Source organism: Pseudophryne corroboree, chromosome 4, assembly GCF_028390025.1.
Source record: "Pseudophryne corroboree isolate aPseCor3 chromosome 4, aPseCor3.hap2, whole genome shotgun sequence".
NCBI lineage: Eukaryota > Metazoa > Chordata > Amphibia > Anura > Myobatrachidae > Pseudophryne > Pseudophryne corroboree.
The window spans coordinates 557,930,740-559,084,172 of NC_086447.1; the positions used below are offsets into that span (position 1 = coordinate 557,930,740).

A 1,153,433-nucleotide genomic window follows, 5' to 3' on the forward strand; every position below is an offset into this window, starting at 1 on the left:
ATGATTGACACGGAGACGGGACAGAACCTCCTTTACCCAAAAACGATGTTCCTCTAAATTGTTGGCAAAAATGAGGATATCATCTAGATAGACCACGACATGACGGTATAGAATGTCTCTGAAGATCTCATTGACGAAATGCTGGAAGACAGCTGGAGCATTGCTCAATCCGAAGGGCATGACGAGGTACTCATAATGTCCGTCACGGGTGTTAAATGCGGTCTTCCACTCGTCACCCTCACGGATCCGGATGAGATTGTATGCACCTCTCAAGTCCAGCTTTGTAAAGATGGTAGCTCCGCTAACTCTGTCAAAGAGCTCAGTAATCAGGGGTAAAGGATAGCGGTTCTTGATGGTAATGTCGTTCAAACCTCTGTAGTCGATGCACGGCCGCAGACCACCATCTTTCTTTTTTACAAAAAAGAAGCCTGCGCCGGCTGGAGAAGAAGAAGGTCGAATGAACCCCTTTGCTAGGTTCTCTTTAATGTATTCCTCCATAGAATGCGTCTCGGGCAGAGACAACGGATAAGTTCGGCCTCGAGGTGGAACCTTCCCTGGAACGAGATCAATCGGGCAGTCCCATTCTCTATGAGGAGGAAGGATATCAGCAGAAGCTTTACTGAACACATCCGTAAAATCTTGATATGGAGGAGGTGGAACATCACACGACCTGGGGGAGGAAGAACAGACAGGCAACACTTTAAACAAACATGTCTCAGCACAGGAGGAACCCCATGCCAGGATTTGCGTAGTCGTCCAATCAATTGTAGGATTGTGAAGACGGAGCCATGGAAGGCCCAGGACCACAGGATGTGTGGCTCTTGGAATCACTAAAAGTGAAATAAGTTCGGAATGAAGAACTCCCACTCTCAGACGAACTGGTAGAGTCCTTAGAGCAATAACTGTATCAAAAATTTTACTGCCATCCACGGCAGTTAAGGAAAAGGAGGAAGGAAGTCTCTCGGTGGGTAGGGACCACCGTTTAACATAGGCTTCGGTAATAAAGTTCCCAGCTGCTCCGGAATCCAGGAGGGCAATGACGTTCTGATAACGTTGAGCAACTTGAAGCGAGACTGGGAGAATACAATCTTGAGGAGATGGAGAGGAGATCATTACTCCTAGCCGGCCCTCTCCTTGGCGAGCTAGGATTTGGAGTTTCCCGGACGTTTGGGACAGGCATTAATAGCGTGAGACGGAGCTGCACAATACAGACAGAGAGACTCAGAGAGACGTCTTCGGCGCTCAGCAGGAGTTAAACGGGAACGGCCAATTTGCATGGGTTCATCTTTAGTTGGTGACAGTTGGCGAGGAGGAGGAGCAGAAGATTTTGGAGCAGATGATCTTCCACGCTCAGTTGCTCTCTCTCTGAAACGTAAGTCAACTTTTGTACAAAGTGAGATTAGCTCATCTAACTTGGAGGGTAAGTCTCTGGTAGCTAACTCATCTTTAATACGCTCGGATAAACCATGCCAGAATGCAGCATACAGGGCCTCGTCGTTCCATGCCAGTTCAGATGCCAGGATCTGGAACTGTATAAGATATTGTCCTACAGTATGTGATCCCTGGCGTAAACGGAGAATCTCAGATGAAGCTGAAGTTACCCGGCCTGGCTCGTCGAAGATGCGCCTGAATGTTGACACGAATGCAGTGTAAGAAGATAGCAGGGTGTCGGACCTCTCCCATAACGGTGATGCCCAGTCAAGGGCTGAGCCACTGAGAAGTGAGATGATGTAGGCAATTTTTGTACGGTCACTGGGAAAATTGCCAGGTTGTAGCTCAAACTGAATCTCACACTGGTTGAGAAATCCCCTGCAGAATCTTGGAGATCCGTCAAATTTTGCTGGCGTTGGAAGATGAAGACGTGGAGCAGAAACGGGTAAGGTGGGTGGGGTTATAGTTGGAGTCACTGTGGTTGACGCCCCAGATGCTCCTGATCCACGGAGAGTTTTCTGAATCCCATCCAGCCGAGTAGAGAGATCCTGGAGACAGCGGATGATGTGGCCCTGTGCAGCCTCCTGATGTTCAAGTCGGGCTGCCAGTTCTTGCATCGGCCTGGCCGCTTGATCCTGGTCTCCGGCTGGATTCATTTGGTCAGTGCTTACTGTCACAACTGAGGGCCTGAGCTGACGGAAGGCAGCCTCAGTTGTAGGGGCTGAGATGTACCGGAACCTGGGAGGTTGTATCAGACCCCTGGACATGTAAGTAACATGAAGAGAAACCGCCCGAAGGCGTGACCACGACAACTTGAGTAAAAGTCAATGATATTTATTTATGACAAACTCCATGCATCACAGTAGCAGTAAAAAGTAACATAAAAATCAGCAGAGAAATAATAATACAGTTCCTGGGTACTACAGGGTGGCAGGGGCCACAGAGCTCTGGTGGTATGAGACAGTTCTTATTATCTGCAAGTTGGAAAGTCCTTACCAGGCTCAACTGTAGCAATGAGGAAAGCCCAGGGTCGTACCAGCTGGTGTTCCAGGGAAAGCTGGACTGCTGTAGATAAAATGCTGCTGTGGGTACTGGTTAGAACCAGACAGGTGTTGGCACGGAGTGGATACTGGCTGGAACCAGTTAAATAATAAATAAAGCTTGAGAGCGATGCAATGTAGATGAAATGTAGAATTTGAGAGCGGAGAAATAATAATACCGGTGGAGAGTGGTAAACTGCAGAAAGGACACCGGCCCTTTAAGAGAAGCTGTACACTGCTGGAAGCTGAGCTGGAAGCAGGTGATGTTGTAGCTGGAAACAGGTGAGTCCAGAATGGATCGGAGAGTCAGGCTACACCGCAGATGGAATGCTGGTGCGGGTCTCTATAGCAGAAGTCTGGAGACAGGAGCTGGAACCTGGAAGACATTCACAGAAGAGAGACAAACTGGAACTAGGTTTGACAACCAAAGCACTGACGCCTTCCTTGCTCAGGCACAACCTATTTATACCTGCAGCAAGGAAGGCATTGGCTAGACAATTATGCAAATTAATAAAACTTGACAACGGATTGGTAGGAATGATCAGCTGACAGAATCCAAGATGGCTGCGCCCATGCAGACACTTGGAGGGAAGTTTGGATTGTAATCCATGTGGTCTGGAAAACAGTAATGGCGGCGCCGGCCACCGGAGACAGGAGACGCCAGGCTGACAGATGCACATCCGACCACGCGGACACAGCGGAGGCCGCGGCTGACGTAATCGCCACTCTGAATGCAGAAGCTCAGGGACGGCGGCGGAGGCCGCGGGAGACGCCATGCCAGATGTAAGGCGTTACTGTGACTGCGTCCAGAGAGACAGGAGAGGATGCGGGAATGTGCACATCAGGGTAACAGATGGGATCCGGTCCTGGAGCGCTGAGCCAGCCTTAGGAGGCATCTGATAGGTAAGAAATGGCGTCCAGATACCCGGATCGTGACACATCACACCTGGCAATCAAAGACAGTATTTATTCTTAGCTGCTGCAGTACATCATTAGCAGATTATACTGTCTGCAGATCCAAACTTGTAACTGTAACAAATACAATACCTATTAGGGGTAATTTTACATAACATTTGTGTTTTGGCCAAGATTAAACTTGGCTGGTTAAGAACGTACAAGAAAAAAAAAATTACAGTAATTTACTAATCTTCCATATTTGCTGGATTCATGTTTTCCGACAGTAGTAGGTAAGTATATATACATGTGTATATGTATGTGAGTTTGCAAGGGTGATTTCTTAAAGTTATACAGACTACTGTGTGTGTCCTGTCTTTATAGTAATAATTGTTTTACTATTGGAACTACAGGTACAACTTTAATTCCCCGCATACTGGTAATTGTGGTTCTCCAAGTACCAGCATAAAGAGGTGGCTTGCTGGGACATGTAATTCTACAAGTAAAACACATTATTCATTCTGTTTTTTACACTCAAATGCTATAATCTCGGCATCCACAGTCCACGGATGCCAGGGATAACCCTGGCCCTTGGTGCCCTGAAGGGCGCGACTCCATTACTGGGGGGATCACCACTCCCCCCAGGGAACCATGGCAAGAGCTGACTAGTTGGGGGGGGTTAATGTTATGGCTACAGGGACCAGTAAAAATGTGTCCCCGGCTGTAGCATTATCTCCTTGAGTAGTGGAGCCACTGCTGGTTTACAAAATACGGGGCATCAGCAAGTCCTTTCCCCCTGGTATTTCTGAAGCCATGACTGGTCCAAGAGTCTGGTGCTGGTTCTTTAAATACAGAACCAGGACCGGCGAGCCCGCAGCTGGTTACGCTTAGGAGTGGAAACCCCACACAGTAGTTTTTTTTTTTAATTTTTAACACTTTCTTATGCTTTTTACACAGAAAAGCACTGCACAGATCTCACTGATCCGTGCAGACTTCTCCAAACACACTGCTCAAGAGACGTCAATTTGAAAAGTGCGTTTTGAGCTGATTCACGCTTGTGTTTGCAGAAACGAATTATTGGTAAATGTACGTGTTGTAGTGGTGCCTTTCTACTGTGTTTTTCATGTCTATTCGAACAAACATTGCCATGTTTTATGTTTAGTAATATTACCAAGATGGAATTATGGTCATGATTACCAACTTGAATGGACACCGTGCTTAGTAAATTTACCACTTTGGGGTATATTTACTAAGAGTCGTGTTTCTGCGGATTTCAGTCGAAATTGAACTTGAATGACATCAGCCATGCAAAATTGCAACTTTTTGAATTTGTAATCGGTAATTTACTAAGCTACCGTGTTTCTCAAATTCGTATTTTCCAATGTCGATGACATACGTATTGTCGGGCAGTGTTTTACGGGAGTGATTAGTAAAATACTGCTGGACATAACACAGTGGAGCCCAGCCAAATCAGTGAGGTCAGTGCAGGGCTTCATTGTGTACAGTACTGAAAGTGTTAAAAGTAAAAAAAAAATGTGTGTGGTCCACCTCCTAAACATAACCAGCCTCTGGCTCTTTGAGATGGCCCTGTTTGTTTAAATACCGGGGGGAAATTGAACAGGGGTTCCCCAGTATTTAGCCAACCAGCACTGGGCTCTTGGGCTGGTCCTGGTTCCAAAAATATGGGGGACAAAAGACGTAGGGGTCCCCCGTATTTTTAAAACCAGCACTGGGCTCCACTAGCCAGAGAGATAATGCCACAGCTGGGGGACACTTTTATAATGGTCCTTGTGGCCATGGCATTACCCCCCCCAACTAGTCACCCCTGGCTGGGGTTCCCTGGGGGAGTGGGGACCCCTTAAATCAAGAGCCAGGAGTGTAGCCCAAGGCTGTCCCACCCATCCCTGGGCGGTGGATGGGGGGCTGATAGCCTTTTTGAGTGTAAAAGAAAATATATTGTCTTTTGTTGTGGAACTACAAGTCCCAGCAAGAGACCCATAAGTACCATAAGTACCAGCATGCAGGGAAATAATGGGCCTGCTGGTACCTGTAGTTCTACAACAAAAGAAATACCCAAATAAAAACAATACACACACACCGTGACAGTAAAACTTTAATAAACATACATGCACACTTACACACTCATACATACTTACCTACATCCCACACTGCCATTCACCTCCACTTCTCCATGTAGAATCCAATAGGATTACCTGTAATAAAAAAATATACTTACAAGCAATTCAGTGATGATCTGTCCTCTTCGTTCCTGAAGTAATCCACATGTTTAAAAACAAATAGAGTGCAAGTCCCGGTCCAACAAACTAAAGGGGTTCCATGTTTACACATGGAACCCCTTTCCCCAAATGCCAGGACCCCCCGTGACTCCTGTCACTAGAGGACCTGGCAGCCAATCAGGGAGTGCTACTGTCAATCAGGCGGAGCGCACTGGCTAGAATGGAGCATTGCGGCGCTCCCTTCTAGCCTATGATGGGAAAATTGCGGTCTGCGGCTAACTGCAAAGTTTATTGGGGTCACCAAATAATGAGTAACCATAAATCTTTAAGGACCTAGCGCCAGTGGCACTCCCCTCTTTTTGTTTGTTTATACGTTGAAAGGGTATTGGTGTTTTTCAACTAATTTAGGGGTGTATCAAGGCAGCTTTGGTCCTTTTCTCTGCACAATTCTGATATTGTACCACTACAGTTATTATCTTTAATCTGGGTGACAAGGTACTGGCACTCGTGCCTACTACTGAAAGTAAACTGTATGCCCAATGGCAAGGCCCTTATGAGATCATAGAAGCGGTAGGACCTGTGAATTATAAGGTATGGCAGGAGGGTAGAAGGAAAAAGGTACAAGTCTACCATATGAACTTGTTGGAGCCTTGAAAAGAAAGTGCCAGTCAGCCCTCTTTAGTGGTCTTGAAAACCCCAGAATGTCAGGTGCCCATTGAACTCACCTTGAGTCCTGGCCAGAAACAAGAAGTGGTAAACTCAGTAGCACAGTACCAGGATGTGCTCTCTGCCCTCCCGGAGAAAACCCAAATCATACAGCATGATATTGTTACTTCACCCGAGGTGGTGATAAAACAAAGGCCATATCTTATACCTAAGGCCAAAAGGGCAGCAGTAACATGGGAAGTGGAAGAGATGCTGTGTCTGGAGGTCATAGAGGAGTCAAATAGTAAATGGAATTTTAGTGCTCAAGCCTTAGGAGCTTTGACATTCTGTAATAATTTCAGAAGGTGAAATGAAGTTTGTCGGTTTGATTCCTATCCTATGCCTCGGGTTGACAAACTGTATCTCACCATGCTAGATTTAACAAAGGGGTACTGGCAAATTCCTCTGATGGAAGCTGCTAAAGCAAAGACAGCCTTTTCTACCTCAGCAAGTCTATTCCAGTATAAAGGGTTTGCATGGCGCCCCTGCAACTTTCCAGAGAGCTATGAATAAATTGCTTCAGCCACACAGGGAATACGCAACAGCGTATTTAGATGGCAATTTAATTTTTAGCTCTGACTGGTTGCACCTTCCAAAGGTGGAGGCAGTTTTATAGTCTCTACGGGGACACAGGGTTCACAGCAAACCAAAGTCTGCCATCGGAATGGCACAAAATGTAAGTCACAGCTCAGGGCATTCCTTGGTCTGGTGGGCTATTATTATAGGTTCCTACGTGTTTTTGCCACTAGTGCGGCACCCTTAACTGAATATCTGAGGAAACAGCATGGTCTAGGTCTGCAGTGACTGTTTGGCAGGATTTAAGGCAACCTTTGTGCAAGCTCCTGATTTCAGAAAGCAGTTTGTGTTGCAGATTGATGCCTCCGGCACAGGGTTAGGGGCAGTCCTTTACCAAGAGGTAGAAGTGGAAGAAAAACCCATCCCCTACCTTAGCAGGAAATTGCTGCCCAGAGAACACAAGTACTCAACTGTAGAGCAGGAGTGCTTGGCGATTAAATGGATAGTACAGTCACTGAGATACAATTTGTTGGGGCGCGACCACAGACCATGCACCCTTACAGTGGATACATACAAACAAGGAGGTGAATGCTCGTGTGACTCGCTGGTTTCTGGTCTTACAGCCATTCAAATTAGAGGTGCAGTATCATCCAGGGAAACAGCACCTCAATGTAGATGACCTTGGTAGAAAGTTTATGGGTCCTGATCCTCTTAGCAACCCTGTGGTGAAGCTAGAGGAGGAGGAGGAAGGTGAAGATGGGGATCTGTGGAAGCTAGTTGAGGGGTGTGTTCCCATATGGGTGGCACAGATAGATGTAGGCGAGGTGGAAAGCTCACCTGGAAAACTCTTAGCTTCACCAGGGTGGTTGAAGCTATGGGGGGAGGAATGTGGCAGAAACAGCACAGATCTGACATGGATTTAGAATTGCAGCATTGTGGCTAATGAGAATCCAGGTCAGGTGTTACTGTTCATGGTTGAGAAGCAGTGAATTACAGGAACCTGTGATACCACTTTCAAACAGAAATGTCTGAAAGTCCCGGCAATTACCCGGCATTTCAGTGCCAGGTCATTTTGCCCGGACCTGCCTGACCCCACTTTCACACAGACATGCAAATTACCGGGTCGAGAATTTCGACCCAGTAATTTGCAGATCAACATGGGTATTTTGTCTGTGTGAAAGGGTCAACCTGTGTCATAATTCCCATGTCTCCGACACTGGTAGATTCCAGGGTTGAAGTCCCGGGAATTACAACCCGGGTCGACCCTTTCACACAGAAAAAGGACCTGTGTGTCTCATGCAATTACCGGGTGGAACTGCTTCACCCGGTAATTTTATTTTCTGTCTGAAAGAGGTACAGTATAAGAGTGTGTTAAAAGGGTTCCAGACACAAGTGAACAATGCTTCTGGTGATGACTCACATCCAGAAGGGGGTGCAGGGACGTAAGGGCCACTGTACCTGTACTAAGGTGAATATGTATTGCTATGAACTTGTACTGATGGGATCCTATTCTGCTATGCACCTGTACTGATGTAAACCTGCACTACTATGCTGAAAGATCCCCCTGCTGTTCTGCCTAACAAAAAATAAAGAAACTTGTGAAGTTTATCTATGTGATTCGTGTCACAAGTCTTAACAAAAATAACTAAAAAAAAAACTATTTTACTGTGATAGCCCTGAGATATTGGATGTTACTTTGTGCTAAAATAGCAAGAGAGTACTAAAAAAAACATAGTTTGCTTATACTGAGTAAAGGACTGAGCATTCCGATATCTATCTATCTATCTATCTATCTATCTATCTATCTATCTATCTATCTATCTATCTATCTATCTATCTATCCATCCATCCAGTGGTGGGATTCAGCCGGTTCGCACCGGTTCTTCAGAACCGATACCTAAAGTTAGGTATGGTTCTTAGAACCGGTTGCTAATTGCGTGGGTGCTCCCGGGCCCGAGCACCCATGGACCGCGAGGAGCACCCATGGAATCCGCCGCTGCCCCATTAGTGCTAGCCGCCGCTGCCTCCGCAGTAGATGAGACACGCTGGGGGCTGCGGAAGTGCTTCTGTACCATAGCAATGTAAAAAAAAACAACCAAAAATGGCCGCCGCCAAGGAGGAGACAGATGCTAGAGGTCACATTTGACCTCTAGCACCTGTCTCCTCGGCGGCGGGCATTTTAAGAGGGTGTTTTTTTTACACTGCTGTGACTGCTATGGTACAGAAGCGCTTCCGCAGCCCCCAGCGCATCTCAATTTACTGCGGGGGCTGCGGGGGCTAGCAGTAACCACTGAAGTCCGCACCCACCCTTCTCAACTTTACTTGGGCAGCGGCCAGGAGATACCTGGCAACACGCAGGAAACCCCTGACAACGCACAGGAGACCCCTAGCAACGCGCATGAAACCCCTGGCAACGCACCTGAGACCCCTAGCAACATGCATGAATCCCCTGGCAACGCACAGGAGACCCCAGGCAATGTAAGTGGCATTATTGTGTGTGGGCATAAAATGGTGTCAGGACCATAACTGTGTGTATCATAATATGTAATTGGCATTACAGTGTGTGGCATAACGCATAATGGGTGTTATTTGAGTATTAAATGCATGAATTATTAAACTACCTTTAAGTATACTTAAAATGGTCATTAGGACATAGAACCGGTTGTTAATTTATTTGAATCCCACCACTGTATCCATCTATCTATCTATCTATCTATCTATCTATCTATCTATCTATCTATCTATCTATCTATCTATCTGCACGTTACTGGTAAAAGGATTCTATCTTACAGTTAAATGAGTATGCATATGTAAGGGCAGCACTTAGAGTCTAAGGAGTATATTTACTAAGGTCCCGATTTCATTTGAGTTGGATTTTTTTTTCTAAGTGTGAACTCGGGAATTTACTAAACACAAATCTCGGCAGTGTTGGGGCTATTCGTATTGAGATACACTGCTGACCACACAAATACAAATGAATAGACCATCAGTCAAACATGGCTGTTATTTTATACAACTCGGGAATTTACAAAGAATTTGTATCCTCAATCACTGCGACAACAGCCAAACACTGCTGGGAAAGCATAGAATTCGTAAAAAATATGGAGCTTCCAATAGACCTACTTTTTGCTAGCGTGTTTGGATAGTCATGCACGGATCAGCGAGATCCGTGCATGCTTATCTGTGTAAAAGGGTCTGAAAGAGTTAAAATCCCCCCCAAAATTGCGTGGGGTCCCCCCTCCTAAGCATAACCAGGCTTGGGCTCTTTGATACGGTGCTGGCTGTTTAAATACCGGGGAAAAATTGACTGGGGTTCCCCAGTATTACACAACCAGCACCAGGCTCTTGGGGCGGCCCTGGTTCAAAAAATCTGGGGGACAACAGACGTAGGGGTCCCCCGTATTTTTAAAACCGGCACCGGGCTCCACTAGCCAGAGAGATAATGCCACAGCTGGGGGACACTTTTAGAAGGGGTATATAAGGACAATTTAGATACAGATCTTCATCCACTCTTGAAAAAGCTCTACAGAGGACCGAAACGCTTTGTTTGGATGGAGGAGCTGTATATGGAAGGACATTGGTGACTATATGCTGAAAAAACCTATTGCGGTGGTGCTGGGCTATTCAGCCTTGGACCGCACTTGCTAACTTTACAGCTAGCCCACCGCAAAACTGGGATATGGTGAGAGACTTCCTTACTTTGATTTTGAGCACTGGTCACTTTTTCATGGATATTTGTGAATCCACCATGCATGTATCCATGTCATCACTATGTATGTTTGTTTAGTGAATTCTTGTTGTGTATCATTTAATGTAATAAATTGAATCACTTTGTGTTTACCATTGCATTGTGGATATTTATCCCATTTAACCCTATTTAACCCTGTGTTTAAGACCACCAAATAATGGGTAACCATATATCTTTAAGGACCTAGCGCCAGTGGCACTCCCCTCTTTTTGTTTGTTTTTACCCAATTAAAGATCCAATTGACAGCAGTAATGTCATAACTGCATTTTTGACGCTGTTGAGCCCTTTCTATATATTCGTTTAGAAGTGGCACAATTTGCCTTAGACGGCCATACAATTAGGATACAAACTGAATTATATTAGGCTTTTGGGACGATTGCTAAACCCCATAGAGGCTTGGGGTACCTCTCAAACCGCAACATTGGATAAGGTAGGAGGTGGTCCCAATCTCGCTTCTCCTGTGTGTAGTGTCCTTTATTGAGGCACAATGCTCAGGTCACAGACGTGTGATTTGTAAACACAAGGTAAGTAAATGGTTTAGCTGAAAATACATGGACTATAATTAGCATACATATGAATATGTTGGTCTAGCCTCATTGATTCAAGGTGTGGTTCTATAAGTCCATGCTGGAGTACAGTTTATAAATAAAGTAAAATGTGTGCTGTCGGGACGTAACTCCCAGAGGTACAGTGGGATCCAAGTGCGACCGCTGCTCTTGTAACAGAGCTCTGTAGTGCACTCGATGCTGCAGAGTTAATTTGCTCTGTCCCAGGAGCCATGCTAACACCTGCAATAGGGGACAGGATGGCTTCCCGTCTGGCACCGCTCAGCCTGTGCTACAGCAAGCAACTGTGCACCCACTGATGCTCCTGGACTGTGAGATGGGACCCGCTGGTAAACGCTGATTCTGCATGCTGCAGATGGCTGAATCACATGAGTCATTGCACACAGCACAGCTGGAGTCCTGCCACTTCACAGTGGGCTCAGGTCTCTGTAGACCAGTCGAGAAGCGCTATCTATATAATTATGTAAGTCAAGTGTGTTTATACACATACACACCATATTTGCTTTTGTTTTTTAAGGGGGGGGGGGGGGCACCAAACTCCAACTTGCCTCTGGGCGACTGGGATGAACTTACGCCCCTGTGCGCTGTTAATGTCCACTCAAATATGTGCCAGAAGTCTTAATTAGTGTAAAAGCTCCTCAGGACTCTTCTGGGGTGTCTTGTTCTGAGAGGTCAGTGTCCCGACCTGCCAGGTACAATAACTTGCCTAGTTCTGATGCTGAGTAGTTTGTCTCACCTTTAGGCTAGTGTCAGAGTGTGAGCCTTTACTTGCCACAGTTCCATGCCACTGTCCCCGACTGTTCCGATCTTTGCTGGCCGGCTTCCCAGAACAAGACACCAGAGAAGAGTTCTGAGGTACTTTTACTACACTAAGGGCCTAATTCAGTTCTGATCGCAGCAGCAAATTTGTTAGCTAATGGGCAAAACCATGTGGGTAATTCCAAGTTGATCGCAGCAGGAATTTTGTTAGCAGTTGGGCAAAACCATGTGCACTGTAGGGGAAGCAGATTTAACATGTGCAGAGAGAGTTAGATTTGGGTATGGTGTGTTCAATCTGCAATCTAATCTGCAGTGTAAAAATAAAGCAGCCAGTATTTACCCTGCACAGAAATAAAATAACCCACCCAAATCTAACTCTTTCTGCATGTTATATCTGCCTCCCCTGCAGTGCACATGGTTTTGCCCAACTGCTAACAAAAATCCTGCTGCGATCAACTTGGAATTACCCCCCATGTGCACTGCAAGTGGGGCAGCTATAACAGGTGCAGAGAGAGTTAGATTTCCAGTAATTTCCAGTCAATCTTGACCACCTCACAGCTCACAATATTGGCCAAAGACTGCAGCGAGCTGGCTGATTACTAAGCGACAGAGCAGTGGCACAAACACACAGCAGTTTTAAAGCACATCTATGAAACATTGCCACACAGCAGTGGCAAAAAAAGAAAAGTGGTGCAAGATGGAATTGTCCTTGGGAACCCCCTCTATGATGGATATTAAACATCCCAAGCACTTCAGTGACAGGGACTGACACTTTTGTGGCTGAAGTGCATGTATTGTTTGGGCCCCCCAAAAAAGTTTGTTGGAAGGACTACCTCTGATCACTTATGAGGAGGTTGATGATGAAGTTGTTAATTACATTATGATTTTGTACAATACATTTCATGAATTCGCCGAAATTGAAGTAACATGGAGAAGATGCCTAGAAGGCTAACGACCCAACCTGTACTAACTTTGGCCTCACAAATGGAGCAGATGCCTTCACAAACATTATCAGGATTTGGGTAAAAATAATCCCACACCCAAGAGGTGACTTTTTGGTATTATGTCCAAGCATCACAATAGCTTTCTTTTTATCACCTGCAAGAACTGCAGCCACAGGTGGCTGACTTACAGAAATAACATCGTCAACATCCTTAGTGTCAGATAGTAGTACACACATATCCCCCTCATCCTGTTCCACTTACACACACAAACCCTCAATTTCTATTATGCCCTCATCTTCACCATCTTTACTTGTACTGCTCCCCACAGATGGTGCAGAAATGGTGGAAGGAGGTGAAAGAGGCTTCTCTATGAGGACAGTGTGAGAAATGTCAGACTCACACATGGCTGACGTGGATGCCCCTAAAGCTTCCTCAGGAATGTGTGACGGTTCTGAATGCAGTTTGTTCCACTGTTTTAAAACCGTAGAATCAGATTTTTCATTCTCAGATTCTCCGAATAGACGATGTTCAATGTAGATGTCACAACGAGGGATATGAAAATAAAGAGCATAGAGACCAATGTGTAGTATTTCACACAGAAATTTGTTTCAATCCCAAATTTTCTTAAGATCAATACAGATGAATGGCTATTTAAATAAGGAGCGTACCCCAAAACTCACAAAGGAGAGTGGCGTACAGGACACATCAAGGTATCTTTTAAAATCTGTGAATTTTCAAATATAGCGTACCCAGACTCACACTTGATGATGTGGAATGAATCCTATAAAGGTATCTTTTGATTCGTCTTCCTTTTTCTTAACCGTGGATCATTGAGTGGATCTCAAATTACCTCAATTTGATATGGAAAAAGAACAAAAGGAAGACCAATGTGTAGTATGTATAGTAACCACGTTTTGTTTAAACTATATCCTCGTAGTAAAAGGTAATATTGCAAACACACCAGACAATCCTTCCAAAAATAAAAATGGAATTCTTCAAAAGATAGCGTACCCCAACTTACACTTGAAAATGTAAGATGAATCCTATAAAGGTATCTTTTAGTGAGTCTGCTCCCCCATATATAGGAAATGGCACATAGTAAAGCAGATATCTTTATGAAGATATGGTGATTACAGATATGGAGCGTACCCCAACTCACGCTGTGTGATATAAGGTGAATCCCATAAAGGTATCTTTTTAAACAGCCTCTCCTCCCGATGTGAATGAAACCAGCACACGTGATAGAAGGAAATAGAAAGGTATCTTTACAGATATATGATGATCTCCATATAAAGCGTACCCTGACTCACGTATATAAGTGAGGTGATGTTCCCATAAAGGTATCTTTATGTCATATATCCCAAATTTCACGTCCACACCACGATTTTTCTTAAAAGACTGGTTTTAATTCGGCTATATAAAACTTTCCACCAACTCCGCCGCGGAGTGTACAGAAATACAAAAAAATAAATAAAAAGTATTTTTTAGCCCCAAAACGAGACTAATTGCCAATTTAAAAAATTTAAGACATAAAAGATCAAAATTTCATCCAAGTTAAAAAAGGATAATTACTCACACTCCCAGATGTGTATTCAATCAACGCGTTTCGGTCATAACAACCTTTATCAAGATGAACTGGAGTGTACTGGGGTGAGATATTTATGGGACAAGTATCCAATCATAGTTCACAGGAAATGACATCAATCAATTAATTGTTAAGAAGACAAGCAATATACAAATCATAGTTTGCTATTATTCAGCATGAACAACTAACATAATAAAACAGAAGGCTGGCTTCATTGACATGTTTTTCTTCACATATACCTAAGAATGCATAAACAAATAAAGTCCGGTTCCATTGCGTCAGAGTCCGGTGGCCGGAAGTTTCGGTCACTCAAAGGAAGCCGGGAAATGTAGTTTTCTTAGTGTCCATTATTGTGGTTCGGGCGCTCGGTATGCGCGGCTAGCCGGGAGATGTAGTTTCATACATCTTAATTTTGTAGTTCTACGTGAATCCCGGAAGTGACGGGTCACAGCTTTTCCGGAAGTGACGGGTCATGTGGTCGGTCATACCGAGGCCTCAACAATAGGATTATGGGAAATGTAGTTTGCTACGAATAAACACAGCGCTGTTAATTCAAACTATCAAAATTGATATGGAGCATGTAAAATGAATGAATATGTATATAATCAAACTTAGACAGTATAGTTTTTGCTATTTTTGACACAGAAATGTTTCATATACAGGCAAAATTATTTTCTCCATTATTTATGTCTAGAATAAATTTCAATAAAACTGACAGGCTTCCAAGGGCTATAAAAACCACTTTAATTCGAAATCACTGTTAAGGCCATACGGGTCTAGAGTGTTGTAGTTGTAAATACAACTCATTTCAGTTTTAGCCAGAGCGCATGCTATATTTTTATTTCTTAATGACGCTATAACATGTTTAATACCGAAAAAACCTGTGATCCCAGAAACCGAACAGTTGTGCACATTCTTAAAATGTAAGGACAAAGAATGTGTAACAAGACCTTTTTTTATATTTCGGATGTGCTCTCCTATTCTGATTTTGAGGGCACGAGATGTTCTACCAATGTAAAATAAATTGCATTTACATCCGATGGCATATACCACATTTTTTGTGTCACAGGTTATAAACTCTTTGATATCAATAACAATATTATTGATAGTAATGCTTGTAATTTTACTGGTACCCTGGCTCTTGATGTTCTTACAGCCGGTGCAACCTCCACATCTAAAAAAACCTTTTGACAAGGTTTTTGCTGTAGACAAAGAAGTGGGAAGTGCACTGGTAACTAATTTGTTTTTCAAATTAGGGGCTTTCCGGTAAATATGAACCGGTTTTTCTGGTATAAGTGAACCTATTATGGGATCCTTTTTTATAAGATTCCAATGTTTTTTAAACACATGTTCTATGGATCTGTATTGAGAGTTGAATTCTGTAATGAAAGCCCAATCATATTTATCGTTTTTCACAACTGGTTGGGTTCTATTTGCTAAAAGATCTTTCCTATCTATCCTATTGGTCTTTTCCGTGGCCTCTTCGATTTTTTCTTTACTATATCCACAAGTCTTAAATTTTTGAACTAGTTCTTGAGCTTGATACTGGAAAGACACTTCACTGCTACAATTTCTCTTGAGTCTTTTTAATTGACTCACAGGGATAGAATTAAGCCAATTCTCATGGTAGCAGCTCGTCGCTGCGATATATGTGCCACAATCAGTGGGTTTGGCAAAAGTCTTTGTATGGATTTGTTGGTCTTCGATGTAGACTGTGATGTCTAAAAAATTAATGGTTTTTTGACTCATTTCAAAAGTGAGTTTGATGTTTCTATCATTTGAATTGAGGGATGTGCAAAACTCCCTTAATATAGTCTCATCCCCTCTCCATACAAAGAAAATATCATCTATATAGCGTGTGTAGGACACCAAGTTCCCCCCGAGTACATTGCTGGACCAGATGGCTTTGGTCTCCCACAACCCCATAAAGAGGTTCGCGTAACTCGGGGCGAACTTGGTGCCCATGGCAGTGCCCGTTCTCTGTATAAAGAACTGATCCTTAAAAAGAAAAAAATTATTATTCAAAATAAAATGTATGCCCTCTAGGACCAGGTCTTTCACATTTCCAGATAATGTAGACTGATTTAAAAAGAAGGAGACAGCTTCCAAACCCTGTTTATGATCTATAATAGTATAGAGTGAGCCTACGTCGGCCGTTACAAGCCAATCCCCTTCCCTCCACTCGATGGCTTCTAATGTGGTAAGGAAAGCTCAAGAACTAGTTCAAAAATTTAAGACTTGTGGATATAGTAAAGAAAAAATCGAAGAGGCCACGGAAAAGACCAATAGGATAGATAGGAAAGATCTTTTAGCAAATAGAACCCAACCAGTTGTGAAAAACGATAAATATGATTGGGCTTTTATTACAGAATTCAACTCTCAATACAGATCCATAGAACATGTGTTTAAAAAACATTGGAATCTTATAAAAAAAGGATCCCATAATAGGTTCACTTATACCAGAAAAACCGGTTCATATTTACCGGAAAGCCCCTAATTTGAAAAACAAATTAGTTACCAGTGCACTTCCCACTTCTTTGTCTACAGCAAAAACCTTGTCAAAAGGTTTTTTTAGATGTGGAGGTTGCACCGGCTGTAAGAACATCAAGAGCCAGGGTACCAGTAAAATTACAAGCATTACTATCAATAATATTGTTATTGATATCAAAGAGTTTATAACCTGTGACACAAAAAATGTGGTATATGCCATCGGATGTAAATGCAATTTATTTTACATTGGTAGAACATCTCGTGCCCTCAAAATCAGAATAGGAGAGCACATCCGAAATATAAAAAAAGGTCTTGTTACACATTCTTTGTCCTTACATTTTAAGAATGTGCACAACTGTTCGGTTTCTGGGATCACAGGTTTTTTTGGTATTAAACATGTTATAGCGTCATTAAGAAACAAAAATATAGCATGCGCTCTGGCTAAAACTGAAATGAGTTGTATTTACAACTACAACACTCTAGACCCGTATGGTCTTAACAGTGATTTCGAATTAAAGTGGTTTTTATAGCCCTTGGAAGCCTGTCAGTTTTATTGAAATTTATTCTAGACATAAATAATGGAGAAAATAATTTTGCCTGTATATGAAACATTTCTGTGTCAAAAATAGCAAAAACTATACTGTCTAAGTTTGATTATATACATATTCATTCATTTTACATGCTCCATATCCATTTTGATAGTTTGAATTAACAGCGCTGTGTTTATTCGTAGCAAACTACATTTCCCATAATCCTATTGTTGAGGCCTCGGTATGACCGACCACATGACCCGTCACTTCCGGAAAAGCTGTGACCCGTCACTTCCGGGATTCACGTAGAACTACAAAATTAAGATGTATGAAACTACATCTCCCGGCTAGCCGCGCATACCGAGCGCCCGAACCACAATAATGGACACTAAGAAAACTACATTTCCCGTCTTCCTTTGAGTGACCGGAACTTCCGGCCACCGGACTCTGACTCAATGGAACCGGACTTTATTTGTTTATGCATTCTTAGGTATATGTGAAGAAAAACATGTCAATGAAGCCAGCCTTCTGTTTTATTATGTTAGTTGTTCATGCTGAATAATAGCAAACTATGATTTGTATATTGCTTGTCTTCTTAACAATTAATTGATTGATGTCATTTCCTGTGAACTATGATTGGATACTTGTCCCATAAATATCTCACCCCAGTACACTCCAGTTCATCTTGATAAAGGTTGTTATGACCGAAACGCGTTGATTGAATACACATCTGGGAGTGTGAGTAATTATCCTTTTTTAACTTGGATGAAATTTTGATCTTTTATGTCTTAAATTTTTTAAATTGGCAATTAGTCTCGTTTTGGGGCTAAAAAAATACTTTTTATTTATTTTTTTGTATTTCTGTACACTCCGCGGCGGAGTTGGTGGAAAGTTTTATATAGCCGAATTAAAACCAGTCTTTTAAGAAAAATCGTGGTGTGGACGTGAAATTTGGGATATATGACATAAAGATACCTTTATGGGAACATCACCTCACTTATATACGTGAGTCAGGGTACGCTTTATATGGAGATCATCATATATCTGTAAAGATACCTTTCTATTTCCTTCTATCACGTGTGCTGGTTTCATTCACATCGGGAGGAGAGGCTGTTTAAAAAGATACCTTTATGGGATTCACCTTATATCACACAGCGTGAGTTGGGGTACGCTCCATATCTGTAATCACCATATCTTCATAAAGATATCTGCTTTACTATGTGCCATTTCCTATATATGGGGGAGCAGACTCACTAAAAGATACCTTTATAGGATTCATCTTACATTTTCAAGTGTAAGTTGGGGTACGCTATCTTTTGAAGAATTCCATTTTTATTTTTGGAAGGATTGTCTGGTGTGTTTGCAATATTACCTTTTACTACGAGGATATAGTTTAAACAAAACGTGGTTACTATACATACTACACATTGGTCTTCCTTTTGTTCTTTTTCCATATCAAATTGAGGTAATTTGAGATCCACTCAATGATCCACGGTTAAGAAAAAGGAAGACGAATCAAAAGATACCTTTATAGGATTCATTCCACATCATCAAGTGCTCTTTATTTTCATATCCCTCGTTGTGACATCTACATTGAACATCGTCTATTCGGAGAATCTGAGAATGAAAAATCTGATTCTACGGTTTTAAAACAGGGACGTACATATTTTATTCTTTCCTGTTTTTTTGCTTTGTTATATGCTCTTGCGCTATATGCACTAGGAAGGTTTATATTCTTTGTTTCAATTGTGTATGTGAAATGTGGTGACATTTATTTTAAATCTTCAAGTGCAACAGCAGCATTGCGCCATTTGGGTACACTATCCTTCTTCCATTTTTCGATAAATAGTTTGTTCCACTGCCTGTGTTTTTTATGTTTTTACACCTCTTCTAGACGGTGTGTGAAAAGTTCTTGTTTCATGATGAGATGCAGAAGAATATGCGTTACGGACAGCTGCAGAACCACCACTTAAAGGCCAAGTCTGAGTCTTTCCTTGCCACTTTCATATTTCTCTGCAGATAACATTCATTTTGATGTTCTTTTCTTTAATACTGTAAAATGAAATTGCGTCTTTGATTTTACATGCCCTGACTTAAGTCCTCCATGCCCTTGGTCATCGGCCTTAGTAGATGACGTTGATGGACTTGTATTGTCATGACTTGTGGCAGCACCTGCAGCACTAGTATGTGCTTCCTGCTCTCCTCTCAATTGTCCGTCCTCCATATCTATCAACAAACACAAACCAAGTGTGGTACAGCACACACCACAATTTGTTCAAAAAATGTACCACCTACAGTGTCACACAATATGTGTATGAGTCAGAAAAAGTAATCTAGCACTGCGGTTTAATTGCACCTCCAGTGTCACAAATTCAATGCAAGTATGATTTTACAGTGCGGTCTGACCGCACTGTAAAATAGTATACAGGTTGAGTATTCCTTATTCAAAATTCAAAATCACACATTTTTGGTTCCCTTACTGAGATAATGACACAAATATATATATATATATATATATATATATATATATATAAACACTCACTTTTTCCACAGTTGAAAAAAGAATTAGACCAGCACTCACGTTTAGTTGGTGAAAAAAAAGGGGTTTTATTCCTGATAAGCCATCTGGATGCAACCCACTGCTACAGTTCGCCCGACAGCCGTTTCAACGCTCAATGGTCTTCATCAGGGGCAGCTGTCACCCTGTCCGGAGTTGCCTTAAATAGCAGAGAGGGCGCCAGAATGTCTGAACGGGACGACCGGAAACAGCGCGTCATAGCTGCTTTCCGATTCGCTCTTTCCCGCACGTGGGTTGTGTTGCTGTGGTACACAAACCCGGCTCTCTCCTTAGCAACCCGCTCCGGCAGCGCGACAATCATGTAGTGCAGGCTGATCTGTATTTTAAGTGCAGCAGCAGACAGGTAAAGTTGCTGCTGTCTATGATCCCAGTCACAGGCACATATGCAGAGTGCTTAACCCCACAGTGTGCCGGCAGCATGGAAACACTGACAGCTCGAATACATATAAATCATGAAACAAAAGTGACATATAAAACAAGTGAACCAAACAGTGACATCATGCACAGCAATGGTATCATACCACTCAGGGATTATTAATATCTAAATACAGCACACCACCACATTGGTGTAATATAGTCATGGCTAAAGGCATCATGGATCTAAGGTATCCAACAGGTGCAACGTAAAAGGCCAATGCGAATGCCATATAATATCAGGGATAGAACGGGGATACTGATTCATCACCTATAGGACACTCATGTCCCTTAGTACAATACCCAGTATTCCCATGCCGTCTCCAAGCATGGTACTGACCGGGCCCAACACTGCTTAATTGCCAAGATCAGACGGGATTGGATGGTTTCCAGTGTGGTATGATTGTATCAGACAGATGTGTCCATATATAAGTACTTCCCGTAGTGCCAGTATCTTCACCCGTATCTCAGCCAAATCACATCATAATCCTGTGTAATGGTGTACAAGACCAACCACCATTAGTGATGCCAACAACCAAGCCATAGGGAGAACTGGAGAAACATACACCGACTCCTTTGATACAACACCTAGTATTCCCACCTTGTCTCCAAACGTGGTACTAGCTAGGCCCATCACTGCTTAATTGCCAAGATCAGACGGGATCGGATGGGATCCAGTGTGGTATGGTAGTATCAATCTCCACGGTGTGCCGAAATGGTGAGATGTAAAGCATGCCCAATATGCAATTAACAGGAGCCCAATAGGCCCTGTAGGTGAAAGACATATGTTGCTCAAAAAGACAAAACAGTAGAGCATTGGCAGGTGACATATATGAAACATATCAATTATGGCAAGACATAAACATGACACACGGCGGTGTCTAAGAAAAATAAACCAAAAAGTTAGACTCTGTATGTTGTTATACAGTATCAAAGGAAGCATCCCAAACGAAATTCCTCATTAAGCCCATTAGGGGCCAATGTTTGTAATCTATCAATCCATTGGTGTTCTCTTTGTAGTAGGATTTTATTGCGATCACCACCCCTTTGAAGTGGTGGGATTTGGTCCAAGATACAACACTTGAGTTGATTGATAGTGTGTTTTGCCTCCATAAAATGTCTTGCCACAGGTAAGTTTGAAAAGTCACTTGAAGTTCCACCCTGGGTAATGCTCTTTTTAATTGTTGAACGATGCTGGCTTAGACGTTCCTTTAGCATCCTGCTGGTCTTTCCAACATATAGCAAATTGCATGGACATTTCAGCACATAGACTACAAATTTACTGTTGCAGTCAAGTCTCTGTTTGATGGTATAAGTCTTCTTATCCTGAGGGTTAATAAACCGATTGCCAAGTAGCAGGAATGAACAGTTTGGACAACCCGTACATTTGTGAACCCCTGTTTTAGTGGTCAACCAGTGTGAGGATGTACTCTTTTTTCTCTTGGAGAAATCTGTTACAACAAGCAAATCTTTCAGATTGGGTCCTCGTTTGTATGCGAATCGAGGTGGTTGCGGGATGGCTTTTGATAAACCTGGATCCGTGCCAATAACGTGCCAATGTTCCTGAATCTTGTTGCGGATGAATCGAGAAGCAGTAGTATACATGCTGACAAAGTTGAACCTGTCATTGTCTTTATTGGAAGAGGCGTCTTTATTAGATAGGAGTTCCTTTCTCTTTATTTGGCCAATTTTTGTGAGTGCCAAATCAATCTCCTCCTTAGAATATCCACGATCAAGGAAACGTTGACTCATTGACTGTAGAGCAGATGGTATTGCTAAAGGGTCAGAGGTGATACGTATCACCCTTAGAAGCTGCGAGAACGGTAATCCTCTTTTGAGCGGTGCCGGGTGAAAACTCGTTGAGAGCAGAAGTGTATTCCTATCAGAAGGTTTACAGTGGATCCGAGTGGTCAATGTATTGTTGGACAGAAGAACGGACACGTCCAAAAAATTTATTTCTGTTTTGCTAAACGTGAGGCTGAATCTAATGGTGCCTGGAAGTGAGTTTAGATGGTCAATGAAAGTCAGAAGTGTCTTCTCTCCCCCGTGCCAAATAAAAAATAGATCATCAATATATCGGACATATGTTGACAAAAATCGGCCAAAAAGGGGGTGACCTGTGATGTGTTCTTGTTCGTATGTTGACATGAAAATGTTGGCATAAGCTGGGGCCATGTTAGACCCCATAGCGGTGCCCTGTTTTTGTAAGAAAAAACAGTTCTCAAACAAAAAATAATTTTTGTTCAAAATTAGGTCAATCAATAACACCATATATTCTGATGGAGGTCCAAAATACACATCACTTTCTGTTATTAGTCGTCTGCATGATTCGATGCCAAGTGCATGAGGAATGTTTGTGTATAGACTCGAAACATCGAGTGTAACCAACAATGCATCATCAGGGACATGCTTGGTACATTCCAATTTCCTTAAGAAGTCAGTTGTGTCCTCAATGTAACTGGCTGCACTTTTTGCAAGTGGTTGTAGATAAAAATCTACAAGCTGTGAAAGCGGTTGACATAGAGATCCACGTACCGAAATGATCGGCCGCCCCGGGGGCTGTGTTAGTGATTTATGTATTTTGGGTAGCGTGTAAAGGATTGGGGTTTTGGGGTGAGACGTAGTCAGAAAGTCAGCAGTAGTCTGATTGATGTACCTGTTATTTACTCCCAAATTGATTATCGAATCAATTTCCTTTTTATATGTCCATGTGGGGTCATAAGTGAGTTTTTGATAACAGGTTGGATTAGACAATTGCCCATAAGCCTCTTGTACATAATAGTCATAATCAAGCAGGACTATGCCTCCACCCTTATCTGCAGACCTGATGACCAGGTGATTGTCATTCTGTAAAGATTTGATGGCAGCTCTTTCTCCCTTGGTTATGTTGGAATAGCTAGGCTTTTGTTCCTTGATATAAGGCATCGTGTCCCTTTTAAGTACCCTTAAAAAGGTATGAATTGAGGGATTTAAGGTCGGTGGGTCGAACTGACTGGGTTTCTTCAAAGGACAATGAGGTGTAGCAGATGTCACCATTGTGGTAGAGTATGGGCTTGGAGAATTGGAGTAATAGTCTTTAAGGCGTAGTTGTCTTCCCAGTTTGTAGAGGTCAACCTGCCAGTGGAAGCTATCCTGTCCAACAGTTGGAACAAAGGTTAATCCCTTATTCAGGACAGAGAGTTCATCATCCGTCAGTACATGTTGGGATAAATTAAAGACCACTGATGTCTGTGCTTTGTTCTCCATTGTTATTTTTTTACTCTTCCTTTTTCTCCCACCTCTGCGGGTGGGTAAAGCGGGTTTTTTGGAGCCCTCCTATTGCGTTCAGATCTTGAAAGGTAAGTGGTCCCTTGTGCAGATGTTGATGGTGCATCAGAATCACTTGCTGACGTCTGAGATCTGCTATCAATGTCCGTGAAGGGTGTGGTAGGTCTTCGTCCTCCACGTCTTTGTTGGGGTCTGTATTTACGTAGCTCACTGCGTGAGACCCAGGGATATACCCTATTCTCCTTATAGTCCAGTTTGACTTGTTTGTACTTATTTTTCTTAAATTTTAGCAAGTCACCACGAAATTTATCAATGTCCTTATTTAATTTAGTAAAAAGGTCACAGTCAGGAGACTGGATCGTCCTAAATAATTCAGAAGCCTCTAGTTCTGAAATATCTCTTCTGATTTCTGTTAGATCTAAACCTGCCTGCTCGATTACAAGCAGCATTAGGTCATGGGAACATTTGTTCAAAATATTGCACCACTTTGTGCAAAAGTCATTATTGTGTCTCCCCAGTGTGGGTTGATTATGCAATCTAAACCCTCTGGGGATGAGGGATTCTTTGTAATATTGGGAGAGAGTTAGGCCATGCAGATGTAGCTCAACTTCTCTCTTTTTTAATCTAAGTAAATCATATATGAACTCCTCTGGACTGTCTTTATCGAATGCCAGGGATTCGGTATTGTCAAAGAGGATCCGTTCCGCATCTGTTTTATCAAATTGAAGAACAGAGCCTAGATCTTTGTTGACACTGGTAGACATTTATATATGCAGGGGTATATTGAGTGATATGCAAAAAAGAAAAGAATATGAAAAAATTAAAAAAAAATGGCAACCATATGTTACCGTGTGCAACTGAAAAAAATAAAGATCATTATATTCCTGAAGAAAAAAATGATGATGTTCCAATTTAGAAGAATTGTGATTGGTTAATCTCTGCTGTAGAGATTATGATCACACAGACTGGTGCAGGTCAAAAAAGGATTGATACAAAATATAACAAAGTGACAGCACTCTATGTCCTATATCAAAAATTGCTGGTGCAGGGTCCTGGTAATTAATATAAACACTCACTTTTTCCACAGTTGAAAAAAGAATTAGACCAGCACTCACGTTTAGTTGGTGAAAAAAAAGGGGTTTTATTCCCGATAAGCCATCTGGATGCAACCCACTGCTACAGTTCGCCCGACAGCCGTTTCAACGCTCAATGGTCTTCATCAGGGGCAGCTGTCACCCTGTCCGGAGTTGCCTTAAATAGCAGAGAGGGCGCCAGAATGTCTGAACGGGACGACCGGAAACAGCGCGTCATAGCTGCTTTCCGATTCGCTCTTTCCCGCACGTGGGTTGTGTTGCTGTGGTACACAAACCCGGCTCTCTCCTTAGCAACCCGCTCCGGCAGCGCGACAATCATGTAGTGCAGGCTGATCTGTATTTTAAGTGCAGCGGCAGACAGGTAAAGTTGCTGCTGTCTATGATCCCAGTCACAGGCACATATGCAGAGTGCTTAACCCCACAGTGTGCCGGCAGCATGGAAACACTGACAGCTCGAATACATATAAATCATGAAACAAAAGTGACATATAAAACAAGTGAACCAAACAGTGACATCATGCACAGCAATGGTATCATATATGGCATTCGCATTGGCCTTTTACGTTGCACCTGTTGGATACCTTAGATCCATGATGCCTTTAGCCATGACTATATTACACCAATGTGGTGGTGTGCTGTATTTAGATATTAATAATCCCTGAGTGGTATGATACCATTGCTGTGCATGATGTCACTGTTTGGTTCACTTGTTTTATATGTCACTTTTGTTTCATGATTTATATGTATTCGAGCTGTCAGTGTTTCCATGCTGCCGGCACACTGTGGGGTTAAGCACTCTGCATATGTGCCTGTCACTGGGATCATAGACAGCAGCAACTTTACCTGTCTGCCGCTGCACTTAAAATACAGATCAGCCTGCACTACATGATTGTCGCGCTGCCGGAGCGGGTTGCTAAGGAGAGAGCCGGGTTTGTGTACCACAGCAACACAACCCACGTGCGGGAAAGAGCGAATCGGAAAGCAGCTATGACGCGCTGTTTCCGGTCGTCCCGTTCAGACATTCTGGCGCCCTCTCTGCTATTTAAGGCAACTCCGGACAGGGTGACAGCTGCCCCTGATGAAGACCATTGAGCGTTGAAACGGCTGTCGGGCGAACTGTAGCAGTGGGTTGCATCCAGATGGCTTATCAGGAATAAAACCCCTTTTTTTTTCACCAACTAAACGTGAGTGCTGGTCTAATTCTTTTTTCAACTGTGGAAAAAGTGAGTGTTTATATTAATTACCAGGACCCTGCACCAGCAATTTTTGATATAGGACATAGAGTGCTGTCACTTTGTTATATTATATATATATATATATATATATATATATAACTATATATACACATAATATATAATATATATGTCATTCTCTCAGTAGGGGACACAAAACTGTGGGATTTTGAATTCTGGATGTCAGACTTGGTTTTGTCTGTGTCCCCGGAGGGGGCGCTAGTGGGTCAGTGGAGGTAGGAGGGAGAAAGTGAGGAGGCTGGATTAAGTTTCTGCGCATGGGCGCAATGAGGTTTATTAAACAGAAAGTTCACAAAGGCAGCAGAAATAAACAATAAGGAATGCAATGTCAATAGTGCAGCGTGAAAGCTGAAAGTCTATGGCAACAGAAATATGATAATGGATGAATGATAATCGATGAATGACAACTGATGAATAATGACTGATGAATAGTAACTGATGATAATCTGGTATGGGAACCAGAGCAGTTTAAAACATGGAGCCAGCAAAGATGGTAACATACAGCAAACCTGGTAGCAGAGGCAGGAGACTGACAACGTTCACAGTGCAGGTGATGAGGCACAAGCAGCAAGCAAGCTGCATCACAGGTGAGGAGATGGAATGCACCTGGAGTGAGTCTCTACTGCTAGGCTGAAGCACACTGGGTTGGTGATTTGTGTGAAGCCTGTAAACAGAAGCAGGTGTTGCTGAGGCTTGTAGTTCCACGGAGCTGTAGAGGATAACCAGGAGCACAAAGTCACAGGTAGGTAACCAGGAACACGGAGGTATAGGTAGGTAACCAGGAACACGGAGGAACAGGTACCAGATCCAGACACATGGGTCGCAGGAGTGACACAAAGTTCAGGATAACCACAGGCTCACCCTGCAGCTCCTGATATACCCCCTGGTGTGCAGGCATTGGTTGGAGTGGGAAAAGGAGGTGCGGCCAAGCACCGGATTGGCCGCCGTACTCTGACCGATGGAAACTGTCATGGCGGCGCCCATGCCGCGGCCCGGCGGGAACGCGGCGTGCTCACACACCCGCTGTCACAGGAGCGTTCCTAGGCCCAGGATGACGTCTGGCGGCAGAGGTGCGGATGACAGCAGAACGTAGGAACCCCGGACGGAGTCCGCACCGACGGACAGATGTCACTGTGGTGAGTCGATTCCTGACAGTACCCCCTCCTTTATGGGTGGGCACTGAACACCCACGTGGCTTGGAAGGATGAGTGCTGTGGAAGACACGGACCAACCTTGGAGCATGGACATCTGACGAATTCACCCAACTTCTCTCCTCCGGACCATAACCGGACCAGTCGATAAGATATTGTAGACGACCGTACCGGCAACGGGAATCCAGAATCTTCTCTATCTCGAACTCCACGCCCCGCTGAGTTCGAACTTTGGGGCCGACTGGAAGAGCTCTTTGGAAGCGATTCAGGACTAATGGTCTGAGGAGAGAGACATGAAAGGCATTAGGTATTCGTAGAGAAGGTGGTAACTTAAGCTTGTAGGCCACCTTGTCACCAGGTTTCAGGCTAGGAACTGCACGTCTTTTGCGGTCAGCAAAGAATTTATACCGGCTGGAGGCCTTCTTGAGGGAAGCATGAATCTTCCTCCAGGTTGAAGAAAACTGACTCAGGACAGCAGTGGCAGCAGGAACATCAATGTGAGGGAGTTCTTGGAAATCTGGAACACGAGGATGTTGTCCATATACAGCAAAGAACGGAGTTGTCTCAGTAGCGGTGTGGTAGCGGAAGTTGTGGGCAAATTCGGCCCACGGGAGCAGATCCAACCAGTCATCTTGAGAAGATGAAACATAAAGTCTTAAAAAGGTTTCCAATTCCTGGTTTACCCTCTCTGTCTGCCCATTCGTCTGAGGGTGGTAAGCTGACGAGAACTTCAGTTTAACTTGCATGGCAGAACAGAGGGCTCTCCAAAACCTCGCTACAAACTGAACACCTCGGTCGGATATTATTTCCGAGGGTAGTCCATGTAGACGGAAAATCTCCCGTAGGAAGATTTGGGCGAGTTTTGGGGCAGAAGGGAGACCCTGGAGAGGAACGAAATGGGCCATTTTGGTAAATCTATCCACCACAACCCAGATGGTATTATATCCTTGAGAAGGGGGCAGGTCGGAGATAAAATCCATGGACAGATGAGACCAGGGGCGACTGGGAACAGATAATGGTTGTAACTGACCTGCTGGAGACTGACGAGGAGTCTTGTGCTGTGCACACTTAGGACAGGATGCCACGAAATCTTTGATGTCAGCTTTCATCTTCGGCCACCAGTACGTCTCAGAGAGGAACTTGAAGGTTTTCAGGACACCAGGATGTCCAGTGAACTTGGACTGATGAGCCCAAGACAACAACTTGGGACGGAGTTCTGGGGAAACAAAAGTCTTACCAGGAGGAGGAGCAGGAGAAACTTGAGATGCGGCAAATACCACTGGACTCAGGATGGAATGCGGAACTGAGTCAGACGTTTCCTCTTCGGACTCCATAGATCGGGATAAGGCGTCAGCTTTAATATTCTGAGAACCTGGGCGGAAATGAAGCTTAAAGTTAAAACGAGAGAAAAACATAGCCCACCAGGACTGGCGAGGATTAAGGCACTTTAAATAAAGCAGATTCTTATGATCCGTATAGATGTTGAACGGATATTTGGCCCCTTCCAGGAGATACCTCCATTCCTCAAGGGCCAGCTTGATCGCTAGTAGTTCTTGATCTCCAATGGAATAGTTAGCTTCAGCAGGGAGGAATTTACGAGAATAGAATCCACAAGGGTGAATCTTCCCATCAGTTCCCTTCTGGGAGAGAACAGCTCCAACTCCTACTGTAGAGGCATCCACCTCCAACTCGAACGGCTTGTTTACATCTGGTTGAGACAGAACTGGAGCAGACATAAAGGCCAGCTTGATCTTTTGGAATGCCGCTAAAGCTTCTTCTGACCAGTTGGAATGATCTGCCCCTTTCCGAGTTAAGTTGGTAATAGGAGCGATGAGAGTTGAGAATCCTCGGATAAACTTCCTATAGTAATTGGCAAATCCCAGGAATCGCTGAATAGACTTGAGAGAATTTGGAATGGACCAATTGGCAATGGCTTCCAACTTTGTCGGGTCCATCTGGAGATCCGATCCGGAAATTATATACCCCAGGAAGGGTATAGAGGAAACTTCAAAGGTGCACTTGGATAGTTTACCGTAGAGCCGGTTCTCACGAAGACGTCGGAGGACTTCACGGACTTGTAGAAGATGAGAGGAGAGGTCTTGGGAGAAGATGAGGATATCATCCAGATAAACTACAAGATATTTGTACAGAACGTCACGGAAGATTTCGTTCACAAAGTGCTGGAACACTGCTGGGGCATTACTTAACCCGAATGGCATTACCAGCTACTCGTAATGACCATCTCGAGTGTTAAAAGCTGTCTTCCATTCGTCACCACTCCGGATTCTGATGAGGTTGTAGGCACCGCGGAGATCTAACTTAGTGAAGATGCGGGCTCCCTTAACTCTGTCAAACAATTCGGTGATGAGTGGTAATGGATAGCTATTTTTGATGGTAATGTCATTGAGACCCCGGTAGTCGATGCATGGACGTAATCCTCCATCCTTTTTTTTAACAAAGAAGAAGCCCGCACCAGCGGGTGAAGATGAGGGACGGATAAATCCTTTCTGTAAGTTCTCCCTGATGTAGTTGCTCATCGCTTCAGTTTCAGGAACGGACAACGGATAGGTACGCCCCCTAGGTGGTTTCTTGCCGGGAATGAGGTCAATGGGGCAATCCCACTCTCTAAGGGGCGGCAGAACGTCAGCGGCTTTTTCACTGAAGACGTCAGAGAAATCTTGGTAAGCCGCAGGAAGACTTGACTGGGTTTTAACTTCAGTAGACTTGATAGGACAAACTTGGGCTAAACAGGACTGGCGGCAATGTGAACCCCAGGAAGTAAGTTGTAACGTAGACCAATCAATCTGTGGATTATGTAGTTGGAGCCAGGGCATACCCAAAACGACCTCTTGGGTTGCCTGAGGAATAACTAAGAACTTTATTAATTCTGAGTGCAGGAACCCAACTCCCAGATGTCACGATCCGGGTATCTGGACGCCATTTCTTACCCATCAGATGCCTCCTAAGGCTGGCTCAGCGCTCCAGGACCGGATCCCATCTGTCATCCTGATGTTTACATTCCTGTATCCTCTCCTGTCACTCTGAGACGCTGTCACAGTAAACGCCATATTACACCTGGCATGGCGTATCCCGCGGCCTCCGCCGCCGTCCCTGAGCTTCTGCATGCAGAGTGTCTGAGTGGCGATTACGTCAGCCGCGGCCTCCGCTGTGTCCGCGTGGTTGGATGTGCACCTGTCAGCCTGGCGCCTCCTGTCTCCGGTGGCCGGCGCCGCCATTACTGTTTTCATTACCACATGGATTACAAACTAAACTTCCCTCCAAGTGTCTGCATGGGCGCAGCCATCTTGGATTCTGTCAGCTGATCATTTCCACCAATCTGTTCTCAGTATTGATAATCTGCATAATTGCCTAGCCAATCCCTTCCTTGCTGCGGGTATAAGTATGTTGTACCTGAGCAAGGAAGGCGTCAGTGCTTTGGTTGTCAAACCTAGTTCCTGTTTGTCTCTCTCCTGTGATTGTCTTCCAGGTTCCAGCTCCTGTCTCAAGACTTCCACCATAGAGACCCGCACCAGCATTCCACCTGCGGTGTAGCCTGACTCTCCGATCCATTGTGGATTCATCTGTTTCCAGCTACAACATTACCTGCTTCCAGCCCAGCTTCCAGCAGAGTACAGCTTCTCTTAAAGGGCCGGTGTCCTTTCTACAGTTTACCACTCTCCACCGGTATTATTATTTCTCCGCTCTCAAACTCTACATTTCATCTATATTGCATCGCTCTCAAGCTTTATTTATTATTTAACTGGTTCCAGCCAGTATCCACTCCGTGCCAACATCTGTCTGGTTCCAACCAGAACCCACAGCAGCTATTTTATTTACAGCAGTCCAGCTTTCCCTGGAACACCAGCTGGTACGATCCTGGGCTTTCTTCATTGCTACAGTCGGGCCTGGTAAGGACTTTCCAACTCGCAGATAATAAGAACTGTCTCATACTACCAGAGCTCTGTGGCCCCTGCCACCCTGTAGTACCCAGTGTCACAACTGAGGGCCTGAGCTGACGGAAGGCAGCCTCAGTTGTAGGGGCTGAGATGTACCGGAACCTGGGAGGTTGTATCAGACCCCTGGACATGTAAGTAACATGAAGAGAAACCGCCCGAAGGCGTGACCACGACAACTTGAGTAAAAGTCAATGATATTTATTTATGACAAACTCCATGCATCACAGTAGCAGTAAAAAGAAACATAAAAATCAGCAGAGAAATAATAATACAGTTCCTGGGTACTACAGGGTGGCAGGGGCCACAGAGCTCTGGTGGTATGAGACAGTTCTTATTATCAGCAAGTTGGAAAGTCCTTACCAGGCTCAACTGTAGCAATGAGGGAAGCCCAGGGTCGTACCAGCTGGTGTTCCAGGGAAAGCTGGACTGCTGTAGATAAAATGCTGCTGTGGGTACTGGTTAGAACCAGACAGGTGTTGGCACGGAGTGGATACTGGCTGGAACCAGTTAAATAATAAATAAAGCTTGAGAGCGATGCAATATAGATGAAATGTAGAATTTGAGAGCGGATAAATAATAATACCGGTGGAGAGTGGTAAACTGCAGAAAGGACACCGGCCCTTTAAGAGAAGCTGTACACTGCTGGAAGCTGAGCTGGAAGCAGGTGATGTTGTAGCTGGAAACAGGTGAGTCCAGAATGGATCGGAGAGTCAGGCTACACCGCAGATGGAATGCTGGTGCGGGTCTCTATAGCAGAAGTCTGGAGACAGGAGCTGGAACCTGGAAGACATTCACAGAAGAGAGACAAACTGGAACTAGGTTTGACAACCAAAGCACTGACGCCTTCCTTGCTCAGGCACAACCTATTTATACCTGCAGCAAGGAAGGCATTGGCTAGGCAATTATGCAAATTAATAATACTGACAACGGATTGGTAGGAAAGATCAGCTGACAGAATCCAAGATGGCTGCGCCCATGCAGACACTTGGAGGGAAGTTTGGATTGTAATCCATGTGGTCTGGAAAACAGTAATGGCGGCGCCGGCCACCGGAAACAGGAGACGCCAGGCTGACAGATGCACATCCGACCACGCGGACACAGCGGAGGCCGCGGCTGACGTAATCGCCACTCTGAATGCAGAAGCTCAGGGACGGCGGCGGAGGCCGCGGGAGACGCCATGCCAGATGTATAAGGCGTTACTGTGACTGCGTCCAGAGAGACAGGAGAGGATGCGGGAATGTGCACATCAGGATAACAGATGGGATCCGGTCCTGGAGCGCTGAGCCAGCCTTAGGAGGCATCTGATAGGTAAGAAATGGCGTCCAGATACCCGGATCGTGACAGCACCCCCCCCTTTAGGAGTGGCCCCAGGACACTTCTTTGGCTTTTGAGGAAACTTGGAATGGAATCTCCGGACCAAGGCAGGAGCATGGACATCAGAAGCATTGGTCCATGAACGTTCCTCAAGGCCATAACCCTTCCAGTCAATAAGATACTGAAGTTGACCGTAACGGTGACGTGAGTCCAGGATCTTGGCTACTTCATACTCAACGCCTCGTTGAGTTTGGACTTTCGGAGTTGGAGGAAGTGAGGAATGAAACCGATTCAAGATTAGCGGTTTCAACAGGGAAACATGGAATGTCCTGGGTATTTTTAAGAAGGGAGGCAACTGGAGTCTGTAAGCAACAGGATTGATGACTTGATCAATTTTAAAAGGACCGATGTAGCGAGGTGCAAACTTCATACTGGGAACTCTTAACCTCAAATTCTTCGTGGATAACCATACCCGATCACCCACCTTGAGAGCAGGAACTGCTCGACGCTTCTTATCCGCAAACTTCTTGTACCTGAACGATGCCTTGAGCAGAGCTGATCGTACGCTCTTCCAGATATTGGCAAACTGATGCAAGGTGATATCCACTGCGGGAACAGAAGTTGCTGGAAGCGGTTGGAACTCAGGGACTTTAGGGTGGAATCCAAAGTTGGTGAAGAATGGTGTTGAAGAAGATGAAGAATGATACTGGTTGTTATGACAGAACTCGGCCCAGGGAAGTAATTGAACCCAGTCATCTTGAGAGGAGGACACATAGATGCGGAGGAAGGACTCCAAGTCCTGATTCACCCTCTCAGTTTGACCATTGGTCTGAGGATGGTAAGCCGTGGAAAACTTTAGCTTGACTTGGAGGACTTGACATAAACTTCGCCAGAATTTGGCTGTGAATTGAACTCCTCGATCTGAGATAATTTCTTCTGGAAGACCGTGGAGTCGAAATATCTCTTGTATGAATACTTGAGCCAACTTGGAAGCTGACGGAAGACCGGTAAGAGGAATGAAGTGTGCCATCTTGGTGAACCGGTCAACTACCACCCAGATGGTATTAAACTTGTTGCACATGGGCAAATCTGTAATAAAATCCATCGACAAATGGGTCCATGGTCGACGGGGAACAGATAGTGGAACCAGTTGCCCCGCAGGCGACTGGCGGGATACTTTATGTTGAGCACACTTTGGGCAAGATGCAATAAACTCCAAAACGTCCTTTTTCAGAGTTGGCCACCAATAGGACCTAGAGATAAACTCCAGGGTTTTTTGGATACCTGTATGTCCGGCAAAGCGGGAAGCATGGGCCCAATGCATGAGCTTCTTCCTTAGTGTCGGCTTCACAAAACTTTTCCCTGATGGGGGCGTAGAGTCCATCCCTACCGTGGAGAATGCCAACGGATTTATAATAGGATGCTTGTCTGTAGACTCTGACTCATTTTCTTGCTCCCATGAGCGGGAAAGGGCATCGGCCTTGCGATTCTGAGAGCCCGGACAGAACTGGAGTTTAAAGTCGAACCTGGAAAAGAAAAGTGCCCATCTGGCCTGACGAGGGTTGAGACATTGTGCGCCTTTCAGATATAGAAGGTTCTTGTGGTCTGTAAGGATGGTGATTGAATGAGAAGCTCCCTCCAACAGATATCTCCACTCCTCTAGAGCGAGCTTGATGGCTAGCAACTCCTGGTCGCCAATGGCATAGTTGCGCTCCGCTGGGGAGAACTTCCGTGAGAAGAAACTGCAAGGATGTAAATGGCCATCTTTAGCCCTCTGAGATAACACCGCTCCTACTCCAACGGAGGAGGCATCCACCTCTAAGATGAAAGGAGAGTCGATGTCAGGCTGTTTCAGGACAGGCGCAGAGATGAACCTCTGTTTTAAAAGATGAAAAGCTTGCATGGCTTCTTTAGACCACTTGGACGGGTTAGCACCCTTCTTGGTGAAAGCAGTAATAGGCGCCACAATGGTGGAAAAGTCTCGTATAAACTTTCGGTAATAATTGGCGAACCCTAAGAACCTCTGGACCCCTTTGAGGGTTAAGGGTACCGGCCAATTCTGGATTGCTTGTAGTTTCTCAGGATCCATCTCTAGTCCGGAACCGGACACAATGTACCCTAGAAACGGAATGGACTTGACTTCAAAGACGCATTTCTCTAATTTGCAATAGAGATGATTGACACGGAGACGGGACAGAACCTCCTTTACCCAAAAACGATGTTCCTCTAAATTGTTGGCAAAAATGAGGATATCATCTAGATAGACCACGACATGACGGTATAGAATGTCTCTGAAAATCTCATTGACGAAATGCTGGAAGACAGCTGGAGCATTGCTCAATCCGAAGGGCATGACGAGTTACTCATAATGTCCGTCACGGGTGTTAAATGCGGTCTTCCACTCGTCACCCTCACGGATCCGGATGAGATTGTATGCACCTCTCAAGTCCAGCTTTGTAAAGATGGTAGCTCCGCTAACTCTGTCAAAGAGCTCAGTAATCAGGGGTAAAGGATAGCGGTTCTTGATGGTAATGTCGTTCAAACCTCTGTAGTCGATGCACGGCCGCAGACCACCATCTTTCTTTTTTACAAAAAAGAAGCCTGCGCCGGCTGGAGAAGAAGAAGGTCGAATGAACCCCTTTGCTAGGTTCTCTTTAATGTATTCCTCCATAGAATGCGTCTCAGGCAGAGACAACAGATAAGTTCGGCCTCGAGGTGGAACCTTCCCTGGAACGAGATCAATCGGGCAGTCCCATTCTCTATGAGGAGGAAGGATATCAGCAGAAGCTTTACTGAACACATCCGTGAAATCTTGATATGGAGGAGGTGGAACATCAGACGACCTGGGGGAGGAAGAACAGACAGGCAACACTTTAAACAAACATGTCTCAGCACAGGAGGGACCCCATGCCAGAATTTGCGTAGTCGTCCAATCAATTGTAGGATTATGAAGACGGAGCCATGGAAGGCCCAGGACCACAGGATGTGTGGCTCTTGGAATCACTAAAAGTGAAATAAGTTCGGAATGAAGAACTCCCAATCTCAGACGAACTGGTAGAGTCCTTAGAGCAATAACTGTATCAAAAATTTTACTGCCATCCACGGCAGTTAAGGAAAAGGAGGAAGGAAGTCTCTCGGTGGGTAGGGACCACCGTTTAACATAGGCTTCGGTAATAAAGTTCCCAGCTGCTCCGGAATCAAGGAGGGCAATGACGTTCTGATAACGTTGAGCAACTTGAAGCGAGACTGGGAGATTACAATCTTGAGGAGATGGAGAGGAGATCATTACTCCTAGCCGGCCCTCTCCTTGGCGAGCTAGGATTTGGAGTTTCCCGGACGTTTGGGACAAGCATTAATAGTGTGAGACTGAGCTGCACAATACAGACAGAGAGACTCAGAGAGACGTCTTCGGCGCTCAGCAGGAGTTAAACGGGAACGCCCAACTTGCATGGGTTCATCTTTAGTTGGTGACAGTTGGCGAGGAGGAGGAGCAGAAGATTTTGGAGCAGATGATCTTCCACGCTCAGTTGCTCTCTCTCTGAAACGTAAGTCAACTTTCGTACAAAGTGAGATTAGCTCATCTAACTTGGAGGGTAAGTCTCTGGTAGCTAACTCATCTTTAATACGCTCGGATAAACCATGCCAGAATGCAGCATACAGGGCCTCGTCGTTCCATGCCAGTTAAGATGCCAGAATCTGGAACTGTATAAGATATTGTCCTACAGTACGTGATCCCTGGCGTAAACGGAGAATCTCAGACGAAGCTGAAGTTACCCGGCCTGGCTCGTCGAAGATGCGCCTGAATGTTGACACGAATGCAGTGTAAGAAGATAGCAGGGTGTCGGACCTCTCCCATAACGGTGATGCCCCGTCGAGGGCTGAGCCACTGAGAAGAGAGATGATGTAGGCAATTTTTGTACGGTCACTGGGAAAATTGCCAGGTTGTAGCTCAAACTGAATCTCACACTGGTTGAGAAATCCCCTGCAGAATCTTGGAGATCCGTCAAATTTTGCTGGCGTTGGAAGATGAAGACGTGGAGCAGAAACGGGTAAGGTGGGTGGGGTTATAGTTGGAGTCACTGTGGTTGACGCCCCAGATGCGCCTGATCCACGGAGAGTTGTCTGAATCCCATCCAGCCGAGTAGAGAAATCCTGGAGACAGCGGATGATGTGGCCCTGTGCAGCCTCCTGATGTTCAAGTCGGGCTGCCAGTTCTTGCATCGGCCTGGCCGCTTGATCCTGGTCTCCGGCTGGATTCATTAGGTCAGTGCTTACTGTCACAACTGAGGGCCTGAGCTGACGGAAGGCAGCCTCAGTTGTAGGGGCTGAGATGTACCGGAACCTGGGAGGTTGTATCAGACCCCTGGACATGTAAGTAACATGAAGAGAAACCGCCCGAAGGCGTGACCACGACAACTTGAGTAAAAGTCAATGATATTTATTTATGACAAACTCCATGCATCACAGTAGCAGTAAAAAGAAACATAAAAATCAGCAGAGAAATAATAATACAGTTCCTGGGTACTACAGGGTGGCAGGGGCCACAGAGCTCTGGTGGTATGAGACAGTTCTTATTATCAGCAAGTTGGAAAGTCCTTACCAGGCTCAACTGTAGCAATGAGGGAAGCCCAGGGTCGTACCAGCTGGTGTTCCAGGGAAAGCTGGACTGCTGTAGATAAAATGCTGCTGTGGGTACTGGTTAGAACCAGACAGGTGTTGGCACGGAGTGGATACTGGCTGGAACCAGTTAAATAATAAATAAAGCTTGAGAGCGATGCAATATAGATGAAATGTAGAATTTGAGAGCGGAGAAATAATAATACCGGTGGAGAGTGGTAAACTGCAGAAAGGACACCAGCCCTTTAAGAGAAGCTGTACTCTGCTGGAAGCTGAGCTGGAAGCAGGTGATGTTGTAGCTGGAAACAGGTGAGTCCAGAATGGATCGGAGAGTCAGGCTACACCGCAGATGGAATGCTGGTGCGGGTCTCTATAGCAGAAGTCTGGAGACAGGAGCTGGAACCTGGAAGACATTCACAGAAGAGAGACAAACTGGAACTAGGTTTGACAACCAAAGCACTGACGCCTTCCTTGCTCAGGCACAACCTATTTATACCTGCAGCAAGGAAGGCATTGGCTAGGCAATTATGCAAATTAATAATACTGACAACGGATTGGTAGGAAAGATCAGCTGACAGAATCCAAGATGGCTGCGCCCATGCAGACACTTGGAGGGAAGTTTGGATTGTAATCCATGTGGTCTGGAAAACAGTAATGGCGGCGCCGGCCACCGGAAACAGGAGACGCCAGGCTGACAGATGCACATCCGACCACGCGGACACAGCGGAGGCCGCGGCTGACGTAATCGCCACTCTGAATGCAGAAGCTCAGGGACGGCGGCGGAGGCCGCGGGAGACGCCATGCCAGATGTATAAGGCGTTACTGTGACTGCGTCCAGAGAGACAGGAGAGGATGCGGGAATGTGCACATCAGGATAACAGATGGGATCCGGTCCTGGAGCGCTGAGCCAGCCTTAGGAGGCATCTGATAGGTAAGAAATGGCGTCCAGATACCCGGATCGTGACACCCAGGAACTGTATTATTTCTCTGCTGATTTTATGTTTCTTTTACTGCTACTGTGATGCATGGAGTTTGTCATAAATAAACATCATTGACTTTTATTCAAGTTGTCGTGGTCACGCCTTCGGGCGGTTATTCTTCATGTTACTTACATGTCCAGGGGTCTGATACAACCTCCCAGGTTCCGGTACATCTCAGCCCCTACAACTGAGGCTGCCTCCCGTCAGCTCAGGCCCTCAGTTGTGACAGTAAGCACTGACCTAATGCATACCTCCCAACTGTCCCGATTTTCGCGGGACAGTCCCGTTTTTTGGGGACTGTCCCACTGTCCCACCCGCGGGTCGCAGTGTCCCGCGGTGGGGGGGGACAGTTGGGAGGCTCTGGCTCTCGCTGCCCTGCTTAGCAGAGCAGCGGTGAATAGACGCTGTGCGCATGCGCACAGCGTCTTTTCAGTGCAGACAGGGGGAGAGGAGGCATGCCAGCGGCTCACGGAGCGCTGGGCATGCCCCCTCAGTGACGAAATCGGGGGGCGTGACTCGCGATTGCGGGTCCTCCCGTGAAGGCACGCCCCTTTTCCATAGGCCACGCCCCTTTTTCTGGAGCCGTGGATCAGGCGCGTCTGGTGCGTCAACCACAGTGACTCCAGCTATAAACCCTCCCACCTTACCCATTTCTGCTCCACGTCTTCATCTTCCAACGCCAGCAAAATTTGACGGATCTCCAAGATTCTGCAGGGGATTTCTCAACCAGTGTGAGATTCAGTTTGAGCTACAACCTGGCAATTTTCCCAGTGACCGTACAAAAATTGCCTACATTATTTCTCTTCTCAGTGGCTCAGCCCTTGATTGGGCATCACCGTTATGGGAGAGGTCCGACACCCTGCTATCTTCTTACACTGCATTCGTCTCAACATTCAGGCGCATCTTCGACGAGCCAGGCCGGGTAACCTCAGCTTCATCCGAGATTCTCCGTTTACGCCAGGGGTCACGTACTGTAGGACAATATCTGATACAGTTCCAGATCCTGGCATCCGAACTGGCATGGAACGACGAGGCCCTGTATGCTGCATTCTGGCATGGCTTATCTGAGCGTATTAAAGATGAGTTAGCTACCAGAGACTTACCCTCTAAGTTAGATGAGCTAATCTCACTCTGCACGAAAGTTGATTTACGTTTCAGAGAGAGAGCAACTGAGCGTGGAAGATCATCTGCTCCAAAATCTTCTGCTCCTCCTCGCCAACTGTCACCAACTAAAGATGAGCCCATGCAAATTGGCCGTTCCCGTTTAACTCCTGCTGAGCGCCGAAGACGTCTCTCCGAGTCTCTCTGTCTTTATTGTGCAGCTCCGTCTCACACCATTAATGCCTGTCCCAAACGTCCGGGAAACTCCAAATCCTAGCTCGCCAAGGAGAGGGCCGGCTAGGAGTAATGATCTCCTCTCCATCTCCTCAAGATTGTAATCTCCCAGTCTCGCTTCAAGTTGCTCAACGTTATCGGAACGTCATTGCCCTCCTTGATTCCGGAGCAGCTGGGAACTTTATTACCGAAGCCTATGTTAAACGGTGGTCCCTACCCACCGACAGACTTCCTTCGTCCATTTCTTTAACTACCGTGGATGGCAGCAAAATTTTTGATGCAGTTATTTCTTTAAGGACTCTACCAGTTCGTCTGAGAGTGGGAGTTCTTCATTATGAACTTATTTCTTTTTTAGTGATTCCAAGAGCCACACATCCTGTGGTCCTGGGCCTTCCATGGCTCCGTCTTCACAATCCTACAATTGATTGGACGACTACGCAAATCCTGGCATGGGGTTCCTCCTGTGCTGAGACATGTTTGTTTAAAGTATTGCCTGTCTGTTCTTCCTCCCCCAGGTCGTCTGATGTTCCACCTCCTCCATATCAAGATTTCACGGATGTGTTCAGTAAAGCTTCTGCTGATATCCTTCCTCCTCATAGAGAATGGGACTGCCCGATTGATCTCATTCCAGGGAAGGTTCCACCTCGAGGCCGAACTTATCCGTTGTCTCTACCTGAGACGCATTCTATGGAGGAATACATTAAAGAGAACCTAGCAAAGGGGTTCATTCGACCTTCTTCTTCTCCAGCCGGCGCAGGCTTCTTTTTTGTAAAAAAGAAAGATGGTGGTCTGCGGCCGTGCATCGACTACAGAGGTTTGAACGACATTACCATCAAGAACCGTTATCCTTTACCCCTGATTACTGAGCTCTTTGACAGAGTTAGCGGAGCTACCATCTTTACAAAGCTGGACTTGAGAGGTGCATACAATCTCATCCGGATCCGTGAGGGTGACGAGTGGAAGACCGCCTTTAACACCCGTGACGGACATTATGAGTACCTCGTCATGCCCTTCGGATTGAGCAATGCTCCAGCTGTCTTCCAGCATTTTGTCAATGAGATCTTCAGAGACATTCTATACCGTCATGTCGTGGTCTATCTAGACGATATCCTCATTTTTGCCAACGATTTAGAGGAACATCGTTTTTGGGTTAAAGAGGTTCTGTCCCGTCTCCGTGTCAATCATCTCTATTGCAAATTAGAGAAATGCGTCTTTGAAGTCAAGTCCATTCTGTTTCTAGGGTACATTGTGTCCAGTTCCGGACTAGAGATGGATCCTGAGAAACTACAAGCAATCCAAAATTGGCCGGTACCCTTAACCCTCAAAGGGGTCCAGAGGTTCTTAGGGTTCGCCAACTATTACCGAAAGTTTATACGAGACTTTTCCACCATTGTGGCGCCTATTACTGCTTTCACTAAGAAGGGTGCTAACCCGTCCAAGTGGTCTGAAGAAGCCATGCAAGCATTTCATCTTTTAAAACAAAGGTTCATCTCTGCGCCTGTTCTGAAACAGCCTGACATCGACTCTCCTTTCATCTTAGAGGTGGATGCCTCCTCCGTTGGAGTAGGAGCGGTGTTATCTCAGAGGGCTAAAGATGGCCATTTACACCCTTGCAGTTTCTTCTCCCGGAAGTTCTCCCCAGCTGAGCGCAACTATGCCATTGGCGACCAGGAGTTGCTAGCCATCAAGCTCGCTCTAGAAGAGTGGAGGTATCTGTTGGAGGGAGCTTCTCATTCAATCACCATACTTACAGACCACAAGAACCTTTTATATCTGAAAGGCGCACCATGTCTCAACCCTCGTCAGGCCAGATGGGCACTTTTCTTTTCCAGGTTCGACTTTAAACTCCAGTTCTGTCCGGGCTCTCAGAATCGCAAGGCCGATGCCCTTTCCCGCTCATGGGAGCAAGAAAATGAGTCAGAGTCTTCAGACAAGCATCCTATTATAAATCCGTTGGCATTCTCCACGGTAGGGATGGACTCTACGCCCCCATCAGGGAAAAGTTTTGTGAAACCGATGCTAAGGAAGAAGCTCAGGCATTGGGCCCATGCTTCCCGTTTTGCCGGACATACAGGTATCCAAAAAACCCTGGAGTTTATCTCTAGGTCCTATTGGTGACCAACTCTGAAAAAGGACGTCTTGGAGTTTATTGCATCTTGCCCAAAGTGTGCTCAACATAAGGTATCCCGCCAGTCGCCTGCGGGGCAACTGGTTCCACTATCTGTTCCCCGTCGACCTTGGACCCATTTGTCGATGGATTTTATTACAGATTTACCCATGTGCAACAAGTTCAATACCATCTGGGTGGTAGTTGACCGGTTCACCAAGATGGCACACTTCATTCCTCTCACCGGTCTTCCGTCAGCTTCCAAGTTGGCTCAAGTATTCATACAAGAGATCTTCCGACTCCACGGTCTTCCTGAAGAAATTATCTCAGATCGAGGAGTTCAATTCACAGCCAAATTCTGGCGAAGTTTATGTCAAGTCCTCCAAGTCAAGCTAAAGTTTTCCACGGCTTACCATCCTCAGACCAATGGTCAAACCGAGAGGGTGAATCAGGACTTGGAGGCCTTCCTCCGCATCTATGTGTCCTCCTCTCAAGATGACTGGGTTCAATTACTTCCCTGGGCCGAGTTCTGTCATAACAACCAGTATCATTCTTCATCTGCTTCAACACCATTCTTTACTAACTTTGGATTCCACCCTAAAGTCCCTGAGTTCCAACCGCTTCCAGCAACTTCTGTTCCCGCAGTGGATATCACCTTGCATCAGTTTGCCAATATCTGGAAGAGCGTACGATCAGCTCTGCTCAAGGCATCGTTCAGGTACAAGAAGTTTGCGGATAAGAAGCGTCGAGCAGTTCCTGCTCTCAAGGTGGGTGATCGGGTATGGTTATCCACGAAGAATTTGTGGTTAAGAGTTCCCAGTATCAAGTTTGCACCTCGCTATATCGGTCCTTTCAAGATTGAACAAGTCATCAATCCTGTTGCTTACAGACTCCAGTTGCCTCCCTTCTTAAAAATACCCAGGACATTCCATGTTTCCCTGTTGAAACCGCTGATCTTGAATCGGTTTCATTCCTCACTTCCTCCAACTCCGAAAGTCCAAACTCAACGAGGCGTTGAGTATGAAGTGGCCAAGATCCTGGACTCACGTCACCGTTACGGTCAACTACAATATCTTATTGACTGGAAGGGTTATGGCCCTGAGGAACGTTCATGGACCAATGCTTCTGATGTCCATGCTCCTGCCTTGGTCCGGAGATTCCATTCCAAGTTTCCTCAAAAGCCAAAGAAGTGTCCTGGGGCCACTCCTAAAGGGGGGGGTGCTGTCACGATCCGGGTATCTGGACGCCATTTCTTACCCATCAGATGCCTCCTAAGGCTGGCTCAGCGCTCCAGGACCGGATCCCATCTGTCGTCCTGATGTTTACATTCCTGTATCCTCTCCTGTCACTCTGAGACGCTGTCACAGTAAACGCCATATTACACCTGGCATGGCGTATCCCGCGGCCTCCGCCGCCGTCCCTGAGCTTCTGCATGCAGAGTGTCTGAGTGGCGATTACGTCAGCCGCGGCCTCCGCTGTGTCCGCGTGGTTGGATGTGCACCTGTCAGCCTGGCGCCTCCTGTCTCCGGTGGCCGGCACCGCCATTACTGTTTTCATTACCACATGGATTACAAACTAAACTTCCCTCCAAGTGTCTGCATGGGCACAGCCATCTTGGATTCTGTCAGCTGATCATTTCCACCAATCTGTTCTCAGTATTGATAATCTGCATAATTGCCTAGCCAATCCCTTCCTTGCTGCGGGTATAAGTATGTTGTACCTGAGCAAGGAAGGCGTCAGTGCTTTGGTTGTCAAACCTAGTTCCTGTTTGTCTCTCTCCTGTGATTGTCTTCCAGGTTCCAGCTCCTGTCTCAAGACTTCCACCATAGAGACCCGCACCAGCATTCCACCTGCGGTGTAGCCTGACTCTCCGATCCATTGTGGATTCATCTGTTTCCAGCTACAACATTACCTGCTTCCAGCCCAGCTTCCAGCAGAGTACAGCTTCTCTTAAAGGGCCGGTGTCCTTTCTACAGTTTACCACTCTCCACCGGTATTATTATTTCTCCGCTCTCAAACTCTACATTTCATTCATATTGCATCGCTCTCAAGCTTCATTTATTATTTAACTGGTTCCAGCCAGTATCCACTCCGTGCCAACATCTGTCTGGTTCCAACCAGAACCCACAGCAGCTATTTTATTTACAGCAGTCCAGCTTTCCCTGGAACACCAGCTGGTACGATCCTGGGCTTTCTTCATTGCTACAGTCGGGCCTGGTAAGGACTTTCCAACTCGCAGATAATAAGAACTGTCTCATACTACCAGAGCTCTGTGGCCCCTGCCACCCTGTAGTACCCAGGAACTGTATTATTTCTCTGCTGATTTTATGTTTCTTTTACTGCTACTGTGATGCATGGAGTTTGTCATAAATAAACATCATTGACTTTTATTCAAGTTGTCGTGGTCACGCCTTCGGGCGGTTATTCTTCATGTTACTTACATGTCCAGGGGTCTGATACAACCTCCCAGGTTCCGGTACATCTCAGCCCCTACAACTGAGGCTGCCTCCCGTCAGCTCAGGCCCTCAGTTGTGACACCAGAACTACTGGTACGGTTTGGTGAGAGATATTCCCCTTGGAGATTCGGCTACCATCTACAGCGGTAATGTAGACTGGGTATGAGAGTTCACAGACAGGCAAACAAAACTTATCTACCGCAGCTTGAGTGATGAAGTTTCCTGCGGCTCCACAGTCCACTAACGCAGATGCAGATTGAAGACCAACCGAAGTTTCTAAAGTCACGGGAAGGATAAGGTCTTGATTTGAAGGAGCTTGTCTAGAAGATCCCAACTTGACTCCTCCTTTACAAGTCAGGATCTGGCGTTTCCCGAACGCACTGTACAAGAATTAATCTGGTGACCTGCAGCCGCACAATAAAGACACAGTCTCTCACGAAGTCTTCTTGACCGCTCCTCAGGAGTTAGGCGGGACCTATTTATTTGCATAGGCTCATCAGAAGGTGGAGGCTGAAATTGTACAGAAGGTACCATTCTTGACCTGCGCGGCTCACTACGAGCACGTTCACTGTTGCGTTCGCGAATGCGAGAGTCCAACTTGATGCACAGGGAAATTAAATCAGACAATTGCTCAGGGAGATCGCGGGTTGCCAGTTCATCCTTGATCCGATCTGAAAGTCCATGCCAGAAGGCTGCTACCAGGGCTTGATTGTTCCACTGAATCTCTGCGGCTAACGTCTGGAACTGGATGACATACTGTCCCATACTACGGGTACCTTGACGAAGTTGAATAAGATCTGCAGAGGCTGACGTTGCACGACCCGGCTCGTCAAAGATTCGTTTGAAGGTTGACACAAATTCGGCGTAGTTGTTCATCAGAGGATCAGCACGTTCCCACAGAGGAGACACCCAACTCAAGGCAGAACCAGAGAGCAGTGAGATGATGTAGGCAACCTTGGATCTTGGCGTGGGGAAATTGTGTGATAATAATTCGAACTGGATTTCACATTGGTTAAGAAACCCGCGACATAACTTTGGGCTGCCATCATACTTGCTAGGCAGGTGCAAGCGTGACACTGGAGCTGATGCAGCCGGCATAGAAGAACTCACAACACTTGCAGGCGCTGGAGTAACTGGAACTGAAGTAGCAAGTACACTAGGCAGGGTTTGCTGTAGTGTATCAATCCGGGAGGACATCCCTTGCAGGAACTGAAACATCTGCTGCTGCACAGCCTCTTGACCATCCAAGCGGGAGACCAGATTTTGTAAGGCCTCTGACCCCACACTCCGACCACCGTCCGAGTCCATCGATCCTGAACTTACTGTCAGACTTGGTTTTGTCTGTGTCCCCGGAGGGGGCGCTAGTGGGTCAGTGGAGGTAGGAGGGAGAAAGTGAGGAGGCTGGATTAAGTTTCTGCGCATGGGCGCAATGAGGTTTATTAAACAGAAAGTTCACAAAGGCAGCAGAAATAAACAATAAGGAATGCAATGTCAATAGTGCAGCGTGAAAGCTGAAAGTCTATGGCAACAGAAATATGATAATGGATGAATGATAATCGATGAATGACAACTGATGAATAATGACTGATGAATAGTAACTGATGATAATCTGGTATGGGAACCAGAGCAGTTTAAAACATGGAGCCAGCAAAGATGGTAACATACAGCAAACCTGGTAGCAGAGGCAGGAGACTGACAATGTTCACAGTGCAGGTGATGAGGCACAAGCAGCAAGCAAGCTGCATCACAGGTGAGGAGATGGAATGCACCTGGAGTGAGTCTCTACTGCTAGGCTGAAGCACACTGGGTTGGTGATTTGTGTGAAGCCTGTGAACAGAAGCAGGTGTTGCTGAGGCTTGTAGTTCCATGGAGCTGTAGAGGATAACCAGGAGCACAAAGTCACAGGTAGGTAACCAGGAACACGGAGGTATAGGTAGGTAACCAGGAACACGGAGGAACAGGTACCAGATCCAGACACATGGGTCGCAGGAGTGACACAAAGTTCAGGATAACCACAGGCTCACCCTGCAGCTCCTGATATACCCCCTGGTGTGCAGGCATTGGTTGGAGTAGGAAAAGGAGGTGCGGCCAAGCACCGGATTGGCCGCCGTACTCTGACCGATGGAAACTGTCATGGCGGCGCCCATGCCGCGGCCCGGCGGGAACGCGGCGTGCTCACACACCCGCTGTCACAGGAGCGTTCCTAGGCCCAGGATGACGTCTGGCGGCAGAGGTGCGGATGACAGCAGAACTTAGGAACCCCGGACGGAGTCCGCACCGACGGACAGATGTCACTGTGGTGAGTCGATTCCTGACACTGGATAAGGGATACTCAACCTGTAGTACATTGGGGTTTAGCACCAAAAAAAAATAATCTTTTTTAAATGATATATTTAGCTATAACTGGTGCAGAACACCCCTAGATTGGCACAGGACCCCTTTATGTACAACAAAGCATGGACTACCTACAGTGTCCCTCATAATACTTGTATGATTATAGTACACTGTATGATTATACAGCAGCACCTTTATGGTAGGAGAGAGTACCCCTGGAGAACACAGTTATCCCTTTAGCAGCCCCAGCCCCTTGATGGAGGAAACTGGACAACAGAGCACCCCTGGATGGACACTGCACGGAAATGTCCATGCAATACAAGGTCCGCAGCCAGAGTAAAATGGCGCGATTACCAGAGGCCTTATATAAAATCCAAAACCCACAAGAAACTGACAGCGGGAGGATGATGTTTTGCCTCAATTTGGGTTCCTTGTCAGGCAGGAAAACCAGAGCCAGACTCTGATCTCGGGTCGCAATGTTCCGGTGGGTCCAGTTCTTGGAGAACCGGACCCACTCATCTCTAGTAATTCTATCCACCTTTTACAGACAACACAGGTCTTTTATTAATTTAGACACAAAAGGGGTACCTTGGTCCATCATGATCTCTTCTGGTATTCCCAGATGGGTATACAGCGTCAACAACTCCCAGACAGTAGTGTTAGATTTCATGTTACGTAGTGGTATGGCTTCTGGGTACCAGGTAGCATAGTCCACCACCTCCAATATACAGTGATTTGCTCAAAAGGCACGAAAATGATAGACAGGGAAACCAAGGGCATCCTAATTCTGGCCGGGTTGCAGTCTTTTGGCACACTGGGCATACCTGACAATATTTTTGTACTGCATCCTCAATGCCGGCCAGAAGAACCATATCTAGATATGCTGGAGAGCTTTCTCCCCCCCTAAATGGCCACCCCATAAATGCGTATATTTCTGGGGAACCAACAACTGGTCTACCCTTTTACCTTGAAAATAAGTTACACGTACAACAAATCATTTTTCACCACAAAGTGGTAAGGCAGACCTCTACCACATTTTTAAAAGCATTTACCTCTACCACATTTTTAAAAGCATTGGAAAAGATGCCATTGTTCTGTTGATCTTGCCCAAAGTCCTGCAAAGACACACTTTCACCAATGAGGGACCAATGTGTCGTAATCTCACTTTCCCCCCTGTTGCTCACTGGCAAAAGATGGTTTTATAGTCATACAACCTTGGCCCACCAGTAGATCTTGGCCTCTGGGACAGCTCAGCCTCTCTCTACCTGCCAATGTCATGCCAGGTAACCTCCTCCTGTAACAGGTGGAGGTCCCAGCCCAGGATTAGCGGATGCTACTGCAGCTACCATTTTTACTAGTTGTTTTTTAATCACCACTGGCAAGTGCACTTGTGGGTCTTCTTTTATATCACCATGTACACAGCAGCTTTGCTGGGGGTAAAACCTGGTCAGACCCAGGAGGAACCAGGTTAGCAGATATGAGGGACAAATCACTGCCAGTATCAACCAAGGCCCAGACATCCCGGCTTTCAACCTATACCATCAGACGAATCAGGGTGGTTTCAGCTGGAGAAATACTACCAGCCGCCATGCTGACTACAGGTGGTGATGGTTTTCCTGCGTTGCAATCCACCATCTCACCCTGCTTTGGGCAGTCCCGCTGTACAGGACTGGGCTCACTGCACTCAAAACATATTGCTGGAGTCGAGTTGTTTGGTTTAACAATGGAGACCTGGGTTCTGGGCTTAGGTACTGGTTGTAACCCTTGCTTGGCTTTTTCAGTTTTTGAAAAATATATGTAACGAAGAGCTCTAAATTTTCTATTATTATATAGAATATATATATATATATACAGTTCTTGTTACTAACAGCCCGCAGAGTGCGTGGGAAAAATCCTTTTGTTTTTCTTGTCTAGAATTAACCCCCTTCTGCAGCACCTGAGGAGTGTTACCAGTTTGATTAGAGCAGTTTGCCATTATATATTGCTTTTTCAGTTCTCCCAGGGTCAGATACCTCTCAATCATCACTGCTAAATCCTCAAATGTCTGGGGGTCAGCCTGCAGGGCCCAGTGTTGTACACCATGGTCTAATACCCGCACAGCCTGCTCTAGAACCACCACTTCCACTACCCGCTGAGCAGAGTTTTTATCCATCTGTAGCCAAGCTTTGCTCAGTCTGGCCAATTTTGCTAGTTGGACCCTTGGAGGTTCATGTCTGGAGGTTAAGATGGGGTTAGCTGCCACTCATGAATTACTTAGGATTTGATGGGGCCTGTCACCCCAATCCTTCCTAGTATGGCCTCCTTTAAGGGGATGCAATCAATTTGCTGGCTGTCGGGAACCTGGCGGTCAGGATACAGACACCGGAATCCCGACAGGAGTCAATACCGACAGCCAGAATCCTGGCACGCAGGAACAATTCTCCCCCGCAAGAGGACTTGTACCGCTCGCCCCACTACCGGCATACTAGTGGGCGGGATGCTGCTGTCCGGATCGTGACAGCCGGAATCCTGCCCGCCGGGAAATAGTATGTATTCCCCTTCAAGAAAGAATAGGAGATGACCTCAAACACCTTTTAAGCAATGCCTTTTTTGCCGGGCCCACAGCCAGGAAGTGGAGAGCCGCACAGCATCTCTGTGCACTCATGATGCCCATCATGACCAATGAAGCCGGGGAAGTAATGGGCCCTACACACTATGCGATCCGCCGTCGAGCTGCTCGACGGCAGATATGGCCGACGGGCGACCCGGTGGCGGGGGGGCAGTGACGGGGGGAGTGAAGTTTCTTCACTCCCCCCATCACCTTGCTCCATAGCAGTGCATGCAAATATGGACGAGATCGTCCATATTGGCCTGCATGCACAAGAGACGGGGCACCAACGATGAACGAGCACGGGGCTGCACATCGTTCATCGCTGGTGCCTCCACACTGAAAGATAAGAATGGTATCTCGTTCATTAATGAACGAGATCGTTCATATCTTTCAGTAATATCGCCCAGTGTGTAGGGCCTATAAGGCGTAATCAATCTCACCAATGCCCGGGTGCAGGGTCGGACTGGCCTATAGGGAAAAACCCTGGTGGGCCCCACTGCCTTGGGTCCCTCCTCCTCTTCTAGGGACTAGATTCCAGACTCTGCACTTGAATTATACATTATACATAGGTTACATTATACTGCACAGACCTATGGTATTTTTTCTAAAGTGCATTGCTGTTATTAATCTGGTACATTGTCATGCATGCACTAGTAGTATTTACTATATATATTTATCAAGGGGCCGTGACCATGCTCTCTTTAATGGGTAGCCAAACCTCTGTAGCGGATAGCCACACCCCTAAGCATGGGCCCCTACCACTGCATTGCCCGGTGGGTCTTTCATGCCCCAGTCCAACATTGCCCGGGTCTCCTGCTACCTGTCCCGTACACTACAACTACCTGGTGTCCACACAGCAAGCGTCTCTTCCATGCCTCATGACCCACCTCTAGACTCCCTTTGTCCCAGGTCCCGTGCTGCTGCTGAGCGACCTGGTAGATGTGAGGAGAAAGATTGCCACAGTGTGAGTGAATGACCACAGCGCAGCAGGGACCAGAGACTGAGAAAGGAAACTGCAGCCGCCACCAGGTAGTCGCAGTCTCTGGGTAGTGGGTCTCCTAAGATTGATAAAAGAGCAAAGGGAAGGCAACGCCAGACAGCTTCTACTTTGAGAGAAGGGAGTCCACCTTCTCACACAGACCAGAAAGGAATCAACAGCGCATTGCTCCCAACTCATCAGCCAGGCCACCTTCAGTTCCTGGAAGCACCCAGTACCAGCGTTTGACGTGATCAAAGGAGTAAGTAATCATGTTCATCTAAGTGCTGCATGTAGAGTGTTGGGGACTTGGTAGGTGCTCTATAACTAGCCAGCATTTAAATTCTTGGACTGAACAATTGGTTTTAGAATGAAGTGTTAAGGGATGTCCCCATATAATACCCACTAAGCATTTCCAACCTTCACCTGAAACTACCATTACTACAGTACTTGGTGCCAGGGCCGTAACTAGTAGTGTGCCAGTGGTGCCTGGCACACAGTGTATATGCAGTGTGGGCACAGGACCACCGGCAAAACCCACTCGGCCGTGCCGCTGCTGCACTGTGGGTCCGCCCAGCCACCCACCCCTGTGTAGCTCAGCACTGAGCTACACTACCTGGCTACCTCTTTTCATATAGGTAGCCAGGCAGCGCTGCAGCTCGTCCGCCCCACTCCCGGCTCCCCCTCCCCCCTGCATCTTCTGGGAGAGATGACTTTCCCAGGCTTCCCCCAGCCCACCCACAGTGCCCTACGCTGTGAAGAGCCACAGCATTAGGATGGGAAGGAGAAGAAACAGAGACAGTCGGGTGGTTGATGCTGGAGCCATGGCCCTCATTCCGAGTCGTTCGCTCGGTAATTTTCATCGCATCGCAGTGAAATTCCGCTTAGTACGCATGCGCAATAATCGCACTGCGACTGCGCCAAGTAATTTTACAATGAAGATAGTATTTTTACTCACGGCTTTTTCTTCGCTCCGGCGATCGTAGTGTGATTGACAGGAAATGGGTGTTACTGAGCGGAAACACGGCGTTTTAGGGGCGTGTGGATAAAAACGCTACCGTTTCCGGAAAAAACGCAGGAGTGGCCGGAGAAACGGGGGAGTGTCTGGGCGAACGCTGGGTGTGTTTATGACGTCAAACCAGGAACGACAAGCACTGAACTGATCGCAGATACCGAGTAAGTCTGAAGCTACTCTGAAACTGCTAAGTAGTTTGTAATCGCAATATTGCGAATACATCGGTCGCAATTTTAAGAAGCTAAGATACACTCCCAGTAGGCGTAGGCTTAGCGTGAGCAACTCCGCTAAATTCGCCTTGCGAGCGATCAACTCGGAATGAGGGCCCATATACGTAAGTATAACACACACACTCTCACTCTCTCTCTCTCCCTCCCTCCCCGGCTTTGTAAAAGGAGGCTCTGGACCCTATTCAGGTTGGATCGCAACTGCAAAAAATATGATAATGATGTGGGCGCATGCGCAGGGCCCGTCCTCCACATGTGCCTGCATTCACTGCAAAATGTCTCTGCCTGTCAGGAGATGGAGCTTTGCAGAATTAGCAATCCTTACTGAATAGGGTCCTCTGTCTAGAGTAAGGAGTAAAAGTGGACCTGGAGTAATGTGTAAAAGGGGACTCAACCTGGTGTAATGAGTAAAAGGGGGCTCTGTCTGGCGTAATATGTAAAAGGGGGCTCTGTCTGGCGTAATATGTAAAAGGGGGCTCTGTCTGGCGTAATGTATAAAAGGGGGCTCTGGCGTAATGTGTAAAAAGGTACTCTAGGACTCTACCTGGTGTAATGAGTAAAAGGCGGCTCTGTCTGGCGTAATATGTAAAAGGGGGCTCTGTCTAGCATAATATTGATAAGGAGTTCTGCTGTGTGGAGTAATGTGAATAATGGAGACTTCTGTGCGGCGTAATATGAACTGGTAGGATTTTGTGACCACACCCCCTCCCTGGTAAATTCCTGGTTCGAAGTCCTGGGAATTTCAACCTGAGTTGACCCTTTCACCCAGAAAAAGGACCCAAGTTTTTCAGCAAACTACATGGTAGAACTTCTTCACCATGGAATTTGCCTTTCTGTCCGAAAAGGGTATTATTAGGCTATTACCAGGATCCTGTGATCTTTTCTGCAGCATTTAACATCAAATACGGTATCTGGAGATAACACAATCAAGGACACATATAGGGGGTCATTCCGAGTTGTTCGCTCGTTGCCGATTTTCGGTATGCTGCGATTTGTTGCAAAATGCGCATGCGCAAAGTACGCAGGGTGCATGCGCTTAGTTATTTAACTAAAAACTTAGTAGATTTGCTGTGGATTCTGCGGCGCATTTCAGTCGCTCTGCTGATCGGTGAATGATTGACAGGAAAGGGGCGTTTCTGGGTGGTAACTGAGCGTTTTCCGGGAGTGTGCTAAAAAATGCAGGCGTGCCAGGGAAAAAAGCGTGAGTGTCTGAAGAAACGGGGGAGTGGCTGACCGAACGCAGGGCGTGTTTGTGACGTCAAACCAGGAACTAAACGGACTGAGCTGATCGCAATCTGTGAGTAGGTCTGGAGCTACTCAGAAACTGCAAAGAATTATTTAGTAGCAGTTCTGCTAATCTTTCGTTCGCAATTCTGCTAAACTAAGATACACTCCCAGAGGGCGGCGGCCTAGCGTGTGCAATGCTGCTAAAAGCAGCTAGCGAGTGAACAACTCGGAATTAGGGCCATAATCCGGCTGAGCCTACACTCTGTCAGACCATTATCTGCAGTCTGCATTGTTTGTTCTTGTTAAAATGGTGGAGTCCTTGGTCTATTTCCTTGTCTTATGTACTCCTACACCTGACCTCTACCTAATTCCTTTTGCTCAGCTGTAGCATGTATTATTGTTTAGACTTTTAAGTTCAATTTGTTCCTAAATTATTTCAGCACTGTGCTCACTGTGACCCTCATTCCGAGTTGATCGCTCACTAGCTATGTTTTCCAGCCGTGCAAACGCTATGCCGCCGCCCACTGGGGAGTGTATTTTAGCTTAGCAGAAGTGCAAACGCATGTGCAGCCGAGCTCTGCAAAAACAGTTTGTGCAGTTTCTGAGTAGCTCTGGACCTACTCAGCGCTTGCGATCACTTCATCCTATTCGTGTCCGGATTTGACGTCATACACCCGCCCAGCGAACGCCCAGCCACGCCTGCGTTTATCCAGACACACCTGCGTTTTTGCAAACACTCCCTGAAAACGGTCAGTTGACACCCAGAAACGACCCCTTCCTGTCAATCTTCTAGCGGTCATCAGTGCGAATGAAAACTTTGCTAGAACCTGTGCTAAACATCAACGGGCTTTGTACCCGGCCATCGCGCGTGCGCATTGCGGGGCATGCGCATGCGCAGAAATGCCATTTTTTAGCCTGATCGCTGCGCTGCAAACAACGGCAGCTAGCGATCAACTCGGAATGACCCCCAATGTTTGCACCATGCACCATATCTTGCACTAACTACTTAGAGATGTGCGGCTGGCACTTTTCATGCTTTGTGTTTTGGTTTTGGTTCTGGTTCCATGCTTGTGTTTTGGATCTGGATTGGTTTTGCCAAAACCAGCCTTTCGAGTTTTGGTTTTGGTTTTGGATCTGGATGATTTAAAAAAAAAAACATAAAAACAGCTAAAATCACAGAATTTGGGGGTAATTTTGATCCTACGGTATTAGTAACCTCAATAACATTAATTTCCACTCATTACCAGTCTATTCTAAACACCTCACAATATTGTTTTTAGGCCAAAAGGTTGCACCGAGGTGGCTGTATGACGAAGCTAAGCAACACAAGTGTGCGGCACAAACACCTGGCCCATCTAGGAGTGGCACTGCAGTGTCAGACAGGATGGTATATTTAAAAACTAGGCCCCAAACAGCACATCATGAAAAAAGAGGTGCAATGAGGTAGCTGTATGACTAAGGTAAGCGACACAAGTGTGCCGCACAAACACCTGGCCCATCTAGGAGTGGCACTGTAGTTGCAGATAGGATGGCACCTAAAAAACTAGGCCCCAAACAGCACATCATGCAAAGAAGTAAAAGAGGTGCAAGGAGGTAGCTGTATGACTAAGCTAAGCAACACAAGTGTGCGGCACAAACACCTGACCCATCTAGGAGTGGCACTGCAGTTGCAGACAGGATGGCACTTAAAAAAACTAGGCCACCAACAGCACATGATGCAAAGAAGAAAAAGAGGTGCAATGAGGTAGCTGTATGACTAAGCTAAGCGACACAAGTGTGCGGCACAAACAACAAGGGACATGCTGGAATTTGCCCAGATGTAATACACACAATATTGGTGGCACAGGAGAGCGTACCGCTAAACCACACACACACACACACACACACACACACACACACACACACACACACACACGGCCTAGCCTGCAAAATTAATTTGGATAATAATAACCCTTTTATTTGGAGCTATTATAATAATATGCAGCACTGGCAAGCGTACCCCTACACCACACAGGGCAAACCCTGTAAAAATTATTTGGATAATAATATAAGTAATGTATATAACCCAGTTATTTGGAGTAAATAATATACAGCACAGGACACCACCACTGGACTTATGGCAGCACAAGACACCACCACTGGACTGATGCAGCACAAGACAGCACCACTGGACTTATATGACAGTACCCCTGGACCAGTGGCGTAACTACTGCCCCCGCAGCCCTCGCGGTGGCTTGGGGGCGAGGGGCTGCGGGGGCGCCACTGATTTACAGCAGACTGACATGCGGACGAGCGTCCGCATGTCAGTCTGCAGTCTCCTTCCCTCCGCCGCTTTTTGGAGGGACACATAGGGCACAGCGCGCCTCCCTGTGTCCCTCCTGCTGCATCATTTCCGGCGGCCGCGGGTCTAATAGGGGAAAGTGCCGTCCGTGAGCTCTAATTGGCTCACGAACCGGCACTTCCCCCTATTAGACCCGCGGCCGCCTGAGATGATGCAGCAGGAGGGACACAGGAGAGGTGAGCTGTGCCCCCCGTGTCCCTCCAAAAAGCGGGGGGGGGGGGGGGGAATATCTGGCACTCGGGCATATATGGCACTGGGGGGAATATCTGGCACTGGGGCATATATGGCACTGGGGGGGAATATCTGGCACTGGGGGCATATATGGTACTGGGGGGGGAATATCTGGCACTGGGGGGAATATCTGGCACTGGGGCATATATGGCACTGGGGGGAATATCTGGCACTGGGGCATATATGGCACTGGGGGGAATATCTGGCACTGGGGGCATATATGGCACTGGGGGGAATATCTGGCACTGGGGGCAATATCTGGCACTGGGGCATATATGGCACTGGGGGGAATATCTGGCACTGGGGGCATATATGGCACGGGGGGGAATATCTGGCACTGGGGGCATATATGGCACTGGGGGGGAATATCTGGCACTGGGGGGAATATCTGGCACTGGGGGGAATATCTGGCACTGGGGGCATATATGGCACTGGGGGGGGAATATCTGGCACTGGGGGGAATATCTGGCACTGGGGGGAATATCTGGCACTGGGGGCATATATGGCACTGGGGGGGAATATCTGGCACTGGGGGGAATATCTGGCACTGGGGGCAATATCTGGCACTGGGGCATATATGGCACTGGGGGAATATCTGGCACTGGGGGCATATATGGCACTGGGGGGGAATATCTGGCACTGGGGGCATATATGGCACGGGGGGGAATATCTGGCACTGGGGGCATATATGGCACTGGGGGGGAATATCTGGCACTGGGGGCATATGTGGCACTGGGGGCATATTTGGCACTGGGGGGGAATATATGGCACTGTGGGCATATGTGGCACTGGGGGGGAATATCTGGCACTGGGGGCATATATGGCACTGGGGGGGAATATCTGGCACTGGGGGCATATATGGCACTGGGGGAATATCTGGCACTGGGGGCATATATGGCACTGGGGGCATATATGGCACTGGGGGCATATGTGGCACTGGGGGGGAATATCTGGCACTGGGGGCATATGTGGCACTGGGGGGGTATATGTGTACCTGGCACATGGGGGGGGGCTATATTTGGCACTGGGGCATATGAGTACCTGGCACCGTGGGGAAATATCTGGCACTGGGGACATATGTGGCACTGGGAGCACAGCCCTAGCAACAAGGACTACCTCCTAGCAACGAGCATGACACCCAGTGCATGAAACACCTGGCAACGAGCATGACACCCAGTGCATGAAACACCTGGCAACGAGCATGACACCCAGTGCATGAAACCCCTGGCAACGAGCATGACACCCTGAGCATGAAAACCCCTGGCACCGTGCATGGAACCAAGAGCATGAAACCCCTGGCAACGAGCATGACACCCAGTGCATAAAACCCCTGACAACGAGCAGGTAATTGAAAAGTAATTAGAAGCCTTATTGTAGGACTTAATGTGTAATGGGCATTACGGTGTGTGGCATAACGTATCACGGACATTGCGGTGTGTGTCATAATGTGTCACAGGCATTACGGTGTATGGTATACTATATCGCGGGCATTGTGATATGTGGTATAATGTCTCAGGGTCATTGCAGTGTGTGGCATAATGTATCACGGACATTGCGGTGTGTGTCATAATGTGTCACAGACATTGTATGTGCTATAATGTATCAGGGGCATTGCAGTGTGTAGCATAACGGGCATTGCGATTCCTGTCATAATGTGTCACAGGCATTACGGTGTGTGGCATAATGTGTCACAGGCATTACGTTGTGTGGCATAATGTGTCGGGGGCATTACAGTGTGTGCATATTGTGTCATGTGCATTATTGTGTGCGGCATAATGTCTAAGGGCCATTGCAGTATGTGGCATAATGTATACTGGGCATTACTATAAGGAGGAAAAATGACAAATAATGTAAGGGGCATGAATCAGGATTATTTTTCTTTCCTGTGGTGGCCAACGTATGGGCGTGCAGGTTGCAAAACTGGGGTATAAGGTAGTCTTTTCCTGCAATGCCACGCCCCTTTATGCGAAACCACGCCCATTCCAATGAAACCACGCCCATTTTTTATCCCTTTCTTTCTTCCAATTATGGAGCATGAAGGGGGGGGGGGGGCGCCGAAGAATTTTTTGGCTTGGGGGAGAAAAATTTCTAGTTACGCCACTGCCCTGGACTTATACGGCAGTACCCCTGGAGTTGTACGGCAGTGTCAGACAGGATGGCACTTTAAAAAACTAGTCCCCAAACAGCACATGATGCAAAGAAGAAAAAGAGGTGCAAGATGGAATTGTCCTTGGGCCCTCCCACCCACCCTTATGTTGTAAAACAGGACATGCACACTTTGACAAACCAATCATTTCAGCGACAGGGTCTGCCACACGACTGTGGCTGAAATGACTGGTTTGTTTGGGCCCTCACAAAAAAAAAAGGAATCATTCCCTCCTTGCACAAACCGGCTCTACAGAGGCAAGATGTTGACCTCATCCTCTGATTCCTCACCCCGTTCAGTGTGTACATCTTCCTCCTCACAGAGTATTAATTCAGTCTTCCTGGAGGAATTTATAATTCATTTTGATGAACATCATCTTCTCCACATTTTGTGGAAGTAACCTTCTATGCCGATCGCTGACAAGGTTACCGTCTGCACTAAACACTGTTTCGGAGTACACACTGGAGAGGGGGGGGGGGGGGCAACTTAGGTAAAATAAAGCCAGTCTGTGCAAGGGCATCCAAATTGCCTCTTTTTCCTGCCAGTATACATACGGACTGTCTGACATGCCTACTTGGATGCTGTCACTCATATAATTGTCCACCATTCTTTCAATGGTGACAGAATCATATGCAGTGAAAGTAGACATGTCATTAATTGTTGGCAGGTCCTTCAGTCCGGATCAGATGTCAGCACTCGCTCCTGGCGGCCCTACATCACAGCCAGCGGGTGGGCTAGGAAATTTTATCCTTTTCCTCGCAGCCCCAGTTGTGGGAGAAAATGAAGGAGGAGCTGTTGACGGGTCATGTTACGCTTGAGTTAACAATTTTCTCACCAGCAGGTCTTTGAACCTCCGCAGACTTGTGTCTGCCGGCAAGAGAGATACAACGTAGGCTTTAAACCAGGGGTGTCAAACTCAAATTCATCGGGGGCCGCATCAGCAGTTTGGTCCCCATCAAAGGGCCGGTTGTATCTGTAGGTCTATCCAAAATTTACCGCTCCACCTGCCTTATATGTGCCCAGCCATCTGCCCCCTTTTAAAGTGCCCAGCCATGTGCCCCCTTTTATAGTGCCCAGCCATGTGCCCCCTTTTATAGTGCACAGGTCCCCATTTTACACATTGCGGCAGGCACAGGTCCCCATTTTACACATTGCGGCAGGCACAGGTCCCCATTTTACACATAGCGGCAGGTACAGGTCCCCATTTTACACATTGTGGCAGGCACAGGTCCCCATTTTACACATAGCGGCAGGTACAGGTCCCCATTTTACACATTGTGGCAGGCACAGGTCCCCATTTTACACATTGTGGCAGGCACAGGTCCCCATTTTACACATAGCGGCAGGTACAGGTCCCCATTTTACACATTGTGGCAGGCACAGGTCCCCATTTTACACATTGTGGCAGGCACAGGTCCCCATTTTACACATTGTGGCAGGCACAGGTCCCCATTTTACACATAGCGGCAGGTACAGGTCCCCATTTTACACGTTGTGGCAGGCACAGGTCCCCATTTTACACATTGTGGCAGGCACAGGTCCCCATTTTACACATTGTGGCAGGCACAGGTCCCAATTTTACACATAGCGGCAGGTACAGGTCCCCATTTTACACATTGTGGCAGGCACAGGTCCCCATTTTACACATTGTGGCAGGCACAGGTCCCCATTTTACACATTGTGGCAGGCACAGGTCCCCATTTTACACATAGCGGCAGGTACAGGTCCCCATTTTACACATTGTGGCAGGCACAGGTCCCCATTTTACACATTGTGGCAGGCACAGGTCCCCATTTTACACATTGTGGCAGGCACAGGTCCCCATTTTACACATTGTGGCAGGCACAGGTCCCCATTTTACACATTGCGGCAGGTGGTGGAAGGAGGGAGAGAGAGAGAAAGAGAGGAAGGGAGAGGGGCTGACTTACATTTGAAGCGGTTCTCGCCGCTCTTCAGCCGCCTCTCCCTCCTCGTCTGCGCGGCTCCCTTCTCCCTCCTCCGACGGGGTTTCGTTGAATGACGCGTTTGCGCCGTGACGTCACGACGCAATCGCGTCATTCCGCGAAACCCCGCCCCCCCCCCGAGCTGGGCACTCGGGAGAAGGGGGTTTCATGGCGGCGGCACCGCGGGCCATCAGACGAGGTCTGGCGGGCCGGATTTGGCCCGCAGGCCTTGTCTTTGACACCCCTGCTTTAAACCTAGCATCGAGCACGGTGGCCAAAATGTAGTGCTCTGATTTCAACAGATTGACCACCCTTGAATCCTGGCAAAGCGAATGAAGGGCTCCATCCGCAAGTTCCACATACTTTGCAGAATCGCTCCGTCTTAACTCCTCCTTCAATTTCTCCAGCTGCTTCTGCTAAAGCCTGATGAGGGGAATGACCTGACTCAAGCTGGCATTCTGAACTGACTTCACGTGTGGCAAGTTCGAAGGGTTGGCGGACCTTGCACAAGACGGAAATCATTCTCCACTGCACTTGAGTCAGGTGCATTAACCCTCCTTTGCCTATATCGTAGGTGGATGTATAGGCATGAATGGCTTTTTGCTGCTCCACCATCCTGTGAAGTATATAGAGTGTTGAACTCTACCTCTTTACCACCTTCAGCTGATGGCAGGGCAGGTTCAGGAGTGTTTGCTGGCGCTCCTGTCTTCGGCACGTGGTGGCTGAATGTTGAAAGTGGCCTGCAATTTTTCAGGCCACCGACAGCATCTCCTGCACGCCCCTGTCATTTTTCAAAGAATTCTGCACCACCAAATTAATTATATGTGCAAAACATGGGACGTGCTGGAATTTGCCCAGATGTAATGCACGCACAATATTGATGGCGTTGTTCGATATCACAAATCCCCAGGAGAGTCTAAGTGGGGTTAGCCATTGTGCGATGATGTCCCTCAGTTTCCGTAAGAGGTTGTCAATGGTGTGCTTCTTACGGAAAGCGGTTATACATAGCGTAGCTTGCCTAGGAACGAGTTTGTCATTTGTGAGATGCTGCTACTGGTGCCGCTGCTGTTGTTGCTGCGGGAGGCAATACATCTACCCAGTGGGCTGTCACAGTCATATTGTCCTTAGTTTGCCCTGTTCCACTTGTCCACATGTCCGTGGTTAAGTGGACAGTGGGTACAACTGCATTTTTCAGGACACTGAGGACACTTTTTCAGACGTCTCTTTACATTCTCGGTATTGCCTGCCTAATGAAGTGGAATCTAGATGGGATTTGGTATCAGGGACACACCACCTCCATCAGTTCTCTAAGTCCCACTAATGGCGGATACCGGACGCATGTCTAACACCAACATAGCTGTCAAGGCCTCAGTTATTTGCTTTGCAACAGGATGATTGCTGTCATATTTCATTTTCGTCGCAGAGGACTGTTGGACAGTCAATTGCTTACTTGAAGTAGTACAAGTGGTCTTCCGACTTCCCCTCTGGGATGACAATCGACTCCCAGCAGCAACAACGGCAGCAACAGCAGCAGTAGACCTACCACTCAAGGATCCTCTGGATGAATCCCGGTTAGGAGAGGACTCCTCAGTCTTGCCAGTGACATGGCCTGCAGGGACGTTCCTGACTGAGGAGGAAGTTGACGTTGAGGGAGTTGGTGGTGTGGCTTGCAGGAGCTTGGGTACAAGATGAAGAAGGGATTTAGGTGTCAGTGAACTGCTTACGCTCTTACCCAAAATTTCAGAACTTGACAATGACTTCTGATGAATGCGCAGCACGTGACGTATAAGGGAGGATGTTCCTAGATGGTCAACTTCCTTACCTCTACTTATTACTGATTGACAGAGGCAACACACAGCTTGACACCTATTGTCCGGATTTGTGAAGAAATAATTCCACACCGAAGAGGTGGCTTTTTTGGTATTTTGCCCAAGCATCACAATGGGCTTATTCATCCCACGGACAACTGTCTCCCCCGGTGCCTTATTTAAACAAACCACATCACCATCAGAATCCCCATCGTCAACTTCCTCCTCAGCGTCAGCAACACCAATATCCTCATCCTGGTGTACTTCAACAGTGACATATTCAATTTGAATATCAGCAACTGGACTGTGGATGCTACTTCCAGCACTTGCAGAGGGCATGCAAATGGTGGAAGGAGCCACCTCTTCCTGTCCAGTGTTGGGAAGGTCAGGCATCGCAACCGCTGACACACTTCGACTCTCCTTGGGGATTTGTGATACCATCTTAGAACGCACAGTTCTTTGCTGTGCTTTTGCCAGCTTAACTCTTATCATTTTTCTAGCACAGCACCCCATTTGGAAACAACTGCTTTATATTGTTATCTGGTCATATAAAGGGGGGAATTCAATTGGGCGCAAGGTTTTCACTGCAAAAAAACCAAGTGCCCATCGCACCCAATTTTGGATTACTGCATGTATTCGCACTCCGATGCATGCAGTAATTAATTTTAAAAAAGTGGTCGCTGGGTTTTCAGCTTTGAAAGTCCTGCGGCACGAAAATAATAATGAAAAATAAATTATACTTACCGGTCTGATCAGTGTCGGACTGGGGCATGAAGGACCCACCGAGGAATGCAGTGGTAGGATTGGTTCTAAATCGGAGTGGGAGAAGGGACCTTCTGACATTACTAGGGGAGGAGACATGTCACCAGGGGGAGGAGCTACGGCCAAACAGGGTGCCCGAAAAGTACTCTCGCGGGCTCGCTTCACTCGCCACGCTTCGGGCTCGGTGTCTCGCTCCGCTTCGCTCACCACCGGGTTACTAAAGGTAATAGTTGGTGGCATGAATAGTAGAGGAACTATCCCGCTGGCCTAGCTCCTCCCCCTTGTGTCGTGGCTCCTCTCCTGACGTAAAAGGTCCCTTAGGCCACTTGGATTTAGCATCTACCGCAGTGGTAGTGGCCCATATTTAGGGATGTGGTCAGTCTCCTGAGGGGGTGTGGCCAGCCTATACATTAGTGAGTGCATGGGTTGGGCCCCTTGACAAATATATAAATACTGCTAGTGCATGCATGATAAATATTGGCAATGCACTGTACAGAATACATCATAGTCCTGTGCAGGATAAGGTCACATATGTATAATGTATAATTCAAGAGCACAGTCTGGAATCTGATCACTAGAGGAGGCAGTGGTGCCCGCCGACGATTTCCCCTGTACCCCTGTGGGCCAGTCCACCCCTGGGTCTGATGGTCTCTGCAGCTCCTTGTGGTCTCCCCTCCATCTTTGACCTGAGAAGGGGCTGCTGAGAGGTAAGTGGCTGCTGAGAGGTGAGGCGGCTACTGAGAGATGTAGTTCTCCATGGTGCTGCCTCCCGGGGGGAATTCACACACACAATGGGGGTCACACACATAAACATTCACTCACACATACTTACACACACTCACAGACACTTACACATACTCACCGCTACTGCAGGAGACCGGCTCCAGATGATGGAGGAAAAAAAGCACCACTTTAGGTGAGTAAGTACTATTGTGCCTAATTTGATTAGTTTGCTAATTGGAAATTTCCAAATGCATAATTAGTCCTTGTAGGGGGGAGTGTTCCACAAGTGTGTCAGTACGTGTTAGGAAAAATTAGACTTGCTCTGAAGGGGTGCGTGAAAAAAGATGTGTTTCATTTTCTTTCCTCTAATTGAATAGGAAAATCCATTGGCTGCTTGGTTTTTAAATTTCCCGCTTTTATTTTAATCCCCATAAACATGATGTTTCTTAAGGACCATTACTACCAAATAGGGAACATGCAAAGATGATGATGATCCACCAAATCACCAACACCAAAAAGAAGACTATGTACAGCATCTTGTGTGCCCGAACAGCATAAACTTACCGGTCTGGGCATGTAGCATGTCACTCTGTCACTCACAGTTGGGCAGTTAAAGGTTAATACTTTTTAGGGGAGGAATGTTGTTGTTGGCATGGTTTGAGTTGATTGGTTGTTGTGAAATTAGGGGTGGGACAATCGGTGATATAGGAGTGCGTCTAGAAGTTTCTTTCTCTTTCCAGTAATTTCGTTGAAGGTGGGTTTGGTTAGTTAGGGTAGTATTGTTGGGTGTCGTACGGTATGCCGGCGCTCGGGCTCCCGACGCCCAGCATACCGGCGCCGGGAGCCCGACCGCCGGCATACCGACAGCGTGGCGAGCGCAAAGGAGCCCCTTGCGGGCACGATGGCGCGCTACGCACGCCACACTATTTTATTCTCCCTCTAGGGGGGTCGTGGACCCCCACGAGGGAGAATAGCTGTCGGTATGCCGGGTGTCGGGATTCCGGCGCCGGTATACTGTGCGCGGGGATACCGACATTCGGCATACAGAAGACAACCCGTATTGTTGTGTCGGCTTGAGGGTGGCCAGTTCAGAATGGTTAGTTAAGTTTAATTTATGATATTTATCTTTGTGATTGTTTTTTGGCTAGATAGGTGGTTATGCGTGGATAGTGGAGTGAGCTATGGGCATCACCGGACCAGGTGGGCCCATATGCTATTTTGTGTGTTTTAACTGTGGCTCGTGGGGCAGGTTGCCCAATTTTTTATCCCCGTAGAGGTCGAGTGCTTAGCTCTGCCCTTACGAGTCGTGTCATGGTCAGGGGTAGTGGCAGGAGGTCAATCCCTGGTCATGTAGAGGCAGATGGCCTGTGTTTGTTTGGACTTTGCATGGTGAAGGATAGTGGCTGAAGGACAATCCTTGACCATCAGGACAGGTGGCCTTTCGATTTATATTTTGTATTTATATATTTTGTCATTTTATATTTTGTATTTTTATATTTTTATTTTACTTCGATTTTTGCATTTTAACCGTTCTTCTCCCCACCACCTTATACCCCTTTAAGACTGACAAATATTTCCCGGGTTATTGCACATGAACGCGCATCAACCCGGGAATTTGCTCAGTGTAAAAGTGTCCTGAAAGAATATCCCAGGTTGAGCGTCCCGGCATTTCATCCCAGGTCTCGACCTGGGTTGAATCTGGAATCGACCCGGTATGCGGTGCAGTATAAATGGGGCCTACCCGGTATTCAGTACATGGGACTGTTAAAAGGCCTCTCATTGGAGCTTTCTTGGGCTCAGAAAAGATGATGTCATCATCTAGAGCCTGGGAAAGCGGAGGAGAAGCCCTGTGTTACGTTCGCAGTGCTCGGTACTCAGGTTGGACAAGCCCCAAGCACTGGAATGCAAGCTGCAGTATTAATGGAGCTCGGCAGCACCCCCAAGGAACCCTAACTGCGTTGTCTCACCCTCGTTGTCAGCCTACGTCTGCTTGACTATGGTTTCTTGGGCCCACGGCAGCCGCGTTTGAAGGGCGGATTATGTCTACCCAACTCTGATGCCCCCCGGTCTTAGTTGGAGACAAGGCGTAGACTGAGATGGGGCGATGACAAGGGGAACCTCTAACTAAAGAAGGAAATACCCAGTTAGGGGTGCTACAGAACTTAAATAAAGTATGTGCGGCGCAGCCGCCAAGACAAAAACTACAACTCAGGCAGTGCTGTCCACACGCCGACACAACACCATTGTGTACCGGCGAGGACAGCATATGCAGAACCCTCTGCAGATAAATCCAAAGTAAAATAACAAGTAGCTACGGCCTAGGCCGACGGACGCGGCAAAGCTGCTTCTCACGAAACTGGTACAAATAATGGTAAACGGACAGGAACCCCCAAAGTAGCTGACACAGGCTCTCAGGACCGGAGGACAGGCAGAGTTCCAATGACAGACCAGTGGACACCAAGGAACAGGATACGGGATCAGGATCAGGAACAGACAAAGTCACTGGACTTCTGGACAGGAACGCTTCAAGGCAGTAAGCAGCTAGACAGAAGCTATCACCGGCATCTGTGTCAGGCACTGAGGGAGAATATAACAGGGAATTCCTCCAATAACAGCAGAGACCCAATTAAATGATAATGTCGTGCAGCTGCTCTGCTGCACGACCCGGAGCTGACAGGTGATTGATAAATTACATGGCAACGGGGAACGCGGTCCGCTTGTGGCGTCTCCGTTACTATGGACCCAGCGGCTTCAGCGTGCACGGCATCCTGGTGTTGCCAGGGACCCGGCGGCTAAGCGCGCACGGCGTCCTGGTGTTGCTAGGTGCCGTGCGGGGAACAGGGAGACCTTTGCCCAGCAATGGTCGGGCGCCGGCGAGAGCCGCCATGCCTAACAGTACCCTTCCCCTTGAGGAGGGGTTAAAGAACCCCTAGATCCGGGTTTAGGAGGAAATTCCTGAAAGAACAACCTCTTAAGTCTAGGGGCATGTAAATCCTTGTCCAGGACCCAAGACCTTTCCTCTGGGCCGTACCCTTTTCCGAGAAAACTTGGAATCTAAGACTTCTCCACTAGGAACTCTTGTTGACCCTGAACATCCACCGGAGGTCTACCCTGGAAAGTCTTTTGAGGAAATCTCCTGGAAACAACATATGGCTTCAAAAGAGAACAATGAAAAGTGTTGCCGATTTTAAGTGACTTAGGCAACTGTAGCCGGAAAGCCACTGGATTGACTTTTTTGACAATAATGAATGGTCCAATAAATCTGGGCCCCAATCTAGCCGAAGGTTGTCGGAGCTTGATGTTGCAGGTTGACAACCACACCTTATCTCCTACCTTAAAGGTGCATGGGCGTCGGAACCTATACAAAAAATGTTTCCCCCTAAAGACGGATTTCCCCCTAAAGACGGATTTCTTAAGAGCAAGGTGTACCTTCTTCCAAATATTTCTGAGACGGGCAGTCAAAGCCAGAGAAGAAGTTGGATAATGAGGGAAAAAAGAATTGGCTCTTGGGTGAAAACCCAGAACTGAAAAGAACGGAGACACCTTGGTAGCTGAATGGTAAGAATTATTGTAAGCAAATTCGGCCAGAGGAAGATAATCTGACCAGTCGTTCTGAAGTTTGGCAGTATAAAGACGTAAATATTGTTTTAGTGATTGAAACGTTCTGTCTGCCCGTTAGACTGTGGATGGATGGTATCCAGAGGTTAAGGAGAGTTTCATGTTTAATGAAGCACAAACTGCGGTCCTCGGTCAGAGACAATATCCACGGGTAATCCATGAAGCCTAAAAACATGACGGAGAAACAGGACTGCCAAAACTTGAGCAGACGGTAATCGGGGTAAGGCAGTGAAATGAGCCATCTTGCTAAAACGGTCCACGACCACCCAAATGACCTGAAACCCAGAGGAGAGAGGAAGATCTACCACAAAATCCATAGAAATGTGTGACCATGGCCTAAGTGGAATTGCAAGAGGCATGAGCTGCCCGATAGGCAAAGATCGGGACACTTTGTGCTTAGCACAATTTTGACAAGACAGAACAAATTCCTTAACATCCTTAGAAAGATTAGGCCACCACACAGAACGAGAGATCAATTCCTAGGTTTTAGTGACACCAGGATGACCAGCAACCTTATGATCATGAAACTCCGCAAGGACACTGCTTCTCAGAAACTCGGGAACAAAGAGACGACCAACAGGCGTATTACTGGGAGCCTGCTGCTGAACCTGGGTAAGCTGTGTGAATAAATCCTGTGTGAGGCCAGCCTGGATGACAGATGTTGGAATAATGAGGGTTGCGGAGGAATGGTTCTGGTGAGCAGGAAGAAAACAGTGGGACAGGGCGTCGGCTTTGGTGTTTTTAGAACCGGGTCTGTAGGTGATGATGAACTTGAACCGTGTAAAGAATAATGCCCAACGCGCCTGTCGAGAATTAAGCCGCTTTGCAGATTCAATGTACTGTAAATTTTTGTGATCAGTAAACACCGTAATGGTATGCTTTGCTCCTTCAAGCCAGTGTCTCCATTCCTCAAAGGCCCATTTGACTGCAAGCAATTCCCGATTACCAACATCATAGTTGGATTCAGCAGATGAGAATTTTCTGGACATGAAGGCACAAGGGTGTAACTCCCGAGACTCGGGGTCCTCTTGAGAAAGGATATCTCCCACTCCAACCTCTGAGGCATCCACCTCGACGATAAAAGGAAGGTCTGGGTTGGGGTGTCTGATTACCGGAGTCGAAGCAAAGGCTTGTTTCAGAGGCCGGAAGGCAAATTCGGCTTGAGGCGACCAATTAGTAGGATCAGCTCCTTTTTTAATGCCACAATAGGAGCGACCAAATCAGCGAAGGCATGAATGAAACGTCTATAATAATTTGCGAACCCCAAAAATCTCTGGATAGCCTTTAAGTTGGTGGGTTGTACCCAATTTAAGACAGCCTGAAGTTTCTTTGGTTCCATGAAAAACCCCTTTTGAGATATAATATATCCTAAAAAGGACACCTCTGTGATGTGGAAATCACACTTCTCCAATTTAGCGTACAAATGGTTCTCCCGTAACCTTTGAAGCACTTGCCGCACCTGGACAACATGCTGTTCAAGAGACTCTGAGTAAATTAAAATATCATCCAAATAAACGACCACCAAGTTTCCTAGAAAGTCACGGAGGACATCGTTTATTAAATCCTGGAACACCGCAGGAGCGTTGGACAGACCGAACGGCATTACAAGATATTCATAATGTCCGGACTGCGTACTAAAGGCTGTCTTCCACTCATCCCCAGATCTTATTCGGATGAGATTATATGCTCCTCTGAGGTCAATCTTAAAAAAATAACCGCGGTGCGGAGCTGCTCAAATAAAACCGAAATTAACGGTAAGGGGTAGGTGTTCTTAATGGATATTTTATTCAAGGCCCGGTAATCTATGCACGGCCTTAAAGATCCGTCTTTCTTCTCAACAAAGAAAAATCCAGCACTTAATGGAGATTTCGAGGGCCTAATAAAACCTTTTTTCAGGCTTTCCTGTACATAATCATCCATGGCCTTTGTCTCGGGACCGGATAAAGCATAAAGTCTCCCTTTAGGCAGAGTGGCACCGGGAAGGAGATCAATAGAGCAGTCATAAGACCGATGGGGTGGCAGGATGCCAGCATTACCTTTAGAAAAAACATCAGCAAAATCTTGATATACCGAAGGTAATAGCTCCGGAGTGGCGATAGCGACCCGGACCGGACGAGAAATACATCCCTTGGCACAATAAGAACCCCACTGAGAAATCTCCCCAGACTGCCAATCAATGGTTGGATTATGGAGGACGAGCCAGGGGTGACCTAATACCACTGGCACGGCCGGACAACGAGTAAGCAGGTACTCAATTTTTTCAGAATGTAATTGTTAATTGTACTGGTGGGGTCCGATTGGTGATTACCCCGTTGGAAAGTGGACCACCATCTAACCCGTGCAAAGTAATTGGTCTATCAAGTTGAAGCTGCGGAACTCCCAGAGCCTGAGCCTAAGCCAGATCCATAAAATTCCCATCAGCTCCACTATCAATAAAGGCTGACACAAAAGAACTGAGGTTTCCCGAAGAAATTTCAACAGGTACTAGCAAGGAATCGTGTGAGGAGACTAACTGCAGACCAAAGTGAACCCCCTCACTATTCACTTGGTCAGAGCGTTTCCCTGTTTATTCGGGCAACTGCGTGCAACATGTCCCTTGCCACTACAATATAAACAGAGTCCTAACTTTAGCCTTCTAGCTCTCTCTTCTGGAGACAATCGAGAAAGACCCACTTGCATAGGCTCCTCGACGTCCTCAGGGAGAGCATACACACATGGGCCAGACCTGAAACTAGCCCCTCTTTCAGCCCTCCGCTCTCGGAGACGGCGATCTATCTTGATAGCGAGCTCCATGAGCTTATCTAAAGTCTCCGGAGCTGGATACTGAAGGAGACTATCCTTGATTACTTCAGACAGACTGAGGCGAAACTGACTGCGCAGGGCAGGATCATTCCAGCCACAGTCGTTCGACCAACGGCGAAATTCTGTACAATATGTCTCTGTGGGATTTTCTCCCTGTTTAAGTGCACGTAAGTGGCTCTCAGCCGACGCTTCCCTATCTGGGTCATCATACAAAAGGCCTAATGACTTAAAGAAGGCTTCCACTGTTTGCATGGCTGCATCATCGGATTTTAACCCAAAAGCCCAGGTTTGTGGATCGCCTTGGAGCAAAGACATAACAATGCCCACCCGCTGAGACTCTGTACCTGAGGACCGGGGTCTTAAACGAAAGTAAAGTTTACAAGCTTCCTTAAAATTAAAGAAATCTTTTCAGTTACCCGAAAAACGGTCTGGAAGGTGCATTTTTGGATCAGGAATCATACCCGGGGAGGCTCGTAAAAGATCTTCCTGCGACCTAACCCTAAGGGTAAGATCCTGCATCATCTGAGTGAGTTCCTGAGTCTGATTGGCCAAAAGCTGACTGGGATTCTGTCCTAATACTGTTGGATTCATGAGGACAGAATTTCAAGGCAACCCTGGTTAGAATATCAGAATTTTTTTTTTTGTGTGGCCGGTGATAATGTTACGTTTGCAATGCTTGGTACTCAGGGTGGACAAGCCCCAAGCACTGGAACGTAAGCTGCAGTATAAATGGAGCTCGGCAGCACCCCCAAGGAACCCTAACTGCGTTGTCTCAACCTCATTGTCAGCCTACACCTGCGTGACTATGGTTTCTTGGGCCCACGGCAGCCGCGTTTGAAGGGCGGATTATGTCTGCCCAACTCCGATGCCCCCCGGTCTTAGTTGGAGACAAGGCGTAGACTGAGACGGGGCGATGACAAGGGGAACCTCTAACTAAAGAAGGAAGTACCCAGTTAGGGGTGCTACAGAACTTAAATAAAGTATGTGCGGCGCAGCCGCCAAGACAAAAACTACAACTCAGGCAGTGCTGTCCACACGCCGACACAACACCGTTGTGTACCGGCAAGGACAGCATATGCAGAACCCTCTGCAGATAAATCCAAAGTAAAATAACAAGTAGCTACGGCTTAGGCCGACGGACGCGGCAAAGCCGCTACTTACGAAACCGGTACAAATACTGGCAAACGGACAGGAACCCCCAAAGTAGTTGACACAGGCTCTCAGGACTGGAGGACAGGCAGAGTTCCAATGACAGACCAGTGGACACCAAGGAACAGGATACGGGATCAGGATCAGGAACAGACAAAGCCACTGGACTTCTGGACAGGAACGCTTCAAGGCAGGAAGCAGCTAGGCAGAAGCTATCACCGGCATCTGTGTCAGGCACTGAGGAAGAATATAACAGGGAATTCCTCCAATAACAGCAGAGACTCAATTAAATGATAATGTTGTGCAGCTGCTCTGCTGCACGACCCGGAGCTGACAGGTGATTGATAAATTACATGGCAACGGGGAACGCGGTCCGCTTGTGGCGTCCCCGTTGCTATGGACCCAGCGGTTTCAGCGCGCACGGCGTCCTGGAGTTGCCAGGGACCCGGCGGCTAAGCGCGCACGGCGTCCTGGCGTTGCTAGGTGCCGTGCGGGGAACAGGGAGGCCCAGCAACGGTTGGGTGCCGGCGAGAGCTGCCGCACCTAACACCCTGAAAGCGGAGGAGACAGGCAATATTGCAACTTGGACAGACCAGGAGATCAGAGAGCTGTTCAGCATAAGGGGGAGGCGAAAATAAAGAGACAGATAACAGGCACAGTGAAGGATGCTATTGTTTATAAGAACATTGCAAAGCTGCTTGAAGCCTGAGGAATTATCCGTACACAACAGCAAGATGTTAATAAAATGAAGAATCTGAAAAAGCAGTTCTCCCTTTGCTTGCCTATTGTGACCTCATCTATGTGAGTCAGAAAAATTAAAATTTCTAATGACATGCATATATATTTGCAGGGATTTCCCAGGATCAGTGTAAACGGGACTGTCCCAGGTCGATCCCAGGTCTAAGTGCAGTGTGAAAGCAGTGGCGTGCGGTGAGGTCAGTGGCTGGTGAGGCACTACAGCCATAATGTCCGCCAAATCCTGTCGATGACCCCTACCGCCGCCGAGCCAATGCCTACTACTGCCCCTGAGCCGATGCCCGCTGCCACCACCAATGGCTTACAAACTCGCCCACCATCAACTGACCCAGCCCTCCGCCACTAATTTGCATCTCAGTCTGATGACGCCAATGCCCGCTGCCTGCCTGCTCATCATACTTGTGATATATTGTACTTTTTTATAGAAAAAAAAATAAAATTAGTGTTTGGGACTGGGAAGGGAGTGGGAGGAGGACATGAATGCAATTTTGCTGTCCAGGGCTTCCATTAACTTAATGGAAAAGGGTCTGAATGATTTAAAAAATGGGGGAAAAAATGCGTGAGGTCCCCCCTCCTAAGTATAACCAGCCTCGGGCTCTTTGAGCCGGTCCTGGTTGTTTAAATACAGGGGATAAAATTGGACAGGGGTTCCCCGTATTTAGACAACCAGCACCGGGCTCAGTCCGGTCCTGGTTCCAAAAACATGGGGGACAAAAGATGTAGGGGTCCCCCATATTTTTAAAACCAGCACCGGGCTCCACTAGCCAGGGACATAATGCCACAGCCGGGGGACACATTCATGTAGGTCCTTGCGGCCATGGCATTACCCCCACAACTAGTCACCCCTGGCCGGGGTTCCCTGAAGGAGTGGGGACCCCTTAAATCAAGAGGTACCCCCCCTCCAGGCACCCAAGGGCCAGAGGTGAAGCCCGAGGCTGTCCCCAGCACCCCTGGGCGGTGGGTGCCGGGCTGATAGCCATAAGTGTGTAAAACAAAGGAATATGTTTTGTTGTTGTGGAACTACAAGGCCCAGCAAGCCTCCCCCGCTTGCTGGTACTTGGAGAACCTCAAGTACCAGCATGCAGGGAAATAACGGGCCCGCTGGTACCTGTAGTTCTACAACAACAAAAATACCCAAATAAAAACACAACACACACACCGTGAAAGTAAAAATTTATTAACACACACTTACACACTCACACATACTTACCTACATCCCACGCCGGTCATGTCCACTTGTCCAGTAGAATCCAATAGGGGTATCTGTAAAATGAGAGAGAGATTACTTACCTACATCCCACGCCGATCACGTCCACTTGTCCATGTAGAATCCATTAGGGGTACCTGTAAAAATGAAAATTATACTTACAAACTTTATTCTAATCCAGAGGAGGGGAGAGAGAGAGAGAGAGAGAGGGGGGTGAGAGGGGGGGAGTGAGAGGGGAGAGAGAGAGAGACTGGAGGGGAGAAAGAGACAGGGGAGGGGAGAGAGAGCGAGAGGGGGAGGGAGAAGGGGGGAGAAGGGGGATTGATTCTGCAAAGGACAGAGAGCCGACGGAGCATCTGGCATAGAGGTGCAACAGAGGTGAAGTGTCGAGAGAGGAAAGTGATCACAATTTAAAAAAAAACAAAACATTTTCAGGCAGAAATGCTAGTTTCATGTTCTCCGCGGCTCTGTCTGTGGTTCCTATTAATAATTTCTAGGCTACTAATGAACTGGTAATGAGCTGGGCTGCAGGGAGCTATACGGGAGAGGATAGGTCTCACCTGCCTTACACATGTAGTGTGTATCCCTACACAGTGCAAGATTAAGATCCTCATGGGCCTGGAGTTAAATTTCTGCAAGACCTATTACATACTTCCCGACTGTCCTGGCAGGGAGGGCATAGAGAGACGCAGGGCGGCATTGACAGCATAGAGAGACGTGGGGCCGTAGGGAGGGTATATAGACACGGGGCGGTAGGGAGGGCAGAGAGACGTGGGGCAGTAGGTAGGGCAGATAGACGCGGCGCGGTATTGAGGGCATAGAGACGCGGGGCGGCAAAGAGGGCATAGAGACGCGGGGCGGCAAAGAGGGCATAGAGACGCGAGGCGGTAAAGAGGGCATACAGACGCAGGGTGGTAGGGAAGGTATACAGACGCAGGGTGGTAGGGAAGGTATAGAGACGCAGGGCGGTAGGGAAGGCATAGAGACGCAGGGCGGTAGGGAGGGCATAGAGATGCAGGGTGGTAGGGAGGGCATAGAGACACAGGGTGGTAGGGAGGGCATAGAGACGCAGGGTGGTAGGGAGGGCATAGAGACGCAGGGTGGTAGGGAGGGCATAGAGACGCAGGGTGGTAGGGAGGGCATAGAGACGCAGGGTGGTAGGGAAGGCATAGAGACGCAGGGCGGTAGGGAGCGCATAGAGACGCAGGGCGGTAGGGAGGGCATAGAGACGCAGGGTGGTAGGGAGGGCATAGAGACGCAGGGTGGTAGGGAGGGTATAGAGACGCAGGGCGGTAGGGAAGGCATAGAGACGCAGGGCGGTAGGTAGGGCATAGAGACGCAGGGTGGTAGGGAGGGCATAGAGACGCAGGGTGGTAGGGAAGGCATAGAGACGCAGGGCGGTAGGGAGCGCATAGAGACGCAGGGCGGTAGGGAGGGCATAGAGACGCAGGGTGGTAGGGAGGGCATAGAGACGCAGGGTGGTAGGGAGGGTAAATTTCTGCAAGACCTATTACATACTTCCCGACTGTCCTGGCAGGGAGGGCATAGAGAGACGCAGGGCGGCATTGACAGCATAGAGAGACGTGGGGCCGTAGGGAGGGTATATAGACACGGGGCGGTAGGGAGGGCAGAGAGACGTGGGGCAGTAGGTAGGGCAGATAGACGCGGCGCGGTATTGAGGGCATAGAGACGCGGGGCGGCAAAGAGGGCATAGAGACGCGGGGCGGCAAAGAGGGCATAGAGACGCGAGGCGGTAAAGAGGGCATACAGACGCAGGGTGGTAGGGAAGGTATACAGACGCAGGGTGGTAGGGAAGGTATAGAGACGCAGGGCGGTAGGGAAGGCATAGAGACGCAGGGCGGTAGGGAGGGCATAGAGATGCAGGGTGGTAGGGAGGGCATAGAGACACAGGGTGGTAGGGAGGGCATAGAGACGCAGGGTGGTAGGGAGGGCATAGAGACGCAGGGTGGTAGGGAGGGCATAGAGACGCAGGGTGGTAGGGAGGGCATAGAGACGCAGGGTGGTAGGGAAGGCATAGAGACGCAGGGCGGTAGGGAGCGCATAGAGACGCAGGGCGGTAGGGAGGGCATAGAGACGCAGGGTGGTAGGGAGGGCATAGAGACGCAGGGTGGTAGGGAGGGTATAGAGACGCAGGGCGGTAGGGAAGGCATAGAGACGCAGGGCGGTAGGTAGGGCATAGAGACGCAGGGCGGTAGGGAAGGCATAGAGACGCAGGGCGGTAGGGAGGGCATAGAGACGCAGGGCGGTAGGTAGGGCATAGAGACGCAGGGCGGTAGGGAAGGCATAGAGACGCAGGGCGGTAGGGAGGGCATAGAGACGCAGGATGGTAGGGAGGGCATAGAGACGCAGGGTGGTAGGGAAGGCATAGAGACGCAGGGTGGTAGGGAGGGCATAGAGACGCAGGGTGGTAGGGAGGGCATAGAGACGCAGGGTGGTAGGGAAGGCATAGAGACGCAGGGTGGTAGGGAGGGCATAGAGACGCGCGGCGGTAAAGAGGGCATAGAGACGCGCGGCGGTAAAGAGGGCATAGAGACGCGGGACGGTAGGGAGGGCATAGAGACGCGGGACGGTAGGGAGGGCATAGAGACGCGGAATGGTAGGGAGGGCATAGAGACGCGGAACGGTAGGGAGGGCATAGAGATGTGGGACGGTAGGGAGGGCATAGAGATGCGGGACGGTAGGGAGGGCATAGAGATGCGGGACGGTAGGGAGGGCATAGAGACGTGGGACGGTAGAGAGGGCATAGAGATGTAGGGCGGTAGGGAGAGCATAGATATAAGGGGTGGTAGGGAGGGCATAGAGAGATGTTGGGCGATAGGGAGGGCATAGGGAGAAGCAACAGTAAAGCACTCACCTGTAATCAGTGGCGTAACTACTGCCCCCGCAGCCCTCGCGGTGGCTTGGGGGCGAGGGGCTGCGGGGGCGCCACTGATTTACAGCAGACTGACATGCGGACGCTCAGTCTGCAGTCTCCTTCCCTCCGCCGCTTTTTGGAGGGACACAGAGGGCACAGCGCGCCTCCCTGTGTCCCTCCTGCTGCATCATCTCCGGCGGCCGCGGGTCTAATAGGGGAAAGTGCCGTCCGTGAGCTCTAATTGGCTCACGAACCGGCACTTCCCCCTATTAGACCCGCGGCCGCCGGAGATGATGCAGCAGGAGGGACACAGGAGAGGTGAGCTGTGCCCCCCGTGTCCCTCCAAAAAGCGGGGGGGGGGGGGGGATATCTGGCACTGGGGCATATATGGCACTGGGGGGAATATCTGGCACTGGGGCATATATGGCACTGGGGGGGAATATCTGGCACTGGGGGCATATATGGCACTGGGGGGGGGAATATCTGGCACTGGGGGGAATATCTGGCACTGGGGCATATATGGCACTGGGGGGAATATCTGGCACTGGGGCATATATGGCACTGGGGGGGAATATCTGGCACTGGGGGCATATATGGCACTGGGGGGGGGAATATCTGGCACTGGGGGCAATATCTGGCACTGGGGCATATATGGCACTGGGGGGAATATCTGGCACTGGGGGCATATATGGCACTGGGGGGGAATATCTGGCACTGGGGGCATATATGGGACGGGGGGAATATCTGGCACTGGGGGCATATATGGCACTGGGGGGGAATATCTGGCACTGGGGGCATATGTGGCACTGGGGGCATATTTGGCACTGGGGGGGATTATATGGCACTGTGGGCATATGTGGCACTGGGGGGCATATGTGGCACTGGGGGGGAATATCTGGCACTGGGGGCATATATGGCACTGGGGGGGAATATCTGGCACTGGGGGCATATATGGCACGGGGGGAATATCTGGCACTGGGGGCATATATGGCACTGGGGGCATATCTGGCACTGGGGGCATATGTGGCACTGGGGGGGAATATCTGGCACTGGGGGCATATGTGGCACTGGGGGGGTATATGTGTACCTGGCACATGGGGGGGCTATATTTGGCACTGGGGCATATGAGTACCTGGCACCGTGGGGAAATATCTGGCACTGGGGACATATGTGGCACTGGGAGCACAGCCCTAGCAACAAGGACTACCTCCTAGCAACGAGCATGACACCCAGTGCATGAAACACCTGGCAACGAGCATGACACCCAGTGCATGAAACACCTGGCAACGAGCATGACACCCAGTGCATGAAACCCCTGGCAACGAGCATGACACCCTGAGCATGAAAACCCCTGGCACCGTGCATGGAACCAAGAGCATGAAACCCCTGGCAACGAGCATGACACCCAGTGCATGAAACCCCTGACAACGAGCAGGTAATTGAAAAGTAATTAGAAGCCTTACTGTAGGACTTAATGTGTAATGGGCATTACGGTGTGTGGCATAACGTATCACGGACATTGCGGTGTGTGTCATAATGTGTCACAGGCATTACGGTGTATGGTATACTATATCGCGGGCATTGTGATATGTGGTATAATGTCTCAGGGTCATTGCAGTGTGTGGCATAATGTATCACGGACATTGCGGTGTGTGTCATAATGTGTCACAGACATTGTATGTGCTATAATGTATCAGGGGCATTGCAGTGTGTAGCATAATGTATAACGGGCATTGCGATTCCTGTCATAATGTGTCACAGGCATTACGGTGTGTGGCATAATGTGTCACAGGCATTACGTTGTGTGGCATAATGTGTCGGGGGCATTACAGTGTGTGCATATTGTGTCATGTGCATTATTGTGTGCGGCATAATGTCTAAGGGCCATTGCAGTATGTGGCATAATGTATACTGGGCATTACTATAAGGAGGAAAAATGACAAATAATGGCCCTCATTCCGAGTTGATCGGTCGCAAGGCGAATTTAGCAGAGTCACACACGCTAAGCCGCCGCCTACTGGGAGTGTATCTTAGCATCTTAAAATTGCGACCGATGTATTCGCAATATTGCGCTCACAAACTAATTAGCAGTTTTAGAGTAGCTCCAGACTTACTCTGCCTGTGCGATCAGTTCAGTGCTTGTCGTTCCTGGTTTGACGTCACAAACACACCCAGCGTTCGCCCAACCACTCCCCCGTTTCTCCGGCCACTCCTGCGTTTTTTCCGGAAACGGTAGCGTTTTCAGCCACACGCCCATAAAACGCCGTGTTTCCGCCCAGTAACACCCATTTCCTGTCAATCACATTACGATCGCCGGAGCGAGGAAAAAGCCGTGAGTAAAAATACTATCTTCATAGCAAAGATACTTGGCGCAGTCGCAGTGCGAATATTGCGCATGCGCACTATGCAGAATTTCACTGCGATGCGATGAAAAATACAGAGCGAACGACTCGGAATGAGGGCCTATGTAAGGGGCATGAATCAGGATTATTTTTCTTTCCTGTGGTGGCCAACGTATGGGCGTGCAGGTTGCAAAACTGGGGTATAAGGTAGTCTTTTCCTGCAATGTCACGCCCCTTTATGCGAAACCACGCCCATTCCAACGAAACCACGCCCATTTTTTATCCCTTTCTTTCTCCCAATTATGGAGCATGAAGGGGGGGGGGGGGCACCGAAGAATTTTTTGGCTTGGGGGAGAAAAATTTCTAGTTACGCCACTGCCTGTAATATCTGTGCGGCGTCCAAACATCACCTCCCCGCAGCGGCACCCGCTCTGCCCGTTCCTTCTCCATCACTTTGGTCAGGTACTGGGATGAGGAGTCCAGGGATCTGGGCGCGCCGGTGGCGGTGGCAGTGACATCACACGTGGGGGAGAAGGCGCCGGGTCCCAGTGAGTATGCGGCGCAGGGAGGGCTATGAAAGCCTTCCGCTGCGCTGCTATCACAAACTGGCCGCGGCGCAGCAGTAGTTGTTACACTGCCGCCGCGGACGGAGAGCGGGGGTGTTAATGCCGGACGGGCAGGGGGCACTGACAGCGGGGCCTAGGAGACAGAGACGCGGGGACAGATCGTGTCAGACACACACACTGACTCGTCCACTTACCAGACGCTGGCTGCTCCAGACGCTTCCATTCTGTGCAGGTCGTTTAGATGTTCCCCCGTACAGCACTGGCAGTGACAGCCGGATATAGTCACTGTCAGTGCTGCCCAATCACAATGCCCCTGCTGTTCTGCGGCACTTACATAGGTGCCGCTTGCATTACTATTTTCAATGGGCTTTTACAGCCCTTTACATGACCCCGCCCCCTGCTTCCGCCCACTTACAGTGCACAGCGGGAGGCACTGTTCTCGGTGCCGCACATGGCGCACAAAAGCTTTTACAAAGCAATTTTACTTGTAAAAACATTAACATGATATAAAAAAGATACTTATGACACACAATATGTGCCATAACTATCTTCTTTGTATTCTTTTAATCAGGAATGACAGGGGAGGCACTGCCTCCCCTGCCTCCCCTGACTGCACGTCCCTGTGTGAAAGAGTACATTCCCGGGTTGTGTCCCGGGATGCGTCCAGAAACACATTCCCAGGTGTGAACCGACTCTGCCAGTCTGAAAGGGGTATACGTTAGAAGAGGGACTTTTTATATTAGTAATACCCCTTTTACACTCGCACACCCGGGTCACTCCCGGGATGCTTCCAGGGATGCGTCCCAGGATGCATTCCCGAGACTGACCCCTTTCACACTGCACTAAGACCTGGGATCGACCCGGGACAGCCCCATTTACACTGATCCCGGGATATCCCTGCAAATGCATATGTATGTCATTAGAAATGGCCTTTTTCGAGGGGGCGTGGCCTAGACGCAGAGGACAGCAGACGTAAATCACATGGGCTCCTGCTGTTAAAAATTTTAAAAGCATATTTCAAAACCCTTTCCTGCTCCTATTGCCAAATAGGGAGAACCCCAGCCCCTGCTAGCACTGCTAGAGTACCCCTGCCAGAACCGCGGAATCGGGGAGCACCTTTTGGAGCTCCCGCGGATTGCGGCCTGCAGGCACCTCTCGGACCGGGACCTCAATTTCCGCATCAGCCCGGAAGGCTTTCCGGGACCGAAGTGACGTTGCCGCGGATTCCCCCACTGCATCTGAGGGACGGGACGGACGCTGGAGACTACCTGAGGCAGACACTGAGGAGCTGCGGCTGTGCTCGGGACCCGGCCGATCAGAGCCGTCGGCGGGGAGCCGGAACTGTGCGGCGCTCGGCGGCCGTGCGAGAGGAAGACCTCGCTCCAGGCTTGGAGCTTAGGCCCGCGCCCCGCTGAGGAGAAGGACCTGACACTACCAGGTGAGCTCCAGCGCTGTAGTGCGGCCGCGACGGTGCTCCCCGGCGGCCTGCACACCCATACACCCCTCTCACTGAACTGCCTATACCGTCCCTCCTGCACGCTCCTACCTGCTCTTGTGGTCTTGGGAAGCCCCCTCAGCTGCTGTGGTCTGTGCTCCGGCGGCCACCACTTCCTCACTGCTACCTGGCCCTGGAGGTGCCCTGGTCACCGGCTGGACCGTGGCCGGGCCTCACCTTGCGGGTGTGCTCCTAATATTGGCCCTGGAGAGGGATGTACATGCCAAGAACCACACTATATCCTCAGCACCCATCATCCCTGCTTGTCTGACCCCCTCTGGTGGTGGATAGGTCTTATTGCATGAAGTTGTGTGTACTCCATTAAAATTTCCACCTGCTCCTGCCTGTCTCTTCATACCATACAGGACCCTTACAGTGTCGTGGCTCTCTGACACTGTCTCACACACGGCTTTCTATTGACGCTCTCATGACTCCCCCCTGAACCTGCTGTTCCACTCCCCCTGGTCCTGAGCCGAACGACTGGAGCTCCCTTTCTACCTTCCATCTTGCCGACTACCCCTATTTCCACCCTCTCAAGATTCTTAGAGGTGGCAACAACTCCACACATAGTAAAATCACCGGCTCTGAATATCCCAGGACCATCGGAGAACGGGAGTCATAGCTGGCCGGGTCTCAAATTCACCCTGTGTAGCCCCTCCGTGATGTCCGTGTGAAACACCTTCCTCTCTCTGCAAGGCATTGGGCTCTACCCCACCCCTCTCACAGTTTTTTCTATACATCTACACATTGCCGCTCTGAAATATAGTGGTCATGTCTAACAGAAACCGTAAAGCTCCTCCTGGAGACTCATCGTCATTCTTTGGCCCTAAAAGGGGCAAAAATGTGAACCAACACCGGGCTTCGCCTGGGACTCTGCAGGATACGGGATCCTCCCCGTCCAGATCTGACTCGGCTCTCACTGTTGACTCTGACCCCTATGATTCCTTAGTACAGAGGATTGCGACCACATTCAGAGTTGAACTACGTGCGGTCATTCAGGAACTTAAAACGGAAATATCCTCCCTGGGATTTCGTACTGACGCTTTAGAACGTAAGACTGATGATATCTGCAACTATCAAGATGTGGTTACTCAGGAAGTCTCGGAACTGCGGTCGGAAGTTGACCTCATGCGCGAACAAGTCGAGGACCTGGAGAATCGCTCGCGCAGAACAATTTGCAAATACGCAACGTACCAGAGTCGATAGATACACCTGCACTGCCGGAGTATCTCCTGGGCCTCTTTCAACAACTACTCCTGGACCTCTCAGAAGATCAATTTCTGCTGGATAGAGCACATAGAGCTCTCCGTACAAAACCTCCCCCGGACCAACCCCCGAGAGATATTGTCCTCCGCATGTACTTCTTTCACATCAAAACTAAAGTGCTCAACGCCTGCCGAGGCACTCCTGCTATCCCGTATCAGGGATCAAACCTCCTCATCTTCCAAGATCTGGCCCCCTCCACGCTCAAAAAACGAAGGGAAATGTTGCCCGTCACTAAGGCCCTACGCAATCGCCAGATCCTATATAGATGGGGATTTCCGTTTGCTCTTCAGTTCACCTTCAACAGTCGGAATTATTCTGTGAAGAACCCTGACGATGGCTTGTCGGCCCTGCGACGACTGGGGCTCTTCTCGACTTCTCCTCCTGCACCATCCTCAGATTCCCCCGAGAACCCGAAGTCGAGACAGCCCCCACATGCTGATTGGCCGACCGTCCGCTGAACACACTACTCGACCTCAAGACTCTCAGGTTTTTGTTACATGGACTTACAGAATATCTTTTTCTAATTTAAGGTTATAGAGATGTTGTTTGTTCTCTTGTTTATGCTGCAATTGTGCCTAGTGCCCGTTCTTCCTGCGCAGCGGCATGCGGCTCCCCTTATGCACCCTCACACCCTGCCTCCCCGTCTCACTACCTCACTGATTTTGTTATATTACCATATGAAAATCCCCGGGATCGCCCCATGCCGCTGCTCGGCGATGCTATGATTGTCTTTATTGATGATAATTATCTATCTCTATTACCTGTTATACATTTATATCCTTTCATATTCGTCTGTTATACTGTGATAATTTAATCTGACACATTAGGGTATAGTTTGTTCCTTTGCTAGGATCATTCCGTCACTGGAATGGATCCTCCCTAGTTGGAGTACACTCAGACCCTATTTACAAGTTACTGGGGTATCCCCCCCCCCCCCTCTTTTTGCCTTGCAGACCACCCTTCCCCCATGCCCACGTTAACGATCCACGTTATCCTGTTGTTCTGGTTGGTGGACAGTTGGTATGCCTCTGTTCTCCTCCCGGCCTCGCCCCCACAACACCAGGTCCCCCTCCTGTGCGGATGGAGCCCTATAGTGGTGTTGTACGTCGTGTCCTTCAGACTGCGACCTTTTCTGGATACTCGGTTGGCCGCATGGCCTCCATTCCCCTTGTTTTTTGCCCCTAATTTCTCCCGTCCTATTTATACCCCCCCTATGCAGCTTTGTACTACACTGTAGGCGGTCAGACCTCCCTCGAGCAGAGTTTCGCCCTGGAACCCCCCATGACTCTTAACATTGTATCACTGAATGTCAACGGACTCAACTCCCCCCCAAAAGCGTACTATGGCCATCCAATTCTTTAAAAAACAGAAAGCGGACATAATTCTTTTACAGGAGACACACTTTAAAACTGAACACCCCTCCTTGGCCTCGAGGGCCTACCCTCAGGCCTTCTACTCCACAACCCCCCAAAAGCGTAAAGGTACTGCGATCCTGCTTCATGCCTTACTTCATTACACTATTGAGAGCTCTTTCTCGGATCCCAAAGGTCGCTTCAATATTGTTGTCCTACAGCTTGGGGGCTCCTTTTTAACTATAGCCTCGATCTATTCCCCTAATATGGAGCAGGGTGCCTTCCACAACGATTTCCGTTCCCAACTCGATACATTATCAAAGGGACGGGTGATAATTGGTGGAGACTTTAATGCCGTGCCAGATCTAGTGTGGGACCGTACTCAATCTCGTACCCCTAGCCCATCGACAGTTAGGCAATCCAGACGATTAGCTGACTACATAACGTCCTCGGGATATTACGACGCCTGGAGGGTACTATCCCCGTGTGAACGAACGTACACTCATTACTCTATTCCCCATGACCTTCACTCTAGACTTGACCTTTTTCTAGTAGACTCTTCCACTGTACAAGGCCTGATCAAGGCCTCGGTCTCCCCTGTGGTGTGGTCAGATCATTTAGCGGTTTCCTTGACTGTTGATTCCTCCCCTACACCCCCCACAACTTTCCGTTGGAGATTGAACTCTGCTCTCCTTCTGAAAAAGGATTATATCGTCCAGACTACTGAAGTCCTGAAGGAATTCTTCTCCCTGAATGCCACGGCCGAAATATCTCCCGCAGTAGTTTGGGAAGCACATAAAGCTACCATCCGGGGGCATTTTATTTCTTTAACTAAAGCCCAAAAATTAAAGGATCGCCGGGCGGATGCGGATCTTGAGAACCAAATCAAAGAACTAACGACCCGACACCAACAGACGCCCAGACGCTCTATATATAGTAAACTCCTGGCTCTTAAAGGCCAATTATACCAAATATTATCAGCCAAAGCCGCTAAGACCATGCGATGGTTACAACATAAGTTCTACTCCAAGGGTGACAAAGCTGACTCCCTCTTAGCCTCCCGCTTGCGCGCTCGCAAACAGAGGAATAGAATCCTCTCACTGAAAGACCAACACCACAAGCTGACTTATGACCCTCAGCAAATAGCCCACTGTTTCAAGGAATATTACCAATCCCTGTATAACCTACCCACTCTAGATGATCCCGTTAGTCTGCAAGAGCGCATAGACAACTTCCTCTCTTCCTGCCCCCTCCCGATACTCTCTAAACAACAGATGGACTTACTCAATGCAGAGATATCTGCGGAAGAGGTTGATATCACAATCAAGTCATTGAGAAATGCCTCAGCTCCGGGTCCGGATGGACTACCAGCTTTATATTATAAGAAGTTTAATGGTACGCTGACCCCGGCCCTGACAGTATTGTTCAATGCGATTCTAGCTGGTACACCCTTCGATAGTTCCACTACTAGAGCGGAAATAGTTGTCATACCTAAACCTGGACGCGACCCCACGGACTGTAGTAGCTATCGCCCAATATCACTGCTAAATTCAGATCTGAAATTATTTGCGAAAATACTTGCTAACCAGCTTGCGGGGATGATCACTTCCCTGGTTCACCCGGACCAGGTCGGTTTTATCCCCGGCAGACAGGCCTTTGACAACATTAGAAGAGCGATCGATACCCTGCACTTCGCTGACTCTTCTGGAGTCCCCTCCCTGGTGATGGGGTTGGACGCTGAAAAAGCGTTCGACCGCATATCGTGGGTATATATGGACTGCACCCTCCGACGCTTTGGTCTTTCGGGCGGTTTCCTCACGGGCATTGAATCCCTCTACGCTTCCCCATCAGCTTGTGTCCTAGTGAACGGCCTATTATCCCCTCCATTCTCGATTGCGAATGGCACGAGACAGGGCTGTCCTTTGTCACCCTTAATTTTCGCGCTAATGATGGAGCCTCTGGCGTTGAAAATCCGCAGCTGCCCGGATATCTCGGGGATCACAGTAGGCTCTTCTCAGTTCAAGATCTCTTTATATGCGGATGATATTTTGCTCACTCTCTCGAACCCGCATATCTCTCTCCCAAACCTTTTCAAAGTTATACGGGAGTTTGGTGTTATTTCCAATTTCAAAGTCAACACTTTGACAATGCCTATTCTATACCTTGTATAAAACACGCTAAAAGGTTAAAGAACACAGTACGCAATTGGCGTATGGAATACCGTAGGAGTACGCACGTAGCGTAACGAACGCTTAGCCGTGGATGAGACGCACGAGCGGCACGTTCGCTCACGGCATAGAGCGTAAAGGCAAGTACGCTATAGGCTGCCGACTAACGTAATGATACGCTATCAGCGTAGCGGACGCTCGAGACCACGAGGAGATCACAAGCGGCGCTGACGCTCACAGAGTTAAACCTTTTTAACTATACCATATACAATGTACTTATACTGTAAACCCTTGTGCAGTGATAAGGTGTAAATGCAACACAGTGTAACCTTGTTAGTTTAAAAGCTGTATGAGCGTATGTGACGCTCTGAGAACCCCTTAGCAATATAATAAACACTCAAATACCGGTCTAAGGGTCTAACGCCTTTTAAGGAAATGAATGAACGTTCAATTGCAAAAGAATAATACAATACAAGTTATACACTACCAAGATAACATAAAATACCTAACCGAATCACTACACATAAAATACAATAAAGATACAATTACATTTAAGGGGGAAGGAGAGAGAGAATAGCTTATAACATTAAAATAAGAGACAATATGGTTGCAGAGAACTTACGCACCAGGGGAAACAATCGCAAGCGCCTTTTCTGGATATCCAGCTCCCGATTATCAGCAATGAGAACCGTTGAAGAGAGTAGAGAGCTGGCCCAGATCGGCTTGTCCTTTTATACACTACACACAATACAGTACAATGGTCCCTACATTCTTATTGTTCATTGGACACAGGAATTCGTCTTCGCATTATAACAAAAGGTCATAGGTTGGTTCATACAGGTGGGCTGTGACTATTTCAAACTGCTCAGGTGGGAGGGAAACTGGGTTTCCCGCCGCATGGGTAATAAAGTGCAAATATAGTAAATGTCCATAAACTTCTTATGTCCATAACTATACGCACGAGCGATTAATCCGCTTCAAACCAACACCGGAATATTGCTAATTATATTCTCTTCCGATGGATACTAAACACCACTGTGTAACCCCTGTCTGACCCTTCGTATCAAACAAAGAGGGATCTCTTTGTCCCCGAACATACTACATTAACTAAACTTTCAGATTCTATCAAAGGGACCATAATCTACAAAATACATTATATGAATAAAATATGTTACGATTGAGTCGCCCGCTAGACGAACATAAACTCTACCGTAAATGCGCATACCACGCAGCTGCGGGTGCACGCAACTGAGAGTATGCGCACGCACGGGAGGGCTCATGCACACGCAGCAGGCACTCGCATGAGGTGCATATATGGCAGTGTGTAGCGTGTTATTTTTCTGACTTTGACAGTCCACCCTTTGGCAGTCACCAATAACTGCCACTTCCTAAAACAGTTCAAAAAGAGAAAAATATATGTCATGTATAATACATTTCTATGATTGGGTAGGGGAGGAGAGGAGAAGGTAGGAAAAGGGTATGACCTAGTGAGATAGCAGAAGCATGTGTGTATGAATCCATGTTTGGAGGGTCATGTATCATCGCGCCATACGTGTTTTAAATCAAGCTTCGAGGTATTGCGAAGTATACATTTGAATTTCTTCTTATCCCGTGGTACGGGTCTGTGGATGGGCTGTCAAACTTTACCGAGCTCTTTTCGGCTTTTGGTTGCAACAAAATGGGGGAGCACATTTTAGTTGATGATACATGAATGGGGGAATATGTGAGTGCTGATATCTGTGCCTATATTCCCTATCGACTATGTGTGTTATTACCTGAAGGTTGTAGAGATGAAGATAAAGAACAATTATGGTAAATGCAGTGATAAACTATGTGAGTTTAATATACATTTGCCGATTGAGGTCTTGTCTTGTGTCTTGTCTTGTCGCGTCTCGATGTACATGTTGACTGTAGTCTCCCGATGCTTTTGCTATAGACGGTGTGCAAAAAGCTTTTTCAATGTCCATAGACTTACAAAAAGTGTTGGGCTAGCGTAAAATTAAAGGTACTAGGGATATGGGGGGTCTATGGCATAGTCCATCAGTTTTCTGTGTAAAAGGTTGTCAAATTCTTCTTCCAAGCGGATGTCTTTGTACCTTGGAGGAAAACAAAGGAGAAACGGGTGAAAGAAACGGACCGTGGAATCACATTTTCATCACAACATTGTCTCTATCGTTGGGTCATAAACCAAATCAGTCGTTGTTATTACAGTATCTTCACTTCTTAAACTCATCACTCGGGCGCTACGTTTACACTTTGTTAAAACCCGAACGCATCTAAATATCAGACCGACCAATATGATGACACCCAGAATACACAAAAGAAATTTCCCTACATCCATGATAATACCTTGGGTCCATTCTCCTAAACCAGAGAACCAATTTCGCGGGTTCAACCATGACACCCAACTGGTCAGCTCATTACCCACAGCGGCAAGGGTGAGGTTGTGTTTCCTTCGGAACTCCCATTTTAATTGCAAAATGTCATCCATCTTTTTGTCTATGACCTCGACCGGGTCCTCTGTGCTGTTTGTAATATATGTGCAGCACTTTATTCCATACTGAGTCGCTAGGGTAACACAATACCCACCCGTCACAGCTGTGAGATAATTGAGAATCATCCTATGCTGAACCAGTTCTGTTTTATAAGCTTGGAGCTCCCTTCCGGTATACCTGAATGTGTCATCATACATTTCAGTGATATTGTCTAATAAATTTGCAAGCGCAGATATGTATTTATAATTTATCACTCCTCTGGCGGTACGAGTGATATCTAACGCGATTAGGAATTGAATCCCGGTGGATTCATTGATCAGGTCAGAGGCCGGATGCTCTGTTCTTTCTATTAGGTGCCGTTTAACGATGTGTTCGTAATGAGTGTGAGTATAAGGAGCTTGGGCACTGCGGTGAATATCCTTCATTTTAGTGTGGGATACGGTCATTACCTCAGGCAGTACCTTTCCAATATAACATAACCCTTCTGAGTTTGGGGCAAGCCACTTATACGCCTTCCTCCCGCATATGAAATATGCATCATCGGGGAGAACATATGGGACGGAGTAGGACATTACCATATTACACATTTTCCATATGAAATCTCCTAACCCTAATTCTCCCATCTGTTTAGTACACGTATCAGTTTGTACGATATGTGCACAGTATCCTGGTGATACCTCTCCAACTCTCATGGTCCTACTTCCTAGGGTATACCTATATCGGAAATATTTTCCACTACCGGCTATGTGGCGTATAAGTTCTGTATCTGTAGGCATTCTATCTGCTCTGTATGAAAAGGTCATGGTTTGGTTATTCCATGACACTTCCCAATTTCCCGGCTTTCGGGGATTGGAAATGTTAAAACATACTAGGGATCTATCCACATGATATTGGTGGAGCTTCAAACTAGGAGGACTGGAGATATTAAACCTCCTGTCCACCGGCCTCCCACCACTTAGCTCAAGTACCTCCCCTATAGTTAAAGGGAAGGGCACTAATCCTGATTTGCTATGGCCTTGAGGTACTTGAGAGCATACCCAACAATCTGTCTGATTTAACACTTTACCCACTAAGGAGTGATAGTCACTCAATGGATGCCGGTCCATGTGGATATTAAAACTGGATTGGCATTTCTTGATACACCCATCCTCAACTACACTGTCACAGAGTCTACAGATACAGTTCTCTTCAGCTAACAATCCTCACAATTTCTTCTATTGTCAATGCTACCAGATCGTTTTCTGATACTCGCCTTTACTCTGTGATTATGTTGTTCTTGGAAATCTACGCCTCCATCTCTGTCATCAGAACCCATTCCAGAACCTCTCTCGACCTCCATGGTACTCTCGCCGGAACAGACTGCTCTGGTCAACATCATGGTCAACAGGAAAATCCGGATCACAGTCTCTTGGGGCAAGTCCATCTTATAGGAGGAAATGGAGAAGAATGAGAAGGGGGAAAGAAACAATTGAGGGAGATGGGATGGGAAGTGGAGAAAAACAATAAAAGGGAACAGGGAATCGACAACTGCCTCCGATCTTATTATTCTCAATGCTCAGGTGCCGTTTCAGTCCTCCTGAAACAGACACTCCAGTGATACAACTTCCTCTACCGTCTGTTCCTTATCACGGGACCTCTCTGGATCAGCAACCTTCTTACAATGGGACGAATGAACCCAAGTCTCTCTCTCGGCAACCTTCAATGCTGTCGTGCTAATCAATAAGACTTGGTATGGTCCTTTTCCCATCTGTCAATAAGGCAACCTGAGCGTAGAAAATTCCGTATCATTACATAATCCCCAGGTTCAATGTCATGACAATTACTATCTGGCAGATCAGGAATCACTAACTTCATATTATCATTCTGATTCCTTAGCTGTTTACTCATCTTAACCAAATACTTTACAGTCACTTCATTGTTACACTTCAAATCATCCTGAGGGTTAATCATGACATGCGGTTGTCGACCAAACAGAATTTCAAAAGGGGACAGATTAAGAGGGGATCTGGGAGTGGTTCTGATGCTGTATAATACACTGGGCAAAGCTTCTGGCCATGTCAATCCTGTTTCTGCCATAACTTTGCTCAATTTATTTTTAATAGTGCTGTTCACTCTTTCTACCTTCGCACTCGCCTGGGGGCGGTACGGAGTGTGCAGCTTACTATCAATTCCCATCAACTTACACATTCCTTGGAAGACATCACCTGTAAAATGGGTACCCCTATCACTTTCAATTATTCTAGGGATACCATATCTACACACAAATTCCTGTACAATTTTCTTAGCAGTAAACATTGCGGTATTTGTGGCCGCAGGAAATGCTTCGACCCAATTTGAAAACACATCTATACAAACTAGTACATACTTCAAATTTCGACAAGGGGGTAATTATATAAAATCAATTTGTATTACCTGAAAAGGGCCGCCTGTAGGTGGGATATGAGATGGTTCTATTGGTATTGCCTTTCCGATATTCTTCCTCAAGCAGGTTAGGCATGACATTGCTCTCTTTCCCGCATGGGAAGAAAATCCTGGGGCGCACCAATATGCTCTTACCAACTTGCACATCCCTTCCTTGCCTAGATGAGTCAGCCCATGTGCTGCTTCAGCCAAACTTGGAAGGTATACTCTGGGTGCCACTGGTTTACCCTGTCCATCTGTCCAGAGTCCTGAGGACTCCTGGCCATATCCCTTTGCCCTCCAAACTGCCTTTTCCTGTGTGGAACACAAATTTTGCATTTCACACAATTTCTGTGTGTTGACGGTATTAAATACCATCAGTTGTGTGGTGTCTGTCTGTCTGGGTGTACCAGCTGCTAACTTAGCAGCTTCGTCTGCTCGGCTGTTACCAAGTGATACTGGGTCTTGACTATATGTATGTGCTTTACACTTGATAACAGCCACTCTGTCGGGTTCCTGTATCGCTGTTAGAAGCCTTTTGATGTGAGCTGCATGCGCTACCGGTGTACCAGCTGCCGTCATGAAATTTCTGAGGCGCCATAGGGCTCCGAAATCATGGACTACCCCGAAGGCGTATCTAGAATCGGTATAGATATTGGCTGACTTGCCCTTAGCCAATTCACATGCTCTGGTCAGGGCAACCAGTTCAGCAACCTGGGCTGAGTGAGGTGGGCCTAGCAGTTCTGCTTCTATGGTGCCTTGGTCATCTACGACTGCGTATCCAGTACACAAGTCTCCCGAGTCCGTCTGTCTGTGACAACTACCATCAGTGTAGAAAGTAAGATCTACATCTTCCAGTGGGTTGTCACTGATGTCAGGCCTTGCCGTGAAATTTTGGGTCAAATATTCCATACAATCATGCATGTCATCTCCTGTATTAAATCCTCCTTCCCCATCACTCTCATCCTCCACCCTTTGTGCCTGTCCAGGCACACCTGGGAGATACGTTGCAGGATTTAATGCATTGCATCTCTTTATGGTGATGTTTACGGGGGCCATTAATGCCAATTCCCATCTTGTAAACCGCGCTGATGAGACGTGCCTGGTTTGGGCAGAATTCAGCAAGGCTGACACTGCATGCGGTGTATGGATTGTGAGGTTGTGTCCTAGCACTACATCTTCGCTTTTTGTAACTAGCAATGCTATCGCTGCAACACTTCGCAAGCATGTGGGGAGGGATCGCGCTACCGTATCTAGCTGAGCGCTGTAGTATGCTACCGGCCTGCTGGCATCACCGTGCTTTTGGGTTAGGACGCCTGCCGCGCAACCAGCACTTTCTGTTCCGTACAGCTCAAAGGGTTTCCCATAGTCTGGCATACCTAATGCTGGTGCCTGCGTTAGGCACTGTTCAAGTCTCTCAAATGCCATCTCGGATTCGTCTGTATGCGAAATCCGATCAGGTTTGTTTGATGAGACCATCTCCTGCAAAGGTAATGCTAGAATGGAAAAACCTGGGATCCAGTTACGGCAATACCCACACATTCCTAGAAACGTTCTGATCTGTTGCTGGGTTTGTGGCAGAGTCATGTCTTGAATTGCTTGAATTCTATCAGCGGTCAGGTGTCTCAGTCCTTGTGTCAGACAGTGTCCCAAATATTTTACTTTAGTCTGGCATAATTGCAACTTGTCTTTGGAAACCTTGTGTCCTGTGTCTGAAAGGTGAAACAGGAGCTGTTTCGTATCTTTCAGGGACGCTTCCAGTGAATCTGAACATAGTAGTAAATCATCCACATATTGGATCAATACTGATCCACTCTCTGGTTGGAAAGACTGTAAACAATCATGCAAAGCCTGTGAAAATATACTTGGGCTGTCTATGAAACCTTGTGGTAATCGAGTCCATGTGTATTGGACTCCTCTGTATGTGAATGCAAACAAATATTGGCTGTCAGGGTGTAGAGGTACCGAGAAGAAGGCGGAGCAAAGGTCAATAACAGTGAAAAATTTCGCAGTGGGAGGGATTTGCATAAGGATGACAGCTGGATTTGGCACTACGGGGAACTGACTCTCAACTATTTTGTTAATCCCCCTTAGATCCTGCACTAGCCTGTAACCCCTCCCCCCACTCTTTTTCACAGGGAAGATGGGACTATTGGCAGTGCTGGATGTTCTTACCAGAATGCCCTGTTGTAGCAAGCGCTCTATTACGGGGTATACTCCTAACTCCACCTCTGGCTTCAGAGTGTATTGTGGGATTTTTGGAGCTATCCTACCATCTTTTACTTGCACAACTACTGGAGCTACGTTTGCCATTAATCCAGTGTCTTGTCCATCTTTAGTCCAAAGTGACTCTGGTATTTGAGATGTCATTTCTTCTACCTGGGATGAACTCCTATTTATCATAACGGTCTGTGACATTAATTTTGATGGGGAGTCTAGCATGTCTCGTACTTCCTGAGCGTGATTCTCAGGTATGTCTAAGAATACACCTTCAGGAGTACAATAAATGACGCACCCCATTTTACACAATAAATCTCTTCCCAGAAGATTAGTCGGTGCCGATGCAGCCAGCAAAAAGGAATGCTTGGTATGCAAGGGCCCTATTGTAATCTCTGCTGGTTTGCTAACAGGGTAGTGCTGTACTACTCCCGTTACTCCCATGGCTGGAATGGTTTTACCAGTGGTTCTCATGCCCACTGTCGAATTTATCACTGATTTGGCCGCCCCCGTATCTACAAGGAAATTTAATGATTTACCAGCTACATCAGTTGTGATCTCGGGTTCACTTCCAAGACTTGCAATCAATTTCACTGGCTGTAGATTACAGGTGTTGCCACACCCCTATTGGGTATGGTGACCTCCCTGAATCGCGCTGGCAGCAATTACTTGTGGTGGGGGTAGATGGGAACTATCAGAGATTTGCCAGTCTCTTCTTGGGGGATACCTTTTTGTTTCCCCTGCATGTGGCTCATAACTCCGCCTTTTCGGTCCTTGATCCCAATGTCTTGTGTCAGGTCGGTGTCTAGGGGATTGATATGAATTTTGTATTTGTCTTGCTTTACAATCACGTGCTATGTGTCCCTCTCTGTGGCAACAATAACATTTTATACCTGTTGACTTACCCACAGGGGTCACAGTTCTGGGCTGAGGTGGCCGGGTAGTGAGGGCCTGTATGCTTACAGCCATTAACTTATCACTCTGTGACTCCCTGTGTCTGATGATATTCCGATCATGCCCAGCAGCAGCCTCTCCCAATGCATCCACCGACATACCTCTCCAATCAGGCCTAGTGGTTTGTATTCTATTCCTTAAAACCTCTTTTAGACCGTCCATCAATACTGAAACAGCTACTTCCCTGTGGTGTACATTTGTTTTAATGTCATCTATACCAGTGTACCTAGCCATATCCTGCAGAGCCCGGTGAAAATACTCTGATGTGGATTCACCTTCTTTTTGTTTTATTGTAAAGATTTTATTCCACTTTACAACTGCAGGAAAATATACTCCTAACTGTAAGTTGATTCTCTTTACATTATCCTGATTATACTCATCTGTTAGTGGTACTTCCTCATCTAACTTGCAATCAGCGATAAACTTTAACGGATCAACACTGGGGGGTAAACATGCCCTCAAAACTGTCCTCCAATCTTTGTTATTTGGCTCTGCAGAATTTCCTAGCTCTCTAATATACTTTTGACATGCAGCTAAGTCTTTTCTAGGATCAGGGAATTCAGACATCATTGACCTTAATTCCGTTCGGGAAAAGGGACAGTGCATGGCGATGTTTCTGATAGGGGTTGCCCCTGAAGTATCAGTCTTCCTATTTGGCACTGCTATTACCCTAACGGGACTAAGTCTAATAACATCTGTCTGTGTAGATTCTACAATACTTGGTGAAATGGTTTCAGCGTAGTGCATGGTGCCGTACTTACCAGTCGATACGACCTCACCTGTCCCTCCGCTAGGGGCCTTTGATGCTAATCTTACGGGTTGAGTCGTGCCTACTGCTGTTTCTGATATGGTGGCTGCTAGGGAGAGTGCTGATATTGTTGTGGGCTCATCCTCTTGGTCACAATCCTGGGGAAAGTTCAAAACAGGGTACAACTTGCACGGATTAGTGTTAGCATTAATTACTTTGGTTACATTATCCTTAACTTCTACACATTTAACATGACCCTGAGTGCCATTCTCTGCAACCAATTTCTCTCCAGGTATGTATGGTGGTGGGGGAGCAGTGGCTATCAGTTTCCTGATAGGGTTAGATCCAGTGGCTTGCGCCAACCCCCTTTGTATTTCACCTTCCTGTTGCCACAATGTTAAATAATCATAATGTCTAATACGCCTTTTTGAAGACTTAATTAGACAAACTCTTCTCCTTAAATTCTGTAACACTTCTGGGTTAAAACTACCTACCCGGGGAAACTTTTCCCCGTCATGCACAGTCATCCTTTCCCATTCATTGCACAACATTTCTGTGTGATGACCATATTTCTCACACATGATATACCTTGCCGACCCGATTGGTCGGTTTACCAAATCAACCTGAACCTGGGTTGATCGCCCCTTACCTGAACAACTGGCCCCCATCTCTGCAGGCGTTGCTTTCACTACCTCTGACTTCCAATCAGGGTCTCCGGCAACCCTTACAAAAACCAAGATGCTCGGGGTAAAGCTGCGGAGGGGGGTTTGCAACGAGGTCCGCCCACTTAACTCCGCCCACGCTGGCCAATACGGCGACCAAAGTTCCCAGAGGTTCCGTACCCAACCTAGGGCACCTAAGTACGTCTACTTGCTCGGGCGTGTGGGAGTGTCTTACCCTCCCCAGCAAGTATCAGTCGCTGGAATGTCCCTGAGTGATCAGGCTACTTCCCTTAAAATAAAAAAAATTACACAAATCACGTTAACAATGTGCAAGTAGCGTTCTTTTGAATTCAAGACACACTAATGCACACAATCACATGCGGTACAATCGTATCTGCACACAAGCAACTAATCTTATGTGCGGAACGATCAGTGGAATCGAAAATTTCGGCTGCGAATTCCTTCAGCAATGAGCTTCTTTGGCCTATATGGGTCTAGCACCAACCCTCTTCGGTTGTGCTTCTCTACTTCTAGTCTGCTGTACCTGAACCTCCTGTACTGTGACCTCCTGGTCTGTGACCTCCTGGTCTGTGACCTCCTGTTCTGTTATGTACAGCAGACTCTACTGCTCATAAATGTGTCGAGTCTAACAAGGGACGCCTCCCAAGCCACCCCACGATATCACTCTCGCTGGTGTATCTCTTTCTACTGGCCTATGGTTCCCACTTCCGTAATAAAAGAGAAATCTTATATATACACACACTCTTACCACATGTACACTTTAATTTTTATTTCAGCGCAGAAATCCTTTCATTCGGTATTAGCTTGACCCAGAAGAATTGCAACAGAGAAAGTCTTTTCCTTTTAACTTTTAAACTTTTGGATTTGAGATAGATTTGTGTTATTTTCGCGTTATTTCCTTATCGCTTACTAAACAATACTATCGTGCGGTTTGTATCATGTGGGCGTATCCGTACGCTCCGTTGCGTAATACACGCTCCGTGCGTCGACCCTTGCTGCGTACGCCCTGCCCTGGTAAGGACACGTGTACACAGACCAAGTACGTCCACAGTTACACACTACACGTTTATCAATGTGAATGATCTTTAACAGTAATCCTTCACTGACCACCACTCAAATCTCCCTTGTAGTCTAGGCGAGATTGTGTGTGTGCCTTTTACAATTATTCCCTTAAATATTACTTTTAACTATTAATAACAACAAATGTCTCAACACGTTATCACTAATGTGTGGCAATCAGGAGAATGAAATACGGACAAATACTACTAACCCAGGAATACAGGTATGTGTATTTATGCGTGCGTTCGCAAAACAGAAACTAAACAGGTTTTAAAAGACAATAACGTACTGTTCCTACCTTTCGGTTCTGGATTCCTTCAGCACTCCTTACTAAGCGAAGCAGACGCTTATCTGGTCAGCACTACGAGGAATATTACCTCCCGCCTTTTGCTGATCGATAATGTCTGCTGAAATTACCTAGTGCAGATATGTGAAGAGCGGGCGAGTCCCCAATTGACAATGCCTATTCTATACCTTGTATAAAACACGCTAAAAGGTTAAAGAACACAGTACGCAATTGGCGTATGGAATACCGTAGTGTCAAAGTCAGAAAAATGTCTCTATGCACGTTGCCATATTTGCACCGCACACTGGTCCGCGCTGCGCATGCGTACGCTCTCCCGTGAAGGCGCATACCCGCGATAGCGTGCACTCGCAGGCGCGGTATGCGTATTTACGGTAGAGTTTATGTAGTCGTAGCGTGCGACTCATTCGTTACAAATGTTCACAATTAATGTAGTTTATAGATCATGGTCCCTTTGATAGATTCTGAAAGTTTGGTTAAAATAGAAGGTCCCTGTTTAAAGGAATCCCTCTTTGCATCGTACGAAGGGTCTAACAGGAATCATACAGCAGTGTTTGGTACCCATCGGAAGAGTATTTAATTAGCAATATTCCGGTGTTGGTTTGGAGCGTATTAATCGCTCGTGCGAATAGTTATGGACATAAGAAGTTTATGTCCATTTCTATTATTTACTCATACTCAGGTATGCGGCGGGAAACCTAGTTTCCCACCCACCTGAGCTGTTGGAAATCGTCACAGCCCACCTGTATGAATCACCCTATGACCTTTTGTTATGATGCAGGGCCGAATTCCTTCGGCCAATGGACAATGGGATTGTAGGGACTATGAGATTGCATTGTGTGTGGGGCATAAATAGGCAGGCCGACCATATCCAACTTCTCTCTCTCATCAACGGTTATCTGCTGATAGCCGGGAGCTGGATATCGAGGCGCATGCGATCATACCCTTTGTGCGTAAGTTTTCTCTCCGTAATCATTGTCTTACTGTGAGCCAATTTCTCTCATCTCTCTCCGTCTCTCTCTCTCTCTCCTCTTTTCTCTTATATCTCTCATAGTATTATAGTATTGTATTGTATTGCATTTAGGTCAGTGTAGTATTGTCTTTTTGTATTTATTGTTTAGTTCTGTGGTTAGGAAGTCTTTGTTATATTGGAGTGTATCATTTGTACTGTTATCCCCTTTTTACAAGTATATTAGATATAATACAGTTAATAGGCTTCGGACCCTAAACCAGTATCTGTGTATTTTCTATAGTATTAAGTGTTCACTTGAGCGTCGGTGACGCTCAAGCAGCTTTGTAGTTAGTCAGGTTACACAAGGTTGCACATACACCCTGTATTCACATTAAGGTATTCTGTGTATTTCATTGGTATAAGGTTTAGACATAAAGGTATAGCATTGTGAGCGTCTGCGCCGCTGGTGACCTCCTCGTGGTCTCGAGCGTAAGCTACGCCATAGCGAATCATTACTCTAGTCATAGCCAATAACGTGTCCTGTGATCACTGGGCCGTGAGCGAACGTGACGCTTGAGCGTCTCGTCTACGGCTGAGCGATCGTTACGCAACTAGCGTACCATTACGGTACTTCTTAAGCAAACAGCGTACAGTGTTCTTAGACTTCATAAAGGGTTGTTTATACGACAAAGGAATTTAGCATTGTCAATTGGGGACTCGTCCTATCCTTCTCATATCTGCACTAGGTAGATCAGCAGACATTATCCCCCCAGCAAAGGGTGGGAGGTTGTCTCCCAGTGCTGACGGGATAAGCGTCTGCTTCGCTTAGATAAAGAGTGCTGAAGGAATCCGGGAACCGGAAGTAAGAACAAAACGCTTGTGTCTTTTAAAACTGTTTTAGTTCTCTTCTGTCTTGCGTATACACGCACGCATACATTTATCTGCATTTCTTTTTCAATTTCGTATATCACTATTCCTGTTTGCCAATTTTTATAGTTGATAGAAAGTGCAAAAAAAGAGATTTGCTGTTATTTCATAGTAAAGGTAATAGTTAAAGTATAGAACAACACACGATTTGTCTAGGAGACAAGGCAGTCAGTGTGGATTGCGGTAGATGATCAGGGATCATTTACATTGATAAAAGTATATATTGTGTTACGGTGGATCTTTGCATTGCGTACACGTGTCGCTAACAAAGACTAGCGTACGCAATCCAAAAGGCAGACGCACGCAGCGTTCATTACGCAACGTAGCGTCCGGTTACGCCCACGTAGCTCAAGTCACGAAAAGTTGAATTAGCGCAAAGCGATAATTAGCGCAAAGCGATAAGTAACGCACAGCGGTAGATAACGCGAAGCGGTAAATAACGCAAATCTATTTTTTGGAAAAAAAATCTGAAATTTAGTTTAACGGATCCTGCTCCTAATTGGTAACACTGTTGGACTGAAGACAATTTCTGCGCAGAAATAGATATAGAAACAAAAGTGTACATGTGTTGAGTGAGTGTGTTTTTATACATAAGTTTATACAACTTTAAGGTGGAACCAAAAGGAAAGTCGGGTACTCGTCAAGGGACATACGTGTAAGTGACATATACGGTGGCTAGGGAGGCATCCCTGGTTAAATAATATTTGAGCATTAGAGTATAGCGGACCATAAGGTAACAAGACCAGGAGGTCATAAGGTAACAAGACCAGGAGGTCATAAGGTAACAAGACCAGGAGGTCACAAGGTACTAAAAGGTCCGCTATAAAGGTACAAGAGGCACAACGCCTGGGGTGTTGGTGCAGAACCCATATAGGCCATAAGCTCATGCTGAAGGAATCGCGGCCGGAAACATCGATTCCATTAAATCTCTCAGTACATAACAGGTAGTGCTTATGTACTGAACGATTGGACCGCACGTAATTGTGTGCAGTAGTTAGTAATCTGACCTAATACCATTAGAGTAAAGTGGTCACAAACGCTATTTGTACATTCTGACGTGATTTGTGTAATTTTTTATTTTTAAAGGGAAGTTCGCTGGTCACTCAGGAACTATCTAACAACCCCACCTTTACTGGAAAGAGTAAGTGTCCTGCGGGTAACCCTCATATGTTCCAGTAAACAGAAGGTTTTTGGTAGGGCCCTGTATCGAGTACGCCAGCACCACGTCGGTGTGATCAGGTCGTATTGGTCGAGGTGGGCGAGTGAGTGGGGTACTCGGTAAACCGCCACCGCCGGCCTACTGTGGAGTAATTTGGTTGTCTGTAAAGGCTTGCTGAAAACCTTGATACAGAAATCCAAGGAGGACTAAGCAACACCTGCAGACTATGGGGGCCAGTTGCTCAGGTAGGGGGCGATCAACCTTGGTTCAGGTTGATTCTGTGAACCGACCAGTTGGGTCGGCACGATATGTAATGTGTGAAAAATATGGAAGTCACACCGAATCTTTATGTGATGAATGGGAAAGAATGACAGTACAAGACAGGGACAAATTCCCAAGAATAGGTAGCTTTAGTCCAGAAGTGTTACAAAATTTAAGGAGGAGGATATGTCTCGTAAAATCAACAAAGAGACGAATTCAACATCATGATTATTTACAGTTATGGCACCAGGAAGGTGAGATACAGAGAGGTTTGGCTCTGGCGGCAGGATCTGGGGCAGTCAGGAAGCTGATAGCCACAGCTCCTCCTCCACCATACATTGCAGGAGAGAAGTTGATTGCGGAGAGAAACGCACTGGGTTGTAAAACACAAACTCTTAGTAACCCTGTAAATGTTAATGATGTTAACCAAATAACTCATGCAAGTATTAACCCGTGCAAGATGTACCCTGTTTTGAACCTTCCTCAGGAGTGTGATCAAGAAGAAGATTCGGCAACAATTTCAGCTCTCTCTCTTGCAGCCACCATAGCAGAGACCACAGTAGGCACAGCGACACCCACGAGATTAGTGAAAGCCCCTAGCGGAGGGATAGGTGAGGTCGTGTCAACGGGTAAGTACGGCACCATGCACTACACTGAAACAATTGTACCACAACAAGCAGTAGAATCTACACAGGAAGAGGCTGTTAGAATTGCTCCTGTAAGGGTAATAGCAGTTCCCAATGGAAAAACAGATGTGTCTGGAGCCACTCCCATAAGGAACATTGCCATGTACACTCCATTTTCCAGAATGGAATTAAGAACAATAGTGTCCGAATTTCCTGACCCCAGAAAGGACTTAGTTGCTAGCCAAAAATACATCAGGGATCTAGGTAACACTGTAGAACCCAACAACAAGGATTGGCAGATACTGCTAAGAGCTTGTTTACCTTCCAATGTCGACGCAACTCAATTTTTAGCTGACTGTGCATTGGATAAAGATGTACCGCTTACAGACGTGTACAACAAGGATAATGTAAAAAGGATAAATTTACAGCTAAAGGAGTATTTCCCAGCCGTTGTTAAATGGAATAAAATATTTTCCATTAAGCAAAAGGAGTCCGAAACGGCAACAGAATATTTTCACCGGGCACTATTAGAAATGGCAAAGTACACTGGTATAGAAGACATTAAGACCAACCCAAACCATCGAGAAGTAGCAGTATCTGTACTGATGGATGGTTTGAAAGAAACATTAAAAGCTAGGGTACAGACCACGCAACCATGCTGGCGAGGTCTGTCAGTGTCCACATTGAGAGAGGCTGCTATTGATCACGACAGAAATATCACTAGGCACAGGGAGTCGCAAAGTGATAAGTTGATGTCAGTAAGTATACAGGCGCTGACCACAAGGCAGCCTGCGTATGTACCACCGAATCCTGTGGGTAAGGCAAGTGTAATAACATGTTTTTCTTGTAACAGACCGGGACACTTTGCACGAGAATGTAGAACAAAGAATGTACAAAGATCTTTTCAACCCCCTAGACAACAACACAACACACGACATTGGGAGCAGGGTCCACAGAGGCGGAGTTTTGAGCCACATACAGGGGAAACAAAAAGAAACCCCCCGAACAGAGATTGGCATGCCTCTGGTAGTTCCCAGCTAACTCCCTCACAAGTAGTTGCTGCCAGCAGGATTCAGGGAGGTCAGCATACCCAATAGGGGTGTGGCCATACCTGTAATCTGCACCCAGTTAAGTTGATTGCTAGTCTTGGAAGCGAACCAGAGATTGCAATCAATGTAGCTGGTAAAACTTTAAACTTTCTTGTAGACACAGGGGCGGCCAAGTCAGTGATAAATTCGACAGTGGGCATGAGAACCACTGGTAGGACAGTTCCAGCCATGGGAGTAACAGGAGTAGTCCAGCACTACCCTGTTAGCAAACCAGCCGAGATTACAATAGGGCCTTTGCATACCAAGCATTCCTTTTTGCTGGCTGCATCGGCACCAACTAATCTCCTGGGAAGAGACTTACTATGTAAAATGGGTTGCGTCATTTATTGTACTCCTGAAGGTGTATTCTTGGACATCCCTGAGAATCACGCTCAGGAAGTACGAGACATGTTAGACTCCCCATCAAAATTAATGTCACATTCCATTATGACAAATAGGAACCCATCCCAAGTAGAAGAGATGACATCTCAGATACCAGAGTCACTTTGGACAAAAGATGGACAGGACACTGGATTAATGGCAAACGTAGCTCCAGTAGTTGTACAGGTAAAAGATGGTAGGATAGCTCCAAAAATCCCACAGTATCCTCTGAAGCCAGAGGTGGAGTTAGGAGTTTTCCCAGTAATAGAGCGCTTGCTACAACAGGGCATTCTAGTAAGAACGTCCAGCACAGCAAATAGTCCCATCTTCCCTGTTAAAAAGAGTGGGGGGAGGGGTTACAGGCTAGTGCAGGATCTAAGGGGGATTAACAAAATAGTTGAGAGTCAGTTCCCCGTAGTGCCTAATCCAGCTGTCATCCTAATGCAAATTCCTCCCACTGCCAAATTTTTCACTGTTATTGACCTCTGCTCCGCATTCTTTTCGGTACCTCTGCACCCTGACAGCCAATATTTGTTTGCATTCACATACAGAGGAGTCCAATACACGTGGACTCGGTTACCCCAAGGTTTCATAGATAGTCCAAGTATATTTTCTCAAGCTTTGCATGATTGTTTACAGTCTTTCCAACCGGAGAGTGGATCAGTGTTGATACAGTACGTGGATGATCTACTACTGTGTTCTGATTCATTGGAGGCATCCCTGAAGGATACGAAACAGCTCCTGTTTCATCTTTCAGACACAGGTCACAAGGTTTCCAAAGACAAGTTGCAATTATGCCAAACTAAGGTAAAATATTTGGGACACTGTCTAACACAAGGACTGAGACACCTGACCGCTGATAGAATCCAAGCCATTAGAGACATGACACTGCCACAAACCCAGCAACAGATCAGGACGTTTTTAGGAATGTGTGGGTATTGCCGTAATTGGATCCCAGGGTTTTCCATATTGGCGCTACCTTTGCAGGAAATGGTCTCCTCAAACAAACCTGATCGGATTTCGCATACAGACGAATCCGAAACAGCATTTGAGAGACTCAAACAGTGTCTAACGCAGGCACCAGCACTAGGTATGCCAGACTATGGGAAACCCTTTGAACTATACGGAACAGAAAGTGCTGGGTGCGCAGCAGGTGTACTAACACAAAAACACGGTGACGCCAGCAGGCCAATTGCATACTACAGTGCCCAGCTAGACACGGTAGCGCGATCCCTCCCCACATGCTTGCGTAGCGTTGCGGCGATAGCATTGCTAGTGACGAAAAGCGAAGATGTCGTGCTAGGCCACAACCTCACAATCCATACACCGCATGCGGTATCTGCCTTATTGAATTCTGCCCAAACCAGACACGTCTCATCAGCAAGGTTTACAAGATGGGAATTGGCATTAATGGCCCCAGTAAACATCACCATAAGGAGATGCAGTGCATTAAACCCTGCAACATTTCTCCCAGGTGTGCCTGGTCAGACACAAAGGGTGGAAGGTGAGAGTGATGGGGAAGGAGGATTTAATGCAAAGGAAGATACACATGATTGTATGGAATATTTGACCCAAAATTTTACCGCAAGGCCTGACATCAGTGACAACCCACTGGAAGATGCAGAACTCACGTTCTACACGGACGGTAGTTGTCATAGACAGTCAGACTCGGGAGACTTGTGTACTGGATACGCAGTCGTAGATGACCAAGGCACCATAGAAGCGGAACCGCTAGGCCCACCTCACTCAGCCCAGGTTGCTGAACTGGTCGCCCTAACCAGAGCATGTGAATTGGCTAAGGGTAAGTCAGCCAATATCTACACCGATTCTAGATACGCCTTCGGGGTAGTACATGATTTCGGAGCGCTATGGCGGCTCAGAAATTTCATGACGGCGGCTGGTACACCGATAGCGCATGCAGCTTATATAAAAAGGCTTCTAACAGCGATACAGGAACCCGACAGAGTGGCTGTTATCAAATGTAAAGCACATACATATAGCCAAGACCCAGTATCCCTTGGTAACAGCCGAGCAGACGAAGCCGCAAAGCTTGCAGCTGCTACCCCCATACAGACAGACACCACACAACTGATGGTATTTAATACCATCAACACACAGAAGTTGTGTGAGATGCAGAATTTGTGTTCCACACAGGAAAGAGCAGTCTGGAGGGCAAAGGGATATGGCCAGGAGTCCTCAGGGCTCTGGACGGATGGACATGGTAAACCAGTGGCCCCCAGGGCATACCTTCCATGTCTGGCTGAAGCAGCTCACGGGCTGACTCATCTAGGCAGGGAAGGGATGTGCAAATTGGTAAGAGCATACTGGTGCGCCCCAGGATTCTCCTCTCATGCGAGTAAAAGAGCAATGTCATGCCTTACCTGTCTGAGAAAGAATATTGGAAAAGCAATACCTACAGAACCATCCCATATCCCACCTGCCGGCGGCCCTTTCCAGGTAATACAAATTGACTTCATTCAATTACCCCCATGTCGAAATTTGAAATATGTACTTGTTTGTATAGATGTTTTCTCGAATTGGGTCGAAGCTTTTCCAGCAGCTACAAATACCGCTATGTTTACAGCTAAGAAAATTGTGCAGGAATTTGTATGTAGATATGGTATCCCTAGAATCATTGAAAGTGATAGGGGTACCCATTTTACAGGTGATGTCTTTCAAGGAATGTGTAAGTTGATGGGAATTGATAGTAAGCTGCACACTCCGTACCGTCCACAGGCGAGTGCGAAGGTCGAAAGAGTGAACAGCACTATTAAAAATAAATTGAGTAAAGTAATGACAGAGACAGGATTGACGTGGCCAGAAGCTTTACCCATTGTTTTGTATAGCATCAGAACCACTCCCAGGTCCCCACTTAATCTGTCTCCTTTTGAAATCTTGTTTGGTCGACAACCGCATGTCATGATTAACCCTCAGGATGATTTGAAATGTAACAATGAAGTAACTGTAAAGTACTTGATTAACATGAGTAAGCAGTTGAGGAGTCAAAATGATAATCTGAAGTTGGTGATTCCTGATTTACCAGGTAGTAATTGTCATGACATTGAACCTGGGGATTATGTAATGATACGAAATTTTCTACGCTCAGGTTGTCTTATTGATAGATGGGAAGGACCATACCAGGTCTTATTGACTAGCACCACAGCATTGAAGGTTGCTGAGAGAGAGACTTGGGTCCATTCATCCCACTGCAAAAAGGTTGCCGATCCAGAGAAGTCCCGTGATAAGGAACAGACGGTAGAGGTTGTATCACTGGAGTGTCTGTTCCAGGAGGACTGAGGCGGCACCTGAGCCTTGAAGACCGAAAGCAGTTGTCGACTCCCTTCTCCCTTTTATTGTTTTTCTCCACTTCCCAGCCCCTCTCCCTTAAAATTTCTTTTTCCCCCTTCTCATTCTTCTCTATTTCCTCCTCAAAGATGGACTTGCCCCAAGAGACTGTGATCCGGATTTTGATGTTAACCATGATGTTGACCAGAGCAGTCTGTTCCGGCGAGAGTACCATAGAGGTCGAAAGAGGTTCTGGAATGGGTTCCGATTATGATGATGGAGGCGTAGTTTTCCAAGATCAACCAAACCAACAAGCAAAGGCGAGTATCAGAAAACGATCCGATAGAAGAAATTGTGATGGATTGTTAGCTGAAGAAAATTGTATCTGTAGGCTCTGTGATAATCTGGTTGAAGATGGGTGCATAAAGAAATGCCAATCCAGTTTTAATATCCATATGGACCGGCATCCATTGAGTGACTATCACTCCTTAGTGGGTAACGTGGTAAACCAAACAGATTGTTGGGTATGCTCTCAAGTACCTCAGGGTCACAGCAAATCAGGGCTAGTACCATTTCCTTTAACGTTAGGGGAGGTACTTGAGCTAAGTGGTGGGAGACCGGTGGACCGGAGGTTTAACATCTCCAGCCCTCCTAGTTTGAAGCTCCACCAATACCATGTGGATAGGTCCCTCATATGTTTTAACATCTCCAATCCCAGAAAACCGGGAAATTGGGAAGTGTCATGGAGCAACCTTACCATGACCTTTTCACACAGAGCAGATAGAATGCCTACAGATACAGAGCTCGTACGCCATATAGCCAGTAGAGGTAAATCTTTTCGGTATCGATATACCTTAGGAAATAGGATTACTAGAGTTGGAGAGGTATCACCAGGATACTGTGCACATATCGTACAAACCGATACGTGTGTTAAGCAGATGGAAGAATTAGGGTCAGGAGATTTCACCTGGAAGGTTTGTAACATGGTCATGTCCTTCTCCGTCCCTTATGTTCTCCCCGATGATGCATATTTCATATGCGGGAGAAAGGCGTACAAGTGGCTTGCCCCAAACTCTGAAGGATTGTGTTATATTGGAAAAGTATTGCCTGAAGTGATGACTGTTACACATGACAAAATGAAGGACATACACCGTGGTGCCCAAGCTCCTTATACTCACACTCATTACGAGCACCGAGTTAAAAGACAGCTGTCAGAAAGGTTAGAGCAGGCCTGGCCAACCTGTGGCTCTCCAGATGTTGTGAAACTACACATCCCAGCATGCCCTGTCACAGTTATAGCTTTCCCTAATAGCAAAACTGTGGCAAAGCATGATGGGACTTGTAGTTTTGCAACAGCTGGAGAGCCACAGGTTGGCCAGGCCTGGGTTAGAGCATTCGGCCTCTGATCTTATCCATGAATCCACCGGGATTCAGGTTCTGGTAGCGTTAGATTTCACTCGTACCGCTCGAGGAGTGATGAATTATAGATACATTTCCGCACTCGCCAATTTGTTAGATAATATCACTGAAATGTATGATGACACGTTTAGATACACTGGAAGAGAACTTCAAGCCTACAAAACAGAACTAGTTCAGCATAGGATGGTTCTTAATTATCTTACAGCAGTAACAGGCGGATATTGTGTTACATTGGCAACACAGTACGGCATAAAGTGTTGCACGTATATCACAAATAGCACCGAGGATCCGGTAGAGGTCATAGACCAAAAGATGGACGATATTCTCCAATTGAAGTGGGAATTTCGTCGAAAACACAATCTCACCCTTGCTGCTGTAGGTAATGAGCTGACTGGTTGGGTGTCATGGTTGAACCCGCGAAATTGGTTCTCCGGTTTAGGAGACTGGGCTCAAGGAGTCATAATGGATGTTGGAAAGTTTCTACTATGTATCTTGGGTGTCATTATATCGATTGGATTGATATTTAGATGCGGGCAGGCTTTAATGAGGTGCAAACAAAGTACAAAAGTGATGAGCTTGAGGAGCGAGGAAACTGTAATTAACCTGGATTTGATTTATGACCCAATGATAGAAACCAGGATGTGATGAAAATGCGATTATACGGTCCGTTTCTTTCACCTGTTTTTCTGCTTTTCTCCAAGATACAAAGACCCCCTTGGACGAGGAAGTTGACGAGACGCTATACAGACAACAGACAAGCACCAAAGATGAAGTTTTGACAACCTATGATATGGACACTTGATGAACTTTGCCATGGATCCCCAGTTTCCCTAGTATTTTTAAACTCACGCTAGCCCAACATTTTTTGTAAATCTGATGGCTCAGACAAAGCTATTTGCTCATGCCCAAGGAGCAATACAGCGCAAAGAAGACGACTCTCAACAGATACCGAACACAACTTCGACGACAGATGTACATTTCCCTGACATAGAATATCATTGCATTTTCCATAAGTGTTCTTTATCTTCATCTCTACAACCCTCAGGTAACGACACACATAGTCGATAGGGAATACAGGCACAGATATCAGCAACCACATACCTCCCCCATTCATGTATCATCAACTAAAATGTGCATCCCCATTTTGTTACAACCATAGCCGAAATAAGCTCGGTAGAGTTTGACAGCCCATCCACAGACCCTTAGTACAGGATAAGAAGGAATTCAAATGTATACTTCGCAATACCTCGAAGCTTGATTTACCACACGTACGGCACGATGATACATGACCCTCCAAACATGGACTCATACACACATGCTTCTACTTTCTCACTAGGTCATACCCTTTTCACACCTACTCCTCTCTTCTTCCTTACCCCACCATGGAAATCAATTAACCCCTGACTTACATTTTTCTCCTTAAATATTTTAGAAGGTGGCAGTTATTATTGACTGCCAAAGGGTGGACTGTCAAAGTCAGAAAAATGTCTCTATGCACGTTGCCATATTTGCACCGCACACTGGTCCACGCTGCGCATGCGTACGCTCTCCCGTGAAGGCGCATACCCGCGATAGCGTGCACTCGCAGGCGCGGTATGCGTATTTACGGTAGAGTTTATGTAGTCGTAGCGTGCGACTCATTCGTTACAAATGTTCACAATTAATGTAGTTTATAGATCATGGTCCCTTTGATAGATTCTGAAAGTTTGGTTAAAATAGAAGGTCCCTGTTTAAAGGAATCCCTCTTTGCATCGTACGAAGGGTCTAACAGGAATCATACAGCAGTGTTTGGTACCCATCGGAAGAGTATTTAATTAGCAATATTCCGGTGTTGGTTTGGAGCGTATTAATCGCTCGTGCGAATAGTTATGGACATAAGAAGTTTATGTCCATTTCTATTATTTACTCATACTCAGGTATGCGGCGGGAAACCTAGTTTCCCACCCACCTGAGCTGTTGGAAATCGTCACAGCCCACCTGTATGAATCACCCTATGACCTTTTGTTATGATGCAGGGCCGAATTCCTTCGGCCAATGGACAATGGGATTGTAGGGACTATGAGATTGCATTGTGTGTGGGGCATAAATAGGCAGGCCGACCATATCCAACTTCTCTCTCTCATCAACGGTTATCTGCTGATAGCCGGGAGCTGGATATCGAGGCGCATGCGATCATACCCTTTGTGCGTAAGTTTTCTCTCCGTAATCATTGTCTTACTGTGAGCCAATTTCTCTCATCTCTCTCCGTCTCTCTCTCTCTCTCCTCTTTTCTCTTATATCTCTCATAGTATTATAGTATTGTATTGTATTGCATTTAGGTCAGTGTAGTATTGTCTTTTTGTATTTATTGTTTAGTTCTGTGGTTAGGAAGTCTTTGTTATATTGGAGTGTATCATTTGTACTGTTATCCCCTTTTTACAAGTATATTAGATATAATACAGTTAATAGGCTTCGGACCCTAAACCAGTATCTGTGTATTTTCTATAGTATTAAGTGTTCACTTGAGCGTCGGTGACGCTCAAGCAGCTTTGTAGTTAGTCAGGTTACACAAGGTTGCACATACACCCTGTATTCACATTAAGGTATTCTGTGTATTTCATTGGTATAAGGTTTAGACATAAAGGTATAGCATTGTGAGCGTCTGCGCCGCTGGTGACCTCCTCGTGGTCTCGAGCGTAAGCTACGCCATAGCGAATCATTACTCTAGTCATAGCCAATAACGTGTCCTGTGATCACTGGGCCGTGAGCGAACGTGACGCTTGAGCGTCTCGTCTACGGCTGAGCGATCGTTACGCAACTAGCGTACCATTACAGTACTTCTTAAGCAAACAGCGTACAGTGTTCTTAGACTTCATAAAGGGTTGTTTATACGACAAAGGAATTTAGCATTGTCAGTAGGAGTACGCACGTAGCGTAACGAACGCTTAGCCGTGGATGAGACGCACGAGCGGCACGTTCGCTCACGGCTTAGAGCGTAAAGGCAAGCACGCTATAGGCTGCCGACTAACGTAATGATACGCTATCAGCGTAGCGGACGCTCGAGACCACGAGGAGATCACAAGCGGCGCTGACGCTCACAGAGTTAAACCTTTTTAACTATACCATATACAATGTACTTATACTGTAAACCCTTGTGCAGTGATAAGGTGTAAATGCAACACAGTGTAACCTTGTTAGTTTAAAAGCTGTATGAGCGTATGTGACGCTCTGAGAACCCCTTAGCAATATAATAAACACTCAAATACCGGTCTAAGGGTCTAACGCCTTTTAAGGAAATGAATGAACGTTCAATTGCAAAAGAATAATACAATACAAGTTATACACTACCAAGATAACATAAAATACCTAACCGAATCACTACACATAAAATACAATAAAGATACAATTACATTTAAGGGGGAAGGAGAGAGAGAATAGCTTATAACATTAAAATAAGAGACAATATGGTTGCAGAGAACTTACGCACCAGGGGTAACAATCGCAAGCGCCTTTTCTGGATATCCAGCTCCCGATTATCAGCAATGAGAACCGTTGAAGAGAGTAGAGAGCTGGCCCAGATCGGCTTGTCCTTTTATACACTACACACAATACAGTACAATGGTCCCTACATTCTTATTGTTCATTGGACACAGGAATTCGTCTTCGCATTATAGCAAAAGGTCATAGGTTGGTTCATACAGGTGGGCTGTGACTATTTCAAACTGCTCAGGTGGGAGGGAAACTGGGTTTCCCGCCGCATGGGTAATAAAGTGCAAATATAGTAAATGTCCATAAACTTCTTATGTCCATAACTATACGCACGAGCGATTAATCCGCTTCAAACCAACACCGGAATATTGCTAATTATATTCTCTTCCGATGGATACTAAACACCACTGTGTAACCCCTGTCTGACCCTTCGTATCAAACAAAGAGGGATCTCTTTGTCCCCGAACATACTACATTAACTAAACTTTCAGATTCTATCAAAGGGACCATAATCTACAAAATACATTATATGAATAAAATATGTTACGATTGAGTCGCCCGCTAGACGAACATAAACTCTACCGTAAATGCGCATACCGCGCGCCTGCGGGTGCACGCAACTGAGAGTATGCGCACGCACGGGAGGGCTCATGCACACGCAGCAGGCACTCGCATGAGGTGCATATATGGCAGTGTGTAGCGTGTTATTTTTCTGACTTTGACAACTTCTCAGACAGAGGTATTAGACTTTCACCTACAAACCCCGCTGAAAGCCTCCCTATGTAACAATTTCAAATTTGACTGGAAAAAATCCCGCCTGAAATACCTGGGCGTATTTCTCACCAGACAATATTCCCAACTATATGCAGCTAACTACCCTGGGTTGATTCATAGTGTTACTGGTGATCTCCAGAGATGGTCTGGTCAGTTCATTTCTTGGTCTGGCCGAGCCAACGCTCTGAAAATGAATATCTTACCTCGCCTCTTGTATCTCTTTCAGGCACTCACGGTACGGATTCCCTCACAAGTGTTCTTAGACTTGCAGAAGAAATTCTCACACTTTCTATGGTCAGGCAAAAGGCCTCGGGTTAGATTCAAAACGCTCTATAACAGGGCCAGGGAGGGTGGACTTGGAGTGCCCAACATTAAATTATATTATTATGCGGCCCATCTATCACAGGCCGTTCTCTGGCACTCGCACATATCCTCTCGTAGATGGGTTCAATTGGAATCCGAACTTGTTCGTTTGCGCTCCGTCTCCACCCTTCTATGGATCCCTCGATCTCACAGACCCCCTGAATATACTAATTTCCCATCTATAACATTCACCATCTCGCTATGGGATAGGCTCACTAAGATCTTTGCTCTATTATCCTCCCCTCCCGCTCTTGCTCCCCTCTGGGACAACCCACTGTTCGTCGAAGGACGGACCTCACAGGCCTTCCAGCACTGGTCGGCTCACGATCTCCTGTTTATCAACAATATTGCACTGTCACGCTCTTTTCCAGCCTTCTCAGATTTACAGAATCGATATGGACTCCCTCCGCAATGCTTCTTCCAATACCTGCAATTACGTAGCTTTCACATAGCATTTCTCCAATCACACAGCTCTTTGTCCCGATCCCCTCTGGAATCATTATGCTTCCTTCGTTCTCCCTCTAAGGGCCTACTGTCATTGATATATCGCCTCATGCTCACGCATAACCTACCCACATTGGCCCCTCATGAAATAGCTTGGGAAGCTGACTTGCAGGAGCACATAGAGACAGACACCTGGGAGCAGATTAAACAGAATCTGGTTTCCTCTGCGACCTCTATTAGACACAGAGAGAACTCGTTTAAACTATATGTCCGTTGGTACCTGGTTCCGACGCGACTGAGTAGAATATTCCCTTCCGCATCGGATAGATGTTGGAGGGGCTGCGGATCAGAGGGTACCCTGCTCCATATATTTTGGGATTGTCCCGGGATAACATCACTCTGGAAGGTCATTCGGAGACTGATTTTGCGAATCACTGGAGTGAACATGCCCTCTTCCCCGTCCTTCTTCCTTTTCCCGAGACCCATTCCCGGAACACCGAAATCTTCACAAAAGCTCATCTGGCACATCACGACCGCACTGAGATGTAAAATCGCTTTCCACTGGAAATCGCACACGATTCCATCCATTGCGGCTGTGATTGCTGCTGTCTGGGATACTTACCATATGGAGTTTCTCTCCAGTGTGATCGAGAGCAATGCAGTCACCTTTACTGATATTTGGTCCCCATGGCTGGCGTACTACAAATGCCCCCCTCCGTTGACATACGGTTTTTGATATACCTACTTATCTGATATCATATGTTTACATTGCTGCACCCCATTCCCTCTCCCTTCCCTCCCATTTTTCCTTCTGTCTTCCCCTTCCCCCATCCTCCTGTACATTGTCAATTGTACTTTGGTAAAATTTTCAATAAACAGTACTTACAAAAAAAAAAGAAATGGCCTTTTTCTGGCTCACATAGATGAGGTCACAGTAGTCAACAAAGGGAGGGGTGGTGCCTGCTCACACCATTGCTGCAGTCATGGCCGACGGAGTACCAGTGTGTATGCCTGAGCTCATGATTCTTTCTGCTTTGCAGATGTTTCATACAGCCAGTGACAGCATGATGCAGCTGGTCACACTGTGTAGTATACTGCACATATATTTTATGAGGGTGTAGTATGGGTGACCGGCGGTCTCCTGACCACCGGTCACCTTACCGACGCCGGGATCCCGGCAGCATACCAACGCCGGGATCCCGGCGGGGAGGGGCGAATGCAGCAAGCCCCTTGCGGGCTCGGTGGCGACCTGCGGTCGCCACGGGTTCTATTCCCACTCTATGGGTGTCGTGGACACCCACGAGTGGAAATAGTCCCTGTTGGTCGGCATGGCGACCATCGGGATAGTGAGCCGTTGGGCTCACGGAGGAGGTCATGTGACTGTCGGTCAGCCGACCGGCGGTCACATGACTACCACCCATTTTATGAGGAGGAGGAGGGCGCAATTTATGGTGGATAGGGCTGCTAGTCGCCGCCAATATTTGCGCAGGAGGAGAGCCCTCATATCATCCAGGATGAGTACCATCCTGAGCGTGAGTATGGGGCCTAACCGCTCATTTTGGTCCAGAGATCGCCGGCACGGAGAAGCCTTTATGAGGACCGTGGAAGCTTACCAGGATGAGGAGTGGATGGCTAACTTCCGTGTGTCTCGTGCAACCTTTAACTACATCCTGGAATTACTTACCCCAGCACTTGACATGCAGACCACCAGGCTTAGGAGACCCATCGAGGCACGCAGGAGGCTAGCTATTGCATTGTGGTGGTATGCTACCCCAGGAGAGTACCGCTCAGTCTCATGCTTGTTCGGTGTTGCGATCTCCACCTGCTGTGTCATAGTCCACCAGGTGACTAAAGCAATTGTATCTACCTTATACAAGCGCTTCATATCTCTACCACAAGGACAGCGCTTACAGGATACCATCAAAGGATTTGTGAAGCGAGGCTATCCGCAGTGTGGAAGAGCGATTGATGGGACACACATCCCCATTATTGCCCCACGTGACAACCATGCTGACTATTTTAATAGGAAGGGCTGGCACTCCATCATATTACAGGCTGTTGTGGACCACAAATATTGGTAAGTGTTTATTTTTGGGGTGGTGGGATGAGTTGCATGTGTGAGTTTTACATTCTAACTTTTTTAAATTTTACTGTTCTTTAGTTTCCTAGATATGTTTATTGGCTGGCCAGGCCGATCTCATGACTCCCGAGTTCTTGCCAATTCTGACCTGTACAACATCGTAGAGGAGAAGCAGGGAGGCTGGCTGTACCCCAAAGAGTGTGCAAAGATTGTGAATGGGGTGGAGATCCCTGTCCACATCATCGGGGATGCTGCATACCCTTTACGCCCCTGGATTATGAAAGGCTACACCCAACAGGTCCAGTTAACTCCAGAGCAACAAACCTATAATCACACCCTGAGTTCAGCAAGGATGGTGGTTGAGAACGCCTTTGGCAGGTTAAAAGGAAGATGGCGTTGTTTGATGAAGCGCAATGATGTGGACCTAAAGAATATGCCCAATGTAGTAGCTGCGTGCTGTATACTGCACAACATATGTGAACTGAAAAATGAGGTATTCCTTCCTGAGTGGACTGTGCTGGACCCTGAGGTTATGAACCCACATGTGGAAGGTGCTTTGTTTGGGACTGCCTCAAACTCCGCTGCAGAACAAATACGCCACACTATTACGTCCAACCTTGCAGCACTGGTACAATAGTGTTTAAGAATCAGCACAACATGTTTGGTGAATTACATTTTTTTTATTTTGTATTCCACCTTTGATCTTTGGTTTCAATATTTATGATTTAAAAAAAAAACACATTGCCAGCAACTGTGTATATATGGAGAAACAATGTAGAAAACACTGAAAACATGGTCTACTGTTACGCACAAGTGGGAATGTTATGCATAGATTTGCAATCAAGTTTTGATTGGCATAAAAAAAAAACACTGGTAGGCTTGTAGATACAACACCACAGTGTCCCTGCAGTATATTATTACTGTGTAAAAAATAAATAAAAAGTGCTTTAATGTAGACACTATACAAAACAGAACATAGAAAAAAAATTAAAGAATGCACAAACAGTTGTGCATAAACACTGACCACACTGTGGTTATTTAACAACAAATAACAACAATAAGAAATTCACTGTGTTTCACGGCAAATTGCGCAATACAGTAAACTGTGCTTTGCGCGCTAGATGGTGCAGTATTTGGGGCATAGTATGGGCCAGGATTAAATGATGAAAAACCCTGCTCAGGGTATTGTGAGTTGTGGTGTTGGATTGGTGCTCTTGAGGTATTGCTCATACGCTCATAGAACGCCATGTTCATTTGGTGCAATTCCCTGTGCCGGTCATACTGCTCTCTACTCATGCGTTCCTGCATTGTCATGACTTGGGAAAGAAATGCATCATGCATTTGGCGTTCTGCCTCTAGAAACCTGTCGAGCCTTGCATCCTCCTGTGCGGACATTGTAGCGTCCATCTCTCGGAGTTGGTCGACAAGGACATTTGACATGGCTTTAGCCACTTGCTCCGCTCTGCTCAGTTTCTTCCTTCTAGGCGGTACAGTGTAAACTGTGAAGAGAAGAAATACAAAATGAGCGTATATAAAAATAGCAGCGTTAGCAAACATGTGTTTGTGGCATTAATCCACCTACACACTAGCTACTCTGCAACATTGAACTATTTATAAAAATGCAAAGCCCCCCTGGGTGGGGGCAGAAATTGCAAAGCGTGCCACCGTGCCAGCAGCGTGATGAGCGCAGTGATCCTGCAAGGGGCTCATTTGCGCTCGCCACGCTGCTGCCACACTGGCCACTCATACTACACACATAACCGGATGATTAACAATTGTGGATTTGTGCTATGAGTGTTTATTTCTAAACATGTACTTACTGTTTTTCTGTAAAAGTTGGGGTGACGGTGACGGCACTTTGTACAGTCCCACTGTCACTGGTCTGAGCATCCACGACGTCTTCAATGGTTGCAGTTATGCTGTCGTCGTTTCTGGATGTGTTTATGGACGGCTGGGAGGATGTGTCGCTGTCCTCAGGTGTGTCGTCAATTAACAGCAGTGATGACGGACAGACGTCACTGCTTGTGTGCTGGAGTGCCTTCTGTAGCTGTGTACTGTGAACTGGAAGACAGACTCACCGGACTGCATATAGCTGTGTTTCCAAAGATATTGGCGCAGATGTCATAGTACTGCCAGTCGATACGGCCAACACCGCTCTTTTTCCTGTTGTTGTCATGCACCTTCAGGAACTGCTTTTTAAGAGTTTTCATTTTGTTTAACACTTGCTGCTGTGTGCGGATGATTCCTCTGGCTTCCAGCATCTTGGAGATGTTTTTATAAATCACTGCATCTTTAACTGTGCCTGTGATCTGCCTCATTATTTCCTCCTCTCCCCTAATGCTCAGCAACTCTCTAACCTCCTGGTCTGTCCAGGTCGCCATGCTGCCTTCCTCATACGCATCCAGGACGCTCCCCAGGGCTCTGGAAGATGACATCATCTTTTCTGAGCCCATGAAAGCTCCAATCGGAGGCCTTTTAACAGTCCCGGGTAGTGAATCCCGGGACAGGCCCTTTCACACTACCCAGCTTCTCGGGACGGTCCCGGATTCAACCCTGGTCGAGACCTTGGTTGAAATCCCGGGATGCTCGACCCGGGAAATTGTCCCTGTACCCTTTCACACTGACAAAAAACCCGGGATGATGCGCGTTCACGTGCAATATCCCGGGATTTTCATGCGAGTGTAAAAGGGGTATTAGAGATCAAATAGGCCTTCTTCATAAATAAAAAGCTGACCCCTTTCATGCCATAATTTGGTTGTCAGTGTCTTTATTTACTTAGATAAGTGAGTATGAGTGGTGTGCGAATGCATCTGACTGTGTAAGGTTTATATAAACTCTTGAAGCACTTACTGTACTTACCCTTATGACAAGAGCATTCAACATGTGGCCCTCCAGCTGCTGTATAGTTCCACAGCATACACCGATTGTTATGAACCACAAGCAGTGGTTCATTCCTGTTCATGTATTTTATGTTATAGTTCTCTTGTTTGCTGCCGGTGGTGAGTCTGTGTAATTGGAGCCTGTTTCCATGTGTTTAGCCTTACCTGTCTGTTAATTGCACCTGTCAGTTGTGAAGCAGGGCAGCTGCACAACATAATTAATTAGGTTCTCTGCAGCTATTGGAGGGCTGCCTGTTATATTCTGTCTCAGTGCATTACACAGACGCCGGTGATAGTTTCTGTCTAGCTGCTTCCAGCTTTGAAGCATTCTGATCCAGTGTCTGATCCAGTGTCTTGCCTTGAAGCGTTCCTGTCCTGAAGTCCAGTGGCTTTGTCTGTTCCTGATCCCGTATCCTGTTCCTTGGTGTCCACTGCTCAGTCATTGGAACTCTGCCTGTCCTCCGGTCCTGAGAGCCTGTGTCAGCTACATTGGTAGTTGCTGTCCGTTTGCCAGTACTTGTACCGGTTTTGTGAGTAGCGGCTTTGCCGCGTCCGTCGGCCAAGGCCGCTGTATTCTTTAGTTATACTAGTTACTGGTGTTTTGCAGGGGGTTCTGCATATGCTGTCACCGCCGGTACACAACAGTATTGTGTCGGCATGTGGACAGCATTTCCTTTGTTGTTGTTTATCCTGGCGGCTGTGCCGCATATACGTTTAGTTTTAGGTTTCTTTGTAGCCCCTAGCTCTCAGTTTGGTTTAGTTAGAGGTCCCCTTGTTATCATCCCGTCTCGGTTTACGCCTTGTCTCACATTAAGACCTGGGGGCATCGGTGTTGGGCAGACCTAATCTGCCCTTCAAACGCGGCTGCCATAGGCCCAAGAAACCACAGTCTCACAGGCGTAAACTGACCACGTGGGTGAAACAACGGAGTTAGGCTGCCAGGGGCTATTACTACACCTTGCCTTTATTTCAGCGTCACGTTCTGGTGCTTTGGACTCAGTACGCACCACCTCTTTCGTTCTGAGCACTAAGAACATAACATTATCACCGGCCATACACCAAAAAAGAAACAAAGCTAAATAGTAGTTTTTTCTTTTTTGGCCCAGTCCAGTCCTGTCTAGTTTAAAAATCCAGTCCAGTCTTGTCTAGTCTAGTCTAGTCTTGTCTAGTTTGAAATCCTCCCATGTCAACTATGCAAGCCCTGCAGGCATCTCTCTCAGCCCTGAACTCTGCTTTCAGTGCTTTAAAACCTGAGCAGCTGGAAGTTTTGCAGCAATCCTTAAAGCAACTGCAAAACCTTCTGACCAAAATTTTGCTTATCTTGCCAGAAGTTGTTGAGAGTACATCTATCTCTAAAGAGACTCTTGCTCACAATATGGTGACAAGATAATCCTCAGGTTCGGTTGGAGAGAAAAGGTTTAAAAGTTTTCTGCGGCCCAGGCTCTCTGAAGAGGAGCGTCTGCGTCGCAGAAACTTAAATTTATGCCTATATTGTGGGGGTTTAGGCCACTATCTGCAGACCTGTGAGTTGCGCAAGCCAAAGGGTGGCGACAAGTCCTGCCCTCTGGCCAAGTTGAGTCAGGATTCAAGACCTACTCCTGTCTCTACTGTGGCAGAGGTACTTGTCACAAAACCCACACTAAAAAGCACTCTGTCCTATAATTGGGGCCCTTGGGCTAGGGCGCCCCATTATAGATTCAGGAACCAAAGGAGAATATTTCTCTCCTCTCTTGACTTTCCTGTTGAATCAGAGTTGCAAACCCCGGTAGTGGAAGCCCAGTGTCCTGAAGTGGTGCCCGGGGTCCCGGAGCGGTGCCCGGGGTCCCGGAGCAGTGCCTGGTGCCTGGGGTCCCGGAGCGGTGCCCGGGATCCCGGAGCGGTGCCAGATGCTCCGGGTCATAGAGGGACATCAAATATAATAGCTCAGTTGTCAATACCAGAAGGGGTCTCAGAAGCTGTTACCCCAGGTAGGGACTTGAAAAGCGCAACCCCAGAAAGGGTATCTAAAACCATAGTTCTAGAAGGGAACTTGAGAAGCAAAACCCCAGAAGGGATCTTTGAAGTAATATCCCCAAGTGGGGTCTCGAGAGACACAGCCCCAGAGAAGGGTCTGGAGGTCGCTTCCCCAGGAAAGGACTCAAGAGGCATAGCTTTAGTGGAGGTTCTGAAGGTTATAGCTTCAACAAAAGTCCCGGAGGTCATAATCCTGGGAGAAGTCTCGATAATTATCGACTCAGAGAGGGATGCCGACGGTCCGATCCCAGAGAGGGAGGCCAACGGTCCAGTTCCAGAGAGGGAGGCCGTCGGTCCGGTCCCAGAGAGGGAGGCTGACGGTCCGGTCCCAGTAAAAGAATCCGAGGTGCTGGCCCCAGAGGGGGTTCCGAGGGCCACTGCCCCAGAGGGGGTTCCAAGGGCCACTGCCCCAGAGGGGGTTCCGATGGTCACTGCCCCAAAGAGGGTCCCAAAGGCCACAGCCTCGAGTAAGGTCAATAGTGACCTGGTCCTAGCAATGCACTCCAGTCAGTCAGATGGAAAGGAAGCAGATCCTGACTCTGTTGATATCTCAACTTCTATAGTCTTTGATGGGGACTTAGTTCAATTTCTGGCGCTTTACAAACACTATTACATCATTATGTTGTCTAGACCATTTCTGGGCATCACTTCAGAGAACCTTGTGCTCTATCTGATATACTCCTTTAGAGGGGAGCCTTTTGAGTGGGCGTCCAACTTAATGAAAACTGAAGATCCCATTCTTCAGGATCCCCCGGCATTCAGTGATGCAGTTAAGAGATATGGTTCCAAAGAAATTGGTTCAGGTTCCTCTAGGTCACCTGTCTTATCTGCTGAGAGTCCACCGTATACTGTAAACTCGGCACAAAAGTCTCAGCCTATTGTTTTGACTGCAGGATGTGCTTTTCTGTCTTCTTCTAGTAGTAGTACTTTGCCGGAAAGTTCTGCTCCCAAAGTTAAGAACACCAATCTCTGGATTGAACCCAGCCTTGATGGAAGGTACCATCAGTTCAGACAATGTTTGGGGAATTACCTTGGTCAGACCTCAAGAACTTTGTAAAAAAAAGAAGAAGAAGAAAAATAAATAATTGCTAACTCTTGCCTTGTGTGAAAAAAAAATGTCCTTGTCTTGTGTCCAGTGGCCACCGTCAAGGGGGGGGGGGGGGGGGGGGCACTGTTACAAGCTGTTGCCACTGCTTGTTTCTGTTTCTGGTCATTGTCTGTTTGTGCCAGTGTCAGGTTTTTTAGTGTATCCGTTGTTTTGGAAAACCTGAATTTTGGGGTCCGTTGACCCCTCCTCAGGGGGGGGGGGGTATTGTTATGAGCCACAGCAGTGGCTCATTCCTGTTTTGCATCTTGGTTATGTATTTTATGTTTTACTTCTGTTTCTGTTCCCCGTGGGTGTCATGGGGTGTCCGGTGTCCACCCTTAAGGAGAGGGTACTGTTATGAACCACAAGCAGTGGTTCATTCCTGTTCATGTATTTTATGTTATAGTTCTCTTGCAGGCCAGGATTTCCCTTTGCTCTGGTTTAGAAGACTCTTGTTTGCTGCTGGTGGTGAGTCTGTGTAATTGCAGCCTGTTTCCATGTGTTTAGCCTCACCTGTCTGTTAATTGCACCTGTCAGTTGTGCAATAGGGCAGCTGCACAACATAATTAATTAGGTTCTCTGCAGCTATTGGAGGGCTGCCTGTTATATTCTGTCTCAGTGCATTACACAGACGCTGGTGATAGTTTCTGTCTAGCTGCTTCCAGCCTTGAAGCATTCTGATCCAGTGTCTGATCCAGTGTCTGATCCAGTGTCTTGCCTTGAAGCGTTCCTGTCCTGAAGTCCAGTTCTTCAAATTATCAGAGTCTTAACCACCGCTCTCAAGTTCTTCAAATCATTAGTGTCCTTTAACCACCGCTCTCAAGTTCTTCAGTCACCAGTATCTTTTACCGTCACTCACAAGTACTTCCTGGACATTTCTCCATACACTCCTTCTCTGTTATGTGACATTCTGTTGCTCTCTTCCTGCAATAAAGTCCTTTAATATTTTCACCAAGCTTTTCTGTCAGAGTCCTGTATGAGGAAGACCTATATCAAGCCATCCCTGTTCCGACCCACCTGTGGTTCCTCTCCCCTACCATCGGGAGAACCCCCGAGTTCACAACACCCCCAACCTAGGTCAGTGACAAAGGGGACCTCTAACTAAACTAAACTGAGAGCTAGGGGCTACAAAGAGACCTAAAACTAAACATATATGCAGCACAGCCGCCAAGATAAACAGTGGTGGTTAAAGACACTGATGATTTGAAGAACTTGAGAGCGGTGGTTAAAGACACTGATGATTTGAAGAGCTTGAGAGCGGTGGTTAAGACTCTGATAATTTGAAGAACTTGAGAGCGGTGGTTAAAGACACTGATGATTTGAAGAACTTGAGAGCGGTGGTTAAAGACACTGATGATTTGAAGAACTTGAGAGCGGTGGTTAAAGACACTGATGATTTGAAGAACTTGAGAGCGAGGGTTAAAGGCACTGGAGACTTGTATACCTTGAGAGCGAGGGTTAAAGACACTGAGGACTTGTATAACTTGAGACCGAGGTTACAGACCGTCTGTTCCTGATTGTGATCCCATATCCTGTTCCTTGGTGTCCACTGCTCAGTCGTTGGAACTCTGCCTGTCCTTCGGTCCTGAGAGCCTGTGTCAGCTACATTGGGGGTTCCTGTCCGTTTGCCAGTATTTGTACCGGTTTCGTGAGTAGCGGCTTTTCCATGTCCGTTGGCCAAGGCCGCTGTATTATTTAGTTATATTAGTTACTGGTGTTTTGCAGAGGGTTCTGCATATGCTGTCACCGCCGGTACACGACAGTATTGTGTCGGTGTGTGGACAGCATTTCCTTTGTTGTTTATCCTGGCGGCTGTGCCGCATATATGTTTAGTTTTAGGTCTCTTTTTAGCCCCTAGCTCTCAGTTTAGTTTAGTTAGAGGTCCCCTTTGTCACTGACCTAGGTTGGGGGTGTTGTGAACTCGGGGGTTCTCCCGATGGTAGGGGAGAGGAACCACAGGTGGGTCGAAACAGGGATGGCTTGATATAGGTCTTCCTCATACAGGACTCTGACAGAAAAGCTTGGTGAAAATATTAAAGGACTTTATTGCAGGAAGAGAGCAACAGAATGTCACATAACAGAGAAGGAGTGTATGGAGAAATGTCCAGGAAGTACTTGTGAGTGACGGTAAAAGATACTGGTGACTGAAGAACTTGAGAGCGGTGGTTAAAGGACACTAATGATTTGAAGAACTTGAGAGCGGTGGTTAAGACTCTGATAATTTGAAGAACTTGAGAGCGGTGGTTAAAGACACTGATGATTTGAAGAACTTGAGAGCGGTGGTTAAAGACACTGATGATTTGAAGAGCTTGAGAGCGGTGGTTAAGACTCTGATAATTTGAAGAACTTGAGAGCGGTGGTTAAAGACACTGATGATTTGAAGAACTTGAGAGCGGTGGTTAAAGACACTGATGATTTGAAGAACTTGAGAGCAGTGGTTAAAGACACTGATGATTTGAAGAACTTGAGAGCGAGGGTTAAAGGCACTGGAGACTTGTATACCTTGAGAGCGAGGGTTAAAGACACTGAGGACTTGTATAACTTGAGACCGAGGTTTAACCTGCAGCCCACGCTGACTGCAAGAAGCACTGGTGTCTAGAGCGCAGTGGAACCCAGCAGCGGCTGGGAACGCTGGAAGCTGTGCAACAACTGACACCTGGAAATGCCGGAGACACTGGGGTATGCTGCAGAGAGATCCGCCAAGAACAGAAGCACTGGCATCCACTTCAGGGGAAAAGACGATACTCAGGCGCTGAGGCGCTGCCCGGCATCTGCCTTTGAATCTCCCGCCTCCGCTGGATTGGCGGAACAGACTGATGATGTCACCTGCTCCCCGCCCATGTGATGCCGGGTGTCATGGCGGCGCCCCTTCCCCCGGAGAACAGCCGGGAGCCTCCATGTCAGCCATATCAGGAGGAGCACACTCACCAACTGGGTCCGCATGAGGGGCGAAATTTCACCCATCCAAGCGTGGAATTGCATTAACGATGCCATTCTCCACCTCCAACACAGTGCAAAATTATGAAAACTGCAAGCACTGTAACGCAATCCACATGAGAACATGGAACAGTTGGACACTCCCTCCCCATTAATAGCCAGCACAACCCCAATGTTGTTGTACCAGAACACATTGCCTGGTTCTCCAAACACACACCCTTAACTTCAGGGCCACCATTAAAGGAAAAAGCTGAAGACGCAAATTCCACTCCAAAGCCCTCACTCACCCAGTCTCCAGGCCCAGGAACCGAAAGCAGTCTCCCTTAGAAAAATACGGGGCCAAAGCTGAGGATCCATCAATGTCCACAAAAAACTGGAGAGACAGATGTGAAACTTGCTGGAAAACCCAGATTTGTATCATTTTAACTGTTAAAAACAAAGGATATCCCAAAAGAAGGTACCGACGAATCTCCCTAGCCAGCCAAATGAAATTAAGGGACCACTGCACTTCAACAAAGGATATCTCAAAAGAAGGTACCAACGAATCTCCCTAGCCAGCCAAATGAAATTAAGGGACCACTGCACTTCAGCCATTACCCTGTGAATCCTCCTACCAAACACCATACGCATGGGAAGTACCTGAGAGGCAATATTAAAACAAACCCAGTAACCTAAACCCGATGTCAAACAAAAAACAACACCATCACTCAACCAGGCAACATTATACATGTCACGGCTGCTAGTCGTGTGTCCCGGGGTAATCCCTATTTTTTATCCGTCCGACCGCTTGTGTGTGCTCAAAGGGCTCAGACGCTCCAGCAGCGTGCTGCCCACATGGCCGCGGGAGTGTTCTTGGTGATGGCTGGGGCTGTGGAGCGTTGTGCGTGTGACTGTGGTGGGGCTAGGGCTTCCCGCATGGCACTATCCCCACCCCGGCAACAAAGGCAACACCATCTTGGTTGTTGTCAGCTGACCAGACAATGTCCAATCCTGCTCAGCCTTTGAGTCAGCTGACACATCCAGTGATTCTTGAAGTACACAGGGGTGTAAAGCTTTTTGCCTCTGTGTGCAGGTTGCCAGTTCCATATGTCACACCGATCAGTGTGTGAGCCTTGTAGTTGCACTCCTCAGTGTTCACAGGTTATACCTTAGAACCTGCAGTCCTTAGTACCTCTCCAGTCTGGCACCAGTTCAGTATTACCAGGGTCATCATTCCAGTTCCAGCCGATAAGCACTCCAGTCTGTTTCCAGTTCAGTATTACCATTACTAGTGGAATCATTCTGGTTCCAGCCCGCCCAGCACTCCTGTCCAGGTCCAGTCCAGTCTGGCACCAGCTCTGTACTACCAGTGTCATCATTCCGGTTCCGGTCCGGTACCAGTTCTGTACTACCAGTGTCTTAATTCTGGTTCCAGACTGGTCAGCACTCCAGTTTGGTTGAGGCCAATATTGCCAAATGTCATTATTCCAGTTCTAGACCAGTCAGCGCACCAATTCTGTTCTCAGTTTGTCAGCTATCCAAGTCCAAGCCAAATCCATAGTTGTCTCCAGACTTCTTCAACAGTTCAGTCAGTATCAATAGTCCTAGCCCAGGAGGACTAGTAAAGGGCAGCGATCGGCTTACTGGGTGCAGTAAACCCAAACCCCCTTGCGGGGTTCCCTGGAGAAGACCACCGGTGGGATAAGACTCCATGCCCCTGCTCTGTGTCTAGCCAACAACCTGGCACTAGTTCTGATAATTCTCTCAACTCTCCTCTGTACTCAAGTCATCCTCATATCCTATCAGTAGGACTTACAGATGTAGCCACGCTCATCGTGGCTACATCTTACCACGTGCACATCTGGGGTGCGCACACATATTACACGTGCCATATTCGCATATATGGTACCGGCAAATGCCGCAGCACGGCTAGGCGCCTGTGCCAAGAGTGCTAGTTTAGTGCAGATGTAGCCACGATGAGCGTGGCTACATCTGTATATCAGGCCACCAAGCTTCCAACACAGCACTACTTCAAGTATTAAGTATCAGTACCGCTGCCACAGGTTCGGAGATATCGAAATACCAAACTCAGACAATACGCCGGTCAGCCACACTGAACCCTCAAAGAATAGATCTCGAAACTAAATATGTGATAACGCAGACTGTGATTTTGTAACCTAAAACCAATAAACCTAAAGGCTAGATGGATGGAGCGGCAAGAGCGAAAAACTGATTCAACATCTATTTTTCCCATCAGGGCTCCGTAGGCAAAGGAAAGCTCCACGTCATAAAGCAGGACTATCCTTCTCAAAGCAAGGCGGTTATGGTATATGCATAGGATGTCCCCCAGTGCCACACATGTGATGGGCACAGGCCTGCAGGAGCACAATGGGCCTGATTCAGATGTGGTTAAGGGTGCTATCACTGCTGCTTACATGTAAGCAGCAATGATGACACTAATATGGTGATGCAGGAGGAAGCATCATGACTCCAGTATGCAATACTGATCCGAGCAAAATCCTAGAATGTAGTATGGGATCTTCTACGACACTAACAGCCATCTGTGTGACCCATGAAGTCATGCAAGCCAACTACCGCATCTACTATGAAGAGACCAGGAAATCTCAGACCTCAGATGGAGATCCTGGCCTCATCCCTTCCTAACAACGGGAGCGATACAAATCCATTTTGGGAAACGGAGGCTGCACATGCTCGGTATGGGTAGGACAAGGTTCCGAACATCAGTACTTTACAGGGGTAGATAACACAATGTACGGTGATGTAGATCTTCATCTTCCTGCCATACTCAGGAGATCCAAAACAGGAACGGCCTCGGGATGCACTCTCTCTGGCACACAGGACAGCTGGGATTTGTGTCCGTCCACTGGTAGATGCAGCTTGTATGATATTTGTGGCTGCAGATCACACACGATTGTGTTGCTTCATCCTCTGTAGTATGGTAAGATGGGAATCCGCTGATCTCTACCTCCATGACAGGGAGATTCTGGCTGCTGATCTCTGTCACCGTGGCTGGAAGATTATGTCCGCTGATCTCTACCTCTATTGGTGGGAAGTCCTGCCCGCCGATCTCCATCATGATAGCTGGGAGATTCTGCATACTGATCTCTACCAGCATAGTCGGAAGATTCCGCGTGCTGAGCTCTACCACTATGGCTGGGAGATTCTGCCCATTCTCTGCTGGTTGATGAAAGGTGAGATGAAGATGACCAGAGAGATGATCTGGGCGTGGTCTGTCTGTCGTATCGGGAGCAGGAAGGGGAGAACGGCTTCTGTCTCTGTCCTCCCTTTGAGGTCTCTGTGCATGAGCAGATGTTTCTCTTGATTGATGTTCGTAAGTTTCCTGCCGAGTTCTTCTTTCTCCTCTTCGTTTGGATCGCAGCCTCTCCTCAAATATGGTCTCTGAAGAATCATCTGAAAAGATATACCTTATATTACCCATAATAATTAACTATAGATAGCATGAACATATAAATTGTCGCTCACTAAGTTGAGTTACAGCAATAACATTTTGGTATATCATTGATAGTGTTATATTGTATGTAAATGTCTCTCTTAGAATAACAGGGTTATTTCATTTATTGCACTTATTTATTTTGGGGGGTCATTCAGATTTGATCGCTGCTATACGTTTTTGCACAGCGGGTGATCAGATCCGAACTGCGTATGCGGGTCTGGGACTCCAGGTCGACAACAAAAAGGTCGACACACCTTAGGTCGACGCCAATTGGTCGACACACCTTAGGTCGACATGGACAAAATGTCGACATGGACAAAAGGTCGACATGGAAAAAGGTCGACATGAGTTTTTTTTTTTTTGTGTCGTTTTCTTCGTAGAGTGACCGGGAACCCCAATTAGTGCACCGCGTCCCCTCGCATGGCTCGCTTCGCTCGCCATGCTTCGGGCATGGTGCCTTCGCTCCGCTCCGCTTCGCTCGGCACAGATTACCATTCCAATCGTAGTCCACGTGGATCGTTAAGTATGAAAAGGTTCCAAAAAAGAAAAAAATTGTGAAAAACTCATGTCGACCTTTTTCCATGTCGACCTTGTTCCTGTCAACATTTTGTCCATGTCGACCTTTTGTCCATGGCAACCTAAGGTGTGTCGACCAATTGGCATTGACCTAAGGTGTGTCGACCTTTTTGTTGTCGACCTGGAGTCCGGATACCGCGTATGCACCGCACTGTGCCGGCATGTTGCACGGCTGCAACGAGCATCGGCACCCTGTGACGGGATAGTGCAAAGAATCCATTAGCAAGGGCATTCGCAAGGAGATTGACAGGAAGAGGCCGTTTGTGGTTGGCAACTGATCGTTTACAGGGAGTGTCCGGGAAAACGTAGGAGGAATCAAGCATTTTCAGGGAGGGTGTCTGACGTCAACTCTGGCCCTGATCAGCTTGCTCTCCTCGCACTGGAAGAGTAAGTCCAGGGCTGCGCAGAGACTGCACAAAATCAGTTTGTGCAGCTCTGCTACACATGTGATCGCACACCTGCACAACGAAAAAACACTCCCCCTGTAGGCGGGGACTATCTGATCGCAGGACTGCAAAAATCGATGTCCAGATCTGAATGACTCCCTTTATTTGATTGATTTTGATGTGTTGGAACCCTGGCTTAGATCATACAATGACTTGGTGAACATGTACTGTATATTGTGAGTTTTGAGACACAATGCTTTTTTGTGCTTCGTTGAGCTGCTGGACCCAGATCTCAGCTTTCAAGGCCGTGTCCATAACTGGTCAGCTGCGCACTGACCTCAGCTGTCAGAATAAATAATTACCCCGTCACCTTTCCAGTGCACTTTGGAACACAACACCTGGTAGTAACTAACTCGTACCCGTCCATGTAGGGCTGCCATCAGAAATTGTGGGGCACAGTTCTGACAAATTAGACAGTTCCCCCCTCACCCCGCTACCTTATCTCTACACAAAAACATTTTAGTCAAACATTATCAAACCTTTTATCTGCTCCTATATGGATGGAAATAAGCACACAAAGACAAACAACTCAACTTATGCCAATGATCTTACTGCTTGTAAGCCCCTAACAGATCTATTCCCACCGTAGATGACTGGCTGACATAAGCAGACTTAATCTACTGTAGGTGACCCATATATGAAGGAAACTACAAATCCCAGCAGTGCCTATACCTTTACCTTGGACACTAACTTTAATGAAAACGCATAAAAAAGCACAAATATAGCTGACCTTAGTGCTGGGGAATATATGTGTAATAAATAGGTAGTAAGCAAGCGACCCTCAGTTTCCATTGTATTATGTTATTGGCAGAAATGCAAAGAACAGTCATTGTATTCCACTATAGTGTATGTTGTTTGTCAGGAGCCTCTAGTTCTTTATGGGAATAGAGAAAGATACCTTTCTGGGCACCAGCTTTAATATATACCTATAAGTGGAGTAATATATGGGTATGAAGGATGGCTTGACGTGTAAGACAAATTCTTATCTATGCTCATAAAGAACTAGGGGTTCCTGATGAACAGTACGTACTATGGGCCTCATTCAGGTTGGATCGCAGTGTGCAATCCAACCGCAAAAAATACGAAAAAGATACGGACACTTGCGTAGCGCCTGTCCTGCGCATGTGCCTGCATTTTCTGTAGGGTGGTGCAGAAAATGCGATCGCCCCTTCCTGTCAATCAGGCAGAGGCGGTCGCGTAGTGGGGTGGGGGGCAGCAACGCTCCATTCCCAGGGTGGAGATGGGGCACTGTGGGAGTGGTGACCGGGAAATGGGTCCGGTGACGGGGAAATGGTGGGTGTGACGGGAGCGTGATTGTGGCTGCTGCATTATGTCGCACACAGCCACCGTGATTGGAAACATGGCAGCGGACCTCCTGCGGGCGATATGCAATTTCTGTTTGTTGAAGGGGGGAGGCGGTGGTCAGCATGCTGGGCAGCCTTGCACTGTGATGGGCGGCCCCCAGCATGCATTCAGAAGGCTTGCAAATTCTGCTTTGATAGCAAATTCTGCTAATTAGCAGAATTTGCAATCCTTACTGAATTAGGCCCTATATATTTATTAACACATATATATTCCCCAGCACAAAGGACAACTATATATTTGCTTTATACTAGATTTGTAGGCTTTTTCGGGTTCATTTTAATAGCTGATCTAACAGCAGGCGTAAGAGTTTGTATAAGCACAGGGTGTTGGTCACATTTACATCATAATGCAAACACCATTTAAACTAGAGATGAGCGGGTTCGGTTTCTCTGAAACCGAACCCGCACGAACTTCATGTTTTTTTCACGGGTCCGAGCAGACTCGGATCCTCCCGCCTTGCTCGGTTAACCCGAGCGCGCCCGAACGTCATCATGACGCTGTCGGATTCTCGCGAGACTCGGATTCTATATAAGGAGCCGCGCGTCGCCGCCATTTTCACACGTGCATTGAGATTGATAGGGAGAGGACGTGGCTGGCGTCCTCTCCATTAGAAATTAGATTAGAAGAGAGAGAGAGATTGTGCAGAGTCAGACAGAGTTTACCACAGTGACCAGTGCAGTTGTTGTTAGTTAACTTTTATTTATTTTAATATAATATATCCGTTCTCTGCTATATCCGTTCTCTGCCTGAAAAAAAACGATACACAGCAGCAGCCAGTCACACAGTGTGACTCAGTCTGTGTGCACTCAGCTCAGCCCAGTGTGCTGCACATCAATGTATAAAAGGCAAAGCTTATAATAATTGTGGGGGAGACTGGGGAGCACTGCAGGTTGTTATAGCAGGAGCCCCCAGGAGTACATAATATTATATTAATTTAAAATTAAACAGTGCACACTTTTGCTGCAGGAGTGCCACTGCCAGTGTGACTAGTGGTGACCAGTGCCTGACCACCAGTAGTATATTGTTGTATGTATTGTATACTATCTCTTTATCAACCAGTCTATATTAGCAGCAGACACAGTACAGTGCGGTAGTTCACGGCTGTGGCTACCTCTGTGTCGGCAGTCGGAACTCGGCAGGCAGTCCGTCCATCCATAATTGTATTACAATATATACCACCTAACCGTGGTATTTTTTTTTCTTTCTTTATACCGTCGTCATAGTGTCATACTAGTTGTTACGAGTATACTACTATCTCTTTATCAACCAGTGTACAGTGCGGTAGTTCACGGCTGTGGCTACCTCTGTGTCGGCAGTCGGCAGGCAGTCCGTCCATCCATAATTGTATTATTATTATAATATATACCACCTAACCGTGTTTTTTTTTTCATTCTTTATACCGTCATAGTGTCATACTAGTTGTTACGAGTATACTACTATCTCTTTATCAACCAGTGTACAGTGCGGTAGTTCACGGCTGTGGCTACCTCTGTGTCGGCAGTCGGCAGGCAGTCCGTCCATCCATAATTGTATTATTATTATAATATATACCACCTAACCGTGGTTTTTTTTTCATTCTTTATACCGTCGTCATAGTGTCATACTAGTTGTTACGAGTATACTACTATCTCTTTATCAACCAGTGTACAGTGCGGTAGTTCACGGCTGTGGCTACCTCTGTGTCGGCAGTCGGCAGGCAGTCCGTCCATCCATAATTGTATTATTATTATAATATATACCACCTAACCGTGGTTTTTTTTTCATTCTTTATACCGTCGTCATAGTGTCATACTAGTTGTTACGAGTATACTACTATCTCTTTATCAACCAGTGTACAGTGCGGTAGTTCACGGCTGTGGCTACCTCTGTGTCGGCAGTCGGCAGGCAGTCCGTCCATCCATAATTGTATTATTATTATAATATATACCACCTAACCGTGGTTTTTTTTTCATTCTTTATACCGTCGTCATAGTGTCATACTAGTTGTTACGAGTATACTACTATCTCTTTATCAACCAGTGTACAGTGCGGTAGTTCACGGCTGTGGCTACCTCTGTGTCGGCAGTCGGCAGGCAGTCCGTCCATCCATAATTGTATTATTATTATAATATATACCACCTAACTGTGGTATTTTTTTTTCTTTCTTTATACCGTCGTCATAGTGTCATACTAGTTGTTACGAGTATACTACTATCTCTTTATCAACCAGTGTACAGTGCGGTAGTTCACGGCTGTGGCTACCTCTGTGTCGGCAGTCGGCAGGCAGTCCGTCCATCCATAATTGTATTATTATTATAATATATACCACCTAACTGTGGTATTTTTTTTTCTTTCTTTATACCGTCGTCATAGTGTCATACTAGTTGTTACGAGTATACTACTATCTCTTTATCAACCAGTGTACAGTGCGGTAGTTCACGGCTGTGGCTACCTCTGTGTCGGCAGTCGGCAGGCAGTCCGTCCATCCATAATTGTATTATTATTATAATATATACCACCTAACCGTGGTTTTTTTTTCATTCTTTATACCGTCGTCATAGTGTCATACTAGTTGTTACGAGTATACTACTATCTCTTTATCAACCAGTGTACAGTGCGGTAGTTCACGGCTGTGGCTACCTCTGTGTCGGCAGTCGGCAGGCAGTCCGTCCATCCATAATTGTATTATTATTATAATATATACCACCTAACCGTGGTTTTTTTATACCACCTAACCGTGGCAGTCCGTCCATAATTGTATACTAGTATCCAATCCATCCATCTCCATTGTTTACCTGAGGTGCCTTTTAGTTCTGCCTATAAAATATGGAGAACAAAAAAGTTGAGGTTCCAAAATTAGGGAAAGATCAAGATCCACTTCCACCTCGTGCTGAAGCTGCTGCCACTAGTCATGGCCGAGACGATGAAATGCCAGCAACGTCGTCTGCCAAGGCCGATGCCCAATGTCATAGTACAGAGCATGTCAAATCCAAAACACCAAATATCAGAAAAAAAAGGACTCCAAAACCTAAAATAAAATTGTCGGAGGAGAAGCGTAAACTTGCCAATATGCCATTTACCACACGGAGTGGCAAGGAACGGCTGAGGCCCTGGCCTATGTTCATGGCTAGTGGTTCAGCTTCACATGAGGATGGAAGCACTCAGCCTCTCGCTAGAAAACTGAAAAGACTCAAGCTGGCAAAAGCACCGCAAAGAACTGTGCGTTCTTTGAAATCCCAAATCCACAAGGAGAGTCCAATTGTGTCGTTTGCGATGCCTGACCTTCCCAACACTGGACGTGAAGAGCATGCGCCTTCCACTATTTGCATGCCCCCTGCAAGTGCTGGAAGGAGCACCCGCAGTCCAGTTCCTGATAGTCAGATTGAAGATGTCAGTGTTGAAGTACACCAGGATGAGGAGGATATGGGTGTTGCTGGCGCTGGGGAGGAAATTGACCAGGAGGATTCTGATGGTGAGGTGGTTTGTTTAAGTCAGGCACCCGGGGAGACACCTGTTGTCCGTGGGAGGAATATGGCCGTTGACATGCCAGGTGAAAATACCAAAAAAATCAGCTCTTCGGTGTGGAGGTATTTCACCAGAAATGCGGACAACAGGTGTCAAGCCGTGTGTTCCCTTTGTCAAGCTGTAATAAGTAGGGGTAAGGACGTTAACCACCTCGGAACATCCTCCCTTATACGTCACCTGCAGCGCATTCATAATAAGTCAGTGACAAGTTCAAAAACTTTGGGTGACAGCGGAAGCAGTCCACTGACCAGTAAATCCCTTCCTCTTGTAACCAAGCTCACGCAAACCACCCCACCAACTCCCTCAGTGTCAATTTCCTCCTTCCCCAGGAATGCCAATAGTCCTGCAGGCCATGTCACTGGCAAGTCTGACGAGTCCTCTCCTGCCTGGGATTCCTCCGATGCATCCTTGCGTGTAACGCCTACTGCTGCTGGCGCTGCTGTTGTTGCCGCTGGGAGTCGATGGTCATCCCAGAGGGGAAGTCGTAAGCCCACTTGTACTACTTCCAGTAAGCAATTGACTGTTCAACAGTCCTTTGCGAGGAAGATGAAATATCACAGCAGTCATCCTACTGCAAAGCGGATAACTGAGTCCTTGACAACTATGTTGGTGTTAGACGTGCGTCCGGTATCCGCCGTTAGTTCACAGGGAACTAGACAATTTATTGAGGCAGTGTGCCCCCGTTACCAAATACCATCTAGGTTCCACTTCTCTAGGCAGGCGATACCGAGAATGTACACGGACGTCAGAAAAAGACTCACCAGTGTCCTAAAAAATGCAGTTGTACCCAATGTCCACTTAACCACGGACATGTGGACAAGTGGAGCAGGGCAGGGTCAGGACTATATGACTGTGACAGCCCACTGGGTAGATGTATGGACTCCCGCCGCAAGAACAGCAGCGGCGGCACCAGTAGCAGCATCTCGCAAACGCCAACTCTTTCCTAGGCAGGCTACGCTTTGTATCACCGCTTTCCAGAATACGCACACAGCTGAAAACCTCTTACGGCAACTGAGGAAGATCATCGCGGAATGGCTTACCCCAATTGGACTCTCCTGTGGATTTGTGGCATCGGACAACGCCAGCAATATTGTGTGTGCATTAAATATGGGCAAATTCCAGCACGTCCCATGTTTTGCACATACCTTGAATTTGGTGGTGCAGAATTTTTTAAAAAACGACAGGGGCGTGCAAGAGATGCTGTCGGTGGCCAGAAAAATTGCGGGACACTTTCGGCGTACAGGCACCACGTACAGAAGACTGGAGCACCACCAAAAACTACTGAACCTGCCCTGCCATCATCTGAAGCAAGAAGTGGTAACGAGGTGGAATTCAACCCTCTATATGCTTCAGAGGTTGGAGGAGCAGCAAAAGGCCATTCAAGCCTATACAATTGAGCACGATATAGGAGATGGAATGCACCTGTCTCAAGTGCAGTGGAGAATGATTTCAACGTTGTGCAAGGTTCTGATGCCCTTTGAACTTGCCACACGTGAAGTCAGTTCAGACACTGCCAGCCTGAGTCAGGTCATTCCCCTCATCAGGCTTTTGCAGAAGAAGCTGGAGGCATTGAAGAAGGAGCTAACACGGAGCGATTCCGCTAGGCATGTGGGACTTGTGGATGCAGCCCTTAATTCGCTTAACAAGGATTCACGGGTGGTCAATCTGTTGAAATCAGAGCACTACATTTTGGCCACCGTGCTCGATCCTAGATTTAAAGCCTACCTTGGATCTCTCTTTCCGGCAGACACAGGTCTGCTGGGGTTGAAAGACCTGCTGGTGACAAAATTGTCAAGTCAAGCGGAACGCGACCTGTCAACATCTCCTCCTTCACATTCTCCCGCAACTGGGGGTGCGAGGAAAAGGCTCAGAATTCCGAGCCCACCCGCTGGCGGTGATGCAGGGCAGTCTGGAGCGACTGCTGATGCTGACATCTGGTCCGGACTGAAGGACCTGACAACGATTACGGACATGTCGTCTACTGTCACTGCATATGATTCTCTCAACATTGATAGAATGGTGGAGGATTATATGAGTGACCGCATACAAGTAGGCACGTCACACAGTCCGTACTTATACTGGCAGGAAAAAGAGGCAATTTGGAGGCCCTTGCACAAACTGGCTTTATTCTACCTAAGTTGCCCTCCCACAAGTGTGTACTCCGAAAGAGTGTTTAGTGCCGCCGCTCACCTTGTCAGCAATCGGCGTACGAGGTTACATCCAGAAAATGTGGAGAAGATGATGTTCATTAAAATGAATTATAATCAATTCCTCCGCGGAGACATTGACCAGCAGCAATTGCCTCCACAAAGTACACAGGGAGCTGAGATGGTGGATTCCAGTGGGGACGAATTGATAATCTGTGAGGAGGGGGATGTACACGGTGATATATCGGAGGGTGAAGATGAGGTGGACATCTTGCCTCTGTAGAGCCAGTTTGTGCAAGGAGAGATTAATTGCTTCTTTTTTGGGGGGGGTCCAAACCAACCCGTCATATCAGTCACAGTCGTGTGGCAGACCCTGTCACTGAAATGATGGGTTGGTTAAAGTGTGCATGTCCTGTTTTGTTTATACAACATAAGGGTGGGTGGGAGGGCCCAAGGATAATTCCATCTTGCACCTCTTTTTTCTTTTCTTTTTCTTTGCATCATGTGCTGATTGGGGAGGGTTTTTTGGAAGGGACATCCTGCGTGACACTGCAGTGCCACTCCTAGATGGGCCCGGTGTTTGTGTCGGCCACTAGGGTCGCTAATCTTACTCACACAGCTACCTCATTGCGCCTCTTTTTTTCTTTGCGTCATGTGCTGTTTGGGGAGGGTTTTTTGGAAGGGACATCCTGCGTGACACTGCAGTGCCACTCCTAGATGGGCCCGGTGTTTGTGTCGGCCACTAGGGTCGCTTATCTTTCTCACACAGCTACCTCATTGCGCCTCTTTTTTTCTTTGCGTCATGTGCTGTTTGGGGAGGGTTTTTTGGAAGGGACATCCTGCGTGACACTGCAGTGCCACTCCTAGATGGGCCCGGTGTTTGTGTCGGCCACTAGGGTCGCTTATCTTTCTCACACAGTCAGCTACCTCATTGCGCCTCTTTTTTTCTTTGCGTCATGTGCTGTTTGGGGAGGGTTTTTTGGAAGGGACATCCTGCGTGACACTGCAGTGCCACTCCTAGATGGGCCCGGTGTTTGTGTCGGCCACTAGGGTCGCTTATCTTTCTCACACAGTCAGCTACCTCATTGCGCCTCTTTTTTTCTTTGCGTCATGTGCTGTTTGGGGAGGGTTTTTTGGAAGGGATATCCTGCGTGACACTGCAGTGCCACTCCTAGATGGGCCCGGTGTTTGTGTCGGCCACTAGGGTCGCTAATCTTACTCACACAGCTACCTCATTGCGCCTCTTTTTTTCTTTGCGTCATGTGCTGTTTGGGGAGGGTTTTTTGGAAGGGACATCCTGCGTGACACTGCAGTGCCACTCCTAGATGGGCCCGGTGTTTGTGTCGGCCACTAGGGTCGCTTATCTTACTCACACAGCGACCTCGGTGCAAATTTTAGGACTAAAAATAATATTGTGAGGTGTGATGTGTTCAGAATAGGCTGAAAATGAGTGTAAATTATGTTTTTTGAGGTTAATAATACTTTGGGATCAAAATTACCCCCAAATTCTATGATTTAAGCTGTTTTTTAGGGTTTTTTGAAAAAAACACCCGAATCCAAAACACACCCGAATCCGACAAAAAAAATTCGGTGAGGTTTTGCCAAAACGCGGTCGAACCCAAAACACGGCCGCGGAACCGAACCCAAAACCAAAACACAAAACCCGAAAAATTTCCGGCGCTCATCTCTAATTTAAACATGATTTTAAGCAGTTTGGTCAGCACTATGGAACTATGGCCCTCATTCCGAGTTGATCGCTCGCAAGGCGATTTTAGCAGAGTTGCTCACGCTAAGCCGCCGCCTACTGGGAGTGTATCTTAGCATCTTAAAATTGCGAACGATGTATTCGCAATATTGCGATTACAAACTACTTAGCAGTTTCAGAGTAGCTCCACACTTACTCGGCATCTGCGATCAGTTCAGTGCTTGTCGTTCCTGGTTTGACGTCACAAACACACCCAGCGTTCGCCCAGACACTCCCCCGTTTCCCCGGCCACTCCTGCGTTTTTTCCGGAAACGGTAGCGTTTTTTCCCGCACGCCCATAAAACGGCCTGTTTCCGCCCAGTAACACCCATTTCCTGTCAATCACACTACGATCGCCGGAGCGATGAAAAAGCCGTGAGTAAAAATACTATCTCCATTGTAAAATTACTTGGCGCAGTCGCAGTGCGAATATTGCGCATGCGTACTAAGCGGAATTTCACTGCGATGCGATGAAAAATACCGAGCGAACGACTCGGAATGAGGGCCCATGTCAGCCAGTGATTCACGCCAAGGTGCTCGGATGTAATTGGACCTGGTCGCTAGTTTGTGTTGCCTGAAGTGTGAGAATATTCATAACCACAGTTTATACCCGACATGTCTAGAAGGTCAGATTTGGGTAATTGTACGTAATGTACTTCTCAGAAAAGAAAGAGGTTGAAAAACAATCTTTTAGTAACTGGCAATACAGACGCTTCAGATGCAGCTTTATTGCATTGCCTTCTTATTACTCAGTGGGTCACTTATCTACTACAGATGCTATTCAGGCCTTCTGCAAAGCATTAGAACGTGGCCCCGGTACAGCACTGCTTTGGTATTGCTCATGGAGAAAACTTTATCACCCTGGTAGATCAAGCAGCTCTGGCAAGTTGACAAATGCATATAAGCACCTTAACCAGAGATGACAACTTTTCTGAACACATACAGATGGAGCCACGCTCACTGAGCTTGGCTGCATCACAGGCGGGGGCACTCGGCGTGCCTAGGTGCGCCTGCGCCACAGCACTCCGCTGAACGTACAGAGGTGGTAATTCAGACCTGATCGTAGCAGCAAATTTGTTAGCAATTGGGCAAAAACATGTGCAATGCCGATGGGGTAAATATAGAGATGAGCGGGTTCGGTTTTACTCGGATTTACTCGGTTCTCAAAACGGCATCTTATTGGCTCACGGGTGTCACGTGTTTTGGATAGCCAATAGAAAAAATCCGGATAAAACCGAACTGGCGTTAATTCTGGCGTTAAATCCGAACCCGCTCATCTCTAGGTAAATATAACATGTGCAGAGAGAGTTAGATTTGGGTGCAAACATAAGTTAGGGCCTATACAAATGGAGCCATGCTAATTGTGGCTCAGTCTGCGACTGGGAGCACCTGGCGAGGCGGACCGCCGGCAACGAATGGGATGTACGTTCATCGTAGATGTGCACAATTCAAAGTGAATGGGAGTGTCTCTGGGCGTAATTCAGAACTGATCGCAGCAGGAACTTTGTTAGCAGTTGGGCAAAACCATGTGCACTGCAGGGGAGGCAGATATAACATGTGCAGAGAGAGTTAGATTTGGGTGGGTTATTTTGTTTCTGTGCAGGGTAAATACTGGCTGCTTTATTTTTACACTGCAATTTAGATTTCAGTTTGAACACGCCACACCCAAATCTAAAGGGGGGTACACACGGAGAGATCTGTGTTTAAAATCTAAGCAATCTGACTATATTGCTTAGATTTTAAGCACGCGTCTGTCGTGTGTATGCCCCCCAGTGATATCGCCAGTGCTAGATTGAACCTGCATGCAGGCTCAATCTAGTGGGTCACTCACTTCAGTGTTGTGTGAAGTGAGCGGCCCCCCATAATCCCCCCACCTCGCTCAGCACATTGCGCTGTGCTGAGCGGGGGGAGAGATGTCTACTGAGCAGTCTGTGTTAAGAAGATCGCTCAGCACACATCTCTCCCGTCGTACTGGCCTTAACTCTCTCTGCACATGTTATATCTGCACCCCCTGCTGTGCACATGGGGGATAATTCTGAGTTGTTTGCAGCAGGAACTTTGTTAGCAGTTGGGCAAAACCATGTGCACTGCAGGGGAGGCAGCTATAACATGTGCAGAGAGAGTTAGATTTGGGTGGGTTATTTTGTTTCTGTGCAGGGTAAATACTGGCTGCTTTATTTTTACACTGCAATTTAGATTGCAGATTGAACACACCCCACCCAAATCAAACTCTCTCTGCACATGTTATATCTGCCCCCCCTGCAGTGCACATGGTTTTGCCCAACTGCAATTAATAAAAATTGGTAAGACTGTACATCTAAGATTGTCACATTAAAACACAATGAAAGATAATAGAAACTGTATATAATTTTGTCTGTCAAAGTAAATCTGAAGATTCCCTAATCTGCACCCCTATAGGGGGTAATTCTGAGTTGATCGCAGCAGCAAGTTTGTTAGCAATTGGGCAAAACCATGTGCACTGCAGGGGAGGCAGATATAACATGTGCAGAGAGAGTTAGATCTGGGTGGGTTATTTTGTTTCTGTGCAGGGTAAATACTGGCTGCTTTATCTGTACACTGCAATTTAGATTGCAAATTGAACACACCACACCCAAATCTAACTCTCTCTGCACATGTTATATCTGTCTCCCCTGCAGTGGACATGGTTTTGCCCAACTGCTAACAAAATTCCTGCTGCAATCAACTTGGAATTACCCCCAAAGTTCCTGCTGCGATCAACTCAGAATTACCCCCATAGGCCCTCATTCCGAGTTGTTCGCTTGCAAGCTGCTTTTAGCAGCATTGCACACGCTAAGCCGCCGCCTACTGGGAGTGAATCTTAGCTTAGCAAAATTGCGAACGAAGTATTTGCAATATTGCGAAAAGATTTTTATGTGCAGTTTCTGAGTAGCTCGAGACTTACTCTTCCAGTGCGATCAGTTCAGTGCTTGTCGTTCCTGGTTTGACGTCACAAACACACCCAGCGTTCGCCCAGACACTCCCCCGTTTCTTCAGCCACTCCCGCGTTTTTCCCAGAAACGGCAGCGTTTGTTCATACACTCCCATAAAACGGCCTGTTTCCGCCCAGAAACACCCACTTCCTGTCAATCACACTACGATCAGCAGAACGAAGAAAAAACCTTGTAATGCCGTGAGTAAAATACCAAACTTCTTAGCAAATTTACTTGGCGCAGTGCGAACATTGCGCATGCGCAGTTTGCGGAAAATCGCTGCGATGCGATGAAAAAGAACGAGCGAACAACTTGGAATGACCCCCATAGTACAGATCTGGGGCCTAATTCTGAGTTGATCGCAGCATCAAATTTGTTAGCAGGTGGACAAAACCATGTGCACTGCAGGAGGGGCAGATATAACATGTGCAGAGAGAGTTAGATTTGGCTGTGGCGTGTTCAAACTGAAATCTAAATTGCAGTGTAAAAATAAAGCAGCCAGTATTTATCCTGCACAGAAACAAAATAACCCGCCCAAATATAACTCTCTCTGCAAGTGTTATATCTGCCCCCCCCCCCCCCCCCCCCCTGCAGTGCACATGGTTTTGCCCAATTGCTAACAAACTTGCTGCTGCGATCAACTCAGAATTACCCCCCTGGTTCAGTCATTTGCAGATCATTTTCAGCAAATACAAATCTGCAGACTCTGGAAAGAATCATCATTTTGCTAGAAGCTGTCTGCAAATCGGCTGATCCCCACACTATGTAGATTTTGTTTACTCACTCATCTGCAAAATGCTAAAGTGTTCCAGTTCATTGCTGATGTATGGGGTCCACATCTCCAAATGCCACCCGCATGCCACACAGGGTAAGGTGACATGGGGGGAGATTTATCAGTGCTTGGAGAGAGATAAAGTACCAGCCAATCAGCTGCGAACTGTCAGTTGTTTGAAAAATGACAGGAGCTGTTTGGTTGGTACTTTTTCTTCATCAATTTTATCTCTCTCCAAAGTCTTAGTACATAGACCTCTTTGGGGCCTATCTATCATGAGTTATAGCTATTTAAAAACCATTGCATATAATAATGGTGCCCCAGCCAATCAGCTCCCAACTGTCATTTTTCAAACATATGACAGGAGCCGATTGGCTGGAGCACCATTTATCATATACAATGAGTTTTAATATCTAAAACTGGTTGATAAATGGGACCCTTTATCTCTCTCCAAGTGTTAGTACAGAGACCTTTTTATCTGTTCCCAAGCTTTCATGAATCTCTGCCAGAGTATAAGGTAGGACATATAATTGATGTGCAGCTAACTCCAACTGCCGCCCGCATGCCACACAGGGTGAGAGGACATAGGGGGAGATTTATCACAGCTTGTAGAAAGATAAAGTGGGGAGAGATAAAGTACCAGCCAGTCAGCTCCTGTCATTTTTAATGACGGTTAGAAGCTGATCGTTTGGTACTTCATCTCTCTCCAAACTGATTACTATCCCCCGTACACTGCGCCAAATATCTCACTTACCAGGATCTCTGTGGCGGCTCCTCCATCGCCTCTGGTCCTCGAGGAGCCATGTTAATTCTCTCCGGCTCATCTCCGATGTCAAAAATAAAAACAGAAATAAAAAGAAAAGTCCAGGAAAGCACAGATTTTATGGTGCTCTGAACAATAGGATACTGCAGATAATATGCTGGAAGTAATACACTAGTTGCCGAAACAGACTAGCGCGCCCTTCCAGAGGCCAGACTCTAGCATCAGCCACAAAAGCTTCAACTGAAGAAATGTCACTGATGCTAATGTGCGCTGGGGAGTTATAGTATGGCAAAATGGCCGACCTACAGTCAGGCAGCCATATTTCTTGCTGGCATGGGCAGCTACTGAGTATATGTATTCCCATGAATTGTGCCGACTATTGCTGCTGATTAATTTACACAATATTTCTACAAACATTACAATAAATCCCGCCCACTACCCCATAAGCACCTCCCCCTGTGAGGCCGCAGATTGGGACTGTTTGTGTGCAATAGTGACAGTTGACCGGTATGTCTCATGGTAAAGTCTCATCTCTGTCCCATTGCTATCACAGCTCTATCCTAAATCATTACTCATCAGTCTGCAACATACTAATCCATAGGCTCCAATTAATACTCTATTGGAGCCTACTGCATATTATTTTTTTATCTGAAATTTGCAACTTAAGGTAATTGATGTTAAAATGTGCACTAATGAGGAAAATCGGGTCGTGCATTAGATCAATGACAAGCAGGAAATAATTTTTATAACGTCGGAAATTATAATTGTGGCAACAATGAGAGTAGTATTAGCATTTTCACGTATTTCTAATTAAAAGAAAAACATCAAAATATGTTCTGGTCTTAGGGGGTCATTCTGACCCGTTCGCTCGCTGTTTTTTGTCGCAGCCGAGCGAACGGGTCCCTATTGCGCATGCACCGGCACTGTAGTGCACCGGTGCCGTAGTACACACGCCAGACACATGCCAGACGGTGCCGTAGTGCACACGCCAGACGGCCGAAGGCCGTAGCAGGGCTGCGATCGCCTCTGCCTGATTGACAGGCATAGGCGGACGTTGGGCGAGGGGGAAGGGCTGCGTTTGGCCGCCGTTTCGTGGGAGCGGTCCGGCCAACACAGGCGTGGCTGGACCGAACGGGGGGCGGGCCGCAGTGGCTGCGTGACATCACACGCAGCCGCTGCCGGCCAGAGAGCGATGAGTAGCTCCCGGCCAGCACGCTAAAGCTGCACTGGTCGGGAGCTACTCTTGAAGTGCAAAGGCGGCGATGCCTTTGCACTTTTGCGGGGGGGGGGGGGCGACTAGCCCTGTGCTGGGCATCCCCCTGCATGTCAGTGTGAATGATCGTAGCTGTACTAAATTTAGCACAGCTACGATCAACTCGGTATGACCCCGTAAGTTGTTATTTTTTGTCTTTGCTTGGTGGGAGAGACTTCATGAAGTCAGCAAGTGTTTATGCTGCTGAGATTTGCACATCTGCTTTTTATGCACCTGTTTTGCTTGTTTAAAATGCACTTTATTGACGTGTGACTGAAGAACCATTAGTGGTGGATTGTCTGTATTTTTATTACATATACTTTGAAATAGGTATCAAATTCCTTTCTATTTTATCATGGTTTATTTATCATTATAATGTCTCGGTCCTAAACGTGACTGTATATACCCTACAATGGGGCTATTCAAAAGCGAAGTATTAAATTATAGTATGGGTGAAAAATAAAATGTGGAAAAAGGAAAAATTTCAATAAAGATTAAGGGGTATATGCAATTACCGGCGAATCGCTGCAATTTTTCACCCGTTTTTTAATTCGACACAATTCGACCTTCGAATTCCGGCAAGTGGGTGCCGGAATTCAACATATTCAATAAAAAACGGATTCGACAGTCCCGCTGTCGAAAAACGGCCGATTTGACGGATTTTGATTATATTTTTAAAAAAACGGGAAAAAACGGTAAAAAAACCGAAAAAAATTGCGTGGGGTCCCCCCTCCAAAGCATAACCAGCCTCGGGCTCTTCGAGCCGGTCCTGGTTCTAAAAATCTGGGGGAAAAACTGACAGGGGATCCCCCATATTTTTAAAACCAGCACCGGGCTCTGCGCCTGGTGCTGGTGCAAAAAATATGGGGAACAAAAAGAGTAGGGGTCCCCCGTATTTTTTACACCAGCATCGGGCTCCACTAGCTGGACAGATAATGCCACAGCCGGGTCACTTTTATACAGCGCCCTGCGGCCTTGGCATTAAATATCCAACTAGTCACCCCTGGCCGGGGTACCCTGGGGGAGTGGGTACCCCTTCAATCAAGGGGTCCCCCCCCAGCCACCCAAGGGCCAGGGGTGAAGCCCGAGGCTGTCCCCCCCATCCAAGGGCTGCGGATGGGGGGCTGATAGCCTTGAGAAAATTGAAAGAATATTGTTTTTTCCAGTAGTACTACAAGTCCCAGCAAGCCCCCCCCCCCGCAAGCTGGTACTTGGAGAACCACAAGTACCAGCATGCGGGAGAAAAATGGGCCCGCTGGTACCTGTAGTTCTACTGAAAAAAAAATACCCAAATAAAAACAGGACACGCACACCGTGAGAGTAAAACTTTATTTCACACATGTCGACACACACTTTCCTATGTTCACACGCCGACCTCTGTCCACTTCTCCAAGTAGAATCCACGGTGTACCTGTGAATAAAATTATACTCTCCTGATCCAGTGTCCTGTGGTCTTTTATTATAATCCTCGTACTTGGCAAAACAACAAAACGGCAACCCGGACCAAACGGACTGAAAGGGGTCCCATGTTTACACATGGGACCCCTTTCCCCGAATGCAGAGACCCCCCCCTTGACTGCTGTCACAGAAAGGTCTCTTCAGCCAATCAGCGAGCACAACATCCTGGCACTCTGCTGATTGGCTATGCGCGTCTGAGCTGTCAGACAGCGCATCGCAAAGCCTCTCCATTATATTCAATGGTGGGAACTTTGCGGTCAGCGGTGAGGTCACCCGCGGTCAGCGGCTGACCGCGGGTAACCCCACCGCTGACCGCAAAGTTCCCACCATTGAAACTAATGGAGGGAGCTGTGCGATGCGCTGTCTGACAGCTCAGACGCGCATACAGCCAATCAGGAGAGTGCCACGACGTTGCGCTCGCTGATTGGCTGAAGGGACCTTTCTGTGACAGCAGTCACGGGGGGGTCTCTGCATTCGTGGAAAGGGGTCCCATGTAACATGGGACCCCTTTCAGTCCGTTTGGTCCGGATTGCCGTTTTGTTGTTTTGCCAAGTACGTGGATTATAATAAAAGACCACAGGACACTGGATCAGGTGAGTATAATTTTATTCACAGGTTCACAGCATTTTTTTTCGGTGTCATTTTCGCCATCAAAGCACGTGGTATCCGAATTGGTGTACCATGTTCTTTTGATTTATCCTTTTCCAGTTATATCAAACAATAGTAATTTCAATGAGCAATATATATAGCCAGTGCGTGTTATCATACCTCCCAACTTTCTTCTGTTGTAAAGAGGGAAACACGCGCAGCGAAGCTGCACGCGCTCCCGAAAAGGGGGCATGGTCTATGAAAAGGGGGCATGGCTTCGCGGGAGGACCCGCGATCACGAGCCACGCCCCTGTTTTCGTCACTGAGGGGACATGCCCAGTGCTCCGTGAGCTGCCTGCATAACCCCTCTCCTCCTGTCTCCCCTGAATAGACGCTGTGCAGAGCGTCTATTCACCGCTGCTCTGCTAAGCAGAGCAGCGAGTGCAGGAGCCTCCCAACTGCCCCCCCACCGCGGGACACTGCTACTCGCTGGTGGGACAGCAGGTCAGTCTCCCAAAAATGGGACTGTCCCGCGAAAATCGGGACAGTTGGGAGGTATGGTGTTATTACTGTGATATAATGTTACTTCTCTCTGGGTCTTGTGGATATAGTTACAATGATTCACTTTATAAATATCCACCGCATACTTTGTCCTTTCGACGTCAGAGGTTGCCTGCTTTTGGATAAGATACTGTACATCACTTGTGCGTCACATTATTAAATGGTTACCAAACGCGGTCCTCAAGACAACAGTCCAGGTTTTAGGGATATCACAGCTTGTGCACAGATAGTATAAATAAACTGCTTGAGGTACTAATTAAGTCACCTGTGCATAAGCATGAATATCCTTAAAACCTGGACTGTTGGGGTGCATTGAGAACCGCATTTGGGAACAATTGCATTAGACAGATGAACTAGGGTTATGTACTACGGAGACCAAATTAACAATATTCTGATTATTGATATTCTCTATACAGATCTATACCAATGTGTTTTATCTTTACATCTGATGTCACACCGGTGTCCGCTCTTTTGTTTGTTCACAGTTCAGCTGGATTGGACAGTGGTTCCAGCCCAGAAAAGGGACCATTGGAGCCATGGATCTTGGTGGGGCATCTACCCAAATCACTTTTGAGACTTCGGACAAGAGTGACAATGCAGAGAATAAGCTGAACTTGCGGCTGTGCGGTCAATCCTACCAGGTGTACACACACAGCCTCCTCTGCTATGGGAGGGATTAGGTGCTGAAGCGGGTCCCGTCCAAAGTAGTGAACTTATAGAAAGTGATAACAGCCAGGTCCAATACAATGCAGTTGGGTGAATTGGGGTGTGATACCTGCTAATGTGTGATGCAGGCATGGCTAGGTTTGCAATACAAGAGGGTCTGATTTAGCCCCATGCAGGAAGTATAAGGGGAATAATGCATTACTTGTCATTAGCAGTTCCCTGCCAGTGCCACCACTAATGCTGGGTACACACTGGCAGATATATTGGTCAATCAATTAATCGGTCAATACATCTTTTGCTGATCTGCAGGTGTGTACAAGCAATATGTCTGTGAAAGACGTCTTTCACAGATATATTGCATCTGCTGTGCAACAGAGCAGAGTGCCAATTTATCTGCAGATCTATTGCTGCATCTTTCTGTGTGTATGAACAACCCCCATCTGCATATATAGCTGCAGATCGACTGAACAGCTGATATATCTGCCAGTGTGTACCCAGCTTTATGGTACTTATGAAATCGCACCTGAGCTGCCAAAGTGGTTATCATGCGATCATGCAATAGATCGCATGGTAATCACGTGATCGGCACATCACTGCCGAGTGGGAGCGGCCTCTGGACGCTCCCGGCGTGTCCCCATCGCACATCGTAGTGCGATATATCACATGTGGTTTTAAAACCACATGCGATCGCACTGCGATGCGAGAAATATTAAGTGCAGCACATACTATCTTGAAACGCGACATTCGAGCGGCGTGCCCGCGCATCGCGTCTCAAGGTACCTAAAATGTGCATACAATCCCTCGATTTCTCTCACAGATGAGGTCGAAATCGAAGGATAGCACTGATTATCTCATATGTGTATGGGCGCCATTAGTCTATTTAGATTGTATAGACAGTTTTATATTATTTTGTTATAAGATGAAGCTCAGTCCCGCTGTTCCTGAATCTTCTCACCACCCCAAGGAGCAGATCCAGGGGATAACCCTCCCACTGCACACGTGAGAACAGTGTCATATCTCCCAACTTTCAAGTATCAGCAAACGGGACCCCATGAACGGCGGAGCAGCGTCTGCCGCCAAAAGGGGGCGTGGCTACATAAAATGGACGTGGCTTCGTATAAAGTGGGCATGGCCTCGTGGCAATGCTGCAATCGCGAGCCACGGCCCCGTTCTCGTTACTATGGGGGCATGGCCAGAGCTCAGTGAGCTGCTGGCATGCCCCCAGTATCTCTGACTCCGTGAATAGATGCTGTGTGCGCATGCGCACAGTGTCTATTCACCCTGCACTGCAGCGAGTGCAGGAGCCTCCCAACTGTCCCCCCCCCCCCTCCCCCACCGCGGGATACTGCTGCCCACGGGTGGGACAACGGGACAGTCCCAAAAAAAACGTGACTGTCTCGCGAAAATCGGGACAGTTGGGAGGTATGCAGTATGTAAGCCAGGAATAGTGTGCAGTCAGTGTTTTTCACAAACTCTGCACATGAAATTACAAATATTCTCCCATGCAAAAGCAAGAAGCCTCCAATTTAATTGATTTCAGTTTTGCAGGGTTGCAGTTTCTCCCTGCAAAAAAACAGGAAAAAAGAATTGAGAGACAGAAATGCAGAACTTAAAACCTGGAACTACAGCGCCATCTTGTGGTAGAATAAAGTTTCAACGTGTTATAACTTTATTTTAATTTTATATATATATATATATATATATATATATATATATATATATGTGTAGAAAGGAATGACACAGCGCCACTTGTGAGGTAGGTTCTCAGTAAAACATGAAAAATAAAATTGCTAAAAAACACACGTAACCTTGTTAAAAGGTGTCTGCCAGCCCTTAAGAATGCAATCCTGGTACAGTACTGCTGGGAAAAGTATAAAAATGGGGGGATAAGGGTACCGGCGACTTGTGTTGTTTAAAATGCAATAGTTAAAAATAGATTTAAAAGCCAAAAAATATATAATAATACAAACGAGCTTTAATATCACATAAAAGCGGATCACAACATAAAACGTACTTCAAAATATTGATAAAAGCATATAAACATTAAAGGTCTTTGTAAAAGGTAAGGAATTCTGACTTAGCTTTTAAAAATAGGCAAGGGAGTCATTACAGGGAGCCCAACGCGTTTCGTCACAACTGACTTCTTCAAAGGGTAAGGACAGAATGAAATAACATGCCTATTTATACCCCTGGTGGACTGGCTCAGGGTTGGTGATGTCATAATTGATCATGTGATGTAATAAAAAATGTGTAACATACAGAACATCAAGGACACTTAGTTGAGACATAGCCTAAGGCTAGAGAGTACACCATAGGGATGTATGCATAAAAAACGAGTGGTTTTGAGACTGAAATAACAAAAGGAAGGTCCAAAACTGTAAAAATGTACTGATTTGCGGCACTTCCGCCACACTTCCGGTGACGGAGGTAACGCGTCACGTGTCTCCGGGTATTTCCGCCCCACTTCCGGTTTCATTAGTGCGCATGCGCCGGCGGCGCTATTCGTTCACTGCGCATGTGCCCGCAGTCTCTCCAGTTAGTATTAGTCTATCTCCAGGTTTCCATGCTGTATATGTCCCTCTTATTAAGTGCTGCGGCGGCCATTTCAGTCTCAAAACCACTCGTTTTTTAGGCATGGTATAAATAGGCATGTTATTTCATTCTGTCCTTACCCTTTGAAGAAGTCAGTTGTGACAAAACGCGTTGGGCTCCCTGTAGTGACTCCCTTGCCTATTTTTAAAAGCTAAGTCAGAATTCCTTACCTTTTACAAAGACCTTTTATGTTTATATGCTTTTATCAATATTTTGAAGTACGTTTTATGTTGTGATCCGCTTTTATGTGATATTAAAGCTCGTTTGTATTATTATATATTTTTTGGCTTTTAAATCTATTTTTAACTATTGCATTTTAAACAACACAAGTCGCCGGTACCCTTATCCCCCCATTTTATATATATATATATATATATATATATATATATATATATATATATTATGACTTATTATATGCCAGGATATAGGACACAGGAAGAGTTCAGTCAGCTCCTAACTGCCATGTTACAGGCTTTTCTAGAAATTGACAGTTTCAAGCTGATTGGTTGGTACTTTATCTCTCTCCAAGATGTGATAAATCTCCCCCACAGTCTGGTAACCATAAAACGTTTTGAACATTTTTATTTTTTTACAATAACTAAAGTGCAGACTCCTGTTACTAATGTATTAATTATATGGGCTTTATTTTACTTACAGGAACAGTCCTACTCTGTGACCAGCCATTGACATTTGGAGACATTTATGAGAGCCCCTGCACTTCTAGCGAGAGACCTGCGAACTATGACTCTTCCCTGACCATCACTATGACTGGCAGCGGAGACAGTGAGCAGTGTCAGAAACATGTGCATAGCCTCTTCCATTTCTTCGATTGCCTGTTCTTCTCCTGTTCCTTTGATAACATTTTCCAGCCCCAAGTGTCTGAGAAATTCATTGTAAGTCCAGATTGAAAATCTATTTTTTACATCATTGGCAGTAATGTGGATTGTGCAGCAGCAGTGAGGTCCGGAGGAAGGTAGTTCCATCACTGCCGGCAACCACTGACCTATTGGAGCAAGTGTGGTGAAGTTTAAACCTGGCCTCACAGTACATGCGCAGATGCCTGCAAGGGTTGGGTATAAAGACCATAGACTGCATTGCTAGGCACCCTTCATGAAACATTGCTGGGCAATCTGATGATGCATTGTTCCTATTGTGCATAGTGGTTATAAAGAATATGGAGCAATGGATGGGGTGTGGGTGTGAGTCGGTGAAACAGTCTGAATCCCGGGGCATTGAGGCTTCTGATTGGTCCTCTCACTCTGCAAATTGTTCATCACTTGAGATGTTAGTGCAGTCTTAAACCACATTTAGGAGCATTGACAAAATGTGTAAATACAATGTATCTGGGTTTAAACTATTCTGTTATCACAAATCACTATGGGGAAGCTGGCAAAAATGTGAACGATAACGCAATATCAATCTGCATTGCATGTAATTACTGCAGTCTGCTAGTGTACACTGGCCTTTCAATTAACTGTGTGGCATGTGTTGCCCCCTAGTGGTATAAACAACCTATTTAGATAGCGGTGTACTAAGAAAATGGGGGAATGAGGTCCGCCCTGGGTGCCACTGTGGGTGCTACCCAGGGAGTCCCCAAACAGGGTAGGGCCTCATCTGGCAATTTGGCACCTGTTCCCGATAGGGGGCTACCCCTGTTATGTCCCTTTAGTCACAAGTGGAGTTGCATGTGTGCGCAGTGCAAAAACACTTTTATATATATATATATATATATATATATATATATGATAGATACTGATAGTGTAGGAGCTTCCGCAGTATTGGAAATGTATCCAAGACGGACAAAGCAACACCAGATATATCCAAGGCTAATTGAGAAGAATAAAGAAAGAAATCTTTTGAGTTTATGTCCGAAAGACTGATAAACGAAATAATAACCATTTTCAAGGCTGTCCTAGTTGCCACTTCTAACATTGTATGACAATCGATGTATTCAAGACATACATGGTGTATTCTGATTGGCTAAAATGTATTGGCAAGCATAAACCCTTTGTGTTCAAGCTATAAATAATAAAGCCATGACGGCCCCCGAGCGGGTCACTTATGATTTGCTTCGGTTACGCATAAATTTGTGTCATCTTATCATTCATTGACCTCCAACCGGTTGCTAAAGGGGAACAGCATTCTGACTGATGACTGAAGAGAGTTCATAATCAGACCTGAATAGGTTAATATACCCTATCAATTGGGTGCTCGTCCGGGATATTCCAGCATCTCCTCCACTGGCAATAAATCCTCTGATCTTTCAGGAACCGCTGATAACAAAAAAAAAAACCGGTAAGTGAGATTTATTGTGTAGATTTCTACCTGCTCACTTGAACTCAGCGCTTCCTGTGTAAATCAAGGGGAGAGTCCAGTCGGGAAGGTCAGAGGATATCTTAAAGAGCCCAGCGTCAGTCAGAAGAAATTTTTTTTTAAGGTACCATACATGTATGTTATATTGTTGAATTGTGTTATATTGTTGAATTGTGTTATATTGTTGAATTGTGGGTAAATAATTTCAGATAATTTGTCACAAGTGCACAGGGGGAATTAATCAAGTATGCAGAAAACTTTTAAATTGTGCAAGTACTAATGCATGTTTATTAAGAAAATAGAGCCGTTTTATAAAGGTGGCGCATGGCCAAGATATGTTCTAATGCTGATAACCAGTTTGAATTGATAAATAACCAAAGAGGAGTATGCAAATCTTGTACCTGTGTTGTTGTGTTAAGAAAATGCAAAGGGTCTGTAGCACCAAGATTGCTGGCAATTACAAGCACTGAAGTCTCATTTGGTTATGTGGAAAATGATGATGAATTTTATTGTACAAAAGGTTGTCATTTTAAAAAGAGAATTGTTGGAACATTACATTAAGAATGATTGATTTAACATCATAACCTATTGGCCCAGGAACCACATAATCCCAGGTCTAAGACCCATTTGCCCATACAGCCTCAAACAGCTGCCGCACACACAGATAACAGACGTAGCAGTGAGAGGGCATCCAGAAGACAGAAAAACCAGATATAAAAGATGGTCAAGAATCTGTCAGATATAATACTTATTGTTACCCTTTGCTTTGAGATCCTTGCACTGTTGCATGTACTCTGTTGATATGCTTTTGGAAAGGTGGGGGGAGTTGGCTGTCTGTGAAACACTGAAACCAGAGCCAGCAACTAGATTCTCCTACACACACTGACAGGTATTTCTCACATCTAAGCAGTCCCCGGTGTTAGCTGTTACTTTCTGAAAAGAAACAAGCTTTAAACTAAATGGTAGACCCGATAGCAAGGAGACTCAGGTATGATTGCCCAAGGTGCACAGGGCACATAATTTTCCAAACACAAGGGGAACATATTCCAAGAATAGTGGGAAGTTTACTGAGAACAACAGGGATACTGATACAAGCAGGAGTCTATATAGGCAGGGGGATAGACCCTTGGAGTAACTTAACAATAATATTAGGGACGCATCTCAGTGATCCAGAAGAAATAATCTATTATGCAGGTCTCACTTGGGGAGCAGTACTAATAGATTTTCCACAAAAGCAGGGAGGAAGGGGCAACACTACAACCCCAGTCATTTGTCCACAGACGGATTTAAGGAGCTCTTTAGGTACAAGGATAGAAGAGATTCTTCAGAGTCAGCGTCTCACAAGGAGATTTTAAGTCCCTCATAAGGAGTTACTAAAATACCACATCAGGAGGGGTTCAAACCCGTGGATATTGTTAATAACAAGGAGGGAAGCAAAGCTTTAAAAGGAGATTTTAAGTCCATCATAAGGAGTTACTAAAATACCACATCAGGAGGGGTTCCGCGCATGTTCACCCAGGCATGGGAGCGCGGTCTGTAAAGATGTCAGGGCCCGACAAACCCGTAGATATTGTTAGTAACAGGGAGGGGAGGAAAGCTTTGAAAGGAATAAGTAAAATTTTTAAAAGAGCAGGTTTTCCGTCAGAAGGGACACCAGACTTAGAGAAATGGGAAAAATTTGCCTCCTGTAACAAGAGTTGGATAATTAAGCATAATTGTAGAGATCAAGCATCCATCTGGATCACTGTAGCACAAGAAAGAGAAAATAAAAAAATAAGAAAAGCCAAAGAAAAGAATGCCATACCGAAAGTAACAGTTCACGTTGTCCAGGAACAAAGCAAGCGGAAAAACAGAAGCCCAACACAAGGGGCCACCGAAAGAAATTCAAAAGAAGGAACCAAGCAAGATAACAGAAAATGTTATTTCTGCAAGCGAGAAGGACATTTTAAAAAGAATTGCAAGAAATACAAAGAATGGTGTGAAAACCAGCAAGAAAAACCTACAGCATGAAGAAGTGGCTTCCCGAGGTACCTCCCTGCCAGAACACCATCTGAACAAGAAAATGATCAAGTGACCCTTGTACTGCCAACAGGTCACCAATATCAATGCATTATAGATTCGGGAGCAAGCCGAACAATTTTAAAGCAGCAAGAGGTACCAAGTGAAATAATGACCACTGAGACCTAGTCCAGCAACAGCACCTCCACACTATACCCCACCCCTATACCCAGACATGCATGCACACCAAGGTACCCCTAGTATGAACAGAATGCAATTACCTACAAGCTCACTAACAGTGAAATTAAACAGATACGAGCAAGGAAAAGAGTGACGAATAATCAGCCCTATCTTAGAAGGATCTGTGGTTGAAAATCCGAATGATTTACCTGAGTTATGTGTACAGAGTATGCCCCAGTGTCCTGATACTTTATCACAAGAAACCCCAACAAGACCAACCAAAGAAACTAGCCACCTAATGCTTCCCTCATGTTTAAACGAGTGGTAGACACCTGCAATCAAGCTGAGTCCAGTAAACAATTGTCCACAATCAGGAACTATAGGCGAAAGGGTGCAAATCAGGTGAAGAGGAGAAGCAAGGGGTCAAGACACAGCCTCTACAGCTTTTCATGCCCAGGTGCATAATGTACAGAATAAACTGACATATTTTCCAGAAAGATTGTGTCCGGTATGTCAGTTTTGCGTTCCAGAAGGATATGAACATTGCCCAAATTGTGGAAACTGGATTTCACACCATGAACCACCATGCCAAGATATCTCTGCGACTAGAAATACTGAAAGACGGTCATCATTGCCTGTTTCTCTGTATCCAGCACAAGTACAGGGAATACGCAACCCAGATAATGCAGCCAGGACGAACGAACCATACATTGTACAGAGCCAACACCACAAACCATGGTATGGCAATGACCTCGCAAATATAGTTGCAGAGTCCCCAGATCCTAGAAAAGAAAAAAAAAAAAAACCCAACAGCAGTTTATGCCTATATGGAAAGAATTCAAACCATATGGACACCGGCATGGGTCGACTACCACCAGTTGTGTGAGGCTATACTAAGACCAGCAACTGCCCAAACAGTAAGCACCATGTTAAAAGCAGATGCAGTAGATGATTGCCCAGCCATAACGGACGTTCCGACAGAGAAAAATAGAACAACGTTTGAAAGTGGAAAGATGTACATGACAAGACTTAAGAGATGGTGTCATGCACAGACACTCAGGGCACCAGCAGCCCCAGACTTAAACAGGAAAAGACTGAGTCCATCAGAACTTACTATGATAAAGTCACTATTAGGACACACAAGATGATAGAATATGAAAGTGTGCAACTCCTGTGTCGGCAACAGTGTACTCAGTCACCACTGGCAGTTCGATAAAAGTGACTTTACCCACAGGAGACCCAAGGGTTTCAAGAGCTGTTTTTATGCACAACCAGATTCCTTTACGTTTACTTACAGATCAAGCCATTGCAACGACTGGATTGGGAGGTTAAGCCCTACCCCTGCAAGAAAGCAAAGATGTAACCTGAAATACAAGCTGCTATACAAGACTATCTCTCACTGGAAAAGTAAGACAAAGAGGAACAACAACTCCCAGCATAAACATCATTATGTTAAACACCAGCCTGGGTGGACTTGGACTAAGAAAATGACATGCCAGCAGCAGTGAGAAAGAATATGCAAGTGAAGAAAGGACAAAGTATGAAGAATAATGAATGAATCATAAAGAGAGGTGATTGGAAAAAGAAAAGTTGAGAAACAATATGAAGGTTGCATGAAAGTTTGGAGACTAAAGGAAGTCTGCTTTAAGAAGGACAAAGAAAGACATCTGACAAGTGGTCAGTACTACCTGGCAAGATTACAGAGATAATGCCATGATTTAAAGCAACAGAAGCTCCGGGGTTTAAAGCAAATAATAAGGAACAAGACAGAAAAAGTTCCAGAAAACAAATGAATGATGCTTCTTCTGCCAATATGAAGTACAAGCTTCTTCAGGTACTCCCCAGTGAACATAATGTCTCCAGAAGAAACAGCAGAAGGTATGATTACAGTCACCTTGCCCACTGGAGAAATACGTTTGTGCCTAATGAATACTGGAGCCGGCACACGCAGAAGACAGCAGAGGGAGATACCACAAGAACTGGTGATATCAGAAATTCTTAAAGGGACAGGAGATGAAAGAAATACAGTCACCAATACCAGCCCAATTCTTGACCTTGGAGTACATGTCCAGTGACTTTGCTGAAGCACAATGTACTAAAGCTTATCCAAGGAGAATACAGTACACACCAGCAAAAGTTTAACTTTCCAGCAACTTATCAAAGGAAAGAACAAAAAGCCATCTAGAAGCAAGTTAAAACAGAAGTTCAGTATTGGCTCATTCCCGCAGTACCAGTTGTAGAAGAAAGTAAGCAATACTACTGGACCGGAATAGCCCTGTGGAGGGGCTATATCACCAAGTGATATATCCACAAAACACACAGCTAAATACAGGATGTGAATGAACTGCTGATTGCCACCACTACTAAAAGAAGCACCAAGAAGGGGCAGTGTCCTTAGTGAAGTTTCTGAAAGACCAAGACTGCAGAGCCTCAGAAGGAGAAATTGCAGCTAGTCAAGCAAGAGTTAATCTTCCTAGGACACTCAAGGTACCAGACATCTAACAAAAGTGAAAAGGAAAAGATTCAGACTGCAAGCTAAGATGCCAACTAGTGTCAAGCAAGTCAGATGATCATTCCTGGGCCTAGTAGGACACTACAGAACATGGATACCTCTAGCACCAGTCTACATGCAAGCATTGTATGACAACACTGAAAGGGAGGAGGGTCCGCATCCTACATACAGCAACAGATGAATTAGGCTATTGAACAGTTGGAAACAGCAGTTGCCTCATCTCAAGCCCTAGAACTACCTGACTATTAAAGAAGGAGGCCATACATAGAAGTCCTTATGCAAAATCATGGACTGAGGTGAAGACCAGTGGCCTACAACTTAAGCAAGCTTGACAGCGGTAATCAAAGAGCACCTACCGGCATCAGAGCAGTGATAGCAGCAACAGGCCTAGAAGAGTATAAGAGCACAGACACAGTGATGAATCAGAAGTCCTAGAAGAGGACAAGAGCACAGGCATAGTGCTGAATCATGAACTTATCATCCAGGGTCCACATGCAGGTACAGAGAAGCTTCAACAAGCAAGAACCAAACACCTGTCAGTGGCAAGGCTGACCATGTATGAAGTAGCACTGCCAAAATGCGACAAGTAACCATCAGAAGATGTATTACCCTCAACGCAGCAACCCTTTTCCAACATTAATCAATAAAGGTGTTGAATCTCAAGATTCAAAAGGAGGGAAAATCAGATTATCTACTGATGAATGGGAAAGCCAGAAGTTTTTAATATTCACTCACGAAGGTAAACAATATGGTGGGACACAATTACCCCAAGGGGGAGCCACTAGTCCATCAGATTTCTCAGAGGCAATGGCATTAATCCTGCAGAAATGGAGACCACACTTTACAGACACCCAGTTAGTTCAATATGTCGATGATCTGCTTATTGCTGCACAGACAGAAGAGAAGTGCAAAAAAAGGAAACAGTATCACTACTCATCTTTTTGGCAGAAGAAGATTGCAGAGTGTCAAAAGACAAGCTTCAGCTAGTACAGAAAAAAGTTGTCTTCTTAGGACACTGCATATCTCAAGGAACAAGGCATCTTACTGATAAAAGAACAAAAGCAATAACTCAAAAAAAAAAAAACCCCAAGAACATTAAAAGAAATCAGAGCTTTCCTGGGCCTTATTGGTTATTGCAGAGAATGGATACCCTCAGCCTCATTACTGATGCGACCCCTATATGAATTAATAAAAAAGGAGGCGTCAGCAGAAAACAGGGACACCATTGAAGAAGCAGTAAGACAACTAAAGCAAACCATAATAACAGCCCCAGCATTGGGATTGCCTGATTACACTGTGTATACAAGTACCTCACGCTGTAACAGAAATATTAAGTCAAGAAAATAGCAAGCATCTTTCTGCAGCCAGACTTACCAAATATGAAGTAATTGCCTAGCCTTCATGGAATTAGAGACTTTACCTCTTCCTAAATGTCCAAGATACACCACTGGACAATCCAGACATGAACCTGTTCGTCGATGGATCAAGATATTATGATAATGGATCCCCAAAGACAGGATATGCAGTAACAACTGAAACTGAAGTCATAGACTCTGGAGCATTGCTACCAAGAATGACAGCACAAGAAGCAGAACTCATAGCAATGACCAAAGCCTGCATACATGCTGAAAACATGACAGCTAACATCTAGTCCCAAGATTACGCTGTTATATGGAAAAGTAGGGACTTCAAAAGTGCAAACGGAAAACCCATCAAACATGCCAGTTTGATTATGGAACTCTTCAGAGCATTGGAACTACCTAAAAGAATTGGAATAATCAAGGTACAAGCACATACTAAGAGCCAAACCATGGAAGCTAAAGGAAATGCATTTGCAGATGCAGAAGCCAAGAGAATTGCCTTACAATCAAAAGAACTTGAGCAAGTCTTAGTAGCTCAAGACGTGAAGCAAATGCCTAGTGAATAGGAGCTGATCAAAATTCAACAACAAGCATCACAAGGAGAAAAGGAGAAATGGAGACGATTGGGGGCAGAAGAAGATGAACATGGACTTTGGAAGTCAAGAGAATTGAAGTACTGTCTACCAGCAGCTCTATTTCCACCTATGTTACAAGTAGCTCATGGACAAGTGCACCATTCAAAGGAAGCCATGGTGAATAGAGTACAAGAGCATTGGATAGCTCCAGGCTTCAATAAAGCTGCAACAAACTTTGTAGCAGGATGCTGGATCTGTGGAATCAGCAATCCAGGACAAAGAACCAAGACACCTCTAGGAACTATACCCAAAGCCTCTTACCCATTTGAAAGACTACAAATTGACTATATACAGTGGCGACGAAGCAGTCCATATGAATATGTACTAGTAGCAACGGACATGTTTAGTCACTGGGCCGAAGCCTGGCCAGTAAGCAAAGCCACAGCAAAAACCACTGCAAAGAAACTGATAGCAGAAGTAGTATGTAGATTTGGGATACCTGAGGTTATAGAATCAGATAGAGGTACACATTTCACGGGAGAAGTCATGCAGCATATAATGAAAGATTTGGGGGTACAGCAGGCCTTCCATGTGCCTTACCAGCCCCAGGCGAGTGGGAGGGGGGACATCTGAACTTTGACCTTAAGCTAAAACTACAGAAAATGACAGAAACCAAAAGAACTTGTCCAGAATGCCTACCTATAGTCTTGTTTAATATTAGGACCACACCCATGAAACCTAGTAAACTGACTCCATATGAAATATTGTTTGGGTCAGCTCTAAGAACAGGTTGTTATTATCCACAACAATTACAACATAATCATGGTGATTTTTACAGGTTATGTACAGGAGGTCTGTAAAACATTGACTAACCTCCATTGCCGAGTGTTTTCTTCCATTCCAGACCCAGAAGGATCAGCTACGCATAAGCTAAATCCAGGAGATTGGGTCTATTTAAAGAGACATGTGAGAAAGACCTTTGAACCAAGATATGATGGTCCATATCAAGTGCTGCTAACCATGTCTACCTTAAATTAAGGTGAAAGGTCGTGATCAGGCCTAGATAGTATAGGTAGAATAGGGAGAAAAAGTGGAATCAAAAAGAGGGGAAATGATAGTGTAGGAGCTTCCGAAGTATAGTATATATATATATTGATTCACGTTTTTCGCATTTATTAAGATATTTACTGTTAATCACAAAATGAGTTGATATATCCTTAAGAAAAATGTGCAGAGCTGGTCAGAATACTATATTTGCTGAATAATCTTGTTTTAAGGCATGACTTGTACAAGACAAATGCAACATTAAATGTATTGGAAATGTATCCAAGACGGACAAAGCAACACCAGATATATCCAAGGCTAATTGAGAAGAATAAAGAAAGAAATCTTTTGAGTTTATGTCCGAAAGACTGATAAACGAAATAATAACCATTTTCAAGGCTGTCCTAGTTGCCACTTCTAACATTGTATGACAATCGATGTATTCAAGACATACATGGTGTATTCTGATTGGCTAAAATGTATTGGCAAGCATAAACCCTTTGTGTTCAAGCTATAAATAATAAAGCCATGACGGCCCCCGAGCGGGTCACTTATGATTTGCTTCGGTTACGCATAAATTTGTGTCATCTTATCATTCATTGACCTCCAACCGGTTGCTAAAGGGGAACAGCATTCTGACTGATGACTGAAGAGAGTTCATAATCAGACCTGAATAGGTTAATATACCCTATCAATACACTTGAAATTTCCTAGCGTTCATTCTTATCAGCCCCCTGGTTCTTTATTCCAGTCTTTGAGCACATACCTTCCAGTTTCTTTTTAATGTATTATAGCTTTTACTTCCTGTACGGTAAATCGATACTGTTGGGAATTAGCGTTTACTGGAAATGTCTTGTGCCACATTTACCGTATGCTTAATAGTAATTCCCCCATGCAAACCGCTACAAGCCACAGCCCAGCTCAGCCTGCTGTTGCCATGACAATACTCTAGTGCAGGCTTCGGGCCTGTATAGTGATTGCAACATAACAAAAGAATATAGCTCTATATTTTCCTCTGTATGGGGACACAAAAGGTACATGAATGGCTACTGCTTGTTTTTTCAGGCTTTCACAGCTTTTTATTACACCATAGACTTCCTAAAATCAGTGATGAAGATGCCAGTGGAACCCCTGGAGGATCTCCGTACAGCCACCGATGCCATATGCTCCTCCGCTTACACGGATGTGAGTCACGGTATAAGCGGAATTACTTAGTGATTTCTGTGTAATGTCGTTACATGTCGGCTTAGTCAACACGACTTATAGGAGGACGGGGGGGTGTTCCAATTCTGACGCAATACCTGTTCTTTCAGATTATCATTTCAAAGAAAAAAAAAATTCTCTTTTTTTTTTTTTTTTTTTGCTGAATGAGGGCCATAGATTCTTATTTAAGGAGCAGAGAGATGACCGAGACTAATGGATACTTGGAAAAGGAAGGTGTGTGTGTGTGTGTGTGCGCACGCGCGCGCGCAGGGACATCACTAGCGCTGTGCAGAGTGCTGCATCCACAGCACAATTGGCGGAGAGTTCACATCCATAGGCATGCGCGCGGGGTCACCACCTTGTCTGGCCTTAGTACTCTGTACAGGCAGTGCACATGCGCCGTCACACTTGCTCCTCCGGCCGGCTTACTGGTCATGCGCGAGATCTCGTTAATATCGCGAGATCTCACAAGGAGCCGGCAGCTGCTGCAGCCAGAAACAGAGCTGTCCCTGGCTGTAGTGTATGGGCAACGACATCTGCAGCTGTCAAAATCAATAGCTGTAGGTGTCAAAATGCTCAGCGATGCCAACCGTTTATACATTGCCCTAATGCCCATGTCACTGAGCCCGCACCTCCAGAGAAATACATGGGGAGAAGCGGTATCAGTGTATATAACGTGCGCTGATACCACTTCTCTCCTATAATGATGGATCATACGTGTACCCCTATGTGTATAAGCAGCACAACTACTGGGGGCATTATGTATGAGCTGCACTACTACTGGGGGGAATTATGTGTATAAACAGAACTACTACTGGGGACATTATGTATAAGTGGTGCCACTACTGGGGGCATTATGTTTAAGCTGCACTACTACTGGGGGGCATTATGTGTATAAACAGAACTACTACTGGGGACATTATGTATAAGTGGTGCCACTACTGGGGGCATTATGTATAAGCTGCACTACTACTGGGGGGCATTATGTGTATAAACAGAACTACTACTGGGGACATTATGTATAAGTGGTGCCACTACTGGGGGCATTATGTGGATAAGCAGCACTAGTATGTGCAATGTAATGTGAATGAGATTGTGCTACTATGTAGCAACATTTTTGTGTACTGTGTGGCCACGCCACTTTCTTGTGAGCCCAAACCCTTTTTTTCGGCGCGTGAAGTCCCTTTGTAAAGTATGGGAGGGCGCAAATTTATAGCTTGCAGGGGGGTGCCGAACACCCTAGCACCGGCCCTGATGTCAAATACCATTGTGTCTCAAACCATTTTTGGGGGGCTGTCTCAAACTGACACTGACATGCAGGGAGTTTTTTCCCTGATCTGCATCTGATGTTGGGTGTGTGTACACAGTAGTGGAAGCTGCGATTACTCTGGTAGGCATCTCAATACATTTCTAGGCAGAAGCTGCATTAGCAAAAATTTCACACAGACACTGCGTATGTGATTGTAGCTGCAAATCCATTAGTACACATCTCTCTGCATCACGCCACTGTTAGGTTAGAGCAATATAATTGTAAAATAACAGTAGTCAGTTGCTAATTTTAGGAATTGTACTATTGGTAGCAATGGAGTTTTTTGCAAAGGAAACATGCCTATTAAAAAACATTTTTTATCTTCCTTTCGTGCTAAATAAGTATTTCTTTTAAATACCTCATCCTCACCTGGCTGCACATCACTGGTCTGTAGCAGAGTAATTACTATTATAGTCAGCCAGCGGGTTACATCTCCCTGCGTGCGGGCACAGACCCTCCTGGCCACCGCTCCACCTTACTCCCAGCAAGGTGCCTCTCGTGGTCGCTAGCAAGGAGCAGTGCCGGCCAGTCCCATGGAGCTGGGAGATCCTGAGCAGTGTAGAATAGGACGGTGAGGGGGCTGCAGCCCTGTAGCCGCTGCCAGTGGTTGAAGTGGGCTGTTATACAACGGTATGGCATAACGGCACTTCGCCACTACTCTGAATTTTTATTTATTTATTTTTCATGAATAACAGTGTGCAGACTCGAGTCTGCACACTGTAGAGGCAGCAGCGCTGAGCAGCAGGAGGAGGGGGAATGAGCAGCAGGAGGAGGGTGGAGTGGCCAGCCTTCCGGCCTAGTGTTCCTGCCGGCGCCACTGGAGCCCACTGGGCACCCATCTGTGGTGCGCCCGGTTTACATTGCCGCCGCTGGAGCCCGCAAGGTCCCCGCCAGGTGCCCACGTGAGGTGCTCCCGCTTCCCACACCTGGCGTCGCTGGAGCCGAAGCACGACACAGCGGCCTCCTGTCTCCTCCTCCACCCCGGCCATGTCTCTGCGGTGAGTGCTGCCTTTATCTGGGGGAGGATGTGGGCATAGTGGGTGGTGAGTGCACAGATCTGGGAGCAGTAGCACATCCACACCAGTCCTACATAATGTGTGTAAGGGGCCCTACCGTGGCCCGTGGCGTAATGTAAGGTGCTCTACCGTGGCATAATGTATGTATGTGTCTGTACCTGGAGTAATGAGTAAATTTGGCTGTACCTGGCATAATGTGTGTATGGGGCTGTACCTGGCATAATAAGTATATTTGGCTGCACCCAGGGCTTAAAGTGGTCCTGGAGAAGTGGTGGAATTTATTTACTCTGCCACTGCTCCGCCTTCCCCCCCCCCTCTCCTTCCTTACATTATTTCCCTGCTTACCATACTTTATAAAGGGACATTGATCTCACAAAAAAGCAGTGAGGTCACATACAGTAATAGTACCCCAAATTCAAATGACACCACACAGTATCACAATCTTATTCACAATACACCGCATGTAGTGCCCCTGATCCATATTACACCACATAGTAATGCCCCTTATTCAGGTTACGTCACTCAATAGTGCCCTTTATTCACATTGCATTATACAATGGTACCCTCTATACATGTTATACTACATACAGGTGAGCTTTAAGAGAGGTGGAGGCTCGTGTGACTGTGCAGCCTCCTCCTTTCAGGCCCCCTTTCTCTGCTGGCAGTGCTGAGAGTCTGAGCACTAGAGGGTTCAGACTCTACTGCGCATGCCCATATCTCCGGGAAAATGGCGCAGCGGTCATGTTCCCAGTGATTTCTCTACTGTGTATGTGCAGAACTATGTGAAAATGTCCGATGCGCCATGTTCACATTGATTTAACAGCATTGCTGACATCAGCACGTGACTCCGAAGGGGTGAGTATTCAAAAAGATGGGTGCAGCTGCACCCATTATAGATAAGCCAGTGGCCACACAGTAGTGCCACTTATACACATAATGCCCACAGAAGTGCCGTTTATACACAAAATGCCCACAGTAGTAGTGACGCTTATATACAGAATGCTCTCAATAGTAGTGCCCCTTACACATAATGCCCAAAATAGTAGTGCCACTTACACATAATGACCACAGCAGTGCTGCTTATACACATAATGCCCACAGTTTTTCCCCTTATACACATCTCTGCCTCTGTCACTCCAACAGCTTACTGCCTCTGTCCCTTTCAGCAGCTCCATGCCCTGTATCCCTCTAGCAGCTTTCCAACCTCTTTTGTCCCTCCAGACCCATCTCATCTTGGTTTCAAGATGCACAGAGCCTGCTCCTCTTCATGCCTCCTGTTCACTTCAGCAGCAGTAACAGAATGACACCACATATGCTGTGCTGGAAAAGGAAGCCACTGGGACCTTTTGAGGGGATGAATGCTGTCCAACAGACACAGCGTGTGTGAGTATAAGGAGCGGTGGGCTGTAAATGGAGGAGGACCATGGAACCACCAGAACCTGAGGAAGGGGGAGGTGGCTGCAGCTGATCAGTAACACTAGCGCCGCCTGCATCATCTACTGATATAGGTGATGGGGCAGGTTTTTTTTGGGGGGAATTACTGTGCAAAGCAAAAGAGGTGGTGGAACTAGTTCCCCCTACCATTACAGGTGGTGGAACTCAGTTCCACCTCCTTCCCCCCCATTTTAACCCCTGGCTGTACCTGGCGTAATGTTTGTAAGGGGCTGTACCTGGCATAATGTGTGTACGAGGCCGTACCTGGCGTAATGACTATATTTGGCTGTACCTGGCGTACTGTGTGGGTGGTCTTCAGTATGCCGGCGGTCGGGCTCCCGGCGACCAGCATACCGGCGTCGGGAGCCAGACAGCCGGCATACCGACACTTATTCTCCCTCGTGGGGGTCCACGACCCCCCTGGAGGGAGAATAAAATAGTGCCCGTAGCGTGGCGAGCGCAGCGAGCCCGCAAGGGGCTCATTTGCGCTCGCCACACTGTCGGTAAGCCGGCGGCCGGCCTCCCGGCGCCGGTATGCTGGTCGCCGGGAGGCCGGCCGCCGGCAGATCGTAGTGAACCTGTACTGTGTGTATGAGGCTGTACTTGGCGTAATGTGTATGGGGCTGTTCCTCGCGTAATGTGTGTAAGGGGCTGTACCTGGTGTAATGTCTATATTTGGCTGTACCTGGCATAATATGTGTAAGCGGCCTTTGGCATATTGTGAATTTTGGCTCATTCTGTGAGAATTTTGGCGCATTCCGTGTGGCATAATGTGTTAGGGACACCAGTATTAGATAGTATAAGGGGTCCTACTAATGCGGTGCATAATGTGTATAAGGGGTATACGGTGAGGTAGACTACACTGAAGGACAAGCCCCTTTTGAGTGGCCATGCCCCTTTTCCGGAGCAAACGAAAGGCACACGCATTATTAAACCATTCACATTTCCATACCCCCATTTCAAAATGTACACTTCGACCACTGGCCGCTGCCCAGTCTGGGGCCGGAGGGAGGTGCTGGGAATGACAGGTGTGTGACCGTGCGGTGCGGAAAAGGGGGCCAGCCATTGCTCCAGCCCCTGTCCTCTCCCAGTCCCTCTCTTGGCAGTATATACTGTATAAAGAAGCTGGCTTTCTGGAATCTGCAGCTCATATTTGCAAAACAGCGATGGTAGAAACAATCGATGGTATGGCATAACATACTGTAGCTTATACCATCGATAATTCATCTTATTTACCCAGATATGGCAACCATCGATGGGAACACACCGATGGCCATCCCTACAGCAACGACTGAGACCCCGCCCTCGACCGTGACAGCAGGATGCAGGATGACAGCGAGGCTTGGGGTGTAATAATGTTCCCGGCGTGCCCCGCTCCCTGTGTGCCGAGTATGGGACGTCTGCCTGTCCAGCTTCGCTCCACACGTCACTTCCCCCAGCTGCACACACCATACGCAGGGTGCTTCTTCCATAGACCGCTGCAGGTGCTGCTGCCGCCAGTGGAGGTGTATCAGTGGTTATGCCCTGGGTGAGGCAGCGTGGGCTATGGCATTAGCTGGCGGTGTAACCCGGGCACTCCGCCTCCCTGCCAGGCACGGCTATGCTGTGAAGTTCTCTCCTTACACGCCAACCCGCCTGGCATGTGCAGCCTCCCAAAATTATGGCATATCAGGTGAAGGAGCCTCTCTGTTCTGCCCTGTGCCCTCGCCAGCCAGGCGCACAGATCACAGTACACTGGTCGCTGCTGTTGTATTACATACTGTATAGTGTATGCACGGATGTTGTCACACTTCAGTGTGGGAGAGAATTGCTGGAGGCAGCTTGTAGAGACTATGGAGAACATCCTCCTACTAATGTCCACATTGCAATAGAACTGTAAAACACACTGCATTTAAGACAAATAAATCATACATTAAAATGAATCAAAGTCTGGAAGCAAATAGTGTCTACAACTGGTTTAATATAAATGATGGCTTAATTAACTATAGTTCTGTATTTTTATGGTCTGCAATAATAGAAGAGTAGAAATTTTTCTTGTTTAACTACCCATATTTTTAACTTATTTGAGTTGCTCTATTGGTAGATTATGCTCTGGTTCCCAACCTCTGTCCTCAAGCTACCCCAACAGTTAAGGTTTTAGGGATATTCCTGCTGGTGCACAGATGGTATAATGAAACTGACTGAGGTTCTTATTAAGTCACCTATGCCTAAGCAAGGATATACTTAAAGCCTGGACTGTTGGGGTGCCTTGAGGACTGCATTTGGGAACCACTGAATTAGACGTTTAAGAAAAGACGTTTAATCTTTGCATTCATTTTCTTTGCTCTCCCAACTCCCATTATTCCAAACTCCACATCTCAGGTTCCTGTTCATGGTTTCCATATATATTAGTGTATACTGAGGAGATCTTCAAAACTTGCTGTTAGAGGTCCCTGAGGACTGGAGTTGGGAAACACTGAGTTAGATTATAAATTTGTGACATGGCCTTTTATATCTTTACACGGGTTAGTTTACAGCTTCTACATTATTATGTGGAATTAGTCATTGCAAATCACTGTTGTTTTATATAACCCTGTCTCACAATGCTTCAGATTGAAAGGGCAGTGTTCTTGGATGATTTAGAACTTCAGTGTTTTCCACCAGGTTCAGAGGTTCATATTTGGCAGGTGAATGGTGTCTGCTGTGTTGTACAGCGGTTCTCAATGCTAACCCTCAAATACCTCCAACAGGTAATGTTTTAAGGATTTCGGTCTGTGGAAGCAGGTGGGATACCTACTGAGCTAGCAAAAATTCTTGCATTTGCAGGATTAAAGAAATCCACAAAACATGACCTGTTGGTGGTACTTGAGGGCTGGAGTTTAGAACAGCTATTATACACTTATAGGCCCTACACACTGGCCGATTTTTAGAAAGATATGAACGATCTCGTTCATAAATGAACGAGAACTCGTTCATATCTTTCAGTGTGGAGACTCCAGCGATGAACGATGCGCGGCCCCGCGCTCGTTCATCGCTGGTCTCCCGTCGGCTGTGCATGCAGGCCAATATGGACGATCTCGTCCATATTTGCCTGCACTTCAATGCAGCCGCGTGACGGGGGGAGTGAAGAAACTTCACTCCCCCCGTCACTGCCCCCCCGCCGCCGGGTCGCTCGTCGGCTGTATCCGCCATCGGGCAGCTCGGCGGCGGGTCGGCCAGTGAATAGGGCACCTTAACGTCATATGGTCATTAAATCCATTTCAAATCCTGCAATATTTTGGGCTTTAAACTATGTTCTGAAATGTTCACGTTAGGGTAGGACCACACATAGCAACTAAGTGGGCGCAAGGAGACTGCATGTGGGCGCCCACACATGAGCGGCAGTTCCGCCACCGCCGGTTCCGAGGATGACAGGACTCTAAACACAGTGCGGCACTGAAATCCTGTGTGTCACTGGCCGGATCTGAACACTATCTGTGTGCACACAAACCTCCCCTGGACCCGCTTGGCCGCTATATGTGGCCTAAGCGTTACACTTTCTTAGCTTAGAGCTGCCCAGTGTATCATTCACACTCTATTTATTAGCAACTTGTAATTGATACTACTGTAATGCAGTATTTCACAAACAAAATGATCATTTTAACAGCATATATCAAAGATTGACTGCATACTATTAACATCTGTCTTTATTATTTTAAATATGTATGTATGAGAGTTTTGACCAAGTTCTTAAATCTAGTATCAACAGTGGGCATTCCACACACCATTCTTGATCAGATACTCTTTTGGGCTGTGCCCCTCACTTTCTGTTCTCCAGTTCTGCCTTTGGGAATATTTTAATTAGCTGTTGAAGTGATCCTCAGGTCCCAAATCACTGCAGGTAGGAAGAGCTGCCACTGTTGGCCAAGCCTCTGTTGACTGACCACACCCATATACATGAACCCCTACCACTGCATTCCCCTGGTGGGCACTTTATGCACCAGTACGACATTGTGCGAGAGATCTGGTTTTATTGTCCGTTTTACACATACCTATTAACAGAGATGTATGATTGAGACTTTTTTCTTTTATTTTCAGCCCACGTACTGCATGTAGGAACAAATGAAATACCAATGTAAACATAGCAAACTTCAGTAACAATCAGTAACCCCCTTTTGCAACTATTAAACTGCATCACCTGCTTCCTTTAGAAATACGAGTTGTGGGCCTTGGATACATCATTGTTATAACAGTTCTCCTTTAAGTGTTTTTTTTTTTTTTTTTTTTAACTACAGGTACTTGTTTAAAACTTGTCTGAAATAATGATGTTGTGTTCTGAATAGGTCATACTCTACTAACCAGACCTATGGTTTGGACCATTAGTGACAAAATTAAACTTTTGAATAGGTACTCCACTATCCCCCACATTGTCATTGTCTTTGCCTACCACATTGGAGGTGCTGACTCATTTGGAATACTTATCCAATTATTTTTGATAACATCAAATTATAGTACGGGTCTGCAGGTGATTGCTAAATGTGAAAGGAAACCTTGCTATTATGTATCCTCTATTGTTCCCTATACCACCTCGGCGGATGACAAATTGTATTTAACATTTGGTACCACTGGTGGTATCCCAATGCCAATATGATTCTAAACTATATGATATCTTTAAGGTAATGGCACCTAGTACATAAATAACAATTATTTGATACTAACATGATAATATGTTTATCTTTGTTACAGTTCAAATACTTTTTGTTTGCTTTGTTTTCATAGGTTGTGGAACTATATTTGTCCTGGAACAAAATGATGTTGGACTTGTTTGTTCTAAAAGGTACTATTTTTTCTTACATTATCATGGTCATTATAATTTTACACAGGTATAACGTTTGTGTACCCAAAATGTGTATGGTTCATTAAGTCAACAGTAAAAAGGTCGACAGTGTCTAGGTTGATCCGAAAAGGTTGATTTTCATAAGGTCGACATGAAAATGGTTGACACATGAAAAGGTTGACACGAGTTTTTTTATGTTTTGGGGGTGTCAGTTTTTAACTTTTAGCACATGGACCCCCAATTAATGTACCGCGTCCCCTCGCATGGCTCATAGAAACATAAGGGTAAATTTACTAAGATGGGATGCTGCCCATAGCAACCAATCAGATTCTACGTCTCATTTATCTAGCACCTTCTAGAAAATAATACCTGGAATCTGAATAAATTTACCCCATAGAATTTGACGGCAGATAAGAACCACTCGGCCCATCTAGTCTGCCCCCTTTTTAACCATATTGTTACCTCAAACCCTATTTGATCCTTAATTTTTTGTAAGGAAATCATTGTCTTTCACAAGCATGTTTAAATTGCTCCTCTGCTGAGAGGCTATTCCAATTGCCCACTACTCTTTCTGTGAAGTAATTTTTCCTCAAGTTTTCCTGAATCTACTTCCGTCCAATTTCAGTGTATATCCTCATGTTCTTTTACTTCTTTTCCTTTGAAAAATGTCTCCCTCTTGTACCTTGTTAAATCCTAGGATATATTTGAAAGTGTCTATCATGTCCCCCTTTCCCTTCTCTGCTCTAAACCATACATCTTAAGATCTTTTAGTATTTTCTGGTAAGTTTTGTGATGTAGGCCGTACACCATTTAGTTGCCCTTCTTTTTCTGTAATGTATTAATATCCTTCTGAAGATATGGCTTCCAGAATTGAATACAGTATTCTAGATTAGGAATTCTAGGCATTATTACTTTTCTTTCTGCTGCTGATTACTCTCCATATGCAACCAAACATCTGACTTGCCTTTCTCATTTCTTTTTTAGATTGCTTTCTTGCCTTTAAGTCACCTTAAATAGTGACTCCTAGATCCCTGTCGTCCTCTAGTTTCCAGTGTAGTGCCATTAATATTATATTTAGCCCTTTGGATTTTTGAGAACCAAGTACACTATTTTGCATTTTTTGGCATTAAACTATAATTGCCACTCTTTTGACCATTCTTCTAGTCTACCTAGATCATCAGTCTTTTGTTATAACCTTCCTGGTGTGTCTGCCCTGTTGCATACTTTTGTGTCATCTGCATAAAGTCGCACTTTCCCTTCAGTACCATTTGCAATGTCACCAATAAAGATATTAAAAATAACTGATCCAAATACAGATCCCTGGGGTACTCCCTCCTGTGAATGCACTCCATTTACTACAACTCTCTGTTTTCTATCCTGCAACCAAGATCTTATCAATTCAACCACCATAGTATCCAATCCCATGCTTTCAAGTTTATTTTAAAGTCTGCAATGTGGGAAAGTGTAGAAAGCTTTGACCTCTACATAAACTATGTCTACAGCCCCCCTTTATCTATTTCTTTAGTCAGCCAGTCAAAAACAGTCAATAAGATTTGTTTGACATGATCTCCCCCCAGTAAATAAATGCTGTTTGGGATCATGTAAAATGCTGCATAAGAGGTAGTTTACAACTTTTTCTTTTGAGAGTGTTTACATAATATTCCCTGCTACTGATGTAATGCTCACTGGTCGGTATTTGCTTGCCTCTTCCTTGCTTCCACTTTTGTGCTGTGGTGCTACGTTTGCTATTTTCCAGTTTTCCGTAATTACTCCTGTATTGACTGATTGAATAATTTTATAAATGGCGCTACCAGCACCATTAACAGAATTATTCAATCAGTCACTAGCTACAGAGGACACAGTTCGCTTGCCATGCTTCGGGCATGTTACCGTTCCCAGTCATAATCCAAGTCAATGGTAAAGTTTGAAAAATATACGTTATGGTAAGAACTTACCGTTGATAACGGTATTTCTCCTAAGTCCACAGGATAACAATGGGATATGATGGAGCGACAGCGGATTGGCACCAAACGATCACAAGCTTTCAGTCCTCCCAGGATGCAACGGGCTCGTCCATATATCCCCACCCACTGGCTCAGGCAAATCAGTTGTATTCCAAAGCATTTAGGCAGAAGCATCATGTAGAGCCCTAATTAGGCGAGAAGAACACACATGCACACCCTTCCGTACAAGAAGGAAGAGGTTTAGTGAGTAGAAAGATCCTCAAATCAGGTGCGTCAGGGTGGGATCCCTGTGGAACCTGTGGACTTAGGAGAAATACTGTTATCAATGGTAAGTTCTTACCATATTGTATATTTCTCTGACGTCCTAGTGGATGCTGGGAACTCCGTAAGGACCATGGGGAATAGACGGGCTCCGCAGGAGACTGGGCACTCTAAAAGAAAGATTAGGTACTATCTGGTGTGCACTGGCTCCTCCCACTATGACCCTCCTCCAGACCTCAGTTAGATTTCTGTGCCCGGCCGAGCTGGATGCACACTAGGGGCTCATCTGAGCTCCTAGAAAAAAAGTTTATTTTAGGTTTTTTATTTTACAGTGAGACCTGCTGGCAACAGGCTCACTGCATCGAGGGACTAAGGGGAGAAGAAGCGAACCTACCTGCTTGCAGCTAGCTTGGGCTTCTTAGGCTACTGGACACCATTAGCTCCAGAGGGATCGACCTCATGGAACTGGCCTTGGTGTTCGTTCCCGGAGCCGCGCCGCCGTCCCCCTTACAGAGCCAGAAGCAAGAAGAGGTCCGGAAAATCGGCGGCAGAAGACTTCGGTCTTCACCAAGGTAGCGCACAGCACTGCAGCTGTGCGCCATTGCTCCTCATGCACACTTCACACTCCGGTCACTGAGGGTGCAGGGCGCTGGGGGGGGGCGCCCTGAGGGCAATATATGACACCTTGGCTGGCAAATCTACATCATATATAGTCCTAGAGGCTATATAGATGTAAAATTACCCCTGCCAGTATTCCAGAAAAAGCGGGAGAAAGTCAGTTGAAAAAGGGGCGGGGCTTCTCCCTCAGCACACTGGAGCCATTTTCTCTTCACAGTGCAGCTGGAAGACAGCTCCCCAGGCTCTCCCCTGTAGTTTTCAGGCTCAAAGGGTTAAAAAGAGAGGGGGGGGGCCCCACAAAATTTAGGCGCAATATTGTATATACAAGCAGCTATTGGGAAAAATTCACTCAATATAGTGTTAATCCCAAAATTATATAGCGCTCTGGTGTGTGGTGGCATACTCTCTCTCTGTCTCCCCAAAGGGCTGTGTGGGGTCCTGTCCTCAGTCAGAACATTCCCTGTGTGTGTGTGCGGTGTGTCGGTACGGCTGTGTCGACACGTTTGATGAGGAGGCTTATGTGATGGCAGAGCAGATGCCGATAAATGTGATGTCGCCCCCTGTGGGGCCGACACCAGAGTGGATGGATAGGTGAAAGGTATAAACCGACAGTGTCAACTCCTTACATAAAAGGCTGGATGACGTAACAGCTATGGGACAGCCGGCTTCTCAGCCCGCGCCTGCCCAGACGTCTCAAAGGCCATCAGGGGCTCAAAAACGCCCGCTCCCTCAGATGGCAGACACAGATGTCGACACGGAGTCTGACTCCAGTGTCGACGAGGTTGAGACATATACACAATCCACTAGGAACATCCGTTACATGATCCCAGCAATAAAAAATGTGTTACACATTTCTGACATTAACCCAAGTACCACTAAAAAAGGGTTTTATGTTTGGGGAGAAAAAGCAGGCAGTGTTTTGTTCCCCCATCAAATGAGTGAATGAAGTGTGAAAAAGCGTGGGTTCCCCCGATAAGAAACTGGTAATTTCTAAAAAGTTACTGATGGCGTATCCTTTCCCGCCAGAGGATAAGTTACGCTGGGAGATATCCCCTAGGGTGGATAAGGCGCTCACACGTTTGTCAAAAAAGGTGGCACTGCCGTCTTAGGATACGGCCACTTTGAAGGTACCTGCTGATAAAAAGCAGGAGGCTATCCTGAAGTCTGTATTTACACACTCAGGTACTAGACTGAGACCTGCAGATAGTGCTGCTGCAGCGTGGTGTGTAACCCTGTCAAACAGGGATACTATTTTGCGAACATAAGACGTCGTCTTATATATGAGGGATGCACAGAGGGATATTTTGCCGGCTGGCATCCAGAATTAATGCAATGTCCATTCTGTCAGGAGGGTATTAGAGACCCGACACTGGACAGGTGATGCTGACTTTAAAAGGCACATAGAGCCTTATAAGGGTGAGGAATTGTTTGGGGATGGTCTCTGGGACCTCGTATCCACAGCAACAGCTGGAGAAAAAAATAATATTTTTTTTTTACCTCAGGTTTCCTCACAGCCTAAGAAAGCACTGTATTATCAGGTACAGTCCTTTCGGCTTCAGAAAAGCAAGCGGGTCAAAGGCGCTTCCTTTCTGCACAGAGACGAGGGAAGAGGGAAAAAGCTGCACCAGTCAGCCAGTTCCCAGAATCAAAATTCTTCTCCCGCTTCCTCTGAGTCCACCGCATGACGCGGGGGCTCCACAGGCGTAGCCAGGTACGGTGGGGGGCCGCCTCAAAAATTTCAGCGATCAGTGGGCTCGCTCACAGGTGGATCCCTGGATCCTTCAAGTAGTATCTCAGGGGTACAAGCTGGAATTCGAGGCGTCTCCCCCCCGCCGTTTCCTCAAATCTGCCTTGCCGACAACTCCCTCAGGCAGGGAGGCTGTGCTAGAGGCAATTCACAAGCTGTATTCCCAGCAGGTGATAGTCAAGGTGCCCCTACTTCAACAAGGAAGGGGTTACTATTCCACACTGTTTGTGGTACCGAAACCGGACGGTTCGGTGAGACCCATTTTAAATTTGAAATCCTTGAACACATACATAAAAAAATTCAAGTTCAAGATGGAATCGCTCAGGGCGGTTATTGCAAGCCTGGAGGAGGGGGATTACATGGTATCCCTGGACATCAAGGATGCTTACCTACATGTCCCCATTTACCATCCTCACCAGGAGTACCTCAGATTTGTGGTACAGGATTGCCATTACCAATTCCAAACACTGCCGTTTGGACTGTCCACGGTACCAAGGGTCTTTACCAAGGTAATGGCAGAAATGATGATACTCCTTCGAAAAAAGGGAGTTTTAATTATCCCGTACTTGGACGATCTCCTTATAAAGGCGAGGTCCAAGGAGCAGTTGTTGGTCGGAGTAGCACTATCTCGGGAAGTGCTACAACAACACGGATGGATTCTATACATTCCAAAGTCACAGCTGGTTCCTACCACACGCCTACTGTTCCTGGGGATGGTTCTGGACACAGACCAGAAATAAGTGTTTCTCCCGGAGGAGAAAGCCAAGGAGCTGTCATCTCTAGTCAGAGACCTCCTGAAGCCAAAACAGTTATCGGTGCATCATTGCACACGAGTCCTGGGAAAAATGGTAGCTTCTTACGAAGCAAAATTCCATTCGGCAGGTTCCATGCAAGAACCTTTCAGTGGGACCTCTTGGACAAGTGGTCGGGATCGCATCTTCAGATGCATCGGCTGATACCCTGGTCCTTGGAGACAGGGTTATCTCTACTGTGGTGGCTGCAGAGTGCTCATCTTCAAGAGGGACGCAGATTCGGCATACAGGACTGGGTCCTGGTAACCACGGATGCCAGCCTTCGAGGCTGGGGGGCAGTCACACAGGGAAGAAATTTCCAAGGACTTTGGTCAAGTCAGGAGTCGTCCCTACACATAAATATTCTGGAACTGAGGGCCATTTACAATGCCCTAAGTCTGGCAAGGCATCTGCTTCAAAACCAGCCGGTACTGATCCAATCAGACAACATCACGGCAGTCGCCCATGTAAACCGACAGGGCGGCACAAGAAGCAGGATGGCGATGGCAGAAGCCACAAGGATTCTCCGATGGGCGGAAAATCACGTCTTAGCACTGTCAGCAGTGTTCATTCCGGGAGTGGACAACTGGGAAGCAGACTTGCTCAGCAGACACGACCTACACCCGGGAGAGTGGGGACTTCATCCAGAAGTCTTCCAACTGTTGGTAAACCGTTGGGAAAGGCCACAGGTGGACATGATGGCGTCCCACCTAAACAAAAAACTAGATATTGCGCCAGGTCAAGGGACCCTCAGGCAATAGCTGTGGACGCTCTAGTGACACCGTGGGTGTACCAGTCGGTTTATGTATTCCCTCCTCTGCCTCTCATACCAAAGGTACTGAGAATAATAAGAAAACGAGGAGTAAGAACGATACTCGTGGTTCCGGATGGGCCAAGAAGAGCTTGGTACCCAGAACTTCAAGAAATGATATCAGAGGACCCATGGCCTCTACCGCTCAGACAGGATCTGCTACAGCAGGGGCCCTGTCTGTTCCAAGACTTACCGTGGCTGCGTTTGACGGCATGGCGGTTGAATTCCGGATCCTAAAGGAAAAGGGCATTCCGGAAGAAGTCATTCCTACGCTGATAAAAGCCAGGAAACAAGTAACCGCAAACCATTATCACCGTATTTGGCGAAAATATGTTGCGTGGTGTGAGGCCAGGAAGGCCCCAACAGAGGAATTTCAGCTGGGTCGTTTTTATGCACTTCCTACAGTCAGGGGTGACTATGGGCCTAAAATTGGGTTCCATTAAGGTCCAGATTTCTGCTCTGTCGATTTTCTTCCAGAAAGAACTGGCTTCACTGCCTGGAGTTCAGACATTTGTAAAGGGAGTGCTACATATTCAGCCCCTTTTTTGTGCCTTCTGTGGCACCTTGGGATCTCAACGTGGTGTTGAGTTTCTTAAAATCACATTGGTTTGAGCCACTTAAAACTGTGGATTTGAAATATCTCACGTGGAAAGTGGTCATGTTATTGGCCTTGGCTTCGGCCAGGCGTGTGTCAGAATTGGCGGCTTTGTCATGTAAAAGCCCTTATCTGATTTTCCATATGGATAGGGCAGAATTGAGGACTCGTCCCCAGTTTCTCCCTAAGGTGGTATCAGCTTTTCACTTGAACCAACCTATTGTAGTGCCTGCGGCTACTAGGGACTTGGAAGATTCCAAGTTACTGGACGTAGTCAGGGCCTTAAAAATTTATATTTCCAGGACGGCTGGAGTCAGGAAAACTGACTCGCTTTTTATCCTGTAGGCACCCAACAAAATAGGTGCTCCTGCTTCTAAGCAGAATATTGCTAGCTGAATTTGTAGCACAATTCAGCTGGAGCATTCTGCGGCTGGATTGCCGCATCCTAAATCAGTAAAAGCCCATTCCACGAGGAAAGTGGGCTCATCTTGGGCTGCTGCCCGAGGGGTCTCGGCTTTACAATTTTGCCGAGCTGCAACTTGGTCAGGGGCAAACACGTTTGCTAAATTCTACAAAATTGATACCCTGGCTGAGAAGGACCTTGAGTTCTCTCATTCGGTGCTGCAGAGTCATCCGCACTCTCCCGCCCGTTTGGGAGCTTTGGTGTAATCCCCATGGTCCTTACGGAGTTCCCAGCATCCACTAGGACGTCAGAGAAAATAAGATTTTACTCACCGGTAAATCTATTTCTCGTAGTCCGTAGTGGATGCTGGGCGCCCATCCCAAGTGCGGATTGTCTGCAATACATGTATGTAGTTATTGCCTAACTAAGGGTTATTGTTGAGCCATCTGTTGAGAGGCTCAGTTATATTTCATACTGTTAACTGGGTGTAGTATCACGAGTTATACGGTGTGATTGGTGTGGCTGGTAGGAGTCTTACCCGGGATTCAAAATCCTTCCTTATTGTGTCAGCTCTTCCGGGCACAGTATCCTAACTGAGGTCTGGAGGAGGGTCATAGTGGGAGGAGCCAGTGCACACCAGATAGTACCTAATCTTTCTTTTAGAGTGCCCAGTCTCCTGCGGAGCCCGTCTATTCCCCATGGTCCTTACGGAGTTCCCAGCATCCACTACGGACTACGAGAAATAGATTTACCGGTGAGTAAAATCTTATTTTCTCATACGTCTTAGAGGATGCTGGGGACTCCAAAAGGACCATGGGGTATAGACGGGATCTGCAGGAGACATGGGGACTTTAAGACTTTAAAAGGGGTGTGAACTGGCTCCTCCCTCTATGCCCCTCCTCCAGACTCCGGTTAGATTCTGTGCCCAGAGAGACTGGTCACACACTGAGGAGCTCTCCTGAGTTTCTCGGAAAAGACTTTATGTTAGGTTTATTATTTTCAGGGAGCACTGCTGGCAACAGGCTCCCTGCTTCGTGGGACTGAGGGGAGATAAGCCTTCCTACTTCTGTGAGTTTAAAGGCTCTGCTTCTTAGGCTACTGGACACCATTAGCTCCAGAGGGTCTGATCACTTGGTATAGCCTAGCTGCTCGTTCCCGGAGCCGCGCCGTCGTCCCCCTCACAAAGCCAGAAGAATGAGGCCGGGTGAGTAAAAGAAGTACAGAAGACTTCAGTAAAGACGTCAGAAGACTTCAGTCTCAGAGGTACCGCGCAGCGGTCGCGCTGCGCGCCATTGCTCCCACACACAAGCGGCACTACAAGGGTGCAGGGCGCGGGGGCGCGCCCTGGGCAGCAATAAATCCTCAATATTAAGCCTGGCATAAGAGGTATACAGTGCATAGGCACTGTATACAGACCCCCGCCAGTATAAATAGCTAGAAAATAGTGGGCTGAAGCGCGCCATTGAGGGGGCATGGCTTCGCCTCATAGCTCTAACCAGCGCCATTTTCTTCTCGGAAATGCTGGCCCTGCCAAATAACACTGCTGAACAAGATCACAGTGAAAAAAAGGGGGGGGGGCACAGTGGTTTAGTGCAATACATGTTAAAAAACCACAATATGTAATGAGCAAAAGAGCTGGAGAGCGTTTTCTGTGTTTCCCTGACACAAAATAGTCAGTGTAATGTCGGTGGGTGGTTGGTACATGTGTGTCGGCATGTAGGAGGCTGAGTACTCTGCCACACACGGCTATGGGAATGTCTCAGTCGGCACCGCCGTCTCCTGATGGTACTTGGTTCATGTAAATGTGTGTCAACATGTCAGTAAATGTATGTTTTTTCCAAGGAAAAAACTATATGTGGGAGACACAGACGTGTGTGGGTGATCCTGTCGGCACCAACAAATCTGACTGGGTAAAAACGTTGACATGGTAATGTGAAGCATTTCAATACCTGTATGTATGTGTATATATATATACATACATACATACACACACACACACACACACACACACACACACACACGTATGGTACGTTTGCATAGATCTGTGGCTAGATCACAGACGTGGTAAGGGTAATACTAATATTAATATATATAGATTTCCCTCAGACCCTTCGGGGTCGCATAAATGTTATTTTGCCCAGTTACTACTCCCTGGTATCGACACGGATACTATTTCTTATGTCGACCATAAAGTTTCCTGATTAGATCCACAATATCAGCATTCAGTACATGTTTCATACACATTAAGAACGTATTAACGTCACTAGGGACCCTGCTGTTCCGGACAAAAATATATATACTGTATGAGATATATATATTTATAGATATATGTGTGTATATGAGTATTTAAATGTGCATAATTATGTTTAAATTCATAATGAATGCTGAAGTAAAGTTGTTCCTTTTCATGTGCTGGTCGCTCTGTTGAAAAAACTCTAGGTCAGCCGTGACAAGATGGTTCAAATCCTCACGAGGAGGCCAAGTGTTTATTCTTTTCCCGCCGTGGGTAGAATAAAGTGAGAGTCAACCCCTGTCTTGCACGGGGCCCTGTCACAGTGGATCGTATACAGGAAGCTAAGTGATATTTTCATTATATACGTTGATTATACTTACATGACATGCGCATGGGGGACTATTTGTATTCAGAAATTATCGGTTACCTTGTCGTCCGATATAATTACCCTGGGGAGAGATGGGATACTCCTTAAGTTGGGTCATATCTAGAACATTGTAGTATACTACCGTGCGACTACAAGGAATATGGAACTCTTGGGTTTGCGAGCCAAGTCCATGGCGGTCTCGGCTAGGAGGGCGTTGTGGATTAACCAAAGGGATGCTAATGCTGACTCCGAGAAGGAGTGGAGCCCGTTCCCTATGAAGGTGAAGCCTGGTTTGGTGATGACTTGGTTAAATATGCTCGCAGCAGGTGCCACTGGTAGGTCTACCTTCTTGCCCTAGGTTCCCTCACTACGGCTGGTGACGCATTATTGTAGGATGCAGTCATTTCGACTGAATAGATAAGGATTCCCCTTTCTTTGCAGGTAAAGGAAGGTAAAAAGAGGAAGGAGGTCAGCTGCCTTTTTTCAACAGGAGCAGAAATCATCCTATGTTTTCTGCCACGTCCACCGCAGGACGGTGAGTCTATCTTGCGGGAACCCACACCGGTGGGACCACGTCTAAAACTGTTCAGTCAGCCCTGGAAAGGACATGGACTAGTGAGTTGAGGATAGAGTCCCTGGTGGGACATACGGGAGTTTTCTCTGACGTCCTAGTGGATGCTGGGACTTCCGTAAGGACCATGGGGGAATAGCGGCTCCGCAGGAGACTGGGCACAAAAGTAAAAGCTTTAGACTAGCTGGTGTGCACTGGCTCCTCCCCCTATGACCCTTCTCCAAGCCTCAGTTAGATTTTTGTGCCCGAACGAGAAGGGTGCATCCTAGGTGGCTCTCCTGAGCTGCTTAGAAGTAAAAGTTTAAATAGGTTTTTTATTTTCAGTGAGTCCTGCTGGCAACAGGCTCACTGCATCGTGGGACTAAGGGGAGAAGAAGCGAACTCACCTGCGTGCAGAGTGGATTGGGCTTCTTGGCTACTGGACATTAGCTCCAGAGGGACGATCACAGGTTCAGCCTGGATGGGTCCCGGAGCCGCGCCGCCGGCCCCCTTACAGAGCCAGAAGAGCGAAGAGGTCCGGAGAAATCGGCGGCAGAAGACGTTCCTGTCTTCAAATAAGGTAGCGCACAGCACTGCAGCTGTGCGCCATTGCTCTCAGCACACTTCACACTCCGGTCACTGAGGGTGCAGGGCGCTGGGGGGGAGCGCCCTGAGACGCAATAAAACACTGTAAAAACCTTATATGGCAAAAGAAATGCATCACATATAGCTCCTGGGCTATATGGATGCATTTAACCCCTGCCAGTTTTCCTGAAAAAAGCGGGAGAAAAGGCCGCCGTGAAGGGGGCGGAGCCTTTCTCCTCAGCACACAAGCGCCATTTTCTTTCACAGCTCCGCTGGAAGGACGGCTCCCTGACTCTCCCCTGCAGTCCTGCACTACAGAAACAGGGTAAAACAGAGAGGGGGGGCACTATTGGCAGCTAATATATAAATACAGCAGCTATAACAGGGAGTAACACTTATATAAGGTTATCCCTGTATATATATAGCGCTCTGGTGTGTGCTGGCAAACTCTCCCTCTGTCTCCCCAAAGGGCTAGTGGGCTCCTGTCCTCTATCAGAGCATTCCCTGTGTGTGTGCTGGGTGTCGGTACGATTGTGTCGACATGTATGAGGAGGAAAATGATGTGGAAGCAGAGCAATTGCCTGTGTTAGTGATGTCACCCCCTAGGGAGTCGACACCTGACTGGATGGTCGTATTTAAAGAATTACGTGACAATGTCAGCACTTTGCAAAAAACTGTTGACGACATGAGACAGCCGGCAAATCAGTTAGTGCCTGTTCAGGCGTCTCAGACACCGTCAGGGGCGCTAAAACGCCCGTTACCTCAGATGGTCGACACAGACCCAGACACGGATACTGAATCCAGTGTCGACGGTGAGGAGACAAACGTAATGTCCAGTAGGGCCACACGTTACATGATCACGGCAATGAAGGAGGCATTGAACATTTCTGACACTACAAGTACCACAAAAAAGGGTATTATGTGGGGTGTGAAAAAACTACCAGTAGTTTTTCCTGAATCAGAGGAATTAAATGAGGTGTGTGATAAAGCGTGGGTTTCCCCCGATAAAAAACTGCTGATTTCTAACAAATTATTGGCACTATACCCTTTCCCGCCAGAGGTTAGGGCACGTTGGGAAACACCCCCTAGGGTAGATAAGGCGCTCACACGCTTATCAAAACAAGTGGCGTTACCGTCTCCTGATACGGCCGCCCTTAAGGAACCAGCTGATAGAAGGCTGGAAAATATCCTAAAAGGTATATACACACATACTGGTGTTATACTGCGACCAGCAATCGCCTCAGCCTGGATGTGCAGTGCTGGAGTGGCTTGGTCGGATTCCCTGACTGAAAATATTGATACCCTGGATAGGGACAGTATTTTATTAACTATAGAGCATTTAAAGGATGCATTACTATATATGCGAGATGCACAGAGGGATATTTGCACCCTGGCATCAAGAGTGAGTGCGATGTCCATTTCTGCCAGAAGGGCGTTATGGACGCGACAGTGGTCAGGTGATGCAGATTCCAAACGACATATGGAAGTATTGCCGTATAAAGGGGAGGAGTTATTTGGGGTCGGTCTATCAGACCTGGTGGCCACGGCAACGGCTGGAAAGTCCACCTTTTTACCCCAGGTCACCTCTCAGCAGAAAAAGACACCGTCTTTTCAAACTCAGTCCTTTCGTTCCTATAAGAACAAGCGGGCAAAAGGCCACTCATTTCTGCCCCGGGGCAGAGGAAGGGGAAAAAGACTGCACCAGGCAGCCTCTTCCCAGGAGCAGAAGCCCTCCCCCGCTTCTGCCAAGTCTTCAGCATGACGCTGGGGCTTTACAAGCGGACTCAGGCACGGTGGGGGCCCGTCTCAAAAATTTCAACGCGCAGTGGGCTCACTCGCAAGTGGACCCCTGGATCCTGCAGGTAGTATCACAGGGGTACAAATTGGAATTCGAGACGTCTCCCCCTCGCCGATTCCTGAAGTCTGCTCTTCCAACGTCTCCCTCCGACAGGGAGGCAGTATTGGAAGCTATTCACAAGCTGTATTCCCAGCAGGTGATAATCAAGGTACCCCTCCTACAACAGGGAAAGGGGTATTATTCCACGCTGTTTGTGGTACCGAAGCCGGACGGCTCGGTGAGACCAATTTTAAATCTAAAATCCTTGAACACTTACATAAAAAGGTTCAAATTCAAGATGGAATCACTCAGAGCAGTGATAGCGAATATGGTATCTCTGGACATCAAAGATGCTTATCTCCATGTCCCAATCTTCCCTTCTCACCAGGGGTACCTCAGGTTTGTGGTTCAAAACTGTCATTATCAGTTTCAGACGCTGCCGTTTGGATTGTCCACGGCACCCCGGGTCTTTACCAAGGTAATGGCCGAAATGATGATTCTTCTTCGAAGAAAAGGCGTCTTAATTATCCCTTACTTGGACGATCTCCTGATAAGGGCAAGATCCAGGAAACAGTTAGAGGTCGGAGTAGCACTGTCTCAGGTAGTGCTCCGTCAGCACGGGTGGATTCTAAATATCCCAAAATCACAGCTGATTCCAACAACACGTCTACTGTTCCTGGGGATGATTCTGGACACAGTCCAGAAAAAGGTGTTTCTCCCGGAGGAGAAGGCCAGGGAGTTATCCGAGCTAGTCAGGAACCTCCTAAAACCAGGCCAAGTGTCAGTGCATCAATGCACGAGAGTCCTGGGAAAATGGTGGCTTCTTACGAAGCAATTCCATTCGGAAGATTCCATGCAAGAACTTTTCAGTGGGATCTGCTGGACAAATGGTCCGGATCGCATCTTCAGATGCATCAGCGGATAACCCTATCTCCAAGGACAAGGGTGTCTCTCCTGTGGTGGTTACAGAGTGCTCATCTTCTAGAGGGCCGCAGATTCGGCATTCAGGATTGGATGCTGGTGACCACGGATGCCAGTCTGAGAGGCTGAGGAGCAGTCACACAGGGAAGAAATTTCCAGGGCTTGTGGTCAAGCATGGAAACGTCTCTTCACATAAATATTCTGGAACTAAGGGCCATTTACAATGCCCTAAGTCAAGCAAGGCCTCTGCTTCAGGGTCAGTCGGTATTGATCCAATCGGACAACATCACGGCAGTCGCCCACGTCAACAGACAGGGCGGCACAAGAAGCAGGAGGGCAATGGCAGAAGCTGCAAGGATTCTCCGCTGGGCGGAAAATCATGTGGTGGCACTGTCAGCAGTGTTCATTCCGGGAGTGGACAACTGGGAAGCAGACTTCCTCAGCAGACACGACCTCCACCCGGGGGAGTGGGGACTTCACCCAGAAGTCTTCCACATGATTGTGAACCGTTGGGAAAAACCAAAGGTGGACATGATGGCGTCCCGTCTCAACAAAAAACTGGACAGATATTGGGCCAGGTCAAGGGACCCTCAGGCAATAGCGGTGGACGCTCTGGTAACACCGTGGGTGTACCAGTCGGTGTATGTGTTCCCTCCTCTGCCTCTCATACCCAAAGTACTGAGAATCATAAGAAGGAGAGGAGTAAGAACTATACTCGTGGCTCCGGATTGGCCAAGAAGAACTTGGTACCCGGAACTGCAAGAGATGCTCACGGAGGACCCGTGGCCTCTACCTCTAAGAAAGGACCTGCTCCAGCAGGGACCTTGTCTGTTCCAAGACTTACCGCGGCTGCGTTTGACGGCATGGCGGTTGAACGCCGGATCCTGATGGAAAGAACTGGCTTCAGTGCCTGAAGTTCAGACGTTTGTCAAGGGGGTACTGCATATACAGCCTCCTTTTGTGCCACCAGTGGCACCTTGGGATCTCAATGTAGTTTTAGGGTTCCTAAAATCACATTGGTTTGAACCACTCACCACTGTGGAATTAAGATATCTCACATGGAAGGTGGTCATGCTGTTAGCTCTGGCGTCAGCCAGGCGTGTCTCAGAATTGGCGGCTTTGTCATATAAAAGCCCTTACCTAATTTTTCTTTCAGACAGGGCAGAATTGAGGACTCGTCCTCAATTTCTCCCTAAGGTGGTTTCAGCGTTTCACATGAACCAACCTATTGTGGTGCCTGCGGCTACTAGGGACTTGGAGGACTCCAAGTTGTTGGACGTAGTCAGGGCCCTGAAAATATATGTTTCCAGGACGGCTGGAGTCAGAAAATCTGACTCGCTGTTTATCCTGTATGCACCCAACAAGCTGGGTGCTCCTGCTTCTAAGCAGACGATTGCTCGTTGGATTTGTAGTACAATTCAGCTTGCACATTCTGTGGCAGGACTGCCACAGCCAAAATCTGTTAAAGCCCATTCCACAAGGAAAGTGGGCTCATCTTGGGCGGCTGCCCGAGGGGTCTCGGCTTTACAACTTTGCCGAGCAGCTACTTGGTCAGGGGCAAACACGTTTGAAAAATTTTACAAATTCGATACCCTGGCTGAGGAGGACCTGGAGTTCTCTCATTCGGTGCTGCAGAGTCATCCGCACTCTCCCGCCCGTTTGGGAGCTTTGGTATAATCCCCATGGTCCTTACGGAAGTCCCAGCATCCACTAGGACGTCAGAGAAAATAAGAATTTACTTACCGATAATTCTATTTCTCGTAGTCCGTAGTGGATGCTGGGCGCCCATCCCAAGTGCGGATTGTCTGCAATACTTGTATATAGTTATTGTTACAAAAAAAAAATCGGGTTGTTTATTGTTGTGAGCCATCTTTTCAGAGGCTCCTACGTTTATCATACTGTTAACTGGGTTCAGATCACAGGTTGTACGGTGTGATTGGTGTGGCTGGTATGAGTCTTACCCGGGATTCAAAATCCTTCCTTATTATGTACGCTCGTCCGGGCACAGTATCCTAACTGAGGCTTGGAGGAGGGTCATAGGGGGAGGAGCCAATGCACACCAGCTAGTCTAAAGCTTTTACTTTTGTGCCCAGTCTCCTGCGGAGCCGCTATTCCCCCATGGTCCTTACGGAAGTCCCAGCATCCATTACGGACTACGAGAAATAGAATTATCGGTAAGTAAATTCTTATTTTTTCCAGACGTTTCCCCTCACTGATTTTTTAAAATAGACCTTACCGATTCTCCTTTGGACAGGGAGGTGGTATGTGGCGCATTACAAGAGTTGTGTCAGGATCAGGTCTTTGTCCTGCTGTCCCGGTCACATTAAAAAAAAAAAAGTGAAGAAGCTATTTTTCAAGCTTTTTCGTGCTTCCGAGGCCGGACGGCTCGGTCAGACAAAATCATATGCCTGAAATCTAAAATTTCCTTCTTAAAATCCATGAGTGATTCTCTCATGACAGGTTTCCCTACTCTGAACAAGGAGAAAGGAGGTCTAATTGCGGTTTCTGTCGCATTAGACTTTCCTGAGGTTTGTGATTCAGGATTGTCGTTTCCAATTCACCAGAGTGATGACGGTATGATAGGCTTCCTCCGAGAGTAAGGAGACAGAAGTATTCTGTACTGGATCTCTCTCCGGATTACGGAGAGTTCAAGAAGCCAGTTGGTGAAAAACGTTGTTTTCCCCCTGGCAGTTCTTCGACAGCAGAACTTGCCGGAATCCCTGTTGGTGCCAACGACGCGGTGGTCGACTTGGAAAATATTATTTGCTTCCAAAAAGCAAAAACAAAAAAAAACCTCTGAGGTTTGAGTCTGGTCGGACCTGCAACAGGGTCAATCCAAATACATTCAGTTATTGGAAAAGAGGGTTGCGGCCTTCGAGGCCATTCAGTGGGCAGCTTGCATACCAGAGTGTTAGCGGGACCTGTTGAACAAGTGGTCCGGTTCCCACTTGAGATATTCCTGGTTTCTCTGACGTCCTAGTGGATGCTGGGACTCCGTAAGGACCATGGGGAATAGCGGCTCCGCAGGAGACAGGGCACAAAATAAAAGCTTAAGGATCAGGTGGTGTGCACTGGCTCCTCCCCCTATGACCCTCCTCCAAGCCTCAGTTAGATTTTTGTGCCCGGCCGAGAAGGGTGCAATCTAGGTGGCTCTCCTGAGCTGCTTAGAATAAAAGTTTAGTTTAGGTTTTTTTATTTTCAGTGAGTCCTGCTGGCAACAGGCTCACTGCATCGTGGGACTAAGGGGAGAAGAAACGGACTCACCTGAGTGCAGAGTGGATCGGGTTTCTTAGGCTACTGGACATTAGCTCCAGAGGGACGATCACAGGTTCAGCCTGGATGGGTCACCGGAGCCGCGCCGCCGTGCCCCTTACAGAGCCAGAAGAGACGAAGAGGTCCGGTGAAATCGGCGGCAGAAGACATCCTGTCTTCAGACTAAGGTAGCGCACAGCACCGCAGCTGTGCGCCATTGCTCTCAGCACACTTCACACTCCGGTCACTGAGGGTGCAGGGCGCTGGGGGGGAGCGCCCTGAGACGCAATATAACAGTATATACCTTAGGTGGCAAAAAGAATACATCACATATAGCTCCTGGGGCTATATGGATGTATTTTAACCCCTGCCATTTTTACACAAAAAAGCGGGAGATAAGGACGTCGTGAAGGGGCGGAGCCTATCTCCTCAGCACACAAGCGCCATTTTCCCTCACAGCTCCGCTGGAAGGACGGCTCCCTGACTCTCCCCTGCAGTCCTGCTTCAGAATCAGGGTAAAAAAGAGAAGGGGGGGCATTTTTGGCAGCAAATAACGATAATAACAGCAGCTATAAGGGAATAACACTTATATAAGGTTATCCCTGTATATATATATATATATAGCGCTGGGTGTGTGCTGGCAGACTCTCCCTCTGTCTCTCCAAAGGGCTAAGTGGGGTCCTGTCCTCTATCAGAGCATTCCCGGTGTGTGTGCTGTGTGTCGGTACGCGTGTGTCGACATGTATGAGGAGGAAAATGATGTGGAGGCGGAGCAGTTGCCTGTGTTGGTGATGTCACCCCCTAGGGAGTCGACACCTGACTGGATGATTGTATTTAAACAATTAAGTGATAATGTCAGCAATTTGCAAAAAACTGTTGACGACATGAGACAGCCGACAAATCAAATAGTGCCTGTCCAGGCGTCTCAGACACCGTCAGGGGCGCTAAAACGCCCGTTACCTCAGTGGGTCGACACAGACCCTGACACAGATACTGAGTCTAGTGTCGACGGTGACGAGACAAACGTAATGTCCAGTAGGGCCACACGTTACATGATCACGGCAATGAAAGAGGCATTGAACCTTTCTGACACTACAAGTACCACAAAGAAGGGTATTATGTGGGGTGTGAAAAAACTACCAATAGTTTTTCCTGAGTCAGAGGAAATAAATGAGGTGTGTGATAAAGCGTGGGTTCCCCCGATAAAAAACAGCTAATTTCTAAAAAATTATTAGCATTATATCCCTTCCCGCCAGAGGTTAGGGCGCGTTGGGAAACACCTCCTAGGGTAGATAAGGCGCTCACACGTTTATCTAAACAAGTAGCGTTACCGTCTCCTGATACGGCCACCCTCAAAGAACCAGCTGATAGAAGGCTGGAAAATATCCTAAAAAGTATATACACACATACTGGTGTTATACTGCGACCAGCAATCGCCTCAGCCTGGATGTGCAGTGCTGGAGTCGCATGGTCGGATTCCCTGACTGAGAATATTGATACCCTGGATAGGGACAATATTTTGTTAACTATAGAACATTTAAAGGATGCATTACTATATATGCGTGATGCACAGAGGGATATTTGCACCCTGGCATCAAGAGTAAGTGCTATGTCCATCTCTGCCAGAAGAGCGTTATGGACGCGACAGTGGTCAGGGGATGCGGATTCCAAACGGCACATGGAAGTATTGCCGTATAAAGGGGAGGAGTTATTTGGGGCTGGTCTATCGGACCTGGTGGCCACGGCAACGGCTGGAAAATCCACCTTTTTACCCCAGGTCACTTCACATCAGCAGAAAAAGACACCGTCTTTTCAAACTCAGTCCTTTCGTTCCCATAAGTACAAGCGAGCAAAAGGCCACTCCTTTCTGCCCCGGGGCAGAGGAAGAGGAAAAAGACTGCACCATGCAGCCGCTTCCCAGGAGCAGAAGCCCTCCCCTGCTTCTGCCAAGTCTTCAGCATGACGCTGGGGCTTTACAAGCAGACTCAGATATGGTGGGGGCCCGTCTCAAGAATTTCAACGCGCAGTGGGCTCACTCGCAAGTGGATCCCTGGATTCTACAGGTAGTATCGCAGGGGTACAAACTGGAATTCGAGGCGTTTCCCCCTCGTCGGTTCCTGAAGTCTGCTTTACCAAAGTCTCCCTCCGACAGGGAGGCAGTTTTGGAAGCCATTCACAAGCTGTATTCCCAGCAGGTGATAATCAAGGTACCCCTCCTGCAACAAGGAAAGGGGTATTATTCCACGCTGTTTGTGGTACCGAAGCCGGACGGCTCGGTGAGACCAATTTTAAATCTGAAATCCTTGAACACTTACATAAAAAGGTTCAAATTCAAGATGGAGTCACTCAGAGCAGTGATAGCGAACCTGGAGGGGACTATATGGTGTCTCTGGACATCAAAGATGCTTATCTCCACGTCCCAATATACCCTTCTCACCAAGGGTACCTCAGGTTTGTAGTACAAAACTGTCATTATCAGTTTCAGACGCTGCCGTTTGGATTGTCCACGGCACCTCGGGTCTTTACCAAGGTAATGGCCGAAATGATGATTCTTCTACGAAGAAAAGGCATTTTAATTATCCCTTACTTGGACGATCTCCTGATAAGGGCAAGATCCAGGGAACAGTTAGAAGTCGGAGTAGCACTATCTCAAGTAGTGTTACGTCAGCACGGGTGGATTCTAAATATTCCAAAATCGCAGCTGATTCCAACGACACGTCTACTGTTCCTAGGAATGATTCTGGACACAGTCCAGAAGAAGGTGTTTCTCCCGGAGGAGAAGGCCAGGGAGTTATCCGAGCTAGTCAGGAACCTCCTAAAACCAGGCCAGGTCTCAGTGCATCAGTGCACGAGGGTCCTGGGAAAAATGGTGGCTTCTTACGAAGCGATTCCATTCGGAAGATTCCATGCAAGAACGTTTCAGTGGGATCTACTGGACAAATGGTCCGGATCGCATCTGCAGATGCATCAGCGGATAACCCTGTCGCCAAGGACAAGGGTGTCTCTCCTGTGGTGGCTGCAGAGTGCTCATCTACTAGAGGGCCGCAGATTTGGCATTCAGGATTGGATCCTGGTAACCACGGATGCCAGCCTGAGAGGCTGGGGAGCAGTCACACAGGGAAGGAATTTCCAGGGCTTGTGGTCAAGCATGGAAACATCTCTTCATATAAACATTCTGGAACTAAGGGCCATTTACAATGCCCTAAGTCAAGCAAAACCTCTGCTTCAGGGTCAGGCGGTGTTGATCCAATCGGACAACATCACGTCAGTCGCCCACGTAAACAGACAGGGCGGCACGAGAAGCAGGAGGGCAATGGCAGAAGCTGCAAGGATTCTTCGCTGGGCGGAAAATCATGTGATAGCACTGTCAGCAGTGTTCATTCCGGGAGTGGACAACTGGGAAGCAGACTTCCTCAGCAGACACGACCTTCACCCGGGAGAGTGGGGACTTCACCCAGAAGTCTTCCACCTGATTGTAAACCGTTGGGAAAAACCAAAGGTGGATATGATGGCGTCACGTCTAAACAAAAAACTGGACAGATATTGCGCCAGGTCAAGGGACCCTCAGGCAATAGCAGTGGACGCTCTGGTAACGCCGTGGGTGTACCAGTCAGTGTATGTGTTCCCTCCTCTGCCTCTCATACCAAAAGTACTGAGAATCATAAGAAGGAGAGGAGTAAGAACTATACTCGTGGTTCCGGATTGGCCAAGAAGGACTTGGTACCCGGAACTTCAAGAGATGCTCACGGACGAACCGTGGCCTCTACCTCTAAGAAAGGACCTGCTACTGCAGGGGCCTTGTCTGTTCCAAGACTTACCGCGGCTGCGTTTGACGGCATGGCGGTTGAACGCCGGATCCTGAGGGAAAAAGGCATTCCAGAAGAAGTCATCCCTACTCTGGTCAGAGCCAGGAAGGACGTAACCGCAAAACATTATCACCGCATTTGGCGTAAATATGTTGCGTGGTGTGAGGCCAAGAAGGCCCCTACAGAGGAATTTCAACTGGGTCGTTTCCTTCATTTCCTGCAAACAGGACTGTCTATGGGCCTAAAATTAGGGTCCATTAAGGTTCAAATTTCGGCCCTGTCGATTTTCTTCCAGAAAGAACTGGCTTCAGTACCTGAAGTTCAGACATTTGTAAAAGGGGTGCTGCACATACAGCCTCCTTTCGTGCCTCCAGTGGCACCTTGGGATCTCAATGTGGTGTTGAGTTTTCTAAAGTCACATTGGTTTGAACCACTTTCCACTGTGGACTTAAAATATCTCACATGGAAGGTATCGATGCTGTTAGCCTTGGCTTCAGCCAGGCGTGTGTCAGAATTAGCGGCTTTATCATATAAAAGCCCTTACTTAATTTTTCATTCTGACAGGGCGGAATTGAGGACTCGTCCTCAATTTCTACCTAAGGTGGTTTCTGCATTTCACATGAACCAACCTATTGTGGTACCTGCGGCTACCAGGGACTTAGAGGACTCTAAGTTGCTTGACGTTGTCAGGGCCTTGAAAATATATGTTTCCAGGACGGCTGGAGTCAGAAAATCTGACTCGCTGTTTATCCTGTATGCACCCAACAAGCTGGGTGCTCCTGCTTCTAAGCAGACGATTGCTCGTTGGATTTGTAGTACAATTCAGCTTGCACATTCTGTGGCAGGATTGCCACAGCCAAAATCAGTAAAAGCCCATTCCACAAGGAAAGTGGGCTCATCTTGGGCGGCTGCCCGAGGGGTCTCGGCTTTACAACTTTGCCGAGCAGCTACTTGGTCAGGGGCAAACACGTTTGCTAAATTCTACAAATTTGATACCCTGGCTGAGGAGGACCTGGAGTTCTCTCATTCGGTGCTGCAGAGTCATCCGCACTCTCCCGCCCGTTTGGGAGCTTTGGTATAATCCCCATGGTCCTTACGGAGTCCCAGCATCCACTAGGACGTCAGAGAAAATAAGATTTTACTTACCGATAAATCTATTTATCGTAGTCCGTAGTGGATGCTGGGCGCCCATCCCTAGTGCGGATTGTCTGCAATACTTGTATATAGTTATTGTTACAAAAATTCGGGTTATTATTGTTGTGAGCCATCTTTTCAGAGGCTCCTTTGCGTTTATCATACTGTTAACTGGGTTCAGATCACAAGTTGTACGGTGTGATTGGTGTGGCTGGTATGAGTCTTACCCGGGATTCAATATCCTTCCTTATTATGTACGCTCGTCCGGGCACAGTATCCTAACTGAGGCTTGGAGGAGGGTCATAGGGGGAGGAGCCAGTGCACACCACCTGATCCTTAAGCTTTTATTTTGTGCCCTGTCTCCTGCGGAGCCGCTATTCCCCATGGTCCTTACGGAGTCCCAGCATCCACTACGGACTACGAGAAATAGATTTATCGGTAAGTAAAATCTTATTTTCAAGACCAGAATATCACTCCTGTGGTAGCGGCGCAATTCGCACCGAGGACAAGTGTCAAGTTAGGATACTTGTCACCACATTAACGGCCGTTTATAGCGGTTTTCTACAAACAAAAACCGGAGAAGAAATGGCAGAAGCCAGAAAGATTTGCCGCTGTGCGACGAAAACAATTACGTGCTCTGTCAGCAATGTTCGTTCTGTGAGTGGACAACTGGGAAGCAGACTTCCTCGGCGGACACGTTCTCCATCCAGGAGAGTGGAATCTTCATCAAGCGGTTTTCACAGAAGTGACAAGTTTGGAGAATTCCACAAATAGACAAGATGGCGTCTCGCCTCGACAAGAAACTTCAGAGATATTGGTCCAGGTCGAGGGTCCCTCAAGCAATAGCAGTGGACGCCCTAGTGACACCGTGGGTGTTTTTGTCGGTCTAGGTGTTCCCTCCACTTCCACTCTTTCCAAAAGATGCTAAAAGATCATAAGAAGAACAAAGGTTCAGGTGATCCTCATTCTTCCAGACTAGTCAAGGAGTGCTGGTATCCGGATCTTCAGGAATTACTCATAGGAGATCCCTGTTTTTCTCTTACGTCGTAGAGGATGCTGGGGACTCCAAAAGGACCATGGGGTATAGATGGGATCCGCAGGAGCTTGGGCACACTGAAAAGACTTAAACTGGGTGTGAACTGGCTCCTCCCTCTATGCCCCTCCTCCAGACCCTAGTTAGACTTTGTGCCCAGGACTGACTGGACACTCACTAGGGGAGCTCTCCTGAGTTTCTCTAGAAAAGACTTTTGTTAGGTTTTTTATTTTCAGGGAGACCTGCTGGCTACAGGCTCCCTGCATCGTGGGACTGAGGGGAGAGAAGCAGACCTACTTCTACTTAGTTAAGGGCTCTGCTTCTCGGCTACTGGACACCATTAGCTCCAGAGGGTTCGATCACTTGGTGCGCCTAGCTGCTTGTTCCCGGAGCCGCGCTGTCAATCCCCTCACAAAAGCCAGAAGAAAGAAGTCGGGTGAGTATGAGAAGATCAGAAGACTTTGACAATGCTAAATTCCTATGTCGTATAAACAACCCTTATGAAGCTAAGAACACTGTACGCTGTTTACTTAAGAAATACCGTAATGGTACGCTATTTGCGTAACGATCGCTCAGCCGTAGGCGAGACGCTCAAGCGTCACGTTCGCTCACGGCCCAGCGATCACAGGACACGTTATTGGTTATGTCTAGGGGAAAGATTCGCTATGGCGTAGCATACACTCGAGACCACGAGGAGGTCACCAGCGATGCAGACGCTCACAACACTATACCTTGATATTAAACCTTATACCGACGAAACACACAGAATACCTTTAATGTGAGTACAGGGTGTAAATGCAACTTTGTGTAGCCTGACTACCTACAAAGCTATTTGAGCGTCACCGACGCTCAAGTGAACACTTAACACTATAGTAAATACACAGATACTGTTTTTAGGGTTCCAAAGCCTATTATCTGTATTATATCTAGTATACTTGTAAAAGAGTAACACAGTACAAATGATACACTACAATATAACAAAGACTTCCTAACCAAACACCTAACTAAGGGATAAACTACAATACTATCCTGGCCTAACACAATACAATACAATACTATAAAGTTTAGTCTAGGGGAGTTACGAGAGAGAAGAGAAAATAGAGAGAGAGAAATAGACACAGAGGGAGAGAGAGGAATTGGCTCACAGAAAGACAATGATTACGGAGAGAACTTACGCACAAAGGGTATGATCGCCTGCGCCTCGATATCCAGCTCCCGATTATCAGCAGATAACCGTTGATGAGAGAGTGAGAGCTGGATGTGGTCGGCCTGCCTATTTATGCCCCACACACAATGCAATCTCCTGGTCCTACAATCCTTCAGTTTATTGGACACAGGAATTCGGCCCTGTACTGTAACCAAAGGTCATAGGTTGATTCATACAGGTGGGCTGTGCTGAGTTTAAACGGCTCAGGTGGGTGGGAAACTGGGTTTCCCGCCGCATACCTGAGTATGGGTAAATAATAGAAATGGACATAAACTTCTTATGTTCATAACTATTCGCACGAGCGATTAATACGCTCCAAACCAACACCGGAATATTGCTAATTAAATACTCTTCCGATGGGTACCAAATACTGCTGTATGACTCCTGTTAGACCCTTCGTACAATACAAAGAGGGATTCCTCCGCTCAGGGACATTCTATCTAAACCAAACTTACAGAAACTATTGAGGGGAACATGATCTATAAACGACATTAATTGTGAACTTTTGTAACGAATGAGTCGCACGCTACGATCACATAAACTCTACCGTAAATGCGCATACTGCGCGTGCGAGTGCACGCTATTGCGGGTATGCGCTTCCACGGGAGAGCGTACGCATGCGCAGCACGGACCAGTGTGCGGTGCAAATATGGCAGTGTGCATTGAGACATTTTTCTGACTTCGACAGTCCACCCTTTGGCAGTCAATAATAACTGCCACAAAATATTTAAGGAGAAAAATGTAAGTCAGGGGTTAATTGATTTCCATGGTGGGGAAAGGAGGAAGAATGGAGTAGGTGTGAAGAGAGTATGACCTAGTGAGAAAGCAGGAGCATGTGTGTATGAGTCCATGTTTGGGGGGGTCATGTATCATCGTGCCGTACGTGTGGTAAATCAAGCTTCGAGGTATTGCGAAGTATACATTTGAATTCCTTCTTATCCTGTGGTACAGGTCTGTGGATGGGCTGTCAAACTCTACCGAGCTCATTTCGGCTGTGGTTGTAACACAATGGGGATGCACATTTTAGTTGATGATACATGAATTGGGGGGGTATGTGGTTGCTGCTATCTGTGCCTGTATTCCCTATCGACTATGTGTGTTATTACCTGAGGGTTGCAGAGATGAAGATAAAGAACACTTACGAAAAATGCAATGATATTCTATGTCAGGTTAATGTACGTTCGTCGATTGAGGTCTTGATTGGTGTCGTTTGATTGCAGTCTTCTTCTTTGTGCTTTTGCTCATAAATCGTGAGTAAAGCAAACAACGTCCATGGATTTACAAAAAATGTTGGGCTAGCGTGATTTTAAAGTTCCTAGGGAAACTGGGGTACCCATGGCATTGTCCATAAAATCTTGTATATCAGGTCGTCTGCTCTTCTTCTTTCCATCTTTCCGTTGTCGGCCCCTTGGCTCATCAGGTCCTTCGTCTACGTGGGTCTTTGTACCTCGGAGGAAAACATAGAAATGGGTGAAAGACGGACCGTATACTCATTACATCATTACGTCATGGTTTCTAGCATTGGGTCATAAATCAAATCCAGGTTAATTACAGTTTCCTCACTCCTCAAGCTCATCACTTTCGTACTTTGTTTACACCTCATCAAAGCCTGCCCGCATCTAAATATCAATCCAATAGATATAACAACACCTAAGATACACAGGAGAAACTTTCCAACATCCATTATGACTCCTTGAGCCCACTCTCCCAAACCGGAGAACCAATTTCGCGGGTTCAACCATGACACCCAACCAGTCAGCTCATTACCTACAGCAGCAAGGGTGAGATTGTGTTTCCGACGAAATTCCCACTTTAATTGCAGAATATCGTCCATCTTTTGGTCTATGACCTCTACCGGATCCTCGGTGTTATTTGTGATATACGTGCAACACTTTATACCGTACTGTGTTGCCAATGTAACACAATATCCGCCTGTTACTGCTGTAAGGTAATTAAGAACCATCCTATGCTGAACTAGTTCTGTTTTGTAAGCTTGAAGTTCTCTTCCAGTGTATCTAAACGTGTCATCATACATTTCAGTGATATTATCTAACAAATTGGCGAGTGCGGAAATGTATTTATAATTCATCACTCCTCGAGCGGTACGAGTGAAATCTAACGCTACCAGAACCTGAATCCCGGTGGATTCATGGATAAGATCAGAGGCCGGATGCTCTAACCTTTCTGACAGTTGTCTTTTAACAAGGTACTCGTAGTGAGTGTGAGTATAAGGAGCTTGGGCACCACGGTGTATGTCCTTCATTTTGTCATGTGTTACAGTCATCACTTCAGGCAATACTTTTCCAATATAACACAATCCTTCAGAGTTTGGGGCAAGCCACTTGTACGCCTTTCTCCCGCATATGAAATATGCATCATCGGGGAGAACATAAGGGACGGAGAAGGACATGACCATGTTACAAACCTTCCAGGTGAAATCTCCTGACCCTAATTCTTCCATCTGTCTAATACATGTATCGGTTTGTACGATATGTGCACAGTATCCTGGTGATACCTCTCCAACTTTAGTAATTCTATTTCCTAAGGTATACCTATACCGGAAAGATTTTCCTCTACTGGCTATGTGGCGTACAAGCTCTGTATCTGTAGGCATTCTATCTGCTCTGTGTGAAAAGGTCATGGTAAGGTTGCTCCATGACACTTCCCAATTTCCCGGTTTTCTGGGATTGGAGATGTTAAAACATAAGAGGGACCTATCCACATGGTATTGGTGGAGCTTCAAACTAGGAGGGCTGGAGATGTTAAACCTCCGGTCCACCGGTCTCCCACCACTTAGCTCAAGTACTTCCCCTAACGTTAAAGGAAATGGTACTAGCCCTGATTTGCTGTGACCCTGAGGTACTTGAGAGCATACCCAACAATCTGTTTGGTTCAACACGTTACCCACTAGAGAGTGATAGTCACTCAATGGATGCCGGTCCATATGGATATTAAAACTAGATTGGCATTTCTTTATGCATCCATCTTCAACCAGATTATCACAGAGCCTACAGATACAATTTTCCTCAGCTAACAATCCATCACAATTTCTTCTATCGGATCGTTTTCTGATACTCGCCTTTGCTTGTTGGATTGGTTGATCTTGGAAAACTACGCCTCCATCATCATAATCGGAACCCATTCCAGAACCTCTCTCGACCTCTATGGTACTCTCGCCGGAACAGACTGCTCTGGTCAACATCATGGTTAACATCAAAATCCGGATCACAGTCTCTTTGGGCAAGTCCATCTTTGAGGAGGAAATGGAGAAGAATGAGAAAGGGGAAAAAGAAATATCAAGGGAGAAGGGATGGGAAGTGGAGAAAAACAATAAAAGGGAGAAGGGAGTCGACAACTGCTTTCGATCTTCAAGGCTCAGGTGCCGCCTCAGTCCTCCTGGAACAGACACTCCAGTGATACAACCTCTACCGTCTGTTCCTTATCACGGGACTTCTCTGGGTCAGCAACCTTCTTGCAGTGGGATGAATGGACCCAAGTCTCTCTCTCAGCAACCTTCAATGCTGTGGTGCTAGTCAATAAGACCTGGTATGGTCCTTCCCATCTATCAATAAGACAACCTGAGCGTAGAAAATTTCGTATCATTACATAATCCCCAGGTTCAATGTCATGACAATTACTATCTGGTAAATCAGGAATCACCAACTTCAGATTATCATTTTGACTCCTCAACTGCTTACTCATGTTAATCAAGTACTTTACAGTTACTTCATTGTTACATTTCAAATCATCCTGAGGGTTAATCATGACATGCGGTTGTCGACCAAACAGAATTTCAAAAGGAGACAGATTAAGAGGGGACCTGGGAGTGGTTCTGATGCTATACAAAACAATGGGTAAAGCTTCTGGCCACGTCAATCCTGTCTCTGCCATTACTTTACTCAATTTATTTTTAATAGTGCTGTTCACTCTTTCGACCTTCGCACTCGCCTGTGGATGGTACGGAGTGTGCAGCTTGCTATCAATTCCCATCAACTTACACATTCCTTGAAAGACATCACCTGTAAAATGGGTACCCCTATCACTTTCAATGATTCTAGGGATACCATATCTACATACAAATTCCTGCACAATTTTCTTAGCTGTAAACATAGCGGTATTTGTAGCTGCTGGAAAAGCTTCGACCCAATTCGAGAAAACATCTATACAGACAAGTACATACTTTAAGTTTCTACATGGGGGCAATTGGATGAAGTCAATTTGTATTACTTGGAAAGGGCCGCCGGCAGGTGGGATATGGGAGGGTTCTGTAGGTATTGCCTTTCCAATATTCTTTCTCAGACAGGTAAGGCATGACATTGCTCTTTTACCAGCATGAGAGGAGAATCCTGGGGCGCACCAGTATGCTCTTACCAATTTGCACATCCCCTCCTTGCCTAGATGAGTCAGCCCGTGAGCTGCTTCAGCCAGACATGGAAGGTATGCCCTGGGGGCCACTGGTTTACCATGTCCATCCGTCCAGAGCCCTGAGGGCTCCTGGCCATATCCCTTTGCCTTCCAGACTGCTCTCTCTTGAGTGGAACACAAATTCTGCATCTCACACAACTTCTGTGTGTTGATGGTATTAAATACCATCAACTGTGTGGTGTCTGTCCGTATGGGGGTAGCAGCTGCAAGCTTTGCAGCTTCGTCTGCTCGGCTGTTACCAAGGGATACTGGGTCTTGGCTATACGTATGCGCTCAGCTAGATACGGTAGCGCGGTCCCTCCCCACATGCTTGCGTAGCGTTGCGGCGATAGCATTGCTAGTGACGAAAAGCGAAGATGTCGTGCTAGGCCACAACCTCACAATCCATACACCACATGCAGTATCTGCCTTATTAAATTCTGCCCAAACCAGACATGTCTCATCAGCAAGGTTTACGAGATGGGAATTGGCATTAATGGCCCCAGTAAACATCACCATAAGGAGATGCAGCGCATTAAACCCTGCAACATTTCTCCCAGGTGTGCCTGGACAGGCACAAAGGGTGGGAGGTGAGAGGGATGGGGAAGGAGGATTTAATGCAAAGGAAGATGCACATGATTGTATGGAATATTTGACCCAAAATTTTACCGCAAGGCCTGACATCAGTGACAATCCACTAGAAGATGCAGAACTCACGTTCTACACGGACGGTAGTTGTCACAGACAGTCAGACTCGGGAGACTTGTGTACTGGATACGCAGTCGTAGATGACCAAGACACCATAGAAGCGGAACCGCTAGGCCCACCTCACTCAGCCCAGGTTGCTGAACTGGTCGCCCTAACCAGAGCATGTGAATTGGCTAAGGGTAAGTCTGCCAATATCTACACCGATTCTAGATACGCGTTCGGGGTAGTCCATGATTTCGGAGCCCTATGGCGGCTCAGAAATTTCATGACGGCAGCTGGCACACCGATAGCGCATGCAGCGTATATAAAAAGGCTTCTAACAGCGATACAAGAACCCGACAGAGTGGCTGTTATCAAATGTAAAGCACATACGTATAGCCAAGACCCAGTATCCCTTGGTAACAGCCGAGCAGACGAAGCTGCAAAGCTTGCAGCTGCTACCCCCATACGGACAGACACCACACAGTTGATGGTATTTAATACCATCAACACACAGAAGTTGTGTGAGATGCAGAATTTGTGTTCCACTCAAGAGAGAGCAGTCTGGAAGGCAAAGGGATATGGCCAGGAGCCCTCAGGGCTCTGGACGGATGGACATGGTAAACCAGTGGCCCCCAGGGCATACCTTCCATGTCTGGCTGAAGCAGCTCACGGGCTGACTCATCTAGGCAAGGAGGGGATGTGCAAATTGGTAAGAGCATACTGGTGCGCCCCAGGATTCTCCTCTCATGCTGGTAAAAGAGCAATGTCATGCCTTACCTGTCTGAGAAAGAATATTGGAAAGGCAATACCTACAGAACCCTCCCATATCCCACCTGCCGGCGGCCCTTTCCAAGTAATACAAATTGACTTCATCCAATTGCCCCCATGTAGAAACTTAAAGTATGTACTTGTCTGTATAGATGTTTTCTCGAATTGGGTCGAAGCTTTTCCAGCAGCTACAAATACCGCTATGTTTACAGCTAAGAAAATTGTGCAGGAATTTGTATGTAGATATGGTATCCCTAGAATCATTGAAAGTGATAGGGGTACCCATTTTACAGGTGATGTCTTTCAAGGAATGTGTAAGTTGATGGGAATTGATAGCAAGCTGCACACTCCGTACCATCCACAGGCGAGTGCGAAGGTCGAAAGAGTGAACAGCACTATTAAAAATAAATTGAGTAAAGTAATGGCAGAGACAGGATTGACGTGGCCAGAAGCTTTACCCATTGTTTTGTATAGCATCAGAACCACTCCCAGGTCCCCTCTTAATCTGTCTCCTTTTGAAATTCTGTTTGGTCGACAACCGCATATCATTTTGACTCCTCAACTGCTTACTCATGTTAATCAAGTACTTTACAGTTACTTCATTGTTACATTTCAAATCATCCTGAGGGTTAATCATGACATGCGGTTGTCGACCAAACAGAATTTCAAAAGGAGACAGATTAAGAGGGGACCTGGGAGTGGTTCTGATGCTATACAAAACAATGGGTAAAGCTTCTGGCCACGTCAATCCTGTCTCTGCCATTACTTTACTCAATTTATTTTTAATAGTGCTGTTCACTCTTTCGACCTTCGCACTCGCCTGTGGATGGTACGGAGTGTGCAGCTTGCTATCAATTCCCATCAACTTACACATTCCTTGAAAGACATCACCTGTAAAATGGGTACCCCTATCACTTTCAATGATTCTAGGGATACCATATCTACATACAAATTCCTGCACAATTTTCTTAGCTGTAAACATAGCGGTATTTGTAGCTGCTGGAAAAGCTTCGACCCAATTCGAGAAAACATCTATACAGACAAGTACATACTTTAAGTTTCTACATGGGGGCAATTGGATGAAGTCAATTTGTATTACTTGGAAAGGGCCGCCGGCAGGTGGGATATGGGAGGGTTCTGTAGGTATTGCCTTTCCAATATTCTTTCTCAGACAGGTAAGGCATGACATTGCTCTTTTACCAGCATGAGAGGAGAATCCTGGGGCGCACCAGTATGCTCTTACCAATTTGCACATCCCCTCCTTGCCTAGATGAGTCAGCCCGTGAGCTGCTTCAGCCAGACATGGAAGGTATGCCCTGGGGGCCACTGGTTTACCATGTCCATCCGTCCAGAGCCCTGAGGGCTCCTGGCCATATCCCTTTGCCTTCCAGACTGCTCTCTCTTGAGTGGAACACAAATTCTGCATCTCACACAACTTCTGTGTGTTGATGGTATTAAATACCATCAACTGTGTGGTGTCTGTCCGTATGGGGGTAGCAGCTGCAAGCTTTGCAGCTTCGTCTGCTCGGCTGTTACCAAGGGATACTGGGTCTTGGCTATACGTATGTGCTTTACATTTGATAACAGCCACTCTGTCGGGTTCTTGTATCGCTGTTAGAAGCCTTTTTATATACGCTGCATGCGCTATCGGTGTGCCAGCTGCCGTCATGAAATTTCTGAGCCGCCATAGGGCTCCGAAATCATGGACTACCCCGAACGCGTATCTAGAATCGGTGTAGATATTGGCAGACTTACCCTTAGCCAATTCACATGCTCTGGTTAGGGCGACCAGTTCAGCAACCTGGGCTGAGTGAGGTGGGCCTAGCGGTTCCGCTTCTATGGTGTCTTGGTCATCTACGACTGCGTATCCAGTACACAAGTCTCCCGAGTCTGACTGTCTGTGACAACTACCGTCCGTGTAGAACGTGAGTTCTGCATCTTCTAGTGGATTGTCACTGATGTCAGGCCTTGCGGTAAAATTTTGGGTCAAATATTCCATACAATCATGTGCATCTTCCTTTGCATTAAATCCTCCTTCCCCATCCCTCTCACCTCCCACCCTTTGTGCCTGTCCAGGCACACCTGGGAGAAATGTTGCAGGGTTTAATGCGCTGCATCTCCTTATGGTGATGTTTACTGGGGCCATTAATGCCAATTCCCATCTCGTAAACCTTGCTGATGAGACATGTCTGGTTTGGGCAGAATTTAATAAGGCAGATACTGCATGTGGTGTATGGATTGTGAGGTTGTGGCCTAGCACGACATCTTCGCTTTTCGTCACTAGCAATGCTATCGCCGCAACGCTACGCAAGCATGTGGGGAGGGACCGCGCTACCGTATCTAGCTGAGCGCTGTAGTATGCAACTGGCCTGCTGGCGTCACCGTGTTTTTGTGTTAGTACACCTGCTGCGCACCCAGCACTTTCTGTTCCGTATAGTTCAAAGGGTTTCCCATAGTCTGGCATACCTAGTGCAGGTGCCTGTGTTAGACACTGTTTGAGTCTCTCAAATGCCGTTTCAGATTCGTCTGTATGCGAAATCCGATCAGGTTTGTTTGAGGAGACCATTTCCTGCAGAGGTAGTGCCAATATGGAAAACCCTGGGATCCAATTACGGCAATACCCACACATTCCTAAAAACGTTCTGATCTGTTGCTGGGTTTGTGGTAGTGTCATGTCTCTAATGGCTTGGATTCTATCCGCGGTCAGGTGTCTCAGTCCTTGTGTTAGACAGTGTCCCAAGTATTTTACCTTAGCTTGGCATAATTGCAACTTGTCTTTGGAGACCTTGTGACCTGTGTCTGAAAGATGAAACAGGAGCTGTTTCGTATCTTTCAGGGATGCCTCCAATGAATCAGAACACAGTAGTAGATCATCCACATACTGTATCAACACTGATCCACTTTCCGGTTGGAAAGACTGTAAACAATCATGCAAAGCCTGAGAAAATATACTTGGACTATCTATGAAACCTTGGGGTAATCGAGTCCACGTGTATTGGACTCCTCTGTATGTGAATGCAAACAAATATTGACTGTCAGGGTGCAGAGGTACCGAAAAGAAAGCGGAGCAGAGGTCAATAACAGTGAAAAATTTGGCAGTGGGAGGAATTTGCATTAGGATGACAGCTGGATTAGGCACTACGGGGAACTGACTCTCGACTATTTTGTTAATCCCCCTTAGATCCTGCACTAGCCTGTAACCCCTCCCCCCACTCTTTTTAACAGGGAAGATGGGACTATTTGCTGTGCTGGACGTTCTTACTAGAATGCCCTGTTGTAGCAAGCGCTCTATTACGGGAAAAACTCCTAACTCCACCTCTGGCTTCAGAGGATACTGTGGGATTTTTGGAGCTATCCTACCATCTTTTACTTGCACTACTACTGGAGCTACGTTTGCCATTAATCCAGTGTCTTGTCCATCTTTTGTCCAAAGTGAATCTGGTATCTGAGATGTCATCTCTTCTACCTGGGATGGATTCCTATTTGTCATAATGGAATGTGACATTAATTTTGATGGGGAGTCTAACATATCTCGTACTTCTTGAGCGTGATTCTCAGGTATGTCCAAGAATACACCTTCAGGAGTACAATAAATGACGCAACCCATTTTACATAGTAAGTCTCTTCCCAGGAGATTGGTCGGTGCCGATGCAGCCAGCAAAAAGGAATGCTTGGTGTGCAGAGGCCCTATTGTAATCTCGGCTGGTTTGCTAACAGGGTAGTGCTGGACTACTCCTGTTACTCCTATGGCTGGAACTGTCCTACCAGTGGTTCTCATGCCCACTGTCGAATTTATCACTGACTTGGCCGCCCCTGTGTCTACAAGAAAGTTTAAAGTTTTACCAGCCACATTGATTGCAATCTCTGGTTCGCTTCCAAGACTGGCAATCAATTTAACTGGTTGCAGATTACAGGTATGGCCACACCCCTATTGGGTATGCTGACCGCCCTGAATCCCATTGGCAGCAACTACTTGTGCGGGGGTTAGCTGGGAACTACCAGAGGCATGCTAATCTCTGTTTGGGGGATATCTTTTTGTTTCCCCTGTATGTGGCTCAAAACTCCGCCTCTGTGGACCCTGCTCCCAATGTCGTGTGTGGTGTTGTTGTCTAGGGGGTTGAAAAGATCTTTGTACATTTCTTACTCTACAGTCTCGTGCAAAATGTCCTGGTTTGTTACAAGAAAAACATGTTATCATACTTGCCTTATCCACAGGATTCGGTGGTACATACGCAGGCTGCCTTGTGGTCAGCGCCTGTATACTTACGGACATCAACTTATCACTTTGCGACTCCCTGTGCCTAGTGATGTTTTTGTCGTGATCAACAGCAGCCTCTCTCAAAGTGGACACTGACAGACCTCGCCAGCATGGCTGCGTGGTCTGTACCCTAGCCTTTAATGTTTCTTTCAAACCATCCATCAGTACAGATACTGCTACTTCTCGATGGTTTGGGTTGGTCTTTATGTCTTCTATACCAGTGTATTTTGCCATTTCTGATAATGCCCGGTGGAAATATTCTGCTGCCGTTTCAGACTCCTTTTGTTTAATGGAGAATAGTTTATTCCATTTAGCAACGGCTGGGAAATATTCTTTTAGCTGCAAATTTATCCTTTTTACATTATCCTGGTCGTACACATCTGTAAGTGGTACATCTTTATCTAATAGACAATCAGCTAAGAATTTAACTGAGTCGACACTGGGAGGTAAGCAAGCTCTTAACACTATCTGCCAATCCTTATTATTGGGCTCTAAAGTGTTTCCTAAATCCCTGATGTATTTTTGGCTTGCCACTAAATCCTTTCTGGGGTCTGGGAATTCAGACACTATGGTCCTCAATTCCATTCTAGTTAACGGGCAATACATGGCAATGTTCCTGACGGGTGTGACTCCTGATGCATCTGTTTTCCCATTGGGAACTACTATCACCTTTACAGGAGCAATTCTAACAACTTCATTCTGTGTAGATTCTACAACTTGTGGTACAATTGTTTCAGTGTAATGCATGGTGCCGTACTTACCCGCTGACACGACCTCACCTATCCCTCCGCTAGGGGCCTTCACTAATCTCGTGGGTGGTGCTGTGCCTACTGTGGTCTCTGCTATGGTGGCCGCTAGAGAGAGCGCTGAAATCGTTGCCGAATCGTCTTCTTGTTCACACTCCTGAGGAAGGTTCAAAACAGGGTACAACTTGCACGGGTTAATACTTGCATGAGTTATTTGGTTAACATCATTAACATTTACATTGTTACTAAGAGTTTGTGTTTTACAACCCAGTGCGTTTCTCTCCGCAATCAACTTCTCTCCTGCAATATATGGTGGAGGAGGAGCTGTGGCAATCAACTTCCTGACTGCCCCAGATCCTGCCGCCAGAGCCAAACCTCTCTGTATCTCACCTTCCTGGTGCCATAACTGTAAGTAATCATGATGCTGAATTCGTCTCTTTGATGATTTTACGAGACATATCCTCCTCCTTAAATTTTGTAACACTTCCGGACTGAAGCTACCTATTCTTGGGAACTTGTCCCTGTCTTGTACAGTCATTCTCTCCCATTCATCACATAAAGATTCGGTGTGAATTCCATATTTTTCACACATTACATATCGTGCCGACCCAACTGGTCGGTTCACAGAATCAACCTGAACCAGGGTTGATCGCCCCCTACCTGAGCAACTGGCCCCCATCGTCTGTAGGTGTTGCTTAGTCCTCCTTGGATTTTCTGTATCAAGGTTTTCAGCAAGCCTTTACAGACAACCAAATTACTCCGCAGTAGGCCGGCGGTGGCGGTTTACCGAGTACCCCACTCACTCGCCCACCTCGACCAATACGACCTGATCACACCGACGTGGTGCTGGCGTACTCGATACAGGGCCCCTATGGAACCTTCAGTTTACTGGAACATATGAGGGATACCCGCAGGACACTTACTCTTTCCAGTAAACGTTGGGGTTGTTAGATAGTTCCTGAGTGACCAGCGAACTTCCCTTCCAAAAATAAAAAATTACACAAATCACGTCAGAATGTACAAATAGCGTTTATGACCTTCGTACACAAATAGTACCGGTCAGGTTTACTAATGCACACAATTACGTGCGGTACAATCGTTCAGCACATAAGCAACTAATCTTATGTGCGGAGCGACCAGTGGAATCGAAAATTTCGGCTGCGAATTCCTTCAGCCAGAGCTTAATGGCCTATATGGGTTCTGCACCAACACCCCAGGCGTTGTGCCACTGGACTTTTATAGCGGACCTTTTTACCTTATGACCTCCTGGTCTTGTTCCTTATGACCTCCTGGTCTTGTTACCTTATGACCTCCTGGTCTTGTTACCTTATGGTCCGCTATACTCTAATGCTCAAATATTATTTAACCAGAGATGCCTCCCTGGCCACCGTATATGTCACTTACACGTATGTTCCTTAACGAGTACCCGACTTTCCTTTTGGTTCCACCTTAAAGTTATATAAACTTTTGTATACAAAACACACTCACTCAACACATGTACACTTTTGTTTCTATATCTATTTCTGCGCAGAAATTGTCTTCAGGCCAAGAGTGTTACCAATTAGGAGCAGGATCTGTTAAACTAAATTTCAGATTTTCCAAAAATAGATTTGCGTTATTTACCGCGTCGCGTTATCTACCGCTGTGCGTTACTTATCGCCTTTGCGCCACTTATCGCTTTTGCGCTACTTATCGCTTTTGCGCTAATTCAACTTTATCACAACTTGAGCTACGTGGGCGTAACCAGACGCTACGTTGCGTAATGTACGCTGCGTGCGTCTGCCTTTCGGATTGCGTACGCTAGTCTTTGTTAGCGACACGTGTACGCAATGCAAAGGATCCACCGTAACACAATATATATTTTATCAATGTAGATGATCCCTGATCATCTACCGCAATCCACACTGCACACTGGCTGCCTCGTCTCTCGGACAAGCCGTGTGTTGTTCTATTCTTTAACTATTACCTCTATTTATTAAATAACAGCAAATCTCCTTTTAGCACTTTCTATCAACTATAAAATTTGGCAAACAGGAATAGTGATATACGAAAAATGGAACAGAAATGCAGATATATGCGTGCGTACTCAAGACAAAAGACAAATAAACAGTTTTTTAAAAGACAAGCGTTTTGTTCTTACTTCCGGTTACCGGATTCCTTCAGCACTCTTTACCTAAGTGAAGCAGACGCTTATCCCGTCAGCAACTGCGAGACAACCTCCCACCCTTTTGCTGGGGGATAATGTCTGCTGATCTACCTAGTGCAGATGTGAAAAGGATCGGACGAGTCCCCAATTGACAATGCTAAATTCCTATGTCGTATAAACAACCCTTATGAAGCTAAGAACACTGTACGCTGTTTACTTAAGAAATACCGTAATGGTACGCTATTTGCGTAACGATCGCTCAGCCGTAGGCGAGACGCTCAAGCGTCACGTTCGCTCACGGCCCAGCGATCACAGGACACGTTATTGGTTATGTCTAGGGGAAAGATTCGCTATGGCGTAGCATACACTCGAGACCACGAGGAGGTCACCAGCGATGCAGACGCTCACAACACTATACCTTGATATTAAACCTTATACCGACGAAACACACAGAATACCTTTAATGTGAGTACAGGGTGTAAATGCAACTTTGTGTAGCCTGACTACCTACAAAGCTATTTGAGCGTCACCGACGCTCAAGTGAACACTTAACACTATAGTAAATACACAGATACTGTTTTTAGGGTTCCAAAGCCTATTATCTGTATTATATCTAGTATACTTGTAAAAGAGTAACACAGTACAAATGATACACTACAATATAACAAAGACTTCCTAACCAAACACCTAACTAAGGGATAAACTACAATACTATCCTGGCCTAACACAATACAATACAATACTATAAAGTTTAGTCTAGGGGAGTTACGAGAGAGAAGAGAAAATAGAGAGAGAGAAATAGACACAGAGGGAGAGAGAGGAATTGGCTCACAGAAAGACAATGATTACGGAGAGAACTTACGCACAAAGGGTATGATCGCCTGCGCCTCGATATCCAGCTCCCGATTATCAGCAGATAACCGTTGATGAGAGAGTGAGAGCTGGATGTGGTCGGCCTGCCTATTTATGCCCCACACACAATGCAATCTCCTGGTCCTACAATCCTTCAGTTTATTGGACACAGGAATTCGGCCCTGTACTGTAACCAAAGGTCATAGGTTGATTCATACAGGTGGGCTGTGCTGAGTTTAAACGGCTCAGGTGGGTGGGAAACTGGGTTTCCCGCCGCATACCTGAGTATGGGTAAATAATAGAAATGGACATAAACTTCTTATGTTCATAACTATTCGCACGAGCGATTAATACGCTCCAAACCAACACCGGAATATTGCTAATTAAATACTCTTCCGATGGGTACCAAATACTGCTGTATGACTCCTGTTAGACCCTTCGTACAATACAAAGAGGGATTCCTCCGCTCAGGGACATTCTATCTAAACCAAACTTACAGAAACTATTGAGGGGAACATGATCTATAAACGACATTAATTGTGAACTTTTGTAACGAATGAGTCGCACGCTACGATCACATAAACTCTACCGTAAATGCGCATACTGCGCGTGCGAGTGCACGCTATTGCGGGTATGCGCTTCCACGGGAGAGCGTACGCATGCGCAGCACGGACCAGTGTGCGGTGCAAATATGGCAGTGTGCATTGAGACATTTTTCTGACTTCGACAACTTCAGGACGGCAGAAGACTTCAGTAACCAGGTACAGCGCAGCGGTAACTCTGCGCTCCATGCTCCCACACACTTTAACCAACGGCACTCACAGGGTGCAGGGCGCTGGGGGGGGCGCCCTGGGCAGCATGTTACTGAGGTTCGGGGACCGGCAGAAGGCTTTTCGGTGCCTCGGCACCGTTTCTCAAACCCCCGCCGGCATCTTTTCATTTTCACATTTGGCGGGCCGGGAAGGGGCGGAGCTTCACATCTCCTCTCACAAGTAACGGGGAGCTAATCGGGAGGGGGGGGGGCGCAGTGTGGTGCATTTTATTATTACTTAAGCAGTGCTGGGTACATATATCTTTTGACGGGATATATGGGCGCTGGGGTGTGAGCTGGCATTCTCCCTCTGTGTCCTCTATCTGGGCTTCATGGTGGGCCTGTCACCTAGATGAGACGTTCTGTATGTATCTGTGTGTCGGCACTACGTGTCGGCATGTCTGAGGCTGAATGTTATTCACCAGAGGAGGTTATTGGGGGAGCGGATGCGGGGCTAGATTTGGGCCTGTCGGCGCAGCCGACACCTGATTTACTCGCATTGTTAAGTACGATAAATACAAATGTAGCTTCTTTATCAAAGAGGTTAGATAAGTCTGAGTCACAGACACAGGTGTGGAAAAAGTCCATGGAAGAGGCTTTGTCTCAGGTGCAGACCCCATCGGGGTTGCAAAAGCGGCCATTTACTCAAGTGGTAGATACTGATACCGACACGGACTCTGATTCCGAGGTCGATTTCACTGAGGCTGCTTTACATCCACGTTTAGTTAAGAGTATTCAGTACATGATTGTGGCTATAAAAGATGTTTTACACATTTCTGATGAACCTGCGGTACAGGAAACAAGGATTTGCTTGTTCAAGGGAAAAAAACCCGAGGTGAAGTTTCCCCCCTCTCATGAAATGAATACTCTTTGTGAAAAGGCTTGGGAGTCGCCGGACAAGAGGTGGCAGATTCCCAAGAGGATTTACATGGCGTATCCTTTCCCCTCTGATGACAGGGAAAAATGGGAGGCGTCTCCAAATGTTGACAAGGCTCTATCTCGTTTATCTAAGAAAGTGGCGCTTCCGTCTCCTGACACGGCAGCTCTTAAAGATCCGGCGGATCGCAAGCTGGAGACGTCTCTGAAGTCCATTTTCGCTAATTAGGGTGCATTGCTCAGACCTGCTGTGGCATCAGTATGGGTGAGTAGTGCTATTACTAAATGGGCTGAGAATTTAGCTAATGATATGGATACCCTTGACAAAGATAATGTTCTTTTGACTCTTGGTTATATCAAGGACGCTGCAGATTACCTGAAGGATGCGGCGAGGGATATTTGTCTCTTGGGATCAAGAGTCAATGCCATGTCGATATCGGCCATCAGGGCGTTGTGGATCCATCAATGGAATGCTGATGCTGACTCCAAGAGAGCTATGGAAGCTTTACCCTTCAAAGGTACTGTCTTGTTTGGGGACGGCTTGGCTGACCTGGTCTCTACCACTACTGCGGGTAAGTCCTCTTTTCTTCCTTATGTTCCCACACAACAGAAAAAGGCACCACATCAGCAGATGCAGTCCTTTCCCACAATAAATACAGGCGTGGAAAAGGTTCGTCCTTCCTCGCTTCAAAAGGTAGAGGAAGGGAAAGGAAGCCGCCTGCAGTGTCAGGCGCCCAGGACCAAAAGTCCTCCCCTGCCTCTACCAAGTCCACCGCATGACGCTGGGGCTTCCCTGGGGGAGTCCGGACCGGTGGGGGGCCGTCTGCGAATATTCAGTCAGATCTGGATTCAATCAGACCTGGATCCTTGGGTCCTAGAGATTGTGTCTCAGGGATACAAGCTGGAGTTTCGGGAGATGCCCCCTCACCGGTTCTTCATTTCGGCCTTACCAGTGGCTCTTCCGGACAGGGAGGTGGTGCTGGCAGCGATACAAAAATTGTGTGTACAAAGGGTCATTGTTCCCGTTCCCTCGTCCCAACGGGGGGATGGGTTCTACTCGAGCCTCTTTGTTGTGTTGAAACCGGACGGTTCGGTCAGACCAATTCTGAATCTAAAATCCCTCAATCCATACTTGAAAGTTTTCAAGTTCAGGATGGAATCTCTTCGAGCTGTAATTGCCAGCCTGGAAGGGGGGGATTTTATGGCGTCAGTCGACATAAAGGATGCCTATTTACACGTCCCGATATATCCTTCGCATCAGGCCTTCCTCAGGTTTGCGATACAGGATTCTCATTACCAATTTCAGACGTTGCCGTTTGGGCTTTCCACAGCTCCGAGGATTTTCACCAAAGTCATGGCGGAAATTATGGTTCTCCTTCGCAAACAAGGGGTTACAATTATCCTGTACTTGGACGATCTCCTGATAAAGGCGAGGTCCAAGGAACGGTTGCTGAGAAGTGTAAATTTGTCGCTGTCGGTTCTGCGACAGCACGGTTGGGTACTCAATTTGCCAAAATCTCAGTTGATTCCGACCACTCGGCTGCCTTTTCTGGGCATGATTCTGGACACGGATTTACAGAGAGTATTTCTTCCAGAAGAAAAAGCTCTGGAACTGCAGACGATGATCAGGGAACTACTGAGACCGACGAGTGTGTCAATCCATCACTGTACTCGGGTTCTGGGGAAAATGGTTGCGGCGTATGAAGCCATTCCATTTGGCAGGTTTCATGCCCGGGTGTTTCAGTGGGACTTGCTGAGCAAATGGTTCGGGTCTCACCTGCACATGCACCGGAAGATAAGTCTATCTCCCAGAGCCAGAATTTCTCTCCTGTGGTGGCTACAAAGTTCTCACCTCCTAGGGGGACGCCGATTCGGTATCCAGGATTGGGTACTTCTGACAACAGATGCAAGTCTCCGGGGCTGGGGCGCAGTCACCCAAGGAAGAAACTTCCAGGGGAAATGGTCGCTCCAGGAAGCTTGTCTCCACATAAATGTTCTCGAGTTAAGAGCCATTTACAACGGCCTGCTACAAGCAAGAAGCCTTCTTCAGGGTCGACCTGTCCTGGTACAGTCAGACAACATCACAGCGGTGGCACATATAAACCGTCAAGGCGGAACAAGGAGCAGAGCGGCAATGGCGGAGGCCACAAGAATCCTTCGCTGGGCGGAACAACACGTGAGCGCCCTCTCAGCAGTTTTCCTACTGGGAGTGGACAACTGAGAAGCAGATTTCCTCAGCCGACACGATCTCCATCCGGGAGAGTGTGCTCTTCACCAAGAGGTATTTGCAGAGGTGACAAAACGTTGGGGAATTCCGTTGATCGACATGATGGCGTCTCGTCTCAACAAGAAGCTCCCGAGATATTGTTCCAGGTTAACGGACCCCCAAGCAAGTGCAGTGGACGCCCTGGTGTCTCCGTGGGTGTTCCAGTCGGTGTATGTGTTCCCTCCACTTCCTCTCATTCCAAAGGTACTGGGGATCATTCGACGAGCAAGGGTTCAGGCGATTCTCGTCGTTCCAGATTGGCCAAGAAGGGCCAGGTACCCGGATCTTCAGGAATTATTGGTGGAAGATCCTTGGCCGCTTCCTCTAAGAGAGGACCTGTTGTTACAGGGTCCATGCGTGTTTCCAGACTTACCGCAGCTGCGTTTGACGGCATGGAGGTTGAGCGCCAGATCTTCGCTCGTAAGGGTATTCCCAGGGAGGTCATTCCCACTTTCATTAAGGCTAGGAAGGAGGTTACGGCGAAACATTATCACCATATTTGGAGAAAGTATGTTTCCTGGTGTGAGTCTAAAATGGCTCCTGCGGAAGAATTTCACTTGGGTCGCTTTCTCCACTTTTTGCAGGCGGGAGTAGATGCAGGCCTGAAATTAGGCTCCATCAAAGTGCAGATTTCGGCTTTGTATATTTTCTTTCAAAGAGAATTAGCTGTCCTCCCAGAGGTTCAGACTTTTGTGAAAGGAGTAATGCATATCAATCCTCCGTTTGTGCCTCCTGTAGCTCCATGGGATCTAGATGTGGTCTTACGGTTTCTCATGTCTTCCTGGTTTGAACCTTTGCGTAAGGTTGAGTTGAAATTTCTCACTTGGAAGGTAGTTATGCTGTTGGCGCTGGCGTCTGCCAGGCGAGTGTCAGAGTTGGCGGCCTTATCCCATAAGAGCCCGTACTTGATTTTTCATTCGGATAGGACGGAATTGATGACTCGTCAAAATTTCTGCCGAAGGTGGTTTCTTCATTTCACATTAACCAACCTATTGTGGTCCCGGTGGCTACGGAGGCTGTGGCGATTCCAAAATCTCTGGATGTTTTGAGAGCTTTGAAGATCTACGTCACTAGGACAGCTGTTGCCAGAAAAACTGAGGCGCGGTTTGTCCTGTATGCTTCCAACAAGATTGGTCATCCTGCTTCAAAACAGACTATTGCACGCTGGATTTGTAGTGTGATTCAGCAGGCTCATTCTTCGGCCGGGCTACCAGTGCCGAAGTCAGTAAAAGCCCATTCTACCAGGAAAGTGTGCTCATCTTGGGCGGCTGCCCGAGGCGTCTCGGCGTTACAGCTTTGCCGAGCAGCTACTTGGTCGGGTTCAAACACTTTTGCTAAGTTCTATAAGTATGATACCCTGGCTGATGAGGACCTTGCGTTTGCTCAGTCGGTGCTGCAGAGTCGTCCGCACTCTCCCGCCCGTTCTGGAGCTTTGGTATAAACCCCATGGTCCTTTTGGAGTCCCCAACATCCTCTAGGACGTAAGAGAAAATAGGATTTTGGTACCTACCGGTAAATCCTTTTCTCCTAGTCCAGGCCTGGCCAACCTGTGGCTCTCCAGATGTTGTGAAACTACACATCCCAGCATGCCCTGCCACAGTTTTAGCCTTCCCTAATAGCAAAACTGTAGCAAAGCATGATGGGACTTGCAGTTTTACAACAGCTGGAGAGCCACAGGTTGGCCAGGCCTGTCCTAGTCCGTAGAGGATGCTGGGCGCCCATCCCAGGGCGGACTGTTACTTGCAGTGTTTTCTTGCTGGTAAAATTAGTTTATACACGGGTTGTGTATTTCTTGTTTTCAGCTTGTTGCTGTTGTTACTTCATACTGTTATCTGGTTTACAGTTGCTCCGGTTGTACGGTATGTTTGTGGTGTGGATTGGTATGTTTGTAGCCCTTAGTTTAAACAAAAATCCTTTCCTCGAAATGTCCGTCTCTCCTGGGCACAGTTCCTATAACTGGGGTCTGGAGGAGGGGCATAGAGGGAGGAGCCAGTTCACACCCAGTTTAAGTCCTTTCAGTGTGCCCAAGCTCCTGCGGATCCCGTCTTTACCCCATGTTCCTTTTGGAGTCCCCTGCATCCTCTACGGACTAGGAGAAAAGGATTTACCGGTAGGTACCAAAATCCTATTTTTTCCTCTACGAGAGGATCTGTTAAGGCAGGGGCCATGTGTGTTCCAAGACTTACCGTGATTTCCATTGACAGCTTGGAGGTGGATTGCCGGATCCCAACCCGAAGGGTTATTCCCAGTGAAGTCATCCCTACTCTTCTTCAGGCAGAACAGAAGTAACGTTAAAACATTACCGCCATTTTTGGAGAAAGCATGCGTCTTGGTGTGAATCCAAGAAAGTTCCTACGGAAGAATTCCAGTTGGGTCGTTTTCTCCGTTCTTTTCTTACAAGATCGTGTGGATACGGGTCTTAAGTTGGGCTCGATTAGGGTTCAGTTTTCAGCCTTATCGGGTTTCTTCCAAAAACAATTGGCCTCCTTTCCAGAGGTTCAAATTTTCGTAGGAGTGTTACACATCCACCCTCCCTTGTGCCCTGTGGCACCATGGGATCTTAACGTGGGGTTGCAGTTTCTGCAATCTCATTGGTTGAACTTTTTCAATAAGGTTGAGTGGAAATTCCGTACTTGTAAAGTGGTCATGCGGTTGGCTTTGGCATCCGCAAGAAGGGTGTCTGAATTAGCGGTTTTGTCCACAAGAGCCCTGTTTGATCTTCCATGAAGATAGAGCAGAGTTGGGAACTCGTCAGCATTGTCTGCCAAAAGCAGTTTCAGCGTTTCACATGAACCAATCCTATTGTGGTGCCGGTGGCTACCGACGCCTAGGCGACGTCGAATTATCTCGATGTGGTCTAAGTTTTGAAAATCTATGTTGCCAGAATGGCTCAGATTAGGAAAACAGACGCTCTGTTTATCCTGTATGCTCCCAACAAGATTGGGGTTCCTGCTTCCAAGCAGACTATTGCACGCTGGATCTGTGATACGTTTCAGCAGGCTCATTCTACGGCTGGATTGCCGTTACCGAAACCGGTGAAGGCCCATTCTACCAGAAAGGTGGGCGCGTTATGGGCGGCTGCCCGAGGGGTTTTGGTATTACTGTTTCTCTAACGTCCTAAGTGGATGCTGGGGACTCCGTAAGGACCATGGGGAATAGCGGCTCCGCAGGAGACTGGGCACATCTAAAGAAAGCTTTAGGACTATCTGGTGTGCACTTGCTCCTCCCCCTATGACCCTCCTCCAAGCCTCAGTTAGATCTTTGTGCCCGAACGAGAAGGGTGCACACTAGGGGCTCTCCTGAGCTTCTTAGTGAAAGTTTTAGTTTAGGTTTTTTATTTTCAGTGAGACCTGCTGGCAACAGGCTCACTGCATCGAGGGACTAAGGGGAGAAGAAGCGAACTCACCTGCGTGCAGAGTGGATTGGGCTTCTTAGGCTACTGGACATTAGCTCCAGAGGGACGATCACATGCCCAGCCTGGATGGGTCCCAGAGCCGCGCCGCCGGCCCCCTTACAGAGCCAGAAGGCAGAAGAGGTCCGGAAAATCGGCGGCAGAAGACGTCCTGTCTTCAACAAGGTAGCGCACAGCACTGCAGCTGTGCGCCATTGCTCTCAGCACACTTCACACTCCGGTCACTGAGGGTGCAGGGCGCTGGGGGGGGGGGCGCCCTGAGACGCAATAAAAAACACCTTGGATGGCAAAAAATGCATCACATATAGCGCCTGGGCTATATGGATGCATTTAACCCCTGCCAGAATACATAGAAAAACGGGAGATAGGCTCCGCCCCCTTATCGGCGGCCTTATCTCCTCAGCACACTGGCGCCATTTTCCCTCACAGCTCCGTTGGAGGGAAGCTCCCTGTCTCTCCCCTGCAGTCACTACACTACAGAAAGGGTTAAAAAAGAGAGGGGGGGCACTAATTACGCGCAGTATTAAAGATACAGCAGCTATAAGGGGAAAAACACTTATATAAGGTTATCCCTGTATATATATAGCGCTCTGGTGTGTGCTGGCAAACTCTCCCTCTGTCTCCCCAAAGGGCTAGTGGGGTCCTGTCCTCTATCAGAGCATTCCCTGTGTGTGTGCTGTATGTCGGTACGTTTGTGTCGACATGTATGAGGAGAAAAATGATGTGGAGACGGAGCAGATTGCCTGTAATAGTGATGTCACCCCCTAGGGGGTCGACACCTGAGTGGATGAACTGTTGGAAGGAATTACGTGACAGTGTCAGCTCTGTATAAAAGACAGTGGTTGACATGAGACAGCCGGCTACTCAGCTTGGGCCTGTCCAGACGTCTCATAGGCCGTCAGGGGCTCTAAAGCGCCCGTTACCTCAGATGGCAGATATAGACGCCGACACGGATACTGACTCCAGTGTCGACGGTGAAGAGACAAATGTGACTTCCAGTAGGGCCACACGTTACATGATTGAGGCAATGAAAAATATTTTACACATTTCTGATAATACGAGTACCACCAAAAAGGGGTATTATGTTCGGTGAGGAAAAACTACCTGTAGTTTTCCTGAATCTGAGAAATGAAATGAGGTGTGTGATGATGCGTGGTTTTCCCCCGATAACAACTGATAATTTTTAAAATGTTATTGGCATTATATCCTTTCCCGCCAGAGGTTAGGGTGCGTTGGGAAACACCCCCTAGGGTGGATAAAGCGCTCACACGCTTGTAAGGGCTCTACCCTCTCCTGAGATGGCCGCCCTTAAGGATCCTGCTGATAGAAAGCAGGAGGGTATCCTAAAATGTATTTACACACATACTGGTGTTATACTGCGACCAGCAATCGCCTCAGCCTGGATGTGCAGTGCTGGGTTGGCGTGGTCGGATTCCCTGACTAAAAATATTGATACCCTAGATAGGGACAGTATATTTTTGCCTATAGAGCATTTAAAAGATGCATTTCTATATATGCGTGATGCACAGCGGAATATTTGCCGACTGGCATCAAGTCTAAGTGCGTTGTCCATTTCTACCAGTAGAAGGTTATGGACACGTCAGTGGTCAGGTGATGCGTATTCCAAACGGCATTTGGAAGTATTGCCTTATTAAAGGGAGGAGTTATTTGGGGTCGGTCTTTCAGACCTGGTGGCCACGGCAACAGCTGGGAAATCCACGTTTGTACCCCAGGTCGCCTCTCAACATGAGAAGACGCCGTATTATCAGGCGCAGTCTTTTCGTGGACAAGCGGGCAAAAGGTTCCTCATTTCTGCCCCGTGACAGAGGGAGAGGAAAAAGGCTGCAGAAATCAGCCAGTTCCCAGGAACAGAAACCCTCTCCCGCCTCTGCCAAGCCCTCAGTATGACGCTGGGGCTTTACAAGCAGAATCAGGCACGGTGGGGGGCCCGTCTCAATGAATTTCAGCGCGCAGTGGGCTCACTCGCAAGTAGACCCCTGGATCCTTCAGGTGATATCTCAGGTGTACAAATTAGAATTCGAGACGTCTCCCCCTCGCCGTTTCCTAAAGTCGGCTTTACCGATGTCTCCTTCTGACAGGGAGACAGTTTTGGAAGCCATTCACAAGCTGTATTCCCAGCAGGTGATAATCAAGGTACCCCTCCTGCAACAGGGAACGGGGTATTATTCCACACTGTTGTGGTACCGAAGCCGGACGGCTCAGTGAGACCGATTCTAAATCTAAAATCTTTGAACACTTACATACAGAGGTTCAAATTCAAGATTGAGTCACTCAGAGTAGTGATTGCGAACCTGGAAGAAGGGGACTACATGATGTCTCGGGACATCAAGGATGCTTACCTTCATGTCAAAATTTACCCTTCTCATCAAGGGTACCTCAGGTTTATGGTACAGAACTGTCACTATCAGTTCAGACGCTGCCGTATGGATGGTCCACGGCACCCCGGGTCTTTACCAAGGTAATGGCCGAAATGATGATATTCCTTCGAAGGAAGGGAATTTTAGTTATCCCTTACTTGGACGATTCCCTGATAAGGGTAAGATCCAGGGAACAGTTGGAGGTCGGTGTAGCACTATCTCAGGTAGTGTTGCGGCAGCACGATTGGATTCTCAATATTCCAAAATCGCAGCTGGTTCCGACGACTTGTCTTCTGTTCCTAGGGATGATCCTGGTCACAGTCCAGAAAAAGGTGTTTCTCCCGGAGGAGAAAGCCAGGGAGTTATCCGAGCTAGTCAGGAACCTCCTAAAACCGAGCCAAGTCTCAGTGCATCAATGCACAAGGGTTCTGGGTAAAATGGTGGCTTCCTACGAAGCAATCCCATTCGGCAGATTCCACGCAAGAACTTTCCAGTGGGACCTGCTGGACAAATGGTCCGGGTCGCATCTTCAGATGCATCAGCGGATAACCCTGTCACCAAGGACAAGGGTGTCCCTCCTGTGGTGGTTGCAGAGTGCTCATCTTCTAGAGGGCCGCAGATTCGGCATTCAGGACTGGGTCCTGGTGACCACGGATGCCAGCCTGCGAGGCTGGTGAGCAGTCACACAGGGAAGGAATATCCAGGGCTTATGGTCAAGCCTGGAGACATCACTTCACATAAATATCCTGAAGCTAAGGGCCATTTACAATGCTCTAAGCTTAGCAAGACCTCTGCTTCAAGGTCAGCCGGTGTTGATCCAGTCGGACAACATCACGGCAGTCACCCACGTAAACAGACAGGGTGGCACAAGAAGCAGGAGGGCAATGGCAGAAGCTGCAAGGATTCTTCGCTGGGCGGAAAATCATGTGATAGCACTGTCAGCAGTATTCATTCCGGGAGTGGACAACTGGGAAGCAGACTTCCTCAGCACGACCTCCACCCGGGAGAGTGGGGACTTCACCCAGAAGTCTTCCACATGATTATAAACCGTTGGGAAAAACTCGACAGGTATTGCGCCAGGTCAAGGGACCCTCAGGCAATAGCTGTAGACGCTCTGGTAACACCGTGGGTGTACCAGTCAGTGTATGTGTTCCCTCCTCTGCCTCTCATACCCAAGGTACTGAGATTGATAAGATGGAGAGGAGTAAGCACTATATTCGTGGCTCCGGATTGGCCAAGAAGGACTTGGTAACCGGAACTTCAAGAGATGCTCACGGAGGATCCGTGGCCTCTACCTCTAAGAAGGGACCTGCTCCAGCAAGGACCCTGTCTGTTCCAAGACTTACCGCGGCTGCGTTTGAAGGCATGGCGGTTGAACGGCGGATCCTGAAGGAAAAAAGGCATTCCGGATGAAGTCATCCCTATCCTGATCAAAGCCAGGAAGGATGTAACCGCAAAACATTATCACCGCATTTGGCGAAAATATGTTGCGTGGTGCGAGGCCAGTAAGGCCCGACGGAGGAAATTCAACTGGGTCGATTCCTACATTTCCTGCAAACAGGAGTGTCTATGGGCCTGAAATTGGGGTCCATTAAGGTTCAAATTTCGGCCCTGTCAATTTTCTTCCAAAAAGAACTAGCTTCAGTCCCTGAAGTTCAGACGTTTGTAAAAGGGGTACTGCATATACAGCCTCCTTTTGTGCCTCCAGTGGCACTTTGGGATCTCAATGTAGTTTTTGGGTTCCAAAAGTCACATTGGTTTGAACCACTTAAATCTGTGGAGTTAAAATATCTCACATGGAAAGTGGTCATGCTGTTGGCCCTGGCCTGGGCCAGGCGCGTGTCAGAATTGGCGGCTTTATCCTGTAAAAGCCCTTATCTGATTTTCCATTCGGACAGGGCGGAATTGAGGACTCGTCCTCAGTTTCTCCCTAAGGTGGTTTCAGCGTTTCACCTGAACCAACCTATTGTGGTGCCTGCGGCTACTAGGGACTTGGAGGACTCCAAGTTGCTAGAAGTTGTCAGGGCCCTGAAAATATATGTTTCCAGGACGGCTGGAGTCAGGAAAACTGACTCGCTGTTTATCCTGTATGCACCCAACAAGCTGGGTGCTCCTGCTTCTAAGCAGACTATTGCTCGTTGGATTTGTAGTACAATTCAGCTTGCACATTCTGTGGCAGGCCTGCCACAGCCAAAAATCTGTAAATGCCCACTCCACAAGGAAGGTGGGCTCATCTTGGGCGGCTGCCCGAGGGGTCTCGGCTTTACAACTTTGCCGAGCAGCTACTTGGTCAGGAGCAAATACGTTTGTAAAATTCTACAAAATTGATACCCTGGCTGAGGAGGACCTGGAGTTCTCTCATTTGGTGCTGCAGAGTCATCCGCACTCTCCCGCCCGTTTGGGAGCTTTGGTATAATCCCCATGGTCCTTACGGAGTCCCCAGCATCCACTTAGGACGTTAGAGAAAATAAGAATTTACTTACCGATAATTCTATTTCTCGTAGTCCGTAGTGGATGCTGGGCGCCCATCCCAAGTGCGGATTGTCTGCAATACTGGTACATAGTTATTGTTACCAAAAAATCGGGTTATTGCTGTAGTGAGCCATCTTTTCTAGAGGCTCCTCTGTTATCATGCTGTTATCTGGGTTCAGGTTACAAGTTGTACGGTGTGATTGGTGTGGCTGGTATGAGTCTTACCCGGGATTCAAGATCCTTCCTTATTGTGTACGCTCGTCCGGGCACAGTATCCTAACTGAGGCTTGGAGGAGGGTCATAGGGGGAGGAGCCAGTGCACACCAGATAGTCCTAAAGCTTTCTTTAGATGTGCCCAGTCTCCTGCGGAGCCGCTATTCCCCATGGTCCTTACGGAGTCCCCAGCATCCACTACGGACTACGAGAAATAGAATTATCGGTAAGTAAATTCTTATTTTTGCCAAGCAGCTACTGGGTCGGGTTCAAAAACCTTTGAGAGGGTTATAAGTTTGATACCCTGGCTGATGACCTCATGTTTGGTCAATTGGTGCTGCAGAGTCATCCGCACTCTCCCGCCCGTTCTGGAGCTTTGGTATAAACCCCATGGTCCTTTTGGAGTCCCCAGCATCCTCTAGGACGTAGGATTTTAATACCTACCGGTAAATCCTTTTCTCTTAGTCCGTAGAGGATGCTGGGCGCCCGTCCCAGTGCATACTGTACCTGCAGTTATTAAGTTTGGTTACACACATGCTGTGTTACTTTTCCGTCAGCCTGTGGCTGACGTTATTCATGCCGTGGCATGCGTTATGCTGTTATTGATTGTGTTTACACACAGGTTGTGTTACGTTTTCTGACAGCATATTGCTGCATATTGTTCATGCCGTCAGCTGGTGTTCTGTTGAATGCCACGGTCTGCAGCATGCTAGAGGTGTGAGCTGGTTTGACGCTCACCGGGTTTAAATGATAAATTCTTTCCTCGAAATGTCCGTCTCCCTGGGCACAGTTCTATAACTGGAGTCTGGAGGAGGGGCATAGAGGGAGGAGCCAGTTCACACCCCTTTTAAAGTCTTAAAGTGCCCATGTCTCCTGCGGATCCCGTCTATACCCTATGGTCCTTTTGGAATCCCCAGCATCCTCTACGGACTAAGAGAAAAGGATTTACCGGTAGGTATTAAAATCCTATTTTCTCCGGCAGGGTCCACAGGTTATCCACAGGATAACAGTGGGATTTTCCAAAGCAATTTTAGTGGTGGGGACGCTCCTGATTAGACAAGAGAACCTTTTGCCCGAATTCAGTGTCATGAGAGGCAAAAGTATCCAAGGAATAATGTCTAATGAATGTGTTAATGGAAGACCATGTGGCTACCTTACATATCTGTTCTGCTGAAGCACCATTTTGTGCCGCCAATGAAGGACCTACCTTACGAGTAGAGTGAGCAGAGACATTATCCGGAACGGGGAGATCAGCTCGAGAATATGCTTCTGAAATCGTCATTCGAAGCCATCTTGCCAGCGTCTGTTTTGTAGCAGGCCATCCTGTCTTGTGAAATCTGTAGAGAATGAAGAGAGAATCTGTCTTTCTGATGGCACTGGTACGATCCACGTAGATCCTTAATGCCCGGACCTCATCCAGCGACGCATCTCCAGCAGAAAGTCCCGATACCTGAAAAGCTGGGACTACAATTTCTTCATTAAGGTGGAATTTAGACACCACCTTCGGAAGATACCCAGATCTAGTTCTCAGAACTGCTTTATCTGGATAAAAAAAATTAGAAAAGGAGAACGACAAGACAGCGCTCCTAAATCTGATACTCTTCCAGCTGATGCCATAGTGAGTAGAAAAAGAACTTTAGCTGTCAACCATTTAAGATCCACTTTATTAAGCGGTTCAAATGGAGCAACTTGAAGGGTTTCAGAAATAAATTTAAGTCCCAAGGCACTGTAGGAGGATCAAAGGAAGGTTGAATGCGCAGCATTCCCTGGAAGAAAGTACGCACATCCTGTAAATTGGCAATTTTCTTTTGGAACCATACAGTCAATGCTGATACTTGTACTCTCAAGGAAGCCACCTTTAAACCTTTATCCATTCCCGCCTGAAGGAAATCTAAGACCTTGGAAACTTGGAAAGATTTCGGGTCCATATTTCTTTCACTGCACCAATGAATATAGGCCTGCCATATTCGGTGATAAATGCGAGCTGAGGAGGGTTTCCTTGCTCTGAGCATTGTTTGAACTACCTGTTGTGAGAATCCTCTTGACTTCAGGATAGAGGTTTAAAGAGCCACGCCGTCAACGATAGTCGATCCAGATGCCTATGGTAACAAGGACCCTGCATTAGTAGATCTGGACATTGAGGGAGCAGAAGTGGAGCATCCATCGACATTCTCTGCAGATCTGTGTATCAATGCCTTCTGGGCCAAGCCGGAGCTATTAGAATCACGGCACCCTTTGCTTCTTTTATTTCTCTAACGTCCTAGTGGATGCTGGGGACTCCGTAAGGACCATGGGGAATAGACGGGCTCCGCAGGAGACAGGGCACTTTAAGAAAGAATTAGGAATACTGGTGTGCACTGGCTCCTCCCTCTATGCCCCTCTTCCAGACCTCAGTTAGAATCTGTGCCCGGACAGAGCTGGGTGCACTTTAGTGAGCTCTCCTGAGCTTGCTAATAAGAAAGTATTTTGTTAGGATTTTTTATTTTCAGAGAGATCTGCTGGCAACAGACTCTCTGCTACGTGGGACTGAGGGGAGAGAAGCAGACCTACTAACTGCGGATAGGTCATGCTTCTTAGGCTACTGGACACCATTAGCTCCAGAGGGATCGAACACAGGAACGCACCCTTGGTCGTCCGATCCCGGAGCCGCGCCGCCGTCCCCCTCGCAGAGCCAGAAGCCGGCGTGAGAAGCAAGAAGACTTCGAAAGCGGCGGCAGAAGACTCCAGTCTTCATATGAGGTAGCGCACAGCACTGCAGCTGTGCGCCATTGCTCCCACATTAAACCCGCACACTCCGGTCACTGTAGGGTGCAGGGCGCAGGGGGGGGGGGGGGGCGCCCTGGGCAGCAATTAAGTACCTCTTGGCATAAAAGAGCATATATACAGTTGGGCACTGTATATATGCATGAACCCCCGTCATTATTTTACACAAAATCGCGGGACAGAAGCCCGCCGCTGAGGGGGCGGGGCTTCTTCCTCAGCACTCACCAGCGCCATTTTCTCTCCACAGCTCCGCTGAGAGGACGCTCCCCAGGCTCTCCCCTGCAGAATCACGGTAGAAAGAGGGTAAAAAGAGAGGGGGGGCACATAAATTTAGCGCAAAATCACTATATACAGCAGCTACTGGGTAAACACTAAGTTACTGTGTAATTCCTGGGTCATATAGCGCTGGGGTATGTGCTGGCATACTCTCTCTCTGTCTCTCCAAAAGGCCTTGTGGGGGTTCTGTCCTCAAATAGAGCATCCCCTGTGTGTGTGGTGTGTCGGTACGCTTGTGTCGACATGTTTGACGAGGAAGGCTATGTGGAAGCATAGCAGGTGCAGATGAATGTGGTGTCTCCGCCGACGGCGCCGACACCTGATTGGATGGATATGTGGAAGGTGTTAAATGATAATGTAAACTCCTTGCATAAAAGGTTGGATAAAGCTGAAGCCTTGGGACAGTCAGGGTCTCAACCCATGCCTGATCCTACAGCGCAGAGGCCGTCAGGGTCTCAGAAGCACCCACTATCCCAAATTGTTGACACAGATATCGACACGGATTCTGACTCCAGTGTTGATGGCGATGATGCAAAGTTGCAGCCTAAAATGGCTAAAGCCATCCGCTACATGATTATAGCAATGAAGGATGTATTGCACATCTCAGAGGAAAACCCTGTCCCTGACAAGAGGGTTTATATGTTTGGGGAAAAAAGGCAAGAGGTGACTTTTCCCCCTTCACATGAGTTAAATGAGTTATGTAAAAAAGCTTGGGATTCTCCTGATAGGAAAATGCAGATTTCCAAACGGTTACTTATGGCGTATCCTTTCCTGCCAACGGACAGGTTACGCTGGGAATCCTCCCCTAGGGTAGACAAAGCTTTGACACGCTTATCTAAGAAGGTAGCCCTGCCGTCACAGGATACGGCCACCCTAAAAGATCCTGCGGATAGAAAGCAGGAAGGTATCCTGAAGTCCGTTTATACACATTCAGGTACCCTACTAAGGCCGGCAATTGCGTTGGCCTGGATGTGTAGTGCTGTAGCAGCATGGACAGATACTCTGTCTGAGGAACTTGATACCTTGGACAAGGATACTATATTACTGACCCTGGGGCATATAAAAGACGCTGTCCTACATATGAGGGATGCCCATATATAGAGACATTTGCCTACTGGGCTCTAGAATAAATGCAATGTCAATTTCTGCCAGAAGGGTCCTGTGGACTCGGCAATGGACAGGTGATGCCGACTCAAAAAAGCACATGGAGGTTTTACCTTATAAGGGTGAGGAATTGTTTGGGGACGGTCTCTCGGACCTAGTTTCCACAGCTACGGCTGGGAAGTCAAATTTTTTGCCATATATTCCCTCACAACCTAAGAAAGCACCGTATTACCAAATGCAGTCCTTTCGATCACAAAGAGGCAAGAAAGTCCGAGGTGCGTCTTTTTTTGCCAGAGGCAGGGGTAGAGGAAAGAAGCTGCACAATACAGCTAGTTCCCAGGAACAGAAGTCCTCCCTGGCTTCCACTAAATCCACGCATGACGCTGGGGCTCCACAGGTGGAGCCAGGAGCGGTGGGGGCGCGTCTCCGAAATTTCAGCCACCAGTGGGTTCGCTCACGGGTGGATCCCTGGGCTATACAGATTGTGTCTCAGGGATACAAGCTGGAATTCGAAGTGATGCCCCCTCACCGTTACCTCAAATCGGCCCTGCCAGCTTCCCCCATAGAAAGGGAAGTAGTGTTAGCGGCAATTCACAAATTATATCTCCAGCAGGTGGTGGTAAAGGTTCCCCTCCCTCAACAGGGAAGGGGTTACTATTCCACAATGTTTGTGGTTCCGAAACCGGACGGTTCGGTCAGACCCATATTGAATTTAAAATCCCTGAACATATACCTGAAAAGGTTCAAGTTCAAGATGGAATCGCTCAGAGCGGTCATCGCAAGCCTGGAAGGGGGGGATTTTATGGTGTCTCTGGACATAAAGGATGCTTACCTTCATGTCCCCATTTATCCACCTCATCAGGAGTACCTCAGATTTGTGGTACAGGATTGTCATTACCAATTCCAGACGTTGCCGTTTGGTCTCTCCACGGCACCGAGAATATTTACCAAGGTAATGGCGGAAATGATGGTGCTCCTGCGACGGCAAGGAGTCACAATTATCCCATACTTGGACGATCTCCTCATAAAGGCGAGGTCCAGAGAGCAGTTGCTGATCAGCGTGGCACGCTCTCGGGAAGTTACAACAGCATGGCTGGATTCTAAATATTCCAAAGTTGCAGTTGATTCCTACGACTCGTCTGCCCTTCCTGGGCATGATTCTGGACACAGGCCAGAAGAGGGTTTATCTCCCGATGGAGAAGGCTCAGGAGCTCATGACACTGGTCAGAGACCTATTAAAACCAAAACAGGTGTCAGTGCATCACTGCACGCGAGTCCTGGAAAAGATGGTGGCATCATACGATGCCTTTCCCTTCGGCAGGTTCCATGCGAGGACCTTTCAATGGGATCTGTTGGACAAGTGGTCCGGATCACATCTACAAATGCATCGGCTGATCACCCTGTCCCCCAGGGCCAGGGTGTCTCTCCTGTGGTTGCTGCAGAGTGCTCACCTTCTCGAGGGCCGCAGATTCGGCATTCAGGACTGGGTCCTGGTGACCACGGATGCAAGCCTCCGAGGGTGGGGGCAGTCACACAGGGAAGAAATTTCCAAGGTCTATGGTCAAGTCAGAAGACTTAAAAAAAGAGGGGAAAAACGCGCTGATGCCGGGATTTATGTGTTTAAGCTGCCCTGAGCAAAAAGATAATTAAATGGATACTAACAGATGTGTTAGGAACAAGGCGCTATTGACAATGTGTAATGTGTTTTGCAACAATTAAATGTTGCAATACTGTAGTGCAATACCTGTAAAAAAAAAGGATTAGTAAATGTTTACAGCCCTTTTTTGGTTATTTCCGGTCCTGCCGGATTTTTGTGCTGCCGGCTCTTTGTCCCGCTAGTGTCTCTGTGCGGGATGGTCCAAAACCCTGTCTCTCCCTATACTACCCACCTTATGCTCAGCAGTGGTGGGACGGGATCTTGACTCCGGGCGGCTGGGTATTTCTTCTCCACAGACGCTGCTTGCTTCAGCCGCGTCTCCTGTGTGCCGTACTGTACTGCTGCGGCCGCTCGGGATCCCGGCTTGTAAGACGGACGGGTGGATGTGTTTCTTCTGTGCGCTCTGTATAGATCATCTAGCGGGACAAAGAGCTGGCAGCACAAAAATCCGGCAGGACCGAAAATAACCAAAAAAGGGCTGTAAACAATTACTAATCCTTTTTTTTTACAGGTATTGCACTACAGTATTGCAACATTTAATTGTTGCAAAACACATTACACATTGTCAATAGAGCCTTGTTCCTAACACATCTGTTAGTATCCATTTAAGTCAGGAGACTTGCCTTCACATCAACATCCTGGAACTAAGGGCCATATACAACGCCCTACGTCAAGCGGAGACCCTGCTTCGCGACCGATCGGTGCTGATTCAGTCAGACAACATCACCGCAGTGGCTCATGTAAACTACCAAGGCGGCACTAGGAGCAGGGTGGCGATGGCGGAAGCCACCAGAATTCTTCACTGGGCGGAGAATCACGTAAGAGCACTGTCAGCAGTGTTCATTCCGGGAGTGGACAACTGGGAAGCAGACTTCCTCAGCAGGCACGACCTCCACCCGGGAGAGTGGGGACTTCATCTAGAAGTCTTCACGCAGATTTCAAGTCGGTGGGAACTGCCACAAGTAGACATGTTGGCATCCCGCCTCAACAAAAAGCTACAAATGTATTGCGCCAGGTCAAGAGACCCTCAGGCGATAGCTGTGGACGCACTAGTGACACCGTGGGTGTTCCAGTCGGTCTATGTATTTCCTCCTCTTCCTTTCATTCCCAAGGTGCTGAGAATCATAAGAAAAAGAGGAGTGAGAACAATACTCATTGTTCCGGATTGGCCAAGAAGGACTTGGTATCCAGAGCTGCAAGAAATGCTCACAGAGGACCCATGGCCTCTGCCTCTAAGACAGGACTTGTTGCAACAGGGGCCCTGTCTGTTCCAAGACTTACCGCGGCTGCGTTTGACGGCTTGGCGGTTGAACGCCGGATCCTAGCAGAAAAAGGCATTCCGGATGAGGTTATTCCTACGCTGATAAAGGCTAGGAAGGACGTGACGGCTAAACATTATCACCGTATATGGCGAAAATATGTTGCTTGGTGTGAGGCCAGGAATGCCCCTACGGAGGAATTCCAGCTGGGCCGTTTCCTTCACTTCCTACAGTCGGGAGTGACTTTGGGCCTAAAATTGGGTTCCATTAAGGTTCAGATTTCGGCCCTATCCATTTTCTTTCAAAAAGAACTGGCTTCTCTTCCTGAAGTTCAGACGTTTGTAAAGGGAGTGCTGCATATTCAGCCCCCTTTTGTGCCTCCAGTGGCACCTTGGGATCTTAACGTGGTGTTGAGTTTCCTGAAGTCACACTGGTTTGAGCCACTTAAAACCGTGGAGTTAAAATTTCTCACGTGGAAGGTGGTCATGCTATTAGCCTTGGCTTCAACTAGGCGTGTGTCAGAATTAGCGGCTTTGTCACATAAAAGCCCCTATCTGGTTTTCCATATGGACAGGGCAGAATTGCGGACCCGTCCGCATTTTCTGCCTAAAGTGGTGTCATCTTTTCATATGAACCAACCTATTGTGGTGCCTGTGGCTACTCGTGACTTGGAGGATTCTGAGTTACTAGGTGTGGTCAAGGCTTTAAAGGTTTATGTAGCCAGAACGGCTAGAGTCAGGAAAACTGAGTCGCTGTTTATCCTGTATGCACCCAACAAGCTGGGTGCTCCTGCTTCAAAGCAAACTATTGCCCGCTGGATCTGTAACACGATTCAGCAGGCTCATTCTGCGGCTGGATTGCCGCTGCCAAAATCAGTAAAAGCCCATTCCACAAGGAAGGTGGGCTCTTCTTGGGCGGCTGCCCGAGGGGTCTCGGCATTACAGCTTTGCCGAGCAGCTACTTGGTCGGGTTCAAACACTTTTGCAAAGTTCTATAAGTTTGATACCCTGGCCGAGGAGGACCTTGTGTTTGCTCATTCGGTGCTGCAGAGTCATCCGCACTCTCCCGCCCGTTTGGGAGCTTTGGTATAATCCCCATGGTCCTTACGGAGTCCCCAGCATCCACTAGGACGTTAGAGAAAATAAGAATTTACTCACCGGTAATTCTATTTCTCGTAGTCCGTAGTGGATGCTGGGCACCCGTCCCAAGTGCGGACTTTCTGCAATACTTGTATATAGTTATTGCTTAATAAAGGGTTATTGTTATGAGCCATCCGTTAAGTGATGCTCAGTTGTTGTTCATACTGTTAACTGGGTAAGGTTATCACGGGTTGTACGGTGTGATTGGTGTGGCTGGTATGAGTCTTACCCTGGATTCCAAAATCCTTTCCTTGTAATGTCAGCTCTTCCGGGCACAGTTTCCCTAACTGAGGTCTGGAGGAGGCGCATAGAGGGAGGAGCCAGTGCACACCAGATAGTACCTAATCTTTCTTTAGAGTGCCCAGTCTCCTGCGGAGCCCGTCTATTCCCCATGGTCCTTACGGAGTCCCCAGCATCCACTACGGACTACGAGAAATAGAATTACCGGTGAGTAAATTCTTATTTCTCTGACGTCCTAAGTGGATGCTGGGGACTCCATCAGGACCATGGGGATTAGCGGCTCCGCAGGAGACAGGGCACAAAAGTAAAAGCTTTAGGATCAGGTGGTGTGCACTGGCTCCTCCCCCTATGACCCTCCTCCAAGCCTCAGTTAGATTTTTGTGCCCGGCCGAGAAGGGTGCAATCTAGGTGGCTCTCCTAAAGAGCTGCTTAGAGTAAAAGTTTGTTAGGTTTTTTATTTTCAGTGAGTCCTGCTGGCAACAGGCTCACTGCTACGAGGGACTTAGGGGAGAGAAGTGAACTCACCTGCGTGCAGGATGGATTGGCTTCTTAGGCTACTGGACACCATTAGCTCCAGAGGGAGTCGGAACACAGGTCTCACCCTGGGGTTCGTCCCGGAGCCGCGCCGCCGACCCCCCTTGCAGATGCCGAAAAGTGAAGGTCCAGAAACGGCGGCAGAAGACTCTTCAGTCTTCATAAGGTAGCGCACAGCACTGCAGCTGTGCGCCATTGTTGTCAGCACACTTCATAGCAGCGGTCACTGAGGGTGCAGGGCGCTGGGGGGGGGGCGCCCTGGGCAGCAATGATAGTACCTTATTCTGGCTAAAAATACATCACATATAGCCCCTGGGGGCTACATGGATGTATTTAACCCCTGCCAGGTCTCAGAAAAACGGGAGAAGAAGCCCGCCGAAAAGGGGGCGGGGCCTATTCTCATCAGCACACAGCGCCATTTTCCCTCACAGAAATGCTGGTGGGAAGGCTCCCAGGCTCTCCCCTGCACTGCACTACAGAAACAGGGTTAAAACAGAGAGGGGGGGCACTTATTTGGCGATATGTATATATATATTAAAATGCTATAAGGGAAAAACACTTATATAAAGGTTGTCCCTGTATAATTATAGCGTTTTTGGTGTGTGCTGGCAAACTCTCCCTCTGTCTCCCCAAAGGGCTAGTGGGGTCCTGTCCTCTATCAGAGCATTCCCTGTGTGTGTGCTGTGTGTCGGTACGTGTGTGTCGACATGTATGAGGACGATGTTGGTGAGGAGGCGGAGCAATTGCCTGAAATGGTGATGTCACTCTCTAGGGAGTCGACACCGGAATGGATGGCTTATTTAAGGAATTACGTGATAATGTCAACACGCTGCAAGGTCGGTTGACGACATGAGACGGCCGGCAAACAAATTAGTACCTGTCCAGGCGTCTCAAACACCGTCAGGGGCTGTAAAACGCTCATTTACCTCAGTCGGTCGACACAGACACAGACACTGACACTGACACTGACTCCAGTGTCGACGGTGAAGAAACAAACGTATTTTCCTTTAGGGCCACACGTTACATGTTAAGGGCAATGAAGGAGGTGTTACATATTTCTGATACTACAAGTACCACAAGAAGGGTATTATGTGGGGTGTGAAAAAACTACCTGTAGTTTTTCCTGAATCAGATAAATTAAATGAAGTGTGTGATGATGCGTGGGTTTCCCCCGATAAAAAATTATTGGCGGTATACCCTTTCCCGCCAGAAGTTAGGGCGCGTTGGGAAACACCCTTTAGGGTGGATAAGGCGCTCACACGCTTATCAAAACAAGTGGCGGTACCGTCTCCAGATAGGGCCGCCCTCAAGGAGCCAGCTGAGAGGCTGGAAAATATCCTAAAAAGGTATATAAACACATACTGGTGTTATACTGCGACCAGCGATCGCCTCAGCCTGGATGTGCAGCGCTGGGGTGGCTTGGTCGGATTCCCTGACTGAAAATATTGATACCCTTGACAGGGACAGTATTTTATTGACTATAGAGCATTTAAAGGATGCATTTCTATATATGCGAGATGCACAGAGGGATATTTGCACTCTGGCATCAAGAGTAAGTGCGATGTCCATATCTGCCAGAAGATGTTTATGGACACGACAGTGGTCAGGTGATGCAGATTCCAAACGGCACATGGAAGTATTGCCGTATAAAGGGGAGGAGTTATTTGGGGTCGGTCCATCGGACCTGGTGGCCTCGGCAACAGCTGGAAAATCCACCTTTTTTACCCCAAATCACATCTCAGCAGAAAAAGACACCATCTTTTCAGCCTCAGTCCTTTCGTCCCCATAAGGGCAAGCGGGCAAAAGGCCAAAAGGCCAGTCATATCTGCCCAGTGATAGAGGAAAGGGAAGAAGACTGCAGCAGGCAGCCCATTCCCAGGAACAGAAGCCCTCCACAGCTTCTGCCAAGTCCTCAGCATGACGCTGGGGCCGTACAAGCGGACTCAAGTGCGGTGGGGGGTCGTCTCAAGAGTTTCAGCGCATAGTGGGCTCACTCGCAAGTGGACCCCTTGATCCTACAAGTAGTATCCCAGGGGTACAGACTGGAGATTCGAGACGTCTCCCCCTCGCAGGCTCCTGATGTCTGCTTTACCAACGTCTTCCTCCGACAGGGAGGCAGTATTGGAAACAATTCACAAGCTGTATTCCCAGCAGGTGATAATCAAAGTACCCCTCCTACAACAAGGAAAGGGGTATTATTCCACACTATATTGTGGTACTGAAGCCAGATGGCTCGGTGAGACCTATTCTAATGGGAAATCTTTGAACACTTACATACAAAGGTTCAAATCAAGATGGAGTCACTCAGAGCAGTGATAGCGAACCAGGAAGAAGGGGACTATATGGTGTCCCTGGACATCAAGGATGCTTACCTCCATGTCCCAAATTGCCCTTCTCACCAAGGGTACCTCAGGTTCGTGGTACGGAACTGTCACTATCAGTTTCAGACGCTGCCGTTTGGATTGTCCACGGCACCCCGGGTCTTTACCGAAGTAATGGCCGAAATGATGATTCTTCTTCAAAGAAAAGGCGTCTTAATTATCCCTTACTTGGACGATCTCCTGATAAGGGCAAGGTCCAGAGAACAGTTGGAAGTCGGAGTAGCACTATCTCAAGTAGTTCTACGACAGCACGGGTGGATTCTAAATATCCAAAATCGCAGCCGTTTCCGACGACACGTCTGCTGTTCCTAGGGATGGTTCTGGACACAGTCCAGAAAAAGGTGTTTCTCCCGGAGGAGAAAGCCAGGGAGTTATCCGAGCTAGTCAGGAACCTCCTAAAACCAGGAAAAGTGTCAGTGCATCATTGCACAAGAGTCCTGGGAAAAATGGTGGCTTATTACGAAGCGATTCCATTCGGCAGATTCCACGCAAGAACTTTTCAGTGGGATCTGCTGGACAAATGGTCCGGATCGCATTTTCAGATGCATCAGCGGATAACCCTATCTCCAAGGACAAGGGTGTCTCTCCTGTGGTGGTTACAGAGTGCTCATCTTCTAGAGGGCCGCAGATTCGGCATTCAGGATTGGATGCTGGTGACCACGAAGGCCAGCCTGAGAGGCTGGGGAGCAGTCACACAGGGAAAAAATTTCCAGGGAGTGTGATCAAGTCTGGAGATTTTTCTCCACATAAATATACTGGAGCTAAGGGCAATTTACAATGCTCTAAGCTTAGCAAGACCTCTGCTTCAAGGTCAGCCGGTATTGATCCAGTGGGACAACATCACGGCAGTCGCCCACGTAAACAGACAGGGCGGCACAAGAAGCAGGAGGGCAATGGCAGAAACTGCAAGGATTTTTCGCTGGGCGGAAAATCATGTGATAGCACTGTCAGCAGTGTTCATTCCGGGAGTGGACAACTGGGAAGCAGACTTCTTCAGCAGGCACAACCTCCACCCGGGAGAGTGGGGACTTCATCGGGAAGTCTTCCACATGATTGTGAACCGTTGGAAACCAAAGGTGGACATGATGGCGTCCCGCCTGAACAAAAAACTGGACAAGTATTGCGCCAGGTCAAAAGACCCTCAGGCAATAGCTGTGGACGTTCTGGTAACACCGTGGGTGTACCAGTCGGTGTATGTCTTCCCTCCTCTGCTTCTCATACCCAAGGTATTGAGAATTATAAGACGTAGAGGAGTAAGAACTATACTCGTGGCTCTGGATTGGCCAAGAAGGACTTGGTACCCGGAACTTCAAGAGATGCTCACAGAGGACTCATGGCCTCTGCCGCTAAGAAGGGACTTGCTTCAGCAAGTACCATGTCTGTTCCAAGACTTACCGCGGCTGCGTTTGACGGCATGGCGGTTGAACGCCGGATCCTAAGGGAAAAAGGCATTCCGGAAGAGGTCATTCCTACCCTGGTCAAAGCCAGGAAGGAGGTGACCGCACAACATTATCACCACATGTGGCGAAAATATGTTGCGTGGTGTGAGGCCAGGAAGGCCCCATGAAGAAATTTCAACTCGGTCGTTTCCTGCATTTCCTGCAAACAGGAGTGTCTATGGGCCTCAAATTGGGGTCCATTAAGGTTCAAATTTCGGCCCTGTCGATTTTCTTCCAGAAAGAATTGGCTTCAGTTCCTGAAGTCCAGAAGTTTGTCAAGGGAGTACTGCATATACAACCCCCTTTTGTGCCTCCAGTGGCACTGTGGGATCTCAACGTAGTTCTGGGATTCCTAAAATCACATTGGTTTAAACCGCTCAAATCTGTGGATTTGAAATATCTCACAGGGAAAGTGACCATGCTATTGGCCCTGGCCTCGGCCAGGCGAGTGTCAGAATTGGCGGCGTTTGTCTCAAAAAAGCCCATATCTGATTGTCCATTCGGACAGGGCAGAGCTGCGGACTCATCCCCAGTTTCTCCCTAAGGTGGTGTCAGTGTTTCACCCGAACCAGCTTATTGTGGTACCTGCGGCTACTAGGGACTTGGAGGACTCCAAGTTGCTAGATGTTGTCAGGGCCCTGAAAATATAGTTTCCAGGACGGCTGGAGTCAGGAAAACTGACTTGCTGTTATCCTGTATGCACCCAACAAACTGGGTGCTCTTGCTTCTAAGCAGACGATTGCTAGTTGGATGTGTAGTACAATTCAGCTTGCCACAGCCTGCCACAGCCAAAATATGTAAATGCCCATTCCACAAGGAAGGTGGGCTCATCTTGGGCGGCTGCCCGAGGGGTCTCGGCTTTACAACTTTGCCGAGCTGATACTTGGTCAGGGGCACACCCTGACTGAGGAGGACCTGGAGTTCTCTCATTCGGTGCTGCAGAGTCATCCGCACTCTCCCGCCCGTTTGGGAGCTTTGGTATAATCCCCATGGTCCTGACGGAGTCCCCAGCATCCACTTAGGACGTCAGAGAAAATAAGAATTTACTTACCGATAATTCTATTTCTCGTAGTCCGTAGTGGATGCTGGGCGCCCATCCCAAGTGCGGATTGTCTGCAATACTTGTACATAGTTATTGTTACAAAAATCGGGTTATTATTGTTGTGAGCTATCTTTTCAGATGCTCCGCTGTTATCATGCTGTTAACTGGGTTCAGATCACAGGTTGTACAGTGTGATTGGTGTGGCTGGTATGAGTCTTACCCGGGATTCAAAATCCTTCCTTATTGTGTACGCTCGTCCGGGCACAGTATCCTAACTGAGGCTTGGAGGAGGGTCACAGGGGGAGGAGCCAGTGCACACCACCTGATCCTAAAGCTTTTACTTTTGTGCCCTGTCTCCTGCGGAGCCGCTAATCCCCATGGTCCTGACGGAGTCCCCAGCATCCACTACGGACTACGAGAAATAGAATTATCGGTAAGTAAATTCTTATTTTTTTTTAGTTCCTTTGCTGATACAATGTGGATATAATTGTTAGTTTACCTGCAGGGTCCATTGCCACTTTGGTAGATACATGGCAACATATCTTTTCTACTGTACAATCAAAATAAAGAGTTATAGAACATCACATGAAATGTCGGGCTATTCAATTTAAGTCTGTTTATTTTGGGGAAAAATGCCTAGTTATCGGGGCAATGGCACATGGGATCAAGGATAAATATCTGGATCCATGTGTTGTCGCTGGTTCCAAGGGCTACTTATTGGGGATTATGCTTCGTGTGCCTATAGGATGTAAATCTCTTATTAGCCTATCTGCAGTTTGCTGTGGGCATTTTAATTGTTTTCTTTTTGTATAGTTACAATGCAGCTTTTTATAATGCACATATGAGTGTGTAAGGGTCAATTTTGCAGCTGTGTAGTGGATTTCCACTTCCCTGGGTGGTTCCTAGTTTTCTAAAAGCTTGACAATGCTCTGCTGCTTCTTAACACTCCCATGAGGTGTCAATCTCTCAAAAGTTGTTTTCTCTCCTCAGTAGCATAATTCTTAAGAACCGTACACACTGGCCGATATATCGCGGTTCTGTCGGCCAGTGTGTACGGGCGATATGTCTGTGAACTCCGTTGTTCACAGACATATTGCTTCGGCCCCGCAGCACAGCCGACGGCCAATATATATACTGATATATTGTTGCATCGTTGTGTGTGTACGGGCGGTCGGCCGCCCGCCCGTACACATGCCGCGACAGCTGGCGGTGATTGACAGCTGAACTGGGCGGGCGTGTGTACTCGCCCGCCCAGTTCATGACGTCAGTCCTCAACGGATCAGGCAGCCCAATCCGTCCATAGATATATCTGCCTATCAATTGATCGGCAGATATATCTATCAGTATGTACCCACCATTAGGGTGGGATGTACTATGCATCGCATCTGTAATACGATACATCCCTTCACTTATCGGATACATACCAGCGCTAATATGGCCGGTATATACCTAGGAATGCGATGAAAATTGTAAAAGACAGTTCTGATAAGAGTTGTCCTTTACAATAGAAGGACTGCCGGATTTGTGACTCGTGAGTCCTTCATATGCACAGAAAGATGTGCGTCAAAGCGGGGGGTGCTGGGATGTACATTCATTTTTACATCCTGGTATAGAACTTCTTATGTAAGTTATGTAATTGATTCTTACTTTTTGTATCCTTTTGGCTTAGCTTTGATTGGAGCGATGCCCTGTTTGATGTAACATGGAGCGAGATCAACGAGAATGTATTGGTAACGTCCAGTGGAGATGGGTCGCTGCAATTGTGGGACATAACAAAACCACAGGGACCTCTACTTGTATTGAAAGAGCACACCCAAGAGGTAGGATGCAGGTCTATATGTTCTCACAGTGACTGTAGTATTTATGCAAATGCTGTTTGGTAAATATAGGTATTCAGAACTGGGAACTGTCTCAGCTTGACTTTGCTGTTAATCATACAGGCATTATGGTTTTATGAAAGATGCTGCACAGAAGGCGCTGTAGCCTTTAACAACTAGGCGCAAAATACCTAGTTAGAAACTGATTGATTAGTGTTACAGAACCTTTTTTTGTGATATTTCCTGTGTTACCAAATTTAATAAATGGCCTACAAAGTATTCTGGCCAAATTGTTATCTACAGTTGCAAACCGTGTTGACTATCAAGTAATTCTACACTAGTGCAGTACGGATGGTGTAATGCCTAGCATTATTGCCTCAGCACACTGAGGTCATCGGTCCGATTACCACCATGGTCCTAACTGTGTGCAGTTTGTATTTCTCCTGCAGGGTCCACAGGGTATCCACAGGATACATTGGGATATGGTAGAGGGACAGCGGATCTGCACCAAACGGTCAAAGCTTTCTGGCCTCCCAGCATGCAGCGGGCCCGTCCATATATCCCCGCCTGCTGTTTCGGCGGGCGTCTGTGTCGGATAAAACTAGCAGGTCCAGCAGAAGTTAGCAGGCTGTGGCCGGAGCACGGGGAAAAGGTATGGTATCGGTTCCGCTTAGAGGGGGAACGCGGACACAGCTGCACTGTTTTGGGAGAAGACTACCAAACAGTCGCTGATGCGGCTGCCACTGAGCGTGCACCAGCACTAGGCCTTAGGGATCATAGGCTCCAGGGGGGGTAGTGTGAGGCTGCGATACCTAGGGTTGATGTCAGCAGTGAGGAGTCAGACGCTCCCCTGGTCGCCCCTCCCCCCTGGTTCATGACAAGTATCCTCCGAGTCTCCCGCCATTAACTGTTTTCCTGCTTCCGTCCGAGACACTGTGTACTAAGGGGACCCAGTTGCAGCATAGGCGGCTGTGTGACTGGTGCGTCAGTGTTCACTTGGACTTCTGTGTTCACTATATGTTCATGGAACGGCAGTGTACACTAATAGCGTCTGGATCCACTCAGCGTTCGCAAACGTACTGATCGGTCCTGGAAGCGAGGTGAGTCTCCCTGTATCCCACTCTGAGTACGGGTTATATAGCACTAAGGGGGTAATGAGTTGATCGCAGCAGGAACTTTGTTATCAGTTGGGCAAAACCATGTGCACTGCAGGGGAGGCAGATATAACATGTGCAGAGAGAGTTAGATTTGGGTGTGGTGTGTTCAATCTGCAATCTAAATTGCAGTGTAAAAATAAAGCAGTCAGTATTTACCCTGCACAGAAACAAAATAGCCCACCCAAATCTAACTCTCTCTGCACGTTATATATGCCTCCCCTGCAGTGCACATGGTTTTGCCCAACTGCTAACAAAGTTCCTACTGCGATCAACTCAGAATTACCCCCTAAGTCTCTACCTTTTGAGTACGAATAGTTGGATAAGTGTATAATGCATGTGAGTCTGATAATATTACTGTGGTTTCTTTCGCAATGCATCTGAATATGGTTAAAATGCAGTAATATGTTTCTCCTACATACTTGAAACTATCTGTAGTTGATTATGTGCTCATATTGCTTATTATACTAATGTATATCCTGTGACTGATAGTGTGATTGCTGACTTTGCTATAAATTCTGTCAGTTTTCTCTGTCTATTTCGATCCTCAATGCTGGTGCTAAGCAGGGTAGGGTTGGATTGTATGTCACTTTAACACATTTTAAAGGGATTACCGTTGCAAATTGTGTAGTACACTGTGAAAGTGTCTGATTATTTATCATTTCTAAGAGCGGCAAGGGTGAGGAAAATACACTCACAGCAGCACCAACAGTCATATCATGCAGAGCTGGGTTAACCTCTCAGGATCTGGTTCAGGATGGTTTGTGTGCAAAGTGTTTTAGCTTTCACCAAGTTTTCTTGAAAAAATCAAGGCAGGTGCAGGTTGATCCCCAATGGGCTATGTTTGCACAGACATTATCCAGTATAGCTGAGCGGATAATTCCAACTTCTGTACCAGGGATAGGTTACACTACTAACCCATATGTGGAGCATTCCACCTGCGGTTGCAGTAGCCTCTGCAGGCGATGCAGTAGCCTCTCTACAGAAGCAGGCTGAAAAGCCAGTGGTCAGTAAATCACATAGACACGGAACAACATCTTCACAGTCTACACGTTTCAGATGAGGATTCATCAGAGAAGGAAGATTCATTACACTCTGGTTCTGCGTAAGAAGATGAGGAGGAAGATCTCAGCTCAGTGGACATATCTGAGTTGATTAATGCAATGAAAGCCATTCTATCCTTAAAAGAATCAGCAGAGCCTGTGTTAAAATCCAAGGCACCTGTATTTAAACGTCCCAAAACAGTTAAGACTGAGATTCCTGAATCAGAACAGCTGACGGAAATTATGGAAGAGGCTTTGGGCTATGCCCAGTAAGAAGTTCAGAATTCCTAGGAAGTGCAATTCCAGTTATCCTCTTCCGGCTGGGGACTGTTAAAGAGGGAGGTATCCCCTAAAGTAGATATGCATGTAAGTCGATTAGTGCGAAAATCTACATTATCTCTGCCTTCAACATCATTAAATGATGTCACGGATAGGGGAGTAGATGGTTTGCTAAAAACAATTTTTTCCCTGTCTGGGGCAATCATTAGACCAGCCATGGCTTCAGCCTGGAAGGCTAAAGCAGTGGCTGCTTGGGCAGATGCATTGAAAGGGGAAACTTCAATGAGCATAAATCCCATATTGCACATATCAAACAGGTTGCAATATTCTCGTAAGAAGCAGCATTGGATATGGGTACTATTGCCTCTCAAGCATCAGCTTCAGCGTAGCCGCTCGCAGAGCAGTTTGGCTACGCACTTGGACAGCTGATTCAGAATCCAGGAAGGTTTTGGAGTCTTTACTTTTAATGGAGATGTTCTCTTTGGTAAAGAATTAACCAGTATTATGGAGTCAGAAGCAGACTCCAAGAAAGTAAAGTTTCCTTCCACTTAAAATTTTTAGCCTAAAATCCCAGCTTTCTCTGACGTCCTAAGTGGATGCTGGGGACTCCGTCAGGACCATGGGGAATAGCGGCTCCGCAGGAGACAGGGCACAAAAGTAAAAGCTTTAGGATCAGGTGGTGTGCACTGGCTCCTCCCCCTATGACCCTCCTCCAAGCCTCAGTTAGATCTTTGTGCCCGGCCGAGAAGGGTGCAATCTAGGTGGCTCTCCTAAAGAGCTGCTTAGAGTAAAAGTTTTGTTAGGTTTTTTTATTTTCAGTGAGTCCTGCTGGCAACAGGCTCACTGCATCGAGGGACTTAGGGGAGAAGAAGTGAACTCACCTGCGTGCAGGATGGATTGGCTTCTTAGGCTACTGGACACTAGCTCCAGAGGGACGATCACAGGTACAGCCTGGATGGGTCACCGGAGCCGCGCCGCCGACCCCCTTGCAGATGCTGAAGAGAGAAGAGGTCCAGAAATCGGCGGCTGAAGACTTCCCAGTCTTCTTAAGGTAGCGCACAGCACTGCAGCTGTGCGCCATTGCTCTCAGCACACTTCACACCAACGGTCACTGAGGGTGCAGGGCGCTGGGGGGGGCGCCCTGAGCAGCAATGAAAGTACCTATGCTGGCTAAAAATACATCACATATAGCCCCTGGGGCTATATGGATGTATTTAACCCCTGCCAGGTTGTCAGAAAAACGGGAGAAGAAGCCCGCCGAAAAGGGGGCGGGGCCTATTCTCCTCAGCACACAGCGCCATTTTCCCTCACAGAACTGCTGGTGGGAAGGCTCCCAGGCTCTCCCCTGCACTGCACTACAGAAACAGGGTTAAAACAGAGAGGGGGGGGGGCATTTTTGTGGCGATATTATTACATATTAAGATGCTATAAGGGAAAACACTTATATAAGGTTGTCCCTGTAAAATTATAGCGTTTTGGTGTGTGCTGGCAAACTCTCCCTCTGTCTCCCCAAAGGGCTAGTGGGGTCCTGTCCTCTATCAGAGCATTCCCTGTGTGTGTGCTGTGTGTCGGTACGTGTGTGTCGACATGTATGAGGACGATGTTGGTGAGGAGGCGGAGCAATTGCCTGTAATGGTGATGTCACTCTCTAGGGAGTCGACACTGGAATGGATGGCTTATTTAGGGAATTACGTGATAATGTCAACAAGCTGCAAGGTCGGTTGACGACATGAGACGGCCGGCAAACCAATTAGTACCTGTCCAGGCGTCTCAAACACCGTCAGGGGCTTTAAAACGCCCATTACCTCAGTCGGTCGACACAGACACAGACACGGACACTGACTCCAGTGTCGACGGTGAAGAAACAAACGTATTTTCCATTAGGGCCACACGTTACATGTTAAGGGCAATGAAGGAGGTGTTACATATTTCTGATACTACAAGTACCACAAAAAAAGGTATTATGTGGGGTGTGAAAAAACTACCTGTAGTTTTTCCTGAATCAGATAAATTAAATGAAGTGTGAGATGATGCGTGGGTCTCCCCCGATAGAAAATTAAAGGCGCTCACACGCTTATCAAAACAAGTGGCGTTACCGTCTCCAGATACGGCCGCCCTCAAGGAGCCAGCTAATAGGAGGCTGGAAAATATCCTAAAAAGTATATACACACATACTGGTGTTATACTGCGACCAGCGATCGCCTCAGCCTGGATGTGCAGCGCTGGGGTGGCTTGGTCGGATTCCCTGACTGAAAATATTGATACCCTTGACAGGGACAGTATTTTATTGACTATAGAGCATTTAAAGGATGCATTTCTATATATGCGAGATGCACAGAGGGATATTTGCACTCTGGCATCAAGAGTAAGTGCGATGTCCATGTCTGCCAGAAGATGTTTATGGACACGACAGTGGTCAGGTGATGCAGATTCCAAACGGCAGTATTGCCGTATAAAGGGGAGGAGTTATTTGGGGTCGGTCCATCGGACCTGGTGGCCACGGCAACAGCTGGAAAATCCACCTTTTTACCCCAAGTCACATCTCAGCAGAAAAAGACACCGTCTTTTCAGCCTCAGTCCTTTCGTCCCCATAAGGGCAAGCGGGCAAAAGGCCAGTCATATCTGCCCAGGGGTAGAGGAACGGAAGAAGACTGCAGCAGGCAGCCCCTTCCCAGGAACAGAAGCCCTCCACCGCTTCTGCCAAGTCCTCAGCATGACGCTGGGGCCGTACAAGCGGACTCAGGTGCGGTGGGGGGGGGTCGTCTCAAGAGTTTCAGCGCGCAGTGGGCTCACTCGCAAGTGGACCCCTGGATCCTACAAGTAGTATCCCAGGGGGTACAGATTGGAAATTCGAGACGTCTCACCCTCGCAGGTTCCTGAAATCTGCTTTACCAACGTCTCCCTCCGACAGGGAGGCAGTATTGGAAACAATTCACAAGCTGTATTCCCAGCAGGTGATAATCAAAGTACCCCTCCTACAACAAGGAAAGGGGTATTATTCCACACTATTTGTGGTACTGAAGCCAGACGGCTCGGTGAGATTTATTCTAAATCTGAAATCTTTGAACACTTACATACAAAGGTTCAAATCAAGATGGAGTCACTCAGAGCAGTGATAGCGAACCAGGAAGAAGGGGACTATATGGTGTCCCTGGACATCAAGGATGCTTACTCCATGTCCCAAATTGCCCTTCTCACCAAGGGTACCTCAGGTTCGTGGTACAGAACTGTCACTATCAGTTTCAGACGCTGCCGTTTGGATTGTCCATGGCACCCCGGGTCTTTACAAAGGTAATGGCCGAAATGATGATTCTTCTTCAAAGAAAAGGCGTCTTAATTATCCCTTACTTGGACGATCTCCTGATAAGGGCAAGGTCCAGAGAACAGTTGGAGGTCGGAGTAGCACTATCTCAAGTAGTTCTACGACAGCACGGGTGGATTCTAAATATTCCAAAATCGCAGCTGATTCCGACGACACGTCTGCTGTTACTAGGGATGATTCTGGACACAGTCCAGAAAAAGGTGTTTCTCCCGGAGGAGAAAGCCTGGGAGTTACCCGAGCTAGTTAGGAACCTCCTAGAACCAGGCCAAGTGTCAGTGCATCAATGCACAAGAGTCCTGGGAAAAATGGTGGCTTCTTACGAATCGATTCCATTCGGCAGATTTCACGAAAGAATTTTTCAGTGGGATCTGCTGGACGAATGGTCCGGATCGCATCTTCAGATGCATCAGCGGATAATCCTGTCTCCAAGGACAAGGGTGTCTCTTCTGTGGTGGCTGCAGAGTGCTCATCTACTAGAGGGCAGCAGATTCGGCATTCAGGACTGGGTCCTGGTGACCACGGATGCCAGCCTGAGAGGCTGGGGAGCAGTCACACAGGGAAGAAATTTCCAAGGAGTGTGGTCAAGTCTGGAGACTTCTCTCCACATAAATATACTGGAGCTAAGGGCAATTTACAATGCTCTGAGCCTAGGAAGACCTCTGCTTCAAAGTCAACCGGTGCTGATCCAGTCGGACAACATCACGGCAGTCGCCCACGTAAACAGACAGGGCGACACAAGAAGCAGGAGGGCAATGGCAGAAGCTGCAAGGATTCTTCGCTGGGCGGAAAATCATGTGATAGCACTGTCAGCAGTGTTCATTCCGGGAGTGGACAACTGGGAAGCAGACTTCCTCAGCAGGCACGACCTCCACCCGGGAGAGTGGGGACTTCACACGGAAGTCTTCCACATGATTGTGAACCATTGGGAAAAACCAAAGGTGGACATGATGGCGTCCCGCCTGAACAAAAAACTGGACAGGTATTGCACCAGGTCAAGAGACCCTCAGGCAATAGCTGTGGACGTTCTGGTAACACCGTGGGTGTACCAGTCGGTGTATGTGTTCCCTCCTCTGCTTCTCATACCTAAGGTACTGAGAATTATAAGACGTAGAGGAGTAAGAACTATACTCGTGGCTCCGGATTGGCCAAGAAGGACTTGGTACCCGGAACTTCAAGAGATGCTCACAGAGGACTCATGGCCTCTGCCGCTAAGAAGGGACTTGCTTCAGCAAGTACCATGTCTGTTCCAAGACTTACCGCGGCTGCGTTTGACGGCATGGCGGTTGAACGCCGGATCCTAAGGGAAAAAGGCATTCCGGAAGAGGTCACTCCTACCCTGGTCAAAGCCAGGAAGGAGGTGACCGCACAACATTATCACCACATGTGGCGAAAATATGTTGCGTGGTGTGAGGCCAGGAAGGCCCCACGAAGAAATTTCAACTCGGTCGATTCCTGCATTTCCTGCAAACAGGAGTGTCTATGGGCCTCAAATTGGGATCCATTAAGGTTCAAATTTCGGCCCTGTCGATTTTCTTCCAAAAAGAATTGGCTTCAGTTCCTGAAGTCCAGAAGTTTGTCAAGGGAGTACTGCATATACAACCCCCTTTTGTGGCACTGTGGGATCTCAACGTAGTTCTGGGATTCCTCAAATCACATTGGTTTAAACCGCTCAAATCTGTGGATTTGAAATATCTCACATGGAAAGTGACCATGATGTTGGCCCTGGCCTCGGCCAGGCGAGTGTCAGAATTGGCGGCTTTGTCTCACAAAAGCCCATATCTGATTGTCCATTCGGACAGGGCAGAGCTGCGGACTCGTCCCCAGTTTCTCCCTAAGGTGGTGTCAGCGTTTCACCTGAACCAGCTTATTGTGGTACCTGCGGCTACTAGGGACTTGGAGGACTCCAAGTTGCTAGATGTTGTCAGGGCCCTGAAAATATAGGTTTCCAGGACGGCTGGAGTCAGGAAAACTGACTTGCTGTTATCCTGTATGCACCCAACAAACTGGGTGCTCTTGCTTCTAAGCAGACGATTGCTAGTTGGATGTGTAGTACAATTCAGCTTGCACATTCTGTGGCAGGCCTGCCACAGCCAAAATATGTAAATGCCCATTCCACAAGGAAGGTGGGCTCATCTTGGGCGGCTGCCCGAGGGGTCTCGGCTTTACAACTTTGCCGAGCTGCTACTTGGTCAGGGGCACACCCTGGCTGAGGAGGACCTGGAGTTCTCTCACTCGGTGCTGCAGAGTCATCCGCACTCTCCCGCCCGTTTGGGAGCTTTGGTATAATCCCCATGGTCCTGACGGAGTCCCCAGCATCCACTTAGGACGTCAGAGAAAATAAGAATTTACTTACCGATAATTCTATTTCTCGTAGTCCGTAGTGGATGCTGGGCGCCCATCCCAAGTGCGGATTGTCTGCAATATTTGTACATAGTTATTGTTACAAAAATCGGGTTATTATTGTTGTGAGCCATCTTTTCAGAGGCTCCGCTGTTATCATGCTGTTAACTGGGTTCAGATCACAGGTTGTACAGTGTGATTGGTGTGGCTGGTATGAGTCTTACCCGGGATTCAAAATCCTTCCTTATTGTGTACGCTCGTCCGGGCACAGTATCCTAACTGAGGCTTGGAGGAGGGTCATAGGGGTAGGAGCCAGTGCACACCACCTGATCCTAAAGCTTTTACTTTTGTGCCCTGTCTCCTGCGGAGCCGCTATTCCCCATGGTCCTGACGGAGTCCCCAGCATCCACTACGGACTACGAGAAATAGAATTATCGGTAAGTAAATTCTTATTTTTTGGCCTTTTCAGTCTCAAGGAAAAGCAAAACGAAAGGGTGATGGCAAACAGTCCCAATACAACAGGTCTGGTAAGACTAAAAAGCATTGGGCTATCAGAGGACCGCTTCTAAAACAGAAGATAAGCCATCAGCATGATGGTGCGGGCCTCCACCTGGGAGACCCCAGGATGGGAGGCTGACTTCTTCATTTTGCACAGATCTGGCAGCAGTCTACCAAGGATGCCTGGGTGCAAGAAGTGGCATCTCACGGTTATGCGTTTGCTTTCAGGAAAACCGGTCCTCAAAGGTTTTTTTTTATACCAGCCCATCTTTGGTAGAGACGAGGGCCAGGGCTTTGCAAGAGGCAGTTCAGAAATTGCTTCAGTCAGGAGTAATCATTCCGGTTCCTCCTGCACAATGAGGACAGGGTTTCTACTCCAACCTGTTTCTAGTCCAGAAGCCAAATGGGTCGTTCCGGTCCATAATCTGAAAATACTGAACAAGTACATTCGGGTACCTCGTTTTTATTTGGAGACTTTACGTTCCATCATTTTGGCCATGGAGCCAGGGGATTTTATGGTGTTTCTTGATATCCAGGATGCTTACCTACATGTTCCTGTAGCCCTGTCCCATCAGCGCTATCTCAGGTTCGCTATCCTCCAACAGCATTTTCAGTTTACGGCTCTACCATTCGGATTGGCCACAGCTCCCAGAGTATTCACCAAAATTATGGTGATAATGGCAGCTTATCTCCACCAGCAGGGGATAAGAATTTTTCCATACCTCGACGATCTTTTAATCCTGGCACAGTCACAGGAATTGCTTCTGTGTCATCTGCAGCAGACAATAGAGTTTCTGCAGAAGCACAGATGGCTCATAAATTGGGCAAAAAAGTCTCTGGTTCCGTCACAACGGATGACTCACTTGGGGGCTGTATTGGATTTGAGCCTTCAGAGAGTAACCTTACCTCTGAACAAAATAGCCAGTTAAGGATTCAGAAGATTCTACACAGTCGGAAAGTATCCATTCACGCAGCAATGCGTGTGATGGCGTTGATGGTGTCAACATTCGACATGGTAGAGTATGCTAAGTTCCATTCAAGGCCTGTGCAGCATCTGATCCTTACCAAATGGAATGGTTATCATCAAACGATAAATACACAGACTATGGTCCTTACTCAGAAAGTAAGGAGGTCATTAGCCTGGTGGCTACAGACAGCCTATCTAGACAAAGGGAGACCATTTTGGATATCAGATTGGAAATTCTGACAACGGATGCCAGTTTTCAGGGCTCGGGAGCAGTGTCAGGAAGAAATTGCTTCCAGGGGCAGTGGACCAAGGAAGAGAGTTGCCTGCCAATAAATATATTGGAACTCCGAGCCATATACATGGCGTTGAATCAGGCAAAGGACATTCTTCAATGGAAACCAGTCCAGATCCGCTCGGACAGTGCAATGACAGTAGTGTACTTCAACAATCAGGGAGGAACTCGCAGCCGGAAAGCAATGAAAGAAGTAAGTCATACGTTAGTGTGGGCAAAACGTTATCTTCCAGCCTTGTCCGCAGTGTTCGTTCCAGGAGTCCTAAACTGGGAAGCAGATTTCCTCAGTCGGCACACCATTCATGCAAACAAATGGGCTCTACACCCGGAAGTCTTCTAGATCCTGGTCGACAGATGGGGGTTGCCAGAGAGAGATCTAATGGCATCTCATCAGAACCACAAGGTGCCCGCATACCGATCAACAACAAAGGATCCCAAAGTGATCTTTGTGGATGCCCTATCAGTGAGATGGGACTTGCATCTGGCCTAAGTGTTTCCTCCCATCGTCCTGTTACCCAGGGTTGTGAGAAAGGTGAAACAAGGAAAAAGTACCGTGATACTAATAGCTCTGGCTTGGCCCAGAAGACATTGGTACACAGATCTGCAGAGGATGTCGATGGATGCTACATTCCTACTACCTCAACGTCCAGATCTACTGATTCGAGATACTTGTCATCACAAACATCTGGATCGACTGTCTTTGACGGCATGGCTCTTGAGACCTCCATCCTGAAGTCAAGAGGATTCTCACAACAGGTAATTCAAACAATGCTTAAAGCAAGGAAACCCTCCTCAGCTCGCATTTATCACAGAATATGGCAAGACTATATTCAATGGTGCAGTGAATGGAGATTTGACCCCAGGTCTTTCAGATATTCCTGAATCCTAGCATTCCTTCAGTCAGGAATGGATAAAGGTTTAAGGGTGGCTTCCTTGAGAGTGCAAGTGTCAGCACTAACTGTATGGTTCCAAAAGAAAATTGCCAACATACAGGATGTGCGTACTTTTTTCCAGGGAATGCTACGCATTCAACCTCCTTTTTGTTCCTCCTACAGTGCCTTTGGACCTAAGTTTAGTTATAAAGGCCCTTCAAGTTGCCCCATTTGAACCACTTAAAAGAGTGGATTTTAAATGGTTGACAGCTAAAGTTGTCTTTCTACTGGCCATGGCTTCAGCTGGAAGAGTGTCAGATTTAGGGGCATTGTTATGTCGTCCTCCATTTCTGATTTTTTAGATAGAGCAGTTCTCAGACCTAAATCTGGGTATCTTTCTAAGGTGGAGTCTAAATTCCACCTTAACAAAGAATTTGTAGTCCCGGCTTTCCAAGGGCCGGACCTTTTTGCCGGAGATACATCGTTGGACGTAGTCCGTACCTTAATTATCTATGTAGAGCGTACCAGTGCTATCAGAAAGACAGATTTTATCATTGTTGTCTACGGATTTCACAAGAGAGGATGGCCTGCTGATAAGCAGACACTGGCGAGGTGGCTTCGGATGACGATTTCAGAAGCATATTCTCAAGCTGATCTCCCAGTTTCGGATAATGTCTCTGCTCACTCTACTAGTAAAGTAGGTCAGTCATGGGCAGCACAATGTGGTGCTTCAGCAGAACAGATATGTAAGGCAGCCACATGGTCTTCCATTAACACATTCATTAGACATTATGCCGTGGATACCTTTGCCTCTCAGGACGCTAAATTCGGGCAAATGATTCTCCAGTCCAATCAGGAGCGTCCCCACCACTAAATTCCTTTGGGACATCCCAATGTATCCTGTGGATACCCTGTGGACACTGCAGGAGAAATATACGTTATGGTAAGAACTTACCGTTGATAACAGTATTTCTCCTAAGTCCACAGGTTCCACAGGGATCCCACCCTGACGCACCTGATTTGAGGATCCTTTTACTCACTAACCTCTTCCCTCTTGTACGGAAAGGTGCACATGTGTGTTCTTCTCGCCTGATTAGGGCTCTACATGATGCTCCTGCCTTGAGCTTTGGAAAACAACGGATTTGCCTGAGCCAGGAGGCGGGGATATATGGACGGGCCTGCTGCATGCTGAAAGGCCAGAAAGCTTTGACCATTTGGTGCAGATCCGCTGTCGCTCCATCATATCCCAATGTATCATGTGGAACCTGTGGACTTAGGAGAAATACTGTTATCAACGGTAAGTTCTTACCATATAGTATATATTCTCCCCGTGCTTGCGTGAGCTTCCTCTGGGTACTCCGGTTTCCTCCCACAATCCAAAAATATACTGGTAGGTTAATAGGATCCCAACAAAAATTAACCGTGGCATGAATGTGTGTGTGAGATTGTAAGCTCCACTGGGGCAGTGACTGATGTGAACGGCCAAATATTCTCTGTAAAGTGTTGCGGAATATGTGTGCGCTATATAAATAACTGGTAATAAATAAATAATAGTTCCATCCTTTCTCCTGTGAGAATCCATGATGCTGGAGGAGTAATCTTAGACTTCTGGATTCCAAAGTTCCTGCTAGTTGGGAAGAGTACTTGTGGATATGTTCTTTAAGTGTTTACGTTTAGATAAAACCATTCTGTTGTGCACTGAAACTTGTTTCTGTCATTGCACTGGTTGTTAAAGTATTTGTAATCAAATATGCTGTGGCCTAGTCTCCTGATCAACATCCTTACATTATCCTTTTCTATAGTTACATACCTACATAGAGGCAGTGTGACAAATAGACCTTATTTATTATCATCCCATTATTTAATATTTGAATCTACATTTGTTTAGAAAACTAAACAGCAAGCGGTGCGGACTACAAAGTAATCGATAATATTCATGAAAGTTATATTTGTTGTCTACCCAAAACGCCAATTTATTAGGAATTTACCTGCAAGTAGCAGAAAGTAAGAAGTGCTATGTGGCTTTGACCTATTGCAGATTCAGAGATCTCCTTTAGGTCTGTGCTGCTAAATTAAGAGTCCTCTTGGTCAGGTCCACAAACCTACCTACATTCAGAGTGTAGATACCCATTTGTTCCTTTTGCAGTATTTATGGGATCCTGATGACTTTTTAACCACTCAGATGCGACCATGCCTGCAAGGGGTTTATCTGACCTGGTCACACATTATGCGACCAGTCAGATAAACTGCTGCTGTCTCCCTGCACTCTCCCGTACTGCTGATCACTGCTGATCGGTCAGCGCGGCAGAACCCCCCCCCCACCCCCTCCAGCGGCTGCAGGCAATACCCCCCCAAGCCCCCTCTGTGTACCTGGAGGCTGTACCGGCTTTCAAAATGAAAGGCAGCTATGGTTGTGACTTTCCTGACTGATGTCTCGATGTTTGAAAAAAAAATAAAAAAAAAATATATATATATTTTTCTTTTTTTAACTAAAATCATTTTGGATAGGGTTATATTCATGTTCTTCACCTAATTCACTCATAAAAAAACTTGACAATTTCTGAGCATTTTTTGAGGATAATAATCATCAGTTAAGTGGTTAATAGAGCTGCACCTTGGAAAAACTAAAAAGAGGAAAGGGAACCCTTGAAGTGCAGCTATACTGTAGGAGGGTGTCAAGGCCTGATTCAGATCCCAAAGGATCTGCTGCCCATGTCGCAAAGTGCTGATGTTCGGTACTTTGCGCATGTGCATTACAGGACCTGCATAATCAGTAGCAGATTGGCTGTCTTATAGTCTGCAGCCCTCTAGTGGCGGGGAGGGGGCGGCAATGGCCCCTGTTTCTCAAACGTTTTTGGTAGAGGTGTGTAATTCGGATTTGGCTAGGTTTTTTCCTGACGAAATTTGTTATTTGGCAAGTATGGAAAAGATTATCGCATATCTTAATAATAGATACTTTAGATTCCTACAGATTTGGGACCTGTGGTATCATTTCCAATATCCCCAACATAGGGCCTAATCCTACCCGGGTAGCTTGCTGGGTTGAACACGTGTTCAACCCGGTAAGCTGTGTAGTGTGAACGGAAGCCGTCTCGATGCGACACGGCTCCCATTTACAGTGTATGGAAGAGATCATGTGATCTCCCAGCGTCGCCCCTGCCGCGTCACTAGCAGCGTCACCAACCCGCAGTATGCCGGGTTGGTGAGCGCTGTGGGAAAGGGGGCTGTAGCACAGGTCGCAGCCGTGTCAGGCTCCCAGCTGCGACCCGTGCTACAGGTGGAAAAAGGGTATTACTGTATGGGTCCTGGGAGCAGCAGAATGTATTTGGGCTACTTCTGTAACACCGAAACCTGTCAGGTTCTGCATTTCTGATGATGCTTAGTGTGGGCATATTCTAATTCTGTGTTGCCAGGCTTGCATGCAATGCTGCTAGCTTGTTATGCACCACAAGTAATGAAGACCTAAGTATTGTTATATTTAACTTGTTATTGAGGAAATATAAGATTCAAGCTGTGGCAAAATATAGTACATAGTATAAACCATCATAATATATTCAGAAAGCTTAATTACAGTAATTACCGTGACTACTACTGTATGTGTAGAACTGCATCTGGATATGGCACATACACATAAAAGTAACTCTTGTAGCACATTTTAAAATAGCACAGCAGAGGGAATCGCTTAGAACTACCTGTCTTCATGACAAGGAATAGCTTCTCAAAGTGTATAGAAAATTGCTGCTTTAATGATAATAATTAAGGACTGTAAAATATGATGTGTCTTTTGTATTGCACTTCCTGCAAAGATGTTAAAGTCTGCAACCCCTTTGCTGTTGCATAAAATATTTGCTTTCTGGTACATTTCCTCACATTGTGTTTTTGTTTTAACGTGTGATGTCCAATAGTATGAACAAGGATAAGGACAAGCCCTGTACTGCTAAATGGGTTGTTTAACAGGCACAGGCGTACAGCTGCAAACTATGTGATGAATAACCCTGGATTGTTTTTTAAATGAGTTATGTACACTGATTTTAACAATAAAAGAAAAAATGGGACACAATGTGCAAATAATAGGTTAAAACCAGTGGTGGATTTTACTGCAGCCCCTCCAGTTAAATCCGCCACCCTTAGGGACTGACTAACAGTGACTTCCCATTGGAAGTGATCACTACTAATCACAGCCAAACAGGCAGTCCCAGGGGGAGATGTTTACTCCAGCCTGGACTCCCATGTGAAGCCACTCCACTGCTATACTGTCACCCCTGTTTGGCTTCTTTATGCAGGTCAGGGACTGCTACCGTGAGATCAGCTAGCCCCCCCACCCAGACAGGTAAGCTACTGCCGCTGTTAAAACTCATTTGGATGTGAAAGGGTTAATCCGTTTACACCCTGTACAATAATCGAATCGTACAGCCAATTTCCCACTGTTTAGCTCAAGAATCCGAGAGAGTGTATGCAGCACCCCTTTCCGGCAATCGTTCAGATGGGCTTCTTTTGATTTTGGCAGCATGCACGACATTTGCCGAAATGATCAGCTGGTTTCCATAGTAGTAAATCAGCTGTATCCCTATGATCGCTCACTAGTTTTTAAACCATCAGATTACAGTTACTGAGGCATATACAGTATCAAGGTTTAATTATATAAAAATTGGTGCCATTGCACTTTTGTACTCTGAGTTCGAGAGTCAGCAGCGGGATTTCCTGTCTCCGGAAATTATGTTGCCAAAACAAGCTCAACACTTTCCTCAAATCTTATCTTGACCAACTTGATTCTCTGGTGAAAAGCATTACAGTCTTGTGGGGAAATCTCGGTTGGACTCAAGATCCTACACTTGATAATTCCAGTAATTCCCCTCGCTTCTCTAATGCTAGGTACCGTCAAACTAGGCAGGTTTTTCATGATCATCAGCTGGCTGTCTCTTGGAGGATCCCACATCCTACAGGTCATGACTACTCATTCTATTCTCACTCACACAAAGTTTATAAGTACATTGACTATTTGTTTTTCAGTAATTGATACCTCTCTCTGACTGACACCACTGTTGGATCTATTACTTGGTTGGATCATGCCCCAGTCTAGCTGACTTTATCCCTACTGCACCCCTTTCCTGGACAGTGGTCTTGATGTCTCAATGAGTCCCTCCTGCATGACACTTACTGCAAGTCAGAAATTGACTCGGTTCTCGATGATTATCTAGCTTATAATGATACTACTAACATCTCCCAGCTAACACTTTGGGAAGCTCATAATGTGTCCTTAGAGGCAAATTTATTCAATTAGGCTAAATTAAAAAGCGGAGTTCTGCATGAATTTCGGCATTTCTCCAGCGGATTAGACTGCTTAATATCTCCCATAAATATTCCCTTTCTGGTGAAACATACCTTTAATTGTTAGAAGCGTGCACAGCGCTTAACCAACAGCTCTACGACAAAATTAATATCATTCTGGAAATGTAGGTATCGATTTTACCAATGGGGGAACAAACCAGTCAAACTTCTAGCTCGACTTTTACCCGTACAGAGAGTGTCAGGTTTTACAATTCAGTTATACCATATTTACAGACCTCTAAAATTGCTTCCTGCTTTAAATACTCTTTATAACCTGGTGGTTTCATTTCCTTGGCCACCTCCCTACAACCCCTATCCTCTCTGCTGCTGACAGGTACTCTCTAGAACTACCGTTTATTCTGCAAGTGGTTGAACTGGCCATCTCTTCTTCCGCCTCAGGCAAGAGCCCCCGCCCAGTTGGCCTTTTAATAGCCTACTATGAAACCTTTAAGGATAAACTGGCACCTATGCTTCCCAGTGCAGTCACCGCTGTTTCTGCAGACACAATTCTCTAACCAATCTTTAGAGGTCCACATCTCATTCATCCCTAAATCGGGTAAGGAATTCTCTTTGTGCCCGAGCTACAGACCCATCTCACGCCTTTTTGTTGACCCTAACCCTAATGATACACCAAGCTGATGGCTAATAGGCTTAACGCGCCCTCCTTCCCACAACTGATCCAAAGTGACCAGGTGGGTTTTGTCAGAGGTTGAGAAGCTTGTGACAACACGACCAAAGTACGTCATTTGATTCATCTGGCATCTCAGGTCAATGTGCCCACCATTATTCTGTCAACTAACGCTGAAAAAGTATTTGACAGGATAAGTTGGACTTTTATGTGATCTGTGCTCGGTCATGTGGGATTGGGTACCCTCACTCTTCAAAGGATCTTGGCACTTTAGGCAGCCGCATCAGCTAGGGTTCGAGTCAACGGCATATTGTCAGACTCTTATCAACAGTGGTACTCGACAGAGGTGCACTGTATGTCCACTCATTTTTGTTTGCTGCATAGAGGCCTTGGTGAAAGCAATCAGGGCTAACCCGCTGATGTCTGGTATTTAAGTTGGTGGGATTGAACACAGACGGGCATTATTTGCTGCTGATGTTTGCCTTGTAGTCATATAGCTAATAAATAAATTTATTAACACTGCATTATGAAATCACAGAGTTTTTACCTCCGGTTTGTCACTTCCGGTAATCGGGGGATTTAAACCCCCCCTGTGCCACTCCATCTTGAAAAAGACACCCTTCAAGTGTTGAGACATGTTGGAGGAGTGAGAGGGGAAAGAGTCACCACCTGCCAGTGAAACACACAAAGCTCCCAGCGTTAACGCATACCCGGGTTCCATCTGCATTTCTGCACTGTCTGTGATTTACCATCGGATTTATCTGGTACGGAGGCAATCTTTTCCCTTAGTTATATAATGTATGTAATAAATTTGTTTTTAATGCTACACCATGAGGAGTTTTATTTTGTTTTAATCCTATGGTCATATGTGAGGATATAACAAAGAAACCTTGATGAGTCTACTAACCGTCTTTTTAAAGTATGCATCTAATATTTTCTCACACTGAGGTGTTGGGTATTACTAATGGTGGAACCCAAATTGTTATGGAAAGAAAAGAAGACTCTTGTTTGGGGGCACTCTTAATTGTATTATACCTGTACAGGAAAATACTGTTGTCAATAAAATATAACTTTTATTATTACATTAAAATATCTGGGATTGTGTGTAATTTTTTTGATAAATACCATAAACATTAAAAACAGAAAATGCAGCAGTGAAATCATGCCCTGCAATTTAGTTGGGTATAAAGTTATTCCCAAAGTGGGTTTTTTAAAGGCTATGAGAGCCCAATAATACTGATGTCCACACGCCTTTTGTCATTAGGACCTATACTGGTACTAAAGTGTATTGTTCAATCTAAAAATCCTAAAAAGGGCACTGATTAGTGCTGGACAAAAAATATCATTAATACCAATATCTAGAGCAGTGTTTCCCAACCGCGGTCCTCAAGGCACACTAACAGTCCTGGTTTTAGTGATATCCAGGCTTGAACACAGGTGACTTAATTAGTACCTCAGTTATTTTGATTTAACCACCTGTGCTGAAGCCTGGATATCACTAAAACCTGCACTGTTGGTGTGCCTTGAGGACCGCGGTTGGGAATGCCTGATCTAGAGTATCAAAAATAAACACAGCATTGACTATTATGGTTTCCTCCTTCCCCATTAATTAATAGCTCTTAGACCGGCCATCGATCTATATTGTGCAAAAACCGATAATAAGCAGCCCAATCTCTATAGCAGTCACACGTATGGAGATTTTTAAATCATAGGGTAAGCTGTAATAAGGCAATTTATTCAAGGTTAAAGTTGTATAAGTGTGTTTCAACTATTTTACACATGAAGAGTCCTGTATTAGGTTGCAACCGCAAACTAGGAGAAAGGACACATTATGGTATTACTACTGACATTAAACATTGTAACAAATTAATTAATTAATATTATTGTTAATATAGCAGTCAGCAGATTAACCCAGATGTCCACAATTTAGCTGATAGAAATGTTACAACTCGATTTGTGTACTCAGTACAATGTTGCAAGCTTATACTGAGGCCACACATCAATTGCAAAGTATTGTGTTGCAACAACAGGCTAGGGAAAGAACAAAATACACTGTGCTCTATATCGAAGGATACAATGTGCCTTTGTTGTTGCAAAAACCGGTATAAATATTCAATCACATCTATGGGAGGCAAGCTTCTCATACCAGAAAACCACAGTGTAACAATTTAGCCTCCTCATCTGAGTCATGTGTAATCTAGACATTCATAATCACAGTAGGGCATGTGGAATAAGGCAATTGGACTATCTAATCTAATTGTTTTGATTTTTTCTTTTGTTGATTTTTCTTCTGTCTCTTTTCTCCTGCTAAAACTAATCCACAAATTTGGCTAAAGATTTGGCTAGAACACCTTGTTTCTCTCTCTCTCTCTCTCTCTCTCTCTCTCTCTCTCTCTCTCTCTCTCTTTCTCCCTCTTCTTTTTCCTCCTCCTCTCCATTATCTGACTGTCTATGAATCACCGCCTCTTCCTACGTTTAGCCCTATTTGTCTATAGGTGTGTGTGTGCATGCCCATGTACATGCTTGTATGCATGTGCATGTATAAACACAGGGAGAGGTTTATAGGTATGTGTATATATGCATATATATGTATATGTATGGGTGTGTATATAAAAGATTTTTTCACACATTCTTTTACAAAAAAAATTCTTTACACCCTTTTTACATCTTCTTCTTTTTACCTTTTTAAACCTCTTCTCTTCTTTTTACCATACTTAATAGAAAGAATAACAAAAAATATATGAAAAATTGAAAATAATAAAAATAATAAAAATAAAAATATTTCACTTTAATATCTTCTCGATCCTAATATTTCCCATTTTTCCAAAAAATTGTATATATATATATATATATATATATATACACAATCCCTTTGTGAATAAACTAATTAAATCACACGTTGTCTTTATTGGTTTCTTACAGGTAGTCCACTCATAATTGTAATTTATATTATATGGTCGGTCACCTGGGGCTTAATAATCATATCGTTGTATTATATTATATATTAATGATATGGCCATGAATAGCTGTTGAATGTATCAACTAAAATAATGTAATTAGCCAGTAAATAGTGTGGCACACAGGGACTGATTGATAATAGATGCACATGTGCATATGTTTATATGGTATTGTTTCTCTTTCGGGACATAGTAATTTTGCAGGTGTGGCCTTTGATTCTTAAAAGGCCTTTTTAGGTTTTCTAGTGGCTTACGTATCTGTCAATCTAATTCCTTTATGATTACTGACCATTAAGGGTTTGCTATATATAGCTAGTGATAGTGGTGTGCTGTGGACGCTGCAGGTGATAGGATGTGAACAAGCTTACGGGTGAAACGCGTTATCCAATCCAATCCACAGCTGAAACAGAGCTGATGCCGCTGCTAGTGGGAGGCTTGTGAGCCCACACGCCCGTGATACGGGTTTTTTCTATTTTCCTGACATAGGCACCAAATCTATTCAGCCCGCTCTCATTCCTGCATTGCGCTGCGGCTCCCTGCAATGTCCCCTGACACCAGGTAGCCGTAAGCGCTCTAACCGGAACAGTAGAAGGGCACTTTCCTTTCTTCCCAATCAGTGGATTACCCGGCCACTCTCTCATCCTCCATCCGCTGATTGCCATAGGCGCAGGTAAATCAAGATGGAGTGACAGCAGAAGTTGCAGGAAATAATTCACTGGTTTTCTTTTTCTCTCGTGTTATGTCAATTCTAAATTATGGTGAACCTTCAACACATATACATATGTCTTATTGTGAATATACAGGTTGACCACATATAGTATGGCTTAAATAGTTTAAACTGTCATATTTATTTATTCAATGTGTGTTTCTCTGTGATTACGTGCATTTGAGGAAGCGCAATTATTACACTGTGTCTATCTGGTATGAGGAAGCTTGCCTCCCGTAAATGTGATTAATGACTTACACAGGCTCAACCATCTAGTATGGATTAGATAGTCCAATTGCCTTATTCCACATGCCCTACTGTGATTATGAATGTCTAGATTACACATGACTCAGCTGAGGAGGCTAAATTGTTACACTGTGGTTTTCTGGTATGAGAAGCTTGCCTCCCGTAGATGTGATTGAATATTTATACCGGTTTTTGCAACAACAAAGGCACATTGTATCCTTCTATATAGAGCACAGTGTATTTTGTTCTTTCCCTAGCCTGTTGTTGCAACACAATACTTTGCAATTGATGTGTGGCCTCAGTATAAGCTCGCAACATTGTACTGAGTACACAAATCAAGTTGTAACATTTCTATCAGCTAAATTGTGGACATCTGGGTTAATCTGCTGACTGCTATATTAACAATAATATTAATTAATTTGTTACAATGTTTAATGTCAGTAGTAATACCATAATGTGTCCTTTCCCTAGTTTGCGGTTGCAACCTAATACAGGACTCTTCATGTGTAAAATAGTTGAAACACACTTATACAACTTTAACCTTGAATAAATTGGCTTTTCTCTGACGTCCTAAGTGGATGCTGGGACTCCGTAAGGACCATGGGGGATAGCGGCTCCGCAGGAGACTGGGCACAACTAAAAGAAAGCTTTTGGTCTAACTGGTGTGCACTGGCTCCTCCCTCTGTGACCCTCCTCCAGACTTCAGTTAGAATCTTGTGCCTGGCTGAGCTGGATGCACACTAGGGGCTCTCCTGAGCTCCTAGAAAAGAAAGTACATTTTAGGTTTTTTATTTTCAGTGAGATCTGCTGGCAACAGACTCACTGCTACGAGGGACTAAGGGGAGAAGAAGCGAACCTACCTGCTTGCAGCTAGCTTGGGCTTCTTAGGCTACTGGACACCATTAGCTCCAGAGGGATCGAACACAGGACCCGACCTCGATCGTCCGGTCCCGGAGCCGCGCCGCCGTCCCCCTTACAGAGCCAGAAGCATGAAGATGGTCCGGAAAATCGGCGGCAGAAGACTTCGGTCTTCAACAAGGTAGCGCACAGCACTGCAGCTGTGCGCCATTGCTCCTCATGCACACCTCACACTCCGGTCACTGATGGGTGCAGGGCGCTGGGGGGGGGGGGGGGGGGGCCTGAGCAGCAATATTAATACCTTGGCTGGCAAAAAAAATCACAATATATAGTCCCAGAGGCTATATATGTGATAAATACCCCTGCCAGAATCCATTAAAAAAGCGGGAGAAAAGTCTGCCGAAAAAGGGGCGGGGCTATCTCCCTCAGCACACTGGCGCCATTTTTCCCTCACAGCTCCGCTGGAAGGATCGCTCCCTGGCTCTCCCCTGCAGTTTCAAGCTACAAAAGGGTAAAAAAGAGAGGGGGGGGCACTAAATTTAGGCGCAGCAATATATATATATGAGCAGCTATAAGGGAAAACACTCAGTTATAGTGTTAATCCCTGTGTTATATAGCGCTCTGGTGTGTGCTGGCATTCTCTCTCTCTGTCTCCCCAAAGGGCTTTGTGGGGTCCTGTCCTCTGTCAGAGCATTCCCGGTGTGTGTGCGGTGTGTCGGTACGGCTGTGTCGACATGTTTGATGAGGAGGCTTATGTGGAGGCGGAGCTGATGCCTATAAATATGATGTCACCCCCTGCGGGGCCGACACCTGAGTGGATGGTTATGTGGAAGGAATTACGTGACAGTGTCGACTCTTTACATAAAAGGTTTGACGACATACCAAATATGGGACAGCCGGCTTCTCAGCCTGTGCCTGCCCAGGCGTCTCAAAAGCCATCAGGAGCTCTAAAACGCCCGCTACCTCAGATGGCAGACACAGATGTCGACACGGATACTGACTCCAGTGTCGACGACGATGAGACTAATGTAACTTCCAATAGGGCCACACGTTACATGATTGAGGCTATGAAAAATGTGTTGCACATTTCTGATGTTACCCCAGGTACCACAAAAAAGGGTATTATGTTTGGAGAGAAAAAACTACCAGTAGTTTTTCCTCCATCTGAGGAGTTAAATGAAGTGTGTGAAGAAGCGTGGGCTTCCCCCGATAAGAAACTGGTAATTTCTAAAAGGTTACTAATGACGTACCCTTTCCCGCCAGAGGATAGGTCACGTTGGGAAACATCCCCTAGGGTGGATAAAGCGCTCATACGCTTGTCAAAGAAGGTGGCACTACCGTCTCCGGATACGGCCGCCCTAAAGGAGCCTGCTGATAGAAAGCAGGAGGCTATACTGAAGTCTGTATATACACACACAGGTATTATACTGAGACCAGCTATTGCTTCAGCATGGATGTGCAGTGCTGCAGCTGCGTGGTCAGATTCCCTGTCGGAAAATATTGATACCCTAGACAGGGACACTATATTGCTAACCGTAGAGCATATTAAAGACGCAGTCTTATACATGAGAGATGCACAGAGGGATATTTGCCGGCTGGCATCTAAAATAAGTGCAATGTCCATTTCTGCCAGGAGAGGGTTATGGACTTCTCAGTGGACAGGTGATGCAGATTCTAAAAGGCACATGGGAGTTTTGCCTTTTAAGGGTGAGGAGTTGTTCGGGAATGGTCTCTCGGACCTCGTTTCCACAGCAAAAGCTGGGAAGTCTGCATTTTTACCCCATGTTCCCTCACAGCCAAAGAAAGCACCGTATTATCAGGTACAGTCCTTTCGGCCCCATAAGGGCAAGCGGGTTAAAGGCGCGTCCTTTCTGCCCAGAGGCAGAGGTAGAGGGAAAAAGCTGCAGCATACAGCCAGTTCCCAGGAGCAAAAGTCCTCCCCCGCTTCCTCCAAGTCCACCGCATGACGCTGGGGCTCCACAGGCGGAGCCAGGTACGGTGGGGGCCCGTCTCAAAAACTTCAGCAATCAGTGGGCTCGCTCACGGGTGGATCCCCTGGATCCTTCAAGTAGTATCTCAGGGGTACAAGCTGGAATTCGAGACGTCTCCCCCCCGCCGTTTCCTCAAATCTGCCTTGCCAACAACTCCCTCAGGCAGGGAGGCAGTGCTAGAGGCAATTCACAAGCTGTATTCCCAGCAGGTGATAGTCAAGGTGCCCCTACTTCAACAAGGACGGGGTTACTATTCCACAATGTTTGTGGTACCGAAACCGGACGGTTCGGTGAGACCCATTTTAAATTTGAAATCCTTGAACACATATATAAAAAATTCAAGTTCAAGATGGAATCGCTCAGGGCGGTTATTGCAAGCCTGGACGAGGGGGATTACATGGTATCACTGGACATCAAGGATGCTTACCTGCATGTCCCCATTTACCATCCTCACCAGGAGTACCTCCGATTTGTGCTACAGGATTGTCATTACCAATTCCATACGTTGCCGTTTGGTCTATCCACGGCTCCGAGGGTCTTTACCAAGGTAATGGCCGAAATGATGATACTCCTTCGAAAGAAGGGAGTTTTAATTATCTCGTACTTGGACGATCTCCTGATAAAGGCGAGGTCCAGGGAGCAGTTGTTGGTCGGGGTAGCACTATCTCGGGAGGTGCTACAACAGCACGGCTGGATTCTAAATATTCCAAAGTCACAGCTGGTCCCTACGACACGTCTACTGTTCCTGGGGATGTTTCTGGACACAGAACAGAAAAAAGTGTCATCTCTAGTCAGAGGCCTCCTAAAACCAAAACAGGTGTCGGTGCATCACTGCACGCGGATCCTGGGAAAGATGGTAGCTTCCTACGAAGCAATTCCATTCGGCAGGTTCCATGCAAGAACCTTTCAGTGGGGCCTGTTGGACAAGTGGTCCGGATCGCATCTTCAGATGCATCGGCTGATAACCCTGTCTCCAAGGACCAGGGTGTCTCTGCTGTGGTGGCTGCAAAGTGCTCATCTTCAAGAGGGCCGCAGATTCGGCATACAGGACTGGGTCCTGGTGACCACGGATGCCAGCCTTCGAGGCTGGGGGGCAGTCACACAGGGAAGAAACTTCCAAGGACTATGGTCAAGTCAGGAGACTTCCCTACACATAACTATTCTGGAACTGAGGGACATTTTCAATGCCCTAAGTCAGGCAAAACCCCTGCTTCAAACCAGCCGGTACTGATCCAGTCAGACAACATCACGGCAGTCGCCCATGTAAACCGACAGGGCGGCACGAGAAGCAGGACGGCGATGGCAGAAGCCACAAGGATTCTCAGATGGGCGGAAAATCACGTGTTAGCACTGTCAGCAGTGTTTATTCCGGGAGTGGACAACTGAGAAGCAGACTTCCTCAGCAGGCACGACCTCCACCCGAGAGAGTGGGGACTTCATCCAGAAGTCTTCCAGCTGATTGTAAACCGTTGGGAAAGGCCACAGGTGGACATGATGGCGTCCCGCCTAAACAAAAAGCTAGAAAGATATTGCGCCAGGTCAAGAGACCCTCAGGCGATAGCTGTGGACGCTCTAGTGACACCGTGGGTGTACCGGTCGGTTTATGTGTTCCCTCCTCTTCCTCTCATACCAAAGGTACTGAGGATAATAAGGAGAAGAGGAGTAAGAACTATACTCATTGTTCCGGATTGGCCAAGAAGAGCTTGGTACCCGGAACTTCAAGAAATGATCTCAGAGGACCCATGGCCTCTGCCGCTCAGACAGGACCTGCTGCAGCAGGGGCCCTGTCTGTTCCAAGACTTACCGCGGCTGCGTTTGACGGCATGGCGGTTGAACACTGGATCCTGAAGGAAAAGGGTATTCCGGAGGAAGTCATTCCTACGCTGATTAAAGCTAGGAAAGAAGTGACTGCAAACCATTATCACCGCATTTGGCGAAAATATGTTGCGTGGTGTGAGGCCAGGAAGGCCCCAACGGAGGAATTTCAGCTGGGCCGTTTTCTGCACTTCCTACAGTCAGGGGTGACTATGGGCCTCAAATTGGGTTCCATTAAGGTCCAGATTTCGGCTCTATCGATTTTCTTCCAGAGAGAACTGGCTTCACTACCTGAAGTTCAGACTTTTGTTAAAGGAGTGCTGCATATTCAGCCCTCTTTTGTGCCTCCAGTGGCACCTTGGGATCTCAACGTGGTGTTGGATTTCCTAAAGTCACATTGGTTTGAGCCACTTAAAACCGTGGAATTGAAATATCTCACGTGGAAAGTGGTCATGTTGTTGGCCTAGGCTTCGGCCAGGCGTGTATCAGAATTGGCGGCTTTGTCATGTAAAAGCCCTTATCTGATTTTCCATATGGATAGGGCAGAATTGAGGACTCATCCCCAATTTCTCCCTAAGGTGGTATCAGCCTTTCATCTGAACCAACCTATCGTGGTGCCTGCGGCTACTAAAGACTTGGAGGCTTCCAAGTTGTTGGACGTAGTCAGGGCTCTGAAAATTTATGTTTCCAGGACAGCTGGAGTCAGAAAGACTGACTCGCTATTTATCCTGTATGCGCCCCACAAGTTGGGTGCACCTGCTTCAAAGCAGACTATTGCTCGCTGGATCTGTAGTACGATTCAGCTTGCACATTCTGCGGCTGGACTGCCGCATCCTAAATCAGTGAAAGCCCATTCCACGAGGAAGGTGGGCTCTTCTTGGGCGGCTGCCCGAGGGGTCTCGGCTCTACAACTTTGCCGAGCAGCTACTTGGTCGGGGTCAAACACATTTGCTAAATTCTACAAGTTTGACACCCTGGCTGAGGAGGACCTAGAGCAGGCATTTTCAACCAGTGTGCCGTGGCACACTAGTGTGCCGCGACCAGTTGCAAGGTGTGCCGCGGAGCCAGAGCAGCTTCCTGCACCTTCAGAGTGAACTGTTGGCCCAGGCTCTTCTTAAAGGATCAGTTGTGCTCCGGCCGTGACCTATGCCTTGAAGACGCAGTGGTGTGATATCATAGGTCACGGCTGCCGCGTCTCACCACCCAGCCAGCCCACCCGCCTGCAATATGCATCTTCCAGTTCCTGCCTGCATACACAGCTTTCTTTGCACACCCACATCCACACATACCCGACCACCCGCTGCTCAGTATTCGCAGAACTCCACTATGAATAACCCCCGCCACTGAGGGACAGGGAGGAGGACAGCTGACCGGTAGGGGCTAATATTTGTTATGTTATTTCTCCTGTGGGGTGCAATAGGATTTATGTGGGGAGAATAAGGATTTATGGATTTATGTGGGGAGCAATGTGATTGATTTATGTGGGGAGCATTAGGATTTATGTAGGGAGCAACATGATTTATGTGGGGTGCAATGTGATTGTTTTTTCTGTGTAGGCCAATGTATGTGTGGATTTTTTTTACTGATGGTGTGCCTTGGCGATTTTAAAATATTGTTTGGTGTGCCGCGAGTAAAAAAAGGTTGAAAATCACTGACCTAGAGTGTGCCCATTCGGTGCTGCAGAGTCATCCGCACTCTCCCGCCCGTTTGGGAGCTTTGGTATAATCCCCATGGTCCTTACGGAGTCCCAGCATCCACTTAGGACGTCAGAGAAAATAAGAATTTACTCACCGGTAATTCTATTTCTCGTAGTCCGTAGTGGATGCTGGGCGCCCATCCCAAGTGCGGATTGTCTGCAATACTTGTATATAGTTATTGTTTAACTAAAGGGTTATTGTTGAGCCATCTGTTGAGAGGCTCAGTTGTTGTCATACTGTTAACTGGGTATTGTATCACGAGTTATACAGTGTGATTGGTGTGGCTGGTATGAGTCTTACCCGGGATTCAAAATCCTTCCTTATTGTGTCAGCTCTTCCGGGCACAGTATCCTAACTGAAGTCTGGAGGAGGGTCATAGAGGGAGGAGCCAGTGCACACCAGTTAGACCAAAAGCTTTCTTTTAGTTGTGCCCAGTCTCCTGCGGAGCCGCTATCCCCCATGGTCCTTACGGAGTCCCAGCATCCACTACGGACTACGAGAAATAGAATTACCGGTGAGTAAATTCTTATTATTACAGCTTACCCTATGATTTAAAAATCTCCATACGTTTGACTGCTCTAGAGATTGGGCTGCTTATTATCGGTTTTTGCACAATATAGATCGATGGCCGGTCTAAGAGCTATTAATTAATGGGGAAGGAGGAAACTATAATAGTCAATGCTGTGTTTATTTTTGATACTCTAGATATTGGTATTAATGATATTTTTTGTCCAGCACTAATCAGTGCCCTTTTTAGGATTTTTAGATTGAACAATACACTTTAGTACCAGTATAGGTCCTAATGACAAAAGTCGTGTGGACATCAGTATTATTTGGCTCTCATAGCCTATAAAATACCCACTTTGGGAATAACTTTATACCCAACTAAATTGCAGGGCATGATTTCACTGCTGCATTTTCTGTTTTTAATGTTTATGGTATTTATCCAAAAAATTACACACAATCCCAGATATATTAATGTAATAATAAAAGTTATATCTTATTGACAACAGTATTTTCCTGTACAGGTATAATACAATTAAGAGTGCCCCCAAACAAGAGTCTTTTTTTCTTTCCATAACAATTTGTGCTGTTTCTGACTCTGGGGAGCACCGCCAACCAATGAATTAATTAAAAGATTTTCTCTATTCTTTTTTTCAAATAATATGGTAGTCGGTTATTTTTTAATTTAAATCAGTCTCCTGTTGAAACTTCCCTCCTCTCTTAGGAGGATTTCTTTAGAGACGGGAGCGATCTAGTGCGGTTTGTCTCGCCATTTTCTATCCTAATGGTGGAACCCTAAAGATGCCTTGATAGGAGGTTACCATGCTTAGTTGATGTAAGCATAAAAGTAAGCAGCTTCTATCATTCATCACGTTGTGTGTCTGAAATTGGCTCAGCTGAATTACCTTATACCTGTGTGATGCTCCATGCTTAGTTGATGTAAGCATAAAAGTAAGCAGCTTCTATCATTCATCACATTGTGTGTCTGAAATTGGCTCAGCTGAATTACCTTATACCTGTGTGATGCTACAAATAACGTGTTAAATTATCACAGGCCTGATTTTTGTACTGTTTGTTTCTTTTTTTATGACCTTTCCTGAGGATCCACGGTGGTTTTGTGTACTGTGTAAAGGAAAGGGAATTTTTTTTTTATATTACAACTGGAACAAGTTTAGCGCAATTTGCATCACCTCTTCTTACTACTATATGTTCCCTGAATCAAGTTACTGTTGACTTGTCGTACACTGCTGCCTTTCTGGGTGCGCATGTGTTTTTGGTTATTTTCGTAGTTATATAGGATTTGCTGATGAGTTGTTAGCCTCATCTCCTACCCTGTTACCTCACTGCCACACTTAATGCCAGAATTTGAAAAGTTTGGGAAACGGTCAAATTTTAAGATCATCAATTTCTCAGTCTAGGGCCATTAATATTTCCTCCCATCCTTCCACAGTATCGAGTCTCCAACATGCCTTTCCATTCACCTGGCACCCCTCCCATATTATTTATCTAGGAATTAAACTAACTAGAACACTGTTGTTATTATTCCACACAAGTTTCACTCCCCTTGAATCTACTATTTGCTCAGACTATAATAATTGACATCTAAAAAAGCATTCCTCTCTAGGTGAACTAAGTGTGGTGCAGATGAATATACTCCTCAGGCTTCTTTATGTCCTCCAGGACTTGCTGATAGCTGTGCTCAAATCCTGCTTCCGTTCACTCTCCCTTCTGATTTGGCAGTTTATCTGGTCAAGGGAAAAGCCTAGGATTAGATGTGAAATATTGCCATGCCCAAACAGATGGGTCGTCTTCAATTGCCGGACATTAAAATATATCACCGCGCCATTGTTCTTAACAGAGTTCTTGACTAGACTAGAAATCTTGATACAGGTTGAGTATCCCTTATCCAAAATGCTTGGGACCAGAGGTATTTTGGATATGGGATTTTTCTGTATTTTGGAATAATTGCATACCATAATGAGATATCATGGCGATGGGACCTAAGTTTAGGCACAGAATGCATTTATGTTACATATACACCTTATACACACAGCCTGAAGGCAATTTTAGCAATTATTTGTAATAAATTTGTGCATTAAACAAAGTGTGTGTACATTGAACCATCAGAAAACAAAGATTTCACTATCTCAGTCTCACTCAAAAAATTCTGTATTTAGGAATATTCCGTATTTCGGAATATTTGGATATGGGATACTCAACCTGTATAAAGCAGTGGGTTGCTTTAGATGGTTTCCACATGAAACAACACCCTGAAATAGTGCCATGACTGCCCCCTCTCCCCAGATTTTCTCCTTTCCATTCCATGGTTTCCCCTATGCTTTCTCTTTGGAAAGTTCTGAGACGTTCCCCTTTCATATCCTGTGTTTTTCCACTTTTTTAGTTGGACTCTAGAGTTGGCCAGTTCGTGACTTCTTTCGACATTATACAATTCTCAGAGATTCAAGATGAAAGGGATAGCCCCCATTAAGGTTTTTGGAAGTTCTTGCAAGTTTGACACTTTCTGACTACAGCTTATAGGGCGTCTCTTGCTTGGAGGGATCTTACCTCCTTCGAGAGACTGTGTCTTATCCCAAACACCTTCCCATGAGTTCTGTGTACTCTATAAACTGCTATAAATTAACAAAGCTACTTCCATTCCAGCTTATGCCAGGGCCTTGGAAAAATACCTGGGCCTCTCTCTGTCTTTTCGGGAATGGAAGAATATCTTCCTTTAAACCTATTCTAGTTCTGTTTGTATTAACGTGAAGGAAACACAATATAAGATTCCAATGCAATTGTACAGACACTTTTCACTGCTCCATTTCATGTTTTCCTGCACTTCTGGCTCATGTTGGAGCTGTTCCTCTGTCATGTTTGAGTTTATTGCCCTCACCTTTCCAACTTCTGGGCGGACATAATAACTATTTCATAGCAAATTTTAAGAACTAATTTGTGCCTACAGACGCAGCATTTTGCTCCTTAGCCATTCTCCTTTGATGTTGAAGTACATGAAGCCGCTGCTTTGCCACTTTTATCTCCACTTTAACTGCTGCGCTCAGTTATCCCGGTACTTCGAAGCTCCCCCAAGCCTCACACGCGCAAAGACTGGTTCTTCAAAATTGATTATTTCATGTCAATGGAAGACATCCCAGTATCCTCAGCAGATTAACCTTCTAACCTCACTAGCACCTGGTTCCCTTGGTTGGAGTATAACTCCTCTCCTGAATACTGTATAAGACCTACATGACAGCGATACCCACTGGACCCGTAACCGGAGTTCCTGGGTCTCTGGAATTTATCACTTCCTTCCTGCTGTATTTTATGATCTGCAGATTATCTACTATTTGCAACTGATCCTCCCCCCTCCCCCCATCCTGTTTCCTAAAATATCTGTCTCTCACCTTTCCTGCTCCCCTCTTGTTTTTCTCTTTTTCCTATTTAGTTTTTTTTTCTAAAGGGCCATACCTCGCAACTTATATGCAAACTACCTTGCTGAACTGTTCGTCCATTTTAGATTGACCTTTGTATAGTATTTATACGCTGGTTATGGTGTGACCTGTCTGCAATGTTTTGTATTCATTTGGATTTTTCAATAAAAATAGAATAAAAAAAAAATCTTATTTATAATAAATTAATATGGAATGACAGAATCAAAAATGAGGTACAAAAAAACTTTTTACAATTTAAAATGCATCAAAATACAACCGCAGTGTAAAGGGGCCCATACATCAGCAAACACAATTTATTGTTTCGCATAGCCTGTGATTTATTTCCCAGATATATTGTTACCTCAATCCGTCATATTACAGATATATTTCAGAGATTTGCAGATAATTTTCAGTTAAACAGATCTGCCATTCTTGAAAGACTCATCAGTTTGCTAGAAACAGTCTGCAGATCTGCTGATTGTTACCCATACACTAGTAATCTACAGCCCCAATGTATCTGTGAAATTAAACATGTTGAAAAACCTGATATGACAATCCTAATCGATTTGTGGCCGAAATCTGTGATCTGTGAACCCCATACATTGCAGATTTATTGACACAATCATCTGTCAGATTGTCCCAATTTATCACACGTGTATGGGCCCCTTAAGTTGATTTGGAAAGCTGAGAATATTCTGTTTTCTTAAATAATTTTTGATCAGGCTTCTCAAACTCAAGGGCAGCCTTGTAGAGAGACAAAGTGGAGAAAGATACTGTACCAACCAATCAGCTCCCAATTGTCATTTTTCAAACATAGCCTGTAACTGTGGCTGGTACGTTAGCTCTGCCCGCTTTATTTCTCTCGAAGGCTTAGTGCATCTGCCCCCCAATGAGACTTTCATCCATCTCCCAACCTTTAAACTTGCTCTTAAACTTGTATCCACAATTTATTTGATAGGACCAGCATTTCCTGAACTTTTCCTTTGTTCTGCAGACATTTTTCTTTTGACTGGGAGTCGTCATTGTTGGCCCAGCATCAGGAAATGTGGAATGTAGTCATTTGTTGTTTGGACAGTGTTTTTGTGTGTGTAAATTCAGTTCAGGTAGCAGCAGCCGCCACCATCCCTTGCTCTTATCACTGACCTTAGTATTTTCAACAGAGTTCAGTTTGTTCTTTCGCAGACTCCATTGGTATTGTTTCCACTGTCCGTGCTTCACACCGTTCCTGAAATATTTCATTTTGAAATGGTTTTCACTCATCACTCAACACCTTACATGGGCATCAACACAATTGTATAAATGTCTTAAGAAATTCTCATCTGTAATTTATTCACTGAGATTTTTAATTGTAAGGCCATTAGGTATTTGATGTAGTAGTCCATGATCGTTAGGGTATAATAATAGTAATGACCGAATCCTTCATCCTATTTGAGATGGTCTATTTTGCCAACTCTAAATGCTGACTGGTGTGGATCGGAACAGTGTGTAGCGGAGGCTCTCTACTTGTCCGTTTTACAGTATGTGGCTTACACTTTTCACACCATTGAGCTCTCTGTTTTTCCAGTGGTATCTGGGCTTTCTTGAGCCCAATGTGTCCTGATTGGTCATGTTATGCTGTAAAGATTTCTGATCCTTTTTCCTTTAAGATTGTAATCTATTCTTCCCTTCATGTGTATCTGTTTGCACACCCCTTCAGAACATTAATTTATTTTTTTTACACCATTCCTTCTGGTAAATAGAAATAATCCTTGGAGCAGAAAGTATTGAATAATGATGGTATCAATGGAAATGTAATGAAAATTGTAAAATACTGGAGCAATGATGTGTAATGTACTGTGATCATTGATATGACACCACTGTAGCTAATAATAATGTTCTAAAACAATTTAAAGATAAAGCTAATATATTTTGCATATTATAAAATATTAGGTTACAATAAATATATATTAAATGTTGACAAACAATCGTGACACCATTCCTAATATGAAAGTTCTTAAGGTGCCTACGCACAGAACAAGATTTAAACAATTTGGCTGTTTTCGACTAATCTGGAAAAACAAATCATTTAAAAAGTGCCGTGTGTATGCAACTGCTTATGCCGGCTCCGTCGCTGCTGATGTTGCATTGTATGCACATCGTCCTGTGTGTACCCACCTTTACAGGGATACGTCAGTCTCAATAGAACACTGTGGCCCCCAGCAGATTGTTTAGGAATCAACCCAGCCAGTAACAGTCTGTGTGGGGCAGCTACATTGCTTGTGATTCTGACAATGGGGGTCATTCAGACCTGATCGCACGCTAGGTTTTTTCGCTGTGCTGTGATCAGGTCAGAACTGTGCATGCGTATGCACCGCAATGCGCAGGCGCGTCGTACAAGTACAAAGCGGATCGTTGCCCAGCGATTGATTGTACGAAGAATCCATTCGCACAGCCGATCGCAAGGAGATTGACAGGAAGAGGGCATTTGTGGGTGTCAACTGACCGTTTTCTGGGAGTGTCCAAGCATTTGCAGGGCGGGTGTCTGACGTCAATTCCGGCACCGGACAGGCTGAAGCGATCGCAACGGCTGAGAAAGTTCTGGGCTACTCAGAAACTGCACAAAACTTCTTGATGAATGGAGTTCGGTATTCCAAACTTGTTTTCATTTCTCTAAGCATTTCTAATGCTGATATGTTTTATAAACTTTTGCATAGATTGTATTTGACCCCTGTCACACGTCATAAACTATGGCCCTCCATGGCTAATCGTTGTTGGCGAAACTGCGCGGATATTTACCATGAGTTTTTGGCCTGTCCAATTTTAATACTGCTTCGGAATTCTGTGTTTCTCTGACGTCCTAGTAGATGCTGGGACTTCCGTAAGGACCATGGGGAATGGCGGCTCCGCAGGAGACTGGGCACAAAAGTAAAAGCTTTAGACTAGCTGGTGTGCACTGGCTCCTCCCCCTATGACCCTCCTCCAAGCCTCAGTTAGATTTTTGTGCCCGAACGAGAAGGGTGCATGCTAGGTGGCTCTCCTGAGCTGCTTAGAAGTAAAAGTTTAAATAGGTTTTTTATTTTCAGTGAGTACTGCTGGCAGCAGGCTCACTGCATCGTGGGACTAAGGGGAGAAGAAGCGAACTCACCTGCGTGCAGAGTGGATTGGGCTTCTTGGCTACTGGACATTAGCTCCAGAGGGACGATCACAGGTTCAGCCTGGATGGGTCCCGGAGCCGCGCCGCCGGCCCCCTTACAGAGCCAGAAGAGCGAAGAGGTCCGGAGAAAGCGGCGGCAGAAGACGTTCCTGTCTTCAAATAAGGTAGCGCACAGCACTGCAGCTGTGCGCCATTGCTCTCAGCACACTTCACACTCCGGTCACTGAGGGTGCAGGGCGCTGGGGGGGAGCGCCCTGAGACGCAATAAAACACTATAAAAACCTTATATGGCTAAAGAAATGCATCACATATAGCTCCTAGGCTATATGGATGCATTTAACCCCTGCCAGTTTTCCTGAAAAAAGCGGGAGAAAAGGCCGCCGAGAAGGGGGCAGAGCCTATCTCCTCAGCACACAAGCGCCATTTTCCCTCACAGCTCCGCTGGAAGGACGGCTCCCTGACTCTCCCCTGCAGTCCTGCTACAAGAATCAGGGTAAAACAAGAGAGGGGGGGCACTATTGGCAGCTAATATATATAATACAGCAGCTATAACAGGGAGTAACACTTATATAAGGTTATCCCTGCATATATATAGCGCTCTGGTGTGTGCTGGCAAACTCTCCCTCTGTCTCCCCAAAGGGCTAGTGGGGTCCTGTCCTCTATCAGAGCATTCCCTGTGTGTGTGCTGGGTGTCGGTACGATTGTGTCGACATGTATGAGGAGGAAAATGATGTGGAAGCAGAGCAATTGCCTGTGTTAGTGATGTCACCCCCTAGGGAGTCGACACCTGACTGGATGGTCGTATTTAAAGAATTACGTGACAATGTCAGCACTTTGCAAAAAACTGTTGACGACATGAGACAGCCGGCAAATCAGTTAGTGCCTGTTCAGGCGTCTCAGACACCGTCAGGGGCGCTAAAATGCCCGTTACCTCAGATGGTCGACACAGACCCAGACACTGATACTGAATCCAGTGTCGACGGTGAGGAGACAAACGTAATGTCCAGTAGGGCCACACGTTACATGATCACGGCAATGAAGGAGGCATTGAACATTTCTGACACTACAAGTACCACAAAAAAGGGTATTATGTGGGGTGTGAAAAAACTACCAGTAGTTTTTCCTGAATCAGAGGAATTAAATGAGGTGTGTGATAAAGCGTGGGTTTTCCCCATAAAAAACTGCTGATTTCTAACAAATTATTGGCACTATACCCTTTCCCGCCAGAGGTTAGGGCACGTTGGGAAACACCCCCTAGGGTAGATAAGGCGCTCACACGCTTATCAAAACAAGTGGCGTTACCGTCTCCTGATACGGCCGCCCTCAAGGAACCAGCTGATAGAAGGCTGGAAAATATCCTAAAAGGTATATACACACATACTGGTGTTATACTGCGACCAGCAATCGCCTCAGCCTGGATGTGCAGCGCTGGAGTGGCTTGGTCGGATTCCCTGACTGAAAATATTGATACCCTGGATAGGGACAGTATTTTATTAACTATAGAGCATTTAAAGGATGCATTACTATATATGCGTGATGCACAGAGGGATATTTGCACCCTGGCATCAAGAGTGAGTGCGATGTCCATTTCTGCCAGAAGGGCGTTATGGACGCGACAGTGGTCAGGTGATGCAGATTCCAAACGACATATGGAAGTATTGCCGTATAAAGGGGAGGAGTTATTTGGGGTCGGTCTATCAGACCTGGTGGCCACGGCAACGGCTGGAAAGTCCACCTTTTTACCCCAGGTCACCTCTCAGCAGAAAAAGACACCGTCTTTTCAAACTCAGTCCTTTCGTTCCTATAAGAACAAGCGAGCAAAGGGCCACTCATTTCTGCCCCGGGGCAGAGGAAGAGGAAAAAGACTGCACCAGGCAGCCTCTTCCCAGGAGCAGAAGCCCTCCCCCGCTTCTGCCAAGTCTTCAGCATGACGCTGGGGCTTTACAAGCGGACTCAGGCACGGTGGGGGCCCGTCTCAAAAATTTCAACGCGCAGTGGGCTCACTCGCAAGTGGACCCCTGGATCCTGCAGGTAGTATCACAGGGGTACAAATTGGAATTCGAGACGTCTCCCCCTCGCCTATTCCTGAAGTCTGCTCTTCCAACGTCTCCCTCCGACAGGGAGGCAGTATTGGAAGCTATTCACAAGCTGTATTCCCAGCAGGTGATAATCAAGGTACCCCTCCTACAACAGGGAAAGGGGTATTATTCCACGCTGTTTGTGGTACCGAAGACGGACGGCTCGGTGAGACCAATTTTAAATCTGAAATCCTTGAACACTTACATAAAAAGGTTCAAATTCAAGATGGAATCACTCAGAGCAGTGATAGCGAACCTGGAAGAAGGGGACTATATGGTATCTCTGGACATCAAAGATGCTTATCTCCATGTCCCAATCTTCCCTTCTCACCAGGGGTACCTCAGGTTTGTGGTTCAAAACTGTCATTATCAGTTTCAGACGCTGCCGTTTGGATTGTCCACGGCACCCCGGGTCTTTACCAAGGTAATGGCCGAAATGATGATTCTTCTTCGAAGAGAAGGCGTCTTAATTATCCCTTACTTGGACGATCTCCTGATAAGGGCAAGATCCAGGGAACAGTTAGAGTTCGGAGTAGCACTGTCTCAGGTAGTGCTACGTCAGCACGGGTGGATTCTAAATATCCCAAAATCACAGCTGATTCCAACAACACGTCTACTGTTCCTGGGGATGATTCTGGACACAGTCCAGAAAAAGGTGTTTCTCCCGGAGGAGAAGGCCAGGGAGTTATCCGAGCTAGTCAGGAACCTCCTAAAACCAGGCCAAGTGTCAGTGCATCAATGCACGAGAGTCCTGGGAAAAATGGTGGCTTCTTACGAAGCAATTCCATTTGGAAGATTCCATGCAAGAACTTTTCAGTGGGATCTGCTGGACAAATGGTCCGGATTGCATCTTCAGATGCATCAGCGGATAACCCTATCTCCAAGGACAAGGGTGTCTCTCCTGTGGTGGTTACAGAGTGCTCATCTTCTAGAGGGCCGCAGATTCGGCATTCAGGATTGGATGCTGGTGACCACGGATGCCAGTCTGAGAGGCTGGGGAGCAGTCACACAGGGAAGAAATTTCCAGGGCTTGTGGTCAAGCATGGAAACGTCTCTTCACATAAATATCCTGGAATTAAGGGCCATTTACAATGCCCTAAGTCAAGCAAGGCCTCTGCTTCAGGGTCAGTCGGTATTGATCCAATCGGACAACATCACGGCAGTCGCCCACGTCAACAGACAGGGCGGCACAAGAAGCAGGAGGGCAATGGCAGAAGCTGCAAGGATTCTCCGCTGGGCGGAAAATCATGTGGTAGCACTGTCAGCAGTGTTCATTCCGGGAGTGGACAACTGGGAAGCAGACTTCCTCAGCAGACACGACCTCCACCCGGGGGAGTGGGTACTTCACCCAGAAGTCTTCCAAATGATTGTAAACCGTTGGGAAAAACCAAAGGTGGACATGATGGCGTCCCGTCTCAAGAGAGGAGTAAGAACTATACTCGTGGCTCCGGATTGGCCAAGAAGAACTTGGTACCCGGAACTGCAAGAGATGCTCACGGAGGACCCGTGGCATCTACCTCTCAGAAAGGACCTGCTCCAGCAGGGACCTTGTCTGTTTCAAGACTTACCGCGGCTGCTTTTGACGGCATGGAGGTTGAACGCCGGATCCTGAAGGAAAAAGGCATTCCAGATGAAGTCATCCCTACCCTGGTCAAGGCCAGAAAGGATGTAACCGCAAAACATTATCACCGCATTTGGCGGAAATATGTTGCGTGGTGTGAGGCCAAGAAGGCCCCTACAGAGGAATTTCAACTGGGTCGTTTCCTGCATTTCCTGCAAACAGGACTGTCTATGGGCCTAAAATTAGGGTCCATTAAGGTTCAAATTTCGGCCCTGTCAATCTTCTTCCAAAAAGAACTGGCTTCAGTGCCTGAAGTTCAGACGTTTGTCAAAGGGGTACTGCATATACAGCCTCCTTTTGTGCCTCCAGTGGCACCTTGGGATCTCAATGTAGTGTTGAGTCTCCTAAAATCACATTGGTTTGAACCACTCACCACTGTGGAATTGAAATATCTCACATGGAAAGTGGTCATGCTGTTAGCCCTGGCTTCAGCCAGGCGTGTCTCTGAATTGGCGGCTTTATCCTATAAAAGCCCTTACCTAATTTTTCATTCAGACAGGGCAGAACTGAGGACTCGCCCTCAATTTCTCCCTAAGGTGGTTTCAGCGTTTCACATGAACCAGCCTATTGTGGTACCTGCGGCGACTAGGGACTTGGAGGACTCCAAGTTGCTGGACGTAGTCAGGGCCCTGAAAATATATGTTTCCAGGACGGCTGGAGTCAGAAAATCTGACTCGCTGTTTATCCTGTATGCACCCAACAAGCTGGGTGCTCCTGCTTCTAAGCAGACGATTGCTCGTTGGATTTGTAGTACAATTCAGCTTGCACATTCTGTGGCAGGCCTGCCACAGCCAAAATCTGTAAAAGCCCATTCCACAAGGAAAGTGGGCTCATCTTTGGCGGCTGCCCGAGGGGTCTCGGCTTTACAACTTTGCCGAGCTACTTGGTCAGGGGCAAACACGTTTGCTAAATTTTACAAATTCGATACCCTGGCTGAGGAGGACCTGGAGTTCTCTCATTCGGTGCTGCAGAGTCATCCGCACTCTCCCGCCCGTTTGGGAGCTTTGGTATAATCCCCATGGTCCTTACGGAAGTCCCAGCATCCACTAGGACGTCAGAGAAAATAAGAATTTACTTACCGATAATTCTATTTCTCGTAGTCCGTAGTGGATGCTGGGCGCCCATCCCAAGTGCGGATTGTCTGCAATACTTGTATATAGTTATTGTTACAAAAAAATCGGGTTGTTTATTGTTGTGAGCCATCTTTTCAGAGGCTCCTACGTTTATCATACTGTTAACTGGGTTCAGATCACAGGTTGTACGGTGTGATTGGTGTGGCTGGTATGAGTCTTACCCGGGATTCAAAATCCTTCCTTATTATGTACGCTCGTCCGGGCACAGTATCCTAACTGAGGCTTGGAGGAGGGTCATAGGGGGAGGAGCCAGTGCACACCAGCTAGTCTAAAGCTTTTACTTTTGTGCCCAGTCTCCTGCGGAGCCGCTATTCCCCATGGTCCTTACGGAAGTCCCAGCATCCACTACGGACTACGAGAAATAGAATTATCGGTAAGTAAATTCTTATTTTTCCTCAGAGCCACTGGGATTAGAGCACTGTTTCATGTATCCAAGCAACAGAAAAGGAAAATGTACTCTACTTGTGGTACTCGGCCTACTTAATAATAATGAGCTAAAACATAACATTTATTAGTAAATAAAATAAAAATAAAAAACCATAACATCAGAATAAAAGCAAAAAAGGGGATCTTTGAGACAAAGCAAAATAATAGGGACAGAAATGTCCATATATACCTGGGAGATATTTAACTGCTGTGCCAGGTACAGCAGTTAAATATATCCTATATACAGTAATAGCCCAGATCTGTGACTCTGTGCCTCGCCGTAACGCTGGGTGGAGTCACAGATCTGGGCGGAGTCACAGATCGAGGAGAGGAGGACGTCCTGCCTGCGATTCCCCGGCACACTCCTCCTGGCTCCTGCATACGGCTGGTACTGGGGTGAGGAGTGTCACTCTCGGCCGCCAGGGCCCCTCACTCCACGTGGATGCTGGCATGATGGAAGCAGCACGAGCCGCCAGAGCGGTTTACAGCCCATATCTGCTGCTGCGCCCCGCCACCTGCCCCTCCCCCAGGCGCCCAGGCGGGCGGCTCTGCTCAGGGAGCCAGTGGGGCGCAAAACTGTCAGTGCCGGTAGGTGAGGGTGAGGAGGCGGGGTCTCCGTGCGGCCTATGCTGGAGTCTCTGTTACCCTATTTGTCTCCATCCAGCCCACACACCCACCTGCCGCCATTGCACCTGCGCAGCACATCAGGGGGGAGAGGGACTGAGAGAGGAGGGGGCTGCAGCACAGACCCCATGCACCATGCACCCAGCCACATGTAACAGGCTCCCGCGTCCTATGTTGGGATGGGAGCTGATGACATAACTGCACTTACCACACAATGACAAATCCAAAAACAAACCAAATATAAAATGTACAGGTGCAGCTCACTCCCACTTGGCTAAATGTATTGCTGGGCAAAACAGTCCCGTCACACACCCGCCCCTCCCTCATCCACAGCACCCCCGCACCTCCCCCACCTGCAGCTCTCCCGAATCCACTCCCCCATCTAAGGTACCCCCGCACCAGCCCCTCCCCCAGCCATGGCGCCTCCAGACCACCTACCCCACCTACCGCACCCACCCCTCCTCCACCCGCAGCACCTATGGACCAAATCTCCTATCGGTGACACCCACACACCTGCCACTCCCCCACCCGCGTCAACCCCACCGCTCCCCCACCCGCCCCCCTATTCAACTCACTGCACCCCAGCACCCGCACCTTCCCTACCCGCAGCGCCACCGAAACCCATCCCCCATCTACTACACCCCCGCCTCTCCCTCACCCGCAGCGCCTCCGGAACTCATCCACAGCCCCCACTTCCCTGCCCCTCCACCAGCCGCACCACCTCCCCAACCCCTCCCCCATCCGCAGTACCCACCCCTCCCCCACCCGCCCTCCCTCACCCACAGCAGCTCCAGACCCCCGCCTCCATCCACACCCCACCCGCAGCCACTCATCCCTCCCCCATCCACTGCATCTACAGACCCCTTCCGCGGCACCCCGCAACTACCCCTCCCCCACCTGCAACACCTCTGGAACCCCTCACTCAACCGCACTCCCCCCTTGCACCCGCACCTCCCCCAAACGCACCCAAAAAAAATAAAAAAATGTAAAGGTGCTGCATAGACAGGCCAGCCTATGGAGCTCACTTCCACGTGGCTAAATGTATTGCTGGGCAAAACAGTCCCGTCTTACACCCGCCCCTCCCCCACCTGCAGCTCTCCCAGACCCCCTCCCCTACCTGCAGCTCCCCCAGACCCCCTCCCCCAGCCGTGGCACCTCCAGACCCCCTACCCCACCCGCCGCACCCACCCCTCCACCACCCTCACCGCCTCTGGACCCCATCCCCCATCGCAGACACCCCCGCACCTGCCACTCCCCCACCCGCGTCAACCCCTCCCCCACCCGCGACACCTCCCAAGCCCCTATTCCACTCGCGGCACCCCAGCACCCGCACCTTCCCCACCCGCAGCGCCACCGGAACCCATCCACCACAGCACCTCCACCTCACCCACCCGTGACACCCCCGCCCCTCACCCACCTGCAGCACCTCCCCCACCCTCCTTCATCTGTGGCCCCCCACACCCGCCCCTCACCCACCAGCAACATCTACAGACCCCCTCCCCCATCCGCCCCACCTGCAGTCTCTCTGGACCCCCTCCACCATCCGCACCCCCACTTCTTCCCACCTGCAGTACCTCTGGACCCCCTCCAACATCCACAGGCCACCTCTCCACCACACGCAGCACCTTGGACACCATCCGCAGCCGCTACCAGTGAGTCCCTGAATCGGGGGTGATCAGCGGCACGGAGAGGCACCTCCACCTCACTGCACCCATCCCCTTTTCAAGACCCCCCACCCCCCCCACGCTGAACTTACACCTACATTCTGTACATAGTGCCCTGCAGCCGCTGTTCACGCCGTCGCAAGGGGCTACGCCCCCTTCACCATCGGATGCCCTTTTGTCGCGCAATATTTAACCACTAACACAACTAGGAATACTGGTAATACTCCATATAATACAAACACTGAATGGCAGAAAGGCGTGCAGGGGTTAAGGGGGCATAGCCCCTTGCGACGGTGTAAAGAGCACCCGTAGGGCGCTATGAATCACCTAGTATACATATAAAAATGGAAGTGTGTGTGTATGTATGTTCCAGCATAACTCTGGAATGCTTGGAGTAATTTACACCAAACTTGGAACACATATGACTTACAATCTGGAAACAAACACTGTGGGGGTCAGATACCCCTAGCACCCCTAGGGGTGGGGGCGGGTAGGGGGTGACATATAAAAATCCATACTTTTTGGCATAACTCTGGAATGCCTGGAGCAATTTACACCAAACTTGGTACACATATGACTTACAATATGGGAAAAAAATATTGTGCGGATAAGAAACCCCTAGCACTCTTAGGGGTGAGGGTTGGAAGGGGGTAACATATAAAAATACATAGTTTTCAGCATAACTCTGGAATGGCTGGAGCAATTTACACAGGGGTAGAGGCACTCACGTGTAAGGGCACAGGCACCCACAGACACACACATGGGTAGGGGCAGAGGCACCCACAGGTAAGGTTAGAGGCACACACTGGTAGGGGCAGAGGCACACACGGGTAGGGACAGAGGCACCCACAGGTAAGGAGAGAGGTGCCCATTGATAGGGGCAGAGGCACACACAGGTAGGGGCAGAGGCACCCACAGGTAAGGATAGAGGCACACACGGGTAGGGGCAGAGGCATACATGGGAGAGGGCAGGGGCATACTTTAGTGTCGCATCTAAGCAAGGAGACCTAGAACCCTTTGACATAGAGTCAGCCTGCAAACCTAACATATTTAACATACAGCGGGCGGAGCTTAGCCCATCATCCCAGCATTTACAGCACTGAGCAGGGCAGCGTCCAAGGCAGGACGGGGCAGAGAAGGAGGCGGATTATTTTCCTCAGCACCAGCATTTTGACAACATCAATCCAGGGAAGCCTAGAGGTGCGGCCTGACAAAGATTGGCATTATTCTTTAAATTCCGTAGTGATGCACGGTTTTTCAGCTAGTAAAGTCATAAAAATCAATTAACCGCTGAGTGAATTTGTAATGACTAAATATCAATGTCAGTGCAACCTGATCATAATGGAAATACGTATATGCGTTTACATAAATACACTATACACCAGCGATGGCCAACCCGCGGCTCTCAAGCCGCATGTGGCTCTTTCTATATCCGCATGCTGCTCGTAAGCTCCCACGGTGCCTCCCGCTGCCCTAGTCTGCAGTGCCCCGCGCCAGCCCGTGAGCCAATCAGAGCTCGCGGACCGGCAGCCAATCAGGAGTCTCAGCTGCCGGTCCACGAACTCTGACTCACAGATCGGCGCTTAATTAGAGAGAATCAACGCCGCCGGAGAGTGGAGACTGAGGGGCAGGAGAGGCGCACGCTGCGCTCTCCTCCCCTCACATGCAGCAGACTGAGCAGAGTATCAGCGCAGCGGTGAGCAGCACTTGGGGGAGCGCAGTGTGGGGACATGTGCAGTCTGGGGCATATCTGGCACTGGGGGCATATCTGGCACTGGGGGGATGTGTTTCAGGCACTGGGGGCATATCTGGCACTGGGGGGACGTGTTTCTGGCACTAGGGGCATATCTGGCACTGGGGAGACGTGTATCTGGCACTGGGGGCATATCTGGCACTGGGGAGACGTGTAGCTGACAGTGGGGGCATATTTGGCACTGGTGGGACATGTGTATCTTACACTGGGGGCTGGCACTGGGGAGATGTGTATCTGGCAGTGGGGGCATATCTGGCACTGTGGGGGCATATATTTATCTGGCACTGTGGAGGAATATATGTATCTGGCAATGTGGGGACATATATGTATCTGGCACTGTGGGGGCATATATGTATCTGGCACTGTGGGGGCATATATTTATCTGGCACTGTGGAGGAATATATGTATCTGGCAATGTGGGGACATATATGTATCTGGCACTGTGGGGGCATATATGTATCTGGCACTGTGGAGGCATATATGTATCTGGCACTGTGGGGGGCATATATGTATTTGGCACTGTGGAGGCACCCATTTTTGGGTGTTTTTATATGTATGTGGCACTGTACAGGGGCTTTATTTGTATGTGGCACTGTACAACATGACTAAAAATGGGGTTATGATACAAGGGCATACTCCTACAAACGTCAAACCGAAAGGTGTGCGCATAAAAATGGTGTGTGACTTATGACAACTTTGGCGCACGCATGATATGGGTCTTACCCTTGACTACAGATCTTTTCTGGATCTTTGCCACTGACTGGTTGGCCACCCCTGCTATATAGACTAATTCTGACTGTATCAGTGTAATAGCAATATAATAATATAAGAAGTAAGTGCATGTATTGTACATATATAAACAATCTTATTGTAGCACATCCACGTATTAAATATATAAACTGTTCAGGTACAAGATAGAAGTCTACCAAACAGGTATATACTTTAGTATATATAAGTGAGCAGTGAAAAATAATGGTAAAATAATGAGGAGAAACTTCTATTAAGTAAACGCAGGCATCACCTAGTGTTTGAATAAATAGCAAAATTGGTGCAGACCAAATTAATGAAAAAACATATTCAATGAAAAAAGAGTAATGGTCAGGTAAGTAAGTATAATCCTTGATAATATTTCGCAATTTTCATTCAAAAAATTTTATAGGAAAGAAAATAGGTTGTCTCTATACGATATGGTGAAGGTGACTGCTGACGTGTACCTGTGGTAGTGATTGATAACACAGCCCAACACGTGTTTTGGTGCAGAGGATTTTTGACCTGATTTTATGTATATTTAGTGTGCTGATTTCAAATATAACATTCATTTTCGCATGTCAGCTCTAATTTTTGAGATATAAACATCGTCTGATTTGTTACCCTATTTCATATTAGGCCTATGATTCACATAATAAAACAAAATGTTATAAAACATAGTCTAAAAATATTTTCTAGAATATTTTAGTGACATCAATAAAACATACTAACATTACAGTAACACTATAGTGACTCGACACTTTTTCTACAAAATAATAAAATGAAACCATAAATGAAAAGAAAATGAGTTTTGGAAGCTTCTTTTGTGGGACCTTTGTAAATTCCAGCTGTATTCTGCCATCATATGTATATCCCATCTTTCCTGGTAGTGATCTTCCATTGTTTTAGTGTCCTGGTGAAATCTTTCACCTTGCTGTTCGCTCAACTACCCAAATTTTCTGGGAAACTGTCCAAGTGACTGTGTACGTAATGAACTTTTATGCTCATATTACGTTCAAGGTCTCTGAAATTAATGAGCATGTTGTTTACTAGGTCAGCATAGTTTTGAGCTTTGTGGTTGCCCAGAAAGTTCCTGACAACCAGGACGAATGACGGAAGGTCGCCCAGATGACGATGTGCCGCTGCCTTGGCATGCGCAAAAAGTATATCTGATAGAGAAAAACTGTTTTTGTATTTGGAATTAGCACACCCAATATAACCAAAAGCAATACAGGTTGAGTATCCCTTATCCAAAATGCTTGGGACCAGAGGTATTTTGGATATCGGATTTTTCCGCATTTTGGAATAATAGCATGCCATAATGAGATATCATGGTGATGGGACCTAAATCTAAGCACAGAATGCATTTATGTTTCATATACACCTTATACAGAGAGCCTAAAGGTCATTTTAACCAATATTTTTTATAACTTTGTACATTAAACAAAGTGTGTGTACATTCACATAATTCATTTATGTTTCATATACACCTTATACACACAGCTTGAAGGTCATTTAATACAATATTTTTAATAACTTTGTGTATTAAACAAAGTTTGTGTACATTGAGTCATCAAAAAACAAGGTTTCACTATCTCACTCAAAAAAGTCCGTATTTCGGAATATTCCGTATTTCGGAATATTTGGATATGGGATACTCAACCTGTACTAACATTCCAGGCACCAAACAAATATTTTTGTTGGGCAGTGTAATTAAGCAGGCCATCTGTCAATACAAGGGGGTGTGGAAAAAAGAAAGTGACATCTGCTTTTGAGCCATCATTAAGAGTGGACCTGTTACAAATGGCGCAGATCCACAGCAGTAATAGCATATTCAATGAGAGTGCCAGCAACACACAGAAATAGATTAGGACAGTGGTAAGAGATAATGCGCAGGGGGTGCTACTTCCCACTCTGTATGGTAGGACCAGAGTGAACAGCAGGTGAGCCCATCTCTGTACATTTCTCAATACCAGAAGTAAGTCTAGGCGTGAATGCCAAAGCCTACTACTACCTCCAGTGTCCCTTGATGTCCGGTAGACAGTGCAGAAGACATGGGGAGAGTTTTGGCTAACTAGGAATCCCCTGAAACCGAAACATACCTGACTGAAAAAGTAGTAAGTTCTGCGCTAACGCTGCTACCAGTGGAGTCACGGGTGCACCTGGGTGACTCGATTCATGTCCAAGATATGCACGTTTCACCAGGTGGGTTTTTCAATTTGTCACCGCAGACTGTACTACTTTTTCAGTCAGGTATTTTTTTTTTATTACCGGCATTGTACAGGTGGCGTGGCTACGATGACTCAATTCAGCGTGAGTGATGTCATCAGCCCCCCGCCTCCAGAGTGTCCACTTTCACAGACTGCTATAGAAGGATGCAGAAAAGTGTGGGGTAATTTGGGCAGTAGAGGGTGGCTTTGGGAGATTTACCCACTTTCCCGGGGAAGGGGGGGGGGGGGACTGAGAGAGCCACCTGATTTTCAGGAGCCTCCCAGCCATTCCGGTATAGTGGGCAAGTATGTTACAATATATGGGGCAGACATATCTTCTCATTATCTGCATACACCGTACAATATTTTATAAAATAGTTAGTTGTAAAATGATACCGTTTAGCTGTTATTTATTAATGCATTCAATACACTTAACTGTTAGCTGCAAAAATGACTACTGAAATGAGAACCGAAGCATACCTTCTGAATCTGACTGTCAGAACTAAGTTTAAATTCATTTAATTTGTGTGCTGTTTCCGTAAGATGTTAAGATACCAAAATGCTGCCTATTTATCTCACATAGTGGCAGAAGCATAGATGTTGGATAGATTGTGAGCGTGAAATGATTTAGGTGCGTAACTGTGTCTTTTTTTACAGAAAATCTGAGCCCTGTTTTGTTTTTTAGTGTCAGAAGGGTAGACCGGGACAATCTAGAGAAGTCCTGTCTAGTGTCAGGATTTGACCTGTTCGAATCCAGGGTATTTGTTTGTGAGGAGCAGAAACCACCGGGCTATAGATGAAGCTGGTGTAGGGATAGTCAAGCACAACGCTACTCACTGGAGCAAACTCTGGGATAACTTGGGAAATACATTAACAGGACAAATGTCTACAACACTGGAAACCTGACTGGAGCCTGGTGATGAGATATTCGGGCTGGAACCGGTGATGCCACTGCAGTGGGCAGGAACCGGCGATTTCTCTGGTCAGATTGGAACTGGTGATGTCTCTGGCCGGACTGGTATCGGTATTGTCTCTAGATGCTGGGCTGGTTCCAGATAAGACTCATGGTGCCAGGCCGGGACCGGCTATGGTGTACCTGGAGCAATGCAACAGATACTGGACTGGAATCGACTTGGATGAAGGGGGATTAAGTCCGACTGCCCTGGCTCAGTTAATCCTATTAAAGGGATAGATGAGCAGGGCTCCATCTGTATACTTGCTGAAGGGTTCAGTATGATTTGCTGATGGATGGGATGTCGGCTGTCAGTATACTGACTGTGGCATCCTGTCTATCAGAATCCTGACAGACCCCCATTAAGCCCCCTAACCCTCACCTTTTCCCTACCCTAGCCCTCCCCGGTGGTGCCTAACCCTCCCTTCCCCACTGCCTAAACCTAACCCTCCCAGCTAGATGTCTAACTCTAACCTTCCCTGATAAGTGATTAACCATCCCTCCCCGGTACCTAACCCTAACCTTCCCATCCCTAAGCCCTAACTCCCCTTCTGATGGCTTAACCTAACCCCCCCACACGGTGGGACGCGATTGCGTCCCTCTAAAGGAAGGGTTGGGATTCTGATCATCGGTATTTAGATGCCAGGTTCCCGAGTCCTGTCTGTATTTCGATGCCAGTGTTCCTGCTGCAGACGGGATTCCGGCATTGGTATTTAGAGCGCCAAGTTCCCGTCTGATGGTATGCTGACTGCATCCCTTGCTGAGTAATGTGACTGCTGACAGAAGACTTGGATTAACATACCTGGACTCAGGATCTCTGTAGCAGATTGGGAAATGCACTCCACCAGCCACTGGCTAGAAAGTCTGTGATAATACTGTGCATTGAGGTACCTGCAGGCTGGAACACAGATGAACTCACTGGATATAATCAGCCTGAAAGGAGGCTCAGCAATCAGAGACTCAGGCTTTTGCTGATTTATGGGAGCTGAGCACAGGTTCTCAAACTCTGTCCTCAGACCCCACATAGTGCATATTTTCCAGGTCTCCTCTGATAAAGTCAGTTATTACCTAAAAACATTAAGCTATATTCTATTATGGACTAGGGGGGTCATTCCGAGTTGTTCGCTCGCAAGTGAATTTTAGCAGATTTGCTCATGCTAAGTCGCCGCCTACTGGGAGTGAATCTTAGCATCTTAAAATTGCGAACGATGTATCGCAATATTGCGATTACACACCTCGTAGCAGTTTCTGAGTAGCTTCAGACTTACTCGGCATCTGCGATCATTTCACTGCTTGTCGTTCCTGGTTTGACGTCACAAACACACCCAGCGTTCGCCCAGACACTCCCCCGTTTCTCCGGCTACTCCTGCGTTGTTTCCGGAAACGGTAGCGTTTTTTCCCACACGCCCATAAAACGGCCTGTTTCCGCCCAGTAACACCCATTTCCTGTCAATCACATTACGATCGCCAGAACGATGAAAATGCCGTGAGTAAAATTCCTAAGTGCATAGCAAATTTACTTGGCGCAGTCGCAGTGCGGACATTGCGCATGCGCATTAAGCGGAAAATCGCTGCGATGCGAAGATTTTTACCGAGCGAACAACTCGGAATGACCCCCTAAGTACGCTATTGGCGCACTGTGTACCGTAAGGGTACGCACCTAGCGTAGCGGACGCTAGGCCGTGGGCGCGACGCACGAGCGACACGCACACTCACAGAATGTTACACAGTAACCCTTAGTAACAACACACCTTAAGGGTACGCTTTACACTTTAAACCTTGTAGCAAGAGAAAGGAAAGGATCTGTCTTAGGTGCACAAAATTTAAAATGTAACTTTTAATTATCGCCGTTAAGAATTTTGGATTATAGCGTATTCTACTGAGTAGCTAGTATGCGAAATATTAAAACCACAAATAACAAATATGTGAAAGCATGACAACACTGTGAATTACAGAAAGAAAAAGTATAAATAAAGATTTAAAAATGAGCGTCTGTTTGGTGTCTGTTCTATTATATCCCTGTTTTTATATATATCAGCAATGTTACATATTTGTGTCACACATAAGTATATTTATGTTCAGATGGTGACTTCAATGCTTAGAAGAGTATTACTAAGATTTCAATATTTGAATAAATGCTTCTGGCACTGTGCCCAGATTTTGTATATATCAACAATGTTGCGTGTTTGTATTACACATGGATATATTTATGTTCAAATGGTAGCTTCAATGCCTAGAAGAATGTTTCTAACACTTCAATATTTAGATGGATATTTCTGGCACAGAGCCCGGATTTAATGACTGAAACATATGTTGCAATCTTTGACAATTGTACTGAGTTGATCCTGTATTCGTTAGTTTGTTACTAGTCACTCAAACTTGCAAGATCAATCGCACATATATTTAATGTGCTGTCGTTCTCATTGATTTAAGGACGTTATAAACACATATTGCATCCTATAGTTGTAGTATTGAATCCACATACATATTTCATTGATGTATAAATCTCCGTGTAATAGTATGATATCTCCTTTCAGAAATAGTCAGATTCTCAATCGTTTTGTTTAATGATATATTATTCCACTGTTAGTTCACCTCTCACTCATAGTGTCAGGTGTCTATCTTGTATATATGGATCATCTATTCGTATCCCCCTTCAGATTTTATATGACATCACACCACCTCTCACTTATAGTGTCAGGTGCATTACATATCAGGGAATAATCCCGTATTATCTCTTATATATGAAATTATATGCTGGTTCGCCTCTCACTTATAGTGTCAGGCGTGCTATATATAGGAGGGAGTGATCCTGTAGTATCCTTAATTAAATGCCGGTACACCTCTCACTCGTGGTGTCAGGTGTTATATTCTATCTGAATTTGGATATTAATGGATATCACACTATGTGTCACTAGAGATTTGTTCTGATGGTAATACACCAGATTATTAATCCCAAAAAGGGGTGAAACATAGGAGGGGCGAGTTTGGATATAATACGTGGATGGGGCTTAGTTGTATATAACAAATGTGTAGCGATTTTATACAGGAAAATTTTTTTAATATAATGAATGTTAGATTGCAATCAAGTATGCAGTAGGTAATCTGTAGCTGTATTCTGTCAATTACTGTGATCTATTGTAGTTTGATCACTTCATTGACTTTACACCCCTGTATACGGTTCAGAATCAAGTATGCAGTCGGCGCTCTGTGCTTAGGCTAGTTACTGTGATCTATAATCTGATTGTTTTATTCTTCACCCAATTTAGATGCGGTGAAATAATCATATAGTCCCCTACTGAGTGCCCCTTGCGTGTGCAGATCCCTTGAGCAGAATATTGTTTGTTATCAATATATATTAATTTCTGACAATTCTTTTAGGGCGAGTCTGCACCTCAGTAACGGCCAGTATCAGTATCTACAGACGATATCCACTGTATTAAGACTAATGTATTACTTTACTTCACACTCCGCATGTAAATTGCTTGTCACAGCCCACATACGCTATGTATTCTTACTCACACGAGAGTGGGTATGATATCAGTTTATTAACAGTGTTTATAACGATAGTCAGAAAACTGTCCGTCACTCTAATGTGCGCACATGATCACAGTATTACACTTGCATATATATGAGTTCTTCTAAGCATCACTGTTACGCTAGTACTGGTATAATGTTTAGCATTCCACACGTGGGGTGCCTATAAGTACTCGTATCTTTTACTATCTAGATCCCGTAGTCTAAGTCGCTCGGGATTCACAGACCTAGCAATAAATTTTCTTATATTAGATACATTGCCTAATCTTTATACATTTCTTGGTAATTATATATTTTTTAAACAGGAGAAACAGACACGTAGCCTGACGAAGCTATTGTGAAACGTACGTAGGACCCGAGCGTCCTACGTGTCTGTTTCTCCTGTTTAAAAAATATATAATTACCAAGAAATGTATAAAGATTAGGCAATGTATCTAATATAAGAAAATTTATTGCTAGGTCTGTGAATCCCGAGCGACTTAGACTACGGGATCTAGATAGTAAAAGATACGAGTACTTATAGGCACCCCACGTGTGGAATGCTAAACATTATACCAGTACTAGCGTAACAGTGATGCTTAGAAGAACTCATATATATGCAAGTGTAATACTGTGATCATGTGCGCACATTAGAGTGACGGACAGTTTTCTGACTATTGTTATAAACACTGTTAATAAACTGATATCATACCCACTCTCGTGTGAGTAAGAATACATAGCGTATGTGGGCTGTGACAAGCAATTTACATGCGGAGTGTGAAGTAAAGTAATACATTAGTCTTAATACAGTGGATATCGTCTGTAGATACTGATACTGGCCGTTACTGAGGTGCAGACTCGCCCTAAAAGAATTGTCAGAAATTAATATATATTGATAACAAACAATATTCTGCTCAAGGGATCTGCACACGCAAGGGGCACTCAGTAGGGGACTATATGATTATTTCACCGCATCTAAATTGGGTGAAGAATAAAACAATCAGATCATAGATCACAGTAACTAGCCTAAGCACAGAGCGCTGACTGCATACTTGATTCTGAACCGTATACAGGGGTGTAAAGTCAATGAAGTGATCAAACTACAATAGATCACAGTAATTGACAGAATACAGCTACAGATTACCTACTGCATACTTGATTGCAATCTAACATTCATTATATTAAAAAAATTTTCCTGTATAAAATCGCTACACATTTGTTATATACAACTAAGCCCCATCCACGTATTATATCCAAACTCGCCCCTCCTATGTTTCACCCCTTTTTGGGATTAATAATCTGGTGTATTACCATCAGAACAAATCTCTAGTGACACATAGTGTGATATCCATTAATATCCAAATTCAGATAGAATATAACACCTGACACCACGAGTGAGAGGTGTACCGGCATTTAATTAAGGATACTACAGGATCACTCCCTCCTATATATAGCACGCCTGACACTATAAGTGAGAGGCGAACCAGCATATAATTTCATATATAAGAGATAATACGGGATTATTCCCTGATATGTAATGCACCTGACACTATAAGTGAGAGGTGGTGTGATGTCATATAAAATCTGAAGGGGGATACGAATAGATGATCCATATATACAAGATAGACACCTGACACTATGAGTGAGAGGTGAACTAACAGTGGAATAATATATCATTAAACAAAACGATTGAGAATCTGACTATTTCTGAAAGGAGATATCATACTATTACACGGAGATTTATACATCAATGAAATATGTATGTGGATTCAATACTACAACTATAGGATGCAATATGTGTTTATAACGTCCTTAAATCAATGAGAACGACAGCACATTAAATATATGTGCGATTGATCTTGCAAGTTTGAGTGACTAGTAACAAACTAACGAATACAGGATCAACTCAGTACAATTGTCAAAGATTGCAACATATGTTTCAGTCATTAAATCCGGGCTCTGTGCCAGAAATATCCATCTAAATATTGAAGTGTTAGAAACATTCTTCTAGGCATTGAAGCTACCATTTGAACATAAATATATCCATGTGTAATACAAACACGCAACATTGTTGATATATACAAAATCTGGGCACAGTGCCAGAAGCATTTATTCAAATATTGAAATCTTAGTAATACTCTTCTAAGCATTGAAGTCACCATCTGAACATAAATATACTTATGTGTGACACAAATATGTAACATTGCTGATATATATAAAAACAGGGATATAATAGAACAGACACCAAACAGACGCTCATTTTTAAATCTTTATTTATACTTTTTCTTTCTGTAATACACAGTGTTGTCATGCTTTCACATATTTGTTATTTGTGGTTTTAATATTTTGCATACTAGCTACTCAGTAGAATACGCTATAATCCAAAATTCTTAACGGCGATAATTAAAAGTTACATTTTAAATTTTGTGCACCTAAGACAGATCCTTTCCTTTCTCTTGCTACATACCTACAACATGATCTGTGGTAGCACCCCCTCTAAACATGAATAACTAATAAAACATATGAATTAGGGGCCTTTTCTGTAAACTCTTATCCTGTGCAACTGACCTTACCTCTCCCCTTTCCCTCCAATCCCTTATCCCAAAATTTTTCCCCCTTTTCTGTAACCACTTTAAACCTTGGCAATGAAGTACTATAACGATGTAATGCTTGTTAACCTTGATAATATGAGAAGCTGTTTGAGCGATTGAGACGCTCAGAAAACCCTTTACAGTAACTAGTGAAACACAATACCTGGTTAGGATACAAAAACCACTTAGGCTCTAACACCCAGTGGATAATTCTATTTGAGTAAAAAGGGGAAAAACAGTACAGCTTATACACTACAAAACTAACAAAAATCTAAACAGAATAACGAGAAATAATATGAACAATAGCGAACGATCGCAAACACAAGAAAACAGAATGTGTACACAATGAGAACAAATGGCAAACAGGATAACAAAATGGCTACAGAGAACTTACACAAGTGGGAATGATTCGCAGGCGCGTCCTGAATCAAGCCCTCAGCCTTCAATATGAAAACCTTGCAGAGAGAGTGAGTGACTGGACAGGCAATGGTGGTCTTTATATACACAACATACAGTAACAATACAATGGTCCCTATAATCTCATGGTTCATTGGACACAGGAATGTGTCTCCGCATTATAACAAAAGGTCATAGGTGGGTTCGAACAGGTGGGCTGTGCCTTTCTCCAACTGCTCAGGTGGGAGGTATCCTTAGGATTCCCGCCGCATGGGTAATGAACAGCAAATACAGTAAATATCTATAAACTACTTTTGTACATAACTATGCGCAGGAGCGAGCAATCTCTTCCTAACCAACACCGAAATGTTACCAATAAAATACTCTACAGCTGGATACTAAACACCACCGTTCTACCTTTATCTGACCCTTCCTATCATGCAAAGAGGAATTTCCCTGTTCAAGAACCGTTTACACTAAACATACTTTCTAACATTGTTAAGGGGAATATTCACTATAAAACACACTATGTGGGTAAAATATGTTATGATCGAGTCGCCCGCTAGACGCTCACAAACTCTGCTGTAAATGCGCATACACCGCGCGTGATCGCCAGAGCGATCTTACGCAAATTACGGATATGTGCACACACGGCAGGGCGCATGCACGTGCAGCGGGCATGTGCATGAGCGGTTAGTACAAGGCATATGTATCTGGATATTTTTCGACTTTGACACCTCACAGAATCACAAGATAAATAATTAGTTTGACCGGTGGATCTTTTAAAATGGATCAGTGAGTAATAAATACACCTGTGCACCTGCTAGGTGACCTGGAAAACATGAACTGTTTGGGGTCCTAAGGACAGAGTTTGAGAACCACTGGTCTAGAGGCTTTATGCACAGCAGATTACTGAAGTCAGGGAACAATGGCTTAAGTCAGTGTAGAAATGCAGAGTTAAAGCCAGAAACAGCAGAATAGCTTACTGCAAGTGAGAGCTTGGGAAGCAGGTTAATACTCAAGGATGAGACTTGTTGCTCTGGTCCTGAATGAATGACCACAGATGGCTTAGATAGGAGTTGCTGGTGTCAGCTGAGGTAAGGAGCACTGTCAGGGAAATATCATAATGTCTCCTGTGAGCTGACCTCAGAGTTGTGTATTGTCAAAAGTATGAATTACTTGTGGCTGGGGACCCTGACATGACGACGTAAAAGGTGGTTGCAGTTCTTCATGAAAAGCATGTGTTCAAAGCAGATATTGCCAAGCTCTGAACATTGATGTCTGCTAAGCCCAATTAGTTTGTTATGTAAACAGGGGGGCTCTGTAAACAGACCACGGACGTTTGACAAATGTCCCTGCCTGAAAGGAATGTCCAGAAATCCTATACGATGAAAAGTCTTTGCTGGTGGCAGCGTTGATTCGCACGGCACTGGTGCAGCTTTCGGATTGGTGTATCTGGAAAGTGGGGCGGCCGGGGCCTGTGGCAAGTGGTGGGATAGATAAATAACTATTTACAAGAACTTGAGTGAATGGAAGTAATTCCACTTCACCAGAGTTATAACTCGGACTTACAAAAGACAATAGTTAGAAATGATATACCGTTAACGCAGTCTCTGTTACCATATCCCTGTTTTGGAGATATGGGATTTGAACAAGTCACGTATCATAGTGGGACCATTGCGCAGACAGACCCCAAGCATATTCCTGAATAGTCAGTCAGGTGTTATTACATTAATTATCTATCAGATTTTCAGATATGATCACATTTATTTATTGATATATATGTGTTATGTGACACGTTTTAAGGCATATTGAATAAAATTAAATTTTTTAAGACAATCATACATTGCTAACTAAGTTACCGCTTCGAATAAGAGTGCTCCCCACCTGGGTCGTCTTTTCTTCTTTTCAGTACACTTTGTAATACTTACCCTTGTAAACCCGAAGATATTTCTTAAATATAATAAAAAATATAATTTTAGTTCTTACTGCTATGTTCTTGACCCCAAGTCAAGCGAACTCCATGTTACCTATTTTTTTCATGAGATACTGAGATTTGTGGTTATAGGTAAAGCTAAAGACGCCTGCAACGCCTGTAATATGTTGAAATGTCTTTGCTGGTGTTGATTCGCACAGCACTGGTGCAACTCTCGGATTGTTGTATCAGGAGAGTGGGGCGGCCGGGGTCCGTGACCAGCACTATAACTGGAGGAATGCCGTCAGCTGACATGGTCCAACATGGCGGTGAAAGTGCATCTATTCTCAAACAAGGAAAAGCAGGAAATCCTGACTTGCAGTATAGGTAGCAGAGGTAAGTCACAAGACAAGTTACTTAGGTCATGAATTATTGTTATTTTCTCTGACGTCCTAAGTGGATGCTGGGACTCCGTAAGGACCATGGGGATTAGCGGCTCCGCAGGAGACTGGGCACAAATAAAGAAAGCTTTAGGACTACCTGGTGTGCACTGGCTCCTCCCACTAAGACCCTCCTCCAGACCTCAGTTAGATTCTTGTGCCCGGCTGAGCTGGATGCACACTAGGGGCTCTCCTCAGCTCCTAGAAAGAAAGTATATTTTAGGTTTTTTATTTTACAGTGAGATCTGCTGGCAACAGACTCACTGCAGCGAGGGACTAAGGGGAGAAGAAGCGAACCTACCTAACTGGTGGTAGCTTGGGCTTCTTAGGCTACTGGACACCATTAGCTCCAGAGGGATCGACCGCATGGAACCGGCCATTGATGTTCGGTCCCGGAGCCGCGCCGCCGGCCCCCTTACAGAGCCAGAAGCAAGAAGTGTTCCGGAAAATCGGCGGCAGAAGACTTCAGTCTTCACCAAGGTAGCGCACAGCACTGCAGCTGTGCGCCATTGCTCCTCATGCACACCTCACACTCCGGTCACTGATGGGTGCAGGGCGCTGGGGGGGGGGCGCCCTGAGCAGCAATATAAACACCTTGCCTGGCAAAATCATCACAATATATAGCCCCAGAGGCTATATATGTGATAAATACCCCTGCCAGAATCCATAAAAAAGCGGGAGAAAAGTCCGCAAAAAAGGGGCGGAGCTATCTCCCTCAGCACACTGGTGCCATTTTCTCTTCACAGTGCAGCTAGAAGACAGCTCCCCAGGCTCTCCCCTGTAGTTTTCAGGCTCAAAAGGTTAAAAAGAGAGGGGGGGCACTAAATTTAGGCGCAATATTGTTTATACAAGCAGCTATTGGGGGAAAAATCACTCAGTTATAGTGTTAATCCCTGCATTATATAGCGCTCTGGTGTGTGCTGGCATACTCTCTCTCTGTCTCCCCAAAGGACTTTGTGGGGTCCTGTCCTCAGTCAGAGCATTCCCTGTGTGTGTGCTGTGTGTCGGTACGGCTGTGTCGACATGTTGGATGAGGAAGGTTACGTGGAGGTGGAGCAGAGGCCGATAAATGGGATGTCGCCCCCTGTGGGGCAGACACCAGAGTGGATGGATAGGTGGAAGGTATTAACCGACAATGTCAACTCCTTACATAGAAGGCTGGATGACGTAAAACAGCTCTGGGACAGCCGGCTTCTCAGCCCGCGCCTGCCCAGGCGTCTCAAAGGCCATCAGGGGCTCAAAAAAGCGCCCATTACCTCAGATGGCAGACACAGATGTCGACACGGAGTCTGACTCCAGTGTCGACGAGGTTGAGACATATACACAATCCACTAGGAACATCCGTTACATGATCTCGGCAATGAAAAATGTGTTACGCATTTCTGACATGAACCCAAGTACCACATAAAAGGGGTTTTATTTTTGGGGAGAAAAAGCAGCCAGTGTTTTGTTCCCCCATCAGATGAATGAATGAAGTGTGTAAAGTAGCGTGGGTTCCCCCGATAAGAAACTGGTAATTTCTAAAAAGTTACTGATGGCGTACCCTTTCCCGCCAGAGGATAGGTCACGTTGGGAGATATCCCTTAGGGTGGATAAGGCGCTCACACGTTTGTCAAAAAAGGTGGCACTGCCGTCTTAGGATACGGCCACCTTGAAGGAGCCTGCTGATAAAAAGCAGGAGGCTATCCTGAAGTCTGTATATACACACTCAGGTTATATACTGAGACCTGCAATTGCCTCAGCATAAATAGTGCTGCTGCAGCGTGGTCTGATACCCAGTCAGATAATATTAATACTCTAAGACAGGGAAAATAGTTTGCTAACATAGAGCATATTAAAGACGTCGTCTTAGATATAAAGGATGCACAGAGGGATATTTGCCGGCTGGCATCCAGAATTAATGCAATGTCCATTCTGCCAGGAGGGTATTAGAAACCTGACAGTGGACAGGTGATGCTGCCTATAAAAGGCACATGGAGATTCTGCCTTATAAGGGTGAGGAATTGTTTGGGGATGGTCTCTGGGACCTCGTATCCACAGCAACAGCTGGGGAGAAAATTTTTTACCTCCGGTTTCTCACAGCCTAAGAAAGCACTGTATTTTCAGGTACAGTCCTTTCGGCTTCAGAAAAGCAAGCGGGTCAAAGGCGCTTCCTTTCTGCACAGAGACAAGGGAAGAAGGAAAAAGCTGCACCAGCAGCCAGTTCCCAGGATCAAAAATCTTCCCCCGCTTCCTCTGAGTCCACCGCATGACGTTGGGGCTCCACAGCTGGAGACATACGTGCGGTAGGGGCGCGTCTCGGGAACTTCAGGGACCAGTGGGCTTGCCCACAGGTGGATCCCTAGGTTCTGCAAATAGTATCACAGGGATACAGGCTGGAGTTCGAGGCGACTCCCCCTCGCCGTTACCTCACATCAGCCTTGCCTGCTGCCCTCGGAGAAAGGTAGTACTGGCGGCAATTCACAAGCTGTACTTCCAGCAGGTGAAATCAAGGTACCCCTCCTTCAAAAAGGCCGGGGTTACTATACCAAAATGTTGTGGTACCGAAACCAGACGGTTCGTGAGACCCATTCTAAAATTGAAAGCCTTGAACACTTACATACGAAGGTTCAAGTTCAAAATGGAATCGCTCAGGGCGATTATTGCAAGCCTGGAGAATTTCATGGTATCACTGGACATCAAGGATGCTTACCTGCATGTCCCTATTTACCCTCTTCACCAGGAGTACCTCAAAATTGTGGTACAGGATTGTCATTACCAATTCCAGACGTTGCCGTTGGTCTATCCCCGGCACCGAGGTATTTACCAAGGTAATGGCCGAAATAATTATCCCGTACTTGGACGATCCAGGGAGCAGTTGTTCGGTGGAGTAGCACTATCTCGGGAAGTGCTACAACAGCACGGCTGGATTCTGAATATTCCAAAGTCGCAGCTGGTTCCTACGACGCGTCTACTGTTCCTGGGTATGGTTCTGGACACAGAACAGGATAAAAAGGGTTTCTCCCGGAGGAGAAGTCCAAGGAGTTGTCGTCTCTAGACAGAGACCTCCTAATACGTATACAGGTGTCGGTGCATCAATGCACGGGAGCCCTGGGAAGGATGGTAGCTTCTTACGAAGAAATTCCATTCGCCAGGTCCCATGCAAGGATTTTCCAGTGGGATCTGTTGGACAAGTGGTCCGGGTCGCATCTTCAGATGCATCGGCGGATAACCCTGTCTCCAAGGGCCAGGGTGTCGCTGTTGTGGTGGCTGCAGAGTGCTCATCTTCTAGGGGGCCGCAGATTCGGCATACAGGACTGGGTCCTGGTGACCACGGATGCCAGCCTTCGAGGCTGGGGGGCAGTCACACAGGGAAGAAACTTCCAAGGCTATGGAAAAGTCAGGAGACTTCCCTACACATAAATATTCTGGAACTAAGGGCCATTTACAATGCCCTAAGTCATGCTAGACCCCTGCTTCAACACCGGCCGGTGCTGATCCAGTCAGACAACATCACGGCGGTCGCTCATGTAATCCGACAGGGCGGCACAAGAAGCAGGATGGCGATGGCAGAAGCCACAAGGATTCTCCGATGGGCGGAAAATCATGTGTTAGCACTGTCAGCAGTGTTCATTCCTGGAGTGGACAACTGAGAAGCAGACTTTCTCAGAAGACACGACCTCCACCCGGGAGAGTGGGGACTTCATCCAGAAGTTTTCCAAATGATTGTACACCATTGGGAAAGGCCACAGGTGGACATGATGGCGTCCCGCCTCAACAAAAAGCTACAAAGATATTGCGCCAGGTCAAGGGACCCTCAGGCGATAGCTGTGGACGCTCTGGTAACACGGTGGGTGTACCAGTCGGTGTATGTGTTCCCTTCTCTGCCTCTCTTACCCAGGGTAATGAGAATAATAAGAAGTAGAGGAGTAAGAACTATACTCATTGTTCCGGGTTGGCCAAGAAGAGCTTGGTAACCAGAACTCCAAGAAATGATCTCAGAGGACCCATGTCCTCTGCCGCTCAGACAGGACCTGCTGCAGCAGGGGGCCTGTCTGTTCCAAGACGAACCGCGGCTGCGTTTGACGGCATGGCGGTTGAACGCCGGATCCTGAAGGAAAAGGGCATTCCGGAGGAAGTTATCCCTACGCTATTTAAAGCTAGGAAAGAAGTGAACGCAAACCATTATCACCGCATATGGTGGAAATATGTTGCGTGCTGTGAGGCCAGGAAGGCCCCAAAGGAGAAATTTCAGCTAGGTCGATTTCTGCACTTCCTACAGTCAGAGGTGACTATGGGCCTAAAATTGGGTTCCATGAAGGTCCAGATTTCGGCTCTATCGATTTTCTTCCAAAATAGAACTGGCTTCACTGCCTGAAGTTCGGACTTTTGTTAAGGGAGTGCTGCATAGTCAGCCCCCGTTTGTGCCTCAAGTGGCACCGTGGGATCTCAACGTGGTGTTGGATTTCCTGAAGTCGCATTGGGTTGAGCCACTTAAATCCGTGGAGCTACAATACCTCACGTGGAAAGTGGTCATGCTGTGGGCCGTGGCGTCGGCCAGGTGTGTATCAGAATTGGCGGCTTTGTCATACAAAAGCCCTTATCTGTATTTTATATGGATAAGGCGGAATTGAGGACTCGTTCCCAATTCCTTCCTAAGGTGGTATCAGTTTTTCATGTTAACCAACCTATTGTGGTGCCTGCGGCTACTTGGGACTTGGAGGATTCCAAGTTACTGGACGTAGTCAGGGCCCTGAAAAGTATATGTTTCCAGGACGGCTGGAGTCAGGAAAACTGACTCGCTATTTATCCTGTATGCACCCAACAAGCTGGGTGCTCCTGCTTCTAAGCAGACTATTGCTCGCTGGATCTGTAGCACGATTCAACTTGCACATGCTGCGGCTGGACTGCCGCACCCTAAATCTGTAAAAGCCCATTCCACGTGGAAAGTGGGCTCTTCTTGGGCGGCTGCCCGAGGGGTCTCGGCTTTACGACTTTGCCGAGCTGTTACTTGGTCGGGTTCAAACATTTTTGCAACAGTCTACAAGTTTGATACCCTGGTTGAGGAGGACCTAGAGGTTGCTCATTCGGTGCTGCAGAGTCATCCGCACTCTCCCGCCCGTTTGGGAGCTTTGGTATAATCCCCATGGTCCTTACGGAGTCCCAGCATCCACTTAGGACGTCAGAGAAAATAAGATTTTACTCACCGGTAAATCTATTTCTCGTAGTCCGTAGTGGATGCTGGGCGCCCATCCCAAGTGCGGATTGTCTGCAATACTTGTTTATAGTTATTGCCTAACTAAAGGGTTATTGTTGAGCCATCTGTTGAGAGGCTCAGTTATATTTCATACTGTAAACTGGGTATAGTATCACGAGTTATACGGTGTGATTGGTGTGGCTGGTATGAGTCTTACCCGGGATTCAAAATCCTTCCTATTTGTGTCAGCTCTTCCGGGCACAGTATCCTAACTGAGGTCTGGAGGAGGGTCTTAGTGGGAGGAGCCAGTGCACACCAGGTAGTCCTAAAGCTTTCTTTAGTTGTGCCCAGTCTCCTGCGGAGCCGCTATTCCCCATGGTCCTTACGGAGTCCCAGCATCCACTACGGACTACAAGAAATAGATTTACCGGTGAGTAAAATCTTATTATTATTATTATTAGCCTTTATTTATATGGCGCCACAAGGGTTTCGCAGCGCCCAATTACAGAGTACATAAATAATCAAACAGGAAAACAGCAACTTACAGTTGATGACAGTATAGGACAAGTACAGGGTAAATAAACAAAGTTACATCAGCAGATGACACTGGAATAAGTATCAGGTGGCAGAAAACTGTTGGATGTGGTACAGTTGAAGATTGTTAAAGTAAGACAAAGGATAAGCAAATGAGGAAAGAGGGCCCTGCTCGTGAGAGCTTACAATCTAAAGGGGAGGGGTAGACAGACAGGGGTGACACAGATGGGGTACATAGAGAATGTGGAACAGAGGCTTAGGATGAGATTTGGCTGGGTTTGGTGAAGAAGTGGGTCTTGAGAGCCCGTTTGAAGTTTTGTAGAGAGGTGGAGAGTCTGAGGGGGAGAGGTAGGGAATTCCAGAGAAGTGGAGGAGCACGTGAAAAATCTTGGAGGTAGGAGTGGGAGGAAGTAATCCGTAGGCAGGAGAGTCATTGTGCATTAGCAGAGCGAAGAGGACGGGTGGGAGTGTAAAGGGAGATAAGGTCAGAGATGTAGGTGGGAGAGGAGTGGGTGAGGGCTTTGTAAGCGAGTGTGAGAAGCTTGAAATGGATTCTAAAAGGAAAGGGCAGCCAGTGAAGGTCTAGTAGGAGAGGAGGGGTAGACGTAGTGCGTTTGCTGAGGAAAATGAGCTGGGTAGCAGCATTGAGGATAGATTGGAGTGGAGAGAGGTGTTTGTCAGGAATGCCATTCAGGAGGAGATTACAGTAGTCCAGTCTGGAGATAACCAGTGAGTGAATAAGAGTCTTAGTAGCATCCTGGGTCAGAAAGGGTCTGATCCTGGAAATATTTTTTAGATGAAAACGACAGGTTTGTGAGAGGTGCTGAATGTGTGGTTTGAAGGAGAGGGAGGAGTCAAGGATTACTCCAAGACAGCGCACTTGGGGGCTAGAGGAGATAGTAGTGCCATCAATAGATAATGAGATTGTAGGAGGTGAGGTTATGCGGGAGGGAGGGAAGATGATCAGCTCGGTCTTAGACATGTTAAGTTTAAGAAAGCGCTGGGACATCCAGGAAGAGGTAGCAGAGAGACAGTTGGAGATTCGAGTGAGGAGAGCAGGGGAGAGGTCTGGAGAGGAAAGATAGATTTGGGTGTCATCAGCATAGAGATGATATTGGAAGCCAAAATAACTAATGAGCTTACCTAGTGAGGATGTATAGAGCGAGAAGAGGACCAAGGACAGAACCTTGGGGTACACCTACAGTTAGTGGAAGTGAAGCGGAGATGGAATCATGAGAGGAGACAGAGAATGAACGGTCAGAGAGGTAGGAAGACAGCCAAGAAAGGGCAATGTCACGCAGACCAATGGAGTGAAGGATTTGCAGTAGGAGAGGATGGTCTACAGTGTCAAAAGTAGCAGAGAGATCAAGTAGAATAAGTATAGAGTAGTGTCCCTTAGATTTAGCAGCATGGAGGTCATTGCATACTTTTGTAAGGGCAGTTTCAGTGGAATGGAGAGGGCGGAAGCCAGACTGGAATGGGTCAAGTAGTGAGTGTGAGGAAAGAAAGGAAATAAGGCGGTTGTAGACAATACGCTCAAGGAGTTTGGAGGCAAAAGGGAGGAGAGAGATGGTTCGGTAGTTGGAGAGAGTGTTTGGATCAAGGGTAGATTTCTTAAGAATAGGAGAGATGAGTGCCTGCTTGAAGGCAGAGGGGACAGTGCCTGATGAGAGGGAAAGATTGAGAAGGTGGGAAAGATGGGAACAAGCAGAAGAAGAGAGGTAGCGGAGGAGGCGGGAGGGGATAGGGTCAAGTGGGGAGGTGGTGAGGGGACAGGAATGAATGAGGGCCATGACTTCCTCTCCAGATGCATGGGAGAAAGATGTCAGAGTTGGTGGGAGGGGTGGGGAGGGGTGGTAAGGGATGGGAGAAAGCTGGTTACTGATGGTATGGTGTGATGTGATGTCCTTACGTATGGAGTCAATTTTGGATGTGAAGTAAGTGGCAAAGTCAAGAGCAGAGAGTGAGGAAGGGAGACGAGGTGGAGGTGGGCAGAGGAGTGAGTTGAGAGTGGCAAAGAGGCGCCGGGGGTTGGAAGACTGGGAGGAGATGAGGTTCTTGAAGTATGACTGTTTAGCAAGAGAAAGGGCAGCACTGAAGGATGAGAGCATGATTTCCTCCAGTGACACTCAGCAGTACGTGAGCATTTTTGCAGATATCTGGTGCATTTGGTGTGCCAGGGTTGAGGTGTTAATTTGCGAGGGTGAATAGTGGTTGGTGGAGCAACAGAGTCAAGAGCAGAAGTGAGGGATGCATTGTATATGGAAGTGGCTTGTTCAGGGCATGAGAGAGAGAGAATAGGAGAGAGAAGTGAGTCAAACAGGGAGGAAAGGAATGTGGTGTCAATAGCCTCAATGTTACGCTTAGTGATGGTAGCCTTAGGAGGTAGAGATGGGGAAGTTGAGAGAGATAGGTTAAAGGAAAGCAGGTGGTGGTCAGAGAGGGGAAATGGGGAATTGGAAAAATCAGAAATATCACAGTGGTGAGTGAAGACCAGATCCAGTGAGCTCCCATTCACATGGGAGGGTGAGGAGGTCCACTGGGAGAGACCAAGTGAAGAGTTGAGGTTAAGGAGTTTAGAGGCAGGGGATTGTATGGGGATGTCAATAGGGATGTTAAAATCGCCTAGGATAATGGAGGGAATGTTAGAAGAGAGAAAGTGAGGAAGCCATGAAGCAAAGTTGTCGATGAATTTGGAAGCAGCGCCAGGGGGGCGTTAAATGACAGCTACTCTAAGATGGACTGGTTGGAAGAGGCGAATAGTATGGACCTCAAATGTAGAGAATGTAAGGGATGGTTCTGGTGGTATGAGTTGGTAGGAGTAACTAGAAGGTAAAAGGACCCCAACACCACCCCCATGGAGACCCCCAGGTCGGGGTGTGTGTGTGAATGCGAGGCCTCCAGCAGAGAGAGCAGCAGGAGAGGTAGTGTCAGATGGCGTAATCCAAGTTTCAGTAATGGCTAGTAGGTGTAGGGAGTTGGAAATGAAAAGGTCATGAGTGGGGACCAGTTTGTTACAAACAGATCTGGCATTCCAGAGGGCACAGGATAGGGGGTATGAGTTTGTGGGAGAGATGTGAATGAGATTATCAGGGTTGCTGTAGCGATGAGGAGAGATTAACTTTGAGGGCTGGGATGATGAGAGAGTAGTGATGGTGCGGGTGCCTGAGCTAGGAGGGGAAACTGCAGGAGGTGGGCAGGGACGGAGGTCAGTGTGATGTGGATGGAGGTGACAGGGAAGGGAGGGATGGAGCAGGGCTGAGTTGTGGGGTAGCAGGACCATGGGGTAGACGTGAGTGAAAGTGGGGTAACAGGAAAGGAGGGGGAAGAATACAGAGAGATGGGAGGGAGGAGGAGTTGTAGGAGACTAGGGGGGGGGAGATTAAAGACACATGATTAGGTAGACACTGAGTGATGTGGGGAGTATAAGAAAGCCTTGACATACTGTTTAGTAGGTAAATAGGTTGTGGGAAAGTGGAAGTATGAGTGGAGGCTGTAAGGGATTCAGAGCCGAAGAATTGCAGAAATGCAGGTGAGAAAAGCAGTATCGGCTCAATGGGCGTTGATTTAGTATGAAATGAATCAGAAGCGTAGATAAAGTGGGTGTTGAAATGTATTTGGACCGTACGAAATGAAAAGAATTATGAGGTTTGAGAAGCAATGGTAATTCTGTACGATTTGAAGTGTTTGTAGGTAAGATTGCATTGGTGCAGCTGTGCATTAAAAACAAAATTACAATAATACAGATACAAGCATTTGTTGGTGAAATGGATGGTTTATGAAATGTCCAAGTAAGGTAGTTCCGTGCTATTTAATCAGATGCAACAATCAGGAGGTGAGTGATCTGAAGAGTAAGTGACTCACATTTGTTATTAGTTCCTCTGTTTTCTTTGTTTTGTTAGATTGTTGTGCTTCTGTATTCCTTCTTTTTCACTTAGATTGAACGCTGATGTAACGCTGCTGTTATGTGTCAATTTTATCACGCTTTGATAAAAATGCACGCTTCGAGAGTAAATGCACAGCCAAACAGCTTTGCACAGCCTACACCATTGGACTTAAGTAGAGGACGAAGGATCAAGACATCCAGTAGGAGACAATGTACTAAACTTTTGAGAGACCTCCTTCTCACTAGGCTCCCATCATCCCTCATTTTTAGTATATTGCTTAGGAGATGAATCAGCTGTCTGCCAGTGAAACTTAGAGATTCTTTCCCTGTAAATTTCGATTTTAAAGTGGGACACTAATGGTGGTAGCCACTATGACCGACTGCTATAGATGACTTAGCTTATAAGAAATCCCTATTAAGTGTTTGGTAGACTTTCATACACTTAACAAGTGACTTTCAGTAATTGGCCTATTCTATATTATTGACACAATCTGTGTTTGCTTTTCCCAAGGATTTGGGAAGGCTTATTTTCATAATTATGCTGAACTTGCCTAGTCTTTGCTTATTCTTGGAGATGCCTTTGTTATCCTGATGTCATAGGAAGAGAGAAGACAAAGTACTGAACAGTCAGCAAGAAATCGGCTGATGCATACTGTACTGTAAAGTAAAATGCACATAACTTACTGAAATGCCCTAACCCCCAACACTAACCCAACCCTAACCCCGAACTTCTCCCTAACTATATCCCCATTCAACTAATAGTTTCACTCAAACCAGTAAACCAACCCTACCTAATACACTGCTAAAACTCTAATCCACGCTCTCATTATCTCCCGCATTAATTATTGCAATAGTCTCCTAACTGGTCTTCCCAAAACAAGACTCTCACCACTACAATCCATTCTGAATGCAGCGGCGAGGCTAATGTTCCTCGCTAGACGTTCATGGTCTGCAGATCCACTCTGTCAGTCCCTCCATTGGTTACCTGTATTCTACCGTATTCAATATAAAATACTTTTACTCACACACAAGGCCATTAACCAAACTGCACCAACGTGCATCACTTCGCTTATCTCAAAATATCTCCCAACCCGACCTCTTTGCTCTTCACAAGACCGGCGTCTCTCATCCACACTCATTACTCGCTCCCACTCACGATTGCAGGACTTTCATCGGGCTGCACCCACTCTGTAGAATGCCCTACCACGCACAGTAAGACTCTCCTCTAGTCTCCAAACCTTCAAGCGTTCCCTGAAAACTCACCTCTTTAGGCAAGCGTATCAAATTCCAGAACCGCCCACATAACTTTCATAAACTTTCCTACCACTCTCCCATCCACTCTGCACAGTCCACACATATCCACACGTCTTCTCATTCTTCACTTTCCCTTCCTCTCGACCCCGGTTCATCATTGCTGTATGACCATATCATACAACCCACCAAGAACCTTTACAATCTGGCGGAAAACTATGTAATAGATAGCACCTTTCCTTGTGTATACATGCCTATTTCCCTATAGATTGTAAGCTTGCGAGCTTGCCTACCTCTATGACTGTTTGTTATTACCCAGTTTTGTTATATCATTGTTATTTCCAATTGTAAAGTGCAACGGAATTTGCTGCGCTATATAAGAAACTGTAAATAAACCCTGATACCAACCCTAATACCCTATTCCTAGTACCCTAACCCAGTCCCCTAACTAACCCTAGTAACCGAACCCAAATTACTAAACCAACCCTAATACCCTATCCCAAATACCCTAAAACCTAACCCAAACTCGTAAACTAACCCTAAAGGGCAGACTCGATGGGCCATATGGTTCTTATCTGCCGTCAAATTCAGTGTTTCTATGTAATCCGTTTTTGCGGTACTGTATTATCTGGAAATGCACTCAGGTGCACATTGTGCAAGGCTGTTAGCATGTCATGCACTTAATTAAAGCTCCCCTTAGTCTAGTTCTCAGTGCAATAAACAATGATAACCTCTCTACGTTGTGTGTAAGATGTATCCTATGTTATGTGTCTTAAGCTTGTTGTATTTCCTGCTGCTTAATTTTCACAGCTGTGTTAATTGTCATGCTTGGATAGATTTTTAAGCTAACCTCTTATTAGTTACTGAATTCCTGGTTGTCAGGAGGGCAGAACATTTGTTCTTAAATTAAGAAATGTAGTACATGATTTACCTTAGGGATTGCTTACATATAAGGTGTTGGTCACAGTCTTAAAGCCACTTGTAAATCTTCATGTAGCTGAGCTTTTAGCTGCAAACAGTGGTGAATGACAGAAACAATTCATTTTAAATGGAGGATTGTTACGTCACAGCTGAGACAGCAAAGCATCATTTCGCATCATAAGATGTATCCAGACTCCTAGGGGTGTACTCAGTTTGCCCTCTGAGACTGCAAACAAAACACAGTGAGTCCGGGGCTACCGTAAATGCTGCGTCTGCTCAAACTTACTTGTGGGGCGAGCCGACTCACACTTAATTGAATCGACCTCTCAGGTCTGGAGGCTCTTCATATCTCATAGTTAAGGCGAAGAGTAGACTGAATTAACGTGAATTAGTGTTGACTCAATACTTTGCTAATGTAGTTATCTTTTTGTTTGATTACTCAGTTATTTTTGTACTTTTTTGTAAATTTAAAAATTCATTGGTAAGTGCCAAAGCGCTTTTTCCCTGTGAGATTTTAGGGTCACTTCCATAGCACACAACGGTCACAATCTAGAAACTCCAGTTCTGTTCTACTTCATGGACATTACCTTCATTGTTTCATTACCCTTGTGGAATAAGCTTGAATGTTTTATGCAGCCATTTGCAAATTCCCTTCCCAAGCTTTATTAGCTATGTATTGCAGTGCTGCACAGACTGCTGATAATGACACATCCTTTCTTCTGCTGGGAGAAAGTGTTTTCTTTTATGAAAGTTTTTTTTTTATGGTAATCCTTCTCTGCAATGGGAAGACATGAATTTTAATAGCCAAAGCAATTAGAAGAAGCAACTGAAAAAAAACCTGTCCTTAGATCAGCTTTAGGTGTTTTTCTATTAACTCCTCTTTCTCTTAAACTTCCTCACAAGAATCATGTTGTATGGACGTTTGGAAGCCAGTTCATTTGCGAGAGGTTAAAACAAGAATAGGCTAAAGTTAGACCTAGCATTTATCTTAGTAATTTCTTTTTTTTATGATCTGAATCGTTATGGATTAAATAAAAATTAGTACTTTATTTCTTGGCTAATATTTTTTAATTTGTTGTCTTGTAAATGGAGTGCAGAACCTCACTAGTATCTCTTTATTTCTTGGCTAATATTTTTTAATTTGTTGTCTTGTAAATGGAGTGCAAAACCTCACTAGTATCTCTTTATTTCTTGGCTAATATTTTTTAATTTGTTGTCTTGTAAATGGAGTGCAGAACCTCACTAGTATCTCAAGTATTCAGGTGTCCCATAGGTTTCATAGGATCCGGTCTTTAGGTCGACAGTAAGTAGGTCGATAATGTTTTGGTCGACCACTATTGGTCGACATTAAGTAGGTCAACAGGGTTTCTAGGTCGACATGACTTTTTCACATTATTTTTCTTTGTTTGAACTGTTTCGTACTTTACGATCCATGTGGACTACAATTGGGAACGGTAACCTGTTCCGAGCGCAGCAAGGCAACTTGGCCGAAGCATGGCGAGCGAAGCGAGACGGTGCACTAATTGGGGTTCCCGGTCACTGTATGGAGAACACAACACCCAAAAAAATAAAAAACTCATGTCGACCTTTTGACCTGTCAACCTAGGGCATGTCGACCTAGCATCCCTGTCGACCTACTTACTGTCGACCTTACATACCACACCCGGTTTCATCGTTCTTCAATATGCAGACCTGAGATATGAGACCCATACATCTATGAAGTGATTCCCCAATTCTGATCCGCTGATCGGAAATCCGGTTTATCACGGAATCTGCAAAATACTACATGTTAAAAATTCCTGACTTGCCTATTCCGATCATTTTGTGTGCCGTAATTGGTGGACTGAGATTGCCTATCGTGGTGGATATTGCCGATCTCAAACTCTGGCATAGGCAGAACAGGGACTTGCCCAATTGATGCTTATGTATGGGCACTGTTAGTCAAGGGACCTTCTTTTTCTATGGTCTTTCGCTTCTCATTTCTTGGTCATCTGGTTTTGTGTTATTATTACTCAAGAGTAACATAACAATGAATACAGTCTTCTTAAGAAAAGTACATTTTAGTGTTATGTTATTATTCTTTAGAAAGTATCATTTTATTTTCGCTATATTTTATTGCCAACTAAAAAATAGTTTAATGGATAAAATATGCCATGGCTTTGCAAGTAAGCCAAAACATGTAGTTTTTTCTTCTCCATTATGGGCGATTCCGATGGCGAGATGTATTATTGCATACCTGTGGGGACAGTGTGGTGCTGGGGCTTCTGCACATGGGCGGCGTTGTGCCTATGATGAGCGGTGAGATAAATGGCTTGAGAGGCACTGGCTTTTACCAGAGCCAGATTTACAGAAATATTATGAACCCGAGTACACTGGGATATGACAGGAGAGGCTCAGCTTCACCTGACTGCACGTCACCGGCATGCATTGCAGCCATTGCCGGGGAGGGTTCTGGGGGAACCCTTTGCTTGCTAATTAGGGTGTAGTCACAATACCAACCACTACATCCCGAACCCTGAAAATCCCGACAGTCGACATGCTGACTACCAGAGACTATTCCCACTCGTGGGTGCCCATGACACCCATAGAGTGGGATTAGAACCTGTGGCGAGCAAGGGGCTTTGCTGCGCTCACCGGCATTCTGCGGCTGGGATCCCGGTGTTAGAATGCTAACCGCCGGGATCCCAGCCGCTTGTGATACGGCTGCAAACCGGTTACAATGGGATACAACAGGCTTTTTACGGAAGTTGGTGAATCGTCAGTCACATCCCCCGTAGAAACCTATGGTGGTTGTGGCTGCTGGTGGGAATGGGGGGATCATAGCAAGTATTGGAGATACCTGCTGCGGTCCCTTTGTGATACATTTAGAGGATTCTAAATATTTGCGGTTTACCCCCCAAAGTGGGAGTTATGAAGGATTAAGCCACAAATATTCAGTGACAAATGGGCCCATTTGTCCCTTAGTCTGTTCACTGGTAATATTTCACTCACATTTATTTCTGTCTCAGGTGTACAGTGTAGACTGGAGTCCGACAAGAGGAGAACAACTGCTGGTGTCTGGATCTTGGGATCGTACTGCTAAACTAGTAAGTGAAAGGTGATAACACTGTGCTCGGTCTGCAGACACATTTCTGTTTGTTCTAACTGTGCTTTGTGCTATCGTCTTTGTCCTCAGATAATGTAATAAGCATACTTCTTACTTCTTGACCCATATGATTTATATTTAACTACATTCCCAAGTTTACTTGCAGTTGTGTCTTGTTTTTAAGCTGCTTTACAGCCGTCATACATTTTAACATTTGGGCAATTTCTAAAAGTAAAACATGCAAAAACAATTTGCCATGATCTGCATTTGCTTAATTGATCTGTATTTCTGAAATATTGAATTACTGCCTTAGAAGTAAGCTCTTGGGCAGTGCCCCCTTCGCTTGCATTATCCTTACCACTAGTGCTTCTCCTTCTCCCCTTCAGTGACTTTTACACTGCTCGTATCGTTGACAGCCAGTGGCGGCTCCAGAGGTGAGACTGCAGCACAATCCAAAATTCAAATAGGGGAGCCACACCAACTACCAGGGAGTCCTGGCCGATGATGTTTGGCAGCGTTTGGAGAGGCAGTTGGTGTGGCTTCCCTATTTGAATTTTGGATTGTGCTGCAGCCCGACCTCTGGAGCCGCCACTGTTGACAGCTGTTGTGCCTTCCCCTGCATCTCACCTGCAATGGTACACCATTTGGTTTTTACATTAACTCTTGTACGGCACTGCATACACCTTGTGGTTCCTAAGAAATAAACTATATTTCTCTAACGTCCTAGTGGATGCTGGGGACTCCGTAAGGACCATGGGGAATAGACGGGCTCCGCAGGAGACATGGGCACTTTAAGAAAGAATTTAGATTCTGGTGTGCTCTGGCTCCTCCCTCTATGTCCCTCCTCCAGACCTCAGTTTGAATCTGTGCCCGGACGAGCTGGGTGCTGTTTAGTGAGCTCTCCTGAGCTTGCTATAAGAAAGTATTTTGTTAGGTTTTTTTATTTTCAGGGAGCTCTGCTGGCAACAGACTCCCTGCATCGTGGGACTGAGGGGAGAGAAGCAGCCCTACTCTCTGCAGATAGGTCCTGCTTCTTAGGCTACTGGACACCATTAGCTCCAGAGGGATCGTACACAGGATCTCACCCTCGTCGTCCGATCCCGGAGCCGCGCCGCCGTCCCCCTCGCAGAGCCGGAAGACAGAAGCCGGGTGAAAGAAGCAAGAAGACTTCGAAATCGGCGGCAGAAGACTCCAGTCTTCACTGAGGTAGCGCACAACACTGCAGCTGTGCACCATTGCTCCCACACTACACCCACATACTCCGGTCACTGTAAGGGTGCAGGGCGCAGGGGGGGGCGCCCTGGGCAGCAATTAGAGACCTGTTTGGCAAAAGTTTGCATATATACAGTTGGGCACTGTATATATGTATGAGCCCCCGCCAAAAATTGTACATGAAAGCGGGACAGAAGCCCGCCGTCGAGGGGGCGGGGCTTCTTCCTCAGCACTCACCAGCGCCATTTTTTCTCCACAGCTCCGCTGAGAGGAAGCTCCCCAGCCTCTCCCCTGCAGTTACACGGTAGAAGAGGGTAAAAAGAGAGGGGGGGCACATAATTAGGCGCAAAAATCAATATAAACAGCAGCTACTGGGTTAACATTAAGTTACTGTGTTATTCCTGGGTTAATAGCGCTGGGGTGTGTGCTGGCATACTCTCTCTCTGTCTCTCCAAAGGGCCTTATGGGGGAATTGTCTTCAGATGAGCATTCCCTGAGTGTGTGGTGTGTCGGTACGTGTGTGTCGACATCTCTGAGGTAAAAGGCTCCCCTAAGGAGGAGATGGAGCAAATATGTGTGTGAGAGGGTGTCTCCGTCGACCACGCCGACACCTGTTTGGATATGTGTAATTAAGTGCTAAGGTGAATTTATTGCACAAAAGATTAGAGAACAGACAGGGAATCTACCCATGTCGGTCCCTATGTCGCAGAGACCTTCAGAGTCTCTCAATGATCACTATCCAAAATAATAGACACTGATATCGACACGGAGTCTGACTCCAGTGTCGACTACGATAATGCAAAGTTACAGCCAAAATGGCAGAAAAGTATTCAATATATGATTATTGTAATAAAAGATGATTTGCATATCACTGATGACTCATCTGTCCCTGACACAAGAGTACACATGTTTAAGGGGAAGAAAGCTGAGGTAAATTTCCCTCCTCTCATGATGAAAAAGAGCGGGAATCTCCAGACAAGAGACTGCAGTTTCCCACAAAAAATTCTCAGGGAGTATCCTTTCCCCACTAGGGCCAGGATACGATGGGAATCTTCCCCTAGGGTGTCACGTTTGCCCAAAAGGTAGCCCTGACGTAACAGCTATTCTCAGGGATCCTGCAGATAGCGTGCACATTCTGGTACACTACTCAGACCGGCGATTGTGTCGGCATGGGTTTATAGCGCTGTGGCAGCGTGGACAGGTACCTTATCAGCAGAGATTGAGACCCTAGTATGTATATATATATATATATATATATATATATATATATATGTATATATAGAACCTCCTGTGTAAAGCACACTGTTGAAAGCAGCCTATCCACATAGAGACCAGCACACCAATTAGATGCAAAAATATTTTAGTGAAGAAATTCAAACAGTTCATCAATAAAATTCAAAATAGCAGCAGTTGGTGAAAAATATTGTAGATAAATAGCCAAGGTGCCCGTCATCAATATTGGCTATTTAAGCAGCAACTATGTGGCTTATTGTTGTGGAGCCCTTGAGGAAGGTGGTTATACACCGAAACAGCTGTCGGGCTTATCGCTACAGGACAATGCATCCATGAGCTGACCAGATAAGTTCCTTGGTTTGAAGCTGCTATCATGTATTTATCTACAATATTTTTCACCAACTGCTGCTATTTTGAATTTTATTGATGAACTGTTTGAATTTCTTCACTAAAATATTTTTGCATCTAATTGGTGTGCTGGTCTCTATGTGGATAGGCTGCTTTCAACAGTGTGCTTTACACAGGAGGTTTTATGTTTGCAATATGAGATTGCAGCACCTGACTTTTACAAGGAAATGAGTGCGGTTTCTTCCACTGACATTTATGTATATATAGAGATATATATATTAAAGATGCTGTCTTAAGAGATATATATATATAAAACATGCCCAAAGAGACATGAGTCTACTGGGTCCTAGAGTCAAAGCTATGTCGATTTCTGCTTGACGTGTCCTGTAGAATATGCAATGGACAGATGATGCCGACTTAAGAGGCATATGGAAGGCTGAGGATTATGTGGAGAAGGGTTCTCGGACCTGGTCTCCACAGCTATAGCTAATAATTCTGATATTTTGCCTTATATTCCTGCACAGCCTAGGAAAGCACAACATTATCAAATGCAGCCTTTCGAACAAAGAAACAAGAAAGTCCGAGGTGCGTCCTTTCTTGCCAGAGGCGGGGGCAGAGGAAAGAAGCTGCACAAAACAGCTAGTTCCCAGGAACAGAAGTCCTCCCTGGCCTCTACAAAATCCACCACATGTCGCTGGGGCTCCACAGGCGGAGCTAGGCCCGGTGGGGGCACACCTTCGTAAGTTCAGCCACAAGTGGGTTCACTCCCTGTTAGATCCCTGGGCAATAGATATTGTGTCTCAGGGATATAAGCTGGACTTTGAGGAGATGCCCCCTCACCGACGGCCCTGCCGGCTTCCCCCCACGAGAGGGAAACAGTGTTAACTGCAATTCACAAATTGTATCTTCAACAGGTGGTGGTCAAGGTTCCCCTCCTTCAACAAGGAGGGGGTTATTATTCGACCATGTTGTAGTCCCGAAACCAGACGGTTCGGTCAGACCCATATTGAATTTAAAATCCCTGAACATATACCTGAAAAGGTTCAAGTTCAAGATGGAATCGCTAAGAGCGGTCATTGCAAGCCTGAAAGGGGGAGATTTTATGGTGACTCTGGACATAAAGGATGCATACCTTCAAGTCCCCATTTATCCACCTCATCAGGCGTACCTCAGAATTGCGGTACGGGATTGTCATTACCAATTTCAGACGTTGCCGTTTGGTCTCTCCACGGCCCCGAGAATATTCACCAAGGTAATGGCGGAAATGATGGTGCTCCTGTGGAAGCAAGGTGTCACTATTATCACGTACTTGGACGATCTCCTCATAAAAGCGAGATCAAGAGAGCAGTTGCTGAACAGCGTATCATTTTCTCTGGAAGTGTAACGGCAACACGGCTGGATTCTATATATTCCAAAGTCGCAGTTGGTTCCTACAGCTCATCTGCCTCTCCTAGGCATGATCCTAGACACAGACCAGAAAAGGGTTTATCTCCCGATAGAGAGAGCTCAGGAGCTCATGACACTGGTCAGGAATCTATTAAAACCAAAACAGGTGTCAGTGCATCACTGCACTCGAGTCCTGGGAAGGATGGTGACATCATACGAGGCCATTCCCTTCGGCAGGTTCCATGCGAGGACCTTCCAATGGGACTTACTGGACAAGTGGTTCGGATCACATCTTCAGATGCATCGGTTAATCACCCTATCCCCCAGGGCCAGGGTGTCTCTCCTGTGGTGGCTGCAGAGTGCTCACCTTCTCGAAGGTCGCAGATTCGGCATTCAGGACTGGGTCCTGGTGACCACGGATGCAAGCCTCCGAGGGTGGGGGGCAGTCACACAGGGAAGAAATTTCCAAGGGCTGTGGTCAAGTCAGGAGACTTGCCTTCACATCAACATCCTGGAACTAAGGGCCATATACAACGCCCTACATCAAGCGGAGTCCCTGCTTCGCGACCAACCGGTTCTGATTCAGTCAGACAACATCACCGCAGTGGCTCATGTAGACCGCCAAGGCGGCACAAGGAGCAGGGTGGCGATGGTAGAAGCCACCAGAATTCTTTGCTGGGCGGAGAATCACGTAAGCACACTGTCAGCAGTGTTCATTCCGGGAGTGGACAACTGGGAAGCAGACTTCCTCAGCAGGCACGACCTCCACCCGGGAGAGTGGGGACTTCATCAAGAAGTCTTCGCGCAGATTGCAAGTCGGTGGGAACTGCCACAGGTGGACATGATGGCATCCCGCCTCAACAAAAAGCTGCAGAGATATTGCGCCAGGTCAAGAGACCCTCAGGCGATAGCTGTGGACGCACTGGTGACACCGTGGGTGTTCCAGTCGGTCTATGTATTTCCTCCTCTTCCTCTCATACCCAAGGTGCTGAGAATCATAAGGAAAAGAGGAGTGAGAACAATACTCATTGTTCCGGATTGGCCAAGAAGGACTTGGTATCCAGATCTGCAAGAAATGCTCACAGAGGACCCGTGGCCTCTGCCTCTAGGACAGGACTTGTGCAACAAGGGCCCTGTCTGTTCCAAGACTTACCGCGGCTGCGTTTGATGGCATGGCGGTTGAACGCCGGATCCTAGCAGAAAAAGGCATTCCGGATGAGGTCATTCCTATGCTGATGGAGGCTAGGAAGGATGTGATGGCTCAACATTATCACCGTATATGGCGAAAATATGTGGTTTGGTGTGAGGCCAGGCATGCCCCTACGGAGGAATTCCAGCTGGGCCGTTTCCTTCACTTCCTACAGTCGGGAGTGACTTTGGGCCTTAAAATTGGGTTCCATTAAGGTTCAGATTTCGGCCTTATCCATTTTCTTTCAAAAAGAACTGGCTTCTCTGCCTGAAGTTCAGACGTTTGTAAAGGGAGTGCTGCATATTCAGCCCCCTTTTGTGCCTCCAGTGGCACCTTGGGATCTTAACGTGGTGTTGAGTTTCCTGAAATCACACTGGTTTGAACCACTGAAAACGGTGGAAGTAAAATATCTCACGTGAAAGGTGGTCATGCTATTAGCCTTGGCTTCGGCTAGGCGTGTGTCAGAATTGGCGGCTTGGTCACATAAAAGCCCTTATCTGGGTTTCCATGCGGATAGAGCAGAATTGCGGACCCGCCCACAATTTCTGCCGAAAGTGGTTTCATCCTTTCATATAAACCAACCTATTGTGGTGCCTGGGGCTACTACTGACTTGGAGGATTCCGAGTCACTGGATGTAGTCGTGGCTTTGAAGGTTTATGTAGCCAGAACGGCTAAGGTCAGGAAAACAGAGTCTTTGTTTATTCTGTATGCTTCCAACAAGCTTGGGGCGCCTGCTTCAAAGCAAACTATTGCTCGCTGGATCTGTAACATGTTTCAGCAGGCTCATTCTGCGGCTGGGTTGCCGCTGCCTAAATCAGTTAAGGCCCATTCCACAAGGAAGGTGGGCTCTTCTTGGGCGGCTGCCCGAGGGGTATCGGCATTACAGTTTTGCCGAGCGGCTACTTGGTCAGGTTCAAATACCTTTGCAAAGTTCTACAAGTTTGATACCCTGGCTAAGGAGGACCTTGTGTTTGCTCATTCGGTGCTGCAGAGTCATCCGCACTCTCCCGCCCGTTTGGGAGCTTTGGTATAATCCCCATGGTCCTTACGGAGTCCCCAGCATCCACTAGGACGTTAGAGAAAATAAGATTTTACTTACGGTAAATCTATTTCTCGTAGTCCGTAGTGGATGCTGGGCGCCCGTCCCAAGTACAGACTTCTTCTGCAATGCTTGTATATAGTTATTGCTTAAATAAGGGTTATGTTATAGTTGCATCAGAGTTTATCTGATGCTCTGTGATTGTTCATACTGTTAACTGGGTAAAGTTATCACAAGTTATACGGTGTGATTGGTGTGGCTGGTATGAGTCTTACCCTGGATTCCCAAAATCCTTTCCTTGTACTGTCAGCTCTTCCGGGCACAGTTTCTCTAACTGAGGTCTGGAGGAGGGACATAGAGGGAGGAGCCAGAGCACACCAGAATCTAAATTCTTTCTTAAAGTGCCCATGTCTCCTGCGGAGCCCGTCTATTCCCCATGGTCCTTAAGGAGTCCCCAGCATCCACTACGGACTACGAGAAATAGATTTACCAGTAAGTAAAATCTTATTTTTATCTTTTTATGTACTGTAACTGCTGTCATGTATCTGTCAGAGAATGGATATGCAGGTAGCTTCCCATACACTTTTCTCATACACATACTATATGTACTGAGGAGAGTGTAGTCATTGAATCCAGGTTAGAACAGTAAAGAGGGCTACACTCGGAGAGATCCGTTCTTAAAATCCAAGCAGTCAGACTAGGTTGCTTAGATTTTAAGCACGGATCTCTCGTGTGTATGCCCCACAGCGATAGTGCTATCGCCGGTGCTAGGTTGTTCTAGTGCTATCGCCGGTGCTAGGTTGTTCTGCATGAACCCGCTGGGTGAAATGAGCTCCCCCCCATTGCTCAGCACACAACGCGCTGTGCTGTGTGGTCACTGATAGATCGCTCAGCACACATCTCTGGACGTGTGTACTGGCCTTAACTGAATTGATTGCACAGGCCAAGTAGTCAGGAATCACACAGTTCACAGGGTGAAATGCAAGGTAAAACACTGACGCTAATGACATTGAATAGTTCTCATTGACATTATCATCTGCAGCTGCGTGAGACTCAGACAATCCCAGGGTAATAGGCTCCTGTGTGCATACCCTTTTTTGCATGATGCTATGATCATGACATTGCGGTCACAAATTTGTGCTTGTGAAGCTAGTCAGGGCTCTTCTGCCAGGATATCTTCCTTCCCTTACAGCTGCCTTGGGGATTTCATGTACAATTATTTTCCCAAAGGATATACCAGAACCAGTTTGTTTATGTTGGCTCCACCATGCAAGCATATGTAAATATAGTGCGATGCTTCGTATGACAGACATTGATTATTCGACGGGGCCGGAGTCCAGCCCCCCCGATATAGTCAATGTTGGGTTGCTTGCACCGTCTATTTTTCCTTGCGATGCTGGTCCCGCGGGACCGCACATCAGCATCGCAAGCTGTTTACACAAAGCGCAATATGCACTATCTTTCCTTACGATTTTGACCATATAGTCAAAATCATAAGGAAAGTTAAGTGCATATTGCACTGTGTGTATGCATCTTAAGTCTTAACAGGCGCATTAATACATTAATAACATGATTTGTACTTGCCCTTGAGATTCAAGTATCTCTGGTGCACACAAATTTAGTTTACCTAAGCTTGAATGTATCATTTCTCACCTTGATAACACACAGAAGTGGAATTTATAACCTTTCAAGGCTGCTGTAGGGCATGTAATTCCTTTGCATTAAAGACCTTTTCCCTGGACACTCATGAAGAATCTCTTCTACTTTTACTACAGTATTATTCATTTTAAATCCAGAACAGGTGTATTCTGATCATTATTTAGTCAGCATTGTGCATGTAGCCTAAGGGGGATTATTTATTAACATTATTTTTACTAAAATAATATGAAAAGGGGTGTTTTCACACCCTTTTCACATTATTTTAGTATCACCTGAATGTATTAAAGGGCATTTGGAGCAGTTTTCAAGAAAAACTGCTCCAAACCCTTTCATTGTAATTTTTTAGTAACCCAGATCGCATTCCCCATACTTATAATGGGAAATGCGATTTGGCCGAATTTACTAAAAAAAAAAAAAGTGAAAAAATACCGCAGTGTGCCATGTGAGAATCTTGCCAGCTCAGGCTGGTGAGATCACAGGGCAGCACTGCGATGTACACCCTTTGCCCAGCTTTCTCTGCCCGCTGGCAGAGAAATCTGTGCGGAGACTGGGCTCCAGTGATCAGCTATGTTTGTCCGATGGATACACAAGCTGATCACAGTGTAAAAAACAAAACAAGACATACTTACCAGTCCAGAGAGCCGGTGTCCACTGCTTCAGGAGGCTGCTGGGCGCCAGGTCCCCCATATGCTGCGCTGTGACTCCCAGTGCAGTAAAGTGACGCTACCGCTTTGCAGCGTCATTTACAGCACCGGGGGTCACAGTACAGAAGAAGGACCTGGTGCCCGGCAGCCTCCTGAAACAGCGGACACCGGCTCCTGGACTGGTAAGTATAAAATCCGTGGTGGGTTTGTGGTACTCTGTCCCTGCATGCGATAGTTGATACATCCATGCAAGGTAATCAATTATCGCAGTGTGTGTTTGGTCCAGTTTATCACCTGTCATCCACATAATCAAATGCGGATGGTGATAAATAGACCTCTTAGTGAGCCTTTTGTTCACGGGGACATTGTGCCAGAAAACCTGAAAAACCTATAATCTTGTTGTTTTTCTTTTAGTGGGATCCTTCCATTGGAAAATCACTGTGCACCTTTATAGGTCATGAAAACATTATTTACAACACTGTCTGGTCACCTCATATACCAGGCTGCTTTGCCTCTGTCTCAGGTAACAGATTATAGTTTTGGATTATATTAATATTATATTAAATATGTGTTTTTGAGGGGTTTTTCTCTGACGTCCTAAGTGGATGCTGGGACTCCGTAAGGACCATGGGGAATAGCGGCTCCGCAGGAGACTGGGCACAACTAAAGAAAGCTTTAGGACTACCTGGTGTGCACTGGCTCCTCCCACTATGACCCTCCTCCAGACCTCAGTTAGAATCTTGTGCCCGGCTGAGCTGGATGCACACTAGGGGCTCTCCTGAGCTCCTAGAAAGAAAGTATATTTAGGTTTTTTATTTTACAGTGAGATCTGCTGGCAACAGACTCACTGCAGCAAGGGACTAAGGGGAGAAGAAGCGAACCTACCTAACAGGTGGTAGTTTGGGCTTCTTAGGCTACTGGACATCATTAGCTCCAGAGGGATCGACCGCAGGACCCGACCTTGGTGTTCGTTCCCGGAGCCGCGCCGCCGGCCCCCTTACAGAGCCAGAAGCAAGAAGTGTTCCGGAAAATCGGCGGCAGAAGACTTCTGTCTTCAACAAGGTAGCGCACAGCACTGCAGCTGTGCGCCATTGCTCCTCATGCACACCTCACACTCCGGTCACTGATGGGTGCAGGGCGCTGGGGGAGGGGGCGCCCTGAGGGCAATATAAGACACCTTGGCTGGCAAATCATCACAATATATAGTCCCAGGGCTATATATGTGATAAATTACCCCTGCCAGAATCCATAAAAAAGCGGGAGAAAAGTTAGCCGAAAAAGGGGCGGGGCTATCTCCCTCAGCACACTGGCGCCATTTTTTCTTCACAGTGCAGCTGGAACAGTGGCGGTTCTTGCCACGGGCAAGCAGGACTTTTGCCCGGGGCGCCGCCTTCCGGAGGGCGCTGGCGCCCTCCGGAGGGCGCCGCACCGTGGCAAGATCCGCCACTGCTGCCCGCTGTGTCCCCCGTCCGCCTCCGCTGCCCGCTGCCGTCCCCGTCCTCGGCGCCTCCTGTGAAGGGAACTAGACGCTATGCGTCTAGTTTCCCTTCGTGGAGAGTAACTGCTGAGCGGTGCGCGATGACGTCATCGCGCACCGCACAGCAAAGGTCCTCTCCACGAAGGGAACTAGACGCATAGCGTCTAGTTTCTCTTCGTGGAGAGGACCTTTTGCTGTGCGGTGCGCGATGACGTCATCGCGCACCGCTCAGCATTCAAGCGGCGCTTTCAATGTACAGGGGGCGTGACTCACCACGCCCCCTGTATTAGGCCACGCCCCTTTCCTGCCCGGCCCTGAGCTGGAAGACAGCTCCCCAGGCACTCCCCTGTAGTTTTCAGGCTCAAAGGGTTAAAAAGAGAGGGGGGGCACTAAATTTAGGCGCAATATATGTATACAAGCAGCTATTGGGGGAAAAATCACTCAGTTATAGTGTTAATCCCTGCATTATATAGCGCTCTGGTGTGTGCTGGCATACTCTCTCTCTGTCTCCCCAAAGGACTTTGTGGGGTCCTGTCCTCAGTCAGAGCATTCCCTGTGTGTGTGTGCGGTGTGTCGGTACAGCTGTGTCGACATGTTGGATGAGGAAGGTTACGTGGAGGCGGAGCAGAGGCCGATAAATGGGATGTCGCCCCCTGTGGGGCCGACACCAGAGTGGATGGATAGGTGGAAGGTATTAACCGACAATGTCAACTCCTTACATAAAAGGCTGGATGACGTAACAGCTGTGGGACAGCCGGCTTCTCAGCCCGCGCCTGCCCAGGCGTCTCAAAGGCCATCAGGGGCTCAAAAAACGCCCGTTACCTCAGATGGCAGACACAGATGTCGACACGGAGTCTGACTCCAGTGTCGACGAGGTTGAGATATATACACAATCCACTAGGAACATCCGTTACATGATCTCTGCAATGAAAAATGTGTTACACATTTCTGACATGAACCCAAGTACCACATAAAAGGGGTTTTATTTTTGGGGAGAAAAAGCAGCCAGTGTTTTGTTCCCCCATCAGATGAATGAATGAAGTGTGTAAAGAAGCGTGGGTTCCCCCGATAAGAAACTGGTAATTTCTAAAAAGTTACTGATGGCATACCCTTTCCCGCCAGAGGATAGGTCACGTTGGGAGATATCCCCTAGGGTGGATAAGGCGCTCACACGTTTGTCAAAAAAGGTGGCACTGCCGTCTTAGGATACGGCCACCTTGAAGGAGCCTGCTGATAAAAAGCAGGAGGCTATCCTGAAGTCTGAAGGCTATCCTGAAGTCTGTATATACACACTCAGGTTATATACTGAGACATGCAATTGCCTCAGCATAAATAGTGCTGCTGCAGCGTGGTCTGATACCCTGTCAGATAATATTAATACCCTAGGCAGGGATAATATTTTGCTAACATAGAGCATATTAAAGACGTCGTCTTATATATGAAGGATGCACAGAGGGATATTTGCCGGCTGGCATCCAGAATTAATGCAATGTCCATTCTGCCAGGAGGGTATTAGAAACCCGGCAGTGGACAGGTGATGCTGCCTTTAAAAGGCACATAGAGATTCTGCCTTATAAGGGTGAGGAATTGTTTGGGGATGGTCTCTGGGACCTCGTATCCACAGCAACAGCTGGGAAGAAATTTTTTTACCTCAGGTTTCCTCACAGCCTAAGAAAGCACCGTATTTTCAGGTACAGTCCTTTCGGCTTCAGAAAGGCAAGCGGGTCAAAGGCGCTTCCTTTCTGCACAGAGGCAAAGGAAGAAGGAAAAAGCTGTACCAGACAGCCAGTTCCCAGGATCAAAAATCTTCCCCCGCTTCCTCTGAGTCCACCGCATGACGCTGGGGCTCCACAGGTGGAGACAGGTGCGGTGGGGGCGCGTCTCGGGAACTTCAGGGACCAGTGGGCTTGCCCACAGGTGGATCCCTAGGTTCTGCAAGTAGTATCACAGGGATACAGGCTGGAGTTCGAGGCGACTCCCCCTCGCCGTTACCTCACATCAGCTTTGCCTGCTGCCCTCGGAGAAAGGGAGGTAGTACTGGCGGCAATTCACAAGCTGTACTTCCAGCAGGTGAAATCAAGGCACCCCTCCTTCAACAAGGCCGGGGTAACTATTCCAAAATGTTGTGGTGCCGAAACCAGACGGTTCGGTGAGACCCATTCTAAAATTGAAATCCTTGAACACTTATATACGAAGGTTCAAGTTCAAAATGGAATCGCTCAGGGCGATTATTGCAAGCCTGGAGAATTTCTTGGTATCACTGGACATCAAGGATGCTTACCTGCATGTCCCTATTTACCCTCTTCACCAGGAGTACCTCAAAATTGTGGTACAGGATTGTCATTACCATTTCCAGACGTTGCCGTTGGTCTATCCCCGGCACCGAGGTATTTACCAAGGTAATGGCCGAAATAATTATCCCGTACTTGGACGATCTCCTTATAAAGGCGAGGTCCAGGGAGCAGTTGTTCGTCGGAGTAGCACTATCTCGGGAAGTGCTACAACAGCACGGCTGGTTTCTGACTATTCCAAAGTCGCAGCTGGTTCCTACGACGCGTCTACTGTTCCTGGGTATGGTTCTGGACACAGAACAGGATAAAAAGGGTTTCTCCCGGAGGAGAAGTCCAAGGAGTTGTCGTCTCTAGACAGAGTCCTCCTAATACAAATACAGGTGTCGGTGCATCAATGCACGCGAGCCCTGGGAAAGATGGTAGCTTCTTACGAAGAAATTCCATTCGCCAGGTCCCATGCAAGGATCTTCCAGTGGGATCTGTGGGACAAGTGGTCCGGGTCGCATCTTCAGATGCATCGGCAGATAACCCTGTCTCCAAGGGCCAGGGTGTCGCTGTTGTGGTGGCTGCAGAGTGCTCATCTTCTAGGGGGCCGCAGATTCGGCATACAGGACTGGGTCCTGGTGACCACGGATGCCAGCCTTCGAGGCTGGGGGGCAGTCACACAGGGGAGAAACTTCCAAGGCTATGGAAAAGTCAGGAGACTTCCCTACACATAAATATTCTGGAACTAAGGGCCATTTACAATGCCCTAAGTCAGGCTAGACCCCTGCTTCAACACCGGCCGGTGCTGATCCAGTCAAACAACATCACGGCGGTCGCTCATGTAAACCGACAGGGCGGTACAAGAAGCAGGATGGCGATGGCAGAAGCCACAAGGATTCTCCGATGGGCGGAAAATCATGTGTTAGCACTGTCAGCAGTGTTCATTCCCGGAGTGGACAACTGAGAAGCAGACTTTCTCAGAAGACACGACCTCCACCCGGGAGAGTGGGGACTTCATCCAGAAGTCTTCCAAATGATTGTACACCGTTGGGAAAGGCCACAGGTGGACATAATGGCGTCCCGCCTCAACAAACAGCTACAAAGATATTGCGCCAGGTCAAGGGACCCTCAGGCGATAGCTGTGGACGCTCTGGTAACACCGTGGGTGTACCAGTCGGTGTAGGTGTTCCCTTCTCTGCCTCTCTTACCCAGGGTAATGAGAATAATAAGAAGGAGAGGAGTAAGAACTATACTCATTGTTCCGGGTTGACCAAGAAAAGCTTGGTAACCAGAACTCCAAGAAATGATCTCAGAGGACCCATGTCCTCTGCCGCTCAGACAGGACCTGCTGCAGCAGGGGGCCTGTCTGTTCAAAGACGTACCGCGGCTGCGTTTGACGGCCTGGTGGTTGAACGCCGGATCCTGAAGGAAAAGGGCTTTCCGGAGGAAGTTATCCCTACGCTATTTAAAGCTAGGACAGAAGTGAACGCAAACCATTATCACCGCATATGGCGGAAATATGTTGCGTGCTGTGAGGCCAGGAAGGCCCCAAAGGAGAAATTTCAGCTAGGTCGATTTCTGCACTTCCTACAGTCAGAGGTGACTATGGCCCTAAAATTGGGTTCCATTAAGGTCCAGATTTCGGCTCTATCGATTTTCTTCCAAAATAGAACTGGCTTCACTGCCTGAAGTTCAGACTTTGGTTAAGGGAGTACTGCATAGTCAGCCCCCGTTTGTGCCTCAAGTGGCACCGTGGGATCTCAACGTGGTGTTGGATTTCCTGAAGTCGCATTGGGTTGGGCCACTTAAATCCGTGGAGCTACAATGCCTCACGTGGAAAGTGGTCATGCTGTGGGCCTTGGCGTCGGCCAGGCGTGTTTCAGAATTGGCGGCTTTGTCATACAAAAGCCCTTATCTGTATTTTATATGGATAAGGCGAAATTGAGGACTCGTTCCCAATTCCTTCCTAAGGTGGTATCAGTTTTTCATGTGAACCAACCTGTTGTGGTGCCTGCGGCTACTTGGGACTTGGAGGATTCCAAGTTACTGGACGTAGTCAGGGCCCTGAAAAGTATATGTTTCCAGGACGGCTGGAGTCAGGAAAACTGACTCGCTATGTATCCTGTATGCACCCAACAAGCTGGGTGCTCCTGCTTCTAAGCAGACTATTGCTCGCTGGATCTGTAGCACGATTCAACTTGCACATGCTGAGGTTGGACTGCCGCACCCTAAATCTGTAAAAGCCCATTCCACGAGGAAAGTGGGCTCTTCTTGGGCGGCTGCCCGAGGGGTCTCGGCTTTACAACTTGGCCGAGCTGTTACTTGGTCGGGTTCAAACTTTTTTGCAAGAGTCTACAAGTTTGATACCCTGGCTGAGGAGGACCTAGAGGTTGCTCATTCGGTGCTGCAGAGTCATCCGCACTCTCCCGCCCGTTTGGGAGCTTTGGTATAATCCCCATGGTCCTTACGGAGTCCCAGCATCCACTTAGGACGTCAGAGAAAATAAGATTTTACCGGTAAATCTATTTCTCGTAGTCCGTAGTGGATGCTGGGCGCCCATCCCAAGTGCGGATTGTCTGCAATACTTGTTTATAGTTATTGCTTAACTAAAGGGTTATTGTTGAGCCATCTGTTGAGAGGCTCAGTTATATTTCATACTGTTAACTGGGTATAGTATCACGAATTATACGGTGTGATTGGTGTGGCTGGTATGAGTCTTACCCGGGATTCAAAATCCTTCCTTATTGTGTCAGCTCTTCCAGGCACAGTATCCTAACTGAGGTCTGGAGGAGGGTCATAGTGGGAGGAGCCAGTGCACACCAGGCAGTCCTAAAGCTTTCTTTAGTTGTGCCCAGTCTCCTGCGGAGCCGCTATTCCCCATGGTCCTTACGGAGTCCCAGCATCCACTACGGGCTACGAGAAATAGATTTACCGGTGAGTAAAATCTTATTTTTTGGCTCTTTTAGTGAAGTGTAGCTCATTCATTCCTGTTTCACAAACTAATAACATTAAGGGAACCTACTGTCTGTGCTGTTTATTACTCACTGTGTGCATGACTTCTGTTGTCCACCAGGTGGTAGTCTTATGTTTTTGTTTTTTTGAAGAGTCCATTTAAAGGTATAAAAGTCAGCTCTGGGTGTTTCAAGACAAATAAAGATGTAGCTTGATCATAGGAGATAGAGGAAAAGTATTATAGTGTTGTGCTTTCTGGCAAAGGGAGAAACAGTCAGATATGTAGCACAGAAGCAGAGTTTAATAGTGATGTAACCTCAGATAGAGGAAAAGAGTGCTATAACCTCAAATAGAGAGGTAGATAAAACCTACAATAAAAGGGGATGAAAGCAGTGCTGTGGCCTCATAAGGGTAGGAAAATAGGACTGTACTCTCAAATTTCACATAAAGGTAAAGGGTAGTAGTGTTTTAACATCAGAGGGTGACGTGTGAAATAGGGTTATAATATCAGCGAGAGCAAGGGGAAGTAGTTGAAGCTGTAACTATAAATGCATAGAACATATATATAGATGGAAGGTAAGGCTATAATCTCACTACAGCCGATGCCGATATAGTTTTCAGATATGTCACCATATCTGGCTGTATGTATGGGTGACCTCGCTCACCACCTGTACACCGGCTGCATGGACTAATATCACAGATGACGTCAGGACAAACACACGGACCTGCCGATTGGTAAGTGTGTATGCTTACCAAGTCGGCCTTTATATCGGCAGATACATTGGCATAGTATGTACTCAATCTAATATGTATGTTGTACGTAAGATGTATGTTGTAGCAATTTTCCTTAAAAGTAGATATTTACCGTGTTTTTCATGAAAAAAATTGGGTGTGCCTGCTAAGTTCTCCAAAGTACAATAAATTGTAAAACATCGATGGTTGACAGGCGATGTCAGATAGTTTTGCTGTCGATGGTGGAGAATCAGTACAGAGAATCGGTACAGAGCCCTACAATGGTTTTTTAAATGTATTTATTTCATCTTAATGTTGGGACACAAAGCCTGTCTCCACGCCCCGACGCATCGGTGAAGCCCTGCACCCTGGTTCTGATTGACTCAGAATATCATAGAGCAAGCCTATCCATTGGTGAATACAATCATCAATGGTAGACACTGATTGTTAACCCACTGATAGCCATTCCTAGCTCACCATTCTATTTATCCTTATACAGATGTGTCCTCATACATCCAGCTTCAATACGCCATGCTGAGTAAAATGCCTGCTGTCAGAGAGCTGACAGATGCCGTGCAACTCTGCTAACGTCAGGTGGCTTTTTTTATGGCGAAAATGCGTATTATTTGCAATGCTAGGACGCACAAGGAGACTGTGCTGATTAATTTGATATATGACACTTGTATGTTGTGTGTAACTGAGACTATATACGGAGCAGTACAGAACTTGTATTGGAAAAAAAGCTGCCACATTGTAACACTTTCCATATTCAGAGAATCAGTCGCACACAGATATACAAGTGTCATATATCAACTTAATCAGCACAGTCACATTGTGTTGCGTATAAGCATTTTGGCAAAAAAGAAGCAAACAAGACACCTGACGCTAGAAGATTCCCACGTGAGCTGGCGTGCTTAGAGGAGCTGTGTGGTGTGACTGCAGTAAAGATGTATGAGGACACATCTGTATGTCTTATTTCTTCTTTTTTTTTCCTTTACTTTGCTCTGACTCCGTTCTTTGGTGGCAGGAAGCACAGTTTTCTGGTGTATGTGTGGGATTGCGATTTCCACCACCCCTTGTCACCTTCTTCGTACCTCCCTTTGAGAGAGATTTTTTTCTCATACGTCCTAGAGGATGCTGGGGATGCTTCAAGAACCATGGGGTATAGACGGGATCCGCAGGATACATGGGCACTTTAAAACTTTAATAGGGGTGTGAACTGGCTCCTCCCTCTGCCCCTCCTCCAGACTCCAGTTAGATTTTGTGCCCAGAGAGACTGGTCACACACTGAGGAGCTCTACTGAGTTTCTTGGAAAAGACTTTATGTTAGGTTTATTATTTTCAGGGAGCACTGCTGGCAACAGGCTCCCTGCATCGTGGGACTGACAGGAGAGAAGCAGACATACTTCTTTGAGTTCAAAGGCTCTGCTTCTTAGGCTACTGGACACCATTAGCTCCAGAGGGTCCGATCACTTGGTGCGCCTAGCTGCTCGTTCCCGGAGCCGCGCCGTCACCCCCCATGCAGGACCAGAAGAAAGAAGCCGGGTGAGTAAATGAAGAACAGAAGACTTCAGTGACGGCAGAAGACTTTGTGGCTCTGAGGTACCGCGCAGCGGCCGCGCTGCGCGCCATTGCTCCCACACACAAGCGGCACTACAAGGGTGCAGGGCGCAGGGGGGGGGGCGCCCTGGGCAGCATGTATACCTCAGAGTTAGACTGGCAAGAGAGAGAATTAAGTGCCTGGGCACTTAATACAGACCCCCGCCAGTATAAATATCTAGAAAATAGTGGGGCTGAAGCGCGCCATTAAGGGGGCGTGGCTCAGCTCTCCAGCTCTATCCAGCGCCATTTTCTCCTCAAAAACGCTGGCCCTGCGTGTGTGGGTGACCCTGTCGGCACTAACTAATCTGACTGGGTAAAAAAATGGACATGATAATGTGATGCATTTCAGAAATCTATACCTGTATGTATGTATGTATGTATGTATGTATGTATGTGTATATATATATATATATATATATATATATATGTATGGTACGATTGCATGGATCTGTGGCTCGAACACAGACGTAGTAATTTTGTGGAGGGCGTAATATTAATAATATATTTCTCTCAGACCCCTCGGGGTCGCAAAAATTTTATTTTGCCCAGTTACTAATCCCTGATATCGACACGAATACTATTTCTTATGTCAACCATGATGTTTCCTGATTAGATCCTCAACATCGGCATTCAGTACATGTTTCATACACATTAAGAACGTATTAACTTCACTAGTGACCCTGCTGTTCCTGACAAAAAAAATAAAAATATATATATATATATGAAATATATATATAAATATGTGTGCATATGTGTATTTAAATGTATATATTCCTATTAAAATTTATAATGAATGCTGAAGTAAAGTTATTACTTCTCATGTGCTGATCGCTCTGTTGAAAAAGTCTAGGTCAGCCGTGACAAGATGGTTTCGAATCCTCACAAGGTGTACGAGGGTTTATTCTTTTCCCGCCGTGGATAGAATAAAGTGAGAGTCAACCCCTGGTCTGCACGGGGCCCTGTCTCAAAGGATCGTATACAGGAAGCTAAGTGATATTTTCTAATCATATGCTTTGATTATATTTGCATTACATGCGCATGGGTGAGTGCTTGTATTCAGAAATGGTCGGTTACCTTGTCATCCTATATAATTACCCTGGGGAGAGATGGGATACTCCTTAAGTTGGGTCATATCTAAAACATTGCAGCATGCTGCCGTGTGACTACAAGAGGTATGGGACTCTTGGGTTTGCGGACCAATTCCATGGCGGTCTCGGCTAGGAGGGCGTTGTGGATTCACCAATGGAATGCTGAGGGTGACTTCGAGAAGTACTGGAGTATCTTCCCTATGAAGGTGAAACCTGGTTGGGGGATGGCTTTGTTATGTTGATCTCGGCAGATGCCACTGGTAAGTCTACCTTCTTGAGCTATGTTCCCTCACAACGGTTGGTGACGCATTTTTGTAGGATGCAGTCATTTCGACCGGATGGATACGGTTTTTCCCCTTCTTTGCAGGTAGAGGAAGGGGAAAAGGTAAAAGGTCCGCAGCCTTTTCAAGTTCGTAGAAGCAGAAATCATCCTCTGTTTCTGCCACATCCACCGCATGTCGCTGGGTCTATCTTGCGGGAGCCCCCACGGTGGGACCACGTCTAATATTCTTCAGTCAGTCCTGGAATTGACATGGACCAGTGAGTTAACAATAGAGTCCCAAGGGAAACATACTGGAGTGTCCAGATAATTCCCCTCACTTATTTTTCAAATAGATCTTACCGATTCTCCTCTGCACGGGGAGGTAGTATGCAACGCCATACAAGAGTTGGGTCAGGATCAGGACATTAGCCTGCTGTCCCTGTCACCAAAAAAAAAAAAGCAAAAAAAAAAGCTGTTATTCAAGCTTTTTCGTGCTTCTGAGCCCGGACAGCTCGGTCAGAACAATTCAAAAGATTTCTACTTAAGAAGTTGAACTACAAGATGGAATCTCTCAGGGCAGGGATCTCCAATCTATTAAAGGAGAAAGAGTTTTTAAGTGCGGTTTCTTCCGCGTTAGGCTTACCTGGGTTTGCTATTCAGGTTTGTCATTGCCAGTTCACCGGAGTGATGGCAGTAGGATGGTTTTCCTTCGATAGTAAAAGCCATTATTATTCTGTACTGGGACGCTCTCCTGACTACAGCGAGGTCAAGAAATAAGGGGTGCAAGTCGCTGTTTCTCTCTGACAGTTCTTCAACACAGTGGTTGGCTCCTGAACTTGCCAGAATCACTGTTGATCCCAACAACGCGGATGTCGGAGTTGGGATTAAGGTTAGATACAGAACTGTTGAGAGTTTGTTTTTTCCAGTGGAAAGAGATCTGAGGATCCAGAGTAGGATCAGATTTGCAACATTGTAAACCCATCAATACGTTCCATTGATGAAGAAGATGGTTGCGGCCTACGAGGCCATTCTTTGAGCAGGTTAAATGCCAGAGTGGTTTTAGCGGGACCAGTTGGACATGTCGTCCTGGTCTCACCTGCAAATGCACCGGAAATAATCCTATTTTCCAGCACCAGGATATCATTCATGTGGTGACTTCACAGTTCTTACCTCCTAGAGGGCCGAAGGTTCGGGATCCAGGATTAGATCCTGGTGTCCATGGATACAAGTCTCCAGGGCTGGGGAGCAGTCTTTCCAGGGAAAATGGTCAAGCCGGGAAGCTTGTCTGCAATAAGCATTCCGGAATTAAGAGCTATTTACAACGGCACATCTTCTTCGTGATCTGCCCGTCTTAATTCAGTCAGACAACTTAACAGCAGTGGCGTACGTAAACCTCTAGGGCGGATCGAAGAGCAAAGCGGCAATGGCAGAAGCTACAAAGGTTTTCCGCTGGGCGGAAAGGCATGTAACCGTTCGGTTAGCTGTCTTCATTCCGGGTGTAGACAACTGAGAAACAGACTTCCTCAGCAGACACGATCTCCATCCAGGAGAGTGGGGTCTTCATCAAGAGGCAGAAGTGACAAGTCTTTGGGGAATTCCTCAAATAGACATGATGGCGTCTCGCCTCAACAAGAACCTTCAGGGATATTGTTCCAGGTCGAGGGACGCTCAAGCAATAGCGGTGGACGCCCTTGTGACACCGTGGGTGTTTCCTTCGGTCTATGTGTTTCCTCCACTTCCACTCTTTCCGAAGGTGATAAAGGTCATAAGAAGAACAAAGGTTCAGGCGATTCTCATTGTTCCGGTCTAGCCAAGGAGGGCTTGGTGTCCAGATCTTCAAAAATTACTCATAGAAGATCCCTGGCCTCTTCCTCTACGAGAGGACCTGTTACAGCAAGGACAGTGCGTGTATCAAGACTTACCGCGGCTGCGTTTGACGGCATGACGGTTGAACGCCATATCCTAGCCCGAAAGGGTATTCCCAGTGAAGTCATTCCCACACTGCTTCAGGCTAGGAAAGAAGTAACGCCGAAGCTTTACCACCGTATTTGAGGAAGTATGTGTCTTGTTGTGATTCCAAGAAGGCTCCTACGGAAGAATTTCAGCTGGAGCGTTTGCTCCATTTTTTGCAAGCAGGTGTGGATGCGGGCCTAAAGTTAGGCTCCATTAAGTAAAAATTTCAGCCTTATCTATTTTCTTTCAGAAAGAATTGGCCTCCCTTCCAGAAGTTCAGACCTTCGTGAAGGGCGTGCTGCACATCCAACCTCCCTTTGTGCCCCCGGTGGCACCATGAGATCTTAATGTGGTGTTGCAGTTCCTGCAATTCTCATTGGTTCGAACCTTTCCGTAAGGTTGAGTTGAAATTCCTTACTTGGAAAGTGGTCATGCTGTTGGCCTTGGCATCCGCAAGGCGGGTGTCTGAATTGGTGGCTTTGTCTCACAAAAGCCCCTATTTAATCTTCCATGCAGATAGAGCGGAGTTGAGAACTCATCAGCAATTTCTGCCAAAAGTGGTTTTCATCGTTTCACGTAAACCAGCCTGTTGTGGTGCCAGTGGCTACTGACGCCTGGGCGGGATTGAAGTCTCTCGATGTGGTCAGAGCTTTGAAAATCTATGTCGCCAGAACGGCTCAGATTGGGAAAACAGAGGGCTCCCAACAAGATTGGGGCTCCTGCTTCCAAGCAGACTATTGCACGCTGGATCTGTAATACGATTCAGCAGGCTCATTCTACGACAGGTTTGCCGTTGCCAAAATTGGTGAAGGCCCATTCTATCAGAAAGGTGGGCTCATCCTGGGCGGCTGCCCAGGTGATCTCGGCATTACAACTCTGCCGAGTAACTGCTTGGTCAGGTTCAAACACCTTTACAAAGTTTTACAAGTTTGATACCCTGGCTGTTGAGGACCTCTTGTTTGGTCAATCGGTGCTGCAGAGTCATCCGCACTCTCCCGGCCGTTCTAGAGCTTTGGTATAAACCCCATGGTTCTTGAAGCATCCCCAGCATCCTCTAGGACGTATGAGAAAATAGGATTTTAATACCTACCGGTAAATCCTTTTCTCTTAGTCCGTAGAGGATGCTGGGCGCCCGTCCCAGTGCGTACTGTATCTGCAGTCATTGGGTCGGTTTACACACATGGTATGTTGTGGTTAAGCCGGCCTGTTGCTGACGTTATTCAGGCCATAACATGCGTTATGCTGTTACTGGTTGTGTTTACACACATAGATTGTGTTACGTTGTATGTCAGCGTATTTCTGCATATTCTTCATGCCGTCGGCTGGTGTTCTATTGAATGCTACGTTCTGCGGCATACTGGAGGTGTGAGCTGGTAAAATGCTCACCGTGGTTTAAAAATAAGTTCTTTCCTCGAAATGTCCGTCTCCCTGGGCACAGTTCCTATAACTGGAGTCTGGAGGAGGGGCATAGAGGGAGGAGCCAGTTCACACCCCTTTTAAAGTCTTAAAGTGCCCATGTCTCCTGCGGATCCCGTCTATATCCCATGGTTCTTGAAGCATCCCCAGCATCCTCTACGGACTAAGAGAAAAGGATTTACCGGTAGGTATTAAAATCCTATTTTTTTTGGTATCCGGATTTCTCGCTTTGACTTCACCTTCTATACCTCCTTTTTTGCTGGTGTTACAAGTGAGTGTATGCGTTAGGTCCATTACCATATGTCACAAGGTTTTTTCCATTGATTCTGCAGATGCTGTTTTTGGGTCGCAGTAAGACCTCCAGTTTCTTTTTCCTGAGATAAAACACACACAGGCTTGTTAGGGTGGATATCATATGGAATTTCTTCCTTTCAGAGGACTCTCCGAGGTGTCTTGTACTCCGGGATTTTCCTATGAAACATAGCAATATTCTTCAGGGCACCGGTTTCCCTTTTCTAAATTTGGGACTAACATTGGTGCAGTTTGTTTTGCAGACAGCTTGTGGTCGTTACCATGTCTGCTATAAGATTTAATTTTCCAGGGTAACTGTAAAAGCCATGTTACTACTGCACAATATTGCCCAGTAGGTTGGTTTTCCTCCTCTGCTTCAGGTCAGTCTAGGAGGGAGTAATGCTTTAGACGTGCTGATGGTAGATCTCTTCTCTCTCTATCTTCCTTTTGGAGACCCAGTCATTCTGGTGCTGCCTTCTGTCTCGAAAGTACTCAAGATTGAATTAATTGTCCTTTGGCCAGATTGTGTTTGCGTTGATGTGTACCCAATTTTGTCCTGGAACACAGGTCTACTGTGTGCTGTGGGTGTTAGGCTTGACGATCTGTCTTGTCACTCTCCCTTCCACAATTGTTGTAATGAAACTTGCACGCTACGGGCAGTTGGGTCACTGCCAGCTCCCACCTCCTACATTGTTTTTTTAGTCTGTTTTCTTGCACTATTCACTGTGTACATCAGATTCTTTGCGTCTGTCCTATCATGTTTCCACATGCACCTGGCCTGCTCAGCCTGCTTTTTTTTTTTTTTTTCAGGGGGAATCCAGCTAGCTGTTCTCGGCTGAGGTAGTCACTTTCCCCTCGGCTGCTCTGTTCATTTTTACCTTCCCGTCCCAACCACCCTGTTATCAGGGGTGTTGGTCATTTTTTCTATATGTTAGCCATGGCCTATGTTGTTGCTTTCTGCCACCACTGTTTGCCGCTTCGTGACCACTGGCTCTATCTTGGTCATAGAATTCTGCAGGTCTCAGCTCCTTCCCACCTGGGAGGTCAGCTTTGGGACATCCCCAATGTATATACTCCAATCTTGGTTGCTTCTGCTGGTAGTTTCCTTGGACTACTTGCTTAGTTGGTTCCTCCTTCTCCTGTCTCTCCTTCCTCTGTTGTCTCTGCTCTCCGTCTCAACTCAGATTTGGTTAATCTTAACTGAGATCTCCTGGGGTTTAGAGGGCGAGGAGCCAGCTACAATTCGAAAGAAATTTAAAGTGCCAGACTCCACTCATGACCGTCTATACCCCAACGTATATACTCCAGTGTCCCCTATGGATTCGGAGAAAGGGTTTTATCGGTAAGTACCAAAATCCTATTTTTCATTTTCTTTCAAGTCCTGAATCAAGGCATTTGACAAACTCATTCTGCACCAGAGGAAATCCAGTGAGCTACTCCTATTTAGTAAGTACTTCATCTCAAGACCAAACAGCTGTAATCCAATTGTACTACAACTGTACGCTGTCTACCCATGGGACAGTTATTTATATTTCTGGAAACAGAGATTCAAAGTTTGCCTCCTGTGGCTTTCAATATCTACTGTGGTTTCTACTTAATCATGTAGTTTTCAGATCATAATTACTATATGTCAGTTTGTATATCTGTATACATAGTTGTGAATTTATTCGTAATTACACTGTCGGCTAACCCATGTAGTGTTTATTTTCTTATTTAATTTATTAACATTATATAGCGACAGCATATTCTGTTTTCGCTTTGCAGTTGTACAAAGTAATTCTGCTGAATGTTCCTTGTGCTGTGTACGACAGTGCAGAACTCTTTTGTCTCTAACATACATTGATAGCAACCGGGTCGGTTCTAGATCTTGTGGTGCCCAGGGCGAACATTTTCATTGACGTGTCCCCCCCCCCCTCATCGTGCCCCCCCCCTCATTCAAAACAGAAACAGTTTGCGCTGAAGGCACGCATAAAAAAATATAGGGCCACGGCTTCATGGGGTAGTGGCCACCTATACACATTGCGCCAAGTAGCCACCTATACACATTGCGCCAGGCAGCCCCTTATACACATAACGCCAGGGAGCCCCTTATATATTTTGCGCCGGGTAGAACCTCATACAGTTTGCACCAGGTAGATACTCGTACAGTTTGCACCAGATAGAGCACCTTATACACATTGCACCAGGTAGAGCCCAGCCTAGACAAAGAGAGAGAGTGAGTGTGTGTATGTCTGTGCTTGAGTGTTTGTGTGCCGCTGCCTGTGTCCCCCATCACTCACCAGTAGGTGTCCTGGCTACCAGCTCTGTTTTCCGCCCAACTTCACGTAAGTGTGTGTGTGGGGAAGGGAGGCTTCCTGCGGTGATGTGGAGTGTGACCAGTGGGAGGAGCGCGTACAGCAGGAGGCAGAGTTTGTGCTGCAGGAGGCGACCAGCCGGGGAGCAGGGGGAGGTTTTGGCACAAGAGGCGGCCAGCCGGGTGCAGACAACGGGCAGGTGCTTGCAATTCATGGCGCTGGTGGGGGGCTGCAGCCGTGTCCTCAGGCCGCAGCGCCCAGGGCACCCACTCTGCTAGCCTGCACATAAAACCGCCACTGGTTACAGTGCAAGGGGTGCATTTATATATTTCTCTTACGTCCTAGAGGATGCTGGGGTTCCATTTAGTACCATGGGGTATAGACGGGTCCACTAGGAGCCATGGGCACTTTAAGAGTTTAATAGTGTGGGCTGGCTTCTCCCTCTATGTCCCTCCTACCAGACTCAGTTTAGAAAATGTGCCCGAGCAGCCGGTCACAGCTAGGGGAGCTCCTAGGAGTTTTCTTAGTTTTTTGTTTTCTAGAGTAAATTAGGTTACAGGAAGGCTGCTGGCATTAGCCTTCCTGCTTCGTGGGACTTAGGGGGGGAGTAGGAACCAACTCTTGAAGTTAATGGTTCTCTATCGCCGCTGACAGGACACTGAGCTCCTGAGGATGCTGATCGCAAGCCCACGAGGCGACCGCTCACTCCCGCTGCACGGCCGCCACCCCCTAACAGAGCCAGAAGAAAGAAGAGTGGTGGCAGTGGGAAGAGTGGGAAGCAGCGCCATGTTCAGGGGGCGGAGCTTCTCCTCAGAGCCATTTTCTTGCCTGCAGATCCAGTACAGAGACGCTGACATGGAGAGCTGTCCCTCCAAGCAACTCCAGCTGTCCTGTGCGGTACCAGGGGGTTGTAGAAGGTGGGGGGGAGGTGGTAAAATTACTGTGTAGTCTATTAAGGTACACAGTCAGTGCCGGGTAGTTGTATATATCTACCTTTGGAAGCGATGTGTGTGTGCTGGCTCCAAGCTCTGTGTTTCTCTGTGGCATACTTGGGGGGAAACTATGTCTGACATTTTCCTGTGTGGGTGTTTTTTCTCACATAGCCATGTCTAGGGATTCTGTGTCTTATGCTGCAGAGGACATTTCCTCTCGGGAGTAATCAATTCCATGTACACAGGAATGTAATGTTTTGTCTAAAATCCCTATTACTGAGCCTGAGTGGTTTACCTCTATTAAGGGAATGATCTCTCAGATCTCTACTAGGGTAGCTCATACTGAGACTGAAACTCCAGTATTAAAGAAGTCTATGGCAGTTTGGTCAGGTTCTGTCCTTATTCCTTCAAAATCCCCTAGCATATACCCACAAAAACGTGCACTTACCCAGATTATGCAAGATGACACGGATACCGACTCTGACAAGGCTGACGGTGATGGGGATGTGCTGAGGAGGGCGGCAGCTCATGATTGAGGCTATTAGAGATGTGTTAAACATTTCTGACACAACATCTGAACAGGATGAGGAGGCTTACTTCACAGATAGTAAGAAAGCTTCGCTAACCTTCCCTGCATCTAAAGAATTAAACGCTTTATTTGAAAAATCCTGGGAGAACCGGAGAAAAAATTCCAGATCCCCAAAAGGGTTTTGGTTACCTTTCCTTTCCCTGAGGAGGATAGAAAAAAATGGGAAAACCCACCCATAGTTGACGCATCTGTTTCCAGACTGTCAAAGAAGGTGGCTTTACCTGTCCCTGGGTCTACCGCGTTAAAAGAACCGGCTGATCGTAAGATTGACACTATGCTCAAATACATATACACTTCTTCAGGGATGGTGTTGAGGCCTACTATTGCCTGTGCATGGGTCTCTAAAGCTATAGTAAAGTGGTCAGGCACATTACTAGAGGACTTAGATACAATGGACAGAAGTGACATTGAACTGTTTTTACGTAACATACAGGATTCTGCAGGGTTCATGGTGGAATCCATGAAGGATCTGGACACACTGACTGCACGGATTTCTTCCATGTCTGTCTCAGCTCGCAGGGGTCTCTGGCTACGCCAATGGTCTGCAGATCAGGCTCTATTTGGGGAAGCATTGGATGCGTGGATTTCCACGGTAACCGCGGGTATGTCACCTTTTCTTCCCTCAGCTACGCCTTCTACGAAAAAACAGTTTTCTTCCTCTACATCGCAGTCCTTTCGGACCGCTAAGACAAAAAAGTCCAAGCCTCCTACCACCTTCTTTAGAGGTGGTCGTGCAAAATCCAAAATGCCTGCTCCCGCAGGCTCCCAGGACCAGAAACCTGCTTCTGGTTCCTCAAAATCCTCAGCATGACGGTGGACCGCGAAGCCTCGAGGGTAGGCTGGTGGGTGCGGGGCTCAGATGTTTCAGTCACGTCTGCGTGTCGTCCGGCCTGGATCCCTGGGTACAGGATATTGTGTCCCAGGGGTACAGACTTGAGTTTCAAGAACTCCCGCCTCACCGGTTCTTCATATCAGGCTTGCCGGCTTTGATGACAGACAGGGCTATCCTTCGGGAGACCATCCAAAAATTGGAAAAGTCAGATGTCATTGTTCCAATTCCGCCTCATATGCAACACATGGGTTTCTATTCGAACCTTTTCATGGTACCGAAACCGGATGGTTCGGTCAGGCCAATTTTGAACTTTAAATCACTAAACCCTTATCTGAGGGTGTTCAAATTCAAAATGGAGTATCTGAGAGCAGTGATCTCAGGTCTGGAGGAGAGGGAATTTCTGGTATCCCTGGATATCAAGGATGCGTACCTCCACATTCCGATTTGGCCACCTCACCAGGCCTATCTCAGATTTGCACTGTTAGACAGTCACTATCAATTTCAGGCACTGCCATTCGGCCTCTCCACAGCACCGAGGGTGTTCACCAAGGTGAAGGCAGAGATGATGGTTCTCCTCCACATACAGGGGGTGAACATAATTCCATATCTGGACGATCTGCTGATAAAGACATGGACCAGGGAGAAGTTGTTGCAGTCGATTGCTTTCATGACTTATCTGCTCAGGGAACATGGTTGGATCCTGAACCTTCCAAAGTCACATTTGGAGCCAACAAGCAGATTATCTTTCCTGGGGATGATCCTTAACACGGAAGTGCAGAGGGTGTTTCTGCCGGAGGAGAAAGCGTTGGTGACTCAAACAGTGGTCCGGGATGTCCTGAAGCCAGCCCGGGTATCAGTTTATCAGTGCATTCGCCTTCAGGGGAAGATGGTTGCCCCCTACGAGGCTCTACAGTACGGAAGATTTCATGCTCGATCCTTCCAACTGGATCTCCTGGACAAGTGGTCGGGGTCTCATCTACATTTGCACCTGTTGATTCGTCTGTCGCTGAAAGCAAGGATTTCACTACTCTGGTGGCTGCAGATGTCTCATCTTCTGGAGGGCCGCAGGTTCGGGATTCAGGACTAGATCCTTCCTAACCACTGATGCAAGTCTCCGGGGATGGGGCGCAGTCACTCAACGGAAAACCTTCCAAGGAAGGTGGTCAAACCTGGAATCCGATCTTCCAATAAACATTCTGGAACTTAGAGCCGTGTACGGTCTTCTTCAAGTGGTAGATCTTCTGCGAGATCGAGCCATTCAAGTGCAGTCGGACAATGTAACGACGGTGGCCTACAAAAACCGACAGGGCGGGACGAAGAGCAGTGCTGCAATGTCAGAGGGGACAAGAATCATCCTCTGGGCAGAAAAACACGCGTTGGCGCTGTCAGCAAGTTTTATTCCGGGAGTAGACAACTGGGAAGCAGATTTCCTGATCAGACACGATCTCCATCCAGGGGAATGGGGCCTCCATCCAGAGGTGTTCACGGAGGTGACAAGAATTTGGGGGGTTCCTCAAATCGACATGATGGCCTCTCGCCTCAACAAGAAGCTTCAAAGTATTGTTCCAGGTCGAGGGACCCGCAAGCAGTGGCTGTAGACACTCTGGTGTCTCCGTGGGTGTTCCAGTCGGTGTATGTGTTTTCTCCACTTCCACTCATCCCAAAGGTTCTGAAGCTCATAATGAGAACAATAGTTCAGGCAATCCTCATTGCTCCGGACTGGCCAAGAAGGGCTTGGTACGCAGATCTACTGCTGGAAGATCTGAGGCCTCTTCCTCTTCGGAAGGACCTTTTAGAACATGGGCCGTTGGCTTATCAAGACTTACCGCGGCTACGTTTGACGGCATGGAGGTTGAACGCCAGATATTAGCTCGGAAGGGCATTCTGAACAAAGTCATTCCTACCCTGATACAGGCTAGGAAAGGAGTAACGTCTAAACATTACCATCGCATGTGGAAAAAGTATGTATCTTGGTGTGAATCCAAGAAGTTTCCTACGGTGGAGTTTCAACTGGGACAGTTTCTCCTCTTCCTGCAAGCTGGTGTGGATATGGGCCTGAGGTTGGGATCCGTAAAGGTCCAGGTATTGGCCTTATCCGTTTTCTTCCAGAAACAGCTAGCTTCCCTCCCTGAGGTTCAAAATTTTTTGAAAGGTGCTCTGCACATCCAGCCTCCCTTTGTGCCGCCTACGTCACCCTGGGATCTTAACGTGGTGTTACAGGTCCTCCAATCGGTTTGGTTCGAGCCTCTAGAGGAGGTTGAGGTCAAGTTTCTCACATGGAAGGCTGTCACTTTGTTGGCCTTAGACTCTGCTCGACGTGTGTCGGAATTGGGGGCTTTGTCTTGTAAAAGCCCCTACTTGATCTTCCATGAATATAGAGCTGAACTCAGGACGCGTCAACAGTTCCTTCCGAAGGTTGTGTCGGCTTTTCATATCAACCAACCTATTGTGGTGCCAGTTGCTATTGACTACTCAATTCCATCAAAGTCCTTCGATGTTGTAAGGGCGCTTAAAATCAATCTGAAGAGGACTGCTCGTCACAGAAAATCGGACTCTCTGTTTGTTCTGAATGATCCCAAGAAGATTGGGTGTCCTGCTTCTAAGCAGACGATCTCTCGCTGGATTAGGTTCACTATCCAGCATGCGTATTCTACGGCAGGATTGCCATGTCCAGAATCTGTTAAGGCCCACTCTACTCGTAAGGTGGGTTCTTCCTGGGCGGCTGCCCGGGGTGTCTCGGCTTTACAGCTTTGCCGAGCGGCTACTTGGTCTGGGTCGAACACGTTTGCTAGGTTCTGCAAGTTCGATACTTTAGCCTCTGAGGATTTTAAGTTTGGTCAATCAGTTCTGCAGGAGCCTCCACGCTCTCCCTCCCGTTCTGGAAGCTTTGGTACATCCACATGGTACTAATGTGGACCCCAGCGTCCTCTAGGACGTAAGAGAAAATAGGATTTTAATTACCTACCGGTAAATCCTTTTCTCGTAGTCCGTAGAGGATGCTGGGCGCCCGCCCAGCGCTTCGTTATCCTGCAGTGGTTACTTAATTCAGTACTGCTTTGTTCTTTGTTAAGTACTGCGTTATTACTTGGTTCAGTAATGTTGTTCAGCTGTTGCTGAGTTTTCAGGCTAGTTAGCTTGGTTTGCCTTGTTTGTGTGAGCTGGCGTGAATATTGCCACTATCTGTGTAATATCCTTCTCTCGAAGTTGTCAGTCTCCTCGGGCACAGTTTTTAGACTGAGTCTGGTAGGAGGGGCATAAAGGAAGGAGCCAGCCCACACTATTAAACTCTTAAAGTGCCAGTGGCTCCTAGTGGGCCCTTCTATACCCCCATGGTACTAATGTGGACCCTGTCAAAGTCAGAAAAATATCTCTACACACACTGCCATATTTGCACCTCATACTGGTCCATGTTGCGCATGCGTACGCTCTCCCGTACGTGCGCATACTCACAGTCGCGGGCACCCGCAGGCGCATGGTATGCGTATTTACGGTAGAGTTTATGCGATCGTAGCGTGCGACTCAATCATTACATATTTTCACTAATAATGTATTTTGTAGATCATGGTCCCTTTGATAGATTCTGAAAGTTTGGTTAATATAGAATGTTCATGAACAGAGAAATCCCTCTTTGTTTGATACGAAGGGTCAGACAGGAGTAATACAGTGGTGTTTAGTATCCATCGGAAGAATATTTAATTAGAAATATTCCGGTGTTGGTTTGAAGCAGATCAATCGCTCGTGCGAATAGTTATGGACATAAGAAGTTTATGAACATTTACTTTATTTGCACTTTATTACCCATGCGGCGGGAAACCCAGTTTCCCTCCCACCTGAGCAGTTGGAAATAGTCACAGCCCACCTGTATGAATCAACCTATGACCTTTTGTTATAATGCGAAGCCGAATTCCTATGTCCAATGAACAATGAGATTGTAGGGACCATTGAATTGTATTGTGTGTGGGGCATAAATAGGCAGGCCGACCATATCCAGTTCACTCTCTTCAACGGTTCTCATTGCTGATAATCGGGAGCTGGATATCGAGGCGCATGCGATCGTTTCCCCTTGTGCGTAAGTGTTTCTCCGCAACTATATTGATCTTCTTGTTATTGTGGGCCAATCTCTCTCAATTTCTCTCTCTCTCTCTCCTTCTCTTTCTCTCTCATTTTCCCTTAAATTGTATTGTATTGTATTTCCTGTGTAGTTATCTGGTTAGGTGGTCTATGTTATATTGTAGTGTATGACTTGTATTGTGTTTAACTCTTTTGCAAGTATAGCATTCATAATATATATTTTAGGCGTTGGACCCTGAGCACGGTATCTGTGTGTTTCTTATAGTATTAAGTATTCTCAGAGCGTCGGTGACGCTCAAACAGCTTTTAAGGTAATAAGGTTATACTGTGTTGCATTTACTCTCTAACATTACACTAAGGTTTTACTGCACAATACACTGTTTATGGTTTAGATACAAAGGTTTAATATAGTGAGCGTCAGCTCCGCTAGTGATCTCCTCGTGGCCCCGAGCGTTAGCTACGCTATAGCGAATCATTACTTTAGTTAACAGCCAATAACGTGCCTGCCTGTGATCTCTTGGCCGTGAGTGAACGTGACGCTTGAGCGTCTCGATCACGGCAAAGCGATTGTTACGCAACTAGCGTACCCTTACGGTACTTCATACATAAATAGCGTACAGTGTTCTTAGACCTCATAAAGGGTATTATATACGATAAATATTTAGCTTTATCAATTGGCGGCTCGTCCTGTCCTTCACATATCTGCACTAGGTAATTTCAGCAGACATTATCCAGCAGCAAAGGGCGGGAGATCATATTCCTCGTAGTGCTGTTTGGATAAGCGTCTGCTTCTCTTAGTAAAGGGTGCTGAAGGAATCCGGGAACCGGAGGTAAGAACAAAACAATAGTGTCTTTTTAAAACTGTTTATTTTTTTGTCTTGCGTACACACGCACGCACACACATATATCTGCATTTCCTTTTCATTGGTGTATTTTCGTATGTCACTCTCCTGTTTGCCAGTTCTATAGTTGATAAACGTATAAATTGTGTTACGGTGGATCTTTGATTTGCGTACACGTGTCTCTAACAAAAGACTGAGACTTGCGTACGCAATTCAAGGGCCGACGCACGCAGCGTATATTACGCAACGGAGCGTACGGGTACGCCCACGTAACTCAAATCACAAGTTTTTTTTCTCTCCTCTCAACGCGATAAGTAGCGCCACGCGGTAAATAACGCCAGGCGATAAATCGCACAAATTTTTTTTTTTAATTCCAAATTTAAATTAATAGATCCTTCTCCTAATTTGTAACACATCTGGTCTAAAGAGAAATTTCTGCGCAGAAATAGAAATAGAAACAAAAGTGTACATGTGGTGAGTGAGTGTGTTGTATACAATTTTACAGGTTGAACCACAAGAAAAGTCGAGTACTCGTGAGGTACATGCGTGTAAGTGACGTACATGGTGGCTAGGGAGGCATCCCTGGTTAAATATACAATTTGAGCATTAGAGTGTAGCAGACCAGGAGGTCATACTGTAACAGACCAGGAGGTCATAGCAGACCAACAGGTTCAGGTACAGCAGACAAGGAAGTCCGCTGTACAGTCCACAGGCACAACACCAAGAAAGGGTTGGTGCAACACCCATATAGGCCATATAAGCTCTGGCTGAAGGAATTCGCAGCCGAAATTTTCGATTCCACTGGTCGCTCAGTACATAAGATTAGTTGCTTGTGTACTAAACGATTGTACCGCACGTAATTGTGTGCATTAGTAAACCTGACCGGTACTATTTGTGTACGAAGGTCATAAACGCTATTTGTACATTCTAACGTGATTTGTGTAACTTTTTTTTATTTTAAGGGAAGTTCGCTGCTCACTCAGGAACTATCCAGCAACCAATAGTTACTGGAAAGAGTAAGTGTTCTTCGGAGCACCCTCACAGGTTCCAGTAAATAGAGGTTCAGGTCGCAGGGGCCCTAGGTCGAGTACGCCAGCACCATATCGGTGTGATCAGGTCGTATTGGTCGGCGTGGGCGAGTGAGTGGGGTACTCGGTAAACCGCCACCGCCAGCCTATTTTGGACATTTGGTTTGCGTAAGGGTTGGTTAAATAAAGCAACACCTTCGAACTATGGGGGCCACTTGTTCAGGTAGGGGGCGATCAACCTCGGTTCGGGTTGATTCAGTGAACCGACCAATTGGGTCGGCAAGGTATGTAATGTGTGAGAAATACGGAAGTCACACAGAAGCTTTATGTGATGAATGGGAGAGAATGACAGTACATGACGGGGAGAAATTCCCAAGAGTAGGTAGCTTCAGCACAGAGGTGTTAACGAATTTAAGGAGAAGGATATGTCTCATTAAATCAACAAAGAGACGAATCAAACATTACGATTATTTGCAGTTGTGGCAGCAGGAAGGTGACATACAGAGAGGATTGGCTCAGGCGGCGGGATCTGGCTCAATCAGAAAACTGATAGCCACGGCCCCACCGCCACCATACATATCAGGAGAGAAATTGGTTGCGGAGAATGACGCACTAAGGTGTAACACACAAACACTTAGCAACTGTGTAAATGTTAAAGATAATGTTAACCAATTAACCAATACAAGTATTAACCCGTGCAAGTTGTACCCTGTTTTGAACTTTCCTCAGGAGTGTGATCAAGAAGACGAATCGGCAACAATTTCAGCGCTCTCTCTAGCAGCCACCATAGCAGAGACCACAGTAGGCACAGCTCCACCCACGAGATTAGTAACAAAGGCCCCTAGCGGAGGGATAGGTGAGGTCGTGTCTACAGGTAAGTACGGCACCATACACTATGCTGAAGCCATTTCACCACAGGCTGTAGAACCCATACAGAGTGATGTTGTTAGAGTTAATCCTGTTAGGGTAATAGCTGTTCCAAATGGGAAAACTGACACAACAGGGGTCACCCCTGTGAGGAACATTGCCATGTATAGCCCATTTTCCAGAATGGAATTAAGGACCATCGTGTCTGAATTCCCTGACCCTAGAAAAGATTTAGTTGCCAGTCAAAAATACATCAGAGACTTAGGTAACACTGTAGAGCCCAACAATAAAGACTGGCAGATATTGCTGAGAGCATGTTTACCCTCCAATGTTGACGCAACTCAATTTTTAGCTGATTGCGGATTAGATCAGGATGTACCTCTTACAGATGTGTACAACAAAGACAATGTAAAAAGAATAAACTTACAGTTAAAAGAATATTTCCCAGCGGTAGTCAGATGGATCAAGATATTCTCCATTAAACAGAAGGAGTCAGAGACAGCTGCAGAGTATTTTCACAGAGCATTATCAGAAATGGCAAAATACACAGGCATAGAGGACATCAAAACAAACATAAACCATCGAGAAGTAGCAGTATCGGTACTGATGGATGGTTTAAAAGAGTCATTGAAGACTAGGGTACAGACCACACAACCATGTTGGCGAGGTCTGTCTGTGGCTACTTTGAGAGAGGCTGCTATTGATCACGATAGGAACATCACCAGACACAGGGAACAACAAAGTGATAAGTTAATGGCCGTAAGTATACAGGCCCTGACCACAAGGCAGCCTTTGTTTGTATCACCAGACCCTGTGGGTAAGTCAAGTGTGGTTACTTGTTATTCTTGTCATAAACAGGGACACATGGCACGAGATTGTAGAGTAAAGAATGTACGAAACTCATACCAACCCCCTAGACAACGACACGACACACGACATTGGGAGCAAGGTCCGCAGAAACGGAGTTATGAGCCACATGCAGGGGAAACAAAAAGATACCCCCCAAACAGAGATTGGCAAACCTCTGGTAGTTCCCAGCTAACTCCCTCACAAGTAGTTGCTGCCAGCGGGATTCAGGGAGGTCACCATACCCAATAGGGGTGTGGCCATACCTGTAATCTGCAGCCAGTAAAATTGATTGCAAGTCTTGGAAGTGAACCAGAAATTGCAATCAATGTAGCTGGTAAATCATTAAACTTTCTTGTAGACACAGGGGCGGCCAAATCAGTGATAAATTCGACAGTGGGCATGAGGACCACTGGTAGGACAATTCCAGCCGTGGGAGTAACAGGAGTAGTCCAGCATTACCCTGTTAGCAAACCAGCAGAGATTACAATAGGGCCTTTACATACCAAGCATTCCTTTTTGCTGGCTGCATCGGCACCGACCAATCTCCTGGGAAGAGACTTACTGTGTAAAATGGGGTGCGTCATTTATTGTACTCCTGAAGGTGTATTCTTGGACATACCTGAGAATCACGCTCAGGAAGTACGAGACATGTTAGACTCCCCGTCAAAATTAATGTCACATACCACTATGACAAATAGGACTCCCTCCCAAGTAGAAGAAATGACATCTCAGATACCAGAGTCACTTTGGACTAAAGATGGACAGGACACTGGATTAATGGCAAACGTAGCTCCGGTAGTTGTACAAGTAAAAGATGGTAGGATAGCTCCAAAAATCCCACAGTACCCTCTGAAGCCAGAGGTGGAGTTAGGAGTTTACCCAGTAATAGAGCGCTTGCTACAACAGGGCATTCTGGTAAGAACGTCCAGCACTGCTAATAGTCCCATCTTCCCTGTGAAAAAGAGTGGGGGGAGGGGTTACCGGCTAGTGCAGGATCTAAGGGGGATTAACAAAATAGTTGAGAGTCAGTTCCCCGTAGTGCCAAATCCAGCTGTCATCCTAATGCAAATCCCTCCCACTGCGAAATTTTTCACTGTTATTGACCTCTGCTCCGCTTTCTTTTCGGTACCTCTGCACCCTGACAGTCAATATTTGTTCGCATTTACATACAGAGGAGTCCAATACACATGGACTCGATTACCACAAGGATTCATAGATAGCCCAAGTATATTTTCTCAGGCTTTGCATGATTGCTTACAGTCTTTCCAACCAGTGAGTGGATCAGTATTAATACAGTACGTGGATGATCTACTACTGTGTTCTGATTCATTGGAGGCATCCCTGAAGGATACGAAACAGCTCCTGTTTCATCTTTCAGACACAGGACACAAGGTTTCCAAAGACAAGTTGCAATTATGCCAAACTAAGGTAAAATATTTGGGACACTGTTTAACACAAGGACTGAGACACCTGACCGCTGATAGAATTCAAGCAATTAGAGACATGACTCTGCCACAAACCCAGCAACAGATCAGAACATTTTTAGGAATGTGTGGGTATTGCCGTAATTGGATCCCAGGGTTTTCCATGTTAGCGTTACCTTTGCAGGAAATGGTCTCCTCAAACAAACCTGATCGGATTTCGCATACAGACGAGTCTGAGGCAGCATTTGAGAGACTTAAACAGTGCCTAACGCAGGCACCAGCATTAGGTATGCCGGACTATGGGAAACCCTTTGAACTATACGGAACAGAAAGTGCTGGTTGCGCGGCAGGCGTACTAACCCAAAAGCACGGTGATGCCAGCAGGCCAGTAGCATATTACAGCGCTCAGCTAGATACGGTAGCGCGATCCCTCCCCACATGCTTGCGAAGCGTTGCTGCGATAGCATTGCTAGTAACGAAAAGCGAAGACGTCGTGCTAGGTCACAACCTCACAATTCATACACCGCATGCAGTGTCAGCCTTGTTAAATTCTGCCCAAACCAGGCACGTCTCATCAGCGCGGTTTACAAGATGGGAATTGGCACTAATGGCCCCCGTAAACATCACCATAAGGAGATGCAGTGCATTAAATCCTGCAACATATCTCCCAAGTGTGTCTGGACAGACCCAAAGGGTGGAGGATGAGAGTACTGGGGAAGGAGGATTTAATACAAAGGAAGATACTCATGATTGTATAGAATATTTGACCCAAAATTTTACCGCAAGGCCTGACATCAGTGACAACCCACTGGAAGATGCAGAACTTACGTTCTACACGGACGGTAGTTGTCATAGACAGTCAGACTCGGGAGACTTGTGTACTGGATACGCAGTCGTAGATGACCAAGGCACCATAGAAGCGGAACCGCTAGGCCCACCTCACTCAGCCCAGGTTGCTGAACTGGTCGCCCTAACCAGAGCATGTGAATTGGCTAAGGGCAAATCAGCCAATATCTACACCGATTCTAGATACGCATTCGGGGTAGTCCATGATTTCGGAGCCCTATGGCGCCTCAGAAATTTCATGACGGCAGCTGGTACACCGGTAGCGCATGCAGCTCACATAAAAAGGCTTCTTACAGCGATACAGGAACCCGACAGAGTGGCTGTTATCAAATGTAAAGCACATACATATAGCCAAGACCCAGTATCGCTTGGTAACAGCCGAGCAGACGAAGCAGCTAAGTTAGCAGCTGCTACCCCCAGACAGACAGACACCACACAACTGATGGTATTTAATACCATCAACACACAGAAGTTGTGTGAGATGCAAAATTTGTGTTCCACACAGGAAAAGGCAGTCTGGAAGGCAAAGGGATATGGCCAGGAGTCCTCAGGACTCTGGACGGATGGACATGGTAAACCAGTGGCCCCCAGAACATACCTTCCATGTTTGGCTGAGGCAGCTCACGGGCTGACTCATCTAGGCAGGAAAGGGATGTGCAAGTTGGTAAGAGCATATTGGTGCGCCCCAGGATTCTCCTCTCATGCGAGTAAAAGAGCCATGTCGTGCCTTACCTGTCTGAGAAAGAATATTGGAAAGGCAATACCTACAGAACCATCCCATATCCCACCTGCCGGCGGCCCTTTCCAGGTAATACAGATTGACTTCATTCAATTACCCCCTTGTCGAAATTTGAAATATGTACTTGTTTGTATAGATGTTTTCTCAAATTGGGTCGAAGCATTTCCAGCGGCCACAAATACCGCTATGTTTACTGCTAAGAAAATTGTGCAGGAATTTGTATGTAGATATGGTATCCCTAGAATTATCGAAAGTGATAGGGGTACCCATTTTACAGGTGATGTCTTTCAAGGAATGTGTAAATTGATGGGAATTGATAGCAAGCTGCACACTCCGTACCGTCCACAGGCGAGTGCGAAGGTCGAAAGAGTGAACAGCACTATTAAAAATAAATTGAGTAAAGTGATGGCAGAGACAGGATTGACATGGCCAGAAGCTTTACCCATTGTACTGTACAGCATCAGAACCACTCCCAGGTCCCCTCTTAATCTGTCCCCTTTTGAAATCTTGTTTGGTCGACAACCGCATGTCATGATTAACCCTCAGGATGATTTGAAATGTAACAATGAAGTGACTGTAAAGTACTTGATTAACATGAGTAAACAGTTGAGGAATCAAAATGATAATCTGAAGTTAGTGATTCCTGATTTACCAGATAGTAATTGTCATGACATTGAACCTGGGGATTATGTAATGATACGGAATTTTCTACGCTCAGGTTGCCTTATTGACAGATGGGAAGGACCATACCAGGTCTTATTGACTAGCACTACAGCATTGAAGGTTGCTGAGAGAGAGACTTGGGTTCATTCATCCCACTGCAAGAAGGTTGCTGATCCAGAGAAGTCCCGTGATAAGGAACAGACGGTAGAGGTTGTATCACTGGAGTGTCTGTTCCAGGAGGACTGAGGCGGCACCTGAGCCGTGAAAATCTCAAGACCAAGAGCTGTTGTCAACTCCCCATTCCCTTTTATTGTTTTTCTCCACTTCCCATCCCCTCTCCCTCAAATTATTTTCCCCCCCTTTTCATTCTTCTTCGTCTCCTCCTAAGATGGACTTGCCCCAAGAGACTGTGATCCGGATTTTCCTGTTGACCATGATGTTGACCAGAGCAGTCTGTTCCGGCGAGAGTACCATGGAGGTCGAGAGAGGTTCTGGAATGGGTTCTGATGATAAAGATGGAGGCGTAGTTTTCCGAGAACAACATAATCAACAAGCAAAGGCGAGTATCAGAAAACGATCCGATAGCATTGACCATAGAAGGAATTGTGAAGGATTGTTAGCTGAAGAAAACTGTATCTGTAGGCTCTGTAACAATGTCATTGAGGATGGGTGCATTAAGAAATGCCAATCCAGTTTTAATATCCATATGGACCGGCATCCATTGAGTGACTATCACTCCTTAGTGGGTAATGTGTTAAACAAAACAGATTGTTGGGTATGCTCTCAAGTACCTCAGGGTCATAGCAAATCAGGGCTAGTACCATTTCCTTTAACGATAGAGGAGGTACTTGAGTTAAATGGTGGGAGACCGGTGGACCGGAGGTTTAATATCTCCAGCCCTCCTAGTTTGAAGCTCCACCAATACCATGTGGATAGGTCCCTATTATGTTTCAACATCTCCAATCCCCGAAAACCGGGAAATTGGGAAGTGTCATGGAGTAACCACACCATGACCTTTTCGCATAGAGCAGATAGAATGCCTACAGATACAGAGCTTGTACGCCACATAGCCAGTAGAGGAAAATCTTTCCGGTATAGGTATACCTTAGGAAATAGGATTACTAAAGTTGGAGAGGTATCACCAGGATACTGTGCACATATCGTACAACCTGATACGTGTACTAAGCAGATGGAAGAATTAGGGTTAGGAGATTTCACATGGAAGGTGTGTAATATGGTTATGTCCTACTCCGTCCCATATGTTCTCCCCGATGATGCATATTTCATATGCGGGAGAAAGGCGTACAAGTGGCTTGCCCCAAACTCTGTAGGATTGTGTTATATTGGAAAAGTACTGCCTGAAGTAATGACTGTATCACATGACAAAATGAAAGACATACACCGTGGTGCCCAAGCTCCTTATACTCACACCCATTACGAGCACGTTGTTAAAAGGCACCTGATAGAGAAGACAGAGCATCCGGCCTCTGATCTGATAAGTGAATCCACCGGGATTCAATTCTTAATCGCGTTAGATTTCACCCGCACCGCTAGAGGAGTGCTGAATTATAAATACATATCGGCGCTCGCAAATTTGTTAGATAATATCACTGAAATGTATGATGACACGTTTAGGTATACTGGAAGGGAACTTCAAGCTTACAAAACAGAACTGGTACAGCATAGAATGGTTCTCAATTACCTCACAGCAGTGACAGGCGGATATTGTGTCACACTGGCAACACAATACGGCGTGAAATGTTGCACATATATTACAAATAGCACCGAGGATCCGGTCGAGGTCATAGACCAAAAGATGGACGATATTCTCCAATTGAAGTGGGAATTTCGCAGGAGACACAATCTCACTCTTGCTGCTGTAGGTAATGAGCTGACTGGTTGGGTGTCATGGTTGAACCCGCGAAATTGGTTTTCTGGTTTAGGAGACTGGGCTCAAGGAGTCATAATGGATGTTGGGAAGTTTCTCCTATGTATCTTAGGTGTTGTCATATCGATTGGATTGATATTTAGATGCGGTCAGGCTTTAATGAAGTGCAATCATCGTACTAGGGTAATGAGTTTAAGGAGTGAGGAAACTGTAATTAACCTGGACTTGATTTATGACCCAAATGTAGAAACAATGATGTGATGAAAATGCGATTTCTACGGTCCGTTTCTTTCACCTGTTTTTCTGTTTTTCTCCAAGATAAAAAGACCCCCTTGGACGAGGAAGTTGACAAGACACTATACAGACAACGGATTGACCAAAGAAGAAGTTTTGACCACTTTTAGATACGGACATTTGATGAACTTTGCCATGGATCCCCAGTTTCCCTAGAATTCTTAAACTCACGCTAGCCCAACATTTTTGTAAGTCTATTGGCATTGACAAAGCTTTTTGCTCGCACCTAATGGGCAAAACAGTGCAAAGAAGACGACTTTCAACTGATACCGAACAAAACCTCAATCGACGACTGTACATTTACCTGACATAGAATACCACCGCATTTACCGTAATTATGTCTTTTCTTCATTTCTACAACCCACAGGTAATGACACACATAGTCGATAGGGAATACAGGCACAGATATCAGCAATCACATATCTCCCCCATTCATGTATCATCAACTAAAATGTGCTTCCCCATTTTGTTACAACCAAAACCGAAAAGAGCTCGGTAAAGTTTGACAGCCCATCCACAGACCCGTACCACGGGATAAGAAGGAATTCAAATGTATACTTCGCAATACCTCGAAGCTTGATTTACAACACGTACGGCACGATGATACATGACCCCCCAAACATGGACTCATACATACATGCTTCTGCTATCTCACTAGGTCATACACTCTTCCCACCTACTCCTCACTCCTCCCTTACCCAACCATGGAAATGAATTAAACCCTGACATATATTTTTCTCCTTTTGAAATGTTTTAGAAGGTGGCAGTTATTATTGACTGCCAAAGGGTGGACTGTCAAAGTCAGAAAAATATCTCTACACACACTGCCATATTTGCACCTCATACTGGTCCATGCTGCGCATGCGTACGCTCTCCCGTACGTGCGCATACTCACAGTCGCGGGCACCCGCAGGCGCATGGTATGCGTATTTACGGTAGAGTTTATGCGATCGTAGCGTGCGACTCAATCATTACATATTTTCACTAATAATGTATTTTGTAGATCATGGTCCCTTTGATAGATTCTGAAAGTTTGGTTAATATAGAATGTTCATGAACAGAGAAATCCCTCTTTGTTTGATACGAAGGGTCAGACAGGAGTAATACAGTGGTGTTTAGTATCCATCGGAAGAATATTTAATTAGAAATATTCCGGTGTTGGTTTGAAGCAGATCAATCGCTCGTGCGAATAGTTATGGACATAAGAAGTTTATGAACATTTACTTTATTTGCACTTTATTACCCATGCGGCGGGAAACCCAGTTTCCCTCCCACCTGAGCAGTTGGAAATAGTCACAGCCCACCTGTATGAATCAACCTATGACCTTTTGTTATAATGCGAAGCCGAATTCCTATGTCCAATGAACAATGAGATTGTAGGGACCATTGAATTGTATTGTGTGTGGGGCATAAATAGGCAGGCCGACCATATCCAGTTCACTCTCTTCAACGGTTCTCATTGCTGATAATCGGGAGCTGGATATCGAGGCGCATGCGATCGTTTCCCCTTGTGCGTAAGTGTTTCTCCGCAACTATATTGATCTTCTTGTTATTGTGGGCCAATCTCTCTCAATTTCTCTCTCTCTCTCTCCTTCTCTTTCTCTCTCATTTTCCCTTAAATTGTATTGTATTGTATTTCCTGTGTAGTTATCTGGTTAGGTGGTCTATGTTATATTGTAGTGTATGACTTGTATTGTGTTTAACTCTTTTGCAAGTATAGCATTCATAATATATATTTTAGGCGTTGGACCCTGAGCACGGTATCTGTGTGTTTCTTATAGTATTAAGTATTCTCAGAGCGTCGGTGACGCTCAAACAGCTTTTAAGGTAATAAGGTTATACTGTGTTGCATTTACTCTCTAACATTACACTAAGGTTTTACTGCACAATACACTGTTTATGGTTTAGATACAAAGGTTTAATATAGTGAGCGTCAGCTCCGCTAGTGATCTCCTCGTGGCCCCGAGCGTTAGCTACGCTATAGCGAATCATTACTTTAGTTAACAGCCAATAACGTGCCTGCCTGTGATCTCTTGGCCGTGAGTGAACGTGACGCTTGAGCGTCTCGATCACGGCAAAGCGATTGTTACGCAACTAGCGTACCCTTACGGTACTTCATACATAAATAGCGTACAGTGTTCTTAGACCTCATAAAGGGTATTATATACGATAAATATTTAGCTTTATCAACCCCATGGGACTGCGAGAAGAGGATTTACCAGTAGGTAATTAAAATCCTATATTCTCTTACGTCCTAGAGGATGCTGGGGACTCCGTAAGGACCATGGGGTATAGACGGGCTCCGCAGGAGACATGGGCACTCTAAAGACTTTAGAATGGGTGTGCACTGGCTCCTCCCTCTATGCCCCTCCTCCAGACCTCAGTTAGATCCTGTGCCCAGAGGAGACTGGGTGCACTGCATGGGAGCTCTCCTGAGTTTCTCTGAAAAATACTTTTTGTTAGGTTTTTTATTTTCAGGGAGCACTGCTGGCAACAGGCTCCCTGCTTCGTGGGACTGAGGGGAGAGAAGCAGACCTACTTAAATGATAGTCTCTGCTTCTTAGGCTACTGGACACCATTAGCTCCAGAGGGTCCGAACGCAGGTCTCACCCTCGCCGTTCATCCCAGAGCCGTGCCGCCGTCCTCCTCACAGAGCCGGAAGATAGAAGCCGGGTGAGTATTAAGAAGAAAAGAAGACTTCAGAAGCGGCAGAAGACTTCAGATCTTCACTGAGGTAATGCGCAGCGGTAACGCTGCGCGCCATTGCTCCCACACATACGCACACAGCCGTCACTGTAAGGGTGCAGGGCGCAGGGGGGGCGCCCTGGGCAGCAATATAAACCTCAAGGGACACTGGCAGATGGATTAGATACTGCAGAGGCGGTATATTGAAAACCCCCCGCCAGTATAAATAATTTGAGTGGGACCGAAGCCCGCCGGTGGGGGGCGGAGTTTGATCCTCCAGCATTAACCAGCGCCATTTTCTCCACAGCACACTGCAGAGAAGCTGGCTCCCCGGACTCTCCCCTGCTGAACACGGTTTCAGAGGGCAAATAAGAGGGGGGAGGGCACATTTAATTGGCGCAGTGAGTGTATATATATATTTATATAAAGCGCTGTACTTCCTGGGATTTTATTCCAGTGTCAGGTGGCGCTGGATGTGTGCTGGCATACTCTCTCTCTGTCTCTCCAAAGGGCCTTATTGGGGAACTGTCTACATATATATATATATCTATATATATATATCCCTGAGTGTGAGGGGGTGTCGGTACGTGTGTGTCGGCATGTCTGAAGCGGATGGCTCATCTAAGGAGGAGGGGGAGCAGATGATTGTGGTGTCTTTGTAGGCAACACCGACACCTGATTGGTTGGATATGTGGAATGTTTTAAATGCAAATGTGTTTTTATTACATAAGAGATTGGACAAAGCAGAGTCCAGGGATAAAGCAGGGAGTCAATCCATGGCTTTGACTGTGTCACAGGGCCCTTCAGGGTCTCAGAAACGTCCCCTGTCCTAAGTAGCAGACACTGATACCGACACGGATTCCGACTCCAGTGTCGACTACGATGATGCGAGGTTACACCCAAGGGTGGCCAAAAGTATTCATTATATGATTATTGCAATAAAAGATGTTTTGCATATCACAGATGACCCCTCTGTCCCTGACACGAGGGTACACATGTTTAAGGAAAAGAAACCTGAGGTAACCTTTCCCCCATCTCATGAGCTGAACGCGTTATTTGAAAAAGCTTGGGAAGCTATAGCCAAAAAAATGCAGATTCCCAAGAGGATTCTTATGGCGTATCCTTTCCCTGCACAGGACAGGGTACGGTTGGAATCTTCGCCCAGGGTGGACAAGGCTTTAACGCGCTTGTCCAAGAAGGTGGCGCTACCGTCTCCAGACACAGCAGTCCTCAAGGATCCTGCTGATCGCAGACAGAAAACTACCTTAAAATCAATTTATACACATACGGGTGCTTTGCTCAGACCGGCAATAGCGTCGGCTTGGGTTTGTAGCGCTGTAGCAGCTTGGACAGATACCTTTTCAGCTGACATTGATACCCTAGATAGGGATAGCATTTTATTGACCTTAGGTCACATTAAAGACGCAGTCTTATATATGAGAGATGCTCAGAGAGATGTTGGGCTGCTAGGTTCGAGAGCCAACGCCATGGCAAATTCTGCTAGGCGAGCCCTGTGGACCCGCCAATGGACGGTTGATGCCGACTCAAAGAGGCATATGGAAGTTTTAACTTACAAGGGTGAGGTTTTATTTGGGGAAGGTCTCGCGGACCTGGTTTCCACAGCTACTGCGGGAAAATCTACTTTTTTACCTTATGTTCCCCCATAGCAAAAGAGAACACCACAATATCGGATGCAGTCCTTTCGGCCGCATAAGTCCAGAAGAGGTCGGGGCTCTTCCTTCCTCGCCAGAGGTAAGGGTAGAGGGAAAAGAATGCCTGCTACGGCTAGTTCCCAGGAGCAGAAGTCCTCCCCGGCTTCTACTAAATCCACCGCATGACGCTGGGGCTCCACTGAGGGAGTCCGCGCCGGTGGGGGCACGTCTTCGACTCTTCAGCCACGTCTGGGCTCAGTCAGACGTGTATCCTTGGGCAATGGAAATTGTATCCCAGGGATACAAGCTGGAATTCGAAGACGTGCCTCCTCGCCGGTTTTTCAAATCGGCGTTACCAGCTTCTTCCCCAGAAAGGGAGATAGTTTTAGCTGCAATTCAAAAACTGTATCAACAACAAGTGGTTGTCGAGGTTCCCCTAGTTCAACAGGGGAAGGGGTTCTATTCAACCCTGTTTGTGGTCCCGAAACCGGATGGCTCGGTCAGACCCATTCTAAATCTAAAATCCCTAAACCTGTACTTGAAGAAGTTCAAATTCAAGATGGAATCGCTCCGGGCAGTTATCTCCAGCCTGGAAGGGGGGGATTTTTTGGTGTCACTAGACATAAAGGATGCATACCTTCATGTCCCCATATATCCCCCTCATCAGGCGTACCTGAGATTCGCTGTACAGGACTGTCATTACCAGTTTCAGACGTTGCCGTTTGGGCTTTCCATGGCCCCGAGGATTTTCACCAAGGTAATGGTGGAAATGATGGTGCTCCTACGCAGGCAGGGGGTCACAATTATCCCGTACTTGGACGATCTCCTAATAAAAATGCATCAGCATGGCTGGATTCTAAATCTACCAAAGTCACAGTTGGTTCCAACCACTCGGCTATCTTTCTTAGGCATGATTCTGGACACGGAACAAAAGAGGGTTTTTCTCCCAATGGAAAAAGCCCAGGAACTCCAGAACATGGTCAGAGACCTGTTAAAACCGAAAAAAGTGTCAGTCCATCAATGCACTCGAGTACTGGGAAAAATGGTGGCGACCTACGAGGCCATCCCCTTTGGCAGGTTTCATGCGAGGACATTTCAGTGGGACCTTCTGGACAAGTGGTCCGGGTCCTATCTTCAAATTCATCAGAAAATAAGCCTGTCCTCCAGTGCCAGGGTGTCTCTCCTGTGGTGGCTGCAGAGTACTCACCTTTTAGTCGCAGGTTCGGCATTCAAGACTGGGTTCTGGTGACCACGGACGCGAGCCTCCGAGGATGGGGAGCAGTCACACAAGGAAGAAACTTTCAGGGACTACGGTCAAGCCAGGAGGCTTGTCTACATATCAACATACTGGAATTAAGGGCCATATATAACGGCCTACGACAAGCGGAGAATCTTCTTCGCGACCTACCGGTTCTGATTCAATCAGACAACGTCGCAGCCGTGGTTCATGTAAACCGCTAAGGCGGGACAAGGAGCAGAGTGGCAATGGCGGAAGCCACCAGGATTCTTCGCTGGGCGGAAAATCACGTAAGCGCTCTGTCAGCAGTCTTCATTCCGGGAGTGGACAACTGGGAAGCAGACTTCCTCAGCAGACACGATCTCCATCCAGGAGAGTGGGGACTTCATCAAGAAGTGTTTACAGAGATAACAAGTCTTTGGGGACTTCCTCAAATAGACATGATGGCGTCACGCCTCAACAAGAAGCTTCGGAGAGACCCTCAGGCAGTAGTGGTAGACGCCCTGGTGACACCATAGGTGTTTCAGTTGATCTATGTGTTCCCTCCTCTTCCTCTCATCTCAAAAATATTGAGAATCATAAGACGAAAAAGAGTGCAGACAATACTCATTGTTCCAGATGGCCTCGAAGGGCCTGTTATTCGGATCTTCGGCAGATGCTCACAGAAGATCCATGGCCGTTTCCTCTCAGGGAGGACCTGTTGCAACAGGGGCCCTGCGTGTTCCAAGACTTACTGCTGTTACGTTTGACGGCATGGCGGTTGAACACCGAATCCTAGCTGGGAAAGGTATTCTGGAGGAAGTCATCCCTACTCTGATAAGGGCTAGGAAGGAGGTGTCGGCGAAACATTATCACTGTATCTGGAGGAAGTATGTATCTTGGTGTGAAGCCAAGAATGCTCCTACGGATGATTTCCACCTGGGCCGTTTTTTCCACTTTCTACAGACAGGAGTGGATATGGCCTGAAGTTAGGCTCCATTAAGGTACAGATTTCGGCCCTATCTATATTCTTTCAGAAGGAATTGGCTTCTCTCCCAGAAGTCCAGACTTTTGTAAAGGGACTGCTGCACATTCAGCCTCCTTTTGTGACCCCAGTGGCACCATGGGACCTTAACGTGGTGTTACGGTTCCTCAAATCTCACTGGTTTGAACCTCTTCAAACGGTTGAATTAAAATTTCTCACTTGGTAGGTGGTCATGTTGTTGGCCTTGGCATCTGCAAGGCGGGTGTCCGAATTGGCGGCTTGTCTCACAAAAGCCCCTATCTGATTTTCCATGTGGATAAAGCAGAGTTGAGGACTCGTCCTCATTTTTTGCCTAAGGTGGTTTCATCGTTTCATATGAACCAACCTATTGTAGTGCCTGTGGCTACGGGAGACTTGGAGGATTCCAAGTCCCTTGATGTAGTCAGGGCCTTAAAAATTTATGTAGCCAGGACGGCTCGTGTTAGGAAAACAGAGGCACTGTTTGTCCTGTATGCAGCCAACAAGGTTGGCGCTCCTGCTTCTAAGCATACTATTGCTCGCTGGATCTGTAACACGATTCAGCAGGCTCATTCTGCGGCTGGATTGCCGTTACCAAATTCGGTAAAGGCCCATTCCACTAGGAAGGTGGGCTCTACTTGGGCGGCTGCCCGAGGCGTCTCGGCTTTACAGCTTTGCCGAGCAGCTACTTGGTCGGGTTCAAACACCTTTGCAAAATTCTACATGTTTGATACCCTGGCTGATGAGGACCTCATGTTTGCTCAATCAGTGCTGCAGAGTCATCCGCACTCTCCCGCCCGGTCTGGAGCTTTGGTATAATCCCCATGGTACTTACGGAGTCCCCAGCATCCTCTAGGACGTAAGAGAAAATAAGGTTTTAAACCTACGGGTAAATCTTTTTCTCCTAGTACGTAGAGGATGCTGGGAGCCCGTCCCAGTGTGGACAAAATTCTGCAAGACTTGTATATAGTTTTTGCTTACATAAGGGTTATGTTACAGTTTTGATCAGTCTCGGGCTGAGACACCCCGGGCAGCCACCCAGGAGAAACCCACTTTACGAGTAGAGTGGGCCTTAACCGATTTTGGACACGGCAAGTCTTCCATAGAATAAGCATGCTGGATAGTAAACCTGATCCAGCGAGAAAACATCTGCTTAGAAGCAGGACACCCAACCTTGTTGGGATCATAAAGGACAAACAGAGCGTCCGACTTCCTGTGACGAGAAGTTCTCTTCACATAAATCTTCAAAGCCCTCACCACATCCAAGGAGGTAATTGAGGAGTCAGTAGCCACTGGCACCACAATAGGTTGGTTGATACGAAAAGCTGACGCGTTCTGAGTTCAGCTATATCTTCGTGGAAAATCAAGTAGGGGCTCTTGCAGGACAATGCCCCCAATTCGGAAACACGTCTAGTAGATGCCAATGCCAACAGTGTGACCGCCTTCCAAGTAAGAAACTTGACATCCACCTCCTGTAAAGGCTTGAACCAATCCGATTGCAGGAACTGCAGCACCACATTAAGACCCCAAGGTGCCAAAGGAGGCACAAGGGTGGTTGGATGTGCAGAACCCCTTTCAAGAATATCTGAACCTCAGGGAGAGTAGACAATTGTTTCTGGAAGAAAATGGACAAGGCCAAAATCTGGACCTTTATGGAGCCCAAGCGTAGGCCCACATCCACACCTGCTTGCAGAAAGAGGAGAAAACGTCCCAGTTGAAACTCCATCTTAGCAAACTTCTTGGATGCACACCAAGACACATACTTTTTCCGAATCCGATGGTAATGTTTACACGTTACTCCCTTCCTAACCTGTATCAGGGTAGGAATGATCTTGTTTAGAATGCCCTTCTGAGCTAAGATCTGGCGTTCAACCTCCATGCCGTCAAACATAGCCGCAGTAAGTCTTGATAAGCGAACGGCCCCTGTTGAAGAAGGTCCTCGCGAAGAGGAAGAGGCCTCGGATACTCCAGCAGTAATTACAGAAGATCCGCGTACCAAGCCCTTCTTGGCCAGCAATGAGGATTGCCTGAACTCTTGTGCTTTTTATTAGTTTGAGGATCCATGGGATGAGTGGAAGCGGAGGGAACACATACACTGATTGGAACACCCACGGAGTGACCAGTGCATCCACCGCTACTGCCTGTGGGTCTCCTGACCTGGTACGGTACCTCCGAAGTTTCTTGTTGAGGTACATGTCTATCTGAGGTACAACCCATTGGCTTGTCACCTATGCAAACACATCCGGTTGGAGGCCCCATTCTCCTGGATGGAGATCGTGTCTGCTGAGGAAGTCCACTTCCCAGTTGTCCACTCCCGGAATGAAGATTGCTGACAGCGCCACTGTGTGCTTTTCTGCCCAGAGGGAGGATTCTTGTTACCTCCGACATTGTCACTATGCTCTTCGTTCCGCCCTGTCGGTTTATGTAGGACACCACCGTGACATTGTCCAATTAAACCTGAATCGCCTGATCTTGGAGAAGATGTGCCGCTTATAGGGCCCTTAGTTCCAGAATGGTTATCGGAAGGATGGATTCCAGACTTGACCACTTTCCTTGGAAGCTTTCCCCTTGGGTGACTGCTCCCCAACCTCTGAGACTTGCATCCATGGTTAGAAGGATCCAATTCTGAATCCCGAACCTGCGACCCTCGAGAAGGTGGAAAGTTAGCAGCCACCAGAGGAGTGAAATTCTGGCTTTCGGCGATAGGCGTATCCGCTGAAGCATGTGAAGATGTGATCCCGACCATTTGTCCAGGAGATCCAGTTTGAAGGACCGCGCATGGAATCTTCCGTACTGTAGGGCCTCGTAGGAGGCAACCATCTTCCCCAGAAGGCGAATGCACTGATGAACCAATACCCGGGCTGGCTTCAGGACATCTTGGACCATTGATTGGATCACCAACGCTTTCTCCACCGGTAGAAACAGCCTCTGCACTTCCGTGTCGAGGATCATCCCAGGAAGGGCAGTCTCCTTGTCGGCTCCAAATGTGCCTTCGGAAAGTTCAGTACTATCCACCCATTATCCTGGAGTAGTCGAGTTGAGAGAGCAATGTTCTGTAACAGCTTCTCCCTGGATGATGCTTTTATCAGTAGATCGTCCAGATATGGAATTATGTTCACTCCCTGCTTGCGGAGGAGTAGCATCATCTCCGCCATGACCTTGGTGAACACCCTCATTGCTGTGGAGAGGCCAAATGACAGTGCCTGGAACTGATAGTGACAGTCCAGCAGCGCAAATCTTAGATAAGCCTGGTAAGGCGGCCAGACTGGAACGTGAAGGGACGCATCCTTGATATCCAGGGATACCAGGAATTCCACCTCCTCCAGACCTGAGATCACCGCTCTCAGAGACTCCATTATGAATTTGAATTCCCTCAAGTAGGGATTCAATGACTAGGTTTAATAGCGGCCTTACCGAACTGTCCGGTTTCGGTACCACAAACAGGTTTGAGTAATATAGTGTTGCAGGTGAGGTGGAACTGGAACAATGACATTTGTTTGAAACAATGTTGAATGGCTTCCTGTAGGATAGCACTTTCTGTCAGCAAAACTGGTAAGCCTGATTTGAAGAATCTGTGATGTGGGAGTACTTGAAACTCCAGTCTGTACCACTGGGCAACTATATCTTTTACCCAGGGGTCTAGGCATGATGATGCCCAGATGTGACTGAAACCGTTTGGTCTCGCTCCCACCTGCCCTAACTTCAGGCTGGAAGGTCCACCGTCATGCTGAAGACTTTGAGGAAGCAGAACCTGATTTCTGTTCCGGAGATCCTGTTGGTGCAGCATTTCTGGATTTTCCCCGACCTCCTCTAAAGAAAGTAGAAGAGGGTTTGGAATTTTTAACTTTTGCGGTCCGAAAGGACTGCAGTGTAGACGTAGGATAAGATTTCCTAGCCGGTGGTGCTGCTGAGGGAAGAAAGGTTGACTTACCCGCAGTTGCCGCGGAGATCCACGTATCCAACGCGATGCCAAACAGAGCATGACCTGTGAAGGGTAGGTTCTCCACACTTTTCTTGTATTCTGCATCCGCAGTCCATTGGCGTAGCCAGAGTCCTCTGCGTGCCGAGACTGCCATGGAAGTAGCCCTTGAATTCAGCATACCAAGGTCCTTCATGGCCTCCACCATGAAACCTGCAGAATCCTGTATGTGACGCAAAAACAATTCAATGTCACTCCTATCCATAGTATCTAAGTCCTCTAGTAAAGTGCCTGACCACTTTACTATGGCTTTAGTACTACATGCACAAGCAATGGTGGGCCTTAAAGCTACGCCAGTAGCTGTGTATAGTGATTTGAGCGTAGTCTCAATCTTGCGGTCAGCCAGCTCTTTTAAAGCGGTTGAACCAGGGACAGGTAAAACCACCTTTTTTGACAACCTAGATACAGAAGCATCTACTATAGGCGGATTTTCCCACTTTTTTCTGCCCTTTTCTGGGAAAGGAAAAATAAGATTTTAAACCTACCGGTAAATCTTTTTCTCCTAGTCCGTTGAGGAAGCTGGGGACTTCGTAAGGACCATGGGGTATAGACGGGCTCCGCAGGAGACAGGGCACTTTAAGAAAGAATTTGGATTCTGGTGTGTTCTGGCTCCTCCCTCTATGTCCCTCCTCCAGACCTCAGTTTGAATCTGTGCCCGGACGAGGTGGGTGCTACTTAGTGAGCTCTCCTGAGCTTGCTATAAGAAAGTATTTTGTTAGGTTTTTTTATTTTCAGGGAGATCTGCTGGCAACAGACTCCCTGCATCGTGGGACTGAGGGGAGAGAAGCAGCCCTACTCTCTGAAGACAGGTCCTGCTTCTTAGGCTACTGTACACCATTAGCTCCAGAGGGATCGTACACAGGATCTCACCCTTTGTCGTCTGATCCCGGAGCCGCGCCGCCGTCCCCCTCGCAGAGCCGGAAGACAGAAGCCGGGTGAAAGAAGCAAGAAGACTTCGAAATTGGCGGCAGAAGACTCCAGTCTTCAAACTGAGGTTGCGCACAGCACTGCAGCTGTGCGCCATTGCTCCCACACTACACCCACATACTCCGGTCACTGTAGGGTGCAGGGCGCAGGGGGGGGCACCCTGGGCAGCAATTAGGACCTCTTGGCAAAAGTGGGCATATATACAGTTGGGCACTGTATATATGCATGAGCCCCCGCCATTATATTATACAGAAACGCGGGACAGAAGCCCGCCGCTGAGGGGGCGGGGCTTCTTCTTCAGCACTCACCAGCGCCATTTTTTCTCCACAGCTCCGCTGAGAGGAAGCTCCCCAGGCTCTCCCCTGCAGATACACGGTAGAAGAGGGTAAAAAGAGAGGGGGGGGGCACATAATTAGGCGCAAAAATCAATATAAACAGCAGCTACTGGGTTAACATTAAGTTACTGTGTTATTCCTGGGTTAATAGCGCTGGGGTGTGTGCTGGCATACTCTCTCTCTGTCTCTCCAAAGGGCCTTATGGGGGAATTGTCTTCAGATGAGCATTCCCTGAGTGTGTGTGTGTCGACATGTCTGAGGTAAAAGGCTCCCCTAAGGAGGAGATGGAGCAAATATGTGTGTGAGAGGGTGTCTCCGTCGACAACGCCGACACCTGTTTGGATATGTGTAATTAAGTGCTAAGGTAAATTTATTGCACAAAAGATTAGAGAACAGACAGGGAATCTACCCATGTCTATCCCTATGTCGCAGAGACCTTCAGAGTCTCTCAATGATCACTATCCAAAATAATAGACACTGATATCGACACGGAGTCTGACTCCAGTGTCGACTACGATAATGCAAAGTTACAGCCAAAATGTCAGAAAAGTATTCAATATATGATTATTGTAATAAAAGATGATTTGCATATCACTGATGACTCATCTGTCCCTGACACAAGGGTACACATGTTTAAGGGGAAGAAAGCTGAGGAAAAAGAGCCGGAATCTCCAGACAAGAGACTGCAGTTTCCCACAAAGAATTCTCAGGGAGTATCCTTTCCCCACTAGGGCCAGGATACGATGGGAATTTTCCCCTAGGGTGTCACGTTTGCCCAAAAGGTAGCCCTGACTTAACAGCTATTCTCCGGGATCCTGCAGATAGCGTGCACATTCTGGTACACTACTCAGACCGGCGATTGTGTCGGCATGGGTTTATAGCGCTGTGGTAGCGTGGACAGGTACCTTATCAGCAGAGATTGAGACCCTAGAATGTATATATAGAGATATATATATTAAAGATGCTGTCTTAAGAGATATATATATATATATATATATATATATATATATATATATATATATAATGAACAAATAGTCCCGGCACTCCCCTGTGTATCTGATATATTTTGCTGCGGTGCCCTCCTAGTGGAAATGGTTTTCCACAATGCAGAATGAAGGGATAACGGCGGCACTCAATCAGACTTAGCAACTGACATATATTCTTTTTATTGTGCCAACATGTTTCGGGGATTAGACCCCGTCCTCAGGGCCAGACAAACCTCATAGTGCAAAAAAAACATACATTTATAGACAACAAGACAAACATTAACATTAACCCTAATCACCTGCTCCACGGCGCGACCGCCCGCCAGTCCGTCCAACCATGCTTCCGCATTGGCGTCCTCTGACGTCAACGGTGCGCCGCGTCGCAGGGGAGTTCCCATGGTAACCAGCCGAAGCTGGACGGGAGCTGAAAAGAAACATATATTACCAAAAAATGTACTAATGTAAATAGGCTAAAAAAGCCTCCCCACTGGTCAGCAATTAATTGCCCACGATGTGTCTAATATGGGTTAACCTATTAGTGGCAATGTATTTAGATCTTGCTGTACTCTTGTTGTATTTTAGAACACGCATATCCTTTGTTTGTACCTTCGATACTTGTTGTTGTAACAATTGAATATGTTGTTTTCTCCTGTAGCCTATCCCTTAATTGCTGACCAGTGGGGAGGCTTTTTTAGCCTATTTACATTAGTACATTTTTTGGTAATATATGTTTCTTTTCAGCTCCCGTCCAGCTTCGGCTGGTTACCATGGGAACTCCCCTGCGACGCGGCGCACCGTTGACGTCAGAGGACGCCAATGCGGAAGCATGGTTGGACGGACTGGCGGGCGGTCGCGCCGTGGAGCAGGTGAGTAGGGTTAATGTTAATGTTTGTCTTGTTGTCTATAAATGTATGTTTTTTTTGCACTATGAGGTTTGTCTGGCCCTGAGGACGGGGTCTAATCCCCGAAACATGTTGGCACAATAAAAAGAATATATGTCAGTTGCTAAGTCTGATTGAGTGCCGCCGTTATCCCTTCATTCTATATATATATATATATATATATATATATATATATATAAAACATGCCCAAAGAGACATGAGTCTACTGGGTCCTAGAGTCAAAGCTATGTCGATTTCTGCTTGACGTGTCCTGTAGAATATGCAATGGACAGATGATGCCGACTTAAGAGGCATATGGAAAGCTGAGGATTGTGTGGAGAAGGGTTCTCGGACCTGGTCTCCACAGCTATAGCTGGTAATTCTGATATTTTGCCTTATATTCCTGCACAGCCTAGGAAAGCACAACATTATCAAATGCAGCCTTTCGAACAAAGAAACAAGAAAGTCCGAGGTGCGTCCTTTCTTGCCAGAGGCGGGGGCAGAGGAAAGAAGCTGCACAACACAGCTAGTTCCCGGGAACAGAAGTCCTCCCCAGCCTCTACAAAATCCACCGCATGTCGCTGGGGCTCCACAGGCAGAGCTAGGCCCGGTGGGGGCACGCCTTCGTAAATTCAGCCACAAGTGGGTTCACTCCCTGTTAGATCCCTGGGCAATAGATATTGTGTCTCAGGAATACAAGCTGGACTTTGAGGAGATGCCCCCTCACCGACGGCCCTGCCGGCTTCCCCCCCACGAGAGGTAAACAGTGTTAACTGCAATTCACAAATTGTATCTTCAACAGGTGGTGGTCAAGGTTCCCCTCCTTCAACAAGGAGGGGGTTATTATTCGACCATGTTGTAGTCCCGAAACCAGACGGTTCGGTCAGACCCATATTGAATTTAAAATCCCTGAACATATACCTGAAAAGGTTAAAGTTCATGATGGAATCGCTAAGAGCGGTCATTGCAAGCCTGAAAGGGGGGGATTTTATGGTGACTCTGGACATAAAGGATGCATACCTTCATGTCCCCATTTATCCACCTCATCAGGCGTACCTCAGAATTGTGGTACGGGATTGTCATTACCAATTTCAGACGTTGCCGTTTGGTCTCTCCACAGGCACCGAGAATATTCACCAAGGTAATGGCGGAAATTATGGTGCTCCTGCGGAAGCAAGGTGTCACTATTATCACGTACTTGGACGATCTCCTCATAAAAGCGAGATCAAGCGAGCAGTTGCTGAACAGCTTATCACTTTCTCTGGAAGTGTAACGGCAACACGGCTGGATTATATATATTCCAAGTCGCAGTTGGTTCCTACAGCTCATCAGCCTCTCCTAGGCATGATCCTAGACACAGACCAGAAAAGTGTTTATCTCCCGATAGAGAGAGCTCAGGAGCTCATGACACTGGTCAGGAATCTATTAAAACCAAAACAGGTGTCAGTGCATCACTGCAATCGAGTCCTGGGAAGGATGGTGGCATCATACGAGGCCATTCCCTTCGGCAGGTTCCATGCGAGGACCTTCCAATGGGACTTACTGGACAAGTGGTCCAGATCACATCTTCAGATGCATCGGTTACCCCCCAGGGCCAGGGTGTCTCTCCTGTGGTGGCTGCAGAGTGCTCACCTTCTCGAAGGTCACAGATTCGGCATTCAGGACTGGGTCCTGGTGACCACGGATGCAAGCCTCCGAGGGTGGGGGGCAGTCACGCAGGGAAGAATTTTCCAAGGGCTGTGGTCAAGTCAGGAGACTTGCCTTCACATCAACATCCTGGAACTAAGGGCCATATACAACGCCCTACGTCAAGCGGAGTCCCTGCTTCGCGACCAACCGGTTCTGATTCAGTCAGACAACATCACCGCAGTGGCTCATGTAAACCGCCAAGGCGGCACAAGGAGCAGGGTGGCGATGGTAGAAGCCACCAGAATTCTTCGCTGGGCGGAGAATCACGTAAGCGCACTGTCAGCAGTGTTCATTCCGGGAGTGGACAACTGGGAAGCAGACTTCCTCAGCAGGCACGACCTCCACCCGGGAGAGTAAGGACTTCTTCAAGAAGTCTTCACGCAGATTGCAAGTCGGTGGGAACTGCCACAGGTGGACATGATGGCATCCCGCCTCAACAAAAAGCTGCAGAGGTATTGCGCCAGGTCAAGAGACCCTCAGGCGATAGCTGTGGACGCACTGGTGACACCGTGGGTGTTCCCGTCGGTCTGTGTATTTCCTCCTCTTCCTCTCATACCCAAGGTGCTGAGAATCATAAGGAAAAGAGGAGTGAGAACAATACTTGTACCGGATTGGCCAAGAAGGACTTGGTATCCAGATCTGCAAGAAATGCTCACAGAGGACCCGTGGCCTCTGCCTCTAGGACAGGACTTGTGCAACAGGGGTCCTGTCTGTTCCAAGACTTGCCGCGGCTGCGTTTGACGGCATGGCGGTTGAACGCCGGATCCTAGCAGAAAAGGGCATTCCGGATGAGGTCATTCCTACGCTAATAGAGGCTAGGAAGGATGTGACGGCTCAACATTATCACCGTATATGGCGAAAATATGTGGCTTGGTGTGAGGCCAGGAATGCCCCTACGGAGGAATTCCAACTGGGCCTTTTCCTTCACTTCCTACAGTCGGGAGTGACTTTGGGCCTTAAATTGGGTTCCATTAAGGTTCAGATTTCGGCCTTATCCATTTTCTTTAAAAAAGAACTGGCTTCTCTGCCTGAAGTTCAGACGTTTGTAAAGGGAGTGCTGCATATTCAGCCCCCTTTTGTGCCTCCAGTGGCACCTTGGGAGCTTAACGTGGTGTTGAGTTTCCTGAAATCACACTGGTTGGAACCACTCGAAACGGTGGAAGTAAAATATCTCACGTGGAAGGTGGTGATGCTATTAGCCTTGGCTTCGCCTAGGCGTGTGTCAGAATTGGCGGCTTTGTCACATAAAAGCCCTTATCTGATTTTCCATGCGGATAGAACAGAATTGCGGACCCGCCCACAATTTCTGCCGAAAGTGGTTTCATCCTTTCATATAAACCAACCTATTGTGGTGCCTGGGGCTACTACTGACTTGGAGGATTCCGAGTCACTGTATGTAGTCGGGGCTTTGAAGGTTTATGTAGCCAGAACGGCTAAGGTCAGGAAAACAGTCTTTGTTTATCCTGTATGCTTCCAACAAGCTTGGGGCGCCTGCTTCAAAGCAAACTATTGCTCGCTGGATCTGTAACACGTTTCAGCAGGCTCATTCTGCGTCTGGGTTGCCGCTGCCTAAATCAGTTAAGGCCCATTCCACAAGGAAGGTGGGCTCTTCTTGGGCGGCTGCCCGAGGGGTCTCGGCATTACAGCTTTGCCGAGCGGCTGCTTGGTCGGGTTCAAACACCTTTGCAAAGTTCTACAAGTTTGATACCCTGGCTGAGGAGGACCTTGTGTTTGCTCATTCGGTGCTGCAGAGTCATCCGCACTCTCCCGCCCGTTTGGGAGCTTTGGTATAATCCCCATGGTCCTTACGGAGTCCCCAGCATCCACTAGGACGTTAGAGAAAATAAGATTTTACTTACCGGTAAATCTTTTTCTCGTAGTCCGTAGTGGATGCTGGGCGCCCGTCCCAAGTGCGGACTTCTTCTGCAATACTTGTATATAGTTATTGCTTAAATAAGGGTTATGTTATGGTTGCATCAGGGTTGATCTGATGCTCCGTTGTTGTTCATACTGTTAACTGGGTAAGTTTATCACAAGTTATACGGTGTGAGTGGTGTGACTGGTATGAGTCTTGCCCTGGATTCCAAAATCCTTTCCTTGTACTGTCAGCTCTTCCGGGCACAGTTTCTCTAACTGAGGTCTGGAGGAGGGACATAGAGGGAGGAGCCAAAACACACCAGAATCCAAATTCTTTCTTAAAGTGCCGTGTCTCCTGCGGAGCCCGTCTATTCCCCATGGTCCTTACGGAGTCCCCAGCATCCACTACGGACTACGAGAAATAGATTTACCGGTAAGTAAAATCTTATTTTGGCCTTCTTAGTTTAATTAAAATGACTGCGTTCTCAGCTTTTTGACTTGTGTAAAATCCCACGAGGGTACTGTAATAAATGTCAGTAGTGAGTGGGGGAGGTAATGCAGTTGTGTTTTAAAGATATGCACTGGAATGTCAATGTAACTGTACAATGTTTACCTCCCGTGGTTGGGCTTTGTTGTCATTATTTAATGCAAAGGCATGGCACAATTTCAGTGGAATAGCTTGGCACCCTGCAGTCACTAATTGCCATAGTGTTGCTCATTTTTGATTTTTATTGATCTCTGCTGGCAAGAATCACAGTACAATATTGCTGTTTGTAATAGTTGTTATTTTTGGGGAGTTTCCTTCAGGGTGGGGTACAATTTTCTGGTGTTGGAAAAAATACTGGTTCTGTGGTGTACTGTATGAGTGCATTGCGAGAAAAATACAATAACATGTAAACAATTACAAAAAAATACGATATGTTAAAGCACTGCAGAATATGTGTGCACTATATAAATAACTGGTAATAAATAATAGAGACCCAGTCACAATCACTAATCAGTATTAATTAGGTGTGATAAGAGGAAATCTGTAGAGCAGATTCACTTTTGATAACACAGTTTCCCCGTATTATTGAATTTTACAGTATAAAATCTTGATTGTGAATTAATCTACTATAAGGTTATGAATACATTTCTTGGCAACCAGTACTGCAATTACCGATGTAGCTCTAAAACCTGCAAAAGTGCGGTACATTAAATGGTCTGTAGTGGGCAACAGTGTTTATCCGATAGCATAATTGACTTTCTCTACAGAGTACAAATACATGTCAGGCTGAATTCAGTTAGCTGCAGGTTCCATAGTGTGAAGACCTTTATTTCAGTAACACATATTGGGCGGTATTCAGATGATATATCACGCCCAATCTCCTTTGTAAGGTGATTCCCGTTATCACGGATATCGCACCCATAGTAATGAGGTTTAGCTGCATAAAGTATTGTGTACTTTCGCTACCCCGGAAGTAGCAAGCTAAAATGATTATATCACGCCTGTCAGCAGAAACAGAATGGTTGTGGAAGGGGGTGAAAGGAATTTAATACCGTCCATTAACTCTGTAGTGTGCGACCTATATGAAGTGCATGAAAGTGTGGAGGAATCATTTTGAACCCCCAAAAAGTGGTAAGTTAGCAAGCACACTGTGTATAAGGCTGTTAGTGGACATAAACTAAATATTGGAGTTAATGGTGACAAATGGTTCTTTTTTGCAATTTTATAAAATATGGAAAAATTATAGCTAGCATATGTATTTCTGCCAAACCAAAGTGTATACAGTATTTCAAGTTCAAAAGGGTTACGGTCGTTGGGTCGACACTCATTAGGTCAACCACTGAAGGTCGACATGGTCGTTAGTCGACATGTACTAGGTCGACAGGTCAAAAAGTCGACATGCGTTTTTCACGTTTTCCCCCCATTTTTTGGGTTTTTTCATACTCAATGATCCACGTGGACTACTATTGGAACGGTAACCCTGCCCGAAGCTGCGAGGGGACACGGTGCACTAATTTGGGTTCCTGGTCACTTTACGGAGAAAACGACACCAAAAACAGTCAAAAACCTCATGTCGATCTTTTGACCTGTCGACCTAATGACCATGTCGACCTAATGCATGTCGACCTTCCGTGGTCGACCTAATGACTGTCGACCTAAGTTGTGTCTATCCAACGACTCATACCCGTTCAAAACCCCGCAGCCTAACGCTTACCCGCCCCTCCCGCAGCCTAACGCTTACCCGCCCCTCCCGCAGCCTAACGCTTACCCGCCCCTCCCGCAGCCTAACGCTTACCCGCCCCTCCTGCAGCCTAACGCTTACCCGCCCCTCCCGCATCCTAGCGCTTACCCGCCCCACAACCTAACCCTAACTCCAGTACTTATCGATACTTTAACCGTTGGATCCTGGCTTTTTCATGTAGCCTACAAATATTTGATAGCTTTATTTTTACACTGCAATTTACTGTAGATTTCTCTAACGTCCTAAGTGGATGCTGGGAACTCCGTAAGGACCATGGGGAATAGCGGCTCCGCAGGAGACTGGACACAACTAAAGAAAGCTTTAGGACTACCTGGTGTGCACTGGCTCCTCCCTCTATGACCCTCCTCCAGACCTCAGTTAGAATTTTGTGCCCGGCCGAGCTGGATGTACACTAGGGGCTCTCCTGAGCTCTTAGAAAGAAAGTAATATTTAGGTTTTTTATTTTCAGTGAGATCTGCTGGCAACAGACTCACTGCTACGAGGGACCTAGGGGAGAGAAGCGAACCTACCTGCTTGCAGCTAGCTTGGGCTTCTAGGCTACTGGACACCATTAGCTCCAGAGGGATCGAACACAGGCCCAGCCTCGGTCGTCCGGTCCCGGAGCCGCGCCGCCGTCCCACTAGCAGAGCCAGAAGCAAGAAGACGTTCCTGGAAATCGGCGGCAGAAGACTTCGGTCTTCATTAAGGTAGCGCACAGCACTGCAGGTGTGCGCCATTGCACCCCAGGCACACCACATACTCTGGTCACTGATGGGTGCAGGGCGCTGGGGGTGTGTGCTGGCATACTCTCTCTCTGTCTCCCCAAAGGGCTTTGTGGGGTCCTGTCCTCAGTCAGAGCATTCCCTGTGTGTGTGCGGTGTGTCGGTACGGCTGTGTCGACATGTTTGATGAGGAGGCTTATGTGGAGGCGGAGCAGGTGCCGATAAATGTGATGTCACCCCCTGCGGGGTCGACACCTGAGTGAATGGATATGTAGAAGGAATTACACGACAGTGTCAACTCCTTACATAAAAGGTTTGACGACATATCAGATGTGGGACAGCCGGCTTCTCAGCGCGTGCCTGCCCAGACGTCTCAAAAGCCATCAGGGGCTCTAAAACGCCCGCTACCTCCGATGGCAGACACAGATGTCGACACAGATACTGACTCCAGTGTCGACGATGATGAGACTAGTGTACATTCCAATAGAGCCACACGTTACATGATTACGGCAATGAAAAATGTGTTGCACATTTCTGATATTACCCCAGGTACCACAAAAAAGGGTATTATGTTTGGGGAGAAAAAACTACCAGTGGTTTTTCCCCCTTCTGATGAATTAAATGAAGTGTGTGAAGAAGCGTGGGCTTCCCCCGATAAGAAACTAGTAATTTCTAAAAAGTTACTAATGGCGTACCCTTTCCCGCCAGAGGATAGGTCACGTTGGGAGACATCCCCTAGGGTAGATAAAGCGCTCACACGCCTGTCAAAGAAGGTGGCACTACCGTCTCCGGACATGGCCGCCCTAAAGGAGCCTGCTGATAGGAAGCAGGAGGCTATCCTGAAGTCTGTTTATACACACTCAGGTATTATACTGAGACCAGCTATTGCTTCAGCATGGATGTGCAGTGCTGCAGCTGCGTGGTCAGATTCCCTGTCAGAAAATATTGATACCTTAGACAGGGACACTATATTGCAACCCATAGAGCATATTAAAGACGCAGTCTTATACATGAGAGATGCACAGAGGGATATTCGCCGGCTGGCATCTAAAATAAGTGCAATGTCCATTTCTGCCAGGAGGGGTTTATGGACTCGGCAGTGGACAGGGGATGCAGATTCTAAAAGGCACATGGAAGTTTTGCCTTACAAGGGTGAGGAGTTGTTTGGGGATGGTCTCTCGGACCTCGTTTCCACAGCGACAGCTGGGAAGTCAGCATTTTTACCCCATGTTCCCTCACAGCCAAAGAAAGCACCGTATTATCAGGTACAGTCCTTTCGGCCCCAGAAAGGCAAGCGGGTTAAAGGCGCGTCCTTTCTGCCCAGAGGCAGATGTAGAGGAAAAAAGCTGCAGCATACAGCCAGTTCCCAGGAACAAAAGCCCTCCCCCGCTTCCTCTAAGTCCACCGCATGACGCTGGGGCTCCACAGGCGGAGCCAGGTACGGTGGGGGCCCGTCTCAAGAACTTCAGCGACCAGTGGGCTCGCTCACGGGTGGATCCCTGGATTCTACAAGTAGTATCTCAGGGGTACAAGCTGGAATTCGAGACGTCTCCCCCTCGCCGTTTCCTCAAATCTGCCTTGCCAACAGCTCCCCCGGACAGGGAGGCAGTGCTGGAGGCAATTCACAAGCTGTATTCGCAGCAGGTGATAGTCAAAGTACCCCTCCTTCAACAAGGAAGGGGTTACTGTTCCACAATGTTTGTGGTACCGAAACCGGACGGTTCGGTGAGACCCATTTTAAATTTGAAATCCTTGAACACCTATATAAAAAGGTTCAAGTTCAAGATGGAATCGCTCAGGGCGGTTATTTCAAGCCTGGTGGAAGGGGATTGCATGGTATCACTGGACATCAAGGATGCTTACCTGCATGTCCCCATTTACCTTCCTCACCAGGAGTACCTCAGATTTGTGGTACAGGACTGTCATTACCAATTCCAGACGTTGCCGTTTGGTCTGTCCACGGCACCGAGGGTATTTACCAAGGTAATGGCCGAAATGATGATACTCCTTCGAAAAAAGGGAGTTTTAATTATCCCATAGTTGGACGATCTCCTTATAAAGGCGAGGTCCAGGGAGCAGTTGTTGGTCGGGGTAGCACTATCTCGGGAGGTGCTACAACAGCACGGTTGGATTCTGAATATTCCAAAGTCACAGCTGGTTCCTACGACACGTCTACTGTTTCTGGGGATGGTTCTGGACACAGACCAGAAAAGGGTGTTTCTCCCGGAGGAGAAAGCCAAGGAGTTGTCGTCTCTAGTCAGAGATCTCCTGAAACCAAAACATGTCTCGGTGCATCATTGCACGCGAGTCCTGGGAAAAATGGTAGCTTCCTACGAAGCAATTCCATTCGGCAGGTTCCATGCAAGAATCTTTCAGTGGGATCTGTTGGACAAGTGGTCCGGATCCCATCTTCAGATGCATCGGCTGATAACCCTGTCTCCAAGGAACAGGGTGTCTCTGCTGTGGTGGCTGCAGAGTGCTCATCTTCTAGAGGGCCGCAGATTCGGCATACAGGACTGGGTCCTGTTGACCACGGATGCCAGCCTTTGAGGCTGGAGGGCAGTCACACAGGGAAGAAACTTCCAAGGGTTATGGTCAAGCCAGGAGAGTTCCCTACACATAAATATTCTGGAACTAAGGGCCATCTACAATGCCCTAAGTCAGGCAAGACCCCTGCTTCAAAACCAGCCGGTACTGATCCAGTCAGACAACATCACGGCGGTCGCCCATGTAAACCGACAGGGCGGCACGAGAAGCAGGACGGCGATGGCAGAAGCCACAAGGATTCTCCGATGGGCGGTAAATCACGTGTAAGCACTGTCAGCAGTGTTCATTCCGGGAGTGGACAACTGTGAAGCAGACTTCCTCAGCAGGCACGACCTCCACCCGGGAGAGTGGGGACTTCATCCAGAAGTCTTTCAGCTACTTGTAAATCGCTGGGAACGGCCACAGGTGGACATGATGGCGTCCCGCCTCAACAAAAAGCTAGAAAGATATTGCGCCAAGTCGAGAGACCCTCAGGCAATAGCTGTGGACGCTCTAGTGACACCGTGGGTGTACCAGTCGGTTTATGTGTTCCCTCCTCTTCCTCTCATACCAAAGGTACTGAGGATAATAAGACGAAGAGGAGTAAGAACTATACTCATTGTTCCGGATTGGCCAAGAAGAGCTTGGTACCCAGAACTTCAAGAAATGATCTCAGAGGACCCATGGCCTCTGCCGCTCAGACAGGACCTGCTGCAGCAGGGGCCCTGTCTGTTCCAAGACTTACCGCGGCTGCGTTTGACGGCATGGCGGTTGAACGCCGGATCCTGAAGGAAAAGGGCATTCCGGAGGAAGTCATCCCTACGCTGATTAAAGCTAGGAAAGAAGTGACCGCAAACCATTATCACCGCATATGGCGAAAATTTGTTGCGTGGTGTGAGGCCAGGAAGGCCCCAACGGAGGAATTTCAGGGCCGTTTTCTGCACTTCCCACAGTCAGGGGTGACTATGGGCCTAAAATTGGGTTCCATTAAGGTCCAGATTTCGGCTCTATCGATTTTCTTCCAGAAAGAACTGGCTTCACTACCTGAAGTTCAGACATTTGTTAAGGGAGTGCTGCATATTCAGCCCCCTTTTGTGCCTCCAGTGGCACCTTGGGATCTCAACGTGGTGTTGAATTTCCTAAAGTCACATTGGTTTGAACCACTTAAAACCGTGGATTTAAAATATCTCACGTGGAAAGTGGTCATGCTGTTGGCCTTGGCTTCGGCCAGGCGTGTGTCAGAATTGGCGGCTTTATCATGTAAAAGCCCTTATCTGATTTTCCATATGGATAGGGCGGAATTGAGGACTCGTCCCCAATTTCTCCCAAAGGTGGTTTCAGCTTTTCATTTGAACCAGCCTATTGTGGTGCCTGCGGCTACTCGTGTCTTGGAGGATTCCAAGTTGCTGGACGTAGTCCGGGCCCTAAAAATCTATGTTTCCAGGACAGCTGGAGTCAGAAAGACTGACTCGCTATTTATCCTGCATGCACCCAACAAGTTGGGTGCGCCTGCTTCAAAGCAGACTATTGCTCGCTGGATCTGTAGCACGATTCAACTTGCACATTCTGCGGCTGGACTGCCGCATCCTAAATCTGTAAAAGCCCATTCCACGAGGAAGGTGGGCTCTTCTTGGGCGGCTGCCCTAGGGGTCTCGGCTTTACAACTTTGCCGAGCAGCTACTTGGTCGGGGTCAAACACATTTGCTAAATTCTACAAGTTTGATACCCTGGCTGAGGAGGACCTAGAGTTCGCTCATTCGGTGCTGCAGAGTCATCCGCACTCTCCCGCCCGTTTGGGAGCTTTGGTATAATCCCCATGGTCCTTACGGAGTTCCCAGCATCCACTTAGGACGTTAGAGAAAATAAGATTTTACTCACCGGTAAATCTATTTCTCGTAGTCCGTAGTGGATGCTGGGCGCCCGTCCCAAGTGCGGATTGTCTGCAATACTTGTATATAGTTATTGGTTAACTAAAGGGTTATTGTTGAGCCATCTGTTGAGAGGCTCAGTTATATTTCATACTGTTAACTGGGTATAGTATCACAAGTTATACGGTGTGATTGGTGTGGCTGGTATGAGTCTTACCCGGGATTCCAAATCCTTTCCTTATTGTGTCAGCTCTTCCGGGCACAGTATCCTAACTGAGGTCTGGAGGAGGGTCATAGAGGGAGGAGCCAGTGCACACCAGGTTTCTTTAGTTGTGTCCTGTCTACTGCGGAGCCGCTATTCCCCATGGTCCTTACGGAGTTCCAAGCATCCACTACGGACTTCGAGAAATAGATTTACCGGTGAGTAAAATCTTATTTTCTGTTTGGATACACCCCTCCCAAATCTAAATCTCTCTGCAGGTTTTGCCAAGATGCACAGTTACTTGCTCTTCCTAATGCTGGGCATGCACAGGCATTTTATCTGACACTGCAGGTATCTGGGATATACACTGTGAGATCTCCACCTCCACCCCCGGGGAGGAGACATTTCCCCTGTTCCTTCCCATGTGAAGGAACAGGGGAAACGTTCGTCAGTTGGTTGCGACAAGGCATGCACTGTTCGATGCTGCTGATGTAATATTTTCAAAATATCGAATTAGAGGACCATCCAGCACGTGCAGTTGATCGATATTACTGCGTACACGCTGCAGCTATTGAGCCAATATCGAGCGGATTGGCCAGGTAATTGTCGCGTGTATGCCCAACATTACTCTGTTCCCAGATCTGAATCAGGCCGTGTGCTGTCATTTCTACATTAAAATTAGAAGTTTTCCTTACTCTGGAGCTGCTTCGACTCCACTTGAGAACCCTGTTCACTTAAAGCAGATTTCTTACAGAAAAACAAACTGTTGCGGTCGCAGGTTAAGCAATTCAGCCTATAGTATGTGGTCTTTGCAGTAACATATTTTACTAATATGTTTTACATAGAGTATCACGTAGGGGAAAACATGAATGTATTATGGCAGAATTTCTTAATTTAATAAAGAGTGCACCTCTCAGCATAGACCTAAACTGGAGAATCAGTCCATCCCTATGCAATGTGCTTTTATCTAGATGCTAAGCTAATAATAAACTAACTGGTTGATAATGTGGTACTTAATGCTGCACTGACAGAGTATCACATGGAACAAACAGGGAACAGGCGTGCTGCCACCCAGACAAGATCTCTTTGTAGTGCTTGGGGACTAATTGGATGTAATCCCTAATTTAAATTGTCTGTTTCTAGGTTACTGATCTTTATGGCTTTCTAAGGTACAAACCACTCTGACATGGCCTCAGCATATTGTAATTAATACATAATTGTTACTTTTGTTTTAGGAGATAAAAAAAATGCTTCACTGATTTTGTAGCAGAAATATAGTTTGCTTTTTATAAATGAAGCTTTGCGCACATTCTGTACATTGCCATTTTAGATGCTTTGTTATGTTAACACAAGGCTATTTCTGTTTCATCTGTATCTACTGAGAAGACAATTTGCAGCTTGGTCTCTATATGAAATATAAAGTACACTAATTATACAACAGTCCTGCATAAATCCACTAGATGTGGAAAAGCATTTGGGCAATGTTGGAAAGTGATCCGTTTGAGGCCTAAATACATGTTGTGCATTACGTATTTTAGTCCATTTCTGCTTTTGTGTCTGTAATGTATTTAACTTCTGCTAGAAAGATGACTGCATTTATTTCACATTTTATTATCGCCTATATTTATTTTTGTCTAAACTCATTTTGTAAACACAATATTACTTAATTGCTGGACGGCTAAAACATTGAATAAAAGAATGTTTCTTTCTAGTAATTGGTGTTGTGTATTCAGACGTAAAATAATGCAAGGTTTGTTAGTGATGTTTTCTTTCTTTTCTTTTCATATTGAATTGCAATCAGCATCTTTGATGTTGTGCAAGACTGCGCATAGAAGAATCAATAGCTTTGTTTATAATAGACGTGCACACTGAATGTGGATTAGCATCTCCACAAATACTACAACATGGAGATTAGCATTGTGTATCTTTAGGAAGACATATTATTAGTATTAACTAGCACTAACATTTTCAGCAACAAGTGCAGTGCGAATATAGTTTTAATCGGTTTATTGGGATGAAAATGGTTGCTTGCGTAACAGACTGTTTTTAGTATCATGTGTACCTCCAGTATATTATATATTTTACTCAACAAACACAATTTGTCCTTTTTTACTTTTTGACTATTGATCACTTTTGTTTATCTTTTGTTTAAAACAAAACAAAAAAAAAACAGAAATCCAGTTTCAAAATGTTCCTCTAATACCCCTTTCACACTGCCAAAGCCGGATCCCACCCGGGAATTGGAAACGGGTCCTTCCCGGGTGGGATCCGGCATTTGCCGCTGCTTCAGGCTTCCCCGACCCGGCAATATGCCGCGGGGGGCGGAGGTGGAGGCGGCGCTGGGAGATGAGATCATCTCCACACTGCCTTTCCCTTCTGTAGTAAATGGCACTGCTTTATTCCCGGGTTGAATTGATTTCGGCTATGCCCCTTTCACACCACACGCTGACCCGTGTCGACCCGGCAATATGCCGGGTCGATACCGGGTTATTTGTGCGGTGTGAAAGGGGTATAAGAGACCTCTGTGTTTGTATAATTTATTTATATATATAGATTTTATTGAAAATTCAGTTGTCCATGATAATGTGGTATCATAGAGTAACTTTTAGGCACATATTGCATGAAAATGATTCTCTTCACCATTATGCACGATCTCGTTTTTCGACCAAAGAAATATGCTAAAACGGCATTTGCATTATAATTAGTGGTGGCGTTAAGTCTAGGAGAAAATGAGGAAATCTGTCTGTATCCCCCCAAAAAGACAAACTAATATAGGATAACTGTATAGCAGTCTTGATAGTGGCAATAATAAAAGTATTTGGGATTCTTAAAATGTGCCAAATGGCTGTTACAGTATATACATTTTTCTAAAACACTGAAAAAATGATCAAAAGCAAGCGTTTATCTGCAACATAAATGCTCTAGTTAAACTTGGGGTCCAAATGGGTATTAGCAGCGCCGTAACTACGTGTGTGCCAGGTGTGCCTGGCACACAGCGCAATTGCCCTGAGGGCGCAACGGCTAGCGGCATGTAATGAGTCAAATTGACTCATTACAAGCCGCCTGTTCTGTGCTGTGTGCACTGTGCTTGAGGAGAGCAGCAGCGCCGGAGGCAGGGGAGGAGGAGGAGGAGGAGGAGGGAGGGGGACTGGAGCCGCAGCTATGTCATTTGTAGTAGCACCGCTGCAGCAGTCCCCTCTCCTTCCGCATTGGCTGCCCGGCGCTGCTGTGAATGCTGGAATGCGCTTCCCTCATCCCAGCATTCACAGCGGCGGCCAGCCAATGCGGAAGGAGAGGGGACTGCTGCAGCGGCGCCTCTACCAATTACATAGCGCTGCTGCGGGTCAAGCCCCCTCCCTCCTCCTCCTTCCCCCCTACCCGGTATCTGCCAGCACCGAGGAGCCTGACTGCCAGCGGGGAGAGATGGTATCTCTCTCTCTCTCTCTCTCTCTATTCTGTCTGCCACAATGTGTAAAAAGGGGGACTGGCTGCCGTAATGTGTAAAAAGGGGGACGCTGTCTGCCTTAATGTGTAAAAAGGGGACACTGTCTGCCGTAATGTGTAAAAAGGGGACGCTGTCTGCCGTAATGTGTAAAAAGGGGGACGCTGTCTGCCGTAATGTGTAAAAAGGGGACGCTGTCTGCCGTGATGTGTAAAAAGGGGACGCTGTCTGCAGTAATGTGTTATAAGGGGACGCTGTGTGCCGTAATGTGTAAAAACAGGGACTGTCTGCCGTAATGTGTTATAAGGGGACGCTGTCTGCCGCAATGTGTAAAAAGGGGACTCTGCCGTAATGTGTAAAAAAGAGGACGCTGCCTGCCGTAATGTGTAAAAAGAGCTCTACCTGGTGTAGTGGCGCTACTGTGCAGCATAATTTGAATAATGGAGACTACTGTGCACAGTAGTATGAATTGGTATTATTTTGTGGCCACGCCTCTTCCCCATGAAGCCACGCCCCTATATATTTTTCACGTGCCCGCGTTGCGCACAGCCCCCATCTTTCATATGGGGGGGGGGGAGGTGGGCGGCGCCAATGCTGTTTCTTGTACACAGCGCTAAAATGCCTAGTTACGGCACTGGGTATTAGTATGTATTTGGGTCATTTTAAATCAGTTGGAAAAAAACCTTGTCCCACTCATAAAGCTCATTGTCCTGCATTTTGCATTTTTTCACTCAAAAAATGACATGTAATTATTGGCCCAATTAAGCTAATTAAAAACTTCTAAGTGCTTAGGAGATGGTGAAAAGAAATTTGCGTTAAGCCTATGGAGAATTATCACCGGTAAATTTTAATAATTATTTGGATCGGTCCTAATGATCTTCCCAGAATGGGGGTAGGGTGTTGATGTGCGTACAGTGCTTCCAGGCATGCGCTAAAAGGAACCTGCACTCCCGAAAAGTCATGTCTTCATGACACGTCACCAATTTGTCACTCTTGGGGGAGTGCCCAGCATATACCAAGGTGCTTGGCTTCTCCCAAACTTTCCGCTCAGTGTGACTAGATGGCATGTGCATATGCACTGCATCTATTCACATGGCGGTTTTCGGAAACAGCAACTTTTCCCACCCATGGGACACTGCAGCCCGTGAGTGGGGATGGCACTGGGCAGGTTACTTTAGCAGAGCGCCGCGATTAGGGCAGGGAGTGTTTTGACACTTTAAAATTGGGTGACTAAAACATCCTAATCTGACAAATCGCAAAATATGCCCAAAAATGTGTTATCGCGGAAAATTAAATTAATTAAATCTAGGCCAATTGTCTTTACCAAACTTGTCTTAATCAGATATAGTGAATTTTAGTATTTTTGGGATAAATGGACTTTCATTTAGTAACATGCAGGCATAATTGCTTAGTTTATGAGTAATTATAATGAAATGCTACAGGAACATGTTAGCTGTTAAGTGTGTGTGTTATACTACAGTTTCTGATACCTGTTGACTCCGTTACTACTGTCTGTCGTGTCATGTGACTGCCGTTACCCTGTTTTATGGTAAATAGATGAAGAAACATCTGAATATAGTGCAATTTTAATTTCAAGATCTAGAAATAAGCGCTGCTAGCCACAACGTTGATGGCATTGTGACAAGACCTGTGAGCTGTTAGTAGCCTGTAATCTCTCCCTGGCTCATGATGGAACAGAATTACTTTATCAGTGGTGCTTTAGACCATAGGAGTACAAAATGTTCAAGCTGTTGGTATGAGACATGATGCCTCATACAGTAAGCTGCTTATTCATATATTACTGTATCACTCCCAGGCAGAGAAGGGCAATCACAAGTCATTAGGAAAAGGTTACAGTATGTTAAACAAGAGGACAGAGAGGTATAGGAGCAAAAGGGGGAAGGAATAGTAGGAATTGACGCGAGAAGGCAGCTGAGAGCAAAGGAAAAACAGGAGGAGAGGGTAAGCAGAGGCGAGCAGTGAGATAGCTGAACATCATTGTGGAGGAGCAAATCAGGTCCATGCTGTGTGCCCTAAGGCTCCTGCCCTAGGCTGACAGAAAAGGCACTCAACCATTTTAGGCATGCAGCTCAACTCTGCTGACAGCAGTAGAACATTTTTTATCTTTCTAATTACTGCGGACAGACGAATTAGATTGAATCTAATACACATGGAGCCTTGGCTCTCATTTCCTCATGCCAGTTAACAAGTTGCAGGTGGTGTGTCCTGGCAGCTCACTATATACTCAGGAACCTGTTAGGGGGTGTTACACAACTGGCCAGGTATATATATTCAAAGGAGTACTCGTACTCATGTAGTGTGTCCAACAGGGGTTCTCCCTAACGCTGTGTAATATGATCAGTGCTATATAATATGTGATAATAAATGGAAAAGAATATTTTTTATCTATCATATTTCCTCACGTAATTACAACATAATTTGACAGACACTTGAGCGATTGACTCAGTGTAAACTACTTTGATGATTATGATCCCAATATTGAAATTGTTGGAGATAAAAACCTTCTCCCATATCAAGTTCCTTCGGTTGTCTGTTTAAATACCTGTAACCAATCGATTGGGAGCTCACAAAGCAGACATGACATGAAGTATGTTCCACAAGATGAGTCTTCTGCTCGTTTATTCAACAAGGCATTATATAGCAGAAAGTTACTTGCATGAAAACTTGATACACATCACAGAGTAAAACGCAATGCATCTTTTCTCAGAAATCCTCTCTAGCTGACCCCCTCCTTCATGTCCTTCAGAAGAAGTCTAAACCCATGAGAAACTGTCATATTTCCAAGAGTATAGCTACGTCTTTGCTTCTTACAGAATGTACTAACTATGAAATGTCAGCATTTTTATGACTTCTTAACAAAGCATCTTCCTTATTCACTACAACATGGCTGCTACTTATACAAAATGGCTGATAGCTGCTTAAGCTTAATACATCTCTTTCAAAATCAATTATAACAACATTATTGAAATCAACTAATAACAAATCAGGATTTATTCGCAGAGTGATTTACATGAAGAAACCGTTTAGGTAACAGGCAGTGGTATATATGTAGTTGTAACGCAACCATTTTCAGGGCCTGTCTTTACCTACATCTGTGATTGTGTATGCAGAAAACTTGGCACAAGCGTTGTAGCTTCAGCGGCCATTCTGTGAGACCATAGAGTTAGGGAGTCTGTGTTCCCCTGCATCTGCTTCAATGTTGCAAATGTGTATGCAGTTGCTGAGATGTTGCGATGGGTCTGGAGGGTGTATTTTTTGCATTTCTGTGCAGCTGTTACACTTGTGGTGTTTGCATTTCCACAGGCTAAAAATATTGCAGCTGCAAAGGCATTAGTGAACAAATCTGAATCAGGCCCTGTGTGTTCTGACACCCTTCTTCATTAGCATTAACTTTTTCTACAATTTGTACTACAGTAGCTGTTTTGTGGCATTGGGGTTGGGTGACCGGCGGTCGAGTTCCCGGCGGCCTGCATATCGACGCTAGAATCCCGACCACCAGGATGCCGGCAGGGGGGCGAGTGCAACGAATACCTTGCGGGGGGGAATACCTCTGGGCCTAGTGCCAGTATCCTGATTGCCTGGACCCCGACCGCCAGTCACCTGACTACATCCCGTTTTGTGGGATAGAACCAGATTAGCTAGCCTACGCTTTCCAAACGTATCAATTCTTGGGTATCCATGGCCTTGTCACGGTTCATGACACGATTCTCGACACTTTCATGAGATATACACACCTCTGGCCATGCTTGATCAGAAGAAAACTGATTGCATCTTAAGATTTGGTTTTAGGTTCTGCCTAATATTCATCAGATGTGACTGCACAATGTTGGACAGACTGGAAGTGCGTACGCACCATCAATCATTCTGTCTACTTCTGCTGTTGCTCCTGCAATCACAACCGATTCAGCAGATGGTTTCAAGGGCTGAGGATCACCTGTCTCATTGTAAATTGTAATAGTGGGAAGCGCATGAATCTGCATGTGCATCTTGGCAACCCAATTATGATTGTACATGTTTGTACCTAGCTTTAATGATAAGAGTAGAGGGACCCTTACATCAGGGGAGAATTAGAACAATTCCCCGTTCTCGCAATGCCTGGGTCGGGCATCTGGGAAATCCACCATACTAGAGAACCTAGATTCTCTGATTCTGACCACGAAGTGATTGGGATTGATGCATTTTTTTTTATCGGTTCTCCAACGTATCTCCAATCACCGATGGTAACCAATCAACATTTTTTATCGTCTGGAAATTGCTTTCCTGATGTATGACCCACATCAACTTTATCTTGGATGAGCACCTATACCTATATTGGTAGTAAATTGCCATTGGATACAATTTCTAAAAAATACAACATCTAGTGAGTAAATATTACATTTAGTAAACTATTTGTTTTCAATGAAAAGTAAATGCAATTCACTTGTTGTTATTAAAGTGTTTAGCACATTCAGTATTACTCCTCTAACAAGTTGAAATCTGTGCCTCTGGTAACTTGTTTGGAAGCACCATTTTTGATTCTTTGAAATTAAGGTAATTAAAGACTATGAACTGCTAATTGTTTCAGGGTCTTTTATTGAATCCATTCATAGACTGATGTCACAGGTAATTTCAGAGCTGATAAGATAAGCCAGGAGCCAGAGAGGATGTGCTTCAGCAGTAGAGGACCTGATCAATGTCTAGCTAACAAAGAAACTCCAGTCATCTGGAAAATGTGATTAAAGAAATGACATAAATAACAGGGACCTGATGCTAGAAAAGGATGCTGTGAGTCATTGTGCTGGTCATGCTGAATGTTTCTTTACTACCTGGAAATCAGAGCACTTTGTGCTTCAGAATCTAAATGGAAAAGCACACACAATTTGTTTCAGTGTACGTAACACAATGTCAAATGGATTCTTAGTTTGTTTCTTTTATTGCTGTTCTTGAACAGCATGCCTCATATCCTCTTGCTTAAAGGGAAGTGTAAGGCAGTGTTAAGGTGCATACACGCTGGGCGTTTCCCCCCCCTGCCCAGCGATGTCAGCGGGGGTGAGTGGCTTTTCAAAGCAGGACGCTATGGAAAGCCGCTCACCTCGCCGTTCATCTACTGGTAATACCAGTAGATGAACGGCGGCCACCAGCGATGAAGCGGGAGCGCGCATCAGCGCTCATCGCTTGTCCATACACACTGGGCGGCTTTGAGCTGAAAGCAGCTCAACACACCAAAAGTGACCTGCTCTCAGCTCAAAATCGCCCAGTGTGTATGGGCCTTTACAGATCGAGACAGTTTTCATACCTGTTGTAACAGAATCATTTTACTATCAGGCTAAATTACTTTTCTTTAGAGACCAGTAAGGTCTGGGCCACACACAGGACCCGCTTGGCCGCAAGGAGACTGCACATGGGCGTCTGTGCAGGTGTCCACACATGTGCAGCAGTCCCGCCGCCACCGGATCCGACCACAGCATGCTGCGGTTGGGCCGGATGAGATGACAGCGGGATTTCAATGGGAACACATACATTTCAATGTATGTGTTCACACAGTGTGGCACGGCCGCACTGTGTTCCATTGAAATCCTTTGTGTCACTGGCCGGATCCTGTTCTGCGGGATCCCGCAGAACCACGATCCTTGTGCACACAGGATTCCCCCTCCTGTTCAGCAGGACCCGCTTGGCCACTATGTGTGGCCCAGACCTAAGTATGAAAGAAATGCTGCAAGGATCTGTGATGGCAAGGATCTGTTGTTTCTTGTTGTAGTAAAATCTGGCAATACAGGGTGCTGTGGAGTGAGTAGCAGGAGAGTTGGTTGCTTGTTTGACCACTACAATGCTAATTATCTTCCAGCTGTGCGAGATTGTTAATAAGTTTATGCAAATATCTTTCTCTCTTAGCGGTCTATTCATCAAGAAGTGATCACCTTTTTTTTCTGGCGACAGGTTATATCACCACCTCTTATTCTTCTTTAACAACAGGAAAGTCTGTGCGAAATCACCTATTTTTGCAGTGGGGTACATTGGTTTCCACAGGGAAACATTGGGGTGTAGAGATGGATCTTGATCCGGGCGCCAACAGGCTAAAGCTTTAGACTGTCCCAGGATGCATTGGGGCCTCCTCTATAACCCCGCCTCCAGGCACTGTGAGCTCAGTTTCGAGTTGGTGCCTGCAGAGCAGGTCACTTAACAGGGGGGCTGCACTGGGCAGCCCTGAAAAAGCTTTTACTTGAAGACTTCAAGGGCCACAGCACTTACATGTCAGGGTGAAATTCTGTGCTGCGGCTCCATCACCTCCCCAGTGGCGTCGCATACTCCTGCTGGCTCAGTTCCCGGGTACTTGCGACGGTGACGCTCCGGCATTGAGCACGTGGTCGCAGCGCTCTCCTGGTACGCATGGCTGCTACAAAGGGAGGATGTAAGAGGGTCCCCCAGGTGGAAACCGCCATTAAATTGCGTTCCGATCGCAGTCTAGGGAGACAGACTGCAACGCTGGCGTGGGCACTGTCACTGAGCAGGGACCCCACTATATCCTCCAGGGCATAGGAGTACAGGTCGGGTGTACTAATGCCCATTTTAATAAGACTTCATAGTACCAGGTGGTGAGGATCAGCATAGGGGAGACGGCGCTTAACCTGTAGCTCCTCCCCTGGCTCAGGGCGCCATCTACTACTGGTGTTCCCGCCCTGGAGCTGCCTCACACTCTCCCACACTGCCTGTTACTTCTTCAAAGGAACCGACGGATAAGCGCGTGGAGGGTTGCTTAAAGTCTATTTTATACCTTTGCGGGAGCTGTGCATTGGCCCACTATTGCTGCTACTTGGGCTGCAGAAGCTATTTAAGCGTGGGCTCAGGAGGTGGAAGCAGAGCTGCCATCCAATTTTTCTGATAATGCTAGACAATGTCTTTCTTATATTGTCACAGCCTCTCATTACATTAAGGAGGCGGCTTCTGATGCCGGTGTTCTGGCGACCCCGGCTTATACTACGTCCATTCTGGCTCACCGGATTCTCTGGTTACGGTCCTGGTCTGTGGATCTGGACTCTAAGAAAACCCTGGAGGTGCTCCCCTTTAAGGGAAACATCCTTTTTGGTGAAGATCTCAACAAATTTGTTGCTAATTTAGCATCCGCTAACACGGCCTGTCTACTTCCTTTCGTTCCTTTTGACCTCCAGGTAAAGCAAAGGGTCAGGCTTACCCGAAACAGGCTCGCACTTCCAAAACCAATAAGCCCAGACCTAAATGTGCCTGAGCTGCCCATCAGCCTGCTTCCAAATCAAACAAGCCTGCTGCATGACGGGGCGGGCCTCCCCCTGGGGGATCCCAGGGTGGGAGTCCGACTTCTACAGTTTACCCAAGTATGGTTAAAGACCACTTCAGACGCCTGGGTAAGGTAAATCGTCACTCATGGATACGCCATATCCTTCAAGAAACGTCCCCCTCATCAATTTTCCTGACTAAACATCCCTTCGGATCAGGTAAAGGCAAAAACTCTTCATTTGGTGGTACAGTCCCTCCTGGACACAGGAGTGGTAGTGCCGGGGCCTCTGGATCAGAGAGGCAGTGGGTACTATTCACCGCTGTTCCTAGACCCGAAACCGAATGGTTCCTCCCGGCCTATTCTCAACCTCAAGTCTTTGAACAAATTTGTGAGGGTCTCCAAGTTTCGTATGTAAACTCTTCCCTCTATTGTTCTGGCTTTGGAGCCTGGGGACTATATGGTATCCCTAGATATACAGGATGCTTACCTCCATATTCCTATTGCCATGTCGCATCAGCAATATCTGCGGTTTGCTATTGGCAACCTCCATATTCAATTCCGGGCCTTACCTTTTGGATTGACCACGGCTCCGTCATGGTGGTGATGACGGCCTTGCTCCGCCATCAGGGTGTCTGGATCCTACCGTATCTGGACGACTTGTTGATCCTGGCGAATTCCCCAGAAGTTCTCCGTCATCTGGATCTGACGGTCCAGTTTCTGCAAGCCCACGGGTGGCTCATCAACTGGTCCCTGCTCAGAGCATGGTGAACCTGGGGGCATTGTTGGACACTCACAACCAGTGGTTGTTCTTGTCACAGGAGAAGGTCCTGAACCTTCAGGACAGGATTCGATGCTTCCTCTCTCGCCCGCGAGTATCGATACACTCGGCGATGCAAGTACTAGGCCTCATGGTGTTGGCTTTCGACATGGTAGAGTACGCTCAGTTTCATTCCGGCCCTCTGCAGAAGCTGATTCTTGCCAAGTGGGACAGCCTGCCTTGCCGGATCAGGTCTCAAATGATCTCCTTGTCTCTGGAGGTTCGTCTGTCACTGATCTGGTGGCTACAGGACCAACGATTGGGCAGGGGTTGTCCCTTCTGGATCTCCAACTGGGTCCTCCTGACAACGGATGCCAGTCTGAGGGGTTGGGGCGCGGTGTTGGAGCAACACACTCTTCAGGGTCGGTGGACCAGGGAGGAGTCTCTCCTCCCGATAAACATTCTGGAATTGCGGGCGGTGTTCAATGCTCTGAACCTGGCCCAGCATCTGATACAGAACAGGCCTGTTTAAGTACAGTCGCGCCACCACGGTGGCATACATAAATCATCAAGGCGGCACTCGAAGCCGCATGGCAATGAGGGAAGTGTCCAGGATTCTTCAGTGGGCGGAACGCCATCTGCCAGCCATATCGGCAGTGTTCATTCCGGGGGTCCTCAACTGGGAAGCGGACTTCCTTAGTCATCAGGATGTTCACGCCGGAGAGTGGAGCCTCCATCCAGATGTATTTAAACTCCTAGTTGACAATTGGGGCCTACCAGACGTAGACCTGATGGCGTCTCGACATAATCGCAAGGTTGCGGTCTTCGGAGCAAGGACAATTCCATGGGACTTTCAGCTGCCGTACATGTTGCCTCCATTGTCACTCCTGCCCAGAGTAATAAGTAAGTTCAAGCAAGAAGGAGGAATCCTACTTCTGATCGCTCCAGCGTGGCCCAGACGGCATTGGTTCTCAGACCTACAGGGTGTCTCGTTGGAGCGTCCTCTTCTACTTCTGCAACGTCCCGACCTCCTTGTTCAGGGCCCTTGTGTATACCAGAATTTGACCCAGATGGCTTCGACGACGTGGCTCTTGAAGTTTCAGTTCTGAGGGCCAAAGGATTTTCTGAGGCGGTCATTCAAACTATGTTTAAGGCCCGTAAACCAGCTTCTGCTCGGATTTATCATAGGGTTGGGAATTCTTACTTTGCTTGGTGTGCATCTAACAGTCATGACGCTTACAAGTTTAGTACGGCCAAGCTGTTGGCTTACCTGTAACAGGGCCTGGATTTAGGCCTTCGTCTGGCCTCCCTCAAGGTTCATATTTCAGCCTTGTCGGTGTGGTTTCAGAGAAAAATTGCGTCTATTCCTGACGTTCATACTTTCACTCAGGGTTTTTTTACGGATTCAGCCTCCCTATGTCCCTCCTGTGGCTCCATGGGATATGTCTGTTGTCCTGAATGCCCTGCAAGAGTCTTCATTTGAACCTCTTGAGTCAGTGGACCTTAAATGGCTCACTGTCAAAGTCCTGTTCCTACTGTCTGTTGCCTCTGCTAGGAGGGTGTCAGACCTAGGCGCTCTGTCCTGTCGTCCACCCTTTCTGATATATCACTGTGACCGGCAGTGGGGTAAGTTTATCCCAGTTGCCTGGAGTCAAGAAAAATATTGGTGCCACCCCCCCAATATATCATCCGTGAGCCAATAAGATGCCGTTTTGAGATCCGAGTAAAACCGAACCCGCTCATCTCTAATTCTAACTATGGGGGTAATTCCAAGTTCATCGCAGCAGGAATTTTGTTAGCAGTTGAGCAAAACCATGTGCACTGCAGGGGAGGCAGATATAGCATGTGCAGAAAGAGTTAGATTTGGGTGGGTTATTTTATTTCTGTGCAAGGTAAATACTGGCTGCTTTATTTTTACACTGCAAATTAGATTGCAGATTGAACACACCACACCCAAATCTAACTCTCTCTGCACGGTGATTCCGAGTTGTTCGCTCGCTAGCAGATTTTAGCAGCATTGCACACGCTAGGCCGCCGCCCTCTGGGAGTGTATCTCAGCTTAGCAGAATAGCGAACGAAAGATTTGCAGAATTGCGAATAGAAATTTCTTAGCAGTTTCTGAGTAGCTCCAGACCTACTCACAGATTGCGATCAGCTCAAGCCGTTTCGTTCCTGTTTTGACGTCACACACACGCCCAGCGTTCGGCCAGCCACTCCCCCGTTTCTCCAGACACTCCCGCGTTTTTCCCTGACACGCCTGCGTTTTTCCGCACACTCCCAGAAAACGGCCAGTTTCCGCCCAGAAACACCCACTTCCTGTCAATCACACTCCGATCACTTCAACGATGAAAATTCTTCGTTCGGATGTGAGTAAAGTTTTGTGCTAAAATACTTAGCGCATGCGCACTGCGTACCATGCGCATTTTTGCCTTAATCGCTTTGTTTGCGAAAATCGGCAACGAGCGAACAACTCGGAATGACCCCCATGGTTTTGCCCAACTGCTAACAAAAATCCTGCTGCGATCAACTTGGAATTACCACCTATATGAAGCTACTACAAAACCGTTGCAACTAGGCAGATCTATGTAGGGGTCCAACCACACACTACATCAGGGGTGGGCAATTATTTCAGCTGAGGGGCCACTTGACATTTCCTGTCAGTATCCGAGGGCCACATACAAAATAGCAGCTCGCCCCACTTGCCAAAAATATAGGGACATGGCTTCATGTGGAAGGGGTGTGGGCCAAAAAATAATACAGATTCATATTATGCTGCACAATAGTCTCCATTATTCAAATTGCGCCACTTACACACATTACATCAGGTAGAGCCCCTTTTACACAGTATGGAAGGTAGAGAGCCTTTTACACACATTACGGCAGGTAGAGAGCCTTTTAACACATTAACATTTTATTTAGGATAATTATTGTGCAGCAAGCAAATTATCCAGTGTCTTATAGCCCCTGGGGAAAGGTGTGACACGGTGACAGAACACGGTGGTGGTGACACAGTGACAGAACATGGTGGGGGTGACAGAACACGGGGGGGGTGACACAGTGACAGAACATGGTGGGGGTGACAGAACACAGGGGGGGTGACACGGTGACAGAACACGGTGGTGGTGACACAGTGACAGAACACGGTGGGGGTGACAGAACACGGGGGGTGTGACACAGTGACAGAACACGGTGGGGGTGACAGAACACGGGGGGTGTGACACGGTGACAGAACACGGTGGTGGTGACACAGTGACAGAACACGGTGGGGGTGACAGAACACGGGGGGTGTGACACAGTGACAGAACATGGTGGGGGTGACAGAACACAGGGGGGGTGACACGGTGACAGAACACGGTGGTGGTGACACAGTGACAGAACACGGTGGGGGTGACAGAACACGGGGGGTGTGACACAGTGACAGAACACGGTGGGGGTGACAGAACACGGGGGGTGTGACACGGTGACAGAACACGGTGGTGGTGACACAGTGACAGAACACGGTGGGGGTGACAGAACACGGGGGGTGTGACACAGTGACAGAACACGGTGGGGGTGACAGAACACGGGGGGGTGACATAGTGACAGAACACGGGGGGGTGACACAGTGACAGAACACGGGGGGGTGACACAGTGACAGAACATGGGGGGGTGACACAGTGACAGAACACGGTGGGGGTGACACAGTGACAGAACACGGGGAGGTGACAGTGACAGAACACGGGGAGGTGACACAGTGACAGAACACGGGGGGGTGACAGTGACAGAACACGGGGGGGTGACAGTGACAGAACACGGGGGGTGACAGTGACAGAACACGGGGGGGTGACACAGTGACAGAACACGGGGGGTGTGACACGGTGACAGAACACGGTGGTGGTGACACAGTGACAGAACACGGTGGGGGTGACAGAACACGGGGGGTGTGACACAGTGACAGAACACGGTGGGGGTGACAGAACACGGGGGGGTGACATAGTGACAGAACACGGGGGGGTGACACAGTGACAGAACACGGGGGGGTGACACAGTGACAGAACATGGGGGGGTGACACAGTGACAGAACACGGTGGGGGTGACACAGTGACAGAACACGGGGAGGTGACAGTGACAGAACACGGGGAGGTGACACAGTGACAGAACACGGGGGGGTGACAGTGACAGAACACGGGGGGGTGACAGTGACAGAACACGGGGGGTGACAGTGACAGAACACGGGGGGGTGACAGTGACAGAACACGGGGGGTGACAGTGACAGAACACGGGGAGGTGACACAGTGACAGAACACGGGGGGGGTGACAGTGACAGAACACAGGGGGTGTGACACAGTGACAGAACACGGGGGGGTGACACAGTGACAGAACACGGGGAGGTGACACAGTGACAGAACACGGGGGGGGGTGACACAGTGACAGAACACGGGGGGTGACACAGTGACAGAACATGGGGAGGTGACACAGTGACAGAACACGGGGGGTGTGACACAGTGACAGAACACGGGGGGGTGACAGTGACAGAACACGGGAAGGTGACACAGTGACAGAACACGGGGGGGTGACACAGTGACAGAACACGGGGGTGTGACACAGTGACAGAACACGAGGGGGGGTGACAGTGACAGAACACGGGGGGGTGACAGTGACAGAACACGGGGAGGTGACACAGTGACAGAACACAGGGGGGGTGACAGTGACAAAACACGGGGGGGGGTGAACACGGGGGGGGTGACACAGTGACAGAACACGGGGGGGGTGACACAGTGACAGAACACGGGGAGGTGACACAGTGACAGAACACGGGGGGTGTGACACAGTGACAGAACACGGGGAGGTGACACAGTGACAGAACACGTGGGTGTGACACAGTGACAGAACACGGGGGGGGGGTGACAGTGACAGAACACGGGGAGGTGACACAGTGACAGAACACGGGGGGGTGACACAGTGACAGAACACGGGGGGGGTGAACACGGGGTTGGGTGACACAGTGACAGAACACGGGGGGGTGACACAGTGACAGAACACGGGGGGGGTGACACAGTGACAGAACACGGGGGGGGGGTGACATAGTGACAGAACATGGGGGTGACATGGTGATAGAACACGGGAGGGGTTGGTACAGCGAGAGCTGAAGATCTCTCCCCCAAACCTAAAAACAGTCTGACGCCACTGCCCGCACACACAAATATATACACACACACACACACACACACACACACACACACACACACACACACACACACACACACACACACTTTCTTTCACTTTTACCATTAACTTACTGATCTGGCTGGCAGTGGCAGGAAGGATGGATCTGTAGCAGTCTGGCTCTTGTCCCGTGTAGCTCCGCCCCCTGAGGTCCCGTGTGGCTCCGCCCCCTTACCGGCACGTAGCCACGCCCCCTTCTCGGCTGAACACAGCCGTTGTCACTGGGGACTCTGGAGGAGGCTGCTACAACGCAGCAGCAGGAGCAGCAGGGGAGAGAGGCGCCGCTGGCAGCTTGGAGGTACTGCAGTGCAGAGCAATGACAAGCAGCTCAGCCGGTCGGGCCGCTTGTCATTGCTCGCTGGTGTGAGGCAGTGGGCCGGGCACGATTGGTTTGCGGGCCGCATCCGGCCCGCGGGCCGTATTTTGCCCACCCCTACACTACATAGATCTGCTCAGTCACTCACAATGCTGATTATTTCTCTGACAATTAATTTGCAAGTGTCATACCCAGGATTAGAACACACAACCTTTTACACTGGTTGCATGCACCTTACTGATGGAGATATCTCATGTTTCCTTTATAGGAGCAAATAGCTTCATCAGTAAGGTGTCTGCTTCCTGTGTATCTATAATAAAGAGGGTGTGATTTGTAAGGTGTAGTGACTAGTGGGAAAGTCTGCTACGGAAGAGCTACCAGCTGCTGTCAATTAACTAAATTGATTAATGTCGCTGAACACACAGAACAGGAGGAGAGGTGCCCCTCTTCAAAGCAGGAGCCCGGCGGCAGCTGACTCCGTTGCCTCCCAGAGTTCTGCCTCTGGTGACCGGGCAGTTCTTAGAACTCGCCCTGGTCATTTGCCTAAGGTGGTGTCATCTTTTCTCCTTAAACCAAGAGTTTGTGGTTCCGGCCTTTATCACTTCTGATTTGTCCTCCAAAGAGCGGTCTTTGGATGTGGTAAGGGCTCTCCGTATTTATGTGGAGAGGACTGCCTCTATCAGGAGGTCAGATTCCCTTTTTGTACTTTTTGGTTTTCACAAACGTGGCTGGCCTGCGAATAAGCTAACCTTGGCCAGATGGATTAGAATGGTGATTGAACAAGCATATGCGTAGTCTGGACTCCCAGCTCCTACTGCTATCAAAGCCCATTTTACTTGTCTGTTGGACCTTCTTGGGCGGCCCGTCGAGGCGCGTCCGCTGAACAATTGTGCAAGGTGGCTATGTGGTCCTCGGTGAACACGTTCATTAGGTTCTATGCCTCTGATACTTCCGCCTCCCAGGAAGCTTCCTTTGGATGCCGGGTTCTTGTGCCCGCTATGGCGCGTCCCCTCCCATGAGGAACTGCTTTAGGACATCCCCGATGTTTCCCTGTGGAAACCAATGTACCCCGCTGCAGAAAAGGAGATTTATGGTAGACTTACTATTGTTAAATCTCTTTCAGCGAGGTACATTGGTTCCACAGGGCGCTCGCCCTGACGCACCTAGCTTCTATGGGTTTGTATGGCATTAGCTGCTAGTCCCTTCTCCTGTCGTGAGAATTGGATTCTGTGTGACTAACATCTACCTTCTCTTTTACCTGCTCCTGCATTGCACTGGTTAACGAAACTGAGCTCACAGTGCCTGGAGGCGGGGTTATAGTTGAGGCCCCAATGCATACTGGGACAGTCTAACGCTTTAGCCTGTTGGTGCCTAGATGAAGATCCATCTCTACACTCCGATGTTTCCCTGTGGAACCAATGTACCTCGCAGAAAGATATTTAACCTTTGTAAGTCTACCATAAATCTCCTTTTTCTCCTGTGGTCCCTTTGTTTTGTATATTATTTCAGTACCCATAATCCAGTGGTTCTCAAACTGTGCACCTAGGCCAGTGATGGCTAACCTTGACACTCCAGCTGTTGTTGAACTACACATCCCAGCATGCCCTGCTACAGTTTTGCTATTTGGCCTTGCTAAAACTTATTCAGGGCATGCTGGGATGTGTAGTTCAACAACAGCTGGAGTGTCGAGGTTAGCCATCACTGGCCTAGGCACCCTGGGGTACCTCAAGACTCTTGCACGGGTGCCTCAGGTTGGGGATCCAGTATTATTAATCAAATTATTTACGGTAAAAGTGATAGGCAAACCAGTGCTAGTGGCTGCCAGTCATAAAGCATGTGTACAATCAGAAGCACAAGTGTACGCTACCACATAACTGACCCTAAGGATATACCTTCCAACATGACCCATCCCAGGAGGGACAAAATGCTCTCTTCCTGGACATCCCTCTTAATTTCTGATTGCTGTTATCTGTGTTGAAAATTGATAAGAAAGGTGTTTGAACACAGGTGATGGCAATCATAGATTCAAATATAAGTGCAAGAGCAGAGCATTTTGCCCCCCCTGGGATTGGTCATATTGGGAGGAATGCAAGGATAACAGGTTAGCACAATTTACTTAGTGTAATATTTTTTTCCAAAATGTATCGGTAAAAAACTTTTATTCTAGTGGTGCCATGAAAACAAATTCTGATATTCTAGGGCACGGTGATTCAAGAAAGTTTGTGAATCACTGTCATAACCTGTTATGGTGGCTGTCAAGAGGCTCAGTTTATCAGCCTAATGCAATCTTGAGATTATGTTACCTATACCCAGAAAGTTTCCGCACGTTCCCACTACTGCTCAAATCTCATTTTGCTTGCAGGATCTCTGGCTGTGCATGTGTATATCACTGGAGCACTTTGCTGGCAAGGGTGATGGAGAGAAAACCTCCACTTAGTATTGATAAATTGCTACAAACTGCAATATAAACCTCTCCACATGAGATTTGATCTGCATCCTCAGTGTAGAAATAATAAATCTTATATAGGCTGGACTGAACCATTCCCTTCAATTTTCCTTGCAGCTCCCTTATTTCGTCTGATACATTAATACCGCTTTCACACCAAGCCTTTGACCCGATAATTGCTGTGTAAACTAAGGTCATGTATCTGTGTGAAAGGGTCCACCCAGGTAATGTGTGCCGGGTATTGTGTGGCCACCACGTTTGCCCACCATGAACCTATTTGAGAATTGATGGGACTTGGTAGAGAGGTCCATTCGCAGCCAAGATCCTGCACTACAGGTTTCAGGGAGCTGTGGGAAGCTTTCATGGCGGCATTGGTCAACATCTCTCCGAGGTCTTGTGGAATCAATGCCATTTCGATTTGTTGTACTACGCCGATCTAGGGGTGTCCTACATGATAGTAGATCCCTATCCTATAACTTTTGGCACTTCAATGTAAATTATATACCTAATGCCAAAGTTTCCCAAACCCGGTACTCATGGCCCATTCGCAGTCCAGGCACTACGGGTATCCATGACTGAGTGTAGGTGGTTTAATTATTCGTTTGATGTACTCAAATGTGCTGTAGCAGGAATATCCCTAATGTCTGGACTGTAACTGGGCCATGAGGAACAGGCTTGGGCAAAAGCTGCCTTAGAGGCATGCACACATAAGTGCCTATTTAGAATAGGCCAGTGCTGTAACAAGGCAGCTCTGCGCCCTGAACCATCCCCCTGCACACGTATCATTACATCATTACAAGGGGGTGGGGGCGAAGACAATGTCACTGGCTACGGGGCGAGCAGCTGACACTACTGCCAGCTCTGGTAAGTAGAGCACTGCCTGCAGCTCCCTAAAGATGCTGAGTGTGGCTCAGCAGTAGTGCTATAGTGACTGCAAGGTGCCCCCTGTAAGCCACATGCAGGTGCTGCGGGGCAGTGACAGTGTAATCCAAAGGACCCTGTGGCATCACTCGCACACCCCTAGTTACAGATGGCTCTTAAACTTCCTTGTGGGACTATCAAGTTTCCTATTATTGAGATTCTTCATTTGCGTTTCACCAATGCCAGGAACTTTGCAGATTCAATTGGATTAATTCAGTCTCAGAGGCTACTGCAACCACTTTAGTGTCTTTCGCTGTAGGCACGTTTGGAACTTTATGCTAATACTAGTAAAAGTACTTTCCCTGGTGTACAAGCGTGCATCTGAATGTGCAAGGATTGAGACGCCCACTTTGCATCTTTAGATTCAACAAACCTACTTGGTGCTTCTAGTATGGCCCCCAGGGGATCCGGTCTCTAGGTCGACCACTATTGGTCGACAGTAACTAGATCGACAGGGTCTCCAGGTTGACATGTTCTAGGTCGACAGGTCAAACAGTCGACTTTGATTTTTTCAAGGTTTTTTCTTTTTTTGAACCTTTTCATACTTAAAGATCGACGTGGACTACAATTGAGAACGGTAACCTGTGCCGAGCGCAGCGAGGGACACATGCACTAATTGGGGTACCCGGTCACTGTACAAAGAAAACGACACAAACCCCCCATAAAAACTCATTTTCTCTGACGTCCTAGTGGATGCTGGGAACTCCGTAAGGACCATGGGGAATAGCGGCTCCGCAGGAGACTGGGCACAACTAAAGAAAGCTTTAGGACTACCTGGTGTGCACTGGCTCCTCCCTCTATGACCCTTCTCCAGACCTCAGTTAGAATCTTGTGCCCGGCTGAGCTGGATGCACACTAGGGGCTCTCCTGAGCTCCTAGAAAAGAAAGTATATTTTAGGTTTTTTATTTTCAGTGAGATCTGCTGGCAACAGACTCACTGCTACGAGGGACTAAGGGGAGAAGAAGCGAACCTACCTGCTTGCAGCTAGCTTGGGCTTCTTAGGCTACTGGACACCATTAGCTCCAGAGGGATCGAACACAGGGCCCGACCTCGATCGTCCGGTCCCGAAGCCGCGCCGCCGTCCCCCTTACAGAGCCAGAAGCATGAAGATGGTCCTGAAAATCGGCGGCAGAAGACTGCGCTCTTCAACAAGGTAGCGCACAGCACTGCAGCTGTGCGCCATTGCTCCTCATGCACACCTCACACTCCGGTCACTGATGGGTGCAGGGCGCTGGGGGGGGCGCCCTGAGCAGCAATATTAATACCTTGGCTGGCAAATAATCACAATATATAGTCCCAGAGGCTATATATGTGAAAAATACCCCTGCCAGAATCCATAAAAAAGCGGGAGAAAGTCAGCCGAAAAAGGGGCGGGGCTATCTCCCTCAGCACACTGGCGCCATTTTCTCTTCACAGTGCAGCTGGAAGACAGCTCCCCAGGCTCTCCCCTGTAGTTTTCAGGCTCAAAGGGTTAAAAAGAGAGGGGGGGCACTAAATTTAGGCGCAATATTGTGTATACAAGCAGCTATTGGGAAAAATCACTCAGTTATAGTGTTAATCCCTGCATTATATAGCGCTCTGGTGTGTGCTGGCATACTCTCTCTCTGTCTCCCCAAAGGACTTTGTGGGGTCCTGTCCTCAGTCAGAGCATTCCCAGTGTGTGTGCGGTGTGTCGGTACGGCTGTGTCGACATGTTTGATGAGGAAGGTTACGTGGAGGCGGAGCAGATGCCGATAAATGTGATGGATAGGTGGAAGGTATAACCGACAGTGTCAACTCCTTACATAAAAGGCTGGATGACGTAGCAGCTGTGGGACAGCCGGCTTCTCAGCCCGCGCCTGCCCAGGCGTCTCAAAGGCCATCAGGGGCTCAAAAAACGCCCGCTACCTGAGATGGCAGACACAGATGTCGACACGGAGTCTGACTCCAGTGTCGACGAGGTTGAGACATATACATAATCCACTAGGAACATCCGTTGCATGATCTCGGCAATGAAAAATGTGTTACACATTTCTGACATTAACCCAAGTACCACAAAAAAGGGGTTTTATGTTTGGGGAGAAAAAGCAGCCAGTGTTTTGTTCCCCCATCAGATGAGTGAATGAAGTGTGTGAAGAAGCGTGGGTTCCTCCGATAAGAAACTGGTAATTTCTAAAAAGTTACTGATGGCGTACCCTTTCCCGCCAGAGGATAGGTCACATTGGGAGATATCCCCTAGGGTGGATAAGGCGCTCACACGCTTGTCAAAAAAGGTGGCACTGCCGTCTTAGGATAAGGCCACTTGAAGGAGCCTGCTGATAAAAAGCAGGAGGATATCCTGAAGTCTGTATATACACACTCAGGTACTATACTGAGACCTGCAATTGCCTCAGCATGGATAGTGCTGCTGCAGCATGGTCTGTTACCCTGTCAGGACAGGGATACTATAACCATAGAGCATATTAAAGATGTCGTCTTATATATGAGGGATGCACAGAGGGATATTTGCCGGCTGGCATCCAGAATTAATGCAATGTCCATTCTGCCAGGAGGGTATTAGGGACCCGGCAGTGGACAGGTGATGCTAACTTTAAAAGGCACATTGAGATTCTGCCTTATAAGGGTGAGGAATTGTTTGAGGATGGTCTCTCGGACCTCGTATCCACAGCAACAGCTGGGAAGAAATTTTTTTACCTCAGGTTTCCTCACAGCCTAAGAAAGCACCGTATTATCAGGTACAGTCCTTTCGGCTTCAGAAAAGCAAGCGGGTCAAAGGCGCTTCCTTTCTGCACAGAGACAAGGGAGGAGGGAAAAAGCTGCACCAGACAGCCAGTTCCCAGGATCAAAAATCTTCCCCCGCTTCCTCTGAGTCCACCGCATGACGCTGAGGCTCCACAGGTGGAGCCAGGTGCGGTGGGGGGCGCGTCTCGGGAACTTCAGCGACCAGTGGGCTCGCTCACAGGTGGATCCCTGGGTTCTGCAAGTAGTATCACAGGGATACAAGCTGGAGTTCGAGGCGACTCCCCCTCGCCGTTACCTCAAATCAGCCTTGCCTGCTGCCCTCGAAGAAAGAGGAGGTAGTACTGGCGGCAATTCACAAGCTATACTTCCAGCAGGTGATAATCAAGGTACCCCTCCTTCAACAAGGCCGGGGTTACTATTCCAAAATGTTTGTGGTACCGAAACCAGACGGTTAGGTGAGACCCATTCTAAAATTTCAATACTTGAACACTTATATACTTAGGTTCAAATTCAAAATGGAATCGCTCAGGGTGGTTATTGCAAGCCTGGATGAAGGGGATTACATGGTATCACTGGACATCAAGGATGCTTACCTGCATGTCCCCATTTACCCTCCTCACCAGGAGTACCTCAAAATTGTGGTACAGGACTGTCATTACCAATTCCAGATGTTGCCGTTGGTCTGTCCTCGGCACCGAGGGTTTTTACCAAGGTAATGGCCGAAATGATGATACTTCTTCGAAAAAAGGGAGTTATAATTATCCCGTACTTGGACGATCTCCTTATAAAGGCGAGGTCCAGGGAGCAGTTGTTGGTCGGAGTAGCACTATCTCGGGAAGTGCTACAACAGCACGGCTGGATTCTGAATATTCCAAAGTCGCAGCTGGTTCCTACGACGCGTCTACTGTTCCTGGGTATGGTTCTGGACACAGAACAGGAAAAAGTGTTTCTCCCGGAGGAGAAGGCCAAGGAGTTGTCATCTCTAGTCAGAGACCTCCTAAAACAAATACAGGTGTCGGTGCATCAATGCACGCGAGTCCTGGGAAAGATGGTAGCTTCTTACGAAGAAATTCCATTTGGCAGGTTCCATGCAAGGATCTTCCAGTGGGATCTGTTGGACAAGTGGTCCGGGTCGCATCTTCAGATGCATCGGCTGATAACCCTGTCTCCAAGGGCCAGGGTGTCGCTGTTGTGGTGACTGCAGAGTGCTCATCTTCTAGAGGGCCGCAGATTCGGCATACAGGACTGGGTCCTGGTGACCACGGATGCCAGCCTTCGAGGCTGGGGGGCAGTCACACAGGGAAGAAACTACCAAGGACTATGGTCGAGTCAGGAGACTTCCCTACACATAAATATTCTGGAACTAATGGCCATTTACAATGCCCTAAGCCAGGCTAGACCCCTGCTTCAACACCAGCCGGTGCTGATCCAGTCAGACAACATCACGGCGGTCGCCCATGTAAACCAACAGGGCGGCACAAGAAGCAGGATGGCGATGGCAGAAGCCACAAGGATTTTCCGATGGGCGGAAAATCATGTGTTAGCACTGTCAGCAGTGTTCATTCCCGGAGTGGACAACTGGGAAGCAGACTTTCTCAGCAGGTACGACCTCCACCCGGGAGAGTGGGGACTTCATCCAGAAGTCTTCCAAATGATTGCACACCATTGGGAAAGGCCACAGGTGGACATGATGGCGTCCCGCCTCAACAAAAAGCTAAAAAGATATTGCGCCAGGTCAAGGGACCCTCAGGCGATAGCTGTGAACGCTCTGGTAACACCGTGGGTGTACCAGTCGGTGTATGTGTTCCCTCCTCTGCCTCTCATACCCAAGGTACTGAGAATAATAAGAAGGAGAGGAGTAAGAACTATACTCGTGGTTCCGGATTGGCCAAGAAAAGCTTGGTACCCAGAACTTCAAGAAATGATCTCAGAGGACCCATGGCCTCTGCCGCTCAGACAGGACCTGCTGCAGCAGTGGCCCTGTCTGTTCCAAGACTTACCGCGGCTGCGTTTGACGGCATGGCAGTTGAACACCGGATCCTAAAGGAAAAAGGCATTCCGGATGAAGTCATTCCTATGCTGATTAAAGCTAGGAAAGATGTGATCGCAAAACATTATCACCGCATATGGCGAAAATATGTTGCTTGGTGTGAGGCCAGGAAGGCCCCAACGGAGGAATTTCAACTGGGTCGATTTCTGCACTTCCTACAGTCAGGAGTGACTATGGGCCTAAAATTGGGTTCCATTAAGGTCCAGATTTCGGCTCTGTACATTTTCTTCCGAAAAGAACTGGCTTCACTGTCTGAAGTTCAGACTTTTGTTAAGGGAGTGCTGCATATTCAGCCCCCGTTTGTGCCTCCAGTGGCACCGTGGGATCTCAACGTGGTGTTGGATTTCCTGAAGTCGCATTGGGTTGAGCCACTTAAATCCGTAGAGCTAAATGACCTCACGTGGAAAGTGGTCATGCTGTTGGCCTTGGCGTCGGCCAGGCGTGTATCAGAATTGGCGGCTTTGTCAGGAAAAAGCCCTTATCTGATTTTCATATGGATAGGGCGGAATTGAGGACTCGTTCCCAATTCCTTCCTAAGGTGGTATCAGCTTTTCATGTGAACCAACCTATTCTGGTGCCTGCGGCTACTTGGGACTTGGGGGACTCCAAGTTACTGGACGTAGTCAGGGCCCTGAAAATATATGTTTCCAGGACGGCTGGAGTCAGGAAAACTGACTCGCTATTTATCCTGTATGCACCCAACAAGCTGGGTGCTCCTGCTTCTAAGCAGACTATTGCTCGCTGGATCTGTAGCACGATTCAACTTGCACATTTTGCGGCTGGACTGCCGCACCCTAAATCTGTAAAAGCCCATTCCACGAGGAAAGGGGGCTCTTCTTGGGCGGCTGCCCGAGGGGTCTCGGCTTTACAACTTTGCCGAGCTGTTACTTGGTCGGGTTCAAACACTTTTGCAAGAGTCTGCAAGTTTGATACCCTGGCTGAGGTGGACCTTGAGTTTGCTCATTCGGTGCTGCAGAGTCATCCGCACTCTCCCGCCCGTTTGGGAGCTTTGGTATAATCCCCATGGTCCTTACGGCGTTCCCAGCATCCACTAGGACGTCAGAGAAAATAAGATTTTACTCACCGGTAAATCTATTTCTCGTAGTCCGTAGTGGATGCTGGGAGCCCGTCCCAAGTGCGGATTGTCTGCAATACTTGTATATAGTTATTGCCTAACTAAAGGGTTATTGTTATGAGCCATCTGTTAGTGAGGCTCAGTTATATTTCATACTGTTAAATGGGTATAGTATCACGAGTTATACGGTGTGATTGGTGTGGCTGGTATGAGTCTTACCCGGGATTCCAAATCCTTTCCTTATTGTGTCAGCTCTTCCGGGCACAGTATCCTAACTGAGGTCTGGAGGAGGGTCATAGAGGGAGGAGCCAGTGCACACCAGGTAGTCCTAAAGCTTTCTTTAGTTGTGCCCAGTCTCCTGCGGAGCCGCTATTCCCCATGGTCCTTACGGAGTTCCCAGCATCCACTACGGACTACGAGAAATAGATTTACCGGTGAGTAAAATCTTATTTTCGACATGTCGACCCTAAAGACCCTGTCGACCTATAAAACTTGTCGACCTAGTTACTGTCGACCAATAGTGGTTGACCTAGACACTGTCGACCTAGTTACTATCTACCTTCCATACCACACCCGGCCCCCAGTGTAAGCAATTAAGCGTCTTAGTTGGCAGCCAGTTACATAACAGGTACAGTAACAGAGACCCCTCCCCTGTCTCTTAAAGGCAGGAAGTGATTTGGATGGTGGGGAGGGGGACATTGCAGAGTCTACTGTAGAAAATGTGCAGAAGTGTGCATTGCTCAATTCAACTATATCTGTGCCCATCCAGCAAGTGTGTTTAAAAAATATTTGTGTCCAGCCAGATTACACTGCCCACACCTGGTTACTTCAAATGCCACCCAATTGGCAACATTTTCTTGGGAAACACTGAAAACATCGCCCTTTGTCTCAGTATTAATTAATTGGGACTGTATGCTAATTAGTAGTTATCGAACACCGGCCTTTAATGAGGAGACATAATGTTGAGTATTAGAATATGCTGTATACAAAGGCTGGAAGCAATTTTACAGATATTTTTTAGCTAGCTGACTTCTATAATACAATTGTTAGAATTCTCTTTATGCAGGTGTATGTTCTGATTTCTTTGTTATTTATAGCTTTTGAAAAACTATGAATCTTAACACTTCTAATACAAAAGTATTTTGTAATATTTTAATGTTTTATTGATTCATCCTTTCGATTCACGTTTAGGCCATTGTTAATGAAGTATAGCACTGATCACTCACTATAAACACAATACTAGTGCTAAGTATCCTACAAAAAGGTAACCAGCACTAATATAATCAAAACTCCTGCTGTATTGTGGTGCTATTCATATTAACTCCAAGATAAATCACTAAATGCGCCGCAACCTTATAAAGAATGTGTCTTTGAAATTACACACCCTTACAGCATCACTTACCATACTGGTAATCTAAGTACTCAAATAAATTGCAGGTTTGAGGGTAGTTTAATCTAAAGCACAGTATCCACAAATGATGTACTATAGCTTATTGCTGCGCCTCTGGCAGAACTCTTGGTTGGGTTTGAAGTCTCAGAGTTAAATAATGTGTAGAACATCTCTGGAAAGAATTGAAGGCAGTGAACTGAAAACTTTCAGTCTGGATGCTTATGTCACTTGTTTTGATGACAATATAATTATTTTTTAAATAGCACTATGTCAAGCACTTTATAATATACTTTAAAACTTTCTTATGGTGGTGTTAGCTTGTAAAGTGAAATCATTTAAAATGTTGTATCTGAAGTTTGAGCGTCACTAAGGGGTAAATTTACTAAGATGAGTGTTTTATTTAAGATGGGATGTTGCCCATAGCAACCAATCAGATTTTACTTATTTTTTCTAGCACCTTCTAGAAGATAATACCTGGAATCTAATTGTTTGCTATGGGCAACATCCCATCTTAAATAGAACTCCCATCTTAGTGCGTTTACCCCTTAAATATTGTCTGTTTTATTCGTTTTCTCTGTGAATTTGGCTAGAGGCACCGTTTTTTAATCTATTCTTTATACAGAGCTGGTTACACATACATGCAGGAGATGAAGTGAGTTGGTCTAGATACAGTGATGGGGAACCATGGCACTCCAGCTGTTGTTGATCTACACATCCCAGCATGCCCTGCTACAGTTTTAGTATGGCCGAATAGCAAAATTGTAGCAGGGCAAGCTGGGATGTGTAGTACAACAACAGCTGGAGTGCCAAGGTTCCGTATCACTGGTCTAGAGTAACCTTACTATGTAAGCTCTAGAATGTTATTAGCAGCGCAGAATATACTGTATCAGCCTAGTCAGTGCTTAAATTAATATATACCTTGTCCAAACACAGTAACATTAACAAACTTATGGGGGAGATGTACTAAGCCTTGGAGAGAGATAAGAGCTGGGAGAGATAAATTACTAGCCATTCAGTTCCTAACTGCCATGTTACAGGCTGTGTTTAAAAAAATGACAGGAGCTGATTGGTTGGTAGTTTATCTTGCTCCAAGGCTAAAGTGCTGGGAGATTTCCCCAGAGATGTGTGCTGAGCGGTCTAGCACAGGCCGCTCAGCACACATCTCTCCCCCCGCTTAGCACAGCGCGATGTGCTTGAGCGAGGGGGGGTCTGGAGACGCAGAATTGGCAGAATTTGTAGCTATTGTTTGATGACAATAGCTAGATTTTGAATTCATCCATAATGTTAAGCAAGTTGGGGCCAATGAATAATGCTTAGGCCGGATTCAATTATATGTAGCAATTTATAACGCCGGGAAAAGGTTGGTAACCTTGGCCTTTAATGCCCCAGGCTATTCAATTACAGCCCCTTTTACTTGCGAGGTAAATCACTCGCTAATGTGCATTTACCCATCGAATCTGGAATAAGTTCCTGGAGCTATTGGTTAACAGCTTTGTGGCACCCGCGATTAGCGCAGTTAATGCGGATTTCTTTTCTAGTCTCATACTCCAACAGAAATCTGCGTTAACTGCAGCGTGTGAGCTATAATTAAATAGCCCCGGCAGATCAATTAGCCCACGGTAATTAAACGTGGCTAATTGAATATGCCCATGATTATAATTATTATAAGCAAAAATAGCAATAGTAACAGCATAGTAGGTGTATCAACAGCCATAATAATAATAAGCAGGAATGCCAACGATGACAACATACTTAGCAGATATTCACCAGTGGTGTCTGTTACACTCATTTTATTTATTCTTTTATTCATTTTTATTTTTCCTTTTCTGCTGGTATTTCTGCCTAATTCCAGTACCTACAGCCTATAAATGACGCAAAGGACACAGATTCAACAACATAATAAATTACACTTATCTCTGTAGTAAAGCTCCGTACACACAGGGAGAGATGTGTGCTGAGCGACCTATCAGTGACCGCTCAGCGCACAGCTCTCCCCCCGCTCAGCACAGTGCAATGTGTGCTGAGCGAGGGGGGTGGTTCGCTCATTTCACCCAGCGGTGAAATGAGCGACCTGCTAGATTGTGCTTGCATGCAGGCCAATCTAGCATCGGCAATAGCGACGCACGAGACCGTGCATCGCTATTGCTGTGGGGCATACACACGGAGGATCCGTGCTTAAATTCTAAGCAATCTAGTCAGATTGCTTACAATTTAAGCACTGATCTCTCCGTGTGTACCCCCCTTCAGTTAAATAAATACATTTAATCAATGAAACAGACTTATATGTATTATTTTATCAGCATGCATTTTAAACAAGAGATATAACAAGAGATATAAGATATGACAAAAAGCTAAAACAATAGAGCATGAATAAACTGAGGGCTGCAAGGGAAGGTTTGAAGGCCCGTCTGTTGCCCCTTACTGGTATAACTAGCTACAGAAATGGCACTAATAATCCATAATGATTTCATAAATACATTTAAACACATATCAAGAATGTTATTCCACTATTGTACTGTCCTAAGTACTAAATCATATAGGACATTGTAAGATGCCATGGATAAGATGATGGACTGTGTTGCTAACTCAGACATGTAATGAATCCAAACTGTGTAATGAATCCAAAGTGTGTGATGAATTACTTAAAAATGATAGGATACCTTACTTAAGTAGAGGTGAAATTTGTGCAGATACAAGTTGCTGTTCTAAATCAGAGCTGGCCAAACCAGTCCTCGAGATCTACCAACAGTTCACATTTTCCAGACCACCTAGCTAGTGCACAGGTGTAATCATTACTAATTAAGATGTGCATCATTTATTCCTACCTGACAATTCTACAGATCTCCAGGAGACCTGGAAAACATGAACTGTTGGTAGATCTCGAGGACCGGTTTGGCCAGCCCTGTTCTAAATGATCATCTTTGAATTTAGAAATCCTAACATGATAATTTCTGCATGCCTTAACTTGTGCAATTCCAACCATCATTTATCCTTATAATATTTTATTGCTTCCTTTGCTGACTTTTATTATTCTATACTGGATACACTGTATGTTTGATGAGAACATTTCTTCATCGGCGTTTACTCTTCCATATTAACCTGTTCGATGTAAGTTAGGGGTTTCCTGGTCACTTTTGTCTGCTCTCAGTAATCTATAACATAGGTGCTATTTGCATTTATCATCTTGAACTGCTTTCTCTGCTCCTGTACAGACTACCAATATCAGACATTTCTCTAACGTCCTAGTGGATGCTGGGAACTCCGTAAGGACCATGGGGAATAGCGGGCTCCGAAGGAGGCTGGGCACTCTAGAAAGATCTTAGACTACCTGGTGTGCACTGGCCCCTCCCACTATGACCCTCCTCCAAGCCTCAGTTAGATTTCGTGCCCGGCCGAGGTTGGATGCACACTAGGGGCTCTCCTGAGCTCTTAGAAAGTTATAGTCTTAGAATTTGTTCTTTTCAGTGAGACCTGCTGGCAACAGGCTCACTGCAGCGAGGGACTAAGGGGAGAAGAAGCGAACTCGCCTGCTTGCAGCCGGATTGGGCTTCTTAGGCTACTGGACACCATTAGCTCCAGAGGGATCGACCGCAGGCCCAGCCTTGATGTTCGGTCCCGGAGCCGCGCCGCCGTCCCCCTTACAGAGCCAGAAGCAAGAAGATGGTCCGGAAAATCGGCGGCATGAAGACTCAGTCTTCACCAAGGTAGCGCACAGCACTGCAGCTGTGCGCCATTGCTCCTCTCACACACTTCATACTCCGGTCACTGAGGGTGCAGGGCGCTGGGGGGGGGCGCCCTGAGGCAGCAATAAAAACACCTTGGCTGGCAAAAATACCTCAATATATAGCCCCAGGGGCTATATATGAGGTAAATACCCCTGCCAGAAGTCCATAAAAAACGGGAGAATAGGCCGCGAAAAAGGGGCGGAGCCTATCTCCTCAGCACACTGGCGCCATTTTCCCTCACAGCTCCGTTGGAGGGAAGCTCCCTGGCTCTCCCCTGCAGTCTACAAGGGTTAAAAAAAGAGAGAGGGGGCACTAAATTTAGGCGCAGTATACATTATATATATATAGATATAAAGCTATAGGGGACATAACTCAGTTAGTCCCTGCAGTATATAGCGCTCTAGTGTGTGCTGGCATACTCTCACTCTGTCCCCCCAAAGGGCTTTTGTGGGTCCTGTCCTCGTTTAGAGCATTCCCTGTGTGTCTGCGGTGTGTCGGTACGGCTGTGTCGACATGTTGAATGAGGAGGCTTATATGGTGACGGAACAGAGGCCGATATATGTGATGTCGCCCCCTGTGGGGCCGACACCAGAGTGGATAGAGAGGTAAAAGGTATTAACCGACAGTGTCAACTCCTTACATAAAAGGGTGGATGACGTAACAGCTGTGGGACAGCCGGCTTCGCAGCCCGCGCCTGCCCAGGCGTCTCAAAGGCCATCAGGGGCTCAAAAACGCCCGCTCTCTCAGATGGCAGACACAGATGTCGACACGGAGTCTGACTCCAGTGTCGACAAGGTGGAGACATATACACAATCCAATCCGTGACTTGATCCCGGCAATAAAAAATGTGTTATACATTTCTGACTTTAACCTCTATAAATGGGTTTTAGGTTTGGGGAGAAAAAACAGGCAGTGTTTTGTTCCCCCATCAGATGAATAAATGAAGTGTGTGAAAAGCGTGGGTTCCCCCGTTAAGAAACTGGTAATTTATAAAAAGTTACTGATGGCGTACCCTTTCCCGCCAGGAGGATAAGTTACGCTGGGAGATATCCCCTAGGGTGGATAAGGCGCTCACACGTTTGTCAAAAAAGGTGGCACTGCCGTCTTAGGATACGGCCACTTTAATAGGTACCTGTTGATAAAAAAAAAAAAAAACAGGAGGCTATCCTGAAGTCTGTATTTACACACTCAGGTACTAGACTGAGACCTGCAGATAGTGCTGCTGCAGCGTGGTTGGTGACCCTGTCAAACAGGGATAATAGTTGGCAAACATAAAAACATATTAAAGACGTTGTCTTATATATGGGGGATGCACAGAGGGATATTTTGCCGGCTGGCATCCAAAATAAATGTAATGTCCATTCTGTCAGGAGGGTATTAGAGACCTGTCACTGGACAGGTGATGCTGACTTAAAAAGCGCATAGAGAGCCTTATAAGAGTGAGGAATTATTTGGGGATGGTCTCTGGGACCTCGTATCCACAGCAACTGCTGGGAAGAAATAATTTTACCTCAGGTTTCCTCACAGAAAAAGGTACAGTCCTTTCGGCTTCAGAAAAGCAAGCGGGTCAAATGGCGCTTCCTTTCTGTACAGAGACAAGGGTAGAGGGAAAAAGCTGCACCAGTCAGCCTGTTCCCAGAATCAAGATTCTTCCCCCGCCTCCTGTGAGTACACACCATGACGCGGGTGCTCCACAGGTGTAGCCAGGTACGGTGGGGGGCCGCCTCAAAAATTTCAGCAATTAGTGGGCTCGCTCACAGGTGGATCCCTGTTTCTTCCAAGTAGTATTTCAGGGGTACAAGCTGGAATTAGAGATGTCTCCCCCCAGCCGTTTCCTAAAATATGCCTTGCTGACAACTCCCTCAAGCAGGGAGGCTGTGCTAGAGGCAATTAATAAGCGGTATTCCCAGCAGGTAATACTCAAGGTGCCCCTACTTCAACAAGGACGGGGTTACTATTCCACACGGGTTGGGGTACCGAAACCGCATGGTTCGGTGTGACCCATTTTATATTTAAAATCCTTGAACATAAAAAAAAAAAAAAAATTTCAAGTTCAAGATGGAATCGCCCAGGGCGGTTATTGCAAGCCTGGACGAGGGGGATTACATGGTATCCCGGGACATCAAGGATGCTTACCTGCATGTCCCCATTTACCATCCTCGCCAGGAGTACCTCAGATTTGTGGTACAGGATTACCATTACCAAGTCCAGACACTGCCGTTTGGACTGTACATGGCACCGAGGGTGTTTTATCAAGGTAATGGCCGAAATGATGATACTCCTTCAAAAAAAAAGGGAGTTGTAATTATCCCGTAATTGGACAATCTCGTTATAAGGGCGAGGTCCAAGGAGCAGTTGGTAGTCGGGGTAGCACTATTTTGGAAAGTGCTACAACAGCATAGGTGGATTCTAAACAGTCCAAAGTCACAGCTGGTTCCTATGACACGTCTACTGTTCCTGGGGATGGTTCTGGACATAAACCAGAAATAGTGTTTCTCCCGGAGGAGAAAGCCAAGGAGTTGTCATCTCTAGTCAGAGACCTCCTGAAACCAAAATAGGTAGCGGTGCATCATTGCACGCGAGTCCTGGGAAAAATGGTAGCTTCTTACGAAGCAATCCCATTAGGCAGGTTCCATACAAGAACTTTTCAGAGGGACCTGTTGGACAAGTGGTCCGGATCGCATCTTCCGATGCATAGGCTGATAACCCTGTCTCCAAGGACCAGAGTATCTCTACTGTGGTGGCTGCAGAGTGCCCATCTTCAAGAGGGCCGCAGGTTCGGCATACAGGACTAGGTCCTAGTGACCATGGATTCCAGCCTTTGAGGCTGGGGGGCAGTCACATAGGGAAGAAACTTCCAGGGACTTTGGTCAAGTCAGGTTATTTCCCTACACATAAATATTCTGGATCTGAGGGCCATTTACAATGCCCTGAGGCCAGCAAGGCCTCTGCTTCAAAACCAGCCGGTACTGATCCAATCAGACAACATCACGGCAGTCGCCCATGTAATCAACAGGGCGGCACAAAAAGCAGGATGGCGATGGCAGAAGCCACAAGGATTCTCCGATAGGCGGAAAATCATGTGTTAGCACTGTCAGCAGTGTTCATTCCCGGAGTGGACAACTGGGAAGCAGATCTTCTCAACAGACACGACCTCCACCCGGGAGAATGGGGACTTCCTCCAGAAGTCTTCCAATAGGATTGTACACCATTGGGAAAGGCCACAGGTGGACATGATGGCGTCCCGCCTTAACAAAAAGCTATAAAAGATATTGCTCCAGGTCAAGGGACCCTCAGGCGATAGCTATGGACGCTCTGGTAACACCGTGGGTGTACCAGTCGGTTTAGGTGTTCTCCCCTCTGCCTCTCATACCAAAGGTACTGAGAATAATAAGAAGGCGAGGAGTAAGAACGATACTCGTGGATGGCCAAGAAGAGCTTGGTACCCAGAACTTCAAGAATTTATATCAGAGGACCAATGGCCTCTGCCACTCAGTCAGGACCTGCGGCAGCAGGGGCCCTGTCTGTTCCAAGACTTACCGCGGCTGCGTTTGACGGCATGGCGGTTGAACGCCGGATCCTGAAGGAAAAGGGTGTTCCGGAGGAAGTAATTCCTACGCTTACTAAAGCCAGGAAAGAGGTTACAGCAACTCATTATCACCGCATATGGCGAAAATATGTTGCATGGTGTGAGGCCGAAAGGGCCCCAACAGAGGAATTTCAACTAGGTCGATTTCTGCATTTCCTGCAAGCAGGAGTGACTATGGGCCTTAAATTGGGTTCCATTAAGGTACAGATCTCGGCTCTGTCGATTTTCTTTCAAAAAGGAACTAGCTTCAGTACCTGAAGTTCAGACATTTATAAAAGGAGGGCTGCATAGTCAGCCCCCGTTTGTGCCTCCTGTGGCACCTTGGGATCTCAACGTGGTGTTGAGTTTTCTTAAAATCACTTTGGTTTGAACCACTAAAAACCGTGGATCTGAAATATCTCACATGGAAGGTGGTTATGTTATTTGCCTTGGCTTCTGCCAGGCGAGTATCAGAATTGGCGGCTTTGTCTTGTAAAAGCCCTTATTTGATTTTCCATATGGATAGGGCAGAATTGAGGACTCGTTCCCAGTTTCTCCCTAAGGTGGTGTCAGCGTTTCACCTGAACCAGCCTATTGTGGTGCCTGCGGCTACTAAGGATTTGGAGGACTCCAAGTTGCTAGACGTTGTCAGGGCCCTGAAAATATATGTTTCCAGGACGGCTGGAGTCAGAAAATCTGACTCGCTGTTTATCCTATATGCACCCAACAAGCTGGGTGCTCCTGCTTCTAAGCAGACTATTGCTCGTTGGATTTGTAGTACAATTCAGCTTGCACATACTGTGGCAGGCCTGCCACAGCCAAAATCTGTCAATGCCCATTCCACAAGGAAGGTGGGCTCATCTTGGGCGGCTGCCCGAGGGGTCTCGGCTTTACAACTTTGCCGAGCAGCTACTTGGTCAGGGGCAAACACGTTTGCAAAATTCTACAAATTTGATACCCTGGCTGAGGAGGACCTGGAGTTCTCTCATTCGGTGCTGCAGAGTCATCCGCACTCTCCCGCCCGTTTGGGAGCTTTGGTATAATCCCCATGGTCCTTACGGAGTTCCCAGCATCCACTAGGACGTTAGAGAAAATAAGAATTTACTCACCGGTAATTCTATTTCTCGTAGTCCGTAGTGGATGCTGGGCGCCCATCCCAAGTGCGGTTTATCTGCATTACTTGTACATAGTTATTGTTAACTAAATCGGGTTATTGTTGAGCCATCTGTTGAGAGGCTCTATTGTTTCATACTGTTAACTGTGTTTCATATCACGAGTTGTACGGTGTGATTGGTGTGGCTGGTATGAGTCTTACCCGGGATTCAATATCCTTCCTTATTGTGTACGCTCGTCCGGGCACAGTACCTAACTGAGGCTTGGAGGAGGGTCATAGTGGGAGGGGCCAGTGCACACCAGGTAGTCTAAGATCTTTCTAGAGTGCCCAGCCTCCTTCGGAGCCCGCTATTCCCCATGGTCCTTACGGAGTTCCCAGCATCCACTACGGACTACGAGAAATAGAATTACCGGTGAGTAAATTCTTATTTTTTTTAAACTATTCTTATCTTTCTGGAAAAAAAAAAAAAAATGTCTATAGTGAAATTCTTTTTTGGGGAACTCTAGATACAATTCCTCCCATCTACACTAGTCTTATTTTCCTGATATTTATAAACAAGTATTTAAGACATAAAAATGCTATAATCAGACTGAGGAAACATGGCAGGATGAGGATTGTACTACTCTACCATACTGGTACAGGGTTGGGTTTGACCGCCTGTCACTGACTCCGGTTGCTAGAAGGCTGTCGGTGGGGAGGGGGGGACGGGGACGTGGACAGTCCCTATTGGTCAGCATGCCAACCGGTGGGCTGTTAACTGTTTGGTGTTCCCGATATCAGTATAGTGTTGGGAGACCACCGGTCACGCAACCGCATCCCCTGGATCGCATAACCTAAGTGCTTTAGTTTAGCATCAAAGTATCCCTGGAACTTATGTTAAGATCTTAACAGCTGTGTTCATTACGGGACTGCAGCGCAATATGATAAAGAAGTATAATTCTACAGATCTCTGGGGTTAATAAAGTTTGATGAAACCCTTTAAAATCATTTTTTTTTGTTTTGTTTTTTGTCAAGCGGCCAAAGTAGCGCTAATTGTCCAACATAAAATTCAGAAATTGGTGTCTATATGTGAATGTAAGGCGATTCTTAGAAGTAAAAACCAAATGCTCCGCTTATGGCTATCACCAGATTTCAAACTATCTAAATTACTCATAACTTGCTTAGCTCTTTGCTGGAAGGACACCTGGTCTATTTTTCCAAGCTACAATATACATGCTTTTCTGTTTTAATTTCCTTTTAACCTTGTCTGCTCAGATGGCTAAAATACTGTATGATGTGTCTTCTTTCTTCAGCGGGCTTCACCTCTTGTAGGCTGACAGCCTTTATTTTGTGTTTCCTTTGAATGTAAAATAATATGGTACGTGTTTCCAGTAACTGCAGGTATTTAATGAATAGAGAATGTGGCAATTCATGTATATTGTAAAGACCGCTGCTCACCTTCTAAAACAAGGCATACGTTTCTGTTACTGATTGTCGCTCTTTTCTCTCCGGCTCTCTTGTTTTCCACCCACCCACATGGAGCACTTTGAGCAATTCAAAATCATTTTGTTCAGGAGTCTGCTTGAACAGCTGCAGTGAAAGTATGCAAAAATAACAGGGTGAAAACAAGTTATGATTAGTAAGACATTATTTTCACTGTGAAAATAATAGAACAATCAAGATTTAAGGACAGATAAATATGCATGAGTATGGTTGTTGACACTATATAGCATTCAGTCATTTACAAGAGTCTACCATTATTGTTTCATCTGCTCATTATAGGACATTCAAAATACTTCCTGTGTTTTTGGGCTGATATGACAATTAGAGTTTTTGGCAGCCACCTAAGACATTGTGTTATCTCAAGTCAAAAATATATCCACTTGTTTGTGACATAACACCTAGGGGGTAAATGTAATAGGCTCCGACTTGCCGGAGGTGTAGGATTTCGGCAGAGAATGCCTCTATTTTAAAAGCAGCAATTACTTACAAGGTTTGTTTAGCCTTGTAAATGATTGCCACTTTAAAAATATGGGCAGACTCGCATAAATTGCCTAACAGCCTGCATTTTTGCAGGCTATTACTTATTGCCCCTAGAATCTGATCTCTTGGGAAACTATAATAAACTTGTTTACACAATTCGGGCATGCTTGAGGTCCGTGCTTGCTTTTCATCATTATAGTTAGAGATGCACATGAAGTGTTACATACTAAACAAAGACAAGCCTCTGTTAGGATGTCTGACTATTTCGAAATTCACTAGATGGGCATATGTAGATAAGATACAAATAAATATAGCAAAAAGTTTGGTTTTATTTATGTCGGGCAATGTACTTTTTGGTACAATATATTTATGTTGTTATACATGGTGTGTGAAATAGGATGTGTGTGTGTACTTTGAATTCAGTGTAATAGTTGTGAAGGACAGGTCACAGTTGTCTACAATTTATTTAACCAGCCTGTTGTGTCATGCTTCAGTGCAAAGTTATTTTAACTTTGAAGACATGTTGAACTTCAGTCTGTGCTCTTAAAATGTCAGTGGTTTTCTATTTATAGTGTTAATAATACAAAAGTTATAGAAGAAGACATATGGAGGTATTTTTTCCCACATTTCTGGAATTACGGTTTCTGATTTTATTCTTTGGTCTTTTCGGCACATATGCTCAACAATGGAGAAAGCGAGCTGTGTTGTGACCTGCTGGCTGTTTCTTGGAACGTCTCCTCTGATACATCCTGGTGCAACATGTACTATTGTCATGTTCCTGGAGAGATAAGACAAGAGAGGAATAAGCCACACTGTGTTAGTACGCAGCATGCATTTCTTTACCCAGCTATAGATGCCTGGGAGCTAGGCAGGAATAAGTGGAAGAAACAGAAAGTAAAGGCAAACTGTCCTTAAAATGGAGGTTTGATAATCTCCAAAAATACTACCACTCTTACCTCCAGGTTATATTTAAAGGTGGTATTTAAAAGAGATGGTAAAGTACCCCTGTTTATAAGGGGGTTATGACTGGGTAGAGGCTGTCCTCTCTCATTTGATAACAAGAATCTCTGACCTATTTCTAAACCTCCTGTTGTAGGAGAGTAATAAGGGTGTATACACACGGTGAGATATTTTCTTTCGATTTTGACTATATAGTCAAAATCGCAAGAAAAGTTAGTGCAGATCGCAAGGTGAAAGTCACCTTGCGATCCCGATGCGCGGTCCCGCCAGGTCGGCATCTCAAGAAAAGATAGACTGTGCAGGCAAGTCAATCCTTGCTAGATCGGTGTATGACATCTCACATAAGCCAAAATCGTAAGCACACATAGTCCATACCTCAAGAAAAGTTAGTCAAAATCGGTGGTGCTGGGCTCCGGGGAGTTCAAGGGAAATCGCAAGTGAAAATCGGGCATAGCAAGGATCTCACCGTGTGTACACACCCTAACAGTTACTAAATGAAAATACTATATGTAAATAATCTTATCCTCTAATAAGTAGCCAGTCACGCAGTTTTCCACTGTACAGTTTTTTTTACCTCTCCCATTAGTACCTTTAGCGTTCTCTGTAAGATGCCTGTATGTCTTTCTTGGGTCTTCCAGTGTTTTGTGTCATGAGGGCATGATATATGGTGATGTGTCTACAGTTACACATAAGCCATATCATGTTTCCTTGGACGGAGGATAATCCAGGTGGACACAACATTCCAGTTTTCCTTACAGTGTATATATGGGTGGCAGAGTAGGTATCCACATCATGAATACCTGAGCAGTATTAACTTACTTTACTATTATGGGGCTAAACTGCATGGAGGTTAATAATACCTTTAACATCAATACATAGGATAACTATAACAAAGGTAATACAGCCAAATGCAGAGTGGAGTTAGTGAGGGAAGTGATGGGAAGGTACAAGGACTTATTATGGTTAATATTTAGTAGTGTTGCATTTTCTTCTCTGGAACCTACTAAATATGCAGAATGTCTGTTGTGCTCTTCTTTTTTTTGTTTTTGTTTTTCTCCTTCATGTCATAAGTGTGCATATACTGTAACTTCACTATTTCTTTATTTCATTTTTAAAAAATTTGCTCACAAATTGTTCTGAAAACTGAGCCAAAGAAGTGTTACTATGCAATTAGTCAGCCTTAAATAAAATGCTTCCGAGAAGCACAGTAATTCTGATACCTAATAAAAATATTTGTTGAAAATGTTGCAAGAAGAAGCTATATGGGATTGGAAATCCTACTTGGAAAACTGTTACCTGAAACATTCTGAGAGTCAGGAAGTAAAATGTACATTATACCACTGTGGGTGGTATCCAGTTAGAGGTGAAACACATTATTTTATTTTATTTTCGATGTTTCACTGATTTTTTTTTACAGGCTATCCTATTAGACCACCTGTAAAAATAAAATAAAAAATACATTGTCTCCCGAAAACACACAGGTTCAGTGAAACTTGTGTGTTTTCAGTAGAAACAGCCCAGTTTTCGCATGAAAACAGTGCGATACAAACAGGCTGATCAGGTCCAGAGCTGAGGTCACACAGCCGCCCTCAAAACGCTTGGAAACGCCTGCGTTTTTCCTGACACTCCCAGAAAATGGGCAGTTATCACCCACAAACGTCCTCTACCTGTCAATCACCTTGCGCTCAAAATTTTCATATCATCCTGTCGCTATTTGGCATCGCACCTGCGCATTGCGGTGCATGCGCAGTCAATTGATTATTGGCCTCTGTGCGAATTCGCACAACAGCGATCAGGTCTGAATCGGGCCCTTAGTTAGGAGACGAAAATCAATATTTTTTGATTATTTTTTATTTTGTTTTTTTTATTTTGTTATAGAGAGAAAAAAAAAACGGATTAGCAGGTACAGCCAAAACACAGTGATAACAATGAAAGTGCATACCATCATTATTCGGTAAAGAAAAACATAATAAAACATATCACCCCAATCCACTTAAAAATATTCTAAATAAAACAATATTTGTAATTTAAGCTTGAGAAAATCCATCACTTCAGTTCGACAGTGGCATCATATTAAAGCAACCAATTGGAAGGGGTGTGAGACATTGTATAAAATAAAGAACAGGTTAACATACAGGAAATAAAAACGGGGCAAACCAAGAAAAAAAAAAAAAGGCCAAAAACTAAATCATATTAAAAACTCCTGATGATATCCTCCCCAAGCAAAACAACTCTTTAACACCAATTTTTAGCCCATTCCAATCAAAATGGCTAACATAACACCGACCTCAGACTTTTTTTTTTTTTTTTTAAACGGCAATCATGTACAAGGCAAAACCATGCCTTGTAAATGATTGCCACTTTTTAAAAAAGTCAGAGTTCAGCCGGGAAACCGCACCTCCGGCCAGCTCGGGTATCATTACATCTGGTCCCTGGAGTGAAGCCGATTGCAGGTATTTTATGGTATTATCATAATAGTTTAACAAATAAGGTGCAATGCCAAATATTGTCAGGATTTGGACGAATCAAATCAATGTAAAGGAGTCTTGTCCTGTATGTAGAGAAGCAGGGAGTAGTCAGGAAATCTGAACCTTGTAGTTCAACTATAGCTCCTGGCATTGTGGATATATAGTAGGATAACTAATCTCATAGCCATATCCCTTAATGATGGATCACAGTGAATTGTAATGAGGAAGCTGGAGTAGAATAATGCTCTTCTAGGGAATTCTGCTCCCAGCTGACTGGGATTTCAGGATTAATAGGTACTCAAGAATACAGGTAGAAGGAAAAGGGTAAATTCAGATAAGGGTAAACTTTTTGCCTTTTACCCCAAAATATATTTAGATACGCTGACGTTAGCCACTTGATTTGAAAGGAAGGAAATCATATATGATTGTGCATGTATACTGGTTATCACTGTTTATATGGCATTTCTGAGCTACTGTGTATTTCACCAATTATGTTTTGGCAATATATGGGTTAAATAACACTTTCTCCCCAAAACACCAGAATGGGGGGGGGGGGGCACATCCGACTTTTAGGAAACAGATGGTCATATCCTCGCCTCAGTAATGTCAGTGGGAATTTCCCACTGTACCTGCGGAACTCCGTCAGCGGTCAGCCACAGAACAGTTCTGTGTGTGGGTTGTCGGGCCACAGGCGGGAGGACAGGACAGCGCAGGATGGGCAGGCGTGAGGGAGCGCGGTGTGACGTCAGCACGTCACACCGTGGCCAGGAGCACAGCACAGGGAGGGAGCGGTGTGTGTCATCAGCACGTCACATTGCGAGCTGGACGGGGCTGTGCCTTGGCAGCTGTACCGTCCATTACCCCCAAGAATTTCATTTTTACCCAGTTTGGGGTCATTTACCTCTGTTCCCTGACCACTGTCCTAGAGGCTACTGGGGTCCATTTAGCACCATGGGGTATAGACGGGTCCACTAGGATCCATGGGCACTTTAAGAATTTTATAGTGTGTGCTGGCTCCTCCCTCTATGCCTTTCCTACTAGACTCAGTTTAGAAAATGTGCCCGGAGAAGCTGGTCACGCTGAAGGAAGCTCCTGAAGAGTTTTTTGCATTTATTTTCTCTGTTTGTTGTTTTCAGGCAGCTGATTGGAACCAGCCTGCCTGCTTTGTGGGACTTAGGGGGGTAGATCGCCCAATCTCTTGAAGGGTTAATGGTCCAGTTCTCTGCTGACAGGACACTGAGCTCCTTAGGGAACTATTCGCAAGCCCCACCACGGCACGCATACATTCCTGCAGCACGCCGCCACCCCTAACAGAGCCAGAAGAATGAAGAGTGGTGAGTACTGAGCCGGCATCCCGGTTAGCGGGGCGCCTGCCATTATGGCGGAAGGAGGATACGGAGACGCACGGCTTCTAAACGGGTCAGTACACTGTACTCAGTTCCCAGACTGTCAACGCAGCCTTAAAACGGTTTCTCTCCATTTTAAGCACAAGTTTCCTCAGCCAGTATAAAAAAAAGCGGGAAGACCGCGCGCAATTGAAAAGGTGGGGCTTCACTATGAGAGGATCCAGCAGCTCACCAGCGCCATTTTCCCTCTGCAGTTGACACAGACGCTGACAGGACAGGGACGCGCAGCTCCTCCTGTATGACTCCAGATTACCTCAGCGGTACCAGGGGTTCATAGCAGGGGGGAGCGACTATTAGTGTACTAAGTCCCCTACCAGGGTACTTGGTCTGTGACCTGGCTAAGCTTGGCATTAGCGATAAGGTCATGGTGGGGGCTGGCTCCAAACAACTCTGTGTCTCCCTGAAGGGCTCTTTGTGGGTTATTTGTGTTTAATCTTTTCCTGTGTGTGTATGTGTGTGTGTGTGTGTGTGCTGTCACATTTACATTATGTCAGGCAAAGAGTGTGTTTCTTGTACAGCGGAGTGTTCCTCTTCTCCAGGGGGCTCACTACTGGGTACTCAGGGTTCACAAGCTAGCGGGGCTGATCCGGAGTGGGTTAATTCTCTCAAAAGAATGATTTCCACTCTTTCTACAAAATTGTCCTGCAATGAGAAAGAGACACAATACTTAAAACAAACCGTGGATGAGTTTATGAACAGAGACTCAGTCCCCAAAAAAGCATCTCAATCCCCTGCCATTTGTTTGCAAAAGCGATCTCTGGCCCATATCCTGCAATCTGACTCTGACGGGTCAGAATTGGAGGAGGATGAGGTAGACTTGGAGGCGGGGGGGATGTGGCTCTGTCACAGGGAATAGAGGCTCTTATAGAGGTTATCAGAGATGTTTTGCATATTCCTGATAAGGTGTCAGAGGAGAGTGAGGAATCTTATTTTAATGTAAAGAAGAAGTCCTCAGTTAAGGGGGGTACTCACGGGAGAGATGTGTGCTGAGCGATCTTAACACAGACCGCTCAGCACACATCTCTCACCCCGCTCAGCACAGCGCGATGTGCTGAGCGAGGGGGAAAGCCGACGGGGGGGCCGCTCACTTCACACAACGGTGAAGTGAGCGACCCGCTAGATTGAGCCTGCATGCAGGCTCAATCTAGCATCGGCGATAGCGATGCGCGGAGCCGTGCATCGCTATCGCTGGAGGGCATACACACGGCAGATCCGTGCTTAAGATCTAAGCAATCTAGCAAGATTGCTTAGATTTTAAGCACGGATCTCTCCGTGTGTACCCCCCTTTACTTTTCCTATGTCAAAGGAATTGAATACCTTGTTTGAAGAACCATGGGTTAATCCTGATAAGACGTTTCAGATCCCTAAAAGGTTGCTCTCATATTTTCCTTTTCCTCTGGAGGATAGGAAAAAATGGGAAAATCCACCGATAGTGGACGAATCAGTCTCTAGGCTGTCACGTAAAATTGTATTGCCTGTTCCAGGTGCAGCCTCACTAAAAGACACGGCTGATCGTAAAATTGAGACTACACTCAAATCATTGTACACAGCTGCTGGGGTGGCCCAAAGACTCACTATTTCATGTGCGTGGATCACTAAAGCCATTGCGAAATGGTCGGGTAACCTAATTGAGGGGTTAGATTCCTTATCTAGGGGGGATGCTGTCTTGCTCCTGCAGCATATACAGGACTTTGCGAACTTTATGGTGGAAGCCATAAAGGGAATAGGCGTACTTAACGCACGCACCACCGCTATGGCAGTGTCAGCACGCAGGGGCTTGTGGATACACCAGTGGACTGCTGACGCGGACTCCAGTAAAGGTGTGGAAGGCCTACCATTCACAGGAGAGGCCTTGTTTGGAGATGAACTAGACAAATGGATCTCCACAGCTACTGCGGGTAAGTCTACGCCTCTTCCTTCCGCAGCCCCTCCCGGGTGTAGTATTGTATGCCGGCGGCCAGGCTCCCCAAACCTTGCGGGCTCACTGTGCTCGCCACGCTGTGCCCGTGGTGGCGCGCTAAGCGCGCCACGCTATTTATTCTCCCTCCAGGGGGGTCATGGACCCCCAAGAGGGAGATAAAGTGTCGGTATGCCGGCTGTCGGGATTCCGGCGCCGGTATACTGTGCGCTGGGATCCCGACAGCCGGCATACTGAAGACCACCTGCCCCCCCCAACCAAGAAGACTTATTCAGCTTCTAAGTTACAGTCCTTTCGGACGGCCAAGTTGAAGGGCAAATCCAGTGGTGCTTCTACTTCCTCCAGCGGCGCAAGAGGTAAACCACGCAAACCAGCAACTGCAGTTGCTCAGGAACAGAGCTCAGGCTCTGCTTCCTCAAAGACTTCAGCATGACCGTGGAAGGCTGTCAGGTGGGAACCCGACTACAATTCTTCAGTCAGATCTGGTCAAATTTGTGCCAGGATCCCTAGGTCATAGATCTTACTTCCCAGGGCTGCAGACTGGAGTTCCAAGAGCTCCCACATCACATATTCTTCAAATCAGGCTTGCCAGTTTCACAAGAGGCAAGTATAACTTTACAGCGTGCCATCCAAAAACTGCTACAGACTCACGTTATTGTTCCAGTTCCACCTCATCTGCTTCCAACTTGTTTGTAGTACCGAAACCGGCTGGTTCGGTAAGACTGACTTTGAACCTCAAGTCATTGAACCCGTACTTACGAGTGTTCAAATTCAAGATGGAGTCTCTGACAGCAGTGATCTCAGGTCTGGAGGAGGGGGAATTCCTAATGTCTCTTGATATCAAGGATGCGTACCTTCATATTCCGATCTGGCTGCCTCATCAGGCTTATCTACGGTTTGCACTGCAGGACTGTCACTACCAGTTCCAGGCCTTCCCATTTGGTCTCTCCACAGCACCGAGGGTGTTCACCAAGGTGATGGCAGAGATAATGTTTCTTCTCTGCAATCAGGGAGTGAACATACTTCCGTACCTGGACGATCTCCTGATAAAAGCGCCGTCCAGGGAGAGGACAGCATTGCTCTCTCAACCTAACTCCTCCAGGATCACGTGTGGAATCTGAACCTTCCGAAATCTCACCTAGAGCCAACACGGAGGCTCTCATTCCTGGGAATGATTCTGGACACGGACTCACAAAAGGTGTTCCTTCCGTTGAAAAAAGGCATTGGTAATCCTGTCGATGGTTCAGGATGCCTGAAGCCAACCCGGGTGTCGGTGCATCTGTGCAATCGCCTTCTGGGGAAAATGGTGGCCTCTTACGAGGCACTTCAATACGGAGGGTTTCACGCAAGACCCTTCCAGCTCGATCTGTTGGACAAATGGTCCGGATCACATCTTCACATGCACCAGAGGATCCGTCTTTCGCCAATGGCCAGAATATCCCTTCTGTGGTGGCTACAGTCTTCTCACCTCGTCGTAGTACGTAGGTTCAGAACTCAGAACTGGATTTTGTTAACCACAGATGCAAGCCTCAGAGGTTGGGGAGCAGTCACCCAGGGGGTGCAGTTTCAGGGAAGATGGTCAAGTCAGGAAAGTCAGTCTTCCAATCAACATTCTGGAACGCAGGGCCATATACAACGCCCTTTTGTAGGCCTCACATCTTCTTCAAGATCGGGCAATTCAGGTCCACTCGGACAATGTGATGGCAGTAACGTACATAAACCGACAGGGCGTAACGTAAAGCAGAGCAGCCATGTCAGAGGTGCCAAGAATTCTCCTTCTGGGCAGAAAGAAATGCTGTGGCGTTGTCGGAGGTCTTCATTCCGGGAGTAGACAACTGGGAAGCAGACTTCCTCAGCAGACACGGCCTTCACCCGGAAGTGTTCAGGTACTTGACAAGTCGATGGGGATATCCACAGATCGACATGATGGCCTCTCGTTTCAACAAGAAGCTCAATCGGTATTGTTCCAGGTCGAGAGACCCACGCGGTTGCAATAGACACCCTGAAGACTCCATGGGTCTATCAGATGGTGTACGTGTTTCCTCCAGTTCCTCTGATCCCAAGAATTCTATAACGAATGAAAAGGGAAAAGGTTCAAGCAATACTCATTGCTCCGGACTGGCCAAGAAGGGCCTGGTATGCGGACCTTCTGGAGACGCTCCTCAAAGATCCGTTGCCTCTACCTCTTCGCGATGATTTTCTGCAACAGGGCCCGTTCGTCTATCAGGACTTACCACGGCTACGTTTGACGGCATGGAAGTTGAATGGCTGATTCTAGCCAGGAGAGGGATTCCTAACAAGGTTATCCCAACTATGATCCAAGCCTGGAACGGGGTAACGTGTAAGCATTACCATTGTATATGGAAGAAATACGTCTCTTGGTGTGAGAGCAGAAATTATTCTGCGGGGAAATTTTATCTGGGACGTTTCCTGCTTTTTCTGCAGGCTGGCGTGGATGTGGGCCTGCGTCTGGACTCCATAAAAGTCCAGATTTCGGCCTTGTCCATTATCTTTCAGAAACAGTTGGCTTCTCTCCCTGAGGTCCAGACGTTCTTGAAAAGTGTTCTGCACATCCAACCTCCCTTTGTGCCTCCCATGGCACCTTGGGATCTCAATGTGGTGCTGCAGTTCCTCCAATCGGACTAGTTTGAACCATTACAGGAACTGGACGTAAAATATCTTACGTGGAAGACTGCCACACTTTTGGCCTTGGCTTCAGCAAGACGTGTGTCGGAGCTGGGGGCTTTGTCTCACAAAAGTCCCTGTTTAATTTTCCATGAGGACAGAGTTGAACTCAGAACTCGTCAGCAATTTCTTCTTAAAGTGGTGTCCGCATTTCACATCCACCAACCTATTGTGGTTCCTGTTGTCACCGATACCTCTGCTACTTCAAAGTCTTTGGATGTTGTGAGAGCTTTGAAGGTGTATGTGAACAGAACAGCTCGTCACAGAAAGACGGACTCGCTGTTTGTTCTTTATGATCCCAATAAGATTGGGTGTCCTGCTTCAAAGCAGACGATTGCACGCTGGATCAGACTTACAATCCAGCATGCTTATTCCACGGCAAGTTTGCCGTGTCCAAAATCTGTACAGGCCCACTCTATTAGGTCGGTGGGTTCTTCCTGGGCGGCTGCCCGGGGTGTCTTGGCTTTACAGCTCTGCCGAGCAGCTACTTGGTCAGGTTCGAACACGTTTGCTAAGTTGTACAAGTTCGATACTTTGGCCTCTGAGAACCTTCAGTTTGGTCAATCAGTTCTACAGGAACCTCAGCACTTTCCCCCACGGTTTTTGAGCTTTGGTATATCCCCATGGTACTAAATGGACCCCAGTATCCTCTGGGACGTAAGAGAAAATAGGATTTTAATTACCTACCGGTAAATCCTTTTCTCGTAGTCCGTAGAGGATACTGGGCACCCGCCCAGTGCTTCCTTCTTCCTGCACTGTTACTTGGTTAAGTAATGTTGGTTCAGCCGTTGCTGTTCCTGTTTCAAGTTTGGTTAGCTTGGCTTTCATCTTGTGTGTGCTGGTTTGGAATCTCACCACTTTACTTATCTATCCTTCTCTCAAAGTATGTCTGTCTCCTCGGGCGCAGTTTCCTAGACTGAGTCTGGTGGGAGGGGCATAGAGGGAGGAGCCAGCCCACACTATCAAATTCTTAAAGTGCCCATGTCTTCTAGTGTAACCGTCTAAACCCCATGGTACTAAATGGACCCCAGTATCCTCTACGGACTACGAGAAAAGGATTTACAAGTAGGTAATTAAAATCCTATTTTTTATTTAAATACATTTTGCTTTAAAGCTGATCTACTTACTAGGTAATTATACTTTCTCTTACATCCTAGTGGATACTGGGGTCTTGTACTTTAGTACCATGGGGTATAGATCAGGTCCAATGGAGCCTGGCACTTTAAAACCTGTTTATGTGCGTGCTGGTTTCTCCCCTCTATGCCCCTCCTACCAGACTCAGTTTAGAAAAATGTGCCCAAGGAGCCATGTGCACTTCTCTGGAGCTCCAGAGATTTTTCTTTACTTTTATTATTTTCAGGTAGCTCTGGCTGGCAACCAGACTACCTGCTTCATGGGACTTAGAGGGGGGACCAAACCAACCTCCAGAGGGTTAATGGTTCGTAATCCCAGCTGACAGGACACTGAGCTCCTGAGGTATGCACTAACTGGGGTCGCACTAACTGGGGGACCCACTAACTGGGTCCCAGTTAGTAGGTCCCCGGTGCAGTATTGGCGGTCATGGGCCCAGAGCTGCGGTGCCCGCCGCGGACAAACTGGCAACGGGCTGTTGCCCCTCAGTGCTCACTGTCACAAAAGGCTTTGTGTGTACTGCATACATATTTCTAATGTTTCTCTGACGTCCTAGTGGATGCTGGGGACTCCGTAAGGACCATGGGGAATAGACGGCTCCGCAGGAGACTGGGCACATCTAAAGAAAGATTTAGGACTATCTGGTGTGCACTGGCTCCTCCCCCTATGACCCTCCTCCAAGCCTCAGTTAGATTTCTGTGCCCGGCCGAGCTGGGTGCACACTAGGGGCTCTCCTGAGCTCCTAGAAAGAAAGTATAGTTTAGGTTTTTTATTTTACAGTGAGACCTGCTGGCAACAGGCTCACTGCAGCGAGGGACTAAGGGGAGAAGAAGCGAACCTACCTAAGTGGTGGTAGCTTGGGCTTCTTCTGTCTTCTCCAAGGTAGCGCACAGCACTGCAGCTGTGCGCCATTGCTCCTCATGCACACCACACACTTCGGTCACTGATGGGTGCAGGGCGCTGGGGGGGGCGCCCTGAGCAGCAATATTAACACCTTGGCTGGCAAAACTGACACCATATATAGCCCCAGAGGCTATATAGGTGTAAATTACCCCTGCCAGAATAACACAAAAAGCGGGAGAAAGCCCGCCGAAAAAGGGGCGGAGCCATCTCCCTCAGCACACTGGCGCCATTTTCCCTCACAGCTCCGCTGGAAGGATCGCTCCCTGGCTCTCCCCTGCAGTCCTGCACTACAGAAAGGGTAAAAAAGAGAGGGGGGGAAACTAAATTTAGGCGCAGTATATATATAATACAAGCAGCTATAGGGGAAAACGCTCTGTATAGTGATATCCCTCTGTTATATAGCGCTCTGGTGTGTGCTGGCATACTCTCCCTCTGTCTCCCCAAAGGGCTTTGTGGGGTCCTGTCCTCTGTCAGAGCATTCCCTGTGTGTGTGCTGTGTGTCGGTACCGCTGTGTCGACATGTATGATGAGGAAAATGATGTGGAGGCAGAGCAAATGCTTGTAAATGTGTTGTCACCCCCTGAGGGGTCGACACCTGTGTGGATGGACTTATGGAAGGAATTACGTGACAGTGTCAGCTCCTTACATAAAAGGTTTGACGACACAGGACAGCCGGCTACTCAGCTTGTGACTGTTCCAGCGTCTCAAATGTCATCAGGGGCTTTAAAACGCCCGCTACCTCAGATGGCAGACACAGATGTCGACACGGATACCGACTCCAGTGTCGACGACGATGAGACTAGTGTACCCTCCAAAAGGGCCACCCGTTACATGATTGAGGAAATGAAAAATGTATTACACATTTCTGATAGTACCCCAGGTACCACAAAAAAGGGTATTATGTTCGGTGAGAAAAAACTACCAGTAGTTTTTCCTGCATCTGAGGAATTAAATGAGGTGTGTGAGGAAGCCTGGACTTCCCCCGATAAGAAATTGATAATTTCTAAACGGTTATTGGCAGCGTACCCTTTCCCGCCAGAGGATAGGTCACGTTGGGAAACATCCCCTAGGGTAGATAAAGCGCTTACACGTTTATCAAAACAGGTGGCACTACCGTCTCAGGATACGGCCGCCCTAAAGGATCCTGCTGATAGAAAGCAGGAGGCTACCCTAAAAGCTATATATACACACACGGGCATTATATTGCGACCAGCGATTGCATCAGCATGGATGTGCAGTGCTGCTGTGCGTGGTCAGATTCCCTGTCGGATAACATTGATACCCTGGATAGGGACAATATTTTGCTGACAGTAGAGCATATAAAAGACGCTGTCTTATACATGCGTGATGCACAGAGGGATATTTGCCGGCTGGCATCAAAAATAAGCGCAATGTCCATTGCCGCCAGAAGGGGGTTATGGACTCGGCAGTGGTCAGGTGATGCCGATTCAAAGCTACCCCACAGCAAAAGAAAGCACTGTATTATCAAGTACAGTCCTTTCGGCCCCATAAACACAAGAGGGCTCGAGGCGCATCCTTTCTGCCGAGAGGCAAAGGTAGAGGGAAAAAGCTGCAGCATACAGCCAGTTCCCAAGAGCAAAAGTCCTCCCCCCGCGTCCGGTAAGTCCACAGCATGACGCTGGGGCTTCACAGGCGGACCCGGGTACGGTGGGGGCCCGTCTCAGAAATTTCAGCACACAGTGGTCTCTCTCACAGGTGGATCCCTGGATCCTTCAAGTAGTATCTCAGGGGTACAGGCTGGAATTCGAGACGACCCCCCCCCCCGCCGTTTTCTAAAATCTGCCTTACTAGCAACTCCCTCTGCCAGGGAGGCAGTGTTGGTGGCTATCCAAAAACTGTATTCACAGCAAGTGATTGTCAAGGTACCCCTCCTTCAGCAAGGAAAGGGTTACTATTCCACAATGTTTGTGGTACTGAAACCGGACGGTTCGGTGAGACCCATCTTAAATTTAAAATCCTTGAACACGTATATCAGAAAGTTCAAGTTCAAGATGGAATCGCTCAGGGCGGTTATTGCGAGCCTGAACGAGGGGGATTACATGGTCTCTCTGGACATCAAGGATGCCTACCTGCATGTCCCCATTTACCCTCCTCACCAGGAGTACCTCAGGTTTGTGGTACATGACTGTCACTATCAGTTCCAGACGCTGCCGTTTGGGTTATCCACGGCACCGAGGGTCTTTACCAAGGTAATGGCCGAAATGATGATACTCCTTCGGAAGAAGGGGGTTTTAATTATCCCGTACTTGGACGATCTCCTGATAAAGGCGAGGTCCAAGGAACAGTTGGTAGTGGGGGTAGCACTTTCTCGGGAAGTGCTGCAGCAGCACGGCTGGATTCTCAATATCCCAAAGTCACAGCTGGTCCCGACGACACGTCTTCTGTTCCTGGGAATGATTCTGGACACAGACCAGAAAAAAGTGTTTCTTCTAGTGGAAAAAGCAGAGGAGTTGTCATCTCTAGTCAGAAACCTCCTAAAACCAGGACAGGTGTCGGTACATCAATGCACGCGAGTCCTGGGAAAAATGGTAGCTTCATACGAAGCAATTCCATTCGGAAGGTTCCACGCAAGGATTTTCCAGTGGGACCTGTTGGACCAGTGGTCCGGGTCGCATCTCCAGATGCAGCAGCGGATAACCCTGTCAGCAAAGACCAGGGTGTCACTACTGTGGTGGCTGCAGAGGACTCATCTCCTAGAGGGCCGCAGATTCGGAATTCAGAACTGGGTCCTGGTGACCACGGATGCCAGCCTTCGGGGCTGGGGAGCGGTCACACGAGGAAGAAATTTCCAAGGACTGTGGTCAAATCAGGAGATTTCACTTCACATAAATATTCTGGAGCTAAGAGCCATTTACAATGCCCTAAGCCAAGCAAGACCCCTGCTTCAAAACCAGCCGGTACTGATCCAATCAGACAACATCACGGCGGTCGCCCATGTAAACGGGCAGGGCGGCACAAGAAGCAGGAGGGCAATGGCAGAAGCCACAAGGATTCTCCGATGGGCGGAGAATCACGTGTTAGCACTGGCAGCAGTGTTCATTCCGGGAGTGGACAACTGGGAAGCAGACTTCCTCAGCAGGCACGACTTCCACCCGGAAGAATGGGGACTTCATCCAGAAGTCTTCCAAATGCTGGTAAACCGTTGGGAAAAACCACAGGTGGATATGATGGCGTCCCGCCTCAACAAAAAGCTAAAAAGATATTGCGCCAGGTCAAGGGACCCTCAGGCAATCACTGTGGACGCTCTAGTGACACCGTGGGTGTACCAGTCGGTTTACGTGTTTCCTCCTCTGCCTCTCATTCCCAAGGTACTGAGAATAATACGAAGGGGAGGAGTGAGAACTATACTCGTGGTTTCGGATTGGCCAAGAAGGGCTTGGTTCCCGGAACTTCAAGAGATGCTTTCAGAGGACCCATGGCCTCTACCGCTAAGGCAGGACCTGCTGCAGCAGGGGCCCTGCCTGTTCCAAGACTTACCGCGGCTGCGTTTGACGGCATGGCGGTTGAACACCGGATCCTGAAGGAAAAAGGCATTCCGGAAGAAGTCATCCCTACCCTGATCAAAGCCAGGAAGGATGTCACTGCAAAACATTATCACCGCATTTGGCGAAAATATGTTGCTTGGTGTGAGGCCAGGAAGGCCCCAACGGAGGAATTTCAACTGGGTCGATTCCTGCATTTCCTGCAAGCAGGGGTGACGTTGGGCCTCAAATTGGGGTCCATTAAGGTCCAGATTTCGGCTCTGTCGATTTTCTTCCAAAAAGAACTGGCTTCACTGCCTGAAGTTCAGACATTTGTCAAAGGAGTTCTGCATATTCAGCCTCCTTTTGTGCCCCCAGTGGCACCTTGGGATCTCAATGTGGTTTTGGAGTTCCTGAAATCACATTGGTTTGAGCCACTTAAGACTGTGGATTTGAAATATCTCACGTGGAAAGTGGTCATGCTGTTGGCCCTGGCTTCGGCCAGGCGTGTGTCAGAATTGGCGGCTTTGTCCTATAAAAGCCCTTATCTGATTTTCCATATGGATAGGGCAGAGTTGAGGACTCGTCCTCAGTTTCTCCCGAAGGTGGTATCAGCTTTTCACTTGAACCAACCTATTGTGGTGCCTGCGGCTACTAGGGGCTTGGAGGATTCCATGTTACTGGACGCAGTCAGGGCCCTGAAAATTTATGTTTCCAGGACGGCTGGAGTCAGGAAATCTGACTCGCTGTTTATCCTGTATGCACCCAACAAGCTGGGTGCTCCTGCTTCTAAGCAGACAATCGCGCGCTGGATTTGTAGCACTATTCAGCTTGCGCATTCTGCGGTGGGACTACCGCAGCCTAAATCTGTAAAAGCCCATTCCACAAGGAATGTGGGCTCATCTTGGGCGGCTGCCCGAGGGGTCTCGGCTTTACAACTTTACCGAGCTGCTACTTGGTCAGGGGCAAACACGTTTGCAAAATTCTACAAATTTGATACCCTGGCTGAGGAGGACCTGGAGTTCTCTCATTCGGTGTTGCAGAGTCATCCGCACTCTCCCGCCCGTTTGGGAGCTTTGGTATAATCCCCATGGTCCTTACGGAGTCCCCAGCAACCACTAGGACGTCAGAGAAAATAAGAATTTACTCACCGGTAATTCTATTTCTCGTAGTCCGTAGTGGATGCTGGGCGCCCATCCCAAGTGCGGATTGTCTGCAATACTTGTAAATAGTTATTGTTACACAAATCGGGTTGTTATTGCGAGCCATCTGTTCAGAGGCTCCGTTGTTATCATACTGTTAACCGGGGTTCCTATCACGAGTTATATGGTGTGTTTGGTGTGGCTGGTATGAGTCTTACCCGGGATTCAAAATCCTTCCTTATTGTGTCCGCTCTTCCGGGCACAGTGTCCTAACTGAGGCTTGGAGGAGGGTCATAGGGGGAGGAGCCAGTGCACACCAGATAGTCCTAAATCTTTCTTTAGATGTGCCCAGTCTCCTGCGGAGCCGTCTATTCCCCATGGTCCTTACGGAGTCCCCAGCATCCACTACGGACTACGAGAAATAGAATTACCGGTGAGCAAATTCTTATTTCTCTAACGTCCTAGTGGATGCTGGGGACTCCGTCAGGACCATGGGGAATAGCGGCTCCGCAGGAGACAGGGCACAAAAAGTAAGCTTTTAGGATCACATGGTGTGTACTGGCTCCTCCCCCTATGACCCTCCTCCAAGCCTCAGTTAGGTTTTTGTGCCCGTCCGAGCAGGGTGCAATCTAGGTGGCTCTCATAAAGAGCTGCTTAGAAAAAGTTTTTTAGGTTTCTTATTTTCAGTGAGTCCTGCTGGCAACAGGCTCACTGCTACGAGGGACTTAGGGGAGAGAAGTGAACTCACCTGCGTGCAGGATGGATTTGCTTCTTAGGCTACTGGACACCATTAGCTCCAGAGGGATCGAACACAGGCCCAGCCATGGAGTCCGGTCCCGGAGCCGTGCCGCCGACCCCCCTTGCAGATGCCGAAGTTGAAGAGGTCCAGAGGTCCGGAAACAGGCGGCAGAAGACTTTCAGTCTTCATAAGGTAGCGCACAGCACTGCAGCTGTGCGCCATTGTTGTCGGCACACTTCACACCAGCGGTCACTGAGGGTGCAGGGCGCTGGGGGGGGGCGCCCTGGGCAGCAATGTATAATACCTTTTTCTATGGCTAAAATACATCACATATAGCCCTTGAGGCTATATGGATGTATTTAACCCCTGCCATATATCGCAAACTCCGGGAGAAGAGCCCGCCGTTTTAGGGGGCGGGGCCTATTCTCCTCAGCACACAGCGCCATTTTCCTGCTCAGCTCCGCTGTGAGGAAGGCTCCCAGGACTCTCCCCTGCACTGCACTACAGAAACAGGGTAAAACAGAGAAGGGGGGCATATTTTGGCGATATTTTTATATATTAAGCGCATATAACAGAAACAACACCTTTTAGGGTTGTTTATATACATTTTTATAGCGCTTTGGTGTGTGCTGGCAAACTCTCCCTCTGTCTCCCCAAAGGGCTAGTGGGGTCCTGTCTTCGATAAGAGCATTCCCTGTGTGTCTGCTGTGTGTCGGTACGTGTGTGTCGACATGTATGAGGACGATGTTGGTGTGGAGGCGGAGCAATTGCCGGTAATGGTGATGTCACCCCCTAGGGAGTCGACACCGGAATGGATGGCTTTAATTATGGAATTACGTGATAATGTTAGCACGCTGCAAAAGTCAGTTGACGACATGAGACGGCCGGAAAACCAGTTAGTACCTGTCCAGGTGTCTCAGGCACCGTCAGGGGCTGTAAAACGTCCCTTACCTCAGTCAGTCGACACAGGTACCGACACAGATGAATCTAGTGTCGACGGTGAAGAAAGAAACATATTTTCCAATAGGGCCACACGTTATATGATCACGGCAATGAAGGAGGCTTTGCATATCTCTGATACTGCAGGTACCTCAAAGGGGGGTATTATGTGGGGTGTGAAAAAACTACCTGTAGCTTTTCCAGAATCAGAGGAATTGAATGACGTGTGTGATGAAGCGTGGGTTAACCCCGATAGAAAACTGCTAATTTCAAAGAAGTTATTGGCATTATACCCTTTCCCACCAGAGGTTAGGGCGCGCTGGGAAACACCCCCTAGGGTGGATAAGGCGCTCACACGCTTATCAAAACAAGTGGCGTTACCGTCTCCTGATACGGCCGCCCTCAAGGATCCAGCTGATAGGAGGCTGGAAACTACCCTGAAGAGTATATACACACATACTGGTGTTATACTGCGACCAGCAATAGCCTCAGCCTGGATGTGCAGTGCTGGGGTGGTGTGGTCGGATTCCCTGACTGAAAATATTGATACCCTGGATAGGGACAGTATTTTATTGACTATAGAGCAATTAAAGGATGCTTTTCTTTATATGCGAGATGCTCAGAGGGATATTTGCACTCTGGCATCGAGAGTAAGTGCGATGTCCATATCTGCCAGAAGAAGTTTATGGACGCGACAGTGGTCAGGTGATGCGGATTCCAAACGGCATATGGAAGTATTGCCGTATAAAGGAGAGGAATTATTTGGGGTCGGTCTATCGGATCTGGTGGCCACGGCAACAGCCGGAAAATCCACTTTTTTACCTCAGGTCACCTCCCAACAGAAAAAGACACCGTCTTTTCAGCCGCAGTCCTTTCGTTCCTATAAGAACAAGCGGGCAAAAGGACAGTCATATTTGCCCAGAGGCAAAGGAAGGGGTAAGAGGGTGCAGCAAGCAACTACTTCCCACGAACAGAAGCCCTCCCCGGCTTCTACAAAGCCCTCAGCATGACGCTGGGGCTGTGCAAGCGGACTCAGGGGCGGTGGGGGGTCGACTAAAGATTTTCAGCACACAGTGGGCGCGCTCACAGGTGGACCCTTGGATCCTGCAGGTAGTATCTCAGGGTTACAAGTTGGAATTCGAAAAGTCTCCCCCTCGCCGGTTCCTAAAGTCTGCTTTACCAACGTCTCCCTCAGAAAGGGCGACGGTATTGGAAGCCATTCACAAGCTGTATTCTCAGCAGGTGATAGTCAAGGTACCCCTCCTACAACAGGGAAAGGGGTATTATTCCACACTATTTGTGGTACCGAAGCCGGACGGTTCGGTAAGACCTATTCTAAATCTGAAATCCTTGAACCTGTACATACAGAAATTCAAGTTCAAGATGGAGTCACTCAGAGCAGTGATAGCGAATCTGGAAGAAGGGGACTTCATGGTGTCCCTGGACATAAAAGATGCTTATCTGCATGTCCCAATTTACCCTTCACACCAAGGGTATCTCAGGTTCGTGATACAAAACTGTCATTATCAGTTTCAAACGCTGCCGTTTGGTTTGTCCACGGCACCTCGGGTCTTTACCAAGGTAATGGCCGAAATGATGGTTCTTCTACGAAGAAAAGGCGTATTAATTATCCCTTACTTGGACGATCTCCTGATAAGGGCAAGGTCCAGAGAACAGCTGGAAGTCGGAGTAGCACTAACCCAAGTAGTGCTTCAACAACACGGGTGGATTCTGAATCTTCCAAAATCTCAATTGACCCCGACGACACGTCTGCTGTTCCTGGGAATGATTCTGGACACTGTTCAGAAAAAGGTGTTTCTCCCGGAGGAGAAAGCAAGGGAGTTATCCGAACTTGTCAGGAACTTCCTTAAACCAGGAAATGTGTCAGTACATCAATGCACAAGAGTCCTGGGAAAGATGGTGGCTTCTTACGAAGCGATTCCATTCGGCAGATTCCACGCACGAACTTTTCAGTGGGATCTGCTGGACAAATGGTCCGGATCGCATCTGCACATGCATCAGCGGATAACACTGTCACCAAGAACAAGGGTGTCTCTTCTGTGGTGGTTGCAGAGTGCCCATCTGTTAGAGGGCCGCAGATTCGGCATACAGGACTGGGTCCTGGTGACTACGGATGCCAGCCTACGAGGCTGGGGAGCAGTCACACAGGGAAGAAACTTCCAGGGCGTGTGGTCAAACCTGGAGACGTCTCTTCACATAAATATACTGGAGCTAAGAGCGATTTACAATGCTCTAAGCCTGGCAAAACCGCTGCTTCAGGGTCAGCCGGTGTTGATCCAGTCGGACAACATCACGGCAGTCGCCCACGTAAACAGACAGGGCGGCACGAGAAACAGAAGAGCAATGACAGAAGCTGCAAGGATTCTTCGCTGGGCGGAAAATCATGTCATAGCACTGTCAGCAGTGTTCATTCCGGGAGTGGACAACTGGGAAGCAGACTTCCTCAGCAGACACGACCTCCACCCGGGAGAGTGGGGACTTCATCCAGAAGTCTTCCACATGATTGTGAACCGTTGGGAAAAACCAAAGGTGGACATGATGGCGTCCCGCCTCAACAAGAAACTGGACAGATATTGCGCCAGGTCAAGAGACCCTCAGGCAATAGCTGTGGACGCTCTGGTAACACCGTGGGTGTACCAGTCCGTGTATGTGTTTCCTCCTCTGCCTCTCATACCAAAGGTACTGAGAATTATACGGCTACGGGGAGTAAGAACAATACTCGTGGCTCCGGATTGGCCGAGAAGGACTTGGTACCCGGAACTTCAAGAGATGCTCACGGAAGAGCCGTGGCCTCTACCGTTAAGAAGGGATCTGCTTCAGCAGGGACCTTGTATGTTCCAAGACTTACCGCGACTGCGTTTGACGGCATTGCGGTTGAACGCCGGATTCTAAAAGAAAAGGGCATTCCAGAGGAAGTTATTCCTACCTTGATTAAAGCCAGGAAGAAAGTGACCGCACAACATTATCACCGCATTTGGAGAAAATATGTTGCGTGGTGTGAGGCCAAGAAGGCCCCAACGGAGGAATTTCAATTGGGTCGATTCCTACATTTCCTGCAGGCAGGATTGTCTATGGGCCTCAAATTGGGGTCTATTAAGGTTCAAATTTCGGCCTTATCGATTTTCTTCCAGAAAGAATTGGCTTCAGTGCCTGAAGTACAAACCTTTGTCAAAGGTGTACTACATATACAGCCCCCGATTGTGCCTCCAGTGGCACCGTGGGATCTCAAAGTAGTTTTGGATTTTCTCAAATCCCATTGGTTTGAGCCGCTCAAATCGGTAGATTTGAAGTATCTTACATGGAAAGTAACCATGCTACTGGCCCTGGCTTCAGCCAGGAGAGTATCAGAGTTGGCGGCTTTATCATACAAAAGCCCATATCTGATTTTCCATTCGGACAGGGCAGAACTGCGGACGCGTCCTCAGTTTCTGCCTAAGGTGGTTTCGGCTTTTCACTTGAACCAGCCTATTGTGGTGCCTGCGGCTACTAGCGACTTGGAGGACTCCAAGTTGCTGGACGTTGTCAGAGCATTGAAAATATATATTTCAAGGACGGCTGGAGTCAGAAAATCTGACTCGCTGTTTATCCTGTATGCACCCAACAAGATGGGTGCTCCTGCGTCTAAGCAGACGATTGCTCGTTGGATCTGTAGCACAATCCAACTTGCACATTCTGTGGCAGGCCTGCCACAGCCTAAATCTGTAAATGCCCACTCCACAAGGAAGGTGGGCTCATCTTGGGCGGCTGCCCGAGGGGTCTCGGCATTACAACTTTGCCGAGCAGCTACGTGGTCAGGGGAGAACACGTTTGTAAAATTTTACAAATTTGATACTCTGGCTAAGGAGGACCTGGAGTTCTCTCATTCGGTGCTGCAGAGTCATCCGCACTCTCCCGCCCGTTTGGGAGCTTTGGTATAATCCCCATGGTCCTGACGGAGTCCCCTGCATCCACTAGGACGTTAGAGAAAATAAGAATTTACTTACCGATAATTCTATTTCTCATAGTCCGTAGTGGATGCTGGGCGCCCATCCCAAGTGCGGATTGTCTGCAATACTTGTACATAGTTATTGTTACAAAAATCGGGTTATTATTGTTGTGAGCCATCTTTTCAGAGGCTTCTTCGTTGTTATCATACTGTTAACTGGGTTCAAATCACAAGTTGTACGGTGTGATTGGTGTGGCTGGTATGAGTCTTACCCGGGATTCAAGATCCTTCCTTATTGTGTACGCTCGTCCGGGCACAGTACCTAACTGAGGCTTGGAGGAGGGTCATAGGGGGAGGAGCCAGTACACACCATGTGATCCTAAAAGCTTACTTTTTGTGCCCTGTCTCCTGCGGAGCCGCTATTCCCCATGGTCCTGACGGAGTCCCCAGCATCCACTACGGACTATGAGAAATAGAATTATCGGTAAGTAAATTCTTATTTTTTTCTGACATAGCCAGTATAAACTATCAGGGATCTCATGCCATTACATGGGGCAGGGCTTCCCGGAGCAGGACCTGAGGCGGGAATGCACCATTTTCTTGCTGCTGCAGATCACGGCTGCATACATGCTGCTCCTCCAGAGACCCAAGCTGCTACAGGAATCTGTACTGGTACCAGGGGGTCATAGACTGGGGAGCACGCCAGCGGTAGCGCCGCTTCACTATTATCAGGTCATACACTTAGTTACACTCATACTGCTGTGTTTTTCTGTGTGCTGGTGTCCGCTCCTCAGTGTCACTCCAGGAGCTCTCTAGGGTCTGTGTGGAGGTGATTGGTCAGTGGGCTGCGCTGTCTTACATTTGTGATAGATGTCTGTGGACATGGTTATGTGTACTGCCTGTAACTCAACCCCGTCTTCAGCGGGGTCACTCATGTGTGAACAATGTCCAATTTCTCCACAAAAACACAGTTCACAGGCACCTGTCTGGCTGGATAGCTTTAAAAGCATGATTCAGAATGTTAATTCAGAATTAGCTGCAGTTTAAAAAGAGAGACAGGTATTGAAGCATTCTATTGATTGTGTGGCCAAGCCAGCCTCTACCAAGAAGGCTTCTCAGCCCCATCTAGTGGTTTCACATAAACGCTCACTGCCACAGGTGCTCCAGTCTGATTCTGATCAGCCTGATGTAGATAATGATGATGATATGAATGAGGACAGCTCTCTGTCCCCAGGGGTGGAGGCCCTCATCTTTGCTGTGAGAGAGGCTCTTCACATACTGAATTAGGAGTAAGAGCCGGAAGAGGAGTTGTATTTTAACGTTAAACCAAAGACCTCAGCAACTTTTCCTACATCTAAAGAGTTAAACTCCCTGGTCAGTGAAGCATAGTTAAGCCCTGATAAAAAAAAACGTCAATTCCTCAGAGGTTTTTAACTACTTTTCCCCTCCCTGATGAGGACAGGAAGGTATGGGGAAACCACCCGTCAGTCGATACGTCTGTGTCCAGACTAAGAAATTGGTACTGCCAGTGTCAGGGGCTATATCCCTAAAAGGGCCAGCTGACCGTAAGATTGAGACCACGCTCAAGGCAAGCTATACGGCGGTAGGCTCTGCACAGTGCCCCACTATTGTTTGTGGGTGGATTTCCAGGGCGATAGTCAAGTGGTCTGATAATGTTATTGAAGGTTTAGACACTTTGCCCCGGGATGAGGCTGTTACTCTGCTGCAACATATACAGAATGCTGCAAATTTTTTGAGCGAGGCTATTAAGGAGTTGTGTAAGATTAATGACCGCTCTACTGCTATGGCTGTTCCGGCACACAGAGCTCTGTGGTTACATTAGTGGTCAGCTGATGCTGATTCTAAATAGGGTGTAGAAAATCTTCCCTTTACAGGTGATGTCTTGTTTGGCGACTAGTTAAATAAATGGATCTCCCAGGCAACGGCGAGTAAGTCTGCCTATCTGCCGTCGGCTGCGCCACCTGCTAGACGTTCTTACACAGGACTCTCCTTGCAGTCCTTTTGTGTGGCAAGGTCCAGAGGCATGGGCCGAGTGGTCTCCACCAGTCCCAGAGGATCTTGTGGTAAGTCACGTAAACCTGCAACTGCTGTCTCCCTGGACCAGACCACCAGATCCCCTGCCACTAAGCCTTCCGCGTGATGGTTGGCCCCAGCAACAAGGCGACTTTCAGGTAGCTGCTCGCCTTCAACACTTCGCCCACGTGTGGGTGGAGTCCTGTCGGGATCCTTGGATGAGGGACCTTATTTCCCAAGGATACCGGCTGGAATTTCAAACGCTCCCTCCTCACAGATTTTTCAAGTCGGGCTTATCAGCTTTACCCGCAGCAAGAGTTACCTTGCAAGAGGCTATTCAAAAACTTTTGCAGACGGGTGGTGGTCCCAATAACTCCTCCTTTACACAACAGGTGTTTTTACATAAATCTTTTTGTTGTTCCCAAACCAGATGGTTCGGTGCGCCCCATCTTGAACCTGAAGTATCTGAACCCGTATCAATTCAAGATGGAATCCCTGCGGGCGGTGTTGTCTGCTCTGGAGGAGGGGGAGTTCCTGGTGTCTCTGGACATCAAGGATGGTTACCTACACATTCCCATGTGGCCCCCTCATCAGGTTTACTTCAGGTTCGCCATATTGAACGACTGTTTCCAGTTTCAGGCCTTACCCTTCGGATTATCCACAGCTCCGAGGGTCTTCACCGAGGTCATGGCAGAAATGATGCTGCAACTGCGCATGATGGGAGTAAACATAGTCCCCTACTTGGACGATCTCCTGATAAAGGCTGTGTCTAGGGAACGTCTGTTACACAGCATCGATCTGACGACTCATCTGCTTACGGATCATGGATGAATCCTAAATTTTATGAAATCTCACCTGGTATCGACTCAACGTCTTCAGTTCCTGGGAATGATACTGGATATAGTGTCTCAAAAGGTGTTTCTCCCGATGGACAAGGCCTTCACTATCCAGACTATGGTTCGCTTGGTGCTCCGTTCTCGCAGGGTATCTATACATCTTTGCATCCGATTACTGGGCAAGATGGTGGCTGCTTACGAGGCAATCCAGTACAGCAGATTTCATGCCCGAACATTTCAGCTGGATTTGCTGGACAAATGGTCGGGCTCTCACCTCCACATGCATCAGGAAGTGACCTTATCTCCGAGTGCACGGATTTCTCTATTATGATGGCTACAAGTTCCTTACCTGTTAGAAGGCAGGAGTTTTTCCACTGACAACGGATGCCAGCCTCCGGGGTTGGGAGGCTGTGACCCAGGAGGCCCAGTTCCAGGGGATATGTTCCAGATAGGAATCGGCTCTGCCGATAAACATCCTGGAACTCAGGGCAATTTACAATGCTCTTCTACAGGCTTCTCATCTCCTAAAGCAGGCATTCCCAACCACGGTCCTCAAGGCACACTAACAGTGCAGGTTTTTGGTGATATCCAGGCTGCAGCACAGATGGTTAAATCAAAATAACTAAGGTACTAATTAAGTCACCTGTGCTGAAGCCTGGATATCACTAAAACCTGCACTGTTAGTGTGCCTTGAGGACCGTGGTTGGGAATTCCTGTCCTAAAGGATCAGGCGATCCAGGTTCAGTTGGACAATGCCACGGCGGTGGCGTACATAAACCGTCAAGGGGCAACAGAAAGCAGGGAGGCTATACGGGAGGTGTCAAGATTCTCCTCCGGGCAGAGGCCAATGCAAGGGCCATTTCAGCCATATTCATTCCAGGAGTGGACATCTGGGAAGCAGATTTCGTCAGCAGGCATGACCTCCTTCCGGGGAAATGGGGCCTACATCCCCAGGTGTTTCAACAGTTAATTCACCGGTGGGGCTGTCCGCAGATAGATCTGATGGCTTCTCGTCTCAGCAAGAAGCTATGCTCTTACTTTTCCAGAACGAGGGATCCGCAGGCTGTTGCAGTGGACGCGCTGACGACTCCGTGGATTTACCAGTTTGTTTACCTGTTCTCTCCACTACCGCTAATCCCAAGGTTTCTCAAAAGTCTAAGAAGGGAAAGCGTTCAAGCAATTCTGATTTCCCCGGATTGGCCTTGATGGGCGTGGTACTCGTACCTTCTGACCATTGCTCTGGAGTATCCCTGGCCTCTGCTGCTCCAAAACGACCTTCAGCAAGGTCCTTTGGTCTATCCAGACTTACAGCGGCTGCGTTTAATGGCTTGGAAGTTGAGAGGGAAATTCTAGCTGGAAAAGGTCTTCCCTCTCAGTTCATTTCCTCCATGGTCCAGGCCAGGAAGATGGTTACGTCAAAACATAATCATCGTATCTGGAAAAGTATGTTTCCTGGTGTGAAGGTAGAACTGTTTCTCTGTGGAATTTAGAATTGGTCGTTTTCTACTTTTCCTACAAGCGGGAGTGGATATGGGCCTACGGTTAGGCTCCATCAAAGTCCAGATTTCTGCGCTCTCTATTTCCTTCCAGAAACAACTTGCCATGTTGCCAGAAGTACAGACTTTTCTGAAAGGAGTACTTGATTTGTAACCGCCCTTTGTGCCTCCCACGGCTCTCTGGGACCTCAATGTGGTTCAATTCCTTTCTCCAATCGGACTGGTTTGAACCCTTATATAGGGCGGAGTTAAATTTCTTACCTGGTAGACGGTGATGTTATTAGCATTGGCATCTGCCAGACGTGTCTTTGAATTGGGGGCCTTATCCTGTAAGAGCCCTTATTTGATATTTCATGCAGACAGGGCGGAACTTAGGACCCGTCCCCTGTTTTTGCCGAAAGTGGTGTCAGCTTTACGTGTCAATCCCCCTATTGTGGTTCTAGTGTTGTCTGACGCTTCCGTTGGTCCTGAGTCCTTGGATGTGGTCAGGGCTCTGAAGATTTATGTTAAAAGGACGTCCCATCATTGAAAATCTGACTCGCTGGTTGTCCTTTATGATGCCACCAAGATTGGTCGACCGGCTTCTAAGCAATCTATTGCTCGCTGGCTCAGGTTGACCATTCAACAGGCCTGTACTTCGGCGGCTCTGCCCTTGCCGACGTCTATTCAGGCCTACTCGACGAGGTCGGTGGGGTCTTCCTGGGCGGCTGCCCAGGGTGTATAGGCACTTCAATTGTGCCGAGCTGCAACTTGGTTTGCCACGAACACGTTTGTTAAAGTCTATAGGTTCGATACCTTGGCCACGGATTACCTTCAGTTTGGTCAGGCTGTGTTACAGGGGTCTCGGCACTCTCCCACCCATTTGGGAGTTTTGGGACTTCCCCTTGGGACTAAAGTACAAGACTCCAGTATCCACTAGGATGTAAGAGAAAATAGGATTTAATACCTACTGGTAATTCCTTTTCTCCTAGTCCGTAGTGGATACTGGGTGCCCGCCTCAGTGCTTCGTTCCTGCTTACCTGTATAAGTATTTGGTTGGACCGGCGTTGCGGTCCCTTATGTTGTTGGGATGGCTGTGCTATCCTTGTTAGGTTGATGTTGCTATCCTCTGTTCTGGTTAGCGCCCTCCTTTCGTTTCTGGTTGTGTGTTGACTTGTCGCCTCTCCGCTGTTGTATTGTTCTTCTCATTATGTCCGTCTCCTCGGGCTCAGTTTTCCTAGACTGAGTCTGGTAGGAGGGGAATAGAGGGGAGGAGCCAGCACACACATACACACACTAAAAGGTTTTAAAGTGCCAGGCTCCAGTGGACCAGATCTGTGCACCATGGTACTGAAGTACAGGACCGCAGTATCCACTACAGACTAGGAGAAAAGGAATTACCGGTAGTTTTTAAATTCTTGTTTCTCTTACGTCCTAGAGGATGCTGGGGACTCCAAAAGGACCATGGGGTATAGACGGGATCCGCAGGAGCTTGGGCACACTAAAAAGACTTTGACTGGGTGTGAACTGTCTCCTCCCTCTATGCCCCTCCCCCAGACCTCAGTTAGACTTTGTGCCCAGGAGTGACTGGACACACACTAGGGGAGCTCTACTGAGTTTCTCTAGAAAAGACTTTTGTTAGGTTTTTTATTTTCAGGGAGACCTGCTGGCTGAGGCTTAGTGTTCCTCCCCGGAGGAAGGTACTGGGGGCGCAGAAAAGGAGTTGGATATGACTCTGTCGGCACAGCCGACACCTGATTTGGTTACTATGTTAGGTACACTTAATGCAAATGTGGCCTCATTGTCTAAGAGGCTGGATAAATCTGAGTCTCAGACACAAGTATGGAGGAAATCCATGGAGGATGCTTTGGCTCAGGTGCAGACCCCTTCAGGGTCACAAAAACGTTTGTTTACCCAGATGGTAGATACGGATACCGACACGGACTCTGATTCCGATGTCGATTTCAATGAGGCTACTTTACACCCAAGGGTAGTTAAGAGTATTCAGTACATGATTGTGGCTATTAAAGATGTTTTACATATCTCTGACGAACCTGCTGTGTAGGACACAAGGATTTGCTTATTTAAAGGGAAAAAACCTGTGGTGAAGTTTCCCCCCTCTCATCAAATGAATGCTCTTTGTGAAAAGGCTTGGGAGTCGCCGGACAAGAGGTGGCAGATTCCCAAGAGATTTTCATGGCGTATCCTTTCCCTTCCGATGACAGGGAAAAATGGGAGTCGTCTCCAAATGTCGACAAGGCTTTATCCCGATTGTCCAAGAAGGTGGTGCTTCCGTCCCCTGACACGGCTGCTCTTAAGGATCCAGCGGATCGCAAGCTGGAGACGACACTGAAGTCCATTTTTGTTAATACTGGTGCATTGCTCAGGCCTGCGGTGGCGTCGGTATGGGTGAGTAGTGCTTATTGCTAAGTGGGCTGAGAATTTGGATTCTGATATGGATACCCTTGATAGGGATAATATTCGTTTGACTCTTGGTTATATCAAGGACGCTGCAGATTACCTGAAAGATGCGGTGAGGGATGTGGGCCTCTTGGGATCGAGAGCCAATGCCATGACGGTCTCGGCTAGGAGGGCGCTGTGGATTCATCAATGGAATGCTGATGCCGACTCCAAGAAGAATATGAAAGCTCTCCCTTTTAAAGGTAGTGTCTTTTTTGGTGACGGCCTTGCTGACCTGGTGTCTACCGCTACTGCGGGTAAGTCATCTTTCCTTCCTTATGTTCCCACACAACAGAAAAAGGCACCCCATCATCAGATGCAGTCCTTTCGGCCTAATAGATACAAAAAAGGAAAGGGCTCGTCCTTCCTCGCTTCAAAAGGTAGAGGAAGGGGAAAGAAGTCGCCCGCCGTGTCAGGCTCCCAGGACCAGAAGTCCTCCCACGCCTCTACCAAATCCACTGCATTACGCTGGGGCTCCCCTGCGGGAGTCCGTACCGGTGGGGGGGTCGTCTCCGTTTCTTCAGTCAGGTCTGGTTTCAATCAGCCCTGGATCCTTGGGTCTTAGACATAGTGTCCCAAGGGTACAAACTGGAGTTTCAGGAGATGCCTCCCCACCGCTTTTTCAAGTCAGCCTTGCAAGCTTCTCTTCTAGAAAGAGAAGTAGTAACTGCTGCAATACAAAAGCTGTGTCAACAGAGGGTCGTTCCCCCGTCCCAACGGGGGGAAGGCTTCTGTTCGAGCCTCTTTGTCGTACCGAAGCCGGACGGCTTGGTCAGACCGATTCTGAACCTGAAATCCCTCAATCCATACTTGAAAATTTTCAAGTTCAAGATGGAGTCTCTTCGAGCAGTGATCTCCAGCCTCGAAGGGGGGGATTTTATGGCGTCAGTCGACATAAAGGATGCTTACTTACACATCCCGATATACCCTCCTCATCAGGCCTTCCTGAGGTTCGCGGTGCAGGATTGTCATTACCAATTTCAGGCGTTGCCGTTTGGGCTTTCCACGGCCCCGAGGGTTTTCACCAAGGTAATGGCGGAAATGATGGTCCTCCTTCGCAAGCAATGGGTCTCAATTATCCCGTACTTGGACGATCTCCTGATAAAGGCGAGGTCCAAGGAACAGTTGTTAAGAAATGTGGATCTCTCCCTGTCGGTTCTGCGACATCACGGTTGGATTCTAAATTTGCCAAAGTCTCAGTTGATCCCGGCCACTCGGCTGCCCTTCCTGGGCATGATCCTAGACACGGAGATACAGAGAGTGTTTCTTCCGGAGGACAAAGCTCTGGAAATCCAGACCATGGTCAGGGAGCTTCTGAGGCCGACAAGTGTGTCGATTCATCAATGCACTCGGGTACTAGGGAAGATGGTTGCGGCTTACGAAGCCATTCCGTTTGGCAGGTTTCATGCCTCGGTGTTTCAGTGGGATCTGCTGAAAAAATGGTCCGGGTCTCACCTGCACATGCACCGGAAAATAAGTATATCTTCCAGGGCCAGGATTTCTCTCTTGTGGCGGCTGCAAAGCTCTCACCTTCTAGAGGGACGCCGATTCGGAATCCAGGACTGGGTCCTGCTGACAACAGATGCCAGTCTCCGAGGCTGGGGCGCAGTCACGCAAGGAAGAAATTTCCAGGGAAAATGGTCAAGCCAGGAATCTTGTCTCCACATAAATGTTCTCGAGTTGAGAGCCATTTACAACGGCCTGCTACAAGCAAAGAACCTTCTTCAGGGTCTCCCTGTCCTGATCCATTCGGACAACATAACAGCGGTGGCGTACGTATGCCAAAAGAATCCTTCGCTGGGCGGAACAGCACGTGAGCGCTCTGTCAGCAGTCTTCCTCCCGGGCGTGGACAACTGGGAAGCAGACTTTCTCAGCAGACACGAGAGAGCCTGGTATCCGGATCTTCAGGAATTACTAGTGGAAGATCCCTGGCCGCTTCCTCTAAGAGAGGACCTGTTACTGCAGGGGCCCTGCGTGTTTCCGGACTTACCGCGGCTGCGTTTGACGGTGTGGAAGTTGAGCGCCAAATCTTAGCTTGGAAAGGTATTCCCGGGGAGGGCATCCCCACTCTCCTTAAAGCTAAGAAGGAGGTCACGGCAAAACATTATCACCGTATTTGGAGAAAATATGTGTCGTGGTGTGAAACCAAAGCAGCTCCTGCGGAGGAGTTTCACTTGGGTCGTTTCCTCCATTTTTTGCAGGCAGGCGTAGATGCAGGCCTGAAATTGGGTTCCATCAAAGTGCAGATTTCGGCTTTATCTATTTTCTTTCAAAAAGAATTGGCCGTCCTTCCTGAGGTTCAGACTTTTGTGAAGGGAGTGCTGCATATTCATCCTCCATTTGTGCCACCCGTGGCACCGTGGGATCTTGAAGTGGTGTTGCAGTTTCTTATGTCTCACTGGTTTGAACCTTTGCGTAAGGTTGAGTTAAAGTTTCTCACTTGGAAAGTGGTCAGGCTTTTGGCTCTGGCGTCTGCCAGACGAGTGTCTGAGTTGGCGGCTTTGTCTCACAAGAGCCCATATTTGATCTTTCATTTGGATAGAGCGGAATTGAGGACTCGTCAACAATTTCTGCCGAAGGTGGTTTCTTTGTTTCACATAAACCAACCTATTGTGGTACCTGTGGCTACGGAGGCTGTGGCTGTCCCAAAGGCTCTTGACGTTGTAAGAGCTTTGAAAATTTATGTCGCCGGAATGGCTCTTACTAGGAAGACAGAGGCTCTGTTTGTCCTGTATGCTTCCAACAAGATTGGAAATCCTGCTTCTAAGCAAACTATTGCACGCTGGATTTGTAATACGATTCAGCAAGCTCATTCTTCGGCTGGGCTACCGTTGCCGAAGTCAGTAAAGGCTCATTCTACCAGGAAGGTGGGCTCATCTTGGGCGGCTGCCCGAGGGGTCTCGGCACTTCAACTTTGCCGAGCAGCTACGTGGTCGGGTTCAAACACTTTTGCTAAGTTCTACAAGTTTGATACCCTGGCTGATGAGGACCTCATGTTTGCTCAATCGGTGCTGCAGAGTCGTTCGCACTCTCCCACCCGGTCTGGAGCTTTGGTATAGACCCCATGGTCCTTTTGGAGTCCCCAGCATCCTCTAGGACGTAAGAGAAAATAGGATTTTAATACCTACTGGTAAATCCTTTTCTCCTAGTCCGTAGAGGATGCTGGGCGCCCATCCCAGTGCGGACTGTTTCTTGCAGTTGTATTGATACTGGTTATTTTTGATTACACGTGGGTTGTGTATCCGTTATATTCAGCTTGTTGCTGTTGTTAGTTCATACTGTTAACTGGTTTCCTGTTACTCCGGTTGTACGGTATGTTTGTGGTGTGGGCTGGTACGTTTCTCGCCCTTAGTTTAACAAAATTCCTTTCCTCGAAATGTCCGTCTCTCCTGGGCACAGTTCCTATAACTGAGTTCTGGGGGAGGGGCATAGAAGGAGGAGTCAGTTCACACCCAGTCAAAGTCTTTTTAGTGTGCCCAAGCTCCTGCGGATCCCGTCTATACCCCATGGTCCTTTTGGAGTCCCCAGCATCCTCTACGGACTAGTAGAAAAGGATTTACCGGTAGGTATTAAAATCCTATTTTTTTAAATTTTTCTTATTAAGGTGTTCCCACTGTATCCCCCTTAACACATTCCGGTTATCAGGCAGTATTACCATTCCTCAATTTTAGATCTAATATCTCTTGTGTGCACTTCCTGTAAGTATACAAAATTTGCATAGTCTACTGCAGCGGTGGCCAACCAGTGGCTCTAGAGCCACATGTGGCTCTTTCTTTATTCAAATGTGGCTCCCAACACTTGAAATCACGTGACCAGAACAGATCTGGAAACCACTGCACTCCAGCCAGACACGCAGAAGTGCTACAGGCACTGAGAACTGAGGGAGCCAGATACCAAAGGACACCCACTGGCAAACAGAGGACACATAAGGGGCTGCTGCAATGGCATGAGTTGGGGGGGGCGGGGCTGTATTAACACATGAGGATGGGCTGAGTGACACAAGGGGAAGCTGGCTGGAGTGACACAGGAGTGTCCTGGCAGGAGTGAAACATCAAGGAGCTGACTGGAGTGATACAGGAGGGTGCTGGCAGGAGTAACTCATGGGGAGCTGGCTGGAGTAACATAGGAGGGGGGTAGCAGAAGTGACACATGGGGGAGCTGGCTGGAGTGACACAGTAGGGTGCTGGCAGTAGTGACACATGGAAGAGCTGACTGGAGTAACACAGAAGGGTATTGGCAGGAGTGACTCATGGGGAGCTTGCTGGAGTGACATAGGGAGCTGGCTGGAGTGACAGGAGGATGTTGGATGGAGTGACACATGGGGGAGCTGAAGTGTATTATGTGAATCTGGCTTTTTCAATGTATTTTATGTTGGATCTGGCATTTTCAATGTATTTTATACCAGGGGTGTGGTCTAGAAGTCACAAGGCCACACCCCATTTTGCATGCACGCCTTCGGCTCGATGTCGGCTCTTTGATGTACCCAACTAGATTTTTGGCTCTTTGTCTGTGACTAGCTGGCCACCCCTGGTCTACTGTGTAATAGTCTAAACTTAGCTGGGTTATGTTTATAGTAATTAGCCGAACAGCCAATCATGCGCTTTTCTTCTAAGCCAGGTTTAAAAACCCAGGTTGAATGCGTTCACACTAGAGGCGACCCGGTTCGCACCTGGGAAAAATCCTGGTAGAGAACAGGGGGGCAGATGTATTAACCTGGAGAAGACATAAGGAAGTGATAAACCAGTGATATGTGCAAGGTGATAAAGGCACCAGCCAATCAGATCCTAACTGTTAATTTACATATTGGAGATGATTGGCTGGTGTCTTTATCACCTTGCACATATCACTGGTTTATCACTTCCTTGTGCCTTCTCCAGGTTAATACAACTGCCCCACGGTCGTTTCTGTTTACATGTAGCAAAAACTTGGATCAATGAACGCTCACGGGCAAAAACACAGGTTTTTGCTGTATGTCTGAAAGGTGTATAAGAAAAGTATATAATCTGGTGATGTTTCATAGATGGATGTCTCAACCATCATCTCCAAATATACTCATAAACACTCCTCTAACCTACACTCCTCTGCCTAATAATCACTTCTCATGCCCCTATAAAATACTTCTCGCATGCTGTTACAGACTCATGAAATTTGTACCATATCTTATCATTATTTCTCTTACGTCCAAAGGGATATTGGGAATCCATTTAGTACTATGGGGTATAGACGGGTCCACTTGGAGCCATGGGCACTGTAGAAGTTTGATAACGTGTTTTGCTCCACCATTTAAGCCCCTCTTACCAGACTCAGTTTAGAAAATGTGCCCGAAGGAGCCGGTCACATCTCTGGAAGCTTGTTATTTTTAGGCAGGACTGGATGGCACCAGCCTGCCTGCTTCGTGGGACTTAGGGGGGGGAGGGGGGGGGGAAACGGCCCAACCCCACTAAGGGTTAATGGTCCCGTTCCCCACTGACAGGATGCTAGCTCCTGATGGAACTATTTGCATGCCCCACCATGGCGAGCGTACATTTCCGCAGCACGACCTGCCAAAATCTCACCTAGAACCAACGCAGAGGCTTCATTTCCTGGGAATGATACTGGTCACAGAGTCTCAGAGAATGTTCCTTCCCTTGGAAAAGGCAATGGTAATCCAGTCGATGGTTCGAGCTGTCTTGAATTCGACCCAAATCTCAGTACATCTATGCATCCACCTTCTGGGGAAAATGGTGGCTTCTTACGAAGCAATTCAGTACGGAAGGTTTCATGCAAGGCTCTTTCAGCTGTATCTATTGGACAAATGGTCCGGATCGCATCTTCACATGCACCAGATGATTCGTCTGTCGCCAAAAGCCAGGATCTTTGTTCCTGTGGTGGCTACAAACTTCTCACCTAGTGAAGGTTCGGGATTCAGAATTGGATTCTTTTAACCACAGACGCAAGCCTCAAAGGTTGGGGAGCAGTCACCCAGGGGGTACAGTTTCAGGGAAAATGGGGAAGTCAGGAAGTTGTCCTTCCAATAAACATCTTGGAACTCAGGGCTATCTACAATGCCCTTCTGCAGGCCTCATCTCTTCTTCAGAATCAGGCCATTCAAGTTCAGTCAGACAATGTGATGGCGATAACGTACATAAACCGACAGAGCGGAACGAAAAGCAGAGCCACAATGTCAGAGGTGTCAAGAATTCTACTCTGGGCGGAAAAACATGCCGCTGCGTTGTCTGCGATCTTCATTCCAAGAGTAGATAACTGGGAAGCAGATTTTCTCTGCAGACACCCGGGGGAATGGGGCCTCTATTCGGAAGTGTTCCAGCTGACACATCGGTGGTGTTATCCACAAATCGACATGATGGCCTCTCGACTCAACAAGAAGCTCAAGCAGTATTGTTCCAGGTCGAGGGACCCACAGGCAGTAGCGGTCGATGCCCTGACAACTCCGTGGGTCTACCAGCTGATGTACTTGTTTCCTCCAATTCCTCTGATCCCAAGAGTTCTCAAAAGAATAAAAAGGAAAAGAGTGCAAGCTATCCTGGTTGCTCCGGGCTGGCCGCGAAGGACCTGGTATGCGGATCCTCTTGAGATGCTAATCAAAGATCTGTGGCCTCTGCCTCGTCAAGAGGATCTTTTACAACAGGGCCCGTTCGTTTATCAAGACTTACCACGGCTACGTTTGACGGCATGGAAGTTGAATGGCTGATTCTAGCCAGGAGAGTGATTCCTGACCAGAAGAAAAAAGGGGGGTTTTGTAGGTGCACTGTCTCTAGCATTACTGATATCATACAGCTTAGCATATAATAAATAGTGGAGTTTAGTTATGAATTGATCAATGCATGAAGCTGCAGCCCCGCGGCAAGGGACTCCACTCTGCTGCAGTACCTAACACTATAGGGGTTCAAACCTAGGGCACGGGAACCCCCAAAAAACCACAGCCAATCCCTTAATCCTTCTCACTACACATAATTATTCCCTGCGATGCCCTGGGGTTGCTTGGCTGTGGTTATTTGGGGGGTCCCGTGCCCTAGGTTTGAACCCCTATAGTGTTAGGTACTGCAGCAGAGTGGAGTCCCTTGCCGCGGGGCTGCAGCTTCATGCATTGATCAATTCATAACTAAACTCCACTATTTATTATATGCTAAGCTGTATGATATCAGTAATGCTAGAGACAGTGCACCTACAACACCCCCCTTTTTTCTTCTGTAGAACTACAAGTCTCAGTAGGTAGCACCTCACATTACTGGCAGCTATAGGTGTGCAGTCTAAGGCCCCTCCCTAGTGATTCCTGACCAGGTCATCCCGACTACGATCTAAGCCAGGAAAGGGGTAACGTCAAAACATTGCCATTGTATCTGGAATAAATATGTCTCTTTGTGTGAGGGCAGACAATAGTCTACTGTGGAATTTCATCTGGGAAGTTTCCTGCTTTTTCTGTAGTCTGGAGTTGATATGGGCCTATGCCTAGGCTCCATAAAAGTTCAGATTTTGGCCTTATCTATTTTCTTTCAGAATCAATTGGCTTCTCTCCCTGAAGTCCAGGCGTTCTTGAAAGGTGTTCTTCATATCCAACCTCCCTTTTGTGACTCCCACGGCATCTTGGGATCTCAATTTGGTTGTACAATTTTTCCAATCAGACTGGTTTGAACCATTACAGGAGGTAGACGTAAAATATCTTACGTGGAGGACTGTCACACTCTTGGCCTTGGCTTCGGCAAGACGTGTATCGGAACTGGGGGCACTGTCTCACAAGAGCCCCTACTTGATTTTCCGTGAGGACAGAGCTGAACTCAGGACTCGTCAGCAATTCTTTCCTAAGGCGGTGTCAGCTTTTTACATCAACCAGCCAGTTGTGGTCCCTGTGGTTACTGATGCCTCTGCTACTTCAAAGTCCTTGGACGTTGTAAAGGCCTTGAAGGTATATGTAAAGCAAACTGCTCGTCACAGGAAATCGGACTTGCTGTTTGTTCTATATGATACCAACAAAATTGGGTATCCTGCTTCAAAGCAGTCAATTGCACGTTGAATCAGGCTCACTATCCAGCATGCTTATTCCACGGCAGGCTTGCCGATTCCAAAATCTGTACAGGCCTACTCTACTAGGTCGGTGGGTTCCTCTTGGGCTGCTGCTGGGGTGTCTCGGCAATACATCTCTGCCGAGCAGCTACTTGGTCGGGTTCGAACACATTTTCCAAGTTTTCCAAGTTTGATACCTTGGCCTCTGTGGACCTTCAGTTTGGTCAATCAGTTCTGCAGGAACCTCAGCACTCTCCCACCCGGCTTGGGAGCTTTGGTACATCCCCATGGTACTAAATGGATTCCCAGTATCCTCTAGAATGTAAGAGAAAATAGGATTTTAATTACCTACCGGTAAATTCTTTTCTCGTAGTCCATAGGGGATACTGGGAACCCGCCCGGTGCTTCCTTCTTCCTGTACGGTTACTTGTTTAAATACTGTTGTTTGGTTCAGCTTTTGCTGTCCCTGTTTTCAAGTTTGGTTAGCATGGCTTTCCTCTTGTTCTGTTTGTGCTGGTTTGAAATCTCGCCACTTTCCTTCTCTATTTCCTTCTCTCAAAGTATGTCTGTCTGGCACAGTTTCCTAGACTGAGTCTGGTAGGAGGGGCATAGAGGGAGGAGCCAGCACATGTTATCAAACTTCTATAGTTTTCATATTGAACCAGATGACAGATAAACCTTGGTATAGATTAATATTTTTGAGCACAACCAAATAACATTGAAGTAGAGATGTTCAATTTATTTGAAACATATATTTTTTTAAAACCAATAGGACTTTAAAAAATAATACATTGCATTAGTACATAGCGAGAGAGAGAGAAGCAGCTGGATCGGCACTCATATTGAGAATAATGCAGCTGCCTGCATTCCTTTGCAGAAATACACAGGTACATGATCTCCCAGCTAGGGAGATGGAGACACAGCACTGCAGGACTTTTTAAATATTCATAAATTTATTTTCAATGTTTCGGGTTCCGAAAGTGTGAAATACATGCAGTGTGGAATAAGTGGCTTACCTTATATCCCCAAATGTACAGATGGAGCCTCGCTCATCTAGCCTTCTCTGGTGCGCCTAGGTGGTCCAAGGTTTATTAGCATAAGCCTTTCATCTATTGTTCTCAGCTGCAATACAATACAGAGAGAACAATACAGCAGGGTAAATCATTACTGCAGGGGATTAAGAGTCCGACAGCACTGCCTCAATTAATCCTATTAAAGGGATAGATGAGCAGGGCTCCATCTGTAGGTCTTCCGCTCCACCCCCTCCCATGCACAGCCTAAGCGGGAAATCCCGGCGCCGGTAGCGGGACTCAGATAGCGGGTTGCAGTTAGATGACGTCATGCTGCTCCAAGGTTGCTAAGCAACTCATGTTCAACACACTGTAATAGCCGGCAACTTAGCCAAGCTGCATGTCGCAGCTGGAAGATGTCATTCAGTTGCTAAGCAAACAATATTGGTGTTCCTCCGCTGTCACACGCAGGCTGTGAACGGAGAGGGGGAGAGTAAAGGCCGCCCACCAAGTCATAACGTGACACATACAAAATGTACAATGACAATAGTAACTATTAAAAATAGGATAGAGCACCAAACAGATACATTCTGTCAAATGGCACTATATAGCGTTATACTGATGATCAAGGGGATTAAATCCTAAACCTATTTTACTCACAGTATACTACAAGAAGGGGAAAATCAGGCAATAGCCGACATACATAATAATTGGATAGCTCCCAATGTGGCTATTTCACATCTACCTTACATAATAAATGATGAAAGATGCTGTGCTAAATGTAATCCAAGGTTGCAAACACACCACATAAAGAATCGATATAAGGATCAGTAAAATGGCATGGAAGTCTCAAAAACTTGTAGAAGAAAAGCTATCGGTAGAAAACTAGTACATAGGGCGTTAATCAAACGAGGGCGTTACATGCAATTAATTTGTTAAACCCATGGGGCGCCACTGTATTAAGTCGGAAAATCCAAGAGGTTTTCAAACGCAATAATGCTTTAGTATGGTCGCCGCCTCTAGGTGACTCCCTCAAATGGTCAATGATCATATAAGTCAGCGCAGAAAGTGGATGTTTAAATTCTCTAAAATGCGATGCGACTGGTTGATCTATAGATTCACTATTGAATTCGGCTTTAATGGCAGAGCGATGAAGAGCCATTCACGCTTTGAATTTGCGTGTAGTCATACCCACATAATACAATTTGCACGGGCAAATAATAATATAGATGACATAACTAGAGTCACAAGAGAGGGAATGTGTAATGTCTAAAGTACGCTACAAATGCGTGCTACTCTCAGCATTTGAGAGTAGGGAAGCCCATTTTTTAGTGGCGGCCGGTGGTGACTTTTAGCAAGAAGTAAAGTGTTCCGATCTGTTTCTTTAGTGAAGACAGAGGTCACAATCGCATTGTGTTTAAAGCTGACCTCGACATCCAGGAATGAAATGGAGGCGCGGCTCCATTTATAGGTGAATTTAATAGTGCTGTCCATGTAATTGATTTGTTGCATCATTAACTCAAAAATGTTTGGGTCACGCTGCCAGATCATAAAGAAGTCATCTATATATCTGCAAAATAATTTAATATGGTGATTGTGTTACCCAGAGAAAAACATGTTCTTGTTTAAACATGTACACATTTGCATAGGCCGGAAGATGCCTGCAGGTCTAGTGGATGGCTTGACACATATGTCCTTTAATATGGACTGAACCTGTGGGATTTGAGCTTTTCTGAGCATTCATGAGAGCCACATGTATATAAGCACACCCAGTGAAAATCATATTCTTACACCCTGCTTACCAGTGATTGGTCTGGTTTTGTAACATGGATGTACTATGAATCGATACTTTTGTGGCTTGTATTGATAAAGATCTACTTAGATGGATCGAACCGTCGACTACTAAGAAGCCTGAAAATTGACTGAATTAAAGATGTTGTCATGAACAAGTTTGTTGCAGAAGAATTCTTTCGGAGAGAGCACCTCCATACTCTTGGAAACGTTCAATATATATTTGTGGTCCCACCCTATAAGGTGGTTAACCACTGGTAGCACCCCTTATTGTAAAATGTATTGATGTGAGTGCAGGATTATCGTGTGTGTGTGTGTATGTATAGTGTTCACTCTAGGAATTTTTAAGGGCAGGGTGCTGATCACGGGGAGGGCACATTTTTCATTCGGGAGGGCACGATTATGTCCATACTGTAATGCTTAGACAGGTGTCTTAACTAAAAATGAGTACAAAGACTCATGGTTTTTTGTTTGTGCACCCATTTTATTTAATGTTTACCTTTTACATGCGGACAAGGATTTGAAAGTGAAGAGTGTTCAATAAAAGTATTTGTGGTCCATTCATCACCAATGTAGTTCTACTATAATGGTAGATTACAACTACAGTGTTCTATCATCCTGCACCTGTCACAACTTGTGCAGTTATTCTTTCCTGCCAGGGGTGCTTCTATCACTCTGGTCTTTATTTCAGTGGAAGACTTGTGATAGAAGCACTAGAGTACAGAACGGCACTCCAGGCAGGAGGAACTGCACAGGTTGTGAAGGTGCTAAAATTAACACTAATCCTAGCATTTTATACAAGTTATAATAATAGTACCATGTGGATTGGATGCAGTTAGCCGATCAAACGTCCTACAGGTCACCTGGAGTAAAGATGTAGGTGTCAGCTGTTCAAAACAGAAGGGTCCAACTATTTATGCAGGCTCAGGCGGATGCCGTCTTGTCACTGGCTGTAAATATCCTCTCTTAGGTGCTGTGCTGAAGCTGAAACAGAGCCATACATCATAAACTGACTGCATGTTATCAGAGTCCATTTGTACTGCATTCCTAGTTCTTCAAAGCACAGCTTATTCCTTGGAGTAGAATTGTAAGACCACCATAGATTTAGTCTCTTACAATTCTTACCCCCCAAAATAAGGGCTTGTGCTTTGAAGAACTAAAGAACACAGCAGAGAAGGGACTCTGATAACAGGACTATGGACATACTAGGGCCACTCCTCCACCTCTAAGTAGGAATACTCTCCCTCCTCCCACATTTTCTTGGTACTCACCTTTTTGAACTGGAAAGTTGGGCTCCAAGTATCTTGGGTGGGTCAGTTTATGTGCGGTGTCCTTGGTTGTTGCTCACAATCTACAGTACATGTTTTTCTGATTGTAGAGTGTGGTCTGTGGCCAGCTGTTTGTGGTCTACAAGAAAATATTCTTCTTTGTTTTTTCATCCAGTGCTTCACCGCCTCTCTGTAGTTTACCTTGCCATTTAGCTTAATGGCTAATATGCTGTTGACATTTTCCACCTTGAGACGGTTTCTGTGATCTGTTAAGATTAATTTAACTTGTGAAAAAGTTCTTTCAACTTCAGCAGTTGAGAGTGGTAGAACACAGCCAACTGAAACAAGTTTCTGAATGAGAGGAAATGCTACGCCAATTGTGTCTTCAGATTTTTCTAAAGTCTTGTACACGTTGACCATGGACAATCATTCATTATCAGAATTTTCTTCTTCCGTTTGTAAGAATACAGATTTAAAGTCTTCCCATTCTGATAACAGAAGATCTTAGTCCAGTTGATAAAAATCAGCAAGCTGTGCCATTTCGGCCACACCATAAAATCCCACACCTTTCTCTGCATTAAGATGCCTCATATCTAAGACACTTCGATGATCAAGTATAGCTATATTATGCATCCTCTCTGAAATGTTTTGGACCAATAGAACTAGAAAACACCTTGCATCTTCTTCAAACTTACAATTTTCTGCTGCTATAGGAGCCTGAATTCCTATTTTTCTTGCAGCATTTTCCAGGTTCCTACAAAACTGACCCCCAGGCTTACGCTTTAAATTTTTCAAAGCACTAAGTGTAATGGAAACATTGCTGTGTATTGTAGACAAGTCAATATCTCTTCTTTCAAAGATTAAAACTAATTTGGAAAGCAGGCTCAGTACATCACAAAGAAAGAGAATTAATTGAAAAAAATGAAAATTTTTCAGATGTTTGAGAAGTCCTTCAGCATTTGGCCCACTCACACCACTTGTAGTCTTTGACTGTCCAGTTACAACAGCATTTTCCAAATCGACAATGATCGAATGATAATTAATTCTTATTGAATTAATAGCATTTTCATGTGATAGCCATCTTGTGTGGCTAGCCTTTTTTATTTTTGTTCCCTTACATTTAGTAAATACTCTTTGTATTTCTTCCAAAGTGTTGCTCCACACAGAGCTGTATTTATAGTATTTGTAAATACTTGTTAATACTTCATCCATTTTCGGGAAAGGATTCAAATGTATTTTTTGTTGCAAGAGCTAAACGATGATTGTGACAATGTATTGAAATAATCTTATTATTTTTAGCCTTTAGTTTGGCTGCTACTCCATCACGGTGACCAACCATTGAACTGGCCCGTCACTTCCGAAGCCTACTAATTTCTCAAACCCTCCACAGTCTTCTATAGTCTGTGAAAGAGCATTGAAAATAGTTTCTGATTTTCCATCTGGAATTTCTGTATCATTAATAAAGGACACTGTGACTTCTCCGTCTTTTATATATTTTGCAGCAGTTGCCAAGTGTTTTCTGTTGCTGACATCAGTAGTTTCATCTGACATAACTGAAAATGATGGACTCTTCTGTAAAGACAAGATAACTTTCTCTCTTTGAACACTGGCCATTGAATTAACAAATTTGTTGATTGTTTGGTAGCTTATATATGAGGCATTTTTAAATTTGTTCAGAGGGGCTAAAACTGGAGACTTTAATTCCTCTATACAGAAAACAACAAATGGTTTAAAAACAGTTGTATGTGGTATATTATGCTGGATTAGAAAATCCAGGCACTTCATAGCACATTCCACAGCTTTGAATTCCTCTGACTCTGGTCTATTTTTTCTGCTCTGTGAAGCCTCAGCATTACAACAGATTATTTCAGTTTGCATTGCTGCCTTGTGCATCTCGGAAACAGAATGCTCCTTAATTTTATCGCGCCTTACTGTGCTCATCCCACTATTCATCCATGGAGATTTGTTGTATTTCGTGTCGTTCAACAGATGTTTTAAACACAGCTTGCAGACTAGAGATTCTCTTTTCACCATTTTTTTTACAACTAAGCCACGGAAACTCTCTTTTCCATTTTATTTTGAAACCAACTTTATGTTTTGACTTTTTTTTGGGAGAAGCACTAACCCCAATGTCATTTATTGTATCTGTATCTTCATTAGAAGAGCACCTTTCTTCGGATAGGTCGTCATCCAAAATAATAGGGGGTGAGGTGTCGCACTCTAAATTCTGAGAATAGTTGGCAAGAGAGACGGAGGATTGAGAATGCACATCTATAGTGTTTTCATTAACAATGAAATTACATGACGTCGATACCGAGTCATCTACATTGCTGCAATTTGTGTTAACTGTGGCCAGTGAATTATCTTGGGAAGTGCATTGATTATTTCTGGGTACAGGATCAGAGGTGCTGGGTACAGGATCAGAGGTGCTGGGTACAGGATCAGAGGTGCTGGGTACAGGATCTAACTCTGCTGCATTTATTTTCTGTAATTAATAATAATCGTAATCTAAATTCAAATATTTGTTACACTTTCTTTTTTTTTTTTTAAATAACTTTTTTTATTTCAGTTGAAGCATATCAAAGAGTCACATCAAAGTACATTGATATATATGATTGATAAGATCCATCACATGAACACTGGTCTGTCATATAATCGAGACAAATTAGCATTGTATTCTGTTGTTAGGACCAGCATACATATATAAATCACAGTAAAGTTTCCTTCAAATATTGAAAATGAACAGAATATAATGAGTCCGGACCCATGCCCACGCCCACACCCACACCCACTCCCCCCTATGACAGGGTGCTATATTCCCCCTTAAGCTAACCAGCCACAAATGAAATTGGGGGGTCCTGTTCATAAACTCTAGTTTCGTACCATAAAGTATTGTGGAAACATTTCCACACTTGTTCCTTTAACGGGTGGGATAGAGTTTCTATGTAGCTTTCCCATGTTTCGAAAAATTTTATAGTGAACTTTTCCTTTTGTAGGGAAGCCTCCAGCCATTCCATTCTGAAAATGTGAAAGATCTTCCCTAGAAAAAGTGATAATGGCGGGGCAGAAGGCTGTATCCACATCTGTAAAATGCATTTTTTGGCAGCTGCTGAGATTATCATCAATCATTTTTTAACACCCTGTGCCACCCTAGTGCCTTCCGGCATCAAGCCAAATATTGCCCATTCAGGGGTAAGCGGTACATAGTTAACTAGGTGTTGGGTAACATATCTCCATATTTGGACCCAGAATCTCCGGATTATAGGGCACTCCCATAGGCAGTGAAACAACTCAGCTCGTTGATTTCCGCATCTGGGGCAGGACGCGTCTTCTAATGAACCCATTAGATGTCTACGGTGTGGTGACAGGTATGTTCTATGCCATATATTTAGAAAGAGTTCGGTGTAGGATGCAGCAGGTATCAGCCTAATGGATAATTCAAGATGCTTCAGCAAGTTCGTTACAGAAAGGGACGGGAAATGATTTGTCCATTGCACCATTCCCGTCGTTGTATCAGTATATTGTAAGGGCGTATGTAAGAATGAGTAAAGAGTAGAGATCGCCTTGGAAGAGGGGTTCCCAGCCAGCAACAACCTATCCAACGGGTTGTCATAGTCCTGTGTGGATAATAATCTAGAGACAGTAGCTACATAATGTTGAGCTTGTAAGTATGCTAAGGGGAACGTATTCAGTATTGGGAAGAGTGCCACTGCCTGTACCAGCGTGAGTGGTTTTTGCGATTCACCACTTATAATTTGTCGTATAGAAGTAATACCATGCCGTTCCCAAAGAGTGAAAGGATGGTTCGCGTTTCCGTCCTGAAAACGATTATTGCGGACTAGGGGGAGGAAAAGGGACGCATGTGGATTCAGGGAGCATTTACGTCGCAGGACATGCCAGACTTTCCGAGTGGACATTAGTAGTGGGTTCGCTCGAACCGAGGCAGGTATTTCTTCCTCATGTAAATGCAAGAAGGAGATCATACTACCACCACCCAGAAAGGCGGATTCTAAGACCGTGTTGGAGTACATATTCTCTCCATGTAGCCAATCTCTCAAATAGCGTAAGTGGGAGGCGTGACTATATTCCAATACATTGGGGAGATTTACACCTCCATTGTGTCTACGCTGTTGTAATTTTACCAAGCTAATTCGTGCTCGCTTACCATTCCAAATGAATGTACGTATTATTTTGTTGATTTCTGTCGTGGCATTTCTAGAAAGTAAAATAGGAAGGGATTGCAATGGATATAAAAGCCTAGGAAATAGGATCATTTTCACCAGGTTCACTCTGCCCAAAAACGATATGTTAAGATGTCTCCAACGTTCAGTGTCTTCCCTCATACTGCGTATGATTTGTCTTAGATTAAGGCTATATAGGTTTGTCAAATTTTTTGGGATTTGTACCCCTAGATAAGTGATCGCTTTAGTTGTCCATCCAACTGTGGCTTCTCTGAACCAGGCCGGGCGTGCATAGCCCGGCTTTAAATATAGGGCCGTGGATTTTTTAAAGTTGACCTCGAATCCCGATACCCTTCCAAATTCCCTAATACGCTCCATCAGCGGTCCCAGGGCCCTCCTTGGTTCCGATAAGAACAAGAGGACATCGTCGGCGAATGCCGACATTTTAACCTCCTCCATTCCAACATTAATGCCCCTAAATTGGGACCAATTCTGCAGTACCCGCAACATGGGGTCTAGTGCTAGATTGAAGAGTAGGGGCGAGAGGGGGCAACCCTGCCTCGTCCCTCTGGTAAGCTCAATTTTATCCCCCTTTGTCCCATTAATCAGTAGTGAGGTGTGTGGTTGGGTATAGAAATTTTTTATTAGAGATTGGAATGTTAGTCCAAAACCCCTCCTCTCTAGTATGTCGTGTAGATAGGGCCAAGAAACCATGTCAAATGCTTTAGTTGCATCTAGGCTTAAAAGCATATTTGGGGTATCCGTCTGGAGGTTTGCCGCCATTACTGCAGCTATGGCAGTGCGGATTCCCTTTACTGAGTGTCTGCCCTTGGTAAAGCCCAGTTGGTGGTCTGTGAGCATGGACGCTAAAAAGGATTGGAGCCGGTCTGCCATTATCTTAGCTAAGATTTTGAAGTCAATGTTCAAAAGCGTGATGGGCCGGTAAGAGGATGGTAGGGAAAGGTTTTTATTGGGTTTTGGTAGAAGAGTTGTAAAAGCCTGGTTGAAAGTGGGGTACGTAGGAAATTCTGATTGGATATGTCTATATAAGGCATGTATTGCTGGGATGGCATCATGATGTAAGAGTTTGTAGTATTCTATGGAGTAACCATCCGGTCCCGGCGACTTGTTAAGATGCATAGAAGAGATCGCCTTAGCAATCTCCTCCTCTGTGATTGCTCTCTCGAGGTCTTCCCTCTGTAAGGGTGTTATGCAAGGGAGATTCGCCTCATCTAATAGTTTATCTGACAAGACCGAGTCATGTGGTGTTGGAGCGTAAAGCTGACGGAAATAGTTCTGGAATGTCCGTATAATGTCCGCAGTTTTAGTGTGCAGTGTATCAGTGCGACTGTCAAGTATAGTAGATATGTGTCCACGCCTCTTGAAGCTCTTGGTCATGTTTGCCAGTAAAGTTCCCGTTTTGTTTCCCCAGCGGAAGTATTTTTGTTTAGTGTAGTCCAGCTTTTGCTGAGCTTGTGTTATTAAGAAACTATCATACAGTCGGCGTGATTCAATATAGGTGTTGTGAGTGAGGGAAGTAGGGTCTGAGATATCTGCTGCCAGGTGTGTCCGCATAGTGTGTAGTAGGTCATCATGTTGTGCCTTGTTTACCCGATTTCTGTTTGCTACATATGACATAATGTGTCCCCTCATCACCACCTTGGACGTTTCCCAAAATAAGACAGGGTTATCCCAATGTTCCAGATTATCATCCGAAAACTCTGCCCACTTCAATCTGAGAAACCTTTTGAATTGTTCTGAGTGGAAGAGGTAAGAGGGGAACCGCCAGAAGAATGGGCGTGAGCCCACAGGTCGGGTATTGAGCGTAACTGACACCGGTGCGTGGTCGGAAACTGCAATATCCCCTATCTGGGTATCTATGGTGTCAGAGAGTAAGGGCGTGGACAGCAGTATATAGTCTATGCGAGAGAAGGACCCATGGACCGCCGAGTGGAACGTGTAAGACCTATCCGTGGGGTTAAACATTCTCCATGGATCAATTAAAGAATGATCCACGAGTAATCTGGAAATCTGGCGCCACTGAGGGGCCATCCGGTTCGCCGGGGTCGGGCATTTATCGATCAAAGGATCTAAAATTGTGTTGAAATCACCGCCTATTATGAGTTCGTGGTTACTTCTACTATGGAGGAGTTGCGAGATACGTTGGTAAAAAGCTGGTTGATCAACGTTAGGAGCATACAAATTGAGCAGAGTGAACCTAGCATCATATATCTGGACGTCCATAAGAATATAGCGGCCCTCCGGGTCTAGGTCTGTATTTAAGATAGTGTAGGGGAGGTGTCGCGCCAAGACTATTGCCACTCCCCGTGCTTTGGTACGGTAAGGCGCAGAAAAGCAATCTCCTATCCACCCATCACGCAGAGCGGAGTCCTCTCTCCTCCTCCAATGCGTCTCTTGAACATAGACAATATCAGGTCTTAGTTTTGTAAGGGCGGAGGTCACTTTTTTGCGTTTTATTGGGGTGTTGAGACCCCCCACATTCCATGAGGTAATTTTGATGGAACAGGGTAGTTGTTGGGTAGGGTTACGTGGTCCAGGATGATGAGTCGTCATCCTATACCTGTCAGGGGGTGTGTGTAGATACGGGTACAATTATTATACGTGGGGTCACCCATGTCCCAGCGAGCAGGGCCAACCCCAAGGGCGCGCAGTGGGCACAGATCCGGACCCAACACAGAAAATAAAACCATGTACAGTGAGTATAACCATGAAAGTTCCAGCTTCAAAAGAAAATTTTCAAACTTTCTCCCATCCAAACAAACACCACGCCAGCCCCTGAATAACGTTTCAGTGGGTGGCAAGCATGGACAGAAACAGTACCAAACATGGAAAATAAACATCACACCAACTATAGGCGTAACATATAAGTGGTAAATCCAAAGGTATCGATTACCACAAAGTCAGGAGAGCCTATCGTCTCAATTCCAGTAAGCCATATAGGCTCATTAATGAGGACAGGGACCTAAATACAATCAGTTAGGTGAGTTCCTAGATTGGCGAGTCAGTTGTAGGTGGGCCCGGGCCTCGGTCGGATTGTCAAAAATAAGTGTCTGCCCATTCTCAGTAATTTTTAGTTTTGCCGGGTATAACAATGCGAAGCGCTTGTTGTTGTCCACTAGGAACTTACAGAGCGGTGAGAACTCTTTACGTTTCTGGGCCACCGCGACGGAGAAGTCCTGGAAAATGAGGATCCGATGATCCTCAACGACCAGATCACGATTCCGTTTAAAAGCCGTGAGGATCCTCTCTTTGTCACGGTAGTCCAGAAATTTGGCAATTACTGGGCGGGGTCTCCTGTCAGGTCCATCACGCTCTGGGCCCAGCCTATGGGCTCGTTCAATGCGAGGGATGTCCATGTCACTACGGAGGTTGAGCGCCTCAACCAGCCGTATACTTATAAAATCTGTCAAGGCCGACCCTCTAATCTGTTCAGGGATGCCTACAAAACGGAGGTTATTCCGCCTATGTCGGTTTTCTAAGTCGTCTACCTTGTCGACAAGCGCTTGGTAGGAGGCCATGGTAGAGGAGTTGGACGACCGTGTGGCAATTAAGTCATCTTCAACGTCACTAACCCTTTGTTCCAGTGTATCCAATCTATTAGTATGGTCAGTCAAGGAGGTTAGAGCTGAGTCTAAGGACGTTTGTAGTTTATCCAACCTTTTATCAATTTTAGGCATAAGTTGATCAAATTTAGCCTCAATTCTAGGGAGGAAATTTTTTAATTTTTCGTCTATCATGGGCATGAGTAATTCAAATTTCTCCTCTATTTTTGGCATTAACACATTAAGCAATGACGATGCCACGTCCGAGGGCGATGCAATAGGACCTCCACTCTCCCCTATTGCATGTACGGGAGAGGAGCTACCCTGCGGTGAGGGCGGAGAAGGGCCAGGCTTCGCTGGCGTTTTTTTGGGGTTAACCATAGTACGAGTAGTTCTGGGTGGGAGTGAGGACAGTGGTTTGTTAAGGTTGTTACACTTTCTTACAGGGGTTTAAAATGGGTGTATCTAAATGTTTTCCTACCTGCTTTTTTCCGGAAAACATTTGATTGATTTTAAAACATTTTCTGCCTATTTCCTTGTTTTTTCTTTCATGTTCTTTCACTTTCCTTTTAAGAGTAGGCATGTTTTCTATAAATAAAATAAATAAAAACACTTTAACACTCTCAAGCTCCCTAGGATGAGAGCCACTGTACTCTCAGTACCAGCATACTCACCTGAGGCAAATTGAGGACTCCGGTGAAGCCGAGAGGATCAAAGAAGGATTAATATGCCGATTTGGAGCCCGTGGTGTGGAGTGATGCACAGTTGGTTCAATGGTTGGTCAACGTGATGGAGTACACAGAGACGAGGATGAGGATGAGCCAGCTTTCTGTTGAAGAACAAAACAAAACACTTTAACACACTCAAGCTCCCTAGGATGAGAGCCACTGTTCACTCTCAGTACCAGCATACTCACCTGAGGCAAATTGAGGACTCCGGTGAAGCCGAGAGGATCAAAGAAGGAGCCAGAATATGCCACTTTGGAGCCTGTGGTGTGGAGTGATGCGCCAGTTGATGCAATGGATTGATTAACGTGATGGAGTACACAGAGACGAGGATGAGGATGAGCCAGCTTTCTGTTGAAGAACAACACACTTTAATACACTCAAGCTCCCTAGGATGAGAGCCACTGTTCACTCTCAGTACCAGCATACTCACCTGAGGCAAATTGAGGACTCCGGTGAAGCCGAGAGGATCAAAGAAGGAGCCAGAATATGCCACTTTGGAGCCTGTGGTGTGGAGTGATGCGCCAGTTGATGCAATGGATTGATTAACGTGATGGAGTACACAGACGAAGATGAGGATGAGGATGTGCCAGCTTTCTGTACAAAGAAAAAACAAAAAAAGCTAAAGAAAAAAAAATGTGGCCAGATTTGTCAATTAACTTATAGAATTTTATGTGTTGCACCTTGTCATTAGGATGCTTTATGATTTTGGGGCCCTTAATGATTATAGTCATCATTTATGATGACCATCAATCAATAAGGGCCCCCAAATCATAAAGTAAACTGGGGCAGATGTATTAAACTTGGAGAAGTGATAATGTGCTGAAACACACGTGCCGGGTTTTGCCGGCCAGGAAAAAGACAGATGGCTTTTTCCCGTGCCGATATTGTAGTTAAGTGTGAGGGGCGTAGGGTCCTTTCACACTGCAGGCAGATACACTACGGAGAATTATTTACGCACAATGTCAGCTGTTTGTCTGCCTTGGACAGAAATAAAACATTACCTACAATAATCTGCTGAACTGTAAGTGCCGGCATCGTAACCCCTATAGCGCATCAGCCATGACATGTCAGTAATCCCTCTATTCAGCTGGGAGAAGAAACAGAATCTGCTTTTCTTTTTCATCCACTAGGGGTCACTGGAGTACTCTTGGGATATGGACGGTGTTAGCAAGGACTGGGCACTGAATATTCAAATTTCAGTAACTCTCCTCCCCTCCATACTCCCAGAATACCTCCGTGTTTTTTCGGTGCTCACATGGACAGGAAGCACAAGTGTGGACCTCCAGAGGGGGACATACATTTTTTACTTTTAAATATTTTTTTTATACATTACAATCCTTTCCCAGCTTACACAAAAGCTCTGGGTACGGGATTATAGAAGCTGCTGCGTGCAGCTCTTGGCGTGTCGGGCCTCACAAAGGAGCCCCCTCACAGCCACAAGCAGCTCAGCTAACAACAGCTGAGGCTGCAGAAAGGATTGGACGGAGCTTGCTGGAAGAAGCCCCGTCAGAGCCCAAGTACATCAGCTACCTTCAGCTGAGAATGCAGAACGGAGCTTGCTGTAGAAGCCCCGTCAGAGCACAGGAACCCAGGTATTTATGACCGGGGCGGTCAGCTCACACTGCCGCCCCGCCGTGTGGGGGGACTGCTATGTGCGTCGCCCGAGGCATCCCACTGCTCCGTCCCCGCCACCGCTGTTATCAGCGCTCCACCGCCGCTCCCCTATTCCCGGCCGCCGCTCAGAGGGACGCGCTGGACGGCCGTTGCAAGAGCCGTTCTCAGCGCTCCCTGCCTGTAATGCAATCAGACCGCGGACAGCGTTCAGTGCTGCCGCGGTCTGTCCCTGTAACGGCCGGGGGCTCCGTCGCTTAGGGGAAGGTAACTGCTCCCTCAGACCGCGGACAGCGTTCACTGCTACCGCAGTCTGTCTCAATAACGGCCGGCAGCTCAGCACTGCCAGCGCTCCCTGCACACACTAAGGGGTAGCAGGGGGGGGGGGATGCCGGCGCCTCTGATCACTCAGACCGCGGACAGTGCACACTGCTGCCGCGGTCTGTCCCTGTAAAACAGCCCTCTAGTAACTAGTGGGCTCATGCTGGGCGGTCAGGAGTTTCCCTGTCCCTATTACTTGTAGCGCAGCTGCAGGGGGGGGAGAGATTATGCCACAGCAGCAGCAATACACAGCCTATGCTAAAGAAGGGGCTGCATTGTGTTATATATGCATTCGTGTAGCACTTGTTATACCATAGACAATGTTATACCATAGAAAATGTATATAAAATACTGTATGTATGTATATATGGTCATGTAACGAAATATGCTATATGTTCTTTGACTATAAGCACATGGCTGGAGGCCATTTTAATCATACTTTCTGTTTCTTTTCCAGAACGTTCCTGTCCTACAACACTGCTCTACCGGATGGCGCAGGGGTGTTGGTAGGAATTTTTGGATCAGGTTTCTTATGGTCTGGCCACGTGCACTGCACTTTGACCATATACACATTTTCGCAATTTTACTGAGGTGGAATTGGTTTGTCTTTGTCTATTTATTTGTCTGGTTACATAATAAGTCAGTCACCAGCAAAGACGGAAAAGTTGTTTCACTGCAATGTCTGTACCAGTGGGTTCCCGGTGGGTTCTACCACATGCACAGTATATTTTATACTCCCATTTCATCTCCTAGTTTGCAAAGATAGTTTTCATTTGCCTTATAAATTCCCAGTTTCTGCTATGTTGCAATCCTGACGATTCTATGCCAGGCTTAACTGCACAAGATGAATGTGAGAATGGTGAATAGACCAGCAGTCAGATAGTGTGGGTGCGTCAGTCTCTGAAGTTTACAGGGACTGAAGAGGCTCTGACAATTTATAAGGTGGTCTTTACTAGGCCACAGATCTCCAGCGTGGAATCTCTAAATAAGATTTTAATAGGATCCTGATACACAGGTTTCTAAACCTCGCCGATTTCAGTCTAGTTACCCGTTTCCAAAGTCAGTGACATCTCCATGGGAGCTATGCTAGAGTCGCTGTATACAGCAGCAGGGGTGTTGCTTCGACCGTGTTTGGTTGGCATTTGGGTAACTACGGCGTTGCTTGTCTGGATACCAGGACTCAGGTCCGCCCTACAAAACGTCCACCTTCTGCTTCTCGCTGATCAAATCTGCGAAGCTGCTGATTATCTATGTACAGCTTCTACGGACTACCGCCTCTGCGGTTTTTCAACACAGGACTACCTGTGTAGGACGGCAAGAGGGCGGTTCGGTCAATTGCCATTCACTCTCTGCTGGAGTCAGCAGTTTTGATTCCGGTCCCTGTACACCAACAAGGTCACGGTTATTATTCCAGTCTGTTGTGGTACCAAAGCCGGATGGCTTGGTCAGGCCAGTATTGCATACTTACTACAGATTCAAGATGGAATCTCTGCGGACAGTACTTGCAGGTTTAGAGCCACAGGAATTCATGATTGCGCTGGATCTCGACGATGCGTACTTACACATTCCGATTTGGCCACCTCATCAGAGGTTCTTGCGTTTGCAATACGGCAGATCCATTATCAGTTTCAGGCTCTACCGTTTGCCCTCTCGTCAGCGCTTAGGGTATTCACCAAAGTGATGTATGTTTTGATGGCTCATCTCATATTCCTCTAAGTGATAATAGTTCCGTACTTAGTCGATTTGCTCATCAAAGCTCCGTCTCAACCAAATGCGCCTTCAACATGCGTTGCTAAGGTACAATGTGCTGGTTCAGCGCGGTTGGTTTGTCATCTTCAAGAACTCACATCGGATTCCGTCTCAACGACTTCATTTCCTAGGAATGATTCTCGATACGGTAGATCGAGGAATTTGTCTACCAGAACAGAAAGTACAGACTATTCGTCATCTGGTACGATTAGTGCTCAAGCCTCGGTAGGTTTGTGCATTCGCCTGTTAGGCACAATAGTGGCGGCTTTCAAAGCGCTTCTGTTCGGAAGATTTCACTCACTTCCTTTTCAACTGCATGGGCTCGCACAGTGGTCGGCCTCGCATCTGCAGATTCACTAGAGAGCGAGGTTGTCTCCACGGGCCAGAGTTTCTGTACTCTGGTGGCTCCAAGTACACAATCTAACCGCAGGAAATCGGTTAGGCGTCTGGAATTGGATAGTTCTAATCACAGACGCGAGTCTCAGAGGTTGGGGAGCTGTAGTTCAAAATTGTCAGCTCCAGGGTCTCTGGGAGGATCACGACAGATTGCTGTCTATAAATGTCCTAGAACTCCGACCAATTTACAATGTGCTACGACAAGTAGTGCACTTGCTTCGGTCTCAGACTGTCCAAGTGCAGTCAGACAACGCATGGCGGTTGCGTACATCAATAAACAAAGGGGAAAGAGAAGCCGCATGGCAATGCGGGAAGTAGCTCGAATCCTCAATTGGACCGAACATCACCAAGTGATATTGGCGGTAGTGTTCATTACGAGAATGGACAACTGGGAGGCGGATGATCTCAGCCATCGGGATTTTCATCCAGGAGAATGGGCATTAAATCCAGAAGTGTTTCACATGTTGGTCCACAGGTGGAGTTACCCTCAAGTGGACCTGATGACATCTCGCCACAATCACCAAAAGCCAGTATGTGTCCAGAACGCGAGATCCAAAGGCAGTGGCAGTGGATGCTCTCACGATTGCGTGGCCGTACAGCCTCGGGTATCTGTTTCCACCGTTTCCGCTGCCTTCTCTGTTGCTTACTCGCAGACTATCCTTGGCTGCTTCCGCTACGTCCAGACCTGTTACGACAGGGTCCATTCCTTTACCCCGATTTAGCGCGGATGCGTTTGAAGGGGTGGCTGTTGAGACCGCCCTCTTAAGAAGAGAGGGCATTCCACTATCGGTTATAACAACCATGTTACGTGCTAGAAATCCAGTTACGACAGGTCATTATTACAGGATTTGGCATGCCTATATAGGTTGGTGTGAAGCTCGGAAGTTTCCGACATCATCTTTCAAGTTATCCCGTCTTTTGTTATTTCTACAAACGGGGTTAGATGGAGGACTGCGTTTATCTACACTAAAGGTGCAGGTATCTGCTTTGTCAATTTACTTTCAAAGAATATTGGCTCTATTGCCGTCTCACACACCTTTTCTGCAAGGTGTTCTCAGAGTACAGCCTCCATTCATTCCACCTACAGCGCCATGGGACTTGAATCTGGTTTTAGATTTTGTACAGCTTCATACTTTGAACCCTTACATCAAGTGGATGTTAAGTTTCTCACTTGGAAAACGATTTTTTCTCCTAGCCTTAGCTTCGGCAAGGCGTGTTTCAGATTTGGGTGCATTGGCATGCAAGCCATTGTTTGTAGGGTTTCATGATGACAGAGCGGAGCTTCGTACGAATCCCGCTTTCTGGCAAAAGGTAGTGTCATATGTTCACATCAATCAACCAATAGTAGTTCCTGTGTTAACAGGACAGTCTGGAACTTTGGATGTGGTACGCGCATTACGCGTTTATGTATCCCGAACGTCTACAGTTTGTAAGACGTATACGTTGTTTGTTCTCTATGATGCTGCCAAAATTGGGTTGGCCAGCTTCTAAGCAGACCTTATCCAGATGGATTATACTGACCATACGTCAGGCTTACCTTCATGCTAGATTACAGCCGCCTACATCAGTAACAGCTCATTCTACACGTTCTGTGGAAACTTCAGGGGCAGCTGGTCGTGGGGTTTCTACGACGCAGAATTGCCGTGCGGCTACATAGTCATCAGTGCACACGTTTGTGCGCTTTTACAAGTTTAATACGTTTGCGGCATCAGCATCTAGCTTTGGCCGCCTAGTGTTACAGGTGCCAAACAGCTCTCCCGCCCACGAGGGTAGCTTTGGTACGTCCCAAGAGTACTCCAGTGACCCCTAGTGGATGAAAAAGAAAATAGGATTTTGGTACTTACCAGGTAAATCCTTTTCTTTGAATCCATAGGGGGCACTGGACGCCCACCCAGAGCAGTTTTACCTGGTTGTGGTAAGTTCATGGGATCTTATGGTAACACATTCTCACCGATTTATCGGTTATGGTGTCAACTGGTTAGTTGTCAGTTACGTTATGTGTCAACTTTATTGTTGTCCGTTATGTTATAATATTATAGGTAATTCTCCATTGTTCATCCTCTCTATCCTGTTCGCCTCAGGAAAAAACATTGAGGTATTCTGGGAGTATGGAGGGGAGGAGAGTTACTGAAATTTGAATATTCAGTGCCCAGTCCTTGCTAACACCGTCCATATCCCAAGAGTACTCCAGTGCCCCCTATGGATTCAAAGAAAAGGGTTTACCTGGTAAGTACCAAAATCCTATTATTGCAGCACAACCAGGAGCCCTTGACAGGTCGCTGACTACCAGGGAGAGTCCCTACCACAGAACAGGGAGTAAAAGGAGCTAACATAGGAACAGGCCAGAACACACGGCCTATCCTGTGTTTTACACCATGCAGGACTGACGTAATTTATCCGGAGAATACTGTAAGGGTCCGTTTTTAGGTAGGGCGTTGATATAACTCCCTTGGCGCCATCTCCTCTATTTCGTTTCATATATATATATATATATATATATATATATATATATACATACATACATATAGTGTTCACTCTAGGTGTCTTTCACAGGGCGCTGCACCCTGCCCCTTTTTTAGACACCTGAATGCGCCCTGCCCGTTTCTGTGCGCCCTGCCGCCCCGCACTTTGCTGCCCGCCTGACCCCGCCACGCCGCCGTAGCCAGCCGTGCGCCGCAGGACACATTGAACACACTGTAGTAATCACACGGAGCGTCTCCCTGCATGAGAGACCTCCGCGGCCCGCCCCGCCCGTCCTTAGCTGTCAGTCGCCGCAGCTCTCCTCCTCTGCGAGCAGACTATAGGTCTGCTCGTGATCTGGTTTGACAGGAGGGCTGGGTTTGCCTCTCCCGCCGATGCAAACCCATCCCTCCTGTTTGGATGAATGTTTAAAAGGAGACGCCAGGGAGGATCAACAGGACGCCATTTTTAATACCGCTCCGCAAGTGTGACGGGGTGAATCAGCGCTACCCCTCTGTGTCCTGGGCTATATTTAACATGTAAGTACTGCAGTTGTAAACTTGTCTGAGCTTGAAGTGCTGGAGTACCAGTGTTGTATACCTGTTGCCAGACCTCATCCTGTCTCTGACCCGCTATTGCCTGTGCCAGGGTGGAGAGATCAGTTCTGCCCTGGATCCAGCACTGGCCTCTGCTCTAATTTATTACATGCCTGGTTTGAACTGCTATTGTCTGTCCTCTTTGTTGGACACCTGTTAAACCTGGCTATCCTTTTGCGAGCCTTTAATACTGTTGGATACGTGGGACGTGTCGTGGACTCACTGTATTCAGCCCCCTACTGTCTGGTGCCCCCAGCATGGCTTAACATTTATTATTATTTATATATTGTCTATTTGTGCTGCCATCACACTGTCACACTCTGCTTATGTAAATCCCACCCCCACAGAAACCTAACATGTTCTTCCATTCTGCTGCTTTGTGACTGCCATGAAGTTGGACGTTTATTCTCCATGAGCTGAGAACGTTCTGTGATAACAAGTGATCTCTCCGCTAGTGCTTGGTCTGCTCAGTTGACATCTGCACAGATTCCTCCAGAGCAGTACATGATAGTTTACTTATTAAAGTCAGTGATATGGGATGGGAATGACATTCACGTAAATATGGCAGCATGCAGCGATAAAAATGTGAATGATTTTCTGTGGAAGAAAAAGTTTTTTTTAAAATGCAGCAAAATGAGAATCCTGTTTGTCATTATATAGTTATTTTGTTTTAATTCTATTTAAAGCTGGGGTAGGACAACTAAATGTAAATTCAGGAGCAGGTCAAATTTATGGGTCCGAGGGATCTTGTAATGAGCCAGGTAACTAGGCTTGCCCTCTAGTAATAATGGCTGCCTGAAGTGTGGTGCCACGTCTTATGGGGAAATGTCAGCCCACATCATGCAGAGTTTCCATACCATGTTGGTGTTAGTGGGTACAGTTATAATGCCCTCCTCATCCCTTTGCACCCTTGGTTGTTTGGATTTTGTCCACTCCTGACTTACAGGTCTTGTGTTGTCTGTTAGGTGTCTACAACAGTGGTTTCCAAACTTTTTTGAATCACGGCGCCCTAGAATATCAGAATTTTTTTCACGGCACCCCTAGGCCAAAAATTTCTTATTGAGAAATTTAGAAATAAATATTACATTAAGTAGATCACGTTTATATGTCATCCTTAGGGTCGGTTGTGTGGTGAGGGACAAGATTTGCTTTTGTTTGGCCACATATTTTATGACTGGCAGCCACCAGCACTGGTTTTGCCTATTATATTGTAGATTCGGGTTATTTATCTATCTATTATCTGATGTTACCTCCGAATCTACAATAAGAAGAAGAAGGAAATCGTAGTGATATATCTACGCTTTTTCCTCATCACTACAAACTGATTGTTCAAATTGTGCGACAAATGTAAATGTATCAACTCTGTATACTTATGAACATTTGTGTCGGGTTTATATGTTGTTTTAATAAATTTTTATGTTAGTATTTGTTATCTGACGTAATTTATCCGGAGAGTACTGTAAGGGTCCGTTTTTAGGTAGGGCGTTGATATAACTCCCTTGGCGCCATCTCCTCTATTTCGTTTCATATTTTCACACATTTAGTTCCTCCTAACAGGGAACTTAGAGGATACAGGCAGCCATATAATTAATTAATTTTAGTGTTTTATTTGAAATAGCGCAGTGGGAGAGTAATTCTTGTCATATATATATATATATATATATATATATATAGCTCCATGTAAGAAACGGCAATTTGGCAAAGAGCAAACTGTATTGCGGTCGAGTACTTTCGGGGACAGCACCCCGTCCTCAGGACCTTACAGAAGCAGAGACAAAAAAAACGCTGCACCAGGGCATGCTGCTATATACAAGTGAGTGCCGGCTGAATATGGTTTTATATACACTGCTCAAAAAAATAAAGGGAACACTAAAATAACACATCCTAGATCTGAATGAATGAAATATTCTTATGAAATACTTTGTTCTTTACATAGTTGAATGTGCGGACAACAAAATCACACAAAAATTATCAATGGAAATCAAATTTATTAACCCATGGAGGTCTGGATTTGGAGTCACACTCAAAATTAAAGTGGAAAACCACACTACAGGCTGATCCAACTTTGATGTAATGTCCTTAAAACAAGTCAAAATGAGGCTCAGTAGTGTGTGTGGCCTCCACGTGCCTGTATGACTTCCCTACAACTCCTGGGCATGCTCCTGATGAGGTGGCGGATGGTCTCCTGAGGGATCTCCTCCCAGACCTGGACTAAAGCATCCGCCAACTACTGGACAGTCTGTGGTGCAATGTGGCGTTGGTGGATGGAGCGAGACATGATGTCCCAGATGTGCTCAATTAGATTCAGGTCTGGGAAACGGGCGGGCCAGTCCATAGCATCAATGCCTTTGTCTTGCAGGAACTGCTGACACACTCCAGCCACATGAGGTCTAGCATTGTCTTGCATTAGGAGGAACCCAGGGCCAACCGCACCAGCATATGGTCTCACAAGGGGTCTGAGGATCTCATCTCGGTACCTAAAGGCAGTCAGGCTACCTCTGGCAAGCACATGGAGGGCTGTGCGGCCCCCCAAAGAAATGCAACCCCACACCATTACTGACCCACTGCCAAACCGGTCATGCTGGAGGATGTTGCAGACAGCAGAACATTCTCCTTGGCGTCTCCAGACTCTGTCACGTCTGTCACATGTGCTCAGTGAGAACCTACTTTCATCTGTGAAGAGCACAGGGCGCCAGTGGCGAATTTGCCAATCTTGGTGTTCTCTGGCAAATGCCAAACGTCCTGCACGGTGTTGGGCTGTAAGCACAACCCTACCTGTGGACGTCGGGCCCTCATACCACCCTCATTGAGTCTGTTTCTGATCGTTGAATAGACACATGCACATTTGTGGCTTGCTGGAGGTCATTTTGCAGGGCTCTGGCAGTGCTCCTCCTATTCCTCCTTGCACAAAGGCGGAGGCAGCGGTCCTGCTGCTGGGTTGTTGCCCTCCTACGGCCTCCTCCACATCTCCTGATATACTGGCCTGTCTCCTGATAGCGCCTCCATGCTCTGGACACTACGCTGACAGACACAGCAAACCTTCTTGCCACAGCTCGCATTGATGTGCCATCCGGGATGAGCTGCACTACCTGAGCCACTTGTGTGGGTTGTAGGGAGGTCATACAGGCACGTGGAGGCCACACACACTACTGAGCCTCATTTTTACTTGTTTTAAGGACAATAGATCAAAGTTGGATCAGCCTATGGTGTGTTTTTCCACTTTCATTTTGAGTGTGACTCCAAATCCAGACCCCCATGGGTCAATAAATTTGATTTCCATTGATAATTTTTGTGTGATTTTGTTGTCAGCACATTCAACTATGTAAAGAACAAAGTAATAAGAATATTGCATTCATTCAGATCTAGGATGTGTTATTTTAGTGTTCCCTTTATTTTTTTGAGCAGTATATATATATATATATATATACTGTATACACACACACACACACACACACGCACACACTGGATATTTCACTTATGCTGATGAAAACAAGTCTAAATATGAGCATACAGTTATTCCAATTTACAAATAGACAAAAACTACACTTTTAATGTAAAAACTTTGTATCGGTCATATTAAATAACCACATGATGCAATCACCTTCGCAGTGTCACCAGAACATTTCTCTTGAGATACAGAACAGAATAAGTCCAAACAGTACATAGTTTGCATACTGTGTACTCAAATCACTTCTATCCCAATAGTACCCAAAGTGTATATTAAATCTTTTAAAGAGTCGTTATTACTTTTAGTTACAAATTCAATGTAAATACAGTAAATATTATTGGTGCATTTAAAAGTTACAACCTTAATCATGATATATCTTAATATAATGTGTGACCTGTATTAAACATGTAAATAAGTTGTATTTGCTTGCGACCGAATCGCACACAAACAGTGATTTGTGACCTGCATTAAGAAATGCCTTTATCCAATTTATCTGACTCTGACACCCTATACAAACACATAATTTTACATCAGCTTACAACTCAATGCTACCTTGTATATCACTGTTTTTATGTATGCTATTCTCCCAGTATAATACAATAAGAGCTATAAATCGCTGTAATTCATTCACAAGCAGTTAACTGGCAATTTTACATGATCCACTTTTTTAATACACATTTGTGGAGAACAGATGTATTTTCCAATATTATATTATTTTCTTTACATTCAGTATTAAGAGCAGTTATATTAGTGTCTTATATGCACAGTCTATAGCTGCAGGTGAATTTCATTCTATTTTATAGCGTTCTGTGACAAATTGCGATTTCATCAAATTAAGAAGGCCTTCTAAATAAATTGCTTAGAAATCAGTTTTCTGTAGAGACCAGAAAAGACTGTTTTACAGAGAGACCTCAAGATAACATATACCCTGTTCTAATGCACACTTGGAATTTTTTTTGTCTTTGTTTTTTAATCCACCCAGTATCTTTAGCAATTAGATATTGAAGCGTTCTTCAGTTGTTTGACTATCCAATCTTTTTGAAAATACGATTCTTACATCTGAAGTTTTTGTCCTGCATTTACGGACATCTCTGTAGTTTATTTAATATTTACTCTTATATGCAATAGTGAAACCAGTGTGTTTGTGTTTTTTTGCTGATGATTTTGTTAGGAGTTCAAGGTTTGTTAAATCTCTTCTGCTGCTTTATAGAATTTGTAAAGTTTAATAGTGATTTTGATTGTAAAATAGACAACCTCCGCTAAATATATTACAAAAAATGCTATATAGACGTTGTAAATAAATATATCTAAATAAACTTATATATGTGGCCTTAGCATTGTGTTACATAGGCTGTTATTTTACTTATTGGATGTTATGAGGTGATAATGCAGCTCATTCTAAATAAACTACAAACCTTACTTGTAACAGAGAGCACTGAAATAATTCCACACAACTACAGATTTTAATAATAATGCTTTTACTTAAAGACAGCTCATTCATCTGTATATTGCCAATGCAGACTTACATAAAAAACGAAGATGGGTTATAACAGCAGTAGGGAATACTTCTAAAAGCAATTTGTGACAGCAGGTACAGAATAACAGGATAGCTGTTTGCCAACACTTTATACATACGTAACTGCACCCCCAACCCTCCTTCTGCGTTTTCTTCTCTCTTCTCCAACTGCTTCCCCCACCTGTCACAATCCTATTGCAGCGATTCTCCAGATATGCCAATCTGAGAATGCTGCCCTGTGACACCTTTACTGATTACCTCAGTGTGTGGTAAATCCACACAGTAAAGTGCCACCAGCAGGAGTACCAGTCACTGCGTCTGCCAGGTCAAGCGACTTTTAGGGACCATGCCAAGGGTGAGCTTCTGCTCTCCCCCCGCATACAAAGTTATTAATATGTAAAAATTTGGTAACCTGACCTCCTGAAGCTTTGGGTTGGAAAGCACAGACAGTCAGAACTAAAATTAAGAATTTTTAATCCAAGTATAAACTTCAAAGCTCATTGTTACAGAAAAAAGAAAGTTACAAGAATATAATAGTTGCAAAGTCAAATAGTCACACAAGTAAACACAATTTCAAATAAAATAAAAAAAATAGGAAAATAAACAAAACAAACCAATCCAGTCTCTTTGGATTCAATAGTTACGGGATGAGGTCTTCCCGTTGACTTACAGATCATGTTTTCCTTTGCTAGCCTCCTGCAAAATGAACCCTGAACAGCCTGTTTCTCTCCTATGTAAAACTCAGGCTTCATTCCTCCTTCAGCCCCCATCCCTCTAGATTCGTTTTAACTCTTCCAAGCAAGGAAGGTATTGAGTGTCAACTCATACTGGGCCTCCCAGCCATCTGTCAGGGGCGAATGGCCTTATCTTCTAATAACCTTAAAAGCTCTGGCCATGGTTCTTGTGTAAATAAATGGTCTGTTCTGAGAGATACAGGCCAGGAAGGGCTTAACACCTTTCTGGCCATAGCTCTGGTTCTTCTCATCTTTTATGGCTTGCCTTTACAGCTGTAGTATGGGACCTGTGTGGATCCCAGGAAGGCCAGTCACACCCTGCTGGCCACAGTGTTTCTGGTTCCCTGAATCAAAGGGTTTCTGACACTTCTGTATTGTATACAAGCAGATCAATTAAGTCTCTACCATTTAACATGCAAAGACATTTGACTGGTATAATACAATGGTACATTGATACATCAATTGTAATAATACAAATTTCAATCATGCCCCAGATGCTCTGGCATCACATCCATTATTACATCACTCCGATATCCTGATATCACCTACATTGATATCACACTACTGTAAATGTCAAATTGCTTTCTAACAAATATTTAAAATGCCTGCTCTAATATATACTGTGGACGCCTGCGCATCTTATTACCATGTGCTATGAATGTGCGCTATACATCGCAAAACACTGCATCCCATAAGAGAAAACAATACACCCACACATTATCTGAGTTCCAAAGCTCATTGATGTATATATTTGTTATTAAAAGGATATGTATTCAATATATCACAATGTACAGTGTATGTATGTATATATATATATATATATATATAGTTACATGGTTACAATTTACACAATAAGCAGTTAATACAAACTAATTCAAATACATACATGGCCAGCGATACAATTACCATATTTTGCTCAAATAAAGTCTCCATTCCATATCACACTCTCTTTCTCTGTAAAATCATGCAGCCACTGGACAGACAGCATCTCCATCATCTGGGACAAAAAAGAACAGCCAGCTCTTGTGTCTGCAATCAGCTATATACTATGTAGTTTGGGGGAGTGCACAGACTAGTCTAGGGGAGGGAACTTTCTCATTCATGATGAGTCACTGATCAGTTCATATGCAAGCAAGGTCCAGCCTTGATGGTGTAATTACAGGAGATCGCCACTGGTCAGGCATGCTGTCTTCCAGGAAATCCATTGTTCTAATAAGAGTGACTTTAGCTTTCATACATTTAATCATATCTACTTGTTGCAATGAGCTACAACTTAATAACAGGCATCAAATTGATATACACATTAATCTGGTTGCTTTTATACCAAACACGACATGTCCATCTTGCTTCGTTCCAATGATACACTTACATGACGTTACTCCATTATACAATTTGAAACTTTATGATGTCTGGCGCTTGATATGTTCAAATTATGTGCTGTATGAAATGTGTGTCGAATCTATCTCTGTGGCATGTCTGTGTAAATGCGTATGTTACCATATATTGCTGCGCATATTTGCAAGCATAGCGACTCATAATGTGTGAAGTCTGTATGTTCTCTCTATGTAATATTTTTGACTTCGACACTACTTATTAACAGGCCTATTCCTACATGAAATAGCCTGGATCATGACACCGCCCACTTTCTCTGCTCATATTTATACCCTTAATTTTGTTTATAAATCCAATTAATTCATATTCATACGTATTAAGTGCTCATTGGCCATCTATGCCTTAGACATAATTTTTACAATTTCTGCTTAATTTTTCTTGTTCCCATGTGAAAATCTGACATGGTCGCCTGTTTGGCCTTCATTTCTGCTTATTGCAGTTATATGCTATCTCAGTTAGCTCATTTGTTTATGTGAAAACTCAGATCGGCTGTCGTCAGTCATTCTGTACGTTGGAAAATTATACTTTTTAAACCTATAAGCCTTACAGCTGAAACAACATGTATAACAATTTAACCTATGTATATATCTGCAGTTAATCAAACCTTCAGAGACAAAACACTAATCTCTACAGACTTTTTAATACATAATTTAACATGCTTTTAGCTAAAATGTGACACAAAATGGCTGCTGCTTCAGACACACACCTGTCTAGTTTAGAGAGGAAGGGAAGGCCTTATGCTCTCTAGGCATAGGGCCATTAAACAAGTGTGGCCTTCTGCAACTTGTACAGCCCTAGATTACATTGCAGAAAAGAAGGTAACATAAGCATGGATATATTTGAGAGTTGCTGGATAAATATGTATGTCCATATATTTCTGTTTTATCAGAGGCTGTATGTGTCCCTGTACACAAACTGTCACTACAAAATGGATAGTGGAGAGCACATGTGTAATTGTATGGTCCGCGGTTTCCAAACTTTGAGAAAGGAAGTTATGAAAAATGCTTTTTATGTTTTCCATTTGCTAGGTATACCATATTCAGTTAATAATCGCCAGTAAGGTGGAAGATGTTAACTTTTTCCAGTCCACAGCAATTTAAAAAGTAGCTGCTGATACAATATGGAGAATGCATTGTTTTATGGTGGCGGGAGCATTCAGCGGGAGGATATACCACTTGAGAAAGAGGGGGCTCTCTAACTATTATTAGGTAGGCAAGTATTGCTTACGTCCACCCAGAATGGAGACATTTTAGGGCAATGCCACAAGATGTGGCTAAAGGAGACATCTTCCGAACAACCTCTCCAAAAGCTGGGTGAGGTAGTGGTAGAAAATGTATGGTGAAGTGTGGTAGGTACCAAGTGCCATCTATATTGGAACTTTGTGTATTTTCTTTAATTTTAAAACAAATGGAGGTCGAGGCCAAATTTTTGTGAATTTTTTTTACAAATCCTTATTATCCTGGCCCTCTCCCAAGTGTTCTCCTAAGCCAGTTCATGAGGATCCAAAGGGTTCCTTGGATTTTAGGAAAAATTGGACTAGCTTCCAATTGAAAATGCCCCACAGTCTGTCCTTGTCCAGTCAGCTTTCTGTACACATCTTGACAGACCTGGTTTAAAATTTTCCAGGCTGTAAAACGTGGAGACCCAAGGAGGCAGAGTGAGAGAAGTATGGCATTACCGGGTCTACTTCTTGGCGAAGGCAGATTTTGGAGCCGGTACTATTATAAAAATGTAGCTCTCCTATAATGTTAGCAAGTATTAAACCAAACTAACTTTTCTTTTTTACTTGTGTGCAAGCGTGGGCTAAGCAGGCCACCACTGAGATTATTTCAACTACAGTTTTATTTTTGAAGGATATAGTATGTGTGCTGTGGTGAGGTTTCTTACATGTCTGCTAAAACTACTGATGTCGGTTAAGGATATGACTTGTGTGGATTCCCTCAATGTACTAAATCATTATAAAATCATAGGTCATCTGTATTACCCATATAGTTGTTTTTCTTCTATAAATGATTTTTACTTTGTCATGTGCACTTTGTCTCACCTTATTGTGTGCATCTGTTTTTAGGAGACCAGACGTTGAGGATATGGGATGTGAAAACTCCTGTATCTAAACTAGTCATCCCAGCTCATCAAGCAGAGATTTTAAGTTGTGATTGGTGCAAATACGACCAGGTAAATTGCATATGTGATTGCATCACAGGTCTTTTATAGAAATATTTTCTAACGTATGCTCTTTAGTAATAGTATGTAAGGATTGCTTACCGTCTAATGGTACAATGAAATGGAATTAAGGCTTTACCAAGTACATTCTTTATATCCAGTAGCTGTTGACCATTTGCCTCCCAGTATCAAAGCCTACATACTCTCCAGGATTATTGTACAGGTATACCACTGATAATCCAGCATCTTTGGTTCCAGCACTGTGCCGGATTATAAATGGTACATACAGCGGCATCCCTATGGCTAAGACTCCCACCACTCACCATAATTCTTAACCTCCCACAGCATGACTCCCTCCCACAGCCTGAGCCCACCGGCAGCCTAACTCCCCCCAGCTCCTGATGTGTCTGTATTAAAAGAGGTGCCAGATAATCAGTGTTGTACCTGTAGTAACTTTTATTTTGTATAACATATACTGTACATTTTGAGATTAATACTTCATTTAACCCAGGGATGGGAATCTCCGGCCCGCGGACCGTATAAGGCCCGCAAAGTCACTTGATCCAGCCTGCTACTCTGTGTGTGTCAGGGGAGGTGAGCGCATCGTACGCCTCTCCTGCCCCTTTGTGCTCAGTCCGGCGGGGTGTGTCACCTGTTAGGGTAGGGAGGAGAGCGCAGCTATGTCCGGCGGCGGTGTGTAGGATCTCAAACCAGCCGCCGATTTGTGAACCAATCAGAGCTTGCGGACTGGCAGCCAATCAGGAGCCGCGCTGCTGGTCTGCGAGCTCTGATGTGGGGTCATATGTGTGTCTGTAACTGTGGGCGTCATATGTGTGTCTGGCACTGTGGCGGCATATGTGTATCTGGCCCTGTGGCGGCATATGTGTATCTAGTACTGCACTACTGGGGGCATATATGTATCTGGCACTGCACTATAGGGGGCATATGTGTATCTGGCACTGTGGGGGCTTATGTGTCTGGCACTGTGGAGGCAATATCTGGCACTGTGGCGACATGTGTATCTGGCACTGCACTATTGGGGGCATATGTGTATCTGGCACTGTGGGGGCATGTGTGTGTCTGGCACTGTGGGGGCATATGTGTGTCTGGCACTGTGGGGGCATATGTGTGTCTGGCACTGTGGCGGCATATGTGTGTCTGGCACTGTGGCGGCATATGTGTATCCAGTACTGCACTACTGGGGGCATATGTGTATCTGGCACTGCACTATTGGGGGCATATGTGTATCTGACACTATTTGGGGGCATATGTGTATCTGACACTATTGGGGCATGTGTGTCTGGCACTGTGGCGGCATATGTGTATCTGGCACTGTGGCGGCATATGTGTATCTGGCACTGCACTATTGGGGGCATATGTGTATCTGGCACTGCACTACTAGGGGCATATGTGTATCTGGCACTGCACTATGTGGGGCATATGTGTATCTGGCACTGAACTATTGGGACATATGTGTATCTGACACTATTGGGGCATATGTGTATCTGGCACTGCACTGTTGGCATCATATGTGTACGATGCCTCCATTTCAATTGGCCATGCCCATTTTTTGTCACGGACACACAGTACCACTAATGGGCATAACTGTTGGCGGCATATCTTCAGGGGCATAACTACTGGGGGCAGGCTAGTTTTTAAGTTGATAATTTTTGTATGGCCCCTGAAGGATTTTATAAATATCCAAATGGCCCTTGGTAGAAAAAAGGTTCTCCATCCCTGATTTAACCTTTCATGGGTTTTTTTTTTTGTTTTTTTCTGTTACATGTTACGGGGAACAATTAGGCAACATAGAAAGTAAAGAGGGAAGCCAGTGAACATCATGAGCAGGAATCCAGTGAACATCATTATCCTCTGAGCAACAATGTTAAATAGCTTGTGTAGTATCATGTATTTTATTCATATAATGTACACATTTGCTGTCATCCCAAGTACAGAATGCTAGGGGTCATTTACCATAAAATAGAGTGCTCATAATTGTAACAATGGTGATTCACACTATTAGGTCAGGGACATTTTACTTTACTCAGACTCAATGATCAATATAAGAATGGATTTTTCTCTTGCGTCCTAGAGAATACTGGGGTCTATTTAGTACCATGGAGGTATAGACGGGTCCACTAGGAGCCTTGGGCACTTTAAGAAATCAATAGTGTGCGCTGGCTCCTCCCTCTCTATGCCAGTCACGCTTAGGGAAGCTCCTGAAGAGTTTTCTGCATTTATTTTCTGTTTGTTATTTTCAGACAGGGCTGGTTTGCACCAGCCTGTCTGCTTCATGGGACTTAGGGGGGGGGGGGGGGGGGAACGGGCCAACCTCCTATAGGGTTAATGGACCCGTTCCCGGCTGACAGGACACTGAGCTCCTGAGGGAACCATTTGCAAGCCCCACCACTGCGAGCGTACATTCTCGGAGCATGACGCCACCCCTAACAGAGCCAGAAGCTAGAAGAGTGGTGAGTACTATGCCGGCATCCCAGTTAGTAGGTCGCTATTATGGCGGCACAAGGGTAGGAGCGCAGCTCTGAGTGCAGGCTGCATCTCCAGGCTCAGATCAGCATTGCTGCACTGCTATGAGGGGCGAACTGAGCCATTTTTAAACAACTACCCACACTGGCACAGCGCTTACAGGGGCTCTGACCCACTGTTAAGCACCAAAATCACCTCAGCCAGTATAAAAATACCGGGAAGAACGCGCGCCATTGAGGGGGCGCGGCTTCACTATGAGCGAATCCAGCAGCTCACCAGCACAATTTTCCCTCTGCAGCTTACACAGACAGACTGGCAGGGAAGCGCAGCTCCTCCACAAGGACTCCAGCTTATCTCAGCGGTACCAGGGGGTCATAGCAAGGGGGAAGGGGAGCAATCTCAGAATACTAAGCCCCATTAAGGGTACTTAATTTGTGACCCAGCTAAGTTTGGCATTAGCTATCAGGGCGCGGTGTGGCTGGCTCCATCATACTCTGTGTCTCCCTAGGGGGTTATGTGTATGTCAACTGTGCTTTTAACCTTTCTCCTCTGTGGGTGTGTTCTTTCACATTTTACAATGTCAAAGAAGTGTGTCTAGTGTTTTTCTTCTTCGGGGGGATCACTACAGTGTACTCAGGATAGTACACATTCTCAGACTAGTGGATCCGAACCAGTATGGTTGGATTCATTGAAAGGAATGATCTCATATATTTCAAATAAATTGTCCCAAAATGAGAAAGAGACACAATACTTAAGACAGTCTGTGGATGACATGATGAATAGAGATTCAGTGCCCATACCAGCATCTCAGACCCCTACCATTAGTCCACAAAAGCTTACACTAGCCCAAATCCTGCAGGCTGACAATGATGGTGATGTATCTTACGCAAAGGAGGGTGAGGTGGACTCGGGAGGGGGCGATGCAGCTCTGTCACAAAGAATACAGGCCCTGATAGAAGCTATTACAGACGTCCTGCACATTCCTGACAAAGTGACAGAAGACAATGAGGAATCTTATTTTCTCTGACGTCCTAGTGGATGCTGGGAACTCCGTAAGGACCATGGGGAATAGCGGCTCCGCAGGAGACTGGGCACAACTAAGAAAGATTTAGGACTACCTGGTGTGCACTGGCTCCTCCCTCTATGCCCCTCCTCCAGACCTCAGTTAGAATTTTGTGCCCGGCCGAGCTGGATGCACACTAGGGGCTCACCTGAGCTCCTAGAAAAGAAAGTATATTTTAGGTTTTTTATTTTCAGTGAGATCTGCTGGCAACAGACTCACTGCTACGTGGGACTAAGGGGAGAGAAGCGAACCTACCTGCTTGCAGCTAGCTTTGGCTTCTAGGCTACTGGACACCATTAGCTCCAGAGGGATCGAACACAGGCCCAGCCTCGGTCGTCCGGTCCCGGAGCCGCGCCGCCGTCCCCCTTACAGAGCCAGAAGCAAGAAGACGTTCCTGGAAATCGGCGGCAGAAGACTTCGGTCTTCATCAAGGTAGCGCACAGCACTGCAGCTGTGCGCCATTGCTCCCCATGCACACCACATACTCCGGTCACTGATGGGTGCAGGGCGCTGGGGGGGGGGGGGGGGGGGGCGCCCTGGGCTGCAATATGAGTACCTTGCTGGCAAATACCACATAAAATAGTCATAAAGACTATATATGTGTAAAATACCCCTGCCAAATATACATTTAAAAAAGCGAGAGAAGTCTGCCGGAAAAGGGGCGGGGCTATCTCCCTCAGCACACTGGCACCATTTTCCCTCACAGCTCCGCTGGAAGGACGCAGTTTCCAGACTACATAGGGTAAAAAAGAGAGGGGGGCACTAAATTTAGGCGCATATAATATATATATAGCTGCTATAGGGAAAAAATCACTTGTGTAGTGTGTATCCCTGCATTATATAGCGCTCTGGTGTGTGCTGGCATACTCTCTCTCTGTCTCCCCAAAGGACTTGTGGGGTCCTGTCCTCGTTCTGAGCATTCCCTGTGTGTGTGCGGTGTGTCGGTACGGCTGTGTCGACATGTTTGATGAGGAAGAGGAGAGAAAAGTATACAGCGCTAATTGACACAATATATTCCAAATATTTAATAGTTAAAATAATTATATTCTTTAAAATGCAGAAAAGTTAAACAATTTTGTAGAACTTATAATCTGAAATATGTCTCAATACTGACTTCAGGTGGACTTAGATTTCTGTTAATACTGACACCAACATCACAGGGCACCCATCAAAGTATTAACAACCAGCATATATACAGTCATAAATATGGACCAGAAATGAAGTGGTTCATCCGATTGGATGTGATTACCAAGTCTGTGTTCCGTTTAAAAGTGGCTCCCTTGAAGTGCAAGTCCGTATGGCAACGGCAACAATTGTTTGAAAAAGCTGCCTGAAGCAGCGAAACATGTTAGGTTGAGACCTGTGTGGACATTTGCTGACCAGCACCATCATCACACCACCATCTACAGTCAGGACCTTGCCTTTTTCTGCCTCCGTGAACCAGGACTCCTACAGGCATTGCCATTGCCCATTACATTCATAGGAGGATCCACCCAATGGAACACGGAGTTCCGAGTGAACTGTGAACCAGGACCCCAACAATTGTTGCCGTTGCCATACGGACTTGCACTTCAAGGGAGCCACTTTTAAACGGAACACAGACTTGGTAATCACATCCAATCGGATGAACCACTTCATTTCTGGTCCATATTTATGACTGTATATATGCTGGTTGTTAATACTTTGATGGGTGCCCTGTGATGTTGGTGTCAGTATTAACAGAAATCTAAGTCCACCTGAAGTCAGTATTGAGAAGCAGGATGGCGATGGCAGAAGCCACAAGGATTCTCCGATGGGCGGAAAATCATGTGTTAGCACTGTCAGCAGTGTTCATTCCGGGAGTGGACAACTGGGAAGCAGACTTCCTCAGCAGGCACGACCTCCACCCGGGAGAGTGGGGACTTCATCCAGAAGTCTTCCAAATGATTGTACACCGTTGGGAAAGGCCACAGGTGGACATGATGGCGTCCCGCCTCAACAAAAAGCTAAAAAGATATTGCGCCAGGTCAAGGGACCCTCAGGCGATAGCTGTGGACGCTCTAGTGACACCGTGGGTGTACCAGTCGGTTTATGTGTTCCCTCCTCTGCCTCTCATACCCAAGGTACTGAGAATAATAAGAAGGAGAGGAGTAAGAACTATACTTGTGGTTCCGGATTGGCCAAGAAGAGCTTGGTACCCAGAACTTCAAGAAATGATCTCAGAGGACCCATGGCCTCTGCCGCTCAGACAGGACCTGCTGCAGCAGGGACCCTGTCTGTTCCAAGACTTACCGCGACTGCGTTTGACGGCATGGCGGTTGAACGCCGGATCCTGAAGGAAAAGGGCATTCCGAAGGAAGTCATCCCTACGCTGATTAAAGCTAGGAAGGAGGTGACCGCAAACCATTATCACCGCATATGGCGAAAATATGTTGCGTGGTGTGAGGCCAGAAGGGCCCCAACGGAGAAATTTCAGCTGGGTCGATTTCTGCACTTCCTACAGTCAGGGGTGACTATGGGCCTCAAATTAGGTTCCATTAAGGTCCAGATTTCGGCTCTGTCGATTTTCTTCCAAAAAGAACTGGCTTCACTGCCTGAAGTTCAGACGTTTGTTAAAGGAGTGCTGCATATTCAGCCCCCTTTTGTGCCTCCAGTGGCACCTTGGGATCTCAACGTGGTGTTGGATTTCCTTAAGTCACATTGGTTTGAGCCACTTAAAACCGTGGAACTGAAATATCTCACGTGGAAAGTGGTCATGCTGTTGGCCTTGGCTTCGGCCAGGCGTGTATCAGAATTGGCGGCTTTGTCATGTAAAAGCCCTTATCTGATTTTCCATATGGATAGGGCAGAATTGAGGACTCGTCCCCAATTTCTTCCTAAGGTGGTATCTGCTTTTCATTTGAACCAACCTATTGTGGTGCCTGCGGCTACTAAGGACTTGGAGGATTCCAAGTTGCTGGACGTACTCAGGGCCCTGAAAATCTATGTTTTCAGGACGGCTGGAGTCAGGAAAACTGACTCGCTATTTATCCTGTATGCGCCCAACAAGCTGGGTGCTCCTGCTTCAAAGCAGTGTATTGCTCGCTGGATCTGTAGTACGATTCAACTTGCACATTTTGCGGCTGGACTGCCGCATCCTAAATCTGTAAAAGCCCATTCCACGAGGAAAGTGGGCTCTTCTTGGGCGGCTGCCCGAGGGGTCTCGGCTTTACAACTTTGCCGAGCTGCTACTTGGTCGGGTTCAAACACGTTTGCTAAGTTCTACAAGTTTGGTACCCTGGCTGAGGAGGACCTTGCTTTTGCTCATTCGGTGCTGCAGAGTCATTAGTACCTTGGGTTATAGATTGGTCCCTTGGGAGCCATGGGCACTTTAAGAGTTTAATAGTGTTGGCTGGCTCCTCCCTCTATGCCCCTCCTACCAGACTCAGTTTATAAAATGTGCCCGGAGGAGCCAGTCACAGTTAGGGGAGCTCCTAGAGCTTTTCTAGTTTTTTTATTTTTTTAAGAGCATGGTAGGTACTGGGAGGCTGCTGGCAACAGCCTCCTTGCTTCGTGGGACTTAGGGGGGGAGTAGGATAACCCTTGAGGTTAATGGCCCCTATCTCCGCTGACAGGACACTGAGCTCCTGAGGGTGTCGATCGCAAGCCCCCGAGGCGACCGCTCGCTCCCGCAGCACTGCCGCCACCCCTAACAGCCAGAAGATGTGATGGTGAGTATGACGCCGACGCCCCGGTAAGCGGGGCGTCGGCAGTAATGGCTGCACAAGGGTGGGAGTGCAGCGCTGATGCTGCGCTCCAGAGGGCTCAGAGGTACTGTTGTGCGGCGCTGTGAGGGGCGACCTGGGCCAGCGCAATACCCTAACACTGGTCATCAGAGCTAATGGGCTAATCCCACTGTTAGCAAAAAAGAACACCTTAGGACAGTATAAAATAACAGGAGCGGGAAGACGCGCCATTACAGGGGGGCGGGGCTTCTCCTCAGAGCGGATCCAGCAGTCGCCAGATCCATTTTCTCGCTGCAGATCACACAAAGAGACGCTGACAGGGGCCGCTGCCCTCCACTTCATTCCAGTTATCCTCTGCGGTACCAGGGTGTTATAGAAGGGGGGAGGAGAGTGTTATTCACTGTTATTCATTGTTTAATCTATTAAGGTTACTCAGTCAGTGGCAGGCATTTATTTATAATAACTGCCTACTGGGGCGCTGTGTGTGCTGGCTCCTTATACTCTGTCTCTCTCTGAAGGTACTTGGGGGAAACTGTGTCTGACATTTTCCTGTGTGTGTGTGTATGTTATATATATCACACATTACCATGTCTAGGAATTCTGTGTCTTGAGCTGCAGAGTGTGTGTCCTCTCCAGAGGAGTCTATTCCATGTACTCAGGAATGCAATGTACTGTCTCAGCCTTCTGAATCCGAACCCCCATGGGTGGCTTCTCTTAAGGGAATGATATCCCAGATTTCATCTAGGATAGCTCATAATGAGACTGAAACACAGGTTTTGAAAAGATCTGTAGAGGTTTTGTCGTATTCTACTCCCGCTACCTCATCCAAAACCCCTGATATTTATCCTAAGAAACGTGCTCTTGCCCAAATAATGCAAGTCGACACGGATACCGACTCTGATACAGGAGACGGTGAGGGGGATATCCTGCGGGGTGAGGCATCCCTTGCTAAGGGGGTGCAACTCATGGTTGAGGCTATTAGGGACATTTTACACATTACTGATATGGTACCTGAGCAGGTAGAGGAGGCTTACTTTACGGACACTAAGAAATCCTCCCTTACATTCCCTGCATCTAAGGAATTAAATGCATTATTTGAAAAATCCTGGGAAAACACAGAGAAAAAATTCCAGATCCCTAAAAGGGTTCTCATTGCTTTTCCTTTCCCTGAGGAGGATAGGAAAAAGTGGGAAAACCCACCGGTAGTAGACGCCTCTGTTCCTAGACTTCTAAGAAAGTGGTTTGCCTATCCCTGGGTCCACCGCTTTAAAAGAGCCGGCTGACCGCAAGATTGAGAGTACTCTCAAATCTTTATACACAGCAAATGGCGTAGCTTGAAGACCCACTGTTGCTTGTGCATGGATTTCTAAGGCCATAGTAAAGTGGTCAGGCACTTTACTAGAGGAGTTAGGTTCTATGGATAGAAGTGACATTGAATTGTTTTAACGTTACATACAGGATTCTGCAGGTTTCATGGTGGAAGCCATGAAATACCTGGGACATCTGAATGCGAGAGCTTCTTCCATGGCTGTCTCAGCATGCAGAGGACTCTGGCTTCGCCGATGGTCTGCGGATGCGGAATCCAAGAAGAGTGTGGAGAACCTACCCTTCACAGGTCAGGCTCTGTTTGGGGAAGCATTAGATGCGTGGATCTCCACGGCAACTGCGGGTAAGTCAACTTTTCTTCCCTCTGCTTCACCACCGACTGGGAATTCATATCCTACGTCTGCAATGCAGTCCTTTGGGACCGCTAAAGTTAAAAAGTCCAAATCCCCCTCCACTTTCTTTAGAGGTGGTCTGGGGAAATCCCGAAAACCTACACCCACTGGTTCCCAGGAACAGAAACCTGGTTCTGCTTCCTCAAAATCCTCGGCATGAGGGAGGGCCTCCCAGCCTGGAAATCGGACAGGTGGGAGCAAGACTAAGAAATTTCAGTCATGTCTGGGCATCCTCATGCCTGGATCCCTGGGTACAGGATATTATTACCCAGGGGTACAGACTGGAGTTTCAAGAACTCCCACCTCACAGATTCTTCAAATCAGGCTTGCCAGCTTGCTAAGGTCAAATGTAATTGTTCCAGTTCCACCTCACCTACAACACAAAGGTTATTATTCAAACCTGTTTGTGGTACCGAAACCGGACGGTTCGATAAGACCGATATTAAACCTAAAGTCATTGAACCCCTACTTGAGGGAGTTCAAATTCAAGATGGAGTCTCTGAGAGCGGTGATCTCAGGTCTGGAGGAAGGGGAATTCTTGGTATCTTTGGATATCAAGGATGCGTACCTTCATATTCCGATTTGGCCGCTTCACCAGGCTTTATCTCAGATTTGCGCTGCTGGACTGTCACTATCAGTTCCAGGCGCTGCCGTTTCGCCTCTCCACGACACCAAGAGTGTTCACCAAGGTAATGGTGGAGATTATGCTACTCCTTCGTAAGTAGGGTGTGAACATAATTCCTTACCTGGACGATCTGCTGATAAAAGCATCTTCCAGGGAGAAACTCAACTACTCCAGGATCATGGTTGGATCCTGAATCTTCCAAAGTCGCATCTGGAGCCGACAAGTAGACTGTCCTTCCTGGGGATAATCCTTGACACAGAAGTACAGAGGGTGTTTCTGCCGGAGGAGAAAGCGTTGGTGATACAAACAATGGCCCGGGATGTCCTGAAGCCAGCCCGGGTATCGGTTCATCAGTGCATTCGCCTTCTGGGGAAGATGGTTGCCTCCTACAAGGCTCTACAGTACGGAAGAGTTTATGCACGGTCTTTCCAACTGGATCTCCTGGACAAATGGTCGGGATCTCATCTTCACATGCACCAGATGACGTCTGTCACCGAAAGCCAGAATATCACTCTTCTGGTGGCTGCAAACTTCTCACCTACTAGAGAGCCGCATGTTTGGGATTCAGAATTGGATCCTCCTAACCACGGATACACGTCTCAGAGTTTGGGGAGCAGTCACCCAGGGGGAAAACTTCCAAGGAAGGTGGTCAAGTCTGGAATCCATCCTTCTGATAAACATTCTGGAACTAAGGGCTGTGTGCAACGGTCTTCTACAAGCGGCACATCTTCTAAAAGATCAGGCCATTCAGGTTGAGTCAGACAATGTTCGCAGAGGTGACAAGTCTTTGGGGCGTACCTCAAATAGACATGATGGCCTCCTGTCTCAACAAGAAGCTTCGGAGGTACAGTATTGTTCCAGGTCGAGGGATCCACAGGCAGTGGTGGTGGACGCCCTGGTAACTCCGTTGGTGTTCAAGTCAGTTCCCTCCACTTCCACTCATTTCTAGGATTCTCAAAGTAATCAAAAGAACAAGAGTTCAGGCGATCCTCATTGCTCCGGACTGGCCAAGAAGGGCTTGGTACGCGGATCTTCTGGAGTTACTGCCGGACGATCCAAGGCCTCTTTCTCTTCGAGAGGACCTTCTGCAACAGGGGCCGTTCGCTTATCAAGACTTATCACGGCTACGTTTGACGGCATGAAGGTTGAACGCCAGATCTTAGCTCGGAAGGGCATTCCGAACAAAGTTATTCCTACATAGATACAAGCTAGAAAAAGACTAACGTCAAAACATTACCATCGGATTTGGAAAAAGTTTCCTACGGTGGAGTTTCAACTTGGACGGTTTCTCCTCTTCCTGCAAGCAGGTGTGGATGTGGTCCTGCGCCTGGGCTCCATAAAAGTCCAGATTTCGGCCTTGTCCATTTTCTTCCAGAAACAATTGGCTGCCCTCCCTGAAGTTCAGTCTTTCTTGAAAGGGGTTCTGCACATCCAACCTCCGTTTGTGCCTCGTACGTGGTACTGCACATCCAACCTCCGTTTGGGACCTTAACGTGGTACTGCAGTTTCTGCAATGGGATTGGTTCGAGCCTTTGCAGGAGGTTGAAGTCAAGTTTCTTACTTGGAAGACTGTCACACTGTTGGCATTGGCATCTGCTAGACGTGTGTCGGAATTGGGGGCATTGTCCTACAAGAGCCCCTACTTGATTTTTCATTAAGATAGAGCTGAGCTCAGGACGCGTCAGCAATTTCTTCTGAAGGTTGTGTCGGCTTTTTATATCAACCAACCTATTGTGGTACCAGTGGCTACTGACTCCTCAATTACTTCAAAGTCCTTGGATGTTGTGGGGGGTTTGAAGATTTACGTGAAGAGAACTTCTCTTCACCGAAAGTCTGACGCTCTATTTGTCCTTTATGATCCCAACAAGGTTGGGTGGCCGGCTTCTAAGCAGATGATTTCTCACTATATCAGGTTTACTATCCAGCATGCTTATTCTACGGCAGGATTGCCGTGTCCATAATCCATTAAGGTCCACTCTACTCGTAAAGTGGGTTCTTCCTGGACGGCTACCCGGGGTGTCTCGGCTTTACAACTTTGCCGAGCAGCAACTTGGTCAGGGTCGAACACGTTTGCTAAGTTCTACAAGTTCAATACTTTGGCCTCTGAGGATCTAAAGTTTGGTCAGTCAATTCTGCATGAGCCTCCGTGCTCTCCCTCCCGTACTGGGAGCTTTGGTACATCCCCATGGTACTAATGTGGACCCCAGCATCCTCTAGGACGTAAGAGAAAATAGGATTTTAATTACCTACCGGTAAATATTTTTCTCGTAGTCCATAGAGGATGCTGGGCGCCCACCCAGCGCTTCGTTTTCCTGCAGTTGTTACTTGGTTCAGTACTGCCTTGTTCCTTGGTTAAGTACTACACTGTTACCTGGTTAAGTAATGTTGTTCAGCCATTGCTGACTTAATTCAAGCTGGTTAGCTTGGTTTTCTGTTATGTGTGAGCTGTGTGAATCTCACCACTATCTGTGTATTTCCTTCTCTCGAAGTATGTCCGTCTCCTCGGGCACAGTTTCTAGGCTGAGTCTGGTAGGAGGGCCATAAAGGGAGGAGCCAGCCCACACTATTAAACTCTTAAAGTGCCCATGGCTCCCAAGGGACCCTAGTCTTTACCCCATGGTACCAATGTGGACCCCAGCATTCTCTACGGACTACAAGAAAAGGATTTACCGGTAGGTAATTAAAATCCTATTTTAATGTAAAAAGACATCCTCTGCTACCTTCCCTGCATCTAAGAAATTAAATTCCCTATTTGAAGAAGCTTGGATTAATCCTGACAAGAAGTTTCAGATCCCTAAAAGGTACTGGCATTCTTCCCTTTTCCTCAGGATGATAGAAAAAAATGGGAACCCACCGATTGTTGATGCATCGGTATCTATGTTGTCACATAAGATTATCTTACCTTTCCTGGGGGCAGCCTCCATAAAGGACACGGCTGACTGCAAGATTGAGACCACTCTCAAATCTGTGTACACAGCTGTGGGGGTGTCCCAAAGACCCACTATAGCTTGTGCATGGATCACTAGAGCCATTGCAAAATGGTCAGGTAACCTAATATAGGGGTTAGATTCCTTACCCAGAGGGGATATAGTTTTATTCCTACAGCATATACAGGACTCTTCAAATTTTATGGTGGAGGACATAAAAGAGAGAGGCTTGCTCAATGCAATGGCAGTGTCAGCACACAGGGGCCAATGGCTATGTCAATGGACTGCGGATATCAGAAAAGGTGTGGAAAGCCTACCATTCACAGGTGAGGCCCTGTTTGGAGATGAACTGGAAACGTGGATATCCAAGGCTACGGCTGATAAGTCTACATACCTTCTTTCCGCAGCCCCCAAAGCTAGGAACACCTACTCTGCTCCAACTCTGCAATCCTTTCGGACAGCAAAGTTTAAAAATAAAACCAAAGGTTCTTCTACAACCTTCAAAGGCAAGAGAGGTAAACCCAGAAAACAAGCAACTGCAGGTTCACTGGAACAGAACTCAGGTTCTGTTTCCTCAAAGCCTTCAGCATGACGGTGGACCGCACTGCCTGGAAGGCAGGCAGGTGGGAGCCCGATTAAGAGATTTCAGTCACATCTGGGCGACATCATGCCAGGATCCCTGGGTCAAAGAGCTCATCGCCCAGGGGTACAGACTGGAGTTTCAGGAACTCCCACCTCACAGATTCTTCAAATCAGGCGTACCAGCTACTCAGGAGGCAAGTATAATTTTACAGAATGCAATCCAAAAACTGGTACAGACTCAGGTCATTGTTCCAGTTCCACCTCAGCTGCAGAACAAAGGTTATTATTCCAACCTGTTTGTGGTACCGAAACCGGACGGTTCGGTAAGACCCATATTAAACCTCAAGTCACTGAACCCATATTTAGGGGTGTTCAAGTTCAAGATGGAGTCTCTGAGAGCGGTGATCTCAGGTCTGGAGGAAGGGGAATTCTTGGTGTGTCTGGATATCAAGGATGCGTACCTTCATATCCCAATCTGGCCGCCTCATCAGGCTTATCTACGGTTTGCATTACAGGACTGTCACTACCAGTTCCAGGCCCTGCCATTTGGCCTCTCCACAACACCAAGGGTGTTCACCAAGGTAATGGCAGAAATTATGTTTCCCCTCTGAAAACAGGGAGTGAACATAATTCCGTACCTAATGATTTGCTGATAAAAGCACCATCCAGGAAGCGGTTGTTGGACAACATTGCCCTCTCAACTCAACTTCTCCAGGATCACGGGTGGATTCTGAACCTACCAAAGTCTCACCTGGAACCAACACGGAGGCTTCCGTTCCTGGGGATGCTACTGGATACGGAGACACAGAAGGTATTCCTTCCATTGGAAAAGGCATTGGTAATCCAGTCGATGGTGCGGGATGTTCTAAAACCAACCCGGATGTTGGTTCATCTATGTATTTGCCTTCTGGGAAAGATGGTAGCCGCTTACAAGGCGCTGCAGTACAGAAGGTTTCACGCAAGGCCCTTCCACCTGGATCTGTTGGACAAATGGTCCGGATCGCATCTCCACATGCACCAGAGGATAGGTCTGTCGCCAAGAGCCAGGATTTCTCTTCTGTGGGGGCTTCAGACTTCTCACCTGACAGAGGTCTGAAGGTTCGGGATTCAAACTTGGATTCTGCTAACCACAGACGCAAGCTTCAGAGGTTGGGGATCAGTCTCTCAGGGGGAACACTTCAAAAGAAAATGGTCAAGTCAGGAAACCATTATTCCAATCAACATTCTGGAACTTAGGGCCATATACAATGCCCTTCTACAGGCACCACATCTTCTTCAAGAACAGGCCATCCAGGTTCAGTCGGACAATGTGATGGCTGTAACGTACATAAACCAACAGGGCGGAACGAAGAGCAGAGGGTCAATGTCAGAGGTAACAAGGATTCTTCTCTGGGCAGAGATCCCAAGGTGCCGTGGGAGGCACAAAGTGGAGACTTTACAAAATGCTAAGTTTTCCACTGAGGAAAGGGGTCTAGCACATAATTGAGAGGAGACCGCAGAGTGAAAAATGCCTTATTTGTAAATATTGATAAAAAGATTTATGTGGGATAGAATGTTTAGTTTGCAGGTCCACGAATGTAGGAAAAGAAGAATACTGAGTAATGTCGTTAAGTAATCTAACTCCGCCATTCGACCAGCACTCGAAAGAGGAGGTGGAGCACCCTGGTCGGAAACCAGGATTGTCAAACAGCGGAATCAAAGGACTGGGGGCCGGGGCTAGGGCAAACTTCTTGTTTGCCGTGTCCCACACATCTAATGTATGTGAGAAAACAGGATGGCCGAGAATTGATTTAGGACGGGACTTTCTAGGTATCCATAATAGAGCGGATATGGTTTGAAGATTAAGGTCATTTGTTTCTATTTCGACCCAAATTCTTTCAGATGCAAGCTTATTCCAGAGAATGCACTGAGCTATTCTGGCTGCTAGGTAGTAAGATTTTATATTAGGAACCCCAAGTCCACCCTCGGAAGTACGCCTTTGGATCACTGATCGTTTCACTCTGGGTTTCTTTTTTGACCATATGAATGATATTATGCTGTGCTGGAGTCCCTTAAAGACACAGGGGTGAACTCTAACCGGTAACGTGTGAAATAGATAAAGTAGTCTTGGTAAGAGGTTCATTTTAACAGCATTAATTCGCCCTATCCAAGAAATGTGGTACCTTCCCTATTCCTCAAGATCTTTCTGGAGTTGAGCTAGCAGCTTTGGATAGTTAGCTTGATATAATTGCGAATATGTCTTGCTTATAGCTATCCCTAGATAAGATAGATTTCGTCTATTCCAGTGAAAGTTAAAAGATTGTTCCAAGGAGTCCTTGGTCGCTTGAGGAATATAGAAATCGAGAACCTCAGTTTTATTTGCATTGATCTTATAACCCGACAAGGCTCCATACGTATTAATTTCCCGAAAGAGGTGGGGCAAAGAATGGAGTGGGTCAGAAATTGTAAGTAGGACATCGTCCGCGTAGAGAGCAATCTTATATTCTTTAGACCCTATTCTAATCCCCTTAATGTTTGGATTAGCTCTGATACACGCGGCTAACGGTTCAATAGAAAGGGCGAAAATAAGAGGGGATAAGGGGCATCCCTGCCGGGTCCCATTAGATATTGGAAATGGATGGGAGGGAACCCCGTTGGCCAGCACCGCCGCACTTGGTTTATCATATAAAGCTTGAATACCCTGAAGGAACTGATCCTCGATCCCTGTAGATTTAAGGGTATAAAACATAAAGGGCCACTGAATCCGGTCGAAAGCTTTCTCTTACGTCATAAAGGATGCTGGGGACTCCGTAAGGACCATGGGGATAGACGGGCTCCGCAGGAGACATGGGCACTTTAAGAAAGACTTTAGATCTGGTGTGCACTGGCTCCTCCCTCTATGCCCCTCCTCCAGACCTCAGTTTGATACTGTGCCCAGAGGAGATGGGTGCACTTCAGGGAGCTCTCCTGAGCTTCCTGACAGAAAGTATATTTGTTAGGTTTTTTATTTTCAGGGAGCCTGCTGGCAACAGACTCCCTGCATCGAGGGACTGAGGAGAGAGAAACAGACCTACTTCTGTGAGTTTCAAGGCTCTGCTTCTTAGGCTACTGGACACCATTAGCTCCAGAGGGAGTCAGAACACAGGTCTCACCCTGGAGTTCGTCCCGGAGCCGCGCCGCCGTCCTCTTCACAGAGCCGGAAGATAGAAGCCGGGTGAGTATGAGAAGAAAAAGAAGACTTCAGAGGCGGCAAAAGACTTCAGATCTTCACTGAGGTAACGCACAGCAATGCAGCTGGGCGCCATTGCTCCCACACACCTCACACACGGCAGTCACTGTAAAAGTGCAGGGCGCAGGGGGGGGCGCCCTGGGCATCATTATAAACCTCATTTCTGGCAAAAGTATATATATACAGCTAGGCACTGTATATATAAAGAGCCCCCGCCAGTTTTATCATATTTAAGCGGGACAGAAGCCCGCCGCCGAGGCTTCTCCCTCAGCACTCACCAGCGCCATTTTCTCCACAGCACAGCTGAGAGGAAGCTCCCCGGACTCTCCCCTGCTTATCCACGGTGAAAGGGGGTTTCAGAGAAGAGGGGGGGGGCACATAATTGTCAGCAAATAATAGTATTACAGCGCTACTGGGTAATCACATTGTGTGTTTTTCCTGGGATATTAGCGCTGGGTGTGTGCTGGCATACTCTCTCTCTGTCTCTCCAAAGGGCCTTGTGGGGGAACTGTCTTCAGATAAGAGAATTCCCTGAGTGTGTGGTGTGTCGGTACGTGTGTGTCGACATGTCTGAGGTAAAAGGCTCTTCTAAGGAGGAGATGGAGCAAATGTGTGTGTGTGGTGTCTCCGTCGACAACGCCGACACCTGACTGGATATGTGGAATTAAGTGCTGAGGTAAACTGATTGCACAAAAGATTAGAGAACAGACAGGGAATCTACCCATGTCTGTCCCTATGTCGCAGGGACCTTCAGAGTCTCAAATCGCCCACTATCCAAAATAATAGACACTGATACCTACACGAAGTCTGACTCCAGTGTCGACTACGATGATGCAAAGTTACAGCCAAAACTGGCAGAAAAGTATTCAATATATGATTATTGTAATAAAAGATGTTTTGCATATCACTGATGACCCATCTGTCCCTGACACGAGGGTACACATGTTTAAGGGGAAGAAAGCTGAGATAACATTTCCCCCCTCTCATGAACCAAATGAATTGTGTGAAAAAGAGCGGGAATCTCCAGACAAGAAACTGCAGTTTCCCAAAAGAATTCTCTTGGTGTATCCTTTTCCTGCTAGGGCCAGGATACGATGGGAATCCTCCCATAGGGTGGACAAGGCGTTGACGCGTTTACCCAAAAGGTAGCGCTGACATACCAAGATACAGCTACCCTCAGGGATCCTGCAGATAGCATGCAGAAAAGTACTTTGAAGTCCATTTACACACATTCTGGTACACTACTCAGACCGGCGATTGTGTCGGCAGGGGTTTATAGCGCTGTAGCAGCGTGGACAGATACCTTATCAGCGGAGATTGAAACCCTAGATAAGGATACCATGTTATTGACCATAGGATATATAAAAGATGCTGTCTTATATATGACATGCTCAAAGAGACATTGGTCTACTGGGTTCTAGAGTCAACGCTATGTCGATTTCTGCTAGACGTGTCCTGTGGAACATGCAATGGACAGGTGATGCCGACTAAAAGAGGCATATGGAGGTTTTACCTTACAAGGGTGAGGAATTGTGTGGAGAAGGGCTCTCGGACCTGGTCTCCACAGCTATAGCTGGTAAATCTGATCTTTTGCCTTATATTCCCTCACAGCCTAAGAAAGCACGACATTATCAAATGCAGTCCTTTCGGTCGCAGAAAAACAAGAAAGTACGAGGAGCGTCCTTTCTTACCAGAGGTAAGGGCGCAGGGCACAGCTAGTTCCCAGGAACAGAAGTCCTCCCCGGCCTCTACTAAATCCACCGTATGACGCTGGGGCTCCGCTAAGGGAGTCCGCCCCAGTGGGAGCACGTCTTCGACTCTTCAGCCACATCTGAGTTCACTCACAGGTGGATCCCTGGGCAATAGAATTTGTTTCTCAGGGTTAAAAGCTGGAATTCGAAGAGGTGCCTCCTCGCCGGTTTTCCTTATCGGCCCTACCGTCTTCAACCCCAGAAAGGGAGATAATATTAAATGCAATTCACACATTGTATCTCCAACAGGTGGTGCTCAAGGTTCCCCTCCTTCAACAAGGAAGGGGATATTACTCAACCTTGGCTGTAGTCCCGAAACCGGACTGTTCGGTCAGACCTATTTTAAAATTAAAATCTCTGAACCTATACTTGAAAAGGTTCAAATTCAAGGTGGAATCGCTCAGAGCGATCATCGCCAGCCTGGAAGGGGGGGATTTTATGGTGTATCTAGACATAAAGGCTGCATACCTTCATGTTCCCATTTATCCACCCCATCAGGCGTACCTGAGAATTACGGTACAGTATTGTCATTACCAATTTCAGGGTAATTGGCAGAAATGATGGTGCTCCTACGCAAGCAAGGAGTCACAATTATCCCATACTTGGACGATCTCCTAATAAGGGCGAGATCAAAAGAGCACTTGTTGAACAGTGTGTCACTTTCGCTGAAGGTGTCACAGCAACTCGGCTGGATTCTCAATATCCCGAAGTCACAGTTGGTTCCTATGACTCGTCTGCCCTTCTTGGGTATGATTCTGAATACGGACCAGAAATGGGTTTATCTTCCGATAGAGAAGGCCCAGGAACTAATGACTCTGGTAAAAAACCTATTAAAGCCAAAACAGGTGTCAGTACATCACTGCACTCGGGTCCTGGGAAAGATGGTGGCATCTTACGGGGCCATTCCATTCGGCAGGTTCCATGCGAGGACTTTCCAATGGGATCTACGGAACAAGTGGTCCGGATCACATCTACAGATGCATCAGTTAATCACCCTGTCCCCTAGGGCCAGGGTGTTTCTCCTATGGTGGCTGCAGAGTGCTCACCTTCTGCAGGGTCGCAGGTTCGCCATCCAGGACTGGATTCTGGTAGCCACGGACGCGAGCCTCCGAGGTGGGGGAGCAGTCACACAGGGAAGAAACTTCAAAGGTCTTTGGGTCAAGTCAAAAAACTTGTATTCAAATCAACATCCTGGAGCTGAGGGCCATATACAACGCCCTTCGGCAAGCGTAAACATTGCTTCGCGACCTACCGGTTCTGATCCAGTCAGACAACATCACCGCAGTGGCTCATGTAAACCGCCAAGGCGGCACAAAGAGCAGAGTGGAAATGGCAGAAGCCACCAGGATTCTCCGCTGGGCGGAAAATCATGTAAGCGCATTTTCAGCATTTCTTTCCGGGAGTGGACAACTGAGAAGCAGACTTCCTCAGCAAACACGACCTGCATCCAAGAGAGGACTTCTTTAGGAAGCCTTCGCACAGATTGCAAGTCAGTGGGAACTGCCACAGACAGACATGATGGCGTTCTGCCTCAACAAGAAGCTACAGAGGTATTGCACCAGGTCAAGAGACCCTCAGGCAGTAGCTGTAGATGCCCTAGTGACACCGTGGGTGTTCCAGTTGGTCTATGTATTTCCCCCTCTTCCTCTCATACCCAAGGTGTTGAGAATGGTAGGAGGGAGAGGAATGAGAACAATCCTCATTGTTCCAGATTGGCCACGAAGGACCTGGTATCTGGATCTGCAGGAAATGCTCACAGAAGATCAGTGGCTTCTTCCTCTAAGACAGGACCGGTTGTAACAGGGGCCATGTCTATTCCAAGACTTACCGCGGCTGCGTTGGACGGCATGGCGGTTGAACGCCGGATACTAGCGGATAAGGGTATGCCGGATGAGGTCATTCCTACGCTAATAAAGGCTAGGAAGGACATGACAACTAAACATTATCACCGTATAAGGCGAAAATATGTTTCTTGGTGTGAGGCCAGGAATGCTCCTACGGAAGAATTCCATCTGGGCCGTTCCTTCACTTCCTGCAAACTGGAGTGAATTTCGGCCTAAAATTAGGATCTATTAAGGTTCAGATTTCGGCCTCATCCATTTTCTTTCAAAAGAAATTGGCCTCTCTCCCTGAAGTACAAACTTTTGTGAAGGGAGTACTGCATATTCAGCCTCCTTTTGTACCTCCGGTGACGCCTTGGGACCTTAACGTGGTGTTAAGTTTCATTAAGTCACACTGGTTTGAACCACTTAAAACGGTGGAGTTGAAAAATCTCACTTGGAAGGTGGTCATCTTATTAGCCTTGGCTTCGGCTAGGCGAGTGTCGGAATTAGCGGCTTTATCACATAAAAGCCCCTATCTGGTTTTCCATATGGATAGAGCGGAATTGCGGACCCGTCCTCAATTCCTGCCAAAAGTGGTTTCATCCTTTCATATGAACTATTGTGGTCCCTGTGGCTACGCGTGACTTGGAGGATCCCGAGTCCCTTGATGTGGTCAGGGCTTTGAAAATTTACGTGGCCAGATCGGCTACAGTCAGAAAAACAGAAGCACTGTTTGTCATGTATGCAACCAACAAGATTGGTGCCCCTGCTTCAAAGTAGACTATTGCTCGCTGGATCTGTAACACGATTCAGCAGGCGCATTCTACGGCGGGATTGCCGTTACCTAAATCGGTCAAGGCCCATTCCACTAGGAAGGTGGGCTCTTCTTGGGCGGCTGCCAGAGGGGCCTCGGCGCTACAGCTGTGCCGAGCTACTACTTGGTCGGGTTCAAACTCCTTTGCAAAGTTCTATAAGTTTGATACCCTGGCTGAGTAGGACCTCCTGTTTGCTCAATCGGTGCTGCAGAGTCATCCGCACTCTCCCGCCCGTTTGGGAGCTTTTGTATAATCCCCATGGTCCTTACGGAGTACCCAGCATCCTCTAGGACGTAAGAGAAAATAAGATTTTAAACCTACCGGTAAATCTTTTTCTCGTAGTCCGTAGAAGATGCTGGGCGCCCGTCCCAAGTGCGGACTACTTCTGCAAGACTTGTATATAGTTATTGCTTAAATAAGGGTTATGTTAACTTCTCATCGGTCTTGGACTGATGCTATGTCGTTTTCATACTGTTAACTGGATTGTATATCACAAGTTATACGGTGTGATTGGTGTGGCTGGTATGAATCTTGCCCTTGGATTAACAAAAATCCTTTCCTCGTACTGTCCGTCTCCTCTGGGCACAGTTTCTCTAACTGAGGTCTGGAGGAGGGGCATAGAGGGAGGAACCAGTGCACACCAGATCTAAAGTCTTTCTTAAAGTAGAAAAAGACAATGGGAGGCGCAGATTTAATCAGTTTGCAGATTTTATTATATGATTATTATATATTAAAACACAAATTCATACCGGCCGGTATGCGTAAATTACATATATTTAGACATCTCAGTAAAAGTATTAACCTTAAAAGACCACAATATATTCCTCTCAAACCTATATAGGATTAAATGTACTACAGGTGGTACTTTATGTTGCCTCTCCTAATAGCTCACTTGCTACCTAGTGAAATATATACCATGGAAACAATTAGAAGTGCGCTTCAGCAACACTTTCCTATGTACTTGCTATTAGTCTGTGATTTAAATACCGTAGTTGAATGTCTTGTTTATCAAACAATGCCAATGTTCCATGCAAATGTTGTATGTATTCCTGTATGTCCATACAATATATTTATGGAAAGTTCGAAGCTCTTATACAAACATCCAAATCACAGCGTGATGGTACTTATTGAGCAAACCTGTCACGACTCCCAGCAGGGTAAGCTGTTCGTCCTCCCGGCTATTGGTCTCACTTTCAGACTTGTCTGGAGTTCATGGAACAACTCACTTCGGATGTTGTCCCTCCCGGCTGTTTGTGTAGCCTCAGCCTTATCCGGAGTATATTTACCCTTCTGCTCTTCTAATCACTTTTTAGCAATAGATCACTCGTCAGCCGGCCGGCTAGTAGTTATGCAGCACTCGATCCCGTCAGTGGGAGAAAAGCACAGACGCGTTTCCCCGCCTTCCAACCTCGGCGGCTTCCTCAGTGTGAAGGTTGGAAGGCGGGGAAACGCGTCTGTGCTTTTCTCCCACTGACGGGATCGAGTGCTGCATAACTACTAGCCGGCCGGCTGACGAGTGATCTATTGCTTAAAAGTGATTAGAAGAGCAGAAGGGTAAATATACTCCGGATAAGGCTGAGGCTACACAAACAGCCGGGAGGGACAACATCCGAAGTGAGTTGTTTCATGAACTCCAGACAAGGCTGAAAGTGAGACCAATAGCCGGGAGGACGAATAGCTTACCCTGCTGGGAGTCGTGACAGGTTTGCTCAATAAGTACCATCACGCTGTGATTTGGATGTTTGTATAAGAGCTTTGAACTTTCCATAAATATATTGTATGGACATACAGGAATACATACAACATTTGCATGGAACATTGGCATTGTTTGATAAACAAGACATTCAACTACGGTATTTAAATCACAGACTAATAGCAAGTACATAGGAAAGTGTTGCTGAAGCGCACTTCTAATTGTTTCCATGGTATATATTTCACTAGGTAGCAAGTGAGCTATTAGGAGAGGCAACATAAAGTACCACCTGTAGTACATTTAATCCTATATAGGTTTGAGAGGAATATATTGTGGTCTTTTAAGGTTAATACTTTTACTGAGATGTCTAAATATATGTAATTTACGCATACCGGCCGGTATGAATTTGTGTTTTAATATATAATAATCATATAATAAAATCTGCAAACAGATTAAATCTGCGCCTCCCATTGTCTTTTTCTATTTTTTCCTGTTTATTAAAAGGGGTTTTTAAACCAATTACCCCTGGGAAGGCTGCTAGGTTTTTTCTGGGCAATAAAGGCGCCGGGATTTTGCTGTTGTTGTTTTTTCTTTCTTAAAGTGCCCATGTCTCCTGCGGAGCCCGTCTATCCCCATGGTCCTTACGGAGTCCCCAGCATCCTCTACGGACTACGAGAAAAAGATTTACCGGTAGGTTTAAAATCTTATTTTTTCAGCATCCAATCCTAGAATCAGAGCTGGCACTTTTTGTTTGTGGATCGCATGAACTATATCAACTGTACGGCGGATATTATCGTATGTTTGTCGACTGGATATAAAACCGACCTGGTCTGGGTGTACCAGGAAGGGAAGCAGAGGACCTAGCCTATTCGCCAGTACTTTTGCGTAGATTTTCATATCCACGTTTAGCAAGGAGATAGGCCTATAATTAGAGACTAATTCTGGGTCTTTGCCCGGTTTAGGAATTACAACTATGCTGGCCAAGGAGGTCAAAGGGTCTAACGACGCACCATCTAGAAGGTTGTTAAAACATTTTTTTAAGAAGGGTGTGAGAACGGGTGCAAATTTCTTGTAATATTGAGGCGTAAACCCATCCGGGCCTGGAGCAGCAGAAGATTTAAGCCCCTTAATAGCCGATAAAATTTCCTCCTCTGATATTTTCGCATTCAGGTCTAATACCTGTTGATCGCTTAAGTGGGGGAATAATCCATTGGAGAAAAAAGTGGATAGGGGGGTGATCTCAGGATCCTCTAAGAAGGGATCTTGAAGTGGGGTGAGTCATAAATTATACAACTTCTCATAGTATGTTTGAAAGTCTACGACTATGCGTTTGGGATCATAAGTAGTGGTACCGGAACCGTGTTCCCTAATTCTAGTAATCATACCAGAAGCTCTCTTTTGTCTGAGTTTGCTAGCTAAAACAGAATCCGCCTTATCCGCCCTACCATAATATTTTTGCTGGAGCCATTTCAAAATATAAGCAGATTTGCGAGAGAGTATTGTATTAAGTCTGCCCCTCAGAGAATTGATCTGAATCAGTAAAGATGCCGTGGGGTTCTGTTTGGGTTAAGCAAGAAGAGAGGAAATTTCAGTTTCAAGTTGGGAAATTTCTCGATGGGCTTATTTTTTCCCCGAAATGCCGCCCTACTAATAAATTTACCCCTGAGTGTGGCCTTGTGCGCCTCCCAAATAATCCCCATCAACATCTCATCCGTCAAATTAAAATCAAAGAACTCCGATATGGCAGACCTAACATCCTCAAAAAATGAAGGTCCAGCAACATATTATCATCCAGTCGCCATACATTTGATCTGGTATGGGACGAAAAGGTATCCAAGAGGACATAAGGTCCCGCATGGTCTGTCCAAGAGAAAGGTGTTATACATGCTGCCTCCACCCTAGAGGCGAGCGGTCTGGAAACAAAGATCATGTCAATACGTGAATAGATTTGATGGGGACCAGAATAGTGAGTATAGTCTCTGGCCGTCGAGTTTTTAAGGCGCCATGTATCCAAAACCGCTAGTTTCGCTAGCTCCGTACAAAGATTAAGTGAGGTGCGAATGACTTCGGGAGAGTGTTTTAAAGATCGCAAAGCAGATTTGTCCAGAGAGGGATCCAGCACAGCATTAAAGTCTCCACCTATTATCAAAATGCCTAGCATGCATTTTTCTATGTGTTTAAATAATTTAGAAAAAAAACGGCTTTGACCTGTGTTGGGAGCATAAACACTAAATAAAGTAATTTGTTCTGCACCTATGGAACCCACCAATATAAGGAACCGGCCATCCGAATCAGACACACTTTTAGAAAGGACAAAGGGAACGCTGTTAGCTATTAGAATCTCCACACCCCTCTTTTTACATGGAGCGGAGGCAAAAAAAGTGAGAGGGAAACATTTCCTTCGTAGTTGAGAATGGTCACCTGTAAGGTGCGTTTCTTGTAACAAAACAATGTCCGCCTTCTCACGACTACAAGCCCCCAGCACTAGGGTACGACGTTTAGGTGAATTCAGACCATTAACATTTATAGAGAGAATTTTAAACCCCGTGACACGTCGGGCATAGAACACACAGAGATGGCTCAGATATCAGTTTAAGCCCAATAGGGGGAGGACAGTCGGATTTGGGGCGAGAGGGGCAAAATAGGAGGGTCAAAAAGAGAGAAAGAAAAGAGAAGAAAAAGAAAAACAAAAAACAAAGGTGGCCTAAATAGGCCACAACCCTGTAGAAAAATAACCCCCAACATAGGGGTCCAAGTAGAACAAACATGAGAAATATAACAAACATGTATCAGGTTAAGGGGTGGCTTATGTCAAAGATTATAAATCTACACACGAGGCCCTCAATTCGAAACTAGAATTCTAAAAAGAAGTAACGGATCCTTAATTAAAGTTGCAAATCGGGCACTAACTCGTAACGCTAGCATCTAGAAAACAACAGAACCAAACAATCCCAGCTAACACAGAGGGATAGTCAATTACAGAGGAAGAAAATTATCCAGGCAATATCAATTTGTTCGCTCAGGGGGTATCTGATATTATTTTGACGAAGTAGTCTCGTTACCGGTTGTAATTCCCTTCTTTTTTGAATGGTTGAGAGCGAGGCCTTGAAATATTTGAATAGACATGCCCTTAAACAAAATATCTGGAGTGTCTCTAATTGCCACCATCAGTTTCTCTTTGGTTCGATAGTAGTGTAGTCTCGTGATGATATCTCTCGGTTGTTGGCCAGATGCAGGCTTCGCCCTGAGAGCGCGGTACGCTCTATCAAGAAGCAGTTCGTTGTCTGGCAGATCAGGAACGATGTGTTTGAACAGATCTCGAAGGAAAGATGCTAGGGCAGACGGAGAAATTGACTCTGGGACACTCCGGATTCGCAAGTTATTTCGCCTAGATCTATTTTCGATATCTTCTTGTTTTTCCTTGAGATCGTTGATTTCTGTGCGCAAAAGCGAGAGTTCTCTGTCTACTACTCCTTGATATCTGCACAGGTCGTCAGTTTTAGTCTCCAAGGGGTCGGTCCGTGATCCGAGAGAGGTCAATTCAACCTTAAAGTCGTCAACCGCCTTTTTAAGTTCTTGTTGAAACGTTGTTTTGATCCCCTCCACAAGGGTGGAAAGCATGGTTTGAATATGCGGATCCATCGATACATCTGGTGAAGATTCAGGAGAAGACGGACTGCTCCTATCGGCCATTTGCGAGGAACTTTTGGTCTTGGGAGTAAACATGGCAGGAGTCGGTCAAGGGACAGAGGAGGCCCCGACGTGCTCAGTGCTAGTGAGGGAGAGAAAGCGAGGGAGAGCATCCCATGTGCAGAACTCACCACCCACCGGAGGGGAAGCTCCACGGTCTCCTTTATCGGCTCCACACGTCACACTCAGTGTGTGTTAATTACAAAGGAGGAGGTCCAGGCTCATCCACAGTTAGGCTGCTAGGGGGGGGTCCACTCCAGGGGAGGTGTCCTTTACCTGAGGGACGGCAGCAGTGCCGTACACGGGGAAGCTGCTTGAAGATGGTGGCCGGAGGGGTAGACGCGCCGCAACCCCCGAACGCCCCACAGCGACTGTTGAGCTGATGCGACAGAGACCGCTGCCAGAATGGGGCCTGAGCCAAATGTCCGTGAGGCGTCAGCAGAGGTAGTCAGGAGGATGGGGGAGAGCAGGGCCAAGGAGAGCAGCCGCTCCAGCACTGTGCGACAGAGCCCAGCCCAAGGGATAGGATGGCAGTCCAGGTGAGACACCTCCAAGCACGGGGCGTGACCCCCCTCCCCCCCAGCGCCAAGTGGTGATATGAATTAGCTGGGCCGCTGAGCCCCCCTCCACCGCCCGCCGCCGCAAGCAATCTTCCGGCAGCTCCGGCAAGCACCCGCCCCAGCCGCTGCCGGCAGCATGCCCGCTGCGCATACGGGAGACTCACCGCTGAGCTGCTGTTGTAGTGGAGGTGAGCGGGCCGGGGCTCCGGGCGGCGACGAACACTGACTGCGGCAGGAGGAGCGGCACAGTCCCTGATCCACACTCTTCTCCAAGGGAATCTGCAGCTTTGTGGCCGGGTCCCGCAGTCAGTTCAGTACAGCTGGAGGGAGATGAGGCCGAGCAGGGCAACCATCAGCGCCGGGTAGGGAAGGAATCAGTCTCCCCCAGGGTTCTTCTGGGTCCCGAGCACTGCACTAATCGATCCCCCGGTCTCTAGAGAGTGCCAAGGCCCCAGCCCGCAGGGAAGCAGGAGGCTCGCCCCGGCTCCGGGACTCCACACGCGCACTCCCTGGGTGACGGGGATTGGATACTGGGCAACCTGAATGGCTAATCCAAGCCAAAGCGAAGGTGAATAAGGCTCTTTATAGAATTATAATAGGGAGCTCCACTGAGGCACGTCCGACCCGCTTATCTGTCAGGTCACGCCCCCATTAAAATCCTATTTTCATTTGTTAAAGTCTATCTAGTTGTTAATTAATCTAAGCACCTATACAGTGTAATTTTTGCCTTTAGAAATGTCAAATTTATGGGGAGATTCAATTACCCACGGTATAATGCAGAAGGTGAAAACTGGGGAATAGCGTTGGGTTTTATTGGCCAGGGCTATTCAGTTAGCTTTCCAACTTCTCCTGACAGGCTTAAAATGCCTGTTAACTTAATGGGTTAACGGGCATTAACTCACAAAATCCATTAAAAGTTAACTGATTTGTGCATTAGCCCCGTCGCAGCACCCGTTAACCCCATTAGTTATCGGGGATTTTTGAAAAAAAATCCTAGATGACTTTCGGCTTCTGGACTAATTGAATAGCCCCATGGAATCACTTAGCCTGCGGTAATCTACCATTGCTAATTGATTTCCATCCCAAGGATATTGTGGTTTTAGTACCTCCAATAATATATTTCGGGTAATATACTTTATATTTTCTCTGCGTAAAGATGGAAGTGAAGACATAAGTAATGACGTGAAAGGAGTTTTAGTATTAAGCACTTTAGTGTGCTCCCCAGGATCAATTTCACACCCTCTCCAACCGGCTTTATTTTACATACCATCCACTACTCTCCTGTTCCAGGGGTCTGACGGCCAAAATCAGAGTGACACTGCACTTGTATTACTGTGACAGGCACATTAACAGAGATCCCTGATTCCTTTCCCATCTATAAGAGGCAGGGTGCGGTTTTGACACTGGAACATTGCAGAAAGGGTAGGCAGAGAGTGCAGACATTGCAGGACACAATTGTATCTGTATCCAGCAAGTGGGCAATACAGTATCTACAAGTCTAAAACACTGACCCCAACAAGATACTTCCTATTGCCACCTGGCTGGCAACATTTCTGGGGAGAACACAGCACTTGAAATAATGTTTGTATCTCATTCCAATACCATGGATATTTTTTGATCAGTTTGAGTTGATATACATGAGTTTATATAGCTATTCCACGTGATTCATTGTTTGATAGATTAAATGTAGATTTATATTGATAAGCTTAATATTTGTTTATGAATGCTGAGGTTCTTATGCCACGCTGCCAACTCAAACATCAGGATGTAGTGGGGATGTAGAGGGAATTTAAGACCTTTGAAGACTTTTTGTTTAAGGTCACTGCTCGTTGAATTTGTAGTGGTAGAATTTCGGAAGAACTTTTTGGAAAGGTTGAAACTAGTTTCAGATGTAGAAATATGTGATACGTTGATGGCTTTGGAAGAGACCACTAATATTGTGAATGCCATGCAAATTCCAGTTTTAAGTGTCAAGGTTACGTACGTTATGCAGCATAGTATTAGGAAAGTGCATGGGAAAGAAAGTATAGATTGCTTGTGAGCCACTGTCTTATTAAGTACATAAAAAAAGGTACAGTATTCCTCAAATGTATAGAGAAGGTTAAGTTTAAATTATTATTATGAATGAAAAATTAAAATATGTTCTGGTGAACTACGATTATAGTAGGTTCATACACTGCAGACACTCACAGTACTGCAGTGTTATCCCGTCTCATCAGCCCAAGCAATGCTTGTGTTTAATGAAACCACAATGGGTTAATGTCACAACGAAATGGCCTTAGTATTATATTGGCAAATGCCTTATAAACTATTCGGATCACCATCACGATCCTTTCCCTAGTTAGTTCGTTTAAACTCTCTCTTTTTTCCTTTACTTTAACCATCATAGCATATGCAGTGCCTTAATGTAATACAATTTCTATTATTTAGCCCACTGACGGAGGTGTATACTATCACTTCCGCCAGTAGTTACACACATCTAATCCCGTTTTCACTGATTGGCTGACAGTGCTCAGGCACCATATTTAAACCACGGACTGTGTCTGGCACAGTGCAATTGGAAGTGAACAAGCCCGGCTGCACGGGGGAAACGCGTCTTCCTTGATACTATGGACCCAGCATCTTGTGCTTCATAGAAATGTGTCTTGTTTCTCTTTGTCATCCGGAGGGACTTCTGCTGTAAATGCCACTCAGGGACCTGTGTGGTATCCGGTACCTCTTTATCTTTTTTAGTCTGTTGCAACTGATATTACCACTATTGAGTTGATAATTGTATCCTGTATGGGGAATCAATGTAACAGCTGTATCTTTATTACATGCAAAAGTCTCCCTCCGGTTCAGGGCTAATTTTGATTGTTTTGATTATTTCCAACCAGGTTTAGGGATCACATATTATCTTGTATACATGCCCTGTGGGGGTATGCCTTGCCTCTATTTTTCTGAACATGTCTGAAAATTTTCTATACATGTCCAGTGTACTGGCGTAAGCATATGCCAAGGGGATATTTCGCACATATAATTTTGATGCGAGACAGATCAGTGCTCAAACCCATCATATTGATTATACTGTGATTACCCAAAAGATATGTATTTATCAGCCTATCTAAGTTATCTACAGTAATTATTTCTTACATCTAGGATCCCGACACTACTCTCTTTCTGACTTTGTGGACTCTCATCCACGATTCAGGGGATTCCCTGTCTAACGTGGACAGCAGATCCACACTTCACACTCTGTGATTCATTCTAATTATCTCTTCTCTCGGGTATATCCTGAGATATTACTTTTTCAGGTGCACTCTCATTGGTGTACAGGATAGTGTTCTATCTACTATCATACCACACTGCGCATGCCCAATCTCGTCTGATCTTGGAAGCTAAACGGTGTGGGCCTGGCTAGTACCTGGAAGGGTGACCCCCAGGGAATACTACGTGTAGTAGTGTAACACTAATATTCTCCTGATCTTACACTAACAGCAGGATCACCACTGTTTTCTTCCTTCCTGCTTGACATAGATGTGCCTGGAGTCCCAGGATTTTATCTAACTTTATTATTGTTTTGGCTGGTAGGCAATCACAATCATTTCATATGGTGTTTTGAAATACATAATGATTAGGATGACTGTTATCAGATACTAAGATCATTACATTGTGACATTAACCCATTGTGGTTTCATTAAACACATGCATTGCTTGGGCTGGTGAGATGGGATAACACTGCAGTACTGTGAGTGTCTGCAGTGTATCATTAACCTACTATAATCGTAGTTCACCAGAACATATTTTAATTTTTCATCCATAATAATAATTTAAACTTAACCTCCTCTATACATTTGAGGAATACTGCACCTTTTTTTATGTACTTAATAAAATTTGGTTTTAACCCTCCAGACATCATACGTTGTCACTATCATTATACAGGTTGAGTATCCCATATCCAAATATTCCGAAATACGGAATTTTTTGAGTGAGACTGAGATAGTGAAACCTTTGTTTTCTGATGGCTCAATGTACACAAACTTTGTTTAATACACAAAGTTATTAAAAATATTGGCTAAAATTACCTTCAGGCTGTGTGTATAAGGTGTATATGAAACATGAATGCATTCTGTGCTTAGACTTAGGTCCCATCACCATGATATCTCATTATGGTATGCAATTATTCCAACATACGGAAAAATCCGATATCCAAAATACTTCTGGTTCCAAGCATTTTGGATAAGGGATACTCAACCTGTACTAAAGAGTGCGCCCACACAAGAGTCTTATTTTTCTTCTCGTTTTTTTGTTCTCAATCATAACACTGACTCGGGGCGCACCACCAGGAGGGTTTAATTTGGGTAACTTGCAATTCCCAGTAATTACCCGATTCTGGTTCTAATTTTTGACCAGTGCGGAATCACCAACCTTTAGTCGCTAATATCCCATGTCATCAGTTCTTACTTTTAGGTTGGAAATAGTATCAGTATACAGGTGCAAAGATCTGGCAGTACCTCTTGTAGCCAGTGAAAAGTGTTACTGAGGATCCCTGAGTATTTAATTGGAGTTTGGTATGAAATCCCAAAAGTCAGGATCCCGACCGAAGAATAAAAGCGGAATTCCGACAGCCAGAATCGCGACACATTTTCCCCTAAGTATTTTCTCCTACCCCCTAACCTCCAACAGGCTAACCTTAGCCTCCACCTCTAACAGCCTAACCCTAACCACCAACCCCATAACCTATCTCAAACCTCCCCTCCCACTCCCTCCACACCCTAACCCTAGTGCCTAACCATAACACCTGTACTTGTATCTTGCTATTCAAGAATGATCTTTGATACTGTAGTTTACAATGTAAAATAGGAATTCTATATATAGGGCGGTCATTGAGGTCTCTTGGCTGGTGATGGCAAGCAAGTCATTGTCCACAAATAAATCTTGTGAGATATACCATCTATGCATGTTTTGGAGTTGCTTATTTTTTGCACAGTTTTGGAATTACTTATTTCAGCCTTGGGCTAAATTGGAAAGTGTGTAGCCCTGTCTGGTGCAGGTGAAAAAAAAATTAGGTTTACCATGCAACTACCCGAGAGCAATATGTAGGGGGCTCAGTTAGCTTTGAGGCTTTGACCAAAGAATCTGAATAAATTTGTATTTAGTTAACACTTGTTTCATACATGGACCAATAGAAAACAACTTTTTTGTGGCATTAAGGAACAATAAAACATGTAGAGCGGTTCTTGGACAATGGAGAGGACATCAATTAAGATTATGCCGGGCGTTATTAAGAGTTTATATGCCTTGAATAGAACTTCAGTTGACTGTTCTTTATCATGAAATGAAGAGCAGGATTAGTCTAGTGCAGTCTGATTAGGTCTGATTCAGCTGTGGTTGGAGTGGCTAGCGATGCTGCTTCCGAGGAAGAAAAAGCAGACAGTAGTGATCCGACCTGCGTCACCACTGGGCTGTTTGCAGCACCCATGTTGACACGCAAGCCACCTGTCGCAGAGGCCAGGAAATCTCCGTCCAATGACAGAGATCCCTGGCCTTTTCCATTCCCTAAGTGGCAGCGACAGGCCTCTGTTTTCACAAACGGAGGACGTAGCCGTCCCCTGTTCACCCGCGAAATGGCATCCAACTGTCAATCACTGACAGTCTGATGCCGTACTGCGTGCTATGTAAAATCCATTCACGCACACGCAGAGCGGGTCCTGTGCGTGTGCAAGGGACAGAACATTGGTACTTTGCGGCATGTACAGCAACAACAACTGGACCTGAATGAGGTCCATTATGCATGAATATCGAGGCCAGTGTTTGTGCTTCATTTAATGCCCTTTAGCCCTGCCAGGTAACTGTCTTTTCTGGCTTTGAAGTTCTTATTAGTTGAGATTCCAATATATCATAGAGCTGTAGGTCATAAAGCAGGGCATTCATTGTATAATTGTATTTAGTACATGGTAAGTTCTCTTTGGCACAAATAATAATAAAAGAATAATGTAATAAATATATCTGGGCTTTTTCAGATGGTTAGGATCTGATTGTTCTGAGACCCTCTTTCTCTGATCCAGCACTATTAAGTATTATAGTATAATATTGTGGTGAGCTAAGCTTGCCACCGGGCTCCTGAAGCATGGCGAGTGTGTTTGCTGCGCTCGCCGCCAGCTTTCGGGACTCCGACTTTGGTCTCCTGGCTGCGGTGATCCCAACCACCAATATTACATACCGGACCCCATTTAAATGCTAGCTGGTCACATTGGTAAACATATCACAATGTTTCTTCCCCACTGACCTGTAATCTATGAGACCAAAGTCTACCTAATCCCTGGAGCCATTTGCCAGGAGGGCCAGGTGGCCAGTCCGGCCCTGGAACTCACTGATGTCCAAAGTCATTGCAGGTAAATTTATACAATGCAGAATCAAGGCCACATACAAGAGTACAAGTTATATATAGACTATGCATCATATTATTGGATAATGGTAGGGACAGCTCAATAACTGAACGTTCTGTAAGTCAGGGGGTCTTCCTTTGACCTTTGCTATAGAATCACTGTGTCTGTGCCTTCAAACTCGCTCCAATAGATTAAGCTCCATACAAACTATACGAGATTTCGAAAGATCTCGCTCAGAATGGCCAATCTGAACGAGATCTTTCACAGTCTCGTCCAGTGTGTACACTAAATGTTATCAACGATGCGCACTCCCGTGCATCGTTAATGGCCCCCCTCCCTTGGCCCCCTCCCTCGTCCGAAGATGTACGGACGACGGAGGTCATCCTTCACGACAGCAGAATAGCCGTCGTTCCCCCCACCGTCGCTGCCTGTCCTGGCAGCATCGGCAAGTGTGTATGCACTTGTCGATGCCGGGTTCCCGCCGCCACCAATATCGGCGTCGGCGGGGATCATGTAGTGTGTAGGGCCCTAAACAGGTACTTATCGAAGTCTTATGTGTACATAAAAATTGACATTTTAAACCTTATTTTACACATTTCAAAATTAATCACCGTGAAGAGTTATTACACATTAGATCATGTTATCTAAACTACTAAAAAATACTTAGCTGCTTAATGTCGTAGAGAGATAATACGCATCTGAACATAATAATAAAAATAATTCTAATGCTTTATATACAGAAATAGATGGAAATGCTTTACTTTACTTCTATCATTGGATTAATTTGACTTTAATAACACTTACGTGTCCATTTATTTTAATTTGAAGATATGAGTGTATGCTAAATCGTTGGTTTTGTGAATTTAAATACTTGTGTTCTTTCCACCAGAATCCCTGTTCTCTTTTTGGCAAAATGAAATAAAATATTGTATAAAAGAAAAAAGTAATTATGAGGGGTAGTCGAATCCTCTTTATAATTAAGAATGAGACATAACCCCTTTAGCGAGTGATAAATGGGTTATGTCCTCCTTTAAGTGTTCAACAAAAAGCGATAAACTGAGATTACTTCTGTTTGTCACTGTATAATTCTCGCATATGGCTCAGAAGGTGGTTACTGGCACTGTTAGGTTGCCAGCTGCAAAGCGGAGGATGCCACTGAAGAGGAGGATGTTGTTGGACCTCGCCCGCGAGGTAAGCAATGTTAAATACCAATGGCATATTCATTAGTATCACTGCGGTGCTAAACTAAATATGCTGCAGGTATTAAGACATTCTTAAATGGGGCCTTAAAGTCCTTATTTTGAGTTAGGAGTACATTTAGCTAGAAGGTGCAAGGTTACACTTTGGTGAAGTCATTGTACACTGCATAAGGATCATATTTACATTTTGTGGACAGATTTAGAGTTGCGAGTATTACTTTTTGTGCACTGATCTACCTTATTTTTAGTTTTCTATTTATTCTGTGTACTGGAGGTTGCTAGGCAGCTGTTTTCTTCTTGATTTATACATCTCAGCATTTCTATCCTTGCAATTATTTGGGCAGCACCTGCAATGTTTAACAGCTCTCTGGGTTTCTGTTTCACAGCTGATCAATCACAACACTTGTTTTCATGTGGCTGCTCAGATGATTTTTCCTAGTAACTGATTGGGCAAATCCTTCATAAATGCTATCAGTGCCGTTCCTTGCCAGTTAGTGTGCTGTGCTCCATGTGAGATTTTGGATACTACAGTACCTTGCTGGACTTTGCTACCTTTCTTGGACCTCTGCCTGCCCTTTGACCCTTTGCTACCCTTGCTCTGTTTTGACCTTTACTGCCTTTCTTGGACCTCTGCCTGCCCTTTGACCCTTTTACAATATTACATTATCTACAAGGTTGGTATAAAATGAATTCAAGAATCTGTCTCACCAGAGACCAAAAATACACATAAAATATACATATAGATGCAATTGCTAGCCTAACAGATACTTATAATATCCTTATACAGGTTGAGTATCCCATATATGAAATGCCCACGATCAGGAACATTCCATATATGGTATTTTTCCAGATTTTGGAATACCTGTTGGTGGCGGTGTCCGGCTTGTTGGCGGTGGGTCCGGAGTGTGCTGGGGGTGGCCGGTGGCATGCTTGGGGGTTGGTGGTGGGTCCAGGAATGACTAGCGGTGAGGAAATGGCTGCAAAGCCACTCCCCCATCATTAACAGTGTGGAGGAAATTTTGACCTTTACTTTGTTCAATTGTGGTTTCAAAATATCTTAATTCTGGCCTTTTTTGAGTTACTGACTACAAATCAGCTACTGTTTTGCAGTCTGACACAGCAATTGGTGATTACCCTCATTTATGCCAACATTATGCAGGGCCACTTTTATTAGGGGAAACACGCCGGGCTGATGTAGTTCATGGCAGGTCCCAGAACCAACTGTACAATGGCCCTCATTCCGAGTTGTTCGCTCGGTAAAAATCTTCGCATCGCAGCGATTTTCCGCTTAATGCGCATGCGCAATGTCCGCACTGCGACTGCGCCAAGTAAATTTGCTATGCAGTTAGGAATTTTACTCACGGCTTTTTCATCGGTCTGGCGATCGTAATGTGATTGACAGGAAATGGGTGTTACTGGGCGGAAACAGGCCGTTTTATGGGCGTGTGGGAAAAAACGCTACCGTTTCCGGAAAAAACGCAGGAGTGGCTGGAGAAACGGGGGAGTGTCTGGGCGAACGCTGGGTGTGTTTGTGACGTCAAACCAGGAACGACAAGCACTGAACTGATCGCAGATGCCGAGTAAGTCTGAAGCTACTCAGAAACTGCTACGAGGTGTGTAATCGCAATATTGCGAATACATCGTTCGCAATTTTAAGATGCTAAGATTCACTCCCAGTAGGCGGCGGCTTAGCATGAGCAAATCTGCTAAAATCCGCTTGCGAGCGAACAACTCGGAATGAGGGCCAATGTGCAACTTTTCCAGGATATTTGCCTTGAAACATGGCACATATCTGGTCATCTGTACAGGAGGGAGCAGTGTGGGGTGTAAAAAGGTTTGGAATGGTGTTCTTACTCGTAGTGGCTATCCCAGAGCTTGTCTAGCACACAGCTATTTAGAAATTTGCTCCTTTCATAGTTTTTTGAAAGCACCAATCCTATGAAAAAAGTAGGTGTGTTTCATTTTTATTATATTACATAAACCACTGTGCAGATACGGTGCAGCTTTGTGTTTCCCTTGTTTCCTTGGTTTGTTTTTTCAGTCCATTAATGATTCCACAGTGTTATGTGACCACCATAGCACATAATATATTGGACAAAGAGGCTTTGAAATGCACATCCGAGCTCTGTTTTCACTTGACACGGTCACTTTCCTTCTGTCCCCTCTGTCGTTATATGACATGTGGAGAGTCAACATTTGTCTGCATGTCAGCCATATTTGTCTTCCATCTAGAGAGATTTTGAATTGTAGATAATCATTGTATAGAAGGATAGCTAAGAAAAGGTATGTACTCTACTCTTTAAATGGCACTTATCCACTAGCTTGTTGTTCTCACAACAGATGTGACCATGCCAAGCTGAGTTTTTCTGGATACAGTTGCAGAGCATGTATGTCAGAAATAACCAGAAGATAATCTTCCGACAGCTGTCAGTCTTCATAAGCACTGCCAGCCCTTCTGCTCCCTCAGCAATATTCTCCTCCTCCTCACTCTGCCACAAAAGGTTGATCGTAACAGATAATCTTATTGCAGCCGAGCTCAGGGGGATAGGCACAGCTGCCGCTAGCCACACTTCTTCCCACTGTGATGGTTGCTGATTTTAACAGGTTATCCCACCAGCCAGTGCTCCCTGCAACCCCGTCTCCCATGCAGCAGTTATAGACTGGCTTCTCTTTGTGCCTTCCAAGTCCAGCAAGAAGTGTAACGTGTTTTTAAGAAGATATATTAGGTATAAAGGGGTAGATGTATCATAAATTTATATATGTTAATCATTCTAGACCCAATGCATTTTTTAAGCTGTATGATAGCAGTTGCTGTAGCGAAAAGCACGTTTTCCTACATGTTCTGCATACAGCAGTGGTATTGCAGTAGCTATTATTAACAAATGGCAAGCTCACAGGATTACCTGCAGGTATGTGCACTGTGTCCAGCGGTGGCACCCAGGAGTCGGTAAGCATGCACCATCTTTCCTGACTCCATGCCAAATGAAATCTATTTTCTAGCTATCTAAATTATAGCGAGATCTCTGCATTTGTATTGGCGTGGCAAGGAAGCAAGAGGTAGTACGTCAGCACTAAACTAATGCGCTGTGGGAATTGCAGAGATTGCTGGAGGGGAAAGTTTTCTCTACCACACTCTGGTAGCCAAGATTTTTTCCCCAAATATATACTATTGCAATCATAACACAAAGCTGAGTTAGGAGCAGTGAAAGGATGGCAATGGAAATTTTATAAACAAACTGAGTGGAGGGCAGGGGGGGGGGGGTATAGACCACGTAGGTAAGGTACTTATACCAAGCACAGTTGCAGATTGAGGCCACAGTAGCAATTAGGGGTTGCTTCCAGGAGGCAGTAGTTTGACAAGTTGCAGCACTTACACTCTGCCTAACCAGTTTGTGGGGATGCTTGGGAAAGTCAGATACAGGAATTGGATCCAATGGTATTTGCAGACTAAGTTATCAGAAGTCCGAGAAACAACCTCCTTCAAAATTATTGAAGTTTAGGGCAGCTTCACCAGTTGTGCAGGAAAGATCCTGATTGAGAATCTTTCCACCATCAGGCATCAGAGCTTAGTAGAGACGTAATACCACCTATACAACAATTTGTATACATTTTCTTTAATGTGTACATTAACAGAGGAATGTGCTGCTCCTTCAAAGATATCAGCTAGCTCCTCTCAGTCCAGTGCCACACCAAGATCAGCTTCCCATTTTACTTGAAACAGAGAGGACAGCATTATAGGTTGTTGAGATGAGGCACTGGAAGAGTAACCAGAGCGGCAAAGATTTTTGATTGTGGATACCAATCTACTCAGGAGACGGGTTTGAATAGAGTGAAAATGTCCACAAATATTGGTGAAACTGTTCTCAGGAGAAACTAGGAAAATCCTCCAACTCTATGAGTGGGATTTCCCCTTAGTTCTCAGAGAGGTAATTTAGTGGAAAGATGCCTGCATTGGAACACACAGAGGACATAAGCGGTCATAGGCCATGGAGGAAAGCTGGGTTGCTCCAAAGGGGAAAAATTGGGTATGGGGGAGCAGATAATTTGGCTATTTTGTTACAGTGCCCCCAGATGGTCAAGGAAAGTTCGGAGTACTGGACGTACTGGTGCAGGGCTTGGTCTCTGGGCCATGGGTAGCCTGAGAAAGAAACGCATTGTATGGGAAACATATTGTATTGGAAAGCCGCTCAGCACAGCCGATTCCGTATCTTCCCAGATTCTGGTGGCAAATGCCACTGAACGCATTGCAGTAGTTGGTATGAATAATATTTATGCAAGTTTGGAATGCCCATGCCGCCCGCTGCAAGTGAACATTGAAGGATGCGGGTTTGAATCCTTGGTTTCCTCGCAGACCGGATACATTGCATAATTAATGAGGCTAAATTTGAGAGGTTGGAATAAAAGCATTGAAACTCCTACAAAATGAAAGAAGACTGTCCATTAGCATTAAGCCAAGATTTAATACACCTCTGTTTTGCTTTGATGTTAGGTGAAGCAAGAGCAGCTTTAATGGCAAGATATGTGCACTAATAATACAAAAAAAAAGACTATACTGTGTTAAAATATATTATATTGAATCAAGTTTAAATAGTTATTTCTCTAACGTCCTAAGTGGATGCTGGGGACTCCGTAAGGACCATGGGGAATAGCGGCTCCGCAGGAGACTGGGCACATCTAAAGAAAGCTTTAGGACTAACTGGTGTGCACTGGCTCCTCCCCCTATGACCCTCCTCCAAGCCTCAGTTAGATTTCTGTGCCCGACGAGAAGGGTGCACACTAGGGGCTCTCCTGAGCTTCTTAGTGAAAGTTTTAGTTTAGGTTTGTTATTTTCAGTGAGACCTGCTGGCAACAGGCTCACTGCATCGAGGGACTAAGGGGAGAAGAAGCGAACTCACCTGCGTGCAGAGTGGATTGGGCTTCTTGGCTACTGGACATTAGCTCCAGAGGGACGATCACAGGCCCAGCCTGGATGGGTCCCGGAGCCGCGCCGCCGGCCCCCTTACAGAGCCAGAAGAGCGAAGAGGTCCGGAAAAATCGGCGGCAGAAGACGTTCCTGTCTTCAATAAGGTAGCGCACAGCACTGCAGCTGTGCGCCATTGCTCTCAGCACACTTCATACTCCGGTCACTGAGGGTGCAGGGCGCTGGGGGGGGCGCCCTGAGACGCAATAAAACAACCTTACATGGCAAAAAATACATCACATATAGCTCCTGGGCTATATGGATGCATTTAACCCCTGCCAGAATATACAGAAAAACGGGAGATAAGGCCGCCGAAAAGGGGGCGGAGCCTATCTCCCCAGCACACTGGCGCCATTTTCCCTCACAGCTCAGTTGGAGGGAAGCTCCCTGGCTCTTCCCTGCAGTCACTACACTACAGAAAGGGTTAAAAAAAAGAGAGGGGGGCACTAATTAGGCGCAGTATTAAAACATACAGCAGCTATAAGGGGAAAAACACTTCTATAAGGTTATCCCTGTATATATATATATAGCGCTCTGGTGTGTGCTGGCATACTCTCCCTCTGTCTCCCCAAAGGGCTAGTGGGGTCCTGTCCTCTATCAGAGCATTCCCTGTGTGTGTGCTGTGTGTCGGTACGTTTGTGTCGACATGTATGAGGAGAAAAATGATGTGGAGACGGAGCAGAGTGTCTGTAACAGTGATGTCACCACCTAGGGGGTCGACACCTGAGTGGATGTACTGTTGAAAATTACGTGACAGTGTCAGCTCTATATAAAAAAAAACAGTGGTTGACATGAGACAGCCGGCTACTCAGCTTGTGCCTGTCCAGACGTCTCATAGGCCGTCAGGGGCTCTAAAGCGCCCGTTACCTCAGATGGCAGATACAGACGCCGACACGGATACTGACTCCTGTGTCGACGGTGAAGAGACAACCGTGATTTCCAGTAGGGCCACACGTTACATGATTGAGACAATGGAAAATGTTTTATACATTTCTGATAATACGAGTACCACCAAAAAGGGGTATTATGTTCGGTGAGGGAAAAACTACCTGTAGTTTTCCTGAATCTGAGAAATAAAATGAGGTGTGTGATGATGCGTGGGTTTCCCCCCGATAACAATTGATAATTTCTTAAAAAGTATTGGCTGTATACCCTTTCCCGCCAGAGGTTAGGGTGCGTTGGGAAACACCCCCTAGGGGGGATAAGGCGCTCACACGCTTGTAAGAACAAGGGCTCTACCCTCTCATGAGATGGCCGCCCTTAAGGATCCTGCTGATTGAAAGCAGGAGGGTATCCAAAAATGTATTCACACACATACTGGTGTTATACTGCGACCAGCAATCGCCTCAGCCTGGAGGTGCAGTGCTGGGTTGGCATGGTCGGATTCCCTGACTGGAAATATTGATATCCTAGATAAGGATAGTATATTATTGCCTATAGAGCATTTAAAAGATGCATTTCTATATAGGCATGATGCACAGCGGAATATTTGCCGACTGGCATCAAGTATAAGTGCGTTGTCCAATTCTACCAGTAAAATGGTCAGGTGATGCGGATTCCAAACGGCACATTTGGGGTCGGTCTTTTAGACCTGGTGGCCACGGCAACAACTGGGAAATCCACGTTTGTACCCCAGGTCGCCTCTCAAAATAAGACGCCGTATTATCAGGCGCAGTCCTTTGTTGGCAAGCGGACAAAAGGTTCCTCTTTTCTGCTCGTGACAGAGGGAGAGGAAAAAGGCGGAAGAGATTACCCAGTTCCCAGGAACAGAAACCCTTTCCCGCCTCTGCAAAGCCCTCAGTATGACGCTAGGGCCTTACAAGCTCAGGCACGGTGGGGGTCCGTTCTCAATGAATTTCAGTGCGCAGTGGGCTCACTCGCAAGTAGACCCCTGGATCCTTCAGGTAATATCTCAAGGGTACATATTGGAATTCGAGACGTCTCCCCCTCGCCGTTTCCAAAAGTCGGCTTTACCGACGTCTCCCTTTGACAGGGAGGCAGTTTTGGAAGCCATTCACAAGCTGTATTCCCAGCAGGTGATAATCAAGGTACCCCTCCTGCAACAGGGAACGGGGTATTATTCCACACTATTGTGGTACCGAAGCCAGACGGCTCGGTGAGAGCGATTCTAAATCTAAAATCTTTGAACACTTACATACAGAGGTTCAAATTCAAGATTGAGTCACTCAGAGCAGTGATTGCAAACCTGGAAGAAGGGGACTACATGATGTCTCGGGACATCAAGGATGCTTACCTTCATGTCAAAATTTACCCTTCTCACCAAGGGTACCTCAGGTTATGGTACAGAACTGTCACTATCAGTTCAGACGCTGCCGTAGGGATGGTCCACGGCACCCCGGGTCTTTACCAAGGTAATGGCCGAAATGATATCCCTTCGAAGGAAGGGAATTTTAGTTATTCCTTACTTGGACGATTCCCTGATAAGGGTAAGATCCAGGGAACAGTTGGAGGTCGGTGTAGCACTATCTCAGGTAGTGTTGCAGCAGCACGATTGGATTCTCAATATTACAAATTCGCAGCTGGTTCCGACGACTTGTCTTCTGTTTCCTAGGGATGTTCCTGGACACAGTCCAGAAAAAAGGTGTTTCTCCCGGAAGAGAAAGCCAGGGAGTTATCCGAGCTAGTCAGGAACCTCCTAAAACCGAACCAAGTCTCAGTGCATCAATGCACAAGGGTTCTGGGTAAAAATGGTGGCTTCCTACGAAGCAATCCCATTCGTTAGATTCCACGCAAGAACTTTCCAGTGGAACCTACTGGACAAATGGTCCGGGTCGCATTTTCAGATGCATCAGCGGATAACCCTGTCACCAAGGACAAGGGTATCCATCCTGTGGTGGTTGCAGAGTGCTCATCTTCTAGAGGGCCACAGATTCGGCATTCAGGACTGGGTCCTGGTGACCACGGATGCCAGCCTGCGAGGCTGGGGAGCAGTCACACAGGGAAGGAATATCCAGGGCTTAAGGTCAAGCCTGGATACATCACTTCACATAAATATCCTGAAGCTAAGGGCCATTTACAATGCTCTAAGCTTAGCAAGACCTCTGCTTCAAGGTCAGCCGGTGTTGATCCAGTCGGACAACATCATGGCAGTCACCCACGTAAACAGACAGGGTGGCACAAGAAGCAGGAGGGCAATGGCAGAAGCTGCAGGGATTCTTCGCTGGGCGGAAAATCATGTGATAGCACTGTCAACAGTATTCATTCCGGGAGTGGACAACTGGGAAGCAGACTTCCTCAGCACGACCTCCACCCGGGAGAGTGGGGACTTCACCCAGAAGTCGTCCACATGATTAAAAAACTCGACAGGTATTGCGCCAGGTCAAGAGACCCTCAGGCAATAGTTGTAGACGCTCTGGTAACACCGTGGGTGTACCAGTCAGTGTATGTGTTCCCTCCTCTGCCTCTCATACCCAAGGTACTGAGATTGATAAGATGGAGAGGAGAAAGCACTATATTCGTGGCTCCGGATTGGCCAAGAAGGACTTGGTAACCGGAACTTCAAGAGATGCTCACGGAGGATCCGTGGCCTCTGCCTCTAAGAAGGGACCTGCTCCAGCAAGGACCCTGTCTGTTCCAAGACTTACCGCGGCTGCGTTTGACGGCATGCCGGTTGAACACCGGATCCTGAAGGAAAAAAGGCATTCCGGATGAAGTCATCCATATCCTGATCTAAAGCCAGGAAGGATGTAACCGCAAAAACATTATCACCGCAATTGGCGAAAATATGTTGCGTAGTGAAAGGCCCGACGGAGGAAATTCAACTGGGTCGATTCCTACATTTCCTGCAAACAGGAGTGTCTATGGGCCTGAAATTGGGGTCCATTAAGGTTCAGATTTCGGCCCTGTCAATTTTCTTCCAAAAAAGAACTAGCTTCAGTCCCTGAAGTTTAGACGTTTGTAAAAGGGGTACTGCATATACAGCCTCCTTTTGTGCCTCCAGTGGCAATTTGGGATCTCAATGTAGTTTGGGTTCCAAAAGTCACATTGGTTTGAACCACTTAAATCTGTGGAGTTAAAATATCTCACATGGAAAGTGGTCATGCTGTTGGCCCTGGCCTGGGCCAGGCGCGTGTCAGAATTGGCGGCTTTATCCTGTAAAAGCCCTTATCTGATTTTCCATTCGGACAGGGCGGAATTGAGGACTCGTCCTCAGTTTCTCCCTAAGGTGGTTCCAGCGTTTTCACCTGAACCAACCTATTGTGGTGCCTGCGGCTACTAGGGACTTGGAAGAATCCAAGTTGCTGGATGTTGTCAGGGCCCTGAAAATATGTTTCCAGGACGGCTGGAGTCAGGAAATCTGACTCGCTGTTTATCCTGTATGCACCCAACAAGCTGGGTGCTCCTGCTTCTAAGCAGACTATTGCTCGTTGGATTTGTAGTACAATTCAGCTTGCACATTCTGTGGCAGGCCTGCCACAGCTAAAATCTGTAAAAGCCCGTTCCACAAGGAAAGTGGGCTCATCTTGGGCGGCTGCCCGAGGGGTCTCGGCTTTACAACTTTGCCGAGCAGCTACTTGGTCAGGGGCAAACACGTTTGCTAAATTCTACAAATTTGATACCCTGGCTGAGGAGGACCTGGAGTTCTCTCATTCGGTGCTGCAGAGTCAGCTTTGGTATAATCCCCATGGTCCTTACGGAGTCCCCAGCATCCACTTAGGACGTTAGAGAAAATAAGAATTTACTTACCGATAATTCTATTTCTCATAGTCCGTAGTGGATGCTGGGCGCCCATCCCAAGTGCGGATTGTCTGCAATACTTGTACATAGTTATTGTTACAAAAATCGGGTTGTTATTATTGTTGGGAGCCATCTTTTCAGAGGCTCCTCTGTTATCATACTGTTAACTGGGTTCAGATCACAAGTTATACGGTATGATTGGTGTGGCTGGTATGAGTCTTACCCGGGATTCAAAATCCTTCCTTATTGTGTACGCTCGTCCGGGCACAGTATCCTAACTGAGGCTTGGAGGAGGGTCATAGGGGGAGGAGCCAGTGCATACCAGTTAGTCCTAAAGCTTTCTTTAGATGTGCCCAGTCTCCTGCGGAGCCGCTATTCCCCATGGTCCTTACGGAGTCCCCAGCATCCACTACGGACTATGAGAAATAGAATTATCGGTAAGTAAATTCTTATTTATTTACATAATTTGATAATGTTAGGGTATGTTAACCTCTTCAGGTCTGGTCTATAAACTCTCTGCAGTCATCAGTCAGAATTCTGTTCCTTTAGCAACCGGTTGGAGGTCAATTAATGATAAGATGACACAAGTTCATGTGTAACTTATGCAAATCATAAATGACCTGCTAGGGGCCGTCATAGCTTTATTATTTATAGCTTGAAAACAAAGGATTCATGTTTGCCAATACATTTAGCCAATCAGAATACACCATGTATGTCTTGAAATTCATCGATTGTCATACAATGTTCCAAGTGGCAACTAGAACAGCCTTGAAAATGGTTATTGTTTCGTTTATCAGTCTTTCGGACATAAACTCAGAAGATTTCTTTCAGCATTCTTCTCAATTAGCCTTGGATATATCTGATGTTGCTTTGTCCGCCTTGGATACATTTAATGTTGCATTTGTCTTTGTAAAAGTCATGCTTTAGGACAAGATATTCAGCAAATATAGTATTCTGACCAACTCAGCAATATTTTCTTAAGGACACATGAACTCATTTTGTGATTAACAGTAAATATCTTAATAAATGCGAAAAAGCGTGAATCAATATATATTTGCTATACTGCGGAAGCTCCTACACTATCATTTCCCCTCTTTTTGATTCCACTTTTTCTCCCTATTCTACCTACACTAGGCCTGAACTATTCCCTTTCAGTAAACCAGTTGCCTGGACTTATAGTCCAAACCTTGGGGATTACCCTTAACAACAACCAAAGGTTAAGCAACTTCATTCTTCTGGCTGGAGAGTCACTGTCAGCTTCTCCGAGTGGGAGGCGTGTAATCAGGTATCACGACTTTTCACCTTAATTTGAGGTAGGCATGGTTAGCAGCACTTGATATGGACCATCATATCTTGGTTCAAAGGTCTTTCTCACATGTCTCTTTAAATAGACCCAATCTCCTGGGTTTAGCTTATGCGTAGCTGATCCTTCTGGGTCTGGAATGGAAGAAAACACTCGGCAATGGAGGTTAGTCAATGTTTTACAGACCTCCTGTACATAACCTGTTAAATCACCATGATTATGTTGTAATTGTTGTGGACAATAACAACCTGTTCTTGGAGCTGACCCAAACCATATTTCATATGGAGTCAGTTTACTAGGTCTCATGGGTGTGGTCCTAATATTGAACAAGACTATAGGTAGGCATTCTGGCCAAGTTCTTTTGGTTTCTGTCATCATTTTCTGTAGTTTTAGCTTAAGGTCAAAGTTCAGATGTTCCCCCTCCCCACTCGCCTGGGGACGGTAAGGCACGTGGAAGGCCTGCTGTATCCCCAAATCTTTCATTATATGCTGCATGACTTCTCCTGTGAAATGTGTACCTCTATCTGATTCTATAACCTCAGGTATCCCAAATCTACATACTACTTCTGCTATCAGTGTCTTTGCAGTGGTTTTTGCTGTGGCTTTGCTTACTGGCCAGGCTTCGGCCCAGTGACTAAACATGTCCGTTGCTACTAGTACATATTCATATGGACCGCTTCGTGGCAACTGTATATAGTCGATTTGTAGTCTTTTGAAATGGGTAAGAGGCTTTGGGTATAGTTCCTAGAGGTGTCTTGGTTCTTTGTCCTGGATTGCTGATTCCACAGATCCAGCATCCTGCTACAAAGTTTGTTGCAGCTTTATTGAAGCCTGGAGCTATCCAATGCTCTTGTACTCTATTTACCATGGCTTCCTTTCAATGATGTACTTGTCCATGAGCTACTTGTAACATAGGTGGAAATAGAGCTGCTGGTAGACAGTACTTTAATTCTCTTTACTTCCAAAGTCCATGTTCATCTTCTTCTGCCCCCAATCATCTCCATTTCTCCTTTTCTCCTTGTGATGCTTGTTGTTGAATTTTGATCAGCTCCTCTTCACTAGGCATTTGCTTCACATCTTGAGCTACTAAGACTTGCTCAGGTTCTTTTGATTGTAAGGCAATTCTCTTGGCTTCTGCATCTGCAAATGCATTTCCTTTAGCTTCCATGGTTTGGCTCTTAGTATGTGCTTGTACCTTGATTATGCCAATCCTTTTAGGTAGTTCCAATGCTCTGAAGAGTTCCATAATCAAACTGGCATGTTTGATGGGTTTTCCGTTTGCACCTTTGAAGTCCCTACTTTTCCAATCCTTTTAGGTAGTTCCAATGCTCTGAAGAGTTCCATAATCAAACTGGTTTTCCGTTTGCACCTTTGAAGTCCCTACTTTTCCAAATAACAGCGTAATCCTGGGAGACCCCCCCAAGCATAGCGTGAATCCGTGTAGATGTTAGCTGTCATGTTTTCAGCATGTATGCAGGCTTTGGTCATTGCTATGAGTTCTGCTTCTTGTGCTGACATTCTTGGTCCAGAATCTATGACTTCAGTTTCAGTTGTTACTGCATATCCTGTCCTCTGGGATCCATTATCATAATATCTTGATCCATCGACGAACAGGTTCATGTCTGGATTGTCCAGTGGTGTATCTTGGACATTAGGAAGAGGTAAAGTCTCTAATTCCATGAGGGCTAGGCAATCATGTGGAAATGTTTGTGTTGTATTTTCTGCGTCTGTAGCAGCATTTTCCTCCTCATCTAACGATTTACCATCATTACCATTTCCCCCTCTCCTCCCCTCTTTTGAATCGTTGATGGGAAGGAGTGTAGCTGGGTTTAGTACAGTGCATCTTGTGATGGTGACATGGGAGGCGCTTAATAGTGCTACTTCATATTTGGTAAGTCTGGCTGCAGAAAGATGCTTGCTTTTTTCTTGACTTAGTATTTCTGTTACAGCGTGCGGTACTTGTATACACAGTGGATGATCAAGCACAAGGTCTGTCACCTTTTCCCTCAGTATTGCTGCTGCTGCCACTGCTCGGACACAGGATGGTGCTCCTCTGATAATCAGATCCAGCTGGGCTGAACAGTATGCCACTGGTCTTTGTTTTGGTCCGTATTTCTGGGTGAGCACCCCTAAAGAATGCCCTCTGTTTTCATGGCAGAATAGGTTAAAAGGCTCGTTGTAATCAGGCAATCCTAATGCTGGGGCTGTTATTATGGCTTGCTTTAGTTTTCTTACTGCTTCTTCAATGGTGTCCCTGTTTTCTGCTGACGCCTCCTTTTTTGTTAATTCATATAGGGGATGCATCAGTAATGAGGCTGAGGGTATCCATTCTCTGCAATAACCAATAAGGCCCAGGAAAGCTCTGATTTCTTTTAATGTTCTTGGGGTTTTTTCTTGAGTTATTGCTTTTGTTCTTTCATCAGTAAGATGCCTTGTTCCTTGGGATATGCAGTGTCCTAAAAAGATAACTCTTTTCTGTACTAGCTGTAGTTTGGCATTTGACACTCTGCAATCTTCTTCTGCCAAAAAGATGAGTAGTGATGCTGTTTCCTTTTTGCAGGATTAATGCCATTGCCTCTGAGAAATCTGATGGACTGGTTGCTCCCCCTTGGGGTAATCGTGTCCAACAATATTGTTTACCTTCGTGAGTGAATGTTAGAAACTTCTGGCTTTCCCATTCATCAGTAGATAATCTGTTTTTTTTCCCTCCTTTTGAATCTTGAGATTCAACACCTTTATTGATTAATGTTGGAAAAGGGTTGCTGAGTTGAGGGTAATACATCTTCTGATGGTTACTTGTCGCACTCTGGCAGTGCTACTTCATACATGGTCAACCTTGCCACTGACAGGTGTCTGGTTCTTGCTTGTTGAAGCTTCTCTGTACCTGCATGTGGACCCTGGATGATAAGTTCATGATTCAGCACTATGCCTGTGCTCTTGTCCTCTTCTAGGACTACTGATTCAGCACTGTGTTTGTGCTCTTGTACTCTGCTAGGACTGTTGCTGCTATCACTGCTCTGATGCCGGTAGGTGCTCTTTGATTACTGCTGTCTAGCTTGCTTGAGTTGTAGGCCACTGGTCTTCACCTCAGTCCATGATTTTGCGTAAGGACTTCTATGTATGGCCTCTTTCTTTAATAGTCAGGTAGTTCTAGGGCTTGAGATGAGGCAACTGCTGTTTTCAAGTGTTCAATAGCTTAATTCATCTGTTGCTGTATGTAGGATGCGGACCCTCCTCCCTTTCAGTGTTGTCATACAATGCTTGCATGTAGACTGGTGCTAGAAGTATCCATGTTCTGTAGTGTCCTACTAGGCCCAGGAATGATCATCTGACTTGCTTGACACTAGTTGGCATCTTAGCTTGCAGTATAAATCTTTTTCTTCTCACTTTTGTTAGATGTCGGGTACCTTGAGTGTCCTAGGAAGATTAACTCTTGCTTGACTAGCTGCAATTTCTCCTTTTAAGGCTCTGCAGTCTTGTTCTTCCAGAAACTTCACTAAGGACACTGCCCCTTCTTGGTGTTTCTTTTAGTAGTGGTGGCAATCAACAGTTCATTCACATCCTGTATTTAGCTGTGTGTTTTGTGGATAAATCACTTGGTGATATAGCCCCTCCACAGGGCTATCCTGGTCCAGTAGTATTGCTTACTTTCTTCTACAACTGGTACTGCGGGAATGAGCCAATACTGAACTTCTGTTCTAACTTGCTGCTAAATGGCTTTTTGTTCTTTCCTTTGATAAGTTGCTGGAAAGTTAAACTTCTACTGGTGTGTACTGTATTCTCCTTGGATAAGCTTTAGTACATTGTGCTTCAGCAAAGTCACTGGACATGTACTCCGAGGTCAAGAACTGGGCTGGTATTGGTGACTGTAGTTCTTGCATCTCCTGTCCTTTTAAGAATTTCTGAATTCATCAGTTCTTGTGGTATCTCCCTCTGCTGTCTTCTGCGTGTGCTGGCTCCAGTATTAATTAGGCACAAACGTATTTCTCCAGTGGGCAAGGTGACTGTAATTATACCTTCTGCTGTTTCCTCTGGAGACATTATGTTCACTGGGGAGTACCTGAAGAAGCTTGTACTTCATATTGGCAGAAGAAGCATCATTTATTTGTCTTCTGGAACTTTTTCTGTCTTGTTCCTTATCATTTGCTTTAAACCCCGGAGCTTCTGTTGCTTTAAATTATGGCATTATCTCTGTAATCTTGCCATGTAGTACTGACCACTTGTCAGATGTCTTTCTTTGTCCTTTTTAAAGCAGACTTCCTTTAGTCTCCAAACTTTCATGCGACCTTCATATTGTTTCTCAACTTTTCTTTTTCCAATCACCTCTCTTTATGATTCATTCATTATTCTTCATACTTTGTCCTTTCTTCACTTGCATATTCTTTCTCACTGCTGCTGGCATGTCATATTCTTAGTCCAAGTCCACCCAGGCTGGTGGTAAGGTGAAATTTAACCAGAAGATGTGCGCTAATCGGGACAATTAGTAATCAAAAATTGTTACTTCCCTTATGCAACCTCTTTCGTAGCTTTTAACAAGAAATTCCGATGTCACGGATCCATATGTAGAGAGAAAATTAAAATATATGGTGTAGTATGTTCACAATAAAACGAAATTTATTAATAAAATGCTAGTATACAGTTGCTAGAAGCAAAGGTGGTAGGTGGAAAATTACCAGAGCATACAGGTAAATGCACAATACACAGTGTCCCTAAATTCTGGTATAAAAACTTCCAAATGTTGAAATCAAGTGAAGGTGGAGGTTTACCAGATCCAGATGAAGTGATTGCGTTCAGGATGTTACCCAGGGGGAGATATCGGCTCCGGAACCAAATTCTCCAGCAATCCCCAATCCGTCTGGCAAATGCTTCCTCCTTCGGTGGTTAGTCTGTCATACAGTGCCGACGCGTTTCGGGATCTCTCCCTTCATCAAGGGTAACATCCTGAACGCAATCACTTCATCTGGATCTGGTAAACCTCCACCTTCACTTGATTTCAACATTTGGAAGTTTTTATACCAGAATTTAGGGACACTGTGTATTGTGCATTTACCTGTATGCTCTGGTAATTTTCCACCTACCACCTTTGCTTCTAGCAACTGTATACTAGCATTTTATTAATTAATTTCGTTTTATTGTGAACATACTACACCATATATTTTAATTTTCTCTCTACATATGGATCCGTGACATCGGAATTTCTTGTTAAAAGCTACGAAAGAGGTTGCATAAGGGAAGTAACAATTTTTGATTACTAATTGTCCCGATTAGCGCACATCTTCTGGTTAAATTTCACCTTACCACAATTCTATTTGGGGATTGGGGCTATCCCTTATACCAGTCGAATTGCAGCTCATATCGGTTGGCGCCACGACTCTTCTCTATCCTACACACCTGTTAACCACCCAGGCTGGTGTTCAACATAATGATGTTTATGCTGGGAGTTGTTGTTCCTCTTTGTCTTACTTTTCCTGTGAGAGATAGACTTGTATAGCAGCTTGTATTTCAGGTTACATCTTTGCTTTCTTGCAGGGGTAGGGCTTAACCTCCCAATCCAGTCGTTGCAATGGCCTGATCTGTAAGTAAATGTAGAGGAATCTGGTTGTGCATAAAAACAGCTCTTGAAACCCTTGTGTCTCCTGTGGGTAAAGTCACTTTTATCGAACTGCCAGTGGTGACTGAGTACACTGTTGCCGACACGGGAGTTGCACACCCTCATATTCTATCATCTTGTGTGTCGTATAGTGACTTTATCATAGTAAGTTCTGATGGACTCAGTCTTCTCCTGTTTCAAGTCTGGGGCTGCTGGTGCCCTGAGTGTCTGTGCATGACACCATCTCTTAAGTCTTGACATGTACATCTTTCCACTTTCAAACGTTGTTCTATTTTCCTGTTTCATCTCTTTTCAATTTCACTGTTAGTGAGCTTGCAGATGATTCAATTCTGTTCATACTAGGGGTACCTGGGTGTGCATGCATGTCTAGGTATAGGGGTGGGGTATAGTGTGGAGGTGCTGTTGCTGGAATCACAGGCAGTGAGTTTAACGCTGGTTGTGGTGCTATTGAGTACTCTGGTACAATGGGGAAATCATTTTCCTCATCTCTTCTTATATTTTCTGCTTCCAATTCTTGTGCTACAGTGATCCAGATGGATACCTGATCTCTACAATTATGCTTAATTATCCAACTCTTGTTACAGGAGGCAAATTTTTCTAAGTCTAGTGTCCCTTCTGACGGAAAACCTGCTGTTTTGTAAATTTGTCTTATTCCTTTCAGAGCTTTCCTCCCCTCCCTGTTACTAACAATATCCACAGGTTTGAACCCATCCTGATGTGGTATTTTAGCAACCCCTTATGAGGGACTTAAAATCTCCTTTCAGAGCTTTTTTCTCCTCCCTGTTACTAACAATATCCACGGGTTTGTCGGGCCCTGACATCTTTACAGACCGCGCTCCCATGCCTGGGTGAACGTGCGCGGAACCCCTCCTGATGTGGTATTTTAGTAACTCCTTATGAGGGACTTAAAATCTCCTTGTGAGACGCTGACTCTGAAGAACCTCTTCTATCCTTGTACCTAAAAAGCTCCTTAAATCCGTCTGTGGACAAATGACTGGGGTTGTAGTGTTGCCCCTGCCTCCCTGTATTGGTGGAAAATCTGTTAGTACTGCTCCCCAAGTGAGACCTGCATAATAGATTATTTCTTCTGGATCACTGAGATGCGTCCCTAATATTATTGTTAAGTCACTCCAAGGGTCTATCCCTCTGCCTATATAGACTCCTGCTTGTACCAGTACCCCTGTTATTCCTTGTGTTCTTGGTAAACTCCCCACTATTCTTGGAATACGTTCACCTTGTGTCTCTTTCAGACAGTAGCTGTTCTTTATTACTGACCCAATCCTACCCCTTAACTGTCTTGCATAGGGACATACAATATATACAGTACAATGTGTGCAGGAGAATCTAGTTACTGACACTGGTTTCATTATTCAGCAGACAACCCGACTCCCCCCCACCTTTTCAAAAGCATATTGACAGAGTACATACAACAGTGCAAGGATCCAAAAAACAAGGATGACAGTAAATGCTATATCTGTTATCTGTGTGCACGGCAGCTGTTTGAGGCTGCACGGGCAAATGGGTCTTATACCTGGGATTATGTGGTTCGTAGGCCAATAGGTTATGATGTTAGATCAATCATTCTCAATGTAATGTTCCAACAATTCCCTTTTTTAAAATGACAACCTATTGTACAATAAAATTCATCATCATTTTCCACATAACCAAATGAGACTTCAGTGCTTGTAATTGCCACCAATCTCGGTGCTACAGACCCTTTGTATTTTCTTAACACAACAACACAGGTACAAGATTTGCATACACCTCTTTGGTTATTTCTCAATTCAAACTGTTTATCGGCATTAGAATACACCTTGGCCATACGCCACCTTTTAAAAATGTAACATTTTTCTGAATATTTGATTAATTCCCCCTGTACACTTGTGACAAATTAGCTGAAGATATTTACCCACAATTCAACAATATGACATACAATATATATTTTACCTTAAAAAAAATTCTTCTTCTGACTGATACTGGGCTCTTTAAGATATTCTCTGATCTTCTCGACTGGACTTTCCCAGATGCATTCAAGAAAACGCTGAGCCACGTGAGCAGGTAGAAATCTACACATTAAGTCTCACTTACCGGTTTTTGTCATCAGCGGTTCCTGAAAGATCAGAGGATTTGTTGCCAGTGGAGGAGATGCTGGAATATCCCGGACGATGTCCCCAAATGTTAGGGTATGTTAACCTCTTCAGGTCTGGTCTATAAACTCTCTGCAGTCATCAGTCAGAATTCTGTTCCTTTAGCAACCGGTTGGAGGTCAATTAATGATAAGATGACACAAGTTCATGTGTAACCTATGCAAATCATAAATGACCTGCTAGGGGCCGTCATAGCTTTATTATTTATAGCTTGAAAACAAAGGATTCATGTTTGCCAATACATTTAGCCAATCAGAATACACCATGTATGTCTTGAAATTCATCGATTGTCATACAATGTTCCAAGTGGCAACTAGAACAGCCTTGAAAATGGTTATTGTTTCGTTTATCAGTCTTTCGGACATAAACTCAGAAGATTTCTTTCAGCATTCTTCTCAATTAGCCTTGGATATATCTGATGTTGCTTTGTCCGCCTTGGATACATTTAATGTTGCATTTGTCTTTGTACAAGTCATGCTTTAGGACAAGATATTCAGCAAATATAGTATTCTGACCAACTCAGCAATATTTTCTTAAGGACACATGAACCCATTTTGTGATTAACAGTAAATATCTTAATAAATGCGAAAAAGCGTGAATCAATATATATTTGCTATACTGCGGAAGCTCCTACACTATCAATAATGATTATTTTATTTTTTACAGTTTTGTAGTCATTTTCCAAAAAACATTACCCCCTAAGTGGTTAACTTGCTAGGTAAAGTGAAAACAAATTGTTGCTTTAAACAATCCTGTCATAAGTCAGTTCTGTATTTTTTTCAGCTTTAATGTGGAAACGGTTCTGCTCCGTGGTCATACTAAAGAGGATGGTAGTGGTAGCATTTTACAATGTCAGGTCAAGCGATATCTTCTTGTATATGGACAGGGTCGGTTCTAGACCTTGTGGAGCTCATGGTGAACATTTCCTTTGGCAACCAAAGAAAAGAGAACATATATTAATTTAAGCATAATGATACATGAATGCAAGGCATGGCACGGGTCACTCGTTAGTGTTCACGGTAGGGAGAATGCAGGGTAGGGTACAAAAGGGGAAAAAGAACATGCTCCCAAATATGAGTTTGTGGTTAACTCAATAATAGTGTATTAAGTACCAGCGGGATGTGTACAGTATACTGTGTGTATTGTTAAAACTAGTAAGTAGCAATCTGCTCCTCTATATGTAGCAATATGTGCAAGGAGAGGGCAGTCAGTGTGTTGGTGGTGATTAGGGTGGCCAATCCTGGGCCATTTTTTCAATCCCAGGGATTGGGATTGAAAAATGATCAAACCCGAGATACGTTTTCATTGCTCCCCAGACCAGCTTACACAACTCACCATCATCTGGATAGGCGGGAGGGTGGTGTGGTTCCACTTGCTGCAGGGCAGTGCGGGCGGTGAGGTCCGTGCGGCTGGCGTCAGGCTGCGCAGCGTGACCTCTGACATCAAGTCACGCTGCGCAGTGCGCACAGCCAGGGGCAGGGGGAGCTTAGCAGTGGGAGCCGGGCAGCATCTGAGCCTCCTGTGGCTGCTCAATGCTGCACGGCATTGAAAAAACAAGGGGCTGGGTAATCCCGGGGAATGGAAAATCGGTCAATTGTGGGCCAAAATCTCGGGATCCCGCCGATCCCAATCCCGGGATCACTAGTAAGTGTGAGGTGACTGCTGCTTTCCCCCGAGAAGTAGCTCTGCTTGCCCGCACCTAGAACCGCTACTGGAATGGCTGAAATGCACAGTAACTCTTCCTCTGAATCCATTTCAGTTTTTTTCTGTTTGCTATGTACTCTTGTTTATAGTATATTTCTGTGTAAGAAATATATCTTTACTGAACCTGCATAGAATTAAGTGCAGTTTTTCCGCTGTTGTTATTCCAACTATGTAAGTTGTTAAAAGAAGCACAGCCATAATGTAAAAGAGGCTGCTAGTGAGTTTTCTTCTGACCTTTACATTGCTCTCTGGAGGGAAAGTTTCTTATTAAAAACTGATTTGAATTAAATTTTGGTAAAATGTTAGGTAGAAAAAGCAATATTTGCTCACCTAGTTAAGGACTTTGTAATAATACGCTGATATTTTACAAAAACAATAATGCAGGCAGAGTGTGTTTCAGATTTTTTTTTGTCTTCTGATCTAAAGAACCCAGGGGCTACTTATATCAATAATTCTGTCAGGTCCATCGGAGGTGATGAAATGATGTGAAAATGATTAAAATTCACAACTACAGTGCATACTTTTGGTGAAGAACCTCAGGGAAATCTCCTATCCTGTTGTATTTTGTACATCACATAGTATATATACTGTTTATGTGTGTGTGTGTGTGTGTGTGTGTGTGTATATGCATATATATATATATGTATATGTATGTATGTGCCTGCTGTCTGAGTGGTTATTAGCTCACAGCCGTAAGTGCTGCACCTTTGTTTGGGTGGGGTTTTTTTTTAAATTAAAATACTGTTCATGTATTTATATTTGTATTGAGATTTGCAAGATTTTTCTTAATACACTTTTATCCTTTTACTAAAATGTCTAATGCTGAGTATACACAGTCAAATAAAATGCCTGTCAGACTGACAGACGTTTTGTCTCACAGCCTGAGACCCATCAGATGTCAAGGGCATACAGTGAGAGATCTCACAATGCATTTGATCACAATATCTGGGTTTCTTTCCTGGAAAGGAGACAATTCCCCATTCCTATGCTGTGAAGGAACAGGGGATGTTCGCATATACTGCCAGGGGTGTAGTATTGTATGCCGGCGGCTGGGCTCCCGGCGACCAGCATACCGGCGCCGGAATCCCGACAGCGTGGCAAGCCCCTTGCGGGCTTGCTTCGCTCGCCACTCTGCGGGCACGGTGGCGCGCTATTGATTCTCCCTCCAGGGGGGGTCATGGACCCCAAGAGGGAGATAAAGTGTCGGTATGCTGGCTGTCGGGATTCCAGCGCCGGTATACTTTGCGCCGGGATCCCAACAGCCGGCAAACTGAAGACCACACACTGCTAGATTGGGCCTGTACTTGTGTGAATTCTGAAATTACTTCTCTTGTATAATACATTATGGGTTGCCAGACAGAGTATTGTATATTCAGGTTGCTATTGTAATCATACAGCCTCCATTTTTGGCATTAGGTTGTCTGGACTAATGTATCATCCAATATAAATTTATTAAGTATGTAATATTGCTGCAACAGAAAATACTCCTGTCTGCACACAGTAAAAAAGGAATCTGAAAGCTGCCACTAACATAAAGTGCAAGGAGTGGGGAAATATGATATTATTCAGTTAAAAAGTTCTGATCAACATAATTGATTGTGTCATTGTTTATACATGAGAAAAGTAGTTGGCTATTTTCTTCCCATCAGGTTTTGGCATTGTTTCTACAGTTGATAAGAATGACTGCGATTGTGGCTATACAATGAATATTGTGGTGCTGCACAATACTGTCTATTATTGTGGACTATCTCCAGTGTTCTCCAGGGTGCAGCAATGACCAATAAATAAAACCGATGTTCACCAAAATAGTTTTGTGACCCCCATTTACTCTAATTTGTCACATAACCCCAGGTTTGAAAGTATTATGCTGCACGTAGTCCTAGAATGAGTTGGGTATGAAATGTCTACAGTTATAATGTTGACATTCATCAGGTAAACAGTGATGAAATATCGAGATGTTAGAATATCGACATTTCGTCCTGATGGGCCAGCGGTGACTTCCAGGTCCAGCCAGTGATGTGACCATCATTTTCAGAACCCCAATCCTCTGGCATTCTGGTATTTCTCTGCTATCCTCTACCCTAATCTCTAGCCCTAACCTTCCCTCTGGTTCCTAAACCCATAGCCTAACCTCTCTCTCCCGCAGCCTAACCCAAGTGTCAACATTTCACTTGTCGACATTCTGAGACGTTAATACTTTGCCTGTAGACATGTATGTCCGGTTGAATACGGAAAGTGTGGGCTATATGGCGTCTCCTATAAGACTCCCTTGGGAAAGAGCGATAGCAATGAGATGTAACCACTTCCTAATAGGTGCTAGATCCTTGTGAATACGATATCTCCAATACAGATGTCAAATGAGATGTCAAAATATGATAAAATATTTAATAAAACAAACATGTAAAATATGACAAATAAAGAAATATAAAACACGTGGTGAATCACAATGAATTCAGGAAGGTAATTGTACCCATATATTTGGTGGGAGCCGCACGTGTTGAGAAAGCAGAGTACCCCGGGAAATACCCTGCTTTAGGCTCCAGAGATTTAATTCCCAAATAACCGTCCACGTGACCCACAGCATGTAAGGATGTCCGTCTTGATAATGGAATAAGGCACAGCATGGCAAGGCCAACGCGTTTCGGGACTATGCTGTCCCTTTTTCAAGGCTGATTGCCCCCTGTGCAGTTGTCCATGCCTTTATCCTGGTGTAGATCCTATCAGAAGTGGCCGCATGTGCGTTTCCGCTCATTTCCGGTCCGGAAGTGACGTCAGGTGCGTTCCAAAGGTTGTTTGCATTCCATAAACCGGAAGTAACCTGTGTTGCGCTTTGTAGAAGGCAGTTCACATGTATGTTTTGAAGTTCCATGTGCAAAAAACATGATGATGATGTCCAAAGTAATTGAAAAATATGTTAATGGTGATTCTTGATGATGATACATTATTCAGATGGGCGATCCTCAAAAAAAGGAAATAATCGGTGAATGATATGGGAAATGATACATTAGGAAAGATTAGTAAATGGAATGTTTTATGGAACATAAACTGATATGAAGGGTAAATATAAAACACATGGTGAGGAGAGAAAAAGAGGGGGTAATTTAAAGGAACCATTTAATTTCGAAGTCCTGATTGAGGCCATTGGGAGCAAGAGTTTTCAAATTAAAAATGGTTTTCATTTCTGTTTTGCCCAACAATTTCTCTACATTCATGGTATGACGTCATCACTTGTCATACCACCAATGTTGTATACATAATATACTGTACTTGTGGCAAATCCTACATTGGCAGGTCATCGAGATCACTCAAAACTCGAATTGCGGAGCATTTGCGCAATATCCGCAAAGGCCTTACGACACATCACCTTTCTGAACATTTCAGGCAAGAACATCAGTGCTCAACAAGTGCCATCACCGAATTTATGTGACTAATCAACATTTCTCTTACGTCCTAGAGGATGCTGGGGACTCCGTAAGGACCATGGGGTATAGATGGGCTCCGCAGGAGACATGGGCACTCTAAGACTTTAGATGGGTGTGAACTGGCTCCTCCCTCTATGCCCCTCCTTCAGACCTCAGTTAGATCCTGTGCCCAGAGGAGACTGTATGCACAGCAGGGGAGCTCTACTGAGTTTCTCTGAAAAGACTTTTGTTAGGTTTTTTATTTTCAGGGAGCACTGCTGGCAACTGGCTCCCTGCATCGTGGGACTGAGGGGAGAGAAGCAGACCTACTTAAATTATAGGCTCTGCTTCTTAGGCTACTGGACACCATTAGCTCCAGAGGGTCGGAACACAGGTGTCGTCCTCGCTGTTCGTCCCGGAGCTGCGCCGCCGTCCTCCTCACAGAGCCGGAAGATAGAAGCCGGGTGAGTATAAGAAGAAAGAAGACTTCACAGGCGGCAGAAGACTTCAGATCTTCACTGAGGTACCGCGCAGCGGTCACGCTGCGCGCCATTGCTCCCACACTCACACACACATAAGGCACAGTAAGGGTGCAGGGCGCAGGGGGGGTGCCCTGGGCAGCAATAATTACCTCAAGGGACACTGGCACGAATAATAGGTACTGCGGAGGCAGTATATTACAAAACCCCCGCCAGTAGAAAGAATCTGAGCGGGACCGAAGCCCGCCGTCGAGGGGACGGAGCTTGATCCTCCAGCACTAACCAGCGCCATTTTCTCCACAGCAAGCTGCAGAAAAGCTGCTCCCGGACTCTCCCCTGCTCAACACAAGTACAGAGGGCAAAAACGAGGGGGGGGGGGCACATTTATTTGGCGCAGAAAGTGTATAATATATCTATAAAAGCGCTTTACAGACTGGGACTTGTTTCCAGTGCCCAGTGGCGCTGGGTGTGTGCTGGCATACTCTCTCTGTCTCTCCAAAGGGCCTTATTGGGGGGCTGTCCCCATATTTGTATATCCCAGTGTGTGTGGGGGTGTCAGTACGTGTGTGTCGGCATGTCTGAAGCGGAAGGCTCGTCTAGGGAGGAGGCAGAGCAGATGATTGTAGTGTCTCCATCGGCACCGCCGACACCTGATTGGTTGGATATGTGGAATGTTTTAAATGCAAATGTGAATTTATTACATAAAAGATTGGACAAAGCAGAGTCCAGGGAAAAAGCAGGGAGTCAATCCATGGCTTTGACTGTGTCACAGGGCCCTTCGGGGTCTCATAAACGTCCCCTTTCTGACACTGACGCTGACACTGATACTGACACGGATTCTGACTCCAGTGTCGACTATGATTATGCAAGGTTACACCCAAGGGTGGCCAAGAGTATTCATTATATGATTATTGCAATAAAAGATGTTTTGCATATCACAGAGGACCCCGCTGTACCTGACACGAGGGTACGCATGTTTAAGGAAAAGAAACCTGAGGTATCGTTTCCCCCATCTCATGAGCTGAACGCTTTATTTGAAAATGCCTGGGAAACTCCAGACAAGAAACTGCAGATTCCCAAGAGAATTATTATGGTGTATCCTTTCCCCTCACAGGACAGGTTACGGTGGGAATCCTCGCCCACGGTGGACAAGGCTTTAACGCGCTTGTCCAAAAAGGTGGTGCTACCGTCTCCAGACACGGCAGCATTTAAAAATCCTGCTGATCGTAGACAGGAAACTACCTTAAAATCAATTTATACACATACGGGTGCCCTGCTCAGACCGGCAGTAGCGTCGGCATGGGTGGGTAGCGCAATTGCAGCATGGGCAGATAACTTGTCATCTGACATTGACACCCTAGATAAAGATAGCATTTTGTTGACCTTGGGTCACATTAAAGACACAGCGTTATATATGAGAGAGGCTGCGAGAGACATTGGGCTGTTGAGTTCAAGAGCCAATGCCATGGCAGTTTCTGCTAGACGGTCTCTGTGGACCCGCCAATGGACGGGTGATGCCGATTCAAAGAGACATATGGAAACTTTACCTTACAAGGGTGAGGTTTTATTTGGGGAGGGACTCGCGGACCTGGTTGCCACAGCTACCGCGGGTAATTCTTCCTTTTTGTCTTATGTCCCCCCACAGCAAAAGAAAATGCCTCAATATCAGATGCAGTCCTTTCGGTCGCATAAGTTCAGAAAGGGTCGGGGCTCTTCCTTCCTCGCCAGAGGTAAAGGTAGAGGGAAAAGAACACCTGCTATGGCTAGTTCCCAGGAACAAAAGTCCTCCCCGGCCTCTACAAAATCCACCGCATGACTCTGCGGCTCCACTGAGGGAGTCCGCACCGGTGGGGGCACGTCTTCGACTATTCAGCCAGATCTGGGTTCAGTCGGATTTGGATCCTTGTGCGATCGAAATTGTATCCCAAGGCCACAAACTGGAGTTCGAAGAAGTGCCTCCTCGCCGATTTTTCAAATCGGCTTTGCCAGCTTCTCCCCCAGAGAGGGAAATAGTTTCAGCTGCCATACAAAAGCTGTGTCGACAGCAAGTGATTATCAAGGTTCCCCTAATGCAACAGGGTAAGGGGTATTATTCAACCCTATTTGTGGTCCCGAAGCCGGATGGCTCGGTCAGACCCATTCTGAATCTAAAATTCCTGAACCTGTATTTGAAAAGGTTCAAATTCAAGATGGAATCTCTCCGGGCAGTAATCGCCAGCCTGGAAGGGGGTGGGGGATTTTATGGTATCGCTAGACATAAAGGATGCATACCTTCATGTCCCCATTTATCCCCCTCATCAGGCGTACCTGAGATTCGCTGTACAGGATTGTCATTACCAGTTTCAGACATTGCCGTTTGGGCTTTCCACGGCCCCGAGGATTTTCACCAAGGTAATGGCGGAAATGATGGTGCTCCTGCGCAGGCAAGGAGTCACAATTATCCCATACTTGGACAATCTACTGATAAAAGCGACATCGAGAAATCAGTTACTGAAAAGCGTGTCGCTCTCCCTGAGAGTGCTGCAGCAACACGGCTGGATTCTAAATCTACCAAAGTCGCAGTTGATTCCGACGATACGGCTATCGTTTTTGGGCATGATTCTGGACACGGAAAAGAAGAGGGTTTTTCCCCCAACGGAAAAAGCCCAGGAACTCCAGGACATGGTCACGGACTTGCTAAAACCAAAAAGAGTGTCAGTTCATCAATGCACTCGAATATTGGGAAAAATGGTGGTGGCCTACAAGGTCATCCCCTTCGGCAGGTTCCATGTGAGGACGTTTCAGTGGGACCTTCTGGACAAGTGGTAGGGGTCCCATCTACAAATACATCAGAAAATAAGCCTGTCCCCCAGGGCCAGGGTATCTCTCCTGTGGTGGCTTCAGAGTGCTCACCTTCTAGAGGGTCGCAGGTTCGGCATTCAAGACTGGGTTCTTGTGACCACGGACGCGAGCCTCCGAGGATGGGGAGCAGTCACACAAGGTAGAAATTTTCAGGGACTATGGTCAAGCCAGGAGGCTTGTCTACACATCAACGTGCTGGAATTAAGGGCCATATACAACGGCCTACAACAAGCGGAGAATCTTTTTCGCGACCTACCCATTCTGATTCAGTCAGACAATGTCACAGCCGTGGCGCATGTAAACCGCCAAGGCGGGACAAGGAGCAGAGTGGCAGTGGCGGAAGCCACCAGGATTCTTCGCTGGGCGGAAAATCACGTAAGCGCTCTGTCAGCAGTCTTCATTCCGGGAGTGGACAACTGGGAAGCAGACTTCCTCAGCAGACACGATCTCCATCCAGGAGAGTGGGGACTTCATCAAGAAGTTTTTGCAGAGATAACAAGTCGTTGGGGACTTCCTCAAATAGACATGATGTCGTCACGTCTCAACAAGAAGCTTTGGAAGTATTGTTCCAGGTCGAGGGACCCTCAGGCAGTAGCGGTGGACGCCCTGGTGACACCATGGGTGTTTCAGTCGGTCTATGTGTTCCCTCCACTTCCGCTCATCTCAAAAATATTGAGAATCATAAGACGAAAAAGAGTGCAGACAATACTCATTGTTCCAGATTGGCCTCGAAGAGCCTGGTATTCAGATCTTCAGGAAATACTCACAGAAGATCCGTTGCCTCTTCCTCCCAGGGAGGACCTGTTGCAACAGGGGCGCTGTGTGTTCCAAGACTTACCGCGGTTACGTTTGACGGCATGGCGGTTGAACACCAAATCCTAGCTATGAAAGGTATTCCAGAGGAAGTCATCCCTACTCTGATCAAAGCTAGGAAGGAAGTGACAGCGAAGCATTATCACCGTATCTGGAGGAAATATGTATCTTGGTGTGAAGCCAAGAATGCTCCTACGGAAGATTTCCACCTGGGCCGTTTTCTCCACTTTCTACAGACAGGAGTTGGATATGGGCCTAAAGTTAGGCTCCATTAAGGTGCAGATTTCGGCCCTATCTATATTCTTTCAGAAGGAATTGGCTTCTCTTCCAGAAGTCCAGACTTTTGTAAAGGGAGTGCTGCACATCCAGCCTCCTTTTGGTCCCCCTAGTGGCACCGTGGGACCTTAACGTGGTGTTACAGTTCCTTATATCTCACTGGTTTGAACCTCTTCAAACCGTTGAATTTAAATTTCTCACTTGGAAAGTGGTCATGTTGCTGGCCTTGGCATCTGCAAGGCGGGTGTCCAAATTGGCGGCTTTGTCTCACAAGAGCCCCTTTCTGATTTTCCATGTGGATCGAGCAGAGTTGAGAACTCGTCCTCAATTTCTGCCTAAGGTGGTTTCGTCGTTTCATATGAACCAACCTATTGTGGTGCCAGTGGCTACAGGGGTCTTGGAGGATTCCAAGTCCCTTGATGTAGTCAGGGCCTTAAAAATTTATGTAGCCAGGACGGCTCGAGTTCGGAAAACAGAGGCACTGTTTGTCCTGTATGCGGCCAACAAGGTTGGTGCTCCTGCTTCTAAGCAGACTATTGCTCGCTGGATCTGTAACACGATTCAGCAGGCTCATTCTACGGTTGGATTGCCGTTACCTAATTCGGTAAAAGCCCATTCCACGAGGAAGGTGGGCTCTTCTTGGGCGGCTGCTAGGGGCGTCTCGGCTTTACAGCTTTGCCGAGCAGCTACTTGGTTGGGTTCAAACACGTTTGCAAAATTCTACAAGTTTGATACCCTGGCTGATGAGGACCTCATGTTTGCTCAATCGGTGCTGCAGAGTCATCCGCACTCTCCCGCCCGGTCTGGAGCTGTGGTATAATCCCCATGGTCCTTACGGAGTCCCCAGCATCCTCTAGGACAGTGATTTTCAACCTTTCTCGACTCGCGGTACGCTTAACAAGACTTCAAAATTCCCAAGGCACATTATCGGTTACCCACGGGAAAAAACAAACAAACATTGGCCCCCACAGATATCAAATAAGCACATTGGTCCCCACAGTAATTAAACACAATTAAACACATTGACCCTAACAGTTATGAAGCACATTGGCCTCCACAGGTATAAATCAAACGCACTGGCCCCTACAGTAATTGCACACACACTGCCCCCCCCCCCTTGTAATGGCACTCACAGCCCCCACAGAAATGGCACACACTGCTAACCCCTGTAATAGTAATGACAGCCCCCACAGTAATGGTACACACACACACTGCCCTCCCCCTCCCCCCATGTAAAAGTACTCACAGCCCCCTCTGTAATGTCAGCCTGAAGTACTGCATATCCGAGCTGGAGTAGTATGAGCAGTGCAGGGCAGTCCGTAGCACACATCAGCACCAAGCGCGGGCGGAAATGCGCACGTCACCATAGGTCACGGACCGGGCAGCAGGAGAGCTGACTGTGCTGCCGTGCATGACTGCTGGAGGACCCAGGTATCTCTGGTGTGCGGCGGAGGAGCACTGTCGGCGGGCGGCGGAGCACTGTGCAGGGCAATTCTGGTGGCCGGTGACCGGCAGGCTGCGGCACACCTGACAACTGCTGGCGGCACACTAGTGTGCCGCGGCACAGTTGTTGAAAAACGCTGTTCTAGGACGTAAGAGAAAATAAGGTTTTAAACCTACCGGTAAATCTTTTTCTCCTAGTCCGTAGAGGATGCTGGGCGCCCGTCCCAGTGCGGACTAATTTCTGCAAGGCTTGTATATAGTTGTTGCTTACATAAGGGTTATGTTACGGTTTGGATCAGTCTCTGGCTGATGCTGTTTTTGTCCATACTGTTAACTGGTCTTGTATATTCCATGTTGTACGGTGTGGTTGGTGTGTGTTGGTATGTATCTTGCCCTTAGATTAACAAAAATCCTTTCCTCGTACTGTCCGTCTCCTCTGGGCACAGTTCTTTAACTGAGGTCTGGAGGAGGGGCATAGAGGGAGGAGCCAGTTCACACCCATCTAACGTCTTAGAGTGCCCATTTCTCCTGCGGAGCCCGTCTATACCCCATGGTCCTTACGGAGTCCCCAGCATCCTCTACGGACTAGGAGAAAAAGATTTACCGGTAGGTTCAAAATCATATTAAAAGCTTCCTGGAAAAACAGGAATGTAGAGAAATTGTTGGGCAAAACAGAAATGAAAACCATTTTTAATTTGAAAACTCTTGCTCCCAATGGCCTCAATCAGGACTTCGAAATTAAATGGTTCCTTTAAATTACCCCCTCTTTTTCTCTCCTCACCATGTGTTTTATAATTACCCTTCATATCAGTTTATGTTCCATAAAACATTCCATTTACTAATCTTTCCTAATGTATCATTTCCCATATCATTCACCGATTGTTATTTCCTTTTTTTGAGGATCACCCATCTGAATAATGTATCATCATCAAGAATCACCATTAACATATTTTTCAATTACTTTGGACATCATCATCATCATGTTTTTTGCACATGGAACTTCAAAACATATATGTGAACTCCCTTCTATAAAGCGCAACACAGGTTACTTCCGGTTTATGGAACGCAAACAACTTTTGGAACGAACCTGACGTCACATCCAGGTTCCGTACTTCCGGACCGGAAATGAGCGGAAACGCACATGCGGCCACTTCTGATAGGATCTACACCAGGATAAAGGCATGGACAACTGCACAGGGGGCAATCAGCCTTGAAAAAGGGACAGCATAGTCCCGAAACGCGTTGGCCTTGCCCTGCTGTTCCTTATTCCATTATCAAGACGGACATCCTTACATGCTGTGGGTCACGTGGACGGTTATTTGGGAATTAAATCTCTGGAGCCTAAAGCAGGGTATTTCCTGGGGTACTCTGCTTTCTCAACACGTGCGGCTCCCACCAAATATACGGGTACAATTACCTTCCTGCCTTCATTGTGATTCACCACATGTGTTTTATATTTCTTTGACATGTTTGTTTTATTAAATATTTTATCATATTTTGACATCTCATTTGACATCTGTATTGGAGATATCGTATTCACAAGGATCAAGCGCCTATTAGGGAGTGGTTATTTCTCATTGCTATGTATGTTCCTCCCAATCTATGCAGGGGTGTCTGAAAGCATTACCAGACAGACAGACAGACAACTAAACATACCAATGAATTTTATATATAAGATGGATACTTTTGTTACATTCTGTTATTTGTACATTTACTCAGTTGCGGCACACTTTTTGCATTGTCTGCAGTTTTGTCGGATAAGTCTGCAATTGGCGGCTTGTTTTTCTCTTGCCTCCTAGAAATCATTTTCTTTGCAAAGTCCTGTCTGCCACAATTTACTCACTCGAATGTCTATTTTCCATTCCCAGATTGTGATTTAAAAAAAAAAATTGCTATACTAATTAACATTTCAGATATCTGTTGTATTTCATGCCCCAGGTAAGAGAAAGGGCAATTTAATGTTCTGCTTTAAACCATTAGCCTGAAATTCAAGATTTTTATTCTTTTGTGAGCTACACCAAACAATTTTATTGTTCTGCAGTCATGTAAAAATGCCTTTTCCATTGAAATGGACCAGGAATCCCATATTTCAACATAAGAACCTCATATTTTTCTGCCTTCTTCACGGATGGCTGCTGCTTTCAATAGTTTTAGCTAATAAAATTATTTCAGTTGATGGTCAATTGCAGTTTTACTCCAACAGTCAATTCATTCCTATGTTAAAGTCTTGTTCTTCCATCTTATTACCCTTATCCTTATATGACACAAGCCTCAATTTCCTTTAATGAAGGTCAGCAAACAGCCTGTAGGGGTTTTCCTGTATGGATTGCATGTTTTAGGTCAATAGGATTCATTTCCAGGATATTAAATGACAGGATATTTATCTGCCTATCCATGGAACCTTCCAGTCAGCAATAACATAATATTAAACATGATAATTGAACATTAATTAAAAAGGACATTGCTACATTGAAATGTGAAATTAACAATTCCTTTATGTTATGATATGAATGTGCAGATGATGCATTAAATTATCTTTAAAAAAAAAAAGTCGGCCTGCTAATGAAATTATACAGCCTTTTCATGCTTTATCACTGTCATGCTTCTATTTATTCCTCTACACTTACAAGTTTGAATTTGGCCTCAATATATTAAGATCAACGCTGCTCATGTTTGACATTTTCATTTTGTCCTAGTTTGCTGCTCATGCTTTAAGTTATTTAAATATTCAGCTCATTACAAGCAATATTTGTTGAAGCTGTCTACCTGTTGTTGTTTTTTTAAGGAAAATTCATATTCATCAGTTAATATTATAAAAAATTGGCATTATTGTTACTCATTTTTGTCAGCAATTTGTCAATATCCAGAGAATGTCAACAGCTCAAATGTCTATATTCTTAGAGTGTTGACATTAGGGTTAGGCTGCGGCGGTAAAGTTAAGCATTAGAGGGACTGGTAGGGGTTAGGAATAGTAAAGTAATACTTACCAGAACGCTGGAGGATCCGAGGTCTGACCCAGAAGTGATGGTCACATGACCACGAGACCCAGAACATGCAGTTGCCAGGAGATTTTGGCAATAAACCAGGAAAAATTCCCATTTCTCTTACGTCCTAGAGCAGTGATGGCTAACCTTGACACACCAGCTGTTGTTGAACTACATATCCCAGCATGCCCTGCTACAGTTTTGTTATTTGGCCATGCTAAAACTGATGCAGGGCATGCTAGGATGTGTAGTTCAACAACAGCTGGTGTGTCAAGGTTAGCCATCACTGTCCTAGAGGATGCTGGGGTCCACATTAGTATAGACGGGTCCACCAGAAGCCATTGGTAATTTAAGAGTTTGACAGTGTGGGCTGGCTCCTCCCTCTATGCCCCTCCTACCAGACTCAGTTTAGAAAATGTGCCCGGAGGAGCCGGTCACAGCTAGGGGAGCTCTACAGAGTTTCTCTGGTAAAGTTTATTTTAGAGTTTATTATTTTACAGGGAGGCTTCTGGCAACAGCCTCCCTCCTTCGTGGGACTAAGGGGGGGAGTAGTGTCCGCCCTGTGGGGTCTGAGCCACTATCTCCCGCTGACAGGACACTGAGCTCCTGAGGGGATAGATCGTCCCCCGCCACAGGGGATCGCTCACCCCGGCAGCATGCCGCCACCCCCTTACAGAGCTGAAGATTTGTGGCGAGTGAGTCACATACCGTCCTAGCAAGCGAGGGGCCAGTGTGAAGATGGCGGCATCAGGGTAGGAGCGCAGTATTAACTGCGCTCCAGTAGGCTCAGCTGTACATAGTGCGGCACTGTGAGGGGCGACCTGAGCCAGCGCCTACACCCTACACTGGTCACACAGCCTGTCGGGGTCCCCGGATCTCAGCCAGCATCAATCCTCAGGCCAGTATAATCCTATGAAGAGTGGGAAGACAGCACCATTTTGGGGGCGGAGCTTCTCAGAGCGGACCCAGCAGCGTTCAGCACCATTTTTTTGCCTACACAACGCTGTCAGTGAAGAGCAAGTCCATCCACAGCAAATCCAGCTATCTATCACGGTACTAGGGGGTTGTAGAAAGGGGGGAGGCTGCAAAACGACTGTGTAACCTATTAAGGTGCACAGTCAGCGCTGATAGGGGGTCTCCCTTTATATTAAAAGAGCTGTGTGTGGGTTGGTTCTGATAAAGGGGAGCCCAGGAAAGGGCACCTTTTGCTTAACCAAGTTCAAGCACGCATTCAGTCAGTCAGCATCAGGTTCATACACGGCTGCAGCCAGTGACCAGTCAACAAAATAACCTTTGAAATAACTAGCCACACGTGTATATAGTGGAAAGTAATAGAGCAGAGAGAGAGCTTTATTTCCTACCAGCAGTACATTATAAAGTGATACCAATTAACATATCGTGTCGTCGTTTCCTGACACGAAGCTTAATCCTATTGGCTAATAAAACTTCTATCTTATACGTAATATATTTTGCCAACGTCTATATTTTTTAAATGTGCTCTTAAGTGGAATAACTAGGGGGTTTTGCTAACCTCGAAACCTACATATGTCTGGTTATATTTTTACACCTGCTATACCGCAAACTGACAAATACCCTTTGAAGCTCACATGTCTAGCTGCTGACATTATATTTCTGCTAGAAAATTACCGTAAAATATATCTTAGATAAAGGTCATAACTTCACAATGTGGGTTCAAACAAAATGCAGTGTCTGTACTTTTTCCTGTTTCAATTCTAAGCTTAAAAACAATTTGAAACAACTTGTCAGATAAAATGGAGTCTTATGAACAAATATGGCTTCCATCTTTATCAACTTCCCCTCTTTGTTTCTAATTTTAATTTACCCTTCCTTTACCTGGTCATTGATTCTATAGGGACACCTACTTTCATGACTGGTGTACCATAAGGGCACTCCAGGCATGGGCTAGTCCATTCAACATCCCTATGCTTGGGCAGAACCAATGTTACCTATTTTCTTATCCCTAACCACAAAAGAAAGTTCATAAAGGAGAAGCGTTTTCTGAAGATGAGATCGTGATAATGTTCATAGTCCTTGCTCAATAGTTTTTTTGACTCAATATTGTGACAGCAATGTTTCTTTAGATCACATCATCATAACAGCAGGGACAGCTTTTGAGTATCTTGTATAGCAGCTTTCACAGTAGTGTGATGTGGAGTTATATATTATAGCTCTTCCAATAAGTTTCATATAAATTGGTTGCGGTTTAGCAGTTTCAGCAATGCCTTAGGTAGAAAAACATTTTAGTGTCAGTATTCACATAATAAGCCTTAAAATATGCAATTAATAGCAAAACAAGTCCCTTAGCAACAATAGATAATATTTTTGAAAAGCAATTGGTTGTATAGTTTTTATAAAACCAAGAAAAGAAAGAATCTGGAAATACACTGGTATAATTATGATTAGTTATGATTATGATTAGTAGCGTACTGATTTTTCGACTGTATTACTTCATTCATCTTTTCATCAATAATATCTTCTGGGCTAGTATAATTTATTAAATAAGTACAACATTTTACTTCATAGATGGTCTGCAAAGTGACATACTAGCCTGCAGATACAGTAAACAATTGGTGACAACTGTTTATATTGGTCCTGTTTTACATTTAATGACCAGCATCTTTTATGCCTATATGTCTTTACCTGGGTAATTGTTGACATCCTATGTGTAGACATTTCAGGTGGAGTAAGGGTAGTTAGTTGTGTATATATATTTATTTTTGTTCTGTTATTTTTGGCATAGTTACTGATTATTGCACTATCACTTGACTCCTCATATAAGTAAGGATCAATCATTACTGTTTATATAAGAATAACCATGCTAACAAGAAGAACTGAGTAACACATTATACATCCCCCAGACCCTTATATGGCCTGGGGCCTCTTAAATTGTATTTATATATTTTGATTATGTATCGTGATTGGATAATACTTCCTTTGTCACTTTCTTGCAATTAGATGCATCTATTCACGAGTTTCTTTCACTCAACGTGACTGAAGTGGCGATAGTCAACAGAACTTAAAACGGTCCTTTGAATTTGGGTTCAAGAGACTTTCTCTTTCTTAGTGACCACCCAATCACCTTGCTTTAGTTCATGTGAATCTTGGGAACAGTTGGTGTCTGGAATAGAATCAAAAACGTTGCCGTGCAATTTGGTTAGTTGCTGTTATATATGCATTACATAATAAGTTAAGTTACCATGCTCATGCAGAAGCTGCTGGGGAAAATAACATACTGTTCTAGCAACAATACCAAAATAAGATTTCATATGGTATTAACCTATGCTTTCCACTTGAAGTATTTGTGAGAACAAAGCAATGGGTAAACCTTCTAGCCATGTTTTGCCTGTTTCTGTAACTTATTTTTATAGCTTTAGTTTTAAGGTAATAAGTTTTTCTACATGTTTACTACTCTGCCTATAGGGAGTGTAAAAGGCCTGAGTAACACCTAAATCTGACAGAATTTTGCCTAATACTTCTCCTGTGAAATGGTTACCTCTGTTGCTTTCAATAACTTAAGGTACTCCATATCTACATATGTCCTTATTGCATTATCTTCTTTGCAACTGTTTTTGGCATTTGCTGCTCTACAAGGCCAAGCTTCAACCCAATTTGAGAATAGGTCTTTGCACACAAGTACATTTTTATACCCAGAACATTTGGGTAACTGGATAAAGTCTATTTGTAATTTTTGAAAGGGGTAGCAAGTTTGTGGGATACTTTTTGCTGGTACCTTCACAACCTTTCCTGGGTTATGTAAAGCACAAGTTACGCACCCTGCAACATAAGCTTGTGCTGCCTGTGTGAAACCTGGTGCCACCCAATGCTGGTTCAGAATCCTCACCATTGCAACTTTTGAAAGGTGTGTTTTTTTATGCAATATTTGTGCTAAGACTGGGTAAAGTGAGCGTGGTAAACAGATACGGTTCTCCACCATCCACCTGTCACCGTGTATTCGCCCACCTAATTTTTCCCAATCCTTTTTCTTCTTGCCTAAGGCCTGTGCTTGTAATTTGCACAATAACTGTAAGTCTAATGACTCTGGTGTGACAGTTAACATCACCTGAGTGTCTGGCAGAGGCTGGACTGCTGCAGCTTTTGCAGCCTGATCAGCTAGAGCGTTTCCTCTGACCTCTGCAGTATTCTCTTTAGTGTGCGCTTTGACCTTTATAACTGCTAATTTTTTTGGCAATTGAAAGGCAGCAAATAATGCCCTAATACAGTCTGCATGTTTTATTGGTTTTCCTGAAGAGCCTATAAAATCTCTGCTCTTCCAGATAACCACATAGTCATAACCTGTATGCGGTTTCCCATTCACATAGTACCTGGAGCCATCCACAAATAAATGTAAATCTGCATTTAGTAGAGGATGTTCCTGTATGTCTGGTGTACTTGCGGTTTCAAGATTCATTAACTCTATACAATCATGTTCTTGATCGTGTATAGAAATTGAAAAATTTGATTGGTTTTCTGTGCCTGTCATTTCATCATCACTCGCACCATTCCCCTCTTTTGAAACCAGCGGCAATAATGTAGCTGGGTTCAAAGAAGTACAACGTTTGATAGTCACATTGGATGGTGTAAGCAATGCTACTTCATATTTGGTTAGTCTAGCAGCAGATAAATGTTTAGTCTGCGCTTGGTTCAGAATTTTAGTCACTGAGTGAGGCACCTGTACAGTTAAGGGATGACCCAGAACAATATCAGCAGCTTTGTCTAACAATAACGCTGCTGCTACTGACTTGACACATGTTGGTGCTGCCCGTATGACTGGGTCTAACTGTACTGAGTAATACGCTAGGGGTCGCTGTTTGTCACCATGTACCTGCGTTAATATTTTTCTCTGACGTCCTAGTGGATGCTGGGGACTCCGTCAGGACCATGGGGATTAGCGGCTCCGCAGGAGACAGGGCACAAAAATAAAGCTTTAGGATCAGGTGGTGTGCACTGGCTCCTCCCCCTATGACCCTCCTCCAAGCCTCAGTTAGGTTTTTGTGCCCGTCCGAGCAGGGTGCAATCTAGGTGGCTCTCCTAAAGAGCTGCTTAGAAAAAGTTTTTAGGTTTTTTATTTTCAGTGAGTCCTGCTGGCAACAGGCTCACTGCAACGAGGGACTTAGGGGAGAAGAAGTGAACTCACCTGCGTGCAGGATGGATTGGCTTCTTAGGCTACTGGACACCATTAGCTCCAGAGGGATCGAACACAGGCCCAGCCATGGAGTCCGGTCCCGGAGCCGCGCCGCCGACCCCCTTGCAGATGCCGAAAAGTGAAGAGGTCCAGAAACCGGCGGCAGAAGACTTTTCAGTCTTCATGAGGTAGCGCACAGCACTGCAGCTGTGCGCCATTGTTGTCACACACTTCACACCAACGGTCACGGAGGGTGCAGGGCGCTGCAGGGGGCGCCCTGGGCAGCAATGAGAATACCTTGTTCTGGCTAAAAAATACATCACATATAGCCCCTGGGGCTATATGGATGTATTTAACCCCTGCCAGGTCTCACAAACTCCGGAGAAGAGCCCGCCGAAATAGGGGGCGGGGCCTATCTCCTCAGCACACAGCGCCATTTTCCTGCTCAGCTCCGCTGCGAGGAAGGCTCCCAGGACTCTCCCCTGCACTGCACTACAGAAACAGGGTAAAACAGAGAGGGGGGGGCACTTTTTTGGCGTTTTTTGATATATATTAAGCTGCTATAAGGGAGACAACACTTCTATAGGGTTGTTCCTATATATTTATAGCACTTGGGTGTGTGCTGGCAAACTCTCCCTCTGTCTCCCCAAAGGGCTAGTGGGGTCCTGTCTTCGATAAGAGCATTCCCTGTGTGTCTGCTGTGTGTCGGTACGTGTGTGTCGACATGTATGAGGACGATGTTGGTGTGGAGGCGGAGCAATTGCCGGTAATGGTGATGTCACCCCCTAGGGAGTCGACACCGGAATGGATGGCTTTGTTTATGGAATTACGTGATAATGTCAGCACATTACAAAAATCAGTTGACGACATGAGACGGCCGGCAAACCAGTTGGTACCTGTACAGGCGTCTCAAACACCGTCAGGGGCTGTAAAACGCCCTTTACCTCAGTCGGTCGACACAGACCCAGACACGGACACCGAATCTAGTGTCGACGGTGAAGAAACAAACGTATTTTCCAGTAGGGCCACACGTTATATGATCACGGCAATGAAGGAGGCTTTGCATATCTCTGATACTGCATGTACCACAAAAAGGGGTATTATGTGGGGTCTGAAAAAACTACCTGTAGTTTTTCCTGAATCAGACGAATTGAATGAAGTGTGTGATGAAGCGTGGGTTAACCCCGATAGAAAACTGCTAATTTCAAAGAAGTTATTGGCATTATATCCTTTCCCGCCAGAGGTTAGGGCGCGCTGGGAAACACCCCCTAGGGTGGATAAGGCGCTCACACGCTTATCAAAACAAGTGGCGTTACCGTCTCCTGAAACGGCCGCCCTCAAGGATCCAGCGGATAGGAGGCTGGAAACTACCCTGAAAAGTATATACACTCATACTGGTGTTATACTGCGACCAGCCATCGCCTCTGCATGGATGTGCAGTGCTGGGGTGGTTTGGTCGGATTCCCTGACTGAAAATATTGATACCCTAGATAGGGACAGTATTTTATTGACTTTAGAGCAATTAAAGGATGCTTTTCTTTATATGCGAGATGCTCAGAGGGATATTTGCACTCTGGCATCGAGAGTAAGTGCGATGTCCATATCTGCCAGAAGAAGTTTATGGACGCGACAATGGTCAGGTAATGCGGATTCCAAACGGCATATGGAAGTATTGCCGTATAAGGGGGAGGAATTATTTGGGGTCGGTCTATCGGATTTGGTGGCCACGGCAACAGCCGGGAAATCCACCTTTTTACCTCAGGTCCCCTCCCAACAGAAAAAGACACCGTCTTTTCAGCCGCAGTCCTTTCGTTCCTATAGGAATAAGCGGGCGAAAGGACAGTCATATTTGCCCCGAGGCAAAGGAAAGGGTAAGAGAGTGCACCAAGCAGCTTCTTCCCAGGAGCAGAAGCCCCCCCCGGCTTCTGCAAAGCCCTCAGCATGACGTTGGGGCTTTACAAGCGGACTCAGGGGCGGTGGGGGGTTGACTCAAGAATTTCAGCGCACAGTGGGCTCACTCACAGGTGGACCCCTGGATCCTGCAGATAGTATCTCAGGGTTACAGGTTGGAATTCGAGAAGTCTCCCCCTCGCCGGTTCCTAAAGTCTGCTCTGCCAACGTCTCCCTCAGACAGGGCGACGGTATTGGAAGCCATTCACAAGCTGTATTCTCAGCAGGTGATAGTCAAGGTACCCCTCCTACAACAGGGAAAGGGGTATTATTCCACACTATTTGTGGTACCGAAGCCGGACGGCTCGGTAAGACCTATTCTAAATCTGAAATCTTTGAACCTGTACATACAAAAATTCAAGTTCAAGATGAAGTCACTCAGAGCAGTGATAGCGAATCTGGAAGAAGGGGACTTTATGGTGTCCCTGGACATCAAGGATGCTTACCTGCATGTCCCAATTTGCCCTTCACATCAAGGGTACCTCAGGTTCGTGGTGCAAAACTGTCATTATCAGTTTCAGACGCTGCCGTTTGGATTGTCCACGGCACCTCGGGTCTTTACCAAGGTAATGGCCGAAATGATGTTTCTTCTGCGAAGAAAAGGCGTATTAATTATCCCTTACTTGGACGATCTCCTGATAAGGGCAAGGTCCAGGGAACAGCTGGGGGACGTAGTAGCACTAACCCAAGTAGTGCTGCAACAGCACGGGTGGATTCTGAATTTTCCAAAATCTCAATTGACCCCGACGACACGTCTGCTGTTCCTGGGAATGATTCTGGACACGGTTCAGAAAAAGGTGTTTCTTCCGGAGGAGAAAGCCAGGGAGTTATCCGAACTTGTCAGGAACCTCCTAAAACCAGGGAAAGTGTCTGTGCATCAATGCACAAGAGTCCTGGGAAAGATGGTGGCTTCTTACGAAGCGATTCCATTCGGCAGATTCCACGCAAGAACTTTTCAGTGGGATCTGCTGGACAAATGGTCCGGATCGCATCTGCAGATGCATCAGCGGATAACCTTATCGCCACGGACAAGGGTGTCTCTTCTGTGGTGGTTGCAGAGTGCTCATCTGTTAGAGGGCCGCAGATTCGGCATACAGGACTGGGTCCTGGTGACCACGGATGCCAGTCTGAGAGGCTGGGGAGCGGTCACACAGGGAAGAAACTTCCAGGGAGTATGGTCAAGCCTGGAGATGTCTCTTCACATAAATATACTGGAGCTAAGAGCGATTTACAATGCTCTAAGCCTGGCAAAACCCCTGCTTCAGGGTCAGCCGGTGTTGATCCAGTCGGACAACATCACGGCAGTCGCCCACGTAAACAGACAGGGCGGCACAAGAAGCAGGAGAGCAATGGCAGAAGCTGCAAGGATTCTTTGCTGTGCGGAAGATCATGTGATAGCACTGTCAGCAGTGTTCATTCCGGGAGTGGACAACTGGGAAGCAGACTTCCTCAGCAGACACGATCTACACCCGGGAGAGTGGGGACTTCATCCAGAAGTTTTCCACATGATTGTGAACCGTTGGGAAAAACCAAAGGTGGACATGATGGCGTCTCGCCTCAACAAAAAACTGGACAGGTATTGCGCCAGGTCAAGAGACCCTCAGGCAATAGCTGTGGACGCTCTGGTAACACCGTGGGTGTTCCAGTCAGTGTATGTGTTTCCTCCTCTGCCTCTCATACCAAAAGTACTGAGAATTATACGGCAAAGGGGAGTAAGAACGATACTCGTGGCTCCGGATTGGCCAAGAAGAACTTGGTACCCGGAACTTCAGGAGATGCTCACGGAAGATCCGTGGCCTCTACCTCTAAGACGGGACCTGCTTCAGCAGGGACCGTGTCTATTCCAAGACTTACCGCGGCTGCGTTTGACGGCATGGCGGTTGAACGCCGAATTCTAAAGGAAAAAGGCATTCCGGAAGAGGTCATTCCTACACTGGTAAAAGCCAGGAAGGAGGTGACTGCACAACATTATCACCGCATTTGGAGAAAATATGTTGCGTGGTGTGAGGCCAGGAAGGCCCCCACGGAGGAATTTCAATTGGGTCGATTCCTACATTTCCTGCAAACAGGATTGTCTATGGGCCTCAAATTGGGGTCCATTAAGGTTCAAATTTCGGCCCTGTCGATTTTCTTCCAGAAAGAATTGGCTTCAGTTCCTGAAGTCCAGACTTTTGTAAAAGGAGTACTACATATACAGCCCCCGGTTGTGCCCCCAGTGGCTCCGTGGGACCTTAATGTAGTTTTGGATTTTCTCAAATCCCATTGGTTTGAGCCACTCAAATCGGTGGATTTGAAATATCTTACATGGAAAGTAACCATGCTACTGGCCCTGGCTTCAGCCAGGAGAGTGACAGAATTGGCGGCTTTATCGTATAAAAGCCCATATCTGATTTTCCATTCGGACAGGGCAGAACTGCGGACGCGTCCTCATTTTCTGCCTAAGGTGGTGTCAGCGTTTCACCTGAACCAGCCTATTGTGGTGCCTGCGGCTACTAGCGATTTGGAGGATTCCAAGTTGCTGGACGTTGTCAGGGCATTGAAAATATATATTTCAAGGACGGCTGGAGTCAGAAAATCTGACTCGCTGTTTATACTGTATGCACCCAACAAGCTGGGTGCTCCTGCTTCTAAGCAGACGATTGCTCGTTGGATTTGTAGCACAATTCAACTTGCACATTCTGTGGCAGGCCTGCCACAGCCTAAATCTGTCAAGGCCCATTCCACAAGGAAGGTGGGCTCATCCTGGGCGGCTGCCCGAGGGGTCTCGGCATTACAACTCTGCCGAGCAGCTACGTGGTCGGGGGAGAACACGTTTGTAAAGTTCTACAAATTTGATACCCTGGCTAAAGAGGACCTGGAGTTCTCTCATTCTGTGCTGCAGAGTCATCCGCACTCTCCCGCCCGTTTGGGAGCTTTGGTATAATCCCCATGGTCCTGACGGAGTCCCCAGCATCCACTAGGACGTCAGAGAAAATAAGATTTTACTTACCGATAAATCTATTTCTCATAGTCCGTAGTGGATGCTGGGCGCCCATCCCAAGTGCGGATTGTCTGCAATACTTGTACATAGTTATTGTTACAAAAAAATCGGGTTGTTATTGTTGTGAGCCGTCTGTTCAGAGGCTCCTACGTTTGTCATACTGTTAACTGGGTTCAGATCACAAGTTGTACGGTGTGATTGGTGTGGCTGGTTTGAGTCTTACCCGGGATTCAAAATCCTTCCTTATTGTGTACGCTCGTCCGGGCACAGTATCCTAACTGAGGCTTGGAGGAGGGTCATAGGGGGAGGAGCCAGTGCACACCACCTGATCCTAAAGCTTTATTTTTGTGCCCTGTCTCCTGCGGAGCCGCTAATCCCCATGGTCCTGACGGAGTCCCCAGCATCCACTACGGACTATGAGAAATAGATTTATCGGTAAGTAAAATCTTATTATTATTTTTTTTTATGGCCTGAAATTTCACAACAAAACAAATTGAAAGGTCTTGCATAATCAGGAAGTCCCAGTGCTGGTGCTGATATTATGTCTGTTTTTAGCTGACAAAAAGCATCTAGCTGTTCTTGTGTCATGAGTAATGCACCTTGTGCATTTTGTCCCTTTAGAGCATCATATAACACTAGTAGTTTTTGTGATGCGCCTACAATTCACTCTTTGCAATAAGTGATCAGTCCTAAAAGGATATGAGTTGTTTACATGTTTGAGGAGGTTTAACTTTTGAAATAATTTTCCTCCTTTTTGTAGTGATATGCTTACTATAAGCAGAAATGCAGTGTACCAGAAATTGTACTTTGTCTGGTGCATATTGTAACTTATTTCTATGTACCTTACATTGCTTTTTTTAATATATGAATAGCAATAAGTCTTGACATTTGAGTTTTATTTAAAAATACCTTACACTTGTTGTTCTTTTGATGGCATCATATAAAACTTAGTTTTCTGTGATGCCCTTGGAATGTATTTTGTACAATAGGTGATTAATTTTAGAAATGACTTAAGCTGTTGCAAGGTGCGTCATAGAGATATTTCTAAAATAAACCTCCCTCCTTTACTGTTATATGCCAAGCATCAATAGTGATGCAATGTTAATGTATGTTCACCTAACATCTTTTAGAGGTATTATTTATGCATTGTTACAGTTTACAGTTACAATCTTGATTTTATACCATGTAAATGTAATTGTATCATGAGGGCAGACTTTTATCTTAGGGGTATGGACTATAACTACAGTCCTGCCCACTTCTCATACCTAGTTTACTTTATCACTTGGCCCCACCCCTTGTAATAGTTACCCAAACACTTCCTGATTCTCTGACATTTCATTACACACTGTAACTGGAACAGTAACGAGCTGTACATTAAAGAAAATATTTTTTTACATTTGTAACATGTTTCTATTTATCTACCTATGAACTGTTACCGTTTTAGACACAGAGATATTAATTTTACTGTGGAGATCTTTTTAATACAAATACATGTTATATTTTTAGTTTTATGACAGCCCTTTGCTATTGGCTGGGGCAATATTTATTTGGCCACAACACATTTAATTATACTTATCCAAAACTTTATATTAAGAGAATACTATTTTACACACACAAATAAAACACTGAGAGTGAGCTAGCACTCTCCCAACTCCGAACAGGGGTTAGCTGGAGTTTAATGATAAACCATTAGAACTTACATAATACATTATATTACACACTTCCATTGAAGTCTACAAGTCATTTGTAGCCACTGATTCAATACATATTTACCAATCTAATTTACAGACTATATATTTTGCTATTCTGTGGCACAAAATGACAGAAAAGTGCAAACACACTGATTACAATTTATGAATAATCTCTTTACACAATTTGATAAGCATGCAGTTTCAGAGACAAAAGCAGCCTGAAACTGAGACTTTTGGACCCCAGTTTTACTTAATGACGGACCAGACCAGCCCACATGGGAAGGCAAAAAAGAGTAAAGAATAGATTACCACCAGCTGGTTTTATGTTTGCATTTCCATGCCACCTGAGTCCAATTGTCCATCACTAAGCAGGATCCAGAAAACTTATAACCCTTTTTGGATTTTATTTCTAGGTTTAAATTATTTATAATTTTTTTACATGTGTAATGAACTTCATAAATTGTTGTTTAACATCAGGGAGTTCTGTAACTGTTATGTTAACAGTTCTGAATTTTTTATATCATGCAGTGGTTCAGCGCAACTTTTGGCGCACTGGATTAGGTCCATCAGCAGCTACACCAGGTGTGACAGCATCTTATGTGTACACCGGATATAGTTTGCAGGGACCAAATTCTTAAGTAAATTATACACTGGAGGTGCAGATGCCAAGCTTGAGACCATATATAAATTTTTGTTAGGAGACATTTTTGGTCTCTTGACATTACATGCTGTACAATTTTTAGTCTACCAATGTATTAGTCTGGGGCATGCACATCTTCAGGTATAATTAGTAGGTCTTTTATTTTTATTTTTTAACACTGGCAACCATTTACTGAATAACTTTTTAGATTTAACAGTTTTCCTAACATTTGGTTCTTTACAGGGCTTACATTTATAGGACCAAGGTGTTTGACTAATTGGACAAAGTGTATCATCTGGTGGGTTACAATGTCTACAATTTGGACATGCCCAGTACGGATACCCTTTGGTTTTCTTGGGACCTCTATGTATCATTGTTTCCTGTCCAGATATGTCTGCATCTTTAAAATCATCCATATTAATTAGAGCCATTTGTTCTTGAGTTTGTCCTAACTCTTCTAACTTTTTCTTATACCGAAGTAATTTACCTGTTTTAATCCACAAATCAAGACTTTGTTCCAGATTATTATCCTTCACATATCTCCCATAGGTTGCTCTAATTTGTTTCAACCTATCCGGGTCTAGTGCCATTAGTAGTCACTTTTGCCCATTGAAACAATCGTCTCATACCCTTCAAGCATTGCTCACCATGTACATTCTTTATAATGTCCATGGCACTCCGAGGTGCTTCATCCGAAGGATAAGTATTTGTATTTCCCATTCTTATGGCCAGTAAGAATTCAATAAAATCCGGGAAATATCAGTAGCCTGGATCTAACGGATCCTCAGAGATATAACTGTGAGGAAAATTGTCTGAAACAGAGGTGATCTGTAACCAATTTTTACCTATGTTACTATCCTTTGGAATTAAATGACATCCCATCAATATGAACACATCATCTGGGTTTTCTCTATTTTCCCAAACCCCTTCTTTTGCAGAGTACACTACTGCTTTTAAAACACATGGATGTCCTTTCCCTAACTTATGTATGATTGCTATGCAGATACAATCCTGACAGGACATTCAACTTGCATTCAGTGCTCGCACTAGTCTGTGGTTACAGATCACAGAAGAGAGAAAAAATTTTTTTTAAACGACTTCCGTTCCTGATTTTTTTTCTTAACTCTGTACGCTATAATTTTTAAAGCGACAGGACGTGTTTTGTTGAGGTGCTAGCAATATATGCAAGTTAGATGCAATGATATTCTACTGTGAGTACAATTTAGACTTTTATATTATGTACAATATATTGTTCTGAACCTTCCAATTCAGACAGTATATCTGACCAATCCTTTCCAATATTTCTTACTTTAAGAATAAAATGACAACCTATTGGTACAAAAATGTTAAACCCCTCTTCCCACGGTTCAGAGAATAAGGGTGATTGTCCTGGATTACAAATATAATGTAAATAAAATTTCTGATTGTGGTGTGTCTTTACTAAGAGTACTACACACTTACAAAAGGGGACATGTCTGTTTCATAACTCTGACTTATTTTTTTAAAGTCTTTCTACAATATCCTACACATATAGACTGCAGTAACACAAACTTAACCTACGTTTTAATTCTCAATATAAGACAAAACAAGACAGTGGTCGCAGCAAAGTTTAGTTTAACAATCCATCAGTTGGTTATATGCAGACACACTCTAAATACTCAGAATTCATTTACTTCCACATTCATTCATTGTTACGCCTTTATAACACATATAAGCACATATAAGCAAGAGATAGAATGAAAATGAGAAAAACCTGTTTACTGAGTGAACTTTGTGCGTGCGATCCCGATGCCTGTCTCCCAGCGGAACAGAGTGGATAGTTAACAGGAATGAGAGTCTACAGAGAAATATCTCTACGTACCATGCATGGGTTTTGAGTCTCAGTCCAGGAACCGTCCGCTCAGTCGTCCGCTGTTCAACAGGTGATATGGGATCTCGGATTGGGAACCTCCATATTGATAAAGGGGAGCCCAGGAAAGGGCACCCTTTGCTTAACCAAGTTCAAGCACGCATTCAGTCAGTCAGCATCAGGTTCATACACGGCTGCAGCCAGTGACCAGTCAACAAAATAACCTTTGTAATAACTAGCCACACGCGTATATAGTGGAAAGTAATAGAGCAGAGAGAGAGCTTTATTTCCTACCAGCAGTACATTATAAAGTGATACCAATTAACATATCGTGTCGTCGTTTCCTGACACGAAGCTTAATCCTATTGGCTAATAAAACTTCTATCTTATACGTAATATATTTTGCCAACGTCTATATTTTTTATATGTGCTCTAAAGTGGAATAACTAGGGGGTTTTGCTAACCTCGAAACCTACATATGTCTGGTTATATTTTTACACCTGCTATACCGTAAACTGACAAATACCCTTTGAAGCTCACATGTCTAGCTGCTGACATTATATTTCTGCTAGGAAATTACCGTAAAATATATCTTAGATAAAGGTCATAACTTCACAATGTGGGTTCAAACAAAATGCAGTGTCTGTACTTTTTCCTGTTTCAATTCTAAGCTGAAAAACAATTTGAAACAACTTGTCAGATAAAATGGAGTCTTATGAACAAATATGGCTTCCATCTTTATCAGTTCCAATCTCTGTGTCTCTCTTGCCATTCTTGGGGGTTAAACTCTGTCTGTCCTCTCCTGTGTGTGTGTGGAGTGTCTGTGGTCTCCATTTAGCAATGTCCAGGGACTCTGTATTATATACTGCAGAGGATATGTCCTCTCAGGATGAACCCATTCCAGGTAATCAGGATTGCACTTGTTTAGCACAGATTCCAGCAAGGGAGCCTAAGTGGTTATCCTCTTTTAAATCTATGATTTCTCATATTTCAAGTAGGGTTGCACAAAATGAATCTGCAACTCAGGCTTTACAGAACTCTATGACAGTCTGGCCCAGTTCTGGTACATCAGGGCTTCCCACTTTATATTCACATAAACGTGCTCTTGCTCAAATCATGCAGGATGATACAGATTCTGATATTGCAGACGGTGACGGGGATATGTTGCGGGTGGTTGCATCGCTTGCAAAAGGGGTGCAGTTGATAAAGGAGGCTATTAGGGATGTGTTGAATATTGCTGTTACAACACCTGAGCAGGTTGAGGAGGCTTACTTCACTGAAAATAAGAAAGCTCCGCTAACCTTGCCTGTGTCAAAGGAATTAAATGCTATATTTGAAAAGGCTTGGGAAAACCCGGAAAAAAAATTCCAGATACCTAAAAGGGTTCTGGTAGCGTTTCCTTTCCCGGTAGCGGATAGGAAATATTGGGAAAACCCGCCTATTGTTGACGCGTCAATATCCAGACTCTCAAAAAAGGTGGTTTTACCTGTTCCAGGATCTACCGCCTTGAAAGAGCCGGTTGATTGTAAAATTGATAATACGCTCAAATCCATGTACACGACTTCTGGGGCAATCCTATGTCCCACTATTGCCAAAGCTGTTGTAAAGTGGTCAGGCACGTTACTTGAGGACTTGGATGCTATGGAGAAATGTGATGTTGAATTGTTTTTACTTTTACGTAACATTCAGGATTCGGCAGGATTTCTGGTAGAATCCATGAAAGACCTGGGTTCCATGGCTGCGGGGATTTCCTCCATGTCATTATCGGCTCGTCGAGGACTGTGGTTGCGCCAGTGGTCTGCCGACGCGGAATCCAGGAGACGTGTGGAGACCCTACCCTACACAGGTCAGGCTCTCTTTGGGGAAGCATTAGATGCGTGGATCTCCACGGCTACGGCTGGTAAGTCACCCTTTCTTCCCTTCGGCTACACCTGCTCTGAAGAAACCTTTTTCTTCAGTTACATCACAGCCCTTTTGGTCCAACAAGCCCAGAAAGGCCAAGCCGTTCTTTCAGGGAGGTCGGCCCAAGTTCAAGAAACCTGCAGCTGCATGTACCCAGGAATAGAAAACTGCTTCAGGTACGCCAAAGTCCTCCGCATGACGGTGGACTGGACGCCCCCGGAGGTGGGGCCGGTGGGAGCGAGACTCAGACATTTCAGTCATGTCTGGGTGTCCTCCGGCCTGGACCGCTGTGTGCAAGATATTGCGTCCCAGGGGTACAGGCTGGAATTTCAAAATCTCCCTCCTCACTGCTGGCAGAAAGGACTGTCCTGCAAGAACCTTCCAATAGTTGGTGGAGGCACAAGTTATTGTGCCAGTACCACCTCATATGCAAAACAAAGGTTACTATTCGAACCTTTTAGTGGTACCGAAACCGGATGGTTCGGTCAGGCCCTCCCATTCGGGCTTTCCACAGCACGAAGGGTATTCACCAAGGTGATGGCGGAAATGATGATTCTCCTCCGCAGACAGGGAGTTAACATAATTCCGTATCTGGACTATCTGCTGATAAAGGCATCGTCCAAGGAGAAGCTGTTACGGTCCATAACACTGACGACCCAGCTTCTCAGGGAACATGGTTGGATCCTGAATCTTCCAAAATCACAATTGGAACCAACTAGGAGGTTGTGCTTTCTGGGAATGATCCTTGACACAGAGGTGCAGAGGGTGTTTCTCCCAGAGGAAAAAGCATTGGTGATTCAAACAATGGTCCGGGATGTCCTGAAACCACCCCCAGTGTCAGTTCATCAGTGCATTCACCTTCTGGGGAAAATAGTGGCCTCTTACGAGGCTATGCAGTACGGGAGGTTTCACGCTCGGTCCTTCCAACTGGATATCCTAGACAAGAGGTCGGGATCCCATCTACACATGCACCAGAGAATACGTCTGTCGCCAAAGGCCAAGATTTCACTCTTCTGGTGGCTGCAATTACCTCACCTTCTGGAGGGCTGCAGGTTTGGCATTCAGGACTGGATCCTTCTAACCATAGATGCAAGTCTCCGGGGCTGGGGCGCAGGCACTCAAGGGGAAACTTTCCAAGGAAGGTGGTCAAGTTTGGAAGCCGGCCTGCCGATAAACATTCTGGAAATAAGAGCCTTCTAAAACGGTCTTCTCCAAGCGGCCCATCTTCTGATAAATCGGGCCATTCATGTGCAGTCGGACAATGGGACAACAGTGGCTTGCATAAACCGACAGGGCGGAACGAAGAGCAGAGCTGCAATGGCAGAGGTTACAAGATTCATCCTCTGGGCAGAAAAGCACGCGTTGGCGCTGTCAGCAATCTTCATTTCAGGAGTAGACAACTGGGAAGCGGACTTCCTCAGCAGACACGATCTCCATCCAGGGGAGTGGGGTCTCCATCCGGAGGTGTTCAAGGAGGTAACAGATCTTTGGGGCGTACCCCAGATCGACATAATGGCCTCTCGTCTCAACAAGAAACTTCGGCGGTATTGTTCCAGGTCGAGGGACCCGCAAGCAGTGACGGTGGACCCCCTAGTGACTCCGTGGATGTTCCAGTCGGTGTACGTGTTTCCTCCACTTCCACTCATCCCAAGAGTTCTAAAACTCATGAGGAGAACAAAGGTTCCAGACTGGCCAAGAAGAGCTTGGTACGCGGATCTTCTGGATCTACTGCAAGAAGAGCCGAGGCCTCTTCATCTTCGGGAGAATTTGCTGCAGCACGGGCCGTTCGCCTATCAGGACTTACTGCGGCTACGTTTGACGGCATGGAGGTTGAACGCTTGATACTAGCTTGAAAGGGCATTCCGAACAAGGTTATTCCTACCCTGATACAGGCTAGGAAAGGAGTAACGTCTAAACATTACCATCGAATTTGGAAAAAATATGTATCTTGGTTTGAGTCCAAGAAATTTCCTGCGGTGGAGTTTCAACTGGGACGGTTTCTCCTCTTCCTACAAGCTGGTGGGGATATGGGCCTGAAGTTGGCATCTGTGAAGGTCCAGATTTCGGCCCTATCCATTTTCTTCCAGAAACAATTGGCTGCCCTCCCTAAGGTTCAGACCTTTTTGAAGGGAGTTCTGCACATCCAACCTCCCTTGGTACCGCCTACGGTGCCTTGGAACCTTAACGTGGTGTTGCAGTTCCTCCAGTCGGACTGGTTTCAGCCTCTACAGGAGATTGAGGTCAAATTTCTTACGTGGAAGGCTGTCACGTTGTTGGCCTTAGCTTCTGCTAGACGTGTGTCGGTGTTGGGGGCTTTTTCCTGTAAAAGCCCATACTTGATCTTCCACGAAAATAGAGCTGAGCTCCGGACACGTCAGCAGTTTCTTCCGGAGGTTGTGTCAGCATTTCATATCAACCAACCTATTGTGGTGCCAGTGGCTACTGACTCCTCAATTTCATCAAAAGTCCTTGGATGTTGTAAGGGCTCTGAAAATCTACGTGAAGAGGACTGCTCGTCACAGGAAATTGGACTCTCTGTTTGTCCTGTATGATCCCAAGAAAATTGGGGGTCCTGCTTCTAATCAGACGATCTCTCGCTGGATCAGGTTCACTATCCAGCATGCGTATTCTACGGCAGGCTTGCCGTGTCCTACGTCTGTCAAGGCCCACTCTACTCGTAAGGTGGGGTCTTCCTGGGTGGCTGCCCGGGGCATCTCGGCGTTACAACTTTGCTGAGCAGCAACTTGGTCTGGGTTGAACACGTTTGCAAAGTTCTTCAAGTTTGATACTTTGGCCTCTGATCATCTGATGTTCAGTCAAACAGTTCTGCAGGAGCCTCCGCGCTCTCCCTCCCGTGCTGGGAGCTTTGGTACATCCCCATGGTACTAATATGAACCCCAGCATCCCCAAGGATGTAAGAGAAAATAAGATTTTGGTTACCTACCGGTAAATCCTTTTCTCGTAGTCCGTAGAAGATGCTGGGCGCCCGCCCAGCGCTTCGTTTTCCTGCAATTGTTATCTGGTTCAGTACAACTTTGTTTTTAGTTAAGTACTGCGTTGTTTACTTGGTAAGTAATGTTCTCAGTGGTTGCTGAGTTTTCAAGCTAAGTTAGCTTGATGTGCCTTGTATGTGTGAGCTGGTATGAATCTCGCCACTATCTGTGTTAAATCCTTCTCTTGAAGATGTCCGTCTCCTCGGGCACAGTTTCTAGACTGAGTCTGGTAGGAGGGGCATAGAGGGAGGAGCCAGCCCACACTCTCAAACTCTTAAAGTGCCAATGGCACCTGGTAGACCCGTCTATACCCCCATGGTACTAATATGGACCCCAGCATCCTCTACGGACTACGAGAAAAGGATTTACTGGTAGGTAACCAAAATCCTATTTTTCCTAATAAGGGCCACGTTATATGTTTATGTTGAATCGTGAAAAAGATGCATCTGCATTGAAGTGCATTAGTCAGTGTTATGAACTAAAAAGCACAATCTAGATCAATATGCATGACTTACTGTTCCATCAGCAGCAAAGTAAAAATGTATAATCCCTTCACTACAAGCAGTCTCCTAAACAGATCTTGAATTAGTTGTGCCAGGATTCCTAGTAGTGTATTTAAATATCACTGACACGTACCTGATATTACAGTCAATTGGAATGATTGGATTTCTTTTTTTATATTAATCATATGTTAACGTTTCTAATAATTAGCGGCAATTAATACGTAAGGTGGTCAATAGCATAATATCCACATGTTCTGAATGTCGACAGATATGTTCATGTCCAGAATGTCAACAATTTCAAAATGTCAACATTGTAACTGATGACAGTCACAATGCTAACATGTACAATTAGGGTAAGACTACAAATAAGGTTATGGTTAGTTTAATTTAATAATTTCAGGGTTGACGTGACTGTCGACAGTCACAATGTTGATGTTTTGAAAATGCCGACAATACAGTATGTCAGTGTTCTCTAAACATGTTAACGTTATGGTATTGACTTATTGGATGTCCACATATCACGCCACACCTGGTAATTCTACTTGTTATATACTGTATACTGGACACCAACCAGCTGTTACATTGGTTCTCACTGTGCTCACACCATCTCTGACTGTTTATAATATCCACCCATGTTTCTCGACACAAAGTCCTGGTGGCAGAGTGAGGCCATGGGTGGGTGTGAGAAGGTTTCCTTGACCGGTGAGTTTAGCAAGTGTTGCCCTTAAAACTAATGTGTTTATTAAATAATTACCTGACCTTACACGCCGAAATGTGCCTGTCATGTTGTTATTGTGTCCGACTGGAAAATCACCTAGGTGTTGAAAGTAAAACAGAGATTTATTATTTCTGTTTGCATGTTTTGTATTTCTTTTGTACCCATAAAGCATTTTTTAAGTCTTCTGTAAATATTAGTATCCTATATAATAAGCTAACACTGCTCCTCCCTCATGGGGGGGAGTTCAAGTGTATTGGACGCCGGCGACCACTAGATGGCGCTTGACAGAGCATTTCAAGTATAGTGCTGGCCAGGTGCGCACAGCTGCCGGTGCTGTCATTACTGTTAAGTTGTTCCGTCCTTATGACGTGCTGTTGACTAGTGTGTATATAAAATGTTAATAGTAAAAAATTATTTTTCTGATCTGCAGAATCTGATTGTGACAGGTGCAGTTGACTGCAGTCTAAAAGGCTGGGATCTTAGGTCTATACGGCAGCCAGTCTTTGATCTACGTGGTCATACCTACGCTATTAGGCGAGTGAAAGTAAGTATTCCATAATGCCGCCATTAATAGATTTATCATATACTTCAACTTTCTGTGTATTACGTGTATAAATTAACAGATTATGCATCAGTTTTCTACAAATGTCAATGTTTTGAAGCCTGAAAAGAATGACAATAGTATGCAGATCGGGAAATGTAACAGAATACAGGGAATTAAAAGATTGTCTGAGCTTGCAATAATTCCTCCTCTCTTAGTGCCTAATTCAGACCTGATTGCAACAGCAAACTTTTTCTCTAATGGGCGAATCCATATGCAGTGCATGTGGGGCAGATATAACGTGCAGAGTGAGTTAGATTTGTGTGGGGTATGTTCAAACTGAAATCTAAATTGCAGTGTAAAAATAAAGCAGCCAGTATTTACCTGCACAGAAATGTAATAACCCACCTAAATCTAACTCTCTCTGCACATGTTATATCTGCCCCCCCCCCCCCCCCCCCCCACCCTGCAGTGCTCATGGTTTTGCCCATTAGAGAAAGATTTTGCTTTTGCGATCAGTTCTGATTTAGGCTCTTAGTCACCATTGCTTTTTCATGTTACCCTACCCTGTTATGGAGCATTTTGCTTCTGTTTTATTGCATGTAGCATTGATTTTGACCAATTATTGGCTGGGTCCAACCAAACTGTCCTTATTCTGTACGGAACGCAAATTTCCAAAATTCGCAAACAATCGATTTTCGCCCATTTGCCTATATGCATCGGCCGCAGCGCAGCTATTCTCATATCGATTGTATCCCGGAAGGCGCTTCATTGGGAGCAAGTGCAGGGGTCAGCCTTAAGTTCCCGTTCTGCGATGCGATCGCAATTCAATTGCGATGGCATCATTGGTGGTGATTAGCATTCTGGGCGGCCCTGCAAGTGCTAACCTTTGCAATTTTGCTTTTTTAGCAAAACTGCAACCGAAGCTGAATAAGGCCCTCAGGCATAACAGGCTGCACGGGCAGTGTAAAATAACAAGGGGGAAGGGCTCTCTGCCCACACCTACTTCTAATTTATTTATGTTTTTGTGAATTGCAGATCCAACTTACTTCTGTGTGTCTGTTCATAACACATTTCAATAATAAATACATAAACAACACACATACCTGTAACTATATTTCCTTTGCAACTGTTGTACTCATTGGTTCTGACTCTGATTGCATGTAACACAGTCACTATTCAGCTGCTTCCTGCAATTGGAAGTGAACATCTGCTGCTGCTCAGAACTGGGCGCATCAGCACCACCCCCAGCCCTGTGCTTGTGAGAGCATTGATCTGTCACTGGTATCGGAACTTGCACTAACTAGCCCTAGCATTGGTGCAGGAGTACTGAATGAATCTGAAGAATCAGCCTGCTCAGACTAGTAAAGAGACTGTGCACATACCCACTCACTTCCCATTGCCACCCAGTACTGTCCATCCAGCCGCTGGTTAGGAGCAACCGAGATGCGTGTGACTCGGTCACAGCTCTGTATGAAAGTATAGTAGAGTGACAGTGAGTAATATCTTGCTTCACTAGGCCATTACACTTAAGGTACCAGTCAAGTGACTCCTCCAAGTTATCGCCTGCGATAGGATCGCAGGTGTACAAATGCACTCCTATGTGCACCATTTTACCTCTGATTGCGATATTCATGTCAGCCATGCCGATCTGCGACTCCGATCCGAGGAGAACGGGAATGCGCCTCAGATCGTAGTTGGAGGAAAATGACATGCGATGTGACAGTTTTCATCCGATCCATCAAACAGAAAGCTCGGAATTGAATGAAAATTGCCCAAATCGCACTTGTGGATGGGTACCTTTAGAACTTATTTAAAATGTATTCATATTAACTAAAATGTTGGCAAGCCATGTGGAAAAATCATAATGGTAATGTAAGTTCCTTGAATAAAACAAATGCATATTTCTCCTTCGTCCTAGAGGATGCTGGGGACTCCAAAAGGACCATGGGGTATAGACGGGATCCGCAGGAGACATGGGCACTTTAAGACTTTAATGGGCGTGAACTGGCTCCTCCCTCTATGCCCCTCCTCCAGACCTCAGTTAGATTCTGTGCCCAGAGGAGACTGGGTGCACACTAGGGGAGCTGTACTGAGTTTCTCTAAAAAAGGCTTTTGTTAGGTTTATTATTTTCAGGGAGCACTGCTGGCAACAGGCTCCCTGCTTCGTGGGACTGAGGGGAGAGAAGCAGACCTACGTCTGTGAGTTCAAAGGCTCTGCTTCTTAGGCTACTGGACACCATTAGCTCCAGAGGGTCTGATCACTTGGTGCGCCTAGCTGCAAGTTCCCGGAGCCGCGCCGCCATCTCCCTCACAGAGCCTGAAGAGAGAAGCCGGGTGAGTAGTAGATGCAAGAAGATTTCAAAGGCGGCAGAAGACTGCGCGCCATTGCTCCCTCACACCAGCGGCTCTATATGGGTGCAGGGCGGGCGCCCTGGGCAGCAATGTATCCTCATTTGAGACTGGCATGAAGGTATACATTGCATAGGCAATGTCTACAGACCCCCGCCAGTATAAATAAAAGAGGGAACGAAGCGTGCCGGGTAGGGGGCGGGGCTTCCTCCTTCAGCTCTAACCAGCGCCATTTTCTCCACAGCTTGCTGCAGAGACGCTGTACACAAGAAACAGGATGCACGAAAAGAAGGGGGGCACAAAATTTTGGTGTTAATTATTTGGTATAAAAGCGCTTACAGGTCTGGGGCGTTATTTAATTTCTTCAGACCGGTGAGGCGCTGGGTGTGAGCTGGCAAACTCCTTTTCTGTCTCTCTCTGAAGGACCTTACTGTGGGTCTGTTCCCTATAGCCCAGTGTGTTTGGGGGTGTCGGTGAGCGTGTGTCGACATGTCTGAGGTTAAAGGCTCTTCCCAGGAGGAGGCTGGTGTGGAGACTGAACAGAATGTGGGAGTGACTCAGTCGACACCGCCGACTGCTGATTGGGTAGATATGTGGAATGTTTTAAATGCAAGTATGGCTTTATTGCATAAGAGGTTAGACAAATCTGAGTCTCAGAACCAAGCATGGAGACAATCCATGGGAGATGGTTTGTCACAATCTCTGGCCCCCTCAGGGTCGCAGAAACGTTCATTTACCCAGATAGCAAACACTGATACCAACACGGATTCCGACTCCAGTGTCGATTATGATGATGCCAAGTTACATCCTAAGGAGGCCAAGAGTATAAAGTACATGAGTGTGTCAATTAAAAGAGGTGTCACAGAAGACCCACTGTCCCTGACACAAGGGTCTGTATGTTTAAGGGAAAGAAACCTGAGGTAATGTTTCCTCCCTCTCATGAACTGAACGCTCTTTTTGAAAAAGCTTGGGAATCCCCTGACAAGAGACTGCAGATTCCCAGGAGGATTGCTATGGCGTATCCTTTTCCCTCGCAGGATAGGATACGGTGGGAATCCTCACCCACGGTGGACAAAGCTCTGGCCCGTTTGTCCAAAAAGGTGGCGCTACCGTCCCCTGACACGGCGGCCCTAAAGGATCCTGCGGATCGTAAGCAGGAAACTACCTTAAAATCTATTTATGTTACTACGGGTACGTTGCTCAGGCCGGCTGTGGCGTCGGCATGGGTGAGTAGCGCTATTGAAAGGTGGGTAGATAACTTGTCATCTGACATAGACACCCTGGGTAAGGATAACGTGCTTTTGACGCTGGGTCATATCAGGGACGCAGCAATATATCTAAGGGAAGTGGCGAGAGATACTGGCCTCTTGGGATCAAGGGCCAATGCCATGGCAGTCTCGGCTAGGAGGGTGTTGTGGACTCATCAGTGGAATGGTGATGCTGACTCTAAAAAGGCTATGGAGGCCCTGCCCTTCAAAGGTGAAGTTTTGTTTGGTGAGAGCCTCGCGGACCTGGTTTCTACAGCTACCGCGATATAGTCTTGGTTTTTGCCTTTTGTCCCTCCTCAGCAAAAGAAAACGCCTCAATACCAGATGCAGTCCTTTCGGTATCATAAATTCAGAAAAGGACGTGGATCTTCCTTCCTCGCGGCCAGAGGTAAGGGAAGAGGAAAAAGATCGCCGGCTGTGGCAAGCTCCCGGGAGCAGAAGTCCTCCCTGGCTTCTACCAAATCCACCGCATGACGCTGGGGCTCCTCTGCGGGAGTCCGCACCGGTCGGGGCACGTCTTCAGCTCTTCGGTCAAGTCTGGGTTCGCTCGGGCCTGGATCCTTGGGTGCTGGAAATTGTGACCCAAGTATACAAACTGGAGTTCCAAGACGTGCCTCCACACCGATTTTTCAAATCGGCCTTACCAGTTTCTCACCCAGAGAGAGAGGTAGTGTGTGCTGCGATACAAAAGCTGTGTCAACAGCAAGTCATTGTCACGGTTCCTCCGTTACAACAGGGAAAAGGGTTTTATTCAACCCTGTTCGTAGTCCCGAAGCCGGAGATTCAGCAGGCTCATTCTACGGCTGGATTGCCGTTACCGAAATCGGTGAAAGCCCATTCCACTAGGAAGGTGGGCTCATCTTGGGCGGCTGCCCGAGGCGTCTCGGCATTACAGCTTTGCCGAGCAGCTACTTGGTCGGGTTCAAACACTTTTGCAAAATTCTACAAGTTTGATACCCTGGCTGACGAGGACCTCATGTTTGCTCAATCGATGTTGCAGAGTCATCCGCACTCTCCCGCCCGGTCTGGAGCTTTGGTATAAACCCCATGGTCCTTTTGGAGTCCCCAGCATCCTATAGGATGAAGGAGAAAATAGGATTTTAATACCTACCGGTAAATTCTTTTCTCTTAGTCCGTAGAGCAGTGGTTCCCAAATTGTGTGCCGTGGCTCCCTGGGGTGCCTCGGGACACTTGCAGGGGTGCCTTGAATTGGTGGTCCAAGACCAATTCAAATTATTTATGGTCCGTATAATAGGCAAAACTTGTGCTAGTAGCTGTCAGTCATAAAATATGTGGACAAACAAAAGCAAATCTTGTCCCTCACCACACAATTGAGCCTAAGGATGACATATAAACACAATCTACTTAATGTAATATTTCTTTCTAAATTTCTCAATAAGAAATTTTTGGCCTAGGGGTGCCGTGAAAAAAATTCTGATACTCAAGGGCGCCGTGATTCAAAAATGTTTGGAAACCACTGCCGTAGAGGATGCTGGGCGCCCGTCCCAGTGCTGACTCTATCTGCAGTAATTTTAAATAGTTATTGCTTATGTTGCACAAAGGTTGTGTTTTGCTAAAAGTCAGCCTGTTGCTGATCTCTTTGGTTCACGCTGTTAACTGGTTTTAGTTGTATACCATGTTGTACGGTGTGTTGTGGTGTGAGCTGGTATGTATCTCACCCTTAGTTTAACAAAATCCTTTTCCTCGAAATGTCCGTCTCCTCTGGGCACAGTTCCTATAACTGAGGTCTGGAGGAGGGGCATAGAGGGAGGAGCCAGTTCACGCCCATTTTTAAGTCTTAAAGTGCCCATGTCTCCTGCGGATCCCGTCTATACCCCATGGTCCTTTTGGAGTCCCCAGCATCCTCTACGGACTAAGAGAAAAGGATTTACCGGTAGGTATTAAAATCCTATTTCTCTGACGTCCTAAGTGGATGCTGGGACTCCGTAAGGACCATGGGGAATAGCGGCTCCGCAGGAGACTGGGCACAACTAAAAGAAAGCTTTAGACTACTGGTGTGCACTGGCTCCTACCACTATGACCCTCCTCCAGACTTCAGTTAGAATCTTGTGCCCGGTTGAGCTGGATGCACACTAGGGGCTCTCCTGAGCTCCTAGAAAGAAAGTATATTTAGGTTTTTTATTTTACAGTGAGATCTGCTGGCAACAGACTCACTGCAGCGAGGGACTAAGGGGAGAAGAAGCGAACCTACCTTACTGGAGGTAGCTTGGGCTTCTTAGGCTACTGGACACCATTAGCTCCATAGGGATCGAACACAGGACCCGACCTCGATCGTTCGGTCCCGGAGCCGCGCCGCCGGCCCCCTTACAGAGCCAGAAGCAAGAAGTGTTCCGGAAAATCGGCGGCAGAAGACTTCTGTCTTCAACAAGGTAGCGCACAGCACTGCAGCTGTGCGCCATTGCTCCTCATGCACACCTCACACTCCGGTCACTGATGGGTGCAGGGCGCTGGGGGGGGGCGCCCTGAGAGCAATATAATACACCTTGGCTGGCAAATCTACACCATATATAGTCAGTAAGGCTATATAGGTGTAAAAATACCCCTGCCAGAATTCCAGAAAAAGCGGGAGAAGTCCGCCGGAAAAGGGGCGGGGCTATCTCCCTCAGCACACTGGCGCCATTTTTCCCTCACAGCTCCGCTGGAAGGACGCTCCCTGGCTCTCCCCTGCAGTGTCAAGCTACATAAGGGTAAAAAAGAGAGGGGGGGCACTAAATTTAGGCGCAGTATATATAATATAAGCAGCTGTAAGGGAAAAAACACTCATTTATAGTGGGATCCATGTGTTATATAGCGCTCTGGTGTGTGCTGGCATACTCTCTCTCTGTCTCCCCAAAGGGCTTTGTGGGGTCCTGTCCTCTGTCAGAGCATTCCCTGTGTGTATGCGGTGTGTCGGTACGGCTGTGTCGACATGTTTGATGAGGAGGCTTATGTGGAGGCGGAGCAGATGCCTATAAATGTGATGTCACCCCCTGCGGGGCCGACACCTGAGTGGATGGTTATGTGGAAGGAACTACGTGACAGTGTCGACTCCTTACATAAAAGGTTTGACGACATACCAAATATGGGACAGCCGGCTTCTCAGCCTGTGCCTGCCCAGGCATCTCAAAAGCCATCAGGGGCTCTAAAACGCCCGCTACCTCAGATGGCAGACACAGATGTCGACACGGATACTGACTCCAGTGTCGACGACGATGAGACTAATGTAACTTCCAATAGGGCCACACGTTACATGATTGAGGCAATGAAAAATGTGTTGCACATTTCTGATGTTACCCCCGGTATTATGTTTGGAGAGAAAAAACTACCAGTAGTTTTTCCTCCATCTGAGGAATTAAATGAAGTGTGTGAAGAAGCGTGCGCTTCCCCCGATAAGAAACTAATAATTTCTAAAAGGTTACTAATGGCGTACCCTTTCCCGCCAGAGGATAGGTCACGTTGGGAAACATCCCCATGGGTGGATAAAGCGCTCACACGCTTGTCAAAGAAGGTGGCACTACCGTCTCCGGATACGGCCGCCTTAAAGGAACCTGCTGATAGAAAGCAGGAGGCTATCCTGAAGTCTGTATATACACACACAGGTATTATACTGAGACCAGCTATTGCTTCAGCATGGATGTGCAGTGCTGCAGCTGCGTGGTCAGATTCCCTGTCGGAAAATATTGATACCCTAGACAGGGACACTATGGGGGTAATTCTGACTTGATCGCAGCAGCAAGAAAGTTAGCAATTGGGCAAAACCATGTGCACTGCAGGTGTGGCAGATATAACATTTGCAGAGAGAGTTAGATTTGGGTGGGTTATTTTATTTCTGTGCAGGGTAAATACTGGCTGCTTTATTTTTACACTGCAAATAAGATTGCAGATTGAACACACCACACCCAAATCTAACTCTCTCTGCACATGTTATATCTGCCTCCCCTGCAGTGCACATGGTTTTGCCCAATTGCTAAAAGAATTCCTGCTGCGATCAACTTGGAATTACCCCCTATATTGCTAACCGTAGAGCATATTAAAGACGCAGTCTTATACATGAGAGATGCACAGAGGGATATTTGCCGGCTGGCATCTAAAATAAGTGCAATGTCCATGTCTGCCAGGAGAGGGTTATGGACTCGGCAGTGGACAGGTGATGCAGACTCAAAAAGGCACATGGAAGTTTTGCCTTATAAAGGTGAGGAGTTGTTCGGGGATGGTCTCTCGGACCTAGTTTCCACAGCAACTGCTGGGAAATCTGCATTTTTACCCCATGTTCCCTCACAGCCAAAGAAAGCACCGTATTATCAGGTACAGTCCTTTCGGCCCCATAAGGGCAAGCGGGTTAAAGGCGCGTCATATCTGCCCAGAGGCAGAGGTGGAGGGAAAAAGCTGCAGCATACAGCCAGTTCCCAGGAGCAAAAGTCCTCCCCCGCTTCCTCTAAGTCCGCCGCATGATGCTGGGGCTCCACAGGCGGAGCCAGGTACGGTGGGGGCCCGTCTCAAAAATTTCAGCGATCAGTGGGCTCGCTCACGGGTGGATCCCTGGATCTTGCAAGTAGTATCTCAGGGGAACAAGCTGGAATTCGAGACGTCTCCCCCCCCGCCCTTTCCTCAAATCTGCCTTGCCAACAACTCCCTCAGGCAGGGAGGCAGTGATAGAGGCAATTCACAAGCTGTATTCCCAGCAGGTGATAGTAAAGGTACCCCTACTTCAACAAGGACGGGGTTACTATTCCACAATGTTTGTGGTCCCGAACCGGACGGTTCGGTGAGACCCATTTTAAATTTGAAATCCTTGAACACATATATAAAAAAATTCAAGTTCAAGATGGAATCGCTCAGGGCGGTTATTGCAAGCCTGGACGAGGGGGATTACATGGTATCACTGGACATCAAGGATGCTTACCTGCATGTCCCCATTTACCATCCTCACCAGGAGTACCTCAGATTTGTGGTACAGGATTGTCATTACCAATTCCAGACGTTGCCGTTCGGTCTATCCACGGCTCCGAGGGTCTTTACCAAGTTAATGGCCGAAATGATGATACTCCTTCGAAAGAAGGGAGTTTTAATTATCCCGTACTTGGACGATCTCCTGATAAAGGCGCGGTCCAGGGAGCAGTTGTTGGTCGGGGTAGCACTATCTCGGGAGGTGCTACAACAGCACGGCTGGATTCTAAATATTCCAAAGTCACAGCTGGTCCCTACGACACGTCTACTGTTCCTGGGGATGGTTCTGGACACAGAACAGAAAAAAGTGTTTCTCCCGGAGGAGAAGACCAAGGAGCTGTCATCTCTAGTCAGAGGCCTCCTAAAACCAAAACAGGTGTCGGTGCATCACTGCACGCGGATCCTGGGAAAGATGGTAGCTTCCTACAAAGCAAATCCATTCGGCAGGTTTCATGCAAGAACCTTTCAGTGGGACCTGTTGGACAAGTGGTCCGGATCGCATCTTCAGATGCATCAACTGATAACCCTGTCTCCAAGGACCAGGGTGTCTCTGCTGTGGTGGCTGCAGAGTGCTCATCTTCAAGAGGGCCGCAGATTCGGCATACAGGACTGGGTCCTGGTGACCACGGATGCCAGCCTTCGAGGCTGGGGGGCAGTAACACAGGGATGAAACTTCCAAGGACTATGGTCAAGTCAGGAGACTTCCCTACACATAAATATTCTGGAACTGAGGGCCATTTACAATGCCCTAAGTCAGGCAAAACCCCTGCTTCAAAACCAGCCGGTACTGATCCAGTCAGACAACATCACGGCGGTCTCCCATGTAAACCGACAGGGCGGCACGAGAAGCAGGACGGCAATGGCAGAAGCCACAAGGATTCTCCGATGGGCGGAAAATCACGTGTTAGCACTGTCAGCAGTGTTCATTCCGGGAGTGGACAACTGGGAAGCAGACTTCCTCAGCAGGCACGACCTCCACCCGGGAGAGTGGGGACTTCATCCAGAAGTCTTCCAACTGATTGTAAACCGTTGGGAAAGGCCACAGGTGGACATGATGGCGTCCCGCCTAAACAAAAAGCTAGAAAGATATTGCGCCAGGTCAAGGGACCCGCAGGCGATAGCTGTGGACGCTCTAGTGACACCGTGGGTGTACCGGTCGGTTTATGTGTTCCCTCCCTTTTCCTCTCATACCAAAGGTACTGAGGATAATAAGGAGAAGAGGAGTAAGAACTATACTCATTGTTCCGGATTGGCCAAGAAGAGCTTGGTACCCGGAACTTCAAGAAATGATCTCAGAGGACCCATGGCCTCTGCCGCTCAGACAGGACCTGCTGCAGCAGGGGCCCTGTCTGTTCCAAGACTTACTGCGGCTGCGTTTGACGGCATGGCGGTTGAACACCGGATCCTGAAGGAAAAGGGCATTCCGGAGGAAGTCATTCCTACGCTGATTAAAGCTAGGAAAGAAGTAACCGCAAACCATTATCACCGCATATGGCGAAAATATGTTGCGTGGTGTGAGGCCAGGAAGGCCCCAATGGAAGAATTTCAGCTGGGCCGTTTCCTGCACTTCGTACAGTCAGGGGTGACTATGGGCCTAAAATTGGGTTCCATTAAGGTCCAGATTTCGGCTCTATCGATTTTCTTCCAGAGAGAACTGGCTTCACTACCTGAAGTTCAAACTTTTGTTAAGGGAGTGCTGCATATTCAGCCCCCTTTTGTGCCTCCAGTGGCACCTTGGGATCTCAACGTGGTGTTGGATTTCCTAAAGTCACATTGGTTTGAGCCACTTAAAACCGTGGAATTGAAGTATCTCACGTGGAAAGTGGTCATGTTGTTGGCCTTGGCTTCGGCCAGGCGTGTATCAGAATTGGCGGCTTTGTCATGTAAAAGCCCTTATCTGATTTTCCATATGGATAGGGCAGAATTGAGGACTCGTCCCCAATTTCTCCCTAAGGTGGTATCAGCCTTTCATCTGAACCAACCTATCGTGGTGCCTGCGGCTACTAAAGACTTGGAGGCTTCCAAGTTGTTGGACGTAGTCAGGGCCCTGAAAATTTATGTTTCCAGGACAGCTGGAGTCAGAAAGACTGACTCGCTATTTATCCTGTATGCGCCCAACAAGTGGGGTGCACCTGCTTCAAAGCAGACTATTGCTCGCTGGATCTGTAGTACGATTCAGCTTGCACATTCTGCGGCTGGACTGCCGCATCCTAAATCAGTGAAAGCCCATTCCACGAGGAAGGTGGGCTCTTCTTGGGCGGCTGCCCGAGGGGTCTCGGCTATACAACTTTGCCGAGCAGCTACTTGGTCGGGGTCAAACACATTTGCTAAATTCTACAAGTTTGACACCCTAGCTGAGGAGGACCTAGAGTTTGCCCATTTGGTGCTGCAGAGTCATCCGCACTCTCCCGTCCGTTTGGGAGCTTTGGTATAATCCCCATGGTCCTTACGGAGTCCCAGCATCCACTTAGGACGTCAGAGAAAATAAGAATTTACTCACCGGTAATACTATTTCTCGTAGTCCGTAGTGGATGCTGGGCGCCCATCCCAAGTGCGGATTGTCTGCAATACTTGTATATAGTTATTGTTTAACTAAAGGGTTATTGTTGAGCCATCTGTTGAGAGGCTCAGTTGTTATCATACTGTTAACTGGGTATTGTATCACAAGTTATACGGTGTGATTGGTGTGGCTGGTATGAGTCTTACCCGGGATTCAAAATCCTTCCTTATTGTGTCAGCTCTTCCGGGCACAGTATCCTAACTGAAGTCTGGAGGAGGGTCATAGTGGGAGGAGCCAGTGCACACCAGTAGTCTAAAGCTTTCTTTTAGTTGTGCCCAGTCTCCTGCGGAGCCGCTATTCCCCATGGTCCTTACGGAGTCCCAGCATCCACTACGGACTACGAGAAATAGAATTACCGGTGAGTAAATTCTTATTTTTTTTTTTTTTATATATTATTTCATGGGTACGCTTGGTTTATAGACCTGTACTTGCAAGGATAACCATACTGAAATAACCAATATTTAGATTACAGATACAACACTGACTTCCGGAAGAAAACAACACTTCCTGTTGTGACCTTCATGTCTAATTGCAGCCATAATTAGAATAACGAACATTAGAATAGAAACAACATATTCACACCATTTCTTTGCAAATAACTTTTTACACGTAACAGATTTATGGGCCCTACACACTCGGCGACCCGCCGCTGAGCTGCACGGCCCCACAGCCCTACATGCTAATATGGACTAGATTGTCCATATTGGCCTGCAGGTATGAACAAGCCGGCACCAACGATGAACGAGCGTGGGGCCGCGCATCGTTCATTGTTGGTGCCTACACACTGAACGATATGAACAAGTTCTTGTTCATTAATTAACGAGAATGTTCATATCGTTCAGTAAAATCTTTAAGAGTGTAGGGCCTATTCGAGGACCCACATAGATGTCCAGGAGTGGGGGGCATGGAAGGCTCAGTATACTCTATGACTTGGTAGGTGACACTTCGCACAGCCTTCACTCTCAGTCATCTAAGGCAGACCTTGTGATAAATTATTTTCCATTCTTCAGTAGTTAATCTACACCAGCTACAGCTGAATAACAGCATATCACAGTCTAATATTCTATACCATACAAGTGGCCTTATTTCTCGTCATGGGGTATATTCAATTGAAGTCTAAAACTGCCGTCTGTCGAAAAGACGGCAGTTTTCGGCTTTTTTTTTAGGTCGGAAGGGGTTCCAACCTATTCAGTAATTTCGACAAGTTGAACAATTCGACTTGTCGAAAAGCACGTGGATCGACGGAATAGCTGCCGATCCAAGTGCTTGTGTCGAAAACGGGGCCAAAACCGACAGGTTTTGGCCCCCTTTTCGACCATCTCAGTCCGACATCAAAAGATGTCGGACTGAGATTCGGACCCAGAGGAGGACAGGGGGGAGAGCCGCAGAGAGACGTGGGACTGCCGCGGGCAGCCAGAGGAGTTCAGCGCTGCAGCAGGATGACACACACCCGCGCTTCTCATGGCAGCGTCCACCCAGCTCCAGCAACCTTGCTGGAGCCGGGTGGACACTGTTGTGAGGTCAGGCAGCTGTTTGACATCCATCTGTAGCGCTACTGTAGTGCTGATCTCCTCTGGCTGACGGCGGCTGTCCCTCGCTGGTCTCCCCGTGGCTCGCCCCACCTCTCCTCCTCTGCGTCCCTCATCTTAATTCGACTTGAAAAAGTCGAATTAAGATGAGATTTGAATAGGGGTTGTCGGATCCATTCCAACAAATACATGTCGGAATGGATCCGACTCTAATTGAATATACCCCTATATGTTTTCATTCAATGACTAATTTAAATAGTGTATTTTACCTATACATTGTTTTAGCCTGCACAGTTCTGAATGGATGCAAAAATTATTGTATACTGTGTAGCTGTTACTACTACTGTATCTAAGGCAGGCATTCCCACACCTCAGTCCTCAAGGCACACTAACAGTCCAGGTTTTAGTGATATCCATGCTTGACTCAGGTGACTTAATTAGTAGCTCAGTTATTTTGATTTTTAACCAACTGTGCTGAAGCCTGAATCTCACTAAAACCTGCACTGAGGTTCTGACTGTGCCTTGAGAATCAAAGGTGTGAATGCCTGCTCTAGGGAATCTTAAGTGCACAGTATATATGATTCACACAGTGACCACTATGAAAGTTTTGGATAAGTGGAGGTAATTTATGGTGGTGCCTTAGTTGCTGGCAACTGATTAATATACCAGTATTTAAAGTATGTTAGTATTTTATTGTACAGTTTAAAATGCCGTAATTTATATTACTTAAAGGAACAGTGGGAATTCATCCACCTGCATACTTTACTGTTAGAAAAGAGAGGTATGCAGAAAACAAAACACAAACTATAGGGCCCATTTATCAAGCATTTTTTGAACAAAATTATGTAGAAATGGCATTTCTGAATAATTTTATGAATTGTTCCTATGTGCCTAATGCAGGAGAGAGAATTAATACTTATGTCTAAGCAAAATAATTTTTTTGTATATTTGTTACTATGGCTTTTATTCAATTGATGTCTGATCCTTTCTGACGGAAAGGATCCGACAGTTCAGTATTCAATTTTTGGCCAAATCCGACAAGTTTTTTTAAAGTCGGATTGACATTGTCGAAAACGGACCAAAAACTTGTTAGATGTGGTCATAAATCCGACAAAACACGTGGATCCGCAGCTAATCCGCCTATCCACGTGTTTTGCGACAAGTCGTATATGCCGACAAGTCGGAAAAACGTCAGCCCCATTGAATAAGTCGAATCATAATTCGACCTAAATAAGTCGGAAACTGATATCTTTCCGACTAGACGGCAGTTCAGTCTAGAATTGAATAGACCCCATATTATCTTAACTTGTTTTTTGACCCTTGTAACAAAGTTAAACCTAGACATGTAGTGCTTACATTTATAGTAATAAAGAATCACACTCTACTGTATATCTTATTCTACTATATTTTTTGTGAGTTTATTTCCATTGCAAGGTTCATTCTTATAATGTTATATATCAAAAAAGACAGAAAAAATAATGAAAAACACAACTGATGTGTTCATTTCAGGAGGCTACCTTATTGGTAGACATAAACAGGATGTTCAAATATGCATTTGATTTTTTTCAACTGTGATGGGAAATTCAATTCAATACCTTTTTTCTAATTGAATTGCATGGCTCATATGAGTCTTCTTGCTAAAATCTAGAATATGAAAGCTGTGACATAAATTCAATTTGCACATCTGCAATGAGGTTAAAATATGAAAAGACAAGATTTAAAGATGGTAATATTTGTTTGTTGATTGATTAAAGCAAAACCGCAAATCTGTAAACAAAATCTTTAGTTAAGATTAATTTGTGCCTAATTTTAATTTTATAAAACAAAGTGTAAAAAATTGCATAAAATATACTCACATTGTGGGACATTTATGAAAATTGGCTATGAGCAGAACGCCAGCAGATAGATCTGTGCTAATAAAGTGAACTATGCTTCTGCATTTTATTTTGAAAATGATCTCTCCGCTTAAAACATTTGTTGTGCTTCTCCCTTCTGTATTCCCTTATGTTTGGCACTGAATAATGTTACTTCTTTACTTGTCCGAATTGTCATATTTAAAACAAACAAATTGTGTTATTGAACAGTTGACTAACATATTAATTATAAATATATTTCACTTAATGTACAGTATCAGTGACATGTTTGTGGTGGAATATATGTTTACTGTACTTAAGCAGCTTCTGATTCCATACTGCCCCGCTCGATTACTGCGATCTGTAGATGAAGGACTTTTAGCAGTACCCGGAATCTCCTGTAATCACTCTGGGGGTCGAGCATTTAGCCATGCGTCTCCGACTCTATCGAACTCACTTCCCCACACAGTATAAGAGGCCCTCACTTCAGAATACTTCAGAAACAAACTGAAGACTTTCTTGTTTACTCATGTGTTCCCTTAATGTCCCTTTAGTATTTCCATGCTCTCTGTATTTTATTAAATGCTTTTCTGTACTTCATTGTTTTAGTTCTGTATTATGAACATTCTATCGGTTAAGAGCATTGAGTCCTATTGGAGAGAAAGCGCTATATAAATAAAATTTCTCTGACGTCCTAGTGGATGCTGGGAACTCCGTAAGGACCATGGGGAATAGACGGGCTCCGCAGGAGACTGGGCACTCTTAAAAGAAAGATTAGGTACTATATCTGGTGTGCACTGGCTCCTCCCTCTATGCCCCTCCTCCAGACCTCAGTTAGAATCTGTGCCCGGCCAGAGCTGGATGCACTTAGTGGGCTTTCCTGAGCTCACTAGAAAAGAAAGTATTTGTTAGGTTTTTTATTTTCAGTGAGATCTGCTGGCAACAGACTCACTGCTACGAGAGACTGAGGGGAGCGAAGCAAACCTACCTGCTTGCAGCTAGCTTCTAAGGCGACGGAAGATAAAGATGAAAAACGGCGTCTGAAGACTCCTGTCTTCATTAAGGTAGCGCACAGCACTGCAGCTGTGCGCCATTGCTCCCATAGCACACCACACACTCCGGTCACTGTTGGGTGCAGGGCGCTGGGGGGCGCCCTGGGCAGCAATTAGTTTACCTTTTGGCACAAATAGCACATAATACAGTGTATAACACTGTATATGTGCAAAAAACCCCGCCATTAACATTGTAAAAAGCGGGAGAAGCCCGCCGCTGAAGGGGCGGGGCTATCTGCCTCAGCACAGCCAGCGCCATTTTCTCTTCACAGCTCCGCTGGAAGGACGCTCCCCAGGCTCTCCCCTGCAGTATCCAGTACAACAAGGGTAAAAAAGAGAGGGGGGGCACATAAATTTAGGCGCAAATTGGTCTTAATAAGCAGCTATTGGGAAAAATCACTCAGTATAGTGAAAATCCCTGTGTTATATAGCGCTGTGGTGTGTGCTGGCATACTCTCTCTCTGTCTCCCCAAAGGACTTTGTGGGGTCCTGTCCTCAGTCAGAGCATTCCCTGTGTGTGTGCGGTGTGTCGGTACGGCTGTGTCGACATGTTTGATGTGGAAGGCTACGTGGAGGCGGAGCAGGAGCCGATAAGTGTGATGTCGCCCCCTACGGGTCCGACACCGGAGTGGATGGATATGTGGAAGGTATTAACCGACAGTGTCAACTCTTTACATAAAAGGTTTGATGACGTAACAGCCTTGGGACAGCCGGCATCTCAGCCCGCACCTGCCCAGGCGTCTCAGAGGCCATCAGGGGCTCAAAAACGCCCGCTAGCTCAGATGGCAGACACAGATGTCGACACGGAGTCTGACTCCAGTGTAGACGAGGATGAGCAAATGTACAGTCCACAAGGGCCATCCGATGCATGATTACGGCAATGAAAAATGTGTTTCACATTTCTGACATTAACCCGGTTACCACTAAAAAGGGTATTATGTTTGGGGAGAAAAAGCAGCCAGTGACTTTTCCCCCATCTGATGAATTAAATGAATTGTGTGAAGAAGCGTGGTGTTCCCCTGATAAGAAACTAGTGATTTCTAAGAGGTTACTTATGGCGTACCCTTTCCCGCCAACGGATAGGTTACGCTGGGAGACATCCCCTAGGGTGGACAAGGCGCTCACACGATTATCAAAAAAGGTGGCACTGCCGTCTCAGGATACGGCCGCCCTAAAAGAGCCTGCAGATAGAAAGCAGGAGGCTATCCTGAAGTCTGTATATACACACTCAGGTACTATACTGAGACCTGCTATTGCTTCAGCATGGATGTGTAGTGCTGCAGCAGCATGGTCTGATACCCTGTCAGACAACATTGATACCCTCGACAGGGATGCTATTTTGCTAACCATAGAGCATATAAAGGACGTTGTCTTGTATATGAGGGATGCACAGAGGGACATTTGCCGGCTGGCATCTAGAATTAATGCAATGTCCATTTCTGCCAGGAGAGTATTATGGACTCGGCAGTGGACAGGTGATGCTGATTCTAAAAGGCACATGGAGGTTTTGCCTTATAAGGGTGAGGAATTGTTTGGGGACGGTCTCTCGGACCTCGTATCCACAGCAACAGCTGGGAAGTCGACTTTTTTACCTCAGTTTTCCTCACAGCCTAAGAAAGCACTGTATTATCAAGTACAGTCCTTTCGGCCTCAGAAAGGCAAGCGGGTCAGAGGCGCATCCTTTCTGCCCAGAGGCAGGGCTAGAGGGAAAAAGCTGCACCAGACAGCCAGTTCCCAGGAACAAAAATCCTCCCCTGCTTCCACTAAGTCCACCGTATGACGCTGGGGCTCCACAGGTGGAGCCAGGTGCGGTGGGGGCGCGTCTCCGGAACTTCAGCGACCAGTGGGTTCGCTCACAGGTATATCTCTGGGTTCTACAAGTGGTATCTCAGGGATACATGCTGGAGTTCGAGGTGACTCCCCCTCGCCATTACCTCAAATCAGCCTTGCCAGCGGCTCCCAGGGATAGGGAGGTAGTGCTGGCGGCTATTCACAAGCTGTACCTTCAGCAGGTGATAATCAAGGTTCCCCTCCTTCAACAGGGACGGGGTTCTATTCCACAATGTTTGTGGTACCGAAACCAGACGGTTCGGTGAGACCCATTCTAAATTTGAAATCCTTGAACACTTATGTAAGGAATAGAAATTTAAAGGAATAAACAGAACAGGACACCTGTCCCTAACTGTTATTCTTCCGGCGCTGATAACAATTAGTGATTAATTAATAGTGCATCAAAAGCAGCTGAGTAAGACAACTAGCTAGGTTGCCAACTATATAGGAACAGAGAAAAAGTGTATACTCAGCGCTATATGTACACTGTATCAAGTTAAACTATAGTGTGCAGTCTGTCATATAGAATAATTGACTCAGTAGAACTAAAAAGATACGTATAAATGAATTCTTTATCCAATATCATTAAAAATGACACATTTCAAACAAACAAGCAGCATATAATTAGCAACAAATAATTAATAAGTATTAATGATAGTTAATATAGCATACAATATGGTAGAATTTCTTTGTTATAATGCCGTATAAAATTGAAATACACTGGCATCCCAGTGTTTAATAAAATGTCCCGCAAGGAATAATCACAGCCTTGTAATGGTGAGCTTTTATATAAATTGGTGTATAGTTACCCATGTGCTGGTTCCTGAGAATTTTAATGAACAGGGTCAGTTTGAATATCTGTGCACATATAAGGGTATATATTTAGTTGAGCTGATTCTAGCTGGTTTGGAAACTGCCGTGTAATATCCACGGCTGTACTCCGGGCAAATGGAGATTCTTGATAACCTGTATATAGGACTCCAAAGAACTCGCTTCCTCGTCACGGGTGTTAGACCTCACTGCGGAGGCCAGCAGCAGTCACTCAGTGCGGGTGAACGGAGTCCCGGACGTCTACAGCACAACACAGGAATCGATGTCAGTGCTCCAGCTGAAAGCCGCCCACTTTCTATGTCCAGTTGTTCGGCTATACCCGCTGATTGATCCTGCATACGGCTTCTCACAGCCACAATCCATCACGGCCTGGTAAACGCTGGGCGCTTCAGCCGGCGGCTTTCAGCTGGAGCACTGACATCGATTCCTGAGTTCTTTGGAGTCCTATATACAGGTTATCAAGAATCTCCATTTGCCCGGAGTACATTAATACTTATTAATTATTTGTTGCTAATTATATGCTGCTTGTTTGTTTGAAATGTGTCATTTTTAATGATATTGGATAAAGAATTCATTTATACGTATCTTTTTAGTTCTACTGAGTCAATTATTCTATATGACAGACTGCACACTATAGTTTAACTTGATACAGTGTACATATAGCGCTGAGTATACACTTTTTCTCTGTACTTATGTAAGGAAGTTCAAGTTCAAAATGGAATCGCTCAGGGCGGTTATTGCAAGCCTGGAAGAGGGGGATTTTATGGTGTCGCTGGACATCAAGGACGCTTATCTGCATGTCCCCATTTACCCACCTCACCAGGAGTACCTCAGGTTTGTGGTACAGGACTGTCATTACCAATTCCAGACGTTGCCGTTTGGTCTGTCCACGGCACCGAGGGTATTTACCAAGGTAATGGCCGAAATGATGATACTCCTTCGGAAGAAGGGAGTTATAATTATCCCGTACTTGGACGATCTCCTTCTAAAGGCGAGGTCCAAGGAGCAGTTATTAGTCAACGTAGCACTATCTCGGGAAGTGCTGCAACAGCACGGCTGGATTCTGAATATCCCAAAGTCGCAGCTGATTCCTGCAACCGTCTGCTCTTCCTGGGCATGATTCTGGACACAGAACAGGAGAAGGTGTTTCTCCCGGTGGAGAAGGCCCAGGAATTGTCATCTCTGGTCAGGGACCTCCTGAAACCAAAACAGGTGTCGGTGCATCACTGCACGCGAGTCCTGGGAAAGATGGTAGCTTCTTACGAAGCAATTCCCTTCGGCAGGTTCCCTGCAAGGATCTTTCAGTGGGACTGTTAGACAAGTGGTCCGGATCGCATCTTCAGATGCATCGGCTGATCACCCTGTCCCCGAGGGCCAGGGTGTCTCTGCTGTGGTGGCTGCAGAAGGCTCATCTTCTCGAGGGCCGCAGATTCGGCATACAGGACTGGGTCCTGGTGACCACGGATGCAAGCCTCCGAGTTTGGGGGGCAGTCACTCAGGGAAGGAACTTCCAAGGACTGTGGTCACGTCAGGAGACTTCCCTTCACATAAATATTCTGGAACTAAGGGCCATTTACAACGCCCTGAGTCAAGCAGAACCCCTGCTTCAAAACCAACCGGTGCTGATTCAGTCAGACAACATCACGGCGGTCGCCCATGTAAACCGACAGGGCGGCACAAGAAGCAGGATGGCGATGGCAGAAGCCACAAGGATTCTCCGATGGGCAGAGAATCACGTGCAAGCACTGTCAGCAGTGTTCATTCCGGGAGCGGACAACTGGGAAGTAGACTTCCTCAGCAGGCACGACCTCCACCCGGGAGAGTGGGGACTTCATCCAGAAGTCTTCACGCTGATTCTAAATCGTTGGGAACGGCCACAGGTAGACATGATGGCGTCCCGTCTCAACAAAAAGCTAAAAAAAAATATTGCGCCAGGTCAAGGGACCCTCAGGCGATAGCTGTGGACGCACTAGTGACACCGTGGGTGTACCAGTCGGTTTATGTGTTCCCTCCTCTTCCTCTCATACCCAAGGTACTGAGGATTGTAAGAAAGAGAGGAGTAAGAACTATATTCATCGTTCCGGATTGGCCAAGAAGAACTTGGTACCCAGAACTACAAGAAATGATCTCAGAGGAACCATGGCCTCTGCCTCTCAGACAGGACCTGTTACAGCAGGGGCCCTGTCTGTTCCAAGACTTACCGCGGCTGCGTTTGACGGCATGGCGGTTGAACTCCAGATCCTAACGGAAAAGGGCATTCCAGATGAAGTGATTCCTACGCTGATAAAAGCTAGGAAGGATGTGACAGCGAAACATTATCACCGCAGATGGCGAAAATATGTTGCTTGGTGTGAGGCCAGGAAGGCCCCAACAGAGGAATTCCAGCTGGGTTGATTTCTGCATCCTACAGTCAGGAGTGACTATGGGCCTAAAATTGGGATCCATTAAAGTCCAGATTTCGGCCCTGTCTATTTTCTTTCAAAAAGAACTGGCTTCACTGCCTGAAGTTCAGACGTTTGTTAAGGGAGTGCTGCATATTCAGCCCCCTTTTGTGCCTCCAGTGGCACCTTGGGATCTTAACGTTGTGTTGGATTTCCTGAAATCCCACTGGTGTGAGCCACTTAAGACCATGGAGCTAAAATATCTCACGTGGAAAGTGGTCATGCTATTGGCCTTAGCTTCGGCTAGGCGTGTGTCAGAATTGGCGGCTTTGTCGTGTAAAAGCCCTTATCTGATCTTCCATATGGCAAGAAGAAGAAAAAAGAAAGACTCTGTGTTGGGGCACACTTAGAAATTTGAAATAAATTTATTAAAACTTAACATTTAATAAATGACAAATAAAATAATAAAGAGTTTGATACAAAAAAATGTTCAAAAGCACAAAGTATACATTTACTATTGACAAAGATTACAGCAAAAGATTTTAGGTACTAAATTAGAATCAGGATAAGCCTGATACAAGATTAAGAGCACCTGTGGTGAAAAATATAATGAAAAACACAATAAAATGGTGCCTGAGTAGATCAGATATCAATAATGGGGTAGAGGTAGATGACATGTACATATAGTCACCGCAGTGATAGTAGTAGGTAGACACCTAGTCTGAATACCTCATAAAAAATAGATAAAGGGCACAAAGGTTCATAATTGTGATGTCAAATGACTAAAGGTAATCGCCTGGTAGAGATTTAGTTTGTTGAAAAAATGGATCCTTAAAGAGAACAAAACATTTGAGAAAAAAAATATATATTTTATGATACCAAAAAAGCATTGATAAATAAACACAAGGGCAAGGCCAATTGTTAATGAATGGAAGGTTTGCAGGAAAATTGGATAAGGAAAAGGAAGGTTCAGAAATTGCTCTAACACTTATGCTGTTTGTGAACAGAGGTCACAACCTTACTGCACCTGTTATTCCCAAGAGGTCACCCTACTAGGTACTGAACAGGCTTGTCAGCGCTTAGCTTCCAAGATCGGATGAGATTGGGCGTTGCTGCTGAAATATGGCAGTAATAGAAACACTAGGACACAAATGAGAGAGTGTAATGAGTAGTGAGCAACATAGGGTACTTCTGCTGTCCAGTTTCTAGCGTAGATTCTCTGTTGCTGTGGGCATTGCAGAGAGTGGTCTCGCATCTGGATGAAAGGGTACTAAAGATAGAAGTGAGATATGCTCAGAATAGGGAGGGCAACCATGCCTTCTGCTGTCCACTGTCTTATAAATTTATAGCGGGCAGTGGATGAGAGAGGTGGGTTAGGCTCGCCTATTGAAAAAAAGGGGGGGAGAAGAATGGTAGTGTAGTGAGATCACAAGGTTTCAGAAATAAGTAGATTATAAAATAAAACAATCATGAAATTAATAATTAAATGGAGAAAGGAAAATAAACTCAGGCTGCATAGTAATGAGATAGAAATTTACCAAATAAGTACATAGCCCTGTTATGCAGAAAAGATTCTGAAAAAAAGTATTACATTTAAAGGGAGAAACAAAAACAAAAACAAAAAAACATTTGAAAAGGGTTTTGAAACAGCAATTAAGGATCAAATTTGCAAACATAGAGAAAACAATATTGGGTATATATCAATATCAGTTAAATAACATGATAATTGGAGTCCCAATGGGCACATACAATACCAGGGAGTACCAAGAAGTGATCTGAACTATGGACAGTTCAGCATCACTGAGCACAGACGGACCGTTTCACCAGGGTGGCTTGTTCACTGTGTCAGGGCATAAAGGGAAGGCTGCCATATTTAAGGTAAAAGGGGGAGGGAGCAGGGAAGGCTTGGCATCATTCAGGATCCAGATTGGTGGAAGTCCATAGTGACATCATCGTTTTAAAAGGATTACGCTGACAAGACAGCAAAACAAAAAAACAAAAGGCTGGCGTCTGTTATTGCTCCTAAGGTGTAAAGTCATGAGGAGGTGGCTGCCATAAGAATAATTCACTCAGATGTTCTATATATCGCGATACCGCGATCGCGTCCGACCGGAAGTGTCGTCCTTGGCCGGAAGTCACGTGGTCGCGTGTGTTCGGGAGTTTGCGTTTCACCCGGAGTGATGTCAGACCGGAAGTCAATTCATTCGATTACGCTGTGAGGCTGGAGTTGCTAAGTAACCGTAGTTAGGTGGCCGGGTACACGGAAAAAGTTCTTATCAAAAACTAGTGGTGTTGCAATGCGTTCATGCAAATTAGTAGGTCATCTGATTGCCATAGCATGCATAAGTGTAGCAGATCTTCAGGGCTTAAATCGAATAGGAAGCACTGAAAGAATAAATAAATAAAGTTTAATCTCCAAAAAATAGAATATAATATAATAAGGAGAGGGGAGAGAGACATCTCGTTAGTTAGGGTTTAGTGACGGATGTCAAACATTGAAAGAGGATGAATCTGAGAAAGCAATAAAGTCTAAAAGAGAAATAAATGTCATAAAATATATATAGATGTAATCATGAAAAATATGACAGAGAGATGCAACAAATACGGCTACCAGTAGGAGAAACAGCAGTGTTATTATGATAAAAAAAAACCTTTATCATGTTTGGGCTGTGAGATTGATGTATAGATTCCCCAAATGGGAGAGTAGGAAAGGGTTTGTGATAGGACTACAAGACCTGATGATATAAATAGAGGTGACAAGTGGAAAATGTATTTCTATATGATAAATGAGGAATTATGGTGTGGAAGTGGAAGTAAAAATTATGCGTAGGGTCCTAATTGGGCTGTGTGTAAAGGGGGGAAGGGGTAATAGGTGGGTGTATATGTGGCCGAGAGTATCGTTAAGTGTAAAAGATATCGGTGATAATGGCTGGGTGTGAGATAATGGGGGGGAAAAAAGGGGGGAGAAGGGGGTGGGGGGAAGGAATGCAGAGGAGGAGAGAAAGTGATTGAATGTTATGAGAAAAGAAAGGGTGGTAATGTATGTATTATGCAGTGAGGAGGTGTGTAGGAAAATTTAAAGAAAAGCCGCATTGTTTATATATTCATTCATGCCCTTAGGTGCTAGGCAATCCAGTTTAAAAGTCCATTCAGATTCATGTCTCAATAGCTCTTTCATGAGGTCACCACCACGTATTCCCAGGCTTATTTTCTCTAGTCCAAAGGCTTTCAAGTCATTCGGGTTGCTCCCATGGTGGTGATGGAAGTGGCGTGCGACAGAGGTCAATTTTTTTTTGTTTTGTGATCTTCCATATGGACAGGGCAGAATTGAGGACTCGTCCCCATTTTCTCCCTAAGGTGGTATCAGCGTTTCATTTGAACCAACCTATTGTGGTGCCTGCGGCTACTAGGGACTTGGAGGACTCCAAGTTACTAGATGTAGTCAGGGCTTTGAAAATATATATAGCCAGGACGGCTGGAGTCAGGAAAACTGACTCGCTGTTTATCCTGCATGCGCCCAACAAGCTGGGTGCTCCTGCTTCAAAGCAAACTATTGCGCGCTGGATCTGTAGCATGATTCAGCAAGCTCATTCTGCGGCAGGATTGCCGCATCCTAAATCAGTAAAAGCCCATTCCACAAGGAAGGTGGGCTCTTCTTGGGCGGCTGCCCGAGGGGTCTCGGCTTTACAGCTTTGCCGAGCTGCTACTTGGTCGGGTTCAAACACATTTGCTAAGTTCTACACGTTTGATACCCTGGCTGAGGAGGACTTGCCTTTGCTCATTCGGTGCTGCAGAGTCATCCGCACTCTCCCGCCTGTTTGGGAGCTTTGGTATAATCCCCATGGTCCTTACGGAGTTCCCAGCATCCACTAGGACGTCAGAGAAAATAAGAATTTACTCACTGGTAATTCTATTTCTCGTAGTCCGTAGTGGATGCTGGGCGCCCGTCCCAAGTGCGGACTCTCTGCAATACATGTATATAGTTATTGCTTAACTAAAGGGTTATTGTTATGAGCCATCTGTTACTGAGGCTCAGTTGTTGTTCATACTGTTAACTGGGTATGGTTATCACGAGTTGTACAGAGTGATTGGTGTGGCTGGTATGAGTCTTACCCTGGATTCCAAATCCTTTCCTGGTAATGTCCGCTCTTCCGGGCACAGTTTCCTTAACTGAGGTCTGGAGGAGGGGCATAGAGGGAGGAGCCAGTGCACACCAGATATAGTACCTAATCTTTCTTTTAAGAGTGCCCAGTCTCCTGCGGAGCCCGTCTATTCCCCATGGTCCTTACGGAGTTCCCAGCATCCACTACGGACTACGAGAAGTAGAATTACCAGTGAGTAAATTCTTATTTATTATTATTACCAATAAGAGTTTGATTTCATCACAGCATATATTTATTTATTAACAGTTTCTTATATAGTGCATCATATTCCGTTGCGCTTTACAATTAGAATAATTAGAATATATTAATATATATATATATATATAATATTATATATACACTGCTCAAAAAAATAAAGGGAACACTAAAATAACACATCCTATATCTGAATGAATGAAATATTCTTATTAAATACTTTGTTCTTTACATAGTTGAATGTGTTGACAACAAAATCACACAAAAATTATCAATGGAAATCAAATTTATTAACCCATGGAGGTCTGGCTTTGGAGTCCCCCTCAAAATTAAAGTGGAAAAACACACTACAGGCTGATCCAGCTTTGATGTAATGTCCTTAAAACAAGTCAAAATGAGGCTCAGTAGTGTGTGTGGCCTCCACGTGCCTGAATGACCTCCCTACAATGCCTGGGCATGCTCCTGATGAGGTGGCGGATGGTCTCCTGAGGGATCTCCTCCCAGACCTGGACTAAAGCATCCGCCAACTCCTGGACAGTCTGTGGTGCAACGTAGCGTTGGTGGATGGAGTGAGACATGATGTCCCAGATGTGCTCAATTGGATTCAGGTCTGGGGAATGGGTGGGCCAGTCCATAGCATCAATGCCTTCATCTTGCAGGAACTGCTGACACACTCCAGCCACATGAGGTGTAGCATTGTCTTGCATTAGGAGGAACCTAGGGCCAACCGCACCAGCATATGGTCTCACAAGGGGTCTGAGGATCTCATCTCGGTACCTAATGGCAGTCAGGCTACCTCTGGCGAGCACATGGAGGGCTGTGCGGTCCCCCAAAGAAATGCCACCCCACACCATTACTGACCCACTGCCAAATGGTCATGCTGGAGGATGTTGCAGGCAGCAGAACGTTCTCCTTGGCGTCTCCAGACTCTGTCACATCTGTCACGTGCTTAGTGAGAACCTGCTTTCATCTGTGAAGAGCACAGGGCGCCAGTTGTGAATTTGCCAATCTTGGTGTTCTCTGGCAAATACCAAACGTCCTGCACAGTGTTTGGCTGTAAGCACAACCCCCACCTGTGGACGTCGGGCTCTCATACCACCCTCATGGAGTCTGTTTCTGATCGTTTGAGTAGACACATGCACATTTGTGGCTTGCTGGAGGTAATTTTGCAGGGCTCTGGCAGTGCTCCTCCTGTTCCTCCTTGCACAAAGGCGGAGGTAGCGGTCCTGCTGCTGGGTTGTTGCCCTCCTACGGCCTCCTCAACGTCTCCTGATGTACTGGATTGTCTCCTGGTAGCGCCTCCATGCTCTGGACACTACGCTGACAGACACAGCAAACCTTCTTGCCACAGCTCGCATTGATGTGCCATCCTGGATGAGCTGCACTACCTGAGCCACTTGTATGGGTTGTAGGGAGGTCATACAGGCACGTGGAGGCCACACACACTACTGAGCCTCATTTTGACTTGTTTTAAGGACATTACATCAAAGTTGGATCAGCCTGTAGTGTGTTTTTCCACTTTAGTTTTGAGGGTGACTCCAAATCCAGACCTCCATGGGTTAATAAATTTGATTTCCATTGATAATTTTTGTGTGATTTTGTTGTCAGCACATTCAACTATGTAAAGAACAAAGTATTTAATAAGAATATTTCATTCATTCAGATCTAGGATGTGTTATTTTAGTGTTCCCTTTATTTTTTTGAGCAGTGTATATATATATATATATATATATATATTAATATATATTAATATATTAATCTGTTAGAATAATCTCTGTAAAAATCTGTATATTGTTAATCTATCTCTGCAATGCTCTCTTTATGGCATGGTGGTCTCTGGAATATTCTTTGTATTGTATATGGATTATTGCTTTCTAGAATCCTTTCACTGTAATGTATGTCAGTCAGTCTCTAGGATGCTCCCTGTTTTGTATAAAAGTCACAAAAAACCTTGCTGCTGTTATCATGCCGAACGTACTCCATATGAGTGTATCAGTTTAGGGTGGATCGTACTTTTAATCTTGCTGTGAAATGTAAAAGTTTTCTGTACAGTACGTGTGCCTGTGTTCAGTTGCTTCTGAGATATGTTCAAAGTGTGTCGAGGTGCATATCCATATTGTTGTAGAACAAGTGGCAGACCAAAAAAATATGCAGTTGTTAAGGTCTGTTGTCTTTTCTGTAAGAATTCACATATGCACATGTTATATCTGCCTCCCCTGCAGTGCACATGGTTTTGCCCAACTGCTAAAAAAAATTTCTGCTGCCATCAACTTGGAATTACCCCCATTGGGCTATGGAACGAGCTACATTAAATAGACAATTTTCCACCATTATCTGGGCGATACAAAGGCTTTTTGGCTCAGGCAAAGGTCTCATTTGTTGTTCATTTAATAACTGCCCATTTAATTACGTAACTCAGAGGTGTTTTAAATCTTTTGTACTAGAAGCAGAGAAATTCTTTTCACTAGATAATTGGGTAATTGCCAGCTCATGATATACCTAATTGATATTTTTTTTGTCAAGATCAAAGCAGCCTGTGCATAGTGTACATCTTGACCTGCCAACTGCTGTCTGCTTATTTGTAAAATATTTTAGTCTGCATTTTATGCCGTTATACCTAAAATGCATTAATGCGCTTTTTTAGTTTTTTTTTTTTTTTTACATCCAGTTTTATTTAAGAGTTTTTAACCCTATGCCTATGGACGAGATGTTATCTTTCCTGTTTAAAGGGGTTGCTTATTGTAGCAGCAGTCTGTAGATATTGGTATTCCAAAAAATGCATTCAAAGGGAGCTGGATACAATTTCCTAACCTTGCAATTATCTATGCAGTGGGATAACCTAAAACAGTATCTTTCAAATCGCATAACACTCTCTGTGTGATGGACTTTAAGCAAATGCAATTTATAATAATAATATTTTATTTATATAGCGCTCTTTCTCCAACAGGACTCAAGGCACTTTACAGACATCAAAAACAATGCACATAATACAGAGGATCTAAGTTTTATACAGCAATAGATAAGCAACACAGACATAAAAGAAAACCTTAAGCTCACAGAAAGCATAATACATGATTGGTGTAGGCATTTTGGGTAATAACTTCCAAGGGTTGTGTATTCCACCCTCACAAGGTACCAGGTGCGTCAGCCACCTTGGGCGCACAGCGTAGGATTACCCAGAGTGGAATAGTCTACCCCTAGAAGAGATAACACAAAATGGGGGTGATTTCATAGTCCTAAAGTTCAGAGTAGGGTTCCAACAAAACCACCAGGTCCATGTATTTGTTATCCCATCCACAAGTGTACCATATGGGACAGCCATGTTGGGCGCACTTCGAATGTTACACTGTGGGAGGTGAGCCATACAAGGGCCCAGTTTATATATGGGAAAACGGACACTTGTATAGTAGTATGATGTACCCTGTATGTTGGGCGCAATGGCAGGGTGTGCAATCAGTGGAGGTAAACATTACAGAAAAAGCACATGGTGGGGTGGAAGAGAGAAAAAAAAACACAACAACGGAGGGCAGAAAAAAAATTGCAGAGAATTTATACGGTTTGCATGCTTTTAAAAGTTATTAGCAACAAAAATCACCCTCACTCCACCCCATGGTCGGTATTCCCACTCAGTTTGGTTGGTGGCGTGGACCCATCAGCCGGCATCCCATCTGCTGGGAATAGATATCATTAGAATTATAAAAAAAGGTTGAACTAGATGGACATTTTGTCTTTTTTCAACCTCAACAACTATGTTACTATATTACTATATATGTATCCCTATTAGACACAGTAAAGCATGTAGGTACAGTGAGAGATTTTATATAATAAAAATGTGGATCAGTGATTTATTACTACAGGTTGAGTCTCCCATATCCAAAATGCTTGGGAGCTAAGTATTTTGGATACAGGATTTTTCAGTATTTTGGAATCTTTACATTTCATAATAAGATGTCTTGGAGATGGGACTTAAGTTGAAACACAGAATGCATTTATGTTGCATACACATAGCCTGAATGAAATTTTATAGGATATTTTTAATTATTTTGTTCATGAAACAAAGTTTGTGTACATAAACAAATTTAATTTATGTTTCATATACACACAGCCTGGAGGTTATCTTATACAATATTTTTAATAATGTGTGCATTAAACAAAGTTTGTGTACACTGAACCATCAGAAAACAAAGGTGTCACTGTCGCAGTCATGCTTAAAAAAATTCTGTATTTTGGATATGGGACTCATCCTGTACAATATACTTTTTGCTTGTCTCTTCACAGAAGTGCAAGTGTACTGTTTGTCTTACTGAAAGTAGCACAGTGCCGTGTACCTGCCAACTATGAGATAGTTCAACACTTAATTCCTTTTGAACAGTGTAGATGACTGAATTATGAAGCTTATTATTATTATTATCCTTAAATTATATTGCAACACAATGGTTCTGCAGCGCCCAAATCTTTTTCAAAATGTGTTTATAAAGAAAGTATGAAGGAGTTCCGGAAATGGGTGTGGTTCATTAGATTGACATACATTGGGTCGACCTGGTCGTTAGGTCGACATGAGTTTTTTTTTAAACTGTTTTTGGTGTCGTTTTCTTTGTAAAGTGACCGGGAATCTGAATTAGTGCACCGTGTTCGCGAACTTCAGGCAAGGTGCCTCGCTCCGCTACTGCTGCACTCGGCACAGGTTACCGTTCCCAATTGTAGTCCACGTGGATCGTTAAGTATGAAAAAGGTGAAAACATGAAAAAAAATTGTGAAATACTCATGTCGACCTTTTTGCATGTCGACCTTCAGTGGTCAAACCAATGTATGTCGACCTAATGCTTGTCGACCTAACGACCGCCTCCCCCGGAAATGTATATCTTTGTCAGTAAAATCTCTTGTCATGCCACAAAATGTTCAGAAAAAAATCTTATTACAAGTTTTCGACTATAATGTGTGTGGGTACTGCATAAGTAATTGCTGATTTTGATTTTGGAACTGATTTATTCTGGAAAATATAAAGTAGCTCTGGTACACACCTTCCAATGAATTATAATGTATTTAGAGGTATTTAAACTTATATAATAAAGCTGACTACTGATAGAAAATATTTTTGCAAATGCAAATCCAACCGCCATCAAATTTAATTAAAAATAAACCCTCAAACACACTTGTATCCACAGCAGCACAGTTATACCCCTTTCACATTGCAAAAATAACCCAGTATATTGCCGAGTTTTAACCGTGTCAACCCGTTTTGAGCTGCAGTGTGAAAGCGCCATTATGAATTTACCGGTTCAAACAACCCGGTATTTCAACCCGTGTAAAAAGAAGGATCCTACACGGTTCGGAACCGGTTCATTTGGCAGTGTGAAAGCCTCAGACCCGGTATATTCAACCCGGGAATCTTAAAAAGGAGGTGATAGGCTGTCTCCCTGCATGATGTCACCAGTCTGAACCCGGAAATAACAGGCAGCACTCTGTAAACAGTGGATTAGCCTTTATTATACTGCATTCACAGTGCTTGTACAATATGGCAACCTGGCGTGAGGATAAAGTTAGGGAGTTGTTGCGTATTAGAGGGGAGTCTGAAATCGCCAACCAAATTACAGGGACTTTAAAGGATGCAATAACCTATAAAAACATCACAAGGATGCTTGCAGCCTTTGGTTTCCAGCGTACTTCACAGCAGGTAATAAATAAATCAAAGGCCCTTAAAAGGATTTTCAATAAGGTCCACGACCACAACCGAAATAGAAGTGGTGCTGCCCGTATGGAGTGGCAATATTACGAGCAGTGTGCCACCATATTTGGCCACACAGCTCTTACGACACCTGTTAGCTTATCCTTCAGCCTAGCAGCAGCAGAAACAAGCCAGACCTGTGCTGCTAATTCACCTGCAGCGTACAGGACCCAGACACCCGATCACTACCACCACCATCCCCACCACTCGTACTGGATGATGATACGCAACTGATGCCTGACCCAGTTGGGCACGAACCCAGCAGAACTGCAACCACTGATGGGCCGGTAGCCACACAGGCTGGGACAAGTCAAATGGACCCAATTGCACAAGGGCAGCCTTTATGAGGAAACAGTAAGTACAACAAAACAAAGAACATAATAACATTAACAATTAACGTAAACTAAACACAAACTAACAACTCTAAACATTAACGTCATTAAATACTAACAATAACATTAACTTAATAAATTATTTAAAAAAATTACTCATACATTATTAATTAAATGCATACAATTACAAATGATAAATGTTGCAGAGTACACGCAGTGTGTAGGTGGGAGGAAGCCACAAACACGTTTGCGAACAACACTGCTATTTTATATAAGCTCATTGCAAATTCCAATAACAAAATTATTTGACTTGTGTCCACAGTATATACTGTTACGCCAAGGAGGCGCCGCCCAAACAAAACGTAGCAAGCTGCAGGAATTATGACCACTATCCTGGTTGAGAAATTAGAGCAGATGGACACTGCCATGGGTGATCTAGAAGATGCATGTCTCAAGCGATTTTTGCAGACAGAGAAAGACATGAACAACGCATTTATGGCCCAGCTGAACTCTATGCAGGAAACCTATAATAGGGCTGCAAGAGAACGCCAGAGGGAAATGCAGGAATTTCAAATGTCTATATTTGACAGAATGTTCCAATGTATTGAAGGGCTGCACACAGTGCCACCTCAGCACCCGCCTCCAAACTACCCTCAACCGTATCCCCAGTATAACCCTGGCACCCCCTACTACAAACATACCCCACCTCAAAAAACCCCAGTATACCCATCCTCGACATGACCAAACACTCAAACTCACTATACCCATCCTCGACATTCCCAACCTCAACACACCCAATCACCTTCTGAAATGGAGACAACTACATAGGTTCCTGTTTACCGTCATTTATTTTAAATGGTTATTGCTTTTAAAAAAGTTGGTTTTAAATTAATGGAAGTGTGTTTCTGTTAGGGTCTCCTGCTCTGTGCTGCCACGTCGTCATGGCAACCGGGAGACAAGTGCTAGCGGAGTAACCTGAGCGTAGCTGATACTCCGGTTCGGGTCTTTTGCTGTGCAGTGGTTACAGGCTCTGTGCACGGCAGGGGATCCGGTGCTGGTTTTTGTGCTCACAGTCTGTGAGGTCTGAGTGGGGCGTGGACAGCACCTGCTATATAAACCCTCTTCTCAGGTTAGGCAGATGCTGCTGAATCTTTGTTGGTTAGTCAGTTCCTGAAAGCTAGCTAGTACTGTTAACTTTGTATTTGTTTGTTGCTTACTGCAAATAGGCCTTGGGATTTGGTATTACACTCTGCCAATCCAGACCTAGCAGTAAGACTGGAGTCAGTCGTTTAACCTGCTGGGGTTCTTTTGCTACTCTGTGAACCTAGCAAGTTTGCGGCTGTATTCTCAGACTTGCCTGCCAAAATCCTTTCTCACTGTGCAAGGTGTTCAGGTGTCAGTTTAGTGGCAGTAAGCTGAACCAGTGCACTGCAAGTGAGGACTAGGATTGTGGATACTCTCCTTGTGTCTATTATTCCATCTCTGACCAAGGAGTTTACTGCCACACCCGTTGGTAACCCTTTAGGGTTTTGCTGTTGCCCTTAGCAACAGCATTTCGGGTTCTCTACGTATTAAATCACTACATCTCGCTTCTTTCCATCTGAGCATTCCTAATACACCCAGTTTCTCTATCGTCCTAAGTGGATGCTGGGGTTCCTGAAAGGACCATGGGGAATAGCGGCTCCGCAGGAGACAGGGCACAAAAGTAAAGCTTTTACAGGTCAGGTGGTGTGTACTGGCTCCTCCCCCTATGACCCTCCTCCAGACTCCAGTTAGATTTTTGTGCCCGGCCGAGAAGGGTGCAATTCTAGGTGGCTCTCATAAAGAGCTGCTTAGAGAGTTTAGCTTAGGTTTTTTATTTTACAGTGATTCCTGCTGGCAACAGGATCACTGCAACGAGGGACAGAGGGGAGAAGAAGTGAACTCACCTGCGTGCAGGATGGATTGGCTTCTTGGCTACTGGACATGAAGCTCCAGAGGGACGATCACAGGTACAGCCTGGATGGTCACCGGAGCCACGCCGCCGGCCCCCTCACAGATGCTGAAGCAAGAAGAGGTCCAGAATCGGCGGCTGAAGACTCCTGCAGTCTTCTTAAGGTAGCGCACAGCACTGCAGCTGTGCGCCATTTTCCTCTCAGCACACTTCACACGGCAGTCACTGAGGGTGCAGGGCGCTGGGAGGGGGGCGCCCTGGGAGGCAAATGAAAACCTTTAAAAAGGCTAAAAATACCTCACATATAGCCCCAGAGGCTATATGGAGATATTTACCCCTGCCTAAATGTACTAAATAGCGGGAGACGAGCCCGCCGAAAAAGGGGCGGGGCCTATCTCCTCAGCACACGGCGCCATTTTCTGTCACAGCTCCGCTGGTCAGGAAGGCTCCCAGGTCTCTCCCCTGCACTGCACTACAGAAACAGGGTATAACAGAGAGGGGGGGCAAAATAAATGGCAATATATTAATATAAAAGCAGCTATAAGGGAGCACTTAATCATAAGGCTATCCCTGTCATATATAGCGCTTTTTGGTGTGTGCTGGCAGACTCTCCCTCTGTCTCCCCAAAGGGCTAGTGGGTCCTGTCTTCGTATAGAGCATTCCCTGTGTGTCTGCTGTGTGTCGGTACGTGTGTGTCGACATGTATGAGGACGTTATTGGTGTGGAGGCGGAGCAATTGCCAAATATGAGGATGTCACCTCCTAGGGGGTCGACGCCAGAATGGATGCCTTTATTTGTGGAATTACGGGATAGCGTCAACTCGCTTAAGCAGTCGTTTGCCGACATGAGGCGGCCGGACACTCAATTAGTGCCTGTCCAGGCGCCTCAAACACCGTCAGGGGCTGTAAAACGCCCCTTGCCTCAGTCGGTCGACACAGACCCAGACACAGGCACTGATTCCGGAGGTGAAGGTGACGAATCAACCGTATTTTCCAGTAGGGCCACACGTTATATGATTTTGGCAATAAAGGAGATGTTACATTTAGCTGATACTACAGGTACCACTAAACAGGGTATTATGTGGGGTGTGAAAAAACTACCAGTAGTTTTTACCGAATCAGAAGAATTAAATGACGTGTGTGATGAAGCGTGGGGTGCCCCGATAAAAAAACTGCTAATTTCAAAGAAGTTATTGGCTTTATACCCTTTCCCGCCAGAGGTTAGGGAGCGCTGGGAAACACCTCCTAGGGTGGACAAAGCGCTAACACGCTTATCAAAACAAGTGGCGTTACCCTCTCCTGAGACGGCCGCACTTAAAGATCCATCAGATAGGAGGATGGAAAATATCCAAAAAGGTATATACACACATGCAGGTGTTATACTACGACCAGCTATTGCGACTGCCTGGATGTGCAGTGCTGGGGTAGTTTGGTCAGAGTCCCTGATCGGAAATATTGATACCCTGGACGGGGACAATATTTTACTGTCGTTAGAACAAATAAAGGATGCATTTCTTTATATGCGTGATGCACAGAGAGATATCTGCACACTGGCATCACGGGTAAGTGCTATGTCCATTTCGGCCAGAAGAGCTTTATGGACACGACAGTGGACAGGCGATGCGTAGAGGAGTTATTTGGGGTCGGTCTATTGGATTTGGTGGCCACGGCTACGGCCGGGAAATCCACCTTTCTACCTCAAGTCACTCCCCAACAGAAAAAGGCACCGACCTTTCAACCGCAGCCCTTTCGTTCCTTTAAAAATAAGAGAGCAAAGGGCTATTCATATCTGCCACGAGGCAGAGGACGAGGGAAGAGACAGCAACAGGCAGCTCCTTCCCAGGAACAGAAGCCCTCCCCGGCTTCTACAAAAGCCTCAGCATGACGCTGGGGCTTCGCAAGCGGACTTGGGGGCGGTAGGCGGTCGTCTCAAGAATTACAGCGCGCAGTGGGCTCACTCGCAGGTAAATCCCTGGATCCTGCAGATAATATCTCAGGGGTACAGGTTGAAATTAGAGACAGAGCCACCTCGCCGTTTCCTGAAGTCTGCTTTACCAACGTCCCCCTCAGAAAGGGAGACGGTTTTGGAAGCCATTCACAAGCTGTATTCTCAGCAGGTGATAGTCAAGGTACCTCTTCTACAACAAGGGAAGGGGTATTATTCCACTCTTTTTGTGGTACCGAAGCCGGATGGCTCGGTAAGGCCTATTCTAAATCTGAAGTCCTTGAACCTGTACATAAAGAAGTTCAAGTTCAAGATGGAGTCACTCAGAGCAGTGATAGCGAACCTGGAAGAAGGGGACTTTATGGTATCCTTGGACATCAAGGATGCGTATCTCCACGTTCCAATTACCCCTCACACCAGGGGTACCTCAGGTTCGTTGTACAAAACTGTCACTATCAGTTTCGGACGCTGCCGTTTGGTTTGTCCACGGCACCTCGGGTCTTTACAAAGGTAATGGCCGAGATAATATTTCTTCTTCGAAGAAAAGGCGTATTAATTATCCCATACTTGGACGATCTCCTAATAAGGGCAAGGTCCAGAGAACAGCTAGAGATGGGTTTAGCACTATCTCAAGAGGTGCTAAAGCAGCACGGATGGATTCTGAATATTCCAAAATCCCAATTAATGCCGACAACTCGTCTGCTGTGCCTGGGGATGATTCTGGACACAGTTCAGAAAAAGGTTTTTCTTCCCGAAGAAAAAGCCAAGGAGTTATCTGACCTGGTCAGGAACCTCCTAAAACCAGGAAAGGTGTCTGTACATCAATGCACAAGAGTCCTGGGAAAAAATGGTAGCTTCTTACGAAGCAATCCCTTTCGGCAGATTCCATGCAAAGGGATCTGTTGGACAAATGGTCAGGGTCGCATCTTCAGATGCACCTGCGGATAACCCTGTCGCCGAGGACAAGGGTATCCCTTCTGTGGTGGTTGCAGGAGGCTCATCTATTGGAGGGCCGCAGATTCGGCATGCAGGATTGGATCCTGGTGACCACGGATGCCAGCCTGAGAGGCTGGGGAGCAGTCACACAGGGAAGAAATTTCCAGGGAGTGTGGTCGAGCCTGAAAAAGTCTCTTCACATAAGCATTCTGGAACTAAGAGCAATCTACAATGCTCTAAGCCAGGCGGAACCTCTGCTTCAAGGAAGACCGGTGTTGATCCAGTCGGACAACATCACGGCAGTCGCCCATGTAAACAGACAGGGCGGCACAAGAAGCAGGAGGGCAATGGCAGAAGCTGCCAGGATCCTTCGCTGGGCGGAGAATCACGTGATAGCACTGTCAGCAGTATTCATCCCGGGCGTGGACAACTGGGAAGCAGACTTCCTCAGCAGACACGACCTTCACCCGGGAGAGTGGGTACTTCATCCAGAAGTTTTCCACATGCTATTAAACCGTTGGGTAAAACCAATGGTGGACATGATGGCGTCTCGCCTCAACAAAACACTGGACAGGTATTGCGCCAGGTCAAGAGATCCGCAGGCAATAGCTGTGGACGCGCTGGTAACACCTTGGGTGTACCAGTCGGTATATGTGTTTCCTCCTCTGCCTCTCATACCAAAGGTATTGAGGATTATACGGCAAAGAGGAGTAAGACTAGTGGCTCCGGATTGGCCAAGAAGGACTTGGTACCCGGAACTTCAAGAGATGGTCACGGACGATCCGTGGCCTCTACTTCTGAGAAGGGACCTGCTTCAGCAGGGTCCTTGTCTTTTTCAAGACTTACCGCGGCTGCGTTTGACGGCATGGCGTTTGAATGCCAGATCCTAAAAGGAAAAGGCATTCCAGAAGAAGTCATTCCTACCTTGATAAAGGCAAGGAAGGAAGTCACCGCGAAGCATTATCGCCGTATTTGGCGAAAATATGTTGCGTGGTGCGAGCAGCGGAGTGCTCCGATGGAGGAATTTCAACTGGGTCGTTTTCCTACATTTCCTACAATCAGGATTGTCTATGGGTCTCAAATTGGGATCTATTAAGGTTCAAATTTCGGCCCTATCAATATTCTTCCAAAAAGAATTGGCCTCAGTCCCTGAGGTCCAGATTTTTATCAAAGGAGTACTGCATATACAGCCTCCTGTGGTGCCTAAGGTGGCACCGTGGGATCTAAATGTAGTTTTAGATTTCCTCAAATCCAATTGGTTGAACCACTAAAGAATGTGGATTTGAAATATCTCACATGGAAAGTGACTATGTTACTGGCCCTGGCTTCGGCCGGGAGAGTATCTGAACTGGCGGCTTTGTTTTATAAAAGCCCTTATTTAATTTTCCATTCGACATAGGGCAGAGCTGCGGACGCGTCCGCATTTTCTCCCTAAGGTGGTATCAGCGTTTCACCTGAACCAGCCTATTGTAGTGCCTGCGGCTACAGACGACTTGAAGGACTCCAAGTTGTTGGACGTTGTCTGAGCCTTAAAAATATACATTTAAAGGACGGCTGGAGTCAGAAAATCTGACTCGCTGTTTATACTGTATGCACCCAACAAGTTGGGTGCACCTGCTTCTAAGCAGTCGATTGCTCGTTGGATTTGTAACAAAATTCAACTTGTACATTCTGTGGCAGGCCTGCCACAGCCTAAATCTGTTAAGGCCCATTCCGCAAGGAAGGTGGGCTCATCTTGGGCGGCTGCCCGAGGGGTCTCGGCATTACAACTCTGCCGAGCAGCTACGTGGTCAGGGGAGAACACGTTTGTAAATTTTTACAAATTTGATACCCTGGCAAAGGAGGACCTGGAGTTCTCTCATTCGGTGCTGCAGAGTCATCCGCACTCTCCCGCCCGTTTGGGAGCTTTGGTATAATCCCCATGGTCCTTTCAGGAACCCCAGCATCCACTTAGGACGATAGAGAAAATAAGAATTTACTTACCGATAATTCTATTTCTCGGAGTCCGTAGTGGATGCTGGGCGCCCATCCCAAGTGCGGATTATCTGCAATACTTGTACATAGTTATTGTTAACTAATTCGGGTTATTGTTTAGGAAGCCATCTTTCAGAGGCTCCTCTGTTATCATACTGTTAACTGGGTTTAGATCACAAGTTGTACGGTGTGATTGGTGTGGCTGGTATGAGTCTTACCCGGGATTCAAAATCCTCCCTTATTGTGTACGCTCGTCCGGGCACAGTACCTAACTGGAGTCTGGAGGAGGGTCATAGGGGGAGGAGCCAGTACACACCACCTGACCTGTAAAAGCTTTACTTTTGTGCCCTGTCTCCTGCGGAGCCGCTATTCCCCATGGTCCTTTCAGGAACCCCAGCATCCACTACGGACTCCGAGAAATAGAATTATCGGTAAGTAAATTCTTATTTTCTTAGCCTTTGGGCTTCTCTGTTCACTTTGTGTTTATTTTGTTACCCTATCACCTTCTGTGTATGTAATGTCATATTCCCCAGTCTGTCTGTGAGTTCATTTGTTTTGCATCCCTCTCCGTTCAGACACCAGTACATTCCTGCTGGCACTGGTGTGCATAACATATTCAGCAGCCTAATACTCCTGTTGAAATTTTGTGGGAATATGGAGCATACCCCTCAAAATACTTTGCAACAGGTGGTCGATCAGGTGCAGGTCCTGACTCGACAATTTAATGATTTGTCCATTAAAATGCACACCTCGCAGGCCGCTGGCGGAGCTCCTGCAGCAGCAGTACCTTCAGGGGTTAAGGAGCCGAAAGTAAATCTCCCGGATCGTTTTTCTGGAGATCGCTCGCAGTTCTTTTGTTTCAAGGAGAGCTGCAAGCTATATTTCCAGCTTAGGCCTCAGTCTTCTGGGTCGGAGATTCAGCGGGTGGGCATAGTGATTTCCTTGCTACAAGGAGACCCACAGGTCTGGGCATATGGGTTGCAGCCTGACTGTCCGTCGCTTAAAAGTGTTGATGCTTTTTTTACGGCACTGTGCATTTTGTATGATGACCCTGACAAGACGGCCTCAGCCGAGGCTCAGATTTCGATCCTTAAGCAAGGGCGAAGGCCAGTTGAGGTTTATTGTACGGAGTTTCGGAGGTTGGCCCATGATACCCAGTGGAATGACCCAGCCCTGAGACACCAGTACCGAAGAGGTCTTTCTAACCAGTTAAAAGACCAACTGGTACAATATCCCTTGCCTGATAGCTTGGATCAGCTCATGCAGTTATCCATTCGGGTGGATAGACGGCTGAGAGAGCGCAGGCTTGAAAGGGAGACCGAGGTTTCCTTCTTTCCCAAGGGAACCTCAGACTCTGAGGAATTTTCCGAGGAGCCTATGCAGATTGGGGCTACCCACCTCTTCTCGCGTGAGAAGACGCGGAGGAGACAGCAGGGGTTATGTTTGTACTGTGGGAATAAAGGTCATGTGGTAGTATCATGCCCAGAAAAGCCGGAAAACTTCAGGGCCTGAGGGTGATGGGAAATATCCTGTCAGGCCAGAAGTCAGAATTTCCCAAGAAGACTTTTATCATTCCGGTGACCTTGAAGATCCTCGGTCAAACTGTCAAGACTGAGGCCTTTGTGGACAGTGGGGCCGACGGGGTTTTTATGGACCGCCAATTCGCCCTGAAACACTCTGTTCCCTTAGTACCCTTGGCATCGGAAATTGAGATTTGTGGGTTAAACGGGGAACCATTATCCCAGGGTAAAATTACCTCTTGCACTAGCCAAATTTCTTTGTTTATTGGAGCCACACACTCTGAAAAATTGTCCTTTTATGTGACTGTCTGTACTTTTGCCCCATTGGTGTTGGGGTTACCCTGGTTAAGGGTCCACAATCCTCAATTTGACTTGGTCTCTGGGGAGATTCTTAGTTGGGGTACTGATTGTTTCAGGAGTTGCTTGAGCCTTCCAGTCAGGCTTTCGCAGCTAAGTTTGCCAGGATTGCCAGGATGTTATGCAGATTTTGCGGACGTGTTCTCCAAAAGAGTTGCAGAGGTACTACCTCCCCATCGCCCCTATGACTGTGCCATTAATTTTTTGCCGAATGCTAAGCTTCCCAAGAGCAGGTTGTACTCCCTGTCACGTCCTGAGACTCAGGCTATGGCAGAGTACATTCAGGAGAACTTGGCTAAGGGATTTATCAGACCTTCACAGTCTCCAGTTGGGTCGGGGTTCTTCTTCGTGGGTAAAAAGGACGGTTCGTTGCGACCCTGCATCGACTTCAGGGAATTGAACCGTATCACGATTAAAAACTCATACCCACTGCCTCTCATTTCGGTCTTGTTTGACCAGCTTCGTACTGCCACCATTTTTTCTAAGATTGACCTACGCGGTGCGTACAATCTAATCCGAATAAGAGAGGGGGATGAATGGAAGACTGCCTTTAATACCCACTCAGGGCATTATGAATATTTGGTGATGCCTTTTGGGCTCTGTAATGCCCCGGCAGTCTTCCAGGACTTCATGAACGATGTGCTCAGGGAATATTTGGATAGATTCTTAGTTGTATACTTAGATGACATCCTAATCTTCTCCCATTCCCTGGAGGAACATCGGAAGCATGTACGCTTAGTCCTCCAGAAACTCAGAGACCACCGGCTTGGGGCGAAGTTGGAGAAGTGCGAATTTGAAGTTCAGCAAATCGCATTTCTAGGATATATTATCTCCCCAGAAGGTTTCCAAATGGAGGGTTCCAAGGTACAGGCAGTCCTGGATTGGGTGCAGCCCACTAGTTTGAAGGCGCTTCAGCGTTTTCTGGGTTTTGCGAATTTTTATAGACGATTTATCGCTGGATTTTCGTCTATAGTGGCGTCCTTGGTGGCACTCACTAAGAAAGGGGCGGATGTTGCTCACTGGTCTTGTGAGGCTAAAGCGGCTTTTGCCCGTCTCAAAAGGGCATTTGTCTCGGCCAAGGTGCTGCGACACCCAGATCCAGAGCGTCCTTTTGTGGTGGAGGTGGATGCCTCTGAGATGGGTATTGGGGCAGTGCTCTCTCAGATGGGGGTGTCTGATAATCGCCTTCATCCCTGTGCTTACTTTTCCCGTAAATTTTCGCCTGCCGAGATGAATTATGACGTGGGTAACCGGGAATTGTTGGCTATTAAGGATGCACTCGAGGAGTGGAGACACTGGCTTGAGGGGGCTAAGTTTGTGGTCTCAATTCTCACCGACCATAAGAATTTGGCATATTTAGAGTCAGCGAAGCGCCTCAATGCCAGGCAGGCACGATGGGCTTTGTTTTTTGCTCGCTTTAATTTTTTGATAACATATCGCCCTGGGTCAAAAAACATCAAGGCTGATGCGCTCTCGCGGAGTTTTGCTCCAATCCAGGAGACCACCGAGGAGCCATTGCCCATTGTGTCTCCATCATGTATTAAAGTGGGCATTACCCAGGACCTCTTGTCATTAGTCCTTAGAGCACAGGAGCAGGCTCCTCCAGACCTTCCGGTAGGTCTTTTGTTTGTGCCTCCTAGGTTAAGACAGCGAGTGTTCCTGGAATTCCATGCCAAGAAGTCGGCAGGTCACCCGGGTATTGCCAGAACTCGGGAGTTGCTATCTAGGGCGGTGTGGTGGCCCTCGGTGGCTAGGGATGTGGATCAGTGGGTTCGGGCATGTGACATCTGTGCCCGAAATAAGACTCCTAGAGGGGTTCCTGTTGGCCCATTACATCCACTCTCTATTCCATCTAAGCCATGGACCCACATTTCAATGGATTTTGTGGTGGACTTGCCCAAATCCTCGGGGATGACAGCCATCTGGGTTGTCGTTGACAGGTTTTCGAAGATGGCGCACTTCGTTCCATTGGTTGGGCTGCTATCGGCCAGACGCCTGTCTGAATTATTTATGCTGCATGTTGTGCGCCTCCACGGGCTGCCACTTGATGTGGTCTCTGACCGCGGATCCCAGTTTGTGGCCAAATTCTGGAGGGCATTTTGTTCCGATCTCCAGATTTCTGTCAGCTTGTCGTCAGGCTACCATCCGCAGTCTAATGGACAGACTGAAAGGGTGAACCAGTCCTTGGAGCAGTTCCTCAGGTGTTATGTCTCCAAGTGTCAGACTGACTGGGTTGCTCATCTGTCCATGGCGGAATTTGCCTATAACAACGCGGCTCACTCTGCTACAGGGATCTCTCCCTTCCTTTGTGTGTATGGGCATCATCCTAAGGCCAATTCTTTTGACCCCTTGGACTCCACGCCTGGTGGTTCCTCTGTGGTTTCGGTCCTTAGAGGTATTTGGAGGAAAGTGAAGAAAGCCCTTGTGTCTGTGTCATTAGTGACCAAAAGGGTTTTTGATAAGCGGAAAAGACCCTGCAGCTTCAAATTAGGAGACTTCGTCTGGTTGTCTACCAAGAATTTGAAGTTGAGACAGCCATCTCATAAGTTAGGCCCCCGGTTCATTGGTACTTATAAGATCACTAGGGTTATCAATCCGGTGGCATTTCAGTTAGATCTACCCCGTTCTTTGGGTATCAATAAAACATTTCATTGTTCCCTTTTAAAACGGGCGATTAGTAATCCTACTTCTAGTGGAAGACCTTCCCCTCTTCTGATACGTGGCCAGAGGGAGTTTGTTGTTGAAAGGATTCTTGACTTAGGAATGCTCAGATGGAAAGAAGCGAGATGTTGTGATTTAATACGTAGAGAACCCGAAATGCTGTTGCTAAGGGCAACAGCAAAACCCTAAAGGGTTACCAACGGGTGTGGCAGTAAACTCCTTGGTCAGAGATGGAATAATAGACACAAGGAGAGTCTCCACAATCCTAGTCCTCACTTGCAGTGCACTGGTTCAGCTTACTGCCACTAAACTGACACCTGAACACCTTGCACAGTGAGAAAGGATTTTGGCAGGCAAGTCTGAGAATACAGCCGCAAACTTGCTAGGTTCACAGAGTAGCAAAAGAACCCCAGCAGGTTAAACGACTGACTCCAGTCTTACTGCTAGGTCTGGATTGGCAGAGTGTAATACCAAATCCCAAGGCCTATTTGTAGTAAGCAACAAACAAATACAAAGTTAACACAGTACTAGCTAGCTTTCAGGAACTGACTAACCAACAAAGATTCAGCAGCATCTGCCTAACCTGAGAAGAGGGTTTATATAGCAGGTGCTGTCCACGCCCCACTCAGACCTCACAGACTGTGAGCACAAAAACCAGCACCGGATCCCCTGCCGTGCACAGAGCCTGTAACCACTGCACAGCAAAAGACCCGAACCGGAGTATCAGCTACGCTCAGGTTACTCCGCTAGCACTTGTCTCCCGGTTGCCATGACGACGTGGCAGCACAGAGCAGGAGACCCTAACAGAAACACACTTCCATTAATTTAAAACCAACTTTTTTAAAAGCAATAACCATTTAAAATAAATGACGGTAAACAGGAACCTATGTAGTTGTCTCCATTTCAGAAGGTGATTGGGTGTGTTGAGGTTGGGAATGTCGAGGATGGGTATAGTGAGTTTGAGTGTTTGGTCATGTCGAGGATGGGTATACTGGGGTTTTTTGAGGTGGGGTATGTTTGTAGTAGGGGGTGCCAGGGTTATACTGGGGATACGGTTGAGGGTAGTTTGGAGGCGGGTGCTGAGGACTGTGAGCACAAAACCAGCGCCGGATTCCCTGCCGTGCACAGAGCCTGTAACCACTACACAGTAAAAACCCGGACCGGAGTATCAGCTGCGCTCAGGTTACTTCGCTAACACTTGCCTCCCGGTTGCCATGGCGACGTGGCAGTACAGAACAGGAGATCCTAACAGTACCCCCCTCTGACGAGGGGTCAAAGAACCGCTACCACCGGGTTTATCGGGGAACTGCGAGAAGAAAGAGCATATCAGTCTGGGGGCATGAAGATCACAACTGCGCACCCACGACCGCTCCTCCGGGCCATACCCCTTCCAGTGCACCAAAAATGACAGCCGACCCCGAACCATCTTGGAGTCAAGAACCCTTTCAACCACAAACTCCCTCTGACCCTGTATCAGAAGAGGAGAAGGTCTTCCACTGGAAGAAGGATTACTAACCGCCAGTTTTAAAAGGGAACAATTAAATGTTTTATTGATACCCAATGAACGGGGCAGATCTAACTGAAATGCCACCGGATTGATAACCCTGGTGATCTTATAAGGGCCGATGAACCGGGGGCCTAACTTATGAGATGGCTGTCTCAACTTCAAATTCTTGGTGGACAACCAGACGAAGTCTCCTAATTTAAAGCTGCAGGGTCTTCTCCGCTTATCAAAAACCCTTTTGGTCACTAATGACACAGACACAAGGGCTTTCTTCACTTTCCTCCAAATACCCCTAAGGGCCGAAACCACAGAGGAACCACCAGGCGTGGAATCCAGGGGGTCAAAAGAATTGGCCTTAGGATGATGCCCATACACACAAAGGAAGGGAGATATCCCTGTAGCAGAGTGAGCCGCGTTGTTATAGGCAAACTCCGCCATGGACAGATGAGCAACCCAGTCAGTATGACACTTGGAGACATAACACCTGAGGAACTGCTCCAAGGACTGGTTCACCCTCTCAGTCTGCCCATTAGACTGTGGATGGTAGCCTGACGACAAGCTCACAGAAATCTGGAGATCAGAACAAAATGCCCTCCAGAATTTGGCCACAAACTGGGATCCACGGTCAGAGACCACATCAAGTGGCAACCCGTGGAGGCGCACAACATGCTGCATAAATAACTCAGGCGTCTGGCCGATGGCAACCCAACCAGTGGAACGAAATGCGCCATCTTCGAAAACCTGTCAACGACAACCCAAATGGCTGTCATCCCCGAGGATTTGGGCAAGTCCACCACAAAATCCATTGAAATGTGGGTCCATGGCTTAGATGGAATAGATAGTGGATGTAATGGGCCAACAGGAACCCCTCTAGGAGTCTTATTTCGGGCACAGATGTCACATGCCCGAACCCACTGATCCACATCCCTAGCCACCGAGGGCCACCACACCGCCCTAGACAGCAACTCCCGAGTTCTGGCAATACCCGGATGCCCTGCTGACCTCTTGGCATGGAATTCCAGGAACACTCGCTGTCTTAACCTAGGAGGCACAAACAAGAGACCTACCGGAAGGTTTGGAGGAGCCTGCTCCTGTGCTCTAAGGACTAATGACAAGAGGTCCTGGGTAATGCCCACTTTAATACATGATGGGGACACAATGGGCAATGGCTCCTCGGTGGTCTCTTGGACTGGAGCAAAACTCCGCGAGAGCGCATCAGCCTTGATGTTTTTTGACCCAGGGCGATATGTTATCAAAAAATTAAAGCGAGCAAAAAACAAAGCCCATCGTGCTTGCCTGGCATTGAGCCGCTTCGCTGACTCTAAATATGCCAGATTCTTATGGTCGGTGAGAATTGAGACCACAAACTTAGCCCCCTCAAGCCAGTGTCTCCACTCCCCGAGTGCATCCTTTATAGCCAACAATTCCCGGTTACCCACATCATAATTCATCTCGGCAGACGAAAATTTACGGGAAAAGTAAGCACAGGGATGAAGGCGATTATCAGACACCCGCATCTGAGAGAGCACTGCCCCAATACCTATCTCAGAGGCATCCACTTCTACCACAAAAGGACGCTCTGGATCTGGGTGTCGCAGCACCTTGGCCGAGACAAATGCCCTTTTGAGATGGGCAAAGGCCGCTTTGGCCTCACAAGACCAGTGAGCAACATCCGCCCCTTTCTTAGTGAGTGCCACCAAGGGGGCCACTATAGACGAAAATCCAGCGATGAACCGTCTATAAAAATTCGCAAAGCCCAGAAAACGCTGAAGCGCCTTCAAACTAGTGGGCTGCACCCAATCCAGGACTGCCTGTACCTTAGAACCCTCCATTTGGAAACCTTCTGAGGAGATAATATACCCTAGAAATGCGATTTGCTGGACTTCAAATTCGCACTTCTCCAGCTTCGCCCCAAGCTGGTGGTCTCTGAGTTTCTGGAGGACTAAGCGTACATGCTTCCGATGTTCCTCCAGGGAATGGGAGAAGATTAGGATGTCATCTAGATAAACAACTAAAAATCTATCCAAATATTCCCTGAGCACATCGTTCATGAATTCCTGGAAGACTGCCGGGGCATTAGAGAGCCCAAAAGGCATTACCAAATATTCATAATGCCCTGAGTGGGTATTAAAGGCAGTCTTCCATTCATCCCCCTCTCTTATTCGGATTAGATTGTAAGCACCGCGTAGGTCAATCTTAGAAAAAATGGTGGCAGTACGAAGCTGGTCAAACAAAACCGAAATGAGAGGCAGTGGGTACGAGTTTTTAATCGTGATACGGTTCAATTCCCTGAAGTCGATGCAGGGTCGCAACGAACCGTCCTTTTTACCCACGAAGAAGAACCCCGACCCAACTGGGGACTGTGAGGGTCTGATAAATCCCTTAGCCAAGTTCTCCTGAATGTACTCTGCCATAGCCTGAGTCTCAGGACGTGACAGGGAGTACAACCTGCTCTTGGGAAGCTTAGCATCCGGCAACAAATCAATGGCACAGTCATAGGGGCGATGGGGAGGTAGTACCTCCGCAACTTTTTTGGAGAACACATCCGCAAAATCTACATAACATCCTGGCAATCCTGGCAGACTTAGCTGCGAGAGCCTGACTGGAAGGCTCAAGCAACTCCTGAAACAATCACTACCCCAACTAAGAATCTCCCCAGAGACCCAGTTAAATTGAGGGTTATGGGCCCTTAACCAGGGTAACCCCAAAACCAATGGGGCAAAAGAACAGACAGTCACATAGAAAGACAATTTTTCAGAGTGTGTGGCTCCAATAAACAAAGGAATTTGGCTGGTGCAGGAGATAATCTTACCCTGGGACAATGGTTCCCCGTTTAACCCACAGATCTCAATCTCTGATGCCAAAGGTACTGAGGGAACAGAGTGTTCCAGGGCGAATTGACGGTCCATGAAAACCCCATCGGCCCCACTGTCAACAAAGGCCTCAGTCTTGACAGTTTGACCGAGGATCTCCAAAGTCACCGGAATGAGAAAAGTCTTTTTGGGAAAATCTGACTTCTGGCCTGACAGGATATTTCCCATCACCCTCAGGCCCTGAAGTTTTCCGGCTTTTCTGGGCATGATACTACGACATGACCTTTATTCCCACAGTACAAACACAAACCCTGCTGTCTCCTCCGCGTCTTCTCACACGAGGAGAGGCGGGTAGCCCCAATCTGCATAGGCTCCTCGGAATATTCCTCAGAGTCTGAGGTTCCCTTGGGAAAAAAGGAAACTGCGGTCTCCCTTTCAAGCCTACGCTCTCTCAGCCGTCTATCCACCCGGATGGATAACTGCATGAGCTGATCTAAGCTATCAGGCGAGGGATATTGTACCAGTTGGTCCTTTATCTGGTCAGAAAGGCCCCTTCGGTACTGGTTTCTCAGGGCTGGGTCATTCCACTGGGTATCATGAGCCAACCTCCGAAACTCTGTACTATAAACCTCAGCTGGCCGTCGCCCTTGCTTTAGGACCGTAATCTGAGCCTCGGCTGAAGCCATCTTGTCAGGGTCATCATACAAAATGCCCAGTGCCGTAAAAAAAGCATCAACACTTTTAAGCGACGGACAGTCAGGCTGCAACCCATATGCCCAGACCTGTGGGTCTCCTTGTAGCAAGGAAATCACCATGCCCACCCGCTGAATCTCCGACCCAGAAGACTGGGGCCTAAGCCTGAAATATAGCTTACAGCTCTCCTTGAAACAAAAAAACGGCGAGCGATCTCCAGAAAAACGATCCGGGAGTTTTACTTTCGGCTCCTTAACCCCTAAACTTGCCGCTGCTGCTGCGGGAGCTCCGCTAGCGGCCTGCGGGGTGTTCATTTTAATGGACATCTCATTAAATTGTCGAGTCAGGACCTGCACCTGATCGACCACCTGTTGCAAAGTATTTTGAGGGGTATGCTCCATATTCCCACAAAATTTCAACAGGAGTAGGGCTGCTGAATATGTTACGCACACCAGTGCTAACAGGAGTATACCGGTGTATGAACAGAGAGGGATGCGAGGCAAAATGAACTCACAGACAGTATAACACAACATACACAGGAGGTGATGGAATAACTAATAAACACAAAATGAACGGGGAAGCCCAAAGGCTCAGGAATTGGGTGTCTCCCTAGTGTCAGGAATGCTCAGATGGAATAGAGCGGACAATGAAGCGAGATGTAGTGATTTAACATGTGGAGTACCCAAAATGATGTTGCTAAGAGCAACAGGAAAAACCCCAAAGGGTTACCAACGGGTGTGGGAATAAACTCCTTGGTCAGAGATAGAAATATAGACACAAGGAGAGTATCCACAATCCTAACCCCCACTTGCAGGGCACAGGTTCAGCTTACTGCCACTAAACTGACACCTGGACGCCCTGCACAGTGAGGGAGGATTAAGCAAGCAGGTCTGAGAGTACAGCCGCAAACCTGCTGGGTTCACAGAATAGCAAAAGAACCCCAGCAGGTTAAACAACTGACTCCAGTCTTACTGCTAGGTCCGGATTGGCAGAATGAAGTAACGAATCCCAAGGCCTATTCGCAGTAAGCAACAAGTAAATGCAAAGTCACACAGTACTAGCTAACTCTCTGGAACTGACTAACAAACAAAGATTCAGCAGCATTTGCCTAGCCTGAGAGGATGGTTTATATAGCAGGTGCTGTCCTCGCCCCACTCAGACCTCACAGACTGTGAGCACAAAACCAGCGCCGGATTCCCTGCCGTGCACAGAGGGGTGGTCTTCTGTTTGCCGGCGGTCGGGCTCCCGGCGCTCAGTATACCGACGCCGGGAGCCCGACAGCCGGCATACCGACAATTATTTTCCCTCGTGGGGGTCCACGACCCCCATAGAGGGAGAATAAAATAGTGTGGCGCGCGTAGCGTGGCGAGCGCAGCGAGGCCGCAAGGGGCTCATTTGCGCTCGCCAAGCTGTCGGTAAGGCGGCGGTCGGGCTCCCGGCGCCGGGATGCTGGTCGCCGGGAGCCCGACCGCCGGCCACCCGTAGTGAACCCGCACAGAGCCTGTAACCACTACACAGTAAAAACCCGGACCGGAGTATCAGCTGCGCTCAGGTTACTTCGCTAACACTTGCCTCCCGGTTGCCATGGCGACGTGGCAGTACAGAAGATCCTAACACTTTTCCTGGGTTTGTTTTCTAAAATATAAAATAATTCTTAAATAAAATTACCTCTCTTGGAAAAAGGTAGCCCCCTTGCTTGTCCTCTGCTAGGCGGTACAGATCCGAGTTAGCAAGCACTCGAGCGTCATGTGACCGTCCAGGCCAACCGATGAATACATCTGTGAAGCTAATATAAAAATATATATTAAGTTTTAAACGGGGTTTTAAACAATACGCATTAATAAAACACATTAGCCAGAACATTCTTACCAATACTTATGATCCACCACAGCTTGCAAAACAATGGAATGCCATCCCTTTCTGTTGTAGTAGTCGGCAGGATTATCATGAGGTGCGATTATAGGGATGTGGATACCATCGATTGCACCTGCACACTGCGGATATCCAGACTCCACAAATCCCGTAATTGTTTCAGCCAAATGCTGGCCATGCGGCAGAGAAATAAATCTGTGGTATAGGTTGTCCATCTATGCTCTGGTCACCTCATGTACAATGGTGCAAACATTAGATATCCCCACACCAAAGAGGCAAGCAATTGTGCGATATTCACCTGGAGTGGTGTACCACAACAATGCTATAGCTATCCTCCAACTTGGCTCTATTGGTGACCTGAAGTTTGTGGACTGTCTAGAGCAGGCATGTCCAAACTGCGGCCCTCCAGCTGTTGAGAAACTACACATCCCAGCATGCCCTGACACAGCTTTAGCTTTCTCTGACAGCAAAACTGTGTCAGGGCATGCTGGGATATGTAGTTTCACAACAGCTGGAGGGCCGCAGTTTGGACATGCCTGGTCTAGAGAGTGCTCGGGACATTAAATACAAAAGGTAGTGGAATGTCTGACGCGACATTCTAAAGTGACACTTCCACTGAACATCCTGAAAGTTCAGCACACTTTGCATAAAAACTTGCCCATGCTGCCGTTCTCTAGCCCACAATCTTCGTTGTGTAGAGAGGTTAAGGTTGAGTATGGTGGTCACAGAAGCTGATATAAACGATCTCCTGCACAGGTATTGTCGGCGACGAATTGCGGTCTCTCTCAAATACTGCAGCCTTCTCCTCATAACATAGCTGCTGAACAAGCTACAGAATGTGAGAAGCTCAAATATCCTCTCACAAGCTGAATCCAAGAGCAGTACAGCTGGGACTATCACAAAGTCTATAGAGACGTGCTGGTAGGCCATGATTGCTGCACTACTCAAAGCACTCCCCAGCCCCTCCTTTTATTTCCTTTGAAAGCTCATCAATGTGAAACAGAAAAGTCTATTTAAAATGACATCACACTGTTTTAAGTGGGTGAACCGGGTTCAGTGTGAAAGGCACCAACCCGGGAGTAACCCAGTAATAACACGGCTCCAAAATGCGATGTGTAAGGGATGCGTGTTCAGACCCGGGTCAGAAGCGTGTTCAAAAGCCAGTTCCTTACCGGGTTAGCGATGTGAAAGCGGAATTACTGTACAGTGTCCAGTAAGTTGCTGTGGAGAAAAATACAGGCTGGATACTCGGACGGACAGGTGCTCGCTGTGAATATAAGGAACCATGTGCGCCTGCCTGGTGACAGTGGGGCAGATGTATTAAACCTGGAGAAGTGATAAAGAAGTGATAAGTGGAAGGTGATAATGCACCAGCCAGTCATTACGGGTTTGAAAAACGACAGGAGCTGACTGGCTGGTGCATTATCACCTTCCACTATTATTTCTCCAGGCTTAATACATCTGCCCCAGTGTGATCAGCAGCGTGGCGGCAGTAATTGATGAAGAAGGTCGGCGTCTGGCCCATGGAGGAGGGATGGACTGAGAACATAGCGTGTAACTAAAAATCAGGTCCGGTTTCACTGACACGGAAAGTTCTAGAAAGGGAGGATTTATCTAGAAAAGAAACACACCTGGAAAAACAGATGCTTACTAGGTTTGCCTATCAAATGGTTACATTGACACTTTACATTGATGACAGGAATCATCAATGGAAAACCATCAGTGGGTATCATGTAATGGTAAGGAGCCAATTAGAGGAGGATGTGACTTTAAAGCATGCATCATGTTTTCTGTAGTAAGTAATTTCCTTTAGCCCATTATTATCATGGTATTCAATGTTTGTATATTTGCAATAAAAGAAACTCTTAATAACTGCAGTTAATTGATGTAGTTAAAGATGTTTTACTGTGTTCTTTTTTAATCAAAGCCTAAATGACCCGTATGTGGTACCATACTTCTTTTTACTTATTTTTTACATGTAACACTACAATGAAAGTTCACTCCCCTCAAGCACAGTAGATAAGAAGATGTAACCTTTTTAAGCAAAAGGTTTATAATTTAAATGCCCACACGTGTGACTGGCCACATCAGATGCGATCTGGCAATTAGGCCCTAATTAGCACTTTAGTATGATCATCTTCAGTCAATTCATGAGCTGAGAAACATTTGCTCTGCCCCTTGTTAAATGATTCTTGTGTGTCTTTGTTTAAATATATTAGCAGTACAGTATTTCAATGTAAATACATTTGCTATGGTCAAGTTCAGTATATCACATGGCTCTAATCAAACAATACAGGGCATAGCATCACAGAACTAATTTTACATAAAGCTCAGGGCATTGCAGCTGTCAATATAAGACTTATGGGTTGCTTGCAAAAATAGTAACAGATTTTTTTCTTTGTGTTATGTTATAACTCTGGGCATTTCAGAATTCAGTGTTAAAGGGACTGTAACCCTGCATTTTGTCTAATGCAAATACTCAGGATATACAGTATGTATAAAAATAATCTTGTATGGGTTTTTACCTTATATCTATGATTTTGTTTAGAGTTTACAATTTGGTGCAGGTGATATTAATTGTCTATTCTTTCCCGTAGTCCAGAGGTTTTTAAACGCGCTCCTCAATGCACCCCAACGGCCCAGGTTTTAAGTATATCAATGCTTGACCACAGGTGACATAATTAGTACCACTGTCAATTTGATTTAACCATCCTTGGATATACTTAAAATCTGGACCATTGGTGTGCCTTGAGGACTGTGTTTGAGAACCTCAGCCATAATCTTTATAACTCTTGAGGTGTAATAATCCTCAATACACTAAGAGGTAATAGGCTGTGTGCTAATAGGGGTGGTCTCTCACCTGATTTGTTCACATTCAGATGGAACCAGCTCCCTCCAAGGGAGAAGAAAACAAGACCTGCACATTCTGCAGCTGCAGTATATATTTGGGATTCCGGGTTTTGTGGATTGTCCAGGTCCAGCAGGAACTCATCACTGAGAACAGGAAGAATTTAAAACTACATAGATACACCCACTGCAGGTTGCACTGATGCCCGTTAGGGGCCAGCGAGTAAGGTGCAGTTCTATAGTGTCAGGGACTGTGAACGTTGGCTGTGCCAGCAGAGCATGGCAGATGATGGCTACAGGTCATTGCAGCAGAATTACTGATAAGCACTAGGAGTGTGGGGTCCTTTATGTATGTTTGTTTATTTTTAGTTATGTACCTGTGTGACCAGGCCAAGCGTGTGTACAGTATGCACAGTGTCTGATGCCAGTTAAAGACGTGGTGTGTCACTGGAAAATCTGCCTACCGAGTCCTTATTTCAAGTACCCGTTTTACAGCAGGAAATTATAAACCCAACGTGTTATGTTATCTGGCCAGACCCAAACAGACAGAAGGCAGAGGTGTAGCTGACATGATTCTATGTACAATATTTGCATTTTCCTCTGTTATGCACAGTTAAGCAAAGGCCCTCTTTGGTTTACTTTTATTACTTTAGTGATATGTTATCTTTTTTGGGTGCTCACTCAACGCCACTATTTTACCAACTCTTGGTTATTATGTTCTTTTACAGTTAGTATGTGTTTGTTTTACCTACAAAATACGCCATGGAATTGGAGCACAGAACTTGATGTGAAAATTAATTATAGTGAATATATATTTGTAACTTCAGCATGACATTAAAAATGCCCATCCACTGACCTGCCAACCAGAGGGATTTAGTACACTGCAAGTCTAGAAAAGAAATAATCGACGCTGTCTAGTTAACTTAATTTAGTTCAGTACAATGGGCCTAATTCAGTAAGGATTGTAGATTCTGCTATTTAGCAGAATTTGTAATCCTTTTGTTAGGGCAAGATCGCCCAGCATGCTGACCGCCGCCTCCCCCCTTTAACAAGTAGAAATTGTGATCACATCGCAATTTCTGCTTGTTAGCAGAAATTAAAGATGCCTCCTGCCGGCACAGCTTAGCTGCACCTGCAGGGGCCCCGCCGACGTTTTTCAGGTCGTGGTGGCTGCGTGTGACGTCACGCAGCCACCATGTTCACGTTCCGTTCACGCCGCAGTGCCCCCCCCCTCCCGTTTTCCGGCCCCCGCAACGCAATCCAACCTAAATTTGCCTGTGCCGCAATATAGACTCTTATGCAGCATGCCACTCTGTAGCCAAGAACCTATCATTCAGCCTCACATGCTACTAATTGTCCAATCACCCTAATATATATTCATATACTGTATAGCCCCATACAGTATGTCCACAAATAACCTCATGTGCAGCATACATTATTGCACAAAAGCATGGACACATTTATATTTTGGGACTCCACTAGTCCCCTCACTAGATGGGCCAAGTACAATAGTTCTTATCTGCCGTCAATTTCTATGTAATCAGGCACCACCTTTAAGGAACTGTGATGGGCTATACATTGCTGAAGATTCTTCGTTCTGAACACCAATTGCCTTTATTTGAGTAGGAAGTAATTCAAATAATTCAAATTACTTCCTGAGGGTGGCTTCTTGTTTTTAAAAAAAAAATTCCAATGTTAGGAGCTTCAGTACCGAATTATGCATCCTGCACACCATGGCAAGTCTGCTTTTGCGATCAAATAATAATATTGTAAAGGTAGGTACACACTTAGCGATAAAGTAAACAATGTTGTTCATTTTGACCCTTCAAGAGCAATGTTTACTATATCGCCCAGTGTGTATTCCGCCGCCGAGCAATGCGCATTCCACACGGGTCATTATTAACAACCCTCGTGTCGGCCGTGCATGCAGCTCAATTTGGACTCATCGTCCAAAACTGCATGCTTCGGCCGGCCGCAGCATGACATCACTGTGCGATATCATTAGTGATTTTGCACAGTGTGTATTCCCAGCCGACGCCCGAGAGGGGAAACGCTAGGTGACGTCGCTCACCAAGCACATCGCCTAATGTGTTCCCACCTTAACTCATGTACAACACAAGATAAAAACCATGGTAAACTATGTCTGTAGATTCTCAGGTAGTAGGAACACACAACTCACATACAGTATGTAGTGCAGTTCCAAGTATAGTACAAGGTAATGACTACGATTTATTTGATATAGGTACATGGATGAATTTACAGTATATTTTAACGGTACAAACATCTTGCACAGAGGCTACATGGATGGTCTCATTAGAAAATTAAATACATGTGCAGATGAATGGTCATTTTTTTTTTTAGGTGTTTCTCTTGAACAATATTAAACGCCAAAAGTTAACTGTCCAAATTGATGAATTATTTTTAAAAAAGTGCATGCTTTAGGATCTGCCTGCAATTTGCCTCCAAAATGTGGATTTGAAAAGCAACTATAGTACACCAAACATGCGAACCTGTTTCAGGTAGTGCATAAAATCATCTTCAAACGTGGCAAATTCCTGCAAAGTACTAACGTTGCAAAGACATTTCTGTTTCATTAATGCAGTATTGAGTGGACTATATCTGGTTGCTTACAAGCTGCCTATAGGAAGTTATGACAGATCCCTATTTTAAGCTCACGTTGCCTTTGAATTCAAGTAATCCTCTTGTACAATTTTGTAACAAAAGTAATTGCCATTCTTGTCTATATCTAAACAGCTGTTTGTGTTTTTTCTCTTTTAGTTTTCACCCTTTCATGCAACTGTTTTGGCATCGTGTTCCTACGATTTCACAGTCAGGTATGATTTTTGAACCTTATTAAAATTGTTATTAATTTCTTTGTTGAAAGATTTTTTTTTTCTACCTCCCCAGTTTACTTTGTTTTTTTCCTATAACTCTCCTTTCCATGTATGTTATTAATTGGATGCACAGCGCTAACCAATCAGCTCCTTTGCAGTTCGTTTTTTCTGACAGGTCCTGCTGTAAACATTTCCCAAGGTGACACACTGGATGTACAGCATACGCTGTAACATTACTGTTCATCTGTTTATATTAACTTAACATAAAGGCACTAAGATGTACTTTTCCCCAATACTGGATTATATGGAACGGTTATAGCAGCTAATCTTTGCTTATGTTGGTGGAACTAGGGCTGTATTTAGAGTTTTTGCTTCACTGGGCCATAAATGTTCGCAGCCATCAGTGGTTGCATTTGAGAGTTGCTAATATTTCTCTTACGTCCTAGAGGATACTGGGAATCCATTTAGTACCATGGGGTATAGACGGGTCCACTAGGAGCCATGGGCACTTTAAGAAATTGATAGTGTGCGCTGGCTCCTCCCTCTATGCCCCTCCTACCAGACTCAGTTTAGAAAATGTGCCCGGAGGAGCCGGTCACGTCTCTGGAAGCTCCTGAAGAGTGTTCTGCATTTATTTTCTGAGTTTGTTATTTTCATGCAGGATTAGATGGCACCAGCCTGCCTGCTTCGTGGGACTTAGGTGGGGACGACGGCCCAACCTCTCTCAGAGTTAATGGTCCCGTTCCTCCCTGACAAGACACTAGCTCCTGAGGGAACTATTTGCAAGCCCCACCACGGCGAGCGTACATTCCCGCAGCACGCAGCCACCCCTAAAGGAGCCATAAGAAAGAAGAGTGGTGAGTACTAAGCCGGCGTCCCGGTTAGCGGGTCGCTTGCCATTATGGCGGCATGAGGGTACAGAGACGCACGGCTTCTAAACAGGGTGGATTACGTCTCCCGCAGTGTACGTACACAGACGCTTAACAGCGGACACAGTACCCAGACTGGCAACATAGCCATAAAAGGATAACACTACATAATAATCAGATAATACAGAGATCTGTGTATTATCTGATTATTATCTAGTGTTACTTTTCCCTCAGTGTGCATTCGGGATAACAAAATGTTTTTTCTTACACAGAATTACCCCTCCCTTTTAGCACCTGAGTGACATCACAATCTGATTGAGTAGCTTGCCAATAAATATGCATTATAGCCATAAAAGGAGTCTGTCTCCAATGTATGCACATAGACACATACAGCCAGTATAAAAAAAGAGCAGGAAGGGGCGGAGCTTCACTATGAGCGGATCCAGTAGCTCGCCAGTGCCATTTTTCCTCTGCAGCTGACACAGCCGCTGACTGACAGGGACGTGCAGCTCCTCCGAAGAGACTCCAGATTACCTCAGTGATTCCAGGGCAACATAGCGGGGGGGGAGCGATTTTTAGTGTACTGAGTCCCTAATCTAGGTACTTAGTCTGCAACCCGGCTAAGCTTGTCATTAGCGTTAAGGGCGCCGTGTGCTGGTTCCATACTCCCTCTGTGTCTCCCTGGAAGGGCTCTTTGTGGGTTAATTGTGCATTTATCCTTTTCCTGTGTGTGTGCTTTCACTGTTACAGTATGTCAGGCTAAAGTGTATTTCATGTAAGGCACAGTTTTCCTCTTCCCCAGGGGGTTCACTAGTGTGTACTCAATGTAGTGTCCCTGCCCAGGCTAGTGGGGCAGAACCAGCATGGCTGGACTCCATTAGGGGAATGATTTCCACAATCTCTACTAAGTTACAGTGGGGCAAAAAAGTATTTGGACAGCCACCAATTGTGCAAGTTGACGCACTTAAAAAGATGAGAGGTCTGTAATTTCTATCATAGGTACACTTCAACTGTGAGAGACAGAATCTGAAAAAAAAAAAACCTAGGAAATCACATCGTATGATTTTTTTTAAACAATGTATTTGTATATTCTTGTGGAAAATAAATATTTGGACAATCAAAAAGTTTAACGCAATACTTTGTAATATTACCTCGGTTGGCAATTACAGAGGTCAAACATTTCCAGTAGTTCTTGACCAGGTTTGCACACACTGTAGCAGGTATTTTGGCCCACTCTTCCATGCAGATCTTCTCTAGATCTGTCATGTTTTGGGGCTGTCGCCGTTCAACGCAGACTTTCAACTCCCTCCACAGATTTTCTATTGGGTTGAGGTCTGGAGACTCCAGGACCTTGAAATGCTTCTTACGGAGCCACTCCTTCGTTGCCCGGGCGGTGTGTTTGAGGTCATTGTCATGCTGGAAGACCCAGCCACGTTCCATCTTCAATGCTCTTACTGAGGGAAGGAGATTTTTGCCCAAAATCTCACAATACATGGCCCCATTGATCCTCTCCTTAATATGGATCAGTCATCCTGTCCCCTTTGCAGAAAAGCAGCCCCAAAGCATGATGTTTCCACCCCCATGCTTCACAGTGGGTATGGTGTTCTTGAGATGCCATTCATCATTCTTCTCCCTCCAAACACGGTGAGTGGAGTTTATACCAAAAAGTTTGATTTTGCTCTCATCTGACCACATTACATTCTCCCAATCCTCCTCTGGATCATCCAGACGGTCACTGGCAAACTTTAGACGGGCCTGGACATGTGCTGGCTTAAGCAGGGGGACCTTTCGGGCGCTGCAGGATTTCAACCCATGACGATGTAGTGTGTTACTAATGGTAACCTTTGTGACTGTGGTCCCAGCTCTCTTGAGGTCATTGACCAGGTCCCCCCATGTAGTTCTGGGCTGATTCCTCACCGTTCTCAAGATCATTGATACCCCACGAGGTGAGCTCTTGCATGGAGCCCCAGGTCGAGGGAGATTGTCAGTGATCTTGTATTTCTTCCATTTTTTAATAATTGCGCCAACAGTTGATCTCTTCTCACCAAGCTGCTTGCCTATTGTCGAATAGCTCATCCCAGCCTTGTGCAGCTCTACATTTTGTCCCTGGTGTCCTTAGACAGCTCTCTGGTCTTGGCCATGGTGGAGAGGTAGCAGTCCGACTGTTTGAGGGTGTGGATATGTGTCTTTTATACAGATAACCAGTTCATACAGGTGCCATTAATACAGGTAACGAGTGGAGGATAGAAGAGCTTCTTAAAGAAGAAGTAAATGTCTGTGAGAGCCAGAAATCTTGCTGCTTGTTAGGTGTCCAAATATTTATTTTCCACATGAATATACAAGTAAATTGTTTAAAAATCATACAGTGTGATTTCCGGGTTTATTTTTTTCAGATTCTGTCTCTCACAGTTGAAGTGTACCTATGATGGAAATTACAGACCTCTCTCATCTTTTTAAGTGGGTCAACTTGCACAATTGGTGGCTGTCCAAATACTTTTTTGCCCCACTGTATCTTGGAATGAGAAAGAGACGCAATACTTAAGACAATCTATGACTTAGTTTATGAAAAGAGACTCAGTACCCAAACCAAAGTCTCAGTCCCCTGCCATTTGTCCACAAAAACTCACTTTGGCCCAAATCCTGCAGTCTGACTCGGATGATGAGGCTTCAGAAATGGAGGAGGGTAATGTGGACTCAGAGGTGGGTGGGAGTACTCTATTGCAGGGAATAGAGGCTCTCATAGAAGCTATCAGAGAAGTTCTAAATATCCCTGATAAGGTGACAGAGGAGAGTGAGGCATCTTATTGTAATATAAAGAAGAAATCCTCAGCCACTTTTCCTGTGTCATAGGAACTTAATACCCTGTTTAAAGAACCAGTGGTTAATCCTGATAGGAAATTTCCAATCCCTAAACGGTTGTCATCATCCTTTCCTTTTCCTCCTGAGGATAGGAGATAATGGGAAAATCCACCGATAGTGGATGCATCAGTCCAGGCTTTCATGAAAAATTGTATTGGCTGTCCCGGGTGCAGCTTCCCTAAAAGACGTGGCTGATCGTAAAATTGAGACTGCGTCAAATCCTTGTATACAGCTGCTGGGGTGGCCCAAAGAGTCACTATGTGGCTGGATTACAAGAGCCATTGTTAAATGGTCAGGTAACCTGATTGAAGGGTTAGACACCTTGCCTCAGGAGGCGATTATCTTGTTCCTGCAGCATATACAGGGCTCAGTGAATTTTATGGTGGAAGCCATAAAATAAATAAGCTTGCTTAATGCATGCACTACAGCTATGGCAGTGTTTGCACGCAGGGGTATATGGCTACGCCAGTGGACTGCTGATGTGGACTCCGGGAAAGGCGTGGAAGGCCTCCCTTTCACAGTTGAGGCCTTATTTGGAGATGGACTAGACAAATGGATCTCCAAAGCTACTGTGGGTAAGTCCACATACCTTCCTTCTGCAGCTCCCCCAGCTAGAAAGACCTATTCAGGACCCAATTTACAGTCCTTTCGGACTGCCAAGTTTAAGGGCAAACCCAGCGGTTCTTCTACCGCCACCAGAGGCGCTAGAGGTAAACCACGTAAACCAGCAACTGCCGGTTCACAGGAACAGGGCTCAAGCCCTGCTTCGTCAAAACTGATAAAGCTAACTATTTATCTTATAACATTCACTATAAATGGGTAAGAGACTCGGTACGCAATTGGCGTATGGGGTACCGTAAGGGTACGTACTTGGCGTAGCAGACGCTTATCTGTGGTCGAGACGCACATGCGACACGCTCGCTCACAGCTTAACGCTTGGTGACGAGCACGCTATAGGTGGCCGACTACCGTAATACTACGCTACTAGCGTAGCGTACGCTCGTGACAACGAGGAGAACACGAGCGGCGCAGACGCTCACGGGATGACACTCAGTAAACCTTGTATGCAACTCAATGAAAGGCTGAGCCTATACTGTAAACCTTGGTTTTGTAATGTGAGCACAATGCAATGCTAATTAACCTCTATTGTATGAAAGCCTCTTGAGCGATTGAGACGCTCTGAATACTCTCAGCAATGTAATAAACACACAATACCTTGCTAAGGTTCCAACACCTTTACTAACAATATCTAGCTATATAAAAGTTAAAAACAGTTAACAGTTCATACACTACAGGCTAACATCAATATCTAAGCAGAATAACTACACATAAATATACAATAGCGTCACAATCTTATACAATAACAGAGAGAGAGAATATGGCAAATACAAACAGAGATTTAGAATGGTCACAGAGAATAACTTACACACACTGGGGAATGATCGCTGCGCAGTCCTGGTACCAGCTCCGAGTTAGTCAAGATGAAAACCGTTTGTGGAGAGAAGACTGAGCTGGCCAGGCTGGCTGTCCTTATATACACTGCGTACAGTATACTACAAAGGGACCTACAATCTCATTGTTCATTGGACACAGGAATGTCTCCTCGCATCATAACAAAAGGTCATAGGTTAGTTTGAACAGGTGGGCTGTGACTATATCAAACTGCTCAGGTGGGAGGGAATCTCAGAATTCCCGTCGCATGGATAATGAACCGCAAATATAGTAAATGTCCAGAAACTACTAATAGACATAACTATACGCAGGAGCGATTAATCTTTACCTAACCAGCACCGGATTGTTTCTAGTAAAATGTTCTTTAGTTAGGTACCAAACACCACTGCTCAAACCCTGTCTGACCCTTCATATCATGCAAAGAGGAATTTCTCTGTCCAGCGACCAGTTACATTAAACAAACTTAATCATTATTAAGGGGAACATTATCTATAAAACATACTATTTGGTTTTATTATTTAACGATTGAGTCGCCCGCTAGACGCACACAAACTCTACCGTAAATGCACATACCACGCGCTAATGCGCACGGCCGTGGAGGCGCCGTCACGCAGCTGCGAATATGCGCACGCACGGGAGAGAATGTGCACGTGCAGTGGGCCAGCGCATGAGGTGAATATATGGCAACGTGTAGCATGATATTTTTCCGACTTTGACAGTCCACCCTTTGGCAGTCATCAATAACTGCCACTTCCTAAAACAGTTCAAAAAAGAGAAATATATATCATAATGTAAATACCATTTTTATGATTGGGTAAAGGGAGGAGAGGAGCAGGTGGGAAAAAGGTATGACCTAGTGAGATAGTAGAAGCATGTGTGTATGAATCCATGTTTGAGGGGTCATGTATCATCGTGCCGTACGTGTTTTAGATCAAGCTTCGAGGTATTGCGAAGTATACATTTGAATTCCTTCTTTTCCCGTATCAAGGGTCTGTGGATGGGCTGTCAAACTTTACCGAGCTCTTTTCGGCTTTTGGTTGCAACAAATGGGGGAGCACATTTAGTTGATGATACATGAATGGGGGGGATATGTGAGTGCTGATATCTGTATCTATATTCCCTATCGACTATGTGTGTCATTACCTGAAGGTTGTAGAGGTGAAGATAAGAAGCAATTATTATAAATGCAGTCGTAAACTATGTGAGTTTAATATGCATTTTATGATTGAGGTCTTGTCTGAAGTCTTGTCTTGATGTACATGTTGTCTGATGTCTCTCGGTGCTTTTGCTATAAATAACGAGCAAAAGTTGTTCCATTGTCCATAAAGTTACAGTCTCTAAAGTGTTGGGCTATCGTAAAAGTTAAAGTCACTAGGGAAATTGGGGGCTTGTAGCATAGTTCATCAATGGTCTGTATAAAAGAGGTTGTCAAATTCTTCTTCCAAGCGGATGTCTTTGTACTTTGGAGGAAAACAAAGGAGAAACGGGTGAAAGAAACGGACCGTGGAATCACATTTTCATCACAACATTGTCTCTATCGTTGGGTCATAAATCAAATTAGTTGTTGTTATTACAGTGTCTTCGCTCCTTAAACTCATCACTCTGGTATTACCTTTACACTTCGTTAAAGCCCGAACGCATCTAAATATCAGGCCAACCAATATGACGACTCCCAGAATACACAAAAGAAATTTCCCTACATCCATAATAATATCTTGGGCCCATTCTCCTAGGCCCGAGAACCAATTTCGTGGGTTCAACCATGACACCCAACTGGTCAGCTCATTACCCACAGCAGCGAGTGTGAGATTGTGTTTCCTTCGAAACTCCCACTTTAATTGTAGAATGTCATCCATCTTTTGGTCTATGACCTCGGCTGGGTCCTCCGTGCTGTTTGTAATGTACGTGCAGCATTTTATTCCATATTGAGTTGCTAGGGTAACACAATACCCGCCTGTCACAGCTGTGAGGTAATTAAGAATCATCCTATGCTGAACCAATTCTGTTTTGTAGGCTTGTAACTCTTTCCCAGTGTACCTGAATGTGTCGTCATACATTTCGGTGATATTGTCTAACAAATTTGCAAGCGCAGATATATATTTATAATTTATCACTCCTCTGGCGGTACGAGTGATATCTAACGCGAGTAAGAATTGAATCCCGGTGGATTCATGGATCAGATCAGAGGCTGAATGCTCTGTCCTCTCTATCAGGTGCCGTTTAACGACGTGCTCGTAATGAGTGTGAGTATAAGGAGCTTGGGCACTGCGGTGAATATCTTTCATTTTGTTATGGGTTACAGTCGTTACTTCAGGCAGTACTTTTCCAATATAGCACAATCCCTCTGAGTTTGGGGCAAGCCACTTATACGCCTTCCTCCCGCATATGAAATATGCATCATCGGGGAGAACATATGGGACGGAGTATGACATTATCATGTTACAAATTTTCCATGTGAAATCTCCTAACCCTAATTCTCCTATCTGTTTAGTACACGTATCTGTTTGTACGATATGTGCACAGTATCCTGGTGATACTTCTCCAACTCGCATGGTCCTACTTCCTAGAGTGTACCTATACCGGAAAAATCTTCCATGGTCGGCTATCTGGCGTATAAGTTCTGTGTCTATGGGCATTCTGTCGGGTCTGTATGAAAAGGTCATGGTTTGATTACTCCATGACACTTCCCAATTTCCCGGCTTTCGGGGATTGGAAATGTTAAAGCACACTAAGGACCTATCCACATGATATTGGTGGAGCTTCAAACTAGGAGGACTAGAGATATTAAACCTCTTGTCCACCGGCCTCCCACCACTTAGCTCAAGTACCTCTCCTACAGTTAAAGGGAATGGTACTAGTCCTGATTTGCTATGACCTTGAGGTACTTGAGAGCATACCCAACAGTCTGTCTGGTTTAACACTTTACCCACTAAGGAGTGATAGTCACTCAATGGATGCCGGTCCATGTGGACATTAAAACTGGACTGACACTTCTTTATGCACCCTTCCTCGACTATATTGTCACAATGCCTACAGATGCAGTTCTCTTCAGCTAACAATCCTTCACAATTCCTTCTATTGTCAATGCTACCAGATCGTTTTCTGATACTCGCCTTTACTCGGAGATTATGTTGCTCTTGGAAATTTACGCCTGCATCCTGGTCATCAGAACCCATTCCCGATCCTTTCTCGACCTCCATGGTACTCTCACCGAAACAGACTGCTCTGGTCAACATCATGGTCAACAGGAAAATCCGGATCACAGTCTCTTGGGGCAAGTCCATCTTAGAGGAGTAAAAGGAGAAAAATAAGAAAGGGGAAAGGAAATATGAGGGAGGTGGGAACTGGAGAAAATAACAAATGGGAAAAAGAAATCTGGCTCGACAAGCTTCCGGTCTTATTATTCTCAGCGCTCAGGTGTCGTCTCAATCCTCCCTGAACAGACACTCTAGTGATACAACCTCTACCGTCTGTTCTTTATCACGGGACCTCTCTGGGTCAGTGACCTTTCTACAATGCGACGAATGGACCCAAGTCTCTCTCTCTCGGCAACCTTCAGTGCTGTTGTACTGATCAATAAGACTTGATATGGTCCTTCCCATCTGTCAATAAGGCAACCTGAGCGTAGAAAATTCCGTATCATTACATAATCCCTAGGTTCAATGTCATGACAATTACTGTCTGGCAGATCAGGAATCACCAACTTTAGATTATCATTCTGATTCCTCAATTGCTTACTCATCTTAACCAAGTACTTTACGGTTACTTCATTGTTACATTTCAAATCATCCTGGGGGTTAATCATAACATGAGGTTGTCGACCAAACAGAATTTCAAAAGGAGACAGATTAAGAGGGGACCTGGGAGTGGTTCTGATGCTGTATAATACGATTGGCAAAGCTTCAGGCCATAACAGTCCTGTTTCAGTCATTACCTTGCTCAATTTATTTTTAATAGTGCTGTTTACTCTTTCCACCTTCGCACTCGCCTGGGGGCGGTACGGAGTGTGCATCTTACTATTAATTCCCATCAACTTACACATTGTTTGAAAGACTTTACCTGTAAAATGGGTACCCCTATCACTTTCAATGATTCTAGGTATACCATACCTACACACAAATTCCTGCACAATTTTCTTTGCAGTAAATACAGCGGTATTTGTGGTCACGGGAAATGCTTCAACCCAATTTGAGAACACATCAATACAGACCAATACATATTTTAAATTTCTACAAGGTGGCAATTGTATGAAATCAATTTGTATTACCTGAAAAGGGCCATCTGTCGGAGGGATATGGGATGGCTCTGTCGGTATTGCCTTTCCGATATTCTTCCTCAAGCAGGTGAGACATGTCATCGCTCTTTTACCCGCATGGGAAGAAAATCCTGGGGCGCACCAATAAGCTCTTACCAACTTACACATTCCTTCTTTGCCTAGGTGAGTCAGCCCATGTGCCGCTTCCGCTAGACTTGGAAGGTATGCTCGGGGTGCCACTGGCTTACCCTGTCTGTCTGTCCAGAGTCCTGAGGACTCCTGGCCATATCCTTTTGACCTCCAAACTGCCTTTTCTTGTGGGGAACACAAATTTTGCATTTCACACAATTTCTGTGTGTTTACAGTATTAAATACCATCAATTGTGTACGGTCTGTTTGTATGGGGTTACTAGCTGCTGATTTAGCAGCTTCGTCTGCTCGGCTGTTACCAAGTGATACCGGGTCTTGGCTATATGTGTGAGCTTTACACTTGATAACAGCCACTCTGTCGGGTTCCTGTATCGCTGTTAGAAGTCTTTTGATGTGGGCTGCATGCGCTACGGGTGTGCCAGCTGCCGTCATGAAATTTCTGAGGCGCCATAGGGCCCCGAAATCATGGACTACTCCGAAGGCGTACCTAGAATCTGTGTAAATATTGGCTGATTTGCCCTTAGCCAATTCACATGCTCTGGTTAGGGCAACCAGTTCAGCAACTTGTGCTGAGTGTGGTGGGCCTAGCGGTTCCGCTTCTATGGTACCTTGGTCATCTACGACTGCGTATCCAGTACACAAGTCTCCCGAGTCCGTCTGTCTGTGACAACTACCGTCAGTGTAGAAAGTAAAATCTACATCTTCCAGTGGGTTGTCACTGATGTCAGGCCTTGCCGTGAAATTTTGGGTCAAATATTCCATACAATCATGCATGTCATCTCCTGTATTAAATCCTCCTTCACCATCACTCTCATCCTCCACCCTTTGTGCCTGTCCAGGCACACCTGGGAGATACGTTGCAGGATTTAAAGCGCTGCATCTCCTTATGGTGATGTTTACGGGGGCCATCAATGCCAATTCCCATCTTGTAAACCGCGCTGATGAGACGTGTCTGGTTTGGCCCGAATTCAGTAAGGCTGACACTGCATGTGGTGTATGAATTGTGAGGTTGTGTCCTAGCACTACATCTTCGCTCTTTGTGACTAGCAATGCTATTGCTGCAACACTTCGCAAGCATGTGGGGAGGGATCGCGCTACCGTATCTAGCTGAGCGCTATAGTAGGCTACCGGCCTGCTGGCATCACCATGCTTCTGGGTTAAGACACCTGCTGCGCACCCAGCATTCTCTGTTCCGTACAGCTCAAAGGGTTTCCCATAGTCAGGCATACCTAATGCCGGTGCCTGCGTTAGGCACTGTTTAAGTCTCTCAAATGCCATCTCAGACTCGTCTGTGTGCGAAATCCGATCAGGTTTGTTTGAGGAGACCATCTCCTGCAAAGGTAGGGCTAGTATGGAAAAACCTGGGATCCAGTTACGGCAATACCCACACATTCCTAAAAATGTTCTTATCTGTTGCTGGGTTTGTGGCAGGGTCATGTCACGAATTGCTTGAATTCTATCAGCGGTAAGGTGTCTAAGTCCTTGTGTTAGACAGTGTCCCAAATACTTCACACGGGTTTGGCATAATTGTAACTTGTCCTTGGAAACCTTGTGTCCTGTGTCTGAAAGATGAAACAGGAGTTGTTTCGTATCTCTCAGGGACGCTTCCAGTGAATCTGAACACAGCAGTAAATCATCCACATACTGTATCAATATTGATCCACTCTCTGGTTGGAAAGACTGTAAACAATCATGCAGGGCCTGTGAGAAAATACTTGGACTGTCTATGAAACCTTGTGGTAATCGAGTCCAAGTGTACTGAACTCCTCTGTATGTGAATGCGAATAAGTATTGACTGTCAGGGTGCAGACGTACCGAGAAGAAATAGGAGCAGAGGTCAATCACAGTGAAAAATTTGGCAGTGGGAGGGATTTGCATAAGGATGACAGCTGGATTTGGCACTACGGGGAATTGACTCTCAACTATTTTGTTGATCCCTCTTAGATCCTGCACTAATCTGTAACCCCTCCCCCCACTCTTTTTAACAGGGAAGATGGGACTATTGGCAGTGCTGGACGTTCTTACCAGAATGCCCTGTTGTAGCAAGCACTCTATTACAGGGTAAACTCCTAACTCCACCTCTGGCTTCAGAGGGTATTGTGGGATTTTTGGAGCTATCCTACCATCTTTTACTTGTACAACTACTGGGGCTACGTTTGCCATTAATCCAGTGTCTTGTCCATCCTTGGTCCAAAGTGACTCCGGTATCTGGGAAGTCATTTCTTCTACCTTGGACGGACACCTATTTACAACAACAGTGTGTGACATTAATCTTGTTGGGGAGTCTAGCATATCCTGCGCTTCCTGAGCGTGGTTTTCGGGTATGTCCAAGAACACACCTTCAGGAGTACAGTATATGACGCATCCCATTTTGCACAGTAAATCTCTCCCTAGGAGATTAGTCGGAGCCGATGCAGCCAGCAGAAAAGAATGCTTGGTATGCAAAGGCCCTATCATAATCTCTGCAGGTTTGCTTAAAGGGTAGTGCTGTACTACTCCTGTTACTCCCATGGCTGGAATTGTTTTACCAGTGGTTCTCATGCCCACGGTCGAATTTATCACTGACTTGGCCACCCTCGTATCTACAAGGAAATTTAGAGATTTACCAGCTACATCAATTGTGACCTCGGGTTCACTTCCAAGGCTCGCAATTAATTTTACTGGCTGCAGATTACAGGTGTGGCCCCACCCCTATGGTGCGTGATGACCTCCCTGCATTGCGCTGGCAGCTATTACCTGTGAAGGGGGTAAATGGGAACTATCAGTGACTTGCCAGTCTCTTTTTGGGGGATACCTTTTTGTTTCCCCTGCGTGTGGCTCATAACTCCGTCTCTGCGGTCCTTGATCCCAATTTTGTGTGTCATGTCGTTGTCTAGGGGGTTGATATGATTTTTGTGCATTTTTCGATCTACAGTCTCGTGCAAAATGTCCCTCCTTATGACAGTAATAACAAGTTACCACATTTGACTTACCCACAGGGGTCGGAGATTTATACAGAGGTGGCCTTGTGGTCAGGGCCTGTATACTTACGGCCATTAACTTATCACTTTGTGACTCCCTGTGTCTGGTGATATTCCGATCATGATCAATAGCGGCCTCTCTCAAAGTAGCCACCGACAGACCTCGCCAACATGGTTGGGTGGTCTGTACCCTCGTCCTCAATACTTCCTTTAAACCATCCATTAACACAGATACTTCTCTATGATTCACATTTGTCTTAATGTCTTCTATGCCTGTATACTTAGCCATTTCCTGTAGTGCCCGATGAAAATAATCAGCAGCTGTTTCTCCCTCTTTTTGTTTGATGGAGAACATTTTGTTCCATTTGGCAACAGCTGGAAAATACTCTTTTAACTGTAAATTTATTCTCTTTACATTATCTTGGTTGTACACGTCCGTAAGGGGTACCTCTTCATCTAATTTACAGTCAGCTATAAATCTCGCTGAGTCGACATTGGAGGGTAAACATGCCCTCAGCAATATCTGCCAGTCTTTGTTATTGGGCTCCACAGTATTTCCTAGCTCTCTAATGTATTCCTGGCTTGCAACTAGATCTTTCCTAGGATCAGGGAATTCAGACACCATTGATCTTAATTCCATTCGGGAAAAGGGGCAGTGCATGGCGATGTGTCTGACAGGAGTGAGTCCTGAAGTGTCAGTTTTCCCATTTGGCACTGCAATTACACTAACGGGATTAAGTTCAATAACATCATTCTGAGTAGATTCTACAACATGTGGTGTAATGGTTTCAGCATAGTGTATGGTGCCGTACTTACCAGTTGATACGACCTCACCTGTCCCTCCACTAGGGGCCTTTGATACTGCTCTTACTGGTTGGGACATGCCCACTGTTGTTTCTGCTATGGTGGCTGCTAGAGAGAGTGCCGATATTGTTGTTGGCTCATCCTCTTGGTCACAATCCTGGGGAAAGTTTAAAACAGGGTACAGCTTGCACGGGTTAATATTAGCATCAACAATCTTGGTTACATTATTCTTAACATTTATACAGTTACTAAGTGCATGTTTATCATTCACCAGTGTGCCATTCTCTGTAACCACCTTCTCTCCCGTTATGTATGGTGGTGGTGGCGCGGTGGCTATCAGTTTTCTGATAGGGTTAGATCCAGCCGCTTGAGCCAATCCTCTTTGTATTTCACCTTCCTGTTGCCATAACTGTAAATAATCATAATGTTTGATCCGTCTCTTTGCAGATTTAATGAGACATATCCTTCTCCTTAGATTTTGTAACACCTCGGGACTAAAACTGCCTACCCGTGGGAACTTTTCCCAATCATGCATAGTCATTCTTTCCCATTCATCGCACAAAACCTCTGTGTGTGAACCGTATTTCTCACACATGACATACCTTGCCGACCCGATTGGTCGGTTTACTAAGTCAACCCGAACCGAGGTTGATCGCCCCCTACCTGAACAACTGGCCCCCATCTTTGCAGGTGTTGCTTTCACTACCTCTGACCTTCAAATCAGGGTCTTCAGCGAACCCTTACAAAAACCAAGATGTCCGGGGTAGGCCGGCGGCGGAAGTTTACCGAGTACCTCCACTCACTCGCCCACGTCGACCAATACGCCCACACACTGCCTTAGCATTGGCGTACTCAACCTAGGGCCCCTGCGACCTGAACCTCTATTTACTGGAACATGTGGGTGTGATCCGAAGAGCACTTAACCCTTCCCAGTAACTATTGGTTGTTAGAGAATTCCCGAGTGACCAGCGAACCTCCCTTAAAATAATAAAAAATTACACAAATCACGTTAGAATGTACAAATAGCGTTTATGACCCCTCTAGCGTACGCAAATGGTACTGGGTCAAGTTACTAACTAATGCACACAATTACGTGCGGTACAATCGTTCTGCACATAAGCAACTAATCTTATGTGCGGAGCGACCAGTGGAATCGAAAATTGTGGCTGCGAATTCCTTCAGCCAGAGCTTAATGGCCTATATGGGTACCGCACCAACCCTTCCTGGTGTTGTGCTTCTTTATCTCTTTGTAGCGGACTTCCTAGTCTGCTGTACCTAGACCTTCTGGTCTGTCTGGACCTCCTGGTCTGTGCTACAGTAGACCTCCTGGTCTGCTATACTCTAATGCTCTTATTTTAAATGTTTAACAAGGGATGCCTCCCAAGCCACCGTGCCGTCACTTACACGTATGTACCTCACGAGAACTCGATGATTTCCTGTGGTTCAACCCCAAAATTTAGAAACTTATATATATATACACACTCTTTCACCTCATATACTCTTTACTTTCGTTTCTGCACAGAAATCCCTTTCATTCAGTATCGCAGGCTAATCCCGAGGAGTTGCAACTAGAGAAGGATCTATTAGCTTAAAATTTTGGACACTGAGATTGATTTGCGCTATTATCACGTTGCCTCCTTATCGCCTAACTAAAACAATACTATCGTGTGATTTGTATTATGTGGGCGTACCCAGACGCTCCGTTGCGTAATATACGCTCCGTGCATCGGCCCTTGCGTCGCGTACGCTAGTCCCGCCCTTTGTTAGAGACACATGTACGCAAGCCAGGTATATCCACAGAAATACAATTAACACGTTTATATCAATGTAGATGATCTTTAACTGTAATCATTTACTGAACACCACACCGAACTTCCTTGTATCTTAGGCAAGCCATGCGCGTGTTTTACAAATTACTCCTTAACGTATTACTATTACTTTTAACTACCAATAGCAACAAATCTTTCTCAGCACGTTATCAATTGTGAAATGGCAAACAGGAAAGTGAGGTGTGAAAATACACAAATGAAAAGAAATACAGGTGTGTGCGTGCGTGCGTGTGTGCGTACGCAAAACAGAAATAAACAGTTTTAAAAGACAATAGCGTACTGTTCTTACCTTCCGGTTCCGGATTCCACCAGCACTCCTACAGCGTAGCGAAAAACAGACGCTTATCTAGCCAGCACTACTGTATCCCGATACGAAGGGATACTGCCTTCCCGCCCTTGCTGACAGATAAAGTCTGTGTTCGCTGGTGTGGATATGTGGAGGACGGACGAGCCGCCAATTGATAAAGCTAACTATTTATCTTATAACATTCACTATAAATGGGTAAGAGACTCAGTACGCAATTGGCGTATGGGGTACCGTAAGGGTACGTACTTGGCGTAGCAGACGCTTATCTGTGGTCGAGACGCACATGCGACACGCTCGCTCACAGCTTAACGCTTGGTGACGAGCACGCTATAGGCGGCCGACTACCGTAATACTACGCTACTAGCGTAGCGTACGCTCGTGACCACGAGGAGAACACGAGCGGCGCAGACGCTCACGGGATGACACTCAGTAAACCTTGTATGCAACTCAATGAAAGGCTGAGCCTATACTGTAAACCTTGGTTTTGTAATGTGAGCACAATGCAATGCTAATTAACCTCTATTGTATGAAAGCCTCTTGAGCGATTGAGACGCTCTGAATACTCTCAGCAATGTAATAAACACACAATACCTTGCTAAGGTTCCAACACCTTTACTAACAATATCTAGCTATATAAAAGTTAAAAACAGTTAACAGTTCATACACTACAGGCTAACATCAATATCTAAGCAGAATAACTACACATAAATATACAATAGCGTCACAATCTTATACAATAACAGAGAGAGAGAATATGGCAAATACAAACAGAGATTTAGAATGGTCACAGAGAATAACTTACACACACTGGGGAATGATCGCTGCGCAGTCCTGGTACCAGCTCCGAGTTAGTCAAGATGAAAACCGTTTGTGGAGAGAAGACTGAGCTGGCCAGGCTGGCTGTCCTTATATACACTGCGTACAGTATACTACAAAGGGACCTACAATCTCATTGTTCATTGGACACAGGAATGTCTCCTCGCATCATAACAAAAGGTCATAGGTTAGTTTGAACAGGTGGGCTGTGACTATATCAAACTGCTCAGGTGGGAGGGAATCTCAGAATTCCCGCCGCATGGATAATGAACCGCAAATATAGTAAATGTCCAGAAACTACTAATAGACATAACTATACGCAGGAGCGATTAATCTTTACCTAACCAGCACCGTATTGTTTCTAATAAAATGTTCTTTAGTTAGGTACCAAACACCACTGCTCAAACCCTGTCTGACCCTTCATATCATGCAAAGAGGAATTTCTCTGTCCAGCGACCAGTTACATTAAACAAACTTACAGTCATTATTAAGGGGAACATTATCTATAAAACATACTATTTGGTTTTATTATTTAACGATTGAGTCGCCCGCTAGATGCACACAAACTCTACCGTAAATGCACATACCACGCGCTAATGCGCACGGCCGTGGAGGCGCCGTCACGCAGCTGCGAATATGCACACGCACGGGAGAGAATGTGCACGTGCAGCGGGCCAGCGCATGAGGTGAATATATGGCAACGTGTAGCATGATATTTTTCCGACTTTGACAAAACCTTCAGCATGATGGTGGATCGCGATGCCTGGTAGACTGGCAGGTGGGAGCCCGGTTAAAATTCTTCAGTCACATCTGGACAAGTTCGTGCCAGGATCCCTGGGTCATAGATCTGATTTCCCAGGGCTACAGACTGGAGTTCCAGGAGCTCCCACCTCACAGACTCATGTCATTGTTCCAGTTCCACCTCATCTGCAAAACTAGGGGTACTATTCCAACTTGTTTGTAGTACCAAAACCGGACGGTTCGGTGAGGCCGATTCTGAACCTTAAGTCTTTGAACCCGTACTTACGAGTGTTCACATTCAAGATGGAGTCTTTAAGAGCGGTGATCTCAAGTCTGGAGGAGGGGGAATTCCTAGTGTCTCTGGATATCAAGGATGTGTACCTTCACATTCCGATCTGGCCGACTCATCAGGCTTATCTACGGTTTGCATTGCAGGACTGTCACTACCAGTTCCAGGCCCTGCCATTTGGTCTTTCCATGGCACAGAGGGTGTTCACCAAAGTGATGGCAGAGATGATGTTTCTACTCCGCAAACATAATTCCGTACCTGAACGATCTTCTGATGAAGGCACCGTCCAGGGAGTGGTTGTTGGACAGCATTGGCCTCTCAACCAGGCTACTCCTGGTTCACGGGTGGATTCTGAATCTGAACCTACCAAAATCTCACCTAGAACCGACACAGAGGCTTCCTTTCCTGGGAATGATACTGGACACAGAGTCTCAGAGAGTGCTCCTTCCCTTGGAAAAGGCTATGGTGATCCAGTCGATGGTTCGGGCTCCATTAAAATCCAGATTTCGGCCTTGTCTATTTACTTTCAGAAACAATTGGCTTCTATCCCTGAGATCTAGACATTCTTGAAAAGTGTTCAGCACATCCAACCTCCCTTTGTGCCTCCCACGGCACCTTGGGATCTCAATTTGGTGCTGCAGTTCCTCCAATCGGACTGGTTTGAACTGCTACAAGAGGTGGAAGTAAAGTACCTTACCTGGAAGACCGTCACACGGTTGGTCTTGGCTTCAGCAAGACGTGTGTCGGAGTTGGGGGCGTTGTCTTACAAGAGCCCCTAACTAATTTTCCATGAGGACAGAGCTGAACTCAGTACTCGTCAGCAATTTCTTCCTAAGGTGGTGTCTGCGTTTCACATCAACCAACCTATTGTGGTTCTGGTTTTTACGGACACCTCTGCTACTTCAAAGTCTTTGAATGTTGTGATGGCTTTGAAGGTGTATGTAAAGAGAACAGCTAGTCACAGGAAATCGGACTCGCTGTTTGTTCTCTATGATCCCAATAAAATTGGGTGTCCTGCTTCAAAGCAGTCAATTGCACGCTGGATCAGGCTCACTATCCAGCATGCTTATTCCACGGCACGCTTGCCGATTCAAAAATCTGTCCAAGCCCACTAGGTCGGTGGGTTCTTCTTGGGCAGCTGCCCGTGGTGTCTTGGCATTACAGCTCTGCCAAGCAGCTACTTGGTCAGGTTCCAACATGTTTGCTAAGTTTTACAAGTTTTATATTTGTCCTCTGAGGACCTTCAGTTTGGTCAATCAGTTCTGCAGGAACCTCAGCACTCTCCCACCCAGTTTGGGAGCTTGGGTACTTCCCCATGGTACTAAATGGATTCCCAGTATCCCCTAGGACTTTAGCGAAAATAGGATTTTAATTTCCTACCGGTAAATCCATTTCTCGTAGTCCGTAGGAGATACTGGGCGCCCGCCCGCCCGGTGCTCCGTTCTTTCTGCACTGTTAATTGATTAAGTATTCTGGTTTGCTCAGCTGTTGCTGTTCCTGGTTTCAAGTTTGGTTAGCATGGCTTTCCTCTTGTTCTGTGTGTGCTGGTTTGTAGTCTCACAACTTTCCTTATCTATCCTTCTCTCAAAGTATGTCCGTCTCCTCGGGCACAGTTTCCTAGACTGAATCTGGTAGGAGGGGCATAGAGGGAGGACCCAGCACACATTATCAATTTCTTATAGTGCCCATGGCTCCTAGTGGACCCGTCTGTACCCCATGGTACTAAATGGATTCCCAGTATCCCCTTCGATCCACAAGAAAAGAATTTACCAGTAGGTAATAAAAATCCTATCTTTTACAAGATATGCATTTGAATTATATAGAAAAAAAACCTGTAATTTCATAGTAGAGGTCTATACTAAGGATCCGGTCAGCATACTAGCTTTCGGGATGCCGGCAGTCGGAATAACGACCCGGAATCCCAACACTGGTTAGGTTAGTTTTAGGTTGCTGGGGGAGGGTTAGAGTTAGGCCAGGGGAAGGGGGGGGGGGGGTAAAGGTTTGCATTAGGCTGCGGGGAGTAAGCATTACATTTAGGCACTAAGAAGCGGGGTTAGGGTTAGGCTACTTACCCTCTAGGTGTCGGGATGCCGCTATCATTCTAAGCAACTGGGTCCTGACACCATCCCCTATAATGCTATTTACCATTTACAACTGCTCATGAAAAATTTATGTTACTAATGTATTTTGTCTGCTTTACCTCTAAAAGGCTTTATGCAATATACAATGCAATATAGCGAGACAGCAGTACTCTGGTTTAAATCAGTTTGTTTGTCAGAAAATATTATGCAGCATTTTGAGCTAGATGTTGCCCTTTATCAACCATAAGTGAACTCTGGGCCTGAGTTATATGCAAGCGTAAATGCAGACGGGATCAGTACGAAATCCCGGCAGTCGGGATCCCGGCTGGCACAATCCCGACAGGGGGGCGAGCGCACCCACAGAGGGAGAATATGTCGGGATTGTGCCGGTCGGGATTCCGTCCGGCGGGATCTTGACCGCATCCCATGCAGACATATCTTGCAGATATTTGTATACTGCGCTTACACTGCAGAAAGCAGTCGGCAACTGCACATGCACTGAACTAGGCAGCTGTGTACAGAATTATCTGTCCATCGACATAGCACTCTGGGAATAGGGGTTGTAACTGGACAGTGACCATGAGGATGCATGGAACTGATCTGTCTCATGGGCGTGTAAGCAGGCTTCCGGGCTCATAGTAGTGTACTGACCCAGATGGGACGCCTGCATAGGACAGATTCTCAGCACACACAGGCAGGTTTTACATTAGCATAGAAAGCAAGCTACCACAGCTGTACAGAAGAAGGGCCGCAGGCCCGACCTGCATAGGACTTTGTGATCTTGTTTATGTGTCATCTGCATATGAACTAAAAGCAGATTGTTTTATACATTTATTATTATTTATAGTGCCCAATCTGAGTCTATACCATCCGAGCTCCTTTCATGCCAGGAATCTCCTGATGACTTCATGTTACTTTCAGGACATGTCCCAGCAGCCACCCTCTGGTGTTTATGGAGCTCAGACTCGTTGCTCCTTTTATTACCTTTTATGTCGACATTCACATTGTCAACATTTTGACCATGTTAACATTGTATGTAAACTTTCCTGGGTCTGCCTGTCCCTAAGCTTGTAGATGGGCAGACCCAGCTCTGTCTTGCACAATGAAAATATAGAACAGCAGTGAAGTAAGTGATCTGGAAGATGATTATGTGGGAGGTGGGACACCGAGCTGCCGTTTCGCTAGATAACATGGGAAGTCAATGTCAGGTTTATAGACCAACCTCTTGAATATCTCATGCCACTTGGAATTTAGTTTATATTGATAGTGCCTCATATACTGAATGCAATAAAAGCATTCCCACATTGCAAAGTAGTGGGTGTTTCTGTGCACAAGTTCGGTTATTAACATATTTCCGCAAGTCCACTTTGTACGAAATCGCAGTTTGCGCCTGTACCTGCGTGCACCTCTGGCTCAGGCCCTTTGTCTTTCTCATTTTCTCTTTCTTGGCTGTCAAGTTTTATTTGTGTTAATATGTAATGAAATAATTTTCATGGAACACTCCCAACACACCGTTTTCATAAACGGATTAAAATATTCACATTCCGGAAAACAAAATCTTGCTGTTTCATGTAGGAGCATGACATGGGTTCACTTAACCTGTACTCGGCATAGAATAGCCTGAGCTACCTCAGTACAGCCTTGGCCTGCACATCCATGTACCATGCCATGAGAACAGGTGCATTTGGGAAATACATGCATGGCTTTTCTTTGCACCTAGTCTGTCAGCGGAAAGAAAAGGATATAAATGACGGCTCTTATCTCTCACATATTCCTAAATCTTTCATTCTCATCATTGTTGGCATTCAGTTTTAAATAAAATAATTAGTCTGAGTGACTTAGTCATTCTGTTCAGGGATGTCAGCATTTCTTACTAATTGCTAAAGTGCACAAATATCATTTGTCATTTAGTGATTGTTTTTCAGAACTACAGGATACCTCCATTAATACAATTAGTTTGTTAAGCATCGACTGGTGTGCAGTGCACTGTGCACCCCTCAAGTATTGACTGTTCTATAGTGAGGCTCATGCTTGACAGATCTGAAACAAACATAGCCTACAGATGATTAGCAGGGTACAGTACTTTATTCTCTGCATTATGCAAATGACAGTGTATACATAATGAATGCATTTTAATATATTCTATAGCTCTTCTACAGGACCTGGTATTAAAAGGCCCATGTACGGTATGATATGGTAACCTCATACCTGACAGGGATCCACGCAACTTAATAAGGGCTTCAAAGAGGGCAGAGGTTTATTGATTTTCTATACATTTCCAGTTTCTCTGCTGACGGTAAATATTGGTGACTCCACAAGGATTCAATTGCTCCTGTCCATATATCTGCCTCAATCCTTGAGTAAATTGCATATACAGTGCACTGGGGACATGTGCAATAACATTTTGTTGTAGTCTTCCGGGATTGCACTAATTTCAGAAGAATATCTATGAGAAGGGAATTTATATAAAAGATCAAATATTCTACAAAAATAAGTATACAAGGTGCTCACATCACCTTGGTTTAGTGGTTTCAAACTTCCAGTGTCCCACCAATGAATATTACATTGGGTCTGGGACTGAGGGTCGACAGCACAAATGTCGACACACCTTAGGTCGACGCCAATTGGTCGACACACCTTAGGTCGACATGGACAAAAGGTCGACATGGACAAAGGGTCGACAGGAACAAGGTCGACATGAGTTTTTAATGTTTTTTGGTGTCGTTTTCTTCGTAGAGTGACCGGGAACCCCAATTAGTGCACCGCGTCCCCTCGCATGGCTCGCTTCGCTCGCCATGCTTCGGGCATGGTGCCTTCGCTCCGCTACCGCTTCGCTCGGCACACTTTACCGTTCCAATCGTAGTCCACGTGGATCGTTAAGTATGAAAAGGTTAAAAAAAAGAAAAAAATCGTGAAAAACTCATGTCGACCTTTTTCCATGTCGACCTTGTTCCTGTCGACCTTTTGTCCATGTCGACATTTTGTCCATGTCGACCAATTGGCGTCGACCTAAGGTGTGTCGACCTTTGTGATGTCGACCTGGAGTCCGGATACCATTACATTACAGCAACGCTATTCTAATATCCTTTTTGTACTCTATTAAACCTGTTGTGGGCCAATACTCCAAACCCGTGAACACTACGGTCACACATTTTGACATAATAAATAAAAAATGCTATGAAATCAAATCCATAAATATTTACTCCATACTTCCTTGAATATGGTAGAATATTTGGGGATTCAAACCCTTAAAAAAACATAAAGAAATATACAGATGTGTCCTTATACACCTAGAGTCTACACGCCAAATGGTGCAAGATGTCTAATGCGACTCCCAAGGGGTTTAGCATACTGTTACGTTCTTTATATTTTGCATCACAGACACAGCAAAACGCCAGTCAAAGTGTACTAGAGACATTGGTACTTTAACAACTGCTGCTACTTTAAACACACATTAATTAATTTTAGACACATACAAAGTTGCATACGAAACACAACGGAACTTGGCATGAGTAAAAGCCAATGCATTGTGGCACTTCGTACGCAGATTCAGACTCAGTCGCACACAGATGTACAAATGGCGCACATCAAATTGATCAGTGCAATCTAGTAATGTAGTTTTGTTGTTTTCAGTTTTATTTATGTGAATAAGATGCAACACTTGTTGTGGATGAGTCTTGCGAGACCTGCACGCTGAGTGGAGCTATTTGCCGCGACTTGAGCACCAGTATATGAGGACACATATGAAGGTGTAGCCAATTGTGTTTCTTGTGTATAACTATGCAGAAAAACAGGTGAGTGGGCCCCCTGTGGTAGTGCCGCTTACACACGTAACGCCCCCTGTAGTAGTGACGCTTACAAACGTAATGCCCCTTGTAGCAGTGACGCTTACACACATAACGCCCCCAGTAGTAGTGACGTTTACACACGTAACGCCCCCTGTAGTAGTGACGGTTACACACGTAACGCCCCCTGTAGTAGTGACGGTTACACACTTAACGCCCCCTATAGTAGTGACGGTTACACACGTAACTCCCCCTGTAGTAGTGGCGGTTACACACGTAACGCCCCCTGTAGTAGTGACGGTTACACACGTAACGGCCCCTGTAGCAGTGACGCTTACACACGTAGCGGCCCCTGTAGCAGTGTTGCTTACACATGTAATGCCCCCTGTACCAGTTACGCTTACACACGTAACGGCCCCTGTAGTAGTGCTGCTTACACATGTAACACCCCCTGTAATAGTGATGCTTACACACATAACACCCCCTGCAGTAGTGCCGCTCACGCACGTAACGCCCCCCTGTAGTAGTGACGCTTACACACGTAACGCTCCCTGTACCAGTGACGCATACACACGTAACAGTCCCTGTAGTAGTGCCGCTTACACACGTAATGCCCCCCTGTAGTAGTGATGCTTACACACGTAACGCCCCCTGTAGCAGTGTCGCATACACACATAATGCCCACTATAGCGGTGCCACTAATGCACATACACACAGATACACACATATTCATACACACACCCCTACATACTTATTGTACATACATTACACACATACACAGTCACACATACATATACACAGATACTGTACACACACACACACACTCTCTTTCCAGACACTTACCTAAGGAAGTCTGGCTTGCTGAAGCTCGAGCAGCTTATCCTCCTGCTGCAGGCTGGTTCTGTGTAGCTCCTCCCCCATTTAGGTCCGCACACTGCACTAACTGTTAGTCTGTGACAGGGGAGGGGAGAGGAGGCTTCATGCTGCTGACTCTGCTGCCTGTCATAGAGTGTGACAGGTGCAGCAGCTGACAGCAGCAGGGACAGCAGCTCAGCACAGGGATACAGAGCGGGGAGAGCTCCCCTCCAGCCTGGCGCCTCCCTGCTTTGCTTCCTTTTGCTAAGCGGCTAGCGCCCGGCCTGTCTGTGGCTGAAGAACACTGAAGAATGAATACTTGATAACTGTGGCTGAAGTACACTGATAAGCAATAGCTGGATATAACTGGCAAGATGAAGGCTTTAGGCAGTAAAATTAACAGGTAACAAATCCAGGTAGTTGAAGGCAATGATGACAATGATATGGTTTAGAATGGAAAGTTAAGTGCTTACAGGTAGCAAGATGAAGTAATAAAAACTTGTACAAAAAACAAAAGCACGAAGTCCCAAATAGTAAATATACTGTATGCAGTTGTTAGCAGGATACTGGAAGTAATTGCAATTGGCAAGGTAAAGTCTGGGCAAACAGATATAACCTTGTGAGTAGGCAATGAACTAAGGGCCTAATTCAGACCTGATCGCTAGCAGGCGATTTTTGCATTGCTGTGATCAGATTGTCACCGGCTACAGGGGGAGGGTATTTTAGCTGTGCAAGTGTGCGAACGCATGTGTAGAAGAGCTGTACAAACAAATTTTGTGCAGTCTCTGCGCAGCCCAGGACCCAATGCGATCACATCAGCCTGTCCAGGACTGGAATTGACGTCAGGAACCCTCCCTGCAAACGCATGGACACGCCTGCGGTTTTCCAGACACTCCCTGAAAACGGTCCATAGACACCCACAAATGTCTTCTTCTTGTCAATCTCCTTGCGATTGCCTGTGCGAACAGATCCTTCGCACAAACCCATTGCTGAGCGGCGATCCGCTTTGTACCCGTACGATGCGCCTGCGCATTGCGGTGCATGCGCAGTTTGGACCTGTTCGCCCGCTGTGCGAAAACGCACAGCTGCTATCAGGTCTGAATTACCCCCTAACTCCCAATTAGCAATTGAATTACAAACTGAAGGTGCAGAGTAGCGTTCCAGATAACTCACTTGAGGAGCATGAAGACAGCACGTAGCAGAGGGCCAGAACCTAGAAGCAGCAAGATAGCAGAGTGTACTTGCTATAAGTATGATACAGGATGCGGAAAACACGTGGATTGGCGGAATAGCAGGCGATACGCATGCTCCTGTCGGAAATGGGGCAATATCCAACAGTTTTTGGCCCCCTTTCTGACAAACTCAATCCGACTGGAAAACAAGTCGGATTGTGATGAGGAGACAGGGAGCGGTGCGGCAGGCTACGGGGATGAAAGGTACCTTTCTTGGCCGTCCCACGGCCAGGCACCTCTCTTCCCCTGCCGCAGACATCATTAGTCTTCACTGCCGCAGATTCTAGCAGCTCGCCTCTCCGCCTGCCGCTGTCCATCACCTCCGACCCGCCGCCGTCACCCCTCCCCCCCCATCCCTGCTGCCCTCCGCCGTCATCTTCCCCCCTACCGGCCGCCGCTGTCAGCGCACCCAGCAGCCGCTGACAGCAGTGGCAGAACAGCACCCCGGGTACGGCAAAATCCGACAGTCTGATTTGGCCGTCCATTGAATAGGGGTTGTCAGATCCATTCCGACAAATGCATGTCGGAATGGATCCGACTTTTATTGAATATACCCCATAGTGTGCATGCCCAGTCTGTCTTTCACTGCTGCTGTTCATTGAATCATCCCATCAGATATGCTGTTCATCCAATGGGACAATTCCATATTTAATGTGGTGGTGTTACATGCAGCATGTAACAGTACATTGTTGCACAATGGATCGTTTAGTGTTTATGACGGAAGTTATGTATCGTTATTATTAATTGCGGAAATATACCCATCCATACCTCGCAACAGTGGGAATTTGTAAATAGGGACTCCTCTTGCGCGGAAAAGGGGTGTAACCTATAGAAAGGGGTTGAGGCTTCACGGGCTTGCCGTGATTGCGAGCCACGCCTCCCCATTTCATAACTGTGTCGGCATGGCCAGTGTTCTGAGAGGTGCTGGCATGCCCCCAGTTCCTCTGTCTACGGTAAATAGACACGCATAGCGTCTATTTACCGCTGCTCTGCACTAAGCAGAGCAGCCAGTGAGAGAGAGGAAAAAGAAATAATAGAGGTGGATGGTTGCGCTGTAAGGATTTGTGCAAGCCTGGGGGTAGTCTGGGAGTTCCCTGCAAACTCCAAACAGTAAAAATGCACTAAAAATGGTAAAGTGACTACTCCCACTTTGGCGCTAATCCAATGCTACACTTTTTGCAGGAACTTCTATTTTCTCAATAAAATGTAATGTACCGGCTTGATATGAATAAAATATAAATTTAATACTACACAATGATTAAAAGTGAGACAAAAACAGAACCCAACATGGGAAACAGAGTCCTACCAAGATGATAATCGGAGCCGCAGGTGTTATGAATGCAAGGTATTTCCCGGGAACAATACCCTGCATGTGGCTCCGTCAGGCGTGTTCCCCAGTGGTCCCTTTCACAGTCAAGGATGTCCAGAAGCACAGGAAAGTACTGGAAAGCAGGTGCCGACGCGTTTCGGGACATCAAAGTACCTTTTTGTAGTATTAAATTTATATTTTATTCACATCAAGCCGGTACATTACATTTTATTGAGAAAATAGAAGTTCCTGCAAAAAGTGTAGCATTGGATTAGCGCCAAAGTGGGAGTAGTCACTTTACCATTTTTAGTGAGAGAGAGGAGCCTCACAACTGCCCCCCAACTCCACCGCGGGACACTGCTGCTCGCGGGTGGGACAGCTGGACAGTCCCCCAAAAATGAGTCAGTTGTGAGGTATGCCCATAAGAGAATGTGGACACTTTTGGACTTAAGGGCCCCATACACTAGTATGATTTTACACGATCTCATACTATTCTGATATATCCGTCTGATATATTGTATGAAATTGTGTACAATCATATGTGTTTTACATTGTATCCAATCTGATGCGCGTACCCGTGGCTGTCGGATAGGATCCCCTAGGTCGTTGGTGCTGCACTAATGATATATCGGAATTGGATGGAAAAAGTGTGTTTTTTGTGCATGTGACATATCGCATGCGATGTATCACAGGGAAGTTTGACTGGCATTCTCAGGACACTCCCAGCCCCCGTAACCCTCTATCCAGCCCATCAGATATATCTCATGGTACAATTGTATGCCGTACGATATATTGCATGCGATGTATAGTGGCTTCATCAATCGCATGCCATATATCTTATGCACAAAGAGAACAAAAGTACCAAATCGTTTGGAATCGCTCCCGGGAAGGTCCCGGGGGAGTTCAAGAGAAGTTACATCCGTCATATCATTGTAGTGTAGGGGCCCGTTACCTTTTTTATTATTTTTTTTTTTTTAAATTATTATTATTTAAGTTTTCCATGATAAATTTAATTTGAGTTAGGAGGCACCCCACCTGAAAGGTGCAGTTGCCCAAAACAATGTTAAGCTGCAGGGGTTACTTATTTAGAATTTACGTATTTGAGTTCAGTTTCAGAGTAGACAGAGAGATGCCTTTTATCAAGTTATTGCAGTGTAATATAAGAGGTGGCTACTGTTTGCTACATGCAAAACAGACAGTATTTTACTTCCATGCAACAAAAAAAAAAAAAAAATGTTTGCACCCCTTGTATCCCAACAAGGTTTGTCAGGTGCAAATGTGCAGACTTTAGATAGATTTGCTGTTAATGCTGAATGAGCCCAATGTTTGTAGAAAGGATTCATTTTTAGTCTGTTCCTTACTATGGATTAACGACGTCAGGAGGAAAGCAGTGTGTGACTCCCCATTTCCTTTACCCTCCTGCTCTGTATCTGCTTCCCATGTTTAAATCTCATTGTTATTCCCTGCTGCTGGAGAACTGGAGAGATCTATCACTTTGCTAATTGCTCCTTTCAGGTAGCAAAAGCCAGAAGCCCAATTGTAGCCTGTTTAAGTGCAGCACGATCCGCAGCTTAACCTCTGCCAGTGCTGACTCAGCCTAGTGTCTACTGTCTGCAATAAATTGTTTCATTTTTATTTATCTGTAAAACAAGTTCCAGATACGATACAGGAAGATATGTTATTTATGTGATCCAGCTTAATTTCTTTTCTTGGTTTAATGCCAGCACTTAGCAACATTAATGACAGTCATTTCACTAGCACATTAAAAAAGGAGTTTTTTTAAAAATGATATCCCCATGACATACACAAAATGCGAGTGACTATATATTATGGTAAAGGCTATTTTGTCATGTCCTGACACTGAAACTGGGTGAGTCAGCAGTGCGAGAAATGGATGTTGCTTCGTAGACTCCGCATTAACCTTTTGCAGTATTCATTATACAATATGTTAGGCATGGATTCTCTTTTATTCTGCTGTAAGGTGGTATGGGTTTCCTACAGTTAATTAATCAAAGCTGCGACATATAAAACAGACCCTATGAAGGAAAACATAGTTAAAACATAATTCCCCAAGTCCACTTTAAATTGTTGTGACTCTGTCCCGGAGATGACCATTGTTCCTGAGAGATTGTCTCATTTTATTTCTTGGGAGAATTGTATAGTATGCATTTCATTGCATGGACCAATAGCTGAATACGTGTATTGTCACTCACATAGCAGCATACTGGTTTACAAATTTGACATCCGAAAGCAATGATGAATGTAGAATTGAAAATGATGCTGATGATCTGGTCTTTTAATGCCCGCAACCGGTCTTCTGTTTGGATATGAACAAAGAAAATAAAGTTGATGAACAGAAAAAGTTACGTGTTAAGACTGTCATTGATGTCTTTTACGAATCATTGAGGTGCACTGTTTTTGGCCAGAGAAATGTACCAATAATGGATTGTAAGTACACGTTTTCCTGTAGCATTTTGGGATATTGGATGCAGTCAGACTAAGGTTATATTGCAAAGTGTCACAACTGAGGGCTGATGACCGTGACTGGGAGCCTCAGTTGTAGGGGTTGACGGGTACCTGAATGTTGGAGGAGAGATGGGACTCCTGGAAATGCGTAAAGACAGTAGCAAGGATGCCCGAAGGCGTGACCACGACAACTGGAAATATCTTTCAGTGATTTTATTAAATGAAAAGTCATAAAACGTGCAAAAACAATAGAAAGTCACAAGTGGAAATTTAGGTGTGCAACTGGTTAATACCAGTAACCTGGAATGTAGAGAAAAGTTCTGTAAACTGTAAATGAAGCTAGGGTTCGCTGGAAAACTGTAGTTGTTGAAGAGTGGCTGCTGGAAAGCCGGAATACAGACACAGGTGAGTAATGTGATGTTGTAGAGGGTTAATCACAGAGGTGTCGTGTTACACCACAGAGTGTAACACAGAGGAGTCAGGCTTGAATGCAGGAGAGTTCACTGGAGAATCTGTAGAAGACTGCACACAGGAACCACTGGAGACAAATGAAGCACTGACGATTTGCTGGGTGTGGATACGGGATATATATACCCACAGCCTAGCAGGGATTGGTGGGCAATTAGGCTCCAGCACTGTCTGTACAGCGGATAGGAGAAACAATGTCATGTGATTGTAGTCCAACATGGCTGCGCCCATGAACACACACAGAAGCGGATTAAAGTACTCTAGCCATGTAGCAATGGCGGCGGAGGCCGCAACAGCAGAACTTCACGCGCCCAGACGCGCACAGCGGCCACAGGGACAGGAATGACAGCGGAAACATATGGAGGACGTGCATCCAGAAGGGAAAATGGTGTTTCAATACCCGGATCGTGACAGTACCCCCCCTTTTAGGAGTGGCCCCAGGACACTTCTTAAGTTTACCTGGCCATCTGGAATGGAACTTCTGGATGAAGACTTGTGCCAACTTGGAAGTGGGGAATCCATGACAGAATCCATCGAGGGATGAGCCCACGGACGATGAGGATCAGACAAGGAAACCAGTTGCCTAGTGGGTAACTGGCGGGATACTTGGTGCTGGGCACATTTCGGGCAGGAGACCACAAATTCAGCAATGTCCTTCTTTAGGGTCGGCCACCAATTTGACCTGGAGACGAATTTTAAGGTCTTGCGTATGCCCGCATGTCCGGCAAAGCGAGAGGAATGTGCCCGATGCAAGAGCTTCCTCCTGAAAGCCGGCTTCACGAAATTTTTCCCTGGCGGGGGCATAGAGTCCATCCTCACTGCGGAGAACACCACTGGATCAACAATATAATGCTTGACAGTAGACTCAGACTCATTTTCTTGCTCCCGGGAGCGGGAAAGGGCATCAGCCTTGTGATTCGGTGACCCTGGACAAAACTGTAGTTTGGAGTCTTGGCACGGAGGAGACAGGACATCAAAAGACTTGTAGGAGGATAGACGAACTGGAAGCTCTTTTTGGAGACAGGTCTCAGAGCAGGAAGGACCCCATGCCAGGATACGGGTCGACTTCCAATCAACTTGAGGATTATGCAGACGTAGCCATGGAAGGCCTAGGACCACAGGATGGGTGGCCCTGGGGATAACCTGGAAAGAAATCAACTCTGTATGCTGATCCCCTACCTTCAGACGGATAGGTAGGGTCTTGGAGGTAATTACTGCATCAGGAATCCTACTGCCGTCCACGGCAGTTAGAGATATCGGTGATGACAGTCTCTCAGTGGGTAGAGACCACTGCTTAACGAAACTCTTTGTAATAAAGTTTCCGGCTGCTCCAGAATCCAATAAGGCAGTGAGATTCTTAGTACGCAGAGCCACCTGCAGAGAAACGGAGAGATTGCAGTTACTTGGAAATGGAGAGAAATTCGTCACTCCTAGCTGGTCTTCTCCTTGGTGGGCTAGGACTTGAGGTTGTCCCGGACGCTTGGGACAGGACTTGATAACATGAGAAGATTCGGCACAATACAAACAGAGACGCTCAGCAAGACGTCTACTACGCTCTGCCTGAGATAAACGAGAGCGACCTATCTGCATAGGTTCCTCCCTAGACGGAGATGGCTGACGAGGAATGGAAACAGTAGGAATCCTGGGAAATGTGGATCTTCCTCGTTCAACAGCCCTTTCACGGAACCGTAAATTGACCTTAGTGCAGAGGGAAATGAGCTCGTTTAAAGTTAAAGGCAAGTCTCGAGCAGCGAGCTCATCTTTGATACGCTCGGATAGCCCTCCCCAGAAGGCTGCATAAAGAGCGTCATCATTCCAGGAGACTTCAGATGCCAAGGTCTGGAATTGCACCAAATACTGACCAACAGTTCGCGTCCCCTGACGCAGTCGAAGGATCTCTGAAGAAGCTGATGTCACTCGACCTGGCTCATCGAAAATTCGTCTGAACGTTGCCACGAAGTTAGCATAGGATGACAACAGAGCATCAGACCTTTCCCATATAGGTGAGGCCCAGTCTAGAGCGGCACCAGTGAGTAGAGAAATAAGGTATGCCACCTTAATGCGGTCAGTAGGGAAACTGCTGGGTTGCAATTCAAATTGGATCTCGCACTGGTTTAGGAAACCCCTGCAGGCTTTAGGGGATCCATCATATTTAGCAGGAGTCGGCAAGTGAAGATAGGGAGCAGGAACAGGTATGGTGGGTGGGGACACCACCGGAAGTGCTGGAGTCGACACACTGGACGCCCCTAATCCACGGAGGGCCGCTTGAATTTCATCCAGCCGGAAGGAGAGGTCCTGGAGACAGCGAACAACATGACCTTGAGCCGCCTCCTGACGTTCAAGGCGGATTGCCAGTTCTTGTATCAGCCCATTCGCTTGGGCCTGATCTCCGGCTGGATCCATATTGTCAGTGCTTACTGTCACAACTGAGGGCTGATGACCGTGACTGGGAGCCTCAGTTGTAGGGGTTGACGGGTACCTGAATGTTGGAGGAGCGATGGGACTCCTGGACATGCGTAAAGACAGTAGCAAGGATGCCCGAAGGCGTGACCACGACAACTGGAAATATCTTTCAGTGATTTTATTAAATGAAAAGTCATAAAACGTGCAAAAACAATAGAAAGTCACAAGTGGAAATTTAGGTGTGCAACTGGTTAATACCAGTAACCTGGAATGTAGAGAAAAGTTCTGTAAACTGTAAATGAAGCTAGGGTTCGCTGGAAAACTGTAGTTGTTGAAGAGTGGCTGCTGGAAAGCCGGAATACAGACACAGGTGAGTAATGTGATGTTGTAGAGGGTTAATCACAGAGGTGTCGTGTTACACCACAGAGTGTAACACAGAGGAGTCAGGCTTGAATGCAGGAGAGTTCACTGGAGAATCTGTAGAAGACTGCACACAGGAACCACTGGAGACAAATGAAGCACTGACGATTTGCTGGGTGTGGATACAGGATACAGGATATATATACCCACAGCCTAGCAGGGATTGGTGGGCAATTAGGCTCCAGCACTGTCTGTACAGCGGATAGGAGAAACAATGTCATGTGATTGGAGTCCAACATGGCTGCGCCCATGAACACACACAGAAGGGGATTAAAGTACTCTAGCCATGTAGCAATGGCGGCGGAGGCCGCAACAGCAGAACTTCACGCGCCCAGACGCGCACAGCGGCCACAGGGACAGGAATGACAGCGGGAACATATGGAGGACGTGCATCCAGAAGGGAAAATGGTGTTTCAGTACCCGGATCGTGACACAAAGGAATTGGTCCGTAGCAGATTACGGCGCAAGGCATGGCACAGTTCACTCTGACTCACTCCATGCATTGTTTTGTTTAATCCGCTACTTTATATCAATTGCTTTGCAACAAAAATATGAATCCTAAGCACAGTACTTAGTGCACTACTAACGACTTAGCACGCTTTTATACCCCTTTTAGACTGAGAAAAGGACCCGGTAATTTGCCTAGGCAAGCAAAGTCAACTTTACTGGGGCTTCGACCTTGGTCGTGACCAGGGTTGAAGACCCCTGGCAATTTTGACCCAAGTAGACCCTTTGACACAAATAAAGGACTCGGAGTAAGCCGGCTTGCCCAGGCAAATTACCAGGTCCAAATGCTTGCCTTTGCATTTTCATCTCTTGTGTGAAAGGGGTTACTGAGCTGGGACTGGGATCCTACCTGCTGTATGTTCCAAAAGCCAGGAAAAAACAGATTCCAAGCCCTGGCTTCTGTCTGCAAGTGGTATTAAGCTGTGTACACACTAGACAACGGGCAAATGATGCAATGTCGTCATTGATTTCCCTTGACCTCTTGAACAAACGATATAGTGTGTACACACTGTGTAGTCTTGCAAAAGACCTAAATATATATTGTCAGTGGCCACATCCAGCTGTATGCTGTTTTTGATGATATCCTCAGATTGAGCAGTATGTAGAGTCGACCTGAATATACGACGGCACAGGAGTGTGAATAGTGCGTACACACTGGACGATTTCAACGATTTGTCATTCTGATCAGTCGGTACCGGGCAAATCGTTCAAAATATTATCTAGTTTGTATACAACTTAAGTGAATTAAAGCACACAGTTCAAGAAGAAGTGCGTAATCTGAGTAAAAGGACCTCTGTATTTTTATCCAGATTACATATTTTTTCCTAGTATAACACATTAACCACTTGCCTGGTGTGGTTGACATGGTTGCATCTTATGCGACCAGTCATCAACTGGATTATCTTCCAGCAGCTGCCAATTTCAGAGGGACCTCTCGACCCCTCTGCACCCTTGGCTACTCTCACTAGTGTGTCCCAATCATTGTGGCCAGTAGTGATCGTGCAGCACGGCGGCTGCAGAGAGTAGCAGCCGCTGGTAAATCCTGCTCTGCCTTCGTTGTGCATACCCTGCAGCTGCAGAGACCAGCAGCTGCCTGGGAAAGCCAGCACTACTGCCCGCCTTCACCCACTGTGTACCCAGCGGCTGCTTAGTAGAGCCTTTGTCCCCACCCTAGCCTCGATTATCAATTTCTCAATGTATTCAGCGCATTTTTATTTTTTAAGAATTTTTGTTAGATATTTTTTAGCACATTAAAACAACTATCCTCCTGCGCCATAGTAAAAATCGGATATGGCTGAAAGTCCAAAAATTTCAACTCAATATTTTTATGTATAATACACAATTTATTTTAAAAAAAAATTCTTAACTAGACCGGTCTTTAAGAAAATAACATACATTCACATATAATAAATACAATAGCTCTATGGAGGTGGATCCAAACTTAATCTGTGCACAGACATATACAGTACGATAATATTATTATTTAAAGTCAGTCTAAGGACTAGAAATCCATTGTATACTCCATATGGTTCCTGGTAGTTCAATGTCTCACCAGAAAATAGTTTATTTTCAACACAGTTACTTAAATATCAAAGTTCTTTGCCGATTTGCCACTTAGCGATATAGCGTTGCAGTGTAACAATCTGCTGCACATGGGAGCCTTACGTGCAGCTTCCACCAGCAGTGGCAACACATGGAGAGTCCCGGTAACATATGAGGCGGTCTCTGGCTGCGGGATCCGGCACTTAGCTAGCTCCTGCTGGTTAGATTACTCTCGACCTCAAAGCACTGTGAGTCCTGTCCTCCGTGCGCTGCAGGCACACACCAATAGCGGTTTCTCTCCTCTCGATTCCTAATCAGCTGGCAATCAGGCAAATCAATAGCAGTTACGGGTTGAGGGTCCAAAAGCTTCTGACACGTTTCGCTCCTATTATAGGGGCTTTATCAAAGAATAGTCTCCAAGTTCTCCAAGACCCTATTTAAAGGAATGATATTCATTCCTATTGGTGCATTTCTGTGGTGAATGTAATGCACCTGATTTTACATCTGTCCGGTTCCACCTCCTGATCCAACCTCCAATAGTTAATTACACACTCTTCCTAAAAGTATATAAAATGTGTGTGTGTGTATATATATATATATATATATATATATATATATATATATATATATATATATATACACCATCATTCTAACATATATAAATCCATTCGTTTATTTCATAAAAATATATCCGTTTGTCCAGCAAAAGAACTTAATTAAACCGCAACCCGGGATAATCATATAAAAAATATATAAAAATAGAAATAAAAATAAAAAAACTTTCTCCTTCACGGTAAATCGAACTCCCAACCCTTTCCTTCTCAGTCTGTTACTTTACCGTTCCTCTACCGTTAACCCTTAATCCCAGTGTGTATCTACAGCATATCTAACTTTTGATAGTACTATAATTCCTATAACTCAAGTGTCCTACTCACGGAATAGTTTTACTCTTATTTCTACATTCACTTTAAATACAATAAGATTTCTTTGGAATAATAATGTAAAGGAGTTCATATAACACAAGCGTATCCCCTCAAAAGCTCTATCTCGTATAAAGTTGTTATAGTTGTGTCTGTACATAGAAATGGTTTTGGAGAACCATACTCCTTGGCACGGGTGGTATTCATGTGATCTGCGGTCACTCGCCCCCCCTGCCGGGATTCCGTTGTCTGTATGCTGCCGGGATCCCAGCGTCGGTATGCTGACCGGCGGTCAGGAGACCATCGGTCAGCCATACCACACCCGGGAGGGGTGGTATTCATGTGACCGGACTGTGTATGAACTACGGAGCCAAAAATATTTTTATTCTGAATTTTTGTTTGTTCCTTCCGGGATCAAGCAAAAACTAATGGATGCATTTGCATTGTTTTTTCACTATTGCATAGCTTAGTGACCCAGAAAGAAATGTATTATCTCGATGTGGCACAGGGAGAGGCGCAATAAAGAAAAAAAACAGAAACTTTACACTAGGAGTGCATATATATATATATATATATACACACACACATACATACAGTTTTTGGGGACAAATGTATTTCTAGGGACTGTTTATGAGCTATGGAGACAATTTTTTTGCGGAATTTGCAAATGAGTTCTTCTGAGCAATAACCGACATTCACGTGAGTGAAGCCGCAGGCAAACGCTAGTTGGTTTATAATAATGTATCTGTATGTTACAAGAACTATCTTCTTTAAAATATCGATGAGATATAATTGTACAAATCATTCTCTGGTTTAATAAAATATCTAAAACCTACAGTATGTTATGTCAATTGTTTGTAATGTGTTATAAATGTATGTGTGTAACTATAGTATCCATAAAATTTTCTATGTATATACAGTATATAGGAAAAAATTTTTATATATATAAAACGTACATCTTTTCAGATGATTGTTGTGACTATAGAAGTACTTCACAATAAGAGATTGCACTTATCAGCTTTAAAAAGGAAGAGCTGAGTCACATGATAAATGGCGATTTAAGATGCTCCATTTTACTTATTATGTATCAGATGATGGTGATAAATGCAGAGGCAGCTCAAATTGTTGGAACAAAGAAAAAGTTAAGAGATTTGTGTTTTATTATTTGTAGGTACAGATCTGGTAACTTCTCAGTAAAGGGAGTTGTTGATTTATTTGCGTACAGACTTTTTGCATATAAAATAAGATTTGTGAACTGGCCATGTACCAGCTTAATAGCTTAATATAATTTGTCATTGTCTAAGTATATGTATGCCACTAGACTGCTGTAAATGAATGTATGTCTGCTAAATGAAGAATGGGAATGTAGCCTGAAGACTGTGTAAAGCTCTGCAAACCTGCGATAAAGAAGATTATGCAGAATATATTGCACATTGTTTACTACGGTGTTGAAATAAGCTGTGGAGGATTTGTGTTACATAGTTCTCCCTACAGTGAAGGCTTGTTATCATAGCCTTACCAACCATAACATCTTACATATAGAGCTAAAACTTGCCAAGCATGGAATAATCAGTAGCTGTGCAAGCCTCACTTGTACGTTTGCAGAGCTTGTTCTTCTTACTAGCCGTAATTCTATTTATAACGTGAGGGGAATTGTTACTGCTCTAGTACAGTTTCCACTTGTTGAGGCTAGGAAAGCCAATCCCATCCCATTTTTGTAATTCCGGAATTTGGGATTGACAAAATCACAAACCCGGGATTGAATTGTAAATACACACAGACAGGAGTCCAGCCAGAACCACCTTGTCAAAGTCGAAAAATATTGCAGTACACACATCACGTACAAACAACACACAGATGGCCTCCGCGCGTGTACTTGTTCTACTGTGCGTGCACATATTCGCAATTTGCGTATGGTCGCTCCCGCGGTCGTGCGCATCAGTGCGTGGTATCGGTATTTACGGTAGAGTTTGTGAACGCATGGAGAGCTATCAAAACACATTACATATTTTATCCAAATAGTGCACAATGTACACATAGTCCCCCTGCACCACACCAGAAAATAACATCAGTTTAAATGGTAACAGAACAAAGGGATTCACCTTTACAGGATAGGAGGGGACAGAACAAGGTCATAAGGTGGTGTTTGGTATCCAGCTGTAGGGTATTTTAAGGGTAACATTCCGGTGTTGGTTTGAGGAAGATCGCATGTTCCTGCGGATAGTTATGTGCAGAATATAGATATAAACTGTATTTCTCTGACGTCCTAAGTGGATGCTGGGACTCCGTAAGGACCATGGGGAATAGCGGCTCCGCAGGAGACTGGGCACAACTAAAGAAAGCTTTAGGACTACCTGGTGTGCACTGGCTCCTCCCACTATGACCCTCCTCCAGACCTCAGTTAGAATCTTGTGTCCGGCTGAGCTGGATGCACACTAGGGGCTCTCCTGAGCTCCTAGAAAAGAAAGTATATTTTAGGTTTTTTATTTTCAGTGAGATCTGCTGGCAATAGACTCACTGCTACGAGGGACTAAGGGGAGAAGAAGCAAACCTACCTGACTGGAGATAGTTTGGGCTTCTTAGGCTACTGGACACCATTAGCTCCAGAGCGATTGAACACAGGACCCGACCTCGATCGTTCGGTCCCGGAGCCGCGCCGCCGTCCCCCTTACAGAGCCAGAAGCATGAAGATGGTCCTGGAAATCGGCGGCAGAAGACTTCGGTCTTCAACAAGGTAGCGCACAGCACTGCAGCTGTGCGCCATTGCTCCTCATGCACACCTCACACTCCGGTCACTGATGGGTGCAGGGCGCTGGGGGGGGGGCGCCCTGAACAGCAATATTAAGACCTTGGCTGGCAAAAAATCACAATATATAGTCCCAGAGGCTATATATGTGATAAATACCCCTGCCAGAATCCATAAAAAAAGCGGGAGAAAAGTCAGCCGAAAAAGGGGCGGGGCTATCTCCCTCAGCACACTGGCGCCATTTTTTCTTCACAGTGCAGCTGGAAGACAGCTCCCCAGGCTCTCCCCTGTAGTTTTCAGGCTCAAAGGGTTAAAAAGAGAGGGGGGGCACTAAATTTAGGCGCAATATTGTGTATACAAGCAGCTATTGGGAAAAATCACTCAGTTATAGTGTTAATCCCTGCATTATATAGCGCTCTGGTGTGTGCTGGCATACTCTCTCTCTGTCTCCCCAAAGGACTTTGTGGGGTCCTGTCCTCAGTCAGAGCATTCCCTGTGTGTGTGCGGTGTGTCGGTACGGCTGTGTCGACATGTTTGATGAGGAAGGTTACGTGGAGGCGGAGCAGATGCCGATAAATGTGATGTCGCCCCCTGTGGGGCCGACACCAGAGTGGATGGATAAGTGGAAGGTATTAACCGACAGTGTCAACTCCTTATGTAAAAGGCTGGATGACGTAACAGCTATGGGACAGCCGGCTTCTCAGCCCGCGCCTGCCCAGGCGTCTCAAAGGCCATCAGGGGCTCAAAAACGCCCGCTACCTCAGATGGCAGATACAGATGTCGACACGGAGTCTGACTCCAGTGTCGACGAGGTTGAGACATATACACAATCCACTAGGAACATCCGTTGCATGATCTCGGCAATGAAAAATGTGTTACACATTTCAGACATTAACCCAAGTACCACAAAAAAGGGGTTTTCTGTTTGGGGAGAAAAAGCAGCCAGTGTTTTGTTCCCCCATCAGATGAGTGAATGAAGCGTGGGTTCCCCCGATAAGAAACTGGTAATTTCTAAAAAGTTACTGATGGCGTACCCTTTCCCGCCAGAGGATAGGTCACTTTGGGAGATATCCCCTAGGGTGGATAAGGCGCTCACACGTTTGTCAAAAAAGGTGGCACTGCCGTCTTAGGATACGGCCACTTTGAAGGAGCCTGCTGATAAAAAGCAGGAGGCTATCCTGAAGTCTGTATATACACACTCACCTGCAATTGCCTCAGCATGGATAGTGCTGCTGCAGCGTGGTCTGATACCCTGTCAGATAATATTGATACCCTAGACAGGGATACTATTTTGCTAACCATAGAGCATATTAAAGACGTCGTCTTATATATGAGGGATGCACAGAGGGATATTTGCCGGCTGGCATCCAAAATTAATGCAATGTCCATTCTGCCAGGAGGGTATTAGGGACCTGGCAGTGGACAGGTGATGCTGACTTTAAAAGGCACATGGAGATTCTGCCTTATGAGGGTGAGGAATTGTTTGGGGATGGTCTCTGGGACCTCGTATCCACAGCAACAGCTGGGAAGAAAATTTTTTACCTCAGATTTCCTCACAGCCTAAGAAAGCACCGTATTATCAGGTACAGTCCTTTCGGCTTCAGAAAAGCGAGCGGGTCAAAGGCGCTTCCTTTCTGCACAGAGACAAGGGAAGAGGGAAAAAGCTGCACCAGACAGCCAGTTCCCAGGATCAAAAATCTTCCCCCGCTTCATCTGAGTCCACCGCTTGACGCTGGGGCTCCACAGGTGGAGCCAGGTGCGGTGGGGGCGCGTCTCGGGAACTTCAGCGACCAGTGGGCTCGCTCACAGGTGGATCCCTGGGTTCTGCAAGTAGTATCACAGGGATACAAGCTGGAGTTCGAGGCGACTCCCCCTCGCCGTTACCTCAAATCAGCCTTGCCTCCTGCCCTCGGAGAAAGGTAGTACTGGCGGCAATTCACAAGCTGTACTTCCAGCAGGTGATAATCAAGGTACCCCTCCTTCAACAAGGCCGGGGTTACTATTCCACAATGTTTGTGGTACCGAAACCAGACGGTTCGGTGAGACCCATTCTAAAATTGAAATCTTTGAACACTTATATACGAAGGTTCAAGTTCAAAATGGAATCACTCAGGGCGGTTATTGCAAGCCTGGACGAAGGGGATTACATGGTATCACTGGACATCAAGGATGCTTACCTGCATGTCCCCATTTACCCTCCTCACCAGGAGTACCTCAAAATTGTGGTACAGGACTGTCATTACTAATTCCAGACGTTGCCGATTGGTCTGTCCCCGGCACCGAGGGTATTTACCAAGGTAATGGCCGAAATGATGATACTCCTTCGAAAAAAGGGAGTTATAATTATCCCGTACTTAGACGATCTCCTTATAAAGGTGAGGTCCAGGGAGCAGTTGTTGGTCGGAGTAGCACTATCTCGGGAAGTGCTACAACGGCACGGCTGGATTCTTAATATTCCAATGTCGGAGCTGGTTCCTACGACGCGTCTACTGTTCCTGAGTATGGTTCTGGACACAGAACAGGAAAAAGTGTTTCTCCCGGAGGAGAAGGCCAAGGAGTTGTCATCTCTAGTCAGAGACCTCCTAAAACAAATACAGGTGTCGGTGCATCACTGCACGCGAGTCCTGGGAAAGATGGTAGCTTCTTACGAAGAAAATCCATTCGGCAGGTTCCATGCAAGGATCTTCCAGTGGGATCTGTTGGACAAGTGGTCCGGGTCGCATCTTCAGATGCATCGGCTGATAACCCTGTCTCCAAGGGCCAGGGTGTCGCTGTTGTGGTGGCTGCAGAGTGCTCATCTTCTAGAGGGCCGCAGATTCGGCATACAGGACTGGGTCCTGGTGACCACGGATGCCAGCCTTCGAGGCTGGGGGGGCAGTCACACAGGGAAGAAACTTCCAAGGACTATGGTCGAGTCAGGAGACTTCCCTACACATAAATATTCGGGAACTAAGGGCTATTTACAATGCCCTAAGTCAGGCCGGTGCTGATCCAGTCAGACAACATCACGGCGGTCGCCCATGTAAACCAACAGGGCGGCACAAGAAGCAGGATGGCGATGGCAGAAGCCACAAGGATTTTCCGATGGGCGGAAAATCATGTGTTTGCACTGTCAGCAGTGTTCATTCCCGGAGTGGACAACTGGGAAACAGACTTTCTCAGCAGGCACGACCTCCACCCGGGAGAGTGGGGACTTCATCCAGAAGTTTTCCAAATGATTGTACACCATTGGGAAAGGCCACAGGTGGACATGTCGGTGTCCCGTCTCAACAAAAAGCTAAAAATATATTGCGCCGGGTCAAGGGACCCTCAGGCGATAGCTGTGGACGCTCTGGTAACACCGTGGGTGTACCAGTCGGTGTATGTGTTCCCTCCTCTGCCTCTCATACCCAAGGTACTGAGAATAATAAGAAGGAGAGGAGTACGAACTATACTCGTGGTTCCGGATTGGCCAAGAAGAGCTTGGTACCCAGAACTTCAAGAAATGATCTCAGAGGACCCATGGCCTCTGCCGCTCAGACAGGACCTGCTGCAGCAGGGGCCCTGTCTGTTCCAAGACTTACCGCGGCTGCGTTTGACGGCATGGCGGTTGAACACCGGATCCTAAAGGAAAAAGGCATTCCGGAGGAAGTCATTCCTACGCTGATTAAGGCTAGGAAAGATGTGATCGCAAAACATTATCACCGCATATGGCGAAAATATGTTGCTTGGTGTGAGGCTAGGAAGGCCCCAACGGAGGAATTTCAACTGGGTCGATTTCTGCACTTCCTACAGTCAGGAGTGACTATGGGCCTAAAATTGGGTTCCATTAAGGTCCAGATTTCGGCTCTGTACATTTTCTTCCAAAAAAGAACTGGCTTCACTGCCTGAAGTTCAGACTTTTGTTAAGGGAGTGCTGCATATTCAGCCCCCGTTTGTGCCTCCAGTGGCACCGTGGGATCTCAACGTGGTGTTGGATTTCCTGAAGTCACATTGGGTTGAGCCACTTAAATCCGTGGAGCTAAAATACCTCACGTGGAAAGTGGTCATGCTGTTGGCCTTGGCGTCGGCCAGGCGTGTATCAGAATTGGCGGCTTTGTCATGCAAAAGCCCTTATCTGATTTTTTTATATGGATAGGGCGGAGTTGAGGACTCGTTCCCAATTCCTTCCTAAGGTGGTATCAGCTTTTCATGTGAACCAACCTATTGTGGTGCCTGCGGCTACTTGGGACTTGGAGGACTCCAAGTTACTGGACGTAGTCAGGGCCCTGAAAATATATGTTTCCAGGACGGCTGGAGTCAGGAAAACTGACTCGCTATTTATCCTGTATGCACCCAACAAGCTGGATGCTCCTGCTTCTAAGCAGACTATTGCTCGCTGGATCTGTAGCACGATTCAACTTGCACATTCTGCGGCTGGACTGCCGCACCCTAAATCTGTAAAAGCCCATTCCACGAGGAAAGTGGGCTCTTCTTGGGCGGCTGACCGAGGGGTCTCGGCTTTACAACTTTGCCGAGCTGTTACTTGGTCGGGTTCAAACACATTTGCAAGAGTCTACAAGTTTGATACCCTGGCTGAGGAGGACCTAGAGTTTGCTCATTCGGTGCTGCAGAGTCATCCGCACTCTCCCGCCCGTTTGGGAGCTTTGGTATAATCCCCATGGTCCTTACAGAGTCCCAGCATCCACTTAGGACGTCAGAGAAAATAAGATTTTACTCACCGGTAAATCTATTTCTCGTAGTCCGTAGTGGATGCTGGGCGCCCATCCCAAGTGCGGATTGTCTGCAATACTTGTATATAGTTATTGTTTAACTAAAGGGTTATTGTTGAGCCATCTGTTGAGAGGCTCAGTTATATTTCATACTGTTAACTGGGTATAGTATCACGAGTTATACGGTGTGATTGGTGTGGCTGGTATGAGTCTTACCCGGGATTCAAAATCCTTCCTTATTGTGTCAGCTCTTCCGGGCACAGTATCCTAACTGAGGTCTGGAGGAGGGTCATAGTGGGAGGAGCCAGTGCACACCAGGTAGTCCTAAAGCTTTCTTTAGTTGTGCCCAGTCTCCTGCGGAGCCGCTATTCCCCATGGTCCTTACGGAGTCCCAGCATCCACTACGGACTACGAGAAATAGATTTACCGGTGAGTAAAATCTTATTTTACTGTACATTATGTATGCGGCTGGAATCCAGAGGAGACCACCCACAAGAGCAGTTGGGAAAGACATCGCCTACCTATTCAAACCGACCTATGACCTCTCCTGTACTGTAAAAGTGCATTCCTGTGTCCAATGGACAAAGGGATTACAGTATCTATTGTATTGCTTTTGGAAGAAGTGTATAAAGAGAGCCTGCTTCTAGCCTGGTCAGACACACGGCTCACAACGTTATCTATCAGATGGCGGAGGACCGGACCGGGTAGCGTAAGCGAATCCACTCACGTATGTAACATTGACTGTAGCCATTTACTCTGTTATATTGTATTGTTTGTATTGTAACCCCCTTTCAGCAATAATACGCTGTGGTGTCGGAACCCAGTGGTTTAACTACAGACTGGTGTCGTGTATTTCTTTCCCTGCTAAGGTTTAAAGTGTAATAGCATCACACTGCATTGCTGCATAAGGTTTAAAGTGTAATAGCATCACACTGCATTGCTGCATAAGGTTTAAAGTGTAATAGCATCACACTGCATTGCTGCATAAGGTTTAATGTGTATTTATTTATTGGGTGTGTACGTGCTGTGTGTACTTTGTACCGTCAGCGCGGCGTTTGTACGCAAAGTCCGTACACGATACGGGACTCTGTACGCTAACAGCGTAAAAAGTACGTAAAGTGTGTTTAAGGTATAGCTTTCATTCCTGTATATAAATCAGCATTGTCAACCTCCTACATACACATTGCAAGTTCTCCTAGGCGCACACAAACCCCACAATGAGCCACAAACATCTCCAATACAGCAGGCACCTTGGAAAGCAGATAGAGCCGAGCAGATGATCTTCATCTACTTGTTTACCAGAGAGTAGGGGTCACCTGTGATGCGGCTGCTCTCAGTCAGTGACTAAGAGCAACTGTATCATGGGAATCCCATCTATTCTACGGCAGCTGGGAGAGTCTGGTAGGACCGGAACCATGAAGGTAAGTATTATCCCACTGCCCCCAGCCCGTTGTGTTTTGAACCCGGGATTTAATTATTATAATCCTTAGTAATTTTGCGACTCAGATATGTCCAGAATGCCAAGATCGGCTTTTCTAATTGAGACTGTATGCTATAGAATACAGTAGGCAACAGGGATCTTCATCTTTCAGAAGAAATGTAAGTTATTATAGAAACGGTTTTATTTGGCATGTGTTGAATCTGGTGGTATAAGCTGAGCTGATAGTAAAAACATGCAGTCTTCTTAACAGATGCATGGTATGGGCATCTGCAAATGAGATTACAATGATCATCGCTCAAAGCATTTGTGAACGTAATTGATGCAGGTTTTTATTACATCTTTTGAGTGAATAAGATATTTTTAAATACCCTAGCATAGGGGGTCATACCAGATTTTCCAAATAAGGTTTACAGTCGCACATCCATGGTGCATACTGATCAGTGTGACTGTGTGTGTATGCTATATAAGATGACCACATTACTTGCTACTACACTGGTTTTCAGTGCAAAGAGAATAAATATATAGTGAGTGCATACTTTTAGATTATGAATTGTGATTTTTGGTTGGAATACGTATCCGAAATATTATAATCCTGCACTACTTTGCATTTTACTTTCGCAGTCCTTTATGCACATATACTGTATGTACTACATGTAAACAATTTACAACTGTATTGGTCACGTTTGCTACTCAGTTACATTTATCATTTGCATTTTGATTTATTAGGTCATTTATTTTGCCTATGTTGTCTGCTCTGGGTGTTCAGTTCCAGTTTTTATTGCTTACATTTATTATTTTCCAGTTCACATTTGTTGAAACACATTGTCATACTGTTCTTATTACTGTATGTTTAATATTGTCTTCCTGACCATTCTATGTTTAGTGATCACCGCTGTTATCAATAAGTAATCAAAGGTGATTTATGACGTGCAAAGACGATGTGGCACAGTTCTACATTATCTTTGATAGCTTTGTGGGCCTTGATTTTCCCCATAATGCAAGGAGGGTTTGTTGAGCAAAATGGCGTTTTCAGAAAAGCAGAGGATTCCTCCAGCCAATGAGAAGAGTTTGGTGGTTTAGGCACTCTTGGCTTAGTGGAAGGATACATATCTATTTCCACTCTGTTGAAGGACTTGGATTTTGCACCAGCTCAGAGCTTGCGGAGATCGGGTCATATACTATACATTTTAGCGGGATTCATTTTGCACTTTGCCTTAGAAGCAAATTTATAGGCTCATTTTTTACCAAAGCAAATAAAGTACACAAATTGCCACAAGTAATAATACCTGTTCTGATGTCCCTACGTTGTTATGGTTCAATTAGGACATAAATAAGGCTTTAACTGGGCAGTGTTGCCGAAGAGAAACAGAAATGTCTAATTCCGGAAAAGGGTTGCACTTCTGCACACCGATTTATCTGCTTCCTGCAGACCTAGGCACACTGATCGTGACATCTCCAAGGAGCAGAGAACAGACATGCACCTTAAAGTGTGCTAGGCAGCAGGGACGTGCATTCAGGGGAGGCAGAGCCTCACCTGTCATACTACACAGTTTTTATTATAAAAATAATCTGAAAATACAAATTAATTAGTTCTAACTTATAAATATAATCATATATAAACTTTGTTTCTATTACGTCCTTGAGGATGTTGGGGACACCAAAAGAACCATGGGATATAGACGGATCCGCAGAAGACATGGGCACTTTAAGACTTTCAAAGGGGGCGTGACCTGGCTCCTCCCTCTATATCCCTCCCCAGACTCAGTTTAGAAAATGTGCCCTGCGAGATGGAGGCACTCGGGGGAGCTCTTAGAGTTTCTCTGAAAAGACTTAATGTTAGGTTTTTTATTTTGGGGAGATCTGCTGGCTACAGACTCCCTGCTTCGTGGGAAAGAGGGGAGAGCAGTCTAGACCCACTTCTAATGAGTTTCAGGGCTCTGCTGCTGCCGACAGGATGCCTTCAGCTCCTGAGGGGAGATGAACGCCGGGCTCTCCTGGATGCTCACTCCCACAGCTTGCCGTCCCCCCTCTTCAAACCAGAAGTCAGAAGACAGGTGAGTATGTGAGGAAAAGACATCTTCTCTTCAACAAAGACGGCATATAGAGGTACCGCGCAGCATGATTTGCTCAGTGTGCGCCAGGCTCCCGGACTGTACAAACCGCTGGGTGCAGGGCGCTGGGGGGGTTGCCCTGAGGAGCTAAAAATACCTCATAAATAAGGCTGGCATATTTGTGCAGTGCCCTGGCACTGCCCGCAAACCCCCGCCAGGATAAACATGTAAAAATAAGCGGAAAGAAGCGCGCCATGTTGGGGGCGGGCTTCTTCCTCCAGGCTCACTCGGCGCCATTTCCTCCTCCAAGCAGCAGCGCTGGTCCTTCCTCACAGCAGCAAGTACCAGGGGCTATAAAACGAGGGGGGGCAGATTATTTACATACATATTATAGCGCTGCAGCTCTGTGACACTTGAGGGTGTTTTTCAGACCTGCACTTTGGCGCTGGGGTGTGAGCTGGCTCCTTTCCTTTTGTTCCCTCACAGGCTTTCTTTTGGGTGCTGTTAGGGAGACAACATGTCTGAGGCAGAATTTTCCTCTCAGGGGGATGATTCATTGGGGACACCAAATGTTTTGGGGGTCCTGTGACTGCTGATTGGTTAACTGCTTTAAATGCTAATGTTACTCTATTAAATCAAAGGTTTACTGAGTCTGACTCTCAACTGCAGATTTGGAAGAGATCAGTAGATGACGCTTTATTACAAGGGTCACTAAAACGTGGTGTTGACCAATTAGATGACACAGATACCGACACGGACTCTGATACCGGTGCCGATAATGCTGATTCTAGATTAGATCCTAAATTGGCTAAGAGTATTCAATATATGATTGTGGCTGTCAAAGACATATTACGTATTGACGAGGACCCCTTTACACCAGAAACAAGGGTCCTTATTTACAAAGAAAAGAGACGCTCGGTTTCTTTTCCTCCTTGTTTTGAACTAAATGACCTTTTTGATGGCATTTGGAATACACCTGATAAGAAATTTCTCATTTCTAATAGGATCAATGTGGCATACCCCTTTCCCGCAGCGGATAGGGATAAGTGGGAAATACCACCCACAGTAGACAAAGCCCTAGCATGCTTGTCTAAACAGGTAGCGCTCCCTGCGGCTCAGTCGACGACTCTTAAGGAGCCGGCTGATCGTAAGCAGGAGGCTCCTTTAAAAGCTATTTTTACTACCACGGAGACGCAGCTTAGACCGCTTATTGTGTCAGCGTGGGTTAGTAGCGCCATTGAAAAATGGGCTGAAAGTTAATCTGCGGATTTAGATACTCTGGATAGGGATAGCATCCTAGTGACGCTTGGTTATATCAGGGACGCGGCTACGTACTTGAAAGAGGCTGCAAGAGATGCTGGCCTCCTGGGGGCTAATGCTATGTCAATTGCGGCTAGGCGTGCGCTATGGACTCATCAATGGAATGCTGACGCTGATTCCAAGAAAAATATGGAGTCCCTTCCCTTTAAGGGTGGGGAACTGTTTGGTGACGGCCTTACTGATTTAGTATCAGCGGCCACAGCGGGTAAATCTACTTATTTACCTAATGCTCCTGCGCAACAGAAGAAACCGCACTATCAAATGCAGTCCTTTCGGCCCAATAAATATAGAAAAGGCCAAGGTAACTTCTTCCTCGCTACCAGAGGTAGAGGAAGGGGCAAGAGAACTCCCGCCTCCTCGAGTTCACAAGAGCAGAAGTCCTCCCCGGCTTCCGCCAAATCCACCGCATGACGCCGGGTCTCCCTTACAGGAGACCGCACCGGTGGGGGCACGTCTAAGGCTCTTCAGTCAGGTTTGGGTTCGCTCGGACCTGGACCCATGGGTGTTACAAATTGTGACCCAAGGGTACAAACTGGAATTCCAAGACGTTCCCCCTCACCGTTTTTTCAAATCACCCTTACCAGTTTCACTTCCAGACAGAGTTGTAGTCTGTGGAGCAATACAAAAATTATGTCAAAATCAGGTTGTGATCCCGGTCCCCCAGGCGCAACAAGGGGAAGGGTTTATTCAAGTACGGTACGACCAATCCTCAACCTAAAAAATTTTTCCTGAAGAAATTCAAATTCAAGATGGAGTCTCTCCGAGCGGTGATCTCCAGCCTGGAGGAGGGGGGATTCATGGTGTCTTTGGACATAAAGGATGCCTACCTTCATGTTCCCATTTATCCCCCTCATCAGAGTTATCTCCGGTTTGCAATCCAGGATACTCATTACCAATTTCAGACGGTTACGATGATTTTCACAAAGGTCATGGTAGAAATGATGGTTCTCCACAGAAAAAGAGGAGTTACAATTATCCCGTACTTGGACGATCTCCTGATAAAGGCGAGGTCCAAGGAAAAACTGGTACAGGACATTGCACTGTCTCTGTCGCTTCTACAACAGCACGGCTGGCTCTTGAACCTGCTGAAATCACACTTAATTCCAACAACCCAGTTGGCATTTTTGGGTATGATTCTGGACACGGTCCAGCTGAGTGTGTTCCTCCCTCCGGAGAAAGCACTGGAAATTCAGAGTTGGGTAAAACTCATTCTGAAACCACCAACTGTCTCCATTCATCAATGCATTCGATTGCTGGGGAAGATGGTGGCGGCATACGAGGCCCTCCAATTCGGGAGGTTCCATGCCAGAGTGTTTCAGTGGGACCTGTTGGACAAATGGTCTGGATCCCACCTTCATATGCACCGGAGGATAGTTCTATCCCCCAATACCAGAATCTCACTCCTGTGGTGGCTACACAGCTCTCATCTCTTAGAAGGGCGCAGATTCGGGATCCAAGACTGGATCCTAGTGACCACGGATGCAAGTCTCCGGGGTTGGGGAGCAGTCACACAAGGGGTGACCTTCCAAGGAAGATGGTCAAGTCAGGAAACTCTTCTTCACATAAACGTGCTGGAGTTGAGGGCCATTTACAACGGCCTTCTACAAGCGGAGCATCTTCTTCGAAACCGGCCTGTTCTGATCCAATCGGACAATGTGACAGCAGTAGCGTACATAAACCGCCAAGGCGGCACAAAGAGCAGAACAGCAATGGCAGAAGCCTCAAAGATTCTTAGCTGGGCAGAGACTCGGGTAAGTGCTCTGTCGGCAATTTTCCTTCCGGGAGTGGACAACTGGGAAGCAGACTTCCTCAGCAGACACGATCTACATCTCCCTACTAACGAATCTATGGGGGGTTCCCCACATAGACATGATGGCATACCGCCACAACAAAAAACTACTAAAGTATTGTTCCCGGTCCAGGGACCCTCAGGCGGCGGCAGTGGATGCACTGACGTCACCTTGGGTGTATCCGTCGGTGTACGTTTTCCCTCCGCTTCCTCTCATTCCAAAGGTTCTAAGAATCCTAAGAAAATCACAGATTCCAGCGCTTCTTGTAGTTCCATACTGGCCAAGGAGAATTTGGTACCCGGATCTTCAGGAGTTGTTAGTCGAAGATCCATGGCCTCTTCCTCTTCACGAGGATCTGCTGCGGCAGGGGCCGTTCGTCTATCAAGACTTACAGCGGCTATGTTTGACGGCATGGCGGTTGAACGCCAGATTTTAGCCCGTAAGGGTATTCCCGATGAAGTCATCCCCACTCTTATCCTTGCTAGGAAGGGTGTGACGTCGAAACACTATCACCGTATTTGGAGGAAATATATTTCCTGGTGCGAGTCCCAAGAAAGCTCCAGTGGAGAAGTTTGACCTTGGACGTTTTCTCCATTTTCTACAAAATGGAGTGGATGCGGGCCTTAAATTAGGCTCCATAAAAGTGCAGATTTCTGCTTTGTCAATTTTCTTTCAGAAACAATTGGCCTCACTTCCTGAGGTGCAGACCTTTGTAAAAGGGGTCCTGCACATCCAACCTCCTTTTGTGCCACCTGTGGCACCTTGGGACCTTAATGTGGTTTTGACATTCCTAAAATCACATTGGTCATTGGTTTGAACCTTTAAGTAAAGTGGAGTTGAAATTCCTCACTTGGAAGGTTGTCATTTTGTTAGCATTGGCATCCGCAAGGCAGGTGTCTGAATTGGCGGCCTTGTCTCACAAGAGCCCTTATTTGATCTTTCATGAAGATAGGGCAGAATTGAGAACTCTGCAGCAATTTCTGCCAAAGGTGGTTTCCTCTTTTCATATTAACCAACCTATTGTGGTGCCAGTGGCTACTGGCACTTTGGCTGAGGAAAAGTCTCTGGATGTCGTCAGAGCTTTGAAAATTTACGTTGCCAGAACGGCTCCAGTTAGAAAAACAGAGTCTCTGTTTGTGCTATATGCTGCCAATAAACTTGGGTATCCTGCTTCCAAGCAGACCATTGCCCGCTGGATATGTCACACGATTCAGCAGGCTCATTTCACGGCAAGTTTGCCGTTACCTAAATCGGTAAAAGCCCATTCCACTAGGAAGGTGGGCTCGTCCTGGGCGGCTGCCCGGGGTGTCTCGGCATTACAACTTTGCCGAGCTGCCACTTGGTCGGGGTCAAATTCGTTTGCTAAGTTTTACAAGTTTGATACCTTGGCCGATGAAGACCTAAAGTTTGGTCAATCGGTGCTGCAGAGTCATCCGCACTCTCCCGCCCGGTATAGAGCTTTGGTATAATCCCATGGTTCTTTTGGTGTCCCTAACATCCTCAAGGACGTAATAGAAAACAGGATTTTAATACCTACCGGTAAATCCTTTTCTATAAGTCCGTAGAGGATGTTGGGCGCCTGTCCCAGTGCGTACTGTATCTGCAGTTTAGTTCTGGTTACACACAGGTTGTGTTATGGTTTCTTCAGCTTGTTGCTGAATTTTGTTCATGTCCGTTGGCATGTGTTCAGTTGAATGCCATGTTATTCGGCATGTTTATGGCGTGAGCTGGTATGATGCTCACCTTGTTGTTAATTCCTTTCCTCAAATGTCCATCTCTCCGGGCACAGTTCCAAACCTTTGATTTAATAGAGTAACATTAGCATTTAAAGCAGTTAACCAATCAGCAGTCGGCGGTGCCGACAGGACCCCCAAAACAATTGGTGTTCCCAATAAATCATCCCCCTGAGAGGAAAATTCTGCCTCAGACATGTTGTCTCCCTAACAGCACCCAAAAGAAAGCCTGTGAGGGAACAAAAGGAAAGGAGCCAGCTCACACCCCAGCGCCAAAGTGCAGGTCTGAAAAACACCCTCAAGTGTCACAGCGCTGCAGCGCTATAATATGTATGTAAATAATCTGCCCCCCCCCCCCCCCTCGTTTTATAGCCCCTGGTACTTGCTGCTGTGAGGAAGAACCAGCGCTGCTGCTTGGAGGAGGAAATGGCGCCGAGTGAGCCTGGAGGAAGAAGCCCGCCCCCAACATGGCGCGCTTCTTTCCGCTTATTTTTACATGTTTATCCTGGCGGGGGTTTGCGGGCAGTGCCAGGGCACTGCACAGACATGCCAGCCTTATTTATGAGGTATTTTTAGCTCCCCAGGGCAACCCCCCCAGCGCCCTGCACCCAGCGGTGTGTACAGTCCGGGAGCCTGGCGCGCACTGAGCAAATCATGCTGCGCGGTACCTCTATATGCCGTCTTTGTTGAAGAGAAGATGTCTTTTCCTCACATACTCACCTGTCTTCTGACTTCTGGCTTGAAGAGGGGGGACGGCAAGCTGTGGGAGCGAGCATCCAGGAGAGCCCGGCGTTCATCTCCCCTCAGGAGTTGGAGTCATCCTGTCAGCAGCAGCAGAGCCCTGAAACTCATTAGAAGTGGGTCTAGACTGCTCTCCCCTCTTTCCCACGAAGCAGGGAGTCTGTAGCCAGCAGATCTCCCCAAAATAATAAACCTAACATTAAGTCTTTTCAGAGAAACTCTAAGAGCTCCCCCGAGTGCCTCCATCTCGCAGGGCACATTTTCTAAACTGAGTCTGGGGAGGGATATAGATGGAGGAGCCAGATCACGTCCCCTTTGAAAGTCTTAAAGTGCCCATGTCTCCTGCGGATCCGTCTATATCCCATGGTTCTTTTGGTGTCCCCAACATCCTCTACGGACTTATAGAAAAGGATATACCGGTAGGTATTTAAATCCTGTTATTCTTCAAATCATTTTTATTGTGTACACTCACAAATGTTGCACTGCTCCAGGAAGACACAGAGAGTCGTGAGGCAGCATCCAGTGCAGCCTCCCCTGTGATAATAGGAACTGCCTGGTGCAGGGGGGCGGGGCTCCGCAGCAGCCAATAATCCCGCAGAGAAAACAGACCACTAGAGGCAGCTACTACATCTGCCTCAATGATGATCAGGTGACCTGTCCAGGACGTAACCAGGAAGTTCAGACAGCTCACTTGCACTTCAGAGACAGAGCACTGCTGCTAACATTGTGCTACTAAGCCTCCTGTGCCCTGGCTAGGTAAGGTCCTGTAACACATTTTGTGTGCCTCAGCTCTGTGTACTCACAGTTCCCCAAAGTGAGTGAGTATGCTGTACACTGTTAGCACACAGCTGATCAATCATTCTCTCCTCTGTGACATGAGCCTGCCTGCTGCCCTACACTGGTGCAGAGGTTAAGACTCATGGGCACTGGCAGCCCACCCCTGTGCACAGTATGCAGCAGTCTCTGTGTGAAGCTGCTGGCTGAGAGCTCTGCACAGGGGAACCGCAGGACTTTGGCACTGCAGGGCAGTGCACCGTTCATGCTGCTCTAGGGCTATTAATGTTGCACACTGCTAATCTGCAATCATGTGTAACGCTCCCATAGACACATCATACTCACCCATCTTGTTGTTTTGATAAAAATCTGCACATCAGGATCTGCACTGACTGTAATCTGGTATATACAGTACTACATGTAGCGTACTCTGCTCATTTATACTGTACAGTATGTGATGATTAGTGGCAGTGACCATTCTGAATTGCCCAGGTCGGACCTTTAGCTACAGCATGTGTATTTAATATAGAATGCAGTTAATGTGTGTATAGAACACTTTAAGGTGGTGTTTTGTAGTGTTGCCCTCTGAAACTGGAATAACATTAACTGCAATTTTTGGTATTATTTTTAGTTTTAGGTGTGGTTTTATCACATAATTGCCAACATGTACTTTTTTTATCTACACAGCAGTACTGGAATAAAAAGTACTGTAACTTTACTTTGTATGCTCCCTCTTCCCTCCTCCTCTCTTCAATGCTGGGTCGTTTTGCAAGGACCTGCCTGACCCCCCCTTTCACACAGACGTGCAAATTACCGGTTTGAGAATTTCCACCTGGTAATTTGCAGATCAACACAGGTATTTTGTCTGTGTGAAAGGGTCAACCCATGTCATAATTCCCATGTCTCCGACCCTGGTAGATTCCAGGGTTGAAGTCCCGGGAATTACAACCCGGGTTGACCCTTTCACACAGAAAAAGGACCCGTGTGTTTCATGACATTACCGGGTGGAACTGCTTCACCCGGTAATTTTATATTCTGTCTGGTATTATACTAGCGTAGGTATCTGCATGCTGGGTGTGAAATGATTAGCTGCTGCTGGGCTGTACACTCAGTGGGTGTTTCAGGGGTTATTAATATTGCTGTCTATTGATTACTTCTCCAGATTCCAAAGTGTGTGTAGGTTCCTCTATACTCTTCTCTTACAAAGCCTGCAAAAAGGTCACATCTAGTTTTGTGTGTTCATTTAGGTATGCTGCAGTTGTTTTATGTGAAAAAGTTGGATGTGTGTCAGACTGGTAACCTGATAAATACAGTAATGATTTATAGTAAACGTCAGAGGCAGGACAGACTTTACATATTTATTGCTAGCCAGGCTTTTTAATTCTGTAAATCATCCTGAGGTTTCGGTTCTGACCATACAGCGATACCAGCTTGCAAGTTAAGTGACCGACAAACTCTCCAAAATGTTACATTGACTGTAATACATACACAACGTGCTTGGTAAAAGGGATGCAGTGAGGATACCGACGGACGGGATCCCGGCGCTGGAAATACTGACGCCGGAATCCCGTCCGCAGTTAGAACATCGTCGTTGACATCCAGACAGGACTCGGGATCCCAGCATCTAAATACCGATGCCTGTACTCCTGATCCTTCTTTCAGCGGGACGCGATCACATGGGGGGGGGGGGGGGGGGTTAGGTTTAGCCATCAGAAGAGGGTTTAGGGTTAGGGTACAGTACTCCTCTATTGTGCTCATATACGCGTGTGTAAATCTGGCTCTGATACAAGCCAGTGGCTCCCCAGCCATTTACCTCACCGCACGTCACTGCTAGGCAGGTCAGTTGGGTATGGGTGTGGTATTGAAGGTCGATAGTAACTAGGTCGACAATGTCTAGGTCGACCACTATTGGTCGACAGTGTCTAGGTCGACAGGTTCTTTTGGTCGACATGTTCTAGGTCGACAGGTCAAAAGGTCGACATGAGTTTTTTGTTATTTTGGTGTCGTTTTCTTCGTAGAGTGACCGAGAACCCCAATAAGTGCACCGCGTCCCCTCGCATGGTGCCTTCGCTACGCTACCGCTTCGCTCGGCACAGATTACCATTCCAATCGTAGTCCACGTGGATCGTTAAGTATGAAAAGGTTCAAAAAAAGAAAAAAATTGTGAAAAACTCATGTCGACCTTTTGACCTGTCGACCTAGAACATGTCGACCTAAAGACCCTGTCGACCTAGTTACTGTCGACCAATAGTGGTCGACCTAGACATTGTCGACCTAGTTACTGTCGACTTAGAGACCGGATCCCGTTGGGTGTATCAGTACAAAATGAGAGTGAGTAACAATAATAATAATTTTATTTATATAGCGCTCTTTCTCCAGGCACTTTACAGACATCAAAACAAACATAATACAGAAGATTAATACAGCAATACACAGGCCACACAGGCATAAAATGAAAACCTAAAATGCATAGAGTAATCATAATGCAGGGTTGGTGTAGGCATTTTGGGTAATAACTTTCATGGGCTGTGTATTCTACCCTCACAGGGTACCAGGTGCGGCAGCCATCTTCGGCGCACTGCGTAGGATTACCCTGGGTGGAATAGTCCATCCCTAGAAGAGATGACACAAAATGGGGGTGATTGCAGCATCCTAACATTCAGAGTAGGGTACCAACAAAACTATCAGGTCCATGTATTTTCACCCCATCCACAAGTGTACCAGATGAGGCAGCCATATTGGGCACACTAGAGAGGTTACACTGGGTGGTAAGCCATACATGGGAAAACGGGCACTTGTGTAGTCGTATGATATAACCTGTATGAACAATCCACGTGAGGCACATCCTGCCCGCTGAGGAACCACCAGAGGCCCCCATTTGGGGTGCACTGTGTTAGATGCTGCTGGCAGGGTGTGCAATCAGTGGAGGCACACCTCACAGGAATACCACACGGTGGTGTGGAAGTAGCAGCAAAAGTTTTTTGTTTTGTTTTTTTTAAGAAGAAAGCACATGGTGAGATCACCTTTGCAGGTAAACAACGAAAGGAGGGAAATTATCCTGGTCTAATTGGAGCAGTGTGTGTGTGGGGGGGGGGGGGGTGTATGAAAATGTGGGGAGCACACTAAAATCCAAAGAAAATAACCCTGCTGTGCCTGGCCTTGGTGCTCTCCCCTCCCACGAGTGCTCCATGCTCACCTTGAGGGGTAAGCCTGTTTTCTGCCAGAAGGTTAGTGGGCATAGTCCTGGTGATTTCATTTCAGAGGTTTGAGGAGTTCACATAATGTTCTAGATTTCTCTCTTGATGTTGTTCAATGTTTGTTCAACTGTTTTTTTTTAACTGTTAAATTTTCAAAACGCTTAGAGATAAGAACGCTTTGAGTATTGGAACACACAGCTGACATGCACAGCTGTGCATGGTTGAAGCTACAGATATACTATGGTAAATTGACACAACTACAGCTGAGGCAAATGTCCCACTAATCAAAGGGGTTACATTACCCAGTGTTTGACTAAGCAAACAGCAGCCCAGTCTGCCTTCATTAAATATGCGGCACTGACCAAACTTTGAAACACAGGTATTTTAAATTACAAACAAAACCAGAAATCACAAAACTAACAAAAGATTAGAACATACAGTTAGAATAGAGATGGTTTGCAGAGGTTCAGATTGCAATAGGCAGATTACAGGGTGAGATTTGAACATACATCTAGAATATGGATGGTTTCCAGAGGTTCAGATTGCAATAGGCAGATTACAGGGTGAGATTTGAACATACAGTTAGAATAGAGATGGTTTGCAGAGGTTCAGATTGCAATAGGCAGATTACAGGGTGAGATTTGGACATACATTTAGAATAGAGATGGTTTGCAGAGGTTCAGATTGCAATAGGCAGATTACAGGGTGAGATTTGAACATACATGTAGAATAGAGATGGTTTGCAGAGGTTCAGATTGCAATAGGCAGATTACAGGGTGAGATTTGAACATACATTTAGAATAGAGATGGTTTGCAGAGGTTCAGATTGCAATACGCAGATTACAGGGTGAGATTTGAACATACATTTATAATAGAGATGGTTTGCAGACGTTCAGATTGCAATAGGCAGATTACAGGGTGAGATTTGAACATACATTTAGAATAGAGATGGTTTGCAGACGTTCAGATTGCAATAGGCAGATTACAGGGTGAGATTTGAACATACATTTAGAATAGAGATGGTTTGCAGACGTTAAGATTGCAATAGGCAGATTACAGGGTGAGATTTGAACATACATTTAGAATAGAGATGGTTTGCAGAGGTTCAGATTGCAATAGGCAGATTACAGGGTGAGATTTGAACATACCTGAGGATGAGAAGAAAAGGAAGATGGTTAAATCCAGACCAATGCAGGAAACTGTTTTTCTCTTACGTCCTAGAGGATGCTGGGGACTCCGTAAGGACCATGGGGATAGACGGGCTCCGCAGGAGACATGGGCACTCCAAGAAAGACTTTAGGTATGGGTGTGCACTGGCTCCTCCCTCTATGCCCCTCCTCCAGACCTCAGTTTACTACTGTGCCCAGAGGAGACTGGGTGCATTACAAGGAGCTCTCCTGAGTTTCCTGAAAGAAAGTATATTAGGTTTTTTATTTTCAGGGAGCCTGCTGGCAACAGACTCCCTGCATCGAGGGACTGAGTGGAGAGAAGCAGACCTACTTTAATGTTAGGCTCTGTTTCCTAGGCTACTGGACACCATTAGCTCCAGAGGGATCGGTACGCAGGTCTCACCCTCGCCGTCCGTCCCAGAGCCGCGCCGCTGTCCTCCTCGCAGAGCCGGAAGATAGAAGCCGGGTGAGTAAGAGAAGAAAGAAGACTTCAGAGGCGGCAGAAGACTTCAGTTCTTCACTGAGGTAACGCACAGCAGTAACGCTGTGCGCCATTGCTCCCACACAGCACACACAAACGGCAGTCACTGTAAGGGCGCAGGGGGGGCGCCCTGGGCAGCAATAAACCTCGTTTTCTGGCAAAAGTATATATATATATATATATATATATATATATATATATATATATATACAGCTGAGCACTGTATATATAAAGAGCCCCAGCCAGGTTTTTAGATATTTGAGCGGGACAGAAGCCCGCCGCCGAGAGGGCGGGCTTCTTCCTCAGCACTCACCAGCGCCATTTTCTCCACAGCACAGAGCTGAGAGGAAGCTCCCCGGACTCTCCCCTGCTTATCCACGGTGAAAGAGGGTTTTAAAGAAGGGGGGGGCACATATTTGGCGCAAAATACATACAGCGCTATCTAGGTAAACATATTGTGTGTGTTTTTTCCTGGGTCATATAGCGCTGGGTGTGTGCTGGCATACTCTCTCTCTCTGTCTCTCCAAAGGGCCTTGTGGGGGAACTGTCTTCAGATAAGAGGATTACCTGAGTGTGTGGTGTGTCGGTACGCGTGTGTCGACATGTCTGAGGTAGAAGGCTTTCCTAGGGAGGAGGAGGAGGAGCAAATGAATGTGGTGTCTCCGTCGACAACGCCGACACCTGACTGGATGGATATGTGTAATGTTTTAAATGCTAATGTAAATTTATTGCACAAAAGATTAGACAAAGCGGAAGCTAGGGAACAGCCAGGGAGTCAACCCATGTCTGTCCCTATGTCGCAGGGACCTTCGGGGTCTCAAAAGCGCCCACTATCCCAAATAATAGACACAGATACCGACACGGATTCTGACTCCAGTGTCGACTACGATGATGAAAAGTTACAGCCAAAAGTGGCTAAATGTATTCGATATATGATTATTGCAATAAAAGATGTTTTGCATATCACAGCATATCACAGAGGAACCCCCTGTCCCTGACACGAGGGTACACATGTATAAGGGAAAGAAACCTGAGGTAACCTTTCACCTTTCCTCCCTCACATGAGCTGAACGAGTTATGTGAAAAAGCTTGGGAATCTCCAGACAAAAAACTGCAGATTCCCAAAAGGATTCTTATGGCGTATCCTTTCCCGCTAACGGACAGGATACGGTGGGAATCCTCCCCTATGGTGGACAAAGCGTTGACGCGCTTATCCAAAAAGGTAGCGCTGCCATCCCAAGATACGGCTACCCTCAAGGATCCTGCTGATCGCAAGCAGGAGGTTACCTTGAAGTCCATTTACACACATTCTGGTACCTTACTCAGACCGGCTATTGCGTCGGCTTGGGTGTGTAGCGCTGTAGCAGCATGGACAGATACCTTATCAGCGAAAATTGAAACCCTGGATAAGGATACCATCTTATTGACCCTAGGACATATAAAAGAAGCTGTCTTATATATGAGAGATGCTCAAAGAGACATTAGTCTACTGGGTTCTAGAATCAACGCTATGTCGATTTCTGCTAGACGAGTCCTATGGACCCGGCAGTGGACAGGTGATGCCGACTCAAAGAGGCATATGGAGGTTTTAGCTTACAAGGGTGAGGAATTGTTTGGGGAAGGTCTCTCGGACCTGGTCTCCACAGCTACAGCTGGTAAATCAAATTTTTTGCCTTATATTCCCTCACAGCCTAAGAAAGCACCACATTATCAAATGCAGTCCTTTCGGTCACAAAGAAACAAGAGAGTACGAGGTGCGTCCTTTCTTGCCAGAGGTAAGGGCAGAGGGAAAAAGCTGCACAACACATCTAGTTCCCAGGAACAGAAGTCCTCCCCGGCCTCTACAAAATCCACCGCATGACGTTGGGGCTCCGCTAAGGGAGTACGCCCCAGTGGGGGCACGTCTTCGAATTTTCAGCCACATCTCGGTTCCCTCACAGGTGGATCCCTGGGCAATAGATATTGTTTCTCAGGGTTACAAGCTGGAATTCGAAGAGGTGCCTCCTCGCCGGTTTTTCAAATCGGCCCTGCCGACTTCTCCCCCAGAAAGGGAGATAGTGTTAAATGCAATTCACAAATTGTATCTTCAACAGGTGGTGGTCAAGGTTCCCCTACTTCAACAAGGGAGGGTATATTACTCAACCCTGTTTGTAGTCCCAAAACCGGACGGTTCGGTCAGACCCATTCTAAATTTAAAATCCCTGAACCTATACTTGAAAACGTTCAAGTTCAAGATGGAATCGCTCAGGGCGGTCATCGCCAGCCTGGAAGGGGGGATTTTATGGTATCTCTGGACATAAAGGATGCATATCTTCATGTTCCAATACATCCACCTCATCAGGCGTACCTGAGATTTGCGGTACAGGATTGTCATTACCAATTTCAAACGTTGCCGTTTGGGCTTTCCACGGCCCCCTAGAATTTTCACCAAGGTAATGGCGGAAATGATGGTGCTCCTGCGCAAGCAGGGAGTCACAATTATCCCGTTCTTGGACGATCTCCTCATAAAAGCGAGATCACGAGAGCAGTTACTGAACAGCCTGTCACTTTCACTGAAGGTGTTACAGCAACACGGCTGGATTCTCAATATCCCGAAGTCGCAGCTGGTTCCTACGACTCGTCTAACCTTCTTGGGCATGATTATGGATACGGACCAGAAAAGGGTTTATCTTCCAATGGAAAAGGCTCAAGAACTCATGACTCTGGTCAGGAACCTATTGAAACCAAAACAGGTGTCAGTGCACCACTGCACTCGAGTCCTGGGAAAGATGGTGGCATCTTACGAGGCCATTCCATTCGGCAGGTTCCATGCGAGGACCTTCCAATGGGACCTACTGGACAAGTGGTCCGGGTCACATCTACAGATTCATCAGTTGATCACCCTGTCCCCCAGGGCCAGGGTATCTCTCCTGTGGTGGCTGCAGAGTGCTCACCTTCTAGAGGGTCGCAGGTTCGGCATTCAGTACTGGGTTCTGGTGACCACGGACGCGAGCCTCCGAGGTTGGGGAGCAGTCACACAAGGAAGAAACTTCCAAGGTCTTTGGTCAAGTCAAGAGACTTGTCTTCACATCAACGTCCTGGAGCTGAGGGCTATATACAACGCCCTTCGTCAAGCGGAGACCTTGCTTCGCGACTTACCAGTTCTGATCCAGTCAGACAACATCACCGCAGTGGCTCATGTAAACCGCCAGGGCGGCTCAAGGAGCAGAGTGGCAATGGCGGAAGCCACCAGGATTCTTCGCTGGGCGGAAAATCATGTAAGCACATTGTCAGCAGTGTTCATTCCGGGAGTGGACAACTGGAAAGCAGACTTCCTCAGCAGACACGACTTGCACCCAGGAGAGTGGGGACTTCATCAGGAAGTCTTCGCACAGATTGCAAGCCAGTGTGGACTGCCCCAGATAGACATGATGGCGTCTCGCCTCAACAAAAAGCTGCAGAGGTATTGCGCCAGGTCAAGAGACCCTCAGGCGGTAGCTGTGGACGCCCTAGTGACACCGTGGGTGTTCCAGTCGGTCTATGTGTTTCCTCCTCTTCCTCTCATCCCAAAGGTGTTGAGAATAATAAGAAAAAGAGGAGTACAGACAATTCTCATTGTTCCAGATTGGCCACGAAGGGCCTGGTATCCGGATCTGCAGGAGATGCTCACAGAAGATCCGTGGCCTATTCCTCTAAGACAGGACCTGTTGCAACAGGGGCCCTGACTGTTCCAAGACTTACCGCTGCTGCGTTTGACGGCATGGCGGTTGAACGCCGGATCCTAGCGGGAAAGGGCGTTCCGGATGAGGTCATTCCTACTCTGATAAAGGCTAGGAAGGACGTGACAGCTAAACATTATCACCGTATATGGCAAAAATATGTTTCTTGGTGTGAGGCCAGGAATGCTCCTACGGAAGAATTCCATCTGGGCCGTTTCCTTCACTTCCTACAAACTGGAGTGAATTTGGGCCTAAAATTAGGCTCCATTAAGGTTCAGATTTCGGCCTTATCCATTTTCTTTCAAAAAGAATTGGCTTCTCTCCCAGAAGTACAGACTCTTGTGAAGGGAGTGCTGCATATTCAGCCTCCTTTTGTACCTCCGGTGGCGCCTTGGGACCTTAACGTGGTGTTGAGTTTCCTTAAGTCGCACTGGTTTGAACCACTTAAAACGGTGGAGTTAAAATATCTCACTTGGAAAGTAGTCATGTTGTTAGCCTTGGCTTCGGCTAGGCGAGTGTCGGAATTGGCGGCTTTGTCTCATAAAAGCCCCTATCTAGTTTTCCATATGGATAGAGCGGAATTGCGGACCCGTCCTCAATTTTTGCCTAAGGTGGTGTCATCTTTTCATATGAACCAACCTATTGTGGTGCCTGTGGCTACACGAGACATGGAGGATTCCGAGTCCCTTGATGTGGTCAGGGCTTTGAAAATTTACGTGGCCAGAACGGCTAAAGTCAGAAAAACAGAAGCACTGTTTGTCCTGTATGCAGCCAACAAGGTTGGCGCTCCTGCTTCAAAGCAGACTATTGCTCGCTGGATCTGTAACACGATTCAGCAGGTGCATGCGATGGCTGGATTGCCGTTACCAAAGTCGGTCAAGGCCCATTCCACTAGGAAGGTGGGCTCGTCTTGGGCGGCTGCCCGAGGGGTCTCGGCACTACAGCTGTGCCGAGCTGCTACTTGGTCGGGTTCAAACACCTTTGCAAAGTTCTATAAGTTTGATACCCTGGCTGAGGAGGACCTCCTGTTTGCTCAATCGGTGCTGCAGAGTCATCCGCACTCTCCCGCCCGTTTGGGAGCTTTGGTATAATCCCCATGGTCCTTACGGAGTCCCCAGCATCCTCTAGGACGTAAGAGAAAATAAGATTTTAAACCTACCGGTAAATCTTTTTCTTGTAGTCCGTAGAGGATGCTGGGCGCCCGTCCCAAGTGCGGACTAATTCTGCGTGACTTGTATATAGTTTTGCTTACATAAGGGTTATGTTATAGTTTTCATCGGTCTTGGACTGATGCTATGTTGTTTTCATACTGTTAACTGGTTAGTATATCACAAGTTATACGGTGTGATTGGTGTGGCTGGTACGAATCTTGCACTTGGATTAACAAAAATCCTTTCCTCGTACTGTCCGTCTCCTCTGGGTACAGTTTCTCTAACTGAGGTCTGGAGGAGGGGCATAGAGGGAGGAGCCAGTGCACACCCATACCTAAAGTCTTTCTTAAAGTGCCCATGTCTCCTGCGGAGCCCGTCTATCCCCATGGTCCTTACGGAGTCCCCAGCATCCTCTACGGACTACGAGAAAAAGATTTACCGGTAGGTTTAAAATCTTATTTTTTTTAACTGTTAATTTTCAAAACGCTTAAAAAAAGCTACAGATATACTATGGTCAACTGCAGTTTGCATCCAGTGTTCAAGCGCTCTAATTGTTTCCACTAATGGCTCTACGGTCAAAGCAGACAGAGAAAGAACGGGGGCCCCTGCCAAGTACCATTAGAGCTATCAAGTGTATCAGATGAATACCCGTCGCATTATAAAGTTAATCTAATGCTGGGTCCACACCTAAATGATGGATCAGCCAGCCCCATAACAGGCCATCCCAACCTGCAATCTGGTAAGTGTTCTGCACAAACCAATGTGCATATACACTTACCAATCCACCGCCCAACATGCCTGGCCATAGGAACTGGTGGTGATGTCATTGTCAGCGGATCCTGTGGCTGCCATAAGGGTCGGTCAGTAGTAGTAGTGCACAGGCAGATGTAACAATATTTCTGCAGTGGGGTACACTGGTATTCCACAGGAAATAACATCGGGGTGTAGAGTTGGATCTTGATCCGAGGCACCAACAGGCAAAAAACTTTGACTGTTCCCAGGATGCACTGCATCGCCTCCTCTATATAACCCCTCCTCCGTGCACAGGAGATCAGTTTTAAAGTTGGTGCCAGCAGTGCAGGTCACTAATAGAGGTGGCTGCCTGAGGCAGCCCTGAAGACTTTGAAAAATAAAGAAAGCTTTTGCTATGCTGACTGAGCCGCAGCACTTCTATGTCTGGGAGACATGCCGTGCTGCGGCTCCATCACCTCCCCTTTGCGGCGCTGTATACTCCCGCGGCCTGGTTCCCGGGTACTTACAGCAGCGACGCACCGGTATTTTGGCACACTGCCACTACATCATCTCCAGGATCGCGTTGCTGCAGGACTTGGGGAGTAGGTAAGAGAGTCCCCAGGGGGACCCGCCGGGTACAAATCGTGAATTGCGCGCGGCCCATGGGAGACGGACTGCGCAGGTGGCGTGGACACTGTACTGCTCAGGGACCCCATTATATACACCAGGGCAGTAAACGGAGCACAGGCATATATTTTAGGCTACACTAAGTACCGGTGGTGAAGTGGGGCTAGAGCGCTGCCTATAGCATCTCCCCCCAGCTCCGGGCACCATCTACTGCAGATGTTCCTGCCCTGGAGCTGCTTTCACTTTCCCCTCACTCCCTGCTGAGACCTGGCGCCATTTTTAGCTAAGGTCCGCTCTCTATGGGATTGCTGGGTGCTGTCTCCTCTGTAGAGCCGCCTGTTCCAGCGCTTTGCTTATACAGGGCTCTTGAGTATTCTACCTGTCATTTGACTATGTTACTGTAGTTAAGAAATAAATGTGTTGCTGACAGAATAGGTGGTACAGTTATTCTGTGATGTACATCCAGTACTGCTGTGCATTGTTATATCTCTCTGCATATACATAAATTGCCTGTCCAGTGCAGTATTATTGTTGTGCACATTATTCCTGCATTGTGCTTTTGACTGAGTGTGCCATATAGCTACTGTGTGTGCTCTCCTTTTCAAGTGTATCACATCCTTGCTATCACTATATTCTAAACCCTGTGAGAGGATAAGTGCGTCATGGTCCACATTTATTTTAATATAAATATACATATATAGTGCTACACAGTCTATACATCTCAGTGTATTTTTTTTTTGTGTATTTTCAGTCACCCCGTACCGATTCATTTCTCTGTTTGTGTCCTGCTTTTATTAGCACATAAATCAGGGGATTGCGGTATTACTATTGTTTGGCTATATTGTACTGTGTGCCCCACGGCTACATTCTTCATAATGTCTGCCACACAGGGCGGGAATTCCGTGGACACTCCTGCATCAGGGAGTGCTGCTTCCACAGATTTACCGAGAGGGGAACCTACTGTTGGTGATGTGGGTACTGGGTCCCTTACATCTCCTACTCCACCTGTGGCCCCCGTGGTTAACCAAGATCCACTGTGGGCCGCCTTTTCTTGTATGTTAAATACTTTGGTAACACGTCTTATGCCCCCTGTGGTACTGCCTGTGCCATTGCAGCCACATATTGTCCCTGTAGCTAACCCGCCTTAGGCGGACACTATCTAACCAGATACAGGTTTTGAATAAATCCTTGGTTAAACAGAAGTCTACATCTCAGCCCTCTGGGGCTAAGGGGTCCTCTAAGCATGTGATTTCCTTCTCTCAATCTACTCATGTTTCTTCTGATGAAGATGTGGCCTATACTGATCCGACTGATTCTGACTCAGCGGAGCATGTACCTCAGGTTGATGTCCCTGTATTAGTGGAAGCTATCAAAATGGTTCTCAAGATTGATAATAAAGCTGATCCCACTATCGCATCAAAAAAGCCTGATAAATTCAAGCGTCAGAAGGTGGCAAAGGTAGTTTTTCCTCACTCTGACCTTTTAATTGACATACGTCAAGAGGCTTGGGTCTCCCCAAGAAAGAAGTTTTCCCTGTCCAAGAAGATGTTGGCTCGTTTTCCTATTCCTGCAGAGTTTACTAACAAGTGGGAAACTCCACCACCGGTCGACTCTCCTGACGCCCGGAGTGGTTTCCTCTTCTCTGCCTGTCACCACTGTCACCTCCCTGAAGGAACTGACAGATAAGCGTGTGGAGGGATGCCTGAAGTATATTTATTCCTTATCTGGGGCAATTCACAGGCCCACTATTGCGGCCTCCTGGGCTGCAAAAGCTATTGATGCGTGGGTCCAGGTACTGGAGGAAAAGCTACTTCAGGATATTTCTGACATTGCCAAACAGTGTCTGTCTCATATTACCACTGCCTCCCATTATATTGAAGAGGCGTCCTCTGAGGCAGGTATTCTGGCGTCCAAAGCGTCCACTACATCTATTTTGGCTCGCCGGATTCTCTGGTTGCGGTCCTGGAAGGTGAACCTAGATTCTAAGAAGACTCTGGAGGTGCTTCCTTTTAAGGGAGACATCCTTTTTGGTGAAGATCTTAATAAGATCGTGACTATCTTAGCCTCTGCTAGGACTGCGTGCCTTCCTGATACTGCTCCGAAAGCTAAAAGTACTACTTTGCATTCCTTTCGGACCTCAGGTAAATCAAAGGGTCACGGGTACTCGAGCAAGCCTCGTACTTCCATGAACGATAAACCCTAATCTAAACAATCCTGGGCTGCCCGTCAGCCTGTTTCCAAACAGTACAAGCCTGCAGCGTGACGGGGCATGCCTCCCCCTGGGTGGGAGCCCGATTCCTGCAGTTCACCAAGGTCTGGTTAAGGACCACTTCAGACGCGTGGGTGCAGGAAGTTGTCTATCACGGGTACGCGGTCTCTTTCAAGAGCCGTCCATCTCGCCAGTTCTGCGCAACGGTCATCCCATCAGACCCGTTGAAGGGGCAAGCTCTACACTTGGTTGTCAAATCCCTCCTGGAGACAGGAGTGGTGGTGCCGGTGCCTATCTCCCAAACAAGGAGGGGCTACTACTCATCCCTGTTTCTAGTACCGAAACGCAATGGGTCTTTCCGGCCTATTCTCAACCTCAAGTCACTGAACAAATTTGTGAGAGTTTCCAGGCTCCGTATGGAAATACTGTGCTCCATTGTACTGGCCATGGAACCTGGGGACTACATGGTATCCCTGGATATACAGGATGCTTACCTGCATATACCTTTTGCCATTTCACATCAGCAATATCTGCAGTTTGCTATTGGCAACCTCCATTATCAATTCAGGGCTCTGCCATTTGGACTGACTATGGCCCCTCGGATTTTCACCAAGGTCATGGCTGTGATGACAGCTCATCTCTGCCAACAGGGAATCAGAATCCTGCTGATCCTGGCAAGCTCCCAAGATGTCTTCCTGAGTCATCCCCAGCTGACGGTGCAATTCCTCGCAGCCCACGGATGGCTGATCAATTGGAAAAAGTCCTCCCTGGACCCTGCGCGGCGCATGGTGCACCTGGGGGCCCTGCTGGATACGCACAGCCAGAAGCTGTTTCTGTCTCCAGAGAAGGACCTGAGGCTTCAGGACAGGATCAGATACTACATCTCTCACCCAAAAGTGTCTATTCGCTCGGCGATGCAAGTACTAGGCCTGATGGTGTCGACTTTCGTCATGGTGGAGTATGCTCAATTCCATTCTCGCCCTCCATCCAAGTGGGACGGTCTGTCTCAGCGGCTCAGATCTCAAATGATGGTCCTGACTCTGGAGGTCCGCTTATCCCTGTCCTGGTGGCTCCAGGATCAACAGTGGAGCAGGGGCCGTCCCTTCTGGATTCCCCACTGGGTCCTCCTGTCGACGATGCCAGTCTGCGGGGATGGGGCGCGGTGTTCGAGCAACACACTCTCCAGGGTCGCTGGACCAAGGAGGAGTCTCTTCTCCCCATCACCATTCTGCAACTGTGGGCAGTGTTCAATGCCTTGACACTAGACCTGCCTCTGTTAAGGAACAGGCCTGTTCACGTACAGTCGGACAACACCACCGCGGTGGCGTACATAAATCGTCAAGGCGGCACTTGAAGCCAAAAAGCAATGATGGAAGTGTCCAGAATTCATCATTGGGCGGAACGCCATCTGCCAGCAATATCGGCAGTGTTCATTCCGGATGTCCTCAACTGGGAAGTGGATTTACCCAGTCGTCAGGACGTACACGCCGGAGAGTGGAGCCTTCATCTGGAGGTGTTTCAACTCCTAGTGGACAAGTGGGGCCTACCAGACGTAGACCTGATGGCGCCTCGACACTATCACAAAGTCTTCGGATTACGGACAAGGGATCCTCAAGCAGCGTTAGTGAACGCAATAGCAAGTCCACGGAAATTTCGATTGCCATACGTGTTCCCTCCGGTGTCACTACTGCCCAGGGTTCTGCGAAAGTTCAAGCAAGAAGGAGGAATGCTACTTCTAGTCGCAACAGCGTGGCCCAGACAGCACTGGTTCTCAGACCTGCAGGGTCTATCGATGGAACGTCCTCTACTACTTCCTCAACACCCAGACCTCCTCGTTCAGGGCCCTTGTGTCTACCCAGACCTGGCCAGGCTTAGACGGCATGGCTCTTGAAGCGTCACTCCTGAGGGCAAAGGGTTTCTCTGAGGCGGTCATCCAAACTATGTTGAAGGCCCGTAAACCGGCTTCGGCCTCGGATTTACTACAGGGTCTGGAACTCTTGCTTCACCTAGTGTGCTGCTAAGAACTACGATGTTTACAAAAAACGGGGATACCAAGAGTGGTGCTACGATGTTTACAAGTTCAGAACCCCATGGCTTCTGGCTTTTCTGCAACAAGGCCTGGACTTAGGCTTTTGTCAGGCCTCCCTCAAAGTTCATATTTCTGCCTTGTCGGTGTGGTTTCAGAGGAAACTTGCATCTATTCCTGACGTTCATACCTTCACTCAGGGTGTCTTGCGGATACAACCTCCCTATGTCCCTCATGTGGCTCCATGGGATCTGTCTGTTGTCCTTAACGCCCTGCAAGGGTCTCCCTTTGAGCCTCTTGATTCGATGGACCTGAAATGGCTTACTATTAAGGTCCTGTTCCTGTTGGCTATTGCCTCTACTAGAAGAGTGTCGGACTTAGGCGCTTTGTCCTGTCGTCCGCCCTTCCTGATATTTCATCGTTACCGTGCAGTTCTCCGTACTCGCCCTGGTTATCTGCCTAAGGTGGTGTCATCTTTCCACCTTAACCAAGAGATTGTGATTACGGCCTTTATCTCTCCTGGTTTGTCTTCCAAAGAAAGGTCTTTGGATGTGGTATGGGCTCTTCGTATATAGGTGGAGAGGACTTCCTCCATTTGGAGGTCTGATTCCCTCTTCGTACTGTTTGGATTTCACAAACAAGGCTGGCCTGCAAACAAGCAAACTTTGGCCAGATGGATTAGAAAGGTGATTGCACAAGCTTATGCGCAGGCTGGTCTACCAGCTCCTACTGCTATCAAGGCCCATTCTACTCGGTCTGTTGGACCTTCTTGGGCGGCTCACCGTGACGCGTCCGCAGAACAATTGTGCAAGGCGGGTACGTGGTCCTCTGTGAAGACGTTCATCAGGTTCTATGCCTTTGATACTTCCGCCTCCCAGGATGCCTCCTTTGGACGCCAGGTTTTTGTGCCCGTTACAGTGCATCCCCTCCCATGAGGAACTGCTTTAGGACATCCCCGATGTTATTCCCTGTGGAATACCAGTGTACCCCGCTGCAGAAAAGGATATTTATGGTACACTTACCATTGTTAATTCTCTTTCTGCGAGGTACGCTGGATTCCAAAGGGCACCCACCCTGACGCACTTAGCTTCTTTGGGTTTGTATGGCATTAGCCGCTGGTCCCTTCTCCTGTCGTGAGAATGTGGTTCTATGTGACTAACATCTACTGTCTCTTCACCTGCTATTGCATTGGACTAGTTAACAAAACTGAGCCCCTGTGCACAGAGGAGGGGTTATATAGAGGAGGCAGTGCAGTGCATCCTGGGAACAGTCGAAGTTTTTAGCCTGTTGGTGCCTCGGATCAAGATCCAACTCTACACCCCGATGTTATTTCCTGTGGAATCCAGTGTACCTCACAGAAAGAGATTTAACAATGGTAAGTCTACCATAAATCTCCTTATCTGCAAGATTCGTTCATTGGCTGCACAAACAATATATTGCATAGTACGTACCCAGCCTAAATGTTCTGAAAGGTAAAATATTATTTAGCTAGTGAACAACAACAGTACATCTTTGTAAACATATATTTTAATGTCCTGTGATTATTTACTCAAAGCATACTTGTTACCATATCTTTTGTAATGTTTTATGAACTGCAATTCCTCAAAATAAGGATGCACCCTAACCTTGTCCAGCCACCTTTTTTGGGTCTGGATGGCTGTGTTCCTTCAAAGACCTCTATTATTTTTTTTTTCTTTCTTGTTTTTCAACTACAGATGTACCCATTTTCGCTGCGATGCAGCATGCTGCATAGTATGTAATCGCCAGCTGTGAATTGTTGCAGCCTGGCATGTGCAGAAAGACGAGCATGGCTACATCTGTATATACATACAGTGCATCCGGAAAGTATTAACTGCGCTTCACTTTTTCCACATTTTATTATGTTACAACCTTATTCCACACTGGAGTAAATTATTTTTTCCCCTCACAATTCTACACACAATACCCCATAATGACAACGCGAGAGATGTTTTTTGAGATTTTTGCTAAATTTTTAAAAATAAAAAACTAAGAAATGACATGTACATAAGTATTCACAGCCTTTTCTCAATACTTTGTTGATGCACCTTTGGCAGCAATTACAGCTCCAAGTCTTTTTGAATATGATACCACAAGCTTGTCACACCTATCTTTGGGCAGTTTTTTCCATTCCTCTTTGGAGCACCTCTCAAGCTCTGTCAGGTAGGATTGGAAGTGTCGGTGCACAGGCATTTTCATATCTCTTAAGAGATGTTCAATCGGATTCAAGTCTGGGCTCTGGCTTGGCCACTCAAGGACATTCATAGAGTTCTGCTGAAGCCACTCTTTTGATATATTGGCTGTATGCTTAGGGTCGTTGTCCTGCTGAAAGATGAACCGTCGCCCCAGTCTAAGGTCAAGAGCGCTTGGAACTGGTTTTCATCCAGGATGTCTCTGTACATTGCTGCATTCATCTTTCCCTCTATCCTGACTAGTCTCCCAGTTCATGCCTCTGAAAAATATCCCCACAGCATAATGCTGCCACCACCATGCTTCACTGTAGGGATGGTATTGGCCTGGTGATGAGCGGGTGCCTGGTCTCCTCCAAACATGACGCCTGGCATTCACACCAAAGAGTTCAATCTTTGTCTCATCAGACCAGAGAATTTTGTTTCTCATGGTCTGAGAGTCCTTCAGGTGCATTTTGGCAAACTCCAAGCTGGCTGCTATGTGCTTTTTTTACTATGGAGTGTCTTCCGTCTGGCCACTCTACCATACAGGCCTGATTGGTGGATTGCTGCAGAGATGATTGTCCTTCTGGAAGATTCTCCTCTCTCCACAGAGGAATGCTGTAGCTCTGACAGAGTGACCATTGGTTTCTTGGTCACCTCCCTGACTAGGGTCTTTCTTCCCCGATCACTCAGTTTAGACAACCGGCCAGCTCTAGGAAGAGTCCTGGTGGTTCCGAACTTCTTCCATTTACGGAGGCCACTGTGCTCATTGGGACCTTCAAAACAGCAGATATGTTTCTGTACGCTTCCCCAGATTTGCGCCTCGAGACAATCTTGTCTCTGAGGTCTACAAACAATTCATTTCACTTCATGCTTGGTTTGTGCTCAGACATGCACTGTCAAGTGTGGGACCTTATATAGACAGGTGTGTGCCTTTCCAAATCATGTCCAATCAACTGAATTTACCACAGGTGGATTCCAGTTAAGCTCTAAGAACATCTCAAGGATTAGCAGTGGAAACAGAATGCACCTGAGCTCAATTTTGAGCTTCGTTGCAAAGGCTTCAATACTTATGTACATGATTTCTTAGTTTCTCTTACGTCCTAGAGGATGCTGGGGACTCCGTAAGGACCATGGGGATAGACGGGCTCTGCAGGAGACATGGGCACTTTCAAAAAGACTTTAGGTCTGGGTGTGCACTGGCTCCTCCCTCTATGCCCCTCCTCCAGACCTCAGTTTGATACTGTGCCCAGAGGAGACTGGGTGCATTACAGGGAGCTCTCCTGAGTTTCCTGTCAGAAAGTATTTTGTTAGGTTCTTTATTTTCAGGGAGCCTGCTGGCAACAGACTCCCTGCATCGAGGGACTGAGGAGAGAGAAGCAGACCTACTTCTGTGAGTTTCAAGGCTCTGCTTCTTAGGCTACTGGACACCATTAGCTCCAGAGGGAGTCGGAACACAGGTCTCACCCTGGAGTTCGTCCCGGAGCCGCGCCTCCGTCCTCCTCACAGAGCCGGAAGATAGAAGCCGGGTGAGTATGAGAAGAAAGAAGACTTCAGATCAGTAAAGCTGCGCGCCATTGCTCCCATACACCTCACACACGGCAGTCACTGTAAGGGTGCAGGGCGCAGGGGGGGCGCACTGGGCAGCATATGAACCTCTCTTTGGCAAAAGTATATATGTATACAGCTAGCCACTGTATATATAAGAGCCCCCGCCAATTTTTAGTGTATTTGAGCGGGACAGAAGCCCGCCGCCGAGGGGGCGGGGCTTCTCCCTCTGCACTCACCAGCGCCATTTTCTCCACAGCACACCTGAGAGGAAGCTCCCCGGACTCTCCCCTGCTTATACCACAGTGAAAGAGGGTTTTAAAGAAGAGGGGGGGGCACATAATTAGGCGCATATATACCTATATACACAGCGCTACTGGGTAAACATATTTATTGTGTTTTTTCCTGGGTCATATGGCGCTGGGGTGTGTGCTGGCATACTCTCTCTCTCTCTCTCCAAAGGGCCTTGTGGGGGAACTGTTTTCAGATAAGAGGATTCCCTGAGTGTGTGGTGTTTCGGTACGCATGTGTCGACATGTCAGGTAAAAGGCTCTCCTAGAGAAGACGGGGAGCAAATGAATGTGGTGTCTCCATCGGCAACGCCGACACCTGACTGGATGGATATGTGGAATGTTTTATGTGCTAATGTAAATTTATTGCACAAAAGATTAGAGCTGAAGCTAGGGTACAGCCAGGGAGTCAACCCATGTCTGTCCCTATGTCGCAGGGACCTTCGGGGTCTCAAAAGCGCCCACTATCCCAAATAATAGATACAGATACCGATACGGATTCTGACTCCAGTGTCGACTACGATGATGCAAAATTACAGCCAAAATTGACTAAATGTATATGATTATTGCAATAAAAGATGTTTTGCATATCACAGAGGAACCCCCTGTCCCTGACATGAGGGTATACATGTATAAGGGAAAGAAACCTGAGGTAACCTTTCCCCCCTCACATGAGTTGAACGAATTATGTGAAAAAGCTTGGGAATCTCCAGACAAAAAACTGCAGATTCCCAAAAGGATTCTTATGGCGTATCCTTTCCCGCCAACGGACAGGATACGGTGGGAATCCTCCCCTAGGGTGGACAAAGCATTGACACGCTTATCCAAAAAGGTAGCGCAGCCATCCTAAGATACGGCTATCCTCAGGGAACCTGCTGACCGCAAGCAGGAGTATACCTTGAAGTCCATTTGCACACATTCTGGTACCTTACTCAGACCGGCAATTGCGTCGGCCTGGGTTTGTAGCGCTGTAGCAGCATGGACAGATACCTTATCAGCGGAAATTGAGACCCTAGATAAGGATACCATTTTATTGACCCTAGGGCATATAAAAGATGCGGTCTTATATATGGAAGAGGTTCAAAGACGCTATGTCGACTTCTGCTAGACGAGTCCTATGGACCCGGCAATGGACAGGTGATGCCGACTCAAAGAGGCATATGGAGGTTTTACCTTACAGGGGTGAGGAATTGTTTGGGGAAGGTCTCTCGGACCTGGTCTCCACAGCTACAGCTGGTAAATCAAAATTTTTTGCCTTATATTCCCTCACAGCCTAAGAAAGCACCACATTTCCAAATGCAGTCCTTTCGATCACAAAGAAACAAGAAAGTACGAGGTGCGTCCTTTCTTGCCAGAGGTAAGGGCAGAGGAAAAAAAAAAGATGCACAAAACAGCTAGTTCCCAGGAACAGAAGTCCTCCCCGGCCTCTGCAAAATCCACTGCATGACGCTGGGGCTCCGCTAAAGGAGTCCGCCCCAGTGGGGGCACGTCTTCGAATTTTCAGCCACATCAGGTGAATCCCTGGACAATAGAAATTGTTTCTCAGGGTTACAAGCTGGAATTCGAAGAGGTGCCTCCTCGCCGGTTTTTCAAATCGGCCCTGCCAGCTTCTCCCCAGGAAGGGGAGATAGTGTTAAATGCAATTCACAAATTGTATCTTAAACAGGTGGTGGTCAAGGTTCCCCTGCTTTAACAAGGAAGGGGATATTACTCAATCCTGTTTGTAGTCCCGAAATCGGACGGTTCGGTCAGACCCATATTAAATTTAAAAATCCCTGAACCTATAATTAAAAAGGTTCAAGTTCAAGATGGAATCGCTAAGAGCGGTCATTGCCAGCCTGGAAGGGGGGGATTTTATGGTATCTCTGGACATAAAGGATGCATACCTTCATGTTCCCATTTATCCACCTCATCAGGCGTACCTGAGATTTGCGGTACAGGATTGTCATTACCAATTTCAGATGTTGCCATTTGGGCTTTCCACGGCCCCGAGGATTTTTACCAGGCTAATGGCGGAAATGATGGTGCTCCTGCGCAAGCAAGGTGTCACAATTATCCCGTACTTAGACGATCTCCTCATAAAAACGAGATCAAGAGAGCAGCTACTGAACAGCGTATCACTTTCACTGAAAGTGTTACAGAAACACGGCTGGATTCTCAATATCCCGAAGTCGCAGTTGGTTCCGACGACTCGTCTGACTTTCTTGGGCATGATTCTGGATACAGACCAGAAAAGAGTTTATCTTCCGATAGAAAAAGCTCAGGAACTCATGACTTTAGTCAGGATCCTATTGAAACCAAAACAGGTGTCAGTGCATCGCTGCACTCTTGTCCTGGGAAAGATGGTGGCATCATACGAGGCCATTCCCTTCGGTAGACTCAATGCGAGGTGGGACCTGCTGGACGAGTGGTCCGGGTCACATCTACAGATACATCAGTTGATCTCCCTGTTCCCCAGGGCCAGGGTGTCTCTCCTGTGGTGGCTGCAGGGTGCTCACCTTCTAGAAGGCTGCAGGTTCGACATTCAGGACTGGATCCTGGTGACCACAGACGCGAGCCTCAGAGGTTGGGGAGCAGTCACACAGGGAAGAAACTTCCAAGGTCTTTGGTCAAGTCAAGAGACTTTTCTTCACATCAACATCCTGGAACTGAGCGCCGTACGTCAAGCGGAGACATTACTGCGTGACCAACCAATTCTGATCCAGTCAGACAACATCACCGCAGTGTCTCATGTAAACCACCAAGGCGGCACATGGAGCAGAGTGGCAATGGCGGAAGCCACCAGAATTCTTCGCTTTGCGGAAATTCATGTAAGCGCACTGTCAGCAGTGTTCATTCCGGGAGTGGACAACTGGGAAGCAGACTTCCTCAGCAGACACGACCTGCATCCAGGAGAGTGGGGACTTCATCCGGAAGTCTTCGCACAGATTGCAAGTCAGTGGGGATTACCCCAGATAGACATGAGGGCGTCCCGCCTCAACAAAAAGCTACAGAGGTATTGCACCAGATCAAAAGATCCTCAGGCGGTAGCTGTAGACGCCCTAGGGACACCGTGGATGTTCCAGTCGGTCTATGTATTTCCTCCTCTTCCTCTCATACCCAAGGTGTTGAAAATAATAAGAAAGAGAGGAGTGAGAACAATTCTCATTGTTCCAGATTGGCCACGAAGGACCTGGTATCCGGATCTGCAGGAAATGCTGACAGAAGATCCGTGGCCTCTTCCTCTAGGACAGGACCTGTTGCAACAGGGGCCCTGTCTGTTCCAAGACTTGCCGCGGCTGCGTTTGACGGCATGGCGGTTGAACGCTGGATCCTAGCGGAGAAGGCATTTCGGATTAGGTCATTCCTACTCTGATAAAGGCTAGGAAGGACGTGACTTCTAAACATTATCACCGTATATGGCGAAAATATGTTTCTTGGGAGGCCAGGAATGCTCCTACGGGAGAATTCCATCTGCGACGTTTCCTTCACTTCATACAAACTGGAGTGAATTTGGGCCTAAAATTAGGCTCCATTAAGGTTCAGATTTCGGCCTTATCCATTTTTCTTTCAAAAAGAATTGGCTTCTCTCCAAGAAGTACAGGCTTTTGTGAAGGGAGTGCTGCATATTCAGCCTCCTTTTGTACCTCCGGTGGCGCCTTGGGACCTTAACGTGGTGTTGAGTTTCCTTAAGTCGCATTGGTTTGAACCACTTAAAACGGTGGAGTTAAAATATCTCACTTGAAAGGTGGTCATGTTATTAGCCTTGGCTTCGGCTAGGCGAGTGTCGGAATTGGCGGCTTTGTCTCATAAAAGCCCCTATCTGGTTTTTCCATATGGATAGAGCGGAATTGTGGACTCGTCCTCAATTCTTGCCTAAGGTGGGGTCATCTTTTCATATGAACCAACCTCTTGTGGTGCCTGTGGCTACACGTGACTTGGAGGATTCCGAGTCCCTTGCTGTGGTCAGGGCTTTGAAAATTTACGTGGCTAGAACGGCTAGAGTCAGAAAAACAGAAGCACTGTTTGTCCTGTATGCAGCCAACAAGGTTGGTGCCCTGCTTCAAAGCAGACTATTGCTCGCTGGATCTGTAACACGATTCATCGGGCACATTCTACGGCAGGATTGCCGTTACCAAAATCAAGGCCCATTCCACTAGGAAGGTGGGCTCGTCTTGGGCGGCTGCCCGAGGGGTCTCGGCACTAAAGCTGTGCCGAGCTGCTTGGTCGGGTTCAAACAGCTTTGCAAAGTTCTATAAGTTTGAGACCCTGGCGGTGTTGTGGACCTCCTGTTTGCTCAATCGGTGCTGCAGAGTCATCCGCACTCTCCCGCCCGTTTGGGAGCTTTGGTATAATCCCCATGGTCCTTACGGAGTCCCCAGCATTTTCTAGGACGTTAGAGAAAATAAGATTTTAAACCTACCAGTAAATCTTTTTCTCGTAGTCCGTAGAGGATGCTGGGCACCCGTCCCAAGTGCGGACTAATTCTGCATGACTTGTATATAGTTTTGCTTATGTAAGGGTTATGTTATAGTTTTCATCGGTCTTGGACTGATGCTATGTTGTTTTCATACTGTTAACTGGTTAGTATATCACAAGTTATACGGTGTGATTGGTGTGGCTGGTACGAATCTTGCCCTTGGATTAACAAAAATCCTTTCCTCGTACTGTCCGTCTCCTCTGGGCACAGTTTCTCTAACTGAGGTCTGGAGGAGGGGCATAGAGGGAGGAGCCAGTGCACACCCATACCTAAAGTCTTTCTTAAAGTGCCCATGTCTCCTGCGGAGCTCGTCTATCCCCATGGTCCTTACGGAGTCCCCAGCATCCTCTACAGACTACGAGAAAAGATTTACCGGTAGGTTTAAAATCTTATTTTTTTATTTTTAATAAATTAGCAAAAATCTAAAAAAAACTTTTTTCACATTGTTATTATGAGGTATTGTGTGTAGAATTTTGAGGGAAAAATGAATTTATTCCATTTTGGAATAAGGCTGTAACATAACAAAATGTGGAAAAAGTGAAGTGCTGTGAATACGGATGCACTGTATATAATATTATATGTATCATATATAATAAAAGGCTAACACTGCTCCTCACCTATATGGGGGAAATTCAAGTGTTTTGCGTGCTAGCTGCCACTAAATGGCGCTCAACGGAACTATTCTATTCAATGGGGGGGTATCCAATTACAGGTAAAAATGCATCAGGACAGAAAAACTGATGTTTTCCGCTATTTTTCCCAATGTTTCACCTGATTTTTTTACAGGCTATCCGATTTGGACACCTGTAAAAAAAAATACATCATCTCCCGAAAACACACAGGTTAAATGAAACTTGTGTGTTTTTGGTAGAAACAGACCCGTTTTGGGGTAAAAACTGGACTGAGGCAGGTGAAACAGAATCCCTGATAAGCCGGCGCGAGCAGCGGCTTTATAGGGCTAATTGGATAGCCCCTGCCGGGACAATTGGCCACGGTAATTTCCAACAGCTAATTGGATACCCCCAAAATCTGCATACAAAATTCTATGATAGTGTTTTCCTAGAAAACACTGTAGGGTGATTCTCCAGAAGGTGAACATAAAGTCCTATGCATCACACGCTTTTACTATTTTTTTTCCTTTTAAACTGGTCTGTTAAGAAATTGTTGTTATATGATAACTTAATTGCTTAGTAGCAATGCCTTAACCTATAAATTAAGACCCACTAAAATCTTTGTATTTTGGCGTAGTACAGTATGTCATTTGAATTTGTGCAGCTGTCCCATGCATCACGGAGAATCACCCTGTAACGTAGCATTTCATATGCTGATACAGCTGCAGTAGCACACAGAATATAGGCCTGCATATATTATTTAAATCAGCAAAAGCAACTCGTGTGTCCTGTTTGCATCGTTTTGTGAATAAGATGCATTTTAATGGATAGAGTTGCACGAAAAGTCGTTCTTTGCTACCAAGTTACGTTGCAGCATGGTGCGACTAGAATGTCTGTTTAACGTGCAGAGAGGCTAGATGTTGTCATGCTTGAACTTAAATCTGATGTACCCGGACTGAGATCTGGTACTGGAGATGTACTAGAAGCGGAGTGTAGGAAACAGAGTGGTTGTATGAAGTTTCTTCTCATAGGCAGAGGAGTTAAACCTACAACGGACTTAGCTTGGCGGAGTCGAACTGGTTGAGATGGAGGATCGACTCAGCCTTAACTTAAATCAAATATGAAGTTGATTACTGTCAGGAATGGCTCTGTTAGGTCTGTGTTTTTGCTGGAGGAAGAGAAATGCTGATGCACTCTACTAGCACTAAGAAAACTGAATAATTTAAATAATCACAATTATCATGTAGTATAAGTGAAGTTCTTAGCACTCATTTGCGCAAATATATGCAGCGCGACCAGGTGACTTTATTACATTGGTCCCTTACATCTCTTTATACTATCACATTATATAAATTTATATAGGTCTCACCTTAAAATAGAGCCCTTCTTAATGTGTGATATGAAATGTAGGAACCTCTGCTAATTAAAACACCTGAGGGTGATCACATTGAATCTCCAGACAATTGCAACTAGTGGATTATATAATTTCAGAGATTGCATTCCCCTCTTTCAGATACGGGTGTCCACATTGTAAAACTTTGTTATTATGGGGGTGAGAGAGCACATAGTGTCCTAGCTCCTATATATGGATAACAAATGTTTTCTGTAGCACAGTGTATCACTGTCCGGTGATCATAAATGATCACCAGATAAGTATTAAGGGGAACCATGATTTGAAAGAGGGTACCCCTTCTTTCTTTTTCTTTTTTTTAAATATGTGCCTCTGATTTCAGGGTTGACAGGTTGGTAGAAGACGTTCCCCCATCCCTGGACTCCATTATTTTTCTGTTGTGCATGTGGTTTTGCCTAGTGATCACACTGATGACCAAACAAAAATCTTAATGGTGCATGGAGTTTTAAAGCGGGGACCCCCTTTTTCAAACAAGGGTGCCTCTATCTCTCTAGGTGCCAGTGTTTTGGGATATAGAGGGACATAAAATCCCTCCCTCCATCTTGTCAGTATTCCCGAATTGTTCCCAATGATCCTCTGGACTCCCCACCTGTGGTTATATTGGTGGTTAGAAAGTAAGTAAGGGGTTGGGCACTTTGCTACGAAACACTGTTCTAGTGTGACAAAATATACAGTGCACCGAAACTAAAATGCATTGTCAAATTTAATATATACCAGATTTATCTAAAATTGTGTAACTGACTAGCTGGATATGGAGTAGGACGTGATCTCCTAACTCCCCAGCCTAAATACTCCTGTAAAGTATCCTGCTGCCCTGAATGTATGCCCACTGGTCCCTACACAGATGTCTGAAGGGCCACTGACTAATCTGGGATGTGCTGCAGGGTGATTCTATGCCCTAATTCCTGGCAGGGAGCATTTAAAGGCACCGTGCTGTTCTGGCCGGGACTGGTCTGCATGCGGCCGTCGCCATCTTGTGGTTCTCCTACCTGCGCTCGTGGCCCTGATTACACCCTCTGGCTGGCCTGAATAATCCTGCTGGTGCCTGGAGAACGTACTGTGAGATCCCGCCGCTGCTAGCGCCTGCATACTTGGCCCCCTCCTGTGCTGGATTCCCTGCTGTGGAGCTGCCATCCGTGAGGGTCCACCGGGCGCCATATTGTGATTGGCAGAGGTCGCGACCTGCGACCTCTCTCGGCTCCAGCCTGTCCGGACTGTCTGCCCTGTTCTCTCCTGGGGAGCGACCCGCTGCACCCGCTGCTCTGTGCGCGCCGTGTCCTGATCCCCCTCTGGTGCCGGTTCTTCTGGACGTAGCTGCTGGCTGTGGAGGGCTTTCGGGCGCCATCTTGTGATTGGCGGTGAGCGTGGCTCGGCTCCCGCCTGAACTTCTCCTGCTCCGTACACTGCCTGGCTTACTCGGGCGGCTGCACAGCTTCTCCTTCACTGCCTGGGGGCGAAGTGGCTTGTGCCTGAATCGCTGTGGGGCTCTGCTGTGTGGAAGGTCTCCACATTGTTATTATATTAACCCTTGCACCTGGAAAGAAGTGCAATTTATGTGACCCTGCTGCAGCTTGCTGGTCTTTAGTATTGCTAGTGCTTGAGAGTTGTGGGGCTGTGTGGACTGGTGGTCCCTATCCTGCATTTACCCCCCCTCCTCTCTCCTCTGTGCTGCATATCTCGCTGCTGCATTCCTGCCTGTCCTGAGATTTATAACAGAACCTTCATTCATTAAGTTGACCCTGTTCTATAAACCCGATGGTCCGAAGGCACCGTTCTTCTGCTGCGGCCTGTTTAGCTCAATTTGCTCACGTGGAACGCACTCCTGTTTCTCCTGTCTCCTCTGCATCGTCGACGGCCCCCTCCTCTCCCCCCTTGTCCAGCATGGCGGAAGCTGCGGAGGTTACCATGTCGCAAATATTGCAGGCCATTACAGATTCTGAGAAGCGGCTTGCGGATAGAGTGGCGGAAGTTCATATTGACATTTCGCTTATACAACAGGATATGCAGAAACTCCGGGACAGAGTTGGGGAGACAGAGAACCGCATTTCTTCATTGGAAGACTACTGTACACCTGTCCCAGACCCGCCTTGCTTCCCTGGAAACGGAGATGTCTGCGTGCAAGCTTAAATTGACGGATATCGAGGGGCGTCTCAGACGGAACAATGTTGTTGTGGGCCTCCCAGAAAAGGCGGAGGGTTCTCAACCAGAACAATTTCTGGAATCCTGGTTGTTATCCACATTTGGCAAGGATTCGTTTACCCCACAGTTTGCTATTGAGAGGGCCCACCGTGTTCCTACTCGCCCCCTTCCTCCGGGTGCTCCGCCTAGGACCTTCATCGCTAAGGTTCTTCACTATAAGGACAGGGATACTATTTTACGACTCGCTAGGATTAAAGGCCCGTTGGAACATGGAGGTCAGAGGGTGACTGTGTTTCAGGACTTTTCGGCTGGGGTCCAGAAATCCCGTGCACAGTTTACACAGGTTAAGCAGCGGCTCCGCGCTCTTGAACTACAATATTCTATGTTATATCCTGCTCGTCTTCGGGTGGTGTCTGGCAACCGCACACATTTCTTCGATACACCCAGGGATGCATCTGCCTGGATTGATCTACAACCTCCACCTCGTGCTGCCCCGCCCTGAGAGACTTTTATTTGGGGTTTTTGTTTACACTGCTTTTCTCTTTTTACAGCGTCTATATTCTGTTATTTGGGTGCTGAATTTGTTTTTGTTTTTTAGGAATGTCTTTTGCCAGGGCCATTGAATCTTCGTTATTGGCATGTTCCTGATGTTAGGCTGGAGACTTCATGTCCTTAAGGTTATGGGGTTTGGTTGCCCCGCAAATAGTTTTTCTTACTTAATTTGACTCTCTCCTAGAGTCAGTATAATGTTTGGGGTTAGGTGTACCTATGTTTGGGTTGGTATGCGGGGAGGGGGGGTTGGGTGTTGTTATTTTTCTTACTACTGTTTTGTTTTTTTCTTTTATTTTTTTACATGTGCTTTTATTGTGCTGTTTGTTCTGAACGTGCTTGTGTTATGATTGCGTGGGGGATGGCTGGTGTCATGATGGAGTACCGATGGCTTGCTGTTGCCTGACTTAAGGGTTATACGTTACTATGGTAAATGTTTTTTCATGGAACGTTAGAGGCCTTAATGATAAGGTTAAGCGTTCCCTAGTTCTAAAATATATCAAATCCCAGAATCCTGGTTTAGTCTGTCTTATGGAGACACATCTTACTGGTAGCCGAGTTCTCTCACTTAGGAAGCCATGGGTGGGGTGGGCGTTTCACTCTACTTTCCATTCTAATTCCAGGGGAGTTTCAATATTGCTTCATAAACATTTGAATTTTGCCTGTACCAAGGTCCAACTTGACCCACTAGGGTGTTATGTGTTTTTGGCTGGCACGATACAGGGTTCCGCATTTGTGCTGCTTGCTATATATATACCTCCCCCATATAACTCTGGAATTTTGGTGAAGGCATGTGCCTTCATGCAGGAATTTCCCTCCGCCCCAGCTATATGTATTGGTGACTTTAATGCTGTTTTGAACAAGGCTGCAGATAGATGGAGGCCTGCTTCCCAGAGTGTGGCTTCTGGACCCACCCCCTTTGCCCGCTTGACTTCTGAGCTTGGTCTTGTGGATGTGTGGCGCCTGCGTAACCCTTCTGTCAGCTGTTTTTCCTGCTTCTCTAGTTCATATGGAGTATTTTCCCGTATTGATATGGCATTGCTTACACGCTCCCTACTTCCCTGCGTGTCTTCAGTGAGATATTTATCCCGTGGGATATCTGACCATTCCCCTATATTGTTGTCTTTGTGTCTTGATATACCTAGGGGGGGATCATTTTGGAAGTTTAACCCTTTCTGGCTGACTCTAATGGGTGCAGCCTCTGAACTAATTGTGCTTTGGGAGGAGTTTTGTGATAATCCCATATGTGATAATGCTCTGTTGGTGTGGAATGCTTATAAAGCCTTCCTGCGAGGTTCGCTAATATCTAGAGGTGCCCAACTGAAGAGATCTAGCAGAAAATCTGAGGAGGAGTTGAGGAGGAGGAGTGCTGAGCTCGAGCAGACCTATTTGCGTAGCGGCCTCGCTGCAGATCGGGTGGAATGGCTGATTGTTCATAAGCAACTGACGGACCTACTCCTTGATAAATCAAAAAGAAGTTTACTATTCCGCGTTCATGATTTTTATATTAAGGAAAATTTCTGGCCTATTTGGCTAGGTAGAAGGTGCCCCCCGCCACTGTGCATAGCATTACGAGTATGTCTGGTATTGTTTGTACTGACACCCCTTCTATAGCTTCTAGTTTTTATACCTATTTTTTAGATGTTTATAAATCCAGAATGCAATATACGCCCTCAGCATTATCTGATTATTTTGATAAGATAGACGTTCCTTCTCTAAGCCCTGAGTCTCAACGATCTTTGGACACACCCATTACGCTGGAAGAGGTTAAAAATGCCATTATGTCCTTTCCCAGTAATAAGGCCCCGGGGGTCGATGGTCTCCCTATTGAACTGTACAAAACCCATTTGGCTTTTTTTGCCCCGAAAATCCTGTTGATATTTGAATTACTGTTGCGGGGTGGCACTCTTCCCCCTTCTATGGTGGAAGCACTGGTGGTGGTAATACCGAAGCCGGGTAAAGACCCCCTTCTTCTAGACTCGTACCGTCCTATCTCCCTGTTGTCAACTGACAAAAATTCTTGCCAAAATTTTAGCGCTCCGGCTTAACACTGTGGTCCTGGAGATAGTCCATTGTGATCAAACTGGCTTTATGCCGGGCAGATCTACCACTGTAACAACGAGTGGTGGTAAATGGAACTTTTTTCGAAATGGACTGAAGTACTAAGTGGAGTGCCACAAGGGTCTGTATTTGGACCATTACTGTTCAACATTTTTATGAATGATCTAGAGGGAGGTATAGAGAGCATGGTGTCTCTTTTTGCAGACAATATCAAACTGTGTAAGGTTATAAATTCTGAGAGGGGTGCTGAGTCTCTTTAGAACGACTTATTTAAACTAGAAGCATGGCAGCAAAATGGAGAATGAGGTTCAATATAGACAAATGTAAGGTAATGCACTTCAGAAGCAAGAACAAATATACTACCTACACACTAAATGGGGAAATACTAGGGGATTCTGTATTGGGAAAAAATTTAAGTGGTCACATAAATAACAAACTTAGCAGTAGTATCCAAAGTAGGAATGCAGCAAATAAGGCAAACAAGATATTAGCATGCTTAAAGCGGGAATTGATGCAAGGAATAAGAGTGTTATACTGCCATTATATAAATCATTAGTGAGGCTACATCTCGAATATTGTGCACAATTATGGGCACCCTACTATAATATATCCTGAAACTAGAATAGGTTCAGAGACGGGCAACCAAATTGATTAAGGCGTTGGAGATGCTAGAATACGAGAAAAGGCTTGCTAGGCATGTTTACACTGGCAAAAAGGAGATTAAGAGGGGACATGATAAACATTTACAAATATATAAGGGGACAATACACAGAGCTAGTGGGGGATTTGTTTTTGGTACTATCAACAGAAATGACACGTGGGCACCCGCTTAGGGAAGAGGAAAGGAGATTTCACACCCAGAGACGGAAAGGTTTCTTCACAGTAAGGATAATACGAATTTGGAATTCCCTGCCTGAGAGAGTAGTAATGGCGGACTCGATCGCTACTTTGAAGAATGGGCTAGATACAGTAAAGTCCAGATAAGGACAATACAGGGTATAAAATAAAAAAAGAAGAATAGACATAACGGCTAAACATTCACCACAGTTGAAATTAGTTTTCAAATATTAAAGTGTAGAAGATCACTAACAGGCTGAACTCGATGGACAAATTGTCTTTTTTCAACCTCAGAAACTGTTACTATTTATGCATCATTTTAATGCATAAATGTATTTTTTTCCCACTTTGTTTTAAAACTTGTGTTCTCCCTTTGTTGTGTGTCTTATTCTACTCTGCTATCACGTCACTTTATCTCATAATTATTTTCCCAGTGCACATTTAAAACCAGAAATCAGAACAAATGATGCATCCTGTGTCATTAATCACTCTGTCACACCCTTGCAGCATGTTCTGTGTCACGTTATCAAAGCTTACCCGTCACAGTGCATTCTGTGCCACACTACTGAGCACATGTAGTCTGCGTCTTTCTCACGTCTCATGTAACAGACCTAGCCTCATTCAGAGGGAACTTTTGCTTTTTATGTTTTTGTTTTTTTTATTCTTGTAAATGATTTGGATGGTGTCATTATTCTGTGCCATGGTTTATGTCGCTGTAATGAAAAATTGTTTATGATAATTTTTTACTGCACTTGGATCACACTATTTTGTAGCTCCCTGACACTAACAATTTTTCTAACTCTTGATGATATTGCTTCTTGGTGTAGAAATTTGGTGATGGTTTACCTGCAAGTAGGTAAAGATTAATTTTAAGCAGAAATGGTGCCAGCCCTACCACAACAACTCTGTAACGAAACCACTGATACACTTTGAAGTATATGTAAATCCTTGGTCAATATGAGAAAGCAGTCAGGATTACATTATTCAAAATGATTCAGATTACAGGATGCTCTTTATTTCAGTTCAAGAACAGTATATATTCAGTTTCCTGTCTGTGAGTTGCTTTAACAGAATACTATTACAGTTTTTTCAAGTGGTTTACTTTATAAAGAAATGTTAATAATGACAGTGTATTCCTTATTCATCTACATCATTGGTACAGGTTGAGTATCCCTTATCCAAAACGCTTGGGACCAGAAGTATTTTGGATATCGGATTTTTCCATATTTTGGAATAACTGCATACCATAATGAGATATCATGGCGATGGGACTCAAGTCTAAACACAGAATGCATTTATGATTCATATACACCTTATACACACAGCCTGAAGGTAATTTTAGCAATTGTGTTTAATAACTTCGTGCATTAAACAAAGTGTGTGTACATTCACACAATTAATTTATGTTTCATATACACCTTATACACACAGCCTGAAGGTGATTTAATACAATATTTTTAATAACTTTGTGTATTAAACAAAGTTTGTGTACATTAAGCCATCAGAAAACAAAGGTTTCACTATCTCACTCTCACTCAAAAAATTCCGTATTTCGGAATATTCCGTATTTCGGAATATTTGGATATGGGATACTCAACCTGTATTACAGACTGACACATTAAGCATATGCTCTCAGTTACCTCTTCTGTTTGCTTAATCTGGACTGATTCTTGTGTTCTAGCTGAAGGGAATCTGTGAGATTTTGCACACATGTAATTATGGTGCCTTTGTAAAAGGCAATTGAGATCTACGCTACACTGTAAAATTGATTGGAACAGTAACCAGCAATCATACACTGTAGGTTTTGCTTATTTCAAATATTAACTATAACACAAATGTTGAATCACTGAAAATAAAGAAAATAGAAACAGATAAGCATTTATTAACAATACACCTGGCCAATTCACTGCATCATTTCCAGTCAGTTGGCCTATTTTTAGTGCGTTTATTTAAGGAAATAGAGTATTCATATCCCCTGTTTTATAATTAATTGTTATCAATAAATTGTACATCATTAGACTGTGGTGCCCTCAGTTGCATAGAAACCTTTCCATGTCTTAGGTCCTAAAAGACAGAAGGAAAAATGCAGAAACAAGAGTGGCTCATAGCCATTTGCTGAAAGCCCACAGTCTGTAAACTGCCAGTCCACATTCAATGCTGCCGGAGGGAATTAAACACTTATCTGGCTTATATTTTTTCCATAAACTGGTCAGTTGTTGGGCTCCAGGTACAGTGTCAAGTGGGGAGATGACAGTGGCAGCTCAAGAACATTATTTAAAACTTATCCTAAACATCCTTATTAAAAACTAGCGACCCGCCTCGGCTTCGTACGGGAGCAATCTTTGTTGGAGCAATTCATTCTTTATTTGTCATTTTACAATCGAGATTCTCTTTCTTGGTCAGTTTCATTATTACGGGATAAACAAATTCTTTTAGCATCCGATGTAGTACTACCTGTATTCGCTTTCCGACTCTGCATAATGGTAATACAATATTTACATTTCTCTAACGTCTTAGTGGATGCTGGGGACTCCGTAAGGACCATGGGGAATAGACGGGCTCCGCAGGAGACATGGGCACTTTAAGAAAGAATTTAGATTCTGGTGTGCTCTGGCTCCTCCCTCTATGTCCCTCCTCCAGACCTCAGTTTGAGACTGTGCCCGGACGAGCTGGGTGCTGTTCAGTGAGCTCTCCTGAGCTTGCTGTGAGAAAGTATTTTGTTAGGTTTTTATTTTTATTTTCAGGGAGCTCTGCTGGCAACAGACTTCCTGCATCGTGGGACAGAGGGGAGAGAAGCAGCCATATTCTCTGAAGATAGGTCCTGCTTCTTAGGCTACTGGACACCATTAGCTCCAGAGGGATCATACACAGGATCTCACCCTCGTCGTCCGATCCCAGAGCCGCGCCGCCGTCCCCCTCGCAGAGCCGGAAGACAGAAGCCGGGTGAGTATGAGAAGAAAGAAGACTTCGAAATCGGCGGCAGAAAACTCCGTTCTTCACTGAGGTAACGCACAGCACTGCAGCTGTGCGCCATTGCTCCCACACACCTCACATACTTCGGTCACTGTAAGGGCGCAGGGGTGTGCGCCCTGGGCAGCATATGGACCTCGTTTGGCAAAAGTACACATATATACAGTTGGGCACTGTATATATGTATGAGCCCCCGCCAAGAAAATGTATATTTAAGCGGGACAGAAGCCCGCCGTCGAGGGGGCGGGGCTTCTTCCTCAGCACTCACCTGCGCCATTTTTTCTCCACAGCTCCGCTGAGAGGAAGCTCCCCAGGCTCTCCCCTGCATATACACGGTAGAAGAGGGTAAAAAGAGAGGGGGGGCACATAATTAGGCGCAAAAATCTATATAAACAGCAGCTACTGGGTTAACATTAAGTTACTGTGTTATTCCTGGGTTTATAGCGCTGGGGTGTGTGCTGGCATACTCTCTCTCTGTCTCTCCAAAGGGCCTTGTTGGGGAATTGTCTTCAGATGAGCATTCCCTGAGTGTGTGGTGTGTCGGTACGTGTGTGTCGACATGTCTGAGGTAAAAGGTTCCCCTAAGGAGGAGATGGAGCAAATGTGTGTGTGAGTGGTGTCTCCGTCGACAACGCCGACACCTGTTTGGATATGTGAAATTAAGTGCTAAGGTAAATTTATTGCACAAAAGATTAGAGAACAGACAGGGAATCTACCCATGTATGTCCCTATGTCGCAGAGACCTTCAGAGTCTCTCAATGTTCACTATCCAAAATAATAGACACTGATATCGACACAGAGTCTGACTCCAGTGTCGACTACGATAATGCAAAGTTACAGCCAAAATGGCAGGAAAGTATTCAATTTATGATTATTGTAATAAAAAATGTTTTGCATATCACTGATGACTCATCTGTCCCTGACACAAGGGTACACATGTTTAAGGGGAACAAAGCTGAGGTAAATTTCCCTCCTCTCATGAAGAAAAAGAGCGGGAATCTCCAGACAAGAGACTGCAGTTTCCCACAAAGAATTCTCAGGGAGTATCCTTTCCCTACTAGGGCCAGGATACGATGGGAATCTTCCCCTAGGGTGTCACGTTTGCCCAAAAGGTAGCGCTGACTTAACAGCTATCCTCAGGGATCCTGCAGATAGCATGCAGTAAAAGTACTTTGAAGTCCATTTACACACATTCTGGTACACTACTCAGATCGGCGATGTGTCGGCATGGGTTTATAGCGCTGTAGCAGCGTGGACAGATACCTTATCAGCAGAGATTGAGACCCTAGTATGTATATATATATATGTATATATATATATATATATATATATATAGATATATATATAAAAGATGCTGTCTTAGATATATATATATATATATATATATATATATATATATAAAACATGCCCAAAGAGACATTAGTCTACTGGGATCTAGAGTCAACGCTATGTCGATTTCTGCTTGACGTGTCCTGTGGAACTTGCAATGGACAGGTGATGCCGACTTAAGAGGCATTTGGAAGGTTTACCTTACAAGGCTGAGGATTGTGTGGAGAAGGGATCTCGGACCTGGTCTCCACAGCTATAGCTGGTAATTCTGATCTTTTGCCTTATATTCCAGCACAGCCTAGGAAAGCACGACATTATCAAATGCAGTCCTTTCGATCACAAAGAAACAAGAAGGTCCGAGGTGCGTCCTTTCTTGCCAGAGGCGGGGGCAGAGGAAAGAAGCTGCACAACACAGCTAGATCCCAGGAACAGAAGTCCTCCCCGGCCTCTACAAAATCCACCGCATGTCGCTGGGGCTCCACAGGCGGAGCTAGGCCCGGTGGGGGCACGTCTTCGAAATTTCAGCCACAAGTGGGTTCACTCCCTGTTGGATCCCTGGGCAATAGATATTGTGTCTCAGGGATACAAGCTGGACTTTGAGGAGATGCCCCCTCACCGACGGCCCTGCCGGCTTCCCCCCACAAGAGGGAAATAGTGTTAACTGCAATTCACAAATTGTATCTTCAACAGGTGGTGGTCAAGGTTCCCCTCCTTCAACAAGGAGGGGGTTATTATTCGACCATGTTGTAGTCCCGAAACCGCACGGTTCGGTCAGACCCATATTGAATTTAAAATTCCTGAACATATACCTGAAAAGGTTCAAGTTCATGATGGAATCGCTAAGAGCGGTCATCGCAAGCCTGAAAGGGGGAGATTTTATGGTGTCTCTGGACATAAAGGATGCATACCTTCATGTCCCCATTTATCCACCTCATCAGGCGTACCTCAGATTTACGGTACAGGATTGTCATTACCAATTTCAGACGTTGCCGTTTGGTCTCTCCACGGCCCCGAGAGTCTTCACCAAGGTAATGGCAGAAATTATGGTGCTCCTGCGGAAGCAAGGTGTCACAATTATCCTGTACTTGGACGATCTCCTCATAAAAGCGAGATCATGAGAGCAGTTGCTGATCAGCGTATCACTTTCTCTGGAAGTGTAACGGCAACACGGCTGGATTCTAAATATTCCAAAGTCGCAGTAGGTTCCTACGGCTCATCTGCCTTTCCTAGTCATGATTCAAGACACAGACCAGAAAAGGGTTTATCTCCCGATAGAGAGAGCTCAGGAGCTCATGACACTGGTCAGGAACCTATTAAAACCAAAACAGGTGTCAGTGCATCACTGTACTCGAGTCCTGGGAAGGATGGTGGCATCATACGAGGCCATTCCCTTCGGCAGGTTCCATGCGAGGACCTTTCAATGGGACTTACTGGACAAGTGGTCCGTATCACATCTTCAGATGCATCGGTTAATCACCCTATCCCCCAGGGCCAAGGTGTCTCTCCTGTGGTGGCTGCAGAGTGCTCACCTTCTCGAGGGCCGCAGATTCGGCATTCAGGACTGGGTCCTGGTGACCACGGATGCAAGCCTCCGAGGGTGGGGAGCAGTCACACAGGGAAGAAATTTCCAAGGTCTGTGGTCAAGTCAGGAGCGGAGACCCTGCTTCGCGACCAACCGGTTCTGATTCAGTCAGACACAATCACCGCAGTGGCTCATGTGAACCGACAAGGCGGCACAAGGAGCAGTGTAGCGATGGCGGAAGCCACCAGAATTCTTCGCTGGGCGGAAAATCACGTAAGCGCACTGTCAGCAGTGTTCATCCCGGGAGTGGACAACTGGGAAGCAGACTTCCTCAGCAGGCACGACCTCCACCCGGGAGAGTGGGGACTTCATCAGGAAGTCTTCGCACAGACTGCAAGTCGGTGGGTACTGCCACAGGTGGACATGATGGCATCCCACCTCAACAAAAAACTACAGAGGTATTGCGCCAGGTCAAGAGACCCTCAGGCGATAGGTGTAGTCGCCATGGTGACACCGTGGGTGTTTCAGTCGGTCTATGTATTTCCTCCTCTTCCTCTCATACCCAAGGTGCTAAGAATTATAAGAAAAAGAGGAGTGAGAACGATACTCATTGTTCCAGATTGGCCACGAAGGACTTGGTATCCAGATCTGCAAGAAATGCTCAAAGAGGACCCGTGGCCTCTTCCTCTAAGACAGGACTTGTTGCAACAGGGGCCCTGTCTGTTCCAAGACTTACCGCGGCTGCGTTTGACGGCATGGCGGTTGAACGCCGGATCCTAGCGGAGAATGGCATTCCGGAGGAGGTCATTCCTACTCTGATAAAGGCTAGGAAGGACGTGACAGCTCAACATTATCACCGTATATGGCGAAAATATGTGGGTGGTATTCATGTGACCGCCGGTCAGCTGACCGACAGTCACATGACCTCCTCCACCAGCCCGACGGTCACTGTCCCGATGGTCGGCATGCCGACCAACAGGGACTATTTCCACTCGTGGGTGTGCACGACACCCATAGAGTGGGAATAGAACCCGTGGCGACCGCAGGTCGCTACCGAGCCCGCAGCGTGGCGAGCGCAGCGAGCCCGCAAGGGGCTTGCTGCACTCGCCCCTCCCCGCCGGGATCCCGGCGTCGGTATGCTGCCGGGATCCCAGCATCGGTAAGCTGACCGGCGGTCAGGAGACTGCCGGTCAGCCGTACTACACCCAAAATATGTTGCTTGGTGTGAGGCCAGGAATGCCCCTACGGAGGAATTCCAGCTGGGCAGTTTCCTTCACTTCCTACAGTCAGGAGTGAATTTGGGCCTAAAATTTGGGTCGACTAAGGTCCAGATTTCGGCCCTATCCATTTTCTTTCAAAAGGAGTTGACTTCTCTACCTGAAGTTCAGACGTTTGTAAAGGGAGTGCTGCATATTCAGCCCCCTTTTGTGCCTCCAGTGGCGCCTTGGGATCTTAACGTGGTGTTGAGTTTCCTGAAATCCCACTGGTTTGAACCACTCAAAACGGTGGAGTTGAAATATCTCACGTGGACGGTGGTCATGCTATTAGCCTTGGTTTCGGCTAGGCGTGTGTCAGAGTTGGCGGATTTGTCACATAAAAGACCCTATCTGGTTTTCCATGCTGATAGAGCAGAATTGCGGACCCGTCCACAATTTCTGCCGAAAGTGGTTTCATCCTTTCATATAAACCAACCTATTGTGGTGCCTGTGGCTACTACAGACTTGAGGATTCCGAGTTGCTTGATGTAGTCAGGGCTTTGAAGGTTTATGTAGCCAGAACGGCTAGGATCAGGAAAACAGAATCTTTGTTTATCCTGTATGCTTCCAACAAGCTTGGTGCTCCTGCTTCAAAGCAGACTATTGCTCGCTGGATCTGTAACACGATTCAGCAGGCTCATTCGGTGGCTGGATTGCCGCTGCCAAAATCAGTTAAGCCATTCCACTAGGAAGGTGGGCTCTTCTTGGGCGGCTTCCCGAGGGGTCTCGGCATTACAACTTTGCCGAGCGGCTACTTGGTCAGGTTCAAACATTTTTGCAAAGTTCTACAAGTTTGATACCCTGGCCGAGGAGGACCTTGTGTTTGCTCAATCGGTGCTGCAGAGTCATCCGCACTCTCCCGCCCGTTTGGGATCTTTGGTATAATCCCCATGGTCCTTACGGAGTGCCCAGCATCCACTAGGACGTTAGAGAAAATAAGATTTTACTTACCGGTAAATCTATTTCTCGTAGTCCGTAGTGGATGCTGGGCGCCCGTCCCAAGTGCGGACTTCTTCTGCAATGCTTGTTTATAGTTATTGCTTAAATAAGGGTTATGTTATGGTTGCATCAGGGTTGACCTGTTGCTCTGTTGTTGTTCATACTGTTGACTGGGTATGTTTAGCTCAAGTTATACGGTGTGATTGGTGTGGCTGGTATGAATCTTGCCCTGGATTACCAAAATCCTTTCCTTGTACTGTCAGCTCTTCCGGTCACAGTTTCTCTAACTGAGGTCTGGAGGAGGGACATAGAGGGAGGAGCCAGAGCACACCAGAATCTAAATTCTTTCTTAAAGTGCCCATGTCTCCTGCGGAGCCCGTCTATTCCCCATGGTCCTTACGGAGTCCCCAGCATCCACTATGGACTACGAGAACTAGATTTACCGGTAAGTAAAATCTTATTTTTCATTAAAGCGCTCCTCAAACAATAATTCCACATCAGATTAACACTATTTTCAGATAAATTCTACTTTATAATCTCTAATATCAATTAAATTTGGAATAATAAATGTACCCCCTAATTGTGTAAAGAAACCCCCCAAATCTAAGGATAAGTACGCCATTTGTTGTCATAAACAGAAGTTGCATACCCTCTGATGTTAGCAAGTAATAACTTTTCTTGGGATGTTACATAGTTGGAGATAATATTTGGAAGCTGCTCATTCATACCTGGAGATAATGTATTTGGAAGCTGCTCAATCATACCTGGAGATAATTATTTGGAAGCTGCTCAATCATACCTGGAGATAATGATGTTACATAGTTGTTGAGGTTGAAAAAAAGACAAATGTCCATCGAGTTCAACCTGTATATACAGGTTTAGTATCCCATATCCAAATATTCCGAAATACGGAATATTCCGAAATACGGACTTTTTTGAGTGAGAGTGAGATAGTGAAATCTTTGTTTTTTGATGGCTCAATGTACACAAACTTTGTTTAATACACTAAGTTATTAAAAATATTGTATTGAATGACCTTCAGGCTGTGTGTATAAGGTGTATATGAAACATAAATGAATTGTGTGAATGTAGACACACTTTGTTTAATGCACAAAGTTATAAAAAATATTGTCTAAAATGACCTTCAGGCTGTGTGTATAAGGTGTATATGAAACATAAATGCATTCTGTGCTTAGATTTAGGTCCCATCACCATGATTTCTCATTATGGTATGCAATTATTCCAAAATACGGAAAAATCCCATATCCAAAATACCTCTGGTCCCAAGCATTTTGGATAAGGGAGACTCAACCTGTATATTTATATTTTTTATATATTAATTAAATGCTGTATCCTTGGATATTTTTTTCCACTAGGAATTTATCTAATCCAGTTTTAAATTTATTGATTGAGTCCACCACTACTACCTTCTCTGGCAGAGAATTCCAAATCCTTACTGTTCTTACTGTGAAGAACCCTTTTCTCCGTTGTGTATGGAATTTTTTTTCTTCTAACCAGCGGATGTCCTCGTGTCCTATGTAGTGTTTTTTTGATAGACAAATCGTTTGATAAATCCTTGTATTGTCCCTTAATGTATTTATAAATATTAATAATGTCTCCTCTCAGTCGCCTCTTTTCCAGCGTAAACAAATCTAACCTTTTAAGTCTTTCCTCATAATCCAGTGACTCTAACCCCTTAACCAGTTTAGTGGCTTGCCTCCGAACCCTTTTCGAGTTCTAAGATATCTTTTTTTATAGTGTGGAGCCCAGAACTGTACACAATATTCCAGGTGTGGCCGCACCAATGATTTTTACAGTGGCAGGATTACACTCTCATCCCTTGTCTCCATTCCCTGTTTTATGCGTGCTCACACCTTACTTGCTTTTGTTGCTGCATTTTGACATTGCTATCAAGTTTATTATCGATGAGCACTCCCAAATCTTTTTCCACTACTGTTATCCCTACATTTTCCCCATTTAGTTTATAGGCTGCCTGATTGTTCTTAGTCCCAAAGTGCATAACTTTACATTTGTCTATATGAACCTCATTCTCCATTTATCCTTCCAAACCTCAAGTATAGATAAGTCGTTCTGTAGAGACTCAACATCCTTGTATGAATTAATGACTCTACATAGCTTAGTATCATCTGCGAAAATTAACACTGTGCTTTCCAGTCCCTCTTCTAGGTCATTAATGAATATGTTAAACAACAATGGTCCGAGTACTGAACCCTGCGGTTTTCCACTGAGCACTGAAGCCCATTCTGAGTACATCCCATTAATCCCGACTCGCTGTTCCCTACTGAACAGCCAATTACATATCTCCCAACTTTCTTGTTTGTCAAAGAGGGACACGCGCAACGAAAAGGGGCATGGCCTATGAAAAGGGGGAGTGGCTTCACGAGAGGACCCGTGATCGCGAGCCACGCCCCATTTTCGTCACTGAGAGTGCATGGCCAGCTCTCCTGTGAGCTGCTGGCATGCCCCCTCTCCTCCTGTCTCCACTGAATCTATTCACCGCTGCTCTGCAGGAGCCTCCCAACTGCCCCCCCCCCCCCTCCACCACCACCGGGTACACTGCGGCCCGCGGGTAGGACAGCGGGACCATCCCCCCAAAAAAGATTGTCCCGCGAAAATCTGGACATTTGGGAGGTATGCAATAATTCACTAAAGTACAAATAGTGTCTCCTAGCCCACGCTCCTTTAATTTGAGAATTAGTCTCCTCTGTGGAACTTTGGCCCTTATTCCGAGTTGATCACTCGCTAGCTGCTTTTAGCAGCAGTGCAAACGCTAGGCCGCCGCCCTCTGGGAGTGTATCTTAGCTTAGCAGAAGTGCGAACGAAAGGATAGCAGAACTGTTACAAAAAAAGATTGTGCATTTTCTGAGCAGCTCGAAACTTACTCCTTCCTTGCGATCACTTCAGTCTGTTTATTTCCTGCTTTGACGTCACAAATACGCCCTGCGTTCGGCCAGCCACTCCCCCGTTTCCCCAGACACGCCTGCGTTTTCACCTGACACGCCTGCGTTTTTTAGCACACTCCCGGAAACTGTCAGTTACCACCCAGAAATGCCCACTTCCTGTCAATCACTCACCGATCAACAGAGCGACGAAAAAGAGTCGCTAGACCTTGTGTAAAACTGCATAGTTTTGTGTGAAAGTACATCGCGCGTGCGCCCTGCGGCCCGTATGCATGCGCAGTTTTGCTGGTTTTTTACCTGATCGCTGCGCTGCGAAAATCGGCAGCGAGCGATCAACTCGGAATGAAGGCCTTTGCCAAAGGCCTTAGCGAAGTCCAAAAAGATCACATCTACTGCTTGACCCTGGTCAATATTATCGCTCACTTTCTCGTAGAAGCATGTTGTCATTGTCTATTCTATTGAATTTTGTGAGAAGGAAAACCTCTTCACAAAGATTTTTTTTTTGTGGATGCTGCAGATGTGAAAGCATGGAATTTCTGGGTCCCAGAAATTGTTACTGTGTTTTTGAAGTGATCATCCAGAAATATCTAATGTCTCAGTATGCTCTTCTTGTGTTAAGAAAGTAAAATGCATTTCTGTAATGTTTTCCTCTGCCCAGTCAAAAAGTTGTTGTGGTATAAGAATTTGATTATGATATGGACATTGCAGACTTGCTTGGGATGCTAACCTCTTCACTGTGCTTCCTATACCGTCACAAGGCCCTTTGCCTGAGCAGTCGCTGAAAAATACTGCTCTGCTTCTATACCAAAATCAGCTTTATGAGAGCAATACGCTGACAAAGTCTTTCTTGAAAAATGTAAATCTCTCTGCACATGTTACATCTGCCCCACCTGCAGAGCAACATGGTTTTGGCCAGTTGGTTGCTTTTTTGTGTTACATACAAGCATGAATCAGGCCCTGTGTCGGGTGGCCTTCAGTTTGCCGGCTGTCGGGATCCCAGCACACAGTTTACCGGCGCCGGAATCCCGACACCTTTTCTCCCTCTTGGGGGTCCACGACGCCCCTGGTGGGAGACTAGATAGCAAGGCGCGCATAGCGCGCCACCATGCCCGCAAGGGGCTCATTTGCACTCTCCCAGCTGTCGGTATGCCGGCGGTCGGGATTCCGGCACCGGTATGTTGTCCGCCGGCATACCCTACTACACACCCTGTGTCATTGTACATACAGTAATATAAATCACAGGGATTGTGTAAGGAGATAAGTAAAAGTAATGAACAAGCCTAGATTTCATGTTCATTATTTTAACAAACAGTCCAAAGTGAAACCTCTTGTAGTAGATAATCCCACCACGATTGCAAAATAAAACTTTGGGCATTTATTAAAAGTATGAACAATGTTTTTTTATTTTCTCCTTTGTCCTAGAGGATGCTGGGGACTCCAAAAGGACCATGGGGTATAGACGGGATCCGCAGCTCTACTGAGTTTCTCTAAAAAGACTTTTGTTAGGTTTTTTATTTTCAGGGAGCGCTGCTGGCAACAGGCTCCCTGCATTGTGGGACTGAGGGGAAAGAAGCAGACCTACTTCTGTGAGTTGAAAGGCTCTGCTTCTTAGGCTACTGGACACCATTAGCTCCAGAGGGTCTGATCACTTGGGTCACCTAGCTGCTCGTTCCCTGAGCTGCGCCGCCGTCCCCCTCACAGAGCCTGAAGAAAGAAGACAGGTGAGTAACCAAAGCAAAGAAGACTTCAGAGAAGACGGCAGAAGACTTCAGTCTTCCTGAGGTACCGCGCAGCGCGCCATTGCTCCCGCACACACAAGCACTACATGGGTGCAGGGCTCGGGGGGCGCCCTGGGCAGCAATAAAAACCTCAAAAGTAAGGACTGGCATGTATATACAGTGCAGAGGCACTGTTAGGAGACCCCCGCCAGCATAAAAAAAATGCGGGACATAAGCGCGCAATGTTGGGGGCGGGGCTTCGTCCTCCAGCTCTGCCCAGCGCCATTTTCTCTCCACAGCTTGCTGCGGAGATGCTGCTCCTTTCCCTTCACTGCTGTCACAAGAAACAGGGTGTTAAAAACAAGGGGGGGGGGGGGGCACGAAAATTTGGTGTTGGTTCTTATTATTATAAATCAGCGCTTACAGGTCTGGGGCATTGTTTAATTCTTCAGACTGGTGGGGCGCTGGGTGTGAGCTGGCAAACTCCCTCTCTGTCTCTCTGAAAGGCCTTACTGTGGGTCTGTCCCCTTTAGCCCAGTGTGTTTGAGGGTGTCGGTACGCGTGTGTCGGCATGTCAGAAGCTGAATGCTCTTCCCAGGAGGAGGCTCACGTGGGGGCTGAACAGAATGAGGGAGTGACTCCGTTGGCACCGCCGACTGCTGATTGGGTTGAGATGTGGAGTGTTTTAAATAAAAGTATGGCATTGTTGCATAAGAGGTTGGACAAATCGGAGTCTCAGAACCAAGCATGGAGACAATCCATGGGAGAGGTGGTGCCACACACTCAGACCCCCTCGGGTCCCAAAAACGTTCATTTACCCAGATAGCAGACACTGATACCGACATGGATTCCGACTCCAGTGTCGACTATAATGATGCAAAGTTGCATTCTAGGGTCGCTAAGAGTATTCAGTACATGATTGTGGCGATAAAAGACGTGTTACATATCACGGAAGACCCCGCTCTCCCTGAGACAAGGGTCTGTATGTTTACGGGGAAGAAACCGGAGGTAACGTTTCCTCCCTCTCATGAACTGAACGCTCTTTTTGATAGGGCCTGGGAAACTCCAGATAAGAGGTGGCAGATACCCAGGAGAATTTCTATGGCAAATCCGTTTCCTTCTCAGGATAGGGTTGGGTGGGAGTCAACACCCACGGTAGAGAAAGCTCTAGCGCGACTGTCTAAGAAGGTGGCGCTACCATCCCCTGAAATGGCGGCCCATAGGCAGGAAGCTACCTTGAAATCTATTTATGTCACGACAGGGACGCTGCTCTGGCCGGCCGTGGCATCGGCTTGGGTGAGTAACGCAATTGAAAAGTGGGCAGATACCTTGTCATCTGAATTGGACACCCTGGATAGGGATAGCATGCTTTTGACACTAGGTCATATCAGAGACGCTGCAGTCTATCTAAAGGAGACTGCAAGAGATATTGGCCTCTTGGGATCAAGGACCAATGCCATGGCAACCTCGGCTAGGAGGGCGTTGTGGACTCATCAATGGAATGGTGATGCTGATTCCAAGAAGGCTATGGAGGCTCTGCCCTATAAGGGTGGAGTTTTGTTTGGTGAAGGCCTCGCGGACCTGGTTTCTACAGCTACCGTGGGTAAGTCCTCTTTTCTGCCTTTTGTTCCTCCACAGCAAAAGAAAATGCCTCAATACCAGATGCAGTCCTTTCGGTCGCAGAAGTTCCGGAAAGGACGTGGGTCATCCTTCCTTGCGGCAAAAGGTAAGGGAAAAGGAAAAAGATCGCCGGCTGTGGCAGGCTCCCAGGAGCAGAAGTCCTCCCCGGCTTCTGCCAAGTCCACTGCATGACGCTGGGGGTCCCCTGCGGGAGTCCGCACTGGTGGGGGCGCGTCTTCAGTCAGGTCTGGGTTCTCTCGTGACCAAGGGTACAAACTGGAGTTTCAAGACGTGCCTCCACACCGATTTTTCAAATCGGCCTTGCCAGCTTCTCTTCCGGAAAGAGAGGTAGTGTATGCGGCAATACAAAAGCTGTGTCAGCAGCGAGTCATTGTCGAGGTATCCCCGTCACAACGGGGAGAAGGGTTTTATTCAAGCCTGTTTGTGGTCCCGAAGCCGGATGGCTCGGTCAGACCGATTCTGAACTTAAAATCCCTCAATCTGTATTTGAAAAGTTTCAAATTCAAGATGGAATCTCTCCGAGCAGTGATCTCCAGTCTGGAGGGGGGGATTTTATGGTGTCAGTCGACATAAAGGATGCTTACCTACATGTCCCCATTTATCCTCCTCATCAGGCGTACCTGAGGTTCGCTGTTCAGGATTGTCACTACCAATTTCAGACGTTGCCGTTTGGTCTTTCCACGGCCCCGAGGATTTTCACCACGGTAATGGCGGAAATGATGGTGCTCCTACGCAAGCAAGGGGGTCACAATTATCCCGTACTTGGACGATCTACTGATAAAGGCGAGATCACAGGAGCCGTTAAGAAAAAACGTTGCGCTCTCCCTGACGGTTCTGCAGCAACATGGCTGGCTCCTAAATATGCCAAAGTCACAGTTGATTCCGACAATACGGCTGTCGTTCTTGGGCATGATTCTGGACACGGATCTACAGAGAGTTTTTCTCCCATTGGAAAATGCTCTGGAGACACAGAACATGGTCAAGGAACTTCTGAAACCGGCAAGAGTGTCGATTCACCAATGCACTCGAGTGCTGGGGAAAATGGTGGCGGCCTACGAGGCCATTCTGTTTGGCAGGTTTCATTCCAGGACTTTTCAGTGGGACCTGTTGGACAAGTGGTCCGGGTCCCATCTACACATGCACCGGAGGATAAGCCTATCCCCCAGGGCCAGGATTTCTCTCCTGTGGTGGCTCCAAAGTTCTCACCTTCTAGAGGGTCGTAGGTTCGGGATCCAGGATTGGGTCCTGGTAACCACGGATGCGAGTCTCCGAGGTTGGGGAGCAGTCACACAGGGGGAAAGTTTCCAGGGAAAATGGTCAAACCAAGCTTGTCTGCACATAAACATTCTGGAATTAAAGGCCATTTACAACAGCCTCCTACAAGCAGAACATCTCCTTCGCTGCCTACCCGTCCTGATTCAGTCGACAACATAACAGCGGGGGCGCACATAAACCGCCAGGGCGGAACAAGGAGCAGATCGGCGATGGCGGAGGCCACAAGGATTCTTCGCTGGGCGGAAAAACATGCAAGCGCTCTGTCAGCGGTCTGCATTCCAGGCGTGGACAACTGGGAAGCAGACTTCCTCAGCAGACACGATCTCCATCCAGGAGAGTGGGGTCTTCATCAAGAGGTCTTTGCAGAAGTGACAAGTCGTTGGGGACTGCCTCAAATAGACATGATGGCATCTCGCCTCAACAAGAAGCTTCAGACATATTGTTCCAGGTCAAGGGACCCTCAAGCAATAGCAGTGGACGCACTGGTGACACCGTGGGTGTTTCAGTCGGTCTATGTGTTCCCTCCACTTCCACTCATTCCAAAGGTGTTAAGGATCATAAGAAGAACGAGGGTTCAGGCGATACTCGTTCCAGATCGGTGTCCGGATCTTCAGGAATTACTCATAGAAGATCCCTGGCCTCTTCCTCTGAGAGAGGATCTATTACAGCAAGGACCGTGCGTGTTCCAAGACTTACCGCGGTTGCGTTTGACGGCATGGCAGTTGAACGCCAAATCCTAGCTCGAAAGGGTATTCCCGGAGAGGTCATTCCGACTCTACTGAAAGCTAGGAAGGAGGTAACGGCGAAGCATTACCACCGTATTTGGAGAAAATATGTGTCTTGGTGCGAATCCAAGAAGGCGCCTACAGAAGAATTTCAGCTGAGTAGTTTTCTCCATTTTTTGCAAGCAGGTGTGGATGCGGGCCTAAAGTTAGGCTCTATTAAAGTGCAGATTTCGGCCTTATCTATTTTCTTTCAAAAGGAATTGGCCTCGCTTCCAGAAGTACAGACTTTCGTGAAAGGGGTACTGCATATCCAACCTCCATTTGTGCCCCCGGTGGCTCCATGGGACCTTAACGTGGTGTTATGGTTCCTGACGTCACATTGGTTTGAACCTTTACAAAAGGTTGACTTGAAATTTCTCACTTGGAAAGTAGTCATGCTATTGGCCTTGGCGTCCGCAAGGCGGGTGTCCGAGTTGGCGGCTTTGTCTCACAAAAGCCCCTACTTGGTTTTCCATGTTGATAGAGCGGAATTGGGGACTCGTCAACAATTTCTCCCAAAGGTGGTTTCTTCGTTTCACATGAACCAACATATTGTGGTACCTATGGCTACTGAAGCTTTGACTGATTCTAAGTCGTTCGATGTGGTCAGAGCTTTGAAAATTTATGTAGCCAGAACGGCTCGTGTTAGAAAAACAGAGGCGCTGTTTGTCCTGTATGCTTCCAACAAGGTTGGGGCTCCTGCTTCTAAGCAGACTATTGCACGCTGGATCTGTAATACGATTCAGCATGCCCATTCTGCGGCTGGATTGCCGTTACCGAATTCGGGGAAGGCCCATTCCACTAGGAAGGTGGGCTCGTCTTGGGCGGCTGACCAGGGTTGTCTCGTCATTGCAACTTTGCCGAGCAGCTACTTGGTCGGGTTCAAACACTTTTGCAAAATTCTACAAGTTTGATACCCTGGCTGATGAGGACCTCATGTTTGCTCAATCGGTGCTGCAGAGTCATCCGCACTCTCCCACCCGGTCTGGAGCTTTGGTATAAACCCCATGGTCCTTTTGGAGTCCCCAGCATCCTCTAGGACGAAGGAGAAAATAGGATTTTAATACCTACCGGTAAATCCTTTTCTCTTAGTCCGTAGAGGATGCTGGGCGCCCGTCCCAGTGCGGACTCTATCTGCAGTACTTGTTTACGCTTATTGCTTATGTTACACAATGGTTGTGTTTTGGTTAAGGTCAGCCTGTTGCTGATCGTTTTGGTTCACGCTGTTAACTGGTGGTTGTTACAGGCCACGTTGTACGGTGTGTGGTGGTGTGAGCTGGTAGGTAGCTCACCCTTAGTTTAACAAAATCCTTTTCCTCGAAATGCCCGTCTCCTCTGGGCACAGTTCCTATAACTGAGGTCTGGAGGAGGGGCATAGAGGGAGGAGCCAGTTCACACCCATTTAAAGTCTTAAAGTGCCCATGTCTCCTGCGGATCCCGTCTATACCCCATGGTCCTTTTGGAGTCCCCAGCATCCTCTACGGACTAAGAGAAAAGGATTTACCGGTAGGTATTAAAATCCTATTTTTCCATCAAAATTGTGATTTTTAAAATGTAGCAATTTTTTATTTTTATTGAAGCACACTGCCATGCTATCTATCATATGAAAAACCTTCAAAAGAAGTTTAAAATGAGACATTGTCCAACTCAATGCAATTTAAAACGATGTAAAAAAAGCAACTATATCAGCCTAAGATTTTAAAGTTATCTTCACACCCAAGGCATCAATTAATGTACCAAATTTCACTACAATCTGAAAGGGTCAGTTTGAAATCCTATGTTGATTCAGTGTGGACTAGCCTGACTTGCTTCACTAAAATCGTCCCTGCTCATCTCCCTTTTGTCGTAGATTAATGTTTCATACACTTAAACCTTCCTTGACAAATGCTCTGTCGAATTGTGCAACCCGCATCAATATCCATCCAGTAGTTCTTGAAAGTAGACCAAACAAACAGACAGATGCCTACTGGGGACTTAATTTTATACTATGTAGAGAGAGATCTTTTTTAAATGCAGTATACCTTTAATATGTCATAGGTCTTCCGTAACTGGATGGACTGAGTGATATAACATAAGCCACAACATGGATGTTGACTTATGAGAGAGATACACACACACATACACTGTGTATGGAGCTCAGTATATACTATTATATTACACTATGTAGTAAAAAGTGATCCCCCCCTCCCCCCCCAAAAAAAAAAAAAACTCCTAGACCAAGCTAACTGAGTTTGAAAAGGGGATCATCGTAAACTGTGCAATGTAATTTTTCCAGGGTGACGCTGTACTGGTATACAGAAATCTTAATCCCATTGAGAACCTCTAGGAAGAATGAAAGCGATGGGTGCGTTGTAGACCGACTCAACCTTTTGCAGTGTCGCAGTTGGTCACTGTACTTAAGGCGGAATGGCAATACATACCGCCTGCTGTTGTCTAGCAACTTGTGTACTGTTTGCCAGAAGGGTGCCTGTAGTAGTCACTGCACGTGGTGGACCTACAAAGTACTAAAATCTCATTGACCTATTTGCTGTCAGTGTCCAGTCACTTTTGTCTACATAGGGGGGGGGGGCATTTATTTAATGCAATTTTTTTTTTGCCTAGGTGAAAAAACTGCACTTGGGGATTCGTCCTATGAAAAAGCAGGGACGTTTTTTCACCTAGTCCAATTTTAAAGAATTTTTCGCCAGTGCCTTTTCACACAAAAAAAAAAAAAGAGTGAAAAGGCATTGGCGAAAATGTCTTAAAAACGTTCGAAAACAACCTGCAGTGGGGTAAATTTGATAGCTCTGAAATTGCCGGAGCTTATTGAATACCCCCCATAGTGTATATGTGCATATAGATCATTAATTAGAATGTAGGCTATTGAAGATAAAATTCCAGTCATGAGGAGATATATTTTCATACATATGGCACCCTTTTTGTTGGTAATCCTCCACTAAAGGACAGTGAACCATTTTTAACTTAAATGTCTGGTATATTTTAAGTATACAGTATGTATGTATATATAAATTTATAGGGGCATCATAGCAGGTGGTCTTCAGTTTGCCGAATGTCGGGATCCCGGCACACAGTATACCGGCGCCGGAATCCCGACACCCGGCATACCGGCACATATCATAGCATGTGCTTGCACTGGGCACTAGGGCTTGTTGGACATCTGCGTCCAGCAGGATGGAGTCCAGGTGGGGAGTGAAAAGGACAGCCCTGTCTGTTAAATCTGTACTGGGCACCGGGGATTGATAAGGGGAGCCCTGTCTGTTACTTCTGTACTGGGGTGTCACAGCGTGCAGTTGTGTATTTGTATGCACCGTAAATGGCTCAGGCTACTTCCAACAGCCATGGTGCTTGATTGTTTAGATATTAAGAAGGTGTGTGTTTTCGTACACAAGCAAGCAGCTGATCTAAGACACCTGCCAGTGGGCCTCTCAGTAAAAATCCCGGCAGCTGCCACATTGCTTTTACATCCGTCTCTGAGTCAGACTCTGTGTGCTCACTTGCTGCCTAATAATTCCCCCCTTCCATGACAGGTGCCAGTGTAACATGCTAAGCAATGTTATTTACTTCAGTGGTTTTAATGTTATGGCTGTTCCATGTTTACAGCTCTCTGTTATACTACACACAATGCAGTAAAATAGTAACAGTGCGCTGTGGTCATTTCTGTTTGTATCTCTCCACAGATTATGGGATTTTACCAAATCTTCATCGCTGCTTGAAACTGTGGAGCATCATACAGAGTTTACTTGTGGACTTGACTTCAGCCTTCTCATTCCGGGACAGGTATTTGACACCCCCAAGCATTCCTTTTGATTAAACCAATGGGTTTTAATATCATGATACAGTAACCCATAGACTACTATTTAGTAAGAAGTGGTGATAATTTAGATTTTGTATTGCTAGTTACCACAGTGAAAGTAAATCCGGTATTGCTGCTATTAAAACACTTAAATGGCTAATATTTTTTCTAAAAACCGCTCAGAAGTTGTCAGGTTTTTTTTATGATGGAATTAGATTAAGAACATATATTTAAAATATATCCAATACAATTTTATGAAAACTGAAACAAAAACAAATTAAAACAAACATCAGTACAAACATTGATAGTCGGAACATCGGGTCATTGATGGTCAGACCATCAGCAATTTTTTCAGAGCCTGCTCCTCTCTGAAGCCTCTGGGGGTCCATTTCCCCAAATGCTCATGTCAACAGCCGTGGTGTAGGGGGTACAGCCAGGCCGACTGATCAGCAGCACTGCAGCCACTAGGGTGAGAGAACCAGCAAACAAAGGGGCTGGGAAGTCCTTCTGATAGCGGCAGCTGCAGGAAAATTCTCTTCCTGCAGCCGCAGAGCAGGCTTTCTGACTGGTCGCGACCACACCAGGCAAGTGGTTAACAAGAAAATAAAGTCAGAACATTGGAGTGATTATTTCCTTGAATTACCTGTGAAATGTACTTATTTACTCTTATGCTTATTACACTTGTTGGTGAGAAGTTGGGAGTGTAAATGATAGTTTATTCTTACACAGAGTAACCATAATTTTTTAAAATATAAAGTTTTTTCAGTAGCTGAAAATGTTAACCTGAGTGTAGAATTTGTTCCATTTGTATATTAAAACAACATTTTGTTCACATTAAATATTAGGGGGGGAAAGATATCCAGACGGGCAATTCCCAAGGCAAATATTGGCTTTTGGAATACTATGACAGACTTGCATTTCCCTTCATCATCACTTACAGTGTATAATAAGCATTGTTTAGTTCATTCATCATTACTCTCTACATGCTTCCTTAAGCAATAACCTCTTATAGTTACAAATCACAATAGAAGATAAATGGGTTTAATCAAGTTAGAAATCAGCTATGTTGGCAAAGCCCTGATCACAGTGCTGTGCTTTCTTTACAGAATGCTGACTGGTTCTCTCACAGCTTGAAAACCTGCCCCTGTATATTTCTTTATTGTTAAATAGTTATTCACTCACTCACCACACAGCTTGGCCATCAACCCACGCAGCTAGAAATGATAAGCAATTTATGTACAATAGAGAGCATTATAGACTGTTCCCAAAAGTGAGTGCAGTGATGTCTGATGTCCCTATTGTTTTAAATAATATAACATCAATAAAAACAGGTTTTTGTAATATAGTACACCTATACAAATGTATTTCTCTATCGTCCTAGTGGATGCTGGGGTTCCTGAAAGGACCATGGGGAATAGCGGCTCCGCAGGAGACAGGGCACAAAAGTAAAGCTTTCCGATCAGGTGGTGTGCACTGGCTCCTCCCCCTATGACCCTCCTCCAAGCCAGTTAGATTTTTGTGCCCGGCCGAGAAGGGTGCAATCTAGGTGGCTCTCCTAAAGAGCTGCTTAGAAAAGTTTAGCTTAGGTTTTTTATTTTACAGTGAGTCCTGCTGGCAACAGGATCACTGCAACGAGGGACTTAGGGGAGAAGAAGTGAACTCACCTGCGTGCAGGATGGATTGGCTTCTTGGCTACTGGACATCAGCTCCAGAGGGACGATCACAGGTACAGCCTGGATGGTCACCGGAGCCTTGCCGCCGGCCCCCTTGCAGATGCTGAAGTAAGAAGAGGTCCAGAATCGGCGGCAGAAGACTCCTCAGTCTTCTAAAGGTAGCGCACAGCACTGCAGCTGTGCGCCATTTTCCTCTCAGCACACTTCACACGGCAGTCACTGAGGGTGCAGGGCGCTGGGAGGGGGGCGCCCTGGGAGGCAAATGAATACCTATTTTGGCTAAAAATACCTCACATATAGCCTCCGGAGGCTATATGGAGATATTTAACCCCTGCCAGAATCCGTTAAGAGCGGGAGACGAGGCCGCCGAAAAAGGGGCGGGGCCTATCTCCTCAGCACACAGCGCCATTTTCCCTCACAGAAAGGCTGGAGGGAAGGCTCCCAGGCTCTCCCCTGCACTGCACTACAGAAACAGGGTTAAAACAGAGAGGGGGGGCACTAATTTGGCGTTAGAAATATATAAAAAAAGATGCTATAAGGGAAAACACTTATATAAGGTTGTCCCTATATAATTATAGCGTTTTTGGTGTGTGCTGGTAAACTCTCCCTCTGTCTCTCCAAAGGGCTAGTGGGTCCTGTCCTCTATCAGAGCATTCCCTGTGTGTGTGCTGTGTGTCGGTACGTGTGTGTCGACATGGATGAGGACGATGTTGGTGAGGAGGCGGAGCAATTGCCTGTAATGGTGATGTCACTCTCTAGGGAGTCGACACCGGAATGGATGGCTTATTTAGGGAATTACGTGATAATGTCAACACGCTGCAAGGTCGGTTGACGACATGAGACGGCCGACAAACAATTAGTACCGGTCCAGACGTCTCAAAAACACCGTCAGGGGTTTTAAAACGCCCGTTTACTTTAGTCGGTCGACACAGACACAGACAGGGACACTGAATCCAGTGTCGACGGTGAATAAACAAACGTATTCCTTATTAGGGCCACACGTTAAAGGCAATGAAGGAGGTGTTTCATATTTCTGATACTACAAGTACCACAAAAGAGGGTATTATGTGTGATGTGAAAAAACTACCGTAGTTTTTCCTGAATCAGATAAATTAAATAAAGTGTGTGATGATGCGTGGGTTCCCCCCGATAGAAAATTATGGGCGGTATACCCTTTCCCGCCAGAAGTTAGGGCGCGTTGGGAAACACCCCTTAGGGTGGATAAGGCACTCACACGCTTATCAAAACAAGTGGCGGTACCGTCTATAGATAGGGCCGTCCTCAAGGACCAGCTGACAGGAGGCTGGAAAATATCATAAAAAGTATATACACACATACTGGTGTTATACTGCGACCAGCGATCGCCTCAGCCTGAATGTGCAGAGCTGGGGTGGCTTGGTCGGATTCCCTGACTAAAAATATTGATACCCTTGACAGGGACAGTATTTTATTGACTATAGAGCATTTAAAGGATGCATTTCTATATATGCGAGATGCACAGAGGGATATTTGCACTCTGGCATCAAGAGTAAATGCGATGTCCATATCTGCCAGAAGATGTTATGGACACGACAGTGGTCAGGTGATGCAGATTCCAAACGGCACAAAGGTGTATTGCCGTATAAAGGAAGAGGAGTTATTTGGGGTCGGTCCATCGGACCTGGTGGCCACAGCAACTGCTGGAAAATCCGCCGTTTTTACCCTAAGTCACATCTCTGCAGAAAAAGACACCGTCTTTTCAGCTTCAGTCCTTTCGTCCCTATAAGATCATATCTGCCCAGGGATAGAGGAAAGGGAAGAAGACTGCAGCAGGCAGCCCATTCCCAGGAACAGAAGCGTTCCACCGCTTCTGACAAGTTCTCAGCATGGCGCTGAGACCGTACAGGACCCCTGGATCCTACAAGTAGTATCCCAGGGGTACAGATTGGAATGTCGAGACGTTTCCCCTTCGCAGGCTCCTGAAGTCTGCTTTACCAAGGTCTCCCTCCGACAAGGAGGCAGTATGGGAAAAAATTCACAAGCTGTATTCCCAGCAGGTGATAATTAAATTACCCCTCCTACTACAAGAAAAGGGGTATTATTCCACACTATATTGTGGTACTGAAGCCAGAAGGCTAGGTGAGACTTATTCTAAAAAATTTTTTGAACACTTACAAAGGTTCAAATCAAGATGGAGTCACTCAGAGCAGTGATAACGAACCAGGAAGAAGGGGACTATATAGTGTCCCGGGACATCAGGGATGCTTACCTCTATGTCCCAAATTTGCCCTTCTCACTAAGGGTACCTCAGGTTCGTGGTGCAGAACTGTCACTATCAGTTTCAGACGCTGCCGTTTGGATTGTCCACGGCACCCCGGGTCTTTACCAAGGTAATGGCCGAAATGATGATTCTTCTTCGAAGAAAAGGCGTCTTAAATTATCCCTTACTTGGACGATCCCCTGATAAGGGCATAGTCCAGGGAACAGTTGGAGGTCGGAGTAGCACTATCTCGGATACTGCTACAACAGCACGGGTGGATTCTAAATATTCCAAAATCGCAGCTGATCCCGACGACACGTCTGCTGTGCCTAGGGATGATTCTGGACACAGTCCAGAAAAAGGTGTTTCTCCCGGAAAAGAAAGCCAGGGAGTTATCCGAGCTAGTCAGGAACCTCCTAAAAACAGTGCATCATTGCACAAGGGTCCTGGTAAAAATGGTGGCTTCCTACGAAGCAATTCCATTCGGCAGATTTCACGCAAGAACTTTTCAGTGGGATCTCCTGGACAAATGGTCCGGATCGCATCTTCAGATGCATCAGCGGATAACCCTATATCCAAGGACAAGGGTGTCTCTCCTGTGGTGGTTATAGAGTAAACATCTTCTAGAGGGCCGCAGATTCGGCATTCAGGATTGGATGCTGGTGACCACGGAGCCCAGCCCGAGAGGCTGGGGAGCAGTCACACAAGGAAAAAATTTCCAGGGAGTGTGATCAAGTCTGGAGACTTTTCTCCACATAAATATACTGGAGCTAAGGGTAAATTTATAATGCTCTAAGCTTAGCAAGACCTCTGCTTCAAGGTCAGCCGGTATTGATCCAGTGGGAAAAACATCACGGCAGTCGCCCACGTAAACAGACAGGGCGACACAAGAAGCAGGAGGGCAATGGCAAAAACTGCAAGGACTTTTCGCTGGGCGGAAAATCATGTGATAGCACTGTCAGCAGTGTTTCATCCCGGGAATGGAAACTGGGAAGCAGACTTCCTCAGCAGGCACGACCTCCACCCGGGAGAGTGGAAACTTCATCGGGAAGTTTTTTCCACATGATTGTAAACCGTTGGGAAATACCAAAGGTGGACATGATGGCGTCCCGTCTGAACAAAAAACGGGACAGGTATTGCGCCAGGTCAAGAGACCCTCAGGCAATAGCTGTGGACGTTCTGGTAACACCGTGGGTGTACCAGTCGGTGTATGTGTTCCCTCCTCTGCTTCTCATACCTAAGGTGCTGAGAATTATAAGACGTAGAGGAGTAAGAACTATACTCATGGCTCCGGATTGGCCAAGAAGGACTTGGTACCCGGAACTTCAAGAGATGCTTACAGAGGTCTTATGGCCTCTGCCGCTAAGAAGGGACTTGCTTCAGCAAGTACCATGTCTGTTCCAAGACTTACCGCAGCTGCGTTTGTCGGCATGGCGGTGGAAAGCCGGATCCTAAGGGAAAAAGGCATTCCGGAAGAGGTCATTCCTACCCTGGTCAAAGCCAGAAAGGAGGTGACCGCACAACATTATCACCACATGTGGCGAAAATATGTTGCGTGGTGTGAGGCCAGGAAGGCCCCACAAAGAAATTTCAACTCGGTCGTTTCCTGCATTTCCTGCAAACAGGAGTGTCTATGGGCCTCAAATTGGGGTCCATTAAGGTTAAAATTTCGGCCCTGTCGATTTTCTTCCAGAAAGAATTGGCTTCAGTTCCTGAAGTCCAGAAGTTTGTCAAGGGAGTATTGCATATACAACCCCCTTTTGTGCCTCCAGTGGCACTGTGGGATCTCAACGTAGTTCTGGGATTCCTCAAATCACATTGGTTTAAAACCAGTCAAATCTGTGGATTTGAAGCATCTCACATGAAAAGTGACCATGCTCTTGGCCCTGGCCTGGACCAGGCGAGTGTCAAATTGGTGGTTTTTTCTCAAAAAAGCCCATATCTGTTTGTCCATTCGGACAGGGCAGAGCTGCGGACTCGTCCCCAGTTCTCTCCCTAAGGTGGTGTCAGTGTTTCACCTGAACCAGCTTATTGTGGTGCCTTGCACCTACTAGGGACTTGGAGGACTCCAAGTTGCTAGATGTTGTCAGGGCCCTGAAAATATGTTCCAGGACGGCTGGAGTCAGGAAAACTGACTTGCTGTTATCCTGTATGCACCCAACAAACTGGGTGCTCTTGCTTCTAAGCAGACTATTGCTAGTTGGATGTGTAATACAATTCAGCTTGCATATTCTGTGGCAGGCCTGCCACAGCCAAAATATGTAAATGCCCATTCCACAAGGAAGGTGGGCTCATCTTGGGCGGCTGCCCGAGGGGTCTCGGCTTTACAACTTTGCCGAGCAGCTACTTGGTCAGGGGCAAACACGTTTGCTAAATTCTACAAATTTGATACCCTGGCTAAGGAAGACCTGGAGTTCTCTCATTCGGTGCTGCAGAGTCATCCGCACTCTCCCGCCCGTTTGGGAGCTTTGGTATAATCCCCATGGTCCTTTCAGGAACCCCAGCATCCACTAGGACGATAGAGAAAATAAGAATTTACTTACCGATAATTCTATTTCTCGGAGTCCGTAGTGGATGCTGGGCGCCCATCCCAAGTGCGGATTATCTGCAATACTTGTACATAGTTACAAAAATCGGGTTATTATTGTTGTGAGCCATCTTTTCAGAGGCTCCGCTGTTATCATACTGTTAACTGGGTTTAGATCACAAGTTGTACGGTGTGATTGGTGTGGCTGGTATGAGTCTTACCCGGGATTCAAAATTCCTCCCTTATTGTGTACGCTCGTCCGGGCACAGTACCTAACTGGCTTGGAGGAGGGTCATAGGGGGAGGAGCCAGTGCACACCACCTGATCGGAAAGCTTTACTTTTGTGCCCTGTCTCCTGCGGAGCCGCTATTCCCCATGGTCCTTTCAGGAACCCCAGCATCCACTACGGACTCCGAGAAATAGAATTATCGGTAAGTAAATTCTTATTTTTATCATACTGTACATAGTATTTTATCATACTGTACATAGTATGGAAGATGACAGGCAGCTGCTTCAATTGTAAATCAGCTAATATGAAAACATTACTTAAAATATACTATAACTTATTAGCAGTGTTTCCATAATTTATGTAAAGGTGGAGCAAAAGAAGTTTAAACATGGACTCTAAAGCCCCATACACACTAGGTGATATTTCTAACAATAACGCTAAATTTCACCCTTCTGAGCTATATCGTTTGTAATACCGTCCAATGTGTACGCTCTATTTGCTCAACGATGTGCACTCCCGCGGGTCATTGACGAGGTCTAATGTCGTCTGTATATGCAGCTCAAGTTTGACTATGTCGTTGACAATTAAGTACATATAGTTCAGTGTGTACGCTACAAACGATGAACGATTTAGTGTTGAAACTCAACAACTTGGTAATATTGGACGACTTATATCGCTGGTCATTTGCAAAAATCACTCAGTGTGCACACACAATATCGTTTGTTCGTGTCTCCGGGAAGTTCAAGGGAAATAGTTAGCCATCAGTGTCGGACTGGGGCATGAAGGGCCCACCGGGGGAATGCAGTTATAGGGGCACATACTTAGGGGTGTGGCCAGCCTACAAAGGGGGTGTTGGCAGCCTCCACAGAGGCTTGAAATACACAATAATCTAGTGCAGTGTAATGCAACATATCTACCATGTATAATACAAGTGCACAGTCTGGAACCTTATCCCTAGAGGAAGGAGTGAGCCCTGAGGCAGTGGGTCCTACCGGTGGTTTCCCTAGTACCCCTGTGGGCCAGTCCGACCCTGTTAGCCATTATGGTTCACGTGCATGTCTAGTGTGTACCTAATTTATGTTTGCAAACAATTCCAAATGCTTCCTCACTGACTTGCGAACATTCACAGATATCCGTAGCTAAAAACAATAAACGTCCTAAAGATGAACACACTAAGTCGCTTGCAAAACAATCGCAATTGCAAATACACAGCCCGCCCACCCACAGCAAAGACCGCGTACGGTTTCTGTTGTATATGGGTAGGCATTAGCAATTGCAGTGTGCGAAGCATCAGTGTCACTCAAAACCTGTGTCATACAGCTGGTTTCCTGTGTTTCTCTAACGTCCTAGAGGATGCTGGGACTCCGTAAGGACCATGGGGAATAGACGGGCTCCACAGGAGATAGGGAACTTTAAGAAAGCTTTGGATTCTGGGTGTGCACAAAAGTTGGGTATCTGCACACTCAATTATATATTACTAATATTGTGAGTGTATGTGAATCATCATCATACCATCACTGGTCTGAACCCCTTTTCCCCTATACGAGACAATGCTTAGTATGGCAAGGGGGTGCTGTCAATTACAGTATGTAAACAATAAGGTTGAAGGGAGAAAAAGAGAAGAAACTGTATGGTTGACGCACTGGAAAAGAATGCTTTATTTTAAAAACCTTTATTAGATATATATTAAATTATGAATTATTACTCTGACTACAGTGAAACATAAGAGTTAAAATCAGACAAACTAACATGTATGTGAAACCTTAAAGATAGGAAATTGTGAATAAAGAAATTTAAAAGGCGTGTCCGCGTGTATTCTGTACGTATGATACTGATAAGTTTATTAAATCTATTCAAATGAATCCGAGAGGGTCAGTTTTGTCCTATATATACCTATTCAACCACCAAATTTATCTCATAGAAATTGGCCACAGGTATAGAGACTGTGAATATCACTGGGTGTATATATACACATTATTTACACTAGAGAAAGGGTTAGATACTGTATATCGTTAATTATCCCCGTTATGTCTCGGTATATTACATTCGCGAACCAGGCTCGGCTGGGGAATAGGTATCTCTTTCAGGCAAGGTAAGTATTAGCTCGCACTCACTGTCTCAGCTGGAGAGTAGGTATCTCTTTCAGATAGGGTGGATATTAATTCACACTCATTATCTCTATTCATGCACAAATACACATTCCTGGGGCATATGTGAGGGGAAAGGTTGTATTAGGGAATATAGCAGTCCCAAATCTCGTGTGGATCTTTAAAGGATGTGGCAATCCCTAATTTTTATCCAATAATCCACATGTATTACCAACCTAATTATATTCTACATATTCCATTATGCCAGACCAGTTTAGAATCTTTCTCTATTGGAATATTTTATTCATAAATATACAACTGTGTCGTTCAAGGAGATTGCGCTCCTCTAGGAATATGTATCAACCCCATATATTATGACCCTTATAGTATTTCATAATGTGATTGTGCAGATGGTAACTAATATCTAAACACAGTGGTGCTAGTAGAATTTGTAGCCTCCACAATTTCCACACTCTCCCAATGATATTCACTATATTGCTCAATTAATGCCTATAGCTGCTTTTCAATTCTGAATATTTACCAAGTTGTTAGCTACAATGTGATTGGTTACACTCATATTGGTTCAGTATTATATCTAATCAGATAGCCGTCCTCTGGTTCTTAATGTTTTCTATAGTGTATTATGACAATGTTCCTATAGAGTTAATAACACATATAGTGCATCTGATGTGTGCAGTAGTTAACGTATTATCCTGCATACACAGTCACTTTTCTCTTGTTCAATACTTTTTATTCTTTCCAATAGGAGTCAGCCAATACCAGCGTATAGTATCTAATACATCAGTTGCTATCAGTATATGATACTTAAAGTATTTGTTGCAAACTCTAGCATTTATCAGCATATAGTGTTCAGAACAGCAGCTGATGTAAATTTAAATGCTTGGAGTCTTTATTTATAGACTCTGATAGTAAGTATCTTATCCTCAAGTGTGTAATATTGAGAGCATCAGCAGCTGTCAGCAGATGGTGTTTGAAACATAGTTGCAATTTGTGTTACTGAGTATCCTATCTTCTAATGCAGGCAGCCGAATACAGTTTCTCTAGTGGATAACCACCCTCATAATACGTACTTTAGCAGAATATATCTAATGCACATTTGTTTTATAACATGTCTAATACACGCGGGCACGCTCAGCCCTACACGCGTGTTTCACTGCACTGAACGGCAGCTTCATCAGGAAGCAATGGCTCCTCCCTCTATGCCCCTCCTCCAGACCTCAGTTTTACACTGTGCCCAGAGGGAAATGGGTGCACTGCAGGGAGCTCCCCTGAGTTCTCTGCCTAGAAAGCATTTTTGTTTGGATTTTTTCTCTATTTTTTACAGGGAGCACTGCTGGCAACAGGCTCCCTGCATCAAGGGACTGAGGAGAGAGGGGCAGACCTACTTAAATGATAGGCTCTGCTTCCTCGGCTACTCGACACCATTAGCTCCAGAGGGGGTGAACACAGGTTCGTCTTGGGCGTTCACTCCCAGAGCCGCGCCGCCGTTCTCCTCACAGAGCCAGAAGAAAAGAAGTCAGAAGACGTCTCAGGCGGCAGAAGCCTTCAGAGCTTCACTGAGGTAACGCACAGCACTGCAGCTGTGCGTCATTGCTCCACACACCTCACACACTCCGGTTACTGTAAGGGTGCAGGCCGCCCTGGGCAGCAATATAAACACCTCTCTGATGGCAAAAGACTATATATACATGTACAGGTGGGCACTGTACATGTATATAAAAGAGCCCCCGCCATTTTTTTTATAACTTTGAGCGGGACAGAAGCCCGCCGCTGAGGGGGCGGGGCTTCTCCCTCAGCACTCACCAGCGCCATTTTCTCTCCACAGCACCGCTGAGAGGAAGCTCCCCGGACTCTCCCCTGCTTTACACACGGTGAAAGGGGGTTTTGAAGGAGAGGGAAGGGGGGGGGCACATAATTGGCGTTTTATTACTACACAGCGCTACTGGGGAAAAGCATTCTGTGTTTCTTTCCAGGGGTATAGCGCTGGGGTGTGTGCTGGCATACTCTCTCTCTGTCTCTCCAAAGGGCCTTAAAGGGGATACTGTCTTCAGAAAAAGAGTTTCCCTGTGTGGGTGAAGTGTGTCGGTACGCGTGTGTCGACATGTTTGACGAGGAAGGCTCGCTTAATGTGGAGGGGGAGTGCTTGAATGTCAGGCCGCCGTCGGCAACGCCGACACCGGACTGGGTGGATATGATGAATGTCTTAAATGCAAATGTAAATTTACTGCATAAAAGGTTAGACAAGGCTGAAGCTAGGGATCAGTCAGGTAGCCAGACCATGCCTGTCCCTGTGGCGCCAGGACCTTCGGGGTCTCAAAAGCGCACCATATCCTAGGTCGATGACACAGATACCGACACAGATACTGACTCTAGTGTCGACTATGAAGATGCAAAATTACAGCCAAAGGTGGCAAAGGGTATTCGTTACATGATTATTGCCATTAAAGAGGTTTTGCATATCACTGAGTAACCCCCTGTCCCTGACACGAGGGTACACATGTATAAAGGGAGAAAGCCTGAGGTCACCTTTCCGTCCTCATTTGAGCTAAGCGAATTGTGCGAAAAGGCTTGGGAATCTCCAGATAGGAGACTACAAGTTCCCAAAAGGATTCTTATGGCGTATCCCTTTCCACAAAAGGATAGGATACGATGGGAATCTTCGCCTAAAGTAGACAAGGCGCTGACACGCTTATCCAAGAAGGTGGCACTGCCTTCTCCGGATACTGCTTCCCTCAAGGATCCTGCTGATCGCAAGCAGGAAATTACCATGAAGCACATTTACACACATTCAGGTACTATTGTTAGACCGGCTATGGCGTCGGCCTGGGTTTGTAGTGCTGTCGTGGCATGGGCAGATTCCTTATCTACGGAGCTTGACACCTTAGATAGGGATGCCATTTTAATAACCATAGAGCATATCAGAGATGCTGCCTTGTATATGAGAGATGCTCAAAGAGACATTTGTTTACTAAGCTCCAGAATAATCGCTATGTCTATTTCTGCTAGGCGACTCTTGTGGACCCGACGGTGGACGGGAGATGCCGACTCAAAGCGGCATATGGAGTCATTGCCTTACAAGGGGGAGGAATTGTTTGGAGACGGCCTCTCGGACCTTGTCTCTACTGCTACGGCCGGTAAATCGAATTTTTTACCTTATGTTCCCCCGCAGCATGTTAAGAAGGTACCCCATTATCAGATGCAGTCCTTTCGTTACAATAAGAGCAAGAAGGTACGGGGATCGTCCTTTTTTGCCAGAGGTAAAGGCAAGGGAAAAAAGCAGCACGCAGCTAGTCCCCAGGAGCAGAAGTCCTCCCCTGCATCTGCAAAGTCCACCGCATGACGCTGGGGCTTCCCGGGGGGAGGCAGATCAAGTGGCGGCACGTCTTCGATTTTTCAGCCACGTCTGGGTTCACTCGCAGGTGGATCCCTGGGCATTAGAGATTGTTTCTGAGGGATACAGACTGGAAATCGAAGACATGCCTCCTCGCCAGTTTTTCAAATCGGCTCTGCCGACTTCCCCGTCAGAGAGGGAGCTAGTGTTAGCTGCAATCCAAAAATTGTATATTCAACAGGTGATAGTCAAAGTTCCTCATCTCCAACAAGGAGAGGGATATTACTCAACCCTGTTTGTGGTCCCGAAACCGGATGGTTCGGTCAGACCCATTTTAAATCTAAAATCCCTGAACCTGTACTTGAAGAGATTCAAGTTAAAAATGGAATCACTCAGGGCGGTCATCGCCAGCCTGGAAGGGGGGGATTGGATGGTGTCCCTGGACATAAAGGATGCATACCTTCATGTTCCGATTTTCCCCCCTCACCAGGCGTTCCTGAGATTTGCAGTACAGGACTGTCACTACCAATTTCAGACGTTGCCGTTTGGGCTTTCCACGGCCCCGAGAATTTTCACCAAGGTAATGGCGGAAATTATGGTACTCCTGCGCAAGCAGGGTGTCACAATTATCCCATACTTGGACGATCTCCTCATAAAGGCGAGATCTCGGGAGAAGTTGCTGGACAGCGTGTCTCTGTCCATGAAGACGTTGCAAATGCACGGCTGGATTCTCAATATACCGAAGTCCCAGCTAGTCCCTGCAACGCGTCTGACCTTTTTGGGCCTGATTCTAGACACAGACCAGAAGAGGGTTTTTCTTCCGATGAAAAAGGTTCAGGAGCTTATAGCCCTGGTCAGGAACCTATTGAAGCCAAAAAAGGTTTCAGTGCATCATTGCACACGGGTTCTGGGGAAGATGGTGGCTTCATACGAGGCCATCCCCTTCGGCAGGTTCCATGCGAGGACCTTTCAATAGGACCTATTGGACAAATGGTCCGGGTCCCATTTACAAATGCATCAAAGGATAACCCTGTCTCCCAGGACCAGGGTATCTCTCCTGTGGTGGCTGCACAGTGCTCACCTACTAGAGGGTCGCAGGTTCGGCATTCAGGACTGGGTCCTGGTGACCACGGACGCAAGCTTTCGAGGCTGGGGAGCGGTCACGCTAGGAAGAAATTTCCAAGGTCTCTGGTCAAATCTAGAGACTTGTCTCCACATCAACGTCCTGGAGTTGAGGGCCATATACAACGCCCTACGTCAGGCGGAGGAATTGCTTCGGGACAGACCGGTTCTGATTCAGTCGGACAATGTCACGGCAGTGGCTCATGTAAACTGCCAAGGCAGAACAAGGAGCAGAGTGGCCATGGCAGAAGCGACCAGGATTCTATGCTGGGCGGAAGGCCATGTAAGCGCACTATCAGCAGTGTTCATCCCGGGGGTGGACAACTGGGAGGCGGACTTCCTCAGCAGGCACAACCTGAATCCGGGAGAGTGGGGACTTCATCAAGAAGTCTTCGCACAGATCACGGGTCTGTGGGGACTGCCTCAGATAGACATGATGGTATCCCGTCTCAACAAAACGCTAAAGCGGTATTGCGCCAGGTCAAGAGACCCTCAGGCGGTAGCGGTAGATGCTCTGGTGACACCTTGGGTGTTAAGATCAGTCTATGTGTTTCCTCCTCTACCTCTCATACCCAAGGTGTTGAGAATAATAAGAATAAGCAGGGTCAGAACAATCCTCATTGTTCCAGATTGGCCACGGAGGACTTGGTATCCGGAGCTGCAAGAGTTGCTCACAGAAGATCCGTGGCCTCTTCCTCTAAGGCAGGACCTGCTGCAGCAGGGGCCCTGTCTGTTCCAAGACTTACCGCGGCTGCGTTTGACGGCATGGCGGATGAACGCCGGATCCTAGCGGAAAAAGGGATACCGGAAGAGGTCATTCCTACCCTGATCAAGGCTAGGAAGGACGTGACATCGAAACATTATCACCATATATGGCGAAAATATGTTTCTTGGTGTGAGGCCAGAGCTGCTCCTACGGAGGAGTTCCATTTGGGCCATCTACTTCACTTCCTTCAAACAGGAGTGAATTTGGGCCTTAAACTTGGGTCCATAAAGGTCCAAATTTCGACCTTATCCATTTTCTTTCAAAGAGAATTGGCCTTTCTTCCTGAAGTACCGACTTTTGTGAAGGGAGTGCTGCATATTCAGACTCCCTTTGTACCTCCGGTGGCGCCTTGGGATCTTAACGTGGTGTTACGTTTCCTCAAGTCACCTTGGTATGAACCGCTCAAAACAGTGGAGTTGAAATACCTCACGTGGAAAGTGGTCATGTTGTTGGCATTAACTTCGGCAAGGCGTGTTTCAGAATTGGCGGCTTTATCACATAAAAGCCCATACTTGGTTTTTCACGTGGATAGGGCAGAGTTGAGGACTCGTCCTCAATTTCTGCCAAAAGTGGTCTCATCTTTTCATGCGAACCAACCTATTGTCGTGCCTGTGGCTACACGGGACTTGGAGGATTCCGAGTCCCTGGATGTGGTCAGGGCTTTGAAGATTTATGTGACCAGAACGGCTAGGATCAGGAAGACTGAAGCTCTGTTTGTTCTGTATGCGGCCAACAAGGTTGGCGCTCCTGCTTCAAAGCAGACTGTTGCTCGCTGGATCTGTAACACAATTCAGCAGGCGCATTCTACGGCAGGATTACAATTGCCTAAATCGGTTAAGGCCCATTCCACTAGGAAGGTGGGCTCTTCTTGGGCGGCTGCCCGAGGTGTCTCGGCATTACAGCTTTGCCGAGCAGCTACTTGGTCGGGTTCAAACACTTTATAAATAAATTATTATTTTAATTATGATATACAAAACACTTTAATGTCCGCTGTATACAGTCTGAATAATAAAACATCATTCCATTGTAATTAATTTAGCTCTGTAATTAAACGTAACTATTTTAATATATCTTTAGTATAATTTCACCTTCAATGCTCATTCTTGCAGGTTTGCAGGCCTTGTGTGATGTGTCACATGATGAGAACAAAATTATAATGCATTTATCTATAATTATTACAAAGAATATTAATAGTATTTAGTATTAATAATCTCTGCACTGCCGTTATTAACAGTCCATATCGCAACAGATCTTTAAATAAATATATATATTTTTTTAACTTTCTTTTTTTGAAGCTTTAATAAATGACAATACATCAATATGACAAATGTATATTAAACATAATTGACCATAAACATCTGCACCAGGGAAACGATGTTCCCACAAAAATAAAAACATATTTGTATAATAAGGTATAGGTGTATATTCCACAGACATAGACCTATCAAACCTTTTTTAGTCATATTTAAAATTAAACAGATATCGGAGTCTCATCAAGAAACACACGTTTCGTACCATGAAGTGTTGCAAAAACATTTAGCTATAGACACCTTAGTGGAAATTGATAAAGTCTCAATATAGCTCTGCCAAGTAACAACATTCTTTTGGGTACGAGCCTCCTTTTGTAAGGATGCTTCCAAGCCAGTCCATGTGAAAGATAAAAATAACTTTTCCTTAAAAATTTCCAGATTAGGTTTTGTACTCTGTCCATAACTGTAGAATTGCTTTGTGGGCTGATACTGCTAATAATAATTTTCTAATCCCTCTGGAACCTCTGATATCTGTGGGAAATATACCCGAAGAGTGCCCATTCAGGCGTGGGTGGTACATAGTTGACTAAGTGGTCGATAGTAAAGCGCCAGACTTGTTGCCAGAACCTCTTAATAAATAGACAGGTCCAAAAGCACTGAAACAAATCTGCAGGACTTCATTTACATTTAGAACAGGCAGAATTCTCTAGAATTCCCATTTGGTATCCTCTAGAAGGGGAAATGTCCGAATTATGAAAAATGCTGTAGTTGAATACTTTAATGATTTTAGAAGAACATCAGTAGTTATAGATGGAAATTGCTCCATCCACTTTGCAGGCCTATTTGCAGAAAAGAGTCTTCCAGAGGGGTTCTGAGAAATTTATGATATATAGATATTGCCCCCCTAATTGGAGGTGGTACCATTAATGAGTTGTCCATAAGGTTGCCCCAGTCTTCCGCCGGGATGAGGTTAGAAGTTCTGCTTACATAGTATTGGGCCTGAAGAAAGGATATTCGAGTGACCAATCACCAGGAATTTCTCAACTGCTTCAGAATATGTTAAGGATCTATGTGTTTCAGGGTTAATTAATTGTCCTATTGTGCTTTGTCCTTCAATCTCTCGGTTATAAAAAAAATTGTGAGACCTCACTGTTGTGAAAGCCAGGATTCTGCACGAAAGGTAAATGAATGTGCAAAAAGGCTACTAATGAAATTTTAGGTAAAATATTCTCTTCCAATGAGGTATTAGTATATGTCTGGTGAGCGGTAAGCCAATCTTTCAAGTATCTAAACAATGCTGCATAGTTATATGTTAATACGTCCGGAAAATGAATCCCCCCATTCCATTTAGGTTGGCATAACTTGATTATGCCAAGTCTTGCTTTTTTGCTATTGCAGATTAAATAAATACAGATAAATCATAGGCATTATCAAAGTTATATCTTTCAGCGATAAGAGTATTGGAAGTACTTGGAGTGGATATAAAAGTTTGGGAAAATATAATTTGTGACAAGTTTACTTGACCCAGATAGGATAGCTGGAGATGGCTCAAATCCCTCAAGTCAGCTGTTAGTTTGGTCACAGTATTCTTTAATATATTTATATTAGTAATTTATGTTTTTGGGAAGGGCAGTTCCCAAGTAAGGTAAGTATCCCAATGGAAAGATAAATGAGATGCCCATTTTTACCGAGTGAAATCTCTTTTTAAATATGAGGCTCGAGATTTATCAAAGTTTATAAAGAAGCCAGATGCTGACCCCAAAGTATTTAACAAGTCTAAAAGAGATGGTCCTAGGGACATTTTCAGATTAGAAAGGTATATAAGGACATTGCCCACGAAGGCTGTAAGTTTGATTTCAATATTGCCTACACTAATGCCCTTCAATGTAGGCCATGTATTAATCATTCGAATTAGAGGATCTAAAGAAAGATTAAATAATAAGGGGAAAAGGGGACATCCCTGATGAGTTCCTTGAGTCATTATTATAGGGTCACTTCTGGTGTCATTTATCAGAAGAGTGGTTGTTTGTGAGGTGTTGAAAAACCTAATTAAATTGATGAAATCCAATCCAAATGCACGTAAGGATAATACTTGAAAAAGGAAAGGCCAAGATACAGTGTCAAAAGCTTTATGAGCGTCTAAGCTCAAAAGCATGTAAGGAGGTTTAGGTTTCAAAGTTGCCGCAACTACAAATGCAATCGCTGTCCATATATACACTCACAAGTAAGTAAATCTCTGTCTCCTGTGCTCATCCCAACCTTAACTAACATCTGTATTCTCTCTCTCTCTCTACTGATATATTTCCTTCACTGTTCAAGTATGCACTGATTACTCCCATTCTGAAAAACTAAATTCTGACCCTAACACTCTCTCAAACTACTGTCCCATCTCTCAGCTGCCATGCCTCTCCAAGCTACTTGAGAGACTTGCCTACACTCGCCTCACACACTTTCTTAAAACACACAATTTATTTGACCCACTTCAGTCAGGCTTTCGTTCCCAGCACTCCACAGAGACAGCACTGACTAAAGTAGTGAATGATCTAGTTAATGCAAAGTCCAATGGCCATTACTCACATAGGCGTGCGCAGCTAATTTTATTAGGGGGTGCACTACTGGAGGGGCGTGTCATTATACACCCAGGAGAAATTACATGTGTAACATAATGGTGCTACCACCGGCCGCTACTGACTGCCCACTACGGCATAACCCTGACTCCTAGCTACACCCTATCGCTGCTTGCACTTCCCCATCCTATTCCTGACCCAGTGGCGGAGCTAGAGAGGGGATAGCCTAGGTGCATGTGCACACCCCCCACACCTCACCAGCACACACCACACCTCTTGCACCACCACCCAACCCCCAGCAACTACACTCTGATTTTGAGTGGGCCACTCTGGAAAGTACGGAAGGTTTAGGGGGATGAACATTTCAGTTTTAATATAACACGACTAAAGTTTCAAATTTACACATGTGCCATCACAGACACATATGCTTCTTTCTATGCCATCAGCCTCCTCCTCTGCAGCACACCAGCATTTGTCACACATGTCCCCATGCTCACCAGCTACTGACAGTAGTGCCCCTTATTCACATTACGCCACACAGTATGAGCCAACTTCATATTACACTACAGCATGAGCTGAAATTCACATTATGCCACACAGTATGAGCCGAAATTCACATTACGCCACACAGAATGAGCCAAAATTCACATTACGCCACAGTATGAGCCAAAATTCACATTATGCCACAGTATGAGCCAAAATTCACATTATGCCACAGTATGAGCCAAAATTCACATTACGCCACACAGTATGAGCCAACTTTACATTACGCCACAAATTATGAGCCAACTTTACATTACGCCACACAGTATGAGCCAACTTCATATTACACTACAGCATGAGCTGAAATTCACATTATGCCACACAGTATGAGCCGAAATTCACATTACGCCACACAGAATGAGCCAAAATTCACATTACGCCACAGTATGAGCCAAAATTCACATTACGCCACAGTATGAGCCAAAATTCACATTACGCCACACAGTATGAGCCAACTTTACATCACGCCACACAGTATGAGCCAACTTCACATTATGCCACACAGTATGAGCCAACTTCACATTACGCCACATGATATGAGCCGAAATTCACATTATGCCACACAGTATGAGCCAAATTCACATTATGCCACACGGTATGAGCCAACTTCACATTATGCCACATGGTATGAGCCGAAATTCACATTATGCCACACAGTATGAGCCAAATTCACATTACGCCACACAGTATGAGCCAACTTTACATTACGCCACAAATTATGAGCCAACTTTACATTACGCCACACAGTATGAGCCAACTTCATATTACACTACAGCATGAGCTGAAATTCACATTATGCCACACAGTATGAGCCGAAATTCACATTACGCCACACAGAATGAGCCAAAATTCACATTACGCAACAGTATGAGCCAAAATTCACATTACGCCACAGTATGAGCCAAAATTCACATTACGCCACACAGTATGAGCCAACTTTACATCACGCCACACAGTATGAGCCAACTTCACATTATGCCACACAGTATGAGCCAACTTCACATTACGCCACATGATATGAGCCGAAATTCACATTATGCCACACAGTATGAGCCGAAATTCACATTACGCCACACAGAATGAGCCAAAATTCACATTACGCAACAGTATGAGCCAAAATTCACATTACGCCACAGTATGAGCCAAAATTCACATTACGCCACACAGTATGAGCCAACTTTACATCACGCCACACAGTATGAGCCAACTTCACATTATGCCACACAGTATGAGCCAACTTCACATTACGCCACATGATATGAGCTGAAATTCACATTATGCCACACAGTATGAGCCGAAATTCACATTACGCCACACAGAATGAGCCAAAATTCACATTACGCAACAGTATGAGCCAAAATTCACATTACGCCACAGTATGAGCCAAAATTCACATTACGCCACACAGTATGAGCCAACTTTACATCACGCCACACAGTATGAGCCAACTTCACATTATGCCACACAGTATGAGCCAACTTCACATTACGCCACATGATATGAGCCGAAATTCACATTATGCCACACAGTATGAGCCAAATTCACATTATGCCACACAGTATGAGCCAACTTCACATTATGCCACACAGTATGAGCCAACTTCACATTACGCCACATGGTATGAGACGAAATTCACATTATGCCACACAGTATGAGCCAAATTCACATTACGCCACACGGTATGAGCCAACTTCACATTATGCCACATGGTATGAGCCGAAATTCACATTATGCCACACAGTATGAGCCAAATTCACATTATGCCACAGTGCCAGATACACGTAATGTCCCCAGCAGTGGTAGATACACATAATGCCCCCAGTAGAGCCAAGTACATATAATACCCCCAGCAGTGCCAGATACACGAAATGTCCCCATCAGTGAAAGATACACGTAATGCCCCCAGCAGTAACAGATACACATAATGCCCCCAGCAGTGACAAATACACTGACAATGCTAAATTCCTTGTCGTATAAACAACCCTTTATGAAGCTAAGAACACTGTACGCTGTTTACTTAAGAAGTACCGTAATGGTACGCTATTGGCGTAGCGATCGCTCAGCCGTAGGCGAGACGCTCAAGCGTCACGTTCGCTCACGGCCCAGTGATCACAGGACACGTTATTGGCTATGTCTACGGGAATGATTCGCTAAGGCGTAGCATACGCTCGAGACCACGAGGAGGTCACCAGCGGTGCAGACGCTCACAACACTATACCTTTATGTTAAAACCTTATACCATTGAAATACACTGAATACCTTAATGTGAGTACAGGGTGTAAATGCAACCTTGTGTAACCTGACTAACTACAAAGCTGCTTGAGCGTCACCGACGCTCAAGTGAACACTTAACACTATAGAAAATACACAGATACTGGTTTAGGTTCCAAAGCCTATTAACTGTATTATATCTAATATACTTGTAAAAGGGGATAACTGTACAAATGATACACTACAATATAACAGAGACTTCCTAACCACAGAACTAAACAATAAATACAAAAAGACAATACTACACTGACCTAAATGCAATACAGTACAATACTATAATACTATGAGAGATATAAGAGAAAAGAGGAGAGAGAGAGAGAGAGAGAGAGATGGAGAGAAATTGGCTCACAGAAAGACAATGATTACGGAGAGAAACTTACGCACAAAGGGTATGATCGCCTGCGCCTCGATATCCAGCTCCCGGCTATCAGCAGATAACCGTTGATGAGAGAGTGAGAGCTGGATGTGGTCGGCCTGCCTATTTATGCCCCACACACAATGCAATCTCCTGGTCCTACAATCCCATTGTCCATTGGCCGAAGGAATTCGGCCCTGCATCATAACAAAAGGTCATAGGGTGATTCATACAGGTGGGCTGTGACGATTTCCAACAGCTCAGGTGGGTGGGAAACTGGGTTTCCCGCCGCATACCTGAGTATGTGTAAATAATAGAAATGGACATAAACTTCTTATGTCCATAACTATTCGCACGAGCGATTAATACGCTCCAAACCAACACCGGAATATTGCTAATTAAATACTCTTCCGATGGGTACCAAACACTGCTGTATGATTCCTGTTAGACCCTTCGTACGATATAAAGAGGGATTCCTCAGCTCTGGGACATTGTATTTTAACCAAACTTTCAGAATCTATCAAAGGGACCATGATCTATAAACTACATTAATTGTGAAAATATGTAACGAATGAGTCGCACGCTACGACCACATAAACTCTACCGTAAATACGCATACCGCGCCTGCGTGTGCACGCTATTGCGGGTATGCGCTTCCACGGGAGAGCGTACGCACGCGCAGCGCGGACCAGTGTGCGGTGCAAATATGGCAACGTGCATTGAGACATTTTTCTGACTTTGACAGTCCACCCTTTGGCAGTCAATAATAACTGCCACAAAACATTTAAGGAGAAAAATGTAAGTCAGGGGTTAATTGATTTCCATGGTTGGGTAGGGGAGAAGAGTGGAGTAGGTGTGAAGAGGGTATGACCTAGTAAGAAAGTAGAAGCATGTGTGTATGAGCCCATGTTTGGAGGGTCATGTATCATCGTGCCGTACGTGTGGTAAATCAAGCTTCGAGGTATTGCGAAGTATACATTTGAATTCCTTCTTGTCCTGTGGTACAGGTCTGTGGATGGGCTGTCAAACTCTACCGAGCTCATTTCGGCTGTGGTTGTAACAAAATGGGGATGCACATTTTAGTTGATGATACATGAATGGGGGAGGTATGTGGTTGCTGCTATCTGTGCCTGTATTCCCTATCGTCTATGTGTGTCGTTACCTGGGGGTTGTAGAGATGAAGATAAAGAACACTTACGAAAAATGCAATGATATTCTATGTCAGGGAAATGTACATCTGTCGTCGAAGTTGTTTTCGGTATCTGTTGAGAGTCGTCTTCTTTGTGCTGTATTGCTCCTTGGGCATGAGCAAATAGCTTTGTCTGAGCCATCAGATTTACAAAAAAAATGTTGGGCTAGCGTGAGTTTAAAAATACTAGGGAAACTGGGGATCCATGGCAAAGTTCATCAAGTGTCCATATTTAAAGTTGTCAAATCTTCTTCTTTGGTGCTTGTCTGTTGTCTGTATACATCTCGTCTCGTCAGCTTCCTCGTCCAAGGGGGTCTTTGCATCTTGGAGAAAAGCAGAAAAACAGGTGAAAGAAACGGACCGTATAATCGCATTTTCATCACATTCTGGTTTCTATCATTGGGTCATAAATCAAATCCAGGTTAATTACGGTTTCCTCACTCCTCAAGCTCATCACTTTTGTACTTTGTTTGCACCTCATTAAAGCCTGCCCGCATCTAAATATCAATCCAATCGATATAACGACACCCAAGATACATAGTAGAAACTTTCCAACATCCATTATGACTCCTTGAGCCCAGTCTCCTAAACCGGAGAACCAATTTCGCGGGTTCAACCATGACACCCAACCAGTCAGCTCATTACCTACAGCAGCAAGGGTGAGATTGTGTTTTCGACGAAATTCCCACTTTAACTGCAGAATATCGTCCATCTTTTGGTCTATGACCTCTACCGGATCCTCGGTGCTATTTGTGATATACGTGCAACACTTTATGCCGTACTGTGTTGCCAATGTAACACAATATCCGCCTGTTACTGCTGTAAGATAATTAAGAACCATCCTATGCTGAACTAGTTCTGTTTTGTAAGCTTGAAGTTCTCTTCCAGTGTATCTAAACGTGTCATCATACATTTCAGTGATATTATCTAACAAATTGGCGAGTGCGGAAATGTATCTATAATTCATCACACCTCGAGCGGTGCGAGTGAAATCTAACGCTACCAGAACCTGAATCCCGGTGGATTCATGGATAAGATCAGAGGCCGGATGCTCTAACCTTTCTGACAGTTGTCTTTTAACTCGGTGCTCGTAATGAGTGTGAGTATAAGGAGCTTGGGCACCATGGTGTATGTCCTTCATTTTGTCATGTGTAACAGTCATCACTTCAGGCAATACTTTTCCAATATAACACAATCCTTCAGAGTTTGGGGCAAGCCACTTGTACGCCTTTCTCCCGCATATGAAATATGCATCATCGGGGAGAACATATGGGACGGAGAAGGACATGACCATGTTACAAACCTTCCAGGTGAAATCTCCTGACCCTAATTCTTCCATCTGCCTAATGCACGTATCGGTTTGTACGATATGTGCACAGTATCCTGGTGATACCTCTCCAACTCTAGTAATCCTATTTCCTAAGGTATATCGATACCGAAAAGATTTTCCTCTACTGGCTATGTGGCGTACGAGCTCTGTATCTGTAGGCATTCTATCTGCTCTGTGTGAAAAGGTCATGGTAAGGTTGCTCCATGACACTTCCCAATTTCCCGGTTTTCTGGGATTGGAGATGTTAAAACATATGAGGGACCTATCCACATGGTATTGGTGGAGCTTCAAACTAGGAGGGCTGGAGATGTTAAACCTCCGGTCCACCGGTCTCCCACCACTTAGCTCAAGTACCTCCCCTAACGTTAAAGGAAATGGTACTAGCCCTGATTTACTGTGACCCTGAGGTACTTGAGAGCATACCCAACAATCTGTTTGGTTTAACACGTTACCCACTAGAGAGTGATAGTCACTCAATGGATGCCGGTCCATATGGATATTAAAACTAGATTGGCATTTCTTTATGCATCCATCTTCAACCAGATTATCACAGAGCCTACAGATACAATTTTCTTCAGCTAACAATCCATCACAATTTCTTCTATCGGATCGTTTTCTGATACTCGCCTTTGCTTGTTGGTTTGGTTGATCTTGGAAAACTACGCCTCCATCATCATAATCGGAACCCATTCCAGAACCTCTCTCGACCTCTATGGTACTCTCGCCGGAACAGACTGCTCTGGTCAACATCATGGTTAACATCAAAATCCGGATCACAGTCTCTTGGGGCAAGTCCATCTTTGAGGAGGAAATAGAGAAGAATGAGAAGGGGGAAAAAGAAATTTTAAGGGAGAGGGGATGGGGAGTGGAGAAAACAATAAAAGGGAGAGGGGAGTCGACAGCTGCTTTCGATCTTCAAGGCTCAGGTGCCGCCTCAGTCCTCCTGGAACAGACACTCCAGTGATACAACCTCTACCGTCTGTTCCTTATCACGGGACTTCTCGGGATCAACAACCTTCTTGCAGTGGGATGAATGGACCCAAGTCTCTCTCTCAGCAACCTTCAATGCTGTGGTGCTAGTCAATAAGACCTGGTATGGTCCTTCCCATCTATCAATAAGACAACCTGAGCGTAGGAAATTTCGTATCATTACATAATCCCCAGGTTCAATGTCATGACAATTACTATCTGGTAAATCAGGAATCACCAACTTCAGATTATCATTTTGATTCCTCAACTGCTTACTCATGTTAATCAAGTATTTTACAGTTACTTCATTGTTACATTTCAAATCATCCTGAGGGTTAATCATGACATGCGGTTGTCGACCAAACAAGATTTCAAAAGGAGACAGATTAAGAGGGGACCTGGGAGTGGTTCTGATGCTATACAAAACAATGGGTAAAGCTTCTGGCCACGTCAATCCTGTCTCTGCCATTACTTTACTCAATTTATTTTTAATAGTGCTGTTCACTCTTTCGACCTTCGCACTCGCCTGTGGACGGTACGGAGTGTGCAGCTTGCTATCAATTCCCATCAATTTACACATTCCTTGAAAGACATCACCTGTAAAATGGGTACCCCTATCACTTTCAATGATTCTAGGGATACCATATCTACATACAAATTCCTGCACAATTTTCTTAGCTGTAAACATAGCGGTATTTGTAGCTGCTGGAAAAGCTTCGACCCAATTCGAGAAAACATCTATACAAACGAGTACATACTTCAAATTTCTACATGGGGGTAATTGAATGAAGTCAATTTGTATTACTTGGAAAGGGCCGCCGGCAGGTGGGATATGGGATGGTTCTGTAGGTATTGCTTTTCCAACATTCTTTCTCAGACAGGTAAGGCATGACATTGCTCTTTTACCCGCATGAGAGGAGAATCCTGGGGCGCACCAGTATGCTCTTACCAATTTGCACATCCCCTCCTTGCCTAGATGAGTCAGCCCGTGAGCTGCTTCAGCCAGACATGGAAGGTATGCCCTGGGGGCCACTGGTTTACCATGTCCATCCGTCCAGAGCCCTGAGGACTCCTGGCCATATCCCTTTGCCTTCCAGACTGCTCTTTCCTGTGTGGAACACAAATTCTGCATCTCACACAACTTCTGTGTGTTGATGGTATTAAATACCATCAGTTGTGTGGTGTCTGTCTGTATGGGGGTAGCAGCTGCAAGCTTTGCGGCTTCGTCTGCTCGGCTGTTACCAAGTGACACTGGGTCTTGACTATATGTATGTGCTTTACATTTGATAACAGCCACTCTGTCGGGTTCCTGTATCGCTGTTAGAAGCCTTTTTATGTGAGCTGCATGCGCTATCGGTGTACCAGCCGCCGTCATGAAATTTCTGAGCCGCCATAGGGCTCCGAAATCATGTACTACCCCGAACGCGTATCTAGAATCGGTGTAGATATTGGCAGACTTACCCTTAGCCAATTCACATGCTCTGGTTAGGGCGACCAGTTCAGCAACCTGGGCTGAGTGAGGTGGGCCTAGCGGTTCCGCTTCTATGGTGTTTTGGTCATCTACGACTGCGTATCCAGTACACAAGTCTCCCGAGTCTGACTGTCTGTGACAACTACCGTCCGTGTAGAACGTGAGTTCTGCATCTTCTAGTGGATTGTCACTGATGTCAGGCCTTGCGGTAAAATTTTGGGTCAAATATTCCATACAATCATGTACATCTTCCTTTGCATTAAATCCTCCTTCCCCATCACTCTCACCTTCCACCCTTTGTGTCTGACCAGGCACACCTGGGAGAAATGTCGCAGGGTTTAATGCACTGCATCTCCTTATGGTGATGTTTACGGGGGCCATTAATGCCAATTCCCATCTTGTAAACCTTGCTGATGAGACGTGTCTGGTTTGGGCAGAATTCAATAAGGCAGATACCGCATGCGGTGTATGGATTGTGAGGTTGTGGCCTAGCACGACATCTTTGCTTTTTGTCACTAGCAATGCTATCGCCGCAACGCTACGCAAGCATGTGGGGAGGGATCGCGCTACCGTGTCTAGCTGAGCGCTGTAGTATGCAATTGGCCTGCTGGCATCACCGTGTTTTTGTGTTAGTACACCTGCTGCGCACCCAGCACTTTCTGTTCCGTATAGTTCAAAGGGTTTCCCATAGTCTGGCATACCTAGTGCTGGTGCCTGCGTTAGGCACTGTTTGAGTCTCTCAAATGCTGTTTCAGATTCGTCTGTATGCGAAATCCGATCAGGTTTGTTTGAGGAGACCATTTCCTGCAAAGGTAGCGCCAATATGGAAAACCCTGGGATCCAATTACGGCAATACCCACACATTCCTAAAAACGTCCTGATCTGTTGCTGGGTTTGTGGCAGTGTCATGTCTCTAATGGCTTGGATTCTATCAGCGGTCAGGTGTCTCAGTCCTTGTGTTAGACAGTGTCCCAAGTATTTTACCTTAGCTTGGCATAATTGCAACTTGTCTTTGGAGACCTTGTGACCTGTGTCTGAAAGATGAAACAGGAGCTGTTTCGTATCCTTCAGGGATGCCTTCAATGAATCAGAACACAGTAGTAGATCATCCACGTACTGTATCAACACTGATCCACTTTCCGGTTGGAAAGACTGTAAACAATCATGCAAAGCCTGAGAAAATATACTTGGACTATCTATGAAACCTTGGGGTAACCGAGTCCACGTGTATTGGACTCCTCTGTATGTGAATGCAAACAAATATTGGCTGTCAGGGTGCAGAGGTACCGAAAAGAAAGCGGAGCAGAGGTCAATAACAGTGAAAAATTTGGCAGTGGGAGGAATTTGCATTAGGATGACAGCTGGATTAGGCACTACGGGGAACTGACTCTCAACTATTTTGTTAATCCCCCTTAGATCCTGCACTAGCCTGTAACCCCTCCCCCCACTCTTTTTAACAGGGAAGATGGGACTATTTGCTGTGCTGGACGTTCTTACTAGAATGCCCTGTTGTAGCAAGCGCTCTATTACGGGAAAAACTCCTAACTCCACCTCTGGCTTCAGAGGATACTGTGGGATTTTTGGAGCTATCCTACCATCTTTTACTTGCACAACTACTGGAGCTACATTTGCCATTAATCCAGTGTCCTGTCCATCTTTTGTCCAAAGCGACTCTGGTATCTGAGATGTCATCTCTTCTACTTGGGATGGATTCCTATTTGTCATAATGGAATGTGACATTAATTTTGATGGGGAGTCTAACATGTCTCGTACTTCCTGAGCGTGATTCTCAGGGATGTCCAAGAATACACCTTCAGGAGTACAATAAATGACGCAACCCATTTTACATAGTAAGTCTCTACCCAGGAGATTAGTTGGTGCCGATGCAGCCAGCAAAAAGGAATGCTTGGTATGCAAAGGCCCTATTGTAATCTCGGCTGGTTTGCTAACAGGGTAGTGCTGGACTACTCCTGTTACTCCCATGGCTGGAATTGTCCTACCAGTGGTTCTCATGCCCACTGTCGAATTTATCACTGACTTGGCCGCCCCTGTGTCTACAAGAAAGTTTAAAGTTTTACCAGCTACATTGATTGCAATCTCTGGTTCACTTCCAAGACTGGCAATCAACTTAACTGGCTGCAGATTACAGGTATGGCCACACCCCTATTGGGTATGCTGACCTCCCTGAATCCCGCTGGCAGCGACTACTTGTGCGGGGGTTAGCTGGGAACTACCAGAGGCATGCCAATCTCTGTTCGGGGGGTATCTTTTTGTTTCCCCTGTATGTGGCTCAAAACTCCGCCTCTGTGGACCCTGCTCCCAATGTCGTGTGTTGTGTTGTTGTCTAGGGGGTTGAAAAGATCTTTGTACATTCTTTGTTCTACATTCTCGTGCAAAGTGTCCCGGTCTGTTACAAGAAAAACATGTTATTACACTTGCCTTACCCACAGGATTCGGTGGTACATACGCAGGCTGCCTTGTGGTCAGCGCCTGTATACTTACGGACATCAACTTATCACTTTGCGACTCCCTGTGCCTAGTGATATTTCTGTCGTGATCAATAGCAGCCTCTCTCAAGGTGGACACTGACAGACCTCGCCAACATGGCTGCGTGGTCTGTACCCTAGCTTTTAATGTTTCTTTCAAACCATCCATCAGTACAGATACTGCTACTTCTCGATGGTTTGGGTTGGTCTTAATGTCTTCTATACCAGTGTACTTTGCCATTTCTAATAGTGCCCGGTGAAAATATTCTGTTGCCGTTTCGGACTCCTTTTGCTTAATGGAAAATATTTTATTCCATTTAACAACGGCAGGGAAATACTCTTTTAGCTGTAAATTTATCCTTTTTACATTATCCTTGTTGTACACGTCTGTAAGCGGTACATCTTTATCCAATGCACAATCAGCTAAAAACTGAGTTGCATCAACATTGGAAGGTAAACAAGCTCTTAGCAGTATCTGCCAATCCTTGTTGTTGGGTTCTACCGTGTTACCTAAATCCCTGATGTATTTTTGGCTAGCAACTAAATCCTTCCTAGGGTCAGGAAATTCGGACACTATTGTTCTTAATTCCATTCTGGAAAATGGAGTGTACATGGCAATGTTCCTTATGGGAGTGGCTCCAGACACATCTGTTTTTCCATTGGGAACTGCTATTACCCTTACAGGAGCAATTCTAACAGCCTCTTCCTGTGTAGATTCTACTGCTTGTTGTGGTACAATTGTTTCAGTGTAGTGCATGGTGCCGTACTTACCCGTTGACACGACCTCACCTATCCCTCCGCTAGGGGCTTTCACTAATCTCGTGGGTGTCGCTGTGCCTACTGTGGTCTCTGCTATGGTGGCCGCAAGAGAGAGAGCTGAAATTGTTGCTGAATCGTCTTCTTGATCACACTCCTGAGGAAGGTTCAAAACAGGGTACAACTTGCACGGGTTAATACTTGCATGAGTTATTTGGTTAACATCATTAACATTTACAGTGTTACTAAGAGTTTGTGTTTTACAACCCAGTGCGTTTCTCTCCGCAATCAACTTCTCTCCTGCAATGTATGGTGGGGGAGGAGCTGTGGCAATCAACTTCCTGACTGCCCCAGATCCTGCCGCCAGAGCCAAACCTCTCTGTATCTCACCTTCCTGGTGCCATAACTGTAAATAATCATGATGCTGAATTCGTCTCTTTGCTGATTTTACGAGACATATCCTCCTCCTTAAATTTTGTAACACTTCTGGACTGAAGCTACCTATTCTTGGGAATTTGTCCCTGTCTTGTACTGTCATTCTCTCCCATTCATCACATAAAACCTCTGTGTGACTACCGTATTTTTCACACATTACATATCGTGCCGACCCAACTGGTCGGTTCACAGAATCAACTTGAACCAGGGTTGATCGCCCCCTACCTGAGCAACTGGCCCCCATAGTCTGCAGGTGTTGCTTAGTCCTCCTTGGATCTCTGTATCAAGGTTTTCAGCAAGCCTTTTCAGACAACCAAATTACTCCACAGTAGGCCGGCGGTGGCGGTTTACCGAGTACCCCACTCACTCGCCCACCTCGACCAATACGACCTGATCACACCGACGTGGTGCTGGCGTACTCGATACAGGGCCCCTATGGAACCTTCAGTTTACTGGAACATATGAGGGTTACCCGCAGGACACTTACTCTTTCCAGTAAAGTTGGGGTTGTTAGATAGTTCCTGAGTGACCAGCGAACTTCCCTTCCAAAAATAAAAAATTACACAAATCACGTCAGAATGTACAAATAGCGTTTGTGACCACTTTACTCTAATGGTATTAGGTCAGATTACTAACTACTGCACACAATTACGTGCGGTCCAATCGTTCAGTACACGAGCACTACTTGTCATGTACTGAAAGATCAATGGAATCGATGTTTCCGGCCGCGATTCCTTCAGCAAGAGCTTATGGCCTATATGGGTTCTGCACCAACACCCCAGGCGTTGTGCCACTGGACTTTTATAGCGGACCTTTTACCTTACGACCTCCTGGTCTTGTTCCTTATGACCTCCTGGTCTTGTTACCTTATGACCTCCTGGTCTTGTTACCTTATGGTCCGCTATACTCTAATGCTCAAATATTATTTAACCAGGGATGCCTCCCTAGCCACCGTATATGTCACTTACACGTATGTCCCTTGACGAGTACCCGGCTTTCCTTTTGGTTCCACCTTAAAGTTATATAAACTTTTGTATACAAAACACACTCACTCAACACATGTACACTTTGTTTCTATATCTATTTCTATTTCTGCGCAGAAATTGTCTTTAGGCCAAAAGTGTTACCAATTAGGAGCAGGATCTGTTAAACTAAATTTCAGATTTTTTCCAAAAATAGATTTGCGTTATTTACCGCGTCGCGTTATCTACCGCTGTGCGTTAATTATCGCCTTTGCGTTACCTCACTTTATCACAGCTTGAGCTACGTGGGCGTAACCGGACGCTACGTTGCGTAATGAACGCTGCGTGCGTCTGCCTTTGGATTGCGTACGCTAGTCTTTGTTAGCGACACGTGTACGCAATATAAAGATCCACCGTAACACAATATATTTTTATCAATGTAAATGATCCCTGATCATCTACCGCAATCCACACTGACTGCCTTGTATCTCAGACAAACCGTGTGTTTGTTCTATACTTTAACTATTACCTTTACTATGAAATAACAGCAAATCTCTTTTTAGCACTTTCTATCAACTATAAAAATTGGCAAACAGGAATAGTGATATACGAAAATGAAACAGAAATGCAGATAAATGTATGCGTGCGTGTATACGCAAGACAGAAGAAAAATAAAACAGTTTTTAAAAGACACAAGCGTTTTGTTCTTACTTCCGGTTCCCGGATTCCTTCAGCACTCTTTGTCTAAGCGAAGCAGACGCTTATCCCGCCAGCACTATGAGACAATCTCCCACCCTTTGCTGGGGGATAATGTCTGCTGATCTACCTAGTGCAGATGTGAGAAGTATAGGACGAGGCCCCCAATTGACAATGCTAAATTCCTTGTCGTATAAACAACCCTTTATGAAGCTAAGAACACTGTACGCTGTTTACTTAAGAAGTACCGTAATGGTACGCTATTGGCGTAGCGATCGCTCAGCCGTAGGCGAGACGCTCAAGCGTCACGTTCGCTCACGGCCCAGTGATCACAGGACACGTTATTGGCTATGTCTACGGGAATGATTCGCTAAGGCGTAGCATACGCTCGAGACCACGAGGAGGTCACCAGCGGTGCAGACGCTCACAACACTATACCTTTATGTTAAAACCTTATACCATTGAAATACACTGAATACCTTAATGTGAGTACAGGGTGTAAATGCAACCTTGTGTAACCTGACTAACTACAAAGCTGCTTGAGCGTCACCGACGCTCAAGTGAACACTTAACACTATAGAAAATACACAGATACTGGTTTAGGTTCCAAAGCCTATTAACTGTATTATATCTAATATACTTGTAAAAGGGGATAACTGTACAAATGATACACTACAATATAACAGAGACTTCCTAACCACAGAACTAAACAATAAATACAAAAAGACAATACTACACTGACCTAAATGCAATACAGTACAATACTATAATACTATGAGAGATATAAGAGAAAAGAGGAGAGAGAGAGAGAGAGAGAGAGAGAGAGATGGAGAGAAATTGGCTCACAGAAAGACAATGATTACGGAGAGAAACTTACGCACAAAGGGTATGATCGCCTGCGCCTCGATATCCAGCTCCCGGCTATCAGCAGATAACCGTTGATGAGAGAGTGAGAGCTGGATGTGGTCGGCCTGCCTATTTATGCCCCACACACAATGCAATCTCCTGGTCCTACAATCCCATTGTCCATTGGCCGAAGGAATTCGGCCCTGCATCATAACAAAAGGTCATAGGGTGATTCATACAGGTGGGCTGTGACGATTTCCAACAGCTCAGGTGGGTGGGAAACTGGGTTTCCCGCCGCATACCTGAGTATGTGTAAATAATAGAAATGGACATAAACTTCTTATGTCCATAACTATTCGCACGAGCGATTAATACGCTCCAAACCAACACCGGAATATTGCTAATTAAATACTCTTCCGATGGGTACCAAACACTGCTGTATGATTCCTGTTAGACCCTTCGTACGATATAAAGAGGGATTCCTCAGCTCTGGGACATTGTATTTTAACCAAACTTTCAGAATCTATCAAAGGGACCATGATCTATAAACTACATTAATTGTGAAAATATGTAACGAATGAGTCGCACGCTACGACCACATAAACTCTACCGTAAATACGCATACCGCGCCTGCGTGTGCACGCTATTGCGGGTATGCGCTTCCACGGGAGAGCGTACGCACGCGCAGCGCGGACCAGTGTGCGGTGCAAATATGGCAACGTGCATTGAGACATTTTTCTGACTTTGACAACACGTAATGCCCCCAGCAGTGACTGATACACATAATGTCCCCAGTAGTGCTCACCATTATTATTTAATAATAACAACACATTATTAATAATATATATCTTGAAGAATAAAAATAATCTAAAGTAATTAAAAAAAATACAAATGTAACATATGTTAAACAATATATATAGGCGGCACTTGGAAACAATTCTCACAGAAGCTGCGAATATGCTATCAACGTTTCGAAGTTTATTTGCACCTCTCATCATCAGGATTTAAATAAGTATAATAAACGTACCTTATAAAGCATCTAAACACCACGTGCAAGTGCCACTGCTGCCGGCTCTGGTGTGAAGACGCCCACCAATGACGTTGTCACCCAGTGTCCGGTGCCATGACTACCAATAAAAACAAAATACAACAAACATTGTAAATCTACAGCAAGTGGAAAGTATCAAAAATCTAAAATAGCAAAACATACATGCATTCAGCCATAGTAATTGCGTATCATAATCAGCTCCATAATCACAACAGAGGTAGTTTGTTGTGATTATGGAGCTGATTATGATACGCTATTACGATATCAAGGTGTAATGATATACTGATTATGATACGTCTGAGTGCCGCCTATACAGAGGTTTATATGAGACCTCTTGCTGTGGAGTCTTAAGGAAGGCACTGGTAAAGCTACCTGCTATTGGGAGTGCTGCCTCCACTAACATATATATATATATATATATATAACGGAGAAACAATGGCGGCACTCTGGAGACTTGGTTAAAGATGTGAGTGCCAGAGTGCCGCCATTGTTTCTCCGTTCTATACAAGCAGACCGCTGTGTTTGTCGAGGAGGGCACCGGAGCAGGAGCTTAGCTCATTTTGCCCATGGGGGAGTGCCAGACGTGTTTGATATATATATATATATATATATATATATATACATACACCATTGTTCTCAACAGCTGAAAAGCCCTATAGTATGTCAGGCTGTACAGGAAACATTCAGAAAAATGATTAGCCCATTTAGCCAAACTACAAATAATGCATCACGGCAGTAGTGTGTAACTGCCTGCAGCCAGCAGCAGAGTGACTCTTCACAACATCCCAGCAAATAAGTGTATGGAATCCCCGCAAGCATCTTACTTTACCGAAACCCCAAGTGGCATGTGGTGTTAGTCCGGTGTATAGACAGGCCGGCACACGGGGATAGAGTCCAGGCGGGGGAGACCGAGAGAGCGCAGGCGGCGGGCAGGGATGGAGGACGCACGGCGGCGTGACATCAACGCGGGGCGGAGCCAGCAGCATGAATCTATCAGACAGTGCACACAATGCGGCCGCCGGCCAGAAAACTAACTATACACTGTCACTCACATGACCGGGCAGCGGGTGCAGCAGCAGAGGGGTAGAGGAATGAACACTGATCACCTTGCTGCTAGCGTGCGGGGTGTGCCCGACATTAGGGGGTGCCTGTGCGCACCAGGCACCCCCCGTGCGCACGCTTATGATTACTCACTTCTTATTCTTCTAGATTCTTCTAGATCTCATATACAAACACTACAATCCCTAGGTCTTAAAGACACAGTCCTCTCTTGGTTTCTATCCTACCTATCTAATTGCTCCTTCAGTGTTCGCTTCTTTGAATCCACCTCCTCTTCGCTACCTCTTTCAGTTGGAGTACCACAAGGCTCGGTCTTAGGTCCTCTGCTTTTCTCAATCTATCCTCATCTCTTGGTAAACTAATCAGCTCTTTTTGATTTCAGTATCATCTGTACGCAGATGATACTCATATCTGACTATCCTCCCCAGATTTGTCACCATCTGTATTGGTCAGGGTCACTGAATGCCTTTCTGCTGTTTCATCTTGGATGTCATCTCGCCACCTCAAACTTAATATTTCCAAAACTGAGCTACTTACGTTTCCACCGGCCAATAGTAGTTACCAACCTGATATCTCTATCACTGTTGAGAACTCAACAATCAATCCTACCCCACAAGCTCGCTGCCTAGGTGTCATACTTGACTCAGAACTGTCCTTTGCTCCCCACATTCAATCTGTCTCAAGATCATGTTACATACATCTAAAAAACATATCCAAAATACGACCATACCTTACACAAGACACTGCAAAAACTCTAATCCATGCTCTCATTGTCTCCCGCATTGATTATTGCAATAGTCTTCTTACTGTTCTTACCAAAAAGAGACTCGCACCACTACAATCCATTCTGAATGCAGCTGCGAGGCTAATCTTCCTTGCTAGATGTTCATCGTCTGCAGATCCACTCTGTCAGTCCCTCCATTGGTTACCTGTATTCTACCATATTCATTATAAAATACTTTTACTCACACATAAGGCCATTAACCATACTACACCAATGTACATCTCTTCGCTCATCTCAAAATATCTCCCAACCCGACCTCTCCGATCTTCACAAGATCTGCGTCTCTCATCCACACTCATTACTTGCTCCCATGCACAATTGCAGTACTTCCTTTGGGCTGCACCCACTCTGTGGAATGCCCTACCACGCACAATAAGAGACTCCCCTAGTCTTCAAACGTTCCCTGAAAACTCACCTCTTCAGGCTAGCTTATCACATTCCAGAACCGCTCATAAGCTTTCCTATCAAATTATATCCCCAATGTACAGTCCGAACACATATTTTCTCTCTCTTCACTTTCCCTTCTTTCTGACCAGGGTTCATCATTGCTGTGATGTGATATCATGCATTCCACCTAGAACCCTTGCAATCCAGTGGACAAATATGCAATAGATAATGCCTTTCCTTGTGTATCAATGCCTATTTTCCTATAGATTGTAAGCTTGCGAGCAGGGCCTTCCTACCTCTGACTGTTTGTTTATTACCTAGTTTTGTTGTATCATTGTGTCCAACTGTAAAGCGCAATGGAATTTGCTGCGCTATATTAGAAACTGTTAATAAATAAATAATAAATATTCCTTTAATGGAATAATGTCCATTGACAAAACTAAATTGTAGATATATTAGAAGAAAAGAAAGTTCTGAAGTCTAGTAGCTATTATTTTAGACATCATTTTAAAACCTACATTTAGAAGAGTGATCGGGCAATATGAATCTAATAGAGTAGGATCGCGTCCTGGTTATGGGCTCCTGTAAGATTGAAATGACGGCTCACCATTATCCTACACCAGTCTTCATGTCAGAAATATTAGTTGATATGTTCCAAATGAAATGGAAGCCTTCCCCATCCCAGCGAGTAAGGAACAATCTCTCGGACAACACACTGGCCTCTGATACAAACATGGTCATGGTCAACCCAATGTAAATGAAACAATTGCAGAATATATTAAAAGTTAGCGTACAATAAACATAATAAGCATCATCTCAAGAAGAAAGAAGCTTCAATGTCTTTTTCATAACTTTTCCAACCAAATAATCATAGCGGATCCTGACAGAGGTCAGGATCAGCTAGGTACATCTTTAACATATATCGAACTTCAGGATAGTTCCAACAGTAACAATATAATTTGGCTTATTCCCTCTTAACCTTCTCCCCTACTACAACGAAGCATTCCCATAGAAGGGATGAGAATTATAGGAGAGAAAACTCAACGTTTATGAGAACGAGGTAAAGTCAATGCCGGTGTTCCCAGTGAAAAGAGAGAAAAAATGTTTTTGTGCAGCTTCAGGATCATCAAAAAACAATGTGCAACTATTGTCAGTTACTCGCAATTTGGCAGGGTACAGGAGCGCAAAGCGTTTATGGGATTCTACAAGAAATTTACACACATCAAGAAAGATTTGCGCTTCTGCGTTACCACTGCCCAAAAATCTTTAAATATCAATATGCGTGTACCGTCAATAGTCAATTGGTCCATTTTTTTTGTATGCCCTGAAGATCATTTCTAAAATCAAAATGCCGTGCAATTACTGATCTGGGGCGCAAGTTAGTGTCTTCCCTTTCTACCCCCACTCTATGAGCTTGTTCAATCTGGGGAAATTCCACAGTTTCAGGAATGTTTAAAGCTAATGCTATTTTAGAAGTGATATTGGGGTCATTCCGAGTTGATCGTAGCTGTGCTAAATTTAGCACAGCTATGATCATTCACACTGACATGCGGGGGGACGCCCAGCACAGGGCTAGTCCGCCCCGCATGTCAGTGCCTACCCCCACCCCCGCAGAAGTGCAAAGTCATCGCACTGCGGCAATGCCTTTGCACTTCAAGAGTAGCTCCCGACCAGCGCAGCTTTAGCATGCTGGCTGGGAGCTGCTCGTCGCTCCCCGTCCCGCAGCGGCTGCGTGTGACGTCACTCAGCCGCCACGGCCCGCCCCCCCAACAGTCCGGCCACGCCTGCGTTGGCCGGACCGCGCCCCCTAAACGGTGGCTTAATGCCGCCGTCCAGCCCCCTCCCGCTCAGCGACCGCCTCTGCCTCAGATGGCATGCGCAGTTCCGACCCGATTGCTGCGCTGCGAGAAACTGTAGCGACCGATCGGGTCGGAATGACTCCCATAGTCTGTTAAGGAGGCGGGTTTAACATGCTCTTGGATGCCAATAAAACAAAAGTTGTATCTACGGTTCCGATTGTCCAAGTCATCAAGTTTGTCTTGGAGTTCTCGGATCATGGCCATTGAGGAATCTGTGGAGGACTGTATTGTTTGGATCGAATGTTCAAAATCACTCACTCGCTGTTCTAGATCAGCAATTCTAGCAGTATTGGAGGCAACCTTCCGAATTGTAGGCTGTAATGAGCTTTGAATTTATCTAATTTCTTGTCGATATATGGCATTAAGACAGAAATAATACATTTTGCTGTGTGAGAAAAATGAGACATAAGATCAGAGTGAGTCACCACTTGGGGCTCACCAGGTGTAGCAATAGCAACTTGAGTCTGGGGGAAGGGGGATATTGTTAATGAGTGAGTATTTGTATATGGAGTCAAATACTTATCCATCTACTGAAGATTCCAAAAAATAAATAAAAAGGAAAAGCAAGAATTGAACGAGCTAGAGAAGGAGCAATGGAAATCTACCAGCAGTCTGCAAAGTTACATAAAAGTATATTCTCAACTCCCCCTAAGAGAAATGTGTTAGTTACATGGCTGTACTAAAAAGGGAGAATACGGTTGCACTTTTGTGTATGTTACATTCCGTTTAGTACAATGGACTAGAGAGAAAATAATATAAATGACATTACAAAGTATTTCTACCTTCCCAAAAAGAGGAGGAATTATACTGTTTTCTAAATTTTATTCAAGTAAAGGTTGAGTATCCCATATCCAAATATTCCGAAATACGGAATTTTTTGAGTGAGCCTGAGATAGTGAAATCTTTGTTTTCTGATGGCTCAATGTACACAAACTTTGTTTAATACACAAAGTTATTAAAAATATTGTATTAATTGACCTTCAGGCTGTGTGTATAAGGTGTATATGAAACATAAATGAATTGTGTTAATGTACACACACTTTGCTTAATGCACAACATTATTAAAAATATTGGCTAAAATGACCTTCAGGCTGTGTGTATAAGGTGTATATGTAACATAAATGCATTCTGTACTTAGACTTAGGTCCCATCACCATGATATCTCATTATGGTATGCAATTATTCCAAAATACGGAATATGGGGTTAATAAATGCTTGTGGAGAGTGGTAGGATGCATTGCAAGCAAACTGTGATGCTTGATGCATCCCGCCCAATGTAATATTACACTGAGCCTTCTATGTATGACATTTTTATTTCTTATACACAGCATTTATGCTATTTTCCTTCTGCATTCATTAACCATTTTATTTTTGGTCAGGAGTAACTATGGCGACAACACCTCATCAGAAGGGTAAAACTAACCGGTCTCACGATGGTCTAATCTCAGCTCACGTTCTCTATTAGTGGGGGAACAATCCAATGCTTGGTGAATTCTACTTCACAATGATAGGAGAGCCGACATCGAAGGATCAAAAAGCGACGTCGCTATGAAAGCTTGGCCTGTTCTTTCTCATTTTAATTACTAGTGTTTCATATTTATTTTGCATTCGCTGTTAGGTGACATTTATTTGCATTATTGCCTCATTACATTGTAATCAAGCTTTTTTGCACAATTTTGTGTTTAAAATTCAATGCTTTCAAGAGCATCTTACTGACTGCTTATGGATGATGCTTGCAGGGATATGGGTTGGCACTAAATGGTATCGAGTGCATTAGGTGTGTACTTTATGTACATGGCCTAGTTTAGTCTTTGCTACATAAACTTTCGTAGTACTAGTATTTTGTGTTGCTGCATACTGGCTGATATCCGGAGCTGCTAGTATCAAATGTTAGTCCCATGTTGAAAATCATACCACTTTCACATTGCAAATGCCGAGTTGCACCCGGGAATTGGAAACTGGTCTTTCCTTGGTGCGACCCAGCATTCAACCATTTTCAACTGGCTTCCCGACCCGGCATATTGTAGGGTCGGGTTGCCATCGTGGGCGGAGGCGGCGCTGGGAGATGAGATACACTCGACGACGCCTCTGTCTATACTGTGAATGGGTCCCGGGTCGATCTGTTCACACTGCACCTGACCCGATAATAACCATTTTTTATTCCTTGGTTGAATTACCGTGTCAGGCGACACGGGAATTCAGGAGTGACTCTTTCACACCTCACAGCAACCCGCGTTGACTCTGCAATATACCGGGTCAATTCCGGGTTATTTGTGCAGTGTGAAAGGGGTATCACTGAGCTATTTACTGCGTCCTACTTTACAGTGTACTGTATGTATGACTATGGAGATTGCATGGCTGTATGCTTTATTTTGTGCATGTGTTAAAAGTAGTTGTGGTTGAAATTGCCACTAGTTAGAAGAGTGTCCACATATTTTCGGTCATGTAGTGTATATGAGTTCGCTGCTTTCTCCTATTTTTTGGAACTAATTGTAAGAATAAAGATTAAGGGGTATATTTACTAATTATTGCTTTTAGACCCAAACATTTTAATTTCTCTGACGTCCTAGTGGATGCTGGGAACTCCAAAAGGACCATGGGGAATAGCGGGCTCCGAAGGAGGCTGGGCACTCTAGAAAGATTTATGACTACCTGGTGTGCACTGGCTCCTCCCACTATGACCCTCCTCCAAGCCTCAGTTAGATCTTGTGCCCGGCCGAGGTTGGATGCACACTAGGGGCTCTCCTGAGCCTCTAGAAAGAAAGTATAGAATTAGGTTTTTTATTTTCAGTGAGACCTGCTGGCAACAGGCTCACTGCAGCGAGGGACTAAGGGGAGAAGAAGCGAACCTGCCTGCTTGCAGCCAGCTTGGGCTTCTTAGGCTACTGGACACCATTAGCTCCAGAGGGATCGACCGCAGGCCCAGCCTTGGTGTTCGGTCCCGGAGCCGCGCCGCCGTCCCCCTTACAGAGCCAGAAGCAAGAAGAGGTCCGGAAAAGCGGCGGCAGAAGACATCAGTCTTCACCAAGGTAGTGCACAGCACTGCAGCTGTGCGCCATTGCTCCTCATACACACTTCACACTCCGGTCACTGAGGGTGCAGGGCGCTTGGGGGGGGCGCCCTGAGCAGCAATAAAAACACCTTGGCTGGCAAAAATACCACAATATATAGCCCCAGAGGCTATATATGTGGTAAATACCCCTGCCAGAATCCAGAAAAAAGCGGGAGAATAGGCCGCGGAAAAGGGGCGGAGCTATCTCCCTCAGACACACTGGCGCCATTTTCTCTTCACAGTGCAGCTGGAAGAAAGCTCCCCAGGCTCTCCCCTGTAGTTTTCAGGCTCAAAGGGTTAAAAAGAGAGGGGGGGCACTAAATTTAGGCGCAATATTGTATATACAAGCAGTTATGGGGGAAAATTCACTCAGTTATAGTGTTAATCCCCACATTATATAGCGCTCTGGTGTGTGCTGGCATACTCTCTCTCTGTCTCCCCAAAGGGCTTTGTGGGGTTCTGTCCTCAGTCAGAGCATTCCCTGTGTGTGTGCGGTGTGTCGGTACGGCTGTGTCAACATGTTTGAGGAGGAGGCTTATATAGTGACGGAGCAGATGCCGATAAATGTGATGTCGCCCCCTGTGGGGCCGACACCAGAGTGGATGGTTAGGTGAAAGGTATTAACCGACAGTGTCAACTCCTTACATAAAAGGGTGGATGACGTAACAGCTGTGGGACAGCCGGCTTCTCAGCCCGCGCCTGCCCAGGCGTCTCAAAGGCCATCAGGGGCTCCAAAACGCCCGCTCATTCAGATGGCAGACACAGATGTCGACACGGAGTCTGACTCCAGTGTCGACAAGGTTGAGACATATACACAATCCACTAGGAACATCCGTGACTTGATCCCGGCAATAAAAAATGTGTTACACATTTCTGACATTAACCTCTAAAAATGGGTTTTTATGTTTGGGGAGAAAAAGCAGGCAGTGTTTTGTTCCCCCATCAGATGAATGAATGAAGTGTGTGAAAAGCGTGGGTTCCCCCTGATAAGAAACTGGTAATTTCTAAAAAGTTACTGATGGCGTACCTTTTCCCGACAGAGGATAAGTTACGCTGGGAGATATCCCCTAGGGTGGATAAGGCGCTCACACGGTTGTCAAAATAGGTGGCACTGCCGTTTTAGGAACGGCCGCTTTGAAGGTACCTGTTGATAAAAAGCAGGAGGCTATCCTGAAGTCTGTATTTACACACTCAGGTACTAGACTGAAACCTGCAGAGCGTGCTGCTGCAGCGTGGTCGGTGACCCTGTCAAACATACTAGTTTGCTAACATGAGAACATATTAAAGACGTCGTCTTATATATGAGGGATGCACAGAGGGATATTTTGCCGGCTGGCATCCAAAAATGAATGTAATGTCCATTCTGTCAGGAGGGTATTAGAGACCTGTCACTGGACAGGTGATGCTGACTTTAAAAGGCGCATAGAGATTCTGCCTTATAAGGGTGAGGAATTATTTGGGGATGGTCTCTGGGACCTCGTATCCGCAGCAACAGCTGGGAAGAAATATTTTTACCTCAGTTTTCCTCACAGACTAAGAAAGCACTGTATTATCAGGTACAGTCTTTCGGCTTCAGAAAAGCAAGCGGGTCAAAGGCGCTTCCTTTCTGTACAGAGACAAGGGAAGAGGGAAAAAGCTGCACCAGTCAGCCTGTTCCCAGAATCATAATTCTTCTCTCGCTTCCTCTGAGTCCACAGCATGACGCGGGGGCTCCACAGGTGTAACCAGGTACGGTGGGGGGCCGTCTCAAAAATTTCAGCGATCAGTGGGCTCGCTCACAGGTGGATCCCTGTTTCATTCAAGTAGTATTTCAGGGGTACAAGCTGGAATTCGAGATGTCTTCCCCCCGCCGTTTCCTCAAATATGCCTTGCCGACAACTCCCTCAGGCAGGGAGGCTGTGCTAGAGGCAATTAATAAGCTGTATTCCCAGCAGGTAATACTTAAGGTGCCCCTACTTCAACAAGGACGGGGTTACTATTCCACACGGTTTGGGGTACCGAAACCGCATGGTTCGGTGTGACCCTTTTTTATATTTAAAATCCTTGAACACATACATAAAAAAATTCAAGTTCAAGATGGAATCGCTCAGGGCGGTTATTGCAAGCCTGGACGAGGGGGATTACATGGTATCCCGGGACATCAAGGATGCTTACCTGCATGTCCCCATTTACTATCCTCGCCAGGAGTACCTCAGATTTGTGGTACAGGATTACCATTACCAAGTCCAGACTCTGCCGTTTGGACTGTACATGGCACCGAGGGTGTTACCAAGGTAATGGCCGGAATGATGATACTCCTTCGAAAAAGGGGAGTTTTAATTATCCCGTACTTGGACAATCTCCTTATAAGGGCGAGGTCCAAGGAGCAGTTGCTAGTCGGGGTAGCACTATTTTGGAAAGTGCTACAACAGCACGGTTGGATTCTAAACAGTCCAAAGTCACAGCTGGTTCCTACGACACGTCTACTGTTCCTGGGGATGGTTCTGGACACAGACCAGAAATAAGTGTTTCTCCCGGAGGAGAAAGCCAAGGAGCTGTCATCTCTAGTCAGAGACCTCCTGAAGCCAAAACAGTTATCGGTGCATCATTGCACGCGAGTCCTGGGAAAAATGATAGCTTCCTACGAAGCAATCCCATTTGGCAGGTTCCATGCAAGAACTTTTCAGTGGGACCTGTTAGACAAGTGGTCCGGATCACATCTTCAGATGCATCGGCTGATAACCCTGTCTCCAAGGACCAGGGTATCTCTGCTGTAGTGGCTGCAGAGTGCCCATCTTCAAGAGGGCCGCAGGTTCGACATACAGGACTAGGTCCTAGTGACCATGGATGCCAGCCTTTGAGGCTGGGGGGCAGTCACACAGGGAAGAAACTTCCAGGGACTTTGGTCAAGTCAGGTGACTTCCCTACATAAATATTCTGGAACTGAGGGCCATTTACAATGCCCTGAGTCAGGCAAGGCCTCTGCTTAAAAACCAGCCGGTCCTGATCCAATCAGACAACATCACGGCAGTCGCCCATGTAAACCAACAGGGCGGCACAAGAAGCAGGATGGCGATGGCAGAAGCCACAAGGATTCTCCGATGGGCGGAAAATCATGTGTTAGCACTGAGCAGTGTTCATTCCCGGAGTGGACAACTGGGAAGCAGATCTTCTCAGCAGACACGACTTCCACCCGAGAGAGTGGGGACTTCATCCAGAAGTCTTCCAAAGGATTGTACACCATTGGGAAAGGCCACAGGTGGACATGAAGGCGTCCCGCCTCAACAAAAAGCTATAAAAGATATTGCGCCAGGTCAAGGGACCTTCAGGCGATAGCTGTGGACGCTCTGGTAACACCGTGGGTGTACCAGTCGGTGTATGTGTTCCCCCCTCTGCCTCTCATACCAAAGGTACTGAGAATAATAAGAAGGCGAGGAGTAAGAACGATACTCGTGGTTCCGGATTGGCCAAGAAGAGCCTGGTACCCAGAACTTCAAGAAATTATATCAGAGGACCCATGGCCTCTGCCGCTCAGACAGGACCTGCTGCAGCAGGGGCCCTGTCTGTTCCAAGACTTACCGCGGCTACGTTTTGATGGCATGGCGGTTGAACGCCGGATCCTAAAGGAAAAGGGCATTCCGGAGGAAGTCATTCCTACGCTGATTCAAGCCAGGAAAGATGTAACTGCAAAACATTATCACTGCATATGGCGGAAATATGTTGCTTGGTGTGATGCCAAAAAAGGCCCCAACAGAGGAATTTCAACTAGGTCGATTTCTGCATTTCCTACAAGCAGGAGTGTCTATGGGCCTAAAATTAGGCTCCATTAAGATACAGATCTCGGCTCTGTCGATTTTCTTCCAGAAAGAATTAGCTTCAGTACCTGAAGTTCAGACATTGTAAAAGGAGTGCTGCATATTCAGCCCCCGGTTGTGCCTCCAGTGGCACCTTGGGATCTCAACGTGGTGTTGAGTTTCTTAAAATCACATTGGTTTGAACCACTAAAAACCGTGGATCTAAAATATCTCACGCGGAAAGTGGTCATGTTATTGGCCTTGGCTTCGGCCAGGCGTGTATCAGAATTGGCGGCTTTGTCATATAAAAGTCCTTATCTGATTTTCCATATGGATAGGGCAGAATTGAGGACTCGTCCCCAGTTTCTCCCTAAGGTGGTATCAGCTTTTCACTTGAACCAACCTATTGTGGTGCCTGCGGCTACTAGGGACTTGGAGGATTCCAAGTTACTGGACGTAGTCAGGGCCTTGAAAAATTATGTTTCCAGGACGGCTAGAGTCAGGAAAATTGACTCGCTATTTATCCTGTATGCACCCAACAGGCTGGGTGCTCCTGCTTCTAAGCAGACTATCGCTCGCTGGATCTGTGACACGATTCAGCAGGCGCATTCTGCGGCTGGACTGCCGCATCCTAAATCAGTGAAAGCCCATTCCACAGGGAAGGTGGGCTCATCTTGGGCGGCTGCCCGAGGGGTCTCGGCTTTACAACTTTGCCGAGCTGTTACTTGGTCAGGGGCAAACACGTTTGCAAAATTCTACAAATTTGATACCCTGGCTGAGGAGGACCTTGAGTTCTCTCATTCGGTGCTGCAGAGTCATCCGCACTCTCCCGCCCATTTGAGAGCTTTGGTATAATCCCCATGGTCCTTTCGGAGTTCCCAGCATCCACTAGGACGTCAGAGAAAATAAGATTTTACTCACCGGTAAATCTATTTCTCGTAGTCCGTAGTGGATGCTGGGCGCCCATCCCTAGTGCGGATTGTCTGCAATACTTGTAAATAGTTATTGCTAACTAAAGGGTTATTGTTGAGCCATCTGTTGAGAGGCTCAGTTGTTTTCATACTGTCAAACTGGATATAGTATCACGAGTTGTACGGTGTGATTGGTGTGGCTGGTATGAGTCTTACCCGGGATTCAAAATCCTTCCTTATTATGTCAGCTCGTCCGGGCACAGTGTCCTAACTGAGGCTTGGAGGAGGGTCATAGTGGGAGGAGCCAGTGCACACCAGGTAGTCATAAATCTTTCTTTTCTTTTATTTCCCTTAGACCAAAAAGTAAAGTGCCAGTACTGCGTACCCCTGCGTACCATCACAAAAAAACAGTCACTGTTATGATGGAATTGACTGCCTCTTTGTTATGTAATTCCTGCTTTTAATGCTCTCTCTTATGCATGATAACACTGTACTATTTATTTTAGACCATATTGAGACCTCGGTCTTAAGTGCCACACTATTTATTCTCCCTCCAGGGGGGTCGTGGACCCCCAAGAGGGAGATTAGTTGTCAGTATGCCGGGTGTCGGGATTCCGCCGTCGGTATACCGAGCGTCGGGATCCCAATAGCCGGCATACTGAATACCACCCTATGGAGACAGCTGGCCAGATCGAGCGTGAAAGGTAAGCAGGATATGTCCGTGATATCTCCTGCGCTACCTTTAAAATGATTGGCCCTGATGATTTATACAAAAGTAAATGGAAATATTAATCATGAAATTAAGGGGACATTAAGGTTGCTCACTTTTTTGTGGTTTTTCTACATTGATTGAAATGTACCTTGAAATGGTCTCCTACATACGCAGTGCGCCTGTAGCAACTATATGGAAAAAAACAAGCTCATTTGCGTCAAGTAATTTTCTGCCCCTCCTACCATCATGCTGCTGAATAGAAAATATCTCCGTAAAAGATGTATGATGCCACAAAGTAGCACTCATGTTACAGGATCCCAAATATCCTATTACTGATGAGACCAACAGTTTGCACCCATTTGCACTGTAATTGTAAATATACTGTAATATCAGACCTCTGAAGATTAAATATAATGGATGTTATTACTACTGTATCTTTTTTATAAAAGGCAAGTTGTATTTTATGTTTAGTAGGTTGTTTTTTGCATTACCAAATAGACTGAAACATTGAATTCCATGTCATCTTTAGTGGAGGCAATTTTTCTTTGCGCTACTTCATAACCATACCAACAACAATTTGGTATTATTGTTTATGAAAGGACTTGTATTGCTTCAGTTTTGTATTTCTAATTTAATTTTAATTATCTAACTTAGTGCTACAAGCTGATCTTTTTATATTTGGTATTCAAGTCGAAGAAACAGCACTTTCCACCAGTTTGCAGGTCGAATTCACATTCAACCTGTTCAAAGCCTGGCCCGATTTTTCAACTTGTCGAAAAATCCAGCCGGGCGAAAACCACGTGGATCAGCGAATTTGCCACCCATCCACGTGTTTTGTTGAATTTGCGGTTGTTTGCGGCAGTTTTTTGGTCCATTTTCGCCCATGCCGATTCAACCAAGAAAAACTGAAAAGGCATGGCGAAACGGAGCAAAAACCTGTCAAACGCCCGTGATTGAATAGCCAACGGTCGAATTAGTGCCGGTTTTCAGACTGTTGGAAAACTTGGCACTAAGTGAATATCGCCAGTAATTGATGATAATTAGATTTCAATTTGGTATAGTAGTACATAGTAGCGCTAACTTGCATGTTTACTGTACCTCTTTTTGAAAACAATGTATTTATTTGGACCCCCCAGTTTGGGAAGGCAAACATAGCCATGTTTCCATGCAAAAAGTAGAGAAAGTGCATTCTTTGTGTACAATGAGCTTTACGTATAGATATGTTTCACTGCTTAATAGAAACTACAATCAGATTAATAGAGTATAGTTATCCTTGCAACATTCATTTTATGTAAATATTAAGTTATATATTGCAATGAGTACAACAGAATTCCTCAAAATCAAAGTAAACTAGCAAAATAGATTATCTTGATCTAACAATTGTTTATGTGCATTCCAGGCTTCATGATTCACCCATACTCAATATTATGTCAACATTTTTTCTCATGCAAATTTATACTTATACTGTATTCAGCATATGTGTGGATTAAGTATTGAAAGACAACTACTGAAGGGAAAAGTGCTGAAAATGTTAAAATAGTTGTGGCATTGTGAATGGCAGCTTTAAAATGAGTGCTTGCGGTATATAAATCAAATTTGGTGGGAACAATGGAGCTTCCTGGCCACATTCAATCTCAATCACCCTTCACTCATTCTTCAAAACATTCTCTTGACAAAGTAAGATGTATACATAGGTGAGTGCATCATCCCATTAATATGAAAATTGAGAGCGATGAAGACGCTTCCTCTTATCACACGGAAATTGTGCTAGACTGTGAATTGGAACATTTTCTTCTTTCAGGAACATGTTCGCTTTCATAAAAGAAAACTTATGTATACATACATATGTAGGAATGTACTCATAGCTTATGAATTCCCTGCCAAGCCTGTAGTGCATTATCATCATCCACAGAATAATAAGAAAAGTATATTAAAATGTCAAACTAATGACAAAATGGCAATTATAAAGCAGAAATTCCTTTTTTCTCAGTTTGAGGAGGAAGAAATTGCAGACGCATAATAAGGTTTCCCCCTCCTGTGGGTCATTCCAATTAGAATCCTATCCCTCATTGATCACCAATTATGTTACGTTACGGATCATTGATATGGAAATTCTCAACGTAATAACATAAAATAACCCTCGTGAGTATGTTCTGTAGTAGCGTTAAGGTTGAAGTTCTAAACACAGAGGGAGCAATGGTTAAACACATAGCTCTCTCCACGCCACTCATGGTTTGCTACACTTTATTATTATACGTTAAAGAAAAGAAAACGTTAATAAAATCAACACAAGGGAAATATGTAGTAGCACATACCTTTATTAATAACATTTTTGATTTGTTCTACTGGAACAGATACTAAACTACACAACCCCCAATGAAAACCTACCTCTTTCAAGATGAAAGACACACATTATTCTAAGTCATAAACTGTTAGATGTAAAACTGTTTTAAAGTACACCAAACGGCTCAGTTTACTGGGCATTTTGTGAGATTATTTTAAGATGCTTTTCAAAAATGTACTATCGAGGCGGCAAACTATTTGAAAACCATTCAAGTAAAATTAAAAAGAACAACTTTTTTCCAGATTTGTTTGTTTATCATCCACTACTTCTGTGACTATAGTCCATTAATGTCTTTAATACTACAAGCACTATTGCAGGAGTTTGTTTTCCGATTTTAAGTATTCATCATTATAACAGATCTTCCTCCTTTTCTGTGATACCCTGTGCATCTGTTTTTTGGGAGGAGTTGGTACTCCCTTGAGCAGCTTGGATTCTTTCAGGATCCCAGCATTCGGGAACCCGGCAGTTGGAGTCCCGATGCCGGAATCCCGATACTGATTGGAATACCGATGCCAGGATCCCAACATGGATAAAAAGGCCAGCGCCAGGATCCCAAACAAAGGACTGCCGGGACCATACTGGTAGGCTAGGCGAAGGAGGGAGGGGGGGGGGGGGGGTTGTTAGGTTTAGGTTGCCTGGGAAGGAGGGTTAGGGTCAGGCTGCGGGAAAGGAGGGTTAGACATTAGGGGTGGTGCTCTTACTGAGTAGGTGCCGAGATCCTGAGGGTCGGGATGCTGCTGTCGATATTCCCAAGCATTGGGATCCCGATACCATCCCGACACAGTCACATCCAGTAAAGTATTGGTAGAGATGAACAGTCTTAACTGTGTATGTTAAAAAGCCCTCCTACCTCTTTAAGATGGTTAACCGATAGCCTCAGCTGCAGATGAAATATGTCGGCTTCACCATGATGGAGCCAGTAACCGTGAGTCAGACCTTCATGTAATAGCTGCTCGGGATCCTCTTGTGGATGTGACTGTGCCATCTACTATGTTTATACTGTATGCTACATTCATTACCAGTATTTGCAGATTACTACCATCAACTAACTGCAGTTTCTACCTACTGATATCAGATAAAGGAGTACTTTTATTAATTTACTTACTGGTCTATTTCTGTCTGTCTACAGTTACTACACTGTATTAGAAAAGGATACCAGTTCCCAACTGATCATTAATTTCTCTGTGCACTAAGTATAATTCTTCCTTTTTGTACGAGTGTCTTACTGGAGTGTTGCAGTACTATTTATTGTATTTTATTGCTTTATAGGCATCTGGAAAATATTCACAGCGCTTCACTTTTTCCACATTTTGTTATGATCCAGCCTTATTCCAAACTGGAATATATTATTTTTTCCCCTCAAAATTCTACACACAATACCCCATAATGACAATGTGAAAAAAGTGTTTTTGAGATTTTTGCAAATGTATTAAAAATAAGCAACTAAGAAATCACATTTACATAAGTATTCACAGCCTTTGCTCAATACTTTGTTGATGCACCTTTGGTAGCAATTACAGCCTCAAGTTTTTTTTTAATATGATGCCACAAGCTTGGCACACCTATCTTTAGGCAGTTTCGCCCATTCCTCTTTGCAGCATCTCTCAAGCTCCATCAGGTTGGATGGGAAGCATCGTTGTACAGCCATTTTCAGATCTCTCCAGAGATGTTCAATCGGATTCATTCTGGGCTCTGGCTTGGCCACTCAAGGACATTCACAGAGTTGTTCTGCAGCCACATATTTGATATCTTGGCTGTGTGCTTAGGGTCATTGCCCTGCAAAAAGATGAACCGTCGCCCCAGTCTGAAGTCAAGAGCGCTCTGGAGCAGGTTTTCATCCAGGATGTCACTGTACATTGCTGCATTCATCTTTCCCTTTATCGTGATTAGTCTCCCAGTTCCTGCCGCTGAAAAACATCCCCACAGTATGATGCTGCCACCACCATGCTTCACTGTAGGAATGGTATGGGCCTGGTGATGAGCGGTGCCTGGTTTCCTCCAAACATGACGCCTGGCATTCACGCCAAAGAGTTCAATCTTTGTCTCATCAGACCAGAGAATTGTTTCTCATGGTCTGAGAGTCCTTCAGGTGTATTTTGGCAAACTCCAGGAGGGCTGCCATGTGCTTTTTACAAAGGAGTGGCTTCTGTCTGGCCACTCTACCATAGAGGCCTGATTGGTGGATTGCTGCAGAGATGGTTGTCCTTCTGGAAGGTTCTCCTCTCTCCACAGAGGAATGCTGTAGCTCTGACAGAGTGACCATCGATTTCTTGGTCACCTCCCTGACTAGAACCCTTCTCCCCTGATCACTCAGTTTAGACGGCCGGCCAGCTCTAGGAAGAGTCCTGGTGGTTCCGAACTTCTTCCATTTACGGTTGATGGAGGCCACTGTGCTCATTGGGACCTTCAAAATAGCAGGTATGTTTCTGTACGCTTCCCCAGATTTATGCCTCGAGACAATCTTGTCTCTGAGGTCTACAGACAATTCATTTCACTTCATGCTTGGTTTGTGCTCAGACAATCACTGTCAAGTGTGGGACCTTATATAGACAGGTGTGTGCCTTTCCAAATCATGTCCAATCAACTGAATTCACCACAGGTGGACTCCAGTTAAGCTGTAAGAACATCTCAAGGATGAGCAGTGGAAACAGAATGCACCTGAGCTCAATTGTGAGCTTCATTGCAAAGGCTGTGAATACTTATGTACATGTAATTTCTTAGTTTCTCTTATGTCCTAGAGGATGTTGGGGTCCACATTAGTACCATGGGGTATAGACGGGTCCACCAGTAGCCATTGGCTATTTAAGGGTTTTATAGTGTGGGCTGGCTCCTCCCTCTATGCCCCTCCTACCAGACTTAGTTTAGAAAATGTGCCCGGAGGAGCCGGTCACAGCTAGGGGAGCTCTACAGAGTTCTCTTAGAAAAAGTTTATTTTCTTTATTTGAGAGTTTATTTTTTTACAGGGTGGCTGCTGGCGACAGCCTCCCTGCAGCGTGGGACTGAGGGGGGGAGCAGTGTCCGCCCTGCGGGGTCTTAAGCCACTGCCCCCGCTGACTGGACGTTGAGCTCCAGTGGGGTCTGATCGCGCCTCGCCGCAGGGGAACGCTCGCCCCGGCAGCCAGCCGTCACCCCCTCGGGAGCTGAAGATGGCGAGTGAGTCACTGCCCCCCCTTGCAAGTGGGGGGACAGTGTGAAGAAGGCGGCTAGAGGGTTGGAGCGTGGTCTTAACCGCGCTCCTGGAAGGCTCAGCGGTACTGCGGTGCGGCGCTGAGGGGGGCGCCCTGGGCCAGCTCCGGACCCTACACTGACCACAAGCAGCCTGTCGGGGTCTACAGATCCAAGCCTGCATGAATTCCTCCGGCCAGTATAATCTTCATTGAGCGGAAAGACAGCGCCAGTGAGGGGGCGGAGCTTCTCAGAGCGGATCCAGCAGCGTTCAGCGCCATTTTCCAGCCTGCAGCTCCCTGCTGTCACAACTGAGGGCCTGAGCTGACGGGAGGCAGCCTCAGTTGTAGGGGCTGAGATGTACCGGAACCTGGGAGGTTGTATCAGACCCCTGGACATGTAAGTAACATGAATAATAACTGCCCGAAGGCGTGACCATGACAACTTAGATAAAAGTCAATGATGTTTATTATGACAACTCCGCAACACAGCAGCAGTAAAAGAAAACGTAAAAGTCAGCAAATAATAAATACAGTTCCTGGGTACTACAGGATGGCAGGAGCCACAGGGCACTGGTAGTGTGAGACAGTTCTTATGATCTTCTAGATGGAAAGTCCTTACCAGGCCCGACTGTAGCAATGGAGATAACCCAGGATTGTGCCAGCTGGTGTTCCAGGAAAAGCTGGGTTGCTGAAGGTAAAACAGCTGCTGTGGATACTGGCTGGAACCAGACTGTTGTTAGCACGGAGTGGATACTGGCTGGAACCAGTTAAATAATAAATGAACTTGGGAGCGATGAAATATGAACTGAAATGTAGAACTTAAGAGCGGAGAAATAATAATACCGGTGGAGAGTGGTAAAGTGTAGAAAGGACACCGGCCCTTTAAGGGAAGCTGTACTCTGCTGGAAGCTGAGCTGGAAGCAGGTAATGTTGTAGCTGGAAACAGATGAATCCACAATGGATTGGAGAGTCAGGCTACACCGCAGGTGGAATGCTGGTGCGGGTCTCTATGGTGGAAGTCTTGAGACAGGAGCTGGAACCTGGAAGACAATCACAGGAGAGAGACAAACAGGAACTAGGTTTGACAACCAAAGCACTGACGCCTTCCTTGCTCAGGCACAGTGTATTTATACCTGCAGCAAGGAAGGGATTGGCTAGGCAATTATGCAGATTAACAATACTGACAACAGATTGGAGGAAATGATCAGCTGACAGAATCCAAGATGGCTGCGCCCATGCAGACACTTGGAGGGAAGTTTGGTTTGTAATCCATGTGGTAATGAAAACAGTAATGGCGGCGCCGGCCACTGGAGACAGGAGACGCCAGGCTGACAAGTGCACATCCAACCACGCGGACACAGCGGAGGCCGCGGCTGACGTAATCGCCACTCTGACACTCTGCATGCAGAAGCTCAGGGACGGCGGCGGAGGCCGCGGAAGACGCCATGCCAGATGTAATAAGGCGTTACTGTGACAGCGTCTCAGAGAGACAGGAGAGGATGCAGGAATGTGAACATTAGGATAACAGATGGGATCCGGTCCTGGAGCGCTGAGCCAGCCTTAGGAGGCATCTGATGGGTAAGAAATGGCGTCCAGATACCCGGATCGTGACAGCACCCCCCCCTTTAGGAGTGGCCCCAGGACACTTCTTTGGCTTTTGAGGAAACTTGGAATGGAATCTCCGGACCAAGGCAGGAGCATGGACATCAGAAGCATTGGTCCATGAACGTTCCTCAGGACCATAACCCTTCCAGTCAATAAGATATTGTAGTTGACCGTAACGGTGACGTGAGTCCAGGATCTTGGCCACTTCATACTCAACGCCTCGTTGAGTTTGGACTTTCGGAGTTGGAGGAAGTGAGGAATGAAACCGATTTAAGATCAGCGGTTTCAACAGGGAAACATGGAATGTCCTGGGTATTTTTAAGAAGGGAGGCAACTGGAGTCTGTAAGCAACAGGATTGATGACTTGTTCAATCTTGAAAGGACCGATATAGCGAGGTGCAAACTTCATACTGGGAACTCTTAACCTCAAATTCTTCGTGGATAACCATACCCGATCACCCACCTTGAGAGCAGGAACTGCTCGACGCTTCTTATCCGCAAACTTCTTGTACCTGAACGATGCCTTGAGCAGAGCTGATCGTACGCTCTTCCAGATATTGGCAAACTGATGCAAGGTGATATCCACTGCGGGAACAGAAGTTGCTGGAAGCGGTTGGAACTCAGGAACTTTAGGGTGGAATCCAAAGTTAGTGAAGAATGGTGTTGAAGCAGATGAAGAATGATACTGGTTGTTATGACAGAACTCGGCCCAGGGAAGTAATTGAACCCAGTCATCTTGAGAGGAGGACACATAGATGCGGAGGAAGGCCTCCAAGTCCTGATTCACCCTCTCGGTTTGACCATTGGTCTGAGGATGGTAAGCCGTGGAAAACTTTAGCTTGACTTGGAGGACTTGACATAAACTTCGCCAGAATTTGGCTGTGAATTGAACTCCTCGATCTGAGATAATTTCTTCAGGAAGACCGTGGAGTCGGAAGATCTCTTGTATGAATACTTGAGCCAACTTGGAAGCTGACGGAAGACCGGTGAGAGGAATGAAGTGTGCCATCTTGGTGAACCGGTCAACTACCACCCAGATGGTATTGAACTTGTTGCACATGGGTAAGTCTGTAATGAAATCCATCGACAAGTGGGTCCATGGTCGACGGGGAACGGATAGTGGAACCAGTTGCCCCGCAGGCGACTGGCGGGATACTTTATGTTGGGCACACTTTGGGCAAGATGCAATAAACTCCAAGACGTCCTTTTTCAGAGTTGGCCACCAATAGGACCTAGAGATAAACTCCAGGGTTTTTTGGATACCTGTATGTCCGGCATAACGGGAAGCATGGGCCCAATGCATGAGCTTCTTCCTTAGCATCGGCTTCACAAAACTTTTCCCTGATGGGGGCGTAGAGTCCATCCCTACCGTGGAGAATGCCAACGGATTTATAATAGGATGCTTGTCTGAAGACTCTGACTCATTTTCTTGCTCCCATGAGCGGGAAAGGGCATCGGCCTTGCGATTCTGAGAGCCCGGACAGAACTGGAGTTTAAAGTCGAACCTGGAAAAGAAAAGTGCCCATCTGGCCTGACGAGGGTTGAGACATTGTGCGCCCTTCAGGTATAAAAGGTTCTTGTGGTCTGTAAGTATGGTGATTAAATGAGAAGCTCCCTCCAACAGATACCTCCACTCTTCTAGAGCGAGCTTGATGGCTAGCAACTCCTGGTCGCCAATGGCATAGTTGCGCTCAGCTGGGGAGAACTTCCGGGAGAAGAAACTGCAAGGATGTAAATGGCCATCTTTAGCCCTCTGAGATAACACCGCTCCTACTCCAACGGAGGAGGCATCCACCTCTAGGATGAAAGGAGAGTCGATGTCAGGCTGTTTCAGGACAGGCGCAGAGATGAACCTCTGTTTTAAAAGATGAAAAGCTTGCATGGCTTCTTCAGACCACTTGGACGGGTTAGCACCCTTCTTGGTGAAAGCAGTAATAGGCGCCACAATGGTGGAAAAGTCTCGTATAAACTTTCGGTAATAATTGGCGAACCCTAAGAACCTCTGGACCCCTTTGAGGGTTAAGGGTACCGGCCAATTCTGAATTGCTTGTAGTTTCTCAGGATCCATCTCTAGTCCGGAACCGGACACAATGTACCCTAGAAACGGAATGGACTTGACTTCAAAGACGCATTTTTCTAATTTGCAATAGAGATGATTGACACGGAGACGGGACAGAACCTCTTTAACCCAAAAACGATGTTCCTCTAAATCGTTGGCAAAAATGAGGATATCGTCTAGATAGACCACGACATGACGGTATAGAATGTCTCTGAAAATCTCATTGACAAAATGCTGGAAGACAGCTGGAGCATTGCTCAATCCGAAGGGCATGACGAGGTACTCATAATGTCCGTCACGGGTGTTAAAGGCGGTCTTCCACTCGTCACCCTTACGGATCCGGATGAGATTGTATGCACCTCGCAAGTCCAGCTTTGTAAAGATGGTAGCTCCGCTAACTCTGTCAAAGAGCTCAGTAATCAGGGGTAATGGATAACGGTTCTTGATGGTAATGTCGTTCAAACCTCTGTAGTCGATGCACGGCCGCAGACCACCATCTTTCTTTTTTACAAAAAAGAAGCCTGCGCCGGCTGGGGAAGAAGAAGGTCGAATGAACCCCTTTGCTAGGTTCTCTTTAATGTATTCCTCCCGTCTCAGGCAGAGACAACGGATAAGTTCGGCCTCGAGGTGGAACCTTCCCTGGAACGAGATCAATCGGGCAGTCCCATTCTCTATGAGGAGGAAGGATATCAGCAGAAGCTTTACTGAACACATCCGTGAAATCTTGATATGGAGGAGGTGGAACATCAGACGACCTGGGGGAGGAAGAACAGACAGGCAATACTTTAAACAAACATGTCTCTGCACAGGAGGAACCCCATGCCAGGATTTGCGTAGTCGTCCAATCAATTGTAGGATTGTGAAGACGGAGCCATGGAAGGCCCAGGACCACAGGATGTGTGGCTCTTGGAATCACTAAAAGTGAAATAAGTTCGGAATGAAGAACTCCCACTCTCAGACGAACTGGTAGAGTCCTTAGAGCAATAACAGTATCAAAAATTTTACTGCCATCCACGGCAGTTAAGGAAAAGGAGGAAGGAAGTCTCTCGGTGGGTAGGGACCACCGTTTAACATAGGCTTCAGTAATAAAGTTCCCAGCTGCTCCGGAATCAAGGAGAGCAATGACGTTCCGATAACGTTGAGCAACTTGAAGCGAGACTGGGAGATTACAATCATGAGGAGATGGAGAGGAGATCATTACTCCTAGCCGGCCCTCTCCTGGGCGAGCTAGGGTTTGGAGTTTTCCCGGACGTTCGGGACAGGCATTGATGGTGTGAGACGGAGCTGCACAATAAAGACAGAGAGACTCAGAGAGACGTCTTCGGCGCTCAGCAGGAGTTAAACGGGAACGGCCAATTTGCATGGGCTCATCTTTAGATGGTGACAGTTGACGAGGAGGAGGAGCAGAAGATTTTGGAGCAAATGATCTTCCACGCTCAGTTGCTCTCTCTCTGAAACGTAAATCAACTTTCGTGCAGAGTGAGATTAGCTCATCTAACTTAGAAGGTAAGTCTCTGGTAGCTAACTCATCTTTAATAAGCTCAGATAAGCCATGCCAGAATGCAGCATACAGGGCCTCGTCGTTCCATGCCAGTTCGGATGCCAGGATCTGGAACTGTATCAGATATTGTCCTACAGTACGTGACCCCTGGCGTAAACGGAGAATCTCGGATGAAGCTGAGGTTACCCGGCCTGGCTCGTCGAAGATGCGCCTGAATGTTGACACGAATGCAGTGTAAGAAGATAGCAGGGTGTCGGACCTCTCCCATAACGGTGATGCCCAGTCAAGGGCGGAGCCACTGAGAAGAGAGATGATGTAGGCAATTTTTGTACGGTCACTGGGAAAATTGCCAGGTTGTAGCTCAAACTGAATCTCACACTGGTTGAGAAATCCCCTGCAGAATCTTGGAGATCCGTCAAATTTTGCTGGCGTTGGAAGATGAAGACGTGGAGCAGAAATGGGTAAGGTGGGTGGGGTTATAGCTGGAGTCACTGTGGTTGACGCACCAGATGCGCCTGATCCACGGAGAGTTGTCTGAATCCCATCCAGCCGAGTAGAGAGATCCTGGAGACAGCGGATGATGTGGCCCTGTGCAGCCTCCTGATGTTCTAGTCGGGCTGCCAGTTCTTGCATCGGCCTGGCCGCTTGATCCTGGTCTCCGGCTGGATTCATTAGGTCAGTGCTTACTGTCACAACTGAGGGCCTGAGCTGACGGGAGGCAGCCTCAGTTGTAGGGGCTGAGATGTACCGGAACCTGGGAGGTTGTATCAGACCCCTGGACATGTAAGTAACATGAATAATAACTGCCCGAAGGCGTGACCATGACAACTTAGATAAAAGTCAATGATGTTTATTATGACAACTCCGCAACACAGCAGCAGTAACAGAAAACGTAAAAGTCAGCAAATAATAAATACAGTTCCTGGGTACTACAGGATGGCAGGAGCCACAGGGCACTGGTAGTGTGAGACAGTTCTTATGATCTTCTAGATGGAAAGTCCTTACCAGGCCCGACTGTAGCAATGGAGATAACCCAGGATTGTGCCAGCTGGTGTTCCAGGAAAAGCTGGGTTGCTGAAGGTAAAACAGCTGCTGTGGATACTGGCTGGAACCAGACTGTTGTTAGCACGGAGTGGATACTGGCTGGAACCAGTTAAATAATAAATGAACTTGGGAGCGATGAAATATGAACTGAAATGTAGAACTTGAGAGCGGAGAAATAATAATACCGGTGGAGAGTGGTAAAGTGTAGAAAGGACACCGGCCCTTTAAGGGAAGCTGTACTCTGCTGGAAGCTGAGCTGGAAGCAGGTAATGTTGTAGCTGGAAACAGATGAATCCACAATGGATTGGAGAGTCAGGCTACACCGCAGGTGGAATGCTGGTGCGGGTCTCTATGGTGGAAGTCTTGAGACAGGAGCTGGAACCTGGAAGACAATCACAGGAGAGAGACAAACAGGAACTAGGTTTGACAACCAAAGCACTGACGCCTTCCTTGCTCAGGCACAGTGTATTTATACCTGCAGCAAGGAAGGGATTGGCTAGGCAATTATGCAGATTAACAATACTGACAACAGATTGGAGGAAATGATCAGCTGACAGAATCCAAGATGGCTGCGCCCATGCAGACACTTGGAGGGAAGTTTGGTTTGTAATCCATGTGGTAATGAAAACAGTAATGGCGGCGCCGGCCACTGGAGACAGGAGACGCCAGGCTGACAAGTGCACATCCAACCACGCGGACACAGCGGAGGCCGCGGCTGACGTAATCGCCACTCTGACACTCTGCATGCAGAAGCTCAGGGACGGCGGCGGAGGCCGCGGAAGACGCCATGCCAGATGTAATAAGGCGTTACTGTGACAGCGTCTCAGAGAGACAGGAGAGGATGCAGGAATGTGAACATTAGGATAACAGATGGGATCCGGTCCTGGAGCGCTGAGCCAGCCTTAGGAGGCATCTGATGGGTAAGAAATGGCGTCCAGATACCCGGATCGTGACACCTGCCAGTGGATGCCAGGTCCCTCCTGATTGACCCCAGCTATCTGTACGGTACGAGGGGATTGTAGAAGGGGGCGGAGACTGTGTAAAGGCTGTGTCACCTACTAAGGGACACAGTCAGCGCGGGTTTAGGGTCTCCCTATACTCTAACAGCGCTGTGTGTGGGTTGGCTCCAATCTCTGTGTCTCTCTGCCATTCTTGCGGGGGAAACTTTGTCTGCCCAGTACCCTGTGTGTTTGTGGGGTGTTTGAGGGTGAGTGACAACATGTCTAGGGACACTGTTTCATATGCTGCAGAGGATTTGTTTTCCCAGGAAGACTCCATTCCATGTAATCAGGTTTGCACTGTTTTAGCACAGATCCCAGCTAGAGAGCCAGAATGGTTAGTCTCTCTGAGGGAGACTATTTCTTTGATTTCTGATAGAGTTGCTATCAGACTGAGCATGCCACTCAGGTCCTCCAGTCCTCTATGGTGGTATGGTCTGATACTGCCTCCTCGGGGTCCCCTGCGGTACATTCTCACAAACGTGCACTTGTAATTATGCAGGATGACACGGACACCGACTCTGACGCTGCAGACGGTGACGGGGATGTGTTGACGAGGACAGCATCACTTGCCAAGGGGGTGCAGTTGAGGATTGAGGCTGTTAATGATGTTTTACACATTTCGGACACAGCTCCGGAACAGGTGGAGGAGGCCTTCTTTACGGATGATAAGAAGCCCCCCCCCCCCCCCCCTCCCTCACCTTCCCGGCATCCAAAGAATTGAATGCTATCTTTGAAAAGGCATGGGAAACTCCGGAAAAGAAATTCCAGATTCCCAAGAGGGTCTTGGTGGCTTTTCCCTTCCCAGAGGAAGATAGGAAGAGATGGGAGTCCCCGCCGATAGTCGACGCCTCTGTATCCAGGCGGTCCAAGCAGGTGGTATTACCGGTCCCGGGATCTACCGCGTTAAAGGACCCGGTGGATTCTACGCTAAAATCCATATACACGGCTTCAGGGGCTATATTGCGGCCTACTATAGCCTGTGCTTGGATTGCTAAAGCTATTGCCAGGTGGTAAATCACTCTGCAGGAGGAATCGACTACGCTGGACAAAGGTGACGTTGATTTATTTTTACGTAATATTCAAGATTCTGCAGGGTTACTGGTGGATTCCATGAAGGACCTGGGTCCCATGGCTGCGGGGATCTCCTCCATGTCCGTCTCGGCTCGCAGAGGTCTCTGGCTGCGCAACTGGTCGGCGGACGCGGAATCCAGGAAGTGTGTGGAAGGCCTACCATACAAAGGTCTGCCTCTCTTTGGGGAGGCGCTGGATGCGTGGATTGCCACGGCTACCGCGGGTAAGTCTCCTTTTCTTCCCTCAGCTGCACCGGCTACGAAGAAGCCCTTTTCATCTACCTCGTCACAGTCCTTTCGGCCCGCGAGGCCTAGAAAGAATAAGCCTTTGAACACCTCCTTCACAGGTGGTCATGCCAAAGGAAAGAAACCTGCTCCCGCAGGTTCCCAGACCCAGAAGCCCGCTTCTGATACCCCTAAGTCCTCCGCATGACGGTGGACAGCTCGGCCTGGAGATAGGTCAGGTGGGGGCAAGACTCCAGCAGTTCAGCCACGTCTGGTTGTCGTCGGGTCTGGACCCCTGGGTTCTGGATATAGTGTCCAGAGGGTACAGACTGGAGTTTCAAGATCCCCCGCCTCACCGTTTCTTCAAGTCAGGCTTGCCAGCCCTACTGGCAGACAGGACAATTCTTCTGGAGGCCATCAGAAAATTGGTGGTGTCAGAGGTCATTGTTCCGGTCCCACTTCAGCAGTGGAACAAGGGTTGTTATTCTAACCTTTTTGTGGTACCGAAACCGGATGGTTCGGTACGGCCTATTCTAAACTTAAAATCTTTGAACCCTTATCTCAGGGAGTTCAAATTCAAGATGGAATCTCTGAGAGCTGTCATCTCAGGACTGTCGGAGGGGGAGTTCCTGGTGTCGCTGGACATCAAGGATGCTTACCTCCACATTCCCATTTGGGCGCCGCATCAAGCATATCTCAGGTTTGCGCTGATGGACGATCACTATCAGTTCCAGGCGCTCCCGTTTGGCCTCTCCACAGCACCAAGGATCTTCACCAAGGGGATGGCGGAGATGATGGTTCTCCTCCGCAAACAAGGGGTGAACATAATTCCATATCTAGACGATCTCCTGATCAAGGCGTCGTCCAGAGAGAGGTTGTTGCATTCCATTGCGCTCACGACACGGCTGCTCAGAAGGCACGGTTGGATCCTAAACCGTCCAAAGTCTCATCTGGAGCCGACAAGGAGGCTGTCTTTCCTGGGAATGATCCTCGACACGGAAGTGCAGAGGGTTTTTCTCCCGGTGGAGAAGGCATTGGTGATTCAAGCAATGGTCCGGGAGGTCCTAAAGCCTACCCGGGTATCGGTTCATCAATGCATACGCCTTCTGGGAAAGATGGTTGCTGCCTACGAGGCTCTGCAGTACGGCAGGTTTCATGCTCGACGTTTTCAGCTGGACCTATTGGACCAGTGGTCGGGCTCTCACCTACACATGCACAAGAGGATACGCCTGTCTCCGAAAGCCAGGATTTCACTCCTCTGGTGGCTGTAACTTCAGCACCTTCTGGAAGGGAGAAGGTTCAGAATTCAAGACTGGATCCTTTTAACCACAGATGCAAGTCTAAGAGGTTGGGGAGCAGTCGCTCTGGGGAAAACCTTTCAGGGACGATGGTCGGATCAAGAGTCACTTCTCCCAATAAACATCCTGGAACTCAGGGCCGTTTACAACGCCCTTCTGCAAGCAGCACACCTTCTACAGGATCGGGCTGTTCAGATGCAGTCGGACAATGTGACCACAGTGGCCTACATAAACCGACAAGGCGGAACGAAGAGCAGGGCTGCCATGTCAGAGGTGTCAAAAATCCTCATCTGGGCAGAAAGGCACGCGGTGGCGATGTCGGCAATCTTCATTCCGGGCGTAGATAACTGGGAAGCAGACTTCCTCAGCAGACACGATCTCCATCCAGGGTAGTGGGGTCTCCATCCGGAGGTGTTCGAGGAGATAACCGGTTGGTGGGGGTTTCCCCACATAGACATGATGGCCTCACGCCTCAACAAGAAGCTACGGAGGTACTGTTCCAGGTCAAGAGACCCACAGGCAGTGGCGGTGGACGCACTGGTGACACCGTGGATGTTCAAGTCAGTGTATGTGTTCCCTCCACTTCCTCTGATACCAAAGGTTCTTCGGCTTGTAAGAAGAACAAAGGTTCTGGCAATCCTCATTGCTCCGGACTGGCCAAGGAGGGCTTGGTACGCGGATCTGCTGGATTTTCTGCTGGAAGATCCACGGCCTTTACCACTTCGGGAGGATCTGCTTCTGCAGGTGCCGTCCGCTTATCAAGACTTACCGCGGCTACGTTTGACAGCATGGCGGTTGAATGCCAGATCTTAGCTCTGAAAGGTATCCCGAGTGAGGTCATTCCTACCCTGATACAGGCCAGGAAGGTGGTAACGTCTAAACATTACCATCGCATTTGGAAGAAATATGTTTCTTGGATGTTTCTGGCGGTGGAGTTTCAACTTGGACGTTTTCTCCTTTTCCTGCAAGCAGAGGTAGATATGAGACTGAGACTGGGCTCCATCAAGGTCCAGATCTCTGCTTTGTCCATCTTTTTCCAAAAACAATTAGCTGTTCTTCCTGAAGTTCAGACTTTTTTGAAAGGGGTTCTGCACATCCAGCCTCCCTTTGTGGTGCCTACGGCTCCATGGGATCTTGATGTGGTGTTGCAGTTCCTGCAATCTGCTTGGTTTGAGCCTCTACAGGAAGCTCACCTCAAGTTTCTCACGTGGAAGGCGGTCACCTTGTTGGCTTTGGCTTCTGCACGACGCGTGTCGGAATTGGGGGCTTTATCTTGTAAAAGCCCCTATCTGATCTTCCATGAAGACAGGGCGGAACTTAGGACTCGTCCACAGTTCCTACCTAAGGTTGTAACATAGTATCTGAGGTTGAAAAAAGACAATTGTCCATCGAGTTCAACCTACTGTATTTGTGGTCTCCTATGCATGATGATTTGACTAAAATTTCTGACTGATGCTGATGTCAGCCGTTGCATTTTATCCCTATTTATAGTAACTATAATGCATGACTATGCACCATACCCCTGGATATCCTTATCCATTAGGAATTTATCTAACCCATTCTTAAAGGTGTTGACAGATTCCGCCATTACAACTCCCTCAGGCAGGGAATTCCAAACACGTATTGTCCTTACCGTGAAAAAGCCTTTACGCCGTATTGTGCGGAATCTCCTCTCCTCTAACCTGAGCAAGTGTCCACGAGTCCTCTGTGTTGATCTAACCAAAAACAGGTCCCGCGCAAGCTCTGTGTATTGTCCCCTTATATATTTGTAGATGTTGATCATATCCCCTCTTAGTCTCCGCTTTTCCAATGTTAACATTCCTAGTCTTTCAAGCCTAGTATCCTTGTATTCCATCGTCTCCATGCCCTTAATTAGTTTGGTCGCCCTCCTCTGAACCTTTTCTAGCTCCAGGATATCCTTTTTGTAGTACGGTGCCCAGAATTGTACACAGTATTCAAGGTGTGGCCACACTAGTGATTTATATAACGGGAGTATAATTATCTCGTCCCTAGCATCAATACCCCGTTTTATGCATGCTAATATCTTATTAGCCTTCTTTGCTGCAGTCCTACTTTGGGTACTACTGCTTAGTTTGCTATCTATGAGGACACCTAAGTCCCTTTCCAGTACAGAATCCCCTAATTTTACCCCATTTAGTAGGTAGGTGTAATTTTTGTTCTTGTTACCACAGTGCATTACCTTACACTTGTCTGTGTTGAAGCACATTCTCCATTTGGCTGCCCATGCTTCCAATTTAACTAAGTCGTTCTGAAGAGACTCCGCATCCTCCTCTGTATTTATAGCCTAACACAATTTGGTATCATCTGCAAAAATTGACACCATGCTCTCTAGACCTTCTGTTAGGTCGTTAATGAAAATATTGAACAATAGCGGTCCTAATACTGAGCCTTGCGGCACACCACTTAGCACTTCAGTCCAAGTTGAAAAAGATCCATTAACCACAACGCGCTGCTCCCTATTATCTAACCAGTTTTTGACCCAAGTGCATATTGTGCTTCCTAGCCCTGATTCTTGTAGCTTGTAGATAAGTCTCATGTGTGGTACAGTATCGAACGCTTTGGCAAAGTCTAAAAAGATTACATCCACGTCTTTACCCTGATCTAGGTTTGCGCTTACTGTTTCATAAAAGCCAAGTAAGTTGGTTTGACAGGATCTGTCCTTCATAAACCCATGTTGATTCCTTTTAATGACCTTATTGACTTCAAGGAACTTCTGAATACTATCTCTTAGAATACCTTCCAATACTTTCCCCACTATAGATGTAAGACTAAGTGGTCTATAATTACCTGGTTCAGCTTTACTTCCCTTTTTGAATATAGGCACTACTTCCGCTATACGCCAGTCTTTGGGAACCATACCTGATATAACTGAATCCTTAAAGATCAAAAATAGCGGTTTTGCCAGTTCAGAGTGAAGCTCCATTAGAACCCTTGGGTGAATACCATCGGGCCCTGGTGATTTATTAATCTTTAAATGTTTTAATCGGTCACAGACTACTTCCTCGCTTAAATAAGTACCTATCAGTGGGATATTCTCATTATTGAGATTGTGTGTCAGTCCCTGAATTGGGTCCTCTCTAGTAAATACTGTTGAAAAAAACTAATTTAGTGTGTCCGCTATGTCATTATCATTTTTGCTTAAGACTCCCAACTTGTCTTTTAAAGGGCCTATACTCTCCTTCTTTAATCTCTTGCTATTAATGTATTTAAATAATTTTTTGGGATTCGCTTTGCTTTCCTTTGCTACTAGTTTTTCAGTTTCTACTTTAGCCGCTCTTATTTCCTTTTTGCAAATTTTGTTACATTCCTTATAGTGCTGAAATGACTCTGCTTCCCCGTCAGATTTGTATTTTTTAAATGCTCGCCTTTTCTTGCCCATAAGTTCCTTAATCTTTTTGTTAAGCCACATTGGTTTATGATTTTTATTCCTTTTTTTGCTGCTCATATGAATAAATTTGAGTGTATTTTTAGCTAGCAGGAATTTTAGTACCTCCCATTTCTCCGTAGTATTTTTTCCTAAAAACAAACCTTCCCATTCAATATCCCTGAAAAATACCCTCATCTTTTCAAAATTTGCTTTGCTAAAGTTTAGAGTCCCAGTTGAGCCAGTATAGGGCTGTTTATGGAAACTGATATTGAATGTGACCATATTGTGGTCGCTGTTTCCTATGGGTTGGGTTCCCCTGCTATAATACCTGATACCAAATCCCCATTGTTTGTTAATACCAGGTCTAAGATTGCATTGTACCTAGTTGGTTCCTCAATTAGTTGGACTAAGTAGTTATCATTAAGTGTGTTTAAAAACATATTGCCCCTAGCAGTATCACATGAATCGTTTTTCCAGTTTATCTCTGGATAGTTAAAATCTCCCATCACTACTATGTCTCCTACTCCTGCTGCTCTTTCAATTTGCTTTAGTAACAATTCCTCATCAGATGCGTTGATACCAGGCGGCCTATAGCATACACCCAATACTAACTTTTTTATTCCTTTTTCCCCGCATGCAATTTCTACCCATAATATCTCGACAGTGTCTACAGTTCCCTCCTGAATATCTTCCCGTATATCAGGTTTTAAAAACGGCTTTACGTAAAGACACACCCCTCCACCCTTTTTATTTAGTCTGTCTCTCCTAAACAGTGTATAGCCCTCTAGATTGACTGTCCAATCATGAGATTCGTCCCACCAAGTTTCAGTAATGCCTATAATATCATACTGTTTGCTTGCTGCAAGTATTTATAGTTCACCCTTTTTACCAGTAATGCTTCTGGCGTTTACATACATACAACTAAGATAAGTATTTTCCCTTGCGTTAGGGACATCTTTCACCTTATGTAGTAATGATGACCTGTAATCGTCATTGGTTAGTGCTTTGGTAAAATCTCTTTTAGTACCCATGTTAGTAACCTTACCACCTGCTCTTACCCTCCCCCCAACTTCTCCCCCATTTCGTTTACTACCGCCATCCCCACTATTCTCACTGCATGACCCGTAGTTTCTAGCTAAACCCTCCCCCCAGGCTCCTAGTTTAAAATCTCCTCCAACCTTCTAACCATCCTGCCCCCCAGCACCGCTGCCCCCTCCTCAGTCAGGTGCAATCCGTCACGACAAAAGAGATGGCGCCTGACTGGGAAGTCCGCCCAGTGTTCCAGGAACACAAACCCCTCTTTCCTGCACCAATCCCTAAGCCACACATTTACCTCCCTAATCTCCCTCTGCCTCCCTGGACTAGCGCGTGGCACGGGTAATAATTCCGAGAATATTACCTTAGATGTCCTTGCCTTCAGTTTCTTTCCTAAGTCCCTATAGTCTTTCTTAAGGACATCCCACCTTCCGCTAACTTTGTCATTGGTGCCAACGTGCACCAAGACCGCCGGGTCTTTTCCAGCCCCTCCCAACAATCTATCTACCCGGTCCGCGATGTGCCGTACCCGAGCACCCGGGAGACAACAGACTGTACGGCGATCACGGTCCCGGTAGCAGATTGCCCTATCTGCCTTCCTGATGATAGAATCCCCTACCACCACCATCTGACTAGGTACCTCACTATCTTTTATCCCGACCGCGCCAGAGGGACCGCTCCTCTGGATGCTAGAGGGAGCAGTCTCCTCCGGCACCGTCATTTCTTCACTATCATCCTCCGATTCCTCGTCCAGTCGGACAAATTTGTTCGGGTTTGATAGTTCGGAAATGTCGAGCCTCCCCCTCTTTTTCTTCCTTCTAACTGTGACCCAGCTGGCTACCTGATCATCATCCTCTTCTACCAGTGACCCCTCCCGCAACTCCTCCACCGTTCTGTCTAAACTACGCTCGAGATTGTGAATCTCCCTCAGTCGCATAACGGTTTGCTCTAGATCAGTTACCTGGGCTTCCAGGGCAACCGTTTGCACACACCTCGTGCAGATGTAATCACACTGGGCCGGTAGCTCCAGGTGTGCATACATCTTGCACGACATGCACTGAGTGAGGTCCCTAATTACAGCCCCTCCCAAATTGTTTGTAAGGTCTAACTCCCTGTTACTCTCAAAGAAAAAGCAGCAAAAATAAAAAGTAGAAAACTAACAATCTCACTTATACAATAATTAAGCTGGCTTATACTTATCTATCTTTGTGCGGTTCTTGGTCCTTCACTTTTATGCAGCCGTAGTACTCTCTCCTGCGGCACCTATACTCCACTTAGCAGTTGCAGTTGTTCCAGCTCACTGCACCTCCTTTTCACTCGGCTTCCAGCTCCTTTTGCTGTTTACAACTCACACTTACAAATCCAAGCAGCACTTTAAAATACAAGCCCTTACAAAGTTGTGTCGGCTTTCCACATCAACCAACCTATTGTGGTGCCAGTGGCTACTGACTCCTCAATTACTTCAAAGGCCTTGGCTGTAGTGAGGACTTTGAAGATTTACATGAAGAGGATGGCTCGTCATAGGAAAAGTGACTCTGTTTGTCCAAAGAAAATTGGATGTCCTGCTTCTAAGCAGTCGATTTCCCGCTGGATCAGGTTCACTATCCAGCATGCTTATTCCACGGCAGGATTGCCGTGTCCATGATCTGTAAAGTGGGCTCTTCCTGGGCGACTGCTCGGGGTGTCTCGGCGGTACAACTCTGCCGAGCAGCTACTTGGTCTGGGCCGAACACGTTTGCCAAGTTTTATAAGTTCGATACTTTGGCTTCTGATGACCTCAAGTTTGGTCAAGCAGTGTTGCAGGAGCCTCCGCGCTCTCCCTCCCGTACTGGAAGCTTTGGTACATCCCCATGGTACTAATGTGGACCCCAGCATCCTCTAGAACGTAAGAGAAAATAGGATTTTGGTTACCTACCGGTAAATCCTTTTCTCGCAGTCCATAGAGGATGCTGAGCGCCCATCCAGCGCTTCGTTTTCCTGCATTGGTTTTATGGTTCAGTGTTACCTGGTTCCTAGGTAAGTTCTGCGTTATTTACTGTTTCAGCTGTTGTTGAAGTTGTTCCGGCATGTTGGCCGGATTCTCATGTTTGTATGAGCTGGTATGAATATTGCCACTGTCTGTGTAATTCCTTCTCTCGAAGTATGTCGTCTCCTCGGGCACTGTTTCTAGACTGAGTCTGGTAGGAGGGGGCATTGAGGGCCAGCCCACACTATTAAACTCTTAAAGTGCCAATGGCTCCTGGTGGACCCATCTATACCCCATGGTACTAATGTGGACCCCAGAATCCTCTACAGACTACGAGAAAAGGATTTACCGGTAGGTAACCAAAATCCAATTTTTTTAATTTTAATAAATTTGCAAAAATCTAAAAAAAACAACTTTTTTTTCACATTGTCATTATGGGGTATTGTGTGTAGAATTTTGAGGGAAAAAAATAAATTTTCCAGTTTGGAATAAGGCTGTAACATAACCAAATGTGGAAAAAAGTGAAGAGCTGTGAATACTTTCCAGATGCACTGTATATGGATTAATTTAAGGCCTTTTTCCTATATCAGCGCTCTCTCCTGTTTTTTGTTAGTTACAATAATTGGGGCTCAGATCTGATAGTGATATATTCATCAGACAGGGAGACCAATTATCTGACGTTTATGAAATTAGTAGGAATATTGTACAAAACATTTAAGTGACATTAACCTTGGCAGGTTCATGGGCGCAAGTTGTTCAGTAATTCTGCTGGTGCCATTACACACATTAATGTTGTGCGCATACTGAAAGTGGGCCACCAGTCAAACAGCGGCTCTGTGCTTGTACAGACAGTTATTGGCTAGCAGAGTCCAAAAGATGCTTATAGTAATGATGCTTACATGCGAGAAAAAGAGTTCCAGAGAGTCTGAGCCACAAAGCTCCAACTATTTAAAACCGTATGAATTCATGGATCCATCCTGTGGCCTTATGACAAACATAGGGGTAAATTTACTAAGATGGGAGTTCTATTTAAGATGGGATGTTGCCCATAGCAACCAATCAGATTCTACTTCTCATTTATCTAGCACCTTCTAGAAGATGGTACCTGGAATCTGATTGGTTGCTATGGGCAACATCCCATCTTAAATAGAACTCCCATCTCAGTAAATTTACCCCATACTGTGATGGAGATACATTTGAGGAGTTTTTCTGACACACATTAGGGAAATAAGCTTTTTAGCAATATGGGACTCCATTTATTTTATTATCATTTATTTGTATACTGCCACTGTATTATTCAGCACTTTCCTGAGAATATTGAATCATTCCCTGCTCCATTGGAGATTAACAACTAAATTGCCTACTGCCTGGTAAAGACAGGTGGTGAATGCCTCAGCTCAGCTGTACTGTAAAATATATCATACTGCAACGAGGGGATTGGGGTAATGCAATGGGGACTACATCCTCCCAGATGGGATCTGAGTCTATAATGTAACATGAACATCACATTTTTATTTTGACTTCAGACCACTTTAATCAGAGCAGTGGTTTCTGTAGTACAGGGTTAGGCCACGCAGTGACAGAATATCTTAATCGAAAGATTGAAAGTGGCTTAACATGTTTTTTTATTTCTACCCACCCATTGTTAACAGAATGACTTAAATGTTACCATGACCCGAATGACTTGTATGCAGATTGCCGGGTCGGTTGCCATAGTGGCGGGGAGCGGAGGTGGCGCTGGGAGATGAGCTCATCTCCACGCCGCCTCTCCCTATGCTGTGAATGGGTACCGGGTCGCATCGACCCGGCAACCCATTCACACTGTGCCTGACCCGGTATTCAACCCGGGAATAACCCTTCTTATTACCTGGGTTGAATTACCGGGTCAGGCGACCCGTGAATTCGACCATGGCCCTTTCACACCGCACACTGACCCGTGTCGACCTGGCAATATGCCGGGTCGATATCGGGTTATTTGTGCGATGTGAAAGGGATAAGTTACCTACTTACTACGCTACAAATTGGCAGGCAGCCAAGACCACTATTAGCAGTTTAAAATTTTTTGTTAGAATCACAGATCCTAAATCCAAAAATGTTACATGACATAGGTTTACTGACTTTTCTAATGTTAGCGCAATGCATGTAAATAAATCGATCTGGCTGTTTTGGAAACCATTCCTTTAACAAAAACTTACACTTTACCTTTTGTGTGCATTGAAGCTTTCTGAATGCTTCATTTATTGTGTTTAATGTAAGTTAAACAGATTTCAGAAGAGTGGCCTCCAATGACGCCTGAGCAGAAGTAAAACGTTGCTTAGCATACCAAAAATGCTTGTTTTTAACTTACGGTTTCACGTGCATTTAAACTTGCATTATTAATTGCAAATCAAGACCCAATGGGGTAACCTTTCTTGCTATAAATAAAACTAAAATTATTGTGGGAGACTCTCCTTTAGTCACATACTGGTCTATGCTGGGACCTCATATTAAATCTGTTGTCATTGTTGTCGTGTTAGAATAAAACAGATTCATTATGTGCTCCCAGAGAGGATGTGGATTGATGACTCCCCGGTTGCTTTCATGACAGCTCCACGCTGTGTTTGCCAGAAGAAAGATTGGAAATAAATTGATGTATGTATCCTCTGATGACAAGCTTACTACATGTAACATCTTTTATGAGAGTATATCAGACTAATATCAAGTGTGGTATAGTAACATATACTTATTTTGTGCTAGGCAATATGTCCTCATCACCAGATACTGTCTTCAGCCTACAGGAGGATAATAGGCATTTTGAGCTAGCCTGACTTTGAAGAAACCGTGATCCAAGAAATACATTTATAAAATCTAATTATGAAGTCTTTGGATTCCATGCAAAAAGCTCCTCGTGCTTTCTATAGTGCTCTTGCACTGTACTTGTGAGTACATCAGTTGTCATCTAACTCCTCAAAGAAAAATGAGTCTTTAATATTGAATGTTTATAGTCTACTTTCCAAAAGGAGAAAGTGGGGATTTTTTGTTTTTCTTTTGTGCAAAGTTGTGATGGTTGCATCACCTGGCACAGGGATTTTCGTCTTTTGTTTCATATTTTAATAGACTAATGTGGGTTACCCAATTAGTTGCGGTTAATTAATGTGGCTAATTGTTCTGCCGGGGGCTATTCAATTAGCCCTGTAAAGCCGCGCCGGCTTATCGAGAATTTTGTTTTACTTGCCTCAGGCAAGCAAAACCACATCCCAGTAAACAGTTCAGTTTTCATCCGAAAACAGAGCTGTTTCTATCGAAAACATATAGATTTCACTGAACCTATGTGTTTTCGGGAGATAATGTATTTTTTTTTTTATAGGCGACCAAATTGGATAGCCTGTAAAAAAAAAAAAATATATGGCTGAAACATCGGGAAATATCACGAAAACTACGTATTTTCACCTCTAATTGGATACCCCGTAATGTGTTATCCCACATGGGGTTTTCCTTTTTTCACCGCTTCTCCAGGTGATAAGCAGAGGGCAGCCTTTCTTCACATCTTGAGTGCCTGTGCTTGATGCCTGTTGAACATCCCTTCCTGCTATGCAGAGCTGGAAGGAGGCTTGAAGTGGACTGAGGGGGGCTGTTTTCACTGCATTTAACAAGACTGATCTCTCTCCCGTGTTCCCACCACTTGCGCATTTTACTATAGTCCTCATATACAGGTATGGGGTTTGAGAATGGTGTTAAAATTAGCAAACTGCGAAGAACTACATATGTGTCCTCATACATCCAGCCTCAATACGCCATGCAGCACAAGATGCTTGGCTTGAGTGAGCTGCCAGGTCACGTGCAACTCTGCTAAAGCCTGATTTCTTTTTTGCCAAATATGTGTCTTTGTCATGAATCAGGGTCTTAGCATTACTTACCAAAGCCAGTACTGTCATATCAGCTTACACAGCAAGCTTCCAATTTCGACATTGCTCTGTTCTGACTCTGTGCTGTTTCGGTAATCCTCTGTGCATTTGTGTTTCCCAGACTGCAGCTACTAATTGCACCAATTGCTGGTTAATATGCTTTTATGTCTACAGCAGTGATCTGAAATCCTGATCTGTTAGTAACCTCTAAACATCCTGCATGCTCTCTGTAGTCATCTTGGATTCATTTAACCAACCTCAGTGCTGCAGTGGTCATCTGACTTCATCCACCAATGTCCGTCCTCGTGTTCTTATTTAAACCTGAGACTCCCAGCAAACCATGTCAGAGCAACGCCTTACCCGTGGGAGAGTTCCTGATCACAAGTCTTTGTTACCTGAATGCTGCTAGTGCTATAGCGCTGTCCCTCTCCAGTGTCAGCATCTTCCTGCCATCAGCTCCTTGGTTGTCCTGTCCAGCACTTCTGTGTGCCCTGCTCAGCGCTGCTGTTGGCTAATCCTGGTTTTCTGCTCAGCGCTGACTCCAACTATTGAGCGTACTGGTCAGCGCTGCTACATTTTCAGTATATCTGGATTCCCTACATCTGCTCCATTTCTAGCATATTCGGATTCCCTGCATCTGCCTACTTCTCCAGGCTATTTACATCTCCTGCACCTGTTTAAGCATCTCCATTCTCTTTGCATATCTTGATTGCTTGTGTCTGCTACATCTCCATTTATCCCGATCTACTGCACCTGCAGGCATCTACAGTATATCTACATATCCTGCTTCAGGTATACACGGAAGGAGTCCTGGGGTGCACACCGGTAATGAGAGGTGCGACCCTGCGGAGATCTTACAGTACTGCATGCAAAGACAAGGTTGCAGGTGCACAATTCAAGCACTACCAATTGATTAATAACAGCTTGCCCACTGCATCCAGGTGACCTCATTAATTGGGCAAGTCCTTAATATGTCCCACAGTGATGCGAGAGCATGGCATCAGAAATGGGGGCATGTTCAGGGCGGCTGCGTGACGTCACACGCCGCTATGAACACCAAAATGATGCCGATGGGCTTCCCTTATTCAGTGATACGATCTCAATTGAATTGCGATTGCATCGCTGGCCTCCATTAGCATGCAGGGCGGACTTGCTCTGTGTTGGGCAGCCCCCAGCATGTGAGTGATAGCAGTTGCAGTTTTGCTTTTTTTAGCAAATCTGCAACTGATGCTGAATGAGGGCCTTGGTGTAACGATTAGCATAACTGTCTCATAGCATGAGGTCATTAATTCAATTTCCACCACGGCTTTAACTATGCAACTGCATCCTCCTCGGACAGTGGAGGGTGGTGATGCTGTGACTTTGCTTGCTGCTGCTCGTCACTCTGCATGCGCAACATGACATTATGACATCACGTCGCCGCTTACAAACAGACCAACCCAAACATTACCCGTTACCAACTGCTGTTACATCTGGAATTGCGCTAACATCACCAGATATTCCAGTCCCCACCCACAATACTGCATTTATTCTATTTACTGCCATTATACATTGCTGTATACCGTATATTATTTAAGCATTGCACCACTATTGTTTCAATAAATAACTTTGCTGATTTAAAATAATCTTTGGTCGTCTTTGTAATAACTAGCAGGAACACACGCTTTGTTATCATACACAGAACTTTTTCTCTCACCATCACATTAAGGTTAGCACTCGGGTCACCACTATTACAGTTGTATCCCTATAGAAAGTTGGTTACCTCTGACCCCAGCTGCTCCCAAGTACAAGGACCGCCGCTCTTCTAGCACAGGTGCACATCATCCCCTCATCGAACATTACCAGCACACAGTGCCATCACTAACATTACGTTATCGGCACGCACTGCATCGCCATCAGTGACATTAACCAATCGGCGCACACTGCATCGCCATAATGGATATTATCCTATAGGTGTGCACTGCATCGCTATAACTGACTATACCCTATCTGCGCGCACTGCATCGCCATCACTGACTTTACCCTATTGAGGCGCCCTGCAGCGCCATACTGACAACCTATCTGCGCACACTGCATCACCATACTTGATATCATTTCGGCACACACTACACCACCATAACTGACAGTTCACTATCTGCACACACTACATCACTATATACAGTAATTCAAGCAGCACACACTGCATAACTATAGGCTATACACAAAATCAACACACACTGTAAAACGCATCAGCTTGCACAGTAACCCTTCCCCCCTCCACACAAAACTCAGGACCTAATTCAGTCATGATCGCTAGCAATCGATTTTTGAACTGCTGCGATCGGATAGTCACCGCCTACAGGGGGAGGGTATTTTAGCTGTGCAAGTGTGCGAACGCATGTGTAGTAGAGCTGTACAAACAGATTTTGTGCAGTCTCTGCACAGCCCAGGACTTACTCAGCTGCTGCGATCACATCAGCCTGTCTGGGACCGGAATTGACGTCAATCACCCTCCCTTCAAACCCTTGGACACGCCTGCGTTTTTCCAGACACTCCCTGAAAACGGTCAGTTGACACCCACAAATGCCTTCTTCCTGTCAATCTCTTTGCGATCGCCCGTGCGAACGGATCGATCGCACAAACCCATCGCTGAGCGGCGATCCACTTTGTACCCATGCAATGCGCATTGCGGTGCATACGCATGCGCAGTTTGGATCTGATTGCCCACTGTGCGAAAACGCACAGTAGCGATCTGGTCTGAATTACCCCTTCATTGACTGACCTGCATTCCTGTCCTGAATGTGGCAGAGTGGTAAAACGGGTGTAGTATGGTATGCCGGCGGCCGGGCTCCCGGCGACCAGCATACCGGCGCCGGGAGCCCGACCACCGCCATACCGACAGTGTGACAAGCGCAAATGAGCCCCTTGCGGGCTCGCTGCGGGCACGGTGGCGCGCTACGCGCGCCACGCTATTTTATTCTCCCTCCAGGGGGGTTGTGGACCCCCTCGTCCCACGAGGGAGAATTTATGTCGGTATGCCGAGTGTCGGGATTCCGGCGCCGGTATACTGTGCGCCGGGATCCAGACATTCGGCATACTGAAGACCACCCTGGTAAAACTTGCAATTTCTGAGGCAGGGAGACAGCGTGTTTAAGCCCCGCACTGGCTATGGTATTAGAAGAGAGGAGCTGCCACATGAGTCAGGACTACAGTACACTGAGGAAAAGCCGTTCCTCTCAGTTCCCCCAGCTTGCACCTGGAGGAAAATGCTTCTCATTGAGAAGTAGAGGAGGAAGCCAACGACGTCTTCTAGCCTTCAGATCTAGCGGTGACTGCTTCTGCGCACCAGGGCTGGATTTCAGGGGGGGCCGTCTACGGGACCCCTTGGGACTTGCCAGGCCCTAGGCAAGCGCCTAGGTTTCATAGCGGTAAATCCGGCCCTGGTGCAAAGTATTCCACCTATAATGGTATCTTTAAATCTTGCATCTGGTTGCTAAAACTGTATTGTGGGTAACAGGTGACATCAAATCTTAACGAACTGTAGGGGCGTAACCAACTTACACCATCAATTGTAAGATGAATCTCGTAAAGGTTTCTTTAGCCTTACCACATCTATCAGCGCTGCGGCTTCCACGCTTCACACAGACTTGCTTCCAACACTCCATCTCCAGTCTGGCCAGTGTACCTGCGATTTATCTCATCTCCTGCTGTACTCACCGCTAACCATTGTTGTGGATTGCACTCTGCATTATACCAGATACTTTTATGGAATGGGTTTGCAAGTATTACCTTTACCCTGTGGTTCACTCAGGTTATGGTATTTTATAACTATTATTGGTGTCTCAGTACTGTGTACTGTTGTCCTCACAGTTTAGTGTACAGATTCCAGGGCTGGAGTAAATGATCAGGTTCTATTCTATACACTACGGTGTTCAGTACTGTTTTACCTGGATTGTTCCTCAGTAACTAATCCGGATTCCGGGACCAGGTCTTGCGTCAGAGCCGTACCAGGGATATAGCTTTCTCAAGCTAGTTTCTGGTTACATAAGACTCTGATTCCTGATTTGGATTCTGGTTCTGTGTGGTCAGTACTATGCTGCTTTTAGTTGCAGGAGTTGCCTTATTTCTGGAGTGGGTTCCTGGCCTGACTGGTCTCTGATCAATTAAGTGGGAGGTCGCCCGGTGACCTGGTGGTTTCTGGTTCCAGTTCAGTATCCTTGCATATCATTAGACTGTGGTTCCTACGTGTCACTAGTGTGCCTAATCTCCAGTAAAACCTAGAGCTTTTGAACATCAAGCCTCATTCAGAATCACTCCATTAGCATTTCGATATTACATCTTCCTCAAGGGTCCCGATACGGATCGCAGACTTTCTCATTCCTTGACAAACTTATTCGCAGCACAATGTGGCTAGGACGCATGAGGAGACTGATGATTAATGTCATATGATGCTTGTATATTGTGTGTATATGGAACAGAAGAGAACGTGTATTGGAGTAAAGCTGCGGCTGCTACATTGTACCACTTTGTATACAGATTAAGAGACTCAGTTGCACACAGATATGCAAGTGTCTTACAGATGTGTCCTCTTACATCCTTGCTGCGGTCACGCTAGAAAGCCCTTTAAGTCACACTATGGCGCAGGACTCGATAGTGCTGAGCGTCTTTTTTGTGATCTGTTTTTCTGTGAAAATGTGTCTTAGTGCAATGTAATGCACTAGGACACGCAAGCAGCCTCTGCTGATTAAAATGATATGCGGCATCCCTATGTTCTGTGTGTAATTGTGACTCTATCTGCATCCGAAATGCCACGTTACAGTATTTTCCATGAAAACGCTGTAGCATAGCTTTTTGTATGCAAATACAGTCAGTCACAAACAGAATAAACTGTAGGCATGCTGTATATAATTTTAATCAGTAGAAGCTGCTAGTGCGCAATATTGCATTACTTTGCGTCTAAGAAAAAATCCCAAAAAAAGACACTCGCCACTCACGCATTATGTTTAACGCGACTTATAGAGCACAGAGCAAAGATGTAAGAGGACACATCTGTATATCAAGTTAATCAGCACAGTATTCTCATGCATCCTGACTACATTACCTTGCAATTAAGACAACAAAAAGACAACCAAAGCTAGAAGATTCTTGCTAGGTTTGGCATGCCAAGAGGTGCTGTTTGGCGTCACTGCAGCAAAGATATATAAGGACACATCTGTACTGTAATCTTTCTACTGTCTGAACTAAAACATGACATCATCTTTAGATGGTTTTATGGGTCCTTGTCTGTCTTCAGCATCTGTCATCTTCATTAAGAAGCACTGCGCACACACAGCCAGTCAACACTTGAATGGCCAGTACGGATTCCAGTTAAAGTGTTACCGGGTATGTGTGACTTTTAGAGCTTGTGCTTGCCCAGTTTAAGAAAAAAGGCCAGTGTTCTCTGTGCTTACCTGGGCTCTTCAGGCATACACAGTTATGTATTTATTATCTGAATAAATAGAAGCCTTTCCAGGAGTTTTATGTTACCAGTGAAGGCTATTTGTAAAATCACAGGAGGGCCTAGTGTCGTAGACCATCTCATGGATGGTCATACTGCCTCTATTTAGGAAAGTAAACATTCTTTAAGCAGCGATACAGAGTGTTAAGTACTACAAATACTCAGATCTGAGGTATTAACTCTTTGTACGGTACATTTATTTACTACCGGTAAATAGCAGTCATGTACATAAATGCAAGGGCGTAGCCAGAATTTTGTGAGCACAAGAGCAAAATTTCAAGGAGCACCCACCTTAATATTTTTAGTGAGACCCCTCTCAACAGTTGTTCATTTTATGAACCATAGTAGTGCCGTAGTTAACAATAAGTCACATTGTAAAGGGCCCAATTCACTACTGCGACATGTCCATCTGACATGTCGCAGGCGATCGCTGGCGATCACCCCGGCAGCCTCCCGGGCGGCAGGATCGTCCAAGATACATCGTATTCTGTCCTTTTGCATACGATATATCTTTGGCGATCCCAGCCATGCCTGCGGGGTCCGACCGACATATCAGGAGTGCAGCACGTTCAATCTGGACGATCCGTTACGATGCTCACGGGGCCGCGCATCGGATCAGATACACAGTCAAAATGCTCGATTTCACCCAATATATCGGGCCGAATGCCTGAATTGGGATGAAATCGGGCATAATCGTTCTAGTGTATGGGGCCCTTTTGGCTACCAGTACACGTTATGCCACACAGTGCCCCCAATTCATATTAAACCAGTGTCCCTAGAACACAGGTCACAATAAAGTGCCCCAATTCATAATATACTAAATTGTAATGCCCCCAGTCCATATTATCCCACATTGTATTGGCCCCAACTCATATGCTATAATCATAGTTTTCCCATGCATAGTATGCCGCACTGCAGTGCTCACACTTCATACTGTGCAACAGTGCCTCCAGTTCATATTATGTACCATTACAGTGCCAATGTCACCCCATTCAAGCCAGACAACAGGCCAGACCCATTTGCTTAGCAAGAACTGTCAGGGACTTAGTAGACCACTATATGTTCTGGTCCGCGGCCCTCTAAACCTCTGAGCCCCATAGCAATGGCACTCATTTCACCCATTGTACTTTCTACTGCAGAGGCTCATGACACACGACAATTCGACTCCGAACATGACAGACAAATTTCTTAAATACGCACAATTAATTCCTTTTCATATACAGATGTGTCCTCATACATCCTGCCTTAATATGCCACGTAGCAGGAGATGCCTGGCGTAAATGAGCTGACATGTCCTGTACAACTCCGTCAGCGTCAGGCATCTTTTGTTGCCGATTTATCTTATTCGCATCGCTGTGCAAATAGGATGCACAAGCAGACTCTGCTCAGGGAGCGCTAGGCACGCACCCAAAATGAGAAAAATTATTTCACATTTGCTTCCCCAGATTGGTTAAGACAGTGGTTCTCAAACTGTGTGCCGTGGCACCCTTGAGAACCGCTGGGTTAATACATTGGTGACTACAGGGGAGTAAAATTATTGATGCTAATGATGTTCTTGATTATTGCAACAGTGCTGTAACAGGGCAGCCATGCCCCCTGAGCGTATGTTTTCTTGATGTCACGATGAGGGGGTGAGGTTGCCAGTACAGGGAAGTATGATACGGAAAGACTGTTGATATCGACGTTAACAATAATATACTGCAAAATCTGTGTGTATGTAGTAAATAAAATAGAGGTGTTTTGTCATATTTTGAGCAAAACATTTAAGCCTTAATTGAAAGCTGCCATGATAGCACAACTCAAACAAAACAGAAAATAAATATTATACATGGATCCAGCTGCGTAGCAATATTAATGCCATATATGTATACAGAACAGAAAGACTTTTGCTATCAGCACTAACAATAATATACTACAAATCTGTGTGTATGTAACAAATAAAATAAAGGGGTTTTTGTCATGTTTTGATCAAAACATTTAAGCCTGCAGCCCACGTTGTTATGCACACCAGTGCCTGCAGGAATGTACTGGTGTCAGAACTGTTATGCACTCCAGTGCCTGCAGGAATGTACTGGTGTTTGAACTGTTATGCACACCAGTGCCTGCAGGAATGTACTGGTGTCTGAACGGATAGGTATGCAAAGCAAATGAACTCACAGACAGACACAGAAGGTGATAGGGTAACAAAATACACACAAAGTGAACAGAGAAGCCCAGAGGCTAAGGAACTGGGTGTCTCCCTAGTATTAGTAATGCTCAGATGGGAAAAGCAAGATGTTGTGTTTTAATACGTAGAGAACCCGAAATGCTGTTGCTAAGGGCAACAGCAAAACCCTAAAGGGTTACCAACGGGTGTGGCAGTAAACTCCTTGGTCAGAGATGGAATGATAGACACAAGGAGAGTCTCCACAATCCTAATTCTCACTTGCAGTGCACAGGTTCAGCATACTGCCACTAAACTAACACCTGACACCTTGCACAGTGAGACAGGATTTAGGCAGGCAAGTCTTAGAATACAGCCGCAAACTTGCTAAGTTCACAGAGTAGTAAAAGAACCCCAGCAAGCTAAACGACTGACTCCAGTCTTACTGCTAGGTCTGGATTGGCAGAGTGTAGTACCAAATCCCCAGGCCTATTTGCAGTAAGCAACAACAAATACAAAGCTACACAGTACTGGCTAACTTTCAGGAACTGACTAACCAACAAAGATTCAGCAGCATCTGCTTAACCTGAGAAGAGGCCTTATAAAGCAGGTGCTGTCCACGCCCCACTCAGACCTCACAGACTGTGGGCACAAAAACCAGCACCGGATCCCCTGCCATGCACAGAGCCTGTAACCACTGCACAGCAAAAGACCCGAACCGGAGTATCAGCTGCGCTCAGGTTACTCCGCTAGCACTTGTCTCCCGGTTGCCATGACGACGTGGCAGCACAGGGCAGGAGACCCTAACAGTACCCCCCCTCTGACGAGGGGTCAAAGAACCCCTACCACCGGGTTTATCGGGGAACTGCGAGAAGAAAGAGCGTATCAGTCTGGGGGCATGAAGATCACAACTGCGCACCCACGAACGCTCCTCCGGGCCATACCCCTTCCAGTGCACCAAAAATGACAGCCGACCCCGAACCATCTTGGAGTCAAGAATCCTTTCAACAACAAACTCCCTCTGGCCACGTATCAGAAGAGGGGAAGGTCTTCCACTGGAAGAAGGATTACTAATCGCCCGTTTTAAAAGGGAACAATGAAATGTTTTATTGATACCCAAAGAACGGGGCAGATCTAACTGAAATGCCACCGGATTGATAACCCTGGTGATCTTATAAGGGCCGATGAACCGGGGGCCTGACTTATGAGATGGCTGTCTCAACTTCAAATTCTTGGTAGACAACCAGACGAAGTCTCCTAATTTGAAGCTGCAGGGTCTTTTCCGCTTATCAAAAACCCTTTTGGTCACTAATGACACAGACACAAGGGCTTTCTTCACTTTCCGCCAAATACCTCTAAGGACCGAAACCACAGAGGAACCACCAGGCGTGGAGTCCAGGGGGTCAAAAGAATTGGCCTTAGGATGATGCCCATACACACAAAGGAAGGGAGAGATCCCTGTAGCAGAGTGAGCCGCGTTGTTATAGGCAAACTCCGCCATGGACAGATGAGCAACCCAGTCAGTCTGACACTTGGAGACATAACACCTGAGGAACTGCTCCAAGGACTGGTTCACCCTTTCAGTCTGCCCATTAGACTGCGGATGGTAGCCTGACGACAAGCTGACAGAAATCTGGAGATCGGAACAAAATGCCCTCCAGAATTTGGCCACAAACTGGGATCCGCGGTCAGAGACCACATCAAGTGGCAACCCGTGGAGACGCACAACATGCAGCATAAATAATTCAGACAGGCGTCTGGCCGATGGCAGCCCAACCAGTGGAACGAAGTGCGCCATCTTCGAAAACCTGTCAACGACAACCCAGATGGCTGTCATCCCCGAGGATTTGGGCAAGTCCACCACAAAATCCATTGAAATGTGGGTCCATGGCTTAGATGGGATAGAGAGTGGATGTAATGGGCCAACAGGAACCCCTCTAGGAGTCTTATTTCGGGCACAGATGTCACATGCCCGAACCCACTGATCCACATCCTTAGCCACCGAGGGCCACCACACCGCCCTAGATAGCAACTCCCGAGTTCTGGCAATACCCGGGTGACCTGCCGACTTCTTGGCATGGAATTCCAGGAACACTCGCTGTCTTAACCTAGGAGGCACAAACAAAAGACCTACCGGAAGGTCTGGAGGAGCCTGCTCCTGTGCTCTAAGGACTAATGATAAGAGGTCCTGGGTAATGCCCACTTTAATACATGATGGGGACACAATGGGCAACGGCTCCTCGGTGGTCTCCTGGATTGGAGCAAAACTCAGCGAGAGCGCATCAGCCTTGATGTTTTTTGACCCAGGGCGATATGTTATCAAAAAATTAAAGCGAGCAAAAAACAAAGCCCATCGTGCCTGCCTGGCATTGAGACGCTTCGCTGACTCTAAATATGCCAGATTCTTATGGTCGGTGAGAATTGAGACCACAAACTTAGCCCCCTCAAGCCAGTGTCTCCACTCCTCGAGTGCATCCTTAATAGCCAACAATTCCCGGTTACCCACGTCATAATTCATCTCGGCAGGCGAAAATTTACGGGAAAAGTAAGCACAGGGATGAAGGCGATTATCAGACACTCCCATCTGAGAAAGCACTGCCCCAATACCCATCTCAGAGGCATCCACCTCCACCACAAAAGGACGCTCTGGATCTGGCTGTCGCAGCACCTTGGCCGATACAAATGCCCTTTTGAGACGGGCAAAAGCCGCTTTAGCCTCACAAGACCAGTGAGCAACATCCGCCCCTTTCTTAGTGAGTGCCACCAAAGGCGCCACTATAGACGAAAATCCAGCGATAAATCGTCTATAAAAATTCGCAAAGCCCAGGAAACGCTGAAGCGCCTTCAAACTAGTGGGCTGCACCCAATCCAGGACTGCCTGTACCTTGGAACCCTCCATTTGGAAACCTTCTGGGGAGATAATATATCCTAGAAATGCGATTTGCTGAACTTCAAATTCGCACTTCTCCAGCTTCGCCCCAAGCCGGTGGTCTCTGAGTTTCTGGAGGACCAAGCGTACATGCTTCCGATGTTCCTCCAGGGAATGGGAGAAGATTAGGATGTCATCTAAGTATACAACTAAGAATCTATCCAAATATTCCCTGAGCACATCATTCATGAAATCCTGGAAGACTGCCGGGGCATTACAGAGCCCAAAAGGCATCACCAAATATTCATAATGCCCTGAGTGGGTATTAAAGGCAGTCTTCCATTCATCCCCCTCTCTTATTCGGATTAGATTGTACGCACCGCGTAGGTCAATCTTAGAAAAAATGGTGGCAGTACGAAGCTGGTCAAACAAGACCGAAATGAGAGGCAGTGGGTATGAGTTTTTAATCGTGATACGGTTCAATTCCCTGAAGTCGATGCAGGGTCGCAACGAACCGTCCTTTTTACCCACGAAGAAGAACCCCGACCCAACTGGAGACTGTGAAGGTCTGATAAATCCCTTAGCCAAGTTCTCCTGAATGTACTCTGCCATAGCCTGAGTCTCAGGACGTGACAGGGAGTACAACCTGCTCTTGGGAAGCTTAGCATTTGGCAACAAATCAATGGCACAGTCATAGGGGCGATGGGGAGGTAGTACCTCTGCAACTTTTTTGGAGAACACGTCCGCAAAATCTGCATAACACCCTGGCAATCCTGGCAAACTTAGCTGCGAGAGCCTGACTGGAAGGCTCAAGCAACTCCTGAAACAATCAGTACCCCAACTAAGAATCTCCCCAGAGACCCAGTCAAATTGAGGATTGTGGGCCCTTAACCAGGGTAACCCCAACACCAATGGGGCAAAAGTACAGACAGTCACATAAAAGGACAATTTTTCAGAGTGTGTGGCTCCAATAAACAAAGAAATCTGGCTAGTGCAAGAGGTAATTTTACCTTGGGATAATGGTTCCCCGTTTAACCCACAAATCTCAATTTCCGATGCCAAGGGTACTAAGGGAACAGAGTGTTTCAGGGCGAATTGGCGGTCCATAAAAACCCCGTCGGCCCCACTGTCCACAAAGGCCTCAGTCTTGACAGTTTGACCGAGGATCTTCAAGGTCACCGGAATGATAAAAGTCTTCTTGGGAAATTCTGACTTCTGGCCTGACAGGATATTTCCCATCACCCTCAGGCCCTGAAGTTTTCCGGCTTTTCTGGGCATGATACTACCACATGACCTTTATTCCCACAGTACAAACACAACCCCTGCTGTCTCCTCCGCGTCTTCTCACGCGAGGAGAGGCGGGTAGCCCCAATCTGCATAGGCTCCTCGGAAAATTCCTCAGAGTCTGAGGTTCCCTTGGGAAAAAAGGAAACCTCAGTCTCCCTTTCAAGCCTACGCTCTCTCAGCCGTCTATCCACCCGGATGGATAACTGCATGAGCTGATCCAAGCTATCAGGCAAGGGATATTGTACCAGTTTGTCCTTTATCTGGTTAGAAAGACCTCTTCGGTACTGGTGTCTCAGGGCTGGGTCATTCCACTGGGTATCATGGGCCAACCTCCGAAACTCCGTACAGTAAACCTCAACTGGCTTTCGCCCTTGCTTAAGGATCGAAATCTGAGCCTCGGCTGAGGCCGTCTTGTCAGGGTCATCATACAACATGCCCAGTGCCGTAAAAAAAGCATCAACACTTTTAAGCGACGGACAGTCAGGCTGCAACCCTTATGCCCAGACCTGTGGGTCTCCTTGTAGCAAGGAAATCACTATGCCCACCCGCTGAATCTCCGACCCAGAAGACTGAGGCCTAAGCCGGAAGTATAGCTTGCAGCTCTCCTTGAAACAAAAGAACTGCGAGCGATCTCCAGAAAAACGATCCGGGAGATTTACTTTCGGCTCCTTAACCCCTGAAGGTGCTGCTGCTGCGGGAGCTCCGCCAGCGGCCTGGGAGGTGTGCATTTTAATGGACAAATCATTAAATTGTCGAGTCAGGACCTGCACCTGATCGACCACCTGTTGCAACGTATTTTGAGTGGTATGCTCCATATTCCCACAAAATTTCAACAGGAGTATTAGGCTGCTGAATATGTTATGCACACCAGTGCCTGCAGGAATGTACTGGTGTCAGAACTGTTATGCACTCCAGTGCCTGCAGGAATGTACTGGTGTTTGAACTGTTATGCACACCAGTGCCTGCAGGAATGTACTGGTGTCTGAACGGATAGGTATGCAAAGCAAATGAACTCACAGACAGACACAGAAGGTGATAGGGTAACAAAATACACACAAAGTGAACAGAGAAGCCCAGAGGCTAAGGAACTGGGTGTCTCCCTAGTATTAGTAATGCTCAGATGGGAAAAGCAAGATGTTGTGTTTTAATACGTAGAGAACCCGAAATGCTGTTGCTAAGGGCAACAGCAAAACCCTTAAGGGTTACCAACGGGTGTGGCAGTAAACTCCTTGGTCAGAGATGGAATGATAGACACAAGGAGAGTCTCCACAATCCTAATTCTCACTTGCAGTGCACAGGTTCAGCTTACTGCCACTAAACTGACACCTGACACCTTGCACAGTGAGACAGGATTTAGGCAGGCAAGTCTTAGAATACAGCCGCAAACTTGCTAAGTTCACAGAGTAGTAAAAGAACCCCAGCAAGCTAAACGACTGACTCCAGTCTTACTGCTAGGTCTGGATTGGCAGAGTGTAGTACCAAATCCCCAGGCCTATTTGCAGTAAGCAACAACAAATACAAAGCTACACAGTACTGGCTAACTTTCAGGAACTGACTAACCAACAAAGATTCAGCAGCATCTGCTTAACCTGAGAAGAGGCCTTATAAAGCAGGTGCTGTCCACGCCCCACTCAGACCTCACAGACTGTGGGCACAAAAACCAGCACCGGATCCCCTGCCGTGCACAGAGCCTGTAACCACTGCACAGCAAAAGACCCGAACCGGAGTATCAGCTGCGCTCAGGTTACTCCGCTAGCACTTGTCTCCCGGTTGCCATGACGACGTGGCAGCACAGGGCAGGAGACCCTAACACACGTCAAGGGATCCCAATTTTCTGCAAGTCCCTACACTAACATATATGCTCACCACGCCTTTACATTGCAGTTAAATGTACTCACCTCCCAGATGGGTTGGGTATGAAATTCCAGCTGTCAAGAGACTGACAGCGGAATCCCGACAGTCTAAACCCCGATGGGCCAGTAAGAAGTCTAACCCTACCCTAACCCTCCCTTCTAGGTGACTAACCCTAAGATCACCCACCCCCGTGTGGCACCTAAATCTATCCCCCCCCCCGCCTCACCCCCGGCACCCTAAACCTAACACCCCCACCCTAACCCTTAGTCCCCTGGGGGTCACCTAAATCTGACACTGTCTCGACAATCGGGATTCCTGTGTCGGTGTCCTGATCCCTTTTGAGATTCCAGCGTCTGCATTCCATTGTGTGTCGAGATTCCGGCGCTGGGATCTCTTGCATCAGGATCCTGACCGTTGGGATTGTAACCGCATCCCCTCCCAGATACAGAGGAACATCTTTAAAGGGCTGGCACCCAACTAGGTCTTTTAGAACCTACTGCAAATCTGTGTGTATGTAGCAAATAAAATAGAGGGCCCCTGCATCTGCTAGTTGAATACTTCCATCCATTCCAGCGGAGCGTCCTCTGAGATGTCATTAGAGAAGTCCATTTCAATATTTTTTTAACTTGATGTGAATCTACAGCAAACACCAAGTTATTGCTTTTAACTCTCAAGTGAGTATTCAGCAAAGAAACCTGTCTACGCAGTGAGCAGGTGTATATACTACAGTTCTGTAACAAATTTCATGATGACAGCCTGACCCTCTGTATATTTTGTTTTTGTCAATAAAGTTTTATTATTTTTGTAATAAAAAACAGTTGAATTAAAGTTGTCTGTTTTATATTTGATATGATCATGTCTTTTTTATGGACAATAGTATTGTAACAAATTTAATTGGTTTATTTTAAATTTAGATTTGTACCTGAGTTTAACCACTCAACAATTTTTTTTTCCAAAAACCGCTCATAAATTATATATAATGCTCATAAAATATACGTACTGTATATTTAATCTTATCCAAAATAATTTATTTTAAAAAAAGAAAAATCTTTTTTTTTTAATATTTGAAAAAAAAACTTTTTGTTTCCCAAACATTGGAACATCAGGTGACACCATCGGAACATCGAAAACATTGCGAACATCGCGACTTTGATACTAATATCCCGGGTAGCCACCAGGTATACAGGGGGGCTTGGGGGGGGGGGGTTAATTTACACTTCCCCAGTGGCTGCTATTATCTGCAGCCGCCGGGTGGGGGTCCTGCTGTGCTGACCGATCAGTAGTGATCTGCAGCACGGCAGACACTGGGCGAAGGTGCAGCGAGGCAGGGGGACCTTCCAGTCCCTGTGAGAGCTACAGCTGCAGGAAGTTTACCTTACCCATAGTTGCACACGCTGTCTATCTGACTGGTCGCATCCTGTGGCGACCAGGTCAGATAAAACACTTGCTGGTGTGGTCGCATCTGCTACCAGGCAAGTGGTTAAGTAGACAGTGTTGTGAGCTGAAAACAATTAATTACTGTATTGTTTAATACTGATCTAATATCATCAGTTGTTGCTTTGTGTATATACAGTAGTGAGACTTATTTAGAAGTTATAAAGATAAACACTCCACTAACCATTTTGTCTTATCTTCAGGTACAACCAGCACACAGTACAGTTTATAATTACCAAAGGGGGATAGCCAATTACCCGCGATCTTAGTGCGCTGGGGACTATCCAATTAGCGCTGATAAATTGGCGTGATGCGCGGCTTATCTGGGATTTTGTTTCACCTGCCTCAGGCAAGCGAAACCAAATCACTGGAAACAGCCCTATTTTCATGCGAAAACGGGGCTTTTTCTCATGAAAGAACACAGGTTTCATTGAACTGTCCTGCTGCAGAATAAATTTGGAGCCAATCAGATGCCTCCCTGATGGTACAGCATGATGGAAACGTTCCTGCCTAAACTTCTGAGCATTGAAGCACAAAGAAATGGGCAATGTTGAGGCCTGCTGACGCAGTGGTCAGCCAAGGAAACTTAGTGCATCAGATGAAAGACACATCGTGCTTACTTTCCTTTGAAATCAGAAGATGTCTAGCAGTGCCATCAGCTCAGAATTGTCAAAAACCAGTGGGACCGAGGTACATCCATATATTTTCTGTCTGGCCAGAAGTGGTCTTCATGGAAGAATTGCGTCCAAAAAGAAATACCTTTGATGTGGAAACAAGGCCAAGTTACTCAACTATGCACGAAAACATATGAACTGGGTTGCAGAATGTCAGCAGGTGTTCTGGACTGATTAGTCAACATTTTAAATATTTGGCTGTAATAGAAGGCAGTTTGTTCGCTGAAGGACTGGAGAGCGGTACAATAATGAGTATCTGCAGGCAACAGTGAAGCATGGGGGAGGTTCCTTGCAAGATTGAGGCTGCATTTCAGCAAATGGAGTTGGGGCATTTGGTTTAATGGTGTCCTCAATGCTGAGAAATACAAGCAGGTACTTATCCATCATGCAGTACCATCAGGAAGGTGTATGATTGGCTCCAATTTTATGCTACAGGAGGACAATGACCCAAAACACACAGCCAATGTTATTAAGAACTATCTTCAGTGTAAAGAAGAACAAGGAGTCCTGGAAGTGATGATATGGCCCCCACAGAGCCCTGATCTCAACATCATTGAGTCTGTCTGGGATTACATGAAGATACAGAAGGATTTGAGCAAGCCTACATCCACAGAATATCTATGGTTGGTCCCCTAAGATGTTTGGAACAACCTCCCTGCTGAAACCTGTGTGCAAGTGTACCTAGAAGAATTGCACCTGCATAAACCTTTTGCACAGTACTGTATATATTGAAAACTTGTATATGCTGATTCATTTTTAGAAAGAATATATATTTTGATTTGTATTACTGTACTGATTTGAATATAACATTTTTTAAATCGTTTATATCATTGCAGTTATTTGGGGGGGGGGGGGGGTTGTGGTTTATTTTTTTGTGAGGCTGGCAATACCTCTTCTTAACTGCAGCAGATATATTCCTCATATCTAAGGTGCAAATCAGGCAACTTGGCGAGTGCAGTAATTATTTTATAAGAGTCAAAACTGTGATTATTTTGGTTCATTTACTTTAAACTCCAGAGCTATGGCCCTTAGGTAGATAACCACTTACATTCCGCTTTTCAGTCACTTGCTCTCTGAACTGTAGCTATTTAATCTAGTACAAACTGTTAGGCATATTATTCTGGAGGGAAATTGTGTAAGTGATGATGAGAGATGGCACTAAGGATGTAGTGTGTAATACACGTGAAATTAAACCAGCAAAAGGCTCCGGTGTCTTACAATTACAATCTCTTTTAAATCAAACTGTGCTGAAGATGGTTATCAGCTGTTCTTGAATTGAAATCCCATACTACTGTATGCACATGATCGCCTTGACATAAGGAAGGATTGAGCAAAATCAGTGCTGTTTAACAGCTTTATTATTCACAACGCCCAAATATTAGGGATGTGCACCGGCCCTTTTTTCGGGTTTTGGATCTGTCTCTCCTTCGTGTTTTGGATCAGTATCTCTTTCGTGTTTTGGATATGTATTTGGTTTTGCCAAAACCGCCCTTGCGGGTTTTGGTTTTGGATCTGTGTTTTATTATTTTTGAAATCATGAAAACAGCTCACAGAATTTTGGCCTATTTTTGTTCCTACAGTATTATTAACCTCAATAACATGAATTTCCACTCATTTCTCATCAATTTTGAACACCTCAGAGCTCACAATATTGTTTTCATACACTTAAGGGTTAAGGGCCTAAAGGTTACACCAAGCTACTATAGCTGACTGACTAAGCTAAGCCACAGCAGTCATAGGCGTGCGCAGCACATTTTTTCTCTAACGTCCTTGAGGATGCTGGGACTCCGTAAGGACCATGGGGAATAGACGGGCTCCGCAGGAGATAGGGCACTTTAAGAAAGCTTTGGACTCTGGGTGTGCACAGGCTCCTCCCTCTATGCCCCTCCTCCAGACCTCAGTTTTACACTGTACCCAAAGCAGGATGGGTGCACTGCAGAGAGCTCTCCTGAGTTCTCTGCCTAGAAGCATTTTTGTTTGGATTTTTTTCTACTTTTTTACAGGGAGCACTGCTGGCAACAGGCTCCCTGCATCGAGGGACTGAGGAGAGAGGGGCAGACCTTCTTGTCTAAGATAGGCTCTGCTTCCTCGGCTACTGGACACCATTAGCTCCAGAGGGGGTGAACACAGGTTCTTACTGGGCGTCCACCCCCAGAGCCGCGCCGCCGTTCTCACAGAGCCAGAAGAACCGAAGTCAGAAGACGTCAGGCGGCAGAAGCCTTCAGCTTCACTTAGGTAACGCACAGCACTGCAGCTGTGCGTCATTGCTCCCATATACCTCACATACTCCGGTCACTGTAAGGGTGCAGGACGCAAGGGGGGGCGCCCTGGGCAGCAATATAACACCTCTATTATGGCAAAAGACAATATACATGTATAAGTGGGCACTGTACATGTTTATAAAAGAGCCCCCGCCATATTTTAGTAAATTTGAGCTGGACAGAAGCCCGCCGCCGAGGGGGCGGGGCTTCTCCCTCAGCACTCACCAGCGCCATTTTCTCTCCACAGCACCGCTGAGAGGAAGCTCCCCGGACTCTCCCCTGCTTACACACGGTGAAGGGGTGTTTAAAAGAGAGGGGGGGGGGGACATAATTGGCGGATAACATATTATACAGTGCGGCTGGGGGAAAAACTTTTTGTGTTGGTCTCCAGGGTCATTGCGCTGGGGTGTGTGCTGGCATACTTTCTCTCTGTCTCTCCAAAGGGCCTTGAAGGGGATACTGTCTTCAGAAAAGAGGTTCCCTGTGTGTGTGAAGTGTGTCGGTACGCGTGTGTCGACATGTTTGACGAGGAAGGCTCGCTTAATGTGGAGGGGGAGTGCTTGAATGTCATGTCGCCGTCGGCAACACCGACACCGGAATGGGTGGATATGCTGAATGTCTTGAATGCAAATGTCAATCTATTGCATTAAAGGTTAGACAAGGCTGAAGCTAGGGATCAGTCAGGTAGCCAGTCCATGCCTGTCCCTGTGGCGCCAGGCCCTTCAGAGTCTCAGAAGCGCACCATATCCCAGATCGATGACACAGATACCGACACGGATACTGACTCTAGTGTCGACTATGAAGATGCAAAATTACAGCCGAGGGTGGCAAAAGGTATTCGGTACATGATTATTGCCATTAAAGAGGTTTTGCATATTACTGAGGAACCCCCTGTCCCTGACACGAGGGTACACATGTATAAAGGGAAAAAGCCTGAAGTCACCTTTCCGTCCTCATTTGAACTGAGTGAATTGTGCGAAAAGGCTTGGGAATCTCCGGATAGGAGACCACAAGTTCCCAAAAGGATTCTTATGGCGTATCCTTTTCCACAAACGGATAGGATACGATGGGAATCTTCGCCTAAAGTAGACAAGGCGCTGACACGCTTGTCCAAAAAGGTGGCACTGCCTTCTCAGGATACGGCTTCCTTCAAGGATCCTGCTGATCGCAGGCAGGAAATTACCATGAAGCACATTTACACTCATTCAGGTACTATTGTTAGACCGGCTATGGCGTCGGCCCGGGTTTGTAGTGCGGTTGCGGCATGGGCAGATTCCTTATCTACGGAGATTGACACCTTAGATAGGGATGCCATTCAAATGACCATAGAGCATATCAGAGATGCTGCCTTGTATATGAGAGATGCTCAGAGAGACATTTGTTTATTAAGCTCCAGAATAAATGCTATATCTATTTCTGCTAGGCGGCTCTTGTGGACCCGACAGTGGACGGGAGACGCCGATTCAAAGCGGCATATGGAGTCCTTGCCTTACAAAGGGGAGGAGTTGTTTGGAGACGGCCTCTCGGACCTTTTCTCTACCGCTACGGCTGGTAAGTCGAATTTCTTACCTTATGTCCCCCCCCCCCCCCCCCCCCCGTAGCATACAAAAAAGGCACCTCATTATCAAATGCAGTCCTTTCGTTCCAATAAAAACAAAAAGGTACGGGGATCATCCTTTGTTGCCAGAGGGAAAGGCAGGGGAAAGAAGCTGCACACAGCTAGTTCCCAAGAGCAGAAGTCCTCCCCTGCGTCTGCAAAGTCCACCGCATGACGCTGGGTCTTCCCGGGGGAAGGCAGATCTAGTGGGGGCTCGTCTTCGGTTTTTCAGCCACGTCTGGGTTCACTCGCAGCTGGATCCCTGGGCATTAGAGATTGTTTCTCAAGGATACAGGCTGGAATTCGAAGACTTGCCTCCTCGCCGGTTTTTCAAATCGGCTCTGCCGGCTTCCCCGTCAGAGAGGGAACTAGTGTTGGCAGCAATCCAAAAATTGTATATTCAACAGGTGATTGTCACAGTTCCTCATCTCCAGCAAGGAGAGGGATATTACTCAACCCTGTTTGTGGTCCCGAAACCGGACGGTTCGGTCAGACCCATTTTAAACCTAAAATCCCTGAACCTGTACTTGAAGAGGTTCAAGTTCAAAATGGAATCACTCAGGGCGGTCATCGCCAGCCTGGAGGGGGGGGATTGAATGGTGTCCCTGGACATAAAGGATGCTTACCTTCATGTTCCGGTATTCCCCCCTCATCAGGCATTCCTGAGATTTGCAGTGCAGGACTGTCACTACCAATTTCAGACGTTGCCGTTTGGGCTTTCCACGGCCCCGAGAATTTTCACCAAGGTAACGGCGGAAATGATGGTGCTCCTGCGCAGGCAGGGGGTCACAATTATCCCATACTTGGACGATCTCATAAAGGCGAGATCTCGGGAGAAGTTGCTGGACAGCGTGTCTCTGTCCATGAAGACGTTGCAGTTACACGGCTGGATTCTCAATATACCGAAGTCCCAGCTAGTCCCTACAACGCGTATAACTTTTTTGGGCCTGATTCTAGACACAGACCAGAAAAGGTTTTTCTTCCGGTCGAAAAGTTCAGGAGCTCATAGCCCTGGTCAGGAACCTATTAAAACCAAAACAGGTTTCAGTGCATCATTGCAAGCGGGTCCTGGGGAAGATGGTGGCTTCATACGAGGCCATCCCTTTCGGCAGGTTCCATGCGAGGACTTTTCAATGGGACCTCTTGGACAAGTGGTCCGGGTCCCATTTACAAATGCATCGAAGGATCACCCTGTCTCCCAGGACCAGGGTATCTCTCCTGTGGTGGCTGAACAGTGCTCACCTACTAGAAGGTCGCAGGTTCGGCATTCAGGATTGGGTCCTGGTGACCACGGACGCAAGCCTCCGAGGCTGGGGAGCAGTGACACTGGGAAGAAATTTCCAAGGTCTCTGGTCAAGCCTAGAGTCTTGTTTCCACATCAACGTCCTGGAGTTGAGGGCCATATACAACGCCCTGCGTCAAGCGGAGGAATTGCTTCGGAGAAAACCGGTTCTGATTCAGTCAGACAGTGTCACGGCAGTGGCTCATATAAACCGCCAAGGCTGAACAAGGAGCAGAATGGCCATGGCAGAAGCGACCAGGATTCTACGCTGGGCGGAAGGCCATGTAAGTGCGCTGTCAGCGGTGTTCATCCCGGGGGTGGACAACTGGGAGGCGGACTTCCTCAGCAGGCACGACCTGCATCCGGGAGAGTGAGGACTTCATCATGAAGTCTTCGCACAGATCACGGATCATTGATGACGGCCTCAAATCGACATGATGGCATCCCGTCTCAAAAAAAAGCTAAAGCGGTATTGCGCCAGGTCAAGGGACCCTCAGGCGGTAGCGGTAGACGAACACAGGACAGAGAAAGATTGTCTCTTTGTTGGCGCACTTAAGGAGAGAGAAAAAAATGTATTTACATTTACTGTGAATAGCTAGTGTTATTAAAAAATTACTTTTATTAATACCATTTTAAAATATTGCAATTGAGAAACATAAATGTGAAAAAATGTGTACAAATTCGTGTAAATTCCGTGAATAAATTCACTGGTGCAAATAAATAAAAACCTGATCCACAATGCCTGATTTATCTGCTCAATTAATTGCATCTTAGTTTTGTGGATTTTGTGAATAATACACGGTAACTGTATGTAGGATTAAATATTATAAGCTCCCTTCAATGTGGTTATCTGGACCCCTTACTGCTGACAGCGGACCCTGTTACACCCTCCTGTTATCAGACATATATAATAGGAGCACAACTGATTGTCACAATCGGCATTACTATCGATCCCTGAGTATCTAGGACTTCGACTGTTATGTATAAAGATAGGTCCCGTCAATTATGCAGGATGGTCCATTTTTCACCTTTCCGCAAATCTAGTGGATAATTGTGAATGTAGATATTTAATTATAGGTAATTGACACAATTCTGCCACATCCTGAATCCCCGTTAATATCGTAGGGTTTATTATATACAGGATAAACCCTACGATATTAACGGGGAATCAGGATGTGGCAGAATTGTGGCAATTACCTATAATTAAATATTTACATTCACAATTATCCACTAGATTTGCGGAAAGGTGAAAAATGGACCATCCTGCATAATTGACGGGACCTATCTTTATACATAACAGTCGAAGTCCTAGATACTCAGGGATCGATAGTAATGCCGATTGTGACAATCAGTTGTGCTCCTATTATATATGTCTGATAACAGGAGGGTGTAACAGGGTCCGCTGTCAGTAGTAAGGGGTCCAGATAACCACATTGAAGGGAGCTTATAATATTTAATCCTACATACAGTTACCGTGTATTATTCACGATCCACAAAACTAAGATGCAATTAATTGAGCAGATAAATCAGGCATTGTGAATCAGTTTTTATTTATTTGCACCAGTGAATTTATTCACGGAATTTACACGAATTTGTACACATTTTTTCACATTTATGTTTCTCAATTGCAATATTTTAAATGGTATTAATAAAAGTTATTTTTTAATAAAACTAGCTATTCACAGTAAATGTAAATAATTTTTTTTTCTCTCTCCTTAAGTGCGCCAACAAAGAGACAATCTTTCTCTGTCCTGTGTTGTTCTGTAATCTAATGTCTATGGTAGCACCCCCTATGATGAATGGTGATACAATTTCCTTATAATCATAAAATTTGGGGAAACTTTCATACAAACTAAAAATGTTAAAAAAAAATTCTAGTGCAGAGGACATCCCTATCCCCCATTTCCCTTATGTACATTGGTAGCGGTAGACGCTCTGGTGACACCTTGGGTGTTCAGATCGGTCTATGTGTTTCCTCCTCTTCCTCTCATACCCGAGGTGTTGAGAATAATACGAAGAAGCAGGGTCAGAACAATACTCATTGTTCCGGATTGGCCACGGAGGACTTGGTATCCGGAGCTGCAAGAGTTGCTCGCAGGGGATTCGTGGCCTCTTCCTCTAAGGCAGGACCTGCTGCGGCAGGGGCCCTGTCTGTTCCAAGACTTACCGCGGCTGCGTTTGACGGCATGGTGGTTGAACGCCGGATCCTAGCGGAAAAAGGGATTCCGGAGGAAGTCATTCCTACCCTGATCAAGGCTAGGAAAGATGTGACGTTAAAACATTATCACCGTATATGGCGGAAATATGTTTCTTGGTGTGAGGCCAGAGCTGGAGTTCCATTTGGGCCGTCTACTTCACTTCCTTCAAACAGGAGTGACTTTGGGCCTAAAATTAGGGTCCATAAAGGTCCAGATTTCGGCCTTATCCATTTTCTTTCAAAGAGAATTGGCATCTATTCCTGAAGTACAGACCTTTGTGAAGGGAGTGCTGCATATTCAGCCTCCCTTTGTGCCTCCTTGGGATCTTAACGTGGTGTTACGTTTCCTCAAGTCACCTTGGTTTGAACCACTCAAAACTGTGGAGTTGAAATACCTCACATGGAAAGTGGTCATGTTGTTGGCGTTAGCTTCGGCAAGACGTGTTTCCGAATTGGCGGCTTTATCACATAAAAGCCCATACGTGGTTTTTCACGTGGATAGGGCGGAGTTGAGGACTCGCCCTCACTTTCTGCCAAAAGTGGTCTCACCTTTTCATGTGAACCAACCTATTGTCGTGCCTGTGGCTACACGGGACTTGGAGGATTCCGAGTCCCTGGATGTAGTCAGGGCTTTGAAGATGTATGTGACCAGAACGGCTAGAATCAGGAAGACTGAAGCTTTGATCGTTCTGTATGCGGCCAACAAGGTTGGCGCTCCTGCTTCAAAGCAGACTATTTCTCGCTGGATCTGTAACATGATTCAGCAGGTGCATTCTACGGCAGGTTTGCCATTGCCTAAATCGGTTAAGGCCCACTCCACTAGGAAAGTGGGCTCTTCTTGGGCGGCTGCCCGAGGGGTCTCGGCATTACAGTTATGCCGAGCAGCTACTTGGTCGGGGACAAACACCTTTGCAAAGTTCTATAAGTTTGATACCCTGGCTGAGGAGGACCTCTTGTTTGCTCAATCGGTGCTGCAGAGTCATCCGCGCTCTCCCGCCCGTTTGGGAGCTTTGGTATAATCCCCATGGTCCTTACGGAGTCCCAGCATCCTCAAGGACGTTAGAGAAAATAGGATTTTACTTACCGGTAAATCTATTTCTCGTAGTCCGTAGAGGATGCTGGACGCCCGTCCCATGTGCGGACTTCTTCTGCAAGACTTGTATATAGTTATTGCTTACATAAGGGTTATGTTATAGTTTTTTTGGTGGAACCGTGGCTATGTTGTTGTTCATACTGTTAACTGGGTAAGTTTATCACAAGTTATACGGTGTGGCTGGTATGGATCTCGCCCTTAGATTTACAAAAATCCTTCCTCGTACTGTCCATCTCCTCTGGGCACAGTTTCTCTAACTGAGGTCTGGAGGAGGGGCATAGAGGGAGGAGCCAGTGCACACCCAGAGTCCAAAGCTTTCTTAAAGTGCCCTATCTCCTGCGGAGCCCGTCTATTCCCCATGGTCCTTACGGAGTCCCAGCATCCTCTACGGACTACGAGAAATAGATTTACCGGTAAGTAAAATCTTATTTTTGCCCACACGATTAATTCGGTGGTTCAGAATTTTTTTTGTAAATGACAGGGTCGTGCAGGAGATGCTGTCCATGGCCTGGAAAATTTCAGGACATTTTTGCCGTTCTGCAAGTGCATGTAGAGTATTGCAGCACTTGCAAGAACTTCTGAATTTTCCCTGCCATCAGATGAAGCAAGAGGTAGTCGCGAGGTGAAATTCAATTCTTAAGCGGAAGGAGGACCAGCAAAAGGCCATTCAAGGCTACACACCGACCTATGACATAGGGAAAGGAAGGGGAATGCATCTTAGTCAAGCTCAATGGAGAATACTTTCCATGTTGTGCAAGGTTCTCAAACCCTTTGAAGTTGCCACATGTGAAGTTAGTTCTGAGTAGGGAGGCCAATCCCGGGATCGGGGTCGGCGGGATCTTGGGATTTAGGCCCAAAAACGTCCGGGATTCAAACCCGGGATTGGAAGCTCCAATCCCGGGGATTGAGGGATCAGCGTTGAGCATCCTCAGGATGCTCAGACGCTGCCCGGCTCCCTCCTCCCAGCTCCCCCACGCAACATGACGTGCAGTCACAGGTCACACTGTGCCGTCACCCACTGCCGAGAGGGAGAAGAGGCTGTTTTCCACCTGCCCGGCCTGGATGTATGGTGAGTTATGTGTGCTGGGCGGCCGGGTGGGCCGAGGGAGCGGCCACATAGGGAAAAGCCAATCCCGGGATTGACCATTTTTCAATCCCAATACCCGGGATTGAAAAAATGGCCTGGGCTTGGCCTCCCTAGTTCAGAGTAAGAAAAGCAGTTAGCTGGAAAAATTGAAGGAGGAGTTGAAACAAAGCAATGTCAGACTCGTAGATCAAGCACTCAATTCGCCTCACTTGGATCCAAGGGTTATTAATCTCTTGAAATCAGATCACTATATTATGGTGACAATACTTGATCCTAGGTTTAAGTTGTAAGGTGTGTCTTTCTTGCCAACGGACACAAATCTGCAGAGATGCCAAGAATTTTTGTTGAGAAAATTGTCAGCTCAAGTAGAATGTGACACAGCAACATCTCCTCGTTCAGTTTCTCCAGTAACTGTGGCTGCCTGGAAAAAACTAAATGACGGTGCATACGCATGCCCAGTAGAGACCTGATGGCAGCGCAGCGAAAATCGGCAGCGTGCGATCAACTCGGAATGACCCCCCCATGTGCACTGCAGGGAGGGCAGATATAACATGTGCAGAGAGCGTTAGATTTGGGTGGGGTGTGTTCAAACTTAAATCTAAATTGCAGTGTAAAAATAAAGCAGCCAGTATTTACCCTGCACAGAAACAAAATAACCCACCCAAATCTAACTCTCTCTGCACGTTACATCTGCCCCACCTGCAGTGCACATGGTGGTAATTCTGAGTTGATCGCAGCAGGAAATTTTTTAGCAGTTGGGCAAAACCATGTGCACTGCAGGGGAGGCAGATATAACATGTGCAGAGAGAGATAGATTTGGGTGTGGTGAGTTAAATCTGCAATCTAAATTGCAGTGTAAAAGTAAAGCAGCCAGTATTTACCCTGCACAGAAACAAAATAACCCACCCAAATCTGACTCTCTCTGCACATGTTATATCTGCCCCCCTGCAGTGCACATGGTTTTGCCCAAATGCCAAAAAAATTCCTGCTGCGATCAACTTGGAATTACCCCCATGGTTTTGCCTAACTGCTAACAAATTTGCTGCTGCGATCACTCTGAATTACCACCAGTGTTGCTACCCCACGCGGTCAGCCCCAGAGGGTGCACTTAACTCCTCAAATGGCACCTCTGTGCCTTACCGCTTGATGTAAACAATAGATTCCAGGCAATTAAACCACTGGTCTGCCACCTAATAGTTGAATAGTTCAGGATGTTAAACTCTGAGCTTCAGCCACACTGTAAACACTGCAGCAAATTGAATCTGCTATCTGCTCCCATGAATGTCATTAAAAATACAATCTGTTCATATGTGAAAGGGAGCATATGACTAGCATACCATAAGACACCTCATCTTCATTCTACAAAACCTTATTTGTTAGTTCTTTAACTACATCTGGGTTGTTTTGCTGAGCGTCCGGTTCTAAAACTCTGTGTTTCTAATTGTGATTTATTTACGTAATTTAAAAGGGCAATGCTTTTGCTAGCCGTATCTTGCTAGAAAAATCATTGCACTTTTAAATTATGAAAAAAAAGACGATTAAAGCTTCTATGTGCTTGATCTCTACTTTACGTCCTTTTTATAGTCAGATTTCCTATTATTCAGTCCTACTTTGTGTTACCATTGTACTGTTCCATGCCTTTAATAAAAAAAAAATCATTATTTTTTTAAAGACACACTCTATAGAAACAAAAAGCTATGCAGCAAGCAAATAAGTGCCGATTGATGGCTATGGCAAGGTTGAAACCACTCATGACTCATAACCATTGGAGTGAAGCAAACACTTCTCACATTGTAACAGCCACTTCACAACAGAATTGGAAAATATAGGTTGGAGTTCTTATTTGTAATCCATCTTCCACGCAATCACTCCCTAATTAAACTAACAACAATTGTTGGGATGGGATCAGTAGATTTAGGGGCTAATTCAGGTTGGATCGCAAATCGCGATCCAACCGGAATTTTTACGATTGCCCCGCGGGCGCATGCGCAGTCCTGCACTTTCTGCGGGGGGCCGCTGAAAATGCGCTCGCCTCTGCCTGTCAATCAGGCAGAGGTGGTTGCGGGGTGGGCCACGCTCTGTTTCCAGGGAGGAGACAGAGCATTGCAGGGGCGGTGTGGCGTGAACAGAGGCTGAGTCGGCTGAACGGGGGTGTCATGGGCATGATCACGGCGGCTGTGTGACGTCACACGTAGCCGCCGTGATCAGGGAGAAGCCTCCTGTGCCGGCAGGAGGCTTCCAGTATTTCTGCTGACAAGCAGAAATTGCGATCACTCGCAGTTTCTGCTTGTTGAAGGGGGAGGAGGGGCTCCGGTCAGCATGCTGGGCGGCCTTGCCCAGCGATGGGCGGCCCCCAGCATGATAGGATAAGGATAGCCGCTATCCTTACTGAATTAGCCCCTTAGTTATCACACAGCCATAGACTGTGATTCACATAGATATTTTATCATTTTTATTCAAATTACTTTTCTATTTACACTTTTTTGTGATAAGACTCCACCATGTTAACCCTAAAAATGCCATTATAACTGCCAAAGTCATAATCCTGTCATGGACTAGTGGATGCACTTTCCTGCCATTCTTTTGTTACACTAAATGCTCATTTTAATAACAGTATTAAATACTGGTGGCATGTGGTGTTCAGTATCACAGTGATGCTTACGAATGTATTGCCAGTATTTAACATTACTTACCTATCCAGCAAAGGTCCAGCGGCATCTACCTCTGCCTAGCTCCAAGCATCCTATCATTGTCAGTGATGGCTGTGGAAAGCTGCTCTGAAGCCCGCATTGTTGGTTATGGGGCTATAGTCACAAACTGTTTGCCAAATACAGAATGGATGTCATAACCCCTATAGTGGTTCCTAAATAGGCTGTGGCTCGTTCTTAAATAGAACTCTAAAAAATGAGAGTCAGCCATTAGTTGTTAAGCCCTTAGGTAATTATTTTTGTATTTCTTTGTATCATTTGCACTGTAGAGATATTTGTAGAACTTAACATTGTTTAGTTTCTCTTAGCATATGATTCATTACAATTATGCAAAATCATTATTTTTCCTGTAAAGGAAAACTGGATCACTGATTTTACTAATATGCACAGCCTTGCCCTAATGTAATGCAATCTGTAGTTACTGAGTAGGTGATAAATTAATGTTGCTTTGTTTATGGAATATATGTTTTTGAGTAACATGTAAATAATAGTATCACTAATGTTTGGATGCTGTCAACATTAATCAGTTGTAGATCTATTTGTACTAATAAATAAAAGGAATTACATTACTGCTGCCATGATCACTGGACTGGAATCTGTTCTCTACTCTATGACTAACGTAGGTATATTTAATAATCTTAAAACTACTGTACTATTAGACCACCAGCCAGCCAACATAGTTTTGGAGTACTGGCAACAGGACATACTTCACATAGTGAAACATAAAAAATTAAACAATATAAAAAAAATGCTAAACAATTAAAATGCATTTCTAACCATGTGTATGTCCAGAAAAACAAATGTGGCATTAAGTTATTGGTTACTCCTTCTGTCTCCAGACCTACTGCTATCAAAGGTAGTCCTTAGGTACGCTTATTGGCACTCAACAGACTTATGTGATCAGATGATAGCTTCTGTAAATTGGACCTGGCTGGAGATAAAGGGAGTAATTCAGAGTTGATCGCAGCAGCAAATTTGTTAGCAGTTGGGCAAAACCATGTGCACTACGGGGGGGGGGGGGCAGATGTAACGTGCAGAGAGAGTTAGATTTGGGTGGGGTGTGTTGAAACTGAAATTTAAATTGCAGTGTAAAAATAAAGCAGCCAGTATTTACCCTGCACAGAAACAATATACCCCACCCAAATCTGACTCTCTCTGCACATGTTATATCTGCCCCCCACCCCAACTGCTAACAGATTTGCTGCTGCGATCAAATCTGAATTACCCCCATAGAGCAGTCAACAGGAAAGATAACTTCAGGTTACATAGATGAAATCAAATATTGGTTTGTTTGTTTGTTTGTTTGTTTGTTACACTGTATATGAATTATATAGTAGACTGGGTATTATTCTTATTTATATAACGCTAATCTCCTGCTGTATACGTACTTATAATGGTTACATAAAGATTTTATCCGTCTCCTCTAACACAGTTCTTTAATTACGGTTTTCTTCAACAAATGGTCTACTCACTCCACCTGCACATTACGTTATCATAGCGGTATTATCAGGTCCTGTACCAGAGGATATCTGGGAGCAGTAGTTTTGCAAGTGCAGTTGAAGTACATATTTTCCTATGGCAACATATCCTCATCCAGGGACTCGCCTGTGTGCTAAACCATTGGCTTTCTTTTGTAGTCATGCTCCATAATACAGCGAAACCCCTTGGGGGCCCATTAAAGGGCATTGTCCACCTTCTGCTCTATATATTTACCCATTCATACTACAGAGACTCACACTGCTCTGTAACTATCCTGCTGCTGGCAAACTCCACCACTCAGCTTCTGCTCACAATCCAATAGTCAAAGACACAGCCATGTTCTTCCAACAATGATATGGGGCACTGCCCTACTATCATAGACACTGTTTCTAATGGCCATGTACTTCTTCCCTCCTGAGCAACCACGTGCCTAGATGCAGCAACCCCTTCCTATTCACAGTATGGGGGGAACTATTCAAGGGGGCTCTTCTTCCCTCTCTCTACTTCCTCCTCCTAGTCACGCTGCATGGATTCAAAGCCCATCTGCACATTATGGGGCCACTTTTCAAGGGGCATCTAATGCCGCAATGCTCTTTCCCCTTGCAGTATGGGGATAACATCACTGCTCAATCTGTTTGGTTCTTGTGGCTTCACAGTATAGACCCACTTCCCAAGACCCTGGGAAGGGGAGCCTGTCTCAAGTAGAATGGTGTGATGCAACTGAAATGTGAAGCCCAGGTCTTTATTGATTCGAGTCCCCACAGGACCATTTTTTCAGCTTTCACACTGTGCCAATGGTCATGCCTACTATGATGGTGCAGCTATTCCTTATCACTACCTCTCTCTCTACAAGAGAAGCCTGCATTTTGGCACAACACACTTAACCTCCTGGTGACTCCATCTGACATCCCTGCTAGAGGCTAATAGAATTTTTGGCAGGTGTTCCTGCACTGTACATTGGGTCTCCTAATGCAAATAATTAGCAGACCACTACATGAAATAGAAGGTAAATATGATCGTGCTCCAATGATCTTACAATCGAAGAGGTATGAAGGACACTTAATACATGTGATAGTGAAATAACAATTGTAACTAGTTGTGGGGAAAGTATTATCAGCTAACAGTAGGGAGGTAGTCATTGACAACTGTGTGTAGTTACTGGTGGTTACAGTTGAAATGAGAGACAAAGAAAAGTGTAGACATGAAAGATGAACAAGTCATGGTAACAAGACAGTCATCCACTGGTAACCATGATCGTCCTTCTCAATTTATCTCAACTGAACCTTTTTCCTCTGCTGGTTCTGGAAAAGTGTTTTACTTTTTACTGCACTGGAAATCCTGTGGTCATTCACTAGTCTACAGTAGCTCTGTGTGCTCCGTATTTTCTTTGGCATCATGGACTCTACTGAACACACGTTCCTAGTTACCAGATATTTCCCTTTATAATTTATTAGACCACATATTGCTCTGCTGATTAGATGTAGCAAAATGTATTGTTCTGCTTATTAGTCTTGGCTTTTAAAGATTGGTCCATGCATGGCTAAACACATTGTACTGGGTATCAAATGCAATCTCGTTAGTCAGATACAGCTTAATTGGCAAGTGAAAATAAAAAGAAGGAAAATATTTTAATTATTTCACTTAGTGTCACTCTGCACTATCATAGGGTACAGTTGCCATTTATTTATTTGTTTAAGTGATCTAGAAGTTTGGGTGATCTCCTTAATTTGTCTCAAGATTGGTTGCAGAGTATATCAAAAAGCTTATTATCCCTCACCTTGTTTATATTGCACTTAGGTGCAAGAGATCCACCTGAAACAGGTGTCACCCGTATTATGACTCAGAATTGTGCGGAGATACATACATGCCTGAAACGGAATGGAATCACATGACCGGTGGTCGGGATCCCATCGGTCAGGATACCGATGCCATAATCCCAACCGCTAGAAACGCCAGCAGTCGGCATGCCAACTTACAGGGACTATTCTCATTCATGAGTGTCCACGACACCTATAGAGTGGGAATAAAACCTGTGTCAAGCCATCGAGCACGCAAGGGGCTTCGTTTAGTTCACGCCCCCGCCGGCATACTGGATCCCATCATTGGTATGCTGATTGCCGGGATTCCAGCCGCCGTCATCAAATACCCAACCCCCTGAAACACTTCAGTGACACTCCTATCAGAAATAGCTGCCCAGAAATGTCTACTTCACACTGGTGTCTGTTCACACATGGACCTGCCTGTGACTTCGAACACATTGTGCTCTGCATGTGCACAACATGTTTTACAGTTCAGACTTATGTACGGTCAGCTTGAAAATGGGAGAGCCGTTTGTTTTCGCAAATACATCTGACTTATAGATTCAGGATCTATGACTCCCTTTATTAGATTTGATGTTTTCGTGTGTGTAAGCTACAGTATTTTTGTTTTGTTTTTGTTTGTTGTTTACATTGGGCAGAGGGGATCCGTTCTCTAGGTCGACAGTAACTAGGTCAACACTATCTAGGTCGACCACTATTGGTCGACAGTAACTAGGTCGAGTTTTTCACAATTTTTCTTTTTTTGAACCTTTTCATACTTAACGATACACGTGGACTACGATTGGAACGGTAATCGAGCGAAGCGAGGGGACACGGTGCACTAATTGGGGTTCCCGGTCACTCTACGAAGAAAACTACACCAAATTTGTTTATTTTTTTTAAACTCATGTCGACCTTTTGACCTGTCGACCTAGTTACTGTCGACCTTCCATACCACACCCGGGCAGAGTATGCCTAAAAAGAGGTATTTTGCCTGTGTGTATGATACAGAAGTAGCAAATGGCATCTTTACGTCAATAAATCCATCATGCTGATATCATGTAATGCTGAAACGTGGATCAAAGCATTCTTTGAAAATACATCAAATTAACAGCATATTTGTATTATCCCGTACTGCACAATTCACTCAGATTATGTGCCATATTATTGCATGGTTATTTTATGTATAAATAGTTTTTTTCCCAACACTCTTCCAGCCGTTACAGCATGCTTTTTCCATTTTGAGCGTTTGATAGCAGACAGGCAGATTTGCACATATGGCAGTATCCTGTAGTTTTAAACCACCACAAGGCAGGGATGCCACAATTTACCTCCAGTTCAGTGGATGTCATGAAGTCAACCATTAACGTATGCATGGACTAACTTCTCTGAAGGCAAAAACCCTGTGTGCTAAACATACAATTCATACAAAATTTTTACAGAGCAAAACATGAATGAATTGCAAAATTTGCATAAAGAGTAAAAATAAATAGTGATTTATGAATAGCTTAAAAAATTGAGTATTTTGTATTCTAATTACATCCTGTTCTTTTGTGTGCTGTCTGCTTTCAGCTGATGTGACTGGTCAAATATTTTCTGTAAAGTGTATAGAAAATGTCTTATATAAATGTTTATAAATTGATCAATCATTATTAAATAACAATGCTACAGCGTAATGAAATAATGTTGTAGAAATGAATAAACCAATAATACTGGTGACATGAGTGAACAAATGTATTTCAGCTACTAGAGATTGCATACTGAGCAAAGTTGTCTAAATTCAATCGTGATGGGCCCTACACGCTTATGGATCTAACTGAACGATATGAACGTTCTCGTTCATATCGTTCAGTGTGCAGGCACGACGATGAACATATTAGCATGCAGGGCTATGGATCGGGTGATGGGGGAGTGAAGAAACTTCACTCCCGCCGCCGGGTCGGCCGTCGGAAACCTCGACGGCCAATCGTTAATGTGTAGGACTTGTGACTTTGCCACTTGTATGTAAATTGTGTAGGATTCAATCTCTAAATGAGTATACTGTTGTCCTTTTATGATACCACTAGAATGACCCAAGTCATTATGTAGAACCCAGATAATTTTCCCAATAGGAGCATGTTCAGTATTTGTAAGTTGCCACAAAACTCCACAACATTGGAAAGGGGTTGATTCAGTTTACTCAATCCCGCATGAGATGAGTTGCCATTGCAGCAGTGTAGTACCAACGGCAACAGAACTCACACCCCTATTAGCCCGATATCACCTATATGGGGTTGGGGACAAAATTGACAAATCTGGTGATAAGCATATAGCTGCACTTACTCCCAGGGGGCAGAGAACATTGCGTTTAATTGAATCGAAAGCCAAAGTGTATGTACAAAGCTGATGAAGGAGGCAACCTGTATGAGAGCGGGGATAGAGAGGGTGACCACTACCAGCAAGTACTATTCAAGTAAGCGTGGCAGTCCAGCCTGTGGTTACTCACTAGGGTAAGATATAGCTGACATGACTTATGTGGAAACCACTGCAAAATTCTTGTAGTTATTGATTTATATCTTGAAATAAATCATATATGTATCTGCGTTGCTAGAAATTAAAACCTATGTTGAAGATGTAACTAGTTTTAGAATTCTACAAAAAACAAATACTCAAACTAGGCGCTGAGTGTGGTTTCATACGATCAAAAAAGAAAGTCAATACTTAAAGTCCATAAGTAACGAAAAGTCCAACTTCAATAAGAGCCTCTTGTGGAGATGTAAACGAATCTTCCAATTCACAGGTACCTCACGGTAATATGCAATGGAAAAACAAATAAAAAATCATAGTGTAGTATGTCCAATATCACCGCAATATTCTTTCAGACAGTTTAACCAGATATTCAAGGGTGGCGTACCCCACTCACAATGGAAAGAGTATAACTCCACACATCAAGGTATCTTTTAAAACTGGATAGTGTAGATGTTCAATAGCATTGATAGCGTACCATTACTCACTCAGAATGTGGTTTGGATCCTCCTATAACGGTTTCTTTGAGTGTTCTGCTCCAATCACGGACAAATGGAGTATGGATAAAACTTATTTTTGCAGAACAGGTAGTATCACATATATACGTGGGAGTGTAGTTGTGCATTACATCTGGCTGGGTTTGCCGTTTTCGGCCGGCGGCTTAACACTGGCTTATTGTCACCTCTACCCCTGTGATTATGTGTGGTCTCCTGTCAATCCTGTTTTATTAATATATAAGTTTTATCCATACTCCATTTGTCCGTGATTGGAGCAGAACACTCAAAGAAACCGTTATAGGAGGATCCAAACCACATTCTGAGTGAGTAATGGTACGCTATCAATGCTATTGAACATCTACACTATCCAGTTTTAAAAGATACCTTGATGTGTGGAGTTATACTCTTTCCATTGTGAGTGGGGTACGCCACCCTTGAATATCTGGTTAAACTGTCTGAAAGAATATTGCGGTGATATTGGACATACTTCACTATGATTTTTTATTTGTTTTTCCATTGCATATTACCGTGAGGTACCTGTGAATTGGAAGATTCGTTTACATCTCCACAAGAGGCTCTTATTGAAGTTGGACTTTTCGTTACTTATGGACTTTAAGTATTGACTTTCTTTTTTGATCGTATGAAACCACACTCAGCGCCTATTTTGAGTATTTGTTTTTTGTATTATTGGTCATAAGGGTTAGGTGGCCCTTTTTTTCCTCAAGCGGCTGCACAAGTGTGTTTGCGCCTTGGGTTTCTGGTTATTTGTTCTTAGTTTTAGAATTCTGACGGCAGTTTATTGCGTTCTCATCTATAGAACATTTTTAGTCACAGCTGTATACTGTTAGCATAGGCTCTTAGTGCCTTTTCTCTCACTCTACAGTTCTGCCACTGAGTTTACCAACTGTTTTATATAGCGGACTACCAGTGTTTGGCAACAGGTCGTCCTGTGTATTTCGTGATAGGCACGTAGTCACTAGGGAAAGTACTGTAGGTGCAGCAGCAAGTTAAGGAGCTCAGATTGGTCAAAGTATTATTAAAATGCCAAAAACAAGCCCAAGGATCTAAAAAACATTAGGTTTTATGGTAGTCTTGCTTTTGTACCTACCTCATGACAACTTTATGTAATACAAAGGTGGTTCAATAAATAAGGTGACAATACCTCTCATTGCGTAAATTTATTCAACTTGTACATATATGTATAATCAATAATATGGCCTTGGTACAAATAATTTTCCCACATAGTCCCCATACGTATCTAAGCATTTGTTCCAACTACACCACGGCATCTATCCCAGCATTGAAAAAATTCAGTGTCAAGTGCTTGAAGCCAGGACATGACGGTTTGCTGAACTGCACCGTCCGTTGCAAATTGCCTTCCACCCAGGTGCTCCTTCAGTTGGCCAAATAAATGGAAATCACTTGGTGCCAGATCAGGCCTGTAGGGAGGATGGTCCAATGGTAGCACCGTAATAACTCAAAGGCAGTATACCAAGCCTGCTTGCTTGACATGATGTTATCACTGTGCACCTTAACAAGTTGGCGATGAATTTCAGCTGTTGATATGCCCTTTAGACGCAGAAATCTGATCACACTATGCACCTCAATGTTTGACCATGTATCCACAAGCCCTGCCATCTTACAACTGATGTTGGGACACTATGACTGATATGAGGTGCAGTCTAATGGCCATGAGGGGAAGCAGTGGTCTACCCGCTGTGACCTGGTGGGAAATTAGAATGAAATGGAGTACACCACACATGGTCTTGTTATCTTACTTATAGAACCAGTGGCGGAACTACCAACAGTGCAAGCAGTGCCTTGCACTGTGGCGCACCGCTGTCAAGGGGCCCAAAGCAAGCGGCACGCCGACTCTCCTGCCTACAGATTACTTCCTCCCACTCCTACCTCGAAGATTTTTCACGTGCTGCACCACTTCTCTGGAATTCCCTACCTCTCCCCCCAGACTCTCCACCTCTCTACAAAACTTCAAGCGGGCTCTCAAGACCCACTTCTTCACCAAACCCAGCCAAATCTCATCCTAACCCTCTGTTCCACGCTCTCTATGTACCCTGTCTGTGTCACCCCTGTCTGTCTACCCCCCCCATTTAGAATGTAAGCTCTCACGACCAGGGCCCTCTTCCCTCATGTGCTTATCCTTTCTTTAATAATCTACAACTGCACCAAATCCAGCAGTCTTCTGCACCTGATACTTATTCCAGTGTCATCTGCTGATGTAACTATGTTTATTTACCCTGTACTTGTCCTATACTGTCATCAACTGTAAGTTGCTGTTTTCCTGTTTGATTATTTGTTTATGTACTCTGTAATTGGGCGCTGCGGAACCCTTGTGGTGCCATATAAATAAAGGATAATAATAATACTGTAATGAGTCAAACTGACTCATTACATGCCGCTGTGCGCTGTGGGCCGTCAAAGAGGAGAGGAGCATAGGCGTGCGCACAGGCACCTCCTAATGTGCAGCACCCCCCGCACGCAGATACAAATGTCTGAAGTCGGTACTTGACAATGGTGGCAGCACTGGAGTACATGGGCAGGCACTAGCGAGAGTGACAGGCTTGCCGGTGGCGCAGCCAATCAGGAGTGGTGGCTCCTGATTGGCTTCCGGACCGTGGTTCCTGACTGGCTAGAGATCGGTGCTGCGTTTGAATTGCTGCCGGAGAGCCTGTCCACTGGCTCAGGTGAGGAAAGCTACCAGTGAACGGCGGGGGAGAGGGGCGGATATTGAGAGACAGTGAAAGAGTCAATAGGAGTAGCTTGGAGACAGAGTGAAGGGGGGGGGGAGCATGTTGAGAGGCAAAAAGTGAAAGGGGGGGATTATTCTGAGAGGCAAAGAGTGAGAGGAGGGGAGCATGCTGAGAGGCAAAGAGTAGAAAGGGGGGGAGCATGCTGAGAGGCAAAAAGTGAAAGGGGGGGATTATTCTGAGAGGCAAAGAGTGAGAGGAGGGGAGCATGCTGAGAGGCAAAGAGTAGAAAGGGGGGAGCATGCTGAGAGGCAAAAAGTGAAAGGGGGGGATTATTCTGAGAGGCAAAGAGTGAGAGGAGGAGAGCATGCTGAGAGGCAAAGAGTAGAAAGGGGGGGAGCATGCTGAGAGGTAAAAAGTGAAAGGGGGGAGCATTCTGTGGGGGCATGTGTATTTGGCAATGTGGGGGCATATCTGGCGCTAGGAGGGCATATGTGGCACCATGGGTAATACTTATATCTGGTACTGTGGCATATCTAGCACTGTGGGGGCACGTGTATCTGGCAATGTGTGGGCATATCTGGCCCAGTGGGGGCATATATGTATCTGGCACTGTGGGGGCATACCTAGCACTGTGGGGGCATATCTGGCACTGTGGGGGCATATGGGTATCTTGCACTGTGGGGGCATGTTTGTATCTGGCACTGTGCGGGCATATCTGGCACTGTGGGGACATATGTGTATCTGGCACTGCACTATTGGGGTCATATGTGTATTATGCACTCATTTTCATTGACCACGCCCCATGTGGCATGTGGTCACACCCATTTTGGCCGTGCGCACGTCTTCGGCGCGCGCACACAGTACTACTATTTTTTTTATACTTGCACCACTGTGTGTGTATATGTATGTATATGTATGTATATATATGAAAGCAAAGGAAGAAACGAGAGAGCGCCTATGGTGTAGTATTCATCAATAAGTTCTGTCACACGCAAGAATAATACTGCGTACCGGATTACGGCTTGACATAAGGCTCATCAGTCCCCCATTCTTTAGTCCAGGTCTTTACTGGGATCTAGATATGTTTAGGAGACATGCTCCAGCAGCAGACCACGACTATCAGTCACTCACTCACTCCAAGGCTCCCGGGTCAGAGCAGCTGCCGCCGGGCGAGACACAGCGAAAGTGAGGTGGACGCTCCACATCTGTGCCAGAGACTCTCATCTGCCATTTACACCAGGGTTGTCCAGTCACCAGTTCCATGACGAATACCTGGACACAATACCTGTATTGGATACGCATGAATTATTAATTCATCCGGTACGCATGCAAATTTGTGTGATAATTTAACCCTACATACGGAAAACTACTACGCTATATAGCTATTTTTTTATGTCTCCTAAACATATCTAGATCCCAGTAAAGACCTGGACTAAAGAATGGGGGACTGATGAGCCTTATGTCAAGCCGTAATCCGGTACGCAGTATTATTCTTGCGTGTGACAGAACTTATTGATGAATACTACACCATAGGCGCTCTCTCGTTTCTTCCTTTGCTTTCAGATTTCCTTTTGGGGCTACGTATACCTAGTGGCACTTTTTGAAGAACTGAGCAGCCACCCGACAAAGCGGGGAAAGTGTGGTTTACTGACTATTTGACTAAATATCAGATTGGAAGAATCCAATATATCTCGAACTAATTATTCTGACAGATCCAATTGTGGTTGTAAGACCATAGTAAATCAGTAAGGTACTCTCTTGAACTGGACAAGCGCACTGATCCATTCTTCTACAGTATGTATATATATATATATATACTGTATATATATATATATATATATATACTGTGTGTATATATATATATATATATATACTGTATATATATATATATATATACTTTGTGTATATATATATATATATATATATTATATACATACAGACATACATACACACCATGTGGGCAGCAAGTCCTGTTTTTAAATAATATATAAATATGATGTGATGTCACGCAGCCGCCGCGGCCTGCCCCCGTAACTGTCCAGACACGCCTGCGTTGTCCGGACAACGCCCTGCCATTGGCACGACCCCTTCTGCCGCGCCTCTGCCTCTGCCTGGGGGTGGACTTGGAAGGGATGAGAGAGCCCAACGCATTTTATTGCACCTGGACCCACCGCTCGCTAGTTCCGCCACTGTATTGAACCACACTCATGCATATGAATAGCATGAGTTCTTTACAATAGGCATTCCTCGCATAAAATAATTGAGTAGTTTCTTAAATGTTTTGGATAACTTTCCTCATGTTTCATTTATAGGAATAATGTTGGCAGTATGAATGAGAATGTTTCACAGTGACTAGGTTGTGTGCTTACTATACTATGCATCACTACACGCACTCCCTGATTCTCTTCCACATCAGCATTCAGTAGGAAACTATTATACATTCTCTAAATAATACATTTCACTCCAAACATGTCTCCTACATCAGTCACCTAACTAATGATAAGTTCACCGGCCATTCTTTCACGATATGGCATTTGTCGTCATTACATTTTTGAGCATATAGTGTATAATATGCACAATGGAAAGCAATTCTTACGTTGTAGAAGAAACATGGTATAGTCAGAGGTAGAGGATAGTGCCAAATGTTACTGTAGATAATAGATCATTCCACTGCAGATGTCTCAAGTATTCAAAAAGGTTATAGCTGAGCGTAAAGCCAAGAGAACATCATTTCCTGTAAATGTGCAGCGTTATTGAAAATGACATTGGTCAGATAATTAATCATATTGACTCCTTTTACCAACATGGGAATATAGTTTTTACTACTAGCTAAAACACATGAATTCTGTTGTGCCTAGATCTGCTAAGCAGTGTACAAAGATTTTGTGGAGTGAGATTACTGAAATGAAAGTGGTGGGGAATCACATTTTTAGGGGCTTTTCATGCTGTGCTGAGGGGCAGACAACTATTTCAACTCTTTAAAAGGCTTGAATTGTTCATGATCTGAGAGTTGGGGATTTTGCATCTTGTCCTATACTTGTAATGTGACTTTTTTTACTTTTACGGAGAAATGTATTTCTAGGTGTATTCTAATGTCTAATAAAAGTGTCACATACAGAAACGTGACACATGCAGTGCAAACAGTCCCGATATTGGCGAGTGATTCAGATTTGATTGTGGGTGTGCTAAACTTAGCACAGGGCTAGTCCACAACGCCCCCGCACGTGCTGCTTTTGCACTCGCCAAGTAGCTCCCTGCCTGCATAGCCTAGCTGCGCTGGCAGGCAGCTACCCGCGCGTCCCAGGTCGCAGTGGCTGCATGTGATGTCAAGCAGCCGCCGCGGCCCGCCCCCGCAACTGTCCAGACACCCCTGCCATTGGCACGCCCCCTTATGCCCCGCAACTGCCCTCTGCCTGTCAGAGGCGATCGCAGCCCTGAGATTTTTTTAGCATCTCACTGGGCCTTCCGGGGTGCGCACGCGCAGAATTTTAGCAGGAAACCTGAAACGTTTAATTTATTAAAAGGTGCATTACTGAAGTGTTACATTTCAGATTTGTTCCACCACTACACATACCTCTGCTCCCTTTGTGTGTTGTGTGTGTGTGTGTGTGTGTCACCTGAGAGTGGAAGATAGACGTGCACCTTGATGCTCCCCGGACAATCCATAAAGACGCAGTGTTGCAAAACTAAAGTCTCCTGCAGTGCACATGAAGGGTCTGCTCACAGGGCCTAACTCAGAGTTGTTCGCAGCAGCAAATTTGTTAGCAGTTGGGCAAAACCATGTGCACTGCATGGGGGGGGGGGGGGCAGATATAACATGTGCAGAGAGAGTTAGATTTGGGTGTGGTGTGTTCAAACTGAAATCTAAATTGCAATGTAAAAATAAAGCAGTCAGTGTTTATCCTGCACAGAAACAAAATAACCCACCCAAATCTAATGGGCCCTACACACTTAAAGATTTCAGTGAACGATATGAACGTTCTCGTTCATTAATGAATGAGAACTTGTTCATATTGTTCAGTGTGTAGGCACCAATGATGAACGATGCATGGCCCCATGCTCGTTCATCATTGGTGCCGGGACGCTTATGCATGCGAGCCAAGGGATCCGGACTGAAAGTCGACAGTAACTAGGTCGACAATGTCTAGGTCGACCACTATTGGTCGACAGTAACTAGGTTGACAGGGTGTCTAGGTCGACAGGGTCTTTAGGTCGACATGTTCTAGGTCGACAGGTCAAAAGGTCGACATGAGTTTTTCACAATTTTTTTCTTTTTTTGAACCTTTTCATACTTAACGTTCCACGTGGACTACGATTGGAACGGTAATCTGTGCCGAGCGAAGCGAAGGCACCATGCCGAAGCATGGCGAGCGAAGCGGTGCACTAATTGGGGTTCCCGGTCACTCTACGAAGAAAACTACTCCAAAATAACATTAAAAACTCATGTCGACTTTTTGACCTGTCGACCTAGAACATGTCGACCTAAAGACCCTGTCGACCTAGACACCCTGTCGACCTAGTTACTGTTGTCCAATAGTGGTCGACCTAGACATTGTCGACCTAGTTACTGTCGACTTTCAATACCACACCCGCGAACCAATATGGACAATCTTGTCCATATTAGCTTGCCCTGCTATGGAGCCAGGTGACGGGGGGGGGGGGGGGGGGGGGGAGTGAAGAAACTTCACTCCCCCCGTCACCTCCTCCCCCACCGCCGGGTCGCCTGCTGACCGTATCGGCCATCAGGGAAGCTCGGCGGTGGGTCACCGAGTGTGTAGGGCCCTTAACCCTCTCTGCAAATGTTATATCTGCCACGCCTGCAGTGCACATGGGGGGTCATTCCGAGTTGATCGCTCGCTAGCAACTTTTTGCAGCGCTGCGATCAGGTTAAATCTCGGCAAAACTGCGAATGCACCGCAATGCACAGGCGCGTCATATGAGTACAAAGAGAATCAGTTCTGGGCGATGGATTTAACGAAGAATCCTTTCGCACAGCCGATCGCAAGGTGATTGACAGAAAGAGAGCGTTTGTGGGTGTCAACTGACCGTTTTCTGGGAGTGTTTGGAAAAACGTAGGCATGTCCAAGCGTTTGCAGGGCGGGTTTCTGACGTCAATTACGGGACCAAAAAGACTGAAGTGATCACAGCGGTTGAGTAAGTCAAGAGCTACTCAGAAACTACAAAAAACTGTTTTGTGCCGTCGGCTGCAAAAGCGTTCGCTCACTTGCAAAGCGAAAATACACTCCCCCATAGGCGGCAACTAGCTGCAAAAAGTTGCAAGCGAGCGATCAACTCGGAATGACCCCCATGGTTTTGCCCAACTGCTAACAAATTTGCTGCTGCGATCAACTTGGAATTACTCCCCCCCCCCTAGTTATGTGGAAATAAAGAAATTTAAAAAAAGAAATTTGCACCTTGGCAAAATTGTAACTTTGCAGGTGGGGCGAATTTTAAATGTGTAGAGAGATTTACAGTTGGTAAGTGGTGAGTACTAGCTTACTTCTAAATGTCAGTGTAAAAACAGAGCTGCCCAGCATTGGATTATTAAATGCAAATGTAGTCCGTATTTTCCCTGAATACAAAAATAAATGCATTTACACCCCTTGTATTACAAGTTCCAGGAGAAAACTGCTCTTTTTAATATGCTCCTAACGCTGAATCAGGCCAGAATTACTTTAGTAACTCATTGATCGTACCAGTAAGAAAGAGTTAGCCACTGATGGGGTACACCTGTACTAGCGCTAGGTTATAATTAAAAATAAACTGCCAGTTTGGAGTAAAAGTATTTTAACATAGTGCTTTAGGCATTATGTAGCCTAAATATTTTCCTGTGCACTCTTTGCAGGAAGAAAGCATTGAAGAAGAGGAATGAGTACAAGATGGTATGAATGTACCAAATTGCCTTTACTAACTTAAGCTGTGTACACACTGGAGCAACGGGCACAAATGCCCTTGAGCCCAGATTCTGTGCACACACTGGAACAAGTTTTATGAAGGATAATAATAACTATAAACAAGTTTTCTAGCGATATTGCTAGGTTTAGTGTGCAGCACATCAAACCCAGGGTCCACCGGTAGCGATCACTGGAGTGCGGAATTACCCATACACACTGACCGATGTAGACGACTTACTGATATGAAACTGCAATCGGCCCGACATCGCTCCAGTGTGTACCCAGCTTAAAGCCTATGGGGGTTATTCAGGTTTGTTAGCAAACAAAACAGTTAGCAATTTGGCAAAACCATGTTGCACTGCAGGTAAGGCAAATGTAACGTGCAGAGAGCGCTATATTTGGGTGGGTTATATTGTTTCTGCCCACGGTAAATATTGGCTGCAATTTAGATTTAGTTTGAATACACCCCACCCAAATCTATTCTCTATCTCCCTGCACATGTTACATCTGCCCCACTTGCAGTGCAACATGGTTTTGCCCAGTTGCTAACTTTTTTTTTTTTTTGCTAATCAACCTGAATAAAACCCTACATCATGCGTGTTTGGTACCCTTGACAATAGAATAAAAACTCTAAAATAGGGGCTCTCAACTCCAGTCCACATATGCTAGCCGCACGTCATGTATTGTGGATTTCTTTAGTTATGCACAGTTGAGTCATTTTCCCACCTGTTTCCACAGACAGAGATTCTCAAAATATGACCTTTTGGGCAAACTTGAGGTGTTAAGAACCATTGCTTTAAACCATTGTTAAAGACAGCTGGAATCAAACCTCAAGAAGACATTAGCAACTAAAAGGGGGAAATTTACTAAAGTGGGCTCAGCACCATGACAAGGCAATAATGTGTGGTAGGCTGCTTCCAACCCCTCACCCATCACATGTGTCAGAGAGAGGTTCAGGACCAGTAAAAAGAGAGATGGCCATGTCGTAGGGATGCACTAATAGTCGCTGGCAGATCTTCAGACTGTAGGGAGACTTTCCAGGCATCCTGCAAGTAAAATGGTTCCGTCCCTCGTCCTTGCAGTCTTGGGTGGCTGCACCACTCGTGCACCCCTACATACAGCTCTCAGTGATTCAGTGATACTTTCAGGTTTTTTCTTTCAAATGATTGTTCTGATTTTTTTAATTAAATTACTTAAAGATAAAAAAAAACTAAAATTTTCAAGCTGTGAAATCCTGTGGAAAAAGGTGATGGTTGTGAGAGGCAAGATACCTGTAGCTTAAACTGCATGCTTAATTACAGTAAATCCACCCTCCTTCCTCTTGTGTAGTAGCCTGTGCTGGCCCGCATCAGCTAAAGTCATCTTTAATAAATGATCGGTCCCCAGGACCTACAGATGTTTAGCTCAATACCATATAGCATTGGGTATCTCCGGATACTCTCCTGATACTCTTGGCCAAGGGCTACCAGGAAAACAATAAATACTGGGGGTAATTCAGACCTGATCACTGGGCAGCGATTTTTGCTGCCTTGCGATCAGATAGTCGCCACCTCCAGGGGGAGTATATTTTAGCTGTGCAAGTGTGCGAACGCATGTGTAGCAGAGCTGCACAAACTAATTTTGTGCAGTCTCTGCACAGCCCAGGACTTACTCAGCCGATGCGATCACATCAGGCTGATCGGGGCCGGATTTGACGTAGACACCACCCCTGCAAACGCTTGTTCCCACCTGCGTTTTTCCAGGCACTCCCTGAAAATGGCCAGTTGCCACCCACAAACACCCTCTTCCTGTCAATCTCCTTGCGAACGCCCGTGCAAACGGATCCTTCGCACAAATTCATCGCTGACCGGCGAACCACTTTGCAGCCGTCCGTCACACCTACGGTGCATGCGCAGTTCAGATCTGATGCACAGCAGCGATCAGATAGGAATTACCTCCACTGTTAAAATGTTTAGTAAATAATACAGTAAACAAAGTTTCTCATTAGTGAATAAGGAGAAGTTGTATCGAGCACCCTAACAAGTGGAGAATAGAACAAGTGGAGAAGTTACCCAAGTTAGTTCTAGCTAGCAGCAGAAGTACATTCTGTATAGTGATGGTAGAATCTGATAGGTTACTATAAGCACTACTGCTCCAGTTGTACACTTCTAAACGCTAGAAGGCTTGATACTTCTATGCCTAAATCTCTAAAGGGTAGATGTACTACTAAACCATGGAGAGAGAGAGAAAGTGGAGAGAGATAAAGTACCTATGAGCTCCTAACTGCCATGTTACAAGCTGTGTTTGAAAAAAGACATTGGTTGGTACTTTCTCTTGCACGTTATCTCTCTCCAAGGCTAAGTACATCTTCCCCTAACAGTGCCCACATTAATAATACATCATTCAAAAACAAATCAGCATGCCCCTATTTAATAAAGAAGTAAATAATATTGCAATCATAAATAACTGTTAACTATGTTCCCATAATGGTTTCTGTAGTGCAGCATAACTTATAAATACATACCTAGAATCATCTTCTGTTCTTGATGCAACGTTATCCATATGTATAGAAAATACAAAACAATATATATATATATATAGTGAACATGAAAAGTACTGTTCATCCATAGCTCCTGATATAGGTCAATGTCCACTAGGGGGTATCCAATTAGGTGTATCCGTTTTTGGCAGATTGAAAACGACCAGATATCGCAATTTTTGACCGATGTTCATTATTGCGGTATCCATTTAGGGTCCATTTTGATCACGCAAAAACGGACCCGTGATCATGCAAAAACACATGGGATCGGGAATTTATTATTTATTCATTACCAGTAATTTATATTGCGCACACATATTCTGCAGCGCTTTACCGAGAATATTTTGCCATTCACATCAGATACTGCCTCAGTGGAGCTTACAATCTATATACCCTACCACATGTACACACACACATTCACGCCAGGGTTGATTTTGTTACTTTTGTTAACCAACCAGTATATTTGGATTGTGGGAGGAAACTGAAGCACCTGGTGGAAACCCACGCAAGTACAGGGAGAATATACAAACTCTGCACAGTTATGGCCATGTTGGGATTCAAACCCATGACCCCAGTGCTATGAGGCAGTAATGCTAGGCATTACACCATCCGTACTGCCCTATATAAGGGAATAAGTTACAGATGGAGCCTCACTCATATAGCCTTCTCTGCTGCGCCTAGGTGCACCATGGCTTATTAGCATAAGCCTTTCATCTATTGTTCTCAGCTGCAATACAATACAGAGAGAACAATACAGCAAGGGATTAAGTCATTATCCTTGAATTGCGGCCCAGGGATGCTATTTATCATGGATTATGCTTGCACCCGAAATACAAGCAGCGATAAGTGCTGGCATCAGGGAAGGAGCATCGGGGCTAATAGGATAGTAAGATGTGATACGGTTACCCATGGACCATGTAATTAGATACCCTCGAATGCCTGTCAACTTACTGGACATCTTTTCAGGAACTGTCTTTCACCTATTTTTTCTATGCATTTATCTTAAATGAATAGCCGTTTCAGCTTTCACCCACCAAACTGCAGGATAGTAAAGGCTGCACGTTGGAGGCAACAGCTATTGGTGAAGTAGGGAGGCTTTAAAACTGCCCAAAAAGAAAACCTGCTTTTTTTTTTATTACTAAATTTCCTCCCAAGTGTATTCTTAGAAGTAACCAGTGTGATAAATTTTAAAAAAAAGCTCACCACATGTTTAAAGGGGATTGCACCTTTAAACAGTAGCGGATCTAGACTTAACTTTTAGGGGGAGCAGTTTAAGAAGTATGACTCCTCCCCCTAATCATAGCTCCTCCCATTTAGAGATGCCCTTCCCGTTCGCTTCTAAAATTTCCTATTGTTGCCATTACTAATAAAATGTTGCCAGTTAGTGGAGAGAACCCTGCACACTGGTGATACAGACTGGCGAATCACCATTCCTGCATAGCACACAGAATGAGCCGAAATTCACATTATACCACACAGTATGAGCCGAAATTCACATTATAGCATACTATATGAGCCAAAATTCACATTATAGCACACAGAATGAGCCAAAAATCACATTATACCACACAGAATGAGCCGAAATTCACATTATAGCACACAAAATGAGCCGAAATTCACATTATAGCACACAAAATGAGCCAAAATTTACATTATAGCACATAGAATGAGCCGAAATTCACATCAGATCCACAAATGCCCCCAGCGGTGCCAGATACACAAATGCCCCCTGCGGTGCCAGATACACAAATGCCCCCAGCGGTGCCAGATACACAAATGCCCCCAGCGGTGCCAGATACACAAATGCCCCCAGCGGTGCCAGATACACATGACCCCAGCGGTGCCAGATACACATGACCCCAGTGGTGCCAGATACACATGACCCCAGTGGTGCCAGATACACATGCACCCAGCAGTGCAAGATACACAAATGCCCCCAGTGGTGCCAGATACAAATGCTCCCAGTGGTGCCAGAATACAAATGCTCCCAGTGATGCCAGAATACAAAAGCCCTCAGCGGTGTCAGATACACAAATGACCCCAGTGGTGACAGATACAAATGCTCCCAGTGGTGCCAGAATACAAATGCCCCCAGTGGTGCCAGAATACAAATGCCCCCAGTGGTGCAAGATACAAATGCCCCCAGTGGTGCCAGATACAAATGCCCCCAGTGCCGTGGTGCCAGATACATATTCCTTCATTGGTGCTTACCCTCCGGCTGCCAGTGCCACTGCCGCCGATTCCCATCTCTGATGCTGAGGGGGAGCGAGCGCACCGCGTGTCTCTTCTGCGCCTCCCTTCACTGAGTCCATGTCTCCGGCGGCCATTTGAAATGTAGCGCCGGCTTGTGAGCCAATCAAAGCTCACGGGCCGGCAGCCAATCAAGAGCCGGTCCGTGAGCTCTGATTGGCTGACAGCCACAGACATTTAAAATGACTGCTGGAGACGGGGACATGGTGGGCAGGAGAGGCGCGCGCAGCGCTCTCCTTTCTTCAGCGTCAAGAAGAGACGGGAATCGGCGGCAGCAGAAGGCGTGTGTGCGGGGGAATGCCTGTGTGCCCCAGGCACCCCTCGTGTGCACGCCTACACTGTCACTCTTCCGCTCTGTCTCCCCTTCCCCCGCCGTGCTGCACCGCTCTCCAGTCCGGCACCGTGTCGGAACCCGGCCATCCATCCCAGTGCCAGTATGTGTAGGGGGGGGGGGGGCGTTCGCCCTAATCGCCCCCCGCTAAATCTGCCACTTCCTTTAAATAGTACAGGAGTTTAAGTGATAATCAGCTACTAGAGGCTTTGTTGTAATAGTCTTTCTCTAACGTCCTAGTGGATGCTGGGGACTCCGTCAGGAGACAGGGCACAAAAATAAAGCTTTAGGATCAGGTGGTGTGCACTGGCTCCTCCCCCTATGACCCTCCTCCAAGCCTCAGTTAGGTTTTTGTGCCCGTCCGAGCAGGGTGCAATCTAGGTGGCTCTCCTAAAGAGCTGCTTAGAAAAAGTTTTTAGGTTTTTTATTTTCAGTGAGTCCTGCTGGCAACAGGCTCACTGCATCGAGGGACTTAGGGGAGAGAAGTCAACTCACCTGCGTGCAGGATGGATTGGCTTCTTAGGCTACTGGACACCATTAGCTCCAGAGGGATCGAACACAGGCCCAGCCATGGAGTCCGGTCCCGGAGCCGCGCCGCCGACCCCCCTTGCAGATGCCGAAGATGGAAGAGGTCCAGAAGCAGGCGGCAGAAGACTTTTCAGTCTTCCTGAGGTAGCGCACAGCACTGCAGCTGTGCGCCATTGTTGTCAGCACACTTCACACAGCGGTCACGGAGGGTGCAGGGCGCTGGGGGGGGCGCCCTGGGCAGCAATGTATAATACCTTTTTATGGCTAAAAAATACATCACATATAGCCCTTGAGGCTATATGGATGTATTTAACCCCTGCCAGATCTCACAAACTCCGGAGAAGAGCCCTCCGAAATAGGGGGCGGGGCTTATTCTCCTCAGCACACAGCGCCATTTTCCTGCTCAGCTCCGCTGTGAGGAAGGCTCCCAGGACTCTCCCCTGCACTGCACTACAGAAACAGGGTAAAACAGAGAGGGGGGGCACTTTTTTTGGCGATATTACTATATTTAAGCTGCTATAAGGATACAACACTTATATAGGGTTGTTCCCATATATATTATAGCGCTTGGGTGTGTGCTGGCAAACTCTCCCTCTGTCTCCCCAAAGGGCTAGTGGGGTCCTGTCTTCAATAGAGCATTCCCTGTGTGTCTGCTGTGTGTCGGTACGTGTGTGTCGACATGTATGAGGACGATGTTGGTGTGAAGGCAGAGCAATTGCCGGTAATGGTGATGTCACCCCCCAGGGAGTCGACACCGGAATGGATGGCTTTGTTTATGGAATTACGTGATAATGTCAGCACATTTCAAAAATCAGTTGACGACATGAGACAGCCGGAAAACCAGTTAGTACCTGCCCAGGCGTCTCAGACACCGTCAGGGGCTGTAAAACGCCCTTTACCTCAGTCGGTCGACACAGACACGGACACTGAATCTAGTGTCGACGGTGAAGAAACAAACGTATTTTCCGGTAGGGCCACACGTTATATGATCACGGCAATGAAGGAAGCTTTGCATATCTCTGATACTACAAGTACCACAAAAAGGGGTATTATGTGGGGGGTGAAAAAACTACCTGTAGTTTTTCCTGAATCAGAGGAATTGAATGATGTATGTGATGAAGCGTGGGTTAACCCAGATAGAAAAGTGCTAATTTCAAAAAAGTTATTGGCATTATACCCTTTCCCGCCAGAGGTTAGGGCGCGCTGGGAAACACCCCCTAAGGTGGATAAGGCGCTCACACGCTTATCAAAACAAGTGGCGTTACCGTCTCCTGATACGGCCGCCCTCAAGGATCCAGCTGATAGGAGGCTGGAAACTACCCTAAAAAGTATATACACACATACTGGTGTTATACTGCGACCAGCCATCGCCTCTGCCTGGATGTGCAGTGCTGGGGTGGTCTGGTCGGATTCCCTGACTGAAAATATTGATACCCTGGATAGGGACAGTATTTTACAGACTTTAGAGCAATTAAAGGATGCTTTTCTTTATATGCGAGATGCTCAGAGGGATATTTGCACTCTGGCATCGAGAGTAAGTGCGATGTCCATATCTGCCAGAAGAAGTTTATGGACACGACAGTGGTCAGGTGATGCGGATTCCAAACGGCATATGGAAGTATTGCCGTATAAAGGGGAGGAATTATTTGGCGTCGGTCTATCGGATTTGGTGGCCACGGCAACTGCGGGAAATCCACCTTTTTACCTCAGACCCCCTCCCAACAGAAAAAGACACCGTCTTTTCAGCCGCAGTCCTTTCGGTCCTATAAGAAGCGGGCAAAAGGACAGTCATATCTGCCCCGAGGCAGAGGAAAGGGTAAGAGAGGGCAGCAAGCAGCTCCTTCCCAGGAACAGAAGCCCTCCGCGGGTTCTGCAAAGCCCTCAGCATGACGCTGGGGCTTTACAAGCGGACTCAGGAACGGTGGGGGGTCGACTCAAGAATTTCAGCGCGCAGTGGGCTTGCTCACAGGTGGACCCCTGGATCCTGCAGGTAGTATCTCAGGGTTACAGGTTGGAATTCGAGAAGTCTCCCCCTCGCCGGTTCCTAAAGTCTGCTTTGCCAACGTCTCCCTCAGACAGGGCGACGGTATTGGAAGCCATTCACAAGCTGTTTTCTCAGCAGGTGATAGTCAAGGTACCCCTCCTACAACAGGAAAAGGGGTATTACTCCACGCTATTTGTGGTACCGAAGCCGGACGGCTCGGTAAGACCTATTCTTAATCTGAAATCTTTGAACCTGTACATACAAAAATTCAAGTTCAAGATGGAATCACTCAGAGCAGTGATAGCGAATCTGGAAGAAGGGGACTTTATGGTGTCCCTGGACATAAAAGATGCTTACCTGCATGTCCCAATTTGCCCTTCACATCAAGGGTACCTCAGGTTCGTGGTGCAAAACTGTCATTATCAGTTTCAGACGCTGCCGTTTGGATTGTCCACGGCACCTCGGGTCTTTACCAAGTTAATGGCCGAAATGATGATTCTTCTGCGAAGAAGAGGCGTATTAATTATCCCTTACTTGGACGATCTCCTGATAAGGGCAAGGTCCAGAGAACAGCTGGAGGACGGAGTAGCACTAACCCAAGTAGTGCTGCAACAACACGGGTGGATTCTGAATTTTCCAAAATCTCAGTTGACCCCGACAACACGTCTGCTGTTCCTGGGAATGATTCTGGACACGGTTCAGAAAAAGGTGTTTCTTCCGGAGGAGAAAGCCAAGGAGTTATCCGAACTTGTCAGGAACCTCCTAAAACCAGGAAAAGTGTCTGTGCATCAATGCACAAGAGTCCTGGGAAAGATGGTGGCTTCTTACGAAGCAATCCCATTCGGCAGATTCCACGCACAAACTTTTCAGTGGGATCTGCTGGACAAATGGTCCGGATCGCATCTGCAGATGCATCAGCGGATAACCTTATCGCCACGGACAAGGGTGTCTCTTCTGTGGTGGTTGCAGAGTGCTCATCTGTTAGAAGGCCGCAGATTCGGCATACAGGACTGGGTCCTGGTGACCACGGATGCCAGTCTGAGAGGCTGGGGAGCGGTCACACAGGGAAGAAACTTCCAGGGAGTATGGTCAAGCCTGGAGATGTCTCTTCACATAAATATACTGGAGCTAAGAGCGATTTACAATGCTCTAAGCCTGGCAAAACCCCTGCTTCAGGGTCAGCCGGTGTTGATCCAGTCGGACAACATCACGGCAGTCGCCCACGTAAACAGACAGGGCGGCACAAGAAGCAGGAGAGCAATGGCAGAAGCTGCAAGGATTCTTCGCTGGGCGGAAGATCATGTGATAGCACTGTCAGCAGTGTTCATTCCGGGAGTGGACAACTGGGAAGCAGACTTCCTCAGCAGACACGAGCTACACCCGGGAGAGTGGGGACTTCATCCAGAAGTCTTCCACATGATTGTGAACCGTTGGGAAAAACCAAAGGTGGATATGATGGCGTCTCGCCTCAACAAAAAACTGGACAGGTATTGCGCCAGGTCAAGAGACCCTCAGGCAATAGCTGTGGACGCTCTGGTAACACCGTGGGTGTTCCAGTCAGTGTATGTGTTTCCTCCTCTGCCTCTCATACCCAAAGTACTGAGAATTATACGGCAAGGGGGAGTAAGAACGATACTCGTGGCTCCGGATTGGCCAAGAAGAACTTGGTACCCGGAACTTCAGGAGATGCTCACGGAAAATCCGTGGCCTCTACCTCTAAGACGGGACCTGATTCAGCAGGGACCGTGTCTATTCCAAGACTTACCGCGGCTGCGTTTGACGGCGTGGCGGTTGAACGCCGAATTCTAAGGGAAAAAGGCATTCCAGAAGAGGTCATTCCTACACTGGTTAAAGCCAGGAAGGAGGTGACTGCACAACATTATCACCGCATTTGGAGAAAATATGTTGCGTGGTGTGAGGCCAGGAAGGCCCCCACGGAGGAATTTCAATTGGGTCGATTCCTACATTTCCTGCAAACAGGATTGTCTATGGGCCTCAAGTTGGGGTCCATTAAGGTTCAAATTTCGGCCCTGTCGATTTTCTTCCAGAAAGAATTGGCTTCAGTTCCTGAAGTCCAGACTTTTGTAAAAGGAGTACTACATATACAGCCCCCGGTTGTGCCCCCAGTGGCTCCGTGGGACCTTAATGTAGTTTTGGATTTTCTCAAATCCCATTGGTTTGAGCCACTCAAATCGGCGGATTTGAAATATCTTACATGGAAAGTAACCATGCTACTGGCCCTGGCTTCAGCCAGGAGAGTGTCAGAATTGGCGGCTTTATCGTATAAAAGCCCATATCTGATTTTCCATTCGGACAGGGCAGAACTGCGGACGCGTCCTCATTTTCTGCCTAAGGTGGTGTCAGCTTTTCACCTGAACCAGCCTATTGTGGTGCCTGCGGCTACTAGCGACTTGGAGGATTCCAAGTTGCTGGACGTTGTCAGGGCATTGGAAATATATATTTCAAGGACGGCTGGAGTCAGAAAATCTGACTCGCTGTTTATACTGTATGCACCCAACAAGCTGGGTGCTCCTGCTTCTAAGCAGATGATTGCTCGTTGGATTTGTAGCACAATTCAACTTGCACATTCTGTGGCAGGCCTGCCACAGCCTAAATCTGTCAAGGCCCATTCCACAAGGAAGGTGGGCTCATCCTGGGCGGCTGCCCGAGGGGTCTCGGCATTACAACTCTGCCGAGCAGCTACGTGGTCGGGGGAGAACACGTTTATAAAATTCTACAAATTTGATACCCTGGCTAAAGAGGACCTGGAGTTCTCTCATTCGGTGCTGCAGAGTCATCCGCACTCTCCCGCCCGTTTGGGAGCTTTGGTATAATCCCCATGGTCCTGACGGAGTCCCCAGCATCCACTAGGACGTTAGAGAAAATAAGATTTTACTTACCGATAAATCTATTTCTCGTAGTCCGTAGTGGATGCTGGGCGCCCATCCCAAGTGCGGATTGTCTGCAATACTTGTACATAGTTATTGTTACAAAAAAATCGGGTTGTTCTTGTTGTGAGCCGTCTGTTCAGAGGCTCCTACATTGTCATACTGTTAACTGGGTTCAGATCACAAGTTGTACGGTGTGATTGGTGTGGCTGGTATGAGTCTTACCCGGGATTCAAAATCCTTCCTTATTGTGTACGCTCGTCCGGGCACAGTATCCTAACTGATGCTTGGAGGAGGGTCATAGGGGGAGGAGCCAGTGCACACCACCTGATCCTAAAGCTTTATTTTTGTGCCCTGTCTCCTGCGGAGCCGCTAATCCCCATGGTCCTGACGGAGTCCCCAGCATCCACTACGGACTACGAGAAATAGATTTATCGGTAAGTAAAATCTTATTTTTCCTGCTTCCTCATACTGTTTCCCAGAGCTGTCACAGTAAAATCTTCAGTGTTGTACAATCTAGAGAACATTAAACAGTTCATCTAGATCAGGCAGATGATTCCTCCAAATTAGGTGCTACTTGTTACATTAATGCAAGTGCATTATCTCTGTTTACAGTATACCTTTTTCTTGCTTCATTTAACACACATTTGCTGACTGAGGTACTATCACCCCGTGACTCTTTACAAAGTGGAAGAAGAATACATTGAATTTGTGATGTTTTAAAATGCAGTGGTGCAAGAGCATGATTCTTGTAATCAATCAGGCCATTACGTAAGCGCTTGGCTACCTCAGAACATTTATTGGCTTTGTAACAAAGAGAATTCATTCATACACATATATATATATATATATATATATATATATATATATATATATATATATTTCTCTATCGTCCTAAGTGGATGCTGGGGTTCCTGAAAGGACCATGGGGAATAGCGGCTCCGCAGGAGACAGGGCACAAAAAAGTAAAGCTTTTACCAGATCAGGTGGTGTGCACTGGCTCCTCCCCCTATGACCCTCCTCCAGACTCCAGTTAGATTTTGTGCCCGAACGAGAAGGGTGCAATCTAGGTGGCTCTCCTAAAGAGCTGCTTAGAGAAAGTTTAGCTTAGGTTTTTTACTTTACAGTGAGTCCTGCTGGCAACAGGATCACTGCAACGAGGGACTTAGGGGAGAAGTAGTGAACTCACCTGCGTGCAGAGTGGATTTGCTGCTTGGCTACTGGACACTAGCTCCAGAGGGACGATCACAGGTACAGCCTGGATGGTCACCGGAGCCGCGCCGCCGGCCCCCTTGCAGACGCTGAAGAGAGAAGAGGTCCAAAATCGGCGGCTGAAGACTCCTGAGTCTTCATAAAGGTAGCGCACAGCACTGCAGCTGTGCGCCATTTTCCTCTCAGCACACTTCACACAACAGTCACTGAGGGTGCAGAGCGCTGGGGGGGGCGCTCTGAGAGGCAAATAAAAACCTTATTAGAGGCAAAAAAATACCTCACATATAGCCCACAGAGGCTATATGGAGATATTTAACCCCTGCCTAACTTCAAAAATAGCGGGAGACGAGGCCGCCGAAAAAGGGGCGGGGCCTATCTCCTCAGCACACAGCGCCATTTTCTCTCACAGAAAAGCTGGAGAGAAGGCTCCCAGGCTCTCCCCTGCACTGCACTACAGAAACAGGGTTAAAACAGAGAGGGGGGGCACTGATTTTGGCGATATTGTATATATATAAAAGATGCTATAAGGGAGAAACACTTATATAAGGTTGTCCCTATATAATTATAGCGTTTTTGGTGTGTGCTGGCAGACTCTCCCTCTGTCTCCCCAAAGGGCTAGTGGGTCCTGTCCTCTGTCAGAGCATTCCCGGTGTGTGTGCTGTGTGTCGGTACGTGTGTGTCGACATGTATGAGGACGATGTTGGTGAGGAGGCGGAGAAATTGCCTGTAATGGTGATGTCACTCTCTAGGGAGTCGACACCGGAATGGATGGCTTATTTAGAGAATTACGTGAGAATGTCAACACGCTGCAAGGTCGGTTGACGACATGAGACGGCCGACAATCTATTAGGACCGGTCCAGGCGTCTCAGAAACACCGTCAGGGGTTTTAAAAACGCCCATTTACCTCAGTCGGTCGACACAGACACAGACACGGACACTGAATACAGTGTCGACGGTGAATAAACAAACGTATTTCTCATTAGGGCCACACGTTAAGGGCAATGAAGGAGGTGTTACGTGTTTCTGATACTACAAGTACCACAAGAAAGGGTATTATGTGGGAGTGAAAAAACTACCTGTAGTTTTTCCTGAATCAGATAAAATAAAATGAAGTGTGTGATGATGCGTAGGGTTACCCCGATAGCAAATATTGGCGTTATACCCTTTCCCGCCAGAAATTAGGAAAACACCCCTTAGGGTGATAAGGCGCTCACACGCTTATCAAGTGGCGTTACCGTCTCCAGATACGGCCGCCCTCAAGGAGCCAGCTGATAGGAAGCTGGAAAAATATCCTAAAAAGTATATACACACATACGGTGGTTATACTGCGACCAGCGATCGCCATCAGCCTGGAGATGCAGTGCTGGGTTGGCTTGGTCGGATTCCCTGACTGAAAATATTTTATTCATGTAGAGCATTTAATAGGATGCATTCTATATATATGTATGTGAGATGCACAGAGGGATATTTGCTCTCTGGCATCAAGATAAGTGCGTTGTCCATATCTCCCAGAAGATGTCAGGGACACGACAGTGGTCAGGTGATACAGATCCCATACGGCAGATGGAAGTATTGCTGTATAAAGGGAAGGAGTTATTTGGGGGTCGGTCCATCGGACCTGGGGACCACAGCAACAGCTGGGAAATCCAACCTTTTTTACCCCAAGTTACATCTCAGCTAAAAAAGACACCGTCTTTTCAGCCTCAATCTTTCCTTTCCCATGAGGGCATGCAGGCAAAAGGCCAGTCATATCTGCCCAGACATAGAGGTAAGGGAAGTAGACTGCAGCAGGCAGCCCTTTCCCAGGAAAAGAAGCCCTCCACCGCGTCTGCCAAGTCCTCAGCATGACGCTGGGGCCGTGCAAGCGGACTCAAGGTGGGGGGGTAGTCTCAAGAGTCTCAGGGCGCAGTGGGATCACTCGCAAGTTGACCCCTAGATCGTACGAGTATTATCCCAGGGGTAAAGATTGGAGAGTCGAGACATCTTCTCCTCGCAGCTTCCTGAAGTCTGCTTTACCAACGGCTCCCTCCGACAGGGAGGCAGCATTGGAAACAATTCACAAGCTGTATATCCAGCAGGTGATAATCAAAGTACCCCTCCTACGACAAGGAAAAGGGTATTATTTTTCCACACTATATTGTGGTACTGAAGCCAGACGGCTTGGTGACACATAGTCTAAATCTAAAATGTTTTGAACACTTACATAAAAGGTTCAAATCGAGATAAAGTCACTCAGAGCAGTGATAGCGAACCGGAAAAAAGGGGACTATATGGTGTCCCTGGACATCAAGGATTACCTCCATGTCCAAAATTTGTCCTTCTCATCAAGGGTACCTCTGGTTCGTGGTACAGAACTGTCAATATCAGTTTCAGACGATGCCGTTTGAATTATCCACGGCACCCCGGGCCTTTTTACCAAGGTAATGGCCGAAAAGATGTTTCTTCAAAGAAAAAAGGCATCTAAATTATCCCTTACTTGCACGACCTAAAAAGGGCAAGTTCCAGAGAACAGTTGGAGGTCGGAAGAGCACTATCTAAAGTAGTTCTTCGACGGCACGACTGGATTCTAAATATTCCAAGAATCGCAGCTGTTTTCCGACGATACGTCTGCTGTTCCTAGGGATGATTCTGGACACGGTTCAGAAAAAGGTTTTTCTTCCCGAGGAAAAAGCCAAGGAGTTATCCGACCTGTCAGGAACCTCCTAAAACCAGGAAAGGTGTCTGTACATCAATGCACAAGAGTCCTGGGAAAAATGGTGGCTTTTTACGAAGCAATTCCATTCGGCAGATTCCATGCAAGAATTTTCCAAAGGGATCTGTTGGACAAATGGTCAGGGTCGCATCCTCAGATGCACCTGCGAATAACCCTGTCGCCAAGGACAAGGGTATATCTTCTGTGGTGGTTGCAAAAGGCTCATCTATTGGAGGGCCGCAGATTCGGCATACAGGATTTGATCCTGGTGACCACGGACGCCAGCCTGAGAGGTTGGGGAGCAGTCACACAAGGAAGAAACTTCCAGGGGGTATGGACGAACCTGGAAAAGTCTATTCACATAAACATTCTGGTACTAAGAGCAATCTAAAATGCTCTAAGCCAGGCGGAACCACTCCTGCAAGGAAAACCGGTGTTGATTCAGTCGGACAACATCACGGCGGTCGCCCATGTAAACAGACAGGGCGGCACAAGAAGCAGGAGTGCAATGGCAGAAGCTGCCAAGATTCTTCGCTGGGCGGAGAATCACGTAATAGCACTGTCAGCAGTGTTCTTCCCGGGCGTGGACAACTGGGAAGCAGACTTCCTCAGCAGACACGATATACACCCGGGAGAGGGGGGTCTTCATCCAGAAGTCTTCCACATGCTAATAAACTGTTGGGAAAGACCAATGGTAGACATGATGGCGTCTCGCCTCAACAAGAAACTGGACAAGTATTGCGCCAGGTCAAGAGATCCACAGGCAATAGCTGTGGACGCACTGGTAACACCTTGGGTGTACAAATCAGTATATGTGTTTCCTCCTCTGCCTCTCATACCAAAGGTATTGAAGATTATACGGTGAGGAGGAGTAAGAAATACTAGTGGCTCCGGATTGGCCAAGAAGGACTTGGTACCCGGAACTTCAAGAGTTGGTCACGGACGACCCGTGCCCTCTACTTCTGATAAGGGACCTGCTACAACAGGGTCCCTGTCTCTTTCAAGACTTACCGCGGCTGCGTTTGACGGCATGGCGGTTGAACGCCAGATCCTAAAAGGGAAAGGCATTCCAGAAGAAGTCATTCCTACCTTGATTAAGGCAAGGAAGGAAGTCACCGCGAAACATTATCACCGCATTTGGCGAAAATATGTCGCGTGGTGCGAGGATCGGAGTGTTCCGACGGAGGAATTTCAACTGGGTCGTTTCCTACATTTCCTACAATCAGGATTGTCTAGGGGTCTCAAATTGAGATCTATTAAGGTTCAAATTTCGGCCCTGTCAATATTCTTCCAAAAAGAATTGGCCTCAGTTCCTGAGGTACAGACTTTTGTTAAAGGAGTACTGCATATACAGCCTCCTGTGGTGCCTCCGGTGGCACCGTGGGATCTAAATGTAGTTTTAGATTTCCTCAAATCCCATTGGTTTGAACCATTGAAAAAGGTGGATTTTAAATATCTCACATGGAAAGTGACTATGTTACTGGCCCTGGCTTCCGCCAGGAGAGTATCTGAATTGGCGGCTTTATCTTATAAAAGCCCTTATCTAATCTTCCATTCGGATAGGGCAGAACTGAGGACTCGTCCGCATTTTCTCCCTAAGGTGGTATCAGCGTTTCACCTGAACCAACCTATTGTGGTGCCTGCGGCCACTGGCGACTTGGAGGACTCCAAGTTGTTGGACGTTGTCAGAGCCTTAAAAATATACATTTCAAGGACGGCTGAAGTCAGAAAATCTGACTCGCTGTTGATACTATATGCACCCAACAAGTTGGGTGCCCCTGCTTCTAAGCAGACGATTGCTCGTTGGATTTGTAACACAATTCAACTTGCTCATTCTGTGGCAGGCCTGCCACAGCCTAAATCTGTTAAGGCCCATTCCACAAGGAAGGTGGGCTCATCTTGGGCGGCTGCCCGAGGGGTCTCGGCATTACAATTCTGCCGAGCAGCTACGTGGTCGGGGGAAAACACGTTTGTAAAATTCTACAAATTTGATACCCTGGCAAAAGAGGACTTGGAATTCTCTCATTCGGTGCTGCAGAGTCATCCGCACTCTCCCGCCCGTTTGGGAGCTTTGGTATAATCCCCATGGTCCTTTCAGGAACCCCAGCATCCACTTAGGACGATAGAGAAAATAAGAATTTACTTACCGATAATTCTATTTCTCGGAGTCCGTAGTGGATGCTGGGCGCCCATCCCAAGTGCGGATTATCTGCAATACTGTACATAGTTATTGTTAACAAATTCGGGTTATATTGTTAAGGAGCCATCTTTAAGAGGCTCTTTCTGTTATCATACTGTTAACTGGGTTTAGATCACAAGTTGTACGGTGTGATTGGTGTGGCTGGTATGAGTCTTACCCGGGATTCAAATTGCCTCCCTTATTGTGTACGCTCGTCCGGGCACAGTACCTAACTGGAGTCTGGAGGAGGGTCATAGGGGGAGGAGCCAGTGCACACCACCTGATCTGGTAAAAGCTTTACTTTTTTGTGCCCTGTCTCCTGCGGAGCCGCTATTCCCCATGGTCCTTTCAGGAACCCCAGCATCCACTACGGACTCCGAGAAATAGAATTATCGGTAAGTAAATTCTTATTATATATACACTGCTCAAAAAAATAAAGGGAACACTTGAACAACACAATGTAACTCCAAGTCAATCACACTTCTGTGAAATCAAACTGTCCACTTGGAAAGCAACACTCATTGACAATCAATTTCACATGCTGTTGTGCAAATGGCAACAGGTGGGAATTATAGGCAATTAGCAAGACACCCCCAATAAAGGAGTTGTTCTGCAGGTGGTGACCACAGACCACTTCTCAGCTACTATGCTTTCTGGCTGATGTTTTGGTCACTTTTGAAAACGCGGTGCTTTCACTCTAGTGGTAGCATGAGACGGAGTCTACAACCCACACAAGTGGCTCAGGTAGTGCAGCTCATCCAGGATGGCACATCAATGCGAGCTGTGGCAAGAAGGTTTGCTGTGTCTGTCAGCATAGTGTCCAGAGCATGGAGGTGCTACCAGGAGACAGGCCAGTACATCAGGAGACGTGGAGGAGGCCGTAGGAGGGCAACAACCCAGCAACAAGACCGCTACCTCCGCCTTTGTGCAAGGAGGAACAGGAGGAGCACTGCCAGAGCCCTGCAAAATGACCTCCAGCAAGCCACAAATGTGCATCTGTCTACTCAAATGATCAGAAACAGACTCCATGAGGATGGTATGAGGGCCCAACGTCCACAGGTGGGGATTGTGCTTACAACCCAACACCGTGCAGGACATTTGGCATTTGCCAGAGAACACCAAGATTGGCAAATTCGCCACTGGCGCCCTGTGCTCTTCACACATGAAAGCAGGTTCTCACTGAGCACATGTGACAGACATGACAGAGTCTGGAGACGCCAAGGAGAACATTCTGCTGCCTGCAACATCCTCCAGCATGACCGATTTGGCAGTGGGTCAGTAATGGTATGGGGTGGCATTTCTTTGGGGGGCCGCACAGCCCTCCATGTGCTCGCCAGAGGTAGCCTGACTGCCATTAGGTACCGAGATGAGATCCTCAGACCCCTTGTGAGACCATATGCTGGTGCGGTTGGCCCTGGTTTCCTCCTAATGCAAGACAATGCTAGACCTCATGTGGCTGGAGTGTGTCAGCAGTTCCTGCAAGACGAAGGCATTGATGCTATGGACTGGCCCGCCCGTTCCCCAGACCTGAATCCAATTGAGCACATCTGGGACATCATGTCTCGCTCCATCCACCAACGCCACGTTGCACCACAGACTGTCCAGGAGTTGGCAGATGCTTTAGTCCAGGTCTGGGAGGAGATCCCTCAGGAGACCATCCGCCACCTCATCAGGAGCATGCCCAGGCATTGTAGGGAGGTCATACAGGCACGTGGAGGCCACACACACTACTGAGCCTCATTTTGACTTGTTTTAAGGACATTACATCAAAGTTGGATCAGCCTGTAGTGTGTTTTTCCACTTTCATTTTGAGTGTGACTCCAAATCCAGACCTCTATGGATTAATAAATTTGATTTCCATTGATAATTTTTGTGTGATTTTGTTGTCAGCACATTCAACTATGTAAAGAACAAAGTATTTAATAAGAATATTTAATTCATTCAGATCTAGGATGTGTTATTTTAGTGTTCCCTTTATTTTTTTGAGCAGTATATATATATATATATATATATATATATATACACACACAGGTTGAGTATCCCATATCCAAATATTCCGAAATAAGGAATATTCCGAAATACAGACTTTTTTGAGTGAGAGTAAGATAGTGAAATCTTTGTTTTTTGATGGCTCAATGTACCCGAACTTTGTTTAATACACAAAGTTATTAATAATATTGTATTAAATGACCTTCAGGCTGTGTATATAAGGTGTATATGAAACATAAATGAATTGTGTGAATGTAGACACACTTTGTTTAATGCATAAAGTTATAAAAAATATTGGCTAAGATGACCTTCAGGCTGTGTGTATAAGGTGTATATGTAACATAAATGCATTCTGTGCTTAGATTTAGGTCCCATCACCATGATATCTCATTATGGTATCTAATTATTCCAAAATACGGAAAAATCCGATATCCAAAATACCTCTGGTCCCAAGCATTTTGGATAAGGGATACTCAACCAGTATATATTTCCTTTTGTACAAGCTGATTGAGAAAGAAAGTTTGGATTTACATTTCTGGTCATATGCTACACCTTGATCATCTCATGATATATTTCCTGCACATCCACCTCACATTCCTGTATATATAGTAAAGGGAATGAGAGTTCTAGATTATGGATAGGAGAAGGTGCATTGTTTGCAAGAGGGTTTACAGGCATCCCGTATCCAAATACTATGTTTATATCACATATAATTTATTTATAGGGACAGCACAAAGTAAGGAAAGTTTTTCATTATTTTCTAGTAAATAAATCAAATTATGCTTTTATTTTTCTGCGTGAATATGTAGTCACCACAGTCTGCAAAGTTTTGTCGACACTTATAAATGACATTGTTTTTCAATCCTGTGGGTAACAACTCTTACAATGACAGGTAACAAAAATGATCCACTTAGCATATTAAACTCTTCTGGTAAAACTCCTACAAAATGCCTACGTTTATTCATACTGGAATCTTTAGATTATTTTTCCCCAAAAAGAACAGTGTGCTCCACACCCTTAGCTAATTGGATATGCCTCATGGTACAGGAGCGCCTGGACGGGTTAGTCCATTTCTACGTGTATAATAATGAGACAGCCACATAAAAGTTCTTGGGTAGTTGTAAATGCAATTGAATGTAAGTGCAACTACATTATGAACATATTGGGGTATATGCAATTGTGGTCGAATTCCCGAAATTGTCGAATTTCGGGTCATTTTCGACCAAAAAAAAAAATTCCCCTATGCAATCCAGTGCTTTCCGACCAAAAAACGGACTTTCAAAATTCGACTTTTTGAAATTCGAATTTTTGCAAATTCGACTTTTCTGCAATGATACAAGTGCTGCAATTCGACCAAAGCATATTCAATTCAAGTTTTGAAATTCGACAGCAGTGCTTTTAGACAGCAAATTCGTCATTTTCAATCCGCCACACTTTGGAGGGTGAAAACAAATAAAAAAAATTTAAACATGTTTTTTTTGGTGTTTTTTTTTTTGGGAATAGCAGATCTATTTATATTAGAAGGGATTAGGTACTTTTTTTTTTTTTTTGGGAGGCACAAATATTATTTATATATTTTTTAAAATATTATTTTTTTTTTTTATTTTTTTTTTTATGCTGGAAGGGTAAAATCATAAAAAAAAATGGCGTGGGGTCCCCCCTCCAAAGCATAACCAGCCTCGGGCTCATTGAGCTGGTCCTGGTTCTAAAAATGCGGGGAAAAAATTGACAGGGGATCCCCCGTATTTTTAAAACCAGCACCGGGCTCTGCGCCTGGTGCTGGTGCCAAAAATACGGGGGACAAAAAGAGTAGGGGTCCCCCGTATTTTTAACACCAGCATCGGGCTCCACTAGCTGGACAGATAATGCCACAGCCGGGGGTCACTTTTATGCCGTGCCCTGCGGCCGTGGCATCAAATATCCAACTAGTCATCCCTGGCCGGGGTACCCTGGGGGAGTGGGGACCCCTTCAATCAAGGGGTCCCCCCCCCCCAGCCACCCAAGGGCCAGGGGTGAAGCCCGAGGCTGTCCCCCCCCATCCAATGGGCTGCGGATGGGGGGGCTGATAGCCTTTGTGATAATAAAAAGATATTGTTTTTTCCAATAGTACTACAAGTCCCAGCAAGCCTCCCCCGCAAGCTGGTACTTGGAGAACCACAAGTACCAGCATGCGGGAGAAAAGCGGGCCCGCTGGTACCTGTAGTACTACTGGGAAAAAAATACCCAAATAAAAACAGGACACACACACCGTCGACAGTAAAACTTTATTTCATACGTCGACACACACATACTTACCTATGTTCACACGCCGACATCGGTCCTCTTCTCCATGTAGAATCCACGGATACCTGTAAAGAAAAGTTCAAAATACTCACCTCAACCATGGTCCAGAGATAAATCCACGGACTTGGCAAAATAAGAAAACGCAAATACCCGCACCAAAAACGGACTGAAAGGGGTCCCATGCTGACACATGGGACACCTTTCCACGAATGAGACCTGTCAGTGACAGCTGTCACTGACAGGTCTCTAAGCCAATCAGGAAGCGCAACTTCGTTGCGCTCACCTGATTGGCTGAGCGCTGTCTGCACTGTGACAGCGCATCGCACAGCTCCCTCCATTATATTCAATGGTGGGAACTTAGCGGCTAGCGGTGAGGTCACCCGCCGGTCAGCGGCTGACCGGCGGGTGACCCCACCGCTACCCGCAAAGTTCCCACCATTGAAAGTAATGGAGCGGCTTTGCGATGCGCTGTCACAGTACAGACAGCGGACAGCCAATCAGGTGAGCGCCACGGAAGTAGCGCTTCCTGATTGGCTGAAGGGACGTCAGTGACAGGAGTCACGTGATGTCCCGGCATTCGGGAGAAAGGGGTCTGATGTGAAAACATTGGACCCCTTTCTAGTCCGGTATGGATCGGTGTTCGGTTTGTTTTTTTGCCTAGAACGTGGATTTACCTCTGGACGTGGATGTACCTCTGGACGCTGGAAGGTGAGTATAATTTTTTCACAGGTACCCTCGGATCGTCGGCGACCGTGGCAGTCGGCGTGTCAACATAGGTAAGTATGTGTGTGTCGGCAGTATGTAATAAAGTTGTACAAGTCACGGTGTCTGTGTCCTGTTTTTATTTGGGTATTTTTTTTCCAGTAGTACTACAGGTACCAGCGGGCCCGTTTTTCTCCCGCATGCTGGTACTTGTGGTTCTCCAAGTACCAGCTTGCGGGGGAGGCTTGCTGGGACTTGTAGTACTAATGGAAAAAACAATATCTTTTTATTATCACAAAGGCTATCAGCCCCCCCATCCGCAGCCCATTGGATGGGGGGGGACAGCCTCGGGCTTCACCCCTGGCCCTTGGGTGGCTGGGGGGGGGGGACCCCTTGATTGAAGGGGTCCCCACTCCCCCAGGGTACCCCGGCCAGGGGTGACTAGTTGGATATTTGATGCCACGGCCGCAGGGCACGGCATAAAAGTGACCCCCGGCTGTGGCATTATCTGTCCAGCTAGTGGAGCCCGATGCTGGTGTTAAAAATACGGGGGACCCCTACTCTTTTTGTCCCCCGTATTTTTGGCACCAGCATCAGGCGCAGAGCCCGGTGCTGGTTTTAAAAATACGGGGGATCCCTGGCCAATTTTTCCCCTGCATTTTTAGAACCAGGACCAGCTCAAAGAGCCCGAGGCTGGTTATGCTTTGGAGGGGGGACCCCACGCCATTTTTTTTTCGGGTTTTTCACGTTTTTTTCCCGTTTTTTAAAATCGCGGCAAAATCCGCCAAATCGGCCGATTTTCGCCCGCGATTCTGGCGAATCCGTTTTTCATTGAATATGGTGAATCCCGGCAGGCACCTGCCGGGATTCACCTGGCGAATTTGGTCGAATTAAAAAACGGCGATAATTGCCGCGAATTCGACCGCAATTGCATATACCCCATTGTCTTTCTCATGTCTACATTGTGGCTCTCCAATATTTAATACTGACAGGTGGGGTGACACTTCATCACTACTAAAATGTCTTGATTCATCTTAAAATTAAAATACCTAAAGCAAGATTAATTAAATTTAGTTCAGGGCACAAGTGACTCCAAGGGGGGAATTCAGCTGGGGGCAAAGTTTATCAAGGTAAAAAAACTTGCGGATCTTGCACCCAATTTTAAATTGTGCCGGGTATGAGAGATCCCGATTTCTCAAATATCAAATTTAAAAAAATAAAATGGTTGCAGGGTTTTCAAAGATGAAAAAAATAAAATAAATAGGTACTCACCTCTCCGGTGGTCTCCCTTCCATCTTTGCATCAGGTAGGGGGCTGCGGGCAGATGTAGTTCTCCCAGCTGTGCCTCCGGGGGGATGATATTCACATGGGGGTCACATGTACACACACACATACGCACACACACACAGTCACAGACACCTCACATACTGCTGCTATAGAAATACTTCTGTATATAGGGCTCATACTTCTATAGAAATCACTGCATCTTATATTCTGTCCTACAATTTAATAGCAAAACCCCGCAGTTGCAGGAAAAATGAATTTCCCACCTGCAATTGAATTCCCCAGCAAGTGTTTATATTTCAGTAGGTAACATTTTCAATATACAATAAGTGATACTATTGACTCATGTCAGTAAAATAACCTAATTGAGGTTGGCCAATAACCTAGTGTTTTAATGTGTTTTATTTTCTTCTGTTTTTAAAGGTAAACATTTTTGTCCCAGTGGATCATTGTTTTGTATGTAGGTTATAATAGGGCTTTTGTATGAACAGTGGGCACCAATTAGGTGATAAGACAATGGCACAAAGGAATATACAGTAGGCCCTATATTGTCAATACACTGTATTGTAATTTGTGAGTTGAATAGAATCTCCATCAACAGAAGTATTGTGACACAAGAGAAGTCAATTATCAATTTAACTTCATTCCTAGTGACTCAGTTTCATGTTCTGTTAGGCTGGTAATCTTAGTAGATAAATGAATTGATCCACTAGTTAATTACAGTATTCCTAGTCTCTATGTATCCACATTTCAGTGGAGGAGGATTTCTTATCAGCCGCTGTATTCATACACTGAGAACTCTTTAATGACGCATCAATGCATTGACATTTTAAAACTGTGTACACTAGAATTTAGGAATTTACTTGAACATGGTTTGTGCTTAACAAGTCTTTTTATCTGCATAGAAGATATTGCTTAGACATACTGCATACTTTATTATACAGCTCTTTCCACATCTTGTTGTACTAATTAAGTATTATTTGTTATGCTGGTTTGACACATTACAAATCATGGATTTCTTGTTTGTGATTTGCATTTCATACATGAAAGTAATATCTAGTGGTGACAATTTAAAGGCCTAAATGTAATAAATGTAAATAACTAAATGTAAGGCAAACTTGTAAATGTATGGCGCTTTAAAAATACAGACATTCTCACAGAGTCTCTCACTTCTAGATTCTCACAGGCTATTATTTTTAACCCAGAGTCTTTGTCAGACAGAACCATTCATGCTGTTTTGGCAGGTATGAATGTTCCACATTTTGGTTACGGTGGTATTTTTTAACACAGGACATGCGGCAAAGTGCTGCTGAATACTGCGTCCCCCTATTCCTGTCGTTCAAATTGGCTAAATCCGTGACTTAAACAATTTGAACCGTTTTTGTCCATTTTCCAGTGTTTAGGAGCAAATGTTCGATTGTCGTTTGCTCTGATCCATTTATTCCAACCAGCCGGATCTGGCAGATGATCTGCCAGATAATTGTATAGCATATGCCCAGCTTTAGACTCAAGTATACTTACAAGTGTGCCTTCCGTCTGTAAACATTTTTTATTTATGCTCGCTGCAAATAAGTACTCATTGGCTTGCAGTTAGATTGATCTCTTTGGTAATTTGTTAACCTGTTCATTGTCTCATACTTTCTATTTTACTAAAAGGTTCTTCTATTCATTGTATTTTACAGGTAGCAGACTGTGCGTGGGATGAAACTGTGAAAGTATATGCTCCATCTTGCCTTTCAATACCTCAGTCCTAACCTATTTACCAATGAGGAATGAAAAACTCTGCGGCCAAAATTGATCATTTAAATATGACTTTTTTTTTCTACTATTCATTTTTTTTATGTGTGATTTGTTTAACTATTACTTTTTATCTTCGGATGCAGCTAAATCTTCATTGCAGCCTAATTCTATAATGCCTTGCACTGTTTGGAAAACGAAAAACTTATTGCATTATACTGTATAAAATGTTCCTTATTCTATTGAGAAATATATACAGTAGGATTGTTGGGTGTGGATTATTAGATCTACACTAAAAAGGTCTAGAGTCAATAGGTCTACCACTAATGGTAGACATGCATTAGGTCAACAGGGTCAAAAGGGCGACATAGAATAGGTAAACCGTAGGAAATGCTGACAGGGTCAAAAGGTCGACATGGAAGTGGTCGACACAAAAAAGGTAGATGCAGTATTTTTTGTTATTGAGGGGGGAGGTGTTTTGTCACCTTTCTGCCACAAACAAGCTCCACGTGGCCACGCATGGCTCGCGAGCTTCGGACAAGGTTACTATTCCCAATCGTAGTCCACGTGGATGGTAAATTATTATAAAGTTTTTTGTACATTTTTTTTTTTTTTATTAAAAAAACTCATGTCATGTCGACCCAATGCATGTCTACCATTAGTGGTAGACCTATTGACTGTAGACCTTTTTAGTGTAGTCTGGATACCGATTGTGGGGGGAGTATTTTTTTCTTAGCATGCAGTACTTCATACTTGCACTTCCATTTGTATTATGCAGCTTTAACTCAGACCTGAGCGACCTATCGCTTACAGCCATCTGGCAAAGCATGCTGGGGCTTGTAGTTTTACAACAACTGTAGAATCACTGCCTGTCCAGGCCTTCTCAGACTGAATACTGTAGGAAGGAATTTACTATATTAGCAAGGACTAATTGTCTGTCCACATAGTGAGAGCATTTTTTATTTGTGAATGTTGCATTTTATTCAATAGCTTTTCCGTTTACGGTTCAAGATTTAGACCTCATCTAGCATAGGCATGTATAATTGATATTCATTTATTCTAACACACATTTTCTTTTAGGCCCAATTCTCTACAATTTTAATAATCTGATCCGCAGAATAACATTCTAAATTAATTAAGGACTTCACAGTAAAAGGGTGTTTCTGGTCTCACACTTAATTGTAAATGCAAATAAATTGAATGTTCTGTGTCTCTGCAAATTTGTAATCATAATGTTTTGTGGGCGGGAGTGTAATGCGATGATGGACAGATAATGTCATTCATGTAATAAGCTTTTCCTCCTGACCTTTTTATTCTGCGCTAATGTAAAAGCGAATAAAAAGAGAGTGACACACTTCTGGGAGATCTGTATTAATATTTTTTTCATTATCTTAATGTATTTCTGAACAACATAGTGACAAGAGGATTTTCGTCTCTTCATGATTAGGCTAATTTTGTATGTTTTGGAAATGCTATAGTTTCACTTGAAATAACATTTTTATTGTTAAGTTGATCAAAGCCAAATTGCTAATGTCTTTTTTGGACAGGATATACATTTGGTCACATAGTGATTAAATATATTTTAGATTATGGCAATTATATTGGCAATCTTGGGCACAAATATTTTTTTTAACAATGATAAAAACTATCCCCCTTCCCCCCAACTACTTTTACATAATTAGTAAAACGTTATATATATATACCCCCAAATCTTAACCAGTAAGATCTTTTTTTGCAGTTGTAGGATCACAGTGTCACAAATAATTACAGACCTCTCATGGCTATATATTTTTTGAGTTCCATTTTTAAAATTTTATGCACTTTTTTTAGTTTGATTGATATGCACTGTTTTAGTTTGATTTTTTTTTTTTTGAGTGCAGTACTTAGTAAGCAATCTTTATCGAGAACCCATTGAGTATGCCAGGAAGAAATGGTGAAATGTACTTCTGCACTACATGCAGATGATTTTATTTTCTCTCCCATTCTATTTGTGCAGTAAGTGTACCGTTCCTAATTCTCTATACAGGTATAACATAACATCACTTATAACAGTCTACCTTTGATGACATCATACTGTCAGCATACCTGTCAAAATGAAAAGCATTGGGTGACACCTCTGGGATAGCGTATCTGAGACTGACTGATGCTTCGGTGATAAGTCAGATTATGTTTAGATAAGCAGGTTATTTTCTTTTTAAATGTATGAGATGTTCTTATATGTTTAATAAATTGTATCTGTGTGTGAACGTTTTGCACTGTGTTTCCACTTGAACTTACTTTATGATATTGCTGAAGGAGGAGACAATGTTGGAGGTAATCATATAAATGTGGTATGGGGCTTATTCTTTCTATTTTTGAGCTGTCATGTTGGGGGAGGTACTCTTGTTTCTTTGTTTAAGTAGAAGTTCATTTGCGTCTGTAGTGTGGTCTTACACGGTTACTGCCACTTTGCTGCTATTTGAGGTTACTAGGCACAGGAAGACAATAACACAGGCACTTGGATTTTTGTCTATTTTATTTGTTAGTTTTTTTGTGCCTGAGATTCTTTAACCTAGTGCCAAGGTTATTCCGCATTTGTGCTTAGTATTTAATATTGGGGGTCATTCCGAGTTGATCGCTAGCTGCCGTTGTTCGCTGCGCAGCGATCAGTGGAAAAAACAGCTAATCTGCGCATGCATAGGCACCGCAATGCGCACGCGCATCATACGGGTATGAAGTCCATTGTGGTTTTGCACTGGTTCTAGCGACGATTTCAATCGCACAGACGGCCGCAAGGTGATTGACAGAAAGAGGGCGTTTCTGGGTGTCAACTGACCATTTTCAGGGAGTGTTTGGAAAAACGCAGGCGTGCTGGAGAAAACGCAAGCGTGGCTGAGCAAATGCTGGGCGGGTGTGTGATGTCAAAAGCCAGCCCACCAACGTTAGAATCAACGGTACGGCGCAATGCAGGGGTGGCATACGGAACCCTCCCTGGGGGGATCCGCTATAGCCCCCCTGTGTACACTGGCAGCGGTAGTGAAAACTAGCATTTATGTGATGTTTTACACTGTTTTGGAGACATTGCCAGTATAAATAACTACATAGCTCCATTACAGGGGGCGGAGCTTCCTCAGAGCGGAACCAGCAGCGTTTTGGAGCCTTCCTCTGCTTCCATCTGCAGCAGCAAGGACACACAGCTCTTCCAGATACTCAGGAAACTGGTACAGGGGTGTAAATGGGGGAGAGCCACTATTGTACACTATATAGTGTCCTGAAAAGGACAATAATTCCGGTGTTTCACTGTGATATCTGTAAAGATACAGCTTGCAGTCTCACTTAGGAAAGAATATATGTATGTAGCCCTGCGCTACCAGACAGAAGCTGCTGGTTTGTAGCCATTTGTTTTGCAGTCTCACTTAGCCTGACAAGCTTGGGTGTGCTGTCCCTCTCTCATTCTGTGTCTCCTCCTCACATACAGTAAGGCAGGCTTGCTATTGCAATACGTGTGTGTGTGTGTGTGTGTGTGTGTGTGTGTGTGTGTGTGTGTGTGTGTGTTGTCTACTGTAAACATGGTCAAATATTATGCAGTGTATGTCACACCAGATTCTCTCCCCCTACGGATGGTTCCCTATTATGTGAACAATGCAGTCAGTTCTCCCTGGTTAGTGAGGAGGCTGGGGGGAGGGTCAGGTGCCATCCTGGCTCGGTTCCATAAAAACTATGATGGCAGATATGTCATCTGAGCTCACTGCTAATACTTAGAAGACACAACAGCTGCAGCAGGCTGTTGCAGACCTAGCTGCAAAGGCAGATAATAAACCCCCTCCCTAGTTCAGGGCCACATAAACATGGGCTGCCTGATTTACTCTCAGATTCTGAGGAAGAGGTACAGGCGGAGGGGGAGGAATTCGATCCTATTACTGAGGATTCAGCTTCTACACAGGGTATTGAGCCCCTCATACTGGCTATTAGGTATGTGTTAAAAATCCCTTTAGAAGACGCTGCAGCACCGCAGTCACTTTTCTTAGCATAGAAAAACTCAGTGTCACTTTCCCTGATTCTACAGAACTAGATGACATGTTTAAGCAAGCCTGGAAAAATTAGAGATGAGCGCCTGAAATTTTTCGGGTTTTGTGTTTTGGTTTTGGGTTCGGTTCCGCGGCCGTGTTTTGGGTTCGAACGCGTTTTGGCAAAACCTCACCGAATTTTTTTTGTCGGATTCGGGTGTGTTTTGGATTCGGGTGTTTTTTTCAAAAAACACTAAAAAACAGCTTAAATCATAGAATTTGGGGGTCATTTTGATCCCAAAGTATTATTAACCTCAAAAACCATAATTTACACTCATTTTCAGTCTATTCTGAATACCTCACACCTCACAATATTATTTTTAGTCCTAAAATTTGCACCGAGGTCGCTGTGTGAGTAAGATAAGCGACCCTAGTGGCCGACACAAACACCGGGCCCATCTAGGAGTGGCACTGCAGTGTCACGCAGGATGTCCCTTCCAAAAAACCCTCCCCAAACAGCACATGACGCAAAGAAAAAAAGAGGCGCAATGAGGTAGCTGTGTGAGTAAGATTAGCGACCCTAGTGGCCGACACAAACACCGGGCCCATCTAGGAGTGGCACTGCAGTGTCACGCAGGATGGCCCTTCCAAAAAACCCTCCCCAAACAGCACATGACGCAAAGAAAAAAAGAGGCGCAATGAGGTAGCTGTGTGAGTAAGATTAGCGACCCTAGTGGCCGACACAAACACCGGGCCCATCTAGGAGTGGCACTGCAGTGTCACGCAGGATGTCCCTTCCAAAAAACCCTCCCCAAACAGCACATGACGCAAAGAAAAAAAGAGGCGCAATGAGGTAGCTGTGTGAGTAAGATTAGCGACCCTAGTGGCCGACACAAACACCGGGCCCATCTAGGAGTGGCACTGCAGTGTCACGCAGGATGTCCCTTCCAAAAAACCCTCCCCAAACAGCACATGACGCAAAGAAAAAAAGAGGCGCAATGAGGTAGCTGACTGTGTGAGTAAGATTAGCGACCCTAGTGGCCGACACAAACACCGGGCCCATCTAGGAGTGGCACTGCAGTGTCACGCAGGATGTCCCTTCCAAAAAACCCTCCCCAATCAGCACATGATGCAAAGAAAAAGAAAAGAAAAAAGAGGTGCAAGATGGAATTGTCCTTGGGCCCTCCCACCCACCCTTATGTTGTATAAACAAAACAGGACATGCACACTTTAACCAACCCATCATTTCAGTGACAGGGTCTGCCACACGACTGTGACTGATATGACGGGTTGGTTTGGACCCCCCCCAAAAAAGAAGCAATTAATCTCTCCTTGCACAAACTGGCTCTACAGAGGCAAGATGTCCACCTCATCTTCACCCTCCGATATATCACCGTGTACATCCCCCTCCTCACAGATTATCAATTCGTCCCCACTGGAATCCACCATCTCAGCTCCCTGTGTACTTTGTGGAGGCAATTGCTGCTGGTCAATGTCTCCGCGGAGGAATTGATTATAATTCATTTTAATGAACATCATCTTCTCCACATTTTCTGGATGTAACCTCGTACGCCGATTGCTGACAAGGTGAGCGGCGGCACTAAACACTCTTTCGGAGTACACACTTGTGGGAGGGCAACTTAGGTAGAATAAAGCCAGTTTGTGCAAGGGCCTCCAAATTGCCTCTTTTTCCTGCCAGTATAAGTACGGACTGTGTGACGTGCCTACTTGGATGCGGTCACTCATATAATCCTCCACCATTCTATCAATGTTGAGAGAATCATATGCAGTGACAGTAGACGACATGTCCGTAATCGTTGTCAGGTCCTTCAGTCCGGACCAGATGTCAGCATCAGCAGTCGCTCCAGACTGCCCTGCATCACCGCCAGCGGGTGGGCTCGGAATTCTGAGCCTTTTCCTCGCACCCCCAGTTGCGGGAGAATGTGAAGGAGGAGATGTTGACAGGTCGCGTTCCGCTTGACTTGACAATTTTGTCACCAGCAGGTCTTTCAACCCCAGCAGACTTGTGTCTGCCGGAAAGAGAGATCCAAGGTAGGCTTTAAATCTAGGATCGAGCACGGTGGCCAAAATGTAGTGCTCTGATTTCAACAGATTGACCACCCGTGAATCCTTGTTAAGCGAATTAAGGGCTGCATCCACAAGTCCCACATGCCTAGCGGAATCGCTCCCTTTTAGCTCCTTCTTCAATGCCTCCAGCTTCTTCTGCAAAAGCCTGATGAGGGGAATGACCTGACTCAGGCTGGCAGTGTCTGAACTGACTTCACGTGTGGCAAGTTCAAAGGGCATCAGAACCTTGCACAACGTTGAAATCATTCTCCACTGCACTTGAGACAGGTGCATTCCACCTCCTATATCGTGCTCAATTGTATAGGCTTGAATGGCCTTTTGCTGCTCCTCCAACCTCTGAAGCATATAGAGGGTTGAATTCCACCTCGTTACCACTTCTTGCTTCAGATGATGGCAGGGCAGGTTCAGTAGTTTTTGGTGGTGCTCCAGTCTTCTGTACGTGGTGCCTGTACGCCGAAAGTGTCCCGCAATTCTTCTGGCCACCGACAGCATCTCTTGCACGCCCCTGTCGTTTTTTAAAAAATTCTGCACCACCAAATTCAAGGTATGTGCAAAACATGGGACGTGCTGGAATTTGCCCATATTTAATGCACACACAATATTGCTGGCGTTGTCCGATGCCACAAATCCACAGGAGAGTCCAATTGGGGTAAGCCATTCCGCGATGATCTTCCTCAGTTGCCGTAAGAGGTTTTCAGCTGTGTGCGTATTCTGGAAAGCGGTGATACAAAGCGTAGCCTGCCTAGGAAAGAGTTGGCGTTTGCGAGATGCTGCTACTGGTGCCGCCGCTGCTGTTCTTGCGGCGGGAGTCCATACATCTACCCAGTGGGCTGTCACAGTCATATAGTCCTGACCCTGCCCTGCTCCACTTGTCCACATGTCCGTGGTTAAGTGGACATTGGGTACAACTGCATTTTTTAGGACACTGGTGAGTCTTTTTCTGACGTCCGTGTACATTCTCGGTATCGCCTGCCTAGAGAAGTGGAACCTAGATGGTATTTGGTAACGGGGGCACACTGCCTCAATAAATTGTCTAGTTCCCTGTGAACTAACGGCGGATACCGGACGCACGTCTAACACCAACATAGTTGTCAAGGCCTCAGTTATCCGCTTTGCAGTAGGATGACTGCTGTGATATTTCATCTTCCTCGCAAAGGACTGTTGAACAGTCAATTGCTTACTGGAAGTAGTACAAGTGGGCTTACGACTTCCCCTCTGGGATGACCATCGACTCCCAGCGGCAACAACAGCAGCGCCAGCAGCAGTAGGCGTTACACGCAAGGATGCATCGGAGGAATCCCAGGCAGGAGAGGACTCGTCAGAATTGCCAGTGACATGGCCTGCAGGACTATTGGCATTCCTGGGGAAGGAGGAAATTGACACTGAGGGAGTTGGTGGGGTGGTTTGCGTGAGCTTGGTTACAAGAGGAAGGGATTTACTGGTCAGTGGACTGCTTCCGCTGTCACCCAAAGTTTTTGAACTTGTCACTGACTTATTATGAATGCGCTGCAGGTGACGTATAAGGGAGGATGTTCCGAGGTGGTTAACGTCCTTACCCCTACTTATTACAGCTTGACAAAGGGAACACACGGCTTGACACCTGTTGTCCGCATTTCTGGTGAAATACCTCCACACCGAAGAGCTGATTTTTTTGGTATTTTCACCTGGCATGTCAACGGCCATATTCCTCCCACGGACAACAGGTGTCTCCCCGGGTGCCTGACTTAAACAAACCACCTCACCATCAGAATCCTCCTGGTCAATTTCCTCCCCAGCGCCAGCAACACCCATATCCTCCTCATCCTGGTGTACTTCAACACTGACATCTTCAATCTGACTATCAGGAACTGGACTGCGGGTGCTCCTTCCAGCACTTGCAGGGGGCGTGCAAATGGTGGAAGGCGCATGCTCTTCACGTCCAGTGTTGGGAAGGTCAGGCATCGCAACCGACACAATTGGACTCTCCTTGTGGATTTGGGATTTCGAAGAATGCACAGTTCTTTGCTGTGCTGCTTTTGCCAGCTTGAGTCTTTTCATTTTTCTAGCGAGAGGCTGAGTGCTTCCATCCTCATGTGAAGCTGAACCACTAGCCATGAACATAGGCCAGGGCCTCAGCCGTTCCTTGCCACTCCGTGTGGTAAATGGCATATTGGCAAGTTTACGCTTCTCCTCCGACAATTTTATTTTAGGTTTTGGAGTCCTTTTTTTCTGATATTTGGTGTTTTGGATTTGACATGCTCTGTACTATGACATTGGGCATCGGCCTTGGCAGACGACGTTGCTGGCATTTCATCGTCTCGGCCATGACTAGTGGCAGCAGCTTCAGCACGAGGTGGAAGTGGATCTTGATCTTTCCCTAATTTTGGAACCTCAACATTTTTGTTCTCCATATTTTAATAGGCACAACTAAAAGGCACCTCAGGTAAACAATGGAGATGGATACTAGTATACAATTATGGACTGCCTGCCGACTGCAGACACAGAGGTAGCCACAGCCGTGAACTACCGTACTGTACTGTGTCTGCAGCTAATATAGACTGGTTGATAAAGAGAAGATGTCTATGTAACTATGTATGTATAAAGAAGACTGAAAAAAATCCACGGTTAGGTGGTATACAATTATGGACGGACTGCCTGCCGAGTGCAGACACAGAGGTAGCCACAGCCGTGAACTACCGTACTGTACTGTGTCTGCAGCTAATATAGACTGGTTGATAAAGAGAAGATGTCTATGTAACTATGTATGTATAAAGAAGAATGAAAAAAAACCACGGTTAGGTGGTATACAATTATGGACGGACTGCCTGCCGAGTGCAGACACAGAGGTAGCCACAGCCGTGAACTACCGTACTGTACTGTGTCTGCAGCTAATATAGACTGGTTGATAAAGAGAAGATGTCTATGTAACTATGTATGTATAAAGAAGAATGAAAAAAATCCACGGTTAGGTGGTATTACAATTATGGACGGACTGCCTGCCGAGTGCAGAGACACAGAGGTAGCCACAGCCGTGAACTACCGTACTGTGTCTGCTGCGACTGGATGATAAATGATATAAAAAATATATATATATCACTACTGCAGCCGGACAGGTATATATTATATATTATATAATGACGGACCTGCTGGACACTGTCTGTCAGCAGAATGAGTTTTATTTTTATAGAATAAAAAAAAAAAAAACACAAGTGAAGTCACACGACGAGTGTTTAACTTTTTCAGGCAATCACAATATAAGTATACTACTAACTATACTGGTGGTCAGTGTGGTCAGGTCACTGGTCAGTCACACTGGCAGTGGCACTCCTGCAGCAAAAGTGTGCACTGTTTAATTTTAATATAATATGTACTCCTGGCTCCTGCTATAACCTATAACTGGCACTGCAGTAGTGCTCCCCAGTCTCCCCCACAATTATAAGCTGTGTGAGCTGAGCAGTCAGACAGATATATATAATATTATATATAGATAATAGATGATGCAGCACACTGGCCTGAGCCTGAGCAGTGCACACAGATATGGTATGTGACTGACTGAGTCACTGTGTGTATCGCTTTTTTCAGGCAGAGAACGGATATATTAAATAAACTGCACTGTGTGTCTGGTGGTCACTCACTATATAATATATTATGTACTCCTGGCTCCTGCTATAACCTATAACTGGCACTGCAGTAGTGCTCCCCAGTCTCCCCCACAATTATAAGCTGTGTGAGCTGAGCAGTCAGACAGATATATATAATATTATATATAGATAATAGATGATGCAGCACACTAGCCTGAGCCTGAGCAGTGCACACAGATATGGTATGTGACTGACTGAGTCACTGTGTGTTTCTCTATCGTCCTAAGTGGATGCTGGGGTTCCTGAAAGGACCATGGGGAATAGCGGCTCCGCAGGAGACAGGGCACAAAAAAGTAAAGCTTTTACCAGATCAGGTGGTGTGCACTGGCTCCTCCCCCTATGACCCTCCTCCAGACTCCAGTTAGATTTTGTGCCCGAACGAGAAGGGTGCAATCTAGGTGGCTCTCCTAAAGAGCTGCTTAGAGAAAGTTTAGCTTAGGTTTTTTACTTTACAGTGAGTCCTGCTGGCAACAGGATCACTGCAACGAGGGACTTAGGGGAGAAGTAGTGAACTCACCTGCGTGCAGAGTGGATTTGCTGCTTGGCTACTGGACACTAGCTCCAGAGGGACGATCACAGGTACAGCCTGGATGGTCACCGGAGCCGCGCCGCCGGCCCCCTTGCAGACGCTGAAGAGAGAAGAGGTCCAAAATCGGCGGCTGAAGACTCCTGAGTCTTCATAAAGGTAGCGCACAGCACTGCAGCTGTGCGCCATTTTCCTCTCAGCACACTTCACACAACAGTCACTGAGGGTGCAGAGCGCTGGGGGGGGCGCTCTGAGAGGCAAATAAAAACCTTATTAGAGGCAAAAAATACCTCACATATAGCCCACAGAGGCTATATGGAGATATTTAACCCCTGCCTAACTTCAAAAATAGCGGGAGACGAGGCCGCCGAAAAAGGGGCGGGGCCTATCTCCTCAGCACACAGCGCCATTTTCTCTCACAGAAAAGCTGGAGAGAAGGCTCCCAGGCTCTCCCCTGCACTGCACTACAGAAACAGGGTTAAAACAGAGAGGGGGGGCACTGATTTTGGCGATATTGTATATATATAAAAGATGCTATAAGGGAGAAACACTTATATAAGGTTGTCCCTATATAATTATAGCGTTTTTGGTGTGTGCTGGCAGACTCTCCCTCTGTCTCCCCAAAGGGCTAGTGGGTCCTGTCCTCTGTCAGAGCATTCCCGGTGTGTGTGCTGTGTGTCGGTACGTGTGTGTCGACATGTATGAGGACGATGTTGGTGAGGAGGCGGAGAAATTGCCTGTAATGGTGATGTCACTCTCTAGGGAGTCGACACAGGAATGGATGGCTTATTTAGAGAATTACGTGAGAATGTCAACACGCTGCAAGGTCGGTTGACGACATGAGACGGCCGACAATCTATTAGGACCGGTCCAGGCGTCTCAGAAACACCGTCAGGGGTTTTTAAAAACGCCCATTTACCTCAGTCGGTCGACACAGACACAGACACGGACACTGAATACAGTGTCGACGGTGAATAAACAAACGTATTTCTCATTAGGGCCACACGTTAAGGGCAATGAAGGAGGTGTTACGTGTTTCTGATACTACAAGTACCACAAGAAAGGGTATTATGTGGGAGTGAAAAAACTACCTGTAGTTTTTCCTGAATCAGATAAAATAAAATGAAGTGTGTGATGATGCGTAGGGTTACCCCGATAGCAAATATTGGCGTTATACCCTTTCCCGCCAGAAATTAGGGTACGTTGGGAAACACCCCTTAGGGTGATAAGGCGCTCACACGCTTATCAAGTGGCGTTACCGTCTCCAGATACGGCCGCCCTCAAGGAGCCAGCTGATAGGAAGCTGGAAAAATATCCTAAAAAGTATATACACACATACGGTGGTTATACTGCGACCAGCGATCGCCATCAGCCTGGAGATGCAGTGCTGGGTTGGCTTGGTCGGATTCCCTGACTGAAAATATTTTATTCATGTAGAGCATTTAATAGGATGCATTCTATATATATGTATGTGAGATGCACAGAGGGATATTTGCTCTCTGGCATCAAGATAAGTGCGTTGTCCATATCTCCCAGAAGATGTCAGGGACACGACAGTGGTCAGGTGATACAGATCCCATACGGCAGATGGAAGTATTGCTGTATAAAGGGAAGGAGTTATTTGGGGGTCGGTCCATCGGACCTGGGGACCACAGCAACAGCTGGGAAATCCAACCTTTTTTACCCCAAGTTACATCTCAGCTAAAAAAGACACCGTCTTTTCAGCCTCAATCTTTCCTTTCCCATGAGGGCATGCAGGCAAAAGGCCAGTCATATCTGCCCAGACATAGAGGTAAGGGAAGTAGACTGCAGCAGGCAGCCCTTTCCCAGGAAAAGAAGCCCTCCACCGCGTCTGCCAAGTCCTCAGAATGACGCTGGGGCCGTGCAAGCGGACTCAAGGTGGGGGGGTAGTCTCAAGAGTCTCAGGGCGCAGTGGGATCACTCGCAAGTTGACCCCTAGATCGTACGAGTATTATCCCAGGGGTAAAGATTGGAGAGTCGAGACATCTTCTCCTCGCAGCTTCCTGAAGTCTGCTTTACCAACGGCTCCCTCCGACAGGGAGGCAGCATTGGAAACAATTCACAAGCTGTATATCCAGCAGGTGATAATCAAAGTACCCCTCCTACGACAAGGAAAAGGGTATTATTTTTCCACACTATATTGTGGTACTGAAGCCAGACGGCTTGGTGACACATAGTCTAAATCTAAAATGTTTTGAACACTTACATAAAAGGTTCAAATCGAGATAAAGTCACTCAGAGCAGTGATAGCGAACCGGAAAAAAGGGGACTATATGGTGTCCCTGGACATCAAGGATTACCTCCATGTCCAAAATTTGTCCTTCTCATCAAGGGTACCTCTGGTTCGTGGTACAGAACTGTCAATATCAGTTTCAGACGATGCCGTTTGAATTATCCACGGCACCCCGGGCCTTTTTACCAAAGTAATGGCCGAAAAGATGTTTCTTCAAAGAAAAAAGGCATCTAAATTATCCCTTACTTGCACGACCTAAAAAGGGCAAGTTCCAGAGAACAGTTGGAGGTCGGAAGAGCACTATCTAAAGTAGTTCTTCGACGGCACGACTGGATTCTAAATATTCCAAGAATCGCAGCTGTTTTCCGACGATACGTCTGCTGTTCCTAGGGATGATTCTGGACACGGTTCAGAAAAAGGTTTTTCTTCCCGAGGAAAAAGCCAAGGAGTTATCCGACCTGTCAGGAACCTCCTAAAACCAGGAAAGGTGTCTGTACATCAATGCACAAGAGTCCTGGGAAAAATGGTGGCTTTTTACGAAGCAATTCCATTCGGCAGATTCCATGCAAGAATTTTCCAAAGGGATCTGTTGGACAAATGGTCAGGGTCGCATCCTCAGATGCACCTGCGAATAACCCTGTCGCCAAGGACAAGGGTATATCTTCTGTGGTGGTTGCAAAAGGCTCATCTATTGGAGGGCCGCAGATTCGGCATACAGGATTTGATCCTGGTGACCACGGACGCCAGCCTGAGAGGTTGGGGAGCAGTCACACAAGGAAGAAACTTCCAGGGGGTATGGACGAACCTGGAAAAGTCTATTCACATAAACATTCTGGTACTAAGAGCAATCTAAAATGCTCTAAGCCAGGCGGAACCACTCCTGCAAGGAAAACCGGTGTTGATTCAGTCGGACAACATCACGGCGGTCGCCCATGTAAACAGACAGGGCGGCACAAGAAGCAGGAGTGCAATGGCAGAAGCTGCCAAGATTCTTCGCTGGGCGGAGAATCACGTAATAGCACTGTCAGCAGTGTTCTTCCCGGGCGTGGACAACTGGGAAGCAGACTTCCTCAGCAGACACGATATACACCCGGGAGAGGGGGGTCTTCATCCAGAAGTCTTCCACATGCTAATAAACTGTTGGGAAAGACCAATGGTAGACATGATGGCGTCTCGCCTCAACAAGAAACTGGACAAGTATTGCGCCAGGTCAAGAGATCCACAGGCAATAGCTGTGGACGCACTGGTAACACCTTGGGTGTACAAATCAGTATATGTGTTTCCTCCTCTGCCTCTCATACCAAAGGTATTGAAGATTATACGGTGAGGAGGAGTAAGAAATACTAGTGGCTCCGGATTGGCCAAGAAGGACTTGGTACCCGGAACTTCAAGAGTTGGTCACGGACGACCCGTGCCCTCTACTTCTGAGAAGGGACCTGCTACAACAGGGTCCCTGTCTCTTTCAAGACTTACCGCGGCTGCGTTTGACGGCATGGCGGTTGAACGCCAGATCCTAAAAGGGAAAGGCATTCCAGAAGAAGTCATTCCTACCTTGATTAAGGCAAGGAAGGAAGTCACCGCGAAACATTATCACCGCATTTGGCGAAAATATGTCGCGTGGTGCGAGGATCGGAGTGTTCCGACGGAGGAATTTCAACTGGGTCGTTTCCTACATTTCCTACAATCAGGATTGTCTAGGGGTCTCAAATTGAGATCTATTAAGGTTCAAATTTCGGCCCTGTCAATATTCTTCCAAAAAGAATTGGCCTCAGTTCCTGAGGTACAGACTTTTGTTAAAGGAGTACTGCATATACAGCCTCCTGTGGTGCCTCCGGTGGCACCGTGGGATCTAAATGTAGTTTTAGATTTCCTCAAATCCCATTGGTTTGAACCATTGAAAAAGGTGGATTTTAAATATCTCACATGGAAAGTGACTATGTTACTGGCCCTGGCTTCCGCCAGGAGAGTATCTGAATTGGCGACTTTATCTTATAAAAGCCCTTATCTAATCTTCCATTCGGATAGGGCAGAACTGAGGACTCGTCCGCATTTTCTCCCTAAGGTGGTATCAGCGTTTCACCTGAACCAACCTATTGTGGTGCCTGCGGCCACTGGCGACTTGGAGGACTCCAAGTTGTTGGACGTTGTCAGAGCCTTAAAAATATACATTTCAAGGACGGCTGAAGTCAGAAAATCTGACTCGCTGTTGATACTATATGCACCCAACAAGTTGGGTGCCCCTGCTTCTAAGCAGACGATTGCTCGTTGGATTTGTAACACAATTCAACTTGCTCATTCTGTGGCAGGCCTGCCACAGCCTAAATCTGTTAAGGCCCATTCCACAAGGAAGGTGGGCTCATCTTGGGCGGCTGCCCGAGGGGTCTCGGCATTACAATTCTGCCGAGCAGCTACGTGGTCGGGGGAAAACACGTTTGTAAAATTCTACAAATTTGATACCCTGGCAAAAGAGGACTTGGAATTCTCTCATTCGGTGCTGCAGAGTCATCCGCACTCTCCCGCCCGTTTGGGAGCTTTGGTATAATCCCCATGGTCCTTTCAGGAACCCCAGCATCCACTTAGGACGATAGAGAAAATAAGAATTTACTTACCGATAATTCTATTTCTCGGAGTCCGTAGTGGATGCTGGGCGCCCATCCCAAGTGCGGATTATCTGCAATACTGTACATAGTTATTGTTAACAAATTCGGGTTATATTGTTAAGGAGCCATCTTTAAGAGGCTCTTTCTGTTATCATACTGTTAACTGGGTTTAGATCACAAGTTGTACGGTGTGATTGGTGTGGCTGGTATGAGTCTTACCCGGGATTCAAATTGCCTCCCTTATTGTGTACGCTCGTCCGGGCACAGTACCTAACTGGAGTCTGGAGGAGGGTCATAGGGGGAGGAGCCAGTGCACACCACCTGATCTGGTAAAAGCTTTACTTTTTTGTGCCCTGTCTCCTGCGGAGCCGCTATTCCCCATGGTCCTTTCAGGAACCCCAGCATCCACTACGGACTCCGAGAAATAGAATTATCGGTAAGTAAATTCTTATTATCGCTTTTTTCAGGCAGAGAACGGATATATTAAATAAACTGCACTGTGTGTCTGGTGGTCACTCACTATATAATATATTATGTACTCCTGGCTCCTGCTATAACCTATAACTGGCACTGCAGTAGTGCTCCCCAGTCTCCCCCACAATTATAAGCTGTGTGAGCTGAGCAGTCAGACAGATATATATAATATTATATATAGATAATAGATGATGCAGCACACTGGCCTGAGCCTGAGCAGTGCACACAGATATGGTATGTGACTGAGTCACTGTGTGCTGTGTATCGCTTTTTTCAGGCAGAGAACGGATTATAAAGTAAACTGCACTGTCCTCACTAGTAAACTCTCTCCACTCAGTCTCTACACTTCTACAGTAACAGTACTCCTCCTAGTCAGCTCCAGTAAATCTCTCTCAGTCTCTTATAATCTAAATGGAGAGGACGCCAGCCACGTCCTCTCCCTATCAATCTCAATGCACGTGTGAAAATGGCGGCGACGCGCGGCTCCTTATATAGAATCCGAGTCTCGCGATAGAATCCGAGCCTCGCGAGAATCCGACAGCGTCATGATGACGTTCGGGCGCGCTCGGGTTAACCGAGCAAGGCGGGAAGATCCGAGTCTGCTCGGACCCGTGAAAAAAACCATGAAGTTCTGGCGGGTTCGGATTCAGAGAAACCGAACCCGCTCATCTCTAGGAAAAATCCTGATAAAAAATATCAGGTAACAAAAAGGTTTTTGCACACTTTCTCATTTGCCCCAGAAGGTAGGAAAAATTGGTAAGATCTCCCAGCCGTAGACTTATCAGTCTCCCGCCTATCAAAAAAGGTGGTACTGCCAGCTCCGGGCTCCTTTACATTACAGGACCCTGGGGATAGAAAAATAGAAACTACACTAAAGTCTATTTACACAGCAGCTGGAGTATCACAAAGACGTGTGATAGCGGGTTGCTGGATGACACATGCCATTTATACATGGGCAACTCAAATTCAGGAGGGTCTTGGCGGGGATATGCCCCTGGTTACTACAGTGACCCTCATAAGACACATCCTAGACACTGCACGCGTCCTGTGTGATTCCCTCAAGGAAATAGGCGCTTTTAATTCTAGGACTACTGCCATGGCAGTGTTGGCACGCAGAGCCCTATGGCTGCGTCAGTGAATAGCGGACACAGATTCCAAGCGCAGTGTGGAATCTCTTCCCTTCTCAGGGGAGTGGCTGTTTGGTATTGAGTTGGATACGTCTATTTCTAAGGTTACTGCAGGGAAATCCATGTTTCTCCCCACTGGGGCCCCGCCGGCTAGACGTTCCTACCTGGGGCCGTCTGCCCAGTCCTTTCGGCCTAACAAATTTAGATTTAGAGCCAGAGGTGCCTCCAATGCGACTAGAGGCACCAGAGGTAAGGCAAGAAAACCAGCAACCGCAGGTTCATCAGGAACAGAGCACCAGTTCAGCATCTACTAAGGCCTCAGCATGACGGTGCCCGCCCACCCCGTGGGGCCCTCGAGGTGGGAGCTCAACTGCGTCACTTCAGCCACATCTGGGAAAGCTCCTGCCTGGGTGCCTTGGTAAAGGACCTCATCTCTCAGGATTACAAGCTGGAGTTCGACAGCACTCCTCCCCAACGATTTTTCAAATCAAGCTTACCAGCTTTGGAGGATACGCGTGTTATGCTGCAACAGGCCATCCTCAAGTTGGTCCAGTTTCAAGACATTGTTCCAGTGCCACTACAACAACAGGTAAAGGGTTACTACTCCAACCTGTTCATGGTACCAATACTGGACAGGTCGGTAAGGCCCATTCAGAATCTAAAATCCTTGAACCCTTACCTAAAGGTTTTCAAGTTCAATATGGAACCCTTGTGAGCAGTGATTGTGGGTCTGGAAGAATAGGAGTTCATGGTCTCGCTGGATATAAAGGACGCCTATCTCCATGTCCCAATTTGGCCGACTCACCAGGCTCACCTGTGGTTTGCCCTGCTGAACGATCACTACCATTTCCAGGCGCTACCCTTCGGCCTGTCCTCAGCTCTGAGGGTGTTCACGAAAGTGATGGCGGAGATGATGTTCCAACTCCGGGTCCAGGGGGTCAATAATGTCCCTTATCTGGATGATCTCTTGATAAAAGCGAGATCCAGGGAGCTTTTATTGCTCCATATAGACCACACTATTCAACTTCTGTCACAGGATGGGTGGATCCTTAATTTACAGAAGTCCCACCTGGAGCCAAGTCAGCGGCTCCTGTTCTTGGGAATGTTTCTGTATACTGTGGCTCAGAAAGTGTTCCTCCCAGAGGACAAAGCGAGAACACTCCAGGAGATGGTCGAAATGGTTCTACGGCCTACTCAAATATTCATCCATCTTTGCATACGATTGTTGGGGAAAATGGTATCCTCATACAAGGTGATCCTTTACGGAAGATTCCATGCCAGAATATTTCAATTGGATCTCCTGAGTAAGTGGTCCGGGTCACATCTTCAGATGCACCAGATAATACAGCTGTCACCTCAGGCCAGAATTTGCCTCCTGTGGTGGCTACAGTCTTCAAACCTAAGTGTAGATGCAAAAATAAGGTAAAAAAATACCCAAAGGTATTTGGGCGCTGTGAGGCGAGTTGTTTAGCTAAGCAGCAGCCAATAATACGGGAAAGTCACTCCCTGGAGGGAAACTGTAGGAAAGAAGGAGGATGCGCTATCAGAGGAAAGAACAATATCAATCACTAAATGTGTAATTTAAAACAATTTATTAGAAAACAATAATTCATTAAAAAACAGTACTTCTGTGCAAGATAAATTGCCAAATATATGCAGAAAATGGGTTTTACCAATTAAATGCAAGAGTTGGAGTTTACCCAAGGTATTGGTACAGGACTGATGGTTTATATTCTATAGGATCCGTTCCACATTTTGCCCATGAATGATACGTCCAGTTATAATCCACTATGGAGAGTCCCTTTTAGATGGTAATTAAGAGAGTCCATGAAAAAGTTCCATATGCTGCTAGAGGGTTAATGCAGTGTCCCATAAATGGTGAATACCTCATGCAGTGCGGAGATAGGATGGTGCCTCTCTCGGACTCCTCTGGATAGCTGGTCAACGGTTTGGGCTGGTTCGGGTCCAATTCAAAGATGATTAGAAAGAGATAGGTCAGTGTTAAACAGGAAATGTGCATCCAGGTGCCAATTAAGCCACCATTTTGTCTAGGGTATATAAAGCCAAAACCCAGACAGCAGAGTACACCTTTGAAAAAGCTGCAAGGTCTATGCAGCAAAACGCGTCAGGTACTTACCCTTTGGAACAGGACATCTTTGAATTGGACCCAAACCAGCCCAAACTGTTGACCAGCTATCCAGAGGAGTCCGAGAGAGGCACCATCCTATCTCCGCACTGTCCATTGCTCGTTTGCTTCGTCTTACTATCCAACAGGCCTATGTGTCGGGAACCTTACCTGTTCCGCAGTCTCTGAAGGCCCACTCTACAAGATTCCTGGGCTGCTGCCTGTGGTGTCTCGGCCTTGCAACTATGCCGAGCTGCTACCTGGTCGGGGAAGAATACCTTTTTGAAGTTCTACAAGTTTGATACCCTGACCAAAGAGGATACCCAGCTTGGGCAGGCGGTGCTGCAGATGTCTCCGCACTTTCCCGCACGTTCTGGAAGCTTTGGGACATCCCCATCATACTAAGACCCCAGTATCCCTTATGGATGCTAGAGAAAATAGGATTTTAATACCTACTGGTAAATCCTTTTCTCATACTCCATAAGGGATACTGGGCGCCCGCCTGAGTGCGTTGACTTTTCTGCAGGTTTTTCTTTTATAAAAGTTACCTGTTCAGTTGTTGCTGTTTGTTACCAGCCGTTGCTGGTCGTTTTATGTTGTTGGTGTGCTGGTGTATGAACCTCACCACTCATTGTTGTTATGTTCCTTCTCTCAAGTATGTCCATTCTCCTTCGGGCACAGTTTTACCTATACTGGCTGCAGGAGGGGGCATTGAGGGGAGGAGCCAGCACACCCATTTGAAGAAATTTAAAGTGCACCGGCTCCTTTAGACCCCATCTATACCCCCATCGTACTAAGACCCCAGTATCCCTTATGGACTACGAGAAAAGGATTTACCGGTAGGTATTAAAATCCTATTATTTTGACTCTGATATCCTTATTCTGTCCAAATACTCATACACATTTTCTATTCATTACCTCTCTATCATTATCTCAACACTTAAAACACCGTTTACATGTACAATGTCTGCCACTGCTATATTAACACTAATCATCACCAGTGCATGTGCTTCTCTCCTGCATCTGCATACTACAGACATACAGTACTTACTCATCTAGAAGCTTTGGATCTTGGCTGCTTACACCTGTGGACCCCGACTCCTGTCCAACACTGCCTCAACTTACAGCCTCTGCAGCAGAAAAGTGTGCTTACGGTACGTGAGGTGCGGCTATTAAATAACGAGACTGATGCTATAATTTATGTTTAATTATTTTAACTACATTTTAACTCTGTTCCCCTTCTGTGTACTGCCCTTCTGCATCCATATATCGCTGCATTCTTTTATTCCATTGGTCAACGCCGTGCTGTAGCTCATCTGTCAGCTGTCTCAACAGCTGCGCAGTTCTTTACCTCAGTAACTGAGGCCAAATGGCTTCCCTTGATTACAGATTAACCTATCTTAGAGATACCATAAGCATTCCTTGTGCTAGCTTCAAGTCATAAACAGTTTATATTATTATTATTATTAGCCTTTCTTTATATGGCATCACAAGGGATCAGCAGCGTGCAATTCCAGACTACATAAACGGATAAGTGAAACAGAAAAACAGTGACTTACAGCTGACGACAATATAGGACAAGTACAGGGTACATAAACACAGCTGCATAAGTAGACAACACTGACATACATATGTAGCCACGCTCATCTATGCCATGATGTGTACACACACATCGCAGCATAATGCGAAGGTGCTGCACTGCGACTGGCTGCAGCAGGCGATCACGTGAGCATGGCTACATCTGTAAGTATCAGGGTGGCAGAAAATCACTGATGTCAATGGAAGATATATGCATATGAATCAAATACAGCATATTCCACTTAGTTTTTGCTTTTGTTTTACTAATCTTGAGATGAACACATATTAAATGAACAGGAAAAGTCTGCAAGATAGAGCTATCTAAAGGTAGAAAACAAACCACAAATGCAAAGCAACAAATAACAATGTGTATGTGTAACATTCTATATTTTGAAAACTTATCATGTAATTAAAAAAAATTGTGTTGCCCTCGTTCAGTTTACTCCTCATTGCTGAAATGCATTATATAATATAGCTGGGTGTGGCGCAAGCAAAGTTACGCTAAATATCTGTCCAGTGAGTTTTGTAACTACACATTTTGGCACTTTGGTGAGTAAGAGATATATTTTGATATTGCCCATCACCTCTATTATATATTCAATGGGCGTCAAACCGTTATATTGTGTAAGTTAATCACCTCGCTTATATTCTATGCTCACTCTCCAATCATCCCCTCAGCTTACTTCAAATGCGCTTTTTTGTTACATAATTTGCTCACTGCTGCTTTGTGCACCTTGTCTATCGTGTTCCATAGGGTGCTGACATGTCTTTGGGCGAGGAGTTGCAGTCTGTTAGGTTTGTGCAACTGAGTTCCAGCATGGTCCTATGGCACTTCGCATAAGAGGTAAGGCTGGGTGGGTATCTGAAGTGGAGAGAAGGAGCTGGGCGCACCTCTGGCGTAACATAACATGCATTGCCTGGCAGGTGAGCATGCTGGGTACAGCCCGCAGGACATCCCATCCTGAGCAACGGCACCACTCACCCCCCCCCCCCCAATGCCTTTCCTGCCTTAATGTCATGTAGTTATTTACATACAGGATGTTTTTTAGCTTTAAACTACAGTAAGATGGTTAATAACTCAAAGTTCATGTAATAAGTTTCAGAATAATCAAGAGACTTGCATACTAAAGCAGCATGTGTCACTGGCAAATACACAAAGGCCAGATTAGTAATGGGGCAGATGAGACAGTGTTGTAACAGGACTTTACTATGCCCTGTACCACCCACCACCTCCCCGAACAAGGTGATGACATCACGCAGATGGGGCGGGGCTGATAGTGCTCTGATTTACAGCACTCCTGCGGGGGACTGTAATAGCTGAAGTGTGCATGTCTAGAGCATCCAAAGGTTGCTCAGGCCAGCACTGCAGTAGCAATTCCTGCTGTAGGAGGCCGTTCCGCACCCCTAGTTATGGCCCTGAGATGAGACTACATAGGCCATTACAGAAAAATAGGCCCATCATTATGACAGTACGATAATGACCAGTCATCCTGTTGACAACATGGTCGGCTATAAACCGTAAGTATTAAACCTGTATTTCTGATTTCCTCACAAAATGATGCAGTGTCTCTGATTTTAAGTATTTAAGAAGACATTGGGACTGATAGTGAAATGAGGACACATGCCCACATGATACTGGCCACACCCACTCCACTAGTCACACCTCCGCTACTCACAATACTTCCTTGATCATTTTCAGGCCCATGTGGCCATTAATCTGGCCCTACAGATACTTAACTGTCTACAGCACTGAGCCTTTGTTTAATGTACCGAGGCCTATGTAAAGTATACAGTGTATCTTTAATGTTTGAACATACCACAATATATTTCACTAATTTATTTGGGGGTACACCATACTGCAGGGGTGGCCAACCAGTCAGAGACAAAAACTCAATACATTTTGTTAGGTACATCAAAGAGCCGACCATTGAGCCGAAGGCACACATGCAAAAATGGGGTGTGACCTTGTGCCTGCTAGGCCACGCCCTGGTATAAAATACATTGGAAAAGCCAGATCTGCATAAAATACATTTTAAAGCCAGATTCAACATAAAATACAGTGGAAAAGCCACTTCCACATAGAATAATTGAAAAGGCCAGATCCACATAAAATATATTGAAAAGCTAGATTTACATAATACACTTCCAGCTGTTACTCCAGCTAGCACCCTGCTGTGTTACTCCAGCCAGCTTCCCCATGTGTCAACGTATCACTCCTGCTAGCATCTGTCACTCCCTACAGCACCCTCCTGTGTCATTCCATTCAGCTCCCCCATTGTGTCTCTCGTGTCATAACCCTCCTGTGTCACTGGAGCCAGCTCCCCCTTGTTTCACTCCAGCCGACTCTCATATGTCACTCCAGCCCCCCCAACTCGTGTTATTGCAACAGCCCCTTATGTGTCCTCTTTTTTCCGTGAGTGTCTTACCTCTAGTGTTTGGCTCCCTCAGTTCTCAGTCCCCTTATACCCCCTTCAGACCGCACAAATAACCCAGTATCGACCCGGCATATTGCCGGGTCGTCACGGTTCAGTGTGCGGTGTGAAAGCGCCTTGTCGGATTTCCCGGGTCGTCTGACCCGGTAATTCAACCCGGGTTATAAGCAGTGTTACTCCCGGGTTGAATACCGGGCCAGTGGCTCTGTAAATGGATTCCCGGGTCGAGCCGATCCGGACCCGTTTACAAGATAGGGAGAGGCGGCGCTGAGATGAGCTCATCTCCCAACGCCACCTCCGACCCCGCTGCCGGCTCTGCCCCCTGCCGCTATGGCAACCGACCCGGCATATTGCCGTGTCTGGAAGCCATCAGAAAGAGATAGGAGAGTCTCCAATGCCGGATCCCACCCGGGAATGACCCATTTCCAATTCCCGGGTGGGATCTGGCATTGGAGATGTGAAAGGGGTACTAGTGTTGCTGCATGTCTGGCTGGGGTGCAGCGGTTTATGGATCTGTTGTGGTCATGTGACTTTCGTGTTGAGAGCCACATTTGAATAAAGAAAGAGCTTCATGCGGCTCAAGAGCCACGCGTTGGCCACTGCATGAGAACATCACCAATACCTAAAATTCTAGGTTTGGTGAGTACATTCATTACTACATTCTGAAATGCAAATACTGTATGTAGTTATTAAAAAAATAACCTCAACATATTATTTTTTTTCAGTGTAATGTATTGTCTGGTACACCCGGTATCCGTTAGAACATCGGTTCTCAAACTCTGGCCACAAGACCCAAAACAGTTCATGTTTTCCAGGTCTCCTCACAGGATCACGAGTGTATATAATTAGCTCCATTGTGGAACTTTTTAAACTGTGTCAGTAAGTAATGAGTACACTTGTGTACCTGCTAGGTGATCTGAAAATTGTGAACCCAAATTGAGAACCACTGCCTTATGGCCCATACACACGGTGAGATTCGGGCTATTCCCGATTCTCACTATGCGACGGGCTAGGTCGGCACATAGTCAGTATCGCAAGTACACTCATTATGTGCGTGCGATACTGACTGTGCGATTTTGGCTAAGTGTCAATTTTGACTATCTCTTCTATAGAAATAGTGAAAATTGACTTTCCTGCACAGTCTATCTATTCTTGCGATGCTGACCGTGTGGGACCGCACATCGAATGGGGATCGCAAGGTGACTTTCACCTTGCGATCTGCACTAACTTTTCTTAAGATTTTTTACTATATAGTCAAAATCGTAAGAAAAAATCTCACCGTGTGTACACACCATTAGAACAGTGCACTGAACAGGTGCATCTGCAGAGGTGGCAGTTATATTTGTATGCTTGTAAGATCTCTTATTGCATTATACTGATAGAAATCTGAATTAGACATCAAGTACTAGTGACTCAATACATAATGACCAAATTGAGAGAGGCATTATATTTATGGAAGAAATGGTATTATTACTTTCTGAATTTGCTAGAGTTCTCCTTTAATGTTACTCACTGTAGAAATGACAGCTCATCACCAGTAGAGATCACACAGTGTGTTCGGGTATAAATCCTTTGAAGTTGCAACTACTTGGCTTTCATGAGTGACATTTTCTTAAGCTGCATTAGACCTGTATGATGTCCCCATCTTCCATAATAAAAGAAAAAATATATACTGTACTGTATAGCCAGAAACAGCATATAAAGCTAGGGGAAATAAGCGTTTAAAGTGTATGTCTCTTGTACTAGGAGAGGGTTCACTACGGCTGGCCGGCGGTCGGGCTCCCGGCGACCAGCATACCGGCGCCGGGAGGCCGACCGCCGGCTTACCGACAGTGTGGTGAGCGCAAATGAGCCCCTTGCGGGCTCGGTGGCGCGCTACGCGCGCCACACTATTTTATTCTCCCTCTATGGGGGTCGTGGACCCCCACGAGGGAAAATAAGTGTCGGTATGCCGGCTGTCGGGCTCCCGGCGCCGGTATACTGAGCGCCGGGAGCCCGACCGCCGGCATACAGAAGACCACCCCTAGGAGAGTATTACCCAATTTCCATGTGTGTGCCAAGGAGTACTGTACATTTTTTCATGTTCAGGTTAATTCATTAGCATTCCTGTATGCAGCAAGCTACATATGGAGCCTCATATATCTGAACTAGCCTTATGGAGTTCCTCATAATGATTTACTGTGGCTTCCTTCATCAGCCATAACACCACACCATCTGTAATGTTCCCAATGTCATTTCTACTGACTCTGCATATTTGTATTCTCTTACATCCTAGAGGATGCTGGGGTCCAATTTAGTACCACGGGGTATAGTTGGGTCCACTAGGAGCCACTGGCACTTTAAGAGGTAAATAGTGTGGGCTGGCCCCTCCCTCTATGCCCCTCCTACCAGACTCAGTTTAGAAAATGTGCCCAACTAGGGGAGCTCCTAGGAGTTTTCTTAGTTTTGTTTTTTTCTTAAAATTTAGAGTTTGTTGTTTTATAGTAAGGCTGCTGGCAACAGCCGCACTGCTTTGTGGGACTTAGGAGGGGAAGTAGGAACCAACTTAATAGAGAGTTAATGGTTCTCTATCTCCGCTGAAAGGAGACTAAGAGGGTGATGATCGCAAGCCCACGAGGCGACCGCTCACTCCCGCAGCACGGCCGCCACCCCCAAACAGAGCCAGAAGAAAGAAGAGTGGTGAGTACAGCGCCGGTTAGCGTGTCGCCGGCGGGAATAGTGGCACTAGGGTGGAAGCGCAGCTCTGACCGGCTGCGCTCCAATGCAGGCTCAGCAACACATGATGTGAGCGCTTGAGGGGCGTCCTGAGCCAGCGCTGATACCTTACACTGGTCAGTCAGCTAACCGGGACTAATCCCGCTTTTGGCAATAAAATCCTCAGGCCAGTATAATAGAATTTGTGCGGGAAGCCGCGCGCCAATACAGGGGGCGAGGCTTCTCCTCAGAGCAGATCCAGAACTCACCAGCGCCATTTTCTCCCTGCAGATCTGAGGAAAAGAACGCTGACAGAGAGCGCTGCTCTTCACATAACTCCAGCTATCCCCTGCGGTACCAGGGTGTTATAGACAGGGGGGGAGTTTGTTGGTAGTGCTAATTGATCTATTAAGGTTGGCTAGTCAATAATTACTGCCTACTGAGGTGTTGTGTGGCTGACTCGTTATACTCTGTGACTCTCTGAAGGTACTCTGGGGGGAAACTGTGTCTGATATTTTCCTGTGTGTGTGTGTAGGTGTGTATCTCACATTAACATGTCTAAGGACTCTGTGTCCTGTGCTGCAGAGTGTTTATCTTCTCCTGAAGAGTTTCTTCCATGTACTCAGGACTGCAATATCCTTTCTCAGCTTTCCGAATCCATACCCCCATGTGTTTCAACTCACATAATGAAAAAGAGACGCAGGTTTTGAGAAAATCTGTGGAGGGATTGACATACTCAGTCCCCACTGTTTCGTCTAAGACCCCGCCCCCCCCCCCCACCACCACCACAATACCCACATAAACGTACACTTGCCCAGATAATGCAAGTTGACACAGATACCGACTCTGATACTGGGGACGGTGACGGGGATATGCAGGGGGAGATGCATCTCTTGCTAAAGGGGTGCAATTGATGATTGAAGCCATTAGGGATATTTTACATATTACTGAGAAGGTACCTGAGCAGGTAGAGGAATCATATTTTACTGAAAGTAAGAAATCCTCGCTTACCTTCCCAGCTTCTAAGGAGTTAAACTCTTTGTTTGAAAAATCCTGGGAAAACCCAGAGAAAAAATTCCAGATCTTACTGCTTTTCCTTTCCCTGAAGAGGACAGAAAAAAGTGGGAAAACCCCCCAATAGTAGACGCTTCTGTATCTAGGTTGTCAAAGAAGGTGGTTTTACCTGTTCCTGGTTGAACCGCTTTTAAAGAGCCGGTTGACCGCAAGATTGAGACTACACTCAAATCACTATACACAGCTAATGGCGTAGCTTTAAGTTCCACCATTGCTTGTGCGTGGATTTCTAAAGCCATAGTAAAGTGGTCAGGCACATTAGTTGAGGACTTAGATGCTATTGATAGGTGTGACATTGAATTGTTTTTGCGTCACATACAGTATTCTGCAGGTTTCATGGTGGAGGCCATGAAGAACATTGGCATGCTGAATGCGAGGGCTACATCCATGGCAGTCTCGGCACGCAGAGGACTCTGGCTACGCCAATGGACTGCGGATACAGAATCCAAGAAAAGTGTGGAGATCCTACCCTTCACAGGTCAGGCTCTGTTTGGGGACGCATTGGATGTGTGGATTTCCGCGACAACTGCGAGTAAGTTGACCTTTCTTCCCTCAGCAGCACCACCGACTAGGAAATCTTATCCTACGTCTACACTGCAGTCCTTTCGGATCGCAAAATTTTAAAAATCCAAACCCCCTCCACCTTCTTTATGGGAGGTCGGGGAAAATCCAGAAAACCTGCACCAACAGGATCTCAGGAACAGAAACCAAGTTCTGCTTCCTCAAAATCTTCTGCATGACGGTGAACTCCCAGTCTAGAGATAAGTCAGGTGGGAGCGAGACTAAAAGATTTCAGTCACATCTGGGTGTCATCATGCCTAGACCCCTAGGTAACAGATATTGTTGTCATGGGGTACAGACTGGAGTTTCAAGTATTCCCACCTCACAGATTCTTCAAATCAGGCTTACCAGCTTCGCTGACAGAAAGTGCTATCCTACAGGGTGCCATTCAAAAATTGGTTCAAACAAATGTCATTGTTCCTGTTCCACCTCACCTACAACACAAGGGTTATTACTCTTAACCAGTTTGTGGTACCGAAACTGGACCGTTCGGTAAGACCAATATTAAACCTAAAGTCACTGAACCCCTACTTGAGGGAATTCAAATTCAAGATGGAGTCTCTGAGAGCAGTGATCTCAGGTCTGGAGGAAGGGTAATTCCTGGTATCCCTGGATATCAAGCATGCATACCTTCACGTTCCGATCTGGCCGCCTCACCAGGCGTACCTCAGATTTGCGCTGCTAGACTATCACTATCAGTTCCAGGCACTGCCATTTGGCCTCTCCACGGCACCAAGGGTGTTCACCAAGGTCACGGCAGAGATGATGGTACTCCTCGGCAGGCGGGGAGTGAACATAACTCCATATCTGGACGAGCTGCTGATAAAAGCATCTGACAGGGAGAGGTTGTTGCAGAGTATTGTTCTCTCAACTCGACTACTCCAGGATCATGGGTGGATCCTTATCCTTCCAAAGTCACATTTGGAGCCAACAAGGAGACTGTACTTCCTGGGGATGATACTTGACATGGAGGTGCAGAGGTTGTTTCTACCAGTGGAGAAAGCGTTGGTGATCCAATTGATGGTACGGGACGTCCTGAAGCCAGCCCGGGTATCGGTTCATCAGTGCATTCGCCTTCTGGGGAAGATGGTAGCCTCCTACGAGGCTCTACAGAATGCAGGATTCCATGCGAGGTCCTTCCAACTGGATCTTCTAGACAAGTGGTCAAGTTCTCATCTTCACATGCACCAGCGGATACGCCTGTCGCCAAAAGCCAGAAATTCACTTCTCTGATGGGTTCAAACTTCTCACCTACTCGAGGGCCGGAAGTTCGGGATTCAGAATTGGATTCTTCTAACAACGGATGCAAGTCTCAGAGGTTGGGGAGCAGTCACCCAAGGGGAAAATTTCCAAGGGAAGTGGTCAAGTCTGGAATCCACCCTTCCGATAAACATTCTGGATCTAAGGGCCATATACAATGGCTTTCTACAAGAGGCACATCTTCAGGATCAGGCCATTCTGGTTCAGTCGGACAATGTAACGGCAGTGTCCTACATGTGAAGAGCAGAGCGGCAATGTCAGAGGTAATAAGAATCCTCCTCTGGGCAGAAAAGCACGCGGTGGCATTGTCAGCGATCTTCTTTCCGGGAGTGGACAACTGGGAAGCAGACTTCCTCAGGAGACACGATCTCCATCCGGGAGAATGGGGCCTCCACCCGGATGTGTTTGCAGAAGTGACAAGCCAATAGGGTGTCCCTCAGATAGACATGATGGCCTCTCGCCTCAACAAGAATCTTCGGAGGTACTGTTCCAGGTCACGAGACCCACAAACTGTGGCAGTGGACGCCCTGGTAACTCCGTGGGTGTTCCAGTAGTGTATGTGCTCCCTCCACTTCTACTCATCCCAACGATTCTCAAGCTAATAAAAAGAACAAGAGTTCAGGCGATCCTTATTGCTCCGGACTGGCCATGAAGGGCTTGGTACGCGGATCTTCTAGAATTACTGCTGTAGGATCCGAGGCCTCTTCCTCTTCGCGACAGGGGCCGTTTGCCTATCAAGACTTACCGTGGCTACGTTTGACGGCATGGAGGTTGAATGCCAGATCTTAGCTCGGAAGGGTATTCCGACAAGGGTCATTCCTACCCTGATACAGGCTAGGAAGGGAGTAACGTCTAAACATTACCATCGAATTTGGAAATAGTATTCGTCTTGGTGAGAATCCAAGAGGTTTCCTACTGTGGAATTTCAACTGGGAAGGTTTCTCCTCTTTCTGCAAGCAGGTGTGGATGTGGCCTTACATTTGGGCTCCATCAAGGTCCAGATTTCAACCATGTCCATTTTCTTTCAGAAGCAATTGGCTGTTCTCCCGGAGTTTCAGACTTTCTTGAAAGGGGTTCTGCACATCCAACTACCTTTTGTGCCTCCTACGGCACCGTGGGATCTTAATGTGGTGCTGCAGGTCCTGCAATCGGATTGATTCAAGCCTTTACAGGAGGTGGATGTCAAGTTTCTTACTTGGAAGGCGGTCACACTGTTGGCATTGTGAACTTGGGGCACTGCCATGTAAGAGCCCCTATTTGATTTTCTCTGACGTCCTAGTGGATGCTGGGAACTCCGTAAGGACCATGGGGAATAGCGGCTCCGCAGGAGACTGGGCACAAAAAGTAAAAGCTTTAGACTAGCTGGTGTGCACTGGCTCCTCCCCCTATGACCCTCCTCCAAGCCTCTGTTAGATTTTTGTGCCCGAACGAGAAGGGTGCAAGCTAGGTGGCTCTCCTGAGCTGCTTAGAAGTAAAAGTTTAAATAGGTTTTTTATTTTCAGTGAGTCCTGCTGGCAACAGGCTCACTGCATCGTGGGACTAAGGGGAGAAGAAGCGAACTCACCTGACTGCAGAGTGGATTGGGCTTCTTGGCTACTGGACATTAGCTCCAGAGGGACGATCACAGGTTCAGCCTGGATGGGTCCCGGAGCCGCGCCGCCGGCCCCCTTACAGAGCCAGAAGAGCGAAGAGGTCCGGAGAAAGCGGCGGCAGAAGACGTTCCTGTCTTCAAATAAGGTAGCGCACAGCACTGCAGCTGTGCGCCATTGCTCTCAGCACACTTCACACTCCGGTCACTGAGGTTGCAGGGCGCTGGGGGGGAGCGCCCTGAGACGCAATAAAAACGATATAAAAACCTTATATGGCTAAAAAAAATGCATCACATATAGCTCCTGGGCTATATGGATGCATTTATCCCCTGCCAGTTTCCTGAAAAAAGCGGGAGAAAAGGCCGCCGTGAAGGGGGCGGAGCCTTTCTCCTCAGCACACAAGCGCCATTTTCTTTCACAGCTCCGCTGGAAGGACGGCTCCCTGACTCTCCCCTGCAGTCCTGCACTACAGAAACAGGGTAAAACAGAGAGGGGGGCACTATTGGCAGCTAATATATAAATACAGCAGCTATAACAGGGAGTAACACTTATATAAGGTTATCCCTGTATATATATAGCGCTCTGGTGTGTGCTGGCAAACTCTCCCTCTGTCTCCCCAAAGGGCTAGTGGGGTCCTGTCCTCTATCAGAGCATTCCCTGTGTGTGTGCTGGGTGTCGGTACGATTGTGTCGACATGTATGAGGAGGAAAATGATGTGGAAGCAGAGCAATTGCCTGTGTTAGTGATGTCACCCCCTAGGGAGTCGACACCTGACTGGATGGTAGTAATTAAAGAATTACGTGACAATGTCAGCACTTTGCAAAAAACTGTTGACGACATGAGACAGCCGACAAATCAATTAGTGCCTGTTCAGGCGTCTCAGACACCGTCAGGGGCGCTAAAACGCCCGTTACCTCAGATGGTCGACACAGACCCTGACACGGATACTGAATCCAGTGTCGACGGTGACGAGACAAACGTAATGTCCAGTAGGGCCACACGTTACATGATCACGGCAATGAAGGAGGCATTAAACATTTCTGACACTACAAGTACCACAAAAAAGGGTATTATGTGGGGTGTGAAAAAACTACCAGTGGTTTTTCCTGAGTCAGATGAATTAAATGAGGTGTGTGATAAAGCGTGGGTTTCCCCCGATAAAAAACTGCTGATTTCTAATAAATTATTGGCACTATACCCTTTCCCGCCAGAGGTTAGGGCACGTTGGGAAACACCCCCTAGGGTAGATAAGGCGCTCACACGCTTATCAAAACAAGTGGCGTTACCGTCTCCTGATACGGCCGCTCTCAAGGAACCAGCTGATAGAAGGCTGGAAAATATCTTAAAAGGTATATACACACATACCGGTGTTATACCGCGACCAGCGATCGCCTCAGCCTGGATGTGCAGCGCTGGAGTGGCTTGGTCGGATTCCCTGACTGAAAATATTGATACCCTGGATAGGGACAGTATATTATTAACTATAGAGCATTTAAAGGATGCATTACTATATATGCGAGATGCACAGAGGGATATTTGCACCCTGGCATCTAGAGTAAGTGCGATGTCCATTTCTGCCAGAAGAACGTTATGGACGCGACAGTGGTCAGGTGATGCGGATTCCAAACGACATATGGAAGTATTGCCGTATAAAGGGGAGGAGTTATTTGGGGTCGGTCTATCGGACCTGGTGGCCACAGCAACGGCTGGAAAATCCACCTTTTTACCCCAGGTCACCTCTCAGCAGAAAAAGACACCGTCTTTTCAAACCCAGTCCTTTCGTCCCTATAAGGGCAAGAGGGAAAAAGGCCGCTCGTTCCTGCCCCGGGGCAGAGGAAGGGGAAAAAGACTGCACCATGCAGCCTCTTCCCAGGAGCAGAAGCCCTCCCCCGCTTCTGCCAAGTCCTCAGCATGACGCTGGGGCTCTGCTAGCAGACTCGGGCACGGTGGGGGGCCGTCTCAAGAATTTCAGCGCGCAGTGGGCTCACTCGCAAGTGGACCCCTGGATCCTGCAGGTAGTATCACAGGGGTACAAATTGGAATTCGAGACGTCTCCCCCTCGCCGGTTCCTGAAGTCTGCTCTACCAACGTCTCCCTCCGACAGGGAGGCAGTATTGGAAGCTATTCACAAGCTGTATTCCCAGCAGGTGATAATCAAGGTACCCCTCCTACAACAGGGAAAGGGGTATTATTCCACGCTGTTTGTGGTACCGAAGCCGGACGGCTCGGTGAGACCAATTTTAAATCTAAAATCTTTGAACACTTACATAAAAAGGTTCAAATTCAAGATGGAGTCACTCAGAGCAGTGATAGCGAACCTGGAAGAAGGGGACTATATGGTATCTCTAGACATCAAGGATGCTTATCTCCATGTCCCAATCTACCCTTCTCACCAAGGGTACCTCAGGTTTGTGATACAAAACTGTCATTATCAGTTTCAGACGCTGCCGTTTGGATTGTACACGGCACCACGGGTCTTTACCAAGGTAATGGCCGAAATGATGATTCTTCTTCGAAGAAAAGGCGTATTAATTATCCCTTACTTGGACGATCTCCTGATAAGGGCAAGGTCCAGGGAACAGTTAGAGGTCGGAGTAGCACTATCTCAGGTAGTGCTACGTCAGCACGGGTGGATTCTAAATATCCCAAAATCACAGCTGATTCCAACAACACGTCTACTGTTCCTAAGGATGATTCTGGACACAGTCCAGAAAAAGGTGTTTCTCCCGGAGGAGAAGGCCAGGGAGTTATCCGAGCTAGTCAGGAACCTCCTAAAACCAGGACAAGTATCAGTGCACGAGAGTCCTGGGAAAAATGGTGGCTTCTTACGAAGCGATTCCATTCGGAAGATTCCATGCAAGAACTTTTCAGTGGGATCTGCTGGACAAATGGTCCGGATCGCATCTTCAGATGCATCAGCGGATAACCCTATCTCCAAGGACAAGGGTATCTCTCCTGTGGTGGTTACAGAAGGCTCATCTTCTAGAGGGCCGCAGATTCGGCATTCAGGATTGGATGCTGGTAACCACGGATGCCAGCCTGAGAGGCTGGGGAGCAGTCACACAGGGAAGAAATTTCCAGGGCTTGTGGTCAAGCATGGAAACGTCTCTTCACATAAATATCCTAGAGCTAAGGGCCATTTACAATGCCCTAAGTCAAGCAAGGCCTCTGCTTCAGGGTCAACCGGCATTGATCCAGTCGGACAACATCACGGCTGTCGCCCACGTAAACAGACAGGGCGGCACAAGAAGCAGGAGGGCAATGGCAGAAGCTGCAAGGATTCTCCGCTGGGCGGAAAATCATGTGATAGCACTGTCAGCAGTGTTCATTCCGGGAGTGGACAACTGGGAAGCAGACTTCCTCAGCAGACACGACCTCCACCCGGGGGAGTGGGGACTTCATCCAGAAGTCTTCCAAGTGATTGTAAACCGTTGGGAAAAACCAAAGGTGGACATGATGGCGTCCCGTCTCAACAAGAAACTGGACAGATATTGCGCCAGGTCAAGGGACCCTCAGGCAATAGCGGTGGACGCTCTGGTAACTCCGTGGGTGTTCCAGTCGGTATATGTGTTCCCTCCTCTTCCTCTCATACCAAAAGTTCTGAGAATCATAAGAAGGAGAGGAGTAAGAACGATACTCGTGGCTCCGGATTGGCCAAGAAGAACTTGGTACCCGGAGCTGCAAGAGATGCTCACGGAGGACCCGTGGCCTCTACCTCTAAGGAAGGACCTGCTCCAGCAGGGACCTTGTCTGTTCCAAGACTTACCGCGGCTGCGTTTGACGGCATGGCGGTTGAACGCCGGATCCTGAAGGAAAAAGGCATTCCAGATGAAGTCATCCCTACCCTGATCAAGGCCAGGAAGGATGTAACTGCAAAACATTATCATCGCATTTGGCGAAAATATGTTGCGTGGTGTGAGGCCAAGAAGGCCCCTACGGAGGAATTTCAACTGGGTCGTTTCCTACATTTCCTGCAAGCAGGATTGTCTATGGGCCTAAAATTAGGATCCATTAAGGTTCAAATTTCGGCCCTGTCGATCTTCTTCCAGAAAGAACTGGCTTCAGTGCCTGAAGTTCAGACGTTTGTCAAAGGGGTACTGCATATACAGCCTCCTTTTGTGCCTCCAGTGGCACCTTGGGATCTCAATGTAGTTTTAGGGTTCCTAAAATCACATTGGTTTGAACCACTTGCCACAGTGGATTTGAAATATCTCACATGGAAAGTGGTAATGCTGTTGGCCCTGGCTTCAGCCAGGCGCGTATCAGAATTGGCTGCTTTATCCTATAAAAGCCCTTACCTGATATTTCATTCGGATAGGGCGGAATTGAGGACTCGTCCTCAATTTCTCCCTAAGGTGGTTTCAGCGTTTCACATGAATCAACCTATTGTGGTACCTGTGGCTACTAGGGACTTGGAGGACTCCAAGTTGCTGGACGTAGTCAGGGCCCTGAAAATATATGTTTCCAGGACGGCTGGAGTCAGAAAATCTGACTCACTGTTTATACTGTATGCACCCAACAAGCTGGGTGCTCCTGCTTCTAAGCAGACGATTGCTCGTTGGATTTGTAGTACAATTCAACTTGCACATTCTGTGGCAGGCCTGCCACAGCCAAAATCTGTAAAAGCCCATTCCACAAGGAAGGTGGGCTCATCTTGGGCGGCTGCCCGAGGGGTCTCAGCTTTACAACTTTGCAGAGCAGCTACTTGGTCAGGGGCAAACACGTTTGCTAAATTCTACAAATTTGATACCCTGGCTGAGGAGGACCTGGAGTTCTCTCATTCGGTGCTGCAGAGTCATCCGCACTCTCCCGCCCGTTTGGGAGCTTTGGTATAATCCCCTTGGTCCTTACGGAGTTCCCAGCATCCACTAGGACGTCAGAGAAAATAAGAATTTACTTACCGATAATTCTATTTCTCATAGTCCGTAGTGGATGCTGGGCGCCCATCCCAAGTGCGGATTGTCTGCAATACTTGTATATAGTTATTGTTACAAACAAATCGGGTTGTTTATTGTTGGAAGCCATCTTTTCAGAGGCTCCTACGGTTATCATACTGTTAACTGGGTTCAGATCACGAGTTGTACGGTGTGATTGGTGTGGCTGGTATGAGTCTTACCCGGGATTCAAGATCCTTCCTTATTATGTACGCTCGTCCGGGCACAGTATCTTAACTGAGGCTTGGAGGAGGGTCATAGGGGGAGGAGCCAGTGCACACCAGCTATTCTAAAGCTTTTACTTTTTGTGCCCAGTCTCCTGCGGAGCCGCTATTCCCCATGGTCCTTACGGAGTTCCCAGCATCCACTACGGACTATGAGAAATAGAATTATCGGTAAGTAAATTCTTATTTTCCACGAGGATAGAGCTGAGCTCCGTACAAAGTAAAAGTGTTTCTTTGTGTTTTTTTAAAACTGCATGTTGGAAACCACACTATATATACACCTGTTGGATTAATTGTGATTAAGGCGAGGTTAATGCTGATTGGCTTCTAATCACCTGAAATACCGCCACACCTAAGCTTGGAAATTACCTTCTGATGAAACCAACATTCCCTATGTCGGAGAAACGCGTTAAGTTTGAGGGATAGCAACCGCACTATTGGGAGCCCTGATTGCCGTATGTTTCTGCACGCCATTCATCCACATCCAGCCATGGTATGTGGTCGTCCCCCCCCCCCCCCCCGGAACTTTCTCCGCATTTGACCGCCGCATCGCCCACTGCTGCACAGCCCAGGAGCTCTGGAAATGGTGGCCACATACATCTTTGCAGCGGTGAGCTACATTTCTGATAGACAGCGGTGGGGGGTTGCAGCCTAACCACAGGTTGTGTGAGGACATTCAAAATATCTCCAGGTGGAGTTTTAATTGCTATATCCTAAGGAACATTTTCTACATTAATAAGAGGAGTAAGTGGACCTGCTACGGTTCTATAGTTCTATATAAGCAAATCAATATCACCATTCAGGTGGGACATTGAACATGATCTCTCCTCCCCCCTTTTTTGAGAACAATTGAATTCTTACATCATGATGGGATTCTAAGTGCTTTTATTCAGTGGTTTTCCATCAGTGCGGTTTCTTCATTTATTATGTATTAACACAGTATTTTAATTGTTTATTTATATAATAATAAATTGCATATATATATATTTATATATTACCATCTATGCGCGCTCTAAATTGTTTATAAATTATAGAAAATAATAGTTTTGTGTATTTGGGTGTTCAGAACACCCCATGAGAGCAGCTTTTGGTAAATAATTGGTTTATCCAATTGTATTAGTGTGGATTTTCATATTTGCATCGCCTGCTTTATTTTCCTTTATCTAGGATTTTTAAGAGCTCCGTACACGTCAGCAGTTTCTTCCAAAGGTTGTGTCGGCTTTTCATATCAACCAACCTATTGTGGTGCCAGTGGCTACTGACACATCGATTACCTCAAAGTCCTTGGATGTTGTATAGGTTTTGAAATTATAAGTGAAGAGAACCTCTCGTCACAGGAAGTCGGACACACTCTTTGTCCTTTATGATCCCAACAAGATTGGGTGTCCTGCTTCTAAGCAGACCATTTCTCGCTGGATCAGACTTACTATCCAGCATGCTTATTCTACGGCAGGATTGCTGATTCCAAAATCTGTTCAGACCCACTCTACCCGTAAAGTGGGTTCTTCCTGGGTGGCTGCCCAGGGTGTCTCAGCTCTTCAGCTTTGCCGAGCAGCTACTTGGTCAGGGTCGAACACATAGTAACATAGTATCTAAGGTTGAAAAAAGACAATTGTCCATCGAGTTCAACCTATTTGTGGTCTCTTATGAACGATTATTTTGTATAAAATTTTGACTGAAGTTGATGACTGCCGTTACGTTTTACCCCTCTTTTTTATAATTACCATAGTGCGTGACTGCCCCGTAACCCTGGATATCCTTATCTATTAGGAATTTATCTAACCCATTCTTAAAGGTGTTGACTGAGTCGGCCATTACAACTCCCTCAGGCAGGGTATTCCAAACACGTATCGTCCTTACCGTAAAAAAGCCTTTACGCCGTATTGTGCGGAATCTCCTCTATCCTGAGCGAGTGTTCACGAGTTCTCTGTGTTGATCTAACCAAAAACAGGTCCTGCGCAAGATCTGTATATTGTCCCCTTATATATTTGTAAATGTTGATCATGTCCCCTCTTAATCTCCTCTTTTCCAGTGTAAACATGCCTAGTCTTGCAAGCCTTTCCTCGTATTCCAGCGTCTCCATACTTTTAATTAGTTTGGTCGCCCGCCTCTGCATCTTTTCTAGCTCCAGGATATCCTTTTTGTAGTAAGGTGTCCAGAATTGTACACAGTATTCAAGGTGTGGCCTCACAAGTGATTTATGTAACGGGAGTATAATACTCTCGTCCCTAACATCAATTCCCCGTTTTATGCATGCTAATATCTTACTAGCCTTCTTTGCTGCAGTCTTACTTTGAGTACTACTACTTAGTTTGCTATCTATGAGGACACCTAAGTCCTTTTCCAGTACAGAATCCCCTAATTTTACCCCATTTAGTAGGTAGGTGTTATTTTTGTTCTTGTTACCACAGTGCATTACCTTACACTTGTCTGTATTGAAGCGCATTCTCCATTTCGCTGCCCAAGCTTCTAATTTAACTAAGTCGTTCTGAAGCGACTCAGCATCCCCCTCTGCATTTATAACTTTACACAATTTGGTATCATCTGCAAAAATTGACACCATGCTCTCTAGACCTTCTGTTAGGTCGTTAATGAAAATATTGAACAATAGCGGTCCTAATACTGAACCTTGCGGCACACCACTTAGCACTTCAGTCCAATTTGAAAAAGATCCATTAACCACAACGCGCTGCTCCCTATTATCTAACCAGTTTTTTACCCAAATGCATATTGTGTTTCCTAGCCCTGTTTCTTGTAGCTTGTAGATAAGTCTCATGTGTGGTACAGTGTCGAATGCTTTGGCAAAATCTAAAAAGATTACATCCACCTCTTTACCCTGATCTAGGTTTGTGCTTACTGTTTCATAAAAGCCAAGTAAGTTGGTTTGACAGGATCTGTCCTTCATAAACCCATGTTGATTCCTTTTAATTACCTTATTGACTTCAAGGAACTTCTGAATACTATCTCTTAGAATACCTTCCAATACTTTCCCCACTATAGATGTATGACCAACTGGTCTACAGTTACCTGGTTCAGCTTTACTTCCCTTTTTGAATATTGGCACTACTTCCGGTATACGCCAGTCTTTGGGAACCATACCTGATATTACTGAATCCTTAAAGATCAAAAATAGTGGTTTTGCAAGTTCAGAGTGAAGCTCCTTTAGAACCCTTGGGTGAATACCATCGGGACCTGGTGACTTATTAATCTTTAAATGTTTTAATCGGTCACAGACTACTTCCTCGCTTAAATAAGTACCTATCAGTGGGATATTTTCATTATTGAGATTATGTGTTAGTCCGTGAATTGGGTCCTCTCTAGTAAATACTGTTGAAAAAAAACTCATTTAGTGTGTCCGCTATGTCATTATCATTTTTGCTTAATCTCTTGCTATTAATGTATTTAAAGATTTTTTGGGGGATTTGCTTTGCTTTCCTTTGCTACTAGTTTTTCAGTTTCTACTTTAGCCGCTCTTATGTCCTTTTTGCATATTTTGTTACATTCCTTATAGTGCTGAAATGACTCTGCTTCCCCGTCAGATTTGTATTTTTTAAATGCTCGCCTTTTCTTGCCCATAAGTTTCTTTATCTTTTTGTTAAACCACATCGGTTTGTGATTTTTATTCCTTTTTTTTTGCTGCTCGTAGGAATACATTTGAGAGTGTTTTAAGATAGCAGGAATTTTAGTACCTCCCATTTCTCCGTAGTATTGTGTCCTAAAAACAAACCTTCCCATTCAATATCCCTGAAAAATACCCTCATCTTTTCAAAATTCGCTTTGCTAAAGTTTAGAGTCCTAGTTGAGCCAGTAAAGGGCTGTTTATGAAAACTGATATTGAATGTGACCATATTGTGGTCTCTGTTTCCTATGGGTTCCCCTACTATAATACCTGATACCAAATTCACATTGGGGGTCATTCCGAGTTGTTCGCTCGGTATTTTTTTTCGCATCGCAGCGATTTTCCGCTTAGTGCGCATGCGCAATGTCCGCAGTGCGACTGCGCCAAGTAAATTTGCTATGCAGTTAGGAATTTTACTCACGGCTTTTTCATCGTTCTGGTGATCGTAGTGTGATTGACAGGAAGTGGGTGTTACTGGGCGGAAACTGGCCGTTTTATGGGAGTGTGTGAAAAAACGCTACCGTTTCTGGGAAAAACGCGGGAGTGGCTGGAGAAACGGAGGAGTGTCTGGGCGAACGCTGGGTGTGTTTGTGACGTCAAACCAGGAACGACAAGCACTGAACTGATCGCAGATGCCGAGTAAGTGTGGAGCTACTCAGAAACTGCTAAGAGAGGTGTAATCGCAATATTGCGAATACGTCGTTGGCAATTTTAAGAAGCTAAGATTCACTCCCAGTAGGCGGCGGCTTAGCGTGAGTAAATCTGCTAAAAGCAGCTTGCGAGTGAACAACTCGGAATGAGGGCCATTGTTTGTTAATACCTGGTCTAAGATTGCATTGTACCTAGTTGGTTCCCCAATTAGTTGAACTAAGTAGTTATCATTAAGTGTGTTTAAAAACATATTGCCACTAGCAGTATCACATGAATCGTTTTTCCAGTTTATCTCTGGATAGTTAAAATCTCCCATCCCTACTATGTCTCCTACTCCTGCTGCTCTTTCAATTTACTTTAATAACAATTCCTCATCAGATACGTTGATACCAGGCGGCCTATAGCATACACCCAATACTAACTTTTTTATTCCTTTTTCCCCCGCATGCAATTTCTACCCATAATGTCTCAACAGTGTCTACAGTCCCCTCCTGAATATCTTCCCGTATATCAGGTTTTAAAAACGGCTTTACGTAAAGACACACCCCTCCACCCTTTTTATTTAGTCTGTCTCTCCTAAACAGTGTATAGCCCTCTAGATTGACTGTCCAATCATGAGATTCGTCCCACCAAGTTTCAGTAATGCCTATACAGGTTGAGTATCCCATATCCAAATATTCCAAAATACGGAATATTCCGAAATACGGACTTTTTTGAGTGAGACTGAGATAGTGAAACCTTTGTTTTTTGATGGCTCAATGTACACAAACTTTGTTTAATACTCAAAGTTATTAAAAATATTGTATTACATGACCTTCAGGCTGTGTGTATAAGGTGTATATGAAACATAAATGAATTGTGGGAATGTACACACACTGTTTAATGCACACAGTTATAAAATATATTGGCTAAAATTACCTTCAGGCTGTGTGTATAAGGTGTATATGTGACATAAATGCATTCTGTGCTTAGATTTAGGTCCCATCACCATAATATCTCATTATGATATGCAATTATTCCAAAATACGGAAAAATCCCATATCCAAAATTCCTCTGGTCCCAAGCATTTTGGATAAGGGATACTCAACCTGTAATATCATACTGTTTGCTTGCTGCAAGTATTTCTAGTTCGCCCTTTTTACCAGTAATACTTCTAACGTTTACATACATACAAACAACTAAGATAAGTATTTTCCCTTGCGTTAGGGACATCTTTCACCTTATGTAGCAATGATGACATCTGTACTGATAAAAGATAATGTGCAATAACTAATGGTGCCATAAATTATTATTATTATTATTATTATTATTATATTTATTATATACACGTTTGCTAAGGTCTACAAGTTCGATACTTTGACCTCTGAGGACCTAAAGTTTGGTCAATCTGTTCTTTAGGAACCTCAGCACTCTCCCTACCGTCCTGGGAGCTTTGGTACATCCCCATGGTACTAAATTGGACCCTCTAGGACATAAGAGAAAATAGTAAATCCTTTTGTCGTAGTCCGTAGAGGATGCTGTGCGCCCGCCCAGTGCTTCCATTTCCTGCTTTGTTACTTGGTTAAGTATTGCTGGTGTGAATCTCGCCACTATCTGTGTAATATCCATCTCTCGAAGTTGTCCGTCTCCTCGGGCACAGTTTCTATACTGAGTATGGTAGGAGGGGCATAGAGGGAGGAGCCAGCCCACACTCTCAAACTCTTAAAGTGCCAGTGGCTCCTAGTGGACCGTCTATACCCCATGGTACTAATGTGGACCCCAGCATCCTTTACGGACTACGAGAAAAGGATTTACTGGTAGGTAATTAAAATCATATTTTTTCAAACCCTGCCTGTAACATGGAAGTTAGGAGCTGATTGGCTGGTGCGTTATCACCTCCCACTTTATCACTTCACCACGCTTAATAACTCTGCCCCTGTGGTTGAAAAATGACAGGAGCTGGGGGCTGTTAATTTATCACTCTTTATCCATCTTTACCTTATCACTTGTTAAGGTGCAAATATAACAGAAACTACCAACCATAATTGATTCATACCCCTTTTCCACTAGCTCAAAAAACACGGGTAAATGCACGGGGGCGCGCATTTACCCGTGTTTTTGGCAAGTGGAAAAGGGTCAACCCGGATCAAGTGACCCGTGAATCCTACCCGGCTATTTACCTGGGTAGGACACGGGAATGATCCGGGTAGGGTTCTAGTGTAAACGGGAGCCGTGTCGATGCGACACGGCTCCCGTTTACACTGTATGGAAGGGCGGCGCTGGGAGATCATGTGATCTCCCTGCGCCGCCCCTGCCGCGTCACTAGAAGCGTCACCAACCCGGCATATGCCGGGTTGTGACTGCTGATGGGAAAGGGGACGAGCACGGGTCGCAGCAGGGGGCAGCTCCCGTGTCAGGCTCCCGGCTGCGACCCGTGATCGTAAGTGGAAAAGGGGTATTAGTAATGTGATTTCATATATCAATTCAGAAAAGAGACAAGGCATCAGTGGCCATCAAAACACAAGGCATGTGCAGAACTTAAGGTAACACAGGAGTATGACCAATGTGCATCAAACATTGGAAGTAGAAATAAGGAAATGAGACCTGGCTGCTTTCAGAGTTTCAAAGAAGAGTATCTTTCCTTACATTATAACTTTAAGCTTAACCGGATACAGCCAGGGAAATTTGATATTCCCAAGCAGGTAGCTTCAGACAGGGTGAAGGTTTTTCTCTTCTGAATCACCTGAGTGGAGTAATCCAGTAACATTAGCACAGAGTAATTGCAAACATTCAGCACTCTCGCTTTACGATAGGTCAGAAGTACTTTTTTCTTATCACAATAATCCAGATACTTTCCTATGACAGGACAAGGTCATTGATTAGGACTATCTCTCTCTGGAGTGATGCATGACCCTTCTCAATTGCCATAGTGCCAGATGGGGTGTGAACTGGGAGCACCTGATCAATATCTGTACTATGTAAGTCAAGAAAATAAGGGCCCTTAATGCTTTCTGGGATTGTAATGATTCTGAGGTTGCTGCACCTGTGGTGATTTAACATGAGTTTCTGAAGAATATATGGCACAGTCTGTGTGATCAAAAAAATAACAAAGTCACTTAGTACAGGCTCACTTTCATAAGGCACATGCCAAGGGGTGCCACTTTCTAGGGTGGCACAGCAGACCTCCCATGGCCCCGCCTCCACTGCATCAGAAACTTAAAATTTTGTAGCACCATGGTTGCAGATGGTGATTTACGTACAAGAGGTGCAGGTAGGTTAGGGCTACCTGCCTAATTGCTGTCTGCCAAAAGACTTCAGCTCTGGGACTAGCCGGCCCTGAATGTCGAAAGGGGGGGAAGTCTGAGTCAGCATGATTTCTATGCAGAAGCACCTGTCATTCCTGCTAGATGGCTCTGAAGCTTTGCTTTACTGACCGTCACTGCTGAGGCTGAGGTTAGTTATGAAGGATGGGGAAAGGGGGCAGCCAATAATGTGCCTAGGGGTGGCCTGGCCCCTAAATCTAAACCTGGGCACAGCTCTTACAGACTGCCAGAGAATGCTTTGCTGGTTAAGGTAATCTCCACCACCACATCCCCCTTACCCCACACGCACACACTAATCTGGGAGATACCTATCACAAATTCAGAGTTGTTTATTCCATTGTTTCAGAGCAAGGAATGTCTCTGCATCAAAGTATAGCACATGTAACAGATTGCTATACTGTATACCCTAAAGATTAGAAAATTGTGCCCACATTTATATACTGTATCATTAACCCTTTCACCAGCTTGGGATCAAACCACTCAAGGAAAGCTTTGTGCAAAGAGCTGCATCAATCTTAATTGCAATTTTTTTTTAATCAGAGGCGTCACCAGGTCCGGTGACACACGATGTGCACTGTGTTACCCCCATTGCGCACCGGAGTCGAAAATGAAAGGGGCATGACCTAAATAAAAGAGGTGTGTCATCGGTGAGATTCTAGGTGACATCACTCGGGGGCAGCTCAGCATTCCCAAGATGTTGTGCTGTCCCCAGAGACCAGTACCTGCAGTGTTGGCTCCTCCTCTATGAGAGAAGCCAGGTGCTGCAGGAGAATGTCACACTGCAGTTCTCGGCTCCTGTCACTGTGAAGAAGCCGGCATTTTGGTGTCACCCTCCGCTCTTCTAAAGCCACTGCATAGAACCCTTTATCAGCATTTAGGATTTGTTTTCACACAGTTTAAAAGGAATTAAGGGCTAGGTTTATGATGGTAATATTGTGGACAATGAGATTTTCGCATGACACTAATGCTAACTCTAACAGTATTTGCACTACATCTGCATTATATGTCCACACTTTGCATATGTCGGCACGTTAAATATCGAACTTGCGAGTGGGGGGCCCAGGTGCAAAAATATGCTCTGGGCCCCCCTTCTCCATACCATGGGGAGAGGCAGGTAGTGCATGGGCAGACAGTGGGTGACAGAGAGGTAGTTGGTGACAGGGAGAGGCATTGGGTGACTGGGAAATAAGTGGGTGATGGAGAAGTAGAGGGTGATGGAGAGGCAGTGGGTGACTGGAAGATGCAGTGGATGACAGAGAAGCAGAGAGTATGCGAAAGGCAGAGGGAGACAGGGAATGGCAGTGGATGAAAACAGAACTTTTTACAGGTGAGGAAGCCGCTGAGGGAGTAATTCAGCCCTGATCGCTGCTGTGTGTTTTCACACAGAAGGTGATCAGACACAAACTGCACATGCGTATGCACCACAATGCACAGGCGCGTTGCATGGATACAAAGCGGAACGCCGCTCAGAGATGGGTTTGTGCCATTCGCACGGGCGATTGCAAGGAGATTGACAGGAAGAAGGCGTTTGTGGGTGGCAACTGACCATTTTCAGGGAGTGTTTGGGAAAATGCAGGCGTGTCCATGCATTTGCAGGGAGGGTTTCTGATGTCAACTCCAGTCCCGGACAGCCTGATGTGATCACAGCGGCTGAGTAAGTCCTGGGCTGCACAGAGACTGCACAAAATCTGTTTGTACAGCTCTGCTACACATGTGATCACACACTTGCACAGCGAAAATACACTCCCCCTGTAGGCGGTGACTATCCGTTTACAGGGCTGCAAAAATCGCTGCCCAGCGATCAGGTCTGAATTACCCCGAGTCCGTTGCTGACGCGGAGAAACGCGTTAGAGGTCCCGTTTTTGCATAAGCCAGCAACACAGCACCTAGTCTGAGGAGGAGAACTACCCTGGAAATGGATGCAGGAACCACCAGATGGTCCCTCAGCGCTCAGAGTGGAGGTTCCGTGGACACTTACCAGCAGGGTGAGGACGGTGAATCAGTCCAGCAGGAAGAGACCTGTGTGGGGCGAGCATACATACAAACACCCACACATACTGTATGTATGTGTATATATATATATATATATATATATATACACACTGCTCAAAAAAATAAAGGGAACACTTAAACTACACAATGTAACTCCAAGTCAATCACACTTCTGTGAAATCAAACTGTCCACTTAGGAAGCAACACTGATTGACAATCAATTCCACATGCTGTTGTGCAAATGGAATAGACAACAGGTGGGAATTATAGGCAATTAGCAAGACACCCCCAATAAAGGAGTTGTTCTGCAGGTGGTGACCACAGACCACTTCTCAGCTACTATGCATTCTGGCTGATGTTTTGGTCACTTTTAAAAGCTGGCGGTGCTTTCACTCTAGTGGTAGCATGAGACGGAGTCTACAACCCACACAAGTGGCTCAGGTAGTGCAGCTCATCCAGGATGGCACATCAATGCGAGCTGTGGCAAGAAGGTTTGCTGTGTCTGTCAGCGTAGTGTCCAGAGCATGGAGGCGCTACCAGGAGACAGGCCAGTACATCAGGAGATGTGGAGTAGGCCGTAGGAGGGCAACAACCCAGCAGCAGGACCGCTACCTCTGCCTTTGTGCAAGGAGGAACAGGAGGAGCACTGCCAGAGCCCTGCAAAATGACCTTCAGCAAGCCACAAATGTGCATGTGTCTACTCAAACGATCAGAAACAGACTCCATGAGGGTGGTATGAGGGCCCGACGTCCACAGGTGGGGGTTGTGCTTACAGCCCAACACCGTGCAGGACGTTTGGCATTTGCCAGAGAACACCAAGATTGGCAAATTCACCACTGGCGCCCTGTGTTCCTCCTAATGCAAGACAATACTAGACCTCATGTGGCTGGAGTGTGTCAGCAGTTCCTGCAAGACGAAGGCATTGATGCTATGGACTGGCCCGCCCGTTCCCCAGACCTGAATCCAATTGAGCACATCTCGGACATCATGTCTCGCTCCATCCACCAACGTCACGTTGCACCACAGACTGTCCAGGAGTTGGCGGATGCTTTAGTCCAGGTCTGGGAGGAGATCCCTCAGGAGACCATCCGCCACCTCATCAGGAGCATGCCCAGGCGTTGTAGGGAGGTCATACAGGCACGTGGAGGCCACACACACTACTGAGCCTCGTTTTGACTTGTTTTAAGGACATTACATCAAAGTTGGATCAGCCTGTAGTGTGTTTTTCCACTTTAATTTTGAGGGTGACTCCAACGCCAGACCTCCATGGGTTAATAAATTTGATTTCCATTGATAATTTTTGTGTGATTTTGTTGTCAGCACATTCAACTATGTAAAGAACAAAGTATTTTATAAGAGTATTTCATTCAATCAGATCTAGGATGTGTTATTTTAGTGTTCCCTTTATTTTTTTGAGCAGTGTGTATATATATATATATATATATATATATAATCTTCCAAGATAGCCAGAACTCACAGTCCAAGACTAAGCATGGCGATCAACTCGGAATGAGGGCCCATACTCTGAGTCATACATCATTGAGAGCAGTTATACCTAAAGTAGGTGCAGAAAATCCAACTGAATTTGGCATCCAGTGTGGATACGTAAGTTGGCTTACAGTGTGGATACGTAAGTTGGCATCCAGTGTGGATACGTAAGTTGGCATCCAGTGTGGATACGTAAGTTGGCATCCAGTGTGGATACGTAAGTTGGCATACAGTGTGGATATGTAAGTTGGCATCCAGTGTGGATACGTAAGTTGGCATCCAGTGTGGATACGTAAGTTGGCATACAGTGTGGATATGTAAGTTGGCATCCAGTGTGGATACGTAAGTTGGCATCCAGTGTGGATACGTAAGTTGGCATCCAGTGTGGATACGTAAGTTGGCATACAGTGTGGATATGTAAGTTGGCATCCAGTGTGGATACGTAAGTTGGCATCCAGTGTGGATACGTAAGTTGGCATACAGTGTGGATATGTAAGTTGGCATACAGTGTGGATACGTAAGTTGGCATCCAGTGTGGATATGTAAGTTGGCATCCAGTGTGGATACGTAAGTTGGCATCCAGTGTGGATACATAAATTGGCATACAGTGTGGATACGTAGATGCTCCTATAACACACCTGCTGAACATTTCTCTTACATACATACACCATGCTGCCACCCAGCTTACACACCATAATGCCCAGAAAAAAACTGCTGTACGAGGTTGACGATGCATGCAGTGACTTTCATGCTAATCAGAATCAGGCCTAGGTCAATTGTTCACGATATAAGAAATCCTGATACATAAGGAGTTGGGGACAGTGGTGACTGGATTTGGGAAATACTATGAAAATGTAATGAAGTTTATATGTAACAGATAATGGTGTCTGATAGGTATTCATTTCAAAGACACATGAGCCAAATAAAATAGAATTAAATATACAGATAAAATGAAGTACAAACATCTGTTGTTTTCCCCATTAAAAATCAGATTGGTATTTTCTTTCCTGTTATAGTCCAAACAGAAATATCAATTAAATTATGAGAATAGATAGCCATGTTATAATATAGCCGCCACACTCAGCTAGAGGGGTCAATATGCAATCTACCAATCAGAAGCGACTAGCTATTGGTGATCATTGTTATCATCACTGTACCTTGTTACACTAGCTCTCTAACAATCGCTAAAGATACGCCTACTTACAGGTGTATATCTATATAATAATATTGCCTTAAAGGCTTTGATACTGACGATCACACACATTGGTGACGTCATACTGTCAGGCCCCTGCTCTCCAGCTCATTGCCACCACTGAAGCTGGGAAAGCACGCTGCTACAAGCTGCGGTCGGATGGTTGTATACAGTAGATCCCATGACATACACTCTCCATGTGAGAGGCATCAGTGCAAAAAGCTTTCCTGGCCAGTAAGAGCGGCTATAGCACAGGACCAGTTAGGGTAAGTTAAGGACAGTGGGGTAGATGTATTATCTGGGGGAGAAGTGGTGCTGATACGGCTTCTCCCCAATGTATTACAGCGGCAGTGCTGGTCTGAATGACAGGCGCTCCTGTCTATATCAGTGCTGCTATCTAAATGATAGCACAACGATGTGGCAGGCAATGTATGAATAGTCAATCGCACTGTCCGTTCTGACACCTGTAGCTGCAGGTGTCGTTGCCCCATTCACCACAGCAGGCTGTGGTGGGTGCCGGCTCTGAGCTGCATGTAAGATCTCACAAGATCTCCCACATGCCCAGTGGGGGGAGACACACTGCTCACCAGCACTAGGCCGATGCACTGTAGCCGCTGATAGACATCTCCGGAGGGAGAGGGGTTCACTCCCCCTCTCTGGCAGCCGATTTGTTAATACACTTCGGCGCTAGTGCTTCCCGTTTTGCCTCAGTAAAGATGATATGTGCCGGTATCATACTGTACATTTACCCCTGCATTCATTCTCTTCTTCATGCAGGTGGAAGGTCATTTCACTTCTTCTTTGAAAGAGCTTAAATATGTATATGTTTATATTTAGCTACCACTGTTTATACATTGCAAAGGGGGTTATTATTTAAACACCTTTTTATTTTTTCATTTACACTTTTTCATTTACACTTTCATTTTTATGCTTTATACATTAAACATGAGGCAGCTGAAGCAGTTTGCTTAGGAATAGTGGGCCAAACTACCTATTGACAGCTACAGAAGTCATTTGATTGCAGTGATTGCCTCTAAGATTGTGCAACAAAATAGTAGGGTAAGGGTCTTCTTTGTCCATGGCATTTTCTTCATGGCATCGAAATTATAAAAAAGAACTAAAATAGAATATAAAGAATTAGAAACTATGGATGATCGAGCCACACAAGTGAAATAAAAGAACAGAGACGATGTCAGTAACAATGTGTAGTACATATAAATAGCATGGATATCGATAGGCCTCACGTGTACAAGCAATACATAAAAGTATATTAGAATCATCAAGACAAAGAAAATAGTAGATGCCGGAAACAGGAAGTATGGGGAGATGCATGTCCTGAAGATAGTGGGGAACACCACATAAGATTTTCATTTATGTTCATATTTAAAATGTTCTTTTGAATCATAAATGAAATACAAGACTGATTTCTATTAAATTTAGTGATGTGCACAGGAAATTTTTCGGGTTTCGTGTTTTGGTTTTGGATTCGGTTCCGCTGCCGTGTTTTGGATTCGGACGCGTTTTGGCAAAACCTCCCTGAAAATTTTTATCGGATTCGGGTGTGTTTAGGATTCGGGTGTTTTTTTACAAAAACCCCTCAATAAACAGCTTAAATCATAGAATTTGGGGGTCATTTTGATCCCATAGTATTATTAACCTCAATAACCATAATTTCCACTCATTTCCAGTCTATTCTGTACACCTCACACCTCACAATATTATTTGTAGTCCTAAAATTTGCACCGAGGTCGCTGAATGGCTAAGCTAAGCGACCCAAGTGGCCGACACAAACATCTGGCCCATCTAGGAGTGGCACTGCAGTGTCAGGCAGGATGGCAGATTTAAAAAATAGTCCCCAAACAGCACATGATGCAAAGAAAAAAAAGAGGTGCAATGAGGTAGCTGTGTGACTAAGCTAAGCGACCCAAGAGGCCGACACAAACACCTGGCCCATCTAGGAGTGGCACTGCAGTTTTCTAGCGAGAGGATGAGTGCTTCCATCCTCATGTGAATCTGAACCACTAGCCATGAACATAGGCCAGGGCCTCAGCCGTTCCTTGCCACTCCGTGTCGTAAATGGCATATTGGCAAGTTTACGCTTCTCATCAGATGCTTTTAATTTTGATTTTTGGGTCATTTTACTGAACTTTTGTAGTATACTTGATGACACATAGGTAGAGCAATGGACTACTGTACCGTACTGCTATTTATATACTGGTGGTCACAGCAACATTCTGCACTGTCCCCTCCTACTATATACTGCGCACAACTAAAATGCAGCACAGGTATGGATGCATAGTATACTTGACGACACAGAGGTAGAGCAGTGGACTACTGTACCGTACTGCTATATATATACTGGTGGTCACAGCAACATTCTGCACTCTCCTCCTACTATATACTACAATGCAGCACAGATATGGAGCATTTTTCAGGCAGAGAACGTAGATATTTGCAGCACACTAAGCACAGATATTTGCAGCACACTGAGCACAGATATTTGCAGCACACTGAACACAGAAACTGAGAGAACGCAGCCACGTCCTCTCGTTATCATCTCCAATGCACGAGTGAAAATGGAGGCGACGCGCGGCTCCTTATATAGAATACGAATCTCGCGAGAATCCGACAGCGGGATGATGACGTTCGGGCGCGCTCGGGTTAACCGAGCAAGGCGGGAAAATTCGAGTCTGCCTCGGAACCGTGTAAAATGGGTGAAGTTCGGGGGGGTTCTGATCCCGAGGAACCGAACCCGCTCATCACTAATTAAATATGGAATAAACAATGCAGGACGGCAATTCCTTTTGTTACTTTCAAGTTATTTCAGAGAAAAACATGGTCTCTTCTTTTATCATGGAAGATTACCAACAAATTTGTCCACGGCTGTATATATGTGTGTGCGTGTGTATAAATATTTCTATATAACAATGAAGTCTGAGTTGGTGAAATGCGTTGGGGGTGTCCTGTTGACGCTGGATGCGGTGACGTCTCTTCTCTGTTTCCGGAGTGTGGGAGATCTGAAGACTGTACCCGCTGTATAGTGACCGTGCTGATCTGGGACTGACCGCTATCCGGAAGCTGAATGACCATAGTGTGAGACTCCTGTTTTTTTACTATGATGTATGTGAGCTTTTACATTTTATAAAGGTGTTGTTTGAAATTTTGCACGTTGTGTGGCCCCCATCTCTGCTTCTTTACATGTTAATTCTTGAGCCTGTGGTTAAAGCTTACATGGAGGAGGCCTTGCTGACATCAGTTTGAAGACTCTGGAACAGAGATTATTTGAAATCAAAGACACTGCAGGATTTTTTGCGCAGCTCCATGCTGTTCTTACAAATAAATATATATATATATACCAAAGTAAGTGAAGTGGCACTCACTATATAATCAATGTCGTCTGCTGGGGTGTCCCAATTCCAGAGAAAAACTTACATCCACAAGGTCCCACAATATATCCAATTGTAAAGAAGGCACTCACCAGACTGGTATTGAAATGCAAAAGACGTTTATCAAATTTCACATCAGCGACTTATTCATGGTTGGTCGACGTTTCGGTCCCAAGCCGGACCTTTTTCCAGACCAGTATGCACAATCGTCAGAATCACATACCTAATGACCATCAGTGTGGAACTACAAATACCCAACCAAAGCCCGCCCATCTGTCTATTAACCAATTGCGGTCATTCAAATTTAATCAGGTATACTACTTGCTAAACACACACAGATCAGGTCACTGCACATATTAGTACATAACTTATATCAACAGTAACGCACATGACAAGTGTAGATCTATAGATTTTAAGCGCTCACCCTCTCCCTGCAGGTATCGGTGCCGCAGGTGGAACGCACGCCGTCAGTGACCCGCATGTCACTTCCGCCTCAATTAAGTAACAGGCTACTACTTCCGGCCTCGCGGTATCACACTGAATGCTCAGTGGAACGCACAGCGCAGCTGACACGCAAGGCGCTTCCGCCTTCAAACGTGAAGTCATTATGGGAGGAAAATCGGATCACGGAGCGCAGCATGACTGTGCTAATATACAGAAAAACTAACATCATCAATTACTGAAATAAAGATAAAGTGACAAGTAAAATGTGTGTGGTTATATGGTAAAAGTGACATGAACACTAGAGATTTAAAGTGGGGCAGCTTGGGTAGGTATCAGGAGCTCCACACCGGATAAATACAGCATAATAGAAAACTGATGTAGATATACCTACACATATACTGACAAAACTTATAACACCTAACTAAAACTAACATAGCAAACAACACATTAAAAACCTATTTAGTGGGACTGAAAAGCTGGATAGCCATGATGGACACCCATGAATGTAAACCATGTAGATTATTCTCATGATGAACTATATCCACATTATCTTATGTCAGAGAAAAACACTAAGATGGTTCTGTTCATTCAGCCCTCTTGGAGATACGGTGCCCAGGTAGTGTATCCAGTACGCCTCTCTTTTTAATAAATAATAGTTGGCGGGCACCGCTATGGGCTCTAATTTGGCCCCGGGATTCGCCAATCTGTACATGGCAAAGTATGAACATGAAAATATCTTGTGCAACTATGCTGAGCACATTGTATGCTATAAGAGATACATTGATGATCTCTTCATTGTTTGGCGGGGCTCCGCTGAACTGTTTTTCGCCATGGTGGATACCCTGAATGCTCTCACCAGTCCAATTAAATTGACTGCCACAGTGAGTGAGTCTAATATCAATTTTTTGGACATTACAATTTACAAGGATCCGGCCTTACCATCAGTACTTGAATATACCCTATACCGTAAGCCCACGGACCGGAACACTCTATTATGGGCGTCTAGCCATCATCCGGATAGGTTAAAATCGAACTTACCCGTCTCTCAATTTCTTAGGGTATTAAGAAACAATTCCAATGATACTAATGCCGATACACAACTGCTCGAGTGCAGACAGCGGTTTATTGAACGCGGTTATACAGCCGCAGTGGTCGACAGATGTCTGATTAAAGCACGCAATCTACATATGAACAAGACCAGTAATAGAAATAAGAATCGGGATCGCATCATATTCAAGACCAGCTGCAATACTGGCCTACACAATGTGGAAAGAGCAATAAAGAAAAATTGGTCCATGATCAGCACTGACCCTAAATTCAAAAAGGTCGGCAGTCGACCACCTCTATTGAGTGTGCAAAGGGGTGCCAATTTGAAGGACATGCTGATGAGACCAACCATGCGACCGACGACGACTTCTGGCACTACCTGGTTAAATGTGAATCCAGGTTGCTTTAAGTGCCTGAAATGCATGACCTGCAGAGCCATGATAACTGGACGCTTTTTTAATCACCCACTGTATGGTACCAAGATTGAGTTACGACACCATCTAACATGTCTGATGGATCATGTGGTCTATTATCTCACATGCCCATGTGGGAAAATGTACGCGGGGAAAACCATCAGAACTTACCGTGAACGGATCAACCAACATAGATCCTCAATACAGTTGGCACTCACCAGCGGTAAGACGGACAAACCTGTGGCACTCCATTTCATGCAGTTCAAACATCAAGTAGCCACATTACGGCATATGATTATCGATTGGATCCCACCACCCCCACGGGGAGGTGATAGAGGCGCATTATTATTAAAAAGAGAGGCGTACTGGATACACTACCTGGGCACCGTATCTCCAAGAGGGCTGAATGAACAGAACCATCTTAGTGTTTTTCTCTGACATAAGATAATGTGGATATAGTTCATCATGAGAATAATCTACATGGTTTACATTCATGGGTGTCCATCATGGCTATCCAGCTTTTCAGTCCCACTAAATAGGTTTTTAATGTGTTGTTTGTTATGTTAGTTTTAGTTAGGTGTTATAAGTTTTGTCAGTATATGTGTAGGTATATCTACATCAGTTTTCTATTATGCTGTATTTATCCGGTGTGGAGCTCCTGATACCTACCCAAGCTGCCCCACTTTAAATCTCTAGTGTTCATGTCACTTTTACCATATAACCACACACATTTTACTTGTCACTTTATCTTTATTTCAGTAATTGATGATGTTAGTTTTTCTGTATATTAGCACAGTCATGCTGCGCTCCGTGATCCGATTTTCCTCCCATAATGACTTTACGTTTGAAGGCGGAAGCGCCTTGCGTGTCAGCTGCGCTGTGCGTTCCACTGAGCATTCAGTGTGATACCGCGAGGCCGGAAGTAGTAGCCTGTTACTTAATTGAGGCGGAAGTGACATGCGGGTCACTGACGGCGTGCGTTCCACCTGCGGCACCGATACCTGCAGGGAGAGGGTGAGCGCTTAAAATCTATAGATCTGCACTTGTCATGTGCGTTACTGTTGATATAAGTTATGTACTAATATGTGCAGTGACCTGATCTGTGTGTGTTTAGCAAGTAGTATACCTGATTAAATTTGAATGACCGCAATTGGTTAATAGACAGATGGGCGGGCTTTGGTTGGGTATTTGTAGTTCCACACTGATGGTCATTAGGTATGTGATTCTGACGATTGTGCATACTGGTCTGGAAAAAGGTCCGGCTTGGGACCGAAACGTCGACCAACCATGAATAAGTCGCTGATGTGAAATTTGATAAACGTCTTTTGCATTTCAATACCAGTCTGGTGAGTGCCTTCTTTACAATTGGATATATTGTGGGACCTTGTGGATGTAAGTTTTTCTCTGGAATTGGGACACCCCAGCAGACGACATTGATTATATAGTGAGTGCCACTTCACTTACTTTGGAATATTGGACGATATCATTACGATATACTTCTAAGTGAGCACCCTCCATGATTATTTGGACAACCATTGTTCATTTTTTCTTCCTTTGTGACGACTCTGTAGTAGTTTTTTCTTGCAAGAAAAATTTTCTTGTTAGTTATTTTTATCCAATCTGTCAAAAGTCTTTATCTATTTGACCATATTTGGTTATTTTAATTGCCTTTATTTTTGTGTGGACTGAATCGCTGGGTGTGTTATTGTTCATACTCTCTCCTGGTTTAGTATGTCTCTGAGTGGAGGCATATTAGATGAGAATTCTTTAAGTGAGGCAGAGAATGCTTTTGTTAGCTATACTGATGATGATATTGAGAAAGTCCTGTTTAATCAGACAGATTTTGATCAATTACCAGCTCGAACACCTTTAGACCTTTTCCACAAGCTTAACAAACTGAAGAAGAGGGAAATAGATTTAACCCTGCACGGACAGTTTCTGTCCGAATACTATCGGAAGAAGAGAATCCCCAGGGGATTTAGAATTGCCAATACTCCCACTATTGGTAGAAAAAATCCATCTTTCTGTGTAAAATGGTGTGGAATATTGAACAAATGTTCATCTGATCTACTTATACTTGTTGTAGAGGAAGTGGGGACAGAACTTAAAAAAGTAAAAAGTGACATTGAATTATTTGAACGGGAACATACCTCCAGCTTGAAGGCTGACAAGTCAGAAAATTGGTTAGACAAAATTAAATCACAAATTGACAAGTACCGATCTGACCTGTTAGCATTCAAGAGAAAGAAATGGGAAACTGTGGAAACTGACTACCAACAGCATTCGGTATACAAGTGGTTGTCTGGGGATGATCAATCCACCAGATGGCGACGTAACCGGCAGAACAGATATAACCATAGACAACAAAGGTTCAATCACCCACAGGGGTATTCCTCCTCTGACTCTGAATTTACAGATAGCATACCACCATCCGGGTCAGGGGCCTCATCCTCTTTTTTAGGACCAGGCACCAGAGCTCGGAGAGCCAAAGTCGCCACAGGCGACCCCACCCGCGGAGGGGGAGGTTCAAAACCACGGGGACGAGGAGGGAGAGGTTCCCGAACCTAATATTTAATTTATCTACCCATGTGCTGTCGGAGGCCGAAACCTCCCTGTTAAGTAAGGGTCTGTCTTTTGTCCCAACTTGTCACTTTAAATCCTTTAATTGGTCCATCAAAAGATATAAAATGGGACGTCAACTACGTCTCAGGGAATTCTTTGATAATAAATTTATCAATAATCAGTCGCAGCCCGAGATACGACCACTTGGGATGTTTAGAAATACCAGTAAATTTGATCCTATTTCTAATAATACCAGTTTAAAAACCTTTCTACAGGTTATTGATAGTGAGGTGTTACAAAATAATAACGATAGCAAAGGCTACTCTAATCTATCCAAGAATGAGTGGCAAGCGCTAAGAGATCTAAAACGTAACACTAATCTGGTAATTAGGAATGCGGATAAGGGAGGAGCAGTAGTCCTTCAGGATTTCGCTGATTATGATTTTGAAATCAGAAAACAACTATCTGACAATAACACTTATGCTAAGATCTCTTATAACCCGACCCCTAGATTCAAAAAAGAGGTTGATGACTTGTTGATTCAGGCACTACAATGCACATGGATCAATGATGATGTTTATGATTATCTATCAGTGGCTTATCCCATCTGTCCCATCATCTACACCCTGCCCAAGGTGCATAAATCCCTAATTACACCTCCAGGGAGGCCGATAATATCGGCACAAGGATCCCTGTTACAACCGTTGGCTAGGTTTGTTGACCATTTCCTCCAACCATGTGTGAGGGTGATGGACAGCTACATTCGTGACACTGGTGACCTCTTGGGTGTATTGGCCCGCATTACTGATGATGTATCCACCTGTTTACTAGCTACCCTAGATGTAACATCATTGTATACGGTTATTCCTCACGAGGAGGGGATTGCTGCTGTAAGGGAGGCGTTGATTAAGGGACCTTACGAGGGTCCTCCCATTGAATTTATTTTGAGTCTGATCAGATTGGTACTTAAGTATAATTATTTTCAATACCAGGATGAGTACTATGTACAGTTGGCGGGCACTGCTATGGGCTCTAATTTGGCCCCGGGATTCGCCAATCTGTACATGGCAAAGTATGAACATGAAAATATCTTGTGCAACTATGCTGAGCACATTGTATGCTATAAGAGATACATTGATGATCTCTTCATTGTTTGGCGGGGCTCCGCTGAACTGTTTTTCGCCATGGTGGATACCCTGAATGCTCTCACCAGTCCAATTAAATTGACTGCCACAGTGAGTGAGTCTAATATCAATTTTTTGGACATTACAATTTACAAGGATCCGGCCTTACCATCAGTACTTGAATATACCCTATACCGTAAGCCCACGGACCGGAACACTCTATTATGGGCGTCTAGCCATCATCCGGATAGGTTAAAATCGAACTTACCCGTCTCTCAATTTCTTAGGGTATTAAGAAACAATTCCAATGATACTAATGCCGATACACAACTGCTCGAGTGCAGACAGCGGTTTATTGAACGCGGTTATACAGCCGCAGTGGTCGACAGATGTCTGATTAAAGCACGCAATCTACATATGAACAAGACCAGTAATAGAAATAAGAATCGGGATCGCATCATATTCAAGACCAGCTGCAATACTGGCCTACACAATGTGGAAAGAACAATAAAGAAAAATTGGTCCATGATCAGCACTGACCCTAAATTCAAAAAGGTCGGCAGTCGACCACCTCTATTGAGTGTGCAAAGGGGTGCCAATTTGAAGGACATGCTGATGAGACCAACCATGCGACCGATGACGACTTCTGGCACTACCTGGTTAAATGTGAATCCAGGTTGCTTTAAGTGCCTGAAATGCATGACCTGCAGAGCCATGATAACTGGACGCTTTTTTAATCACCCACTGTATGGTACCAAGATTGAGTTACGACACCATCTAACATGTCTGATGGATCATGTGGTCTATTATCTCACATGCCCATGTGGGAAAATGTACGTGGGGAAAACCATCAGAACTTACCGTGAACGGATCAACCAACATAGATCCTCAATACAGTTGGCACTCACCAGCGGTAAGACGGACAAACCTGTGGCACTCCATTTCATGCAGTTCAAACATCAAGTAGCCACATTACGGCATATGATTATCGATTGGATCCCACCACCCCCACGGGGAGGTGATAGAGGCGCATTATTATTAAAAAGAGAGGCGTACTGGATACACTACCTGGGCACCGTATCTCCAAGAGGGCTGAATGAACAGAACCATCTTAGTGTTTTTCTCTGACATAAGATAATGTGGATATAGTTCATCATGAGAATAATCTACATGGTTTACATTCATGGGTGTCCATCATGGCTATCCAGCTTTTCAGTCCCACTAAATAGGTTTTTAATGTGTTGTTTGTTATGTTAGTTTTAGTTAGGTGTTATAAGTTTTGTCAGTATATGTGTAGGTATATCTACATCAGTTTTCTATTATGCTGTATTTATCCGGTGTGGAGCTCCTGATACCTACCCAAGCTGCCCCACTTTAAATCTCTAGTGTTCATGTCACTTTTACCATATAACCACACACATTTTACTTGTCACTTTATCTTTATTTCAGTAATTGATGATGTTAGTTTTTCTGTATATTAGCACAGTCATGCTGCGCTCCGTGATCCGATTTTCCTCCCATAATGACTTCACGTTTGAAGGCGGAAGCGCCTTGCGTGTCAGCTGCGCTGTGCGTTCCACTGAGCATTCAGTGTGATACCGCGAGGCCGGAAGTAGTAGCCTGTTACTTAATTGAGGCGGAAGTGACATGCGGGTCACTGACGGCGTGCGTTCCACCTGCGGCACCGATACCTGCAGGGAGAGGGTGAGCGCTTAAAATCTATAGATCTACACTTGTCATGTGCGTTACTGTTGATATAAGTTATGTACTAATATGTGCAGTGACCTGATCTGTGTGTGTTTAGCAAGTAGTATACCTGATTAAATTTGAATGACCGCAATTGGTTAATAGACAGATGGGCGGGCTTTGGTTGGGTATTTGTAGTTCCACACTGATGGTCATTAGGTATGTGATTCTGACGATTGTGCATACTGGTCTGGAAAAAGGTCCGGCTTGGGACCGAAACGTCGACCAACCATGAATAAGTCGCTGATGTGAAATTTGATAAACGTCTTTTGCATTTCAATACCAGTCTGGTGAGTGCCTTCTTTACAATTGGATATATATATATATATATATATACACTCTTATTGGTTCCTAACAAGGTACTATACGGTGCCATCCAAATAAAAAGAAAGAAGCTTTAGTATAATGTCCCAAAAGTGACACTCCAAATAAAGAAGACAATGGAGACAAGCATTGCTAAAGCCTTCTTTTTCAGCTTATCCAAGTTGGACATATTATAACCTCTTGTAACAAATTTGGAATACATTGTATCAATCTGTTCGATACCTTCATCCCTACTAATGCTAAGCCTAAAAACCCTTAGGAATTAGGAAATGCATCTTTGAGAGGTTCTGTATGTGCACTTAAGGCCAACAATAAATTATTGTGATCTGTGGGTTTTGTGTATAAGGAAGTTAGGGGTCTATTTGCTGAGCCTCAGTAAAGTGGACAGAGATAAAGTACCAGCCAATCACCTACTAACTGTCTTTTTTCAAATCCAGCCTGTGACATGGCAGTTAGGAGCTGATTGGCTGGTACCTTATCCAGCCACTTTATCTCCATCCAAGGCTTAGTAAATTGACCCATAAATACCTGTTTTTGTAATAGTTACATCTAAGAAATTGACTGATGTGTTGTCCATAACTTAAGTGAATTTTACTGGGCTGTCTGTTAGATTATGTGTGTTGATCAACTGACTAAAGGAGTTTTCACCTTCATCCACTAGGGGGCACTAGAAAATCTTGACAGTGAGTATAGACGGGTGGGTGAGTAGAGCCGTGTCACGACCCGGCCACCGGTGGTCTCCGCTGGTGTATCAGGAGATGAAGTCACAGGTGGAGTGGGCAGTAGGAAACAAGGAGGACGGATATAGGATCTCTTCATCCACTATTACCAAGTGTTGGCGAATACCTAACCTGAGTCTAACACTTCGGTGGTTTTCCCCAGTGACCCCCGAGAGGGGATACAGGCTTCTCTGCGCCCGACGGCAGGTTGCAGCCCTCTGGTCATGTACTCTGAAAATAGCAGGGAATAAGAGAGGCTTAAGATTGTAATGAACGATGTACAGAAGATGGTGAACACTGAAGATAACTGTAGCATTATGCACTAAAAACTCAGAAGAATCAATGGCAATTGATGGTACTTGCAGGGAATACTAGTTGACGCTAGTACGAGGAGCTCACAGGAGTATCATAGTAGTAGTACTGGAAGTGCAGTTAGGATTTCTCTCTAGAACCATGTAGGAGTACGATGATGATGGAAGGTATCGATATCGATGGTACCAATGGAAATAACACTGGAAGTGCAGTTAGTACTGAACACTAGAGACACGCAGAAATGTAAATGATAATTGATCGATGGTAGCGATGGATCCAATAGTAGTAGTACTGGAGGTACAGTTAGCACTGAACACTAGAAGCATGTGGAGATATTGATGATGGTCGATGGTATCGATGATCAATGGTTGATGGTGTCTTTAGTATCGACAACAATAGCACTAGTGGAGCAATTAGGAATCACTAGAAGCACATTGGAGTATTGCAGGGGTAGTACTGAAGATCCAAACAGGAACACAGCACAGAGCCTGAAGAAAGCTCGCATGAACTAGCCGTCACTGTAGAAGGATACCTGACAAAATAGTTCAAGTAAAAACGCTGAAACGTTGACTGACATCTTGGGAGTTTTTGTATTTCTCTTATGTCCTTGGGGATACTGGGAATCCATTTAGTACCATGGGGTATAGATGGGTCCACTAGGAGCCTTGGGCACTTTAAGAATTTGATAGTGTGCACTGGCTCCTCCCTCTATGCCCCTCCTACTAGACTCAGTTTTATCTGTTTGTTAATTTCAGGCAGGACTGGATGGCACCAGCCTGCCTGCTTCGTGGGACTTGGGGGAAGGAATGGACCAACCTCTTGAAGGGTTAGCCCCACCACGGCGAGCGTACATTCCCGCAACATGCTGCCACCCCTAACAGAGCCAGAAGAAAGAAGAGTGGTGAGTACTAAGCCGGCATCCCGGTTAGCGGGTCGCCAGCCATTATGGCAACATGAGGGTACAGAGACGCACGGCTTCTACATGGGGTGGCTGGGTCTCCTGACTCATTACACAGTGCAGCTTCTGAATGGGCGAATTGAGTCTCAGTACACTATATGTGTACACAGTACCCAGGCTGGAATTACAGACTTAAAAGGGGACTGACTCCATTTTAGGCACAAAATAACCTCAGCCAGTATAAAAAAGAGCGGGAAGACCGCGCGCCATTGAAGGTGCGGGGCTTCACTATGAGCAGATCCAGCATCCACCAGCACCATTTTCCCTCTGCAGTGGACACAGACGCTGACTGACAGGGAGGCGCAGCTCCTCCGGAGAGACTCCAGATTACCTCAGCAGTACCAAGGGGTCATATCAGGGGGGAGCATTTATTAGTGTGCTAAGTCTCTAATCTAGGTACTTAGTCTGCTACCTGGCTAAGCTTGGCATTAGCAATAAGGGCGCTGTGTGCTGGCTCCATACTTTCTCTGTGTCTCCCTGGAAGGGCTCTTTGTGGGTTAATTGTGCATTTAACCTCTTCGTGTGTGTGTGTGTGTGTGTGTGTGTGTGTGTGTGTGTGTGTGCTGTCTCTGTCACAGTATGTCAGGCAAAGAGTGTGTTTCATGTAAGGCACAGTGGCCCTCATTCCGAGTTGATCGGTCGCAAGGCGAATTTAGCAGAGTTACACACGCTAAGCCTACGCCTACTGGGAGTGTATCTTAGCTTCTTAAAATTGCGACCGATGTATTCGCAATATTGCGTTTACAAACTACTTTGCAGTTTCTGAGTAACTTCAACCTTACTCTGCCTGTGCGATCAGTTCAGTGCTTGTCGTTCCTGGTTTGACGTCACAAACACACCCAGCGTTCGCTCAGACACTCCCCCGTTTCTCCAGCCACTCCTGCGTTTTTTCCGGAAACGGTAGCGTTTTCATCCACACGCCCATAAAACGCCGTGTTTCCGCCCAGTAACACCCATTTCCTGTCAATCACATTACGATCGCCGGAGCGATGAAAAAGCCGTGAGTAAAAATACTATCTTCATTGCTAAATTACTTGGCGCAGTCGCAGTGCGAATATTGCGCATGCGTACTAAGCGGATTTTCATTGCGATGCGATGAAAAATACCGACCGATCAACTCGGAATGAGGGCCAGTGTTCCTCTTCTCCAGGGGGTTCACTACTGTGAACTCAGTGCAATGTACCTTCCCAGGCTAGCGGGGCAGATCCAGCTTGGCTGGACGCCATTAAGGGAATGATTTCCAATATTTCTACTAAATTGTCCCGCAATGAGAAAGAGATGCAATACTTTAGGCAATCGATGATTGAGTTTATGAAAAGAGGCTCAGTACCGAAACCAGCGTCTCAGTCCCTGCCATTTGTCCACAAATAAAAAAATATTTTTTCTAAAAAATTATAATAAGTAGCTGCTGGTTTTATTAGAAAACACTATTGTTTATTTATTAAAAAAATTATATTTATTCTATGTGGGGGGACACAGTGCCATGATTTCCCACTTGTTGTTCATGTATGCATTTGATAAATCACTCTTTTAATTGGCTATTTTTATCAAACATTTTTTAATATAAATAAACAATAGTCTTTTTTAATCAAACCAGCAGCTGCTTATTATTTTTTAGAAAAATAATTTTATCATTTGACCATACAATTGTGCGCCTTCCTTATATATTTTTTCTAGTAGCATATGTGCACATGCACACAGCCCCATATATATATATATATATATATATACACAACCCTATATACATACATACTGTACACACGCAGCCCTATATACATACATACATACATACATACATACATACATACATACACACACAGCCCCATATACATACATTCATACTGTACGCACACACACAGCCCCATATACATACATACTATACACATACACACAGAGTCCTATATATATATATATATATATACACACTGCTCCAAAAAATAAAGGGAACACTAAAATAACACATCCTAGATCTGAATGAATTAAATATTCTTATTAAATACTTTGTTCTTTACATAGTTGACTGTGCTGACAACAAAATCACACAAAAATTAGCAATGGAAATCAAATTTATTAACCCATGAAGGTCTGGATTTGGAGTCACACTCAAAATTAAAGTGGAAAAACACACTACAGGCTGATCCAACTTTGATGTAATGTCCTTAAAACAAGTCAAAATGAGGTCAGTAGTGTGTGGCCTCCACGTGCCTGTATGACCTCCCTACAACGCCTGGGCATGCTCCTGATAAGGTGGCGGATGGTCTCCTGAGGGATCTCCTCCCAGACCTGGACTAAAGCATCCACCAACTCCTGGTGGATGGAGCGAGACATGATGTCCCAGATGTGCTCAAATGGATTCAGGTCTGGGGAACGGGCGGGCCAGTCCATAGTATCAATGCCTTCGTCTTGCAGGAACTGCTGACACACTCCAGCCACATGAGGTCTAGCATTGTCTTGCATTAGGAGTAACCCAGGGCCAACCGCACCAGCATATGGTCTCACAAGGGGTCTGAGGATCTCATCTCGGTACCTAATGGCAGTCAGGCTACCTCTGGCAAGCACATGGGAGGGCTGTGCGGCCCCCCAAAGAAATGCCACCCCACACCATTACCGACCCACTGCCAAACCGGTCATGCTGGAGGATGTTGCAGGCAGCAAAACATTCTCTTTGGCATCTCCAGACTCTGTCAAGTCTGTCACATGTGCTCAGTGAGAACCTGCTTTCATCTGTGAAGAGCACAGGGCGCCAGTGGCGAATTTGCCAATCTTGGTGTTCTCTGGCAAATGTCAAACGTCCTGCACAGTGTTGGGCTGTAAGCACAACCCCCACCTGTGGACGTCGGGCCCTCATATCACCCTCATGGATTATGTTTCTGATCGTTTGAGTAGACACATGCACATTTGTGGCTTGCTGGAGGTCATTTTGCAGGGCTCTGGCAGTGCTCCTCCTGTTCCTCCTTGCACAAAGGCAGAGGTAGCGGTCCTGCTGCTGGGTTGTTGCCCTCCTACGGCCTCCTCCACGTCTCCTGATGTACTGGCCTGTCTCCTGGTAGCGCCTCCATGCACTGGACACTACGCTGACAGACACAGCAAACCTTCTTGCCACAGCTCGCATTGATGTGCCATCCTGGATGAGCTGCACTACCTGAGCCACTTGTGTGGGTTGTAGACTCCGTCTCATGCTACCACCAGAGTGAAAGCACCGCCAGCTTTCAAAAGTGACCAAAACATCAGCCAGAAAGCATAGGAGCTGAGAAGTGGTCTGTGGTCACCACCTGCAGAACAACTCCTTTATTGGGGGTGTCTTGCTAATTGCCTATAATTTCCACCTGTTGTCTATTCCATTTGCACAACAGCATGTGAAATTGATTGTCCATCAGTGTTGCTTCCTAAGTGGACAGTTTGATTTCACAGAAGTGAGTTACATTGTGTTGTTTAAGTGTTCCCTTTATTTTTTTGAGCAGTGCATATATATATATATATATATATATATATGACACACAGTTAGATCCCCAAATACTGCAGCCTCCGCTGTCGCTCCTCACCTGGAAGCAACCATCTGACACCAACAGACTCCAGAACTGCTGGCAAAGAGAGCAGACTGTGGAGTGGAGTACTTCCCGCCCAGCATGAGCCACTCGGGTGGGGGTGAGGGGGGGGGGGGACAGAGGAAGACAGAGCTTCCGGGAGACAGGCTGCAGGACTGTCAGGAGGCAGGCGCATTGTCTGGCAGTCCCGGCAAACTCCGCCTCCGGCCCCGACAGAGGTTCTAGAGTGACGCTGCTGCACTGCAGCGCTACTCTAGATGAGATGCGGTCAGCACATTACAAGTGGCTACTGCACAGATGCAAGACGTGGAGCTAACCAGAGGCAATGGAGACAGACAGTCCGTGTGCCCCCTTCAGTGCTGGAGCCCGGCGGCGACCGACTCCATTGCCTCCAGAACTTCCACCACTGCTTTGGCCCATATCCTGCAGTCTGACTCGGATGATGAAGGGTCAGACATGGGGGAGGTGGACTCTCAGAGGTGGGGGAGGCTACTCTGACACAGGGAATAGAGGCTCTCAAGAGGCTATCAGAGAAGTTCTGCATATCCCTGATAAGGTGACAGAGGAGACTGAGGAATCTTATTTTAATATAAAAAAGAAATCCTCAGCCACTTTTCCTGTGTCAAAGGAACTAAATACCCTGTTTGAAGAACCATGGGTTAATCCTGATAGACATTTCAAATCCCTAAAAGGATGCTATCATCTTTTCCTCCTGAGGATAGGAAAAAATGGGAAAATCCTCCGATAGTGGATGCATCAGTATCCAGGCTGTCACGAAAAATTGTGTTGCCTGTCCCGGGTGCAGCCTCTCTAAAAGACACGGTTGATCGTAAAATTGAGACTACACTCAAATCCTTGAATACAGCTACTGGGGTGGCCCAGAGACCCACTATAGTATAGGGTGGATTACTAAGGCCATCGCCAAATGGTCGGGTAACCTAATGGAGGGGTTAGATACCTTGCCTCGGGGAGATTATTTTACTCCTGCAACATATACAGGAATCTGCAAACTTTATGGTGGAAGCCATAAAAGAAATAGGCTTGCTTAATGCACGCACCACTGCTATGGCAGTGTCAGCACACAGAGGCTTATGGCTACGCCAGTGGGCAGCTTATGCGGACTCCAGGAAAGGAGAGGAAGGCCTACCCTTCACAGGAGAGGCCTTATTTGGAGATGAACTGGACAAATGGATCTCCAAAGCTACTGCGGGTAAGTCCACATATCTTCCTTCTGAGGCTCCCCCAGCCAGGAATGCCTACTCAGGACCTAATGTACAGGCCTTTCGGACTGCCAAGTTTAAGGGCAACGCCAGAGGTTCTTCTACAGCCACCAGAGGCGCTAGAGGTAAACCACGCAAACCAGCAACTGCCGGTTGCAGGAACAGAGCTCGTGCGCTGCTTCCTCAAAGCCTTCAGCATGACGATGGACAGCGATGCCTGGAAGTCTGTCAGGTGGGAGCCCGACTAAACTTCTTCAGTCACATCTAGACAGGTTCGTGCCAGGATCCCTGGATCATAGATCTTATTTCCCAGGGCTACAGACTGGAGTTTCAGGAGCTCCCACCTCATAGATTCTTCAAATCAGGCTTACAGTTTCACAAGAGGTAAATAGAACTTTACAGGACGCCATTCAAAAACTGGTACAAACCCAGGTCATTGTTCCAGTTCCACCTTATCTGCAAAACAAGGGGTATTATTCCAATTTGTTTGTAGTACCAAAACCGGATGGTTCAGTAAGATTGATTTTGAACCTCAAGTCGTTGAACCCGTACTTGCGAGTATTCAAATTCAAGATGGAGTCTCTGAGAGCGGTGATCTCAGGTTTGGAGGAAGGGGAATTCTTAGTGTCTCTGGATATCAAGGATGCGTACCATCACATTCCGATCTGGCCACCTCATCAGGCTTATCTACGGTTTGCACTGCAGGACTGTCAATACCAGTTCCAGGCCCTGCCATTTGGTCTTTCCTCGGCACCGAGAGTGTTCACCAAAGTGATGTTTCTACTCCACAAACAGGGAGTGAACATAATTCCGTACCTGTACGATCTTCTGATAAAGGCACTGTCCAGGAAGCGGTTGTTGGACAGCATTGGCTGCTCAACCAGACTACTCCTGGATCATGGGTGGATTCTGAACTTAGCAAAATCTCACCTGGAACCGATGCAGAGGCTTCCTTTTCTGGAAATGATTCTGGACACAAAGTCTCAGAGAGTGTTCCTTCCCTTGGAGAAAGCTATTATAATCCAGTCGATGGTTCAGGCTGTCCTGAAGCCAACCCGGATCTCGATGCATCTGTGCATTCGTCTTCTGGGGAAAATGGTGGCCTCTTACGAGGCGCTTCAGTACGGAAGGTTTAATGAGAGGCTCTTCCAGCTGGATCTATAGGACAAATGGTCTGGATTGCATCTTCACATGCACCAGAGGATCTGTCTGTTTCCAAGAGCCAGAATCTCCCTTCTGTGGTGGCTACAGACTTCTCACCTCGTCGAGGATCGGAGGTTCGAGATTCAGAATTGGATTCTGCTAAACACAGACACAAGCCTCAGAGGTTGGGGAGCATTCACACAGGGGGTGCAGTTTCAAGGAAGATGGTCAAGTCGGGAAGTTGTCCCTCCAATTGACATCTTGGAACTCAGGGCAATCTACAACACCCTTCTGCAGGCCTCATCTCTACTTCGGAATTAGGCCATTCAAGTCCAGTCTGGCAATGTTATGGCGGTAACGTACATAAACCAACAGGGCGGAACGAAAAGCAGAGCAGCAATGTCAGAGGTGTCAAGAATTCTCCTCTGGGTGGAAAGACACGCATTGGTGTTGTTGGTGGTCTTCATTCCGGGAGTAGACAACTGGGAAGCAGGCTTCCTAAGCAGACAAGACCTACACCCGATGGAGTGGGGCCTCCACCCAGAGGTGTTCCGGGGGTTGACAAGTCGGTGGGGATGTCCACAGATCGACATGATGGCTTCTCAACTTAACAAGAAGCTCAAGCGGTATTGTTCAAGGTCGAGAAACCCACAAGAAGTTGAGGTAGACGCTCTGACAACTCCGTGGGTCTACCAGCTGGTGTACTTGTTTCCTCCACTTCCTCTGATCTCAAGAATTCTAAAGAGAAGAAAAGGGAAAAGGTGGACTTCTCAACCAGACTACTCCTGGATCATGGGTGGATTCTGAACTTACCAAAATCTCACCTGGAACCGATGCAGAGGCTTCCTTTTCTGGAAATTATTCTGGACACAAAGTCTCAGAGAGTGTTCCTTCCCTTGGAGAAAGCTATTGTAATCCAGTCGATGGTTCAGGCTGTCCTGAAGCCGACCCGGATCTCGATGCATCTGTGCATTCGCCTTCTGGGGAAAATGGTGGCCTCTTACGAGGCGCTTCAGTACGGAAGGTTTCATGAGAGGCTCTTCCAGCTGGATCTATTGGACAAATGGTCTGGATTGCATCTTCACATGCACCAGAGGATCTGTCTGTTTCCAAGAGCCAGAATCTCCCTTCTGTGGTGGCTACAGACTTCTCACCTCGTCGAGGATCGGAGGTTCGAGATTCAGAATTGGATTCTGCTAAACACAGACACAAGCCTCAGAGGTTGGGGAGCATTCACACAGGGGGTGCAGTTTCAAGGAAGATGACAAGACCTACACCCGATGGAGTGGGGCCTCCACCCAGAGGTGTTCCGGGGGTTGACAAGTCGGTGGGGATGTCCACAGATCGACATGATGGCTTCTCAACTTAACAAGAAGCTCAAGCGGTATTGTTCAAGGTCGAGAGACCCACAAGAAGTTGAGGTAGACGCTCTGACAACTCCGTGGGTCTACCAGCTGGTGTACTTGTTTCCTCCACTTCCTCTGATCCCAAGAATTTTAAAAAGAAGAAAAGGGAAAAGGTGGACTTCCAGTGGGCGGGGCATCTGGAATGGCCACTTCTTAGCTTCTCTCCCGACGGAGACTAATAACATCTAACAACATCCCCCGTTTGGAGTGCTGTTTTTGGGGAAAGATATACTACATTACATAGCCCAAGCGGTGAGGACTCTGCATATCCTTCTCACGTCAGGAGGTTCTGTATTCACCGGAGTCTGGCCGCGGAACATAGCGGCCCGCATGAACGCCATCTCTTTGACGCGAAACCTGGCGTGCCACTTGGAGCGCTCACGCTGGAGCTTTATGTATGGCTAATTTTCACCTGCCTACCCAGTGACAGACTAATCCTATCTCCGTGCGCTGAGTCAACCTTACATGCTCGCTCATAATTCTTACTGGATCCCTGGTCCTCTCTAGTGCGGCGGTGCAGTGCCGCTCCCCGTACCCAGTGTCGGACTGGGGCATGAAGGACCCACCGGGGAAGTGCAGTGGTAGGGGCCCATTCTTATATGCTTTGCTAACCATTAGTTCATGGTCTGGGCCCCTTGATAAATAGTATATATATATATATATATATATATATAGTAAATACTGCTAGTGCATGCATGATAATGTACCAGATTAACAGCAATGCACTGTAGAAAATACACCATAGTCCTGTGCAGTATAATGTAGCATATTCATAATGTATAATTGAGAGGGTGGGACCTCAGACAGTGGGGCCCACCGGTGGTTTCCCCTGTGACCCTATGGGCCAGCCCGAGCCTGCCTGTACCCCCCGCCTGAGTCTGCCAGGTGACTGGAGCGCCGTGACCTTCCTCCTCCTCCTGTAGGCTGGGCTGCTCCCCTCCTCAGCATTGCCCGATGTGTCTCCAAGGTGCCCGACAACGGGCACCTCCGTCCCTCCCTTGCCGGCTATACTACGTCTTCAACCGGATTGCTGGTGCCTGCTGAGTGCATGGATCCCCAGTGACCTGCAGTGTGGGGACTTCCCTCCTCTTGCCGGCTGAACTGGGGTGCTTCCTGGACCTGCTACCTTCGGCTGAACGAGTGCAGCATTGGGTCCTTCCTCCAACTCGGGCCGACTGGGTAAGGTCACCTCCCGAAACCACCCGCTTACACATATCTGCTGATACCTGCTGATTGTCTTGCGGCTGGATCTTGGCCTCACTGCCTCCTGACTCCTCCACCTACCGCCTATTGAACTCTCCCTCCCGTGTCTCTCTGGAGTTCGGTGGGGAGCGGGGACTGCTGCTGCGTAGGAGCCAAGCTCTGTTTTGTGCTGGTTGTCTGGTGCCCGGAGCCTCTGCATTGCCCGTCGCTGGAGGGACCGTCCACTCTGGCTGAAGCGGATTCGCCTCCGGTTATTGGTCACTCTGTCTGCCGTACCGCTGTGGCTGACGTCCTTTGGAGTCTTCAGGGGATTGCTTATCTGAAGCTGGTGGGACAGTACCCGACAACTTCTGTCCTGGACCACTGCCAACAGCACATCTAATTGGCACTTGGAAGATATTGGAAGGCCTCTTGTGCCTGCCCCACAGAGGAATTGTGGTGCTGAAGTCTGAGTGCTGAGAGCCTACGGGACCCCTGCTGCTACCTGACCATCTCTCCTCTCCCCAGGTACTAATATTGTTTGTCCACCCCCACTGTTTTCTTAACTAACACCTCCCCGGGGACTTCCGGTTCCGGCGTTGCATGGAGTGACACGCAGCTCATGTAGCTCCGGTGCCTGCCGCCACTAACAACCTCATACCGCCCGTTCTGGGCGTCCATTGAGCGGCCTGCCATACCCGCTCACCCTCTGCAGCTCCGGCCACCCTGTATGGACCATTTTCTGGCCCCCGTGATGCAGGGAAAGAACTCCCGCGCCAGGTCTGAGGTCCGCGGCTCAGCTTCTAAAATGGCCGCTGCGGCCTCCATAGACGCCGGAGCCCGCTCAGCGGCTGCACCCGCTGCTCCTGCAGCCCTTCCCCCCTCCAGCTCTCCTGCCCTGGTGGGCTCCACGGCTGTGGGGACCCCATCGCCTTTAGATGTACCTGGGCATCCGTTATCCTATACTGACATTGTCAGGGTGGTAAAAGAAACTGTCCAGCCTTTATTCCAGGAACAAACACAGTTGCATGCTGCTGCATTACAGCAGGCTGTTCTGGATATCAAAAGCCAATACAAACAGCTGTCTAAATGTGTTTTGCAAGTGGAACATACTGCTGGTGAGAATTTCCAATAAATCGCCGAACTTGATATTATCTTGGCCCTCACCTCCATGCCCCCATCTCCCCCTCCCTTCTCCTCCCCTCCCCCCCCCTCCCCTATGCTGCTCGATATAGTGGTATTGGCTAGGAGCAATGTCCTCCTCGCTGTATACGGTTACTACCCCAGTTGACTTACCGTGAAGTCACATTCTCATTGTTATTGCGTGACCCCCCGGTGGGTCTTGTTTCTTTTTTTCGTTTCTATGTCTATATTGCCTTTTTGTCTACCCCTTCCCTCCCTCCCTCCTGTGTCTCTCTCTCCTCTCCATTACCTGTGGGATTGTAGGATGTTTTCATTTGTGATTTCCCCCAGTCATTTGTCTTATGTCTGCCATTAAAGTGGGTACGTGGAACGTAGGGGGTATTCACTCTCCCATCAAACGGAAGAAAATACTGTTTTATTTAAATAAAATGCATATGGATCTAATGTTTTTGCAGGAAACGCACCTTCTTTCCCCGGAGGCCCAAAAGCTGGGTGTCCTCGGTTGGCAGGTGCTTTCTGATGCTCCTTACTCCTCTAAGGCGAGGGGTGTACTTATCCTTGCTAAACGCAACCTGCATATAGAGGTTCTCACCTCTTTGTGTGATCCTGCTGGTAGAGTCCTTATTCTTGAGATTCTACTTCATAACACCAAATATGTTTTATGTACTGTTTATGCCCCAAATTCTTATTCAAAGGTATTTTTCAAGAGTCTCATTACTAAATTGTGCCCATTTATGTCTCTCCCAATGATTGTGGGCGGAGACTTCAATGTTGTGGTCTCCGCTTATATGGACTCGAATTCCTCCGCTCGTGCACGCCCTCCCCCTGCCCTAGGTGTCCCCTTCTTTGCTCAGCAATTACATCTGACTGATGCTTGGAGATTCCTTCACCCTACTGATAGGGAGTACTCGTGTCTCTCGGCTGCCCATGCCACCTTGTCCAGAATTGATTTTTTATTGCTGTCAGATTCTCTGATCCCTCAAAGTAGTGAGGCTCAGGTGGAAACGATATCCCTTTCTGATCATGCCTTGGTCTGGGTTTGCTTAACTACTTCGCTAGATCGCGGCTCTTTTAAGTGTTGGCGTTTCCCGACTTCCTTCACTTCCTCATTGCAGTTTCGGAATAGGTTGGAGGCATTTTGGGAGGAGTTCAGACTGTATAATACAAGCACTTTTGAGACTGATCCTTTACTGTTTTGGCAGACCTCCAACGCAGTTCTCCGGGGTAGGCTTGTGGAATATGTTTCCTCAAGAAAGAAGCAGTTTCTTTCTGAATTTAAAACATCTCAACGATGCTTAACGGATGCTTACCAACAATTTAAACAGTCTCCCTCTCCTGCCTCAAAGAAAACATACTTAGAATGTAAATCCCAATTTAACACTGTATTAGCACTAGTGGGAGATCGTCATACCTTTCACAAAAACCACCGTTTTTACAGATTTGGCAATAAAACAGGCCGTCTCCTTTCTAATCTTCTGCGGGGATCTGTGCCTTCCTCGGTGATCCAGTCGCTTAAACGCGGTGATGGCTCGTTGGCTAATAAGTCTGTAGACATGGCGCAACTCCTCTCAGAATTTTACACGGACATTTATGCCCATTCCCCTGTTGATGTCCCCACTAAAACTTCTTTCTGGCATTCTGTCTCCCTACCCCAAATCCCGCCTTCGGTTGCTGAGGGCTTCTGCTCCCCAATTACTGCTCGGGAGGTGGAGGCTGCTATCAAACATTTAAAACCCTTAAAAGGTCCTGGACCTGATGGGTTCTCTGGCGAATTCTATAAAATGCTCCAGCCTAAACTGCTGGATATTTTGGTTCTGGTGTTTAATGCAATTCTAACCTCTCACTCCCTCCCTTTATACTTTAATGATCCTCTGGTCCGTCTTCTTCCCAAGCCCGGGAGAGATCCCCATCTCCCCGGCTCCTACCGCCCCATTTCTCTCCTCAATGTTGACTATAAACTTTTTACAAAAATTATTGCTGACAGATTAAAGGGAGTGCTTCCCTCAATTATTCATCCGGATCAAACCGGTTTCATCTCGGGTAGGCATTCCACTAATAATATCCGTAAAGTTCTTGCAGCGGCTAGCTGGTTGCACTGCAGCGGAGACCCAGACCCCCAATACGTCCTTTCATTGGACGCGGAGAAGGCGTTTGACCTTGTTACTTGGGATCACCTGCATACCACGCTAGAGAAGTTTGGGTTTCCGCTGGACCTGATCAACATGCTCCGAAATTTATAATCCCCCTCCTCTTCCCGTATTATGTGCAATGGCTACTTATCTGCACCCATTCCCCTTCACAGGGGCACCAGACAGGGCTGCCCCCTCTCCCCACTCTTATTTGCCATCGCCATAGAGCCCTTGGCTACGAAGTTGCGTCACTTTCCCTGATACTCTGGACTTCTGGTCCGTGACCATGAGCTTCGTGTGAGTTTATTCGTGGATGATATGCTCTTTATTTCAAATCCTGAAACCTCTATCCCACCAATTATGCAAGTCATTACTGAGTTTGGTAACTTTGCAGGGTATCGTGTTAATGCTTACAAGTCTGAACTCTTCCCCCTCATTCCGGCTGCTTGTACGCGCACCTCCTCACCTGTCCTTACTCAATTCCAGATGAATACTACGAAACTTAAATATTTGGGTATATATTTTCCAGTAAATATCTCATATTTATATTCGGCCAACTATACAGAGGTTTTTAACAGGGTGTCACAGTTGCTGTCCACCTGGTCCTCTCTACCTGTCTCTCTATTAGGGAGAGTAGCCATCCTGAAGAGCATTGTGTTCCCTAAAATCTCTTATCTTCTCCAGATGATCCCTATCCAGCCCCCTAGCAAAGATTTATTGTTATATGATAAACTGTTTTCTAAATTCCTTTGGAACCATAAGAGATCTCGGATCTCCCTTCCTAAGCTTAAGCTTCCTCGTGCTAAGGGTGGGCTGGCTGTCCCTGACCTCTTGGCATTCTTCCGGGCTGTGAATTTTAGATATATCTCGGATTGGCTATTAGTCACCTCCTCATATGTTAATTATGATGTAGAGCAAGATCTTGTATATCCCTATGATCTCAGAGCATTGCTACACACCCCAAAACCCCTCCTCCCATCTTTGGCGCGTTCTAATATTTTTTTTTGGGATACTTACCGCTCTTGGGGAGCCATAAACAAAGCTCTACACCGAAACCCAGAATATTCCCCTTTTATTCCTTTTTGCGGAAACCCCTGTTTCACTCCACCTTTTGACAATACCAAATTCCTTATGTGGAAGTCTAGGGGCATTGCCCTTATTCGTGACGTATTTGACCCAGGTGGACTTGTGCTGTCATTTGCGGAATTAGCCGAGAGACACGGTGTGCCCTCATCTGATTTCTTTATGTTTCTCCAAGTTCGTCATTTTGTACAATCTCTCCCCATCCCTCATGTGCACGAGCGGAGGATGGACCCTCTGTCCCCCTTATTGGTCACGTTACCGACTCTTTCATACAAAGTCAGCTGGTTGTACCAGGATTTGTTACCTAGCAAGCCTGATGTTCTCTGGCCCCCTATGTTATCTAAATGGTCAAGTGAGTGGTCCTGGGATCCGGAGGTGAACTGCTTCCTTTTACCCCCTCCCCTCTATCCTGAAAGCCCTGCATTCTGCTCAGCTTCAGGAAATCCACTTTAAATTCTTACATCGGGCTTATATTGCCCCAGGACAGCATAAATATATGGGCCAGTATTTACTAAAAATCCGAGTTTGGCCGATTTGTGTTTTTTTTTCTAAGTCCCAATCCGGGAATTCACTAAGCACCAATCTCGGCAGTGTCTGGTCTATTCGTAATGGTTTGAATGACAACGTTCCGAAATACGAATGAATAGACCATCGGTCAAACACGGCTGTTATTTCATAGAATACGGGAAATCACTATTCATTCGTATTTGGGTGTTAGTCTCTGAGTGCTCAAATGCGGTAGTATTTTTTTGCGATTCGTAAAAAAAAGCGGCAAAAAAATAGACCTGCTTTTTTTAGTCGTGTTTACATGTGTTGCAAATAAAAAATCACTCACACCTGAATTAGGATGCCTATAAAAGGATGTTAGGCCCATTTCAATACACCTACACTCAGAAATGGCAGCAGGACTGTGGGCCAGTGATCTTTTGTGTGCTGTGGGATTCCTCAGACTCAGACATCAGCCTGTAAGTACCCAGGGCCAAGAAACTGAACATGGTCAGCAGGTTGTACAGGTTCCGCGGAGGCTGCGCAGGCCTCGTTTTTTTAGGGGGCGTTTAAACTTGAACGCATTGTCCGATGATAAGGTCATACAGATGTTCCGTCTAAATCGTAACAACATTTTCCGTCTGTATGACCTTGTCAAACTGGGCCTAGACCCTGAGACAGCACGCTCTCGCCCTGTCTCAGGCCTGCACAAACTCCTGGCTGTGTTGCACTTTATGGCTACTGGCAGCTTTCAGGCTGTGTCTGGGGATGTCATAGGAATCTCACAGCCCTCATTTTCAAGAATCTTAACACAGGTGATGTATACCTAACGACCTCTTCTGTTTTGTGTTTGTTTTAATTTCTCGGTGGCCAGTTCTGTCCTAAAATCTCATGTTTATTGTTCTTTAAAATGTACACACAGGTGTTGGCTGTTTTGCAGCCCCACATCGAGGCCTCAATCTGCTTCCCTACCCAGGAGTCTCAGTGGCATGCCGTCAGGGTAGATTTCTATAAGCTGGCTGGTATGCCCAATGTGCTTGGAGCCATAGATTGCACACACATTCAGCTGAGACCACCTAGGGGCAGGCAGCACATATATACAAACCGCCATTTCGAACACTCCACAAATGTGCAGGTGGTTTGTGATGCAAATCTCAAAATAATGAGTGTTGTTGCTGGTTACCCTGGGGGCTGCCATGACTCCTTCATCCTCAGTCAGTCATCCCTCTTTGATAAGTTTGAGGACGGACAAATGCCAGATGGATGGCTGCTGGGTATGTAATTTGATATGTGTAGGCCTGCGTATACTTTGTCCAAGTACAGGTGCAGATGTATTAACCTGTAGAAGGCATAAGGAAGTGAGAAACCAGTGATCTGTGCAAGGTGATAAAGGCACCAGCCAATCTGCTCCAATATGTAAATTAACATTTAGGAACAGATTGTCTGCTGCCTATATTACCTTGCACATATCACTGGTTTTTCACTTCCTTATGCCTTCTACAGGTTAATACATCTGCCCCACAGTGTGTTACTTATGTGTTGCTGTATCTTAACATGAATCACGTTACTATATCTGTCTTTTAGGTGATGGAGGATATGGCTGTTTCTCTTGGCTTCTAACTCCATTGTCCCGACCTGATACCCCTGCTGAACACAATTACAATAATGCACATAAGTCCACGCGGAATGTGATAGAAAGATGTTTTGGTGTGCTGAAATCTCGGTTTCGGTGTCTGGATAAGTCTGGTGGCCTTTTGTTGTATAGTCCCTCCAAGGTGACTCAAATTGTGTTCTGCTGCTGCTTTCTTCATAACATGTGTTTGCAACAACATCTGCCACATGTTGAGGAGGAGGAGGAAGAAAGCAGCCAGCAAGCAGAGGAATTAGAGATATCTGGTGAGACTTGGAGTACTGATGTAGGGAGGCAGGTTAGGCAACAGATCATCAATCGCTATTTCTAAGGTAAGCTTGGTTTGCTTATTTCATTTGTTGTGTATTCATAAATAGATGTTTTGCCTTTCTTACCAAAATCCATTACTCAGAATGTGTCTGTCTCCTTGACACATACAAACATACCCTCGCTATATGAAAAACAAATGTCGCATGTGTATTGTGTGTATTTTTAATCTCAAAACAACAGATTATGAGTGGCATGCATTAAGTCTGGATAAGTGATCGTAAACTTGCAGTGCTAATTTCTTACAAGCCCACATCATCCATTTAGTATTTCACTTTATCATTGTGTGTAACGTCCTAATGCACAGGTTCACAAACTCGGCCCTCAGGACCACACACAGTGCATGTTTTTCTCGTAACCCAGTAGAAGCACAGGTGTATGAATTACTCACAGACATATGTTAAAAGGTTCACAGGTGTAGCTAATTATGTCACTTGTGATTCTGTGAGGAGACCTGCAAAACATGCACTGTGTGGGTTCCTGAGGGCCGAGTTTGAGAACCTGTGTTCCCAAAAAACACTCCTCAACATATAATATGTTAGCCTTGAGGAATACATGTGTCCCTATGTGTGATGCACTATCATATTTAAGACTCACAAACTTACTGTAATCAGGAATAATTTATTTCCTAATGTTTGATGCTGTAAACTTGATGTGTAAGTAAATACACAGTTTGCCACACATATACATTATTATATACAGTTTTTGTTTTTTTGTTGTAAAAGTACATATTTGTTTGTTTCAGCATCATGTGTAAAAACATGCTTAATAATTTTTTACACACACAAACATGTCCCAACAATACTGACATTCATTTGGACAATGTTTTTCAAACAAAACAAAGGCAACATATTACAAGCTTTTTACGCAACTCAATTGTGTTCTTCTTGTAATGTTGTATAATAAGATAGCTAAGATATGTATAACTAACATTGTAATTTGGATTGTCTGCAGGCAAAGAGAATGATTGGAATCTAGAAAGAGTAATGATTAGAAAAAAATCAAGTGGTCAGTTTACTTCCTGCTAAAGACATTCTGCCTGGCTTGCAATTATTGTATCTGCAGGCAAAGAGAATGATTGGAATCTAGAAAGAGTAATGATTAGAAACAAATCAAGTGGTCAGTTTACTTCCTGCTAAAGACATTCTGCATGGCTGGCAATTATTGTATCTGCAGGCAAAGAGAATGATTGGAATCTAGAAAGAGTAATGATTAGAAAAAAATCAAGTGGTCAGTTTACTTCCTGCTAAAGACATTCTGCATGGCTGGCAATTATTGTATCTGCAGGCAAAGAGAATGATTGGAATCTAGAAAGAGTAATGATTAGAAAAAAATCAAGTGGTCAGTTTACTTCCTGCTAACATGTATGTGTGGCTCCAACAACATTTCCCTCCTCCAATACCAAAAAAAAAGTGTTAATTAATAAATGTGCGTACTAAATTTTTGTGGGTTTTTTGGCCCACTTATAATTAATGATGTTGAAAAAAGGGTCAAGGAGCTAAGTGTTATATTTTTTTAGCAACAAAAACACTTGCTAACTATTTTGAGTTACTTATCACAAATGTCTAACTTGTTTTTTTTCCACGTTTTTTTGGGTGGCTGCTTGTCCTGCCCTTTGCCTTTAGCACTGTCATGTTGTCGTGCTCTGGTGGACCGTCTTGGTGGTGATGAGACTGGCGTGATATTTGGAGTAGTCGTACCAGAACTGCTGCTTGTTTGCTGTTGGTGCATGCATCTGAGTGTTTCATTCAGGTTAGTGAGGGTGGCATTGAGTTCACGTGTAGCAGCATTTTGATTGTCTACTATTCGGAATTAACTTTCATTAATCTTTTGATTGTTTTGAAAAATGCTCATATAAGTTTGCTGTTGTCTGTGCTGTTCTTCCATTATGCGCTGTAAGTTGCCCTTGACCTGTGTAATGTCGGTACGCATGAGTTCCATGGTATTGCCTATTCTGGTTGTTTGTTCATTTTGTCTACTCAGATTTCTTGATATTCTTCTGAGGTGAGATGGTAGGCTTGCAAACATTTGTGTCTGCTTACGCAGGCAATCTTCATTAGTGGCATGCTGTATAGCCCAAATAGTCCAAAACACCTGATCAGGGCCTTGTGTTCCTGGTGTTGTTGGGCTGTGTTGTGGTGGTGGTGTGCTTTGCTGTGGTGGTGTACTCACAGGTGCTGGGGGGCTCATTCCTTGCATTAATGGCTGCATTTCTAAGATGTTTGTCTCCTCCATGTCACTGTGTTGGTGTTGTTGCGGAGGGATGCTGTTCCCAGGACTCGAAGCTGAAATGTTAAACAAATCTCCGTTAGCTATCCATATGTTTGTGAAATGTTAAAAAATCACTACACATGGAACACATGTCATTCACTGTTGCTTTCAACTATTCTGGCTAGCAACATCATAACTCATAGCTTAAGTACATACATATGCCTGTTTGAGGCAAATGTGTCTGGTTACTTAATTGTGAAAGCAAACACTTTAGTTTTATTGTAGCTCACACATACTCCACCATAAAAACACATTGGAATACATAATGTGTTACCTTATAGCTTTGTTCAAACAAACATAGTAATGTTTTTATATGTATTTTGCAATGTTACCTCAAGCACACATGTGAATTTTGGGTAAAAAAACCTTACTTTTTGCAAACAAACCAACATGCTTTTTTGTTGCAGCATCTTACACCCAATGTCATACTGTATGGCTTAAGTGGACATACATATCTTTACTGGATGTGGACAAGGCCATTTAGCTTGGATTCCATTTCAGCTTTTACTTACTGCGGTAAGTATTTTAGTTTTGGATGTGTTTTGACTTAATGCGGTTATGACTGATTTTGATGATGTTCTGACATTTTACACATTTTTTTCAGTTTGATACTCACAATCAAGATGAGGGGAGTGTGAATGACGTCTTGGAGGTGTGTCCAAAATTTGGAGTGGGGGTACAGAACATATGGACGATAATCTTCGTGGCGGGGTAGCCTGCTGTGTTTGTGCTGGGACATACGACCTTGCTTTCTTTTCGGCCACAGGTTTTTTGTGGTGATGTCTTACAGAAGTGCCACTTCTGCTGCTCCATACTTCTTTTGATGGACCTTTTAATGAAAATGCAATTTTGTTATGCCCATTCCTTTGCAACCATACCCTATACTACAATGGACACTTTACCTGCTTCCGCAGTGTCATCATCATCAGATGTGAAAGGAGTTACTGGCCGACGAGTAGTACTGCTTTTTTCAGACACTGTATAAAATGAATTATATTAAAAAATCATGCTATTGTGTATACATCCACCCATTATGCTTATAAACATTTATTCTTTTAGAAATGCTTGGTTTTTATTTAAAACAAACATAAGGACCAGAAATAAAAATTAAAAAAACAATGACCAAAACACACATGCACTATGGCAACATCAACACAGGAAAACATGTACAGGACACTGACATAGGCCACAAGTTCAAGAAAAGATAAAAAAAAAACACACACACAACTTGATTTTGTATTGGAAAGAAAAATATTACAGATGCAATATATAATTTGCTCTGTGATGTGGCACTCCAAAGACACATTACCACTATATGAGCAAAAACAAAATGCAGCAATTTATAAAAAAATTACACTGCAGTGTGGTGTCACGGTACAAATACAAGCAAAAATAAATAAATTGTTTTTTTAAATTAAATAAATAACATTATCTAAAGATGACATTACACATGTAAGTAGTTTCCAAACCACTTTCCAGTACTCCAGCCTCTAAGATGACAACCACTTTTTTTAAAAAATTGCACATGGATCACTTAAATATAAAACATAGTCACAATTTGTTTAAAAAAACGACCTAAAAGGAAAACATTATTGCAGGACAATTCAGAGACACAACAAGTCCAAACTACACATGCAAAATATCTGACTGAAAAACACATGACATACAATAAAGTAAGATGTTACATTGGCTTTTATATAAAACATTAACCAAAACAATGTATTTGCTGACACACACTTGAAGATGGGAGTAATATGCAACGTCACATGACACACATTACAAAAAAAAAAATGTAAATGCAAATACACATGCTCACCATTCTTCCTGGTCCTATCTGAATCCCGGACATGGGTTGCAGAGACAACTTCTGGAGGTATTACACTCCGCATGGGCTCCTCATACTCCAGATAACTTGCAATATAGGGCTGCCCACCACCGGTTTTCCGAGCCGACTTGGCCTCCTTGGCCATTTTGGACTTGACATGTCGCTTTATGTCATAGTACCGTTTGCGGCACGTGTCCTCCATCCGCTTGACCACCCCCTCACTATTGACAGCAGCAACTACTTTCGCCTACAACGCCGTCTTCCTCCGTGTTGGCACCTTGGCGGACTCAGGGCCAAATAGCTGCCTCTGATACTTCATCAGCTCACGCACCAATGCCACATTTTCTGCAAAACTAAACTTAACATTCCGCCCAGTCTTAGTAGTGGTGCGTGGCTGCGGAGCACTCTGACTGTCACTATCACTTGAGGCTGCTGCAGCAACCTCACCCACCTCCTCCACCTCACTAACCTCACTAACACTCACCTCCTCCACCTGACCAACCTCCTCCCCCTCACTCACACCCTCCACCTCTGAGTCACACATAATTGTGTGTCTAAACAGTTAACACAGGGAAAAAAAAGACAAATAACACACTCCTCCACTACCACTACACAACTCACACACACACACACACACACACACACACACTGACAAGGGACTATAAAGAAAAATAACTTTGACTAAAAATGAGACAAAACCACAAAATACAAGACAAAGAGAATGACAAGACGACTTCCAAACACAATACCACACTCAGAAATCGCTACCAACACTCCTCACCAAACCACAAATTCACCTACCTCCACAGCACAACCTCCCTCCTCCTCACCACTAACTAAACCCACGAGGTGCGGACGGTTTGGGGCGTATTTATATGGTTGCACACAGACACTCCTACCATCTGAAACACAACCAATCACGAACGGGGATGAAAATCGAAACTGAAAGTGAAAAAAATGCGGCCGCGGGAAAAAATAAACCCTGCCGCGTTTAACTTAGGGAAAAAAACAGCAAATACAACAAAAACACGTACGCAAACGACAATGACGGCCGTAAATGTGCCAAAAAAAAAACGACTGGCATCGACATCGGAAAACATGAAAACCATAAAGTCGACTGCTTCGTAACTTTGCGTATATGGATTCAAAAAGTTGCATGAAAATGCACCCGATACAAAACGAGTTTAAACACTACACAAACCGACTCAAACACGAATATTAGTAAATATTGCCCCTGGTCTCTACAGACTCTGGACACTGTCTCAAGTGTAAAGCACGAATGCCCTTTTTATGCACAATTTCTGGCACTGTCCAAAGATTAAAAGGTTCTGGAATAAGATACTGTGGTATGTAAGATCTACTTTCCAGATTGTGCTCCCTTTGGACCCAGGAGCGCTCCTTGGCCTTAACACTACAGCCTGGTGTTCCCCCCCCCCCCCCCCTCTCAAGCTCATTATGTCCCGTTTCTGTATGTTTTGCTGACTTTGGGAAAGAAATTAATTTAAAATCATTGGATATATAGAACTTCTCCCTCTCTTGCTAGCCTCAAGTCCCTTCTTACTACTACGTTATATTTTGAGCATCAATCTACTCTCCCAGACCTTGACCGTAATGCTCTGCGTTTCTACAAGAAGTGGGGACCGTATATTGACTCTCTGCCATCTTCCCAACAACTCCACGTTCTAAAAATATTTGACTCCCTTAGTTGGGATTCTTATCGCAAATTATGTATTTCTATTGGTGATAATCCCCTTCTGGTCCCTAGGTGACACTTGTTCCCTTCCCATTGGCACGGAGCGGGATGGTCCCTTCGCTACTTATGTGTGTGCTGTGCTTCACAGGTTTTAGCATCTGCAACCCCCCCCCCCTCCTCCTCCCTATTAATTCATATCCATGTCTCTGTTGTTCTGCTCTTTTTCTTTCTTTCTCTGTTGCTGTATTATTAATTTCGTTAGTATGTATTAGTGTGCAGATTTTATACTGTATATTGCACTTTGTGTCTGGACTTTTGACAATATGTACTACTGTTGGTGTGAAGCTGCATTGATACGGTTTCCCACGCTGTTTAAATTTACCCACGGCGTCAGTGGTGGTTCTCAATGCTTAGTCTTACCCTCTGTTGCCTACCTGTACCAGGCATATATTTCATCTGCACTTTGTATTGTACTGTACTGCATTGTTTTTCTATGTCTTTTGTGGAAAAACCCCAATAAATATATTTAAAAAAAAACAAAAACTAACACCTCCCCTTTTCATATTAGCTACCCTTTCTCTATCGTCCTAAGTGGATGCTGGGGTTCCTGAAAGGACCATGGGGAATAGCGGCTCCGCAGGAGACAGGGCACAAAAAAGTAAAGCTTTTACCAGATCAGGTGGTGTGCACTGGCTCCTCCCCCTATGACCCTCCTCCAGACTCCAGTTAGATTTTGTGCCCGAACGAGAAGGGTGCAATCTAGGTGGCTCTCCTAAAGAGCTGCTTAGAGAAAGTTTAGCTTAGGTTTTTTACTTTACAGTGAGTCCTGCTGGCAACAGGATCACTGCAACGAGGGACTTAGGGGAGAAGTAGTGAACTCACCTGCGTGCAGAGTGGATTTGCTGCTTGGCTACTGGACACTAGCTCCAGAGGGACGATCACAGGTACAGCCTGGATGGTCACCGGAGCCGCGCCGCCGGCCCCCTTGCAGACGCTGAAGAGAGAAGAGGTCCAAAATCGGCGGCTGAAGACTCCTGAGTCTTCATAAAGGTAGCGCACAGCACTGCAGCTGTGCGCCATTTTCCTCTCAGCACACTTCACACAACAGTCACTGAGGGTGCAGAGCGCTGGGGGGGGCGCTCTGAGAGGCAAATAAAAACCTTATTAGAGGCAAAAAATACCTCACATATAGCCCACAGAGGCTATATGGAGATATTTAACCCCTGCCTAACTTCAAAAATAGCGGGAGACGAGGCCGCCGAAAAAGGGGCGGGGCCTATCTCCTCAGCACACAGCGCCATTTTCTCTCACAGAAAAGCTGGAGAGAAGGCTCCCAGGCTCTCCCCTGCACTGCACTACAGAAACAGGGTTAAAACAGAGAGGGGGGGCACTGATTTTGGCGATATTGTATATATATAAAAGATGCTATAAGGGAGAAACACTTATATAAGGTTGTCCCTATATAATTATAGCGTTTTTGGTGTGTGCTGGCAGACTCTCCCTCTGTCTCCCCAAAGGGCTAGTGGGTCCTGTCCTCTGTCAGAGCATTCCCGGTGTGTGTGCTGTGTGTCGGTACGTGTGTGTCGACATGTATGAGGACGATGTTGGTGAGGAGGCGGAGAAATTGCCTGTAATGGTGATGTCACTCTCTAGGGAGTCGACACCGGAATGGATGGCTTATTTAGAGAATTACGTGAGAATGTCAACACGCTGCAAGGTCGGTTGACGACATGAGACGGCCGACAATCTATTAGGACCGGTCCAGGCGTCTCAGAAACACCGTCAGGGGTTTTTAAAAAAACGCCCATTTACCTCAGTCGGTCGACACAGACACAGACACGGACACTGAATACAGTGTCGACGGTGAATAAACAAACGTATTTCTCATTAGGGCCACACGTTAAGGGCAATGAAGGAGGTGTTACGTGTTTCTGATACTACAAGTACCACAAGAAAGGGTATTATGTGGGAGTGAAAAAACTACCTGTAGTTTTTCCTGAATCAGATAAAATAAAATGAAGTGTGTGATGATGCGTAGGGTTACCCCGATAGCAAATATTGGCGTTATACCCTTTCCCGCCAGAAATTAGGGTACGTTGGGAAACACCCCTTAGGGTGATAAGGCGCTCACACGCTTATCAAGTGGCGTTACCGTCTCCAGATACGGCCGCCCTCAAGGAGCCAGCTGATAGGAAGCTGGAAAAATATCCTAAAAAGTATATACACACATACGGTGGTTATACTGCGACCAGCGATCGCCATCAGCCTGGAGATGCAGTGCTGGGTTGGCTTGGTCGGATTCCCTGACTAAAAATATTTTATTCATGTACAGCATTTAATAGGATGCATTCTATATATATGTATGTGAGATGCACAGAGGGATATTTGCTCTCTGGCATCAAGATAAGTGCGTTGTCCATATCTCCCAGAAGATGTCAGGGACACGACAGTGGTCAGGTGATACAGATCCCATACGGCAGATGGAAGTATTGCTGTATAAAGGGAAGGAGTTATTTGGGGGTCGGTCCATCGGACCTGGGGACCACAGCAACAGCTGGGAAATCCAACCTTTTTTACCCCAAGTTACATCTCAGCTAAAAAAGACACCGTCTTTTCAGCCTCAATCTTTCCTTTCCCATGAGGGCATGCAGGCAAAAGGCCAGTCATATCTGCCCAGACATAGAGGTAAGGGAAGTAGACTGCAGCAGGCAGCCCTTTCCCAGGAAAAGAAGCCCTCCACCGCGTCTGCCAAGTCCTCAGCATGACGCTGGGGCCGTGCAAGCGGACTCAAGGTGGGGGGGTAGTCTCAAGAGTCTCAGGGCGCAGTGGGATCACTCGCAAGTTGACCCCTAGATCGTACGAGTATTATCCCAGGGGTAAAGATTGGAGAGTCGAGACATCTTCTCCTCGCAGGTTCCTGAAGTCTGCTTTACCAACGGCTCCCTCCGACAGGGAGGCAGCATTGGAAACAATTCACAAGCTGTATATCCAGCAGGTGATAATCAAAGTACCCATCCTACGACAAGGAAAAGGGTATTATTTTTCCACACTATATTGTGGTACTGAAGCCAGACGGCTTGGTGACACATAGTCTAAATCTAAAATGTTTTGAACACTTACATAAAAGGTTCAAATCGAGATAAAGTCACTCAGAGCAGTGATAGCGAACCGGAAAAAAGGGGACTATATGGTGTCCCTGGACATCAAGGATTACCTCCATGTCCAAATTTTGTCCTTCTCATCAAGGGTACCTCTGGTTCGTGGTACAGAACTGTCAATATCAGTTTCAGACGATGCCGTTTGAATTATCCACGGCACCCCGGGCCTTTTTACCAAGGTAATGGCCGAAAAGATGTTTCTTCAAAGAAAAAAGGCATCTAAATTATCCCTTACTTGCACGACCTAAAAAGGGCAAGTTCCAGAGAACAGTTGGAGGTCGGAAGAGCACTATCTAAAGTAGTTCTTCGACGGCACGACTGGATTCTAAATATTCCAAGAATCGCAGCTGTTTTCCGACGATACGTCTGCTGTTCCTAGGGATGATTCTGGACACGGTTCAGAAAAAGGTTTTTCTTCCCGAGGAAAAAGCCAAGGAGTTATCCGACCTGTCAGGAACCTCCTAAAACCAGGAAAGGTGTCTGTACATCAATGCACAAGAGTCCTGGGAAAAATGGTGGCTTTTTACGAAGCAATTCCATTCGGCAGATTCCATGCAAGAATTTTCCAAAGGGATCTGTTGGACAAATGGTCAGGGTCGCATCCTCAGATGCACCTGCGAATAACCCTGTCGCCAAGGACAAGGGTATATCTTCTGTGGTGGTTGCAAAAGGCTCATCTATTGGAGGGCCGCAGATTCGGCATACAGGATTTGATCCTGGTGACCACGGACGCCAGCCTGAGAGGTTGGGGAGCAGTCACACAAGGAAGAAACTTCCAGGGGGTATGGACGAACCTGGAAAAGTCTCTTCACATAAACATTCTGGTACTAAGAGCAATCTAAAATGCTCTAAGCCAGGCGGAACCACTCCTGCAAGGAAAACCGGTGTTGATTCAGTCGGACAACATCACGGCGGTCGCCCATGTAAACAGACAGGGCGGCACAAGAAGCAGGAGTGCAATGGCAGAAGCTACCAAGATTCTTCGCTGGGCGGAGAATCACGTAATAGCACTGTCAGCAGTGTTCTTCCCGGGCGTGGACAACTGGGAAGCAGACTTCCTCAGCAGACACGATATTCACCCGGGAGAGGGGGGTCTTCATCCAGAAGTCTTCCACATGCTAGTAAACTGTTGGGAAAGACCAATGGTAGACATGATGGCGTCTCGCCTCAACAAGAAACTGGACAAGTATTGCGCCAGGTCAAGAGATCCACAGGCAATAGCTGTGGACGCACTGGTAACACCTTGGGTGTACAAATCAGTATATGTGTTTCCTCCTCTGCCTCTCATACCAAAGGTATTGAAGATTATACGGTGAGGAGGAGTAAGAACAATACTAGTGGCTCCGGATTGGCCAAGAAGGACTTGGTACCCGGAACTTCAAGAGTTGGTCACGGACGACCCGTGCCCTCTGCTTCTGAGAAGGGACCTGCTACAACAGGGTCCCTGTCTCTTTCAAGACTTACCGCGGCTGCGTTTGACGGCATGGCGGTTGAACGCCAGATCCTAAAAGGGAAAGGCATTCCAGAAGAAGTCATTCCTACCTTGATTAAGGCAAGGAAGGAAGTCACCGCGAAACATTATCACCGCATTTGGCGAAAATATGTCGCGTGGTGCGAGGATCGGAGTGTTCCGACGGAGGAATTTCAACTGGGTCGTTTCCTACATTTCCTACAATCAGGATTGTCTATGGGTCTCAAATTGAGATCTATTAAGGTTCAAATTTCGGCCCTGTCAATATTCTTCCAAAAAGAATTGGCCTCAGTTCCTGAGGTACAGACTTTTGTTAAAGGAGTACTGCATATACAGCCTCCTGTGGTGCCTCCGGTGGCACCGTGGGATCTAAATGTAGTTTTAGATTTCCTCAAATCCCATTGGTTTGAACCATTGAAAAAGGTGGATTTTAAATATCTCACATGGAAAGTGACTATGTTACTGGCCCTGGCTTCCGCCAGGAGAGTATCTGAATTGGCGGCTTTATCTTATAAAAGCCCTTATCTAATCTTCCATTCGGATAGGGCAGAACTGAGGACTCGTCCGCATTTTCTCCCTAAGGTGGTATCAGCGTTTCACCTGAACCAACCTATTGTGGTGCCTGCGGCCACTGGCGACTTGGAGGACTCCAAGTTGTTGGACGTTGTCAGAGCCTTAAAAAATATACATTTCAAGGACGGCTGAAGTCAGAAAATCTGACTCGCTGTTGATACTATATGCACCCAACAAGTTGGGTGCCCCTGCTTCTAAGCAGACGATTGCTCGTTGGATTTGTAACACAATTCAACTTGCTCATTCTGTGGCAGGCCTGCCACAGCCTAAATCTGTTAAGGCCCATTCCACAAGGAAGGTGGGCTCATCTTGGGCGGCTGCCCGAGGGGTCTCGGCATTACAATTCTGCCGAGCAGCTACGTGGTCGGGGGAAAACACGTTTGTAAAATTCTACAAATTTGATACCCTGGCAAAAGAGGACTTGGAATTCTCTCATTCGGTGCTGCAGAGTCATCCGCACTCTCCCGCCCGTTTGGGAGCTTTGGTATAATCCCCATGGTCCTTTCAGGAACCCCAGCATCCACTTAGGACGATAGAGAAAATAAGAATTTACTTACCGATAATTCTATTTCTCGGAGTCCGTAGTGGATGCTGGGCGCCCATCCCAAGTGCGGATTATCTGCAATACTGTACATAGTTATTGTTAACAAATTCGGGTTATATTGTTAAGGAGCCATCTTTAAGAGGCTCTTTCTGTTATCATACTGTTAACTGGGTTTAGATCACAAGTTGTACGGTGTGATTGGTGTGGCTGGTATGAGTCTTACCCGGGATTCAAATTGCCTCCCTTATTGTGTACGCTCGTCCGGGCACAGTACCTAACTGGAGTCTGGAGGAGGGTCATAGGGGGAGGAGCCAGTGCACACCACCTGATCTGGTAAAAGCTTTACTTTTTTGTGCCCTGTCTCCTGCGGAGCCGCTATTCCCCATGGTCCTTTCAGGAACCCCAGCATCCACTACGGACTCCGAGAAATAGAATTATCGGTAAGTAAATTCTTATTTTTTCTTTATACCTCTCCACCTCGTGTGTCCCCCGTGCCCCCCTTACCCCTCCCCCCTACCATCTACCTCCTTTTTGCCCCTACTGCCTTCCCTGCTCTTTATCTCCCTAGCTAATATATCTGAACATCCAGGCATCCTGCTTGGCAGCTATATATTGGTCTCCATTGGTGGCACCTCCCCTTTGTGGACACTTCTCTGACTTACTTTGAGGAACTGCTGTGTACTGTCACCGCTGAAAGCGGTAAAACCCCTACTGTACCTTATTCCTATTCTTCAGTGGCATCGGCTAATCCTCATCATTTACAGTGATATTTGTCTCTGTGCCGTATTTTATGCCTTCAAATAGAATTTTTTTTTTACTCTACAGTTTAATGTGATATCACTTATAAGTATTGCTGTTTTCTTTCTTTCTCTGGTACCACTCTCTGTACACTCATCTGTCTGTTTAGGCATCTTATCATTATGACAAAGTGTTTTTTGCTGTCACCAAGTGGTGTTCTGCAAAATTGATTTATTTTTATTTATTATTTTTCAGTCTAGTACTGTCATCACCACAATACTGTAGTGAAATAGCTTGAAGCTCACGTATCATTCATGTGCTTGCTCTGGAGGTGATTCTAATGTCCACCTCACATATTGTGCTTAGCAGGGTAGATTTGGGTCCACTTTATGAACCTAATACTCTGCTGAAATCATTTGAGGATTGTATGTGACATTTTTTGTTTTCACTAAGCTCTTCTATTCTATATTGCTTGACACCTCAGTTTGGCTGGTTGTGGGCTGTTAACGCTGCCACCTAGTGGCCCTAAATAATAGTGACGTTTATTATTTATCTTCCATTGAAGGTTATATGTGACGTTTATTATTTTTCTTCAGACACTTCTATTCTATTTGCTTGACACCTCAGATTGTTCCATAGCACATGTTTCTCCATACACCTGTGTTAGTTGTAGTTTATTGCTGGAGAAATTCCCTGGTATTGCCAATGGTATTTCAGTTATTATAAGCTATCACTGAGCCACCCTACATCGCCCAGCAACACTTTTCACACTTATAGATGTAATATCACTGTTTATATGGCTGCAATTTTTTGTAGGGATGCTGCTCAACTGGACTATGTCCTGAAAAATTTGGTTTAATATCACACTACCACCCGAGCCTCATATATATCTATTTCTTTTTATTACTGCTATCAGTGACTGTTAGTCTGGTGGCTTTAGGAGACGCCGACTACTCTTTACCATATCCTTTAGGGTATGGACAAATACCTTGACAAAAAAATGCCTCCAAAACAACCAAACACCTCTTATAGAGCGGGGAGAGGGAAAGAAGCGCCCCCTAAGTCGGTGTCCATCTTCTCCTGCTGGTCCTGAGGCAGAAACATCTAGCTTAACTAGTGATAAAACTCCTCCCTTGACAGCTAAAGAAATTTCGGATTTTCTTATGCCTCTAGTAGATAAACAATTTGATCTCCAAGTCCGCTTAGATGCGGGTCTGGCTCGCATAGACTCACATGCGACATGTATCTCCACACTAGACACGAGAGTGAGTGATACGGAGGACCTTGCCCAATCTTGTCAAGAGGAGGTGTCTACCCAGGGTAGATTCATACAATTACAGAAAAAAATAGAGGACCTGGAAAATAGATCCCGTAGGAACCGTCTTAGCTTTATAGGTATACCAGAGCCCTTGGCGGGCCCGGCCCTTACCTCCTATCTCAGCACAGACCTCCCTACTTCGCTGGGGATCATAGATGATATTGAGGTCCCATATCTTGAAAGAGCTCATAGGTTAGGAGCACTGCGAGAAGGGGCACAGAAGTGCTCTCGTCCAGTTATCGCCCGCTATTTAGACTATAGGGCTAAGGAACAAATTCTGGCTGCATACCGTAAAACCAGGGAATTGCTTGTCAAGGGTCACAAAATCTTAATATTTCAAGATTTCTCAGTTGCTGTGGCTCAAAAGAGAAAAGAGTTCTCTGAGGTTTGCTCCTACCTACATAATAAAAACATCCGATTTGCCCTACTATATCCGGCTAAATTGCGGGTCTTAGAAAATGGAAATCAAGTCTTTTTACAGATCCAGAGGTGGCGAGGTCACACTTTTTGACACATAGGTCACCACCAAGATCACCTAATAGCTAGGGTATTGGTCATAGGACCGCCATGGGTCAGGTAGCTTATGTATTCTCGCCTCGGGCGGATATGTGTTGATTTCCTTTTTATTTCTTTTTTCTTTATCCTTCTCTTTAAATATAGCATCCTTTCTTAATACATTTTGTAGTTACTACTAATAGTGTTCAGTGTGCGCATCACTAGGTCTAGTTGGTGCCCACCATGGTTATGGTTAATAGGAAAATTTTAGAAAATGGAGTTATGAGTCATTGTGGATTTCTGTTACTATTCCACTCAGTACGGTTGTGCAATGTACTTTGTCACAGTGTTGTTCATGCTTTTAAAATCCCTATTGATATGGAGGCCTTGTGTTAGGGGGGGAGCCGTCATCGTACATCGGAATTTATTGGTTATCTGTCAAACATTTCTCTGCCCCATTGGGGTTGGGTAGCCATGCCATCCGCAGATTCTTCCTCATCTGAGGTACTGCCTCCGAAACCCATACAGTTTATTTCCTGGAATGTTGGTGGTCTAAACTCCTCATTCAAAGGATGTCGTGTGGCCACACATCTCAAACGTTCTCATTCAGATGTAATTTTTTTACAGGAAAATCACTGGATGATGGGCGAAGAAAATGTGTTAAAGGCTCCTTGGCTTGGCTCCAGTATATCTGCTCCTTTTCGTACGAAAGCCAGAGGGGTAGCCATACTTTTCTGAAAAAATCTTCCTGTAACTGTTTTGGCAGAAGTTATTGATCCCGAAGGCAGATACATAATATTGGATATAGAGCTTTTCCATACTAAATATACCCTCGTCAACTTGTATGCCCCGAACAATAATACACATATGTTTATTCAGGACCTCAGTCACATTCTCCAAAGTAGAATAAATTTTCCCTTAATAGTGGGAGGGGATTACAACATGGTAGATGATCCCACAGTTGATAGGTCACCGATCGTACCAAGAACCACTGACCCTGAATAATACACATATGTTTATTCAGGACCTCAGTCACATTCTCCAAAGTAGAATAAATTTTCCCTTAATAGTGGGAGGGGATTACAACATGGTAGATGATCCCACAGTTGATAGGTCACCGATCGTACCAAGAACCACTGACCCTGATAGTAAACACTTACTGGCATTTCGAGACTCTTTAGACCTTTCTGATCCATTTAGATTGCTGCACCCTGGCGACAGAACTCATACCCACTTATCACTGGCCCACGGGACATTGTCTCGTATCGACAAGTTTCTAATTGCAGATGAATTGATTTCTAATGTCGCTGGGGTGGATATACTTGATATACTAATTTCTGACCATGCCCCTGTTGCGTTGGCTCTCACCAACCCTCATATACACTCAACGGATCACATTTGGCGCTTCCCGCAATATCTGGCTGACTCAGAGGACTTTAAGTTATATCTTACATACCACTGGACTAACTATGTTGATGAAAATATAGATTACTGGGATCGACCCGACATCTTTTGGAATGCCTCTAAGGCAGTAATGAGGGGTCATATCATTAGCTATTTTACCCGGAAAAAAAGAGAATCTAAAATGGAATATACTGCACTAAAAGCAGCAATGTCCATGGCTTTCCGAACCTATACTTCCGCCCCTGCAGATGCCACTCTCACTGAATATAAACAAGCGAGACGCTTGCTTGAAACTTACTTAGCGACTCAGGCGAAACACTCATTAGATTATACCAAAAATAAATTCTATAGATGGGGTAATAAGGCAGGTAGTGGTTATTTCCTGAACTCCCAAAAAAAGAAATACTATAACCGCTCTTCATCACCCCACATCGGGTCACATTATTACCAAATCTCAGGAAATAGTAGCGCAATTTCAAAACTATTTTCAGTCCTTATTTAGTTCTGCACAGGTAGATGCCGATGTACAAGCACAGTTGCTCACGGACAATGTGCTGCCTCCTTTGACTCGGGATCAGAGGGAGGCCTTTGTGGGCAATATAACGGCGTAGGAAATTAACACCGCCATTTCCAACTTGCCCCATGGTAAATCTCCTGGTCCTGATGGCCTGTCAGGAGACTATTATCGCATATTACAAACCCATATTGTTCCTGCTTTATTAGAGTTGTTTCGGGCCATACATGAAAGAAGTTCTCCTTCCCCCCTATTTAATGAAGCGTTTATTAAGGGGGGTACACACGGAGCGATAATCTAAGCAATCTGACTAGATTGCTTAGATTTTCAGCAAGATCGCTCCGTGTGTAGCCCTAACAGCGATAGTGATGCGCAGCCCCGCGCATCGCTATCACTGCTGCTAGATTGGCCTGCATGCAGGCCAATCTAGCGGGTCGCTCACTTCACCCGCTGGGTGAAGTGAGCGGCCCCCCCGTCTCCCCCCGCACGCTCAGCACAGATCGCGCTGTGCTGAGCGCCGGGAGAGATGTGTGCTGAGCGGTTCGCTCAGCACACATTTCTCCAGCATCGGGCCATGAGTACTGGCCTTTACCCTTATCCCTAAACCCGGTAGGGACACGAATTTTCTCTCTTCTTACAGACCAATCAGCCTATTAAATGTTGACTATAAATTATTGGCTAAAATAATGGCGTTACGGCTCCAATCCATCCTCCCAGATATCCTCACCACAACGCAAATGGGATTTGTGACTGGCAGACATGCGGTCAAGGCAATCCGCATGGCACTGGCGGCAGTGGCAGCATCCCAATCTCCATGTACAGATTCAAATATGCTCCTTAGCCTTGACACCAATAAGGCTTTTGACATGGTCCTGTGGCCCCATTTGTTTATACTGTGTTGGAAAAGAGGGGTTTTGACCCTGACTTTATTAACTATATTCATTATATCTACAATAAACCATCTGCCTCTCTTTTGATAAACTGGATCAGGGGTCAACGGTTCTTTTTGGAAAGGGGCACCCGTCAAGGATGCCCTCTATCACCGCTACTATTTAATTTAGATCTTGATCCACTGCTTCGAACATTGCAGGATTGGCCAGCCTTTCGGGGTATAAGAGTGGGCGGGCTGGAAATTAAGTTATCAGCCTTTGCCGATGATATCCTTCTTTATATATCTGACCCCAAGCACTCCCTTCATCTTATTTTAGAAAAAATCCAATTATTTGGCCACATTTCGGGTTTTAGCATTAATATGGACAAATCTAAAGCGCTACTGTTGTATGGCAATACTACATGTCCGCATTGGACTTCACATTTCCCACTACACTGGGTATCAACGTACATCTCATATTTAGGAATTATGGTGCCACGGTATGTGTCAGAATTGTACAAACTCAATGTGAGCAAAGCCATATGTACTCTAACTGATGATATTAAGGGATGGGAACGCTTGCCGCTGTCATACTTGGGAAGGTCTAATCTACTTAAAATGGTGGCTATCCCGCGCATATTATACCCATTATAAACACTCCCTGTATTGTTGACTAAAACGGATGCGCAATTGATTAATAAACTTATCAGAACCTTTATATGGAAGGGGGACCGTGCACGTATTGCTTTGCGTAAACTTGTCCAACCTAAATCCAATGAAAGAATCAATTTCCCCGACGTGGTAGTTTATAATCAAACTGCGCTTTTGAGACATTTGAGGGATTGGCTACAAAACAGCTCTGTTTACACAAATACATTTCTGGAACAAAACTTTTTAACAAACATAGACTTAACGTGTTTCCTCCACCAACATGATCAGGAAATTCCGGACCATATTAAGTCGAACCCGCTTTTGTGGTCTACCAGGAGAATATGGCACATCTTGCGCCACAATGCGAAATTGGATCAATATCATTCCTTATATCTACCTTTAATCAAAAACCCTGAGTTCTTGGATGGCATGGCTGCTCACCCCTTTACTGTGTGGAGGGAGGCTGGTATAACATCAATCCGATCATTGGTATCTGTGGAAGACCACCGCCTGTTAACTTTTTCAGAGGTATCCACAAAACAAGCTATGGTTACGCCGTCTCCCCTTCCATTTTTGCAAACAATTTTATGTCAGACATGTTCTTACGCATTTTGCGGAGGGGGATTGGACTAACTCCCTAGACAGCCTCTTATTGCACCCCGTACCTAGCCATAAAGCCATATCTATACATTATACATTTCTAAGAACAATATTAGATCATGCTACCATAGCATGTCCAATTGTTTGACTCACTTTCCTGATCTGACTATACCCATGATGGAAAAAGCCCTGTAATACTACACCGAATTATTTCTAAATGAATATCATAATACTTATCTATCCCCATTATGGCGTTTCCATATGGGAATGTTGGAAACACACTCGTGCCCAAAATGCCACCAGAGTGAGGCGGATACCTATCATTGTTTATGGGCATGTCCCATTGTGCAATATTTCTGGCACCTCATTACAAGATACGCAGAAGCTAAACTAATAACTTATGTGCCATTTACCCCCGAATGGGCAATTTTGGGTATCATTGATCCTACTCTCTGAATGTCATCGGAATGAAAAAAACTATTGATAGCCCTCAGTGCAGCGTGGAAAAAGACAATACTAAAAGGTTGGATAGACAGCACGCCTCCACAGATACCTTTATTTCTGACTAAATTGCACCACCTATTCCGGATGGACTGGGTGGAAGCCATTGTGGATAAGGGTAAACAAGTGGGTCGTTTTTTCACTCTCTGGGAATCCTATATTTCCAGTCTACCCCTCACCACGCGGTTACAAATTCATAACAGTTTAAAGAAAACCATGTGGTACCAGACTAGATTAGCAGCACAAGACCAACCTGTATCTTTAGTCTAAGGACTAACGATTGATAGCGGTTCCCCTCAGGGCTACCTGTATTATTCATAATAACACGAGTGACTCCAATGAATGATTGTAAACTATGTATCACCTTTTATTACTTTATTGTGATACTGTGACTTTACTGTATAACGCACGATTGTAAATTTCCTCCACTACAAATGCTACTGTATCTACAATATCTTAGTATGTACAATCCATGATGTCTCAATAAAAATAGTTTTGAAAAAAGGGAAAAGGTTCAAGCAATTCTCATTGCCCCGGACTGGCCTCAAAGGGCCTGGTACGTGGATCTTCTATGGATGCTAATCAAAGATCTGTGGCCTCTACCTCTTTGCGAGGATCTTCGGCAACAGGGCCCGTTCGTCTATCAAGACTTACCATGGCTACATTTAACGGCATGGAAGTTGAATGGCTGATTCTAGCCAGGAGAGGGAATCCTGACAGGGTCATCCCGACTATGATCCAAGCCAGAAAGGGGGTAACGTCTAAACATTACCACCGTATATGGAAGAAGTATGTCTCTTGGTGTGAGAGCAAACAATATTCTGTGGTGGAATTTCATCTGGGACGTCTCCTGCTTTTTCTGCAGTCGGGAGTGGATGTGGGCCTACGCCTATGTTTCAGTAAAGTACAGATTCGGCCTTGTCTATTTACTTTAAGAAACAATTGGCTTCTCTCCCTGAGGTCCAGATGTTATTGAAAGGTGTTATGCATATCCAGCCTCCCTTTTTGCTTCCCATGGCACCTTGGGATCTCAATTTGGAGCTGCAGTTCCTCCAGTCGGACTGGTTTGAATCGTTACAGGAGGTTGACGTAAAGTACCTTACGTGGAAGACTGTCACACTGTTGGCCTTGGCTTCAGCAAGACGTGTGTCGGAGCTAGGGGCATTTTCTCACAAGAGTCCCTACTTAATTTTCCATGAGGACAGAGCTGAACTCAGAACTCATCAGCAATTTTTTTTCCTAAAGTGGTGTCCGCGTTTCAGATCAACCAACCTATTGTGGTTCCGGCAGTTACGGACACCTCTGCTACTTCAAAGTCTTTGGATGTTGTGAGGGCTTTGAAGGTGTATGTAAAGAGAACAGCTCGTCACAGGAAATCAGACTCGCTGTTCATTCTCTATGAGTCCAATAAGATTGGGTGTCCTGCTTCAAAGCAGTCTATTGCACGCTGGATCAGGCTCACTATTCAGCATGCTTATTCCACGGCAGGATTGCCGGTTCCAAAATCTGTACAGGCCCACTCTACTAGGTCAGTGGGTTCTTCTTGTGCGGCTGCCCGGGGTGTCTCAGCTTTACTGCCCTGCCGAGCAGCTACTTGGTCAGGTTCGAACATGTTTGCAAAGTTTTACAAGTTTGATACTTTGGCCTCTGAGGACCTTCAGTTTGGTCAGTCAGTTCTGCAGGAACCTCAACACTCTCCCACCCGGTTTGGGAGCTTTGGTACTTCCCCATGGTACTAAATGGATTCCCAGTATCCCCAAGGATGTAAGAGAAAATAGGATTTTAATTACCTACCGGTAAATCCTTTTCTCGTAGTCCATTGGGGATACTGGTCACCCGCCCGGTGCTTCGTTCTTCCTGCACTGTAAGTATTCTGGTTGGTTCAGCTGTTGCTGTTCCTGGTTTCAAGTTTGGTTAGCATGACTTTTCTCTTGTTTTGTGTGTGCTGGTTCGTAATCTCAACACTTTCCTTATCTATCCTTCTCTCAAAGGCACAGTTTCCTAGACTGAGTCTGGTAGGAGGGGCATAGAGGGAGGAGCCAGCACACACTATCAAATTCTTAATGTGCCCAAGGCTTTTAGTGGACCCGTCTATACCCCATGGTACTAAATGGATTCCCAGTATCCCCTACGGTCTACGAGAAAAGGGTTTACTGGTAGGTAATTAAAATCCTACTTTTTGATAGACTTCTGAGTGCCGCCCTAAGCTACATATATACTGGTATCATGCCTGAGGGTCCGACAATGGGAGAGCACCAGCGCAAATTATACACAGATATATATATATATATATATATATATATAAAAACAGCAGAATACTGGCACTCCCTTGCTTTAAGTAGATGTAAGGCGCCGGGTGCCATCCAATCTCGCTGCCCACGGGTAGCAGATTGCTCATATTGTTTGAGGCGGCACTCCGAAATAAAGAGACAAAATACTTCTGCTAGATAGCAACGTTTCAGCGCTTTATTGACAAAAGCGCAATAAAGCGCTGAAACGTTATTATCTAGCAGAAGTATTTCCTCTCTTTATTTCGGAGTGCCGCCTCAGAGTATATATAAATATATATATATATATATATATATATATATATATCGATGTATACATCCGGCACTCAATATGAAGCAAGGAAATGCCTGGGTGCCTTCCTTAAATTAATGCAGGTAACATGCCTTTCCCACCTGTGGCTCAGGTATATCTGGAAGGGACAGAGGCGGCACTCCAAGGACTTTGAAAATACTTTATGTGCAAAGCATGGCAAATCCAAAAAAACTGTGCAAGCAATCAAAACATGGAAGTCTTACAACGTTTCAAGGCTAAGCCTTTTCTTCAGGTAAGTTAACCCATGTGGAGCGTGTAGTGAGGAACAGCAAGAACCAAAACATACCAAGAAAAAGACTCACCTTTTAAAGCCGTGCAGAGACAGGTGTTCCCGGCGTCCGTGTTCAGTGCTTCCGGGTGCGGCGCCCGAGTGGCGCATGGATGACGTCATCGTTGCTAAGCAACGTGAATGCGCACCGCCGCCGGGGAGACCCGTCATCGTTGCTAAGCAACGTGAATGCGCACAGCAGCCGGGGAGACCCGTCAGATCTAAGAAGAGTGTAAATGGGAGTGATGTTAAATAAGAATGTACGACACCCAGACAGGGTGAATAATGCTAGTGGAAGTGAACAAGCGATTAAAACCAATTAAGAAGTTAAAAACTGAAGCTCCGCTGCAGATACACTAGAGACATGTAGCATGGAAAGGGAATTAAGGAAAAACACCATATGATTAGCCAATGTAAGTACATGCAGAATAATAATGCAATTGGCCCAAAAGGGCTAGCAGACTGTGGTGTATTCAAGGTGGGTCCCCATAGGGCTGTAACACCCAGAATTCGGGAAAACGGGGTGAAGATAAGGGTCATGGAAGGGAATGGGTAGGTATGTCAAAGGGGAGAGAAGGGGGGGGGGGGGGGTTGGGGGGGCGGGGAGAAGATTGGTGCGGGGGGGGGAAAAGGAGACATACCTACCCATTCCCTTCCATGAATGGGTGTCGTACATTCTTATTTAACATCACTCCCATTTACACTCTTCTTAGATCTGACGGGTCTCCCCGGCTGCTGTGCGCATTCACGTTGCTTAGCAACGATGACGGGTCTCCCCGGCGGCGGTGCGCATTCACGTTGCTTAGCAACGATGACGTCATCCATGCGCCACTCGGGCGCCGCACCCGGAAGCACTGAACACGGACGCCGGGAACACCTGTCTCTGCACGGCTTTAAAAGGTGAGTCTTTTTCTTGGTATGTTTTGGTTCTTGCTGTTCCTCACTACACGCTCCACATGGGTTAACTTACCTGAAGAAAAGGCTTAGCCTTGAAACGTTGTAAGACTTCCATGTTTTGATTGCTTGCACAGTTTTTTTGGATTTGCCATGCTTTGCACATAAAGTATTTTCAAAGTCCTTGGAGTGCCGCCTCTGTCCCTTCCAGATATACCTGAGCCACAGGTGGGAAAGGCATGTTACCTGCATTAATTTAAGGAAGGCACCCAGGCATTTCCTTGCTTCATATTGAGTGCCGGATGTATACATCGATATATAATATTGGGAATTGGCTATATTTCCTAAGTATCAAGGCACCTTAGCCACACCCTAAGCAGGGTGACTATATAAGACCCTCATATTTTTTGTTCATCATTTTGTTCTTCTTTTTTTGCAACTACTGAACCTACCAGTGACTTTTACCAATCGGTCGCTCCAGCTGCAGTGAACTTAGCAGCTGCATTCAGTAATCAGTTGGTATCCCCACACAGGCCGTTATGACATCACCCACCACAGCGGGATCTCTGTCATTTATCGATCTTAAACAACATCTGGCAGAGACACTTAGTTATAATGAAACACAAGCCTCGCAGATCCTGTTTGGTACTGACCTCAACGTCCAACCAGAACCACTTTCTACGGAGGAGATCTTCCAAAAACTCCTTAAATTGCGAAACAAAGAGACCGATTATCTCCTACACGGCACATCATTATCCGACTACTATCGAGCCAAAATGATTCCACGTGGCTTCAGAATAAGAAACATGCCAACCATCGGGCGCAACAGTGCCGATTTCTGCCATAAATGGATCTCCATCCTTAATAAATGTAGTTCGGATCTAATGCTATTGGTCATCGACGAGGCTCGCACTATTCTAACCGAGACCAGATCTAAACTTGCGGAGGCTACCCTGAAATTCAAATCTCAATTAGATGATAAGAAACTACAAGCGCAATGGGACCGACTGGAACAACAGTGTAATTCCTACAGACAAGATCTTGTTAAATTCAAACAGAAGAAACTTACAATGGTCCAAGCTGATTATGAAGATCAAAGGGTATATCGGTGGTTGAACGGTACAGATCCACCACCCCGTTCTAGATCCCGGATTTCTTGGAAAGATAGAAATCCACCAAATAGGAGGAATAGGTCACAATCCAATAGTGACAGTGATTTTCTAGTCACTGATTCGGAGGACCCCCAGACAACACGGACGGTCCCTTTAGCAAGGGCCACACGTTCAAAAGTCGACATGCGCGACCAGGAAGAACGCGACGTGGGGGCCAAAACCAAAGGATCTTCCAAGCCTCCCATCAACAGAGGGAGGAAGTAACTTTTAATTTATCTTCTCGCACCTTTTCACCCATTGAATTAAATGTGCTAAACAAAGGTTTATCCTTTGTTCCTACCCACCCCCATCGGGATCTAGATTGGAAGATTGATTTATATGGCCTTCACAGGTCTTTAAAAACCAAAGAATTTTTCCAACACCAACGTGACCAAGTGCCCCTTTACCAAATACCGGCAGTGCATAAAAAAACCAAGTTCGATCCTGTCTCGACAAATGCCTCTTTGAAGACATTTAATCGCCTGCTAGATACAGCAGTTACCAAATTCCACGCAGCCCAACCAACTGTACATACCAACTTGTCTCGAGCTGAGCAGAAAGCACTTCAGGATCTGTCGAAGTACCAGGATGTCATTTTCCGCCCCGCCGACAAGGGGGGCGGCATCGTTATACAGGACTCTGAAAAATACATTTCCAACATTGACCTTTTATTACAAGATTCCTCCACGTACCATCGGCTCCCCCAGAATCCCACGGAAGGGTTCAAACGAGACCTGGACTCTGCCCTGTTGGAAGCTTACCAAGCTGGACACCTCGATAAGAAAACATATAATTCACTACTTACTCCTTTTGCCATCACTCCGGTGTTATACACTATTCCCAAACTTCACAAAAACCCAGTGGATCCACCCCCCAGACCAATTATTTCAGCACGGGGGTCACTTCTTCAGCCCATTTCACAGTTCCTGGATCAGCTTATCCAACCATACATCATGGATCAGCCGACCTTTCTCAAGGACACTACACAACTTCTCACTAAACTCCACCATTTCACAACCATTCCCAACAATTTGTTGCTATGCACTCTAGATGTCAAGAATCTTTACACTGTAATTCCACATGACAGCGGCCTTGCCGCCATGGAACTATTCTTGTTCAGACACCACTTTGATGCCATCCCCATTCCGTTGTTTCTGTCTTTATTGTCGAAAACTTTAAAACAAAATTACTTCTTACACAATGGACAGTACTTCATCCAAACAACTGGGTGTGCGATGGGGTCCTCAGTGGCCCCATCGTTCGCTAATGTATTCATGTTTCTACAAGAGGAGGAATTCTTTTTCTCATCACGAGAGATAACCAATAAAATAGCACTTTACTCACGGTACATTGATGATTTACTGATCCTCTGGACGGGAACTGAACTTGAACTCATTACTCTCATCGAGCACATCAACTCACGTAATTCACCCATCAAATTCACATATCAGACCAGTTTCACAAGCATTAACTATCTGGACGTCACTATTGAAATCAAGAATAATGCTATCCATACTCAATTATTTTCCAAACCTACGGATCGCAACACGCTTTTACACCACAGCAGCTGCCATCCCCCAGCACTTAAACGTGGATTACCCAGATCCCAAATGCTCCGTGCAGCCAGAATTTCCAGTGACCGCACCACTCTAGCTACCACCCTGGAACGGATGATCCTAAAATTCGCCCATAGAGGATATAAACTAAGGGAGCTCCAACAGGCCAAGAATGAAGTGCTTCAAATCCCTAGAGAACAATTGCTATACAAAGTTCCTCAAAAGCCAGCACAATCCCGGATTCCTTTTGTCACCCATTTTTCCACAGCCAGTATAGTATTGCCACGCGCCACCAAAGGTCTATGGCCCATTGTGTCTGGAGATAAGGACCTACCCTGTTTCAGAAATACCTCTCTGATGCCTAGCTACAAGAGAGGCCCCAACCTCAGGGATCTATTAGTAAAAACCAACATCACTCCAACCCCCAAGGCTTCAATGCAAGTTAAGAGACCAGGATGCTACCAGTGTGCATCTTGCACTACCTGCAAATATCTGGAAACAGGCCATACCTTCAATAACCCACATACAGGCAAACAATTTAAAATCAGACACGTGGTCACTTGTACGACACCGTTTATCGTATACATTATCATCTGCCCATGTGGTTTACTATACGTTGGACAGACAATCCGGAATCTCAGGGACAGGATGGCATTGCATAGATCGGCCATCAAGGCATCTCTTATGGGCAAACCTGTGGATCAACCGGTTGCACGCCATTTCAAGTCTCAAGGCCATACACTTGCCAGCTTGCGATACAAGATCATCGACCACATCCCTAACCCTGTGAGAGGGGGTGACCGCCATACAGCATTATCCAGATGTGAATCGAAGTGGATTTTCTTGTTGGACACTCTGTCACCAAAAGGACTTAACGAAAAATTCACTTGGAATGTGTTCTTGTAAACAATCCACCGGAAAGGTGTTCTCATAACACCACACCCACCAATCTTGATCCTTACCTCCCTCCCCTCAACCACCCCCTCCCCCCTCTTCCCTCCCCCCCCCCCCCTTCATTCCCCTCCTACCTTTCCCCATCTCCTTTTCCCCCCCCCGCACCAATCTTCTCCCCGCCCCCCCAACCCCCCCCCCCTTCTCTCCCCTTTGACATACCTACCCATTCCCTTCCATGACCCTTATCTTCACCCCGTTTTCCCGAATTCTGGGTGTTACAGCCCTATGGGGACCCACCTTGAATACACCACAGTCTGCTAGCCCTTTTGGGCCAATTGCATTATTATTCTGCATGTACTTACATTGGCTAATCATATGGTGTTTTTCCTTAATTCCCTTTCCATGCTACATGTCTCTAGTGTATCTGCAGCGGAGCTTCAGTTTTTAACTTCTTAATTGGTTTTAATCGCTTGTTCACTTCCACTAGCATTATTCACCCTGTCTGGGTGTCGTACATTCTTATTTAACATCACTCCCATTTACACTCTTCTTAGATCTGACGGGTCTCCCCGGCTGCTGTGCGCATTCACGTTGCTTAGCAACGATGACGGGTCTCCCCGGCGGCGGTGCGCATTCACGTTGCTTAGCAACGATGACGTCATCCATGCGCCACTCGGGCGCCGCACCCGGAAGCACTGAACACGGACGCCGGGAACACCTGTCTCTGCACGGCTTTAAAAGGTGAGTCTTTTTCTTGGTATGTTTTGGTTCTTGCTGTTCCTCACTACACGCTCCACATGGGTTAACTTACCTGAAGAAAAGGCTTAGCCTTGAAACGTTGTAAGACTTCCATGTTTTGATTGCTTGCACAGTTTTTTTGGATTTGCCATGCTTTGCACATAAAGTATTTTCAAAGTCCTTGGAGTGCCGCCTCTGTCCCTTCCAGATATACCTGAGCCACAGGTGGGAAAGGCATGTTACCTATATATATATATATATATATATGATAATGGTGTTCTGATCCGCGCACCTCACTTTACAGACTTGTGAGCATTACATGTGTGCCAGATCATCCACTCACGCCCGGAGTCACAAATTTCTAAATATATATTAATAATTTAGGGGTTTTTAGGATGCTACCACAATGTCTTAGACCCATTGAAATAACACTCCAACAGCCTGGATGGATATGTTCCTATATTTCCATAATAAGAACCTCACACCAGAGTTCACACAAAAGTCAAAATCGATTCCTGTGTATATCTTTTAAAATTATTATTTTCTCAGTTTAATATATATGTATATATGTATATATATATATATATATACACACACACACACACACACACACACACACACTGCTCAAAAAAATAAAGGGAACACTTAAACAACACAATGTAACTCCAAGTCAATCACACTTCTATGAAATCAAACTGTCCACTTAGGAAGCAACACTGATTGATCAATTTCACATGTTGTTGTGCAAATGGAATAGACAACAGGTGGGAATTATAGGCAATTAGCAAGACACCCCCAATAAAGGAGTTGTTCTGCAGGTGGTGACCACAGACCACTTCTCAGCTCCTATGCTTTCTGGCTGATGTTTTGGTCACTTTTGGAAGCTGGCGGTGCTTTCACTCTAGTGGTAGCATGAGACGGAGTCTACAACCCACACAAGTGGCTCAGGTAGTGCAGCTCATCCAGGATGGCACATCAATGCGAGCTGTGGCAAGAAGGTTTGCTGTGTCTGTCAGCGTAGTGTCCAGAGCATGGAGGCGCAAACAGGAGACAGGCCAGTACATCAGGAGACATATGGGAGGCCGTAGGAGGGCAACAACCCAGCAGCAGGACCGCTACCTCCGCCTTTGTGCAAGGAGGAACAGGAGGAGCACTGCCAGAGCCCTGCAAAATGACCTCCAGCAAGCCACAAATGTGCATGTGTCTACTCAAACGATCAGAAACAGACTCCATGAGGGTGGTATGAGGGCCCGACGTCCACAGGTGGGGGTTGTGCTTACAGCCCAACACCGTGCAGGACGTTTGACATTCGCCAGAGAACACCAAGATTGGCAAATTCGCCACTGGCGCCCTGTGCTCTTCACAGATGAAAGCAGGTTCTCACTGCGCACATGTGACAGACATTACAGTGCCTGGAGACGCCAAAGAGAACGTTCTGCCTGCAACATCCTCCAGCATGACCGGTTTGGCAGTGGGTCAGTAATGGTGTGGGGTGGCATTTCTTTTGGGGGGCCGCACAGTCCTCCATGTGCTTGCCAGAGGTAGAAAAAAACAAAACAAAGAAGTGTTGGAAAGTAGACTCTTTTTTGGGAGCACTCTAATTCAGAGGGTAGAAATATGATTTATCAATACTGGTAAAATCATTTTTATTAGGTTATTCATTAAAACATTTTTTGGAGTGTCTACGTAAAAAATTATAAGCTTTGCGAAAATATAGAACACATTACACATGGTACGTGATATCCATATCACAATATATCAATTGCCGGAGATAAATGGTTGTGGTTACAAAGTTCATGAGTCATTACACATTCGGACTCGTGATATATGACCATCATTTATTCAGCAAATATCCATCATGGATTACAATCAATGCTGAGAATTAAATCATAGGTCATATGGGAGTCAGGTACCCAATAGTATATATATATAGGTAGGTGACACTGTATAGGGGAGTCAATTTCTTGCAGTACCAGGGTGTTCAGAGGTGGTCTCCCATCCTAGTACTAACCCGGCCTTTCACTGCTTAGCTTCCAAGGTCAGAAGAGATTGGGCATCTCCAGTGATGTATGACCGCAAATATTGTACTCTCCCTCTAGGATCACCTAAATGTGTGCAGCCACTTGGTTAAGTTACCCTCTAGCTGGGCAGTCACAATTAAGATATAGACATATTTGACAGCATATTTTGTAACGAGAAAGTTACCGAGTATCCACAGTTAGGCTTGCCTTTTCACTGATGCAAACCAATTTTTAGAAAATCCAAATGCCCAATATTTTGGGTGTGGATAATACTGTCGGGGAGTCAATTTGTTGCAGTACCTGGGTGTTCAAAAGTGGTCACCCATCCTTTTACTAGCCCGGCCTTTCACTGCTTAGCTTCCAAGGTCAGAAGAGATTGGGCATTTCCAGTGAGGTATGACCGCAAATATTGTACTCACCCTCCTGAATCATTCAAATTTTTAAATTGTATTTGCCAAGGATAGCAAATTATATATACATGTGGTACAATAAAGGATTAAATAAGATAATGTGTAGCCACCTGGCTTAATCACCTCGTAACATATCAGCCACAAAAAACAATATACTCATGAGTGAGGGCCTGTTGTGTGGGTAAAATTCCTGAACACCACACAATGTCCACAATTAGGACTTGCCTTTCACTCATGAAAATACCCAAAGAGCACCAGAACGGTCGAACAACAATTAGTAACTATATCAGTGCAGGATAAATTTATGCTGCACAGAAATAAATTTATGGTACACCCTAAAGCACTAATCCAGACCATAGATTAGAGGTGCCTGATGCTGGTAACCTCTAATAAGTACCTGCATATATTATGAGAAAGCAGGCTGGAAATGGTACTTGTAGATGATTTGCACATATGTTAAATTGCTTGAGCCTAATAAATTCAAAATTCTGAGCATATGCTGAGATTTGCCGTTGTTGAATTTCATCTAAAGAGGCACATTCAGTGCTTCCTATAGAGTTGATATCAGCTTGCTGTAATTTTTGTAGCCATGTGGGTGTTGCTTGAGCCTATTATGTTCAAAATTCAGAACATGTGCTGAATTTAGCCATTATTAAATTTCTAAAGAAAAAACAGTCAAATATTATTTATAGCAATTAAGGATAGTCCCGTTTGTATACCTTGATTGCTGAGGAAAAAATCCTTATGGTATTATTAATATGGATAGTTTATCCTGTATTGCTGGAAAGTATAATGTCACTTGTATGGCTGCTGTGGCTCAAAGACAAGAAGGAAGAAAGGGAAGAGAAGAATAGAGAAGGAAAAAACTTTTGGGCTGACAAGCTGATAATTTGTATGTGCAGATCGCAATGAAGGGAGTGCAGGGTGTACGATACCAGCTCCGGTTGTTGTGAGACCCGCCCGCTGCCGTGCCCGTGCTCCAGGAACTTCAGGGGCTGCTGCGGCGTCTGGTCAAAGTCTCCCCGTTCAGATGACGGAGCTTGAGGCCGTTGCCTGGTGACCGTCCTCGGGATTCCGGCTAGTGCGGTCACGTGTGCGCATCACGTGATCGCAGTACTTCCTCCTGACGTACGTTTCGCATACAATGCTTGATCACAGGACGTGCGGTGTCAGCTGGAAGTTGCAGTTTTTAAACATGAGTGCCTATGATTGATTAGACCTGATAATTGTATAACACTGGGTCAGCACTGATTAGATCATTTAGTTGTTAGATTGATGGTAATAAATGATTCAGTAGAACAGCTATCTAGAAAGTGTGAATATATTATATATTATATTCTGCAGGAGATGATTTACTAAGGGCTGTATCTTAATGCCATAGATGCTTGAATCTTTATATATCAATTGAATTATTGAGCTAAATTGATAAATTTGATTGAAATAGCCTGTGTTACATGTAAATGATGATTAAACTATGCTACATGTAGTGGATTATGTAAATTTCCAATTCAATGTGTTTATATTATTGTTGTGAGGGCTCTGGATTGTATAGAATTATTATATTATGAAAGTATTAGGAGAGGATGATAATTTATAATGTATAGGAGTAAATTAAGATAAATTAATAATATATGATTTTATAAAAATATATAAATTATATAAATTATGATAGACATAATCTAAGTTATATAATGCAATGGATTAAATAGACATTATCATGCTGATTATGAATATGTTGTGACGTGAATAATTAAAATTGTGTGAGAATAAATTATAGTGATTAATGATGAATTATTAAAAAAGAGTAAATTATAATGGACATTGTATTCAATATAGTGTATATAAATGATTTGAAAAATAAATAAAAATGAAAATAAAAATAAAAAATGAAGTGGTGATAAGGAATAATATGTGTGGTATCAATTAAGAGGGAGTGTCTGTAATGTGAAATATCGGTGACAATATATTGTGAGATAAATTGTACAATACGAGGGCAATTAACATTTAATAAAACATGAAGAGCCCATGTTTAACTATAGTGATAATAAGTGAAAGATGTGCATGTTATTGGAACTTTATAATGCATATGTTGATATGGGCTAGTGATGAAATAGGATGTGCAAATCGTGTGTTTGAATTGATACAATTGCAGTGAGATGTGTATATGATAATGAACTATGATAATTATGGTGCTGATTGCCTGGAGTCATGGTAACCTTCAGTTCAGGAATACTCCATAATTTATATTCTCATTCATTCCTGCTGGATGTATGGATCCGAGCTTAAAAATCCACTCGCTTTTTTGATTGAGGTTTTACTGTATCCTCTTTCACACAGTCTGTTAGTCAGATCCGTGCTTTGCACTCTAAATTCTTTATCATCTGAGCAGTTTCTGCGAAGACGGAGAAACTCACCCTTTGGTATGTTCTCTATGGTGGGAGGGAAATGCGAGCTGGTCTGGTGTAGCAATGTGTTTGTTGCTGTACTCTTACGGTATAGATTTGTTGCAATCATTCCTTCTGAGTTTTTGTAAATCAACAGGTCTAGAAAGGGGAGTTCTGATTGACTAATGGTAAGCGTAAGATGGATATTAAGATTGTTATTGTTGAGTTGTTCGATAAATTGATGTAGTTGCGGCAGCTCGCCTTCCCAGTTCATAAGGATATCGTCTATATAACGATTCCACATGATAACATGGGTTGTAAAGGTGTCATTGGTATCCTTGAAGACAACTTCCCTCTCCCACCAACCAAGAAAAATGTTTGCATATGTAGGTGCACAGGCTGCCCCCATAGCCGTACCCCTTGTTTGAAGGTAGAATTGATCGTTAAATGTAAAGAAATTGTAGTGTAGCACAAAGTGAAGTAGCTTAACGAGAAAGAGATGAAAGTCTTTTCTTCCTTCGTTGTGTAAAAAATATTCTACAGCTCTTACCCCATCCTGGTGACTTATAGAGGTATATAGTGCCTCAACATCTAGTGATACCAAATATTGGTTCTCCTCTAATTTTAAATCGTGTATTTTCCTTAGTATGTCCGTCGTGTCCTGGACATATGAGGGCAGATCCAAGACAAATTGCCGGAGGTGCAGATCGAGGAAAATGCTGGCTCTTTCTGTTAGACCCCCTATCCCTGACACAATGGGTCTACCTGGAGGCTTATGGATGTTTTTATGAATTTTAGGTCTAGGACTACATGAACTGTCTAACAGAAGGGGTCATCTACTGCCTTAGATGCAGTTGCAATCAAAAGTACATAGGCATGACTACGCGTCCTTTCAAGCAGCGCATTCTAGAACATATAGGATCTATTCGTAATGCTGCTTCAGATAAAGCCAAGATGAAACAACTGACATCTGTCGCCCGTCACTTCCATACGTATCATGAAAGTAGGTGGGAAGAATTAAAAGTCTTTGGCTTGGAGAGGATCAGACTCGGGATCCGAGGGGGCAATCTTACCGAAAATCTGCTTAGAAAAGAAAGCGAGTGGATTTTTAAGCTCGGATCCATACATCCAGCAGGAATGAATGAGAATATAAATTATGGAGTATTCCTGAACTGAAGGTTACCATGACTCCAGGCAATCAGCACCATAATTATCATAGTTCATTATCATATACACATCTCACTGCAATTGTATCAATTCAAACACACGATTTGCACATCCTATTTCATCACTAGCCCATATCAACATATGCATTATAAAGTTCCAATAACATGCACATCTTTCACTTATTATCACTATAGTTAAACATGGGCTCTTCATGTTTTATTAAATGTTAATTGCCCTCGTATTGTACAATTTATCTCACAATATATTGTCACCGATATTTCACATTACAGACACTCCCTCTTAATTGATACCACACATATTATTCCTTATCGCCACTTCATTTTTTATTTTCATTTTTATTTATTTTTCAAATCATTTATATACACTATATTGAATACAATGTCCATTATAATTTACTCTTTTTTAATAATTCATCATTAATCACTATAATTTATTCTCACACAATTTTAATTATTCACCTGTCACAACATATTCATAATCAGCATGATAATGTCTATTTAATCCATTGCATTATATAACTTAGATTATGTCTATCATAATTTATATAATTTATATATTTTTATAAAATCATATATTATTAATTTATCTTAATTTACTCCTATACATTATAAATTATCCTCCTCTCCTAATACTTTCATAATATAATAATTCTATACAATCCAGAGCCCTCACAACAATAATATAAACACATTGAATTGGAAATTTACATAATCCACTACATGTAGCATAGTTTAATCATCATTTACATGTAACACAGGCTATTTCAATCAAATTTATCAATTTAGCTCAATAATTCAATTGATATATAAAGATTCAAGCATCTATGGCATTAAGATACAGCCCTTAGTAAATCATCTCCTGCAGAATATAATATATAATATATTCACACTTTCTAGATAGCTGTTCTACTGAATCATTTATTACCATCAATCTAACAACTAAATGATCTAATCAGTGCTGACCCAGTGTTATACAATTATCAGGTCTAATCAATCATAGGCACTCATGTTTAAAAACTGCAACTTCCAGCTGACACCGCACGTCCTGTGATCAAGCATTGTATGCGAAACGTACGTCAGGAGGAAGTACTGCGATCACGTGATGCGCACACGTGACCGCACTAGCCGGAATCCCGAGGACGGTCACCAGGCAACGGCCGCAAGCTCCGTCATCTGAACGGGGAGACTTTGACCAGACGCCGCAGCAGCCCCTGAAGTTCCTGGAGCACGGGCACGGCAGCGGGCGGGTCTCACAACAACCGGAGCTGGTATCGTACACCCTGCACTCCCTTCATTGCGATCTGCACATACAAATTATCAGCTTGTCAGCCCAAAAGTTTTTTCCTTCTCTATTCTTCTCTTCCCTTTCTTCCTTCTTGTCTTTGAGCCACAGCAGCCATACAAGTGACATTATACTTTCCAGCAATACAGGATAAACTATCCATATTAATAATACCATAAGGATTTTTTCCTCAGCAATCAAGGTATACAAACGGGACTATCCTTAATTGCTATAAATAATATTTGACTGTTTTTTCTTTGGAAATTTAATAATGGCTAAATTCAGCACATGTTCTGAATTTTGAACATAATAGGCTCAAGCAACACCCACATGGCTACAAAAATTACAGCAAGCTGATATCAACTCTATAGGAAGCACTGAATGTGCCTCTTTAGATGAAATTCAACAACTGCAAATCTCAGCATATGCTCAGAATTTTGAATTTATTAGGCTCAAGCAATTTAACATATGTGCAAATCATCTACAAGTACCATTTCCAGCCTGCTTTCTCATAATATATGCAGGTACTTATTAGAGGTTACAAGCATCAGGCACCTCTAATCTATGGTCTGGATTAGTGCTTTAGGGTGTACCATAAATTTATTTCTGTGCAGCATAAATTTATCCTGCACTGATATAGTTACTAATTGTTGTTCGGCCGTTCTGGTGCTCTTTGGGTATTTTCATGAGTGAAAGGCAAGTCCTAATTGTGGACATTGTGTGGTGTTCAGGAATTTTACCCACACAACAGGCCCTCACTCATGAGTATATTGTTTTTTGTGGCTGATATGTTACGAGGTGATTAAGCCAGGTGGCTACACATTATCTTATTTAATCCTTTATTGTACCACATGTATATATAATTTGCTATCCTTGGCAAATACAATTTAAAAATTTGAATGATTCAGGAGGGTGAGTACAATATTTGCGGTCATACCTCACTGGAAATGCCCAATCTCTTCTGACCTTGGAAGCTAAGCAGTGAAAGGCCGGGCTAGTAAAAGGATGGGTGACCACTTTTGAACACCCAGGTACTGCAACAAATTGACTCCCCGACAGTATTATCCACACCCAAAATATTGGGCATTTGGATTTTCTAAAAATTGGTTTGCATCAGTGAAAAGGCAAGCCTAACTGTGGATACTCTGTAACTTTCTCGTTACAAAATATGCTGTCAAATATGTCTATATCTTAATTGTGACTGCCCAGCTAGAGGGTAACTTAACCAAGTGGCTGCACACATTTAGGTGATCCTAGAGGGAGAGTACAATATTTGCGGTCATACATCACTGGAGATGCCCAATCTCTTCTGACCTTGGAAGCTAAGCAGTGAAAGGCCGGGTTAATACTAGGATGGGAGACCACCTCTGAACACCCTGGTACTGCAAGAAATTGACTCCCCTATACAGTGTCACCTACCTATATATATATACTATTGGGTACCTGACTCCCATATGACCTATGATTTAATTCTCAGCATTGATTGTAATCCATGATGGATATTTGCTGAATAAATGATGGTCATATATCACATGAGTCCGAATGTGTAATGACTCATGAACTTTGTAACCACAACCATTTATCTCCGGCAATTGATATATTGTGATATGGATATCACGTACCATGTGTAATGTGTTCTATATTTTCGCAAAGCTTATAATTTTTTACGTAGACACTCCAAAAAATGTTTTAATGAATAACCTAATAAAAATGATTTTACCAGTATTGATAAATCATATTTCTACCCTCTGAATTAGAGTGCTCCCAAAAAAGAGTCTACTTTCCAACACTTCTTTGTTTTGGTTTTTTCTGTCTGCATATAATTGACTCTTGGGAGCACCACTGAAAGCAACAATAATTGGGACTAGGATTAACTATCCACACCCCCAGTTGCTACATCAAGAAGCAATTCGGGATAATTCAGTCTTTTCAGAGGCTACTGATTATTACAATTAAAGACTTGTGCGGTTCCCAAAACACCCCCTTTTTTTCTGCTTGCCAGAGGTAGCCTGACTGCCATTAGGTACCGAGATGAGATCCTCAGACCCCTTGTGAGACCATACGCTAGTGCGGTTGGCCCTGGGTTCCTCCTAATGCAAGACAATGCTAGACCTCATGTGGCGGGAGTGTGTCAGCAGTTCCTGCAAGACGAAGGCATTGATGCTATGGACTGGCCCGCCCGTTCCCCAGACCTGAATCCAATTGAGCACATCTGGGAAATCATGTCTCACTCCATCGACCAATGCCACGTTGCACCACAGACTGTCCAGGAGTTGGCGGATGCTTTAGTCCAGGTCTGGGAGATCCCTCAGGAGACCATCCGTCACCTCATCAGGAGCATGCCCAGGCATTGTAGGGAGGTCATACAGGCACGTGGAGCACACACACACTACTGAGCCTCATTTTGACTTGTTTTAAGGACATTACATCAAAGTTGGATCAGCCTGTAGTGTGTTTTTCCACTTTAATTTTGAGTGTGACTCCAAATCCAGACCTCCATGGGTTAATAAATTTGATTTCCATTGATAATTTTTGTGTGATTTTGTTGTGAGCACATTCAACTATGTAAAGAACAAAGTATTGAATAAGAATATTTCATTCATTCAGATCTAGGATGTGTTATTTTAGTGTTCCCTTTATTTTTTTGAGCAGTGTATGTATATATATATATATATATACGTCCTAAAGACCCCCAAATTCAACTTAAACAACATTTGTCATTGGACTGGCACAAGGACAGACTTTGGAACTGCAGCTCACGCGCTTTATTTTACGATCCTTCATCAGGCTACGAACAAACATAGACTCTCACCTTACAAATGTGTTCACTCTGTGAACGTCATCCCCAGAAACGGGACTGAGGACCCACGATGTTAGGGATGTCATACTTTCTGAGTCACTGTATGTGCGCCTATCATCATGGATACTGTAACAGGAGTCTTGCTAGAATGTACTCTGCTACAAAAATTCCACCAGCGACTGACTCCAGGCTTGTGCAAAAACAACAAATACCTTTTATTCAGGTTGCTCAAAAACAAAGATACACATAAAACAAAATATCACTGTATCTAGCATAAACAACCAGGGAGGATAGGCCCTGCCTCATTCCCTCTTACTTAATAAGCAACCCTTCAGGTCCCGGCATCCTGACACTAGTGCCCCAGTCTTCCGGATCCCACTGTCCCTAGCAGGCCTATCACCTGGATGCTAACTGCCTTCAGGAGCCCTGACTCATGGGAGAGACTCTGCTTTAAACCCAGCACCCAGGTGCTGGCTGATGAAGCATCTTCTTGGGCTAAGAAGCCTATAAGACCTAGTCTGGGCCAAATGGATGGGAACCTGGTCAATCCACACTTCCCACCTACCCCCTGGACCCTGTGTGTAGCTTACAGGTGGCAAAGTACCTCTCCTGACACAATACCCTCATACACAATAGGTTGATCATGCCTATGGATCACACAACACACTAGTATACAAGAAGAGCTTACTTAAACAACCGCACTATATACAGTAGCTGGAATAGTGATCAATAAGATGTGCATTAATATATGGCTATGTTACAGCATACAGTGCTAAATTGCAAGGTAAACATTATCAATATAAGTACAGTTTAGTTATCTAACAGGCACTATAAGGCATAAAACATAGCTGTACTGAATAACACTACTGCAATGTAATAAATTACTAATATTACCAGCTAGTGCTGTATAATATACTTAATGTATCCATAACTTACCATATCAATGTCATAAAATGTGATACAGTAAGATTAAAACTAGCCATATATAAGTGTGCAGAATATATATATATATATATATATGCCTTCAGTCACAAATATATGATCACGCCACTACTGAACTCAACCTATACTCACTCATGTCTTCCCTTCCCCCATTACATCTCCCCACTTGTAAAGAGTGACAAGTGTAAGATGTTACAAAATATGCATACAGATATGTGTTTTTTTTATATGGTGATTTACAGAAATAAAACAGACTCACATCTAACGATGAGCACAGAACAAAAACTACAATTTCAATCCAGCACCAGTTATGTGAACCTCATAAACTTCCTATTCAGTCTCATCTCATTGAAAAAATTATAAATAGAATAAATTGTTTATTCATAAAGTCAATATGATGAATACATTAAAAGTAAATGGCCTGAATATAAATAATTTTTTTAAACAGCAACATAAATTTGAATTGGAACTAGTCTGATATTTGTTGTTTTTTTAGTGTATATAAGTACTCTATGAAAGTATATAGTACTATTATAATAGGTTATTTATACTGTAGTTAATCATATCATGAATCTACCTATATTTATAGGATTAAAAGTGTAATAAGAACCTGGTACTAAGTGTATTCTATATAACAATGTAAATTTAACTCCTAGAATAGTGAGAGATACTAAAGAGAAGTGACCAATCATCAGGCAGACAAGAGGGATTAAATGAACTGGAGGTGTAAGTGGAGTTGGCCACCAGTGGGTTAACCATTGATGGTACCATTGATGGGTAACCGCGATGGTATAAAACCATCTGCAAATGAACTATTGATGGTCATCCCTGCTTTACTATTCACAGGCCTCAGTGACGGGCTGGCCCTGGGTGTAGGGTGCCAGGTGCCCCCCAGGCTACTCTATCACCAAAAGTTGTGGGCCGCCTACTCACAATGCAAAAGATCCTTGGTGGTCCAGTGTGTATTTCTGCTATGGCTGCATTCCGACTTTTACTGTTGATGGCAGGCGTGGTCACATGGGCTAGTACTGCACGTGTGTTCTACAGGGCTACAGAAGCCCTATAGGTCCACAATTAACAGAAAAGCCCTGCTGCTAGCGCCCGTGTCACACAGGACCCTCCCCCCTGTGATGTTAGTGTATTAATATTTGTAGACACTCCCTTACTAATAGGTGTAAGCCTGAATCTTTAGTGATGGTCCCTGGGACCAGGGGAATGCTGGGAAGTGGGTGGTCCAGTGTGCAGTGTGCCTGGAGTTGGAGGGAATAAACAGCACAGCAGTGAACTCACATGTCTCTGTGTCTTGATGACTGGATTTACAAACGTGTGAACAAAACATGGTGTCAGAAGAAGTTTAACTTGGACTGCTAGTGCTCTCAGAGTGTGACAGAATCATGCAGAAGTCTGTGGCTGGGATACTCTGTGTCTGCAAAGCCTGACGTGTGCTCCTATCTTCAAACAGTGAGTAACCATGGATAAACTAGCTCCTCCAACCGGCATGCTGATGTCTGGTAACTTGTCTGAAAACTGGAAAAGATTTAAGCAAAGGTTTAATATATATCTTGCTGCATGTGGAGCTGATTCAGAGACTGACAAAACGAAGGCATCCATTTTCCTCCATGTGATAGGAGAGGATGTGCTGGACATTTATAATAGTTTTCAGTTTGCTGAGGTGCAGAATCTGGTGCTATCTTCTATAATGCAAAAGTTTGAAGATTACTTTGTGCCAAGGAAAAATGTGACATATGAAAGATATAAGTTTTTCACATGTGATCAGAAGTCTGTAGATGGATTTGATCAGTATGTTACAGAGCTGCAATCACTCAGTAAAACCTGTGAGTTTGGTGATTTAAAGGATTCACTGATTAGAGATCGTATTGTCTGTGGAATACCTGATAATGGACTCAGAGAGAGACTGCTGAGAGAGAGCTAACACTAGAAAAGGCAATGACTATGTGTAGATCTGCAGAAATAACTAGATTACAAGCCAAAAAGTTACACAAGGAAGTTGATGCTGATGTGCATGTAGTGCAGAAAACAGAGCCATGCAAACCTCCATTCTCAAGAATGAAGCAGTCTAATCCACAGTCTAATAAAGAAATGTGTAGTAGATGTGGAAATGCTCACAATCCTAAAATGTGCCCTGCTTATGGTAAAACCTGCATGAAATGTGGTAGACTTAATCACTTTGCCAAATGCTGTAAAATTAAAAGTAAAACAACCAAAGTGCATGCTGTTAAACAAACAGATGAATTCTTTGTGGATTGCATTGAACTTTGCAGTGCAGATAAGAAAGAATGGATTGTCCCTTTAACTGTGAACGAGATTGTCATTCCCTTTAAGCTTGATACTGGTGCACAGGTGAATTTAATATCATTTCAAGACTATAAGACTTTTAAAGTAAAACCTAAAATTCACCCAGCCAAAGTGAAAGTTACAGGGTACACTGGGGAGGAAATTCCTGTGAAAGGTACATGCTTAGTGACACTGAAATATAAGGGACAACAGTTTAAAACATCTCTACTGATTGTGGATAAAAATGTGCAACCGATTCTAGGATTAAGTTCCTGTGAGAAACTAAGCTTGCTAAAGAAAGTTTTAATGGTGACATCACAAGTAGAAGATGACTGCAAATCGATGTTTACAGAATACAGAGACTTGTTTAAAGGTCTAGGTTGTTTGCCTGGAGAGCATAAAATAAATATAGACACGCAAGTTTCTTCAGTGATACACCCCTGTAGAAAAGTGCCGTTTGCGCTGAGAGAAAAACTGAAACAAGAGTTAAATCGCATGAAAGCTTTGGGTGTGATACAGAAAGTTGATGAGCCTACTGAATGGGTAAGCTCCTTAGTAATTGTTGAAAAGAAAAATGGACAACTCCGAATATGTCTAGACCCCAGATATTTAAACAAAGCTATTAAACGAGAACATTTCAAACTACCAACCAGAGATGAAATCATGTCGCAATTTGCGGGAGCAAAATGGTTCAGTAAATTGGACGCGTCTTCAGGATTCTGGCAAATGAAGCTAGATGAGGCCAGCTCAAAGCTTCGTACATTTAATACACCAGAAGGTCGATACAGATTTCTTCGACTACCATATGGAATATTGTCTGCTCCAGAAGTATATCACAAAAAGATACACACGATTTTTGAACATATTCCAGGTGTTGAAACAATGATGGATGACATTATTGTCTGGGGATCTACAAAGGAAGAACATGATTCTAGATTGAGACAAGTAATGGAACTTGTCAAGAAAGTGAATCTAAAGCTAAACAAGGACAAATGTGAATTTGGCGTGAATACACTGACCTTTATGGGCAACGTGGTCTCGGATCAAGGTGTAAAACCAGACCCAAGGTAAATATCAGCCATAGTGAACATGGAACGTCCTAACAACAAAGACGACGTCAGAAGATTCCTAGGAATGATTACTTACTTAGGAAAGTTTATTTCTCAACTCTCTGAACGAACAGCCTCTCTTAGATGGTTGTTGGACAAAGATAACGAGTGGATGTGGTCACATGAACAAGATGAAAGTTGGCAAAACTTGAAACAGATCATTACAGAGCAACCAGTGCTAAAATTCTTTGATCCTGCGAAAAGAATAAGAATTTCAGCAGATGCTTCGCAATTTGGCCTAGGCTCAGTGCTGTTACAAGAACATGAGGATACATGGCAACCAGTAATCTATGCATCAAGAGCACTGACAAGTGCTGAAACAAGGTATGCTCAGATAGAAAAAGAACTTCTAGCGATCACATATGCATGTGAGCGATTTCATCAGTTTGTGTATGGTCAAACATTTACAGTGGAAACTGACCACAAGCCATTGATAGCTATCATGACTAAATCATTACATGACTGTCCCATGAGAATTCAATGAATCCTTATCAGACTACAGAAATATGATGTACACTTGCTGTACTGTCCCGGCAAATACATGTACATTGCTGATACACTTTCTCGTGCTGTGGACAAAAGTGAAGGTTCCAAACGTCTGATGGATGAAGAGATAGAAGCCTATGTTAATTTGATCGTAGCTTCTCTACCAGTGTCTCTTGCAAGACAAGAACAGATTAGGAAAGAAACTGAGACAGATGACACAATGAAAGTGTTGAAAGATATCATTCTGAAAGGTTGGCCAGCAGAAAAACATGCGTGCCCTCTGTCTATCCATGATTATTGGATGTACCACAGTGACCTTACAGTTGTCGATGGTATTATTTACAAAGGCAATAGGTTTGTCATACCTGCACGACTAAGAAAAACTATGCTGTGCAAGATACATGAAGGCCACTTAGGAGAAGAAAAATGTAAGCGGAGAGCGCGTGAAGTTATGTATTGGCCAAGAATGAACCAAGACATAGCACAGACTACAGCTACATGTGAATTATGTCTTACGTATAGACCGAAACAACAAGTAAAGCCACTAAGTCCTCACGCAGTGCCAGAGAGACCGTACCAGAAAGTTGGCGCAGATTTGTTTGATTGTAATGGGAAAACGTACATTGTCGTGACTGATTATTACTCTAACTACCCTGAGGTGAAGACACTACATACAACTACTAGTAAAGCCGTAATGAATTACATGAAGTCAATCTTTGCAAGGCATGGTGTTCCTATGGAAGTGTTCACTGACAATGGTCCTCAGTTTTCCAGTGTTGAATTTAGACAATTTGCTGATGAGTGGGAATTTGTCCATACTACATCAAGTCCCCACTATCCACGCTCAAATGGGTTGGTGGAAAGTTCAGTAAAAACTGTAAAGAGTCTCATGAAAAAAGCTCAAGAAGGTAAAGAAGATTTCTACAAAAGTCTTTTAATCTACCGCAGTACACCTTTACAGAATGGACTTTCTCCTGCACAAATGCTGATGGGAAGGAGGATTAGAGCAAATCTCCCGATACATGATGAACTGCTTAAAACACATAACTCAGCGTTGGTCAGACTGAGTAAGGAACGTCAACAGGCGAAACAGAAACTGTTCCATGATAGCTGAGCAAAAAGCTTATCTGATCTAAAATCGGGTGACCAAGTCCGTCTCAGAGATCACGAGAAAGGTATTTGGGTGCAGAAAGGTATTGTGCAAGCCCAAGTAGCACCAAGATCTTATACTATACGTACAGAGCATGGAACGGAAGTAAGAAGAAATCGGGTGGATTTAAGATCTCAACCTAACCATAATGAAGACAACATGACTGAAGAATACCCTTCATCTGACATGTATGATGATCCTGATAATGGTGAACAAACCACGATTCTAGAAATGTCCAACATGGTCGATGAAACACAGACTGTGTATGAAAGACCCAAAAGGGAAATACGCAGACCTGAGAGACTCATTGAAACGTGTTAGATGATGTTCTTAATATGACGTTGTTAATTGTTGCATTGAAGCGTACAGGGCTTATCTTTAAAGAAAAGAGGATGTGATGTTAGTGTATTAATATTTGTAGACACTCCCTTACTAATCTGTGTAAGCCTGAATCTTTAGTGATGGTCCCTGGGACCAGGGAAATGCTGGGAAGTGGGTGGTCCAGTGTGCAGTGTGCCTGGAGTTGGAGGGAATAAACAGCACAGCAGTGAACTCACATGTCTCTGTGTCCTGATGACTGGATTTACAAACGTATGAACAAAACGCCCCCTTTCACAATACGTCCGTCCCCTCAAAATAAATAAGAGTGGTGGTATAATGGGAGCCTCTTTCTTAGTAGGAGGCTCCCATAATTATTCATTTTTAAATAAATAAGTGGCCCTCCAGCTATGGGACAACACATCCCAGCACCAGCTATGGGACAACACATACCAGCATGCCCTGCACTGGTTTCCTATCAGGGCATGCTGAAACTGTGTTAGGCTGGGATGTGTAGTTCAACAGCAGCTGGAGGGCAGCTTATTATTGCCCACCCCTGGTAGGAGGGCCCTACATGGGAGCCTCTGTCAATAGGTGACTCCCATATAGGCAGGGCCATGGAAAGTACACTTCTGGCCGAACCCTGAATCTGAAAGGAAGTGGAGAGAAATAAAAAAAAGCAGGGGAAGAGCAGAAAGAAAGAAAAACACAGTAAAGGAAAAGAAGAGAGGGGTTATTGTATATTGCTTCCTATATTTTATATCAGTCACGAAAATAGTTTCTATTTGTCAGATAGCGCTGGTAGGCTATGTATTTGATTATAGTTCTTAGACTTAATGATTTTTCATTTGTTACATTACACATTTAACCAGCATCCGCATTAAACTATACCTGCAGTTTGTTTGTTTTTTGCCACATCTATTTTGCCATTGCTGTGTGTTGGTAGAAAATTTGGGCCACATGATCGCTTATGCCACCCAGACTGGCTGCAGGCTTTATGGGTGTCAGGAGGTGGATCTTTTCTCCATGTCCCGGCACCTTGTAGAAAAAAAACAAAAGCATCCAGTGGTTCTGTACTATTGATAGCGGGAAACCATGTAGTTCTCCTCATTGATCGTAAAAGTATTCCTTATCGAGTATAGACCATCAATGAATCATCGATAGTTGATGATAATCCATAGGAAGAAGCCTTGTTGATGCCTTGAAAAAGCAACCCTATGCGAAACGCGTGTCTGTATCTCTGAGGCTGATGTGATATATGCTGTTTATGTTAAAATGTAGTGCACTGCTAAGGCAGTGTAAAGTAGGAGACCGGCTGTGAGAAGGAACAGAGCACAGCAATTAAATACCCCCTGTCACATGCCGACATCCAGTGTCTCCATAGCTGCAGCATAAAGTTGAACACAGAAGTGCTGTGCGAGCTTGGCTCATTAAGGAGAGAGGAGTTTAGCATGCAGCTGCTGATATATATAACTAGCTAAACTGCTGGAAAAAGATGCATTAGAAACATTCTATTCAATATAGAAGCCTGTTTTACCAGCGATACATAATATCCACTGTTCACATTAGAAACCTAAAGCTGGGTACACACCAAGACAATATTGCCCCAATATGTCACTTCCTGATGAATCACAATTGACCTACAGTATTGGGCATTGCAGGTGCCTGTGGGTGCTAGCAACGTTGCACCATTGTCCCTGCTGTACGCTAGCAGCATGGTGTATAATGAAGGACAGGACAGTGATTGTTCTGTCCTTCATTAGATTGTTCTGATATGTACCAAGGATCCAATATGTGTCGGCCGCCACATTGTCCCGGTACACATCGTCTCAGTGTGTACCCATCTTAATTCTGTAGTCTTCAACTCTACACATAATCATTTGATCTATGCATAGATAATCTCTATTTAGATTTTATATTATTACAACCTAACCCATACTTGTGGTTTTAATTACTGAAACAAAGTATGATACAGTATATTCATGATCCTCTGATAACTTCATTTCACCTTGGCTATCTACACAGGAATGAATAATAGGTACGCCAGTTTCTCTGAAGTAATAGTTTTATGCAACAGTGTCATAATATAAATATAAAGTGGTGATACCAGGATGAATCTGGATAATATTTGAATGACTTCTTTCAGGTGTTTTATAAGATATGTTTAAATCCTGTGACAACCTCATTTAATACTGGCTATTTATACAGGAGTGAATAAAAATAAATACTAAACCTTTTGAAACAAGGACTTAAATCATGTGACAATCTAATTCAATATTGGCTGCCTGTACTGAAAAGTAAAAGTAAAGAATACATTCTCACATTTTAAACAAAAACACAATCCTGTGACAACCTAATCCAATATTGGTCGTTCACACAGCAGGGAATGAAAAGCATACACTTTCCCTTTTGAAGAAATAATTAAGGCCAGGTGTATGTCATACTTTTATTAATTTTGGGTTGGGGTAAGAGTCTAGTTTTGAGATGAATAAACCATATTAGAACCTACAGTGTGAAGTCTCCATAAAAAAATTCTGTTGTTAATGAAGAGGCTATAGGGCACATATTCAATGACAGAAATTGGGATCATAAGGTAAGTCCATTATAACACATATCAGGATTTAGGAAATTAATTTTGTGATAATTGGACTTCATATTTACATACATACATAAATAAACAAGTGGGCAATTAGCTTAAAACATTGTAAAGCACAATAACAACAGCAGACAGATGCTGTAAATATGTTTATATGCTATATTTCATACTTATTTATATATTTTGCTGATATATTGGATTCCCAATTTCATTTTAATGTACACTATAGTACTCTTTAGTGATGGATGCAGATTTTGCTCTCGTAGCAATATCTGCGTCCATGTACTCACATGCAGGGGACCGCACAGCACAGGGATAAGGCCACCTGTGTGGTGGTGCACCATGATGCATTTGCAATTTAATTGTGAACACACTGAATAGAGGTAGACACCTGCCTGTGCTGCCTGGCTGCGTAGGTAGGGGCACCACCACCATGTTCCAATATGCAGGAAACACAGGCAACGTCATAGGTCCGCTCCCAATACAGCCATGACATGCCTACGTTTCCCGATCTCTGCCCCCCCCCCCCCCCCCCATGCCGCGTGGCCACTTCCAGATGCCCTTCATCTTTCAATCACTCATGCGATCACCATGGTAAAGGGTCGCGCATGCACACTATGGCCGGTGCACATGCGCAGACCCTATGGACGCGGCTGCTGCATGCGAACGCAGCAGCTGCATCCATCTCTGAATAAGGCCCAATATCAATAAAGTAATATTTTGAAACAAATTGTATATATTTGTCTTGAGGGCATCCGTAACGTTACTATTCTTTTTGTTTTTTGGGAGAACACATCCAACTACCCGATTTGTCTATTACAGTATGAGAATCATTAGAACAGTAAAACCAGCATTGTGCAGTGTTTTTAGATTGTGATATGCTCTGCAAAGAAAATACCTGCTCACACTTTAGCCAAATAGTACATCAATGTTTAGTTGCTCACACTTTAGCCAAATAGTACATCAATGTTTAGTTGCACACAGTAACTTCATAAGAGCTATTATACATAAGAAGTTCCTTATATGTAAGTACAGCAGTAAACAGTAATACATACTTAAACAAAATCAAGGGTGAGATTGACTTCAGTGTAGATATTCTTTCAAATTTCATAAATGTTCACACTTCTCTTGACAATTTCACACTAAAAAATCTTGAGGAATATGAGGTTCTATGCATAATTGACCCAGTTACATGTCACAACATGAATTTTGTTGTCTATTTCAACTTGTGATTTCAGCAGGAAAAGCGTTCTGCTACATATGCAAAGTTCCCAAAGCACTGACTACAATGTCAAAACAGTGTTAAGATGAGCACATTGAAATGCCTGACATGAAAATATAATAAATCCAGATATTATCATCTTCATTAACCCTCAGTGTGACAGTGCTTATACAAACTAATGTAATACAACATATGTAATATGATATAGTTATCCTCCACACATTTTTGGTTATTGGAATGATTTGTAAACCATATCCACTCACGTACGAGATGCATAAATTGGCCTATCCTGGCAGTGTCCTCTGATGGGATTGTTACTTCAGCCCCCCCCCCCCCCCCCCCCCACTTCCCCGCACACTATGTTAATTGTCTGTGTTATTATAACAATAGCCATTTTTTATAGCAACTATATTGCCAAAGCATTGCTGTTTAACTGATCAAAGAATCCTTGTATTCTATTTAAATAGCAATATGAGGACAAAGGGAATGATCATATTCTTGTATCAAGTGCTGTATGTCAGTTTAAATAGTTTTAGAGAATTCCTTACAAGCTCAGCTTCCAATTCAAAAAGTTGTTATACACACTCACCTACTAGTAGTTAACTTCTATATTTCGTCTTTTAAATACAAGGGTCCTTTTTAGCAAGCAAATGTGTTACTTAAATCTTGTGGAAATGAAAGCTTCTATGGGGGAAATTAAAATGTTTGAAAAGTCAGTTGGGTGTCTGTTTTTTTTCCTACATAATACCCAGGAAAAAACAGACACCCAACCGACTTTTCAAACATTTGAATTTCCCCCCTATGTGTTTTAAGTATAACAGGTATGCAGGAAAGGCTTAACGAAGAAGATAACGCAATTATCTTCTCCGTTAATGCCCGACTCCTACATCATCGCATTGTAGAGAGCAAGATATTGCTCTCTAGAGCACTTAACGTTTTCTGCTATGCAGCAAGCAGAAGAATGTTAAGAAAATCTGTTAATGCTTACCTTATGTAACGCCATCTGAATGTGACATTATCTAAATAAAATCCTTATGTCTTGAAAAAACTGCAGGGACAGATGGATCTTTTACCATCAGTTCTGCAGACAGCTGCAACTCCCACTTATATACATATATTTGTGATATATAACCCCTATGTGCCACAAAAACAACTCTAACCCAGTGATGCATGGACTTTTTTGCCCTAAATTAGTCACAAACAGATGTAACAAGGTGCTTCATGAGACTACACTGACTCATTTGAAATGTAATACTTTTATAGCTGTGTGCAACTGAGTCTGAATCTGTATATAAGTAAAGATGTGCACCGACCCCGCGTTTTGGTTCTAATTCATCATTGTGATTTTAGTTTTGGCAAAACCACCCTCACGTGTTTTGGTTCTAATTTATCATTGTGTTTTGGTTTATGTCATGTGTTTGGGATCTGTATTTTTTTTTAAATTGCTAAAATCAGCTACAATCATGTAATCTGGGCCTGTTTTTGTTCCTACGGTGTTATTAACCTCAATAACATTCATTTTCAGTAATTTCCACTCAAATTTGACAACCTCACAGCATGTTTACAGAAGTCTGATCAGTGTGATCTGTGCAGTGCTTCTCTGTGTGTACAAGTGTTAAAAATCAGAAAAAAGAAAATTGTGTCCAACCTCCCAGCATAACCAGCCCTGGGTTCTTTGAGCTGACCTCAATTCAAGTAATATGGGAATCAAAATGTGTAGGGGTCCCCCGTATTTAATGACCCAGCACTGGGCTCCACTTGTAGGGGGTTAATTTCACAGCCAGAGAACACACTTGATGGGGGTCACCCCAACCAAAGCATTAAGACCCCGATAAGTTAGCCAAGGCTGGTGATTTCTGGGAAAGTGGAGACCCCCACAATAAAGGGGCCTCCACTCTCCAGGTTACCCTAGGCCTGTGCTGAAGCCCAGGTTATCCCCCCACTCCCATAAGTACCAGCATGCGGGACATTAAGTCCCCCTGTAAAATAAATATTTAAATAACTTCAGTACACACACACTGAATTAAAATGTCCTTTAATGCACACTCACCTTGTCCCCAGCGCACATTGGTCCAGTTATTCAATAGGCATTCCAGGGCTTAAAAAATAACAAACCGCAGGCACAATCCATCCGGACTGAGAAGCGCTATATGTGTGTATACACATACAGCTCTTCTCCCCACAAATGACAGAATCCACATGTGTTCTGTCATTTGTATGGCTAGCAGTCAATCAGCTCACGCTACCATGGTAACAGGCTGCTGGTTGGCTGAGAATGGCTGTCTCTTAGCCAATCAATGCTTCCCCATAGACTTCAATGCTCCTGCACCCATTGAAGTCTATGGAGAAGTGCAGACTGAGAGACAGCTATTCTTAGCCAACCAGCTGCATGTTACCATGGTAGCGAGTGCTTATTGGATTCGACAGGCAGCAATCAGGGCTAAAACAAGCGATAGCCGATGCCAGGAAGATGCACATCTCTAATACAAAGTGCTACAATGCCGCAGCCTTTGCTTTTTTTCACACCAAATTCCATTGTGCTTCGTATACAGATCCAGACCAGTCCTCGCGGTGGCTTGGGGGCGAGGGGCTGCGGGAGCGCCACTGATTTAGAACAGATTGACATGCGGACGAGCGTCCGCATGTCAATCTGCGATCTCCTCTCCCTCCCTGCGGTGCCTGCTCCCCCGGCCCCCCCCCTATGTGTTGGAGGGACACGAGCGCATCGCGCGTCTCTCCTGTGTCCCTCCTGGCTCTCCCCCGGCCGGTCGGAAGCAAGTGCCGTTCGTGAGCTCTGATTGGCTCACGAACGGCACTTCCTTTATTAGACCAGCCGGGGGAGAGCCAGGAGGGACACAGGAGAGACGCGCGATGCGCTCGTGTCCCTCCAACACATAGGGGGGGCCGGGGGAGCAGGCACTGGGGCATATACCCGGCACTGGGGACATATACCTGGCACTGGGGGGGCAGATCTGGCACTGGGGACATATACCTGGCACTGGGGGGGGGGGGGCATATACCCGGCACTGAGGGCATGTACCTGGCACTGGGGGCATATACCTGGCACTGGGGGGGCATATACCCGGCACTGGGGGCATGTACTTGGCACTGGGGGCATATACCCGGCACTGGGGGGGCATATACCTGGCACTGGGGGGGGCATATACCCGGCACTGGAGGCATATACCTGGCACTGGGGGGGAAGCAGGCACTGGGGGGGAATATCTGGCACTGGGGGCATGTACCTGGCACTGGGGGCATATACCCGGCACTGGGGGCATATACCTGGCACTGGGGGGGCATATACCCGGCACTGGGGGCATATACCTGGCACTGGGGGGGAAGCAGGCACTGGGGGGGATATCTGGCACTGGGGGCATATACCTGGCACTGGGGGCATATAACTGGCACTGGGGGGGCATGTACCTGGCACTGGGGGCATATACATGGCACTGGGGGCATATACCTGGCACTGGGGGCATATACCTGGCACTGGGGGGGAATATCTGGCACTGTGGGAGAATATCTGGCACTGGGGGGGCATATACCTGGCACTGGGGGAATATACCTGGCACTGGGGGGGCATATACCCGGGACTGGGGGCATATACCCGGGACTGGGGGGGCATATACCTGGCACTGGGGGGGGAAGCAGGCACTGTGGGAGAATATCTGGCACTGGGTGCATATACCTGGCACTGTGGGGGAATATCTGGCACTGGGTGCATATACCTGGCACTGTGGGGGAATATCTGGCACTGGGAGCATATGTGGCACTGGGAGCACGGCCCTAGCAACAAGCACTACCCCCTAGCAACGAGCATGACACCCAGTGCATGAAACCCCTAGCAACGAGCATGACATCCTGGCACCGTGCATGGAACCAAGAGCATGAAACCCCTGGCAACGAGCAGGTAATTTAAAAGTAATTGGAAGCCTTACTGTAGAACTTAATGTGTAATGGGCATTACGGTGTGTGGCATAATGTATCACGGACATTGCAGTGTGTGTCATAATGTATCTGGCATTACGGTGTGTTGTATACTATGTCACGGGCATTGTGGTATGTGGTATAATGTCTCAGGATCATTGTGGTGTGTGTCATACTGTGTCACAGACATTGTATGTGCTATAATGTATCAGGGGCATTGCAGTGTGTAGCATAATGTATAACGGGCATTGCGATTCCTGTCATAATGTGTCACAGGCATTACGGTGTGTGGCATAATGTGTCGGGGGCATTACGGTGAGTGACATAATGTGTCGGGGGCATTACGGTGTGTGGCATAATGTGTAGGGGGCATTACGGTGTGTGCATATTGTGTCATGTGCATTATTGTCAGTGATCGCAAAAACGCGTATTTTACCCAGAAACAGCCGCCCGGGACTCACATTTAGAAGATGAGCGGGTCCCACAGGACGCGCTCATCTGAATATGTGTTTGCATGTGTTAAGCCTGTCAGCGGAATGCAGGAGGTGACTGGCTGTTTCCTCGGCCAATCACCTCCTGTAGTCTCCATCCAATCACAGCCTGCAGCATCTTCCGCTTTGAATCCTGCTCCCCGCCAGCACATGAATCTGTGCTGCTGGGCTGACAGACTGGCCCCGCTCATCCGGCTCCACTGCCGCTCTGCCGCCAGCACCCTCCTCTGCGACTGGGAGTACAGCTCCGGATCTGCCCGCCGCCACCCCCCCTACCCGGGACCCGCTCAACGCCCCACCGAGACCCGACAACTACCTTCCAGCAGGAGCCGGCCGGGCTGCACAGCTCCCGCTGTAGGTAAGCAGTAGACAGTGCTGCATCGCCCCGCTTCACCTGGAGTAGCTGGTGCAGATGCGGGATGTCCGGGGGCTGCAAGCTCCGTTTGTGCAATGTGAGGCCGCTCAGAGTGTCAGGGCCTCACTGACACCATTTTTCTGACAGCACAGTGCAGTGAGTGCACTGGCACAAGTAGCCAGCCGGCGCCGCAGCATGAAGGAGCTATCTGTGAAATCGCAAGCAGAGGCTGGCAAGAAAGAGCTCCTCCGATCGCTTCCCCCTGACGGGCTGGCCACTGCTAAATATACCAGTAATCAGTACAACTGTGCAGTGACACTGACTTTCCCATTGCACCTGGGGCTCCACTACTTTGACACAGTTGGAACTGATTATCGGTATATTTAGCAGTGGCCAGCCCGTCAGGGGAAGCGATTGGACGAGCTCCTTCTTGCCAGAGAACAGCCTCTGCTTGCGATTTCACATAGAGCTCCTCCAGGCTGCGGCTACTACAGGCGCAGGCTGGCTACTTGTGCCAGTGCACTCACTGCACTGTGCTGTCAGAAAAAATGGTGAGTGTCAGTGAGTTGCTGCTGGGGGCGGAGCCACTTGTGTCAAACGGCCCCTTCGTGCAACTGGAGGTGATAAGTGAGTGGTTACTGCAATGTGCCTCAGTGCTCTACCAGGCGCATTGTGTATAATAACGTGCTCTACCAGGCGCATTGTGTATAATAACGTGTTCTACCTGGCGCAATGTGTATAATAACGTGTTCTACCTGGCGCAATGTGTATGATAACGTGCTCTACCTGGCGCAATGTGTATGATAACGTGTTCTACCTGGCGCAATGTGTATGATAACGTGTTCTACCTGGCGCAATGTGTATGATAACGTGTTCTACCTGGCGCAATGTGTATGATAACGTGCTCTACCTGGTGCAATGTGTATAATAACGTGCTCTACCAGGCGCAATGTGTATGATAACGTGCTCTACCTAGTGCAATGTGTATAATAACGTGCTCTACCAGGCGCATTGTGTATAATAACGTGTTCTACCTAGTGCAATGTGTATTATAACATGCTCTACCAGGCGCATTGTGTATAATAACGTGTTCTACCAGGCGCATTGTGTATAATAACGTGCTCTACCAGGCGCATTGTGTATAATAACGTGTTCTACCTGACGCAATGTGTATGATAACTTGCTCTACCTAGCGGCAATGTGTATGATAACTTGCTCTACCTAGCGGCAATGTGTATGATAACATGCTCTACCTGATGCAATGTGTATGATAACGTGCTCTACCTGGTGCAAAGTGTATGACGTGCTGTACCTGGTGCAAAGTGTATGACGTGCTGTACCTGGTGCAGTGTATGACGTGCTGTACCTGGAGCAAAGTGTATGACGTGATCTACCTGGATCAGTGTGCATAGGAGGTTCTACCTGGTGCAATGTGTATAAGCGCCACTACTGTGTGGTGTAATGTGAATTGACACTATTATGTGGTCACGCCCCTTCCCTATGAAGCCACGCCCCTAAAATTTTGCGACGCGCCTACGGCGCGCACTACCTGTTCTTTATGGTCTAAGTGGTCTAACACCAATTCACTATCTGCCTAAGGGCACCAAAATGTCTAGTTACAGCTCTGGTGCAGGGTGTCCTGCATGCTACACAGCCCAGCAGCATTGTCACCCCATCCCCCCCATCTTGCAACACTTTTGTAGTGTCCAAACAAGATTAAAATTAATAAGAACCTTCATTCCGATGGGACCCAGAAAAAGACCGGTAGGACCCCAATTTTTAAAAGTGAAGGGTCCCTGGGACCCACTTTTTTTTGGCTCAGCGCGATCACTGATTGTGTGTGGAATAATGTCTAAGGGCCATTGCAGTATGTGGAATAATGTATACTGGGCATTACTATAAGGAGGAAAAATGACAAATAATGTAAGGGGCATGAATCAGGATTATTTTTCTTTCCTGTGGTGGCCAACGTCTGGGCGTGCAGGTTGCAAAACTGGGGTATAAGGTAGTCTTTTCCTGCAATGCCACGCCCTCCACGCAAAGCCATGCCCATTTCGACAAAGCCACACCCCTTTTTTCTACCTTTGCTAGTGCCAATTACGGGGTGTATGGGGGGGGGGGGCGCCGAAGGATTTTTTGGCTTGGGGGAGAAAAATTCTAGTTACGCCACTGATCCAGACATACACAGATATATGTCCCATATTACATTAATCAGTGTAGTAATGTAGCAGCTTCTTGAATCCGTTTGCGACTGAGATTCATTTTTGGTCGAATAATACCCGAAAAAAAGACATTCAGCGCAAGCCAAGTCGCATGGGACCTGGTTGGTTCAATCACACCAGGAGGCTCATGCTACTTGGCACATGGAGTCTAAAGGGGGGTACACACAGAGAGATATGTGCTTAATTTCTAAGCAATCTGACTAGATTGCTTAGAAATTAAGCATGGATCTCTGTGTTTATACCCCATAGCGATAGCGATGCGCGTCCCCGCTTGTCACTATCAACGGTACAAGATTGGCACAATCTAGTAGATCGCTCACTTCATCCCCCCTCACTCAGCAGCACACATTGCACTGAGTGCTGAGCGTGGGGGTGGGGGAAGAAGTGTGCTGAGCGGTCTGTGCTAGATCGCTCAGCACACATCTCCCCGTGTGTACGGGGCTTTAGTGTATGAGGACACATCTAATGTACCCCAGGTGCTGTAAATTAGGTTCCTTACATACAGTATTTATTGAATACTCGTCATTATATGATAGAGACCACTGAATCTGTTTAACAATATTTCCATGCTATTTATCAGCAAATATGTATTTTAAAATATAATTTCTCTATCGTCCTAGTGGATGCTGGGGTTCCTGAAAGGACCATGGGGAATAGCGGCTCCGCAGGAGACAGGGCACAAAAGTAAAGCTTTCCGATCAGGTGGTGTGCACTGGCTCCTCCCCCTATGACCCTCCTCCAAGCCAGTTAGATTTTTGTGCCCGGCCGAGAAGGGTGCAATCTAGGTGGCTCTCCTAAAGAGCTGCTTAGAAAAGTTTAGCTTAGGTTTTTTATTTTACAGTGAGTCCTGCTGGCAACAGGATCACTGCAACGAGGGACTTAGGGGAGAAGAAGTGAACTCACCTGCGTGCAGGATGGATTGGCTTCTTGGCTACTGGACATCAGCTCCAGAGGGACGATCACAGGTACAGCCTGGATGGTCACCGGAGCCTTGCCGCCGGCCCCCTTGCAGATGCTGAAGTAAGAAGAGGTCCAGAATCGGCGGCAGAAGACTCCTCAGTCTTCTAAAGGTAGCGCACAGCACTGCAGCTGTGCGCCATTTTCCTCTCAGCACACTTCACACGGCAGTCACTGAGGGTGCAGGGCGCTGGGAGGGGGGCGCCCTGGGAGGCAAATGAATACCTATTTTGGCTAAAAATACCTCACATATAGCCTCCGGAGGCTATATGGAGATATTTAACCCCTGCCAGAATCCGTTAAGAGCGGGAGACGAGGCCGCCGAAAAAGGGGCGGGGCCTATCTCCTCAGCACACAGCGCCATTTTCCCTCACAGAAAGGCTGGAGGGAAGGCTCCCAGGCTCTCCCCTGCACTGCACTACAGAAACAGGGTTAAAACAGAGAGGGGGGGCACTAATTTGGCGTTAGAAATATATAAAAAAGATGCTATAAGGGAAAACACTTATATAAGGTTGTCCCTATATAATTATAGCGTTTTTGGTGTGTGCTGGTAAACTCTCCCTCTGTCTCTCCAAAGGGCTAGTGGGTCCTGTCCTCTATCAGAGCATTCCCTGTGTGTGTGCTGTGTGTCGGTACGTGTGTGTCGACATGTATGAGGACGATGTTGGTGAGGAGGCGGAGCAATTGCCTGTAATGGTGATGTCACTCTCTAGGGAGTCGACACCGGAATGGATGGCTTATTTAGGGAATTACGTGATAATGTCAACACGCTGCAAGGTCGGTTGACGACATGAGACGGCCGACAAACAATTAGTACCGGTCCAGACGTCTCAAAAACACCGTCAGGGGTTTTAAAACGCCCGTTTACTTTAGTCGGTCGACACAGACACAGACAGGGACACTGAATCCAGTGTCGACGGTGAATAAACAAACGTATTCCTTATTAGGGCCACACGTTAAAGGCAATGAAGGAGGTGTTTCATATTTCTGATACTACAAGTACCACAAAAGAGGGTATTATGTGGGATGTGAAAAAACTACTGTAGTTTTTCCTGAATCAGATAAATTAAATAAAGTGTGTGATGATGCGTGGGTTCCCCCCGATAGAAAATTATGGGCGGTATACCCTTTCCCGCCAGAAGTTAGGGCGCGTTGGGAAACACCCCTTAGGGTGGATAAGGCGCTCACACGCTTATCAAAACAAGTGGCGGTACCGTCTATAGATAGGGCCGTCCTCAAGGACCAGCTGACAGGAGGCTGGAAAATATCATAAAAAGTATATACACACATACTGGTGTTATACTGCGACCAGCGATCGCCTCAGCCTGGATGTGCAGAGCTGGGGTGGCTTGGTCGGATTCCCTGACTAAAAATATTGATACCCTTGACAGGGACAGTATTTTATTGACTATAGAGCATTTAAAGGATGCATTTCTATATATGCTAGATGCACAGAGGGATATTTGCACTCTGGCATCAAGAGTAAATGCGATGTCCATATCTGCCAGAAGATGTTATGGACACGACAGTGGTCAGGTGATGCAGATTCCAAACGGCACATAGGTGTATTGCCGTATAAAGGAAGAGGAGTTATTTGGGGTCGGTCCATCGGACCTGGTGGCCACGGCAACTGCTGGAAAATCCGCCGTTTTTACCCTAAGTCACATCTCTGCAGAAAAAGACACCGTCTTTTCAGCCTCAGTCCTTTCGTCCCTATAAGATCATATCTGCCCAGGGATAGAGGAAAGGGAAGAAGACTGCAGCAGGCAGCCCATTCCCAGGAACAGAAGCGTTCCACCGCTTCTGACAAGTTCTCAGCATGGCGCTGAGACCGTACAGGACCCCTGGATCCTACAAGTAGTATCCCAGGGGTACAGATTGGAATGTTTCCCCTTCGCAGGCTCCTGAAGTCTGCTTTACCAAGGTCTCCCTCCGACAAGGAGGCAGTATGGGAAAAAATTCACAAGCTGTATTCCCAGCAGGTGATAATTAAATTACCCCTCCTACTACAAGAAAAGGGGTATTATTCCACACTATATTGTGGTACTGAAGCCAGAAGGCTAGGTGAGACTTATTCTAAAAAATTTTTTGAACACTTACAAAGGTTCAAATCAAGATGGAGTCACTCAGAGCAGTGATAACGAACCAGGAAGAAGGGGACTATATAGTGTCCCGGGACATCAGGGATGCTTACCTCTATGTCCCAAATTTGCCCTTCTCACTAAGGGTACCTCAGGTTCGTGGTGCAGAGCTGTCACTATCAGTTTCAGACGCTGCCGTTTGGATTGTCCACGGCACCCCGGGTCTTTACCAAGGTAATGGCCGAAATGATGATTCTTCTTCGAAGAAAAGGCGTCTTAATTATCCCTTACTTGGACGATCTCCTGATAAGGGCATAGTCCAGGGATCAGTTGGAGGTCGGAGTAGCACTATCTCGGATACTGCTACAACAGCACGGGTGGATTCTAAATATTCCAAAATCGCAGCTGATCCCGACGACACGTCTGCTGTGCCTAGGGATGATTCTGGACACAGTCCAGAAAAAGGTGTTTCTCCCGGAAGAGAAAGCCAGGGAGTTATCCGAGCTAGTCAGGAACCTCCTAAAAACAGTGCATCATTGCACAAGGGTCCTGGTAAAAATGGTGGCTTCCTACGAAGCAATTCCATTCGGCAGATTTCACGCAAGAACTTTTCAGTGGGATCTGCTGGACAAATGGTCCGGATCGCATCTTCAGATGCATCAGCGGATAACCCTATATCCAAGGACAAGGGTGTCTCTCCTGTGGTGGTTATAGAGTGCTCATCTTCTAGAGGGCCGCAGATTCGGCATTCAGGATTGGATGCTGGTGACCACGGAGCCCAGCCCGAGAGGCTGGGGAGCAGTCACACAAGGAAAAAATTTCCAGGGAGTGTGATCAAGTCTGGAGACTTTTCTCCACATAAATATACTGGAGCTAAGGGTAAATTTATAATGCTCTAAGCTTAGCAAGACCTCTGCTTCAAGGTCAGCCGGTATTGATCCAGTGGGAAAAACATCACGGCAGTCGCCCACGTAAACAGACAGGGCGACACAAGAAGCAGGAGGGCAATGGCAAAAACTGCAAGGACTTTTCGCTGGGCGGAAAATCATGTGATAGCACTGTCAGCAGTGTTTCATCCCGGGAATGGAAACTGGGAAGCAGACTTCCTCAGCAGGCACGACCTCCACCCGGGAGAGTGGAAACTTCATCGGGAAGTTTTTTCCACATGATTGTAAACCGTTGGGAAATACCAAAGGTGGACATGATGGCGTCCCGTCTGAACAAAAAAACGGGACAGGTATTGCGCCAGGTCAAGAGACCCTCAGGCAATAGCTGTGGACGTTCTGGTAACACCGTGGGTGTACCAGTCGGTGTATGTGTTCCCTCCTCTGCTTCTCATACCTAAGGTGCTGAGAATTATAAGACGTAGAGGAGTAAGAACTATACTCATGGCTCCGGATTGGCCAAGAAGGACTTGGTACCCGGAACTTCAAGAGATGCTTACAGAGGTCTTATGGCCTCTGCCGCTAAGAAGGGACTTGCTTCAGCAAGTACCATGTCTGTTCCAAGACTTACCGCAGCTGCGTTTGTCGGCATGGCGGTGGAAAGCCGGATCCTAAGGGAAAAAGGCATTCCGGAAGAGGTCATTCCTACCCTGGTCAAAGCCAGAAAGGAGGTGACCGCACAACATTATCACCACATGTGGCGAAAATATGTTGCGTGGTGTGAGGCCAGGAAGGCCCCACAAAGAAATTTCAACTCGGTCGTTTCCTGCATTTCCTGCAAACAGGAGTGTCTATGGGCCTCAAATTGGGGTCCATTAAGGTTCAAATTTCGGCCCTGTCGATTTTCTTCCAGAAAGAATTGGCTTCAGTTCCTGAAGTCCAGAAGTTTGTCAAGGGAGTATTGCATATACAACCCCCTTTTTGTGCCTCCAGTGGCACTGTGGGATCTCAACGTAGTTCTGGGATTCCTCAAATCACATTGGTTTAAAACCAGTCAAATCTGTGGATTTGAAGCATCTCACATGAAAAGTGACCATGCTCTTGGCCCTGGCCTGGACCAGGCGAGTGTCAAATTGGTGGTTTTTTCTCAAAAAAGCCCATATCTGTTTGTCCATTCGGACAGGGCAGAGCTGCGGACTCGTCCCCAGTTCTCTCCCTAAGGTGGTGTCAGTGTTTCACCTGAACCAGCTTATTGTGGTGCCTTGCACCTACTAGGGACTTGGAGGACTCCAAGTTGCTAGATGTTGTCAGGGCCCTGAAAATATGTTCCAGGACGGCTGGAGTCAGGAAAACTGACTTGCTGTTATCCTGTATGCACCCAACAAACTGGGTGCTCTTGCTTCTAAGCAGACTATTGCTAGTTGGATGTGTAATACAATTCAGCTTGCACATTCTGTGGCAGGCCTGCCACAGCCAAAATATGTAAATGCCCATTCCACAAGGAAGGTGGGCTCATCTTGGGCGGCTGCCCGAGGGGTCTCGGCTTTACAACTTTGCCGAGCAGCTACTTGGTCAGGGGCAAACACGTTTGCTAAATTCTACAAATTTTATACCCTGGCTAAGGAGGACCTGGAGTTCTCTCATTCGGTGCTGCAGAGTCATCCGCACTCTCCCGCCCGTTTGGGAGCTTTGGTATAATCCCCATGGTTCTTTCAGGAACCCCAGCATCCACTAGGACGATAGAGAAAATAAGAATTTACTTACCGATAATTCTATTTCTCGGAGTCCGTAGTGGATGCTGGGCGCCCATCCCAAGTGCGGATTATCTGCAATACTTGTACATAGTTACAAAAATCGGGTTATTATTGTTGTGAGCCATCTTTTCAGAGGCTCCGCTGTTATCATACTGTTAACTGGGTTTAGATCACAAGTTGTACGGTGTGATTGGTGTGGCTGGTATGAGTCTTACCCGGGATTCAAAATTCCTCCCTTATTGTGTACGCTCGTCCGGGCACAGTACCTAACTGGCTTGGAGGAGGGTCATAGGGGGAGGAGCCAGTGCACACCACCTGATCGGAAAGCTTTACTTTTGTGCCCTGTCTCCTGCGGAGCCGCTATTCCCCATGGTCCTTTCAGGAACCCCAGCATCCACTACGGACTCCGAGAAATAGAATTATCGGTAAGTAAATTCTTATTTTTTCATATCCATATTTGAACACAGTCAATTCAAAAACTAACCTACAGTATATCTAGTGTTCATGTAATATTTTAATGGTATATAATAAAAGTTAAGTATTATTCGTGATTTATGAATCATATACAATATAACGTGTACCACCACTTTATGAGTACATACCGTAGTATTCAACTGTTCGGAGTACCACCAACATTGTGATTTATATTTTTTGAGTATCCTAATAATTATTGGCTTTATCACATTTATTTCATAATGGGGGGGCGGGGGCTGGACTACACACCTTAATTTTAAACATAAGAGGTGTTACCTTGCTGAGACTTATAGTGCCATGCAGGATATAAATAAAATGCAGGCACACACTCTGACCACTAAGAATATTCATAATCAAACAACAATTTAACATGGAGTAAAATTGAGGCTCTTAGCACATGGTTGACCAAAACTGCGGACCCACCTACCACGTCACAATGACCTCATCACATTTATTTGATCTATTCCTTTCATCCTGTGCGGAATCTATACCAATCCCTTGTTCAGCCAGTAGGCTTCTCAGCAGAGCACATCAACACTGCATCCACCTGCTTGCCTTTGTGCATGTGGAGCCATCTCTTCCCCAGGTAAATGGCGCACATGCACACGACTGTCCACATGATGTAAAAGAAAACATCATTCATCAGACTAGGCAACCTTCTTCCATTGCTCCATGGTCCAGTGCTGATACTCGCATGATCATTGTAGGCACTTTAGGCAGGGGACAGGGGTTAGTATGAGCACTCTTAACTGGTCTGCGGACATGCAGCCCCATACGCAGCAAGCTGCGATTCACTGTGCGTTCTGACACCTTTCTATCATAGAATACAAATGGGGGTTGTTCACATCAATCCAGTGCAGTACTTTTCGTATAATATAACCATACCTTTCGGAAAGTGATAACTTTCCCCTCTGAAGCCCCAGCACCCCCAGCCGCCACACTTTGTTCTATCTGTGCGGCATGAACAACCTCCCCCACCTGTGTCTCGCAAATGCCCCGTACCTTATTTGTGTCCCCCGGCCGTGGAAGCCCCTGTAGCACCTTTGTCTGTCCAGCTTCAGCATCGCCTCACAACGGCTGCACAAATCCTAAGACAAGGATCAAACACATCACGTAGCAACACATCACTTTCTCACTGTCTAGGCAGGTCTTGTAAGCATGTTAGTGATGCACTAGTGAAAGTAGTGTATTATTGGTAGCGTTCTGTAGAAAGTTGCTACATCCCTGTTGCAGACATTGGAAGGTCTATTAAATCAGCAGCATCAGTTCTGGGATCCCGTGATTAAGGTGTGGGCTGACCAGTGAATTATGTACAATGCAGTGCATTGCTTTTGAGGAAGATCCATAAGTGCGCTTATCCAAGTAACATGTCTGCTGATGTTCCCCACCTGTGGATGCCATGTGTGCTCTGTGGTATTTCAGCACTGCTGCTGTAATGGAGTATTAAGGCGGTTTAGATTATATTTTCTACAATAGTTCTGGTGGGAATGATCAGAATCTTTACCCAGTCGTTTTACAGGATTAGCCCCGATACCCAGCACTAATCGGGGGTTATGCTTTGCATGCCTCACTCACGCGAAACGTAATGGCCGATAAAAATCACCCAGAAAAAAACAACAGACTCTAATTGGATAGCCCGATAATGACCACTTGTCTAAAATCACAGTAACACCTGGCTTGTTTCGGCTAAAAAATGTGCGCATCTAATTGGATACCCACCTTAGTGAGTCAGTCCTTTGTATAATCAGCAACCCAATCACCATTTTCCATCCTCATTAAACATATCAGGACGGAACTGTTTATACCTTTCATATATCCACTATGACCAAAGTATAGCAGATTACCTGCTATTAATTAAATCACAAATATAGCTCTAAAGATTCAGTGAACCACAAATAGGAAATTATTCAGTGTTACCTTCATGCTTATTTGTGAAATAACAGTAAACTGGAACTAACATGTAAGCAATAAGTAGCTGGATTATATGTCAACTATGTGCCCATCAGCAGTGAATAATTAATGAGAGTTCCAGGTACTAATGTGTACAAGATATTTCCTGCATCTGCTGTCGGCTAAAGACATCAAGCCGATGAGAGTACAGGCAGTAAGGGTATATATAAGGTTGTAAATTGTGTGTTCAGGTTAGAGAAATAAATAGTCTTAAATATGCTGTATTACCAGATTTTCTCTCAAATAACAACGATTTAGCCGTGAAATATAAAAAATAAAATAAAAAAAATAAGAATTTACTCACCGGTAATTCTATTTCTCGTAGTCCGTAGTGGATGCTGGGAACTCCGTAAGGACCATGGGGAATAGCGGGCTCCGAAGGAGACGGGGCACTCTAAGAAAGAATTAGGACTACCTGGTGTGCACTGGCTCCTCCCTCTATGCCCCTCCTCCAGACCTCAGTTAAGGAAACTGTGCCCGGAAGAGCTGACACAATAAGGAAGGGATTTGGAATCCCGGGTAAGACTCATACCAGCCACACCAATCACACCGTACAACTCGTGATACTATATCCAGTTAACAGTATGAACAACAACTGAGCCTCACGAACAGATGGCTCATAACAATAACCCTTTAGTTAGGCAATAACTATATACAAGTATTGCAGACAATCCGCACTTGGGATGGGCGCCCAGCATCCACTACGGACTACGAGAAATAGAATTACCGGTGAGTAAATTCTTATTTTCTCTGACGTCCTAGTGGATGCTGGGAACTCCGTAAGGACCATGGGGATTATACCAAAGCTCCCAAACGGGCGGGAGAGTGCGGATGACTCTGCAGCACCGAATGAGCAAACTCAAGGTCCTCCTCAGCCAGGGTATCAAACTTGCAGAATTTTGCAAATGTGTTTGAACCCGACCAAGTAGCAGCTCGGCAAAGTTGTAAAGCCGAGACCCCTCGGGCAGCCGCCCAAGAAGAGCCCACTTTCCTCGTGGAATGGGCTTTTACAGATTTAGGATGTGGCAGTCCAGCCGCAGAATGTGCAAGTTGAATCGTGCTACAGATCCAGCGAGCATTAGTCTGCTTAGAAGCAGGAGCACCCAGCTTGTTGGGTGCATACAGGATAAATAGCGAGTCAGTTTTCCTGACTCCAGCCGTCCTGGAAACATATATTTTCAGGACCCTGACTACGTCCAGTAACTTGGAATCCTCCAAGTCCCGAGTAGCCGCAGGCACCACAATAGGTTGGTTCACATGAAAAGCTGAAACCACCTTAGGAAGGAATTAGGAACGAGTCCTCAATTCCGCCCTATCCATATGAAAATTCAGATAAGGGCTTTTACAAGACAAAGCCGCCAATTCTGATACACGCCTGGCCGACGCCAAGGCCAACAGCATGACCACTTTCCACGTGAGGTATTTTAGCTCCACGGTTTTAAGTGGCTCAAACCAATGCGACTTTAGGAAATCCAACACCACGTTGAGATCCCACGGTGCCACTGGAGGCACAAAAGGGGGCTGAATATGCAGCACTCCTTTAACAAAAGTCTGAACTTCAGGCAGTGAAGCCAGTTCTTTTTGGAAGAAAATCGACAGAGCCGAGATCTGGACCTTAATGGAACCCAATTTTAGGCCCATAGTCACTCCTGACTGTAGGAAGTGCAGAAATCGACCGAGCTGAAATTCCTCAGTTGGGGCCTTCCTGGCCTCACACCAAGCAACATATTTTCGCCATATGCGGTGATAATGTCTTACGGTCACATCTTTCCTAGCTTTAATCAGCGTAGGAATGACTTCCTCCAGGATGCCCTTTTCTTTTAGGATCCGGTGTTCAACCGCCATGCCGTCAAACGCAGCCGCGGTAAGTCTTGCAACAGACAGGGCCCCTGCTGCAGCAGGTCCTGTCTGAGCGGCAGAGGCCATGGGTCCTCTGAGATCATTTCTTGAAGTTCTGGGTACCAAGCTCTTCTTGGCCAATCCGGAACCACAAGTATAGTTCTTACTCCTCTCCTTCTTATTATTCTCAGTACCTTGGGTATGAGAGGCAGAGGAGGGAACACATAAACCGACTGGTACACCCACGGTGTCACTAGAGCGTCCACATCTATCGCCTGAGGGTCCCTTGACCTGGCGCAATATCTTTTTAGCTTTTTGTTGAGGCGGGACGCCATCATGTCCACCTGTGGCCTTTCCCAACGGTGTACAATCATTTGGAAGACTTCTGGATGAAGTCCCCATTCTCCCGGGTGGAGGTCGTGCCTGCTGAGGAAGTCTGCTTCCCAGTTGTACACTCCCGGAATGAACACTGCTGACAGTGCTAACACATGATTTTCCGCCCATCGGAGAATCCTTGTGGCTTCTGCCATCGCCATCCTGCTTCTTGTGCCGCCCTGACGGTTTACATGGGCGACCGCCGTGATGTTGTCTGACTGGATCAGCACCGGCTGGTGTTGAAGCAGGGGTCTTGCCTGACTTAGGGCATTGTAAATGGCCCTTAGTTCCAGAATATTTATGTGTAGGGAAGTCTCCTGACTCGTCCATAGTCCTTGGAAGTTTCTTCCCTGTGTGACTGCCCCCCAACCTCGAAGGCTGGCATCCGTGGTCACCAGGACCCAGTCCTGTATGCCGAATCTGCGGCCCTCTAGAAGATGAGCACTCTGCAGCCACCACAACAGCGACACCCTGGTCCTTGGAGACAGGGTTATCAGCCGATGCATCTGAAGATGCGATCCGGACCACCGAGCTAGTGCTACTCCGATCAACAACTGTTCCCTGGACCTCGCCTTTATAAGGAGATCGTCCAAGTACGGGATAATTATAACTCCCTTTTTTCGAAGGAGTATCATCATTTCGGCCATTACCTTGGTAAATACCCTCGGTGCCGTGGACAGACCAAACGGCAACGTCTGGAATTGGTAATGACAGTCCTGTACCACAAATCTGAGGTACTCCTGGTGAGGAGGGTAAATGGGGACATGCAGGTAAGCATCCTTGATGTCCAGTGATACCATGTAATCCCCTTCGTCCAGGCTTGCAATAACCGCCCTGAGCGATTCCATTTTGAACTTGAACCTTCTTATATAAGTGTTCAAGGATTTCAAATTTAAAATGGGTCTCACCGAACCGTCCGGTTTCGGTACCACAAACATTGTGGAATAGTAACCCCGTCCCTGTTGAAGGAGGGGTACTTTGGTTATCACCTGCTGGGAGTACAGCTTGTGAATCGCCTCCAGCACCGCCTCCCTGTCTGGGGGAGTAGTTGGCAAGGCTGATTTGAGGAAACGGCGAGGGGGAGACGTCTCTAATTCCAGCTTGTACCCCTGAGATACCACTTGTAGAATCCAGGGATCCACCCGTGAGCGAACCCACTGGTCGCTGAAGTTCCAGAGACGGGCCCCCACCGCACCTGGCTCCACCTGTGGAGCCCCAGCGTCATGCGGTGGACTTAGAGGAAGCGGGAGAGGACTTTTGTTCCTGGGAACTTGCTGTTTGGTGCAGCTTTTTCCCCCTACCTCTGCCTCTGGGCAGAAAGGACGCGCCTTTAACCCGCTTGCCTTTCTGGGGCCGAAAGGACTGTACCTGATAATACGGTGCTTTCTTTGGCTGTGAGGGAACATGGGGTAAAAATGTCGACTTCCCAGTCGTCGCTGTGGAAACGAGGTCCGAGAGACCATCCCCAAACAATTCCTCACCCTTGTACGGCAAAACCTCCATGTGCCTTTTAGAATCCGCATCACCTGTCCACTGCCGAGTCCATAATACTCTCCTGGCAGAAATGGACATTGCATTTATTCTAGATGCCAGTTGGCAAATATCCCTCTGTGCATCTCTCATGTATAAGACTACGTCTTTAATATGCTCTACAGTTAGCAATATAGTGTCCCTGTCAAGGGTATCAATGTTATCAGACAGGGAATCTGACCACGCAGCTGCAGCACTGCACATCCATGCTGAAGCAATAGCCGGTCTCACTATAATACCTGAGTGTGTATATACAGACTTCAGGATAGCCTCCTGCTTTCTATCCGCAGGCTCCTTTAAGGCGGCCGTATCCGGAGACGGTAGTGCCACCTTCTTTGACAAGCGTGTGAGCGCTTTATCCACCCTAGGGGATGTCTCCCAACGTATCCTATCCTCTGGCGGGAAAGGGTACGCCCTTAGTAACTTTTTGGAAATTACCAGTTTCTTATCGGGGGAAACCCACGCTTCATCACACACTTCATTTAACTCTTCAGAAGGGGGAAAAACCACAGGTTGCTTTTTCTCCCCAAACATGGGTTAATGTCAGAAATGTGCAACACATTTTTCATTGCCGTAATCATGTAACGGATGGCCCTATTGGAATGTACACTAGTCTCATCGTCGTCGACACTGGAGTCAGTATCCGTGTCGACATCTGTGTCTGCCATCTGAGGTAGCGGGCGTTTTTGAGCCCCTGATGGCTTTTGAGACGCCTGGGCAGGCACGGACTGAGAAGCCGGCTGTCCCACATCTGCTATGTCATCAAACCTCTTATGTAAGGAGTTGACACTGTCACGTAATTCCTTCCACATATCCATCCACACAGGTGTCGACCCCGCAGGGGGTGACATCACATTTATCGGCACCTGCTCCGCCTCCACATAAGCCTCCTCATCAAACATGTCGACACAGCCGTACCGACACTCCGCACACACACAGGGAATGCTCTGACTGAGGACAGGACCCCACAAAGTCCTTTGGGGAGACAGAGAGAGAGTATGCCAGCACACACCACAGCGCTATAAATCACAGGGATGTACACTATAATGAGTGATTTTACCCTATAGCAGCTATATATATAGTATTTGCGCCTAAATTTAGTGCCCCCCTCTCTTTTTTACCCTATTGAGCCTGGAAACTGCAGGGGAGAGCCTGGGGAGCGTCCTTCCAGCGGAGCTGTGAGAGGAAATGGCGCCAGTGTGCTGAGGGAGATAGCCCCGCCCCCTTCACGGCGGACTTCTCCCGCTTTTTTTTATGGATATATGGCAGGGGATTCTACACATATATAGTCTTAATGACTATATTATGTGTATTTTTTTGCCAATGTAAGGTAATCTTATTGCAGCCCAGGGCGCCCCCCTTCCCCAGCGCCCTGCACCCATCAGTGACCGGAGTGTGAGGTGTGCATGGGAAGCAATGGCGCACAGCTGCAGTGCTGTGCGCTACCTTAATGAAGACCGGAGTCTTCAGCCGCCGATTTCCTGGACGTTCTTCTTGCTTCTGGCTCTGGAAGGGGGACGGCGGCGCGGCTCCGGGACCGGACGACCGAGGCTGGGCCTGTGTTCGATCCCTCTGGAGCTAATGGTGTCCAGTAGCCTAGAAGCCCAAGCTAGCTGCAAGCAGGTAGGTTCGCTTCTCTCCCCTAAGTCCCTCGTAGCAGTGAGTCTGTTGCCAGCAGATCTCACTGAAAATAAAAAACCTAAATATACTTTCTTTTCTAGAAGCTCAGGAGAGCCCCTAGTGTGCATCCAGCTCGAGCCGGGCACAGATTCTAACTGAGGTCTGGAGGAGGGGCATAGAGGGAGGAGCCAGTGCACACCAGGTAGTCCTAATTCTTTCTTAGAGTGCCCAGTCTCCTTCGGAGCCCGCTATTCCCCACGGTTCTTACGGAGTTCCCAGCATCCACTAGGACGTCAGAGAAATATCCAGATATAATAGACTATTGAACAGTTAATCTGTTAAGCAGCTTCCAGAGTCATTAATAATTTAATGGTAAATATTAATTTTGTAATATACTGTAAGTAAACAGGTATACCCTATTCTAACCGTGTGTGTGTGTGTGTGTGTGTGTGTGTGTGTGTGTGTGTGTGTGTGTATTTGTAAGATAGATACAGTATAATGAATCTCTTAAGTCTGGGATACTATTGTCGAGCATGTGCCAGACAATGGGGTATATTCAATTCATGTCAGATCCTTTGCAATAATCAGCCAAACTCTACAGGTTTGGCTCATTCCCGACAATGCTAATCCGACATAATTTGATAGACATTGTTGGAAATGGGGCTAAAACCTTTCAGGTTTGGCCGCGCTTCTGACAGTACAAGTGGATTCCGACAATCCACGTGTTTTCCGACAAGTCGGAAAATCTGAGCCGGCACTGAATAGGTCGGAACCCCTTCCGACCTAAACAAGTCGGAAACTGCCATCCTTCCGGCAAGACGGTAGTTTCTGACAATAATTGAGTACACCCCAATGAATGCTCAATGAGAGCTCCCTGACGCAAGGTTGCAGAGTATTAGAAGCTAAAGACTGTAACTGCTGTCGGCTATGGGGTATTGATGACAGCTTAGCTCCGATCGTGGCAGCATTAACTTCCAGGTAAATTAAAGATGGCCGCCGGAGTAGCTGCTGCGCATGTGCAGCTGCAGCAGCTCCCCAAACGCTTTGTAGGGCCGGGGTATCAGTCTGCACTGACAGCTCTGCCTCCAGGACCGCCTCTAGCCCTGTGGCTTCCTTCGACCCCAAGCTGTTTCCATCCAGCCAGCCAGGCAAGTCTAAAGTAAAGTGAAAGCCACAGCATCCTGGCTGTGTCCTGTCCACGCCATGATGTGCCAAATATATATATATATGTATATACAGTATATATATATACACAGTGTATGTATATATATATATATTATAGGCTATTTGTTAGTGGACTTACACTGCTCTGCTGCAGTTACTTTTATATATATATATATGTATAAGTGTATAACGTGCTCTACCTGGCGCAAAGTGTTTTACGTGCTCTACCTGGTGCAATGTCTATAACGTGCTCTGCCTGGTGCAAAGTGTATAATGTGCTCTACCTGGTGCAGTGTGTATAATGTGCTTTACCTGGTGCAATGTGTATAATGTGCTCTACCTGGTGCAGTGTGTATAATGTGCTTTACCTGGTGCAATGTGTATAATGTGCTCTACCTGGTGCAGTGTGTATAATGTGCTTTACCTGGTGCAATGTGTCTAATGTGCTCTGTCTGGCGCAAAGTGTATAACGTGCTCTACCTGGTGTAATGTGTATAATGTGCTCTGTCTGGCGCAAAGTGTATATCGTGCACTACTTGGTGCTAAGTGTAGAACGTGCTCTATCTGGCGGAATATGTATAGCGTGCTCTACCTGGCACAGTGTGTATAGGACAGGCATGTCCAAACTGCGGCCCTCCAGCTGTTGAGAAACTACACATCCCAGCATGCCCTGACACAGCTTTAGCATTCTTTCACAGCAAAACTGTGTCAGGGCATGCTGGGATATGTAGTTTCACAACAGCTGGAGGGCCGCAGTTTGGACATGCCTGGTATAGGAGGTTCTGCCTGGTGCAATGTGTATAAGCGGCACTACTATGTGGTATGATGTGAATTGGCACTATTATGTGGCCACGCCCCTTCCCCACTAAGCCACACCCCTAACATTTTGCACGCACACTTTCCGTACTTGCATATTGGCAGGCCTTCTGAGCACTAATCCCTCCCATTTGACACACACCACTATTAGGGCTGCTTCCATAAATTTCCCGGGCTGGTTTTCGATCCCAATCCACCCCTGAATATAACCCATCCCTTGACAGGTACAATTGTAACAAGTTAATCAATGTTTTTCCTTTTACTTGTCAGTGGTTTTCATTTTATTGCTATAATATAGCATTATGAAAGCCCAGGGAGTGCTGCCCGGAGGAGAGGTATGTATATACAGACATAAATGAATGTATTTTAATATGTGTGTGTGCGTGTGTGCGTGCGTGCGTGTGTGTGCGCGCGCATCATTCCATGGACTTTCAATCACACAAGAAAAGATGGCAAATGTTCACTTTGATCCCTGAAGACAGTTGGAAATAAACTCGAACTTTTAGCCAACTTTTCTTGTTTGATTGAAAGTTCATGGAGTGTCACCAGAAAAGAAGTATGTGTATTAGGCTGTAGAACAATGGCCCTCATTCCGAGTTGTTCGCTCGCTAGCTGCTTTTAGCAGCATTGCAAACGCTAGGCCGCCGCCCTCTGGGAGTGTATCTTAGCATAGAAGAATAGCGAACGAAAGATTAGCAGAACTGCTACTAAATAATTCCCTGCTGTTTCTGAGTAGCTCCATACCTACTCCTAGATTGCGATCACCTCAGTCCGTTTAGTTCCTGGTTTGACGTCACAAACACGCCCTGCGTTCGGCCAGCCACTCCCCCGTTTCTCCAGCAACTCCTGCATTTTTACCTGGCACGCCTGCGGTTTTTAGCACACTCCCGGAAAACGGCCAGTTTCCGCCCAGAAACACCCACTTCCTGTCAATCACACTACGATCACTCGAGCGATGAAAAAACGTTGCTCGAGCTTGTGTAAATCTACAAAGTTTTGTGTGAAAGTACTTTGCGCATGCGCGCTGCGTACCATGCGCATGCGCATTTTTACCGATCTTTCACTTGATCGCTGCGCTGCGAAAATCGGCAGCGAGCGAGCAACTCGGAATGACCACCAATGTTTCAACGATTCTAAAAACATTTTTGTTGATGTATCTATCTATCTATCTATCTATCTATCTATCTATCTATCTATCTATCTATCTATCTATCTATCTATCTATCTATATATATATACAGGTTGAGTATCCCTTATCCAAAATGCTTGGGACCAGAGGTATTTTGGATATGGGATTTTTCCGTATTTTGGAATAATTGCATACCACAATGAGATATCATGGCAATGGGACCTAAATCTAAGCACAGAATGCATTTATGTTTCATATACACCTTATACACACAGCCTGAAGGTAATTTTAGCCAATATTTTTTATAACTTTGTGCATTAAACAAATTGTGTCTACATTCACACAATTCATTTATGTTTCATATACACCTTATATACACAGTCTGAAGGTCATTTAATACAATATTTTTAATAACTGTGTGTATTAAACAAAGTTTGTGTACATTGAGCCATCAAAAAACAAAAGTTTCACTATCTCACTCTCGCTCAAAAAAGTCCGTATTTCGGAATATTCCGTATTTCGGATATTTGGATATGGGATACTCAACCTGTATATATATTTCAATGCAGTTACCGGCACTCAACGCCTCCCACTCTGGTATGCCCCGGTGCCCTCCGTCACTAAAACGTGTGAATATGCAATGTATCAGCGGCACTCGCTGGGGACTTGTTCAGCATAAGAAGAAGAGACACAGCTCTTATATAAGTGTTCAAGGATTTCAAATTTAGAATGGGTCTCACCGAACCGTCTGGTTTCGGTACCACAAACATTGTGGAATAGTAACCCCGTCCCTGTTGAAGGAGGGGAACTTTGATTATCACCTGCTGGAGGTACAGCTTGTGAATTGCCGCCAGTACTACCTCCCTGTCTTTGGGAGTAGCCGGCAAGGCTGATTTGAGGTAACGGCGAGGGGGAGACGTCTCGAACTCCAGCTTGTATCCCTGAGATACCACTTGTAGAACCCAGAGATCCACCTGTGAGCGAACCCACTGGTCGCTGAAGTTCCGGAGACGGGCCCCCACCGCACCTGGCTCCACCTGTGGAGCCCCAGCGTCATGCGGTGGACTTAGTGGAAGCAGGGGAGGATTTTTGTTCCTGGGAACTGGCTGTCTGGTGCAGCTTTTTCCCTCTACCCCTGCCTCTGGGCAGAAAGGACGCGCCTCTAACTCGCTTGCCTTTCTGAGGCCGAAAGGACTGTACTTGATAACACGGTGCTTTCTTAGGCTGTGAGGGAACCTGAGGTAAAAAAGTCGACTTCCCAGCTGTTGCTGTGGATACGAGGTCCGAGAGACCGTCCCCAAACTATTCCTCACCCTTATAAGGCAAAATTTCCATGTGCCTTTTAGAATCAGCATCACCTGTCCACTGCCGAGTCCATAATACTCTCCTGGCAGAAATGGACATTGCATTAATTCTAGATGCCAGCTGGCAAATGTCCCTCTGTGCATCCCTCATATATAAGACTACGTCTTTAATATGCTCTATGGTTAGCAAAATAGTGTCCCTGTCGAGGGAATCAATGTTATCAGACAGGGAATCAGACCACGCTGCTGCAGCACTACACATCCATGCTGAAGCAATAGCAGGTCTCAGTATAGTACCTGAGTGTGTATACACAGACTTCAGGATAGCCTCCTGCTTTCTATCTGCAGGCTCCTTTAAGGCGGCCGTATCCTGAGAAGGCAGTGCCACCTTTTTTGATAAGCGTGTGAGCGCCTTGTCCACCTTAGGGGATGTCTCCCAGCGTAACCTATCCGTTGGCGGGAAAGGGTACGCCATTAGTAACCGCTTAGAAATCACTAGTTTCTTATCTGGGGAACCCCACGCTTCTTCACACAATTCATTTAACTCATCAGATGGGGGAAAAGTCACTGGCTGCTTTTTCTCCCCAAACATAATACCCTTTTTTGTGGTAACCGGGTTAATGTCAGAAATGTGCAACACATTTTTCATTGCCGTAATCATGCATCGGATGGCCCTAGTGGATTGTACATTTGTCTCATCCTCGTCGACACTGGAGTCAGACTCCGTGTCGACATCTGTGTCTGCCATCTGAGGTAGCGGGCGTTTTTGAGCCCCTGATGGCCTCTGAGATGCCTGGGCAGGCGCGGGCTGAGATGCCGGCTTTCCCAAAGCTGCGTCATCAAACCTTTTATGCAAGGAGTTGACACTGTCGGTTAATACCTTCCACAAATCCATCCACTCTGGTGTCGGCCCCGCAGGGGGCGACATCACACTTATCGGCACCTGCTCCGCCTCCACGTAAGCGTCCTCATCAAACATGTCGACACAGCCGTACCGACACACCGCACACACACACACAGGGAATGCTCTGACTGAGGACAGGACCCCACAAAGTCCTTTGGGGAGACAGAGAGAGAGTATGCCAGCACACACCAGAGCGCTATATAACAGAGGGATTTACACTATACACAGAGTGAATTTTCCCCCAATAGCTGCTTATATCACAATTTGCGCCTAAATTTATGTGCCCCCCCTCTCTTTTTTACCCTTTCTGTAGTGTATACTGCAGTGGAGAGCCTGGGGAGCGTCCTTCCAACGGAGCTGTGAAGAGAAAATGGCGCTGGCTGTGCTGAGGAAGATAGCCCCGCCCCTTCAGCGGCGGGCTTCTCCCGCTTTTTAATGATAATTATGGCGGGGGATTAGGCACATATACAGTTTAGAACTGTATTATGTGCATTTTGCCACTTAAGGTATACTAATTGCTGCCCAGGGCGCCCCCCCCCCCAGCGCCCTGCACCCACCAGTGACCGGAGCGTGTGGTGTGCTGTGGGAGCAATGGCGCACAGCTGCAGTGCTGTGCGCTACCTTATTGAAGACCGGAGTCTTCAGCCGCCGATTTTCTCCGGAATCTTCCGTCTTCTGGCTCTGCAAGGGGGACGGCGACGCGGCTCCGGGAACGGACGATCGAGGTCGGGCCCTGTGTTCGATCCCTCTGGAGCTAATGGTGTCCAGTAGCCTTAGAAGCACAAGCTAGCTGCAAGCAGGTAGGTTTGCTTCTCTCCCCTAAGTCCCACGTAGCAGTGAGTCTGTTGCCAGCAGATCTCACTGAAAATAAAAAACCTAACAAATACTTTCTTTATAGTGAACTCAGGAGAGCCCACTAAGTGCATCCAGCTCTGGCCGGGCACAGATTCTAACTGAGGTCTGGAGGAGGGGCATGGAGGGAGGAGCCAGTGCACACCAGATGTAGTACCTAATCTTTCTTTAAAGAGTGCCCAATCTCCTGCGGAGCCCGTCTATTCCCCATGGTCCTTACGGAGTACCCAGCATCCACTAGGACGTCAGAGAAACAAAGGTTTCACTATCTCAGTCTCACTCAAAAAATTCCGTATTTCTGAATATATGGGTATGGGATACTCAACCTATATATATATATATATATATATATATATATATATATATATATAAACAGCTAGAGATAGGCGGACACTCACGGGACTTGTTCATAGAATACACGGGACGGCACCCGTAGATATCAACGTTTCGATTTTATTAATCGTCTTCAGGATAAAACACAAACTAAAAGAACAAACATTTATAACTCACCAAGTGAATGCACGCCCCCTCCCACCGCCAGGCTCCGGGCGTCCGCTCCTGATGACGTCACCCCACTGCGACGTGCGCCCTCCAGCGCTCACACCAAGCTCCGTGCCGGACTCCCATTGCCTAGCTACAGCAGGAGGCATAATCATGTGACTTTCCACCACCATGCTGAATAAAAACAAAACAGACATACTATTACAGCTAAAAAGCGATCCATCCTGCCCTGTATACTGCAATAGTGTATCATCTCTGATCATTATATTTACTTTGCTTGTTTGCTAGATAAATCTTTAATGGTAATTAGGTGCAAACAACAATGTGTACCCCGCTGTTAATGCTTATTTAAAGAAAACAATTTAATCCAAAATTCTCATTCAGGCCATATGGGGATACAGTGTTCAATCTATGTATCCACCTTGCCTCGCATTGCAGGAGAGACCTATCTCTGTCGCCTCCTCTCACCTTTTTCTCTACTTGATCTATGATCTTATATCTTAAGGTGGACAGTCCATGTTTATGAATTCTAAAATGCCTCGCTACTGGCTGTTCTTGAGCTACTATTTGTCCCTCCACAGCTTTTCTAATTGATGAACGGTGTAAATTCATCTGTTCTTTAAATTGCCTAGTGGTCTTCCCTACATAGAGAAGACCACACGGGCACCTGATGAAATACACTACATGAGTGCTGGTACAGGTGAGTACTTTCTTAATAGGAATGTGTTTACCAGTGTGGGGGTGCGCAAATGTGTCACCTTTTTCAAGGTAACTACATGTGGTAAAATTTAAACGTGAAAAACTTGCAACAGTCCAACGGGATTACGCTGAAAATAAAGTGTATACATGGGCATTTAACCCCGAAAGAAAACGCTTTTTCCATCAGAGACAACGGAACTTTAGGAAGTTCCGAGGTGACACAGAGACATCAAGTGCGGGAGCATCCTCCCACAGTGATAATGAAGGAGTACGAAGAAAATTGGATAAGAGACCCCTTTTAGGAGTCAGCACACGCGCCAAGCGGGGACCATTAAAAGAAACCGATCAAGGAGAGGTCACCAGTGGCTCAGGCAAATCAAAAGCCAAATCAAACAAGAAGAAAACAACCTAGTATTTAACCTCTCCAAAAGACAACTGACGGAGAATGAACTAGCTGTCCTCAATAAAGGTCTTTCCTTCGTCCCTTCATCTAATATGGACCATTTCCAATGGAAAGTGGACTCTTATAAATTTAATAGGAATTTGAGACTGAAGGAACACTTCCAGTCAGCTTCAAAGGAGAAGATCCATGAGAGTGAAGTTCCCTTGGCCATAAGACCTAGATCCACATTTGATCCATATACTAATAACGTTTCACTCAAATGCCTTCAGAGGCGTTTAGATCAGAAAATTGAGGACACTAAAACAAGGAACAAACCCAATGTTTCAAACATGTCTAAGGCTGAGTTTGAAGCTATGCGTAATCTCAGTAAGGACTTGAGCATTGTTATTCGTCCGGCAGACAAGGGGGGAGGGATTGTGGTACAGGATTTGGACCAATATTGTCAAGAGGTCTATCGTCAGTTAGGGGATAGCACTGTATATTGTGAGTTAACAGCGGATCCCACCACAGCATTTAATAATGAGTTATATACTATACTTACCAAAGCTGTGGCAGATAATATTATTTCTGATTCATTGAAAAATGCATTGTTCCAGCAGTTTCCAATAGTTCCTGCACTATACACAATCCCTAAAATTCACAAAGACCCCCTCTGTCCCCCTGGACGTCCCATAATCTCTGCCCGGGACTCTATATATTATAAGGTGTCCAAATATTTGGACACACATTTTCAACCGATAATACAAGCCCAGACTACATATCTAAAGGATACTACGACCTTTATCCTTAAATTAAATCAATTACCATCTTTTGGATTAAATTGTTTTCTTTAAATAAGCATTAACTGCGGGGTACACATTGTTGTTTGCACCTAATTACCATTAAAGATTTATCTAGCAAACAAGCAAAGTAAATATAATGATCAGAGATGATACACTATTGCAGTATACAGGGCAGGATGGATCGCTTTTTAGCTATAACAGTATGTCTGTTTTGTTTTTATTCAGCATGGTGGTGGAAAGTCACATGATTATGCCTCCTGCTGTAGCTAGGCAACGGGAGTCCGGCACGGAGCTTGGTGTGAGCGCTTGGGGGCGCACGTCGCAGTGGGGTGACGTCATCGGGAGCGGACGGACGCCCGGAGCCTGGCGGCGGGAGGGGGCGAGCATTCACTTGGTGAGTTATAAATGTTTGTTCTTTTTGTTTGTGTTTTATCCTGAAGACGATTAATAAAATCGAAACGTTGATATCTACGGGTGCCGTCCCGTGTATTCTATGAACAAGTCCCGTGAGTGCCGCCTATCTCTAGCTGTTTATTGTTTGGTGTGTATACACCTAGGAGGGCACCAGGGCCAGGTGACTTTGTTTGTTTGGGAGTGCCGACCATCACCACACGTATATAGGCCCTCATTCCGAGTTGTTCGCTCGGTAAATTTCATCGCATCGCAGCGATTTTCCGCTTAGTGCGCATGCGCAATGTCCGCACTGCGACTGCGCCAAGTAAATTTGCTATGAAGTTAGGATTTTTACTCACGGCTTTTTCTTCGCTCAGGCGATCGTAGTGTGATTGACAGGAAATGGGTGTTTCTGGGCGGAAACAGGCCGTTTTATGGGCGTGTGGGGAAAAACGCTACCGTTTCCGGGAAAAACGCAGGAGTGGCCGGAGAAACGGAGGAGTGTCTGGGCGAACGCTGGGTGTGTTTGTGACGTCAAACCAGGAACGACAAGCACTGAACTGATCGCAGATGCCGAGTAAGTTTGAAGCTACTCAGAAACTGCTACGAGGTGTGTAATCGCAATATTGCGATTACTTCGTTCGCAATTTTAAGATGCTAAGATTCACTCCCAGTAGGCGGCGGCTTAGCGTGAGCAACTCTGCTAAAATCGCCTTGCGAGCGAACAACTCGGAATGACCTCCATATATATATATATATATATATATATATATATATATCAAATGGTATGGCACTCACTGTGATAAGATGCAATTGTGCCCAGTGCCATCACAGACACAGCAGGGCGATATAGAAATAGAGGGGCAGATGTATTAACCTGGAGAAGGCATAAGGAAGTGATAAACCAGTGATATGTGCAAGGTGATAAAGGCAGCAGCCAATCAACTCCAATATGTAGATGAACAGTTAGGATCTGATTGGCTGGTTCCTTTATCACCTTGCACATATCACTGGTTTATCACTTCCTTATGCCTTCTCCAGGTTAATACATCTGCCCCATAGTGTGCAGCACTCCCAGCTTTACAATAAGGCTCAACACCAGCCAAGTATATCAACATTTCAATTTATAAGCAAATTGTCATCAGCATAAAAAAAATGATGACAATTTGCTTATAACTTGAAACATTGATATACCTGGCTGGTGTTGAGCCTTATTGCATTTAATAATATTTTCAGTTTTTCCATCAGTGATGAACACAAAAAGATGCTTGGGGTGAACAAGCCATGTAAAGCTACTCATAGGCGAAGCAGCTGGTCCTGAGCTCTATGCCTGCAGCCCTGAGCGCTTGCTCCTGTGACTTGTTGATCGGCATAGCAAAGCAAGTGCTTATAGGAAACTGCAGGCGCTTGAATTGAAAAGGAAAATTAGTGGTGGTAAGGGGTATTCGTGGTATAAACTCAATCTCACGTGCGCAACATCACATTAGAAACTCTGCCTCAATTAGGTTCCTCTGCAGAGCAGTCACTTTAAGTTGGGTTCCTTTGCATAACTTGGGCAGAGTCAAGTACCGCAGAAGCATGAACGGAACACCAACTTTCAGTGCAATGCTGTGCGCTGGAAGTCCAGCTGCACTAAGAGAATTCAGAAATTCCATGGGTGGCATCATCCTGGTCTATGACTGTGTTTATAGACGTGTATACAACCTCTTTTATCCCAATGGTCCCATTTATATACATAAAGTAATTTTGGACTTGAGGAGACGGTTCACTGCACACGCTGTGTCAAGTGTTTGTTTTTTTCCTTTATTGCTCCACTCCCTGATGTCACATCCAGATCATATTAGTCTCAGTTTCTTTATAGGTCACTAAGTTAAATAAAAGTGAAAATGTGATCCAAATTCATCCAGTAGCTTTTGTGCGATGCCAGGACAAACAATCAGACAGATAAAAATTCTGGTAATTTTTTTTTCCTCTCCCCAGTTCATAAACAGTACCTAGAAGTATATTTTGCAAACAAATGTCTATGTACAGACACAGCCCTTACAGTTTTATTATATGTATAGATATAGCCCTTCCCAGCACTTCCCTGCATTGAATTAATACTGCTCCTTCCTCACATGCTCCTCTGTGATAACTCCACTTTGGAGATGGAGGAGCCTGTGGGAGAGTGAGCATTATGTATTCAAGTCAAAGAAGCACCGGAAAGGGCTATGGGGGGTCATTCGACCTGTTCGCATGCTGCCGTTTTTCGCAGCGCAGCGATCAGGTCACTACTGCGCATGCGTGTGCACCGCAATGCGCAGGTGCATCGTACAGGTCCGATCGCAAGGAGATTGACAGGAAGAAGGTGTTTATGGGTGTCAACTGACCATTTTCTGGGAGTGTTTGGGAAAACGCAGGCGTGTCCAAGCGTTTGCAGGGCAGGTGTCTGACGTTAATTCCAGGACCAGACAGGCTGAAGTGATTGCAAGGGCTAAGTAAGTTCAGACCTACTCAGAAACTGCACAAAATGTTTTTGCAGAGCTCGGCTGCACAGGTGTTTGCACACTTGCAAAGCGAAAATACACTCCCCTATAGGTAGTGACTATCTGATCGCAGCGCTGCAAAAAGTAGCTAGCAAGCAATCAACTCGGAATGACCCCCAATATATTTAGTGTACAGTACATTTCAATGTGTACAAATGTATATAAATCTTGAGAAAGTCCTGGCATTCCAAGGGACAAAGGGCCTCATTCAGACCCGATCGCACGCTTTTTTTTGCAGCAGTGCGATCGGGTCTGAACTGTGCATGCGTATGCACCGGCGACGGATTTTACAAAGAAAGCGATTGCACCGGCGATCGCAAGAAGATTGACAGGAAGAGGCCGCTTGTGGGTGGCAACTGCCCATTTTTATGGAATCTCTGGGAGAACGCAGGCATGCCCAACCATTCAGAAGGAGGGTTTCTGACGTCAGCATCGGTCCGGATCGTCGCAGAGGCTGAGTAAGTCCTGGGCTGTGCAGAGACTGCACAAACTTTTGTTTGTGCAGCTCTCTGGACATCCGTTCGCACACCTGCACACCGATTACCCCCTCCCCCTGTAGGTGGCGATTACCTGGTCGCAGCAGTGCAAAAATCGCCTGATTGCGATCAGGTCTAAATGAGGGCCAAAATGCATTGACGTCACCCTTGATCAATTCGTTACTACTTCAGGATAGCCTGTGAATAAAGCAGTTACTTCAACCGTGCCTGGCAGCGGCCAGACCCCAGTGTGTATCTCTCCGCCAGTGAAGTGTGGTGGGGTGAGGCAGCTGAGGCAGAGCCTTTCCTGTCATACTAACGTTTGTGCCAGAGTTTTGACTGCATAAAGTTTATGAAAAATACAAAAAATATGTTTGAAATATCTTCTTTGCATTATTCTAATAATTTTTAAAGCCAAAACTCTGGAGTAAAAAGTATATGGCAGGTGAGGCAGTGCCTCTCCTGTGTATCTATTCCGCACATCTCTGATCAAAACTCACATAATTTTCAGGAGTTTATACTGCTGCACCTGTGTATAATCCCAGATGTACGCTTTGGCTCATACATTGCATGTAAATCTGGCTCTGGTGCTAGTCCGTGCCTCCTGAGCTATTTAGCTCACCACACTTCCCTGCTCTCCGCACACCAGCTACCACCACACGCAAATACTGAATGTCCAATACAGCAGCTCAGCAGCGCTTATCAGCATTTGGATCTGGAGTATAAACATTCTGAACATCTGTTTCTGCAAATAAATTCAGACAGGACCTGTGTACCAGGCAGTTCCCCTGAGCTTGCACATCTGCCCTGGAATATATGAGCTGATACACTGAAGGGAAAAGGCACTGAAAGTGGAGGAGAATTATCCCAGGAATTATTTAAATAACAAGAGAAAGAGTGGTACTTTACCAAACAAAGGGGGTCATTCCGACTGATCACACGCTGACGTTTTTCGCAGTGGTGCGATTAGGACTGAAGTGCACCTGCGCATGAGTTGCAATGCGCAGGCGCGTCATTGCCCGCAGTGATGAGAAGAATGAAAAAAGCGTTCACAGTGACGAACGCAAGAAGATTGACAGGAAGAGGCCATCCGGGGTTGTCAACTCACCGTTTTCTGGGAGTATCGAGGAAAACGCAGGTGTATCCGGCCGTTTGCAGGGAGGGATCCTGACGTCAGCTCCAGGAAGGATTATCGCAGCAGGTAAGTCCTGAGCTGTGCAGAGAGACTGCACAAACTTTTTGCTTGTGCAGCTCTCTGCACAGCCGATCGCAGCCCTGCACAGCTCAAACCCCCTCCCCTGTAGGCGGCGATTACCTGGTTGCAGCAGTGCTAAAAATAGCCTGCGTGCGACCAGGTCGGAATGACCCCCATTCTGTAGTGAAGGGTATGCACTTAAGAATATTAATACACTACACCAGAGGGCGCCTCTCTCATCCGTTACTTTAGATACTATGGGAGGCCTGGGTTTGAACAACAGGTCTTTTGGAGGAAGGCTGCCACCCTTTGGGATAAAGGGGAATGTAAAACACCCTGAGGAACATACTCTATGGACGCATTTGGACATTGCAAGCATTGACAGATAGAAGGGTGTAGCACCGTATACCACAACTCTATACAAATGTATGTGTGTTTGTATATATATATATATATATATATATATACCCCCACACAGTATATGTGTGTATATGCTGTGCAAAGATGGAGCATGTGTAGAGTAGGCCGTCTTTTCCGATACATAAAAGGACTACATGGACGGACTTTGGGGGTAATTCAGATCTGATCGTAGATGAGCTAAAATTAGCACATTTACAATCAGTTTCTCTGACATGCGGGGACGCCCAGCACAGAGCTAGTCTGCCCTGCATGTCAGGCCCTACCCCCCGCAAGGGTGCAAAAGTATCGCACAGCGGCGATGATTTTGCACCTGGCGAGTAGCTCCCTGCCTGCGCAGCCTGGCTGTGCTGGCAGGCTGCTGCTCACTGCATTCCGGGTCACAGCGGCTGCATGTGATGTCATGCAGCTACAGCTGCCTGCCCCCACAACGGTCCAGACACGCCTGCGTTATCCGGACCGCGCCCCACCAACGACTTTCTAATCCGTTGGCACGCCCCCTCCTGCCTCGGCGATCGCAGCACTGAGATGCTGTTAGCATCTCACTGGGCCTCCCGGGGTGCCCACAAAGGGCTTCAGACTGCGATCGCTGCAGTGATCCAGTCTGAATTACCCCCTTTGCCTGGTACAAAGGTTAACGCTACTGTTGTCCTTGAGAATTTTTTTCCAGAATAGAAGAACAAAAAATTTTAAAAAATAAGAATTTACTTACCGATAATTCTATTTCTCGTAGTCCGTAGTGGATGCTGGGAACTCCGTAAGGACCATGGGGAATAGCGGCTCCGCAGGAGACAAGGGCACATCTAAAGAAAGCTTTAGGACTAGGTGGTGTGCACTGGCTCCTCCCCCTATGACCCTCCTCCAAGCCTCAGTTAGGATACTGTGCCCGGACGAGCGTACACAATAAGGAAGGATTTTGAATCCCGGGTAAGACTCATACCAGCCACACCAATCACACTGTACAACTTGTGATCTGAACCCAGTTAACAGCATGATAATAGAGAAGCCTCTCGAAAAGATGGCTCACAACAATAATAACCCGATTTTTTTGGTAACAATAATTATGTACCAGTATTGCAGACAATCCGCACTTGGGATGGGCGCCCAGCATCCACTACGGACTACGAGAAATAGAATTATCGGTAAGTAAATTCTTATTTTCTCTGACGTCCTAGTGGATGCTGGGAACTCCGTAAGGACCATGGGGATTATACCAAAGCTCCCAAACGGGCGGGAGAGTGCGGATGACTATGCAGCCCCAATGAGAGAACTCCCGATCCTCCTCAGCCAGGGTATCAAATTTGTAGAATTTTACAAACGTATTTGCTCCTGACCAAGTAACTGCTCGGCAAAGTTGTAAAGCCGAGACCCCTCGGGCAGCTGCCCAAGATGAGCCCACCTTCCTTGTGGAGTGGGCATTTACAGATTTTTGGCTGTGGCAGGCCTGCCACAGAATGTGCAAGCTGAATTGTACTACAAATCCAACGAGCAATAGTCTGCTTAGAAGCAGGAGCACCCAGCTAGTTGGGTGCATAGAGGATAAACAGCGAGTCAGATTTCCTGACTCCAGCCGTCCTGGAAACATATATTTTCCGGGACCTGACAACGTCTAGCAACTTGGAGTCCTCCAAGTCCCTAGTAGCCGCAGGCACCACAATAGGTTTGGTTCAGGTGAGATGCTGAAACCACCTTAGGGAGAAACTGAGGACGAGTCCTCAATTCCGCCCTGTCCGAATGGAAAATCAGATAAGGGCTTTTACAGGATAAAGCCACCAGTTCTGACACGCGCCTGGCCCAGGCCAGAGCCAACAGCATGACCACTTTTTCTGTGAGATATTTTAACTCCACAGATTTAAGTGTGTCAAACCAATGTGACTTTTTGAACCCAAAAACCACCTGGAGATCCCAAAAGTGCCACTAAAGGCACAAAAGGAGGCTGTATATGCAGTACCCCTTTAACAAATGTCTGAACTTCAGGGACTGAAGCTAGTTCTTTTTTGGAAGAAAATTGACAGAGCCGAAATTTGAACCTTAATGGACCCCAATTTCAGGCCCATAGATACTCCTGTTTGCAGGAAATGTAGGAATCGACCCAGTTGAATTTTCTCCGTCGAGCCTTACTGGCCTCGCACCACGCAACATATTTTCGCCAAATGCGGTGATAATGTTTTGCGGTTACATCCTTCCTGGCTTTGATCAGGATAGGGATGACTTCATCCGGAATGCCTTTTTCCTTCAGGATCCGGCGTTCAACCGCCATGCCGTCAACGCAGCCGCGGTAAGTCTTGGAACAGACAAGGTCCTTGCTGGAGCAGGTCCCTTCTTAGAGGTAGAGGCTACGGATCCTCCGTGAGCATCTCTTGAAGTTCCGGTTACCAATTCCTTCTTGGCCAATCCGGAGCCACTAATATAGTGCTTACTCCTCTCCATCTTATCAATCTCAGTACCTTGGGTATGAGAGGCAGAGGAGGGAACCCATACACTGATTGGTACACCCACGGTGTTACCAGAGCATCTACAGCTATTGCCTGAGGGTCCCTTGACGTGGCGCAATACCTGTCGAGTTTTTCCCAACGGTTTATAATCATGTGGAAGACTTCTGGGTGAAGTCCTTACTCTCCCGGGTGGAGGTCGTGCTGAGGAAAACTGCTTCCCAGTTGTCCACTCCCGGAATGAAAACTGCTGACAGTGCTATCACATGGTTTTTCGCCCCGCGAAGAATCCTTGCAGCTTCTGCCATTGCCCTCCTGCTTCTTGTGGCACCCTGTCTGTTTACGTGGGTGACTGCTGCAATGTTGTCCGACTGGATCAACACCGGCTGACCTTGAAGCAGAGGTCTTGCTAAGCTTAGAGCATTGTAAATGGCCCTTAGCTTCAGGACATTTATGTGAAGTGATGTCTCCAGGCTTGACCATAAGCCCTGGATATTCCTTCCCTGTGTGACTGCTCCCCAGCCTCGCAGGCTGGCATCCGTGGCCACCAGGACCCAGTCCCGCATGCCGAATCTGCGGCCCTCTAGAAGATGAGCACTCTGCAACCACCACAGGAGGGATACCCTTGTCCCTGGTGACAGGGTTATCCGCTGAAGCATCTGAAGATGCGACCCGGACCATTTGTCCAGTAGGTTCCACTGGAAAGTCTTGCGTGGAATCTGCCGAATGGGATTGCTTCGTATGAAGCCACCATTTTTACCCAGAACCCTTGTGCATTGATGCACTGAGACTTGGTTCGGTTTTAGGAGGTTCCTGACTAGCTCGGATAACTCCCTGGCTTTCTCCTCCGGGAGAAATACCTTGTTTCTGGACTGTGTCCAGGATCATCCCTAGGAACAGAAGACAAGTCGTCGGAACCAGCTGCGATTTTGGAATATTGAGAATCCAATCGTGCTGCCGCAACACTACCTGAGGTAGTGCTACACCGATCTCCAACTGTTCCCTGGATCTCACCCTTATCAGGGAATCGTCCAAGTAAAGGATAACTAAAATTCCCTTCCTTCGAAGGAATATCATCATTACGGTCATTACTTCAGTAAAGACCCGGGGTGCCGTGGACCATCCCTACGGCAGCGTCTGAACTGATAGTGACAGTTCTGTACCATAACCTGAGATACCCTTGGTGAGAAGGGTAAATTTTGACATGAAGGTAAGCATCCTTGATGTCCCGAGACATCATGTAGTCCCCTTCTTCCAGGTTTGTAATCACTGCTCTGAGTGACTCAATTTTGAATTTGAACCTCTGTATGTAAGTGTTCAAAGATTTTAGATTTTAGATTTTAAAATCGGTCTCACCGAGCCGTCTGGCTTCGGTACCACAATAGTGTGGAATAATACCCCGTTCCCTGTTGCAGGAGGGGTACCTTAATTATCACCTGCTGGGAATACAGCTTGTGAATGGCTTCCAAAACTGCCTCCCTGTCAGCGGGAGACGTCGGTAAAACAGACTTTTGGAAACGGCGAGGGGAATACGTCTCGAATTCCAATTTGTACCCCTGAAATATTACCTGAAGGATCCAGGGGTCTACTTGCGAGTGAGCCCACTGCGCACTGAAATTCATTGAGAACGGGCCCCCACCGTGCCTGAACTTGTAAAGCCCTAGCGTCATACTGAGAGCTTGGCAGAGGCGGAAAAGGGTTTCTGTTCCTGGGAACTGGCTGATCTCTGCAGCCATTTTCCTCTCCCTCTGTCACGAGCAGAAAAGAGGAACCCTTTTGTCCGCTTGCCAACCAGGACTGCGCCTGATAATACGGCGTCTTATTTTGAGAGGCTACCTTTTTTAAGGCAATACTTCCAAATGCCGTTTGGAATCCGCATCACCTGACCACTTTACTGGTATAATTGGACAACGCACTTATACTTGATGCCAGTCGGCAAATATTCCGCTGTGCATCATGCATATATAGAAATGCATCTTTTAATTGCTCTATAGGCAATAATATACTGTCCTTATCTAGGATATCAAATTTCCAGTCAGGGAATCCGACCACGCCAACCCAGCACTGCACATCCAGGCTGAGGCGATTGCTGGTCGCAGTATAACACCAGTATGTGTGTAAATACATTTTAGGATACCCTCCTGCTTTCTATCAGCAGGATCCCTAAGGGCGGCCATCTCCAGAGAGGGTAGAGCCCTTGTTCTTACAAGCGTGTGAGCGCCTTATCCCCCCTAGGGGGTGTTTCCCAACGCACCCTAACCTCTGGCGGGAAAAGGTATACTGCCAATAACTTTTTAGAAAATATCAATTGTTATCGGGGGGAAACCCACGCATCATCACACACCTCATTTTATTTCTCAGATTCAGGAAAACTACAGGAAGTTTTTCCTCACCAAACATAATACCCCTTTTTTTTTTTTGGTGGTATTTATATTATCAGAAGAGTGTAAACTTTTTCCATTGCCTCAATCATGCAATGTGTGGCCCTATTGGAAATCACGGTTGTCTCTTCACCGTCGACACAGGAGTCAGTATCCGTGTCGGCGTCTGTATCTGAGGTAACGGGCGCTTTAGAGCCCCTGTATGAGACGTCTGGACATGCACAAGCTGAGTAGCCGGCTGTCTCATGTCAACCACTGTCTTTTATACAAAGCTGACACTGTCACGCAATTTCAACAGTACATCCACTCATGTGTCGACCCCCCAGGGGGTGACAACACTATTACAGACACTCTACTCCGTCTCCTCATCATTTTTCTCCTCATACATGTCGACACAAACGTACCGACACACAGCACACACACAGGGAATGCTCTGATAGAGGACAGGACCCCACAAGCCCTTTGGGGAGACAGAGGGAGAGTTTGCCAGCACACACCAGAGCGCTATATATATACAGGGATAACCTTATATAAGTGTTTTTCCCTTTATAGCTGCTGTATTGTTTATACTGCGCCTAATTTGTGCCCCCCTCTCTTTTTTAACCCCTTTCTGTAGTGTAGTGACTGCAGGGGAGAGCCAGGGAGCTTCCCTCCAACTGAGCTGTGAGGGAAAATGGCGCCAGTGTGCTGAGGAGATAGGCTCCGCCCCTTTCTCGGCATCCTTATCATCCGTTTACTTGTATGTTTTGGCAGGGGTTAAATGCATCCATATAGCCCAGGAGTTATATGTGATGCATTTATTTTAGCCATAAAAGGTTTTCTATCGATTTATTGCGTCTCAGGGCGCTGCCCCCCCAGCGCCCTGCACCCTCAGTGACCGGAGTGTGAAGTGTGCTGAGAGCAATGGCGCACAGCTGCGGTGCTGTGCGCCTACCTTTATCTGAAGACAGGAAAGTCTTCTGCCGCCGATTTTTCCGGACCTCTTCGCTCTTCTGGCTCTGTAAGGGGGCCGGCGGCGCGGCTCCGGTGACCCATCCAGGCTGAACCTGTGATCGTCCCTCTGGAGCTAATGTCCAGTAGCCTAAGAAGCCCAATCCACTCTGCACGCAGGTGAGTTCGCTTCTTCTCCCCTTAGTCCCTCGATGCAGTGAGCCTGTTGCCAGCAGGTCTCACTGAAAATAATAAACCTAAACTAAAACTTTCACAAAGAGCTCAGGAGAGCCCCTAGTGTGCACCCTTCTCGTCGGGCACAGAAAATCTAACTGAGGCTTGGAGGAGGGTCATAGGGGGAGGAGCCAGTGCACACCAGGTGATCCTAAAGCTTTCTTTAGATGTGCCCTTGTCTCCTGCGGAGCCGCTATTCCCCATGGTCCTTACGGAGTTCCCAGCATCCACTAGGACGTCAGAGAAATAAAAATATATTGTGCCTTTGTTGTCTAAAAATATTTGTGGCAAACATCGACACTAATGCTGAATAAAGCCAATATCGCAATTATTGCTGAATATGCCCCTAAATAACAGGCTTATATTGTGTATTGTAGATGTAGAAACCGCATCACCATTATATAGCGATCACATACACAGTAAAAATTACCTGCGACTTGCCAGTGTATCTATACAACTAGGTAATACTTGAACCCTCATTAAAGCTTAAACTATAATAAAATTTTAATAGAAAACAATTTAAATATAAATTGTTAATTATATTGTCACTTTAATAAGAAATGCGTTTACTTAACCTAATGATTCGTTTTATACATTGCTTATGTTTACACAACCTAGCAATCCGGTGTAGAGCGATTCTTTAGGAAAACTACAAGCGCTCGCCCGCATCAGTGCAACAACTTGCCGCAGTGCTCTAACACGGAGCTGTCCTTCAGCAACACGCCAGCGACGCCTTCTCCAGGAACCAGACACTCAGCCGGCCATAGCATTGCCAGCAACAGGAATCATTCCGGGATTTCATTTATTTAGATTTTTTTGTGGCACTCGATTTAACCTAAATCCTCATCATTATCAAGTGACATTATTTATAACGTGTGACTTTTACATTACTATCCTGCAATCGTGCACACACAGCAATTTTTAAAGTTACAGTAGGTTAACCATTTCCAGACTTAAGAGGATAACCGGTAACACAAATCATAACAGAGATATATAAATGACCATATCTTCACAGTGTTACTTTGTTAACAGAGATATATAAATGACCATATCTTCACAGTGTTACTTTGTTAACAGAGATATATAAATGACCATATATCTTCACAGTGTTACCTTGTTAACAGAGATATATAAATGACCATATCTTCACAGTGTTACTTTGTGTAGTAACAGCCGAGAAAGTTACTCTATCAGCCATAGAACTTTTCTCTACTCATTTGCGATTCCCAGTACAAAACGTATAAATCACATGAATGTGTCTGAAAGCAGGATACACGGTTGCTCTACAATGTCATTACCTGTTTATTTGTCACATGCTCACATTACATGTAAGCTTTGTTACAAAATGTAAGTCACCCTAAGTCATACTTGCCTACCTGACCCTCTCCATGAGGGAGAAAATGCTCTGTTCCTGGACTTTCCTGGCAATGTATGATTGCCATCACCTGTGGTGAGCTAGGTAATTGATAAGAAAGGTGTTTCACCACAGGTGATGGCAATCATACATTACCAGGAAAGTCCAGAAACAGAGCAATTTCTCCCTCATGGAGAGGGTCAGGTGGGCAAGTATGCCCTAAGTCCCTAACTCCATCTATCAGTGCCCGGTACCCTTGAGTAACAGGTAACTTTCCATCATCTACCAATTGTTACTCTTCTACTATGTGCTAACAGGGTAATGACATCGGGGTATATTGGATGTCAATGGGTACAGTGCTCGCTGTGATTTGATGGATACTGGATAGCAGCGTCCCCCACCCCTATTGTCCTGTGACCTCTGTTTAGGCACTGGCGCTGACAGCTATTTATTATCAGTAACGCCTCGATCTATACATTCTCATTGCTCCCCTTAAATGTACTGGAAAATCAATAACATTAAACATGTTTATATTCCCGAAACCCTAAGTTTTTGGTACAGTATGTAAATGTGACATCATATAGCAGGGTAATATTTCCCCAAGTATGTACTGTACTGCAACTGCTCAATGTGGATGGAAGTCCTCAGATGCAATAAGGGCTACTCACATATAATGAAGTAAATGGCGTCTGCACATGTACCCTTGTGTAAATGCGTCAGTGACTGATTCCTGGGTGGGGGAGGAGGTGAAGTTCCCCAGAGACTTATCCTATATACAGAACAGTTTTGTTTCCCTATTGATCATTTTCACCCAGGGAGTTACTTTTTTTTACCCTCCTCTTCTTTTCTTCCCACTCAGCTTCGCCAATAGGGTAGTGGTGGCGGTGCTGCTGCTCTTGCTGCTGCTGTGCACAGGCTGAGCAGGCAATAGCAAGGAAGGAAGTCACTGGGTAGAGTTAATGCACCGAGTGGGAAGCAGGCTGTAAGGCATCAGGGGATTCCCCTCCAGCTCTTCTCTGGGTGCCTGAGTACAGCGCCGTCAGGATGCAAATCTGCCGGGGCCGCATGCTGGGGATCTCTGTGGCCATAGCGCATGGGGTGTTCTCTGGCTCCCTCAACATCCTGCTGAAGTTTCTGATAAGCCGCTATCAGTTCTCCTTCCTCACCTTAGTACAGTGTACCACCAGCTCTACTGCGGCACTGACTCTAGAGGTGCTCAGGCGCTGTGGGAAGATATCAGTCCCTCCATATGGCTTCCAACTTGCTCGGACGTTCGCAGGAGTGACCATACTCTCCACTCTGCAGTCCAGTCTGACTCTGTGGTCCCTGCGGGGACTCAGTCTGCCCATGTACGTGGTGTTCAAGCGATGCCTGCCCTTGGTGACACTCTTCATTGGAGTGCTGGTGCTGAGGAACGGGATGCCCTCTGTAGGGGTAATCGTTGCTGTGTTCATCACTACCTGTGGGGCTGCCCTGGCAGGTAAGTAGGTTGTCACTAACCTATCCCAGTCTGTTCCAGTACCTGCAAGTGTCCGGGCTGTTTTATTCAGTAGTTTAATGCTGTCATCATACATTTAGGTCGTTAGGTAAATTAATCTAGAGGTAAATATAGATCCAATACTATTACACAGTGTCTAGGCTGGGCTAATGCACTGGGCATACTGCACTCCACTTTGTTTTATCGTTTAGGCAGGGATTTGCTTCCATTGACATACTATACTGTACTAATATGACAGCGGTGCTTTCCCTGACACACAGTACTGTAAGTGCAAGACTGTAGTCAGCATGACAAACAGAAGTCACATCAGTCTTATTCTTGTACTGCAACAACTCTATAATGAAGTGTTTAAAGTCGTCAGTGTACATTCACAATACACTATATAGCAGTTAAGTATCTTTGATATCTGCCAAGGTTTTGCATGTAATAAGATGAAGCGATTGCAGTGTACATATACTTATGTACACGAGAGTGCTGTTGAGAAGCAGTTTTGCCTGAGGTACAGTATATTTACTAAAGGATGGCTTTATAGGAATGGAGATGTTGCCCATAGCAACCAATCAGACTCTACCTATTTATGTAGCGCCTTATAGAAGGTAATTACTAGAATCTGATTGGTTGCTAGGGGCAACAGCTCCACTTCTGTAACCCCACACTTTAGGCAATAAACCCGCAGGTGTCACAGAAGCCTTTCTACTGGGGAAGATGACAGCTGGATATACACACGTGGAACAGAAGAATTCTTCAGATCAATTGAACTCTTTCTCTCTGTTTTTACATTTTTTTTGGTCTTATTTATTTTTATAAAAAAATGCAATTTTTTATATTACCGTGTAAAAACATGTGCATTAAAAACTACTTATCTGTACATCTTAAGTAAGCCTTGAGGTGTGATGTATAGATAAAGAATCACTATCAAAGAATTTGTTCAATGCTTGATGTGTTTTGCAGTCTCCCCCGCAACTTTCATGAAATCCCCCATTAACCTGTCCGCTTATGAACCTATTAAGTTTAACATTATATTTATTATGTCAGAGGGTACTGTATTTAACATCCTGGATTTTTTTCCTGTATTATTATGCTAATTTGAAAAATCATTAAGAAGTCTTCGGTATCTTGTTTTGTGCACTTAATCTAAAAATAAGTATTACTAAATACACCACTAGATAAAATGTAATTTCCTATAATAGGTTCACCTAGAAGAACAAAAAGTACATTATTTAAAACCTTTTTAATCTTAATATTAATTTCAGGAACATTTTAGTGTTACAATAACTTTTATATATCTTACAATTAAGTGTGATGATTTCAATATATACATACTGACTGTACTGCTACATACTGTACATATATAGGAAAATACGGGTGCTAAAGGTCAAAAACTTATTATAAAAAATAAAACATACTGTACCTAATGGTCAGTGTTCTAAACTGCAGATGGACCCATTGGTGTCCTGATTTATCTTAACCTAAATTGCATATATGGAGCCTGTAAATTAGCAATTCGCTATAGTGACACCTATCTATAATAAGATGAGAGGATGTGTATGAAGAATATTTTGTAAGCGAACATTATTGGGGCTGCACGAGGAGATACGGCTGACCCTTTAGACTTCTAGATAGTAGAGATCATAAAAAGATACAGTATCTATATATTCTGTGGAAATACAGTACAAAGAACACTAGTGGGAAGTGTCTTCAAGCAAATTATGTGACAAAACCTGATTTAAGCCTGGACCTACCCCAAACTATAACTAAACAAACAGAAATGGTCAATCAGACAAACTGGTTAAATCCATTTGCTTTAACCAATTTGTCTGAATGACCATTATGGTAAGTTTTCTGGCATTTCGGAGCAAATGGTCAACTGTCATTTGCTCCCATCCATTACCAGATTATAGTTTTAACCAGCCAGATCTGACAAAAAATCTTTAGGTGTATGGACAGCTTTACTATAACCAAACCAAATCCAATCAAATGTCTTAAGAATTCATAGATCACTTGCACTGTACTTGTAGCTACTGTAGAGATTTAATTGAAAGTGTAATAAAACCATTGTCAAACAAGACATTGTAGAGTCCCAGTGCAGTGATATATATTGATTCATTTACTTAATGAATGTCATATAAAGGACCCCACAAAAGAAACTTGCAGGTTGCTGATCTGTGGGAAGGTTACAAGAGGAAGGGGCCAGATTGTTCACAAGACAACTTAGGTTCCTTGTGGGCCAGGTCAGTTCTTGTCATGAGGAAGTTACTGACATTTCACACAACATTCTCAGTCACAGTGCTCATTTCACTGATTGTACTGGTACCTGGCTAGCCTTAATCTGGGTTGCTCATCCTCTGTATGCTATATATGGATTTTGTTTTTACCACAGAGGATATGCTGTAGAGTACATGCCATTATGTAATTGCTGATGTTTCCTGCTCCAACACACCTGTAGAATGTATTCTTTCCCAGATCAGCATCATTTCTGGGTCACTTATTAGAGGCTTCTTCCCAAGCATGTATACCAAAAATTATTTGGAACGGTGCAATGTGTCTGGACAGTGAAGTGTGCAATATGACTGGGTATTGGTGTGTGTATGGTTTAGTTGTATTATAGGATGTGCAGTGTGGCTGAATAACCACGTGTAGTTTTCAAATCACTGGACAATGGGGTGTTTAAGGTGATGGGCCCAGGGGCGGATTGGCCCACCAGGACACCATGAAAGATTCCGATGGGCCGGTCCCATATCCCCCTCAGCCAGGCTGATTCACACTCAGGCTGGGCTGACTCACACTGCTTCCAATACTTATGGTTCAGTGGAACGCAATCCGGAAGTTAGGCTAGAAAGGACTTCCAGGTGCCGCAAGCAGTGAAAAGTGTTCTACCAGTGGGGGACCTGGAGAAGGTTAACCAGCCCAGCAGCATCCTCTCCCTGACCCCAGCCAAAGGTCTCTTCAACGACCCCGGCCCATGAGCAGCAGTATAGCGATGGTCGGAGCCGGGTTCACTACACCCGCTGCCACCCCAGCCAGGGGCAAACGCAGGATTTTTAGTGGGGGGTTATATATATATAGTAAAATTATAAAGCAGCAGGTGAGAATATATATATGTACCGTATATAGCGAAGGCCTTTCCAAACGAATATATTTAGGCGACTTGCACCAAACGCTTAATCTTTGCATCAAATGCTTAGTTTGATTAATCTTTTGGTGCAAGTCGCCTACATATATTTGTTGCTTGGAAAGTCTAACATTGGGGCGGAGTGCCGGCATCTTCGGTGTAAAATATATAGAGAGATAGTGGCATGGGGGAGAGAAAGTCAGCATCAGCGGCAGAATGAGGTGAGGTGCAGTTACCTGAGGTCGGGAGAAGGCTACCCATATTGTGCAGTGGCTATAGCGGGCTCCTGCAACCCAGCAAGACTTAGGCTGGGTGGACAATGAAGGACAGGCGCGGGCAGAGAGAAGAGGAGAGGATAGGAACTGACGCGGGACTCGGGGGCAGGCGGGAGGATAGGCTGCAGAGGGACGCGGCTGATGACGGCAGCAGGATAGTATAAGGGAGGAGCGCTGCCGCATTACAGGCACACTGTTGCCTGAGCGCCTCATCTTAGAATAAAATATATCTGTATATTGGTCAGCTGCGCTGAGTGATCAGCGGGCAGGGGGGGCTTCCAGGTACTCGGAAACCCCCTACCTGCGTGCGCGTATGACCCCAGCTCCCGCACTCTCACTGAACTGGCCAGAGCGGCGACTGAGCACTGAAGTGGACCCGGCAGAGAGATTATTTTTAATTACATTATTTGCATTATCATGATGGCGTAAGAGTTAGGGCGTCCCCGGTCACAGTGTATGGTTTGGGGACTGGACAGGGGCAGGATGTACATTGTTCTCAGGATGACAATCTCTAATGCAACGTCCTTCAGCCATATAGCTGCCCAATGTCTGTCCATGATGATGGGCCTATTTATATAATGCGGTGGCTACGTATGTAATGTGGTGGCTACGTATGTAATACAGTGGCTACGTATGTAATGTGGCTACATATGTAATGTGGTGCTATTTGTATAATGTGGTGCTATATGTGTAGTGCAGTGCTATATGTGTAATGTGGTGCTATTCATGTTATGTGGTGCTATTTGTGTAGTGCGGTGCTATACATGCAATGCAGTGCTATATGTGTGATGTGGTGGCTATGTATATAATGTGGTGACTATGTATGTAATCAGCGGTGGATTGGCCACTTAGACAGATTCTGATGAGCTAGACCTCTGTGTCTGTGCTTCACTACTTGTATGTGCTCCCTCCCTGTACCGTGCTGTATGTAGTGCGTGCTCCCTTTCTGTACTGTGCTGTATGTAGTGTATGCTCCCTCCCTGTACTGTATGTAATGTGTGCTCCCTCCCTGTACACTTCTGTATGTAGTGTGTGCTCCCCCTCCCTGTGCTGTATGTAGTGTGTGCTCTCTCCTTGTACTGTGCTGTATGTAGTGTGTGCTCTCCCTCCCTGTACCGTGCTGTATGTAGTGTGTGCTCCCTCCCTGTACTCTGCTGTATGTAGTGTGTGCTCCCCCTTCCTGTACCGTGCTGTATGTAGTGTGTGCTCCCTCCCTGTACTCTGCTCAGGGCCGGCTCCAGGCCTACTAGCACCCTGAGCGAGAAAATATAAAAGCACCCCCCCCCCAAAAAAAAACAACAAAAAAAAAACACCCCTATGCGCGCGCCGAAGGCGCGCTCCAGGAAAAGTAGGTGTGGCCTCCTGGAAAAGTGGGTGTGGCCTCATATATTATCACACTATAAATATATTTTCACACCCCCTCTACGCACACAATTAGCAGCCTTAGACATAACAGCCACAGTAGTGTTCCTTACACACAATGTCTCCAGTATATTGGCAGATACACATAATGTGCAGTGCCAGATAGATATGATATGCCCCTCAGCAGTGCCAGCTACACATGACATGCCCCGCAGCAGTGCCAGCTACACATGACATGCCCCGCAGCCATGCCAGCTACACATGACATGCCCCCCAGCAGTGCCAGATACACGTGGCATGCCCTCCAGCAGTGCCAGATACACGTGACATGCCCCCCCAGCAGTGCCAGATACATAAATGGCCCCACAGTGCCAAATAAATGCCCCACAGTGCAAGATAAATAAATGCCCCCACAGTGCCGATATGCCCCCCAGCAGTGCCAGATACATAGATGCCCTCACAGTGCCAGATAAATAAATGCCCCCACAGTGCCCGATACATAAATGCCCCCACACTGCAGATATTACCCCACAGTGCCAGATACATAAATGCCCCCAGTGCCAGATAAATAAATGCCCCCACAGTGCCAGATACATATAAATGCCCCCACAGTGCCAGATACATATAAATGCCCCCACAGTGCCAGATACATATAAATGCCCCCACAGTGCCAGATAAATATATGCCTCCACACTGCAAATATGCCCCCACAGTGCCAGATACATAAATGCCCCCAGTGCCAGATAAATAAATGCCCCCACAGTGCCAGATAAATATATGCCCCCACAGTGCCAGATACATATATGCCCCCACAGTGCCAGATACATAAATGCCCCAGTGCCAGATAAATATATGCCCCCACAATGCAGATATTCCCCCACAGTGCCAGATACATAAATGCCCCAGTGCCAGATAAATATATGCCCCCACAGTGCAGATATTCCCCCACAGTGCCAGATACATAAATGCCCCCAGTGCCAGATACATAAATGACTCCACAGTGCCAGATACATAAATGCCCCCACAGTGCCAGATACATAAATGCCCCCAGTGCCAGATAAATATATGCCCCCACAGTGCAGATATTCCCCCACAGTGCCAGATAAATAAATGACTCCACAGTGCCAGATACATAAATGCCCCCACAGTGCAAGATACATAAATGCCCCCACAGTGCAGATATGACCCCACAGTGACAGATATGCCCCCACACAGTGCCAGTGCCCCCACAGTGCAGATATGCCCCCACACAGTGCCAGTGCCCCCACAGTGACAGATATGCCCCCACACACAGTGCCAGTGCCCCCACAGTGCAGATATGCCCCCACACAGTGCCAGTGCCCCCACACAGTGCCAGTGCCCCCATAGTGACAGATATGCCCCCACACACAGTGCCAGTGCCCCCACAGTGCAGATGACCCCACAGTGACAGATATGCCCCACACACAGTGCCAGTGCCCCCACAGTGCAGATGACCCCACAGTGCAGATGACCCCAAAGTGACAGATATGCCCCCACACACAGTGCCAGTGCCCCCACAGTGCCAGTGCCCCCACAGTGTAGATATGCCCCCACACAGTGCCAGTGCCCCCACACAGTGCCAGTGCCCCCACAGTGACAGATATGCCCCCACACACAGTGCCAGTGCCCCCACAGTGCAGATGACCCCACAGTGACAGATATGCCCCACACACAGTGCCAGTGCCCCCACAGTGCAGATGACCCCACAGTGCAGATGACCCCAAAGTGACAGATATGCCCCCACAGTGACAGATATGCCCCCACAGTGACAGATATGCCCACACAGTGACAGATATGCCCCCACAGTGACAGATATGCCCCCACACACAGTGCAGATGACACTACAGTGCAGATGACCCCACATGGACAGATATGCACCCACACAGTGCCCGATGATCCCAACAATACCTGCGGCGGCGCTGGGAGGGGAAGTGCTGCCGTCTGAGCCTGAGGGCACCGACTGTTCCCGGCCGCTTGAGCGCTCAATGCGCGCTGCGCGGCGCCGGCGTCTGACGTCAGACGCCGGCGCCTCGCAGCGCAGCGCACACACAGTGAAAGGCCGGGGACGGCGTGGAGAGCTGCCTGCAGTGTACAGGGCCAGCTCCAGGTACGACTATGGCGGCGCCAGCGCGCCGCGCCCATTAAGGGTGGCGCCCCGCGCGGCCACTCTAGTCGAACGTGCCTAGAGCCGGCCCTGACTCTGCTGTATGTAGTGTGTGCTCCCCCTTCCTGTACTGTACTGTATGTAGTGTGTGCTCTCCCTCCCTGTACTGTGCTGTATGTAGTGTGTGCACCCTCCCTGTACTGTGCTGTATGTAGTGGGTGCTCTCCCTCCCTGTACTGTGCTGTATGTAGTGTGTGCAACCCCCCGTACTGCGCTGTATGTAGTGTGAGCTCCCTCCATGTACTGTGCTATATGTAGTGTGTGCTCCCCCTCCCTGTATTGTGCTGTATGTAGTGTGTGCTCCCTTCCTGTACTGTGCTGTATGTAGTGTGTGCTCCTCCTCCCTGAATCTGTGCTGCTCCTCCCTGAATCTGTGCTGTATGTAGTGTGGGCTCCCCCTCCCTGTGCTGTGCTGTATGTAGTGTGTGCTCCCTCTATGTACAGTGCTGTATGTAGTGAGTGCTCCCTCCCTGTACTGTGATGTATGTAGTGTGTGCTCCCTCCCTGTACTGTATGTACAGTGGCGGTTCTTGCCACGGGCAAGCAGGACTTTTGCCCGGGGCGCCGCCTTCCGGAGGGCGCTGGCGCCATCCGGAGGGCGCCGCACCGTGGCAAGATCCGCCACTGCTGCCCGCTGTGTCCCCCGTCCGCCTCCGCTGCCCGCTGCCGTCCCCGTCCTCGGCGCCTCCTGTGAAGGGAACTAGACGCTATGCGTCTAGTTTCCCTTCGTGGAGAGTAACTGCTGAGCGGTGCGCGATGACGTCATCGCGCACCGCACAGCAAAGGTCCTCTCCACGAAGGGAACTAGACTCATAGCGTCTAGTTTCTCTTCGTGGAGAGGACCTTTTGCTGTGCGGTGCGCGATGACGTCATCGCGCACCGCTCAGCATTCAAGCGGCGCTTTCAATGTACAGGGGGCGTGACTCACCACGCCCCCTGTATTAGGCCACGCCCCTTTCCTGCCCGGGGCGCTCTGCGCCCTTGAACCGGCCCTGTGTATGTAGTGTGTGCTCCTTCTCCCTGGATCTGTGCTGTATGTAGTGTGGGCTCCCCCTCCCTGTACTGTGCTGTATGTAGTGAGTGCTCCCTCCCTGTACTATGCTGTATGTAGTGTGTGCTCCCTCCCTGTACTGTGCTGCGTGTAGTGTGTGCTCCTCCTCCCTGGATCTGTGCTGTATGTAGTGTGGGCTCCCCCTCCATGTACTGTGCTGTATGTAGTGAGTGCTCCCTCCCTGTACTATGCTGTATGTAGTGTGTGCTCCCTCCCTGTACTGTGCTGCGTGTAGTGTGTGCTCCTCCTCCCTGGATCTGTGCTGTATGTAGTGTGGGCTCCCCCTCCCTGTACTGTGCTGTATGTAGTGAGTGCTCCCTCCCTGTACTATGCTGTATGTAGTATGTGCTCCCTCCCTGTACTGTGCTGTATGTAGTGTGTGCTCCCTCCCTGGATCTGTGCTGTATGCAGTGTGGGCTCCCCCTCCCTGTACTGTGCTGTATGGGATCCGGTCTGAAGATCGACAGTGTCTAGGTCGACAATGTTTAGGTCGACCACTATAGGTCGACAGTCACTAGGTCGACATGGATGGAAGGTCGACAGGGTTTCTAGGTCGACATATGCTAGGTCGACAGGTCTAAAGGTCGACATGAGTTTTTCACTTTTTTTTTTTATTTTTTCATACTTAACGATCCACGTGGACTACGATTGGAACGGTAAAGTGTGCCGAGCGAAGCGGTAGCGGAGCGAAGGCACCATGCCCGAAACATGGCGAGCGAAGCGAGCCATGCGAGGGGACGCGGTGCACTAATTTGGGATCCCGGTCACTCTACGAAGAAAACGACACCAAAAAAAAAAAATTCCTCATGTCGACCTTTAGACCTGTCGACCTAGCACATGTCGACCTAGAAACCCTGTCGACCTTCCATCCATGTCGACCTATAGTGGTCGACCTAAACATTGTCGACCTAGATACTGTCGATAAAACGAACCACACCCGTGCTGTATGTAGTGAGTGCTCCCTCCCTGTGCTATGCTGTATGCATACCTCCCAACTGTCCCGCTTTCAGCAGGACAGTCCCGCTATTCGGACCCTGTCCCGCTGTCCCACCCGAGGGCAGCAGTGTCCCGCGGGCGGGGGGGCAGTTGGGAGAGCCTTTGATCACCCGCTGCTCTGCTCTGCAGAGCAGCCGGTGATCACTGAAAACATGCTGTGCGCACGAGCACTGCATGCATTCAGTGCTAGGAGGGGAGCGGGGGCTGCCCAGCTGCTCGGGGAGCGCTGGGCACGCGCCCAAAAGGCAGGAAAATGTCCCGTTTGGCGAGGCCACGCCCATCACAAACGAGGTCACGCCCATCACGGACGAGGTCACGCCCCCTTTTCGGTCCCTCCTCCGTTAAGCCGAAAGTTGGGAGGTATGCTGTATGTAGTGTGGGCTCCCCCTCCCTGTACTGTGCTGTATGTAGCATACCTCACAACTGTCCCGATTTCAGCGGGACAGTCCCGCTATTCAGACACTGTCCCGCTGTCCCTCCCGCAGGTCACAGTGTCCCGCGGGCGGGGGGGCAGTTGGGGAGGCTTTGATCACCCGCTGCTCTGCTCTGCAAAGCAGCGAGTAATCTCTAAATAGATGCTGTGCGCACGCGCACAGTATCTGTTCAGTGCAGGGAGTGAGCCGGGGGCTACCCAGATGCTCAGGGAGCGCTGGGCACGCCCCCAAAATGACTAAAACGGACCCACGGCGAGTGGTCACGCCCACTCGATTGTAGCCACGCCCCTCCCATACGAGGCCGCGCCCACTTTTCGGGACGCGCACGGCTACGCCGCGCGGAGTGTCCCGATTTATGAACATTCAAAGTTGGGAGGTATGATGTAGTGTGTGCTCCCTTCCTGTACTGTGCTGTATGTAGTGTGTGCTCCTCCTCCCTGAATCTGTGCTGTATGTAGTGTGGGCTCCCCCTCCCTGTACTGTGCTGTATGTAGTGAGTGCTCCCTCCCTGTACTGTGATGTATGTAGTGTGTGCTCCCTCCCTGTACTGTATGTAGTGTAGAGATGAGCGGGTTCGGTTTCTCTGAATCCGAACCCGCACGAACTTCATGTTTTTTTTCACGGGTCCGAGCGACTCGGATCTTCCCGCCTTGCTCGGTTAACCCGAGCGCGCCCGAACGTCATCATGACGCTGTCGGATTCTCGCGAGACTCGGATTCTATATAAGGAGCCGCGCGTCGCCGCCATTTTCACACGTGCATTGAGATTGATAGGGAGAGGACGTGGCTGGCGTCCTCTCCATTTAGATTAGAAGAGAGAGAGAGAGAGATTGACCTGATTTACTGGAGCTTAGGAGTACTGTAGAACTGTAGAGAGTGCAGAGTTTACTAGTGACTGACCACAGTGACCACCAGACAGTGCAGTTTTATTTAATATATCCGTTCTCTGCCTGATAAAAACGATACACAGTGACTCAGTCACATACCATATCTGTGTGCACTGCTCAGCCCAGTGTGCTGCATCATCTATGTAGATATCTGACTGTGCTCAGCTCACACATCTTATAATTGTGGGGGAGACTGGGGAGCACTGCAGTGCCAGTTATAGGTTATAGCAGGAGCCAGGAGTACATATTATTATTAAAATTAAACAGTGCACACTTTTGCTGCAGGAGTGCCACTGCCAGTGTGACTGACCAGTGACCTGACCACACTGACCACCAGTATAGTTAGTAGTATAGTATACTATATTGTGATTGCCTGAAAAAGTTAAACACTCGTCGTGTGACTTCACTTGTGTGGTGTTTTTTTTTTTATTCTATAAAAAACTCATTCTGCTGACAGACAGTGTCCAGCAGGTCCGTCATTATATAATATATACCTGTCCGGCTGCAGTAGTGATATATATATATTTTTTATATCATTATTTATCATCCAGTCGCAGCAGACACAGTACGGTAGTTCACGGCTGTAGCTACCTCTGTGTCGGCACTCGGCAGTCCGTCCATAATTGTATACCACCTACCCGTGGTTTTTTTTTCTTTCTTCTTTATACATACATACTACTACTACATCTCTTTATCAACCAGTCTATATTAGCAGCAGACACAGTACAGTACGGTAGTCCACGGCTGTAGCTACCTCTGTGTCTGCACTCGGCAGTCCGTCCATAATTGTATACCACCTACCCGTGGTTTTTTTTTCTTTCTTCTTTATACATACATACTACTACTACTACATCTCTTTATCAACCAGTCTATATTAGCAGCAGACACAGTACAGTACGGTAGTCCACGGCTGTAGCTACCTCTGTGTCGGCACTGGGCAGTCCGTCCATAATTGTATACCACCTACCCGTGGTTTTTTTTTCTTTCTTCTTTATACATACATACTACTACTACATCTCTTTATCAACCAGTCTATATTAGCAGCAGACACAGTACAGTACGGTAGTCCACGGCTGTAGCTACCTCTGTGTCGGCACTGGGCAGTCCGTCCATAATTGTATACCACCTACCCGTGGTTTTTTTTTCTTTCTTCTTTATACATACATACTACTACTACTACATCTCTTTATCAACCAGTCTATATTAGCAGCAGACACAGTACAGTACGGTAGTCCACGGCTGTAGCTACCTCTGTGTCGGCACTGGGCAGTCCGTCCATATTTGTATACCACCTACCCGTGGTTTTTTTTTCTTTCTTCTTTATACATACATACTACTACTACATCTCTTTATCAACCAGTCTATATTAGCAGCAGACACAGTACAGTACGGTAGTCCACGGCTGTAGCTACCTCTGTGTCGGCACTGGGCAGTCCGTCCATAATTGTATACCACCTACCCGTGTTTTTTTTTTCTTTCTTCTTTATACATACATACTACTACTACATCTCTTTATCAACCAGTCTATATTAGCAGCAGACACAGTACAGTACGGTAGTCCACGGCTGTAGCTACCTCTGTGTCGGCACTCGGCAGTCCGTCCATAATTGTATACCACCTACCCGTGGTTTTTTTTTCTTTCTTCTTTATACATACATACTACTACTACATCTCTTTATCAACCAGTCTATATTAGAAGCAGACACAGTACAGTACGGTAGTCCACGGCTGTAGCTACCTCTGTGTCGGCACTGGGCAGTCCGTCCATAATTGTATACCACCTACCCGTGGTTTTTTTTTCTTTCTTCTTTATACATACATACTACTACTACATCTCTTTATCAACCAGTCTATATTAGCAGCAGACACAGTACAGTACGGTAGTCCACGGCTGTAGCTACCTCTGTGTCGGCACTCGGCAGTCCGTCCATAATTGTATACCACCTACCCGTGGTTTTTTTTTCTTTCTTCTTTATACATACATACTACTACTACATCTCTTTATCAACCAGTCTATATTAGCAGCAGACACAGTACAGTACGGTAGTCCACGGCTGTAGCTACCTCTGTGTCGGCACTCGGCAGTCCATCCATAATTGTATACTAGTATCCATCCATCTCCATTGTTTACCTGAGGTGCCTTTTAGTTGTGCCTATTAAAATATGGAGAACAAAAATGTTGAGGTTCCAAAATTAGGGAAAGATCAAGATCCACTTCCACCTCGTGCTGAAGCTGCTGCCACTAGTCATGGCCGAGACGATGAAATGCCAGCAACGTCGTCTGCCAAGGCCGATGCCCAATGTCATAGTACAGAGCATGTCAAATCCAAAACACCAAATATCAGTAAAAAAAGGACTCCAAAACCTAAAATAAAATTGTCGGAGGAGAAGCGTAAACTTGCCAATATGCCATTTACCACACGGAGTGGCAAGGAACGGCTGAGGCCCTGGCCTATGTTCATGGCTAGTGGTTCAGCTTCACATGAGGATGGAGGCACTCAGCCTCTCGCTAGAAAAATGAAAAGACTCAAGCTGGCAAAAGCAGTAGCACCGCAAAGAACTGTGCGTTCTTCGAAATCCCAAATCCACAAGGAGAGTCCAATTGTGTCGGTTGCGATGCCTGACCTTCCCAACACTGGACGTGAAGAGCATGCGCCTTCCACCATTTGCACGCCCCCTGCAAGTGCTGGAAGGAGCACCCGCAGTCCAGTTCCTGATAGTCAGATTGAAGATGTCAGTGTTGAAGTACACCAGGATGAGGAGGATATGGGTGTTGCTGGCGCTGGGGAGGAAATTGACCAGGAGGATTCTGATGGTGAGGTGGTTTGTTTAAGTCAGGCACCCGGGGAGACACCTGTTGTCCGTGGGAGGAATAGGGCCGTTGACATGCCTGGTGAAAATACCAAAAAAATCAGCTCTTCGGTGTGGAAGTATTTCACCAGAAATGCGGACAACAGGTGTCAAGCCGTGTGTTCCCTTTGTCAAGCTGTAATAAGTAGGGGTAAGGACGTTAACCACCTCGGAACATCCTCCCTTATACGTCACCTGCAGCGCATTCATAATAAGTCAGTGACAAGTTCAAAAACTTGGGCCGACAGCGGAAGCAGTCCACTGACCAGTAAATCCCTTCCTCTTGTAACCAAGCTCACGCAAACCACCCCACCAACTCCCTCAGTGTCAATTTCCTCCTTCCCCAGGAATGCCAATAGTCCTGCAGGCCATGTCACTGGCAATTCTGACGAGTCCTCTCCTGCCTGGGATTCCTCCGATGCATCCTTGCGTGTAACGCCTACTGCTGCTGGCGCTGCTGTTGTTGCTGCTGGGAGTCGATGGTCATCCCAGAGGGGAAGTCGTAAGCCCACTTGTACTACTTCCAGTAAGCAATTGACTGTCCAACAGTCCTTTGCGAGGAAGATGAAATATCACAGCAGTCATCCTGTTGCAAAGCGGATAACTGAGTCCTTGACAACTATGTTGGTGTTAGACGTGCGTCCGGTATCCGCCGTTAGTTCACAGGGAACTAGACAATTTATTGAGGCAGTGTGCCCCCGTTACCAAATACCATCTAGGTTCCACTTCTGTAGGCAGGCGATACCGAGAATGTACACGGACGTCAGAAAAAGACTCACCAGTGTCCTAAAAAATGCAGTTGTACCCAATGTCCACTTAACCACGGACATGTGGACAAGTGGAGCAGGGCAGGGTCAGGACTATATGACTGTGACAGCCCACTGGGTAGATGTATGGACTTCCGCCGCAAGAACAGCAGCGGCGGCACCAGTAGCAGCATCTCGCAAACGCCAACTCTTTCCTAGGCAGGCTACGCTTTGTATCACCGCTTTCCAGAATACGCACACAGCTGAAAACCTCTTACGGCAACTGAGGAAGATCATCGCAGAATGGCTTACCCCAATTGGACTCTCCTGTGGATTTGTGGCATCGGACAACGCCAGCAATATTGTGTGTGCATTAAATATGGGCAAATTCCAGCACGTCCCATGTTTTGCACATACCTTGAATTTGGTGGTGCAGAATTTTTTAAAAAACGACAGGGGCGTGAAAGAGATGCTGTCGGTGGCCAGAAGAATTGCGGGACACTTTCGGCGTACAGGCACCACGTACAGAAGACTGGAGCACCACCAAAAACTACTGAACCTGCCCTGCCATCATCTGAAGCAAGAAGTGGTAACGAGGTGGAATTCAACCCTCTATATGCTTCAGAGGTTGGAGGAGCAGCAAAAGGCCATTCAAGCCTATACAATTGAGCACGATATAGGAGGTGGAATGCACCTGTCTCAAGTGCAGTGGAGAATGATTTCAACGTTGTGCAAGGTTCTGATGCCCTTTGAACTTGCCACACGTGAAGTCAGTTCAGACACTGCCAGCCTGAGTCAGGTCATTCCCCTCATCAGGCTTTTGCAGAAGAAGCTGGAGGCATTGAAGAAGGAGCTAAAAGGGAGCGATTCCGCTAGGCATGTGGGACTTGTGGATGCAGCCCTTAATTCGCTTAACAAGGATTCACGGGTGGTCAATCTGTTGAAATCAGAGCACTACATTTTGGCCACCGTGCTCGATCCTAGATTTAAAACCTACCTTGGATCTCTCTTTCCGGCAGACACAAGTCTGCTGGGGTGCAAAGACCTGCTCGTGAGAAAATTGTCAAGTCAAGCGGAACGCGACCTGTCAACATCTCCTCCTTCACATTCTCCCGCAACTGGGGGTGCGAGGAAAAGGCTCAGAATTCCGAGCCCACCCACTGGCGGTGATGCAGGGCAGTCTGGAGCGACTGCTGATGCTGACATCTGGTCCGGACTGAAGGACCTGACAACGATTACGGACATGTCGTCTACTGTCACTGCATATGATTCTCTCAACATTGAAAGAATGGTGGAGGATTATATGAGTGACCGCATCCAAGTAGGCACGTCACACAGTCCGTACTTATACTGGCAGGAAAAAGAGGCAATTTGGAGGCCCTTGCATAAACTGGCTTTATTCTACCTAAGTTGCCCTCCCACAAGTGTGTACTCCGAAAGAGTGTTTAGTGCCGCCGCTCACCTTGTCAGCAATCGGCGTACGAGGTTACATCCAGAAAATGTGGAGAAGATGATGTTCATTAAAATGAATTATAATCAATTCCTCCGCGGAGACATTGACCAGCAGCAATTGCCTCCACAAAGTACACAGGGAGCTGAGATGGTGGATTCCAGTGGGGACGAATTGATAATCTGTGAGGAGGGGGATGTACACGGTGATATATCGGAGGATGATGATGAGGTGGACATCTTGCCTCTGTAGAGCCAGTTTGTGCAAGGAGAGATTAATTGCTTCTTTTTTGGTGGGGGTCCAAACCAACCCGTCATATCAGTCACAGTCGTGTGGCAGACCCTGTCACTGAAATGATGGGTTGGTTAAAGTGTGCATGTCCTGTTTATACAACATAAGGGTGGGTGGGAGGGCCCAAGGACAATTCCATCTTGCACCTCTTTTTTCTTTTATTTTTCTTTGCGTCATGTGCTGTTTGGGGAGGGTTTTTTGGAAGGGACATCCTGCGTGACACTGCAGTGCCACTCCTAGATGGGCCCGGTGTTTGTGTCGGCCACTAGGGTCGCTAATCTTACTCACACAGCTACCTCATTGCGCCTCTTTTTTTCTTTGCGTCATGTGCTGTTTGGGGAGGGTTTTTTGGAAGGGACATCCTGCGTGACACTGCAGTGCCACTCCTAGATGGGCCAGGTGTTTGTGTCGGCCACTAGGGTCGCTTAGCTTAGTCATCCAGCGACCTCGGTGCAAATTTTAGGACTAAAAATAATATTGTGAGGTGTGAGGTATTCAGAATAGACTGAAAATTAGTGGAAATTATGGTTTTTGAGGTTAATAATAATATGGGATCAAAATGACCCCCAAATTCTATGATTTAAGCTGTTTTTTAGGGTTTTTTGAAAAAAACACCCGAATCCAAAACACACCCGAATCCGACAAAAAAAATTCGGTGAGGTTTTGCCAAAACGCGGTCGAACCCAAAACACGGCCGCGGAACCGAACCCAAAACCAAAACACAAAACCCGAAAAATTTCAGGCGCTCATCTCTAATGTAGTGTGTGCTCCTTCTCCCTGGATCTGTGCTGTATGTAGTGTGGGCTCCCCCTCCCTGTACTGTGCTGTATGTAGTGAGTGCTCCCTCCCTGTACTATGCTGTATGTAGTGTGTGCTCCCTCCCTGTACTGTGCTGCATGTAGTGTGTGCTCCTCCTCCCTGGATCTGTGCTGTATGTAGTGTGGGCTCCCCCTCCCTGTACTGTGCTGTATGTAGTGAGTGCTACCTCCCAGGACTATGCTGTATGTAGTGTGTGCTCCCTCCCTGTACTGTGCTGTATGTAGTGTGTGCTCCCTCCCTGGATCTGTGCTTTATGTAGTGTGGGCTCCCCCTCCTTGTACTGTGCTGTATGGGATTCGGTCTGAAGATCGACAGTGTCTAGGTCGACAATGTTTAGGTCGACCACTATAGGTCGACAGTCACTAGGTCGACATGGATGGAAGGTCGACAGGGTTTCTAGGTCGACATGTGCTAGGTCGACAGGTCCAAAGGTCGACATGAGTTTTTCACATTTTTTTTTTTTTATTTTTTCATACTTAACGATCCACGTGGACTACGATTGGAACGGTAAAGTGTGCTGAGCGAAGGCACCATGCCCGAAGCATGGCGAGCGAAGCGAGCCATGCGAGGGGACGCGGTGCACTAATTTGGGATCCCGGTCACTCTACGAAGAAAGCGACACAAAAAAAAATAAAATTCCTCATGTCGACCTTTAGACCTGTCGACCTAGCACATGTCGACCTAGAAACCCTGTCGACCTTCCATCCATGTCGACCTATAGTGGTCGACCTAAACATTGTCGACCTAGATACTGTCGATAAAACGAACCACACCCGTGCTGTATGTAGTGAGTGCTCCCTCCCTGTGCTATGCTGTATGCATACCTCCCAACTGTCCCGCTTTCAGCAGGACAGTCCCGCTATTCGGACCCTGTCCCGCTGTCCCACCCGAGGGCAGCAGTGTCCCGCGGGCGGGGGGGCAGTTGGGAGAGCCTTTGATCACCCGCTGCTCTGCTCTGCAGAGCAGCCGGTGATCACTGAAAACATGCTGTGCGCACGAGCACTGCATGCATTCAGTGCTAGGAGGGGAGCGGGGGCTGCCCAGCTGCTCGGGGAGCGCTGGGCACGCCCCCAAAAGGCAGGAAAATGCCCAGTTTGTCGAGGCCACGCCCATCACAACCGAGATCACGCCCATCACGGACGAGGCCACACCCCCTTTTCGGTCCCTCCTCCGTTAAGCCGAAAGTTGGGAGGTATGCTGTATGTAGTGTGGGCTCCCCCTCCCTGTACTGTGCTGTATGTAGTGTGTGCTCCCTCCATGTACTGTGCTGTATGTAGTGTGTGCTCCCTCCCTGTACTGTGCTGTATGTAGTCAGTGCTCCCTCCCTGTACTGTGCTGTATGTAGTGTGTGCTCCCTCCCTGTACTGTGCTGTATGTAGTGTTTGCTCCCTCCATGTACTGTGCTGTATGTAGTCAGTGCTCCCTCCCTGTACTGTGCTATATGTAGTGTGTGCTCCCTCCCTGTACTGTGCTGTATGTAGTGTGTGCTCCCTCCCTGTACTGTGCTGTATGTAGTGTGTGCTCCCTCCCTGTACTGTATGTAGTGTGTGCTCCCTCCCTGTACTATGCTGTATGTAGTGTGTGCTCCTCCTCCCTGGATCTGTGCTGTATGTAGTGTGTACTCCTCCTCCCTGTACTGTGCTGTGTGTAGTGTGTGCTCCCTCCCTGTACTGTGCTGTATGTAGTGTGTGCTCCCTCCCTGTACTGTGCTGTATGTAGTGTGTGCTCCCTCCCTGTACTGTATGTAGTGTGTGCTCCCTCCCTGTACTATGCTGTATGTAGTGTGTGCTCCTCCTCCCTGGATCTGTGCTGTATGTAGTGTGGGCTCCTCCTCCCTGTACTGTGCTGTATGTAGTCAGTGCTCCCTCCCTGTACTGTGCTGTATGTAGTGTGTGCTCCCTCCCTGTACTGTGCTGTATGTAGTGTGTGCTCCCTCCCTGTACTGTGCTGTATGTAGTGTGTGCTCCCTCCCTGTACTGTATGTAGTGTGTGCTCCCTCCCTGTACTATGCTGTATGTAGTGTGTGCTCCTCCTCCCTGGATCTGTGCTGTATGTAGTGTGGGCTCCTCCTCCCTGTACTGTGCTGTATGTAGTCAGTGCTCCCTCCCTGTACTGTGCTGTATGTAGTGTGTGCTCCCTCCCTGTACTGTGCTGTATGTAGTGTGTGCTCCTTCTCCCTGGATCTGTGCTGTATGTAGTGTGGGCTCCCCCTCCCTGTACTGTGCTGTATGTAGTGAGTGCTCCCTCCCTGTACTGTGCTGTATGTAGTGTGTGCTCCCTCCCTGTACTGTGCTGTATGTAGTGTGTGCTCCCTCCCTGTACTGTATGTAGTGTGTGCTCCCTCCCTGTACTATGCTGTATGTAGTGTGTGCTCCTCCTCCCTGGATCTGTGCTGTATGTAGTGTGGGCTCCTCCTCCCTGTACTGTGCTGTATGTAGTCAGTGCTCCCTCCCTGTACTGTGCTGTATGTAGTGTGTGCTCCCTCCCTGTACTGTGCTGTATGTAGTGTGTGCTCCTTCTCCCTGGATCTGTGCTGTATGTAGTGTGTGCTCCCCCTCCCTGTACTGTGCTGTATGTAGTGTGTGCTCCCTCCCTGTACTGTGCTGTATGTAGTGTGTGCTCCCTCCCTGTACTGTGCTGTATGTAGTGTGTGCTCTCTCCCTGTACTGTGCTGTATGTAGTGTGTGCTCCTTCTCCCTGGATCTGTACTGTATGTAGTGTGGGCTCCCCCTCCCTGTACTATGCTGTATGTAGTGTGTGCTCCCTCCCTGTACTGTGCTGCATGTAGTGTGTGCTCCTTCTCCCTGGATCTGTGCTGTATGTAGTGTGGGCTCCCCCTCCCTGTACTGTGCTGTATGTAGTGAGTGCTCCCTCCCTGTACTGTGCTGTATGTAGTGTGTGCTCCTTCTCCCTGGATCTGTGCTGTATGTAGTGTGGGCTCCCCCTACCAGTACTGTGCTGTATATAGTGAGTGCTCCCTCCCCTGTACTATGCTGTATGCATACCTCCCAACTGTCCCGCTTTCAGCGGGACAGTCCCGCTTTTCGGACCCTGTCCCGCTGTCCCACCCGAGGGCAGCAGTGTCCCGCGGGCGGGGGGGCAGTTGGTAGAGCCTTTGATCACCCGCTGCTCTGCTCTGCAGAGCAGCCGGTGATCACTGAAAACATGCTGTGCGCACGAGCACTGCATGCATTCAGTGCTAGGAGGGGAGCGGGGGCTGCCCAGCTGCTCGGGGAGCGCTGGGCACGCCCCCAAAAGGCAGGAAAATGCCCCGTTTGGCGAGGCCTTGCCCCCTTTTCGGTCCCTCCTCCGTTAAGCCGAAAGTTGGGAGGTATGCTGTATGTAGTGTGTGCTCCCTCCCTGTACTATGCTGTATGTAGTGTGTGCTCCTCCTTTGTAGATTGAAAACTCAATAAAATAGAAGTAGATCAAAGGCATGACGGTAGTGTCAGTAGACACTGAAAGTGGGCATATCAGTCCTTGTATATTCAGACGTACGGATGTACATCAGGAAAGGGCATTGTAGCAGCATATGCATAAAGTCATAAAGCAAAGGAGGCCCCAACTGTGTCTGTTTCAGAATCAAGACCTCTGAGGAGTGACCCCGCCCTCTTGACAGACCCCCTCCCCCTCCGCCCACATTATGGCTACTTCCATAAATTTCCCGGGCAGGTGTTAGATCCCAGTCCGCCCCTGGATGGGCCAATGATGCTATGTATGTCTGCAATCATATGTTAAATTCAGCTGGGCCATGGGTTGTGTAACCTGGCTATACAATAAGGTGGGTATTGTTTCCAACCAATAGGGTGTGCAATGTTGCTGGGAAATGTGAATGTGGTAGTATTATTATTATTATTATTATGTTTATTTAGTAAAGATTAAGATGCATATTTTTTTATCTGCGGTCTGCCTTCAAAAAAAAGATTACTTATAGCCACAATTTGCGACAAGGTTGGGCTATTCGTTAGTTGATGGGACAGGGGCTCCAATAGGAGTCCGTCCTGGTGATTACTGCTAAGTAAATGATCGGAGTCACCAAATTATGATTTTTAAATGTTTAAAAAACATTATTTATTGTGGCTTTATCTGTAGTTATTACCTGCTGGAGGAGATAGAGAGACACAGGAAGGTAGGTAGGGGATATGAAACTCAGGGCGGTAAGAAGGGACTATAGAGCCACAGGGTGATAGGGAGGGTATAGGGAGGTGCAGAGTGGTAGGAAGGGGATATAGAGCCACAGGGTGATAGGGAGGGTATAGGGTGGTGCAGAGTGGTAGGAAGGGGATATAGAGCCACAGGGTGATAGGGAGGGTATAGGGAGGTGCAGAGTGGTAGGAAGGGGATATAGAGCCACAGGGTGATAGGGAGGGTATAGGGAGGTGCAGAGTGGTAGGAAGGGGATATAGAGCCACAGGGTGATAGGGAGGGTATAGGGAGGTGCAGAGTGGTAGGAAGGGGATATAGAGCCACAGGGTAATAGGGAGGGTATAGGGAGGTGCAGAGTGGTAGGAAGGGGATATAGAGCCACAGGGTGATAGGGAGGGTATAGGGAGGTGCAGAGTGGTAGGAAGGGGATATAGAGCCACAGGGTGATAGGGAGGGTATAGGGAGGTGCAGAGTGGTAGGAAGGGGAAATGGAATCGCAGGCCGACCAGGAGGGAATATAAAGATGTAAAGCGGTAGGGAGGGGATAGATAAATGTAGGGTGACTCCCAGGGGCAGAGATAATAGCCTCACAAGGCGGTCCCTCTGTGGGAGGATGTGTTACACTCCCAGCCATACTTGCCTACTTTTGAAAAAGCATTTCAGGGAGATTGTGAAAGTAACATCTATCAGCACGGACGTGTATTGCTACATCTGAGAGGTGTGTCATGAAAATGACTTACAGTACATCCAAATGTAAATGACCCCCAAAAGTTAGTAAGAGCTACTTGTTGAAGAAAAGACACTGATATTTTGCAGGATTTATTTGTCTATTGTGCTTTACAAGAGGTTCCATATACTGTAAGTGACCACGAGAAACCTTATTTAAAATGCATGTAACCTTGGGGATCATTGTGCCTTATAACCAATGCAGGGAAATGGCACTGATGAGCCAATTTAAATGTACGTATCTCTGATTTTTACCCCCCGAAGAATGTAACAGCTACATAATGGTGGAAAGGTGCAATCAGGAAGATTGCTGGACTATTCAGGGAGTCAGGGAGATTGCTTCTACTTCATGGAGTCTCCTGCAGAATGAGGGAGTGTAGGCAACTATGCTCCCAGCTGCAAGGAGCACACAGGGGCAGGGAGAGCAGATGAGAGCACACATTCTTTCTTACAATCCCATCGCAGGGCGCTGATGCCCGTTGGAGCCGTGCAATGCGCTGGCGCAGTGCGGTGCATATGCAGTTCGGATCTGATTGCCCGCTGTGCGAAAATGCACAGCAGCGATCAGATCTGAATGACCCCCCATGTGCATTGCAGGTGGGGCAGATGTAACGTGCAGAGAGAGTTAGATTTGGGTGGGTTATTTTGTTTCTGTGCAGGGTAAATACTGCCTGCTTTATTTTACACTGCAATTTAGATTTCAGTTTGAACACAACTCACCCAAATCTAACTCACTCTGCACATGTTATATCTGCCCCACCTGTACTGCACATGGGGCCTAATTTAGACCTGATCGTAGATGTGCTAAATCTCCAGAGGTGAACCCCTATAGTGTTAGGGACCTGTCCGATGAGGTCACCGTGAAGTAGGTGGGCAGGCTCATATACTGGCCAATATATGCCAAGAACCTCGAATATTATATTATAGTTGTAATAATTTTAATGGTGTATGGTGCACCTGCACCCTTGTTCCTATATTGTAGTATTGTAACTATGACAATGAGACCTGAATGGAGAGCCACAACATTTTTCTTATAGTTTGCCTCCCAGCAATTAGAGAGTTCTTTGCTGATAAAAGCTTAGTCTAAAAATACTAAAACTAAGAAATAGCTTGCCTCTACTTATGTCTTTATATACTAGCCCAGAGCTCTCACTTAAGTATGTATGTGCCAGCACAAAGACCATACGTGAGTATGTGTCAACCCAAATCTCCCTCTTATGTGCCAGGCCAGATTTCCCCATTATGTACCAGTCTGGAGCTCCTCACCCTCCATGTGCCAGCCCAGAACATCCCAATATGTTTCCAATCCTAGTCTATGTCCGTGGCCTGTCTGTTACCTGTCTGCTGCTTCTGCTGCCATCGGAGGTGACTCCAACTCCTTGTTTGTGCTACTGCACTCCATCATGTGTAGAGTGGGTCAGCCCGCCAGTGACGTCAGGCTGCGCTGCTGCTTACAAATATAGTAAGCTAACTTCGGACTTCAGGCAGTGGTGTCCAGAGCTCCAGAGGAATCTTGGATGAGGCCGGGGGCCAGGGTTTTGCAAGGGTTGGGCCACATTTGCAACTCAGACCTTCATCCCATAGGAGGGACAGGAGCTCCGGGAGCCAATGCCATCTCAGTATGGTGTGGATTCCTGTAGACAAACTCTGAACCTTTTTTAGTATACAGTTTGCTGTATACTAGGTGGCCCTATTGGGCCCCCACTAATAAATTTGGCAAATACTAAAAACATGTGTAAACTAACATTTTCACATGTGTAGAATGCTCCGGAATGCTATTCCTGAAGGCCTAGTAAAAAAATGACGTCACCAAGAGTTCTGGAATATCCTGGCCTTCTGCGGGCCATGTTTTTTTTGATGTAGGTAGGTGAGTGCGGGCTGGTGCACTAGTTGCAGAAAAAGTCCCCATAGTGGCTAGGGAGTACTAGGGGCTGCAAGGGGGCCATGTAAAAAAAGCCCACCCAAAATGTCTACCGCGGAACAGGAGACAGATGCTAGAGCACAAGTAGGACCTTTAATGTTTGTCTCCTGTTCCGCGGTGCCATTTTGGGTGGGCTTTTTTTTACATGGCAGGCTCCCCACAGCCCCCAGTGCTCTCTGTTGAGCAGGAAACCTCATGGCAATAAGCAGGAAACCCTTTGGCAATGAACATGAGACCTCTGGCAGCAAGCAGGGAAACCCCTTGGCAATAAGCAGGAAACCCCTTGGCAATGAGCATAAGATTTCTGGTAGCGTGCAGGAAAACCGCTTGACAACAAGCATGAAACCCTTGGCAACGAGCATGAGACCCCTGGCAGTGAGCAGGGAAACCCCTTGGCAACAAGCATAAGGCCCCTGACAGCAAGCAGGGAAACCCCTTGGCAACAAGCATGAAACCCTTGGCAATAAGCATGAGACCCCTTGGCAATGAGCATTAGAACCCCAGCAGCATGCAGGGAAACACCTTGGCCACGAGCATGAGATCCCTAGCAGCGAGCAGGGTAACTCCTTGGCAACGAGAATGAAACCCTTGGCAATGAGCAGGAACCCCTTAGCATTGAGCATGAGACAACTGGCAGCGAGCAGGAAAATCCCTTGGCAATGATCATAGAACCCATGGCAACAAGCATGATACCCCTGGCAGTGAGCAGGGAAACCCATTGGCAACAAGCAGGAAACCCCTTGGCAATGAGCAGGAACCCCTTGGCATCGAGCATGAGACCCCTGGCAGCAAGCAGGAAAACCCCTTGGCAATGAGCAAGAAACCCCTTGGCAACAAGCATGATACCCTTGGCAATGAGCAGAAAACCCTTGGCAACAAGCAGGAAACCCCTTGGCAATGAGCATGAGACCCCTAGCAGTGAGCAGGGAAACACCTTGGCAATGAGCATAAGACCCCAAGCAGCAATCAGGGAAACCTCGGGCAACGAGCATGGAACCCAGAGCATGAAACCCATCAACGAGCATGGAACCCTTGGCAACGAGCATGAGTTCTCCTGAAAACGAGCGGGAAATGTAAACATAATTAGAAGCATTACTGTAGGGCGTAATTTGTAAGGGACATTATTGTGCGTATGGCATAACTGTGTGGCATATTGTGCAATGGGCATTAAGGTGTGTGGCATATTGTGTAATGGGCGATATGGTGTGTGGCAAATTGTGTAATGATCATTATGGTGTGTCATTGTGTAATGGGCATTACTGTTTGTGGCATTATGCGTAATGGAAATTACAGTGTGGCATAATATGTAATGGGCATTACGGTGTGTGGCATAATGTGTAATGGGCATTATGGTGTTTCATTGTGTAATGGGCATTACAGTGTGTGGCATAATGTGTAATGGGCATTATGGTGTGTGGCATAATGTGTAATGGGCATTACAGTGTGTGGCATATTGTGTAATGGGCGATACGGTGTGTGGCAAATTGTGTAATGATCATTATGGTGTGTCATTACTGTGTATGGCATTATGCGTAATGGGCATTATGGTGTGGCATAATATGTAATGGGCATTACAGTGTGTGTCATAATGTGTAATGGGCATTACATGTGTGGCATATTGTGTAAGGGACTTTACTATAAGAATGAAAAATAACTCATTTAAGGAGCATGAATCAGGATTTTTATTTTTCCTGTTGTGGCCAATGACTGTGAATGCAGGTTGCAAAACTGGGGTATAAGGTAGTCTTTTCTTGCAAGACCATGCCTATTGCAGCAGGGTCACACTCCCTTTTTTGGGGTGCATGCAAATTCTTTATTCTTATATAGGAAAAGTATTTTTTCTTACAATGGTGCCCTGCCCACTGTAGCTCCTCCCACATTACCCACCGCTGTCCACCCTCGGGAGTTCTTGAACCTATTTTTCTACAAGAATAGCACTGGTAAAGAGACTTGTGTAAAGGGCCCATTAGTGATCATGAATAGGCCCCAAAGTAGTATCTGCTGTTTTACTAATGTTATGAGATTGAACTTTCCAAACAAATAACTACTCTAGTATATTAATCTAGAGATGAGCGGTTTGGATTCCACAGAATCTGAACCGCTCTGAACATTGGGATACAAGTGCATCTGAGCCACGGCTTTGGTGTTCCCACCAGACTCAGATTCCATGTCGAGGCCGAACGTCATCTTCCTGGTGTTGGATTCTAGCAGGACTTGGATTCCATTTAAGGTGCCATGGCTGGGATTTCACCCAATGCGCGCTGACAAATGCTGTGCAATACTCTGCTGTTTAGGCTTTGCTGTGTCCATCCAGAGACTGCAGACTAATTGTGGCTGTTCCCTGTGTGTGCAGTATAGTGACTGTATAGAGGGGCATACTGCACTGTACTCTGCTGTTTAGGCTTTTGTTATGTTCTGCTAGGCGGTCCGTGCTGAATACATGTCCCGGTCATTACCAGGCGATCAGGACATTTTGTCTCTTTCGGCCACCCAGCCTGACAGTCCCTGCCCTGCACCTAGCAACCATGATGCTTGCTGGCCACTCCCACTGTGCTGGTTGTAGTTTACCCTTGCTGTGTAAACCGCTGGTCCCTGTTTGCTAAATTGGTCATTGTCCTGTGGATACTCTGCCGGAATCCTTGCCTGTCAGTGTCCCGTATCCTGGTCTGCCTGTTATTACCCAGGATTGGTGTGATGCTCTTCATCTGCCAATTCTAGCTCCCCGGCTGGGAGGTTGCATACCATCTGCACTTATAAGACGCCTGCCCAGATGGAGGTTTATCCAACTCATACCTCATACTTTGTGCCTCACTCTCAGCAGTTACTAAGTGCTATTTGTGGTCTTCAGTCTATTGGATGATCTCCTACTGCTGGAGGTATCCTGTCCAAGGGGCCCCCTAAGTACCGGTGTGTGCAATAAGCACTAAGGGAACAGGGGGGTTGCTATTGGTGGAAACCCTCTTTAGGGCTCTAGGAGTCTTACCCCAATAATACTGCAGTTCCCCACAACACCAACCAAGCCCAAGTATCTTTACATCTATTAATTCCAAGTATCTTCACGTCTAACTAGTCTAAGTATTTCCATGCTCATCAAGTCAATGCACCACAGTTCTAAGCTAGTTTAAGAGTCTATTCTTCAAGCAAGTCCAAGGATCCTAACAGCTGTGCTGTGTCCATCCAGAAACTCCAATACTAATTGTGGCTCTGCAGTATAGTGACTGTGTATGTAGGGGCACACTGTATGCTGCTGTGTGTTGCGCTGCACTCTGCAGTTTTGGCTGTTCTTTACTCATGTGCGCTTTGTTCATGTGCATCTAAAAGCCCTGTGATCCACGCAGTTTGAACCGAGCTGCCAGTTTAAAAGTAGAAAACCAAAAAATATATATCTGTTGTTTCTGTACTGGTTGGTTGGTGCGCTTTGTTCATGTGCATCTATAATCCCTGTGATCCACGCTGTCCGAACCGAGCTGCAACTTTAACAATAGAAAAATAAAAAAATATATATCTATTGTTTTTTTACTGGTTGGTTGGTGCACTTTACTCAAGTGCACTTTGTTCACATTTATCTATAAGCCATGTGATCCATGCTGTTTGATCCGAGCTGCAAGTTTAAAAATTGAAAGATAAAAAAAATATATCTATTGTTTTTGTACTGGTTGGTTGGTGAACTTTACTCAATTGCGCTTTGGTCATGTGCATCTATAAGCGCTGTGATCCATGCAGTGATCTGCAACTTGACAAATGGATAGCTATCAGTTTAGAGAAGAGCAGCCAAATACTAGAGCAGCAGCTGCTGCCACCAGTCATGATTACAATGCTAGTCCAGCAACGTCATCTGCTAAAGCCAATGCTCAAGTGCATAGCGGGTCTAAGTCAAGGCATCTAAAATAAAATAAAAACAATATACAGTGTTAAAGAAAAATATAAAGGGAAGGTTTGGTGCAGAAAAACACAAAATTGGCAACATGCCATTCACCACACATAGTGGCAAGAAAAGGCTCAGGCCTTGGTCTTTATTTCTGAGTGGTGATTCGGCAGCTCTCAGTGAGGCATCTTCTTCTGTCTCTCATGACGATGCAAGACCTTTTCACTCAGAGTCTAGAAGAGGTGTCAAAATTTGAAAACCACTAAGGCATTAGAACAAACTGCGTTCAGAAACAGAAATGTCACAAATCCCTGAGGAGAGTCTAAGTGTGTCCAAGAGCGCTATGTTGGAACCTGATTTTTGTGATACCATACTCGCAGAGAAGTCGCCTTCCAAAATTTCTGCTCCCTCTGCAAATGTGGGGATGAGCTGCAGAAGTATAGCTGATGACATAGAACTTGAGGATGCTACTGTGGAATTGCAAAAGGATGAGGGGTTTATTTGTGTAGCTGATGCTTGTGCTGAGGATATTGAGAATGTTGTTTGTGTAAGTCAGGCACCAGTGGAAGCAGCTCTTGGCCAAGATAAAAAGATGGCCATTGTCATGCCTTGGCATAGGACCAACAAAACCACCTCAGATTTGTTGAATTGTTTTTACCCAAGTCTTGACAACATTTGTCAAGCCATCTGTAGCCTTTGTTGAAGCACAGTAATAGAGGAAGGGACATTAAGCATCTAGTAACCTCCACCCTGTTACATCATTTACAGTGAGCTCATGACAAGTTATTAATAACATCAAAAGCTGGTGCTAAAAAAATAAGAACAAGCAGTCCAGCATCAGCTAGCTCTCATCTCTCAACTAGTTCCCAGCACCTGCAATCTCCACTGCCAACACCTTCATCCTCAGTATCCTCAGTAATCATCAGAGGTAGTCCTGCATCCAATTTGTTAAGGCTAGGTCACTCCTTTCCATTCCAGGATTCTTCATAAGAATCCTTGAGTGACAGGCCTGCTGCTGCTGCTGCTGCTGGGGGTGGTTCTTCATCCCAGAAGGGGACCAAGATGTCTACTAGTAGTATTGTTAAAAAGGGAAGCAGTCAGGATCCCAGCTGTCGGAAACTTGGCACTCAGAATACCAATGCAGGGATCCCAACACTAGTCGATATGCCAACACTGGCATCCAGAAAGAGAGCAAGATCCCGGTGCCGGAATCCCGTCAACCAGGTCCCGAATGAGGACACACTGCGGCGCTGCAGAGGTAAGCTGCAGGGGGGAGAAGGTTAGGTTTAGGCTGCGTCCCGAGGGGTTATGGCTAGGCTGCATCCCGGGAGGTTAGGATTAGGCTGCGGGGATGGGGGGTTAGGGTTAGGCACCCCCTCAGAGGTTTAGGGTTAGGCTACGGGGCGGGAGGGTTAGGTTTAGGCAGTGGGGATGGGGGTTAGGTTTAGGCACCTCCGAGTGGTGGTTTGGGTTAGGCACAAAGGGAGGAGGTTAGAGTTAGGCTGCGGGTAGGTAGGGAAAGTTAGGATTAGGGAGATGGGGAGAGGGTATAACACCCTTTTACTCACCCCTGTTGGTATTTTCAACTTCGGTATCCCAGGGTTGGTATTTCGAACGCCGGGATACCATACGTCGGGATTTCATACTGATCCCATTAAAGGCTTACGGACATTAGGTTGACAAGACTTGTGTCGACAGTCATTAGGTCGACCACTATTGGTCGACATGCATTAGGTTAACATGGTCACTAGGTTGACATGGTCATTAGGTCGACATGTACTAGATTGACATGGAAAAAGGTCTACATGAGTTTTTCACTTTTTTTTTCATTTTTTTGAACTTTTTCATACTTTATGATCCACGCGGACTACAATTGGGAATAATAACCTGTGCCAAGCACAGAGGTAGCAAAGCGAGGCACCTTTCCCGAAGCAGGGCGCTAATTGGGGTTTTCCGTCACTTTACGAAGAAAACGACACCAAAAAAGCCCTCATGTCGACCTTTTTCCATGTCGACCTAGTACATGTTGACCTGATGACCATGTCAACCTAATGCATGTCGACTAATAGTGGTCGACCTAATGACTGTGGACCTAAGTCTTGTCGACCTAATGACCCATACCCCCCCCCCATTAAAAATCAGTTAACTGTGAAACAATCCTTTGCAAAGGGAAGCAAGTATGACAGCTCACCCAGTCACACACCGGATCACTGACGCCATCATGGCTATGCTTGTATTAGATCTGCATCCAATATCCGCCATTACTTCAATGGATTTTACACAGTTAATTGGGGTGTACCATGATATACCGGCGCTCGGGATCCCGGCGCCCAGCATATCGGTGCCGGGATCCCAACCACTGGAATGCCAGCAGTAGGGCCAGTGCAAAAGAGCCCCTTACGGGCACGGTGGCGCGCTACACGCGCCATGCTATTTATTCTCCCTCCAGGGGTGTTGTGGACACCAAAAGAGGGAGAATAGTTGTCGGTATCCCGGCTATCGAGATCCCGGCGCCGGTATGCAGAGCGCCGGTATCCCGACAGCCGGGATGTCGAGTGCCTCCAGCTAATTGAGGTCCTGTGTCCCCAGTACCAAATTCCATCTTGGTTCTATTAAAGCCAAAACGCCATTCCTCGGCTGTACCTGGATGTTTAAGAAAAAAAAAAACCCCGTAATTATTGGCCTACAAAATGTCATTGTACCCACTATCCACTTAACCACATATATGTGGACAAGTAGTAGTGGGCAAACTAAAGATTATGTGATAATTCTGTGTGGGTGAATTGTCTTCAGCAGCAGCAGAAGCAGTATCTAACAAACAACGCCAGCTTATTCAGGGGCAGGCTACTCTATGTATTACTGAATTCAGTTAGAGGCATACTGGTGACAATCTCTTAGAAAAACTAAGGAATGCCATAGAAACATGGCTTACCCCACTTGGACTCTCCTCAGGGTTGGTGATATCTGATAACGTCACAAATATTGTGAAAGCGTTACAGCTGGGTGAATTCCAACACATCCACAGTTTTTATCACACAATCAACTTAGTGGTACAGGGCTTTTTATAAAATGACAGGGGCATGCAGGAGATGCTGCCTGTGGGCCAAAAAATGTTGGGACATTTTTGGCATTCAGCAACAGCATGCACAAGATTGCAGCACATGCAAGAACAGTTTAATTGCCCTGACATCAACTGAAGCAAGAGGTGTTAAGATAGAACTCCACCCTTTATATGCTTCAGCAGATGTAAGAACAGCAAAAAGCCATCCATTGGGAGAGGAGGGGGAATGTACCTTAGCCCAGCACAGTGGAGAGTACTTTCTGTCTTGTGCAAGGTGCTAAAAACCCTTTGTAACAGCCACCTGTGAAGGGAGTACTGACACTGCTATATGTAGTAAGGTGATTCCCCTAATTAGGCTTTCGGAAAATCAGCTGGAGAAATTGAAGGACGAGTATGCTGGACTTGTAGATCAAGTCCTTTATTCACTTTGCCAGGATTCACGGTTTGCCAATATCTTAAAATCTGATCACTACATTTTAGAAACCATGCTTGACCCTAGGTTTAAGTCATACACTGTCTTTCTTTCCAACTGATCCAGATCTTAAGATATGCAAAGAGCTCCTGTTGAGCAAGTTGGCAGCTCAAGTGACACAGCACTATGACGTCTCCTCATCCAGTTTCTTCAGCAGCAGCCAGAAAAAAAACCTCAGCTTTCCCAGAAGACCCAGTGGTGATGCAGATAAATCAACACAAAATTTTGACATCTGGTTGGGTCTAAAAGAATTGCCCAACATTAGTGACAACTCTACTGTAACTCCGTCTGATACAATCACCATCCAAAGAATGGTGAAGGATTATTTTCATGACAGCATTCAAATAGACATGTCACAGAGTCCCTTCGAGTACTGGAAGTAAAAAAGGGTAATTTGGAGGCCAGTGTACAAACTGGCTTTGCATTACTTAAGCTGCCCACCCTCCAGGGTATACTGGAAAAGAGTCTTCAGCACAGCCGGGAACATTGTGAGCGCACGGTGTAGGAGGCTACTTCCTCAAAATGAAGAAAAGATGATGTTAATCAAAATGAACTGAAAATTCCACAAGGAAGGCTACTCCCGGCACTTACATCACAAAAGTGGCAGTCCCTGTTGCTGAAGTGCTTGGTTTCTTAAACTGTGCATGTTCTTTTTAATATCCAATGTAAGGGTGGATGGGAGGGCCCAAGGACAATTCCATTTGTACTACTGCTCTGTCGCTTAGTAACCAGCCAGCTTACTGCAGCCTTTGGCCAATAATGGTGAAAACAATATTGTGAGCTGCGAGATGGTCAAAATTGACTAGAAATTAGTGGAAATTAATGTTATTGAGGTTAATAATAGTCTAGAAACAAAGAAAAGGCCCAAATTATGTGATTTTAGCTTTTTTTGTCAAATTTAAAAAAAAAAGCCATATGCAAAACCAAAACCAGTCATGGCGATATGGCAAATCCAAATCCTGACGACGAATCAGAGCCTAATCCAAATCCAACAAAAATGGTCCGGCGCACATCTCTATATTAATTGCATCAGTGAGTTGGTGTTGCTTGGTGTGCCAATAAGATGTAGTTTAATGTTTTTCTCTTTTAAGTCCCTTAAGTGTTTGGATACATTTCTATTAAGTTTGAACACAGAGATGTAGCAATACTTGCCCATTTCTCCTTGCAGAATTGCTCAAGTAGGGATAAATTAGTTGGGGGACTATGATGGACAGCAAGTTTGAGTTCTTGACACAGATTTTTCCATGGGATTAAATTCATGACTCAAGCCTATCAATTTTCTTCATTCAGACTACAGTATTCTATTGCTGATGTTGCTGTGTGCTTTGGATCAGTGCCCTAACCAGTTTGAGTCTTTTGGCAGAGGTTAGCAGGTTTTGGTCCAGGACTTGTCTGTATTTTGCACAATTCATCTTACTATCGCTATAGACAAGATTGCAGTCCCTGCCACAGTGAAGATGGTGTTATCTGTCTGGTGTACTGTGGGCCTAATTCAACAGCAGTTGCAGTTGTGTGAAGGCATGCAATGAACGATTATCAGCACACTGCACATGCACGGCAAATGGGGATAGAGTCAGTGCGCATTCGTGAACTGCTATTAGCATTTGAGAGCGCAGCAAAATGCAGTAGCTAAGCAATCGCAATGTCAATACTATAGAACAACAAATATGGGGATTGTTCTGGGCATGACTATTAGCAGCATATGCAACTTCTGCATTCAAGGGCGTGATAGGGGTGTGCAGTGGGTGTTGCATTCACAAAATTGTGAACCTAAGCTTAAGTCACCAGCGATTCAATGCTTTGCAAGCCATATCACTTATGCACACCACATATATATATACATATATATATATATATATATACAATATGTATATATGTATATATGTGTGTATATATATATATATATATATATGTATATACACACAGCTCAAAAAAATAAAGGGAACACTTAAACAACATAATGTAACTCCAAGTCAATCACACTTCTATGAAATCAAACTGTCCACTTAGGAAGCAACACTGATTGACAATCAATTTCATATGTTGTTGTGCAAATGGAATAGACAACAGGTGGGAATTATAGGCAATTAGCAAGACACCCCCCAATAAAGGAGTTGTTCTGCAGGTGGTGACCACAGACCACTTCTCAGCTCCTATGCTTTCTGGCTGATGTTTTGGTCACTTTTGAAAGCTGGCGGTGCTTTCACTCTAGTGGTAGCATGAGACGGAGTCTACAACCCACACAAGTGGCTCAGGTAGTGCAGCTCATCCAGGATGGCACATCAATGCGATCTGTGGCAAGAAGGTTTGCTGTGTCTGTCAGCGTAGAGTCCAGAGCATGGAGGCGCTACCAGGAGACAGGCCAGTACATCAGGAGACATGGAGGAGGCCGTAGGAGGGCAACAACCCAGCAGCAGGACCGCTACCTCAAGCTTTGTGCAAGGAGGAACAGGAGGAGCACTGCCAGAGCCCTGCAAAATGACCTCCAGCAAGCCACAAATATGCATGTGTCTACTCAAACGATCAGAAACAGACTCCATGAGGGTGGTATGAGGGCCCGACGTCCACAGGTGGGGGTTGTGCTTACAGCCCAACACCGTGCAGGACGTTTGGCATTTGCCAGAGAACACCAAGATTGGCAAATTCGCCACTGGCACCCTGTGATCTTCACAGATGAAAGCAGGTTCTCACTGAGCACATTTGACAGACGTGACAGAGTCTGGAGACGCCAAGGAGAACGTTCTGCTGCCTGCAACATCCTCCAGCATGACCGGTTTGGCAGTGGGTCAGTAATGATGTGGGGTGGCATTTCTTTGGGGGGCCGCACAGCCCTCCATGTGCTTGCCAGAGTTAGCCTGACTGCCATTAGGTACCGAGATGAGATCCTCAGACCCCTTGTGAGACCATATGCTGGTGCGGTTGGCCCTGGGTTCCTCCTAAAGCAAGACAATGCTAGACCTCATGTGGCTGGAGTGTGTCAGCAGTTCCTGCAAGACGAAGGCATTGATGTTATGGACTGGCCCGCCCGTTCCCCAGACCTGAATCCAGTTGATCACATCTGGGACATCATGTCTCGCTCCATCCACCAACGCCACATTGCACCACAGACTGTCCAGGAGTTGGCGGATGCTTTAGTCCAGGTCTGGGAGGAGATCCCTCAGGAGACCATCCGCCACCTCATCAGGAGCATGCCCAGGCGTTGTAGGGAGGTCATACAGGCACGTGGAGGCCACACACACTACTGAGCCTCATTTTGACTTGTTTTAAAGACATTACATCAAAGTTGGATCAGCCTGTAGTGTGTTTTTCCACTTTAATTTTGAGTGTGACTCCAAATCCAGACCTCCATGGGTTAATAAATTTGATGTCCATTGACAATTTTTGTGTGATTTTGTTGTCAGATAATTCAACTATGTAAAGAATAAAGTATTTAATAAGAATATTTCATTCATTCAGATCTAGGATGTGAGCAGTGTATATATATATATATATATTAGAGATGAGCGGATTCAGTTTTACTCGGACTTACCCGAATCTCCTGATTGGCTCATGAATGTCACATGTTTTGGTTAGCCACTAAGAAAAATCCAGAAAGAAAGAACTTACGATAATTCTGGCGTTAAGAACCAAGTAAATCCGATCACTAATATATGTATTTATAATTTTATATATATATATATATATATATGTATGTATGTATGTATGTATGTATGTATGTATGTTGTATTGCAAGTGGCTGCATAGCTCTCACTAGCAATCACAGGCATTCACATTGTGGATGAAACAGTTAATAAGAAACAGTTTAAAACAATTATTTCATTCAGCATCCACGCTTTCATAGTTTATTTGATTGATAATTGCATTAGTTCACAGTGATATATGGAATTGTGCATTTGGCTTGCAAAAGCATTGAATCGCTAGTACTGCGTGCTGATGCACATTTACGTGAATACATTCTGTTATATGTTTATGGCTGTGTGAAGGCTGGGTGGGTGCTATGGTGTGCGTAGACGCAGTGTCGTCCGTAGTTGCAATTAATTGTTTGGCTTCTTGAGTGCGGATTTTAGCATTTGCAATTGCAAACTGGTTACGTACGATCACAGATGCGATTGCTGCTGAATCAAGCCCCCCGCGATGTAGCCACTTTTAATATGCATGACCCTATCTGTAGGCTATCCATAGTTCTTACTATTCAGGCCAAAATAATGCACTTTAGTTTGATCAGAATGTAAGACTTTATGTCATCCTCCTGCGGTACCTTCTAGATACAGACAAGGATAATGTAGGTTTTACTTAGCAGCCATAACTTCTACTGCACACAGCGGGTCATATAATAGGTAGCAACAGCTGGAGGACAGAAGAATATGCATTCCCTCGCAGTCTGACATCAGGACATGCCCATTATACAAATGTTATTTACAAGTACATCATCTGATAGTGTATTAGAGTAACATTATCTGCTCAGGTCATTGTTTTGTCTCCCACAGTAAAGGTAATGATCCTTCTGCATTGGTATATGCATGTACTGCTGTTTTAGATTTGTCTGTGGAAAGTAGAGCTCTGCAGTGAAATGATTGTTATCCTTATGCTTACGCAGAAGCTAAAGATTTAGGGGGGGGGGGGGGTAGGGGGTAGGGTGGAAGAGTGAGTGGGAAGTGGGAAGCAGTGTCAGACAGTGAGCGTTTAGAAGAAGATTTGAGGACCATACAGAGGCATATAACCTGTGCGGGATGCACTGTTAAAAACATTATGTTATCTGTAATAAGTCTATAAGTCTCCATGGACTGAGGGGGTAATTCAGACTTGATCGTAGATGTGTTAAATTTAGCATATCTATGATCACTTTCACAGACATGCTGGGGGACGTCCAGCACCAGGGCTAGTCTGCCTCGCATGTCTGGCTCTGCCCCCCACCCCCGGCACAGGATGCCGCCGCCGGTCCGCCCCCTCCCACCCAGCGAACGCCTCTGCCTGTCAATCAGGCAGAGGCGATCGCTGGGCTGAGATGCCGATCGCATCTTTGGCATGTGCCAGCGCACTGAGGCGCCGGCGCATGCACAGTTCAGACCTGATCGCCCGCTGTGCGAAGACGCACAGCAGCGATCAGGTCTGAATTAGTCCCTGAGTACTGAGAGCAGCAATGAAGGGATTCCCATAATGCTATAATGGAAACCAGAAGGGATGTGAAAGCCATGTGATCTGAAGTTTACTGAAGCCTGTATAATCCAGCCCTATTCTGTGTGCGGTAAAAAGAATGCACTTCTCTATAGAAGGGCAACTGTAAGAGGAGTCCATCTAGAAGCTTTCTATGTTATTTACCTTTAACAATACCTTGTTTTCCTTGCACTTTTTTTTACATTCATACTAAATACGGTATATATTTTATTCTATAACCATACAAATAAAAAGATAAACAATACATAAATAAATAATTGTGAACCAATATGTTGAATTCTTGTGAATATTAGTTTAGTCCATAAGATGTCTGGCTTTGCTTGAGGTCATTTACAAAGTGCTCTTAAAGCACAGCACAAACGCTCTGGTTGTACTAATAGTCCATTTGACTTGCGCTTCGGAGAATATCTACACAAACTTGAAGTGTGTCTAGGTGTGTGGCAAAAATACCTGTGCAAAATGTGTACTAGGATACTACATCGGATCTCTTGTTGAACGGGATTTCTCAGTCACCATTGGGCGGCTTACGGCACCCTCTGAATTGAAGAATATGGTATATGTTTCATTTGCCAGCTGTCGAGATCCCGGCGTTCAGGATACGGACACCAGAATCCTGACCAGGGCCGTAACTACCTATGGGCCAGCGGTGCCTGGCACACAGCGCAAAAGCACTGTGGGCGCAGGACTGCCAGCAAAACTCACAGGGTTGTGACCACCGCCGCTAGCTGCAGCGCTGCCCTCTGTGAGCCTCGGAACACCTAACCAGGCAGCGCTGCAGCTCCCCGTCCCATCCCAGCTCTCCCTCTTCAGCCACATCACTGTCAGGTGGTTTCCATAGCCCTGCCCACTCAGTCCCATACAGCAACAAGTGGAAAGGAAATGTGTGCTTCCCGTGCGCTCTTCCCACTCCTGCCTGGCCCCTCTGGTCTTACAGTGTCTGTTTCTCTCTCTCTCTGCCTGTCTGATGTTTAAAAAGGGGGACTGTGTCTGTCTAATGTGTAAAAAGGGGGACTGTGTCTGTCTAATGTGTAAAAAAGGGGAGTCTGCCTGCCTAATGTGTAAAAAGGGGGATTGTGCCTGCCTAATGTGTAAAATGGGGGACTGTTTCTGCCTATTGTGTAAAAAGGGAGAATGTGCCTGCCTAATGTGTAAAATGGGGCACTGTGCCTGTCTAATGTGTAAAAAGGGGACTCTGTCTGCCTAATGTGTAAAAAGGGGGACTGTGCCTAACTATTGTGAAAAAAGGGTGACTCTGCCTGTCTAATGTGTAAAAAGGGGGACACTACCTGTCTAATGTGTAAAAAGGGGGACTCTGCCTGCCTGTTTAATGTGTAAAAAGGGGGACTCTGCCTGTGTAATATGTAAAAAGGGGGACTGTGTCTGTCTAATGTTTAAAAAGGGGGACTCTGCCTGCCTTAATGTGTAAAAAGGGGGACTCTGCTTGCCTAGTGTGTAAAAAGGGGACTGTGCCTGTATAATGTGAAAAAAGGGGGACTCTGCCTGCCTTAATGTGAAATAAGGGGGGCTCTGCCTGCCGTAATGTATACAAAGTGGGACTCTGCCTGCCTAATGTGTAAAAAGGGAACTCTGCCTGCCTTAGTGTGAAATAACGGGGACTCTGCCTGCCTTAATGTGTAAAAAGGGGGATTCTGTCTGCCTAAATGTGTAAAAAGGGAGACTCTGCCTGCCGTAATGTGTAAAAAGGGGGACTCTGCCTGCCGTAATGTGTAGAAAGGGGGACTTAGCCTGCTGTAATGTGTAAAATGGGGGACTCTACCTGCCCTAATGTGTAAAAGGGGACTCTACTTGCCTAATATGTAAAAGGGGACTCTACTTGCCGTACTATGTAAAAGGGGGACTCTACCTGCCGTAATTTGTAAAAGGGAGCTCTGCCTGCTGTAATGTGTACAAGGGAGCTCTGTGGCCACACCCCTTCCCCATGAACCACGTCCATATATTTTTGGTGTGCATTGGCCCTATTTTATAGATGGGGGGGGAGGCGATGCTGTTTCTTGCACACAGCGCTAAAATGTCTCGTTACGGCACTGATCCCGACAGCTTCCAATGCCGGCAGCTGAAATACTGGCCAAACAGGACTATTCCCACTCGCGAGCCACCGAGCTTGCAAGAGGACTCTTTGTCCCGCTACCAGCATACTGGCGGCCAGGATGCTGTTGTCGGTATATTGACGGCCATCATCCAGGCCGCCGGTAATATCATACCGAACCCAAGAATACAGCACTATGCATCCAGTTTGCAATCACAAATGCTAAAATCCGCACTCAAGAAGCCAAACAATTAATTGCAACTACGGACGACACTGCGTGTACGCACACCATAGCACCCGCCCAGCCTTCACACAGCCATAAACATATAACAGAATGCGTTCACGCAAATGTGCATCAGTTCGCAGTACTAGCAATTCAATGCTTTCGCAAGCCAAATGCACAGTTCCAGATATCGCTGTGAACTAATGCAATTATCAATCAAATAAACTTTGAAAGTGTGGATGCTGAATGAAATAATTGTTTTAAACTGGTTCTGATTAACTGTTTCATCAACAATGTGGATGCCTGTGACTTCTAGTGAGAACTATGCAGCCACGTGCAATACAACATATACATGGTGTGCATAAGTGATATTTGAGGTCATTTTGCAAAAATGTAATTCCAAGGAACAAAGGGCCTAATTCAGTAAGGATTGCAATTTCTGCTAATTAGGAGAATTTGCAATCCTTTGGATCACATGCTGGGGGCCGCCCATCGCTGGGCAAGGCCGCCCAGCATGCTGACTGGTGCCTCCCACAGTTCAACAAGCAGAAATTGCGAACACATCGCAATTTCTACTTGTTAGCAGAAACTGAGGAAGCCTCCTGCCGGCGCAGCTTGGAGGCCCGCCGCCATGTTCTCGATCGTGGTGGCTGCATGTGACGTCACACAGCCGCCATGATCACGCTCCCCCACAGAAAGTGCGGGCGCATGCTCAGGACGGGCGCTGCACATGCACCCGCGGGCCAATTGTAATAATTCTGATCGCGATTTGCGATCCTACCCGAATTAGCCCCCTAACCTCGTATCACTGATCATATATGACACATACTATATAAAAAATGAAAAATACTTTAACATATGGAGCACTGTAAGTGAAATGTGCTAATATACTGTATGTCCATATTATATGCAAAAAAATGCAAAAAAAAATTTGTGTCAAAAACATACACAATGTGTAATGAACATATTGTGTTCTGGAGATAAAAACATTCACATACATGCATACCCTCACATAAGAATGCTTTCTGCAGCAAGCATGTTCATTGCACCGTGTTCATTGTACCTGCATGTATTTCACTTGTTAGTAGTGGGAATGTCGGTCCATCTGGTCCTGCATTCACCATTAGTTAGTAACCTGAGTTAGGTGACCCTTTAGCTACTCAAAAAACCATTGCTAATCAGTGCTGCTTGTAAAGCTTGGGTTCCCAATTTTGCAAATGCAACACCCACTATCACGCAGAATGCAGAAGTTGCTGCTGCTGCTGATATCCACACCCAGAACACTCCCCGTATTCGTTGTTCTGTAGTAATGACATTGCAATTGCTTAGCTACCGCATTTTGCTGCGTTCTCAAATGATAACAACAGTTCACGTGTGCGCATTGACTCTTTACCCGCTTGGTGCGCATGTGCCCAGTGTGTCGATGATCATTCATTGCGTGCCTTTACACATTTGCAACTGCTGTTGAACTAGGCCCTTTGTGCTTCAGCTTCATAAATAACCTCCCAATTATAAACTGAAAGGAAGCCCTGTTATACAAGAATGCTTTTTAGGATTTAAGATATTTTCCTGTGAATATTTCTTTTTTTCCCCCCAAAATATATTTTATTGAGGCACATGTATAAACTATAAACCAAGATGAGCAATACAAGTAATAGGTACAAAGCCTAGTATACAATACTAAGAATATATGAGCGAGGAAATATAGAGCTGCCGCTGTATCCCAATTAAATCTCACGTTTTCCATTTTCAAATATAAAACATATGGACTAGAAAAAAGTGATCAGTACATAGTGCAATAGAATGATATGAATAGGTGTAGAAGTGAAGATACACCTCTACAAAACCATGACAGGTCCAATATTATATTAAGCTATATTTATATCAAGGTGTCCTTCAACATGGAGGACACATAACCTGAAGAAAAATAAAATAAAAATAAAAGCATACAACAAAAATAGTAATAATAAATTTAACTAAAACATTGTCCGCCAAAACCAGGGGGTCCTCAACCCATCCATGAAAAGAACGTCAGGGCAGAGAAAGAAAAAGAAGGAAAAGGATATGAGTACTGGAGATCAAAAATAAATTAAAGAAGGGGCAATGTGAGACGGGGGGGGGGGGAGGTAGAGTGAGAAAGAAAGAGAGAGAGTTGGCACAGAGAGTAGAGGGAGAGCTCTCATCGTATCTAGTTATGGAAGAGAAATAGGGGGTCTATGGTCTAAACGTTGGTGACAGTACCATGTAGTGTAGTGAAAGCTTTGTTGGATGGCTCATTTAGTAGATGTGGGTAGTGTGTGAATATATTTACCCCAGCAGAGGAATAATGCAGGGGTAAGAGTCTCTTTATCAAGAGAGGTCTCCAACCAGTCCATGGTGAAAAGGAAGAGCAGTCTGGAGGTGGCCATGGGTAGAGAGGGGGGAGTAACGTGTATCCACTGCTGGAGAATAGCTTTTCTCCCCACAGCTGATAAAAGTGTCACTAATTTTTTGTCGGTAGAGGGAATGGTTGGCTGGTCGAGGAGGTAACCAAAAAGAGCCCAAGAGGTGGTGCAGTGAAAATCAATACCTAATGAGGAGGAGCTGTATGCTTGCAGTTCGCCCCAAAATGTTTATATGTGAGGGCAGTGCCAAAAGCAGTGCATAATGTCGGCTACTGGTGCGGAGCATTTAACACATGCTGCAGACTCCGAGAGGCCCATCAAGTGACTTTGTTTTGGAGAGATGTAAGCCCTATGTAAAATTTAATATGACATTTCCTAATAGACACTCGCTGGAATAAGCCTCAAAGATGTGTTAAAGCAGTCTAATACCGCTTCCGGGGATAAAGAAGGAATTTGGGACGACCATTTTGTAAGTTGTATAAGATCGGAAGAGGGGATAATGTCCGTGAGTATTCGAGAGTATATAGTTGATATAGAGTATGTGCCGGAGTGTAGGAGCGTATCAAGGGGGTTGAGAAAATCCTTAGCATCAAGTCGTGCCAGGACTGAACGTATATAATGGGAGGCCTGAAAATAATAAAAGCCATGGTTAGGGTTAATGTTATATTTGTCTATAGCTTCGGTGAAGGTGAGTGGTTCATGTGAGGAGTTGAGAAGATTGTGAATGTGTGTGATTGCTGCCGTATGCCAGCAGTTGAAAGGAAAAGAGGCCCGTCCATTGTGAAAGTCTAAGTTCCCCAGAAAAGGAAGAAACGGAGAATGAAGACAATGTGTGTCTAATGATTTCCTAGACCTTTTCCATGCTAAGATAGTAGAGGTTAAGAGGGCATTGTCAAGGCGAGGCGTCTTCAAAGTAGCATTACTGGCGTGTAGAATGTAACTAAGGGACAGGGGGGCACATAGTTGAGAGTCCAGCACCGAGTCAGTGAAGACATTCGTGGAGCTGAGCCAGTCCATGGCTATGCGGAGAAGGCAGGCCCTATTGTATTGCTCTATATCAGGCAGGTTTAGCCCTCCATTTTGTACTGATTGGGACAGCTTGAGGAAACTTATCCGAGGCCGTTTGTTGGCCCATATAAACTTAGATATGTGCGCATTAAGGAGGGATAGGTCCGATTTGGTGAGTAGTACAGGGACCATCTGCAGTACATAGAGCAATTTGGGAAAGCTAGCCATTTTGACAAGGTTACATCGTCCTAGGAGGTTGAGAGGGAAATTTTGCCAGAGGCCTAGTTCAGTTTGAATTTTAGTAAGAATATGTTGGACATTGTAGGAATAAAGAAGGGAAGGGTCTGCGGGTAGTTGAACGCCTAGATAAGTGAGATGGGTGGGGGCCCATCGGAACGGAAAGGAAGGGTCCCAGCCTACAGTGGCTTGTCGAAATATAGCTAAGGCTTCAGACTTGTCATAGTTAATCGAAAAGCCTGCAAAAGAAGAGAAGCGGGTTATAGCTTCTTGTAGTGCCGGGATTGATTGTTTGGGATTTGAAGTAAGAAGAAGGATATCATCCACGAATGCTATCATTTTCAATTCCTGAGTACCAATCAAGATGCCTCTGAAACTAGTTAAATTAATAATGTGGCGTATAAAGGGTTCTAAGGCCAAATTGAAAAGGAGGGGAGAGAGGGGGCATCCCTGTCTAGTTCCCCTTTCGAGGATGAAAGGAGAGGAGGAAATATTATTGACCATCACTTGCGCCGTAGGGGCAGTATAGAGGGAGTTGACAAGACCACAAAACTTCTCTCCGAAATGTTGATGGCGCAGGACCCGATCGAGGTGAGGCCAGGCGATTTTGTCAAAGGCCTTTTCTGCGTCTAGGTTAATCAGGATGTTGTCTACTAGGTTATGGGAGCGAGAGTAAGTAATAGCAGCCAGAGCTGCTCGTATGCCTTTTACAGATTGCCTGTGTTTAAGGAAGCCCAACTGAGCTGGTGATATGATGCGAGATAGACAAGATTGTAAACGAGTGGCGATGAGTTTAGTTAGGATTTTCAAATCTTGATTCAAAAGGGATATTTGTCTGTAGGAACCAGGGAGGGAGGGGTCTTTGCCGGGTTTTGCTATGACAATGATTTTAGCCTCATTGAATCTAATAAGGGTTAGTTTAGAGGAAAGAATGTGATTGTAAAGGGACGTGAGAGTAGGGGCCAATTCATCACACATCATTTTGTAAAATTCTGCGCTATAACCGTCGGGACCAGGGCTTTTATTATTAGGCAAGCTTTTAATAGTGTCTATGACCTCCTCAGTAGTAATTGGGCTGTCCAATAGGTCTCTTTCTTCCTGAGAGAGGATCGGGAGATTAGCAGATTCAAGAAAAGAATAGTTAGCAGCAGGGTCGTCAGGGCCCTTGGTGTATAAGGAGTGGTAGAAACGCATAAATTCGGTGCAGATAGATTTGGGGTCTGAGACTAATTTACCCGAGATGTCGATGGCGTTAATCCAAGTGCGGGATTTGGGGCCCTTAATCAAATTGGCCAATAATCTGCCCAATTTATTGCCCCATCTGTGGAATTTATTCCTTTGATAGTCATAGGAGAGTTGGACCTGTTCAGTGAGGAAAGTGTCATATATGAGCTTTGCTGAGAGATATGCCTCTTTACAGGCTGGGGTATCATGTTGTTTGTATCTCCGATATGAGGAGGTAAGCGACGCACTCAGAGTCTGCAGCTGCGAGGAGAATTTTTTCTTTTTGGCGTGAGTATAAGACATAACATGCCCTCGAAGAACCGCCTTAGCAGCACCCCAAAATATGGGGGAATCTAGTGTTTGGTCACTATTATCTAGAGTGTAGTTAAGCCAGGACTGTTTGAGATGAAGAAGAAAGTCAGTAGAGTGTCGGAGATATGCTGGGAAACGCCAACATGGAGGGTTACGAGGAGACAGAGTCATGCGGATATCTATGGATATAGGGGCATGATCAAAGACGATGATGTCTGCAATAGACGTATGTGTAACCTTGGGGAAGAGAGATGTGGAAATGAAGACTTAGTCTATGCGAGAGTGGGAAGAGTGGGGATGAGAGTAGAATGTGAAGTCTTTCTGGGTTGGGTGAAAGATGCGCCACGGGTCAAGTAAGTCGAGTTGTGTGCAGAAAGAGGATAACAGTTGAGAGGTGGGAAGAGAGGCTGAAGCACTTACCCGAGATCTGTCCATGGATGGGTCGATCACCAAATTGAAATCGCCACCTACAACCAAGTTCTGGCCGCCCCATTGTAGGAGCGTCGACAAGAGAGCTGCAAAGAAAGAGTCAGGGGAGACATTGGGAGCATATATATTAAGGAGGGTGTACATGGTGCCATCAATTAATGTGTCAAGTAAAATGAATCCACCCTCAGGGTCAATGTGTTTCCTACTGATCGAGTGTTGTGAAACATCGTCAGCGATGGGACCGGCATCGGCAATCGCATACATACTGTACTTGCCAATGCTGCAGCGACGAATGACGGGGGGGGGGGGGGGGGGAGCAGGGGCCGTGCTGCATTCGGCAGCATGACATCGCTAGCGACAGCCTCAGATCTTCCTGCATGTACAAGAGATCTGAGGCTGTCGCTAGCGACCCGCAGGTGCGCGCATCGGCATCAACATCGTTATCTTTTATACACACGGACTGATTTGAACGTTTGGTAGACAAAAAAAGCATTTGCATTGGTAGACAAATACCAGAGTACTTCAAGCAAATTACAGCAGGGATGTATGGGGAAAATGAGTAACAACTCAAAGCAGATGAAACACCTTCAATCAGTTCCTCCAGGGGGAGCATACCTTGAGGAAAGCCACCTGGATAATATACGGACATATTTAGATTCCGCTTTGCAAGCAATATACAATATTGTTCACGCTGCACCATTACATTAACCAGCGATAGCCAAGCCTGAAAATCAGGACATGCAGTGGCTAGTCAAATGGGGATATTCAATTACCCGCAGCGACTTCGGGTGTAAAATTATCGCTGGAGGGCTATCTAATTACCCCCGATAAGCGGCGCATGCCGCGGCTTATCGGGGCTTTTGTTTCACCTACCTCCGGCAGGCGAAGCAAAATCCCCGATAACAGCCCCTCACCCGAAAACACACATGTTTCACTGAATCTGTGTGTTTACGGGTGTAAGTGCACTTTTTAATGGACAAGCTAATCAAATAGCCCGAATGCAACACCTAAAGAAACATCGGGGGTTTTCAGTCCCGTTGTCTGTTCGAGCTAATTGAATATCCCCGTGGCTAACACACAGAGATTCACAGCATGTTGTAAACTATATTTATCTAGGGCACCATCATCTATAACCCTAAGACAGCAAAACCCCGGAGTAAGAATGGAAGGGGAAATACAGTGCCAGTGCTAGAGAGCACCTGAAGCACCTGAACCCAGAAGGATTGCACCCCCAGACATTCCCATAATAAATGCCAAAAGGTACCTGAAGCAGACTGACACTTAGGGCAGATATCAGAAGCCGTCCCACCAAACCTCACCAATTTAATTGGCGGTATATTATGTATTTTTAGTGTAATTACAAAAAATAAAACAAAAAATTATTTTTAATGTTAACAAAAAACGACGTATTCAAGTAGGTTAAAATCAAACAAAAAAAAACTATTTGTTCTTTCTTTGATCCCTCTATTCAAACTGTGTCATGCATAGCGTGTGACACTTCTGTACTTTGGGTGACCTTCATGCCCTATAACTATGTTCGACACTGTAACATTTGTACATCTTTCTCATCCCTATAGGCCTACTTCAAAGAAATAATCAATTACATTTTAGGGTGAATATATAATGTATTTGTAATTATGTGAAATTATTGTGGAAATGATCAAAGAAAATTATATTTTTTCCTAGTTAGCTCATTTTTCTGTTTGAAATGGCTATACAAATGTATCTATTCTGATGCCCAGCCAAATGAAATCCCTGTATGTTCCAAGAACAAATTATATAAAATTCTATTGCATAATGTAAGGCTGGGTACACACTATATGATATATTATTCGTACAGTCAGCGAACGATACTGTATATCGTTCACAGACATATCGCTTCAGCCCGGCAGATGTAGATATATCTGTACATCTGCAAGTGTATACGGACAACCGGCTGACGAAGCCTTATGCCTGCCGTGGTAACCGCCAACAATAATATCACAACTGGGAAGACATATAATACCCCTCCAGTTGTGATGTCTGGCCAGACATATTGTGTATATGCTTACCAGAATTGGTTACTCGGTTAAAGTGTGTTCCTGGACTTGCAAATATAAACAATTATGTCCATTTGAAATGAGGCATTGCATCATGGGAAGTTTGGTGTGGTCATGAAGTGGGAAGCGAGGTGAGGAGTATGGTCCTGAATTGGTTAAACAAAGATGTTTGTTCTTTTTTTCATTACAATGACCTCACGTTTTTATCTTATTTCTATACAGGGGCTGGTGATCTCAGTGGCGAGCCAATAGGATACATAACTGGAGCGCTGGCTGTGCTCGTTCATTCTGCTTATCTGGTAATAATCCAAAAGACTAGTATCGATAGTGAGCATGGACCTCTGACAGCACAGTACGTCGTCGCCATTACTGCAACTCCTGTGCTCATTATCTGCTCCTTTGCCAGCATGGATATGATCAACACCTGGTCCTTTCCAGGATGGAAAGACCCAGGGATGGTCTGCACTTTCATTGCCTGTACACTGATTGGCTGCGCCATGAATTTTACCACACTACATTGTACATATATTAACTCAGCGGTCACTACAAGTTTTGTTGGTGTTGTGAAGAGTATTGCTACAATCACAGTGGGCATGCTGGCCTTCAATGATGTCGAACCCACCTCACTTTTCATCGCAGGTGTGGTGGTTAACACATTTGGGTCCATAATCTACTGTGTGGCCAAATACTTTGACACCAGGAGACAGATCAACTATGAAGACTTGGAAAAGGAGGCTGTGAAGGATGAAAAGGAGACTCAGGCTGATCAGCCTCCACCTTTTGCTATGGAAGAAATATTACAGGAGAATAATAGTGAAGGACAGCCACAAGAAAAGTTAGTGACTGAGAATGTTAGTAAGAGTGAAGAAAAGCAACCAGGAAGCACAGTGGCTGCAGTGCTACAATCCCACGCCCCCACTAAGACTTCCGAGGAAGATAACAAGAGTTCATTAAAAGATGCATACCTTGGATTATGGAGGATGGTCAGGGGTACTAGATTTTTAAAAAAAGATTACCTTATAGAAAATGAAGAACTTCCTAGTCCTTGATAATATATTTCAATGATGGAAATTATCTTTTGTATGCTATAGAGAAGTATAAATACATACATGGCAGCAATTTGTTCTTACAGTACATAGAGACAAATATTTTATTTTGAAGATCGATTTAATCAACTATGAATATTTATCAAGTTTTCTTTATAAGTTATTAACTAAGTTATTAACTATGTAATGTGTCTGTAATATGAAACTGCACATTGGGACATGTTATTTGCATTAAGCTCATAAATAAGAAAGATAAATAAATAAATCAACTTGTTGAATGGTCTATCTTATGGAATGTCAAAGTTCACCACCATCTCAGTTTTCAGGACCATCACACCAGTGAGCTTGTACAGTATAACAGTAACATGTAGTGGTTTTGATTGGTTAGCTTTTGCCAAATAAAGTTCCAACAAATTTTCAGCGAAGAGAGAAATTAGAAATATGTGATTGTCCTGAAAATGCAAGTAGGACTTCTGTTATGTAAACTGGGCACTTAGTTCAACATAGAGAACAGTGCCGTAACTAGACATTTTAGCGCTGTGTGCAAGATACTGCCTCGGCGCCCCCCCCCCCCATGCAAAACAGGGGCAGTGCGCGCATAAAAAATATATAGGGGCATGGCAGACAGAGTCCTCTTTTTTACACATTATGGCGGACAGTCCCACTTTGTACACATTACGGCAGCCAGTCCCCATTTTTACGCATTACGGCAGACAGCGTCCCCTTTTTACACATTACGGCAGACAGCGTCCCCTTTTTACACATTACAGCAGACAGCGTCCCCCTTTTTACACTATAAGGGCAGCCAGTCCCCCTTTTTACACATTACGGCAGCGAGTCATCCTTTTTACACATTACGGCAGCCAGTCACCCTTTTTACACATTACGGCAGACAGTGTCCCCCTTTTTACACATTACGGCAGCCAGCCCCCCTTTTTACACATTACAGCAGACAGCATCCCCTTTTTACACATTACGGCAGACAGCATCCCCTTATTACACATTACTGCAGACAGCGTTCACTTTTTACACATTACGGCAGACAGCGTCCCCTTATTACACATTACGGCAGACAGCGTCCACTTCTTACACATTACGGCAGACAGCGTCCACTTCTTACACATTACGGCAGACAACGTCCACTTTTTACACATTAAGGCAGACAGTGTGCCCTTATTACACATTACGGCAGACAGCGTCCACTTTTTACACATTACGGCAGACAGCGTCCACTTTTTACACATTACGGCAGACAGCGTCCCCTTATTACACATTACGGTAGACAGCGCCCCCCTTTTTACACATTACGGCAGACAGCGTCCCCTTATTACACATTACAGCAGACAGCGTCCCCTTATTGCACATTACGGCAGACAGCGTCCCCTTATTACACATTATGGCAGACAGCGTGCCCTTATTACACATTATGGCAGACAGTCCCTACACATACAGACAGCCTGTCACCTCCAGTCACACCACACACACACAGCCTGTCACCTCCAGTCACACCACACACACACAGCCTGTCACCTCCAGTCACACCACACACACAAAGCCTGTCACCTCCAGTCACACCACACACACACACAGCCTGTCACCTCCAGTCACACCACACAAACACACACACACACACACACACACACACACACACACACACACACACACATCCTCCCCCCCTCCCCTCCCCTCCCACCAACTTTACCTCCAGGAGAGCTGTAGCAGCCAGAGACGGATATGCCAATCCCTTCCAGCGTCTTGATCCGCCGCTGCAGGTACAGGTTTTGCAGACAAGCACTGAGCAGCGCGGACCTGCAGGTGTTGCCGGCGGTCCTGCGCCCTCAGTGCACATGCGCTGTGTGCCAGGCACCGCCGGCACACACCTAGTTACGGCACTGATAGAGAATTATGTTTTATGTACAGTAAATATACCAAATGTAGAAAACTCATTATAAGTGGAAACATTTGGTATAATCTGATTATTTGGTTTCATAGCAGAAAAGCCAAGTGTTAGCAATACACATTTGCATGGCCAATTGCACAGATACAGTTATTCAGGCATCAGGATGAAGGAAGGTAATTCACTGGAAAAGTTGCATCCACAGTACAAGCCTACTTCCATGTCATCTTAAAACCTTGGCCTTAGAAATGGAGGTCATTCACCACCTTGTTTTATCTTCTGCCCAAAATATTCCAATAATATTGGATTTTGACCTTTCAGGGTGATTGTTTCAAGGTTTATATATTCTGTATTCTCTTATTTTGTAAACATACAGTATGTATAATACCAATTAAAAGCAGTAGTACGCTGGCAATCTGTGTGTACAGTACTCGGACTCTCCATTCTGGAACAATAACTTCAAATGAATAATTCACAGTGTAAACTTTTACTGGCATGTAGGAAAATCCATAACATATGTAAGTCCTTACTACAGTTATAGTTGAGTGTACAGCACAAGTAAGAGATAATCCATAGCAAGCAGCCATACCATCAACCAGCACACACTATGGAACCTGCTAAACTACAACTGGAGATATATTATCTAGTAAAATGGTCAGTGTGGCAGTTCTTATTTTTACAGTGTAACAAATGAGATGTTTATTTACAAATAGCAATGCACAGATGTAAAATCTATTATGTCCAAATAGTTTTTTATTTGATTTGCACTGAACCTAATTTCTCAATAATAAACATTTCATACACTTTAGCTTGTTCACTGGTTCCGTCCAGCGCTACCTGCTGTCTGTATACATAAGCTGTCATCATTGTGAAAAGGCTCTAAAGGGGCGGAGCTTCTGGACTTTGTCTCATCTTCTCCTGCATTTGCTGACCTGCAGATTTTACCAGTAAACCCTACTCTCTGAGTTATGAGGCTGCTTTCAGGATTCTACAAACATTATAGTGAGCAGTGCAGAGGGTGCCAGAAGCAATATGAAACGAGAAGCTGCAAAAAGCTATTTCTCGTCCGATGGTTTACAGGAAATATGCTCTTTCATATATTGTTGGAAAATGATCCTTTAACAAGCTGGTATGTTAACCAGTTTTATACATTCTAAAATCAGTTTCACACACTGCTAAGAATATAATGGGAATAACAAGCATAACACAAGGAACAGAAAAATAATTACATGGGGGAAAAGTACATTTTATGAAGTACTGTAAGTGACTCTCTGATACTGAATCTGTTATGCTACACATGGTAAAAGTACCATTCATTAGAACCTCGGAACAGATTTAAGGTGAAGTACTGTAGTATAAATGAATTTAAACAAGCTTGCAATACACACAGGTCTATCCAAATACTAACCAGCAATCCTCTGTGGCCTATTTACATCAGATTGTTGCCCAAGGCATGTTGATTGTGGTCAAACACCAGAAAAATGCTCTGGATCATTGATCCTTAGGAAAATTGTTCCTGACCATTCATATCTGCAACATGCTGTGAATGCTGAATCAGTGGTGACAGTGCGGGGAGCTGAGTGCTGAGATGTGAATGGATGGCTGATGTTAGTATAGGGCTTTCCCTAGCACAGCTGGCTCCCCTACAGTGTACATGCTCCAATAACCTCTCTTTTTTCCTAAGCGGCCCTTTAATGCAGCTCTATATTCTTTCCTGAATCATTGTTGCTATAAAAAGGTGATTTTAACAATATTGGGTAATGGGTTAACTAATCTAGCACAAGCTCATTGCAGCTAAACAGTATAGATTAATGCACAACCCTGCCATCATGCGAAGATACTATTACAAGTACTTGCACTTCTTCCATTGAAATAGAATGACAATATTCAGTGTCATTAAATTATTTAATCTAATTTGAAGTGCTGAAAATTAATATATTATTACAAACCACTTAACTTAAAGTGATGACTATGCACTGAAGATTAATGCACTACGATGATCTCAGCCTCGTAAAAATGTGTTTTTTTATTAATACATTTATGTCAAAAACTGTAAATACTATTTATTGTACCATGGAGTGCTAATGCCTTTGTTTGTATGAATATAACCATTTAAACATATTTTTTGGAACAAACTAAAACATACATGTTTTTGTACGGAGGGGGTTATTCAGAGTTGTTAACAAACCCAAAAAGTTAGCAATCAGGCAAAACCATGTTGCACTGCTGGTGGGACAGATGTAACATGTGCAGAAAGAGTTAGATTTGGGTGGGTTATATTGTTTCTGGGTATAGTAAATACTGACTGCTTTATGCCTACACTGCAATTTAGATTTCAGTTTGAACACACCCCACCTAAACCTAATTTCGCCGTGTGTGCGAGCCGCAGCCGCTGAACCTGATAGTGCTGTTGTGCTCTCCCCGCCTCCATCCTCCACACGTGTCCCGGTGGCGGTGCAGGAGAGGCAGGCGAGGGATCCCTGTTTGGCCCCATGATCTCACCATCCACCGGCCACGCCTCCGCCTCCTCCTCCCCGGCCCGCCGGTGCCCCACCGGAGCCCCACGAGCCACGACACATGGGCATGCTGGACCAGAGCCTGGACTCCACCACCTCCGCCAGGTGATAAATCCACCGCCGGACTGCGGCCTGTGGCCAAAGGGGGAGAAAGTCCGGGAAGGGAAGGGGACACCCACACCTGATATCTTCCCTGTGTCTGTGCATGAGTGATAAGCCCCCAGCACACACACTGAGTATGTGATCGTATATTAGGGGTGTGTATAGTCATATATAAGCAGGGATAAGCCCCCACCACACACAAAGTGTATGTGATATTATATAGGGGGATGGGTCTGTATAGTCATATATAATCTGCATTTCCCTATGCCTTCCCTACCCACCTGTCTTTCTACAACCCCTCTATAATACCCTACGTGTCCCTAGCCTGGGTTCACTACGGCTGGCCGGCGGTCGGGCTCCCGGCGACCAGCATCCCGGCGCCGGGAGCCCGACCGCCGGCTTACCGACAGCGTGGCGAGCGCAAATGAGCCCCTTGCGGGCTCGCTGCGCTTGCCACGCTACGGGCACGGTGGAGCGCTACGCGCGCCACACTATTTTATTCTCCCTCTATGGGGGTCGTGGACCCCCACGAGGGAAAATAAGTGTCGGTATGCCGGCTGTCGGGCTCCCGGCGCCGGTATACTGAGCGCCGGGAGCCCGACCGCCGGCATACAGAAGACCACCCCCTAGCCTACCTCACCAGCCTTTCTGTATGTCGTTTTGAACACCCTGCATTCAAGTATGCCATTCTTACCTGCTTCTTTCTGTGTTTTAACTACCGTACGCCGTCTGCCTATGCTCTCCCTACTTCCCTGCATTTTTGGATGATCTCACTGCTTATTTCTAAATTATGTACACATAACATATTACTAACACACTAGGTCACTCATCCTGCCCTGCGTCCGATCTTTACACCGTCGCAAGGGCCTACATCCCCTTAACCATTGCACACCCTTTCCCCATAAAATATGTATCCACTACCAACATTAGCCTTAAATGTAATACTCCATATAATACAAATATTGCCCGGTCAAAGACGTGCAGGGGTTAAGGGGGCATAGCCCCTTACGACGGTGTGAAGAGACACTTTAAAAGTTTGCAAAACATTCATTGCATGGATTAGTGCTTGCTGGAACGTGATGCAGTCAATTTACCTACAATCAAAATCCCGACGGTCAAAATCCCAACAACCATTGACCAATGGTTAAAATCCCGACATGGTCAAAATCCCGACATGGTCAAAATACTGACATTTAAAATACTGAGAAGGTCAAAATACCGACATATATAGTCGACAGGTCAAAATGTTGACACAAGTATTTCATTATTTTTTTATTGAAACTGACTTGTTCATACTTTACCATCCCAGTGGGGGTGTAGTATGGTATGCCAGCGGCCGGGCTCCCGGCGACCAGCGTACCGGCGCTGGGAGCCCGACCGCCGGAATACCGACAGTGTGACGAGCGCAAATGAACCCCTTGCGGGCTCGCTGCGCTCGCCACACTGCGGGCACGGTAGCGCGCTACGCGTGCCACACTATTTTATTCTCCCTCCAGGTGGGTCGTGGACCCCCATGAGGGAGAATATATGTCGGTATGCCGGGTGTCGGGATTCCGGCGCCGGTATACTGTGCGCCGGGATCCCGACATTCGGCATACTGAAGACCACCCCCCAGTGGACCTGGAGAGGGAATATAATAGTGTGCCAGGCGCAGCGAGACATGCAAGGGGACGCGGTACACTTATACGGTGTGCATGTCAAAGTATGTCGACATGCCAAAAAATATGAAAAAGTGTGTCGACTTTATGAGCTGTCGATATTTTCAATGTCAGTATTTTGACCTTGTCAGTATTTTGACCTTTGTCGGGATTTTGACCGTCGGGCCAATTGTTGTCGGCATTTTGACCATCGGGAATTTGACTGTAGGTATTTCATACTGATCCAGCTAGAACTTCGAATAAATAGTTGCAATGAGTTCCATTGTCTTGTGTGGTCTGTTTAGCACAGTACTAGAGATGAATGCAAAGCTAATGCTGATTGGAAAGAGCAGGCCACTTCCTAGAGGTGCCAAGTTCCAGTGATATCATCATTTAGCTATGATTAGTCTTCACCATTACCGCAAATCATTCTGCAATGCATTTGTAAATTATCATTTTGCAGTCTAAATAGGATAGGGGCTGCAACTGCTATGTTATTCTTCTATATGATGTGGTTGATAACTTGATATACAGTAAGACTGTCACTAAAGGCTAAATTTCAGCAGCAAAAAGTGCTGTATTATGTGGTCAAATAAATTATTTTGTAGAATTTTTTTTTTTTTTATAATCTTGCTTCTCCCACCAGTGCTGTCTGCACTGGTCTTTAGGATTTCTATTTATTATACTGTAATGCTGAAAAATATGAAATATAATTAATAAACTCTTATATTAATAAAATGATAGCATGCACAGCACTACATACGTAACACACATTCTCCTGCTGGACTGGGATACATTTGGGCAACAAGTGGTGATTCATTAACCTTCCGCTTCAGACGCAGGGGCTTATTCAGACCTGATCGCTAGCAATCGATTTTTGCACTGCTGCGATCAGTCGCCGCCTACAGGGGGAGTGCATTTTAGCTGTGCAAGTGTGCGAACCCATGTGTAGCAGAGCTGCACAAACAGATCTTGTGCAGTCTCTGTGCAGCCCAGGCTAACTCAGCCACTGCGATCACATCACCCTGTCCAGGACCGGAATTGACGTCAGGAACCCTTCATGAAAACGCTTGGACACGCCTGCATATTTACAACCACTCCCTGAAAACGGTCAGTTGACACCCACAAACGCCCTCTTCCTGTCAATCTCCTTGCGTTCGCCCAAGCAAATGGATTCTTCACACAAACCCATCGCTGAGCGGCGATCTGCTTTGTACCCATGCGACGCACATGCGCAGTTTAGACCTGATCGCCCGCTGTGGAAAAAACGATCAGATCTGAATTACCCCCGTAGTACGGTATATTTACTAAAGTGCGGGTTTTTAGAAGTGGAGATGTTGCCCATAGCAACCAATAATTCCAGATATTATCTTCCTAAGGTGCTAGATAAATGATAAGTACAATCTGGTTGTTATGGGCAATATCTCTACTTATAAAAACCTGAACTTTGGTAAACATAGTCATACCCCAGTTCTCCACACGAGTCAGTTCTCGCTCTTGAGTTCAACAGTCGTGGATGAAAGGATATTCCACTGAGATGACTCAGAAACCTGCTGTAACCCACACCAGGCCATGGACTCTAGACAACTACTCTACTCACAGAACTGATTTAGAAGCCAAAGCAGCACGATTATTGTGGAAGGGATTTAAAGGTGGCTATGCGGTAGAGAAACAGGGAAATTACAAACATACATAGAAAATTGGATATACAGTGGCACACAGGTTGTTACAACATACATAAAGAGAACTGCAGTTTGTATTTCCCACATTGTGCACACCCATACAACAATAAATAATCTTATTAACTCTCTAACTTGAAGTTCTAAATCCCTCTGGCCTATGTATCTGTTTTACTAACTTAATAGACTATCTTTGTGAGCTCGCTGGCCTGCATGTTGCATGACCTGGGCTCACTTTTTCTCCTATTGATATAACATGTCCACCCCAGGCTGGTTGAAAGGCAGCAACTGTAAGAACCTAAGAGGTGTATAAGAGTGTACAATTCAAGTGTATGGATACTATCAAGTGCAAAGTGCAACAACCTATCTGTCAGATGGACACCTATCTCTTCCTCCCAGTCCGATCATGACCCTTCTCTCCCTGCTTGCAGTCTAAACTTTGCTCACTCGTATGTTCACCAATACCCGGAGTCTCCCTGTCGGGCAAGGGAGACCAACTCCCCCAGAGGATAGCCGGTTCTGGATGCTGTATAGGACCTGTTGAATGTGACACAAAGCATGCTGTTGCGTGACATCACATGCAGCTGCTGCATCCCGGGACGCAGCGCCTGCGCAGGTAGGGACTTACTCGCCGAGTGCAATAGCAATGCTATCACACCCGTGTGGCGGGGGGAGGGCCAGACATCCGGGGCAGACTAGCTTTGTGCAGGGCGTCCCCTCGCATATCAGGGTGGCTGATCATAGCAAATTTTACACGGCTACAATCAGGTCTGAATTAGCCCCTTAAACAGAGGCAGGTGGGCAGCTTGAGGTGCAGTGTTCAGGTACTCTTTCCCAGAATATAACACAGGTATAGGCTGGCTGGCAGCGTGAGGTGCAGCACTAAGGTACTTTGGGGAGATTTATCAAAGCTTGAAGAGAGATAAAGTGGAGAAAGATAAAGTATAACTCCTGCTATGAATGGGATAGTCGCATTTTCTGGGACTGTCCTGATGTCCCACCCATGTACGGTGGATGGGGGATTTGGGGGGAGCACATATGACTGCAATAAATCAGCAGATGAGCAGCAAATGAATACATGCCGCGCGCATGCGCATGGCATCTACCCAATGAGAGTACTGTCTCTGGGGGCAGCCCAGTATCTCTGAGATTATTTGGCACCCCCCCCACAGAGTGATTAAATGTGTGTGTGTGTGTGTGTGTGTGTGTGTGTGTGTTTGTGTGTGTGAGAAGGGGGGGGGGGGGGGAGACCCAATTCTTGGGAGGTATGAGGGGGAGATTTAAAAAAGCTGAGAGAGACAGTGGAGAGAGATAAACTACCAACCAATCAGTGTCTGTCACTTGGTGTCCCCCTCTGCTCTGTTGGGGACCCAAACACTGCTTTCCTGCTTCCTTCTTTCTCAGAAGATTGGCTGCTGGAAGCTCTTCACTTCCCAGCTGGCTGCTCTCGGCATCTCTTTCTCGCCACTCCATTTCTGCTCCTCTTGTGCGGCTGCCGATTGGATCCTTCTCAGGGGGAATTGCAAAAAGAAGACCATAGGCTTCTATTGGGTGAGACCACCCAAAGATGATGTTACCCACCAGCTTCAAGCTTGATACTTATGGAAATGCATAAAAAAAAACAGATTTTCTGGATTTTTATGCTTTAGTACATATCACACCCTGAGTCCTCCCCAGCCCATGTACATACTCTCCCATCCTCTGGGTCATGACCTCCTTCTGCGCATGGGCGGATCCAAGAGCAGGGTTTGCAGTGGATGTCAAACACAAAACTTAAAATGTGTCTATAAATTGTTTGTGGAAATTGTAAGCACGTTTTATTATCAATCTCTGTACATGAAAGCAAAAAATTAATCCTCAATAATAAGTACAAATATGGGAGGACCGAAAACCACAGATCAAAGGTATAAATGGAGCAGTCATTAGTAATATCAGTCTGATCTGTCAGCTGATGACATTTGTAGAACAACCATTATGCCGGTATCATCCACTCACCTACTCTACGGAATATTCTATGACATTCTGGAATCTGAAAATGACAATAAACATTTCTCGGAACTACTGTATATTTTTGTACATCATATTTCTCTTTTGTCCTAGGGGATGCTGGGGTCCATTTAGTACCATGGGGTATAGAAGAGTCCACTAGGAGCCATGGGCTCCGTGGGCTGGCTCCGTGGGCTGGCTCCTCCCTCTATGACCCTCCTACTAGACTCAGTTTAGACAATGTGCCCGGAGGAGTCAGTCACGCTTATGGAAGGTGCTGAAGAGATTTCTGCATTTATTTTATATGTTTGTTATTTTCAGGCAGGGCTGGTTGGCACCAGCCTGCCTGCTTCGTGGGACTTAGGGGGGGGGGACGACGACGGCTTAACCTCTTGAAGGGTTAACGGTCCCGTTCCCCACTGACAGGACACTGAGCTTCTGAGGGACCTATTTGCAAGCCCATCACGGCGAGCGTACAGTCCCGCAGCACGCCGCCACCCCTAACAGAGCCAGAAGAATGAAGACTGGTGAGTACTGAGCCGGCGTCCCGGCTAGCGGGGCGCCGGCCATAATGAGACGCACGGCTTCTAAACGGGGCGGAATGCGTCTCCGGACACAGTACACAGTACCCATATTAAGCACCAGATTCCTCAGCCAGTATAAAAAAAGCGGGAAGACTGCACGCCATTGAAGGGGCGGGGCTTCACTATGAAGGTATCCAGCAGCTCACCAGCACCATTTTCCCTCTGTAGTGGACACAGACGCTGACTGACAGGGACGCGCAGTTCCTCCAGTGTGACTCCAAATTACCTCAGCGGCACCAGGGGGTCATAGCAGGGGAGGAGAGATTACTAGTGTACCTATCAGGGTACTTAGTCTGCGACCCGGATATGCTTTGCATTAGCGATAAGCACGCGGTGGAGGTTTGGCTCCAAACCTCTCTGTGTCTCCCTGAAGGGGTCTTTGTGGGTTAATTGTGCTTAACCTTTCCTCTGTGTGTGTTTGCTGTCACATTACATTATGTCAGGCAAAGAGTATGTGTCATGTACCGAAGAGTGTTCCCCTTCACCAGGGGGCTCACTACTGGGTACTCAGGGTTCATAGACTAGCGGGGCTGAACCGGAAAAGGTTAATTCTCTTACGGGAATGATCTCAACTCTTTCTACAAAATTATCCCACAATGAGAAAGAGACGCAATACTTAAAACAGATTGTGGATGAGTCTATGAACAGAGACTCAATCCCCCAGACAGTGTCTCAATCTCCTCCCGTTTGTCCGCAAAAGCGCCCATATCCTGCAGTCTGACTCTGACGCTGAATGGTCAGACTTGTAGGGGGGAGGGGTGGACTCAGAGGAGGGAGGGGGGGAATGCATCCCTGTCACAGGGAATAGAGGCTCTTATAGAGGCTATCAGAGATGTTCTGCATATTCCTGATAAGGTGTCAGAGGAGTGTGAGGAATCTTATTTTAATGTAAAAAAGAAGTCCTCAGTCGCTTTTCCTGCGTCAAAGGAATTGAATACCCTGTTTGAAGAACCATGGGTTGATCCTGATAAGAAGTTTCAGATCCATAAAAGGTTGCTCTCATCTTTTTCCTTTTCCTTTAGAGGATAGGAAAAAATGGGAAAATCCACCGATAGTGGACGCATCAGTTTCTAGGCTGTCACGTAAAATTGTATTGCCTGTTCCTGGTGCAGCCTCCCTGAAAGACACGGCTGATTGTAAAATTGAGACTACACTCAAATCAATGTACACAGCTGCTGGGGTGGCCCAAAGACCCACTATTGCATGTGTGTGGATCACTAAAGCCATTGTAAAATGGTCAGGTAACCTAATTGAGGGGTTAGATTCCTTATCTAGGGGGGATGTTGTCTTACTCCTGCAGCATATACAAGAGTCTGCAAACTTTATGGTGGAAGCCGTAAAGGAATTAGGCGTGCTTAACTCACACACCACCTATGACAGTGGACTGCTGATGCGGATTCCAGGAAAGATGTGGAAGGCCTATCATTCACAGGAAAGGCCTTGTTCAGAGATGAATTAGACAAATTGATCTCCACAGCTACTGTGGGTAAGTCTACATATCTTGCTTCCGCAGCCCCCCCGACCAAGAAGACTTATTCAGCTTCTAAGTTACAGTCCTTTCGGAAGGCCAAGTTCAAGGGCAAATCCAGAGGTGCTTCTATGTCCTCCAGCGGCGCAAGAGGTAAACCACGCAAACCAGCAACAGCAAGTGCTCAGGAACAGAGCTCAGGCTCTGCTTCCTCAAAGATTTCAGCATGGCGGTGGATTGCAATGCCTGGAAGGCTGTCAGGTGGGAGCTCGCCTACAATTCTTCAGTCAAATTCGTGCCAGGATCCCTGGGTCTTAAATCTTATTTCCCAGGGCTACACACTGGAGTTTCAAGAGCTCCCACCTCGCAGATTCTTCAAATCAGGCTTACCATTTTCACAAGAGGCAAGTATAACTTTACAACATGCCATCCAAAAATTGGTACAGACTCACGTCATTGTTCCAGTTCCACCTCATCAGCTAAACAAGGGGTACTATTCCAACTTGTTTGTAGTACCGAAACCGGACAGTTTGGTAAGACCAATTTTGAACCTCAAGTTGTTGAACCCATACTTACGAGTGTTCAAATTCAAGATGGAGTCTCTGAGAGCGGTGATCTCAGGTCTGGAGGAGTGGGAATTCCTAGTGTTTCTGGATATCAAGGATGCATACTTTCACATTCCGATCTGGCCGCCTCATCAGGCTTACCTATGGTTTGCACTGCAGGACTTTTACTACCAGTTCCAGGCCCTGCCATTTGGTCTCTCCATGGCACCGAGGGTGTTCACCAAGGTGATGGCAGAGATAATGTTTCTACTCCGCAAACAGGGAGTGAACATAATTCCGTACCTGGACGATCTCCTGATAAAAGCACCGTCCAGGGAAAGGTTGCTGGACAGCATTGCTCTCTCAACCAAACTTCCCCAGGATCATGGGTGGATTCTGAACATTCCAAACTCTCACCTAGAGCCAACACGGAGGCTTCCATTCCTGGGAATGATACTGGACACAGGGTCGCAGACAGTGTTCCTTCCATTGGAAAAGGCATTAGTGATCCAGTCGATGGTTCGGGATGTCCTGAAGCCTACACGGATATCGGTGCATCTATGCATTCGCCTTCTGGGGAAAATGGTGGCCTCTTGCGAGGCTCTTTAATACGGAAGGTTTCACGCAAGACCCTTCCAGCTCGATCTGTTAGACAAATGGTCCGGATCGTATCTTCACATGCAAAAGAGGATCCGTCTGTTGCCAAAAGCCAGGATCTCCCTTCTGTGGTGGCCACAGACGTCTCACCTCGTCGAGTGTCGGAGGATCAGAATTCAGAATTGAATTCTGTTAACCACAGACGCAAGCCTCAGAGGTTGGGGAGCAGTTACTCAGGGGGTGCAGTTTCAAGGAAGATGGTCAAGTCAGGAAGTCATCCTTCCAATCAACATCCTGGAACTCAGGGCCATATACAATGCCCTTCTGCAGGCCTCACATCTTCTTCAAGATCAGGCCATTCAGGTCCAGTTGGACAATGTGACGGCAGTAATGTACATAAACCGACAGGGTAGAACGGGGGAGTGGGGCCTTCACCCGGAGGTGTTCAGGTGCTTGACAAGTCAAAGGGGAAATCCACAGATCGACATGATGGCCTCTCGTCTCAACAAGAAGCTCAAGCGGTATTGTTCCAGGTCGAGAGACCCACAGGCAGTGGCGGTAGACGCCCTGACGACTCCATGGGCCTATCAGAGGGTGTACGTGTTTCCGTCACAAAGAATTCCCAATTGAGTCCACAGGCGCTCATACAATAAAAGAAAAGAACAACCATAGTGTACTCTATTTTACACATGTAATCCAATGAAATAAAATAGGTAATTACTCGTACCCCACGAAATGGTCTACCGTTTTACAGGTAGACAGACACACTTTTCATGGAGCTGGATATCACCAGTTTGGACTCTCTTCTATCAGGATCTCCTTACAGATTGTGTCCATACCAAAAAAAGAAAAAATTCTCTGATAGCGCAACACTGTTTTATTCCTTTAAAATATACATAAAAACAAATTTAGGGGGGATATGAAATGGTCTCTCACCAATGGAAATGGTCTACCACAAGAGCAGACAAAAACAGCATAGGTAAGATGGCAAACACAGGCGTCCCTGGAACCGGCTGTCCAAATCCCATGGAGAGATATCCACACCGTCTTCCCTCCTATAGTCCTCCTGCCGACGCGTTTCAATATGTATTGTGTCTTTATCAAGGCATCTGTACGTGTTTCCTCCACTTCCTCTGACCCCAAGAGTTCTAAAAAAAATAAAAAGGGAAAAGGTTCAAGCAATTCTAATTGCTCTGGACTGGCCAAGAAGGGCCTGGTACGTGGACCTTCTGGAGATGCACCTCGAAGATCCGTGGTCTCTTGGTGAGGATCTTCTACAACAGGGCCCGTTCATCTATCAGGACTTACCGCAGCTACGTTTGATGGCATGGAAGTTGAATGGCTGATTCTAGCCAGGATAGGGATCCCTAACAACGTTATCCCAACTATGATCAAGCCAGGGAGGAGGTAACGTCTAAGCATTACCATCGTATTTGGCAGAAATATGTCTCTTGGTGTGAAAGCAGAAAATTTCTGCGGTGGAATTCCATCTAGGACGTTTCCTGCTTTTTCTACAAGCAGGAGTGGATGTGGGCCTATGTCTGGGCTCCATAAAAATCCAGATTTCGGCCTTGTCCATTTTCTCTCAGAAACAATTGGCTTCTCTCCCTGAGGTACAGACGTTCTTGAAAGGTGTTCTGCACATCCAACCTCCTTTTGTGCCTACCATGGCACCTTGGGATCTCAATGTGGTGCTGCAGTTCCTCCAATCGGACTGGTTTGAGCCGTTGCAGGAGGTGGACGTAAAATATCTTACATGGAAGACCGTCACACTGTTGGCCTTGGCTTCAGCAAGACTTGTGTCAGAGCTGGGGGCTTTGTCTCCCACTTGTCCCTATTTAATTTTCCATAAGGATAGAGCTGAACTCAGAACTCGTCAGCAATTTTTTCCTAAGGTGGTGTGCACATTTCACATCAACCAACCTATTGTGGTTCCGGTTGTCACCAACACCTCTGCTACTTCAAGGTCTTTGGATGGTGTGAGGGCTTTGAAGGTGTATGTGAAAAGAACTGCGTGTCACAGAAAGATGGACTCGCTGTTTGTTCTTTATGATCTCGATAAGATTGGGTGTCCTGCTTCAAAGCAGACAATTGCTTGCTGGATCAGACTTACTATCCAGCATGCTTATTCCACAGCAAGTTTGCCATGTCCAAAATCTGTACAGGCCCACTCTACTAGGTCGGTGGGTTCTTTCTGAGTGGCTGCCCGGGGTGTCTCGGCTTTACAGCTCTGCCGAGCAGCTACTTGGCCAAGTTCGAACACGTTTGCAAAGATCTACAAGTTCGATACTTTGACCTCTGAGGACCTTCAGTTTGGTCAATCAGTTCTGCAGGAACCTCAGCACTCTCCCAACCGGTTTGGGAGCTTTGGTACATCCCCATGTTACTAAATGGGCCTCAGTATCCTCTAGAACGTAAGAGAAAATAGGATTTTAATTACCTATCCTTTTCTCGTAGTCCGTAGAGGATACTGGGCGCCCGCCCAGTGCTTTTTGCTTCCTGCACTGTTACTTGGTTAAGTAATGTTGGTTCAGCCATTGCTGTTCTTGTTTCAAGTTTGGTTAGCTTGGCTTTCCTCTTGTTGTGTGTGCTGGTTCGGAATCTCACCACTATCCTTATCTATCCTTCTCTCGAAGAATGTCCATCTCCTTCGGGCACAGTTTCCTAGACTGAGTCTGGTAGGAGGGGCATAGAGGAAGGAGCCAGCCCACAATATCAAATTCTTAAAGTGCCCATGGCTCCTATGGACCTGTCTATACCCCATGGTACTAAATGGACCCCAGTATCCTCTACGGGCTACGAGAAAAGGATTTACTGGTAGGTAATTAAAATCCTATTATCTCTTTTATTCAAAATATTAATATAAAATATACTAAGAAAATACACATCATATACACATGGAGAACATTTCTGTGGGATATAAGAGGCAACTCCTGAACCTCAGTTTCCACCCAACTTCACTGAGGGGGAACTTCTGCTTCTTACAGCACTACGGTGAACTGGGCGTTTTCTGTGAGTGTCAGGAAAAACGCAGGCGTGCCCAAGCGTTTTCAGGGAGGTTGTGTGACGTCAGCTCCAGCCCCGATCAGCCTGTTCTCATTTCACTAGAGGAGTAAGTCCTGGACTGCACACAGACTGCACACACTGGAAATACTATTCGATGGTGAGTGAGTTCCAAACGGATTTGCAGCTATCTGCTGACTGAGGGACATTTTTGCACGGCATACACATGCGATCGCACACTTGCCCAGGCGAATTTACACTCCCCCTTGGGTGGCGACTATCTGATCGCAGGTAAGAAAAATTAGCAGCACAGCGATCAGGCCTGAATCACCCCCAAAGTTTGTGCACTATCCACCGCGTAGAAGAATGCAATGTAGCTCTGGTGCATAGAGGTGCTTATAAGTTCAATTATGACCACAGTAGCAATGGTATATAATACAATTACTAGAGCTTCCAGAACATCGTGCAGTTTAAGAGACAGAGCAGAACTGCTGCACATAACCAGTGGTGGCAGCTACTTCTACCAAGTTTGCTGTGTGTAAGGATTCTCAGTCAGCGCGCTGCACCAGAGAGTAGCTATCAGGAATAAGAGACAGGAGCCTTACCATTAGGTGGAAGAATGTGAGCTTAGAAAGTGCAGTACTGATTCAATAATGTTTGTGTATTTATTTATTATAGGTTGTTTAACCTTTTCCTGACCACTTATTTATATTATTTCAATATGTTTCATACAGCCTATAATATAGACCATCTATAGGGTTAAATATTAATACTGTATTCCATACAGTATCCATTGTACAAAAAGACCAATGTTTAAATTAATGTCCAGGGTCGTTACTATGTTCTTCTAAACCTCCCCCAGACTCCCGCACTTTCTCCATTGTTCCGCAGAGTGGGAAATTGTGGATTGCATTTGGACACCCCCCTCTAGAAATCCTGCGTTTGCCACTGGTCCCTCTGTCCACTTTACCATTCATTCCTCTATCCCATTCTCATATGTGCATTTCCCACTCTTCATATTTGTGTCTCTGGCCTATACCATCTCTACCTCTGTCCCCTCCCCATATCTGTGTCTCTGGGATGTAGTTATGTGACCGACGGTCACAATAACTCCCCCTGCATCCCGGACCCTCACATTATCGACAGTCGGCATGCTGACTAGAAGGGACTATTTCCACTCGTGTGTGTCCACGACACCCATAGAGTGGGAATAGAACCTGTGGCGAGCGCAGCTTGCCACCGAGTCTGCAGCGTGATGCGTGCAGCGAGCCCGCAAGGGGCTTCGCTGCCCTCGCCCCCACTGTGGGCATTGTGCGGTTGGGATCCTGGCATCGAGATGCTGGCTGCCGGGATCCCGGCTGCCAGTAACTCAGCCCCAACCCGAGTCTCTATACTGCCTCTTCATAAGCCTCTGCCCTGAACATTTGTACCTTTGCCCCCTTGTCCCCTCCCCATCTGTGCTCCTGCCCCCTCCCCTTTGCCATCTGTGGGGCTGATTCTGACTCAGACAGATTTCTGTTAATGGATGCAAATGGCGACAATCTGCATACACTGTATGCGCAGATGTAAATTTATGCTCCTTTGTGTATGAGAGGCCTATTTTTGTACAGTATGTGGTTGGATTTGTCTTCTCTTGAAATTGGGCATTTTGGGGCAGCAACTGGGCAGTGGAAATGTGAGCGCACAAAACTACCCTGACTTGTGGGACGTGTCATGGACATGTCTCAAAAGCTCAGTGTGCTGTGCATAAGGGGCTGTGGCTGTGTGCCGTGCATGGGGCTTGTGCAAATGCAGCAGGATGCAGCATACGGCCAGGGACGAAACCAGGGGTTTTGTCACAAGGGCAAGCCATTAACCTGACATCCCCCCCCTCCCCGCATTTAAGTGTGCGTATGTGTATATGTGTATGTATATATATATATATATAAGGGTTCACTATGGTATGCCGGCGGTCGGGCTCCCGGCGACCAGCATACCGGCGCCGGGAGCCCGACCGCCGGCTTACCGACAGTGTGGCGAGCGCAAATGAGCCCCTTGCGGGCTCGCTGCGCTCGCCACGCTACGGGCGCGGTGGCCGCGCTATTTTATTCTCCCTCCAGGGGGGTCGTGGACCCCCACGAGGGAGAATAAGTGTCAATATGGGGATTCCGGCGCCGGTATAATGTGCGCCGGGATCCCGTCAGTTGGCATACTGAAGACCACCCATATATATATAGTGTAGTATGAGTGGCCGGCGGCTGGGATCCCGGGGGCCGGGATCCCGACCGCCGGCATACCGACAGCTGGGCGAGCGCTAATGAGCCCCTTGTGGGCTCGCTGTTCTCGCCACGCTATTTATTCTCCATACAGGGGGGTCGTGGACCCCCAAGAGGGAGAATATGTGTCGGCATGCCGGCGGCGTACTAAAGACCAACCATATATATATATATATATATATATATATAAACTGTGTTCTTCTAGAGAGGGGTATTCCTCAACCCACTCCCAATGCTGAAAGACCAGGCGGCACTCCGAGGACTGGTGAAGAGCAAGTGTATTGAGCAAATAAATCAAACAGGTGGCATAACTCCGCCAACGTTTCAGCACCGCGCAGGGAGCTTTTTTCAAGGCTGTATGCAGATAACACAAAACAAAACCAAACAGTGTGAAAACATACCTTATATGTGTTTGTGAAGAAGAGACCGCGCTGTGGAGCTGCAGGAGCTGGCGTCCGGCGGCGTTTCCGGTTGGTGTGCCCGTCACGTTACCAGGAAGTGACGTCACTGGTAACCAGGCAAAATCGGGCGTCCCGGCCGCCGCTGTCAAGCCGCTGATCCTGGCGGAAGTAAAACGTGATAAAGTAAACATGCTGTGTGTGCTGGGCAATGTGAAAACAATATGCTCACGTGCACAAATCAGATATTGCGTTCCAGTGAAAACAAGGTATATGTGCCAGATATGCCCAGTGTGGGTACAAGTGTAAATAATAAACCTGTGGTATGGCGCTAATTACTGAAAAATGTGAACAGTGCATATTAAAAATTTTTGTTAAAAACCAAAGTGGTACAGATGGCCAGCAATCTAAATGGCCTTAAATATAAATGTGTGTCTAACAATAGATTAAAAAGCCGAGATGATGAAAACAGCTGTTGGGGCAAAAATACAGGGTATGTATGGGGATACATAACTGCTAAGAAAGAGGAGAGAGGAGAAAATGCCTACCTAGCCCATATTGCACAATTATCCATAATGCCCCTGGATACATATTAATTGCTGTAGGGAATGGATGTGACTATAAATATTGTTAGGGGCATGACGGACACAGCAAAGCATATATAAATGACGGGTAGAGGGCAGAGGACAGTAAGACATCCTAAGTGTTAGAGTGTGTTGGCAGATTGCCCCTGGGTTAGGAGTACAAAGAGAAGTCACATTATAGGAAAAAAGAAGTGAGCCTGAAAAGAATGTGTAAACAGCAGTGAGCTAGTCACAAGAACATACTGATCACAAAAACACACTCCAGGCCACGTCTTCATTGAGTCCATCAGGCGTCAGTGTGGACAAGCAATGTATCCATTCAATCTCTCTTTGCGCTAAGACTTTAGCCCGGTCCCCTCCCCTCGTATGTAGCGGTATGTGGTCCACTATCATATGTCTCAGATGGTGCAGTTGATGCTGTGCTTGTTTGAAATGTCGGGCCACTGGCTGTTAATTAGGCTTGCCCTCAAGGGCTGCCTTGATGGCAGACCTGTGTAGGGCCATTCTCTCCCGAAAAGTACGTATGGTTTGACCCACATACAGTAAACCGCATGGACATGATATGACGTAAATCACGAATTGTGAGGTGCATGTAACATGATGTCGAATTTTGAACCTCTTCTTGGTTTTAGGGTGAGTGAACATGGGGCCTGTGTCCATATGTTTGCAAGTGGTGCACGACAGACACCGTTGGCACCCTGGTTTAAGCGAGATAAGTTTCTTTTGGGTGACATCAGTTTTCACAAGCATGTCGCGTAAATTGCGCCCTCTCTTAAAACAGGGCATGATTGCTGTATTATGAAAGCATGGTAATGATGGATCAGTACTCACAATAGGCCACAGTGCTCGTATTGCCCTGGTAGTAACCGAGCTAGCTGTGGTATACTGTGTAATGAAAGGTACCTTTTTGGTAGTTTGTTGCCTCATAGAGCCAAAGAGCTGGTTTCTTGGAATGGTTAAAACTTCTTGCTTAATACGTGCCAGCTGTCGTCTGTCATACCCCCTCTGCGAGAATTTGAAGATCACTTGATCGAGAGCACCATCAAGTTGTTCCCTGTCGCTTGTGATCCTGGCCACACGTAGCATCTGGGATCTGGGAAGACCCTTTTTCAGTGCTGGAGGATGAAAACTGTTGTTCATTAATAGAGTATTGCGATCTGTCGGTTTATGATACACGGATGTGACAATGGTATCGCTACAAATGTCAATTTGAACGTTCAAAACATGTATTGATTTATAACTGGATTCCATGGTTAATTTGATAGGGGTGTTGCTGTTGTTGATATCGCTATGAAGTTCTGCCAGTTTTGAAGAACTCCCGGTCCAGAAGATTAATAGATCATCTATGTAACGTTTGTACAGAAGGGTCTTTGCTTGTATGATCTCGGAACCAAAGAATTGGCGTTCTAACGCAAACATATAGATGTTTGCGTAACTGGGTGCCACATTAGAACCCATCGCATACTTTTTATTTTAATTTTTAATTTTTTTGGGCTACAGATCAAGGAAAAATAAAGTAATAACCTATACATTGACACATACATAAAATACATACTGTCACACACCTAAACACATATACGCACACATACATTCACTCACATAAAATACATATAATCACACACCTGTATAAATACATATATAGTGAAAGGGATATGTTAATGTGATCAGGAGACCGCTGGTCACAATACCGACCATGGGATCCTGGCATCTGAAAATTCTGATGGTCAGCATGCCAACCACCAGGGACTATTCCCACTCATGGGTGTCCGCGACACCCATAGAGTGGGAATAGAACCAGCCAGCCACCCAGCCCGGTGCGTGTCGAGCGCAGTAGCCCCCCCACCGGCGATCTAGCAGCCTGGATTCCACCGTCGGTATTGTTAATGGCGGTTTCTTGACTGCCGGTCACACATACTCAACACTAGTGACATATACATACAGTGACACACAAGCACACATACAGATATGTAGTCACACACCTATTCACATACAGTCACACACAAACACACATTTATACAAACATATATAGTAATCACACACAGATACAGTGCCCTTCCCTGAGTCATACTCACTATATAGGCTGTGATGCTGCTCTCCTCCCCTCCATTCTCCCATGCTGCTGGCAAGGCACTGTATATAGTACAGTGCCGTTTAGCCTCACCACCTTTTTGGACCTCAGGAAGCTTCTTATTTTCCAGTGATTACAGGCAGTGAGAGGTGGGGGCGGACAGGGGTAACTGTCCGGCTCTGCAGATCACAGCACGCTGCACAGATGAAACTGAAAGTAAACTACAGCTCCCAGGCAGCAAGGGCTGCTGGGAAATGTAGTTTATTTTTAGTTTCATGTCAGTAATAGGCGGCAGCTAGTAGAGTCTGGGGCTTGGGCTCCACTGGCTTTACATGACCGCTGCCACATAGGGATGAGGGCGTTAGGGGGGATAAGGAGGATTGTCTCAGTGTTGGTCCGGTCGCCCTCTCCAATCCGGCGCCCAGGTCAAATGCCCCCCTATCTCCCCCCTAGTTGCGGCCATGATATGGCTGGCATAAAATCAATAAACGGCACTGTTTTGTACTTGCAGACGCGTGAATCCCCTCATTAGCTCTAACAATTATTACATAAGTTAGTAAATCAGGCTTCGGAGGCTGCCCACAACTACAGCTGCTTTACGTACAACTCAGAATCAGCCCTTGTGCCTCTACCCCCTTCACCCATTTGTGCCACAGAACCCTCCCTCCATGTGTGGCTATACCCCATCTCCCCATGTGAGCCTCTGACCATCTCCCCATGGTGCAAAGGTTCAGTGTTACACCTCTTGGAACAAAGGTTCTTCTGCGTCCACAGGTCACACAGATTCTAGGCATCCTTTTTATTTGTACTTGGCCTCACAAAAGACAACATATGTTAGGTTATGTGTGGACTGTATAGGGAGGATGTAATTTAATACTGAGGCATTGAAGGTTAAGTGAGTGGGTCTGGAATTCGATAAGCTTGCCTGGGGAGTTTTCAGGGAATGCTTGAAGGTTTGAAGACTAGAGAATTTTTTTTATTGTGCGTGGTAGGGCATTCCACAGAGTGGGTGCAGCCATGAAAAAGTCCTGTGGGAGCAAGTAATGTGTGTGGATGAGAGGCGCAGATCTTATGCAGAGTGGAGAAGTCAGGTAGGGAGATATTTTGAGATGAACAAAGAGATTTATGTTTGTGCAGTTTAGTTAATAGCCTTGCATGTAGGTAAAAGTATTTTATATTGAATACGGTAGAATACCGGTAACCAATGGAGGGACTGACAGAGTGGATCCGCAGACGATGAACATCTAGCGAGGAAGATCAGTGTCGCAGCTGCATTCAGAATGGATTGTAGTGGTGAGAGCCTATTTTTGGTAAGACCAGTAAGGAGACTATTACAATAATTATTGCGGGAGATAATGAGAGTATTGATTAGAGTTTTTGCAGTGTCTTGTGTAAGATATGATCGTATTTTGGATATGTTACTTAGATGTAAGTAACATGATTTTGAGACAGATTGAATGTGGGGACCAAAGGACAGGTCGGAGTCAAGAAAGACACCTAGGCAGCGAGCTTGCGGGGTAGGGTGATAGAGATATCAGTTTGGTATAGATGTAGCCACGCTCATTGTGGCTACATCTAGGCGTGAATGCACCTCATTTGTATGTCTAGATGTGCATGCATTTTAGGCGCACACGTGCCCTATTCACGGGGCATCAAAAGATGCATCTCAGCGCGGGCGCACCTAGCCGTGCTGGGAGTTCATGACCCTGCAAGATGTAGCCACGCTCATCGTGTAACTGTAACTATTATTGGCCGGTGGTAATATAATTAATTCTGCTTGGAAATATAACTTTTGAGGTGGTGAGATGACATCCAAAATGAAACGGCAGAGAGACAGCACTAGGAGTGTGTGCCTGGGTCAGAACTGAAGTCAGGACACCTGTGCTGGGTAGCAACAACATTAATAACTAAATCTAATTACACACTTCCAGATAATGGCACAGATCCAATAAATCCTCTGATCTGACAGAGTGTTTATCGGATCGGTGTGCAAGAAGAGTACATCCTTTTCTTCTCTAGTGGAGTCCGAGATCGCTGGAGGTGCTGGATGCCAGCCAATCTCGATGTTTTCTAAAGGGGCAAACATTTACAAGGCAAAACCATGCCAGTGATTACCACCAGTGATTGCCACTTTTAAAAAACATCTGAGATTGGCTGGATTCCCGTACCTCAAGCTATCTCGGACACTATTACTTTCTGCCTAGCATGTGTAGCACATGCTATATTCTCCTCCCTATCTGATCATTGCAGGAGCATTTGAAGCCAATAATCGTCTTCAAATGCTCTAGCGCTCTTGCCGGCGCACTATCCAATTATCTGATCAGACTAATAATTGAATAGTGCATACCTGACATAACTGCTATAAAGTGTGTGCACACGGTGAGATATTTTCTTACGATTTTGACTGTATAGTCAAACTCGTAAGAAAAGTTAGTGTAGATCGCAAGGTGAAAGTCATCGAATTGGGATCGCAAGGTGACTTTCACCTTGCGATCTGCAATAACTTTTCTTACGATTTTGACTATATAGTCAAAATCGTAAGAAAATATGTCACCGTGTGTACACAGCTTATAACAGTTATGTCAGGTATGCACTATTCAAATATTAGTCTGATCAGATAATTGGATAGTGTGCAGGCAAGAGCGTTAGAGCATTTGAAAACGATTGTTGGCTTCAAATGCTCCTGCAATGGCATCGCAAGCCTAGATAGACTGTGCAGGCAAGTAAATTTTGACTATCTCTATAGAAGATATTGTCAAAATTGACACTTAGCCAAAATCGCACATAGTCAGTATTGCAAGCACACTCATTATGTGCTTCCGACCTAGCCCATGTTGCATAATGAGAATCGGGCTTAGCCCGAATCTTACCATGTGTATGCAGTTATAGACAGATAGACAGATGCATCTAGGGACAACTAGATTCAATCTGTTTATTTATGTTCACTTTTATATTAAGAGCTGCTCATTGGTTGCTGTGCTCTGGTTATTGCTGCAGTGATGCCCAAGGGTTTTTTTTTTTTTTGTTAATTCTATATAGTATTGTCTTCTTTGCAGATATAAAAAAAAAAGAACAGATAATTGAGGACTTGATGATATTGCAAAAATATACTTTGGGTGGATTTTCTAAGCTGGCTGAACAGTGAGAAAAAATGAAAATACACAAGGATGGTCTGTGTGCTAGTGTACCTGTGTCCCATTTTGAGGACAGTACGTTTACCAGAAGACAACTCGGGATATGGTCAGTGCTGTCTACAGAAGCAGTCTCTGAGATCGCCCTGCGTGGAGGAATTAATGAAACCTTTCAATACAGACATTTCATTTTAGAGTCCTAGTGGGACCTACTAATGCATGGCAATCTTCATCAGGATAGATAGCACTCCACATAATTGTCAATCTTCCTTTCAGAACGTTAGGTCTTGGCTATTACTGAGTGTAAATTACCTATTTGACTTTCCAACAGTTTCGTTTTATTCTGGCACATGATTTACACAGCAAACTGACTAGAGGAACAGAAGTCCTTCAAAACATTGCTTCTTTGTCAGAGCTATTTAGGGTTGTATTATTAGAAGCAAATGAAGACTATGAGCCAATCAAATCTCTTGGCTTTACCATTCAGATGCCTCTTTAAGGAAAATGCGATGTTAAATCTGGCACTGAGCTCTCTATCGTTCCATTGATATAATAACAATCTGATGCAATTTGCAAAGTTAAAAAATAGAAAGTAAGAGCCCGCTTGTTAAACATTACAATCTTTTGTATTTTTGATGCATTTGTATCAAAACGTTCCTGTCTATTTTCAAAGTTTTATTTATTCTAAGTATTGCTTTATGTCTATTGCTCTCCCTGCTCCCACCCAAAATGTACTTCTATTTCCAAAATTGCAATTAGCAACTAAATATGATCTATATTTCTGAGTTGACAAAAAAACAAAACAGTTTAGTTTTACGCTTTCCCATATGCTTTATTGCCATAGAATTTCTGTCACATGCAGAGACTAGTGAGCTTGTTGCTTAAAGGTATGAGAGGTTTGTTAGACTTCCTAACTCAACACTCATGTATACAGTACAGTCATTTTATATATCCAGTACTAATTTTCTCCTCATCATTTAATAAGTATTTCTGTCCAGTGACAGGGGGGAACTTTGTGCAGGCTCCGACCTGTCCCCTCTTCTCCGGCAGTGCAGTAGACTCTGGCATTGGGCCAGAGTCTACTGCGTATGCACTGGCGCCCTCACCTTGTTAATGGGATGGCTCTACTGCGCATGTGCGAATCAACAGTAAAATGGCTGCCGTGGACATTTTTCCTGTGGCTTCTGCAGTTCAGCAGCCTGTGCCGAGCCGACGGTGTGGTAAGTATAATAATATGGGTGCAGGGTGTGTGGGCACCCCAGGGCCCGTATGAACCACACACCTTGCACCCAGTGTTTCTGTTGAATAAACAAGTATCAATTTGATACAGATTCTGCTTTTTCTTTTGTGGCATTCAATTTTCAGTGATATGCAGTTATGGGCCCTCATTCCGAGTTGATCGCTCGCAAGGCGATTTTAGCAGAGTTACACACGCTAAGCCGCCGCCTACTGGGAGTGAATCTTAGCTTCTTAAAATTGCGACCGATGTATTCGCAATATTGCGATTACTAACTACTTAGCAGTTTCAGAGTAGCTTCAGACTTACTCTGCCTGTGCGATCAGTTCAGTGCTTGTCGTTCCTGTTTTGACGTCACAAACACACCCAGCGTTCGCCCAGACACTCCCCCGTTTCCCCGGCCACTCCTGCGTTTTTTCCGGAAACGGTAGCGTTTTTTCCCGCACGCCCATAAAACGGCCTGTTTCCGCCCAGTAACACCCATTTCCTGTCAATCACATTACGATCGCCGGAGCGATGAAAAAGCCGTGAGTAAAAATACTATCTCCATTGTAAAATTACTTGGCGCAGTCGCAGTGCGAATATTGCGCATGCGTACTAAGCGGAATTTCACTGCGATGCGATGAAAAATACCGAGCAATCAACTCGGAATGAGGGCCATGATGTAAGGCTACGCACATCACTCATATCTATGGTGTGAAAACATCACAGATTTTCCTATACACTTAATGGGGTATGAGGAAAACTGTATGATGGTAGTGATCGCAAGATGCCACTAAATGAATACCTCCTGATGAGGGACTTTTGTAAGAGGACTTTTGATGAGATTAGGGGCCTGATTCAGAGACACACACAATCCCCACTCAGTGCTGATGTTCACCTAGTTGAGTGATTTTTTGCAACTGCGCAAGCATGAACATCTTGAAAGACTCATATGGCGCATGTGTTACACAGAGTGAACTAACAAAGGTGCGTTGCGATCCAGACATATGGTATCAGAAATGTTGTGGAAAAGTGCTGGGCGCTCCTGGGCAGTGCCTGGGTGGTGGCTAGTAATGAACGCAAGCATGGTCTGTTCAGTGGGTGTATTATGGGAGTATCACTGGCATTCCCAGATGTATACACTCAGGCTGGGGCGGATTGGAATGGAAAACCAGCCTGGAAATTTATGAAAGCAGGCATAATGGGGGTGGGGTCTGTTTAGGGAGCGGGATTCCTCCTCATAGGCTCTGATTCTGAGTTGGATGCAGTTGCAGCCTTCCTTTCGTCTTTTGCTGCTGTTGCATCTGTGACGTTATGCTAATGACACTATAATGCAGTTCCCTAGTATACATCTGTGCATACATATATGCAAGGACTGAGATGCCTGCTTTCAGTGTCTACAGATGCTGAAATCATGTTTTGTGCGTCTTTAGACGCCACCATCGCTACACCATTGAAACTTTCACCACCCTATGCTAGAGCAATTCAACGTCTCTATCTGCAACCACTTATAGCGAAACAACCACACTTATGGGGGTCATTCAGATCTGATCGCTGAGCTGCTAATTTTGCTGTCCTGCGTTCAGATAGTCACCGCCTCCAGAGGGAGGGTATATTCGCTGTGCAAGTGTCTGATCCTATGTGTACGCGGAGCTGCTAAAATCCACATTGTGCAGTCTCTGCGCAGCCCAAGACTCACTCCTCTAGTACGATCACATCAAGCTACTCCTCTAGTACGATCACATCAAGCTACTCCTCCAGTACGATCACATCAAGCTACTCCTCCAGTACGATCACATCAAGCTACTCCTCCAGTACGATCACATCAAGCTACTCCTCCAGTACGATCACATCAGGGTGATCGGGGCCGGAGCTGACGTCAGACACCCTCCCTGAAAACGCTTGGGAATGCCTTGGGAACGACCGCTTCCTGTCAATCACCTTGCGAATTCCCATGTGAATGGAATTTTCGCACCATCCCATCGCTGGCCGGTGATGCCTGTTGTTGTTGTCCGTCGCACGTGCGCATTGCGGTATATATGCACGCGCACTTAGTACCTGATCGCCCGCTGAGCGAAAAAATGCACAGCAGCGATCAGATCTGATGACCCCCTATGTTACATCTGCATCTGATTAGCCAACCCCCTGTAACCACACAGGAACACCCAACACATTTCTAATACACTTCTGAGTGCTTGTGCCTGACTCTGTACTGCAACTCATGGCGGTGGAATTCAGAGGCAAGCACAGATGAAAAACATTGAAAATAAAAAAATAAAACACATTGGCTTCCACAGGAGAAAACACACACATTGGCCCCCACAGAAAATAATAAATTGGCCCCACACAGGTGAAAATTAATGTATAATTTACTGTAGCTTTTAGTATTACAATTTGTTTAAAATTTCCACTGTTGTTTGATAGGCCAAGTGACACCAAGAGGTTTTATAATTCTTGGCTGTAACATCTATATATTCATTTATGTATTAACATTTATGTAGCGCTAGCATATTCCATTGCAGTGTCTTTCCAAATCAGGCAGGGCTGGATTGGGAACTGAAAGAGTCGTGGAAATATTTGTAAAAGTGACCTCACATGGGCAGCACCAGAGGTATACAGTGTAACCATGGTGGCAGCACCACCCCAAACATGTCAACAAACAAAACAGGCCCGACGTGCACATCTTCCCGGTGGGACCTGTGGCCAATCCGCCCCTGAATGCAGGCATACAGAGAAGCTGCACTTGCCATAGGGCCGGTGCAACTTTCAATGGTAACACCAATGGTGGCGTATAAGGACATTCCAATTGGAATTACAGCATGCACGGACGCTAAAAGTGGGCGTCTCATTCCTTACACAATTGGCCGCCCACTTGTACACAAGGGTAGGAGTTTGTATCGGCACTTACAGAAGTGCCGATACAAACAGGCAACAGCCAATAGATGCTGCTGCATGCAACTCAGAATCAGACACAAAGTGATCTACTAATCCTTGGAGAAAAAGTGACAAAAGGGCAGTGCTGTAACGACGTGTGTGCCGAGTGTGCGCTGCCCACAGCGCATGGGCACTGCAGGCGCAACCGGCACACTCGGCACACTCGCTCTCCGCTCTCCCCCCTCCCCCGCCACCACCTCCCGCATCCAGTGCACAATGTAATTAGTTTGCGCCCGCCGCCCGCCCCCTCACCCGCAGGTGGCCTGTGTCCCTGTTTAGCTAAGATGTTGCTTGGGTGATGTGCAGAGCTCCGGTCTCCGGAGCTCTTCCTTGAACTCGGCGGCGGGAGCCGGAAGAAGTGCAGGAGGCAGTGTGGGGTGAGTAACAGAGACGGAGGCGGAGGGGGGAGGTTACAAGTGGCAGCCGCAGCATTAACACACACTTAGCTTGTCACTGGCAGCTCCACACTGACTGATGTCACCACGCACTGTTCCCTACACCCCAGTCTCTCTGCTCCCCTCAGTGTCACCCACTTGCTCTGCTCCCCTCAGTGTCACCCACTTGCTCTGTTCTCCTTACTCACTGCTCCCTACACTCACCCTCTCTGCTCCCTACACCCGCTCTCTGCTCCCTATATCCGCTCTCTGATCCCTACACACACTTGCTCTGTTCCCCTCACTCACTGATCCCTACACTCACCCTCACTGCTCCCTAAACCCACTCTCTGCTCCCTACACCCGCTCTCTGCTCCCTACACCCACTTGCTCTGTTCCCCTCACTCACTGCTCCCTACACTCACCCTCACTGCTCCCTACACCCACCTTTTCTGCTCCCTACATCCGCCCTCTCTGCTCCCTACACCCGCTCTCTGCTCCCTACACCCACTTGCTCTGTTCCCCTCACTCTCTGCTCCCTACACCCATCCTCTCTGCTCCCTACACCCATCCTCTCTGCTCCCTACACCCGCTCTCTGCTCCCTACACCCACTTGCTCTGTTCCCCTCACTCACTGCTCCCTACACCCACCCTCTCTGCTCCCTACACCCACCCTCTCTGCTCCCTACACCCACTCTCTCTGCTCCTCACACTCACTGCTTCCTACACCAACTCTCTGCTCCCCTCACTCACTGCTCCCTACACCCACTCTCTCTGCTTCACTCAATCACCCACCCTCACTGCTCCTTACACTCACCCTCACTGTTCCCTACACCCACTTTCTCTGCTCCTCACACTCACTGCTTCCTACACCCACTCTCTGCTCCCCTCACTCACTGCTCCCTACACCCACTATCTCTGCTCCTCACACTCACTGCTTACTACACCCACTCTCTCTGCTCCTCACACTCACTGCTTCCTACACCCACTCTCTGCTCCCCTCACTCTCTGCTCCCTACACCCACCCTCTCTGCTCCTCACACTCACTGCTTCCTACACCAACTCTCTGCTCCCCTCACTCATTGCTCCCTACACCCACTCTCTCTGCTCCTCACACTCACTGCTTCCTACACCCACTCTCTCTGCTCCTCACACTCACTGCTTCCTACACCCACTCTCTGCTCCCCTCACTCTCTGCTCCCTACACCCACCCTCTCTGCTCCTCACACTCACTGCTTCCTACACCCACTCTCTGCTCCCCTCACTCCCTGCTCCCTACACCCACCCTCTCTGCTCCTCACACTCACTGCTTCCTACACCCACTGTCTGCTCCCCTCACTCTCTGCTCCCTACACCCACCCTCTCTGCTCCTCACACTCACTGCTTCCTACACCAACTCTCTGCTCCCCTCACTCACTGCTCCCTACACCCACCCTCTCTGCTCCTCACACTCACTGCTTCCTACACCCACTCTCTGCTCCCCTCACTCTCTGCTCCCTACACCCACTCTCTCTGCTCCTCACACTCACTGCTTCCTACACCCACTCTCTCTGCTCCTCACACTCACTGCTTCCTACACCCACCCTCTGCTCCCCTCACTCTCTGCTCCCTACACCCACCCTCTCTGCTCCTCACACTCACTGCTTCCAACACCCACTCTCTGCTCCCCTCACTCCCTGCTCCCTACACCCACCCTCTCTGCTCCTCACACTCACTGCTTCCTACACCAACTCTTTGCTCCCCTCACTCTCTGCTCCCTACACCCACCCTCTCTGCTCCTCACACTCACTGCTTCCTACACACACTCTCTGCTCCCCTCACTCACTGCTCCCTACACCCACTCTCTCTGCTCCTCACACTCACTGCTTCCTACACCAACTCTCTGCTTCCCTCACTCACTGCTCCCTATACCCACTCTCTCTGCTACCCTTTCTGCTCCCTAACTGCATCACGCCGGGGGATCGGCCGTGGGGGAGAGAGGATGGAGGAGCAGCAGCTCTGATTCCCGAGTCCCGGGACATAAATGTTCGCCTCTGGATGCCGGATCGCCACCCCTTGCAACTTGGGAGAGACTGCACTGTGAGGAGCTGAGAGCTGGGGGACGAGGAGGAGAAGAAGAGAGGCCTGCCACTCTGCCAGCTGGTCACAGTTAAGTATAATACTTACACACACAAACACTGTCACACACACACACACACACACACACACACACACACACACACACACACACACACTTTCTCTCTCTATCTCCCTCATGTAAAAAGGGGGACTCTGCTTCCTAATGTGTAAAAAGAGGAATCTGCTGCCTAATGTGTAAAAAAGGGGACACTCTGCTGCCCTAATGTGTAAAAATGGGGATTCTCTGCTGCCCTAATGCGTAAAAAAAGGGGACTCTCTGCTGCCTTAATGTGTAAAAAAGGGTACTCTCTGCTGCCGTAATGTGTAAAAAAGGGTACTCTCTGCTGCCGTAATGTGTAAAAAGGGGGACTCTGCCTGCCTAATGTGTAAAAAAGGTGGTCTTTGCTGCCATAATGTGTAAAAGGGAGCTCTGTGGCCATGCTCCTATAGTTTTGGCATGCGCCTGATGTGCGCAATGGCCCTGTTTTGTATATATGGGGGGGAGCCGATGCTGTTTCTTGCACACAGCGCTAAAATGTCTAGTCGGCACTGCAAAAGGGGCAAAACTGTTTTTACGAAACCTAGGCAGCCCACTGTATGCAAAACTGCCAGCACTGCAATAGACTAGTGGTTACAGCCAAAGCAGATGCATCAGTACCCCTTCCTGATCATAGATTATTTGCATATGAATTTCATTTTGATTTATTGGACTGCTCCAATCCTTGGTTTACTCAGTAATTATTTTATTATTCTTCTATAAACAGAACACACTTAGTGGCAGCAGTTACTCAGAGGGATGTAGCAGCAGCTGCTGCTACATTATTTGTTCCCATGCTGAAGAACTCTATGAAATGAGGTTTCTGCCCATAACATAATTTTATTTTTTTTATTTTTATTTTCATTTCCAATGAAATTCTACTTTCCCAGCAGCGTGAGATATTTCAGTGAATTGTGTATGACAGGGAGTATGAGATGTATGAAACTGATCTGGAGGAGGGCCAGTATTTGTGTAAGGCAGCATTATTTAATAAGCGGTCCTCCAGTTGTTGTTGAACTATATAACACAGCATGCCCTGCCACAATTTTAGCTTGCCCTAAGCAAAACAGTTACGTAACAAAGGGAAAGGAAAGGATCTGTCTTAGGTGCACAAAATTTAAAATATAACTTTTAATTGTTGTCGTTAAAATTTTGATTCAGTACTATATTGTAGCGTATTCTACTGAGTAGCTAATATGCGAAATATTAAAAACACAAATAACAAATGTGTGAGAGTATAACAACACTGTGAATTACAAAAAGAAGAAAATAAACATAGATTTAAAAAACTGAGCGTCTGTTTGGTGTCTGTTCTGTTAGATCCCTGTTTTTATTTATTTGTATTAATGATATTACATGTTTGTGTTTCACATAGATATGTTAGTGTTCAAATAGTAGTCTCAATATTTAGAAGAATGTTTGTAACACTTCAATAGTTGGATGAATATTTCTAGTACAGAGCCCGGGTTCTATGACTAGAGCATATGTTGCAATTTTTAAGGGTGTAATGAATTATGCCTATATTTGTTGATCTGTTGCTAGTCACTTGCACTTCCAGGGTCAATTACACATGTATTTGTATGCCGTCACTCTCCTTAATCTAAAGGAACGTTATGAACACACAGTGCATCCTATGATTCTAATCATAGATCCCCATATAAATTCCACTAGTGTTTAAATCTCAGTATAATAGTGTGACATCCCCTTTCAAAAATTGTCGGATTCCTAATCATTTAAGATGTACCATTCCACTGTTGGTTCACCTCTCACTTATAGTGTCAGGTGTTTATCTTATACCATAGGATCTCACCTTCACATCTCCCTTGTATTATTGATATTATATAATCTCACATCACCTCTCACGTATAGTGTCAGGTGCGTTAAATGTCGGGAAGTAGCCCTGTGATATTTTTCATACACGAGAATATATACTGGTTCGCCTCTCACTTATAGTGTCAGGCGTACTGTGTGTTAAGGGAGTGATCCTGTTGTATATTGTTATAGGAAATTGTATATTGATACACCTCTCACTCGTAGTGTCAGGTGTTAAGTACTATCTATAATTAGTTATTCATGGATGTCAAACTATACACTGTATGTCTCTAGAGATTTATTCTGATGATGATACACTAATATGTTAATCAAAAAGAGGGGGAGGGGGAGGGGATATAATTGATGGATGACACTTCGTTGTTTGCAACAGTTATATAGTGGTCTTGTACGAGAGAGATTCACAGCATAATGAATGTGTATGAATAGATATTAGATTGCAATCAGATATACAATAGGCGTTCTGCGGTTGGACTAAGTTCAGTCGTCCACTGTAATTTATTATAATTGATTAATTCATTAAATTTTCACCCATATGTATGACTCTAGATCAAATATACAGCCGGCACTCTGTGGCTAAATTAGTTGCTATGATCTATTAATTAGTCGTAATTGTCAGTAATCCTTTACTTGGGGTCTGGTGAGATGCCCGTATAATCACCTATTGCCTGTACAAATCCCTTAGGTAAAGTATTATTTATTATCAATATATATGCAAGTATCTGATATTTCTTATGAAGTGAATCTGTATTTCAGTGATAACTGATACTGACATCTGTAAGCGGTATCTATTATACTCCAACTATTGTGTTATTTCACATCCCGCATGTGAATGCCTGTAACAGGTTACATATGCTGTGCGGTCTCGCTCGTGCGGGAGTGGATATATTATTCGGCTCTTATATCACTTAGTCGTTGCCAATGTTAACGGTGGTGTTCTAAGAGCTAACTGTTATTCTGATAGGCATTTATAGTCACAGTGTTAAGAGACCTAGCTGATGATTGTTCTAAACGATCTTTATTATGCTAGGACTGGTATGGTATTTCACATCCCGCACATGAATTGCCTATTGAACCCCGTATCTATACTAAATATGTTCCGTATCTCGTTCACTCGGGATTCTGAGACCTAGGAATACATTCATCTATGCTGAACACAATGCATTATCTAATTACATTTCTATTAATTTATAATTTCTAAACAGGAGAAGCAGACGCGTAGGACGCTCAGGTCCTACGTACGTTTCACAATAGCTTCGTCAGGGTAACCCGAGGCCGTTACTGGAGTATCCTTTTATTCCGGCCGCTGCCTATCATTGAGTCCCGCGGGGAATTCAAACTTAATTGTCCGTTACAATCTATTGCGATCCACTGGAATTGATATACTTATAATGAGTATGACTCATCATGTCATACAAAGTATGCAGAATTATATAAAATAATGATACATTTTCCCCACAGTTTACTTGTCCGCGGAGAAATGTCATTTTGCATCTGCAGTCATATTTTCGGTATTTTTAATATTCTCATGAGTATTGGGTTATCTCCGCTGCATCATGAGAGCAGTGTCTGTCACTTAAAGGGGGGTTCCGCCTTCCCTGGGCCGATCAAGTGATCTATATGAAAAGCATCTATTGAGATTATGTTGATTGTTGTTCCTAACAGACTTACTAAGCATCTAAATAATTGTACATTAAAGTGCTAAGCTATCTATTAATATATGTATATTTCATATTGATAAACATTGTATGTGCACATGCATTGATAAATAGTGAGATTTATTCTATTCATTGTATAATGAGTTTATGTCGATTACTTTAACTTGCTGAATAGTTCTTATTTTGATAAATAAATAATCCTGATCAAATGAGCTAACCAGAGTGAGCCGGTGTCTTATTCTTTATGTGTCGTGATAATGTGTGCTGCTGAAGAAAAATGAGTGGATGAAGAAATATTCTTTGTTGTGTTTAAAGATGCATTATATGGTTTTACATAATTATTAAAAAAGGGGGGAAAGCGTGTTCTTCGTATTTAATCAAAAGGTGGCTGTGATCACTGCTACTTAATAAATGTGCGTGTCTAAATAAATGTGTTACATGTGTCGTGTGTGTACTAAATATAAATAATATTAGTTTCACTAGAAATTTTGTGAAATCAAGGTGATTGACAAACAAGATCAAAAATTAGTGTGCTACTGCATAAAAAATATGTATTAATACCTGGGGTGGTGGGAGAAAGAACATGTATTTACAGAAGAGAATGACATCTATACAGCACATATTATCATCTGGCTAAGATTTATAGATGACATCTTAATACTGTGGGAAGGGCAGAAGGACATCCTGGAGGAATTCTTTTTGAAATTGAATAACAACTCACTCAACCTCAAACTAACCTCAGAAATGAGTCAGAAAGAGATACACTTTCTGGACCTCAAGATCAAGATGGAGGATGATGGTATGCTATCAACTGACCTATACAGAAAAGAAACTGCTACGAACAGCATCTTACATGCTAGTAGTTCACATCTACCATCCACGATTAAGGGGATACCAAAAGGAGAATTCCTTAGGACAAAGAGAAATTGTTCCAATCCTCAGGTCTTTAGGGAACGATGCAATGAACTTACTGACAGATTTAAAGCAAGAGGATACAGCAGGAAAATGGTACGGGAGGCCAGGACACAAACGTATCAGAGAACCAGAGATTCACTACTGATCCCTAATCAAGTGAAAAAACAACAAGATGCTGACGGTCCTAGATTCATTGGTACCTTCAATACAGAATGGAGACAGATCCTAGAAACTCTACAGAAACATTGGCATGTTCTCATGACGGACAACGATCTCTGTAAAATTCTACCCGAAAAAGTCCAGGCTAGTTGGCGACGATCTAGAAGCCTTAAGGACACACTGGTGAGCAGTCACCTTACGAAAACAACTAGAAGCCTATACAATACAACAGGCTCATTCAGATGCAAAACCTGTAAAGCCTGCCAGTATATGGTCGAAACAAAATCCTTTCAGGACAAATTTCGGAAAACATGGCACATAAAAGACTATCTAGACTGTCGAACCATGGGAGTAGTATACCATCTTCAATGCCCGTGTGGCAAAAAATACATAGGGAAGACAATCAGACCCCTAAAACAAAGGATTCTTGAGCATGTTGGTTCTATCAGAAATGCAAGAAAAGATCAAGCAAGATTCAGGACACTGACACCTGTGGCTAGACACTTTCTTAAATTTCATGATAGTTCCCCAAATGAACTAAAATTCTTTGCCATGGAGAAAATATCTTTGGGCATTAGAGGAGGAGACTTGGATGGCGAACTCCTGAAAAAAGAAACCAGGTGGATATTTCTCCTTAACACAATGACACCCAATGGTATCAATGAAAATAATAGCTTTCAACCCTTCCTCTAAACAAATACACCATAGAATGAATCTTTCTTCAGAATGATCTCAGACTTCTCTTCATTCATTACATATATACAATCGAAATATTCTGGAAAGACAGATAAATGGAAGTATCCATGCATAAAAAATGTTTCTCTATAAGAAAGAAAAATTCACAAACTATGATTTTAGGCTCATTGATCAAACTGAACAAGAAGATATACCATGAAGATCCACATCAAATGGATCTCGGGATTTTACCACAAATCAAGGGATTGAATTTATTAGGACATGAATAATTTGTCTGAAAAATGCCCAGACACTCTCCCCTCAAAGATAATCAGTCAGGGAATTGGAATACCCAGCAAATTTAGGAGATATGGACATTAAAAAGTAAATCAATAACTCTGTTACCATCAGATAAAGTATATACTTACCATAAGACAGATGAACCTACCCAAGGATGTACTTACCTCCTCATCTCTGGGTCCGACTAGCAGCATCTTCTATAAAGTCCACAGTATAATAAACTACCATACAGTGGAAACATATACTCACCTTGCTGTTCTAAGGTCTTATAATTCTAATACACTGGACAGATCATTATATGTATATATACAAGAATATACTAGGAGCTACAGTGGTGATACACATAGTAATTCACAAATATTGACTAATAAATACTAGACATACACATATGTACTGGATGACCACTGATCTAACCTTATAAACTCTCAGCCTATCCGACTTTCAAAAAATTGGTTTAAATACATACTCAGAATCATCACTTTGCCGAACAGTATAATACATACAGAAATATATGGAAAATAATAATAATAAATAATATAAAAAATTCTCATACTATTCTCATTCACGTTTTGATTTTATTTCATCATATCATCATTTTTTCACTTCCCTTCACAAAGCACTTTTTAGTATTAATACATATTTTTTATGCAGTAGCACACTAATTTTTGATCTTGTTTGTCAATCACCTTGATTTCACAAAATCTCTAGTGAAACTAATATTATTTATATTTAGTACACACACGACACATGTAACACATTTATTTAGACACGCACATTTATTAAGTAGCAGTGATCACAGCCACCTTTTGATTAAATACGAAGAACACGCTTTCCCCCCTTTTTTAATAATTATGTAAAACCATATAATGCATCTTTAAACACAACAAAGAATATTTCTTCATCCACTCATTTTTCTTCAGCAGCACACATTATCACGACACATAAAGAATAAGACACCGGCTCACTCTGGTTAGCTCATTTGATCAGGATTATTTATTTATCAAAATAAGAACTATTCAGCAAGTTAAAGTAATCGACATAAACTCATTATACAATGAATAGAATAAATCTCACTATTTATCAATGCATGTGCACATACAATGTTTATCAATATGAAATATACATATATTAATAGATAGCTTAGCACTTTAATGTACAATTATTTAGATGCTTAGTAAGTCTGTTAGGAACAACAATCAACATAATCTCAATAGATGCTTTTCATATAGATCACTTGATCGGCCCAGGGAAGGCGGAACCCCCCTTTAAGTGACAGACACTGCTCTCATGATGCAGCGGAGATAACCCAATACTCATGAGAATATTAAAAATACCGAAAATATGACTGCAGATGCAAAATGACATTTCTCCGCGGACAAGTAAACTGTGGGGAAAATGTATCATTATTTTATATAATTCTGCATACTTTGTATGACATGATGAGTCATACTCATTATAAGTATATCAATTCCAGTGGATCGCAATAGATTGTAACGGACAATTAAGTTTGAATTCCCCGCGGGACTCAATGATAGGCAGCGGCCGGAATAAAAGGATACTCCAGTAACGGCCTCGGGTTACCCTGACGAAGCTATTGTGAAACGTACGTAGGACCTGAGCGTCCTACGCGTCTGCTTCTCCTGTTTAGAAATTATAAATTAATAGAAATGTAATTAGATAATGCATTGTGTTCAGCATAGATGAATGTATTCCTAGGTCTCAGAATCCCGAGTGAACGAGATACGGAACATATTTAGTATAGATACGGGGTTCAATAGGCAATTCATGTGCGGGATGTGAAATACCATACCAGTCCTAGCATAATAAAGATCGTTTAGAACAATCATCAGCTAGGTCTCTTAACACTGTGACTATAAATGCCTATCAGAATAACAGTTAGCTCTTAGAACACCACCGTTAACATTGGCAACGACTAAGTGATATAAGAGCCGAATAATATATCCACTCCCGCACGAGCGAGACCGCACAGCATATGTAACCTGTTACAGGCATTCACATGCGGGATGTGAAATAACACAATAGTTGGAGTATAATAGATACCGCTTACAGATGTCAGTATCAGTTATCACTGAAATACAGATTCACTTCATAAGAAATATCAGATACTTGCATATATATTGATAATAAATAATACTTTACCTAAGGGATTTGTACAGGCAATAGGTGATTATACGGGCATCTCACCAGACCCCAAGTAAAGGATTACTGACAATTACGACTAATTAATAGATCATAGCAACTAATTTAGCCACAGAGTGCCGGCTGTATATTTGATCTAGAGTCATACATATGGGTGAAAATTTAATGAATTAATCAATTATAATAAATTACAGTGGACGACTGAACTTAGTCCAACCGCAGAACGCCTATTGTATATCTGATTGCAATCTAATATCTATTCATACACATTCATTATGCTGTGAATCTCTCTCGTACAAGACCACTATATAACTGTTGCAAACAACGAAGTGTCATCCATCAATTATATCCCCTCCCCCTCCCCCTCTTTTTGATTAACATATTAGTGTATCATCATCAGAATAAATCTCTAGAGACATACAGTGTATAGTTTGACATCCATGAATAACTAATTATAGATAGTACTTAACCCCTGACACTACGAGTGAGAGGTGTATCAATATACAATTTCCTATAACAATATACAACAGGATCACTCCCTTAACACACAGTACGCCTGACACTATAAGTGAGAGGCGAACCAGTATATATTCTCGTGTATGAAAAATATCACAGGGCTACTTCCCGACATTTAACGCACCTGACACTATACGTGAGAGGTGATGTGAGATTATATAATATCAATAATACAAGGGAGATGTGAAGGTGAGATCCTATGGTATAAGATAAACACCTGACACTATAAGTGAGAGGTGAACCAACAGTGGAATGGTACATCTTAAATGATTAGGAATCCGACAATTTTTGAAAGGGGATGTCACACTATTATACTGAGATTTAAACACTAGTGGAATTTATATGGGGATCTATGATTAGAATCATAGGATGCACTGTGTGTTCATAACGTTCCTTTAGATTAAGGAGAGTGACGGCATACAAATACATGTGTAATTGACCCTGGAAGTGCAAGTGACTAGCAACAGATCAACAAATATAGGCATAATTCATTACACCCTTAAAAATTGCAACATATGCTCTAGTCATAGAACCCGGGCTCTGTACTAGAAATATTCATCCAACTATTGAAGTGTTACAAACATTCTTCTAAATATTGAGACTACTATTTGAACACTAACATATCTATGTGAAACACAAACATGTAATATCATTAATACAAATAAATAAAAACAGGGATCTAACAGAACAGACACCAAACAGACGCTCAGTTTTTTAAATCTATGTTTATTTTCTTCTTTTTGTAATTCACAGTGTTGTTATACTCTCACACATTTGTTATTTGTGTTTTTAATATTTCGCATATTAGCTACTCAGTAGAATACGCTACAATATAGTACTGAATCAAAATTTTAACGACAACAATTAAAAGTTATATTTTAAATTTTGTGCACCTAAGACAGATCCTTTCCTTTCCCTTTGTTACGTATCTATGATATGATCTGTGGTAGCACCCCCTTGGAAACATGAACAAATGATGAGATATACAAATTAGGGGTCTTCTTTACAATTCCTTATCCTGTGCAACTGACTTTACCTCTCCCCTCCCCTTCCCATCCCTCATTCCAGTTTCTTTCCCCCCTTTTTTTTTTAACCTAAGCAAAACAGTAACAGTGTTTGCTGGGATGTATAGTTCCATGACGGCTTGTATGTATATGTTAATGTGATCTCTTACAGAGACCCACTAACACGTTATAGGGTTGATATACAGTATCAAGCAGTGAAAAGAGCGGAGAAGTTGACCAGTGGAGAAGTTGCCCATAGCAACCAATCAGCTGCCAGTGGCGGCTTTTACCTATAGACTGCAGGACTGCAGCCCCCCAGGTAAAATCTGCATCCCCAGCACAGAGTCTGTGAAGCCAGATGCAGTGCGTGAAACTGCACTGGCTTCACTGTTACTGGCAGTGACTTCCTATTGGAAGCCCTACCTGCCAGTCAGAGACACTGAAGGCTGTCCCACTGGCCGGCAAGGGCAGGTACAACGGAGCAGGGACCTGGCGGCAGGGACAAGGGAGCCGACAGCATGGCCAGCGGCAGCCCCCCTCCTCCACGAAGGTAGGAGCCGCCACTGGCTTGGACCTATCATTTTATAGAATGTACTTGATAAATCCTACCTTGCAGCTGATTGGTTGCTATAGGTGACTTCTCCACTGGTCCATATCTCCACCTTTTCACTTCTAGATACATCAACCCCTAGAGAGATTGTAGTTGGTGTGACCATACAATCTTGTATCTTTAAACCTGAGATACCAGAGGGACAATTTCTGGGAGAAGGCTTCCAATGAGCTGCAGAATGCCCTAAGAATATCTTTCGCAGATCATTGCATCTATCAATTTGCATACTTCTGATATCATTTCCCATTGGAGAACTTTAGAAGCATACCATCAGTACATGCTCCAGCCCTATGGCAGTTGTAGTTTCTCTGTCTGTGCATGACCTCATATGTGGTGGTTAAGCGAGAGAATCTTGGTATAGGGGGTAATTCCAAGTTGATCACAACAGGAAATTTTTTAGCAGTTGGGCAAAACCATGTGCACTGCAGGTGAGGCAGATTTAACATGTGCAGAGAGAGTTAGATTTGGGTGTGGTGTGTTCAATCTGCAATCTAAATTGCAGCGTAAAAATAAAGCAGCCAGTATTTACCCTGCACAGAAACAAAATAACCCACCCAAATCTAACTCTCTCTGCACATCCCCTGCAGTGCACATGGGGGGTCATTCCGAGTTGTTCGCTCAGTAAATTTCTTCGCATCGCAGCGATTTTCCGCTTAGTGCGCATGCGCAATGTTCGCACTGCGACTGCGCCAAGTAAATTTGCTATGCAGTTAGGAATTTTACTCATGTTTTTTTCTTCATTCTGGTGATCGTACTGTGATTGACAGGAAGTGGGTGTTTCTGGGCGGAAACTGGCCGTTTTATGGGTGTGTGTGAAAAAACGCTACCGTTTCTGGGAAAAACGCGGGAGTGGCTGGAGAAATGGAGGAGTGTCTGGGCGAACGCTGGGTGTGTTTGTGACGTCAAACCAGGAACGACAAGCACTGAACTGATCGCAGATGCCGAGTAAGTTTCGAGTTACTCAGAAACTGCACAGAGATGTCTTATCGCAACATTGCGAATCTTTCGTTCGCAATTTTACTATGCTAAGATTCACTCCCAGTAGGCGGCGGCTTAGCATGTGCAAAGCTGCTAAAAGCAGCTTGCGAGCGAACAACTCGGAATGACCCCCATGGTTTTGCCCAATTGCTAACAAACTTGCTGCTGCGATCAACTCAGAATTACCCCCATAGTTTCTATATACAGTATCTGAACCAAGCATCCATGTCCATCATTGGTTCTGTTCCACCAGATAACTGATCCTCTAATAGAGTATTGAATTAATAATTTGAGTGCTTAGGGGTGTATTCAATTGCAGTGGGAAGCTGCTGTCTTGTCGGAAAGAAGGCAGTTTCCAACTTTTTTAGGTCGGAATGTGTTCCAACCTATTCAATCCTTCCTCCATTTTTCAGACAAGTCGGAAAACACGTGGATCGGCGGAATAGCCGACGATCCACGTGTTTTGTCGGAAACGTGGCCAAATCTGACAGGTTTTAGCCCCGTTTCCGACAATGTCAATCCGATTTAAAAAACGTTGTGTTGGCATTGTCAGGAATAAGCAAATCCTGCCGGCTTTGGCCTCTCATTGAATACTGGGATGTTGGATCCTTTCCGTCGGAAAGGATCCGACATCTATTGAGTACACCCCATAGTCTGGAACCTGACTCCTAGAGTTGTTGGTGAGCCCTCAGGCAGAAATCTGACAATTGTCACTGAAGAACTTCAAGGTAAATAGGAAACTACAACTGAACTGCAGATCCTGTGCCTTGTGGGCCTCATGATCCTTCTTTCTTAGATAGTTGTGGGGGATATCAGTGAGAGGCTGATCTTCCTAGTAGCATTTAGCATCACATTCAGATCTCTTGTTGCTTGGAGTAGCACATCTCTGAAAGTTGGGTTATCAAGTTTCAGAACTAGATTCATAGTGAGATCCTAGTTTTAGTGTCTTCCGAGGAACCAGGGGAAAGTATTTAAACCTTCTAAAGAGGATAACTGGACAAAGTCCCCATAGCAACCAGCTTCTAGCTATCATTTATCTAGTACAATCTGTAAAATGATTGGTAGAATATAATTAGTTGCCATGGTCAACTTCTTCACTTGTTCTCTTTAGAAGGTTTGGTGCACCACCCCCATGTGTACAATTTGTTTGTAGCTCTGACGACAATTTCTCTAGTAACTGTGAAAAGGTCTACAATGTTAGTGATATGATACATAGTGATATGAGTCTATGCAGACTTTGGAATTCCTAGTGTAAGGAAACTACGTCTCTGAAGGTATTCTAACTTAGTATTTAGGGCCTTCGGGTGATTCTCCTCTGCAATTGCATATACTGTATGAAGGCGTTTCAATGCTGTTCCAAATGGTTAATGTACTGATCCATACATGTCATAATTTTGACTTTATTCAGGAGACCACCGGTGAAAATACAGACGCCGGGATCCCGGCTTTTAGATGTCCGGTGGGGGAAGGCCGAGCGCATTGAAGCCCCTTGTGGGCTCGGTGCACTCGCCACAGGTTATATTCCCACTCTATGGGTGTCGTAGACACCCACGAGTAGGAATAGTCCCTGTTAGTTGGCATGCCGACTGTCGGGACTGTAAAGGGGCAGGATTCTGGCATCGGGATTGTGACCGGCGGTCTCCTGACCGCCGGTCACGTAACTACCTCCCGGAGGTACAAAGTATTGGGAGCACCAAAGCATAATTTGAGCAGGATAAAAATAGGGCCATGTGTCGTATGGTTTGTATGGGTGAATGTACTGTATACTGCCATGCCTCCTTCAGTGCTGTGGCAGTCATCTCCCTCTCCTTTTGTCATCTGTAAACACTGAGTAGATGTGTGTGGCACTGGACTCTTAAGTCTGCAAAGGACTCTTATAGTTTCAAAATTGGTTTCAACTGCCATGGTCAAACAGTTTACATCCAATTTGTCTATCTCTGGTTCCACGTGTTTGCATCCAATGAACACTTTTTAGAGTCTTGTCTGATCTGCATACTGGCCTATGCAATGCTAGTTGTATGGAATGCAGCTCAGGTATAGGATGAACAAGGTATTACCACCCAGGGGCGGATTGGGACGCCGCACCAGATCCTGATTGGCTGGTCCTTTTACCCCCTCAGCAGCCACTTGTCACCCCTGCGCCAGCTCAGCTCCGATCTAGCTGAGCTCACTTCTTCTGTAAAAGTAAGCAGACGGAGCTGCCTGCCCTGCAGTTAAACTGGTGGCCAGCCACTTCTGTCTGCATCACACTAGTGTGACATGACAGTAAGTGAATCCTCATAATATATATATATATATATATATATATATATATATATATATATAATATATACTTCAAATGTCCGGCACTCACAGTGAATGTTCTTTACTTGCTCCGGTGCCCTCCCACTAGGCACAACCCGTCCATACAAAAACTTACAAAAGGCGGCAATCTGTGTCCTGGTGACGGGGTCTTCGCATCCCGAAACGTTCACTACAGTATGAATTAAAGCACCTCATTGTTTCACGTAAGGTTTCAGTTTCCAGAGAGCCGCCTTTCATAAGTTTATATATATCAGAGGTTCTCAAACTCGGTCCTCAGGGGCCCACACAGTGCATGTTTTGCAGGTCTCCTCACAGAATCGCAAGTGAAATAATTAGCTCCACCTGTGGACCTTTTAAAATGTGTCAGTGAGTAATTAATACACCTGTGCACCTGCTGGGTTACCTGCAAAACATGCACTGTGTGGGCTCCCAAAGACCGAGTTTGAGAACCTCTGATATATATATATATATATATATATATATTAGTTTTAAAGGATATACATATATGTATATATATATGTATATATATATATATATATATATATATATACACCAAATTCCAAAAGCCGGCACTCCGTGGAAGTCACTGCAATACCTTGCTAGGGTGCTCTCCTGGGGCCTGCCAACCCCCTACCATACAATCCAAAAAACAGAGGCACTACCGGACTTCAATTTATTTCAAAAAATCGTGGTGATTTATTCAACGTGTCAGGGTACTGCTCCCCGCCATCAGGACATATATATATATATATATATATATATATATATATATATAGACATGCTTCGTTGAGTGGAATGCATGTTGGAGGTCCGGCCAGTCTGGTGTGTTTGTTTAGTACCCTATAACAGGGTGGGTTGAAGGTCACATCCTGCCCTATCACCAGACCCCACCCCTCAACAGACCCCACCATTCAAAAGACTCCGCCCTCATTAGGGCTGCTTCCAAGATTTCCTGGGCTGGTTTTCAAACCCAATCCGCCCCTGTTACCACCCATGTGAATGTGTCCTGTGAGCAGGGCCGGATTAAGGGCCACATGGGCCTGGAGCTGAAAATTTTCAAGGGCCTATACTGAGAAGGGGAGGAGCTGTGACCAGTGCTGTGTGGGTGTGGCCAGAACCATGTGGGTGTGTATACCCATTACACAATGTGCCCTGCTGTCTCCCTAAATACATTAACATAGAAAAATTGGATAATTTTGTGAGAAAATTACAAAAACAAATTTTAATACTTATGATTTATGATTTATTGGACAGCTGTGTGCCTGGTCATCATCCAGCTGCCAGCACTATTGGCCTATTTTTATGTGGAGGCCTGGAGCTGGAGCTCCATCCGCCCCATTGTTGATCTGGCCCTGCCTGTGAGTATGGAACCACTGTGTAACATAAATATCATTTATTTCCATTACTGTTAGTTATAATGACTGTTGCTACAGACCACCAATACTGTATGTATGGTAAATGCATCTTATGTAATAACCAAGAGGAGGAGAAAGCTGAAATGCGGCATAAACTACTGTGTAATAGGTGACTCGTGCATTTGTGAGTGAGCAGGTTGCATTCTTCATAGAGATCAATAAGCTGTATAAACAGAAACATTTTAGCTGCATCCACTGGCTAACTGCACCAATATAAAGTGCTATTGCTTCATCCGGTGTGTACAAGACCTTAGGCACAAACTAATGAAATATGAAATGGCAAATAGCAGTCAGGACTCTATTCTATGCATTGTCATCAAGTGTATGTTCAAGTAGCATACATCAGGATTTGGTGCAGAACTGCTGTAATAAAAAGTAGCTGTTCTGTGCTTCTAAAATCATTTTAAGCCGAACACAAAATCATCCAAACCAATCAAGTGTGCCGAACAAGAAATGTTGGGATGAAGCAATAAATGATTCCCAATGCACCCAGTGATCTTTCTTAGAATAGAATACATGATAATACTATCACACATTTTCTATAAACTTGAACATATAGGAATCTAAAGCATGTATTCCATGCTGTATATTTAAATGTTTAATTTTTACTGTTTGCAGTAATTAAAATGTGCTATTAATTTGTATTTTATTCCAGCTATAATTTTAGTAATGAAAGGAAGACACACAGGCCAGCAAGTGACTGATTGCTCAATTTACCATACTGTATGCATAGGCATAAAAAGGTTATAAATCATTTTCCTCTTAAAACATTCTGTGACACAAAAACTAAATAAAGATTATAAACTAATGAATGTTGTAAGTAAAGATAATTATTCAAAAATAATGATTTGGTATAGATTCACAAACCCTTGTATTCCCTGATAAAAGAGTCACAAGATTTTGTTATCCAATTTGAATCTTTGCAATCAAACTGTTTGAAGTGTATGGCCAAGAAATCAAAATTCGGCAATGCCGAAACTGATCAGAACTGATGGCTAGAAGCTAAATTCTATAGACCAAAGACCTTATCAGCATACTGTATATGTGGGGTGTTCTACATAACTCCAGAAGCAAATCTACCTTGCTGCAGTCTATGGGCCAAATGTTATGGCCTATGAGTTGCAGCAAGTACTGAGGTTTTGGTAATTTAGCCAGGATATTTAAAGCAGCAGTTTTTCTGAAGCCAAGCCAGGTCAATAACACCTTAAAAAAAAAATTTGCTGGGCCAAAATCGTGGTTTCTCATGGTCTGTTGGTCTCCATGCTTGCTATCGCTATAAGCAGCAACTGCTGCATAATCTTCAATTAGAGACTTGGGAGATACTAATAATTGTGTTTTGCCAATTGTGCTATTTCTTGCGTTGTGCCGCGATTTTGTTGATCTAGAATTAACCGAGGGCCAATTCGCATGTAAATCGCATGTCAAACTTGACTTCACAGGCCAAGGGGTATATTCAATTGACGTCGAAAGCTGCCGTCTGTTGAAAAGACGGCAGTTTTCGACTTTTTTTTAGGTCAGAAGGGGTTCTTCCAACCTATTCATTATATTCAACAAGTCGAGGAATTCGACTTGTCGAAAAGGACGTGGATCGCTGGAATAGCTGCCGATCCACGTGCGTGTGTCAAAAATGGGGCCAAAACCGACAGGTTTTGGCCCCCTTTTCAAGCATCTCAGTCTGACATGACAGTCTGAGGAGGAGGGGGGGGGAGGGGGAGCCGCAGGGAGACGGGGGGACAGCCGCAGGCATACAGGGGAGATCAGCGCTACAGCACAGCGCTGCAGCAGGATGTCACAGCCGCACCGCTCACGGTAGCATCCACCCGCCTCCAGCAAGTGAGGTAACGCTTGCTGGAGCCGGGTGGACACTGCCTTGAGGTCGGGCGGCTGTGAGACGTCCTTCTGCAGCGCTACTGTAACGCTGCTCTCCTCCGTCTGCCCGTGGCTGTCTCCGCTGGTCTCCCCGCGGCTCCCCCCCTCTCCTCCTCTGGGTCCCTCATCTCAATTCGACTTCTTAATAGAGATGAGCGGGTTTGGTTCGCCGAGAACCGAACCCTACCGAACTCCACGTGTCAAATACGGTTCCCACCTGACTCGGAAAACCCGAATGAGGCAAAACGTCATCATCCCGCGGTCGGATTCTCGCGGGATTCGGATTCCATATAAAGAGCCGCGCGTCGCCGCCATTTTCACTCGGGCATTGTAGAGAGTACAGAGAGGACGTGGCTACGTTCTCTCAGTGTCAGTTCACAGTATCAGTGCTCATTGTCTTGTACTGCATCGTGCTGCTCAGTAATACTAGTACAGTGTCTTGTGCTGCATCTTGCTGCTGTAGGGTGCTGTGGTAGCAGTGTCATGTGACTGTGTATCATTCATCATCATTCCAGTCACAGTGGTATCTGGGGGGTGACAATTCCAGAGTGCTTTTGTGCTGCTCACTAATACTAATACTAGTACAGTGTCTTGTGCTGCTCAGTGTCAGTTCTCAGTAGTATCATCAGTGCTCAGTATCATAAGTGCTCAGTATCATCAGTGCTCAGTATCATCAGTGCTCACTATCCCTGCTCATTGTCTTGTGGTGCTCAGTAATACTACATTACTAATACTAGTACAGTGTCTTGTGCTAATCGTGCTGCTCAGTGTCAGTTCTCCGTAGTATCATCAGTGCTCAGTATCATCAGTGCTCAGTATCTTGTGGTGCTCAGTAATACTACATTACTAATACTAGTACTTTGTCTTGTGCTGCATCGTGCTACTCAGTGTCAGTTCTCAGTAGTATCATCAGTGCTCAGTATCAGTGCTCATTGTCTTGTGCTGCATCGTGCTGCTCAGTAATACATTACTAATACTAGTACAGTGTCTTGTGCTGCATCTTGCTGCTGTAGGGTGCTGTGGTAGTAGTGTCCTGTGACTGTGCATCGGTCATCATCATTCCAGTCACAGTGGTATCTGGGGGGGTGACAATTCCAGAGTGCTTTTGTGCTGCTCAGTAATACTAATACTAATACTAGTACAGTGTCTTGTGCTGCATTGTGCTGCTCAGTGTCAGTTCTCAGTGGTATCATCAGTGCAGGGCCGGTTCCGGGGCTTCTTGCGCCCCGGGCGGCATTAGGGGGCGTGGCTTCATACAGGGGGCGTGGTCAGTTACGCCCCCCTGTACTGTAGTAGGATGTGCGGTGCGCGATGACGTCATCGCGCACCGCACAGCAAAGGTCCTCTCCACGAAGGAAAACTAGACGCTAAGCGTCTAGTTCCCTTCGTGGAGAGGACCTTTGCTGTGCGGTGCGCGATGATGTCAACGCGCACCGCACATCATTACAGTTAAGGTCCTCTCCAGGAAGGGAAACTAGACGCGGGCATCGTCTAGTTTCCCTTCACAGGACAGCGGGACAGCGGGCAGTGGCAGCGGGGGGCACCACAGCAGCAGCAGATCTTGCCATGGTGCGGCGACCTCCGGATGGCGCCGGCGCCCTCCAGAAGGCGGCGCCCCGGGCAAAAGTCCTGCTTGCCCGTGGCAAGATCCGCTACTGCATCAGTGCTCAGTATCACTGGTCAGTGCTCCGTGTCTTGTGCTGCATCGTGCTGCTCATTGTCAGTTCTCAGTATCACTGCTCAGTAGTATCATCAGTGCTCAGTATCATTGCTCACTCAGTAGTATCATCAGTGCTCAGAATCACTGGTCAGTGTCAGTGCACCTCTTTTTCTCTTTTATTTGCATCATGTGCTGTTTGGGGACTATTTTTTTAAAAGTGCCATCCTGTCTGACACTTCCGTATATGTCCAGTGGTACTGCCATTTGATATAATTCTCGACATTACTGCCATTTAATTCCAGTGATTTTGTCATTTTCTTCAACTGATTTGGACCAATAATACCATTGATTAGAACGAATAATTCCTGTGATACTGGCTTTTAATTCTAGTGATTTTGTCATTTTCTTCCAGTGATTTGGACCAATAATACCATTGATTATAATGAATAATTCCAGTGATATTGCCTTATAATTCACATGATACTGGAGTCTAATTCTAATGGGCCAGGTGTTTGTGTCGCTTAGCTTAGCCATCCAGCGACTGCTATCCAGCGACCTTGGTGCACCTATTTTTTGCTTTGCATCATGTGCTGTTTGGGGACTATTTTTTTAAGTGCCATCCTGTCTGACACTGCAGTGCCACTCCTAGATGGGCCAGGTGTTTGTGCCGGCCACTTGGGTCGCTTAGCTTAGTCATCCAGCGACCTCTGTGCAAATTTTAGGACTAAAAATAATATTGTGAGGTGTGAGGTGTTCAGAATAGGCTGGAAATGAGTGAAAATTATTGTTATTGAGGTTGATAATACTATAGTATCATAATTACCCCCTAATTCTAAGTTTTTAGCTGTTTTTGTGTTTTTTTCAAGAATCACCCGAATACAAAACACATCCGAATCCAAAACCCGAAAGGGTGGTTTTGCCAAAATGCGTCCGAATCCAAAACATGACCGCGGACCCGAATACAAAACCAAAACACAAAATACGAAAAATGCCCGCTGCATATCGCTACTTTTTAAAAGTCGAATTGAGATGAGATTGAATAGGGGTTGTCGGATCCATTCCGACAAATGCATGTCGGAATGGATCCGACCCTAATTGAATATACCCCCAAGTATTGGCAAATCACCATCGGAACAAACATCGTCAAAATAACATTGGCACCAATGCAAATAGCGGTTTTACTAAGAATTTATTTATTTATTTTATTTATTTATTATCAGTTACTTATATAGCGCACACATATTCCGCAGCGCTTTTACAGAGATATATTTGGCCATTCACATCAGTCCCTGCTCCAGTGGAGCTTACACTCTATATTCCCTATCACATGTTCACGCACACACATTCACACTAGGGTTAATTTTGTTGGGAGCCAATTAACCTACCAGTATATTTTTGGATTGTGGGAGGAAACCGGAGTACCCGGAGGAAACCCACGCAAGCACGGGGAGAATATACAAACTCCACACAGTTAGGGCCATGGTAGGAATTGAACCCATGACCTCAGTGCTGTGAGGCAGTAATGCTAACCATTACACCGTCCGTGCTGCCCGTATTATTTATTCGCACAAAATCACAAGAAAAATCACACCTCAATGCATTAAATCAATGCCCCTTCTATTAGTAAGCGTGTTTGAAGCTTTGCCTGCATCGATTAGCGAGAGTCGTCCACCCGCCCCTTAAAAAAAAGAACAACCAGTGCTGGGCTGATTTTGAGTCGGGAGCAAAAATAATTAAACAAGTAACTGTTCACCTAGAAAATCCATCCTGCAATGCAAGGGGTGCAAAATTAAATACATTCCTCCTTACCATCCTGATTTTAGAGGGACAGTCCCATGTTTCAGGCACAGTCCCATGGCGACCGGGAGACTGGGACACACTGTGTCACACTGTATCATTCCTCCCCCCCCCCCCCGTGTTAACAACACAATTGACTATCTACAGTGGTCTTGGGGGTGCAGAATGTCAATGAATACCCTCTGTTCTAAGGAAAAGGGGTAGCTGTAAGCAGGGGTGTAGCGAGGGTGGCTCCGGTGGAGCACGAGCTCCAGGCGCTGGAAATGTTAGCGGGCGCGCCACTGCCTGCCCCCTCCCTCTGCCTGCTATACCACAGGATGTTGTACAGGCAGCCGCAGAGCAGGAGGAGGAGAAGCAGAGGATGCACGCCACACACTGACTTGGATTTGGAGACTAGGTAGGGTACAGGGCAGGAGACACTGACAGCTGGCACATGCCGCAGCTCTTCCCGTCCTTTTTATATGCCTCACTGTCTGCTTGTAGCTGTGGAGCAGGGGGTTACTTCTGTCCTGCTACACCACTCTCTGCCCCCGCTGCTGAATCACCTTTTCTGCCACAGCTGCTGCAGAACCACTCTCTGTCCCAGCTGCTGCAGCACCTCTCTCTGTCCCAGCTGCTGCAGGAACCCTCTCTGTCCCAGCTGCTGCAGCAGCAACTCTTTCTGCCCCAGCTGCTGCAGCACCTCTTTCTGCCCCAGCTGCTGCTGCAGCACCTCTCTCTGCATTAGAAGCTGCAGAGTAACATGTATAAGCGGCTTTACTGTGGCATAACGTGTATAAGGAGCTCTACTGTGTGGCATAAAGTATATAACCGGCTCTACTGTGGCATAAAGTGTATATGGGTACTACTGTGTGGTGTAATGTGAATAACAGACACTACTGTGTGGTGTAATGTGAATTGGTACTATTCTGTGGCCACACCCCTCCACCATGAAGCCATTTACCTATATTTTTGGTGCACGCCTTTGTTGCACACTGTCCATATTTTAAGCATTGGGGAGCCCAAAGGAAACTTTCACCCTGACCTCCACAAGGTCTAAAACCAGCACTGTCACCAATTTAGTATTTTTAAATATTTTTTTCTTTTCAAATGTAACATGCCCCCAATTCAGTACAGGGGAGGGGGCGCTGAAAAAATAATACTATGATACAATATTTGTATACAAATCGCGCTTCAACACTGGATAAAAAAGAAATAATGTAGTCCGGTTTTTTCAAAAAACTGAAAGTCTCTGATCGTTGCCTCCAGGAAATTTTTCTTCAACCAGGTATTACATAGAGGAAGGAAGACAGAAAAAGATTTTTTCCAGTGTAGTAATTTCTAAAAAGTCACAGAAATCATACGAGGGGACTATGGGATGTAGAAATTCCCCTCCTTTGTGTCTTTGTAAGATATTCTGGGACCACCCGAAAAGTGTGTTGGTCGTAAACACAGAATGCTCACTTTCTTGCTTACTTCAACAAACATATGAAAACTCCTATAAAGGTATCTTTGGGATTTTCAAGCAGGGCTTCACTCCAGAGGGTTCCTAATTTACCAGATTGTTCTCCAGCATAAGGAACATGAGAGGAAAAGCAGAGAAAGAAAATCCAATGTGTGGTGGTTTTCTATAACCATACAAATGGGGGTATGGGGGATATACAGATAAGTACAGAAAGGTCCTTTCTCCTCCGTGTCGTTATATCACATTAGGGGACCACCCAGGTAAATGTGTATTAGATTACAAATACGGGATGCTCACTTTAAAGCTTACATAAAATCAGGCCATTGCAGACATATAAAGGTATCTTTCATGCAACACTTCATTAAATGTTCAACATAACACGCTTACACGTGGGCTTACTTGAAGGATGTAAGGTATGTTCACGTAGCAGTTTCTTTTAAAACGACTCCATAGTCATTCTCCACCAGAAAAAAACGTGTTTATAATAAACAAATGGATTTTATTAGACAAAAAACATGTACATTAAAACATGAGAACAAGGATCACCTTGCTTCGGCAGTTATAAAATTTCCCTGAGGAAGACCAGAGTAGTCGAAACGCGTTGGTGGCAAGTGTTTTTTATGTGAGAACTCGGTGATCTTTTGTTCTTTAGGCTCCCAGCAGATTGGGTAAGAACATTAGGGCCCTTTGAATGTCTTTTTACCCTTTCTTGGAAATTTTATAACTGCCGAAGAAAGGTGATCCTTGTTCTCATGTTTTAATGTACATGTTTTTTGTCTAATAAAATCCATTTGTTTATTATAAACACGTTTTTTTCTGGTGGAGAATGACTATGGAGTCGTTTTAAAAGAAACTGCTACGTGAACATACCTTACATCCTTCAAGTAAGCCCACGTGTAAGCGTGTTATGTTGAACATTTAATGAAGTGTTGCATGAAAGATACCTTTATATGTCTGCAATGGCCTGATTTTATGTAAGCTTTAAAGTGAGCATCCCGTATTTGTAATCTAATACACATTTACCTGGGTGGTCCCCTAATGTGATATAACGACACGGAGGAGAAAGGACCTTTCTGTACTTATCAGTATATACCCCATAACCCCATTTGTATGGTTATAGAAAACCACCACACATTGGATTTTCTTTCTCTGCTTTTCCTCTCATGTTCCTTATGCTGGAGAACAATCTGGTAAATTAGGAACCCTCTGGAGTGAAGCCCTGCTTGAAAATCCCAAAGATACCTTTATAGGAGTTTTCATATATTTGTTGAAGTAAGCAAGAAAGTGAGCATTCTGTGTTTACGACCAACACACTTTTCGGGTGGTCCCAGAATATGTTACAAAGACACAAAGGAGGGGAATTTCTACATCCCATAGTCCCCTCGTATGATTTCTGTGACTTTTTAGAAATTACTACACATTGGAAAAAATCTTTTTCTGTCTTCCTTCCTCTATGTAATACCTGGTTGAAGAAAAATTTCCTGGAGGCAACGATCAGAGACTTTCAGTTTTTTGAAAAAACCGGACTACATTATTTCTTTTTTATCCAGTGTTGAAGCGCGATTTGTATACAAATATTGTATCATAGTATTATCTGTTTTTTCCGGTTGATAACTCCGGAACGTATATCTAATTGCAGCATCAACACTTCCAGCGCAGGGAAGTATTTTCTTTTTCTTGTGCTGAAAAAATAAGATTTACTTACCGGTAAATCTATTTCTCGTAGTCCGTAGTGGATGCTGGGGACTCCGTAAGGACCATGAGGAATAGACGGGCTCCGCAGGAGACATGGGCACTTTAAGAAAGAATTTAGATTCTGGTGTGCTCTGGCTCCTCCCTCTATGTCCCTCCTCCAGACCTCAGTTAGAGAAACTGTGCCCGGAAGAGCTGACAGTACAAGGAAAGGATTTTGGAAATCCAGGGCAAGACTCATACCAGCCACACCAATCACACCGTATAACTTGTGATAAACTTACCCAGTCAACAGTATGAACAACAACAGAGCATCAGTTCAACTCTGATGCAACAATAACATAGCCCTTATTGCAGCAATAACTATATACAAGTATTGCAGAAGAAGCCCGCACTTGGGACGGGCGCCCAGCATCCACTACGGACTACGAGAAATAGATTTACCGGTAAGTAAAATCTTATTTTCTCTAACGTCCTAGTGGATGCTGGGGACTCCGTAAGGACCATGGGGATTATACCAAAGCTCCCAAACGGGCGGGAGAGTGCGGATGACTCTGCAGCACCGATTGAGCAAACAATAGGTCCTCATCAGCCAGGGTATCAAACTTGTAGAACTTCGCAAAGTGTTTGAACCTGACCAAGTAGCAGCTCGGCATAGTTGTAATGCCGAGACCCCTCGGGCAGCCGCCCAAGAAGAGCCCACCTTCCTAGTGGAATGGGCTTTAACTGATTTTGGCAGCGGCAATCCTGCCGCAGAATGAGACTGCTGAATCGTGTTACAGATCCAGCGAGCAATAGTTTGCTTTGAAGCAGGAGCACCCAGCTTGTTGGATGCATACAGGATAAACAGCGACTCCGTTTTCCTGACTCTAGCCCAGAGGTTCTCAAACTCGGTCCTCGGGGGCCCACACAGTGCATGTTTTGCAGGTCTCCTCACAGAATCGCAAGTGAAATAATTAGCTCCACCTGTGGACCTTTTAAAATGTGTCAGTGAGTAATTAATACACCTGTGCACCTGCTGGGTTACCTGCAAAACATGCACTGTGTGGGCTCCCGAGGACCGAGTTTGAGAACCTCTGCTCTAGCCGTTCTGGCTACATAAACCTTCAAAGCCCTGACCACATCCAGTAACTCGGAATCCTCCAAGTCACGAGTAGCCACAGGCACCACAATAGGTTGGTTCATATGAAAAGATGACACCACTTTTGGCAGAAATTGTGGACGGGTCCGCAATTCTGCTCTATCCATATGGAAAACCAGATAGGGGCTTTTATGTGACAAAGCCGCTAAATCTGACACACGCCTAGCCGAAGCCAAGGCTAATAGCATGACCACCTTCCACGTGAGATATTTTTACTCCACCGTTTTAAGTGGTTCAAACCAGTGTGATTTCAGTAAACTTAACACCACGTTAAGATACCAAGGTGCCACTGGAGGCACAAAAGGAGGCTGAATATGCATCACTCCCTTTACAAACGTCTGAACTTCTGGTAGAAAAGCCAACTCTTTTTGAAAGAAAATGGATAGGGCCGAAATCTGGACCTTAATGGAGCCCAATTTTAGGCCCAAATTCACTCCTGACTGTAGGAAGTGAAGGAAACGGCCCAGCTGGAATTCCTCTGTAGGAGCATTCCTGGCCTCACACCAAGAAACATATTTTCGCCATATACGGTGATAATGTTTAGCTGTCACGTCCTTCCTAGCCTTTATCAGCGTAGGAATGACCTCGTCCGGAATGCCCTTTTCTGCTAGAATCCGGCATTCAACCGCCATGCCATCAAACGCAGCCGCGGTAAGACTTGGAACAGACAGGGCCCCTGTTGCAACAGGTCCTGTCTTAGAGGAAGAGACCACGGGTCCTCTGTGAGCATTTCTTGCAGATCTGGATACCAGGTCCTTCGTGGCCAATCTGGAACAATGAGGATTGTTCTCACTCCTCCTTTTCTTATCATCCTCAGCACCTTGGGGATGAGAGGAAGAGGAGGAAATACATAGACCGGCTGGAACACCCACGGTGTCACCAGGGCGTCTACCGCTATTGCCTGAGGGTCTCTTGACCTGGCGCAATACCTCTGTAGTTTTTTGTTGAGGCGGGATGCCATCACGTCCACCTGTGGCAGTTCCCACCGATATGTGATCTGTGTGAAGACTTCCTGATGAAGTCCCCACTCTCCCGGGTGGAGGGCGTGTCTGCTGAGGAAGTCTGCTTCCCAGTTGTCCACTCCTGGGATGAACACTGCTGACAGAGCGCTTACGTGATTCTCCGCCCAGCGAAGAATTCTGGTGGCTTCTGCCATCGCCACTCTGCTCCTTGTGCCGCCTTGGCGGTTCACCTTAGCCACTGCGGTGATGTTGTCTGACTGAATCAGAACCAGTTGGTCGCGAAGCAAGTGCTCCGCTTGACGTAGGACGTTGTATACGGCCCTTAGTTCCAGGATGTTGATGTGAAGGCAAGTCTCTTGACTTGACCACAGACCTTGGAAATTTCTTCCCTGTGTGACTGCTCCCCACCCTCGGAGGCTAGCGTCCGTGGTCACCAGGACCCAGTCCTGAATTCCGAATCTGCATCCCTCTAGAAGATGAGAACTCTGCAGCCACCACAGGAGTGACACCCTGGCCCTGGGGGACAGGGTGATTAACCGATGCATCTGAAGATGTGATCCGGAACACTTGTCCAGTAAGTCCCATTGGAAGGTCCTCGCATGGAACCTGCCGAAGGGAATGGCCTCGTATGATGCCACCATCCTTCCCAGGACTCGAGTGCAGTGATGCACTGACACCTGTTTTGGTTTTAATAGATTCCTGACCAGTGTCATGAGCTCCTGAGCTCACTCTATCGGGAGATAAACCCTTTTCTGGTCTGTGTCCAGAATCATGCCTAGGAAAGGCAGATGAGCCGTAGGAACCAACTGCGACTTTGGAATATATAGAATCCAGCCGTGTTGCCGTTACACTTCCAGAGAAAGTGATACGCTGTTCAGCAACTGCTCTCTTGATCTCGCTTTTATGAGGAGATCGTCCAAGTACGGGATAATTGTGACACCTTGCTTCCGCAGGAGCACCATCATTTCCGCCATCACCTTGGTGAAGATTCTCGGGGCCGTGGAGAGACCAAACGGCAAAGTCTGAAATTGGTAATGACAATCCTGTACCGCAAATCTGAGGTACGCCTGATGAGGTGGATAAATGGGGACATGAAGGTATGCATCCTTTATGTCCAGAGACACCGTAAAATCTCCCCCTTTCAGGCTTGCGATGACCGCTCTTAGCGATTCCATCTTGAATTTGAACCTTTTCAGGTATATGTTCAGGTATTTTAAATTCAATATGGGTCTGACCGAACCGTCCGGTTTCGGGACTACAACATGGTCGAATAATAACCCCCTCCTTGTTGAAGGAGGGGAACCTTGACCACCACCTGTTGAAGATTAACACTGTTTCCCTCTCGTGGGGGGAAGCCGGCAGGGCCGTCGGTGAGGGGGCATCTCCTCAAAGTCCAGCTTGTATCCCTGAGACACAATATCTATTGCCCAGGGATCCAACAGGGAGTGAACTCACTTGTGGCTGAACTTAAGAAGACGTGCCCCCACCGAGCCTAGCTCCGCCTGTGGAGCCCCAGCGACATGCAGTGGATTTTGTAGAGGCCGGGGAGGACTTCTGTTCCTGGGAACTAGCTGTGTTGTGCAGCTTCTTTCCTCTGCCCCTGCCTCTGGCAAGAAAGGACGCACCTCTGACTTTCTTGTTTCTTTGTGTTCGAAAGGCTGCATTTGATAATGTCGTGCTTTCCTAGGCTGTGCAGGAATATAAGGCAAAAGATCAGAATTACCAGCTATAGCTGTGGAGACCAGGTCCGAGATCCCTTCTCCACACAATCCTCAGCCTTCCATATGCCTCTTAAGTCGGCATCACCTGTCCATTGCATATTCTACAGGACACGTCAAGCAGAAATCGACATAGCGTTGAACCCAGTAGACTAATGTCTCTTTGGGCATGTTTTTTATATCTCTCTCTTAAGACAGCATCTTTAATATATATATCTCTATACATACATATATATACATATATATATATATATATATATATATATATACATACTAGGGTCTCAATCTCTGCTGATAAGGTACCTGTCCACGCTGCTACAGCGCTATAAGCCCATGCCGACACAATAGCCGGTCTGAGTAGTGTACCAGAATGTGCACGCTATCTGCAGGATCCCTGAGGATAGCTGTTAAATCAGGGCAACCTTTTGGGCAAACGTGACACCCTAGGGGAAGATTCCCATCGTATCCTGGCCCTAGTAGGGAAAGGATACTCCCTGAGAATTCTTTGTGGGAAACTGCAGTCTCTTGTCTGGAGATTCCCGCTCTTTTTCATCATGAGAGGAGGGAAATTTACCTCAGCTTTCTTCCCCTTAAACATGTGTACCCTTGTGTCAGGGACAGATGAGTCATCAGTGATATGCAAATCATCTTTTATTACAATAATCATATATTGAATACTTTCCTGCCATTTTGGCTGTAACTTTGCATTATCGTAGTCGACACTGGAGTCAGACCCTGTGTCGATATCAGTGTCTATTATTTTGGATAGTGAGCATTTAGAGACTCTGAAGGTCTCTGCGACATAGGGACAGACATGGGTAGATTCCCTGTCTGTTCTCTAATCTTTTGTGCATTAAATTCACCTTATCACTTAATTACACATATCCAAACAGGTGTCGGCGTTGTCGACGGAGACACCCCTCCCACACACATTTGCTCCATCTCCTCCTTAGGGGAGCCTTTTGCCTCAGACATGTCGACACACACGTACCGACACACCACACACTCAGGGAATGCTCATCTGAAGACAATTCCCCCACAAGGCCCTTTGGAGAGACAGAGAGAGAGTATGCCAGCACACACCCCAGCGCTATTAACCCAGGAATAACACAGTAGCTGCTGTTTATATTGATTTTTGCGCCTAATTATGTGCCCCCCCCCTCTCTTTTTACCCTCTTCTACCGTGTAACTGCAGGGGAGAGGCTGGGGAGCTTCCTCTCAGTGGTGCTGTGGAGAAAAAACATGGCGCTGGTGAGTGCTGAGGAAGAAGCCACGCCCCCTCGACGGCGGGCTTCTGTCCCGCTTAAATATACATTTACTTGGCGTGGGCTCATACATATATACAGTGCCCAACTGTATATATGCTAAACTTTTGCCAAAGAGGTCCCAATTGCTGCCTAGGGCGCCCCCCCCCCCGCGCCATGCACCCTTACAGTGACCGGAGTATGTGAGGTGTGTGTGGGAGCAATGGCGCACAGCTGCAGTGCTGTGCGCTACCTCAGTGAAGACTGGAGTCTTCTGCCGCCGATTTCGAAGTCTTCTTGCTTCTTCTGCTCACCCGGCTTCTGTCTTCCGGCTCTGCGAGGGGGACGGCGGCGCGGCTCTGGGATCGGACGACGAGGGTGAGATCCTGTGTACGATCCCTCTGGAGCTAATGGTGTCCAGTAGCCTAAGAAGCAGGACCTATCGTCAGAGAGTAGGGCTGCTTCTCTCCCCTCAGTCCCACGATGCAGGGAGTCTGTTGCCAGCAGAGCTCCCTGAAAATAGAAAACCTAACAAAATACTTTCTTACAGCAAGCTCAGGAGAGCTCACTGAACAGCACCCAGCTCGTCCGGGCACAGATTCAAACTGAGGTCTGGAGGAGGGACATAGAGGGAGGAGCCAGAGCACACCAGAATCTAAATTCTTTCTTAAAGTGCCCATGTCTCCTGCGGAGCCCGTCTATTCCCCATGGTACTTACGGAGTCCCCAGCATCCACTAGGACGTTAGAGAAATACCCTTGCCCGGGCACCATGGCACCTAGCTACACCTCTGGCTGTAAGGAAAGTAAAGGGGGGTACACACCTAGAGATGTGCTGGGCGCCCAATCACAGACTGCTCAGCACACATCTCTCCCCCCGCTCAGCACTTAGCGCAATGTGTGCTGAGCAGAGAGGGCACTTACTTCACACAGCGGTGAAGTGAGCAACCTGACTAGATTATGCCTGCATGCAGGTACATTCTAGAACCGGCACATTGCTATCGCTATGGGCATACACACGGAGAGATCCGTGCTTAATTTCTAAGCAATCTAGTCAGATTGCATATAAATTAAGCACGGATCTCTCCGTGTGTACCCCCCCCTTTAAGGTAGCATGGTTTTAGATGTTCATCCAAGTGCATGTAGCAACACAAAGTATTTGTTTAACCACAATGTAAATATAACATCATCTTAACAATTAAATACTGTACGTGTAATTTGGGCTTTCAAATGTATAACAAATTGCTCCAGACCAAGTGGCATAACAACATATTGGTATAAGAATTTGCCTAGTTGTATTATTTTTCCAAGATGTCAACCAGGTAGCACAAAACTCAGAGAGACGATAGCAAAATGATGTATCTGTGAAAATGCAATTTCAAAATGTTATAGTCGAATCATGGGCAGAGAAACAGTGACCTGAGCCCTATTAACTCCCAGAAGTACATTTTTACTGCTGAAGAAGGTTAGGGGCTTATTCATCATCACTGGAGTTCGCGCATGTGCACAGTCAAAGGTTGTGCAGTGAGGAGGTGGCGGAGGGATCTACTTATAGATATTCCATCAAAAGTCCATGAGGAAGATCTTGTGAAGAGAGAGGGAATTCTCCATTTCATTTTTATTCCCTAGAAATTGTTGCTTTTTTAATGGGAGACTGGATTGGGGAATTTCCATGACTAATGCTGGGCGTACACTGTGCTGCAACCAACTGTCCAACATTTCTCCTGTTTCTTCGCAGGATAGGAGGAACAGGAAAATGTTTCCTCCCCAGGGTAGGCATTTAGATATAGCGGGTATACACTGGGCTAGATGCATCTGTGAAGGGGGTTGTCCCCTTCCCCCGTGCGTCGCGGCGGGTGGCAACACGGCGGGCCTCGGCGCGGCGGCGGGTAGGCCCCAGCCTGGAGGGACTTGCATCCGTAAGGATTCAAGCCCCTCCAATCACGTCGCCGCATTTTGAATGGCGCGCCAAGCGCGAGCCAATCAGAGCTCGCGCCTTGGCCGCCAATGCGAAGATGGCGCGGCGACCCAATCGGAGCTCGCCGCGTCATAGCTCCGCCCGCTCCCAGTGTCATATAAGAGACGCTGCGGAGCGGGAGCAGGCAGTCGGGCGCCGGACGAAGACAGAAGAGGAGCTCCTGAAGAAGAAAGAAGACTCCTCGCAGAAGGCTGAAGACCGGGCGGCGGCGGCGGCGGAGGAAGCGGAGTCCACGGAACCGGCGGCGAGGAGGAAGACGTCGGCGGAGGAAGGCGCCCAGCAGCGGAAGTCCGGCGGAGAGTGCTGCAGCGTGTGGAGAGCAAAAGAGCTAACGAAGCTCCCCGCTGCAGCCTCTCCCACCGAGACAGGTAGGCGGTCTTGGGCCACCTATACATACCTATAGTCCACCCTAGAGCACCAGGGACAGGCACTAGGCCTGCGGGGATAACCAGGCCCTCTCGGCCTGTGGCCACAGTAGGCAGGCCTTCGGCCTGTGCCCCAGTCCAGGCCTCTCGGCCTGTGCCCAATTCAGGCTTCGGCCTGTGCCCCAGTCCAGGCTTCGGCCTGTGCCCCAGGCTTCGGCCTGTGCCCCAGTCCAGGTTTCGGCCTGTGCCCCAGTCCAGGCTTCGGCCTGTGCCCAATTCAGGCTTCGGCCTGTGCCCCAGTCCAGGCTTCGGCCTGTGCCCCAATTCAGGCTTCGGCCTGTGCCCAATTCAGGCTTCGGCCTGTGCCCAATTCAGGGCTTCGGCCTGTGCCCAATTCAGGCCTCCGGCCTGTGCCCATATCCAGGCCTCAGGCCTGTGCCCAGTCCAGGCCTCTCGGCCTGTGCCCATATCCACGCCTAGGCCTGTGCCCAGTCCAGGCCTCTCGGCCTGTGCCCAGTTCAGGCCTCGGCCTGTGTTCACCCAGGCTCCTAGGCCTGCGCCCTCACCCAGGCTCCGCCTACTGCATCTTCCAGGACTCGGGGTGATTTGTTACGGACCGGCCCGGACAGGATCAGTTGGGAGTGGGCCGTGTGGCAGCTTCCAAGGGGTCCGTGGTCGGGCGTGAGGAGCCGACTGGCCACACGCGGTGTATACTACAGGGGATTATAACGTTCCCGTCCCACACGTCACTATTTCCCGATAGTCGGGAGTGGACTCCCTGTTCACGTCCCCTACACAGAGCAGAGAGGAGTAGTCTGTGATCAGCACCCGGTAAGTGCAATTGGTTATTTGGGGTTAACCTGTTAGGCCGGGGAATTGTTCTACTGACTTGTTGGTTAGCGAATGTGTTTAGTTAGTCCGGTCTCTGCTAGTTCGGAATAGAACCAGTAGCCTCAGTTGTTGGAGACAGTTTGTCCAGGCAGGCGTAGTTGGCTGTAGTTGTTGTTAGCCGTTAGTGTAGCCTGCAGTTAGGGAGGCTGCTCTTCTTGCCCCAACAGGAGCAGAGAGGTGCGACTATCAAGGTGATCAGCAAGTTGGGAGTGAGTATTACTCTCTGTCTGTTTTGTCATCGTCCCCGTATACCGGTCGGGGGTTCGCTCACGGACGTGAGGATCCCTCTCACCACATAACGTGCGAGAGTGCGAGTGTGTGAGAACTGGGTAGCTGAGGCCTTTCGGCCAGTGATGGCCTTCCGCCCAGCCGGTAAAGGTCACTGCTACCCCTGACGCGCCCTGTACCTCGGACGGAGGTCGGCACGCACGTCTCAACCGGTACACTCTTTCCTCCTAGGTCCTTCATCGACCACTGCGGGGAGGTGTTCGTGCTGACGATTGATCGGGAAGGCGGAGTTCCCTGACGCGTCAGAGTACCGTCGGTGACGGGAGTTGCCACAGGTGGGTGGAGTGACGACACCTGCACGGCAGCAGGCACACATCATCGTCCGGGCCTGTTACATTTGGCGTAGTCGGCAGGATGGACGAAGAACAGTCACACCTCGCCGCCGAGAAGACGTTGGGGGATGAGCCACGACGATCCGCCCGGAGGGACTCAGATGTCAGTTCCACTCAGGTGGCCCGGGGGGGGGGGGGGGGACGAGCGACGGGGGCCAGCCCTCACCCACCTACCTCGGTATGACGGGCGTAATATGACCTTGGAGGACTGGAAAGCCCGACTAGAGGCGACTTTCCTTATCTACCGGGTGCCCGACGACCTGCGCGTGCCCCTCGCCCTGAATTCCCTAGAAGGCGAGGCTCGCCGGACGATCCTCTTACGACCTGAAGATGAACGTGAGGAACTGAAGGAGATCTACGATATACTGGTGGATATCTACGGGGACGCCTCCTCAGCGGGAACCCTCCGGCAGCGCCTGTTTGGCCGGTTCCAGAGGGAGGACGAGTCCATACCCCAGTACGCCAACGCACTCCAGGAGATGATGGGAGAAGTGCGTCGAAAGGATCCCGATGGGTTTGTGGCACTCACCAACACCAGCCAGATATTACGGGACCAGTTCGCCATGGGACTCAGGAATGTGCCCTTGAGACAGGTCACGCTGGATAAAATATCCCAGGATGACACCTTGACCTTCCATCAGGTAGAAATTGACGCCGTAGCCAGGGATCGCAATGCCAATTACGGAGCTCACGCTGTGTTCCCTCAATGGGTGCAACCGGTGTCCGCGCCAGTGGCTAGCAAGGAAACTAACCCATTGGAAACCTGTGTGCAAGATCTAAAAGAAACCTTCCTCCGGGTGACCAAAGAGATGAGAGAAGAAGCCGCCCAACTGCGGGACGAAGTGTACCGGCGGGACCACCAGGGTACGGAGTCCAGGTCCCGAGAGAGGGACACCAGACGGCCCCGTGGACGGAGCACTGGACCAGATAGCCGTCCTGGAGAGGGCCGGGGCCCTCGTTGTTACCGCTGCCATCGGTACCGGCATATTGCCCGAACCTGTACGGAAGCGATCCCGGAGGCACAGTTAAACTGACCTCCCTCGCGGTAACGGGACCACCCGTGAGGGAGAGCGACGAGGGGAAGTCAGCCATTAACGAACAGGCTGTATTGGTAGGAGAGTGTCCCATAGTAGTCGGCCGCCTTGGGGAAAAAGATCAGTCCTGCCTGTTGGATACCGGCTCTCAGGTATCCACCATGTCTGAGGCCTGTTTTCTGGAACACTACGCTCACCTCAAGGGTGAGGTGTCCGAGAGCTTCATTACCCTCACAGCGGCTAATAACCTGCCCATCCCCGTGGTGGGGGTGGTGTGGATGGAAATAGAAGTCTGTGGCCAAAACCTGGGCAGAAAGGGGCTGCTGGTAGTTAGTAGTCCCGGGCTGAGCCATGGCCCAGTGATCCTCGGGATGAATGTGCTCCGACATCTCGATCAGCTGTTATTCCAGGAAAATGGACCACGATATTGGAAGAGTCTGGGAGTTCAGCGTCCTGTCCAGCAGGCTCTCCAACAGGTGGGACGACAACATGGAGCCAGGGGCCTAGGGGCTATCGATGAACACCTGGGCCTTTTGAAGATTGGTCACCACCAGCGCCTGGAGTTACCCCCTCGTCAAGAGATCCTTATCCCTTTGGAGGTACGGACTCACCAGAGCGTAAATGGCATGGAGGTAATGGTAGAGCCAACAGATGTGCTGGGGGTAGGGTCTGGGGTGATGGTAGCGCGTACCGTGTCGGTGGTGACCGGGGGAAGATCTCCGTCCGCTTCTGTAACCTCACCGACCAGCTTTGTCGAATCCCGGCAGGGGCAGTCATCGCTCAGGTGGTGGCGATTCGTGAAGGTAGTATTCAGGGGATGCGAAAACTCTCTCTACAGCCAGAGGCTTCGGAAGCATGGGCATTGTCTGTCCGAGTGGAAGAGCTGGAAGGGGCCAGCCCCGAGTGGAACGGTACGGTTATCCGAACACAGATGGATGTGTCGCTGGAAGAGTGCGCGGCCGGGGACGTGGCCAAGTCGGACCAGATGCTCTGGAATCGGCAGAAAGTTTTCTCGCGACATGAGGAGGATTTCGGATACATGGATGACCTGCAACATGAGATTCGCACCGGAGACGCCCCCCCTGTTCGAGAACGGTATCGGCCGATACCTCCCCGTTTGTATCAAGAAGTAAAGACAATGCTGCGTCAGATGCTGGACAATCACGTGATCCAGGAGAGTAAGAGTCCATGGGCTGCACCCATAGTTCTAGTCCGAAAGAAGGATGGGACCATCCGTTTCTGTGTAGACTATCGGAAGTTGAACAGTTGCACCGTCCGGGATGCTTACCCTCTCCCTAGGATCAAGGAGTCACTAGCCGCGTTGGGCAATGAAAAATTCTTTTCAACCTTGGACCTGGCCAGTGGATACTGGCAAGTACCTGTGGCCCCACAGGATAGAGAGAAGACCGCGTTCGTTACTCCCATGGGATTGTTCGAATTTTGTCGCATGCCGTTTGGGTTGAACAATACGCCCGCCACGTTCCAACGGATGATGGAGAGATGTTTGGGAGATTTGAATTTTGAGGCCTTACTGATTTACCTGGACGACATCATCGTGTTTGCAGCAACCTTGGAAGAACACTTTGCTTGACTTGACATGGTTCTCCAGCGGTTGGAGGAGTATGGTCTGAAGCTTAAACCTCGCAAGTGCCATCTGTTGAAATCCAGTTTGGAGTACCTCGGGCATGTGGTGTCCCGCGATGGGGTATACCCAACCCTCAGCAAGGTTGCGGCAGTTCAGGAGTGGAGGGTGCCCAGCACTGTCACGGACCTGCGGGCGTTCCTGGGTTTGGTGGGGTATTACCGACGCTTCATCAAAGATTTTGCCCGGATCGCGGAACCCCTACATGCATTGCTTCGAGGGATTGCGACCACGAGGAAAGCCACCCTGGAGACATGGGGAGAAGCGCAGGACCTGTCCTTTAACCGACTGAAGGAAAGTCTCACGGAAGCTCCGGTGTTAGGGTATGCAGATTTTGAGAAGCCCTTCATTTTATACACGGATGGAAGTCTGCAGGGGTTGGGTGCGGTCTTGGCTCAAGTTCAGGATGGACAGGAGCGGGTGATTGCTTACGGCAGTCGTAGCTTGCGAGAGACCGAGAGGAACCCAGACAACTACAGTTCCTTCAAGCTGGAATTGCTGGCGGTGGTGTGGGCAGTAACTGAGAAATTTGCGGAATACTTGACCGCCGCTCACGTGGACATCTTTACGGACAATAACCCCTTGGCGTACCTGGAGACTGCCAAGCTGGGTGCCCTAGAGCAACGGTGGGTGGCCAGGTTGGCCAAGTTTTCCTACAAGATTTGTTATCGTTCGGGGAAGAGTAATACCAACGCGGATGCCCTGTCTCGCTTCCCAGTGGAACTCCCAGAGCCTGGTGAGGAAAAAGACGACGGTGGGGAGGAAATGACGGATCTAACTCGTGTGCGGCAGCCCGTTGGTAGAGAGTTGTGTCAACAGAACGCCCGGACTGCCTTACTCAGGTACACGGAAATGGACTGGGCACAGGAGCAACAGGCTGACGAGGGTTTGGACCTTATTCGGCAGTGGATACAGAGGGGTCATCTGCCATCTCGACGAGAGCAGGATGGGCTGACCGGATTCTGTAGGAAGGTGGTGCGTCGTTGGGACCAATTGCGGGTCTGTGCTGGTACCTTGCGGAGGCAATGCTATTTGGAGCAGGAAATGCGTACTGTTGAGCAGGTGGTGGTGCCGGAAGTCCGGGTGCGGGCATTGGTGGAAGAGGCGCACGAGCAGGGGGCCCATTTGGGACCCCATAAGACATACCATTGGTTGAGACGCCAATATTTCGCCCCCCCGGCTGCAAGCGGTCGTGGATCAGGTGTGTCGTGAGTGCAGGAGGTGTGCGGTAGTTAAGCCACAGGAACAGCACGTGCCCATCCAGACGATCCGGACCAGTCGGCCGTTGGAGTTGCTGATGATTGACTACGTGTTGATTGGGGAGTCGGTTAGTGGACACCAGTATGCCCTGGTGATGACTGACCATTTCACTAAGTTCACGGTAGTGGTCCCGACCCGAAACCAAACTGCGGAATCAGCAACACGGGCAATCATTGAGCATTTCATTCGGCAGTACGGTTGCCCCGAGCGGATTCATTCTGATCAAGGGGCCTGCTTCCAGGGGCAGCTGATGGAACGTCTCTGCCAGCTTTATGGCGTTCAAAAGTCCCGTACGACGCCTTACCACCCGCAGGGAAATGGAGCCTGTGAGAGGTTTAACCGGACTTTGCTGCAGATGCTCCGCGTGTTGGAACGAGCTAAGAAGCAGCGATGACCCGAACATGTACAGGAACTGGTCTGGACTTATAACAACAGAGTTCATCACACCACCAGATTTTCCCCTTTTTTGTTGTTGTTTGGTCGACCGGGGCGGGAGGCGCACGACTTACAGCTGTCCGGAACCGAAGAGGAAATTCCCCTAGCCCCTGCCGAATGGGTAGAGGAACACCGACTACGGCTGAAGACGGCCCACGAGCTGGTTGGAAGGCTTATCGCGGATCAACAACGTGCGCCTGCGAGGTCCCACGAACCTGGGCCGCTGGCCGTGGGCTAGCGGGTGTTGGTGCGGGAGGTCCGCCCGGGGGGAAAACTGTCAGAACGGTGGGAGGTTACCCCATACATTGTTCGCCGTCGCTTGTCCCCGGGTGGTCCAGTGTATCAAGTGGAGTCTACTGACGGGACTGGACGTTACATCGGAGTAAACTGCGACCTTGTCCGTTCCTGGATCCGGTTATTGATGCTGGGTCCCCTGAAGAGGCGGACGGAGTTGAAGCTCCTGCCTGGGAAGCTCTTGTTCCCCTGCCAGACGAAGAGTGGTGGTTGCCTGTCGAGGAGAATCAGCCGGATGAGTCATCAAGGACTCAACCCCCAACTGACGTAGTCGCTTCTCCCTTACCAAGACGTTCTCAGCGTTCAAATAGGGGTGTTCCGGGCCCCCGCTACGCAGACCCAAACTTTGTGTGGTCGGACTCTTGCTTTGTGGGGACCACAAAGGACAAAGGGGGGGGGAAATGTGAAGGGGGTTGTCCCCTTCCCCCGTGCGTCGCGGCGGGTGGCAACACGGTGGGCCTCGGCGCGGCGGCGGGTAGGCCCCAGCCTGGAGGGACTTGCATCCGTAAGGATTCAAGCCCCTCCAATCACGTCACCGCATTTTGAATGGCACGCCAAGCGCGAGCCAATCAGAGCTCGCGCCTTGGCCGCCAATGGGAAGACGGCGCGGCGAGCCATTCGGAGCTCGCCGCATCATAGCTCCGCCCACTCCCAGCGTCATATAAGAGACGCTGCGGAGCGGGAGCAGGCAGTCGGGCGCCGGACGAAGACAGAAGAGGAGCTCCTGAAGAAGAAAGAAGACTCCTTGCAGAAGGCTGAAGACCGGGCGGCGGCGGCGGAGGAAGCGGAGTCCACGGAACCGGCGGCGAGGAGGAAGACGTCGGCGGAGGAAGGCACCCAGCAGCGGAAGTCCGGTGGAGAGTGCTGCAGCGTGTGGAGAGCAAAAGAGCTAACGAAGCTCCCCGCTGCAGCCTCTCCCACCGAGACAGGTAGGCGGTCTTGGGCCACCTATACATACCTATAGTCCTCCCTAGAGCACCAGGGACAGGCACTAGGCCTGCGGGGATAACCAGGCCCTCTCGGCCTGTGGCCACAGTAGGCAGGCCTTCGGCCTGTGCCCCAGTCCAGGCCTCTCGGCCTGTGCCCAATTCAGGCTTCGGCCTGTGCCCCAGTCCAGGCTTCGGCCTGTGCCCCAGTCCAGGCTTCGGCCTGTGCCCAATTCAGGCTTCGGCCTGTGCCCCAGTCCAGGCTTCGGCCTGTGCCCCAATTCAGGCTTCGGCCTGTGCCCAATTCAGGCTTCGGCCTGTGCCCAATTCAGGCCTCCGGCCTGTGCCCATATCCAGGCCTCAGGCCTGTGCCCAGTCCAGGCCTCTCGGCCTGTGCCCATATCCAGGCCTCAGGCCTGTGCCCAGTCCAGGCCTCTCGGCCTGTGCCCAGTTCAGGCCTCGGCCTGTGTACACCCAGGCTCCTAGGCCTGCGCCCTCACCCAGGCTCCGCCTACTGCATCTTCCAGGACTCTGGGTGATTTGTTACGGACCGGCCCGGACAGGATCGGTTGGGAGTGGGCCGTGTGGCAGCTTCCGAGGGGTCCGTGGTCGGGCGTGAGGAGCCGACTGGCCCCACGCGGTGTATACTACAGGGGATTACAGAGTGTGGAGTAACGTTCCCGTCCCACACGTCACTATTCCCCGATAGTTGGGAGTGGACGGCCGTCCGCCCTGGACTCCCCGTTCACGTCCCCTACACAGAGCAGAGAGGAGTAGTCTGTGATCAGCACCCGGTAAGTGCAATTGGTTATTCGGGGTTAACCTGTTAGGCCGGGGAATTGTTCTACTGACTTGTTGGTTAGCGAATGTGTTTAGTTAGTCCGGTCTCTGCTAGTTCGGAATAGAACCAGTAGCCTCAGTTGTTGGAGACAGTTTGTTCAGGCAGGCGTAGTTAGCTGTAGTTGTTGTTAGCCGTTAGTGTAGCCTGCAGTTAGGGAGGCTGCTCTTCTTGCCCCAACAGGAGCAGAGAGGTGTGACTATCAAGGTGACCAGCAAGTTGGGAGTGAGTATTACTCTGTGTCTGTTTTGTCATCGTCCCCGTATACCGGTCGGGGGTTCGCTCACGGACGTGAGGATCCCTCTCACCACATAACGTGCGAGAGTGCGAGTGTGTGAGAACTGGGTAGCTGAGGCCTTTCGGCCAGTGATGACCTTCCGCCCAGCCGGTAAAGGTCACTGCTACCCCTGACGCGCCCTGTACCTCGGACGGAGATCGGCACGCACGTCTCAACGGGTACACTCTTTCCTCCTAGGTCCTTCATCGACCACTGCGGGGAGGTGTTCGTGCTGACGATTGATCCGGCAGGCGGAGTTCCCTGACGCTTCAGAGTACCGTCGGTGACGGAAGTTGCCACAGGTGGGTGGAGTGACGACACCTGCACGGCCGCAGGCACACATCATCGTCCGGGCCTGTTACACATCAGCGCTTGGAGAGTGATAGAATGGAGAGAGAAAAAGTACCAGCCAATCAGCTCCTAACTGTCATGTTACAGGCTTTGTTTGAAAAATGACTGGCTGGTACTTTTATCGCTCTCCATTTTATCACTCTCCAAGCGATGATGCATCTCGCCCACTGTGAGATATCGCACAGTGTATGGGCACAATTGTATGGGCACAATATCTCATGGATTTCACTTTATCAGAGAAAATGTCTGTTAGTCTGACAGACATTTTATCTGACAGTGTATACACAGTTTAAGCAATAAATTTGACTATATGGGCATTTATATGCTTGGATTCACCCTTCATTAAAAACAGAATCTGTGGAGTAGTGCTAGAGCAGATGGTTATTAAGAAAATGAATACAAACAAGATACACAGATGGTAGGCACACACACACACACACACACACACACACACACACACACACACACACACACACACACACAGTAACAACTAGAACTCAGGAGTAATAGTAAACATGCTGGTATGGCCTTCCATGGGGAGGCAATCAATTTGCCGGCTATCAGGATCCCGATGGTCAGGATGCCGACGCCGTAATCCCAACAGCCGACAATGCCTACAGCCGGAATACCGGCTCACAGGGGCTATTCCCACTCATGGGTGTCCACAACACCCATACAGTGGGAATAGATCCTGTGGCAAGAGGACTCGTAGCGCTCACCCTGCTGCCGGCATTCTGGTGGACGGGATGCTGCTGTCGGGATACTGACAGCAGGCATCCCGTCCGCCAGGATTACATATGTATTTACTTCCATGTACCACTAGAACCACAAGTTTTTGCTTTTAGCAAAAACCTTTCCATTAGAACAAGAGATGCTCCCCAATACTTGGTTGCCCATATAGTGAGTTTCCAGAACTGACCTTGGTGCAAGATATGAATATCCTTACAAAGAATTAAGGTTCAAAAAGGGTTGAGATTACCTAAAGGATAAAAAAAAGGGGCAGACTAAATGGGCCAAGTGGTTCTTATCTGCCGTCAAATTCTATGTTTCTATGTTTCAAATTCTATATATAGAAGTAATTATTTTAATGATTCAGTATGATGGATGAAACATGCAGGTACTTACTTAGGCCTTGTGCCATACATGCGCAGAAGTAAGGCACCAAAGTCCAAAAAAAGGTCAGGGCAGGTAGCAATACAGAGAGTAATTAGAATAAGAATCATTGACAGAAGGCCTTATAGCAGTTATAGGCAACATGATAAACTTCATGGCGGTACTCTAACCTTCAAACCTTCATTAACATTAATCTTAGAAAACAATACATTTAATAAGACAGACATCTGTCTCTACAAAAAAAATAAACACATATCAAGCTATAACACACAAGTACAAAAATAATGCAGGAAGTAGCTGGGAGCAGCAGGTGTTAGCTCGGAGAGCCATATGCTACTCATTCCTGCATTACACAGTAATAGCCTGATTCCTGTGACTGTGGGGGAAATCTATTAAACTTTCCAAAGTGTGGAGAAGTGGGCAAGTGAAGATGTTGCCCATAGCAATCAATCAGTTTCAACCTAGCATTTTATAAAATGTACTTGATAAATGTTAGCTAGAAGCTGATCGGTTGCTATGGGCAACTGGATTATATTTCCCCTGTATCTGTACTTGGTACAGCAACTAAGAGCTTGGTAAAGGGAGTCAAAGAGGAGGCTGCTATAGCTGATCTGCTGAACTTGAGTGATTTGCTGCAGTGTGACCACATGATTGCCCTGTACTGCTCAGATGTGTCCAACAATGCAGCTGGGAACAGGAGGAGGAATATGGCTGAGCAGTTTCTCAATCAATTTTTTGTAGTAAATAACAAAAAACCCTACAGGTCCAAAAGTCATAAAATCAGGGGGAAGGTGATATTACATGGCCTACACTGAAAAACTAGAAGCAAAATTAATCCATGCTTCATACTTTGTTCTTGTAGCATTAAGTCTAGGCTCCTTTAAATGTCCAATGTATTAGCAATCACAAATATAATAAAAACATCTATTTTCCTTTTCTTTCTAACAACATCCCATCTTCCCCCAGCTATACAGAAATAACCAAATAATCACAATACAGTATGTTTAAACTTTGTTTGATATTATATTAATAACACAAGGTAAAATATATAAAAAAAAATTAGTTAACAATGGGCCTAATTCAGACCTCATCACAACAGCAAATTTGTTAGCAAATGGGCAAAACCATGTGCACTGCAGGGGCGGAAGGGGGGGCAGATATAACGTGCAGAGAGAGTTAGATTTGGGTGGGCTATTTTGTTTCTGTGCAGGGTAAATACTGGCTGCTTTATTTTTACACTGCAATTTAGATTTCAGTTTGAACACAGCCCACCCAAATCTAACTCTCTCTCCACATGTTATATCTGCCCCCCTGCAGTGCACGTAGGAGGTAATTCAGACCTGATCGTAGCAGCAAATTTGTTAGCAGTTAGGCAAAACCATGTGCACTGCAGGTGTGGCAGATATAACATGTGCAGAGAGAGTTAGATTTGGGTGGGTTATATTGTTTCTATGCAGGGTATATACTGGCTGCTTTATTTTTACACTGCAATTTAGAATTCAGTTTGAGCACACCCCACACAAATCTAACCCTCTCTGCACATGTTATATCTGCCCCTCCCCACTGCAATGCACATGGTTTTGCCCATCTGCTAACAAAATTGCTGCTACGATCAGGTCTGAATTACCCCCATAGTTTTGTCCATCTGCTAACAAATTTTCTGCTGCGATCAGATCTGAATTAGGCCTAATGTCATAACCAATGTGCATAATGTTAGAGAGGAGTGCGCCCCAGCGCTGTCTCTTGCTTTATATAGTAAAACTGGCCAGCCACCCTTTACCAAGATGTTCGCCGCAGCCTCACTGCGCATGCATGACCCCACCCCTGTCAGAGCCATCTTAGCAGTGTAGGCTCCTGGGCACAGTAATGCATTGGGCCCCCTACCCAACCATCAGCGGTAGGGGTGGGGGGTGCTATCAGCGGCAGCTTTGATGTTCCGTGGGCAGCAGGAGGGTTCTATCTTTCGCTCAGCATGTAGGACCCGGAGAAATAATTTCTGCTAATTACTCTTTTACTGCACAGATGGGGCGGGAAGGAGAACATTAAACTGTAGAAGGGGACATTGGGCTGAATGAAGGGGCCAGGGTACGTGACTTCCAGGGTGGTAGGGGGTGTTTAATACACAGGGGAGAGGTGCATAGTGGAGTGGGCTTAATATTTATAATTTTCTGGTGGGAGGGCAGCGTGCTTTAATGCAGATATCTCCAGTTCCTGGAAATAGATTTCTTAGCTTTAATGGGATAAAAAAAAACTAGAGCGTCTCACTTTTCAGGAGGTACTGGGGACTTGGGGATCAGAGTTCAGGAGCCAAAGCAATCCACCAACGAAAATATAAAACTGCATATTGGGCATGTGGAGCTGGAACAGGGACCAGCTGCTTGAAGGCTGATATCTCTGGTTCTGGACATAGTAGAGACAAGATGTCAGGGTTCACCAAAAGAGGAGAGTCCCAGCTTTTGGAATATACCCTCAGAAAAACTCAGTCAGACAGAACTCAAAGTATCTGGCTGGGAAGAGCAATTAACAGGCTTGGATGAGGACCACTGCTTTGAAGTTGGATATCTCTGGTTCCTCAGGGCTGATTTTCAAAAATCGGGTACCCCTGGAAAGAGGGGACCCTCAGCTATCACCCTAGGGCCCTTTTACTCCTGGGGCCCTTGGGCAAGAGCCCATTGAGCCCATACGAAAATACGGCCCTGACCCCTGTGCCATCTTAAGGTGAGTACACACTTGTCCAATCCACAGACTCCTGTTAAGACTATCTATACAATCCTACTGCAGACATGGGCCGGATGTAATGAAGTCCAAGGTGGCCGAAGGTACAGGTTCCCAACTGAACTCGGACAATTTTTTAAAGCGACAATCATGTACAAGGCAAAACCGTGCTTTGTAAATAATTGCCTATTTAAAAAAACGTCCGAGTTCGGCCGGGCACCTGCACCTTCAGCCACCTTGGACTTCATTACATCTGGCCCGTGGTTACAGATTCTACAACCAATCTATGTTCACTCACGTGTCCAGTTTTTCAAAACACCTCAAATATGTGTCTGCAGAAACAATTTTCTGATAGAATTATTTTAGCTAGTGGGGAAATAGGACATATGAACTATTAATTTTGTGGCTGGGGGATAGTGATTTTTAATCATTAATGGTTGTTTAAAAAAAAAATGGTGCGGGGTCCCCCTCACTCAATAACAATCCTGGTTTTCTTAGTCTAATCTGGTATTGGAAAATAAACGGGGAGGGGGGGGGGTGTCATGGGGTCCCCCCTATTTTCCAGCATCAGGTTGAATCAGCCGGGGAAATAATGCCATTGCACGTGGACACACTTCATGGTGGTCCCTTGCCATAATATTAACCAGCCCTAAACTGGTCAGCCTAGGTTGGAATTCAGGCAGTCTACAGGTCTGAGCAAGCATGCAAAGGCGTGCCAGCACTTATGGAACTCCAAGTGCCAGCATGCCTGACATTAAGGGGCTGCTGGCATTTGTAATCCTGAAAATAAAGGACACTGATTGTTGTAGAAATTTATTGATCAGCGCCTTCACCTTGTGGGTGACGGCCCTTAAGCCCCCCCGAACTTCTGATTTCCGGCATCTTTTGTCTTCAGAAGCTCTTGCCATTGGGCTGCCATTCGCTGCCTCGCACTGGCTAATATTAGCCAGCCCAAGGTAGTGGTAGGATCTTGAATTTTAAAAATGTGCACGTAAGGCAGGGGTGCTGGTGATTGTGTGAATCCTACACAATTTTCTCCTGTACTTTTGGAACCAGGACCAGCTCAAAGAGCCCAGGGCTGGTTATGCGGGATGTGTTCGGCTTCCCAGCGGTCGGCATGCTGGCAATCATGTGACCAATGCCGGAATCCCTACATTACTCAGGAGACCAGTGCCGAAACACTGACAGCCAACATCCCAGAAGGTAAGTATTGGGGTTATGGTTAATGTTAGGGCCCAGGGGCGGGAGGGTTAGGGTTAGGCACTAGGGGGGTTAGGTTTAGGCACTAGGGGGTTTGGTTAGCCCTAGCTGACACCCTCCAAGGGTTAGCCCTAGCTGCTACCCCCTGAGGATTAGCCCTAGCCGCCACCCCTGGATTGTTAGGGTTAGGAGAGGGGAGGGTAAAAATACTTACCCCCTCCGATGTCGGAATCTTCAATGTCAGGATGCCACGGTCGGTCATGTGACCTCCGGCATCCCGACCACCCGTATTTAATACCGAACCTGGTTAGCTTTTGTGTGTGTGTCTGTGTGTGTGTGTGTGTGTGTGGGTGTATGTGTGTGGTGGTGGTGGTGGTGGTGGGGTTGGGAGGGATGGGGGGTAGTAGCACACCAGTTTTTATTCTAATTTTTAACTATTTTATTTAATTTACACAGAGAACGACTGCACAGATCTTACTGATTTGTGCATGCTTCACGGTCGGGAGTGCTTGGCTGCAGGGACACGCAGCAAACACGGCAGCCAAACACGATTGGCATACACCATCGGAAAACACTACTGCCTAAAACACAAGAGCACAGTAAATTCCTGCATTTCATTTTGAAAAAAGCACCAGGGTCTGAATGATCACATCTGTGTTTAATCTTGGGCAAGCATGGGTCAAACACGAATTTTAGTAGATTTGCAACATCCAATAGAGGTGTAGTCTAAAACTAAGCCAAGCATTAACTATTTCAGATGATTTGGATGCCAAGAATATGCACACCTAACTAAAGAGAAGAGAGGCAATCTAAGGGACTTATTCAGGTTTGTTAGAAAACCAAAAATGTTAGCAATTGGGTAAAAACATATTGTACTGCAGGTGGGGCAGATGTAACATGTGCAGAGAGAGTTAGATTTGGGTGGGATGTGTTCAAACTGAAATCTAAATTGCAGTGTAGAAATTAAGCAGACAGTGTTTACCCTGCACAGAAACAAAATAACCCACCCAAATCTAACTCTCTCTGCACACGTTATATCTGCCACACCTGCAGTGCACGTGGTTTTGCCCAATTGCTAACTTTTTTGGTTTGCTAACAAGCCTGAATAACCTCTTAAATCCCAAATTGGTGGAGTGCATCATACTCTGATATTGCCAAGAAAGCAAGCAACAGACTTTGGGCTACCGCAAAGAAAAAGCTCATAAAGTAAAGGGGGTATATTTACAAATATTCAATATTGGTTGATTTTGAGGTTTTTGTGTATTTGTATTAGATTTTCATTCAATTTTGCAATTTTGAGAATTACTAAACACAAAATTGAATGTAAAATCGAATATAAAACTGAATCCTGTTCAAAATTGCACATGTACATGCGTTGCACTAAGCATTTTCTAAAGCACAGGTTCTCAAACTCGGTCCTCAGGACCCCACACAGTGCATGTTTTGCAGGTCTCCTCACAGAATCACAAGTGAAATAATTAGCTCCACCTGTGGACCTTTTAAAATGTGTCAGTGAGTAATTAATATACCTGTGCGCCTGCTGGGTTACCTGCAAAACATGCACTGTGTGGGGTCCTGAGGACCGAGTTTGAGAACCACTGCTCTAAAGCATAGGTCTGCAAACTCGGTCCTCATTACCCCACACAGTGCATGTTTTGCAAGTCTTCTCACAGAATCACAAATGAAATAATTAACTCCACCTGCGGACCTTTCAAAATGTGTCAGTGAGTAATTAATGCATCTGTGTACCTGCTGGATTACCTGCAAAACATGCACTGTGTGGGGTCCTGAGGACCAAGTTTGAGAACCACTGCTCTAAAGCATAGGTCTGCAAACTCGGTCCTCAGGACCCCACACAGTGCATGTTTTGCAGGTCTCCTCACAGAATCACAAGTGAAATAATTAGCTCCACCTGTGGACCTTTTAAAATGTGTCAGTGAGTAATTAATATACCTGTGCGCCTGCTGGGTTACCTGCAAAACATGCACTGTGTGGGGTCCTGAGGACCGAGTTTGAGAACCACTGCTCTAAAGCATAGGTCTGCAAACTCGGTCCTCATTACCCCACACAGTGCATGTTTTGCAAGTCTTCTCACAGAATCACAAATGAAATAATTAACTCCACCTGCGGACCTTTCAAAATGTGTCAGTGAGTAATTAATGCATCTGTGTACCTGCTGGATTACCTGCAAAACATGCACTGTGTGGGGTCCTGAGGACCAAGTTTGAGAACCACTGCTCTAAAGCATAGGTCTGCAAACTCGGTCCTCAGGACCCCACACAGTGCATGTTTTGCAGGTCTTCTCACAGAATCACAAATGAAATAATTAACTCCACCTGTGGACCTTTCAAAATGTGTGAGTGAGTAATTAATGCATCTGTGTACCTGCTGGGTTACCTGCAAAATATGTACTATGTGGGGGTAATGAGGACCGAGTTTGCAGACCTACTGTATGCTCTAAAGTCTAAAAGTGACAGTTTGTGGGGAGTGGTGGCAAAAACGCAGGCGTGTCAAAGCCATTTTTGGGGTGTACCACCGGGTACTCAAGCAGCATGCCTCCAGAATCTCTGTTCAGGCTGTCATGCTGTGTGAATGTAACTTTAATCAAGCTGACGTTTATGAAAGGTTGCGTGTGCGCTGCGAATGTGTATGCAGTTGCTGTGCTTTTGCGATAGCTCAGGTGGGTGTCTCTGTACTTTTCAGGGCAGCGGTTTTGTTTTTTTAATTTCGCACATCCTCGACGTGCACAATCCCGGGAGTAGTGGCCAAAGCGTCTGTCAATGAATCAGGCCAGATGTTAATGACGCTGTAAAGGCTCTCTTTGACAGCCTGAAATTACATTTTAGATGTTTTTATCAATTTTAAAATAAATAAAAAGACAAGAAACACTAGAGGATTTGCGCACATCTCTAATAAAAGGGACCCAAACATGTGGTTCACTGTGGATCTAGGAATTATGGACCTTATTCAGAGATGGATGCTCCTGCGACTTTACATTCCCCCGCCCCAAATGGTGACAGGCTGCTGCTTAGGGGGCACCGTGTGCGACAACAGGTCCAGTGCATGCACAGTCATCCCACCTTCACAGATGTACGCAAACCAATGCAGGCGCCCCAATATCGGATATGTACACAAACCAGAATTACAGGAATCACAGCAGCCTCTGCCCAGTATGAATTATGAATACATAAGGAAGTGTTTTTCAGTTTTTATTCTATTTCATTCGATTTTATAGGTGATTTTATGTTTGATTTTGAAATGGCCATCCAAAGCCAAACAATAAACCACTAGTCAAAATCGACACTCATCAAACTCGATTTTGAAATCGAATCTTAGTAAATGAACGATTTGGACAGAGAAAAAGACTGTTGATTTGAATAAATTTTTAGTCGATTAAAATTGAACTTTAAATAGAAAACAAGATTGAACTTTAGGAAATATTTCCCATGGACAGACAGAAAAAGGAGGAGAGGAGGAGAAGGGGAGGGGGAGGGAGAGGGGGAGGGGGAAGGGAGAGGGGGAGGGGGAAGGGAGAGGAGGAGAGGGAGGGGGGAAAGGGAGGGGGAAGGGGAGCGGGAGGGGGGAAAGGGAGGGGGAAGGGGAGGGGGAGGGGGGAAAGGGAGGTGGAGGGTGAGGGGGGAAAGGGAGGGGGAAGGGGAGGGGGAGGGGGGAAAGGGGGGGGGAAGGGAGGGGGAAGGGGAGGGGGGGGGAAAGGGAGGGGGAAGGGGAGGGGGAGGGGGGAAAGGGAGGGGGAAGGGGAGGGGGAGGGGGAGGGGGGAAAGGGAGGGGGAAGGGGAGGGGGAGGGTGAAGGGGAGGGGGGGTTTGGTTTGGTTGTGATCTTCTGGATATGCCTTTTCTAAATGCTGATTTAAAATTTTGGGTGGATGAGTCTTGTTTTTGAGATGATTTGTGTGTTTTGTGTGACATGTCCTAGGTACCAGCGGAATGTGAAATGAGGTATGTACAGATAATGTAACCTTAAACAGTGTGGAGGTTTTCAAGATAACAACGGATGTCAGTGGTAACATTATAATATACAGAGTAAGCGGTATTGTCACCAGCGATAACAGTAGTGGTAGCAGTAATACTGCTGAGTGTCTGGGTATCTGTGCAGACATACATGGTGAAACATGTGCTGCTGCTACTGCAGTACATGGAGTATATATACAGACTAAGATGGCACCAGGGTACAGGGTTGCGCATGGCAGTGAGGCTGTGGTGGCCATCTTGGCAAATGGCGACTTCACTATATATAGCAGGAGACAGCGCTGGGTCACACTCCTCTCTAACACACCCCCTTACTACAGGCTGTCTCTGGCAGCAACAAACATTTTACCTAATTTTGTAGATATGCAGAAATTCACCTGCAATGAAAACATAAAACAGTTAATAACATATCAAGTACTTTTGAGTCCACATTTACCTGTGAAAATATCTTTTTAGTGTGATGCATGTTAGTCCCTTTGTGAACATGTTAGCAGGGTTATCTTCACTTGGAACAACAGTACTGCTATTCACTAATTAATAAATGAAGGTGCGTTTAATAGTGATGTGCTTGGATTGTCCGTGGTCCTTAGTGCTGTTGGGCAGATCAATTATGCCTTTGTTATCACACTTCGGGGGGATGTAATAGGGTGTGAGAATGAGAAAGTGAAAGATTTTGGGAGATCTCAGTTTTTTTAAAAAAGTGGCAATCATTTACATGGCAAAACCAGGTTGATTTTGCCATGTAAATGATTGCCACTTTAAAAGAAACCAAAAAAAAAAAACCAGGAGAAATCTCCCCAAATCTCTCACTTTCTGATTCTCACGCCCTATTACATTCCCCCCTCCGTGTTGATAGTTTCACTTGAATCCAAAAGTGTTAAATCACATATGTACAGTAATTCTCTTTGAGCAATAGTGCTTCCTGAGTTGTTTCTGTGAGTGCCATGTATTCTTCCTCAGTGGTAGATAGGGCTATAGTGGGCCACTTTCTACTTGTCCAGTTGATGGCTGCACCTGCTAACCCAAATAGATATCCCATGTAGACGCAGGGCCGGTTCAAGCCCGCTCTGCGCCCCGGGCAGGAAACGGGGTGTGGCTTAATACAGGGGGCGTGGTCAGTTACGCCCCCTGTACATTAGTAGCGCCGCTTGAATGCTGAGCGGTGCGCGATGACGTCATCGCGCACCGCACAGCAAAAGGTCCTCTCCACGAAGGGAAACTAGACGCTACGCGTCTGGTTCCCTTCACAGGAGGCACAGACGAGGGACACAGCAGGCAGCGGAGGCGGACGGGGGACACAGCGGACGGGGGACACAGCGGGCAGCAGTGGCGGATCTTGCCATGGTGCGGCGCCCTCCGGAAGGCGGCGCCCCGGGCAAATGTCCTGCTTGCCCGTGGCAAGATCCGCTACTGTGTAGACGTGACGGTCATCCTCATCCGATCCCCAGTTGGCATCACAGAATGATTTCAAAGATGAATTTCCAATCTTGGGAAATTCTAGCTTTAAGAAAGATGAACCTTTCAGGTATCTAAAGATTATTTTCTCTGCTGCCCAATGCTGCTTCCCTGGGTTGATAGCAATTGACTTTCTCGGCTCACAGCATGTGTGATGTCTGGACGAGTTGCTATAGTGGCATACATTAAACTTCCAATAGCGTTTTGAAATGAAATACCTTTCATGTCCCCTAACTTGCTTCACATGTGGGTGACATGGCTTTGATTAGTTTAGTGCTTTTGTCAATGGGAGTAGACAGTGGTTTCACATCTTACAGCTTATACTTCTCAAGTATTGCTTTAATGTATGTGTGCTGATCTATAGTGATTGTTCCTGTCTTTAAACTGTGAAATACTTAAAACTTGAAACAGGTGATTCACAGCAGCTAAATCCTTTAGCTTAAATTTCTGCCCTAGCAACTGTTTGACAGTTGTATCAAGGTAGAGGAGTTTCCAAACTGGTCAGGTCTTATGTTTATATCACATTAATTTATGAAGGATGGTAACTATATAAACCAACATAATCATACAATGTAGCCTTAATAGGGATTTCCTGGATACAATTACATTGCTGGTGGTGCTCCCAAGAGTCAGTGGGCCTAATACAGAGTTGATCGCAGCAGCAAATTTATTAGCAGATGGGCAAAACCATGTGCACTGCAGGATGGGGGGGGGGGGGGCAGATGTAACATGTGCAGAAAGAGTTAGATTTGGGTGGGGTGTGTTCAAACTGAAATCTAAATTGCAGTGTAAAAATAAAGCAGGAAGTATTTACCCTGCACAGAAACAAAATAACCCACCCAAATCTAATGGGTGTACACACGGAGCGATGGTCAATTAATTTCTATGCAAGTAGAAATTAGAGTAAGAGCAAGTAGAGTAGATTGCTTAGAAATTAGCTGAACATCGCTCCATGTGTAGGGGTGCCGGCAACAGTGATGTGCGGTCACGCGCGTCGCTATCGCCGGTGCTAGATTGGCCTGCATGCAGTAACAATCTAGCAGGTCGCTCATTTCACCACTGGGTGAAATGAGCGGCCCCCAGTGTCCGTCCCCCCTCGCTCAGCACATCGCGCTGTGCTGAGCGGGGGGAGAGATGTGTGCTGAGCGGTCTGTGCTAGACCACTCAGCACACATCTCTGGGGAAATCGCTCTATCAGTACGGCCTTTAACTCTCTCTGCACATGTTATATCTGCCACACCTGCAGTGCACATGGTTTTGCCCAACTGCTAACAAATTTGCTGCTGCGATCAACTCAGAATTACCCCCTTTGTGCAATGACATATAAGGAGGGAAAAACTCTTTTTGCTGGGCCACTTCTTTTTTAGTTAAAGTTTTTTGTTTCATTGATATGCATTAAGCGATATTAAGGAGCATGGTTAGCCTCTCACAGACTTACATGCATCCCAAACGGACAACACACATAAGAGATGACAAGAATTTTTTTTATATTATTAATGATAAGAGTTCTTTGAAAAAATATTAAAAACATTTTGTTTATAGCAAAATATATATACAAGAATTAAAAAAATTAAAATAAAAAAAAATGTTTGTATCAGCCTGTGGTTAAAGTAATGCACCTATATGGGTGGTTTAATATCGTAACAATCGCGATGTAACCTGGCTGTATTTGATTGGTATACAAGTATTATTTTCTGGTTGTCCCTAGTGTCCATGTTGGTATTATGCCAGTGCAGCAAGTATGGTTTTTTTTCAAGCAATGAGAGTCCCCGAAGTGGTGTGCAGAGAGCACGATGTAGTTATGTGATTGGCGGTCACATTACCGACAGCTACATCCCGCCCCCTCTAAATCCCTACAGTCAGCATGCTTACTAGCAGGGATTATTCCCACTAGTGGGTGTCCACGGCACCTATAGAGTGGGAATAGAACCTGTGGCAAGCGCCACCGAACCCGCAGTGCCGGGATCCCCAGCGGAGGTAACGCGTACCCAACACCTCTGTAGAGGCAATTAGTAGGTATATATAGCAATACTCAAGTACAAATAGTCTGCAAGGCAGAACACAGTTGCTGAGAACCAGAAAATACGCTAAAGCGCAGTTTAAATAGGGTGACCATAATATCCCTTTAATCTTGGACATGTATGATTTACACAGGTTCTGTGGCTGGCTAAAACCAGGTTAAATTCAGTTTAGCCGGCCACAGAACCTGTGAAAATCATAGGTGTCCCAGATTAAAGGGATATTATGGTCACCCTAGTTTAAAGAATGTAATATTCTGAAACCCCTGTGCAGCTGATATAGTGTGCCTATATGTGCTCACAAGGACATGGTAATCATTTAGCAATCTTCCCTGTTGATGTTATGCCCATACAGGGAGTGCTCGGGCTCGTCACGTAGTGAGTATACACAGCAATACTCAAGTGTAAATAATCCTCAAAACTGTATCATACTTACCTACCTTTTATGTCTCCTCTCCGGGAGAAGCCCAGAGAGGAGACGCAGCAGGGTACTTCATTGGGTGAAGTCGGATTGTGATGTCATTAGGCCTCTCCCCCAAGTTGAGGAAATGCCCGCAATATTCAGGTCCTCGGGTAAGGGGGGGAGGTTAAATGGCACAATTTGCATCTTTAGCCCCTCCCCCTTCACACAGCTGCTGATATTTTAGGGATTTTATCCCCAACCTGCCTACTTCAGCAAGAAGTGGGTGGGATTTGGGAGAGTCACCTGCCCTACCAGGGCCGCGGGGGACTACCCCAAAAATAGGGAGGCTCCCATAGCTTCAGGAAGGGTAGGCAAGTATGAGCTGTATGCAGTTGCTAAGGACCACTCAGTATGTTGAGATATCATATAGAAATATAATATTCTAACATAACTGTGCAGTTAGTATAGTCTGCCTATCTGCCCTGCATGAAGACATAAATAAATGCTTAGAAATCCATACAAAACAGGATATAGCAGTGTTGAGAAGTATAGATTATTCTGAGATATCGTACCCAGCAATATGAAAAATAAAGTATGATACTTATCAGAGTTATGGTGCCTGGGAGTTTGGTCCCGTGCACAGAGACCAAAAATCTATACGCATTTCACCCATTAGGCTTATTCACCAACATATCATACTTTATATTTTATATTCAATTTGTTTAACGACTGATTAATGGTGTAGGATAGACCCTGTCTCCCATCTCATATACCATATATTTTCTATTATACAGTACCAGCAAACATTGAGTGTGCAACTATACTGGTGCCAGACATTATGTGATAGCATGGAAAAAACCATCCACTATTTTATATGTGTACACTGATATGTCTATACTGTATGTAGTGACAGAACTCTGGGAGGCAACGGAGTCATCTGCCGCCGGGCTCCTGCTCTGAAGGGGGGCACCTCTCCTCCCATTCTGTGACACCATTGAATTAAGTTAATTGATAGCTGTCGCTGTCTTTTCAGTGGCCGACTTCCTCACTGGTCCCTGCACCTTACAAATCACACCCTCTTT

General features: G+C 46.1%; 2 protein-coding genes and 8 pseudogenes across 3 annotated transcripts; 5 read left to right on the forward strand and 5 right to left on the reverse strand.

The window, feature by feature from the left end:
* Window positions 1-20,728: 20,728 nt before the first annotated feature.
* LOC134913881 (5S ribosomal RNA) lies at window positions 20,729-20,848 on the reverse strand (annotated as a pseudogene).
* Window positions 20,849-21,013: 165 nt separating this feature from the next.
* Window positions 21,014-21,133, reverse strand: LOC134913843 (5S ribosomal RNA; annotated as a pseudogene).
* Window positions 21,134-161,975: 140,842 nt separating this feature from the next.
* PEX7 (peroxisomal biogenesis factor 7) lies at window positions 161,976-859,340 on the forward strand. Of its 2 annotated transcripts, XM_063917409.1 has the most exons (10): window positions 161,978-162,345; window positions 165,411-165,468; window positions 231,379-231,529; window positions 302,427-302,504; window positions 311,629-311,737; window positions 471,481-471,587; window positions 559,245-559,358; window positions 614,206-614,261; window positions 718,264-718,363; window positions 857,040-859,340. In XM_063917409.1, exons 1-10 carry the CDS (start codon window positions 162,219-162,221, stop codon window positions 857,109-857,111), a joined length of 972 nt encoding a protein of 323 aa, XP_063773479.1. In that variant the 5' UTR covers window positions 161,978-162,218; the 3' UTR covers window positions 857,112-859,340. The 2 variants fall into 2 exon arrangements, with proteins under 2 accessions (XP_063773480.1, XP_063773479.1); XM_063917410.1 differs by lacking the exon at window positions 559,245-559,358 and having other exon boundaries at window positions 161,976-162,345.
* On the forward strand, window positions 501,545-501,662 carry LOC134912960 (5S ribosomal RNA; annotated as a pseudogene).
* On the reverse strand, window positions 580,974-581,092 carry LOC134912210 (5S ribosomal RNA; annotated as a pseudogene).
* A 102,163-nt stretch (window positions 859,341-961,503) lies between the features above and the next one.
* On the reverse strand, window positions 961,504-961,623 carry LOC134913801 (5S ribosomal RNA; annotated as a pseudogene).
* A 228-nt stretch (window positions 961,624-961,851) lies between these two features.
* Window positions 961,852-961,971, reverse strand: LOC134912009 (5S ribosomal RNA; annotated as a pseudogene).
* Window positions 961,972-967,749: 5,778 nt separating this feature from the next.
* Window positions 967,750-967,869, forward strand: LOC134912010 (5S ribosomal RNA; annotated as a pseudogene).
* A 228-nt stretch (window positions 967,870-968,097) lies between these two features.
* Window positions 968,098-968,217, forward strand: LOC134912242 (5S ribosomal RNA; annotated as a pseudogene).
* Window positions 968,218-1,021,859: 53,642 nt separating this feature from the next.
* On the forward strand, window positions 1,021,860-1,069,481 carry SLC35D3 (solute carrier family 35 member D3). Its single transcript, XM_063919726.1, has 2 exons — window positions 1,021,860-1,022,577; window positions 1,068,544-1,069,481. The coding sequence occupies exons 1-2, from the start codon at window positions 1,022,142-1,022,144 to the stop codon at window positions 1,069,368-1,069,370; spliced, it is 1,263 nt and encodes a 420-aa protein (XP_063775796.1). The 5' UTR covers window positions 1,021,860-1,022,141; the 3' UTR covers window positions 1,069,371-1,069,481.
* The last annotated feature ends 83,952 nt before the right edge of the window (window positions 1,069,482-1,153,433 follow it).

What these genes read in the sequence shown, in the direction of transcription:
- PEX7 (XM_063917409.1), top strand. Translation starts at nt 162,219, where the DNA reads ATGGCATTAGCTGGCGGTGTAACCCGGGCACTCCGCCTCCCTGCCAGG. An exon ending in CCAAAATTATGGCATATCAG is followed by an intron (nt 162,346 to 165,410) that starts GTGAAGGAGCCT and finishes TTGTTTTCATAG; the next exon opens with GTTGTGGAACTATATTTGTC. An exon ending in TGAAAGAGCACACCCAAGAG is followed by an intron (nt 231,530 to 302,426) that starts GTAGGATGCAGG and finishes TTTCTGTCTCAG; the next exon opens with GTGTACAGTGTAGACTGGAG.
- SLC35D3 (XM_063919726.1), top strand. Translation starts at nt 1,022,142, where the DNA reads ATGCAAATCTGCCGGGGCCGCATGCTGGGGATCTCTGTGGCCATAGCG. An exon ending in CTGTGGGGCTGCCCTGGCAG is followed by an intron (nt 1,022,578 to 1,068,543) that starts GTAAGTAGGTTG and finishes ATTTCTATACAG; the next exon opens with GGGCTGGTGATCTCAGTGGC.